This window comes from Megalopta genalis, chromosome 7, assembly GCF_051020955.1.
Source record: "Megalopta genalis isolate 19385.01 chromosome 7, iyMegGena1_principal, whole genome shotgun sequence".
Lineage (NCBI taxonomy): Eukaryota > Metazoa > Arthropoda > Insecta > Hymenoptera > Halictidae > Megalopta > Megalopta genalis.
Genome location: NC_135019.1, coordinates 14,290,288 through 15,241,346, shown reverse-complemented (window position 1 = coordinate 15,241,346; position 951,059 = coordinate 14,290,288). Strand labels below are relative to the sequence as shown.

The 951,059-nt window shown below is 41.8% G+C and overlaps 14 protein-coding genes and 2 long non-coding RNA genes across 29 annotated transcripts; 9 read left to right on the top strand and 7 right to left on the bottom strand.

The window, feature by feature from the left end:
* Positions 1 to 33,363: 33,363 nt before the first annotated feature.
* On the top strand, positions 33,364 to 37,313 carry Teh3 (tipE homolog 3 phospholipid transfer protein). Its single transcript, XM_033472754.2, has 2 exons — positions 33,364 to 35,517; positions 37,133 to 37,313. The coding sequence occupies exon 1, from the start codon at positions 34,167 to 34,169 to the stop codon at positions 35,505 to 35,507; it is 1,341 nt and encodes a 446-aa protein (XP_033328645.1). The 5' UTR covers positions 33,364 to 34,166; the 3' UTR covers positions 35,508 to 35,517; positions 37,133 to 37,313.
* Positions 37,314 to 37,464: 151 nt separating this feature from the next.
* Teh2 (tipE homolog 2 phospholipid transfer protein) lies at positions 37,465 to 46,907 on the top strand. Of its 4 annotated transcripts, none has more exons than XM_076523845.1 (4): positions 37,465 to 38,555; positions 38,794 to 39,052; positions 40,309 to 40,476; positions 40,859 to 46,907. In XM_076523845.1, the coding sequence occupies exons 1-4, from the start codon at positions 38,270 to 38,272 to the stop codon at positions 40,902 to 40,904; spliced, it is 759 nt and encodes a 252-aa protein (XP_076379960.1). In that variant the 5' UTR covers positions 37,465 to 38,269; the 3' UTR covers positions 40,905 to 46,907. The 4 variants fall into 4 exon arrangements, with proteins under 4 accessions (XP_076379960.1, XP_076379959.1, XP_076379961.1 ...); XM_076523844.1 differs by having other exon boundaries at positions 40,838 to 46,907; XM_076523846.1 differs by having other exon boundaries at positions 40,309 to 40,487.
* A 142-nt stretch (positions 46,908 to 47,049) lies between these two features.
* On the top strand, positions 47,050 to 81,834 carry Teh4 (tipE homolog 4 phospholipid transfer protein). The gene is made up of 6 exons (XM_033472848.2): positions 47,050 to 48,855; positions 54,523 to 54,864; positions 55,385 to 55,595; positions 63,378 to 63,832; positions 68,996 to 69,293; positions 73,864 to 81,834. The coding sequence occupies exons 2-6, from the start codon at positions 54,722 to 54,724 to the stop codon at positions 74,140 to 74,142; spliced, it is 1,386 nt and encodes a 461-aa protein (XP_033328739.1). The 5' UTR covers positions 47,050 to 48,855; positions 54,523 to 54,721; the 3' UTR covers positions 74,143 to 81,834.
* A 7,016-nt stretch (positions 81,835 to 88,850) lies between these two features.
* Positions 88,851 to 96,026, bottom strand: LOC117221742 (cilia- and flagella-associated protein 298). The gene is made up of 6 exons (XM_076523549.1): positions 95,448 to 96,026; positions 94,294 to 94,443; positions 92,027 to 92,176; positions 91,719 to 91,804; positions 91,457 to 91,627; positions 88,851 to 89,138 (listed from the first exon to the last, which is right to left on the bottom strand). The coding sequence occupies exons 2-6, from the start codon at positions 94,430 to 94,432 to the stop codon at positions 88,851 to 88,853; spliced, it is 834 nt and encodes a 277-aa protein (XP_076379664.1). The 5' UTR covers positions 94,433 to 94,443; positions 95,448 to 96,026.
* Positions 96,027 to 96,073: 47 nt separating this feature from the next.
* Positions 96,074 to 646,309, bottom strand: cv-c (RhoGTPase activating protein). 3 transcript variants are annotated; one of them, XM_033472618.2, is made up of 16 exons: positions 645,266 to 646,309; positions 600,399 to 600,638; positions 458,607 to 460,202; positions 457,371 to 457,545; positions 456,451 to 456,690; positions 455,387 to 455,626; positions 453,469 to 453,647; positions 438,184 to 438,226; positions 215,800 to 215,871; positions 146,659 to 146,819; positions 102,995 to 104,717; positions 100,937 to 101,274; positions 100,593 to 100,744; positions 99,715 to 99,996; positions 99,439 to 99,618; positions 96,074 to 98,394 (listed from the first exon to the last, which is right to left on the bottom strand). In XM_033472618.2, exons 2-16 carry the CDS (start codon positions 600,594 to 600,596, stop codon positions 98,280 to 98,282), a joined length of 5,694 nt encoding a protein of 1,897 aa, XP_033328509.2. In that variant the 5' UTR covers positions 600,597 to 600,638; positions 645,266 to 646,309; the 3' UTR covers positions 96,074 to 98,279. The 3 variants fall into 3 exon arrangements, with proteins under 3 accessions (XP_033328509.2, XP_076379566.1, XP_076379567.1); XM_076523451.1 differs by having other exon boundaries at positions 453,469 to 453,662; positions 645,266 to 646,307; XM_076523452.1 differs by lacking the exons at positions 600,399 to 600,638; positions 645,266 to 646,309 and adding an exon at positions 562,771 to 563,106 and having other exon boundaries at positions 453,469 to 453,662.
* On the top strand, positions 646,102 to 681,751 carry LOC143259832 (uncharacterized). Its single transcript, XM_076523548.1, has 2 exons — positions 646,102 to 647,480; positions 678,892 to 681,751. Exon 1 carries the CDS (start codon positions 646,102 to 646,104, stop codon positions 647,296 to 647,298), a length of 1,197 nt encoding a protein of 398 aa, XP_076379663.1. The 3' UTR covers positions 647,299 to 647,480; positions 678,892 to 681,751.
* An 84,199-nt stretch (positions 681,752 to 765,950) lies between these two features.
* On the bottom strand, positions 765,951 to 767,599 carry pasi1 (septate junction component pasiflora 1). The gene is made up of 5 exons (XM_033472706.2): positions 767,372 to 767,599; positions 767,182 to 767,281; positions 766,928 to 767,115; positions 766,804 to 766,854; positions 765,951 to 766,707 (listed from the first exon to the last, which is right to left on the bottom strand). The coding sequence occupies exons 1-5, from the start codon at positions 767,456 to 767,458 to the stop codon at positions 766,624 to 766,626; spliced, it is 510 nt and encodes a 169-aa protein (XP_033328597.1). The 5' UTR covers positions 767,459 to 767,599; the 3' UTR covers positions 765,951 to 766,623.
* Positions 767,600 to 771,396: 3,797 nt separating this feature from the next.
* LOC117221834 (rho guanine nucleotide exchange factor 17) lies at positions 771,397 to 839,931 on the top strand. Of its 3 annotated transcripts, none has more exons than XM_076523798.1 (25): positions 771,397 to 773,619; positions 784,947 to 785,127; positions 789,960 to 790,610; positions 791,633 to 791,869; positions 792,724 to 793,228; positions 800,454 to 800,873; positions 802,846 to 803,149; positions 804,195 to 804,495; positions 822,090 to 822,167; positions 825,447 to 825,524; positions 826,553 to 826,657; positions 827,027 to 827,143; positions 827,782 to 828,068; positions 828,887 to 829,024; positions 829,174 to 829,268; positions 829,355 to 829,577; positions 829,996 to 830,087; positions 830,155 to 830,422; positions 831,852 to 831,959; positions 832,535 to 832,771; positions 832,882 to 832,949; positions 833,133 to 833,459; positions 833,861 to 834,031; positions 834,562 to 834,845; positions 835,856 to 839,931. In XM_076523798.1, the coding sequence occupies exons 2-24, from the start codon at positions 784,966 to 784,968 to the stop codon at positions 834,822 to 834,824; spliced, it is 5,235 nt and encodes a 1,744-aa protein (XP_076379913.1). In that variant the 5' UTR covers positions 771,397 to 773,619; positions 784,947 to 784,965; the 3' UTR covers positions 834,825 to 834,845; positions 835,856 to 839,931. The 3 variants fall into 3 exon arrangements, with proteins under 3 accessions (XP_076379913.1, XP_076379914.1, XP_076379912.1); XM_076523797.1 differs by lacking the exon at positions 771,397 to 773,619 and adding an exon at positions 776,439 to 776,846; XM_076523799.1 differs by lacking the exons at positions 771,397 to 773,619; positions 831,852 to 831,959 and adding an exon at positions 776,438 to 776,846.
* A 1,751-nt stretch (positions 839,932 to 841,682) lies between these two features.
* LOC117221708 (prostaglandin E2 receptor EP3 subtype) lies at positions 841,683 to 864,519 on the bottom strand. 3 transcript variants are annotated; one of them, XM_033472878.2, is made up of 6 exons: positions 862,810 to 864,519; positions 861,771 to 862,010; positions 852,289 to 852,466; positions 850,075 to 850,313; positions 845,897 to 846,125; positions 841,683 to 843,820 (listed from the first exon to the last, which is right to left on the bottom strand). In XM_033472878.2, exons 1-6 carry the CDS (start codon positions 863,008 to 863,010, stop codon positions 843,672 to 843,674), a joined length of 1,236 nt encoding a protein of 411 aa, XP_033328769.1. In that variant the 5' UTR covers positions 863,011 to 864,519; the 3' UTR covers positions 841,683 to 843,671. The 3 variants fall into 3 exon arrangements, with proteins under 3 accessions (XP_033328769.1, XP_033328770.1, XP_033328771.1); XM_033472879.2 differs by having other exon boundaries at positions 852,289 to 852,463; positions 862,810 to 864,518; XM_033472880.2 differs by having other exon boundaries at positions 841,683 to 843,784; positions 862,810 to 864,516.
* Positions 864,520 to 867,804: 3,285 nt separating this feature from the next.
* Positions 867,805 to 869,806, top strand: LOC143259819 (uncharacterized). The gene is made up of 2 exons (XR_013033828.1): positions 867,805 to 867,941; positions 869,491 to 869,806. It is a non-coding gene; the product is annotated as an uncharacterized LOC143259819 (long non-coding RNA).
* Positions 869,807 to 871,808: 2,002 nt separating this feature from the next.
* On the bottom strand, positions 871,809 to 872,317 carry LOC117221664 (uncharacterized). Its single transcript, XR_004490547.2, has 2 exons — positions 872,089 to 872,317; positions 871,809 to 871,987 (listed from the first exon to the last, which is right to left on the bottom strand). It is a non-coding gene; the product is annotated as an uncharacterized LOC117221664 (long non-coding RNA).
* A 158-nt stretch (positions 872,318 to 872,475) lies between these two features.
* LOC117221663 (BRCA1-associated protein) lies at positions 872,476 to 876,236 on the top strand. Of its 2 annotated transcripts, XM_076523802.1 has the most exons (8): positions 872,476 to 872,595; positions 872,660 to 873,024; positions 873,200 to 873,301; positions 873,505 to 873,775; positions 873,844 to 874,033; positions 874,254 to 874,572; positions 874,649 to 875,073; positions 875,136 to 876,236. In XM_076523802.1, the coding sequence occupies exons 4-8, from the start codon at positions 873,522 to 873,524 to the stop codon at positions 875,514 to 875,516; spliced, it is 1,569 nt and encodes a 522-aa protein (XP_076379917.1). In that variant the 5' UTR covers positions 872,476 to 872,595; positions 872,660 to 873,024; positions 873,200 to 873,301; positions 873,505 to 873,521; the 3' UTR covers positions 875,517 to 876,236. The 2 variants fall into 2 exon arrangements, with proteins under 2 accessions (XP_076379917.1, XP_033328683.2); XM_033472792.2 differs by lacking the exon at positions 873,200 to 873,301.
* A 735-nt stretch (positions 876,237 to 876,971) lies between these two features.
* On the bottom strand, positions 876,972 to 884,104 carry LOC117221655 (uncharacterized). The gene is made up of 2 exons (XM_033472761.2): positions 880,885 to 884,104; positions 876,972 to 880,677 (listed from the first exon to the last, which is right to left on the bottom strand). The coding sequence occupies exons 1-2, from the start codon at positions 883,333 to 883,335 to the stop codon at positions 879,010 to 879,012; spliced, it is 4,119 nt and encodes a 1,372-aa protein (XP_033328652.1). The 5' UTR covers positions 883,336 to 884,104; the 3' UTR covers positions 876,972 to 879,009.
* A 746-nt stretch (positions 884,105 to 884,850) lies between these two features.
* Positions 884,851 to 888,287, top strand: lost (methenyltetrahydrofolate synthase domain-containing protein lost). 3 transcript variants are annotated; one of them, XM_033472625.2, is made up of 5 exons: positions 884,851 to 885,197; positions 885,478 to 885,863; positions 885,946 to 886,292; positions 886,360 to 886,555; positions 886,627 to 888,287. In XM_033472625.2, exons 1-5 carry the CDS (start codon positions 885,182 to 885,184, stop codon positions 886,999 to 887,001), a joined length of 1,320 nt encoding a protein of 439 aa, XP_033328516.2. In that variant the 5' UTR covers positions 884,851 to 885,181; the 3' UTR covers positions 887,002 to 888,287. The 3 variants fall into 3 exon arrangements, with proteins under 3 accessions (XP_033328516.2, XP_033328514.2, XP_076379918.1); XM_033472623.2 differs by having other exon boundaries at positions 884,855 to 885,197; positions 886,360 to 886,561; XM_076523803.1 differs by lacking the exon at positions 884,851 to 885,197 and adding an exon at positions 885,247 to 885,333 and having other exon boundaries at positions 886,360 to 886,561.
* A 4,097-nt stretch (positions 888,288 to 892,384) lies between these two features.
* On the bottom strand, positions 892,385 to 921,963 carry LOC117221626 (serine/threonine-protein kinase 32A). Its single transcript, XM_033472724.2, has 10 exons — positions 921,652 to 921,963; positions 911,774 to 912,906; positions 908,939 to 908,994; positions 907,057 to 907,225; positions 904,243 to 904,440; positions 897,068 to 897,157; positions 896,214 to 896,380; positions 895,804 to 896,084; positions 895,069 to 895,278; positions 892,385 to 893,796 (listed from the first exon to the last, which is right to left on the bottom strand). The coding sequence occupies exons 2-10, from the start codon at positions 911,820 to 911,822 to the stop codon at positions 893,631 to 893,633; spliced, it is 1,386 nt and encodes a 461-aa protein (XP_033328615.1). The 5' UTR covers positions 911,823 to 912,906; positions 921,652 to 921,963; the 3' UTR covers positions 892,385 to 893,630.
* LOC117221627 (protein Star) lies at positions 901,750 to 949,190 on the top strand. Of its 2 annotated transcripts, none has more exons than XM_033472728.2 (7): positions 901,750 to 902,374; positions 932,984 to 933,975; positions 941,730 to 941,921; positions 946,099 to 946,312; positions 946,505 to 946,669; positions 946,757 to 946,948; positions 947,019 to 949,190. In XM_033472728.2, exons 2-7 carry the CDS (start codon positions 933,902 to 933,904, stop codon positions 947,202 to 947,204), a joined length of 1,023 nt encoding a protein of 340 aa, XP_033328619.1. In that variant the 5' UTR covers positions 901,750 to 902,374; positions 932,984 to 933,901; the 3' UTR covers positions 947,205 to 949,190. The 2 variants fall into 2 exon arrangements, with proteins under 2 accessions (XP_033328619.1, XP_033328618.1); XM_033472727.2 differs by lacking the exon at positions 901,750 to 902,374 and adding an exon at positions 930,738 to 930,983.
* The last annotated feature ends 1,869 nt before the right edge of the window (positions 949,191 to 951,059 follow it).

The window sequence follows — 951,059 nt, the reverse complement described above, 5'->3', positions numbered from 1 at the left end:
AAGTATAAAAATGGGCCAAAAATGTTTTAATCGTAATGGTAGCTACTTAACATTGTGCGAGCTCAGTGCATCGACATCGTGAATTGTGACCGAAACTTCCAAGCAGCAAATGCATCCTCATCGAAACGGGTAAATTTACTATTAACGATATTCTTCGCAATTCTTAAATAAATATATCCCTCGTGTTCTTTGACGCGATTTATTGTAAAATTAGCATTGCGAATCGTCTGTTGAATTCTGTTTCGATACGAAATTATCGAAACAAAAATATCTTTTGCGCGAGTTTGCCGGGATATTTTTATTGTTAATCTTCACTGGAATCGGCTCGATTAATAATTAAATTAAATGAAAAATTAGTAAATATTCTTCGGACGTTCTAAAATAAAGTTGAACAGCGTTTTTCTGAAAAATATCACTACCAGCAACTCCGGCACATTTTTGGTGCAAAGCGCCTGAGATGAAGGAAGTTTTATTTTGAGCGGAAAAGATTACAGGTCCTCGTAAAAGCGTTTGATTTTATTCATTTTATGTTGCCAAGTATAAAAATGGGTAAAAAATGTTTTAATCGTAATGGTACACACGCTAAGCACGTTTTCACTACAAATAACAATTGCCAACGTCGACAAAAACATAGCATCTTCGGTGTAATCATGCTAAGAACTTTGGGCTCCGCAGCAGAGCCTTCGGATTTACGGAACAAATGACGGATGTCTCCACAGCGGAGCCAACGGAGCGCCAAGGGTTAACACGTTCCGTGCCGAGCTTTTTTTACTCGAATCTTCACACTTTGATATTTTACTAAAACTTGATGTATTACGTGCAATTATTAATTCTCGTACACATAACAACGTAACAAAAACTTATCAACGCCCATTCTTGCGGTGGAAATTGATTCTTCGGTTCTAAATTTCTTGTAAACAATTTGTTCAGTTCACTAAGTAAACATGCAAGCGTGTACCATCGATGGTACACGTGGCACGGAACGTGTTAAATTAAAAAAATTGTTCATAGTGTACTTATTGTGTGGGTCCCAAGTGTCAATTTCATATGCGTAAAATGCATTTTGTCATATAAAATAAAAATACTATAAGTTAGAAAATTGATTCTATATTGACAGTTAAGGTAGCTTCGAGTGCAAAGGGTTAACATTTAGAGGATGAACGTTGATCATTCTGCTCGAAGTTAACTGGCTTCTAGATTCTTTTTTCTTTCAGATCTGCACAGGTTGCACGTTTTCTTTTTTATTTACATCTTTTATTCGTAATGCCTGGGGGGAAATATGCTTAGCAATTTTGATCCTCGAAATGCTAACAGTTCGATCAACCCCCGCGGATGATCGTGGTCTGGGTATACGTTGTACGGCGAGGGTTAAGAAATCAACGTCCGCAGGGCTTAATGTTCACGCGATTGCGGAATCCTGGTACTGGAGGGGCACTCGCTACGGCCGACGTGATTTCCTCTTGACACGCACACTATTTGGGTAACCGTTAATGGGAGGACGTTGAAACCAGAAGACGAGTTTTCGCTTCTAACCTAGATATGGGCCACGGTACAGCTGGCCGCAATAATCCTGCGTTAGAGTTCGCAACGTCGATTTCAATTCTTGAAACAGTTATGGAGAACGTCCGCTTCGATTAATTTCCGACTAGTATCTGCTTCGGTTATGGTTCCTTCTATGCCGACTTCGTAACTGCTACCCTATTTTCATTTTTATTTCAGTTCCGATATTGTTCAAGAATCGATCCTTCTCGGCGGACGAAAACGGACGTAACAAGAGAATAAAATGTACACGAAAGACTCGAGTAGGCGAATTCGTATTTATTATCGAATGTTATTAATTGTCGATGTTTGAAATTGTTCGAAGCATAAAATATGGATCGTGCAAGAATTGTTTTATTGTGGTACTGTACAAATATCTCGCGACCATGGTCCTTCGACCGAAATCCAATCGAATGGAACGAATTCGATCGAAGAAAAAGAAAAGCTGCGGGTAACTCAAAAAATATGCTCGCAACGTGTTATACGGTAACAGGATTAAATTGGAAAATATTAATTCGAAGTTAACGATCGTTCTCTAGATTTTATTATATCTCTGCGATCCTATGGATGGCTGATAATTCATTGTCATCATGTGCGAGCTAGCGAAATAACATCGATTCACGATATTCTCTAGCAGAGACAATGACAGAGAACGAGTTTATTTTTAAATCACATTAACCCGATCGGTGTAAGCGGATTACAGTAATCCGTTTATTGATTTATTTGTGACACATGCTGCTGAAAATATTCCATCGATTGTTACACGCAGATTCTATTGAAAGGACATGCGCGCTTTTGCGAGAAATACAAATAAAATTTCATAATACGAGCATATCAACGGTGAACGAACGTATGGTGGAACAAAAAGTACTACAATAAAAAAAAAATAATAGTACGAATACGATCGCGGTGGATATGAACATTCTGATCACTAGATTGCGGATCTTCATGCGAAATAAACATTTTACAAAACGATTGTGTAAGAAACAGAAAATAAATAGAAGTGAACTGTTCGCTTTATTCATTTCAACACGTTGAATGCCACGCCGGTTTTACAGAAATTGTCCGTGGCGCCACGATGAATTTTCTTTTATGCGATACATATAATGTTGAAATATTATCTGCAATAGATAAGTTACAGTGTATAACCATGTTTGACATGTTAATTGCGACAGGGGCCACTGTTTGAATCGACGATGGTAATAATACAAAATATTAAATATTGACATTTGTTTTAAATTATATATATTTTTATCAATTTGGGCGCGCCGGTCACCGGTCGCCCCCATGGCGTCACCGCCAAGTTAAATGCCGGTCTCCGGTGACCCCCGTGGCATTCAACGTGTTAATAAGTTGAAAATAGTGTAACAATATCATTAAATTCATCTTACGTCTTCATAATATTATATTGCAGCTTCTCATTTTTTGTCATAAATGCATAAAATCCGCAGTCTACCGATCACAGTTAGCGGTTGTGAAATATTTTCAATGAATCGGTATTTTAGCGAAACGATTGCGAGCATAGTAATCGATATGACTGGTCAGGAGTTCGGGAATAGTGATCGACAAAGATCGATTAATTCGAAAGAAATGAAGAGCGACTTTTCGCTGGTCGTTGGCCACGAGGCGAAGAAGATCGAGTCGCGGACAAACCTTCGAACGCGAAGCTTCCGCACCTTTGTGTCCCCTTACTGGAATCTTTATTAAATACAAAGCTTGTTATTCGTTAATTGGTTCCCGTTACCCTGATACCTTTAGTCTGCTACGCAAGCGTCAAGAGTATCAGCGAAATAAAATTTCGCATGAATTTTCGCGGTACGCGAAGGTCGCAAAAATTGTCGGAAGTTTCCTGGAACCGATTGAAAAATGAACTTTTCGAGGATGATCGCGTCCTGAGAGCTAACCAAATGCTCGAGAACTTTGTTTTTACAGCAGGCCGAAAATAGTTGCCGAAACTCGTTTACGAAGTTCGCCGAATTTCGTGGAACTACGTCGAATGATTTAGTAGCAACTGTGACCCTAATCGCACGAATGATTCATCCTTCGATGTAGCAGTCTAGTTTCCTAACGAATTCTTGTTAGTCGTTCTCCAGGCGAAGATTCGGAAGGTCACGGTGTCATAGGTATGTATTACGATGTGACAGTACGGTCACTATTTATATTGAATATCATTCTATGCCGGGGAGGTTTACCACCCCGTGATTTGGATCCTGGCCAGAGGATTTTAATAGATCTGCGACATTTAAGGCCGAATTACAATGTATTTACACATGTCCGTGCGTTGAGCTCGCTTGGATTTATATGATATCGTTGCATGGAATTGATTGGTCGCGCGACAAAAAGGATTAACAATACATCCGTACGTTTCAATCTCGCAAGGAAAATCATTTACGAGCGCCAGAGAAACTAAGAACGTGACTTAATCGAAGCAAGAATTTTTATTAAACTCAACAACTAACGCATCTATCAGTAGGCTGAAACAATAAATTGAAAAATTTGACGAATAAAGATTGTAAATTATACCAAGCGTGCTAAGTTATTTTTTTGCCTGTTCGAGTATCAATACAGTGATCACTGGATTATGAATTCCGAAGTAAACAACAATTTTTTAAATCAATTGTTACAAAGTTAAATAATATATTGGGTCTGGGAATAAGTTCGTGGCGTTTTGTTAGTAAAATTCAACTGGATTTCTTATCTTGTGAAAATGAATTTATTTAAACCAAATATACTCCATTATTATCGACAATGTTTCGCCATTTTTCGGGTAGAATCATGATGCCATCGGTGAAGAACTTCTGCGGTTTCTCGTTAAAAAACTGAATCAAGTGGTTTTCACAGGCTTTTTTTGAAGCCAGTTTGATTCCATTGAGAGAGTTCTGCAGAGATCGGAACAAGTGATAGTCAGAGGGTGCTATATCCGGACTATGCGGTGGGTGCATCAAAATTTCCAAACCAAACTCTCGCAATTTTTTACGGGTCGTCAAAGAAATGTGTGGTCGGGCGTTGTCGCGATGGAAGACAACACTTTTCCTATTATGCAATTCGGGCCGTTTTTTTTTCAATTGCGTGGCGTAATCTCTCCAGTTGTTCACAGTAGAGTTGAGAATTAATCGTCTGACCAACTGGAAGTACCTCATGGTGGACGATTCCCTTCCAGTCCCACCATACACACAGCATCACCTTTTTTAGCGTCAATCCTAGCTTCGCGAACGCTTGTGACGGCTCACCATCTTTTGTCCACGATCTTTGGCGCTTCCGATTGTCGTACGTGATCCATTTTTCATCACCGGTTATGACACGTTTCAGAAATGGCTCGATTTCATTACGTTTCAGCAGAACATCACAGATGTTGATTCGATTCGTCGTGTTTTGCGCGTTCAACTCACGAGGAACCCAAACATCCAGCTTCTGTTTGTAAACATCCAGCTTTGTGTAAATGGTTCAAAACACTTTTGTGGTCAATGCCTAGTTCCATACCGATATCGACACTGCTAATATGCTTATCTTGCTGGACTTTTTCAACAAATTCAATAGCTTTTTTCAGTAACTGGACGACCAGAGCGTGACTCGTCTTTCACATCAAAATTACCAGAACGAAAGCGAGCGAACCATTTCCGCGCAGCTGATTTTGATAATGTACCTTCACCATACACAGCACAAATTTTTTCACAAGCCTGCGCAGCGTTCTTCCCTTCGTTGTAATAATATTGTAGAACATAGAAAAATTTCTCATTATTTCTCTCCATTTTCAAACGCCAACAACTTTCCAAGTATTGCACCACCACGATGTTTATACGCCCTAAATAACGTTCAATGTGTCACCTTTAAATGAAGCGATTAATGGTATCGTTGCAATAAGTTGTTCGTGAGTTATTAACAATTGACGACATCTATCGGGAAAACGCCACGAACTTGTTCCCAGACCCAATATTTGTTCTCCTAACAATTTGAATAAATTAAAAATAACGCAGCGGTGTACTTTCAAATTGTTCTAACGTCTTTACAGTTCGGCGGTTCGCCTAATCAACGTTGCCACGAATGCATAAAATCCGTAGCCCGGTGATTGCATCGCGTAGAACCGAATTAACTCTCGACGTCGGAGAGGTAAATGGAATAAAAGCGGCGGTTTGATTAAAAGCGAGACGCGCATGAAAAACTTAGGCAAGGAGAGCGGTCCTGCGGGACGTGTACGCGCCCTCCAGGGTCTCGCTAATGATCCAATGCTGATGCAGCCCGGTGCTCCGGGACAGAAACCAATAAGAACTGGTCTAGCCGGAGTTTGGAACAGTTGTAAGTCGTTGGAAGGAGGTTGGCCGGCACGGCGGTGTTCGCGACGAGCCTGAGAAATTAGGTGAATTCGTCTGGCATAGTTAATCGATTCTTCCGGAAGAACCATTTCTCTAATGGAACCCAGCTCTATAGAAGTTATCATATTAACTCGCAATCTATTGCGAGTACAATTATCGAGCAATTAGAAACGCGACTGGACCAAAGTTTGCGGCACTGTACCCCGCAAACTTTATTTGATCGGTCCGGATGCACTGTCCGACGAAATTTCATCGCGCGCCAGCAATCCTACGAATTCACAAAAGCGCGCATAAAACTGAAACTTCGGCATTAGCTCATCCGACAGGATAGCTTCAACCGTCTATGGCGGTAAAAATTTCCGTAGAACTCGGCTGTGTTCCGCAGGACTCCCTTTCCTTTTAGATTTTAGAGCCGATTCCTTCGGCGCAGCGGCTGCGCGGCCTGGTCGTTCGCTCGCAGCTGCAATTATTTTCGACGCAATGACAAACTTTCCCGCAAAAGTCCGCATAATTTGGTTCTTGGCGCCGTGAACGCGCACGGATCCGAACGTAATGCGACTTTCAGGGAATTACAGTTTTCCCAAGTTCCAGGCACGAAAATTATACCGCGTTCGAGCACGGCTAGCGTAGCGCAGCACGTGACACGCGATTGCACGTTGCCCATTTCCGACTGCCGATGCGCGCCGCGACGAGCCGGTTATTGCAGCCACGCTTCTTCCATCGTACGCCGGTCAGAATCGAGCAAACAGTGCAAATGTCATGCCGGAGTACTGGCATGGCCGTGATAACGTTTCTAACTCATCCGCGAAAACAGTTTTCTCGGCGCGGTTCATTTAGCGAACGATTGATTTCGTTCGAGCATAAACTGCGCCAAAGAACAACCGAGACGTTGATACTCCAACAATTCTTGTACAACAATTCTACTGGTACTACGATTCGCCTGTCTTTTAGCTGAATTGCAACTGCCAGTGGGAAGTAACGAGGCAACGGAATGCATCATTGCCTTGTCTTTAACAATGACAAATTTTCTAAGCATTCGGTTCAATAGTGGATATTTCTAGCCAATTTATTTTTATTCTGTTTAACCCGAGAAAGATAACCTACGTCGCAGAGGCGCCTGCGAAGACTGTTGATTTTTGTTAATTTTTCATAGAGGTCTAGTGATTTAAGTTTAAAATTACTTAAAATATAAAAAAATATAATATAAATGCATTTTATTTTTACAATAATGCCAAACCTTTAAAATGACTAGATTAACTTAAATAAATATCCATTGTTAGTATAAAATTGACGCCTTAGAAAAGCATGCGCCTCTGAAGCGTATGGTTATCTTTTACGTACGTTGTCATATGGTTATCTTTCTAGGGTTAACCCTTAGCGCTCCGAAGCGCTATATAACCTTGACATAATCTTGACATATCTTTGCTATTTAATACGTAATAATTCGCGAAACCATGCTAATATTATTCTCGTTTATTGTACTGTCCCATTAAGAAGTATCATTGTTTCTTTCAATATCGCCAATTTACCGAAGGGACAAAGTACGCTTTGCAGAAAATCGAACAAAATGGCATGTAAATACAGGATCAGGTTAATCCTTAGCGCTCCGAAGGATCCACTACGGAGACGTTTGTCATTTGTTCCGTAACTCCGAAGGCTCCGCTGCGGAGCCAAATGTTTTTAGCATACGTTATCGTCGGCGTTAGCAATTGTTATCTGTAGTTAAAACGTGCTGAGTCTGTACCATTACGATTAAACCATTTTTTGACCTTTTCTATGGTTAGCAACATGGAGAAAAATAAATATTACGATGAGAATTTAGAGCCGAGCGATACCGAAGACGTATTTGATTTTGAAGAGTTAAGAGACATTGTGGAAGACAATGTTGGTTATGATTCTGACACTTCGAGTAGTAGCAGCGAAATTATACTACCAAAGAGACGAAGAATGAGAATTATTGAAAGTGAAAGCGAAGATTCGTTGCAAGACTTGGATGAATGGCGCGATGTTACGGAAGAATTACATATTCCAGATAGAATACCTTTTAGTGTATTGCCACAGATCATTGGACCACAAGTTCCTACGAACATTGAACAGCCGATACAATATTTTAAATTATTTTTCACGGACGAATTGGTAAATGAAATTATGAAGGAAACCAACAATTACGCGGAAAATGTTCTAAACTTGAAAGAAATATCTGGTAACTCTATTTGGCAAAGTGAGTACTGCGACACTTGTCCAAGTAAACCCAGAATGCACATGAGAGATCGTTACCAAAGATATCACACCATGGTGAATTACAAAATTTAAGATTTCTCTTTTATTTACAATAGGAAAATGTATATTTATAAAATAAATAAAATCAAATGCATTCGCAAGGATGTGTAATCTTTTCCGCTCAGAATAAGACTTCCTTTATCTCAGGCGCTGCGCTACAAAAATGTGCCGAAGTTGCTGGTAGGCAGTACTCGAGAAACGCGCGGAGCACTAAGGGTTAAAGTGAAGTTTTCTCTCAGCTCCGTCGAACTTATTTTTCATCGACGCACCTGAAAACGGGAGAGGCAAACGGAAATTTCTTTTCTTAAGAATTTGAATGAGTTGTAGAAAATGTTAGCGAGTTTGTCTCATCGCTCTCGATCGTACCGGCTTAGTCTCGTATTTAGCTGGTAGGATCACGCTATGAAACATTTACTACATGTAGTCGGACACCGTGTGCGCCGGTATCGGCAATTATAATAAGTGCTCGTCGTTTGCGAACACTCGAGTATCAGGAGTCTATAGGTTTAGCCTTTAACGATATCCTCGGGAGAGATCGATCAAGACAAGCCTACAGGATGTTGCACTTCCAACAATACAGAAGCGAACCTCTCAACTCGATCGACTGCTTGCTATCGACGCGCGATGACATTTTAACTATCCAGCGAAACGTAATTCAATTGATGCCAGACGATGATAGATATCGAACACAATAATGTGTAATATCGACGGAGAATTTATATCGATCATACTTGTCCAACTCATAATTGGATAACTCCGTAGAAAAATATTGGCCTATCAATCGAAAATCATATTTCAGTTTCATCATTATTTGCCGAAACTACAATAACCGTCTTTTACGGTCCATTTTATTTCATATCGAAATCGAAGTTTCGTGTACCTTCGATTTGACAAGCTCTTCGTAAACATTTCGATTTTATAAATGGAATACTGTGCTGCTTTTTTTTGTACAAGCGAATCAAACAAATGGAGAAAAATAACTGTTCGATCACATTATAGCGTGAGGTCTTGTCGTGCTTCATCGCCACCTTTAATTTCCGTACTGTGTATAAGATCACGAAGGCAGCAATAAGCGGAATACGGCAATATTGATCAGACCCGTCGTTCCGTTATATAATGGTTCATTTACTTTTCTGTTCTAAATAGACCATTAATAATTCATACATTAATCTTATTAAACAGTTCAACTGTTACGAATATTACCACCACGGGATGGAATCCTTTTATCGATCCTATGAATGTCAAACGATCGTTGTTATTGACTGTACGACTTTATCGAAGCGTTTCTCCACATCTTTCTCTCGAACTGTACCAAATTTCAGTTATTTAAACTTTGGCTATTTAATTTATTGGTAAATTAAAGTATTACAATAGAGCCATCGCTTATCTTAAACGTTGCATTAATCAGAGTACTTGAAACATCGGAATAATAATCTTCATTCATTGCACGCAAGAAAAAAGTCAATACTCTGAATCGTCTATTTATAATGCTCAGGATAAAAATATTTATAGTATCAATCGTATATTGCATCATTTCCGGCATTAATACTCTTAGCTCAATTAACCCTTAGCGCTCCGTTGGCTCCGCTATGGAGACATCCGTCATTTGTTCCGTAAATCCGAAGGCTCTGCTGCGGAGCCCAATGTTCTTAGCATGGTTACACCGAAGATGCTATGTTTTTGTCGACATTGGCAATTGTTATTTGTAGTGAAAACGTGCTTAGCGTGTGTACCATTACGATTAAAACATTTTTTGCCCATTTTTATACTTGGCAACATAAAATGAATAAAATCAAACGCTTTTACGAGGACCTGTAATCTTTTCCGTTCAAAATAAAACTTCCTTCATCTCAGGAGCTTTGCACCAAAAATGTGCCGGAGTTGCTGGTAGTGATATTTTTCAGAAAAACGCTGTTCAACTTTATTTTAGAACGAAGAATATTTACTAATTTTTCATTTAATTTAATTATTAATCGAGCCGATTCCAGTGAAGATTAACAATAAAAATATTCCGGCAAACTCGCGCAAAAGATATTTTTGTTTCGATAATTTCGTATCGAAACAGAGTTCAACAGACGATTCGCAATGCTAATTTTTTCAACAAGTCGCGTCAAAGAACACGAGGGATATATTTATTTAAGAATTGCGAAGAATATCGTTAATAGTAAATTTACCCGTTTCGATGAGGATGCATTTGCTGCTTAGAAGTTTCGGTCACAATTCACGATGTCGATGCACTGACCTCGCACAATGTTAAGTAGCTACCATTACGATTAAAACATTTTTTGCCCATTTTTATACTTAGCAACATAAAATGAATAAAATCAAACGCTTTCACAAGGACCTGTAATCTTTTCCGCTCTTTTCCGCTTTGCTCCAAAAATGTGCCGGAGTTGCTGGTAGGTAGTACTCAAGAAACGCGCGGAGCGCTAAGGGCTGAACTTTGTTAATATAAAAATTATCTTAAAACGTGTTGTAACAAATTTTAGTGGTGCCTCAGAGCCACCACTCGAGTGCAAAAGGTTAAATCTCAACTCTGGTAATCGATCCACGGTGAAAATCATGAGCACGCAACAAGACACGCGTCGTCGACGACGACGACGACGACGGCGAGGACGGCCGCGTGGTGGTTCGTTCGATTGCACGATTCGTTCATTTATTGCACGCAAGAAAAGTCGATACTCTGAATCGTCTATTTATAACGTTCAAGATGAAAATATTTATAGTATCAATCGTATATTGCATCGCTTCCGGCATTAATATTCTCAGCTCAATTAAAACGGCAAGTAATTGCAAAAATGTGTAACACCGTTACGAAAATTGCGCATTCTGCGCCCATTCGGAAGACCATAATTCTTTTTGAGGAGCTGCAATTTCGTTTCGAGTTAAACAAAATCCAATAAACGCCGGAGATTTAACCGAAGAAGCATTTTGTACGTTTTATTCTAGCGCTAACACTGCGTGGTGGAAAGGAGCCAGTGTTGCGGAACATGTTTCATTAACCGCCCAGCGTGGCAAGAGAAACTAGAGAAAAAAAGGACCTCGGCGTTTCGGCTCCCTATTGAACCCGCGAAATGAGTGCTCCGGTGATGACAACGGTGTTAGATTCGCTCGGTATGCACGAGGAGGGCGTCTCGACGGGTCTCTATTAGCCTCGCCAGGAAAATTGGCCAGTATTCTCAGTGTCGCGTCGCGTCGTGAATCAAAGTTTTCCTTTCGTTCTATTTTTTATTCCGGCCCTGCCAAACAAAACGCCTCCCGCTGCTGTTGGCACGTAACGATCCGCCCCGCGGATCTATAAATCCTTAAGGGATCAATTTGTCAGGAACCGGTTTAAATTTGTCAAGAGCCAGCGCGACTGTGTCGCAAAACACGAATCAGTTCGAATTTGTCAAGATCAATTAACTCGGATCGAACTGTAGTCTACGGATAGAATAAATTACTCTGCCAGCGCGGAGATTGTTCTCTCGAGCACAGAAAATTCCGGACCAAAAACGTGTAACGAACGCAACTGCCGACACTGTCGCTGCCAATTCAGCTCGATGAATTTTATGAAATCAAAGTGAATTGGTTTAACACGTTCCGTGCCGAGCTTTTTTTACTCGAATCTTCACACTTTGATATTTTACTAAAACTTGATGTATTACGTGCAATTATTAATTCTCGTACACATAACAACGTAACAAAAACTTATCAACGCCCATTCTCGCGGTGAAAATTGATTCTTCGGTTCTAAATTTCTTGTAAACAATTTGTTCAGTTCACTAAGTAAACATGCAAGCGTGTACCATCGATGGTACACGTGGCACGGAACGTGTTAACGAAAGGAAAAAGGGAAGCTGAGAACTCCGAATAAATTGGAACAGCCTGGATAGATGTTCGCAAATAATGTTCGACCACGGCCTTGAAATATCAAGGTACAAAACCGAATATATAGCTGCTTAGGACGCATTAATATAATACTGACCGAAATTCCAGGCGCGGCTCGCGACGAATCACGTACGTGGAAGTCAACAAGGCTTGTAGGCAAGGATGTCAGGAATTTTGGTAATAATCCGCGATGAATTTCGAGTATTCGCCCGTCTCTGTTGTACCCAACCCTCTGGACCCGACGAATGAAACTGGCTATATATATTTCAATCAATGACCAATTATAAATCCTCATTGTTCGGTCACTCTAACAAAATCTTAAAATTACATATCATTAGAAATGATAAATTTTAAATTGTAAATTATAATATATGAATAATATATATTATTATATATTACATAATATATAAACTTAAATAATAAATTATATATTGCATAATATGTAAATTTAAATAATAAATTATATATTACATAATATGTAAATTTAAATAATAATTTATATATTACATAATATGTAAATTTAAATTATAAATCGTAGTTTCTACTTTTATCGATGTAATCCCAAGAGATTATCCTCGTCATAAAACATATTTCTTCACACTCGGTCAGAGTGGTTAAAACATTTTAATTAATGCATTATTTAACACCGACATCTGGATGACTACCTTCGAACATCAAGAAGTGTTCCCGGATTTTCGATTCGCCCGTCGGACCTTAATTTTGTTAACATTGAGTTAATTCGACGACGAAGACCGCGCGTTCTTCAATTTCCTAATTTGTTGGCGAATATTTCGCAGTCGCCGTAATTAGAGAAGAATGTAAACTCGATTTAAAAGGTAAAGGTACGAGCATAAAAAGGTGTTTCACTTTCCATTGTAGCCGACCGCTGCCGAGCGAAAACGAGTTGCGCGAAGATTCCGGGCCGCGGAATGAAAAGTTGCCGAAATAAGGAGACCTCGCTCGTGCCAGGAGCTGGGAAAAAAAAGATCGAACGGAGAAAAAGTACAATTAACGTGGAAAATCTACGGGAGTCATTTGCATCGGACATGCCGCGGGAATGGGTGGGAATTGGAATAGGAATTATCAGGGAGCCCGTGGCATAACGTGCGCGGATGCGAGCAAGACATTTGGCCCAGATTTCGGTTCATTGGCTGCCGGCCAATTTTTCCAGAGGAACTGTCGCGCGCTGAGAACAAGCCTGGAATGATGCCGGTTAGATTGCTAAGGTCAATCTTCCCCTGGCGGTCTAACTTCCGGAGACACCACCGACAAAGTACTAGCTCACAATGACGGCACGTCTTTGACGCCTTTCCCTTCCGAGCTTGCAAAGTCCAATGGCGGAGCTCTTGCTTCGGATTGTCTACTTTGAGTCTTAAATACCATGAGCACCCATCTTCGGCCCGATAGCTGCTTCGATAGAATTCAATCTGCAATTTTTCGTTTACTTGTTCCGACGGCATACAGTCGTGTTCCTTGGGTTACAGTGACTCGCATTAATATTCGGGCACGATATTGTTAGAGAAAGGAAGAGTCCGAGAGAGCGGGAGAGCGAGAGAGTGAGAGCGAGAGAGAGATTGAGGGAGTGAGAGAGAGGGTGAGAGAGCGAGAGAGCGAGAGAGAGAGAACGCGAGAGATCAAGAGAGCGGGAGAGCGAGAGTGTGAGAGCGAGAGAGAGAGCGTGAGCGAGAGAGAGAGAGAGAGACGGAGAGAGCGCGAGAGTGCGAGAGTGTGAGAGCGAGAGAGAGAGCGTGAGCGAGAGAGCGAGAGCGCGAGAGATCGAGAGAGCGGGAGAGCGAGAGAGAGCGGAAGAGCGAGAGAGAGATTGAGGGAGCGAGAGAGAGCGGAAGAGCGAGAGAGAGATTGAGGGAGCGAGAGAGAGAGAGAGAGAGAGAGAGAGAGAGAGAGATTGAGAGAGCGAGAGTGAGAGCGAGAGAGAGATAGAGAGATTGAGAGAGCGAGAGTGAGAGCGAGAGAGAGATAGAGAGATTGAGAGAGCGAGAGTGAGAGCGAGAGAGAGATAGAGGGAGAGCCAGAGAAATTGAGAGAGCGAGAGAGAGATAGGGAGAGATAGAAAAAGAGAACGAAAGATAGCGAGAAAGAGAGAGCGAGGGAGAGCGAACAAGAGAGACAGAGAACGAAACTTAGAGCAGTCGGCAGAAAAAGGCAGCAGCCGGCATTAACAAGCCATAATATGAATAGGATTAGAATAAAAACAATGTCTTACCTTTCTTATCTCCGATTTTTTGCCACGATTCGAAGGCAATTCGAAGGCTACGTGCCACAATTCGACGGTCACGTAGCTAGTACTTATCACGTACTTCATAGCTCCGCGGTTTTTCTTACCTCACTCACACCCAAACAAACCATTTTGTGTTGTTTTTCGGGAGTTCGTGCCGCGTGACGCATCAAACGCTTGACCGACTCCGTCGAACATTAGCATCGTCGTAGCAATAAATCACACAGGCTTAGAACTAGCGCAGGGAAATTCACAGCAACCCCCAAAATTTGGCATTCTACGTATGGATGGATAGAACAGCGGCGAACAATACGTGCCGCTGTGAAGTACACTTCCAGTGATGAATCGCATCGCTTAAGGAGTCAAGGGCTGTTTTAGCGCGAATCTTTCGAGCAATTGATCGTTTTCTTAGCGGTTTCTACAGAGCCATTGTTTAGGAAATATGCAGGGGTGTCTAAAAATATTTGTAAAAGATAATTGATTCTCTTTCGATCGCTGATTCGAACGAATATACAGTGACTCGCATTAATATTCGAACACGATATTGTTAGAAGAATTATTGCTCCTTTTTATTGTTTATGATAGTATTATTGAATCAATTGTTTTCTCATATAATAAAGCACTTCTTAAAGTAAGTATTTGAAATGTTTAATTCTGTATTTACTTTACGCCGTACCATTTTTTGACTGTCGGATCCGTAAAGATTAAATTTGCTTTCATCCGAAAATATTACATCATTCCACCACCAGTTGTCTTTGTAAAAATATTCTTTTGCAAATTTAAGACCGACAGTGAAACACGGTGATAGGAGTGTAATAGTGTGGGGTTGTATCTCGTCTGTAGGTGGAGGTGAACTAGTTTTTATCGATGATATTATGGACAAAATGAAGTATTTGCACATTTTTAGAAAAAAATTTAATTTCAAGTTCTATAAATATGGGTATACGTACAGTTTCAAGTTTTATCAGGACAATGATCCTAAACACGAGGCCAGAATTGTACAGGAATATTTATTATACAATTGTCCAAAAGTATTGCATCCTCTTCCTTGATCGCCTGATTTCGCCGCATTATTTAAATAAAATCATCTGTAACGTGCTCAAGCGATTACACGAAGTTATAAAACAAAAGGGTCAACCGACAAAATATTAATATTATGATAACATGATTGAAAAGATTTTCATTTTATATAAAATTAATGTAATTCATTTACTGTCCAAATATCTTTGCGACGTTAAATTTTGTCACAATCTTATTTATCGCTTATTATACAAAAGGGCATGGGCAATAAATAAACAAAATTTATGTTTCTACTTACTGTAAGAAGTGCTTTATTATATGAGAAAACAATTGATTCAATAATACTATCATAAACAATAAAAAGGATCAATAATTCTCCTAACAATATCGTGTCCGAATATTAATGCGAGTCACTGTAAATCAATTATAAGGAACAAATACACAAGATCTCATCGTATAACACGTCACATGGACAAATAAAGCGTTTCCGAATCTACATATGTTTCGGATTGTTGGGCACGTCTTCAGACGATAGCAGATTTAGTAGAATAAAGAAAGAGTTCATCTAAACGCATGCCTGATGTACGACCTCGTTTCCGAATTATGGCGTTTTTTGTATCGCATCGTGCCAGTTTGTGTCCCTTGTCTTCGTAGAAATTACTAAGAGTGATCAGCTTTGGCTCGGATACAAGCCTCTAAACGTTTTACCATTGACCTTCTGACCCGGTTGAAATTGTCAGGTGTTGGTCGAATTCGTTGGCAAGCTTCTGCGATACACCGCCGGATTATGTCGATATTATCCACTGATGTGGCATGAACCAAAGAGCACGGTTTGTCGAAAGAACTTATCGCAAGACAGCAAGAGCAGCTGTAATTCGGGAGGAAGGTCATACTAAACGGATGTTTATAGAAAATATTATCCCTGTTTCAGTACCCTGGATCCACCATCGTCACATATTTTGCAACAACGCGTGGTTATAGTACTCGTCGTTATTATAAATTCGCAGACTACCTTTTACTAAAGCTACGAGTAAAAAACGACTACAGTAATGTCTTCCTAATTGACGCTTAGATTGTGCATAAAAATGCACAATTTGGGAAGAGGAGATACGATTGTTGGAGTCTTGCGGCTCGTTCTTATAGTTGTTGACAATCGGTAACTATAAAAAGGAATTGTAATGCTCGAATAATGGGATCTCCTCTTCCCAAATTGTCCATTTTTGTGGACAATCTGAACGCCAGTTAGGGAGACGTTACTGCACTATCTACTGTCTTGCAAACATTAAAACATTGAATTAATTTAGATTTTACACAATTCGAATCACAATATGAGATCGAATAAAGAATATCAATCGACAGCTATGAAAACATCTTTAGCATTCCAATAACCGTAATATCGAACAATTGAAAACGATCTTTTGATCGGCAGCGATGGGTTTAACGTTCTAATGACTGCAATACGCTCCTGAGACCTATGTATCTATTTTTACGACACCGTGTACAGCAGTGTTGGCACAAGTTTCGTATATGTGCTGCTGGGGATCGCGACGCAAACATTATCCGGGAAGTAGATGTTCTTGGAACTGGAGTCGTTATCTCTTCTCAGTTCACCGGCTCCTCACCGAATGCCTCGAAGACAAGAGCGGAGAACATCGAGTAGGAATGAAATAGGGATTCGATGGAAGATGCATAATATCGTATTTTACAAGGGCGGACCAAGCGGTATCAGTATTCGTGAAAGATGCGCGAGTTTTATAGACGATTATTAAGAGACAGTATTAGTTGCTTCCTCATTTATTTTATAGACAATTATACATACAGATCCCTCCAAAAGTATTAGGTCACCTGTTGATTTAGTATAATTAATTTAGTGTAACTTCTCATTCGATTTAGCTAGCGTTTTATATTTGGTATTAAGTTTTATTAAGTACATATTAACCTTTTAGGCACGACGCGACACTATAGTGGCTTTCGCGGATGTCGTCTCTCTGGACGGCGCGACACTATAGTGGCTTGCTCTAGTAGCTCTCTCGCTCATCGTTTGAATCAAATAATCGTCTTCATATGCATTGTTTCACACTTCTTATGTCTTCACATCGATTTACAACAGTCTGCAGGGTGTCCGAAAAATGTCTCGCAATCCGGAAATGGCGGGTTCCTCGGATCATTTGAAGCAACTTCTTCCTTTACAAAAATGTTCTCCGAGGCACCGTTAACGAGTTATTAACGAAAAACGGTGACCAATAAGAATCGAGTACGGCTGATGCGAGGCGGTGCAGCCAACCAGCGCACGAAGCCCAGTTCCGCTCATTGGCTCGATGGCCTCGCGCCAGCTGAGCTCATTTTGATACGCGATTGCGTACGAGGCTCCGTAGTAAAAATTGTTAATGTATTATCAATTTTGACTACTTCTCATTGTAACAATTTGTAGATATCGCTGAAATAGTAACAAATATACAGGGTGTCCCAAAAATGTCTCGCAAACCGGAAATGAGAAGTTTCTGGGATCATTTGAAGTAACTTTTTTGTTTACGAATTATTCACGAAAAACACTGACCAATGGGAGGCGAGCTCGCCTAGCGCTAGGTGACCGAGCTAATCGGCGGAACTGGGATTCGACCGCTCGACCGCTGGCGCCGTTGGCTCGGCTGCCTCACGTCAGCTGAGCTGGGATTCGACCGCTCGACCGCTGGCGCCGTTGGCTCGGCTGCCTCACGTCAGCTGAGCTGGGATTCGACCGCTCGACCGCTGGCGCCGTTGGCTCACGCGAGCTTAGCTGGCGCGAGGCGACCGAGCCAACGAGCAGTCGAAACCCAGTTTCGTTCATTGGCTCGGCCACCTTGCGGCAGCATATCTCACCTCTCATTGGTCACTGTTTTTCGTTAATAACTCGTTAAAGGTGCCTCGGAGAAAATTTTTGTAAAGGAAAAAGTTGCTTCAAATGGCCTGAGTAACCCGCCACTTTCGGATTGCGAGACATTTTTGGGACACCCTGTATATACAGTATAGGACCCTGTACAGTACACATCAGACTCTGCCGTCCAGAGAAATAGCCTCGCGCAGAATTCAGCCGTACCTAAAAGGTTCAGTTTGAAGTGTTCGTCATTTATGCAATTAGTTTACACGAGTATTGCATTTTGTTCATTGAAAACATATATGCTGAGTGGAACATACTACACCATGCATGAAACCAAATGGGGTCGGAAATAATAAACAAACTGATAAAACGGATGCCGAAATTAGTCCAAGAAGTAATTGAAAAACACGGAGGATATATCGACGAAAAGAAAATTTAATTCTCTTCTATGAGATTTACTTTATTTTTTATCATAATGTAAAAGATACATGTGTGTGTATATATAAAATAAGTACTTGCTAATAAGTAGTTCAATACAATTAACTTCGAAATAAATTGAAGAGATCATAACAATTTTCAATCGGTTTTTCAAATTTATTCAATTTTCTGAGAGTAACATAATCTTTTCGAGGTATGTGTGTGTATGTGTGTGTGTACTCAAATTTTTCTCGCAAGAAAAATTTGATGTACATATATATGTATTGCTATATTGCTATATATACAGGGTGTTCCACAATTATTTTAATAGCCGAAAATTTCATATGTTGACTTTGACATAACCTTGATATGTCAAGGTCACATATGAAATTTTTAAGCAAGATGTACAGTGAGGTACGTGAATGATATTTTAATTTAAATAATTCCGTGTCCGAACACAGTTCAACGAATGATTCGCAAAGCTAATTTAATAAATAATAATCGTGTTAAAGGATGTAAGTGATATGTGTGTTAGAGAAATATGATGAATATTATCGTCACGGTTAAATTACTTACTATTTTGAGTCCGAAAAATTAGTAAATATTCTTCAGATGTTCTAAAGTAAAGGTGAACAGCGTTTTTCTTAAAAATATCACTGTTACGTAGTAAAAGAAATCCGGAAAGATCTCGCTTCGTGATTTGTTCAATATTTCGAACGCGGCTCGAGTCCGTCCCGACCATCTGTCAAAGCCTCCTGCTGCGGGCTCTCGAACTTCGCTCCGTCACCTCTCATTGGTCAGTGTTTTCCGTTAATAACTCGTAAACAAAGCCGCAGATTGCATTTTCGCAAAGGAAAAAGTTACTTCAAATGACCTCAGCTACCCCTCATTGTTGACTGTTAAAATAATTGTGGAACACCCTGTATATATTGATATTTCCAATATATATATATTTGATGCTAAATCGTGTATTTCGCTTGAATTTGATGCTAAATCGTGTGTTTTGCATGGATTTGATGCTAAATCTTGCATTTCGCATGGATTTGCCCAGAAATTGAAAGTCCAGTGCGGTCCTTATATATATCATAAAATTACCATAAGATTAGTAACTTTTTACTTCCTGAAGCGAGAAAAATTTGAATGATCCGGCGTTAACTTTAATCATTGTCAAGTAGGATTATCCCGACTTGCCAAAAAACAGAATTAATAACCTCGAATAGGCAAGGAAGTCATGAACCTCGTTATTCATACGTTTCTCCTTCCGAAATTCGTTTGCATTTTTTGCTTCGTTGCTGATCAATGTTTAGCAGACGCGAGCACCGCATGCGTACAGTGATACGTTCGGCAATATTGGAAACCAATGAATTCGGGTAAAAAACAACTTGCTTAATGAATATTTCGAGCGTCATCAATAACGAACGAGAACAACGTTTGGTTCTTTTGCAATCCGGTAAAAGCCATTCGGCTGCGACGACTGTCTTTTTTCTTTTTTAATAATGTTGTAAATTATCGTCGTGATTCACGTGTTTTATTAACCAGAAATTATCCTTGGAAGAACGATAGAGATTAATCCATATATCTAAATGTTTCATGTCGTGAGATCAGACGTTCTTCTACGTTTCAGAATCGGTGCGAAGAAACACCTTTAAAAATTGAGAAAAATTTGCGTATTCTTTGAAGAAACATTTAAGAGACAACGACGCACCACCATTGCTTTTGATTGCAATGGGACTATTGATCTTTAGAGTTTCGATACCTTCAAATGTCGGTGCTTGCAACTCCGAAACGAGGATGCACGTTGACGCTTGGCAAATCGTTGCGCGTGATAATCCAGAACGTTCGAGAAATCCGAACGGGACGACGGAAGCGTCTCGGCGAGTTCTTTTTTTCAAGCGTGAACCCGGAGTTACTGGAAATGCGGGAAGTTGGTGCAGAAGTCCGGGAGACAGGTGCTTGTTTTCGTACTGGCGCGCGCGCTCCACTTTGTTACGTTTTCGTAATGCTGAAAGTATTAGCGACGATATATCGGTTACCGTTCCAAGGCGAGTGTGCGAGCGAGCCTACACCGTAGTCCACGGAAATATCAATTCCCAGCCGGTTTCAGGACTGCACGCCAATTTCTTTGGCACGTAAGCCAACCACTCGTTCTAATTTACTCACTGCAGGAGCAACTCGCCTTGCCAGCCAGTTATTATTATTCGTCGTACAAAAACTGAAAGAAAAAAACCGAGAATGCGGAGGAATCCCTTGCAATCTATATTTCTCCACGTTGATTTCATCGGCCGAATTCCGTCCCCTCGTTCATTTCATTTTAATCGGATAACTGCCGGGAATAATTCACGAAAGACGTGCCGGCAGTTTTCAAAAATGCCAAACAGAATGAGGGACGGAGTGCGAGCGGTAAGAAAACAACGGATATACCCGTAGCAGATTGTAATTAATCTTAGAAGGGTATCATTATTCTACCGTTTTACAAATTCATCAGTGTTATGTCCCAAAATTATGGTATTTCCGGGAAATGAGGGTTTCCTGAGGTAATTCGAAGTAACTTTTTCATTTACAAAAATTTTCTTCAAGGCGTCGTTCGCGAGTTATTATTAAAAAACACCGACCAATGAGATGCGAGCTCGGCTGGCGCGAGGCGGCCGAGCCAATGAGCGTAACTGGACTTCGACCGCTGGCGCCGTTGGCTCGGCCACCTCGCGCCAATCGAGCTCGCCTCTCATTGGTCACTGTTTTTCGTTAATAACTCGCGAACGAAGCCTCGTAGAACATTTTCGCTAAGGAAAAAGTTGCTTCAAATGATCTCAGAAACTCCTTACTTCCCGGAAAGACCATAATTCTGCGACACCCTGTATATTATTTATTCCACGATATCGGGGACCAACGAATATCGAAAGCGTCATTAATAACGATCGAATTTGCAATTTTTCGAACTCGTTTTAAAAACTGAGCTCCGGTAGCAGTTGCATTTTCACGACAAAAGTTATCTCAGACGCGAACGAAAGTAAAATTGTATCATAATATAGATTATAAAAGGTTCTAAAAATAGCTGTGAACTTCATATTGTTTTCAACTTGAAAATTTACTTCTTTTCGTGTAGTAATCTAGTTGTTACAAATACCAAGCAAATTAGCAATACGATGGATTACTACTGCAAGCCTTCCGTCCAGCAGTGCAACGTATCTATTCTACTGATAGCGGCTGATTTATTACAAGCGTGCGAGTAGAATAGCTCGAATGCGCTGCCAGACCGAACACCACCGGTGTAGAATTCGTACTTTCTTCACCGTTCCACCAAATCGGAATTTCTGTACTCTTTGCATAAAAATGTCGAGCAACGAAGTAGTACTATTACCACTTTTCTTCGAGAGAACGTTCGAAAAATCTAACAATTTGTTCACTCACTTGTTGTTCAACCGCTTCTTCACTTTTGTTCACTTTTAAATAATTGACCTAAAAATGTGGGTATATTCCTCTTAAATTCCTCTGGAACGCCACATGAGAAAAAAAAAGTTCGACTACGATGCCACGGAAACTGGAGCGTTGCTGCACGTAGAAAATAAGAGCAACAACGGAGAGGTTGATTTTGCGTGCGGATGCAATCGCGATCCCCCTCTCCGGTATCACGAGGCGTTAACAATAACCGACTGTTTTGTAGATTCGCGCACAACAGAAAAGGCAAGAGACGACACGGCAGAGCCGGGTTGATTAATCGCCGGCTAGCCAGTTTCTCATCGGTTTTATTTGTCCGCGTTCCACGAGGGGCATCGTCGCAGGAAGAAAGGTAATCGCAATAAAGCTTCTCTTGCGCCTCCATTCATAACCGGTTAGTTCCCTTCCCAGCCGGAACTTAGCGGGCAAACAAATTTTCCGAAGTATTTTCCTTTCTGTTGTCCCGCTGAGTGAAACACCAGGATCGAGAAAGGTGTTCGTGATTCCAGCGGGAGTACAGGAATAACGCGGCATCCTCTCGCGAAAAAAGCTTTTGAAAACATTCCACGGTAAATGCGGTGAGCTGCTTCGATCATCGGGCATAAATCCTACTCGATAGTCGAAGATCGATAATACTGAATTGCATCGACCTAAATATTCCGCTGCATTTTCCATTCGCCTGGCGGTATTTTAAACATTTCCTCGATGGCGTTTGCTCGACAACGCAGGCGCTGGAAATTCACGTAAACGCGTATTATAGTGCAATCATAGCGTAGTCTTCTTTTTTTCCAAAAATATGTAACACCTCGCTGTCCGGATGATATCTGTGTTCATATATGTAAAGTAAAAAAAACAAGGAAATTCTTAATTGCCACGAGCTTCGCGCGTGAAACGAACCAGAACTAACGAGTAAAAGATAATTAGAGATGTGGCAGTACTTTGAAATTTAATTGTCGTTTGTGTTTCTGTTTGATCGTTTGCTGTTTTAAGGAAAGGGTGTAGTTCTCCTACACCTACAGACGAGATACAACCCCACACTATTACACTCCTATCACCGTGTTTCACTGTCGGTCTTAAATTTGCAAAAGAATATTTTTAAAAAGACAAATGGTGGTCGAATGATGTAATATTTTCGGATGAAAGCAAATTTAATCTTTACGGATCCGACAGTCAAAAAATGGTACGGCGTAAAGTAAATACAGAATTAAACATTTCAAATACTTACTTTAAGAAGTGCTTTATTATATGAGAAAACAATTGATTCAATAATACTATCATAAACAATAAATATTAATGCGAGCCACTGTATATTCGTTCGAATCAGCGATCGAAAGAGAATCAATTATCTTTTACAAATATTTTTGGACACCCCTGCATATTTCCTAAACAATGGCTCTGAAGAAACCGCTAAGAAAACGATCAATTGCTCGAAAGATTCGCGCTAAAACAGCCCTTGACTCCTTAAGCGATGCGATTCATCACTGGAAGTGTACTTCACAGCGGCACGTATTGTTCGCCGCTGTTCTATCCATCCATACGTAGAATGCCAAATTTCGGGGGTTGCTGTGAATTTCCCTGCGCTAGTTCTAAGCCTGTGTGATTTATTGCTACGACGATGCTAATGTTCGACGGAGTCGGTCAAACGTTTGATGCGTCACGCGGCACGAACTCCCGGAAAACAACACAAAATGGTTTGTTGGGTATGAGTCAAGTAAGAAAAACCGCGGAGCTATGAAGTACGTAATAAGTACTAGCTACGTGACCGTCGAATTGTGGCACGTAGCCTTCGAATTGCCTTCGAATCGTGGCAAAAAATCGGAGATAAGAAAGGTAAGACATTGTTTTTATTCTAATCCTATTCATATTATCGCTTGTTAATGCCGGCTGCTGCCTTTTTTTGCCGACTACCCTAAGTTTCGTTCTCTGTCTTTCTTGTTCACTCTCTCTCGCTCTCTCTTTCTCGCTACCTTTCGTTCCCTTTTTCTATCTCTCTCTATCTCTGGCTCTCTCTCTCAATTTCTCTCTGGCTCTCCCTCTATCTCTCTCTCGCACTTTCAATTTCTCTCGCTCTCTCGCTCTCACGCTCTCACTCTCGCTCTCTCAATCTCTCTCTCTTGCGCGCTCTCTCTCTCTCGCTCCCTCAATCTCTCTCCTGCTCTCTCACTCTCTCTCTCTCGCTCCCTCAATCTCTCTCACGCTCCCTCAATCTCCCTCTCGCTCTCTCGCTCTCTTGCGCTCTACCTCTCTGGCTCTCTTGCTCTCTCGTTCTCGCTCTCTCTCTCTCGCTCTCACACTCTCTCGCCCTTTCTCTCACTCCCACAGTCTCTCTCTCGCTCTCACTCTCTTGCTCTTTCGCTCTCTCGCTCTCACTCTCTCGTTCTCTCGCTCTCTCGCACTCTCGCTCTCTCTCGCACTCTCGCTCTCTCTCGCTCTCACTCTCTCGTTCTCTCGCTCTCTCGCACTCTCGCTCTCTCTCGCTCTCTCTCGCTCTCTCGTTCTCCCGCTCTTTCGCTATCTCGTGCTCTCTCTCGCTCTCTCTATCACTCCCTCAATCTCTCTCTCGCTCTCTCGCTCCCTCTCACTCTTGCTCTCTCGCTCTCACTCTCGCTCTCTCGCACTCTCTCCGTCTCTCTCTCCCTCGCTCTTGCTCTCTCTCGCCCTCTCTCTCTCTCTCCCTCTTTCACGAGGTGTCAGCAACTACAAAAACGAACCGCGAGACTCGCTAAATCGTGTTTGAATGCCCTCCGATTATCGTTTTCAATTCCAAGCTCCGAGCCTTCTAGGTAGAATATCCACCATACGATCCGACCATTTAAGTGGTTCGAGGAAAAACTGTCCCGATCGGTGCCCACGTATCTAATTAAACCGATCGGGTATCGGGCGCGGAGTTAATTAACTGAAAGAACCGGCACGTCGCGTCGTGTCGCGTCGCGGCGCGGCGCGGCGCGGCGTCCGTCCGGCAGCAAGTAATTTCTATGATTATTTCGAGGGCATGGTAATTGCCTTCGCCCACCGCTCTCTGTAACCCCGTACGAAGCGAAGAATGAAATTCGTTAACCGAGAGCGGCGGGGATCGATATCGCCGCACACCGGGGATTAACCAATAAAACTGCGGCGACAATAGAACGGAGGACGAACGGAGAGGCAGAAAGTTCTGGTATATGGCACGGTCGCGGAAAGTTTAATCAGGCCGATCCTCGGCGCGGCTGTTCGTCTGGCTCGAAATCAAACGGGCCGTTCCGACGTGGAACCGCGCGGGTTTCGATCGCGGGATCAATCGTTGTTCGATCGCGGTAACGAAAGAGCACCGGTACCGGCACCGGCGTTTCGCCGCGGGCTTCTTCGAGGTCGCGGCTATTGAAAAGCGAGCAAGAAACACCGGTAAACCGAGTCGACAATAGGAACACCGTAGCGGTCGTCGGGTTCCGTTAACGAGATCGGGGAAATCTGATTTTCCCGGATTCCCATTCAGCCGCCGGTTTTCCCGCGGACGGATCGTACAAAGCCGACTCGAAAAAGCTGAATTAAGACGAGCTGGATGAAACGGTCGAGAAGATTCCGAAAGCGACCGCGGGCGCCGGAGGGTAGGAGGGGGGCGGAAGGACGCGTGCCGGCGAGGTGCTATGTCACCTAATTCTAGTCCTCGTTCTTCCTGAACATATCCGTATCGCGGCAGTGGACGCGAGACCGCGTTTCGAGGAAACAGCCCCCGGTATTGGTGGCAACAGGAGTATTGATTTTCTGGTACGATACGGCAACGGCGAGGTGGAGCCATCGCAGCTCCATCGGTACCGCCGCCATATTTGTTTCCCCCAGGAAGACCAGGGAGAGACTGCGGAAAGTGGATTTTCCTGTGGCTTCTTCTAGTCGCCGGATTCATCGTTGATTAACGTAAGTAGGAACAGTTGACCGGCACGGAGCTTACCGAAGCTCAGCGTTGCTCCCCGGTGTGCCGCGCCGATTCGCTCGCGCCGATCCGCTCGCGGGTTCGCGGACGCGCGACATCGCTGCGGAGGATGTCGACGATCGCCGCGGGACTACCCTCGAAGGGGCTCCCCTCGTGTAAACAACGTGCCGCGACCGCTTGACAGGTGGTTGTGTCGAGTTAAGTGATACCCGTTTGAACCCCCCGTGTTCCCACCGTGCCGGAAATCGGCCGGAATCCGTGCGGAACGCGGCCGCGAAGATTAACAAGCGTTTTGTGACACCGACTCGCGCAACCTCCGCAGCCTGTGCCGCCGCCGAGATCTGTTTCCAGCACGTTCGCTCGCAACTTTCGGGTAAAATTCGGCTACGCGGCGCGATCGAGCGTGGATGCTGCTCCTTCGACGGGACGTCGTGCCGTGTTGCCAGTCGTAGAGATGGATCGCGTGCCGCGAATAGAGGGTAGCGTAGAATAGAATGATCGCTAGAGGATTGATCTGCCTGGCTATTATTAGACCTAGCACGTGGCGATAGAGTATCGCCAGGTACCCGTCTGCGGCGTTTAACTCTAGGTTCCCGATTAATGGTTTCGTGTCGGGAGAAACGCGGCCCGGCCGCCTCTGCAGTGACACGGTTGCTCCACTGGCCCATTGATTTCGTGAAAAACGCGGCCGGAATGATTTCATGGTGACGCTGCGTTTTTCGTATTATTCTCCGCGCGACCGATCGATCCCCGTTCGATATAGTATAACCTTGTTAGGCTATTAAAACTTGATTAGATCGAGCCACACGTGATGTCAATGGAAGTGGTACAAGTGCTTTTTTATGCTTGTTTACACCGGCGACGCGTGCCGCTGTGATTCGAATAGTTTCTTGAATTAAAGTCAAGCTGGTTTCATTGTTTCGTTCCGTCGTCGCGTCGTGCACGCAGATCTCTGTTCGAATGTTCCATCCCGACGAGCCCGTGGTTATTTTAAATGATCGGTATCGATGTTTCGTTTCATTCGTTTTCGGTCGCCTTTTTTCACGCGCGACCGGTTCGAGCAATTTTCAAAAACATCACGCGAACGGGAAAACAAATTCGGTGTTTTTCGTGTTTTTTCTTTTTTTTCTCGCGCAGTTGTGCATTCTTCTCGAGTCAGGAATTCTTTTCGTATTTTACTCGGCTACGGGAAATATCGTGGAAAGCTTTCTCGTGTATCCATTATGAAAAAAAATATTATAAATAATATACAAAATGTGCTTCGTCTCTCACCAACAATTTTAACATGCGCGCATTTCAGCTGCTCGTTGTGGTCGTAAACGACTGGATCGTATTTTCTGTGACGTTCTTTTGATAATCATTCCGCGATGTTTCTTTTTTAGGTGAATCGAATTATCGATGTCGCATTAATCGAGTGTCGATATAAAATGCGCAAAGCAATTTCTTTTACACGTTCGAGAGCAAGGAGTATAATTCTCGTGGAATTTCCGCTGTAAAAAGGTCAATTCTCGATGCGGATTGCGTTCGCATGCAACCTGTCATGTTATCTAATAAGAGCATCGAAAACCGAACATGGACTTTTACCATTTTTCCAGTCATCTTCCGATCGTATGCGCGCGCGAGATTCTACAGTAATCGAGCCATTTTCGCCAAATTATTAAAAAGCTAAATATAACGAACGCGACTTTCAACTTAGTCGACGCAGCGTGGTTTTTAAAACCCGAGCTTCGTTCACCGTTACAAAATCAGCCCACGAAATCGTTCAAAGGTATTCGGACAAATGCAAGTTTCTATATAAGTATCGACGAAACAAATATAATATATATTCCAAATTTATAATATGCAGGGTGTAACAAAATTATGGTATTTCCGGGAAACGGGAGGTTCCTGAGATCATTTGAAGCAACTTTTTCCTTAGCGAAAATGTTCTACGAGGCTTTGTTTACGAGTTATTAACGAAACACACTGACCAATCAAAAACGAGCTCGGTTGGCGCAAGGCAGCGAGTGAATCAGCGGATCTGGGCTTCGACCGCTCGTTGGCTCGACCGCCTCGCGCCAATCGAGCTCGCCTCTCATTGGTCACTGTTTTTCATTAATAACTCGTGAACGAAGCCTCGTAGAACATTTTCGCTAAGGAAAAAGTTGTTTCAAATGATCTCAGCAACCCTTTATTTCCCGAAAATACCATAATTTTGGGACCCTATATATATATATAGGGACATATATAAGGAATTTAACCCTATATATATTCCAATTATATTCCAAATATATAATATATATTCCAATTATATTCCAAATATATAATATATATTCCAATTATATTCCAAATATAATTTTGTTCACTTGTTCGTCGCATTGTTCCTCAGATATTTGTGTTCTTGATCAGATAAATCCATTCATCTGCGCAAAACTCTGAGTCTGTAAGAATTGGCTGTTTGAAATTGTGTTAAATAAAACTGTTACGATCGAACGTGGACACTGCAACGAACGATTACGCGAGTAATAAACCATTCGCCCGCGTTCGTTAAGTGTCCGGATAATTGTGAACGGTAGTGGTCTGCTGGTAAAGGTCGTCTCGAGTCCCGAAACGCTCTAAATACAGTACGCAATGTGCAAAGGACAAGGGGCAAGGGACAAGGGAGCTCGCGCCACCGAGGCGAACGTACTCGACAAAAACGACCGGACGCTTTTGTTTCGGTGCGCGCGCGCGCGTTGGTATTCGTTTACGAGCATAGTAAATCAGGGGAACACGAAATTGCCCCGAAATATTCGTAAGCGTGCTCGCGGAGGCTGGCAGGAGTGTCGTGCTCGTTTAACGAGCAGCGACGCAGCGACAAAGGGGAACGCGGAAAAACGAATGGCACGAACAAAAGGAAAAGCAGACAGAGGTACCGCGGCGCGGCGCTTGCTTAACTAGAGGCGCGTAAGACAAAGAATGCGACAAAGAAGGACGCGGGTGGCATCGAGCGAAATTAATCGCGGCCGGTTTCAGAGATCCTTTGAACCTCTGATGGCCATTCAATCCGCTCGCGAGCAAGCACTCGTTTCCACCGATTCAGTTATCGTATTGTTCCGAATCGCTTCGAGTGTCGCTGAATGTTATCGTCAGACAATGGAACCGTATTTCGGATGCTGGCGATCAGTCTCCACGTCGAAAAGTTTTTTTATGGAATAGACTAATCGTTTATTGGACAAGTTATTCAGTGACTCCACGGTAATGGTCAAATCAAACTCGTATTATAGATTCGCGTGTAACAAGTAAATAGTTATTAGTCGATGCCAAGATATGCATTAAAGACAAGAGATACGTCGAACAGCAGTGCAACATGTGTTAACACGAATTACGAATCTATATATTTATAATTGAAGCTCTTCGTGTCCCGCCGCATTTTGTCGCCTCTGTTTCAAATAATATATAATAATAATTATATCATATATTATATAATAATATATAATAATAATAATTATATATAATAATAATAATAATAATTATATATAATAATAATTAAAGTATAATTCTGCGATCTCTTGCGAGCATGGAAAACGAATTTCTATGACGTTTTGTGGATTTTCGGCGACCGTGGCACCGCAGGAATGCTTGACAACTGGAAGCAGAGGCTCGGTTTCGCTTCTGGCGATCTCGACAGAGCCGGGCCAGTGCCCCCCAGAGCAACGGTTGCCTGCGTCTCGAGCGCCCACTGCGTGCATGAATTTTCATACGCGATGCGGCTGAAAGTCTCGCAGTGGAATTGTAAGTGGCAGGCGAGACACGCATGACGGAGGAGGTCGGGACGAACGAAAGCAACCAACTCGGCGCGTCGAGTTGCGGCGTGGCGCGGCGCGGCGCGGCGCCACACCGTCTGCGGCTGACGCTCGATAAACTACATTACGTGCTAACGCGTCGAGCCTCCCGTTCCTTCTTCCCTTCCTCCCTCCCTCCCTCCCTCTCCCCCTGTTTCACTTCTTTTTTCCGTTGCTCGCCGTTCCTCCGATTCGTCCCTAACTGTGTCAACCCGTTCCGAATGTCCTACCGACGCCGACCGAAAAGTGTGTCGCAACCTCATGGCGGCACGGCGCGGCGCGGCGTCGAGCTCCCGCGAATTAAAAAAACTGGAGCGTACATGTTATGGAAAATGCTCGGTGATAATTAAGTGGTCCCGGGCCCGGGAAGGAACGTTATCGTGCGCGGCCCGTTTTAATTTCGCGATTAAAAATCCCGCGATCGCTGGGTAGCTCCCTCGCTCTCGTGCACGCACGCGCGAACCTCATTTGCATTGTACATACTTCCCGGACCACTTAAGACCTTCTTTTTTTTCTCCTCCACCCCTTCACCCCACTCTGTGTACTCACAGTGCTACGACCTCGCGAGAGATTCCGATTCGTGGACTCGCGATAAGTGGGAATTTTCTTCGTGCGTTTACCGGATCCAAGGAACGTGGACTGAATTCGGTTGATTCTGTTTCTCTAATCGCGTGCTTTGACCTCGGTTTCAGATTAGGATATAATATAACAAATAACCATTCTGTGAAACACTATGCACGAGTTATAACGGACAGTGGTCCGTAAATAATAGTTCATAAGATTTTCTCTTGGTCGGAGTCATTGACACTAGATTTACGGAACCCGTCAAAATGACTGGTCATTAATTTCTTAATTTACGATTATTCATATTGTAAAGATACATTTATAAGTTATTTATTTAATTTATAAGTTACTTGCGGCAAATATTGCAATGACATTCGTTCAAAATCAGAATAAATGTCTTATTGTTACTTTCATAAACTAATATAAAACATCCGTAAATCTAGTGTTAATATAATCGGAAATTTTGTTAAAAGAATCCCTGCCTAACCGAAAGAAACTTTCCCCTTAAAATTGCAATTTTGAAAATAGACGTTTTCAAAATTATTCTTTATGATAACAAAAATGTACAAAACAGTCGAACACCGAAGACTGTATTATACAGGATGTCCCAAAATTATGATTCCGGGAAATGAGAGGTTCCTGAGGTAATTCGAAGTAACTTTTTCCTTTACGAAAATTTTCTCCACGACATCGTTCACGAGTTATTATCAAAAAACACTGACCAATGAGAGGCGAGCATGGCTGGCGCGAGGCGGCCGAGCCAATGAGCGTAACTGGAGTTCGACCGCTGGCGCCGTTGGCTCGGTCACCTCGCGCCAGCCGAGCTCGCCTTTCATTGGTCACTGTTTTTCGTTAATAACTCGTAAACGAAGCCGCGGATTGCATTTTCGCTCAGGAAAAAGTTACTTCAAATGATCTCAGGAACCTCTCAATTCGCGAAAGCACCATAATCTTGGAACACCCTGTACATGTGAGACATAATTATTAGGCAATTGTTATGCGAGAAATTTAAATCGAAATTATGAAACCACAGGAACTTGTGGACCGACCTATTGTATCTATATTATATCTGAAATGATGTATTCTTTATAACAGATATACAAGTTCTCGCCGCGAACAGACGCCCAGATTATTCGGATAGCATAAAGCTGCAATTATAAAACGTCTATTGCATATCTCCTATATGTATAACCATCGCTCTATGCGGCAACGTAACAGTGCGATTAGAAGACCGATAGGCGTCTGAAATTCCTAGTAATACAACCATACACATAATTACGTTGAACGGCATACCGTGGCAAAGATTCTATTCCGATAGGAATAGCACACGCGCGTTACCTACATTTTCTAACGTTTTGACTGCCACGCCAACCACCTTGGAACATTTCATAAAATTCAACTGTTTCGTGTGATCCAATTAAAATTGCAAAATTCAGTTGCATGACACCGATTGCTTTCGCAGTGTTCATACGTGTTTCGGATCCTAATCGAATCAGGAAGATATAACAGATTGCCGAATAAATTGCCGAATGTCCATCCGAACAAATTGTATGGGATATTTCGACCCAGGGAACGACGTCTACGCAATTAATTACGCGTTACTGCTTCGAGCCCCGCGTTTTTTGTCTTCCGTATTATACTACTGTTGCTTTACTCTCGAAACTGTGTCACACGTACCGAGAGCCCTATGGTAGGGAAAACTGTGTCACAGTTACCCCAGCGGTTCGTGTCGGGCCGCTGATGGTCTCGTGGAAAAAAGCTAACGCAATCCATGCAAATATCGTAGAAGAAACGTACAACGGCGGAACGTGTTTTTGGCAACATTTTGCCTCCTCGTATCTTCCTATACGCACATCCTACGTTCCCGCGATATTTGTTCGCCGAGAACTCGAAATATCTAAAATGCAATGCATTTCCAATTTCACCTGTTACCCAAGGAAAGCTTCCGACCGGACACTCTTGTAGCGTGGGTGCCGATAAGTCCTCCTACTTTTATTTGTTCATCGAAGGATATTGTCGCGTTACGATTGACCGTAATACTTCTATCGAAATTTTGAACCAAAATCACAGCTCCTCGGATGAAAATTCGCGACGATCGTAGACAGAGTTCTGTGAAGTTTAAGAGACACGTCATTGCTGTAAACATATTCGTTTCTCGTTCGACTTTCGTTCTGTCGAATTTTTTCGTCGAAACGTAAAATGCGTTCGCTGTTTCGCTAATTTATAATTCACTGATTTATAATTTAATATTAATTTAAAGGAATGTTCCGCTTCGTTTGTGACGCAACAAATGAATATCTTCGTAAAGCGTTCTTCAAAAGCACGATAAACGTACATAAAAATGTCTACGAAATCTTGATCCCTGGAGTAACTGGAGAGTATCGTAGCTATAGCAACGGCATATAAAAACCTGATCCAACCTTGTTAGAATACCAGGCGTCGTATGCCGCGGTTAAACGCGACAGAACTTCAACCCACATCCTCCTACTATGTTCACAGAAACTGCATCATCGTGACTCGTTGTTACAGAGCAACGGGCTAATTACATGCTTTCGCTGCTAGTAAACGTTCCCTCCAAAAATATTGGTAAAACAACGCGACGAGTTCCTTACTCGAGTTCCCATTATTTGAACCCGATCTAAATCCAATTATCACGCGAGCCGGTAAAGCCTAAATCTATTCGACCGTTCACGCGTTCTCACGGTTCGTTCGAATAATCGAGATTCTACTTTATCGGACACAGAGTTTACATTAAAACCGGGCCCCGAAACGTCGAGAACGCCGAGGCAACGAAAACATTTGCCGAGCCTATCCGACGACGAGTAATCTATCCGTCGACAGATTCCTACTTTCTAGATGTGTGTATTCGTGTGGTCGCACCTCCGTCGAAACGCGATCGAACGCGATCCGTCGGGATGAATTTTCGGCGGATCCTGCGATGCCATCTCTGGACGATCGGGCCGCAACAGAGGGACACGCTCGCGTAGGGACGATGGGGCGGGTAGATGTGTGTATCGATGACGTCAAATGCGGCAGTTGCATGGCGCGTCGCGGCGCGGCTCGGCGTCGTTGCAGTCGGCCGGGGCGCATGCGCGGGTAAAAGTGATCGATGCGCGAGGCCGCGACGCGCGACGACGCCGGCCGAGGTTGCGAGGAGTTGCGACGCCGCGCCGCGCAGCCCGCACGAGGCGCAAAGCGACCGAAAGCGGGGCACGCGTGCGGCCAGCCAGCCAGCGAGCCAGCCAGCGAGCCAGCCAGCAGCCTCGTCCTGCCGTCGAAAAGAAACGCCGCGGCCGCGCCGTCCACCGTATTCGGATTGCTCGCGCGAGAATCCCGTGGAATCGTGGAATTCGCGGTGTCCGCGATGCGAATCCTCGCGTAGAATCGCCGCTCGGGATCGGCGTCGGGGGATCGTCGCGACGGGACCTGTGATCGACTCGAGCCCGACCTAGCCCAACGTTTCCATAGAGGACGCCAGTGGGAATGCCTCGAAGAACGGTGCGCTCCTCTGGGCGGCGATAGGTCGACACCGATCCACCGACAGCTGGGAGAGCACATCGTAGACCCGCGTCGCTTCGATGGAACGACACCGTCGTTGACCGTAACGTCCCCGCGTCGGCCGCGTCCGTCCACAACGTGTATCGCTGGCTGGCCTATAGCCTGCGGAATCCGTTCGCGCGGCCTATCGATAAAACGTCGATGTGCCGAGCCGCGAGGTCCATAGTTACAGGCCGACTATAGATACGAGCGATCAACCGTGGAATATAGGACAGAGTGTTTTGAATCGGCGCGGCGATGACGGCGACGATGTAGAGCCCAGCGAGCCGTCAACATGGGCAGACCGATCTAAGAGGATTGTTCGTCCGCGGAGCGAGGATCCCGGCGAGGACAGCGATCGGACCGAGTCGAGTGCCAGCCGAAGGGAACGATGCCGAAGCAAGTGCCAGTGGAGAATCTGGTGATCCCGCCGCAGGATGGCCGGATATGCGGGACGATCTGCATCTGCCAGATGACGGCGGTCCTATCCTCCGTCGCGCTGGTCTATCTGACGGTGGCGATCTACATGCCGAGCACCAGGGCGTTCAAGTCCGGCATCAGCGAGGTGCCGGTGATGTGCACGACGATACGCGCGGTGAACGCGGACAACTGCGACTGGGGCAGCTGCGGCGAGTGGTGCCTTTCGAAAACCTCCGGCCCCTGTGTTCAGATCCACGTTAATCTACGCAGGAACGGCTCCACGATCCTGCTGGCCAACTGCACGAACACTACCAATAAGACTTGTTACGGTATCGATCAGGAGAACGCGAAGAAATCGAAGTGCATCGCGGACGAGTGCCGGAACCTGACCGGCACGTTCAACTGCTCGAGCGGCGTGTGCATCAATATCACGGACGCGTTCGAGTGCATATTCCACGACACCGACACGCCGATGAAGTGTTCCGGTCGACGCGGCAAGATCAATTGCATAGACATAGACGGCCTGTTCAATTGCAATCGGGGCACCTGCGAGCGCATTCGAACGCCGTACAACTGCGACCGCAGGTGCGTCGACATACCGACCAGGAACAAGAACATGATACTCCTGAGCGGCGACAAGGTCTATCTGAGCCAGTGCGAGCGCGCCATAGACGTCGAGTCGAACCGCGAGATATGGCACGAGGACCGCGGCGACGTCATGATGGCGTCCTGCTACGGAATATTCAACTCGACCTTGGGCGTCGAGGCGGTCGACTGCATAAACGGCTCCGTCCTCGAGAAGGACCTTCTCACCGACCTGACCAACTTCACGTACCTGTCCTACCTGAATTTGTACGCCACCAAGCCCCTCGACGAGACCAGAATGGTCGCGCCGCCCGAGCAGGACCTGATCATCGCCAACGAGAGCCGGCTGCTCATCAATCTCGAAGGCTGCGTGAACACGCTCCGCGACGAGTGCCGGGACTTCCTTCACGAGTACGGCAAAGACGGCTCCGATCATAACGCCCGCGCCAGGTTCCCTTGTTACTACGGCGAGGGGAACACCGGGGTGGTCGTGTCCCGGTTCAATCTCGAGAACACCTACAAGGAGTTCCTGGTCGCGCTGATCCTGCCTAGCGTTCTCTTCGTAGTTAGTTGCTTGACGTTGATCTTTTGTCAAAGGAGCGTGGTGGTCGGCGACGACGCCAGGATGAGATTCAAGGGCACGGCCGCCGCGCTCGCGGCGAAAGAGAAGAGCGCTTCGGGTAACCTAGGGGATGCTGGCGGAGGAAACTCCGCTATGGCGCTCTGAGATCCGGCATGTAAGAATCGTCATGCGCCATAAGGACCTCTACGACTAACTTGCCCGTGGGAACGCCTTCCAGCGCGACTCTCATTGAACTTGCCCGATCGTCGGTCGGATTAGCTTTGCGGAACACGAGATACGGGAAAGCCCATTCGCGCGCCTCTACGATACGTTCGAACGACTTCAGCTTCTCTCGGATCTCGCGCAACGATCAGTTTGACAGCGGAACTCGATTCTCACAGCTTTCCTTAGCCGTGTTCGTTTGAAATCGTTTTCCAATGCGAGAACAACGATTGGAAGCTGAAGTCATCTGGTCTACGTTTGAAACGATTGTTTCATTTTAATTAGCAAAATTTTGTTGTCAAGGTTATTTTCGATTATGACTGGAACTTTGACGAAATATATATTGAATCTCTGTTTACGGTTATCATTTTCCATGCGAGAACAACGATTGGAAGCTGAAGTCATCTGGTCCACGTTTGGAACAATTGCTTCATTTTAATTAGTAAAATTTTGTTGTCTAGGCTATTTTAAATTATGACTTGAACTTTGACGAAATATATATTGAATCTCTGTTTACGGTTATCATTTTCCATGCGAGAACAACGATTGGAAGCTGAAGTCATCTGGCCCACGTCTGAAACGATTGTTTCATTTTAATTAGTAAAATTTTGTTGTCTAGGCTATTTTAAATTATGACTTGAACTTTGACGAAATATATATTGAATCTCTGTTTACGGTTATCATTTTCCATGCGAGAACAACGATTGGAAGCTGAAGTCATCTGGTCCACGTTTGAAACAATTGCTTCATTTTAATTAGCAAAATTTTGTTGTCAAGGTTATTTTCGATTATGACTGGAACTTTGACGAAATATATGTTGAATCTCTGTTTACGGTTATCATTTTCCATGCGAGAACAACGATTGGAAGCTGAAGTCATCTGGCCCACGTTTGAAACAATTGCTTCATTTTAATTAGCAAAATTTTGTTGTCAAGGTTATTTTCGATTATGACTGGAACTTTGACGAAATATACATTGAATCTCTGTTTACGGTTATCATTTTCCATGCGAGAACAACGATTGGAAGCTGAAGTCATCTGGCCCACGTTTGAAACAAGTGTTTCATTTTAATTGTCAAAATATTGTTGTCTAGGCTATTTTCAATGATGACTGGAACTTTGACGAAATGTACATTGAATCTCTGTTTACGGTTATCTACGGTACGATTAATGATCTATTATCATGTTCGGTAGTATTTCGATTGAAAGAAAATATGTATTTCTGAATATGTGATCGAAACTTCGTGTCCATGGAAAATTATATACAGTATAACTTAACTCCTTATAGAGAAACTATAGTTCGAACAGAGAGTAATGGCGACCAGTTTCAAAGGCACCAAAAATTCGTGCATTATCCGTTTAATATACTTGTTGAGCTTCGTTCGGCTAATGCAAGCTCATTTTGACTCGGATGCGCCCATTGTCAGCTAAAATTCCACGCGAATAGAAAATTCCGATCTACGACGAGTCAAAACAAGCACGTCAGCTTTATCTTTCTGCAAAGTTTCCTCGAGAACCGAGGCAAAACAAATTCGCGTACCTGACGAAACGTTTTCTTTCTGTTCGCAGGCATTCCCCTCCTGCAGGAGAGTCCGGCTCGTCAGTAGATATTCTCCCTGCGCGGGCATTGTCAAGGTGTGGGGAGGGGGGGAACGCGTGGTTAAAATTCTCATCTTGCAAAACCTTACAAAAAGCAAATAGAAATATTCCTGCAAAAGCATCGTGAAACTAAAGACAAAAAAAAAAGAAAGAGCAGACCGGAGAGCAAGCGGTCCGGAACGAAACGTACCAAGTCAAAGAATTTTTCCTACTTGCACCAGCTGCACAGACACTTTCGAGAGCGCACGTGCTTTTTTGTATAAAGTATAAAGCCCCGTGATTGCATCGGGGACGAAGGCAACCGCTTCGCGCGGACGTTCCAATTGCTCGCGCTGCTCTCGGCTGTTACTCTCCTGCTACCAGAGAGAAGGAGGAGGAGGAGGAGAAGGAGAAGGAAAAGGAGAAGGAGGAGATCCTGAATTTTGGCTCAAAGAAACTTTCGGATACGACGAACCTTCGAACGGAACAAAAGGAACAAGAGAATTCGGCGTTTTTTCTTATACACGTGATAATCGTCGGTAGCTTTTAAGTGTCCCCCTTCTGATTGATTCGCCGTGACCATAGATAAGATAACTTTCTTAACACGAGAGACATCTCTTCGTATCGACACTAAGCTGATATATTCTAACTACACCGTACACCAGGAAAACACACACACACACACACACACACACACATTCGGTATCAAAAGGACGTGCCTTGCTGGTATATGATCGATCACGATCTCCGCGCCGATAGCAGCCGAAACCCGTTGCCCGGGTCACTGACAGTCGCTTCGCTTCATTACTATTCTGAAAGTATAATTATAATATAAGCCGACTCTATCCGTTACTCCGTACGAGGACAGATATCCTTAACGAACGAACAAGCTCTCGCAGAAGAGGAGATCCCTTCGATTTGATTCACTGGGCCGATCGATCCACGCGGAAATAGCGTGTTGCATTTATAAAAGAAAGGCGAACGCGGTTGAGATCGAGCGAGGCCCAAGTGGAGGGTCAGGGTCAGGGTCAGGCGATTCCGCCGCAAGGAACAATTTCGAGCGAAGAAGAGGGTCCCAGCGACCCGGGAAACGAACCAATCATTGATTCCGACGAGTCGACGGTGATCATGGGTGCCCAGGAAGAGGATACCAAGTCGAGCACCATGGGTGGGGTGCTACCAGTGGTGGAGGTCGCATCGCTGGTAGAGAAGGCCAAGTTCTACACGTCCCTCTGCCTGGGCACCACGGCGATCCTCGCCGTCTTCGCGTTCCTATTTCTAATTCCTTTCGTGGTCGAGCCAGCGATCTCCACGATCCTGGCCGACTTCTCTCCTCACGCCGTAGCCTGTGTTGTCACCGATCACGTTTACGCTGAGGGACTCAAGAACTGCTCTTGGGCAAGCTGTAGAGAAGGTAACGCTATCCATCGACCGCTCCTAAAATCTCTCGATATTTTTCATACTGCCAATAGTCTCGTAACAGCCTTAACGAATTACATTCGCGATTTAAAAAAAAATACAATATTCGATGCGACCAATATTGCGACCATTTCTTTTGGAAGCGTTGCTAATGCGTTTCTCGAGTAGAAAAATTGATGCTCGAACGATCGGCGTTCACGTTGTGTTTCAAGTGTACGGAAATATTGTTGCAGGTTGTACCAGCGCTGCTCTACGTTGTCACCAAATAAGAGTGAACTACACGCGACTGTCGTTCGAGGAATACATGGCGAAACCGCTCGGTTCCATTCCCTGGGATGTGCCGGACACGAAATTCTTCGTGAACACGGAAGGCTGCGGCTACCCGCCTCGGGTCAATTGTTCCGACTTCGCGAGGAAATACGGATTCTCGAACATTGGGAAGATATTTCCCTGTTATTACAGCAGAACGTATCCCGAGACCGTCGTCGCGAGGTATAATTATACTTGTTCTGCGTATTTCCGACGAAACGACCAACCGGGGGCGACCGTGCAAAACGGGTCGTGCCGTGTCGCGTCGGGTCGTGTCGTGTTGTGTCGTGTCCGATGCGCATCGCGAATACCGCAAACTATCACGTGCCTTTAGAGATTTCGATCTCGGCTGGTTTCGATTTTTCTTTCGCGTTCCATCGGAAATTATACTTTAATAGGACGCTAGTTGTTTTCCCGTTTGTGGAACACCGGCTGCCAAAGGAAACGATGAATACGTAATTAACCTCATGCGACTGCCTATGGAAGGTCGTCGTATTCGTGTTCATTCGTTTCAGATCGTTGCTTTCCTTTTTTCTCCCGCAGTCACGAATCCTGTGTTATCGGTAGACTGCGGATTTTACGCGTTCGTCGCAAAAACGATTTTAACACGTTGGGCGCAGCGTCGGTCACACGAGCCGATAATTTTGAAAGTGGCCTAAGTCCATTTATACTTAAATCGAGATATTTAAGGGTTTGTGTTTCAATGCAATTAAAAATATACGTACAGGATACTAGTGAGGATACTAATACTATTAAAATAATGGCAATTATTAAGTGAATAATATGCGTTTTCTTACCAAGAATGGAGTTAGGCCACTTTGAAAGTTAACAACCAAATTCGTTATAAGATTTGAAGGAGTCCAAGTCCGTTCAACATAATTTAAGATGCTTCAAATTGAAAAAGCAATACTCAATTTCTTTTATATATCTTTACAACAGTTCAAAAACATAATTTATGCGATTCTAAAGATTTTTCAACTACATAAATTACAAAACAATTTACCGCTCATCTACATTTTGTGTGCGTGAAAGAGATTTGAAGAAATCATTGCATTGCGGTGGTATATATCGTGACACTAATTTTTTGCCAATTTTGAAAATACGTAATATATTCGAACAAACTGAATTTGTCTAGGATGTTTCGGATGCGAAAGAGTTCTAATGTCATCCGCCATGATCAATTTTAACTTTCTACTTTCGGTTTAATTAATTAAATTTCTTTTTACTTCGTGGGAATTTTAGAGCGGTCGATCGTCGGCGCTGAACGTGTTAATAATATCGTTCGACAATTTCCGGCTTAACAAAATCATCGAAGCGAACAATCCACGTTTATTCAACTTGTGTTATTTAACTTCTCTTACGATCGTTGAAAAATTTGTATTCGTCGGTGCGTTGCGAAATCCAACGACGTTCTCATACAGTGTTTTGCGTGCTCGTAGGTATTCCTGGGACGAGAACCTTAGGCATCTGGTGCTAGCATTAGTGGTGCCCATAGTTCTGTTCGTGGTGTCTGTCGCTGTATTGTGCTATTGGTACTGTCCGCCAATGGGCAAGTCTTGCGGCGGACCAGGTCGCAATCTCATTGAGAAGTACGCCAGGAAGGAAGAGTAAGTAACGTGTATGTATACAGTGCCCAGTGCGGCTAGAAGAACCTCTATACCGTTTTACAACACTAGAATTGCTTCGAGGAATCGATATCGGTCTTACACGCGCGGAAGCCAACTCGTAGACACCGTAAATAACGAATGTACTTCGCGCGCGTTTCAATCGACAATTTCGAACTACCTCTTTTCTCCTGAAAATTCTGTTCGACGTTCGACGATCTTCGCAAGCTACGCTTCTGTTTCGCCGTGAATAAATTTGCCACGGTGACTAGATCTGCGTCGAGGAAGATCAATAGAATTCCTCGAAGTAACGCTTAGCTACGTAGCGAGACGTGGACAACTATTCTGTCTCTCCTATCGAAAGTTTTCTGATGTGCTCGTACAGTATCCTGGGAGAGGACGAGTTCGAGGAGGACGAGGAAGAATACTGACTGCTACCAAGGGCTCACCCCCCAGCGCGGGAGTGACGCCGCAGAAACAACCGAAAGTCTCCAGCGTACTTTACGTTTTAACCTTTAAGCGTTCGTTCCGAAGCAATATAGCAGCATTAACAGAAATCTCGTCGACGAAGTGAAACACTTCGCTACACCGGAATTAATTTCGAATCGATCTATTCCCAACGATGACGTTCGAAATCGATGGAATTTATCGCGCGCGCTTGATCGGTTTATGCTTTCGCTAAAAAATCAAAAGACACCGGCTGAGCCGAGAATAGCATTATGATCCCGCGGATTTTGCGATCATTCACAAAAAAGAAAGGAAATTCAAATCGATTCATGGGGCGGTACTGTGTTGCCAATGACGATACCCACACCCGTTTGTTTTCTCCGAATCAGTTTCCAGCGAGACCTTACAAGCGTAAGCGATTAATTTCTCCCGATTAATCTAACCGCGATTAATCTGTCGTGATCACTCGAAACGCTTGGCGTTGCGTTGGCGCGAATCGCGAGACGACGCGCGCCGACACTGCAATCCGTAATTTCTCCGAGTAACTTGCTCGTACTAATTAATCAGATGTCTGCGATATTTTTACACCGCGCAACGTGGAACCAAGAAACAGATAATCTCGCCGTACAACGATCGCGATCGTTCTTTTTAAAAAGAAAAAGGAAGGGAAGGGAGGGAGAAGCACGTCGCCGCAAGATTTTTTATACGGATGCAATAAAACGAGCTAAAGGGGATAGTGAATTGAAACGAGGTGAACGCGGCTGGTTGCCAGCGGAGAACGACGATCATCTACCAGTATTTAAATGTGGTTCAGAAGTACGACGAAATAGGTGCGCCTTTCTAAAACGTGATAAACGTAACGCGTATGGAATCAATGTCCGTTAAGTGACACGTTTTAAACGCAGCATTTGTTTCTAATAGGATAAGCGGATCAGCTCGTGTACCCTAACTCGTAAGACCGTATGTCGTAAGTCGTAAGTCGTGCTTACTCGGACTCGGGTGAATTCGAACGACTAGTGGAGAAGCAATTGCAAACACAGGAAAAATCAATCGTAATACTTCTCACTCGAATTAAACGTTTATCGACATCTCGATGTGGCTTCAAGTTCTATTCGCCGAACATTCGGTATCGTTTCTTTCTTTCGGCGTTTCAACGCAACGCGCGCGTCCTCTTCTCATCCACCGATGAGAAATCAACGAAAATTTTAGGGACGTCGACGAAAGCTGGCTGAGCTTTCCAGAGAATTTCATAATACGTGGATCGATTTTGCATATTTCGCGAGCACGGAAGCTTATTTGGAAGATTGGCCTCCGATGGAGAAGTTTGTTTATCGGTGCTTTACGCGCGTACTTTCTTTTCTTTTGCAGCGTTTGTCAAGCTCTTAACGCGTTTTCCTTTTTCTTTCGCGATGTTAAACAATGGAACGTAATGTATTATACTTAGAAATTTAAGAATCTATGGGAAGATAGAGCTCGGTTAATTGACGAGTGACTGAGAGAAGATTTGGGAACTGATCGTGGGGAAGAAACAAGGCTGCGAAATGATTTTTGCTTCGCCGGAAGTTAGCAACGCGGACGATCCGCAAAAATGTTACACCTATTATGAAACTCTGCCTATATTAAAGAAGCAACAATCGATTTATCGAGCGTTTCGAAGAGGGATAATCAAATTCCTACGAAGGCTCGTGTCACGCGCATTCGGATAATTTCCTCGATGCTTTTTTTCGGAAGCTCGTTACCATACCGCGAGCGTATCGAAAGCAACAAAACGTTTTCAAAGACGATCGCAATGTTATATCAAAAATAGCCTAACAGTAGCCTTTCTTTTCCAATGGTTTCTCGAAGAGAACATTCATTTCTGAGTTGAACGTCCGTAATCAGCAATTATGTGATAACGTATCCATGATTTGTAATTCTGAGAATAGTGACGCGATCGCCTCCAGGATCTGTCTTCGCACCAAAAAACAAATAAGTAAACAAACAAATAAATAAATCAATAAATGAATAAATAAAACAATTCGTAGGTTAAGTCTAGGCTGTAAGTTAAGTCTGTGAATATTAACCGATTAATTAATCTACAGAGATTGATATAAAGGGTTAAATTTAACCAGTTTTTTACGCGGACGCAAATCGCGTCTTGGCCCTAGCTAAACGAGATATTCGCGTAATGCGCAAGTGCACAGATGCACGCGTCGTTGCGCACGTAGTTTACAGCTGTAGAGATCAGTATTTCAGTTTTGTTTTTTCGAAGGGATGAGCGATTTGTTCCCATAAGCTACGAAACAACGTGATCTAGCGACCATAGTTAGCCAACCGAAAGAAAGAATTCATTGCACTCTCGAATAGTAGAAATTTCTATATATACCATACGATATATATATATACATATACACCTATCTACGCAGTTATATATATACAAGTTTTCTGTTACACGGGCCGTTTCATAAAATAGAGTTATAGTTTGTTGGCGATATTACGTAAATGCAGAGAATCCTTATTTATTCGCGTAAAATGTACCGTAAGCTGGAACATAATTACCGTTTCAAAGCCGATGATTATCGATATCTTATACTTTTAAAGTCTAACTTGAACGCAGTAATATTAGAATTGCCGTTATTAAAGCAAGCAGTCTTTCAATTGAATTCTCTACTAAGCATGTCAAGAGTAACATATAGCTTAGATTCAGAAATTCGGTTCATTTAACACAGACTTACAGGTCTCTATTAATTTTACGATGATTCTCATGACACGCGACATGCAGTTTATATCTAAACTATTATAGTTGTTAGCGGATTAACCCCTTGGCGTACCATTTTCTGCGGTAACAGTGGTTAAAAACTTTATCGATTGTAATCATTTTTCTGGAGGACGGGGATATTGATATTTATCACGTGTTTCAAGTTACAGAATTTAATTCTGACTTGACTAAGAATCTTTCTTAAGACGCGATCGAACGAATTCCTTGATTATCATAATATATTATATATTAATATTAATGTATAATAATTAATATTATTGTATTATATTAATAATTATATTATATATTAATATTAATATTATATATAATAATATCATTATATTATATAATATTATTATTATTATTATTGTAATCATATTGTCATTATTACATTATATATTATCATAATAAGCTCGGTAGGCTCAACGATAAAAGAACGGTATAACATTCGCACCTGATCGAAAGTACGGCAAGGGGTTCATTGCGCGCCAACAAATGCTCTCTAATGAAACGTCCTGTAGAAATTCGGTTTGAAAAACAGTTCGAGGATATGTTACAAAAAAATGTTTGCTATTATCTAGACGAAGCATCGATTTGTTAGAGAGAGAGATTACTCATTTATCGTCCAGTTGAGTAGTTGTAATGCGTTATCGCGGATGGTTATATTATATTGAATCGTTGACCCTCGATAAATTGACCGTTCGGTGAATGTTACACTTGCGCCGAATCGGAACGGTTCGCCCGGTTGTTTCGAAGCGTACGGAAACTACGTCGCAACCCGGTACATCTAGAATGGTTGTGAATCCTTTACTCGGCCTTGCCGGAGGCGTCCGTCGAGTTGGACCGATACCTTTCCCCTCGCAGGAAAAGGGATTCTCCAACGGAGCCTGCGTGTCGGCACTCATTCCCCACTCGAAGCTTGCTAATCGATTTCCGTTAGCGTGCGCGTAATCGAACGATCGAGCGCAACTTTGTTCATCCAGCGAACTACGTATTTTTGCGCCTTCTGTCGCGTGGAAACACTTTGCTCAAGTCGCTCGACACATGGGACGATCAGCCGTGAAAACGGAGATTTGTACGCGATGCCGAACGAGCGCGCAACGAACGAACATTTAAGCTAATCGTTTACGCTTCGGCGTACATTTGAACGCGAGAGCAATCGAACGCGGGATAATCACCGATGTCGATCAACTTGTCGGAGCGTCGACGATCGCTGGTCGTTGTTAGGATAGGCTCACGTTATACGCTCGGCCGTCGTCGGTCCGATTCATCCGGCACCGGCGCGCGTCTTTCTCTCGACGCTTGAATCACCCCGAGCGCGATGCTGCCACGTTTTTCGAACAATATCTTCGGCGACGTCACCGAACGAAAAGTTTTTTTAACACGTCTAAAGTAAGAAATCATTTAATCGAGGAAACATCGCCGACGGTAAATCGATATTCACTGTTGACACGATTCTGCTCAACGATGTTGTTCAGCGTTTTATCGTTGCGCGCTTGTCGAAATAAAAACGTCCTCGCAAAAAAAAAAACGAATATGTATCACGATGTTAGGATGTATTTGGATAACACGAGGATACACTATCGACCAAAAGTATGACGCCAAGTCTCCGCGCCGGTAAAGAGAAGATCGTTGATCCGCGTTGCAAGTAAATGCCGGAATGAAACGCGTATGGTCGCTTGCCGAGCCCGTTATCATTCTCAAGTATTATTTCACACTGCCATCGACAGTTTCAGTATGCGACTGCAGAGAATCGCGAGAACGCCGAACGGAGCCGCAGCACATATCGAGTGTGTATAGTCACCAGCAACCGATCGCGTTACAAGTGGCCATTCAAATCGAAATTGGACATCGAGAAAGCTGTAAACGCTGTACGCGAGTGAAATAATTAGGTCGAATGGGGGGACGTTGGTCTCGTACCTTTGGCTATCAGTGTACACGGAACGCGGCCGAGCAAATATAGAAAGCGTGAAACGAAGGCATAACGTGAGCCGGTCATTCTAGGAACGCGCGATGCAGAGAGAGAGAGAAGAAAAAAGTGCGGCGGCGTTCGTAAAAGCTAAGCGTGATCGTTCCCAATTGGAAATGAGGAGAGTGTCGGCGTGCTTGACCTAATGCGTTCACCAGGAGGCGAACGATCGTCGCGTCACACGCGGACAATCCCGAGAAAAGCGATGGTGGCCTGGCCCGTCTGCACGCATTTCCATATCTCTCATATCAAATCGGTTTAGTGCCAATTCGTTAGCCGATTAGCGCCTGAAGAGCGATCATCGAGAGTCCAGCGCATGCGTATCGTATCGAATCGAATCGCGGACGAAGACGTCGATCGATGCAATTAGATAGACCCATTATGAAATTTTAGGAGGAACCGAGGATCCGTCGGACCTGGAATCGATTATTCGATTCGTGGGAACGCGAGCGCGGTGAAATACGCCAAAAGGCGATCGACTCGATCGCAATCGCGCCGCGCCGTAAACGCGACCCGAAGCCGAATAATTATGTTTAAGTACGGTTAGCGGATTCGTATGCGGCGATTAGTGTAAAGTCTATTTCTATCGGTACTTGTGTATAATAACGCTCTATCGCATGTTACTTGACTAATCTAACGGTACCTGCACTTACTAGGGTTAAGCTCCGCTACGTCGACTCCCCTTCTATCTCATTTTCATTTCCACCCTCTTTCTCTCTCTCTCTCCCTCTCTCTTTCACGCTCTTTCTCTCTCTCTTTCACGCTCTTTCTCTCTCTTTCACGCTCTTTCTCTCTCTCTTTCACGCTCTTTCTCTCTCTCACGCTCTTTCTCTCTCTCACGCTCTTTCTCTCTCTTTCTCTCTCTCTCTCTCTCTATCCATCTATCTATCTATTTATCTATTTCTGTCTCTGTTTCTCTTCGACCATTCATCGCAGAGAAGCTGTGCTAGGTGTTTCTAGCTCGACCACACCACCCTGCGCGTATTTTTCTCTGTCTTTGTCTCGCCTGTTTTCGTTTCCTAGATAGCCGAGAGTTCGAGGTAAACAGAAACCGTTCGAGAACGCTTCCCAGGAAAAAAACTCTTCGTTCAGGAATTTTAAACCTTGTCGGAGGAAACGTATGTCCGTTGCTTCGCGCGTATTTATTAAGTCTTGAATACTATACGTAAACGTATTATACATAGTAACGTAATCGTTCTACGATACTAACGGACTATTGTAAATAAAAAATAACATTGTACGGTTTCGTTTAAAATATATAGAAATATGTTTTCTGTTAAACGTGTTCGGACTTCGCACTTATTTGACAAACCCTTTGGGACAATTTCGATCGATTATCGAATCACTTTCGTAAATCGATGGGAGAGCAGAGCGTTGGCACGGTACAGTCTCTCTCTCTGTCTCTCTTTACAATAATAAATGTCCATGACCATGAAGAAAAGTGAATTACATGTTCGTTTTTTTCGAAATGTCTGTATTTTATACACCTTAATGCATTATGTGACAGAAAATTGTGGTAGACGTAGCACTGTATCAAATGTAACACTAGAAGTGTTATTATTATTATTATTATTATTATCATTGTAACCTATTCTATGCGTTGATTTTAACATTCCATGTTTCTTTGATGGTATTTTTCAGCAACAGGTGCCAGAAAATTGAATTCTTCGTTACGCTGTAAGACGAAAATAAAAGTAATAAATCAAAGAGTTTTTGCCGCGTTTGTTAATTACCTTCCCGGAACGAAGTACAAATGACTCATTTGAATAATTAGAAATCTGGAAATTCTTTTACTTTTGATTTTCGTCCCATACTTTCATGGAGGATCGCCTTCTAAATTTTCTGCTACCTGTTGCCGCAAGCTCTTCGTTACACGCAAACTCGCATCATGGCAAAACGATCTCTTTTCTTTCTTTTCTCAGGTACTTTCGTTCTCTTCCTATCGTTTTTCTCTCTCTACTATCTTTGCTCAACCGAATTCGTACTTTCGCAGAGACAGTACTGATTACCGCCCGCCAATAATAATTATCGCCACTTGTATCGTGCCCTAAACCACGATGCCACAGTCGTAGTTCTTAACGAATACCTACAACAAAAGCCGACTATATATCTATAGTCAGCGGGTTGATCGTCCACGCACAGCTCTAATGGAAAAATGGCCATCGCTAATCGATCGCAAAGGCATTTCCTCTTTCATCACGGTAATGCATACCGTGCACGGCAAAAACCACTTTAGAAAGTATCCAAAATTCTAAACATCCGACATCGTCGCCATTCCTCCGCAACCGTCGCAGAATCGTTAACCCAAATAATCTGAAAATCGCGACGATTGTCCGCAAGCGGTAGGAAAATGTTGCTCGAGAAATTGCAATGGAAACGGAGGTTTTTCGTTGACAGCTGAAGAGAAACGCGGGGTCGCCTATGCATTAACCCGATAATGGCAACCTTAGTCGTCGTTCGACGAAGTGTTTCGCGATTAATCAGCTTTCGAGCGCAGTCAGATTAGCCGACTATCGATGAAACGCAGGCGGCGATTCGCCACCGTCCGAGGCATTTCTGCGAGCTGGTTTCTACGATACGGAAAGGAACACCGAATACCGCTCGGTCGGCATCTGCCCATAAACGTCACGGTTGTCCAGAGCGCAAGCTCAGTATGGGGGTGCTTGCGACCATATACCCGACGACCATCCCTGTTTTCAAACAGTCGTCGGGTTTGCGTGGGTGCCTCGCGGCCGTTCGACGCCGTGGAAGTCGGGTAACGCTCCTCGATGTCAACGAACCACGAAAAGATAGTACACGGCGAAACATGGATGGAAATGAAACCGTGGATACAGTGAACTACTTCCGTTGAGCATTCGGGTTCGCCCCGGCGCATGGGAATCGCGCGAGAATATATTCCGATCCGTGCGCGACCGAGCATCGAATCGACAGTGATCCACGGTGAATTCCACGGCGAAATATACAATTCGATCCGTCATATTCAAATCAATTTCCACCGAATCGATTTAGCCCGAGACTCCGATATCGCTGTTTCCAGTGCTCCGTTCGAATGAATCGCGCTCGATGAACTATTCGTTCTCGCGTTTAGAAATTTCATTAGGAGTCTCGCGTTCGTCGGGGCTCGCGCGGTCGACCGAGTTCTCAGAATGAAAGAAAGTGGTGTTTAAGCAGCTGTCCTCGATCGAAGATACACGGGAGACATATAGCGGAACCCTTGATAGCGGCGAAGGTAAAAGTCGTCGATCGTATCGCGGACACGTTTCGCGTTGACTCCAAGTGCTTGCGGCCGCGTCTATGCGCACCGAACTTACGAAGATCCCCGATTGAAATTCGCGATCCGAACCGCGCGATCGCCATTCTATTCGCTTACTGCTTTCGCGATATTATATATTATTATATATATCATCGCGATATTACATCAATTGATCTACCGTGTCTTTGATACTCGTCGGAAAATATTAGAAACAAATTTCTTATACCGGTCTTGCTCGATCGACCAACTTACTTTCTTAAATACGTATGCGCGTCTTTGGAATTTATTTATAATAAACGAGCGTAATTTTCATTGCAAAAAGAACATGAAAATCAACGTTCAGTCTTCAGTTATATAAAACTCGTTTTATTCCTCTTTTTGTAGAGCTTTTAATACAACAAATTTAATACTTTTCCTTTATGTGGTAATTATTAAAGCAATCGCCTACATAATTATTAACCCTTTGCGCTCGAGTGGTGACTTCGAGGCACCACTAAAAAATGTTTCTATCAAAAAATGTTTATATCACAAAATTTAGATTTGAAAAATTGTTAAAAGTATAACTGTTGTATAAGCCACAGAACGTGCTATGTCATATAAAATAGAGACAGCGTGGAAAAATTATGTTAGATTTACAGTTAAAATGGCTTCGAGTGCAAAGGGTTAATGTCATCTTTAAAATTGGATACGTATTCAATTTCTATACAATGTAATTTTGTATTCTAACATCAATTTCGTGAGTCGTTCGAGGCACAATTTTTTTTAAGTGCAGCAAATTCTTCCTAATTGACGCTCAGATTGTACACAAAAATGGAAGATTTGAGAAGACAAGATGTGATTATTTGAGCATCGCATCTCGTTTCTACAGTTTTGACAATCGGCGACTATAAAAACGAGCCGCGAGGCTCGAATAATCGTGTCTGCTCTTCCCAAATTGTTCATTTCTGTTTACAAATTGTGGGACAATTGGAGAGAATTTACTGTAATGCACAGGTTATTAATTAATATAGCATTAAAAAATGAAGAATAGCATTAAAAAATGAAGTCGCGTTTGTACTTCAACGACTCGTTTCAAATTGGATTACACTCTTTCTCAAACTATTGCAGAAGAAATGTATAGAAAACAAAATTCAAGTTTGTAATAATACATAAAGATATGGCGCACAGGACGATTTCATTTATACTGTATAAGTTAAACAGGTAATATTAATCGATATTAATATGATGTAATTATATTTACATATTATGTAATGATTTACAGGACTAATGAAATATATAGCAGAACTAATGAAATATATTTTTAAACGCCGTCACGGGTATACTAATTGCTGAGTAGAAAGTTTTCAGTATAAAGTAGAAATATCTGTGATTCGAATGTTGCGAGTCTTCTGCATAATTTCTCGAACACTTTCGATAGAACCGTCAAACGCACCTGAAACACATATTGTTTTGCAGTGCGCTCGTAATAACGTTACCTGCCGTCTTCATCGGCCCATACAATGACATTAGATTGTTGACAAAACAGCAAATCAAACGGCGATGTATCGCGTCGTCGTCGTCATCGAACATTTTGCGCGCGCGAACGTTCAGGAAACATTGAAGAAAGCTCTTAGGCGGCCGTGCGTTTAGTGGAGCGCGAAAGTTTCCCCGAATCGATAGGTATTATTCTCGAATGGCCGTTAAGCGATCGTCCCTTACGGTGTAATGGGATTACAAGTATCTAATTGCACGTCATCCGGCGGAGTACGCCTGTTTACACTGGCACCGATGCCTAATGAAGTTAAAACACGTAATTGTCTTGAGTGCATTAAGGCTGACACGCGAATAACACGGCGAAAAAAGACGTGGCGACATGGGCAGAGGCAGTTGTCAGAAGACGAGCAAGGGGCTCGGACTGAGATCTGCCGTGAAAATCGAAGGATAAAGTGATCAAGAATTCTCGATCGTAAAGATCGCACGAGTTACTGTGAGATTGTTCAGTTTCTGTCGAGTTTTTTCGGATTATTTGCATCGGTGAATTTATGAAATATTTATGAATAAATGAATTGAATTTATGGAATACATTAGTCGATTTACAAGAATACATTAACCAATTTATAAGAATTAATTCGTCAATTGATAAGAATCAATTTTTTAACCGACAAATATTAGTAAAATTCTTTTTATACATTATTATTCCATACGTTATTATTTCTATTATTATTTTATACATATTATTATTTTATACATATTATTATTATTATTATTATTATTATTATTATTATTATTATTATTATTATTATTTTATACATTATTATTATTATTTTATACATTATTATGTACTATAATAATAAGAAACTGTAGATGACATAGGGAAACGTAATAATTACATACATTCGAGATGAATCAATATTGTACACTTCGCTTCCCATTAAATTCAGACAGAGAAATGAAAAATTTGACAAAGTAATCTGCCGAGGCTTATTTCGATTAAGAAAATAGACAACGCTTGATCTATGCAAATAAATAACGAAGCTTCCTTTTATTAATTTCCGCTCAAATCTTTCTAATTCTTCTGAACATTGTAAATCTTGCAACGCTTATACTACACTGATTGCATCGCGTTAAAGCAGGAAAACAATGGTATCGATCTCACAAAGCGTTGGATCTGGGATCGAACCCTGACCTTTTAGATTCTTGGAGCATTTTAACCCTTCGAGCTATCGATGAACTCTTCACACCCGCACTCAATATATGTGAAATGGAAGACGTCTGTATAAAAGATAAAATTATGTATCTATGCATACAGATTTTTGAAAAATCAATTAATATCTTCATAAATAGTTAATTTCTTCAAATATTGTAATTGTTACGCTACTAACAGTCGGCGTACAAAATATTTGGTAAATTAACGACATTATCTGCACTGCTGTTATTAGCTATATAATTCAAGACTATTTACGTATTCGATGTTTCAATGGATTTAGAAAAAAGATAAGTCGATACGAGATATGTCAGGGTTTCGAGGAAAACAACTTGTAGCTCTTTCTATATATCGTTCTATTGTAGTATATGTCATCAGATTTCGATCCAATTTTCCCGGTACTTGATCCCATTGCTAGTCTGCAAAACAACTTCATATTCCTGTTGACATTTAGCTGGTAAGGTAACGACATTTGACTATGCTTTTCCGCGGAACTGAATCAATAGTTTCTGAAATCTTCTATCGTTTCGCCGGCACGAAGTTAGCCGAAACGATCGGGCAGATATACATATCCTGAAAAGCCGAGGATGAGGATGATTCACTATGATTCACTAATTCACAGTACTCGCTGGTCGTTTATTTTGACACACGTCTGCCGGCTAGAAATATTCGAAATCCGACAATAATTTGCAATTACTACGTTTTCGATCTCTTTCCAGTAGGATGCCAAAGCAAAACTATGCTATGCAAGTGCAGGTAATTCGACCTCAGTCCAAGTACCTCGACTCAGGCCTGAAATGAAGAAAGCGACATTGTTCAGGGAAAAGATCAGTAGAAAAGACGCTAGTTTCCGAGACGGTCTTAAAATCGATGAAAAGTTTTCGACGATTCTTGGCGACGAGGCTTGGAACTTTCCCGGTTCTACGATCGATTCGTTGCAGAACGTTCGCAGGATCACGCTGTCAGTATCGGAGCAAGAAAACTCGCACGATCGATGCACCGACGCGGCGCGGCACGTGGATCACTCACCGGGTTTAGCATCGCGCGTGAGATCTCTGTTCTGCGTAACGAAAAAATCAATGCTGCATATCTGACCTTTTATAATTCAGCCGCTATCGGTTCGCCAAGGACGAAACTTCTTTACGGTCGGAATAGTGTCATGAACTTTGAAGACGAAATGCTCGTATTCATGAGCTACTATTAAGACCTCGGTATTCATGATGCAACGGAATTGCGTGGACGCCCACGCGATAGCATAGCTGCACTTTTCTTGGTAGGCGAATCGTTCGAGCCGACGAAGCGCGATGATTCGGTCCTGAAAGATACATTAGGTCTACCGGAAAGTTCTGTCCGATAGTGTCACTTCAAGTTTCAATCCATATGCACATGTTGATTTGAGACATATATGACTATCTCTCTTTATCGTTGCATTTACACGCATGTACTCTCCTAAATAAACTGAAACAAAGATGTCTCGTGTCATTATTAACACGTTCCGTGCCGAGCTTTTTTTACTCGAATCTTCACACTTTGATATTTTACTAAAACTTGATGTATTACGTGCAATTATTAATTCTCGTACACATAACAACGTAACAAAAACTTATCAACGCCCATTCTTGCGGTGGAAATTGATTCTTCGGTTCTAAATTTCTTGTAAACAATTTGTTCAGTTCACTAAGTAAACATGCAAGCGTGTACTATCGATGGTACACGTGGCACGGAACGTGTTAAGCGAGACGCGATCGTGAAAACATGGCTATCGATGATAATGCCAGACCACATGCTGCTTTGGCGACTCGTCAGAAAATCGCAGAGCTAGGCTGGGAAATTCTGTCGCATCCACCATACTACCCAGACCTAGCACCCTCCGATTATCACTTGTTTCTCTCTTTGCAAAACTTTTTACAGGAAAAAAATTCAAAACTGGAGCTGATGTCAACCAAGCACTAGTCGAGTTCCTCGCCTCTAAAAATAAATCATTTTTTAAAAATGGCATTTACAAGTTGCCATCACGCTGGCAAGAAGTCATAAGTAACGATGGAAAGTATATTCTACAATAAATATTATTAAATGTATGAAAATTCTGTTATATTTCAATTCAAAAACGGACAGAACTTTCCGGTAGACCTAATATTTCTGCCCGGTCGATTAGACACCGGGACACCTGTTGTAACGTCTGCACGAACTTGGCGAATCAGCCCCGATTCTTCGAACTTCCAGTTCTTCGAGTTCTCGCATTTTCTGGGTCACTTTTAAGGTTACTTCGAGCCCTTACTCCGGGGAACTTTTCCGGGAATTTTTCGTTAGATCCCTAGAAATGTCGCGAAATGTTTCCGATATTTATGGACAAATAAATATAAATACAGTAATGTTTTCCTAACTGACGCTTAGATTGTCCACAAAAATGGACAATTTGGGAAGAGGAGACACGATTGTTCGAGCCTTGCGCCTCGTTTTTATAATTGTTGAGAATCGGTAATTATAAAAACGAGACGCAAGACTCAAATTAATCGTACCTCCTCTTTCCAATTTGTCCATTTCTGTGGACAATCTGTGCGTCAATTAGAGAGACATTACTGTACTGGGGATATTTATGTATTATTCAGTCACATCCATTGATTCGTAAAATTAACGGATCACTAAATTATTAACAGTTAATCTTAACAATTTTAACGGTTTATTATTAAAATCGTACAACATTCTGTTTGTTCTCATTTTGAAGAATTAATTGAGGATGGCATCCGAGGTTGTCTTCTGTCTCTAAAAATTTTACTTCGAACAACTCCGTGGACCTTAACAAATGTTTTCAATTCGATCCGGTTCTCAATATAATTTTACAAGTAGCAATATGCAGAAGGGGATGGACGAGAATTTCGGATGAAATTGTTGCACGAGCTATTTCAATGAATTGTATACAGCATAATTTACTACTAATAAGATTCAAATGTTTTGCACAGAATCGACTTTGGATAAAACGGTACCGCCAGACGTCGCAAAGTTCGAAGAGGATACACAGGCAGAACGAGAATAAACTTCGATTAATCCAGTTGAGAAATTATCGGTGGAGCACGCGTTGCGACTCGCGACTCGCGGTCGACCGCCGCTTCGGGGGAAAATAAGGGAAACAGAAGCGATTTATTCGATTGGACGTTCGCGATGGGACGAAAGCACAAGCGTCGCCTGATACCGGAACAGGATCGCAGAATATGCGGCAGCATCTGCCTTTGTCAGTTCACCATTGTCATCAGCTGCGTCGCACTGGTTTATCTGAGTGTGGCAATCTACATGCCCTCCCACAGGTTAACAACAAGGCTATATCGATTCATTTCGCCGAGGCCGATTCTAATTAAGTTACGGCTCATCCGACCTTTATTTCCTCGGCCATTTAAAACTAGCCATTCCCCTATCCGCGTACCATCGAATTCAACTCGTTTTCCAACCTATCTTAATTATATGTGTTCAAATAAATATTATATCTCATTGTTTCGTATCGGAAAGCGAGATTATTGTAACTTGCAAAAACAATTGCAAACTGTCCCGATTTGAAATCGAAGTACTACTTTGGAATAAATATGAAATTACTTTGTTTATTTGATCGTACGTGGAAATAATTTAAAAATCATCATTAAGCAAGAAATAATTGAAAAAGCGAGCCGATTATTACATATTACAAGAAATTTTAATTACACATATCTTTCGGCCACGGTTAATATCAACGATTCGAGGAATGAATGCGCGGATTATCGTGTTCCCTCGTGGAAAATTCAAACGTCACTCGTTCGAGCGAGATATTAATGAAGCCGATGCAATTAATTCCAGAGCCTTTCACGCGGGAATCGAGCCGGATCCAGTCATGTGCCAAACCATTGATACCACCTTGGCTAATAATTGTGGCTGGGCGAGTTGCGGCGAGTGGTGCTTAACGAGAACCACCGGATTTTGCCCGCAGATTCACGCAACTGTAAGACGGAATGGTACAGACATCGTTTTCCAGAATTGCACGAAATTCCATAGCATATCGTGTCCACAGGTATGTATTGATTTTCGTTTCATTTCCATCGCTCATTCGTATACCGAGGTTATACTTTCGTTCCTGAGATCATTTCAAGTAACTTTTTCCTTTGCGAAAATGCAATCCGCGGCTTTGTTTGCGAGTTATTAACGAAGAACAGTGACCAAGGAGAGGCGAGATCAGCTGACGCGAGACGGCCGAGCCAATGGGCGGAACTAGGCTTCGTGCGCTCGTTGGCCGCCTCGCGGTAGCCGCGCTCGCCACTCATTGGTCACTGTTCTTTCGTTGATAACTCGTAAACGATGCCTCGGAGAAAATTTTTGCAAAGGAAAAAGTTACTTCGAATGGCCTCAGGAATCACCCCATTCCGGATCGCGAGACATTTATAGGACACCCTGTATATCGATCGTCAGCGTTCATCGATGTCTACGATGTTTGGCACAAAAATGCTACAAACGCATAAAAGTCCACAGCTTGTTTATTTGGCTGTCGATTTCTCTATCGAACGGCGCACAATATTTCTCTGAAATTCATACGGGAATATAATGGCTCGGATAGGCAAATGGGTTCGCGGCAGGTGATACGACGCGCACTTCCATCGGAAAAGCAGGAATAAATTGATTGAAATAACGTTGAAACTATACGTCCCTTAGGAGCGTGCGTGAAAATAAGTTTCGCGGATCTTCGGAGGAACTTGTTAAACGACGAACGTATCGGATTGCACCGTCGACAACAATTCTCCATTAGCCACGGCGGAGATTAATGTTTCTCGTTGATTCGTTTACCCGTTCGTTTCTCGAAACGACATTCGATACTGTCGGCGAAATAACGAAAGCGCGTTTCAACATCGGACACTTTCGTTGCGTAATTGCGAGTCACTTTAAATGCAATCCTTCCTCGGATATTTGATTTTGCCTCGCTGTTACGCCTTCGATCAGGAAATCGTAACGCACAGCTGCGACCTATCCGATGTTGCTCTCGGTTTGCTTCGTGGAATTCATCGGTGAGAACAATTCCCATTTCTTAGTCAATCTCAATCCCTATTTCTTAATCGATCTTAATCTTCGTTTCTTAATCGATCTCAACCTCCACTTATTCTCCTCTTTGCTAATTCAATTTTCTACATTCTGCAGAATACGGTAAATTTTTTCTAGAATGACAAATTTCGGGTTGCGGTCGAGCGTGTACTGCGGCACGTGACGCAGCTTCTTTGACTAGAATTCCCGGAAAACAATACGAAATTATCTGTTTGGATGTGAGTCAGATAAGAAAAACCGCGCGCGAAGCTATAAGATACAGTAATTTCATCCCAATTCGCGCTCAGATTGCACACAAAAATGGACAATTTGAGAAGAGGAGATACGATTATTCGAGCCTTGCGTCTCGTTTTTACAGTCATCGATTGTCAACAACTATAAAAACAAGACGCGAGACTCGAATAATCTCTTACTCTTCTCAAACTGTCCATTCTTGTGCGCAATTTGAGCGCGAATTAGGGAGAATTTACTGTATTCTGAATCGCCGTACTCTCAAGTCGACACGTAAATTTGATTCTGATACATGTTCGCAGTTCGCTCAACCCCTTCGCTGTTTAAATCGAATACTTTCAAAAATTATTTACTTTATCTTCTGCATTATTTCTAAATTATACTATTCGTTTGGCCCTTATTGCAGGTATCAACCTTCCCTCTCGTTGAATACGTTTCAATAGAGATTCTTGATTTCCGCGGAATGTCGGAACAGTGAAATCGTGGTTCGTACCGATTTTGTAGCGAGAAAGTTACATCATTCAAGTTCATCGACGAATGTTATCAATTATTAGCATAAGCGGAAGAATGCGCATGTAGCACGATGAGTTTGAAAGTCTTTTATTCCTACTTTCTCTGTTACTTGCCAGATAAGGAGACAAAGCAAACAGTACAGTTTTTAAATGATATGTTACTGGCGAAAATTAAAATCGGACAAATCAGAGTGCACGATGAATTTTGATAATTGAAAACATTGTTGTAGTAATCGATGTATACGATTGAAACTCCTTTCGGTATCCATAAATACGTTTGAATAGTTCAAATAGTAAACATAACAAAATAGCCCATAGACGCTTCAAATTGATGACAAAACTTTTAAAGACCATTGTTTAATTCATGAAATGCTTTGATCTGGTAACTATGTCACTTGGTGCATGATTCATTTGGTAATGATGCGTTTAAAAGTATGTCCCACGGCTAAGTCTTTACATCAACCACCTACAATTACGTCATTCGATTACACGGAGCTGCTCGAATGTTTCTATTTACAGTAAATTCTCTCGAATTTTCCCAAGGTTGTAAACAAACATGGACAATTTGGGAAGAAGAGATGCGACTATTCGAGTCTTGCGTCTCGTTTTTATAGTTGTTGACACTTTAGACCGATATATAAGTGAGAAGTTTTGAACTTGTATTTGTGAAAATCTTTTCACGCTTTCGATGAAGTTTTCAACATGTATATAACTCACCGAGATATATCTACGAAACACATTTTTGAAATTTTCGTTATTGACTCGGATAAAATGTTGAAAAATGAGAATTCTTTATTTTCTTTTGTCATTCTAAACAACAGCAAAATTTAAAAAAAAAAGTATTCTAGTTCTGGTCTAGTAGACTGGTCCTCCTATCATGTCAAAAAAATCGAAGTCTTTTAGTTCAGTTTTAAAAAAGTTGTTGCATTTTAAAAGATGTCCGAATATGTTTCTACTTAGGATCATTTACAACTTTAATTAGCAATTTTCTCCAACATATTCATCAAGGTACTCTCTTTATAGACACAATAGCCTACCTAAAACGTCAACGAAATAGGTGAAAATTTATAATGTTCAGAAACTAAACAGAAATAATGAACTTTTGATTGAAAAATACAGCCGACGAAACGACGATAAGTTTGAAAAATGCGAACGAACTAGATTGGCGAGATATATCAGGCAAGGCAGGCAGCAGCTGCACTCGACACGCGAATCGCTTTCGATCTGAGAATTTTTGTGCGGCCAGTGAACTCGATTTCCTGATGGCGACCCGGCCACTTCACCCTTATTGTCCGCCCGGTCAGGCATATCGCGGCTTCCGTGGAAAGTATTTGGTCGGGCTGCCGCAGGTTTGCCCGGGTTCCTGTCTTTCCAAGGTGGGAAAGGGTCGATCAACTGTCCCGCCGCGTCCGTTCGGCTCAAAGGCCGCGGCGCGGCGAGTTGCGTGTTCAATTGGCCTCCGCGCGAATCGCCCGGCGAACGTTGCCTCACGGTTGCACCGTGAACCGAGGGAAATCCATTTGCAGGGAAAGGGAAAGGGAAAGGGAGCCCAACAGGAAGAGGAAAAACTGATCGGCATTTTGTAGACCCTCCTCGGCTAATGTACCCGGCGGATGCAAAAGCGTCGATAAAAGTGTTACCGCGTGCGGTTCCGATGCCACTCGCGCTGAGTGCTTCCTGATACCATCCCCAGACGCGAGTAAGGCAGAAAAGAATGAATTGTTAGCACAAAAAATTTGATAGCGCTGCGAAAGATATTGGTTTGGCAAGAAAGTAATTTCGGTTTGCGAGGGCCGGGTTCGTTCCGTGTAATATTCTTCGAGAAATCGTTCCGTCCAATTAAACCCGCATAATCCGCGGGAAATTCGACCCCGCTGCGGCGCGAACTTGACTTATGCGTCTTAAATAGTTTTCCGAATGGAGAACGCGTGTATTGAGAGAATTCGTTTCTTCGACTTTTCGCGAGTATTGGACGATCTCTCGGAATATATAAGCTAAAGTAACGTTAATACAATATAATAGTCGAAAATCTTTTCTTCTGTGGCCATCCAAAAGCTGAAGAGAGCAATTATTTGGGTTGGCAAGAAAGTAATTTCGGTTTGGACCAATAGATAGCGTTATGTTTGTATTGTCATTCTTTTGTTAATGTTATAACTTTTTTGTCTTCAGCTTTGGTAGTTGACATGTTTAGGTTACTATAGAAACAAATTCCGTGTGGTTTTGTTTACAATTGATAATTTGCTGTCAATTTTAACATGGAGTGCAAGAATGAACATTTTCGACACATTTTACTTTTTTATTTTCGTAAAGGCAAGAAAGCGGCCGAGGCTTGCAAAGAGATATGTGAAGTTTATGGCGTCGATTGTTTAATAGAACGCGCGTGTCAGAATTGGTTCAAAAAATTTCGTTCTGAAGATTTTCACTTAAAGATGACCAACGTTCTTGTCGACCTTCGGAAGTTGACGATGACAAAATCAAAGCCATAATTGAATCGAATCGTCGTATAACTGTACGAGAGATTGCAAAAAGGTTAAACGCATCACACACAACAATTGAATATCACATAAGATGTCTTTGACTTGTTAAGAAGCTCGATGTTTGGATTCCGCATGAATTGAAAGAAATTCGCTTAACACAACGAATCAGTATTTGTGATACGCATTTTGAACGTAATGCAATCGACCATTTTTTGAAGCGAATTATCACTGGTGATGAAAAATGGATCGTTTGCAATAACATGAATCGAAAAAGGTGATGGTCCAAGCGTGATGAGCCAGCGCAAACCATATCGAAAGCTGAATTGCATCAGAAAAAGATCATGCTGTCAATTTGGTGGGATTAGAAAGGTGTTGTGCATTTTGAGCTGCTTCCAAGCAACTAAACGATCAACTCAGATGTTTACTGCCAGCAAGTTACGAAATCGGAGGAAGTAATCAAAGTGAAAAGACCAGAATTGGCAAATCGCAAAGGAATCGTGTTCCACCACGTCAATGCGAGGCTTCACACACCTTTAGCAACACATACAAAATTATTGGAGCTTGGTTGGAAAGTGATGTTGCATCCTCCATATAGCCCCGATCTTGCACCATCGGATTATCATTTATTTCGAAGTTCACAAAACTTTTTAAATGGTACAAATTTCAATAATAACAATAGCCTCGAATCGCACTTGATCGAGTTTTTTACTGATAAGGACTAGAAGTTTTATAAGCGCGGAATCATGAAATTACCAGAAAGATGGTAACAAAAGGTCATCGAACAGAATGGAAAATATTTGACTGATTAAAGTTCATTTCTTGTATAGAAATAATTGAGTTTTATTTCACATTGAAATACCGAAATTACTTTCCTGCCAATCCAATAGTTAAATCCATGGCTGAACGAATACAGTAAATTCTTCCTAATTGACGCTCAGATTGTACACAGAAAAGGATAATTTGGGAACAGGAAATACGATTATTTAAGCCTTGCACCTCGTTTTTATAATTGTTGACAATCGGCAACCATAAAAATGTGCTTCAAGACTCGTAAAGTCGTGTCTCCTCTTCCCAAATTGTTCATTTTTGTGCACAATCTGAGCGTCAATTAGGGAGAATTTACTGTAGCTGTTTCAGGTAAAAAAAAAACATACCGATAAGTCTCCTATAACTGCATTTTCTGAGATTCGGCATTTTTAATGTTTAAAGTGATCAGACATCGCTTGCGTTTTATCAATGGAACATTTTAACAATGTCGAATCACCTGTGCCTTGTCGATGGAAAATTTGCACAGCGTGCAATGATATTAATGATTTAGCGCGCTAAACTGGCCAAACTGTGCACACTCGAGATAATTCGAGCGGCGTTGTACTTTATGTTGCTATAATTTTTCACACTCGAATGCAATCGAGAATTGAAAATAACAACGTGAAAGCAAAAAAAAACAATCGTTTTATTGATATTAATCATTTACATGGGATTGTAAGCTATAACACTTACTTATTCAAGTATAAAATATATCCTTTTTCTACTTATCACTTACGGCTTATCTCTTCCTTGTGAGCCGCTTTCCGACAGCGTATTCATATTCAGATTCCGATTCGCTCATTTTTCAATATATACTTTACTAAAATATAATGTAAAATAAAATATAATAATAATAATAACAATAACAACAACAACAACAACAATAATAATAATAATAACAATAATAATAATAATAGTAATATTCTGAAAATTAGAAATCATAGCAATTGTATAAATATCCATTATTTTTGTATTTTTGTAATTTTCTTGCCAAGACAACGTTCTAAATTGTGTTTTTCTACATTTAAAAAAATTGATTTTTTTTGGCCGGCCTTTTTCAAAACAACTGTGCATTAAGGGTTTAATTGCGTGTACAATAATACTTTGTACAGTTGCACAAATAGATGGAACAAGGAATGTTCTTCGAAAGAACGCCGGAACCGGCTCACTAAAAGGTTAAGCACTCGGAGTTCTCGATTAGTTCTCCGAACGTGTCTTTCTCGCAGATGTTCGGCGAAAGTTTCGTCAAATAAAAGCAAGTTCTCGCGCACGTGGCGATCGCAAGCGATATTACGGAACTTTGCTAATGCGATGAGCATAGTCTGTCGTGTCGGTTACTTTGATGCGGTAACCTCGTTATCTGCTACGTAACGATGCCCGCCTAATTCGTCATTTTGAATTAGTTTCCAATGACTCGTATGCGCCACGCCTTTCATCGATCAAAATGGACGTCCTGATTTATGATCGCGCGACATATTTGAAGATGATAAGCACCGTGAGCATGCGTGAAGTATGTTTTCGGCAATCTTCATCGTCATTTCTGCCATTCGAAGTATCGAAAAATGTTGCGATGCTTTTTTATACGACCTGAACTTATTTTATAATCTTCGCTTCTATTTTCTATTGTTCTGCTGTTTTATTTCGAATCTTCTATTTCTTTTTCATGGTAAAGGATACGTAACATTTATTAATTTAGCAGTTTTTAAATATCGTTAACTCTTCCATAATATTTGTCTAACGCGTAGGCAACGCCATTTTCAGCTTTTAATAAACGAATTCAAATAATTCTTTCAACGTTGTATTTCCAATATCGCGATCAAATATTTTCTGATAAAGGTCGAGCATCGTTTTATTGAAAGGATCGGAATGCACTGTGAAAATATTACCATCGACGGAAGTAGCTTCCTCCGAAATGTAATATTTCTATATTTACTCGATTCACTCGCGAACGGTATTTCGTTTATTGGAGGGGCCCCTCTTCATGATTCGAACACGTCGGAAAGTAATGAAAGCGGTCTAAAAATAACCATCGATCATGCGGATTTTCTATCCTGAGGGAGAGAAAGAGTGTCCGACAGGAGTATACGGAATACTCTCCGGGGAGTGGCCGCGAAAATGAAAGCGGTGTGTCGCGTGACTTCTATAGGGTTGGAACTAATAACTCCGAGCCCTAAAATTTTTGGTAGGCAACGTAGAAGCGTAAACATCCGCCGTATACAATCTGTTAAAATTATTCTACCTTAATTATAATTATTTCATCGATCGGAATCGTTTCAATTCATTGGAATTTTTACAAATATTCTTACAAAAATTACAATTATAAAATCGTTGCGAAAATTACAAGAATCGGGAAATAAACAAAGATATATTTTCTTTCTTACTAGCTTTAGTAACTTTTATAGAGAATAAAAATTGTCTGCATCGATTGTACGCGACAAGAGTTAAGCGGAGAGCCTTCTAACAGCTTCAACAATTAAAAAATAGTGTAAAAGGACTCCGAAATCCTTGCGTCGTCTTCGCACTTTTGCATTTCTCTCGTCCAAGTTTAACACGAATCCATAAAATTCGCAATCTAATTACGAGAATATTCCACTGTCGTCGCAAATATGGGATGTTTTTAGCAAATTAGCCTGCGCGAAGAAAGTTTGGACCAAATCGTAACAATCCGCGATTCAGTGACACGGCGATGTCCCGTGCCTTACAAACTGCTCAGAGCCGTCTACCGTCTCCTTTCAGGTGAACATAGCTGATCTGAAGAAGTACAACTGCAACAACGGCAGCGAGTGCAGCGTGCTATCGGGGGTATTCGATTGCAGCCTCGGTCATTGTGCCAACTACAGCGAGCTGATGCTCTGTCATCACAAAGCCGACGGCATCGTGGTCGACAGCGAGAAGGACAACATGAAGCTGAACGGTTTCTTCAGCTGCCAGAGCTCCAGATGCACGAAGATCAAGCCTCCGTTCAAATGCGATCGATACTGCCCGAAGATCTCCACGTCCGAGGCGAACGTGTTCCTCATGCACGACGATAACGTCGTCACGGCAAGGTGCGAACGAGGATTGGCATTGAATATGGCCAACGGAAATTTGCCTGGAACTAGGCTGACCACGCCCGTCAACATTTGGAACAGTCGGAACACCAGCATCGTTGCCAGTTGCATGGCCGTTCACGCGGAGAGAGGGATCGTAAGGTAACATTAAGAATCGATTGTTATCTCCATTCGTGCGGTCGGTGCACGATAACTCCGCTTAACAGGGTTAACGCGATTTATACGCGTAAAATAATCATCTATGAACCGGTGCTAAATGCACGTCCGTCTCTTCCTTTAACCCTTAGCGCTCCACGCGTTTCTCGAGTACTACTTACCAGCAACTCCGGCATATTTTTGGAGCAAAGCGACTGAAATAAAGGAAGTCTTATTTTGAGCGGAAAAGATTACACGTCCTCGTGAAAGCGTTTGATTTTATTCATTTTACATTGCTAAGTATGAAAATGGGCAAAAAATGTTTTAATCGTAATGGCATCTACTTAACATTGTGCGAGGTCGGTGCATCGACATCGTGAATTGTGACCGAAATTTCCAAGCAGCAAATGCATCCTCATCGAAATGGGTAAATTTACTATTAATGATATTCTTCACAATTCTTTAATAAATATATCCCCCATGTTCTTTGACGCGATTTATTATAAAATTAGCATTGCGAATCGTCTGCTGAATTCTGTTTGGATACGGAATTATCGAAACAAAAATTTCTTTTGCGTGAGTTTGCCGGAATTTTTTTTATTGTTAATCTTCGCTGGAAACGGCTCGATCAATAATTAAATTAAATTAAAAATTAGTAAATATTCTTTAGACGTTCTAAAATAAAGTTGAACAGCGTTTTTCTGAAAAATATCACTACCAGCAACTCCGGCACATTTTTGGTGCAAAGCGCCTGAGATAAAGGAAGTCTTATTTTGTGCGGAAAAGATTACACGTCCTCGTGAAAGCGTTTGATTTTATTCATTTTACATTGCTAAGTATGAAAATGGGCAAAAAATGTTTTAATCGTAATGGCATCTACTTAACATTGTGCGAGGTCGGTGCATCGACATCGTGAATTGTGACCGAAATTTCCAAGCAGCAAATGCATCCTCATCGAAATGGGTAAATTTACTATTAATGATATTCTTCACAATTCTTTAATAAATATATCCCCCATGTTTTTTGACGCGATTTATTATAAAATTAGCATTGCGAATCGTCTGCTGAATTCTGTTTGGATACGGAATTATCGAAACAAAAATATCTTTTGCGCGAGTTTGTCAGAATTTTTTTTATTGTTAATCTTCGCTGGAAACGGCTCGATCAATAATTAAATTAAATTAAAAATTAGTAAATATTCTTTAGACGTTCTAAAATAAAGTTGAACAGCGTTTTTCTGAAAAATATCACTACCGGCAACTCCGGCATATTTTTGGAGCAAAGTGCCTGAGATAAAGGAAGTCTTATTTTGTGCGGGAAAGATTACACGTCCTCGTGAAAGCGTTTGATTTTATTCATTTTACATTGCTAAGTATAAAAATGGGCCAAAAATGTTTCAATCGTAATGGTACACACGCTAAGCACGTTTTCACTACAAATAACAATTGCCAACGTTGACAAAAACGTAGCATCTTCAGTGTAATCATGCTAAAAACATTGGGCTCCGCAGCAGAGCCTTCGGATTTACGGAACAAATGACGGATGTCTCCATAGCGAAGCCAACAGAGCGTTAAGGGTTAATTATTTTAACGCCAAACCTAAGTACAGTAATTTCTGTCTAATTTGCGCTGAGATTGCGCAAAAAAAATGGACAATTTGGGAAGAGAAGATTCGATTACTCGAGCCTTGCGTCTCGTTTTTATGGTTGTTGACGATCGGTAATTATAAAAATGAGCCGCGAGGCTCGAATGATCGCGTCTCTTCTTCCCAAATCGTCCACTTTTGTGCGCAATCTGAGCGCGAAATTACTGAACCGCGCGGGTCATTTCGACTGGTTTCGCATTACAACTTTTACGATCGTTGATATATTGGGTCGTTCGGAAAGTTGTTTCGTTTCTCAAAAAAAATTTCGTTTTGTAAGCTCGTTAAAGAAGCACGTGATTCAACAAACAACGGGGCTTCCACGAGAAGCGTGGTTGAAAACACCAAAAAAATATCGGAATGTTCTTTTTTATTTGAAACGTTAAAAAATTGTCTTTTATTTTCTCGTGAAAGAACGAAACAACTTTCCAAACGACCCAATAATAGAGACTCTTTTGCATCGTGTAATGATCGAACAGATTTATTCGTTCAGGCATACGTCGGAAGAAATACGGCGAAGAGTCTGAACAAACTCGAACATGACCAAATAAGAATTGCATGATTCATGATGACCGACGTCGACTGAAAATATAGATACCCTCGTTCCATTTTTCGGTTCGTCTTACGACGTTGTTTACCAAGAGACATGTATCATTGATCTGAAAGGAAGTAGACTGTAGAGGAAGTTGGTGCGATCAAGAGGATCGTGGGAGGACAAACGGACAGAGGTTGAACGCACTCGACTGTGCCGAGCAGCGTTCCGAGTCCCTAAAACTCGTTCATTTCACCGTGATAGTTTTCATGCTTTCGTTCGAAGCGATTCGTACGTTCGCCGCAAGCGACCCTCGAGATACGATGAGCGACCGCACACAATGGAACTTGCGAAAGAAACTGCTGCGAAACTCCGGATCGATCGCGCAATCCCTCGTAAAAGCACGCCATTCACCATTCCGCGTCGCTATCTTTGGCGTTAACGGGAAATCCTTTGGCTTTGGGGTCCTATGAGCCTGAAATACCGGCACGGGCCGAATTACGTCACAGTCATATTCGGCCGATTCTATTTGCCTGGAATCGCGTTGAATTTTACGCGCCAGTCGCCGTCAATAGGATTCACCGTCGGAAACGATTCCCGTGGATCGATAAACGCGAAATGTTCGAGGAAACAGCCGGGAATCCATCTTCCTGACGTAACATGCGTCTAGCCATGGAATTTGTTTTAGCTATGTAATAAATACGTTGACTCGATTTTATAGAATTTATATTGGGTCTGGGAAAAAGTTCGTGGCGTTTTGTTAGTAAAATTCAACTGGATTTCTTATATTGTGAAAATGAATTTATTTAAACCAAATATACTCCATTATTATCGACAATGTTTCGCCATTTTTCGGGTAGAATCATGATGCCATCGGTGAAGAACTTCTGCGGTTCCTGGTTAAAAAACTGAATCAAGTGGTTTTCACAGGCTTTTTTTGAAGCCAGTTTAATTCCATTGAGAGAGTTCTGCAGAGATCGGAACAAGTGATAGTCAGAGGGTGCTATGTCTGGACTCTAAGGTGGGTGCATCAAAATTTCCCAACCAAACTCTCGCAATTTTTTACGGGTCGTCAAAGAAATGTGTGGTCAGGTGTTGTCGCGATGGAAGACAAGAACTTTCCTATTATGCAATTCGGGCCGTTTTTTTTTCAATTGCGTGGCGTAATCTCTCCAGTTGTTCACAGTAGAGTTGAGAATTAATCGTCTGATCAACTGGAAGTACCTCATGGTGGACGATTCCCTTCCAGTCCCACCATACACACAGCATCACCTTTTTTAGCGTCAATCCTAGCTTCGCGAACGCTTGTGACGGCTCACCATCTTTTGTCCACGATCTTTGGCGCTTCCGATTGTCGTACGTGATCCATTTTTCATCACCGGTTATGACACATTTCAGAAATGGCTCGATTTCATTACATTTCAGCAGCGCATCGCAGATGTTGATCCGATTCATCGTGTTTTCCGCGCTCAACTCACGAGGAACCCAAACATCCAGCTTCTGTTTGTAAACATCCAGCTTTGTGTAAATGGTTAGAAACACTTTTGTGGTCAATGCCTAGTTCCATACCGATATCGACACTGCTAATATGCTTATCTTGCTGGACTTTTTCAACAATTTCATTAGTTTTTTCAGTAACTGGACGACCAGAGCATGACTCGTCTTCCACACCAAAATTACCAGAACGAAAGCGAGCGAACCATTTCCGCGCAGCTGGTTTTGATAATGTACCTTCACTATACACAGCACAAATTTCTTCACAAGCCTGCGCAGCGTTCTTCCCTTCGTTGTAATAATATTGTAAAACATAGAAAAATTTCTCATTATTTCTCTCCATTTTCAAATGCCAACAACTTTCCAAGTATTGCACCACCACGATGTTTATACGCCCAAAATAACGTTCAATGCGTCACCTTTAAATGAAGCGTTTAATGGTATTGTTGTAATAAGTTGTTCGTGAGTTATTAACACGTTCCCTGCCACGTGTACCATCGATGGTACACGCTTGCATGTTTACTTAGTGAACTGAACAAATTGTTTACAAGAAATTTAGAACCGAAGAATCAATTTCCACCGCAAGAATGGGCGTTGATAAGTTTTTGTTACGTTGTTATGTGTACGAGAATTAATAATTGCACGTAATACATCAAGTTTTAGTAAAATATCAAAGTGTGAAGATTCGAGTAAAAAAAGCTCGGCACGGAACGTGTTAACAATTGACGACATCCATCGGGGAAACGCCACGAACTTGTTCCCAGACCCAATATAATGGTCATAAAAATTCGAATTTTGATCCCTTGGAATCGGCGCAGATGTTTTGAATTTCGCAGAAAGATCCGCGGCCTATAAATCGCACAGTCGAAAAAATATCACGAAATTCCAGAAGACAAGCAGGGTTTCTTGTCTAATTCTTATCAGGGACACGTGACGTTTTCGCGTATTCCCTTTCTTAGGAGCCCAGAAGACACCGATAAGGGTATTTCCATGGCAACCATTGATCCTCCGGCGCTGCCCGATCCACCCGAACGCCACATTTTTCCGACTCGCGTGTTTCCTGCGCGTTTCTTTTATTTCGATGTCTCTCCGTGCGCTTTCTCCGTTCATTTTGACGGATGTTTCGCCTGGTAATGGATCGCGACCGCGCAACGGGGACGGTCGCGGCCAGAGTAACCAGGTGGAAAAGCGCATCCGTTAGGCGGTTCGATAGCGGTGAACGGTCAATGTAATATGTTCAATTTTTTACGATAAGAAACACTCAAAATTTGAAGGTGAAAATAAAATTCTCTGGAACGTAAGAAAAATTGATTTTCACGATGAAACTGTGCTCAAGAAGTAATTACTTGGACGGCAATGGAATTCAAATATGTTGAATTAATATATTTTTTTTTAGAATAGATCATTGCCGTACAAGTATTGTTCCAAGCTAATAAGATGACAGAATAGTGTCCGAGATATTTGCAGAGATCGTTTGATAAGGTCGATTTTGCTTTGCGCAGGGCAGAGGACTGCGTGAATGGCACTTTTTTGAAGGAAATTCCGGTTCCGCAACCGCACATCAACTTTACGAGCTTTCTGAGCATATACGAGAAGAGCTTGCAGTATCCCTTCGACACGACGAACGTCTATATGCCGGCGCAAGGGTCGCTCACGATCTACAATAGTTCGCGTCTCTTCATCAACCTCGAAGGCTGCGTAAACACGCTCAAGGGAGAATGTAAAGATTTTCTAGCCAGTCACGGCCGGGATGGCGACAATCAGACAGCGCAGAGTAGATACCCCTGTTACTATAATAAGGTACGTACATTTACCAAGAAAGAGCTCTTTCATCTTTTAACCCTGAAGCTTGCTTTCTGATCGTATACACCGCGCACTTAAGGGTCAATTTCTTGGTAGCTATACTCGCCGACATTGGCCGAGAATGGTATACAGGTCGCGTAAAGCGTTACAGATACTTTCCGAGGATATCGCGATTGTATCGCTTTTATATTTCTTTTTAATTAAATGCTGCAAAGAGTATCCTATCAGTATTTCAGTATTTATCATCAGTATTTATTTATTCATCATTCAGCATTTATTTATTTATTATCAGTATTTATTTATTATTGTCGGTATTTATCTTAGTATCAGTATTTCTGATAGTTCTCCCCAAACCGAGTAACATTTGCTCAACCATTCTGTGATTTTGCACAGCTTGTGCAATACGTCGACGAATTTTTCCTTGCAGCAGGCTCTTTATTATTTAATTGTGGATTTTTATGCAAATACGAGGTGTCCCATAATTATGTTAAGTCCTTGACATATCATTTTCTTCGCAGTTATTGCGATTAGATATTTTTCGATTTCAATAATTTCTTAGAAAGGAAAGAAAATTGATTATTGTGTGCCTAAATTTACTCGAACGCTTAAATATTGATGACAAGAGATTAGAATTTTATTCCAATTTGAAAGAACAGAATAATATCTACACTAATAAGTTGTTATTATTAGAAATTTTTATGATAAATCGGACTCGCCAAAGTACGACAAAGAGTCAACACCCGGAAAGGGGTGATTCCTGAGGTCATTCGAAGTAACTTTTTCCTTTACAAAAATTTTCTCCGAGGCATCGTTTACGAGTTATTAACGAGAAAACATTGACCAATGAGAGGCGAGATCAGCTGGCGGTAAGCGACCGAGTCAACGAGCGGTCGAAGCCCAGTTCCGCTTATTGGCACGGCCGCCGAGCGCCAGCCGAGCTCGCCGCTCATTGGCCAGTGTTTTTCGTTAATAACTCGTAAACGATGCCTCGGAGAAAATTTTTGTAAAGGAAAAAGTTACTTCAAACAACCTCAGGAATCACCCCCTTCCGGTTATTAACACAACTATGGCTCACCCTGTATACATATTTATAGTTAAAAATTGCTTTGTCCTGCTAAGAATTTTACGACATTCCAAATGAGATACAAAATTCGTTGCAGTTTTTGCAAAACTGTTCTAATATGTCGAGTTTCATGCGATCGAAAGTATTTTCACGAAATTATGCGAGATTGAGTTTTCCATAACCAGGCGCGCAAAAAGCGAATTTGAACAAAAAGTAATTTCACGCGAACACTCTCGGAATCAATTGCGAACGACGTGCCGCGTATCTAGATTGACTTCTGGATTAAAACTGTATAGCCCAATACCTGATGGCATGGCATGCCGGGAAAGCGTGTACGGGTGTACCTAACGACTAACGTTTTATGCATACACATTCTCAATTAAGTACAGGTCACTTCAGCGTCAAATTCATAACACACGAGCGTATTATTTCACGGCGCGTACGCGTTTGGTTTATAATTATCCACGAAGTAAGTGGATGCACACGCTACTTGAAATGCACTCATGACACGGTTGCACGTGAAACGCGAAATGCAATTTACCGTATATACACGCATACACCCCGTTGAACGATCTCATTTTACGACGCTTCATTTGCATTCCAGCATTTTTCCATTCAAACATACCGCGGCCACTGTCCGTGTAACTAGATTATTAACAAATTATTCAAATAGCACTTCCAAATGAAAGATACTTGTTAGATTTTGTTTTAAAAAATTACTCGTTTCTATGTAATAACGTTTAAAATTACTTAATCTATACTTGCGGTATACTCAATAAACAGTAATTTTCTTCCTCGCAGCAAAAACGTCGACAAACATTTTCATTCTTTTTTCTTGACGATTTCGCAGTTCTACGAAAAATCTGAGAATAATTGTACGCACTGCTTGTGACAGTACCTTATCAGGGAATTAATTTCAGAGTGGCTCAGTATTTTTGTTTTCGAGATATCTTCAATTTTCCGATCTTTTTTTGGTTTTCCATTTTTGATAATCACAGCTTGCAACCGAAAAATCTGAAAAAATTCTATAATATGCGGCTCGATGTCCAAAATAGGCCACATTTTTTTCAAAATTTTCAAAAGTCACCGAAGGGGGAAATGGGCGAAAAAGCGCCCAAATCTAATTTACCCTGTAACCACCCTCACGGACAAGTTACGGGGTTGAAATTTTGCACAGATGAGTTTTCCTTGGTATAATACTCGTAATAAGTATAATACTCGTTAAAAAATCTCTAAGGGCAATTTTGACCATTTTAATTGGCTAGGCCCTTTGATTCAAATAAAGTAATTTCTACCAACGTTATACAGTAATGTCTCCCTAACTGACGCTCAGATTGTGCAGAAAAATGGACAATTTGGGAAGAGGAGATACGATTATTCCAGCCTCGCGGCTCGTTTTTGTAATTGTTGACAATTCGTAACTATAAAAACGAACCGCAAGGCTAGAATTAATCGTATCTCCTCTTTCCAAATTGTCCATTTTTCTGCACAATCTGAGCGTCAATTAGAGAGACATTGCTGTATCATTTTACTCGAAACGTTACTTCCTACCGACAAATCAATACAAACAATATCTATCGAATAAATGCATCGAATCAAGTTTACATTCTAACAACTCTCGTCCAATTCAATCCCAGTCCAATTCAACGACGAAAATTTCATCGACGAAAATTTCGTCGACGAAGTACAATCTAAGCCGACTTCTCGCCCACCATGATCGGTTATCGTTCGCTGCTTATTCCCAGACGACCGTTCGATCCCATTTCCTGTTCTACTGTTTCCGAACCAGCATGTCTCGGCATCGAGTAACGGTAATCGGCGATCACGGACCGTCGCCGAGCTGTTTCACTGTCCGACACAATTTTTGATTTCCTATGTGAAATGACACTGTGAAATTCTTGTAGAGCTTCACTCCCCGACCAAGGATCGGAAAACCGAATTGCTCCATCACCCTCAGTTTTCGAAAAAAAACGTGCTTTTGTAAAAACCCAAAGTTTTCGACAAAAATGAGGTATTGCATGAAAAATAAAAACGTTAGAAAGTTCTAATCGGTCTCAAAAGATAGAGCATAGTTCCCCGAATATAGTGGCATGCAATTTATTAATTATTTTTGGTCCTAAATAGCAATAAATTGATGTCAAAGTTTAAAAAATTGTCGACGTGCGCAGTTTCTGCGCAATATTTTTGTACTTTTACGAAAAGTTGTTTGTCCTGCGCAAAAACTCTACCCAGGATCGGATTCTGTAAACATTTCCGTAGAAACAACGGCCTGGTAAAAGTGTCGGAACGATGTTCATTTCTAGTAGATCGAGAAAATGTTCGTCGGCAACATGTACACGACGTTTTGCCGCCATGTGCTTCGCTACTCGCTTCTCTCCGTCCGACAGGGCCGAAGCTATGCGTAATCAACACCGATGGAGGGATCCAATGGGGCACCCACTTTGCGTGGGGCGTGCCACTTTGAATTTTTTTTTAGTACTTCAATGTGCTGTTTCCTTTTACATACTTCTGCGGATAATAATCACCAAACTGTGAATCATAAATTAAAAAGTACGACAAACATGGTTTTAGGAATATAGAAGTACGATTCTTACTTCTATAAGATCGTTCTATCGGGCCGTTTCTTCTTCAGAAATGTCTACAGAATCCGATCCCGGGTAGAGTTTTCGTGCCGAACAAAGAACTTTTCGTAAAAATACAAAAACATTGCGCAGAAACTGCGCACGTCGATAATTTTGTAAACTTTGACATTAATTTATTGCTATTTAGGACCAAAAACAATTAATAAATTACATGCCACTATATTCGGGAAACTTCCCTGTTGAAATTTTAGCCTCGAACAAAAATTAATCTATAGTTTACTTAGTACTAAGATACTAAGATATCGGTTTACATTTTCGCCGGTTCCGTCAGCGGATAACGACGGTGATGTAAACTGTATATAGTAGATACCGCGATACATCATCACCGGTACCATTAGATATACATCGTACCCTGACTGTTTGGGGGTCCCAGCGTCACGTATACAATGTGAAACGCGACAAATAAAACGTCTCTGATTGGTGGATAAGACGAACCCAAAAAGGGTATAAAAGAAGCGTTTTTTCTTACCGGACTCTCAGTAGAGTTTGGTCGCTCGATCGTTTTCGCCCATATACCTTCTCTCAATAAAGGAATAAAATAAAGTCTTTTTAAGAAAAGAATTAGAATCATATTCATTTCCATTCCATAATCCCAACATTCCCTTTATCTTTCGAGACCGAGTAGAACTTTCTAACGTTTGTACTTTTCATGCAATACCTAATTTTTGTCGAAAATTTTGGGTTTTTACGAAAGCTCGTTTTTTTTCGAAAACTGAGGGTGATGGAGCAATTCGGTTTTCGGATCCTCGATCGGGAAGTGAAGCTCTACAAGAATTTCATAGCGGCTATAGGAAATCAGACAAAAAGTTCGATTTTGTCGCACAGTGTTTTCTGACCCGGCGATCGACCGGCATTGTTCCAGAACAACTCGTTCTTCGTGGTGGCACGGTTCGACCTGAACAAGACGCGCACGGAACTGCTGATCGCCGTGATCGTGCCGTCGGGGCTGTTCGTGATGAGCCTGACGACCCTGGTGATCATAACGCGATCGGTGCGGGTCGGCGACGACGCGAAGATGCGTTGCCGTTACTGCGTGGACAAGCAGCAGGTGGAGGGCGAGGACGAAGGGCTGGTCGAGGCGACCCCGTCCTCCTCCCAAGGTCACATGAACGAGAACGAGATCAAGAGCATGGAGCTTTAGCAGTCTAAGACGCCCGGGACGAGCAGCGTGCTCCGGTACGAGAGGGTGCCACTGATCGACACCGACGAAGCCGAGGACTCGTTTTAAGGCATCGGCCGTCGCCGCGACGCCTCGCGACCGAGCAATTCGAATTACAGCGGATCCGATCGATGCCTGCCGAACGAACGTTCGCGCGTACCTTCCACCGTGTTTTCGTCGCGACCACCGCGCTCCTCGGGGAATCGATCGACGGATGTCGAATGACAAGCGTGGCCGGCCAACGTCGTCGGCGAATTAATTGAACGTTGTTTCAGCGACGGTCAGCTTACGAGAACCGGGCACGTTCGCGTTCCATCGGCCTCGTGGACTCTGGGGTGCGGATCATGGGGAGCCATCGCTGTACGAGCGGTGCTCTGCTATGGGGACGATGACGCTACGCGAAGCTGTTTTGAAAATGTAGCTATCGGTAAGCCGACGCTTACGGTATTGGTAATTAAACGACACTAATGGTACTTTTTCGTTTAGCCCTTTGCCTTACGATTTAAGCTTCGAGAACGTGTGCCATAAACAATAACAAAATCGGGCGCGCAATCTTACACGGTTGCGCGAAACGTCGGAAGTTGTGCCAATCGCGAACTTCTTACGGAATGTAAATACAGCGATTCCCGTTAATATTCGGACACTTTTCAAAACGCAGTCACTTTTTTAGAAGTGGACTGAACGACTTGATTTTTTTTTTAGATCATAGAGCGGTCAGCTTACTAGAACATAACTAGAATGCTTTTTTTAAAGGTTGCTATTGCTTAGAATGACGAAAGAAAATAAAAGATTCTTGTTTTTTAACTTTTTTATCTGTGAGAATGCAACGAACATTTAAAAGATGTGTTTTGCAGATCTCGGTGAATTATATTTATCTCGGTGAATCATAAATTTCTCCGAAATCGATTGACTTTCATATGAGCAGTAAACAATTAAAAATCGTAAAAATCGCAGCACGTCTTTCAGACGTGATAATCATTTCTGGCCCGATCTTTTGACCACGTCTCTCAGACGTGATAATCATTTCTGGCCCGATCTTTTGACCACGTCTCTCAGGCGTGATAATCATTTCTAACCAGATTTTTTAACCACGTCTCTCAGACGTGATAATGATTTCTTGCCTAATTTTTTGACCATGTCTCTCAGGCGCGATAATCGTTTCTGGCCCGATTTTTTTACCACGTCTCTCAGACATGATTATCATTTCTCGTCCGATTTTTTGACCACGTCTCTCAAACGTGATAATAATTTTTGGCCCGATTTTTTGACCACGTCTCTCAGACGTGATAATAATTTTTGGCCCGATCTTTTTACCACGTCTCTCAGACGTGATAATCATTTCTATCTTGATTATCTGATCACGTCTCTCAGACGTGATAATCATTTCTATCTTGATTATCTGACCACGTCTCTCAGACGTGATAATAATTTTTGGCCCGATTTTTTTACCACGTCTCTCAGACGTGATAATCATTTTTGGCCCGATTATCTGACCACGTCTCTCAGACGTGATAATCATTTTTGGCCTGATTTGTTGACCACGTCTCTTAGACGTGATAATCATTTCTAGCCCGATTTTTTTACCACGTCTCCCAGACGTGATAATTATTTTTGACCCGATTCTTTGACTACGTCTCTCAGACGTGATAATCATTTCTAGCTCGATTATCCGACCACGTCTCTCAGACGTGGTTGTAGGGCAAAGGGTTAAGCGAGTCGATGGATACGATTCAATTACGCGGAGCCCGTAATAAGTGAAACAGGTTGCCATTTGCTAGGCTCGACGAGCGATGGTCGAATTTATCAGGTTGTCCAAGAAGTTTCTCGTCATTCTTTTCGGTACGACGATGGTACTACTGGGATAAATGCTACAGTGCATTTAAGGAAGATTTTTTCATCTGCCCAATATGTCCTAACATGTAACTGCGTCTTCGAAGGCCATGAACGTTGACCATAAACCTTGATGCAGCGGGCAAACCGAGTTAGTCGCAGAACAAATCGCGAAGCAGCATGTAAAGAAACGGTAGATCGCGGTTGCGAATGATTCGTAGCCATTTCGAAACAGTTTTCGGTGAATACGTGCCTTAGGAGACACAGACGAGTCGCACTGAAAGAGAAGTTAAAAGGAAGGAAGACTGATTTTTCGGTGGCCATAAGCGTCTCTAATCGTTGAAATTGAACGACCACTGGAACCCAGACGGCATACGGTGATCGAGTTCGTCGTCGTGCACCTTCTGTAAGAACGCACAACAATTGTGTTCGACCGTAATACATTAGCGATCCTAATCGTCGAAATCATTTCGCCCGATGATCGCGTCAAGCAGAAACATGGATTAGCTAGCGTAGAAATGCTTACAGCGTTCGGTAAGTGTTAAGGATAGAATGGAGATTTCGATATATCTCGGATGGTCTTCCGGAAGAAAGAAAATGGCCGCGTGAAAAGTCGAAACATTTCAAACGATTCCCGCCGATGGGGCCAATGTAACGATGTAGTTCAAGACACGCCCACGAATGGTCCGCTATTTTCTCCAACGCTAGGCTTACGGAACGCGTCAAAATGCGTTCAAAATTTTCTAATTTATCGTCGCAATTCGGAAATGGAAGGATTGCTGAGGTCATTTGAAGTAACTTTTTCCTTAGCGAAAATGCGATCCGCGGCTTCGTTTACGAGTTATTGACGAAAAACAGGGACCAATGAGAGGCGAGCTCGGCTGGCGCAAGGCGGCGGAGTCAACGAGCGCATGACGCACAGTTCCGCTGATTGGCTCGCCGCCACGCGCCAGCTGAGCTGGGATTCGACCGCCTCGACCGCTGGCGCCGTTGGCTCGCTGATCTCGCCTCTCATTGGTCACTGTTTTTCGCCAATAACTCGTAAACGAAGCCGCGGATCTCATTTTCGCTAAGGAAAAAGTTGCTTCAAATGACCTGATGAATCCTCCGGTTTCGGATTGCGAGACATTTTTTTATTTCGAGGACAAAATCGTCGCTATTGGCGCTCCGTGAACCTAACGTTGATAAAACTCCAACGCATGCCAGTGTAATATTAAACACAACATCGTGGCAACAAACATCGTTGGAACTCGAGTAGCGGACCGTTCGTCGGTGTAATATATAAATAAATATTTAGGTACGTATACATACATAGTTCGCGTAAATAATCACCGATGCCTTCAACTTATCTTACCACTGAAACCGATAGATAACTGACCAACGTTCGATCAGTGAAACAGAACCACCTTCGAGATCTCCTTTACCTTTCCCGCGAGAAGATCTTCGTACTGAGGACAACCGAAAAGACTTACTTCGAATAATCAGAACCGAGCGCAACACCGATAAACGGGATAAACGAGTTACAATTTTACACGACGTTTGCGTAGAACGTAGAATTTCTTACCACTGAGAGATCTATTCTACTAGTAACGAATATTTTTTACAGCGGAGTGAAAAGTAACGCCGATTCGAGCCGCATCAAAAGGTAATCTTACTCGTTGGTTGTAAAAATGTGCGTTGTTTCCACGTGTGCGCGACAGTTTGAAAGGACGAGGAGAGCGTTATCGCGATGCTTTCGATGTACAAAATAGATTAGCGATATCGTTATTAAGCATACAGCTACGGGGCTTAATGAAAACCGATCTCCCGTCGGATGATCTCAAGTTTCGACCGTCAACGAACCATACGTTTGTCGTTCTATACACGTTAACACTTTCACAACCGCATGTTATTAACCCTTTCGCTACGGCGGTTCAGTCCGCCGTAGCGCCCCTCCTGAACGGAACCACCCGCCGAAATTGTGCACATTGCGCGTGGATAGTGTATTTGGGAAGAAAAGGGATTTTTCTTGAAAACAATATAGTTATAATTTCTGCATAAGGTATAAAGTTATTTAATAGGTAAAAAAAGTTTCATTAACAATGGAAAAAGTGAAGAAATAATATATAATATACAGTAATAAAATAAAACATAATATTCATAATACAAAACATAATACATAATAATTAGTCCTAAAGTTAGTACTTTCGATTTTCTATCCCTTTATGACATGTAACACAATAATAATGGGAAATGCAGGTAGAACAAATATAACTTGAATGGTGTGTCGTTTATTTCGGACTGTCGTTTGTTTGTTTCGTCAAAAGATTCACGCAATACCAGCATGTCGGATATATCCGGCGTTCGTCCCCAGAGGGCGATTATGTGGATGTCGGATATATCCGGCTTTCGGCTCCGCGAGTGTTCATATGGATGACGGATATATCCGTCGTTCGGAGCGAAAGGGTTAAGAAAAGTTTTGCAAATGGCTTGCCACTGGTACCACGTGGGAGTCACCGGCAAATAGCGACTGGCCTATCAATGGTACCACGTGAGTGTCACCGGCAAATAACGACTGGTCTACCAATGACACCACATGAGTGTCACCGGCATACAACGACTGGCCTGCCCATGACACCACAGTGGTGTCAGCGGTTGTGAAAGTGTTAACGCGATCTTCGCTCGTCGCGAAGCACGGTGTCGAGCATAACAATTAGCGTAAGGGCTGCATGATGCGACGAGTGTAGCATTGTTTATAGCGTATTCGATCGAATGCTGCGACTGCCTACATACATGTATATGTTTGTTACAGGAAAAATGAGTAATCCTATGGATTCGATGTATATTTAGATGTAACAATGAAATTAATATATATTAGGTCTATTGGAAAGTTCTGTCCGTTTTTGAATTGAAATATAACAGAATTTTCATACATTTAATAATATTTATTGTAGAATATACTTTCCATCGTTACTTATGACTTCTTGCCAGCGTGATGGCAACCTGTAAATGCCATTTTAAAAAAATGATTTATTTTTAGAGGCGAAGAACTCGACTAGTGCTTGGTTGACATCAGCTTCAGTTTTGAATTTTTTTTCCTGTAAAAAGTTTTGCAAAGAGAGAAACAAGTGATAATCGGAGGGTGCTAGGTCTGGGGAGTATGGTGGATGCGACAGAATTTCTCAGCCTAGCTCTGCGATTTTCTGACGAGTCGCCAAAGCAACATGTTGTCTGGCATTATCATCGGTAGCCATGTTTTCACGATCGCGTCTCGCTTAATAATGACACGAGACATCTTTGTTTCAGTTTATTTAGGAGAGTACATGCGTGTAAATGCAACGATAAAGAGAGATAGTCATATATGTCTCAAATCAACATGCGCATATGGATTGAAACTTGAAGTGACACTATCGGACAGAACTTTCCGGTAGACCTAATATATTGAAGACGTTAGTATAATCGAACGAAGTATGATTTTCCTAGAGCCGAAGTATTATATGAATTTCTACCACGGTCCGATAACCAATTTGAACAGCATAGACATCATTGATTTAATTTATTATAATTGTTAATATAATTTTATATAATTATCATTAATATGATTTGTAATATAATTATCATTAATATGATTTGTAATATAATTATTACGTTAGAACCGAATGAAATAAATCACGTAAGAATAAAAACCTGTGTAGACTTTCAAAATATTGTTACGTTGAGCTTGTTAAAATGATTGAGAAAGAAGATCAATTTCCACCGAATATCAGTTTATTGCAATCGCGCGGTAGAAAGTTTGTATTTTGCACAAAAAAAGATCTCCAATTATAATCGTAAGTATTATCTGTACAACTGCTTGGCCGTTAGCGAAGTTGCATCGAAGCAAACTGAATGTAAATATGCAATGTTAATTAATTAAATTAAGAGATCAAAACCTTACCGCGAGCATGTGTGTGTACGCGTTATAATTACCACTGATCAAAAATGTATGCTTCAACCGATGTAACGACGATCAATACCGATAGACGTAGCAGTGTTCGGTGGTGCTCGTTTCGATGACGGAACATTCGTGTGCTAATTTTTAGAGTACACTGTAAATTCTCACGAGTCGTCTTTCGGCTTGTAAACAAAAATGGACAACTTGGAGAGCCTTGCGGCTCGTTTTTAAAATCGCCAATTGTCGACATCTACAAAAACGAGCCGCGAGATTCGAATAATCGCATCTACTCCTCCCAAATTGTTCGTGTTTGTTTACAAGCCGTGGGACAATTCGAGAGAATTTACTGTAAATAGAAACATTCGAGCAGCTCCTTGTAATCGAATGACGTAATTGTAGGCGGTTGATGTAAAGACTTAGCCGTGAGACATATTTTTAAACGCATCATCACCAAATGAATCGTGCACCAAGTGACATAGTTACCAGATCAAAGCATTTCATGAATTAAACAATGGTCTGTAAAAGTTTTGTCATCAATTTGAAGCGTCTATGGGCTATTTTGTTATGTTTACTATTTGAACTATTTAAACGTATTTATGGATACCGAAAGGAGTTTCAATCGTATACATCGATTACTACAACAATGTTTTCAATTATCAAAATTCATCGTGCACTCTGATTTGTCCGATTTTAATTTTCGCCAGTAACATATCATTTAAAAACTGTACTGTTTGCTTTGTCTCCTTATCTGGCAAGTAACAGAGAAAGTAGGAATAAAAGACTTTCAAACTCATCGTGCTACATGCGCATTCTTCCGCTTATGCTAATAATTGATAACATTCGTCGATGAACTTGAATGGTGTAACTCTCGCTACAAAATCGGTACGAACCACGATTTCACTGTTCCGACATTTCGCGGAAATCAAGAATCTCTATTGAAACGTATTCGACGAGAGGAAAGGTTGATACCTGCAATAAGGGCCAAACGAATAGTATAATTTAGAAATAATGCAGAAGATAAAGTAAATAATTTTTGAAAGTATTCGATTTAAACAGCGAACGGGTTGAGCGAACTGCGAACCTGTATCAGAATCAAATTTACGTGTCGACTTGAGAGTACGGCGATTCAGAATACAGTAAATTCTCCCTAATTCGCGCTCAAATTGCGCACAAGAATAGACAATTTGAGGAGAGGAAGAGATTATTCGAGTCTCGCGGCTCTCTCTCTCTCGTTTTTATAGTTGTTTACGATCGATGACTATAAAAACGAGTCGCAAGGCTTGAATAATCCTGTCTCCTCTTCCCAAAGAGCAAGACAATCTGAACGTCAATTAGCAAGAATTTACTGCAATCTGTAATTTATAACAACACCGGGAGAACCTACACAAATAATCCACAAAGTAATTGTACATTCGAAAATGACTCTGTATCCGTTAATCGATGGTACGCGTGTCCGTACACTGTCCATTTAAAAGTAGAATCCATCGAAGTATAATACGCTCTCGAGAAATTGTGCGATAATTGAGCCGTTTATTTTGAAAGTGGCATAAGAGTCACTTTTTCAAAAAAATCGAGTCAATGGTAACACTAAATTATAAATTATAAAAATTATAAATTATAAAAATTATAAATTATAAAATTTAAAAAAAGAAAAAGTGACTTATGCCACTTTCAAAATAAACGGCTCAATTATCCAAAGAACGATAGTTCATTATTATCAAGAATAATACCCTTGAATGGACTCGTTTCGTATAAAAATCGGTACTTATATATATATGCGAATGAATGTATATTTATGTTGTACTTTAATATAACTGTTCATGTTACCTGTCATCTGGATATGTGTTTGTAAGAATATCTGTGTGTACCAATTATATATAAAACACAACCTACATGTGACGTTTATAATAAAATCATTGTTTTAAAACCCAGCGTGCCACAACTTCGTTCACGTTTCTCTTACAATCTAAAGCATTTTCCAGACTTCGAATCTCTCTATCCAAAAATGTTCCGTTTCCCAGTTTCGTTTAACCCTAGAAAGATAACCATATGACAACGTACGTAAAAGATAACCATACGCTTCAGAGGCGCATGCTTTTCTAAGGCGTCAATTTTATACTAACAATGGATATTTATTTAAGTTAATCTAGTCATTTTAAAGGTTTGGCATTATCGTAAAAATAAAATGCATTTATATTATATTTTTTTATATTCTAAGTAATTTTAAACTTAAATCACTAGACCTCTATGAAAAATTAACAAAAATCAACAGTCTTCGCAGGCGCCTCTGCGACGTAGGTTATCTTTCTCGGGTTAAACAGAATCGCTTCGTATTTCTCATCGAGAATGCTACGTTTCGTGTGATCGCGCGTCGCGTTAACAGCTACGATTCATAGCACGTGTCTTTGTTCTTGAATATTTCAAAGCGTTCACATATTAATCACCCAAGCTTCCACGAATTCGATCGCATATATACATATATTATATTTATGGAATAGGGATGAGAAGCGGTTCGTGTTGAGTTTCATTTCACCGTTGATACCGTTGAACGTCTATAAATAAATATTCTCTCTCTCTCTCTCTCTCTCTCTCTCTCTCTCTCTCTCTCTCTCTCTCTCTCTCTCTCTCTCTGTTATACTAATGTGTCCGAGTCACGCATATTTTCGCAAGATTTCAGATCAAATATTTCACCCGTCCCGGTGGAATTATCATTAATGAGACGACGATCCTCGTCGTCGAATCGTGATCATCGCGAAACAATTTTCCATTAAAATGTTCGTCGATCGTAACAACTGGTAAATAAAGTAAAATAACGAGCATTGCGATTCATTCATCTAGATATTCGCCCAGAACGGAATACCGTAACCGTGCGAATCGTAGTAGTATCGTAGTAGAATAATAATGACAGGGGTTGCGTGTCTTACCGTAGTTTGTGTCGAGGACACGACTTAAAGAAGCTACGATACGCAAAATGGAGTAGGGCGATTGAAAGTTATGATATATCGTGAAATTGTGTATTCGGCTTTCCAAATGATTGCAAATATCGTCGCAAAAATCTTCGTAAGAAAAAAACACACACACACGCAGACACAGACTTTTATTTACTTGAGATCTAGGCGCGTATTTACGTCGCATTTCAATATTATTGTTATTGTTAACGGTGCCAATAGCACCTAAAAATCGTGACGGAACATTTTCTTCGTTGTATTAGCAATTTCTGCCTAATTCGCGTTCAAATTGCGCACAATAAATTAATAATTTGGGAAGAGGAAACACGATTATTCGAGCCTTGCGTCTCGTTTTTATAGTTGTTGATAATCGATAATTATAAAATCGAGTCATGATTTTTTGCAAAAATCGTCGTAAGAAAGAACGCAGAGACAGACTTTTATTCACTTGAAATCGAGGCGCGTATTTACGTCGCATTTCAATATTATCGTTATTGTTAACGGTGCCAATAGCACCTAAAAATCGTGACGAAACATTTTCTTCGTTGTATTAGTAATTTCTGCCTAATTCGCGTTCGAATTTCGCACAATAAATTAACAATTTGGGAAGAAGAGACGCGATTATTCGAGCCTTGCGTCTCGTTTTTATAGTTGTTGATAATCGATAATTATAAAATCGAGTCATGATTTTTTGCAAAAATCGTCGTAAGAAAGAACGCAGACACAGACTTTTATTTACTTGAAATCAAGGCGCGTATTTACGTCGCATTTCAATATTATTGCTATTGTTAACGGTGCTAATAGCACCTAAAAATCGTGACGAAACATTTTGTTCGTTGTATTAGCAATTTCTCCCTAATTCGCGTTCAAATTGCACACAATAAATTAACAATTTGGGAAGAGGAGACGCGATTATTCGAGCCTTGCGTCTCGTTTTTATAGTTGTTGACAATCGATAATTATAAAATCGAGCCACGAGGCTCGAATAACCGTGTCTCCTCTTCCCAAATTGTCCATTTAATTAGGAGAATTAGAAAGAAAAACACTAGAGAGAAATTACTGTACTTTTTAAAAAATTCCCCTGCTATTACAGGCGGTCACGTTGCGATCGAAAATATTGTTAATTAACCTCTCCGCCGTATCGACGAAGGTGATCAAAATCGGACTCGATTACTCGATAAACGTCATCGATCTTGAAAGTAGGTCGAGATCGAGTACGTTCGCATTCGCGAGTACGAATCGATATGTGTGCGTAGGACGGTTCTCGTGAATTTGTGCCCCGGTGACTCGATAATAGCGAACGTTTTCGCCTCTTTGTTATCCGTACGAGTACGAACAATGTACGAAGTTGACGACACGAGTTTCAACGATATTTCCGTAGGAGAGGAACGCTTGCACCAGACAAAGAGTACAAAGCTCTATTAACCTTACACGAAGGGTTGGAACCATCAGATCGATACACTAATGTAATCAAGACCTTGATACCATCCACACACATAGCTACGCCCAGGTGATCGTTTAAAAAAGAATTGCTCGTTTTCATGTCCGAAGCGGAGTTTGCAATAGAAAGATGTCGTTAACGCCGTTATAATTCACGCAATAATTACAGAGCGATGTAAACGTCTGATATTACACGTTGTCTAAATTGCGGCAACTGCGTATCGTGATTTTAAACATATTTTCCTGAATACAAAAATTACGTGCAATTCTTCAAATTCGAAATAAAATTATTGGAATATGAGATGTTTATACAGGGTATCGCAAAATTATGGTATATCCGAGAAATGAGGGATTCCTGAGGTGATTTGGAGCAACTTTTTCCTTTACAAAAATTTTCTCCGAGGCATCGTTAACGAATTATTCATAAAAAAGCACTGACCAATGAGGGACGAGTTCGCTCGGCGCTAGGCGACCGGGCCAATGAGCGGAACCGAGCTCCGCGCGCTCGTTGGCTCGGCCGCCGCACGCAAGCCAAGCTCGCCTCTCATTGGTCACTGTTTTTCGTTAATAACTCGTAAACGAAGCCGCGGATTGCAATTTCGCTAAGGAAAAAGTTGCTTCAAATGATCTCAGGGACCCCTCATTTCCCGAAAGTACGATAATTTTGGGATATCCTGTATATAATACATATATGTATACATATGAAACTTTAATTACCTGATTTTCTTGTTCATTTTGTAAAAAGTACTTCGAAGAGAATTCAGGAAACTGAGTTAGATGTACCATAATCAGCTTTGTATCCGTATAAATTCAGTGTAGCATAAGTTATGCTACCTGCTAAAGAACATTTCGTAAGAGATCATAATATATTTAACTCTGCGAGTAGAGTACTAATCCGTAAAATTTACTAGATTCTAATGTTACCAACTATGGTATCAAAGTATGTGTAACTTTTCGAATGAATTGCGGTGCACGCGGTTGTAAAAAAAGAACTCCTTTCAGTTACTCTAATTTAAGAGTAATTATGACATAATTTCCGCCGATTTAGCCTCCAGTGTCTTGTTTCTTCCACGATTCCTTTCGCCGCGGTAGCAAAGGCTCTTCCATTTTATCGGGATACAGAGAAAGTTTCCGAACCAATTCTTAATAACCGCCTTTCCACTATCTCGTATATTTCACGAGTTATCGCGCGAGTACGGCAACACGGATTCGTAACGATAAAACATTCTCTCTGCGAACGAAAATTGAACGAGTCCACCGTTTATGATATAACGATTCAAGGGAAGGTTGCGTAAGGTGAACATTTTTCAGCAGAATTGTTCGATAAGCATCATATTCGAAACATTGCAAATAAAAGGTAATCTAAGTATCTTATGAAATTGATGGAATCTTAACCCCTTGATGCACAGTTTTTTTTTTAAAAAGGCCGGCCAAAAAAAATCAATTTCTTTTTCATGTAAAAAAACACAATTTAGAACGTTGAAATTACAAAAATACAAAAATAATCAAAATTTTTATTGAAATTCTAATTTTCAGAATATTAATATTATTATTATTATTTTTATTATTATTATTGTTGTTGTTGTTATTGTTATTGTTATTGTTATTGTTATTGCTATTGCTATTGCTATTGCTATTGTTATTGTTATTGTTATTGTTATTGTTATTGTTATTGTTATTGTTGTTATTGTTACTGTTATTGTTATTGTTATTGTTGTTATTGTTATTATTATTGTTGTTGTTGTTATTATTATTGTTATTATTATTGTTGTTGTTGTTGTTGTTATTATTATTATTATATTTTATTTTACATTATATTTTAGTAAAATATATATTGAAAAATGAGCGAATCGGAATCTGAATATGAATACGCTGTCGGAAAGCGGCTCACAAGGAAGAGATAAGTCGTAAGTGATAAGTAGAAAAAGGATATATTTTATACTTGAATAAGTAAGTGTTATAGCTTACAGTCCCATGTAAATGATAAATATCAATAAAACGATTGTTTCTTTTTTGCTTTCACATTGTTATTTTCAATTCTCGATTGCGTTCGAGTGTGAAAAATTATAGCAACATAAAGTACAACGCCGCTCGAATTACCTCGAGTGTGCACAGTTTAGTCAGTTTAGCGCGCTCGAGTTAACTCGAGCGTGCACGTTAAGGGGTTAAGCGAGACGAAAATAATTTATTCATCTTTCGAACAACGTTTTTCAGAAAATAATTTGTGCGAATAAAATATGACTATAATGCAAAACATATAGTATGTATTATAAACGTAATTAAATGATACCAATTACACGAAAATCGAACAGACATTCTTGTCTGTTAAGTAAATTTGATACAATTGTTTGTTCGATTTCACTGTACGCGTACGCACGAGATACAGCGCGCTGCTTTTACGTTACGTAAAAAGCGGTTGTATAAATACATGGTAAATATCTGTGCAGGATAAACAAGCTCCATTCAATGGGCAAATATTACCATGCCAGTCGCATGTGTATCGTTGCAAGTCAAATAAAAGGATACAAATACGGAAAACGACTGATCGATCGAAGGCATATATTCAGATACCGCGAATTTGAATGGAACGGAATGCATGAGAACGAACGAGAGGAGAGGGAACCACGAGAGACAAATTGTATTATTGATAGACTGGGAACGGTTGAATGTACCCGGTAATATAAATGGAAATCACGCAATTACGGTTCTTTAAATCGATAACGGATGAATCGTTGCGACGAGTTCGTTGAACTGGCACGAACGAATATTACGTAAACAACATCGTTTAATTGCCAATTTAAGAGAGAGAGTAGGTATATATTTTTTATATTTTATACGTTTCAAATTTGGATTTATTTCGAAACCGTTTGAAAGCTATACGAAACTATTAATTAATGCTACTACGAGATTCGTCGATGCAAAAATTTTCTATACATCTGTACATTGTTTTATGTTTTTTAGAAATATAAATTAGCACAGATTTAGGGTTCGTAAAGACATTGCATGCAATGCTTTTTCATGCTGTAAAGCTTATGAAATTAACGTTGCAAATACCCATCTGCCAGAAAAAATGTATAATATTATTGGTGTATGTATACCATCACTAATTGTGTAATTAGTAGAAACAATTGCTCAACTGTCTATAAAAATAATTACATTTTATATAGTATCTTCTGTAGCACATGTTTCATAAATACTATTTCCATCACTTAAATGTTCGCGCCGTGTACACTTATAGTCTCTAAATGATACCAGCACTCGTAGGAAAAATGAAATATGCAGGATATACGCTTCTTGCTAACGTGCCTATATCTCGTGAACTATCGGTAATGCCGTTCGCGACACGAAATGGTAAGGAGGCTCTAGAGTCCTCTAGAGCTAAGACAGGAAAGCTCATGAGATGCAATATCTGTACAGATCCCAAGTCTGTGAATTTAGTAACTGATCGGTAACGTCGAGAGTGACGCGAAGATGATAACAGGGTTTTGCAATCTGTAAAGATCCTATGTTTGTGAATTTAGTAACTGATCGGTGACGTCGAGAGTGACGCGAAGATGATAACAGGGTTTTGCAATCTGTATAAATCCCAAGCTGTGAATTTAGTAACTGATCGGTAACGTCGAGAGTGACGCGAAAATGATAACAGGGTTTTGCAATCTGTACAGATCCTATGTCTGTGAATTTAATAACTGATCGGTAACGTCGAGAGTGACGCGAAGATGATAACAGGGTTTTGCAATCTGTATAAATCCCAAGCTGTGAATTTAGTAACTGATCGGTAACGTCGAGAGTGACACGAAAATGATAACAGGGTTTTGCAATCTGTACAAATCCCAAGCTGTGAATTTAGTAACTGATCGGTAACGTCGAGAGTGACGCGAAGATGATAACAGGGTTTTGAAATCTGTACAGATCCTATGTCTGTGAATTTAGTAACTGATCGGTAACGTCGAGAGTGACGCGAAGATGATAACAGGGTTTTGAAATCTGTACAGATCCTATGTCTGTGAATTTAGTAACTGATCGGTAACGTCGAGAGTGACGCGAAGATGATAACAGGGTTTTGAAATCTGTACAGATCCTATGTCTGTGAATTTAGTAACTGATCGGTAACGTCGAGAGTGACGCGAAGATGATAACAGGGTTTTGAAATCTGTACAGATCCTATGTCTGTGAATTTAGTAACTGATCGGTAACGTCGAGAGTGACGCGAAGATGATAACAGGGTTTTGCAATCTGTAAAGATCCTATGTTTGTGAATTTAGTAACTGATCGATAACGTCGAGAGTGACGCGAAAATGATAACAGGGTTTTGTAATCTGTACAAATCCCAAGCTGTGAATTTAGTAACTGATCGGTAACGTCGAGAGTGACGCGAAAATGATAACAGGGTTTTGCAACCTACACAAAACCCAAGTTTGTGGACTTAGAAGTTGATCGATAACGTTGGGCGTGATACAGGAATGATAACAGGGTTTGGCGACAAAATATATATTAGGTGATTGATCTGTTCCTGCACTTCGAGTGCGATTGTATAAACGCGATTTATTCGATAAATTTTAGTTTGTTACTCTGCATTCCGTTGTTAATAAAGAACACAACTTTACTGACAGAAGACAATTTCTACTTACCTTCAGCTGCTCCTGTCTTTTGTAGGCGTGGAGCATCAGATGTTTACGTTCGTCCTCCGACATCACCGGTTCACGCGCTGGTCTACCGCCCCCTCTTTTTTGTAATTTCACGATAATTCGTGTTTTCTCGTTCGCTCCCACGTAGTCTTTAATCTTCTTCCCTGGTAACATTTCTTTGCCCGAAAACCATAGTTGCGCCAATTGCACGTCCATTACCTGCAACCGTGAAGCGCACGTTTCAGAAGAAATCTCATGCGCAAATTTGTAAACAATCGATTCTCTTTTGTTTTAATCGATGCATTCGGCTGTTTTAATCGATCAGATTGCGCGCTTTCCCGTCCATTTCTCACCTTCGGTGGGTTTTTAAAATTTTGTAAAAAATGTGGCCTATTTTGGACATCGAGCCGCATATTATAGAATTTTTTCAGATTTTTCGGTTACAAGCTGTGGATATTAAAAATGGAAAACCAAAGAAAAAATCGAAAAATTGAAGATATCTCAAAAATGAAAATACCACGTCATTTTGATATTAATTCCTTGGTAAGATACTAACGCAAGCAGTGCGCTCAATTTTTCTCAGAACTGTGCAATTGTCAAAAAAAAAAAAAAAGAAATGAGAACCGAAGTTGTCGACGTTTTTGCCGCGAGGAAGAAAATTAGTACTTGTTGGGTTTACCGCAAGTATAGATTAAGTAATTTTAAACGTTATTACATTAAAACAAGCGATTGTTTACCTAGAAATTGTGACACTTCGGTGTTAGCCTCTCAGTAGAAATGAGAGGTTTGACGGCGCGAGGAGCGCCCCTATGCCGCCGGCAGATGGAAACTCTGTCGCGTACAGTCGCATAGTCGCGTAGGCCGTAGTTTGTACCGAAAAGATCATTTGCTTTGTAAACTCTGGTTAACTCGAGTGCGAGAGAGAAGCAAAGTTTAGAACACAAGCAGTCGCTGATAATAAGCGATAAGAAGCAAGTAATCGGTGAGTCCTAACAAATATTCTTCTTCGGACCTTCGGTGTCGCGGATAAGACCGTTATGGACGGATGTTGACTGCACGGCTCATGTACAGTAATGTCTCCCTTACTGATGCTCAGATTAATATAATATATATATATATATATATATATATATATATAATATAATATAATATAATATAATATAATATAATATAATATAATATAATATAATATTAATATAATATAATATAATATAATATAATATAATATAATATAATATAATATAATATAATATAATATAATATAATATAATATTAATATAATATAATATAATATAATATAATATAATATAATATAATATAATATAATATAATATAATATAATATAATATAATATAATATAATATTAATATAATATAATATAATATAATTGTCCACAATTATAAAAACGAACCGGAAGGCTCGAACAATCGTAACTCCTCTTCCCAAATTGTCCATTTTTGTGGTCAATCTGGGCGTCAATTAGAGAGACATTACTGTACCGCGTGTTCGTCAGAAAAAGACATAGCGTGTTTACATTCCCATTTCTGTCGCAGTTCGTTGTCATTCTTATGATCACAGGCAGTGATGAATGTGAACGGCGGGTCGCGTAGCGTTGATCTTCGTCACGGTCTTCGGCCAATATTCGATCGCATAGGAGGGACAGCGGACTGCGTCAGAATTGGGAATGTAAACACGCTCTGTGCCTTCTTCTGGCGGGCGCACAGTACCTTGGTCGTACTTCGTACTGCAGCGTAGTGGCTGTTCGAGTTAGCCATAGGCGTCTCGAGATGAAGAACGACACGGGGTTTCCCTATCCAAAGATCGCATCTACGAGCCTGGGAGCTATCCGCGACTGTCCGTTAAATCGTAAACCGTGCAGATCACCGTCACTGGAGATCGAAGTTTGTTAGTGCAATTAGTTGCCGTCTGGCTGCGAACGATCTCGACGCGAGGAGATTAAACAAAGATAGACGTGATCGACTATCCGTCGGTCGTTGACCGTCGGCCGTCGGCGAGCAAACGAATCCGCGTACCACGCGTACATATACAGGGTGTCCCAAAAATGTCTCGCAATCCGAAAGTGGCGGGTTCGTCGGGTCATTTGAAGCAACTTTTTCCTTTACAAAAATTTTCTCCGAGGCATCGTTAACGAGTTATTAACGAAAAACGCTGACCAATGAGAAGCGAGATCAGCTGGCGCTAGGCGGCCGAGCCAATGAGCGGCACTGGGCTTCGTGCGCTGGTTGGCTGGGCCGCCTCGCGTCAGCCGTACTCGATTCTTATTGGCCACTGTTTTTCGTTAATAACTCGTTAACGGTGCCTCGGAGAACATTTTTGTAAAGGAAGAAGTTGCTTCAAATGATCCGAGGAACCCGCCATTTCCGGATTGTGAGACGTTTTTGGGACATGTATGTATATGTATGTATATTTGCAAACCACGATTCTCGTTTGTCCACATTTTAGGCAGGTTTTATGTTAAAGTATGAAATCTTCCGAAGCGCGACTTAATCTGCACGCTACGCGATCATCGGGATCACCTCGAGGGAAGCCTGAGTGCCGCCAAGGTCCTCGGTGTTCTCGAATTCTTGGCGAATCACGTCATGAGGCGGAAGTCCCATGGGATAAACGATGGTCACGGCGCCCCTCAAAATGTCCAGAGCCTCTTGGACAATTTTCTGCGTGGCCAATTTATCTTGCTGGACCAACTTCTGCGTTCGAAGGAATGGTAATTTTAGAAAAGCAATGAACGCGCCATAGAGGCGAGGGAATTTATCACGAACGCGAGACATGAGAAATTACCTTCGAAACCATGGCTCGTGCTTCTTCGATCGTTTTGTTCAAGACCTCCCGCATCTTTGCATTAGGCTGTTTGCCGTTCCTGCGGCCTGAAACACGGAAACCCTCTGAGTCGAGCAATTAACGCGACGATTACAAGCCCATTCGAAGCAAGAAAAATCACGGTGAGCCAATTCCTCGACAGCATTGTACACTCCGTTCCCGATAAGTTGCATTTGCATCCGCGGCGTACGGGCCGGCGTAAAACACGCTGGCAACCTGTCTATGGCTCGTTCGAGACTAGGCACTCTCCTTAATATGGTTTCACGTACCGATAACGTCCTTGTTAAAAGTCCATCCGCCCATCGGTACACACTTCTCGCCCCACTCGTCCTTGAGCTTCAGCTCCTCTACCTGCTCGTCTGCGAGGCCCATCATGTTAGCAGGCAGCATAGTGCCATGCTTCGCTAGCTCCTCGATTTCTATTTTGTTGGGAACGCAAATGCATCGATTAACGCTAAAGCCCGATGACGGGGTGTCGTACAGGATGCGCCATAACGTGTGGGACGCGCTTCGGGAGTAGATGGGGTGCGCAAAAATAGCGAAACGAATTTATCCGATTCGTAGAAAATGCCTGCAATTTTTAAGTCGGGTCGAACGGATGATTTCCTAAAGCAACTTCCATATGCTATGGTACATTCTGTACACTTAACAATTACGTGGACATTCTTTTAATTGCAATTGACTAAAAATAGTTTAGAAATTATGAATAAATTTTGTGCCATAAATTCCTCATTGGAAAATCTGTTTTGACAATACTTAAATTAAATATCTCACCGACGATAATAATAATGAAAAATAGCTATTAACTTGATATTTATAATCGTAAAATATTATATACTTTATATATACTATATTAATATAGTATATTATATAATAATATATATAATATAATATAATAATATTATATTAATATAGTATAATAATATAGTATAATAATATAGTATAATATAGTATAATTAGTTAATAATTAAATTATATTATAATATATATATATTATAATTAGTTAATAATTTATAGTATAATATTATATTAATATAGTATATTAATATAGTATATAGACATTCTTTCAATTGCAATTAACTAAAAATAATTTCGAAATTGTGAATAAATTTTGTGCCATAAATTCCTCATTGTGTCGGAAAATCTATTATAGCAATACTTAAATTGAATATCTCACCGGCAATAATAATAATGAAAAGTAGCTAGATACTATTAACTTGATATTTATAATGGTAAAATATTATATTTTTCTACTCAGTCGGTATCGATACGATCATTAAATAACAATATAGCTCTGTACCATTTCTTTTCGACATGTCTCATTATTGTTGCGACACTTACGCGCATAAAATCACCGACATCAACGAATGTTTATTATCATTATTATCTTCTGTTAACGCGACATTATAGGTAGACGGAGTAGGTGTTAGGAACTTGCACCCCTAATTCTTCTCACACACGCGATTATTATTAGACACGGGCCAGTCGTCTTCGAGATAATCGTTAATGGACTTCTCTCGTAAATATTCGGTCTAGAAACCTTAGTCATCCCGGAACGTTAAGGGATTTATTGGAAACTGCGATATTTCTCGATGGGTCTTCGGACTGGTCACTTTGTCTGTAATTCATTGCCCGGCCGAGGGTTGTAATTGCCCTTTGGCAAGGACGCAACATTTTTCTTCCATTAGCAGCGATAATCTGTTATAAATTACTACTTTCCCTCCGAATAGATTCTTTCAACTGCTAAAACAATGATATACAATTTTTCTCTCATATTACGAGAAACATTTGTAAAAGTATGTACATTACATGTATTATCAATGTTCGGAGTTCACGCTTATAAATTTTGCAAGTATGAAAGAACGACATCTAATAAATTAGGTATATCGAAAAATTGCTAATTTGGAATATATTTTGTTCCGATTCATCGTATTCTCTGATTATTTTCAATTATCGCACGCTATCCACGCCACCCTTGATAATCTCGCAAAAAACGAACGAAGCGACAGGGCAAGAGACTGGAATATTTCCATCGACTTATAATTCAGCCTTGAGAAGGTCGAACAATAGCCCGAGACTGTATAGAAATTTCTCGGCCGGGGGAAAAACAAGCAGTCGACCGAAGTCGAGCAGAACGAAAAACGAAACGAAAAGAAAGAAAGAATGGGAGAACGTTCCCCCAAATTACTCGTGATCCGCGCGGCATTAAAAGCCGCGTCATTAGAGTAATAGTAGAATTCGAAAATAAACGAAAGGATACATAACTTGGTTATCGTCGATGAAATCATTGGCATTCGAAAAGCCTGCGGGTAATGCCTCGATAAAATCGTACAGGTTCGGCTCGCACGGCTCGGAACGGTAATAACGCGTTGTACGCCGTTACACCGAGACAACGCATGCCACTTAACTTACGTCCTCCTTGTAAATAAAGCGCAACTTTCCAGACAACCCGGCGTTTCTTTGCACGCTATTAGATGTCATCTTTCCGAAGCACTTTCTCAACCGGCCGAACCGCGCGGAGGGGTAGGATCATTACCATAACATATTCTGGAAATCTTCAGCCTGCCGTTGTAAATAATAGTAATGTCGTATATAACGTCCTCAACCAGGGCCTCCGCGCGTGTGTCGTATAGAAACTGGCTCTCCTCGCCTTTCTTCACGTGTAGCCGGACCATTTTCTTGGAAACTTGAAACAAAGCGACCCCGTAAAACCATCGAACCTTCATCGGACCGCGGCATCGCGGTTTTTGCGACTGCACGTGTCGATCAAATTTGTGACCGAAATCGTGGACGAAATTTATACGTATTTCCATTTCTCGAGTGAATTACGTGCCTACAATGACTTTACTATTTTTATCCGCTCGACGGTTTAACCCCTTAACGCACAGTTTTTTTTTTGAAAAATACCAGTAAAAAAATCAATTTTTTAAAATGTAAATTCGTTCCATGGGAGAAGGCTATATTTTATTCTTGAATAAATAAGTGTTATAATAATAAATATATATATATATATATATATATATATATATATATATATATATATATATATATATATATAATATAATATATGTATAATATGTTATATAATATATAATATATATTACATATACTATATTATATTTTATATATAAAATATAATATAATATAATATATATAATATAATATAATAAATAAGCTTACAATCCCATGTAAATGATAAATATCAATAAAACGATTTTTTTCCTTTGCTTTCACATTGTTACTTTCAATTCTCGATTATATTCGAGTGTGAAAAATTATAGCAGCATAAAATACAACGCCGCTCGAGTGTGCACAGTTTGGCCTGTTCAGCACGCTCGAATTAACTCGAGCGTACGAGTTAAGGGGTTAAAACACGATTTAACCGCGGTTTTGGGAAAATATCAACCTTAACGAATGTCAAACTTTAGTTTGCGAAGTACGTTGCGAAACAGAGATTTATGCGTTGCCTTGTTACAATTAAATATAAATAAATCTTTGAGAATTGTTACAATCTGTTATCATTCTCCAATAAGACTTTGCTGAAAATGTCGATTTTCTTGTTTCGTATCTCCTCTTAAATGTAACTTCCTTGACTACGTACACGCGTTAAAAGTTCAAACGTCGTTATGTACTTCGAATAATGCAACTTTGCGAAATGTTGTCAAATTGATAAATAAGAAAACAGGTTACCTCTTGTACGCGAGCGCAAACTTTACAATAATCCCAGTCGATCGAACGAACTATAAGCCGGTTCTCGATGATCCAACGCTGAGATAACCTAACGCCACTTATTATTTCCCTGTCACAAGATGTTTATTTATTTAACGATATAATCGAAATACCAGACACGTGGCAGACGCGAAACAAACTCGAACCTTCCGGGTTAACGACGCGGCAACGTACTTTCAACGATCCGGTCGCGGAATGACAAGTTCGCTGCAATGAAAACGGAAGTTGGACTCCGGCAACCAATTCCTGGTAACTGGAGGTATCGACTAAACAAATCGAAACGTGTTAAACCATTCCCAGGCGTATTACTCGTCCCGGTAATGAATATGGTAATAAATAGGCTGCGGATCTTTATAGGAAATCAAAATTCTCCAAGTTAATTGTACAGAAGCCCGATTGAAACGTCTTTTCTTTTTTTTAAATAATTTTTCATAAGAGATTTACGCAATATACAAATATTCCAAATTTTATTCTCTTCGATCAAGTCGGTTTTATCGTAAATGCGTGAGATCCGCAGTCTAGCGACAAAGCGTCGATGAAGGTGTAATTAAATGGTCCAAATGCAAGGTGTAGAAAATAAAACGATGTCGTTTAATGAGTATATAATTGTGTTTCATTATTGTATAATATACATATTTACATTCTATTGAAACACGGATTACAAGAATAAAGACGATCATATATCGTTACAAATAACGAAGAACATTCAAACTCTTTCATTCTTTCTCTCACTCTCTCTTTGTTTTTCCTCTTTTGCACACGCGCATTCATTCTCGTGTTCCTACTGGCGTTTTTTGGACACAAAAATATCATATATTTCTTCCATATAATTACTTTATGTCAATAATAATAATAATAATAATAGTAATAATAATAGTAATAATAATAGTAATAATAGTAATGATAATAATAATGGTAATAATAATAATAATAATAATTAAATATTCTTGACGTAACGTTCTGTAGAATAAAAATCTATACACTTATATCGTAATTCCATAATTTTTCTGCTAACTTTAAGTGACTAGTATTATGTTAAAATACATTCATAATTCGATTCGATGAGGTGTATTATTCTCCAGGTCGTTTCCTGTTTCCGGGGTCCGAACGTGAGTGGTCCCTATATGCGTGTAATCGCGTGTAACATGCGCGAACGTATCCCGAACAACGATATACCCAAGTACAATCGTTCTAAATGCTCGACTGGCCGAGAACGAGACTGCGACAATTAGAATAGAATGAAGGAACCACCGAGAAAGTCAAATCCTTCGGAAATCACCGGCTCGATCAACGTTCACAAATTCTTCTGTCAGGCAGACGATTAACAATAGACTCTCTATGACGGTATCAACGCTTTAACATCGTTACGAGTGACAATTACGGTTGCTTAATTAAAAGAGTCCCCGACCAGGCCACGCGGCGGCCGGGTTCCTCGTAGACTTAGACATTTACTCAAAATCCTTTCGCATTGCTCGATTAATCGGGTTAATTATAGGAGCGTGGTGGCGGTGGCGGCGGTGTTGGTGGTGTTGGTGTTGTTGTTGTTGGTGGTGGTGGTGGTGGTGGTGGTGGTAGAGGCAGGGGGTTTAACCGCGACGAGATGATCACGACCGAAACGCGACACGAGATCGCACGATCGACGTTGAACACCGTGCACGCGTTCCGATCGATCGTTAAAACGTCGCAACACTGTTTATAAATAGAATACACACGTGTACGTGCGGCACATATATATATGTACGTGTATATGTATACTACGCGATACATTACGCGACGCCGCTCGCCCTAAGTTTTGTGTTCACATTTACAAAATAAAATCACTTCTAAAATAACCATCCTCGACGACGATATGACGGCGCATATGATATGGTACGGGTACAATAGAAAAATTGGCATTTGGTCCGAAAGAAACATACAAAATGTCGAGCTCTTATATCCTAACCGGTGTGAATACACGTTTGCGCGCGCGCGCGACTCCTCCTTGCCTCCTGGTACACATACAGAATCCGTGACGCTATTTTGGTGAGATTGCAATGATCGCGCGCGCGACGGGGAACATACGCGGATTTCAGCGATCACGATCGAAAAAATATTCATATGTCTTCATTTCTCGCGCCTCCGCGCTTCTCACGATCATCGTGGCGACACCAAGCGTAGCCATTCTTATCAGCGAAACACCGGAATACATTTCCTGCGTGCTTCCTGTTTGGAATCTCGGAGTAACGACAACATCGGACTACTTGCAAAAATAAAGCGTTACTCTCTAGGTACACGGAAAACATATATATATATGTGTATATATATATTATTAGCTTTTCTTGCCTCTTCGTTTCTTCATTAACGCCGGTGTGTCCTGCCTTTTTCAACGCTCGCGATCACTGGACGGCAAGATCCTTGGACAATGAAGCTTCGCACAGAGAATCTCCTCGTTTATTATTACGCTCTAACGATTAATTGTTGCCCCCCTGGGTCAGGGTTTAGTCAGCGATTCGACAGCTACACGCTAAACATTTCAGGCTTCCGCGGGAATTTCTTTTGACATCGATTAAAGCTCAATAGTATATAGATCATTTCTCCTGTCGTTCACGAACACGCTCGTGACGAATCATCGACGGGGTTTATATATTCGATCGCGAGTTTATTGTGTATTCTCATTATCGTCTATTCCTCGTTTATGGTCGGCGCGGCCTGTCGCAGCTCGATCCTGCGGTCCTGGTGCAGATCCTGCGAATCCGGATCCTGCAGAGTCGTGTAAGGACCGTGCAACGGCGATCGTTGCACGGTAGCCTCCTCTCAGACTTTGCTCTCGGGACCATCCGTCGTGTGCTTGAAGGAGTTGCGAATTTTACTAAGGTGAAGGGCAGCGAGGTGGCCGTAGCTCTTGTTGTACCATTCCGGTGTGCGTCCTCTGCAACAGCGCGAACAACATTCGTTAAATAAACTATTAGAAATCTTTTAACTTCCTTTTCGTTTAATCTTTGAATTTCCTTAACGTCGGACCCTTTGCATTCGAAGCTATTTCAACTGCGAGACATTTCTTCGCGATATTTCCCTTTGGCACATTTTTGGAGCAAAGCGCCTGAGATAAAGGAAGTCTTATTTTGAGCGGAGAAGATTACACGTCCTCGTGAAAGCGTTTGATTTTATTCATTTTATGTTGCTAAGTATAAAAATGGGCAAAAAATGTTTTAATCGTAATGGCATCTACTTAACATTGTGCGAGGTCAGTGCATCGACATCGTGAATTGTGACCGAAATTTCCAAGCAGCAAATGCATCCTCATCGAAATGGGTAAATTTACTATTAACGATATTCTTCACAATTCTTAAATAAATATATCCCTCGTGTTCTTTGACGCGATTTATTATAAAATTAGCATCGCGAATCGTCTGTTGAATTCTGTTTGGATACGGAATTATCGAAACAAAAATATCTTTTGCGTGAGTTTGCCAGAATTTCTTTTATTGTTGATCTTCATTGGAAACGGCTCGATCAATAATTAAATTAAATTAAAAATTAGTAAATATTCTTTAGACGTTCTAAAATAAAGTTGAACAGCGTTTTTCTGAAAAATATCACTACCGGCAACTCCGGCACATTTTTGGAGCAAAGCGACTGAGATAAAGGAAGTCTTATTTTGAGCGGAAGAGATTGCACGTCCTTGTGAAAGCGTTTGATTTTATTCATTTTATGTTGCTAAGTATAAAAATGGGCAAAAAATGTTTTAATCGTAATGGTACACACGCTAAGCACGTTTTCACTACAAATAACAATTGTCAACGTCGACAAAAACATAGCATCTTCGGTGTAATCATGCTAAAAACATTGGACTCCGCAGCAGAGCCTTCGGATTTACGGAACAAACGACGGATGTCTCCATAGCGGAGCCAACGGAGCGCTAAGGGTTAATCATTTTTCATGTAGCGTACAAATATAAAGAAAAGATACTAACTTTGTGTCCACTCTGGAGAGATGCATGATCCGTGATTTACCGCTGCCGCAGGGCTCGATAAGATAACGCGAGGCCAAAACAATGCCACGTGTTCCGCCAAGCATGACAGGAGCGTCCGGATGTTCCACGGACGTTTCTACGATCACGCAGGCCCCCTTGGGAAGATCGTTTCGCCAGGATCTATGTAAAACGTAATTACACAGTTTACAGGCTTGATGCGATTTTTATTCCGATTAGTATCGCTAATTAGAGAACGTGTCTAGAACAACAAGCTACCTTAGTACGCAGTAATCCCTAGCAGGAAGAGGACTCATGTTCCCAGTAGCGTATTGAAAGACCTCCACGTTGCTGTCCAGTTTGACAACTAGTCTATATTTCAACAGCTGCGGGTCCCAGATGTGCCTTTCTCTTAGAACACGATGAAGAAGCTCGTTCGGTGGAGCCTCCACTTCCGTCGACACTCGCCATAACCGCAAAGGATGTCCATCTCCCACTTTCTTGTACGCCATTTCCACGGAGCTGTCGGCTGGGTTGTTCACGCTGACCCATCCTCGGCATCTAAACAATGTTCAAGCAACGAGTGTTTTTCAATTCTCTCCTCTAATGTCTTCATCGTTTGGTACTTCATCCGGTCGATTCGTACGCGGACGCATAAAATACGCAGTCTAGCGACGAACAAGAAGAAACTTTGTTCCTGATAAGATGGTGAATGGAAGACTAAGGATACAATTTAATCTCGTACGATTATTAAACGGCGAACCACCCGAGAATAGCCGCGGCGAATGATTACGATGGTAATCGTTCGAGAATAAGTGAAAACCTTGGTCGAAGCGACGACCTTAGAACGGTGTCAAGAATGCGGCGCCGCGAAATTCTTTGGAAAATGCGTTCCGCAAATTGGTCCCCCCATTACGTCCAAGCGCGTTCGCGGATGCTAGGGAGCCGCGTTGGAAAAGTGGTAGCGGGTTTTATGCTGGCAGTAGAAACGATTCTTTTTTTTCTCTCGGTGGCTAACTTATTTACTGACTGACCCTCGTATTTTAGTAAGGGAAAAGAGTTTTAGTGCGCCGTCTGGTTCTCTCTTTTACGCTAGAGCCGCGAGGAGCCTCGGCTAAATTGAAAGAGTCGAGAGAGGATGCTGTTATCGGACTCACTTTTCACGCGCCTCCTTCAATAAAGCTGTGGTGCAGGCATAAAGATATCCCCTCCAGTCCTGCTTCAGCTCGGATCCAAGCTCCTCCAAGGCGACCGGTACGCTTTCTTCCATGTAATTGAAATGACACTGCGTCAACATATCCGAGGAGACCTGATACAACCGAGCGAACAGAGAACGAATACGATTATTCGGTGTACGCCGAGACGAGAGCAGCCTCGGCTCTCTCGTGAGAACGTGTTCGGGTATATTGGATTCAAGCACGATCGCAATCGGGGGGTTTTAGAGACGACGGATGACGCTCCTCTCCCGAACGACCTGGACGTTCGGCATCGAGGCACTCACCATGAATAATTCACGATGCATCTTGACCAGATACAGAAGACAGTCGTGAGCGGCTTTGTTTTCCGACAGTTCCCTCTGATCGGGAATGCCCACGGTCTTTCTTCTACGTGGCGATACGCTGCTCGACCTGTTGGTCACGTTCGTGTTGCTGTGGTTGAAGTGGAACAGGCTCGGTGCCAGGCACACGGCCAGGTTCGAGGCTGTCATTTGGTTGTAGGGAGCGTTGCTCGCTACGTGGTTCAAGAAATCGAGCAGAGTTTCCAACGCCTCCCGATGCTCGTCCGGCAGAAGCAACAGAAGGCATTGCACTGCGTCTGGTCGCAGCTCAACAGGTACATCTGTAACGTTCCCGTGGATCCTCGCGGTTAACCAACCACTAATTATCACCTCTGTCAAACGAACTTTCTATCAACTCGACCGAAAACTCGACAATGTTCGTATTAACCCTTTCGCGCCGAGCGCCGCGTACAGGGTGTCCCAAAAATGTGTCGCAATCCGAGAATGGGAGGTTCCTGAGGTGATTTGAAGTAAGTTTGTCCTTGGCGAAAATGCAATCCACGGCTTTGTTTACGAGTTATTAACGAAAAAGGGTGACCAATGAGAGGTGAGATATACTGGCGCAAGGCGGCCGAGCCAATGAGCGGAACTGGGATTCGTGCGCTCGTTGGCTCGGCCGCCAAGCGCTAGGCGAGCTCGCCTCTCATTGGTCAGTATCTTTCGTTAATAATTCGTGAACAAAGCCACGGGTTGCATTTTCGCTAAGGAAAAAGTTACTTCAAATGATCCCAGGAACTTCTCATTTCAGGTTTGCGAGATATTACCCTGTATATGCGGCATCGAAATGAAGTGTATATAGAAGACGGGGATGTGTAATTTGTAGCAAAAATGATAAAAGAACGGATTCGCGGTACGAGTGCAAAGATTGCGATGTTGGTCTTTGTATAGATCCTTGCTTTCAAATATATCGCACAAAATTATATTATTAGTTTTTACATATTGTTATATATATATTTTAATCATTTTTGTCTCGTTATTAATTATATTAAATATTTAATCGTTGGGCTTTGGAATTATATAAATACCTATGTTACCTATAATTTTGTAAGTCTTTTTAAATGAAAAATGTAAATATACTTGTTACGTTAGAGCAATGATTGTTTTATTCAGCACAGTTATTATTAGGTTGGGGAATAAGTTCGTAGCGTTTTTATATTTTCTTTCATTTTACGATGATTTTTTGCTGTTTTACAAAGTGTATAATATTCATTCGATATAGCTCTTTCTGCTCTACAAAACTGTGCTAATCGTCTTTTTGAGTAATTTAATTTTTTATTACTTTTGAGGCTTAGAAATGGAATATCCAGGAAGTAAAGAGCAACATTTTCGACACCTTCTCTTCTTCGCTTTTCATCGAGACCAAAAAGCTGCCGAAGCAGCCCGGAACATTTGCAACGTATACGGAGAAGGTGTGATAGACGAGTCTACAGCGCGGAAATGGTTTGCGAAGTTCAAAAATGGCGATTTTGACGTCGACGACACGCCCCGCAGCGGAAGACCTTCTGAATTCGACGAAGAGCGTCTCAAAGTACTTTCGAAGGAGGACGGTCACCAAACAAGTCGTGAATTGGTCGAAAAAATGAACTGGATCATAAAACGATTCTCAATCATCTTCGTTCAATGGGATTTGCCGAAATATTGGGAGCCTGGGTGCCTCACGTGCTTAACGAAAACAACAAAGAAAATCGCCTTCAAATAAAAACGCTACGAACTTATTCCCCAACCCAATATTTAAGACTTAGAACAACATATATACATGAACCACGCGCACTGTGCATATTTCCGGAGCGAGTTTCCGTTCGGTGACGGTACTTCGGCGGATGGAGCTGCCGTTGCGAAAGGGTTAAGCGCACAGTTGAAACACTAAACCTAGACTGATGGAAACACGACCGGTCTCGTATGTTTCGTTTCAAAGAATACGTTGTAACAAAAATATCGAGACGTCTAAATAAATATAAACAAGCGGTATCGTATTAAAAAAACGAGCATGATTCTACTCACGTTGAAAGATAGCGATGAACGTCTCGGAGAGCTTGTTCGTCAGGAGAGCTTCCGGCAGCTCCCTGAAATACTGTTTCACGAGGTCAGCCACATCGAAAGCCTGCTGGCCGTCGAAGTTGATGTTGTCACCGAGGGTCTCCGTCAGCATCTTCAGCTTCTGTATCCTCGACCTGACCCCGCTCTTCCTGAAGATGCCGACCTGGTCGAGCGCGTTCGCTCTCAGCCATCTCAGAGCTATTTGTATACACTTTGGTAAGGCTTGCCCGGTCCGTTGCAGAGAGAGCAACAACGGGACCCCGAATACTGTCTTGTCCTTATAATCGGGCGACTTGATCTTCCTGATGAACTTGGGCAGCTCCCAGTTCCAGCCGGTGCGGTGCGTGGGACAGTATCGTTCCATGCAAGCGGTCAGCTTCAGCAGAGCCAGCTTCCTCAGAACAAGGAGCTGTCCGCAGGACATCGAGGCCATGGCTCTGGGGCAGAGCGGGTCCAACGGATCGGGATACAGAGATCCCCTTTGGAAACTGTGCCACCTGACGACGGTGCTCTTGTGCCTGGGCGACTCCTCTTCCTGATCGGAGTCGCGACTGGCCACCGTGGAACTGCTCTCCTGACTGCCGGCCAGCTCCGAATTCCTCGACCTTGACTTCTCCCTGTAGACGGCGACCTCCTTGGACAGAGGCTTGCTGCCGTCCCTAAACGAGTCGTCGCGATGCCTGAAACTCTTGTGCAGCTTGTCCTCGCGCTTCAGCGTGGCCACCTTGTCCTCCTTGTACCTGTCCTGGCTCTGCGTCAGCTTGTCCCGGTACCTCTGCGACTCCTTGCCCAGATTCAGGCTGCCGCCGCGGGTGCCGATCGGCGCGTTCTTGCTCGGCGAGTCCTTGGGGCTCTGAGGGTGGGCGTTCACGTACTCCAAGACCTTCGCGTGGTTGCTGTTCGCGTCTCGGAAGTACCTGTGACGCCAGCTGGTCGGCTGGCACTCCGAGTCGCTGAGCGCCCCTTGGTCCTCGCGACCGCGGTGCAGGAACCTCCGCGCCCTGTTCATCTTGGTGCGGGTCGGCGTGGGCGTCGGGCCGCCACCCTGGGAGCCGTCCGAGCAGTAGCTCGAGGAGTCGTCGCCGAACGGGCTGGGCGCGTTGGTCAGCGGCGAGGGCGGCAGGTGGTACGGAGATGCCGGCAGGGTGACCGGGGAGCCCGGCACGTGGACCGGCGACACCGACACCGAGACCGAGAGCTCGCTCAGCGAGACCGGCGCCGGCCCCGTCGGCGACACGTCCACGCAGTTCAGCTCCTTCATCTTCTGCTGCATCGACATCACGTCGAGGATCTGCGGGCCGCTGATCACGATCCCATCCCGGTTCTGATGTTTCCGTCGCCGGGACTTGAGCGACTCGACCCGCCGTAGGAAAGCCTTCGCGCCGTCTTTCAGCCTCTCGGAACCAGTTCGTCGAAATCGCGGGCTGATCTCGTCGGGAAGGGTTCCTGGTGGCAAACTGCTGTACCTGAGCGGGTCCAGCATCGTGTCCTCGGCCTCTTCGGCTTCCAGACGATCCTCCAGCGAGTCCTCCTCGGACTGCACGGTCTGCGCCGCGATCGCCTGCAGCCGCTCGACGTTCGCCTGCGTCACTTCGCACACGCGCGACCACCGTCTCGTTTTCTTCTCGAACGTCCAATTCTCGCTCAGGGCGCACTGGGTATCTTCGTCCGAATCATCGCCGCCACCCTGTAACGGTCAACAGAGATCGAGCGGTTAGCGAAACGCCGACCAATTTTGGCTTTTCGGCGCTGCCCTTAATTAAAAGGAAAGTCGCCGGTGGCCGACCTTAATCGTACGCCCCGTTTGCAGAGGAAACGCGCCGGCGGTCGCGAGCACCGATCGAGAACACAACCAATTTCGGATTCGGTTGTCGATAAGCCTTCGAACCCATGCGCATAGTTTCGTCGGGTTATGATCGAGAAAAACGGGGTCGTAAACCGTAATCGCAATCGGTTTGGGTTCTCGATCGTTTTGTTCTGTCACAGCGACGACGCCGGAAGTTGCAACGTATAATTTCATTCGTGGATTTCGGATTTCGCGGGAATATTTTCAGCCCCGGTTCGAATGCTCCGAATCTAAACGATCGCGACGAGCTAATGATTCAGGGGGTCCGACTCATGACACGCCGACGCCGCTCGCTCATGCCGCACGCTCCAGAGAAACGTTTTATGGAGATTAACGAGCAGTGGCGAACGTTTAGCGGTCCTCGGCGACACCGTTTGATAATCAATTTGCGTTTGATGTAGCGACAAATTAAAGACCACCGCGTCGCTCACGGTGCTAGCGTACCTTGTAATTAATTGTAGAAAGTGTTCCAGGCTAGCTACTTTTACCCAAGTACGCTGGCACGGCGGCCAGCAGCGGCGCGTACGCACGCTTCCGAGCAAGATATACAGTAATGTCTCTCTAATTGACGCTCAAATTGTCCACGAAAATGGACAATTTGGGAAGAGGAGATACGATTGTTCGAGCCTTGCGGTTTGTTTTCATAGTTACGAATTGTCAACAACTATATAAACGAGCTGCAAGGCTCGAATAACCGTATCTCCTCTTCACAAATTGTCCACCTTTGCGCACAATCTGAGCGTCAATTTTCTATTATTTATATATTTTCTTCCGGTGTTCGCGGCCCGTGGCCCAATGGCTGACGGGAAGCAGACGATTCGACGACCGGCTACATTTCTCGCGAATCTTTTATTCACCTACTTCGAAATAAGCGGCGCGTGCTTTCTAGTCGAACGTGTCGCGTGTTTCGGGGCTCTATGCGAGTGAATTATCAGTTAATTTTCGATGAATTTTCTGAAAGCATGTCCGACCGAGATGTCGGCCGCTACGAAACTTGATGCTTCCGCTGTTTCCACGCGGGGTACACCGTGGCTGCGAGCGAGTCAGGAGAGTATGTGACCTTACGTGATCCTCGGCACATGACAATGGACCGGGTTTCACCTCGCATTGCTTCGCACGGTTTCCATCGGTGGTACCAGCAGAACACTTCGCGCCTACCGTTCCGGAAGCGAGCATCACGACGTAACCATCTCGTCCCGCCATTTTTGCCAACCCGTTTCGTGGTAAAACATGAGGACATAATGAAAGCCTTGGCGCTGCGGCGCTTCGACCAATTCGAGAGTTCGCGTACGGTAGCGCTTGCACCGCTTTCCTATTCTAATTGCATTTTAATCGACGCTCCGTCGATTGATGGATCGCTTTTTTTCTCTGTAACACGTCACTCAATAAGTCTCCGGTCTGACACATATATGGCAACACTGTTGACAATCCTATATGATTTCTGGATAGTAGCATTCTTCAAACGATCCTTGCCAAAATTTCATGACATTTTGATGATCAGTTTACAGGTTACAGTGGTTTAGTGACCCCAGTTTTGTAATTTTCAAAACAATGGTTAGAAAAGAATTTCGTGTATCGATTAAACATTGTTTTTTGATGGGGAAAAATACTGTTGAAGCCAAACAGTGGCTTAATAAGCGTTACGAAGACTCTGCACCAGGGAAATCGACTATTATCGACTGGTATGCTAAAATTAAACGCGGTCGTACAAATACCGATGATGCTGAACGCTCTGGTCGCCCAAAATCGGCAGTTGTTCCGAAAAACATAAAAAAAGTCCACAAAATAGTTTTGAAAGGCCGTATAGTGAAATTGCGTGAGATAGCTGACCCCTTAAAGATATCAGAAGGTAGCATGTTTACAATTTTACACAACAATTTGAGCATGTGTAAATTGCTTTCGAAGTGGGTGCCGCGTTTGCTCACACCGGACCAAAAACAACAACGTGTCGACGATTCGGAGCGCGGTTAAGCGATGGTTAAATTGAACGAATTACGCTTCGAATTGCTTCCCCACCCACCGTAGTCTCCAGATTTAACCCTCAGCGACTACTGACTTTTTGCAGACATTAAAAAGATGCTCCAGGAAAAGAAATTTGGCTCAAATGCTGAAGCGATTGCCGAAACGGAGGCCTATTTTGAGAACAAAGACAAATCGTTCTACAAAAACGGCATCGAAAAGTTAGAGGAGCGTTGGAACGAATGTATCACTCTTGAAGAAGAGTATGTTGATGAATAAAGTCGAATTTCTAACAAAAAATTTGTTTTTCTTAGCTAGACCGGAGACTTATCGAGTGATGTGTTACATTGTATCTGTTTAACCGTACGGAATAATGTTACATCGAGCATGTGACTCTTTGGAATCATAGCTACGTATTTGACTAATTTACACAGAGTTAAATCGTGTCTAAAAGGTGCGTAAACGACGTCCCGCGGCTGTTTCATCTACATAACACGTGTACGTCATCTACGATACCGTAACAGCAACAACTGCACTCGCAGCTAATAAGAATGCAAATTGTTACTTTCACGCGACAAACGAGGAAAATGGCATAGCCGCGAGACAGAGATTCTCTGGAAAACGTATCCGCGATTTCAGCGATTGTTCGTAAGCATACAGAGGGTCGGAGAGCGTCGAGACCCGATGATTCCTGCTCCGGTTAATTGGCTAGCCGCGTTTACGTGTATATCTACGTCCTCGTTTAATAGCACGCCGCTGCATAATACATTTTTTTCCGGCGACGCGACGTTATCGCGGCGATAAAGTTTAATCGTAAACGGCGACGAACGTGGAAATCGTTAAACGAAGCCGTTCAAGAGAAAGGAACGTGCGAAATGACATGCAAAGTGGACTGTGGAGACCTTCGTAGGAAACGACCGGCTTTTTTCCCTCTTCTCTCTCTCTCTCTCTCTTTCTCTCTCTCTCTCTCTCTCTCTCTCTCTCTCTCTCTCTGTCTCTCTGCCAGTCTCTGCGTGGATGAACGTCAGAAGGTGGCGGGGCCATCCGATTATGCGAGGAAATAATCATCAGTCTCGAGATGTGGGCCACGGTTAAAAATACTCGGCATTGCAGAAATGGGATATCTGTCGAGAATAAACCGTGTCCCGACCAGAATAGACTTTTCAGATTTTTGATGCGTCGCGTCACGTACGCGACCAACCGTGGAATCGCGAACTATAGCTCGTCATTGGCGCGTCCAACGCTATCGAGATCGAGGATGAAATCAAGGGACATCGGCGAGCTTGACCGAGGTCGTTTGAAAATTGCATCGATCGTAACTTCGTGGAAGCTTAAGAAATTAATAAACGATCGATTTTGGCATTAGCTTAATCGGTAGTATCCGTTGAATCTTTGTACGAATCTTGTCAAGCTGACACTGTTTCGCTGTTCATTGCCAATTCATTCAATCGTAAATTCGGTCACTTCTCGTGCCAATTTCATACTCTTACCCCTCGTGACGCTTTCAGGCCCATTCATATACTCCGTGCTTCATTTCCTATGATATTGAGCTTGAAAAGTAAGCGGTAACCATTATTGTCTTTTCCGATGTACTAGATATCGTATATTTATTGTTCATGTTGGACGTACAGTAAATTCTCCCTAGAAGGCTCGGAGCTCGGAATTGAAAATCGGCGAACGGTCGGACACGATTCTTCGAGTCTCGCGGCTCGTTTTCATGGTTGTCGATATCTCGTGAGAGATAGAACGAAACTCGGGCAGTCGGCAAAAAAAGGCAGCGATCAACATGCCGGTGTGCATTAACGCTAGATTTGCGGAGCACAAAAAGCAGCTGTTTCATATAGATTTATGAAAGTTACAATAAGACATTTATTCTGATTTTTAACAAGTGTTATTGTAATATTTGCCGTGAATAATGTATAAATTGTATAAATAACTCATAAATGTATCTTTACGATATGAATAATCGTAAATTAAAAAATTAATAACGGGTTTTTGACGGGTTCCGTAAATCTAGTGTTAATACGCTAACATAGTAATGCTAGAATGAAAATGATGACTTAACTTTTTGATTTTTAATTTTTTGCCACGATTCGAAGGCAATTCGGAGGCCACGTGCCACGATTCGAAGACAATTCGGAGGCCACGTGCCACTATTCGAAGGTAATTCGGAGGCCATATGCCACTATTCGAAGACAATTCGATGGCCACGTGCCAGGATTCAAAGAAAATTCAGAGGACACGTACCTCTATTCGAAGACAATTCGGAGGTCACGTGCCACTATTCGAAGACAATTCGAAAGCAATTCGGAGCCACTATTCAAAGATAATTCGAAAGCAATTCGGAGGCCACGTGCCACTATTCAAAGATAATTCGAAGGCAATTCGGAGGCCACGTGCCACGATTCGAAGACAATTCAGAGGCCACGTGCCACTATTCGAAGGTAATTCGGAGGCCACGTGCCACTATTCGAAGGCAATTCAGAGGCCACGTGCCACTATTCGAAGACAATTCGGAGGCCACGTGCTACTATTCGAAGGTAATTCGGAGGCCATATGCCACTATTCGAAGACAATTCGAAGGCCACGTGCCAGGATTCAAAGAAAATTCAGAGGACACGTATCTCTATTCGAAGGCAATTCGGAGGTCACGTGCCACTATTCGAAGACAATTCGAAAGCAATTCGGAGCCACTATTCAAAGATAATTCGAAAGCAATTCGGAGGCCACGTGCCACTATTCAAAGATAATTCGAAGGCAATTCGGAGGCCACGTGCCACGATTCGAAGACAATTCAGAGGCCACGTGCCACTATTCGAAGGTAATTCGGAGGCCATGTGCCACTATTCGAAGGCAATTCAGAGGCCACGTGCCACTATTCGAAGGCAATTCGGAGGCCACATGCCACTATTCGAAGACAATTTGAAGGCCCCGTGCTTGGATTCGAAGGCAATTCGGAGACCACGTGCCACTATTCGAAGACAATTCGGAGGCCACGTGCCAAGATTCAAAGAAAATTCGGAGGCCACGTGCCATTATTCGAATACAAATCGGAGGCCACATGCCACGACTCGACGGTCACGTACCACGTAGCTCCGCGGTTTTTTTTTTACCTGACTCACACCCAAACAGACCATTTTGTGTTGTCTTCCAGGAATTCGAGTCCAAGGAGCTGCGTCGCGTGCCGCGTCACACGCTTGACCGACTCCGCCGACCCTTAGCATCGACGTAGCAATAAATCACATTGGCGTAGGAAAGTTCCCACAGTGAAATTCCCAGCAACCCGAAATTTGGCATTCTAGGGAGAATTGATCGTATAGCCATAAATTCTCTCGACAATAAGTAAAAATCGAAACTAATTGCCATATTTGGATGGACAACTACGCCTTTAGCGACAAAAAAGGCCAGATGGCGGTTTCATCGACTTTCCACCGGCGCGACGTCTAAAAATACTCGCGAATTCCCGGAACGTAATGATGGAAAAGCTCGTTGTCCAGGAGTAATTACTTATGTACCGGCGTGGAACGTGGCTGGAATACAGCTCGTTGTCTCCGCCGCGGAGGGCAGCTTGTCCTCAAGGACATCGGCGCGGCACGGCCGCGGCACGAAGCGGCGTCCGAGTGCGTTCGAGGCGTCGGACCGTAGGTTTCGTGTACGATTATCGGCGATCCGGGCACTTCTGCCTCCCCGGCGCATATCTGCATTTCCGTTCCGGCGCGTTACCACGGGACGTGACGATTCCCGTACGTGAGTTATTTCCGCGCGGCTCGCTCGCGGTTCTCCGTTCTCGGTTCTCGGTTCAACGAGCCGTGTCGCCCCACGTTGCCGCGACGTCACTTCCGTCTAGGCAGGTTGAACAAACCCCGATGTTTTATGCGTGACAATGGCTTAGAAATGGACTCGTAAAACGAATAGTGTGTTTCGTGCCAGTTTTATGAGCTCCCACTATTTATTCTGCGCGGTCTTAAACCATATGTTAGTTTATCCTTCTTTTTCCTCTTCTCTGTTTTTTATCGCTGGCTATGCGGGCCTAACAGTGCGGGCCCCTGGAAAACGAGGCTCGCACATTCGGCGATTCGGGCACGGTAAACACGATCGATCGGATTATGTATTTCGACCCAGGAACCAATACAATCTACAGGATCTGATTAAAATTTTCCTTTGCTTCGTATCTCGTTTATCCATTTTTTTCTGGTAAACGCATACGGTAGCTCACGAAAGTATTCGAGCATCTTTCATAAAGCAATAAATTCTTTGAAACTGAACTAAATGACTCAATTTTGTTTTTTAGATGATAGTGGGATTAATCCATGAGACAATAACTGAAATGCTTTTTTTCTTAATCTTGCTCTTGTTTGAAATGACAAAAGAAGTAAAAAAAGGTCTCGCTTTTTAACTTTTTTATCTGAGCCTGTAACAAACATTTTAAAAATGCCTATTTCGTGTGTCTCGGTAACTTATATGCGTGCTGAAGATTTTATCGAAATTGGTTAACGTTGCTGCGAGTTACAAATAATTAAAGATCGCTAAAATCACGATTTTGCCCCGATTTTTGACACTTTTGACCAAAAGCTAGCAGTTTTTGAAATCTTTCAACGCCTGTAGCTTGACTCTGGCTTAACCGATTACGATAAAATTTTCCGGATGCACACGAGTTACCGAGATCTTGGAAAGGCAGTTTCTAAATATTTGTTATAAGCTCAGATAAAAAAGTTGAAGAACGAGATTTTTTTACTTTTTCTGTCGTTCCAAGTGAGAGCAAAATTAAGAAAATGCATCTCAGTTATTGTCTCGCGGATTAGTCCCTCTATCATCTAAAAAAAAATTCAAGTCATTTAGTATAGTTTGAAAAGAGTTTTACCTTTTTTAACCTTTTAAAAGGTGTTCGAATATTTTTGTGAGCCACTGCATGAGAAACAGTAACCTACTATCCACCCTCCCCGCGCTTGCGCGGATTCTAACCGAAAAACCATTGAACGTATTAACGCAGAAACGAACATGTTTAAATGTGTCCAATCAAAGTGTCGAACGAAATCGATATTCAGTTTTACAAGCGAAAGCGACCTTTATTAGGTAGCCAGGAGTTTACGGAGTCAAACATCCGTTTACGACAGAAGACACTAGCGAGATCGAGTTACTGATTAGAAACGCCGTACGTTATCGCGCTCCTCTGCCCGGCCACCTTTCCAGAGCGCTTAACAGCCTTTGGAAATTAAGCGCGCGTACACCGGAACACACTGTACTGTACACCTTCCCTCATCTTCAGCTGAACAAGGTGTATCGGTGGAACGAGAATCCTAAAGCAATAACACTGAACTCGAAACTCTCGAGGTGCTGAAGTTTCTCGATAAACAGCGCTCGCGAGCTTTCACCTATCCGAAGAAGATCGAAAGACAAACGTACGCTGACGGTCGATCGACGTCTCGCCGATCGAAAGTTGTAACGAGAATCGTCGCTCGTAAAATGAATATGCATGGATTACGGGATCGGCTGATCTCCGCGTTTCGCCTCGCCTTGCCTCGTGGCGGAGCGCAGCGCCGCGCCTCATCTCTCCTCACCTCTCCTCACCTCACCTCGCCACGCCATGCAACGCAGCGCTGCGCCGCGTCACTCCTCTCCTCTCCGCGCCTCGCCAAGCCGCGCAGCGCAGTACCTCGCCTCTCCACGCCGCGCCTCGTCACTCCTCTCCTCTCCTCGCCTCGCAGCGCAACGCAACGCAACGCAGCGCCGCACCGCGCCTCGCTTCTTCTCTCCTCTCCTCTCCGCGCAGTACCGCGCAACGCAGCACCGCGCCTCGCTTCTCCTCGCCTCGCCTCGCCTCGTAGCGCAGCGCCGCACGGCGTCGCGTTCGTTCGTTCGTTGCACTCCGTATTTAGAGTGCGACGATGGTACGATGACCCAGATTGCCGGTTCGTTAAAAGAGACCGCGGTAAATTAGTCATACCGCTGCCCTCCCGCGTCAAGTTTCAATTAAACGCCGCCTCTCGCCGCCGTTTTCGATCCCATGGCTCCCTGTAATTGGGAGTAAGTCGGGGACCAACGGATCGCTGCCTTTGAGCCAGCGAATATATTTTTGGCCGACGAAAAACGTACAAGACCGTTCTTCTCCCGCGTTCGTGTCTCTTCTAGCACGTCCGCGTGTCAGTTCCAGTGTGTCCCCAGCCCCGTCCCCGTCCCCGTCCTCCCCGCCGCCGGTGAATACGGAGCGGAGAGAATCACTTTCAACCGCGAGAAGCGGTCGACCGCGCCGCGGATGCGCTCGGATTTCGAAGTTTATTCCATATCCGACGTTCTTCGAGATCTCCGACGGACGAGCAAAACAGTGTATTACATCATGCGCGTACGGGATGTATCATTCGATTACAACCGACTAGCCGCTTTTGCTGTTTATAGTAAAAGTAACGCGAACGTGTGAACATCGTTTAACCCTTAGCGCTCCGAAGGCTCCGCTACGGAGACATTTGTCATTTGTTCCGTAACTCCGAAGGCTCCGCTGCGGAGCTAAATGTTTTTAGCATACGTTATCGTCGGCGTTAGCAATTGTTATCTGTAGTTAAAACGTGCTAAGTCCGTACCATTACGATTAAACCATTTTTTGACCTTTTCTATGGTTAGCAACATGGAGAAAAATAAATATTACGATGAGAATTTAGAGCCGAGTGATACCGAAGACGTATTTGATTTTGAAGGGTTAAAAGACATCGTGGAAGACAATGTTGGTTATGATTCTGACACTTCGAGTAGTAGCAGCGAAATTATACTACCAAAGAGACGAAGAATGAGAATTATTGAAAGCGAAAGCGAAGATTCGTTGCAAGACTTGGATGAATGGCGTGATGTTACGGAAGAATTATATACTCCAGATAGAATACCTTTTAGTGTATTGCCATAGGTCATTGGACCACAAGTTCTTACAAATATTGGACAGCCGATACAATATTTTAAATTATTTTTCACGGACGAATTGGTAAATGAAATTATAAAGGAAACCAACGATTACGCAGAAAATGTTCTAAACTTGAAAGAAATATCTCGTAACTCTATTTGGCAAAGCGAATACTGTGTGACACTTGTCCAAGTAAACCCAAAATACACATGGGAGATTGTTACCAAAGATATCGCACCATGGTGAATTACAGAATTTAAAATTTATCTTTTATTTACAATAGGAAAATGTATATTTATAAAATAAATCAAATATCAAATGCATTCACAAGGACGTGTAATCTTATCCGCTCAAAATAAGACTTCTGAGTTGCTGGTAGGTAGCACTCGAGAAACGCGCGGAGCGCTAAGGGTTAAAGCTGATACAAAGCGTTTCACGCGATCGACGATGTCTGCCACGTGAACGAACTAGGTTTCGGGCTCAAAGTTTCCAGAGTTTTTTTTTCTCGAAACGGTGTAAAATAGCTTTCTGCTGCGAATAATAATCGCGACTACTTCGATGGTCTGCATGATCGGTCTTTGTAATCGCTTTTGAATAAAACATAGACGTTCGTGCAGCAGCGCTCGGCCAGAGATTCGGCAAAACATCGGGCAAATTTTCGCGAAATCGATGCGGCGGGTCCGAAAAAGCGTAACCGGAGTGGTCGGAAGGTACATATCGGAATTTAAAATCACGAATGATTCCGGCGGGACGAGGAGGCGGCCCAGCGAATTCGTGGCCCGTTGACGGATGGACACGGGGAAACAAGAGCGAGCCGAGCCGAACGAATTGTGAGAACAAAAACGACGTACGCTTCTCACGAGCCTCGTCGATTCTGCCGCTTGAAATTCCCGATTCGAAAGTATCGTTTGGTATCGAGAGATACCGCGAGCAGCCGGCCAAAGAACCGGCGGAGATCGACATTCCACGGATTTCCATCGTTGCGCTGCCGCGCCGCGTCGGCGTGTTCTCCGGTCGACGGACCGCGGGATTTCTTCATTGACAATCGTGATTCAGTAACGAGGCTCCGGGAATCGTGCGGTCGCGGTCGCAGTCGCAGCAATGCCAGCAGCTCTCTTTCCCTTTTTCCGTGCGCGAGTCCGATTCACCGGGACATCAGACCGATCATCGCGTCGCGTCGCGTCGCGTCGTGTTGCGCTGGTACTACTTCTGCTCCTGCAATTAACAACAAGCGCGACGAGATCTGGTTCCCCGGATTTCCAGACGCGGCTTCTTTTTACACGCGCCGCGTCGGGACTCGGGACTCATCGAGCTTTTCATTATTCCAAGCTGTCATCGAGGCTGCCGATTACCGTTTCCGTTCCATTTTGCTTGGAACCGTGACGACGGAGATTTTCATGGAGGTTTCGCCCTTCTTCCAGCGGAAATATTCCTTTCGGTTCGTCACGTTCCAAAGTTTCTTCTTCTAACCAGTTAGCTGCGGCGCCTCCTTTTCAGAACGCGCATTTAACTTGTACATGTCGCGAGAATCAAGCGGCGACGAGTATACTCGTCAAACACAGAGCAAGTGTCGCTGTCAAAATATTGGATGAAAAAGACGGTTTTATTTCGTAAAATTAACAATTTTATTGCTAATATTTACTTATACGCCTAACATTAACATATACCACGTACGTAGTAAACGAAAGACACAGGAAAAACCGAATACTTATAAGAGTGAAAAATTCAAATTGCTGCTGTAGAGTGATATTGGGCAAAGCAAGCAACGATACGTAATCGCATTTTGCACGTTGAACACCAATATCGTGATCCTTTTTCAATCTTATTTTTATAACAATGTAAACACCTTCGTGTAGGATCGGCATCGGAATATTCTAAACATCTTGAAATTTAAGAATATGTTTTTGTTTTCACTAAAATCACGATTTAAATAGTCAATGGTCGCTACTTTTTACGCGCGGCGAGTATACTCGTGACGACACAAAATACTACCACTTCTCCATGACGAGTATACTCGTCGAACACAGCTAACTGGTTAACCCATTGACTGCCACGCAAATTTAGCGCGTCTTGCCCTGGGCGCCACGGTTTTATTTGAAAGAAAACATGAAGTTTTACAAAATACAATAATATTAAGTTACTGATATAATATTGCAATGGCATTTACAGTATCTTTTTTATTGATAATCGATACGTTCTCTACACTATATACATTTTTCATTCATCTTTTCTAATAGTTCCTGACTCAAATAGCCATTCGTAGCCAAACTACACTTGCAGCACCCACTACGAGATATCTCGTAGCTGGCAGTCAATGGGTTAACACGTTCCGTGTCACGTGTACCATCGATGGTACATGCTTGCATGTTTACTTAGTGAACTGAACAAATTGTTTACAAGAAATTTAGAACCGAAGAATCAATTTCCACCGCAAGAATGGGCGTTGATAAGTTTTTGTTACGTTGTTATGTGTACGAGAATTAATAATTGCACGTAATACATCAAGTTTTAGTAAAATATCAAAGTGTGAAGATTCGAGTAAAAAAAGCTCGGCACGGAACGTGTTAAGGAGTCTAGTCCTGGCAAATGCGTCGTCTGTACATCGATTCAGGATCTCTCATTTAGCCACTTGATCCGTTCGCTCGATCGTGAAAGGAACCTCGCTCGTATCGAATAGAAAGCTTTAATACCTAAACCTATCGAGCACGAAAAGAGTGACACGTGTTTATAAGATCGACGAGATTGAATTTTCTTGGACTTTCCGCTATTTTGATCGCGACGTAGGAAATTGAAGCAGGGAATCGGTGCAATCGATTCAATTCTCATTACTGTAAGATGAAAGAAAGAAATTTTGCAAGAAGAAATTACGGTTGTAGAAGTCACCGATTGCGGATATCGCGGCTTCAGAAAATCCGCGATCGAACATCGTTAATTGCCGGCACGTTACGGCTGTCCTCGCCTACATAATATCGCACATCCGGTACCGTTCCCGCGCAACGAGAGCGGCTGTTGCGACAATCTAAGAATACTTTTACAAGACGCGAATATTCCAGCACGGCCGAAGGATATCGCGAAGGATTATTACACAAACAACGCGTCGCGTTGTTTCTACTCCCGGTCGATGAATCCGGCACGCTTCGCCCACGTTCGAAACGGGGGGAAAAATGCGGATGCAAATTGCGCCGCGCAAAGATCGAACGGATACGGGAATACTACTAATGTCGAAGAAAAATAATCGTAGAATTTCGTGGGATGCTTTCCGGGAGAGTTCGGTCGAACCTGTTTGAGAAAAAAAACACAAGAAAATAGGATTTATCATAACGGTCGCCGCCTATCGACACCATTCTACGTGTAACGAGAACTCGTCCCGTCGATCATGAAACTTTTATGAGAGATAAATCCCGCTGCTGAGAACCAGCCCTTGATTAGCCGATTAACGGCACTCAATCAGCCGGCTTTAGCGACGTTTAGCCAGTTACCCAAGTTGCTTTGATCGTGCGCTCGGCGAATAGAATATTCGAACGGCTCTCGATGCATTTCCATCGTAATTCCTGCGAAATGTTGATCGATAAATTACGATCGTACTTTTCATATTTAAATCGGAGTTCCTCGCCGTTGTTTTTCCAGAGCAAAACGCTCTCCCGCTTAAAGAGTTTCCACAGGAACGGTGGCATCGTTTCCCGGCATGTTTCATCGAAATTGCAACATTCAGTACAGCTAGTTTGTTCGAATAAATAATTCGTGAAATAATGCGCGAGTCACAAAGTGCAAAATTACTCCGGGGACGATCGTTTATTCGCGAACGATTTAACGAGCGTCTCTATCTTCGCCCCGGCAAGAAGTAAATTCTCATTTGCGAGATCTAGATCGCCAGGTTGATCGACGGTTCAGCTCGATCGTTACGGCTCCGCTTCGTACACGGCACGTAGAGCCCCTCTAACGATTTCCATCTGTCCCCCGGCGGCTCATTCGCTCCTCGTAAATACCAGACGCTTTTACGTTAATCGACCGCCGCGCCGTGCCGCGCCGCGCGACCATAAGCGATCATGCGAGCCTCTCTTCTGGAGCCGCGCGGAGCCGCGGCACGGGGACCCCGGTGTATCGACATGCAAATTTCCTGATATCGCCGAATGAGCTTGCTAATTTGGGCGGTTATCCGCTAATGCCGAGAGAGTCCCGTGCACTCCGGTTCTGGCCTGTTTTATTCGTCGAAAATAGAAACCGGGCTCGCGTATCTCCGGCACCGGCCGGCCGGCTCGTGTTAACTAACCGATACCTCGGCCAAGATTAGAGTCGGTTTTGTAGCTGGAACGTTTAAATTCGATTACGCTCGTTGCACGTGCGAATAAATTTCGTTACCTTTTTCCGTTCGACGATTTCGTCCGGCTCGATAAACGATAAACGAAGTCCGTACAATAATGGAATCTAGTTCCGCGTGCGCCCCGGCCAATAGAAATCAATTCGATATCGAGCATTTCGGTCGCCTGATCGGAAACGCTTGTTAAGCGAAAATTCTTCGATTAAATATAATGGAACGACTCGCAACACCGAGTTTCCCCGTAATTGGTGGAACAATTTATTCGACTCGATCGAAATAGCGGTGAAATGCGATCGAGCAAGACCGCGACAATTACGATCACGTTTTTTCGAGTAGCGAACGATACTCGAATATAAATCGTGCGCGCGTGATTTAATAAACGGCGATTTTGATATACATAGAAACGCATCGCACGGCCGCCGTTTATTCGCCGAAAACACGGAAGAAAATGTCTCGCGGAAAAACGAAATATCTTTTTCGGAAATCAACTTTTTGCTCATCATCGCGATTCCTGTTATATCGATATAAACGCTAACGGGAGGCGATCAAACGCTCCAGTAAAAATACAACGTTTTGAAAAAATTACTTTAGCTTGTTCAACGCTAGATTTACGGACAAAAAGCGGCACGAGAAACAGCTGTTTTATGTTAATTTATCAAAGTAACGATGAGACATTTTATCTGATTTTTAACCAGTGTTATCGTAACATTTGCCGTAAGTAACATTACGAACAAAAAAGCAGCACAAAAAAACAGCTGTTTTATATTAGTTAATAAAAGTAACAATAAGACACTTAATCTAATTTTTAACCAGTGTTATCGTAACATTTGCCGTAACATATACATTGAATAAATAACTTATAAATGTATCTTTACCGAATAATCGTAAATTAAAAAAATAGCGACCCGTCGTTTCGACGGGTTCCGTAAATCTAGCGTTAAAGACGCTTGAAAATCTGCTTCACAGAATTGTTTATAACAATTGCAAACGTTGCACTCGAACAGACGTCGCAATGCATGAAATAATCACCTTCAACGTAAATGAGTTAATAATTGATGAAAAAAAAGCAGTATAAATCGAAAAAAGATGTTTACCATTTGTCAGCGAGGATACGGAAGCTTTAGTGAATAAATTGAAAGCAAGCGGCCAGATATCGACGCGCTGATTAAAAACCTCGCCGATCGGACGAGTCTTTCCAGCCCGAGGTTTCAGGTTTGTGATCGCGGACGCGCGATGGCGACTCGAATCCCTGTTTCACGAGCACGGCAACGGCATGAGCTCGGGCTCGGGTTCGGGCTCGGCGCGCGTATATACAACACGCGAGACGCGAGCACTCCGCTCGGCTCGGCTCCGGTCGCCACGCTGTCTGGCAGCCACGTTTCTCGGCCCTCGAGAGCTCTCTCACGACTCACGACCGACTCACGACACGACTCTCTCACGGTGAAATCATTTCGCAGTGCTCGTCGTTCCGCCCGAGGCGGTGCGTGACACTTGTTTACCACGCATGAAGAGCCGGACAGCCAAAACGGAAGAGAGAAGGACGGAAAGAAAGAGAAAAAGAAACACACACACACAGAGAGAGAGAGAGAGAGAGAGCGAGAGAGAGCGAGAGAGAGAGAGAGAGAGAGAGAGGGAGAGACTCGTCCCGCCGCGGAATCCGCGCGAGGGAAAGCGGAATCGGACGCTCTTTTCCATAGATCTATCGATACGAGTTAACTCTTGTTCACTGAACACACAGAGTCATTCTCACTCGGCTGTCGCGCCTACCTATTTATCTTATTTTCTACACACACCATCGGAACTGCCCGATCGTTCGCTTCGACAGGTTTTAAAAAGTGTTTGAACACTACATTCCTGGTTTTTGGAAAATTCTCGGTGTTTGGACTGTCGTAATCCGGCGGGAAAGAAAAAGTGTCTTACGTTCTATTGAAGTTCCCACTTTCACAAATCTTAGTTCTTTTAACCCCTTGCAGACCGCCTGACTCGTCGCGGAGATTTCTAATAATATCCTGTTAACGCTAGATTTACGGAACATAAAAAACAGCTGTTTTATATTAGTTTATAAAAGTAACAATAAAACATTTATTCTGACTCTTAACAAGTGTTATTGTAATATTTGCCGTGAATAATGTATAAATTGTATAAATAACTCATAAATGTATCTTTACGATATGAATAATCGTAAATTAAAAAATTAATAACGTTTTTTTGACGGGTTCCGTAAATCTAGTGTTAATACGTTATAATAGTAATGCTAGAATGAAAATGATGACTTAACTTTTTGATTTTTAATTTTTTGCCACGATTCGAAGGCATTTCGGAGGCCACGTGCCACTATTCGAAGACAATTCGGAGGCCACGTGGCAAGATTCAAAGAAAATTCGGAGGCCACGTGCCACGATTCGAAGACAATTCGGAGACCACGTGCTACGATTCGAAGACAATTCAGAGGCCACGTGCCACTATTCGAAGGTAATTCGGAGGCCATGTGCCACTATTCGAAGACAATTGAAATCAACTGTTACTTATTGCCCTTAAGTAACATGTAAATTGAATAAATAACTTATAAATGCATCTTTACGATACGAATAATCTTACAATTATTCAAAAATTAGTGATCCGTCATTTTGACGGGTTCCATAAATCTAGTGTTAAGTACGAATGTTATTCCGTTATTTGATCACTTCGTATCGATATTTAAGCGTTCAAGTAAATTCAGAGAAACGATAAACATCAATTTTTAATGTCTTCCAAGACAGAAATCATTACAATCGAAAGAGTTCGCTTCCAGAATAGAAAAGAGTTAAACTAATATTTTTTACGATGAATTTGAACTTACTAGTTCCGGTTTCATTAACTGAAAAACTTCGATATTGTGAGCATTTTTAGATTGATATTCCGGCAATTAACGTAATCAAGATGAATCAAGAATCGCTTTATGCGCACACGACAGTCAGCGTGTCCGTGTTTCTTGCGTTTCAGTGTACGTTCAACCGATTACGTCAACCGAGAATCGCGGCGGAGCTAACTGGTGCATCGAAGACAATGCAGAAACGTTCGTAACGCATTCCGAAAGTGTCTTACTCATTGTCGGCTCAACTCTGTAGACTCGCGCGCGATTGCAGCAATAAACTCGCGACAACTCTACGTTCCACTTTCCATAAATTCATTTCAGTTTTCGCGAATATATTCCGCCGTGGCACGGTAATTGCTCAATTGGTGCGTCGCGTATACGAAACACTCGAAAATTCACCTGCAGATCCCGCCGAAGACGCGAAACGGTTCAGAAATGCTGCCGCGCAGTCTACGTCTACGATATTCGCGAGTTAAAACGCCCGGCGCGGCATGGAATTCCCTCTACCGCGTAGAGTTTAATTGAATTCTCGCATTCCTGCCTTTCGTATAATCGGCAGCCATCGCGGCGTAGAAACAATATACCACGTCGCTGCAAAAGCGTGAAAATTCCGCAGAGAATTCCTCGATCTTCTCTGTACATAATAATCTATTGAATTCTATGCGAGAGCGATCTCTCTTACAATTAGGCGTTCGAACAAGATAGCGGGGCGCGCGATAAAACAAGAGAGCATCGTGCGAATTCAGCGAGCGTGGTTTGCATGTTCCGGAGCGAGTCCGAGGCAGAAGGCAGTCAGGCAACCGCTAGGAAACAGGTAACCCCAATTAAACGAAAATCGTTGCGGAACGCGAGTTAAGTAATCGCGGTTGTAGCCTGTTCCGCGGCGCGTCGCGGCGCACAGTGCGGTACATTTGGCCTGAAAAGCTGGCCAAAAATCGGTTGGGAAAATCTTTTCGGAGATAACAAGTATTCTCTTGTGTTTAATAGTACGATATTCCAATGTACAGTAATGTCTCTTTAATTGACGCTCAGATTGTCCATAAAAATGGACAATTTACGAAGAGGAGATACGATTATTCGATTATTGTATCTCGTTTTTATGTATAATAAAAATATATAATTATGTATAATATATAGGGTGTCCCAAAAATGTCTCGCAATCCGAAAGTGGCGGGTTTCTCAGGTCATTTGAAGCAACTTTTTCCTTTACAACAATTTTCTCCGAGGCACCGTTAACGAGTTATTAACGAAAAACAGTGACCAATGAGAGGCGAGCTCAGCTGGCGCGAGGTGGCCGAGCCAACGGCGCCAGCGGTCGAGGCGGTCGAATCCCAGCTCAGCTGGCGCGAGGCGACCGAGCCAATGAGCGGAACTGGGCTTCGTGCGCTGGTTGGCTGGGCCGCCTTTAGCCAGCCGAGCTCGCCTCTCATTGGTCAGCGTTTTTCGTCAATAATTCATTAACGATGCCTCGGAGAAAATTTTTGTAAAGAAAAAAGTTACTCCGAATAACCTCAGGAATCTCTAATTTGCCGGAGATACCATAATTTTAAGACACCCTGTATAATATTTAAAAGCATCTATGAAATGTCTATTTTTTCCTGTTCATTTTCCGTGAAATCGTAGCAAACAATGGCATCGTTCCATTTCCAGGTATATACTTTCGTACCGAATAAAATAATTCTGACCAGCTATCCGGGTCAAACGCTCCGCTCTTTAACAGCCATGTTAAAAAAGCGATTTCTGTCGGATAAGGGCGTGAACTATGCGTAAATAACAAGACCACGCAATATTTAGATCGCCGAGTAATCGATCGAACACGGAAAAATGGCATAATCGTCGCGCCAAGAACCGATGAATTCGATAAAATCGTTTGTCTCGAACCGAACGACCGCTTGTAGGCAGTTGGCACGGACCGCGGTTATTGTAAGACAACACGGCTGGGATCGCGATAGCGCGAAAGATATGGGTAGATCCGAAGTAGCACCTGCGGGAAAGCAAGGCGGCCGAGGGCCGAGAGACCGATAAACGAGAGGTGAACCGTGAACCGTGGCGGCCGATAAAACGCCGATAGATTAGGTCCCGCGGGAACGTCAATATGTCGACAACTTTACCGGTCGCCGTTATCGGGAGCAACGCGAGTTCCGCGGTCGCGGCCGCGGCCGCGCTCATATTTAATCGGCTCTCGGTTCACGCCAGCAAGAACAGCCAGATAGAGAGAGAGAGAGAGAGAGAGAGAGAGAGAGAGCGAGAGAGAGCCCGGGAACTTCTGGAACGGTGGCCAGTAGGAGAGAAGTTGATAGACGAGCAAGAGAAGGAAGAGATGGTCGCGTCGCCTCGCGTCGCCTCGCGTCTTAGCTGCGCCGGTCCGCCGCGCCGGGAAAATACGCGCGTACATATACATATACATATACACATCGAGCCGTGCGTGTACGCGTCAAACGGTTGAGCGATATAACAGGTTTAACTTAATTTCGTTAAAATATCGCGGCGGCTTATCTGAGTATGCCAGCGGCATTCTTTAAGCCGGCAGGCTGCGCGCCGCGCCGATTGCACGGTATTAAAACGGTGGGCGAGCAAACGGTTCTCCGCGCGGTCGGGTTGATTTAAGTAAAACCACGTATCGCGGTCTTCATCTCGGTGTGACTTACGCTAATTGGCTTCTGAACGGGCCGATGGAAATTTATGGTAATACGCCGGCTCGCCCGCGAGCACACTAACGATACCACTTTTCTCTCTGCACGTTTCTCGCACGCCAAGCTTCGACGTCGCTTCGACTCGCTTCGCGCTTTGCTCTTGCCTACGTCCGCGACGTCGCTTCGCCGCTGCGCGACGATGCTTTTGCCCGACGAACGTGTCACGTCGCGACGGACGTTGCGTATCGTGCCTAGTCCCCCCGATAACAGAACCACGGCTGAAGAAAGCAAAACGAGACACGACGGCCCACTAATCAGCGGGCCCAAGAACCCGCTCGTCTCTCTGCTTTGGCGCCAAGGTGCTCGCGAGAATCCGCTACCGGTGCATTATTGGTCCCGATAGCATGACTGCACCCTCGACGCCACGAAATTCCTTCGATCTACGTAGCGAGTCTACCGAACTTTCCGAGATTCATTCGAGCCGAGCATGCATCGAACGGATGCGATTTGAGAAGCTGGTTCGTTGAAAAAGATCGTGCGAGCGCAAATTTTCCTCTTTCGAGACAGGCGACCGACGATCTACGATCACTGAAAACTTGAAATTGCCAGGCAAAGAAGTCGCGATAAATTTTGCTGCGCACGCTACTGTAACCGATTCGAGTGCTCTATTAAAGGTCTCGGCAAGCGGAGCAGCACAGCATGTATAAATCAAAGCATCGAAGCGAGCGGGCTTCTGGAGTCTGGAATTCGACCGAAGAAGAAGTTAATAAATTGAGGATCGTTAGAAGGAAGCTGGACAAGAACCGCGCGGTGGCCGATAAATCATGGCTGAATATGATCCTACAATTACCCTTCCGAATGAAACAAAATAACCTTTTCCTCTAATTATAGGATCGATTTCCCGACGCCGAGTATGCTTTAGCTTAGAAATGATAGGACTCGTAATAAACCATCGCGAAACGGATACACGATCGCAGCAGCCCAGTTCACAGAACTGCTCGACATTGAGACAACTGCCGGGCCGGGCCGGGCCGGCTTCCGGTTTCTCGCGTTAAGCGATGCCCGCTCGCAGCACCGTAATTACACTTTCCTCCCCTAATTATCGTGCCGGCGCGGCGCGCATTCTTCTGGTATTCGACTTTCCTCAGCCTCGGCCTTGGACCGAACGCGAATCGATTCGATCCGATCCGATCCGATCCGATCCGATCCGATCGATCCGGGCACGACGACGGTTTCGCAGACGAATTTTACACGGTTTTTAGGATCGTCGAAAGCGTGTGCCATTTTCGTTCGCGACATTCGTTTCTCCGTGGAAAGTGCGTTCGTTCCGAGTGCCGAGAGGCCGCGTGAGATTTTCGAGACCTCGCGATCCCGTGAGACGATTGTCGGGTCGCCGCGGCCTCGAAGTGACATACCGTTCAACGTGAAACGGTCATTAGCGCTGCACGAGTGTCCTCTGCTCGCGCGTTCCTATATACTACACGCATTTCTATGCCAGACCGTTATAACGATCCCGGCGACGCGCGACTCGCGACTCGCAGCGCGCGCGACTTGCGGCGCGAACGCAGAGGATAGCGATGGCACCCAGGGCATTTCGGGCCGGAGATCTGACGGTCGCGTCGCGTTGGCCTTTGCACCTTGTACCGAGGCGATTGAACGAGACGAATCTCGATCGGTTGAATTATTAGGGTGTCCCGTAAGTTCTTTCCTCTTTTCTCATGCGAAGTGATTACACGATATTTGTTGTTATTATTTCTATTTCTATGTTGCTATTACCTTCTTCCATCTTCCAGAAAGCCTTATTATGCCGTCTTTCCAAGATTGTCGAGGCTTATTTGCAAAATATTGTTCAAGGTGCGTTTTTATTTCGCTTACGAACTTAAACCGTTTTTCACGGAGAGAATTTTTTCACGAGAAGAACAAGTAATAATCGGATGGAGCAATGTCTGGGGAGTACGGAGGATGAGGTTGAACGTTCCAATCAAACTGCAATAATTTTTGCCTTACGACCAACGCAACACGCGGTTTTGCGTTGTCGCGATGGAAAACGACGCCGCGACGGTTCGCCAATTCTGGCCGTTTTTCTGCTATGGCGGCTTTCAATTCGTCGAGTTGATTACAATATTTAGCTGAATCGATCGTTTCACCTTGAGGAAGGAGCTCGTAGTAGACCACGCCTTTCCAGTTCCTCCAAATGCACGAAAGAACTTTCTTCGGATGAAGTCCTGGTTTCGCAACAATTGAGGGACTATTTCCTTTCGACCAAGTTCGTTTTCGATGCACATTTCGGTATAAAATCCAAGTCTCGTCTCCAGTGGCAAGCCTCTTTAGGAAATGATTTCTTCCATGTCGTTGGAGAAGCAAATCGCACGTAGAGACGTGGTTCACAAGGCTGGTGTCAACACCTATTGATGGTATGGAACTTCGAATCGATTCGCATATCTCGTCTTGATTAAATGCTTATGTACAGTTGTCCTGGGTATGTTAGTGGCATCCGCTATCTCGCACACACTATATCACGGATTTTCAGCGATCATATCATTGATGAGGTCCGCATCCGTCGTTGTTGGGACGTCCGCTGCGGTCTTCGTCTTTCAAATCAAAATTGCCAGCTCTAAATCTCTTAACCCTTTCGCTACGGGCGGATTTTCCGCCGCGGTACTTCTGCTGGACGGCGCGCTGCGACATCGCTGCACGCTACAAGACGCCGATCGTTGCGGGGGTACCGCAGCGGAGAACCCGCCCGTAGCAAAAGGCTTAATCCAAATGAAGTTAAGCAAAATTGAAAAAAATAAGGCATATCTATTTATCCGTTGTTGAGAGAAAAATAAGGTGAATTAGCTTTCTGCAGTAAGCACTGACTTTATTCGCTACAAACGATCGAACTTATGGAGGGCCACTATAGTGGCCCTTAGTACCTCGATGGCATCTTATGGAAAGCCACTATAGTGGCTCGTAGTACCTCGATGGCATCTTATGGAGGGCCACTATAGTGGCTCGTAGTATCGAAAGGGTTAAACCAACTGCGGACTGTCCTAATAGTCGTAGAACCGTCACTGTAAACGGTACAAATCTTGTTTGCAGTGTCCTTTGCCCTATCACTTTTTTAAAAGCAATAAAGCATAACATACCGCAAATGTGCTTCTTTTTGGCTATCCATATTGAACGCAGAAAAGATTTGATAAGGAACTTTGTCAGCAACGAAACATACTCGAGAAGAGCTCTGAGACGACTGAAACCGATACCCTAAACAGTCAAGATAAACAAATAATAACAAAAAAATAATAAATAAGATAAACAAATAATTCGTAGCGCGGCGCGGAAAGAACTTATGAGACACCCTAATATTACGACAAAGGGCACTTGGAAGATTCGAAGATTCGTGTGGCACTCGTGTGGGACACGTAATTATCCATCGTTGCCTGCGGATCGTCGCGTCGGAGCTAGTTTTGATAGTTGTTCGCACCTGACACTGGCAGTCACGTGATTTCACGGGTTCTGCGCGCGAACACTGCAGGAAATTTAAACGCGCCGCGGCGTTATCGTGTCCTGCATAATTTGATCGTTTACGGTTACTACGCCGGCTTTTCGCGAGATCCAGGCTCCTCCGTGTGCGGACAGTTTATCCCTACCCTAACGGATAGAAAGTTCGCCTACTTCCTTCGAAATTGCGTCCCGTCTGTTTTTATCCGCGTTCAGAGAATAATTAGGTTCGATTCGGTCCGCGATCTATGTACCTCCGTCGCCCGTAAAAATCGTCGGAACGTGGTTTCAATCAACTGGAGCGGTCAGTGCGGTTCACCGGCGCAAAAAACTGTAAGGGTTGCTTCGTTGCGCATGGTTGTCAGGTGTTTCGCATTCTCGCAGAAGCTTCGACGGTGTTGTCGCTGCGAGTGGGACCCCGTTCGTGCGTTATCCTTTGTCTTACTGGCGAAGAAAGTTGAAAGTTCGCGTTCAAGTTCCAAGTACAGCACAATGTCTCCCTAATTGACGCTCAGATTGTCCACAAAAATGGGCAACTTTGAAAGAGGTGATACGATCGTTCGAGCCTTGTGGCTCGTTTTTTATGGTTATCGATTGTCAACAACTATCTGAGAGAGGCATTACCGTAGTTTTTGGAGGATCTGCGTTTCCTAAATCGGCTAAATCGACGTTTAACGATTTGTTACGAAGAAAGCGCAGTGCTCCAGTGAAAGGTCTTCGAGAAAAAGGCTGTCAGGTGTTTCCGTTTTCATAGAATCACCTGAAATCTTCGGCGTACAATGAGAAATGCGAGGACAAGTTCCGATCCGGAATGCTAGAAGCGACTTCTACTTAGGAGCTGGTCGGAGCCGTAAACTGCATCGAATTGGCCGGTCTAACACGCCTCAGAGTGGATTCTGTTCTCGCGGAAAAGATCGATTTCACTTAGCGGGACGTCAGGGATTAATCCCGAGGGATCCGGCTGATCTATAATTCCGAGTCGGCCCGTAAAAGCGGCGCCGATTGTCGAGGACGAGGACGAGGCCGAGGGCGAGGAGGCGGTGAAACGAGGCGGCGGCTGCTCGGTCGGCTCGGCCGGCCGGCAGGTTGACAGCCGCAACGGCAGCCGACATTCCTTCGTCAATCGGATAAACTGGATGCCATAAATTTGCGCGAACGTACGCGACTGTCCCGTGGCCCGTTTTCAACGTTGTCCGCTGGCGATACCAGTATCCGCCTCGGCGGAGCACTTTTTCTCCTAGTACGGAGCGCCGCCTCGCGCCTCGCGCATTTCGCGGCGCGCCGCAGCATTAGCTCTCGGCTGATCGAGGAAGGACGCGCGATCGTCGAAATAAATCGTTTCTGCGCCGGCAAAAACCGCGTTCTTTTGCAACAAGTGCCCGCACAATAGCCGTCGCCGCGTCGCTCTCGTCGCCCGTTCGGCGACGCGCCGTATTTTCGACGGGCGTTTCGCGACGATGACTTCGCTGTGCTTTTTTCTCGAAAAGTAATGGCCCCCCTCCCCTCCCCCCTCCCGTTCGCACGCACGTGGCGAAACGATCGAGGAATATTGCGTCAGGTGGTCGGACGGATTTCTCTGTGAAATGCATCTCGTTTTTGAAATACTGCCTGCCATCCGGGGCCAGTTGTTTCCAGCCTCTATTTATTACGGGAGAACGGAAGTTCGATTTTCGGTTTTTACGTTCCGGAGGTTTACGGGTCTCCATTAATCCGTGTCGCGACGCGGCGATACTTAATCTCGCCTGTTGCCGGTATAGGCTCGAAACGATCGCGGACCGGACACGTTTTCCGGTTTCGGGCAATAAATATCCATCGATAATTTGTCATTACGAGGACCGAATGAGAGGGCTCGGTATCGTATATCGGGGGGAGCCGTGCCGATTTATTTGCGCCGTGGCTTCCCGCGAAATTATTTCCGTGCGAGTTAGCCGTGACAAACGCTAAATATAGAAGCTTTGATTAAAAGTTCGCCGCTGCCCCCTTTGTCCGCGGCTGGAACTTCGGCAAACTGATGCCGGGCTGCTAATAATTCACGTTATGCTGTACACGTGTACACGCGTCCCAGTTTTTCCGGACTAACAACAAGTTCTCTCGCGGCCGCCACTCTCGCGTCAAAGATTCACAGTCTCTTGGCGGTTTGTTGGCTTATTAGCCGACGATTTTTACAGCTGATTCGGACCAGTTTCATCGTGCAAAGAATTTCGCGGATAATTGGCTCGCTTTCGTCGGCGCTCCCGCAGCTTGCGTTAACCCTCAATGGGCCGAATTTTTTTCTTAGATATAAACAAATCTATGCAACGGAAGATCTATTGTTATAAACCTATGTGTGCTAATTAAAAAAAATATTTAACAGTTTAAACAACACTTTATTATAATTGATTCAATTTGTAACTTCGAAGTAACAACGGCTTACGATGTTTCCACTTCTGTGCATAAATGCTTAAGCGTGAGATTCCATAAAATAGTTTGAATTTGGCGTTAAACATAGATGCACGTTGCATTTGGAACATTTTATTTTTGGAACTCCTTTACATCCCGGCGTTTTGCAGCGCCCTCTGTTGTCCGAAAAAAATTGGCCAATGTGCTGCTTCGTCTTTTCGCACGTTTTGTACTGGAAGTATTGTATTCGGTTTCCTTTTCTTTTTTTCTTCTTCATCGGACTCAGAATCTAATAAAGAATCTTCGGCTCTATTACCGCTAATGCGTCCAATTCTAATTGCTCTTTTATTTTTATATGATTTTGTATCCATATTTTGGGGGTATTCGAGATCTATAAATTTGAAAATAGAAGAAAGCACAACTATTATCCTAAATACACTCGAATCTACCACGATATCCCAATGTAACCTGAAAGTTACAAAACTGTATCATGTACAAATAGTAACAAAATGATTATTGAAATGCGAATAAATAAATTGTTATTGATATACGAACCCAGAGCTATTATACACGCTTTTTTCATTTAGTAAACACCGACAAAAGCACAAATAATCTCAATTGCACATGATGGTCCCTTTGGTTTCTATCTGCAGACAACTTCCAAGGTATTTATTTTGACATTTCAGGTTGATGATGCTGCCAACCGTCATCAATATTGTTATCGGTTATTTCAGAGGCATTATATAATTAACACTAAACCTACCGCGGTCAAAGTGACCGTTTTTTTATTTTGCAATCCTGCAAAGTTTCGAGACTCTTTCGTGGAAAACGCTTGAATAAGTTACATTATTGGAGCAAGTTTTATAATGAAAACTTTACAAAATCTAAATAAATTCGGTCTTCTCGCTTTTGTGAAGCGGTACACGCCAGTTAGTATTACTACTTGGTAGGTTTAGCGTTAAGACGTATACATCATCTTGTGAAAAATGCTAAAACTATTTGGTAAAATGTGGCTATATTAGCTTGTGACTTGAAAGTTACACGAGCCCATAGAGGGTTAAAGATACTAGAAATACGCTTCGACAAATTCAACAAATCCGCGTTCCGAGTTGCAAACGTTTCATCCGGATTCCAATTTTCTTGTAAGCTATTAGCTATTCGTGTCGAGTCCAGGCAGAAGATCGACATTCGCCTCGAAGAAGCAGCTTCAAAAATATTGTCTAAAACATTGATTCTCTGTATCATTCATGGACACCGGTGTGACAGTGCGCGCGTCCTGTTAACATCATCCGCGACTAGGCGATGGAACGAGAACGATCGAACGTGACTTCGCAGTGAATTCTAATTAAATCGTACGCGTGAAACTCGAAACTCCGGACTGTCGATATAACAGCAATCGCCAGTGTTTCGTAGCATGTACGATCAAGGCTAATCGCGCGAGTATTAGGTCCGCGTTTTCTACGGTTTCGCTCGACCGGCACAGCGAACCAATCGGCATGCTGGTCTCGTTGCAACGTGCCGATGCTACCTGTATATGGCGCTCGAACAGGTGCACCGATGTAATGAAACACTTTACATTTCGCCTCCGTGGAATTGCCTGCGTTCGTTGGAACCCGTACTATCTTTCGGAGACATTCTCGCAGCAGGAATAAATTCGCGAACGAAATGTTCCCGAGAGCATGGCGCGCGACGAACGCGAACTCGCGCTTTCATCGTCGCCGGATCAAGGTTCGAACGCGAGGGCCGTCGCGCGTCGGTCGCGTTCCCGATTCCCGATCGCACTCTAGTATGCAGCAGGCGTGCATTTGCGCAATCGAATGCAGCTCGGCTCGCTTGGCTCGGCGCGGCGCGGCGCGGCGGCGAGTACAGGTGCAACTGGTAGCCGTGCCGCGCAGTCTGCCAGCAACGACTTTCAGCAGGAGCTCGGTGACTCGCGTGCACCGAACCAGTTTCCAGGTTTTACGCAGCCGGCGACGACAACGACAACGACTACGCTCGGCGTTCGTACCATCGACGGCGTTCAGCGAGTGCGAGTGCGAGTGCGAGTACGAGTACGCGGGTGCACGCGTGTAATTACGCCTCTTCGCAGCGGGGGGAGAGGCGCGGACGCGAGTCGAATGCAGAGAGAGAGAGAGAGAGAGAGAGAGAGAGAGAGAGAGAGAGAGAGAGAGAGAAAGACCGTCCGCTAAACCGGACGAAAGAGAAACGCACTCCTCGAACGAGAAAGACGCTCCTCACCTGGGATAGAACGCCTTTTATAACGAGCCACTCGGTTGCTGCTCGGTAATTAACCGTTCGCCAATTAATGACCGCTGCCCGTGAAATTCTTCACTCGGGCGTCCTCTATTTATCTGCCTTCTTCTTCTCTGCCCCCCGCTCTTTATCCCTCGCTCTCACTCTCCCACTCTCTCTCTCTCTCTCTCTCTCTCTCTCTCTCTCTCTCTCTCTCTCTCTCTCTCTCTTATCTATCTATCTATCTATCTATCTCTATCCATCTCTGTTGGTCTCTCTCAATCGCTGTAGCCTGCTCGAAATCGGTCGGGGGTACAGAGCCGGCGCGGCGAGTGTGACGCGCGCGGTGCGGCGCGGCGCGCGATAATACAAGCCTGTAGCCGTGGCGCGGTAAAAGCGGCGCAAACCTGGCTACCGCGGGCAAATAATTACTCGACCCGCTCGGTCGTTATGCCTTCCTTCTTCGCTCCGCTCCGCTCCTCTTTCGTCGGTGTGTGATACTTACGCGTCGAGTTTTCTCGTCCCCGGTGCACGTTCGCAGAAGAACGACGCGACTCGACGCGAATCTGGGTCCGATGATGCATGCCCCGACTCCGAATCGTGCGGTGCATCGAACGCGAGCTCCGGTCCGAAATGTTACATCGACCGATTGAAGAACCGTCTGTCGTTCGCCGAGTAATATTTCATTCTAGAGAGTCTAGAATTTGTCCGATGCGACGAGACTTATATTTTTCTAACGCGCTTTTGCACGACATTCGTTCAAGTACCTTCGTTCACCTGCGAATATTAATCCTTTGCACTCGAAGCCATTTTAACGGTAAATCTAAAATAATTTTTCTGACTTACAGTAATTCCATTTTATATGACAAGGTGCATTTTATGCATACGAAATTGAGTCTCCTGATTTATAGAAGAGTTATGCTTTTAATAATATTTATAATCTAAACTTCGATGAGAGAGATATAAAAGTGATATTAGAACGTGATACAATAATGTCGGTGGTGCCTCGGACTCACCACTCGAGTGCAAAGGGTTAACCCTTGGCGCTCCGTTGGCTCCGCTATGGAGACATCCGTCGTTTGTTCCGTAAATCCGAAGGCTCTGCAGCGGAGCCCAATGTTTTTAGCATGATTACACCGAAGATGCTACGTTTTTGTCGACGTTGGCAATTGTTATTTGTAGTGAAAACGTGCTTAGCGTGTGTACCATTACGATTAAAACATGTTGTGCCCATTTTTATACTTGGCCACATAAAATGAATAAAATCGAACGCTTTCACAAGGACGCGTAATCTTTTCCGCTCAAAATAAGACTTTCTTTATCTCACGCGCTTTGCTCCAAAAATGTGCCGGAGTTGCTGGTAGTGATATTTTTCAGAAAAACGCTGTTCAACTTTATTTTAGAACGTCCGAAGAATATTTACTAATTTTTAATTTAATTTAATTATTGATCGAGCCGTTTCCAGTGAAGATTAACGATAAAAGAATTTCGGCAAACTCGCGCAAAAGATATTTTTGTTCCGATAATTCCGTATCCAAACAGAATTCAACAGACGATTCGCGATGCTAATTTTATAATAAATCGCGTCAAAGAACACGAGGGATATATTTATTTAAGAATTGTGAAGAATATCGTTAATAGTAAATTTACCATTTCAATGAGGATGCATTTGCTGCTTGGAAATTTCGGTCACAATTCACGATATCGATGCACCGACCTCGCACAATGTTAAGTAGATACCATTACGATTGAAACATTTTTTGCCCATTTTTATACTTAGCAACGTAAAATGAATAAAATCAAACGCTTTCGCAAGGACGTGTAATCTTTTCCGCTCAAAATAAGACTTCCTTTATCTCTGGCGCTTTGCTCCAAAAATGTGCCGGAGTTGCTGGTAGGTAGTACTCGAGAAACGCGTGGTGCGCTAAGGGTTAATTGAAACAAGCTCACGTACATTATGTAGGTAGATTTCATTCATGAAATCGTAGAGTCGAATCGCGTCATTCCGAGATTTGCATAGCGCCGTGCAATATCGCTTCGTATTTGTGAAGAAGGATGCCACGTCGACGCTACTTCTGTAGACGAATTAATGCGTTTCCATTGATCCGAGCAGGCAGAAGCACGCGGAACAGGGCCAGAACAGAGCGCACCTGACACCGGATAAAAGGTTAACTACGCGGACGACGCTTACGCGGCGAGCGCTCGATGACCGGAGTCATTATGTGAATTCACCGAATTACGTCTAGCCGTGAAACGAGGCGAATGAAAGCGCGGGGTCGAAGGTGACGCGTTTACAGAAGTCAGACGGCGCATCAAAGTGCTTTTGGGAACGGGGCCGAAGTGGCACACCGAACGCGTTCGCTCGATAATGCGACCGTAAAATCGAACCCCGATTCTTTACCACCGTGCGATCTACGTTTATTTATTTCCTGTGAAAAGCGTTATGGTTTCAGAAAAGTGTACTTCTCACGCGGTCTCCATTTTTCGGAGAACGGTAAATTTGTTTTTCTAAATTCTTCTATATATATATATAGAAAAGAACGCCAGCTATAGTTCTCAAAAATCCCTCCAACGTGTCCTTTGCACTCGTAGCCAAATTAACGCAAAATTTTAAACAATTTTTCTAACATATATATATATATGTATGTATATATATGATATATTAAAAAATATATAATATATAAAATAATATAATAATATTAATATATAAAAATATATCATATATATGATATATTTTTTTAATAACGAGATATTTCTTGCTTAAAGAAGCACCGAAGATCTCAATCCGTTATACTTGTTTAATCGAATATCTCCAATTGAATCAGATGGATGCCCTCGTGCAAGATTATTAACCCTTTGCACTCGAGTGACGACTCCAAGGCGCCATTGAAAATTGTTATGACATGTTTCAAAATAATTTTATTAATCGAATTTGTTTATATTCTGAAGAGGGCTGTTAAAAGCGTAAACTGTTGCATGAGTCACAAAATTCAATTTCGTATGTATAAAATGCGCTAGATTATTTGAAATGGAAATACAGTGGGTTAGAAAAATTGTTTAAAATTTTGCGTTAATTTGGCTACGAGTGCAAAGGGTTGACACGTTGGAGGGATTCTTGAGAACTATAGCTGGCGTTCAGCCTAGAATTTCAATATAAAAACACTCTGACCGTCACTATGTTAAGACTTTTAATTACTAGTTCAAATTGGTAGCTATTTTTATCAGATCCAATAAATAGTTCAGAGTAAATAGCTAAACAAAAACATGAATTTCTAAGTACAGTGACTGAATTCTAAGGATAAAAGATCGTCAAGAATCGATAAAAATCCACCAGGATTTTTACAAAATCGCTCTCGAATCTGATCCTTTTGAACGGCAAATAAAAACTACACGTTATCCGATAATCAATGTTAAAAAATCAGGACTATCAGCAGAGAGAAATGCTGTTAAAGCGTCGGTTTAGGACACTCGTGAATCGGTTTCGATCGTTGAAGCTCGCGTAGGAATTATGCCCCATTGCTCGCGGGACAAAGCTTGTTCAGGGATGAAGGTCTCTTGCGAAAGAAGAAAGGTGTATACTTTCTGACAGCGAAAGTCTCGGTCTCGGTCTGGGTCCCGAGCGTCTTCTATCTACCTGCGCACGTGTGCCGCGCGCATTTAAACGCGATGTAAACGCGAGTGACCCAGACGAACGACTCGTGGAAAGTAGACGGCGATTGTCTGACAAAATATGAAAGGGAACGCTTTTTACGGCGTCGCGCGTCGAGGCGAAGCGAGGCGAGGAGGCGGCGAGGCCTGATTTATTCGCGTCCTCAGAATTCTAGCGGGGTCCGTTTCGGTTCTCGCGAAATCCGCTCTTTCTCGAGTCCGAGATTCGGGTAATTTTTACAGAGATACGAATCGTACGGCTTTCTCTCGATTTTGTCTAGTTGATTAGGAATTTTGGCCAGCGTTCGCGGTTACGCGGTCCTCGCACATTTGTATTCGAGCATCGAAAACGCGGACCTTGTGATTCGGTGATTTAATTTATGCTGCTTTCTAATCAAGATTCATTTTCCTAATGGGCTGCGGATTTTACGGATTTATGACACAAATGACTGGATGAAACAGCAAAGCGTGGACGAATTAGGAAAATTAGAGAACAATGGTATTTTCTCTTTATTTTATTTAATTCCATTTAATACGGAACGCCAAGAAATGGCAATTTCTTAAAAGACAGATTGCTACCGTTACACGAAGAATGCAAGTTTCAAAATTCTTTCCTTTCGCCTTTAGGGCTAACGCGACTCTCGGTCCTTAATTAAAATTCCTAGTCCCGTACACGTCAGAAATGTAATATATCCCCGAACTAATTACCAGCATGGTTTCGAAATTGTAAGAAATTCTTCACGAATGCTCATGACGCTTCGACGTCGACAAAATAAATAACCATTCCCCCTTTCTCTTTTTTCCCGCCGGTAAATCGTAAATGATCGAACCGATTCCCCGAAATGATCAATACGAAGCCCTGGACTGGTAACTTTCTCCGATAGGAAATCCGTACGAGTTGCGCCTATTAATAAGCAAAATATGTACAGCGCGATGAAGACGCCGCAAGAATTTCAGAACGTTGTTACATTATCTTCTCAATTTATTTCGAAATATACAGGGTGTCCCAGGTTTTAATGTTCAAACTGTGTCAGTATATTCTATGGCACGAAGTAAGACAAAAATGTTACGTGAACGTAGGTCATATAGAGCTTTATTAAGAAGTTATAACAAAAATTCAGAATAGGAATAGTAATCGACTAAACAAAAAAAAAATAAAAAATAAAAAAAATCTTCGATCGATGTCAATCATGTATTGTCAACAACGGTTATTAATACATTTCGAAATGTATTAATAAACACACGGCATGCGCTGATCTATTCAAGCCAATGCTCGCAGTAACAACAAGTTGATTACTATTCCTATACCAAACTTTTGTTATAACTTCTTAACCCGAGAAAGATAACCTACTTCGCAGAGGTGCCTGCGAAGACTGTGGATTTTTGTTAATTTTTCATAGAGGTCTAGTGATTTAAGTTTAAAATTACTTAAAATATAAAAAAATATAATATAAATGCATTTTATTTTTACAATAATGCCAAACCTTTAAAATGACTAGATTATCTTAAATAAATATCCATTGTTAGTATAAAATTGACGCCTTAGAAAAGCATGCGCCTCTGAAGCGTATGGTTATCTTTTACGTACGTTGTCATATGGTTATCTTTCTAGGGTTAATAAAGCTCTATATGACCTATGTTTACGTAACATTTTTTTCTTACTTCATACCATAGAATACACTAACAAAGTTCGAACATTAAAACCTGGGACACCCTGTATTTGTTGCAATTGATTCGAATATAATGAACGGAGGAGAATGTGACCTAACGTCGAAACGAGCGACGCCAATTCAAACGAAATTTTTAACCGGAAGATAGGAATTCGCTTGAACGGTGTTTTTAATTTAGGACCGGTGAAATTGTCGATTCGACGTTGAAAGTAACGAGGATTGAAATTGAAAAGGTCCGCGGTGACGGGTACGCGCGGCGATTGACATTTCAGCAGTCGTTTAGCGATATTTAAGTTAACCCCAGCCGAAAAGGTTGCACGCGATATATTTTGATAGATCACCGGGCCGATGGTCCGGAACGTTAGTCATCGTTATTGGCTGATAATCCAGCGGGCACGGGCGCGATTCATCGCGAAATTCGGCTTTCGCGCGGCCTTCGGCGTCACGTTTAATTAATGGCTCGCCCACGCTATTAATTCGAACGTGGCAAAATGCGCCGTGGGGAAATCCATTTTTATCGGATCTTTGTCCGCAGATATTTCGCGCGCTTCGCCGTTGGAAGTTTATTTTTCGACCGGAGTTATGGCTGACCGAATTCGCCGGGTAACGGCGGAAAGCAGGCCCGGTAGTGGTGTTACCGAGAGGCTCAGGGTCGCGGAAGAATCAATAGACCTCGTTCTAAAACCCGGTCAATGCGACAATAAAGAGAAAATAAAACACGCGTGCCGGTAATTGTAAGCGCTGCTAGTCAAATATTTTATGAAGCAATATTGACGGACACGCCGAGCCACAGACATTCGTTTCGGGCATCGTAGAAAACGAAATTCGCTGCCCGACCGAGTTACGAAGAACGTTACTTATTGTCGTCAGACTGCGATCTTTATGCATTCGCAGCACTTTTCAAAGCACACAAGAAAACGTTATTGTTGATTAATATTATCAATCTTTATGTATTTAACCCGAGAAAGATAACCTACGTCGCAGAGGCGCCTGCGAAGACTGTTGATTTTTGTTAATTTTTCATAGAGGTCTAGTGATTTAAGTTTGAAATTACTTAAAATATAAAAAAATATAATATAAATGCATTTTATTTTTACAATAATGCCAAACCTTTAAAATGACTAGATTAACTTAAATAAATATCCATTGTTAGTATAAAATTGACGCCTTAGAAAAGCATGCGCCTCTGAAGCGTTTAAATATTTACTATAAATTTTAATTTAAAATAAACGTTAGGATTATAATTTATTAGGTATTTTTAATACAACAATAATTAAATTACTATAAATTTTAATTTAAATGCAATATTTATATAATAAAATAATTTACTAGGATATAAATTTTTAATTTACTATAAATTTTAATTTAAAAAAAACGTTAGGATTATAATTTATTAGGTATTTTTAATACAACAATAATTAAATTACTATAAATTTTAATTTAAATGCAATATTTATATAATAAAATAATTTACTAGGATATAAATTTTTAATTTACTATAAATTTTAATTTAAATGCAATATTTATATAATAAAATAATTTACTAGGATATAAATTTTTAATTTACTATAAATTTTAATTTAAAATAAACGTTATCTTTTACGTACGTTGTCATATGGTTATCTTTCTAGGGTTAAAGTTCACGATTTATTTTCAATCTTTACCTACGAAATAATTAATTTTCCCATCAGAGCAATATTTAGAGAGAGATCTAAACAATCTGATCTGTATAAACGCGTGATCGAAATTATGATATAAAATTGATTAGCAACGCGACGCGATCGAAATTGACATTCGACCCAAATTAGCTTTGTAACTCGAGAGCTTCGTACTCGTAAAAGAGTAGTATCTCAAATCGCTCGTGAAGCCTTAGAATCTGTGGCATGAGTCATTAGAGGGGTAGATATGATACTTCCGGTGTTTTTCTTGTCAACGTGAAACTATGGTATACCGGGTGTTCAGCAGACTATGATCTTTTCAAACTACAAAAGAATCTTCCACCCGAAAAATGCAACGAACTTCGCGTTTCTCTCACTCTGTCGTAATTGCACAAATGAGCCGTTTATTTTGAAAGTGGCATAAGTCACTTTTTTTCTTTTTTTTTTTTAAATGAAAAGATACCGTTCAATTGTAATTAGTGTTACCATTGACTCTATTTTTTTGAAAAAGTGACTTATGCCACTTTCAAAATAAACGGCACAAATGTTAGCGTTTATAGTTGCTGGGATTCTAAAATTAGCTTGTTCCAAACCTCGGTCGATAAATACAATTCACAATAGTTTCCGTCATGTATCAGATATCGTGCAGTTTTCTTGGACACGCGAGATCTGGCGCGAGTCTTCGTCGAGGCGCGAGGCGCGCTCGATCTCGCAGGTCGTAGGGGACCGATAGATGATCGTGCGCGTCTCTGCGGGGGTATCAAGGACTTTCATGCCCATAAACGGAGCAGGAGCGCGGCTGTTTTGCCCCGTACTTGCATATTAGCGCGGGCCTCACACGTGCGTGGACACACGCGGTTGCAACAAGTCGCGTCGCGGCTCTCACCGGAAGCGGACGCGCTTTATGGTGTTCTGGTGTTTTTGCGCGGCCGTCTATTTAATAAATAGAAAATCTCGCGGGGTCGTGTAAAGCGTGCCAACGCCAACGGAGAGGAATAAAAAATCTCGCGGGCAGGAAGGATTTTTGGTTCGGCTGCGAGCGTGCACAGTGCGGCGCGTTCGCGCGCGCGCGCGCGTGCTCTGCCTCCCTAGATGGAGAGAAAGCACGTTCTCGCGTTTATGGTATTAACCGCGCCGGCATACCAAATCATTCGATATTGCGGACATTTTTTCCCACCGCGAATCGCGAGTCGCGCTCCGGTCCGAAATCACCCATAGCCCGTGACCCGTGACATCTGACCCCGCGCCGCTTCGGTGCACCGTGTGGCTTTGAAACCCGTTTACCGTTGCCAAAATTGAAATCCTCGATGACTTTCGAAATCCAAATACTAACCACTTTAGCTAATTATGTGTGCGAGGGCATCGCTCCGAAGGCCTTAATTCAGGAATTCAAGGTGAAACCAATTTATTCTAAGTCATCAGAGACCATAAATTAAGAGGTTCGAATTCATATTTTCTGTAAGTGTCCCAATACTTTTGCAGGAGAATGTACATGTATCAGTATGCGTGTTTTCGTTATTTCATTGGTTCCTAAGAATTTATTTAATTCATCTACAAATCATCACAGACAATAAACTAAGAAGTTCGAATTCATATTTTCTGTAAGTGTCCTAATACTTTTGTAGGGGAATGTACGTGTATCAATATGCGTGTTATCGTTATTTCAACGGTTCCTAAGAATTTATTTAATTCATACACATATCATCAGAGACAATAAACTAAGAAGTTCGAATTAATATTTCCTGTAAGTGTCCTAATACTTTTGCAGGGGAATGTACGTATGTCAATAGGCGTGTTTTCATTATTTCATTGGTTCCTAAGAATTTATTTAATTCATCTACAAATCATCAGAGACAATAAACTAAGAAGTTCGAATTAATATTTTCTGTAAGTGTCCTAATACTTTTGCAGGGGGATGTACGTATGTCAATAGGCGTGTTTTCATTATTTCATTGGTTCCTAAGAATTTATTTAATTCATCTACAAATCATCACAGACAATAAACTAAGAAGTTCGAATTAATATTTTCTGTAAGTGTCCTAATACTTTTGTAGGGGAATGTACGTGTATCAATATGCGTGTTATCGTTATTTCAACGATTCCTAAGAATTTATTTAATTCATCTACAAATCATCAGAGACAATAAACTAAGAAGTTCGAATTAATATTTTCTGTAAGTGTCCTAATACTTTTGCAGGGGAATGTACGTATGTCAATAGGCGTGTTTTCATTATTTCATTGGTTCCTAAGAATTTATTTAATTCATCTACAAATCATCAGAGACCATAAACTAAGAAGTTCGAATTCATATTTTCTGTAAGTGTCCTAATACTTTTGTAGGGGAATGTACGTGTATCAATATGCGTGTTATCGTTATTTCAACGGTTCCTAAGAATTTATTTAATTCATATACATATCATCAGAGACCATAAACTAAGAAATTCGAATTAATATTTTCTGTAAGTGTCCTAATACTTTTGCAGGGAAATGTACGTATATCAATAGGCGTATTTTCATTATTTTATTGATTCCTAAGAATTTACTTACGTCATCTACAAATGCCGCGATATTTCTAACAATCTAAACTTTGAACAAAACTTGAGCATTTTAAATAATTTATTTAAAGTCATACACGAAGAGCAGAACGCGTTTCCAACCAAAGTAAATCTTTTTAAGTAAATATTTTTCTAGAATTTAGAAAGTTTCAAAAAAAGTTTTCTTCTTTATTTCGCAACACTGCAGACGGTGTCGGAACGAATTCAACGCGATCTATTACGTATACCGTAATTTTAAATCTTCGCGCAGCGTTAAGATCACTTTGTCCAGAAGAAAAAAAAACAGGTCTCCACAGCCGAATCTGCGATCAGGAGACCCCACGATCGGGAATTAGCGGAATCCGGCGCCATGACTGTGCTCGCATGCGAACGGAATAATTGCAGAAACGTTATCGGTCGGCGTTTTCGCCTTTTTGCGCTGACCCAGTTCCAGTGCGCGGGAGAATGAGGATCCGGAGTGTAGTCTCCTAACGGAAAACTGCCAAATATAAAATTAATTAGCCCGTGACGCGGCAGCTTTCGTGTTAGCGGGTTCGGCCGCGATACACGGAGATGCGTTTTACGATTTCGACGGAAATAGAATATCGGACGGTCGGTGCACGGCACGCGCTCTCATAATCGGTCTAGTGAAATATGCACCTCCCCCCCCCCCTCCCACGAAAAAATCTGCGGTGCAGTCATATTTCCCTCGTTGCGTGTTCAAATTTTTCGCGGATATTTGAACGTATCGCGTAAAATACAAATGTTCTTCATTGAACCGTTGCATTCGTATTCTGACTCGTGAGAAAAGTTACTTACTAATTTTTCCTTTTTAAATTAGTCTAAGAACGCATAAAGCGTGACATTTTCGAGACCGCGCCGCAACGTGGAAAATGAATAATTTATTACTAACACACGAACGACAGCAAAAACGATCCTCAGTCGCTAAAAGCTGATAGTGAAACTATTTAGTGTGTCATAATAGCGGCGATAATAGAGGCGAGGAGATAATTGAACGCGCGCTATTCAATGATTATTAACAATCGCGCGGATGTTGTCAAAACGGTTCAGCTCGGGCAATTAACGATGAGTCTCGAATATGTCACGAGAGAACGGTCGACATAATTTATCGGTGATCGAACGGATCGATCTATTACTTTGCACCTCACCTCGTCTCGCCCTGCCTCGTCTCGCCCATGGCTTGAAAGGGAAGAAAAAGGAAAAAGAAAGAAAAAGAAACAGCAATCACGATCAATCGCGATGAATTGAATCGGGGCTCGACTCGCGTTTCACTCCTTTGTGCGATTGTTGCGAGAGGCGCGTGAATGGATCCGAGTAATTCCTTTCTCGAGATCGCACGAATTGATCCTCGTGATCTTAATCGACGGGCTCGATGGCCGGGAAGAACGTATAATTGATTTAAGCTCGAAAGAGGAACGCTTTTAACTCTGATTTGCGATCCGAACACGTCGCGAGGCTCATTGTGTAATTTCGGGTACGCTTCCTGCTCGGGCATGGCCAAATAATAAGCGGCCCGGGACAGTTGCTCGCAGATTGATCTTTACGAGTTCCGTGACACCGAAATCGCGCAGCGCTCGCTTTCGCATCGGAACGAATTTAACGAACCGTCGCGGACCACGCGCTTCTCTCCGTGAGAGGCTTGGTTTCATGAACCCTTAGCGCTCCGTTGGCTCCGCTATGGAGACATCCGTCGTTTGTTCCGTAAATCCGAAGGCTCTGCTGCGGAGCCCAATGTTTTTAGCATAATTACACCGAAGATGCTACGTTTTTGTCGACGTTGGCAATTGTTATTTGTAGTGAAAACGTGCTTAGCGTGTGTACCATTACGGTTAAAACATTTTTTGCCCATTTTCATACTTAGCAACGTAAAATGAATAAAATCAAACGCTTTCGCAAGGACGTGTGATCTTTTCCGCTCAAAATAAGACTTCCTTTATCTCAGTCGTTTAGCTCCAAAAATGTGCCGGAGTTGCTGGTAGCGATATTTTTCAGAAAAACGCTATACAACTTTATTTTAGAACGTCCGAAGAATATTTACTAATTTTTAATTTAATTTAATCATTAATCGAGCCGATTCCAGTGAAGATTAACGATAAAAAAATTCCGACAAACTCACGCAAAAGATATTTCTGTTTCGATAATTCCGTATCCAAACAGAATTCAGCGGACGATTCGCGATGCTAATTTTATAATAAATCGCGTCAAAGAACACGAGGGATATATTTATTTAAGAATTGTGAAGAATATCGTTAATAGTAAATTTACCCATTTCGATGAGGATGCATTTGCTGCTTGGAAATTTCGGTCACAATTCACGATGTCGATGCACCGACCTCGCACAATGTTAAGTAGATACCATTACGGTTAAAACATTTTTTGCCCATTTTCATACTTGGCAACATAAAATGAATAAAATCAAACGCTTTCGCAAGGACGTGTAATCTTTTCCGCTCAAAATAAGACTTCCTTTATCTCAGTCGTTTAGCTCCAAAAATGTGCCGGAGTTGCTGGTAGCGATATTTTTCAGAAAAACGCTGTACAACTTTATCTTAGAACGTCTGAAGAATATTTACTAATTTTTAATTTAACTTAATTATTGATCGAGCCGATTCCAGTGAAGATTAACAATAAAAAAATTCCGACAAACTCACGCAAAAGATATTTCTGTTTCGATAATTCCGTATCCAAACAGAATTCAGCGGACGATTCGCGATGCTAATTTTATAATAAATCGCGTCAAAGAACACGAGGGATATATTTATTTAAGAATTGTGAAGAATATCGTTAATAGTAAATTTACCCGTTTCGATGAGGATGCATTTGCTGCTTGGAAATTTCGGTCACAATTCACGATGTCGATGCACCGACCTCGCACAATGTTAAGTAGATACCATTACGATTAAAACATATTTTGTCCATTTTCATATTTGGCAACATAAAATGAATAAAACCAAACGCTTTCGCAAGGACGTGTAATCTTTTCCGCTCAAAATAAGACTTCCTTTATCTCAGGCGCTTTGCTCCAAAAATGTGCCCGAGTTGCTCAGAAACGTACTCGAGAAACGCGTGGAGCGCTAGGAGTTAAACAATGCCGCGAACGTCGTTGAACGTTTGAAAAATGACGGCGCGGCGCGTTCCATCATTCGATTTCCTCGTTATTCTTCGCGGCCGCAGTTCCACGGTGTAACGGCCGAGCGGTTTCATGAAAGTTTATGAACACGGTCAATTGAATACAATCGTGAAATTAAATGAAGCAATTTGATCGTGTTGTACGGGCCCCGTGACCGTCGCGTCCCCCCCCCCCCCACACGGATATAGAGAACACTCGGATGCAGTTTCGCTAATGCAGCTTGATGAATAGGCTTGCGAATCGTTGTGCGGCCACAGCGCCTCGAGTCCTCTGAACTCGAGTCACCCAAGTTGCTCAATTATGCGGGCTTCGTTAATTCGTACGTAGCTCCTGCACTTTCAGACATTCATTTCGCGAATCACATTCGTCGCGTCGAACTACATAATTGTTGCACGCGAAGAAGCAATCAAGGACTATTTTGCAATATGAATCGTTAGGATCCTGAAGTTTTTATATACGTATATTTTTGATTCTGCACACTCTCGAGACGATCGTTGATCCGCTTGGTCCCGATACGAATAGCAGACACGCGTATTAACTAAACAAAAAATTGGAGTTTCCAACAAGAAAAATATAAAAATGAACCGAAGTTCCACGTTGTCGGGCGAAGTCGCGCGCGTGCAACGCGAAGGTTCGACCGCGCCTAGCTGCACTTTCCACGATAATTAACTGCGGCGCTATCCCGGTCACGTGACACTCGTTAGTTGTTATTCCATTGGTTGATTCGTCCTCAGGCAAATCGTAAGAATAGCGCAAGAGGAGAGATGCCGGCGCATAACAATGACCATACGCGCTGGCAAACTGAAACGTGTCATAACTCGTTGAATTCCAACATCGAGAGCCTACAATTAGTCATTGTAGTGAGAGTCGAGAGGCAACGAACAGATAGCTTCGATATTTAGTAGAATATGGGGGATATATGTACGTGTATAGTGGCGAAACGTCGTTCGAGGCGAGCTGGAATTTTACTCCGCTGTTGGATAATGAACCAGGAATTGGTTGATATTAAGTGACAGGAAGAATTAGGGACGGGTTTGTAGCATGGTATGCAATCTTTATGTACTGGAAGCCGAATGAATAGAATTTTTAATCGCTGTGCTATACCGTAACAGAGAGAAATCTAGACAATGATTTTCTACATGGCGATCCCAAACGAAAGCATCAGATAATGCCGCACTAAATAATTGATTACGAAGCTTTTAACTGCAAATTGTAGACTTTCGAAGATTGCAAAATCATCGAAACCGAATCTTTTTTATTACTACGAGGTTCCTTAAACGACGAAAACCTTGCCAACGAATTTGTTCCGATTATTAAACTGCAGAATTGTATGCGAAATGAAAATGGCCTGCATTAATCGCAAACAGCAACAATCGAAATGTGTTTTATTCTTAGCATTAAAGATTCTTTTTAGCATAAATTCCGCAGTCTATCGATTACACAATATTTTGCAAATAATGGAGAATGTAAGAAACGCATAATTAATAGAGTACATAATTTTGGTCCGATAATGATTGCAACTGGTACACCAGTCTCTAGTTGGCCTCGCGAGGTGGTTTAAAATAGCCAGGGTATAATTCATAATTAAACACTATACGATCGTATCGAGCTGTTCCATAAATAACCGAATACACGGCGCGATGTGTATTCGCAACCATTCGATAACAGCTGCATAATTTGTTATCCCAAAGCAAGCCGCGACAAAGTGTTGCGAATTCCCCGGGGTTTTCAGCGAGGATTATTCGCGGTGATGTGCAAAGAGGCAGCCTGGCGAGGAATTCCTTCGGAAGCCGAGTGTCGATGGCGGTTTTGAGGATTTTAAGCAGCGGGTCGCGTTCAAACAGATAATCTTGACTTGACCAACCGCGGAAGTTGCCGTGGAACGTGATCGTTGAAAAGGCTGCACGAGAAAACCGTGGGATTCCGAGAAGTGTTTAGGTAAAGAACCTCTTGTCGCGACGAACACCCGTCCCGTTCCGTCCCGTTCCGACCCGACGCCGCGCCACGCCAGGCCACTCCACGTTCATTTCTGATCTAGACTGGTATTTCCTCCCGGAGATCTTCTTTTAGATCTCCGAGCGACGTCACGCTCTTCGTGCCGTTTGAAAAGGGTCTTGCTTGTAAACGAGGAATCGGTTAGTCCGTGGAAACACTCGCTCGTCAGTATCCACGGGCCGGATGCGAGAAATCTAACGCGTTTCCTCTTTTCACAACAAAATCTCTCGAGTTTAATATGCAAGCGAGGCGTCTGCATTCCCTATCATTCGCGAATACAACGATTCAATCGGTCATAGGCCGATAATAATTCGGCAGAGAATTTCGTCGTCCTCCGTACTTATCAGCGTTACAAGCCGTACATAATGAATGATCTACTCACGCTTTTACTGTGGCTGGTGCTGTGCGTGTGATGCGTGTCGATCTTCATGTTGGCGCATCGGTTCAAAGCATGCAGTCGTCGGAATAAACTTTGCAGAGAATCAGTCTCGAGGAAGGGGTGGTCCTTGGCCACGCCAGATACGTCTATCGGGAACTGATAATCTGTAACAAAAGAGAAATACACGCTCAACGATTGTTCGATACTATCAACGATCATTCGAGTCGATAATTGGCAGAATTAAGGGCAACAATTTCAAATTAACGTATCGAACCTTCCAAAAGTAGGATTCGTGAGTACCGAACATTCTGGATATTCTCGAAGTAAATATTATTTTGTCAGCTATTTTTCATAGATTCTTATGAAACACGAAAAGCATCGCTTGGCGAACGACTCGCTATAGATTGTAACACATCACTCAATAAACCTCCGGTCTAGCTAAGAGAAACAAATTTTTTTTTAGAAATTCGACTTTATCCGTCAACATACTCTTCTTCAAGAGCGATACATTCGTTCCAATGCTCCTTTAACTTTTCGACGCCTTTTTTGTAGAACGATTTGTCTTTGTTCTCAAAATAGGCCTCCGTTTCGGCAATCGCTTCGGCATTTGAGCCAAATTTCTTTCCCTGGAGCATCTTTTTAATGTCTGCAAAAAGCCAGTAGTCGCTGAGGGCTAGATCTGGAGAGTACTGTGGGTGGGGAAGCAATTCGAAGCGTAATTCGTTCAATTTAACCATCGCTTAACCGCGCTCCGAATCGTCGACACGTTGTTGTTTTTGATCCGGTGTGAGCAAACGTGGCACCTACTTCGAAAGCAATCTACACATGCTCAAATTGTTGTGTAAAATTGTAAACACGCTATCTTCTGATATCTTTAAGGGGTCAGCTATCTCACGCAATTTCACTATACGGTCTTTCAAAACTATCTTGTGGACTTTTTTTATGTTTTTCGGAACAACTGCCGATTTTGGGCAATCAGAGCGTTCAGCATCATCGGTATTTGTACATCCGGGTTTAATTTTAGCATACCAGTCAATAATAGTTGATTTCCCTGGTGCAGAGTCTTCGTAACGCTTATTAAGCCACTGTTTGGCTTCAACAGCATTTTTCCCCATCAAAAAACAATGTTTAATCTATACACGAAATTCTTTTCTAACCATTGTTTTGAAAATTACAAAACTGGGGTCACTAAACCACTGTAACCTGTAAACTAATCATCAAAATGTCATGAAATTTTGACATGTATCGTTTGAAGAATGCTACTATCCAGAAATCATATAGGTTTGTCAACAGTGTTGCCATGTATGTGTCAGACCGGAGACTCATTGAGTGACGTGTTATGTAGATGAAATGAACAAGAGCTCCTTATCATCGATTCGTTCGTACACTTGACAATCAAATATCGGTCGTGCCGAAAGGAAAGTACGCTGCGATCGAACGCGTTGATAAACTAAAAATGTCTTTTTAATTACGTAGAACACGTGTTTCGGTCGCAGCAAATTAACCGGTATAAAAAAGAGATCGCCTCGATCGTCAATTTCTGCTTAATTTATTTAATTAAACGTTTCAGCGCTCATTGTATCGCGTATCTCATAGAGTAGACAACTTGAATTTAATTGGCTTCCGAAGGTCACTTTCTCCACCGTGAATCACACTGGGACACGACTTCTAACTCGACACACCCTCTTTCCGATCCTTCTGCTGTAGAGGTAACGAAACAATAAGGGGAAAAGGTAATCCCTTGTGGCCTTCAGCAGCTAGTCGATCTTAATCCGTCGGTAGAATGACTCGACGATGTGGCTTATCCGACGAACCTCGCCGTCGCCGCAATTTAGGACTACAGGAACCTACGCAAAGTGGACTCCGACCGTACTGTTGTCACGTTAAGTGTTCATAATTGCTTGTAATCGTCACCTCTTAGCCGTGTTGTATAACACTGTCGAGGAAACGCAAAAAAAGCATAGAACAAACAAAAGCGACGAATACAAAGAAAATCCAAATTTTTCGTATTTACTTCAGTCTCGATTGCATCCGACGATACTTATCGAACTGTGTGTATCGCGTGCTGCTTTCATTATCACAGTTTTCTCATGCAATCGGTATCAATAATAAACGTCGATCGACACACAACGTGCCAGCAGGGAGAGAAAGAAATCAAGGGCGTACGTTCGTATGTGCACGATCGGTCAAGCTACTTCCTGCAGGTGCGCGTTTTAATATCACGCACTCGTTTCATTATAATAATTACTCCGACTGTCATTTGTATCAGCGAACAAGTTCGTTTACCAGAGTTCGCTTTAAACTATCCGTCAGTCATAACGATAATAAACAACTTTCGCAATGATATCTTGTTCGTTGCAAGATCGCCGAGTTACGGTTTCAAAGTAAAACTGAAGACAGACATTGGATTTGATGCATTTACTTTTCCCTTTCTTAACAGAATTCATCTACAGGATGTCCCAAAAATGTCTCGTAATCCGAAAGTGGCGAGTTCCTCGGGTCATTTGAAACAACTTCTTCCTTTACAAAAATTTTCTCCGAGGCACCGTTAACGAGTTATCAACGAAAAACAGTGACCAATGAGAGGCGAGATCAGCTGCCGCGAGGTGGCCGAGCCAACGGCGCCAGCGGTCGAGGCGGTCGAATCCCAGTTCAGCTGGCGCGAGGCGGCCGAGCCAACGGCGCCAGCGGTCGAGGCGGTCGAATCCCAGCTCAGCTGGCGCGAGGCGACCGAGCCAATGAGCGGAACTGGGCTTCGTGCGCTGGTTGGCTGCGCCGCCTCGCGTCAGCCGTACTCGATTCTTATTGGTCACTGTTTTTCGTTAATAACTCGTTAACGGTGCCTCGGAGAACATTTTTGTAAAGGAAGAAGCTGCTTCAAATGATCTGAGGAACCCGCCATTTCCGGATTGCGAGACATTTTTGGGACATCCTGTACATTAATATTGGCACTGCGTCTCTCTCTAAAAAAGTTAAAGACACGAAGATTCGAATCGAAACCTAGCTCTCGGCGACGGATGTATCTCAACCGGAAAGAAAAATATTAGCTCTTACTATTATTATTATTACTATTACTATTACTATTACTATTATTATTATTGCCATTATTATTATTATTATTATTATTATTGTCATTATTATTATTATTATTATTATTGTCATTATTATTATTATTATTGTTATTGCCGAAAGTGTGCACACGTTTAATACCGAGCCGCCGCGTTGATTCCGAGAATACCCGCGGCTCGCATAAGCTGTTACGGCAGCGTGTAAACGAGGCAATTGTGGAATCTGACGTAGGTAAGAATTCAAAGAAACGGAAGACGTATAGCCGCGCAAGGTAGAAGGATCGCCGCGAAGGATCCCAGGGCGAAAGGGACACAAAGGAAAGTCTTGTGCGTCCGTTTCCTCGAAGTCGGAGCGCGGCGGGCCCGACGATTTTCATATCTCCTCGCCTGTTATCAACTTTCACCCGAAACACAACGTGTTGCGGTTCGGCAACAGAAATGACATTACTCTCGACTCTTGGGTAGATCCACGGGTCAACCGATCCGTCTCTGTCCTCTTTCGTCCAATCCAGTGAATCGTGAACGTAAGCTTGCCGACCGGACGCGGACAACGGACGCTCCGTTCAAACTTCGGATGACCTCCATCAACGGCTTGCGCAACGCCGGCACAGATCTCCTGAACCAGATCTTGGATCTATGATCTCACAACTCACAACCCTGGATCGATCGGAGCTATGTTTCGCTCGGTCGAGTATTTCGACCGGTTGTTTCGGCCAAAACTATTTTGGCATGCGTGTTCCGAGGTTCAAGGTCGTGATGCGCGTAGCAGGTCGTTGGATGTTCTCATTGACAAAAGTCTTCGAGATTATCAGAAATGCTGGTTAATTGATCGTTACGGTTTACAAAACCCGTCAGAATGACGAGTCACTAATTTTTTAATTTACGATTATTCATATCGTAAAGATATATTCATGAGTTATTTATTCACTTACATTTATTCACTTGTTAAAAATCAGAATAAACGTCTTATTATTATTTGTAGAAACTAATATAAAACAGCTGCTTTTTTTGTGCTCCGTAAATCTAGCGTTAATCATTACGGTTTCAAGTATTTTATAAAATCGTATCATTTCGCAGTATTCGAAGATCGACGACTATTTGTTAAGATTAAGTTTATACAATTCGATAAAAGCATAATAATACATAGAAACCTACACGTGCATAGTTATACATTTCGATTTTGATAACAATGCAATCCATTGGACACAAGGTAGTCTCTCTTAGTTATAACGATGGGTTAAGACGTTTCTGATTTGTACAATGGCGTGGTTCATCCCGTTTCTAGCAATCGAGTGTCTACGGTGCAATAAATATTTGTAGAATTTCGTACAGCCATCGCCGAAAAGAGATGGCAGCCGATTGGTTAAAGGTGAGAAAGACGTCAGGATACAGTTAAGATCGGATGGTTACGAAACGATATCTCATCGAGATATCGAGATCGGGCCGCGGCCGAGAAGATGTACACCGTGTCTTCTAAGATCATCCGTCGATTGAAAAAAGAAAGAAAGAAAGAACGAAGATTTTGGATAAGCAAGATGCGTATGTAAATTCGACGTTCTAGCCGGATGAAAGCGTGTGAATCGGTTGAAAGAGTTCTCTCGGAGTACGCTTATTATGTTATCTCGTTGAATAATCTCCGGAAGCTTTTCGTACGTTTACCGCTTCTTTCTCTCTTTCCCTTTCACCCTCTTCCGCCCCGTTTCTCCACCTTTTGCTTTGATCCCGGCGTATATCCTTGGTGAATAATTTTGAGGTACTAGGTCACGAGGAGAAAGGCGATTATACTGATTTTGTTGGCTGCGGTCGGACCCGGCCTGGACGCAGCGGCTAATTGAACACGATTCTTTACTTTCTTAAACGCTGATTACACACGCTCGCCCGGTATAATCGGACGTCTACGGGGAATAAAAAAGCACAGCGGAAAGAATACCATGGGAGCCGCTTGAAAATTACATTATTACGTTAAGATCAACGACGTGCAAAGTAAAAGAAAGTTCCGGCTGGGATAGGCTGTTATTAAGCTACCGTCCGGCCAGCGCGATAATTAAGCTAGAGATGATAATCGGAATAATAAGATAATTATTCGAACGTTAACGAAGCCATGCTGCAGCATCACGTGCTGTCTTCGCGCCGCGTTTTGCTCGCTACACTTCACTAGGAATTATAACATTCGCCGAGGAACGTTAACCGTACTTTCTCTAGAAAACACCGAGAGGCTCGTTGAACGGTGACAGGCGATTCGGGTATCGTAATTTCTTTCGTAACAGGATCACGTTCCCACGATAATCAGAAAATGGTAAACATCACGAGCGATATGCGCTTTATTTGCGTTACGTCATGCCGGAGCGGTATCGGGAACGGCTTACTTTCGACGATCTCGTTAGTGACGAGACATTTTGTATTTCTTTTTCCTCCAAACACTTTTACGTCCATCGCTACCAAAAAACGTTAAATTTACTCTCACCAGAGAATAATACTTTTTGTCCCAGAATGAATTATTCTCGTAAATAAATTTTTCGGCGAATTTTAAACGTACAATTTTATTTTTCTTGCTAACAAATGGCTTTCTTCTTGGAACCCGTGCATGTAAACCATTATTTCTTAATAATCGGCGACACAATTCTGGATACACTTCTTTCTGGAACTGCGTAGCCACCATTGGTGCCAATTGCGATCCAGAAGTAAAAGGATCTTGTTCGATTTTTCGTACAATTGTCTTTTCTTCTCTTTCATTCAGCTTTTTTGGACGCCCACAACGGTGCATATTAGCAGCGTTACCTTGCGTATTAAATGTCTTCACGATATAATGAATAGTGGATTTGCTTCTGTTTACAAATCGTGCGATTTCGCTGTATGATTTGCCTTCTTTATACCGCTTCGCTATTAATTCTCTTACCGATTTGCATGTTTCGGATTTCTTGCGATTCATTTTGTTGTATTATTAATAATGAAAATTGCGACAGAAATTTTGAACACTGATTCCCTTGGATTAACTGCTAGTGAACTGAGCAATGTTTGTTTACATTCTGCGATCTTTTTTCGGGAATTCTTAATCGTCAGAGTTCGAATACTTTTGTGAGCCATTTCTGGTACGTGTTTACAATAAATGTACTGTAAAAACGCTATATATTGTTGAATTATTTTCTAATTTTGCTCACGCAGTTTCAAGACCCATTCCCTGTTATATTGAGTTGGCAACTAAGTAATTGCCGATTTCAGTTATAGATGTCGCTCACTCCCATTTTTATGATATCCGTAAATGTTATATTATAAAATTATTATTATTATTATGTTATTTTTTATTATCCGTGAATGTTAGCAACTGAACAAATTGAATGCAGCGGTCAAGGAAAAGCGACCAGAATTGGTCAATCGTAAAGGTGTCATTTTCCAGCAGGACAATGCTAGGCCGCACACGTCTTTGTCCACTCGGCAAAAATTGATGGATATTGGTTGGGAATTGATGTTACACCCACCATATAGCCCCGATCTCGCGCCATCGGATTACCACTTATTTCGATCCCTGAACAACTCCCTTCGTGGTAAAACTTTTAACGATGATGACGCTGTCAAATCTCACTTAACTCAGTTTTTGGCCGAAAAGGATCAGACTTTCTACGAGCGTGGAATTTTCAAGTTGTCAGAGAGATGGCAAAAGGTCATCGAACAAAATGGAAAATACATTACAGATTAAACTTCGTTCCAAGTAAAAAAAATTGTTTATCTCATTGAACAAATCGGCAATTACTTAGTTGTCAACCCAATATGTATTATATTATATCAAATGCTTCAGTTTAACACGTTCCGTGCCACGTGTACCATCGATGGTACACGCTTGCATGTTTACTTAGTGAACTGAACAAATTGTTTACAAGAAATTTAGAACCGAAGAATCAATTTCCACCGCAAGAATGGGCGTTGATAAGTTTTTGTTACGTTGTTATGTGTACGAGAATTAATAATTGCACGTAATACATCAAGTTTTAGTAAAATATCAAAGTGTGAAGATTCGAGTAAAAAAAGCTCGGCACGGAACGTGTTAACACATATATTTTATCAATTGTATGTTAGGAACGTAAGCGTTCGAATACTTTCGTGTATGAGTGTAGAATTTCGACATTCGCATATATTCGCCTCTTCGACGGTTCAAAGTGTCTAAATATTTTCCCACAATTTTAACCTGGAATTCAACACGTTATTTTTAATTATCGACGCATAATCCTTTCGTTTACAACTCAAAAGGAATCTGCTGGATTAGGAAACGATATTAGAGTCGATTTCAGAAACAGAACGCAAACCGATCGTGCCAAACAGAATGCCGTATTCAACCGCTTGACAGTCCCAGCGGGATTATCTGCGTTCATCGAGATACGCGTTCCAGCGATCAAATCGAGTGGAACTATATCGAATCACGAAGGAGATATACTAATTTCGTTAGGAAAACGGCCGACAATTTCGGTTTCATTAAAGCCTTTCGAATTTCACCGATACGGGTCTCGAAATGTTCCGGAGAGACGTTCGTCGGAACGTTCGCAGCGATTATCGGAAACTGCGAATTTCAATTATCTGCGTGCGTTCGGTTAATAATTATCGATCGTCGGTCGTATTTAAAAAAACACAGCGGCTCGGCTCGGCTCGGCGCGGCGCGGCGGCCGAGTGAAACTCGCTGGCTCGAATGCTAATTGATACGTCAGGTGAACGGTGCGCGGCCGCGGTACGAGCCACGTGGGTTTCCCCGCGGTACGTAAGTAATTAGTACATCCAGGAAGCGAATGTAATCGGCGATCGTTAACGTTAATCTATCGATCGCGGGGACTACGGAGTTATCGAGCGGGGATTTTGATATGATCGCTGGATGCGCCTCGTTCGTCCCGGTTTAATGGAAAGGTATCCGCGCGCGAGCACGGTCCCGCGTACACAAAAAACTGGATAAGCGAAACAGTGATAATGAGCCGACATGTTCATTGAACATAAAGCCGCGAACCGCACGCGAATCTGCCGGCTTTTTCTTTCTTTCTCCCCCGAGCACGCACGCTAACAGTAACTGCTTCGGAGATGTGTGTTTCTCTATCGTTGCTTTGTACCAATTGATTTGCTCGATTTAAAGCCGGCCACTGTCGTTTCACCGCGTCCCGGTGCAAACTGTAATTAAGCTGCTTCCATTCTGCCGTGTTTCTGGAATTTAACAGCTCTGACATCTAATTTAACGTAATTGGATGTTCGATTAAAACCTAAACGAAAAGATTGCTCGTCGATTAACGACATACATGTAGAACGCTGCGTGTTTTATGAATTTCGTGAGAGAACGTGGCGGACAATGTTTGATCAAAATATAAATTGAAGAAGCATCCGTACACCGGTTACAGTAATGTCTCTCTAATTGACGCTTAGATTGTCCACGAAAATGCACAATTTGTGGAGAGGAGATACGATTATTCGAGCCTTGAGGCTCGTTTTTATAGTCGTTGGCAATCTATAACTATAAAAACAAACCGCAAGACTCGAATAATCGCATCTCCTTTTCCCAAATTGTTCATTTTTGTGCACAACCTGAGCGTCAGTTAAGGAGACATTACTGTAACTCTGTCCCATTACAGTAATGTCTCCCTAACTGACGCTCAGATTGTAAAGAATTGTGCAAAAATGGACAATTTGGAAAGAGGAGATGCGATTATTCGAGCCCTGTAGCTCGTTTTTATAGTCGTTGGAAATCTATAACTATAAAAACGAACCGCAAGGCTCGAATAATCGCATCTCCTCTTCCCAAATTCTTCATTTTTGCGCACAATCTGTGCGTCAGTTAGGGAGAATTTACTGTATCTCTGTCCCATTACAGTAATGTCTCCCTAACTGACGCTCAGATTGTACAGAATTGTGCAAAAATGGACAATTTGGAAAGAGGAGATGCGATTATTCGAGCCCTGTAGCTCGTTTTTATAGTCGTTGGAAATCTATAACTATAAAAACGAACCACAAGACTCGAATAATCGCATCTCCTCTTCCCAAATTGTTCATTTTTGTGCACAACCTGAGCGTCAGTTAAGGAGACATTACTGTAACTCTGTCCCATTACAGTAATGTCTCCCTAACTGACGCTCAGATTGTACAGAATTGTGCAAAAATTTGTGCAAAAATGGACAATTTGGAAAGGGGAGATACGATTATTCGAGCCCAGTAGCTCGTTTTTATAGTTGTTGACAATTCCTAACTATAAAAACGTAACTCAAGGCTCGAACAATCGTATCTCCTCTTCCAAAATTGTCCATTTTTGTGGACCATCTGAGCGTCAATTAGAGAGACATGACTGTATTAGACACAATATCGCCGCCAGAAATCTACGATGTTACGAACCGAAATTATTTACCAAACAGCAAAAGAAAAATTAAAATGCAGCTAAAACGAATGAGACAGAAACGGTTCCACATTTGCTCCAGAACTGGATTTACGAGCAGAGTTGCCGAATTGGTCCAGATTCGTCGGAAACTGCTGACACACTTGTCTCCAGTAGAGTGTAAACGAGCATAATTGCTGGGTATTTCCGGTACCAATTAAAGGTGTCTGAAACATAATCGTCGATTTGCTAGTCGCGACAAACGTATCGAGTGTCCGGAAAGCCGATACCTAGAAAACACGCATCATCGCGATCTCTCTTTGGTCGACGTTTACGCAACCAAATATTTATCCCGCGATCATCCGAGCATCGATCGTTCGACGATCTTTTTTATTTGCCAAATAGTTCGGTACACGCGCGCGCGTATGTTAACGGAACGAACGCTTTCCGTACATGGCGTGAAAATCAATTTTTATCGTGAATTCGATTCACGCTCGTTAGCGGGAACCGAGGAAACGGATCGTCGGACGTGAATCTGACGTCAACGGGACGTTTCTCTGTTTGGGCAGATCGTGAATCACCGATCGGTCGCTAAATCGACGTTGCTCAAAGGTTGCGGCGATGGTAACTTAATTAACTGTCGATCCTCTTAGCGTACACGTGTGACCGGGAAAGTAGGCCATCGAGATTGCATCGCGGAGATGATCAATATAAATCTTCGGTAACTCGAGTTGGATTTATCACGAGAACTCCGCGCAGCTCCATACCGGTGCGGCACGGCGCGGCGCGGCGCGGCAGCCCGCGTGCGTCCCTCGATCTTTAGATCACTTGTCTCTGATCTCTTGATCCTTCTACCCGGCCATTTATCGGCTCGCAACAGACCAAATAATCCGTGGTACGATCCGTGCGAGCGCGAGCCTCGGCTTCTGGGAGAACCCGTTGTTTCTTCACGGAGACGGGATTCGTATTCAAGGATCCATCTGCGCTCGTATTTATTACGTTCCATTAACGTAAAATGCATCGCTCTTATCTCTCTGTTACGGTGTTCTTGTAGCGATGGGATTGTGTTTCGTAATTAGGTGCTGGTTTTGTACGTTGCCGTGTGTGTCAATTAAGGCGTCTTACGCAGCCTGCGAAAATTCTTCAAAAATTGTGAGCGCATTTTCACCGGGCAAATAATGATGATTTCATTTCGGAACTTCTCGATAGATCTGATTAAATTATATATTCATGCATTCGTGAGAAAAATAAATTAGCAGATCAAAGACGAAAGCGTGGAAACGTTTGAAGTATCGAGAGCAGAAATAAACGTCCATTAGAGAACTATTTCAGGGAACCGTGTATGTTATATTTTGTAATTAAGTTAATGTAATTTCCATTTCCATTTCCATTTCCATTTTCATTTTCATTTTCATTTTCATCGCTAGACGCCGTTAAAAATAGCAAACCCTCTATACGAATTATGACAACGTGCCACGAGAATAGAATACTAATGTTCGTGTAACATGAAAGCATGTGCGGATATGCTAAATGTGTTTGACGGCAGAGTACTTCAGCCGGCCGGCAGGCTAAAAAGTAGAATAGCTAAAGATAGAAATACGATCGATAAAAACCGTCTGTTACACACGCAATACTTGTCTTCCATTTCCGCGAGCCGCGGCCGGATTATTCATTCGATTATAGCACGCGAAGTTTCGAATTTAAAAATTAACTTAACTGTAACTACGTTAATGCTCTAACGCTTCGCAATCGTGATATCGGCGAAAATGTAAAACAATTTTTACGAATATCGATGTATCGGTTGCCAGGTGATTTAGGGACGTGTTCGAAGAATTATATGCGACGCGCGTTATATTTCGTCGATCCTTATAAATATTCCCTGCAGGTATTTTCCGTAATAAGTCAATGTTATGCACATTTTATTCGATGTTATCAATAAAAGTATGGTACGAATCACAATGGCTTCTTTTCGATTATGATTTTCACAGTTGCTGAAATTATAAAAATGTTTCTATGTTGAGAGTTCTTTATATACTATATATACCCCAAGATTATGGTATTTCCGGGAAATGAGGGGTTCCTAAGATCATTTGAAGCAACTTTTTCCTTAGCGAAAATATTCTACGAGGCTTCGTTCATCAGTTGTTAACGAAAACCAGTGACCAATGAGAGGCGAGATCAGCTGCCTCTGCCGCCAGCGGTCGAGCGATCGAATCCCAGCTCAGCTGGCGCGAGCCGGCCGAGCCAACGGCGCCAGCGGTCGAGCGGTCCAAGCTCAGATCCGCTGATTGGCTCAGTTGCCTTGCGCCAACCAAGCTCGTCTTTGATTGGTCAGTGTTTTTTGTTAATAACTCGTGAACGATGCCTCGTAGAACATTTTCGCTAAGGAAAAAGTTGCTACAAATGACCCCAGGAATCCCTCATTTCCCGGAAATACCATAATTTTAGGACACCCTGTATATGTATGTATATTATATTAGAAATCGTACGAAGCGAAAATAAATCCAATCTTTTCATTGTTATAAAATAATATATATGTATTATAATGTAATATAAAAATGTTTCTATGATGACTTCTTTATATACTCTCTCTATATATACTATATATAGATATATGTATATTATACTAGAAATCATACGAAGCGTAAATAAATCCAATCTTCTCATTATTATAAAATAATATATATGTATTATAATATCATATAAAAATGTTTCTATGTTGACTTCTTTATATATACTATACATATGTATGTATATTATACTAGAAATTGTACGAAGCGAAAATAAATCCAATCTTTTCATTGTTATAAATTAATATATATGTATTATAATGTAATATAAAAATGTTTCTATGTTGACTTCTTTATATATATATGTATATTATACTAGAAATCGTACGAAGCGAAAATAAAACCAATCTCCTCATTGTTATAAAATAATATATATATGTATTAGTCGCGTTTGGGGCTCGGTAGTTCAAGCGTCCATAAACGTTGATCTGTGGCGAGAGTAGAAGAAGAATTCGCGAAAACGCACACCCTCGCGAGGATCCGCAGTCCGGTCGTCACGAGGCAATGATTGACCTTCGCAGCGAGAGGTCAGTCTGGGAGCGAGTACTGGCGGCCCGAAAGGATTGGAATTAAGTTAATGCGGCAACCACGACCCGGTACGTCCGTCAAAGCCGTGTCTCGTGACTCGGTGCCATAAACGGGCCATCCTTCCGTGCAGGAAACGGAAAGCCGGCCGTGGCAACGTTGTTTCAGCATTCGCGAGCTATCTTAGCCGGCGCATATCGGCGGCCGTGTATTGGTATTGTATTTATATCGTAGCTTCTGCCGGCCGACACGGGGTTCAACTGGGTCAATTAGCTACTATTCATAGTGCTCTTCGATCGCGAGAGAACCCGACTGAGTTATGATCGCGGTCTAAGCGGTGCACATGTACAAAGCCGGAACGGCAGCCAATACAGGTAAATACGTGTATGCATATGCACAAGCCGCCAAGTTCGAAGCCGCGGTCCGCGCGGCCCGCGGCTCGGCCACGAAGAAGGAAGAACACGCGTGCGTCCCCGTGACCATACCCGTATACCCGGCAACGTTTGTTTTAACCGTGCAACGGAGAACCGGTGCAGCGAGCGTGCGGCCAGGTATACCTACGTCAGAGAGCGTGCAACGTGCACCGCGGCGCGCCGAGCCGAGCCGAGCCGAGCCGAGTAGAACCACGCTGAGCCGCGCCGCGCCGAGTCGGCGACGCGGACCGGCCGGATTTTCTCACGCGATCAGTTCTAACCGACGATCTTGGATCATCGATTGGTTTCGTCTGCTGAATCGGAGCCGCAGACTCGTTCCTAGAATTATCATGTTTCGAGCAGATCATCGCGTCGGGATGCCGGGATGCGGGAAGCGGGAAACGCGGCTTGAATTGCACCGAGCAAAACGGTCCACGGCCGTTTCGACGTCCCGGACCGATCGTCCGGCAGCGCTCGGTCGCTCAGTCGTTCACCTTGGAGTTCTGCACTGTTTCCACGGAACGCGGTTTCGACATATTTTTTTCTTTTTTTTTCTTTATTTTTTGTCCACGATCGAGCCGATTCCCCTCGTTTCGAATTCGTTCCGAAACACGCTCGTTTCTTCGACAGTCTCGAACGCTGCGCGAAAATCCTGCAACGTCGTACACAATCGTGCGCGAACCTTCGATGCGAAGATGATTTAATCACCGCGGTGCAAATGCGACGTGTTTCTTTTTTCCACGAGGCGAATTCGTACGCGAAACGACGGAAACGTTCGTGGAACTTCGGGATATTGTTCTCAGTTTATCAAAATTGTTTCGAGACGAGGTGGATCCTTTCACTCGTAGTGCCGTTTCTAATTGCCGCAGGTATGTACAGTAATGTCTCCCTAATTGACGCTCAGATCGTGCACAAAAATGAACAATTTGGGACGAGGAGATTTAGAGTTTAGATAGACAGAGTTTAGAGATAGAGAGTTTGTTCGAGCCTTGCGGCTCGTTTTTATAGTTGTTGACAATCGATAACCATAGAAAGCGAACCGCAAGGCTCGAATAATCGCATCTCCTCTTCCCAAATTGTTCATTTTTGCGCACAATCTGTGCGTCAGTTAGGGAGAATTTACTGTATCTCTGTCCCATTACAGTAATGTATCCCTAACTGACGCTCAGATTGTACAGAATTGTGCAAAAATGGACAATTTGGAAAGAGGAGATGCGATTATTCGAGCCCTGTAGCTTGTTTTTATAGTCGTTGGAAATCTATAACTATGAAAACAAACCGCAAGACTCGAATAATCGCATCTCCTCTTCCCAAATTGTTCATTTTTGTGCACAACCTGAGCATCAGTTAAGAAGACATTACTGTAACTCTGTCCCATTACAGTAATGTCTCCCTAACTGACGCTCAGATTGTACAGAATTGTGCAAAAATTTGTGCAAAAATGGATAATTTGGAAAGAGGAGATGCGATTATTCGAGCCCTGTAGCTTGTTTTTATAGTCGTTGGAAATCTATAACTATAAAAACAAACCGCAAGGCTCGAATAATCGCATCTCCTCTTCCCAAATTGTTCATTTTTGCGCACAATCTGTGCGTCAGTTAGGGAGAATTTACTGTATCTCTGTCCCATTACAGTAATGTCTCCCTAACTGACGCTCAGATTGTACAGAATTGTGCAAAAATGGACAATTTGGAAAGGGGAGATGCGATTATTCGAGCCCTGTAGCTCGTTTTTATAGTCGTTGGAAATCTATAACTATAAAAACAAACCGCAAGACTCGAATAGTCGCATCTCTTCTTCCCAAATTGTTCATTTTTGTGCACAACCTGAGCATCAGTTAAGAAGACATTACTGTAACTCTGTCCCATTACAGTAATGTCTCCCTAACTGACGCTCAGATTGTACAGAATTGTGTAAAAATTTGTGCGAAAGTGGACAATTTGGAAAGAGGAGATGCGATTATTCGAGCCCTGTAGCTCGTTTTTATAGTCGTTGGTAATCTATAACTATAAAAACAAACCGCAAGACTCGAATAATCGCATCTCCTCTTTCCAAATTGTTCATTTTTGTGCACAACCTGAGCGTCAGTTAAGGAGACATTACTGTATTAGACACAATATTACTAGCTAGCCCATTACAGTAATGTCTCCCTAACTGACGCTCAGATTGTACAGAATTGTGCAAAAATTTGTGCAAAAATGGGCAATTTGGAAAGAGGAGATACGATTATTCGAGCCCTGTAGCTCGTTTTTATAGTTGTTGACAATTCCTAACTATAAAAACGTACCGCAAGGCTCGAACAATCGTATCTCCTCTTCCAAAATTGTCCATATTTGTGGACAATCTGAGCGTCAATTAGAGAGGCATTACTGTATTCGGAATACCGTCGGACGCGCGCGTATACGCGAAATCGAAAGGTGATAGCCAGCGCTCGTTAAATATTCCGGCAATGAACATCTCAAGAGAGCCGTGATAAGGAAGCGTGATAAGCGATCGCGCGGGCAAGCCCGTTTCAGGAATCGCAATGTTCTTGAAACGCGCGGTGCTCGCGGCGCGTCGATCGTCTAAAAATAGTCCGCGAGTTTCGTAACTTTTTGCCAGGCTCTCCACAGAGGTGTGTAAAACATTCCTGCGGTTAAGGCAGACTCTTTTATTTAGAAACTTGCGCCATTCTTTCCTCTGCATTTGGCATCTGGGTTGTTGCAACACGTGCTGCACTGTGTCTTGTCCAGCTGCGCATGCATATCTCTCGGTAGTCGGTACCAACACCGGCCCGGCCCGGCCCGACCCGGCATTTATTTGCATATTGATTACCCTCGAAAGTGAAACGAGGCTATCTCCGAGCATCTAGGACAATGGAAACGAGTCGGCGAATTGTTTCGCGATCCGTGGTATTTCTTATTTAATTAGCATTTGTTATATTATTTTGTTAGTATTTATTATACAGGGTGTTCAAAAATTATGGTATTCCCGGGAAATGAGGGATTCCTGAGGTCATTTGATGCAACTTTTTCCTCAGCGAAATTGCAATCCGCGGCTTCGTTTACGAGTTATTAACGGAAAACGCTGACCAATGGGAGGCGAGCCCGATTGGCGCGAGGCGGCAGAGCCAACGAGCGGTCGAAGCCCAGTTCCGCCGATTGGCGCGGCCGCCTCTCGCCAATCGAGCTCGCCTCTCATTGGTCACTGTTTTTCGTGAATAACTCGTGAACGAAGCCTCGTAGAATATTTTCGCTAAGGAAAAAGTTGCTTCAAATGACCTCAGGAACCCCTCCGTTCCCGGAAGTACCATAATTTTTGGATACCCCGTACAATTGTTTTTTAACACATTCAGTTGTCTAGATATCCAAATTCAATGTTTATTGCAATATATTCGAACACGCCGAATGTCACCAGGACTTTCTCAATGCGAACAAATTAAACTGATAGTTACTACGGTATAACTTCCTAGTTTCGATTTCACTGATTCAATGAATTCGATTTGGTGGGAATTATTGATATTCGCGGCAGTTAACGTGTCGCGTAGGAAAATCGAATTGAGGAAGTCGCGGGCAGCGGCGCACGTTTTCAACGGTGGCAAATGGATAGACGGTCCCCGATCGAGTCCGGTCCGGTCCGATCGCGGAAGCGATTACACGCGGCTGGTCCGAAGTGCTATTTATAAATATTAATATCGGCGACTGCTCGTTCGAGAGGCATCGCGAGGGCGGGGGAAGGGCTGTGCCGCGCCGGTCTGCGGTTAGGGCAGAACCTGTTATTTAGTAACTCGCGCCATACCTTCTCCCGCGTTTGGCATCTGGGTCGCTGCAATGCACCGCGGTGTCGCCTGTCCAGCTGCATTGCACGGGACATGTTTATGGGTGCCCCGACCCGAGCAAACGGTCAGCTCCACTGACTCACCGTGCGAAACTAATGTCGCACAGGCGTTGTTTCTAACAACTCAAGTCCAACGACGTCCCCCGCGGACGCGTCCAGTAAAATCGGCCGGTTCGGTGCTTGCTTGCGTGTCGCGTCGCGACTCGCTCGCCGCTCGTTCGCCGCTCGCTCGCGACCGCGGCTGCAACGTGTCGCGGCGGCTGCCGCGTGCACCATCGCGTCGGGGCCATTTTTCCGCGGCTCGCCGTTTAACCTTGGAAGATTGCATCACGCCACGAGGACGTTTGTTACCTGCCGCGAGGAATGAATGGACGGACGAAGGTGCGCGCGTAATCGGCCGTGAGACTGGCCGGAAAATTCTGCGCGAGTGTCAGTGACCCTAATGGACCAAATAGGTGAAAAAGCCGCGCGACCGATGGCCTTCTCGGAGAACGGCTGGTCTTGGACGAAGGTTTAAAAAGGGTCGGTTTCAGGGTGCGACCGCGTCGACAGGTATTCGGTCGAAATATTTGTGTCGCGCTTCGAAATGTTTTCCTCAATGCGCTCGTACCGGATGACTCATATTTAGTCTTCGAGTTTTCTTGCCGGGATGACGCACCCGCGAGCCTTTCGACCCGTTGCACTCCGATGCAACCAATTAAGTGTGTTCGACGACTATATGGAGATGTGGCAGAATTTAGTGTCACGACGATTATATCCGTCATTCGTATAATTTTGTTACAATTAGACATTTAAATTGTAATTCCGGCGAGAACTAAATTATATTCGTATAATTTTAATATGTTTAAAATGTTTAGAGGTCAAGACGAAATGATACGAACAAATGAAAATTATAAACAATTTGAGCTGGATTCGTAACTTCCTGAGAGCTAACTCGTAAGCAGTGCAGTAAGACTGGATCTTTGATTATCCCGATTTTCATCTCGATACGAATATCCCATCGAGTCGCAAAAATTATCACGATCTCGCTCAATGACATCTAATGTTTCGCGCTTGATCGCGGAACATTTCCCGGATTATATACCAGACAGTTCAACGACAACAAAATCCTTCGCGCAGATGTGCTGTTTGTTATAAAAACAAAGATTAGAAAAGAATCGCGGTATTGGTGTCCGACGTGCAAAGTGCCACTACGCGTTGTTCCTTGTTTTCGTGAATATCACACGACGGCAACAGTTTAAATTTTTAATTTTTATAAATATTTGATTCTTTTTTTCGAAGTTTTCCGTTCATTATGTATAAATATATGTTCATGTTGAGCGACCGTGTAAATGTTACTAATAAAATTATTTATTTTCTAAAATAATAATTAAAATAAATAAATAATAATATAATAATATAATATAAACAAAATAAATAATATATAATATAATATATAAATGTAATATAAATAATATAATATAAACAAAATAAATAATATATAATATAATATATAAATATAATATAAATAATATAAATAATAATTAGTAATAATAAGTAAATGTTAGTAATAAAATTGTTAATTTTATCAAGTAAAACCGTCTTTTTGACCCAATATTTCAACAGCGTCACTTACTCTGTGTTTGATGATTATCGCGACACACACTTGGTGGGCGCTTTGCAAAGAGATCGCCACAGTTAACTGGTTAAAATCGCGTGGATAAAGCACGATGGTGTTCTCTTTGTCGAGAAATTACGTGTCTAGGATTTTTATGCGAACTAAACATTCTGTTGTATCTGTTATATATAATATCAAAAAGAAGAATACTCGTTGCTTTCGTCAATCGCCAGCCAAAGCCCGACGCCTCGCCTCAATCCATCGAACCCAGCGTCATAACAGAATTTGCCGAGATTCGTAGCGATCGTATGCAGCGCGTGACAAAGCGCCTGTATCGTTGTCAACCGCGAAGATCAAGCCTTGACTTTGGCGTCGCGCGATCCGTAAACCGACGAAGAGCGTGAACGAGCTCGCTCGCACGGCGATCGAACGTAAATAATAAATGATCCGGGAATATTATACGGTTGCGAAATCGATGATAAACACCCATTTAACGCGGAGTCGGCTCCGAGCGGTTCGGCGTTTCGAGGTAAACAATCGGTTGCAGTCGGGATTGCGCCAGAATGTGCTCGACACGCACGAAACGATTCCGAAATTCGTGTTACGCCGATTGCCCGCGCGGCACGCGAATTTCCGACCGATGATTCAGGAGTTGTAATTTCTGACCTTGTTCTACTCTGCCACAAATTCTTTCACAGTTCCAGCGATGCGTGCGGTTTGCATAATACGTATAGAAATGTCATAACACGTTGAATCAGTCCAGATATCGAAGACTATGTTGGGTATCCCTCGAATCGAATACGCGTTGATTTTCGTTAACGTTTCACAATCGTGCCATCGTTTTCGCGAAAGCAACAACGAAACAACGAGACGAACGCCCTTTCTTCAATCCTGGTCGCATATCGTGCCTCGAGTAAAGGAATCGATTCAATGAACGCGAGAGACCTGATCATAATGTTACGTCAACAATTCCGACGTACTATGGTTACGGTTTTCTCGTGCGTCGCACGTAAATACTCTTCCATACACTGTTATAGACCGTATACACAGAAGCGCACGGATTGTGACACGAATATACGCGTGTCCTAAAATTATTGTATTTCCGGGAACTGACGGGTTCATGAGGTCATTTGAAGCAACTTTTTCCTTAGCGAAAATGTGATCCGCGGCTTCGTTTGCGAGTTATTAACGAAAAACGCTGACCAATGAGAAGCGAGATCAGCTGGCGCCAGGCGGCCGAGCCAATGAACGGAACTGGACTTTGTGCGCTCGTTGGCTGCGGCGGCTCGCGCTAGCAGAGCTCGCTTCTCATTGGTTGGAGTTTTTCGTTAATAATTCGTTAACAATGCCTCGGAGAACATTTTTGCAAAGGAAAAAGTTACTTCAAACGATCTCAGGAATCCCCCATTTCCCATAAATACCATAATTTTGGGACATCCTGCATAAATATTCTAATATATACATATATAAAACACATTTTTATTTTGGAGTTTATTGTCTTTGATTATAAAGAAATTGCGAAAGCGTCGAAATAAAAATTTGTCCGCGCAAAACCGGCAACAATGGAAGATTGCCGCAACCTTTTTTACGAATAATTCGTTAACGACGCTTCGCAGAACATTTTTGTAAAGGAAAAAGTTACTTCAAACGATCTCAGGAATCCCACATTTCCCATAAATACCATAGTTTTGGGACATCCTGCATAAATATCCTAATATATATACATATATATAAAACACATTTTTATTTTGAAGTTTATTATCTTTGATCATAGAGAAATTGCGAAAGCGTCGAAATAAAAATTTGTCCGCGCAAAGCCGGCAACAATGGAAGATCGCCGCGATCTTTTTTACGAATAATTCGTTAACGACGCTTCGCAGAACATTTTTGTAAAGGAAAAAGTTACTTCGAATGACTTCAGTAATCTCCCGGAAGTACCATAATTTTGGACCAATCCAATTTATCCGATCTTCCCGGAAGTACCATAATTTCGGGACACCCTGTATATCTTAAATACGCGTGAAATGGGTATCTCGGAATGCGGTGCTACCGCCGATAACGAATTTCGGCCAGCCATATCGTCGGCTCGCAAACGACGCGCGCTCGCTCGAGTCTCCGCGCGGAGGCATTGAAATCACCGCGGCCCAAATATCCTCTAGGCTAGTTTGACGCGCATAGTCGGCTCGTAACTCTCTCGTGCTTGCCATTCATAGTGCTCGTAAATCGAAGGGACGCGCGGATGGCTTCCACTGGCACCGCGAAATCGTCGCGCGCGTCTTTTTCCCACGGCCTGGCCGCGGGCCGCGTATCGGCCGCGTGCAAGTGTAAAAGCGCGACTGGATTCGCTCGCGCGACTCCAACGTGAATTTCGATCCGGCGTTACGCAACGCGCAACACCGAGCGATCGAGAGGATCGTGAGCGCACACCTGTGCGTTTCGCTACACGGAAGGACAACATCTGTAGCGCGGCGCGTTTCGGCTCGGCTCGCCGCCTCGGCGTCGAGCCGCTCGCAGAAGCGCGCTTGGAAAATCGCAAGCAGGCCGGGCGTGCAGAAGGTCGCGCCTCGTTTTGTTTATTTTTAATCTTTCCGATCGCGCGGTCGCACCCACGCGTCGATCGGACACGCAGCGGGATCGCATCCTCCCGGGAGCAGTCTTTAATCGGCGATGATTTCATCCCGCGATCATTATGCGTTTACGACAATCTAATTACCCGTGACTTCTCGGCCGAGTGTCGCCGTCGCGCGTCGTTGCGACACATCGGCCGTAGAGTATTACGATCGAGAGAAAACGCCGTACGTACACCCACGCCCGCCTGCGTTTCGTCGGAGCTCGAAATGTTTCCGCGCGACACGCCGCGTCGGCCTCTTATCTGGCGAAAATCCCGATAACGTCGGATCGATAAGGCCCGCGTGACGCGCGCGGAACGTTGCTCGCACGTTCGTCGTTCATCGAGCCGAATATCGGCGTGTCGCGCTCATCTCCGCGCGATAAAAATGCGTTACGCGGTGTGCTATCGTAAATCGATTTGCATGCTGATCGACGCGTGTACGACAGGCCGCTCGGGTGTGAATTACAACGAGTACACGCCGCGCAGGCGATCGTGGGCCGCCAGTGTCACGGAAGAATCGGGGTCGGGAGAGTGTCTTTTTCGGCTGCGCAAACTTTATTGCTCTTATCGGGAGAGCTTGTCAAATAAAAATCCTCGGCCGTGTTTGCCGTGCTTTTTCGACGACGAGCCCGGGCTTTAGATTACCTCCTTTGGAGGATCGATAGTCCTTCGAATGAGAAGTCTACTTTTCTGTAGTTCGGACAATAATCTCGGACTATTTTATTCGTCCAGGTAAATAAGGACATTAGGATTTCACGCGTTCATGACAATATAGCGTTCATACAGCGGGACATCGTTTAGACAGCGAGTTCCGATGCGAGAGAAGAATTTGAAAAAAAATTCGATGTTCTTAAGGCAAGGCTCATATTGTATGGGTAAAAAGTTACAGAAGAAACAAACTTGTTATCAGTATAACAGTTTCAACCAAAAACATAAGCGTACGAAAGATATACTGTTTGCGGAATACACTGCTCGAGAGTGATTCTTGCCTGGATTGTTTCTGAACAATCGTATACGTTTTATCTTTAGAGTATGATAAACGAAGATCAGCGTAACCATGGCAAGTAAATACAAATCGACGTGTAAGACACTCATACCAGCAAAAAAAGATCCACATCATCGTGGGCCAGCTATTCAAGCGACAGACTCAGAAATCCGCGTTTTCGCGGGGCCGGCGCTCAAGCGACAGACTCAAAAGCCCGCGTTTTCGCGGGGCCGGCTGTCAATGTGTTAAAATTGCTTCTCTTTCTTTTTACCATAAACGCGCGAGGCGCACTGTCCACTAATATTACAATTTCTCGACGGAGATCGTGGAACGGACGATTATGTAAATAGATCTTCGCAATTTTAACCGATGCGATTTTAATTTTCCGCTAAATGCTTCGAATGAACGCGTTTGTTTGAACTTTCTCGCTAAGAGCCAATCGAACGATTCTCAAACTGATAGCCGTTCCGCAAGCTTTGACTCTTGAGACCTATAATTTTCCGCGTAAAATGACGAAACCCACCCAGCGCCGTCCACGTGATTACATGTCGGAACGAGGGAACTGCGAATTCATCGGACGAGTGGCAGAATAGAAAACCGATTGCTGTTGATAGCGTTTAAGTACAATTAGTTGAGAACATCGGCGCCGATACGAGGCTGCTTTCACGATTCAGCTGTTTGCGATGCAAATACAGGCTTCAATTACGAAAAAGCGGCCGAAGATAAGGCGACGGCACAGCAACCGCGCCGGCATCGGGAACGAACGCCTGCCAGTTTATCAGGCTTGCCAAACACCCCGGTTTCGAGCGAATATCGAGTCGTCACGGCGACGTTAATCACGGTTCGCTATACGCAGCGCGTCGAAAAACTCCCGGCACCCAATTTTTTCTAGGCGCACCAACGACGCGATCTTCGTTTTATCGTTTCGACTAGTTGTCGATTGGCTTTCATTGCATTTTATCAGCTTCTCATCGAGCTGAAACGTCTACGCTCGCCTTTTTTAGATGTGCTCATTTATTCGTAATCATCGCGATTCGGTGAAACGGTCGCGAAAATATTTTGTGTTCGTCGATCCGATGTCTAGTCGATCATAATTTGTTCGTTGAATATTAAAGTGAATGTTAATGCTATTTTTCTGCGACATTGATGCCTCTATTCTTGTACTTCCTAGCGACGACTTCGCTCTTTCTAATCGATCATAAACCCAATTTTTTCTAGGCGCACCAACGACGCGATCTTCGTTTTATCGTTTCGACTAGTTGTCGATTGGCTTTCATTGCATTTTATCAGCTTCTCATCGAGCTGAAACGTCTACGCTCGCCTTTTTTAGATGTGCTCATTTATTCGTAATCATCGCGATTCGGTGAAACTGACGCGAAAATATTTTGTGTCCGTCGATCCGATGTCTAGTCGATCATAATTTGTTCGTTGAATATTAAAGTGGATATTAATGCCTTTTTTCTGCGACATTAATGCCTCTATTCTTGTACTTCCTAGCAGCGACTTCGCTTTTTCGTTAGCTTTGTCGGGACTTTTAAACCGGAGCGGAACAGCGATTAACTTTCAAACGTGTCTAAAACTGTCAGCGAGATGCTTAGAATATTTGTGATCTCAGTTCAACGATCGATCACGATCTAACGCTCGCAGATTTCCACGAGGCGAATCACGCGATGCGGAATCGATGCGGAGCGACCGCGACAAAAATTCTGAACGCGATTCCGCGGGAAGACGAATGAGCCGCGATTTCATTGATCGCCGGTGTCGGGACATTTCGAATGCACCGCACTGCATCGGAACCGGCCGATCGAGAGATCACTTTCCGGAGAGCGCGGAGCGAGGACGCCGAACCAAATAAATCGGAGGGTCGAGAAGCAGCGGAGACGGGGAGCCGTACGGTTACGAAATCGGCCCATTTACCTTTTGCGTTTCCAGGCTGACAATGTCGGCACATGCGTGACAGCGGTCGTCCGTTACTGGTCCCAGAACCCCCGAAACGTGAAAAGTCCCGCACTACTCATGGCCACCGCCAGCTGCTCCGAGAGCGTGTGTGCTCGCCACCTTCGATTTTATCGACCGGTCAGCGAACCGCGGACACCGGACACGGGACACGGTTCGATCACATTTTGTCAAAACCGGAGTCGGTCGCACACGAGACACGCGGAAACATACTTCGCGAATCCAGCATCTGGACTAGATCGAACGGAGTGTTCTCACAATTAAGTGGCGGTGCTTCTATGGGAAACACGGAGGCAATATCAACGATGGAACATCCTCTTTTCACTGAAACCGAGACCTTTCGAGAACGTTCGAAACAAGTTCACGATCGTTGTGCACTACGTGCGACACAGACTGCACCGCGTATGCAATTACGAAGTTCAGCGAGGGCCACTTCGAACAACAACACTGGTATCGTTGATTTCTCGGCGGACGAACCGGCCGATTAAAAGTGCGATCGGAGCACACCGGGAATCGCTGTCGTAGAAACTAGCGTGCTAGCCGTGGTAATCGGCTGCTCTTCCGGTTGCTCCTCGGCCAGCGATCCTGTCCAGACAGGCGGATCGAAGCCGAGCTTATAATTCTGCTCTTAATCAACGAATGTTTCTAGCAGCGTGAACCGTTCCTGATCGATCACAAAATCATTCGCAAGCACTCGGTCACTGCCCCAAAAATTACACACGCGACGAGCGATCGCTGCGACGTATCCTCTCTACGATCTACGGGTCGGTTCGATGTCAACGACGTCGAAGTACGCGAGCGGCGCGCGTAAGACCGCCGGGCGAGATGGCACAGGTGTTCGTCGGGATCGATGGATCAAAAAGTAGGGAACACCGTGATCGCGGCGTGATCGAACGGCGCAGACTGTCGTGCGATCGTAGTCGGAAGTCCGTGGCCCGTGGATCGAGAGACTGCGGGAGCGGCGTGTCAGCGATCGATGCGAGCGCAACAACTCCACCGGTTGCCTGTCGACTAGCGGTCGTCGGCGCGTACCAGTGGTATAGAAGCTCGCACCACCGAGGAACTACAGCACGAAACGTAGCCCGACGCCGACGGTGGTGGGGAACCCGTACCCGTGGGGCAGCTGTCTCGGTCTCGGTCTCGGGCTCGAGCCCGAGTCGAGCCGAGTCGAGTCGAGTCGAGGCGAGTCGAGTCGAGGCGAGTCGAGTCGAGTCGCGTCGAGTCGAGCCCCGGAGTCTCGAAAGAGGGACGCGCGGAGAGGACGTGCCGGCCCTGCCGCACGTATAGAAATCTCTACGAATGTGTGTTTGTCGCGGCGCGTGGTGGGGCACCGTGTATCCTTATCCTTAGTTAGTGCGGAGGGCACACGGCACACGGAACGACTGTCACGCTGGTGGGGAGAGATGCAACCGATGCATTTCACGGGTGCATGCCCTGTGCTCGAATTCGCCACGGCCTCACGGAGTCCATCGCGGCCCGCTAAGCCGAGGGGAATAAGACGGATCGCGAGGAGCGGCCCGGTTCTTCGCGGACGGACGGTCCTCGTCTTCGTCCGCGGTGAAGATGGTACCCCTTTACCAGAGCGTGCATTATGGAAAACAAGGAAAATGAAAATGCTATTAGGCCTTGCTCATTTATGCGCGTGCCATAAGCGCAGAAATATCCGCAGTCCAATTACAAGACCGCACAGATTTGGACACGATGGCTGCTGCGACCTGTCGGTCCTCTTTGTTTCCAGTAACGCGACGGTTTTGGATCGACGCCTTTGTATTTCTGCTGAAAGATTTCGAATGTAGAAGCTGAATGCTTCTTTCCTTGGAAGATGTCGTGCATCGTGTTTGAAGCTCGAACATCTTCGGATTAAATCGATTACAATTTAACCCTTAACGCTCCGAAGGCTCCGCTACGGAGACATTTGTCATTTGTTCCGTAACTCCGAAGGCTCCGCTGCGGAGCTAAATGTTTTTAGCATACGTTATCGTCGGCGATAGCAATTGTTATCTGTAGTTAAAACGTGCTAAGTCTGTACCATTACGATTAAACCATTTTTGACCTTTCCTATGGTTAGCAACATGGAGAAAATTAAATATTACGATGAGAATTTAGAGCCGAATGATACCGAAGACGTATTTGATTTTGAAGGGTTAAAAGACATCGTGGAAGACAATGTTGGTTATGATTCTGACACTTCGAGTAGTAGCAGCGAAATTATACTACCAAAGAGACGAAGAATGAGAATTATTGAAAGTGAAAGCGAAGATTCGTTACAAGACTTGGATGAATGGCGTGATGTTACGGAAGAATTACATATTCCAGATAGAATACCTTTTAGTGTATAGCCGCAGGTCATTGGACCACAAGTTCCTACAAACATCGAACAGCCGATACGATATTTTAAATTATTTTTCACGGACGAATTGGTAAATGAAATTATAAAGGAAACCAACGATTACGCAGAAAATGTTCTAAACTTGAAAGAAATATCTGGTAACTCTATTTGGCAAAGTGAATACTGTGACACTTGTCCAAGTAAACCCAGAATGCACATGGGAGATTGTTACCAAAGATATCGCACCATGGTGAATTACAAAATTTAAAATTTATCTTTTATTTGCAATAGGAAGATGTATATTTATAAAATAAATCAAATCAAATGCATTCGCAAGGACGTGTAATCTTCTCCGCTCAAAGTAAGACTTCCTTTATCTCAGGCGCTCCGCTCGAAAAATGTGCCGGAGTTGCTGATGGGCAGTACTCGAGAAACGCGCGGTGCGCTAAGGGTTAATTCTGTTTATTCGCTAAGAGAGCGAAGTCTTTGGCATACCGAAGAGAAAATGTTGCAGAGATACGTCCGCAAACGCGTTTGTGACGAACGCTTCCGTCTTTCCGTGCCAATCGACTTAGAATTCGCTGTATATGGCCGTTACTTAAAACGGATTTCTTCATTAGAGTCACGTAAACGAAACTGCGGCCCGCTTGATTCTTCGCGGGCAACGTTAATCGCGGAATCGCGCCGGAAGCGCGAACTACGCGGCTGGAATTAATTGAACGGCAGGCTGCCGTTTCTGCACCTGCGGTCCCCAAAAATTCATCGGCATTCAGCCGAAGATGCGACGCGGCGAGGGATGTGTTTTCGGCTCGGGAGCTGATCCCGCGTCGACGAGAGCGTCCGTGTGCCCGCGGAGAGCCCGAAAGCCCGAGAGGCCGGGAGCCCGCGCGAGCCCGAGAGATCGAAATCTGCGGTCGAGCGGTCGATATGTATGCACCGGTATGCGTCGTTGGTCGCCGAGGATCCATTGGATCATCCAGCCGGAGATTCCGCGATAGCGGGATCCATTGTTAGTCCGCGAAACTGTTCCCGGTGATCGATAGCCCTTAAAGATGCACCTTGTGCATGTACCTCGGGATCGTTCCGAGACACGCGAGGTGTCGATTAAACGATTTACAGCAAACGCTCCGGGATTTCGTGGTAAATACACACGAGCAGTCCCTTCGTCGATCGATGCGATCGATAAGTGAACCGAGGCGGCTTTTGCGGGCTGCGATTCGAGCCTACGCTGACCGATGGATCCGACCGGAGCGATCGACAAGGAGGCTCTATTCCTCGCATCGCGCGCGAATATAGACTCGTCTTTCAGTCGATTTCGACTGCCGCAACTCGTGTAAGACTGATTTCACTAAAGTTTTACTCGCATTGGTATGATTAAACGAACTCCTGAAGTAATAAAAAAGCCAGAAGTAATGCGACATTGCGGTTACGTCCATCGTTGTACGTTTTTGTTGCATGCATCGTTTAACCCTTTCGCGCCGAGCGCCGCATATATGCGGCATCCACTCGACGACCTGCGGGTACGGACGCCGCATATATGCGGCATCGAAATGAAGTGTATACAGAAGATGTGTAATTTGTAGCAAAAATGATAAAAGAACGGATTCGCGGTACGAGTGCAAAGATTGCGATGTTGGCCTTTGTATAGATCCTTGTTTTCAAATACATCGCGTAGAATTATATTATTAGTTTTTACATATTATTATATTTTAATAATTTTCGTCTCGTTATTAATGATATTAAACGTTTAATCGTTAGGCTTTGTAATTATATAAACACCTATGTTACCTATAATTTTGTAAGTCTTTTTAAATGAAAAATGTAAATATACTTATTACATTAGAGCAATGATTGTTTTATTCAGCACAGTTATTATTTGGTTGGGGAATAAGTTCGTAGCGTTTTTATATTTTCTTTTATTTTACAACGATTTTTTGCTGTTTGACAAAGTGTATAATATTCATTCGATAGAGCTCTTTCTGCTCTACAAAACTGTGCTGATCGTCTTTTTGAGTAATTTAATTTTCTATTACTTTTGAGGCTTAGAAATGGAATATCCAGGAGGTAAAAAGCAACATTTTCGACACCTTCTCTTCTTCGCTTTTCATCGAGGCCAAAAAGCTGCCGAAGCAGCCCGGAACATTTGCAACGTATACGGAGAAGGTGTCATAGACGAGTTTACAGCGCGGAAATGGTTTGCGAAGTTCAAAAATGGCGATTTTGACGTCGACGACACGCCTCGCAGCGGAAGACCTTCTGAATTCGACGAAGAGCGTCTCAAAGCACTTTTGAAGGAGGACGGTCGCCAAACAAGTCGTGAATTGGCCGAAAAAATGAACTGGATCATAAAACGATTCTCAATCATCTTCGTTCAATGGGATTTGCCGAAAAATTGGGAGCCTGGGGTGCCTCACGCGCTTAACGAAAAGAACAAAGAAAATCGCCTTCAAATAAAAACGCTACGAACTTATTCCCCAACCCAATATTTAAGACTTAGAACAACATATATGCAGAAACCACGCGCACTATGCATATTTCCGGAGCGAGTTTCCGTTCAGTGACGGTACTTCGGCGGATGGAGCTGCCGTTGCGAAAGGGTTAAAATAACGGATCGTCCAAATAAAGTGGACCATCGCTTCCGACTCGGTCTATTGTGTCTTTCGGTTGCGCAACGCTGGCGAATCGTTTACAACGAGCACTGCGCACGATTTCCGCGAAAATTTTACTAGCGGACGGCTCGGCAACGCAATGTTCCGGAAAAAGCAGACTACAACGGAACACTTCGTCGTTTCTAATGATTCCGAAAACGTGGATCTTTCGGCGACTCGTTAGCCGAAAGAAATAGCCCGGTCGGCTTCCCCGAATTCGAGAGAGGCTGTTCGGACAGCGTCAATAAATCAACGGAAATAGCGGGTTTCCAGGTTCTCTGTTTTACTAGACAATGAGCGAAAAAAATGTTGCGAAAATTGCAGTTCGTTGAAACGACTGAAAAAGAATTACAAAAATGACGCAATCTCTCGATGATATTTTCCGAGCGCGTATAGCTTACCAGGATCTACGAATTTATTAAATACGTCTTACATATAAAACGTTAATTCGGATAAAACGTTAATTTTTTCTCATTCCAAGCAATTGCAAATTTTGCGAAAATTTCTTCGCTCATTCTCTGCTTAATCGGACCATTTAACGTTTAAAAATAAATTCAAGTCGTGCGGTTAAATTTGAAAGAAAATTTTTCGATTTTAAGGGACGCACTTTTTCGGTTCTTCAGAACTGTTTCGCAAGTTGATTCTTCGAATCAACTGTTTCCCCGGGCCCCATAGCGCGTCTATAGGAGAGCTACGGGGCGAAGACACGGCGAGGATCGACGCGGACGCGATTCGATATATCAGCTCTAATGATCGTCGCGATACCGACGTCGCACGGGAACGTCGCTCGGCGAATCGGAATCGGAATCAGAATCAGGACAGATCCGATCGACCTCCAAGAAGCGGTCGTCTCTTCGCCTCGAGAGACGCCTCGGCCTCGGCCTCAGCCGCACGGCCTCGGCTCGACAGCCGCTGAGCACGTCTGCGCGAATTTCTCGGTCCATCGACGCGGCCGTGCCGGGCGCGACCGCATACGAGCTCGCGAGCGCGAGGCGCGAGCAGTCAGCAGCGGCCGTCGCGCGACGCGACGCGGCGCGTCTGATATTCCGCGGCGGAAAGTGCGATGTCTATGCATCCGTTTCCATCTCTCGACGGGGATTCATCCGCGGCTGTTCGCGGCCCACCTACCACGATCCACGATCCACGATTCACGATCGCGAGGGGGCAACACGCTTTCGAGGAATCGAGCCTTTGGAACTGTGTCTCCCCTCTCATTAATTATGCGAGCCCTCCCGCCCGACTCCCCTCGCCGCTTAATACTCGGAAGCGTATTTTCGCGGCGCACGGTGTCACGGATCGCCGACCAAGCTGGACAAAATTCGGCTGCGGAAGTACAGTGGATTTATCGCAGTCGTATCTAATCTAATTCATCTGGGTTCCTTATCCATCATCTATTGGGTTGGCAACTAAGTTCCCGCCGTTTTTTTTTTTAAATGTTAACATTCCGCGTGACATTAAAAGTTTTTCGCATGATGTTTTAAATCATTGAGGATGTTTTGTTCTACCGGAATCTATGTTTTGTTTTTCCGTTCGAGTTAATTTTTGTTAATTTTCAGATCATTAGAATAGAATGTCGAATTGAGAAAAATGAGCATTTTTAACACCTTCTTTTTGCTTTTAATCAAGGTTCTAAGGCCGCAAAAACTGCTCGCGACATTTGTGCTGCGTATGGAGAAGGTGCCATAGCTAAAAGAGCTGCTCGTAATTGGTATGCCAAGTTCAAAAATGGAAATTTTGACCTGAAAGACGCGCCTCGTTCTGGCCGTCCAGTTGAGTTCGACGAAGAGCGATTAAACCAACTGTTGCACGAAAATTCGCGCCAAACGACCGGGCAACTGGCAGAGAAAATGAAATGCTCCCACACTGTTATAGACAAGCATCTTCACTCAATGGAAAAGGTTCAGAAGTGTGGAGCACGGGTTCCGCATGCTTTAAGTGACAACAACAAAAATCAACGAGCTTGGTTGGATGAATTTGTCGAGTCGAAACCGGCTGATTTCTACCAACGAGGTATTGAAAAATCTTGTTGAACGTTGGGAAGAAGTTGTAAACAACAAGGGAGAATACATTATTGATTAATTAGTTGTTAGTTCTTATTGAAAAATAAACTTTTAAAAAATTGATTAAAGCAAAATGTTCGATTAAAAGCAAAAAGAAGGAGGTAGCGAAAATGCTCATTTTTCTCAACTTGACATTCCATTCTAATGATCTAAAAATTAACATAAATTAACTCGAACAAAAGGACAAAACATAGATTCCGGTAGGACAAAACATCCTCTTTCGAATGATTTAAAACGTTATGCCAAGAACATTTAATGACACGCGGAATGTTAAAATTAAAAAAGAAATACGGGAACTTAGTTGCCAACCCAATATTATAGCAACAGATTCTTCTCGATTTTCATGATCAAGCTCTTACTCGGATCAATGCAACAGGTCTTGACGTTTCAATTTTCGTTTCGCTAAACAAATTACTCGAATCGCACAGAATCGTAAAGCTTGTTGCAGCAGTCGAGCGCGTTCTTCCTAATTTATTGACGACCAAAATCCGAGACGTCGACGATCGTTGAACGTAACTAAGACTTCATTCAATTGGACTTCGAGTTGTTTATTGTGTAACAACGGCGCTCATTTTTCAGTTCGTGAGGAATTCTCGGCGAGGCGCGGTAGAGGAACCTTGGAGCACTTCGGAGCGTGGGTCGGTGAACTCATAAAAAGTCGCTGTTAAACACCGAAGAAAAGGTCTATTTAGAAAAATAATCGTAAAATTTTTCCGGTCGTATTATACATAGAATTTCTAGCTGCGTAGTCTTATTTATAAAATATTAATCTTTTTTATAACACGTTGCTCCGGCTTCTGTCTCGAAATACGACGAACAATTTCGACCGTCAAAATCGCCGAGCCTGTTGCATCAACGTCTTCGATGTGCTTCGGCGCGCGTTACACACATGTACAGTAATGTCTATCTAATTGACGCTCAGATTGTCCACAAAAATAGACAATTTTATTTCCTTTTTTGGAAAAGCAGTTACGATTATTCGATCCTTGCGGTTCATTTTTATAATTACGAATTACGAAATACATTATAATTACGAAAAACAACTTTAAAAAAACAAGCTGCAAGCCTCGAATAATCGTATCTCCTATTCCCAAATTGTCCATTTTTGTGCATTTTGTGCATTTTGATTATCGGCCGCTTTCTTGCCTTTATGAAAATAAAAGAGTAAAATGTGTCGAAAATGTTCATTTTTGCACTCCATGTTAAAATTGACAGCAAACTATCAGTTGTAAACAAAACTACACGGAATTTGTTTCTATAGTAACTTAAACGTGTCACCTACCGAAGCTGAAGACAAGAAAATTGTAACCTTAACAAAAGAGTGACAATACAAGCATAACGCTATCTATTGGTCCAAACCGAAATTACTTTCTTGCCAAGCCAATACAGTATTGTCTCTCTAATTGACGCTCGGATTGTCCACAAAAATGGACAATTTTGGAAAAGGAGATACGATCATTCGAGCCGTGCGGCTCGTTTTTATAGATGATGATGATTCGTAACTATGGAAACGAATTGCAAGGCTCGAATAATCGTATCTATTCTTTCCAAATTGTCCATTTTTGTGCACAATCAAAGCATCAATTAGGGAGACTTTACCGTTAATAGTTTCTTGAGATAAAATCATTTTGTTGCATATTGGACTGAAAATGATTTCACTGCAATGTACAGTAAATTCTGCTCAATTGTTCCTCGGCTTCGAAACAAAAATAGACAATTTAGGAAGAGAAGATACGATTAGTCCCGCGGCTCGTTTTTATAGATGTTGACAATCGGCGGCCATAAAAACGAGTCGCCAGTCTCGAATAATCGTATCTCCTCTTCGCAAATTATCCATTTTTTTGTTCGCAAGCCGAGGGACAATCGGAGGGAATTGACTGTACATTGGAATATTGAAGTTCAATCGAACGTATGTGCGTCTCGTTTTTATAGTTGTTGACAATCGATAACCATAAAAAACGAGCCACAAGGCTCGAACAATCGTATCTCCTCTTTCAAAATTGTCCATTTTTGTGGACAATATGAGCGTCAATTAGGGAGACATTACTGTATCTCGAATAGAATTTCCATCGCGGTCGGTGCGATAATATCGTGGAAGACGAACGGCGTGTCCAGTTTTTCGAAGGCTCGAATATAGAAGTCCATTTTCCCGAGAAGTCGGACGATATTCCACGAATAGACGCGCTCGTAAATTTCTCTAACGATACACGCCGGAATTTTAATAATCCGGGAATTAATCAGCCCACCGTTTAATTTCGCCGATTCTGCCCGGAGCGGGAAACGCGGCGGGCACGGCGCTGCCTACGGGAATTAAGATAACAAATCTCGAACGACTGCCGATGATTTCCGCGTTTCTGGCAAACGTTCACCGGCGGGATTTATGTACGCTTCGGGGGCCATTGATTACACGGCATGACACGCGATTTTCATCACGAGGAAGATTCAAAGGAGACTATTCGGAGCCCGCCTCCTACCGGCCGAACGTATTTTCGTGGAAGTTCGTCTCCTCCGTCCAGCCGAGATTAAAGGGACTTAAGCGAGTCACCAATTATCCTGCCACGAGTTCTACAACTTTCTCCGAGGTCGTTTCTACTCTCCAATCGCAAACGTCGGCAAAAATTTCGGACAATTCGCCCGGAAGCAAATCGAACGGAATAAAAATCGAATAGAAACTTCGGATGTTCTCGGGATGGAAAGTTCGACGGAAGAAGTTACAAGTTCGAGAAAAATGTACAAAATTTACGATGTTCCGATGGGATCTGTCTTTACGTCGGATTCGAGCGAATGATGGAGATATGTTCTAGCCGGTTGCCTGTCCTCGTCTTTCAAACGTATGTATCGCGTTCGCGGATTTCATTGAAAGGCCAGTTTCCCAGACAATCGTAATAATAACACCTCTCTCTCTCTCTCTCTCTCTCTCTCTCTCTCTCTCTCGATAACAATCATTTCTGTCGTCACTTTCGCTAAACTTTCAACTCGGCCGGAGTATTATTCTTAAAACACTATGATCATAAAAGGTATAATAATGCATCGAAATTGGCCGTGGAAAAATATCCGGCTCGTTCGCGCGATTGTTTTCGGATCGACGAGGCTATCATTTTGCTGCGATTTCCTCGTCACGGCCATGTAAGGCTTTGGTAGCGTGCCAGGAGTTGGCGTGCTGCGGCTTCGACGCTGCGCTTCGTGGCTGCGGGGTGTGCTCACAGCGCGTAGGTCCCTGACGCTGCAGAAGGGTGCGCGCGTCTTTGTCAATGCGTCTTTGACGCATCTGTTGGGGGTGAGCCAAGTCCGAAAACGTGTCCAGTACCCCCACTGCACCTGGATAAACCGTACGGAACCAGCAACTGGCGACTGGTAACCGGCAGCAACTGGCAACCGTCCTCCGGTTCGCGGAGCTAGCACAAAGCGCGCGCGCATCAGCTCGTCAGCCAGCCTGGTAAATTACTGTTGCCTAAATGGAATCACCGAGTGCAGTCGGCAGTCAACGTTCCGTAATGCATTTCGATGGAAGATCCCGGATCTTCCAGGAATCAGCCTTTCTTGTATTCTTCATAGGTGGTCGACGATATTCTGAAAACGTTTCCCCAATGACGTACGCGGATTCTCAAGTTCGATGCTTCGGCTTTGTTCTAACATCGTTGAACCGCGTTTGCGAGCGCATCGATCAGTTTGCAGCGCGTCGATCGCATCGATGCACGCTGTCGAGAGAATCTGTACCGAGAATAAATTTAGTACTCGCTCCGAATTGTTGAAACAATTCTTTCGCGATAATAACGTACCGGTGGAATACGAAGCAACGAATACACGTGTAACTCTCATTTCTTGAAATAATAAGGAAAGTCCATCGTCTAAGTAGAATTGTGCAAACAAATGTTTCTGTCATGAATTCGTCAGAAAAATGCAGCTCGCTAGAAATGTCCGCGATCTGCAAATGAAATGCTGGCAAAACGCGATGCTATGGTATTATCGCCTCTATTCGATGATTTGAATAAGTGTCAAATTGCGATCTCCTCTTTCTCCATCGCTCTCTCCCTCTCGGGCAATTAATCTCACCGATCGATGCCTGTATACAGGGTGTCCCAAAAATGTCTCACAATCTAGAAATGGGAGGTTCCCGAGGTCATTTGACGTAACTTTTCCCTTAGCGAAAATGCAATGCGCGGCTTTGTTTACGAATTATTAACGAAAAACGGTGACCAATGAGAGTCGAGATCAGTTGCCGCTAGGCGGCCGAGCCAATGAGCGGAACTGAGCTTCGTGCGCTGGTTGGCTGCGCCGCCTCGCGGTAGCCGAGCTCGCTTCTCATTGGTCGGCGTTTTTCGTTAATAACTCGTTAACGATGCCTCGAAAACAATTTTTGCAAAGGGAAAAGCTACTTCAAATGAGCTCAGGAACCTCTTATTTCCGAATTGCGAGACATTCTTGGAACACCCTGTAGAGAGAACTCGCGGTATTAGGTTGGACTGAAAATTTCGTTCGTGACAGTCGTTCTGCGCGAAGGGAAAAGAGTCTGATTAGTATTGAAAATTTAATACCGCCGAACCGATTTAGATCCGATCTAAAACCGATTTACAAGCAATTTACAAACGATTTAGAAGATATAAACGGATAAATAGATGAATATACTATGTATACGTAGGTGGTTGGATAGCCGTAAGGCGTTCGACTGCTGGCGATCGGTCGCCGAGACAGCGGAGCGCAGTTACCGTTTACCTCCGTAGTACGAAAACATTGCAGGAAGTTATAAAAATATTCGTCCAATATTTTCGTAAGAGGAGACCACGTGTACCAGTGAACCGAACGGGTTTCTCGGTATAGCGGCGTCGAGGACCTTTTGGATTTTCGTATGCGAAACCGTGACGCGACCACTTTGGCACGGAGCCAAATCTGTAGAGGTGCTCGAACCTAGCGAATCCCAACGGTTCGTGATTCCGAAGGTGTGTCCGAAGGGAAACGTTTAATTCGGCTCCGGGAACCAGAAGTTCGCCGCGGGAACCTAAAAATGGAAACCCGAGCGAGACTTGTCGGCCGTCGTCGAGGTGGCCGTGAAAACAAACCCAAGTTTACCGAAACGGTTTCCATTTCGACAAATCAGTTCTAACGAAGTTGTCGCCATCGAGAATACCGTACGGCAAACGAGATAATCGTCTTAACGAGTTGATCGTCTTGACGAGTTTATCGTCTGATATTCATTCGATTTTTCATCATTTGCGACAAAGAGAGTTGATCGAAATGGAATCCGATGCGGCGACTTTTACTATGTTTCGAGCGATTGCATCGTTTTTTTCGCAGTCTTCGCATGCTTCTTCCTCTTCTACATATCTTCCATAATAAGATTTATGAAAAAAAAGTCTTTGCTCACTGCCTGAAGCCTGCCATGGTGTTGCCCTAACTCGAAGAAGCCGGACATTTTCCGAACACTCGATACCCCACGTGCGCACCATCCTTTGTGTAATTGATCCGTCACTGTGTCGCAATTCCCTTTTTTAACGCGAAACTTACCCTTTCCGATCTTGGCTGAAGCCTTTCTGTCGAAATTTCGTATTTCTTACGAAGTGGCGTTAAGTTCTCTGCGGACTGATTTCTAGTATGTTGCTCGCTGTTTCCAATTGTGTTTTTTTCTAATATACAGAGTGCCCTAAAATTATTGTATTTCCGGTAACTGAGGGTTTCATGAGGTCATTCGAAGTAACTTTTTCCTTAGCGAAAATGCCATCCGCGGCTTCGTTTGCGAGTTATCAACGAAAAACAGTGACCAATGAGAGGCGAGATCAGCTGGCGCGTGGCGGGCGAGTCAATGAACGGAACTGGGCTTCGTGCGCTCGTTGGCTCGGCCGCCTGGCGCTAGTCGAGCTCGCTTCTCATTGGTCAGTGTTTTTCGTTAATAATTCGTTAACGATGCCTCGGAGAACATTTTTGTAAAGGAAAAAGTTACTTCAAATGATCTCAAGAATCCCACATATCCCGGAAATACCATAATTTTGGGACATCCTGTATAAATATCCTAATATATACATATATAAAACACATTTTTATTTTGGAGTTTATTGTCTTTGCCCATAGAGAAACTGCAAAAGCGTCGAAATAAAAATCTGTCCGCACAAAGCCGGCAGCAATGGAAGATCGCCGCAATCTTTCGGTACTTACTTAAGGCGACTCGTTTGAAAAAATCTACTAGTCGGGTTTCTCATTGCGACGCAGCTCGTGTGCCGTAGAACCGTCCTCCCAGTTTTCGCCTTTTCATTTTTCGCACGAGCTCAATGTCATCGCCCGAAATAACGCCCTGCCGTTTCTACGGGAGGAGGACGTTGCGGCTCGCAGATATCCTCGCGTACGATAGCTGCCCTGGCAGTTAACTAATTAACATTCGCGAAATAGAATTCAGCAAAGCGAAATTGTAAATTCCTTAGATATTATGCTACGTACTGTATCACTTTAGAAAACAACGTCTGATTAAATTAATTTGTCTATCTTCATGTAAACTACGAGATTGTCGACGTCAAACATATCTGGTCACATAACTGGTCACGAACGTGTAAACTAAGTCGGCCACAGTGATTAAAAAACGATTTTACAGATCGAAATTTAGAGACCCGGGCACGTAACGTGCTAATTAGGTCGGTTCTATTGTAACCACTACAGTAATGTCTCCCTAATTAACGCTCAAATTGTGCACAAAAATAGACAATTTGGGGAGTGGAGATACGATTATTCGAGCTTTGCAGCTCGTTTTTATAGTTCTTAACAATTCGTAACTATTAAAACAAATTACAAGGCTCGAATAATCGTATCTCCTCTTTCCAAATTGTCCATTTTTGTGGACAATCTGAGCGTCAATTAGAGAGACATTACTGTACACGGTGTTGAAAAAAAAACATTCAATATTTATATGGTATATAGGATACATTGTACCGAGAAAAAAGCTTTAGTAATCATAGGTCGAAAGGTGAACCGTTTCTGAGATATAAACATTTTTGTTTGCTACTATCATGATTGACTTACTTACGGGAATATTTAAAAAGTCTACTGTATTTCTCGTCGATAAATGACTTAGAAGAGTTACGTAACCGAATCCACCGTGCTTGTGAAACGATTCAACAGAAATGTGGAATTTTCGAGAGAGAATAAAATAAAATATAAGAAAAATATTTAAAAAAATATCGAAAATTCAGTAGTAAATCGATCATGATACTAGCAAACAAAAATGTTTATATCTCAGAAACGGTTGATCTTTCGATCTATGTTTACCAAAGCTTTCTTACTCGGTACAATGTATTCTACATATCATATAAATATTGAATGGTATTTTTTCGAACAGCCTATTTTTTTGAATTTCTCCGAACACCTCCGACCCAAATAACGTCGGAAGCCGGCGCTTAGAAAAATAGCATGGTATCAGTGTGTCAGATAAGGATGCTACCCCGAGAGTCCGAGCACTCGAGGCCCGAAACACGTTACAGGCAGAATAGCCGGGTTCCCCCATGATGGCTCGTCCTCTCTTCTCTATCCCGATTACGCGTGACGTCAGACACCACCGAAAGCCAAACCCGAGGCCAAGTATTTCGGAGACTAGAGCGCCGCGTTTCCAAGTAGCTCTAAAGCCCGGCTACGTGCAGAGTGTCGCGTGAGCTTCGAGATTTTCAAGGGTGCGTAACTCAGGCGACTCGGACAACGTGTTCGGATTAGGGACGACGCGCGGGACCCCGAAAATATCGAGGGGAACCGGTTTTTATCGGATTCCCAACGTTTCGGAATTCTCGAGAAATAATCAGGAATCCTTGTCTTCATCCGACAAGGCAACATTTCGATCGGCTCACATTTATTAACCCTTTCGCTACGGCGGTTCAGTCCGCCGTAGCGCCACTCCTGAACGGAACCACCCGCCGAAATTGTGCACATTGCGCGTGGATAGTGTATTTGGGAAGAAAAGGGATTTTTCTTTAAAACAATATAGTTATAATTTCTGCATAAGGTATAAAGTTATTTAATAGGTAAAAAAAGTTTCATTAACAATGGAAAAAGTGAAGAAATAATATATAATATACAGTAATAAAATAAAACATAATATTCATAATACAAAACATAATACATAATAATTAGTCCTAAAGTTAGTACTTTCGATTTTCTATCCCATTATGACATGTAACACAATAATAATGGGAAATGCAGGTAGAACAAATATAACTTGAATGGTGTGTCGTTTATTTCGGACTGTCGTTTGTTTGTTTCGTCAAAAGATTCACGCAATAGTAACAAGAGGCGATTTTACCAGCATTTCGGATATATACGGCGTTCGTCCCCAGAGGGCGATCATGTGGATGTCGGATATATCCGGCGTTCGGCTCCGCGAGTGTTCATATGGATGACGGATATATCCGTCGTTCGGAGCGAAAGGGTTAATCTGACAATGGGGCGATCGTTGTGTAGCGAGGAGACAACGTTTGCCAGTTACGGTGGAGATCCCTTCGCCAGTTACGCGGGGAGAACAGCGCGTCGCGGAAACGCGAGCGCGGTGCGTGCAGGCGCGCGCCTTCGCCAAAGAGATCGGCCACATTAAGTGACCAGCAAAGTAAAAGTATCCGGCAGGCTGCGTATAAATTTCAGTCCTCGCCCACCGGGACGAATTTGCATTTTCGCCGCGCGGCGAATAATTTATCTCGGCGCGAGATTATTTTGTCGCGGCGTGGCGCGCGTGGGACCGAGCAGCTAACCGAGGATGGAAGAAGGGAAAAAACAATTCGCGAGCGATCGGACGCGTATCGGAGAATATCGTTTCTAACGAGAACCGCTCGATCGGCTGATGAACGGACCAGAAACGGCCGAGCATCTTCCAAGTTTCGACGCGTCGCGACCTTCGCGACGCGGCCTCTTTTTATCTGCTCCGAACAATTGCAGGGGAGAGCGCGCACGCCGGTGTGGGTTTACCGTTTTTATGCGGCCGCACGAGGCATGATCGTCGGCAGGCTGTGCGCGGTAAGGGATTGTTGCATCCTGCGGATGATAAGTTACTTTGTTGTATGGTAATGAGTGTGCCGGAGATTTAGGCGGGGTGGATGCTAATTATTGCGAATGAATGGTAATGACGGCCATGTCGATGGTAAATTATCAACGGTAATGCTATGCAACACGGTGATCCTCTGTTCGACACGAATAGATGCACGTTACATGCGATAAGAAAAGTCAAACTAATTAAGCAACTAAGTTGTACAACTGTGCGACTAACAATGGATATTATCTCTTTTAATGTATTCACGAGCTCCGTTCGAATTAAATTGCCAAATTAGATCGGTACGATGTTTAGCGACTTTATTAACATATAAGAAAAGTTCCAGAACAGTTCCAGAAAAGTTCAAGAAGTTCCAGAAAAGTTCCAGAAAAGTTTCAAAACAGTTTCAGAACAGTTTCAGAAAAGTTCCAAAAAAGTTCCAGGAAAGTTCCAGAACAGTTCCAGAAAAGTCCTAGAATAGTTCCAGAAAAGTTCCTAACAAATTAAAATTCATACCGACAAGTGAGGGACGAATTTTATAGGCGACATCCGAACAAACTAAAACCTGCAATTTCAGTAATATGCAAAATCGTAGATGTATTTCACCAAACTGTAACCAAGAAAGCGACTGAAACTAAGCCTGAGATCAACGATTTGGCTGGAGAAGATATCAGAATAATACGTCAATCGAGATGTAGGCAACCGACGCGATGCGGCTTGTAATACCGTCCGCCTCCCTCTGTTGCGAATTTAATTGCTTCTAATTTATGATTATCTGAAAGAAATAATACAACATTGTATTCGTATCGAAACCAGCTATCGTACTATGACTAAAAAAATGTATGGTCCTATTTAAAAAAATCAACTCGACCTTGAAATATCATTCACCATTATGTCGATAAAAAAAATTATTGATACCACCTAAATCATCTCTTTATACTGAACACTTTTTGTATAAACATTGTTTTCGTAGCTTCGATCTGTTTCGAGATATTTCACTGTTCTCAGTTAGGCGTAACGCCCTGTATGTATGGACTTTATTAGCTATATTCGTAATATTTTCGGAGAAATCATTGACACTTTCCCATCTCCAACCTACTTGTCAATAAGACCACGTGAATCAAGCCTCGGTTACATTCTGACAAGTAGGGAAAGCGTAGATCGCCTCTCTACCAGGCGTCATTGGATACTTTTATTTCATCCTGCACTACGCTATCTACTATCTAGTGTCATTCTATTACATTGACGTTCAAGATGTATATCTTCTTCGACGTAGCATTATCAAGACGTTCGAGCGAGTCTTGAAACGTTCGTACTTCTTCCGATTGGGTCCGATGCGAAAGATCCAGAGAAATCTATACCGAAGAAGCTGGCGGATCGGTTCCTCGGTGACGATGCCGAAGAAACGTGGAACAGATGTTCGCTCGCACCGAAATAGAAGCGGGCAACCCGCGAGATATACATACATATATCTCTGTTCGATTTTGCTCGGACGCGGCCGCGGCCGCGAGAAATCGCGTGAAAGACAGCCTAGATATGACAAATCGCGGCGGGCAGTGCTCTGTTTCACGATGGCCACGCTCGAAGCAAACCCCGAGATTCGTGGGATGAAATTGTAACTTCGCCGGGGAAAGTGGAACGTTTCGAGGAAACGTTCGCGCGAATCGGCCGCGGTCCTGTTTTTTCTCGAGCACCTCTCGCGCCGCTCCGCGCCGCTCTGCTCCGCTCTGCTCCGCTACGCGCCGGGAACTTCTCGCTCGCAGCTGCTCTTTTTCATTGGACACTTTGATCTTTGTTAATTTAGAGCGCTCGCGCGAACACCTTCTTTTTTTCTTGCGAAACAGTTTTCACGCTCGGCAAACAGCAAGATGAAAAGGGAAACGACGCTTCTTATCTTTCACTGTGCACCGTGATTTGTTGTCTTCCCCTTTGTGTTCCCGTTCGGCCGATTATCTTCTTTCGGCGAGCTTCTTTTTTTCCATCGCTTTCGATCGAAATTATGTTCGTCCGGGTTGCTGGAACTCCTCGATCGTAAATTGCCGCCGGGGCTGAGGCGGATATATTTGATCGCGGAGTTAAGGGATTGCTGGTCGGTATTGTGGCCGTAAATTGTCAACGTTCAGTTTGGCCGGCTTCTATTAACTATAGAACGGGTTATACGATCCCTCGAATTCACACGATTTTGTAGAAGAAACGACTGTAGAAGAATCTCGATGCGATCCTCGATAATAATAATCGGTTACCGAAGTTAAACAATTACTAAAAGTTCGACGATATATACTTTTAAACGAAGTATGTACTCGTCTACGGAAAATGTTTTCCAATCTTTCCGAAAAAATGTACCAAACGTAACGTTTCTCTCCGTTAACCAGACATGTTCCTTAATATATTATACAGGGGTCCCAAAATTATGGTACTTCCGGGAAATGAGAGATTACTGAGGCCATTCGAAGCAACTTTCTCCTTTACAAAAATTTTCTCCGAAGCATCGTTAACGAGTTATTAACGAAAAACGCTGACCAATGAGAGGCGAGCTCGGCTGACGCGAAGCGGCCCAGCGCACGCGAAGCCCAGTACCGCTCATTGGCTCGACCGCCCAGCGCCAGACGAGCTCGCCCCTCATTGGTCATTGTTTTCCGTCAATAACTCGTAAACGTCGCCTCGGACAAAATTTTTGAAAAGGAGAAAGTTACTTCTATTCATCTCAGGAACTCCCCATTTTCCGGGAATACCATAATTTTGGGACACCCGGTATGTCGAAAAGAATGCATCAAATTCTGCCTCGTAATGCACGAAACTAGCACAATGCATTTGCTGAAGTCCAAGCCAGAACCTCGCAGGAACTTCGGAGGCGTGGCAAAATAAAAGTGCGAGTATTCTTCGCGATACAGCCAGATGGTAGACACGGTGACGTAAGAAAAAGAATTCTATAGGATTTTCCTTGACAGCGACACGAACGTCCGGGGGACAGTGAAGAGAAAGAAACTTCAGGTGAACCTCGTGAACGTGAACTCACGTGACTGTTGCTATCGCTGCTCGGGACGAAGCCTGCGCGAGGCACGTTCTGTCCCGTGTAATCAGATAGATGTAACGACATCGTTTGTCATTACGAACCAGTTGTAACGGCTCGAAATTGATTGGTACATCATAGCCACGATGCCCGCGATGTATGCGGCCCGGTATCGCGGCTTTGTTAAACCTTTCCTGTACGGTTTGGGTGCGCACGACACCCTAATCAAATCTTCTTCTGTGAAACGAAGCACTTTTTGCGTTCTCTTTCTGCGTTCTTTTTACCGCCCGCCGGTTACAATCACATGGAAGAACGCTGCCGACGCTTATTTCAGAAAGTTGAAAGAATATTCGGCAATTCTTTGGCAGCCAAAATAATAAATAGTTTGAAGTTAGTGCGCATCGCACACACCATGTTTATTGTGTGAAATTTTGATGCGGTGCGTACAGCGGTTAACCGATGCAAACGGGATCGTCGATGACGAGGCGATCTTTCTATCGCGCGGCTTTTATCGCGTTAAGATCCTCAAATATTTATGTCTGAGAATCTTGTTGCAAAACGTATCGTTCTTTCTTCGAGTGCACGTACGCTTTCCTTCTCCCAAGAGAATCTTCAGCGAGCAGAATGATACGAAAACTTTTTCGTACATCTGACATGTATGAAACTGTCATGAATAAATTTATACAAATTTTCGTTTCTACAGGAAACTTAACCCTTCGCTTAAAGGAAAACTAGCCCTAGGAAACTAGGAAACTTACCCTTAGTTCCGTAAATGTTTAGCATGATTACACCGAAGATGCTATGTTTTTGTCGACGTTGGCAATTGTTATTTGTAGTGAAGACGTGCTTAGCGTGTATACCATTACGATTAAAACATTTTTTGCCCATTTTTATACTTGGCCACATAAAATGAATAAAATCGAACGCTTTCGCAAGGACGTGCAATCTTTTCCGCTCAAAATAAGACTTCCTTTATCTCAGGCGCTTTGCTCCAAAAATGTGCCGGAGTTGCCGGTAGTGATATTTTTCAGATAAACGCTGTTCAACTGTATTTTAGAACGTCCGAAGAATATTTACTAATTTTTAATTCAATTTAGTTACTAATCGAGCCGATTCCAGTGAAGATTAACAATAAAAAAATTCCGGCAAACTCACGCAAAAGATATTTTTGTTTCGATAATTCCGTATCCAAACAGAATTCAACAGACGATTCGCAATGCTAATTTTATAATAAATCGCGTCGAAGAACACGAGGGATATATTTATTTAAGAATTGCGAAGAATATCGTTAATAGTAAATTTACCCGTTTCGATGAGAGGATGCATTTGCTGCTTGGAACTTTCGGTCACAATTCACGATGTCGATGCACCGACCTCGCACAATGTTAAGTAGATACCATTACGATTGAAACATTTTTTGCCCATTTTTATACTTGGCCACATAAAATGAATAAAATCGAACGCTTTCGCAAGGACGCGTAATCTTTTCCGCTCAAAATAAGACTTCCTTTATCTCAGGCGCTTTGCTCCAAAAATGTTCCGGAGTTGCCGCTAGTGATATTTTTCAGAAAAACGCTGTTCAACTGTATTTTAGAACGTCCGAAGAATATTTACTAATTTTTAATTTAATTTAATTATTAATTGAGCCGATTCCAGTGAAGATTAACAATAAAAAATTCCGGCAAACTCGCGCAAAAGATATTTTTGTTTCAATAATTTCGTATCCAGACAGAATTCAACGGACGATTCGCAATGCTAATTTTATAATAAATCGCGTCAAAGAACACGAGGGATATATTTATTTAAGAATTGCGAAGAATATCGTTAATAGTAAATTTACCCGTTTCGATGAGAGGATTTGCTGCTTGGAATTTTCGGTCACAATTCACGATGTCGATGTACTGACCTCGCACAATGTTAACACATTGCGGACGGCTCACGAGATATCTCGTTTTTAGCAAATTGAACGTTGCGGACGGGTCACGAGATATCTCGTTTTCATGTTTTTTTTATTTAATCGGCAACAAGCAACCAGCCGCAAATATTTCTGTTACGTAACCATGGTAACGAAGCCTCCCGCATTCCTAAGTAATTTTAGCGAAACAAATGAATCATTCCAAGCATGTAGAAATGATCAGTCATTATAGCCACTCTAAATCAATATTCAAATTTGTATAATAAATAATAGTTAAAATGTAAAAAATCTTATATAATAAACAGATATATAAACTATGTATATTAACTATGTATTATTTAAGAATACTAAATGCAAATTAGAAATGTGCGTATCCGCTTCCTGTTACTTGCCAAGCATGTTTTTGGAGCGTTCGAAAATGTGCGGTCTTTGAGGGCGTGTTGAACGCGCAGAGCCCCGTCCGCAATGTGTTAAGTAGATGCCATTACGATTTAAAACATTTTTTGCCCATTTTTATACCTATCAACATAAAATGTCGGACGCTTTGCTCCAAAAATGTGCCGGAGTTGCTACTCGAGAAACGCGTGGAGCGCTAAGAGTTAAAAGAGGAAATTTAAAGGAACGAAATACGTAGGAAGCCAAATTAATCAAATAATATTTGTATTTTATTCAACGTTACTTTCTAACATTGTCGATTGCGTAAACATTGGCAGATTTTGTGCTGCGACTTTTTTTTACGATGCGTCGAGCAAAATCTATTTTACTCTATTTATCTTAAAATCATGTTAGTAAAAATAGAGATGAAAGGAAAACGATAATCGAAATAGATCGACCAACGGTATTACTCGACCGAACTCGAAACGCTTCTCTTTCACTCGAAATGAGTATTGAGAAACGCATCCGCATCCCGCCCTGTTATTTAATTAAAATCAATTCTATAAATGTCGTGAACGGAACGAGCCTCTAAATGACTAATTGCATACACAACGAACGTCGTACGTGCCATCAACGCTGGGCTAGGTCTGGTAACGAGACTATCTCTTATTATCATCGGTTCGACGTTAGAAGATTGACAAAAGGCCGGTGGCTCGAAGATAGCGTCACAAAGTCTCTTCGTCGAAGATCAGACGCGAAGAGATTACATACTCGTATTTTAGTCGGCCAGAGTCACGTAGGCACAATGTTTGAAACAATCGTCCACGGATACACGTAATTCTGACGTCCAGAACAAATTACTGATAAATTTCGGTGTAATAATAAGATTACACGAGCATGTCGTCTCTTCGTTTCACCAACGAAACGATATAATTCTTCGTTTGCATCGCTGCTCTTTTGTATTATTGGCTTGATCAATCTTTTATTCGCGATCAGTTTTAACCCTAGAAAGATAACCATATGACAACGTACGTAAAAGATAACCATACGCTTCAGAGGCGCATGCTTTTCTAAGGCGTCAATTTTATACTAACAATGGATATTTATTTAAGTTAATCTAGTCATTTTAAAGGTTTGGCATTATTGTAAAAATAAAATGCATTTATATTATATTTTTTTATATTTTAAGTAATTTTAAACTTAAATCACTAGACCTCTATGAAAACGGTGCAGTCAGTTGTTTATTTCGCAGGCGCCTCTGCGACGCTTTCTCGGGTTAAACTGCATAATTATTATTTCTAATAAATATGAGCACGTTAACGCTAGATTTATATACGGAACCCGTCAAAATGACGGATAAATTGTTTAATTTACGATTATTCGTGTCGTGAAGATACATTTATGAGTTATTTCTTATTAACGCTATTAGATATGATTCTTTTGTTTGACGCCGGCATAATAGCTTGGAAATTTTAGATTTAAAAAAAAATGTCGAAGATGGCGGTAATATAAATTCCTAAAATTAAGATATGTCATCGAAGAATTTTCGTACTTAATTCTTAGTTAAATAAGCACAATGCTATAGTTAGTTTGTCTGTCTTTTAACACCCAAGAAATATAGTTCAAATGTTATTTCAGTTTTTGAAAATGGCACCAAAGTGGTACCACCGGCGTACAACAGATAGTTTTTGCATTACACCAGCGTTGTGCCACCGGACGGCATAGTGTTAATAACACTCGTTAAAAGTCAGACTAAATGTCTTATTGTTACTTTAACCCTTTCGCTACGGCGGTTCAGTCCGCCGTAGCGCCCCTCCTGAACGGAACCACCCGCCGAAATTGTGCACATTGCGCGTGGATAGTGTATTTGGGAAGAAAAGGGATTTTTCTTTAAAACAATATAGTTATAATTTCTGCATAAGGTATAAAGTTATTTAATAGGTAAAAAAAGTTTCATTAACAATGGAAAAAGTGAAGAAATAATATATAATATACAGTAATAAAATAAAACATAATATTCATAATACAAAACATAATACATAATAATTAGTCCTAAAGTTAGTACTTTCGATTTTCTATCCCTTTATGACATGTAACACAATAATAATGGGAAATGCAGGTAGAACAAATATAACTTGAATGGTGTGTCGTTTGTTTCGGACTGTCGTTTGTTTGTTTCGTCAAAAGATTCACGCAATAGTAACAAGAGGCGATTTTACCAGCATGTCGGATATATACGGCGTTCGTCCCCAGAGGGCGATCATGTGGATGTCGGATATATCCGGCGTTCGGCTCCGCGAGTGTTCATATGGATGACGGATATATCCGTCGTTCGGAGCGAAAGGGTTAATAAACTGCTGTAGAACAGCTTTTTTTTCTGCTCCGTAAAAATCTAGCGTTAATCGTCATAGAAAAAGAATTTCTAACTAATACCCTAAAAATCTCAGGAACGCGGGAACGTTCAAAAGCAATCGAGTTTTACAGCGATAGCATCGATACGAGGTCGGACAAGGTTACCTCGGAGTTCCGTTCGAGTTTACAATCGGACCTTCAAAATCTAAATTTAATGGCATCCTCCTTAGAAGGTCGGCTATTTGTAAAACGGACGTAACGGAAGTTCCGATGGGAAGCCTCTATCGGGGAGCGCGATACAAGAAAAAAAGAAGCGAAAACAGCGAGCGAACAAGTTCGACGTCGTTTATCAGCGTCGATAGCGGTTACGTCTGCGGACGGATCGTCGGCTTTGACAACGGGAACCGTGCCGAAACGGCTGACGGGATCGTAAAAGAGCACCGGTTCGGTTCACATTATGGGTAGCCTTGGCAGACTTGACACCGCCACTGAAAATAGTGGCCCGTGAAAACGAATGGCTGTTTATCGATAAACGTCGATAGTGCCCGAAAGTGGGCCGAAGGTTGCTTAGATTACAATTCCACACCGTACGGACCGAAGGACACGAACTTTTGCCGGAAATAAATCAGAGGTAAATATACACACGTCCCTAGCTACAATAATAATCCCGCGTGCGCGTAGTCACGGGAAACACACATGAAAAGAAATCGACGCCCGCGTGAAGAAGTCGCCGATGAAGCCTTCACCCACTTTCCCTGTGTACGTTTTCACATGGAAAATCGCTGCTCGACTACGCGCCGCGTTTTCTGTGCGTTTGCATGGATTTTAATTAACGCGCCGACCTATAAGCTGATTGGTTATTCTCAATTTTTCTGTCGGAACGTGTTCGAAGGTTATAATGATTTCCGGCGAAGGTAATCTCCCTTACCGACGCTCAGATTGTTCACTAAAATGGACAGTTTGGGAAGAGGAGATACGATTATTCGAGCCTCGCGATTCATTTTTATAGTTATCGACAACTGTTAACTATAAAAACGAGCCGCAAGACTCTCGAATAATTGTACAGTAATGTCAACAGTAAAAGGGGATACGATTGTCCGAGCCTTGCGGTTTGTATTTTATTTTATAGTTATGAATTGTCAACGATTATAAATAATTGTTGAGAAGAATTGTATCTCCTCTTCCCAAATTGTCCCCATTTCTGTGAATACAGTAATGTCTCTCTTACTGACGCTCAGATTGTCCACTAAAATGGATAATTTGGGGAGAGGAGACACGATTATTCGAGCCTCGCGGCTCGTTTTTATAATCGTGGACAATTTATAACTATAAAAATAAACCGCAAGGCTCGAATAATCGTATCTCCTCTTCCCAAATTGTCGCAATTTGGGCGTCAATTAGAGAGACATTATTGTACAGTAATGTCTCCCTAACTGTCCACAAAAGTGGACAATTTAAGAAGAGGAGATACGATCATTCGAGTCTCTTTTGCTCATTTTTATAGCTGCCAATTGCCAAGAATTGTAAAAAAAAAGAGGGGCAAGCATCGAATAATCGTGCCTCCTCTTCCCGAATTGTCCAGTCTTGCTCACAATCTCAGCGTCGGTTAGGGAGACATTATTGTATCCCCATAATTTCGTTGATCGCAGAATAAAAACGGTCGTTGCTGTGTTAACACGAGTTGAAATTTGGATAAGGATAAGTGGATCAGGAGTTATCGTTGCTTTAATAATAGAAATAGATAGAGAGACATACATACTAAGATACATACATAGTTGTTTGCGACAGCACCTGTGAGAAATACGCTCGCACATTAAGAGACGAGTACGTCTGCTTTTATAATGCTGTTCCACGAGCATGCGTATGCATTCTACTTTTCGCTACGGCGAATCTTGTAAGTCATGACCGCATACGTTCCGTGAGGTCGCGGCGAACTAGGACGGCTCGTTCGGCGGGGTTACAACATCTAGTTAGTTTAAATAATCATTGCTGGCCCGAATTTTCCTTTCATCCGTTCCTCTTTCGCGGAACACGCGCCATTACTTATCGAGCAAGCGCAGCTTCGAAATAACGGTTTCGAAATTACAACTTTGCATCGCGATTTTCAGGCTGTTCTTCTCGTAAACATTCGATAGATCGTTATTTCTATTACGTTCTGCTATTTATTCGTCCCACAGCTATATTCTCGTTCTTTCGTCGTCTCTCTTACAAAGAGTATTTTTATTATAGTTCCACAAGATAGGAAAAGACGGGATACTTTTATGCGATAATATACAGTGACTCGCATTAATATTCGGTCACGATATTGTTAGAAGAATTCTTGCTTCTTTTTATTGTTTATGATAGTATTATTGAATCAATCGTTTTCTCATATAATAAAGCACTTCTTAAAGTAGGTAGAAACATAGATTTTGTTTATTTATTGCACATGTTCTTTTGTATAATAAGCGGTAAACAAGATGGTGACAAAATTTAACGTCGCAAAAATATTCGGACAGTGAATGAATTACATTAATTTTATATAAAATGAAAATCTTCTTAATCATGTTATCATAATATTAATATTTCGTCAGTTGACCCTTTTGTTTTATTACTTCGTGCAATCGCTTGGGCATGTTACAGATGATTTTATTTAAATAATCCGGTGAAATCCGTTTCCATTCGTCTAACAAACGTTGTTTTATCTCTGTTGTTGTCTTTGTAGGTGTTGTACGAATTTTGCGGTCCAATTGATCCCATAAATTTTCAATTGGATTTAAATCAGGCGATCGAGGAGGAGGTTGCAGTACTTTTGGGCAATTTTATAATAAATATTCCTGTAGAATTCTGGCCTTGCGTTTAGGATCATTGACCTGATAAAATTTAAAACTGTACCTATACCCATATTTATAGCACTTGAAATTAAATTTTTGTCTAAAAATGTCCAAATACTTCATTTTGTCCATAATACCATCGATAAAAACTAGTTCACCTACACCTACAGACGAGATACAACCCCTCACTATTACACTCCTATTACCGTATTTCACTGTCGGTCTTAAATTTGCAACAGAATATTTTTACAAAGATAACTGATGGTCGAATGATGTAATATTTTCGGATGAAAGCAAATTTAGTTTTTACAGATCCGACAGTCAAAAAATGCTGTGGCGTAAAGTAAATACAGAAACGCGTAGGAGGAAAGAATAAACGTTCGAATGCGAGATAACACGTGATTCGACAGAAATTATGTTCAGCGATTTCGATCGACTCTTCACACGACCTGTTGCACAGAAGCAGCCGAAGTATGAACGCATATACAAACGAATCGATCGCGCTATCATCGGCTGTTTAAGGGTTAATGATTCCATCTAGCACTCGCTGCGTACGTTCTCCGCTGAGCCCGGTGTTGTTTTTGGCCATGGATTCTCGAAAGCAGCTGGCGGTGCACCGATTTCCGCGGACGGAACTCGTTTAAATAGTTGGATGAACCGCGCGCCGTGCCGCGCCGCTCTCTCCCTCTCTCTCTCTCTCTCTCTCTCTCTCTCTCTCTCTCTCTCTCTCTCTCTCTCGGAAGCCGGTTCATTAGGTTTCTGGGGTATTTGCGCGACGAGAATATTTGGCGATGATTAAGAATAGGCTTGACGCTTATTATTCTGCGACGAGCAAGTTACGGAAGGCCTCGCGCAAAGACAAAACGAAACTACAAATTAGCGTGTGTCTGGATCGCTGTTCCCGAAACAGCTCGGATATCATTAACCGGGTCATTGGAACCGCTTTATTTCTTCGAGGCTCGTCAAACTGGAATATTTTAGACGAATTTGGATTCGCGCGCCGGAGATTATTCACCGGAGAATATTATGCTCGCGTTACGTTCTTATTGCAACCAGATGATTTCGTAGCAGAATGAAACATATTTAAGAAATTTGCTTTCTACCCATATTACTCATACAACGTTCTTATTGCAACCAGATAATTTCATAGCAGAATAAAACATATTTAAGAAATTTGCTTTGTACCCATATTACTCATACAACGTTATTATTGCAACCAGGTGATTTCATAGCAGAATAAAACATATTTAAGAAATTTGCTTTCAACACATATTATGCACAGACGCGTTCTAATAGATTAGTTTGCTGCATTTCGCTTAGGAGATCGACAAGACGGTCCTTTCGAGCTTCTTTCTTGCTTTCCTTCCTTTCAGATCCTTTTATTCTTATTATCAGAACATCGTTGTATCGTTCTGGACGTAAGATACAGTTGTTCAATAGGCTTCAAATTTGAAGGGGATCGTCGGTACGCTTCCGCGCACTGTCAAGAACAAGGGAAAAAAGTCTGAAAGACTTTTATTATTACCAGAATACCGTTGTATCGTTCTAGACTTAAGATACAGTTGTTCAATAGGCTTCAAATTTGACGAGGATCGCCGGTACGCTTCCGTGCACTGCCAAGAACAAGGGAAAAAAGTCTGGAAGACGTATCCTGGAAATGCGTTCTCGAAAAATTGTGCGACTTCGGACGAGAAACAAATCCAAATGACGTACATTTGACTTCGCAATATCCACTCTATCTCCTGTGTATATCTTCCACGATGCATTCGTTAAGTTAAAATTAGTGATTCAGAAGCAATCTTGGAGGCATAAAGGTGCGTGTGGACGCATACATATGAACTCTATTTATTGAAATAAGAGGAAGAGTCGCGTTCCTCGGTCGTTTTAGGGCCGCGAGTCCATTACTCCGTTAACTTTCAGAGTGCCTCAGAATTTGGTGGACCAGTGTATGTACGATGTCTGCGGCGATTCCGAGTGAGAGACGGACTGTCTGGCCGGCAAAAGCGGGACTCGATTATGCTGACGGGATGATCGCGAGCGTGCGAGCGAGCGAGCGAGCGACCGCCGGACAACGGGAAAAGCGTGAGCAAGAGGTGTAGGAACGGCAAACGGCGACGGCGACCAAAACGAAAACGCGAACGCGAACGCGAACGTGAACGCGAACGCAAACGAAAACGCAAACAGAAGAAAATAAAGGGCCTCGGAGCGATACTGGCGGCGTTCCAACCCGCTGAAAGAGCAGAAAGAGCAGAAAGAGCAGCACGTGCTTCCGACACCCTGGCATTTCGTGAATCGTGACTTCGGTCGCGAGGCGAGGCAGGGCGAGGCAGAGCGAGGCGGACACTCGACGCGCGCGTGTTAATTTTAGTCCGGTCGATTGAAATTATTTTGGCACACTCGCGGCTCGGCGCGGCGCGGCTCGACGCGGACCGCGTACGGCTCATAAATTCGCGTAGAAAACGAAACGACGACCACCTGACACCACCCCATTCTTCGGCTCGAAGATCTTCGGCAAACCAGGCAGCCGGTAACACGTGACGATCCGTCGACCCTCGATGGCGGACGACGGACGACGGACGCGGACACGGACGCGCTCCTCAAAAAATGGGGACATCGTTCTTCGGTTACAACTCCGACCACGCGCCAGCACGCCTAGACGTCGATAAACAAGTTTCCTCTTCTATAATGTTAAATTAATGAATTCGAGGTGATAGAGCGACTTCATTAGCGCCGGACACTTAACCCAGATACCGACGAGAGCCTGCTTTTTCTCGTATTGCATGTTTCCACGTCGTATCGCTTGTCCGATGAAATATCGATGGTAACGCGATCCAAAAGAAATTCTCGAGTTGTTCCTCTATTCGGGGACACTACGATCCATGGATTCGTTTCCGCCGTAACTGTAATCACGTTATTGCGTAAATATACGATCTTACATTCGTCGAGAGACACGCGCTTTTTATTCGTACAGCACGTAGAGTAGACGAGCTAGAAAGTGCGAGACGCTAAGTAGGCTCGTAAAACTGTGTCTCAAAATTCCGATCTATCGAAAGAAATTTCCTTCGTTTCGGTCGAAACGCAGAGCGGTTTTTTTAAGGCTGCGGATTTTATAAATGCAGTTATACGTGCGCGTATAACTGGCAATTAGAAACTCGTAGATAGAACAGGCCAAGATGAAACTTCGATCGAAACGAAATGTGTGCAGTTTTCGATACACGGGAGTCGCTTTATTGTTGAACCGGTTGGTTATATCACGGCCGATATTCGGTTTCATACACTTTTCCCCGCGAGACGTAAACACATATAGTTTTCCAGACTTTATCGTTCGCATTCCCTCAGCAGGCCGTTCAAATGTCTCAACAAATCCAGCAAGAAGAACCGTATTCTTGGAAGCGATCCTTATTTCCGAGAAACTACGCAAACGCGCGAAGGTGCGGAAAATCACGGTTCGCCTGATTTCGGTTTTCGGCGGCAACGTATCGTCGCGTGTTCGCGAGTCCCTCCAGACTCTAGATAACACATCGCTCAATAAGCCTCCGGTCTAGCTAAGAAAAGCAAATTTTTTTTTTAGAAATTCGACTTTATTCGTCAACATACTCTTCTTCAAGAGCGATACATTCGTTCCAACGCTCCTCTAACTTTTCGATGCCTTTTTTGTAGAACGATTTGTCTTTGTTCTCAAAATAGGCCTCCGTTTCGGCAATCGCTTCGGCATTTGAGCCAAATTTCTTTCCCCGGAGCATCTTTTTAATGTCTGCGAAAAGCTAGTAGTCGCTAGGGGCTAGATCTGGAGAGTACGGTGGATGGGAAAGCAGTTCGAAGCGTAATTCGTTCAATTTAACTATCGCTTAACCGCGCTCCGAATCGTCGACACGTTGTTGTTTTTGATCCAGTGTGAGCAAACGCGGCACCCACTTCGAAAGCAATTTACACACGCTCAAATTGTTGTGTAAAATTGTAAACACGCTACCTTCTGATATCTTTAAGGGGTCAGCTATCTCACGTAATTTCACTATACGATCTTTCAAAACTATTTTGTGGACTTTTTTTATGTTTTTCGGAACAACTGCCGATTTTGGGCAATCAGAGCGTTCAGCATCATCGGTGTTTGTACGACCGCGTTTAATTTTAGCATACCAGTCGATAATAGTTGGTTTCCCTGGTGCAGAGTCTTCGTAACGCTTATTAAGCCACTGTTTGGCTTCAACAGTATTTTTCCCCATCAAAAAACAATGTTTAATCGATACACGAAATTCTTTTCTAACCATTGTCTTGAAAATTACAGAACTGGGGTCACTAAAACCACTGTAACCTGTAAACTAATCATCAAAATGTCATGAAATTTTGACATGAAGAATGCTACTATCCAGAAATCATATAGGTTTGTCGACAGTGTTGCCATATATGTGTCAGACCGGAGACTTATTGAGTGACGTGTTATACGATTATTTAGTCGATTACGCGGTATCGATTCCGCTAAGTAGAATGGGGGTCGCGAGCCGAATAAACGAGTTCTCGTCGGTGGCGAGAACGATGCATCACTTTTATGTGTTACATCTGTTTAGCGGGAGCCGGGCAGCGTCGCAATATCTCACGATTTCCTGGCCCCGTCGTGTAGAGCCGCGCGTTTAGAGACGGTTTCTCAATTATGTTCGCATTTTGATTAATTGTAATCCCCCCGGGTTCAAGGAACAACGTTCTTCTACTTTTAGATTCGTAACAGTGACGTCCGCTGATAAAACTCATTTCAGAGTAAAATGACTCATTTGGGCCTGTGCCAATCGGGGCAGCATTATTGGGTTGCTCATTAATTCAGGTCAGATCGTTTCGTTTCAAACATCCAATCTATAATCTGAAACACTCTGCTTATGAGTATCGTCGTTCTCGCCTACTTACATCCGGAACCAACGTCGTAAAGCATGCATCGATACGGAAGCATGGTTGTCCTAAAAATGTTTTCTACGATGACTTTCGAAATTCGAGGATTGTTAATAAACTCCGGGTAATAGATTTTATATATATAGTCTAATCTATATGTCTAGTCTTAGATTTTATATATACATATAATTTATTATATTATATTATATATATTATATATATATTATAATTTATTAAAATAAATAAATAATCTAATATATTATAATATATTATATTATAATCTATTTCGAAATTCGAGGATTAATAATTAAGGAGTTTATTAATAATCCTCGAATTTCGAAAGTCATTGTAGAAAACATTTTTAGCACAAACATGATATATATATATATATATAGACACTTAGTCATTCAAGAATGACGAACATAAAATCATAATTTTCTCTAGAATTCCGGAAAGGTTTCCCACGGTATCGGATTTCTAGTAACAGGATCTATTCGCTCGTAAAAAGAAGAGGACGCCGATGCGTCACGGAAATGTGGAGGATGGAACCGTGCAATCAGTCAATTCGAGAAATAGAAACATAAAATCTCTGTTTCCTTTGAAATTCGAACGAGGTTACTCATGGCGTTGCATTCCTAGCCAGAGAATAATCGCCTATAAAAAGATGGGAAACAAGGAAATCTCTATAGGACGTAACCGGTCGATCGAAAAATTCGAACCACGAAAGTCACGGTTTTCGCCGAACTTCATGATTTCTTGTGAACAAGCTTTCTTCACGGTATACGCTTTCCGGGAAAAGGATCTACCAGCTCGTAGAGACAGGAGAAACAAGCGGGTCGCTCTCGGAAATTTAGTGTCTCGACCATAGAATGGGGCCAAGGGTAATTACCGATTCCTTTATTAGCCCAATTGTCCGAGGTTGAGAAATCGTCAGTCCTCGTTCACGTTCGCCGGGCCCGGCCCGTAACCGGCAGCGACGAATACGAAAAATCTAGGCGGTATCGGTAAAATTCTCCAGCCGGATTTCACGCGAGGACGGCTTAACGCGACGGTTTAACGCCGCGACGAAACACATCCGGCAAGTCCGCTCGCGTTTAGTCGGCGTTGTCGAACAACAAATCGGGCCGTCACTCCTTTTCCTCTACCTTCGGCTCGTTTGATTAATATAATGGAAACAGGAGAGGCGTGACTCGATACTTTCCGTAGTCTCGATTGCAGTTACACGCGATCCGCGGTTAATCCACGTGTGTACTAATTAGCGACGGATGGATACCGTCCGACAGACCGCTTTTCATCGCACGGCTGAACGCTCGGCTGCGCCCTGCGCCGACGCGACGCTTTTTCTGCATCCTGTGCTTTCATGAAAATTCTCTATCCACCTCCCCTTCGCCCCCTTCGGACCGAGAATAAGACAATTTAGTACCGGGTCATTTCAGAACGATCTCTTATCGAAATATCAAATTTCTATTTCTATCAAATCCACTGACTCTTCTCACAACTAAATGCTAATTATCAAAAATCATTCTATATAATATCTGCAATTTTGCAGTACACTTGTCTCTAGCTTTTCAACTCATTCTCTATCCCCCTCCCCCCGGCCTCCTCGGACCGAGAATAATACAATTTAGTATCGGGTCATTTCAGGATGATCTCTTATCGAAATATCAAATTTCTATTTTTATCAAATCGACTGACTTTTTTCACAACTAAATGCCAAATATAAAAAATGATCCTGCATAATATTCGCAATTTTTCAGTACACTTATCTCTAACTTTTCAGCTCATTCTCTATCCCCTTCCCTCCAGCCCCTTTGGATCGAGAATAATACAATTTAGTATCGGGTCATCTCAGAATAATCTCTCATCGAAATACCGAATTTTTATTTCTATCAAATCGACTGACTTTTCTCATAACTAAATGCCAAATATCAAAAATGATCTCGTACAATATTCGCAATTTTTCAGTGCACTTGTCTTTAGCTTTCCCTTCCCCCCAGCCTCTTCGGACCGAGAATAAGACAATTTAGTACCGGGTCATTTCAGAACGATCTCTTATCGAAATATCAAATTTCTATTTCTATCAAATCCACTGACTCTTCTCACAACTAAATGCTAATTATCAAAAATCATTCTATATAATATCCGCAAATTTTTAGAACACTTGTTTCTAGCTTTTCAGCTCATTCTCTATCCCCCTCCCCCCGGCCTCCTCGGACCGAGAATAATACAATTTAGTATCGGGTCATTTCAGAACGATCTCTTATCGAAATATCACATTTCTATTTTTATCAAATCGACTGACTTTTCTTACAACTAAATGCCAAATATCAAAAATGATCTCATATAATATCCGCAATTTTTCAGTACACTTGTCTCTAACTTTTCAGCTCATTCTCTATCCCCTTCCCTCCAGCCTCTTTGGATCGAGAATAATACAATTTAGTATCGGGTCATCTCAGAATAATCTCTCATCGAAATATCAAATTTCTATTTCTATCAAATCGACTGACTCTTCTCACAACTAAATGCTAACTATCAAAAATCATTCTATATAATATCCGCAATTTTTCAGTACACTTGTCTCTAGCTTTTCAGCTCATTCTCTATCCCCCTCCCCTTCAACCCTTCGGACCGAGAATAAGACAATTTAGTATCGGGTCATTTCAGAACGATCTCTTATCGAAATACCGAATTTTTATTTCTATCAAATCGACTGACTTTTCTCACAACTAAATTCCAAATATCAAAAATGATCTCGTATAATATCCGCAATTTTTCAGTACACTTGTTATACCGTCAGCTTTTCAACCGTTCATTCAAACGTTTCCTGCGACAGAGTCCTTGTAGACTCGACAACTTCGAAATAAGAAACATGAAACGTTAAGACAAGAACCAATTAATGCGATAACCTGTATCTTGATCTACGTTGATCGGTAAAACAAATGCCACGAGTTCGCGGCGGCGACTGCTGCAATTTCACGAATTTAGGAACGCATTATCGTCAATATTCTTCTATCTGAATTTAGAAACGTATTATCTTTCAATTCGAAGACGTCGTTTACGGAAACCTTCGGATTCTCTTTATTTGGCTTTGCGATAAGTAGAATGCTCCCGGGAACCGGTTCAGCGAGCGTTTACTGTTGACAAAGAGAGTGCGAACACTTCTTTAGAGACAAATATGTATCCGCGAATAACTGCACATCGGATAATGTGTTCCGCGAATTTGAACTAGAACGCATTAACAGCGTTTGCAGTAAAGTTCCTTTGAACGACGCGTTCACGGCTTCTCGAGCGACGTTGTAGCGTTTGTTACATTCGACGTACATATTTCATTGTTTCGATTAACCGTTCGAGTCTCCCAGAGGGTATTGAAAAATCACTGTCGAAGAATCCCAAACAGCGCAACCGCGCTTTCTCTAAATGAGTACGAAAAGACCCAAGCAGCGCGACAGCGCTTGTTTTATTTTATGTCGAGGATTGCCAAGCGGCGCAATAATAATGAATTAAAAATTTGTATTTTGTAACGTATTATTGCATTATTACAGTACTATTCTACCTATTGTAAAATGTACTATTTACATTAAAAGGAGCTGCGCGATGTACTTGCTTCGGTAAATCTGAGCGTGCTTCGACGATCGGTAAGGCATCGTCAGTTGTCCACAATGTTCGAAATGTGCTGGGTTTTCTCGACGTAAAATCTCAACAGCGCGATCGCGCTGCTTGGGACTCAAACGGTTAAAATCCCAATTGTCATTCGCCGCGATCGTTGGTCGTTGAAGCGCAGTGCACACACGATCGCTGCAACGCCAGAGAAAAACCTAAAATATTGCGGGGAACTGTAACAGCGTAAACACACGGTTTAATGAAACGCCTGTTTGCCGAGACGCGGTAGCTAGATCAAAGATAATCCTTTCGAAGTCGTGCAAGAAGATGATAAGATAGTTTTCGCAAAAGGCTCAGCCTCGCGCGCGTGTCCGCCCCGTAATAATAATGAAATTTGAGTATCCGTAGAAAGTGCTTTTCACTGTAATCTCATTATCCCCGGGCAATTCGCCTATCGGAGTATCGCAAGACTCGATACCTGCCGGCTACGAATAGAATAATTTGCTAACCGATTAACCGACATGCATCGGTGACGTCGAATCGAGATGTCGCAGCATCCGTTCAATTATTTAACACGTACGGTAATGTCTCTCTAATTGGCGCTCGGATTGTCCATGCGGTTCATTTTTATAGTCACGAATTGTCAACAACTACAGGGTGTCCCAAAAATGTCTCGCAATTTGAAAGTAGGTGATTCCTGAGGTCATTTGAAGCAACTTTTTCCTTTACAAGAATTTTCTCCGAGGCACCGTTAACGAGTTATTAACGAAAAACAGTGACCAATGAGAGGCGAGATCAGCTGCCGCGAGGTGGCCGAGTCAACGGCGCCAGCGGTCGAACGGTCGAATCCCAGCTCAGCTGGCGCAAGGCGACCGAGTCAATGAGCGAAACTGGGCTTCGTGCGCTGGTTGGCTGGGCCGCCTCGCGTCAGGCGTACTCGATTCTTATTGGTCACTGTTTTTCGTTAAATAACTCGTTAACGATGCCTCGGAGAAAATTTTTGTAAAGGAAGAAGTTGCTTCAAATGATCCGAGGAACCCGTCGTTTCCGGATTGCGAGACATTTTTGGGACACCCTGTATATAAACGAGCTGCAAGGCTCGAACAATTGTATCTCCTCTTCCCAAATTGCCCATTTTTGTGCGCAATCTGAGCGCCAGGGAGACATTACTGTATTATGCCATGACTCTGTGTTTATCATTCGAATTTCGAGGTTCCACGACCTCAGAATAGACGCGCGAAATATTTTTAGCACAGGGGAGACCGATACACGGTGAGTTATAGGTCTGCTAAAACCGATATAAAATATTTACTACAACCTTCTAGTATTTTCAAACAGTTTTCCGTGGAATTTTTCCCTCCCGTCCCTCTCCGGTGTCCCCGGGTCTATTATTCATGCGCGCATTTGTCACGCGGGAGAATTATACACGCTAAAACGGACGACTTCACGGAAGGAGCTTGAACCTCTGCCAGCTCGGCAAGTTCATCGATAAACATTGCTCATTTGCAAACGCGCGCCGCGCCGTGCCGCGCCGCTATTTCGAAGTTCGAGCAAATTATTATCGAACAAAGTTATGTATTGGCCGAGTCCGAGTCTATGCATATTTCATCGGGGGATTCGTCTGAACTTCCATCGTACCGCGTGCCGGCAAAAGGATCCAAATAAAACCGAATGAATTTATGAACATTCGGGACGCCCGGTTAATTCTAGCCACACAAATTGCAACTAAATAGCAGTTAGCTCGAACAGACATTGGCAACGGTTGCAAACGTTCTTTACGGCGGTATTTAAATCAACGTTATTGCGATCCGCAGTCCGAGCTGATTATTCGCTGTCTCCGTTTGGGTGCTTGCCCCCAAAAATCCGAAGCCGTCGACGGACCACAAGCTTCAGAAATTCATCGATTCTCGCACATTATTTGTTTATAGATTCTTCAGATTTTTCAACGGCGCGAAGTATTTGGTTTCTTCCTGGTTGCAAAATTGTGCTTGTTTAAAGTGTAGAATCTTTAATGGTCTTCTTATTATTATTAATTTTAATTGATATTATTATTATTAATCTCTATTCATTTACAGTGTTAGGCATCATTTTGTAAAGTAAAACTGTTCCAATATTTTTGGTACAATGGTCTTTGGCTTTAATGGTCTTCTTATTACTATTAATTTTAATTAATGTTATTATTATTAATTTATTATTATTATTAATCTTTATTCATTTACAGTGTTAGGCATCATTTCGTAAAGTAAAGCTGTTCTAATGTTTTTGGTAAAATTATTAACCCTTTGCACTTGACACCAAATTAGCGCAAAATTTAAAATAGTTTTTTCACCCACGGTATTCCCATTTTTCATAACGTAGTGCATTTTACAGACATAGAATTGAGTATTGTGATTCATGCAACAGTCACGCTTTCAACAATTCTTTAAATATAAACAGATTTGGTAATACAATTATTTTGAAACGTGACACAACAATTTTCAATGGTGCCTTGAAGTCATTAAATTGATCCAAATTAAATTAACCCATAGGGTTAATAATATACGCAATATAATGTAAATTACAAGTATCGTTTGCGTGTCGGCTCTTCGATGAACGAAGTAACGGTAGACGTTATTAAAAAATCGTTTATTTTGTCAAGGATCTATAATCGTTAATTTCGCATTATCATTCCGAAATGAACCGATTCGTTTGTTTCATCTCAGATTCCAGGGCAACGTCCTACTCGCCTAAGAGAGATGCAATTTCGTCGCGTCGACAATAAGCGACACCACAATTACGAGAACTAGGCCAGAGACCGGGCCGCTACAATTAATAACAGGATATTGAAAATCTTTTTCCACGATCGGCTGCGGATTTCGCGAACGAGACCGCGGTTCCGTTAATAAGCCTAAACCAGCAAGCCGAACGTTTGCGGGAGAGCCGCGAGCAGCCGGCCAGATATATCCAATCTTTCGAATCGATTGAAATTGATTTAAACAAACGCGGTAACGAGACAGCGGAAAATTTATGCCGACAGGCGGCGGCGTATAATTCGACGACTAAAATCCCGGATCCCGGGCTCGCTTCCGCATAAATCTCGCTCAACATTGTGTTATTTAGCCGGCAGCGGGTTACCGGAGTCTATCTCGGACGTAAATTGGCGGCGCTGGCGTTTCGCGGCCACGTGAAAAATCGGCGGCGTCATTAATCATCGCGGCCGCGACGTCCGGCTGATTATTATTCTCGCATTAGCTCTCGAAATTGAAGAAAGACCTGGAATTACTCGGCCGGTACCAAGGACGTTAATGACTCTGGAACACGAGTTATTAGTCCTTTCCCCCGGTTCTACACCTGGCTCAATGTTACCACGCGACACGCTCTCTTAGCAGGTTGGCGAGCAACTTCGTTTACCTCGAACATGATACCGTCTCCGGTATCCGTGATACGCATACGGAGGATATGAAAGTACTCCGTCAACGTGGGCGAATTTCTTCCCTGGTTAGCGCTACTTTATTTGTAACGTCATCGTGTCGCGTCGCGCCGCGCCGCGCCGCGTCGGTTGGGTCCGCTGGAGATCCGAGGCGGACAAGACTGGATCATAGATACACATAGATCGTACGTGCCGTTCGCAGACCAAATCGATTAAATCCACTTTTTGAAATGTTTTAAATTGAAGTGTCAAAACGCTTGGTTCAGTCTTTTAGTTTTTTTTTTGTTATTCGTAACAAATTTTCCAAATAATATAGATTTTAACCCTTTGCAGTCGACGCCATTTTAACTCGAAATCCAAAATAGTTCTGATCTATAGTGTTTCCGTGTTATGTAACCTGCATTTACATTTTATATTTATATTTATATTTATGAATTGAATTATTTGATTCGTGCAATAATTACACTTTTAACAGCCTTTTAAATATAAACAAATTTGGTAATGTTCAAATTATTTTGAAACGTGATGTAAAAATTTTATATTTATGAAATTGAATTATGTGATTCGTGCAATAATTATACTTTTAACAGCCTTTTAAATATAAACAAATTTGACAATGTTCAAATTATTTTGAAACGTGATGTAAAAATTTTATATTTATGAAATTGAATTATGTGATTCGTGCAATAATTACACTTTTAACAGCCTTTTAAATATAAACAAATTTGGTAATGTTCAAGTTATTTTGAAACGAGATGTAAAAATTTTATATTTATGAAATTGAATTATGTGATTCGTGCAATGATTACAATTTTAACAGCCTTTTAAGTATAAACAAATTTGATAATGTTCAAGTTATTTTGAAACGTGATGTAAAAATTTTATGTTTATGAAATTGAATTATGTGATTCGTGCAATAATTACAATTTTAACAGTCTTTTAAGTATAAACAAATTTGATAATGTTCAAGTTATTTTGAAACGTGATATAACAAATTTTTAATGGCGCCTTAGATTCGCCACTCGACTGCAAAGGGTTAATACAATTAAGCAACAAAACTTTTTTGATCGCCAAATAATAAGCGATTTATTTCAGCTAATAACAATTACGTTAAGGTTATTCTATCTCATTCATTCTACGTGTCTTTATATGAAAGCTAAATCTGTATTATTTCATTTATTTTAAAGGGTTGACAATTACGTCAAGGCTATTCTATCTTATTATTCATTCTACATGTTTTTATATGGAAGCTACGCCTGTATTATTTCATTTATTTTAAAGGGTTGACAATTACGTCAAGGCTATTCTATCTTATTATTCATTCTACATGTCTTTATATGAAAGCTACGCCTGTATTATTTCATTTATTTTAAAGGGTTGACAATTACGTCAAGGCTATTCTATCTTATTATTCATTCTACGTGTCTTTATATGAAGGCTACATCTGTATTGTCTCATTTATTTTAAATGGAATTTTGAAAAACAATGTATATTATATCATAACATTTCTCCACTGTTTTATGGAGTCGATCGATTTGGCAAGCGAGTGTACAAAATCAAATAAAATCCTACTTATTAAGTAATAACATATTTACCTTAACTAAGCGTATCTCGCTGTACGATTACAATCTTTCCACACCTTTTATCTCGACGATATTTTAAGAGAATATTCGGCGGGAACACGACTGAACGTAATCTAGAAACAAAAAAATACCTAGTCCCGGCTTTCGGCTGCACATATTTCAAAACCTTTCTTGAAATGATGTTGGATGCTGAGTTATCGCGAGTCGACGGAAGATAGAAAATTCGAACGAAAAATCGCGTGTGGTGAAAACACCCTCTAAGCAATCCGAGAAAGGTCACGGACAGGCTTCGTGTGGTGTAAGGGAAAAAAAAGGGCGGCCCGAGTGTAGGCTTACAATATGATTTTAGACGAGAAGAATCGTCGGTTGGGTCGAGGGTGGTCCGTGTGGACCACCAAAAGCGGACGAATGTGGATGTTTTCGACGGCTGTCCTGAGTACGTGAGATTTTTACTAATATGCCGGACCTCGGAAACAAAGGTCTCCCTGTTTCGGTCTCTTTCATTTTTCTTTTATCGCGTATACCTCCGTAATACCTTATTATAGTATAACTTCCAAGGCCTCGCCGTTCGATGGCTCTCCTCGAACCGTTCCGTTCGCGATTCGTCCATCGAGGACAGATAAAAACGCAATGACTCAGCGGTGCATCGATGTCATTTGGTATTGTAATTCCATAAATGAAAACCGTTCAAGTCGACGCATATCGTATGAAATAATTCATTTCCTCGGAGTTCAACTGCGTTTCGAAACTAAGCTATTCGAACGCATTTCAAATTGTTCGAACGTGAATCTCAAAATATGTAATTTGGCCCTGTTGCGTGTGCGTGCATAAATACCATAAAATATATACTAAACTTAGAATCTTTAAACCTTTGCACTCGGCTGGCGACTCTAAGGCGCCCTTAAAAATTTTTAATTTTAATTTTAATTTTTAATTTTAATACCATCAAATTTGATTATATTTAAAAAATTGTTAATAGTGTAACAGTTTCCTTTGTCGCATTATATAAAATGGAAATACTATATATACTATATACTATACTATACATAAAATATATATAAAAAATATATATAAATAAAATATATATAATAAATAATACCGAGAAATTATTTTGGATTTCGAGTTAAAATGGCTCCGACTGCAAAGGGTTAATATGTAAGAACTTTTACTATAATACAAGGTGTCCCAAAATTATGATACTTCCGGGAAATAAGGGGTTCCTGAGGTTATTTAAAGTAACTTTTTCGTTAGCGAAATTTCAATCCGAAGCTTCGTTTACGAGTTATCAACGAAAAACAGTGACCAATGAGAGGCGAGCTTGGCTGGCGCGCGGCGGCCGAGTCAACGAGCGCACGGAGCTCGGGTCGGCTCATTGGCCCGGTCGCCTAGCGCCGAGCGAACTCGTCCCTCATTGGTCAGTGTTTTTCATGAATAATTCGTTAACGATGCCTCGGGGACAATTTTTGCAAAGGAAAAAGTTGCTTCAAATCACCTCAGGAATCCCTCATTTCTCGGAAATAGCATAATTTTGGGACACCCTGTATATATAATACTAAATATATACAATAAATTAATATAACAGTAATTATAATATTAATATAATAATATACTAAATTAATATAATATATATAACAAACTAATACGGAAAAATTATTTTGGATTTCGCGTTAAAATGGCTCCGACTGCGAAGGGTTAATATGTAAGAACTTTTACTATAATTATAGTGAAACTGCATTGTCCGAGAACCAATGCGAGATTAAAAGGAGGAGAAGGAATTCTCGAGAGTCGAGGGAATAGTTTTCACGACGACGGCTGCGAATCGCGAAAATCGAACCACAATGAAAATACGGTAGCGGGCGGCGGTCGGCGAGCAAATAAACAGTGGAATGAAACAATGGCTCGCTAATGGCATCGGTAAGAATCGTAGGAACCGGCTACGGCTACCGCCGCTGCCGCTCGGTGCAAACACGAGGCTGCAAGAATGCAACGGCCGAGCGAGAGTGCAATAACGAACGCATTGTTGGCAGGCACCGCGACAAAGGGTCCATTATGATAAGTATTAACATGTCCGGACGCATCAAGCCGTTCTCTAATAAGTCACTCTGCCGCTGGCCAGCGCGGCGTTGCGATTCGATCCGCTCTGCCCACGTGTCACTCGCCAATGGCACTGGCTTTCGCGGGATTTTCAACTAGAATCGCCTTCCGGGCCGTGGCGCCATTACTCAACGTTCGGAAACAGGGAAAGTTTACCCCTTTTACGGTCTCACGTTACACGGCCGTGTCTCTCTCTCTCCCACTCTCTTGTGCCGGAACTTTCCATTTAACTGGAAAAATCGGGATCGCGATGACAACGTGTCGGAATATCCGAAATCAGACAACTCTCATCTGCAGCTTACGTCCACGATAGCCGTTCATTCTAATTGGCCATTTCAATTCGTTTTATCTTGCGCGTATTCCGCGTATTTCAATCCGCGCATTTTAATCGGAATAGCTTACGGCCCGAATGCTGGATGTTACGCAATGAATTCAGTTTGCTATCACTGGGGAAAGTTGGCAAATGGGTTACGCGTTATCTAAATCCCAGTGAACGAATTTGTTGTTATTTATTACGCTCCAGATCTGGGGGAAAAATGCGGTAGCTGCGGTCTGTTTTTAGAGAATAACCGTTTCTCAACGGCTATCGATTCTTTTTATGCTTTCTAAATTGAATTTCAGAGTTCAGGTACGGCTGATGTTATTTTCGTCAATTATACGGGCAATTTTATTTTATTAAAGTGGCTTAATTATTTTTTTCTCGTTTCTTGCACGGTATATTGATGGTTCGAGATTAAATCGAGCACTCTATCGATTCTGGTAAGCAGCGTAACCTTGACAGATAAACGTTTTTAGACAATTAATTTGCATTTAACATCGACTAAAAGGAACTTTATTCGTTTTATGTATTGTAAAATGTCTGCTGTTTTCGAAGCTTCTAAAAATGTATCAAGACTAATTGCACGGTACGAAGATACTACGAATTTTACGAATTCAAGGTCGTCGATAGTTTTCTAAGAATATATTTTCGCTATCGTAGAATTTTAACCGATACCGATGGAAATTTATTCGTGGAGAGTATTCTAATCTGTGGATGACCTGAAGCATTTGATGCCAGAGGTAAATCAAATTTGACGAGTCGTATGTCAGAATTAGATTAGTTCATCGGGTATTTGAATAAATAATATATTAATAAAAATAATATATATTAATTAATATTATTAATATTAATATTAATATTAATTAATATTAATTATATTATTATTATAATATTAATTAATAAATAATAATATATTTTTCTCACAGAAGAAAACGTGAACCGTTTTTTATTGTTCCTCAGAGCCAAATTATCATTCGGATAAGTTGAAAACGTCGTGACAACAATATAAAAAGAAGATTTTACAGAAAATATCTAAAATCATCTAAAAACACAGATTTTATGTAAATCTGTGCAATATAGAAATGTTGGCCTAAGTTGTGCGTAGACTACAGAAATATTCAATACGCTAATTCTCTAACAATAATTATTAACACTAGATTTTTACGAAGCACAAAGATACAGCTGTTTCATATTAATTTATAAAAGTAACGATAAAACATTTTGATTCCGATTTTACTTTTCATTTTTTATTTTTCTAGTTACTCATTTATTTTTGAAGTGTTATCGTAACATTTGCCGTAAGTAACATATTCATTGAAATAAATAACTCATAAGTGTATACGATGTGAATAATCGTAAATTAAAAAGTTATTTTTATTATCATTTTTACGGGTTCCGTAAGTCTAGCGTTAAACGTCTGAAAAATAGTTCGAGAATACAATACGATGCATTAAAATCGATACGAAGATTATTTTCAGTCCAGCTTTCTGGAAAGATTTACACCAGCGAAGCCGTAAAGAACGAAGAAACTCGAGCCGACAGCAAAGTTTCCGGTTAATTGCCGCGTTAACGATCGTGTTTGCTTGGAGCATCGACGGTTGACATCCTATCGTGTCGAGGCGTTCACCCATCTCCGAGCGGACAACGGCAGAGACTTTTCGCTATACGTGACCATTTGGAAGCGAGAAATGGTGGCCGCGCGATTGAAAAGAACCACATGGCTCCGTGCGCGGCGTGGCGTGGAACGAAGGAGAGGGGACCGACGCGACGCCGCGCTCGAATTTCCTAATAGTTCTTTCAGTCATAATCTCCTCCGATCTGGACGAGACGTCTGACATTTTCCCATGCGTCCAAACCGTTTAAGAATGTCCTCCCCTTTTTGGGTCATTTTTGACTATTTCTACCATTTTTTACAGTTTTTGGGTTATTTTTTACCACTTTCGGCGATTTTTGGGTCATTTTTGACTATTTCCACCATTTTTTACAGTTTTTGGGTTATTTCTTACCACTTTCGGCGATTTTTGGGTCATTTTTGACTATTTCTACCATTTTTTACAGTTTTTGGGTTATTTTTTACCACTTTCGGCGATTTTTGGGTCATTTTTGACTATTTCTACCATTTTTTACAGTTTTTGGGTTATTTTTTACCACTTTCGGCGGTTTTTGGGTCATTTTTTGGTCATTTCCGACCGTTTTAGGTCATTCCTGACCGAAGGAGAGGGGACCGACGCGACGCCGCGCTCGAATTTCCTAATAGTTCTTTCAGTCATAATCTCCTCCGATCTGGACGAGACGTCTGACAATTTCCCATGCGTCCAAACCGTTTAAGAATGTCCTCCAGAGGCGGAGAACCTTAAGCAGGATTTCACCGGGGATCAGGTTGATAATCGTCGACCAGATTGAAAATAAATTGGAACCGTTGAAAATAACGAGGGTTCACTCGCCCCCACGAAAATGGTCCCCTATTCTAATTAGCCGGCTCGTTTCAATTTATCGACGACATTTCCCGGGATAAATAGACTCGACAATGAGTTCAAGGGGGGGCTAACCGTTTAAAAGCTTTCTAAAAGAGCAGCTCCAGATCTTATATCGCGGGCACGATCGTTCTGTTCTTTAATATTTCTCTCTCTCTCTCTCTCTCTCTCTCTCTCTCTCTCGTGAATTATTCATACGTTCGTCTTGTTTACTCTTCCGCGCTTCGTTCATTTCTCCCGACGAAATTTGAATTTTTTGGAGCACATTTCTAAGCTCCCGGATGTTCTACGTTACTGTAGACAAACCACGTTTCATCGTCTCGTTCTACAAATACTCTTTGTTCAATTAGCTCCGACAATGGGCGTAACACTGTACAAACAACCGAAACTATAGCGTTACAAAGGAAACCGTCGGCGAACTCACCCTCATACATCTGCGCATATTGCGGAAAGCCAGCTGCCCTCAGCCATTTGCAAGCCTCTTGTGCTTCGATTTCTGAAAGCAGAGTGAAAAAAAACAGCGTTCATTATTATTGTAATTATGATTCCTGCCTTCGGTTCGATTTCATTTCGTAAGCCGCGCACGGTCGTGGACAACAATAAATTACTTGGAAAAATCGTGATATTCATATGAGACGCCCTGCGAAATCGCGCGTAATTACTGTTGGTCGGAAAACTATCGGCGAACGTGAATCGCGAGCGAACGAGCCTACATAAAAAAGAAAATAAGGGAAAGTGTCAGTTGTGAGTCAGAGTGCAATCTCCGGTGATTCACGAGGCCGGACGAACAGCGGAATCATTATCGACAACGATAGCCCAGCCGGCTGACTCTATGTGTCCGGTATTCGTCTCGCGTCGGCGATAAACTCGTTTCTAGGATGCCGTGGGAAAACCAAGGGATTCGCGTTTACGTGAACAAACGTCGTCCAGAAGTTCCAAATGACCCAGAAGTTCCAGAAAGTCTAAAAGTTTCAGAAAGTCCAGAAGTTCCAGAAAGTATAGAAGTTCCAGAAGTTCCAGAAAGTCCAATAGTTCCAAAAAGTCCGGAAGTTCCAGAAGCTCCAGAAGTTCCAGAAAGTCCAGAAGTTCCAGAAGTTCCAGAAGTTCCAGAAAGTCCAGAAATTCCAGAAAGCCCAGAAGTTCCAGAAGTTACAGAGGTTCCAGAAAGTCCAATAGTTCCAAAAAGTCCAGAAGTTCCAGAAGTTCCAGAAATTTCAGAAAGTTCAGAAGTTCTAGAAAGTCCAGAACTTCCTGAAAGTCCAGAAAGCCCAGAAGTTCCAGAAGTTACAGAAGTTACAGAGGTTCCAGAAAGTCGAATAGTTCCAAAAAGTCCAGAAGTTCCAGAAGTTCCAGAAGTTTCATAAAGTCCAGAAGTTCCAGAAATTTCATAAAGTCCAGAAGTTCCAGAAGTTCCAGAAAGTCCAGAACTTCCCGAAAGTCCAGAATTTCCAGAAGTTCTAGAAAGTCCAGAACTTCCTGAAAGTCCAGAAAGCCCAGAAGTTCCAGAAATTCCAGAAGTTACAGAGGTTCCAGAAAGTCGAATAGTTCCAAAAAGTCCAGAAGTTCCAGAAGTTCCAGAAAGTCCAGAAGTTTCAGAAAGTCCAGAAGTTCCAGAAATTTCATAAAGTATAGAAGTTCCAGAAGTTCCAGAAGGTCCAATAGTTCCAAAAAGTCCGGAAGTTCCAGAAGCTCCAGAAGTTCCAGAAAGTCCAGAAGTTTCAGAAAGTCCAGAAGAGTTCCAGAAATTTCATAAAGTGCAGAAGTTCCAGAAGTTCCAGAAAGTCCAGAACTTCCCGAAAGTCCAGAATTTCCAGAAGTTCTAGAAGTTCCAGAACTTCTAGAAAGACCAGAAGTTCCAGAAGTTCCAGTATACTGTCTATTTTCATGATAATATTGGTTAATACTTTCATTTTAAATAAATTCGTACTAGTAGAGTCGCCTTTAAGGTAATGTGTCAAGAAGTATTGGGTTGGCAACTAAGTAATTGCCGATTTCAGTTATAGATGTCTCTCACTCCCATTTTTATGATATCCGTAAATGTTGTATTATAAAATTATTATTATTATTATTATTATGTTATTTTGTATTATCCGTGAATGTTAGCAACTGGACAAATTGAGTGCAGCGGTCAAGGAAAAGCGAGCAGAATTGGTCAATCGTAAAGGTGTCATTTTCCAGCAGGACAATGCTAGGCCGCACACGTCTTTGTCCGCTCGGCAAAAATTGATGGATATTGGTTGGAATTGATGTTACACCCACCATATAGCCCTGATCTCGCGCCATCGGATTACCACTTATTTCGATCCCTGAACAACTCCCTTCGTGGTAAAACTTTTAACGATGATGACGCTGTAAAATCTCACTTAACTCAGTTTTTGGCCGAAAAAGATCAGACTTTCTACGAGCGTGGAATTTTCAAGTTGTCAGAGAGATGGCAAAAGGTCATCGAACAAAATGGAAAGTACATTACAGATTAAACTTCGTTCCAAGTAAAAAAAATTGTTTATTTCATTGAACAAATCGGCAATTACTTAGTTGCCAACCCAATAGAACTAATGTACCACTTCTCAAAGAAAGAATCAAGCTATTAGTTTCGAATAATAGAGCCGCAAGCCTTGCGGAAGTACCATAATTTTGGAACAGATTTCAAGATTGAAGCCTCCCCTTTATGATGACATCTTAAACTTTGATGTAAGATCTTTTTTTAATCACTCTAGCTTCGAACGGAACAATGTTCACGAGGTTCTCTACCGATTATTAGCCGAGAAACGAAAATTGCCCTCGCGCATTGCGGGCCAAACCCGTTGCTCGTTTTATGAACGAAGGCCTCGTCGGAAAAAGCGGCACAACCACGATGAAACGTCGCCCTTCGTTGCACAGACCGAGTGTACCTTGGACGACTGCGATGAACGAGAACGTGAAAAAGTTGCGAACGAACTATCGCGCCGTATATGAGGTATACGTTTGCTTGTGCGTTGCGAAGTGCGAGACACTGGTCGGTCTTCGCTGAAATATACAGTTAATCGCGAAATTGTGCGTTCACCTCTTAAAATGCAATAGCTTTTTTAAAACTGGACTAAGTGACTTGAATTTTTTTTTGGACGATGGAGGGACTAGTCTACTAGACGATGATTAAAATGCCTTTTTTTTTAAATTTTGCTATTATTTGGGATAATACAAAGAAATTTCAAAAAACTTTCATTTTTTAACTTTTTTATTGAGCCTATAAAAAATACAAAAATTTAAAAAAATGCCTCTCGTAGATTTCGATGACTTATATGTGTGCTAAAAATTTAAAAAGCTTGCAGATTTCTTCCAGTTTTAGGTCAAAATCGTGACAAAACTGCGATTTTTGCCATCTTTAATTTGTTGTAAATCGTAACAACGTCAACCGTTCTCGATAAAATTTTCAGCATTTTTGACATTTTCGTTATAAGCTCGGATAAAAAAGTTAAAAAAACGAGAGCTATTTATTTCCTTTTGTCAAGTAATAGCAAAATTGAAAAAAAGCATTTTGCTCCGGTAGACTAGTCCCGTTATCACCTAAAAAAATTCAAGTCACTCGGTCTAGTTTAAAAAAAAAAGTGATCGCGTTTTAGAAGGTGTACGCTCAATTTTGTGAGTAACTGTACCGACCAGTGCGCACAACAATTACGACATAAAGAAAGCGGAAATTACACCGAATTGTTTCTGCACGTATAAGAAGCAGCCAATACTCGATATTTGGTCATTCGAGAGACTCGTATCGAACGTTTGGTTCGAAACAGCAGTTTGATTGATTGAAAGAATCGAATTGTTTCAGTAGATATCGAGACAAATATGTCGTCATTATCTAGATCTAGAGTAAACGATAATGTGTGAATGAATATGACGGAATGGGACGTTCGTTTAAGAATAAGACGGGCCGAAGAATGAGCGTTCTTGTGATAACGAATAAGTGTCACTGATTCGTACTCATTCATAGCCTAGATTTGGCATCTTCGAGTTTTTACTGTGAAAGATTAGATACGTGGGCATCTCGATAATAATTTTGGCCGATACGGATAATAGGAGACTGCTCAGCTTTATCGACTTACACATTCTAGATCGTCGCGTGTGGAGGAATCTATTATTACAACACGAGACGTTACTGATAGGAAAGTCTCTGTTACACGCGATTACATTGACCTCGTACTGCAGAACGCACGATCTACATTTCTTCCTCGATTTTTCTTCGTTGGATTCGATAATGTCATTACTAGACTGCGGATCTTTGTGCATTTATATTGCAAAAATTGATAAGAAAAATACAGCATAATGAGAAGATAAAATATACATAACATAAATATTAGAAGAATTTTTAAGTGTATATTGTTGCATTATTTTCAATCGATTAGAACTATTAAACAAAGAAATACATTGTTATACAATTCTTTTTTCGAACAATTACTGAACGAAATTTTTATTTTGCGTAAAGGTCCGCAGTCCAGTCATTGCGAATTTATATTTACACACTGCGAAATACGTGTGGCTATTTTGAGCAAGGTAGATTTAACGTTAACATTATATTTTCGGAACCCGTCAAAATGGCGGGTCATTAAATTTTTAATTTACAGTTATACATATCGTAATGATGCATTTATGAGTTATTTGTTCAATTTATACGTTACTCACGGCAAATGTTACAGTATAACACTTGTCAAACCGCATAATTATTATTTAACACTAGATTTGCGGAACCCGTCAAAATGACGGGTAAATTTTTTAATTTTCGATCATTCATATCGTAAAGATGCATTTATGAGTTATTTATTCAATTTGTACGTTACTTACGGCAAATGTTACAGTATAACACTTGTCAAACCGCAAAATTATTATTTAACACTAGATTTACATAACCCGTCAAAATGACGGGTAAATTTTTTAATTTTCGATCATTCATATCGTAAAGATGCATTTATGAGTTATTTATTCAATTTGTACGTTACTTACGGCAAATGTTATAATAAAACTTGTCAAACCGCATAATTATTATTTAATACTAGATTTGCGGAACCCGTCAAAATGACGGGTAAATTTTTTAATTTTCGATCATTCATATCGTAAAGATGCATTTATGAGTTATTTATTCAATTTGTACGTTACTTACGGCAAATATTACAGTAACACTTGTCAAACCGTATAATTATTATTTAACACTAGATTTATAGGAACCCGTCAAAATGACGGCTCACTAATTGTTTAATTTACGGTTATTCATATCGTGAAGATACATTTATAAGTTATTTCTGATTAATAACACTTGTTAAAAACCAGACTAAATGTCTTATTGTTACTTTTACGAACTAATATAAAACAGCTGTTTCTTGTGCTCCGTAAATCTAATGTTACCTCGCAATAGTTGTTTGACTTAACCATTTTGTTAGCTCGATGCACGTACAGTAAATTCTCCCCAACAATCCCTCAGCTTGTAAACAGAAATGGACAATTTGGGAAAGAGGAGATACGTTTATTCGAGCCTCGCGACACGTTTTCACAGTTGTTGACAAACGGCGGCTACAAAAAACGAGGCGCGAACAATCGCATCCCCTCTTCCCAAATTATCCATTTCTATTTACAAGCCGTAGAACCATCTGGGAGAATTTACTGTGTATAGATCGGCAAATTGAGTTTGTACCATTTGAGACCGATTTTTTGACGTCAATTTACCACCGTACGTCCAAAATACATTTATAGCGAGGCTTGAACGAACAGTTGCCGAAAAGACGTGGTTCGTCGGCATGGAATTTCCATGGGAGCAAGGAAGAGGAAGTCGGCTGCGCAGTGTCCGCAGAAGTCTGCACAAAAGGCCACGGAACGGAGCGGCTCGGCGCGGTGCAACGCGACGGAACCGTGAAGAATTTCCACAAGGGGAGCGGGCACCGTCGATGGAGCGGCTTTCGAGGACTTCTTTCTACGGTTAATTGGTCGACGACGAGCGGCTCGCCAAATTCCCACGGGGGATTTCAGAGCCGGAAAAGAGAACAGGTCTCCGAGTCTCCGGGTAAGCGAAAACGCTGCCGGCAGGCGGAGCGAGAGAGCGAAAGGGAGAGAGAGATAAAGAGAGATAAAGAGAGAGAGAGAGAGAGAGAGAGAGGGAGAGAGAGAGAGGGAGAGAGAGGGAGCGAGAGAGAGAGAGAGGGAGCGAGAGAGAGAGAGGGAGAGAGAGAGAGGGAGCGAGAGAGAGAGAGAGGGGTCGCACCGCGCCACGCCGTGGAATACGAACGCGTTTTCTGCCTTTCAGGGGCCCGAGCAGCCCGGACCACCCGCCGCGACCAAAAAGAGAATTCATAGCGGCGATATCGATGCGATCGCGCATCGGCCGAACGATAAAACGTGCCTAGCTATCACTATCGATATCGGCGAGGTGAATTTATCGATTTCCCGAGCAGCGGGAAGCCACCAGGCTCGCAGGCTCGCAGGCTCGCGGGCTCGCACACGACCATCGGACCTCGGCAGATAGACTGCGACAGAGGTTAACGTCTTTATTTTCCGAACGTCGTCGAGCTTCTCGTCCCGTCCCGTCCCGTGGCGCGCGACACTCGACGGTAGTTGCATCGAGTTGCAACTCGCAACCGATGCAACCTCTCGGGCTTGGGGTCCGCGGGACTTGAATGGAGCTACCTAAAACTAGATTTGTACGCGCGACACGCTCACCAGCGATTCCGCGGTATCGCGGCGTGATTTCCGCGATGCAACCGCGCTACGTTTCCGCGGGCGAAAGTGTCTGCGAAATGAATACGGAAGTTCGTGGATAATTTTGCTACGACTTCACGGAGACGGTGGCACGTTTGAACTAACGCATAATTCGCAAGAAACGTGACAAAATATTCCTAGGGTCATCGAAAAGACTTTTGTGCAAACAGATCGGCCATTTTTTGATCATTTTTGACCATTTTTGGTTATTTTTGACCATTTTGGAACATTTTTGACCATTTTTGGTTATTTTTGACCATTTTGGAACATTTTTGACCATTTTGGGTCATCTTCAACTATTTCTGGTCATTTTTGACCATTTTGGGTCATTTTTAATTATCTCTGATCTCTTTTGACCATTTTTGGATTATTTTTAACTATTTCTGGATATTTTTGACCATTTCTGATTATTTTTAACTATTTCTGGTCATTTTTGACCATTTCTGGTCATTTTTTACCATTTTTTGGCCACTTTTGGCGGTTTTTGGGTCATTTTTGACCATTTTTTGGTCATTTCTGGCCATTTTTGGTCGATTTTACGAATTTCGTGATTTTCTAATGAAATTTCATTAAACATTTACTGTTTAAATATTTACACGTAATCGGAAGAGAGAACATCGACGGCGAAAATTCGCCTGTTTCGTAGATCGATATCCGACGAGATTATCGACCGATCGTTTGGTATCGCAATCGTGGCGTGCGTGATCGCGTCGCGCGTCGCCTTGTCGAAAGACGGATGGCACGGAAATCCGCGACGTCGAAATACATAATACGGCTTTGCGGTAGGTCGCCGCCCAAGACTTCCAGCTATGTTCCTGAATAAAGCAGCACGTAGGTGTGTCACTTCGTGCGGAATAAAAGGCTGCGGAGTACGGGCACCGTAACCGTGTACCGGCGTCGGGGGGCCCTTTCGTAAGGAGATTTGCTTTTACGCAATTGAGGCGACGCCGCGCCGCGCCGCGCCGGCCGCGGCCGGACGCACGACAATCCAGAAATCACGGCGAACGTGGCCGCGATTTTCGTGCGAGCTGTCGTCGCGACGGCGACAAGAACGCAGAATCCGGCGTTTACCGTGATCGGGAATCCGTTCGTGCTCGTCTCTGGAATAACTTCGTTACAGAACGAACGGCCGTCGGTTTTGATGGCTCTACGCCGGTGATCAACCTTGCCAAGAATGATGGAGTTGTTGGCTGCCATCCGCGGACATTATTGCCATTTACTGATAAGATTTATGACCCTCGGTCGAGTTCCACCGCATTTCTAGGCTCCAAGGCCTCCCGTACGATCGAAGAATTTAATGTACTGTTTATAGAGCGTTAGACAGCAGACTTTCTCAACCTGCAGTCGCCCGGCGACCAGATATTGGGGCCTAGGACGCGTCGTGTTTTTAATGGGACGCAAAACGATCGCTTCAATGTCGCTGTTTCGTTGAAATATGTTTGCGTATATCGGATGTATTTCATAAGGATTTCATAAGCGTGATTTAGAATACGTATGTACAGTAATGTCTCCCTAACTGACGCTCGGATTGTGCACAAAAATGGACAATTTGGGAAGAGGAGATACGATTATTCGAACGTTGCAGCTCGTTTTTATAGTTGTTGACAATTCGTGACTATAAATATGAACCGCAAGGATCGAATAATCGTATCTTCTCTCTCTAAATTGTCCATTTTTTTGGACAATCTGAGCGTCAATTGGAGAGACATTACTGTATCTACAGGGTGTCCCAAAAATGTCTCGCAATCCGAAAGTGGCGGGTTCCTCAGGTCATTTGAAGCAATTTTTTCCTTTACAAAAATTTTCTCCGAGGCACCATTAACGAGTTATTAACGAAAAACAGTGACCAATGAGAGGCGAGCTCAGCTGGCGCGAGACGGCTGAGTCAACGGCGCCAGCGGTCGAGGCGGTCGAATCCCAGCTCAGCTGGCGCGAGGCGACCGAGCCAATGAGCGGAACTGGGCTTCGTGCGCTGGTTGGCTGGGCAGGCTTGCGTCAGCCGTACTCGATTCTTATTGGTCATTGTTTTTCGATAATAACTCGTTAACGGTGCCTCGGAGAAAATTTTTGTAAAGGAAGAAGTTGCTTCAAATGATCCGAGGAACCCGCCATTTCCGGATTGCGAGGCATTTTTGAGACATCCTGTATATAACATGCACATTTCAAACTATTTTATTTGTTTCGTATAATCTCGAGAATCAGACTGTTTTATTTAGAATTAGTAATGTTATATATCATAAAAGATGTTACTTTTAGAAGTAACGCGGATACTTAAAAATTGCATATTATAAATTTCGCTACCGTTGAAAGGAATAGTATCAAGTCGTCCAACAAGAAGGTTGAGAAACGCTGCCACAGCAACAGCATACTGCTCGGTATACTGGATCGAGCTCGTTACTTATGAAATGAAAATCTCGCGGTGCAAAATTTTCGGTCAAAACGTGCCGAGATGAAAATGCTCGGTACGAAGTTTGTCATTCATTTATGTTTACACAGAGATTTAAAAAGAAAGATATCATTTTTCTTCCCAACTGGAAATTTGTGAATTCAATGAATAATTTATAAGCTCAGCAAGAAAAAAAAGATCGTTCTAAGCTTCTCAGTTTCCCGAGACGCAACGAAACGGTCCCGGGGGATGCGGTATCGTTTTCGTTTCAATCGAATTCCACTACTAGACGGAACATCTTGCTTCACGATGGAAAAAAACGTCGCTTTCCAGGAGAGTAATATCATCGCGAAAATACAGGAAAATAATTACATTTTACTTTCGCAGTGCAAGCAAAATATGGTGTTTCGAATGATGGTAATATTAATAATTAGACTATTGCGGATTTTATGCGCGATTTTATTTTTACTTTTTTCATTTTATTTTATTTTATTTTATTACGATGAAAATGGTAAGTAAAGTTAGGCGACAGTAAAGAGATAAACAAAATTGAAGAGTAGCGATGTATTCCGCTCATATTATATTATTGAAATCCTTAAAGAGGGGAAGCAAATTTTCTATTTCTATTTTCTATTTTCCATAAATTTCTATTTTGTTTTTTACAATTTAACCGACGTACATTCCGAGCAGCAGGGATTATTCCACGAAACGTGAAGCAAGCCGAATCGGGCTGAACCGTCGTCGTCGAACGAACGCAACAAAATGAAGAATGATGCGGGATCGAAAAGATATTTCGTCGAATCCGACCTAAATCCACAGAGCTGCGAACTATTGGAACGCGAAGACGAGAAAGCTTCTCGGCGCGGCCTTTCGGCTGCACCGATGCCGATGACGATCTGTCGCACAAAACGCGGGACGTTTCCGGCCGTGAGTCTTCCATCGAGCGAGCTGCAGCCGCAGCTTTTAATGCTCGACCTACTTCGATCCTGACGTTAGGAGACGCGCACAAACTCCTATTTAACCCTTGTTGCATAAAGCGCGAACACGGCCGTTCTAAATATTTTTCTTTCCATGCCGGAGACTATAAATTAATTCGTTGTTTTATGGCCACGCGTTTTTCAGGGGGCGGTGCAGCCCGCAGCATCGTTGGCAACCAGATCGATAAGGCGTCATTAAAATTCCAATGAAATCGTACCGCGCCGACCTGTCCTCTGGATGCTCCGAGCCCTTTACCATTTTACACGGATTCGCAACAAACTTTGCCCTTGCGGTCGGATATCCTTTCATCGATTGTTCAATGTATTTACTACATACATATAGAAATGAATCGATTTTAACACTTTGCCCTGCAATCACGTCTGAGAGACGTCAGATAATCGGGCCAGAAATGATTATCACGTCTGAGAGACGTGGGCAAAAAATCGGGGCAAAAATGATTATCACGTCTGAGAGACGTGGGCAAAAAATCGGGGCAAAAATGATTACCACGTCTGAGAGACGTGGTCAACAAATCGGGCCAAAAATGGTTATGACATCTAAAAGACGTGGTACGATAATCGGACTAGAAATGTTTATCACGTCTGAGAGACGTGGTCAAAAAATCGGGCCAGAAATTATTATCACGTCTGAGAGACATGGGCAAAAAATCAGGCCAAAAATGATTATCACGTCTGAGAAACGTGGTCAACAAATCGGGCCAAAAATGGTTATGACGTCTGAGAGACGTGGTAAATAATCGGACTAGAAATGATTATCACGTCTGAGAGACGTGGTTAAAAAATCAGGCCAAAAATGATTATCACGTCTGAGAGACGTGGTCAACAAATCGGGTCAAAAATGGTTATGACGTCTGAGAGACGTGGTAAATGATCGGACTAGAAATGATTATCACGTCTGAGAGATGTGGTTAAAAAATCATCACGTCTGTGAGACGTGGTACGATAATCGGACTAGAAATGATTATCACGTCTGAGAGACGTGGTAAATGATCGGACCAGAAATGATTATCACGTCTGAGAGACATTGTCAGATAATCGGGCCAGAAATGATTATCACGTCTAAGAGACGTGGTCAAAAAATTGGGCCAGAAATGATTATCACGTCTGTGAGACGTAGTAAAAAAAATTGGGTCAAAAGTAATTATCACGTCTGAGAGACGTGGTAAAAAGTCGGGCAAAAAATTTTTGCGATCATTAATTGTTTACTGTTCATACGAAAGTCAATCGATTCCGGTGAAATTTTTAACATGCCTATAATTTACCGAGACATACAGATCAAATTTTTAAATTTACGTTGCAGTCTCAGATAAAAAAGTTAAAAAATAAGAGTCTTATATTTTCTTTTGTCATTCTAAGCCATAGCAACCTATAAAAAAAGCATCCTAATTATGGTCTAGTAGACTGGTCGCTCTATTATCTAAAGAAAAATTCAAGTCGCTTAGTCCAGTTCCAAAAAAAGTTATCACGTTTTGAAAAGTGTCCGAATATTAACACACGCGCGTTCCGTGCCGAGCTTTTTTACTCGAATCTTCACACTTTGATATTTTACTAAAACTTGATGTATTACGTGCAATTATTAATTCTCGTACACATAACAACGTAACAAAAACTTATCAACGCCCATTCTTGCGGTGGAAATTGATTCTTCGGTTCTAAATTTCTTGTAAACAATTTGTTCAGTTCACTAAGTAAACATGCAAGCGTGTACCATCGATGGTACACGTGGCACGGAACGTGTTAACGGGAGCCGCTGTATTTACATTCCCTAAGAATTTCGCGATTGGTACAATTTCGGACGTTTCGTGCAACCGTGAAAAGGCTCGACACGTGATCGATCTTGTTATTGTTTATGGCACAGGTTCTTGAAACTTAAATCGTAGGACGAATGGTTAAAAAACATTTTTCAGTTGTAAAATTAGTCGATACGATACAATTAACGCGAAACAAAATAAAAAGTAAAACGTAGCTTTCCTTTCGGTTGCTCGGAGTGTACATACTAACGCATATCGCACAAGTTTGAAAATCTTCGAAAATCTCGAAATCGTTCGCGCCCTGTTTACGAACGAAAATACGCCTGTTGAAGATTCATCTGCTCCACTGTTCTTTATTGTCAGTCGAAAATATCCAGCGGTTCAAAGTTGCTGGCGAGAACCCTCCTGACAGGGAACCCCGAGTGCACGAGAGGGAAGTTGTATATACATACATCTTTCTTTATGTTTCTGCCGGGTATTTGAAGGCAATTGGAGAGCACTTAGAACAGAGACGCTTCATTTGCATCTCTATAAGTCGCAGACGTGCTACTCCATACGGGACAACAACGCGGGCTACGAACGCGTGTTTTTCTTGCGACTCTTCTTTTCGGATTCGCCGAGATGAATGACGAGGATACTTGTACGATCAACTGATCCCGTAACATTGCTCGGCCTTTAATAAAACCCGCCCCGCGATATTCAATTCATCAAGTGAATATACCAGACCTTTTCTCGATCCTTTCATGACGGATGCTTTTGAATTTCCTTTTGCAAAAAATACGTTTTGAAACGATCGCGTCAGCTATGGCTGCGCTAAAGATCCATGTGCAAAAATTTTCGACCGATTGGTGCCGTGATTTTCGAGCGGCAACAATTCTCTGAAACACGGTTTTGACTTAATACTGTTGCGAATTACTCCATTTCTCTCGCGTCGCGGCATTTTATATATATATTTACAATAAAGAATATTAACTATAACACAACTCTATATAATTATATCTTAGATCTTTCAATTTGAAATGTTGCTCGTTCGACGGTCCGATCTCGACTCTTCGATTGTCCGTTGGTAACACACTTCCGTGGCAACCCCTATCTTCTATTATTCTTTAACACGTTGACTGCCACGCGTATTTACAACAAAATCTCCTACAGGCCACCCGTGCCGCTATAGGAAGCGTGCGCTGTTAATTCATGTCTGTTTCTGTTCCTGCATGAACAGTTGGAATCTTTGCCGAGTACCGAATGGTATAACTTAAAATCTCTGCCCTTATTTTTGTTCAATAATGAAAAGAGATCGGATTGCCCGGAAGGAGAAGCATAAATAAAATTACATCGTCAGATTCTGATTTGGATACTGATAAATATAATCTTAGTGATAATGAATGTTATGAAGATACTATTGACGAGATTTTACGAGAATTGGTCATGGGAGAAGAAAGAAATGTTGATGATACTGAGGAAGCTACAGTTCAAATAAAAGATACGAAATGGACCGATCAGAGGCACGAGCACATCTGAAAAAACAAACAACTTTTTGTCCAAGCTGTCCTGATCAACCTCAACTTTGCAGAGAATGTTTTAATGTTATACACTGCGAATAATTTTTTTAATAAACCATTTTTATAAGAATTCGATAGTTTCATTACCTCCTGTAGAATATTTGTCGAAATATTTTCGGAAATCCTTTGTAAACAGTCAAATCAGCGTCACCCGAATTACGAGTGACGTGGCCTGATGAGAACTTTTGCTGTCACCCGAATACGGGTGACGCGGCAGTCAACGTGTTAAGGAGTTGTTCACAACAGGGCAGTTTCACATTACAGCGACTTGATTTAGACAAGTCGCCGTAACAGTACTATGCCGTCCGGTGGCACCACGCTGGTGCCATGCAAAAACTATCTCTTGTATGCCGGTGCTACCACTTTGGTGCCATTTTCAAAAACTGAAATAACATTTGAACTATATTTCTTTGGTGTTAACAGACAGCAAACTATCTATAGCATTGTGCTTATTTAGCTAAGAATTAAGTTCGAAAATTCTTGGATGACATATCTTCGAAATTTTTTTTAACACGTTCCGTGCCGAGCTTTTTTTACTCGAATCTTCACACTTTGATATTTTACTAAAACTTGATGTATTACGTGCAATTATTAATTCTCGTACACATAACAACGTAACAAAAACTTATCAACGCCCATTCTTGCGGTGGAAATTGATTCTTCGGTTCTAAATTTCTTGTAAACAATTTGTTCAGTTCACTAAGTAAACATGCAAGCGTGTACCATCGATGGTACACGTGGCACGAAACGTGTTAAAATCTAAAATTTCCAAGCTATTGTATTATGCCGGCGTCAAACAAAAGAATCATATCTAAGGTCTGCGGACGGCATAGTGTTAACATAAAGTTCTTCTTTTCGTAGACATTGTTGTACATTATTTCGCAGAACTTTTTCACTTCGCGATAAAATACCTTCCTGCGTTCCACCTGTAGAAGATGCAAGATCGACGAATCACTTTTTACAATATTCGGGCAATCGTTCCAAAAAAAATTGATTTTCGAGGCAAAGATGTTCATAGCTTTACGTAAAGAGAAATGAATCGCGATGAACGAGGTACGATATTTTCTCGAACGCGACTATAAAAATTCGAGATGTGCCCGGAAAAGATGGATTTTCGGAGCTCGCGTTCGGATACCAGTCTCGTCGAAACCGTCGCTTCGCGTCACGAAGTGGAGGACAAGGACATGGAAGCTGCAGCCCGCCCCAGCATCGTATGCAAATGGATAGCTAACGGAGACGGGTCGGCGATGTTCTTGTTTCAGCCGGTCAGCCATATCGTATGATTCCACGAACGCAAGGCTTTTCGCCGATTCTCCGGACAGACGTTAATTAAATGACCCGGGTCGATGGGACAACCCGATCGACAGCAGTCGCTCGTTATCGTACGTGCTACGCTGGCTTTTTGCATTCGGGGTGCTGGCTACGGCTACGGCTACGGCTACGGCTACGCATCCCGGCTGATTAATGCGGAAGTGTGAACGCGAAGACGCCGCGCCGCTGCTCGATTCTGAAGCTGAAGTACCAGCCTCTTCGTTCCGTTTCTATGTATGTATGTATGTATATGTAGAACGGCCGGAGCAGTCCCATCCTTGTACTTTGTTAGCTAGAGAGGAATTCGCGTGTCTCTTGCACGGACGACTCCAATTTATGCAGTCGATGCATCGTGCACCGGAGTTTTCTGATGGCCCATTTTTTAACCGATAAGCTCGATTAGTACGCAACATAGAATTTCTGATATTTAATTTTATAAGAGAGCTTGGAAATTAGTATGAATGTTCAGGGTGTTCATGGTGACATTATTTTTTAGATAATTTTATATATATATATATATATATATATATATATATATATATATCGATTCACGTATACAAACAAATACCTATACAAACACTGATTTACGTTCTAACGAATTTGGAAATTATTTAAAAAATAATGTCACCATGAACACCCTGAACATTCATACTAATTTCCAAGATATATATACAGGGTGTCCCAAAAATGTCTCGCAATCCGGAAGCGAGGAGTTTCTGAGGTCATATGAAGTATTTCATTTCCGTATTTTTACACACAGGCACAAACAGATGTATACGAAAGTAAAATTGTCGTAACATAAAATAGAGATTAAAAATACTGAACCATACAGCAATATACAGGATGTTCGAAAATTATGCTTTCGGGAAATTAGAGATTCCTGAGATTATTCGAAGTAATTTTTTCCTTTGCAAAAATGTTGTCATTGGCATCGTTAACGAATTATTAACGAAAAACACTGACCAATGAAAGGCGAGCTCCGCTGCCGCGAGGCAGCCCAGCCGACGAGCACGCGAAACCCGGTTCCGCTTATTGGCTCGGCCGTCTCGCGTCAGCTGATCTCGCCTCTCATTGGTCACGGTTTTTCGTTAATAACTCGTAAACAAAGCCGCGGATTGCATTCTCGCTAAGAAAAAAGTTACTTGAAATAACCTCAGGAATCTGGGGTGTTCCATATACAGGGTGTTCCAAAATTATGGTATTTCTGGGAAATAAGGGGTTCCTGAGGTAATTTGAAGTAACTTTTTCCTTAGCGAAAATGCGATCCGCGGCTTCGTTTACGAGTTATCGTCGAAAAACAGCGACCAATAAGACGCGAGCTCTCCTGGAGCGACGCGGCCGAGCCAATGAGCCAATCAGGGCTCCGACCGCTTGTTGGCTGGGCCGCGTCGCGCCGGCCGAGCTCCTCTCTCATTGGTTACTGTTGTTCATTAATAACTCGTAAACAAAGCGGCGGATTGCATTTTCGCTAAGGAAAAAGTTGTTTGAAATCATCTCAGCAACCCCTCATTTGCCGGAAATACCATAACTTTGGGACACCCTGTATATACATTCGTACTATGTATATGTAGCGTGTATTTATTCATAGCGATCTAGCAAATAAGATTCGATGGCTCTTAATTAATCGACGTACGCGAAGAATTTCTACGAGGAAGCGAAGCCGGGGCGCGAAAAAAAAGGAGCGTCGATCGCAGAAAAACGATTATCTTGACTTTGCTACGGACGGATACCGGGAGTAACGGAATCGCAGGATGCGTGGGTAAATTATAATAGGATTAAATATCCGTGTAAACTGTGTGTGTCGAGATATTTCTTTCTTGCCGCGGCGATTCTCTCGGTAATGCACCGAATCGATGCTCGACCGTGAAACAAAAAGATTACTTTCCGCAGAGGATGAGGAAAGAAAATTGTGCCGAAGTAATTTGGGTTCGCCTGCTATTTAGGCAGAGCCTACCTCTGCCCCCCACCTTGTAAGTGGTCGTTTCATTACAATTTCGTCGGTCCTTCATTTTTGCAAGCGAATTATTTATTTTTTTCGCTCCGGGAATATATTTCGGCTGTCCGAGAAGCGGTTCTCGTTCTTCGATCCGACAGACGTCCGTCGACGACGCGACGGAGAAAACTGCGGTTGGAAAGTTGCGGAATTATTCGGCCGATTTGTTCTTCTCATTGGTGTGTAATTCACGGGAAACAAAGGAGCGAATGTACGAGCCTGTCGGTGCTGATGTAACGTCTCGCCTGCCCGTCTCTAGCCTGGACCTTTAGTTATCATTTTATTGGTTTATCGCCGTGCCTAGAATGGAAGATTATCTGCACGCCCCTATTACCGAAAGTTCTTTTGCAATCCGACCCCGTTCCCCGACAAGTCCACCTTTGTTCCGTGGTATACGGCTACATTGTGCGCGATTTACGGCCTGCCGTTGCAGCGCAAATCTTACTCATCGGCGTTTCTTCGTTTCGTAAACCGTCGCAATATTTTCGGAAACTCGTGGCACGTTTCTTTTTTAACCAGTTAGTTGTGGCGCCCCCATTTCAGGGCGCGCACCTATATGTGTCGCGAGAATCAAGCGACGACGAGTATACTCGTCAAACACAATGTAAGTGTTCCTGTTAAAATATTGAATCAGAAAGACGGTTTTATTTGATAAAATTAACAATTCTATTGCTAATATTTACTTGTTCACTTGACGTTAACATATACCATGTACATAATAAACGAAAACCCCAGGGATAATCAAATACTTATAAAAGTTAAAAATTCAAATTGCTGCTGTAGAGAGAGTGGTATTTAGAAAAGCAAGGAACAATATACAGGGTGTCCCGAAAATGTCTCGTAATCCGGAAATAGGAGGTTCCTGAGGTCATTTGAAGCAACTTTTTCCTTTGCGGAAATTTTCTCCGAAGCTTCGTTTACGAGTTATTAACGAAAAACAGTGACCAATGAGAGGCGAGCACGGCTGGCGCGCGGCGGCCCGGCCAACGAGTGCACGGAGCCCAGTTCCGCTCATTGGCTCGGCCGTCTCGCGCCAAATGATCTCGCCTCTGATTGGTCACTGTTTTTCGTTAATAACTCGTAAACGAAGCCGCGGATTGCATTTTCGCTAAGGAAAAAGTTGCTTCAAATGATCTCACGAACCCTCCATTTTCCGGATTACGAGACATTTTCGGGACACCTTGTATAATGGCATTTTGCACGTCGAACACCAATACCGTGATTCTTTTCTGATTTTATTTTTATAACAGTGTAAACAACTTCGTGCAGGGTTGGCCTCAAAATATCCTGAACATCTTGAAATTTGAGAATATGTTTTTGTTCTCCTTAAAATTACAATTTAAATAGCCAATGGCCACTACTTCTTACGCACGACGAGTATACTCGTCGTGTCACAAAATATTACCATTTCTCCATGACGAGTATACTCGTCGATCACAGCTAACTGGTTAATCCGCGACCGCGATCGACGCCGGGGGAACTTTTCAAATACTTTTCCCAGCAGCGGTTTTTATATTAGCTGTGCACACTTTTGGAACATTTCCCGGATTCCGGCTGCGAAAGACGCGATCTCCGGCCGCAGCGGTCGGAGCAAATTTCTCAAGTAGCATTCAAATGTGACGCGAAACAATACTGTTTCTGGCGCAGTCCGGGTACTTAAATGGAACGGAAATTCATGGGCTGTCGGTGAACGTGCGTTTCCTCTTCGCTCGCGGTTGCCGTTGCCGCTGCCATTGCCACACCCTCTCGCGTGCGCCGAGGCTCGGAGAGTTCCGACGTGCCCTCGATCCCGCGGAACACGCTTTGGTTATTTCCAGCGAGGGAATATTATTCGAAAACAACGATTCTTTCTCCCTGCTCCGCCGCTCCAAATCTCTGGCTCGCGCCCCTTCTATTTTTCCAGCACAACTTCTCGCTCTACTTAATAGGCAATGAAAATATACAAGGAAACATCGCGGCCGGAAAGTTTACCGGCGAGAAACGGCACGGCACCGCGTAAACGGTATGCACAAAGTCTTTTGCACCATTACGGAAAGTTGCGTGGAGGTTGTCCCGCGATCCGCTCCGTCCATCGGCCTCGGCATCGTCCGCTTTGATCGTGAATCGTGAATCGGACGTCGAAACGTCCGACCGCGTCAATCCCGTCCCATACTAAATTTCAGATCGGCGAGGGAAAAACAACGAGCCCCGGGATTGTACAAAACATTCGAAAGCTCTCCTCTACCGGCGGAAAAAGAGAAGAAGGGCCCTTCGGCCCGTATGATACCGCACGGGAGCGTAGTTTGTGTTTTAAAAGAAGAACCGTATCGACAAAGCTGCGCTGGTCAGCGCGTATACACGGCCCGAGGGAGCCGGGGAGAGACCGCAATCTTCTTTTTCTTCCATCTTCCTGGTGAAAGATCGGTGGACGTACCAGGACAAAGGCGTGGCTCTTCTTTTTCTTCTCCTCGGCTACCCCCGCCGCCGCGGCTCAACCTTCTGCGTCCTGCACCGTCCTCCGGCCTCCCTCCGTCCTCGTCCGCCGGCCCGGACCGCTCCTCTGTTTATCCTTCTCCTGGGCTCATCCTTGCTGCCATCGGCCGGCACAGATTTATCTCCTCGGCTACACGGAATACGAATTCCGCTGGTATTTTACCGGGAGGCGAGCCGATCCTCGCCCCCGAGCATGCTAACCGACGATTCAAAACTGATCAGCGGGGCGCAATGGACATTATGCCGTTTCTCCGCTTGTTACTCGGACGCGACTCGAAGCGACTCGAAGCGACGGCCCGCGTTCGCATGCATCGATAATCGTCCTCGTCGACATGATAAATGTCTTTTTCCGAGCTAACCAGCTTCTTGCTCGCACCCTTCCCACAAAGTGGCCGCATAATTTCGGCCCCGTTCGGGGCCTTCCGATAAATCTGCCCCGGAACGGTGACGCAAGAAACGTTACGTGACGATTTTTCATTGTTGTTAGAGGAGGAATTGCAACACCGGAGAACGAAACAGCGCGATCGGTGGAACGATGTCGCGACATCGCTGAAATCGCGGCGCTTTTTTATCGGGATTCGCGTGTTCGTTGCGTCGCTGAAAGACCGATTCTCTATCTGTCGCGTAATTTCGCGTGGCATTCGACGCACGGTCGGTTTACCATTTTATTTAAGGGAATCCTAATTCGAGAGAGCGAGGGGGTAGCGTTTGAAAATTCGTATAATCCGAGGGTGTGCGAAAGATCACGCGCGGGCGTACGAATTTATCCCGCACGTGGCATGTATTATCGCACGCCGTGCCCCCTTTGCTAACGGATTTCGTCGGCTTCGAGCACATAATTTCGATTTTGCAAATGATAGCTCTCGCGTCAAGTAATTCGCGACGGGGTTAGAATTATGGTCGAGAACGTAATCATTCTATTAGCGAATCGAGCCCCGAACGCTGTTGGTTAACGCATCGAAATGCAACAGATTTCCGAGGCCTATAATCCTCCTGTTTCGTTCTTAGAAATCGACGGACAACGTTCAAATCTGTTAGAAATTACAAGTACGTTTTCCTCATCTTTGTAACCATATTTTAATGTTTTTAGAATTTTTTAAAATTAACTCGAAGAAAATTTATTTTATCATGAATATGATGCCAACGATCGAGAATTCGATGACAATTTAGTCTTATGCGATTTTTGGACATTTTTACGACATTGAGTGCCTTATCGACTGTAAATACATATTTCTGATCGTTTCAAAATTGCGACAAAATTAGATTTACGGTAACTACGGTGAAAAGAAAAGAATTATTATATAATATATATTATAATAATATAATAATAATAATATTATATGTAATATTATTAATATAATAATTATAATTATTATTATGATAATATTATATACATTATATAATAATATTATAATAATATTATAATTATTATTATGATAATATTATATACATTATATAATAATATTATAATAATATTATAATTATTATTATGATAATATTATATATATTATAATATATAATTGTAATATATATATAATATTATCATAATATAATAACCATATTATTATTATTAAATTAAATAATATTACTTTCAATGTTACTTTCGACTTTATTTAATTTTAATATGGGATAATATTATCCAACGTAATTAACCGTATCGCTTATCATTTACTCCGGATTCAGCGGCCGTACTTTTTTCTCTCCTGTACGCATTAAATTAGTTTCTTATGTTCTCCCAACCACGTAATAGTCTTACAAAAGTGCACAGGACTGCGTGTTCCCTTTCATTTTTCGCAACGGCGATCGGCGAGAACGCGAACTTTCGAATCATCCAATATTTATAAATCACGGGAACGCTGCCATGAAAAAGTTACCTCTTACAAGTTGAAAACACTTCTTGCTTACATTATTCGTACTAATAATTAATTGAAAAATCTGAAACGAGCACCGAGCTAATGGTTCGCTCTTAACCACTTTCACGCCATCTTGATTTCTTTGCAACACGTGGAATTCGTTTCGTATCGATGACACGCAATATTGTTTCTTTCTTCGATTCGATTTCTGCGATACCGTCGCACCAATTTTAAGAACCGGTCGTTCATTTAATAATTAGTTCCAGCGACGGTTGTATCGCATACTTAATTGTGTCCCCCAAATCCATCGGAGATTTCTCTTATATTACTTCTACACGCGGTGTTCTGTGCTGTTTCAAGTGGAATACAAATATAGAATATAAAATTTCGGGCGTTCCATTTTACATAAAATAATGTACAGCGAAGGCAGACGAATAAAAACAGAAGATTTTTGGTGAACTTCCGTTGCTTGCCTAACGCGATACATTCCAACGAATACACACAAGTCATATATTTTATCATTTAACACGTTGACTGCCGCGTCACCCGTATTCGGGTGACAGCAAAAGTTCTCATCAGGCCACGTCACCCGTAATTCGGGTGACGCTGATTTGACTGCTTACAAAGGATTTCCGAAAATATTTCGACAAATATTCTACAGGAGGTATCGAAACTATTGAATTCTTATAAAAATGGTTTATTAAAAAAATTATTCGCAGTGTATAACATTAAAACATTCTCTGCAAAGTTGAGGTTGATCAGGACAGCTTGGACAAAAAGTTGTTTGTTTTTTCAGATATGCTCGTGCCTCTGATCGGTCCATTTCGTATCTTTTATTTGAACTGTAGCTTCCTCGGTATCATCAACATTTCTTTCTTCTTCCATGACCAATTCTCGTAAAATCTCGTCAATAGTATCTTCATAACATTCATTATCACTAAGATTATATTTATCAGTATCCAAATCAGAATCTGACGATGTAATTTTATTTATGCTTCTCCTTCCGGGCAATCCGATCTCTTTTCATTATTGAAAACAAATAAGGGCAGAGATTTTAAGTTATACCATTCGGTACTCGGCAAAGATTCCAACTGTTCATGCAGGAACAGAAACAGATATGAATTAACAGCGCACGCTTCCTATAGCGGCACGGATGGCCTGTAGGAGATTTTGTTGTAAATACGCGTGGCAGTCAACGTGTTAATTAGTGCATAAGCCTAAAATTTTCGAGAACCGGCGGTCGCATTTTTCCTTGCAAGGACAGACATTTTGGTACACGTTCATGCCCTATTGCAGCGCGCGATATGCTGATTTCGGAATGAAGATCCGTCGAGCATTTCCGTCGCCAGCATTTAATTGAAAACGACGTCGGACGCGACCTGTTGTTTTCAGATTTCTCGGATAGTCAGTTTTCGAAAAGACGAGAACACACGAAGGTCGCCCAGTTTCTTTTCAATCCGCGATTCTCTCGGAAGATAACTACGCATTATGCTAGGCAAAAGGCGCCGACTGGCAGCTCGGGACGAGCGGCCGAGGGTTAAATATGCGGATCCGCAGGGTGTAAAAGACACTACCACTCGCTACGCTAGAATAACGCGACGCGAGGTGTGCCGTCACGGTGACAAGGATGAAAGAAAGAGGAACGGACAAAAAAAGGAAACACGGTCCTGCCCTATGGAGATTTGGAAGTTGGAACCCACGGAACCGGTTTGCTTCTTTGCATAGTTCACCGTGCCCTTTTTGACGCTTTGCACTGCATTTCTTCGCTGAACGCGTTCCAGGAAGATCAGCATATTTAATATTTCATTAGCGTAAACGCGCGGCACCTTTGAAATTAAAGGACTCACCCGGCCGTGACTGTGTTTCGACAAGAAAACAGATTCGTCGGAGATTGAAATGTCATTCAACGGTGATAAGTTAATCCTCCCGATCCGTTTACCCAGTCGCCTGCTTTTAATAAGAAAGCTTAAAACTGCGAATACGAGCGAACCTAAAAGCCCGCGATACAAAGAGCAATAATTTATAGGACACATGGTATATAACGAGGTATATTCAGACACAGGAATATTACACACGGTGCGAAGCTTAGCGAAACCAGCAGCAGCTGACTCCGCAGTCTATTCATTTCCATACAGGAGCCTTGTGCAAGCACCCGGAAGAGAGCTCTTTGAAAATAAAATTTCAAATATATGGAAAAATTGCTTTGAATGTACAAAAGTTACGTTAGAGCACAAAAGCGCTCCCTTTCGCAGTTAGAGAATATCGTCATTAATGGAACTACACGACCGTACAATGAGTTCGTCGATAATGGAGCGAACGAAATTGGACGACGATGTCGACGATAATTTTCTGAAAACGTATCTGTCACCTGATTTGATAGAAACGAGGAAAACGTGTTTACGTATCGCGCAAATATAAGACATTAGTGAATATATTTGCTACTGTACGGCGTACCAGAAGAATCGAGGAAGAGCTTGACTGTTCCAAAAGCTTCCGCGAAACGCGTCTTCGACGTAGCAGAAATAAATCTAGCAGAGGATGGATAGGAGCCGACTTTCGTTTCCCGTTGAAACATAAAGTTATGCGTTCAGAATGTTTTCTCGTTAGGTTCGCATTCCGAAGGGCGCGTGTCTACGTAACCGTCCCTGAAGCAAAGGCCGTTTCGTATTGGCAATTCGTATCGGGTGTACCAGCTAGCCTTCCTTTTCTTCCCGGTAACAATGAGACACAAAGGGGACGCGTGTGCGTATACGCACGGGACACGGGACACAGGAACCCGGAATGGCCTGCAAGTGTTCTCTTTTCACAACGGGTCTTCAGTCTTCAGTCTTCCCGGTCGCTATTCACAGTATTTCAGAGTTCTCTCTCGCGATCAGGGCCATTCGCGCTGCTACCATTTGCGGTCTCGAGTCGCGAGTAAAATTAGCACCCCCGTGGTCCCAAGGGGTTCCATACCCACTTAAGGGGTTATGCTGGCAACGTTAGGCTACACAGATATTCAGCAAACTTTGAAACTGTGCGCACGAACAAAGCGCGTCGTCTAGAATGCAATTTCCCCGGTTACAATGCAAACCCAATCAATACATATGATATCTGTACCTTGGCATAACTTTGACATATAATATATAATATATGTAATGTAATGTAATGAAAATGTAATGATAATATAATGTAATGCAATGCAAATGTAATGATAATATAATGTAATGCAATGCAAATGTAATGATAATATAATGTAATGCAATGCAAATGTAATGATAATATAATGTAATGCAATGCAAATGTAATGATAATATAATGTAATGCAATGCAAATGTAATGATAATATAATGTAATGCAATGCAAATGTAATGATAATATAATTTAATGCAATGCAAATGTAATGATAATATAATGTAATGCAATGCAAATGTAATGCAATCTAATGATAATATAATGTAATGCAATGCAAATGTAATGTAATGTAATGCAATGCAATGCAATGCAAATGTAATGTAATGTAATGTAATGCAAATGTAATGTAATGTAATGTAATGCAAATGTAATGTAATATAATGTAATGTAATATAATGTAATGCAAATGTAATGTAATGTAATGTAATGCAAATGTAATGCAATGCAAATGTAATGTAATGTAATGTAATGTAAATGTAATGTAATGTAATGTAATGTAATGTAATGTAATGTAATGCAAATGTAATGCAAATGTAATGTAATGTAATGTAATTCAAATGTAATGTAATGTAATGTAATGTAATGATTTACCGTGCTAACAGAATTCACTTTTAATGCGTGAGATCGCTGAAATAAAATTCCTTAATTATAAAACTGAAGTATTTTATTCAATCAATTAAAACCGAATAGAGAAGTATAGTGATGTAGTATGTCTCTTGTATAACAAAGATGCTTTCCAAATATTTAAACATCGAATCTCATTGACCTCTGGAACGAGCCTCTAAATCGCTATAAGTACAACCATAGGTACCGAGTGCCCGAAAGAAATAATTAATCAAGATCAATTAAAGGGTGCAACTTCGTCGCCTCGCCAATACATACATATATCTCAATACGAATTCCAATTAAAAGGTGACGGCAGATTCTGAATCCCGGACCTCGTCCATCCCGGCGTTTTCCACGTGAGCAATCGTCCTCCTCGGGCGAATTCTCTCTTTCCCTCTCTCACACCCGATCACAAATGCGTAGAAGGAACCAACGTGAAATGACACCTCCTCCCTTTTAAATCATAAACGAATCCTTTCACGCGAGCTTTCTCGGCCGTCATCGAGCCTCTCCTCGTCACCTCTTCAAAACCTCCGGACGATCAATTACCGATTCGCGAGGTCCGACAGCGACAGCTTGGCCAGAGTCAAAAATCCGATCGCCGAACTTTCGAAACTCTTTCGAACGTTTCGAACACTTTCTAGCTGGTTGGTCAATAATGCTGGCAACAATATTTCGCCGCGTCACGCGGTGTCGCGTATTAGTAGATTCGAATTCATCTTTTTACAATCGACGCGCGTTAGATTTTATTAAATTAGATTTTAGAATTAGATTTTATTTCCGCTCTAGAATTTATTCGGAGAGGAAAATGTGCGACCAAAATGTACACGCAGTAACTTCTCCCTAATTCGCGCTCAGATTGTGCACAAAAATGGACAATTATTCGAGCCCTGTTTATAGTCACCGATTATCAACAACTATCAAAACGAGCTGCAAGGCTCGAATAATCGTATCTCCTCCTCCCAAATTGTTCTCTTTTGTGCGCAATCTGAGCGCGAATTAGGGAAACATTACTGTCCTTCCTTCGAATTAGGCTTCTTTATTGCTGGAATTATTATCAATCGAATGTTTTAAGAAAGCGTGTATCTGGATCTGTTTGTTCCAGAAGATTTGAAAGCTGACTCGTCGGCGAACGGGGAATAATTCTCAAGCACAGGCTATTGGGATTCGAGGCCGTCGAAATTCGACGTGCACAGTCGGAAGAGTAAGGTCGGCCGCCAACAAGTATCTGGATGATACAGGAAGAAAGTTGCCCTCGACAGGGAATAAGGAAGTGGCGAAGCGAGGCGAGGCGAAGAGAAGAGAAGAGAACGTAGCGGGAGTCATTAACTGGTAATAGCTCGGGACACGTAGCCCGACCTAGCCTACCTATGGCTCAGGGAGGCTAGGCCTACCTGGAGAATGAACCGTAGGTGGTGAACATGCCCGCCGATATTATTTCGTTTTAACGAGGCAACGGCGCGAGGTGTATTTAAGCCAGCGATCTGTCATGCCCTCGTTCCCTTAGATTTGTTATCGCTATCACTCCCCTGCTAGCCCGCGTCCGCCGCGCCGAGCCGCGCTATGATTACACGATGTGTTCCTGTCACGAACCGGGACAGCCCCGGGCATCCTTGTCTCCCTGCTGATCGTGGATCGGTTATGCAACCAGGATTCAATCGGAACTAGCACTCGGGGAAACACTCGGGAAATTCTTGGCCAATTCGGTCGATCCGAAATCTGATCGATTCTGCAGTTACCTTTATTCGAGCCGTTTATTTTGAAAGCGGCATAAGTCACTTTACCGTAATGAAAAGTGGTGATTTTTTAACCCCTTAATGTACAATTTAAAAAAAAAAAACCGACCAAAAAAAATCAATTTTTTTTATCTAAGAAAATACATATTTGGACCTTAATTTCAATAAATATGTAAAAAAAATGCAAAAATTACTAAAAATTCAATAAAAATAGTGGATAAATAATTATAGTGAATATTGAATCGCATTGCAGATCGAATTTTGTACCCATCGTACTGTTTTTCAATTACCAGTTACTATTTTGAAGGGGAAGGAGGAGACGAAAAAAAACTGAAAAATATTTAATTTTACCTAAATTTGTAATAATATAATAATAATATTTATTAGCTGAAAAATATATAATAAACTAAAACTATTCAAAATTTTCTTTTGTATGGTAAATTTCAAAACAAGGTGCAGCACATAGCCCAACATTCCTTATTTCAACATTAGAAAACATACCTTTTATACACTAAAAATCCAATTTACTCTCTATAAAAATACACCATAAAACAAAAACGTTTTTATATGTTGACACTAATAATATTTGTAAAAAATAAAAAACAATTGTCTTTGAAGAAATTCACTTTGATAACGTCTACTTTACTTGCATCCTAAAAGTGCATATTTTATTCCTGAATAAGCAAAAAATAGAAAGAGATCGGAGATAACTGGAGAGTAATAAATAAATTAGTCATAACAAAACTCACAAAAGTGCCAACGCTAATTAGATACGCAATAATGGATATAGATAGATAGAAACAATTACCAGGTCAGAGATGCTTATAAGTGTCACCCTAAAAGGCCATATTTTATAATCCCAAATAAACAAACTTTACAGCTTACAATACAGAATTACACGATGAATATCAATAAATTGAATGTTTTCCTTGGTTTTTATTAAGTTATTTTTACTGCCCGGATATATTCGAATCTGAACATTTTAGCGACATAAGTTGCGACGCCGACCGTATATATACGGGTCTGCACATTTTGGCCGGTTTTGCACGCCCGTGTTAATACGTTTCTGCGCGTTAAGGGGTTAATGTCTATACGAAATTATTTATACTGAGAAAAATATCAGTATCCTGAGATAATAAATACAAGTAAATCTTCTCGAAAGTTAGCATCCATATTTTTAAACGGTATTACAACGCAAACCTTTAAATATATCGACTTAAAAACAAAGTGACTTATGCCACTTTCAAAATGAACGGCTCATTTATTGAAGCGTCTTCAACGCGGACGGGGTTCGATACCGTTGTATAGTCGATTATGCTGCAACACGGTTCCGACGTAACAGTGCAAAATTGTAACAGTACAGTAATGTCTCCCAAACTGACGCTCAGATTGCGCACAAAAATGGACGGTTTGGGAAGAGGAGATGCTTATTCGAGCCATGCGGTTCGTTTTTATAGTAACCGATTGTCAGTAACTATAAAAACGAGACACGAGGCTGGCATAATCGTTTCTCCTCTTCCCAAATTGTCCATTTTCGTGGACAATCCGAGCGTCAATTAGAGAGACATTACTGTATTCGTGCAACATGGGTTTCCAACTACAGTAAAGTTTCTGTAATTGACGCTCAGATTTTACACAAAAATGGACAATTTTGGAAGAGGAGATGGGATTATTCGAGCGTTGCGACTCGTTTTTATAGTAACCGATTGTCAGTAACTATAAAAACGAGACACGAGGCTGGCATAATCGTTTCTCTTCTTCCCAAATTGTCCATTTTTCTGGACAATCTGAGCGTCAATTAGAGAGACATTACTGTATTCGTGCAACATGGGTTTCCAAATACAGTAAAGTTTCTCTAATTGACGCTCAGATTTTACACAAAAATGGACAATTTTGGAAGAGGAGATGGGATTATTCGAGCGTTGCGACTCGTTTTTATAGTAATCGATTGTCAATAACTATAAAAACGAGACGCGAGGCTGGAATAATCGTTTCTCTTCTTCCCAAATTGTCCATTTTCGTGGACGATCCGAGCGTCAGTTAGGGAGACTTTACTGTATTCACAGAAATGGGGACAATTTGGGAAGAGGAGATACGATTATCCGAGCCTTGCGGTTTGTATTTTATTTTATAGTTATGAATTGTCAACGATTATAAAAACGAGCCGCAAGGCTCGAATAATTGTACCTCCTTTTCCTAAATTGTCCCCATTTCTGTGAATACAGTAATGTCTCCCTCACTGACGCTCAGATTGTCCACTAAAATGGATAATTTGGGGAGAGGAGACACGATTATTCGAGCCTTGCGGCTCGTTTTTATAATCGTGGACAATTTATAACTATAAAAACGAGACGCAAGGCTGGAATAATCGTTTCTCTTCTTCCCAAATTGTCCATTTTCGTGGACGATCCGAATATAATAATAATATAATAATCCGTGGTCAGTTAGGGAGACTTTACTGTAGCACGGTTTACTGACCTTGATGTAATAAGGAGCACGCGTAATTTGCATTAATTCTGCGTTTAGCACAGTTTCGATGCAACACCTGGATGCAAATTGTTTAAGAGCGCATATATCGGTAAATTGCGAATTTTCTGGGTTCTTTAAAAAATTGAAATTATCAGATATCGTTAGGTTACGTATCGCTGCAAGCATTTCCGAAAACGCGAGAAAAAGGTTTATTCAAGTTATCCAATATCGTATGCACTTTTAGACGAGGTACTCGATTAGTAAAAATGACGACTAATTTATTCAGAAGAAATTCTCCAAAGATCATGTTATTTTCAGGCGGTCGGCAAGGAGTAATCTCGCGAAGTCAACTCTGCGATTGTTTACCCAATGATATTTTGGACAAATTAATTTGCCGAAAAATCGACGGAATCGCCCACGGGCTAATTGGGATCAACTCGAAGCGAAAAAGAAACCGCTTCACGGGCCGGCACATTGTCTGAATTCGATTATAACTCCGTTATCCGTTAGCCGTTTGAAATTGGCGTCGTAGGTGGAGTAATCGGTCGTGTTTCGTTGCGTTGGAAAGCGCGCAGCGTGGCCTGTCGTCGGCAGACGTGTAATTTTCCGCTCTCGGAAAGCCGCCCAGGCCTTATCCTTATCCGGTCCGTATGAATGGCGAACGGGAAAAATTGACTAACACCTGCGATTACAAAACGATCGGCCGCTCGCGCCGCGCGCGTGCACCGGCGGTTATGCTCGTAGCAGGAGAACCCCGGCCGCTGATACAAGCCGATTTTCATGGAACTTTGCACAAGTCTTCGCTGGGCCTGCCTAACAATTTGGCCGTATTTCGTTCGTGCCCGTTACTTAACACGTTCCGTGCCACGTGTACCATCGATGGTACACGCTTGCATATTTACTTAGTGAACTGAACAAATTGTTTACAAGAAATTTAGAACCGAAGAATCAATTTCCACCGCAAGAATGGGCGTTGATAAGTTTTTGTTACGTTGTTATGTGTATGAGAATTAATAATTGCACGTAATACATCAAGTTTTAGTAAAATATCAAAGTGTGAAGATTCGAGTAAAAAAAGCTCGGCACGGAACGTGTTAATCTACGAAAACGATCAATCTTTTTAAGCAGTTTAATTTTATATTTAAATGGCATATATACCATTTAAACTATTTTTTTATAGCTTTTGTCGTTTGCTGTTTGCAAGCGTTCACGCAGAAGTATTTAAAGGATTTTATTTCACCAAATTAAAAATGAAAAGTCACGTTGCCTGATATCAGTTAACAGTTTCAATAATCTTGCGTTTTGCGAAGCCCAATAAAAGTAGAGAAAAGTCAAAAATTAGCGTGAAGATTAATTTTGAAACCTGAGCGAAATTTGTATGTATATATTTAAATTAATTAAAATTAATCTTCACGCTAATTTTTGACTTTTCTCTACTTTTATTGGGCTTCGCAAAACGCAAGATTATTGAAACTGTTAATTGATATCAGGCAACGTGACTTTTCATTTTTAATTTGGTGAAATAAAATCCTTTAAATGCTTCTGCGTGAACGCTTGCAAACAGCAAACGACAAAAGCTATAAAAAAATAGTTTAAATGGTATTTATGCCATTTAAATATAAAATTAAACTACTTAAAAAGATTGATCGCTTTCATAGATTAAGTAACGGGCAGGAACAAAATACGGCCAAATTGTTAGGCAATGTATATATATATATATATTATAATTTAATTAAATAAATAATATACATTGTCAGTCAAAGGCAGTCACAGTGTCGTAAAGCGAAAAGAAAGATTTGATCAAAATCGGCGTGTATCGATCGCCCGGTTCCTTTGTTAGCCGTGGACGAGCCTATATCGCGTAACGAAAAAAGGACGGACACGAAAACGAAAATTAAAGGATGCTTTCGAACATGAAATTCGGCACCTTGACATCGTTCGGGTCCGGCATTGTTTGCGCGAACGGCCACGGTAGCTCGGGCAGCGTATCATTTCTCGCTCAGCGTGGGGTAAAAGAACACCTTCGCTCTTGATCCTCCGTCTTTTTTTACCCAAGGTACCTGCGTAGGGCTCGCATTTGACCTTTAATTCGAGATATTGATTTTTCGCTCGTCCTATCCCACCGGTTTCTTTAACGCAGTATTAATAGGGCTAATATTAATAGCAGCGGCCTAACGGCTGTATGAATGGAACTGTTGTGACGAGGTGTTAAAATAGTAGTCCTGGAACAATAGTTACCGTTATCAGATTCGACGCAGTGGCTCGATTATCTCACGGTTAGATTACCAGTGCTGTGTTGCGAATTATTCGGTGTTCCTGCCAGTGACGGTAATTGTACATGTAATTAGTCATCCAATAACTAATTGATAGGTGGTACGATAATTTCTTTTAACGTTTAACTAGCGAGATATTATCTACGAGATTATTCCGTTGGCAAATTTTATGGAATCTTCTACTTATTATCGATTCCTATTAACCATTTGTCCTACGATTTTAGTTTCAAGAACGTGTGCAACGAACAACAACAAAATTGGTCACGCGTCGAGGACACATTTCAAAATGCAATAATTTTTTTAGAACTGGACTAAACGACTTGAATTTTTTTTTAGATGATGGCGCGACCCAGCCTACTAGAATGTTTTTTTTAAAGGTTGCTATTGCTTAGAATGATAAAAGAAAATAGAAAACTCTTGCTTTTTAACTTTCTTATCTGAGCCTGCAACGAAAATTTAAAAAATTTGCTTTGTAGATCTCGGTAAAGTTATATGCATGTTAAAAATTTCACTGAAATCGATTGACCTCCGTACGAGCTGTAAACAATTAAAGATCGCAAAAATCGCTGCACGCGTCAAGCTGGTTCCTGCGCCACCTCCTTTAGCTATTAATAAAACAATTAAATGACGAAAAACAAAAAGCTACAAAACACGTATCCCCTAGTTATGTTTATATTTAGCCCGACTGACGCATCGCGGCTCTCATTTCTGACCTGATTTTTTTACCACGTCTGAGAGACGTGATAATCATTTCTCGCCTGATTTTTTGATCACGTCTCTCAGACGTGATGATCATTTTTGACCACGTCTCTCAGACGTGATGATCATTTTTGACCACGTCTCTCAGACGTGATGATCATTTTTTACCACGTCTCTCAGACGTGATGATCATTTTTGACCACGTCTCTCAGACGTGATGATCATTTTTGACCACGTCTCTCAGACGTGATGATCATTTTTGACCACGTCTCTCAGACGTGATAATCATTTTTAGCCCGATTTGTTGACCACGTTTCTCAGACATGATAATAATTTTTGGCCCGATTATCTGACCACGTCTCTCAGACGTGATAACCATTTCTGGCCCGATTTTTTGACCACGTCTCTCAGACGTGATAATCATTTTTGGCCCGATCTGTTGACCACGTTTCTCAGACGTGATAACCATTTCTGGCCCGATTATCTGACCACGTCTCTCAGACGTGATGATCATTCTTGGTCCGATTATCTGACCACGTCTCTCAGACGTAGTAATCATTTATGGCCTGCTGTTTTTATCACGTCCCTCAGACGTGATAATTTCTGGCCCGATCTTTTGGCCACGTCTCTCAGACGTGGTTGTAAAGCAAAGGGTTAACTTGTTATCCTCAAATACCAAATGAAATAACCTGAAATTTTGTCGGAAGTTCGCCCCGTAGTTTCTGCTATCGAGTTCTCGCGCGTTTTAGCAGATGATATTAAGCGATTAAAGCGTCGCAGAATATTTCAGCGAACAGACAACGAAGTGCGAATCGTGGTAAGATGGTACGTGGATTAATGACAGCGGATTTGTTTAAATATTTCCGCAAGATCCGCCGTTTTCTCTGCTGATGCAAATAGAGGAGGGAAAGCTTCTCGGAAAGCTGGATACTAATTGCTCGTTTAAACCCTTCGAGTTTATTTCAAAGTGTTTGGCCGGGCTCCAAAAATCAAAATACTCGAACGCTCGTGTTGTACAAGTTTTACCACGCGGCCGACAATGACGGAACTGTACTCGTCAGTTAACACTTCTCGGAAAGATTAACAATGCGTAACACAAATTCCGCCAGTTTTCGCATCTATCTTGCCGTTCGACATTCTTCCGAGAAATTTTCATGCAAATTCTGTCCTGTACGGACAGAAAAGGCTTTTGGAACGGTAAGCTTCTGCTTCTCATCTGATTAACCGACTTTTATCTCCGAGCACCTTTCTAAAGGAAGATTGTTGAAACGAACCCCGTTAACAACGTGTTCGCGCGTGAAATTTATAGAACGAAATTTGCATACGAGGCACCTCGAATTTAATTGCACGGTTTCTAAAGTTTCTTTCTTTCTCAATTTTGCCCAGAATCATTTGTCGCGCGCGGCTAAAACTTTTATACAGAAATAATTAAAATAAAAATTAAATAATTATTATAAATAATAACATTAATAATAATAAATAATTATTATATATTTTTCGACGTTTCAATCTCTATCTCAATTTCAAGCTCTCTTCGCTTCGACTTAGATCAGGAAGCTTGTAATAAGTTAACGCAGTTATAAATACATTTCCTAGTAATATTGCAAGCGGTCGAATTTTTTACGTTATCGGAGATTACGAGGGAACACGTGATCCGCTGTGAAGAAGCAGATGGTAAGAGGTCTCGTTTTGCATCCGGAGGTCGATTCGCGCGATTATAGGCCCGGAATTAGCATACCCGGGTAACAACGAAGACTTGTTACGTGGTTTTAAGTTGTTTGATTAATTCGCGTATTAGGCGCGGCGGACTGCGACGTCGGGTCGCAAGGCGGAAGTGATTATTGCACACTCATGGAAATACGTTCGGCCGCTAATCAACCGAACGAATGGCGAACACGGGCAGCTACTTAACACGAGCAATTAGGATATATGTTTCTCGTAGGATCGCCGACGGTATTTCCAGCCGAGAGAATTTAATTAAACGGATATCTCGGGACCCCGACAAAATATTAATGGATTACATAACAATTATAACCGCCTTAACCGCCGCGGGCGACCGGCTCGCGACTAACTCGCGACGGCGTGAGACTGGACTAAAAACGGGGTGATTAATTATCACTGCCGATGGATCCGCAGTGTTACATCTATTAATTAAGTTCCGAGCGGGCTCGTTAATTACCGGGTACCGTTCGATCATTCTTCGTTCCGTGAAAAATACTTGATTTTCAATGGTATCGACCTAATCGATAGCAATTACGTCGCAATGGAGAAAACGTTGCTAATTAGCACGATCGAAAAGAAACAGCACGGTGATTGATATGCATAGAAAATGCGCAGTTCTCACGATCGTACTGTAAACAGAGTGCCTAACTAATAGTTGTGCCATTAAGCTGTAATTACTCCTGATAATCCGCAAAACGCATGACGATTGATCGCGCGATTTATCGACCGACAGGACCAAATGATACGGATAATTGATACGATAATTGGCACGGTCGTAGATACCTATGTACACACATATATATATAACACCGCGAATCATTTCACGGACCGATAATAGACTCCCGACATACGCATTATCTCGTCTGCTGTATTAATAATGTAATAATCGAGGGCTACGCGATACCTGTTTACCTCGATCGCGACCAGGAGACAACGCAATAATTGTGCATCTATCGAACCAATTCGTCGAATCGCCGACATAAAACTATTATTACATTGGTGCACCTTTTCATTACCGGGCAGTTCCTTTAATATACCTTCGCAGGAATTTCTTACAGCGGGGAATAAATTAAAAGATAATCGGTACCGCGAGTAATAAGCCGTTCCAGTCGTTAAATGACGTTCGAATCGATGTTTACGCGACCAACGGATAATGTAATTATTTTTCAAGAAGGAAATGATATACGATACACGCATAATTCCGTTTCGTACGGATACCGTCGTAGATCTTTAAAATAAACTTGTTAGGAAAGATAGAGGCGGTTGTATACCGTTCGAAGCGCCTTCTGAAACGCCTCGAAAGCTTGTCGAAATGATGTAAATAGCCACGAACGTGTTCGCGGGACACTTATTACACCTGAAAGTATGTTTGTTACTTTCCGAAATACGGGAGAAACCGTGTAGTTCCATGTCACACCTGCCATAAGTCCGCGCGCGAGCGCCTCGCTTTAGCGAAATCGTCGAGTGGATAGTCGCGATTGCGTGGGTGCCCCGGTATTTCCACGGTTGAGTTATCGGAATATCGTGTTCGATGAAACGTACAAGAATTTCGATCGCGCTGTTCCCGCTACACGCTCCTCCAGCCAGAAGTCGAACGGCTGATAAACGAGTGGCTTAAAGAGACCCGTTTCCGGACCATCGAACGGAACTTGCGTAACTCCCGCTGACGTACACAATTTTCCACGAAAAAAACCTATTGATCGCTCGGTGTTTGATCAGCCTCCTATCGTTACGATGCTCCGACGGTAGCTCGAATACGCTTGCCGGCATACCGATGCCGCGGTTTTCTATGCATTTTCGAACTGCAGTTCCGATCCAGCCTATTCGAAATTATTTCTAGTTTCTTCGCGCGTCTATGTGAATTTCTGTCCATTCCAGGAGATCATTTATTCGCGTATACAAGGTGTCCCGAAAATGTCTCGTAATCCGGAAATGGCGGGTTCCTCGGATCATTTGAAGCAACTTCTTCCTTTACAAAAATTTTCTCCGAGGCACCGTTAATGAGTTATTAATGAAAAACAGTGACCAATAGGAATCAAGTACTGGGCGCACGAAGCCCAGTTCCGCTCATTGGCTCGGCCGCCTCGCGCCAGCTGAGCTGGGATTCGACGGCCTCGACCACTGGCGCCGTTGGCTCGGCCACCTCGCGCCAGCTGATCTCGCCTCTCATTGGTCACTGTTTTTCGTTAATAATTCGTTAATGATGCCTCGAAGAAATTTTTTGCAAAGGAAAAAGTTGCTTCAAATAACCTGAGGAACCCGCCACTTATGGATTGCGAGATATTTTTGGGACACCCTGTACATAACGTTTTTATTAGCTATACGTAAACGCATTGCTTTTAGTATTTTGTTTATAGATATCCATATTTTTCGGTCAGAAAAGCTTTTGTCTCGGATAATCTAGAGAAGATAGTCGGTAACAAGTGAAAATATTTTGAAGTATATTTCTTCTAAATTTTGTGTACCATTTAACACCAGATTTACGGAGCAGAAAAAACAGCTGTTTTATATTAGTTTATCAAAGTAACGATAAGACGTTTATTCTGAGTTTTAACAAGTGTTATTGTAACATTTGTATCATAATTGTATTGTAACACAAATGTATTTTTACGATATGAATAATCGTAAATATTAAAAAATTAGTGACCCGTAAATCTATTGTTAACGTTAAACTCACCTTGCTCAAAATAGCCACATGTATTTCGCAGTATGTAAATATAAATTTGTAACGACTAGACTGCGGATCTTTATGCAAAATAAAAATTTCGTTCAGTAATTGTTCGAAAAAAGAATTGTATAACAATGTATTTCTTCGTTTGATAGTTCTAATCGATTGAAAATAATGTAACAATATACATTTAAAATTATGTATTTCTCTTATCAATTTTTGCAATAAATGCACGAAGATCCGCAGTTTACACCTAACAGTCTACTACTAACAGCTGTTTCATATTAGTTTATAAAAGTAACGATAAGACGTTTATTCTGAGTTGTAACAAATGTTATTGCAACATTTGTATCATAATTGTATTGTAACATAAATGTATCTTTACGATATGAATAATCGCAAATTGAAAAATTTACGATTCAAATGTAAATTAAAAAATTAGTGACCCGTCATTTTAACGGGTTCCGTAAACCTGGTGTTAATAACGTTGCCGAGGAAGAATAACAAATACGTTTGGAGCCGAGGCGACATTTTAAACACAGCGAAAAGGAGCGGAAATCTTTTGGTCCCGCTTTGAAAGCTGCTAAAGAGTGTTATCAACGCTAGAAGATTGTGCTCCTGAAGAACCGGGTCCGAGTTTGCAAAAACAGAGACGTTACAGCCCATTGAGTGAGAAGTGTCAGGAGCTGAAACGACAAGGAGTCGACGTTAAAAACTACTTTCGCGTGAAATACGCTAATTACTTCCAGGAAACATACCTATTGTCTATTTCTGGGTAGAGACGATTTACTACAAAACGTTTAGCTGTTGAAATGAAAAAATCTTCTTCGAAAAGATTCCTCTATCGTGAGAGTAGCAGAAACATCCGTCAGTGTAATTTACAGAGCACGTGGACGATATTGTACGTAAATTAACTATGCAAACTAATACGCGAAATATTTGAGGAACATTTGGACAGTCGAGGAATATTTCTGACGAACTGCAACCATTGATACTTCGATGTATGTATTCTAGATTGCGCATGAATGAATCGGCTTCGCTCGAAGCGAAGCCGAAGCATTAGCAAAGCAAAAGCCCTGATTATACTTTAAATTGAATCGGTATCCCGGCTGATTTCGATTTCACGGTTGATCGCAGCGTCGATTCATCGAGGGGGCCACGATTAATCTAATTTTTCGCGAGGGAACGGTCCGCAGGAAATTTTCCGGATGGATGCGCGGCGAGCGGCGAGCGGCGAGTGGCGAACAGCGAGCGGCGAGCGGCGTTTCTATGAACACAATAATTATCGCGAAAGCAACACAACGCGTTTCCTCATCGTCGTAGATCGGCCGGCGACAATATGTGGGTGTTTGTCACGGAGATATTGTGATTACAGGCAGCTGCCAGAGCTTTCTCCATTGTCCTGAATAATTATTCACGGTGACAGTCGCGCTACGTTCTGCTAACCGTATGCAGTCTCATTTACTTAAAGGCATCGACGGACTCGATACCGCCGCGGCGCCTACTTAAAAAGATCCATTTAAATGGAGACTCGCCAAGGAGACCGGAAAAATTCTATTCAACCTCCCAGCTGATGGATACCTCCATTCACAGTCGCGATCGACTCTGTCGCGTACGGCACACGGCACACGGCATTTGAAATCTGCGAATTCGCTCTGTAAGCACGATTTACACAATTTCGCATCGATTCGCACGTTTGCGATAGAACTGCGAGACCGAAAAATTATTGGCTGTCAATGATTGAATTGGCAACTAAGTTCCTGCCGTTTTTTAAAATATTAACGTTCCGCGTGTCGTTGAACGTTTTTGGCATGTTTTAAATCATTCGGAAGAGGATGTTTTGTTCCACCGGAATCTATGTTTTGTCTTTTTGTTCGAGTTAATTTATGTTAATTTTCAGATCATTAGAATGGAATGTCAAGTTGAGAAAAATTAGTATTTTCGACACTTTGTTTTTTCTATTAATCAATGTTTTTGCTTTAATCAATTGTGCTTCAAGGTTCCTCTACCGCGCCTCGCCGAGAATTCCTCACGAACTGAAAAATGAGCGCCGTTGTTACACAATAAACAACTCGAAGTCCAATTGAATGAAGTCTTAGTTACGTTCAACGATCGTCGACGTCTCGAATTTTGTTCGTCAATAAATTAGGAAGAACGCGCTCGACTGCTGCAACAAGCTTTACGATTCTGTGCGATTCGAGTAATTTGTTTAGCGAAACGAAAATTGAAACGTCGAGACCTGTTGCATTGATCCGAGTAAGAGCTTGATCATCAAAATCGAGAAGAATCTCTTGCTATAATATTGGGTTGGCAACTAAGTTCCCGCATTTTTTTTCTTAATTTTAACATTCCGCGTGTCATTAAATGTTCTTGGCATAATGTTTTAAATCATTCGGAAGAGGATGTTTTGTCCTACCGGAATCTATGTTTTGTCCTTTTGTTCGAGTTAATTTACGTTAATTTTTAGATCATTAGAATGGAATGTCAAGTTGAGAAAAATGAGCATTTTCGCTACCTCCTTCTTTTTGCTTTTAATCGAACATTTTGCTTTAATCAATTTTTTAAAAGTTTATTTTTCAATAAAAACTAACAACTAATTAATCAATAATGTATTCTCCCTTGTTGTTTACAACTTCTTCCCAACGTTCAACAAGATTTTTCAATACCTCGTTGGTAGAAATCAGCCGGTTTCGGCTCGACAAATTCATCCAACCAAGCTCGTTGATTTTTGTTGTTGTCACTTAAAGCATGCGGGACCCGTGCTCCACACTTCTGAATCTTTTCCATTGCGCGAAGATACTTGTCTATAACAGTGTGGGAGCATTTCATTTTCTCTGCCAGTTGCCCGGTCGTTTGGCGCGAATTTTCGTGCAAAAGTTGGTTTAATCGCTCTTCATCGAACTCAACTGGACGGCCAGAACGAGGCGCGTCTTTCAGGTCAAAATTTCCATTTTTGAACTTGGCATACCAATTACGAGCAGCTCTTTCAGCTATGGCACCCTCTCCATACGCAGCACAAATGTCGCGAGCAGTTTTTGCGGCCTTAGAACCTTGATTAAAAGCAAAAAGGTGTCGAAAATGCTCATTTTTCACAAGTTGACATTCCATTCTAATGATCTGAAAATTAACATAAATTAACTGGAACAGAAATATAAAACATCATGTCATAAACATTTAATGACACGCGGAATGTTAAAATTCCAAAAAACGGCGGTAACTTATAGTTGCCAACTAAGTATTTAAAACTTTATATTTTATCTTATTTTATTTTAATAAAATCCTATATACGAAAGAAAAATATTTATTCTATAGCAATCTCGATTTCGACGATTGCAAAGAACAACTGTCCCGAGTCTTGAAAAACGTCTTCTATTTCCACGAGCATAATGGCGACCTATCGTAGGTCCGTGTACGGCTCGAGCGTATACACGAGCTCGACGAAACGTTTACAAACCAGTGAACAGCGGTGGTATCATCGAAGACGACAAAGAATTCGCGGTACGACTTTCCGCATACCGGAATCCATAGAACTCATTCGCCACAGGGACGAAAGAAACGAGTGGCATTTCTCGTGCTCCAGTTCCACAGTTCCAGAAAGACTTTCTGGTGGCCGGTGTATAAGACGAAACGTCGTCGGATCTCTGGAACGACGAGCTCTGAATCGTAACTAACGATTCCGGGAATTACTTTCTCAGCGGCGTGCACCAACGGGCTTCACGTGCACTGAAAAACCGAGCCGTGGCAATTATTGAAAAGGTAACTCGCGAATTACTGGTTGCTTATTATCTTGGCACATCGATCAACAAGAAATGAAACGACGAAGAAGCGAGCCGCGTTTCGAGCCCTATTTTCTCGATTTATCGTACGATACGGAAAATCAGAATCTATTGTTCGGCAGCTTCAGCATTTTCGACGTTCTCTTTTGAAACTATACGTTGATATAACAGTGTAAACACTGTGGATATTCGAAGTTTGTCTATCTTTAGAATTGAATAAATTGCTCTGAGATAATAATGATAATAAAATAGTTAATTTTTTATTACATTAACACGCGTTCCGAGGCACGTGTATAACCGATGGTACATGCTCACATGTTTACTTAATGAGCTAAAGAAGTAATTTCCAAGAAATTTAGAACTGAAAAATTAATTTCCATCACAAGATAATAAGTAATAAGCTTGTTTCATTCTTACGTATGTGATATAATTAATAATTACATATAATATATCAGGGTTCAGTAAAATATCAATTGTAAAGAGTCAAGTAAGTGTTCGGTTAGCGTATAGAATATAATACTTGAAACTATATTAATATTCAATTACCGTTGCAACCATTCGAAGCAAAATTCTTCGGACCTCGAAGATCATTGAAATCATCGAACAGAATCCTAATCTCTGAAACTACCGCCGCTATCCTAATCGGATGTTCTTTCTTCCAGCCGACAGGACGAGTTCGAAAATCGTTTCCGAAACCTGTCCTGTTACCACCATAACCGCGTCAGGACACGGGACCTCCCTGAAATATTTGCCCGTTCAGGTCCTCCCGATACTTTCACGGATTATTTTGGATCGGCGCGGCGCGGCGACACGAAACTGGTCCACGAAGAAAAAGAAGGTTGAGAGCGAAGGGCCGCGGAACGAAACGGAGCAAAACGGCAAGCCTGGAGGAGCGACGAGCGCGAGAGCAAAAAGAGGAAAAGAGCACGCAACTTGCGAATTTCTTTGGAGGATCGCGAGGGCAAGAGCGAGCGGAGAAAGGGGGCATGAAGGAGTCCGCGCGATCAGCCGTTCTTCGTTATTATGTTTCTCTTCCCACGGCATTCATAAAACGGGGGTAAAGTAGACGCGTAGTCGTGGTCGTGACGCGACGTGACTCGTGACTGACCGTGACCGGTCGGTCGTGTGTAGCTCTGCACAATGTTGCGAATCGTCGATCTGGATGAAACTGATTTCGGCAACCACCGCGAAATCAAAATACACCTCGATAGTGGTCTCCCATTAAACGGGGCCCATTTTGAGCAGGGTCCGTTCGGACCCAGACTAGAAAAATTAATATCCGAACGTCAAGTATCCGATAACTAATTTCAATTTTCATATCTCGTCGAAGCCTGCAGGAAAGCTAATGTATCTAGAAAGAATAGCATAAGAAATATGTTGAAAAAAATTGATAAATAGCAAGATAAATGATCGTAAGTATGATCGTTATATTATATCGGAAAGGTCCACCGTTCGAGGGTTAATATTAGGTTGACGCGTATGAAAAGTCGGATTTTTAAGCGAATATATAAAACTGCATATCTCTTTTCAAAAGCTGTTTATTTGATCAATATATGCTCCATTCGCTTCGATACACTTTTCCCAACGAGATTTTAATGCATAGATGCCTGTCTTAAAGAAAAATTCTGATCTTTAGAATCAATGAATTCTGATATGGAATTTTTCAGACTGTCTTCAATTTCGTACTGTTTAGCCAGTAAAAACTGTTCTAAATGTTTAAAAAAAGTGGAAGTCGGTTGGCGAAAGATCCGGCGAATGAGCTGGGTGCTGCAAAATTTCTTATTTTAATTCATTTAATTTCGCAATTGTTTTGTACGACGTATGCGGCCGAGCGTTGTCGCGGAGAAGTATTGAGACATGCCGATTAACAAGCGATGGGCGTATAATTTTCAATTTTTCATACATTTCATCGATATACTGGCAGTACTTTTTGGCTGTAATTGTCTTCCCAGTTCGAAGGAATGAGCAGTGGATTACTCCTGTCACATCTGTTTCCACCAATGCTTTCAGAGCATCATTTTTCACAGACGTTTTGGGTCTTTCACGCGGTTCATTTTCTAGGGAAAAAACACCAGACTGAAAATTTTCAAACCAACGCTGCACTCTTCGATCCTTAACAGTATTCTCCCCGAACGCCTGGTTTACACTCATCTAACAAAATTATATACAAATATCGGTTGAATTCGTATCCTCACGAAATTCAAAACAAATAACAAAATGGAACACTTTTGGCAATGGACAGTAGAACTATAAATGAAATTATGTCAAAAAGAAAAGCATAAGGAAATCAGGGAGACAAACGTTCGCATGTAAAGAAAATCCGACATTTCGTATGCACCACCCTAATATTTGTACGATTTTCTTGGAAATCATAGCGACTGGAAGTTGTCGAAGGCCTCCGTTTTGGAGAACATAGAAGGGTTGCGAAATCATAGAAATGCCGAAATATTGAAATATCAAAAATATTGGACAAATTTCAGAACATTGCTATCTAGAACAAATAACAAAATGGAGCACTTTTGAGAAAATCTTCTTCTTTAAAACGCGACCCTGGCAATGGACAGTACGACCATAAACGAGGTTACGCCAAAAACAGAAGCACAACGAAAACAGAGAGACAAACGTTCGCATGCAAAGAAAATCCGACATTTCGTATACACCACCCTAATATTTGTACGATTTTCTTGGAAATCATAGCGACTGGAAGTTGTCGAAGGCCTCCGCTTTGGAGAACATAGAAGGGTTGAGAAATCTTAGAAATGCCGAGATGAAATATCAAAAATATTGGACAAATTTCAGAACATTGCTATCTAGAACAAATAACAAAATGGAGCACTTTTGAGAAAATCTTCTTCGTTAAAACGCGACCCTGGCAATGGACAGTACGACCATAAACGAGGTTACGCCAAAAACAGAAGCACAACGAAAACAGAGAGACAAACGTTCGCATGCAAAGAAAATCCGACATTTCGTATGCACCAACCAATAGATCTTACAGCGAAAATCAAGATTTGCCCGGGAGAAATTCGCTTGGCAGACCACGGTGCGCTGGCGCGCGGCACACGCTCCTCCAAGATTGACAATAAAGAACGATAATGCGGCCTCCGGTGAGCGTTTAGTCATTGCCTCGGCAGGCTCGATCCGACCTGGCCGATGAACTCCTCTCGCCGCTTACGTAATTTTTCACAGAGGATTCAATCCAGCAGGATAAACACATCTTGCCGGTATCGCTGCATCATTATTGTAGCACCAGGCCCGGAGAAACTCCATTATTCGCGGGAAGCCGAGGCGATTCGCCGCTGTAACACGGCTTGGCTAACGTAAGTGCTAGGAGGCCGCTGCGCCGAGCAACGCCTGGACGTTGTTGTTTCTGTTGTTTCCTACTGTGAACTGGAACCGACCGCTACGGCTCATTTCCCGGGAAGTTGCAGCTTTAGATAGGCCCGGGACCCGCTGATTGCACCGCTGCGCATGGGAGTTCTTCGATCGGCCGGCTATTTAACCATTGATCACGCTCGGAATTGTGCGAGCTCCACCGCCGGATATGGAAACGTAATCATAGATCGCCGGCGAAGCCTGTGATCGGGATAAACGTTTCTTTCGCGCTTTTTTTCCACGTTTCGGCTCTGAACGCGCGAGCTAGAGAAACGCCGAATCGGACCGCGCGCTAAGGCGACGCTCGCTAATTACAGTAAATACTCCCTAATTGACACTCGGATCGTGCATAAAACTTGACAATTTGTGAAAAGGAGCCTTACGGCTCATTTTTATAGCTGTTGACAATCGGTAATTATAAAAAACGAGCCGCAAGCCTTGAATAATCGTATCTCTTCTTCTCAAATTGTCAATTTTTGTGCAGAATCTGAGCGTCAATTAGAGAGAATTTATTGTAATACATAGCCGGTGGATCTTATATCGTACAAGAAACTTGGAAATTCGCCGCGTATTTTCCTAGCACGACAAATAACGAATAAAACAATAAATAACCTAAATAGCCCAAATAACCTAACTAATAAACCTAAAATAGCCTAGCCTAATAAAAATAACAAATAACCTAGCACAAGATTGTAACAATACCGTTTTCGCATTTATAAAGAATAGAATGATCGAAGAGCTTTCTTTAACCCTTTCGCAGCTCCATCCGCCGAAGTACCGTCATTGAACGGAAACTCGCTCCGGAAATATGCACAGTGCGCGTGGTTTCTGCATATTGTTCTATGTGTTATATTAATATGTGTTATATTATATTAACATATCTGTATGTTGTTCTAAGTCTTAAATAATAACTGTGCCGAATAAAACAATCGTTGCTCTAATGTAACAAGTATATTTACATTTTTCATTTAAAAAGACTTACAAAATTATAGGTAACATAGGTATTTATATAATTACAAAGCCTAACGATTAAATGTTTAATTATTAACACGTTCCGTGCCACGTGTACCATCGATGGTACACGCTTGCATGTTTACTTAGTGAACTGAACAAATTGTTTACAAGAAATTTAGAACCGAAGAATCAATTTCCACCGCAAGAATGGGCGTTGATAAGTTTTTGTTACGTTGTTATGTGTACGAGAATTAATAATTGCACGTAATACATCAAGTTTTAGTAAAATATCAAAGTGTGAAGATTCGAGTAAAAAAAGCTCGGCACGGAACGTGTTAATAATTTTTAATTATTGAAATAATATAATTCTGTGCGATATATTTGAAAGCAAGGATCTGTACAAAGGCCAACATCGCAATCTTTGCACTCGTGCCGCGAATCCGTTCTTTTATCATTTTTGCTACAAATTACACATCCCCGTCTTCTGTATACACTTCATTTCGATGCCGCATATATACGGCGCCCGTACCCATAGGTCGTCGAGTGGATGCCGCATACATGCGGCGCTCGTCGCGAAAGGGTTAAGAATTCGAGTTGAAGATGACAACGTTATCTTCTTATCTTCTTATCGATTCTTCTGATTCTTCTATCGTTCGTCACTGGAGTGCCCATCAACTCTTAGAAGCCGCTCGCTTCTTACAGGTAACAGCTAACTTTGATAGCGAACTTGCAAACTTCACCGATCGAAACGAGAAGAGCCAACACGTTTTGGGAAATTCCCTCTGTTGGAATTTCAACGATGACCCACCTAACAGTTTTATGGCCCCTTGCGAGGGTGAGCCGTTGCCTACAGAGGCCCAGGTGGGCCCAGACGACAGTTCAAGAGTAGACACCGAACCGTGAGGTTGCCACCTCGGGATTTTCACCAACACCAGATTTCTGTATCTCTGTAGTTTTGCAATATATCACCATCACTTATTTTACTGGATACGCGAATGTTCTGGAGTAGAATTTGTAACTCTAAATAAAGTGCTTTTGAGTATCCTTTCATTCTACAACACCCTCGTTGCGGCAACATGACAGTATCTGACCGTGTTACGCAAGATTTACAACTCCGTGGCTCGATTCGACAGTGTAAAGGCTGTTGAATCGTTCGGCAAACAGCGAGGAGTCATCGATACCCTTCGAACACACAGATATAATATCCGTCAATAAAGATCGAGGAGGCACGGATGGAACCACTTTCCGAAATTCCGTTCGGCATAAATCACGGGGACCCGGCTCGGGGCTCGGCCGTCGTTTGGCCGTCGCCATTTCGGCCAGAATGGAGTTCGCCGGCACGGCTCGGCGTGGCTCGGCGCGGCGCGGCGCGGCCTGCAGTTCGCAATTTAGTGCGTGCCAGCGTGATTTACGGCGGCGGGCAATGATATTTCGAATTGCGTTTCTTTCGTGCGAAGGCGCGTTTAGACGGCGTGATCTAATGAGCGAAGCGGGCTCTCTCGCGAGCCAGTCCGCTCCGTTCCGCGCCGGGCCGCGCCAAGCCGCGTCGCGTCGCGCCGGGCCAAGCCGAGCCGAGCCGCGAGCTCTTGCAGCCATCGACTTCGAACGAACGAAGATTTATGTCTTTTAATGCTGCCCGGTCGAAAGTCAAATGACCGGGAATGCACAGAGTTTAATTGAATGCGGACCGTCCGCGTCCACCGGCGTCGCGATAAATCAAGCCGCGGAAGTGAGCGCGGGAAATTTTCACCGGCCACGAGCGTTCAAAACAGTCGATTCTGAAATCGAGTTGGTTACTTACTTAATCCTCGCGGTGCCGCCCGCTGACGTTGCTTTATCGATTTTCGCCGATTGTAAATATCTCTTTACGCGTAACATGTGCGATAATAAATCCGAGGGCCGGGTTCGTTTCGTGTATTATTCTTCGAGAAATCGTTCCGTCCAATTAAACCCGCATAATCCGCGGGAAATTCGACCCCGCTGCGGCGCGAACTTGACTTATGCGTCTTAAATAGTTTTCCGAATGGAGAACGCGTGTATTGAGAGAATTCGTTTCTTCGACTTTTCGCGAGTATTGGACGATCTCTCGGAATATATAAGCTAAAAAGTGACGTTAGTACAATATAATAGTCGAAAATCTTTTCTTCTGTGGCCATCCAAAAGCTGAAGAGAGCAATTATTTTGGTTTGGCAAGAAAGTAATTTCGGTTTGGACCAATAGATAGCGTTATGTTTGTATTGTCATTCTTTGTTAATGTTATAACTTTTTTGCCTTCAGCTTTGGTAGTTGACATGATTAGGTTACTATAGAAATAAATGCCGTGTGGTTTTGTTTGCAATTGATAGTTTGCTGTCAATTTTAACATGGAGTGCAAAAATGAATATTTTCGACACATTTTACTTTTTTATTTTCATAAAGGCAAGAAAGCGGCCGAGGATCGCAAAGAGATACGTGAAGTTTATGGCGTCGATTGCTTAACAGAACGCGCGTGTCAGAATTGGTTCAAAAAATTTCGTTCTGAAGATTTTCACTTAAAGATGACCAACGTTCTTGTCGACCTTCGGAAGTTGACGATGACAAAATCAAAGCCATAATTGAATCGAATCATCGTATAACTGTACGAGAGATTGCAAAAAGGTTAAACGTATCACACACAACAATTGAATATCACATAAGATGTCTTTGACTTGTTAAGAAGCTCGATGTTTGGATTCCGCATGAATTGAAAGAAATTCGCTTAACACAACGAATCAGTATTTGCGATACGCATTTTAAACGTAATGCAGTCGACCCTTTTTTGAAGCGAATTATCACTGATAATGAAAAATGGATCGTTTGCAATAACATGAATCGAAAAAGGTGATGGTCCAAGCGTGATGAGCCAACACAAACCATATCGAAAGCTGAATTGCATCGGAAAAAGATCATGCTGTCAATTTGGTGGGACTAGAAAGGTGTTGTGTATTTTGAGCTGCTTCCAAGCAACCAAACGATCGACTCAGATGTTTACTGCCAACAACTTATAAAATTGGAGGAAGCAATCAAAGTGAAAAGGCCAGAATTGGCAAATCGCAAAGGAATCATGTTCCACCACGACAATGCGAGGCCTCATACATCTTTAGCAACATATACAAAATAATTGGAGCTTGGTTGAAAAGTAATGTCGCATCCTCCAAATAGCCCCGACCTTGCACCAAAAATTTCAACAATAACAATAGCCTCGAATCGCACTTGATTGAGTTTTTTACTGATAAGTATCAGAAGTTTTATGAGCGCGGAATCGTGAAGTTACCAGGAAGATGGTAACAAAAGGTCATCGAACAAAATGGAAAATATTTGTCTGATTAAAGTTCATTTCTTGTATAGACAAAATTAAGTTTAATTTAACATTGAAATACCGAAATTACTTTCCTGCCAATCTAATATTATAGTTTTTTCGACTTTTCGCGAGTATTGCACGATTCCCCGAAATATGTAAGCTAAAGAGACGTTAATATACAGGATGTCCCAAAATTATGGTATTTCCGGGAAATGGGGGGTTCCTGAGGTCATTTGAAGTAACTTTTTCCTCAGCGAAATTGCAATCCGCGGCTTTGTTTACGAGTTATTAACGAAAAACAGTGACCAATGAGAGACGAGATCAGCTGCCGCGAGGTGGCCGAGCCAACGGCGCCAGCGGTCGAGGCGGTCGAATCCCAGCTCAACTGGCGCGAGGCGGCTGAGTCAATGAGCGGAACTGGCCTGATTGGCTGGGCCGCCTCGCGTCAGCCGTACTTGATTCTTATTGGTCAGTGTTTTTTGTAAATAACTCGTGAACGATGCCTCGTAGAACATTTTTGTAAAGGAGAAAGTTGCTTCGAATGTCCTCAGGAATCCCTCATTTCCCGGAAGTACCATAATTGTGGGACACTCTGTATAGTCGAAAATCAGGCAAAAATCTTTTCTTTCGTGGCCATCAAAAAACTGAAGAGACCAGTTATTTGAAACATAGCTCTGCGAATAAATCGTTCCAAAATAAATCCAACATTGCGCGAACAGAATATTTCACATAGACTGACGTAACAAATTACAGGGATCTAAAATCTAATCGCCGATAAAAAGTGTTGAACCCACAAATATCCCATTGGTATGATCCCAACCGAGTCTCTCAAGAAGCAGTCGGCAGATACAAGAGTGCCTCGGACAAATGAAGAACCACCGAAACCCCCGTTACACGCTCGGGGAACAACCGGCGAGACAATGTCGGGTGGCTGGAACAATGGCGTGCGAAATAAAATTCGCAGGGCGTCGCGGCTCCGAGGGGGACAATGGGAGGAGCGCCGCCGCGCTGCGCCGGTAGGATCAATCCCCATGAAAACGCGGCGCTAATGAGTCATAGTTACGACTTGTAAAGAAATTTTCTACGGCAGTGGAACACGGGAACGGCGCTACGTTACGTGACAGCGCCCGGTCAGTTGATTTATGAGAAACTAGACCGATAATTAGAGGCTTAACGGTACTTGTCGCCGCGGATTTTTCCCGGGCCAGCAACGACCGGCAGCAACCGGCAAAGACCGGCAACCGGCGAGCCGGCCTGGCAAAGCTGCTGGCTCTGTCCTCTGTCCTCGCAGGACACCCGTGACACGGATTCGAGAGCGCGTCGATTTCACGATTGAAAGCCACTGTTCGCCGCGATTCGTAACGACGTAGCCGTTTCGTACTTCCGGCAAACGGTGCATGAAAGCTTGCCACGAATTTGTCCGGCGACCGGGTCGACGAACAATTCGACAAGTCGACGTCGCCACGCTGACAATGATTAATTCCCGGCAGATCTTGGCAGCCGATACACGATACAGACAGGGCAAAGAGCGAGAGAGCGAGAGAGAGAGAGAGAGAGAGAGAGAAGCAGAGCGCATGAGAGAGACGGGGATAAGGAATCGAGCAGGGAAAGACAAAGAGACCGCTACGCAAAGGAGGCATAAAAATCACCGCGGTTCCCGAACTCCTGTCAAAATTGTTCAATCCTAGTGAAGCATTTTACGCGCGGTCTGTCGGACAGAGAGAAAGTGCCGCGGAATTTCGACGATAACGCTTTCCGTGGCCGTGATAAACGACTCGTTTCGAAATCAGGAATTGGCGAGAGCCGGGCACCGAAAGTGTCGTAAGAAGTTTCTACGATCGTGCATTCGAGAGAGGAGAGATTCGTCGTAATTGTACTCTTCCAAATAACGTTTCGAGTTGCTTCGGAATTTTCGAAAAATTTTTGTCATTTATTATTTGGAGGTTGAAGCGCACTTGTCAAGCGTCGACAGTTGTCGCAGTTAGAAAGTCGCGTAAATCGAGAGCAGCTACTGTGGTGTGAATAATTATAGACTCGAAATAACTTATACACTTGCAACGATATTTAAACAAAATCTTAACGATACATCGTATTTGTATATTTCTATTTTCTATTATTTCTAATATAGAAATATATAAGTACAGTTTTTCTCTTGGTTTTTGTTTAAATGTCTATAAAAATGTAAACGTTACTTTGAATGAGTTTATAATTACTCTCAGCACTGTGGGTGGTCTTCTTTGGCCGAGCCAACCTGTACACAGGATGTCCCACAATTATGGTACATCCAGGAAATGAGAGATTCCTGAGGCCATTCGAAGCAACTTTCTCCTTTACAAAAATTTTCTCCGAGGCATCGTTCACGAGTTATTCACGAAAAACACTGACCAATGAGGGGCGAGCTCGGCTGGCGCGAGGCGGCCGAGCCAACGAACGGTCGAAGTTCCGCTCGTTGGCTCGGCCGTCTCGCGCCAGCTGATTGGTCACTGATTTTCGTTAATAACTCGTGAACAAAGCCGCGGATTGCAATTTCGCTGAGGAAAAAGTTACTTCAAATGACCTCAGGAAACCCTCATTTCCCGGAAATACCATAATTTTGGGACACCCTGTATATATAAAGAACGTGACAAAATATCATATTCGTATATTTCTATATTAGAAATAATAGAAAATAGAAATATAATTAATATTATTATTAGTATTATTGTAATTAATATTATATTATTATTATATAATATAATAATAAAAATATACAAATATAATATATATATTTGTATATTTCTATATTAGAAATAATAGAAAATACAAATATACAAATATAATATTTTGTTAAGTTTTCGTTTAAATGTCAGTAACAATGCGAAGGCTACTTTGAGTCTACAATTATGCACACCACTGTATTCGTACGATTTTCTTCGCGAACGTCTCCTGTGTTACGTGTCGTCCATCGGGTCAATTTCGACTTTATCTCCCAGCTTTCTCGCTGGAAGCGTACCGCGCCCAGGCCCTAAACCAAATGAAACGAGGGAGCGTTCAGATTGGAGGACAATCGGGAGAGTAATTTAGCACCGAGGGAGTTCTTGGGTCAAGGTCTCGAGTCGCCCAGATAGCCGATGAATGAGAAGCGACGGTAAAAGGCTGGTCTAGAGCCTAGACCAAGAGTAATCGAGTCGCTTCTCGTACGATCCCCTGTTTCGTCGAGCGATGCTACCAAAAGTCTCTCGCCGGAGAATCCACGACCCTTCGAGGCACCTAGTGTGTCTAATCCTCGAGCGAAGCGCTATCGCTAACAGGCCCTCTTTACGGGCCCAAGTCACACAACGGTTCTGTCCCCGTCCCCGGCTCCGGCCGCGGCCCCGGCCCCGACACCGTCGCCACTCTTTTATGGCTTTGGATGTTCGCGTGACTGGCCGCGGCCGCGGCTGGCTCGCAGCCTCGAAGAGGGCTCTTGTTTGCGAAAGAGACCTACTTGAACAGGCCTGATCTAGTCGCATGTCCCGATCGGAAAAATCGTGATCCTCGGCGTTCGGTCGGGGGTCCGGTACCTTGCGTGCTATTTTAAACGGTACGTTACGTGAGACACGCCGCGTATATACACATGCACGTGTATATCTCATTTGAATATGCGTACACGCAACACGGGGCCCGTCCGCGTCCTGGCCCCGGATATCGGCGCGGCGCGGCGCGGCGCTTCGCGACACACCGACTCCGTTTACTAATGAACTGTATTATTCGTAATATATACCAGGCCGGATTTGCATTAACACGGCTTTTATTGCATTTCATTAAATCGCATTTTAGGCGTGCCGTGCCACCGTCGGTCGCGGCGCGGCGCGGCGCGGAGTCCCGCCTGCGAGTTCCGTCGATCGTCGTCGGTCTTCCGACAGCTCGCCGCACGAGACTCCCTTTAATCCTGACTAATTACACCGCGCCGTGCCGGCTCGATGAATGAAGAATTCCCGAGCTGTTCCTGCGAACCGCGACGCGACGTCACGTTTGACGCATAGAACCGAACGAAGACGCGGTGTTGTTCATTCAATTGGAATGATTCCATTTACGCGTACTCGGGGATCTAAGCTCTTACGATTGCCACCTGTTTCGTTCAGTGAAACGTCGGCTTAGTTGACCCGCGGTTTAATTCATTGATCGACTAAACGCGCAACCTTAGCTTCCTCTACTATAAATCATTGCGTCTCGCGCACGAATCGTTCGTCCTTTATTAAATCAACAGCGAAGCTGCGGCGGTGCTCTCTTCGAAAACAAAATTACGTTCGATTCTGTGAAACGTGTAATTAACGTTTAAAGTCTGACTAACGAGACGGTTTAAAATGCTCGATAACGATCCGTATTATTTAAGGTAAGGTTATATCGTAGGTTGAAAAAGAGAAAAAGCGTACGAGAGAAAGTTTCGTTGCCATACTTCTGAATTATGGTGGTTATTATACAACTCAACGTTCTCGGCACACGAGAGCACCTTTAAACACATGTTAATGAGCACAAAAATATTAATGAAACTATGTGCTACGCGTTTCGGGAAATTGCGGTGATTCGATTCAATTAATTGGACTTCGATTCTTCGATAGAAATCGATGCTATATGCTCGGTTTTATTAAAATTTCTGAGAAGTGTAGCTGTCTGTTAAGGAAGATTATTGTAATTTTGTTGAGATATTGTGTCATCATCTTGCTGTGAACGTAGTACGCTGAAGTATTGCTGTTCGTGTTGCTATAAATGTATTTTCTGTTTAAATCGTTCTAACTTCGATGTTGCGCATGAACGAACCTCGATGCACACGCGCGCGTATTTTGTGAGAAAGCTGTGAGTTAATATTACCACGAAATATGTATCTAATTCTTAAATAGTTTATATATTCGTAAAATTATTTAACCTTCGAATATCGTATCACGTGGAAATAATATGCATAATGATAGCAGGTCTATTCAAATGTCGTCGTCGCACTTGATTTTACAGGAAACTCCATAAAAATTCATTATGATAACGATTGTTACATATTAGTAAAGGAACCTGGATTGTCGGTTATCATTTAAACAAAGTGACAATGCCGTATTATCTTTGCACCGAGCTTGCAGCAACTTGCAGTGCACTGCCATCAACTTGACTATAACGATGGACCAAATTATCATTTAGGTAACCATTGTTTAAGTGAGGATGTCAATTATTATATGATATAAGATTGTTCCTTATTGCCAAAATTACTTTAATCATCTTCTCTGCTCTTTTCCTAGGACAAACTCTGATTTCCTGCTAGCAATTTTGTTACCAAAATTGCTTTGAACTCGTACGTTACTTTTACACGATTTCGGCAGTCGTCGTATTCAACAGCACTTCTTTCGGACATTCTCGGTTGAATCGGCTCGCGGCACGACCGTAAAATAAAAGGGCATCCTTTTCAATCGTTCGTTAATACGTTATCGCGTTATCGTTTAACGCGACTCGTTCGGTACCTATTGACTCGTTCAGCCGTGTAGAAGCGAGCGGCCGATGCGAGGCAAGGCGAGGCGGGGCGAGGCGAGGCGAGGGTTCGTTGCGAACGTGCTACGCTCCGGCACCGTTTCGCGCTAGATTAATGGCACGGTTTCGATTTAAATAAATCAAGGGGGTTGCCTGTGCTATCGTGTTCTTCCCGCGTGAATATACGCGCCGTAAGGGCCTGCTATCCGGAGCGTTGGTCTACTCGCGAAGTGATCCGCACGCAACCATCGCGCGCTGCTTACGACCGTTTGCGAGCTGCGAGTGGTGCGAGAGTCCGCTGATCGCAGTCGCATTCTCGAAGCAGCAACAAAATTAGAGACAGTACTATTACGAGGCATAAATTAAGCTCGGCATTTTCGAGCCCTGAAACGAGAGGGAGAACGAGTTCCGAGAGCTACACCAACCACTGTTCTAGTATCGAAGTCGCGATCTGCTCACAGCCCTTTCCTAGCTCCAGTCACTTGATAACTAAACTTCCTTATCAACCCTCCTTCATAGTTGCGCTCGCGATAGTGTAAACGTAATAATTGCCGTTCGTAGACTAGCTTTGTATGATGTATTTCATTGCCAGAACAAGGAGATGGACAGTGATTACTCTATTAATAGTTTGAGTACATAGCAGCATTTCTCATGTACTTAAAAGGGCCCAGGTCGCCGCACACTCTATGACGACCCACACATAGAAGAAAACCATATACGTATATTAGTTTTAGAGGTTTACATCAACCAAAACTGACGCTTTAATATCGAAGCGTGCAGTTCACAGGTGGAAAATATAGATTCCAAAAAGACTAAACGACTGGGCTTCGGTTGTAGAAATATCCGTTTTGCAGTTATTGCGGAGATATTTGCAATATTCGGCCAGAGTGGTGTCAATGTCACGAGCAAGACGACACAATATGGCCGCCGCTATCAATTTTTCGTAAATATCGAGAGATATAGAGCTCGAATCGAAAATTCACAACCGAAGACCCCGAGATAAGGCATGTACAAAGGCAGTAGAGTGTATTTTCAGTTGATTACTTAGTTAATTAAGACACAGGATTAGTTGATCTGAATTGTATCGGAAACACCACCTCGAGCTTCCGACATTCTTCACTACTAGCGTCACAGTCCTCTTCCAACCAAAAAGATGCACCACAGCGAGCTTGCCGGTGACTATAGTTACTTACAGTCGATAATACAGATCGACAAATTACATAGTTTTATACTTCCATTCAAAATATTTTGAATCAAAAGACGACTAAACATGGTTGCCACATTTCATTCCTCGCCGCAACGTTGCCATGTCGTCAAAACCGAAAGTGACGAGCAATTTGTACACTTTACATAATTTTTTTCAACTTAAATAATTATTTAAATTTACTATCCAGATAACTGCAATTAAATACAGCCCCAAAAAATTACTTACTACCTAATCATTCTTTAAAAATTTGAAAATTCTTAAAATTAACTAATAACAGTAGTTTAACCGTTGATGCTGGCACTAAATTTGCCATTATTTAATTTAAATTTCTTATTCAAACTTTCATTTAATATTAAAAATTAATCTCTACTTTTCACTCGTATAAAAACTATTTAAATTTTTATATGAATTCATAAATTGTATGTATGAAAAAAATTTTATAGCTAATTTTTTATCCGTAATTAAAATAATATATATTCTCACTCCAACAAATTAAATTAATTCATAATTAACAGTTTAATATAAATTATATTATTATAATCATAGTACTAAAAAATTAACTATAACTCAATTATTTATTTCTAATAAAATTACCCCGTAACTTTATATTAGAAATCAAATTCAATTATTTAATTAGATAATTTCATATCGAACCGAAATCAAAATAAAAATTAAATTTTACTCTATTATAAATTAATCCCACATTATTAATCACCCTAAAATTCATCTTAAATAAGTCTAAACTCAAATATATAATTACAATCGCAGTAATAGCTAATTATTTATCCGTAATTAAAAGAAAACTAATATTCTTTAAATAATAAATACGTACAATAAATTTTGATTGAGCTTAGATTTGTGCTATATCATTACTGAACTCCAATGGCACCTTCCCCTGGTCTAGAAACCTAGCGCGCGGCAGAATATCTTCGTGACAACTGTTCGTATCAACCAAGATAGACGTGCCAATATTCAAGTGAGCAGTTCGAGAGTTGGATATTTCGATTCAGAAAAGTCTAAGCTGAAGGGCTTCGGTTGTAGAAATGACCATTTCTTTATTATTGTTGAGCTATTTATAATATTCGACGAGCGTTCTTGCTGCAACTGCCACGCCGCTCACGACTGTTCCGCACGCCAGCTTCCCCTGGTCCAGAAACCTAGCGCACGGCAGAACGGGCTCATGAAGCAGGAATCAGTTTCATGAAATTCAGTTTGTGAAACGGTTTTGATGACATGGCAACGTTGCGGCGAGGAATGAAATGTAGCAACCATGTTTAGTCGTCTTTTGATTCAAAATATTTTGAATGGAAGTATAAAACTATGTAATTTGTCGATCTGTATTATCGACTGTAAGTAACTATGGTCACCGGCAAGCTCGCTGTGGTGCATCTTTTTGGTTGGAAGAGGACTGTGACGCTAGTAGTGAAGAATGTCGGAAGCTCGAGGTGGTGTTTCCGATACAATTCAGATCAACTAATCCTGTGTCTTAATTAACTAAGTAATCAACTGAAAATACACTCCACTGCCTTTGTACATGCCTTATCTCGGGGTCTTCGGTTGTGAATTTTCGATTCGAGCTCTATATCTCTCGATATTTACGAAAAATTGATAGCGGCGGCCATCTTGTGTCGTCTTGCTCGTGACATTGACACCACTCTGGCCGAATATTGCAAATATCTCCGAAATAACTGCAAAACGGATATTTCTACAACCGAAGCCCAGTCGTTTAGTCTTTTTGGAATCTAAATTTTCCACTTGTGAACTGCACGCTTCGATATTAAAGCGTCAGTTTTGGTTGATGTAAACCTCTAAAACTAATATACGTATATGGTTTCCTTCTATGTGTGGGTCGTCATAGTGTGCGGCGACCCGGGCGTTTAATGAGTTAAAGACTATAATGATTGCGAAGCGTAGAAAACACCTAACAATGTGTGTTTAATTGACTTTGTAACTGTGGTGAATACTATCAACTTATTATTTATTTTAGCTTGCCTTTTAAAGGTGGAAATGCTTTTTCTCTTTCACATGGTATGTCAAAGTTATTTTCATGTCTTCGATCAGTTGAAGTCTATACTGTTTGCGATGCGAAGAAAACATCAAACAATGTGTATTTAATAAAACTTATAAATGTGGTGAATACTATCAGCTTATTATATATATATATATATATATATATATATATATATATATATATATATATATATATATATATATATATATTTTGGCTTGTCTTTTAAAGGTGGAAATGTTTCTTCTCTTTCACATGGTATGTCAAAATTATTTTCATGTCTTCGATCAGTTGAAGAATATACTGCTTGCGAAGCGAAGAGAACAAGAAACAATGCGTGTTTAATAAAACTTATAATTGTGGTGAATACTATCAGCTTATTATATTTATTTTAGCTTGCCTTTTAAAGGTGGAAATGCTTTTTCTCTTTCACATGGTATGTCACAGTTATTTTCATGCCTTCGATCAGTTGAAGTCTATGTGTATGTAAGTGTATGTAATAAAACTTATAATTGTGGTGAATACTATCAGCTTATTATTTATTTTAGCTTGTCTTTTAAAAGTGGAAATGTTTCTTCTCTTTCACATGGTATATACAAGTTATACTTATAATTGTGCTGTGTACTATCAGCTTATTATTTATTTTAGCTTGTCTTTTAAAGGTAGAATTGCTATTTCTCTTTAACTGTTCTTTTATGCCGTCTGGTGCATACGTGAGTATGCCACGAACATGTATCGTTGAATGAATTAAGGGAGAAAGTGTTTAGGCTAACACCTGGTCTGTCTTATGGCCCACATGAAACGCAATGGTTGGACGCGGAAGTCCATGACCCATCCGAGGACCAGATCGGTTTTAACTGAAACGACCTTGGCCCGTATTCGTGTTTACAGAGCATGTTGGTTTCGAGTTGTAAGCGAGAGAGAGAGAGAGAGAGAGAGAGAGAGAGAGAGAGAGAGAGAGATCGACGGCAACCAGTTGGTTTGCGTTACATTTAGAAATACAATAGCAAATGTCCATTTTGCACAGGAAGTGAAACTCGCGTCGTATCTTATTTTATTTACATCCGTCTCTCTAAATATAATTTTCTTGTTGATAGTAGATTAAATGATAGGTACGCGTGTACACTGTAAAATCCAGTTGGAATGTTTAACGTCAGATAAACCGAAGGGTAGATATCGATGTAGCAATATTGTAGAGTATCGTAATCTCGAGACGATAAAAACTGTATTTTTAATAAATAAACTTTGACCAACAGAATAAAACCACAGTAAAAACATAGTTGTCAAGTTTCCCTCGTAAGTTTCCGAGTAAAGAAATGCTACAAAATTCGATTCGAAGAAATCGCTAAACGATAGCTTTCACGCATTCGCTAGAAAAATCCGTCGAATTTCGAGCAGTAAAGACGTGAGAAAGATCTCAGTGTATTTATACGATTTTCACTAAAACGATCAAACGAAGGAACAAGCTTTCGTCGACTTTTCGAATCGCCTTCGTAAATTCAGTTCCGCATAAAGTTCCGCAGTTAATTACCGCAAATGCTGATTTACATTTCCGGTCCAACAATGCGAAACGAGATTCCGTATAACTCTGCAACGGTAAAATGTCACGGCGTCGAACGACCGATTCTTAATTACCGCAATACGAGATACATACACGCGGCAGGGCAGGACGGTAAAGCCGTGATTGCGAGCTCGCCGGAGCGTGTATCAAGCGGTATCATATCGAAGCCGGGCTGACTTTTCCAGTTTGCTCGTTGTCGTCGCGCGCGGGAACTCGGAACTCTCTCGACACGGGGCTCGGGGGCCTCGTGAAACGCAACGAAATCGGCCGGTTCGCTTGGTACCCTAATTGAAGATCAACGGTAAAATGCCACCATATTCGTCGGCCGGTAATTGCCGGCCAATAAAGTCAGCTTATCTGATTCCTCGCCGCGCTATGGTTTCTAATTCAACGGTATCGCTCGGCTAAGGCTCGCGCTCGTTAGCCGTGTCTCCGATAAAGAGGAGAAAGAACGGCCCTGGCAGCTGGGTGTTGATCGGCCGCCGGCAAATTAACTGCGACAAATGTTACGTTTCCGTGTACGGACACGATTGTGAGACACGGGGCTTAATTTAGATACAAGCCCGCTACTATGCGGGTACCGTGCCTGTGCCGTGCCACGACAGGGCCTCGTAACATCCTGGACACGTCTGTGTCGCTCGGGTCCAGGGCCCGGGGGACTCAAATTCACCGCCCGAATTTTCCTCGGTCGTTGCGCCACCGACCGAGATCGGCTAATTAAGCACGGCAGTGCCCGATCCCCCGAAATTAAATACACACGATGAAACGTTCTTTTTTTATCATTTCGGTCAAAACATCGTCGCAACTAGTTTATAATAATTGAGCATGAAATTTGAAGCACGGGGGAAAGGAGCCAGCAACTTTTACGACTCCTTTCGAATTTACGCTCTCTCGGCGCGCATTATTGTGTTGTAGACATTTAAAAAACGAGTTAAATTACAGGATAATTGACCAATTACACGCCGTGCCGCACGCAATCTCTAAACGAACCGAGACAAACCTGCTTTTTTCGAGCGGTTTCACCGATGCTCTCGTCGTTTCACCGATACACGGTTTTAACGATCGCCTATTTCAATACTCGGTCTCGACGAAAAACCAATAAATAATCGTCTTAAGAGCCGAAAGATGCGCCGTGTACTCGTGTGTTAGTACTTCGAAATACGCGGAGCCAAAGCCGCGCCGAGTGCGTACGTCTGTCGTGTCCATATATCTTTCTCGGGCCCGAAGCGAAGCGATAAATACGCTAAACAAGTTTGACAGTTTTCTCACCGTGAACCCGACACACGTACGCGGATTGGAACAATAATTTTTCAAGTTATTTTTCAGAGGATAACGCGCGGCAAGATGGTTTTTGTCGATGCAACGGGCGCACGATGTTACGCCGAGCCGCGACGGTTCGCGCCGCGCAGATGGGAAACCAGGCGCCTTTCCGTTTCGCCGGGGAGCGCACGCGATACTTTTTCTTTGTCCACCAGCACTGTGAAACGCAATAAAAAATATTTATGACAGTGTATTCGGAACAATTAGCATAACACGTATCGCCCGAGGGCGACTCCTGCAGATAGTCTCGAGGTCCGGGCGCATAACGCGGAGCCGAGCCGAGCCGGTAAAATTCGGACCACCCGAGAACGCTCGGATCTGCGAGCCCATAAAGACCGCGTTCGTGCACGTTACACAGTTTCGCAATACACATTAATTCTTCGAGGGCTTTTCTTTTTTTTTTTTTACTGCACGCGCGAGAAGCCGCACGGCAAAAACTACTTACTTACTTCGATATTCACAGATACGCCGCGATAACTTCAACAAGCAACATTTTACGACAGCCTATCGCAGCCATGAATATTCATGGTGCGCCGTGTGCGCACTTATTTCCAGCAAGGGTGGACTCCCCTATCGGAAAATCAACAAATTCATAACTCGACGAAATTCGTCGGAAATTCGTCGAGTATACGCAACGGGTTACGCAATTCTTTTTTGCCGCGCACGGTCGCTGCAAGTGTGCGAAACGAATCGTTCGTGACTTGGCTGTTCGAAGATTTCATTCCGCGGCTCGTAAACCGTGAGAGACGGCTGAGGTTTTTACGTTAGTAAATTCAGCACATTTCGAATAATTCGGTAGATTTTGATAGCGAAACGTGAAATTAGAAGTTTACACGATTAAAGTCTCGCCATTCTCGGTTTCGTTTGTTTTATCGCAATGATTACCGAGCATGTAATTTAATTGATGAAAATCGACGCTCGCAGCCATCGTCGCAATAATTGGAACATGAATTATGGAAAACGCGGGCGACGCTAATCCTTCGGACCGTGCGGCATGAAATAATGCGCTGTATTACGCGTCCCGTAATATTTTCAACAAAATAAAACTCCGCGGTCCAATTCATTTTGCGAAGCCATGTCGCAGCCCGGTCCGTAATGCAATCGCCGGCCTTGGAGTGAAATAAAAATAAAGAATGCGAGCGCGTTCTGCTGACAATATTTCTGGTTTCCCCGTTTTCATTCTTCTTATTGTGCTTTCTGCCCTAATAGAGACTCCGTCCTCCAAAGAATATTAAACTACCGGTCTCGCTCCCCGGCAACGGAAACGTCGCAAGTGTCAGAGTTCAAGGGTTGCCGGGGAAAAATATGTAGGGCACATTTTCTTTTTTTTTCGTCCGCGCGCGGTGCAGTTACTTTCGTTTCGACGTGTCGCGTGAAAATACGAGAACTACGCGTTCGTATACTACACGGACGCCCTTCCCGACGTTCCGACATTTTCAATTATTTGTTTACAACTCTGTAATTAGAACCTTGGTAACTTTTCTGCATTTAAATTTCTACCGGATGTTCACGGTGCGTCAGAAATTTCATGGACGAGAAAGAATTGTTGAATTCGAGTTCAACGAATTATCGGCTGACGGTCATTCGATGTTCGATGTTTTTAACACTAGATTTACTGAGCACAAAAAACAGCTGTTTTATATCAGCTTATAAGAGTGACAATAAGACATTTATTCTGATAAGAACAAATAGCATATGAATAAGTAGCATATGAATTGAATAAATAACTCGTATATGTATCTTTACGATACGAATAATCGTAAATTAAAAAATTTGTGCCGCGCCATTTTCTCGGGTTCCGTAAATCCAGCGTTAAACAACTCTGATTCACGGGTAAGTGTTTATCCGAGTGTTTTAAGCAACAGTAATTGGTGGGTGCAGGCCTTTGTGCAAAATAAAAATTGATCACGTCTAAATAAATAATAATAACTCTTTATAAAAGTGACAATAAGACATTTATTCTGATAAGAACAAATGACATATAAATAAGTAACATATAAGTTGAATAAATAACTCGTATATGTATCTTGACGATACGAATAATCGTAAATTAAAAAATTTGTGACGCGCCATTTTGTCGGGTTCCGTAAATCCAGCGTTAAACAACTCTGATTCACGGGTAAGTGTTTATCCGAGTGTTTTAAGCAACAGTAATCGGTGGGTGCAGGCCTTTGTGCAAAATAAAAATTGATCGCGTCTAAATAAATAATAATAACTCTTTATAAAAATGACAATAAGACATTTATTCTGATAAGAACAAATAGCATATAAATAAGTAACATATGAATTGAATAAATAACTTGTATATGTATCTTTACGATACGAATAATCGTAAATTAAAAAATTTGTGACGCGCCATTTTGTCGGGTTCCGTAAATCCAGCGTTAAACAACTCTGATTCACGGGTAAGTGTTTATCCGAGTGTTTTAAGCAACAGTAATCGGTGGGTGCAGGCCTTTGTGCAAAATAAAAATTGATCGCGTCTAAATAAATAATAATAACTCTTTATAAAAGTGACAATAAGACATTTATTCTGATAAGAACAAATAGCATATGAATAAGTAACATATAAGTTGAATAAATAACTCGTATATGTATCTTGACGATACGAATAATCGTAAATTAAAAAATTTGTGCCGCGCCATTTTGTCGGGTTCCGTAAATCCAGCGTTAAACAACTCTGATTCACGGGTAAGTGTTTATCCGAGTGTCTTAAGCAGCAAAATGCAAAATAAAAATTGATCGCGTCTGTTGCAAGAAACAAGAGTGATTTTTTCTCTTAACAATTCTAACAAAGCAACATATATATAACGCGATAGAAATGATATTCACCCGATGCTTCCACTGCTTTATGTTCCACTGCTAGCGACAAATTGACTTCGAAATCCTTGAAAACATTTCAAACACGAACACGAGTTATCACAATATCCCATTTCACGGAGAAGAGTCCAATATTCTAAAAGCTTCGTTCCGCCCAGATAATTTCATTTATCACACGAGTTTATTTTCAGCATCGTCTGATCGGAATCCCTCCTTGAAACGCAGCGTAGTTGCAGAAGTCGAAAACCTGCACTCTCAGATAATGCTGCACGACGTTGATTGAAGTACTTTCGAGTGGCCGGCAATGTTCCCGCGCTAAACGTTCGAGTACCGAAGTTGTTCAGGGCTCCGCAACGCCGATTCGACAGGCAATAAAGTCTTCCGAAGTACACTTTCACGGTTCCACGACACAGAAGAAGTTTTGCCCGATTATCACCGGCTTCGAAAATTACAGTCCCCGGAAACTCGAACAGTTTCGGGACTGAAACCACGGAATTCGGAACTATGACACGTGATTCTAGCTCGACAACTATGAAAAGTACATTTTTCATTTTTTATATTTTGAGTCGTTCATTCTTATTTATCAGATATAACAGCCATAATTAGAAATATTATCTTTTGCGAGAATATATTGTGTTTCATAGAAAACAACAGATATCACAATTATAATATATAGTATAATAAATATCATAATTACAATACGTACTATAGTATGTATTAAAATCATATAGTAATTATTAATATCATAATTATAATTATATGAACGCAAACATGTATAAAGAAATTTTTATATTTATTATTATAATTATAATATTTATTATTTATAATATATATTATATATAATAATATTATTACATTTATTATTATATATATTATATTTATTATTTACAATTATAATACATACTATAGTATGTATTAATGTCATATAGTAATTATTAATATCATAATTATAATTATATAAATACAAACATGTATAAAGAGATTTTTATATTTATAATAATACATACATATATTGTTGTATTATAATACAATTATAATATATATTATAATAAATATCATAATTATAATACATATTATAGTATGTATTAATATCATATAATAATTATTAATTTCATATAGTAATTATTAACATCATATAGCATATATTAATATCACAATTATAATTATATGAATACAAACATGTACAAAGAGGTTTTAATATTTTTTAGTATCCAATTCATATTTACTTCTAGTATTATATTTAACAATACTCTAACTATGAACTGATATGTTATATATTATATATAATAATATGTTATGATATATTATATTATATATTAACTGATCTGTTTTACATAACGACAAAGAAGAAAATATTGTACAATAGGGCCAAAAACATTTTGCTGATCTAGAATCGCGTTTCAGACAACGGTGGGCCCTTCCGCAGGTATTTCGGGTCGTGCGATTGCTTAGCTTAGGGATTAGGGTTGTTGCATAATCCCGGTTTCAATCTCCGTGGCATTTTCGCTCGGCGATTCCATGTGGCATTGCGGCATTGTTTCCGCGTGTAACCTCTCTCATCCCGCAGCCGACCACCCCGATGCCCGTTGCCCGGTGCCCGTGCTCTCTAATCCCGAAGACAATGCTCTCGTTTTCACTCGGCCCGCGGAAAGAAACATCCGAGTCGCGAAGTAGGACGACAGAGAACACACCGGTATATCGGCTTTCCCTAGAAATTCGTAGGTGGCGAATGACGGACGCGAGCCGAACACGGCCGATCGGGCATAAATTTCGAAGCGACGCGCCGGTGTCGATTTCCACGTGGGCATTCGTTCCGCGGACTGAAACCGACCCGAACGTGTCACGCGGCTTATTCGCCTCTTTTTTCCACTTTCGTCACCCTACACTGGGCGTGATCGCCGCGAATCACGCGACGCCAGGATGAACTCGGAAATGCACGGTGATTACGATAATGGGCGAGCGGATCTTTGCGTGAGATTGTGTACCAATTACGTCGGGCATGGTTTTTAACCCCTTAATGCACAATTTAAAAAAAAAAACCGACCAAAAAAAATCAATTTTTTTTATCTAAGAAAATACATATTTGGACCTTAATTTCAATAAATATGTAAAAAAAATGCAAAAATTACTAAAAATTCAATAAAAATAGTGGATAAATAATTATAGTGAATATTGAATCGCATTGCAGATCGAATTTTGTACCCATCGTACTGTTTTTCAATTACCAGTTACTATTTTGAAGGGGAAGGAGGAGACGAAAAAAAAAACTGAAAAATATTTAATTTTACCTAAATTTGTAATAATATAATAATAATATTTATTAGCTGAGAAATATATAATAAACTAAAACTATTCAAAATTTTCTTTTGTATGGTAAAGTTCAAAACAAGGTGCAGCACATAGCCCAACATTCCTTATTTCAACATTAGAAAACATACCTTTTATACACTAAAAATCCAATTTACTCTCTATAAAAATACACCATAAAACAAAAACGTTTTTATATGTTGACACTAATAATATTTGTAAAAAATAAAAAACAATTATCTTTGAAGAAATTCACTTTGATAACGTCTACTTTACTTCACGACTTGCTCACGAATAATACACTAAATGTTCATAAGTGCCATCCTAAAAGTGCATATTTTATTCCTGAATAAGCAAAAAATAGAAAGAGATCGGAGATAACTGGAGAGTAATAAATAAATTAGTCATAACAAAACTCACAAAAGTGCCAACGCTAATTAGATACGCAATAATGGATATAGATAGATAGAAACAATTACCAGGTCAGAGATGCTTATAAGTGTCACCCTAAAAGGCCATATTTTATAATCCCAAATAAACAAACTTTACAGCTTACAATACAGAATTACACGATGAATATCAATAAATTGAATGTTTTCCTTGGTTTTTATTAAGTTATTTTTACTGCCCGGATATATTCGAATCTGAACATTTTAGCGACATAAGTTGCGACGCCGACCGTATATATACGGGTCTGCACATTTTGGCCGGTTTTGCACGCCCGTGTTAATACGTTTCTGCGCGTTAAGGGGTTAAGCAAAAATATGTTTCTCCTGCTAACGGTTCTAACGAGTTGTAATACACCGGCGCTTATCATTTTTCGTATCCGTATCTACGTCGTATGCACGGCTATAGTTATTTTGTCTATAGTACTTACTCAAAACTGTGTGTTTGTGTGTATACCCATTAGAAGACGATATTTCCACATCGTACGAATTCACTCACCTGCAAACAACAATAAAATTAATCGTTAACAGAGTTGTTATTTCTAGATAAAATATCGGGTGTTTCGTAAACATTAATATTGATCGATTAACACTTTCACGATCGCGCCGGGAACCTTAAAAATTTCGTAAAATTAAAGTATTTCATTCGGTTAAATAAAAATTACGAAGCAAACTTATATGGCATCGATTACTTTTTCGACGTTCGTATCTCTAGCAAATCTTGATGAAATTAAGCAGTCATGTTTAATTAGACGTGGACGATTTCTCCAATTGGTCATTAATCGACTGAATTTAAAACGGGGAGATCTCCCCATTCGGTTGGCTAAGTGTTGATATTGTTCTACCGTAGGTTTTATGATGAAGATATAACATTAACACTAGATTTACGGAACCCGTCAAAATTACTAGATGGAACCGTAACACATTGAATATAGTAACATCCTTTATCTTTTAATAGAATCGGAGCCCGTCGACGGAAATAAGCCGAAAGCGATCTTTCCACCTAGGATAGAAATAATCCACGTTAAAGAAGCATTATAATAAGACAGGACGTTACGATAACAGTTCAACGTGTACCACGTACGTCCATAGTGTACTTATACTTAAGACACTCGTGTATTATTAATTTATTCATTCTTCGCAAGTCCAATCTAATTTCTACAGTTTCGAAGACGCGCGTGTTTAACACTAGATTTACGGAACCCGTCAAAATGGCGGGTCACTAATTTTTTAATTTACGATTATTCGTATCGTGAAGATACATGTACGAGTTATTTATTCAATTTATATGTTACTGCAAATGTTACAATAATAGTTGTTAAAAATCAGGATGTCTTATTGTTACTTTTATAAACTAATACAAAACAGCTGCTTTTGTGCTATGTAAATCTAGCGTTAAGTGTTTAGTTTCCGATTGTCAACGATTATGAAAACGAGGTGCTTGTTTACAAGCTGTAGGGAAATTAGGGAGAATTTATTGTACATAGAAGTATGTATGCACAAAAGTGAAAAATAAAAAGGAGTAAATGCCATAGTACCAAATTCACAATATAGTCCCCATCGAATGAGGCTAAATACAGTTCTCCCTAATTCGCGTTCAGATTGCACACAAAAATGGTCAATCTATAAAGAGGAAATACGATTACTCGAGCCTTGCTGCTCGTTTTTATAGTTACCAATCGTCAACAACAATAAAAACGAGACCCAAGGCTGGTATTCAAGGCTCCTCTTCCCAAATTGTCCATTTTTGTGCGTAATCTGAGCGCGAATTAGAGAGAAGTCACTGTATCTAGGAATACAGTTTAATCTGTACAAAAGATTGACTTGGAAGACCTGCACCACAGGTAAAAGAAAGCGAGTGAATGCCACGGGGGTCACCGGTGACTGGCACTTAACTTGGCGGTGACGCCATGGGGGCCACCGGTGACCGGCGCGCCCAAATTGCTAGAAATATATATAATTTAAAACAAATGTCAATATCTGAAATTTTGTATTATTACCATCGTCGATTCAAACAGTGACCCCTGTCGCAATTAACATGTCAAACATGGTTATACACAGTAACTTATCTATTGCAGATAATATTTCAACGTTATATGTACCGCATAAAAGAAAATTCATCGTGGCGCCGCGGACAATTTCTGTAAAACCGGCGTGGCATTCAACGTGTTAAGAAATCATTTACGGTGATTTTTCGCTATTTGAAACTATTGGATTATTTTCTCTCTTTTGAATACTCAGAAGTTTTTCCTTCTAGCATATAAGTTACAAAAACGAATCGACGCCGAGAGTCTCGCCAGAGTACCATTAGATAAACAATGATTTCATATGTATATAGAACAGAGTGCTCTTTGTCTTTAGGTGACGTTTTTGATTTCGTCTTTGTGAATAGTCTTCAGTCTCCTGGAGCAATCAGGAGAGTAAAGACGGTCCTTCCTCGTACATCAAATTAATAAACTAAAAGGGATAAGTTTAATTCACTGCGTTTTACTTTTATTTATCTACCCATTTCCAATAAAAACAATCGTTCGAAATCTTCGAAATGAAAATCTTCTGGCCGAAAGAACAATGGCAAACCTACACTCCACCACTGATATTCCATCGAACGGTATCGAAATAATGCTTAAAGAAGAAAATTTCTATTCGCAACCGCAACGAAGATCGTCGTTTTAGATACGCATTTCCTTGCAGCCGCGAATCCCGGAAAAAAATGAGCCGCTTCCGTGAAATTCTTAAGGCGCGTGCATGAGTCAGAGATGCCTGTTGCTCTGTGCTGGATCCAACCTAGAATCGCAGCATCCTGGTGGAGATGAATTAGAATCAAGTAATTGGAGGCAAGGCTGGGAGTGATGAGAAGACTCACGACTCGCAACTCACAACTCACGACTCACGACCGGAGCAACTCGGAAGGATTACTCTCGGCTTATTACCGTTCCAGCGGTTCATGTTGATAGACATACGAACAACGGGGTTTTCTTGTTTTCGCAGTTTCTCGTGAAAGGAACGCAGGCATCATTATCGCCACGTGTGGGCCGCACCCTTCGGGGTGGTGTGCCGCGGTGTGGTGCAACCCGCTGAAAGGTATTCCACGCTATCGCCTCTAATGGCTTTCAAAATGCACCGTTCACGGAAATCACGGTTTTCTACCTCCCTCGATTTCCATCCAGCTGAAACTTACGCAATCGTTGGATTGCGGACTTTGCGCGCTCGTTGGGCGCTCGATTTATCTGACCTGCCGAAGCCTGTAATGCGGCCGATTTCATTCTTAACACTAGATTTACGGAGCACAGAGAAACCAGCTGTTTTATATTAGTTTATAAAAGTAACGTAGTAACGAAGTTTTTCTTTATAAACTTCTATTTGTTAAGCTTCCACGAAAATTCCAATTAAATACAATGGTATTTGTATGCAGCTCTGCGACACTTAATTTCGCATACGACGATTAACCCTTTGCACTCGAAGTCAAATCAACGGAAAATTTAATGCAGTTTTACCGACCCACTGCATTTCCATTTTATATAACCTAAATGCATTTTATACGTATGAAATTGAATTTTGTGACAGATGCAACGGTTATCCTTTGAACAGTTCTTCCAAATATGAACAAATTTGTTTAATAAAATTATTCGGAAACGTGACGTAACAATTATTAATGGCGCCTTGGAGTCGCCATTCGAGTGGAAGGGTTAATAAAGTTGGTCTTTCTGGTAGGGACGAAGTGCGAATTAAAACAATTAATTTAAAAATGTCATTAATTTACTGCAATTTAGTAATACTTAAATACATAAACTAAATTTAGGCAGCACAAAAAAATAGCTGTTTAATATTAATTTATAAAAGTAACAATAAGACATTTATTCTGATTTTTAACAAGCGTTATTGTAACATTCGCCGTAAGTAATATATCAATTAAATAAATAACTCATAAATGTATCTTTACGACACGAATAATCGTAAATTAAAACATTAGTGACCCGCCATTTTCACGCGTTTCGTAAATCTAGTGTTAATACAGAAATACGAAGCTGATCGAGAGATCATGGATAACAAAACAATTATCGTCTCCGTCTCTCTCTCTCTCTCTCTCTCTCTCTCTCTCTCTCTCTCTCTCTATTTCTATTTAAAATAATTGTTTGAGATAACAGTGAAATTCATGTTGGAAATTATACGCGATCTTCTAATTACCAGCTCTAACAACTGATTTATAACAACATCCGCATTGGCATTTCTGCCAAATAGAATGACCGATCTGATCTGACATAAAATAAAATCTCATGAAAGAGTTTCGCTTGAAGCAAAACGATGTAACAGTTTCTTGAGATCAAATCATTTTGTTGCATATTGCATTGAAAATGATTTCACTGCAATGTACAGTAAATTCTGCTCAATTGTCCCTCAGCTTCGAAACAAAAATAGACAATTTAGGAAGAGAAGATACGATTAGCCTCGCGGCTCGTTTTCATAGATGTTGACAATCGGCGGCCATAAAAACGAGTCGCCAGTCTCGAATAATCGTATCTCCTCTTCGCAAATTATCCATTTTTTTGTTCGCAAGCCGAGGGACAATCGGAGGGAGTTGACTGTACATTGGAATATTGAAGTTCAATCGAACGAATGTGCACGGTGCATTGACGGAACTTCCGTTTGCACTTCGGGAATTCTGTAATTTCGCGGTGCATCTGCATGAAACGAATCCGCTGGCTGGCCGACACGTGGCGGATTTATACTTATACACCTTAACGCGGCGACGCGCGACGGTTCGCCGTTTAATTTCCAGCCGTACGATCGCTTGCCTTCGGATTCAATCATTCCTGATATTGCAGAGAGCCTCCCTCGATTTTCTGACACATGGGTTGAGGCGTGCGTTGCTTAAGACCGTTTATCTTGAGCCGGTAACGGCGCATTCATTCATGCAGGATATTGTACGCTGTTCACTCACCACCCACGTGTAGAACATTTCGCGCGATCGGCGTGGAGTAACAGCGAAGCCAATGTCATCCTCGGAGAAGTTCGCAATTTCCGCGGCAATCCGAGCCACCTTTCGCGTAAATCGCAGCGCCGCGGCCGTGCCGCGCCGAGCCGAGCCGAGCCGAGCCGCGCCGAGGGGAAATCGTAAATTCTCGCATATTGTGCTTTCAAAGGCTCTCCAACAATGTTAATCGGCGACAATGTGCCACGAAAAGGAATCGCTACAATCGCGAACCGACTGCTCCGATAATACAGTAAATTCTCTCTAATTAACGCGCAGATTGTACACAAAAATGGCAATTGTATACAAAAATTTGGGAAGAGTGGAGATACGATTATTCGAGCCTTCCAGATTGTTTTTATGATTCCAGATTGTCAACAACGATCAAAACGGGCCGCAAGACTCGAATAATCGTACAGTGGCCCAGAAAAGTGTTCGTATATTTTCTAAAACGTATATATATAATAACTTTTTTAAAACTCAACTAAACGACTTGAATTGTTTTTAGATGATAGAGGGACTAGTCTACTAGACGACGACTAAAATGTTTTCTTTTCAATTTTGCTATTACTTGGGATGGCAAAAAAAATAATAAGAAACTCCCGTTTTTTAACTTTTTTATCTGAGGCTGTAACAAAAATTTGAAAAATTTCTTTTATAGATCTCGATAACTTATATGCGTGCTAAATATTTGATCGAAATCAGTCAAGCTAGAGTCGAGCTACAGGCGTTGAAAGATTGAAAAAACTGCAGATATTTTTCCAGTTTTTGGTCAAAATCGTGGTGGAACTGTGATTTTTGTCATCTTTAATCTGTTATAACTCATAAAACAACGTCAACCGATTTCGATAAAAGTTTCAGCACGCATATAATTTACCGAGATCTACGAGAGACATTTTTCAAATTGTCATTAGAGGCTTGAGTAAAAATTTTAAAAAACAAGTCATTTATTTCCTTTTGTTATTCCAAGTGATAGCAAATGTTTAAAAATGCATTTTGGTCATCGTTTGGTAGACTCTATCATCTAAACAAAATTTAAGTCACTTGGTCCAGTCTCGAAAAAGTTATTGCGTTTTAAAAGGTGTACGAACACTTTTGTGGGTCACTGTACCTCCATTTCCCAAATTGCCCATTTTTGTGTACAATCTGAGAGTCAATTGGATCGAATTTACTGTACTTGCCGATTGAAAAAGCTTCTCTACACAATTATTCATTTTTATACCATAGCACGATCCCAATTAGAAATGTATATGAATGTAAATAATGAAAATAAAATGTTTATAATAACGACGACATATGCATATATTTCAGTAAGATATTTATATTCGATCAACAATCGCGCGCGATCTTCATTTCACGAACAGCGTTATTAAAAGGGGCCATTAATGATTAACCGATAATGTCGGTGAGTCGTTAATTAGATGAATACTTCGCTATTGTTCAGCGCGCGAGCGCCGCGTTTGAAGGTAATAAATCAGTAGAAGCAAATGAGAATGACACTGTGCAAAGGCAACGGGCGAGCAGAGGCGAGCAGAGGCGAGCAGAGCGAAAGAGGAAGTGGAAGTGGAAGAGGAAGAGGAGGAAGGAAAGGAAGGAAAGGGTGCAGGAGGTGGCGTCAACCGTGCCAATATTCTAATGTAATGGGCTGGGCGTTCGTTGAACCTCGTTGGATAGCACTGTTCCCGGCCGTGTATTTTCTTAATGAATGCTCGTACGCTGAAAATGCCAATGCCGGACACTGGCCAGCGATTGATGGAAACGGGAATGCGAGAAAGTTTCCCAAGCGAATGGAATTCGAGTTACATCCCTTTCCGGTGGCAGGATGCGTATAGCTTTCTTACGAACGCGGCTTCTTTTTCCATTGTATGCATAGCACATTTTCATCGTGGCGCAGCACTTTCTCCACTGTATGATATCGTTTGCTTTTTCTATCATATTTTCAGCGCATCTGCCGACAGTTATTCAACCTTCCTCTATTGTCAATTTAACCTAGAAGCGCCCAATTTTTCAACGCCTTTTTAACGTGGCACAGTCATTCGCGATTCTATTGACTGACTTTTGATGGTTAAATCGTTGATATCGTTAAAATCAATTTGCCACGTAAAAATTGCATATTTCAAAAATATTCCGATAATACAGTAATGTTTCTTTAATTGATGCCCAGATTTACCACAAAAGTGGACAATTTGAGAAGAGGAGATACGATTATTCGAGCCTCGCGGTTTATTTTTATAGTTATAATTACCTATTATTATTTTTATAGTTATTAATTAAATAATAGTTGTAATTTAACCTTGGCATAACCTTTCTAACGTGGCACAGTCATTCGCGATTCTACCGACTGACTTTTGATGGTTAAATCGTTGACATCGTTAAAATCATTTTGCCACGTAAAAATTGCATATTTCAAAAATATTCCGATAATATAATAATGTCTCTCTAATTGACGTCCAGATTAACCACAAAAATGGGAAATTTGGGAAGAGGAAATACGATAATTCGAGCCTCGCGGTTTATTTTTATAGTTATAATTACCTATTATTATTTTTATAGTTATTAATTAAATAATAGTTGTAATTTAACCTTGACATAACCTTTCTAACGTGGCACAGTCATTCGCGATTCTATCGACTGACGTTTGATGGTCAAATCGTTGACATCGTTAAAATCAATTTGCCACGTAAAAATTGCATATTTCAAAAATATTCCGATAATATAGTAATGTCTCTCTAATTGACGTTCAGATTGACCACAAAAATGGACAATTTGGGAAGAGGAGATACGATTATTCGAGCCTCGCGGTTTATTTTTATAGTTATAATTACCTATTATTATTTTTATAGTTATTAATTAAATAATAGTTGTAATTTAACTTTGTCATAACCTTTCTAACGTGGCACAGTCATTCGCGATTCTACCGACTGACTTTTGATGGTCAAATCGTTGACATCGTTAAAATCAATTTGCCACGTAAAAATTGCATATTTCAAAAATATTCCGATAGTATAGTAATGTCTCTCTAATTGACGTCCAGATTGACCACAAAAGTGGACAATTTGGGAAGAGGAAATACGATTATTCGAGCCGTGCGGTTTATTTTTATAGTTATAATTATATATTATTATTTATATAGTTATTAATTAAATAATAGTTGTAATTTAACCTTGACATAACCTTTCTAACGTGGCACAGTCATTCGCGATTCTACCGACTGACTTTTGATGGCTAAATCGTTGACATCGTTAAAATCAATTTGCCACGTAAAAATTGCATATTTCAAAAATATTCCGATAATATAGTAATGTCTCTCTAATTGACGTCCAGATTGACCACAAAAGTGGGCAATTTGGGAAGAGGAGATACGATTATTCGAGCCTCGCGGTTTATTTTTATAGTTATAATTACCTGTTATTATTTTTATAGTTATTAATTAAATAATAGTTGTAATTTAACTTTGTCATAACCTTTCTAACGTGGCACAATCATTCGCGATTCTACCGACTGACTTTTGATGGTCAAATCGTTGACATCGTTAAAATCAATTTGCCACGTAAAAATTGCATATTTCAAAAATATTCCGATAATATAGTAATGTCTCTCTAATTGACGTCCAGATTAACCACAAAAGTGGATAATTTGGGAAGAGGAGATACGATTATTCGAGCCTTGCGGTCTATTTTTATAGTTATAAATTGTCCACAATTATAAAAACGAGCCGCAAGGCTCGAATAATCGATTTAATCAAATTAATCGATTTAATCAAAATAATCAAATTGTCCATTTTAGTGGACAATCTGTGCGTCAGTAAGGGAGACATTACTGTGTTACGAAAAAAAAGGGAGTTGCTAATCTTTCTATTTCCGTATCGAAGTTCCGTTCCCATTCGATTCAGACCTGTCCGCAGACTTTCCGATGCGCCGTTTTACAGCGTCTTTCTCAACGTATCATCACTCTGTACATATATTGACAATTATTGACGCCAACTTATAAGTCAATACCCGTGCGCCGTTGAGTTATTGGGCACGTTACTCAAGGATTCTGATGAAGTCAATAATGCATCGGCGGCGTTCTCGGGTTGAACGTTTGTCATGATCACGATCCGACTGCCGCGCTTGCGGTATAGCACTGTCAGCGTGTTTGCTCGTCTCTATGCTAAGCCCAACCGAGAAGTGTCAAATCCCTGTGTGAGTTCATCGCAACAGTCAGCGGCCGCAACAAGCTTGCCGAGAAGCCTTGCCGCAGACCGCCGCGCCGCGCATCGGTGCATCACGAATGCAGTTCAACGAGTCCCGTTTAATTTCTTTAATTGCTGCGACAGCGATTACTACGAATGCCACGACCACAACTGCTGTCAGAATAATGTCTGATTTCCTAACGACATCGAAACTGTAGCTTCGAATCGAGAGAGAAACCGTTTCACCGACTTCGATCACTGTATAATTAGCGTTTTATTTATACAATTCGTTTACGTTCCTAGAAACTCCCGAGTAATTTGAAAGCCGATAATATTGTATTTCGCTCTGCGGAAGATTTTTGTAGCTTTAAATCGGACGGTGTTCATCGGTATATTTATACGCTACTTCACCGGCGCGGCGGCCGCATTGGTAAATCGCGCTTTTAACCGAGTTTTTTTCCCGTGATCGGTGGTACCGTTGGTTCGAGTAACGCTCTAAATCTAAATAAAGGGTGCGGATCGGACGCGAATTAAAATAGAACCTGCAGTACGAGAAGCGTATTTGTAAAGTCTGAAGGACCTATTCCCGACATGCACTTGGCACAAAGAGACTGAACGACGACGCCTGAATCATTGATCAACCGCTTGTTTATACGTTACTAACTATAGAAAAAGAACAGAAAGGGTTGTTTACCTTCCGACGCGTGGTTACGACGAATGTAACGCATTCCACGCTCCGTAAGCTATTGGTGCGATGCTGTTTTCGACAGATTGCGTTACAGATTTTCCAGCGATAAATGCGTTCATCACGCGCTGACATTTGCGCGTGATCGCGTGGAATCGTGTATTCGATCATTTCTGTATTTCCTGTCACGTTTTTCTGACTACGGTGAATTCTCCCCACTCAGCTTGTAAACAAAAGTGGACAACTTGGGAAGAGGGGATACGATTATTCGAGCCTTGAAGCTCATTTTTATAGTTGTTGACAATCGATAACCATAAGAAACGAGCCACGAGGCTCGAACAATTGTATCTCCTCTTCCAAAATTGTCCATTTTTGTGGACAATCTGAGCGTCAATTAGAGAGACATTACTGTACTTGCAACAGTATTGCAAGTATTGCACTTCATTTTAGGCATGCACGTGACATTCTACCATTCTATCACCATCTTTGAAACATAAATCATGGCCCTCGAGATCTCACGCACGAAAATTTCTTAATAACTATCGCCACATTGTTTTTTATTAAACGGCGAACCGTCGCGCGTCGCCGCGTTAAGGTGTATAAGTATAAATCCGCCACGCGTCGGCCAGCCAGCGGATTCGTTTCATGCAGATGCGCCGCGAAATAACAGAATTCCCGAAGTGCAAACGGAAGTTCCGTCAATGCACCGTGCACATTCGGTCGATTGAACTTCAATATTCCAATGTACAGTCAATCCCTCCGATTGTCCCTCGGCTTGCGAACAAAAATGGATAATTTGCGAAGAGGAGATACGATTATTCGAGACTGGCGACTCGTTTTTATGGCCGCCGATTGTCAACATCTATGAAAACGAGCCGCGAGACTAATCGTATCTTCTCTTCCTAAATCGTCTATTTTTGTTTCGAAGCCGAGGAACAATTGAGCAGAATTTACTGTACATTGCAGTGAAATCATTTTCAGTCCAATATGCAACAAAATGATTTTATCTCAAGACGGTATTAACGGTATTAACGGTAAAGTCTCCCTAATTGACGCTTTGATTGTGCACAAAAATGGACAATTTGGAAAGAATAGATACGATTATTCGAGCCTTGCAATTCGTTTCCATAGTTACGAATCATCATCATCTATAAAAACGAGCCGCACGGCTCGAATAATCGTATCTCCTATTCCCAAGTCGTCTACTTTTGTGCACAATTTGGGCGACAATTAGGGAAACATTACTGTACATCGTTTTGCTTTAACACGTTGACTGTCACGCGTATTTACAACAAAATCTCCTACAGGCCACCCGTGCCGCTATAGGAAGCGTGCGCTGTTAATTCATATCTGTTTCTGTTCCTGCATGAACAGTTGGAATCTTTGCCGAGTACCGAATGGTATAACTTAAAATCTCTGCCCTTATTTGTTTTCAATAATGAAAAGAGATCGGATTGCCCGGAAGGAGAAGCATAAATAAAATTACATCGTCAGATTCTGATTTGGATACTGATAAATATAATCTTAGTGATAATGAATGTTATGAAGATACTATTGACGAGATTTTACGAGAATTGGTCATGGAAGAAGAAAGAAATGTTGATGATACCGAGGAAGCTACAGTTCAAATAAAAGATACGAAATGGACCGATCAGAGGCACGAGCATATCTGAAAAAACAAACAACTTTTTGTCCAAGCTGTCCTGATCAACCTCAACTTTGCAGAGAATGTTTTAATGTTATACACTGCGAATAATTTTTTTAATAAACCTTTTTTATAAGAATTCAATAGTTTCATTACCTCCCGTAGAATATTTGTCGAAATATTTTCGGAAATCCTTTGTAAGTAGTCAAATCAGCGTCACCCGAATTACGGGTGACGTGGCCTGATGAGAACTTTTGCTGTCACCCGAATACGGGTGACGCGGCAGTCAACGTGTTAAGCGAAACTCTTCCGTGATAAGTTTTCCACTCAGCTTGTAAACAAAAGTGGACAACTTGGAAAGAGAGGGGATACGATTATTCGAGCCTAACCCTCGTTTTTATAAATGGTGACAATCGGCAACTGTAAAAACGAGCCCCCAGGCTCGAACAATCGTACCTCCTCTTCCTAAATCGCCCATTTTCGTTTACAAGCTGTAGAACAATCGAGGGAATCGACTGTACCGAAACGTTTCAGCTAATTACTATATGAAAACTTTTTCCACCTCACGGCGAACAGAGCCACGAAACACGCCGCTTTATTTACATTCCTCGTAAACGAATGGACCCAATAAATATTCGAACGATAACGCTTGTTTATGCTCCCCGTGGGATGGTTTAAAAAAATATCGTTTAAAAAATACAATACGCCGATGCGCGACCGTATACGCGTGCTCCGTCTTCAAATTCGAGTATTTTTTTTTACAGACGATTCCGCGTACAAACGTGATAAAAAAGGCCATGGAAACGCGTTTCTGCAAATATTTTCGTGCCTCGACTCGACTTTTACTGTCGCACATTTTTTTCCACGGGCCTTTCCGAAGCCGCGACGGTTTACACGTTCCCGGTAATAATATTTGCGCAACTCGAAAGAAGAAACGAAATCGGATGCTGCTGGTTTTTATACTCCCGCGTGAATAATGATCAATTACGATAATAACGAACGGGAGAAATGTAACAATTGGCAGATATTAAAGAGAGATTGAAATCTTCAAGCGAAATCCTGAAGTTTGCGTGGCGCAACGGAAGGAGAAAATGTTCTCATCGCGCAAAAAGAACCGCATAGCAGTCGCGTTTACGAAAATATTGAGACGGCGAATTTCGGTTGGCGACCGAATATACATATATTCTTCGCAGATTTTCTCCACTGGATATATCGTTAATTTCGTGTAGTCCCGCGCGCAGATTTCCTCTATTCCTCTTCACGTCGTAAAGCGTTGCTTCCACAAACAAGCGGTTCCCCGAAATCGTCGGCCGCGCTGAATCCTCAGGTGAATAAATTACTCCGGACGCGGTTATTCTCGTATCGAGTATCGCGATGCTCTTCCCGCGAGGAGGTCTGCCACCGAAAACAGTGACGGCTATTAAAACGTGCCGAGACCGCCGTAAAACGTGCTGATGGATTTTTCAGCCGCTAATTAAATGATCTGCACGGCGCGTCGAGCCGAGTCGAGTCGAGTCGAGTCGAGTCGAGTCGAGTCGAGACGAGTCGAGTCGCTTCGCCAGACGTCGCGCTTTGTTTCGCGAACAACAGTCTGCTTCACCTGCGAAAATCAAGGGGGAAAGAGATTGTCTGCTGGCTGAATAACTCAATCGATAAACAGATATTGTACTTTGAACTGAAACGCGAAAAGGTTAGAGATCAAACTTGTAATATAAGAAATGGAAAACAATGATTCAAAAGTCTACGTCGTTTACGCGAGTTTTGGAATGCGAAGACCGGAAACCGAGATTATTTTCCATATTGATCGAATTCTTTGTAAACTTCTATTTGTTAAGCTTCCACGAAAATCGCGATTAAATACAATGCTATTCGTATGCAGTTCTGCGACACTTAATTTCGCATACGACGATTAACCCTTTGCACTCGAAGTCAAATCAACGGAAAATTTAATGTAGTTTTACCGACCCACTGCATTTCCATTTGATAGAACCTAAATGCATTTCATACGTATGAAATTGAATTTTGTGACAGATGCAACGGTTATCCTTTGAACAGTTCTTTCAAATATGAACAAATTTGTTTAATAAAATTATTCTGAAACGTGACGTAACAATTATTACTGGCGCCTTGGAGTCGCCATTCGAGTAGAAAGAGTTAATTAAAGTTGGTCAGGTAGGACGAAATGCAGATTTTCTTTAGTTAAAACAACTAATTTAAAAATGTCATTAATTTACTGCAATTGAGTAATACTTAAATACATAAATTAAATTTAGGCAGCACAAAAAAATAGCTGTTTAATATTAATTTATGAAAGTAACAATAAGACATTTATTCTGATTTTTAACAAGCGCTATTGTAACATTCGCCGTAAGTAATATGTCAATTAAATAAATAACTCATAAATGTATCTTTACGACACGAATAATCGTAAATTAAAACATTAGTGACCCGCCATTTTCACGCGTTTCGTAAATCTAGTGTTAATACAGAAATACGAAGCTGATCGAGAGACCATGGATAACAAAACAATTATCGTTTCCGTCTCTCTCTCTCTCTCTCTCTCTCTCTCTCTCTCTCTCTCTCTCTCTATTTCTATTTAAAATAATTGTTTGAGATAACAGTGAAATTCATGTTGGAAATTGTACGCGATCTTCTAATTAACAGTTCTTTCAAATATGAACTAATTTGTTTAATAAAATTATTCGGAAACGTGACGTAACAATTATTACTGGCGCCTTGGAGTCGCCATTCGAGTAGAAAGAGTTAATAAAGTTGGTCAGGTAGGACGAAATGCAGATTTTCTTTAGTTAAAACAATTAATTTAAAAATGTCATTAATTTACTGCAATTGAGCAATACTTTAAAACTAAATTTATGCAGCACAAAAAACAGTTGTTTAATATTAGTTTATAAAAGTGTTATTGTAACATTTGCCGTATTTAACGTATAAATCGAATAAATAACTCGTAAATGTATCTTTACGATACGAATAATCGTAAATAAAAAAAAATTAGTGAACCGCCATTTTGACGGGTTCCGTAAATCTAGTGTTAAACACGCGCGTTTTCGAAACTGTAGAAATTAGATTGGACTTGCGAAGAATGAATAAATTAATAATACACGAGTGTCTGAAGTATAAGTACACTATGGACGTACGTGGTACACGTTGAACTGTTATCGTAACGTCCTGTCTTATTATAATGCTTCTTTAACGTGGATTATTTCTATCCTAGGTGGAAAGATCGCTTTCGACTTATTTCCGTCGACGGGCTCCGATTCTATTAAAAGATAAAGGATGTTACTATATTTAATGTGTTATGATTCCATCTAAAACCGTACAGAGGTTCGTTGTAGTACACAAACGCTGCCATCATTGTGGCGTACGATGACGCACGGTTACACAGTTCAATAGCGCACCTATAACGAGAGAACTTTCCCATTGAAGCTTGGCCCCACGTGTAACGCGTTTTGTTTGAACATTCGCGATTAGCGTGGCCCACTAATGACCACGACATTAACCGTAAATTGGGGCTTGTTGCCAGCGAACTCCGCGTGCACGTGTGCAATTTACATTTTTCGCTTCTACCCCCGACCGGCGCGACGCGCGTCACGGCGCTCGTTGGACGACACAACAGTGAATGAACAGTCGGGAAATTGCTGTGCGAAATTTCAAATATTCTGTGCGAACATGCTGGAGATTTTTGTTAGAACGAATAACAGTGATCCCTAAACAAAATGCAAGTATCGACGAAATTTTCGTTGCTTAGAATTTAATGAAAGACGGGATGATTTGCTCCGATTTGAAAATTAATTCTCATTCCAGTCTATTGTATCTTCTTAATTTCATTAGACTACGCAAAACGCAAGAATCAAAGCTTCAGTTGGCTTAAATCGAACAGTTTAATTTTATGAAGATTTTAAGGCTGCCGGCGTGGCGGTCGAAGCGTAAAAATACATTTAAATATGAAATCGTTCGCTTCGGAATGGTAACAAAAAGCCGCGGTAATAAACAAAACTCTAATAAACAGAAAATTAGTCCGACTCCGACAGATTATGCACGCTTCGGTTGGCCGTGATGCGCGCGAGCTGCACGCGCGTGCAAAAACAAGCGCATACGAGTGCATGCTACGTTCGCTCCGGTGATCCGAAACATTGTCGAAAAGTTTCCTGGGGGCAGGTTTAGGCATTCGGGTCAAGGTTCTTTGGCCACTGCGAGCAAAGCAATTTATGTGACTGGTCGAGTAAATCGATTAACCGATACGAATTGTATTGTCGAGCGAAACAAGGGACAAACGAGGTGTGAATCTCCTTTTCGCGACACATCGATGGTTCCGGTTTCGTTTGCACTAAGTTATACTAATTCTGCATGGACTTGGTTTTACGAATGAGAAACTGAATCTTTTGTTAGCGAACTAGAATCGCTTTGTGCGAGCAATCTATCTCAAATATCAAAATTTATGAAATTGAAAAATGTTCTGCCGCATTTAATATCGAAGGTGTACACCTATGAAATGAAAATCTGTGTTTTATACATAATTAGAAATTTTGAACATTCTCTTTACATTTCGTATGGCGAAACCGACGCAAGATCTTGATGATCCGACGTAGACATTTTTATTTCCCAACGGTAAAAACGGCTGTTTGATTTTCTTTTAAAGAGTTCCAAAATATTCGAAAGGTAACAGACTAAAGATTATGATTTTGCTGTAACCCCTTAACGCGCAGAAACGTATTAACACGGGCGTGCAAAACCGGCCAAAATGTGCAGACCCGTATATATACGGTCGGCGTCGCAACTTATGTCGCTAAAATGTTCAGATTCGAATATATCCGGGCAGTAAAAATAACTTAATAAAAACCAAGGAAAACATTCAATTTATTGATATTCATCGTGTAATTCTGTATTGTAAGCTGTAAAGTTTGTTTATTTGGGATTATAAAATATGGCCTTTTAGGGTGACACTTATAAGCATCTCTGACCTGGTAATTGTTTCTATCTATCTATATCCATTATTGCGTATCTAATTAGCGTTGGCACTTTTGTGAGTTTTGTTATGACTAATTTATTTATTACTCTCCAGTTATCTCCGATCTCTTTCTATTTTTTGCTTATTCAGGAATAAAATATGCACTTTTAGGATGGCACTTATGAACATTTAGTGTATTATTCGTGAGCAAGTCGTGAAGTAAAGTAGACGTTATCAAAGTGAATTTCTTCAAAGACAATTGTTTTTTATTTTTTACAAATATTATTAGTGTCAACATATAAAAACGTTTTTGTTTTATGGTGTATTTTTATAGAGAGTAAATTGGATTTTTAGTGTATAAAAGGTATGTTTTCTAATGTTGAAACAAGGAATGTTGGGCTATGTGCTGCACCTTGTTTTGAAATTTACCATACAAAAGAAAATTTTGAATAGTTTTAGTTTATTATATATTTCTCAGCTAATAAATATTATTATTATATTATTACAAATTTAGGTAAAATTAAATATTTTTCAGTTTTTTTTTCGTCTCCTCCTTCCCCTTCAAAATAGTAACTGGTAATTGAAAAACAGTACGATGGGTACAAAATTCGATCTGCAATGCGATTCAATATTCACTATAATTATTTATCCACTATTTTTATTGAATTTTTAGTAATTTTTGCATTTTTTTTACATATTTATTGAAATTAAGATCCAAATATGTATTTTCTTAGATAAAAAAAATTGATTTTTTTTGGTCGGTTTTTTTTTTTTAAATTGTGCATTAAGGGGTTAATATTCGATGATATTTATATTCGATCGAATCTGTTAGACACGAGGATGTTTTCTAAACGAACGAAGCCTGTTTTTGCTATTGTTGTTCGAACAAGGGAAAGGAGGTTCCATACGAATGTCTGTAGGCTACGTGTAAATCGATGAAACCCTTCCTGACGCCCTCGTATTCCCAAGGGTCCGCGCGATGTTTACAGTAGAGTGAAGTGCGACCATGCGTGTGACGATAGGAAAAGGCACCAGGAGGCTTTGTCGAAGGTCCGGGGCATTGATTTTCAATAGGTCAGTCATGAACCGGCCCACAGCCGCAGCGTCGAGCGCCCAGCGTTCCAGGATCGCGCACGATGGATCAGCCTCCATGGAGCTTTTGTCGGCGGATTTTGGTTCACCTCGACACTCGCCTCGATAATTCGAAGCAAACTCGTCGAGTAAACAGAATACGCGTGTGCACAGGAACTCGAGCAAAAGGTTACACGTGCCGTAAATTAAGACGCTCGTAAACGCACGGTTCTCGGCACTTCTTTGTCGTTCGAGCAGCACGCTCGATACGAAGATTAACACGAACAATCTATCGAGCGCTGAGCAAAGTTTTTCGAACACATAAACACGGGGTTTTGTTCTTCGCGGTGAACGTTACGGTTCATTCGAAGCGAAAGACTTCCGAATGTACCAAGGTCCTAAATAAATAGCACCTCGATGAATCCATTAATGGAAACTTCTTAGCGACCTTGTCGGTTCTTCGTTCCAGAAGAGTTGCTAATTATTTTTAATATCGTACGGAATGCCGCGTTCTGAAAAGGTCTTCCGAGACTCCATCGTGGAAGACGAACACGAGAAGAGCGATGGAAACTGTGGGAACAGGTATAGAAAATTTAGCTGTCGCAAATTACTAGACTGCTGATCTTTGTGCGAAATAAAAATTATCTATCTCAGTTGTAAGAGACGGAAATTTAGTAAAAATGTATTTCTTCTTTCACTAATCTTAAATCGAAAAGATAGCAATGTTCTGAAATTTGTCCAATGTTTTTCGTATTTTATCTCGGCATTTCTACGATTTCTCAACCCTTCTATGTTCTCCAAAGCGGAGGCCTTCGACAACTTCCAGTCGCTATGATTTCCAAGAAAATCGTACAAATATTAGGGTGGTGCATACAAAATGTCGGATTTTCTTTACATGCGAACGTTTGTCTCCCTGATTTCCTTATGCTTTTCTTTTTGACATAATTTCATTTATAGTTCTACTGTCCATTGCCAAAAGTGTTCCATTTTGTTATTTGTTTTGAATTTCGTGAGGATACGAATTCAACCGATATTCGTGTAATTTTGTTATACGAGTATAAACTTGGTAATAATGCTGCAAAAGCTGCACGCAATATAAACCAGGCGTTCGGGGAGAATACTGTTAACGATCGAAAAGTGCAGCGTTGGTTTGAAAATTTTCGGTCCGGTGATTTTTCCCTAGAAAATGAACCGCGTGGACGACCCAAAACGTCTGTGAAAAATGATGATCTGAAAGCATTGGTGGAAACGAATGTGACTGGAGTAATTCACTGTTCATTCCTTCGAACTGGGAAGACAATTACAGCCAAAAAGTACTGCCAGTAAATCGATGAAATGTATGAAAAATTGAAAATTATACGCCCATCGCTTGTTAATCGGCATGGCCCAATACTTCTCCGCGACAACGCTCGGTCGCATACGTCGTACAAAGCAATTGCGAAATTAAATGAATTAAAATAAGAAATTTTGCAGCACCCAGCTTATTCGCCGGATCTTTCGCCAACCGACTTTTATTTTTTTAAACATTTAGAACAGTTTTTACGGGCTAAACAGTACGAAATTGAAGACAGTCTGAAAAATTCCATGTCAGAGTTTATCGATTCTAAAGATCAGAATTTCTTTAAGACAGTCAGCTATGCATTAAAATCTCGTTGCGAAAAGTGTATCGAAGCAAATGGAGCATATTTTGATCAAATAAACAGCTTTTGAAAAAAGATATGCAGTTTCATATATTCGCTTAAAAATCCGACATTTCATACGCATCAAACTAATATGTAATTAAGAATGCCAATTCGCATATCAGAAGAAAAACATTCGATACCAAAGCCAGGCCTAATCTAAAAAAGCTCTAGGCGACGTTAGCTTAGCTTTTGGCTCTGCCGTGCCACGAAAATCAGTCACCTCGAGAGCCGCTGTGTTCAAACTGTGTCTGCCACTGCGACCAAAACGCGCCGTTTAACCAAAGACAATGGATACGCGCGCTTTCTTGTGTCGCCGGTGCTCGGCAGGCGGCTTCTGCCGAATCCGAATCCGAATCCGAATCCGAATCCGAATCCGGCTCAGACTCGGCAATCATATTTAAAAGTGGCGCGCCGACACGGGGGGTTAAGTGGCAAGAAATACGTGTCCGCGGAGAGCTCTAAACTCGCGGCTCGTTATAAACTGCGCCACCGGTTCTCTCAATTTGCCCGCGTTCTTCTTTATTTGATGTACTAACAACGCTCGGGAATATTCTCTACTGTACAGGCGGCGCTGCGGCGTTCCAATAATAGGCCGGAAACAAAGGGGTATCTCCGGTGGGTTGTTCGCTCGGGTGCCGTTGACCACCGTGCCGCGCCGCGCCACGCCATGCCGCGATCCTTCGTCGGCCGGCCCTGAGGATCGGCAATAAAATAATCAGGAGCTTAAGGGATGACGCCCTGCGAATGGACGAGCTACCTAAACAAACAGCGGTGCGTGCGCCAGTGACGTCACACCGCGTCTTTCAGGGTATATTTTCTCAACAATGCATCAAGAGAAGCATTTATAAACGGCGTTTGTTTCCGTTAAACGGTTCGGCTCCCAGCGGCTATTTCGGGATGCCGAAAGCTCTCCGACGTGCCGTAAATCAGTCTAGCCACGGAATGATTCGCTGCGCGCATCAGGAAGTACGAGGGAGCATCGCGGCGCCAGACCTTCGATCCGGGATTCGTGATCCGGGATCCGGGAACCAGGACGAGCGCGATCCGCTCACGTTTGGCCGACGAGCTTCGCGAACACGTGGATAACGTTTACGTTTACACTAAACGCTGCTGCCACCGTTCCAGGCTCGTTTCGTCCGACCACCACCCCTTATCTACGTCAATCGCTTTTATTTCCCGGCGAGAAGCCGCCGCGCCGCGCCGCGCCGCGCGAATGTGCGCACGGAAACACGGCTATTATTAATCATTTCGCGGCGAAGGGCGTCTGCCGGCGGTCCGCGCTCTCGCCGCGGCTGACCCTCTTATCGTAAACACCTCGTACAGGTGCGGGAAATGTCGCCGCGAAAGTAGTTGTCCAGACATTCCGCTGGATAATCAAGCAATGTACAGTAATGTCTCCCTAACTGACGCCCAGATTGTGCACAAAAATGGACAATTTCGGAATAGGAGATACGATTATTCGAGCCTTGCGGTTTATTTTTACAGTTATAATTACCTATTATTATTTTCATAGTTATTAATTAAATAATAGTTGTTATATAACCTTGACATAATCTTTTTAACATGGCACAGTCATTCGCGATTCTACCGACTGACTTTTGATGGCTAAATCGTTGACATCGTTAAAACCGATTTGCCGCGTAAAAATTGCACATTTCAAAAATATTCCGATAATACCAGATTGACCACAAAAGTGGACAATTTGGGAAGAGGAGATACGATTATTCGAGCCTTGCGGTTTATTTTTACAGTTATAATTACCTATTATTATTTTCATAGTTATTAATTAAATAATAGTTGTAATTTAACCTTGACATAACCTTTTTAACGTGGCACAGTCATTCGCGATTCTACCGACTGACTTTTGATGGCTAAATCGTTGACATCGTTAAAACCAAATTGTCGCGTAAAAATTGCACATTTCAAAAATATTCCGATGATACCAGATTGACCATAAAAATGGACAATTTCGGAATAGGAGATACGATTATTCGAGCCTTATAGCTTGTTTTATTTATAGTTGTTGACAATTTGTAACTATAAAAATGAACCGCAAGGATCGAATAATCGTATCTCCTCTTCCCAAATTGTCCATTTTTGTGGACAATCTGAGCGTCAATTAGAGAGACAATACTGTACTGGGTTGGCAAGAAAGTAATTTCGGTTCGCACTATTAGATAGCGTTATGTTTGCATTGTCATTCTCTTGTTAAGGTTACAATTTTGTTGTCTTCAGCTTTGGTAGTTGACACGCTTAGATTACTATACAGGGTGTCGGTGTTTAAAATTATTTCCATTGACTTCAAGACATTTATTAATTCGATTATGAAAACTCTGATAGAGCTCCATAGTCCATGCCAAAACATTATACCTAAAAGCGTGATGTCTACTGAAAGGAACATAACATATATATATATATATATATATATATATATATATATATATATATATATATAAACATGCTGGCATTTGGTATCAATAAACATATTGTCCATATCTAAAAATTTCTTTATTTTTCGTATCCAAGGTCGCATGAAGGTCATGGTATTATAGGTTATTAGATTCGTCTTGATCTTATCTATCACGATATAATGATAGAAATATGTAATCCCATTTGAAAAAATATCGATGACCTTGAAATCTCAAAAAATATGACCTTTACAAAAGAAGTGATTTCCACCACACATGTGTCTCTTCGAACCAAACAATTTGTTCCTCAAGCATTTCCGCGTATTATTAACGATAATGGAGATATCGTTTTGTATCAAAGTGGAACACCCTGTAGAAACAAATTCCGTATGGTTTTGTTTACAACAGATAGTTTGCTGTCAATTTTAACATGGAGTGCAAAAATGAACATTCTCGACACATTTTACTTTTTTATTTTCATGAAGGCAAGAAAGCGGCCGAGGCTCACAAAGAGATATGCAAAATTTATTGCGTCGATTGTTTAGCAGAACGCGCGTGTCAGAATTGGTTCAAAAAATTTCGTTCTGAAGATTTTTCACTTAAAGATGACCAACGTTCTTGTCGACCTTCTGAAGTTCACGATGACAAAATCAAAGCCATAATTGAATCGAATCGTCGTATAACTGTACGAGAGATTGCAAAAAGATTAAACGCATCACACACAATAATTGAATATCGCATAAGATGTCTTTGACTTGTTAGAAAGCTCGATGTTCGGATTCCGCGTGAATTGAAAGAAATTCGCTTAACACAACGAATCAGTATTTGCGACACGCATTTTAAACGTAATGCAATCGACCCTTTTTTGAAAAGAATTATCATTGGTGATGGAAAATGGATCGTTTGCAATAACATTAATCGAAAAAGGTCATGGTCCGAGCGTGATGAACCAGCACAAACCATATCGAAAGCTGAGTTGCATCAGAAACGTGGCAAAAGGTCATCGAACACAATGGGAAATATTTGACTGATTAAAGTTCATTTCTTGTATAGAAAAAATTGAGTTTGATTTCGCATTGAAATACTGAAATTGCTTTCCTGCTAACCCAATATTTTTCATGCTATTCCTCTAAATCGAAACGAATCCGATTTCTCCTGTTACCGAAGTCAAAGAACGTAAGTAAAAGAAGACACGCTCCTGAATAAAAAGGTAAATTGTTTATACTTTTGTAGACGGATAAATTGTTTCGTTCCATTATTAAACTCTTTGAGGACGAATGTCGTCATACTAACATCGTTTGAAACATCTTTTGGTCCAGCCATCCCCGCGCAAAAATAAATCGTGCACATATTCAGATCAGCCAGTACGCGAGCACGTTTCAAATCGTTCGTCTGGAATTGCTTATACTACAAAGTTGCAACATTTCTTCCACGGCCTTGTCCTCTTATTGCTTTACGTGTTCCCGTGGCTCTGGACATTAAACTCGAACCCGGCTCCGTAGAAACGGTTGAACTCCGCGAAATGGAAAATTCTGTAAAGGAAAGGAACAATGGTGCATCTTTTTTTATCGGCGAAAGAACGTTATGACAGGAGCAGCAACAATGTGTTTATTTTCTGCTAAACACGACGCTACCGAGAGCAGATACCCGACAGACAAGGAAGAGGACACGGTCCGAGGATGACGATTACGAGGATTTGCCAGCCGTGAAACAAGAGCCGGTATTTCGCGTCGCTGAACTTTGCTACGACCTTTCGCAATGCCCGCAAAGAATAGCCGGGGTAACCGACTACTGACACGCTTTCCTAATCCTCCGAGTTTTCTCGCAAACATTTATCAATTTCGAGCGAACGTCGGCGATAGCGATCTAACAAGAAGTAAACTCTGTGGAATACAGAATGGCGTTACTCAATGCCGTTACTTAAATTATATCCGAGCCTACGGTATTACTAACAATAGGCTCCAAGTATTTAGCCGGCGCTCTGGCCCGAATCGTGAGAGACTTTGTACATTGTTCGTCGAAAATAAGTATAGATTAAGATAATTATCGTTCCGCGAGCATAATATCGAAATTATCGAAATTCACGCTCGTATGAAATAACTTGCGCCAACGTTCGCTGTCTGATGTCACCGTATCGTGAACAATGACGCGTGTCGCGGACTCGAAGAATGAGGAGAACCGTGATCGACGATCTCTCGGGACGCTCGTCCTTGAATCCATCGAAATTTATTCGGAATGCGCGTCATGAAGTATATTTAAAACAACGATTGTACGAACGAAATTCCAAGGCCGCGTCGTCGTCGCGTAATTACCGCTTCCCACGTGAATGATTCGACTGAACAAATGTGGAAAGCGAGTTGCGTTCGAGCGAGGATTCGAACAGTTTTATATTTCCGTCTAAAGGCGCGATCTAAGGAGAAATCAGGCTCATTCGTGAGTAAAGTCTCCCAAACTGACGCTCGGATTGCGCACAAAAATGGACAATTCGGGAAGAGGAGATACGATTATTCGAGCCTTGTAACTTGCTTGACTTATCCGAGAATCGCGCGACTCGTTTCCTCCAGCTTCGTCGACGACTGTTCGATGACTCTAATCAGTAAAATATTTGCTACGAATTTCGTTCTATTAGGACAATTTTATGAACGAAGAAGCGGCAAACGACGCGGCCGTAACTGGTGCGCGCTAAAATAAATTGTGAGCACGAACCGTTTTATGAACAGGCAGAAGTGTTGCGCACGCGAATATAATAAGGAAATAGGAATGTTATTATTTTATTTACAGTTACAATAATGTTGGTCGTAATGACCGTTGCAAAAGTCGCAGAATCGTTATTTTATGTTCAATCGACGCTCGAGACACTAATTTCCAAGCGATCGTATTTAATCAGAGCTCCATGCGAAGATCTGCAAAACTTGCACCTGGTCGTCCTAATAATACGAAAACAGTAATGTCTCTCTAATTGACGCTCAGATTGTCCACAAGAATGGACAATTCGAGCCTTGCGACTCATTTTTATAATTGTTGACAATTCGTAACTATAAAAACGAACCGCAAGGCTCGAATAATCGAATCTTCTCTTCCCAAATTGTCCATTTTCGAGGACAATCTGAGAGTCAATTAGAGAGACATTACTGTATGCAGGGTGTCCCAAAATTATGGTATTTCTGGAAAATAGGGAGTTCCTGAGGTGACTTGAAGTAACTTTTTCCTTTACAAAAATTTTGTCCGAGGCATCGTTTACGAGTTATTGAGGAAAAACAGTGACCAATGAGGGGCGAGCTCGCCTGGCATTAGGCGGCCGAGCCAACGGCGCCAGCGGTCGAGCGGTCGAATCCCAGCTCAGCTGGCGCGAGCCGGCCGAGCCAACGGCGCCAGCGGTCGAGGCGGTCGAATCCCAGCTCAGCTGGCGCGAGGCGACCGAGCCAATGAGCGGAACTGGGCTTCGCGCGCTCGTTGGCTGGGCCGCTTCGCGCCAGCCGAGCTCGCCTATCATTGGACACTGTTTTTCGTTAATAACTCGTTAACGATGCCTCGGAGAAAATTTTTGTAAAGGAAAAAGTTGCCTCGAATGACCTCAGTAATCTCTTATTTCCCGGAAGCACCATAATTTTGGGACACCCTGTATAATTGACGCTCAGATTGTGCACAAAAATGGACAATTTGGAAAGAGGAGATACGATTATCCGAGCCTAGCGGCACATCTTTTTATATTTACCGATTGTCAACAACTATAAAAACGAGGCGCGAGGTTCGAATCACAGTGAACTGTGCTCGAGGCACAATCCGAGCGTTAATTAGGGAGAATTTACTGTAACTCGAACCCAGTTAATCCGCAGAACTAGTTTCCTAAAAGCTGCAATTTTTGCGAAATTTTCAAACAAAAAGATCTACGATGCAATATTGAAGTCGCCTTAACGAACGAATACGATCGAATCAACGTTATTCCAATTGCTATCGCATTGCGTGAACGTTATCAGAGACGCGCTAATAAACTGCACAGTTTAAGATCGAAAATGGAAGTTCGCAGGGCGAAGCATAGCGCGAGGCCAACTTTACAGGAACTTTCGACAAAGTCAGCGAAGTTTATCGGCAGAATATAGTCATCCAAGCGATCGCTAAACGCGTGTAAACGAGCAGTACCGTAAGAACAGAGATTTAAGTGAGAATTCACGAACGTAACGGTAAAACCGTATCTTCGTTCGCTGGTCGTGAAACTAGCCCCGCTTTCGGGATCATCGGCAATCGGTTCGGTTAGGGTTAAAACGGACCCAGTTTTCCTACACAATGAAAATCAACTTCCGTGTCCGTGGAAGTTGGCCGGTGACCAATGAAATCGCGTTTACGCGAATCTATGGTATCTCGAGTTTCCGACGTGAACGTTTTGAATAAAAATCGTAGCATCGTGTTCGTTCAAAATTGTAATTTTTTGCATCGTTCGCATAAAATTCTATTCATTCGTTATGTTCGGTCGTCAAGGATATTGCAATAATTAAACTCCACCTGCACTCGTCGAACCGTGCAAGCGAATATTCGGCGAATGACGCATGTTTGAAATGATTTCATAAATGTTCGTATCGAAATTCGTATTTTAATTTGAATAATAAATTTGTGCCTACGATAAGAGTTGCTCGTGGTTGATACGACATAACACAGAATTTTCTGTACGGGCTCGTGCGAAGAACAGATATTTCCCGGTGGAACGTGCCATTCGGCGTAAACGAAACAAGTGGCTGCCGTTTGTTTTTCTAGTTTGCGCGAGTGTCTGATTCTGATATGTATCGAGTAACTTGGAAAGGTTTCGCGTTGAATTTTCCAGTCGCTCGTTGTCAGCCTGCGGCCGTCAAAACGTATTTCGATAGCAGAGATTGTTATGGACAGAGATTGTTTGACACTTTTAGCGCGTCGAGCGATTCCGAGCAGCATTTACCGATCGTGCCCATTTTCAGAAAAACATCGGGACGAGTTTAGATCAAAAACATAGCGGACGTCTGGTTTAAATGTACGCAAAGAGTGTGTGATCCAAAGAGAATTTTTATACAGTGACTCGCATTAATATTCGGACACGATATTGTTAGAAGAATTATTGCTCCTTTTTATTGTTTATGATAGTATTATGCCGCGCTATTACTTATCGAGCAAGCGCAGCTTCGAAATAACGGTTTCGAAATTACAACTTTGCATCGCGATTTTCAGGCTGTTCTTCTCGTAAACATTCGATAGATCGTTATTCCTATTACGTTCTGCTATTTATTCGTCCCACAGCTATATTCTCGTTCTTTCGTCGTCTCTCTTACAAAGAGTATTTTTATTATAGTTCCACAAGATAGGAAAAGACGGGATACTTTTATGCGATAATATACAGTGACTCGCATTAATATTCGGTCACGATATTGTTAGAAGAATTATTGCTCCTTTTTATTGTTTATGATAGTATTATTGAATCAATCGTTTTCTCATATAATAAAGCACTTCTTAAAGTAAGTAGAAACATAAATTTTGTTTATTTATTGCACATGTTCTTTTGTATACTAAGCGATAAACAAGATCGTGACAAAATTTAACGTCGCAAAGATATTCGGACAGCGAATGAATCACATTAATTTTATATAAAATGAAAATCTTTTTAATCATGTTATCGTAATATTAATATTTTGTCGGTTGACCCTTTTGTTTTATTACTTCGTGTAATCGCTTGGGCATGTTACAGATGATTTTATTTAAATAATCCGGCGAAATCCGTTTCCATTCGTCTAACAAACGTTGTTTTATCTCTGTTGTTGTCTTTGTAGGTGTACGAATTTTGCGGTCCAATTGATCCCATAAATTTTCAATTGGATTCAAATCAGGCGATTTAGGAGGAGGATGCAGTACTTTTGGACAATTGTATAATAAATATTCCTGTACAGTTCTGGCATTGTGTTTAGGATCATTGTCCTGATAAAACTTAAAACTGTACGTATACCCATATTTATAGCACTTGTAATTAAATTAAAAAAAAATATATCCAAATACTTAATTTTATCCATAATACCATCGATAAAAACTAGTTCGCCTACACCTACAGACGATACCCCACTATAACTATAACCCGACACTATTACACTACTATCACCGTGTTTCACTGTCGGTCTTAAATTTGAAATGTTTAATTCTGTATTTACTTTACGCCACACCATTTTTTGACTGTCGGATTCGTAAAGATTAAATTTGCTTTCATCCGAAAATATTACATCATTCCACCACCAGTTGTCTTTGTAAAAATATTCTTTTGCAAATTTAAGACCGACAGTGAAACACGGCGGTGTTCAGCCACTGTATGGTTCGAATATCAAGTTCCTAACACGAGTAAGTTTTAATTTGTAATATGGACGAACCGTGATCAGCGAGGAGATAATATTCTATTTTTACTTGAGCGATACGAGAGATGCCAAAATCGTGTTCCGTTTCAAAAAAATAAAATGTTTAACTTTGATGTTTGACGGTGCGTTTGAAAATCGACTAACTTATAAAATACGCACACACACACATACACACGTGACTGTTATGCCAAGGTACGCGTGTGCGCACTTTACAAAGATAACCGAACAGCATTATGCAGCATGTTTCGTCGTGGCTTCTCGCTGGACCGGAGGAATTTCAGTACGCGTTTATGATGTGTCTGCCGAGAAAACAGACGTGAGATACATTGACAGTCGCAATAGCTGACTACCATTTCGAGCACCCAAATGTCATTGGTCCGGAGTGATTGCGATGGGGTGGACAGTTATTATGACCGACAGTTGTATGCGTGCGTGTGTCACGCATTTCACGATCATTTTCGACAAACTGGTTATAGTAATCAATACATTTTATGTAGTTGAATATTTAGTAATTCCATCTTTTTTCGAAGTGAGCTTTCTCCAATTAAATATACTATCCAAGTACATTCCAATGTATTTGACAGAGTTTGCCGTGGTTATTACTCCCGCTTTTAATGTTACAAGGGTACATAACACATACATACGACGCCGAAAGGTATAAGTTACATCGGCTCGAGTCAGCTTCAACTTTTCTTGTGTGTTCGTCATTTTTAAATATCGCTAAAACTCTTACGAATGATATTTTTGTGAAAATACAATGTACAGTAAATTCTCTCCGATTGTCCCTCGGCTTGTAAACAAAATTGTACAGTTTCGGAAGAAGAGTTACGTTCATTCGAGCCTCTCGGCTCGTTTTTATAGTTGCCGATTGTCGTCGACTGTAAAAACGCGGCGCGAGGCTCAATTTTTATTGCCCATTTCTGTTTACAAGCTGAAGGACGATTGAGAAGAATTTACTCTATTCCATATTCGATCATTTTCATTTTCTGTGCATTGCATTGACAATTTTCTTCTGCTCATCACTTCAAAGTGTCACACGCACACACACGCACACATACACACACAAATTTGCAAAAGAATATTTTTACAAAGACAACTTGTAGTCGAATGATGTAATATTTTCGGATGGAAGCAAATTTAATCTTTACGGATCCGACAGTCAAAAAATGGTGTGGCGTAAACTAAATACAGAATCAAACATTTCAAATTTAAGACCGACAGTGAAACACGGTGATAGGAGTGTGATAGTATCAGGTTATAGTATAGTGGGGTATCGTCTGTAGGTGTAGGTGAACTAGTTTTTGTCTATGGTATTTGGACATTTAAAAAAAGAAATTTAATTACAAGTGCTATAAATATGGGTACACGTGCAGTTTTAAGTTTCATCAGGGCAATGATCCTAAACACAATGCCAGAACTGTACAGGAATATTTATTATACAATTGTCCAAAAGTATTGCATCCTTCTCCTAAATCGCCTGATTTAAATCCAATTGAAAATTGATGGGATCGATTGGATCGCAAAATTCGTACAACACCTACAAAGACAACAACAGAGATAAAACAACGTTTGTTAGACGAATGGAAACGGATTTCGCCGGATTATTTAAATAAAATCATCTGTAACATGCCCAAGCGATTACACGAAGTAATAAAACAAAAGGGTCAACCGACAAAATATTAATATTACGATAACAGGATTAAAAAGATTTTCATTTTATATAAAATTAATGTGATTCATTCACTGTCCGAATATCTTTGCGACGTTAAATTTTGTCACGATCTTGTTTATCGCTTATTATACAAAAGAACATGTGTAATAAATAAACAAAATTTATGTTTCTACTTACTTTAAGAAGTGCTTTATTATATGAGAAAACAATCGATTCAATAATACTATCATAAACAATAAAAAGGAGCAATAATTCTTCTAACAATATCGTGTCCGAATATTAATGCGAGTCATTGTATATTAAAACGAAGACCTCGTCGCGAATATCAGAGAATGAAGAAGATATAAAGAGAAGGCAGTAGTTTATGAACGGTAGTGTGTAGGTTCTAATAAAATTCACCTTGACATTCATTATTCGCGGATGAGTTACGATAGCGTTGATATGGGTCATTGATCCATGTACGTATGTAGGACGTTGTTACAGCTTTAAGTTAAAGATGCAATATTCATGTACCGGCGATGTATTCGTTTGGCAACGACGTTATTTTTTTACCTGCCGAATAAAGTATTAGAATTTAGTTTAGTATGAATAAATAATGTGTAGAATTACGTTTAACAATCTCGAGGTGTAAATTAGATTTTGATCCGCGCTTTTCGAACGCGTCGAAATACTAAAAAAAGAACCCACAAATTTAATTAACAGAAAAAATATGACGGTAGACGATTATTCGATGGATATTCTAATGACGAGCAAATTCTGGCAAACGTCGCGATCGTTGAAGATAAGGTCGAGCAAAAAGAATGCGTGGTCGACGATCCGGAGGAGACGACACGCTGTCATGTAGCGGCCATACGTTTCGGCACGAGTCGAGTCGAGTCGAGTCGAGGACCAATTGCGTCACCAAATTATTATTGCTTCCACGAACGCTCTATATGTGTCTGTCATATAAAAAGGCGTCGTTGCTGGCGAAATGTTTCGCAGTACGGAATCGACTGGACCCATGAAACTTTTATTTCAGTTTTTAGTGCTTCCATCCGTTACAAACCACTCCGCACCGAACGCGCCGTCCTTAATCCTCTCGCGCGCCACGCTTTAAAAGTTCACTCAATTTCGATTTTATACGCAAAATCCTTGATAATAATGTTGCTTAAGAGATGCCCACCTCGAATTATCACGACCTAGATTCGCGGAGCTGTACACGGACTATGTATTTCACATGTGATTTCGTTACAAATGCCTACGAATGCTTCCTCGCGGTCGCGATAATCGTAAATTAACAAGTTCGGAACTCCTTAAAATAACGACAGCGGTTTTAATTTGAAAGTCAATCTCCCGGTCGACCTCCCGATCATCGACTAAAGAGGCGAAATCGTTGCGGAATCCCGATCGGCGAGTCTGCGGATTTAAACGCACTTAGAATCGAATTGAACGCGCTCGATTTAAAATCGCAAGGGGACCGAATGAAATCAAGTCGATTAAAATTAAGAGAAGAATAATAATATCCTTTTTGGTTTTCACGTGTCGCGACCGACGCGGACCATTTTAATTCAGCAGAAAGATCCGCCGCGAACCGATCAGCGGTCTGACGGTTTTCGTTTACGTTTCCCTCGTCCTCTGAAACTGGCTCGCCAGTCTAAACAACCTCCGGTCCACCTTCGGCCGGCTACTAAACCCGTTGGTGGACCTGGATTTTTCCTGTAATTCCGCTCCGGTGCCGCGGTCTCGGTTCTTCTTATTCTGGCCGCGTGTGGCACATGGATTCTTTTCGCGCCAAGAAGGGAAGAAGAGCGGGATTAAACGGCCGAGTCTACGCTAGGCGAGATTCCGGCGTGAGAGCGGCCGATTCGCGTGTAAGTGGCCGGGGATTATAGCCGGCTGTTGAAAATAACGTTGGATGCGCCTTCGGGTTCGTCGACCGAGGCTGAAGCATTGACGTCGCTCTGACGCAGGATGCGCACCAGCTTCGGCTCTGTTCTATCCGGTCGCGGACCGCCGCGCCGCGCCGCGCCGCACCGGCTTTCGCGAACCTCGATTGACGGACCTATTTCCGTGCTTTTTATGCAATACCTTGTGGGCTGCTGGCCCGATCCGTCCGACGTGCCAATGGTCGAAATCGACGGTCGACTTTGATCGACCGCTTCAATCGGCGATCGACACTCGAAGCACTTGTCGGAGCTTTCACAGTGTTTCACCGGCAGCTCTCGTTCGACGATCGGACAGCCGACCTTTTCCGGAACGATGTGATACAAGCATGCGTAGAATTGTTTATAACTCGATTTAGCAACATTTTCAGTGTAGTTTTTCTTTGGACATTGACGAAACTCGCAAGAGTTCGCTCGAATCGTCTGAAAATAGAAATTCGAGCAATCGTGCGAGCATAAGTGTTCGGATAATAGAACGGTTAGCTAGTTACGGTGTGAGCTTAAATCGTTATTTATTTGTACGATGAACAGCGTTGCGTACGAACGCCTCAAATTGAGTAATTTACGTGCGACACGTGCTTTCACGGTGGAGAATTTGGATATTGGAGGACATCTTTAAATTCAAATTCGCGTTCGACAATCGGACAGCCGACCTTTTCCGGAACGATGTGATACAAGCATGCTTGGAATCGTTTATAACTCGATTTAGCAAGTTTTTCAATGTACTTTTTCTTTGGGCATTGGCGAAACTCGCAAAAGTTCGCTCGAATCGTCTGAAAATAGAAATTCGATTAATCGAGCGAGCATAAGTGTTCGGATAACAGAACGGTTAGCTAGTTACGGTGTGAGCTTAAATCGTTATTTATTTGTACGATGAACAGCGTTGCGTACGAACGTCTCAAATTGAGTAATTTACGTGCGACACGTGCTTTGACGGTGGAGAATTTGGATATTGGAGGATATCTTTAAATTTAAATGTACGTTCAGATAAAAATATTGAAAAAGATGAGTTTCGTCGACCTAACAAATTGCAATTTCGTTAAAAGTCTGTTCAAAGTCTGTTTCAGTGTCCCCCGTTCGATGTTTGAAACGTTATTTATGCACGAATGAAAATGTTTGAAACACGATTTCGGCGAATGAAGCGATCGTAAAGCTGCTAAAAATCGTACGGCTTGACATCGATTGCGCTTAACTAGTCAAAGATATTTGATCGTTCACAAGATTGACTTTACCAGCCAAAAATATTTGATCGTTTTCTGTCCAGGATAAGCAAGCTTCGTGAAACGCATCCCAGTAACACAATCGCAGTCAGGTTTTTCAGCAAGTCGTTAAATCATCGTTGCTGCGCGAGCGACTGCAGTCGAGAGATATCGCGAATTACAGAGTGAAAGTTACACACGCGGTTCAAACGATTTGGTAAACTTGTTAATTACTGAAAGCTCGTCGTTCGCGTTGTCCACGTGGGCGTGGAATTACGAACAAAGCCGCAACTACCGTTCCGGCTGCATTTGCATGTGCCAGACCGATTTCGCTCGGCAAATACAATCATGGAAATACCCAGCAGATCTTTGCTTCGTTAACGACGTAACATCCCGTAAACATATTCTGCAATAATCCCCGTGCAAAAAGGTGTGCTATATTCATTTAATTTCATTCTGCGCGAAGCTTGCGCGAAAACGGACCGAACCCGGGTTTTTGATCTTTAGAAAATCACGAATATTGAAACGAGAGGTAAGTTATTTCACGATTCTCTCCTTTGAACACGGATTTGTTCTCTTTACAGGCGAAGCGGACGAAAATGAAGCAGCATTTTGCGATCAATTTATTCAGAGTTGTCGCGCAATGTCCTTTTAAGTAGCGATTATTTTGTTGGAAGCAACAAAAAGTCAATCGTTATGCATCTTAACCCTTTGCACTCGAGTGACGACTCTGAGGCGACGCTAAAATTGCTGCACCATTTTCAAAAGAATGTTCACACTATTAAATTTGCCTGTATTCGATAAATTGTCGGATAATGGAAGTCATCTATAAGCATACACGTTCAATTTCGTATGTACCAATTTAAAAAAATCATACCAAATGGAAATAGTGTAGGTCGAAATAAACGCATTCATTTTACAGTTAAAATAGTCTCGAGAGCAAAGGGTTAAATTATTTCGTTATGCCAGATATACATATATATTCCAGAGAGCCCGAAAAATTGATCAGTGCATAAAACGATGCACTGAAAGGGGATTCTTAAAATTATCAGTAAACAAGCTGGTAATTACTATCGATTATCAATTAAACGACACCGGCGTTAAGAGGTGTTCTAAAGACTTCGAAGCACGGTAATTTCTCCCGGAAATAACAAATTTCGGGTTGCTGTGAATTTCCCTGCGCTAGTCCTACGACTATGTAATTTATCGCTGCGTCGATGCTAAGGTTCGACGAAGCGTGTGATGCGGCATGCGACGCGAATTCCGGGAAAACAACACAAAATGGTTTGTTTGGGTGTGAGTCAGGTAAGAAAACCGCGGAGCTACGAAGTACGTGATAAGTACTAGCTACGTGACCGTCGAATCGTAGCACGAGGCCTCCGAATTGCCTTCGAATCGTGGCAAAAAATTAGAAATAAACAAGTTCAGTCACCGTTTTTATTCTAGCATTACTATGTAATCATATTAATGAGGCCGGTGCCTTATGTTGCCGACTGCTCGAGTGTCTATAAAAACAAGCAGCGAGGCCCGAGGAATCGCGATAATTCGCGCGGTTATTAACACTACATTTACGGAACCCATAAAAAATGACGGATCACTAAGATCTTAATTTACGATTGTTCATACCGTAAAGATACATTTATGAGTTGTTTATTCAATTTATATGTTACTTACGGCAAATGTTACAATAACAGTTGTTAAAAATCAGAATCAATGTCTTATTGTTACTTTTATAAATTAATATGAAACAGCTGCTTTTTGTGCTCCGGAAATCTAGTGTTAATAACATAATTAATATACAATATAATAATACTAATATAGATATAATATAATATAATATAATATAATATACTGTAATATAATATAATATAATATAATATAATATAATATAATATAATATAATATAATATAATATAATATAATATAATATAATATAATATAATATAATATAATATAATATAATATAATATAATATAATATAATATAATATAATATAATATAATATAATATAATATAATATAATATAATATAATATAATATAATATAATATAATATAATATAATATAATATAATATAATATAATATAATATATATAATATAATATAATAATATATAATAATTAATATATAATATATAACAATATTCTCAGATTTGCCGGTTTCAATTCCGATCTCCGAACATTTCTAGCAAAAATTACTGCATTACTATAGTCAACGTCGACATAACGATCATTCAAGCCAACGAAAAACTTGCACAGCTCGTAAACAGCACGACGCAAGCAGATCCAAAAAGCACCTAAAAATCAAAAGCAGTGAAGAACCGCGAATTATTCGAGAGCACATTTCAGCAGAATTGGCTAGAAACCAGAAAGAAAGTTTCTTATCGAAAATGCTCATCGTGATCGGGGATTCGTGTGTAGGTATCGGCCAGAAGAGACCAGACAACACGGTGATCGGTTCGAACTACGTATTATCCTATCGCGACCTTTCGGGACGGGAGGGGACGGGACGGACGAAGAAGATCCGCGAAGCGTGTGAACGATGAGAGCACGGCCCACGCGATCATCGAGGCCCGATGCCGGCCCCGGTGCCGATGACGACTGTTCTCTCTGCGTAGCCACGTCAAGCTGCATGGCATTTCGTTCTAATGCGAGAATGATTGGGCCAGTTACGAACTATCAATCCACCCAACCACCGAGCACGCATCCTGCCGGCACCGTACGAAGCACCGCGAAACTCTTTGGGACAGACGAGGGGATGAAAATATGGATACGAAGAGGATTCTCCCGAGTGAAAGTCTGATCCTAAGTGGATTTCCTTGGCCAATCACGGAAGATCAGTCGAATAGATAAAATTTCATCAATATCCTGCCGGAGCTGCGTGGGAGCTTCTGTCTCACAATCAGCGTCTCTCATTGCTGGCCTACACGCCACGATGCTATCGTAAAAATCTGGCAGACGTTGAAGGTTGCCCGAGGGACTGGCCAATGATCTTATTTGGCATGTAAAGGAGTTACACGTGAATGAATAGGCCCGATGAATGGCACGTTGATAATTAAATTCGCTACAAGTATAATGGATCGTTCATAGAGCGTAGGTATTTATTGATACTCGGTGTTTTCAGATCTTATCGCGTGATCTTTAATGGTGAAACAGGGATCTGTTTCTTTTGTTAAGAATTTTAATAACAGTGACATTAATGTGTCATCTTTAAATTCCTCCGATGTTTACGTTATCTTATGAATCTTTCATTCATTTTTGTTACAAACGCATGGCTGACCAACGCATGTGTAACTTGGTAGCACGAAGATTTCACATTTTTTAAGCGTTAAATTAAGCCAATATGTTACGACTATTCTACGAGTTATCTCAGCCTTCCTTGAAATTCCTATTCCTCTCTACAGTACGAACAATTGTAAGCTGAAACAGTTAATAAGCTGAAATTAATGCGTCATCTTTAAATTTCTCCGACGTTTACGTTATCTTGTGAATCTTCCATTCATTTTTGTTACAAACGCATAGGTGACCAACGCATGTGTAACTTGGTAGCACGAAGATTTCACCTTTTTTTAAACGTTGTTCAATAGCAGCACTTCACGTTACGTCAGACTAATTCAATTCGATAGAATCGAATAGACGGTCACGTCGACTCGGAGCGAAAGCGTGCCTTGAAGACGCGGCGCGGCTACAGCCGGTCCCAGGCTTTTTCTAATTCATTATTGCTAATTACACACGAGCGCGAAGAAAGTCCGCTCTTGCTGCGGACGAAAGGATGCTTAATAATCGCATTACTTAATTAAACGCGCGATGTTTCTGAAACGAGCGTATCCCGAGCAGAACTCGATCGATTATCTTCCACCGTATGGTTTTATTCTCAATGATACGGTGATACTTCGAGTAATAATATTTCTGCCGACTCACGGCTTCTAATTGCCTTTCTCTTTCCATCGAGTTGTTCCAGATATGCAAGAAATGTTTGTTCGTTGGTAAGTAACGGTTCGAATAATGATTGCTTAATGAAGCTGTTCTACCGATTGGATTACTTATCCTGCAATGATGTCGAATCGTTGTCTAACTGCGATCTTCGGAACAGTGAAAATTCTAAGAAATATCAAACATTAATATTGGGAATATTAATATAAAAAATCAGTTCGATTTCCCATGTAATTATTTCATAGATGACAATTTAATTGTCGGATATACTTTGCTCGGTGTGAAAATTTCGATCAGTGAGAATTTACTCGATTCGCGATGACTTTAAATGACTTCGGTTCGTTAAAAGAGACTGGAATCCTCTGGGATTACAATTCTGTACCTGAAATTTCATAATATGCAGTATTTTTATCCCTGCATAACGCTCTTAAACGAGATCAAGACGGAGGAAATGAAAAGGACCGTTTATTTACATTGAAAAATGTGGAAATTCCTGGTGGCATGAAAAGCCTCTTTTGTCCGGGTCTGTGATTTACACGCGGCTGCTCTTTTAAATCCACCTTTATTGCACCACTGGGATAGTATTGTCTGCGAGAAACTCCAGTTTACTCCGACGAATGAATGAACTTTAGCAGCAGAGCGTTAAATTAAGCCAAGATGTTACGACTATCCTACGAGTTATCTCAGCCTTCCTTGGAATTCCTATTTCTCTCTACAGAGTACGAACAATTGGAACAAAGCTTTGTGTCTTTCAACGCTCGATGCAAAATTCGATATCTACCGATCCGGAATATTCGCATAGTTTTGCAATTAGAATTCGTTTATCCAATCTGTCTGGAGGTGTCCGTTCTTTTTCGATGTACAATATATTGGGTTTGGGAAAAAGTTCGTTTTGTTAGTAAAATTCAACTGGAGTTCTTATACTGTGAAAATGAATTTATTTAAACCAAATATGCTCCATTATTATCGACAATGTTTCGCCATTTTTCGGGTAGAATCATGATGCCATCGGTGAAGAACTTCTGCGGTTTCTGGTTAAAAAACTGAATCAAGTGGTTTTCACAGGCTCCTTTTGAAGCCAGTTTAATTCCATTGAGAGAGTTCTGCAGAGATCGGAACAAGTGATAGTCAGAGGGTGCTATGTCTGGACTATACAGTGGGTGCATCAAAATTTCCAAACCAAACTCTCGCAATTTTTTACGGGACGCCAAAGAAATGTGTGGTCGGGCGTTGTCGTGATGGAAGACAACACTTTTCCTATTATACAATTCGGGCCGTTTTTTTTTCAATTGCGTGGCGTAATCTCTCCAGTTGTTCACAGTAGAGTTGAGAATTAATCGTCTGACCAACTGGAAGTACCTCATGGTGGACGATTCCCTTCCAGTCTCACCATACACACAGCATTACCTTTTATAGCGTCAATCCTAGTTTCGCGAACGCTTGTGACGGCTCACCATCTTCTGTCCACGATCTTTGGCGCTTCCGATTGTCATACGTGATCCATTTTTCATCACCGGTTATGACACATTTCAGAAATGGCTCGATTTCATTACGTTTCAGCAGCACATCGCAGATGTTGATTCGATTCATCGTGTTTTCCGCGCTCAACTCATGAGGAACCCAAACATCCAGCTTCTGTTTGTAAACATCCAGCTTTGTGTAAATGGTTCAAAACACTTTTGTGGTCAATGCCTAGTACCATACCAATATCGACGCTGCTGATATGCTTATCTTGCTAGACTTTTTCAACAATTTCATTAGCTTTTTCAGTAACTGGACGACCAGAGCGTGACTCGTCTTTCACATCAAAATTACCAGAACGAAAGCGAGCGAACCATTTCCGCGCAGCTGATTTTGATAATGCACCTTCACCATACACAGCACAAATTTTTTCACAAGCCTGCGCAGCGTTCTTCCCTTTGTCGTAATAATATTGTAAAACGTAGCAAAATTTCTCATTATTTCTCTCCATTTTCAAACGCCAACAACTTTCCAAGAACTGCACCACCACGATGTTTATACGCCCAAAATAACGTTCAATGTGTCGCTTTTAAATGAAGCGTTTAATGGTATCGTTGCAATAAATTGTTCGCGAGTTATTAACAATCGACGACATTTATCGGGGAAACGCCACGAACTTTTTCCCAGACCCAATACATATGTACTTTCAAAACAAACGTTTATTTAAAGGCCTTCCAGAAAAAATTCTTAAAAATCACACTCGCATTTGCATCGTTGACTAGGCACGGCTACTGAAATCGTCGTCCAACAGCATTTCGAAGGCAAGTGTCCTTTGCGTTGGGAATTTGCATTCGAACGATAGGATCTGTTTGAGTGAGTCTCCAGAAACAAATTAAGGCTTTTCTAGTCTGTAGACAGTGGTAAGCGGTGTTTAACATATTTAAATCAGTAGAAAGTAATCGTAAGGTATCGTTAAATTGAAGATGCGCGTTTCGATCGGCGAGCTCTCATCGAGAGTGCAGCGGTGACGATTTCGCATATCTTGCATGAATCGTCTTTAATGACCACCGGCGACCGGACTAATTATACGCTGAACTGTCTATAAATTCGTCTCGGGTTTCTATTTCCGACAAATTCGCTCTATTCACGATCAGCTGTGTTATAGTCATGCGATACTTTGGCGCATTGTTCACGGGTCTCGGATGATAAACGACGCGACGCGACGCGACGATCAGTGTTGCAAAATGATGTATCGCGTCACGAATGGAACGAACGAATAAAGTGCAGTAACGCGAGCCAAATTAGTTCAACGGCGACAAAGGGTATTCCATTACGCTTTATTACCTTTTAATATTGGCACACAATATCAATTTCTTTTGCTATTGTTTTATTCTTCGGGAAGACGTTCGACTGGATCCAAAGGAGTACACATTTCAATTCGTATGAGTCCGATATAGCTAGGAGCGAAAGCAACCTGCTGCATAAATAACAATTATGTTTCGAACTCGTCATCTTCAACGCACGATTTTAATTTATCGAGAAACTTCGCCGATATTAAAATAATTAGTTCGATGCAAAATTTCAAGGAATTATACAAGTAGTATAAGAAAATTTTAGGCTTCTGAGAATTTAGAAGCTAGTAGTTTAAATTTATATTATTTACGCTCGCAGTAAATATTGCGATTACTGTATTTGGAACGAACGGTGTAAATGGAATTTGGAATTGTACAATACAGTCGATTCGTCCAACGTCCGCCATTGTTTCGATCTACTGTTTGAAAATGCGCCTTTAGGCTTTATGGTCTTGAAACCCTTATCGAGTCCGTGCTAAAATACTCTTGAAAACTCGGATGTAACGCGATACTATTACACTTTACTGGGTCATAAATCAAAAACCTTGACGCCGGAATACTCTGGACCCCGTCACAATTAATTTACGTTACGTGCACGAAAATATGGTTGCCGCAGCATGTTCAAAATAAGCTTCATTCTACCGACAGCGATTCGTGTCCGACCGAGACATTCAACCTGAACAATTAATAGAATCCTAGAGAACAATGAAAGCACTCATCCGTATTATTTTCATGCGTACCTATATGTATTTATCGACGGCGGTGTTCGTACATTGTTCTGATAATTAAAATCTATTTTTCACATAAAACAAGAACTAAACATTTCTCCTCTCCGATATAAATGTTATTTCTTCATTTCGCGATATATTCCCAATCGAAACTTCGTGTTTATTTTCAATTTCTACCGTCGTTGAGAAACAACAATTGAGAAACTATAGGATAAAAAATGCTACCGTCGCAGGAACTTTCGTAGAGCCGAATTCGCCCGGGATTTCGAGGGATCGACGAACTCCATGCCTGGCGGATAGGAGCTCCCACGGCATGGAATTTAGACGGTCCTCGAACCGATGGTTATTCTACCTGCGTGCCGCGCAAGGTCGTTTCTCTGGGACGAATAAAAACTCGAGGATCCTAGGTCCACGGGCGGGCTGGAGTCAAAGGGCTGAACAAGGATTTCCATGAGGCGTGAGGCGACATCTCATTTGATAATCGACTCATGACCTAGCCCGGCTGGTTCCGTGGACGCGGATGCATCCTGATGCACCGGGCCACCGCCGAATGCACTCACGTTCACGTTCCTCTTTCGTCAACGGCTCGCGTGACTCGCTCTTCCTTTATTATTCGGAGACTCGACGGTTTTGTATTCTAACGCTGGCTCGCTGTTCTGATTTATTTGAATACTTGATTGCCGCCTCCTGTCGATGATAGCGCGTCCAGGGTCCGAAGGGTGGAGTCCCGATTCCTCGTCACGGACTTCGGAATTTTCTTCATTTGAATAATTCGGCATGTGGTTTCGGTGCTTGAATATAAATATAAAAAGCGATCAAAAGCAGGCGCCGTTGTCGTTATTAACCCGTAGCGCTCCGTTGCATAGCTCCGCTATGCGAGACATCAGTCATTTGTTCCGTAAATCCGAAGGCTTTGCTGCGGAGCCCAATGTTTCTTGCATGATTACGCTGAAGATGCTACGTTTTTGTCGACGTTGGCAATTGTTATTTGTAGTGAAAACGTGATTAGCGTATGTACCATTACGATTAAAACATGTTATGCCCATTTTTATACTCGGCAACGTAAAATGAATAAAATCAAACGCTTTCACAAGGACGCGTAATCTTTCCCGCTCAAAATAAGACTTTCTTTATCTCAGGCGCTTTGCTCCAAAAATGTGCCGGAGTTGCTGGTAGCGATATTTTTCAGAAAAACGCTATTCAACTTTATTTTAGAACGTCCGAAGAATATTTACTAATTTTTAATTTAATTTAACCCTTTGCACTCGAAGTTTTTTTTGAGTCATATTACCAGCAACTCGAAGCCATTTTAGTGAAAAGATCATATTCACATGTAAGTTCATGATATAAGCATTAAAAGAAAAGTCATCGTTTTATGTTATTATTTTTTTAATTGTTTATGGATACAAACGTCATTTGTCACCAACAGCGAAACATCCTATAACTAATTTTTACGATTTGTTTTTGTTCTTATGTTAAAAACTGAAAATTATTTGCATTGTCTCCGCAGCGGAGCCCTCGAGTTTGAAGACAAATTTTAAATGGCTCCGCTCCGGAGCCCTCGAGTGCAAAGGGTTAATTATTAATCGAGCCGATTCCAGTGAAGATTAACAATACAAAAATTCCGGAAAACCCACGCAAAAGATATTTTTGTTTCGATAATTCCGTATCCGAACAGAATTCGACAGACGATTCGCAATGCTAATTTTATAATAAATCGCGTCAAAGAACACGAGGGATATATTTATTTAAGAATTGCGAAGAATATCGTTAATAGTAAATTTACCCGTTTCGATGAGGATGCATTTGCTGCTTGGAAATTTCGGTCGCAATTCACGATGTCGATGCACCGACCTCGCACAATGTTAAGTAGATACCATTACGATTGAAACATTTTTTGCCCATTTTCATACTTAGCGATGTGAAATGAATAAAATCAAACGCTTTCACAAGGACGCGAAATCTTTTCCGCTCAAAATAAGACTTTCTTTATCTTAGGCGTTTTGCTCCAAAAATGTGCCGGAGTTGCTGGTAGCGATATTTTTCAGAAAAACGCTATTCAACTTTATTTTAGAACGTCCGAAGAATATTTACTAATTTTTAATTTAATTTAATTATTAATCGAGCCGATTCCAGTGAAGATTAACAATACAAAAATTCCGGAAAACCCACGCAAAAGATATTTTTGTTTCGATAATTCCGTATCCGAACAGAATTCGACAGACGATTTGCAATGCTAATTTTATAATAAATCGCGTCAAAGAACACGAGAGATATATTTATTTAAGAATTGCGAAGAATATCGTTAATAGTACATTTATCCGTTTCGATGAGGATGCATTTGCTGCTTGGAAATTTCGGTCGCAATTCACGATGTCGATGCACCGACCTCGCACAATGTTAAGTAGATACCATTACGATTGAAACATTTTTTGCCCATTTTCATACTTAGCAATGTGAAATGAATAAAATCAAACGCTTTCACAAGGACGCGTAATCTTTTCCGCTCAAAATAAGACTTCCTTTATCTCAGGCGCTTTGCTCCAAAAATGTGCCGGTAGGTAGTACTCGAGAAACGCGTGGAGCGGCAAGGGTTAAAAATATCGAAAGGGACGTTAACGGATGATAGATCGAGGTGGAAAGTGCGAGATCCCTAGGGTCGCGAAAATAGTGGCTCGACGGAGCGACAGAAACAGGAAACGGCGAGTGGATGGCGGGGATGGCGGAAAGGGGTGGGTGGCAGCGACAATAGTTAATGAAACGGCATTTGTCGAATGTGGGGCAGAAGGCGCGTGGTTCGCTGATGGATGTAACCTTAATCGATCGAAAGTCCGGAGTGTAAGCTGTCTGCTCGGTAAACTAATATCCGAATGATCCGGCGAGCGTCCCACGATACCTTCGGCTTTGTTACCAGTTACCGGGCGCGCGCGCCTCTATATGGGTCACGTTCTCGTCGCCGTATCTCATCGTTTCTATTCGCCGCGCCGCGTCGCGCCGCGCCGGGGCGAGAAGCGAGAATCTAGATTCAAACTCGTCCTGATATTCCCGGCGTAACGCGATCCCATCGGGGCGATTTCTAAATCGCACCTGGTTACAGTTTTCTCGGCGCGTCGGCTCGGCTCGGCTCGGCGCGGCGCAGCGCGGCGCGGGCCGACCTTTTTTTCCATCGCTCCGCTACGGAGGGAACGTTTCTCTTTTTCGCGCAACTGCGAACGCTATTATGTATGTCACCGGAGGACAACTAGGAAGGACATGGTTATACCGAATGCGTATTCGGATGACTGGCTTGATTAGGCCAGTGATGCGGTCGTGCGAAGTGGTTGGGAGGCTGCACGGTCTGACGAGCTGTTCGCGTCTCTGTCGACGCCAGCACGAAATCAACGCTGGTTGGTTGTTACTATTCTCTGTGGGTAATCCTCTGTGCAAGGTCTTACTAAGTAATGCAAAATAAAATATTTCTGTTAAATGAACGCGACAGACATTCGGCATGTTTTCGTACAGAAAGTAACAACGTAATCTTTAGATTCATTAATATTAACTGTTTACAGCTCGTGGCAGCGTTTACAGACGAGATTTCAAAAGTACTGTAAAGTCTCCCTAATTGACGCTCAGATTGTCCATAAATAGGAGGAGATACGACTATTCGAGCCTCGCGGTTCGTTTTTATAATCGTTGACAATTCGTAACTATAAAAACAAACCGCAAGGCTCGAATAATCGTATCTCCTCTTCCCAAATTGTCCATTTTTGTGGACAATCTGAGCGTCAATTAGAGAGACATTACTGTATAACGCTGTGCGGCAATGGGAGAGGGTATTTAATTTTCTGTAATTTTCTGCTTATCAAATAATGGACATTGCCAAAGTGCATGATCAACCAGTCTTTCGTGCCCAAATTGGCACTTAGAGTACAGCAAAGTCTCCCTAATTGACGCTCAGATTGTCCACAAAAATGAACAATTTGGGAAGAGGAGATACGATTATTCGAGCCTTGCGGCTCGTTTTTATAGTTACGAATTGTCAGCAGCTGTAAAAACGAGCTGCAAAGCTGGAATAACCGAATCTCCAAATTGTCCATTTTTCGGCACAATCTGAGCGTCGGTTAGGGAGACATTACTGTATTTAGATCGTATATATTTAACACGTTCCGTGCCACGTGTACCATCCATGGTACACGCTTGCATGTGTACTTAGTGAACTGAACAAATTGTTTACAAGAAATTTAGAACCGAAGAATCAATTTCCACCGCAAGAATGGGCGTTGATAAGTTTTTGTTACGTTGTTATGTGTACGAGAATTAATAATTGCACGTAATACATCAAGTTTTAGTAAAATATCAAAGTGTGAAGATTCGAGTAAAAAAAGCTCGGCACGGAACGTGTTAACAGGGAAATGAAATTTCTTCAAGCATCGTCCAGGTAGATTGTTAGCTTCTCGGGCTGCCTGAAGCAGTTTCATTCAATTTGAACAGTTCGGTTGCTTCGTCGGTCAATAATTACGTGATAGCGTAACGCATTCGGTTATAATCATATGGCAAAGTTTAGCGGATAAAGGAGCCGACCGCGGCTCGGCGAATCGTTTCCGAGAATCCCGATGATATTAATTTCCGACGACGAGCCGCGCCGCGCCGTCGCGTGTCGCTCGGAGTCGGAATTATTCACCGGTCGCATCCGACGCGACCCCAGTGAATAATGAGCCGTGTCCCGCTGTTCATCGTTTAATGTCCTATCATTCAGGGCGGTTTCCACGGCGCACCGATCACGCCACCGATATACACCGATTTTAGCCGTGGCTAAACTCGCATGAGTTCCGCGCGACCCCCGCCCCTATTCGCGCGCGCGCGGGCTTCTCGCGGTTTCGTCCGACTTTCGGCTCGCGACCACGAGCACACCAGCATATCCCTAAATAGATGCGACGTACTTACAGGGCGGGGGACGGGGAACGACGTTTCATTAAATACACCGTGATTAAGCGACGGCCGCGGGAATTTTCAAAGGAAATACACGTCGGACAGTAATCTTGCATTACTCTAAACGGTATAGTAAGTCGTAAAGTCGCGGAGTTCACCAGTTTCGGTGTAACCGGTCCACGGGTTCTCTCGTTCGAGCAATGTTAAACCTTCGAATTTGTAAGTTTTCTTTTGGATCCGAAATAGATTTTGAGGGAACAGAGGCGAGGGGGGAAGGTTTTTGTGGAAGACAAATAGGATGCTGTATTTACTGGGACATTATTGAGATAATTAATGGTGCTAACATTGCGAGGGTGCTTGGAATAAGATCTTGAAATTAGTACAAATATTGTTGCGCGATGTGTGTGTGCAGGTACGTAGCTGTATATTCGAAGACGTTATTGTTTGCGTTAATACTTGAACACCGCCCGGTGCTTGTAAAATAATTGTCCTATATTTAACGTAACGTAGTTATCGAACTTGTCGTTCTGAGAGAGACTAAAGCGCGTATTTATAGTACATTAATATATAAAATTGATTATTTTAACTTCTATTCTAATCTTAGACGCGGAAATTATTGCGTACGTAACAATAGAAGTTAAAGCAATGGATTTTCCACATTTCGGAACTAACACATCACTCAATAAGTCTCCGGTCTAGCTACGAAAAACAAATGTTTTTTTAGAAATTCGACTTTATTCGTCAACATACTCTTCTTCAAGAGTGATACGTTCATTCCAACGCTCCTCTAACTTTTCGATGCCTTTTTTGTAGAACGATTTGTCTCTGTTTTCAAAACAGACCTCCGTTTCGGCAATCACTCCTTCACTCCTTCATCTTTTTAATGTTTGCAAAAAGCCAGTAGTCGCTGGGGGCTAGGTCTGAAGAGTACGGTGGGTGGGAAAGCAGTTCGAAGCGTAATTCGTTCAATTTAACCATCGCTTAACCGCGCTCCGAATCGTCGACACGTTGTTGTTTTTGATCCGGTGTGAGCAAACGCGGCACCCACTTCGAAAGCAATTTACACATGCTCAAATTTTTGTGTAAAATTGTAAATACATTATCTTCTGCTATCTTTAACACGTTGACTGCCGCGTCACCCGTATTCGGGTGACAGCAAAAGTTCTCATCAGGCCACGTCACCCGTAATTCGGGTGACGCTGATTTGACTACTTACAAAGGATTTCCGAAAATATTTCGACAAATATTCTACAGGAGGTATCGAAACTATTGAATTCTTATAAAAATGGTTTATTAAAAAAATTATTCGCAGTGTATAACATTAAAACATTCTCTGCAAAGTTGAGGTTGATCAGGACAGCTTGGACAAAAAGTTGTTTGTTTTTTCAGATATGCTCGTGCCTCTGATCGGTCCATTTCGTATCTTTTATTTGAACTGTAGCTTCCTCGGTATCATCAACATTTCTTTCTTCTTCCATGACCAATTCTCGTAAAATCTCGTCAATAGTATCTTCATAACATTCATTATCACTAAGATTATATTTATCAGTATCCAAATCAGAATCTGACGATGTAATTTTATTTATGCTTCTCTTTCCGGGCAATCCGATCTCTTTTCATTATTGAACAAAAATAAGGGCAGAGATTTTAAGTTATACCATTCGGTACTCGGCAAAGATTCCAACTGTTCATGCAGGAACAGAAACAGATATGAATTAACAGCGCACGCTTCCTATAGCGGCACGGGTGGCCTGTAGGAGATTTTGTTGTAAATGCGCGTGACAGTCAACGTGTTAAGGGGTCGACTATCTCACGCAATTTCACTATACGGTCTTTCAAAACTATTTTGTGGACCTTTTTTATGTTTTTCGGAACAACTGCCGATTTTAGGTGACCAGAGCGTTCAGCATCATCGGTGTTTGTACGACCGCGTTTAATTTTAGCATACCAGTCGATAATAGTTGATTTCCCTGGTGCAGAGTCTTCGTAACGCTTATTAAGCCGCTGTTTGGCTTCAACAGTATTTTTCCCCATCAAAAAACATTGTTTAATCGATACACGAAATTCTTTCCTAGCCATTGTTTTGAAAATTACAAAACCGGGGTCACTAAAGCCACTGCAACCTGTAAACTAATCATCAAAATGTCACGAAATCTTGGCATGTATCGTTCGAAGGATGCTACTATCCAGAAATCATATAGGTTTGTCAACAGTGTTGCCATATATGTGTCAGACCGGAGACTTATTGAGTGAAGTGTTAGAACACGATGGATTTCACCGATCGGACAACAAATTCGACGATCGATCATTTCCTACATTTCACTCTGCAAGATAGACTTTTGAGAAAACGCGGTGAAAATGATGGGTTCGTTTCGCAACGCCCACGTACGGTGTTCGACGAGTGACATTTGTTTTGCTTGAAAAGAAGTCGCCGCGGTTAGAAATGGTTGTCCATTAAGGCGAACGTACCGCGGTGGAAATCTGTAAACACGGCGGATCCGCGAATATTTAATGCCTTCTGGAAGTGCACGGTTGTTACGCAGCCGCGGAATAAATGGCCGTTATCAGTTGATGGATTTTCAGCGGAAACTCAAGTAGTCGCGGCTGTTCGCTTTGGTCTGTTTTGCCGGGGTTACTTACGACCGGCAGCTCGTTACTCGCTATACTTGCACCTCGTGTAACGGTACTTCATGTACGTACAAATGTAAAGGAAGTACAGTTATCGCTTACATGAATATTTCAGAAAATCCCATAATATAGAAAGTTCATGGGACAGCGCCCGGAGGAGAGATTACGAGTGCCCGCGCCCAGAATCCTCATCTTATTGCCACGCGTCGCTTCCCCCGCAAACAGCGCGCAGCGGCTCAAACTGTATTAACCATAGCAAACGGGAACAAATGGGTCGCGTTGCTTCGTCCAGCAGTCGCAGAAAATATTCCCAAGGCTCGTAGCAGACGGACGTAAAAGAAAAAGCCCGCGACCCCGCGTTTTAATACATTTACAGTCGCGATCCGACGTGTTACAATACAATAAATGAAATTACACGTTGCACGCACTGCCGCTGCGTATCGAACGAAATTCGAAGAAATATCAACATTTGCTGCAGATATTCATTCGCTAAGCTCCTATTTCACAGAAATGGACGGAGAAGCGTGCCGTGAAATAATGAGAAGATCCTCGAAAAAATATTCGGAATTTCGAACGGCGGCCAACAGGTGAGAAGTCGAGGGAAAAACAAGGGAGACCGGTGGATGGGGGGTCAGTTTGCTCGCTTGTATTTCTTGCGAAAACCCGTGAAGAAACGGCGACAAGTGGACACGGTGGGATCCGTTAAGTCTCCTATATCTTCGGGCAAATATGTGCAAAGGGACGTAACGTATGCGCGACGGAAAAGACTACTCTCGCTGTAAGAAGCGTTTCTCGCATTTTCGTACTGCGAACTGCGAGCCGCGAGCCGCGATGCAACCGTGCAGGTAGCCGTCGATATTGTCTTTCATCGTGTATTTACGAGCTTTTGTTGAAGCCTGTATCTGGAATGGACCGATACAAGATCGCCTTGGAATTTCTTGCGGGATATCGATGATGCTTGAATATTTAAGAGTGTCGTTTATCGGTGCTCGGATCTCTTCTCGACAGTTTTCCAATATTCAGATGTTGTTTTATCTTTGGTACACGTATATGCGACGTAATACAATACACGCGACGCGACGCGTCGGGTAGATATTATCCCGGTATTATAAATATTTCGTTATTCTCTTCACTTTTACATGAATGATCTTGCTCGTTGTTTTATTTTATAATACTTTCTGTTCGCTGCAATTTATGCGGGAACACTGACATTTACAGATACAGTAACGACTCCCTAATCGACGCTCAGATTGTGCATAAAAATAGACAATTTGAGAAGCGGAGATACGATTATTCGAGTCTTGCAGCACGTTTTTATAGATGATGATAATTCAATTCGAAACTATGAAAACGAATTTCAAGGCTCGAATAATCGTATCTCCTCTTTCCAAATTGTCTATTTTTGTGGACAATCTGAGCGTCAATTAGAGCGACATTACTGTATTGCCAAATATGATTACGCGAATAATGTTCTTAGAATAGAAATCGATTGTTGTAATCATCGAAATGCCAACTGGAATCGTACACTTTGGAAAGATTGGAATGTTCCATTTGGCCCATCCGCGGATGAATTCTTTAAATTTCGTTTCGCAAGCTGCTCGATCATTTTCAACGGGAGCGTTTCCCATTTTCCTGATGGATTATTGGCAAAACTGTTCCACTTCGATAAGTTGGCCGACTATGAAAGGTTCCATGCATTTTAAATGGGTCATTCCACGCCAAATGGATCACTTGTTGCCGTCGATGTCGGTGATTTTGCTCGGAATAAAATTCGAATCGGCTTCGTTTCAGGAAGGTTCGATTCGGTTGAGTTGTACCTTACGCGAAACTCACCGAATTCGACTGAACAACTCAACACAATTCTACCGAAGACATTAACGAAAAACTGGAAAAGATTAATTCCAGTTTACTTTACTGTCTCGCAATTAGTTTTTTAAGCGTTTGAGTCCCAAGCAGCGCGATCGCGCTGTTCAGATCTGGTGTCGCGATCAAGCTTTAGTGACGCGCGTACATCGCACTGCCGCTTTTATTTTCTTTTTCTTCTTTTTGTTTCGTTTGTCAATCTTGACGAGCGCTATCGCGCCGCTTGGTTCCCTTCGCAAGCAATTAAGACAAGCGCTATTACGTTGTTCGGCACTTTTCGACCGTGTTTTCTGAATAACCCCTGGAACTCAAACGGTTAATATACCTGCTTTGTATCTACATAACGTTGGCAAACATTCGAAGCTCATGCATGCAATTGAAAGAAGATAAAGGCACGGAATCCGAAAGTCTAGAATTCATTTGAATACGGTAAAACCCTCGGCGTCTCTCCTACTTCGTGAGCGAGAAACAACTACGAGCCGATCAAAGCTGCGAAAACACGGTTCGCGCACAGCAAATATTGGTTCACAGAGGTTGTTGCATCCGCGCGCAATTACTTAGTGAAGATGTTTAAGACAGCCTTGGACGGAATACCGGCGGTGAAATTAAGGTTGTTCCTCCACCACGCGGGAGGCATTAGCATGATCGTATACAATTCGTAAAATCCCGACGTGCAATTTGCTTTTCAGCTGGCTCGCCGATAAAAACGCCGATAATTGACGCTTTCATGAGCAAACACGACGATTGCCGGTTTCGTGAGAGCTTCCAGAAAAACGTGTCCCGTCCCGTCCAGTCCCCGTCCCGATAGTTTACCGGTGAAACGGTTTCCTTGCGCGATCATAAAACCGAGCGAGCAGCCAGCCACTCGTTCGCCGAATAAGGTCCTCCTCGCCTCGCCTCGCCGCGACGGAATCAGCTCTGACTATTCATTTCTACGGACAACCGGGGAGTCAACAACACTTAACCCCGTGTTGGCTCTTCCGAGCCAAACGTTGCTAAACGACTGCGACAAGCACGACAATCATTTCGCAAACTAATACATCACGATTCCAATTATCGGCCGGCGCGGCCGTCAAAGTGGACGCGAATTAATCACAGAATTCCCGCGGATAATACGAGACCGCGAAAAGATACCTGGAAATCCATCAATCTGGAAATCAATTTGGACAACCGGGAAACGATCCGATCCGTTCGCGACTCTCCAAGATATATCGCTGTGAACGAGTCCGCCGCCGCGCCGCGCCGCGCCGCGTGTGGGTATTCGTGAATGAAATTATACACTCCTACAAGATCCACGTCGCAATTTGCGGTAATTGCAATTTACGAGGAAATCCAGAGTGAGCGGATTATGCGTCACGGTGAAATCTGGAACAGTGAACCCGAGGATGAAAAAGCGATACGTTCGATACTTTTGTTTGTTGTTCAACGCGGTTCCGTGAAAATTTTGCCCCGCTTATCGTTCCGAAGCTGCTTCTCGTTTTATCGAATCCAGTGTTTTGTTAATACGTTCGCTGCCAAATTTACTCAATAAAATCGGCTATGACGTTGAACAGATTGCTTTTACGGCCTACTAGAAATAGTATCGTTCGATTTTTTGGCACCCTGTGTAAAGTTGCCGCCAAGCTATACTCGAACGAAATGAACGTGTAATAGGATGAATATCAAATTGCTGTTCTAACAGAGCTGTCCGACTGCTATATTGAAAACATAAAATTCTTATCAATCATCATTTGGTACGCTCCGATTACATTTTTTTCTTGATTCACTTATCTATGGAAATGAAAATTTGCAAATACAGAAAAAATGCTCTCCTTAGTCGTACTGAATTTTGTACAGTCGAATAGAATTAGATATACGGTACTAATAAGACTAATAATATAGTATTAGTTTCTATAATACTACTATATTATTTACGCTATATTAATCTACTATAATAATATAGTATTATTATGATTCACTTATCTATGGAAATGAAAATTTGCAAACCCAGAAAAAATGCTCTCCTTAGTCGTACTGAATTTTGTACGATCGAATAGAATTAGTTATACGGTACTAATAAGACTAATAATATAGTATTAGTTTCTATAATACTACTATATTATTTACGCTATATTAATCTACTATAATAATATAGTATTATTATGATTCACTTATCGATGGAAATGAAAATTTGCGAACACAGAAAAAATGCTCTCCTTAGTCGTACTGAATTTTGTACAGTCGAATAGAATTAGTTATACGGTACTAATAAGACTAATAATATAGTATTAGTTTCTATAATACTACTATATTATCTGTACTATATTAATCTACTATAATAATATAGTATTATTATGATTCACTTATCCATGGAAATGAAAATTTGCAAACACAGAAAAAATGCTCTCCTTAGTCGTACTGAATTTTGTACAGTCGAATAGAATTAGTTATACGGTACTAATAAGACTAATAATATAGTATTAGTTTCTATAATACTACTATATTATCTACACTATATTGACCTACTATAATAATATAGTATTATTATGATTCACTTATCCATGGAAATGAAAATTTGCAAACACAGAAAAAATGCTCTCCTTAGTCGTACTGAATTTTGTACAGTCGAATAGAATTAGTTATACGGTACTAATAATACTAATAATATAGTATTAGTTTCTATAATACTACTATATTATCTACACTATATTGATTTACTATAATAACATAGTATTAGTATAGTTAATACTATATTTTCGACGCGATCGATAAAATATCCATATTAGTTAGCTGAATATTTTAGAACGCAGTCGCGACGAACTCGTCTTTCTCCGTGAATCACTATGCATATTTATGCGCCGAGAATTCAGCACAGGATCTTTGAAATTGAAATGCGCGTGGAACTACTTTTCTATCACTCGACACAAAATAGAGAGTGAACTGTACTTACATGACAGAGGCGTGATCCATTTCAAAGCTTTGAAACTCCATTTTAAATTGCAGGGTTGCTATGCACTTCCCGGTACAACGTGCCTATGCACGTGTTGCAGATGTGTCGGTGTGCCGGAAACTGAAATCTCGGTCAGTGAATTCGTCACTGGCCGACTTCAACCGCTGATGCAGCTCGAATGGCAATCGACAAATATTCCATATTTCGTCTCCGATACAATGTTTATTGGATCGCGAACGAACTTTATGCATAGAGTAGCGGAAAAGCTGGAAAGCTTTAAAAAAAAATCGATACGAGAGATGAACATTTTCTCGATGGAACGGTAACATCTGGTTGAGAACTCGGCGCAGGTGCATTCTCTATACGTGCAGGCGAAAACTTGCATCGCATTGTGAATAGGTTTCATTGTTCGAGTGCATAATCCGGGCAATTGACTGACAGCGACTAATCGGAGCAATAATTAGAGCACGAATTGCTCGCAAGGCAATTATATGCAACGCCAAATTTATCTTCGAACAATGTTTCGATGCGAATGGACCGTGGATGGTTCCGATCATTATACGTCAATTATCGCGTTGACGTGGTACAATAAAAATAAATACGATAAAAATAGGTACAACAAAAATTGTAACATCGAAATAGGACACGAAACCGCGGAAACTAGTCAGAGTATTAATTCAATCGCTGTGAAAGATTCTTCTACAAGAAAGTGTCACTCAAGAAACAACTAAAATGCTTTCGATATTAAAGCAGCTAAAACTTTCGTTTCACGGTGGTTCCAAAAGATTATTCTTCGAGCCTCGAAAGAAGATCGATATTAGAGCAACCATAATTCCGTAGAAAGGGAGCATACAACAATAAACCTAGGTTCATTCGAATCTTCGCTAAAAATGTGTTTAAAAACACATCGATTCGATGATCTACAATTTATTATTTTTGGACCGACCGAACGAATTTCATGGTAGCTCTGTGGCCTTTCTGTATTCTGTTGAACGGAATACGGAGAAACGTAACGCGAAACGCTGGTCGAAGCTGCGAGGACTGGATCCGGAAAAAACGTGGTCTCGCAGGCAGGGCGCGCGACGAGACGCGACGACGAGACGAGACGCGACGCGGTAAGCAGACGACGGGACGGAAACAATAGAATTACCAGTGACACGACCTCTGAATTAATGTCTCGTCGACGGAGACGCGGCTGCAGCACAGAAAGCTCCCCGGTCGGGCAGGTCCGGGATCAGAAATAGCGGAAATTCAATTAGCCGGTGTACCGTGTCCCGAGCATCGCGATCTCCTCTCCTCTCCTCTAACGACTATCACGCGGTGTTCCTGATTCTTCATTGATTACCTGGGCAAGTTCGTACGTGCGACGACACCGAGACAGGCCCACCAATACCGTCGCCACGAGCAACCTACCTGAGCCGGTTCAGGAGTCAGGAGCTCAACACGTGGCGAGTGGCGGGTACATGACGTTCCAATCATTCCTGCCGGTCTTTCATACGCTGCTACGGGGCTACACTGAAATCGCAGGCTTTGACTTTGGCTTTGGCTTTGACTTCGCCGGCTGTGCCAACGCGAGAACTTGCTGACACTGAATTTCCCCGATGTCGGAGAACCGGAGAACGGATCCTCGAATTTCCAAGTCAAGAAATCCCTTGTTCTCTCTCTCTCTCTCTCTCTCTCTCTCTCTCTCTCTCTTCAACTCCGAACACATTGTACATGTAATTTCCGCGTTCCTTTTTATGCAACACCCGCGATTCTTTGCATTCTATTATGGATGGACTCTTTAGGAGAATCAACGAGGAATGATAGAATAGGAATTGAAAAATTAATTAATTTTAGAGAAGAATACTGTTCTACTTTGAAACAGTAGGCTTTGACTTTGGCTTTGGCTTCGACTTCGCCGACCGAAATTTCTTGTTTTCTTCAACTCCGAACACATTGTACATAGGTCTGTACCTATGTTCCTCGGATCATTTGAAGCAACTTCTTCCTTTACAAAAATTTTCTCCGAGGCACCGTTAACCAGTTATTAACGAAAAACAGTTACCAATAAGAATCGAGTACGATGACCAGCGCAGGAAGCCCAGTTCCGCTCATTGGCTCGGTCGCTTCGCGCCAGCTGAGCTGGGATTCGACCGCTCGACCGCTGGCGCCGTTGGCTCGGCCACCTCGCGCCAGCTGAGCTCGCCTCTCATTGGTCACTGTTTTTCGTTAATAACTCGTTAACGGTGCCTCGGAGAAAATTTTTGTAAAGGAAGAAGTTGCTTCAAACGACCCGAGGGACCCGCCACTTTCGGATTGCGAGACATTTTTGGGACACCCTGTATAATTTCCGCGCTCCTTTTTATGCGACCCCAGCGATCGTTTACATTCTATTATGGAATGACTCTTTAGGAGAACCAACGAGGAACGATAGAATAGGAATTGAAAAATTAATTAATTTTAGAAGAGAATACTGTTCTACTTTGAACTCCCGATTCTCAAAGCCATGAAAATCTTTATGTTTCTATAAGCAATCGGCTGCAGGCTTGTTGTCGGTCGATTCGTAATTAAACATTAGGATTGGCATGCGCAGAGGATCGCCGTGCGCAAGAAAATTCGAAAAAATTACGCGTCAATCGCAGGCATCGGTGTTGGCCATGCTGATAATAAAAGGATCAGCGGAGCAGTTTCAGTTAGAGCGAAGCAACCGAATCCACTCCGCTGTGATAACGAATCCTAACGTATTCTGTTACAAAAGGTCCAGCGCGTGCATTAATGACACAGTGTTTCTTGCGAAGATCCATATAAATAAAATTAAATTTCTCGCAAAAACGTTTATTATCTTCTTTACAGGCTATAAAATATAGCAATGCTATATCCAGCTGCTTTCAGGACGAGTGTATAAAAGACGCGCAGCAATTTCGCAGTAATGACTCAAGCCTCGGAAGATCTACGATTAATCATGGGGAACATCGACAATAACTTTGAAAGTGTACAGTAGGGAGCATAATTGAACGAATAACAACACTTTTTGTACAAATTACTTTTCATTGCCGTATAAAATGGTTAATTATTGTCGCATTATTTATTTTATCACCGTACAAATGGACGATCGCGATAAAATAACGTAATTAACTTTTCGCACTATCGAGATACGACTCCAGTTTCATTCCACTTCACCCCCCACCCCCCTTTAACACGGCCGAGACGTTCGTTACGATATCTCGTACGAGAATTCAACCGTACAAGAATCGAATCAACTACGAACACAGAAATTCCGATTTCTTTCGCGCGCCCAATAACTTTCCAAACGACCCGTTGTCTACGAAACGGAATAAAATTTGGAAAAACGTTTCCATCCGCGCGGCAGCATCCGTCGGAAACGAGCCTAAGTTTCGACTGCAGGTGACAAGTTATCGTGTGAACGATAGTTCGTTGGAACGTTGGCAATATGTTGGTGCCTCGGTCTGGACCGGGTCCGGGTCCGGGTCCGGGCTCATTGGCGGCGACGTGTAGGTGATATTTATATGCACGAGGAGGTTACACACCACGTGCATCGCGGTGCATAGAATATTACTAGCTATTATAGTGGCCCGGCATCAGCCGCGGGGACGAAATGCCGTTAGGCGACATAGACACCAGTGACACAGATTTCCGTGCTCGTCCTGCAACCCGGATGGCTCATGCATAAGAAGGGGAGTACCGTGTGCCCGCATGATTCTCGATTCAATTCCCCACGGGCTTTTTTTCCTCGAGATCTACGGGGTTGATAAGAATCTCCAAGATGGTCTTGATAAACCTCCGACAATACTTTCGGCTATACTTCTGTAGGAATGAGATCCGCGATAGAGACAACAGAATGTTCTGCGATTTATTTGGAAGAAACGAATCGATCAGTCTGTTGCTGGCGTCGCGTTCGGAGTCGTTGCAAAATCATAAACAACGCTTTGTTTAAACGCGACAAAAATCGCAGAATTTAGCAACGCATCGAGTAACGGCACCGATACTGGCGAATTAAGGTTCATTGGATCAGCTTCGAAGTCTGTGTTTCTAAACTGAATAAGAATAAATTTAACCCCTTGACATACCATTTTCTTCGCAATTACTGCGATTAGAAATTTTTCGATTGCAATAATTTCTCAGAAGGGAGAGAAATTTGATGCTTATTGTGTGCCTAAATTGACTTCAATACTTAAATATTGATGACCAGAGATCCGAATCTATGAGATTCGGACATTTTTGACATTTTTTAAAGGACAGAATATATATATATATATATATATATATATATATATATATATATATATATATATATATATATAACATCTATGATCAATATAAGTTATTACCAGAAATTTTCATGACGAGTCGGACTCGTCAAAGTACGGCAAAGGGTTAAGAACGAACGTCGAACGAACGTCGAACGAAGTAGCCAAAAAACCGTGAACCGTTTCATTAACGTAATGAGATAAAAATTTGAACGAACACTATTCGAACGAAAGGACCAAACATTCCATCAGTAATAGTCGATACGGCACACAGTGGGCTGAATCGAGAAATTCAGTGACATTCTGTTATAACTTTTGAACCATCAAAGATATCGCAATGAAATTTTCACCAAAAATATTTAAAAAATAGTTATCTTCAACTATAGATAATTAAATTTTTTTTGCATTTGTTAAACAATAATTCTTAATCAATTTGCATTGACCTTTTTTGTGAAAACAAAATTGTTTAAGTATAATGTTGCAAATCTGTGTCCTCGTATCCAGTGTGTATACATTGTATGTAGCTGGTAATCTTAATTTAAGCTACCATTTCCTAACGAGAAATATTGCCTCCTAATGTTAAAAAAGAAAGCAAAGAAAAAAATTGATTAGGTTCGTCAGGACATTGCGTGGAAAAGAAGCATATTTTTTGGCGTCAAATGTAGTGTTCAAAGTGTTCAACTTTAAATTGTCGTATCTATTACAATTTATGATCATTTTTATTAATACTTCCACTTTCGAGGGTAATGGACATTTAACAAGCAATAAAAATTGACTGGACATCGATATGAGGAAATTAGGTTTTCGTCAAAAAGTCACTAAAATATTCGATCCGGCCCACTGTGCGGCAGTGTCGACGAGTGTCCGTATCAGATACCAATGAGTATCGCTGCGTTCGGAAAGCAAGCTGACAACTAAATTCGATCGAATGGTCGTTATCGACAGCGCAAGTTCTCTCGCGTTGATATCTCTGGCGCCGGGTTAAGAATGACCCGATGAAGATCCGGCGAGGGTTCGAACAGCAGGGGTGCTGCTGGAGAGAGAGATGCTAATTTTCCGCGTATTCAAGGAACTTTCCACGCGGCACGGTTATGTTAGCGATTTAAGAAGCGCCACGGTTTTCTACGCGGCGCAGGACGACTTTCGAACTGGTTCGCGTCTCGGCCGAATGATATACGATTTCCTTTGATTTATCGTTTCGAAAGGGTATATGTAGGTATATCGTACCCACGCACGTTCGTCGGACAATTTTATCCTTGAGATCTCTCCTTCTACCGTGAAGCGCCGAGCTACTCCAAGGACTCTCTCTCTGTCTTCGGCTTCAGCTTCGGCTTCGGAGCCTGGCCGAGCGCAATAAGTAGAAATCGAGTATCACTTAGCGTTCATAAGAAGCCGGTCGGCGCGGTGCGGCGCGGTGCGGCGCGGCGGAATTCGAGTTTGTACTCGAAACAGTATGACCATAATTACACGGTTAACCGACGAAAAACCGTGTAATTGAAATTCGTAAAAAGAAGCCTGACAGGCTTAATTGGCATGCGGACGGACCTACTCGCCGTGGAAATCTGTTTGCGTATTCCTAAACGGTCGTTGAAAAACGCGCAAATATTTTACCGTTTACGTTTTCCTATCGCAGACTCTGCGGATTCGTCGCCGATCCGGACGTTTTCTCTCTTTTCTTCGCCGATCGAAAAATCGATTGTTCGCGGAATCTGCTGGCTCGATTCTTCGAAAGCGCGTCTGCGAAATCTCGCGCCAGAATTCGGACCAATTTTGATGTTATCTTGAATTATAACTTCGAACTTCGTCGAAATGACGCGATTAGGAAGCACCGAGTCGCCGAATTGAAAATGTTACGCGAATGTTAAATTACGGAGAATCTGCTGGCTCGATTCTTCGAAAGCACGTTTGCAAAATCTCGCGCCAGAATTCGGACCAATTTTGATGTTATCTTGAATTATAACTTCGAACTTCGTCGAAATGACGCGATTAGGAAGCACCGAGTCGCCGAATTGAAAATGTTACGCGAATGTTAAATGGCGGAGAATCTGCTGGCTCGATTCATCGAAAGCGCGTCTGCGAAATCTCGCGCCAGAATTCGGACCAATTTTGATGTTATCTTGAATTATAACTTCGAACTTCGTCGAAATGACGCGATTAGGAAGCACCGAGTCGTCGAATTGAAAATGTTACGCGAATGTTAAATGGCGGAGTAAATATAGGAGAATGAATTTTGAAAGTCCGCCAAGCACAGGAACGACGAGCAGATCCCGAATATGGCAGAAGCTGCCTCCTATTTACGGTTCATCGGTTCGCATAGCGTATGATCTGGTTCCCGTCTATGTAGAATATTAATACAAGTAAGAATAACCATTAGCTAGTCGATTTAGCGCAGGTTAAATCAGGCCCGAGCGTATGTAATTGCAATGCAGTTCCAACATTGATTTATTCGTAAGCGAAAGAGTGATGCGGCTCCGATTAATTTCTGTATACGTATGTATGATAAGGCGCGTTCTTTTCTCTTTTCGGCTAGATCATCGATACATAATACATGGAATTCGTTGTATTATAAGCAACGATTGCGACTGTGTATCCTGTGATTTGAATAGGACGGCCGATGCAGCTGTGGGGTAGCTCGACAACGCGCGTTTGAAACATGACAGTAAAGGGGCGGATCCAACTATCATAGGGCAGTTCAATCAAGCCCACCTCACCTGTGTAATGATACGAACCTTGTGCAGTTGGACATTAATATAGGAATCGTGGGGTTCTGATTGCGCGCGTGTGAGATTGCAAACAACATTCGTGCAGCAGCAACTTGGTAATACATACGTGGATATCGAAGAGTTTTAGGCACGAATAAATTGAGAAATCCATAAGGATTGTGCTCGAAAGCATCTTTTTCTGCACGCCTAGACTTTAATTCTATAGACGCCTCATTTAAAAGTAGTCTTTTGGAGCATTAAGAGCAACTATTTTATGATTACTTTATGAAATTTTCGATAATATATTTATTCGGATTGCAAACAATATTCGTGCAGCAGCAACTTGGTAATACATTCGTGGAAATCAAAGAGTTTTAGGCACGAATAAATTGAGAAATCCATAAGGATTGTGCTCGAAAGCATCTTTTTCTGCACGCCTAGACTTTAATTCCATAGACGCCTCATTTAAAAGTAGTCTTTTGGAGCATTAAGAGCAACTATTTTATGATTACTTTATGAAATTTACGATAATATATTTATTCGGATTGCAAACAATATTCGTGCAGCAGCAACTTGGTAATATATACGTGGATATCGAAGAGTTTTAGGCACGAATAAATTGAGAAATCCATAAAGGATTGTGCTCGAAAGAATGTGCTCGAAAGCATCTTTCTCTGCACGCCTAGACTTTAATTCCATAGACGCCTCATTTAAAAGTAGTCTTTTGGAGCATTAAGAGCAACTATTTTATGATTACTTTATGAAATTTACGATAATATATTTATTCGAATTTTGAACGATTTTTAATGCAATGCTTGTTCAGTTCTCGAGTAATTGCGGTAACGACAGGCTCGAAACAGGTCACCCTGTATACTCTGTACACTCTGCTGAAATCAATAAAACCATTAATGCAGAGGTTACTTAAAAATACCCTGTGCAGTATTTATACGGAACACTCTCTCTCTCTCTCTCTCTCTCTCTCTCTCTCTCTCTCTCTCTCTCTCTCTCTCTCTCTCTCTCTCTTCAGTCAATTGACGTTCCCCTTCAGGAAAGCACCATTCAAATTCGACCCGCATTTCCCGTTCTAAAAATGTCCGAACGTGGAACATGCGATTTCCAAGGCTCTCGATTCCCCCGGGGGTCGTAAAGCGCGGTTCAAGTTTTTTTTTGCATGGCATGTTGCTCGTCGTTCCCTATAGATTCTTATCTGTATATCGAAATAATGCTAATCTACAAGAATATCGATCACGAGTAACATGTGCCACGTATCGTTTTAATCTTAAGCATTCATATTATTGTAGACGAATCCGTTCAATCTGAAGTGTTCCTTTCAATTTGTCGCAAATTCTCACAGTTTCTTGCATACCATTGGATAGAAATAGTAAAATAATAATAAAATAATAAAATATAGTATATATAAATAGCATATGTAAAATAATAACCGGATAAAAGCCGAAACGTCTCGAAAACTACGAACGCGACAGAAGAAACGTTTCATAAAAGTAACATGACGTTAACGGAGGCGTATCAGACTTTTTTATTCATTTGCCGTCGTAATGGCCTACGAGCATGCAATTCTCCATAATGACCTATAAAGGTTACAATGAAACATTTTTAATGGAAACCTGCACTTTTATTGCATATTTCTGTAACTACCGCGGGAGACATTTCTGACATACGCATTTATATTTTCTGCACAATATAATCTTCCATTTGACACGCCGCGGCTATTCACGTCGCGGATAGACAGCGAGCAATCAAGAAACTAGCGGTTATAAAAGCATAATTACTCGTTCGAATGCTTCATTCGTGTCGTAACAAACGGGCCGCGGATTTTTACAGAAAATGATAATTGTCTGCATCGATTGCAAGATACAGAAGAGATCCGTTTCTTTCAACGGAGAAGTTCGGGAGAGGAATTAAAACATCGAATTTCGTCGCGAATGCACAATATTTGCAGTCTGTCGGCGAATATCAGTTCGAACATAAGGGAAATATTAAATCACTCGTTAGAATGTCGAACGCGGCACGAACTTCTCGAAAACGGTTAAAGTGTGGGAAATAGGTGCAAAGTCGCGGATTTCGACATCGCGTAATTTTATTTGAACAATTTGCACGAGAGTCAATGGCACATGGTGCAGCAGCAGCAATAGGAATAGGAATAGGAATGCAGCCGTTGCTCGCCGCAGCGCCGATTGCAATATAATCCCGCGAGCCGTCTATCGGTCTACCCATCAAAGACACGTCTGTGTCTGTGCAACCGAGGCGAGGCGCGTGTGCATTTAAATGCAGCTGTAGTCGGCCCGGTGCAGCGACACGCCTAGCGCCTGTGTGCGTTCGCGTTCGCTTGTTGCACGCTGCACGCTGCGTGAACGCGCGCGCGCGCGCGCGGCACTTGCATCACTTCCTCTCGCACAGTCTTCACATTGTTGGTGCCAGTTATTGACAGACCGTAGGTTAGAAGCTAACACGGCACCCGAGGGCCCGGTTATTTGCACAGCAAACGGAGCCAGCCGGAGCGAGGTGCAAGAATTCGTATACGTAACGCGCGAAACGGCGGATGCACCGAGAAACGATTAGCGCACTCGCGATTTTCCATTCCGTACACGTCGCTTCCGTCACCGATTTTATGTTTGTTATTACGCGGGACTACCGATCGGCCAGCTTTAAGATACCCGCGATCGTTAGACGCAACGGAACACGCAACATTTGCATATGTATACGACTTCGCCCAACATCCGCACGGAATTACCCTCGCCGTACGAACGGCTTTAAACTTTCCATGTTAGTGGTTGCACGGGATTGACATCGATCCCACGCCATAACTTTTTAACTGAATTTTTCAGCCAGACGGGAAACTCGAATTTCAATTTCAAGCGTCCGCGAACTTTTCGCATTCGTTTATCCGATCGTCGCTGCGTTTAATCCCTCGCACGACGATTTCTTACACGGCAACGTCGATCAATGTTAATTCTTGCGTAATCAATTTCTTAATAGAGCGTGACAGTTTTCCTTTCTCGTATATCTTCATTCGCATTCATTTTTAGTCTGTCGCGACAGAAGAATCGAATTTCATTTTCGTTTCAGAAGAAACGAATAACATTCGTATCTCGTAAATTATAATGTATGCAATCTTCGTCGCGTGTTAAATGCGTTATTAGTGCGAAGTATAATAATTGAGGGAAAATAAGGAAGCAGCTCCACGTGGCTTGCATTGCATTCATTTCTAGAACTTCGGGACAGAAGAATCGAATTTCATTTTCATTTTAGAGGAAACGAATAACATTCGTATCTCGTAAATTATATGTATGCAATCTTCGTCGCGTGTTAAATGCGTTATTAGTGCGAATTTATAATAATTGAGGGAAAATAAGGAAGCAGCTCCACGTGGCTTGCATTGCATTCATTTTTAGAACTTCGGGACAGAAGAATCGAATTTCATTTTCGTTTTAGAAGAAACGAATAACATTCGTATCTTGTAAATTACAATGTTTGTAATCTTCGTCGCGTGCCAAACGCGTTATTCGTGCGAAGTATAATAGTTGAGGGAAAATAAGGAAGCTCCTTCTACGTGACTTGCATTGCATTCATTTTTAGGCTTTCGCGACAGAAGAATCGAATTTCATTTTCGTTTTAGAAGAAACGAATAACATTCGTATCTCGTAAATTATATGTATGCAATCTTCGTCGCGTGCCAAACGCGTTACCAGTGCGAAGTATAATAGTTGAGGGAAGATAAGGAAGCACAGCTTCCACGTGGCTCATCCTCAGGACAGTGTCTAAAAGATGGTGCCGTTCGACCGATAAAATGTCAACATCCGTTCAGTCTCCTAAGACATGGTTCTCTCGACCAGGACGTTCCCCGCGCGGCAATGCGATTTCATATATAGGTCGGTGGCCGATCTCTCTGCGGCTCATTTCTTAATCATCGAGCGGCGTGTCCGATAGGTGGGTCCGGTGCAGTCGCTACTCCCCGAGCAGCCGTTGGCACGGCCGCGAAATCTATAGCGATCTCGCCTTCTTTCCCGTTCCTCCTCGTCGCCCATAGTTCTTTCTCGTTAGGTTAGACACGGCAATTACCATAATCACGTGGATTATATATTTAAGCTAATTGCAGGTTGGTATACGACGTGAAACCGCGCCGCCCACGATCGGCCACGCTTCCCGCATTAATTCGATCGGTGCCGCGGCCTGAAAAAAGTCATTGACCGTCTGGAATGCCGGCGATACCTTCCGACGTGGTTAGTTCGCCAGGGAGGGGAGGGAGCCACGGTTTTATGGCATAATTAAATAAACCTTGGGACGGGCGGGCTCCCTCGAACCATCGATATCGAGAATCGGAGCGGTCGCTGCCGACTTATCCGAGAATCGCGCGGCTCGTTTCCTCCAACTTCGTCGGCGACTGTTCGATGTCTCTAATAAGGCAAATATTTGCTACAAATTTCGTTCTATTAGGACAATATTATGGACGAAGAAGCGGCAAACGACGCGGCCGTAACTGGTGCGCGCTAAAATAAATTGTGAGCACGAACCGTTTTATGAACAGGCAGAAGTGTTGCATACGCGAATATGATAAGGCAATAGGAATGTTATTATTTTATTTACAGTTACAATAATTTTAGTCGTAATGATCGTTGCAAAAGTCGCAGAATCGTTATTTTATGTCCAATCGACGCTCGAGACACTAATTTCCAAGCGATCGTATTTAATCAGAGCTCCATGCGAAGAGCTGCTGAACTTGCACCTGGTCGTCTTAATAATACGAAAACAGTAATGTCTCTCTAATTGACGCTCAGATTGTCCACAAGAATGGACAATTCGAGCCTTGCGACTCATTTTTATAATTGTTGACAATTCGTAGCTACAAAAACAAACCGCAAGGCTCGAATAATCGTATCTTTTCTTCCCAAATTGTTCATTTTTGGGGACAATCTGAGCGTCAATTAGAGAGCCATTACTGTATGAACAGGGTGTCCCAGAAATGGCAAATTCCTGAGGTTATTTGAGGTAACTTTTTCCTCAGCGAAAATGTTATCCGCGGCTTGGTTTACGAGTTATTAATGAAAAACGTTGTCCAATGGAAAGCGAGCTCGGCTGGCGTGAGGCGGCCGAGCCAATGGGCTTCGTGCGCTAGTTGATTGGGACGCCTCGCGCCGGCCGAGCTTGCCTCTCATTGGTTAGCGTTTTTCATTAATAACTCGTAAACGAAGCCGCGGATTGCATTTTCGCTAAGGAAAAAATTACTTCAAATGACCTCAGGAATCCCTCATTTCCGGATTGCGAGACATTTTTGAGACACCCTGTATATCCCAAATAAGCGCCAACGAATCGGAAAAATCTTGGAAGCTGAATAATGTCTCTCTAATTGACGCTCAGATTGTCCACAAAAATGGACAATTCGGGCCTTGCGACTCATTTTTATAATTGTTGACAATTCGTAGCTATAAAAACAAACCGCAAGGCTCGAATAATCGTATCGTTTCTTCCCAAATTGTCCACTTTTTGTGGGCAATCTGAGCGCCAATTAGAGAGGCATTACTGTACGTATCTCCCAAATAAGCGCCAACGAATCGGAAAAACCTTGGAAACTGAATTTTCGAAAACGCGATAACCCCCGGATCCCGGTGATATCTCGGTGGAATTAAAGTGCGCGACAGCGACAAGAAAGCAAGTTGACCCTCGCGGAGCCCGTGGAAGGGAGCGAGAAGGGTCCTTTCGCTACACGAGAGCAGCGAACCCCGAGCAGACGGGAACAAAAGGCGGATCTGCCTCTTTTCCATCAAAGTCCAATTACCATGATGGAACGGAGAGAAGAGCTCCGTTAAATCTCGTTGTTGAAGCGGCGCGGCGCGGCGCGCCCTTGCCTCTCCTCTCCCTCCGTAGCGTCGCGGAACGTAAGTCACCGGCTCGAATTGATCCGACGCGAGGCAAGGCGACGCGACGAGGAGATTCCCGGCGAACCCCCTTTCGGGAACCGCGGCCGGGACTCGGGACAAGTGGTCTGTCAGTCTGTCGGCGAGCGCAGCGTTCACCTCTCGGCGTGTCGACTCCTCGATTTTCCTGATATTCTATTAGCTCGCGAGAAAGGGAAACGATCGCGAGCAAGGTGAAACTTCTTCTGTAAGCGTCGATGACGGCTGGCATGCCGGGGAGGTGAACAGGTATCGGCCGATTGTTGCATTAAGTGGCTGTTTTTCGAACAACAAACGGAATTCGTTTCTTTTTTCATTCCGGCCGGCCGGGTGTTGTGCGAGACACGTTCCTCCTCGCTGGGAGATCGTGATCGTGACTCGGCGAGTTTATTCTTTCGCGATGCTCGATGAAGAATGCTCCATTTGGCGCCGATTTTGCATCCGATACGTGAGCCGCATTTTCGCCCGTCCCTCTATCCGATTGTCCAGAAATAAATTGCGGTTGCGTGTACCGGTAAACTGGTTAGTAATTTCAAAAGGTAACGTTCTTGTATCGATTTAACAATGAGACGCGCTGTCGCAAGCGTTTTTTCATTAAATGCGTATGAATAAATATGTTATTCTTCTACATTTACAGTAGACAATTGACGAGGAAACTTCTAAATATACATGAATTATTGCAGAGATATTGAAAATTATTTAATAAATTGACAACTATATTTTGTAGCTACGGTAATTTCTTCCAGAAATACCAAATTTCGGGGTGCTGTGAATTTCCCTGTGCTAGTTCTACGCCTATATAATTTATTGCTACGTCGATGCCAAGGGTCGACGGAGTCGGTCAAGCGTGTGATGCGGCACGCGACGCGAATTCCCGGAAGATAATACAAAATGGTCTATTTGGGTGTGAGTCAGGTAAGAAAAACCGCGGAGCTACGAGGTACGTGTAAGTAAATTCTCCCTAATTGACGCTCGTATTGTGCACAAAAATGAACAATTTGGGAAGAGGAGATACGATTGTTGGAGTCTTGCGGCTTGTTTTTATCGTTACCGATTGTCAACAACTATAAAAACGAGACGCTAAGCTCAAATAATCGCATCTCCTCTTTCTAAAATGTCCATTTTTGTGTACAATCTGAGCGTCAATTAGGGAGAATTTAGTGTACTAGGTACGTAGCCATCGAATCGTGGCATGGGGCCTCCGAATTGCTTACGAATAGTGGCATGTGGCCTGGGAATTGCCTTCGAATCGTGTCATGTGGTCTCCGAATTGCCTTTGAATCGTGTCATGTGGTCTCCGAATTGCCTTCGAATCGTGTCATGTGGTCTCCGAATTGCCTTCGAATCGTGTCATGTGGTCTCCGAATTGCCTTCGAATCGCGTCATGTGGCCTGCAAATTGCCTTCGAATCGTGTCATATGGCCTCCGAATTGCCTTTGAATCGTGTCATGTGGCCTGCAAATTGCCTTCGAATCGCGTCATGTGGCCTGTAAATTGCCTTTGAATCGCGCCATGTGGCCTCCGAATTGCCTTCGAATCATGTTATGTAGCTTGCAAATTGCCTTCGAATCGTAGCATGTGATCTCCGAATTGCCTTCGAATCGTGTCATGTGACCTCCGAATTTCCTACGAATCGTGGCAAAAAATTAAAAAAGATAAGTCGTCATTTTTATTGCAGCATTACTATGTCTTCGTATTAATGTGCACCAGCCTTGAAACGAATGGCCCTGCCCTTTTTCTATAAAAACGAGTCGCGGGGCTCGAAGAATCGCGACTTAGTATTCTCGGATCTGCCGGTTTCAGTTCCGACCTGTGAACATTTCTGGGAGAGATTACTATATCTCGTAACTCAGAGTGTAATGTAGAATTGTTGTTGATCAATTAGCAGCAGAGTTTCTTTGTTATTGTTCCGGGACGATGTAAACGACCCGCGGTTCTAGAACAGACGCGTTATCTAACTTCTGACGTTGAATTATTACATCGTTCGCGTTCCGTTCGAGTGACTCATTACAGCCCGCGGGTCTCGGGCTTCTTGTCAGCATTTTTGGCGACCACCAATCAAAACAAGAGCGTCTTATTTGCATCGCGCGACGGAATATTTGCTCGAACGATTCCGTTTTATTTATTTACAAAGGGGTTATCTACCCGCGCGCGTTGCCAGTTGCTACTCGAAATCAGACTTTGCCCATTAACGGGGGAACAATGACCGGCCGCGTCTCTTAACCTTTCCTTCGCAATTCGTTTCAATTACATCACGGCTTCACACCTACTGCGACACATTAATTAAGTATTTAATGAGCCGTCAAGTGCTCGCGCTATTTCGCTCTCGTTTCTCTTCACTTCGGACCGGCCGATAAACGCATAATTTGCCGAGTGACAGGTTAATAAGAATTTTCAGTTAACGAGCCGTAAATGTCAAACGAAATTATTTTCCGCGAGCCCTCTACTCGCTGATAAATGCCTCGGGCGTAGGTTTTTCAAAGCATTAATTATCCTAGGTGTCGTTCGGCATTACGCGAAATTTCAATCGCAGTTTTCCTAATAAATCTCCGAACATCGAGAAAATCATAGAATATTCATGGAAAATGTGCCGGCGATTATCTCTGCATAAGTTGTCAGAAATATAAACAAACAAATTGATTGATACACGTGCTTGTATACAGGCTGATCTACTATAATTAGACTGCGGAGCTGGAAATGATACGGTAACTTTCTTTCGCGATTCCATCAAGCTGGATCATTTATATTCCCAGAAACGCGCGGGGAGGCAAAGAAACATTTCTAATGAAATCACGAGGCATTGAGAAGACAGGTTTATTTATTGAAACACTCATTTAAACGAAGCCGTCCGCACTTCTCGAAATTGAATGAAGATCGACCTAGACAACGTTGCGATAGAAGTTACGTAATTCTACGAACCGTAACGTTAATAAACCTGGATTCTGTGCTATCGGAGTCTTGGAAGTGGATCAATAGCGTTTAGGGACGATTATTTCCGATGCCTCGTCGAATTTCGAACAGTTACGAAGTCTTGGAAAGCGTCGATGCCGACGCACGGTTTTCAGCCAGTACATGAAATCAGGTTTATGCACGAGAGCATTGCATAAATAACTCGCAGATGGTATCGGCCGGCTGTACGAAATTTCTACTGAAATCGCTCGGCGACGGGGCTATGAATGCGCTTTAACGAACCGCGAATATCGCGACTTTATTTTCCCCCGATCGTTTTACGTGCTCCATATAATCGATCTCTGACCGCGTTCGCAAACGATCATTTATAATTCACGATTTTTCGCCTGTTTACAGGCGTTTCGTACGAATCGTGCTCCGCCGGGACTCTATTATACGTTGTCGGAGCTCTCGCCGATCATAATGCATACTTACGGACGCACACTGTACCAGAATGAAACTGAAAAATCGGCGCGCGAACGTAACGATCGTGTGTGTGCCGCTTCGCCTGCCAGCGGTATTCTCTAAATCATTTTAATCACGTAACTCTGCTATTAAAATCACTTTTCTTGGATGGTCGTGGGAAATTCATTCGTGCGGCACTTTCTACGGGGCTCTGTTTATTTACTAACGCTGGTATTTATGCGGATTAATTTACCCGACGCATCTTCCGATGCTCCGCACGGTTTCTCGTGGTACAGGAAACTTTCGAACGTTTGAACGAATAATATATTATAAAATATTCGTGTTGTGCAACATCCTTCAAGCGTTATACAGGGTGGCCCACCTAAATAAGGCCATCTAAGTATCTCAATAATAATAATAATAATAATAATAATAATAATAATAATAATAATAATAATAATAATAATAATAATAATCTAATTGCGGGGTAAAAAAAAATCGTTTATGCTATTTCAGTGGCCATTTCGAAGGCCATTTCGAAGTCATATAATGTACATAACTAAACATATTGTTACATCAGTTACACGATGCAATAACAAAAATTATACAATTACACGCAAGAAAACATCGATAACCTCGGAAACTTCGAAAAAATTTACCTTAGAAAAAGAATTTTTGTTGTAACACGACGGTTTTTCCGAACCATTGAAACAGCATAAACAATCTTTTTGTACCCCGCAATTAGAGAAGATATTTAGGTGGCCTTATTTAGGTGTACCACCCTGTACATGCACGAGTGAAATAAGCAGTAAAAGCGTCTGACGACTCACCGGTATACCGCGGATTTTGTGGATTTATTGGGAACGCGAGGTTTAGACAAATGATCGCGCGCGATCAAACGCTATTGATCGATTCGCGGCGAAAGCCGTCAGAAGTTTAGCACAATAGATTTCCGGCTCGGGTCGAGCGCTCCGAGAACGGTAAGCCCCGATGCACGGAGAGCACGCGCTCGACCGATTCTCTCCTCGTTTCAAGGCTTTATCAGAATTAGAAGGTATTGAGTTTCATTTATCATAAGGCCGGTGGTTTTCAGAGGACGTCTGTGGAAGGACGGCCGGAGCCGAGACGAGACCCCGGCATGCAGCGCGCGGAATACCGGAGGGAGCGGTAAAAATCGGCATTCCGAATCGCGCCACCCTTTATCCGCCTTGCCTTCAATCCCCGAGAGTGGCAAAGAAGTCTCGGCTTCCCAGCTGAGCCCGGGGAACGCACAATGAACGCGTTGTTCTGTCTACACGCACTCGCGCGTTCGCGTTCGCTCGTACGTGCGAAGCAACATGAGAGCATCATGGCTGGAGTATTTGCACCACCGTCTCCCCGCGGCTTAGAGTTATGTAAGTGCGATGCACTTTCAGGGCTCGAAGCTTCGTTGCAGCATCCAGGATACTTTTCGCTCCGCGTTTTTACCCTTGCACTCTGCTGCCGACGAATCGCCAAAACTAATTGCGTTAGGACGTGATTTACATCTGCCGAGCCCCGAACGTCGACCAACGTCGACGAGAATAACGAGATTAGATCTGTTTAACCCTTAGCGCTCCACGCGTTTCTCGAGTACTGCCTACCAGCAACTCCGGCACATTTTTTGAGCGAAGCGCCTGAGATAAAGGAAGTCTTATTTTCAGCGGAAAAGATTACACGTCCTTGCGAAAGCGATTGATTTTATTCATTTTATGTTACTAAGTATAAAAATGGGCAGAAAATGTTTTAACCGTAATGGTATCTACTTAACATTGTGCGAGGTCGGTGCATCGACATCGTGAATTGTGACCGAAATTTCCAACCAGCAAATGCATCCTCATCGAAATGGGTAAATTTACTATTAACGATATCCTTCGCAATTCTTAAATAAATATATCCCTCGTGTTCTTTGACGCGATTTATTATAAAATTAGCATTGCGAATCGTCCGTTGAATTCTGTCTGGATACGGAATTATTGAAACAAAAATATCTTTGGCTTGAGTTTGCCGGAATTTTTTTATTGTTAATCTTCACCGGAATCGGCTCAATTAATAATTAAATTAAATTAAAAATTAGTAAATATTCTTCAGACGTTCTATTGGGTTGGCAACTAAGTAATTGCCGATTTCAGTTATAGATGTCTCTCACTCCAATTTTTATGATATCCCTAAATGTTATATTACAAAATTATTATTATTATTATTATTATTATGTTATTTTTTATTATCCGTGAATGTTAACAACTGGACAAATTGAATGCAGCGGTCAAGGAAAAGCGACCAGAATTGGTCAATCGAAAAGGTGCCATTTTCCATCAGGACAATGCTAGGCCGCACACATCTTTGTCCACTCGGCAAAAATTGATGGATATTGGTTGGGAATCGATGTTACACCCACCATATAGCCCTGATCTCGCGCCATCGGATTACCACTTATTTCGATCCCTGGACAACTCCCTTCGTGGCAAAACTTTTAACGATGATGACGCTGTAAAATCTCACTTAACTCGGTTTTTGGCCGAAAAGAATCAGACTTTCTACGAGCGTGGAATTTTCAAGTTGTCAGAGAGATGGCAAAAGGTCATCGAATAAAATGGAAGATACATTACAGATTAAACTTTATTCCAAGTAAAAACAAAATTTTTTATTTCATTGAACAAATCGGCAATTACTTAGTTGCCAACCCAATAAAATAAAGTTGAACAGCGTTTTTCTGAAAAATGTCCTTGTGAAAGCGTTTGATTTTATTCATTTTATGTTGCTAAGTATGAAAATGGGCAAAAAATGTTTGAATCGTAATGGTACACACGCTAAGCACGTTTTCACTACAAACAATAATTGCCAATGTCGACGAAAACATAGCATCTTCGGTGTAATCATGCTAACAACATTGGGCTCGATAAAATATTTGGGTCGATATCAAAAACAACCGCGGGTCAAATGACGGATGTCTCCATAACGGAGCGCTAAGGGTTAAACTTCGTACGATTTCTAGCAGAACGTAAACTTGCATAAAGAAGTTTATCTAAATATTTCTTATGCAAACATTTTTGTGATACCTGGAATCGTAAAAAAGAAAAGATCAGAAAGCAGTGAACGTTAACTGGTTTAGCAGTTCCAGCGTTAATTAAAAATGCCGAGTCTTTAAATCGGCTGTCGACATTTCGCAATATGTGAAAGAGCGGAGACGATGCGGTTTCTCTTAAAAAGTAGTTACACCTCGAATAAAGGGAGACCGAAGAAAGGAGAGCTATCCCGATCGAAAAAGGAGGAGGGACGAAGACGCTCGGCGTATTTCCGTGCTCGACTGTTTGTTCCCCGAGTCCACGGAAGATTGGATTCGATGATTAGAATCTCGAGATTGGACTGGCGTACGTGTGCCAGGGGTGATAACGAGAACAAATAGTTGCACCCCATCTTATTTGATACATGACCAAGGATTGGCCATCGTCGTTCTTATGGCTGAAATTATTTTTTGCGCTGTTTGCGTTCAACCTGGGAAATTCTGGTTTGTGTATTTTGTCGGAAAGACGCCGATGGTATGATTCCCGAAAAGTATGTAAGAGACAATGTGCTAAGGATAAAGTTACAACCATCTTTTAGTAGAGGAGCGTTAATTGCCAAGTTAACACGTTCCGTGCCGAGCTTTTTTTACTCGAATCTTCACACTTTGATATTTTACTAAAACCTGATGTATTACGTGCAATTATTAATTCTTGTACACATAACAACGTAACAAAAACTTATCAACGCCCATTCTTGCGGTGGAAATTGATTCTTCGGTTCTAAATTTCTTGTAAACAATTTGTTCAGTTCACTAAGTAAACATGCAAGCGTGTACCATCGATGGTACACGTGACACGGAACGTGTTAAATATCGCAACGCGCCTTCACATTTCCTCTTTTGAAGAATGTAACTTAGGTATAATACAATGACTAGACAGCGGATCTTTATGCGAAATTAAAATTGTTTGGCTCGATTGTATATCTCATTTTTTTTCTGATAACCTCGACGAGTTTAGAGCCGTACATCGATACTGTTTAATTATCTTAATTTATCCATTGTCCTAAATTGCTCCAATTCGTTTCTGTCATATATGTATAAAAACAATTTGAAATAATTTTCCAGTTTGCTTCGTTTTAGGAAACTAACAAAAATATATTTATGCAAATTTTTAGGGGTTTTTATCACAACGAATGCCGAAAGAAACAAATGTATTGTGTTAATATCTACTGTTAATATTAAATTGCTCCTATTCGTTTTTGTCATATATGCATAAAATCCCTTCGAAATAATGTTCCAGTTTGCTTTGTTTTAGAAAACTAACAAAAATATATTTATGCAGATTTTTAGAGGTTTTTATCAGAACGGATGCCCAAAGAAACAAATGTATTGTGTTAATACCTACTGTTAATACTAAATTGCTCCTATTCGTTTTTGTCATATATGCATAAAATCCCTTCGAAATAATGTTCCAGTTTGCTTCGTCTTAGGAAACTAACAAAAATATATTTATGCAGATTTTTAGAGGTTTTTATCAGAACCAATGCCCAAAGAAACAAATGTATTGTGTTAATACCTACTGTTAATATTAAATTGCTCCTATTCGTTTTTGTCATACATGCATAAAATCCCTTCGAAATAATGTTCCAGTTTGCTTCGTTTCAAGAAACTAACAAAAATATATTTATGCAGATTTTTAGAGGTTTTTATCAGAACGGATGCCCAAAGAAACAAATGTATTGTGTTAATACCTACTGTTAATATTAAATTGCTCCTATTCGTTTTTGTCATATATGCATAAAATCCCTTCGAAATAATGTTCCAGTTTGCTTTGTTTTAGAAAACTAACAAAAATATATTTATGCAAATTTTTAGGGGTTTTTATCAGAACCAATGCCCAAAGAAACAAATGTATTGTGTTAATACCTACTGTTAATACTAAATTGCTCCTATTCGTTTTTGTCATATATGCATAAAATCCCTTCGAAATAATGTTCCAGTTTGCTTCGTTTTAAGAAACTAACAAAAATATATTTATGCAAATTTTTCGTGGTTTTTATCAGAACCAATGCCCAAAGAAACAAATGTATTGTGTTAATACCTACTGTTAATACTAAATTGCTCCTATTCGTTTTTGTCATATATGCATAAAATCCCTTCAAAATAATGTTCCAGTTTGCTTCGTTTTAAGAAACTAACAAAAATATATTTATGCAAATTTTTAGGGGTTTTTATCAGAACCAATGCCCAAAGAAACAAATGTATTGTGTTAATACCTACTGTTAATACTAAATTGCTCCTATTCGTTTTTGTCATATATGCATAAAATCCCTTCGAAATAATGTTCCAGTTTGCTTCGTTTTAAGAAACTAACAAAAATATATTTATGCAGATTTTTAGAGGTTTTTATCAGAACGGATGCCCAAAGAAACAAATGTATTGTGTTAATTTCGAATAAATGTGTACGAACGATCTCGAAAATCGCAAATTAAAAAATTTCGAACCCGTCGTTTCGAGGAAACGTAGTGTCAAAGCAAGAAGAACTAATGAAAGGATCAAGAAAGTAGCCCCCATAATGGGGCTGTAAACGCGTCGGAACGCAAGAATGCGCCGTTGGGAGAAGGAACAGCATGGTTTCCCAGAGAACGGTTTCCCCAGCGATCCATAACGTGTCGTTGCTACAATAATCAGTTCCCCACACGCCTCGGCCGTCAAATTCGATTAAACCTGCGCCTGCGCGATCTCTTTACATGCAAGCACATGCGCAATCATGTATAAAATACACGGGAATTATTGGCGCATACGCTTGCCTCTAATTCACTAGCGAAATATTAACATACGGACCTATGAACGGCGCATACTGAGTGAATGCTATTCGCATAACGAATGCACGGGGCCAATCCGCGTGCACGCGTTTGCACAGGCGAAACACATCGTGGTTGAACATATGTGGTCGGACTCGGGTTGCAGCGAAACACCGACCAAAGTCGCGTTCCATGCGATGCGTTTTCGCATTTTCCAATCGCCTAATCGAAGCCGGAGTCATTCTTCGGGAAGAACGAACCATCGACGCGAAGTTTCAACGAGCTGAAAATATAATTGCAGCAGGCAATGCAGCGGATCTTTGTTGCGCCAGAAGCGCGTCGATAAATGTAACTAATTTGACCTATGACCTTAAATGCAGAATTAGTGGAAACGACAGTGCGAGAGCAATTTTCAGAAATCTCGGAAACGAAGCTTATGATTGAAAAGTCAATTTAACCGCGTGTTATGTCAGCACATAATTCTCTTAAATAGGATCTTACAGGACATAGGATATTGGATGTGTTCCGTTAATCGGCGTCCCAATAATCGAATTTTCCGTCAATCGATGCCCCGACAATCGATCGTGCCCCGTCGATCAGAGTTCGGATAATCGCGACTCCACTATGTAATCATGCTCCGGAGTGCGTGATCCGATTAGCTATCTTCGGAAGAACCGCGCGCGCAATAAAATCTCCCATCGCCGTAGCATAATATGTTGCGAACGATGATTGTGTCGGACTAAAACTGATTTACAGTCTAAAACAAAGTACGGACAGGACTCGTTTAATACCCTCGATCTCGGCCCATAAAAACCGACCGCGGTCTCGCGTAGTAACAGAACGTAAAATCACTTTTTAATACAGCCATTAAGATAATTCCGCGTCCTTATAGCAGAAATTATGGAGTGAACTAATGGCGCGCTGGATAGAACAAAATAGCAGCGCGTCCTGAGTCACGTGTTTCACACTAAAACCACGGTAACGGTCGAAATAACCGGTTTCACATTATTTTTTTTTAATAGACAATTATTGAAATTCTAAAGACTCTTCCATGCGAGAAGATCGAATACATTTCTTAGACCGCGCATAGGTCGTAGTAAAAATGTCGAGGAGTTTCAATGATTTCGGTTTTGTTGTTCTCACGATGCAACACGCGTCCTATCGCTTTATTGCTCGACACGATTACAACACGATTATGTCTCCCTAACTGACGCTCAGATTGTGCACAAAAATGGACAAATTGGGAAAAGGAGAGATACGATTATTCGAGCCTCGCAGCTCGTTTTTAGAATTGTTGACAATCGATAACCATAAAAAAACGAGCCACAAGGCACTAACAATCGTATTTCCTCTTCCAAAATTGTCCATTTTTGACAATCTGAGCGTCATTTAGAGAGACATTACTGTACTGCGCTAAATTTCCCCAGCTTGGAAAGAAAAATGGACAAATTGGGAAAAGGAGAGATACGATTATTCGAGCCTCGCAGCTCGTTTTTAGAATTGTTGATAATCGATAACCATAAGAAACGAGCCACAAGGAACTAACAATCGTATTTCCTCTTCCAAAATTGTCCAGTTTTGACAATCTGAGCGTCATTTAGGGAGACATTACTGTACTGCGCTAAATTCTCCCAGCTTGGAAACAAAAATGGACAAATTGGGAAAAGGAGAGATACGATTATTCGAGCCTCGCAGCTCGTTTTTAGAATTGTTGACAATCGATAACCATAAAAAACGAGCTACATGGCACGAATAATCGTATCTCCTCTTCCAAAATTGTCCATTTTTGACAATCTGAGCGTCATTTAGGGAGACATTACTGTACTGCGCTAAATTCTCCCAGCTTGGAAACAAAAATGGACAAATTGGGAAAAGGAGAGATACGATTATTCAGCTCGTTTTTATAATTGTTGACAATCGGTAACTATAAAAACGAGCTGTATTTAGGAAGAAGAGATACGATTGTCCGTGCCTTGCGGCTCGTTTTTATAGTTACCGATTGTCAAGAATTATCAAAATGAGCCGCAAGGCTCTAACAATCGTATCTGCTATTCCCAAATTGGCCATTTTTGTGCACAATCTGAGCGTCAATTAGGGAGACTTTACTGTACATGCTAGATATGTTATAAACTATGTTAGACTGTATGGTAAATATAGTAAATTCTCCCTAATTGGCGTTCAGCTTGTACACAAAAATGGACAATTTTGGGAGAGGAGATACGATTTATTCGAGCCTTGCAGCTCGTTTTTATAGTCGTTGACAATTCGTAACTATAAAAATGAACCGCAAGGATCGAATAATCGTTTCTCCTCTTCCTAAATTGTCCATTTTTGTGGACAATCTGAGCGTCAATTAGAGAGACGATATTGTAATCTTAACCTTTTGTGTCCGTTACGGTGCAAAATTTACGCAAAAGTGGCAGGCGACGCCCGTCGACGCTTCGAGTTCCAGCGGATCCGACGAACAACATCTCGCGGTACAATTAACCCCTTAACGTGCACGCTCGAGTTAACTCGAGTGCGCTAAACTGGTCAAACTGTGCACACTCGAGATAATTCGAGCGGCGTTGTACTTTATGTTGCTATAATTTTTCACACTCGAACGCAATCGAGAATTGAAAATAACAATGTGAAAGCAAAAAAAAGCAATCGTTTTATTGATATTTATCATTTACATGGGATTGTAAGCTATAACACTTACTTATTCAAGTATAAAATATATCCTTTTTCTACTTATCACTTACGACTTATCTCTTCCTTGTGAGCCGCTTTCTGACAGCGTATTCATATTCAGATTCTGATTCGCTCATTTTTCAATATATATTTTGCTAAAATATAATGTAAAATAAAATATAAATAATAATATATATAAATATAATAATAAATATTATAAATGCTAGTATTGTTATTATTTATGTTTTAAAAGTATAAATAAATATTTTTACTGATAATAATGTTTATTCTGAAATGGGAATTCGAAAAGAAAGATGAAAAAAGTCGACGTGCGTGTAATATTACAATATTCGACTATTTTCTGCAATGTTATCAAAATCCAAAATTGCAATAAAAATGTTGACTATTTTTGTATTTTTGTAATTATCTTGCCAAGACAACGTTCTAAATTGTGTTCTTTTACATTAAAAAAAATTGATTTTTTTTGGTCGGCCTTTTTAAAAAAAACTGTGCATTAAGGGGTTAATAAACGCGGCGGAATTATTCGCGGCGCGCCGCAGCCACAACGCGACGCGCGTCGTTCGTGCGCAAGAAAACAGGGGTTGGAGGAGGGGGAGAGGAATATAAGGGTTCCGTCCCGGCTCGCCTTGTAAATTATTACGGTTTAAATCGCCATTGAGCATAATCACCGTTCTACATATAGCTCGCATCGAGTATTAATTAATGAACGTGCACGTGATGCTAAACACCGGCGATGCTTTACGATTCATATCGTTTATGACTTTGTAGAATCGAGCCGCGCGATTCGCTGGAAACGGTACACAGCTGTTTCACGCTCGATTTCTTCGATTTATCGCAGTCGCGTTCCGTCGAGGCCTTTCGATCGGTTATAATTACGCTCGTACCGTATGCGGCTGCTTTACTGCCATGTAACACTGTCCGACAAAATCGAACCTTTTTTCTGGGTTCCTATAGCCACTATGAAATTCTGGTAGAGCTCCACTCCCTGAGCAAGGATTCGAAAACCGAATTGCTCCATCACCCTCAGCTTTTTAAATAAACGAACTTTTGTAAAAACCCAGAATTTTCGACAAAAATGAGGTATTGCATGAAAAGTACAAACGTTAGAAAGTTCTAATTGGTGTTAAAAGATAGAGGAGAGTTTCTCGAATATAGTGATTCGATTCCATCACTGAGGGTGATGGAGCAATTCGGTTTTCGGATTCTTGTTCAGGGAGTGAAGCTCTACAAGAATTTCGTAGTGGCTATAGGAACTCAAAAATCGTGTCGGACAGTGAAATTAGTGACGAGATAGAAGAATATTTGTCGAGCAAATTAGCCCTTTCACCAGCTCAAACAATTTTAGAAAAGTTATTCCGTTTTAAATGGTGTTCACATCCATCTATTTGTAAAACCACGATTGTAAATATTCCACATGTTTAGCTCGAATATTATGTTTTTAGCTCAGAAAGCTCGAAAAGGTCAGAAAGCTCGAAAGCTCAAGATCATAAGCTCAATGCTCAAAAGCTCGAAACTCAAAAAGCTCGAAAGCTCAAAGCTCAAGATTCATAAGCTCAATGTTCAAAAAGCTCGAAAGCTCAATGTTCAAAAAGCTCGAAAGCTCAAGATTCATAAGCTCAAGCTCGAAAGCTCAAGATTCATAAGCTCAATGTTCAAAAAGCTCGAAAGCTCGAGATTCATAAGCTCAAGCTCGAAAGCTCAAGATTCATAAGCTCAATGATCAAAAAGCTAGAAAGCTCAAGATTCATTAGCTCAATGTTCAAAAAGCTCGAAGCTCAAGCTCGAAAATTCAAGATTCATAAGCTCAATGTTCAAAAAGCTAGAAAGCTCAAGATTCATGAGCTCAATGTTCAAAAAGTTCGAAGCTCAATTTCAAAAAGTTCAATTCTCAAAAAGCTCGAAAGCTCAAAAGCTCAAGAGTCATAAGCTCAATGTTAAAAAATCTCGAAGTTCAAGCTCAAAAAGCTCGTAAGTTCCAGATTCATAAGCTCAAGCTCAAAAGCTCAATTCTCAAAAAGCTCGAAAGCTCAAAGCTCAGAAAATAACGCTGTAACAGCTGAATACGAAATAAGACGATCCTCGTTGAAAATTTTCATTTAACGGATTATAATCCGTACGACGCGTTACACGCCGCGATTTACCTGGTAATAGGATCGTTGGGACTAGCCCGCGTTCGCCGAGATCGTCTCGATCCCGATGCGTCGACGCGACGCAAATCACTGGCACGATCGTCGACCGGCATTCGTAAAAATACTTTTATTATCATTACAGCGGGGTAAACGCGCCGTTCGGGTAATATATTTGTAGTTGTAATACGGTCCGCCGCACCAGCCGGAACGAAGATACGGTCGGTGGAAAAAGTTGAACTTCTCGGAAGTTATAGAGTCGTAAAAGTCGAGGGCACGGTTGTAAAACGTGCAGTAGGCATTACTCAATCGTTACCGTCTGATATTGAAGATCCGCATCATGGACGGGTACAAGGGCGGAAAACGTTCGGGACCATCGTCGCCTCGCTCTGATTTACATCTTCGCGAGTCGACGGTGACCGAATCTGTTCACGCTTTCGCCCGAAACAGTCAATTTCCATTGCAATCTGCAACACGACACTGTCACCGAGTGCTTCTGATTTCGCGTGATTCGACGACGCGCGCCATGATTTCTGTGTCGATCGGCGCTTCTTCGTTCTTTGAAAGAACAAGACGATTTCTGTTACGTTCATCGCTTCGTTTACTTTCATTCCTAGACTGTGATAGCAGAAGAATCGAATTTTCATTCGATTTAGGAACGAATAATAACGTCAATACAGTAATTTCTTTCCAATTCGCGCCCAAATTGCGCACAAAAATGGACAATTTGGGGAGAGGAGATACGATTTTTCGAGCCTTGCGACACGTTTCTGTTGCAAGTTTCTTGTCGACAACTATACAAACGAGACACAGAGCACGAATAATCGTACCTCCTCTTCGCAAATTGTCCATTTTTGTTCCCTAGCTTAGAGTCAATTAGGGAGAATTGTATTTCTGTAAACTGTATTTCTTTCTAGAGCGGAACAATCTCTCTAAAAATAGTTGATAACTCGCTAGGGAACCTTTAAAAAATTCCACCTATCCTTGCGCATAATTAATTTCTTTCGTAACTCGCTCCTTTCTTCTACCAGCCGAGCGAAAAATTTACCATTTGTCCATTTTTGTGCGCAATCTAAGCACGAATTAGGGAGAAATTACTGTATTCGATAAATCGCGTATAAAACTGGTCGAAAGCGCTCACAAGCCCGACCAAGTGCAGTGGAAGGAATCGAACCAATACATGGTGTCCCAAAATTATGGTACTTCCGTAAAATGAGAGCTTCCTGAGGTTATTTGAAGTAACTTTCTCCTCAGCGAGAATGCAATCCGCGGCTTCGTTTACGAGTTATTAACGAAAAACAGTGACCAATGGGAGACGAGCTTGGCTGGCGCGCGGAGCTCGGTTCCGTTCATTGGCTCGGTGGCCAGCGCCGAGCGAACTCGCCCCTCATTGGTCAGTGTTTTTCATGAATAATTCGTTAACGATGCCTCGGAGAAAATTGTTGTAAAGGGAAAAGTTGCTTCAAATCACCTCAGGAATCCCTCGTTTCTCGGAAATACCATAATATTGGGACACCATGTATATCGAAGTGTACCGTGCTGGAACAATGGAATCCGTACGGTTACGCCGAATCCGGAAAACGAACGGATCGTTTTGAGATAGCGAGATCGGCGTTGGCCGGTGAAGTTATTGTCTTCGATAGGCGGGACCGTTCCTTGAAGAGAATCGAACGAACGGGTGAAGTGTAAAGCGCCTTCCCAGCCGGTCCGTTTGTTTGCATTCGGTAATATATGATCGTCCATTATCCGCGCAACCGTCAGCCGCATCCGGAGTTACCGTAATCCCATTTCACGCGGCCTTTGCCGATCTATACGGACCGCGGTAATCATGCCATTTAAACGGAGCCGTATGTCACGTTCCGACCTGTTATTTCGGCCTTATTCATCCCGCTCCTCTTCCCGGAACGTTTTAATCACGAAAATCGCCCGGGCCTAGATAACGCGCTTCCGGACCGACGTTTCCCCAGCAATTTACCGATACTTGGAATCAGCCTGTGGTTTGTCCTCCGATAAAGTCGGTGTCGCTGTTTTCCAGAACTTTGAACTCACAGACGTAGGATCGTCGTTTTCTTGAACGGTTCGTAACAATGGTGTTCCCACTGGCGAAACCAATCAATCTGTTTTCGGTTCTGTTCGTCGTGCATCGTCGGATGATTCTAGATCGTTGATCGTGAATTTTTGTTTCATCTGGAATGCGTTCGACGCACGGTGGTCGGTTTCCATACAAAAAGTGGAAGAAACGTATGACAACTAAAATGATATATTTAAGGCTTGCTTTTTTTCATTGTATGTTATCAGTACATATATTTAGGTTTTTGTTGGGATAGAATAATGGAAGCAAAATGCAATGTTTTAATTGTTTATCAATGGATTTTTCAAAACACAATTTTTGTTCTCAATTTAATTCAATTAAAATTAACATTCTCTTAATTTTTATGTTGCGAACGTTGTTCCGAAACCAATAGTTCGATCGTTCCTTTGAGAAATGGTTTCGATTTTTTGATCGTTCTTTTCCTCATACTCGACACGAATGTGAGCGAAAGTCTGTATATAATCCAAAAAGAATAATTTGTAATTATTCTCATTAGTTTCGACAGAGTGCGAACAGTTGAAATACTGATATTTTACTCGACCTTTTTGGCATTATTATTAGATGATTTCTCCACTAACAGCTGATAATAGCAGCCAATTTTCATTTTGTTATTAATGTAAGGCAACGCAAAGCGAACACTGAACTCCGCCGAACTCATGAATAAAAAATGAAATGAAAATTCAACATATTCAGTTGAACATAATTGAACAAAAATGTGAGAGATAAAAAAGCGTCCTGTGACATAATTTAAGTACACACTAAGCACATTAAATTCCGTTAAAATTATTTATTTTCAAAGAACAAGACAATTATAAACAATAATATAAGTTTAGGATGATTTGGAGGTGGGCTACTTTGAAGCCATGTAGCTGTTTCCGAAACGAACGAATGGTAAAAAAGATCATAGTAAATAATAAGCCATATGTTTAATTGACTACTAACGAATAAATTATGCATTATGGGGATATTTTTTAAAACTGACTTTTTCCGCTTTTTGTGCGGAAACCGATCACCGTGCGACGATTAGAGAAAATTAGTATTAGGTCTACCGGAAACTTCTGTGTGCGTGTGTGTGTCCGTTTTTATATATATATATATATATATATATATATAAATATTACTATATATATATATATATATATATATATATATATATATATATATATATATATACATATATATATATTACTATATATGTCCGTTTAAGAAATGAAAGGAAATAATAGATCTTTCATAAATTTAGTAATATTTATATATATGTCCGTTTAAGAAATGAAAGGAAATAATAGATCTTTCATAAATTTAGTAATATTATATATATATATATATATAATATTACTAATATATATGTATGTATATATATATATATATATATTGTACAATATAATTTCCGTCGTTACTTATGACCTCTTGCCAGCGTGATGGCAATTTGTGAGTAATATGTTTCAAAAATATATGTCTCAAATGAACATGTGCATACCTATCGAAATTTGCAATGACATTATCGGACAGAACTTTCCGGTAGACCTAATATTAATACGAATGTATGTATGTATGTATGTGTATATATGTTTATTATTATTACACTCTTTCTTTAGAGAGTAATCGCAAGTAAAACTCGAGAAAGAAAACAAACGAAAACTAATGTTTATACTTGTGAAGATACGGCTGCTCTTGAATCCGACTTCCGCACAAAAGCAATTCGCGCGTTACATACTCGCTCGTAAAAGCACGAGCGATATTAGAAACGATAGCATCTGCGTCCCAGATTTAAGATTGTTACTAATTGCGTCGTTATTATTATTAATGACAATAGGTGATTAATGATAATGGGTGATGCAAGGCAGAAAATAGAATTACCACTACACCATTACGTTTTATGTACACAGACCACTACGTTTTAAGTGTTATATCATCGGAAGGAGGTTACATTGACGTGCCATTAATGCTTCCTCGGGTTCATTAATAACACCAGTAACGATACAATCAATATTAGAGTGCAACAAATCTAACCGATGAGTAGTGCCTTTCTTCGGGCTGGAATCGCGATGGCCAACGGTTACAATAAATAACTGACCGTTATCCAAGGATATATTAAACGCTATAACATCGCATCGGCAACGGTCAATGATAGTAAAATTATGACGTTTCTCCCACATATTCTGCTCCGCTCGTAAAATTTTAGTCGCAGCAGCGTCTCGTTCGCATCGATTGAAAATTACAATTTAATTGGACATTAATCGATAATTTATACAAACGTGTACATACATAATTTATGGAGAAATACTGCGCGATGCAAACCGATTCAAAGTATATTGATATACATACGTACAATGCAGAATCAATCCGAACGTGGTGTCAGGTTTGAACGAAAATTTGCCGTTCTAAATGTCCAACGAATATCGAATGATTCATAGTTAATAATTACCTGCTCCAAGCGAGTTCTTCGAACTGTCTCTCAAATCGCGGTTGAACTTTGTAAGAAAACGTGGCGCAAGTGAATGAGTTACTCATTCATTACGAAAAAGTTGCAACGAACATCTGACACCATTACACGTTCCGATTGCTCAATCTTTAATTAGTGGGGAGGAGCTATGCGTATTTATAACTGCCTCAGCTGCTTGAAAATGTCCACCTGTCCAGGCACAATTTAAATTGCTGAGTCAACGTGGGCGCGTCGCTACAATTTCGTTTCTGAAATTGTTCTGCTTAATCGAGTCTTTGGTAATAATCGAGAACATTAAAGGCAAGATTCGACGGAAGAGAAGGAGAGGCTGAGACTGCGCCGATGTTGTCGTCACCGTGTTTATCGAGATTTCTTCGGACCAATTTCAAGATAAAGAGTGTCGAACTATTCGATTTAAACGCGCGTCGCAACTGTTATCGCACTTTTCTTATTGGGTTTGGGAAAAAGTTCGTGGCGTTTTCCCGACAGATGTCGACAATTGTTCATAACTAACGAACAACTTATTGCAACAATACCATTAAACGCTTCATTTAAAGGTGACGCATTGAACGTTATTTTGGGCGTATAAACATCGTGGTGGTGCAATACTTGGAAAGTTGTTGGCGTTTGAAAATGGAGAGAAATAATTAGAAATTTTGCTATGTTTTACAATATTATTACGACAAAGGGAAGAACGCTGCGCAGGCTTGTGAAAAAATTTGTGCTGTGTATGGTGAAGGTACATTATCAAAATCAGCTGCGCGGAAATGGTTCGCTCGCTTTCGTTCTGGTAATTTTGATGTGAAAGACGAGTCACGCTCTGGTCGTCCAGTTACTGAAAAAGCTAATGAAATTGTTGAAAAAGTCCAGCAAGATAAGCATATTAGCAGTGTCGATATTGGTATGGAACTAGGCATTGACCACAAAAGTGTTTTCAACCACTTACACAAAGCTGGATGTTTACAAACAGAAGCTGGATGTTTGGGTTCCTCATGAGTTGAGCGCGGAAAACACGATGAATCGAATCATCATCTGTGATGCGCTGCTGAAACGTAATGACATCGAGCCATTTCTGAAATGTGTCATAACCGGTGATGAAAAATGGATCACGTACGACAATCGGAAGCGCCAAAGATCGTGGACAAAAGATGGTGAGCCGTCACAAGCGTTCCGAAACTAGGATTGACGCTAAAAAAGGTGATGCTGCGTGTATGGTGGGATTGGAAGGGAATCGTTCACCATGAGAGGTACTTCCAGTTGGTCGAACGATTAATTCTCAATTCTACTGTGAACAACTGGAGAGATTACGCCACGTAATTGAAAAAAAACGGCCCGAATTGCATAATAGGAAAGGTGTTGTCTTCCATCGCGACAACGCCCGACCACACATTTCTTTGACGAACCGTAAAAAATTGCGAGGGTTTGTTTGGGAAATTTTGATGCGCCCACCGTATAGTCCAGACGTAGCACCCTCTGACTATCACTTGTTCCGATCTCTGCAGAACTCTCTCAATGGAATTAAACTGGCTTCAAAAGAAGCCTGTGAAAACCACTTGATTCAGTTTTTTAACCAGAAACCGCTGAAGTTCTTCACCGATGGCATCATGATTCTACCCGAAAAATGGCGAAACATTGTCGATAACAATCGAGCATATTTGATTTAAATAAATTCATTTTCACAATATAAAAAATCCAGTTGAATTTTACTAACAAAACGCCACGAACTTTTTCCCAGACCCAATATTTACGTTCAACGTTTCCCGTCATCTTCGCCGTTTCGTTTCGTAGGAGGAAACGAGGAGGCGGTGCCACATCATTTTGCGGACGCACGCGAATTATTTATTTAGTTTCGAAATTCTGCAGGTAGGCATTGCAAGCAAGATACCTCCGAAAAAAGTTGAAAGCCGATACGCGAGACTCGAAATAGAAATTGAACGTTAACGTCGGCTGTAAAACAGTCCCGGAAAACAGAAAAAATTGTCCGTTTATGTTCCTCGCGGACTAGACTTTCTACGTGCTTAACCGACGAAGGTGCGAAGTTTTCGCGTTTATGGTTACGTCAATGAAACTTTCAATTTTATGACTTTTACGCGTCGCCTACATCCTGAGTGGATTTTTATGTGCTAGATTGTTCGTAATATTGAATTATCGTGCGGAAATTCTGCAAATTACTCTCTACTTTCGACGTGTTAATTACGCTTGTAAAACCATTGATTACTGCTTGTACCATTCTCATTCTCTCATTCTCTCATTCTTGCTTTTCCTACGAGATAATTATATTCTATTTATATTTTCCATGCCGATGTTTAGAATATTAAATTGTGATGACGAAGTATTAAGTCTTATACAAAATGCTACAACGTTTAAAGCGTTAATTATCGAAATTCAAAATCGACCAGAAAAAACTAAAATATCAATATTTATTATAATAATTATTCTGTCGCATTTCCCTCATGCATCGGATTATACATATTAAATTCAATAGATTCGATCGATCAGTGCGGTCGTCACTTTTACAATTGAGGCAAATAATCGGCAGATACGCAATCGCTCAAAATTCAATTCGATTAAAATCTTATTTCTTCCGAAGAAAATTTGGAGATCGCTAAAATCTTTCACCTAATATATAAACACCTATATATTAAAAAAAAATAGACAGCTATAAAAATTTGTAATCGATAATTCTACGGAAATTGATTCTCAAGCATCTCCGCTTTAAAGTCGAATCATAGTACTTTCGACTCGATGCGAACGAAACGTTTCAATGCCACGTCTCGTTCTCATTGTCGGTCGAGCAAAAATCGCAGCCGTTCGAAATGATCGGCCAGCATCGACAGGCGTAATTAGTTCGAACTGTCGAGTAAATTTAATTGCCGCTGTAGAAAATTGTCCAGTCCCGTCATGAAAGAATGACATTTCCGGCGAGAAGTTACGCTCTCGAAACGTGCTCGCGCCGGCAATTTGCCACGCGGTGCGGCGCGGAGCCGCGAGAAATGGCGCCGATATGGCAAATCACACGCACGTACACGGTTCAGCATTTGCATAATATATTTCGCTCGTAAAACAGCTACGCTCGTCCTGTTTAAACGCGAGCAACACACACGGGGATCACTAACGAAGCTTGGAAATTATGGGCCCATAATAATCCCGTGGTAGCTGCAGGCAATCCAACGTGTGTCATTGTTGAACGCTTCCTCCGATTCGTCGTTTCCGGACCCCGGTTTCTCGATGCTGTCTCTTATCCACAATATTCGCCATCCGAATGAACTGTTCTTACGGTCTCGAACGACTTCATATACACTGTACAATTAGAGAGACAAAGCTCACAGATGAGTCTCGGAATTATGCTGCGATAATCAGTACCCAGTTTGGACGAGGATCAATCGCAAAATAGATCGTACCCGGATCAGAGATGTAACGCAAAGTAAACGAGAAACGTAGAAGCGGTGTAACCAAATAATATTGGGTCTCGGAAAAGGTTTGTGGCGTTTTGTTAGTAAAATTCAACTGGATTTCTTATATCGTGAAAATGAATTTATTTCAACCAAATATGCTCCATTATTATCGACAATGTTTCGCCATTTTTCGGGTAGAATCATGATGCCATCGGTGAAGAACATCAGCGGTTTTTGGTTAAAAAACTGAATCAAGTGGTTTTCACAGGCTTTTTTTGAAGCCAGTTTAATTCCATTGAGAGAGTTCTGCAGAGATTGGAACAAGTGATAGTCAGAAGGTGCTACGTCTGGACTATACGGTGGGCGCATCAAAATTTCCCAACCAAACCCTCGCAATTTTTTACGGGTCGTCAAAGAAATGTGTGGTCGGGCGTTGTCGCGATGGAAGACAACACTTTTCCTATTATGCAATTCGGGCCGTTTTTTTCTCAATTGCGTGGCGTAATCTCTCCAGTTGTTCACAGTAGAGTTGAGAATTAATCGTCTGACCAACTGGAAGTACCTCATGGTGGACGATTCCCTTCCAGTACCATCACACACACAGCATCACCTTTTTTAGCGTCAATCCTAGCTTCGCGAACGCTTGTGACGGCTCACCATCTTTTGTCCACGATCTTTGGCGCTTCCGATTGTCGTACGTGATCCATTTTTCATCACCGGTTATGACACATTTCAGAAATGGCTCGATTTCATTACGTTTCAGCAGCGCATCGCAGATGTTGATTCGATTCATCGTGTTTTCCGCACTCGACTCATGAGGAACCCAAACATCCAGCTTCTGTTTGTAAACATCCAGCTTTGTGTAAGTGGTTCAAAACACTTTTGTGATCAATGCCTAGTTTCATACCAATATCGACACTGCTAATATGCTTATCTTGTTGAACTTTTTCAACAAATTCATTAGCTTTTTCAGTAACTGGACGACCAGAGCGTGACTCGTCTTTCACATCAAAATTACTAGAACGAAAGCGAGCGAACCATTTCCGCGCAGCTGATTTTGATAATCTATCTTCATTATACACAGCATAAATTTTTTCACGAGCCTCCGCAGCGTTCTTTTTCTTGTCAAAATAATATTGTAAAATATAGCAAAATTTCTCATTATTTCTCTCCATTTTCAAAGGCCAACAACTTTCCAAGTACTGCACCACCACGATGTTTAATGGTATCGTTGCAATAAGTTGTTCGTGAGTTATTAACAATTGACGACATCTATCGGGAAAACATCACGAACTTTTTCCCAGAACCAATATTAACCCGAGAAAGATAACCTACGTCGCAGAGGCGCCTGCGAAATAAACAACTGACTGCACCGTTTTCATAGAGGTCTAGTGATTTAAGTTTAAAATTACTTAAAATATAAAAAAATATAATATAAATGCATTTTACTTTTACAATAATGCCAAACCTTTAAAATGACTAGATTAACTTAAATAAATATCCATTGTTAGTATAAAATTGACGCCTTAGAAAAGCATGCGCCTCTGAAGCGTATGGTTATCTTTTACGTACGTTGTCATATGGTTATCTTTCTAGGGTTAAGCATGGCAAAGCTACGAAGGACACCTTGTATATCTGACAGAGTCAGCACCTAGTAGAAACAATAAAAGAGCGAAGCGAGAAGACCGATCTTTACTAGAATGGCGTCGTTCAATGAAACCGTCGCTCGCAACCACCGAGTTTCTTATCACAGTGGTCACTGACTGTCCTAGCAACGAAAAAATCCGGTGCGTCGAAATGTTCGCTATCCGGGGACGTTAATACCGTAGACGACGCGAGTCGCGAGGCTTGTACATACGCATGACCGTGCATTAAGATCGCCATTATGGTGGCAATAAACCGTAAACGGACGATATTCGAGCGTCCGCGTCGGTCCACCTTTTAAGCAAGGACTCAACCTTCTGCTCCTCTCGGTCCCGAGCTTCTTTTCCGAGCAACGGATGACGAAATGAGTCGGCGGCGAACAACGACGAGGAACGGTCGCACGCGCGCGATGCGCTACGCGCGATCAGTTCTCCGCTCGTCTCGGTCTCGGTCTTGGGCTGCTTATGGCGCCATTAGCGGCCGTCTACGGGGTTTATAGGGTTGCCGGTGGCTCGCGTGTCCGTGTATGGGGGGTTCCAGGCGTGTAGAGCCCGCGAGCGCGAGCGCGAGCATAACGCTCGCCCCGAGTAATCTCGTTTATTACGGCCGAGGATGTACTCGCGGCTACAACGATCGCCTGTTATCCTTAATTTCTAATCATCCCGTGTATCTTCGTCGGCCTTTATCATTCCCGTCAGGAGTCAGGAGTCAGGACCCGAGCCACGAGATTGACGATCATCGCGGCAATGTTTATTCTGCCGGCTCGTTCTGCCGTTTCTCCTTTTTTCCCCGTGGCCACGGACGGACAAACGCTGGAACAAGAGAGGATAGTGCCCGAACCGAACGATTCACGATGAACGCACGAACACGAAGCTGTTCACTCGATAAACAGTGATTTTCAGTTTAATCGAAACTCGAGAAGTTCTGCCGCATAAGCGGGCTAAATCGATTCTCGTTCAGCTTTCCAACAATTGCTTTTCGTGTTCAGCATTCGGCCTCTTGAAATTGTAAACGGTGAACATATTTCGGTGTTCTTGCGGGTTTTGGAAATCCTTTTCCAGAAGGAACAAGGTACCATTACAGGACTCAGGGTCACCCGCGATTAAATTAACACGTTGACTGCCGCGTCACCCGTATTCTACAGGAGGTATCGAAACTATTGAATTCTTATAAAAATGGTTTATTAAAAAAATTAGTCGCAGTGTATAACATTAAAACATTCTCTGCAAAGTTGAGGTTAATCAGGACAGCTTGGACAAAAAGTTGTTTGTTTTTTCAGATATGCTCGTGCCTCTGATCGGTCCATTTCGTACCTTTTATTTGAACTGTAGCTTCCTCGGTATCATCAACATTTCTTTCTTCTTCCATGACCAATTCTCGTAAAATCTCGTCAATAGTATCTTCATAACATTCATTATCACTAAGATTATATTTATCAGTATCCAAATCAGAATCTGACGATGTAATTTTATTTATGTTTCTCCTTCCGGGCAATCCGATCTCTTTTCATTATTGAACAAAAATAAGGGCAGAGATTTTAAGTTATACCATTCGGTACTCGGCAAAGATTCCAACTGTTCATGCAGGAACCGAAACAGATATGAATTAACAGCGCACGCTTCCTATAGCGGCACGGGTGGCCTGTAGGAGATTTTGTTGTAAATACGCGTGGCAGTCAACGTGTTAATTGGCCGATGCGTGGATCTCGATTTCGTTCAACTCTTAATTCGCACCTGTTACGTCGATTAATATTGCGCACACGTCTATCGCGATTTCGTCGCTAAAAAGTAGCGCGAGCCACGATATCCTCGCGTCTCCGTATTTATTACAAATAAATAACGGAAAATATTGTTACGGCGACTTGTCCAAAGTACCTGCTCTGGTACGAACAACTCCTTAAAAAACAATGGAAGGTAGGGGTTGCCAACAGACAATCGAAGACCGTCGAACGATCAAGGTTTCAAATTCAAAGACTTGTAACATAATTGAATCGAGTTATATTATAATTTACATTCTTTATCGTAAATAAAATACCGCGGCGCGAGGGAAACGGAGCGATTCGCAACAATATAAAAAGAATGCGTCGCGAAAAAAGAGACGCGCCATCGGAAATCCCGGGATCCTCTGACTTCGCACCTCGTTCGGCGTCAGGTTCATTAACCCCTTAATGCACAATTTAAAAAAAAAAACCGACCAAAAAAAATCAATTTTTTTTATCTAAGAAAATATACATATTTGGACCTTAATTTCAATAAATATGTAAAAAAAATGCAAAAATTACTAAAAATTCAATAAAAATAGTGGATAAATAATTATAGTGAATATTGAATCGCATTGCAGATCGAATTTTGTACCCATCGTACTGTTTTTCAATTACCAGTTACTATTTTGAAGGGGAAGGAGGAGACGAAAAAAAAACTGAAAAATATTTAATTTTACCTAAATTTGTAATAATATAATAATAATATTTATTAGCTGAGAAATATATAATAAACTAAAACTATTCAAAATTTTCTTTTGTATGGTAAATTTCAAAACAAGGTGCAGCACATAGCCCAACATTCCTTATTTCAACATTAGAAAACATACCTTTTATACACTAAAAATCCAATTTACTCTCTATAAAAATACACCATAAAACAAAAACGTTTTTATATGTTGACACTAATAATATTTGTAAAAAATAAAAAACAATTGTCTTTGAAGAAATTCACTTTGATAACGTCTACTTTACTTCACGACTTGCTCACGAATAATACACTAAATGTTCATAAGTGCCATCCTAAAAGTGCATATTTTATTCCTGAATAAGCAAAAAATAGAAAGAGATCGGAGATAACTGGAGAGTAATAAATAAATTAGTCATAACAAAACTCACAAAAGTGCCAACGCTAATTAGATACGCAATAATGGATATAGATAGATAGAAACAATTACCAGGTCAGAGATGCTTATAAGTGTCACCCTAAAAGGCCATATTTTATAATCCCAAATAAACAAACTTTACAGCTTACAATACAGAATTACACGATGAATATCAATAAATTGAATGTTTTCCTTGGTTTTTATTAAGTTATTTTTACTGCCCGGATATATTCGAATCTGAACATTTTAGCGACATAAGTTGCGACGCCGACCGTATATATACGGGTCTGCACATTTTGGCCGGTTTTGCACGCCCGTGTTAATACGTTTCTGCGCGTTAAGGGGTTAAACGTCATGAAAACTCAACGAGGATTATCTCTTCCGGCCGCTTCCGGCTGGCGAGAAGTTTCTCGGGCGGCTGGTAATCTGCATCAATCTCGTACAATTTCGTCGGTAATATTCCATTATCGTGGCATCTCCTATCCATCGTTCTCGAGACGAAATGAAACGAAACGAAACGAAACGTAACGTAACGTAACGTAACCTTTCCCTAGCATTAATGTCGAAAGTAACTCCCTGATACGAATTCCATCGAGCATGCTCGAGGCACGCTCGCACTCCAGGCCAGGCAGGCGTCTTTCAATTTCCGAACACCTCTAATCGAGGCCGGAATGCAGCCGGAATTTTTCTGGTCGCCGCGTAGGTATCGAGAGTAACACGACCGATCCGGTAGACCGGCTCGCGCCAATTATCTCCGCCGGGCAAAACGAAGCCACGAGTCACTAATAACATCGCTAATTATGATTGCGCGCGGCGAAGAGGCTGTCGTGTCGCCGCGAGGGGGGGAGAAGGGGGGCCGGATGACGGGCGAAGCGAGAGCAACGAGAAACGAGGGATAGAAAAACCACCGATGAATAATAGTACGTACGCGGCCGTGATTATGGATAAAGATATCCGGCGACCCCTTGACTACATTCCAAGATGGCTGCTCGGGGATCGTCTCGCGAAAATTGATGCGCCGCAACGACAAGGTCCCGCGCTCTTTTCGAATCGAAGCGCGCGCGCGCGCGCGAGCAAGGGCAAACTGGCCGCGAGATCGCGGCCTATTTGTTTTTCTGTCTCCGAGTAAGTATCACCGAGAATGGTAGTTAGTGTCAATTGTTCGTTTCTTTTTTTTTTTTACGCAAGATCGCCTCGCGTAATGGCTGATAAGCGTCCTCCCGGGTGAATTATACCGGGAGACACGAGCGCCGAGCGCGTATGGAAAATAGCGCACGTAAGCGCCGAGATACCGTGGGTGAAGAAACTGCGGGTACAGCGAGCAGGTTCAGGCTAAACTTGAGTACAATTGAGGCTTGTTAACGCTGAACCTACCGTGCCGCTCAAAATCACCGGTCTCGCGTTTCTCGTTTCGTAATTGTTGGCATTATAGAGACCCTCTCGGAGGAAATAATTGAATAATTCGTACGGTACAATAAAAATGGCGAAAATTTCAGTAAATTCGATCGAGTGTCGTTCCTGTGGAGCAACACGGTCTCCTTTAACCAGTTACCTGTGTTTGACGAGTATACTCGTCATGGAGAAGTGGCAGTATTTTGTGTCGTGGCGAGTATACCCGTCGTGCGTAAAAAGTAGCGACCATCGGCTACGTAAATTGTAATTTTAATGAAAACAAAAATATGTTCTCAAATTTCAACATGTTTAGAATACTTTGAAGCCAATTATACATTTTTATAAAAATAAGATTAGGAGAGAAACGCGATGTTGATGTTCGACGTGCAAAGTGCTAATATACAGGGTGTTCCACAATTATTTTAACAGCCGCAGTAACTTTTTCCATTGCGAAAATGCAATCTGCGGTTTTGTTTACGAGTTATTAACGGAAAACAGTGACCAATGAGAAATGACGGCGCGAAGTTCGAGAGCCCGCAGCACGAGGCTTTGACAGATGGTCGGGACGGACTCGAGCCACGTACGAAGTATTGAACAAATCACGAAGCAAAACTTTCCGGATTTTTTTTACTACGTAACAGTGATACTTTTAAGAAAAACGCTATTCACTTTTACTTTAGAACGTCTGAAGAATATCTGCTAATTTTTCGGACCCGAAATAGTAAGTAATATAACCGTGACGACTGCACATCTTCCTCAAAAATTTCAGACGTTGACCTTGACATAACCTTGATATGTCCTTGACATAACCTTGACATAACCTTGACACAACCTTGATATGTCCTTGACATGACCTTGACATAACCTTGACACAACCTTGATATGTCCTTGACATAACCTTGACATATCAAGGTAGGTTGCGAAGGTCATGTCAAGGTCAACATATGAAATTTTTAAGCAAGGTGTATAGTGAAGATTAACAAAGTACGAAATGATATTTTAATTTAAATAATTCCGTGTCAGAACACAGTTCAATGAATGATTCGCACAAAGCTAATTTTATTAAATTTTATTAAATAATCGTGTTAAAGGACGTAAGGGATATGTTTGTTCGAGAAATATGAAGAATATTATCAATAACCTTGACATAACCCTGATATGTTGAGGTTATGTCAAGGTTATGTCAAGGTTATGTCAAGGTTATGTCAAGGACATATCAAGGTTTTGTCAAGGTCAACGTATGAAATTTTTGAACAATGTGTATAGTGAAGATTAACAAAGTACGTAAATGATTTTATTAAATAATCGTGTTAAAGGACGTAAGGGATATGTTTGTTAGAGAAATATGAAGAATATTATCAATAACCTTGACATAACCTTGACATATCAAGGTTATGTCAAGGTCATGTCAAGGACATATCAAGGTTATGTCAAGGTCAACGTATGAAATTTTTAAGCAAGGTGTGCAGTCGTCATGGTTAAATTACTTACTATTTCGGGTCCGAAAAATTAGTAAATATTCTTCAGACCTTCTAAAGTAAAGGTGAACAGCGTTTTTCTTCAAAAAAAATTCGGAACGCTGTCGCTTCGTGATTTGTTCAATACTTCGAACGCGGCTCGAGTCCATCCCGACCATCTGTCAAAGCCTCGTGCTGCGGGCTCTCGAACTTCGCGCCGTCACCTCTCATTGGCCAGTGTTTTCCGTTAATAACTCGTAAACAAAGCCGCAGATTGCATTTTCGCAAAGGAAAAAGTTACTTCAAATGACCTCAGCCTATTGCATCAAGTATAAAGAATAAGGTTCTTTAATCGATTCCAACGAATATTATTTTCATTGCTTAAAATTGTTTCAACTCTTTGCACTATAAGAACGAGTCAGATTCGCGATGAAGATTTTATACGCGATCTATTAAATGCAAACATTATTCGTCTCTTCTGAATGAAAATAAAATTTGATTGTTCTGTTATCAAAATCTACGATCCAAAATAAACGGAGACATACAAAAAGTACAAAAATTGTCTCGTTCTATTTGTCCTCTATCGAGGACAAAGAACAGCTGATCAATGTAACTGCAAAAGAAATCATAGTGCAAGTGGTTAACTTATATATTAATCTTTAATTAGGCAAGGGTGTACCCTTTTCCTACATGAATTTGGGCCTATCTGAAACAGGACAAGAACTACATATACCCACGCGTATGTATGTAATTAAAAGAGCGTAGAGTAAAACGACTGCAGTCTGTTTAATTTTGTCTTTAATGCGCGAGATCTTTAGCACAGATAATTAGAATCTACGACTTAACGTGGAGATAGAAATCGATGAATAAATGAAGATCTTTTTAATCGAAGGAACTCTTCGACTAAACGGCCAAACTGTAACTGGAACGCAGTGTTCCGCGGGAACATCGGAAGAGATAACGAAAGAATGCTCTTTTTATGGCAGCCTCGGTCTCTCTCGCTAAGAAAAGGTCGACGCGGCTGTAAACCGCGTATCTGCCGCAACCGTAACCTCCTCTGCAATGAAAAATATTAAAGAGTGTTTGCAATTCATGGTATCCGCGAACCATGTCGCAGATATGGAACCAGGATGGGCTAATTTTAGTCACAGAATCTATGGAATTTTCTTCTTATCAGCGCGCACGCTCGTTCAACCTCGCCGTCACTATACTTTCTCCGTTGAAATGACATCGTTTCATACAGATTTGAAATTATTTCACAATTCAATACTAGTCTCAATAATTTGTTTTTAGGACCATTAAATTACACATCTCGCACGCCGTTGTATAATTTACATTAGCAGTCGAGCGATAGCGAGTACAAGATTATAATAAAACCCGCTTGAATCAAGTGAAACGAATATATATATATATATATATATATATATATATATATACAGGGTGTCCCAGGTTTTAGTGTTCAAACTTTGTCAGTGTATTCTATGGCACGAAGTAAGAAAAAAATGTTACGTAAACATAGGTCATACAGAGCTTTATTAAGAAGTTATAACAAAAATTCAGAATAGGAATAGTAATCAACTTGCTGTTACTGCGAGCATTGGCTTGAATAGATCAGCACCGTGTGTTTATGTAAGCTGTGTTTATTAATACATTTCAAAATGTCTACCGTTGTTGACAAATACCTGGATTTATGACCGTGCGAATTTCGTCTCTATTCTCTTTCATTTCATTGAACGAATTTTTGTTATAACTTCTTAACACGTTCCGTGCCGAGCTTTTTTTACTCGAATCTTCACACTTTGATATTTTACTAAAACTTGATGTATTACGTGCAATTATTAATTCTCGTACACATAACAACGTAACAAAAACTTATCAACGCCCATTCTTGCGGTGGAAATTGATTCTTCGGTTCTAAATTTCTTGTAAACAATTTGTTCAGTTCACTAAGTAAACATGCAAGCGTGTACCATCGATGGTACACGTGGCACGGAACGTGTTAATAAAGCTCTATATGACCTATGTTTGCATAACATTTTTTGCTCACTTTGTGCCATAGAATATACTGACAAAGTTCGAACATTAAAACCTGGGACACCCTGTATATATATAATACATGCGAATGTTCCACTCTGATAATATTTTGCATAGACCTTCTAAATTGACTGTCCGTTCTCACGGCGAGCCAAACCGATTGCAAATAAACGCGAAACAAGAATGTAGAATTAATTTTAATTGTAGAAGGTTATTTCCCAACTCGTTTTATTTGATTTCATTGAAACTGTAGACGCATTAATTCGATCGCTTATTACTTTATGCGCGTCGAGCTAGAATCAAAAGCAGATGACGATTTATGGTGTCGTAAACGTCCAGAATATGTATATAGGCGGATATTACACCGGCGAAGCTGCACTCGAAACGTGCGGTAGATTACGGGCGTTTCGAAGGTGGACATTCTCGGAAGCCAGCGGAAGCCGGCGTGCAACATTAATCACGAAGGATTAAGTGAAATTATTAATTTGTTCCTTGTAACGGATGAGCGGCTCGCTCGGGAGTGATCGTTACATCGTAATCATCGCGTCTTGAAATTGACCAACTAATCCCATCATGACCGCGGGATCGCGTGTACGTGATCATCGAACGTGACGTAAAATGGTTCCCGCGACCGCCGATGCACGTGACCGCTTCGAAAAACTACGCTCGCAATTTTTCTGCTTTTCCGAAGCAATCGTTGTCCGACGATCTAGTTGCTTTTTTATCTTCGTATAATTCATCCGTGCACCGTTTACTATTTTTTCTTTCTTTCGAAATTAGAAACTTCGGCATTTAAAGGCAAAGTAATTCGATCTTATATAATTAGTTACTCTTTTAAAGGCGTTTAGCTCTCGTATACAAAATGTTCCTTCAAATAAATTTCTCGTTTCATTTATTATACATATTATTAAATTTAACACGTGCTGCACAGTTCTACAAAATTTTGAACGCAACGATCGTCGTCGGAAGAACAAACGAATTTAGTTCTTTTCGATTTTGTAAAGATGAAACTAACATCGAATTTGCGAAATGTTTCTGTAGCGGCCGTGCATAGAATAAGAGGCGAGCTGAATGAGACTGTTGTAATTTGCATGTCATCTGGGATCGTCGCACATTCATCGGTAATCCGACTTTCATCTTGAAACAAAGACGACGAAAACAGAAGCAGCATTTCGACGCTGCGCGGTGCAAACCGTGGCCTCCGCCATCCAGCATCCAGCACACGCGATAAAGCGCACCTGCGTGCATGGATTGCATTTTTCGTCACAAGGAGTCCAGGTCGAAATGCAGTCCACCTTGAAGGTGGATAACCACGCGTACGTAGGCCCATGAAAATGCAAATTGTATATCTACCTCCCTCCAGCTCGCGTCGCCCTTAAAGACATGCCCTTGGACACTATTTTATGGTGATTGGATAGGCTTTAAAACGTAGAACGTACTTACGCGAGGATTTAGTGTTTCACTTGCTACCATAGTACTAACATTGCTTGTAATCGGTGCTTACCTGAAACATAAAGAAACGGTCGAGTTTTAGCAGTGGTTAAGTGAAATCTACGCTGAAACGATTCCCGTCGAACTCGCGCAGAAATCGCGGCAATAATCGACGCGATTTTTTGTACGTCGGTACAAAAAAAATGTGAATCGGTTTCTAAAGAGATCGAGCATCTTATTATATAGTATTTTTTAATTTTTGTTACGTGGCGATCGTTTTTGGTTGCAACAGATTTTCCAGCAACGATCGATTAAGTTTCACTTTCTACGTGCAATGTAAATGCAATTGTGCACTTTCCGCAGCAGTGAAAAAGTTTCCATACAGTTTCACGGAGTTTTGTCGATGCCTAATCTGAGAAATATCTTGAAATTCGTAAAAGAGATTCGTGAGCCGGGAATTCGTTCGCATCTCTCCGAGCATCGCTCGCGAACTAATTAATCAGTCTCGAATTACGTATTACAATCGACTGGAGATTGTTAACGAATGAAAAGCCACGAACAATGAATCCACTTGAAATGGCAGCGTTTTATCGGTCACTTCCAATTGGAACGAAAATGTAACAGATTTTCCAGCAACGATCGATTAAGCTTCATTTTTTCACGTGCAATGTAAATGCAATTGCGCACTTTCCGCAGCAGTGGAAAAGTTTCCACACAGTTTCACGGAGTTTTATCGATGCCTAATCTGAGAAATATCTTGAAATTCGTAAAAGAGATTCGTGAGCCGCGAATTCGTTCGCATCTCTCCGTGCATCGCTCGAACTAATTAATCAGTCTCGAATTACGTATTACAATCGACTGGAGATTGTTAACGAATGAAAAGCCACGAACAATGAATCCACTTGAAATGACAACGTTTTATCGGTCACTTCCAATTGGAACGAAAATGCAACAGATTTTCCAGCAACGATCGATTAAGCTTCACTTTTCTACGTGCAATGTAAATGCAATTGTGCACTTTCCGCAGCAGTGAAAAAGTTTCCACACAGTTTTACGAAGTTTTGTCGATGCCCAATCTGAGAAATATCTTGAAATTCGTAAAAGAGATTCGTGAGCCGCGAATTCGTTCGCATCTCTCCGAGCATCGCTCTAACTGATTAATCAGTCTCGAATTACGTATTACAATCGACTGGAGATTGTTAACGAATGAAAAGCCACGAACAATGAATCCACTTGAAATGGCAGCGTTTTATCGGTCACTTCCAATTGGAACGAAAATGCAACAGATTTTCCAGCAACGATCGATTAAGCTTCACTTTTTCACGTGCAATGTAAATGCAATTGCATACTTTCCGCAGCAGTGGAAAAGTTTCCACACAGTTTCACGGAGTTTTGTCGATGCCCAATCTGAGAAATATCTTGAAATTCGTAAAAGAGATTCGTGAGCCGGGAATTCGTTCGCATCTCTCCGAGCATCGCTCGAACTAATTAATCAGTCTCGAATTACGTATTACAATCGACTGGAGATTGTTAACGAATGAAAAGCCACGAACAATGAATCCACTTGAAATGACAACGTTTTATCGGTCACTTCCAATTGGAATGAAAACGTTCTCGCGGCATATTAATTCACAAATTGAATACTTTAATGTTTCTTGTGTATAGAGAACCGAACGATATTATTCGATGACCCACATTAAGCGTCTGAAAAAAGGAATTATTCCTTCTTTCAAGGAATTAAATCGGCTGCAATTTCCCATCCATTTGTGTCCAAGTATCGGAGAATAAAGGAGGAAAGAATCGAGAAAGGAATTTTTTTGTTATTAAACGAACCCGCACAAAAGTGGCAATGAAGTGAATAGAATATTCCATCGGTGAAATCTGCTGAACGCTTGTTGCTCGATTGCGTGAAGACTCTCTTGCACGAACTCTTTTGTCGCGCAATTATTCCGCGCGGAGGGAGCCCCGCCGTTCATTCGATACGACGAACGAGGAATTTCAACTTTTCTCAATTTAGAATAGCCGCGGACCGTCGTCCGCGAGTTCGCGCGGTATCGCGCGAAAAAGAAGGAAATTCCTTGCGAAGTTTCAACTGAGAAAAGCGAAACGCGGAGGTTGAACGAGAGTCCGAAGCCGGAAGCGAGCGTGAAAGGAGACACCGAAATATCGCGAACCCTCGGCTTAATAAGGCGAAACGAAACGGCGCTTGCAATTAACGCTGCATCGCGTCGCGTCGCGTGCCAATAAAAGATGATGAACGCGCGTGCGGAGGGACAATGGTTTACGAGACAGCTAAAACGGTGGCTTTTTATGCGGCTCGTAAAACGCGCATCTGCGAGTCGCGTCGCGTCGCACGGCGCTCGTTCCACAGGACTAAAGTAAAAAGTTCCAAGTACAAGATCTAAAAAGCCTTGCGTCGCGAAATATTAATCGGGATATCTAGTTTTAGACGAAACTTTCGATTTAGCCAAAAGATTAAGAATATTTATGAAATTGTACGTTTTCGGTCATTAAATCGTAGATCTTCTTATCGCTCTTTAAAAAGAGCATTAGTAAGCTATTTAATTTCGTTCGAAAATTCTCTATCGAGCGAATCCCCGCTGCATCTGCATCTGCACCCCTCCGATTGGCGACTGTAGCGATCGCCGCGAAGCGAAGCTCTCGACGCGGTCGAACGCGGAAACGCGAGGAAACCAGTCCCGGGAAACGCGCGTTTCGATCGATCGCTTCCGCGAGCCGGTTATGAATGAAAGTACGTATCCCGGTGAAAAAGTTGCTTGTACGTACACGCTCGCGGTGTATATAATCGATTAGGGAAACGATTAGGAAGCTGGTTCGGTTTCAACGCGCGGCGAAGCAACGACGTCGGTGTCTCGTTGCGTTCTCCGTGCCGATCGAAAGTTCGTTGAATCGGCCACACCGTAAGAGGCTAATCTTTAATAACTGGCCAGCTGATTACGTGAGATCGGCCGTCATTTACTTTGCCATGAATGATACAATTTATGTATTACGGACGTCTGGCATTGTACGATTAACGTTCGGAGAACCATTAACGTGTTTCGGAATTGCGGGCCACCGGCTCATCAAAGCGTAACTATTTGCGTGCGTCGATAGGATTAAGTGCAGTTTACTTGAAAACGGGCATGCGATTCGCGGAAGCAGGCACAATGGCTCGAAATTCCGTGACGAAGAATCGTTTGCTCGCGAGTCGGCAACATTTCAGGCTGCTCGTGGCAGAAGGAAATTGCAGGGAGCGATCGCATCATCTTCGTACACTTATTTCTCGGTGTATTGAAATTTTAGATCGTCTTGGATCAACTTCGATCCGTACACGTTTGCTCAGAGTTATGGCATCCTTTAGAATTTCTCCAAAAGTTTACTTTGTTCGATCAGAACAAGCAGGAGTTACTTGTTTGGACGCGAATGCGATATTCAGTTTGCGGAACAATGTTTATTAACGTTATTTAAACATGAAGTAGAAACGTATTCCTCTTCGAGACACTTGTTATTTATATCCTTGTTATTTATGCACAAATAAATATGCCATAAATATGACGAAACGTTCGTTGAACGCTGATTGTTCTTGGCTTCTGTAAAAGATCTAAATTCTGTAATCAAGGAAACACCATAATTTTTCAGGATATCTTAATTCGTATACAGTTCGAATATAATTGTGGTTCTAAAGTCGGTCCACTAGGTGGCAATCTAATGCGGCGGTGCAAAGTGCATCGGTGAGTCTTCAGCCGCCTTTCAGCCGACTATACTAGACTGTAGGATGTGTTGCCGGCTGAAAGGGGCGAAGCCTCGCAATATATACATATCGTTCGCTTGCCATTTAGATTTCGAACCACTGTACTGGGCCAATGCAAACAATAAATTGAACAAATCAATCTTTTCTTTGTAGCTTATATTTTTCAAAAGCGATCGAAGTCGAGCAATTGAACTTATCAATTTTAATTGACTTAAATAAAATACTTTGAGATCGTAAAACTTTCGAGATCGTTGGCATGTGAAAATCGTTAAATTATTAACCCTTTCGCTACGACAGCTCCATCCGTCGAAATACCATCACTGAACGGAAACTGTATATATGTTGTTCTAAGTCTTAAATAATAACTGTGCTGAATAAAACAATCACTGCTCTAATGTAACAAGTATATTTACATTTTTAATTTAAAAAGACTTACAAAATTATAGGTGACATAGGTATTTATATAATTACAAAGCCTAACGATTAAATGTTTAATATAATTAATAACGAGACGAAAATTATTAAAATATAATAATATATAAAAACTAATAATACAATTCTGTGTGATACATTTGAAAGCAAGGATCTACACAAAGGCCAACATCGCAATCTTTGCACTCGTACCGCGAATCCGTTCTTTTATCATTTTTGCTACAAATTACACATCCTCGTCTTCTATATACACTTCATTTCGATGCCGCATATACAGGTTGTCCCAAAAATGTCTCGCAATCCGGAAATGGCGGGTTCCTCAGATCATTTGAAGCAACTTCTTCCTTTACAAAAATTTTCTCCGAGGCACCGTTAACGAGTTATTAACAAAAAACAGTGACCAATAAGAATCGAGTACGGCTCATTGGCTCGGTCGTCTCGCGCCAGCTGAGCTGGTATTCGACCGCTCGACCGCCTCGACCGCTGGCGCCGTTGGCTCGGCCACCTCGGGGCAGCTGATCTCGCTTCTCATTGGTCACTGTTTTTCGCTAATAACTCGTTAACGGTGCCTCGGAGAAAATTTTTGTAAACGAAGAAGTTGCTTCAAATGATCCGAGGATCCCGCCATTTGAGGAATTCCATTCGTCGAGTGGATGCCGCATAAATATATACGGCGCTTGGTGCGAAAGGGTTAAAACTGTAAGTAAAATGTGTTTTATGGTAAAAATCGTACGGTAGCTGAGTCAGATATTTCGAACCTGTCTGTTTCAGTAGATTGAAAATGTATAACGACGTTTGAGAATTCTTCCTACGTCTCGCGTTGTTCCCTGTTTTTCCTGTTCACTTTTGCCACGAACGTGTAAATCCATTGGCTCGCGGACTGAATCGTAGCGTGCGTTTACGGACGTGTTGATTCGCGACGGAATTTCTCATAAAGGTGAGCGAACTCGAGGAAGGAAAACGGTGGCGATCGGGAGAAGGTTTAGAGATCGGTATGGCGTAATCGTGGGATATTTGTTTCGTAAGGTTAACAAACCGATACGATGGACACATAATTTCTCCGGATCGCAGCGGGCCGGAGGCGGCCGTTCAGGATCAGGATCAGGATCTTTCGAGGACAACAATGGCGTGAAATTCAAGAGTCGAAGCGAAGGAGGCAGCCGGAGAAAGGGCAGGCGGAGACGGAAGAAGCGCAATCAACGGGGTGTATCCGTCCGCGAAATGCGAAGTCCTCTCATATGCATACCCGTCCCATGCTATAATAAATCCGACGATTTGCATGAGAGCCCGTATAATACGCCGCGCTGGCGTAGAAAGCGAACGTTACGATTTTCAGGCGAATTATAAATCCCACCTCGGGTTTCGTTCAATTACCAGGACCGCGATAAACATCTCGCGACGGAACGCGTCGCCTCGCGTCTCCGTCGCATCTCTGTATACGTACTGCTTCACGGCTTGTGTCAATCTTCGCGTTGGTAGATCGCGTTATCGATCGATTTTTATCGCTTTGATTATTCCATTCAGAATTCTCAAGCGACGGCGACGGAACGAAATGTTTCGTAATCACCCGTAAACCTGTTTATTTTACGTTTGTGTACGCACCTTAATGCGCGGAGGCAGCGATGGCTTTTTTTTAAAGGATCCTTTCATATCGTGCAAGTGGATTTTTGAACGTTTTATGTGAGCCACGATCGTACGGTTTTCAGACTTCAGGTTTAAAGATAATAAAAATAATACCGTGTCCGAAGGTGTTCGTTAATTACTAGTTTCTCGTATAATATTTTGTAATTTTCTTTTTTTTGGCGAACCTGATCATTGTTTCGGCGAAACCGATTAAACAAAATTACGCCTCTTGTACTGTACAAAAATAGGGAATAAACTAGCTTGGATCTTAAATAGCGCGCTACTTTTATTTGCTGATCACAATACATTAGTTTTCATACTGTCGATTTTTGCATATCCTTGTGAAATAGATAATGAAAGCCAATGTTACGAGTAGCCGTATCTGATAACAATGTGTAATCATCGTTTAGCATTTTTTTCGAAAGATAAGCAGAAATAGCTTAATTGTCGTGCATTGTATCGTTTCTTTTAGATATACATATAACCTTGACATTTTTCGCTGAAACCATCGAAATTCGTAGCGAATAACAAAATATGTTAAATTTATGTTTAATTTATTTATGTTATGCTATGTTTATTTATCTATTATATATATATATATATATATATATATATATATATATATATATATATAATAAAAATATATATATAATAATATTAATTATAATATATATATATATATATTATATATATAATATAATAATTATATATATATATAAATATATAATAAAGTTTTAACATAATCTGTGGAAATAAATAAATTAAACATATATATATATATATATATATATATAACATATATAACATAATACATATATAATATATAATAATATATATATATGTTTAATTTATTTATTTCCACAGATTATGTTAAAACTTTATTATATATTTATATATATATATAATTATTATAATAATATAATATAACATAATACATATATAATATATAATAATATATATATATATATAATAGATAAATAAACATAGCATAACATAAATAAATTAAACGTAAATTTAACATATTTTGTTATTCGCTACGAATTTCGATGGTTTCATATATATATATATATATATATATATATATATATATATGTTTAATTTATTTATTTCCACAGATTATGTTAAAACTTTATTAATCTTTGCAAGTAAAGTATTATTGTGAGTAAAATCTTGGAACTGAAATTTTCGTTAAGCCTTAAAACGTTAGAAATTTTTGTAGAACCATCAAACATTACTATGGTCTTTAGCCCATATTTCAAGGCCATCGCAAACGGCGAAGTGGATCCTAATCTACATAATTACAGCTCATTTCGATGAATTTCGAAGTGATTAGAAGTAACGGTCGAAGAATTTACACAGTCCACCCGCAATTTGTCATCCGCGCGACCGTTCGGACGGAGGAAGGAGCAGAGGAAGAAGAAGAACAAGAAGAAGACGACGAAGAAGAAGATGAGGAAGAAGAAGAAGAAGAAGAAGAAGAAACCCAACTGGAATCGCGAACCGGAGGTTAGAAGTTCGTAGTATTTCAGATTCCGTGGTCGAACCGCAAGGTTACGGTAATTTCCACGCGGATTTGCCCGGAGCCCTCGCCACCGTGCGCGCATTATGCCCGCGTTAATTTAATCCCGAGGCGGTGAAAAGCCGCGACTCCCTCGTTAATTTATTATCGGAGGCTGATTTTCCAGCGAGGCGGCTGCTCCGCGGAGCGGCCGTCCTTTTCGTCGCGGCGCGGCGCGACGCGACGCACAGCTGCATTCCCACGAGCACATGCACGAAATGCACCGCTCCACCACTGGTCCCGGCATTGTCCCGGCCTTCGTCGGAAGGCCAGAACATTCTCAGGTGCAAACGCAAACGCAAACGCGCCTCAATCGTCCGAGCTACGCAGTCGAATGTTGAACTTTCTAAACCGCAATTTGTCCAGGCGCGCGACGCGCGACGATCTCGTTTGCAGCGGGCCGCATGCCCTGCGAGTGTGTCATCGGCATCTGATCGATCCTTTTGCAAGCAACGAGAACTTCTGTCCGTCTTGAATCTGCCCGGAATTATCTTAACCCTTTGCGGACGAGAGGCGACTCTCGGTCGCCACGGCGTTTCACGCGGCAGGACGAATGGCGAGCGAGAGGCGACAGTCGGTGTTTATGTTAGATTTTATTATCTCTAACATTATTCAACGTACCGTTTTATGAGAAAGTCCCTGAAGTGGTGGCGCAAATTATTTTTTCGTGGACTGAAAATTTGTTTAATCGATTCGTACATTCTCTACAAACATGTGAAAAGGCAGAGAAACGAACAGCCAGTTACACATTTGAACTTTCGCAAAATTTTGATCGACAAATTGCGAGGAGATTTTCGTCAACCACGAGATAGATCTTCAAGTTCGACGGCCAGCTCTGACGAAATTCGTCTAAACGGAAAACTGCATGTAATTGTTACTGGCACAAAGAAAGATTGCAAGGTTTGTTCCAGTCGAAACAAACCAGAGGGAAGACATGAGACGACCTATTTCTATGATACATGTCCAGACAAACCAAGAATGCATCTTGGTCAATGTTTTATAAACTATCACACCGAACGAAACTACAAATCATAATTTTTGTAAAATTATATTCATAAAAGTGTGAATATAGATAAACTAACGAAATATAACGTTTTTGTAAGATAATTTATATGTAAGATCACTTTACTGTACCATATAAGACACTCGACATATTTGCAACAATCACCTCGTCCTGCTACCTGACTCTGCCGAAAAAGTCGTCGTCCGCTAAGGGTTAAATCCCGCGAAATCGTTTCCGAACAGCAATCCGGCCGAACGCTCTCGATCGTCGAGAATCTCGTGCTAGGGCGACCGTGTCATCAATGCCTAATTTATTCCTTCTTTTCTTTTTATTAACGATGACTTATTTGACTTAACAGTTGCCTCATTTTCTCACGAACCTCGCACAGTCGTTTCTGGAAGAGCGAAATCGTGTGCAGCAGGTTAAAAGAATGTTCGTTAATATTTTCCTCTGCAAGACCTGTGGAAATAAATATGCACAACGCAATCGTTCCTGCAGAGTTGTAAACTGGAGCCAGACGAAATGGTGAAAATAGAGGATCGGCGAAACATGCTGACGCCTACTACTTAATTACTTGTCACGTACCCCGAAGACATCTCCCCCCCCCCCCCCCCCAGAGATAATTAGTAGTGGCTCTGCCGGCTGAAGCTCGATGACACATGTTCGTGCAAACTTATTCCATTATCTCATTTCTTTGGAGCAACGTCAGCAAGTTTGCAGCGCCGATCTTCTTTTGGCTCGAAGAGACGTGCCGTAACTTTCCTCGGTTCTTACAGAAGAAGCCGGGCACAGTTTTTGCGAAGCTAAGTTCGCCCGATTCTATTCTACTTAACTTACGGAACTTCTTATTAGCTTATCGAGGAAACGTCTTTTATGTATCGTAATTATCGGGAATCATAACTTGTTTCGCAGTTTCAACTCTTTGGGACACGGTGCGATTAAAAATGTCCCATCTTTTCGATGCACGGTAATGCACGGTGCGACATTTTTATATAAATATTGCACTAATTGCATGCGCATTCACGAACCCATGTGGCACGGTGGGGCTACTTGAGTCCCATCCTATAACAATAAATTGAATTGAATCACTATTCTGTTTTTATGTTTTTATATTATGTGATTTTTGTATTAGTAAAAATATGCTAATTTTGTTTAATTTAAAACGCGATCAAATTTCTCTGCAACATGGGTTTATTTTACTTTCTGAAATCCTGTGCCCTAAAGAGTTATTCAACATTTTTTTCCAAATAAAATCGTACAGATAACTACCGTGTTCCATATACTATAGAGACTAATAATTGAATTATTATTTTTTTTTTATGTTTTTGTATTATGTGATTCCTTTGTCGATAAAACTATATCAATTTTGTTTAATTTAAAACGCGATGAAAATTCTGTGCAACACGGATCTATTTTACTTTCTGAAATTCTGTGCCCCAAGGAGTTATTAAACATTCTTTTCCAAATCAAATCGTACAGTGCTCCACATACTATAGAGATTAATAATTGAATTATTATTATTTTTTTATGTTTTTGTATTATGTGATTTCTTCGTCGATAAAAATATACTAATCCTTTTTAATTTAAACCGCAATAAAATTTCTGTGCAACATGGGTTTATTTTATTTTCTAAAATCCTGTGCCCTAAATAGTTACTAAACATTTTTTTCCAAATCAAACCGTACAGTTAATTACCGTGCTCCACATACTATAGAGACTAATAATAGAATTACTATTATTTTTTTATGTTTTTGTGTTATGTGATTCCTTTGTCGATAAAAATATACTAATCCTTTTTAATTTAAACCGCAATAAAATTTCTGTGCAACATGGGTTTAATTTATTTTCTAAAATCCTGTGCCCTAGATAGTTATTAAACATTTTTTTCCAAATCAAACCGTACAGTTAATTACCGTGCTCCACATACTATAGAGACTAATAATAGAATTACTATTATTTTTTTATGTTTTTGTGTTATGTGATTCCTTTGTCGATAAAAATATACTAATTCTTTTTAATTTAAACCGCAATAAAATTTCTGTGCAACATGGATTTATTCTATTTTCTAAAATCCTGTGCCCTAAATAGTTATTAAACATTTTTTTCCAAATCAAACCGTACAGTTAATTACCGTGCTCCACATACTATAGAGACTAATAATAGAATTACTATTATTTTTTTATGTTTTTGTATTATGTGATTCCTTTGTCGATAAAACTAGACCAATTTTGTTTAATTTAAAACACGATGAAATTTCCGTGCAACACGGGTCTATTTTATTTTCTGAAATCCCGTGCCCCGAACAGTTAACCACTGATTTTTTTATTAACCGAGAATCGGTGTTCAAATCCGGTTTTCAAGGAGCAGACTCTAGTATGCAGTTGGCAGATGCAGGACTGTTGCGAATAAACTTCGACCAAGTACGGACCACGTGCCTCGGAGCGAACGTTGGCTCACCCTCGCCGGGTCCAACACACGTCGAATATTAAGATCGTTCACTGTCGCTGTCCGGTTGACACTTTACGACCTTCGGGTTACGCCAAGCCGCAATTAATGCAGCCGCGGTCGCGCGACGGGTTGCGACGCGACACGGTTCGGGGCCGAAACGGGCGTCCCCATCTGTTCCTTGAATTATTGAACGGCGTGCACGCGTGGAAGGCGTATCGATTTTCCAGTAGAAAGTAAATCGGTTCTAATCGCTGCTCGTTTAATTCGACGGGGATCGATACCGGCAACGGTGCCGGCCCGGGCACCGGCACACGCTCTGCTGCGGCCGACAGGTGCAATTTCCGCGAGTAACTTGGCACCGTAACGTGCACCGACAACGCTCCCCTCGCGATGAGTCGTAATCGTATCGCTGACTCTGCCAAATGCTCGGCGAGCTTCTCGTCCGAGATGCACGCTCTACACACGCGTGGAGCAGAAACGCTGCTGGTTCGCCTACCGTTACGCGACTGCGAATCGATTCTTTGAAGAACTGCTGCGAACAGCGCCGGAATTTTCAGGGATTTCAAACGCTGTCCCGGTCATTTGTCCCTCCCCCCTCCGTCCACACCGTTGGTTCCCGGTTCGACGGGATTTTGTTGTAAATTAGTTATCGTATTAAACGTGGACATCGCGCGGACCAAACGGTGCCAATCCGCCTACGGTGAAATACGGGAGCGCGAACGTTCGCCACGACTTTTACTGCACCGCGTAAATCCTTGGACACCGACAAAATATTTGGTAAGAGAAGAATAATTGGACATTAACGTCCGGTCCCAACGAAGGCTCCATCGGGACATAAACGCTTGGCCTTAGGCCGAATGACGATTATCCAGCGGTTGTAGCAACCGCTGATGGAAATTACGTTCCGCTTCGCCGTGATTACAGCTACGCTCGTGAATAGCCTTCGGCACGCGCTGCTCTTGCCAACACTACTCCCCATTCCTCTCTTCCCTTTCCTTCCCTTCCCCGCCCTGTCCGGATCAACCAATTCTTTCTCCCCCGATTCGATGCGTCGTGATTAACCGTCGCGTCGTGTCGCGTCGGTTCCACGATTAATCACTTGCCACAATGATCTTATTGATTATGCAGATCGAGCACGGCCGGTTATCTAACCATTTCTATGATTACAGTCTCGATAGTCGATACTTCTGGTCCCATTCCTTGGACATTATTGCACGGAACTGCTTAGAGACTCCAAGTCCGATGCAGCTGCGCATACGAGAAATGTGCAGCTGGGATAGATTCGTGAAAATTTGATGTTCGCCGAGCCGATCGGTGTCGTAATTGACAATTGTGCCCATAATTATGAAAGTGGTCTAAGTCAAAATTTAAAAAGAAAAGAATTTATCACTTATTTCACACGACATGATTTTAAAATAATTTTTTTTTAATTTTGACTTAGACCACTTTCATAATTTAATTAATATATTATTATTAATATATATTAATATTATTATTTTTATTATATTAATATTATTAATTAATATTATTATTATTAATTAATATAATAATCAAATTTAGTTTAAGCTAAATTTATTCAATGTAATTTTCATTTAGTGTTAATTACGAAAATGGTCTAAGTCAACATTAGTATGAATTGATCGAAAATTGTAGCAAAAGAAATACATTTTCGATCAAACGAATGTCGCAGCCGGATTTTATTTCAACGAAATCACTTGAAAAATCAATAACAAGGAGAGTAAAAAATACCGCGGGCGAATCTGTCTCTTGGCTAAAAATTCAATGGATGAGATTCTTGAAAAATGAACCTTATTAAATGTTTTATGAGACTTCTTTAGATGATTCTGAATTCCAAGTTTTGGATCTTTCACCTAAAAGAGGAAGACCAAAAATATGCGAAAATATTAAATTACTTCTATTATGCAACACCACTAGACCAGTAATCCTAAAAACTCGAAATTATGATAAAAATGGACTACTTTTTAAAAATGATTAATAAATGTTTATGAATTATTTCGTTAAAGTTGTTGTTTCAAATGAACCGTTTATTTTGAAAGTGGTATAAGTTATTTTTTTTAAAGAAATTAAAAATGCCGAATCTGAGCTTGTATTGTCTAAATACCCCACGCAACGCCACTTACAATTTCTTTCGATGACATTCGACTTACTCCAGTTTCAAAATAAACGGCTCAAATAAAAATCACAATTTTTTATTACTTTAAGTCAATTATAGGACATTCAGTTAATTTTGAAAATGGTCTAAGTCAATTCAAGTTTTAAAAACAACATTTTCCTATGAAATTCACACAAAATTTCATATCTATAATAAATTTCCATTAATCGAGACTAATAAAATTATAAATTAAAATGTCGCATAATGTAAAAATATTTTTTAATTTATTCAAATGCGATTCATTAAATATCTCGAAACAAGAAATATATGACTTAGACCACTTTCATAATTATGGGCACAATTGGCAATAGCTCGTGAGAATTGATATTTCGTTGAGAAAACGCGTATAGTAAATTCTTCTTAATTGGCGCTCAGATTGTGCGTGACAGACAAAAGTGGACGATTTGGGAAGAAGAGGTACGATTGTTCGAGCCTTACGGCTCATTTTTATAGCTGTTGACAATCGGTAATTATAAAAAACGAGCCACGAGGCTCGAACAAATCGTATCTTCTCTTCCAAAATTGTCCATTTTTGACAATCTGAGCGTCACTTAGAGAGACATTACTGTACTGCGCTAAATTTCCCCAGTTTGGAAACAAAAATGGACAAATTGGGAAAAGGAGATACGATTATTCGAGCCTTGCAGCTCGTTTTTATAGCTGTTGACAATCGGTAATTATAAAAAACGAGCTACAAGGCATGAACAATCGTATCTTCTCTTTTCCAAAATTGTCCATTTTTGTCAATCTGAGCGTCACTTAGAGAGACATTACTGTACTGCGCTAAATTGCCCCAGCTTGGAAACAAAAATGGACAAATTGGGAAAAGGAGAGATACGATTATTCAGCTCGTTTATATAATTGTTTGACAATCGGTAACAATAAAAAACGAGCTGTATTTAGGAAGAAGAGATACGATTATTCGGTCCTTACAGCTCGTTTGTATAGTTACCGATTGTCAGCAATTATAAAAATGAACCACAAGGCTCGAATAATCGTTTCCCCTATTCCCAAATTGTCTCTTTTCGTGCACGATCCGAGCGTCAATTAGGGAGACTTTACTATATTAGTGAAGGAAAAACGCGAAAACACGCGTACCTCTTTGCGAATAACAACTAATTTCGCGATCAGTAAATCTCTTTCAACCGGGGATAATTAATTTGTTGGCGGCACACGTTGCTCTATCGATTACTTAATCCGTTCGCCGCGCCGCGAAATGTTCTCGCCCGTTCAGTTCTCTCGCATGGTAGACCCGTAGTCGCGTCACGATTTATTTGGCAATCTCCGGACACGCGGCAATAATTCCGAAGCCCGATAAATAATCGCAACAAGTACGAACCCCTTTTTTTCCCGGCAGTTCGTAAGAAATCGTCCGGACCGCGGGGGGAAAAAAGTGAAAAAGTAAAGACGGGAGGTTCCGTTACGGTAGATACTCCGCAGGATTAACGCGGCACTCTCGGCGACTGCGGCCGTAGCTCTACCTTCTGCAGGATTTCACGATATAATCTTTTGATCCTGCCGGAACCGCTACTCGGGACAACTTGAGCGCGAACGAATTCGTCGAAAGGCCATCTTAACGGCTAAAAGGATGTTTCCTCGGGGACTCGAAGGGGGACACGAATCCCACGTAAAACATTCACGGCTCGTCGAGGAAACTTCGCGGATGATAACACAGTTTTCGTGCACGCCTACGCCCGGCTCCGAGCGAATTTCGTTAGTCGAACGACGACACAATGGTCTTTGACGTCAGCCGAGTCCGTTGGCACAAACAATGACACTATCTTGTGAATAGAGTAGAAAATAAAGGAGCAAGAAACAGAAGTTAATTAAAAATGTGTTTCTCCTTTTTAACCCTTTGCACTCTCGAAGCTATTTTAACTGTAAATCTAAAATCATTTTTTTAACTTATAGTATCTTTATTTTATATGACAAAATGCATTTTACGCATACGAAATTGACTCTCGGGACTCGCACAACAGTTACACTCTTAATAATTTTTTTAAATCTAAACTTTGTTAATATCAAAATGATCCTAAAAGATGATATAACAAATTTTAGTGGTGCCTCAGAGTCGCCACTCGAGTGCAAAGGGTTGATGAAAGTCTTTGGTAAAATCTTAATGAAAACTATAATAATTCTAAAATTAGGTTTTATGTGATTTTATTAAAATTAAGACCACTGACAAAGGCATTGGCGTTATATAATACAACTTAACTTCGCAATTCTCATTTAACGGAATTAAAGCGTTGAACACGCGAACATTTCAATCAATTCTCAGAAACTAGATCGTTAATATTTACTGTTTTATATTTACTCAGAGTAAATATACTGCATATTTCTTAACAACTTTTTAAATTCAAACTTTGTTAATATCAAAATTATCTTAAAATGTGATGTAACAAATTTTAGTGGCGCCTCTGAGTCGCCGCTCGAGTGCAAAGGGTTGATAGATTTAATAAATTTTTGTGAATGCAAGGGCATGCTGCGATTATGCCAATGCATTCTTCGTTATTCCAACGATACGTATAAATTATTAGTAAATCACCGCCGATTTACATATATGAAAATCGACGTGCGATCATTATTATTATTATTCTCTCGATCCGAAGAAATTGTACGATTATTGTCTCGGCGAAATTCGATCGATGCCAGCAGCAGGATATTCGTCGAACTGGCTCAAGGAGAGAATAAAATTCCTGTTTCGCAACCCGTTCCGCTCGATACGTGCTAAACACTCGATTAATTACCCTGGCCGCGACATCGTTGCGAATAAAACGGCAAGGAAGAAAAAAGAAAGAAAAAAGCGGCGTTCTACCGTTATAACGACACCGGGCCCACTTGGAGAACGATAAAAGGCTATCGAAACTGATCAAAGTAATTGTGGTGCTTTGTCTATCATTAGAGACGCCATTATGGGCTAGGCCGCGCAGTCGGTTTCCATAAGGGGTAGCCACGGTAATTGCGTATCCTTAATTGTTCGCTTATGTTTATCGGGGGAGGAATCGATGCGTCGCGTCTGGTCGCGTCGCGACCGAACGGGTAATTCGTTGCTCGGCCGACCACGTATGCATGTTGTATACAACATTTCGCCGGCAGTGAAAGGCCGGCTTTTGCCGGGCCGCGGCGGCCAGCGCGATTATCAGCGTCGGCGTTCGCCCGAGATATGAAAATCCTGGATTTCGATCTGCCCAGAAAACTATACCGTGTGGCTCAAATAATTGCAGCCTGTCGCGATGAAAAGTATGCACACGCGCCGGAACAATGGAACCGTAAATGGACTTTCGTAATGTCGGAGCATTGCCAGCAGAACCGTGAAGGCCACCGCCCGGCACACCGATCCTCGTTCTGTGCCTGATATACTCGCGCAACCAATTGTCCTGCCCGAGCCCAGGCAATTTCGAAATACTCTAGGAGCCGGATTCGAGATTGTAGGAAATTTTACTCGCTATCGAAAATGCGGAATCAAATGTTTATTTACCGCTAAATATTAATCCTGTGCGCTCGAGGCGAATGAAAATTCGTTATGTCACGTCTCAAAATAATTTTATTAATCGGATTTGTTTATATTTGAAGAGCCGCTGAAAGCGTAACTGTTGCACGGGTCACAATATTCATATGCATAAAATGCACTAGGTCATATAAAATGGAAGAACCGTGGGTCGGAGAAACTATTTTCAATTTTGCGTTAATTCGGCTACGAAGGTAAAGGGTTAAAGATATTTAACACTACGGGAGAAGATGCTCAAGATGTGACAGAACTGATATTTCGAATTAAGTGATATTTTATGAAAAGAGGAATATTTTCACGAACTAATTGGAATCAATTCGACTAATCGCGTCGGTTTCGTCGATCCGGAAGAATCGATCGAGAAAACCAAGGGAAAGAAACTGATGTGTTTCGTCACTCGAGTGACACTCCGAGGCGACATTAAAATTCGTTATGTCACGTCTCAAAATAATTTTATTAATCGGATTTGTTTATATTTGAAGAGCCGCTGAAAGCGTAACTGTTGCACGGGTCACAATATTCATATGCATAAAATGCACTAGGTCATATAAAATGGAAGAACCGTGGGTCGGAGAAACTATTTTCAATTTTGCGTTAATTCGACTACGAAGGCAAAGGGTTAAAGATATTTGACACTACAGGAGAAGATGCTCAAGATGTGACAGACCTGATATTTCGAATTAAGTGATATCAGGTCTACCGGAAAGTTCTGTCTGATAATGTCATTGCAAATTTCAATATATAGGCACATATTCATTTGAGACATATTTTTGAAAAATGTTGCTCACAAATTGCCATCACGCTGGCAAGAGGTCGTAAGTAACGACGGAAATTATATTGTACAATAAATATTACTAAATTTATGAAAAATCTATTATTTCTCCTTCCATTTCTCAAACGGACAAAACTTTCCGGTAGACCTAATATTTTATGACAGGAGAAATGTTTTCACGAACTAATTGGTACCAATTCGACTAATCGTGTCGGTTTCGTCGATCCGCAAGAATCGATCGAGAAAACCAAGGGAAAGGAACTGAAGTGTTTAGTAATTCAGTTGCGAAGCAATTCGTCCTAGCTAGATATTTGTACGTATGTATGTATGTATGCAGGTTGTCTTGAATTCACGTTTCTTATCGGTTCTCTCACTTCGCTGATTTCCCCTGACTTTTCCCTGTCCTAGATATCAATTTTCTAGGAAAGCATTGTTTACTACACTTTCCTTTCCATACGAGTGTACTCTTGCTTAAGTACGTCGGTACTGTTCTATCGATGTCGGCAATGTTCGAGGCTATAAATAGATTGCCAGTGTTTCGTGTAAATTCGCAATTCTAGCACCGCGGTGTAAAAGAAAATTAGACGTTATATCCTAGCCGGCACTGTCCGTGCAGCTTCGCGATAATTACGAGCTAGGAGTTACTATAAATACTACTAGACCGTGGATATTAATGAATTTATGATAAATTTCTAAAATAGAGGACGTCGCGCATTATTTTATATTTATCGCAAGGAATTGTTCTGCAGCTGAATCAAACCTTTCATCGCGATTTTTATTTCCGTAAAATGAAGTACAAAGTAGTTGTGTTAAATTTCGCGTTTTTTGGTGTAAATTTCGACTGTAAAGTAAATAGTTGAATGGACTGACAATAATCGAACGAGATGTTCGTAAAATGAAAATTCCATTGGTTCTAAATATTTATATTAACCAACACGATATTCAATAATCCCTACTTAGAGAGTTTCGAATTCTCGATGAGTGACCTTCATTAAATCCTAAACGAGACGATTCCCGGTCGATTTTTATTTCCATAAAACAAAGTATAAAGTAGTTGCATTAAATTTCGCGTTTTTTGGTGTGAATTTCGACTGAAAAATAAATAGTTGAATGGACTGACAATAATCGAACGAGATGTTCGTAAAATGAAAATTCCATTGGTTCTAAATATTTATATTAACCAACACGATATTCAATAATCCCTACTTAGAGAGTTTCGAATTCTCGATGAGTGACCTTCATTAAATCCTAAACGAGACGATTCCCGGTCGATTTTTATTTCTGTAAAATGAAGTATAAAGTAGTTGCATTAAATTTCGCGTTTTTTGGTGTGAATTTCGACTGAAAAATAAATAGTTGAATGGACTGAAAATAATCGAACGAAATGTTCGTAAAATGAAAATTCCATTGGTTATAAATATTTATATTAACGAACACGGTATTCAATAATCCCTACTTAAAGAGTTTCGAATTCTCGATGAGGCGTCGGTGACTTTCATTAAATCCTAAACGAGACGATTCCCGGTCGATTTTTATTTCCATAAAACGAAGTATAAAGTAGTTGTGTTAAATTTCGCGTTTTTTGGTGTGAATTTCGACTGAAAAATAAATAGTTGAATAGACTGAAAATAATCGAACGACATGTTCATAAAATGAATATTCCATTGGTTATAAATATTTATATTAACGCGAACACGGTATTCAATAATCCCTACTTAAAGAGTTTCGAATTCTCGATGAGGCATCGGTGACTTTCATTAAATCCTAAACGAGACGATTCCCGGTCGATTTTTATTTCCATAAAACGAAGTATAAAGTAGTTGCATTAAATTTCGCGTTTTTTGGTGTGAATTTCGACTGTAAAGTAAATAGTTAAACAGACTGAAAATAACCGAACGACATGTTCGTGAAATGAAAATTCCATTGGTTATAAATATTTATATTAACGCGAACACGGTATTCAATAATCCCTACTTAAAGAGTTTCGAATTCTCGATGAGGCGTCGGTGACTTTCATTAAATCCTAAACGAGACGATTCCCGGTCGCGGAGTGACACGCGCGGCCGTGCTCGATACTTTCCAATTAAATGAGTCAGATAAAGCTTCCCGTTGAAGTGTGGCGACGCTCGAGCAGCCAGCGGAGCGTCGAATATTGTCAAACAATAATTAAATCGAGCGTTCCGCGAGACGAGCAACACCGTAGTCATGCCAAGACCGAGATACATGACCCATATGCACGTCGAACAGAACAACGAAAAAAAAAAAAAGAAAAATGCAATTATTAGTTTCTTTGTGCGACGTTTTAGGTCGAGGAAATTTCCACGGGCCCCGAGCGCCGTTCACGATTTCACGAATTCCGTTAGCCATCCATAATTCTCGTTGCAAATACAATCGATGCGCAAATGAAATATCCCGGATTACGGAATTCATTGGGAAACTTTTATGTTCTCGTGAAAGTCGACATTTCGCTTTTAAATGGCAATTGCACCTTTTATCAGTACCGTTTATTGCGAATCAACGATCGCGAATTATACTAATGTGTAACGGAAACATAACATTTCCGAGCAACTTCCATGTCGCATTAATCTCGATCCGGCGAAACGAAAGCTGCTTTTAGACATTAAAATATAGGGAAATGCTTTTCGATTAATCGAACATAATAATTTCGACATCGATGTTTTAAATATTGTTTCGCGATGTACGCACGAAATGCTTGTTGCCAGCGAATTCATTCACGAAGCGTTCGTTTATACGAAATCGTAATTATTTAATCGAACGATTACGTTTAATTCGATGCGGCTGTTTCGACGAATCCACGTTCATAGTCGGGATCATTCGATACGACTGCTATGCAATGCTGAATTTTTGCAATTTTATTCTACATACAAGTTTCAAGTAAGAACTTTATCCTCAACTAAATGGGTGAGTTTCTTATTGATAATATTTTTCATATTTCTCTAATAAACAAATCCTTTACGTCCCTTAACGCGATTATTTATCATTAAATCAGCTTTGCGAATCATTCGTTGAATTCTGTTCGGACACGGAATTATTTAAATTAAAATATCATTTACGAACTTTGTTAATCTTCGCTGTACACCTTGCATAAACATTTCTTATATGGTACACATGAGGTGTCATGCACACCAGAAAATTAAAACGGCTGTCACGGTTAAACTACTTATTATTTCGGGTCCGAAAAATTAGTAAATATTCTTCAGACGTTCTAAAGTAAAGTTGAACAGCGTTTTTCTCAAAACTATCACTTTTACGTAGTAAAAAAAATCCGGAAAGTTCACGCTTCGTGACTTGTTCATTACTTCGAACGCGGCTCGAGTCCGTCCCGACCTTCTGTCAAAGCCTCGTGCTGCGGGCTCTCGAACTTCGCGCCCTCACCTCTCATTGGTCAGTGTTTTTCGTTAATAACTCGTAAACAAAGCCGCAAATTGCATTTTCGCAAAGGAAAAAGTTACTTAGAATGACCTCAGCTACCCTACATTTCCGTATTGCCAGATATTTTTAGGACACCCTGTGCATTTCATATGTCATTTAATGTCTTCGTAACTGTGGATACGAATTTTTAATACGCTTCTACGCCGATCCTCGGGAACCATCCATTTCAATTCACCCTACTCTCGTTACCGCTTTCATTTCATCTTTCACTGTTGTACCGCATTTTCCCAGACGTTTCATCTTTTCGCAATTCCTTCGGAGCTGCCGAGACGCGTATAGCATTCCTCGCCGTTCGATTCCTCGAATCGGCAACTAGATCGTACACGAGTGCGAGCTGCGAGGTGCGGAGCAGCGCACAAAGGCCTCGCGACATTATGCGCTTCTAATAAACGGCACCTGGGCTACCAGCTGAAGAAATTCCAATGGAACACCCGCGCACGCCCTTTTACGGCTTCGCAAAACAACCGACGAACGCGAACAGGTCCTTGGCCGATAATATTGCATATACTCGACTTTTCCCGCGTGGCGAAATCCATTATGACTATTGCACGCCTCCATTTGGAGGACTATTATTGCTAAGGGAGGAGGACTATTATTGTCCTCCATTTGCTAAGTTTAACCGCGGTGTTTAGAAACTGTGTATGTGCCAAGAACTATGAGCACTGTTAATCAGCAATTTGAAGTAAATTTAAAAGTACAGTAATGCTTATGCGGAAACGTTTTGTCGCGGTGCACACGGGATCGACAATAATTCTTTATTTTTATCCGACTTCTGTTTACTGCAATCGCGGCAAACAATTTTTATTCCACATAAAAATGCGCTGTAATTATAGTAATCTTACGAACACGGTCGCACTATCGTATAGGATTTAATAACAAGTAGAAGTCTTCGCAAATTAAGTGTAACCCGCGTATAAGGGTATCCGAAAATTATGGTACTTTCGGAAAATTAGAGATTACTGAAGTCATCCGAAGCAACTCTTTCCTTTACAAAAATTTTCTCCGAGGCATCGTTAACGAGTTATTAACGAAAAACACTGACCAATGAGAGGCGAGCTCGGTTACCGCGGAGCGGCCCAGCCAACGAGCGCACGCGAAGCCCAGTTCCGCGCATTGGCTCGGCCGCCTAGCGCCAGGCGAGCTTGCCCCTCATTGGTCATTGTTTTTCCTCGATAACTCGTAAACGATGCCTCGGAAAAAATTGTTGTAAAGGAAGAAGTTTCTTCAAATCATCTTAGGAACTCCTCATTTCCCGGAAATACCATAATTTTGGGGCGCCCTGTATATGCTGATATAAATAGAATTTTAGTCGATTCAATAGTGGAATCATTTAAATATAATTTACTATGGTATTTTAACGCATAAATAGTCGGTCCACGCGCAATGCGAATTGCGCATACGTATGCAGAATCTTAATAGAGATTGGTAAATGTATCCGATCTGGCACGTGGGCGCCCGCAACGCCTGCACGCGTAACAAACGCATAATAGTATCGGCATAATAGAATTTTCTTCTTGTGTTCGCCGACATTTATTAACCTGCCACTGTGTAATCAGACTCTGATGACTGTAAAGACGTGTCGGCGCGGCGGCGTGCCGCGAATCAGTGTGACAGTGATTGCCGGTGTTCTGTGTCTCCTTAAATTTCTGATTACGACGTGCCAGCCTCGACGTAATAACAAGCTCTCGCGATCCTGTAAAACCACGGAAGCTGATCGTACTTCCACTTCACGGGATTCTGTGACCGCTTTTGCCGCCGCGCCGCGCCGCGTCGTTCCGATAAAGGTCCACTCTATATTGTAGTTACAGAATTTTACTTTCCTGCTCGAGCAATCTGTAACGTAAACTTGCCGGCGTGCCTGCGGTTGTTGTACACGTTATGAATTACTCGGAGCTGAACGCTAAACTGATTCTTTATAGTTCGACGAGGATGCACTAATCTCTGGTTGAACAACCGTTGTTGTTGACCGATCGATTAAAAAGTGAAAGGTGTACAGAACTGCAGCATACTCTGCGACAAACTGTGCTGAATATCAGAAACTCGTGGAGTTATACAAGATGTCCAAAAATTATGGTACTTCCGGGAAATTAGAGGTTCCCGAGGTTATTTGAAGTAACTTTTTCCTCGGCGAAAATGCGATCCGCGGCTTTGTTTACGAGTTATTAACGAAAAACAGTGACCAATGGGAGGCGAGCTTGGCTGGCGCTAGTAGGCGGCCGAGCCAATAGGCGGAACTGGACTTCGTGCGCCAGTTGGCCGGACCGCCTCGCGCCAATCGAGCTCGCCTCTCATTGGTCACTGTTTTTCGTTACTAACTCGTTAACGAAGCCTCGTAGAATATTTTCGCTAAGGAGAAAGTTGCTTCAAATGATCTCAGGAACCCCTCATTTCCCGGAAATATCATGATCTTGAATTTAATTTTTTTTTAAGAATATGTATAACCTTAATTTTGTGAGGATTAAAGGACGAAAAGAATAAAGCGCACCGTTAGTTTCCTGTGTGATAGCGTATCTCTTGAAATTTCTTTAGTACGTTTTTACGGATGCAGTAAAATTTAAAATAGAAATGTAATTTCGAAGAACACAATTTTTCTGAATAATCCAACCACCCGCTGTCGCACGAGCTTCCCCCCCGTCGGTTTTTCAACACCTACACAGATTGGTGGATGCGATTATATCGGTCACGCGAGCTTGACGATCGAGTAAGGTCATTTTCTTTTAGCACGCACGCATGAAGAAACTATTTCCATAGCACGATCTAATGGTGCAAGTCATTACCAAGTTCTGTACGAACAACGTATCCCAGTTATTCATAAAGTTCATTAATCTAATATAACGTTATGAATAAATCTCCTTGGTGAAATAATATTCCATCTGCAATTAGATCAATTATTAGAAAATAATGAAATGCAAAAAGCGATTATTCGCGTGTTTTTAATCGATGCTTACGCGACGATAGCTTCCCCCGAGAAATTATAGCGAGGCATGCTTTTCAAAGATTCCCGAATTTCGATAAAATTCGAAACAACCCCGCGTTATGTATGCTTCTTCGTGACTGCGATACGTACAATGTGTATAGTTCACGATAACACCGGCATCGACGTAATTGCTGTTATTCCGTCCCAACAATGGCGGAAGCTTACGAGATGGGATCTTATCGGTCATCGATGGCACAGAGTCTATCGACTTTATCCCGACACGATATAATCGCGCGATTGTATCACAGTCGGTCTATGATTCTGTCGTTCGAAGCTGCCGACTCCGAGGGATCATTCCTTTCGAGCTGCGCCGAGAATATAAGTCTGTGCAACGATGAATAGAGAAGAAAGTCTGCTATGTATGCTGTTTCCCATTTTGACGTTCTTTCAAAATGCATTCGTAAGCCGTAAATACGTTTCGCATTATTAGGGTCGATGCACAGCTACGTGCCAGGCTCGGGTCTTGCTAGCAGCGTGCTCGATTGAAAGTATTCATATTAGACGTGCGAGCATGGTGCCGGACAAATGAAGAATAGATAATAAGGCAATGTGTAACTTCTTTATTTTTCACTATTTTTTAATGGGACTTTTTCCAATGCAATCGTGAGCTTTTTCTGATTAAAATGATACCAAACACGATAAGATTATATTGATTTTGATTAAAAATATAAATATACTTTTCATATTGATGTTAACTTAAATATTTTAGGGAACCAGTCATCCTATCGAAATGATTGTCTGGTTTATAAATTTGCAACAAAATAACATGCGCCGTTTAATTATATAAAAATAAAAATGACCTTTTTTATATAAAAATATATACTTATTATACTCGTATAGCTGTATCAGGTACATCGCCTAATATGCTGTAAGGACGACAAGATACAGACAAAATTGAGTGGACACTCTTCAAAACGCAGTACATATCCGTTTTTAAAACTGACTAAAGGACTAGAACTTTTCTATATAACAGTGGGACTAGTCTACTAAACAATGACTATAACGCTTTCCTTAAATTTTGTTATTACTTGAAATGACAACAAAAAATAAAAAGCTCCTTCTTTTTAACTTTTTTATCTGAGCCTATAAACGCGTCTTGCAGATCTTATATCCGTACTGAAAATTTCATCGAAATCGGTTCACCTTGAAATAAGTTGTAAACAATTAAAGATCGATCAATTAAAAATCCACCATCATTTAGAAAGAAAAATTCTAATCGTTTAGTCCAAGTTTTAAAATGAGATACAGTAATGTCTCCCTAATTGACGCTCAGATTCTGCACAAAAATGGACAATTTGAGAAGAGGAGATACGATTAGTCGAACCTTGCAGCTCGTTTTTATAATTGTTGACAATCGATAAACATAACAAAAGAGCCACAAGGCTCGAACAATCGTATCTCCTCTTCCAAAATTGTCCACTTTTGTGGACAATCTGAGCGTCAATTGGAGAGATATTACTGTACTGCGTTTTGAAGAATGTCCACTCAATTTCCTGTGGTACTGCATGTGTCGATAGCCGATTTTCCATTTTAGCCTTTGCGTAAATTAATCTTACATTAACATTTATATTTCATTGCACAATTGAAAATGTATTTTTTAAATAAATATCTGAGTATACATCATATTCCGCCTTCAAAGCTGTAACGAATCAGGAAATTCCCTTTCGACCCCATCTGTTCGCCAAGCAATACTAATCCATCCGTAGTATGCAGTTACTCCAAAAAGCCGTTATTTTCTTCAGAATTTATCATTTTATTGAATTATGACCCACAGATGGTTACCAGAAGAAGCCACTATCTAGTCTTCATAGACTCCTTTTTTGCATACTTAGTCAAGACGAAATAATTTTCCGGGTTTATATATATATTTCCTGCAACGCTAGAACGAAAGATTACGCGCTCTGTTTACATCGCACCAGTTCCGCAGTTCCGTCTCGCTTTGTATTGATTAGCGAGTGAATTTAAGCCTGACCCGGGCCTGACTGCAAGTGTAAACACGTTTGGACGGTGCCGGACGGCCAAGCAAGACTGCGAGCACGGCACGCGTAGTAATGTCTCCCGAATCGACGCTCAGATTGTGCACAAAAATGGACAATTTTGGAAGAGGAGATACGATTATTCGAGCCCTTGCAGCTCGTTTCTATAGCTGTCGACAATACGTGACTATAACCGCAAGGATCGAGTAATCGTATCTCCTCTCCCTAAATTATTCATTTTTGTGGACAATCTGAGCGTCAATCAGAGAGACATTACTGTATGTATCTCGGGGAAAAATGTAGGCTCGGATTCTGAATTTGTCACGTGAAATCGACTCTATCCTGCGTCATTACAATTTCATTTCGAATCGGCCTGCTTTTCACTATTTGCAGGAAACGGATCCGAAACAACGGATAAACTAGATTTTCACGTTTATTATTTAAGTAATTAATTGTCTGGCGATAGCACGTCGACAGGTAGTAGATCTTGTGCATTTGATTTCCTTCTAGATCGTTCAATGTTTTCGGAATAAAGAAGTCTGCCCGCCTCGAGTTGCACAACCGTGCCGGTTCAAGCATTACAGTAATGTCTCCCTAATGTCTCCCTCAGATTGTGCACAAAAATGGACAATTTTGGAAGAGGAGACACGATTATTCGAGCCCTTGCAGCTCGTTTCAATAGTTGTTGACGATTCGTGACTATAAATATGAACCGCAAGGATCGAATAATCGTATCTCCTCTCCCTAAATTGTCCATTTTTTTGGACAATCTGAGCGTCAATCAGAGAGACATTACTGTAAATCAAATGTAAGAATGACTCGGCTTTGGAGCACGGCCCGAGCCCGGCACGTAGATGTGCATCGACTCTTATTCTCCGACGAGCTGTGCTATTTATATCGATCTGTTTGCGGTAACAGAGGGAAAGCCCGAGACCTAGAGCTAGAAAAATGGCTTGACTGCATTTTTCCTGCGGAAATTCGAATTCTGCAGCCTCAACGCGATGGTGTAAACATAATGATAAAGCAAAAATGATCTAAAGCGGTGTAAAATCTGACTGTGAAATGTTAGATTGTCATTGTTTGGTCGTCAAATATTTCTAAAACGAATATGGTCGGCGAAATAACACAAAAATGACGATATTCTCGCAGTGCGTAAAGATTCTGCGAAAAGAGAGGTTCCGATCGCGGTTTCAATTGCGAATTAACTTTGGTTCGTCGAAAGATTAACGATAAAGGAAAAATGATCTAAAACGGTGTAAAATTTGACTGTGAAAGGTTGGATTGTTATTGTTTGGTCGTCAAATATTTCTAAAGCGAATATGGTCGGCGAAATAACACAAAAATGACGATATTCTCGCGGTGCGTAAAGATTCTGCAAAAAGAAAGGTTCCGATCGCGGTTTTAATTGCGAATTAACTTTGGTTCGTCGAAAGATTAACGATAAAGGAAAAATGATCTAAAACGGTGTAAAATCTGACTGTGAAAGGTTAGATTGTTATTGTTTGGTCGTCAAATATTTCTAAAGGGAATATAATCGGTGAAATAACACAAAAATGGTGATAACCATGCCAAAATGGTATAAACATGACGATAAAGGAAAACATGATCTAAAACGGTGTAAAATCTGACTGTGGAAGGTTGGATTGTTATTGTTTGGTCGTCAAATATTTCTAAAGCGAATATAATCGGTAAAATAACACAAAAATGGTGATAACCATGCCAAAATGGTATAAACATGACGATAAAGGAAAACATGATCTAAAACGGTGTAAAATCTGACTGTGAAAGGTTAGATTGTTATTGTTTGGTCGTCAAATATTTCTAAAACGAATATAATCGGTGAAATAACACAAAAATGGCGATATTCTCGCGGTGCGTAAAGATTCTGCAAAAAGAAAGGTTCCGATCGCGGTTTTAATTGCGAATTAACTTTGGTTCGTCGAAAGATTAACGATAAAGGAAAAATGATCTAAAACGGTGTAAAATCTGACTGTGAAAGGTTGGATTGTTATTGTTTGGTCGTCAAATATTTCTAAAGCGAATATAATCGGTGAAATAACACAAAAATGGCGATGTTCTCGCGGTGCGTAAAGATTCTGCAAAAAGAAAGGTTCCGATCGCGGTTTTAATTGCGAATTAATTTTGGTTCGTCGAAAGATTTTAACGAAAAGGTTACCGGCGACTGTGGCAGCAAGTCCCCGAGCACTGCGAAAACTGAAATACCTGACCTATCGACTTAATTAACAGCCACCACACGCAGCGGAGACGTGGGCGTAAAGAGAGAAACAAAAAATACGCGATAAAATGTCCACAGGGATAACGTTATGCCGGTGATAAAAAGCTTTTCAATATTAATTCGCCTGTTACTGGGAAAATTCTCTGAATTCGAACAAAAACATCGCACTGTAACGAATGGCTTTGGCGATGGAATTACCGATGATGGAAATTGTCCAACCCGCCAAAGGCTGGCGCGCTTCGCGCGCGTTACCGTTTATATTAAAACCGGAATATTGATGGAACGAGATTGGACGATTTTCCAGGGACAATTCAATCGGAAAACTAGTTCTGCAGAATCTGCTGTTTAAAAGGCCAGAACGTTGCAGATACGTTTCGTATTAATTAAACGAGCGCGGTCAGGCTTTCTCTTATCGTCGCAAGGTATCGTCGAGAAAACGTTCGTGACCGTGCCGTGCAGTAATAACTGAATGAAACTTTAGGTGGGCAAGAAACGAAATGTTTTTAAGCACTCGTGTGCTTATCAAGGGCTGCTGCACTTACGGTAACTGGCTGCCTGCACGTTGCAGCGACGAAGGATGTCGCGTTCCTCGTCAACTGCATGCAGTTTCTTTTAAGACGAGGAATTTTTTGCAGCGATTACGCGACGCTCGAGGATTTTTATCGGTGGAAAAGTATTTCTCCGCGTTAACCGAAAAACAACTAGCTGCGATGAACGAGCAGCTTTGCTTCCGCGCCGAGCTTGCCTCGCGCACGAAACACGCTGCAGGCTTGTACTCGCGCTTGTACCCGTACAAAGCGGCTTGTCGTGTCGTTGCTCTCGATCGCGAATTCTCATTTACGCGACACGAAACGAAACGCGTTTCACCGAAACCGGTAACGGGTCGCCCGAAAAGATCAGACTCGGAACTGTACGCACGAGACCGTGAAAGCCGACTATTTTTGTGTATCATCATTCGCAAACAAACTGCTCTTTTCCTAACGCGCCACTTTTCAAGTTCAGCGGAGTCCGACGCGCGAAATCATCGATCGAATTACAAAACGGCAAACGGCAGAAATAGAACGCTGTCGCTAATTATTCCTCCAATGGCAATTAGTCGAGGTGTTAACGATCCCGGGAGCAAACGTCGATATAATCGGCTTCGGATCGGTTATCCTTAACGAGACCTATTTCATTTACGTTTTACGACGAACAAAAGTTTCCGGTTACTTCCCAAATCTAATTTCGCGCGATCGCGACTTTGAATAATTGGCGGAGCTAATTATCGCGCTCGACGATGCGTCGAGATATTTCGTGGATACCGCGTGTTCGCGTGAACGGCGATACAATGCAGTGACGTGAGCAGAGGGTGAAATGTCATGCACGCTGTCGAGGTTACACACCGTATCCTTTGCGTTAATGTCATTCATTTACCCTGCGCCACGGGAATTTGGCTCGTTTGCCAGCGACGCTTTCGCCGCTTCGCGGCTAGCAAGTACAATCGCATCGATGAATGGAAGATCGTTCTCTCGATACCGTTAAATAAAAACTGTTTAATTACAGTAATAACTAGAGATGTGTGTTATTGTTTCATTGCAAAAATAAAAATGCTCTGTGAATTGTATTAACCCTAGAAAGATAACCATATGACAACGTACGTAAAAGATAACCATACGCTTCAGAGGCGCATGCTTTTCTAAGGCGTCAATTTTATACTAACAATGGATATTTATTTAAGTTAATCTAGTCATTTTAAAGGTTTGGCATTATTGTAAAAATAAAATGCATTTATATTATATTTTTTTATATTTTAAGTAATTTTAAACTTAAATCACTAGACCTCTATGAAAAATTAACAAAAATCAACAGTCTTCGCAGGCGCCTCTGCGACGTAGGTTATCTTTCTCGGGTTAAGTTGGTGAAAATGAAATGTCGGATTCTCTTCAAATGCGAACGTTTGTCTCTCTGTTTTCGTTGTGCTTTTGTTTTCGGTGTAACCTCCTTTATAGTCGTACCGTCCATTGCCAGAGTCGCGTTTTAACGAAGAAGATTTTCTCAAAAGTGTTCCATTTTGTTATTTGTTCTAGATAGCAATGTTCTGAAATTTGTCTAATGTTTTTGATATTTTATCTCGGCATTTCTATGATTTCTCAACTCTTCTATGTTCTCCAAAACGGAGACCTTCGACAACTTCCAGCCGCTATGATTTCCAAGAAAATCGTACAAACATTAGGTTGGTGCATACGAAATGTCGGATTTTCTTTACATGGTTACATCATAACCTCGTTTATAGCCGTACTGTCCATTGCTAAAAGTGTTCCATTTTGTTATTTGTTTTGAATTTCGTGAGGATACGAATTCAACCGATATTCGTGTGATTTTGTTATACGAGTATAAACTTGGTAATAATGCTGCAAAAGCTGCACGCAATATAAACCAGGCGTTCGGAGAGAATACTGTTAACGATCGAAGAGTGCAGCGTTGGTTTGAAAATTTTCAGTCTGGTGATTTTTCCCTAGAAAATGAACCACGTGGACGACCCAAAACGTCTGTGAAAAATGATACTCTGAAAGCATTGGTGGAAACGAATGTGGCTGGAGTAATTCACTGCTCGTTTCTTCGAACTGCGGAGACAATTACAGCCGAAAAGTACTGCCAGTACATCGATGAAATGCATGAAAAATTGAAAATTATACGCCCATCGCTTGTTAATCGGCATGGCCCAATAACTTCTCCGCGACAACGTTCGGCCGCATACGTCGTAAAAAACGATTGCGAAATTAAATGAATTAAAATAAGAAATTTTGCAGCACCCAGTTTATTCGCCGGATCTGTCGCCAACCGACTTTCATTTTTTTTTAATATTTAAAACAGTTTTTACGGGCTAAACAGTATGAAATTGAAGACAGTCTGAAAAATTCCATATCAGAGTTTATCGATTCTAAAGATCAGAATTTCTTTAAAACAGGCATCTATGCATTAAAATCTCGTTGGGAAAAGTGTATCGATGCGAATGGAGCATATTTTGATCAAATAAACAGCTTTCGAAAAAAGATATGCAGTTTTATAAGTTCACTTAAAAATCCGACATTTCATACGCACCAACTTAACATTAAAGCCCAGTACAGTAATGTCTCCCTAATTGTCGCCCAAATTGTACACAAAAATAGACAATTTGAGAATAGGAGATACGATTATTCGAGCATTGCGGCTCGTTTATAAAATCGTTGACAATCGGTAACCATAAAATCCAACTGCAAGGCTCGAATAATCGTATCTCCTCTTCCCAAATTGTCCATTTTTGTGCACAATCTGAGCGTCAATTAGGGAGACTTTACTCTACAATTGAACATTCGAAGCCGTGATCGTTCTAAGAAAGCTTCGAAAACAGAGCAGAAACGTTCGGGCGAAAATCGGTCGGATCCTTGGATTAGATCGTCGGATCGATCTCGCCGCTTCGCGTTCCGGGCAGGGAGCGTGCAAGAGGGATTGCGGTCTGCAGCGGGACTAGAAACTCTCTCAAAAATCAATTGGCCGCGCCGCGCCGTTCTCCGACGACCGCAACGATTTGCTGCTATTTTTCCACCTATCGGGAACAATCGCGGCTCGGAGATTTGCTCCGCGGTTAAAATGAAAATGCGCTCGCGCCGTCTGCGGGCAAGCGAATCATGTTGCGGTGGAACGTACGGATTGGCGAACAGTGAACAGTGAACAGCATCGCGTTTCACTTCGGATCCCGGTGTACGCGCCACGGTAACCGGCTATGGGTGTGTTTACATTGTAAGTAGCTAGAGGAAACGGCCGCGCGGTAATTAGGTCGGCCCGCGAAAACAAGTGGCCCGGCCCACAATCGCCGATTTCGACTCGAACAGGACTTTTACTCCGGCGCGGAAGCGCGTATCGCGTCGATCGAGCGCAATTACTGATCCGATCCCGTATAAAACCAGCGCCGCGCCGTAAAGAAATCGATCGAACGTCTGCCGATTTATGAAATTCCCACGGAATTCTCTGCAAGAAAGTTCATTTAGAGACGCGGATTAAAACGGAGGCACAATAAATTCCGCGTAAATTCTTCCGTCTCAAGTTGAGATTGTTTGTCCCGCTAACGGATATTTTTAATCAGATCTTTGGTATATATATATATATATAGGAGAAAGTTTATTTGAAAATAAACTTAACTTAGTAAGAGCAACGCGCGAGAAATTCCGTGTTCATTCCCCTTTTTAATGTTATGTCAATTGCAAATGAACGATTCTTCGAATGCAGATTAAAGTAAGAAAGTATAATCGAAGAAGTACAGTAATGTCTCCCTAACTGACGCTCAGATCATGCACAAAAATGGACAATTTGGGAAGAGGAGACACGATTATCCGAGGCTTGCGCCTCGTTTTTATAGTTGTTGAGAATCGATAATTATATAAAAACGAGGCGCAATATTCGAATTAATCGTATCTCCTCTTTCCAAATTGTCCACTTTTGCGGACAATCTGATCGTCAATTATTGTTCGCATTATTTATGCGGCTTTTTGAGTCGTACTCCACGAATCTCTTCGAGATCACGCAACTCGTGCTTACAATACATTTCTATTACAAATTATACAACGTTCGCGATATATGAAATTTTTAAAACAAACATCCGAACAGCGAAAGATTGAAAGATCTTGTGACAAATATTTATTACGAAGATAAAAATAAAGTCCGGTGAAGTGACCACGGTGAAAACGTGGTTTAACAATTTTCTTTGCGGATACCGGAATAAACTGTAATTAGTTCGCCGGGCGACAAGTGAGGGATCGTTTTCTGCTCTCCGGATAACGAAGAAAGTCGCGTGCACGAGTAAAAAGAGTTGCAAAATATGACGGCGCTCGTTAAAGGTCCCTGTCGTTACGCAAGAGGGACGCGATACGGTGGACGTTACTGGAGAAAAACGAATCGCCTTCTCCCGTGTCAACCTAATGAAATTCATGGTGGCTCACCTGCGATCTTCCGTTCTCGCATGCGACGCCATAGAGCCTCCGCCTTTCGCATCGGCCAGTTTTCCACCTTCGCGCTGAAGCTGCGGAAGAACTTGTACTCCTTGAAGTGCGACATCCTCCTGCCAGTTCCGTGGCCGGATTCGTCGTTCGGGCCAGAACTCGCGGGGGTGGAGGGCCGAGCTTCCTCGGTCGACATTTTCCGGTAGATTTTGCTCAGCTTCTCCCTCGTCCCCTCCAGTTTGACCTGATTTTTGGCGCTTTCACCGGGCCGGAGGACGAAACGGTCGGGGGGAGGCCTCTTTCTTCTCAGTTTGCATGCATCTCCTCCGATCGGCCGGCAGATTCAAGGGGTTTGTAATTTCACGACCGAGCGATATTTCGATCACGTTACTCGGAGATCTTCATTCCTCGAACGCAGAATCGCGTACGAGGGAAATCTTCGAAGCTGTTGAACCCCAAAAACGAATTCCGAATCGGTCTGACTAGGACTAGGCGATCGATTCACGGAGAACTCTGTCGCGTGTTTCTTCCAATTTTCTCACCAGCCAGACGAATTTCTCTCTCAGACAGCTTTCCGCGTGTCTCTCGAAGAATTGACCACTTGTTGCAGCGCTATACGCCAGATTATCGTTTCCGCGTTTTCGTCTCGGGCGCATTTATCCGAGCGAAAATAGACGACGCGTGCCGATCCTAGCGGCCAAGCGTGTTCGTTAAACAATACTCGTCGAATAATTTTCCAAACAATAGAGTAGATCACTTTGTATTTGAATTTACAAGACTGCACACTTTCCAAACTTTCTTTCGGCCGAGTCTCTTTGTCAGCGATTTTGCTTCTGCAACTTCTACATCGAATGACTTTCACCTCTCTTGTAAATCATGCTAAAAATTATGATAAATCATTGATAATGTTAATTTCACCTTTGAGGCTCCTTTGGTTCCTTTTCAGCAAACTGCTCTAGAGTCGTTAATAAATCTACGCTCGGCGCGCGTGCAATTTACTCGGTGCACTTTTCATCCCGTCTCTGTTTCAAAAGCCGGCGATATTTTAATACGGTCGTTCGCGGTGCATCTGCAGTGCACTTTGAAGACATTTGCGAAGATGGACGAGTGCTGTCCTTTGGGATAAAGGTATGCTCGCAACAGGTGCGGAGAGACTCGAGATTCCTTGCATTATACCTTCCAAGTTTCGCGCGCGTGCAGATCACTCCGTTTCCGGTTCCAATGCTGGCCTTCTTACCGCTTCGTTATCTTTAATTTCTCGGCGTACAGAAACGCCGTATCCAATTAGTTCTAGTACACTTTCGGCTTCAACTGGAAAAATTCATTTGAACAACCTATGTAGACCGAAGCGCTTCGGAAAGTGTGTTACCAACACCGACAAAGTGTACGCAGCGAGTGCACCGAAAGTCCGATGCAACGTAGAGTTTATTTCGTTAACGATCAAAATTTTCTTTTCACCTTTGAATTTGCACTTTGTTAATTAAACGTTAAAATAAACTGTGAGCGTAACGCGATTTTATGCGTTTGAGACGAACTGCAGATTTGATGCATTTAAAACGAAAAATAATTAAATGCAGACATTGGACGAATTTAAGAATATTGATACGCTATCTTGGGCTTGTTGAAATAATCGAGGAGAAAGTACATCTTTATTTCTGACAATGTTTTCAATTGTATAATCCTGCGATGTTAAATAATGATAATGTCAATGTTCGAGGCAAGAATTTCATCTACTCTTCCATTTATTTGGTGCATGATCAAGATGATACTCTTCCCGGATAGTGAAAATCATTTCTTTCCGGAAGATATCTTAAATGCAGACATTGGACAAATTTAAGAATATTGTTACGCTATTTTAAACTTGTTGAAATAATCGAGGAGAAAGTATATCTTTATTTCTGATAATGTTTTCAATTGTATAATCCTGTGATGTTAAATAATGATAATGTCGAGCGAAGAAATTCATCTACTCTTCCATCTAAATTACTTATCATCATCTAATCATATCTTATCAACATCAATACTTATCAATCAATACTTATCAACATCTAATTACTTTATCGGCTTCGGCCAGTTCGACAATTATTTGGTGCATGATCAAGATGACACCAGGAAGATTCTATATTTCAACTTCCCGGATAGTGAAAATCATTTCTTTCCGGAAGATATCTTAAATGCAGACATTGGACAAATTTAAGAATATTGTTACGCTATTTTAGACTTGTTGAAATATTCGAGGGGAAAGTATATCTTTATTTCTGATAATGTTTTCAATTGTATAATCCTGTGATGCTAAATAATGATAATGTCGAGCGAAGAATTTCATCTACTCTTCCATCTAAATTACTTATCATCATCTAATCATATCTTATCAACATCAATACTTATCAATCAATACTTATCAACATCTAATTACTTTATCGGCTTCGGCCAGTTCGACAATTATTTGGTGCATGATCAAGATGACACCAGGAAGATTCTATATTTCAACTTCCCGGACAGTGAAAATCGTTTCTTTCCGGAGGATATCTTGAATGCAGACATTGGACAAATTTAAGAATATTGTTACGCTATTTTAGACTTGTTGAAATAATCGAGGAGAAAGTACATCTTTATTTCTGACAATGTTTTCAATTGTATAATCCTGCGACGTTAAATAATGATAATGTCGAGCGAAGAACTTCATCTACTCTTCCATCTAAATTACTTATCATCATCTAATCATATCTTATCAACATCAATACTTATCAATCAATACTTATCAACATCTAATTACTTTATCGGCTTCGGCCAGTTTGACATTTATTTGGTGCATGATCAAGATGACACCAGGAAGATTCTATATTTCAACTTCCCGGATAGTGAAAATCATTTCTTTCCGGAGGATATCGGTTATCCGTACGGTTTTACAGTTGAACGCTCATTTTTCTAACGCCGGACTGGTGTTTCTTTGGCCGGCCGAAAACGTTCGTCGTTTTATTTACCTGCCAATCGCTCAGCCTTTGACCAACGAGCAAATTTGTCCGGGGAAAAACACGCCGCATGGCTAGACGTCCGTTTGCCGACGAGAAAATATGATGTCGGCGAGCCGTGGAATATCGGAAAGCGAAACGCGCGGAATGCCGTTTCCACTGCTGCGGATTTACGCTACCGAAAAGGCGAATATGGCTCCGTATTACTTTCTGTCAAATATTGACCTCCTGTCGAGAGAGATCGTGAGAACTCGAGACATCCGTCTCTGGACGTTTCGCTGAGGAAACGTCGTGATAAATCGGGTAGCTCCGAAGACGGTGGATCGTACGAAATTATCCAATTGCGAGCCGCGAATTTTTATGCTTTCATATTTTATATGCAAATTTGTTATTCTTAACCTCTCGCTGTACCATTTTTTTCGCAGTTGCAACGATCAGATCTTTTCAGACCGTCATAAATAAATAATATCGACACTAAAAATTCCCACAATGTCAAAGCGAATTGATTAGCGCAACATTCGTATCCTTTTTTCTTCTGTTAAGAGTTCCGGCAATTTTAAAATCTAGTTAAAATTAGTGTTAATATTTCGTGTAATATCGACGTGTTAAATGCTAATGACAAGAGAACGGAATTTTATTATATTTGCTTTTGATACTGCCAAAGGGTCCTAGTTCCATAAAACGAATTCTTTTGTGCGTGAAAGAAATATTCAGAGGAAACTACAGCTCTGTTTTTGATTTGCACAAAAATGGACAATTTTGGAAGAGGGGGTACGATTATTCGAGCCTCGCAGCTTGTTTTTATAGTTGTTGACAAGTGACAGCTATAAAAGCAAGTCGCGAGTCTCGACTCAGCTTGTTTACAAGCTGAGGGACAATTCGGGAAAATTTAATGTATTGATTATTATGCATTTCTGGGAAGAATGGCTACGCAAATTACAGAGCAGTGATGACGTCAGAAAAATTTCACAGTATTGCGACATCATTTTCAATTTATTGAAACTATTAAAGGAAGGAATGCATTCATATTTGTCTTCTGGTTTTTGAATAACGATTTATTCAGGAAATGATGTGCGTAGACGTATATTTCTAATTTTGTTTTTCATCATAAATTCAAATAAATGGTAATTTCGGAACGATCGCAACAATTTGATAGAATCACGACAGTCGACGGGTGTTAAATAGCGTTTCTTGCACTTTAAATATTGAGACTTTTAACAAAAGTATAGTTTTAGTTTACAAGCCCATCGTTTTTTCTCTTAAACGATTGTTTCAACCAGTTAGCTGTGTTTGACGAGTATACTCGTCATGACAAGAGTATACTCGTCGTGCGTAAAAAATAGTGACCGTCGGATATTTAAATTATAATTTTAGCGAAAACAAAAACATATTCTCAAATTTCAAGATGCTTAGAATATTTTTAAGCCATGCCAGAATAAAACAAACAAATAACAAATATGAATAATTATATGAATAATTCACGATATTAGCGTTCGATGTATAAAGTGTCATAGTGTTCCTTGTTTTAACACTAGATTTACGGAATCCGTCAAAATGACGATTAATTTACGATTATTCATATCGTAAAGATACATTTATGACTTATTTATTCAATTTATATGTTACTTATGGCAAATGTTACAATAATGTTAAAAATCAGAATAAATGTCTTATTGTTACCTTTATAAACTAACATAAAACCGCTGTTTTTTGTGCACCGTAAATCTAGCGTTAATGAGTACCACTTTACAGCAGCAATTTGAATTTTCAACTTTTATAAGTATTGGATTTTTCCTGCGTTTCACGTTTATTATGTACGTAGTATATATTAATGTCAAGTAAATAAGTAAGTACTGGTAATAAAATTATTTATTTTATCAAATAAAACCGTCTTTTTGACCCAATATTTTAACAGTGACACTTACTCTGTGTTCGACGAGTATACTCGTCATCGCTCGATTCTCGCGACACACATAGGTGCGCGCTCTGAAAAGGAGACGCCACAGCAAACTGGTTAAAAGAATACGAATCAAAATATCCTGTAGTTTCGATTGTTCCGTACCAAGAGATTTATAAGATTAGCCCCGATTTTCGTCAAAAACCTTCTTGAATTCGGCCGCGCTGCGCCGATTGTCAACAACCATGAAAACGAGCCGCTGGGGCCGAATAATCGTATCCCCCCTCTTCCGAAATTGTGCATTTTTGTGCACAATCTCAGCGTCAATTAGGGAGACATTACCGTATTGGGCGACCATATTTGCGAAGATGTTGGCTAAGAAATGAGCCGTTTATTTTGAAAGTGGCACAAGTCACTTTACCGTAACGAAAAGTGGTGATTTTTTAATGTTTATACGAAATTATTTATACTGAGAAAAATATCAGTATCCTGAGATAACAAATACAAGTAAATCTTCTCGAAAGTTAGCATCCATATTTTTAAACGGTGTTAACCCTAGAAAGATAACCATATGACAACGTACGTAAAAGATAACCATACGCTTCAGAGGCGCATGCTTTTCTAAGGCGTCAATTTTATACTAACAATGGATATTTATTTAAGTTAATCTAGTCATTTTAAAGGTTTGGCATTATTGTAAAAATAAAATGCATTTATATTATATTTTTTTATATTTTAAGTAATTTTAAACTTAAATCACTAGACCTCTATGAAAAATTAACAAAAATCAACAGTCTTCGCAGGCGCCTCTGCGACGTAGATTATCTTTCTCGGGTTAAAACGCAAACCCTTAAATATATCGACTTAAAAACAAAGTGACTTATGCCACTTTCAAAATAAACGGCTGAAATATCAGACAATTTCCACTGATTTTTTTTTTACGAAAGTATCAAGTAAGTCACGCTCTGTCGATCCGTTTTACCGCTCTGCATTTCGCACGATAACAAACGGCGTGGACTATCGCTCGGTAATTTTATCCAGAAATCGTGGCGCAACGTTCTCCGACAGTTTTCATGCCGAGTTTTTCGGACGGTTTTTGTGTACAAGCTGAGAAACGATCGGAGAGAATTTCCTGTGTTTCGAAAAATTGCGGAACCGGGAACCAGTGGGAAGTTCGCAAGTTGGTATGGCAGGCGACGATTCCGCGGATAAAGTGAAAGCCCCGTTTTACAAATTGTCAAATAGACGACAGACGGTATTAACGTTCGTGTTGACGCATAAAAGCGCGCTGCTGTCCAAGTTTACTCGGCAGCTCTCGGCAAGGAACGCGGGAGAGATTTATTGCCGAAGGCGCGGTGTATATTGTCGAAGGAAAGCGATAATCACGGTGCCTAACGAGCGATTTGTAGCACTTCGATTGCCGGGCTCCGACTTCAACGACTCCCGCCGTGATATCTCTCGAGGACATTGTTTAACGCGATATCAAACTTTCGACTTCGCCGACGACCGGCCGCCTGCTGGACGTTTCCAAGTATGTAACTACCGGCGACAAATTAACACGTTTCAGTCGCGAGCTGTAAAATAACGCGATTTCTATATTATCGTTTGTGGAAATGCGCAAGGAACGAATTATCGAATCGATTAGGTCGGTTACTTCTGCGAAAGCAAATACAGAGCGTTGACAAATCCGCTTATTAGTCGAAACGTAGAAATGACAAAATAACACTATGCGTCGTCTAAAAGAAACGATAGAGAAGAAGAGCTGTCCGCAAACTAGGACGAAGTTGATCTATCATCTTTCTGACAATTTTGAAATACTCTTTCGTAAATTGGAACAGGAATAACAACAGACTTCCTTTTGATTGGAAACTAACGATTCTTTATTGATATTTCCACGTTTGTAAGTTGCCGGCAAAGAATAACTTCCCTTTGTTTATCCATGCAGATTTCTAGCTTGTTATTTTTTGTTGTTGAGAAATTGTCAACCATTATTTCTCTGTTCGGGAAGATTTTTATTTCGATCGACGAGGTACTCGAATCTCTCCTTCGAAGAAAGTGTTTGCCGGTGGTGCCAATTGAAAGGTTCGAAAACGAAACATCTAGAATCCTCTATTCTCGGTAATATAAGTAAAATGTCAGAGTTCACAATGAAACATCACGCGATATACAAGACGAAAAATCGATTTTGAAACTTTATATCTGAGAAAAAATAATGAAGAAATATTCGTGTTCGATCAGTTGTTAGACACGCTGCAAGATGTACAAAAAGTTACAACATACGACAAGAAAGTAATTATAAATGAATTGATTAATTTAATTTCATTAAATTAAATTCAATAACAATGTCAATCCAGATAGTTCAACCCGTTAACCTTTATTAACGGACTGAAATTAATTCAAGCAGCCTGTACACGTCGTCGCCACCGAGCTTTGGTTAATTATCAAAGATTGTCAAAGTAAATTGCGAGCAACATAAATCAGGCGAAACCGTTTCTCCTCTTTTCACAATTATATTATATATAATTATATAATTATATATTAATTAATTATAATTAATTATATATCTGGTAGCGATTGCAACGTTTAAAAATAATGCGATAACATGCTTCTAACGATTTGTCAGTTTTGTCGTTGACCTTCTCGGTTATATTATTGATAAACGCGTAAAAAACCGCGCGGCGTCCAGTTTTATATTTAAAAACAAAACACCGAGGAAACTCGGCTCCTCGTGGGCCGAGTGTAATTAGCGTAATCGGATCCGTATAAAAATATAGAGGATGACTGCGCGCCTTTCGCCTCACCTAATTTTCCGCTGCACTTTTAGTTGGCTGCCATAGCCAACCACCCACCCACCGATCCATCGCCGCTGCGGAAGTTAATGCAACATACTCTGCGGGTAACTAGTTCACGGGCTAACAAACTTCCAGCTTACTCCTTTCGTAATTTGGCTAACGTATTCGAGCCGAGACCCCGGCTTTAACGCGCGTCCACCGACTCTCACAATCGCTTTAAATCCGGGCAATTCGGTTAACAGTATTTAATTAGGTGGCAAATTCTTTGCCGCAAAATAACTCCATTACCGGGCCGTATGAAAGCAGCTTTTAACGTTGCTAAAGAAATTACGATGATGGAGATGCGCTAAGCGATTTTCCCCTATTTTTCCGGCGTGCAGCGTTGCTGCGCAAACGACGGCTTTTACATTTCTCTGTTCAAGCTTCCTTCGCCGTTCGGATGGCTAACAGTCGCTGCGAAAAGTCATAATTGTTGAAGCAGCGAAATAAATCCGAAGAGATTATTAAGAACTAGCCGGGGGAAGCCATCCGCAGACGAGAAACGTTTGCTACGCTTCCGTGGTTGGAATCAAGAACACGGAACCGATTAAGATAATTGTTGATCGTTATAAATCGGGTAGTTATAGAAATCTGCATAAAGCTGTCGAATTTATAAGCAGCCGCCGCGCGGCGGTTCTCCTTTCCCGATTCAATTTCCATTAATCAGACGTTAATAGGTACATAGTAGCCAGATGATCATAATTCATGCGGCGTTTTTCAGTCCTAACGGGAATATCCGCGGGATCAAAAATCGTGGACCGTGGTGCTACGAAATCTGTTCCCGGTCGAGTCGAGGCGAGTCGAGTCTCGTATTCAGCTTATCTGCTCGCGGGAAAATTCTCAATCCATTCGCAGAGATTAGCGATGTCGTTAATATCGTCATTAGCGACGCATTGAATAATTCATTTCGTGTTTGCAGCTCGGTACCGAAGCTCGCCAGAAGCCGAGCCGTTTACACGGCTATCCGCCGCCCCGTTCAATTTTCATCGCGGGCGACGGGCGACGTGCGACGGTGAAACGATCGGCCAACAAAATTAAAACGAGCCCGCGCAGTTTATGCAAATTACCGTCACTTTCTCGAGCACCGTTTGCCGAACAAGTCTTTGTCACATTGTCACCGGCGCGGCGCGGCTGCTCGGACAGACGCGGAGGAAGCTATTAGCTATTAGCCGGTTGTTCGGTGTGACCCGACACTTCCGGGGGATACTCTAATCCGGCGAAATTTTCGATCCCTTAATTGCTTACGCTTGTCGCACCGGTACTCGCTAATTGTCGCCTCTCGCCAGCGAATTAGGCTTCCGATCGCCGGAGACGATTCGAGACGATTCGCTACGCTCCAGGAGCGTGCAAAACACCCAGACGTTACCCACGTGCACTGTGATTGTCAACCTCTTTAATGTCGAAAATTGAAATTCCGTTAGGTGACAGCGATTTGTCGTCGTCCGGAATTATAAGGAATTATGAATCTTTGACCGTTTGGAGTCTGATTTATTTTTCGTTAATTTGCGTTATATCCGGAGTCAAGCTTCACGTACATGTAGATGCAGATAACGAGAAATGTTGATTTTATTAGTGTAGGTTATACTGTTTAGACGCTAAAGGCTGGGGCGTATGTGTTCCATTGGTTACATGTAAACAAATAAGTGCGTGGTATACATTCCGAACTGGTATATTCGTGTATCGTGGAAAAACGGGATTCATTTCTCCCAATAGGCGTACGAAATGCAGTAATGTCTCTCTAATTGACGCACAGATTGTCCACCAAAAATGGACAATTTTGGAGAAGGAGATACGATTATTCGAGCTTTGCGGTTCGTTTTCATAGTTGCCGATTGCCAACAACTATAAAAACGTGGTGCAAGGCTCGAATAATCGTATCTCCTCTTCCCAAATTGTCCATTTATGTGCAGAATCTGAGCGTCAGTTAGAGAAATATTACTGTAGAATAATGTGGACAATTTGGGAAGAAGAGATCCAATTGATCGAGTCTTGCGGTTCGTTTTTATAGTGGCAGATTATCAACAATTATAGAAACGAGATGCAAAACTCGAATAATCATAGCTTCTTTTCCCAAGTTGTCCATTTTTGTGCAGAATCTGAGCGTCAGTTAGAGAAATATTACTGTAGAATAATGTGGACAATTTGGGAAGAAGAGATCCAATTGATCGAGTCTTGCGGTTCGTTTTTATAGTGGCAGATTATCAACAATCATAGAAACGAGAAGCAAAACTCGAATAATCATACCTACTTTTCCCAAGTTGTCCATTTTTGTGCACAATTTGAGCGTCAGTTAGGGAGACATTACTGCACATAGGTGGGACACATACGTCCCGACAGACATATAACCAAAGGGTTAAGCAAAGTGCAAATTTTCTGAATTCAGCTATTGTTGTAACCAGTGTCATTTTCTTTCGTGGAATCGTGTAAGAATACACGAAAAATGTAGTCGCGCGGAAAGGAATTTTCCAATAAAACATGACTACGCCGAGCATGTAATCGAGTTTCGAGCTGTTTCGTTCGAATTCGAGACGCCGCGAAATGCGAACAAGTGTAAGCACAAGCGAAGAGGAAGTCCGCATTTCTCTGGATCGCGATTCGCGGCGGACTGCCGATCCTATTGTTCGATTTCGCGGAGCGTGTCCCATCCGGCACTCGGACACGGGAAAAATCGGTCGATCGATAAAGGACGATTACAACTCGCGGCGAGATTAGCTTATCGAGCGGTCGCGTGTGTTTCTTTATTCTACATGCTTGAGCGGAACCAGCGAGACGCGGTAACGTATAACACCTCGTGTTTCCCGATAACGGGTACCGGAAAGGGGAGAGAGAAAAAAAGTCGATCTGGATAGAATGTCTGCAGCCTTGAAAACCGATTGCGTAGAAACCGTTCCTCGAGGTTTTCCATTGATAATTGCAGCCGAATTTAAAATAGCGCCGGAGCCGGCCGTGGAACGGTCGTTAACGGCTAGAAATCCGTGGACGCTAATTTTCAGTGAAACTAATTGCAGGACGGTTTATTAATATTCATGGTGTCGTCGCCGCGGCGATGGTACCGAACGTGCCGTGCCAAATACTTTCTTTTCCTATTATTTATAACGGTCGGAGCAGGTGCCGGGAATGCTCGATTAAACGCTATCGTTCGTACGGATTGTTTATAAGCCGGTAAAACTGGTTGTCTAATCGGCCACGCTTGTGAAATCGTCAGCCGGCGCGGCGTTGAACGGACGCGCGTTTCTGGTCGGACAACCAGAACCTGATAATAAATTACGATCCAATTGTCGCTTTGTCACCCGGCTGATTCGTGTTTTCGAAAAACCATCTAACGGATTCACCGGAATCGATTTACATCGATCTGCCGCGTAACGGGAAACATAATGGCCCGATAATCTACAGGGTGTCCCAAAAATGTCTCGCAATCCGGAAATGGCGGGTTTCTCGGATCATTTGATGCAGCTTCTTCCTTTACAAAAATGTTCTCCGAGGCACCGTTAACGAGTTATTAGCGAAAAACAGTGACCAATAAGAATCGAGTACGGCTCAGCCAAACAGCGCACGAAGCCCAGTTCCGCTCATTGGCTCGGTCGCCTCGCGCCAGCTGAGCTGGGATTCGACCGCTCGACCGCTGGCGCCGTTGGCTCGGCCACCTCGCGGCAGCTGATCTCGCCTCTCATTGGTCACTGTTTTTCGTTAATAACTCGTTAACGGTGTCTCGGAGAAAATTTTTGTAAAGGAAAAAGTTGCTTCGAATGACCCGAGGAACCCGCCACTTTCGGATTGCGAGACATTTTTGGGACACCCTGTATAGATTTCAGTTTGAATTATTCTATGTTACAATTGAGATTTCGAGGGTTCGGTGTTTCGGTCGAATTCAAATTAAACGAGCCGATCTAATTTAGCCGAATCGTTGGATTCCACGAGCTTCGCCTACGTTTTCAGAGACACCGATGTAACGCGACACGTCACCGCGCGGAATAAAGTAAATCAGTCGAAGATTGACGGCCCTTCAAAACGCTAACGGGGTCGACATCAAGAACGCGGGAACACCAGGAATGAACTAAACCGGTGGGACGATCAAACGGATAAAAATAGCCGTCCATCGCGACGAAAATATAAATTTCTCGAAAGTGTAATCGTTTCGAAGGGACCGAGCCCCTTCGGTATAAAATTAGCGGATGCTGATTCCAGCGCTGATTCACTTCGGCATTCGGGGGAGCGTTTAGAACATTAACGAGACTGTTTCTAAATACGAGATCGCGTAAAATTTATTAATAAAACTTCCTCTAAACAGTCTTGAACTTTCGACGACAATAGCAAGCATTAGGCTCGCTAATTCGGGAAAAAAATCTGTTGCGTTTGTCGTGATCATATTTCACGCGTAGAATAAGAACTTTATTAACAAACGGGAACAAAAAACATATAATACGAAGCGTCAGCTTGTTCGAAATGTTTAAACATTTTGTTTAAACACTCGTTTAAACGAGTCTCCCTGTTTGTACGAGAAAAATAAATACGTGGGAATTTAAATCGTTAATCGTTCAAAGAAGAGCGGAGTTTCTGTTTGTTCTCTGTTCCTAGCAATTAATGCGAACAATTGTTGCATAAAGACCCGCAATTCAGTGAGAACTAAAATCATACGCTTTCTAGAATACATGAAAACGCGGGGATCTTTCAGTCCATTTCCTCGCTTCGATTCCCATAAAACTAGGCATGAAAACGATAATGTCCATAAAAATCCACGGTCCGGTAACGTGAAAGCTTCGGGCAAACACGAGTTTCACAGGATTAAATGATATCTTGAGGAACACGGTGGCATCGGCGAATGGCAGAAACAATTTCCCTTTTGTCTAATGGGAAGCCGTTCGCACATGGTAACCGGAAACGGCGGGAAACGGCCGCTTCCGGCTGCCAGTGAAACTGGAACACTAAACGACACGCGAGAATTTCCGAAACGGCGGAGCAAAAACGGCTGCTCTGAAAATTGGCGTGGTCGGCTCGCAGCGGCCCCATCGGATAACAACGGGATACGGTTCCCCTGACCTACTTTCAATTTGTCAAGGTGGAGTTAGAGGTTTCCCGGCTATTTTCCGGCTGCAGCTGACCAAAGTAGGCTCGCGGCCGAGACAATGCCGGGGAACAGCGAATCCGACGGGTTTTACTCGATCGACAGCGTCCCGTTCTGTGCTCGCGAACACGGCTAATGGCAACATTAAACGCTTCCCTGGTCGAACAACAATGCAGATATTCCGAGATATATCTAAGACGCTTCGACATGCGTTATAGATATTATCGAATTTAATCAGTTCTCTTTGTGGCGTTCGACGATGTCGATATTCTCGTTCAAGCTGCATGAAATCAGTTCTAGACCAAGAAACCCACGGGCGCGAATACGAAGAGAGCAAGTACGTATAATTTTGTTTAACCTGGGATGCGACAACGTGCATTTTATATAAATCGAATATTAAATTACATTTTCCATCGGGTGCACCTTCGTATCCAAGCTTTATCGAATCGTCGTCCTCCTCCTCTAGAATGTTATAGGCGATCGCCATTACCGTGCTTCATGCGAGGACCTTTGAACTTTGCCAAGATATTTGTTTGAAACATGCTCTTAGCGGAGAAGGCAGCCTCTGATCGAAATTCAATTTCCCACCTGCTACGTGGCATTTGGCTGCAACCGAATTCTAATGGATGTGACGTAGACGCGCGCGGTCAATTCGATTAATATGAAAAAAGACCTGCGTCATCCACGTGAACCCGTGCAATCTGATTTCTCCGAGAGGAAGTCAATTCAAAGAAGCGACATCGGATTGAATGTGCTTCTCTCTTTCAGCGATATCGAAGCGAGCGGACCGCGGATCTTTATGAATTTCTTTGAAGTTGGTATGATTTTTACTTTACGTCGACCTCTGGAAGAATCGTTCGGTGAATTAGAAGAAATGTTTCATCTATTCAGCTGTTTAAAAAACAGTCCACGAATGTAGAAATATAATCTTGTTTAACGTTAGATCGTCCGAACATTGGATTCGACTACATTGTCTTCTGAAAATGACTAAATCATGTTTATGGAAATATTGTACGATTCTGATCTGAAAGCGCGTCGAAGTATCTTATACGGATAATTCCAAATTAAAAAAATCGACGTTAAAATCCATCGTTAAAAATTCAGTCTATTAATACCGATTAGACGATACGAGTAAACCATCGCTATTAGACAGCGGATTCTCGTGGAAAATAAAAATTGCCAGCACTAATCTGATCGTTTTAATTCCATTGAAAATAACGAAACAGTATTTTGGAATTGCTCGAATGTCGTTGCGATTTTGTTGAATAATCGGTTACCAGAAAAAATGTTTTATCTATTCAGCTGTTTAAAAAACAATCCACGAATATAGAAATATAATCTTGTTTAACGTTAGATCGTCCGAACACTGGATTCGACTACATTGTCTTCTGAAAATAACTAAATCATGTTTATGGAAATATTGTACGATTCTGATCTGAAAGCGCGTCGAAGTATCTTATACGGATAATTACAAAATAAAAAAATCGACGTTAAAATTCATCGTTAAAAATTCAGTCTATTAATACCGATTAGACGATACGAGTAAACCATCGCTATTAGACAGCGGATTGTCGTGGAAAATAAAAATTGCCAGCACTAATCTGATCGTTTTAATTCCATTGAAAATAACGAAACAGTATTTTGGAATTGCTCGAATGTCGTTGCGATTTTGTCGAATAGTTACACTTCGAGACCCAGAACAACCGTGTTGCTTCAGATATTTCGGATTATTTTCGCGGCAGCAGACAGCATCCCCAGGAATACCGAACTTCCTAACCCGTTCCCTCTGAATCAAGGAACAAACGGTATTTCAAGGCACCGATTGACGGACTATCGCGCTATGACATTACGGAGGCCGTCAGCGTGACAGTCGAATTTCCACGTGGTATTTAGCCAGCGCGAAGCGAATCTGCGACGGCGATAGCGGATCGCTCGCGCACTCGAGAAAACTTAATAAACGTCGCGACCGCCTAACAGGAAGCGGACGAGATAGCCGATGAATAATTAGAACGAGACGCAAGTGGAGCGGGACGGGAATCACCGGCGGATGAATTTTGTAAAATTCACCGTTCCGTCTGTCAATAAAGTCTGCGACTGTTTGACTTCGTGTCCCGGCCGCGATTAATACTTTATCACCGCGAGAACGGCTCCGCGATGCTTCGGCTCGCTAATGTACTTTAACGTCCCAGTCGATCCGCTTTTAACGTTGGACTGGGCCAGCAAAAACGTGTATCGTGTATCGACGTTTTGTCTTCCGAGCAGATCGAAATAATCGAGCGGTCGAAATCCTGGCAGGTGTTCCGACGAACGCTCAACCATTTCCTTTCGATTAATTGACCGGCGAGACAATTGATTGGCTTCCTGCATCCGATATTGGCCGCGAGAAGTATCACGAAGACGATTTTACACTTTCAATGCTCGAACGAGGGGGATCCATTACGACTCTGAGTAAATATAAAACTGAGTAAATATTAACGATCTAGTTTCTGAGAATTAATTGAAATGTTCGCGTGTTCAACGCTTTAATTCCGTTAAATGAAAATTGCGAAGCTAAGTTGTATTATATAACGCCAATGCCTTTGTCAGTGGTCTTAATTTTAATAAAATCATACAAAATCTAATTTTAGAATTATTATAGTTTTCATTAAGATTTTACCAAAGACTTTCATCGATCCTTTGCACTCGAGTGGCGACTCTGAGGCAGCACTAAAATTTGTTATATCGTCTTTTAAGATCGTTTTGATATTAACAAAGTTTAGATTTAAAAAATTATTAAGAGTGTAACTGTTGTGCGAGTCCCAAGAGTCAATTTCATATGCATAAAATGCATTTTGTCATATAAGATAGAAATACTATAAGCTAGAAAAATGATTTTAGATTTACAGTTAAAATAGCTTCGAGTGCAAAGGGTTAATCATCAATTTTGTGATTGATGTGGGTGATCACGTTGTGGGTGACGCGGCAGTCGCGATAGAAAACGTGCAAGTGAAATCTGAAACGGCAGGACGATTAAAATAATTCAAGACTGTCAGTAATATTTAAGGAAGAGTGAAATTTCCATTTTTAATCATGATATATTCGAAGCGAAATTGCCCGGCGTACGCGCAGCTATTTCGAATCTTAGCTAATTACCAGGTTAATGGATTTTAAGTTTCAGTCGGATATCTGACAGACGTTGATCGATGATATTGATGATACAGGTATATATACGCGGGTTGCGTGATAACAAGTTCGGCGTTTCCGCGCTAATAATGTGTGAACAGTTTCGGAATGTCAACAGATGATGAACTTATAACGGCCCAATTTAGAACACATTAGTTGTTACGAATTTGCGATGCGAATCGAGGCGATGAGAAACGATGAAAGTTCGTATCGACAAATCGGTCGTTATAAAATATCGATAATTAAGCAAAGAACCGGAGAATATTGATAATCTCGATTAGAGTGATTGATGAGTTTTTCATAATTATGCTAGTAGGTAACACATCTCGATTGAGCAGTTGGAAATGATTAATGGCCGCGCCAATAAGAAATTCTACTCGAAGCGGTTACGAGATTCCACGGAGTCCGCGTAAACGCGCTGCTAGATCCACAAAATTGTTTCATAATGAATTAATCCATTGATTGACTAGGTACGCGATGAACCTATAAATATGTAGGTCGTCGAGTCATCGGTGAACGCATACAGGCTCCGCAGTTTTTTTTTCAATTATATCGCTCCGTCTGCTAATAGTATCGTATTATTATAAAACCGTAACTTTCAACGATAACCATAACGATTTTCCGATACGTGCCGAGTACACATTCATGGAACGGAAATAGAAAATATTTGTTCGATCGACGGTATTTCTTACGCGAAAGAGGATGTTTAAAACCACTCTGCGTTGCACATTTCGTGCACCTCGATTAAAATACGATCGAGTGAAATCCGATACAGGGCGACCGAACAAAGACACGATACGATCGAACAAAACGAGTAAAGAAATCGCTTTTTCATGGAAAGAATCTGTTCGCTGAAAACTGAACATTGTTTTAGGAGGTGTAGCTACTCGATTCGAAACTGAACAATTACGAAATAATCATGTCGCAAGCGTGAATGTCAGCTACAAGTAATTCAAGATAAGCTGACCAGAGAGTAAAAGGAAATCCAGCGAAGTTAAGCGTTCACGAAATCTACCACGGAAGTCCGATCTACGTGCAAGTATCCCGGAATACGTCGTTCCGAAGAAATTGGCGCGTAAAATCAAGCACAGAACCTTCACTCGCACTTCCATACTGTCACGATTGCCACACGAAGTCTGAAAACTCCATTTCCAACTAGCAGAAAAAGGGGCGCACGGTATCTTATTCAATAAATTATACTGAATTACGTGAATCACGAGCCCGAGCAGCCCCGGGACTATGTTACACGAGATAAAAGGAAACGTCTAGACCGCAGATTTCTATGTAAATTTATGCAAATTCGCATTCTGATAAAAGATAAATAAACTCCATCGATTACAAGGAAAATGTACCTGTACTCGAACCGAGCCAAAAATCATCCGATCTGCCTCGCACGCGGGACGAAGGCTGTACAAAATCACTGAAAGTAATGCAGTTTTCTAGTTCGCTCCGAAAACGTCGTTATCGATAGCCGTGTCGATCACTTACAACCACTGTCGCGAAACTCCAAACAAAACCGTATAATTTTTCTGGCGCGCGGCTGCATCCCTGCGCTAAATCCTTGCAAACTATTTGTCTCATAATCGCGTCGCGATTATCTATCGCACGTTCTCGATAATTTCCCTGACGCGCCGACAGAATTTTTCTTTCATCTTTTTACGTGGTGAAAAAACAATCAAATTTTATTTCGATTCGGACGACACGAGTAACGCTCACGTTTCGCCACGAGTTTCGTCAAATTCGTTGCAACGCGAGACGTTAACACGCATCGTATCAGCGGAAACGAACAAGGAAAGCATACTTTTGACATTAGACACGCGATTACCGTCTCGATTAGAAGAATTGCCGTGATCGAAAGTGTTTCGCGAACAGTGTAACCGCGATCGGCGACGCGACTCGTCCGACGAACGTGTGCGTCCGGCAAGAAAGCAGAGCTCGAAACAGTGATTGAATGCACTCGCTGCGTACCCTTTGTCGGTGAACTATCCTCGAGGAGGACGATCGGTTGGAACGACTGATACCTAACATGAACATCTCTGGATTAGGTTTACGGGTCCGTCGGAGGATCGCGCACAAGAGGAGCACGCGTACGAGACGGGTTCTCGGAGCTGAGTTCTCGGTGGTCGGCGAAGGGCGGCGCGATTCGAGGGTCCATCGGCGATCGGCGAGCAGGGTCGCATGATGCGACTAATAATACTTGTTCGCAGTTTTTTCTCGCAGCTCCTCGGGTTTCGCAGCGGTTCTCGGAGGAAAACGCGCGGCGCGTCGCGTCGCGAGTCGAGTCGCGAGTCGCGTGGACGCCGCTTGGTGAACTGCGGCCAGCGCCGCGGTGCCCGTGATAGCGACGACTGGCACCGTGTTCCATTGGCCGACGCGACGAGACGAAAGCCACCGTCGCCGCCGCCGTCACCGCCGCAGCGCAAGCGTCTCTCGGACTTTTTTCCCAACGGCGAACCGATCAAATCACCTGCTCGATACGCGCGGACGTTTACGCGCCAACGATCCACGATTTCGATCGAAGTGGAACGATCTCTCGCGCTGGCGCTCGCGATCGCGATCGCGCTCGCACGAGCGTGCCCCCACGGCCGCCGGTGCCGGATCGACGCTGTCATCGAACGATCTTCACCACCGAATCGAATTCTGTCAAATTCTAACACTGACTACTCTTCGAACTATTCGTATCTCTAGCGCTTTGCAGTCGAAGCTGTTTGAATTCGAAATACGAAACATGATTGCTGATCTACGGTATTTCTATTTTATACGATTTATTAGGATTTATGCGCATGAAATTTAGCCTACTGGCAATGTACAATGCAATTGTACTGCAACATTGACTACTCTTCGAACTATTCGTATTCCTTTGCAGTCGAAGCTGTTTGAATTCGAAATCCGAAACATGATTGCTGATCTACGGTATTTCTATTTTACACGATTTATTAGGATTTATGCGCACGAAATTGAGCCTACTGGCAATGTACAATGCAATTGTACTGCAACATTGACTCCTCTTCGAACTATTCGTATTCCTTTGCAGTCGAAGCTATTTCAATTCGAAATCCAAAACATGATTACTGATCTCCAATATTTCTATTTTATACGTTTTATTAGGATTTATGCGCATGAAATTTAGCCTACTGGCAATGTACAATGCAATTGTACTGCAACATTGACTCCTCTTCGAAGTATTCGTATTCCTAGCCCTTTGCAATCAAAGCTGTTTGAATTCGAAATCCAAAACATGATTACTGATCTCCAATATTTCTATTTTATACGTTTTATTAGGATTTATGCGCATGAAATTTAGCCTACTGGCAATGTACAATGCAATTGTACTGCAACATTGACTCCTCTTCGAAGTATTCGTATTCCTAGCCCTTTGCAATCAAAGCTGTTTGAATTCGAAATCCAAAACATGATTACTGATCTACAATATTTCTATTTTATACGTTTTATTAGGATTTATGCGCACGAAATTTAGCCTACTGGCAAGTACAATGCAGTTGTACTGCAACATTGACTACTCTTCGAACTATTCGTATTCCTAGCGCTTTGCAGTCGAAGCTATTTGAATTCGAAATCCGAAACATGATTACTGATCTACGATATTTCTATTTTATACGATTTATTACGATCTATGCGCATGAAATTTAGCCTACTGGCAATGTACAATGCAATTGTACTGCAACATTGACTCCTCTTCGAGGTATTCGTATTCCTAGCCCTTTGCAATCAAAGCTGTTTGAATTCGAAATCCAAAACGTGATTACTGATCTACAATATTTCTATTTTATACGATTTATTAGGATTTATGCGCACGAAATTTAGCCTACTGGCAAGTACAATGCAGTTGTACTGCAACATTGACTCCTCTTCGAACTATTCGTATTCCTTTGCAGTCAAAGCTATTTGAATCGAAATCCAAAACACGATTACTGATCTACAATATTTCTATTTTATACAATTGCAATTTTAACCATTTTTTTTTTAAATATAAACGAGTTTGATGCTCTTACAGTGATTTTGAAAAATAGTATACCATCTTTTAGTGGCGCCTCAGAGTCGTCACTCGGGTGCAAAGGGTTAGTTTTCTGTTTCTATGGAATGCGCGCGCGTTCGTCTCTCCGTTTCAAGTTCAGTTTGCCCTTTAGACTGTTCGAGCTGGTAGTAGGGAAAAAATATGACCTTCTTTGATCAGGAAAGTATACGTTATGTTGATAAAGAGTAGTATTACGACAAATAATAATAATAATAATATATTTGGTTCCGGTAGCTGTTGTCGGTAAAACGTACTCGGACAAGGCTCCGAGCACTAAATGGCTCGTTAACTTTTACGTTGTTTTTCCGAATTCGACCATGAAGCTTCGTAAAGAACAGAACCTTGAGATATCGTACTGCTCAATTGTGCAGTACCGTTTTCGATAACGGTTAAATAATAGTTCGAGCGATATGCATTGCGCAATAAGTGCGCGATTCCAATTTCTACGACAATGGCACATGCACTTAGAGAGAAACGAAGATAAGACTAGGTAATTATCACCGCATTCACATGTAATTAACATATTTAAATGATAAAAGTATTTTGAAGGTTAAGAACCGAAGATAATACACAAAATAAATGATAAAGAATAGAAATAGAACGTTTAAGGTAGTTTTCTAGCGTGAATTTCTTTAGAAAATCAATTATTTTGCATATTCTTAAAACAAGTAGTTTAAAAAATACATTTCTGGAACGTTACGTGCGAACTCCTGAAATTAACGAAGTTACGATTATTTGAAGGACGCGACGATTTTATGTCATTTAAATTCTCCCCAATTGTCCTTCAGCTTGTGAACAAAAATGGATAATTTTCATGAAGGGGAGATACGATTATATATTCGAGCCTCGCAGTTCGTTTTTATGGTTGTTGACAATCAGCGACTACAAAAACGAGCCACGGAGCTCGAATAATCGTATCTGTTCTTCCCAAATTGTCCATTTTTTTGTTTACAAGCTCGAGACAATTGGGGAGGATTTACTGTTTTAAACTTTAAATGCATTTTTCTCGAAACTATGTTTTTTTAGAACGGCACATTTAGTCCGTGCAAAATCAAAATCAAATGCAAAATCAAAAATTTGTATATTTTCTATTTTTTTTTAGACCTCCGCAGCTTAACAAAACATGCAAAAATCGATAATGAAATTTCGAAGCATCGCCACATTTTTGATTAATTTTTGTTCTACTACCTGCTATAGCCAAATTCACACTGATTAAGAAACTTTCACGGATTTTTCATTTCTATTAAGCAGAATGGCTGGAATCGTGGACACCGTGATACGATCTATTTTAAAAACGACTCTGTTAGAGAGTGTGCTACTAATTTTAACTTTTTTTCCCAAAAATTGTAAAATATCGTTGAAATGCGTACAGATAAACCATGTCAATTTGACTGCGAAAGGTATAACAGTGTCTTTGCAAAAAATTCCGAAACAGAGTTAAAACCACACGCACTTCACGCTACTAGAAGACCCCCTTAATGGAACGGTCGTCCAATTTAATGCTAAACTATAATCGCACAAAAGATGCCTTTGTATGTTTGATTCATTTTCATTTGACGCTTTAATCCTGTTCCGCTCACATTTGATCTCGCGTTTAAAACAGAAAATGAGTGAATTTTCAGATTCATACACGTTGTACTCGCGTTGCCCATTAAAATATTAAAAGTGTACAGGAAGTGCGCACATCGTTTCGATTTAGGTTGCGCGCGTGGCTGCGGATGTGGTTGCGATACGGGTATGGAAAATAAGCAAAAGTAACACGAACCGCCATTGGCCTTTTTTACTTAATTAGCTTCTCGGTTTCCGAAGTTTTCGGTATTCGTAATTCGTTGCGAATACACAAGCCGTAGTTAGAATATATTCGAACGCGAATGAAATATTGAAAGCAGTTTCATTTTCAAAGGATTTTTATTTTCCAGGATTCTTATTGCACTCGCAGTTTCCACATTTCGTCAGCATTTTCTGCCGAAGGTAAATCATGCCGAGCGTAAAACACGAACGAATATAAAAACATCTGTCGCGAACTTTCTCGGCAAGCTTTTTAAAATAAACAAATTACGAGAATGATTAATCTAGAACTTTCTGTGCCATAAAGTAACGTATTTTTCTACGTATGCGAGTTTTATTAAGGAATACGTGTGCATAAGGTAAATGTATAAATCACTCATTGATTAATAGTCTACGTATGCGGCAACTGAATTCATTAGCATGCGAATACACCTTGTACACGGTTTCGAGAGACCGCACCAACAGTGGTTCATCGAAGTAGACTTGACCCACTTTTCATTCGAATTTCTATATACAACAATCCTCGAGGTTTACAAACGTATTTCTTATTAATTTCGAACGACGAATCCCGAGGGCATCCTGCACGAAATAAACGTGCTGCAATTAGCGTAACCGTTCCCCCCTAACCCAATTTCCAACTAATTTCGATTAATTTCGAGGAGGTTTCATCGCGAAGAAACTTCCCTCTCTTTTGCAGGAAAATGAAATATGTTTCCGACGTCTTAGAACAAAGAAACGAAGACATGAAATATGGTGGACTTCCGAGGGGGAGGACTCGTGGCGTATTATGCGATATGGAAGATGACAAATGCACTATACCGATGTAATTTTCCAACGATAAATCTTCTTTCGTCCGAGGAAATGACTCCGCTGCATACAGACGTGATAAATATGCCAATGTTTTCTCGCAATTAGCAATAAGAAAAGGAAAAGAAGAATGGTAATTGTCAGCAATCCGCGACCGTATTGGCCGTAGAAATTTCTCTTCGTGCAGATTCGCACAACTAATTCAGCTAGCAAATGAAAATATGTAATCCCTTAACGTCTTACTTTACTTTACGCGTGGTAATTGATTTTCTGCTAATCGTCGATTATCTTTCCGTCAAATTCCTGCAACATCACTTAACAGATACAACGTTGAAATCGGATGACGATGTTAGACAATATCTCGAGAGATTTATTAATTTAACATCGTCGCGTTTGTCGTCGCAAGGCGTACGGAAGCTGCCACAAAGACAGCTTGGAGTCGTTAATAATAACGGTGAATATTCCAATGACGAAACTCTGGTAATTATTTTGTAATAAAATTGTGATTTTACTTGAAATTAACTGTGTCTGTGCGTTCGGTGTACAGCGAATATTCTTGAAATACTCGCTTGAAGAGCTTGATGAGAGATTGGTTTACGGAAATTACGAAATACTCGTTGACTCGGGGGCGCTCGAACTTCGTGCACTTCGAGCGTACTTCACGATATCGATTCTTAATTACTACCAACGAAAAGAGCTGGCAGAAACTTCGATAATTCTATTTTTATCGAGCAACCATCAATTTTACTATAAACTCCGTATTCCAAGAAATGGCAAAACGTAGGGACATTCTCCGATTCACGCTCCCAAATGATTCTTACGAATAATTCATCGGAACAATGTCAATTGTCATCTTTTCATTGTAAATATCAAATGGAAACTCCGTTTTCAATATTTCCAACTTGAAAACGTTCTGATTATAAATTCAAATTCTTCGTATTAGAAAGTATAATATACATACGACCGATAATAGAACTAAATAATAATACTAATTACTACCAATGAAAAGAGCTGGCAGAAACTTCGATCATTCTATTTTTATCGAGCAACCATCAATTTTACTATAAACTCCGTATTCCAAGAAATAGCAAAACGTAGGGACATTCTCCGATTCACGCTCCCAAATGATTCTTACGAATAATTCATCGGAACAATGTGTGTCAATTGTCATCTTTTCATTGTAAATATCAAATGGAAACTCCGTTTTCAACATTTCCAACTTGAAAACGTTCTGATTATAAATTCAAATTCTTCGTATTAGAAAGTATAATATACATACGACCGATAATAGAACTAAATAATAATATTAAATAATGCAAATAAAAAAGATTGAAAATGACTAATTTTGAGTGACATTAGTGTCGATTTTACTAACGTTGTAAATGTCCAATGAAACTTTCTACTCATCGACCACTTTAACGACAGCGTTCATGCACTTGGTTTTAGTATTAATCACCAGCCTCCGTGAGTTATGTGAAGTTATGAATTATGCGAAAACTTGCTTTTCTGCGTTAGATTGCAAATGTTGGTAAACGTTTGAAGTATGTGCGTTTCAGGTCGTATGGTCGTAGATCCTCTCAACGTACGAAGTACTAAAAATCTTATTTTCTCTAGAGTATCGCTTGCAAATTACACAAACTTTTCTATTCTTCAACGTTCACGCCATTTTTCTCATTCTATTTATCTTCTTCGTTCGTATTCTTAATTCTTAAATTACTTAATAAATTCTTTCACGCAAGCGCAAATTATAATACACCTTGTCGCTCTTACGGAACACATGTCGGTCACGTTTAACCCTTTGCACTCGAGTGATGACTCGGAGGCACCACTAAAATTTGTTTCATCACGTTTTAAGATAATTTTTATAACAACAAAGTTCAGATTCAAAAAATTGTTAAGAATGTGATCGTTGCGTGACTCCCAAGAGTCAATTTCATATGCACAAAATGCATTTCGCCATATGAAATAAGACCACTATAAGTTAGAAAAATAATTGTATATTTACAGTTAAAATAGCTTCGAGCGCGAAGGGTTAACGTTCTGCAGATTTACTATGAAACAGGATAAACGTTTTCAACGCGTTCTATTGCTGTCGCGAAACTTTTTTTTGGTCCACCCTCGAAAACTCTAAATATTGAACCGCGTGCACTTCTTATTCGAATAATCTCGCAGCCGTATCTCTTGCTAAACATTTCCCCAACGACACAACTACTTGACCACGGAGTTTCTCGATCGCTTCCTCTTCCTGACGTTTGACATTTATCTTCGATCGAGTGCAACAGACTGAAATCAAAGGCGAACCACTCAGGGATCGGAGATTAAAGCCAGGCGCAAAGAGAGATGGAGAAAGAGATCTACAGGTGGGACATTTCTATTCCTCCTAATTTCCAGCAGGACTCGTTTCGCCGGCCTGGCAAGGACAACACTTCCGTCAGCTTTCTATTCGGGTATGCGATCATCAAAGTAATCGCGCGGCAGTCCAAAAATACGTTGCGTGTTGCGAAGCGTGCGATCCTCGCGGGTCTACTATTCCTCTTCGAAGAGACCGGATCGCGGCGCAGCGCCGAGCCGGGTCGAAACACCGGTGGAATCGATCGCGAAAGTTTAATTAATTATCGACGCGTTCGCGAGCCGGTGCTAATTGCTTTCTCGAGGCGCGACTCCGAGCGTCGTCGTGATTAAAGCTTCCGGTACGAGGCGTGCTGACCCAGGGCTAATATTAAGAGTTAACCCACGCGAGTTTCGCGGATGCGCGAGGCTACTTTCATCCTCGCTGGGAGCGACAAATTGCCTCTTCTCCGATCCAATAAATCAGCCCGCGTGGAAAGAGAGGCCTCGCGGAAATAAAAATGGAGAGGCCGACGCGACAAGTCCCGCGCGTCACCGAACCGCCGGCGATATTTCAAAGAACTCTCTTCAGAAACTGCTTTTAACGGCGGATTTTGCTTGCTCTTTTATCAGCTTCTTCGGAATTTCGTTTTCTAGGAGCGTCGACAGAACGTCGACAGCTCGTGACTTCGATAGAAATAAAACGGTGGAAACGTTGTAGAACAGAACGACGTCGACGCATTAATTAGGTTTACTCTAAATATGAAAAGAAAAATCGCCTCTCATTTCCCTGCAATCCCGTCGCCGCGCAAAGAGAAAGAAATTAATTTCCCGTTAACATAATGCGAAAGAAAGAGTCTTGTTATTTAACTCTATTAGAAATGTCTCTGTAAAATCCCGAGTCAGAATTTATGGTCGTCGGATGCCGACGTGCATGTGCAGCTTGGAACTCTGAAGGCGATTTTCTCGATGCAATGTTTCCGCAGCTGATGGATTAAAAAGTAATTACTGGAATGATCAGCTTAGAAGTTTAACTGCGCCTTAAGGCGGCGTTCTATTATCGTTTGACCTACAATTAGAGCGGCGAATGGTATACATTTTTGTTTTAAATATTGAAAGTACACAATTAAAAAGAGAAAGACATAATTAGTATATTAATAACGCCATGCTGATGTTACGGAATGCAAATTCGATCGAGAAACATTTTGCTTCTGACAACACGGACGTGCGTGTAATATGCCACGTGTCGATATAGCAGGGACTTGATTGACAGTAACAACAACTTCCACAAATTTTTCGTTCAGCTGGGAAGCTTGAAAACGTTCGCGAACGAGAAAGTTCACCGAAGTCTTCGGCTCAGCTGAAGTCTTTGATTTCTGATTCCGAAACGATGGCGTAATATTAAGCGCAAGATTAGCATGATGCATTTAGACGCGCTTTGCATAAATGATTTAAGACGATCAGTTAACTATCTACCTTCTTACTATCCGAATAAGTAACGTTCGCCGCATAAAATTTGTTTCCGCTCTAAACGGCAGATAAATTCTCGGATATGCTTTATGATCGCAATAAAAGCGTCAACGTCTAATAAATTATACCGTTTTGAATGCGCATATTAACAGTTTCTGTAGAAAAATGTTCATACAAAAACAATAAAAGTAAAGGCGAGAAATTAAACCTCGTACTTTCAATGAATATCGAAAACCGTCTATTTCATCTCCAGCATTTAAATAAATTTCGCGTACGCGTGCACGCGGATTTCGTGGTACGTGGTTCTGCAACTGGAAAACAAGCGAAGAATCCAGCCATCTCGAACACCGATATCTTTCACTCGCAATCCGGTGTGAAAGATCACGAACAACGGGCAACGCAAGCGGTCACTAAGCGTTCTATCGTTCGGAAATAGTGCTGTTAGAACTTTACTACGAAGTTGAAAGCTCACCTGACAGTTGTCGTTCCGATTGCGAGCGTGGCTGCTGCAGACTCTGAAATCGAACAGAGGGATATCATTAATTTCCGTTCCGAACAGTGTAGACGTATTAATTACTTCATTGTCTTGCAAATACGGATACCCAGGCAGTCGTTACGTAACACATTACATCACTGAAGAATCATGATTTTGTCCTGTACTTTGCCATCGGTTCTATTTTTCTGATCCTTTTTTATAATCTCGCGTAGATAAATATTGAATAACTTAATTTAAAAAGCTGTCGATCGTCGTATAAAAAAATATAAGACGTTTATAAGTATAAGTTCTAACAGAATTGCATCCTGCGTGTATAGTCGAAAATTGTTGTGCTCACCTTACGAATGTGTTGCACCACAAATCTGGTATTATTTATAAATAAATTATCGCTAAATACATATGTCGTTTTCGTGACATTTTGTCCGGTTATTCCCGTCGCTTTTTCTCCTTCTCGTATCAACTGTAAATTCATCAAAGCGCACCATTATCCTGTCGCGTTATCATCGATTCAAACACGATAGTTCTGACGTGCGTTGTGGCACTGACGCTTTTATCTAACCATAAACTGCAACGGAAGATTTACGGATTCGTTCGCATTGCATGCCCGATGGCGTCACGAAGATTTCATCATTTCCTGCGAAAGATATACTATAACATAAATTATTACTTGCAAAAGAATATCGCGGAAAAATTCTCTGCCAAAAGCAACGAACTATTAACACATTTTGCGCTATTTTTATTTGGGTTGCACGTAAGGTGACACGAACTAAATTGACGTGCTGAATCGTAACAGCATAGATGAGAAAGAAAACAATACATTTTGCAAATTTTTGATAACTTTACGTTATGTATTATGTCATGTTATTCGTTCGAAAATGACTTGAAAAATCATCCAGTCCACACAAATCTTTAGCTTATTCTTTACGCGCGATAAATCGTCGAATCTTAACAAACAAAAACATTAAAAAAATGTCTTCCACGCATCATATTTAAACATTCCTTTTGCAACAGATATTAACGGCGCAAATTCGAACAAACACTCTGTTAAAATCCAAACATAACGCGAGCGTTCCTAATTAATTCATTTAATAAAAAAAAAACGCTTTGAAGAACCCTCACACTGGCGTCGACATTACGAACATTTAACATCTGTAATGAAATATTTTCCGTCGATCGTAGCGAAGTGGTTTTACCGCGGCAATGCACGCCGAAATCATTTACGGAAATGATGCTCGCTGAAAATGATAAATCCCATTAATCCGTGTTTGGGGGGATTAACGTGGTCGACAGGTTCCAGCAGAAGTTTCGGCCGCGATAAAACAGTGCCGGCCGGTGCACAGTTGTTAATTGAATTCGCCTGGGCGACCAATATCGAGCAGATTTCCAGTATAAAGTTACCGAAGGGGCTGATGAGTAACGGTCGCGAGCCTGAAATTACATTCCGAATCGTTTTGCCTCGTTAATTGACCGATGCGCGAGCGACCACGCGATTCGCCGCTACGCAACGCGCCGGCGACAGCGACGTCCAAATTGCCGTGGGCGGACATTATTATCATATTTAACGCGGCTATGTATTGGGTTAAAGCGGCGGGGTTTCGCAGAGGCGTGCTTTAGAAAAACCACGGGGTTATCCTTCGCCGATGGGAAACGCGTGGAACGGAGACTGGAGAGGGCGAACCATGACCCACATGCGATATCGAGCCAGGCCAGCGTCGAAACAAACGAACGACCGTGACCTTATCTCTACGCCATACTGCCACAAAACGCTCATCGATTAATGTTAGCACAAATAATTTTATAAAAAGAGCGCCGCGTGGGCTTCCTACGCTTTCCTGAAAGGTAAACAGGAAAATGGCCACGATTACTCCAACGCGTTCTTAACAGCGAACCTACCACGGTCAAAATCGCCAGCTTCTTATTTTACAATTCTGCAAGCCGTAGACGCACTTTCATGGCTAACGCTCGATTAAACTATATATATTGGGTCTGGGAAAAAGTTCGTGGCGTTTCCCGATGGACGTCGTCGATTGTTAATAACTCACGGACAACTTATTGCAACGATACCATTGAACATCGTGGTGGTGCAGTACTTGGAAAGTTGTTGGCCTTTGAAAATGAAGAGAAATAATGAGAAATTTTGCTATATTTTACAATATTATTTTGACAAAAAAAAAGAACGCTGCGGAGGCTCGTGAAAAAATTTATGCTGTGTACGGTGAAGGTACATTATCAAAATCAGCTGCGCGGAAATGGTTCGCTCGCTTTCGTTCTGGTAATTTTGATGTGAAAGACGAGTCACGCTCTGGTCGTCCAGTTACTGAAAAAGCTAATGAAATTGTTGAAAAAGTCCAGCAAGATAAGCATATTAGCAGTGTCGATATCGGTATGGAACTAGGCATTGACCACAAAAGTGTTTTCAACCATTTACACAAAGCTGGATGTTTACAAACAGAAGCTGGATGTTTGGGTTCCTCGTGAGTTGAGCGCGGAAAACACGATGAATCGAATCAACATCTGCGATGCGCTGCTGAAACGTAATGAAATCGAGCCATTTCTGAAATGTGTCATAACCGGTGATGAAAAATGGATCACGTACGACAATCGGAAGCGCCAAAGATCGTGAACAAAAGATGGTGAGCCGTCACAAGCGTTCGCGAAGCTAGGATTGACGCTAAAAAAGGTGATGCTGTGTGTGTGATGGGACTGGAAGGGAATCGTCCACCATAAGGTACTTCCAGTTGGTCAGATGATTAATTCTCAACTCTACTGTGAACAACTGGAGAGATTAAGCCACGCAATTGAAAAGAAACGGCCCGAATTGCATAATAGGAAAAGTGTTGTCTTCCATCACGACAACGCCCGACCACACATTTCTTTGACGACCCGTAAAAAATTGCGAGAGTTTGGTTGGGAAATTTTGATGCACCCACCTTAGAGTCCAGACATAGCACCCTCTGACTATCACTTGTCCCGATCTCTGCAGAACTCTCTCAATGGAATTAAACTGGCTTCAAAAGAAGCCTGTGAAAACTACTTGGTTCAGTTTTTTAACCAGTAACCACAAAAATTCTATACCTATGGCATCATGATTCTACCCGAAAAATGGCGAAGCATTGTCGATAATAATGGAGCATATTTGGTTTAAATAAATTCATTTTCACAATATAAGAAATCCAGTTGAATTTTACTAACAAAACGCCACGAACTTTTTCCCAGACCCAATATTATTCGAGCAACTTTTAGGACAAAAACTGTACAACGTACAAATGAATTCGATCTTCTCGCTTTGATGGGGCAACGCAGCTAGGTTATACATTTTGCAATTTCACTAATTGAAGATATCTGTAGCACGTGCTTGTGGAAGAGCGAATCGCCAACTCGATTAAAAAGTCGGTGAACGAATTATCTCGGAAACCGTGGATCCTTAGTCGAAGAATCTCGGCAAAGAATAAAGAATCAGACGAGCCAACGGCAGAAGAAAAAAGCTGACGGAATGAATTGTCCTTCGCGGTGAAATACGGAATGATAAAACGGACGGGTAATCGCCAGCAGGCAGTAAACGTCGGGCTGTTACCGTTCGAATTGGCAGCGTATTTACAAAAAAAAGAAAAATCGCACGTCGCATCGCGAATGTTTTCGCGAACAATGCCCGGCAGTCCCGGCCGCGTCTTTTACGAGGTGCACAACGTCGAAAGAATGCTCCGCCAAAAGTGACCGCGAAAAGAAATGTATTTGTTCTTAGAGGACGGTCCCGTTCACCTGCGGCTTTCCTCATACGAAACGCGTGCTACACGGGCCCCGATCGCAACGTATCCCTCCGCGACCACGTTGAAACCGTTGTTCCCGGATTTTACCGATCGTAAATCGTTCGTCGTTCATCGGTTTCCCTCGACAAATATTTTTCTTGTTCGATCCGGCAGCTGGCCGTTGGATCGTGCGAAAGCAAATTAAAACCGCAGAAAGAACGCATCCTTGGTCTAATTGCGTGCACTTGGGTGCGCGCAGAATGCAAACGCTTGCACGCATTTGGATGCACAAGGAATCGAACGGAGTCGCGGCAAGGCAGTCGGATGGATGATTTTCCGGAGAACTTGATCACCTGTTCTAATTAAAGAACAGATTAATCGTGATTCTGTGCTAATGGTTCGACCGTAATGTTGCGTTTACATAGGTTATTCCGGGCTTTTGAGGATTATTTTGTACGAAGTTTTATCGTAACTTTTCGTCGTCTCGATGAATTTACGATGTTATTCGCTGAATAAATTTAATAAATATCCAATTACGGTGCTTCGTCAAAGTCCTTCAATATTTCAATCATTATCGAAGGAAGTACGCGCACAGAATGCATTTCCGTAATTTTAATTGAACTGGGGATACTTAAATGTTAATTAACGTCCAATGTACCATTAACGTTAAATGCAATATTTGCTCGTATAATCGACATCGATAATATAAAAGTGCGAATACAGCAGTGACATTTAAAATAATCGTATTGCACAACTATGCGATCCTCGTAATCCGTATTGCGCAACGTTAACAGTTGTTTAAAAAACGCGTTCCTAATTTGGGCACTTCAATTTTAATAAAAGAAACAACCTTTTTTTACCTTTCACGTCAAAATACCTTTTTACGCAACTGTTAATACCCCGGCACAAAATATCGGGTATCCAATTAAAAGGACATAAAGCGGCCGTCGCATCTCGATAAAAAAAAAGGAGAACAATAAAAAGGATTTATTGCGTCACGCAGCGACCTTTACAGCACGCAACTCTTGTTTAAAATATTTTGCCACGCCAATAATTTCCACGTAATTTTAAGTTATCGCGCTAGAAGACCGCCGATATATTTTAAGATCATTAGAATCGCTGATGTGAACCGTTCCGTAAATAATTACCCAACAGATACTTCTTAATGGAAGAGGCGGCGCTTGAATTTCAAGTCGCTCGAAGATTCGAAGGCGAAGAAATTTTCCGTAGGCGCGGACTTATCGTTCGGTGTTCAATTAAAAGTGCAACTAACGTCGCACGACCGTTATATATTTCTGGGAAGAGTCTCGATGTTTAATAAAGAGGAGAAGAACCGTTCATTAGCGACGGAGACCGTAGTCACCGATGATTCTCGAAGGTAGATCGGGGTGCAATGATTTTTTCGCTCCTCGTCGGAAACTCTGTTCCACCTAAGGCCCTTTGGAGCCACACAACCCACACACGATGGCTATTAGAGGTATGAGGGATGCCAACCGATTAATACGCCGACATGGCTCGCTGCCCCATTAGCTTTGATCACTCCCAAACACCATCGCAACCTGCCGATCTCCTCTACATGTACGTGTGTATCGCGAAAACATATGTTCGCCGAAGCATCGATGCTCGCGAGTGCACGAGCTGCCATCTCGTGTGCCAACGTTTCATTGAGAACTCGTGCACACCGAATTTAAATTTATTCGAAACTATGAAACCACTTAAATATAACAGATATAACTAAAGAATAACATAATCGATCGCATAATCGCTAAAAACCCAGCAGTCGAAGCGACTTCAAATCAAATTTCTCTATCAATTCAAATGAATTTTCAGTAATTTGAAAACAATATTTTGAGTTTCACTAATTTTGTCGTAAACAAAAGATCACAAATGTATCAAATCCGCAACCTGGAAATGACTAAATTGATGATCATTATGCATTCATCACAGATATAACTAAGAATAACATAATCGATCGCAAAGTCGCTAAAAACCCAGCAGTCGAAGCGACTTCAAATCAAATTTCTCTATCAATTCAAATGAATTTTCAGTAATTTAAAAACAATATTTTCAGTTTCACTAATTTTGTCGTAAACAAAAGATCACAAATGTATCAAATCCGCAACCTGGAAATAACTAAATTGATGATCATTATGCATTCATCACAGATATAACTAAGAATAACATAATCGATCGCATAGTCGCTAAAAACCCAGCAGTCGAAGCGACTTCAAATCAAATTTCTGTATCAATTAAAATCAATTTTCAGTAACCTAAATACAATATTTTTCTATTAATTTAAGTTTCACTAATTTTGTCGTAAACAAAAGATCACAAATGTATCAAATCCGCAATCTGCAAATAACGAAATTGATGATCATTATGCATTCTCATGTTTTTGCAAAAATGCTAAATTTCATGTTCTTCGAATTTATTAAATAATTTTGGATTTTCTAGATTTTATTCAATGGTGTTTTCCGTGTGCACAAAGCTTTGTTTTAATACTGATTTGTCGAATAGAATGATAATTTGATGAAATACTGTTCGTTCGAGCACTGATTTAACTATTACTTATGTTATACGTTAGTAAATACGTTCGAAAAGAATCGTTTAAAACGAAGTTGTGCGTCGTTGCAAACCATGGACTGTATAATTAAATAATTTATTGACCTCGCGCAGTTGAACTTTACGTTTTAAAGGACGAAGCAGGCTCGTCGATACTGTGTTCTATATGAATCACGATGCACAATGTTTGCGTTCGTAATTCTTGGTTTGGAAAAGCCGTGCTGCAAAGTTGACCCATAAATATGGAAATAAGATAAGGTTCGATATAAAATTATTGTTGAAGTACACGGCGGAGCAATTAATAACACGTCTATACAACAACTATTCGAGGCACGCGTGATTTACGCACTCAGGGCTGTAACCAAGGAACGGGTGGATCGATAAATTTGTCGATCTTTTCGCACGCGTTCATAACACTGCCCGTATCGCAAACTTTATATACTATTCAACGCCTTGGGGTAAGAAAAATATTCGGAGGCAACGGAGTGCAACACCTGTAGATCCCGTTGTAATTTATATTCCTAGCTGCATAAAAATTCACCGCGCAGCGTGCGGGAACGCGAAGGGATTGCACAATGCAACGCGCGGCAAAAGTAAGGCGTTCCTGAAAAAAAAATTCGCAATTATGCGAACGGAAAATACGCGAGATATCCTGATGCTGAGAGAAATACGGAGATTAGATTTTTCGATGCTCGATACGTTATCGAGGATGATCTAATTACAATTTCAAGAAGGCGAACTCTGTTTTTCTGCTGCATTTTTTGCAGTAGACGCACACCGCCGCGGGCTAAAAACGCGAAAATATTTAGCGGCACGTCTGACGTAACGCCGGAGCTCATAGAAAATTGATTGTGGACGGAGAGCTAAAAGCTTCGCGTCTGTTTTTTCAAGTGCACCGGCGGAAATTAATTTTAGCCTCCACTGGAAATAATTATTCAGCGAACGCCGAATGCCCGTGAATATTTCACCGTATCGCAATTAAATATTCTCTTCTTCGGTTACATTTTTATATTCCATCCAGAAATTCCGTTTGCTATTCGGTCGAATAAATCCGTCTCGGCACACGAAACATTCCCCTTCATTGGCTGACATTGCTGAAATTAATATAGCGGCAGCATGATTTCAAACGCGCGAATTTTTACAAAAAGCAAAAAAACGAAACAGTTGAAAGAGAATTGCGCGTTTCGCAAATTTTAACGACGCGACTCCGAACGTTGCAATCTTGCGCATTTATAGTTCGCTTCTACCGATTAAACTAAATGGATGATTCGCAAATAAACGATTGCATTTTTATTTACCACACACTCTGTATTCTCGAAGGTCGCAAAATCGATGTTTTACATTCGCACAGATTAAACTCGCAGTATATCTGATGTTTACGGGTCATCAAGCTCGCTCTCGATAAAAATCCCCCCCCCCCTCCGCGAGAGCATTTTAAACGACCATTTATACTGTCACGATTCATTCTTTAAAAGGATCGATCAAATGTCAGAATTACTTGAACGGGAATGCGCTGTTGGGAGGTTCGAGTTTCGTGTTTCATCCTGATAGTTCAGCCAGTATTTTATTCAGTGCTCGGAGCAGCAAAAATTCTCGAGGTAAATAGAGTATTGGCTGTGTGGTTGTGCATCGACGCGAAGAGTCGTTTTTAGCATCAAAGCGTCCACGGTGGCCTTGAACAATTTACGTAGACCGGTTGTCCACCATGGTTTGTGCCGGGGTATGAGTTATAATATCTGGCCGGACTAAAATTCTCGCCGAAGTCGCATATACTGGTCGATCTATCGCATAGTCACGGGACTCGGGCTGTCTTTTATCATGGAACCACTCTTTCCATCATCCTGATTTCGCGCTGGAATATGAGTACCCTAACGCCGTACTTACTCGCTGGTAACTATAACAGTTCACCGAAGTGTATACAGGGTGTTCCACAATTATTTCAACAGCCGAAAATGAGGGGTAGCTGAGGTCATTCGAAGTAACTTTTTCTTTTGCGAAAATGCAATCTGCGGCTTTGTTTACGAATTATTAACGGTTGCTAACACTATGCCGTCCACAGATCTTAGACATGATTCTTTTGTTTGACGCCGGCATGATAGCTTGGAAATTTTAGATTTTAAAAAAAATTTCGGAGATGGCGGTAATATAAATCCCTAAAATTAAGATATGTCATCGAAGAATTTTCGTACTTAATTCTTAGTTAAATAACCACAATGCTATAGTTGCTTTGCTGCCTTTTAACCACCCAAGAAATATAGTTCAAATGTTATTTCAGTTTTTTAAAATGGCACCAAAGTGGTGCCACCGGACGGCACGGTGTTAATTGAACATTTCTGTCCACTCAATCCTCCGCGCTTTAATTACAAGACCAATTGTAATCGAAATATAATCGAGGTCATTGCAAGATTACCGCTTTAAACGAGATGCTGCGTGAAATAAAAGTTGTATAAAAGAAAAGAGAACCGTATCTATGGACATAGTGAATATCCAAGGAAATATATGCTACTCGATTCTTGCTGTTAACGACCTATCCCCAGGAAGATGTAGGTAAATTTGTACAAACAGTTCAAGTACAAGGATAAGCGAATACCGGTTTCTAGACGAAATTTATGCAGGACTACGCTTCGCTAGATCCCCGATATATTTCCCGGCTTTGTATCCGACTGATTACCTAACATACCGCTGAAATTGAAGTGGACAATAACGACGAAACAAGAACGGTGAAACCCGTCGAGTAAAATGGGCTCGGGAAAAACTGGTATCCGGCTATTAGCTGTGCAAATTGTTGATGAAAGGTTTAAAAATAGCGAGCGCACAGTTCGAGCGATTATCGAGTCCCCATTATACTATCGATTTTTCCAGCTTCCAAATAGGAAAAAGCTGCATTCATTAGTTACTACAACCAGTGGCAGTTCCATGATCGAATCGCCGCTATAAAATACTGTCGATCAACTTTTTATACGCGAAGCACAAAGTCGCGAACAGTATGAAACTGCAAAGTGTACACAATTTTTCGAATGATTGAATTTCAGACCGTAAAATCGTCGATTAATCAGCGACAAGAGCAATTCAGCTCGTTAAATCTATTTCGTATCGTTGTTCAATTACTTTCTAATCTGAACATGATTTCATCGTTTTGAGAAACTTTCGCGGTTTTGATTTCCTTAGATCATCCACATGAAATCGTATAAGCGTTGGATAATTACTCTTACAATTAGCTTGCTCTTAATTTAATAACTTTTTTTTAATAACTCTGCATTTTTAAATTAACACGATTATATTTATCTTGACATCGCATCCCTGCAATCTGAACTATTTCAAAGTAAAGAATCTGGAGTCTGTCGTCGTGACTGTCATTTAAGCCAAATGGAATTAGGCATAAACTTGTACTGTTACAGACTTCGCGAAACAAAAATTATTAACTTTCAACGCGCCATGATTATCGCTAGCCTTGTCCCCGAGCGGTGGAGGTCAAAGAATTAAATTGATTCATAGCACAATTCGATAATAAAATAAAACTACAGCGAACTTCGCTGTCACCGAGGTTGCGACGACGCACGGTAGGGCTGCATGAATCAAAATCTCGAAAAAGAAATATTCGAGCCGCGTCCGCGCTCGCGCGATATTATCTGCGCCGAAGCGATTCGCTCGAGAGATACATCGAAGATCTCAAGAGTAGGTGGAGATACCCGCCGTGAGGAGAATTAAGCTCATCAGGCTCACAAAATATCAATTGTACAATCATTGTCCGGCCGATACGTGTGCGTTCTATTAAAGAAAATCAGATCCGGTTAAGAGATATCGGGTACACGATGCCGCGAACCCCGTCGTGAGGGAGGGAATTTAAGATCTCCATCCTGCTAACAAAGTTTCAATTTTATGACGAGCATCGGTGGTATCATCGAGAAGTCGCTCTTCAATCAGAGTCCTAGGACTAGATTGATTTCAACGATAATACGATTGAAATCCCGGCGAAATTTTTATTCAATTAAATCTTCGCTCGCTGAACCACGACAGGAATAGCTTTTATTCAGATCTTTATTCAGCTTTTTTCAGATAATTTAATGAAAACATTTATCGAGATAATAAAAGACTTTGAACATTGTGTACAGCTAGCATATTGAAAGAACAGAATGATTTGTATACGTATATAAAACAATATTCTATTTACAGTAATGTCTCCTTAACTGACGCTCAGATTGTGCAGAAAAATGGACAATTTGGGAAGAGGAGATACCATTATTCGAGCCTTGCAGCTCGTTTTCATAGTTGTTGACAATTCGTGACTATAAAAATGAACCGCGAGGATCGAATAGTCGTCTCTCTTCTCCCTAAATTGTTCATTTTTGTGGGTAATCTATGCGTCAATTAGAGAGGCATTACTGTAATTCTTGTTCTTAATTAGAAGTATATTGCTAATTACTTTGTGTTACATGTTCCATTCGAACTCTATGAATATAAAATGATTTGCTTTTCATAGTCTTCTCTACAATTTCTATATTTTCTAGCTTAGATTCTCGTGTCAAATTTATAATTTTCTCTCTCCGCGAAACAGAGTATCGCAATTATTCACTGTACCTTGAAAAATATCGCGAATATCGCGACGACGTTCTTTTCAAAGCTCCAACAGAGAAAACCGAGGAATTAGCAGCTCGATCCTCGGTTCCAATCAGCCGGGGCTCGAAACATCGGCGTATTGATCACCGCTTGAAAACGTACCCCCGAAAAGGATATCTTTCGGCTCCAATTCACAGGTTTGGTACTTTTCAATTCGCAATCTCGCCGGCTGATATTACCGGGATTCCGCGGGAATCTGAATAGGCAGATACCATTGAACGCGTCGGAACGATCATGCCAACCAGCAATAAACGGCTTCGCACGCGACTGAAAAAAAAGGGAGCAACTCGGGAAACGATCCGACGAACAAAATACCTGCATATCTTTCGATCTGCATTCTTTCGCACTGTAATATCGTAATGTTTCTAAGCTTACACGAGAGAAAGCAAAAATATGTGGCAATAATTTTGCGCGGCCATCTTTTTCATGCAACGCTATTTCTCGTACAATGCGCGTTGCAATAAACTTAGAAAATGTAAAAATGAATAAAAATGACGGGTTAACCCCTTAACGCGCAGAAACGTATTAACACGGACGTGCAAAACCGGCCAAAATGTGCAGACCCGTATATATACGGTCGGCGTCGCAACTTATGTCGCTAAAATGTTCAGATTCGAATATATCCGGGCAGTAAAAATAACTTAATAAAAACCAAGGAAAACATTCAATTTATTGATATTCATCGTGTAATTCTGTATTGTAAGCTGTAAAGTTTGTTTATTTGGGATTATAAAATATGGCCTTTTAGGGTGACACTTATAAGCATCTCTGACCTGGTAATTGTTTCTATCTATCTATATCCATTATTGCGTATCTAATTAGCATTGGCACTTTTGTGAGTTTTGTTATGACTAATTTATTTATTACTCTCCAGTTATCTCCGATCTCTTTCTATTTTTTGCTTATTCAGGAATAAAATATGCACTTTTAGGATGCAAGTAAAGTAGACGTTATCAAAGTGAATTTCTTCAAAGACAATTGTTTTTTATTTTTTACAAATATTATTAGTGTCAACATATAAAAACGTTTTTGTTTTATGGTGTATTTTTATAGAGAGTAAATTGGATTTTTAGTGTATAAAAGGTATGTTTTCTAATGTTGAAATAAGGAATGTTGGGCTACGTGCTGCACCTTGTTTTGAAATTTACCATACAAAAGAAAATTTTGAATAGTTTTAGTTTATTATATATTTCTCAGCTAATAAATATTATTATTATATTAATACAAATTTAGGTAAAATTAAATATTTTTCAGTTTTTTTTTCGTCTCCTCCTTCCCCTTCAAAATAGTAACTGGTAATTGAAAAACAGTACGATGGGTACAAAATTCGATCTGCAATGCGATTCAATATTCACTATAATTATTTATCCACTATTTTTATTGAATTTTTAGTAATTTTTGCATTTTTTTTACATATTTATTGAAATTAAGGTCCAAATATGTATTTTCTTAGATAAAAAAAAATTGATTTTTTTTGGTCGGTTTTTTTTTTAAATTGTGCATTAAGGGGTTAATTAAACTAATTGTAACCACACAATTTGTTCGAATTTGTTGAATTAAAGTTCTTTCGTTGAATTTACATGGAGCAAACTGTTTCGTTTATACGCGATAGCAATATTATTTGCGTTGTAAGAGGAAACATTTGCAAATTTTCGTGCGACACGATTTCCTGTAATTCGTAAAATTCGTAGAAGGCATTAGTTTGACTAAATCGATCCACAAAATGCCTACCTGTATTTTTCATAAATTGGTAGGTTACGTTACTCTGATGTAAAAAAGGAAGTGATTCCAAGTGGTAAATAAGTATTTCTAGTTGTAACAAATGAAAAAATTCTCTTTCTCATATAATACTGAATGTGTCTAAAATTCAAAGCTCTCTTTTAGAGTTTCTCGCACGACGTTAGCTTCTGTACGCAGCGTCGAGCTCAGCTGTTCGAGCTCGAAGCCGGCCCAGGTGAGCGACCCCCAATATGTAAACAAAACGGCCGCCTTGATTATATCGTCGATGCATTTGTCGCGCCTGGACCGTCCTTTCAATAATCCCAATATCGAATCCCTTGCCTATTTTCCGTTGTTTCCATGCAGCGCTGTTCGTTAGGGCATTGCCCTCGTGCACTGTAACGAGCGTTCAGCGCTGCTTAGGCCTTCCAATATTCAAAAATACCACTCCTTTTCCTTTCCTACCCGATGGCTGACATAAATAAAGACCCTCGCATCGCGATCACGTTAATTAGCAGTTATCGTCAGTTATCAGCTATAGTTACGTTAATCTTGATACGCTTTTGTACGTATCACTGCGCTTGCAGCTTATTATTCGTTACGCTTGCAATCAAGTTTCGCTTAACTCTTTAGGGCACGGTGGGATTAAATTATATAATAATTTAATAAACATATTTTTTATGCACTTTAATGCATGGTGGGACTATTTGAGTGCCACCCTATAATAACAAATTGAATTGAATGATTATGATTTTTTATGTTTTTATATTATGTGATTCCTTTGTTAATAAAAACATACTAATTTTGTTGAATTTAAAACGCAATAAAATTTCGGTGCAACATGAGTCTATTTTATTTTCTGAAATCCTGTGGTCCAAAGAGTTAATCCATTATACTTGCAACTTTCGTCACAGCTTCGTAACCATGCTCGATCGCTTGATCGTATCACTCGTGAGCTTCACGACACATCACATTCTGTATCATTTCATCATTTTATTGTGCATTTCCTTCGTTTGTAACGATCTAATTTTTCGAATATATTTCGTTTGCTTAAATCAATGTCTTTTACCGTATAGTTCACCCTACAAATCGTTTATCCTTTCCATCCTAGAGTTCTCAACAACGTGAAAGGGACCACACAAATCCTCTTACCATACTACAAAATAAGCATGGTAAAAACTATATATAAGTATTTTTCGTTTATGAATTTTTTTTGATATTGTCGACGTGGCAGTGAAAGCGCAAACATATTGTTACTAGAAATCTATTTGCTGTTATAAATATACTAATTTTGTTTAGTTTAAAACGCAATAAAATTTCGGTGCAACATGGGTCTATTTTATTTTCTGAAATCCTGTGGTCCAAAGAGTTAATCCATTATACTTGCAACTTTCGTCACAGCTTCGTAACCATGCTCGATCGCTTGATCGTATCACTCGTGAGCTTCACGACACATCACATTCTGTATCATTTCATCATTTTATTGTGCATTTCCTTCGTTTGTAACGATCTAATTTTTCGAATACATTTCGTTTGCTTAAATCAATGTCTTTTACCGTATAGTTCACCCTCCAAATCGTTTATCCTTTCCATCCTAGAGTTCTCAACAACGTGAAAGGGACCCCACAAATCCCCCCCCCCCCATCTTACATTCTCTTCATACAAATTCTCTACATATAAATATTTTAAGTTTGTGAAATTTTCGAGACTGTTGGCGTGGCAGTGAAAGCGTGAACATATTATTACCAGAAATCTATTTATACTGTTGCGCATGCCACGCCGGTTGCCGAAACTAGCGGGGAGATTACAGGGATTATCGAGAACGGAATGCGATTACGGGTCACGTTTTTGATCGGCGACGCCGTTTCGCGAGACCGCGAGACGTTCGAGGCTGCGTAGCAGGTGGAGATACCTGTCACGAAAGGGAAATTAAGGTTGATCGTGGCAACAAAGTGTCAATCCAGCGATGGTCTCCGCGCGCCGCGCCGGCCCACACGGACTCGCCGCGCCGTGATACATCCGAGTAAAATACAAATACCGTGTTCGCGATGGTCAATGCCACGCAACGTACACGCTTCACGTGGGCAGAGACTAATGGTGGCCCATAAGCGCGGATCACCGAACGGAGCAACAGTCCCGTGGAACGTATCTGCGCTCGGTTATCTCGATGCCAAATGCCATACACGCTTTACTGCTACGTGATTAATGCACCCTATTGAAGCTAGGACGATACTCCACGGCTAAACCTCCGAACTTCGTGCTCTCCGTGGCCGTACGCGCAGGCTTGTTATCGATATTTAAAGAAACATCGCCGGGACACGCGGCTGCTTCGTAACCGGCTCGACAGTTGTCAGTCGATCCGGAACCGAGCGGTTATTTATCATGAGCGCGGACCGCTGCGGATTTTACGCGATTACAGTGTTCGCGGATTGTAAAGGCCGCGGTAATGGTTACGTAACGATAGAGATTGTCGCTCGATCGCTAGCTGGGCTCGCGGAATTATTCCCGCGAATCTGGTGATCCGATTTTCGCGGCAACAAGTCTCGCGCGCTGGTTGGTACAGCTGTACGACAGCGGAATAATACAACTACGGTTGAGAAATAGCGAATAAACTCACTGGCACCTTCCCGTTCGGCTTCTCCGGGCCGTTGTTCTCCAATAATGGCGCGCTGCTGCTCTTTCCGCCCATCTCCACGGCCAAGGGTTCCGGTTTCAGCTGAAGGCTGGCCGCGGAAGGTGAAGACGGTGCGCGCGGCAGCGTTTCCAACAATTCCCCGGAACTCAACGAACTGCTCGCTGTTGTGGACAGACCTACCCCCGCCAAAAAAAACAAACAGGGAAAATGGTACATTAGGTAGCGTAAAAGATTGTATATTACTGCATCCGAATTCTGAATTCGAAATGATTCGTTCTGAAATTTCCACGATAAATTCTCCCGAATTGGCGCTCAGGCTTGCACACGAAAATGGACAATTTGGGAAGAGGGGATACGATTGTTCGAGCCTCGCGGCTCGTTTTTATAGTTATCGATTGCCAACGACGACAAAAACGAGCCGCGAGACTGGAATAATCGTACCTTGTCTTCTCAAATTGTTCATTTTTGTTTTCAAAGCTTCGATTCAAAGCGTTAATTAGGGATTTGCTGTAGATTATTCTCACGGAATCAGAATAATATTTTCATCGCTAGCCCGATGATCGTCGAATGTATTATTATTTATACAGGGTAACCCAAAATTACGGTATTTGAGGTGATTATATATATATATTATACACATATATATTCTATACCTGAGGTGATTTGAAGCAACTTTTTCCTTTACAAAAATTTTCTCCGAGGCATCGTTAACGAATTATTCATTAAAAACACTGACCAATGAGGGACGAGTTTGCTCGGGCCAATGAACGGAACCGAGCTCCGTGCGCTCGTTGGCTCGGCCGCCACGCGCCAGCTGAGCTGGGATTCGACCGCTCGACCGCTGGCGCCGTTGGATCGACCGCCTCGCGCCAGCTGAGCTGGGATTCGACCGCTCAACCGCTGGCGCCGTTGGCTCGGCCACCTCGCGGCAGCTGATCTCGCCTCTCATTGGTCACTGTTTTTCGTTAATAATTCGTAAAGGAAGCCGCGGATTGCAATTTCGCTAAGGAAAAAGTTACTTCAAATGATCTCAGGAACCCCTCATTTCCCGGAAGTACCATAATTTTGGGACACCCTGTATATCATAATATATAAGGTAATATCATTTTTATTCGATTATACGAATGCCGTTAGCAAATATATAAATTCATAATCAGTAGACTACGGATTTTCAACATTTATGGTAAAAACGAGTAGAAAAAATACAGAATACAGTAAATTCTTTCCAATTGTCGCTCAGCTTCTGAACAAAAAATGGATGATGTAGAAATAAGAAATGCGATTATTCGAGTCTCACGCGGTTCGTTTTTATCGTTGTTGACAATCGCCAACTACAAAAATAATAGTAGTATCTCTTCTTCCCAAATTTTTGTTTACAAGCTAAGTGACAATTGGAGAGAATTTACTATAGCAGGAAGATGCAGTTTGTCGATTTTCCACTATATTAAGATTGTTAAAGGAAGAAGAAAAATTCTAACTGGCCGCTGCTTTTCGCGATCGGCGCGGAGAATTGTTGTCTCGAAATAGAGAGATCCGCATTCTATTAATTGCAGACCGAAAAGCGTTGCAGAACGGTTTGAAAAATGGCTATTAAGGGACGTCGCATAAATCCAGCGTCCGTTCGATTCCGGCACTCTCTCCCCGCGGAATTTTGAATATTTATACGGTTCATATCTGTTTCCGTGGATGGCCACGTTAATTACCAACGAAATTTTTCCGACGCCGGGGCCGGTTAAATTGCTTGGCAAACAGACGGGACAAAAGTGGTGTTTGAGTTTGGAAAATACTGTCGGCTGAAATGGCGAGGTTTCGTGCCGCGTAATTTGCATCGAGACGCGAGCAGCGTGTTTAGGGGCCCCATTAGCGGGCCGATAGATCGGCGGACGTTAATGAAACTCACACAGCGGCAGATTGGTCGGCCTCAGGGGCTTCATCCTCGGGAGGGTGTCGTCGAGGCCGCTGCTGCTGTCCACCGCGTCCTGGGAATATTGGTCGTCGGTTTCTTTCGTCTGCGTGTGCACGCTCTCCCGTTTGATCCACACGTCCTGCGGATGCTTGTCGTTCCGCGAATTTAATTTCGACGGCCGCCGCCGGATCCTCTCCCACGTCTCCTTGCGATGACACTTGTTGGACGACGGGGCTGCGAAAAATTAGATGGACCGTAAGGACTTTTCCAGCAACCACGGCTTTCGTCCTGTTTTCCGTTCAGTTCGCGCTAAACCTATCGAGTCCGCTAAAAATCGCTGACGTTCGTTACCTCGTAAAAATCACACAAGACTGAATTATAATATACCGAATTTATTACATACTGAATTTATTATATATTGAATTTATTATATACTGAATTTATTATATATTGATTTTATTATATATTGATTTTATTATATATTGAATTTTTTATATACTAAATTTATTATATACTGAATTTATTATATACTAAATTTATTATATACTGAATTTATTATATACTAAATTTATTATATACCGAATTTATTCTATACTGAATTTATTTGCACTTTTCGTCATTTCGATTAAAATGTAACTCTTGAATTCAGATCTATTATTTTCTATAAAAGAGTCTTTATAATTTCTACAATTTTTCGAATAAAAACTGTAAATAATTATTAGAATTAGGTGAAAAAAACGTATATGTCTGTATGTAATGTTTCGGTACACATAGATGTAGTACATAAAGTTCTATAAAATTTATATTAAAACGTTCCTTAAGCACTTCTGATAAATTACCAACGAAAAATATGCTACGATCCTTTAAATCAAATGTGACTAATGTTATATTTAGAATTAGATAACAGATTTCCTGCATTTATATCACGAATGAATAGATGCTGTACGAAACAACGAAACCATCGGAAAAATTTAAAAATCGTTTCCCCATAATTTCAGCTTACTAAAAGGATTAGCGGACGCGGCAAGTTCCATTACAAGAAAAGATTATCGACTCACATTTAACTATCCGTCGATCTGTACTCCTCGGTGGACTGGCAGTGCCAATGCCACTTTCAAGCGGAGACGCTCTGTCGGTCGTATCCGGCGACAGACTTCCGGAGGAAATCTCGTCCATGCTCTGAAGCAGATCCTGCGACGAGGACGAGGATCTATTGTCGTCGTCGACGGTGTCTTGCGGGGAAGCTGGATCCAATGTGCTTTCATCTTGTAACGACTGAGAATCCATTTGCGATTCCGCTGGGAACATCAATTTAAAGATAAGAATGAGACAATTTGTATACGTCGGGGTTAGGTCTCCTCCGCGCCTCGACTTCTGTAAGGTGACGATCCGAATCCGCGTCAGCTACCAGTCGGAATTCATCCGTGTGCAACAATCGCGGAGCAATAAACGCGATTCGAATATCGGTTTACTCGAAACAATTCAGTGGATGTTTTATAGTAGCTGCGAGGAATTCAATTTCTCATGAACAACCGTTGAACGTCGAAAACCAACGCTAGAAATTCCTAACGAAATCAAAGCAATTTAATCAATGAAACTGAAACTTTAAATATTTACAATGGTCAGTGTTATTTGAAATCTTTCACGTTCTAGGCATCCTAGAAAATTCGGTTTGTTCGAATATTTTACAATAATAATGAATTTTGAAGACTGGAGAAAGATTAGCGTCGCGATCGACTGCGTCTACAATAAAAAAGAAAAAGAACGAGTACAAAACTTGAGAAATCGAAGTTCCTAAATCGTTGTTAATAATTAGAAAAAAATCTCTTTAAAAACGGCATTCTTCGGAACCCTGGTTCGAATCGTATTAAATTCACCGTTCGCAGAGCTGCGGGACGAAATGAAACTTGGAATAATGATGGTCGAGGAAGAATGGCGGAAGTTATAAGGACACTCCGTGAACAGAGAGAAAACTTACCTCGAGGTGACTCGCAATCGCTGACCCACGTAAAGCTCGAACTTCTCGAAATAGCTGGCGAAGTTTGCGTGGCCATGTCGGAACAAGTGAGCGAATCCAGAGGTGGACTGTTCGTGCAACACGAGCCAGAGCCATTTCGAATCTTCGATAATAGAGACTGAAGAGAAATTGGTAGCTGAAAGTATATTGACTCATTACTCGGAGGAGAGATTCCACCTTCAGTATTCCGCCAATGGATTTCTACGGGTAAGTTACACAAAGACGCTTTTAACTACGCAGAGCTGGCTTTTTCATTCGTATCGCGTGCACGCGGGAAACTATGATGTTTAGTTTACGGTTGAATGTGCGAGTCGCGTTGGACGATGTTGTTCGAAACGAAAATATTTAATACGGAGAAAACCGACGAATGCTAATAAGTTGGCTGCGCAGAGTTTACGCGCTGATAGAAATGGATGAACATAAAATAATAAATTTGTTGTTCCACATAAAGATCCGCAGTCCGGTAATAAATTATCCGGTGCCAACTTTGTAGCTACAGTAATGTCTCTCTAATTGACGCTGCGATTGTCCACAGAAATAGACAATTTGCGAAGAGGAGATACGATTATTCGAGCCTTGCGGTTTGTTTTTATAGTTACGGATTGTCAACAATTATAAAAAGTCAGTAAGGGAGACATTACTGTACTTCTGCTCTTTAGACGCGAAAGCAAATACAGTAATGTCTCTCTAATCGACGCTCAGATTGTCCAGAAAAATGGACAATTTTGTAAAAGGAGATACGATTTTTCGAGCCTTGTTGCTCGTTTTTTGTGGTTATCGATTGTCAACAACTATAAAAATGAATCACAAGGTTCGAATAATCGTATCTCCTCTTCCCAAATTGTCCATTTCTGTACCTGAGCGTCAGTAAGGGAGACATTACTGTAATTATAGAAAAAAACACACATTTTTCTGTGTTCCCTATGCTGAGTTTCCTCTTGATTTTCCATAAAAATATTTCTCCTACACGATTTATAAAAAATCGTACGAATTGTATAAAATTGCGTACAATTTTCTACAGAGATTATAATTCTCCTACGCAAGATTCGCAAAATCGCGCAATTTAATAACTCTAGAAGAAAACGCAAGAGTAGAAACCGTCGAAGCGAAAAGTGACCGCGCCAACAAGAATTCCGCAAGCGATTGATCAAAGAGGCCCCGGAATCAGATAAAAAAAAATCTGGACTCACGACTTACCGAGCCGGATCTCGAATTCTGCTCGTCCATTATCTTCTTGTGCTCGGCGTTGGCCATGCGTTCGAACTTGGCGCTATCAGCGCTGTCAACCGACCCGACATTGTCATCTTCCGGGAGATCGCAGCTGACACCCACGTCGTTGCCCCTCGATCTCGAGAGCGAGAACTTCTTCAGATCGACCGGGCTGATTTGCCTGATATCCTTATCGGACTCGGACAGCCGTTTCGCCGATACATCGGAGCGCAAAGTCAGCGGCGAGACGGCCCTCTTCTTCGCGAGCCCGTCCCTGCCGGCCGTTTCGTTGGCCGGCTCGTTCTCGGACAGAAGAAAGTCCTGGTCCGGCAGCGACGAGACCCGGACGAGGACGACGTGCTCGCGGTTCTCGTGGAAGACGGGCGTGTGCTTCTTCCAGAAGAGCTTCGAGAACGGGGACTTCTTCTCCTCGGTCGGCGTGACCGGCGCCGACTTGGCGCCGTTGCTCTCGAAGGACCCGGCCCCGATCGGGATTTGATCGTGCTCGGAATCGTGGTCGTGGTCGTGGTCCGGATCCGCGTGATCCTCGCCGCGGCGTATCCTGGCCAGCCTCGGCGTCCTCCTTCGTTTCTGGATCATCAGATTCGACGGCAGACTGGTCTTCCTGTGGCCGTCCGGCCGCTGCCTCGGCGGCAATTTCGCGTTCGACTCGCCAACGACTGGCGGCCCTCCGGCGAGAGGCGCGTCGGCGACGCCGTCATTGCTCCTCGAACTTATCTCTACGAGTTTCTTTGGTTGGTGGTAGCTGTTCGCCAGGTAATTCGACGCCTCCCGCTCGTGTCCGCGGTCCAGCTGCGAGGGTAGGCTGGCGCTGTTCCGGTCGATTTGGTTCCCCATCAAGCTCATCGGGGAGAGATCGTTCGGCTCGTCGTAGTCCGAGTTCAGGGCGTCATCGTCCACGGACCCGTATCGGTCCCGCCTCGCGATCAGGCCCTGCAGGTTGCCCGGTAGACTGCCGCTCTTTCTACGGTCGGCCTCCGTCGACGTCGTCGTCGTCGGCGTCGGCGTCGGCGACGGCGCGACTCGATCCCGCGGCTCGTCGTAGTCCGAGTTCAACAGGAAGCGGTACTCCGTCTCGTCCGCGAACAACTTTCCATTTCGTCGATCACGGTTCTCCTTGTTTCGCCGGCCGGATGATCGATCGGTGCTCGTCTCGCACGAGCTTCCCGCGGAACTCTCGCTGTCCGATATGCCGAACTCGTTCAGCAGCTCCTTGTACTGCACGATCCTCGAGTCTTCCTTGTTTCGACGCCGGTCGGGCTCCTGTCGCGATTTCTCTTTGCTCAGCTCGTTGATTTCGTTCGCGATGATTGTGTTCAGCTCCGCCAGAATGTTCTTCGACCAATCGCCGATGTCGTCCGTGAACGTGCAGCATCTGCCTACGGAGTTCTGTCGCCGGAAAACGCCGCAGCCCGTCGACGGACGAGGCTTCGTCCCGTACAGGTCCTGCGCGAACCTTGCCGGCTGGACGCCGAGAACGGACGCTTGCGTGGGATACTTCGGCTCGTCCGCGATCGTCAACGGTGTGGTCGGCGCTGACTCGATGATCTCGCCGATTTCCTCCTGTCGACAGAGATAGACGAGGAACACGGTTAACAAAAGTTCATACATAACAAGTGGAACTATTGCGTTCGGATAGACTCGATCTTTTGAGTTTTGCACCGATTCACGTTACCGATCCGATTCTGCTTATTTCTTTTAGAATTACCGACATTATACAGAGCGTCCCAAAATTATTGCAGAAGCTGGAAATGAGGGGTTCCTGAGGTCATTTGAAGTAACTTTTTCCTTTGCGAAAATATGATCCGTGGCTCCGTTCACGAGTTATCGAAGAAAAACAGTGACCAATGAGAGGCGAGATCAGTTGGTGCAAAGCGGCCGAGCTAACGAGCCGTCGAAGTCCAGTTCCGCTGATTGGCTCGGCCGCCTCGCGCAAGCTAATCTCGCCTCTCATTGGTCAGCGTTTTTCGTTAATAACTCGTGAACGAAGCCGCGGATTGCATTTTCGCTAAGGAAAAAGTTGCTTCAAATGACCTCAGGAACCACTCATTTCTCGCTTGTACAATAATTTTGAGACACCATGTAGACATGTTTGTCAAACAATCTCCGACGAATCTCCTAATTCAAGCATGCGTGACAATAAATATCTTACGAAGTTTAGATAAATCCGATCTCGTAATAAAATAGTACACCTAATCCTTGTATCAGTGTCCACAACCTTTTTCAAAACGTGCAACAATTGCAAACATTATTGTTCCAGCGCATATTTCGATGCCTGGAAGGTTGGTACATCGATTCATGATTATCCAAGACACCATAAAACCGTAATTTCTTTAGCTTTTTGTTCACTCTGTAAAATCTTAAATGTGCACCGTAAGCGGGATGCTCCGCTAAATTGCTTCTAGAAAAGCCCTAGACCTTGTATGTTTATGGTACACGGTCCCGATAAAGGTATTTCTGTGATCTTGGATTCGGCAAAAACTCGTCGTGGAGGAAATAGGTCCCGCGAACGCTTCCCGCATTCGCGAACCGGCGCGGAGAAATGCCGGTTGCCATAAACTTCCGCGGTTTAACGATTGGTTGCGCAACGTTCCGAACAATTAAATCGGTCGGAGCCGAATCGCTGACCAGTTAACGCGTCCATCGGATTAGTGTAAACGTGCCGAGAAAACTCGAACAAGTGTCGTACGGGCCGAACAGGTTTCTGAACCGGCGATCGAGGTTAATTGATCGTTGCCCGGACCGCGATAACTCCATAAATTAGAAACATCACTTTCTAAGACCGGTGCCGGCGAAATAATTGGAAAAGAAAAGTGCTCGGGCCCGATTTTTCATTGGCCGGTGCTCCGGCAACGGGCAACGTTCGCGAACAGCGGGTTCGCGTCGGCGCTGCTGTCAGCATCATAACTGCTTCATTATGGGCCGCTTTATAAATACGCTCCACCGATTTAACCGCGCGTGCACATACCGCTCGGTTTCATTTCTCGCGCGATACTTCGGCCGACCATAACCGTCGTAGGGATCCCATTGCCCGTGAAGATGATAGCGTTCTCTTCTCAACGATGCATAATCGCTCGCGGAAACTACGGTACACCGCGCCGCGCGCCGTTCCTGTAGCGGCCGATTTACCGAAAAGCGTCGGCAACATATTCGTATCTTTATTACTTATTTATACAGATTTTTGTTGCCGCGCGTTTTATGCACTTTTAGCAAAAATCACCGGGCCGGATATAAAACGGTAAAGACAATTAGAAGGATTGGAGGATACGTTCATGTTATGTACAACTTATTAGCTTAGTTTATTTTTTACAATTCAGCGCTGTACAGTAATGTCTCTCTAATTGACGCTCAGATTGTCCACAAAAATGGACAATTTAGGAAGAGAAGATACGATTGTTCGATCGTCGCGGTTCATTTTTATAGTTACGAATTGTTAACAAGCATAAAAACGAGCCGCAAGGCTCGAATAATCGTAGCTCCTCTTCCAAAATTGTCCATTTTTTGTGCACAATCTGAGCGTCAGTTAGGGAGACATTACTGTACTGACTGACTCTAACGAATCTTTTAAATATTGTCTATTGTCTATTCAATATTCCTATGAATATTGAATAAGAGTTTATGTTATATTTTCGTTGAAATTCAGTTATCACTAGACTGCGATTTTTGTGCATTTGCGACGAAAATGAATAGGTCGAATGCAAAGTAGCAAAGATTTTGTATAATTTGCAGTAAATGCAAAATTGCAAAAGAATTATACAGTTTGAAAATATTGTTGTATTACTGTCAACTCGTTAGTATGATAGTTTCGACATCTTGTAATTAACGAAGACTATTTTTATTTTCCATAAAAATTCGCAGTCCAGTTATCACAAACACATAAATGAATTGTCAGAGTTTCTCGATCGGTAAAGTCTGACATTCATCTAATAACGTCGTCGAAGATTGCACGAGAAACAGTCTAAAACATATTTATAGCAACGTTCTGTTATTAGTTCTTTGAAGTGTGCACAATACAGGTCAATTTTAACACGTCAAATTTAACCTTGAAATTCAGTTATCATTAGATTTTATGCATTTACGACGAAAATGAATAGATCGAATGCAAAGTAGCAAAGATTTTGTGTAATTTGCAGTAAATGCAAAATTGCAAAAGAATTATACAGTTTGAAAATATTGTTGTATTACTGTCAACTCGTTGGAATGATACAAGACAAGAAATAAATGCCTACGTAATTGCGACATATTCTAATTAATTAAGGCTATTCTTAGTTTCCATAAAAATTCGCAGTCCAGTTATCACAAACACATAAATGAATTGTCAGAGTTTCTCGATCGGTGAAGTCTGACATTCATCTAATAACGTCGTCGAAGATTGCACGAGAAACAGTCTAAAACATATTTACAGCAACGTTCTGTGTTATTAGTTCTTTGACGTGTGCACAATGCACGCTATAACCTGCACTTGCTATTTCATTACGCAACGTTCGATCCCGATGGATCGCGGTGTTCTGTTATTAAGTCAAGATGCATCGCATCTCGGAAGACGTATTATTCATATTGCTCTGGGAGTTTCGCGGCACAATCAAAGGATAGAAAGAAGCTTTCCTCGGAGGAAATTGCAACGCCTCCGTCGACTCGATCCGTCTCTGCCCGTGGTATCGCAGTGCTCCAGACATTATTCAAATGACATTGTCTCCTCGTTCGACTCGCAATGAAAATGTACTTCCTCTTCGTCGTTGTATCGCTTGCAAAAATCATCGTATGCGAAATCATCTCACTGTGAAATATATTATTTAGAGGCTTAGAGTTTTTATATGCAAATATTTTGGAAATCTTTCTAACAGATTTCATCGAAACTGTTGCAGCACTTAGGTCACTCTATCGTGACAAATTCGAAGGAAATGAAGCCTCTTTTTCAACAATTGCAGTACGTTGAAAATAAAATAAAATAAAATAAAATAAAATCCTTAAATTTGTCGAATCTCGTTACAGTTTCGCATTCGACTTATTCATTCTTGCCATAAATGCATAGAATTCGTAATGGTCTAGTTATAAAACTACGAACGAAAATAATCAATTTCTATGAAACTTCAATTTCTGGCAAATTATATAATTCGTGGATAATTCTGACTTCGCGCGAGCTTCGCGATGGAACCGTTCCACGGTATCCAGAAAGAAATGGCTGCAGAATTTCTGATCTATCGTGAACAGACAAGGCTGCGTGTCGCCTTTATGCGTTCCTCGTTCCTTGTTGATCAGCCGTCCTCTCGAAGCCCGTCGAGTTTCTCTGAGTTCCGCAGTAACATTTTCATTTGCATCGAACGAACGTCTCGTCAATCCGCCTGGAAACCATGGGAACGATCTCTGTCGGTTCAATGGAGAATTTACATAAACCGAGGCCGGCTCGCTCGGCCGACTCGCGCGTTTCATAGTTGAGGGCGACGACTAAAAGATTGTCGTCACCTTCGACGCACGGACGATCTATCAAACCGCGACCGCGCTATACCCACCGGTAATGAAAAGGTTGATTAAACCTATTCCGGCTAGGTCGAATTGTGATTCCATCTAGCGAGATAGCACGGCGCCGATACCGCCGCGCCGGTCCTATCATTAATCAAACGGCGAGCATTATTCGTGCACAAGTTTCTTCGGTAGGGAAGCTTTTGCAGGCCAACAGGCAGCAATCAAACTTACTATGAAACTGAAAAATTGATCACGGTGAATTTCACAGATTTTTCCGCGGTGATAATGCGATGTTATCCATCGCGGACCCCTGTTCCCGTTGAGAGCCGCCTTTTATTCGCGTCGATCGCCGCCGAGAGACGACACGACGACGTTCTAATCGAACCCACGGGAGAATAATTCACGCAATTTAGGTCCGTTCCGCGCGCGGCACCATATGGTCCTACTGCTTCTTCAAAATTGCATTCCGAGTCGCCTCCGAGTAACTGCAAATTCAATTTGCGCGAGTTAACCTTAACGAACATTGATACAGTTTGCTCAAGACTCGCGCGATATCGATTGCAATTCCCGCTGCGAGGATTGATGGACGCCGCGCGCTGGGCTCTCGGACGATAGATATCTCGGGGGAAAATGTAGGCTCGGATTCTGAGTTTGTCACGTGAAATCGACTCTATCCTGCGTCATTACAATTTCATTTCGAATCGAGCCGCTTTTCACTGTTTTGTAGGAAACGGGCATCGATCCGAAACAACGGATAAACTAGATTTTTACGTTTATTATTTAACCCTGAGCGCTCCGAAGGCTCCGCTACGGAGACATTTGTCATTTCTTCTTCTCTTTCAAATATAAAATCATATGGATATTAAAAAATGCAGAAAATAATATATAGTTTTGGAACATTCGTCGATCTTGTTAAGGTTAAATTTTTGCATAACCAGAAGGAGTTCACCAACGAACACTTTTGTCGTCTCGTTATCTGTAATTAAAACGTGCTAGGTCTGTACCATTACGATTAAACCATTTTTTGACCTTTTCTATGGTTAGCAACATGGAGAGAAATAAATATTACGATGAGAATTTAGAGCCGAGTGATATCGAAGACGTATTTGATTTTGAAGAGTTAAAAGACATTGTGGAAGACAATGTTGGTTATGATTCTGACACTTCGAGTAGTAGTAGCGAAATTATACTACCAAAGAGACGAAGAATGAGAATTATTGAAAGTGAAAGCGAAGATTCGTTACAAGACTTAGACGAATGGCGCGATGTTATGGAAGAATTACATATTCCAGATAGAATACCTTTTAGCGTATTGCCACAGGTCATTGGACCACAAGTTCCTACAAACATTGAACAGCCGATACAATATTTTAAATTATTTTTCACGGACGAATTGGTAAATGAAATTATAAAGGAAACCAACGATTACGCAGAAAATGTTCTAAACTTGAAAGAAATATCTAGTAACTCTATTTGGCAAAGTGAATACTGTGACACTTGTCCAAGTAAACCCAGAATGCACATGGGAGATCGTTACCAAAGATATCGCACCATGGTGAATTACAGAATTTAAAATTTATCTTTTATTTACAATAGGAAAATGTATATTTATAAAATAAATAAATTTTCAAATGCATTCGCAAGGACGTGTAATCTTTTCCGCTCAAAATAAGACTTCCTTTATCTCAGGCGCTCCGCTCCAAAAATGTGCCAGAGTTACTGATAGGCAGTACTCGAAAAACGCGCGGAGCGCTAAGGATTAAGTAATTAATTGTCTAGCGACAGCACGTCGACAGGTGGTAGATCTTGTGCACTTAATTTCCTTCTAGATCGTTCAATGTTTTCGGAATAAAGACGTCTGTCCGCCACGAGTTGCACAACCGTGCCGGTTCAAGCATTATGCGTATGCAATTTCGAAAATTGCGTGGAATGCATCGATACAAAGATTTCGTTGATCTACCAAAAATTGTTGAAACCCGATCGAGACAATTAATCGTTCGAAATTAACAACTGACAGGATTGTTTAAGCAGTTGAAGGATAAATAGGTGGCAGTGCGGATTAGTCGCTGATAAGAATCTGATGGCCGGCTGTTAGAGAGTTAATATTCCCTTGTCTCGCGTAAGTTGGTTGCCCGCTTCGGGCAACGCAATACCGGTGTGGAAACTATGAGAAGCGAGCGATCGATGATTAATCGTCGAGATGGTTATTGCAATACTGGCTGACAACCGCGTAACTGCACTTTTATTTCGAAGCTTTTGAAATTTCAATGGCAAGAAGAAAAAGTTCGCAGAGGTGTTCCCTTTATCGTACCGACGAGTCTCTTTTGTCACGCGTATATTCATTAATTATTCAGAATAATTGAATACCAATGCGTTGATCGCGCTACAGCGTTAATTGCGTTAATTGTACTATACATAAATTAATATCAAATGCTGCATATCTGTGCGCAACTATAATCCTCCGGGGAACCTTGTCAGCAACATGTTATGTTAGTAAACCTAATTTAATCGGCTATCTTCGCTTGACAACGAGCTATAATACGCTGGATGTTATTGACATGCGGTAGCCGATAGATAATGGAACAATGATTGAACCTGGTTATATAACTTTCAAACAGGAAATACAATTTCGATACAATATAATATACGGTATTCCATTTAATTCGAGCATTCTAAGTGTTCCTGTCATCATTCTTGATACATAAGTCAAAATGAAGAAGAATTTGGATATTACATATAAATATTATCGAACTCGGAAGAAATTCTAATCGCATAACTAATTTCTATTGCATGCTGATTCCATACTGATTCTATTCGACACATTAATTTACCAACGTTTCGCAGATTAAATATAAATATCCTGGACAATTATAATGTCTATCGCTAAAAAAAAATGTTCTCGGGTATCGAATAGGAAACCGGTGTGTGTCGAGCTGACGCAAAAGTAATCGACACCTGCTCCGGACGTGTCAACTGCTTTCCTCGCAATCATTACACGCTGTCTATCAAGGATCACATCATTGTGTCCGCTTGAAAAGCCATTCTATTCAATCGGCACGGTGCTCGGCGCGGACCGTTCCCTCGACTGATTACAGTTATCATAACTAGTCGGCCCACGCGAGGAAATCCAGCGAATGGTGCTCCTCTAATCACTTTGTTACCGGAGCTATCTCGAGCAGGAAGAAAGCGGTTGCTAAAAGCACGCGGGCCAAGCTTTCACATAAATATCCGTTTGATAAATGTTCCGGGCGACGCGTTACGGATGGAGAATATTCGAATGGAACAGCGGCGGCCGATAGTAGGCGTGCATCTGGTGCGGAGATTAAATGCAATCCCAATCAAGACGATTCACAAGCACTTCCGTGTCGCTCGACAGAAACACTAAGCTCGATGCAACCGACCGAGCATCTTTTAATTGTTCCTTGCGATCTGCCAGGAATTCTCCTGCTGGGGAAGTTCGATGGAATTATATCGCCGATTACAACGGAATAATTTACATTCGGTTCGATCAGTTCCTGGAAACGTGATACCGGGGAAACAGAACATCTTCGGTCTTGGTTTCTTCGGTTCTGGTCGCACGACATAGTTTAGAAAATGATCTGATAATTACGGTCGAATATTTTCGCCGTTCGCAAACCATAGCGCGAACACGGAGGAGCCGCACACAAATCTTCCCAATATTATTAGGGTGATCCATAAGTTCTTTCCGCGCCGCGTAATGAATGACTCTAACTGGCTACGTTTATTTATCTCTTATCAGCAGGCTTATCTCTTGGCTGTTTAGGACATCGGTTTCAGTCGTTCGAGATCTCTTTTAAAGTTCATTTCGTTGGTGACAAAGTTCCTTATCAAATTTTTTCTCTATCAATATGGATAGCCAAAAGCATGCTTTGCGGCATGTTATGCTTAATTGCTTTAACAAAAAGGTGATAGGGCAAAGGACACTGCAAACGAGATTTGTACCATTTACGGTGATGGTTCTACGACTATTAAGACGGTCCGCAATTGGTTTAAGAGATTTAGAGCTGGCAATTTTGATTTGTAAGATGAAGACCGCATCGGCCGTCCAACAACGACGGATGCGAACTTTATCAATTATATGTGTTGCGTCCAGAGACAAGGGCCATAAAAAGGTCCCACCATTGGGGAAACCCTCTCAGGCCCCAACAAGGGTCAAGGCAGACACCCCCCTCCAAGGGGTGATTCGTGCCTTGACCAATAATAAACAATCTACCTCCATCCACGGGTGCTCTTCCACGACTTTCCAGCGTTGGAAGAGCATTCTTCCACCACGCTCGCAGAGAGTACAACACAAAAAATAAAGTTCTCTAAGACTACTAGAGACGCTTCCACGTCATTAATTTGCCGTAGGAAGCGCGAATCGAGCGTACAATAGTTCGGTCGCGCATGTACGTTAGGCGACTAACCGAACGTACGGACAAAACAATATGCTCGCTGAAAATTCGCGATATAGTATGTGCGAGATAGCGGATGCCACTGACATACCCAGGACAACGGTACATAAGCATTTAATCAAGACGAGATATGCGAATCGATTCGGAGTTCCACACCGTCGATAGGTGTTGACACCAGCCTTATGAACCGCGTCTCTACGTGCGATTTGCTTCTCCAACGACATGGAAGAAATCCTTTCCTAAAGAGGCTTGCCACTGGAGACGAGACTTGGATTTTATACCAAAATGTGCCTCGAAAACGAACTTGGTCAAAAGGAAATAGTCCCTCAATTGTTGCGAAGCCAGGACTTCATCCGAAGAAAGTTCTTTCGTGCATTCGGTAGGACTGGAAAGGTGTAGTCTACTACGAGCTCCTTCCTCAAGGTGAAACGATCGATTCAGCTAAATATTGTAATCAACTCGATGAATTGAAAGCCGCCATAACAGAAAAACGGCCAGAATTGGCGAACCGACGCGGCGTCGTTTTTCATCGCGACAACGCAAAACCGCGTGTTGCGTTGGTCGTAAGGCAAAAATTATTGCAGTTTGATTCTGACGTTCTACCTCATCCTCCGTACTCCCCAGACATTGCTCTATCCGATTATTACTTGTTCTTCTCGTGAAAAAATTCTCTCCGTGAAAAACGGTTCAAGTTCGTAAGCGAAATAAAAACGCACCTTGAACAATATTTTGCAAATAAGCCTCAACAATTCTGGAAAGACGCATAATGAGGCTTCTTGAAAGATGGAAGAAGGTAATGGAGCAGAATGGTTCATACACAACTCAATAAATCAACCTTAAACAACAAATATCGTGTAATCATTTCGCATAAAAAAAAAGGAATGAACTTATGGGACACCCTAATATTACGTAAAGATTTTCCAATTGGCTTCTCGCAGGGCGGAACAGTAAGTCGACGTTATGGCGAAATAATTTACAGAAAAGTGCTTGTCGCAGGAGGAACGGTGGCAAAGCCGCGTCCAGTTATTAAATCACGATTACACGTGATTCATAACGGTTCTTGTTGAAGAAACGATAAAATTTCAAATATACCATTGTTCCGACCGCTATTAGTAACCGCGGTCAGCTCGTTCATCGGCGTTCTATCGGCGTGCTCACGACTCTCGCTATTTTTCTTCCGAGTATATACATTTCCGCCTTTGCCCGGCCACAAATAGAGATATCCAGGCATGGTGCCATTATAGGAAACGCCTACAAAGTCGACGTTGTTACGAAACGGCAATATCTTAACCTCTCTCGAAGGATATTGGCTCACCTATGCCCATTAACATAAATGTTATTTAACGCGGCGAGCCGCGAACTCGCCGCGCCGCGCCACGCCACGCCGGCCAGTGTTCCAACTTATACGGGGCCGTAAATAATCTCGTGATTAAAAAATGCCGCGTTTACTTCGCTGTAGAACCGCTTTTAGAGGATTGTTTCTGAAATCCACGAACTCAACCCGATCGTTGAAATGGAGAACATTGTACCGGCACAATAAAATACGAAAAAACACCGAAGGTATCTGAAACTCGATCGATTCGAAACTCTGCGATAGTTTTTGCAATTTTCCCGTTTGAAAACAATCGATTAATTGTGCCTGATTTCAGGTGATTTTTGGATTGGCAATAAGGTTTCTCGATACCACTATTACAGTAATTTCTTCCTAATTCGCGCTCAGATTGCGCACAGAATTAGACAATTTGAGAAGAGTAGATAGGATTGTTCGAGCCTTCCGGCTCGTTTTTATAGTTACCGATTGTCAACAACTATAAAAATGAGCCGCAAGGTAATCGAGTAATCGTATCTCCTCTTCCCAAATTGTCCATTTTTGTGCGCAATCCGAGCGCGAATAATTAACCACGGTCTCGTTATTGATAGCGAAAATGGTTATCTCTTTCCTCCTTCGCGTCAACAAAGTCTGCACATTAAAGTGCCCTGCTACGAACAAATTCAATTAAACTGTACTTTGAAACTACATTCTAAAGTGTCTCTTATATGCCAATAAACGTTGGATTCCGAGTGCTCACGTTGGCTTGCCAAGATCTTAACGGTCGTGATTTACAGCAAATAAAATGGTTGGTTCCGAGAATGCATCAGAGAACGCTGAATTTTTAAAACCACCCACAACCATACTCTTAATTTTCGTTTTGTTGACGCAATGGTACTCGTTTCGCGACACCTTCGGCCAAGAGATAGGAACAAATTTTTGTAATTTAACCGTTGAACTTTAATGCGATCTAATACAATCACGAACCGTGACAAAGGCATACAACGCAGAAAAGAATCAGCGACACGGAATTCGACTTTTTCATCTCGAGCTGTATAATTTCTTCGAACCGACAAGCCGACAAGGCGAGCCTTCTCTTTTCGTCGACGCATCGGCATCGCATCGCTTCGCATCGCGCGGCATCTTCGCTCGCTGACCGACTGCGCCGTGTAATCATTAGCGAATCGCCGACAGACGTTGAATGTTTCGTTTGGCCATTCATTTGCTCGCTTCGCCACCGACCTACCCCCTTTTTTACTTTCACCGTCCGAACAGTCACGGCAAATGCTTTTCATCGACGTCGAATCGTTTTACCGAGAGGCACGGGTTTCACTTTACCGAATAATTCTCTCCCTAATTGATGTTTGATGTTTCTCCGTGTTCGTAAATAGGGTGCAGTGTCGGTAAAATGGTAAAATTTTATTGCATTCTTCTTCGATTTTTATTAGAAGAAATTCAAATAGATTCCTGTTCCAATACCTATTGCGCTGCAGTCAATGTAACACATCACTCGATAAGTCTCCGGTTTAGCTAAGAAAAACAAATTTTTTGTTAGAAATTCGACTTTATTCGTCAACATACTCTTCTTCAAGAGTGATACATTCGTTCCAACGTTTCTCTAACTTTTCGATGCCTTTTTTGTAGAACGATTTGTCTTTGTTCTCAAAATAGGCCTCCGTTTCGGCAATCGCTTCAGCATTTGAGCCAAATTTCTTTCCCCGGAGCATCTTTTTAATGTCTGCGAAAAGCTGGGGGCTAGATCTGGAGAGTACGGTGGGTGGGGAAGCAATTCGAAGCGTAATTCGTTCAATTTAACCATCGCTTAACCGCGCTCCGAATCGTCGACACGTTGTTGTTTTTGGTCCGGTGCGAGCAAACGCGGCACCCACTTCGAAAGCAATTTACACATGCTCAAATTTTTGTGTAGAATTGTAAACACACTATCTTCTGATATCTTTAAGGTGTCAGCTATCTCACGCAATTTCACTATACGGTCTTTCGAAACTATTTTGTGGACCTTTTTTATGTTTTTCGGAACAACTGCCGATTTTGGGCGACCAGAGCGTTCGGCATCATCGGTGTTTGTACGACCGCGTTTCATTTTAGCATACCAGTCGATAATAGTTGATTTCCCTGGTGCAGAGACTTCGTAACGCTTATTAACACGTTCCGTGCCGAGCTTTTTTTACTCGAATCTTCACACTTTGATATTTTACTAAAACTTGATGTATTACGTGCAATTATTAATTCTCGTACACATAACAACGTAACAAAAACTTATCAACGCCCATTCTTGCGGTGGAAATTGATTCTTCGGTTCTAAATTTCTTGTAAACAATTTGTTCAATTCACTAAGTAAACATGCAAGCGTGTACCATCGATGGTACACGTGGCACGGAACGTGTTAAGCCACTGTTTGGCTTCAACAGTATCTTCCCCCATCAAAAAACAATGTTTAATCGATACACGAAATTCTTTTCTAACCATTGTTTTGAAAATTACAAAACTGGGGTCACTAAAACCACTGTAACCTGTGAACTAATCATCAAAATGTCATGAAATTTTGACATGTATCGTTTGAAGAATACTACTATCCAAAAATCATATAGGTCTGTCAACAGTGTTGCCATATATGTGGCAGACCGGAATTCATTTTACTGCGGATTCCAGTAAAATCAGTTGAAAAATCGACATTTCTCTTAAGAAGATTTCTCAGCGTAAGCAACCGACATAAACCCGATATCGGTAAAAATCGCTCTCGAATAACAAGTTCTGAAATTCTCCGATTCCATATCGACCGAAAGAATTCTCCAAAAAAAGGCACCGAGGTTCGTTGAACCGTCGCGATTGTCGAAGATACACAGTTAATTCAGGATTCAGACACGGTAATCGAAGCGTCCGCAGCAGATAGAGAAGAGAGCGTCTCCGACGTCGAAGTGATTTCACCGGTCGTCGTGCCGAATCGTGCTGTTCCGGCGTTCTTGGGCGAAGAAAAATTAATAAAGAAATATCAGTGACGCTGTGTGTCGACGAAGGTGGAAAAGAAGACGAAGAAGAAGAAGAAGAAGAAGAAGAATCCGGTCGTGAAGCGGTTCGCGCACGAGAGCCGCATCAAAGTCACCAATATACAACGTCGACCGGTCCATTACCGTTTTTATTATCTAACGTAGCCGGTGGACGAAGAGCGTGGCCGCTAATGACACCGATCGTTCCCGCGTCATTAGTTTGCCATGCCGCGGGATTTTCCCAGGGGCCGTGTCATCGGCGACGAACCCCTTTGGACAAGAAAAAAATCAGAACGACCTCTCTGATTGGAGAAAATCGAATTTTTCCGGCGCGACACCTCCGGACGAGCGATTAGCACAATTTATTTACTTTCACGGTTAAATTTAGCGCCTTCGTTAGCGTGTTTATCAAAGACCGCGAGACGTTTATATTGTCGTTAACTCGACGATCGCTTGCGGTGCTTGACCGGACGCTGTCGCTGTCGCTGGGGCACCAGCCGACCGGTGCCATCCGCCGCGATTCCCGCGATCCATCCGAAGGAATCCTCGCATTACGTAGCATTTTTCTGGAATCGATCTAGCATGCCCGCGTAGTAAACATTTAGGATTGCTTGATTTATTTTTATAATGTCGCACTTTCTCTTCGCGCGTCGGCGACACCGACGCGGAAACTTCTTTCTCAGGATCGTTAACCCGGAAAACGTCTACGCGCCGAGGCGTCCTTATAGTCTGTAACCCCGGGGACCGAGGTCAGTATCGAACACGTAAAAGTGGCACGAAATCAGGCACTTTGTTGGAATTTTCTTCGTACGACAAGATGATAAAGTCGCAAATGTTCCACTGACATTAATCCATTGATTAATAGACTGGCCGAACATACGACTTTGCGAAATGAAGCTGCATAGTTGGCGGGACACGTGCAGAGATACTATATTACAATAGCAATATTTATGATACAATTGCAAGAGCATGACTTTTACTGGGATGGTATGACGGGAATGCAACTAATAAAGCGACACGACCCAAAGTAACATACACATACACGGAAGTATTCGAACGCTTACGTTTCTAACATTCAATTAATAAAATATACGTGTTAAACTGAAGCATTTGATATAATATGACACATATAACAAGGGATGGGTCTTATAAGACTGCGTAAGCAAAGTTAGAAAATAATTCAACAATATGTAGCGTTTTTATAGTACATTCATTGTAAACACGTACCAGAAATGGCTCACAAAAGTATTCGAACGAAACAATTAATAGTTATTTAAATTGAACGATTAAAGATTTTAATAGGAAGTTGATCCACCTTTTGCTTTTATAACAGCCCTAAGTCTGTTTTCCATTGAGTGGACCAACTTAAAAGTAACATTTGCATCTATTGATTGCCATATTTGAATAATATTTCGTTTTAACGCTTCTTTCGAAGTAATAACTGTATTTTTTAATCGTTTATCTACTTCATCCCATAAATGTTCAATGGGGTTTAAATCGGGACTTTGCGGTGGATGTGGCACCACGTGTGGAACATTATACAATACCCATTCTTTGACTATTTTAGCGGTATGCTTCGGATCATTGTCAGACTCAAATCAATAATCGCTAGGTACATTCAATTTTGATACACTGCTTTTTAAATTTTCCTGCAAAATTTTTAAGTATTTCGTTTTGTCCTTTATCCCATCGATGAACACAAGGTTTCCCACTCCACTAGATGTCATGCAGCCCCAAATTAATACATTTTACAAAATTATTACGTTTTATAGTCGATCGTAGATTTCGCGGTTCTAATTCTGTGTTCTTTTTCCTCCAAACACTTTTACGTCCATCGCTACCAAAAACGTTCAATTCACTCTCTCTCTCTCCCTCCCCCCCTCTCTCTCTATACATATATATATATACTTTGTCCCACAATGAATTATTCTCATAAATAAATTTTTCGGCGAATTTTAAACGTACAATTTTATTTTTCTTGTTAACAAATGGCTTTCTTCTTGGAACTCGTGCATGTAAACCATTATTTCTTAATAATCGGCGACACAATTCTGGATGCACTTCTTTCTGGAACTGCGTAGCCACCATTGATGCCAATTGCGATCCAGAAGTAAAAGGATCTTGTTCGATTTTTCGTATAATTGTCTTTTCTTCTCTTTCATTCAGCTTTTTTGGACGCCCACAACGGTGCTTATTAGCAGCGTTACCTTGCGTATTAAATTCCTTCACGATGCAATGACTAGTGGATTTGCTTCTGTTTACAAATCGTGCGATTTCGCTGTATGATTTGCCTTCTTTATACCGCTTCGCTATTAATTCTCTTACCGATTTGCATGTTCCGGATTTCTTGCGATTCATTTTGTTATATTATTAATAATGAAAATTGTGACAGAAATTTTGAACACTGATTCCCTTGGATTAACTGCTAGTGAACTGAGCAATGTTTAATTACATTCTGCGATCTTCGGGAATTCTTAATTGTCAGAGTCGAATACATTTGTGAGCCACTCCTGGTACGTGTTTACAATAAATATACAGTAAACACGCTATATATTGTTGTACTATTTTCTAATTTTCCTTACGCAGTCTGAAGACCCATCCCTTGTTATGTGTCATATTATATCAAATGCTTCACTTTACACATATATTTTATCAATTGAATGTTAGAAACGCGTAAGCGTTCGAATACTTTCGTGTATGTACTTATCGGGAAGAAATAGACAAACACCGAACTCTACTTGCGCAGATTTCATTCGAACATGCATAAAACTCTTCGCGACTGTTCAACTATTTTGAATAACCAATGAAATGTACAGTCATGCTCCGCGATTGATGTTAGCCAAAAATGAGTTGTGCGGATACAATATTAACTACTATAGATGATAATCGAGAATCGTATAGCCATTCCTAAAAAGACAAATTATTCGAGAAAGTGCTGCAAGCAAACGATCACCTTGCAAGAAAAAAAACACGACCGTGTATTAAACAGATATAGGGACCCGATAAAGCAACATGTCTTGCTAATATCGTCATTAAACGAATCGCTACTTAAATCTCCATTTACCAAACGACTCGGTTCCAGCACCCATCGAAGATTTATTACGAGCTCCAATGTTCTAATCAATCTCGAGATTCCGCGTCGGGGAGCGATACCTTCGCCCGTACTTTCTCCAAAACAGTGCAAACGATTGGCTCCCATCGATAATGGGCCATACGATTCAATTAAGAAATCGTTTTCCCATCGGGGCCGCAACGAATGACCGATCCGTGCATTCGTTTCTGGTAAATGGGACGTTATACGGTCTCTAGGGGCCGCGGCCTGCGACGATCATCGTCGAGGCTCGTTACGACTCGACCAACCAGCCCGTCATCTGCGATGCTTGCGCTTCTCCTTTTTCTTTCCTCGTCGCATCGACGAAAGCTGCTTCTTCGCGAACATTGCGCAGTCGCGCGGGCGTCTGTTCGCCGACTGAGATTTGATAATCGTTCAGATTTCGACGATCTGCCCCTATAAAAACGACTCGTATTCTTTGTTTCGAAGAAATAAAACGCCCGGGAAAATAACAATTGCTTTAGATCCTTGGCTCGTTCTCCGTACAACTCTCTAAATTTATTCCGCAACGTACGATCAACTAAGGCCGCTGGAGCAAGATAAACGAAGCAACGATGAAATAAAAAGTGAACAGTACGATCTCTCCCATGTAGCACGGTGCGGTTGGTAAGCAGAGCACAAACCCGTCTAAACCGTTGCAACACGTCAAACGCATTCCGCAGAGAAACACGCGTCAAAGGGTGGACGCTTATTCGTTCGCGTGGAAACATTAATCTTCCATGTTCGGCAAAGAATGCACGGACGACGGGAACAATCGGACGACTGGTCTTGTCCGGCCGCGGATCCGTGCCTCGAGGATTATATCATTAAATTGCAGGGCGCCGCGCAACCTGCAACGTGAAACGTGCAACAGCGACCGCGGCAGACGTTCGTTGTACTTGTTCTAAATCTCGGAACGATACTGGAACGCGATTTACTCCGGGGACACCGATCGCAGCTTCAGTCATTGTGCTTGCAGATCCGCGCGCGTTCCCGTTCCCGATGCTTGAAACACGTCTCCAGTCTCGGTCTCGGTCTCGATCTCAGTCTCGGCTCGACGAGAGAGCCAGTTTCTGCCAGTCTCTGGTCCGATGTCGTTTGCGCAATCGATCACGGCCGATTCAGGTGGTCTCCTTAACAATCAAGATTCGATCCTACGAACTGCCACAAATTTTTAGCTGTCATAAAAAACGATGCGGTCGGCGCTATTGTCAAATTTACAGCCGAACTTCTGGTTGAAGCTTTATTTTCAGCGTTCCACTAGATGCGATAATTGTTAACCCTTTCGCTACGGCAGCTCCATCCGCCGAAGTACCGTCATTGAACGGAAACTCGCTCCAGAAATATGCACAATGCGCGTGGTTTGTATATATATATATATATATATATATATATATATATATATATATATATATATATATATATGTTGTTCTAAGTCTTAAATAATAACTGTGCTGAAGTCTAACGATTAAATGTTTAATATAATTAATAACGAGCCGAAAATTATTAAAATGTAACAATATGTGAAAACTAATAATATAATTCTGTGTGATATATTTGAAAGCAAGGATCTACAGGGTGTTTCAAAAATGTCTCGCAATCCGAAAGTGGCGGGTTTCTCAGCTCATTTGGAGCAACTTTTTCCTTTACAACAATGTTCTCCGAGGCACCGTTAACGAGTTATTAACGAAAAACAGTGACCAATGAGAGGCGAGCTCAGCTGGCGCGAGGCGGCCGAGCCAACGACGCCAGCGGTCGAGGCGGTCGAATCCCAGCTCAGCTGGCGCGAGTCGACCAAGCCAATGAGCGGAACTGGGCTTCGCGCGCTGGTTGACCGGGCTGCCTCAGCCGTACTCGATTCTTATTGGTCACTGCTTTTCATTAATAACTCGTTAACGGTACCTCGGAGAAAATTTTTGTAAAGGAAGAAGTTGCTTTAAATGACATTTTTGGGATATCCTGTATACAAAGGTCAACATCGCAATCTTTGTACTCATACCGCGAGTCCGTTCTTTTATCATTTTTGCTACAAATTACATATCTGCGTCTTCTGTATACACTTCATTTCGATGCCGCATATATGCGGCGCTCGACGCGAAAGGGTTAAGAGCGCGTCTCGCAGAACAGAAAATCCGCCGCGATTGCACTAAACGCGGTGAAATCCGCGAAACTAAACTAAACTCGCGCGAACCATACGCGAATAAAATCTATCGGACTGTAGCGTGTGCCGTTCCATTAAATCGTTAACCAGCGAGCTGGACGAACATATCACGCGTTTACTCCGGCCACGAGCGATAATAAAAAAGGAAACGAGAACTGCGACGACGATAAACGAATTTCAAAGGCAGCCTGGATATGCGGCTCGCCTCTCTCTCGTTCCATCCCTTTTTTCATCGCGTCTCTCGCGCGAAATACAAACCCTTTATTCGCACTCGAGGAAAATTGAATGAACGCGGACGCAATCTGAATTCTGAATGGCACACGCTACACCCATTTCCTTGATGGGAATAAAAGAGGTGACTGAAAGGATGCAATGCTAGAACACGTAGTCGACGAAAATGTTTCCTAGCGTTGGAATTGTAAATACGGGCATCGTCACTTTTCGACACGTCGAAGATTTCATAAAACTTGATTAAAAGGGACGGCAAATGCGAGAGCAAATACGAGAAGCCGTTTCAACGTCTCGCTGCGTTTTGACGGGTCTGACTCGCGACGGAGATTTCTGGTATTAACCAAATGAAACAAATTCGATAATGTAACAATCTCTCCGATTGCTTGTTTGCAGAGTTTTCGAAAGATGAAATTACTTTCTTCGCTGTTGGGAGGAAGCATTCGAAAGCGATTTCTCGCGCAATCTCGCGAACGAAATCGCGATCATCCGATATGATACGTGAAGGATGCTCTTTTAAAAATATTTCTCGCCCCGAGAAATCCGGAGATCGAACTGCCACGCTGAAGATAGGAAAAAATCCTGCCAATAAATTTTCACCAGTTGTCATACCTCGATATTTTATTGCTATGTATTCCGACCATAAAGCGGCAGCGCGACGAGCGCGTGTATGCACGTGTGCGTGTGTGTGCCTATGTGTATGCGCGCGGCCGCATCAAACCGGAACTTCGATGAAAGTGCACTGGCAGATCTCGAGTTATGCTTCCACCGGTTCTGTCCCCAACACGAATTGCCGGGGGTGTGTTTCAATGCCGCGATTACATTTATAACTAAATTTCGGAAGCGCCGATAAACGGACGCCGCGCATTCAAACGAACCGACAAAATCGATATCTCTTTAGAACTTTGACGTAGTAGTCCGATGTTCGGCAAACTGCGCGCGCGGTTGTCACAAATGTCGGATCTCTTCGCAGTCGCGAATTCAACGTTTCCGTTAGTTCGATTTTTCAAAGTTTACGTTCGATTTGTTTGTCGGTGACGCGCTGGAAAAACTATGCACATGGTGCGTATTCGATCGATAAAATGTTTCTTGAATTCTAATAAACAATTTCGCGTTACAAATTTGTGATGCGCTGCCGAGCGTACAATGCACAGTTTAATTGATTGGTGACATGCTGAAAAAGTCGGTGAACGTAATTCCCTTTGAATTGCGATGCCAATAATAAAGTACTACTGTGATCAAAAAGTAAGGTGAAATTGTCATTTAAAACTCCCGGACATTAGGAAGGCAGGCAATTGTTTTTTTCCTAGGTTGGTAGGACTGTCTATAACAATTGCCAAGCGTCTGTTTGTTAAAAGGTTTAATTATCTCCGAGTTACACGTGTTTTAGTAAACGACCAAAAGTGAATTTTTCGATTTTTACAATGGGTGATTTTGTTGAGCAAAGAACTTGCATCAAATTTTGTTTGCGGAACGAATATTCTTGTGCGGACACGTTGAAAATGTTGCGGAAGGCCTTTGGTGATCAAACTATGGCACAAAAAAACGTTTATAAGTGGTACAACGAGTTCAAAGCGGGCCGAGAACGCGTTGAAGACGAACCGCGCTCTGGACGACCATCAACGTCTACCGACGAGGGCCACGTCCAAAAAAATCGAAGATTTGGTGCTTGAAAATCGTCGACTGACAATGAGAGACCTCGCTGATAGTGTTGGAATATCATTTGGCTCAGTCCAAACCATTTTGAAGGATGTTTTGTGTCTCAAACGCGTCAAGTCTCGATTGGTGCCATGTCATACTGCATTGGTTCTTCGCGACTTTTTTGCCAAAAACTCGACTCATATCGTTCCGCAACCACCGTATTCGCCTGATTTGGCTCCGTGCGACTTCTGGTTATTCAGCAAACTCAAAAAGCCAATGCGGGGACGCCGTTTTGACACGATTGAGGAGATAAAAACCGAATCGAAGAAGGTGTTGAAGGCTATACCGGAAAAAGACTATTCCGACTGTTTCGAGGACTGAAAAAAGCGTCGGAAACAGTGCGTTTTATCGGACGGGGATTACTTTGAAGGGGATGAAATTGATTTGGAAGAATAAATAAAGAATTTACATTTTATAAACAAATTCACCTTATTTTTTTATCACAGTAGTACGTTTAACGATGTAAACGTGCTAGTAAGACAACGGTAATTTCAATAGCAAATAACGTTTAAATTGTCGAAATAAAATGGTTTTCGAACGGTTCAAATGTTTGTCGTGTCTTTTCTTTTCGACACACATCCTCGCGAACGTTGGAAGAAAGAAACGAAGCCGTACAAAACTATCCGTAACTTTCTTTCCGAACCTGCAGCATTTCCACGCGTCCCGCGAATGCAATAAATTACCGAACGTAATAAAAGCCGACTGAAAGTTCGAAATTGTTCGGTAATGAACAAGTAATAATGCGCGCTAAAGCCGACGTAATTAAACTCTAACGATTTCTGTCACCGCGGCTGACTTTCAACAGGGTTTTACGATAATTCGATATTCGTGAAATTTATGCGCCGGCTCTCGCGCGGAATTTCCACGATGTTCGTGTTTAATTATATTGAATTAGTGGTTATTTATTATTACGTTAACCGTTATTTTGCGTAGCGCAAGAACGAGGGTTTTCCGTACATCACGGATCGGCACGGAACGGCCGAGCTACGTATTAGTTGTAAGCTACTACTTAAGGCTTTAAGAGACTCGTAAACCGTGTGCACGTGTAACTCGTAAAGCGAAACGCGAATGGCACACGCATCTTATTGTTGGCACAGTATGCAAATCGTGTTTTCATTTTAAAGCATTTTACGCCGTAGACAGTAACCCCATGAATTTTCAGACGCGAAATAAAATTAAACGAACAATAACGGAGCGCCGCGGCGCGGCCCGGTGCGCCGGTGCCGTCGACTAATTGCGCTAATCAGCCGCGGAAAAACCGGTCCCGGTCGAAACCGACTCCTCGAGTTGATCGCCGATTAATTCGTAGTTGTAAACTAGGAAACTATAAGGAGTAGTTGAAATTAAATAACGTTGGAAATCGTGTTTTTTTTTACAAAAGGAGATCCAAAGACTTAATAATACTCGGTGAAAGTATAACTCGCACTTGCGCGCATCAATTCGGTACAATGTTACAAATGTGCAAAGTGTGTACGATCGAATTTACCATCTATGCACCGTAATTTCATACAATTTTTACATTGCCGTTTGTGTTTCTTTTTTTAACGTGCTGCTAAAAATCCAAAGGTGACGCAAGTCACACAAGTCTATTCTACAGTAATGTCTCCCTAACTGACGCTTAGATTCTGCAGAAAAATGGACAATTTGGGAACAGGAGATACGATTATCTCGGCTTTGCACCATGTTGTTACCACAATCGGTAACTATAAAAACAAGTCGCAAGGCTCGTGGACATTCTGAGGACATTCTCCATTTTTGTGGACAATCTGAGCGTCAATTAGGGAGACATTACTGTACATGGAAAGAGGGAAGATAAATTGAAAATGGATAGAGATCTTGAAAATTGAAAGAAGTTTCTAGAGTTTCGCAGCTAAAACGACAACGAGTGCAAAGATTGCTTACTTTAAAATAACTCCGCGTCTTTAACAAATTTAATTCGTTCGGTCGAATCTTTGACAATTGTTTCTGTTCGAAAGATCGTCGGAACATTGAGTCACTGTAAGCTGGAATCAATAAGCAGCGAAAGATAATGACGACGACGACGACGGATATGGACCGATCACGCTGTCATTAGCGATTAGTCTGGGCTGCAATCAGCGTGCTAATTTGCAGTTCCCGATACGCGGTTATTCGTTCCCAGTGTGATTCGCGTTGCGGCCGGTCCCAACGAGAAAAAGAAACGGATCCGCCGATACTACGTACTGAAAAGCGGCTTTTCAATGGCCGAGCTGAAATCGCCGGCTTCGACACAGTCCGGGACGCGTCGCATCGATTTCCGAATGTGTTAGAAACTCGGCGATCGGCCGCGTTTCTTTGATTGCAGCGAGTTCGTTCTGGTGTCCTTCGAGCACCCGGTTGCGCGTAATAGTTTCCCGATGGGCAAAGCCAAGGCGTAATGCGATTATGCTCGGCCTGCCCGGTCGCACGGGAAGCATGCAAGCAACCTGTAATTTCCGTGGCCGGCCGATAGAAAGTTGAAAGAAATGCACCGATGACCCTACGCGCCGCGCCGGCCAGGTAACGACCACAAACAGACGCGCCGATCGATCATCCTTCTTGATCCTTGATGACGAGAAAGTGTTTGGGATGTTCCTGCACCGTTCCACGGCGACCACGGGCCCGGCCGAACACGTGTCTTTTCGTTACCGATGAAAAATGTGCGCCAGTTCTGTCACGATCGCCCGTTTTGTAATACTCCGTAATTTCGCCGGGGACGGAAAAGGAAATTTCTCGCGGCAATTATTCTTATTCTTGACGCGTAAACGCGTGATGCAAGAACTCCTCGGATTCTCCGAACCTGTTATTCTCGAAGAAAGTCGTGGACGTTTCTCAATTCTGATCGGTATTGTCCGACAGATTCTGTCGTTGGAGAACCTTTCATCGGGTACAATGAATTACATCCGATGTGCAGTTCATTGACTACACGTACTAATAATGTCATTAATTTGACTAAATACGCTAAGGCTTTTTTTCGCAAGAGTATCGACAATAGCCAATGGTAACTTTCGATCGAAGTGGATTTACGCATCGATCTAAATTTGCCGGGCGTCTGGCGGTGCGTTTGTGCATTCGCGGCCGCGCATGCAAGTTCGGATCGAACAGTGCCGAATCGAACCGAACCGAAACGATCCGCGCCGCGGTGCGGTGCGGTGCGGTGCGTATTAATGGGTCACACCACGTGTCCTCCGGTGCATATAGGAATACGAGGCGCGTCCGTACACGCGGTGCACACGTATGGTAAACGGTATCTTATCGTTTCAGAGCCGCGGGCGTCGCGTCGTTCCGTGGTGCATGCTCCGAGCGTTTTAGCTGCCGACGCGACGCCTCCGGTAGAACAATGTCCCTCGTTAAAAGACTTTCACACGGAACCTAGTGTCACGTATGGAACAAAGCCTGGACGCGAATAAATCATTGTTTTCCACGGTACGTTCCTGGAATATTATTTCAAAACGGTACCGATCGATTGTTTCGAAAACAGCCGCCGCTTCGGAACAAGAATCGTAAATTGGGTCCAACATCCCCCCGTATAAATATCGCGTTAAGACGAAAATGTTTCTACTCGTTTGAGATGTTCAGAGATTGCTGGTTTGTTACGTTTATAAAAATACACGGGACTTTCGTCCTTTCCAGTTTTGTGGATTTTAATTATCTACCAACGTTGAATGACGGTCGAAGTAACTTTCATCAGAATCGCACGAACTTGTATCGTTATTTAATTTTCCTTCCGATTGTTTCATTTGCTTCTTTTCCTAATGTTACTCCGTCTTGAAACACGTTGAATTAAGTTTCTTCGAAAAAGAAAGTTAAAGTTTCTCAGTTTCACGAACAACCTGTTACGTTGAAGCATTATCAATTAATTCGTTCGCTATTGATCTAATATTTTCCCCTCTTCGTCGATTCCCACGGGCAAATCTGCTTGTCTCGAATAAAAGCAACGCACGCTTGTACCTCGCGAAATTGGCCAAAGGTAAAACACGAAGGATTGTTTGCCAAGACGGAGTATCTCCGGCCGGTAGTCGGACCGAGTGACTTTTTACGGAGCGATCAAGGATCCCGGTCCATCCTCGTGTCTCTTAGGTTTGGCTATCAGTGAATCAAGACCGGCCGTTTCATCGGCGAGTTATAAAACCTCTTCAGGAATGCTGAGATGCTCTCGATGCCGAAGATAAAACCACCGATGCAGAGCAATAAGTGTTTGCCCCGTGACCGTAGCCGATCGAACAGCAACTCTACCCTTCGAACTGTAGGAAAAACTCGTTTGTCCACGTGCATCGAACGTTTCGCGGTATTTCAGCCGATTCATTAACATCGTAATGGCTAACTAGATTTAATTGAGTGTACGTGACAGTCGCATACTATCGTATCAGATTTATATAAACACATTTCTCGAAAATGACACGCAGAATGCGAAGAAAATTTGTTGTTCCTTCGTTTTGTTCAGCTTTCTACAAAAATTCCTGTGTTTTTATTCTTGTTTATTCGATAGAAGAGAAATTGCTTGCATTGAACGCAGAACGCACGAAGTTCGAGTTATGTTAGCAACTCGGTGATACGGGTGCACAATAAGATAAAGCGTTATTGTGCATATTAGCTCGGATGCGCGTCGGGTCCCTTTGAATCAGTTAATTTTGATTCATCGCGGTTCGCTTGAAAACTGTTGGAAGCTGACCGCCACTATTAAATATGTGACGTTAACGGGCAAGAATTTGGCCCTTTTAATTGCCTTAATGAGTCTCCTTGGCCATTGCCGGCCCTCGTCTCTGCTGCATTATTTCGAGCAATGAAAAGATTTCGTGTTGCGACTTCTCACACTATTTCTCCTTACATTACTTATACTTGTGTGTATAATACCTTTTTACTATTTCTAATTTCTCTTCTAATTTCGCTCCTGAATTCACACAACTGTGAGAATTATCATAGGTAACTGTTTTGTAAAAATTCAGAAGATATTTAAAATACTATGTGCCGTTGTTCAAGAACAAGTGCAACGTTTTGGCGTACTTTCCTTTCGCTTTTCGGCAGACAAAGCTTCCTTAAATGCCAAGATAGATGTTTGCCATGTGTTTTCTAGCGGGTTGACATTTCGAACTGCGTTCGCCAGGATCGCCTTGACATATCCTTGACATAATCGTTTTCAGTTTTCCACTTCTCGCAGATGCAACTCCGATCTTTTGGATCACCGTTCTCCCGAAGTACCCAATTATCGGCATGGTGACCGAATCACTTTCGAACAAACGTAAGAGGAAACCTTTAGCGTAGCCGTATCTGTTTCTTCGAACTTTACCATTCGTCATTTCGAAGTTATTCGACAGATAAAATTACTAGACGACACACAGTGCAGTCGTCACTGCTTCATATCCAATCAAATCTATGTTTATGATGTGTTAAAACGTTTAAATAATTATATTTAGCAATAGAATGTTCAAAAAATTAACAAATAACCTTGATATAACTTTGACATTTGGTTTTTCATGATCTATGAAACTTTTTTGGCAAAAAGTTGCGTTTTTCAGAGTCAGTGACTTTTATTACCTGAACTAACCATGGTCTACACTTTATATAAGGTTTTAAAAAAGACGGCTCAAAATATCCTGGGATTCATATTTCGGCGAATTCGTTAGATAATACATTTGAATACCATAAAAACTTGTTTTGCGAAAAGTTGTGGTCTTCAGAGTCATTTAACAAAATATGTAGTCATAGCCGGTCAATAGCTTTGTACGCGGACATTTTCTTATAGAAACATAAGATTTGGTTATTCAATAAAAAATAAACAAGAATATAATAAGAATAATAAGAATATAATATAATAATACTATAATATAATGATAAGAATATTACAATCTTGACATAATCTTGACATAACCTTGACATTTGGTTTTTCATGATCTATGAAACTTTTTTGGGCAAAAAGTTGCGTTTATCAGAGTTAATGACTTTTATTACCTGAACCAATCCTGACTTACACTTTATATAAGGTTTTCAAAAAGACGGCTCAAAATATCCTGGGATTCATATTTCGGCGTATTCGTTAGATAATACATTTGAATACCATAAAAACTTGTTTTGCGAAAAGTTGCGGTCCTCAGACCGCAAATATGTAGTCATAGCCGGTCAACAGCTTTGCACGCAGACATTTTCTTATAGAAACATAAGATTTGGTTATTCAATAAAAAATAAACAAGAATATAATAAGAATAATAAGAATATAATATATAATGATAAGAATATTATAATCTTGACATAATCTTGACATAATCTTGGTTTTTCATAATCTTGGTTTTTCATAATCTTGGTTTTTCATAATCTATGGGACAATTTTTGGGCAAAAAGTTGCGTTTTTCAGAATCAATGACTTTCATTACCTGAACTAACCCTGACCTACACTTTATATAAGGTTTAAAAAAATAATGCTCAAAATATCCTGGGATTCATATTTCGGCGAATTCGTTAGATAATACATTTGAATATCATAAAAACTTGTTTTGCGAAAAGTTGCAGTCTTCTGAGTCATTTAACAAAATATATAGTCGTAGCCGGTCAACAGCTTTGCACGCGGACATTTTCTTACAGAAACATAAAATTTGATTATTCAATCAAAAATAAACAAGAAATGTTTTATGAAATTGTACAATCTTTTATGCAGATCGATGCATCTTCCTATTTTTTTACAAACTACTAAGGCATTTTGGTCGAAAATCGATTAGCTTAGAGGGAATAATTTTTGTCCCGAATGCTCATATAAGCGCCACACTTTGTGGCAAAGCTAATAATACCTAATTGCATAGCTACGTTCACAGCGAATGAAATGATCCGGCTGACAAAGCCTGCGCTGCCGCGGTAATTCCAAATCAAAACGGTGTCATTGTCAACTCGGTTGCGAGTCCGCAGCAAAAACCTATGCGGAATCATAGCGATTTTTTACTTGAAGATTGACGACCGAGAACGGCGCAGCACTCTGTGCAACAAAAGCCGTCGTAATTCTTTCCCGGTAACGGCGAAACTTCGTCGAAGCATTTCACGCGGCTTTGCAACAACTTTAAAACCCATTTTCCACATTTTACGAGCCCTGTCGCAATTAAGTCGTAAAGCAACCTTAAAAGTAGCAACTAAAGCCGATGAACACGTTCGAATGTACATATTTTCACTCACCGTGACGCGGGATTCGTTGGCATTTGGTCGGCAGGGATACCGCTGTTTGCAATTGCATCGCTTCGTCGATAAACCTCGGTCCCGATTTTATGCGACCGGAAAAGATTCGATCGAAAACTTTATTCCGCTCGGATCACGCGGAAGCGAAAACGGAACGATCGAAGTTGCCGAAGAAGAGCATCGCGCGGTCGCGCTTCGTTGGCTCGATTCGATTAATCGAATTAATAGGACGTCGCGTCGTCGGTGCCGACGTGCACCTGGCGAGCTGCGCCAGAAAACTAAAGAATCGCCGCGGTGGGGACGACCTTCTCTCGGTAGCTCAAAACCGATTCTCCGCTCGTGAAAAAAAAACAAGTTTTACTGCTCCTTCGGGCGAGCCAGTAAACGTAAATAATGTATCACCTTTTTCTTTATTGCCTACTTTAATTACATCTTAATTTAGTGCTGGGCGATTATAGTACCTTGTGACATCTGTATTCGCATTCCTTCCACCACAAAGGAATTCGAGGAAATACTTTGACGAAAGATGTATTCCTTTTACTTCCTGAGATTAATAAACGTCTACGAGTTTCTTAATTGGACTCTGGTATGCAGTGTACGATCATTTGGCAATTAGCAGCGAGTTTCTTTAGAAAGTAATTGATTGCGGTAAGACAAGCGACACCGTAACGAAAATAATCGAGCAAGAGATAATTGAAGAATTAGATGGCGTTTCTTGGAAATGCCCTTTTTTGCTGCAGTTTTTAAATCTATAAGCATAACTGTACGTGTGTGCATATACAGGGTGTCTAAAAATGTCTCGTAATCCGGAAATGGAGGGTTCGTGAGATCATTTGAAGCAACTTTCTCCTTAGCGAAAATGCAAACCGCGGCTTCGTTTACGAGTTATCAACGAAAATCAGTGACCAATGAGAGGCGAGATCTGCTAGCGCGAAGCGGCCGAGCCAACAGCGCCAGCGGTCGAGCGGTCGAACGAGCGCGCGAAGCCCAGCTCCGCTCGTTGGTTCGGCCGCCTCGCGTCAGCAGAGCTCGCTTCTTATTGGTCAGTGTTTTTCGTTAATAACTCGTAAACGAAGCCTCGGATACAATTTTCGCAAAGGAAAAAGTTGCTTCGAATGACCTCAGGTACCTCCCATTTCCGGATTGTGAGACGTTTTCGGGACACACTGTATATATGAATGTACGAAAAATGAATAACACAAAGATCTGAGATCGAATATTACATCGAAACACAAAATCCAATATTACTATGTAACTGCGTTCGCTATTCGTGCGGAAAATCCACTGTCTACATACAGAAAAAGCAAAAAGCGGTCCATATTAAGCACCATAAAAGACAGACAGCAATGTTTCAAAGATGAAAAAAGAAATAATGCTGGAAGTGGAGCAGTTTTCTTACGCGGCCCGAGAAGAAAGTTGCCGGCTCTAAATTTCAACTGTTCGGGAAACGCGGCGGAAAACGATCGAATCATTGAATAGATAAATCGAACACGCCGTCGTGGACGCCGGCGAACGAAAGGAGAGGATCGGCGCGGCGCGGCGCGGTCACCTCTCACTCCTTTCGAGAAACTGGAACCACGAAGGACGAGATTTATGTCGCTCGCCTCCGCGACAACCGCGTCTGAACTGAACCGCGGTTAAACCGATGCTCACCTTTAATTGGCCGTGAAATCTTCCACGAGTGCGGTTCAGCACGATTAACGACGCATCCAGAACCGGACCGAAGGTGCTGTTCTTGAAGGATCGACGATCGCGTCTATGCAGGAGGACGGTAGACATTTTTGATGCATTCTAGTAGACGGCCGACATTAATCATCCGCGAAAGTGTCGCGCCGCGCCGCGCCGCGCCGAGCAGATCGTGCTCGATTCATCGAGGACTCGTTAAACGCTGGTTTGCTCATGAACGAGAGTAATCATCGGCATTAGAGTCTGCTACGTTTTCATTTTCAATGTTACAAATCAATCTTATCTCCTGCGTTTCATTTTTCCGACGACTTATCGATACGCGAAACTTCGCTCGGACTTGTTCGACATATTTTATCTCGTGATCGCTGCCGTATCAACGATTTGTTTAGCCTCCAAAATTCAGTCGAATTTCGTCGAATTTAATTTGAACTAAAAGCGGAGAGTTGCGCGATATCGCTTACACAGGAGGGCACGAGCAATGAAACGAATGTTCGGATCCGCGCAACTAATAACCATCGCTCGATTCGAAAGATGACGCGGAAGTCGATGCGTCGAGCAAGTAAATTGAACACCTAGTCCTAATAGCGAGCGATCTGTTCCAAAAGAAGCGGATCGTGATTTTTGCGGGTGTTTACAGTAGCCGCTATTGACAGGGCAGTGAGCGCCAGCACTGTTTTCATCGATGGCCAAGCACCCCGCGCGGCGGCCTTTCGTAATTGCCCATTTCTCTTGTCACTCTAATCATTACGGGGTCTCGTTATCACGCGCAGCATCTGCAACACCATTACGTCGCTCGTTCCCTCCAATGAATTATTCCCGCTCATTAAACCGGGGCGTAAGTGTTCAGGAGGCCTTTCCGTCGAACGATTTCTTCGCGAATCGCGCCGCGTCGCGCCGCGCCGCACCGTAGCCCGGGCTCCTATGGGAAACGGTGTCGAGCGGGTGTCGCGTGAACCGGCTGATTTCGTTGATTCATTCGCTGTCTAAATTATAGACTGGTGCGCGCTTGTTCCACGAGGTTTGTTCTCGTGTCACGCGGCGTTCATTAGATTCGCCTTAACGGAACCCACGTTCGAGAGTGGCCGCGGCTTCCACGCAGGCTCCGAATCGCCATGCCATGCCATGCCGCGCCGCGATGTATTTCGCCGGGGTTCAAAGGATCGAGCGAGAACTTTTCGAACCTACTTTTCAGTCAACAGGCGACAGGAATTTATTATTAATGAATCTATCGGCCGTTCGCCGATAATCGATTCCGCGGTTGCCGCGACGGCGCGGCGATCGACTGCCTGGGAAATGCTGGCTCCGGAGAAATCTATCACGGGAATCGACGACTCGACACTTGTCTTGTCTGTGATTCTCATTTTTCTTTCGATTTAAAGAGACACATCGTCTCGTGACACCGTGTTCGCCGTGATAAATCGAGAATGCTTTGTCGAATTTTCATTTTTCATTCGATTCGTTTGCATACGCAGTTTGCGGCGCCTTCTTTATCATTTCCGGAATTTCCGGAAAGAGAAGGATTCAAGGTTTCGAATAAACCGAAAATTGCAGTGTCAACGATAGAGAATTCGAAAGTCATGGTATATCTTTGTTTCGGAAAAGCCTGTTTTCCTTATTCGATTCTTGTAAAGTATGGAAAGATGTATGAAAAAATCTCGAATCATAACGACGATTCAATCCAAAATGAAGAGAACATTCGAGTGGCCTGTTTCGGTTGGGACACCCTGTATACTTATACAGGAGGTTCACGGAGTAAGACGATACGCGAGAAGCTTTATCCACGGCTACCACGGATATTTTCCACGTCATTGGAATTCTAGTAACGCGAACCATTTTAATCGTCGCTTTAATTAATTGCTCCGCAGATTTAATTGAGCGGGCTTCTTATTATCCACGAAAAATAACCCAGTATTAATAATTGGTACACGTGCATGGGACGAATGGAAAGGCTTAGCCAGACTGCAGTTTATTATCGATAATATCGTGAGTTTGTAAACTTCTATCGCGTGCAACATTTTTAAACGAAGATTTTCTTAAAATAATCCCTCGCAAGCAGACCATAATTTTTGTTCAAATTGTTCTTTTGGAAATTAGTCTATAAAAAGATTCGGAAATACAGCGAATTCATAAAAAATGAAGAAACTAAAAAAACTGATGGTAATAAAAAGTTAAAGTGAAGGAAGTTAAAGAATTTGATATATATTTTTATATATTTCTGATCATCCACGTTCCACGAGAAACTTTGCTCGAAGCAAACAAATTTAAAACGCATCGATCGTTTGCAAACTGCCACTGAACATTGCCGATCGATCAACCATCGATGTGTTAGATTTTCCCGGGAATACGACACAGAAAATCGATTATTATACCTTCTGTCTCGGTTCTACAGATATTACCGAGGCTTCGCAGATGCCACGAACGTAATGGTCGAACGCGTGGCGAAACACTATCTCATCACAGAAACAATGGATCCAATAAAGCCGTAACATCGAATTAAAGGGTCACTAAATCACGCGAGTCAGTTTTTCGCATCGGTTGAGTTACTCACCCAGACTATCCTACAATCTCGCGCTAGACAGTTCCCACATGGCGGTGCTCCCGGTTACCGGTCCCATTGTCTCTTGGACGATATTACAACTGAATCGTAAGATCGAACAACACACGTTATAGTCACCGATCGATAGCCGCGTTCGCGTGATAGGGCTACGGAGCAACCGAAGCCATACAGCAGCGTGATCTTCGGCGATCAAGACGCGAGTGCGTCGCGCGTCGTGCGTCGCGTCGTGCGTGCCACGATCGAGCGTGCACGCACGATCGCTGCTCAAGGATCACCCGGTGACACCGATTGGGCATCGATACGAGATTTCTGCTCGTGCTTTCCACTTGGAAAAATCCCGGCATTTGCTCCAGCTTCTGTTCGCTAACGCTTCTGTTCGACATCGACGTTCCGTCTTTTTGATACGACAGATCGGTTTCGATCGAAGACAAGCAACAGAAAAATCACTAGACTGCAAAATCACTAGAAATAAGAACAGTCCAAGTCGATTCTATGTAATATAAATTAACCGAAAATATCTTTCCCCTTTTAATGATCTTATGAAGTAAACAATAATGTAGCAATTAATTATTCAGTTAATCTTAGTGTTCTTAAACACTCTCTTGCGAAACAAAAATAATCCAAATCGATACTGTGTAATATAAATTAATCGAAAATGTGTTTCCTCTTTTAATGATCTTATGAAGTTAACAATAATGTAGCAATTAATTATTCAGTTAATCTTAGTGTTCTTAAACACTCTCTTACGAAACAAAAATAATCCAAATCGATACTGTGTAATATAAATTAACCGAAAATATCTTTCCCCTTTTAATGATCTTATGAAGTAAACAATAATGTAGCAATTAATTATTCAGTTAATCTTAGTGTTCTTAAACACTCTCTTGCGAAACAAAAATAATACAAATTGATACTGCGTAATATAAATTAATCGAAAATGTGTTTCCTCTTTTAATGATCGTACGAAGTTAACAATAATGTAGCAATTAATTATTAAGTTAATCTCAGTGTTCTTACAGCCTTGTATTTGAATAATTTTCATTTTTATCATAAGTGCACAAAATCCACAGTCTAGTTATCGCTTCCACGAACGATTATCTTCAACTGTCTTCATTATTTATTCATTAAATTGCATCAATATTATGTTCGTCGTGAAAGGAAGACAGGCATTTTCTTTCATTTCGGTCATTCATAATATGCGGTCTCTTGCGAAGAGGACCTGAGTCAGCAAATTAATTACATCGAATTTTATTCGACCACTTTGCTACAGGCCTATCATTAATGGATGTTCGAAACGAACAGCAAACAGTTGTTTATCAACCGAATTCCTGGCATACCGAAACGACCCATTTCTCATATCCCGCGACTTCGTTGGCCTGGTTTTACGCTGTTCAGCAATAAAACGAACGCGCTGATAAAAAAAAGTTTTTAATATTCCGTGAACATTTTAAAAGCTAGCGACACACGGGAATCTGCGGCGCGTCTCTTCGCGAACGTAATATTACGCCAGTTTCATGACGGCCCGAGTTAACAGGTGTACAATTATGCAAGGCTGTAGTACTCGTATTCGTGCGTGCGTTTCCCTCGCGGTGCGCATTCGCTGTAAAATTATGTTCGATCGTGATCGAGATCGCGAGATTACCGCGAGAAATGAATTTCTTCGTCCGTGGAAGAGGGGAAGCCTGAGAGATTCGGCCGCCGTTGCGAAGTTGGGCAGGCTATAGGTTCCGTCGGATAAAAATCGGTGTATAACTCTGTGACATCATTTCCGAGGACACAGACAACATCGAACACTTTCACCGGAGGAAATCACAATTTGGTCACGCGATACGATCACACCTACGTCGACGAAGTCGTCGCGTCCGATCTAGAGTGCTGTGCAAACTCGGCTAACACGTGGCTTTGTTCTAATCGACCAAATGGGATACTAATGAAGACAGATATCGATTAACGCTTTTGTAGAAACGGTGTCGACGAGGAAACGCCCCCGGAAGAATTTAATTCTTTCGAAAGAAACATTAACCCATTGCACTCGAGTGGTGACTCCAAGGCACCGCTAAAAAATGTTTGTCACATTCCAAAATAATTCTTACATCAACAAAATTTAGATTTGAGAAATTGTTAAAAGTATAACTGTTGTATAAGTCGCAAGACTTAATCTCACACGCGTAAAATGCGCTCTGTCATATGAAATAGAGACAACGTAGGTCAGAAAAATTATTTTAGATTTACAGTTAAAGTGGCTTCGAGTGCAAAGGGTTAATACAGTAATGTCTCTCTAATTGACGCCCAGATTGACCACAAAAATCGACAATTTGGGAAGAGGAGATACGATTATTCGAACCTTGCGGTTTATTTTTATAGTTATAAATCGTCCACAATTATAAAAACGAACCGCAAGGCTCGAATAATCGTGTCTCCTCTTCCAAAATTATCCATTTTAGTGGACAATCTAAGCGTCAGTAAGGGAGACATTACTGTAAACAAAAAAATGTCACTCGCTCGTCGATCTTTCGTTTCACAGTTCGGCAGCAAAAAATGAACACGGCCGATTCGAATTCGATCGAACTGTTTCAAACACGTTTCTTGGAATTATTCTCAAATGATGATACAGGAATATCAGATCTTCGGATACGACAATTTATCGTAGCCTTAACTCGCGCGGTTATTTTCCGTATTTGCACAAGGCGTTTCATAGAGAAGACAACGAATCCAGAAACACGCTTAAATTGAGATCACGTGTGCGCTCGGAGGATCGGCACGGCATCATCGCAACGATTACTGGAACACGCACAGTGCCGCACTGTCTGGTTTAGTCGGTAACCGATGGTCTGCCTGTGCCTTCTGATAGCCTTCCACCAGAAAAGAGTAAACCGTTCAACGTTCGCACAGACAACGAAGCGACATATCCGGCGGGCGTCAGATGTTTACATTTAAATCCCACCACAATTGGAAATTATCAACAACGATTAACGATAACGATAACATCTTAACTTGAAAATGTTTCAATTCGAAATCGCTTTATTTCGAAACTAAAATATCATCTTTGGAACAAGCAATGAATCCAAGAGTTCGTTCCAATCAAACATTTCGATGGAAATGAGTCAGGCATTTCAAAGTCTTCGAAGTCGTCGAAATCAGTGTTTCAGAAACAATTTAGTAAACAGGGAGTAGCTGGAATGTTCACATATCGAGGATACATTTAAAATTTCCAAAAATTCAGGTTTTCAGTATCGATTGAATCGGTATACAGTAATGTCTCTCTAATTGACGCTCAGATTGCCCACAAAAATGGACAATTTGGGAAGAGGAGATACGATTATTCGAGCCTTGCAGCTCGTTTTTATAGCTGTTGACAATCGATAATTATAAAAAACGAGCCACGAGGCTCGAACAAATCGTATCTCCTCTTTCAAAATTGTCCATTTTTGATCATCTGGGCGTCACTTAGAGAGACATTACTGTACTGCGCTAAATTCCCCCAGCTTGGAAACAAAAATGGACAAATTGGAAGAAGGAGATACGATTATTCGAGCCTTGCAGCTTGTTTTTATAGCTGTTGACAATCGATAATTATAAAAAACGAGCCACGAGGCTCGAACAAATCGTATCTCCTCTTTCAAAATTGTCCATTTTTGATCACCTAAGCGTCACTTAGAGAGACATTACTGTACTGCGCTAAATTCCCCTAGCTTGGAAAGAAAAATGGACAAATTGGGAAAAGGAGATACGATTATTCGAGCCTCGCAGCTCCTTTTTATAATTGTTGACAATCGATAACCATAAGAAACGAGCCACGAGGCTCGAACAATCGTATCTCCTTTTACAAAATTGTCAATTTTTGTGGACAATCTCAGTGTCAATTAGAGAGACATCACTGTAATTGTATAATTGAATAAGCACAAAGCGAATACGCTTATTGATCGAGCCGCAGCAACGTGAAAGGAACAAAGTTGTGAGATAATCGATTCAGTCGTTACTGATTCTAATTGACTCGCCATTTCGCAGAGGGTTCGCGTTTACAGGCCCGCAAATGATCCACCATGAACACATTTATGGGTGGCCGGGTTAACCTATCAATCCAGCCTTATCTTAACGCGGCTTGGTTAATCACTCGATGTGTTCGCGATGGAAGCCGAAGCCGAGTAGCAGAGATAGACGCCGTGCGTACAGATCGTTCCCAAACTGGAAACGGTAATCCGTGTACAAATTACCCGGCTCGCTTATCCGATCAGTCGATTCGGTAAATTCGAGAGCTACTTTAGCGCTCTACTTCGCGATCGCATCGATATTTATTATCCGTTATTCATTAATAATACATCGTCGATTGAAAACAGAGCAGCTTGAACTCTTCGAGAACGACGAATCTGATTTTCGTATCATTTGTTCGCCAGGATGAGAACTTTCATATTTCTTGGATAAATAAGCAATCGAAGGGCTAACGTTCACGGTGATTAAGAGTTCCGTTTGTCATAACGTACTACTGTGATCAAAAAGTAAGGTGAAATTGTCATTTAAAACTCCCAGACATTAGGAAGGCAGGCAATTGTTTTTTTCCTAGGTTGGTAGGACTGTCTATAACAATTGCCAAGCGTCTGTTTGTTAAAAGGTTTAATTATCTCCGAGTTACACGTGTTTTAGTAAACGACCAAAAGTGAATTTTTCGATTTTTACAATGGGTGATTTTGTTGAGCAAAGAACTTGCATCAAATTTTGTTTGCGGAACGAATATTCTTGTGCGGACACGTTGAAAATGTTACGGAAGGCCTTTGGTGATCAAACTATGGCACAAAAAAACGTTTGTAAGTGGTACAACGAGTTCAAAGCGGGCCGAGAACGCGTTGAAGACGAACCGCGCTCTGGACGACCATCAACGTCTACCGACGAGGGTCACGTCCAAAAAAATCGAAGATTTGGTGCTTGAAAATCGTCGATTGACAATAAGAGACCTCGCTGATAGTGTTGGAGTATCATTTGGCTCAGTCCAAACCATTTTGAAGGATGTTTTGTGTCTCAAACGCGTCAAGTCTCGATTGGTGCCATGTCATACTGCATTGGTTCTTCGCGACTTTTTTGCCAAAAACTCGACTCATATCGTTCCGCAACCACCGTATTCGCCTGATTTGGCTCCGTGCGACTTCTGGTTATTCAGCAAACTCAAAAAGCCAATGCGGGGACGCCGTTTTGACACGATTGAGGAGATAAAAACCGAATCGAAGAAGGTCTTGAAGGCTATACCGGAAAAAGACTATTCCGACTGTTTCGAGGACTGGAAAAAGCGTCGGAAACAGTGCGTTTTATCGGACGGGGATTACTTTGAAGGGGATGAAATTGATTTGGAAGAATAAATAAAGAATTTACATTTTATAAACAAATTCACCTTACTTTTTGATCACAGTAGTACTTTGGACTTTCGGGGACACGTAACTGTTTCGTAGAATTCGAAGGAGCCATTGGACCAAAGTCACTGTCTTCTTTCGAAATTAGTAATCTAAATTCGCTGAGATCGTCTCCCGAACTTCGCAGCACCGGTTCAGAAATAAAAAACCGCTTTCTATTCCGTTCACGGAGATAGAAAATCCTGCGATCTGCGATCCGCGAGCTGCGTTCCGCGATCATCGCCTCCGCGTGCATAAAATGACCGCGTGAACAGGGATGAGGAGCCAAGGGTGACAACACTCGGCACAGAATCAATTCCTGGACAGTCGAACTGTACGCGATTAGAACGTTCGTTTTCCGTGAAAACGATTGAAAGCGGTGACCCAGAAGCCGTGGAAATTGATTCGCAGAAGAACGCTCCGTAAAATCGGCCGATTAGCGGAGAACACCGTCACGAATCCAATTATATCAGCCGCTGAAAATTCCCTCGAACGGCAGTGAAAGTAACCATTCTCAGCGACGGGGACAGTGGGGGGATCGTTTCGGTGTCGCTTTCGGAAGTGCCGGCAAGTTCGAATCGGCCGGCAGCCGGTGATTAAACCTTTCGATTAATTCCCGAGCTGCCTTTGCTCTTCCTTCAACCGTTTATTAATTACCGGCCGATGGTTCATAATTTCAATCGGATTTAATAGAATTCCGGCTGTTCCTTTTTTTCTTACGTTCGCCGTCCTCGCGGCGCGTTCGCGCCGCGTGTTATCTCGCGGTGACTAATGCGCCAGTATTTTTATCCGTAGCTCGGAGGATAACAGTTTATTATACGCGGTAATGGATCCTGAATACGTTAGGCGCCGAGGAACGGATTCTTATGAACCAATTTGTAAAACCACGGGCTCGATAGAATTACTCTGTCGGCTTTTATTGAATTTTCATTATCAGCAGCGCGTGTTCGGCGAATCAATAATATCGTTGACTGTTCGTTGAATGGTCTTGTATTCGCGACGAAAAAGCGAATAGATCGAATATGAAAGACTATCAAAATTGAAAAGAATTCACGTGTCGTACGAATTCTTAGTGGCTTCTTAGAACCGAAAGATCTTCGTTTCCCAGAAAACGGTGCATTATAATATACCGGAATTCTAACCCTTTGCAGTCGGAGCTATTTCAATTCGAAATCCAAAAGATGTATTCTGATCTGCAGTAGTTTTATTTTACACGATTCAGTGCAGTTTATGCGTCCGAAATTGTGTCTGAAATTGGCAACTACAATAATTGCTATTTTAACAGTTCTTTAAATACAACAAATCCGATACTGTTACAATTATTCAATGAAAAATGCTACAAAAATTTTTAGCGGCGCCCCAGACTCGCCGCTCGAGTGTAGCAAAGGGTTAAAATGAAAGAAATGATTTTTAACTAATCTAAGCTGCTAATTCTTCAGATTTCGAGGCAGATCGTGGCAAGTCTTACCCGAGAACGCCGCGGAAGTTGAAATTCGCCTAATCTAACGATATACCCACGTATTCCGTAGAAACGGAAGCGAATCAGCAGCGAGCTGAAATTGCCTCCGGGCGCAACGAAATTAATTAAGCCCGAAACCAACGAAGTTATTCTATATATCCGTTGGAAACAATGCGTTCCGAGTTTCCACAATGGCTGCGTAGTTTGTCTTCGCCCCACCAATTACGCTGCTATTATTTAACTGACAAATAAAATTTCGGAGGAACCACCACCCACGTAGACCGTCCTCGGCGAGCCGCGGCGCCGTGCCGTGGAATTCTCACGCAGATCGATCTCAATAATTTCCTTTCGCAACGCGAAATGTCCCGTGTGGGCGCGGAAATATGGAACTGGTTCGCCCACCGCGTTTAAAAAAAACGGCGGAACAAAGAAACCAGCGGAATAAAGCACGTCACGGTTATTATACATTTATATCGGACATTATGCAGCAAAAATTCCGATCGTCCACTTTTACCGGTGTCACGTTGGTAAACCTTTTTCTTTGTAATCTATAATCTGCGATCGATCATTTTCTTTTTAAAAAGTGATTTTGTTACGTACTTTTCGCGAACGAATTTCTTCGCACCGGCGTTATATAAAATCATTCTCTTGCCTTGCGAAATTACGTAAATTATTTTTCCTCGTCCCGAGATTACAGAAATTATTGTTTTCGTTACGCGAGATCATATTACAATGTACACGATCGAGAAGAGCTTCGTATCGGTTCTTTCAAATTTTTAATAACATTCAATTACAATGTAATAGAAAATATAATGTGAAATCGATTAACCATAATATAAAATCTGGAAGGTAAACATCGAAGAGTATAATCAACGAGCAATTACGTTTCACAGACCGCCTCTGCGTTAAAAGAGAACGATAGAGAGGTTTATCTGAAGATAAATCGAGTAATATCGCAAAAAGGCGACGGTATGGAAGTAGCGGACCGGAGTAACAAAAAAGAAAAAAGAAAAAAAAACAAGAACTCGCAGGAAAATAGTTCTTGTTCCCCGATCGACCGTCTTCGACCGTTCATTACATTCTATTTTACAAGTATCTCGCCTGTTATCAGCCGATCAACCGATGAAACAAGGGTTTAAGCGGACGGGGAATAAATTCTCGAAGCGGCTGATAACGGGGATCGTTCGAGTTTATCTAGGCGTGAGGTTTCGCGCTTTATCTGCGCGTAAAATTCGAGATCGCGTTGATTCTATCTTCTCCCGCAGCTATTATTACACGCGACGAGTTAATTACAATGTTTAACCGGTACTTTCACCTCGCGCGGACCTCGGGACCGCACGTGCTTAGGCTTAGATCAATCGATCGGTCATCGATTACGCCTATTATTCTCGATCGCGACTCGGATTTGTCGCTTTCAATCGCGAACAATCGGCTACGACTGCGTTTCTCAAACTTCTGCTATTCAGAAATCCTGCAGTTTTAACAACAAACGTACAATCACCGGTTAAAGGCATAATTTTACACTGTTTATTTCATTGAAATCTCTTCGTTTCGCTTCGCGTTAAAATTGTGAAAGATTTAAGTAAAGATGGATGGCAAAGAGCGTGTCCTTTTGCTGCAATTCGTAAAGATGATTTTTATTCAGAATAATTCCGCGGTCTAATTATAAACCGTTTCAATGAAAATCAAATTCTAGGTCAACGAAATCATTTTTGTTGGACTGAGCAAAAAGCGCAGAAATGGCGGTTAGTCGGGCTAGCCTAATTCGTTTGGAGCGTCGAAAAAGTTCGCCGAGAATGATTTCGTTGAAACCTCTTCGTTTCACTTCGCGTTAAAATTGTGAAAGATTTAAGTAAATTCAATCGTAGTTCTTACGAGACAACGCTTCTCCGTTTGCTGCAATTCGTAAAGGCGATTTTTATTCAGAATAATGATCCGCGGTCTAATTAGAAACCGTTTCAATGAAAATCAAATTCTAGGCCAACGAAATCATTTTTGTTGGACTGAGCAAAAAGCGCAGAAATAGCGGTTAGTCGGGCAACCCGAATTCGTTTGGAACGCCAAAAAAGTCCGTCGAGGATAGATTGTGCAGCGGCGGATCGCGCGTTGACGCTTCATCAGCGTAAATCGATTATTTGATTTTTTTTCCGGGAACGACGCGCGACGCTCCGTCTCATTCGCTTCCATTAAACGTGACGAGTCGATGAAAATATAACCCGGTAATCGAGCGGACGGCGATCGGCACTGTCGGTGACTGGCGAATCCTGCGGATTTTTCTCACGTCCCGAACGCTATCGAACTGCCTTAGAGCACCGTTAGAACGATTAACGAACCACCGGCGCGGCGCGGCGTACTCTGCATCGCGCTCGCACAAAAGTATTAATCACACCGGCGATCGCTGACCGAGAATAATCGTGCCATTATTTACGATGAGCACGTTGGAACCAGTTTAACTTCACGGTTACGCGAATGATGGACGCGCTCCAGATCGCTCGGCCTTTTGGAATCCCACTTTCGTTTGCAGATGCCCGGTCGGCTCCTTTCTTCCCTCCTCTTTATTTTTCTTCCTCGCCGTCTTCGTCCTCTCTCTCTTGTTCCTTTTTCTTTTTTGCTTGTTTTACGTAATTCCTCGACCGCGTTCCAGTCTGATCTTTATCGCGGATTAATCGGAGCCTCTGATCGTTGCGTCACACGAGTGTCTTGGAAATCGATCGTCCATGTTTCGGATGATTCAAGAACGGACCCGTGTAACGACTCATAATTTCGACTCTCGTGTGCCCGACGTTGAGTCTGCTTCGACCCGGTGCACGCCCCTCTTTCGCTCGTTTCGCGCCATCATTTTTTATCACAATATGTTTTATAAGCTGAATGAGAAGTCATTAAACTGCGAACATTCGTTAGATCGAGCAAGGATCATGGTGAAATCGACTTCTGCTTATGTAACAATATTCTGAAATCTTTTTAGATATCTCGTTCTTTTATATTTTATCTAAGTATATAATATAGTATAGTATTATACAGGGTGTCCCAAAAATGTCTCGCATTCCGAAAGTAGCGGGTTCCTTAGGTGATTTGAAGCAACTTTTTCCTTTATAAAAATTTTCTCCGAGGCACCGTTATTGAGTTATTAACGAAAAACAGTGACCAATGAGAGGCGAGCTCAGCTAACGCGGGCCGGCCGAGTCAACGGCGCCAGCGGTCGAGCGGTCGAATCCTAGCTCAGCTGGCGCGAGGCGGCCGAGTCAACAGCGCCAGCGGCCAAGGCGGTCGAATCCCAGCTTAGCTGGTGCGAATCGGCCGAGCCAATGAGCGGAACTGGGCTTCGTGCGCTGGTTGGCTGGGCCGCCTCGCGTCAACCGTACTCGATTCTTACTGGTCACTGTTTTTCGTTAATAACTCGTTAACGGTGCCTCGGAGAAAATTTTTGTAAAGGAAGAAGTTGCTTCAAATAATCCGAGGAACCCGCCATTTCCGGATTGCGAGACATTTTTGGGACACCCTGCATAGTGTATAATATAGTCGCACGATTATCTGATCTGATAAAAATGGTTAATAAATTGAGCTGGCTACTAAAACATTTGAGTTTAAATGTAACATTAACATTTATATGCAAACTATATATAAAATCTTCCTTCGCGATTTTGTACGATTGTATTCTCGGTATTGTATTTTAAAGATTTCTCGTCGTTCTATTTTCTATAATTAATATATTCCGAAGTGCACATCAATTGCAGAATCAGTTTCGAAAGTAGGTTGCAGTATTTCCGTATTTGCATATTAAATCGTTCACTAAAATATGTATAGCCATTTGTAAATTGGGATCGGATGTTCGACGCGTATAAATATCGCGAGCGCCGTCGAAGCAACTTTACAGGATAATTTGGTCTTAAAGGTTTTAAGTGTGCTGTTCGTAGATCCGCAGTGACAGGAAGGATCTACGATCATTACCAAAGAAGGACAATAACGAGTAGCAGCAAAGGTTTCGATAGGCGAACTTCCTTATTTGGACGTTCCTTTAACTTAGTCCTCGGGTGCAGAGCGAGCCTCTAATTCAGTAGAAAGTAAATTTTCTTGTTTTGCGATTCTCGTGGACGCTATTCACGCGGTGTTCCATCCCGATTTCTACACATAAGGAAATAATGGCCTTCGAGGGGAACGATGGAAACAGTCGTTGAACCAGAGAGATCGAGCGAATCTCGCGAGCTAATTAAATGCAAATGGTGACAATGCACCGACCGACACTGCCTTTCATTTTCTAAAGTCGTGGAAACGGTTCAATGTTTAATGTTCATTTGGATAATATATTCGATCTCTTAATAGTACAACACCCTTATGTTTGTTTATCTTTTAGAAGAATGTCAGTTTGAAAAGTTGGAAACATTGTCCGCGTTTCCAATGTCTATTTTAACTGCATACAATTTCACTTCGAGTTGAATTTGATGGAAACTATAACCCTTTCACATGCTTTTAATTGAAGACTCAACAAGAATTTCTCGAGTGAACAGCTTGCAAAGTCCATACTCAAAACTTACACTCCGACGTGCTTCGACAATAATTTCGACTTAACAAAAAAAGTGAAGCATGCTTCCAAAACTCGGCGAATTTTCTATTGCTTGCAAAGCCAATTTGCGATTAGACTTCTCCAATAAATTTACACTTTCCGATGGAACTCCGTTCGTCGAACGCAAATGAAAACGTGTGTCGGTTTCTCTGAAACGAGCGGTGATTTTTCATTTATATTTTATATATATTTTATTTATTTTTATTTATTTTATATATTTTATTCCGTACGGTGCGTTCTTCCGGCGTTACGGGAATAGGGCCCGGAAACCGAGAAGTTAAGTTTGTTCCGTAAATCAGGCGGCTGGAACGGGACGGCGCAGCGGTTTTTAATACGATGGCGTGTAAAGCGGTACAGCGGCCCGTGCAATTAATTATGCTCACTTTGTTCGACGGAGAAGCCCCGAGCTCGTTCCTTATTCTTACGCGGGTAAAATTCCTACGCGCCGAGTTCTTTTCCGTCCTCCGGGTTAATTAGCAGCTAAATAACCCGGCTGAGGATACGGGAACAGGCTAAAAATGTGTAAACGGTGATGTGTAATCGCAACGTAGCTCAACAGCGATCCTGGCTGTTAAACTGCCTAAATCCTTGGCTTTCAACAGCAAAGTGTGTGACAATGTTTTTCAGAGATTGCTTGAAATGTCTGTTTCAATTACAAGTATACGTCATATGGATTTCATTCTCGCGTTTTTTTCTCCGTGGAGGATGCGATGCGCCCTGCGTTTCAATACTCTTTGATAAATGAAGTTATAAAAGAGGTTATAGATTAGGTTATGTTAGGTTATATCAAGGTTATAGGTTAAATTAGATTAGGTTAGGTTAAGTTAGGTTAGGTTAGGTTAGGTTACGTGACGGGCAAAATGCGATACGCCCTGTGTTTCAATACTTTTTGATAAAAATGCTTATAAAAGAGGTTATAGGTTAGGTTAGGTTAGGTTATATCAAGGTTATAGGTTAGGCTAGATTAGGCTAGATTAGGTTAGGTTATGTGTCGGACAAAATGCGATACGCCCTGTGTTTCAATAGTTTTTGATAAAAATGCTTATAAAAGAGGTTATAGGTAAGGTTAGGTTAGGTTATATCAAGGTTATAAGTTAGGCTAGATTAGGCTACATTAGGTTAGGTTATGTGACGGACAAAATGCGATACGCCCTGTGTTTCAATACTTTTTGATAAAAGTGCTTATACAAGAGGTTATAGGTTAGGTTAGGTTAGGTTATGTGACGGACAAAATGCGATACGCCCTGTGTTTCAATACTTTTTGATAAAAGAGCTTATAAAAGAGATTATAGATTAGGTTAGGTTAGATTAAGATTATAGGTTATGTTAGATTAGGTTAGATTAGGTTAGGTTATATGATGGGCAAAATGCGATACGCCCTGTGTTTCAATACTTTTTGATAAAAGTGCTTATAAAAGAGGTTATAAGTTATGTCAAGGTATTCTCTTCCCAAATTGTCCATTTTCGTGTGCAATTTCAGCGTCGATTAGGGAGAATCTCCTGTATATATTTTTAACTCGTATCATTCGGCTTTTATTGTTCGTGTCTATCGTTGACGCGGCATATTGCTTTCGGCCGTAATTTTCTCAGCGTGCATCGTTGCGCGCACCTGTTTCAGCGCAGTTAGTCCACGCACATATATAATGTATTAATCTTATCGTATATTATGTCCATAATTTCCTGCGTGTGGCTTCTGGAAAACAGCTTAGGAAGCGTGTTACTTATTCTTGGCTTGCTTCCATTCCACGGTGTTCGGTTAGCTTCTAATTTATGCTGTATTTCTTTTATTTCGTTATCCACGCTTTCGTTTTTGCGACGGCATGCGGCATCTGCCGCTGCATTCGCCACCAGAAGAATCCTGGGATAACACCTTTCCCGCAGCTATTTGATCCGACGTCAATTTTTAATGCGCACCGTCCTTAACCGTCCACTATTCTTGCGGCCGAGACAGGGTCTGCTTAACATTCCTGCGTACAGGTTTCGTTCACGCGACGAAGAAAGAGTATTTCCACGTCTAAATGCATTTTACTCGTTTACGAGGTATTTAATATCGCGCGAAACGTCTCGTACTATTTTGCGCATTCATTTTCCACCGGAGCGTATGTTTAGCCGTTTCGACGGGGAGTTTTACGGGAAACTAAAATTTCCATCATGAATTTGCGAAGCACCGGTAGCAAGGAAATGTTAACTTTCTTCTTCGGTAAGATCGATAAATTCGTGACAAATACTGCCGTGCTCTCGGCTCACTTACTTAAATTACTTACTTAAATTGCCGTACTCGAGAGCAGCTACTTCATGTTGCCTCATCAAAATAACAGACACACAATTTATTCGGATCCTCGGCGATCCGTATTGTAATATACACGTACATGAACGTGCAATGAAATAAATTTCCCGAAGAAATTCATAAATGTATCTTTGCAATTTCAAAGCCAGCGTTAAATACTTTTCCTCCGTGGCGTTGTAGTACCTCTTCCACCGATCTCAGTCGTAAACGCTTAAACGACGATCCAGCGTCGACGAGTAGATATTGTTAGGAAAATGAAGCGTCGATGAAATCGTGTCGATGAAACGATAGTCGTCGAGGCAAGAACGATCCTATCTCCTATCGACGCGGTAGCAAAAAGGAACGATTCCGTTCGAATAGAAGCATAGTGAAATTCGCCGTTCGCTCGACCGCGACCATGAATCCGCTATCGGCTCGTCTCTTTTCTTTGTCGAAGGCAGAGCTGCGCCGACAATAATCTCTGCCTTGGCGCACGCAACACGTCCGCAGGAATGCTCTCGGAGATCTTACCCCCGGGGTTACGAACATTAAAGCGGTGCAATAAGTTTCCGTTGGGCTGCGCGTCCCCTGCGCTCCGGCCGCCGCACAGCCGCGCGCATTCCGCGGATTCGAAACTGAGACGAAATCGCGACCGGGTTAGGTGTGCGTAAGTCGGCGGATATCCTTCTGCAACCGGATACCCTTCTTCTGGCTCTGTCGCGTGCACGCGAAACCGTCGCGGACGGTTCGCGGTGAAAATCCCGCGCGCGTTGTTGCCGTGATCGCTAGCGGCGTGGCGGCGGCCGTGAAACTCGGCGTCGCGTTGACCTGACAAATGTATCGCGCACTCGCGAAAACCGTGGGAAACCCGCGGATAGAAAGTTCGAACACGATTGCGAAACACCGGGGATTCCTTCACCCTCTGCTCCGTGTCCGCCGACCATTGTTAGACACAGGACGCCGCGCCGCGCCGTACCGCGCCGGTGTGCTTGTTGCGTCAATGCGTTTTGTCGACGCTGCTTGAATTTTCATGCACATTCTGCTCGCAGAGTAAATCGAGACTTCTCGCGAGATTGCGTTCCCCCGTATGCTACAACTAGACCGCTGATATTACACGTAACAATGAATTGCTGAAATAGATACGGATGGATTCTTTCCAATTCAACAGCTGATGGCCGATCAATAAAACCTGCCAACACGATTCGTTTCACAGCCGCATTTATCATCGCTTCTCTTTGCCATTAATAAATTTCCTGGATGAGAAGGGAAATGTACATTTTTGTCGTCGAACTACGTTAATTTACATTGCAAAGCATCAGCAACGGAAACATTAAATTGCATTTCCATTTATAAGAAATACTATAGCATCCATATTATGTTCGAAATCTTCGTCAGACTCATTAGTCTGACACGATACTATAGATTTAATAATGGCGTCAGATAATACGTTCAATTCATTAACCCTTAGTGCTCCGCGCGTTTTCTCGAGTACTGCCTACCCGCAACTCCGGCACATTTTTGGAGCGGAGCGCCAACTGCTTAAACAATCCTGTCAGTTGTTAATTTCGAACGATTGTCTCGATCGGGTTTCAACAATTTTTGGTAGATCAACGAAATCTTTGTATCGATGCATTCCACGCAATTTTCGAAATTGCATACGCATAATGCTTGAACCGGCACGGTTGTGCAACTCGTGGCGGACAGACTTCTTTATTCCGAAAACATTGAACGATCTAGAAGGAAATTAAATGCACAAGATCTACCACCTGTCGACGTGCTGTCGCTTGACAATTAATTACTTAATCCTTAGCGCTCCGCGCGTTTCTCGAGTACTGCCTATCAGTAACTCTGGCACATTTTTGGAGCGGAGCGCCAACTGCTTAAACAATCCTGTCAGTTGTTAATTTCGAACGATTGTCTCGATCGGATTTCAACAATTTTTGGTAGATCAACGAAATCTTTGTATCGATGCATTCCACGCAATTTTCGAAATTGCATACGCATAATGCTTGAACCGGCACGGTTGTGCAACTCGTGGCGGACAGACGTCTTTATTCCGAAAACATTGAACGATCTAGAAGGAAATTAAATGCACAAGATCTACCACCTGTCGACGTGCTGTCGCTTGACAATTAATTACTTAATCCTTAGCGCTCCGCGCGTTTCTCGAGTACTGCCTATCAGTAACTCCGGCACATTTTTGGAGCGGAGCGCCTGAGATAAAGGAAGTCTTATTTTCAGCGGAAAAGATTACACGTCCTTGCGAATGCATTTGATTTTATTTATTTTATAAATATACATTTTCCTATTTGTAAATAAAAGATAAATTTTAAATTTTGTAATTCACCATGGTGCGATATCTTTGGTAACAATCTACCATGTGCATTCTAGGTTTACTTGGACAAGTGTTACAATATTCACTTTGTCAAATAGAGTTACCAGATATTTCTTTCAAGTTTAGAACATTTTCTGCGTAATTGTTGGTTTCCTTTATAATTTCATTTACCAATTCGTCCGTGAAAAATAATTAAAAATATTGTATCGGCTGTTCAATGTTTGTAGGAGCTTGTGGTCCGACGACCTGTGGCAATACACTAAAAGGTATTCTATCTGGAATGTGTAATTCTTCCGTAACATCACGCCATTCGTCTAAGTCTTGTAACGAATCTTCGCTTTCACTTTCAATAATTCTTATTCTTCGTCTCTTTGGTAGTATAATTTTGCCGCTACTACTCGAAGTGTCAGAATCATAACCAACATCGTCTTCCACAATGTCTTTTAACTCTTCAAAATCAAATACGTCTTCGGTATCACTCGGCTCTAAATTCTCATCGTAATATTTATTTTTCTCCACGTTGCTAACCATAGAAAAGGTCAAAAAGTGGTTTAATCGTAATGGTACAGACTTAGCACGTTTTAACTACAGATAACAATTGCTAACGCCGACGATAACGTATGCAAAAAACATTTGGCTCCGCAGCGGAGTCTTCGGAGTTACGGAACAAATAACAAATGTCTCCGTAGCGGAGCCTTCGGAGCGCTAAGGGTTAATTGACATTACCAAACATCAGCAACGGAAACATTAAATTGTATTTTTTCATTTATAGGAAATACTATAACATCCACATTTAACACGTTCCGTGCCGAGCTTTTATTACTCGAATCTTCACACTTTGATATTTTACTAAAACTTGATGTATTACGTGCAATTATTAATTCTCGTACACATAGCAACGTAACAAAAACTTATCAACGCCCATTCTTGCGGTGGAAATTGATTCTTCGGTTCTAAATTTCTTGTAAACAATTTGTTCAGTTCACTAAGTAAACATGCAAGCGTGTACCATCGATGGTACACGTGGCACGGAACGTGTTAATCGATTATGTTCGAAATCTTCGTAATGAGTCTGACACGATACTATAAATTTAATAATGTCGTTAGGTAAAGTTCAATTCATTAAAAATGTTAAGCTGGATTCTTATCGGACTCTTGCTTGTTGCAATCGAGGTAGAGAGGTTTTATTTTGCGTAAGGTTTGTCCCAAGTTTCTATTGTCTTTCAAGTTGAATATATAAATAAATGAGGGATGCGATCTCTTTGAGCAAAGGTGCGTTTCTAATGAAGTAATATATTTCCGAGTGACCTGGTAGAATAGAGTATCGGCACGATCAGCCTGATCAGGACGTCGAGGTAGCCGAAGGGCCGAGACAATTACCGCGACCGCATCAACACGATTGGCCACTCGCAGCCTGAGAAACAGTTTCGACTAGGAGACGCGTACAAGGAGGATCGGGACAAACGTTGGAGTCCTCGGCGCGAGACAATGCGCCGAGGAGCGATAAATAATGCGAGCCAACAGCCAGAACAACCAGAGGAAAAGCGAATAATAGCGATATTCTACGGTCCCCGTGGTGCAACCTCTCCCTCTCTCGGCCCTCCTCTCCTCTCCTCTCCTCGCCACTCTGCTCCACTCGATTTTATGGTGTAACTCGCCGGTGGTAAATTTCGATGGTTCGCCGATCCGAACCGAACTCGCGATATTATCAGCGGCACGAGATGCCTACGAACGAGATACAGAATTTTATTGCCATTTTTATGCCTTCCATAGGATCGTAGGGACCGTGTTCCGGACCGATCGACCGAAAACAACAACGTCGTCTTTCATAGGATGACAGAGACTTTGGGGGTGTCCGGACCGGAGTTCAGCATCGAAACGGCGCGCGGCACAGCGATGCGATCTTATGGGCGTTCCGGACAATAATCATAACTTCTAAACTAACTAATTTTCGACCTAAGTACGTTAATAATCTTTTAACGGGAATGCAAAGATGAATCGATTTGTACATAAATAATATACATTTAAATACATTTGTTTATGTTAAAACAATTGCAACGATTTTGTTTTCTTGTTGAATAAAATATCTTTTATCGACAGATAGTATTGTAATATGTTAGAAACTGTGTACTAATTAATTTTCGTTCGAAATATTTTTTATTAAGAATTATTGCGTGTTGGGTTACACACATTTCAACGTAAGCAATATTTAAGCAACAAATATTTCAATGTAACAGGATAATAAGTAATAAAGAATTATAAAGTTAAGGTACATAAAAGTTTGTTATGTGATATAAATACGTTACATACAAATACGTCAAAGTTATGTCAAGGTTATGTCAAGATCAATGGTCAGTGGCCAGTAGTCAGTGCTCAACGGTCATTGGTCAGTGGTCAGTGGTCAGTGATCAGTAATCAATAATCAGTGATCAGTGATCAGTGATCAGTGAACAGTGGTCAGTGGTCAGTTTATGTGAATTTATTTATTTATTGAATTTATCGTTGCAACGGCGAAGATAAATTGATTATTGGTTTTCGTAATAAACTGTAAATAAAATAAGTTAGTCTGTGTCAAAGGGATACAAGAGTATTAACATTATTTTTCATGTATTCAATCGCCCGAATAATAAAAGATTAAGTTTATTAAACGTTTTAGGACATGTTCAGTACAATAGTGAGATATAATGAATAATATATAATATATAATGTAATATAACGTAACAATGTAATAATGTAATATAATGCAATAATGTAATAATGTAATAATGTAATATAATGTAATAATATATGTATAATATAATATAATAATATATAATATATAATATATAATAATAGTAGTGAGATATCGAACACTAAGTGATATGACACAGAATTTTCTTGGAATATTTGAAACTCAAACTCGATTTTGTCAATAACAAATTTCGCATTCTTTTTCATTCAGTTCGGAAACTGATTTTCAGCTCCGACCTGGCACCGTGGCGTCTTTCTAGACAAGCCACCGGAGCCTGGACTCAATTAGCCGAACTGTCAAATTATGTGTCAATTATGGTAATCGTCGCTCCACGACGGTAATGTTAGCAGTTCGTGACCATTCACGGAGCAGTGATATCATGCGGCAAAACGCGACGGCGATCGAAAAATCCTCGAAACGAGTCCGTGGATGTTTCGCGACCGAAACGGACCGCTTGAAAATGGCACTCGTTTAAACGATCTGACTCATCGACTTAATAAATACTGGAGTCGAGTTATCGCGCATTAAGCCGCGTCGCCGGCGGACTGAATCATCGAATAATCATCGGCAGGATTATGCAAGCGTGCCGGGAACACCGGTAATTATTTGGCGAAAAAAGGGACATCGGATATTCGCGTATTCGGGACAACGTGTGTCGCATTCTCTCCGAAAATGTCGCAACGATATGATCACGATTCCGGGCGACTCGGACGCCCCTGTAGACCGCCTCATAAATAAACATTACCGGCCGAGGCACCCGCTCGCCGCTGAAAACTGAATTTACGAGCCGGCGCGGCGCGACGCGTCGCGATTAACCACCGATATTTCGCGCGCGGCCGCTTATCGTTCCGCGCTTCTGCGATGTCGACAGGCAACCGCGATCCTGCCGTCAAGATCTCTCGAACTCGATGATGATTAGAGTCGACAAGTGCCCGCCAAACTTCCCGATAAAGCACGCTTATAAATTACTGCGAGTACCGTGCCTCGAGCCGCGAACGTTCCATAACGTTTCTCTCGCTTGACACGTCGACTCTCGAGCTTCGCGACGTCAACGAATTCGACGGTCGTCGTTTACGGCTCGTCTTATTTTTAGCAGGTTACATCCGCGTTGCCCTCTAATTACGTACAACCAAATAATAAATGGAATCGTAATCGCGGGCTCGGATGACCGATAAATCGTTAACACTATACCAACCGACCTGTAATGATGATGATTAGCGTGCGCATCGAGTCATAAGAGTAAAAAGATAGAATTCACTTGGATTTTGTGAAGTTTTAATTATGAGACTTGTTTCGATAATATAATTTATTCAGTCGTTTTCCACGAAGAAGTGTCCAAAGCTTGTAGTATCGTAAAATAAAAAATAAAAAATCGGTCATTTTGACTGTGGTAGGTTTAGTGTTAACCCTTAAATGCATGACTTTTTGTTTTGAATTTTAAAAAATCGTTTTTTATAGGAATGTAGTCATAGGTTACGTAAAAAATAAATAGAAAAGTTTAGGTAATAATATTGAGTATTTATTTTGAAAAAAAAGTTGTATGTAGACTTTCGGTAACAATATGCGTTTATTACGAAAATTATTGTAGACGTGAACAAATGGTCATGTATTTATATTATCTATTAGTATAGGAATTTTCGCATTATTTATAAATGAAATGCAGCAAAGCAATTGCGATTTATGTTGTGACACAAAGCAACGTTGCATTTGATGCAATCAATCCGTAAAACTCGAAAAAAGAAAATATCTCTTCAAGTAGCACGTTGAAGGTTATCACCCACCACATTCAAATGTCAAAAAACATACAACTTACTCGCCAAAAGTAATGTCAAGTCTTTTATTTCACACATGGTCTATTGTCTATTGTTATCAACGTGTGTTCGGAAACGCACATACTCAGGTTTTTGAACAAAATTAAGTGGAACTGGAATGTAGACAATTGGCAACAATATGCATTTAAGGGTTAAATGAACAGATGCAAATTCTGAGAAATTGGAAATTAACGGGATACGATTTTAAAGCGCGGCCAATGAATGCCTAATTGAGCTTCCTGTTTTTTCGCGTGTCAAGTATTCCGCATATATACAAATGTAATGTAATGTAATGTAATGTAATGTAATGTAATGTAATTGTAATGTAATGTAATGTAATGTAATGTAATGTAATGAAAATGTAATGTAATGTAATGTAATGAAAATGTAATGTAATGTAATGAAAATGTAATGTAATGTAATGAAAATGTAATGTAATGTAATGAAAATGTAATGTAATGTAATGAAAATGTAATGTAATGTAATGAAAATATAATGTAATGTAATGAAAATGTAATGTAATGTAATGAAAATGTAATGTAATGTAATGTAATGAAAATGTAATGTAATGAAAATGTAATGTAATGTAATGAAAATGTAATGTAATGTAATGTAATGAAAATGTAATGTAATGAAAATGTAATGTAATGTAATGAAAATGTAATGTAATGTAATGAAAATGTAATGTAATGTAATGAAAATGTAATGTAATGTAATGAAAATGTAATGTAATGTAATATAATGTAATGTAATGTAATGTATAATATAATATACAAATATAAAATACTTACATACAGTATAAACAAATGAACGGATAGAAGACAAAATTTGGATACCAAAGACGAAATTGAACCCGAGACAAAGTATTAAAAGCTTCCTCCATTATTTTCACTTCGGAGTGGCTTTTAAAGATTTGACCGAACTACGGAACGTCGCTTTTAATACCAAAGAAGGCAAACTTTGTAAAGTAGTCTGGAAAGTTCGCCGGGAACGAAAGTGTACCTATCGCGAAACAATTTAAATTCCCGGTCCATTTAAAGGGTCCGAAGAAATTTGGCCCCAGTCCATTTGCCCAGAAGTTGAGCCGAGAATATTAGAAGTCAGCCATGCCGTCGACGTTCGTCCTAGAAGAAAGGAGGAAAGGAACTCGCCGGTCACGTACATCCGCATACGTGATACAAGGGTTCGAAATTATAAAGATGACAGAGCTTCGGCGATGCAATCCACGTAATTCGACTGTATTTTTCTGCACCTGCTTCCGACGTCATCCTCTTCTTAGACGACGCCTTCGGCGAACTCGCGAATTTAGCTTCGGATTTCCCGTGAATCGAATTCGTAAAATCGAACGATTCCTCTACGAATGCGACAATTGCGACGCTTTAGCGATTGTACTGTTAATATCGACGCGAATGAAGACACGTGACTTTTTAAGGCACTTGTGCCGAACAATCCTAGCGTGCAGATACGAATCTCCAATAATTTATGCACATTTTCCTTTCTGCTTCTTTTTATGTGTTTTTTTTCCTTTACGTTGTTTAACGTACGTAATTTGTGGCGTTGTCGACGGGTTTTATTTTTACATATATAAATATTATATATATAATATAATATAATATAATATAATATAATATAATATAATATAATATAATATAATATAATATAATATAATATAATATAATATAATATAATATAATATAATATAATATAATATAATATAATATAATATAATATAATATAATATATATATAAATATAATATTATATATTATATTATGTAAGTATATGATTTAGTATAAAATGTATAATAAAATATTCGTTCATTTCCGTATAAAATAAATAACAATGATAATAATATATGAAATCCGTCGCAACCAAATGCTTCCAGTTGTTTCTCTGCGAAGCTCGTGGATGTTTCAATTTTCATTGAAAGTCGACCAATTTCTGTTTCGAATAACAAAATCGACCGTACAGGCTGCTAATTGCATCACAGACGGCATGATGTAACAAAATCATGTGAACGTCCATTTCCAACGTTTCCAATTACTCGCTGGATTTTCGTATCCCCGCGTTCGTCTCATTAAACGTCAGAGATGCCGCGAAACTTATCCTCCCGGTGTTTATTACATCCAACACGAACGCGCGCGCGAACACGATCGATAATATCACGTTCATCGTAGACGGAATCCGAACGTCGAATCGCCGCGCCGAAGCTTTCCAACAACAGATTTACACGTTTTGCTTCGGATGTTCAAAAGGCCCGGCTTAATTACCATTGACACTGGTTGCGAAGTTCATCGGCGCGGCAGACGAACGCTCTCTCTACCCTTTATTACTTTCTACGACAAACATGAAAGCTACCACGCAGGAAACGTCTGTCACCCGTCGCGGATAGAAATCCATCGAATCATCCGAGGATTTTCCCCGCTCGTTCCACGAGGAGGACGGTCCGCGGCCATTCATCGGGAGAAACCGGCATGGCCGTGCCGCGTCGGGCCGCATCGGGCCGCGTTTTTTCCGCGGCGCGCGTTGCGTTTTTTCCGCCGCGGAATCGGAATCGGAATCCATCGATCGTAGAGGCTCGCGAGAGGATCGCAGCCCGACGACAAACCCGACGCGACGGTTTCATAACCGGCCAATTGCGACGGGACTCTCAATGAGCTCATTGGGAATTCTATTGATGACGGTAGCGCCGCTGCCTGCCCTAATACGGCAACTTGTCGTTTCTTGACTCCCGGCAAGAACTCCCGCCTCGTACTCGTACCAGAGAAATCATACGGTCCTGTTCGCCAACGGAGAAGCTTGTCTTCGCGGGATGGCAAAAAGAATGTCGGCTACTGGCCTCGCGTGCCGATTTCAAAGGAATCCAACGACTTATTTAACTATTTCGATGCCCCCGTTTCCTCGCGACGTTTCCTGACGTTCCCGACGGTTCCCGACGGTTCCCGACGGTTCCTGACGGTTTCTGACGTTTGCTGACGTTTCCGACTGTTGCGACGGCAACACCGAAGGTCGAACGTCCCTGGCCATCCCTTGAGCAATTAACACGTTCCGTGCCACGTGTACCATCGATGGTACACGCTTGCATGTTTACTTAGTGAACTGAACAAATTGTTTACAAGAAATTTAGAACCGAAGAATCAATTTCCACCGCAAGAATGGGCGTTGATAAGTTTTTGTTACGTTGTTATGTGTACGAGAATTAATAATTGCACGTAATACATCAAGTTTTAGTAAAATATCAAAGTGTGAAGATTCGAGTAAAAAAAGCTCGGCACGGAACGTGTTAAGCGATACCTGCGACCATAAAAAATGCACCCGAACGAAAATACCCTTCGACCCGACGAACGGACAACACGACTCGTAAACTCCATATTTCCCAAAACGGAAAATTTACAACCCGAACTTTCGAACAGTTTCCCACTCCTCAAGTTCCTTCCGACACACCCATCTCCAATCAAAAACGCTTCATTTCCTCCACCAAAACCCACCATACACCAATCAACAGAACGGCTAGAACCACCAGAACGGTTAGAACCAACAGAACGGCTAGAACCACCAGAACTGTTAGAACGGTCAGAACTCGTAGAACTCTAAGAACGCAGATAACGCATCGCTAAGACCATAGCTGTACTATAATATTAAACTTAATTCCATTTGGAAACAACGCGCATATACACCGACGGTTCCTATGACCGTTTCGTTCGCCGAGGATGACTCGTGCTTGTCAAAAAGAATCTCCTCGGTGCATACGTGCAATGCGAACGAGTTTTACAAAATAGAGAATCGAACGAAGCCGAAAGATCTACGAAAGATCGCAGCTGCTGATTTCTAAAGTGTTCGGTAAGTTAACCCTTTCGCTACGATAGCTCCATCCGCCGAAGTACCGTCACCGAACGGAAACTCGCTCCGGAAATATGTACAGTGCGCGTGGTTTCTGTATATATGTTGTTCCAAGTCTTAAATAATAACTGTGCCGAATAAAACAATCATTGCTCTAATGTAACAAGTATATTTACATTTTTAATTTAAAAAGACTTACAAAATTATAGGTAACATAGGTATTTATATAATTACAAAGCCTAACGATTAAACGTTTGATATAATTAATAACGAGACGAAAATTATTAAAATATAACAATATGTAAAAACTAATAATATAATTCTGTGTGATATATTTGAAAGCAAGGATCTATACAAAGACCAACATCGCAATCTTTGCACTCGTGCCGCGAATCCGTTCTTTTATCATTTTTGCTACAAATTACACATCCCCGTCTTCTGTATACACTTCATTTCGATGCCGCATATATGCGGCGCCCGTAGCCACAGATCGTCGAGTGGATGCCGTATATATGCGGCGCTCGGCGCGGAAGGGTTAATCGAAGAAACAGAAAATAGAGCGCATGATTTGGAGTTTAGAGCGAGCGCATTCCGGATTTCAAGCACGTCCCTCGTGCTTCAGACTAATCACGTGATTACAGAAGAGGAAGAACAAGGTCCTACGATTGTTTTATTGGCTAGTGACACTCTTCTGGGTCATTACCGTTTACTCGTTTATCACTGTCCCTCTCCCTCACCTATCGGCCCGGCCCGCCCACTGTCAACCGACAGCTTCGCATGGCGGGGATGCCGATGCTTGTTAAGGCACTCGTGAGAAACGCAACAATGTAGAGATGCAATGTTGTGTAATAATGTAAAATGGCGGTGATTTAGCTGAATGTTATGCGGACAATTATAGTAGCAGTGTCTCTGAAAAGCACGTAATTAGTGCAATAAAGCTAAGCAATATTAACCCTTAGCGATCCGAAGGCTCCGCTGCGGAGCCAAATGTTTTTACCATACGTTATCGTCGGCGTTAGCAATTGTTATCTGTAGTTAAAACATGCTAAGTCTGTACCATTACGATTAAACCACTTTTTGACCTTTTCTATGGTTAGCAACATGGAGAAAAATAAATATTACGATGAGAATTTAGAGCCGAGTGATACCGAAGACTTATTTGATTTTGAAGAGTTAAAAGACATCGTGGAAGACAATGTTGGTTATGATTCTGACACTTCGAGTAGTAGTAGCGAAATTATACTACCAAAGAGACGAAGAATGAGAATTATTGAAAGTAAAAGCGAAGATTCGTTACAAGACTTGGATAAATGGCGTGATGTTACGGAAGAATTACATATTCCGGATAGAATACCTTTTAGTGTATAGCCACAGGTCATTGGACCACAAGTTCCTACAAACATTGAACAGCCGATACAATATTTTAAATTATTTTTCACGGACGAATTGGTAAATGAAATTATAAAGGAAACCAACGATTACGCAGAAAATGTTCTAAACTTGAAAGAAATATCTGGTAACTCTATTTGGCAAAGTGAATACTGTGACACTTGTCCAAGCAAACCCAGAATGCACATGGGAGATTGTTACCGAAGATATCGCACCATGGTGAATTACAGAATTTAAAATTGATCTTTTATTTACAATAGGAAAATGTATATTTATAAAATAAATCAAATCAAATGCATTCACAAGGACGTGTAATCTTTGCCACTCAAAATATGACTTCCTTTGTCTCAGGTGTTTTGCTCCAAAAATGTGCCGGAGTTGCTGGTAGTGATATTTTTCAGAAAAATGCTGTTCAACTTTATTTTAGAACGTCCGAAGAATATTTACTAATTTTTAATTTAATTTAGTTACTAATCGAGCCGATTCCAGTGAAGATTAACAATAAAAAAATTCCGGCAAACTCACACAAAAGATATTTTTGTTTCGATAATTCCGTATCCAAACGGAATTCAACAGACGATTCGCAATGCTAATTTTATAATAAATCGCGTCAAAGAACACGAGGGATATATTTATTTAAGAATTGTGAAGAATATCATTAATAGTAAATTTACCCATTTCGATGAGGATGCATTTGCTGCTTGGAAATTTCGGTCACAATTCACGTTGTCGATGCACCGACCTCGCACAATGTTAAGTAGATACCATTACGATTAAAACATTTTCTGCCCATTTTTATACTTAGTAACATAAAATGAATAAAATCAAACGCTTTCGCAAGGACGTGTAATCTTTTCCGCTGAAAATAAGACTTCCTTTATCTCAGGCGCTCCGCTCCAAAAATGTGCCGGAGTTGCTGGTAGGCAATACTCGAGAAACGCGCGGAGCGCTAAGGGTTAAAAAAGAGAATCTCACAGTATACCCTGAACACTGTAAATCGATCAACTTTTAAAAAAAAGTCTCGTTTGTTTTTTGTCAGACTGTAGAAGTGTCGGCCACAAACGCTGTAAACGATGAAATCTACGGATTCGATAAATCTCGTCGCAGCAGTAAAATAAAGCAGCATCTGACGCAAGAACGAGCAAGCGAAATTCAGAAGGTAAAGAGAGCAAGTTCAAAAATAGTCGACATTTTAGTCGTCCATTGACTCGCCGGGTTCGGAGAGTCCTGCGTCGCGGACCAACGCAACATGCTGGAATTACATCGCGTCGCGGCAGAATGGTCCATAACACTTTCTACAAAAGCTCGCTGAAACCGAACGAGTCGTAATACTTTCCGCGGACGACGGATCCGTGGATTTCGACCAATTTCGTGAAACCGTTTGTTAAAACGAAGGCGGTGAATCGTCCGCCGAAACGAGATGCAGATGCAGACGAATTTCACGGAGATAGCTTCGAAGAATAAGAGAAGTAGTCAGCGAATCGCGATAAATCGGGACTAATGAGGGTTGCACGGGGTCTTAACGATCTTCGGAACAAAAAGCGACGGTCGCGATGCAGTTCGGGATCATTACGCGTTCCACGTGCTCGGAAATATGATAAATGAGTCGAGAAGAATTTATCGAACGAACCGCGAACGCCGTCGCGACGCGACGCGACGCGCCGCTGTTCCGGCCCGATATTTATTTGCTCCTCGCGGATTCCGTCCGTTTGCATTATTGATCGCCGCGGAATTGTTTCTATTCTCAGTGCATCCCGCGTGAAAGTGAAATTTCTGACACTTCTTTTCGAACTGTCTGGAACGCTTTCGAATATTCAAAATTGTCTGCGATCGTAAGTTGAAGGTAAACGAAGCATTTAACCCTTTGCACTCGAGCGGCGAGTCTGAGGCGCCACTAAAAATTGTTACACCATTTTTCATTGAATAATTGTAACAGTGTCAGATTTGTTGTATTTATCGCAATTATTAATTAATCGCAATTATTGTACTTGCCATTAAGCATAATTTCAGTTGTATAAACTGCACTGAATCGTGTAAAATAAAAATACGGCAGATCAGAAAGCATCTTTTGGATTTCGAATTAAAATAGAGCTCCGACTGTAAAGGGTTAAAGCTCTCGTCGGTGCTAAAATATCCAAAGCCGCGATGAAAAATAAATCGGTGCGAACGTGATAAAAAGTAAATTGTTGTTTTTAATGGAATTTCTCGTGAAATCATTTCACTGACGGATATATTTTTCCTGCCTCCGTAATATTTTCAACGAAACTTCTACCTCTGAAATCAAATTATTTCAATCTGCAAATTAAATGTTACGGCACCCTTTGAAATTTGCTCGCACGGAACTCTAAACGGTGAATATTTCCTTTCATTTTGCAGACCCACGCCGAGGGTCGTGCAAATATGAAATCGCTACAATTATGTACTTCGTTTGTTCCACAGAATTGTTAGATCAAGAAAAAAAAAATAGCGTTATTAGTAAAATTGTATCGAATTCATCCGACGGTATCATATCAGTTTACGTGTAAATTTACGGTTGAAGTTTGTAATTAAAATCAATCGGTAGATTCCAGCTTGACCGACTGGTTTTCATGCCATCATGTTCATCCTGCCATCTACGAACGAAACCAGACACCTATTTCGCGTCGCTCTCTCGGCAAGAGAAATGTCTGTAGAAATGTAGATCAATAAATCACAGAGAAATCATTGTTTAAACAAATTTGTTATGAATCTCTACTGTGTTTTCTCGGAACACTAGCATTCGAAACACAAAACATAGTTGAACAATTACTGTCCAACATCTCTGTAAGACACAAAAATACGATAATTTGAATTTTATAATCGAATGTGATTAGCGAAATAATTATAAACGTTCGTGCAAAATCGAAGAAATCATTGAAAGACGATCTTGATGTAATAATACTAAGCTCAAAGTGTGCCATAGATTTTGGTAAATCATCAAAATAAAACGGTACGCGTATGTTACTATTAATCATCGCTGCAATAATTAATGTTCGAAAGATCAGGAACGATCACAAAATAATCCCGCAATCTCGGTAACCGAACCAAACGAGTTAAATCGATTTTACATGAAAATGTTAGCCCGAAACAGCCAGCGGTTCGGCAAATAATACAAGACCACAGTTGTTAAGCCTTTAGACAGCGATTCTCTAACTTGCTGGACTTGTCTTCTGACAACTTAATGCCAGCAGGCAAACGGCAGGCCCACGCGGCCCGTTGCATAAAAGTCAAGCGCCATTTCGATAATCTGAAAATTTACGAACTTGGATCTAATCCACGGAGCAGCGCCTCCGAGGCTTCTTCCGCCGAGCCAGCCGTCCGCGTTCCCACAGACGAAATCATCTGCCCCGAGAGCCGAGATAGAGGCTGCGCGGGTTGATCGAAATTCGATGGAACTGGCCGCGCCGGCGAAACTATCTTATCTGGGGTCACGGGTGCGCGTACACGTGCACCGATGAAAAGAGCCACTTACGGGCCTCCTTCCGACACGACGTATCGAACGTCCGACGTTTCTTTAATCGTCCTTTAACCGAGACACGGCTCGGCGCCGAAATTTCTTCGCGGAGTCATCGAAAAACGGAGACGGGCGGCGAGGGCGAGGGAGCAGCGATGGGAAAAAGGCGAAGAAAAAGAAAAGCCAAAACGAACGTGGGGAGGAAAGGAGATGGAGGAGGAGGAGGAGGAGGGAGATCGGCGATACATTACGGCGAAGGCGTCGCGAAGCAAAGTGGAAAGATGGCCAGGCAGCCGAAGGAGAAACGGACGGAGAAAAAGAAACCGAAGAAGGCAGTCTTAAGATCGCCGCACGAGGATCTTCCCACATAGGATCACGACAAGATTACATTGCAGGATCCTCTGCGAAAGGATCATATTGCCTTTGTGCGCAGCACCCGTGCCATTTGACCCTCCACGCGTTCTAAGTTTCCTTTTCTATAAAATTCGCCGGGCATAAAGTGGAGCGAGATCGCAGGTGGTCGTCACCGTCGCCGACGACGCTTTTAGCACAAGCCTCGTCGTCTATTTGTCCGATCGAAGGCGCTTGAACGAACTGATTCGGCGGACGTTGCGAGAGGAATTTGGAGCGGCTAGCTCGGTCAAGGCTCGGCGCGCCGCGGCGTTCATTGATTCTTGCCGATCGCGGACCAACGGCGAACGGTCCGGCGGCAGGAATCATTTGCGCAGCGTGCGCATGCATTCGAACAATAATGTAATCAACCTTGCGGCCGGACCTGCGGTCAAGTACAGGGCGATGTAACGCATAGAGAACAGAAATTCCATCCATCGTTCGAGACGCAGGATGGTCGTGTGATCGGACTTTACGATGCGTTGCGAGATAAAGATGCTGCTTCGCAGCTTAATTTCAATGTCCCGAATCGTTTCGTTCGAATCAAACTTGCGTTGCTTCGAAATCGATGTAAAAAGAGTTTAAAAGAGATACGTTAACCCCTTAATGCACAGTTTTTTTAAAAAAGGCCGGCCAAAAAAAATCATTTTTTTTTGTGTAAAAAAACACAATTTAGAACGTTGTCTTGGCAAGAAAATCACAAAAATACAAAAATAATCAAAATTTGTATTGCAATTCTAATTTTCAGAATATTACTATTATTATTGTTATTATTATTATTATTGTTATTATTATTATTGTTGTTATTATTATTGTTGTTGTTATTATTATTGTTGTTGTTATTATTATTGTTGTTGTTATTATTATTATTGTTGTTATTATTATTATTATTGTTATTATTATTATTATTATATTTTATTTTACATTATATTTTAGTAAAATATATATTGAAAAATGAGCGAATATGAATATGAATACGCTGTCGGAAAGCGGCTCACAAGGAAGAGATAAGTCGTAAGTGATAAGTAGAAAAAGGATATATTTTATACTTGAATATGTAAGTGTTATAGCTTACAATCCCATGTAAATGATAAATATCAATAAAACGATTGTTTCTTTTTTGCTTTCACGTTGTTATTTTCAATTCTCGATTGCATTCGAGTGTGAAAAATTATAGCAACATAAAGTACAACGCCGCTCGAATTATCTCGAGTGTGCAGTTTAACATATCCGGAACATACGAAGTCTCTGAAAAAACGAACGATTTTTCAGTTTGCCAACAGTCGATTCATAAGCAAGAACGTAAAATAGATGGCATCGTCCAGCGATGTTAACGACGTCTTTCTGCGAAACGAAAATTCATCGGCATTAATTAGAAACGTCGCCCATTCTCCGACACGACTCCGGCATATAAAATGCTTGAATTCCTGAAATCTGTCTCAAATTTCAAAAATAAACGGCGGACCCTGAAGCGCCGTCTTCCCTTTAAGGATCGTCGCACAAAAAGCGGACGACGGGTGAATTAATTTGTCCGATAAGGGGCCCGGTTAATGGGAAAATAATGAAAATTTGCGTATAAATGCGCGAACACACCCGTAAACTACTACTACTAACTGGCTGAAAGGAAGGCTCGGCGAAGACGAGAGTACGCGCTGCGGCATTGCATGGCGGCTCGAATAGCTACCGCTTCTGCACAGGCATTAACGTTGTTTACTCGGCGACCAGTATGGTTGTCTTATTAATTGCGACGAGCGACGGGCATCCATGGAAGCCTCCTCTCGGCGATTTGTCATAATTTATCGGCCGATTACGCGTCCGGTCGCGTCGCCGCTTTGAAATTCAAATTGTCCACCTTGCAGTTTTGCTGAATACGTAGCTCGTGTTGCCACTAGGTCGGCTAATGTCTCGATCTCGATCTCCATGGGATCGTCGGCTCTGTTGCATCTCGTTTGTCCCCGACGCGTTACGTATACAGTATACATACGTGGCTTCGCGCCGACAATTCCTCACAATCAGCTGGCAGGGTCATCGACCGACTTGACCGAGCGTGTCACGCGTATGAAGCGGTGTGCTTCGGCCACCGATTTCTTATTTAAATCATGGCCATGATCGCAAATCGTTCGTATCGCATGGCGCTCCATTAGACGATTCGATTTTAATGAAGCTACCAGCTTCCTCCACGCTCTCGCTATCCGTCTTTAGGCGGTGTCCATCTCGATTGGAGCGACTGCACTTTTACAATTTTATTGTCGATTCTATCCGATCTTTTCGATTCAAAATCTATTTTTCATCGATCGTCAGGCTTAGCATCGCGAAATAGAAGAATCTTCGCCGAATTTGTTCGCAGTCAAAACATCCGAAGAATTACATGTAATTATTTGACCGCGGATCTTTGTGGAAAATAATCATTTTCTACGTTTGTTCCAATCCGGGTCATTATTGTTTCAATGAACGTTTCAAAAATAAAGGACGTTCGCACGTTGGAAGCATTCATAAATGACGTTGTCCTTCGATACTCGTACAGATTTCATACTGATTGATTTCGCCTATTACCGTACCCGTTTTTTACTGCCTCCTTAACGATCACATTAATCAAGAACGTTCCCGATACGAAAAATAACGCGGAGCCAATAAAAATGATTCGCTTATCGACGCCTCAAAGTCACCAGAGATCGTTTTTCTTCGGCGCGCTGGTCTCCGCCGTGTGCACGAGAGACATATAATCAGTGGTTAATAAGCATCGCGTTTATAATAATTAGTCACGCTCTCGCGGCCTTACGAGGGTATTGGGCAACGGTGCGGTTAATCGCGGTAATTGAGGAAACGAGAGATCTCGAGTTACCGTGATCGGACGCTGCTCCATCAGAGATCGGCGAGCCTGGCCTGAAAACAAGGCACATTATGCTGTACCTCGTGGAGCATCTACAGTCTACACAGACCGGTGAACATAGCCATTAATGCCATTTTGTAGCGATAGTACGGATAACATGGAAAATTCAATTTCTTTGGGAAGAGGAGCCGAATATTAAATCAACAACAATTAGCGATCACCGATAAATTGATACTGTTACATTTCTTCATTAAAGCCTTGTTCTTCCTGAAAGGCTAAAAGACATAATTGCAAATATATTATTTGATCCTTCTACGTTGATCAATTACCTCGGTATAGCAGGTCATTTGGTAAATGATCGCTCGATGCTTTCTATTTGAATTCCTTATTATCAGTGATCCATCGGTCGAAAATAAATGTACGTACATTTATTATTATATTCTATCCGACGAATTTGCGTAATCGAAACCCGCGTCGGAAACAGGATATTTCAAATCAGCCGAAATATTTTCAGCTTTCACATTTTGGCAGTTTCTTCGTTGTTGCGCAAGAGTTTGAATAAGATCGGCCGTGTTTTTTAACGTTGCTATAAACTGTTCGGACCACTCGAATTTATATTTAACGAAAGTGAAATTGAAGAGGTCGGTTAGGCCGACTCGGGAGCCGGCGTTGCGGCTTTATTATCCTTTGTCATCCGAGTGTATTGTGGTCTGGACAGCCTCGAAACGAAGTGACAAGTGAACAAACAAAGTGGACCAGCTTCTCCTCAGTTTCTCCATTTAACACGTATTTTTCTTTCCTCGGCCGGGGCCGATCGTATTAACGCGTAACGAGGCAACCGTTCTCAATTTTCCTTCATCTCGGATTTACTTTGGCTAAGAGACCGTTGCATCATTTATTTCGAAGCATGCTGTTTGTCATAATTAGTCACGGCTTCGTAACTCGTGCGGCAACATTTGGCAAGCGGCTCAATTTTTGTGATCGAGGAAACGCGCCAACTTGCCAATATCGTGAATCTTGTACGCATCACCAACTCCTAGGAGACGTGTATATGTTGCGTTAGTTTATACGTGCGATAAATTTTCACCGTCGTATTACAACGTCGTCGACTGTTTTCATTGTTGCTCCATGAGACGTATCCGACATCGTTTATCCAATGGATCATGCGTCGAGAAGTTACGTCATATCCGTAAAAATCGGAACAGTCGACATTCGAAACTTTCCATCGCGCTTCCCCATGCCAAAGTATAGAATCAGGATCTCGGAAGGACAAATCAGGATATCTTTCACTGTTATGGAAGAACAATTATCCTAAATTTAACCCTTAGCGCTCCGCGCGTTTCTCGAGAACTGTCTACCAGCAACTCCGGCACATTTTTGGAGCGGAGCGCCTGAGATAAAGGAAGTCTTATTTTCAGAGGAAAAGATTACACGTCCTTGCGAAAGCGTTTGATTTGATTCATTTTATGTTACTAAGTATAAAAATGGGCAGAAAATGTTTTAATCGTAATGGTATCTACTTAACATTGTACGAGGTCGGTGCATCGACAACGTGAATTGTGACCGAAATTTCCAAGCAGCAAATGCATCCTCATCGAAATGGGTAAATTTACTATTAATGATATTCTTCACAATTCTTAAATCAATATATCCCTCATGTTCTTTGACGCGATTTATTATAAAATTAACATTGCGAATCGTCTGTTGAATTCCGTTTGGATACGGAATTATCGAAACAAAAATATCTTTTGCGTGAGTTTGTCGGAATTTTTTTATTGTTAATCTTCACTGGAATCGGCTCGATTAGTAACTAAATTAAATTAAAAATTAGTAAATATTCTTCAAACGTTCTAAAATAAAGTTGAACAGCGTTTTTCTGAAAAATATCGCTACCAGCAACTCCGGCACATTTTTGGAGCAAAACACCTGAGATAAAGGAAGTCATATTTTGAGTGGCAAAGATTACACGTCCTTGTGAATGCATTTGATTTGATTTATTTTATAAATATACATTTTCCTATTGTAAATAAAAGATCAATTTTAAATTCTGTAATTCACCATGGTGCGATATCTTCGGTAACAATCTCCCATGTGCATTCTGGGTTTGCTTGGACGAGTGTCACAGTATTCACTTTGCCAAATAGAGTTACCAGATATTTCTTTCAAGTTTAGAACATTTTCTGCGTAATTGTTGGTTTCCTTTATAATTTCATTTACCAATTCGTCCGTGAAAAATAATTTAAAATATTGTACGGCTGTTCAATGTTTATAGGAACTTGTGGTCCAATGACCTGTGACAATACACTAAAAGGTATTCTATCCGGAATATATGTAATTCTTCCGTAACATCAGGCCGTTCATCTAAGTCTTGTAACGAATCTTCGCTTTCGCTTTCAATAATTCTCATTCTTCGTCTCTTTGGTAGTATAATTTCGTTACTACTACTCGAAGTGTCAGAATCATAACCAACATTGTCTTCCACAATGTCTGTTAACTCTTCAAAATCAAATACGTCTTCGGTATCAATCGGCTCTAAATTCTCATCGTAATATTTATTTTTCTCCATGTTGCTAACCATAGAAAAGGTCAAAAAATGGTTTAATCGTAATGGTACAGACTTGGCACGTTTTAACTACAGATAACAATTGCTAACGCCTACGATAACGTATGGTAAAAACATTTGGCTCCGCAGCGGAGCCTTCGGAGTTACGGAACAAATGACAAATGTCTCCGTAGCGAAGCCTTGGGAGCGCTAAGGGTTAATACAAAAAATATTGTCAGGTTATTCTATCGAAGAAACAATTGTTTGTCCGCAAACTCATCGTAATAATGTGATTATCACAGTTTACTCGTGCACCATTTCTTATCAGAGGAATAGTAAACTGCCTAGATATGTTAAATATGTTACTAATGATGTCATTTCTTCATGCGATTTGAAAATTCATTCGCATTGCGATGAATTCAAATAAATCGATTTCTACTCGAACTTGGACAATTTCTTAGATTCGACGTTATGTAACAGTGCGTGGAATATTTCTTAGCGTTGGTGGAACAACAACTATAGAACTGGAAACAACAGTGAACTTTGAGTACCTTCAACTCGCAGTGCCCAGATTAATCTATTGTTCCTACTAGATTTTCGTTTCCTATTTCACTCGTTAAATGATCCTTTCTAATGAACCAATCAGGAATAGAGCCGAACCGAGAAACTTGTGCAATTCCACTCGCGGCTAACTAGCAATTCCTCTCTCGTTTCCTAACGAATTTTTCTTGGAACACAATGAGCATTTAACACGGAGAGGCATCGGTGTATAATAACAGAACGCGACGACTTGCGGGATCGTTGAGCAACGTTCGCTCGTATCGCGGAAGAAAACAAAGGACTCGCGATCGTACGCTCGACGGATTAACGAGCAACGCCTTCATAATGATAATTAGAGGGTCTCCCGCAATCGCCGCAAGTCGATTGGCCAATATCGCCGGTCTTTGACTGGATAATTAAGGAGCCGATGAATCCGTGATCGACAGGAAGCACTTCCATCTCCATCAAACGAGAACCTTGCACAAGTCTATGGTTTTTCTCTTCGTTTCGGTTCGAGCACCAACTATTTGATCAATTATACAATTCTGGATATTCACACGGTTTTCTACGATGCACACAAAAAATTAGAAATAATCCTTCAAATTTTCTGTCAAGAAGTTCATCGTTATTCGTGGCTAAACTTATATGTTTTCCAATTTCTGTTGCGACATAGTTCATAAAGTTGGTGCTAGTTATAATTGTAGATTGCTATAGAAGGCTAGAATAACATCTCGTCGGCGATGAAATGAAATAAATTTAATTTCTGGCACAGAGTCGAAATTTATTTGTTTACGAAATAAATGTGTTCGCTGCCCACATAAAAATGTTCCGAATGCGATCGGAATAACTCGAGAACGATCGCGCGGGCAGACGAGAACCTAAATATAGAAAATCGCGAGGATTTCTTCGAAATCGCGGCACTTCGTTCGGAACTCGAAGCGAAGATGAAAGCAAAAGAACATTTCGCGCAGCTTTCAGTTTCGACCCGCCGCGATATTAGACCCTGCGAAACGGTTTATAGAAATAACACGTCGCCCCTCAATCTCGAGTGGATGAAATGAAACCGTGAGAGGTGCGATCGCAGAACGATCACGGAGGCGTAAACGAACGTGATCGACGGTTCGCAAACAAAGGTAGTCGCGAAGCAGTTCGCAATCTCTAACGAGTTTATAAGCGCGAACGTCCCGCGAACGTCTTAAATCTCCAATCAGCAGACTTCGTCGAATCAATTGCGAACAGATTTATGGGAACTTATGCATATTTCCGTGGAGCATTATAATAAACACGTCTGAATCGCGACTGGCAATGCTTCGAATATTGGATCGCTATCTACCGATTGAAATTCTGCGACACTGTTAAACGGAGCTTGCGAGCTTGCTAATTTCAAGAAACTATAGCTTACGAAATGATACGTTCCGCGTTCGCGGCTATTATATTTAGCATACAATTCTATTGTCCGAGGAAAGCGTATTATAATATTCGATTACGGTGATAAACGATCAGCTTTCCACTTGACACTAGCCATTATCTGTCGAAACATACATGTATATTTTCCCATTTACTCTCTACGATGTATCTATTCAGCGGCTATCGCGGTTTCACTATTATTAAAACAACGAATAAATGTCGCAACATGTCGTCGGAAAATGCTTGACTCTGTTCTTCGACTTATTGAAAGGTCTGAAAGGAACAATTCATTTGTATTAGGGTGTCCCCTAAGTTCTTTCCTTTCTTCTGATGCGAGATGATTACACGATATTTGTTGTTTAAGGTGTTGTTTAAGGTTGTTAATGTTGTTTAAGGAGTTATATATGAACCGTTCTGCTCTATTACCTTCTTCCATCCTTCAGGAAGCCTCATTATGCCGTCTTTCCAAGATTGTTTAAGCTTATTTGCAAAGTATTGTTCAAGGTGCGCTTTTATTTCGCTTACGAACTTAAACCGTTTTTCTCGTAGAGGATTTTTTAACGAGAAGGACAAATAATAATCGGATGGAGCAATGTCTGGGGAGTGCGGAGGATGAGGTAGAACGTCCCAATCGAACTGCAATAATTTTTGTCCTACGACCAACGCAACATGCGGTTTTGCGTTGTCGCGATGAAAAACGACGCCGCGTCGGTTCGCCAATTCTGGCCGTTTTTCTGCTATGGCGGCTTTCAATTCGTCGAGTTGATTACAATATTTAGCCGAATCGATCGTTTCACCTTGAGGAAGGAGCTCGTAGTAGACTACACCTTTCCAGTCCTACCGAATGCACGAAAGAACTTTCTTCGGATGAAGTCCTGGCTTCGCAACAATTGAGGAACTATTTCCTTTTGACCAAGTTCGTTTTCGAGGCACATTTTGGTATAAAATCCAAGTCTCGTCTCCAGTGGCAAGCCTCTTTAGGAAAGGATTTCTTCCATGTCGTTGGAGAAGCAAATCGCACGTAGAGACGCGGTTCATAAGGCTGGTGTCAACACCTATCGACGGTGTGGAACTCCGAATCGATTCGCATATCTCGTCTTGATTAAATGCTTATGTACCGTTGTCCTGGGTATGTAAGTGGCATCCGCTATCTCGCACATACTATATCGCGAATTTTCAGCGAGCATATCTTTGATAAGGTCCGCATCCGTCGTTGTTGGACGGCCGCTGCGGTCTTCGTCTTTCAAATCAAAATTGCCAGCTCTAAATCTCTTAAACCAACTGCGGACTGTCCTAATAGTCGTAGAACCGTCACTGTAAACGGTACAAATCTCGTTTGCAGTGTCCTTTGCCCTATCACTTTTTTAAAAGCAATAAAGCATAACATGTCGCAAATATGTGCTTCTTTTGGCTATCCATATTGAACGCAGAAAAGATTTGATAAGGAACTTTGTCAGCAACGAAACATACTCTAAAAGAGATCTGGGACGACTGAAACCGATTCCCTAAATAGCCAAAAGATAAGCCTACGTGTTTATATAAACACAGCCAGTTAGAGTCATATATAGCGCGTCGCGGAAAGAACTTATGGGACACGGTGTTACATAATTTCTCCTTCTTAGGCGCCCTCCGAAATTCTCTTAAGCGATACGAATCGGAATAACCACCTTCGAATCGACTCTCTGTCAAATCGGAATACTTCGGATGCCTCGAGATAATTACGATCCTCGAACTTTCAGCGATACAACTTTGTTCAGCCAATTCTCTCGTTTTTCAGTCGGTTCATAGGGTCCATTTATCGGAGCCGAAAGTAATAAAAAACCGCCCGATGTTCCATCGAATTATCCGGTATCTAGCCGCGTTAACCAACGACCTCTCGGCTATCTGGAGCCCTCGGGCTGCGCCTTGTAGGTCTTACGGTTCGAAGCGAACTCGAAGCCCATTCGTTGTTCGCGCAGAGCAGAGTGTTGACCGTGGAGTGTAGAGAGGCATTTCCGACTCCGGAAAACGAAGCCAGTAGGCCTGGTTTACTCCAATTTAAGGTCGTCTCGGGTACGGGACGTCAGTGAACTCTGCCGTTCGAAGGCTGCCGGGCCGGGCCGGGCCGGGCCGGGCCTTGTAGACCGCATAAATCTCGGGGCTATCGTGGCGCGGCGCGGCGCGGCAGGCCGGACGGTCTCTCGTCGACACGAATCTCGGCTTCTTTTTCCACGATGTCCTTTCCTCGTCCGTGCGACAAGGCGCGACAAGCTGCTCTTATTTCACACCACGAACGACCCAATTTCATGTCGAATCAGTCGGTGGCACGCAAACACGTCGCCGAGTATATGTTAATCGTGCCGCGCCGCTGCAGGCCGGGTCGGACCGATGCGGGCCGGCTCGGGCCGGGTCGGACACCTACAGTAATGCAGAAACAGAGGCACGCTCCTTCCTCGCCCCTTCGATTTCATTTTATTTATCGCCGTATTGTCATTAGCGCCGGTTTCACGGACGCCGTTAAAAGAGTCCGTGAGTTCGTCTTTAGGCTGGTCGGCTGATTATCGGACGTTTTAATTAAGGGTGTCGTGCAGGAGCAGCCTGTTTAATGATTTCACTGCGACGTCGGATGCGACTGGTGACGGTATTCTTTCTCCGAAATGAAAATCTATTTTTCTTAGGGTTTAACGGAGAAATTGAACTTCGTCGGGCTGAAGTGACGATTGGGCGCATCGGCATCGCCAAGTTTAATTAAAGATTCTTCATAGCGAAATAAATGTAACATGGAGAATTTAATGGAACACGTTATCTCGTGAAAGTGAACAGACACGTCGGAGAAGCAACTCTTTCTATTTCAATTTGTGTTCAATTGTTTTGAAGTTTCTGAAGTTATTTGAAAATAGTTTATTCATTCTAGAGATATAATTTCAATTTCAATGCAAGTCTTATATTCCATTTCAATATGTAAGTCTTATATCATTTCATTAAATGATTACGCAACTACTACTATTATTATTTATCTGACGATTTCGTGTGTGATCTTAACTCTATTTAACTCTAAATTTAATCAAATAAATTGTGTTAATAAGAAAATTCATTACGCGAACAAAACGACAAATATTCGTTTGCAATGTGCTGTATAAAGAGGATTAAAAAATCGTCTGCGACAATTTTCTCGCAGGTGATATATTTACCTAACGGTAAAAAAAGAACATAAAATTTTAAACACTTAATTCGTACCCGACTTGGAGAATTGATTCCAGCGATACTCGCAAACCGTAGACAGAATTTTTCGGTCGCAATATAGTATTTGACAGCACGTTAGCGAACATCCTCGGAATGGAACGCGTTTCAGTTTGTCGGATACGCATAAACGAGGAACGCAGTCGGTGAAATTATGCTGATGTTTTTATGAGCGCGCGGCGGTTATGTTAAGTCCTTTCCTGGCTCGAAAAAGGAAGTGGAAACGCGGCGGTGGGAAGCGACGAGTCCTGAGATTTTTTACGGCTCCGTTTGGAACACCGGCGACCATTTGAATTTTAAATTGTCGGCGCGGAGCCTGCATTACAATGGCGCCTTTATATTGTCGCAACCAACGAAATTTATCAGGATTTAATTTAGATATTTCGTCCCCCTTCCGATCTCGATCCCGATCTGCTGCGAGGTCTCGGACGTTTACGTAGAATTTAAGGACGGTTTCGAAAAAAAAACTTGATTGGCGATTCCATACTTTCTCCGGCATTCTTCTGCTCGGCTAAAATATTGTAATGCTTTCTACACAATAATTTGCATACTCGCGTGTATCGTAAATATGGTAGATATTTAATTATTCGCCGACATAAACTTCGTCTATTAAAAAGAATTTACTTCTCCAATTTCTTTACGTAAAATTGCAAGGAGTTGGAATTTTTTTTCAGTATAATTTATAAAGATTTATTCTTGCACTTTCTAATTTTATTTAAAGCTCTCGATTAAACTTTCTGATAGCCGACAGTTTAGATGGAAAAAATATACAAAACGAGGAGACTCGGTAGCTAATAACTTCTACGTTTAAATCCGAAATGAAAAATTGGTGTTCCGATGCAACGAGCATTTCGGTAGAAATATAATATATTCGGTATAAATATATTAATAGATTTTTTGGAAAACAGTTTCGATTAATTCTCGCTTGGACCGCGCTCGTGTTGACATTCAATTTTTCCGGCGATTGATACGGCAACAGTGTCCCGCGAGGACAAGCGACAACAGCGTCGGTTCTCGGTTGTTCGCGGGATTCAGATTCAGGTTCGCGTGGCTGGATAATTACTATCTAATTGCGTGCATTACTGAATGCAACAACGGGTCGCAGCCGTTAAAGGAGGCCGCGACGACGCCCGGTATAAATGAGTCCTGACGGGATATAAATTCAGGGTTAAATACTGCATGCAAAACGCAGTAAAGCCCAGGTTTACGAGCATCCGACAAGATCTCGTCCGCGTGTGTGCGCTCGTACGTGCCGCACGTGCCTATCCGTGTGCTCGTTTGTGTGCGTTTACACGATTTTGTAAACGCGATGAAATATCTTTGCACTTGGCTATATTGGTGCACGCGGTATGCACGGACTCGGGGCAGAAACGACGACATACATACTGCGCCGGGATGCTACGCCGAGCTTATGTCATGCGGTTTCAGTGTTACGGTTGTATTACTAAATGTTTAGGAAGTTCATTGATGCTGCTCGTATTGAGACGTACGTTCGAGCTGTTAATTACAGTGACTCGCATTAATATTCGGACACGATATTGTTAGAAGAATTATTGCTCTTTTTTATTGTTTATGATGGTATTTTGTCGCAGGGGTTACTGCGACGGTTTATATAAAATAATCCGAGAGAGTTTTCTTGGTTTTTATATAACGAGAACTTTAATATAACTTGTAACAAAAGGCGATGAGGTACAGTGTGTAGAAGGTAAAGGTAAACGAGTGACGGATGAGACAGAAATATGAACACGTTGAGAGTCGGAGGAAAACTTGCTAACTGACATCTCCCGGTCGAGAGGTCCTCGTATTTATTGGGGAGAACGTATTGAAATTGGTGAGGGAAAGTCCTTGGGAAGGGCGAAGGCCTTTCCCGAAGATTTTCCGACCGGGGTGATCCGGGACCTATGGTCCGAAGCTGTGTCCCAACGTTTTTATTGTTTTATTGCGATGTGTACGCCTTGCGTCGGGAAAACCCGAAAAAGGCATATGCACACCCCGTTTTTGAAGGACGTGTCTTTTTATGTCTGGTCCGCCACAGTATTATTGAATCAATTGTTTTCTCATATAATAAAGCACTTCTTAAAGTAAGTGGAAACATAAATTTTGTTTATTTATTGCACATGTTCTTTTGTATACTAAGCGATAAACAAGATCGTGACAAAATTTAACGTCGCAAAAATATTCGGACAGCGAATGAATTACATTAATTTTATATAAAATGAAAATCTTTTTAATCATGTTATCATAATATTAATATTTCGTCGGTTGACCCTTTTGTTTTATTACTTCGTGTAATCGCTTGGGCATGTTACAGATGATTTTATATAATAATCCGGCGAAATCCGTTTCCATTCGTCTAACAAACGTTGTTTTATCTCTGTTGTTGTATTTGTAGGTGTTGTACGAATTTTGCGGTCCAATTGATCCCATAAATTTTCAATTGGATTTAAATCAGGCGATCGAGGAGGAGGATGCAGTACTTTTGGACAATTGTATAATAAATATTCCTGTACAATTCTGGCCTTGTGTTTAGGATCATTGTCCTGATAAAAGTTAAAACTGTACGTATACCCATATTTATAGCACTTGTAATTAAATTTCTTTTTTTTAAATGTCCAAATACTTCATTTTGTCCATAATACCAGCGATAAAAACTAGTTTACCTATACCTATATATATATATACGAACGAGATATAACCTCCACTATTATACTTCTACCACCGTGTTTCACTATCGGTCATAATATTATCTTATTAATATTATGATAACATGATTAAAAAGATTTTCATTTTATATAAAATTAATGTAATTCATTCACTGTGTCCGAATATTTTTGCAATTTATTATGCAATATATGAACAAAATTTGTTTCTACTTACACTTTAAGAAGTACTTTATTATATGAGAAAACGATTCAATAATACTATCATAAACAATAAAAAGGAGCAATAATTCTCGTAACAATATCGTGTCCGAATATTAATGCGAGTCACTGTACTTCTGCCAGATGCTGCAGCGATACCTCGATATCGTTAGAATTTTGTAAATTACAATTAATTATATGCACTTATTATCGTGTAATAGTCTGTGATCCAGTGTTAAGAACATTTTAAACAACTACAAAACGTTGCGAAAGAAAAATGCAATTAACTCTGAGATATTTGCTATGCGTTTTTTTTACCCTGCATTGACATGCGCGGACTACTGAAAATTATAATCATACGATGGTAATCATACGATTGTGTATTCCACAATAATTTCAATTACCATCTTGTTCTACTTTTTGGAAGTGGTGGAAGTGCGAACTAACAGTATTTCTTCTTATAAGTTTAAATGGAACTAAAAGTAGAACGAATTATATTTGGATCACTGCTCTTAGCGCAATTATTCCATCGAAAAAGTCTTCGGCATTTCCGGTCGAAAAATTCATAAGTTTCTTTCGAGATATACCGTAAATTTGCCAAGATCGGCAACGGTGAATTGTACAATATTAAACGGACGCTTACGAGTGAATTTATGAGAAATAAATTAATAAATAAGTCTCGCAAATGGTTAATAAGTTACTTTCCCTAAGCAACCGCATAACAAGTCATTAGGAGTAGGATAGTTTACGTGTCGCTTTTACATTAGTTAGCAAATTTATTGCCAGCGAGTCGTCGGAGGAAGCAAAACGTCGACTCTTATTACCACCGTATCGAGAATGTTGACCCATTTGCATATAAAAATCGAATTTTCTGTCGCGCGATTAACGCAAATCATTTGCCCGGCATAATCGTCCAATGTTCGCTGATTCACGTCGGCAAAAGTGAAATAATTAACACTTTTAATAACCGGGTCTCGAACTGGATTTGAATTCTAACGAAGCCGAGCGGATGAAATTCTGAACCGTCGAGATCATTCGAACTTCTTGAAATTATCGAAAATATAATCTAATTTATTTTAATTCGTCTCCTGTCTCTCGATGTACAAAATATTTGTCGTTGCAAGATACAGAAACTACGGGAAACATTTATTTCCGTTCCTCGATCATTTTAATGCGTCGACGACAATGCAATATCACATTCAAATTGATTGAATGTTTCTGCTGTTTTGTGTTCGATCCATTCGTTTTTCGTCATAATTACCTAAAAATCTGCAGTCTACCAATTCAATTCCCACACCAGCTCGTGGAGTACGCTGAACTCATCGAATTGATGATCGGAAAAGTAGGCTTGAAATGTTTTCAGAAGCTGATCGACCACTTCCCGTCCAAGTTACGTGAAAATTGTGCGACCCCGGCCCGTTCTCGCGCGGGATTTCCGCAACAATATTAATGAACGTCGTTATCGGAACGGATTCATAGAGAAGGCTGCAGAGCGTTCTATTTAAAGTGGCGCACGTCGGTCCCGATGCAAATGTATCGGCTCGCGGTGCGGCGACGACGGCGCGGCCGGTGCAGGCCCGGTAAAAATGCTGGCGTGCGAATTCGGGATCTCGGTTGTCGATCGGTCGTGGCTTACTCGCCGGAACGGCTTCGCAATATATCTGCCTCGTAAAACTCCGGCAAGGATTCCTTCGGCGATAAATGCGCGGTTTTCACCTCGGACAATGAATAAAACGAATTGATCCGGTGAATAAAGACCGGGCGTCGCGCGTCGATACAATAAAAAGAACAGATTTATACAGGCTATTTAACAATTTATCGGTATTCACCTGACGTCGGTAGTTGCGCGCGGCTGGAACGCGGCAGTGCTCGGCCGCCAACTACTTCGCAGCTTTATCCGCGAGCCGGCTGATAATATTGGGTCTGAGAAAAAGTTCGTGGCGTTTTGTTAGTAAAATTCAACTGGATTTCTTATATTGTGAAAATGAATTTATTTAAACCAAATATGCTCCATTATTATCGACAATGTTTCGCCATTTTTCGGGTAGAATCATGATGCCATCGGTGAAGAACTTCTGTAGTTCCTGGTTAAAAAACTGAATCAAGTGGTTTTCACAGGCTTCTTTTGAAGCCAGTTTAATTCCATTGAGAGAGTTCTGCAGAGATCGGAACAAGTGATAGTTAGAGGGTGCTATGTCTGGACTATACGGTGGATGCATCAAAATTTCCCAACCAAATTCTCGCAATTGTTTACGGATCGTCAAAGAAATGTGTGGGGTCGGGCGTTGTCGCGATGGAAGACAACACTTATCCTATTATGCAATTCGGGCCGTTTTTTTCAATTGCGTGGCGTAATCTCTCCAGTTGTTCACAGTAGAGTTGAAAATTAATCGTCCGACCAATTGGAAGTATCTCATGGTGGACGATTCCCTTCCAATCCCACCATACACACAGCATCACCTTTTTTAGCGCCAATCCTAGCTTCGCGAACGTTTGTGACGGCTCACCATCTTTTGTCCGCGATCTTTGGCGCTTCCGATTGTCGTACGTGATCCATTTTTCATCACCGGTTATGACACATTTCAGAAATGGCTCGATTTCATTACGTTTCAGCAGCGCATCGCAGATGTTGATTCGATTCATCGTGTTTTCCGCGCTCAACTCATAAGGAACCAAACATCCAGCTTCTGTTTGTAAACATCCAGCTTTGTGTAAATGGTTCAAAACACTTTTGTGGTCAATGCCTAGTTCCATACCAATATCGACACTGCTAATATGCTTATCTTGCTGGACTTTTTCAACAATTTCATTAGCTTTTTCAGTAACTGGACGACCAGAGCGTGACTCGTCTTTCACATCAAAATTACCAGAACGAAAGCGAGCGAACCATTTCCGCGCAGCTGATTTTGATAATGTACCTTCACTATACACAGCACAAATTTTTTCACAAGCCTGCGCAGCGTTCTTCCCTTCGTTGTAATAATATTGTAAAACATAGAAAAATTTCTCATTATTTCTCTCCATTTTCAAATGCCAACAACTTTCCAAGTACTGCACCACCACGATGTTTATACGCCCAAAATAACGTTCAAAATGTCACCTTTAAATGAAGCGTTTAATAGTATTGTTGCAATAAGTTGTTCGTGAGTTATTAACAATTGACGACATCTATCGGGAAAACGCCACGAACTTTTTCCCAGACCCAATATTTCTCGGTTCAATGTGTGATAACAATAGTTCGAATCGGAACAAGGACCCGCCAGCGAAAATTCGCTTCAATCGTCGAGAGACTCTTATTGTTTCAAATATTCTTCTCAACGTTCCCATTTCTTTCTCTCCGTTGCGCTGGAAAATGCGCTGCTACGCGCGCGCGCGCGCGCTCATGTGTGTGTGCATGAGGTGCAGTATTAAAACGATCGATACTACGTTACCGGCTACGTCCAGAGCATTATCGCGAACCTGTTTTCCGCGCAGCAAAAGCGATTCCTAACAAGGGGATAAGAAGATAATTGCATAATTGCCCGTAGGAAAACAAATAAGTTCCAGCGGACCTGCATAATGAGTTGCCGGCCATGAAAAGTAATTACACGTACTGATAATCGGTAGCGCACGACGAGGCTGAGGCCCAGACACGATGCACGTGTGCCGAGTTCACCGGCAGCCACTTTTCTTCCGAGTTCTAGCTCGAAATTATCCGTCGCAACAGATTCATTTTTACGGTCAGCGCTCGACAAGATTCTCTCGCTGATCGATTCGAGAAAGCGACAGGTTGTTTCTGTGCTTCGAGTGCCCTGTTTTATACGTGGAGCGGCACGGAATTCGGGGCAGTTGGACAATTTTCGGTAGCCATTGTTGCGATTCGTCTCGAACGAAATTCACAAAAGTCGCGTTTCTTTCGAGGATCTTCGCGAACGATTTATTCCGCCGCTTCGAAAATTGAAACTGAATCAGAACCTCCGCGGTTGAATAAAATACGGAAGCGTGTGTTCATGAAACAGGACTGCGAGCACGGATTCTATTAAACTCCTGATTGTTTAAAGAACTGCGGTGGCGCAAGGTGCAGCAGCTCGGACGCGGAACGAATTAATTTTCACAGCATAAATCGTGGTCGTTTAATATCTGTGTTAACAGTTGGCGACTCTTGTAGATCGCAGTTAAGTCCTACACAGCCGAACGATAAGAATCGCCGTAGCACTGGCCGCAATCATCGAATAAACTAGGTTTTATAGGTGTACATTGAATCCGATTATCGCGCATCGCCCGATCGATTCTTCATCGTTAAAGATACATACCTCGGTCGTTCGGCGATGGTCCCCGCTCCACAATACATAATTCCCGGGTCATTACCGCGCGCATTGTACATAAATCCTTCTCATTAGATGCCGAATCCGATATCGCGATCCTCGATCATTCCCCCTATCGGCTCGCATCCATCGGATCAGCGCCGGAAAAGAACCGGGAGACAGGCCGGCGTACGAGTAAATTTCCCTCTCATTAAAATCCTTTAATTGCTGGTCAAAGTGAGTACTAATCGGTTACTATCTTCCTACGAGCTGCCCTGAAGGGAACACCGCCTCGACTGGCTCTCTCTCTCTCTCTCTCTCTCTCTCTCTCTCTCTCTCTCTCTCTTTCTCTCTGCTACGCGCCGCGCCGCGCCGGTTGTTAGAGATACGACCAGCCGAGAGAGAGAGAGAGAGAGAGAGAGAGAGAGAGAGAGAGAGGGAGAGCGAACGGAAGGGAGCGGGACAGAGGAAAAAAGGCGAATACGAGCAAAACAATCGGCACGGCGCTAATAGGCGTAATTACTGGCTTTACAGATCGAGCCCGCCAATGACTATCCATCTATTCGTGGCTCGATTCGCACGAACGCAGAACACGCCTTTAAGGACCCTCCTCGATTGCGTCCAAGTCCAAATCAGATACCGTCGTGCTTCCTTGCGATCACCGACCTATTTTATTTACGAATATGTCGCGCGTCGAGACAAACGATCTTTGGTTCCTCGACGGTGATACTCAATTTTTTCCCCATTTACCGCCGTGAAAAAGAAGTCGTTTAACGCTAACCTTGCCAAGGTTTAAAAGCGACTGGTTGCGTGACCTTAGAAAAATTATAACATCGAAGCTACTAAAATTATTCCGAATTTGTGTCACAGTGCGCGTCGGGATACAGCATTCGATAATTGCCGACCGAAGTTTACAATCTACGATTTCAGTAATTGTAACACGAAACACATCTGCAAAGATCGAAAATGATTAAACCTTGATTTCCTCGTATTCCTTGAAAAGCGCAAGCCACGACCGCGCAACGATCTATTTACCAGGAAAGATGATTATATCACCGCGCTACAATTTCAATTAGAAAGTACGCGCGTCGCTATTGTGGCTAGTAACAATGTAAAATAAATTGGATCGTACACAATCGAGTTCTGCTGTACGCTCCGCATCTTCCAGCCCTTCTACATTGATCGATACACATTGAATGATCGTTCTCGCCGAGAACAACCAACTTAATTACCGATAGTGAAATGATTAATAACGAAAGTACAAGAGAGCATCCAGATTACATTCTGCAATAAGCAGAAGCCGTACGCATTGTACGCCGTTATCTTCGCAATTATCGGAATAAATGTGTCTTGGTTACTGATTGCAAAAAGGATTCCGTGCTATTCTCTCTTGCATGCAGGAAAAGAAGTCGCCGTGGAACATTATTTAATGGACTCTCTGGCTCTCGCAACAAGATCAACCGTATAAAAGATCGACTAAATATAAGATCCATCCGCCACAATAGTATCAGAATTTCAATTGTATCCGACAGGATTAATATCGTTTGCGCCGCAACTTCGCCATTGTAGCTTACGATCTAAACTTAGAAAGGATTTTCTAACGACCGGACGATCATCCAACGATCATGAAACTGCCCTGATTCACTGTCCTCGAAATAACACCGACACGACGCGACGCGACGCGGCCGGCGATTAAAGCAGCGGATCAAAAGATATTGCAGAGGCTTATAGAAAAATGTGATATCCGTGGGCGCAAGGACTTAAACGAACGGATTCGGTGATACCACGGTCGTGACCAATTATTTATAGCATAACGGTGCAGAGTTACCGTGCCAATCGAGATTGTCGATCGTCCTAGTTCGTCGCCAAGAGCAGCTAGCTCCGAATATCGGCATCATTTTCGAGACACAGCAGTTTTATTCCGACGAGACGTTCCAGTCGTTCGCGATCCACGAAGATGCTACACTCGCGGCTAGCTAGGCTGCCCCGATCGTTCTACGAGCATTCGATAAAATGGGAAAATTGCGTAATCGGGTCGTTGCAAATGCGGACGCGTTAACTACTCGCGCCTCTTTCCGGTTTCCCGTTCGTCGACTTTCATTCTCTGAAATTTTCACGTGCTCGAGGAACGAGCTTCGTAAACACGAGCAAGACAGAAACCAGACATATGTAGATCGCTCCTAATCCCCAAGCACGCGAGAGTCCCCGGCCTCGGCTTTACCGGCACCCTCCGGTTGATCCGATTACGGGAACCGCAGGGTTTTACCAAGTAATCGTCTTTTTCACGAAACTTTAAACTGACCGAAGCCTACTGCCGACTACCGGGCAGCCGGTGGCTGTTAACAGCCGCGAAGCATTCCGTAAATCTCGTTGGAATTGTGTTGCCGAGAATCCAGAGACTCTCGAGCGATGCCTCTTCTCGCGCTTCCATGCTTGCAACAGTTCGCAGTTTGTTGTCGCTGGAACAGTTTCTTCGTATTCATCCGCTGCGAATTATTTAGATTAGGGAGTTTGTCGTACTTCTGAGAACCTTTCTTGTTGCCAGATTTTTCTTCGCAAGCGTCGTCTCTTTACGACTGCACTCGGTTGTGTAATATTAACACTTAACGCTCCACGCGTTTCTCGAGTACGTGTTGTTCCAAATCGATACATCACTCGAATATTTCACATTTATATGCACTAGTCTTTTTTCCGAGTTGCGTGCAAAAAAGAAAACAATCGAATTAAGTGTACGATTAAATCCAATTAGATCATGATTTTGCGTATTGTATTACCATTATTTCCGCAAAACACGCGGTCAATAAGTAATGAAGCGAACGATTTCATAGATCTACCCGAACCGGTGACTTTGGCTATTTACCTATCGAAGAAAAAAGTATTTAACCCTTAGAGCGCTTCCGCGCGTTTCTCGAGTACTGCCTACCAGCAACTCCGGCATAGTTTTGGAGCGGAGCGCCTGAGATAAAGGAAGTCTTATTTTCAGCGGAAAAGATTACACGTCCTTGCGAAAGCGTTTGATTTTATTCATTTTATGTTACTAAGTATAAAAATGGGCAGAAAATGTTTTAACCGTAATCGTATCTACTTAACATTGTGCGAGGTCGGTGCATCGACAACGTGAATTGTGACCGAAATTTCCAAGTAGCAAATGCATCCTCATCGAAATGGGTAAATTTACTATTAACACGTTCCGTGCCGAGCTTTTTTTATTCGAATCTTCACACTTTGATATTTTACTAAAACTTGATGTATTACGTGCAATTATTAATTCTCGTACACATAACAACGTAACAAAAACTTATCAACGCCCATTCTTGCGGTGGAAATTGATTCTTCGGTTCTAAATTTCTTGTAAACAATTTGTTCAATTCACTAAGTAAACATGCAAGCGTGTACCATCGATGGTACACGTGGCACGGAACGTGTTAATGATATTCTTCACAATTCTTAAATAAATATATCCCTCGTGTTCTTTGACGCGATTTATTATAAAATTAGCATTGCGAATCGTCTGTTGAATTCCGTTTGGATACGGAATTATCGAAACAAAAATATCTTTTGTGTGAGTTTGTCGGAATTTTTTTATTGTTAATCTTCACTGGAATCGGCTCGATTAGTGACTAAATTAAATTAAAAATTAGTAAATATTCTTCAAACGTTCTAAAATAAAGTTGAACAGCGTTTTTCTGAAAAATATCACTACCAGCAACTCCGGCACATTTTTGGAGCAAAACACCTGAGATAAAGGAAGTCATATTTTGAGTGTAAAAGATTACAAGTCCTTGCAAATGCATTTGATATTTGATTTATTTTAGAAATATACATTTTCCTACTGTAAATAAAAGATAAATTTTAAATTTTATAATTCACCACGGTGTGATATCTTTGGTAACGGTCTCCCATGTGCATTCTGGGTTTACTTGGACAAGTGTCACAGAATTCGCTTTGTCAAATAGAGTTACCAGATATTTCTTTCAAGTTTAGAACATTTTCTGCGTAATTGTTGGTTTCCTTTATAATTTCATTTACCAATTCGTCCGTGAAAAATAATTTAAAATATTGTATCGGCTGTTCGATGTTTGTAGAAACTTGTGGTCCAATGACCTGTGGCAATACACTAAAAGGTATTCTATCCGGAATATGTAATTCTTCCGTAACATCACGCCGTTCATCCAAGTCTTGTAACGAATCTTCGCTTTTACTTTCAATAATTCTCATTCTTCGTCTCTTTGGTAGTATAATTTCGTTACTACTACTCGAAGTGTCAGAATCATAACCAACATCGTCTTCCACAATGTCTTTTAACTCTTCAAAATCAAATACGTCTTCGGTATCGCTCGGCTCTAAATTCTCATCGTAATATTTATTTTTCTCCATGTTGCTAATCATAGAAAAGATCAAAAAATGGTTTAATCGTAATGGTACAGACTTAGCACGTTTTAACTACAGATAACAATTACTAACGCCGACGATAACGTATGCTAAAAACATTTGGCTCCGCAGTGGAGCCTTCGGATTTGCGAAACAAATGACGGATGGCTCCGTAGCGGAGCCAACGGAGCGTTAAGGGTTAAATGATTACGTTGGTTCTTACAACAGCGTCGCATGTATCGGGTACCGGGAACGCATATCGCAGACGTCCGAGCACGTGCTCGGGCGATTTCTGGCTGGATCACACGGTCGCGCGATGGATCCACACGTAGACGAGATGCGGGAGCTCGCGCGCATCGATCGGCCGATCGATCGATCGGGATCGATCGGGACCGATCGACGCCGAGTAGCCGTTATACCTGCTAGCCGAGTTCCAATCGGTCAATTTGCGGCACGATTCGCGCGTTACCGTGTTACGAAACGAGTGGAAGCCGCGCCGCAAGAGATGCAGGGAACTCGGCTGTTCGCCCGCAGCCATAACTCATCCTCGACCCTGGTAATCACGGGGTGGCCGCGGCCATTAGAATTATCGATAAGTATCGACACTTCTCGCTGCGCAGTCTCGGTGCACGACTGCCCCTGGTTCCCAGTTCGATGGAAAAATTTCTTCCGAATAGAAAGCCGTTCGATCGGCGCGCGAAATTCTCCGCGGATTCGACTCTGCACGAGATTTACAACGGTTTCCCGTTTAGAGGATCCGTTGAAGTCATTGGAGTCGGAGGAAACCTATCGCCTAATTGCCATTTCGATGTCATTTTCTTTGCTATAATTAGAATTTTTACAATTGTAATAATGTCTTAGAAGAAAGAGAAAATTTATATTTATTTCATGCACACGTTTACTCGAATGCGTAAATATTGGCGATGGGGGGACAGAATATTGTTCAGACTTAAAACAAAGGAATAACAATCATACTTGGCAGGTTATTGCAATAAATCTGCATCGGGCTGGTCGAAGTGCGGCAAAAGATTAAATACGGTTCGCATTTGTTGTCACTATTTTATAGTTTGTAAATTGATCAACAAGATCATGTGATAATTTTAGAGAATTATTCGAAAGAAATTATGAATTTTTTATTCACGTTTTATGTAGCAACTGTATGATATATGTATTATTGAAACAAAAAAGCCTACATAGATTGAACATGCGATTAGGGAATACCTACACCGCACGGTAAATAATGTCGACAGAAATTATAGGCAGCTGAGGATTAATTAATGAGAAAGTTTTGTAATTAACCAGTGAAAATGTCAGACGTTAGAAGCCAAAGGTCAGGGGATACCTCAATAGGCTTTTACTTTCATCGCACGTATTTGTATTATCAATTTGCGCAGGCATTCTCGCTAATCTGCATACGCATTAATTCCATTGTACTAATTCCTGAAAAGTTTATTATTTATTTATCAAGCCGATACTCGACGTAATTGCTCGCACGGAAATGTTGCATGAAGATTCGCAGTTCGTTGATCACGCTGTCCGAATTCAATATTCCATCGAATCGTGAAAGAAACGGACGAAAACGGTGGGACAATTTTCGACGGCGTTTATCGTTATTGGCGGACCGAGGGGAGGGGGAGGTGGCGCTATGTTCCATTTCAGGCAGAAAATGTCGAATGAACGTCGATTCTCTTGACCGGGAGTCCGTCGTTCCCGGGAACGGGACCGGGACAGGTTTCAGAGGGAACAAAATATGATAGCTCTCTCGCACACGAGTCAAAGTGGATCCTAGAAAGCGGCTTAGGATGGCATTAAAACTGCCATCGACGTTAAATATTGGCGCAATTAAGAGAGCTCGTAAACAAGATAAGCGCGCGGCCGGGGTTGCATTATTTATAAATGCGCGCAGAATTTGTAACCGGCCAGTTTTTTTTCTCGGCAGCGGCGAGATAAATATGTCCATTAGAGAGGCCGATAAATATCGACACTCTTCGAGAGCGGCATCTCGCACACCTTGCTCCGAGACTCTCCGGACACCGTCTGCGTGGCCAGGTGAAAAATCTTTCAGCGCAGATGGAAAACGGCACACGGCCGGATCGAGTTCTAAGAAGCTGCGACGCGCGGCGACTCGACGCGACTCGGCTAGACGCGACGCGACGCAACCGAATGATTTATAGGCGAGATAGCGCGGAATCTGCTCGCATGTTCCGCCGATTTGACAAAAATCGAAGCTAGACCACAGAAACGATATAAATCAATCGGTGATATTATAATCAGGATTCCGTTTCCTCCTAGACGCGCCGTGTACGTTATTTGTCTCCGGCGGGGCCTGTCAGCCTTGATAATTGTTTCAGGATTATTACACGGGGCGGAGGATGTTTACAGAGCGCGGCGCGACTCGCTCTCCTACCTGCGCTGCGGCCACGGGTTCAGGTATTAGATTGCATCGGGTGAAATATCCGGTTTCTCCATTTAAAGGGAAACAGATTACGTCGAATACACGCGGCCTAATGATCTTTCCGAACGTCTTGTTCGATTCGCCGTGGATCCCTCGATCGTTCGCGTTCCATCGCATTAATAATCCAGTGCGTGTCGTGCGCATCGCATCGATGCTTTAATAATGCTACAAACAATGTATCCAGCTGCATAGGATATCCATCAGCGATTCCAACTGCGTCAACTGGTTGCTCAAGGTCGTACGACTCCGCTACTCGCGTTACAAACTGTCATCGCGCCACCAATCTATGTTTCACTAGGCGCACCGGCGCTGCAACGATTATTGTTCAACATTTAACGCTAGATTTACGCTAATTTTCTCATTTACGATTATTCATAAAGATGCATTTATGAGTTATTTATTCCATTTATATGTTGCTTACTATGGCAAATGTTACGATAATACTTGTTGAAGATCAGAATAAAAACGTCTTATCGTTACTTTTATAAACTAATATAAAACAGCCGTTTCTTGAGCTTCGTAAATCTAGTGTTAATGGCGAAAAAAGCTGTAATTACTTCAAAACTCGCTATTCGCGTTACAAACTGTCATCGCGCCATCAATCTACAGGGTGTCCCAAAAATGTCTCGCAATCCGAAAGTGGCGGGTTCCTCGGGTCGTTTGAAGCAACTTTTTCGTTTACAAAAATTTTCTCCGAGGCACCGTTAAGGAGTTATTAAAGAAAAACAGTGACCAATGAGAGGCGATATCAGCTGCCGCGAGCCGGCCGAGTCAACGGCGCCAGCGGTCGAGGCGGTCGGAGCGACCGAGCCAATGAGCGGAACTGGGCTTCGTGCGCTGGTTGGCTGGGCCTCCTCGCGTCAGCCGTACTCGATTCTTATTGGTCACTGTTTTTCGTCGATAACTCGTTAACGGTGCCTCGGAGAAAATTTTTGTAAGGGAAGAAGTTGCTTCAAATGATCTGAGGAACCCGCCATTTCCGGATTGCAAGACATTTTTGAGACACTCTGTATGTTTCACTAGGCACACCGGCGCTGTAACGAGTATTGTTCAACATTTAACGCTAGATTTACGCTAATTTTTTAATTTATGATTATTCATTGAAGATACATTTATGAGTTATTTATTCAATTTATATGTTACTTACAGCAAATGTTACAATAATACTTGTTAAAAATCAGAATAAACGTCTTACCGTTACTTTTATAAACTAATATAGAACAGCTGTTTTTTGTGCTCCGTAAATCTAGTGTTAATGACGAAAGGAGCTGTAATTACTTCAAAATTTATCGCACAGAAATAACCGAAACAATTGTCTCTTTCGAACGTTATCGATGCTTTCGTTTATCGATGACACTAGCTTCTTCTGAATAGTGTATATAAAACGATTGTATGTATTGGCATTCTGTGCGAATAAGTTCTGCAGAAACAACTCCTCGGTACCAACTTTCCACGACCGTATCGGGATAGATAGCACATTTTTTGGAAAAATCGGCAGAAGCTTGTTGACATAATTCTATCGACGGCGATAAACGTCGTATTCGTCGTAATTAACGATTACCGTTAACTGGGTATTCCGATAAAGAGGGAGGTGATCGAACCGAACATAGCAAGTCAGGAATTAACTACGTCGCGGATGATCGACGAGCAAACAGAACGTAACAAACTAGGGAGTCGACGAACAGGGACGCTCCTTGTGTCACCGAGAAACGATAATTATTTATAGTCGCGTTCTGACAAAGTCTATCTGCACGTCCGGGAACGCTTCTCGGTTAATTATTATCCAGATTGCCGATAATCGGGAATTCTACAGAACCAGAGATACATACTAACTTCTCCGGAGCAAACAAGATCTTCGAGAGAGAATATGCGAGTTTCGCATGTTATTCACGATGTGTGCGCAAATGAAACAAAATGATCAAAGTTGTTATGATGTTCGCGGTATGAACGCAATCGTAATGGCGAAATTATTCTAATAAAATTCCGGGGGATTAAAATTGTTCGGCTGATTTTGAAGCTAAGCCATGTGTTTCGGCTAAATTTGAAGTTAAATCGTATGTTTCCGACGAATTCGAATCTAAATGGAGTGATTCGGATGAATTTGAAGCTATATCATGTGTTTCGACTCTTCGATTTGAAACTAGCTCACGTATTTCGGCTGAATTTGAAACTAGATCATGTGTATCTGTTCAATATAAAGATATATCGTGTGTTTCTGCTGAATTCGAAGCTAAATTTGCCGGGGTCATTCTATCTCTTGGAGAGAGTGTAATTGGTGTAACCGTTAAAGGCGGTTCCAGGCATCGTGTATTTTACAGTATCTTTTCAATTTGATTCGTTCGACAGACGTTCGCATCGTCCATATACAGTGACTCGCATTAATATTCGGACACGATATTGTTAGAAGAATTATTGCTCCTTATTATTGTTTATGATAGTATTATTGAATCGATTGTTTTCTCATATAATAAAGCACTTCTCAAAGTAAGTGGAAACATAAATTTTGTTTATTTATTGCACATGTTCTTTTGTATACTAAGCGATAAACAAGATCGTGACAAAATTTAACGTCGCAAAGATATTCGGACAGCGAATGAATTACATTAATTTTATATAAAATGAAAATCTTTTTAATCATGTTATCGTAATATTGATATTTTGTCGGTTGACCCTTTTGTTTTATTACTTCGTGTAATCGCTTGGACATGTTACAGATGATTTTATTTAAATAATCCCGCGAAATCTGTTTCCATTCGTCTAACAAACGTTGTTTTATCTCTGTTGTTGTATTTGTAGGTGTTGTACGAATTTTGCGGTCCAATCGATCCCATAAATATTCAATTGGATTTAAATCAGGCGATCGAGGAGGAGGATGCAGTACTTTTGGACAATTGTATAATAAATATTCCTGTACAATTCTGGCCTTGTGTTTAGGATCATTGTCCTGATAAAACTTAAAACTGCACGTATACCCATATTTATAGGACTTGTAATTAAATTAAAAAAAAAAAATTTCCAAATACTTCATTTTGTCCATAATACCATCGATAAAAACTAATTCACCTATACCTACGGACGAGATATAATCTCATCAATAATATACTACTGTGATCAAAAAGTAAGGTGAAATTGTCATTTAAAACTCCCGGACATTAGGAAGGCAGGCAATTGTTTTTTTCCTAGGTTGGTAGGACTGTCTATAACAATTGCCAAGCGTCTGTTTGTTAAAAGGTTTAATTATCTCCGAGTTACACGTGTTTTAGTAAACGACCAAAAGTGAATTTTTCGATTTTTACAATGGGTGATTTCGTTGAGCAAAGAACTTGCATCAAATTTTGTTTGCGGAACGAATATTCTTGTGCGGACACGTTGAAAATGTTGCGGAAGGCCTTTGGTGATCAAACTATGGCACAAAAAAACGTTTATAAGTGGTACAACGAGTTCAAAGCGGGCCGAGAACGCGTTGAAGACGAACCGCGCTCTGGACGACCATCAACGTCTACCGACGAGGGCCACGTCCAAAAAATCGAAGATTTGGTGCTTGAAAATCGTCGATTGACAATAAGAGACCTCGCTGATAGTGTTGGAATATCATTTGGCTCAGTCCAAACCATTTTGAAGGATGTTTTGTGTCTCAAACGCGTCAAGTCTCGATTGGTGCCATGTCATACTGCATTGGTTCTTCGCGACTTTTTTGCCAAAAACTCGACTCATATCGTTCCGCAACCAGCGTATTCGCCTGATTTGGCTCCGTGCGACTTCTGGTTATTCAGTAAACTCAAAAAGCCAATGCGGGGACGCCGTTTTGACACGATTGAGGAGATAAAAACCGAATCGAAGAAGGTCTTGAAGGCTATACCGGAAAAAGACTATTCCGACTGTTTCGAGGACTGGAAAAAGCGTCGGAAACAGTGCGTTTTATCAGACGGGGATTACTTTGAAGGGGATGAAATTGATTTGGAAGAATAAATAAAGAATTTACATTTTATAAACAAATTCACCTTACTTTTTGATCACAGTAGTAGTTCTTCTAACAATATCGTGACCGAATATTAATGCGAGTCACTGTATTTCACGTGGCTCGCGGAAACTTCGTTGCGAGCGATTAGACAAGTTCGGCGATGACGGATCGGAACTAAAAGGACAAAAGCAGACGATTGTCTGTACCGTGGAAATCCCGGAGCACGCTCCGCGGCGGTATCGCGATTTCGCGATTAAACGAAAAGGGAAATAACGAAGCTTAGTATTTAATGGACTCCCAATTAGAAATCGGTCGCGTGTGTGTGTGTGTGTGGAACTAATTGCTAGCCTAGTAATAACGATGCCCGGCCCGGGAGTAATTATCGTCGGCAGAAATACTGCCTGTTCGGCGATAACTTGTTGCAGGTTGATGTATTGCGACACTTTATCGCCGCATAACGTACTAGTGACTCAACAAACGCTTGCTTCCAAACAAAACGAGCTGGACGAGAGAGGTCCGAGTCCCGGGCTTATTTTAAGATTTCTCCCGCGAAAGTGCCGACGATTTATAGGCGTATTCTTCAAACTATCCTTCTGACAAGCGAAGAATTTGTCCAAGGAAACGCCATGCCACGCCGCGCCGCGCGTCCGAACTCTCTCACTCTCGCTCTCCGCCCGAGAGCCACGAGGATTCGCACTAGTTCTCGGCCAGAAAACTTGTGCTTTCTAACCAGTCGATGAAATTTTAACGCGGCCGGCGTTGTCACCAATGTCATTCACAATTACGATCAGCGTAGAATAATGTTTGTATTTAACCCTTTGCTTCACTCGAGTGGCGACTCTGAGGCATCACCAAAATATGTTGTATCATCTTTTCAGATAATTTTGATATTAACAAAGTTTAGATTTAGAAAATTGTTAAGAGTGTAACTGCTGTGCGAGTCCCGAGAGTCAATTTCATATGCATAAAATGCATTTTGTCGTATAAAGTAGAAATACTATAAATAAGAAAAATGATTTTATATTTTCAATTAAAATATAGCTTCGAGTGCAAAGGGTTAATAAAAATCGTACCGATAACCAACATTGTCAAAACAATTTTTTAAGACGAGCAATGATTATTCGAAACGATTAAAATCTACAGTCATTTTGCTATTCCTGAACAAGAGTATTATAAATTTGTCCAAAATGCGTGCTTCGAAAATTGTAAAAAGAAAAAGTTGACGTGCGCGAAGCCACGCTTAAATATACAATCGACTTTTCAAGAATGTATCAACGTGAGTCGAGATTATGACGCTGTCGCAGACTAGATAATTCCTAATGCCAAAGGAATTCGAAAGGTATGTGGAACTTGTGCAAGTGATTTCGTTCACGAGCGTTTCAATTCTCTCGCGTCACGAAGATGGTATCTTTCCATCTAATGATACGTTCTCGCATCGATTCTGCAATCAATCTCGCATCTATCGACTTTTAATAACCTTTTCAGGGCTTTGCGAAGTTAAGAAACATTCCGAGCGACGCAATCATTTATTGTTAGACGTTCGAGCTTCGTGGAGGTATGAGACCGGCTGTCCGACACACGTGTGTGATCCGTGACAATACTGCGCAATACATTTTCCGTGCCTGTCGTCTTAGAATCGAACAGAAAGAGAAAAATTCTCCCTAATCGATCCTCAGCTTGGACACAAAAATGCACAATTTTTTTACGATTACCGATTGTCAATGTTACGTGTACAATTTCTGTGTACAAGCCGAGGGTCGATCAGGGAGAATTTATTCTAGATGTATCGAACGATCAGTTTAGAAATCTGAAAGTGACTCTCGCATCTCGCTAAAATGAGGACTGGCCCGAAAGAAATGGTTCCGTCATCCCTTCGATGTCTTGCAACTTTCGCTTGAAAACTTCTCAAGCCTTTCGCACTCTTAGAAATTTCCCGGACCATTTACGATAAAACTCGGGCATACTTGTTTGCGAGGCAGCGAGCAATGCTTCGAATGAAATATAAAATAATACGACGTTGGAAATAATTCCTAGCTCTTAGACACGACGCGCCACTACAGTGGCACACTCTAGTAGCTCACTCGCTCACCGTTTCAATTAAATAATCGTCTTCGTACGCATTGTTTCACACTTATTTGTCTTCGCATCGATTTACAACAGTGTTAACAATACACAGACGGTTATATTTACAGTATCAGACTCGGTACTACAGTACATATCAGACTCTGCCGTCCAGGCAAATAGCCCCGCGCAGAATTCAGCCGTACCTAAAAGGATAAACAGAATTTAGCGCGAGAGTGTGTTGGCACGGATTTTGTAAAAGTAAAATCTTGAGTCCCGAGAGTATCATAATTACCAGCGTTTCGAGAGAGGTGATATCCGAGTGCAAAGAGTTGAATCGTCAGTTGGGAACCGCGTCGGAAGCACGCGGAGGATATTGAAAATGGCAGGCAGCAAGCCGGGAAGAGAAAGAGAAAGAGGGAAAGAGTGTAGAGTGCACCGACAATGAGAAGCCGGCAAGAAAGTGGCTGGCCGGAGGCACAGGCACAAATCAGCCGAGCAGAAACTCCTACACGAAAAACCCACAAATAGAAGCAAGTAGCCCCCGTTCATTGATATCCCGTCGCTGAATCCACCGAGCGCGACCAGACGTGCCCCGCAACGAAGTGATAAACAATGCGATTAGAAAGATCGAGGAAGTGAGGTAGCCAAATGGAGGAAGAAACACGGCAGGAGGAGAGGAAAAGGAGGCAGCTGGCCTGCTGGGAGAAAGAGAGAGTCCCCGGCTGGCCAGAAAATGAGAGAACGCCTCGGACCCTTACATAATCCTCCGCGAGCTGACCCGCATAATTATACGCGAATGCCGAATGCAGAATGCCGAGTGCCGAATGCCGCGCGAGCCATGCCGACATAAATTTTCGTCGAGCATTAAGCGTGTCCGCGAGCCATAATCCGATCACGCAGCCTTGTCCCGGGCTCCGGAGCCGGGAACGCCGTTGATAGAGTGATACCACGATCTCCACCCTCGCGTTCGAGCCCCTGCTACACCCCCGCAGAAGCCTCTTCCGTCGGACAACGCGTTCCGTGGACCCGGACCCGGACCGCGAACGGCGGAGGCGCGATCAAAGCGAGCGGTTATTTATCGCGGAACAAGGAAGGAAAGTTACGGGCGAGGAGTTACGAGGATGCCCGGAGACATTCTTGCTCGAGCGCGGTCGCCTTTAATGAGAAATGCCAACGCGACCAGCCGCGGCCGCGGCCGCGACGCGACGAGACGCCGCGTGTAACCCTTCGGCATGGCCGAAGCTCGCATGGTCGCCACGCGACTTGCACAAGGCCCTGTCATGCCGGGACTCTCAGTCCGCTCGAAACTATTTCAGCGATCCACGATGCGCCAAAATCCGAAAGTTCTACGTAGCGTCGAAGACAGGGCGCTTTCGATACCGAGTTCACGGGACCCGTCAAAATGGGGCGCGCTCCAAATCTGGCAACCCTTCGCACTCGCAGCCATTTTAATTCCAAATCCGAAATTGTTTCTCGAACCTACGGCACGTAGATGCGAGAAGGATACGAATTCGCGCGTTTTAATGAAATTTATACAAATTACAAAACAGGAAGCAACACGTAAACACAGAAGCGTGTAGATGTCGTATTTTGTTCGAGCGACTCCGAGAAGCGAGATAATAAAATGAAAAGCGCTGGAACGTGGAATGGATGCGCCGTGATTAGTCCCGCGCGTTTGAATCCGACGATCGAGAACATTTGAGTTTCCTGTCAGCAATTCCCAGTGAAACTACCAGCTAGTTCAGCAACTTCGTTTTTTCCCTGTTGCCTAATTGATCGCGCGCGGGGTTATCTTCCGATCAAAAACTATTTCGTTGCGGATCGAAACACGCGGAGCCCGAAGTGTGATCGGTGAAACTCTTCCATTGGACAACACGCAATTATTTCAAGTCGCGGAGTAAGTAATTCTGCCATTTGCCGAACGAATCGATGGAACTTCGCTGGATAGGGTACGCTCCGATAAACCACTCCGCAGCTTTCTAATCCCGGAACAAATTTATAACCTATCGGGATCGAGGAAATTGTATTTGTAACGGGCGCAACTTAATCTAAATCGATAACCGTAAAAAAAAAAGAAGAGGTATGCGAAGGAATTCATCGCGCGACTGCAACAGTAACAATCGTGTGCGTATGCGGTGTACGCGGTGCGGTGCCCAGCACCGGCTGTTCTTCCGTATCTTCGATTCGAAAATAAAAGTGCATACGTATCGTTGGTGCATTAACACGCGCTTACCGACGAGACACATGTAATCCCCGAGTTAAAACCACCAACCACCATTCGTCGCGCGCAAATCGATGAGAGGCGACGCGACGCGACGCGTCGGTGAGTTTCTCTCGTTGGGGCATGTTCGCATTGCTGCTTATAACTTTCTAATCGTAAGCCTAATTTATAGCGTAATAGGGTAAAAACAGATATATCGTTGCTATGTCCGAACGTTCGCGCGCCTCGGCCGTCTCTAGGAAGTACGAAACGAGGATGCGCGGCGAAATAAGCGAGGGGCGACGTTTACAAATCTCGCTTATCCTCGGAAATACGGTAAATTCTCTCTAATTGACGTTCAGATTGTACATAAAAATTATACATATTAATCATTCGAGCCTTGCGGCTGGTTTTTATAATTGTCGACGATCGGCAACTATAAAAACGGGCCGCAAAGCTCCAACAATCGTGTCTTCTCTTCCCAAATATATTTTTGTGTACAATCCGAGAGTCAATTAGGGAGAATTTACCGTACATTGAACTAAAAATTTATACACATTTTGTACCAAATATCGACCCGAAAAATGCTCACAATATCAAAGTCCTTTAATTAATGAAACCGAAACTAAAGCGTTCAAAGTTGCCATGAAAAATATTAATTTAATATCAGTTTATTCGATCTATTAAAATACGAATGAATTCGGAAACCTAGTTTGAAAGTAGAGTCACCGACGTGGCACTCGAAGTATTAATCATACCATTAAAATGTCCCAAAAATGTCTCGCAATCCGAAAGTGGCGGGTTCCTCAGATCATTTGAAGCAACTTTTTCCTTTACAAAAATTTTCTCCGAGGCATCGTTAACGAGTTATTAACGAAAAACAGTGACCAATAAGAATCAAGTACGGCTGACGCGAGGCGGCCCGGCCAACCAGCGCGCGAAGCCCAGTTCCGCTCATTGGCTCGGCCGGCTCGCGCCAGCTGAGCTGCGATTCGACCGCTCGACCGCTGGCGCCGTTGGCTCGGCCGGCTCGCGCCAGTTGAGTTGAGATTCGACCGCTGGCGCCGTAGGCTTGGCCACCTCGCGGCAGCTGATCTCGCCTCTCATTGGTCACTGTTTTTCGTTAATAACTCGTTAACGGTGCCTCGGAGAAAATTTTTGTAAAGGAAGAAGTTGCTTCAAACGACCCGAGGAACCCGCCACTTTCGGATTGCGAGACATTTTTGGGACGCCCTGTATAACAAACTCCTACCACGACATAGAAAATTGTCTGCTGGGTTAAACCGTCAACAGCAATAAATGAATCATGTAACTGTTTCCCCCTAACCGCATCGGCCTGGATACCAGCTTACGTCAATTTAAGCGCATTAGTTAAATTAGCGATATCCATTGGGATAATCGAATGATGCCCGCATTCGTATCAACGATTAAACCAATAAATCTGGTTACGATTGAACGACGTTCAATATCGTATCGTCGAATACCAACGATCCGAGCGCTGGAAGTCTGTCCAATCGTGAGATTGTGTTCAAAGAACAGTTCGATTGGGTTCACGTTATTCGCTATCGGAGCACATACTTGTATGTATATTCGACGCAATAGTCACGCGAGTGCTGCGTTTTTATGCTTTAAAGGTTGCCCGATAATGCTTGAGAGTGTAATTTGTTTATAAAATATCGCCGCGAAGTGCGGCATTCGAATATTTCGATGTATCACGTTCATTTGCGGAAGCCAGTGCGTCATTTTCCGAGAAGCTGCGGAAGCTTTTATTAAAACTGTGCCGTTCGTTAACGGACGTCGTGTAAATGAAAATAAAAATATCTGTCGAGTAGAAGAAGGTTAATTCGAAGAATCGAACTAAACGATAGCACCGCGCGCTAATTTTTCACCGAACAGTTACGTTGAAATCGGCGCTGTCGAGCCGCCGATTCGTTTCCCTGCGGACGCGGACGATTACGCCAAGATATCCGTACTTATCGAAACGATTTCGCAAGACAATTGAAATTATATCGTTCCCTAAAATTTCGTGACCGCGGCTTGCGAAACCGGCGCGGGTCGGCGGGGGTCGGCGCGAGGAAGAGGTTGCATAAGCGCTGAAGATTCGAACGTCAGCCATTGATTTGCTCCGGCTTCAGGAACAATGAGAGGGACTTTCGTTCGCTGGGGAAAAAATGCCGCGCGCCGCGCCGCGCCGTTTGTCGCGTGCCTCGAATAATTTGTAGTTTCCAATCGTCGCTATCCGTGTGCCGATCGAAACATTAAAGTTTCGAGAAACTCGTCGCTCTCGACAAAGGCACACATTTTACACCGGCTCGATAAGACGACGTCTCGCGCTCATGTTCGACACGTTTCTCCTGGCGTCACGGTAGATAGAGCACACGAGTCGGCCCGTTCGCACGAAGTGGAAAATAATTAGATGCGAGCGTCGATAAACATTCGAAAGGTAGTGAATGCATCGAAAAATCGTCCACGCCGAGATATACTCGAATCGACGATCTACCGTGCCGCAGATAAAATAGAAGTGCATCCGCGAACGTGATTCGCGTCGACGAGCGAAAGCACCCCGAATTATCCAGTTCGCTCTGTTTTCTTTCACTTTAGAAACATAAGTAGAGACGTTGTCACAGAAGCTTCGTGAATAAAGCGAGCACGGAGGCGCGTCGGAGATCGGTAGATTGATTTCGATAGCGCGTGAACACTTTATATCGATTGCACTGATAATCCGGGAAGCGGCACGATTGGTTGAAACAACAATGAATTGGAGCAAACAAACTCGTTCTAGCATTGGATTTCCATTTTCAAAAATGAGATTCACGATACTCGAACGGCGAATTCCAATACTTTACGGTAGAACAATAAAATACTAAGAGCAACTAGTTGGTGTTATCATTTTTTTATTCAATTGCAAGATTGCGTCGATGAAGATACCGCCCGATATCTATTGCAAAATACGTCCGAACAAACAGCTGCAATCGTTAAGTACATATATTTCAATTATTCTACGATGAAATGTCTGGAATCCGTGATTGGGACGAGTTTCCCGAAGACACAAATTAAATGGGATGCCATCTCGATCGTTATGGGAGTCTTCGAATACCGAAGGTTTCCTACCTCAGTTTCTCGAATAGCCCAGTTCTCGGAAGGTTCGCGGAACTTTGTTGGTACGCTAAAGATGACAATGAAAGATTCGCGGCAACAGCGAGCCTCCTTATCGCGACCCTTATCGTTCGAAGCAAATTTCGCAGGACTATCTGTGACAAGTACAGGACGTTTCAGCCGTCAGGAATCCAAAGGAGATAAACCGTTGGTGCGTTTCAGCGTGGTATTATCGGTAGCCGAGCCCATGAATAGCGATATTAAAGCATGAATTGAAATCTGACATTTACTACGTCTCCATCGATGGAGCAGAAACCGCGTTCGCGAAAGGGGAAATAAAATCTGCTCAATCTGCTCGATCTGTCACGCTCTCGAGGTTCCTATTATTTCGCAACTAATCCAATTATCGTGAAAGCGAAACCGCCTTTTTCTCGATGCCAGCGACGGTTCTCTCTCTCTCTCCCTCTCTCTCTCTCTCTCTCTCTCTCTCTCTCTCTCTCTCGTCCTCTCTCCCTTCCTCTTCCTCTTTCTCTCCGCGCAGAAAAATCATAATGGTTCTAAAGATATATGAACGCGTGGCTTCGCGTTTTGAGACTGGTTTCTTCTGTCCGTTCTTCTCGAAACGTTCGAAAAATCGGCTCGAGGGATAATAAGGCCGGGAGATTGTCTAGCGAATTGGAAATTACGCAAACGTCATTACTCATCGGGAGAATAACCGATACAGCCTTGGCATTCGATATTACTCGCGGGTAATCATAATTTCACGGCGAGATTTTTACGCGGCCGTTGGTTTTCTAGTAAACAGGAATGCGTTAAATAACACGTGTAGTTACAATATCAGTTCTGCGAATTCAATTTTCAATGGCTCTGTCACGTAGCTCGGAAAAATGCGCGATGTCGCGGAGAATGATTTCTCGCGAACAACCGTGTTAAGAAGAATAAATGAAGAAGCACTCGGCGAAGTGGGTTTTCAATGAAAGCTTTCGTGACTTCAAATGTTTCGACGATATAAATATTAGGTTGAGGAATAAGTTCGTAGTATTTTTATACTTTCTTTTATTTTACGACGATCTTTTGCTGTTCGACAAAGTGTATAATATTCATTCGATAGAGCTCTTTCTGCTCTACAAAACTGTGCTCATCGTCTTTTTGAGTAATTTATTTTTTTATTACTTTTGAGGCTTAGGAATGGAATATCCAGGAGGTAAAAAGCAGCATTTTCGACACCTTCTCTTCTTCGCTTTTCATCGAGGCCAAAAAGCTGCCGAAGCAGCCCGGGACATTTGCAACGTATACGGAGAAGGTGTCATAGGCGAGTCTACAGCGTGGAAATGGTTTGCGAAGTTCAAAAATGGCGATTTTGACGTCGACGACACGCACCGCAGCGGAAGACCTTCTGAATTCGACGAAGAGCGTCTCAAAGCACTTTCGAAAGAGGACGGTCACCAAAGAAGTCGTGAATTGGCCGAAAAAATGAACTCAATTGAACTTCATTCAATGGGATTTGCCGAAAAATTGGGAGCCTGGGTGCCTCACGAGCTTAACGAAAACAACAAAGAAAATTGCCTCTAAATAAAAACGCTTACGAACTTATTCCCCAACCCAATAGTTATATATTAGTTATATACAAACAAGTTATATATAAATAATTAATAACAATAGTTATATATAAATAATTAATTCCATAATTTAAATTATACGTTAGCAGTCTAAACGTATAAAAGACGATGCTTCTATTACCAAAGAATATATTCTAATAATGTAACAATAAAATAATGTAACGAGAAAATAATATTGTTTTCTTTTGTAAATTATGGACTCGGGTCTCCAAGTTTCCACTAGCAATCGCGTTTATTGATGGCTGTTTCGGAGTTCTCTGGACTGTTGTGGCGTCGTTAGCTGTGTTCCCGGGGTAAAACTACGATCGTATTCTGCTACGTTAACCATATTACCGATTTTCGTTTTATAACCGTTTGACCCGGTTACGATTTTTCACTTTTGCACATCTACATTCAATGATAAACGTGTTATTTAGAGCAGCATTATCGCTGAATTTATTGCAGCATGGGATAGAAGAACGATCATAAAACAATAACGTTCGTACAAATATGCTCTTTACACAATGGTGAATGGGAGTGGTTCGATATAAACTTCCATCGTCAAGCCGCAGGTAATTTGCATAACTTTTCATAGGAATGATCTTGCTCTAGAAAGCCCTTGTAGCGAGCGTAATGATTTCTTAATTCGCAACATGGTAGACAAGTGGCTACCTGTTAACTCGCTGCGCAATTAAAGCAACAACATTTAAATTTGCCACGAAGTCTTTCCACGAACGAGCTCGACGACTATTGTGAAACGGTACGTCTTTTTATCTTTTCTTTCTCTATTTTCATTGTTGTCCTTCCAGGGGATTTTCATTGAATCGAACGTTACATAAACGCGCGCCGCGCGAACAGCATGTGTCATAAAAGCAAATAAAAAATCTGTTCGCAGTTCTGATAATATCTGAGCGCGGCTCTGTTATCAATTACCGCAGATGCGATCAAGTCTCGCTCTCTATCACAAATGTTCGACTGCGCGTGAAACTTGACTGCACTGTGCCCCGACCTTCGAGAACGGTAAAGTGTTTTCCAGTAAAAGTTTCTAAAGGTTCCACGGAGTGAGCTAGCGCAGTAATCTCGGCACTCGGCACGCCGCAATAGAATGTTCTCGCACGGTTGTCGCACTGTTTTTCCCTTTGCGTAAATAACTATTTTACGTATCTCCTATCTCATTTCCTTATCGCGCCTTTCGAAAAATCAACTTCCATCGATTTTCCACCGATCACTGCATATTACGCTATCTCCGACAAGGAATCAAACTCGCATCGCGCTTATCAAAGTGCTTGTCTATTGAGATACGAAGTTGTTATTGATATATATATATATATAACGAAATGAAAAATCGTTTCTCCTATCGTCAATAACAACTTCGTATCTCAATAGACAAGCACTTTGATAAGCGCGATGCGAGTTTGATATATAATCGTTATATAATCGTATATATGGTATAATAGCTTATATGCATATAGTTTTCAAGAAGAATTTGCTGCAAACTATTTGTTCGAAAACTGCCCAAGGCATATAATTAATACAATTTCCTGTTTTCGCGTTAACGCCTAACTGAATAATTATTAAAAATATATTCTGGGAAAGATTGTGTTTTAACTGTGTTGATCATATGAAGGGTGGGCCGGAATTCGTAGTACAACCGAGCAGAAGATTATTCTACGTGAAAAAATAAGAAACAAATTTGGTATAACATTTTCTTATTCGGGGCTCCGTTTTCGAGAAAATCGACTTTAAAGTTCATTTACCTACGTAAAGGATTTAAATGTCTACCGCAGTTGCCTCCGTCCGAGATAGTGTTTACAAACATTAATTGTTGCGAACTGTGCAGTGTCCAGTGCTCAGAAGAAGTCAGCCATTTCGCCAGAGGGATAAGGGGGAGGGGGTATTCCGCTCGGGCCGTCTGACCTGCACACCCGTAGGCCCCCCACTCTTCTAAGACTTCGCGAAACCCACTTCTATTGGTAAACGAGAAGACCCACAAGCTAATCGCCGCGAGCAGCAAGGGAAATCGGTCGCTCACTAATCACGTCTCTTGTTCAGCGAGTAACTTCGCCAATAATAAACAAAAGTTTTGGATAAAAAAAAATTTGGAAAAGGCTAGGAGGAGCCAGCGACCGATTCCCGCTGTTCCTTGTCCCTTGCGTCATTTAGTTTATGCGTTCATTTTCTCGTTTCTCGATATTACTTTCAGATTCTTAACGTTGTACGTTAACGTAGACGTAAGATATTCCTGAAATACCTATACTCGAATAATACATTGCAAGCCTCTGCGAACATGAGAGTAATACTTTACGAGCAAAACATGATTATTTTCACGTATAATTCATAAATATTGAACACATATTTAAGACATATATAGTTAAATCTATATATATATAGATTATATATAGAATATATATAATCCTATAAATATCTATATAAATAGATTATATATAGAATATATAGAATATATATAATAATTTACTATATATATATAGAATATAGTAAAATCATATAATACAACATAAATATAAAAACTATGTGTACGTTTGCTGCGCAATGTAATGAAAAGTTAATCATGATGCTAATTAGTAATTAATAATTACAAATAATCATGTGTTCATCGGAAAAATCTGAAGTGAACGCTTTTAGTGATAAGTCAACGCTCTTGCATCTTGTAATTGTTGCGTCTGTCTCACTTTGTTTCGATTGTTCTACGCCTCTTGACTCCAGTCGCGCGTCTCGCTCGTCCGTGGTCGCGTAAATAATACACACACACACACACACACACACACACACACACACACACACACACACACACACACACACACACACACACACACCTACAACCACGCAAAGCACAAGCAAACGCGCCTGATGTGCTCCTAGCCGAATATGGCGACCACGGGGAGCGAGACGTGACGGGAGTCAGGAGGCGTTGTTTGTTTTTAATCGACCGAACTCGAGTCCTTCGTTTCCTGGAAATTGAGTATGCGGCTAATTTGGGGCCGATAGGAAGGCATTATACAGGATGTCCCAAAGTTGTGGTATTTCCGAGAAAAATAGGGTTCCTGAGATCATTTGAAGTAACTTTCTTCTTTACAAAAATGTTCTCCGAGGCATCGTTAAGGAGTTATTAACGAAAAATACTGACCAATGAGAAGCGAGCTCGGCTACCGCGAGGCGGCCGAGCCAACGAGCACACGAAGCCGAGTTCCGTTCATTGGCTCGGCCGCCACGCGCCAGTTGATCTCGTTTCTCATTGGTCACTGTTTTTCGTTAATAACTCGTAAACGAAGCCGTGGATTGCATTTTCGCTAAGGAAAAAGTTACTTCAAATGATCTCATGAACCCCTCAGTTCTCGGAAATACAATAATTTTGGGACACCCTGTATACTGCTGTCAATAAGGGGAACGCGTTTACGTCACTTCTGCGAGGGTGTTAACGTGAGTAAGTAGGTGGTAATCGGTCCTATACTTTTTTCAGCTGACTTCTACCGAGCAACGAACAGTATTTAAGTAGTAAACGGAATGTTTCCATTATTGTCAATGTTTTGTAAACACAATATCTCGGACGGAGGCAACTGCGCTAGAGGAATAAACGACAACTAAATCCTTTACAAAGGCGAACAAACGTTAAAGTTGATTTTCTCAAGAATGGAGCCCCAAATAAAAGAAAGTTATACTAAATTTGTTTTTTATTTTTTCGCGTAGAATCAGCCTCCGCTCGAATTCCAGCCCACCCTGTATAACGTAAGTTATGCACCGTGAGCATCTCTCTTCAGCAATTGTTGAATAAAAATCCATACCTTCAGATTGGTTCCGCGAACAGCAACAGCAATTTTGCAGCAATTTATATTACGCTTCGCGTTCAATTGTGCGATAATTGCAACCTAGATATCCGTTGCACGAATCTCTTAAAATAACTCAGCAAGTGTCTTCATAGATGCTACATAGCTCAATCTCGCTAAATGTCAGCGTATTTCACTAGCAATGTTCTATTATCTCGGTTGTCCCCAATTTTCAACAGCGCTCGGTTTTATGGTATCGTAATAATGTCAACCTTGTTACGACGCCTCGTTACAATATAATCTAACAATCTTTAAAGACTAATGCATCAGCGAAATTGTATCAACGAATCCATCGATTGTTGTGAGACGAAACGATACGAATGTATTTCCACAAAATCGCTGTTTCATTATCTTTTTTAAAACGGTCCGATCGAACTGTTCGTAATAATTGACGTTCTCGATCAGCTTCGACTGTCATATCGATACCATTATTTTTATCGAATTTAATTCGGTATGTACTTACCGGTGTTCGCAGCATTTGGTAAAATAGAAGACGCAAGGAGAGATCTGAAATCGCGCTAATAGCCCGTACACGTAACTATGGTGCAACAACTATTAATTCTGCAGCTTTCTAGTTCACATTTCCGGCAACGCGATTTCGTCTCCGAGGTTCGCTAGATCGGCGCACTGTTACAAAGAACCGGAGGACCGATTCCAAGAACCGTTCCACTTTCATATCTACGGGAGAGGAGGGTTCGATGAACGATCGAGCCGAGCCGAAACCGAAATAATTTCGGAACCGCTTGCCAAACAGTTGCCAAGATGTGTAACACTAATAGGTGTCGGAAACTTGGCAAGTGATATCACTTAACGAACGCGCACGGTCAGGTGGGTCTTGTACGCGAGCCTCTCCCCATTATCATCCGGTTATTAGAGTCGCGAACTGACGTAAAATAGTGGAGACACGCTCGGATAATGTTTCTCCTCCGCTCGGGCTTTCCGCGAGTGTCGCGGCTCGGCCGGCGATAAGCGTAATCACTTTCATCATCTGACGCGCACTTGTAACTTTGAAGAATGCGAATGCTCGTAGTTTAGATAACGAAGATAGCATTATGCTCGGGAGAACTAAATTCTCGGTAATGCGTGTAGCTGTAACTCGTGCAGCTGCCTCGTATTTCCGTGTTAACACGCCAACAGTTGATTTTTTCATGAGATAGCAACATTCTTTTAAGATCCCCCGACCGCGAACCGGCGATACTGTTCTTTCGCCTAACGCATGAATAGAGTATACATACATGTATATGTAAAGTGTAGTGTCCTTGATCTCCTCAAGCGACACTTCAAGTTCGTCCACAGCGAAAATTCAAGTGGTTCCTCAAGTGATTACTCATTTGCTTTGGTAGTCGAGTGTTGACGGTGTATGATACGCGCGACTATTTAAACCATTAGCTCATCCCTCCGGATGATCTCACCTTTCGCATTAATTTTTAACATAGAAAACTTGTTTCGAACCACTGCTGCATCCTATCATTATTACCGTTTACCGATTTAATCGTACACTTTCGACAAAGATTGAATTTTTGCTCTCGCAGGATGGGACGATTAATTACGGGACTGTTTAATAATAATAAATTATTCAATAATTCGCTTTTTTTTTTAAATATCTGAACTTGATGAAAACTTGTCCTCGTTGTCTCTGCGCAAAGTATCTTCAGAAACGTCGCATTGCATTAAAGCATAAGTGTAGTATCTATGGTTCCTCGCACAGATCTTACATCCAAATTACCCCTCAACGGTCCAATGCCGCCATACACGCGGCAGAAATCAATGAAACCGTAAAATCTGGCAGGAAACACTGGCAGAATAGGCACGATTGTTTCGATGAAAATATATCAACGAAGTTTTATTTTAAAAAATGAATAATCTCTTCTCTACATTTGATACAGAAATTTTCAGTAAAAAATTTCTCTTCGTCTGAAAAACAGTCTGGACTTGGCGGTGTGTAAACTGGAAATAAATAGTTTTGGTCCCCCAAGGGTTAATGTATAGTCCAAAGAATGATTAACACGTTCCGTGCCGAGGTTTTTTTACTCGAATCTTCACACTTTGATATTTTACTAAAACTTGATGTATTACGTGCAATTATTAATTCTCGTACACATAACAACGTAACAAAAACTTATCAACGCCCATTCTTGCGGTGGAAATTGATTCTTCGGTTCTAAATTTCTTGTAAACAATTTGTTCAGTTCACTAAGTAAACATGCAAGCGTGTACCATCGATGGTACACGTGGCACGGAACGTGTTAATTGATAGGGTTCAAAGAACGACATTCTGTGCAGCAGAAAAATGACATTTTCAGAACAATACGAAAGATTGAAAGATTAAATCATTCCGAAGACGAGAATTAATTTTACGGTGAGCAGGGGAGCGGTTTTTTCATTTTGTAATAAAAAAAAATGTCGATCTCCCGGATCGTGGAACAGTGTTGTTCTACTCCAGTGTAAACGTACCCTAACATGAATTATCTGGATGCCGAGGAGACGTAACGTAACGGTATGAAACGAGAGGCTGGCATGCCTCTGGCGATGACATAACATCACCACTACTGTGCCGGCTCGTAATCGCCTACGTGTTTAAGCTACCTTCACATCGGGTCCGTTGCCACATCGTGGCCGTTGGGGATCGACCGCCACGAAACGGCTCGATAATTGCCGCAAAATTGCGACGATCTACCCGCGAACAGGTCGATCGTCTTCGAACTGCTCTCATCGCAGGATTTTAGCCTCGCGACGAACGTCGCCGTGCGACGCGCGTGTCGAGCAAGGCGTTGCCGTCAGACAACGAGAGTAACTCCATCGATCGTTGCAAAATTGAATTTTCATTGGATTACTGGAAAGCTTGGAACGATCGATGAGACATGTAGAAATAGCTCTACAGTAATGTCTCCCTAACTGACGCTCAGATTGTCCACGAAAATGGACAATTTTGGAAGACGAGATACGATTATTCGAGCCTTGCAGCTTGTTTTTATTTGAAAATCGGTAACTATAAAAACGAGTTGCAAGGATCGAATTCGCAAGGCTCCTCTTCCAAAAGTGTCCATTTTTGTGGACAATCTGAGCGTCAATTAGGGAGACATTACTGTAGTACGTGTCCAAAGTTAGCCATTTCGAGGATTTATTGTAGGAGGCAACGTTGCTCCGATTTTTGCATCGTGAAGATCCCCGTGTACCAAAATTGATCGACAATCTATATTTTTGTTTGCTGTTTATCCTCAAGAAATTTACTTCAGGATATAGCAAATAATATTTCGCTATTTTCTAATGTTAAATGCGATTCTATTCGCGCTTGATATATATCACGGAGTATATCAATTATCGCAGGCAATAGTATATCGACTATTTTTAATTTGATCGTAATTTGTGATTTCTCGCGATACACGGGTTATCCAGAGACCTTTTTCTCGAAGAAACACGCGACTACAAGACAAGGTGGCGCGGAATCCTGCTGCATGGATGTGCATATTTTTTCATTCAGCGTCGTCGCATGCCATTCGCCGAGGCAACGTTGCTCCGATTTTTGCATCGTGAAGATTCCCGTGTACCAAAATTGATCGACAATCTATATTTTTGTTTGCTGTTTATCCTCAAGAAATTTGCTTCAAGATATAGCAAATAATATTTCGCTATTTTCTAATGTTAAATGCGATTCTATTCGCGATTTGATATAACACGGAGTATATCAATTATCGCAAGCAATAGTATATCGACTATTTTTAATTTGATCGTAATTTGTGATTTCTCGCGATACACGGGATATCCAGAGACCTTTTTCTCGAAGAAACACGCGATTACAAGACAAGGTGGCGCGGAATCCTGCTGCCTGGATGTGCATATTTTTTCATTCAGCGTCGTCGCATGCCATTCGCCGAGGCAACGTTGCTCCGATTTCTGCATCGTGAAGATTCCCGTGTACCAAAATTGATCGACAATCTATATTTTTGTTTGCTGTTTATCCTCAAGAAATTTACTTCAGGATATAGCAAATAATATTTCGCTATTTTCTAATGTTAAATGCGATTCTATTCGCGCTTGATATATATCACGGAGTATATCAATTATCGCAGGCAATAGTATATCGACTATTTTTAATTTGATCGTAATTTGTGATTTCTCGCGATACACGGGATATCCAGAGACCTTTTTCTCGAAGAAACACGCGATTACAAGACAAGGTGGCGCGGAATCCTGCTGCATGGATGTGCATATTTTTTCATTCAGCGTCGTCGCATGCCATTCGCCGAGGCAACGTTGCTCCGATTTCTGCATCGTGAAGATTCCCGTGTACCAAAATTGATCGACAATCTATATTTTTGTTTGCTGTTCATCCTCAAGAAATTTACTTCAAGATATAGCAAATAATATTTCGCTATTTTCTAATGTTAAATGCGATTCTATTCGCGACTTGACATAACACGGAGTATATCAATTATCGCAAGCAATAGTATATCGACTATTTTTAATTTGATCGTAATTTGTGATTTCTCGCGATACACGGGATATCCAGAGACCTTTTTCTCGAAGAAACACGCGATTACAAGACAAGGTGGCGCGGAATCCTGCTGCCTGGATGTGCATATTTTTTCATTCAGCGTCGTCGCATGCCATTCGCTGAGGCAAAATGCTCCGATTTTTGCACCGTGAAGATTCCCGTGTACCAAAATTGATCGACAATCTATATTTTTGTTTGCTGTTTATCCTCAAGAAATTTACTTCAGGATATAGCAAATAATATTTCGCTATTTTCTAATGTTAAATGCGATTCTATTCGCGCTTGATATATATCACGGAGTATATCAATTATCGCAGGCAATAGTACATCGACTATTTTTAATTTGATCGTAATTTGTGATTTCTCGCGATACACGGGATATCCAGAGACCTTTTTCTCGAAGAAACACGCGATTACAAGACAAGGTGGCGCGGAATCCTGCTGCATGGATGTGCATATTTTTTCATTCAGCGTCGTCGCATGCCATTCGCCGAGGCAACGTTGCTCCGATTTTTGCATCGTGAAGATTCCCGTGTACCAAAATTGATCGACAATCTATATTTTCGTTTGCTGTTTATCCTCAGGAAATTTACTTCAAGATATAGCAAATAATATTTCGCTATTTTCTAATGTTAAATGCGATTCTATTCGCGACTTGATATAACACGGAGTATATCAATTATCGCAGGCAATAGTATATCGACTATTTTTAATTTGATCGTAATTTGTGATTTCTCGCGATACACGGGTTATCCAGAGACCTTTTTCTCGAAGAAACACGCGATTACAAGACAAGGTGGCGCGGAATCCTGCTGCATGGATGTGCATATTTTTTCATTCAGCGTCGTCGCATACCATTCGCCGTCGCGACCATCGCGACCATTGCGAAAAAGAAGGGAAACGGCGATGCAATTTATCGAGCCACCGGCTATTGACGTAACTCTTATCCTCCGACCAAAACGATCCGTGCAACGTGTTTCGCGTTTGCGTGTTTATTCGAGATCGTTATGCATCTGTTACGCGTTAAACGTTTTCGCGACGTCCGGGCGTATTTCACGTGTTCGAATTTTATCTGTTGACCAATCGAGTCGCGCTGACGTTGACGAAGGATTAATTTGCGGAACTATCATTTCCTCGTACGAGGAAATGCTTCGGTCGGTGACTATTACGAATATTATAACCAGTTAGCTGTGGCGCTTTTTTTCTCAATGCACGCACACCTAATATTGGCTCAAAAAGACGGTTTTATTTTATAAAATTAACCATTTTATTACTAATGTTTACTTATTCGCTTAACATTAACATATATCACGTACATAATAAACGAAAAACACAGAAAAAAATCAAATACTTATAAAAGTTAAAAATTCAAAGTTGTAAAGTGGTATTCAGCAAAGCAAGGTACAACACGCAATGGCACTTTGCACATCGAACACCAATATCGTGAATTATTCACATAATTATTCATACTTTTTATTTGTTTGTTTTATCCCGGCCTGGCCTCAAAGTATTCTAAACATCTTGAAATTAGAAAATATGTTTTTGTTTTCACCAAAATTACAATTTAAATAGCCAAAATGGTAGCTAATTTTTACGCACGACGAATATACTCGTCGAGACGCAAAATAATGCCACTTCTCCATGACGAGTAAACTCGTCAAACACAGCTGACTGGTTAATATCTACGATAAATAGCGACTTTCAACGATTACAAATGTTACGCGATGTTCGCAAATTCACATAGTTATGCTATTATCACGCTATTGTAATAGATGATTTAGAAATGCTGGATTATTCAGAGGAAATGAAAAATTGTCGTTTTAATTCAAGCAAATATGCATAATTTACCGACGTATTTCAAAGTCAAAGCATTAATCTTTCCAAAGAGATCATTTGATCAGTCAATTTGCGACTGATAAAAAAGCCACGACAAGAAAGCTGTGTAAAAATAAAAATATGACGAAGAAAATGGATAATACTGTTTAAAAAACGCATAATGCTGTTTAAGCATACAACGAAGAAGAAACATAATGCAGTTTAAAAATATGACGCGAAAAATACATAATGCTGTTTAAAAATATGACAAAGAAGAATCATAATGCTGTTTAAAAATACAACAAGGGAATAAATAATTTTGCTTGAAAATCTACTGTCGAAAAAACTGAAATGGAGAATTAAAAAATCCGGTAGCGTGGACATCTGCCCGAAGCATAGTAAATCCATCAGAAACAGACATTGCAACATTAGAAACTCTTCATTATATGATTTAGAAATGCTGGATTATTCAGAGAAAATGAAAAATTAGCGCTTTAATTCAAGCAAATACGCATAATTTACCGACGTATTTCAAAGTCAAAGCATTAATCTTTCGAAAGAGATCATTTGATCAGTCAATTTGCGACTGATAAAAAAGCCACGACGAGAAAGCTGTGTAAAAATATGACGAATAAAATAGATAATACTGTTTAAAGAACGCATAATGCTGCTTAAGCATACGACGAAGAAGAAACATAATGCAGTTTAAGAATATGACGCGAAAAATACATAATGCTGTTTAAAAATATGACAAAGAAGAATCATAATGCTGTTTAAAAATACAACAAGGGAATAAATAATTTTGCTTGAAAATCTACTGTCGAAAAAACTAAAATGGAGAATAGTGTAGTAGCGTGGACATCTGCTCGAAGCACGGCAAATCCATCAGAAACAGACATTGCAACATTAGAAACTCTTCATCATATGCGTGATTTAACATCGGTTCGCGTTCGTGACGATTGCGAAAAATCGGAAAGCGCGTCGAACTTTTTCAAGTAAACGTCAGCCTTCGCTTTTTTCCCAGTGTGAACGACCTCGCGAACGAGCCGTGTCGAAATTGATTCGCGTGGCCAGCCCGCACCAGTTTTCTCTTTTTCTAGCCAGCTGCAACGCGGATGTAAGCTCGCGAAGCATGCGAGGCCGGAGCGGCAGATGTGCCGGCCCGGCCCGGCCCGACCGGCCGGCCGGCTGATCCGGCGTCTGGTTAACTTGGAATTACATCTATTTAGCGGCATCCCCGCGTTTCGCGTTTCGAGTTTCGAGGCGGCTTTGTGCCGGCAATTTGTTCCCAACGAACACGCGGCACCCGGCACGCCGCACTAATTCCGACGTTAATTCGTGTGCGACCGGTGTACGTCTTCCCCCTCCCCCGTCCTCCAGAGCATACTGACGCTGAAACGAGGTCTCCGCGGTCGTGGGTCGTGGGTGGTAACTGATAACCCTTATTACGCGCGCGGCCCTCTACAGCTGTCATTTGTGCTCGAGAGCGCGCGCGTACACGCGTCGAACCGATCGGCTCCGCTTTCGCTTTTCGCCTGTTTTTCCTTTTCTTTCGAACGCTCGCCGTGGAACACGTGTCGCCATTTTTTACGACGCGGCACGGCGCGCCGCGGCGAACAAAATCCGCGACAACGGTAGTAATTGGTAGAGAGCGCCGAGGAATTCGATTGGCATTTTTGATTGTTGAAAGCTGGATTCCACGGAGCGAACACATTTACGCGGTGTCTACTTTTTCGCGAATTATTTCTGGGAATGATTCGCTGTAAATATTTCTTCTATTTAACACGGCTGGAATTGTGATGTTGTTTTTCTTAACCAGTTAGCTGTGTTTGACGATTATACTCGTCACGGAGAAGTGGCAGTATTTCGTGTCGTGACGAGTATACTCGTCGCGCGTAAAAAGTAGTGACCATTGGCTGTTTAAATTGTAATGTTAGCGATAACAGAAACACATTTTTAAATTTCAAGATGTTAAAAATATTTTTAGGCCATCTTCTACAAGAAGATGATTACATTATTATGAAAATAAGATAAGATATTAGTGTTCGACGCGTAAAGTGACATTATGCGTCGTTCCTTGCTTTGCCGAATACCACTCTACAGCAGCAATTTGAATTCTTAACTTTTATAATTATTTGATTTTTCCCGCGTTTTTCGTTTATTGTGTATGTAGCAAATGCCAATGTTAAACGAATAAGTAAATATTAGTAATGAAATTGTTGATTTTATTTTAAAAAATCGCATTTTTGATCCGATATTTTAACAGCGACACTTACTCTGTGTTCGACGAGTATACTCGTCATCGCTCGATTCTCGCGACACATATAGGTGCTCGTTCTGAAAAGGAGGCGCCACAGCTAATTGGTTAATATACAGCTTTCCTGGTTTATTATTCTCATAGATGCGTAGAGATCTGCAGTCCAGTGATTACTAGATTTCTCTGCACTTGTTACTTAAATTATAAGTTTTTATAAGTTTTTCTTACGCGATTTATTATAGTAATAATATCATTGGTGGATTAAAAATAGATAAATTATATCTATTTTTAATCCACCAATGATATTATTGCTATAATAAATCGCGTAAGAAAAAATAAATTATATATAGATAATATAACATAATTATATATATAGATAAATTATATCTATTTTTAATCCACCAATGATATTATTGCTATAATAAATCGCGTAAGAAAAAATAAATTATATATAGATAATATAATATAATTATATATATAGATAAATTATATCTATTTTTAATCCACCAATGATATTATTGCTATAATAAATCGCGTAAGAAAAAATAAATTATATATAGATAATATAATATAATTATATATATAGATAAATTATATCTATTTTTAATCCACCAATGATATTATTGCTATAATAAATCGCGTAAGAAAAAATAAATTATATATAGATAATATAACATAATTATATATATAGATAAATTATATCTATTTTTAATCCACCAATGATATTATTGCTATAATAAATCGCGTAAGAAAAAATAAATTATATATAGATAATATAATATAATTATATATATAGATAAATTATATCTATTTTTAATCCACCAATGATATTATTGCTATAATAAATCGCGTAAGAAAAAATAAATTATATATAGATAATATAACATAATTATATATATAGATAAATTATATCTATTTTTAATCCACCAATGATATTATTGCTATAATAAATCGCGTAAGAAAAAATAAATTATATATAGATAATATAACATAATTATATATATAGATAAATTATATCTATTTTTAATCCACCAATGATATTATTGCTATAATAAATCGCGTAAGAAAAAATAAATTATATATAGATAATATAATATAATTATATATATAGATAAATTATATCTATTTTTAATCCACCAATGATATTATTGCTATAATAAATCGCGTAAGAAAAAATAAATTATATATAGATAATATAATATAATTATATATATAGATAAATTATATCTATTTTTAATCCACCAATGATATTATTGCTATAATAAATCGCGTAAGAAAAACTTTTGGAAACGCTTGTGAGAAAAATGAGTGAATGAAGTATATAAGCGTCGATTTAATAAAATAGTCGAGGTAAATTGTTTAACAAGGCAAAGAATAAAAAGTTAAATGAACTTTGAAATTTCAAGAAATGATTCAGTCATCCAAATGTGTAAGATACGACAGTAAAGGTATTAAACAAGCGATCCAGTTTCTATCTGGTCGATGAGATCAAGATCGATGCAGAAAATTCGCATTTTGCATTTTTAAAAAAAGAACTACGTACTGATTATAAAATTGAAGGACCAGTTGAAGTTATCAGCGCGTGGCCGGCGAAGCGCCGAAATTTCCGTTCACGCACTTCCATCGGGTCCCCCTTTTCTTTAATAATGCGCTGCCTCGGAACAAGTTCCCATAAAGGAACAATGGCCGATTATAAAAAGTCAAGCCACGAAACAATGCCCGCCCGGTGTATTAATCCGGACCGGACGCGCGGAGTTCACGGGGCCGAATAAATGTATTTTTTCACCGGTCGTTCTTTTTTTTTGTCCGAGTGGTGACCGAGCCGAGCCGGGTGGTTGGCTCTCGAAGCCCGCGTATTTTTTTAATTTGCAATGCTGATAAGATGGAGATGCCCCGGCGGATTTGTAAGTCGAGCACCGCGAGCGTAATCGGGCTCGTCTCGCGCGGCGAGCGATGAAAGCGGCCCCGCGTGGACGGTCCCACGTTGACGGTCCCCCCGCTGACGGCCGTGTAATTTTTCGCGTTTTTGTTTGCCGTTTCCTTTCCTGCGGATTTTTTTGCGAGCACCCTGAAGTACGTGGCCGTGGCAGGGAGCCGAAACAGGACCGAAACAGGACCGAAACAGGGCCCCGAACGGGTGACGCGAGCCACGGCCTCGATTGTTCCGACGCCGAACCGTGCAATTAGCCCCCTAGCCACGGAGAAAATGATGTCGTGCTGAGACAAGTGGCCAATGTTATGCAGATTTTATGGGCTAACCGCTGGGATTTTTCGGATTTTTATTACGTCCGGTAAGTAGCGATCCGGGAACGTTTAATAACATTAGGTGCGTTCGATTGCTACCACGTATTTTGTGCCTCTTATTTCGTTTCGGCCGTGACGTGTTTATTATAACGTTAATTTGAAACGCGACGCGACTATTTCTCCCAATAATCGCGATACTCTATTTTCTCCGTGAAACGACGCCTGGAAAAAGTAGGATACGATACCGATGATTTAGAGCCATAACGCCTAGCGCGGCTAGTCGCAAGATCGGCGTCAATTTATACTAACAACGGCTGCTGTAAAAATGAATAAATATACGCGATAAGAAGCAGTGATCGAACGATCAAGGTGAAAACAGTGTAAAAGAGTACAAATAGTTTCTCTTCGATATTACGGGCGAGTTCGATAAATGAGCAACGGTTGCCAAGGCGAGGCGTTGCGTGATCCTCTTTCACACCTCCGCAGTAATGTTTTCGACCGGACGTGTTCGGCCGCGTTCCGGGAAACGATGCACTTCGAGTCAGGGGTTCACTGACGCATCAGATTCTTCATTCATAAGGCCGGGACGCGCACGCGGTCTATCGTAATGCTAACATTACGACGCCGAGGAAACGTTGTGAGTTTGCACTTGAATTAAATTAGGTCGAGTGCTGCCCGTTCATCAATGAACCGCAGCGGCAAAACGATTTCCGAGCATGATTTCTCGGCCTTCGTTTCGATGAATCAGCGTCAATTGATGTTTTAGTTAAAAGCGCGACTATTCGGCGCGACGTCGCGACACATTCTCGTACAGAGTTTCGCGTCGAGACGGCGCAATTCGTTTGCGTAAAAATACCTACCGTTCATTCTTCTAGCTAAAAATCATTCTTCTACGCCTCTTGACTCCAGTCGCGCGTCTCGCTCGTCCGTGGTCGCGTAAATAATACACACACACACACCTACAACCACGCAAAGCACAAGCACACGCGTCTGATGTGCTCCTAGCCGAATATGGCGACCACGGGGAGCGAGACGTGACGGGAGTCAGGAGGTGTTGTTTGTTTTTAATCGGCCGAACTCGAGTCCTTCGTTTCCTGGAAATTGAGTATGCGGCTAATTTGGGGCCGATATGAAGGCATTACACAGGATGTCCCAAAGTTATGGTATTTCCGAGAAAAATAGGGTTCCTGAGATCATTTGAAGTAACTTTCTCCTTTACAAAAATGTTCTCCGAGGCATCGTTAACGAGTTATTAACGAAAAACACTGACCAATGAGAAGCGAGCTCGGCTAGCGCGAGGCGGCCGAGCCAACGAGCGCACGAAGCCGCGTTCCGTTCATTGGCTCGGCCGCCACGCGCCAGCTGATCTCGCCTCTCATTGGTCACTGTTTTTCGTTAATAACTCGTAAACGAAGCCGTGGATTGCATTTTCGCTAAGGAAAAGTTACTTCAAATGACCTCATGAATCCCTCAGTCTATTCTCGTAGAGAGTTTGCGTCGAGACGGCGCAATTCGTTTGCGTAAAAATACGCATCGTTCATTCTTCTAACTAAAAATCATTCCAAACTATGCTCGGTACATAATTCTGCAGCTTAGATAATTCGTTTCATTTTTTTCTAAACCTCCGAGTTAACCAGCGAAAGAAGAATCGAATGATTTTACGTTCGCTAAAACGATGCAATACAATTCTTCCATGTGGCAAACGTAAAACGGCCGACGCCGGATAAATAATTTACGGGAACGTTCTATGTATTTTATGATATTACATTGATATTGTCGATATCTTCCGAGGCGATTTAAACATCCGAGTGCTAAGTGATTTTCCGGCACTATAATCTGTCGCATTTAAATCAAGATTAGCCCGACACCGCGGGTCGGGCCTCTTGTATTCGAATCAAGATATTACGGCAAGATCGTGAAACTGTCGGAATTATCGGGGGCCGTAAATCTCGCGTATATCTCGCGAGACATAATGAATAGATAATAAACAGTTTTATACCCGTAGAATGCTCGAGTTTATTAAGTAATTGCGCACTGTTGCGGACATTCTTTTGCGAGCCACTGTTCGGTCACGGCGATCAAGCATAACGGTACTTTCGTTTCCATCTGTGCGTATGGTAACGACCGGCGATCTTATAAGTAAAATTAATATTTCTCCGAATCCGAGAAAAACGGGACGCGAGTTATATCGATATGCATACCATTAACCACGTCGCGCCATTATAAATCGCATTCGCGCGATCTTTACGATCGCCTTCCCATTCCTCTTACATTCCTCCGCGGCAACTTCATCCGTAAGAAATGCAATCGACGTCGTGTAACAATATCGGACACCCGGTAGACCACGTCGGCTTTCAGAAATTTCCTGGATCCTCGCGATCTTTACGACTTCCGTCTCCAATACCGTTCACGACAGGATTGCAATCTAATCAAATTATTGCGCGCAGACATTCGCTTATTCGATACACGCGAGAATATTTTTAATAGGCGAAGGATACCATTCGACCAATTGTATATTTTGATTTCTTTACAACATAATCTACTGCAACTACGATTGCGAATAGATTGCGACTACACTGCTCGTTCCGTTCGGGTTTCGACTTTTTTTCTTCTGCCAGTATTAAAGTGTTCTCTAACTCGCTACAGTAATGTCTCCCTAACTGACGCTTAGATCGCGCACAAAAATGCACAATTTGGGAAGAAGAGACACGATTATGCGAGCCTTGCAACTCATTTTAACAGTTGTTGACAATTCGTAACTATAAAAACGAACCGCAAGACTCGAATAATAGTATCTCTTCTTCCCAAATTGTAGATTTTTATGGATAATCTGAGCGTCAATCAGGGAGACATTACTTTATTTTGTTTCACTTTTTTTATCTTCAATCACAATGATGATACACGTACATTGAAACTGTTAGTCAATCTTTGATTCGAAGATTATTACCGGTAAATACATTCCTTTATTTACAAAATGATCCTCCATTGATTGCAATTATTTAACGTACTATCGCGTTGAAATAAATCTATAATAAGTAATTAACCAGTTAGCTGTGGCGCCTCCTTTTTAGAACGCGTACCTATATGTGTCGCGAGAACTAAGCAATGACGAGTATACTCGTCAAACACGGAATAAGTGTCGCTGTTAAAATATTGGATCAAAAACACGGTTTTATTTTATAAAATTGACAATTTTATTATTAATATTTACTCATTCACTTAACATTAACATATACTACATACATAATAAACGAAAAACCCAGAAAAAATCAAATACTTATAAAAGTTAAAGAAAAGCAAGCAAGGAAGCAAGGAACGATATATATATTAGCACTTTGCACGTCGAACACCAATATCGCGATTCTTTTCTAATCTTATTTTTATAACGATGTAAACACCTTCGTGCAGGATTCGCCTGAAAATATTCTAAACGTCTTGAAATTTGAGAATATGTTTTCGTTTTCACTAAAATTACAATTTAAATAGCCACTGGTCACTACTTTTTACGCATGACGAGTATACTCGTCATGACACAGAATACTGTCACTTCTCCGTGACGAGTATACTCGTCGAACACAGCTAACTGGTTAAAAGCTCGACAAACGTGCTAGTAAATGTCATCCGACATTTCACTGTTAACACGTTCCGTGCCGAGCTTTTTTTACTCGAATCTTCACACTTTGATATTTTACTAAAACTTGATGTATTACGTGCAATTATTAATTCTCGTACACATAACAACGTAACAAAAACTTATCAACGCCCATTCTTGCGGTGGAAATTGATTCTTCGGTTCTAAATTTCTTGTAAACAATTTGTTCAGTTCACTAAGTAAACATGCAAGCGTGTACCATCGATGGTACACGTGGCACGGAACGTGTTAATAAAAGGAAAAGACAATCGGGGTCGCTCGAAAGCGCGGTCACATTGTTGTCGAAGGAGAGATCGGTGCACTGACCGATCGCGCCGCGCCGGCTCGAGGCCGAAAATGATCAGCGAGTAGAAGCTAAGCACCGAACGCATCCGACACACCCAACCGGATGTGCGGCAGTCCCACAGTTGCCACCCACACAGGCGAATACTTGGTCCGATGTGTAGACGAGGAGCAAACGCACGCGGGAGGGAGCGTGCACGCAGCTGCGAGCATACGCGATCCGCAAGTCCGCAAGTCCGCAGCCCGCAAGTCCGCAATCCACGGGGAGCGACGAGAAGCGACTCGACGCGACGGGGACGACAGTACCTGGTTGGTCGGCCGGCCGGCTGGGAGATGAAGAGTGAAAGTACCCGAGGTTGGCACAAAGAAGTCATTGAGGAATTCGAGGGAACGACAGCACGGTCATTGGCCGGGGAAGGATTCTGCATTTCTGGCAAGGTTGCAGACAGCTGCACCGCCGCTTTGAAGTGCAAGGTTAATTGCTGCTCCCGCGTTAATCAGACCTATCGAACGCAAGGTTGACTGCGCCCGTCCCGCGCCACGCTCTCGTAGTTTCGATATTGTTGAATATTAATCTTCTACCTGCTAGCCACGCTGCACCGACATCTGTTGTCCAGTTATTAATCGATCGATCCACGATAGTGTCCTGTTGGCCGAACGCTTTAGTCGAACAATTTCAAGAATTTTTACCGAATTTTACATTCGGTAATTAGATGCAGATTGAGCTGACTCCGTAAAGTCGAAAGAATCCGGAATTGGATTTATGGCAGATATTCGCAGCGGAATGTTCAACGAAGCGTGCGCGATGAGAAAAATAATGATCGAAACTAATCCATTAAGATTTTAAATTGTTTTTCATGAAATCTCTTTATTTCTTTGAATATCTTTTATCGGATTCAACTTTTAATGGAACAATCTGATTGCAGGAAATATTGAAAACACATAAGGCCTATACTATAAAACTGCCATGGTCTCGATGGCAGTATTTTATGTTCCCTACCGAAGATGAAAGCTGAAACGCCATCAATAAAATCTGTCATTATGCGCAGGTGTTCCGACATTTTTTCGTAACGAGCAATAAAAGTGAAAACCGCTGGACAAGTTAGCAATCGTGCACCGAAATCAGGCACGTTTCCGATCGCCTACCAACAGTCGATTCTTGGCCATGGGTCCGACAAGTCTACGAATCCCCTAGCCATTCGTTATCCTAATTGGAAGATTCTTTGCCGATAAAGCGAGCCTTTTCTATATTCCCCGTCGATTCAACTCCTCCGCTGCGACCATCATGCCGCGTATTAATGCGTTTTCTCCTATCGAACGACAACCATCGCCGAATTAAGGATCTTCGAGGAACGCTCGCGTGTATCGACAGGAAACGAGAGAATCGTCTGACCGTTTCGATTTTCGCTTTAAATTTAGGACTTTCCTTATTTCGGTTCGCTTATCTTTTCATAGTATTCTTAGCGCTCCGAAGGCTCCGCTACGGACCCAAATGTTTTTAGCATACGTTATCGTCGGCGTTAGCAATTGTTATCTGTAGTTAAAACGTGCTAAGTCTGTACCATTACGATTAAACCATTTTTTTACCTTTTCTATGGTTAGCAACATGGAGGAAAATAAATATTACGATGAGAATTTAGAGCCGAGCGATACCGAAGACGTATTTGATTTTGAAGAGTTAAAAGACATTGTGGAAGACAATGTTGGTTATGATTCTGACACTTCGAGTAGTAGTAGCGAAACTATACTACCAAAGAGACGAAGAATGAGAATTATTGAAAGTGAAAGCGAAGATTCGTTATAAGACTTGGATGAATGGCGCGATGTCACGGAAGAATTACATATTCCAGATAGAATACCTTTTAGTGTATTGCTACAGGTCATTGGACCACAAGTTCCTACAAACATTGAACAGCCGATACAATATTTTAAATGATTTTTCACGGACGATTCGGTAAATGAAATTATAAAGGAAACCAACAATAACGCAGAAAATGTTCTAAACTTGAAAGAAATATCTAGTAACTCTATTTGGCAAAGTGAATACTGTGACACTTGTCCAAGCAAACCCAGAATGCACATGGGAGATTGTTATTATCTTTTATTTACAATAGGAAAATGTATATTTATAAAATAAATAAGATCAAATGCATTCACAAGGACGTGTAATCTTTTCCACTCAAAATATGACTTCCTTTATCTCAGGTGTTTTGCTCCAAAAATGTGCCGGAGTTGCTGGTAGTGATATTTTTCAGAAAAACGCTGTTCAACATTATTTTAGAACGTCTGAAGAATATTTACTAATTTTTAATTTAATTTAGTTACTAATCGAGCCGATTCCAGTGAAGATTAACAATAAAAAAATTCCGGCAAACTCACGCAAAAGATATTTTTGTTTCGATAATTCCGTATCCAAACAGAATTCAACAGACGATTCGCGATGCTAATTTTATAATAAATCGCGTCAAAGAACACGAGGGATATATTTATTTAAGAATTGTGAAGAATATCATTAATAGTAAATTTACTCATTTCGACGAGGATGCATTTGCTGCTTGGAAATTTCGGTCACAATTCACGTTGTCGATGCACTGACCTCGCACAGTGTTAAGTAGATACCATTACGGTTAAAACATTTTCTGCCCATTTTTATACTTAGTAACATAAAATGAATCAAATCAAACGCTTTCGCAAGGACGTGTAATCTTTTCCGCTGAAAATAAGACTTCCTTTATCTCAGGCGCTCCGCTCCAAAAATATGCCGGAGTTGCTGGTAGGCAGTACTCGAGAAACGCGCGGAAGCGCTCTAAGGGTTAAATACTTTTTTCTTCGATAGGTAAATATCCAAAGTCACCGGTTCGGGTAGATCTATGAAATCGTTCGCTTCATTACTTATTGACCGCGTGTTTTGCGGAAATAATGGTAATACAATACGCAAAATCATGATCTAATTGGATTTAATCGTACACTTAATTCGATCGTTTCCTTTTTTGCACGCAACTCGGATAAAAGACTAGTGCATATAAATGTGAAATATTCGAGTGATGTATCGATTTGGAACAACGCGGTTTAGACGGTTGCAGGCAGCGGAGGAGGGTAACAACAAAACCAGACCACGAAGAACCTGACCGCAAGAACCGCCGCTCCATCCGCTGGCACACCGCGGCCCTGAATTCACTTTGAGGATCGTCTCGTACATTTTCCCTGCACCGTTCCGGGTCGCTCTATTTACCCATATACCGTGTTATTCGCGCGTCACAATTTTATTTACGTTCCGGCTTGGAGCGTGCGCGAACCTCCTGCCGTTTCGTTCAGATTTGCATGCGAACTTGAACGTTACGTAGGAATTCCAAGGCCGTACGTCCTTTCCCTCGATGCCCGCGAACGCGAACGCGAACTCGAACGCGATTCCAGTGCTCCCCTCGACTTCCCAGAGAGAGGTTAAACAAAGCCGGATCACCGGCCCCCTCTCTCTCTTTCTCTCTCTCTCTCTCTCTCTCTCTCTCTCTTCCACTCTCGTAATCGCACCGAATACACGCGAAACAGGAAGCAACGAGAACAACAAAGCCTAGGAAAAATCAAATCGGTCCGACAAACGTGAAATCTGTTGGAACAGTTCAGCGATTCCGACATCGACGAGTCAAATTCAAGTTGAGTGTATATAATTAGAATTCGATCAACTATATCCAATATTTTACTACGTTTATTATCTTTATGATGCTTTCGGTATTATTGATTGTACAAGTTAATAAAGATTGCAGCTACCGCTTTAGGCAAATTACCGATCTATTGGAAGAACCACTGCACCTCAAAATATTCGAGCAAACTACAGTAATGTTTCTCTAATTGACGCCCAGATTGCGCACAAAAATGGACAGTTTGGGAAGAGAGGAGAGCCTTGCGGTTTACTTTTATAGTTATAAATTGTCCACAATTCTAAAAACGAGCCGCAAGGCTCGAATAATCGTATCTCCTCTTCCCAAATTTAGTGGACAATCTGAGCGTCAGTAAGGGAGACATTACCGTAGTTTAACTTTTCATTGTACACCAGGTATCTTGATTCATTGTGAAAGCACGGGATTGGTTCTTTCCCTCGTTTAAAACGTTATTCGTTGATTTTCAATACGCGATACACAGATTAATTAGACTATGGATCTTTCTACAAAATATAAAAATGTTTCGCATCAACTGCAAGATACCGAAACCAAAGTAGCATTTGTTTCTCTTTTAGTAAAAATCTTTCTACTGTTTTTTCACACTTCTCGCGCTCGCTTCTGCCGTAATCGTGAAAATGCGACGATCGAAGGACCGAATCGTAAAGATTCGTGGAGCAGGAATCGGGATGAAAATGAAAGCGAGTCCACGAATGCTTGGACATTGGATAAAACGCAGGAAAACGGACCGAATGGGCGCGATGTAACCGGATTATATCTCGTCGGTTTATCAAGTTCCCATTCGGCCGAAAAAAAAGTCCGAAGTCTGGAGTGGTGCGAGGGCAAGTGACTCATGCCGTGATCCCGAATGACTGAGCCCCGTGATCGAGCAATTACTTACGACCGCAAAAATTCTGAGCGGTGTTACATATGCCACGCGTTCTCCTGATAACGTTTAAGCTGATTTGAACTATTGAATGCAGGCTGGTCCCGTAGGTATCGGGGTCTCCTTTGTTAACCTTTCATTATTATGCATGGAAAATCGACGGTTCGACGGTGGGGGAGAACATACGACTTCCAGGAGCATATTAATTGTTCCGCGGGGACACTACTTATCTGCGAGAAATTAACGAGAACTGCCAGCCGGGAGATTTGCGGTCACGGCTGCGACCGAGTCAATTAGACACGTTTCAAAAGTCGCTTTCGATTGCGCAGAATATCGACGGCTATTTTCCCGGGATTTTTGCCGGCTCGCTAAATTCGCTGTTACCGGCAACCCAATTAGCTATCTCGAACGGCGTACCGGATCGAAGCAATTCTTCAAGAAAAAAGAAAAATTAACAGTTTGTTAAATCAGCGATCGAATAATTCGCGCCGGCTTTGAGAATGCCGTTTCCAACCGAATATTCTGAAGCAAATCGGAGAGCCTTCGATCTCGCAAGATCAGCATCAACGTCGATAGAAGATTATCTATTTTACTCTCGCTGTGGAGAGTGTCCTGCGTAGGCGTGGTTTTGTTGCTCTCACTTTCAATGGAGATAGGCAGTGCCACATATGCTCACCTTTGATCTATTCGACACTGGTAAGAGTACCTTCTTTTTTTTTGTCTTCAAATACTCGGCGCACACAATTTCTCTTTTCTATGAAACGCCATTATAAGAAGTGAAAGAAACGATTTTATCATTGTTATCGGTATGTTGCAGTTGATAATTCCTAATCTCAATAATCGTAATCTCAATAATCTCAATACAGTAATGTCTCTCTAATTGACGCTCAGATTGTCAAAAAAAAATGGACAATTTTGGAAGAGGAGATACCATTGGGTTGGCAACTAAGCAATTGCCGATTTCAGTTATAGATGTCTCTCACTCCCGTTTTTATGATATCCGTAAATGTTATATTATAAAATTATTATTATTATTATTATTATTATTATTATTATTATTATTATTATCATTATGTTATTTTTTATTATCCGTGAATGTTAGCAACTGGACAAATTGAATGCAGCGGTCAAGGAAAAGCGACCAGAATTGGTCAATCGTAAAGGTGTCATTTTCCACCAGGACAATGCTAGGCCGCACACGTTTTTGTCCACTCGGCAAAAATTGATGGATATTGGTTGGGAATTGATGTTACACCCACCATATAGCCCTGATCTCGCGCTCATCGGATTACCACTTATTTCGATCCCTGGACAACTTCCTTCGTGGTAAAACTTTTAACGATGATGACGCTGTAAAATCTCACTTAACTCAGTTTTTGACCGCAAAGAATCAGACTTTCTACGAGCGTGGAATTTTCAAGTTGTCAGAAAGATGGCAGAAGGTCATCGAACAAAATGGAAAATACATTTCAGATTAAACTTCATTCCAAGTAAAAAAAAATTTTTTTATTTCATTGAACAAATCGGCGATTACTTAGTTGCCAGTTCAAGTCTTGCGGCCCGTTTTTATAATTGTTGACAATTCGTAACTATGAAATTGAACCGCAAGGATCGAATAATCGTATCTCCTCTTCCCAAATTGTCCATTTTTGTGGATAATCTGGGCGTCAGTTAGGGAAACATGACCGTAATCTCAAACCATAATAAATCGTAATCTCAGAAAACCCGAAACACGTCGTAAGGCCGGCGTTTTGCACGAATCCCCAGAGAACGTGTTCAATATCGCGCCTCGACAAGGCGCGATTTGACTCTAATAGCGTATCTGGTCCACCACGAAGATTGAATTCGAATAGCATGACTTCACTGTTCTGCAATATTTACGCTAACCAGACCCGCCGCGGCTGCTGCTGCTCGTAACATCCCGCGCATGTACATATCTCTTCGAGGTTACCTCTTCTGCATACGGACAACGTAGCTGTTATTGCGTTCAATACCGCAATTTCATAAAGAACGAATCCGTTAGTGTACACGGCAATCAAGCAGCCGCGTGCGAGATCGTACCGCCGTGCCATGACCGCGCGATGTAAAAACCGGCGGGGCTCCCTGCGGTATACGTTGTAATTGGCCCGTATGAAACATTGTTGTTTCTTTATCGTAATTTTACGCGTGCAATTAGCAGCAAATCGACGCGCTCGAATTGCGCGTGGATTATTTAGTGGTAAAAACGATACTGGTTCATTTATGTAGCCGTAATTTCGAGTGGCCTAATGAATGCGTGACTCAGCGCCGCGACTGGCCGCCTCGTGTAAATTACATCTGAACGTTAGATCGTGTTTAAGTAGCGCTGTAAATGATACCGACCGGTCGCGGAACGCGAGTCGCGATGCAACTTTGTACAAACTGTTCTTTTATTGCTTCTCTTAGACTGCTGCTGCTGCTGCTGCCGCTGTTCCGCTGCATCGCGGTTTGTTATAGTAATGCACACTGCCGCCCATAAATTCCGAATGAACTACCAGCTGAATAGAAACGATCTTTGTGTACTCACTCCGTAATTATGGTCTACCGATTTCGTGGCGCAGTCGTTTCGTACTGCTGTACACGAAACTATTAACTTAACAGTACATACTCTGTTTTAATCGAATATTTATACCGGATCGCGTTTTAAGCAATTTTCTGATTTTGACACCGGACTTGTGATTACTCTTGCAGATTTCTCGGATGTCTTATTTGCACTGTTGTGAATTCTTCGTTATAAAAATGACTGTAGTTTGTCATGTAGATCTTTGTGCAAAAAAAATTATATACATCAATTACTTTAATTGCATCAATTGCAAATGAATTGAATACTTTCTTCTATTTTCAATCGTTTACACAAGTAATAATAACAATAATGATTCTTTTACTCTTCGAACCTACTGCAAATAACGAGATACAGATAATCCTGACTGCTGTTACCTAAACAAAGGTGAACGATAGAAAAAGAAGGTTCGCTAAACCAGCTGCCCGTAAAAACTGCACCTACAAAAAAATGGTGTTCTGCGTAGGATGCGCGAACCTAGCCATATTTTAGCATAAAATATGACACGGTTTGATAGCGTATTGTGACCTAAAATCTCTTGGGAAGGGCAGCTGTCAGTGAAAAGGCACAGATAATTTACATTAATCCTCCATAAGCCGAGTCGTAAACAGAAGTTCGAAGAAAACAGGACATCCCGGGAATCGGTAAACCAGCATTTTCGTCGAAGATTGATGACGGAGGAGACGTGTCTACCGGATTTTCGGAGAACCATCGATCGTTAAAAACCGATGACCACGAGGCTCGCGTAGAACCGTACGAAGGCTTCCAGAGATGTTATTCGCATTATACATATTTTCATCGTTCTTCGACTACCATATGAATAACACATCACGTGTTTTCCTGTGAAGATGTATGTTCAAAACTTACATATTCGCATAAAATTATAATTCGCCGATTCACGCTTGTCTGAAAACACCCGCGTGGAAGAAAACACGCGGTGGAAAAAAACGCGCGGCTTTTCCAAAATGTTTCGCAAGGATTTTCACTGATTTTCATTTACAAATTATGTATTGTCCATTGCCAATAGTACAAGCAAAATTTACACAAATCGTTGTTGTATCTGGCTTCCGTGAAAATTAATAAACTATGGCAATACATTGAATTTTCCAGACGGAAACAATGGAACGGAATTAGGACGTTCAGTGTGCAAAGTAATATTTTAATTCGCGGTCGAAGTGGAAACATTATTCGCTAATTTGTTTTTTACGGTCGGGAATAACATAACTACACGTAACACATAAATATAATGTGCACTGTTAGGTTCAATACTTCGTCGGGTCTTTTCATATTTTCCTTGAGAAATGATATTTCCGACGCTACTGACGTTTTCGAATTTGACCGGAAGGAGAAATGATAAACGCGCAACTTGGAATAGAAATCGTGACACACCGATGAGAACGGTTCCACTGTTACTTCCAAGAAATCTAAGTTACATCAACGCCAGCATACTTTCGAATTCTGTACGTAATCGTTGCAGGATTTGATACTGGCTTAACAATATCAAATGTCACACGGTTACGTTACTTTTCAAAAGCGCGAATCAAGCATAAGCGCATAAACCAACTGCGAAAACGACGACGGTCTTGTGATACTTTTTCTTAGAACGACGTCTACGAGTACGCGTGTACGAAAGTACAGCGAATTCTCCCCAATTGTCCATCAACTTGTAAATAAAAATTAACAATTCGGGAAGAGGAGATACGATTATTCGAGTCTCGCGCCTCGTTTTTATAGTTGTTGACAATCGGCAACAACTACAGTAATGTCTCCCTAATTGACGCTCAGATTGTCTACAAAAATGGACAATTTAGGTAGAGAAGATACGATTATTCGAGCATTTTGGCTCGTTTTTATATTTATTGGCAATTAATATAACTATAAAAACTATAATATATAATAACAATATATATATATAATAATAATAATTATATTATATATATAATATATAATAACTATAATATATAATAATAAAACTATAATATATAATAACTATAAAAACGAGCTGCAAGGCTCGAACAATGGTATCGCCTCTTCCCAAACTGTCCATTTTTGTGGACAATCTGAGCGTCAGTAAGGGAGACATTACTGTATACGGCTTACAAGCTGATGGACAATTGGGGAGAATTTACTGTATATGTGTTAGAAGAGAGATTTTGCGGGGAATCGATTTGAAAACAGAATATGGAAACAAGCGAGGTATGCTACTGGCTCCACCTAGGCTCACCTGTTGCATTTAGGGCCATGAGGATGTGTGGCTAGTTTGTTGCGACTTCTCACAGGTAGCGTGTGAATGCGTTTCAAAAATTCAATGACATTCTTGAATTATTAAATGCGGAGGAATTTCATTAAAATCAGTTTATTATCAGGAAATAGGAAGCATCGTTGACTGTCCATGTACTTACATGTACAAAGCTCGTAGAAAACAATTGTACCTGGGTGATTAGTACGAAGAGGCGAAAATTAAAGTAAAATATAATTTCGAACGATAATGGCAAAATTCAATAACGAATTGAAAACAACGTAAAATAATTGGCAGAAATACTGTGAATACTAGAAACTTCTACAGAAATCAAAAATGGAATATCTGCACTAAAATCTGTCCATCAGAGGACAAATGAACTAACGTTTTGTAAGATCATTTGAATAAAAATCACTAATTTCGCACAGTACAATTGTACACATTTCTAAAACTGTTGAGAGAGAGAGAGAGAGAGAGAGAGAGAGAGAGAGAGAGAGAGCAACGTCTGTCTTTACGCTGATGCGACAACAGGAAAACCTAAATATTAATGATTACGTCAATTTCGTCATTCCATTTGAAAATATGAAATGACGAACTTACGGCTAATTGCTCGTTGAAACGAAAAGGAAGAAATGAAATTGTTTCTATAGTCTTTCTATAGCGAAAGATTTTATTTCGACAATGTATAATCGATTCTAATGAAACGATAGGCGGCCGATTTGACACCGGTGGGTACCGATTGAACTCGATCGTATCAACCAGAGGGACGCATCGCCGCATAAATCGCTTTTTGGAGTGACGGCCGGCGCCGTTAGATAAAATCTTTTCGGATGCAAAATGAGCAAACGAAGAGTTAGAATGCGGCGCCTGAGCGCGACACAACAGTAGGGGAGGAGGGCGGAATGTTGGAATACGGAATGACATCCGGCTGGATGACTCGAGACTCGAGGGGGTTCCTGGTATCTTGAAACTCTTTAGAATTCTCTTCGGTGGCCCGAGCCGAGCGAGCTCGGCTCCGAACAGAGATTCTTTCCGTGTACGTGATCTATGCCATTTTATCGAGCCGCGGATGTCGATGCTCCGCGCCGCGCGGCCTGCTCAACCTAAACTCGTAGAATTTTCTAGCCGGATCTCTCGTCAATTCTCGCGAATTCTGCGCGACGAACAACCATTTTTATATCCGTCGATCGAAAAACTCTACGTCGTTAAAATCGATTCGACTCGTCTTGCGACTTCGATTTCTCTTGGCTCCTATTTAAGCCGTCATTCAAAATTGTCGCATCAAGTACCGATTATTATTGCTTGGTAAAAATAGATTGATCTCTGCGAATTGAAACGTAGAAGGGTGCAGCTGCCGCGACACTACAAATGCCATCTGGAAGTTAACGATACACCTACACGTTGGAAACCTCGGTTAATCCGGTCTGGTTTTAATCGGCGCAATTAATAAACTGTTACGCTCCTCGAACTGCGCCGGGATAATTACATTCAATGAATACGTACTTCAACTTCGAATTCCCTGTAATACCATTTAGTATCGTGTCTCGTCATCCAATCGGTTCGTTTCGAATCGAATTAAATATACAGGGTGTCTCAAAAATGTCTCGTAATCCGGAAATGGAGGGTTCCTGAGATCATTTGAAGCAACTTTCTCCTTAGCGAAGATGCAAACCGCGGCTTCGTTTACGAGTTATCAACGAAAATCGGTGACCAATGAGAGGCGAGATCAGCTGCCGCGAGGTGGCCGAGCCAACGACGCCAGCGGTCTTGGCGCTGGTTGGCTGGGCCGCCTCGCGTCAGCAGAGCACGCTTCTTATTGGTTGGCGTTTTTCATGAATAACTCGTAAACGAAACCGCGGTTTACATTTTCGCTAAGGAAAAAATTACTTCAAATAACGTAAGGAATCCACCATTTCCGGATTACGAGACATTTTTGGGACACCCTGTAGAAACGTTACAAGCGTTTCTCTTGTATTCCTCGCAGAAGAGACCTTCTCATAAGAGAAGAAAGTTGCTTCTGGTTCTAAATTTAATAAAGTGCACTGCTAGAATTTGCATACAGGCTCGTAATCGATTTGCAACGTTCGAATGCCGTTTCGTGGAAATTCTGTGGTTCGAAATTCCGCGGCTCGACATTCTGTGTGCTCGAAATTCAGGAAGAACGGATATCAAAGCTGCGCCTAATTACGCGATAATATCCCAATATGATACGGGCGACGCAGCAATCGCAATAAAGTTGGCTGTCCACAGTCCAGCTGAACGGAACTGCCGCGGCACGGCCATAGTTAATTGCATTGAAGCGCTGCGGTCATAATATAACATAACAGCAGCGGCCGCAACGAGTTCGCGTCGATCCGATGGCGGCCACGTTCTCGCAATCGGTTCCCATAATCCGGCCTCGTTCGACGGCTTAAAATTTCAATCAGCCGTCGAGACGTCGGCCTACGAATTTATTCCGTGCTCGAATCCGTCCGCGTGCACGCCGTACGCGTACGCGTACGGGTACGCGTTCCCGAGATCGGAAGATAGCTATGCAGATAGAGGGTTCCCGCGCGAGAACTGCAGTCAGCATTTGCGTTTACGTTTACGTTTACGCTTCAGGTCGCCGCGTTCCGTTCTGATTATTATCCGCAACCTCGAGAGCGGACCATCGTGCTCGGAACGGCGCGTTCGGTGTCGCGGGTGTCGGCTGTATTTACGTTAAAACGGAATCGTAAATAACCGCGCGCGTTTCGACCGAAAACGTTCCGCTCGAACTCGTCACGGACATCCGATTTTTGACAATTTGCTTCGACGTCCGAGCTCGGAACGGCTGGCACGTCGGGGACCGTTGCAACAGGGAAATTGGACTGCGGATTTTTACGCGTTTATGGAGCGCGTGATTTCCTGAAATGCGGCAGAACGTGTCAACACATTTTCTCGTTAAATTAAGTAACAAACTATATTATCTTTGATTCTTTACGAAATAAATGGAAAATCTGCGTTATAATCTGTCTGTCAGAGGACGAATTTACTGGCGTTTCATAAAATCATTTGAATACAAATATTTCACACGGTACAATTGTATACATTTTTTTAATTACTGAGAGAGAACAACGTCTGTTTTTACGCTGATGTGGCAACAGGTAAACCTAAATATTAATGGTTACTTCGATTTCGTGATTCCATTTGAAAATGTGCGATAACGTATCGAACTTGAGGCCTAATTGCTCGATAAATTGAAAAGGAAGAAATGAAATTGATTCTATAACAGTGTTCACCGGTGATCGAGCGTAGAATAAATTAAGTAACAAACTATATTATCTTTGATTCTTTACGAAATAAATGGAAAATCTGCTTCATAATCTGTCTGTCAGAGGACGAATTTACTGACGTTTCATAAAATCGTTTGAATAAAAAAATTTCACACGGTACAATTGTGTACATTTCTAAAATTATTGAGAGAGCACAACGTCTGTTTTTACGCTGATGTGGCAACAGGTAAACCTAAATATTAATGGTTACTTCGATTTCGTGATTCCATTTGAAAATGTGCGATAACGTATCAAACTTGAGGCCTAATTGCTCGATAAATTGAAAAGGAAGAAATGAAATTGATTCTATAACGGTGTCCACCGGTGATCGAGCGCAGAATAATCTGGATCAACTGTTCGATACAATTGCCAAGAAACTATAATATTGTCGTTCGAAATTCAGTACAATCCTTGCAGAAATGAAACAATTCCGTGAAGCAAATTTTCGTCCCCATATCCGAACAGTTTTATAACATTAAGGAAACCTTTCTTCGGATCGGCCACGAAAGGTGGACACTTTGTGGTGCATAGAATGCAAATGTGCGGCCACGCGAGTCGCCATGATAATAAAAGAATCGTGCATGGATAAATTTTCGAACAGGTTGCAGTTTGCATCGGTAACGTTCGCAGTTTGCATCGAATATCGAGACTCGGGCACAGTTCAGAGGCGTACGATAAATTTCTAATAAATGGATTAGTATGCGTCGTTGTAAAAACAAGAGCCGATTCGAGAGCGTTGGCATTGCTGAATTCAGTCTTCGATCTGTAACACGAACACCGGAAATTCACTTGGATTGCTTCGATTTCCACATATTTAGCAGTCTTGTTCGGATTGCGCTCAGTTATCGTGGAAATTCTGATTTGCTGGAGATATTTGAGTGCGTCAATTAAATTCACGTAGTCAATGTAAATAATTATTGAATACAATGAAGAACTTTATTACTGATTAACTAAATTTTTTCTTATACTTTAAGTAGCCGTTATTTTACCTTTACAAAATGGATCGATATTGTGCTGTGGATCGAATTAGAGGCTGTGGATTTTATACATCTGTGAAAATAATCGTATAGCAGCGATGTAATCGAGAGTATTTAAGAATATTGAACAAGGAAGTACGTTCAAAAACTCTTTTTCATTTAACTATTGTTTTATAGAATCGATGCAGGCAACTTTGATTTTGTACAAAGGTCCAGTGTTCATCGTTGCCATAAAAATACAACAATATCTTACGTTAACAATCAAAAATTCTGAAGACGCGGAATTAATCGTATTTTCTACAATACCGGTTAAAAAATATTGCCAATCATGCAGTATTTTCTCGGAAACGTTTCCCCGCGCCGTCAGTATCAAATTATGAAGTTAAGTGTCCCCGTTATGAAGACGTTCGTTACAGGAAGCAACGAAGAGCTGAAAAAGACATCATTTGGTAATGTAGTCGCCGGGGGTCAAACGATTTACAGCAACATTCTCGAAGGAACGCGTGTACCAAGCGGAGAGATGTACTATTCATGTATAACTAAATTATGCGGCGGTTACCGTGGCCTATGTAACCACCTCTCGTTTCGACTATTGCCAATCGATTTACACATTTCATGGAAAGCATTGGTTCGTCGACGTTTGTACACGACATCGCATAACCGATGGATCATCGTAAATCGGCTGGACAAGTGACAAACGGAATGTCACAGCTGTGGGAAATAAGTAAAAGTAGTACGTTGTATTTCTAGCTATACCTATTAAGCATGGTTATCCTTTTTTATATGCGTGGCGACCTAATTCCCAAAACTATTGTATTTAACATTGTAAACTTTGTGTTGTGAATATATTCACCTATCGAATCTCTCGAAGCACTACAAGAACGAGAGAGACTCGTGACGAGGATTTCGTGTACTGGTTTATTAAACATGAATGTTATTAATTTCTCCTTGAAAAATTGATCTTCACGAAAATTGACTCTTCTATTGTCAAAATTCTAGGAATCAAAGAAAATGAAGAAGGGGTCAAGAATTAAAAAGTGCAATGCGAAGTCCTATGAGAAAATTGTTATAGTCCTTACGCGACGAGAAGACGCTTTTGTGTTTACATCCCCACTCCCCATTTACTAACTATCCCCACTCGCTAGTGACCACCGCCGAACTTCGTTATCGTATTCGGCAGTGGGACAACTAGTAAACGTAAGAATGTAAACACAGAGACGCCTTTTGTGAGAACTATAGCTACTTGCAATTGGCTAAATAGGAAGATCAACCTTGCCATCGAAGAAACAGCTTGAAAAACATCCAAGACTGGGCCCATGTTTGAAACATCCATTCAAACTCTAAGTTTTTAGCACTGTGTGTAAATTGTTATAGTCCTTACGCGACGAGAAGACGCTTTTGTGTTTACATCCCCCCTCCCCACTTACTAGTCGCTACTGACCACCGCCGAACTTCGTTATCGTATTCGGCAGTGGGCAGCTAGTAAACGCAAGAATGTAAACACAAAGACGCCTTGTGTGAGAACTATAGCTACTTGCAATTAGCTGAATAGGAAGATCAACCTTGCCACCGAAGAAACAGCTTCGGAAACATATAAAAATATAACTGACACCTACTAGGGATTTGACCGACGATGGTAAGCAAAGAACGAAGAGTAGAATTTTGCTTCCATGAAGAAATTCGAGCGCGTTACGAGCTTTGTACCTGTTACATTCGAGACTTGCTATCGTGCCAGACACCTCGGACAATAAACTATGCATTTATACATAGCCTGAATATTTCGCGCGATACGAGGGCCATTTGCATGCCGCAGAACATCGAAAGAAAATTCCATCGAGGAGACAGCGCATAGGGCAGTAAAAAGTGAGATCACTTTCGGCGACCGACTGACTCACCTGGCACAGGTGAACGTCACGGAAGCCGGAGCGGAGCGGCGCGGCGCGGCTCGGCTCGGCTCGCAACGAGCTGTCGCTGTCGATCGTCAACCACAGGCATTTCCCCGCGACATACGATCATTAAGCAATAATCCCGAGCCAGTGATCGGGGTTCCGAGCAATCTGTTACACAGTTTCTCCCTCCCACGTGGTTTCCAGCCGGCGGGTAGTTCAGTTGCATTTATGGAGGCGTGAATTGCGTAGGAATAATAGAAGCCGATCGCGATCGCGCCGTAACACACCGCGCCGGCATTCCTCCGCTGGACAATCTTTGAGCCAACGTTGACATTGTTTGGCCAACGATTGCGCCAGTCACCGCTTAATTAATTTGCCGGAGACAACATTTCAAGCCGCAATGCCGGATTCTTGACACTTGCCGCGTGCGCTCGCTCGACGCGTTGCCGATCGATTATTCTCGACGCTGTTCTGCTTCTGGTTTACTCTGTCGACGAATGCTGCTACTCCGATCGTTTCGAATGTTTAAATCTCATTTGTAATTCTGCAATGGATACTGATTTCGAGAATCTGCTGTTATCGCGCGACGCAGTTGAATAGCTCACGAAATGATCCTGTCGAATTTAGTCTATTGTTATCTCGGCGATAAAAGTAATACGATGCAGATAGACACAGAGATTATTAATTGAATGTTGTATTTTCACAAGAAATTAGTCATTCATTAGAATGCACGCTGTTTCAAAAACGTTAGATTTATGAAGTATTTCTATGAATCGCGTTGTGATGTACAGGGTGTCCCAAAAATGTCTCGCAATCCGAAAGTAGGAGATTCCTGAGGTCATTTGAAGCAACTTGTTCCTTAGCGAAAATGCAATCCGCGGCTTCGTTTACGAGTTATTAACGAAAAACAGTGACCAATCAGAGGCGAGATCATTTGGCGCTAGACGGCTAAGCCAATGAGCGGAACTGCGCTCCGTGCACTCGTTGGCTCGGCCGCCGCGCGCCAGCCGAGCTCGCCTCTTATTGGTCAGTGTTTTTCGTTAATAACTCGTTAACGATGCCTCGGAGAACATTTTGGTAAAGGAGAAAGTTACTTCAAATGATCTCAGGAACCCTACTTTTCTCAGAAATACCATAATTTTCGGACATCCTACATAATGCCTTAATGCTGGGATTCGACCGCTCGACTGCTGGCGCCGTTGGCTCGGCCACCTCGCAGCAGCTGATCTCGCCTCTCATTGGTCACTGTTTTTCGTTAATAACTCGTTAATGGTGCCTCGGAGAAAATTTTTGTAAAGAAGAAAGTTGCTTCAAATGACCTCAGGAATCTCTCATTTCCGGATTGCGAGACATTTTCGGGACACCCTGTATATCCTACTAAACCTTGAAAAAAATTACCTGAACCTGAAAAAAAATTAATGAACCTTAGAAATAAGGAAGGTTACCAACTCCTAGTTAATGTATTTAAAATTAACAAAATTAGCAAAATCGAAGACGAACCGTGGCACGTGCGAGGACGACCTCGACGAGACAGCTACCGATACCGAAATGTTCTTTGAAGAAGAAAGCAAAGCGACACTCGCGGCCGGATCGATGGGAACGTTTAATCGGCAATCGCAACAGGAACCCTCGACTGGAAGGACGTCTGGCAAATGGTTAATGTCGTCGAACAGTTTCGCCAAGGCAGCTCGATTATTCGTTGTAAAATTAGCTTCGCCGTGGCCCGAAAATATTTATAACGGTGATAGCATCGACAAGTGGATCGATCCAGTTCTGGAGAGCTCTATCGTGGAACGACCCTACCGTCGAAAATACCGCGTCTTCCGAGAGATTTGGTCAAGGCTACACCGAGTCAAGTAGTTCCCGTATAGAGATCGGCGTTGAAACGCGTCGTATCGCGTTTTTCGACGGACGGAGACGATCGAACGCGGTTCTTGGTCCCGGCAGGACCGTTCTCGAGGCTCCGAGCGCTCTCTCGGTTGTTCCGGGGTAAGGGGGGTCAGCAGGGAGGAAGGGTGAAAGGCCAGAAACGGTCGCGAATAAAAATGACTCGTGTGGTCCGTGGTCCCTCGCCAGTGGCCCTCGAGAGCCGGGAGTCGGGAGTGGAGTGTTTCTCGTTGCTCGGCGAGGCAACGATCCTCCGGTTCGCACGATCGCCGGAAAGAGCAAAAAGTCCGTGTGTCACTGCGCACAAAAAAAGTTATGGCCCGAGGACAGAAACGTGTCATCTGCTTCTCAGCTTGCCGTTGATCGCGCGGACATTGTTCACTTTTTTTCCCCCGGAGTGACGCAAAACGCGCGTGTTTTTCTAGCCGCGGTATGGCCGAGGCTCTGCGAGCGCAGCATGTGCTGCGCGTCTTTTCCGGCTAACCGACCCGGCTGAATTAATTGCTTCGCGGGTAATTCGTTAAACGGTTACGCTGAACAGACGGAATTAAGAAGTTAGCTGGTAAACGTTAGCTGGTAAATACGTCTTAAGGAAATAGCCGTTCGCTTCAGACCGCGGGAAACGCGGTATTTTATTTGATTCTATTTGTTCTATGCGATAAAAAGACATTAAATGATATTTATTTTATACCTATTTTTATCTTTCGCGGGCTATGAAGCTGGAACAGAAATTATCTTGATTTATCCTGTTTTTTTAACCTTAACCCCTTCACGACTAAGGGATTGTCGTATTTAATTATTGGTTATTTTTGCCGGCACACAACATGCAAAACGCGGAAGAAATAAAAAGATCTTTGCTTCGCAATCAAATGAAATTGCTTCGCAGAATATCATAATTATCACATCATTTTGTATAGTAATATAGTAATATAGTAATAATTTAAGTAATATAGTTTGTATTATTTTAGTTAACATTTTGTTATATAATAAACCAATAAATAAAAGACATCGCATGATAAGCCTAACCATAATTTGTGTTACCTTTAATAGTCCATTGGGAAAAGTATTTTCCATAAAATTCCAAGAAAACTACGCATTGTTATGTAGTTTTTTTATGATGTTTATTTATTTTACGGCTAAAAACAAACTAAATTAAACAATTACATACTAATATTTACTCTTAGCAACTTTATGGTCCAAACCACGCGTTGTCATAATCTCGTCAATTTAAAAAATTTTAAACATTTGCAAAATCGAATGTTCAATCTCTGAACGAAATTACCCCCTCCAAAAGGAATCTCTTTATACAAACTCGGAATTTCGTGAAGCAATTTTGAAAAAACAGATGTTAACTGGAAGCGAATTTCTTCTTCCAACAATGCTAATAAATGAACAATAAAATAACGATATCCTTAGACTCTTCTGCAATATTTTATGCTCGATGTACAGTAATGTATCTCCAATTGACGCTCAGATTGTCCACAAAAATGGACAATTTTGGAAGACGAGATACGATTTGTTCGAGCCTTGCGGCTCGTTTTTTGTGGTTATCGATTTGTCAACAACTATAAAAACGAACTGCAAGGTTCGAATAATCGTGTCTCCTCTTCTCAAATTGTCCATTTTTCTGCACAATCTGAGCGTCAATTAGGGAGACATTACCGTATTTTGCGTTCTATTCGAAGAATCTATCTTGAACGATTTAAAAAGACGGTTGTTCCTAAGAGAGTATCGGGCACCGTAATTTTATAATGGTTCCCACAGCCAGTTAACACGTTCCGTGCCACGTGTACCATCGATGGTACACGCTTGCATGTTTACTTAGTGAACTGAACAAATTGTTTACAAGAAATTTAGAACCGAAGAATCAATTTCCACCGCAAGAATGGGCGTTGATAAGTTTTTGTTACGTTGTTATGTGTACGAGAATTAATAATTGCACGTAATACATCAAGTTTTAGTAAAATATCAAAGTGTGAAGATTCGAGTAAAAAAAGCTCGGCACGGAACGTGTTAACTAACAATATGGGCCGAGCCCGCGTCAAACAGAAGAAATATTGACTTCAATGGGAATTATCAGCTCCTATTATACAGTGCAGGATTGCGCAACAGTAAGCGGATCCCGCAATGAGGTAATACCGCGGCGACCGGCGAAGTGGGAGACACACAGTCGAAAACAAAGTAACGTGTTTTCGCACGCAGCGAGTTGTGTTGTCCCTTAATTAATTGCCCCGCCAAAGCGACCAGTTAACGAACTAATTAAAATGATTAATGGCCGTGCGAGTGCCGAAGCTTGCGCGACTCGAACGCTTCTGAATGATACGAGCTTCGCCCGAAGCTGGCAGACAATTAATTAATGAAAGTAATTCGCCGGGCAGAATTAATCGGTCGAATGAATTGGCCGGCGACCGTTGGCCGTTCTTGGAGCGTTGCTTCGGGCCTGACAACAAGGTCGGCCACCAAGGCCGAGCTCTGAAAACTTCCAAAGCGTAAACGTAAGCGCGAGCGTAAACAGGATATTCGTCGCGACTCGCGAGGAGGATCGATCGCGGCGTATCCACTTCGACGAAAACCCATCGGCGTCTATCTGCACAGAATCCAAAGTTCGGTTCGATCGAGAAAACTCGTTCCACGTGTGCCGAATATAGAGTCAATCTCTCCTTGTTTATTTGCGTTTCGAAGACATCCGGTTTTCAGTGTATTTCGACTATTTCCAGACCGCTCGGACAGCGGATTTTCGAGGAGCGCGCTCTGATCGGGCGATAAACGGAAATCGGGCCAGCCAAAACACGTTTGTTGTTTCAATTAGCCGACGACGCACGTTGTCCGAAATTTTATGATACACGTATACAATTGAATTAGATTTTAACTTAAGCAAAGATTTGCTTGTTATTCCGGCATCGATTAATTTCATGAATTCGCTTTTGCAGTAGAAAAATGCTACCGCTATTGCATCGTACAATATATAAATAAAAACACATTTACAATATAAATAAGAAACTGTGTAAAGTCCAATACGCGAGCTAAAATCTTCGATCGAAGGAAATCTTTATTTATTTTCTGTATCTTAGAATTAATGGAGAAAACTGTTGCTCGAAGATCGCAGTCAAAGCGTCGAACGAGAAACCCGCCGCTTAGCTCTTGCTAGCCGAATGAAGAAAGCGACAACGATTAGCGTAGACTATGCGGAACGTATTAAGTAACCGTACGGCAACGCGTAGGTATCGCGAAACGAGCAAAACGAGCCCGCGATCATTGTTGCGATCGGCGCGGCGGCCGCTCTGAACGTGAATGGGTTCCGGACGCTTTGCCGAACGTTCTAACGAGGCCGTGCAACGGAACAAAAGAAACAACGAATCCGGACCATATGGAAAATTCTGAGTCACGTAACACCGTTGGAAGTGGTGGGAGGATGACAGACTGTTTCCGCGTCGCGTCGACACGTTTTTAGAACCGCGATTCCGGCCGCGCGCCGGCACCGACGCCGACGCCGACACGTTCGGCCTGTTCGCGGATCGGAATCCTCTGTTTGCGCGGCGCAAATATCGGGCCGATGCTCGCGCTGCACCGACATGCACCAGTGCATCGCATCGCATCGGCGATGCGGTCGGTATATACGCCGCTTAGACGGGAACATCGACGCACCGACACGCTCCGCAAGAAATAATTGCGCCGGGAATCCTGTGTACGCGGCTACGTACAAGCTTTTGACTAGCGAATCAGAACCGGTCGCGTTCCCATTCTTTTTGTCCATTCTGCCGCGCACGAACCACCAGAACCATTTAATTCCACGGTCCACGAAACTGGAACAGGTGCACTAATTTAGGCACCGGCTGCAGCCACCGCGAGGAGCGGCCGCTTCGGTGACCGACAGGTTCCGCTTCGATAACGCGTCGATCCGAAAAAAGTTCCTAACTAGACTGGAGACCGTTAAAAAATTCCTTAGACGGGCCAAACGCTTAACGATACCTTCTAGAAATGCGCTGTGTTAAGACTGAATTTTAAATTGCGTAATTTCTACCGTAGTGAAAGTCCTCGGATTCTGTCGCGAAGAAAAGTTTCAGAAAATCATTCGATATTTCCATCGGAACGTCTATCAAACGTAGGTACATCACTGGTTCTGCATTCCAAATTAATCCTGCAATCCGACATCGTATTTACGTTTCTGCAAATCGAATTAACACGTCGAATGCCACGGGGGCCACCGGTGACCGGCGCGCCCAAATCGATAGAAATATATATAATTTCAAACAAATGTCAATATCTAAAATTTGGTATTATTACCATCGTCGATTCAAACAGTGACCCCTGTCGCAATTAACATGTCAAACATGGTTATACACAGTAACTTATCTATTGCAGATAATATTTCAACGTTATATGTATCACATAAAAGAAAATTCATCGTGGCGCCACGGACAATTTCTGTAAAACCGGCGTGGCATTCAACGTGTTAAATTTAATACAAGTTCGTGAAAAGAATACAAATTTTATTAGAAACAGTTGATTTTCATTGATCTTCGATATTTACTTATAATATTTTATAGAATATATATAGAATTCTATATATATTTTATAGAATATATAGAATTTATATATATATATATATATATATATATATATATATATTATTATTATATTATATTATATATTATATTATAATTATTATATTATATTATAATTATTATATTATATTATATATTATATTATTATTATTATATTATATTATATATTATATTATTATTATTATATATTATTATATACTATATAAATATTATTATATAAATATATATAGAGAATTTTATTACAAGCAGTTACCAATAAATGAAGCAGCCCCGCAAAAGGATTAATTAAGATCTACGAAAGGCTGAATTTCGAGTGCAAAGCCTGCAGTTAGGTGCAGAGATTTTTCTACAGAACGAAAGAATTCATTTGGTAAACATTCAAAATGTCGGACTCCAAGATTCTCTTGCCCTCCCTTCGAAATTGCCGGTACCTTAATGAACGAAGAATTACGTTTCGAATTAACGAGTTCCGAGAAAAAAGCAGGTAACAAATTCGACCGGGGTGTGGTGTCGAAAGCCGAAAGGGGAAAGTGAAATCTGGCCAACGTAACGAACTCGGGTGTCACTCGTGCCGGGACTTAGTGCTCAGTCCCGTAGTCGGGGTCTCTAACAGATGGATCGCGCGCGCGCGCGCACGCGGTAGGCAAAGACAGAATTTCAAAGAAGAAAAGACGCGGAGAGATGAAGAAGGCGAAGACGAAGGCGAAGGCGAAGGCAACGCACGAAAGGTGGACCAGGCGGTCACGGGCCACGGATGAAACGTGTTTTGGAATCTTGCGCAGCGATCGTAGCGTCATGTTCAATTTGTTGTGCGTGCGCTCGGCCCGCTTGGATCGCGCCAACTGTTCCCGACCGAAGGATCGATCGCGTTCACGATCGATCAAACAATGCAAAGTACTGCACTGTTCGAAAAAAATTGTGTGTCGCACGAATCGCCTTAATGTGCGCCAACGTATCCAAAACTAGGCACTGACGTAACAACGCGATAATGTTTTCGGTCACTTTTGACTCGTTCTCGAATCGAATTTTGACTAATTAACACGTCCCGTGCCACGTGTACCATCGATGGTACACGCTTGCATGTTTACTTAGTGAACTGAACAAATTGTTTACAAGAAATTTAGAACCGAAGAATCAATTTCCACCGCAAGAATGGGCGTTGATAAGTTTTTGTTACGTTGTTATGTGTACGAGAATTAATAATTGCACGTAATACATCAAGTTTTAGTAAAATATCAAAGTGTGAAGATTCGAGTAAAAAAAGCTCGGCACGGAACGTGTTAATCGTCGGCAATTGTGTTCACAATCAGCGTACGCTGGGAAGAAGAATTTTTCGATCGAGACGAAACGTAATACGAGATGAATAATCGAGCACTTACGTTGACTTTGGCGAGGTACAGCTCCAGCTCCTTGTAAGGATCCATCTCCGGTTTACTCTCACTCAAAACTTTGCCACTCTCATCATCACTTTCCACTATTTTCAACTGATTCACTGTTTTCGAGGCGGCGATGCTCGGCACGACACTTCCTTTCGAGGCATCGACCTGCAGCCCACCGGTGTCTCGCATGGTCTCCATGCTCTGCCGTCACCTTGACCTTACGCGCATTTTCTTGTGCACCTGTAACAGAAGTAACGCACTACGTTCAGTGTGAGTCAGCAACCGGCGGCGATCAAACTAATGAAATAAGTATTCGAGAGGCGCCGACAACGACTCGCTAATTCCTTGACCCGTGACATCGCATTCTTTATCGACGTTGCATCAGTTTAACAGCAGAGTTTCAGCCGATTTTGCTTGGGTCGTGTCGCTGTTACTTCCATCCACAGTAATGTCTCCTTAACTGACGCTCGGATTGTGCATAAAAATGGACAATTTGGGAAGAGGAGATACGATTGTTCGATCCTTGATATAACCTTGACAATTCGTAACTATAAAAACGAACCGCAGCGATCGAATAATCGTATCTCCGCTTTCTAAATTCTCCATTTTTGTGGACATTTGTGTACTTTGTTTTATATATTTTTCGTGTATTTCCGTTCCGCGAGCGGCTAGACGAAACAATTTCGATCGTGATTCAACTTCCCGACAAAATTACAACGAAATTATTACCATATCTATCGACACAAAAACGTTTCTATGGACTTCTGCAGTTTTTTTTTTGTAAAATGGACAACATGAAATCAAATATTAATATTGTGGAAGGCTAAATAATTTCCTAAATTGCTTGTTCGGAAATGAGGATAAGCACAGTATTTGAACTGTGCCTGGAATCGTTCGTTTCTGCGTGAATGCGTTGCAATTTGATGTAATTGTTAAAAATGTGGGACAATGTGTAGTCAACTTAAAATATGAAGCACATGAACGAGTGGAAATAGTTATTAAATAGTTATTAAATAGTTATTAAATAGTTATAAATAGTTATTAAATAGTTATTAAATAGTTATTAAGAATTATTAAATAGTTATAAATAGTTATTAAATAGTTATTAAGAATTATTAAATAGTTATAAATAGTTATTAAATAGTTATTAAGAATTATTAAATAGTTATTAAATAGTTATTAAGAATTATTAAATAGTTATAAATAGTTATTAAATAGTTATTAAGAATTATGAAATAGTTATAAATAGTTATTAAATAGTTATTAAGAATTATTAAATAGTTATAAATAGTTATTAAATAGTTATTAAGAATTATTAAATAGTTATAAATAGTTATTAAATAGTTATTAAGAATTATTAAATAGTTATAAATAGTTATTAAATAGTTATTAAGAATTATTAAATAGTTATAAATAGTTATTAAATACTTATTAAGAATTATGAAATAGTTATAAATAGTTATTAAATAGTTATTAAGAATTATTAAATAGTTATAAATAGTTATTAAATAGTTATAAATAGGAATTTGCGTGCAATTATTTTTTCGGAAGCGTACGAGGTAAATTGACATAGAGAACAGGCACGTGAATTGGCGGGGACAGTGTGAAATTGACGCGATGGGCGGATCCGATCGAATTCATTTCAAACAAATTAGTAGTTCCAGTCGTACCAAATTAGTCGTTATCGTGCCCGAGAGATCGAAGCCACGAAGATTCTTAATCAACGCATGATTTATGTGTTTAGCAGATCGTAAAAGGCTGTCCCTCCTCGGCCGGTATTTGTTCTTGAAAAAGGGCCGTAATTAATACTATTATCGCGAGGATACAAATTAGCGTTTCGGACGACGAAGGAGGAGAACAAAAGGAAAGCCGCGGGGATACCTACGGGCAAAGGGATTATAATTAGCCCTAGTGTGACTCACTATCCACATCTACATCCACGTCGCTGTGCCGCGCGTATAATCCCGGCTTGTCAAACACTTGAAAAGGGTAAAATGGCCACCTGCGCTGTTATGATTGCATTTCGCTAAATTTAGCAGAAACATTCGGCGTTAGTCACTGCGGCTAATTATATTTCGCAGATTAGTTCTCCCAGCGAACTGCGAGACCCGCGTCGCGCCGGTACTTCGGACCCATTTTCCCATCCTGATCGTTGCTTGACCACGCCTGGTCGCGTGTGATCGCATGTGATCAAGCTTGATTAGGTTCAACCAAGCTTGAACCCGTTGAAACCGAATGTTATCGAATCGAAGTCGATTTTGTACGAATCGCGATTTCTTTCGTTCCTTTCAGAACGAGTCTAATCGAAAGCGATAGCGACGCACAGAGCAATTTCAGAAGTAAAATTCCAGAAGTAAAAGGATCGTGTTTGAATTTTCGTATAATCGTCTTTTCAACTCTTTCATTCAGCTTTTTTGGACGCCCACAACGGTGCTTATTAGCAGCGTTACCTTGCGTATTAAATTTCTTCGCGATATAATGAATAGTGGATCTGCTTCTGTTTACAAATTGTGCGATTTCGCTGTATGATTTGCCTTCTTTATACCACTTCACTATTAATTCTCTTATCGATTTGCACGTTTCGGATTTCTTGCGATTCATTTTGTTGTATTATTAATAATGAAAATTGCGACAGAAATTTTGAACACTGATTCCCTTGGACTAACTGCTAGTGAACTGAGCAATGTTTGTTTACATTCTGCGATCTTTTCGGAAATTCTTAATTGTCAGAGTCGAATACTTTTGTGAGCCATTTCTAGTACGTGTATACAATAAATGTACTGTAAAAACGCTACATATTGTTGAATTATTTTCTAATTTTGCTCACGCAGTTTCAAGACCCATTCCCTGTTATATTGAGTTGGCAACTAAGTAATTGCCGATTTCAGTTATAGATGTCTCTCACTCCCATTTTTATGATATCCGTAAATGTTATATTATAAAATTATTATTATTATTATGTTATTTTTTATTATCCGTGAATGTTAGCAACTGGACAAATTGAATGCAGCGGTCAAGGAAAAGCGACCAGAATTGGTCAATCGTAAAGGTGTCATTTTCCATCAGGACAATGCTAGGCCGCACACGTCTTTGTCCACTCGGCAAAAATTGATGGATATTGGTTGGGAATCGATGTTACACCCACCATATAGTCCTGATCTCGCGCCATCGGATTACCACTTATTTCGATCCCTGAACAACTCCCTTCGTGGTAAAACTTTTAACGATGATGACGCTGTAAAATCTCACTTAACTCAGTTTTTGGCCGAAAAGGATCAGACTTTCTACGAGCGTGGAATTTTCGAGTTGTCAGAGAGATGGCAAAAGGTCATCGAACAAAATGGAAAATACATTACAGATTAAACTTCGTTCCAAGTAAAAAAAATTGTTTATTTCATTGAACAAATCGGCAATGATTTAGTTGCCAACCCAATATGTGTCATATTATATCAAATGCTCGAGTTTAACACATATATTTTATTAATTGAATGTTAGAAACGTGAGCGTTCGAACACTTTCGTGTATGAGTGTATGTTGTAAATAATCAATGTAAACTAAACAGTGATATGAAGGTAGAAAGTTCGAGGACCTCGATGTCAGTCGTGAGCGAGCGAAATATTTCTAGAACGAGCGGCGACCGTTGAAAATAAAGTTTCGTAACCGCGTTAAATTGACCCGTGCAGTGCACAAGGGTTAACCCGAGCGGCATTGTCCCCCCGTGAAATGTCTTTCTTCGTGGTTTATCGGTTTCTTCGTGGTAGCGCTCGCATGAGAACGCTCCTCCGTGAATGGGACAACGTTTTCTCAAGTTCTGCGACTATTTCAAAGTTCAGCGGGCCAACAGGTTTCTATCATAGTAGCTGGATCACGATCTGGGCGATCTACCGCGAGATCGTGTATCGATTGTGCCGAGTCAAGTGGGATACTTATAGGACATGATACGATTGCCGTTTCATTCAGCGGGCTCGCCAACAATAAAGTCATGCATGAGAACACGAGCTGGTCTCGCGAGGCGCAGACATAATATTAGAAAATCGCCGGATGTCTGATCGCGGTAACCTGTTGCCGTTGAATGAGTCAGGTGATTTCACAGGTGAACGATGATGCTCGATAGAACGGCGATTTTCAGGCGGTTTTGCCAGCAGCCGGCCAACCAAGCGGTTCGAACGATTCGAATGATTCGCGTCGTTCGTAATCGTGGAAAACGCTCGACGGAATGTTTATTCGGCGTCCGCGAAAATTAACACTATGCCGTCCGGTGGCACCACGCTGGTGCCATTCTCAAAAACTGAAATAACATTTGAACTATATTTCTTGGGTGTTAGAAGGCGGCAAACTAACTATAGCACTGTGCTTATTTAACTAAGAATTAAGTACGAAAATTCTTGGATGACATATCTTTATTTTAGGAATTTATATTATCGCCATCTTCGAAATTTCTTTTTTAACCCTTTGCACTCGAATGGCGACTCTGAGGCGCCACTAGAAATTGGTATACTATTTTTCAAAATCATTCTGAGAGCATCAGACTCGTTTATATATTTAAAAAACTATTAAAATTGCATTGCACTTGCTGCAATAGGCTCAATTTCATATGCATAAATCGCAATAAATTATATAAAATAGAAATACTGTAGATCAGAAATCATGTTTTGGATTTCGAATTCAAACAGCTTCGACTGCAAAGGGTTAAATCTAACATTTCGAAGTTATTTTGCCGGCGTCGAATAAAAGAATCATATCTCAGATCTGCGGACGGCATAGTGTTAACGATTAGGCTTCGAATCATTGTGCAAGACGAAAATGTTGCTCATCGCCCGCCAAGATGCGGTAGCTGCATACAATTTTCGTTCTTTCGTTCATCGTTCGAATAATTCGAAAGAAAACCGTATCGATATTTGTTGAATTCATTTGATCTTCGCACTGATTGAAATTGAACATGTTCAATTTTGTCGGAATTGCATGAACGGCTGTATTTTTCGCATCGTGTTACACGTCGCGTTACACGTATTTATAAAATTGCGGGTAGAGTTAATAAAGATACAACGAGTCGACGAAGTTGTTCCTGCTGGCCGCGTGGTTCTTAAAGGTGAACGTAGGAAGTAAATGAAACTGTAAAGTTATTCGTATCGGACATTTCCACCGACTTGATAAATGTATCGCTGTACTTCGCCGCCGTACCGTGAAATTAATTGATCGACTTTTTAAATCGGATCTCGCCGGTCCGAACGGTGATAATAATGATAAAAATAATAATAATAATAATAATGATAATAATAACACGGTTAGAAAGTAGTAATCCGTAAAGACAAAATGTCGGCCGACGCAGCGCGGACGATGAAGCCCGATAGTGTCTTGACAATTGAGACATTGAAAAACGGAAAATCCGCAGAGTTAATTACAAAGCTGCGCGAGCACGTGGAAACGGTGCTGGCTGTTGCTGCAGCTCGGCGTTCGAATCAATTTCGCAAATCCTGCGATTAGCCACGCGTCCGCGGTGTATATCTGTCAGTCGGCCCGCGACGGCGACGCTTGCTTGTTAGCTATCTCTGACGGCGGTATACGAGATCGGTATTTAATTAATTTTTACGCAATAGTCAAAACACACGTCCGACCGCCGCTGCTCGCTGGTCTTATAGACCAGTTTCCCGATCGACGTTGATTTATTAGCGGGAATACGATTAGCGTGTCACTCTTAAATCCATGCAAGCTTATGGGTCGCTCCTAAACTTTGTGATCAAACGTTATCGATGTATTTTATTGCTCGTGCTTCGGAGTGCCTGTTACGTAACCGTTGCGCCGAGTAACAAAGAACGGTCGTGAGCTCGTTTCGCGTAGAAAAGTTCTGCAAAATATCGCTGAAATTAATTGATGCATTTAATAGCAGGCTACATTCGAGGAGGATTTTCGCGTGTTCGCGATGCACAAGAATGATCGAAACGAATATAAAATCGTCGTGGATAGTACAATTTGACTTCGATGGTTTCGAAGAATAATTTCAATCGCAGTGGCGCCTCGAATACAAGTAAAATATACAGACAAGCAAGTTCTAAATAGTTTAGCTTCGTAAGAATATTTTTCTCTTCTAGTGAAAGTCTGGAAATTATTCAGAAACAACAAGAAAGAAAAGTGTTCGAGCTTGATCTTCGATTTTCAATTGTTCCTCGATAGCAAAATTCTTGGTCCAACGAGAAAATGCGTGTTTCCTCCGAGGCGAGAATGATAAACAGGTAGAAGAAACGTGTCAAATATTTTTCAAAAAGCTATGTCGCATGTAAATTTCCTGGAAACCAGCCTGTCACACTTGAGCGATATCCTTGCCCGTAGACCTAATACACTTCGCCGGTTAACGATTCAATCAAACTTTTCACTAAGTTGTAAGGCCGCTAAGCAAAATTGATTTTCACTTACCCGTTTGGTAAGACTCGGCATTAATTGAATTATCTAATTGAATATAAAATGGAAAGTCCACTCGATCCTGCACCTACCGGAATCCTATTAACCCTTTCGCTACGGCGGTTCAGTCCGCCGTAGCGCCCCTCCTGAACGGAACCACCCGCCGAAATTGTGCACATTGCGCGTGGATAGTGTATTTGGGAAGAAAAGGGATTTTTCTTTAAAACAATATAGTTATAATTTCTGCATAAGATATAAAGTTATTTAATAGGTAAAAAAAGTTTCATTAACAATGGAAAAAGTGAAGAAATAATATATAATATACAGTAATAAAATAAAACATAATATTCATAATACAAAACATAATACATAATAATTAGTCCTAAAGTAAGTACTTTCGATTTTCTATCCCTTTATGACATGTAACACAATAATAATGGGAAATGCAGGTAGAACAAATATAACTTGAATGGTGTGTCGTTTATTTCGGACTGTCGTTTGTTTGTTTCGTCAAAAGATTCACGCAATAGTAACAAGAGGCGGTGCAGTCCAAAAATTAGGTCGCAATTTTACCAGCATGTCGGATATATCCGGCGTTCGTCCCCAGAGGGCGATCATGTGGATGTCGGATATATCCGGCGTTCGGCTCCGCGAGTGTTCATATGGATGACGGATATATCCGTCGTTCGGAGCGAAAGGGTTAATATGCCTCCGAACTCTGAACGACCGTGTTGCATCTGGCAGAAACGTAAAAATCAGTTTGAAAATGTATCACGTCGCGAATTGGTGCGCACAGGGATGCCGCGGTAAACAAACCGACGCGAACTAATTAGAAATCAAGTATGTACCGTTCGAAACGCGCAATAAATTCGTGGCCAATTAACATTCGTGTTATCAAACTTTTACAGGGTTTATGAAACCAATATGTTCCTTAATGCCTTAATGAATTCCATTTAAATATGGAAGTTGCCTAGAGCTGGCGCAATATCCATTAAACGGATTTAAAAAGAGGGTATAATTTATTATAGTCATTACTATAATGGATACTGTATTCAAAAGTATTCGAATAATATAATGAAATATAGGTTTATAGACCTGCCTCTTTACTACACCAAACATACTAAACACGCAATGCTATCTATTGCGAAACGACCGTATTTACTGCTCTCGGAGCTAGCTCCGACTCATGCGAGCCAATGGATCGCATTCTTTCGTGAAATAGGATAAAGAACAAAAGCTTCGGAAAAAAAGCGGGAGTGCCTCTTTACTGCTGGAATCCATTTAATTGCTACCGCCATTTCAAAATGCAAGTACATGATACTCCGATCTTCGCTTCCCGCATTATCCGATCCTATCTTAAACTTAATTTCAACCAATTCGTTTGCAATACTTATTTAATTGGCTCTGTATCCAGGGGTTCTACCGTGTCAAAGATATCATAAAAAAAAATCATCGAATACTCGAAACTCTCGATCGTGCAACTGATAGAAAAGCAAGGAAAAGAACGAATAAGAAGGGGTCAATCGAAACTCATGCAGGAAGCAACTCTGTCGCGACGCGCCATGGCGTCGGTGCATAGCCGAACAAATCCGCAATTAACCGGCGATTCGCGGAACGGCGGTGCCATGCCGGTGGGAAGTTCGGCTCGCAGAAGGCAGAAACCGATGGGGAGTAAATTACCGGCAAGAATTTCCGAGCGATAACAGCGACACACGTCCCGAGGCCGACGGTTTTTAATTCCGGCGCGACGCGGCGAGCCGACTGCCAACTGGCCGAGTGTCCGCCGCGTTCGGGACGTCGCGGCGTCGCATCGGGAGCGGCACTTGATCGGGGTGAGGTATCGATACCGCGAGGCACATCGGTATCGAAGCTATTTACGAGGCATTCTGGACGCCCCGCGCCTCTCTATCGCGATCCACAAATTCCCACGTCCCACGCCGGCGCGGCGCGGCGCGCCGCGTCCGCGGCCGCACGGCCGCGTGGCTAGTGTGGCGAGCGTGGTGACAGGCAGTTGTCGGCTGGAATTTCACCGACTGACTGCCGTTTTCTCGTGAAACGAGGAGCCGATTCGAACAAGAGATTGGATAGCGGTTTTCGGCAATTAACGACGACGAACGAAACGCCGCACCGCGCCGCGCCGCGCCGCTCAGCGTCAGCCAAATTACCTTCTCCGCTCTCGTCCCGGCACCCCCTCTGATCAAGAGATTTCACGCGTTCTACAACTTCATATGCCGCGCGCCGCTGGGAATTCCACGGCGGAACGTTCGGCCGCCCGTTTCGGGCATAGTGGGTTAACTAATGACCCACTTATTTCGATGGCTTGCGTGCGTGACAGGTCGATCGGTAACCCGCGTTTTCAGATCCCTCGACGATCAACGCGCGTCGATTTATGCCTTAATTCGCGAAGGGGATGGCGACTTTCTACCGGCGCGGCGCGGCGCGGTGGCCGGTGCGTCGGCAGATTATTACGTGCCGAGTGCCGACTTTAATCGTACCGCACTTAAAATGCCGCGCGAAAAATCGGCCCGGTACGCACACGCTTTCGTTGCGAATTGCGGCGTGCTGTTCAAGTGATATTAAGCGAATTGTTCGACGTGTGCCTATTACTCGTGCCGTATCCGTCAGCGCCGTGTATCGCATCGAACGGGGAGCCGCGAGACGCGGCTGCTAAAAATGTGGGACACGAAATATTGCGGCAAGATGGAGCCCGAGCCGCGATACCTCTATCGAGGCTATTTAAATAGGTGGCACGGCGTTCATTGCTGACCTATCGACAGCCACAAATTCCCACGTCCTACGCCGACATTGTCAAGCGGACCCGACAGTAATTTCGCTCGCAATTCATGGGAGCGTACGGCGAGCGAACACCGAGCCCCCCATAAAAACACCACCGACGAACGGTCTTGGCTCGACATAACCTCGACGCAGACCGTTCGTTAGCGAACCTTCCGTTAGCGACCGTTCGTTCGACCGCCGAAAAAAGCCCGGCTTTTTTAGAAATTTGTTAACACGCGATCGTAGCCTCGCTGTAACTCGGTGTTCTTGCTCGACGAAAATTTAGCGCGCACCGGAAGCCTCGCAGAATCTAGAAAATTGCAAATTGACAGGCGCGACTATTTCGTTCGAAAGTGAAATTCGAAAATCTGCTGATCCCGCGGTAGTGTCATCGGCGCGGCCGTTTAAATCAGGAATCCTGAGGTCATTTGAAGTAACTTTCTCCTGAGCGAAAATGCAGCCCGCGGCTTTGTTTACGAGTTATTAACGAAAAACTCTGGCCAATAAGAGGCGAGCTTGGCCGGCGCGAGGCGGTCCAGCCAACGAGCGCACCAAGCCCAGTTTCGCTGATTGGCTCGGTCGTCTCGCACCAGCTGATCCCGTCTCTCATTGGTCACTGTTTTTCGTTAATAACTCGTGAACGAAGCCGCGGATCGCATTTTCGCTGAGGAAAAATTTACTCCAAATGACTTCAGGCTACCGCTATTTCCGTATTGCGAGACATTTTTGGGACACCCTGTATAGCGCGTGGCCGCGCAGAAATAACGCGACGACCCGAGCAGATTCTCCAGCCCTCGGTCTGCCTGGCAATTATGCTCGGAGCTTGTATTATTTACGGATGTACGACGACCGCCTCGGCGGCGTGCATTAATTTCATTAAAATACACCGCGACATCCCCGGCCGATACCTTTATCTGTAAATCAATAATATTGAGGCCAGGTATTTATAGCGGACGCGGAACACGATAATCGTATGGAAACGATCGGTCGACTTGTAATGGCTCGGTTCCGCATAGAAAATCAATTGCACGCGGCAACGACAACGACGGTGACGGCGACCAGGACGAAGACGAAGACGAAGACGAAGATGACGCGCTCCGTTATTCCTTTCGGTCCGTTCGCGTCGCCCTATCGGCGCGTTTACGATACATTGAAGTATGTTAATCACACGGCGTAAAACCGATCGTCGAATTTTAAGGGGCGCCATAAACTCGGCCGACGGCCGAACCCCTTTTCCACGGTCCGCGTCCGCGTTCAGAAAGTCGCGTGCGCGCGCGCGACAAGGCGGCAGCCTCGCAATGCCCGACAAATGTCCATTAATGCCGAGGGTGTTTTCTGTCACGGATTCGGTAATAATATCCGTGGCCGAACGGGCACGTGGGTAACGCGCGCTTTATTATTAGCGACGCGGTACTGCGAATTATCATCGGCCTTTCGCATGGCCCGCACCGAGATAACAGATCCGGAGAACTGTTTCTTGCTTTGCTCGGACGTCTCGTGCCGGCGCGCCGCTGTAACGATGCTTTTAGCACGTTCGTTAATTACCGCGGACGCGGTTCGACACCGATCGAGGTGTCCCGTTTGGGTTCACGCAAACGATCGCACCGTTCGCGAGCAAGTTTTCGAGTGTCTTCCATTGCTGGGGACCGTCGAACGTTTTTAGAGCAACATTCGACGATTAAAAATATACGGTAACGTTTTTGTGTGCGACGCGATGAAACTTCGTTGTCTATGGTAATCGAATTTGAGTTACGGCGGATCGAAAACAGAAGAAAAGACTGTTACCGAGATCGCATACGATGCCGGGCATAGGACGAAGGGATGCTGTGAAACCTAACTCTAAATGGCTATCGTTTCGTTCCATTAGTGAACGTCTCCGTGCTATCCGTAAAAACTTGTTATAGTATTTGAACAACATCGTTTTCGTTCAGACGAAAACGATTTTCTTGTATCACTGGCCGGCTGCTCGGGTCTGCAATAAATAGTCTTGTCACTTATGGTAGTTTTATGCATCGGTGCTGCGATCTTTTTAAGGAAACGAAAGAGCTGCGTATTCATCGATAAAGACAGTTACCATTACACGATAACAAATCTTCGACCATCCTTTTTTTGCACGAAGAAACGTTTTAACCCCTTCGCGTACCATGTTCTTCGCAGTTACTGCGATTAGAAATTTTTCGACTGCAATAATTTCTTTGAAGGGAGAAGAAATTGTGTGCTCATTGTATGCCTTTTGCTTGAATGCTTAAATATTGATGATAAGAGACTCGAATTTTGTTCCAATTTTCTTTTTATATCTGTACTCAATAAGTTATTGCCATAAATTTTCATAGCGAATCAGACTCGTCAAAGTACGGCAAGGAGTTATAGTTGCGCCACGAAATCTCGCAATGCATAATCGCACGATTCAAGACTGGTAATGTAATTACAGAGAGATGGTTACGATTTCCCCGATTGTTTCATTAGTCGGCGGCTCATTAATATGCAATCTATTATCAGCAAGCATCGTGATATAGTAGGAATGAAGATGCGATCGTAAGGAGTTTGAAAAGGTGCGGTAATAGGGAGGGAATAGAGTATTTTTTGCAGGTGTTATTATATTCTCATCGTAGCAATTAGCGAGATTTTGATGTGCGCGTACGAGCGGAAGATTGATTGCACGGGGCAAGCGAAGAATGCGATGAAGAACGTAATACACTAAATAATGTATGACGTGATAAACGACACTGCAGCCTGTTTTTCGAACGAGGAGACCTGCCGTGCATCATTGATCGTAAGAGCTATTCATCCACTACACCGTGATCGTTCTGGACTGATGATACTTGTACTCTCGAATTAGGATGGAATTGGAATGAACAGATAATTGCCGTTTCTACGATATCTTCTTCCAAACGATACGAGAGAACTGCCAAGCAAAACGAACGACCTTTCCGAGAGCGCGTTATGTATTCTTAGTTACTCGAGATTAGGCTAGCGTTGCAAGTAGATCGCGAATTTTGCTACGAAACAAAAATGTTCGAAGCCAACCGTATAGATCGGAACCCAATGGTGACGATGGATTTTTTCTTTTAATCATTCTAATAAACGTCTTCGCAATCTTCTATTTCCAATTAATTTCTAAATAATTTACATATTTAGAACGGGCGAAGCTTCTTTCTGCGAAGCCCGGTTTACAGCGAAATTCTAAAATTTAATACAAATGCCGGAGATGTTTACGCGAGTTCCAACCGAAAACAGCATTATTTTCGAAGTCTAGAGACGAATTGCGCGGATGCCCGCGACGGTTGGCTTGGGCCCAAGGAACGACGAAGCTAGTTCGCAAGACTCGACGAGTTCGTGCTCTTGTTCGAACAGTTCAACACTTTATGGGTTCTAGCAACTGATTCCGATCGAAAAGTCGCTGTCGATAAACAAATCCGAGATAAGGGAAGGTGCTATCGAAAGAGTCCTCCGGTGACAATTAGAGGAATCGCCTTAAACCGGCAAGCCTGCGGTCGTAAATCACCGAATACCGCAAGATCGGTAAAACGTTAGGCTAACGGAGGGGCGAGGACTAGAGGAGGACTTCGGAGTTGTCACGCGAGCCAAGGCGAGGCGAGGCAAGACGTTGCGTAAAATATCGGTGTTCTTGGTTCGCAAGGTCCCATGATAACGACCGGCATTGATGCACGCACGGCAGACACGCATCTCGCAGGTTGCTCGCGGCCGTAGATGAGGCCGAGCCTCGGCAACCACAATTAACCTTACGTAACTTCTTCGGTGTTTCTTGGTGGCCCGATCGGCCGGTTCGCCGCAAAGATAAACTGCACACAATGCGTCGCACGGAAGGCAAGACCGGGCTCCGAGGACCCCGGCTTCGAAACCGGCCTGAACCGAGACGAACGGTGCGCGGCGCGTCTTCCCCGCCGACCCCGCTCCGCCGAACAGCCCGCGCCGGCGAATATATTGGCGATAATTGTTTTTAGTGCCTCCACGCCACCAGGAAGGCGGACACGCCGACTACGTGCTAATCGAAATCGTAAATCCGGCTGATAAGAACCGCCGCAGTTCCACGTACAACCGGCGACGCGTCCGCCTCGCGGAATGAAGCTCCGAGCCTTCGGGGACCTTTCTATCCTGCATTATGATCCGGTTTCAGCCCGGTGGGCCGGCCTTTTTACGCCGTTGTCATTAACGTTGCACGGGTTTCGCCGATAAACCAACCGCCGAACGTTCCTATCTATCGCTGCCTACAAAAATACCCGGAACGAGCGAAATCCTGCGTCTCTGGGAACGTCGGCTCCGGAATCTGCCGTGGATACTCTCCGATGATCGATCCCTCTCTTTAGGCTTGCTTCGCTGCGATTAATACGAGCAACGATGCGATAATGATCCTGTTATCGGTTAGCCTCGATCGACGGATTCATTTCGGAAGCCACGCTTTCGCTTACTTCTGGGTTACGGGGCACAGGATATTCAAGAGATATTTCTTTCATAATTACGTTGATCGGCACTTCTTTGTCCCTAATCGATTGCTGGACGAGATTTTTATCCTTCTTGTTCTAGTGGATTACGTTTGAAATTTTCGAAACGAGTCTGACGCGACATTATACGGCAAATCCTAAATTACTTCGTCCTCCACGCATTTTCATGGCTGTATATTCATGGTTGTGCCGATCAACCATACATAACACGTCTCTCAATAAGTCTCCGGTCTGACACATATATGGCAACACTGTTGACAAACCTATATGATTTCTGGATAGCAGCATCCTTCAAACGATACATGCCAAAATTTCATGACATTTTGATGATTAGTTTACAGGTTACAGTGGTTTTAGTGATCCCAGTTTTGTAATTTTCAAAACAATGGTTGGAAAAGAATATCGTGTATTGATTAACACTTTATCGACCGCTAGCCTATTTATCGGCTTTTCGATTTCCAATGTTTATCGATTGCTAGCCTATTAATCGGCTTTTCGATTGCCAATGCTTATCGACCGATAGCCTATTAATCGACTTTTAGCTATCGACGGTTTTCGCTTCTTTACTGTTTTGTTAGTAGCTGACCTCCTGTATGCTGACCTCCCCATATCCTTATGAATTATAATTATAATAATTATTATTATTTATTATTATTTTTAAAGGAATAAGCACAACACAATGAATAGCGAAAATTTAGCCGGTACTGGGAGCAAATGCGCGCGCGACTAAGCCAGTCCTTACTGAGTGGCAGCCTCAACCACGACCGGACGATAAAGTGTTAAACATTGTTTTTTGATGGGGGAAAATACTGTTGAAGCCAAACAGTGACTTAACAAGCGTTACGAAGACTCTGCACCAGGGAAATCGACTATTATCGACTGGTATGCTAAAATTAAACGCGGTCGTACAAACATCGATGATGCCGAACGCTCTGGTCGCTCAAAATCGGCAGTTGTTCCGAAAAACATAAAAAAAGTCCACAAAATAGTTTTGTGAAAGACCGTATAGTGAAATTGCGTGAGATAGCTGACACCTTAACCCGAGAAAGATAACCTACGTCGCAGGGGCGCCTGCGAAGACTATTGATTTTTGTTAATTTTTCATAGAGGTCTAGTGATTTAAGTTTAAAATTACTTAAAATATAAAAAAATATAATATAAATGCATTTTATTTTTACAATAATGCTAAACCTTTAAAATGACTAGATTAACTTAAATAAATATCCATTGTTAGTATAAAATTGACGCCTTAGAAAAGCATGCGCCTCTGAAGCGTATGGTTATCTTTTACGTACGTTATCATATGGTTATCTTTCTAGGGTTAAAGATATCAGAAGGTAGCGTGTTTACAATTTTACACAACAATTTGAGTATATGTAAATTGCTTCCGAAGTGGGTGCCGCGTTTGCTCACGCCGGACCAAAAACAACAACGTGTCGACGATTCGGAGCGCGGTTAAGCGATGGTTAAATTGAACGAATTACGCTTCGAACTGCTTTCCCACCCACCGTACTCTCCAGATCTAGTCCCCAGCGACTACTGGCTTTTTGCAGACATTAAAAAGAGGCGCCGGGGAAAGAAATTTGGCTCAAATGCTGAAGCGATTGCCGAAACGGAGGCCTATTTTGAGAACAAAGACAAATCGCGTTCTACAAAAAAGGCATCGAAAAGTTATAGGAGCGTTGGAACGAATGTATCACTCTTGAAGAAGAGTATGTTGAAGAATAAAGTCGAATTTCTATAAAAAAAAAATTGGTTTTCTTAGCTAGACGGGAGACTTATCGAGTGATGTGTTACATAGGCAGAACGACGTCGAGAAAATTTTGGAAATTGCCCGCCTTCTACGAAGAGCATCGACGTTCAGCAGTCGCCCGTACAATAGTCGAGGACGCATGATCAGAGCCTGATCGCATCGAGGACTGAGAACAGAAGCGGTCCGTGAGCGGACGTAGGGATCGCAGAATGATGTCGACACCTGTTCACGATCACGCGAACAGACCCGAACGCGGTGGCTGTAGGAGCGGATTTCTGTATTCGTAGTTGGGTTAGGTATCCCACGAGTATCTACGCGGGTGTCCGAGCAATAAGTCATCGGAGTGCGGTCAAAGCACCGTGCGGAGATTCATCGGCAGGGCTAGCAGCGTGCAGGGTCGTCGATCAATCACCCACGCGAAAAACGAAAAACACGGATCCAACCGTATCTGCGGTGGGGATACCATCCCGTCGTCCTTCCATCCGAGAGGACAAGTCGAGTTGCAACCAATTCGACAGGTTGGTACACATAAGGCGTGCACGCGAAGGAGAACAAGAGAAAACGGAAGTGGAAGAGAGCGAGAGGATCGGCGCGGCTCCGCTCTTCTCGGCGCGGCTCCTCCACTCGGCTCGGCTCGGCTCGCCAGGACGGAGAAGAAAACGGAGACGGAGACGGGACGAGAATCCGCATGACAAGCTTCATCGACCAGTCATGCTTATCGCACACCTTAAGGCTCGTTTGCAAAACAAATTATTAGAAGGAGAGTCTGGCGAGCCAGGCGGACGTACAAAACGTCCTTTCCATATTTATACGGGCGAGCGATACAATCGAGCGGACGCACTGTCTACCACGGCACGGCGAAAATATAACGATAGACAATTAGACGGATCCGGCTGGCGCCGCGCCGCGCCGCGAGATTAAATTACGCGCGCATTGTTTGGTTTTCAAGCTCGTTTATTTACTTTCGGCGAATATGTAACGGGACTCGGCCGGCCAGTCGATGCTGATGCTATCGAAATCGAGAACTGATTACGTCGGGAAACTGTTCGCCCTTGTCTTCTATCACGGAGACTTCATCGCTAGAACTTCGTTATATTTTTTAAGACGCCCGATCGCTTTTGTAGATTTTCTTCATTACACTTTTTAAACCCTCTGCACGAAAGTCTTTTCATACATCTGTCGGTTCCAGAAATATAAATCGATCTGTACAAATGGTTTCATTTGGTTATCGAAAGAAAATTGTTTTTATTCGATTTCCTCTTGGTAGAGGCACCTCTGCGTGCATAGGAAGCGAAACACGATTTCGAATTTAATCGAGTTTAACAAAGAATCATTTTAAACCGTATAAACTTATGATGTCGATCATGTTGAAATAAAAGTAATCGCAAAGTCGTCCTTTTTTAAATCGTACAATTTGAATACTGTACGTTACGTTTGAACTGCGAAATCAAAATTTTCTGCATCGATCGCATGAACGGGGCGATTCGATTCTTAATATTTTCAGTCAAATTCAACATATTAATTTCATCATTGATGCGAAATACTCACAAAGTATGTCAAATACAGTTCACGCTGCGTCCCCTTTCCCCACAGTGAATATTTCATTATAAACAGGTTTAACTCTGAAAGTGTCCAATTTTCACAGATGCTGTCCCTTCAAGTTCTCGAGATTCGATTCAGAGATTGTTTCTATAGGAACTAATGGCCTTCGTGCGATGATGTAAAAAATAAATTCAATTGATTTCTCTTTCGCCCCAAACTCTCTCCGCGGAGAGGAATATAGTCACCATTTACACGGTAGTACTATCAATCCACTTTATCGAAAGTCCAGTCGTTCTTCCTGGATGTGGGTCTCGAATGAATTCCCAGATTATACCACTGATATTTCATGCAACAGTCAATTCGACCATTAAGGCACTTTGTGGACATAACTTGCCGCGCGAGCATTTTGTATTCGATAAATTAAACATGCCGCAATGTAAAACACGTTTTCTAAAATCTTCAAAAGCAAATTGAGCTATATCGTTCTATTCTTATTGCGGCAATAGCGCGTACTAACGATCGTTTGGATCGTGTACATACCGCGTAACAGGCAAACAAGCGACGCTGAAAAGCGGATTAAAAGCATCGGAACATTAAAAGGCACTAACCGCCGATCCTCCAAAATCCAACAATGGACACGTTCGATTTGTTTGCTGTGTACAAAGTGGTGGCCAAACAGGCCCGAAAGGTAGCAGAATAGATAAAACGACACTCAAACGGTCGCTAATTTCTTTGCCAAACAGACAATTCTTTTCTCGAATGAAAGGAAACCGTTCGCGTATCTAGCTCGATGCGTGCTATGTAGCCCCACTCTGAGAAACTAACGGAATATCTCGTCACGAAGAAGTGGAGGCGTCGTACTCATAGTGTCAGCAACACCTTTATGGGTTTAACACTCGTTAAACGTTTGTGTACATTCGGTTGAGTAATGAAAGCCACGGCGTGGCAGGTACATTGGCTTCTGCCTTGGGCATACCTCACCGAAACGAGTCTCGGCCACCTAAAAACTCGTGTGCTCCTGAACTTTGTTAGTTTCCTTCATTTTAGACAGATTGACATTATAAAATTCTTATAAAACAAGATACGGTGATTCTGATGCTAAATGCACTCCGACAGTAAGAAACAATCCTACGACAATACCGCTGCGTTTAGGCAAAACATCTACTATATATATTTTATATATATTTTATATATTTATTTCTTATTTTATTATTATTTTATATATAGTATACATATAAAATATATATTAAAAAAATGAAAGATAAGCGCATTATATATAATAATAATAATAATAATAATAATAATAATAATAATAATATATAATAATAAATATATATAATATATATATAATAATAAAATATATATATATATATATAATCCGCTTATCTTCCATTTTTATGCTTTAAGTTTTACGGTGGTAAATCGCATCGATATTGTAGATAACAGTGATTACTTAACACAATTGATATGATTTTATCGGGAGGAACTAATATTAAATATTTTTCTCTAAAAAAAATTAAATCTCAAAAACTAAAAACTTGAACTTAATCTCAAAACTAATTTATGACGATGCACCGAGTGTTATTATTGAGGACCCAGAGTTCCTCCCGATAAAATCATATCAATTGTGTTAAATAATCACTGTTATCTACAATATCGACGCGATTTACCAGCGTAAAACTTAAAGCACAAAAATGAAAGATAAGCGGATTTTAAACTGAGATTACCCAGACCTTCGACGATCCCTCTGCCAGTTCTAATCAGTAACGAATAGACTGCTGAATCGGAAAAGTGAAAGGACCGAGCAATAAACTGCTGCCTCGTTGTCAGCCGAGTCTAAACAATTCGGAATAGCAACAATCCTGCAGCAGACGGTGGAAAGAAGGAAAGATCCGGAGACGATCGAGCCTGGATCGAGCAAGAAAAGAGCGGAATGCGCCACGTGGCTAGCAGATCGTGGGGTTTCGGAGGCAAGAGAGTTGATCGTACGAGGAATTCTTTCCCTGGGTCCTAGGCGGAACGTCGAAGCGCGCCGCTACTCCTATCGTTATCTCCGCCATAAATTATTCAAATTACGAAACGGCCGATAACCGCGACAGTGGTGGAAAAGATAGGTGGCGCGGCGCGGCGCGGCCCGATGAGAAAAGAAGCACCGCGAGGAGTAATCGGTGCGCGGTTCCACGGTATCTCTCGCGTGCGAAGGATATCTCCTAGAGAGAATAAGAGGCAATAGTTCCTTTCGAATGGATCCTCGCCGGTCTCGAAACTGGTTTCGGTCCGCGGCGACTAATTGGAATTAAATGCGCCGCTCCTCCCCACCCGGGCCCGTTACAAACGCTCCAATGATAAATACCGTGATAGCGACAATAATTAGAGATACACGGTATATCCATTGCTACGTGACGCCGCGCCGCGCCGCGCCGCTCCCCTCGCGGGACACCTCGCTGTCACAATCGTCTTCCCCGGCTAATTAATCACCTGAACTACAATTCCGGCTCTCAACGGCTGCGACCGCGACCGCGAGCCGAGATAAACTTCGTTATTATGTGGCGCTTAGGCTTTCGTCGCGTCTCGGCGCGTCTCGCGGCACGAGCAGGAAGCGAGCGAGCCATTATGGCTCGCCGGAGTCCTCTCGCTGCCGGAACATCGATGATCCCGCGATACACGGTATCCTTAATTGCGGGAACATCGATCTAGCCCGAGAACATGAAATACGATCCGATACTTCGGACGTTCCGATGCTTTTTCTGCAATTAAGTCGACGACGAAGACTCTATCCGGAGGAGGATCGGATTCTTTTCATGGGAGAGCGCGCAGCGAGTGTCACTGTTACAGTCTCATAAGTTCAATGCTTAAAAAGCTCGAAAGCTCAATGCTAAAAAAGCTCGGAAGCTCAAGTCCCATAAGCTCGATGCTAAAAAGCTCGAAGCTCAATGTTCAAATAGCTCGAAAGCTCAAATCTCACAATTGCAATGCTCAAAAGCTCAGGTCTGACACTATCAATGTTCAAAAGCTCGAAAGCTCAAGTCTCATAAGTTCAATGCTCAAAAGCTCGAGCTCAATGCTAAAAAGCTCGAAAGCTCAAGTCTCATAAGCTCAAGTCTCATAAGCTCAAGTCTCATAAGCTCAAGTCTCACAAAATCAATGCTCGAAAGCTCAAGTCTCATAAGCTCAATGCTCAAAAAGCTCGAGCTTAATGTCCAAAAAGCACGAAAGCTCAATGTTCAACGCTCAAAAGCTCAGGTCTCATAAACTCAGGTATCGCAAGATCACGCTCAAATGCTCAAGTCTCAAAAAGCTCGAAAGCTCAAGTCTCATAAGCTCAAAAAGCTCGAAAGCTCTAGTCTCATAAGCTCAATGCTCAGTGAGCTCACCTTGATGACTGCCATTAGCAACGAAGACCGTTCCCTCTAACAGTAATCATTGCTGAGATTCCATTCGAATTCTAGACTCAACGCCACTAAATCTATTCGAAGGAACAAGATCGTTTAAACCTTCGATTGACCTGATTATTATTTAATTTAAACCTGATTATTTAAACGTTTCACTGTTTTTATTATAACGTGCGGTTGGATTAAAAGAAAATCGAAACATTTTCTATGAAAGTGTCTTTAGAATTTCAACGACTTTGAAACGAAAAATACGAAACCGAATGCACTAAAATGCATAATTTGGGAAAAGAAGATACGATTATTCGAGCCTCGTTTTCATAATTGTAGACAATTTATAACTATAAAAATAAACCGCAGAGCTCGAATGATCGTATCTCCTCTTCCAAATTGTCCATTTGTGTGGACGATCTGGGCGTCAATTAGAGAGACATTACTGCATTCCGACGAGATCGGCATGCGTGCTAATTACTGAACTAGGTCAGAGTATGAAAAATATTATCGACTGTCAATTAACTGGAACCATCCGCGATGTAAAGCGCAGAAGCATGGTACGTCTGGTTGACGTTGAACCGATCGTGAAAACGAGAATTAGCTGTTAGAAAGCGGGGAACAAACGCGGAACCGCGTCTATTAGCTTCAATGTTGACGGCCGAGACGTCGGGCGAGTCATGTCCGAGACAAAAAGCTTGCAACTTGATTACCGCGTAAAATTCAATCTTCGCCGCGATAACTTGGTGCAGGCGAGGCCGTCAGTTGTTTAATTGGTGCGCCACATGCTTGCTCGGGCTCGGGGATGTTCGGTAGCGGCCGCGCAGCGGCGTCGGGGCCGCGCATCCAAGATTTACTTTCGTCAGCGCCCCGCAATCATCGCGTCAACTCAACTAGAGTAGCGTGATTACAATGACGGCCTGTAATTACAAAGGATTACGATCGCCACGCAGCCGTTCGTTCGGTCTTCGTTGCGCGAAACAACCACCCTTTACATTGCGAAACTCTCAGGTCCCGCGGTGACACGTCGCGTCGGCCTTTCTCAGATCCGGCCTCGGTTTTCGGGTAATTGCTTGCTGAAACCCGCGGCGCAACATCGAACACCGTTCACGATTTTTATTCGGACACCTGCTCGAATTTAATTAGCCAGTGTTCTTCAGATTTTGTCGCATATCTCTAATGGACAAAATGGTTTAATTTCGTGATCAATAGACGCAGCGATTCGATGACGGTACAGTTTAGTCGAACGATATCGAAACCACAAGTTGCATCCGCAAGAAATCCCAAGCTCGAATGGAAAGGTCTACCTCCCTCCCTTTTTGTTTGCTGCATCGGTTGTAGCTAACGGCGATCAGCAATCATGTTTCTTCTCCGGGCTATCTTTACTAACGATTACTACCAGTTTCACATTCCAGCAGTCAAATTGAGCACACGGACTCTCGTAGTTCTTGCTCGACGCAAATTCAAAGGCAAAGATACTATGCATTTTAGTGTGCGCAAGTGTTCCACGTCGACCTATAATTCGAACGAGAAGTCGATTCGGTTCCTTGTACGCCGTCGCTGTTCGCGAGTAATTGGAAAGGTTCTGTCAACCTTTATGTCTTTTCTCTTTTAGCCCAAGTTTATCGTGTAGCGCAACGAAGTTGCCACGGAGCCGTTCCTCCCAGAAATCAATCGTAGCGCTTCGTTGACGCGAAAGTCGCGCGGAAACGCCGAACCGTGGACGAAACGGTCTCCCGGTACAGTTGAACGCGTGTAACGTTTGCGCTCGTAGGGGTCAAAGGCGAAGAGGTTCGACCGATCGCGAGCTTAGGCTGCCCGTAGGCATCGGCGTCGTGAGTCGTGACTCGATGTCGATCGGCCGACAAATTTTTGCCGAATCGCCGCGCCGCGCCGCGTCGAGATCGTCGGCCGAACGCCGAACGCCGTCGGCCGAGGATGCCGCAAAAACCGGGAACGCAGCATCGTGCTACCTTTTTGCCGCGCATTCAACGGAATCTCTAATAAACTCTGAGTCACGTCTACCGGCTACCGCCGACAAGAACCTGGCGAAACACAAAGAGACCACACACTCCCGGACGGAACATCTGATCGATCGGTAAACCGTGACGAGGAATGCCTGAAGGAAAGGATTGTTAATGATCTTGACTTCTCCGGCTTACCTAGTCCGGTACTGAATGGCGAGGAACGCTCTCGGTCTGGTTTCGCCTCCGCGCCTCCTCGCGGATGCAACTATGCGCGTGTACGCGTATGCAGTCGGTGAAAACGGAAATTCGGAACGACTTGCTGGCTCGTAAACGCGTCTCTAGACGAGAGTCACGGGCCGACGGTGTCGATGATGCCTCGAATTTTCGTCGGAATCGGAACCGCGTACCGTCGCGGGCTGTTACGTTACGGGATTAGCATAATCCGCGGAGACTGGGCCGAGGCGAGGTAAAAAGATTCACTGTGTCGACGGGCCAGAGAAAGAAAAAGAGAAAGAGAGAGAGAGAAAGAGGATGAGACACCTAGGAACTACTGATCATTCCATGAGAGCTGTTTAGAGGCATTTAACAGCTGCTAAATACCGCGAGCGTCCAGCTTAGCGTAGCGTCCTGGGTAGTCGAGTTCCTTCCAGTTCTCGTATCCTTCCATTGAATGCCTTGTAGCGGGTTCCTCGCTGGGAGAGAGAGGTTGCGAGGAGGCCTTGCAAGGTTACCTATCTGTTAGCGAGGTCTACGAACCTCCATCGAGTGCGTATTACCGATCCGACCCCTCGCCGTGTAGTTTTTAACCCGTTGCCGTTCCATTTTCTTCGCAGTCGCGATCGTTACAACTTTCTCGATTGTAATCATTTTTCGCCGGAACAACATTTACATTTGTTCTGTTAAATTTACATCCGTGACAAGAGAACCGACTTTTATTTCGACTGCCGCGTCTCCCGTATAATAGGCGACACGATTATCTGCACAGATCTCGAAATGAATTGTTACGCTAATTTATTACATCGCCTTAATTTTGTTACCATTTACAGGAATATTTGCAACCGAATCGCGACAACAGAAATCTGATCAATGCCGAATAAGCGGTAAAATAATCTGGTTTCTAAATATTAGGTCTACCGGAAAGTTCTGTCCGATAGTGTCACTTCAAGTTTCAATTCATATGCAGATGTTGATTTGAGACATATATGACTATCTCTCTTTATCGTTGCATTTACACGCATGTACTCTCCGAAATAAACTGAAACAAAGATGTCTCGTGTCATTATTAAGTGAGACGCGATCGTGAAAACATGGCTACCGATGATAATGCCAGACCACATGCTGCTTTGGCGACTCGTCAGAAAATCGCAGAGCTAGGCTGGGAAATTTTGTCACATCCACCATACTCCCCGGACCTAGCACCCTCCGATTATCACTTGTTTCTCTGTTTGCAAAACTTTTTACAGGAAAAGAAATTGAAAACTGAAGCTGATGTCAACCAAGCACTAGTCGAGTTCTTCGCCTCTAAAAATAAATCATTTTTTAAAAATGGCACTTACAAGTTGCCATCACGCTGGCAAGAAGTCATAAGTAACGATGGAAAGTATATTCTACAATAAATATTATTAAATGTATGAAAATCGTGTTATATTTCAATTCAAAAACGGACAGAACTTTCCGGTAGACCTAATATTACGAATAATAACGGAAAGAGTGGAACACACAAATATTTGACGTGAGAGTGTAGCGCGAATGTTAGTATCGTACAAGGCTTCGGGCAAAATCGTAGGTCATTCAAGTTCATTTCCTTGCCGTGGAAATTGTCGGAGTTAAGAGACGCGTCGAATACGCCGTCCTTGAATGTCCATTTTCTTTCGGCAGCAGCGGACACACCAACATATTTCAATGTCGATGTTACAACTCATTTGCGAGGCCTAATAGCTCACACCTCTAAATGTCAAGTTACTCTTGCTTGAAGCGACCAGTTTCACCTTCGATACCGTAATTATGCGAAGCATAAGCGATAAAATCGAATTCCTTACTTCGACTTACACGGTTGATTAAGATTACACAATCTCTGAAGAACTTCACTCGAGTGCTCGTGGAAGTGAATCGCGAGTTCTGCGTTCTGCAAGCGAACTAGTATACGTAACACGCGAATGTTGCTTAATTACTGCGATATTTAAGAAGCATTTCGCGAACCTGGTGATACGATTATCGTTAGCGATCCTTCATCTCCGCGATAATTACTGAATTACTGAATTATCGCGGAGATAAAGAAACGATAATCGCAGTGTCGACTTCGTGAAATTTGATCGTCGCTAAAAATCTTTTGCAATGTTTCGAAATGCAATGGTACAGGGAGCCGACTACATCGCGTTACTAAAATTCTTGTTATTGTGACTTATTAAAAAGAAAGCCTCAGTCAGTGGACATTTAGAGCGAGCAGACTCCAAACCGTAAGTCATGCTTCAAGAATAACCCTCGTCATCTAATCGTCTCTATCGCTTCACGTTTGAAGTATACCATTAATTCCGCAGAGCGCGCGACAGGATAATTACACATTAGGCAGCGCAACAATATTCAATTAACGTTAAAGCCGTAATGAGTAACGCAACCCGTCAACATCGTAACGCAACGAATCACTTAATAACGTCCTAAACGATGTTGAAACGCGTCTTCTATTACGAGAATTGGAGTATCATTACCCTAGAATTGCGCCGGGCGCACTGATGAAATTTCAGTTGCATACTTCGATTTCCGATCTACTTGCCGATGAATATTCAAGATCGAATGCATCGTCCAACAATGAATGTGCGATACTAGGCATAAATATGGGATTTCGCGTGGCTTCAAAAATTGATCTTAGAACAATCTTCGAAGCTTCGCAGTCAGCTATGATATCTGGAACGAAAGTATGAAATACTTTTAACGTAGAACGAAAGTTATCTGTGCACGAATTGCGAGAAACAAAAACCGCAATAGAACGTTCTTCCTTTGTGTAATAATTTGATAGATTCAAAATGATATGTTTACATTTTGAAATTCTTGCGACACGAACACGCGAATATTTCGTGAACATTAATTATATCTATGACATAACATAATATAATGCAAACTTTCACAGCATTGTAACGAGGATGAATAAACTTAATTAACGATGGAACATCGGCCAGCAAAGGGTAGGAAAGCTCGTGGCAGGTTGTATCATGAACCGTCAAACGACTGTCCGCCGAGCACGCACGGCACAACATTAAAATGTTTTCACCGTATCGCGAACATTGCGGCAATTTAAATAAACGGCACGTCGGCCCTGTCGCAGGAGAATAAGGAAACGGTACGGTAGCGTGTCTCGTCTCGAATCGGATCGGATCGGACACGATGTTTGTTTAAGCGGCGCCAAGAAATAAGGGAGGAGCCGATTCATGGGGCCACGTCCCTTCGAGCACGCTTTAATTACCGGCCATTGTGCAACATTACGATTGCTAAGACAGTGCTCTTTGTGCTTTGACGTTCCCGTGACGTCAGCTGACAGCAGAACGCTTTTATAATTGCGTGTTCCCGTCGTGTACGCGAAATCGGTTCAATGTTGTTTCGTTCTACCGAAAACAGTACCGAGTGTATACAATAGTTCCAACAACATCTCTGCTCCATTTTTTAAAAATTCCATCGATTCTAATTCGCGTCTTTGACAAAAATCTAGCAAATTCCAAACGCCCGTTCTAAATCACAAAATACAGTCGAACAAAGCGTTTATAAAACACAGAATCGTTCATGAAATACAGAATGAATCGTAAAATACGGTGAAATATCTGCGACTCGCAGAACCTTGTAGCATATCTAGCATAATGTTTCGAAATTGTTTCACCAGCACCGTTACCGTCGCGTACTGTCGTCTCTCAGAGTCGTCGACGACGCGCTTGCGGACCGCGCCGGTTATCCTTTCGCCTCGGAAGTCGTGTCGCGAGTCCCCCGTTCCGTAATGAAAATTTCACGGAAAAATAACGCCAGCCGTAAAATAAGGTGGCGGACGCGTTGTCGAGTTAGAGCCGGGTTGGCGTCGGGTCCGAGTCCCTATGTAAAACAGAGAGTGTCATGCGAGGAAACGCTTGGCAGCCGCAAGGCGACGAGCCATCGTTGCAGAAAAAGCGTAGAAGTGGCTTAGGGAACGATCGCGACTCGTCGCGACACACGATACACGGCTGAACGAGAGATACACCCTGAATGGATCACACAATCCAACGAGCAGAAGAGCTCTCTCCCCGAAGGCCGTTGGATCGGCGGATCGGTGGAAGGGAGACACGAAAAATACAATTAAGCGTGATCAGTGTGAACCATTTTGCTTAGCAGGCCGCGTGTAGCCAGCATAAGGTGCTCTATCCTCTCGCGAGTCTCGAGTCGCAAAACTGGTTTTACACGCGGTCGATTCCGATATATAAGGACGCGAGATGCAGGGACAGACGGGTTTAGCCTGCCACCGAGTGAGCTAGCACGAGGATTCTTTAAGGACTGCACTTTCATTAACCGAATCTAAGGTCGGCGCGGGGCGCCGATTAAAAAGCAATCGGTGAACCGAATTCCGATGCGCGCCTGCAGTTAGGCGGCAGGCATGTCGTTTGAAATTAGTCGGTTTCGCCGATTATGGAGCGACAGAACGAGAAGAAACCTCGAGAGTCGAGTTGTTCTCTAAGTCTTTAAATACCTAATTTCGAAATCCCCGGTAATTAATGTAGTTATTTAAAAGTTCGCGCAATCATCGATTAACTCGTCGAGTCTGCCATGTTTCGATGTAAATCGACCCGCGCTTACTGATTCAGAAATATGCGATAATTAGTGGAACAATAACTGGCAGCAATCGATAGTCCGGTTAAGGGTTAAATGGAAGCCAACGATAGCTAAGATAACGCGATTGAAAGTTAACGCTGCGCTTGGCAGATAATAGATACTTATTCCATTGGAGCAATCAAAGGAACAGCTGGAAACCAGCGGTGATACATTTTACTTCAGTATTCGTTGCCACGAATGATGCAACGTAGACCTTTCTCCCATAAGTTTCAAACACCTACGATGCTTTCGGCTGTCGACGGAATACATTGCAAATCGCGCACACACTGGAACAACTTACGGATAAACTGAGCCGTTTGTTTTGAAAGTGGCATAAGTCACTTTACTGTAATGAAAAGTGGTGATTTTTTAATGTTTATACGAAATTATTTATACTGAGAAAAATATCAGTATCGACTTAAAAACAAAGCGACTTATGCCACTTTCGAAATAAACGGCTCAACTATTACGGACGACAATTTTCCAAGTGCTGAGAATATTTTCTCCAGAGAATTGGATTACGTATAAAGTACACGAATAATGAAACAAACGAATATGTAGTTACGTAAACGATCGAATACTATGCCAAGCGGCTTCTCGAATAAGATGCACAGTTCCGATATCGTTGATACGTCGACGTTCGTAGAATTAATTTTCAACGAAAACGCTGACAAAACGTTTCCATTCAGGAAACGTTTCCAATCTTAGGAAAACCAAAACAAGGACAAATTTTATGATAGATCAAGGACTTCTTGTGGCAGGCATTGCTCATTCTCATTCATGTATAGGCTCCGCATGCGCCACGAGTGCGTAAAGATCGACTCGTAAATAACTGTTCGTAGAGGAACCTCGATAATGATTCCGTTCAATTATTTCAAGACTGGGAATGATAGACCGGGAATCAGGCTTTTAATAGTCATTTAATTCGCGAGGGATAATACAGAAACGTCGATAATAACCTCGATTCTGCGAACACGCGATCGCGTCTATTCGGTTGCATCGCGGCGTGCCGGCCAACCCCGAGTGAGAATTTCATTTTCTTAGTACCCCGCAGTCAATAACGCGTGGTAATGACCGACACTTAGGCTGTCATTCGGTCGTATTTCTCGACGAATCGCGTCCATGCTGAACACACTCGCGAGATCAAACGCGGTACGACTATCCCGTGTGTCCGGCGCGGACTGTTTACGGTTTTCCGCGGATGTAATTAATATGATTTCCTTCGCGCGCGGAATGCGATTCGGTGAAATTGGATCATTGAAAGTAATCTTAATTACAGTTGGTGTACACGGATCACGGGAGCTGACTTTCTCGTGATCGTAATCGCGTGCCTGCGTAACAATTGAAGCTTGCGCTACTTCCAAATGTAATTCTGAGGATATTAATGTTAGATGATTGTCGATAATATTATAGTACATCCTGCCCCCCGTCAGATTTCTATCAAACGCGATTTCGATTCGCTCTTTAGATATCATCGTTCATCAATCGATAACTAATCGAGTATCTGAAGTGTCGGTGAATTAAAACCAAGTGCTTTACTGGAATCGGTAATCGCAACAGAAAATATGGTACACAGAAACAATAGTAACAATCGATCGTGAAACTTTCTTCTAAATAAATTGCTTTCCTTCTTTAACGAGTTTAACCGTTTGAGTCCCAGGAGTTATTCAGAAAACACGGTCGGAAAGTGCCGAACAGCGTGATAGCGCTTGTCTTAATTGATTGCGAAGAGAACCAAGCGAAAAGAAAAAAAAAAGAAAAAAAACAGCTATGCGATGTACGCGCGTCACTAAAGTTTGATGCGACACAAAATCTGAACAGCGCGATCGCGCTGCTTGCGACTCAAACGGTTAATAAGTTAAGCATAAGTCAAGTATAAATACATAAAAATCGTATCAGAAGTGACCCACATAGACTTCCCACTTTAGGACAAAGGCCTAGAATCTCGATGAGAAACACGCACTGTCATCTGCTCTATCAAAGGAAGCTTGCCCACACTTCCCAGCATGGTCGCTGGGACTTCCGGTGACGGTGACGCGACAGCGGCAGATGCGTATGCATGCCTATTTCTTCGTAGGAAACATTTCCTTCTACTCCTTTTGTCTAACTTCATCCACGATAGCGGTAAAAAGCAATCGACGAGGATCAATAGCAACGAATCCTTTACGCCACAATACTAAAACCTCGATCATCCGAAACGGTCATTGAAACGAAAGAAAATTCGATATTAAACAAGCTCGTAAAAGTAACAAACTGAACAAATTTAACCGTTTTAGTTTTGTCACTTGCATTTACAGACTATTACGACGGTCCCTTCCTTCTTCGAATCGGAAATAATTGTTGGCCAATTTAGCAGTCGGCCGAACCGCGAGTGTTTAATTTTCTCACATGCGCGGCGAAAGTAAGAGTTCGTTGGGAATCGTAACCGTGCCCTAAAGGGAGCGACATTTACGTGTCCCGCGAATCGTTCGTTGTTTCGATTTTGCAAGAGCCACGCGAGCCGTACACAAGCTCGTCGAACGGAACGCGTTCGGCTATGTAATTCCACGTGAAAGTAGTAGACACGTCAGGCATAATTTTAAACCGCGTGTTACCGCGTGTTTCGCGAACGATGATGAAGTGTCTTTTCCGCGTACCGAAGCCGAACGTTCCGCGATGTCGAAATTATCTGGCGAAAAATGTTGATCAGGCACCGCATGTCTCCGAAGCCACGTCGATCTTCTAGAATCAAGAATCAAGAATTTAGAATCTAGAATCTAGAATTTAGAATCTAGAATCTAGAATCTAGAATTTAGAATCTAGAATTTAGAATTTAGAATTTAGAATTTAGAATTTAGAATTTAGAATCTAGAATCTAGAATTTAGAATTTAGAATCTAGAATTTAGAATTTAGAATTTAGAATTTAAAATTTAGAATCTAGAATTTAGAATTTAGAATCTAGAATCTAGAATCTAGAATCTAGAATCTAGAATCTAGAATCTAGAATCTAGAATTTAGAATCTAGAATCTAGAATCTGGAATTTAGAATTTAGAATTTAGAATCTAGAATCTAGAATTTAGAATTTAGAATTTAGAATTTAGAATTTAGAATTTAGAATTTAGAATTAAAAATTTAGAATTTAGAATCTAGAATTTAGAATCTAGAATTTAGAATTTAGAATTTAGAATTTAGAATTTAGAATTTAGAATTTAGAATTTAGAATTTAGAATTTAGAATTTAGAATTTAGAATTTAGAATCTAGAATTTAGAATTTAGAATCTAGAATCTAGAATCTAGAATCTAGAATCTAGAATCTAGAATCTAGAATCCGGACATAAAATTCATTCATAAAATCGTTAGGTACGGCAATATTACCGCAGTTCTGTAATTTCCTGGTATCATATTTTCGAGTTCGATCACCGGCTGAAAAATTCTAAGCGGATAGAATATGCTTATTCCGTATGATAGCAGAAGCAACGTATCGTTGTTTCGTATTCGCAGACAGAAGTACCATAGGTAAGCGCGCGACTATTAGTATCCTTCAGTTCGCTAAAAAATCGCGACAACAACAAGTCGGTGCCAAACTCTTGTTGCTCGAGCAGGCTCGTTAATTTTCCATCGTTTTAGTCATTGTTTCTTGTTCGGTCGTGAGCTGTGTGCCTCGTAGCTTCCTACCTAGCACCGGGCTTTATTAACAACGAATACTTTTCAAATAATAAATTACTCGGTCGAACTGACGTGTACGTACATTCAGATGCGCCGCACGTCTTCTTCTTAGCCGATAAACCTATCAGTTGCGCCCAGAATTTACAACATATTTAAACCCCGTCCCGTGTGCCGCTTGTTGCTTGTTACTTGTTACCAACTCGAGAACAATCGGAAGAAAGGGATGTGTAATCAAAGGGGCGGCGAGTTAACGCGCGCATCGGAACACTAGAATCTGGGAACGAAAAAAACTGTTGCTTTCCCGCAGCGAAAGCGTTCGCTTCTTCCTTCGATCTCGGTAGGTGAGGATGAAACAATATCGTTCTTGAATTCGCGTGCGTAAGCATACGTATACTGTGCTAAAAGGATAATCATATTTTCGAACACGCGGCAAGAATAACCTGAACTTGGCTTCCACTTTTCGAGATCGGAAGCAATCCGACGAGACGTTCGATTTCTTTTCTGAAATCCTCTGAATGCAGATGCATTGTTCGACGTCCGTACGAAGCACCGATCTGATAATGTAGACGCATCGCTACTAATGCATTTCGAAAGGGGGAAGCGCATTGATGTCAAGCGAATAAAGGCCGGGTTGCACATAAATATTTCATACATCGTACTGCTAGATATACAGATGTCTGCGACCGTACGATAAACCATTGAAAGATAGACGGAGGGGAATGCGCTTAACCGTTCTCCGCGTCAGTCATCGTCAATGCTGGTTCCATAAAAATTAACAGACGTCTCCATTTTTGCAAGTTGTGCGCGGTGCTCGTGCTCGTACTCGAGGAACGTGGCCGGCGTCGTTGCGTATGAAATGTCAATTCGTCGGTTCCATACCGGAATAAACAGCGATGGAGAGTTAGATATCGAGATCTCGAGACCGACGAGATATTGGTATGCAGGTTAAACAAACCGTCGAATTCTTCGGATAGATTTTTAATCAACGCTTCCACGGATTCTCGTTCCTTTTAATTAAAAGAATCCGACTCCTTTCGTTTCACATCGTTCTCAGAATCTGCAGGCGTTGCGTCGATCTCAGGTCATTGCGTAAGAGAACGTTTACGTATGTAACATCGCGTTTAATAATTGATTCTTCTCGCGTAATCGATGCATTACAAAATGATGCACGCAGTGCTCTGCAAAATTTCCGAACTCTTCGCATATAATAAAATTCCCCTACCATTTCTATTTCATTTAACGAAACTGCATCTTACAGAAGCGAGCAAGTAAACGCATTATATTTTTACGCAGAATAAAGTATCGCGCCAGACAATACGCGATTCGCACGAAGAGAGCGTTCATGTGAGAGAACGTTCCGCGTAAAGAAGGCTCCCTCTTTATTTCGCCAAAAATCGTCGTCTTTGTGCAATCGATTCAGGGATCGGAGCCGCTTCGAGCCGAACTTCCGTGTCGCGGAAGAACTCCGTGAGTGTACACGGAGCCGACGACAGGGTCGTTCTCGAAAGAATGTGTTCGAATCGATGCAAGAAGGTTCGCATCGTCTGCAAAATATTTCATATATCATGTTACGAGATGCGCGAGCCGTTCGAGGGCGTGCGCAGGACGAAGTCAGATGCCGGAAAGAGCGAAGAAGGCGACGGAAAGAGAAGGCGTTTTAACCGCTCCCGGCTCTATGTCCGCCGGCTGGCGAAAACTTCTGCACGATTTTACGTTGCGTCATAAATGTGGGATGTAAATCATAGCCGGAGATGCGGCCGATTCTGTAGAGGCGCGTAAAGGTTCGCAGAAATAACAGAGAAAGGAAGGAAAGGGAGAACGGGGGAGAGAGAGAACGGGAAGACGCGAGGGAAGCGAACCCGTCTTAGTTTTAACGCCGAGGACAAGCGTCGCCGACCAGAAACGTAATAGACTTTGAAAGGCTCCCTCTGAACGCGATCGGTGCTTCCGTTCGAGTCGCGGCGGTTCCCGCGTTCCTCGCCATTCGAAATCAATCGGCACCGAGCGATCTCCCTTTCAACCAATCTACGGTAATGTCTCATTGACGCTCGGGTGGACAATTTGGGAAGAGGAGATACGATTATTCGAACCTTGCGACTCGTTTTTATAGTTGTTGACAATCGATAACCATAGAAAACGAGCGACAAGGCTCGAACCATCGTATCTTCTCTACCAAAATTGTCCATTTTTGTGGACAACCTGAGCGTCGGTAAGGGAGACATTACTGTATAATGAAAGCTGCTACGAAGAAATCGTACGCAGCTCGACTGAATAGGATCCGGCAGTTCCAGAGCCAACACCCTTAATCGAACGGAAACGAATGAAACGTCAGAAACGAAAGAAACAGCTCTAAAAATGTGATTTGTAATTTGTAGCTTGTCGAAACACGTTTTCGAAACGCTATTGTAGAGATCGATAAGGATTTAATCTAATCGCATATGTAAGCGGACCTGCCCTTGCTAATTATTTGAAACAGTATAGATACTATCTAGATCCAGCTCGGATCGCGACGATCAAAGTTTCATTTCGCGGCGATTATGAACGCGCAATGGGCATGTCGCAACGAGAAAACAGATAGTAATCCATCAAACAAAAGACATTCTTCGCTGTAACAACGATTCGCAATGGTTCCACTTCCGTTATCCAACCGCGGCCATGCCGATTCGTTTCAAGGAACGTTCGTGCTTCGTTAAAACGGCCGATGAATAATGAACAATTCGCAAACAATGCAGACAATTATAATTCCTCCGTGGCAAAGGCTGCGCCGTCGTCGTCGCACAGAAGTCGGCTATGCGAAACAGCGCTCGTTGCGTACGGCATTTGCATTATCAATCCGCGCCATACATTACTTCCGTCGAGGAATAAATACTCGATTGTCATCGGCACGCCGTTCGCGCGTAATTGCCTCGGTTCGGCGGGAATTCAAAGTTACGGCCGGTAATAGCCGGCGACTAATGTTGTCACCGTTCGTAATCGAAGAAAATGCCAGCCGTAAGTCAGAGAAATGAGCGAACGCGATCAGTGGACGCGAACACCTATGGCGCGCTGGTTTATGGCTGCTGGGAATAAAACGAGCGTAAAAAGACCGGCTAATCGTATCGAACGCGAGGCCATACCAGTCTCCGGCCCGAAACAAATCGTCGATCGGCCTAGGCCTAAGCAGAAGCCAGCGCGAGATTCTCTGTGATCGTTCTCGACCGACATCCCCCTTCGATTGTGGCGCGTATCGGACGCTCGTCGACAGCACGCACCATGAGTCACGGCGGTATTTTTCGCGAACACGGAGACGGGGACCGCTCGCCACGCATGCCGGCCACGTATTTCCACAGAAGCGCGGCAAAAAGGAATTTCATCGCTAAGCGCCATCTCCGATCGCGCATGCCGGCACAATGCGAGACTATAAACTACACCGGACGGTTTCCACGGTGGCCGGCCGGTTTTTGTATCGCGTGGACTCATTTCGACGACGCGATCGCGGATTTTTATGTAGGCTAAAAGCGCTTGCCGCGTGGAAACCGCGGAACAGGGAACAGGTTGCGTCGCGACGAGCAATGAACTTTACCGATAGTTCTGCAAAACATTTGCAGAGTCGTTTCTTCTATTCGACTCGAGATCTGTTAGAAGATAGTTCAATTTCGTAGACTATATTACCGCGGAAGGGTTTATCGATTGTTCAAAATTATCACACCGTTTTTGAATGTTTCTTGGCGTAATTACTGTCTTTCCATAATACATATACAGGGTGTCCCAAAAATGTCTCGCAATCCGAAAGTGGCGGGTTCCTCGGGTCGTTTGAAGTAACTTCTTCCTTTACAAAAATTTTCTCCGAGGCACCGTTAACGAGTTATTAACGAAAAACAGTGACCAATGAGAGGCGAGATCAGCTGCCGCGAGGTGGCCGAGTCAACGACGTCAGCAGTAGAGCGGTCGAATCCCAGCTCAGCTGGCGCGAGTCGGCCGAGCCAGCGGTCGAGGCGGTCGAATCCCAGCTCAACTGGCACGAGGCGGTCGAATCCCAGCTCAGCTAGTGCGAGGCGGCCGAGCCAATGAGCGGAACTGGGCTTCGTGCGCTGGTTAGCTGGACCGCCTCGCGTCAGCCGTACTCGATTCTTATTGGTCACTGTTTTTCGTTAATAACACGTTAACGGTGCCTCGGAGAAAATTTTTGTAAAGGAAGAAGTTGTTTCAAATGATCTGAGGAATCCGCCATTTCCAGATTCTGAGACATTTTTGGGACACCCTGTATATTATATTGTTACCTAATATAATAATCACCTAATTTACTACTGTGCATTATGCACGCGGTAGCTGTCACATTCAGTATTTATGTTACCGATTATAGTCTACAAGATGATCTTCGCTTTAGGATTAACTTCAATGTGGTTCCCAAATCGATCTACTAAAAAATCATGTAGCAGCTTGAATAATGATTGCGAGTGTTCCTCTGAGGGAGCATTCTTTTTCTTAAATATTTTATATATATTTATATATATTTTACATATGTATATTTGAAAGCAGTATTTCATTTCAGAAAGAGCGATAAATTACTCGTTTGTACGGCTACTTTTATCAATACCTTATTTTCCCTCTTACTGGAACATATTTTCACGTTCGTACAAGATACGGAAAGGTTGCTGCGCGCTGTTTACGAGGTTACACGATAACTTCTGTCGAATTAATTGTACGGTTTCATTGTGAAACGAACTGGGTCACGGATCGCGCGATACGCGCGGGAGAAACGGGGAAGGCAAACAGATGAAGCGCTCGCGGTGACGAGTTAAGTACATATCCGCGGTAATGCAAATAGAAACAGAAGCTGGACAATGATGGTACGGTTGTGGAAACATTGTTGGCGATATAACGTTATTCAACACGGCGATCGACGCCGTTTGTGCACACAATACTGTTGCCAGTCCTCTGTAATCGCGGAGACAGTCATTGGTGCTCTTTAGGGTACAGTAATTTCTCCCAGAATTGTTCGGAGGTCGGAATTGAAACCGGCTGATCTGAGAATGCTAAGTCGCGATTCTTCGAGTTTCGCGGCTCGTTTTTATAGAAACTCGGAACAGTGAGCAAAGGAAAAAGGCAGCGGCCAGCATGCTGGTATACATTAATATGAATACATAGTAATGCTAGAATAAAAACGATGATTCTTTCTACTTTTTGCCACGATTCGAAGGCAATTCGGAGGCTACATGACTCGATTCGGAGGCAATTCGGAGGCCACATGACTCGATTCGATGGCCACATAACACGATCCGAAAACTACATGACACGATTCGAAGGCAATTCGGAGGCATTTTCGGGAGAAATTACTATACTTGCACCGCGTGCTTTTGGTAAACGAGTAGGTCCGTTTGGTTTTCGCGTTTCATTTTGTACGCGGCGCTTAGAAGTCGTGGAAGCTATACGAGCATGTTGTAAATGCGATAATTTATGTATCACGATGCATAACCGAGTGCAGAAATTCGATTTACGGGATCCTACATGCGATATAAATCGAGCGAAATCGAAGAATGAGAAACGCGTGTTCCACAGCGTCGGAAAATAAACTCTCGCACCTCCTGTAGTCGATAATCGAACAATCCTAGCGATAACATGTAACAGTCCTGTAAATATGTGAAGTGTTGAAAAGTTCGGCTCGAACCTCGAAACGATTCTGTAAACAGGATCGTTTTGCTTCCGCTGTGGAATACTGCAGCGCGGAGCACAACGTCGGTGCGGTGTAAACTGTTTCGAAGGTTTAGCTGCACGTGTCGACCACGTGGTCGTTCGAGCGCGCAGGAAAACGATACATATATTGCCCCTTAAAACTGATTTCACAGCGGCCGCTTACAAATGGTTCGACCGAGTGACGAGAAAATGTTTCATTGCTTCAATATCCTTCGTCTACCAATCTGTACGGTTATATTTAACCCTTTGCACTCGAGTGGTGACTCAGAGGCACCGCTAAAATTTGTTATATCTCGTTTCTAAGATAATTTTTATATTAACAAAGTTCGAATTTAAGAAATTGTTTAAGAAATTAAGAGTGTGACGGTTGTGCGAGTCCCAAAAGTCGATTTCATATGCATCAAATGCATTTTGTCGTATAAAATAGAAATACTATGAGTTAGAAAAATGATTTTATATTTACAATTAAGATAGCTTCGAGTGCAAAGGGTTAGCTGCTCGAATCTCGCATGGCGGACCTTAGAGACTGAACGCTGGGTTCGTTCGGACCCAAGCTTAATCGTTTCGCGCTAAATTCTTTATTTGCTCGATACAGATTATAATTCGACAAATTATTTGCACGTTTTATTGACAATTTGTAGGCGATTCAGTTGTAATAATATTGCGACTCGTTTGCACGAGCGATGACGTCGAACTTAAAATAATATTCTGGATAACAAGAGCAATTTTACGATTGATATTCTTGTTGAAAACAGCGGCCCAAATTCCTGCGGCGAACTTCCTACAGATATTTCGTGTGAAACGAGCCAAGAAGAGTGTGATCCTTCGACGAAAGAAACACGTGGTGTTGTCGTAGAGCATAATTTCCCCGTCCCGATCGAATTCTTATGGGGAACACGTGCGAGTTACAGCGGATGGGATCACGAAATCATTTCTTCGACCGTAAATCGCGCTTACGTGATGTTTCCGGCGTTGCGCGGCTGCCTGATCGTCGGCCCACCGACTTGTGAATGACGGTCGAACGTTTATCACCGCCGAATAAACATAATGTGCGTGTGTCATCAAACCATCGAGTCACATTGATACTCGTGTTTGCAGTGGAGGAGACTTTTCTTTGTGGTAGGCTATCGACCGTGATAAGACTGCGACTCCGATTTCCTCCCCTTCGGTTCTGCTTCTGCGGCTTGATTGGCACGAACGTGTCCGTGAACAAACATTTCTAGTGTCTTAGGTCAAGCAAAGAAGTCTTCGAGTCTGTTCTGTCTTGCTATCATTCGTGGTGGACGCTAATTAACGTCACGAGAACGTCTCGAACTGTACGCTCGTCAACGATAATACAAATTTTGTGCGGCAACGCAGCATTCGATTTGATAGAGGCACCGAAGCGAGCGACCCTCCTCTAATTGCGAGACGCAATGCCCTCGACCGCGTAAGATATTCGCAAGCGACCGGCTCGAATCTGTTTCAAAATAATCCTCGCGTGACGGCGCGACGGTGTGCCAACGAACAATAGATTCTGGAGCGAGTTTTGTGACGAAACATCAGGCGCGGTCTATCGTTGATTAAAGGCGAAGCACGTTCGCAGAAATTGCTCATCAGCATCGCGTGGGATTCGACTCACAGAAATAACCCGATCCCCTGGCTCGAGCAAAGGACTCGCGCGGGCTACGACGTTGTTGTCGCACCACCGGACTTTTCCGTTTTGCAATCATTCCCAGTTCAATGTAGCAATATACTCTCTATTGGAGAGACTCTATTCTCTCTCTCTCTCTCTCTCTCTCTCTCTCTCTCTTCCACTCTCGTAATCGCACCGAATACACGCGAAACAGGAAGCAACGAGAACAACAAAGCCTAGGAAAAATCAAATCGGTCCGACAAACGTGAAATCTGTTGGAACAGTTCAGTGATTCCGACATCGACGAGTCAAATTCAAGTTGAGTGTATATAATTAGAATTCGATCAACGATATCTAATATTTTACTACGTTTATTATCTTTATGATGCTTTCGGTATTATTGATTGTACAAGTCAATAAAGATTGCAGCTACCGCTTCAGGCAAATTACCGATCTATTGTAAGAACCACTGCATCTCAAAATATTCGAGCAAACTACAGTAATGTTTCTCTAATTGACGCCCAGATTGCGCACAAAAATGGACAGTTTGGGAAGAGAGGAGAGCCTTGCGGTTTATTTTTATAGTTATAAATTGTCCACAATTCTAAAAACGAGCCGCAAGGCTCGAATAATCGTATCTCCTCTTCCCAAATTTAGTGGACAATCTGAGCATCAGTAAGGGAGACATTACTGTAGTTTAACTTTTCATTGTACACCAGGTATCTTGATTCATTGTGAAAGCACGGGATTGGTTCTTTCCCTCGTTTAAAACGTTATTCGTTGATTTTCAATAGACAGACGTTGCTCTCTCTCTCTCTCTCTCTCTCTCTCTCTCTCTCTCTCTTCCTCTCTATGTCGCTGAACATAGGAATCAGGAACGGCTGTGTGTCACAATGACATCGAAACCCTTGTTGATAGAATACATTTTCAGCACTGTGACCGACTTGTTTGAAGCGAATTTTATGCGCTTACGATGCAAACAAGTAGGAGACAAAACAATAAAAATATTGCAAGAATTACAAAAGACTGCTGTACTGTTTGCAATTCATTAAAGCAACAGAGAGAATAAATTTTAAGTTTTACTCCAATTTGCTGCAACCGAGACATTAGTTCAACGATTAAACTATGCACTTCGAACATATTTACACACCGCGACAAAACTATAAGACGATCGTGATGATTGATTAATTAGAAATTGTAAGTTACATGTAATTTTATGTTATTAGGCGTGCAGTATTTAACACGATGACTGCCACGCGTATTTACAACAAAATCTCCTACAGGCCACCCGTGCCGCTATAGGAAGCGTGCGCTGTTAATTCATATCTGTTTCTGTTCCTGCATGAACAGTTGGAATCTTTGCCGAGTACCGAATGGTATAACTTAAAATTTCTGCCCTTATTTTTGTTCAATAATGAAAAGAGATCGGGATTGCCCGGAAGGAGAAGCATAAATAAAATTACATCGTCAGATTCTGATTCGGATACTGATAAATATAATCTTAGTGATAATGAATGTTATGAAGATACTATTGACGAGATTTTACGAGAATTGGTCATGGAAGAAGAAAGAAATGTTGATGATACCGAGGAAGCTACAGTTCAAATAAAAGATACGAAATGGACCGATCAGAGGCACGAGCATATCTGAAAAAACAAACAACTTATTGTCCAAGCTGTCCTGATCAACCTCAACTTTGCAGAGAATGTTTTAACGTTATACACTGCGAATAATTTTTTTAATAAACCATTTTTATAAGAATTCAATAGTTTCATTACCTCCTGTAGAATATTTGTCGAAATATTTTCGGAAATCCTTTGTAAGTAGTCGAATCAGCGTCACCCGAATTACGGGTGACGTGGCCTGATGAGAACTTTTGCTGTCACCCGAATACGGGTGACGCGGCAGTCAACGTGTTAAAGCAATCTTGTGTGCGCAAATGAAATGCAACGGCAACGAACATCGACATAATTAACAACTTAAAGAAGGAAAACAATTGTATCAGTTTCATAAAGGATGATATACAGTTTTGTTTAAAGTCGTAAGTCAACGATGCGAGAACTAAAAATCCGGTGTTCCGTGCTCTTTGGTTGAAAATATGGATAAAAGTACATGGAAATAACAATATGCATACTATGGCAGCATGCCACGGGTCTAAACGAACAATGCTCCGATATTTTTAGTTAAGTATATAGCGATAGCGAATAAAAGACTGGGTGACACATGCCAACCGTTCTAACGCAGGCCTAAGGTTTACGTTTGCACGGATAATATCTTCTCCGACGTTTGCGTTGTTGACTCCCGCTGAACGGATGTCAGACCATTTTGACTCGCCTCCTGGTACGCTCACCTGAGCGGAACAGATCTTTTCCTTATCGTTCTAATATAAACAGCGACGCGTCGGGTCAGCCCGAGCGAGGATAGTGCACGTTTCCGAAGAGTACGTGCAACTGTATCTACTACTACGATGAAGTATTTCTATTCTCGAACTCCCAAACACTTCGAATCTTCCATGTCTTTTCGGAATTTCAGCTATTTTTGTTGTACAGTAATGTCTCTCTAATTGACGCTCAGATTGTCCACAAAAATGGACAATTTGGGAAGAGGAGATACGATTATTTCGGTTACGAGCCTTTCGGTTTGTTTTTATAGTTATAAATTGTCAACAATTATAAAAACGAGCCGCAAGGCTCGGATAATCGTATCTCCTCTTCCCAAATTGTCCATTTTTGTGGACAATCTGAACGTCGGTAAGGGAGACATTACTGTATAACGATCGTATACCTTCATTTTAATACTACTGCAGAACTTTGTGCACACTATCGTACACTTTCGTGACCCTTCGCACGAAGAACAAATAACTTGTATTTTGTCTACAAGGTAAACATAAAAATAAAATATGAATTATTTCTAGTATATTAAAAATTTGACATGAAGAAATTAAAAATCATATCTAATAAAAAGACTGCGTTCATCTCTACAGGTTTAAACCCGTGAAACATCGATGCTAGCAATCCGGTTGCAAAATACTACTAACAAAATAACTATTTAACTGCTTCGAACAAAAGGACAGCGTATACAAATAATTAACAAACTTAACTCAGGATTATTGAAATTGTGAAGATACATTTATGCGGAATTTGTTGAATAAAATTTCGTTTATGATAAAAATCGCGAAAATTTAAAATCGAAAAAATTATTCAGCGACATAAACATAGCTGCATTTAGCGTTCCGTTAAGCTAGGTGTTAAGGGACAGATTCCAGTGTGAATCCCATGATATAAGATACTGTTACTGGCATTAAACAAAGAGGCTCGAAAAGAATCCGAGAAATAAGTACCGAAGGCGAAGCGAATAATCCGCCGGATTGTGACGAGCGAAACCAGGATCTGAATTTCAATATGAAATTAACCGAAACGCGCGCGTCGATATAATCCGGCGGAGAGCATCGAAAGCGTGAATGCCAATTTTTTTCGGCACACGAGAAACTACCATCGCCGAGAGAAATGGCTACGCAAAAGATCGGCAGTTATCGCGTGCAGATTTAATCGGCAGGGAATTCCACGAGGATGATGATCCTCGATGATGTCACCGCGACATTGATTGTGAGCAGAATCGTAATCAGGATTTCGCCTTCGAGAATCGTGCATACTTGCGGAACGGGTCTTCGGCAGATAGCAATCGGCCGTTCGATAAATCGATCGATTACGGACCACTACTACCGCTTGTAGTTAGTGCCCGCCGTGTACCGACCGACACCTTTTTCGATTCTGCGTGCTTCCTCAAAGAATACCGCGAACAACGCGGTTTCGTCCACTTTGTTAGCACGAATGTCTGTTTCCGTTTTTTTTTTTTTTTTTTTTTTTTATAGACATTTCAGCGAGATCTAGAATCGAAACAACATTAGTAAAAAGGTTTCAGTTGCCACAGCATTCGAATCTAACTTTTTCTGTAATTTTGCAGAACGTATGCATAAATATAATCTGGAATGTTGTAAAAAAAATGTATCAAGTGACTCCAGATTATAAGGTATTTCTGTTAATCGGTAATCCTTTAATTTACCGAAAGTAAAAATTCAAGTAAAGCTACTAAAAATTGTGTCGTATTTCATTTACTCGATTCATCCAATTCGAGTAAATGTCAAAAGAAATCTAACAGCTGTCCACGGTGTACGTGCACTCCGCCGTCGGCAAATCGAGAAACGAAATCGTCTACACTCGTAACATTGATTATATCGTAATAGTATGTATGTATTCGGGTAATCGTGAGTATCGGATGGCGGTGAAACCATCGATAAGGGTAACGCAGAGATCGGTATCGGAGACAACGATCTGCATACGCGTTAACCCATTGACTGCCGCGCAAATTTAGCGCGTCTTGCCCTGGGTGCCACGGTTTTATTTGAAAGAAAACATGAAGTTTTACAAAATATAATAATATTAAGAGTTACTGATATAATATTGCAATGGTATTTACAGTATATAATATAATATTAATATATATAATAATATTAAGTTACTGATATAATATTGCAATGGCATTTACAGTATATAATATAATATTATTAATATATATAATAATATTAAGTTACTGATATAATATTGCAATGGCATTTACAGTATATAATATAATATTATTAATATATAATAATAATATTAAGTTACTGATATAATATTGCAATGGCATTTACAGTATATAATATAATATTATTAATATATATAATAATATGAAGTTACTGATATAATATTGCAATGGCATTTACAGTATATAATATAATATTATTAATATATATAATAATATTAGGTTACTGATATAATATATTGCAATGTCATTTACAGTATATAATATAATATTAATATATATAATAATATTAAGTTACTGATATAATATTGCAATGGCATTTACAGTATATAATATAATATTATTAATATATAATAATAATATTAAGTCACTGATATAATATCGCAATGGCATTTACAGTATTTTTTTATTGATAACCAATGTGTTCTCCACACTATATACATTTTTCATTCATCCTTTCTAATAGTTCCTAACTCAAATAGCCATCTGTAGCCAACCTAAACTTGCAGCACCCACTACGAGATATCTCGTAGCTGGCAGTTTTGGTACAGACGCTTACTACGAGATATCTCGCAGTTGGCGGTCAATGGGTTAAAGAGTGCAGTGCCTAACGGCGATCAAAAAGAAATTGTAAACAACGACGATCGATTGTTAATTTCGAGTTAAACACTCGTGTAAACTGCTCGGCGATCTGGGTTACGTCAACAAGGTAATCGATGTCGCTTTCGACACTTGACGAAATCACCATTGACAGCTCGATACGTAAGACCCTCGAGAAGATCGATAACAGTGTTTCGCGGCGAATATTAAATACTTTCTAATGTGTCCAAACGTTGTACAAATGGACAACTTTCATCGGGCATTTCACTTTTTGATAATTGTCAACCAATTTATGTAAAACTGTTGCATCCTTACCTGCGAAATTGCCGATCGTGGACGTTGTAAAAGTATTTTTATGCAATGTAATAATCCTGCAATGTAACGTCAATAGACGAGTCGTATACATAAGTCGGTAAACGCGATCATCATACGAATTCGTTTCTTTGTAGTTAATTTCTTGCTAACGAGAGTGATTTGTTGCTAATTTCAATCGCGTTTAGCGTTCAATTGGCATCGTTTTGAACAGAAAAATTATTTGCGAAATGACACGAAAATGCTCTTTCAGCAGTCTTCGGAAAAAGGGTCATTGGCGGACATAAACCTACTTTATCTCTCGCATAATTCTATCGTACTATGCCGGCGCCCTCATAACGTGCATTCATCGTACGCGAACTGCATAACAAGAAACGCCTCGATTCCAACGTGTTTCGCACACTTTTCGCGAAACTCGATAGCCATTATTACATTTCCAAAGAATCAATCGCTCCACGATACCGCGAACATTATTCGTCATTTCACGTTGCACTACAAATAGCAATAGATGTCCCACCGGTGCCGCTAGTTCGAACATCTGCCGCGATACCAGAAGAGGAACATACTTAACCTCTTAACACATCGTTTTTTTTTTTTTAAACCGGCCAAAAAAGATGAACTTTCTTTAATGTAAAAAAACACAATTTAGAACATTGTCTTGCCAAAAAAACGAAAAAAATACAAAAATAATCAAAATTTTAATTTTAATTTTGGATCTTGATCCACATTGCAGAAAAGAGCCGAATATTGCGATGTTACACGTACATCGACTCTTTTTTCCATGGAAAAAGGCTATATTTTAGTCTTGAATAAATAAGTGTTACAGCTTACAATCCCATGTAAATGACAAATATTGATAAATATTGAATTATTATTAATATATAAATATAATAATAATAATAATAATAAATATTAAATAATTAATAATATATAAATATTATTAAATATTGACAAATATTGAAATGATAAATATCAATAAAACGATTTTTTTTCTTTGCTTTCACATTGTTATTTTCAATTCTCGATTATATTCGAGTGTGAAGAATTATAGCAGCATAAAATACAACGCTGCTATAATACAACGAGCGTACAAGTTAAGAGGTTAAACCATGCGGTGGTCATCAAGATCAAAAGTGGTTCCGTTCTCGCGAACACTTCCCGAACAAGCTCCGCGCCGCCAAAGAGCCGGCGAGCAAGGTTGTCAAACCAGCAGCGGTACCAAAAATAATTAGACCGAACGAACGGGCCCGGTGTCCGTCGGTGAAAATACGACGGGCATCGTGTTCGCGATGTCTAGCATGCAACGGCAGTGTCTGGCTGCCAACGAAAACGCGGTGTTTACCTAGAATTTTCGTGCAGACACGTCCGCCGGTCAGGAGCACGCCGTCGTCGACAGGACTGCATGCATCCACGTGTTCGGTCGCAAGGTTAAATCCACTTGTAGAAACGCCGCGCGAGACGCGGCTACGATGTGCCACCCGCCGTGTGTTCCACGGCCACGAGAGAAACAGAGTAACGGTGGAGCGGAGGAGCGGAGGCACGGAATACCTAACCTGAGGAAACGAGAAAACAGACTCGCGGAAGAACGCGAAAGAGAGACGCGGGACGAGCGGGAGACAGAGAGAAAGCGAGAGCGAGAGGGAGAGAGAGAGAGATAGAGGAGCCGGCAGCAACACCACGTTTCTCACACTTCTTTTCAGTTCGAATTCACTGGGAAGCCCGCACTCGCCAACGAACTCGACGACGCGACGACGCGACGACCATTACGCACTGCGCACTACGGGCTGCGTGGTCGCGCGAAATTCGAAATCGAGCACGCGGATGGCGCCGGTGTCGCACGTGGTCTGGACGTCACACTTTCGATTCTCGCAGCATCGCCGCCGGTGCGGTATCGACTGATCGATGTTCCCGCCAAACGTTCGCGATCGAAGCACAGTCTCCGGGAACAACAGTGTCAGTTGTCAAAGAGCACCGAAAAGCGCGCGGAGTCCTTGGTTGGGGATAGCTTGGACGGATAGGAGGAAGACGAAGAAGAAGAAGAAGAGGGGGCAGAAAGGACTGCTGCGGAGGGATCGCACGAGTTGTCAACCGAATCCGACGATCGGTAACCTCCGGCAGGATCACGGTCCGTCGGCGGATGCGTGTCTAATCCAAGTGACACGTTCCACAAAACGGCACATGGCGGCAGAAACGGAATCGCGGGTAGACGGGGACGGGTGTCACGAGCACCGCGAAAAACTACTGTCAGAACCGTCTGGCACGACCGCCGCGGCGACACTGAGAAACGACGCGACGACGACGTTCAGCACAGCTTGGTTGCTGCTTGCCGCTTGCTGCCCGCTCGAGTCTCGGCACGCTACTACTACGCGCAGGCGGCAGGCGGCAAACCGACCGTACGAGACGAGCGCGAGCGACGAGCGTCGAGCGCTCTACCCTTCTTTCGGTCTCTGTCCCGCCAAGCCTCCAGCCCGGTGCCGCGGCGATCGCGTTCCTTCTCCAGCCGTTTTCTCCGTCCCTTTCTTCCTACCGTTTCGCTTCTCCTTTCCTCCTCGCCGCCCGCGTTTACTCTTTCCGTCCGTTCCTCTTTTTCCCCGATACTTTTCTCGGCCCCCCTCGGAACCCGCGTTCCCGACTTTCCTTCGTTTTTACCGTTCCATTCTTTTTCTAATCTCTTTGCAGCAACGGTTCACGGTTGTTCCCTTCCGCCGATTTTCCTGCTCTCGCGCGCTCGTGTTTTCCATCCGTCTCGCTCCTTCCCGAGGCTTCCATCCTCGTACAGCGCTCGCTGGCACGCTGCTCCTTCGCTCTCCTCTCCGTGTCTCTCCGCGGTCTCTCGCGGTTCCTCCGCGTCTCCCTCTCCCGTCCATTTTTTCCTTTTCCTACGGCATTTTTTCTCTCGCTCCCGCGCGCCGCCTATCTCTCTCCCACGCTCCCTTATCTCCGTCCTTATCCGGTCGTGTCCGTATCTCGCTTTATCTTCGCCGGCGTGACTCTCGCTCGCTCGCACGCTCCGCGCGCACCACACTCGCACGCTACCTGGCCGAGGGCAGAGACGAGGAGCTGCCAAAGCAACGACCAACCGCCGACTCTCGGGCGGGAACTCGTCAATGCGATACGTGTGTGGTGTGCGCCGTGTGCCCGGAGTCCTCGCGGCTCGCGGCACTCTGCCCCCATGCATATGCACAATGCGCGAGAGTGCATCCGACGCGACCGGCGCGGCGTGGCGTGTTGGTGCAGCCAAGCGCAACCCAGGCGTGGGTGTTCCTTCCACCGAGGTGGCTGAAGGTGGAGGCGCCGACGCAACGTTTTCACGAAACTACCGCTCCCCGGTCTACGCTAGGCGAAGCGGCTCCGTTTGTTGCCACTACAGCCTGAACTAGCTACTTACCCTCTCGAGTATTTAGTAGTCGAACGCTGGAATGCCTGGAGGTTGACGAACCTATGATTGTTAGGCGATGCACAGGCCTTCGCAGAGGAGTTTCCCTCTTCCGTCTTACAGCCTGCCGCGCGCCGTCTTGCCGCTTCTTGCCACCGGAGAGGGAGTGTTCCAGTTCGATGTGAGTGAGTTTTACTCTATTATTCCACGAGCTCCTATTGCCTCGCGAACGCTCGGCCCGTGGATGTTGTTACGTCCGATCCCGTGAAAATGTTACCGGTTGCTAAAATAAATCTCGCGACGCGCGGACTCGGTTACATACCGCGATAACTTGTTTTCATTCTTTCGCGGGCTGTCCTAATCTCTTTTCTTTGATTCCCCTCGGCGCAGATCATTGTTGTTCTTAATTCTTCGGTGTTTCTTAACACGTCGAATGCCAGGCCGGTTTTACAGAAATTGTCCGTGGCGTCACGATGAATTTCCTTTTATGTTATAATATTGTTTAATGTTGAAATATTATCTGCAATAGATACGTTACAGTGTATAACCATGTTTGACATGTTAATTGCGACAGGGGTCACTGTTTGAATCGACGATGGTGATAATACAAAATTTTAGATATTGACATTTGTTTTAACCCCTTGACGTGCACGCTCGAGTCAACTCGAGCGCGCTAAACTGGCCGAACTGTGCACGCTCGAGATCATTCGAGCGGCGTTGTACTTTATGTTGCTATAATTTTTCACACTCGAATGCAATCGAGAATTGAAAATAACAATGTGAAAGCAAAAAAAACAATCGTTTTATTGATATTTATTATTTACATGGGATTGTAAGCTATAACACTTACTTATTCAAGTATAAAATATATCCTTCTTTTTTCTACTTATCACTTACGACTTATCTCTTCCTTGGGAGCCGCTTTCCGACAGCGTATTCATATTCAGATTCTGATTCGCTCATTTTTCAATATATATTTTACTAAAATGTAATGTAAAATAAAATATAATAGTAATAATAATAATAATAGTAATATTCTGAAAATTAGAAATCATACTAATTGTATAAATATTTAATATTTTTGTATTTTTGTAATTTTCTTGCCAAGACAACGTTCTAAATTGTGTTTTTTTACATGAAAAAAAATTGACTTTTTTTGGCCGGCCTTTTTCAAAAAAACTGTGCATTAAGGAGTTAAATTATATATATTTCTATCGATTTGGGTGCGCCGGTCACCGGTAGCCCCCATGGCGTCATCGCCAAGTTAACACTTAGCCAACCGAACGGGGAGATCTACCCGTTTTAAATTCAGTCGGTTGACGATCGAATGGATGATTGATCAAAAATTAAAAATGATTGCCTAATTTTATTTAGATTTGCAAGAGGTACGAATGCCGAAGAAGTAATCGATGCCATATAAGTTTGCTTCATAATTTTTGTTTAATCGAATGAAATATTTTAATTTTATGAAAATTTTTTAGCTTTCTAGCGCGGTCGTGGAAGTGTTAAGCGCCGGTCACCGGTGACCCCCGTGGCATTCAACGTGTTAATCTGCTGCTGTTTTTGACTACCGATGATAACTCTTTCACTACGGAATGCTCTAATCTAAGTAGAACCATCGCCGAGGGCACTGGCGTCACTGTGGCGTCACTTAATTGTTTGCCTACACCAAATCGCGGAAGCAAACATTTTTCACGTCGGATGTACATGTAAGAAGTTATGGTTAACGCTTCGATTACCAGGGCGGTCGCACACGGCGGATAATATTTTTAACCCCTCGCACTCGAGTGGTGACTCCGAGGCACCACTAAAAACTTTTTGTATCACGTTCTAAGATAATGTTTATATTATCAAAGTTTAGATTTGAAAAATTACTGAAAGTGTAATAAGTTGCATGAATCACGAGGCTCAATCTCGTACGCGTAAAATGCGCTTTGTCTTGTAAAATGAAAGTACTATAAGTCGGAAAAATGATTTTAGATTTACAGTTAGAATGGCCTCGAGTGCACAGGGTTAACCCTTAGGGGGCCAAAACTATGTATTTCCAGTTTACACACTGCCAAGTTTAGACTGTTTTTCAGACGAAGAGAAATTTTTTTACTGAAAATTTTCGCATCAAATATAGAGAAGAGATATTCATTTTTTAAAATAAAACTTCGTTGATATATTCTCATCGAAACAATCGTGCCTATTCTTCCAATGTTTCCTGCCAGATTTTACGGTTTTATTGATTTTTATTGTTAAGGGTTAATATAATTTTTCATATAACTACGATCGGTTTACAAATTCCGAACTTGCGAATGTCTTAGAAATCCGGTGCGTCACGGAAATGTAAATTTCCAACGAGGACGACGGACGCGTGTATCGGTTCGACGCATGATATCGCTGTTTAATTTTCCGTGAGATCTATTCGAGCGTAGTTTATTTATGGGAGCGTAGCGTCTCCCACGAATCCAGCGGTGTACGCGACTCGCATTCCTGGAAATATTTGAACAATGCAGAACGGAGTGGCCGGTAGATCGGCGACTCGCGGGTGAAATTGTGTACCACGCATTTCCGAGATAAAGCGGAATTCCTTAAAAGCGAACAGTATTTCCCAACATCGGGCAAACGCGGAGTCTTGGAAAATTTATCGTATCGCGGCTGATCGGCGGTATGCAAGGATGTTGGTGGCACCATTGCGATAGAATGTTTCGTCCTCCAATCCTACAAGCCTCTGTCCTTGGGACCGGGAATCCTGGGGCATTAATTTCGTCGTGGATGTATCATACGGTGGAACACTCGTCTTCTCGACTCTCAGCTGTTTTCTACGGACGCGTAGAACGTTAGCAAGCACATACATACACGTTTCCCTATCTTGTTGGCGAAAGACCGGGTCTTCGAGCTCGGCTAACTTTGGTTCAACGTGTGTCGGCGTTAATAATCCGTGCTTGGATTCCCTCGAATAATTTGAATTCCTTTCGACAATGCCTCGCGGACAGAAATATCGCGGATTGTGCCGAAAGTTTTTAAATTCTCGTTGATCTTTTTATTAATTCCATCGATCGCGTTCAACTCCTGTATTTGCTTGCTTCGAAAGCTGTTTCGAATTCATATTTAATATGAATTAATTTAATTAATCGTCGGAATTTTAATAGTCGAATGAAGATTTTGATGCTCTTTAAAGGTTGAAAATCGTCAGATTTCTACTCGAATGGCGTAAAGCCGCTTGCAGCATGATGGCAAACATTCGCTGCGTTCGATGAAATCTATTTCTATTAAATAAATTCAGTTTAAAAAAGAAATGATTAATCTGACAGTTTTCTGTTTAATTGAATTATGAATATTGGTCGCGGGTTCGAGATATATTCAGCAACTTTATGGATCGCAAGTGAAAGTGAATTTATGGGTTATTTTAATATCCTTCGAGCATGTGAAACGTTCAATGGGATCGAGTATCAAGGATGACGTTAATACCAAGAAATAGTCATCGTCGGATTTTATTTTTAGGATTAATGGCACACGGTATTCGCGGGTAGTCCTAGCGCCACTTGACAGTTATGAAAACCACGTGAGATTTCGGACCATTTCAAGGACCCTCGAGGCGCCGCGGCGGGCGTGTTCAGGGGCGTGTTAAAGCTCGCCCGAGCCTCCCTTTCTCTTCAATTTATTAGCTTGGTGTTCGTGGTTTTATACACGTTTTATTCAAAACCGTTGAAAAACGTAATCCTGCAATAAATTTTATCGTTTATGTTTGTATCGCGACGTGCGATAAATGGAAAATTCGACTTTTTAAGCTATGTCCTCCCACAACGAGCTTTATTTACCGTAAACTAATTTTGATTGATATTCCACGCGACGAAATAACACGAATTGCGTTCGATCAGTAAACGAAGCATCGCATTATCACGTAAATAATATACGATCGCAGACTTTTTATCTGTTTACAATGAAAATTCGTAGCTGAGGTATAATATAATATAATATAATATAATATAATATAATATAATATAATATAATATAATATAATATAATATAATATAATATAATATAATATAATATAATATAATATAATATAATATAATATAATATAATATAATATAATATAATATAATATAATATAATATAATATAATATAATATAATATAATATAATATAATATAATATAATATAATATAATATAATATAATATAATATAATATAATATAATATAATATAATATAATATAATAAACGTCGGAATAAATCTACGAAGGTAAAAATTAATTTTTACGCAACATCGCTTCGGTGCAATCGATGTAAAAAATTTTGTATTTTCAGTTAGCTGCACGGCCTGCTAATGGCCGCCACCGTTAATTCGTGCTCGCATAAATTCTTGCATGTCATAGACAAAAGGAATACGCGGACCCGTCGCGAGATCGCGTCACGCGAAAGTAGTTCATTGACACAATTCTGAACTAGATGAAGTAACAACAAGATAATTCAGTTGATACGCGACGAACGCGTTGCGCAGTTCGCGTCTGGTTTTCGCGAAAAAATATTCGCGCGGACATGCCCCGTGTTTTCCATATTAATAGAGCCGACCGTGTGTGAATCTTTTCCGTTACGTGCGACGCGAAATTGCGAAACGTACGGCAAAACAATGAGACTTTATGACAATGTTTTATAGCGTCTCCGTTTCTCGTGGGCTACGGATCGCGTGACGACAGGCTCAAAGTAAACGAGCGCGGCGGTTTCTTTGCGGTCCACTCGTACAGTTTAATTTTAATCCGCCGAGGGTGATATCATGTGCGCCCGCATGCCTTTCCATTAATCTCAATTACCGGGCAATTAAAAGCAGTTAACAAAAGTGGGGTCATGAACCGTTCTGCGCTCACCTTTGGTAGCCGGCTTTCTTTTCGTCTCGCGATCAGCCTCTTCGATAATTCGCATCGGCTGTATTCTGCTCGGTCTGTAATCTGTTGCTCGGAAGCTTCCAGAAGTAGTCGATCGAACCATAGTTCATTCGTTTAATGGTCAACATTTTATTTACATATCTCCGAAGCGCTCTCAATTCTTTAGGAACCGCGAAATTTACGCTTCCAGAAGTAGTCGATCGAACCATAGTTCATTCGTTTAATGGTCAACATTTTATTTACATATCTCCGAAGCGCTCTCAATTGTTTAGGAACCGCAAAATTTACGCTTGCAGAAATTAGAGAATTAAATATAAGCTTATAATGCAGCATTTTGGACTGAAATCGAAAGGCTTCTAAGAATCGATTACAGCAATTAAATATTATTGTTTCGTCGTCGAACAAAGGAGGAGAGCGCGCATGGATGCATCGCATCCGTTGATTATTGAAAAACGCGTTCGTTATTCGCCCGGTGATAAATGTTATATGGAAGCGATAAAATCCATCGTTTCCGAGAGCTGATAAATAACACGACATTTCCAGGCGAAACAACAATAACCGCATCTGGCGGTTAATAATGACAAATATCAGAAACGCTGCAGAAACATCGGCTGTTTCGCGATTATGGGAAGTGTTGGATGGAAATGCGGGCGTTAAATCAAGGACTGACACGAGCTTAACTCATTCCTCCCTATCGCGTTGGCACTCGTTGCGCGGAGCCGAGATTCAGCAAACAATAGAAAACGCGTCCAGGGTAGCCGAGTGTGAAGATAATAGAGGGAACGAAGTTGCATGTGTCAGCTGCTCGGAGACTGCAAAGTTTAATGTCAATTCTCCCTCGATGGATGCGATTAATCATCGCTTATCGTTGCATTTACTGTCTCGCTGTCTACGAAGATCGTTCCACGTGAACAACGCATTCCTGATTATAATTCGTGGAAACGTGGAGCGTCGACCAACTAGAACAGTGATCTTTCTGCCGTGGGTGGCTATGTACGTGTTCGGCGATTTACGAGTGCGTCAAACTTGACGAAACAATTATGTCGATCTTCATATAAATTCTCGTTTCCACTTCTAAGTCGACTTTGCTGGATCAGTGTTCTTTTTATTATATTATATTATTATTATTATATATATATATATATATATATATTATATTATATTATATTATTAATTATTATAATATATATTATATATATATATATATATATATATATATATATATATTATATTATTAATTATTTTATTATTATATTATTGTATATTTTTTATTATTTCTTTTTATTATACAGGGTGTCCCAAAAATGTCTCGCAATACGGAAATGTGGGATAGCTGAGGTCATTCTAAGTAACTTTTTCCTTTGCGAAAATGCAATCTGCGGCTTTGTTTACAAGTTATTAACGAAAAACACTGGCCAATGAGAGGTGAGGGCGCGAAGTTCGAGAGCCCGCAGCACGAGGCTTTGACAGAAGGTCGAGACGGACTCGAGCCGCGTTCGAAGTATTGAACAAGTCACGAAACGTGAACTTTCTGGATTTCTTTTTACTACGTAAAAGTGATATTTTTGAGAAAAACGCTGTTCAACTTTACTTTAGAACGTCTGAAGAATATTTACTAATTTTTCGGACCTGAAATAATATGTAGTTCAACCGTGACAGCCGTTTTAATTTTCTGGTGTGCATGACACTACATGTGTACTATATGAAATTTTTATGCAAAGTGTACAGTGAAGATTAACAAAGTTCGTAAATGATATTTTAATTTGAATAATTCCATGTCCGAATAGAATTCAACGAATGATTCGCAAAGCTGATTTAATAATAAATAATCGCGTTAAGGAACGTAAAGGATTTGTTTATTAGAGAAATATGAAAAATATTATCAGTAAGAAATTCACCCATTTAGTTGAGGATGCATTTGCTGACTCGTACGCGCTATATTTATGCACAGACATATACTTTTATTTACTTGGGTATTAAAATTGCAATCGGGGAAATAACACGTTAATTTTTATATATATTTCTTCATCCCTGTACAATTATTCTCATAAGTATTTGGAAGTAGGACAATGCATTATGTTTGCATATTAACTAACAACGAAAAATTTGCAAGGATTCTGTTTTCTAACGAAGCGTAACTTAGAGTTTTTTATCCAATACTTCTGTAGATATCTCTGTGTAGACTAGAAGTAGCAAATTCACACCACTAGTCATCTAAACAAGCTTGATTTCCAAAAGTTAACGTGCGTCACAGTCGCGACATATTTGTTTAAGTTGAAATTCATGACGACTCGTAGAATTTCAAAGGGTTAAACAAACTACCGTTAAAAGGAACTACCACAGCACAGGTGCGAGAACCTCCAGAAAATCTGCTTATGTTTATAGTTACCGCAGATTTTGGAGCAGCGCTAGGTGAAAGAATACCGCGAATTACCTAGCCCATCGTGGATCATGTAAAAACGGTTTTAGCTTATCGGTTCATCTAGATCCCTATCATTCGGCGAAGTAGATTCTAATAGGACAGGAGGAAGAGTGGTTTCATGGGCGAGCGGGGATCATTTGTTGGGTTTCCGACGCTAAGCCAAACCGAACAAGCCCCGCAAAAGGACACCTTAAAAGGGTCCATAGATTCAAAGTCACTCCGGGGGGTTCTTTCTCCTTTTACCGGAAGATCGTATCTCCGTAGCTCCTTCTGCCTCCTATCTGGTTTGCACCATCGGCTACGACCACGAAAACGAATCATTGCCGAACGGCTGTACAACCTGACACGTAGCCATGCTTTTGTGAATCAGTGCCCATTAAATTTCCACGTTCGCAGGATCTCGGTGTGGTTCGTACAAAATAGAAGGTCAGCGTGCTAGTCCCTTTAAATCTATTCACAAACGAAACCGACTATTCCCGCCGGTCACCGGTTTCCTCTTATTCGCGACCCCTTCGCATTAATTCATTGCTGGCTGATGTCTCAATTTCAGGGGACATCTTCATGCTATCGTCATATTTTTCTGCACGCATAACTGATCTTTAGGCAAATGGCTCTTCCTTTATTGTCTTTGATCTTTATAGTCTTTGTAATCTTTAATCCTCGTGTGCTGCTCAAAATTCATCCAATTTCTCTTTCTAAATATTAGGTCTACCGGAAAGTTCTGTCCGATAGTGTCACTTCAAGTTTCAATCCATATGCACATGTTGATTTGAGACATATATGACTAACTCTCTTTATCGTTGCATTTACACGCATGTACTCTCCGAAATAAACTGAAACAAAGATGTCTCGTGTCATTATTAAGTGAGACGCGATCGTGAAAACATGGCTACCGACGATAATGCCAGACCACATGCTGCTTTGGCGACTCGTTAGAAAATCGCAGAGCTAGGCTGGGAAATTCTGTCGCATCCGCCATACTCCCCAGACCTAGCACCCTCCGATTATCACTTGTTTCTCTCTTTGCAAAACTTTTTACAGGAAAAAAATTCAAAACTGAAGCTGATGTCAAGCAAGCTCTAGTCGAGTTCTTCGCCTCTAAAAATAAATCATTTTTAAAAAATGGCATTTACAAGTTGCCATCACGCTGGCAAGAAGTCATAAGTAACGATGGAAAGTATATTCTACAATAAATATTATTAAATGTATGAAAATCGTGTTATATTTCAATTCAAAAACGCGGACAGAACTTTCCGGTAGACCTAATACTATAGAATTTGTTGTTTCCCTATGATTTTAGCACAATGTTGACGTATTTTGTTTAAAGTATTAGTTTATAAAATGAAAAGAATGACAATTATTTCTAAGCAACCCACGATGGTTAACAATGTTTACAGAAAATTAATTTCATCGGATCAATTCGACCGTGGATTGGCGCTTTATCTTCGCGTTTCTATTTCTGGTAACTGATAATCGTTAGCGTAATGCGCGTAACTGTGTTTGTCGAAATAAGCTGAATAGTTCCCGATTCGCGGCACACTTTCTTGGATCCTGTTATCGAGAGTTTTGATTGATCTATCCCATTTCCAATGAACGGATTCCGATAAGTTCGGAACATCTGCGATTCGCGTGATTCTTTCTTTCCTTGTTGAACGCGTATCACGCGTTTTGCGTCGAATGATCGATACCGCGCGTTTCGAAGGCTCATCGTTGCAGCGATTTGGTAGCACGGTAAATCACGAAATCGTGTTTATTTAAAGAGAGCCGGAGAGAAATTGATCATTGGCGCGGTGGCAGTAGTCGTTGGCTTTCTCGATTGTAGGCGACCTCGTAAGCCACGGCATTCTGGTACGTGGCCCGATAAAGATCGAATTGTTATTCACACGAAATCAATGAACCGAAGCTGGACGAGGCGTGATCCTTTTTTCTGGTGCTTTCAAAACGTTTCCGCGCTGTGTCACAGGATATCCATGTCCGCGATCGCGACGATCGACGGGGTTTTTGCAATCGGACGTCACGTTGCGAGTCAAATCTAAATATCGCGCTGCTTTATTTACATTCAGCGGCACACAATATTGGAGTAGTTCACCGTAGTCTTTCAGATTCGAAGCGCATAGAGTGTCGCAAGAATTCGGAGCAGAGTACTAGACCAGTGCAGAAGTTTCGAATGCTTTGATGCTCTCTTTTCTCATATCCGTGAATTGAATTTTTATTTGGATATAATTCATAGAAATTTTTATTCGATATAATTTATAGAATTTTTTTATTTGAATATCATTCATAGAATTTTTTATTTGGATATAATTTCTGGAATTTTTTTATTTGGATATCATTCATAGAATTTTTATTTGGATATAATTTATAGAACTTTTTTATTTGGATATCGTTCATAGAATTTTTATTTGGATATAATTCATAGAATTTTTTATTTGGATATAATTTCTGGAATTTTTATATTTGGATATCATTCACAGAATTTTTATTTAGAGATAATTTATAGAACTTTTTATTTGGATATCGTTCATAGAATTTTTATTTGGATATAATTTATAGAATTTTTTTAATTGGATATAATTTCTGGAATTTTTATATTTGGACATCATTCACAGAATTTTTATTTAGATATAATTTATAGAATTTTTTATTTGGATATCGTTCATAGAATTTTTATTTGGATATAATTTATAGAATTTTTTTATTTGGATATAATTCATAGAATTTTTATTTGGACATAATTCATCGAATTTTTATTTCGATAAAATCATAGTTTGAACAGCTTCTTCGCGTTCAATCGAAACAAACATAAGCGAACACAAATGTTGACGAAATATCCGACGTGTACGTCTAAGATAACACAATTTTAATGTTTGAAGAAATTCGTGAACTGTCGTAAATCATACTTGAAATACAAGACAAGAAATTCTAAGATCGGGGAAACATTTGATCTCGTATAGGTTCGGGTTACAGTCCCATTGGAACCAAAGGGCTGCCGCTCCACATGCTTGAACCATTTCTCCGTTCTTTCAGAATGTACAATTCATCTCCGCAGGCTGACGCATCGAGTTTCTACAATGTTAGATGTTCAATAGTGGTATGTGCTCGAGCAAAAGTGCCTTATTCATCGTTCGATAGGTTGGATACTCCCTTTCGTCTTCTAGTTTAAGGCCAAGAGGATCCGGCTTCGGCCGATCCTGCGGTAAAACGATTCCTTTCGCGTTTATTCCTCCCATTGACACTTGACACTACTATCGGTGCACAATAAAGCTGGTTAAGACTGATTAGCAAATGAAAGGTGCAGGAAGTGTTATACACACATTCGGGTCGCAAGCATTCGTCGACGTAAGTTCGATAGCGCGATATCGAATATCGGTGGGCAGTTGTTTAGAATCAACGACGAGCACGTAGATAACAATAAAAACACATTAGAGTGTAAATCATGTTTTCTATACGCGCCTATTTAACGTAATACTGTGTTGTTATTCGGTTCTATAACGATGTGCGGCGCATCAGGGGTGATTATGCAGACTGCAAACACCGCAACACATTACGCTTATCGCCGACACTTTATCAGCATAAACAAAAGATGTATGCATTACAATACCACTGTATTGCAGTTGAGCTTATCTTGAGACGATAATTGATAATACGAGGGCTGACGTCGACGGCGAAACAGTCGACGACCGGTTAAGCCGCGATACGAAAATCGGCAGAGTTATGTAATTGATCGAAAAACATTTCTTACACAAGCAAGCTCGTTTCATCGTTACGCGAGGATCAGGAAATTTGTACTTGACATACGGCTTCGGCCGGCTGTTGCAGACAATTGTTTTCATCCGATCACCTTGGGAATATATGTATAGGCTGGAAGGACGCGCACCGCGAAAAAGATCAGGAACATGTGTACCTATTTCCTCTTAAAATAGAGTATCACGGACCGTAAGCGCGCCTCCGCGAACACAATAACTAAATCATTCGAGCCATTCTTACGCAAGATGCGATCACGGCTAACCGTTGGGTGGCTTACGTAATTTACACGAATCCGTTTGCATTGCAAATTTTTCTGTGTCAGTCGCGAAAAGTCTATTCCGACGTTTCGATTTATTTCGATCGACGATAAAATTCGACTCTGCGGAGACGTCCACCTACAAATCCGTTGCATTCAGCTCATCCAATTCCCAGTACAATAGTACGATCTTGTTTCTGAATCGTAGCAAGATCAAACTCAAGGATACCAATCTCCCACTAAAAAGGACACTCGCGATAGCATCGAATGGCTCCGAGTCCTCCTGCTGATCTCCGGCTCCTTGAAACGCATCTCCAAAAGCAACCCGAGCCAGAAACGTTTCCCGTTAACATGGGAATCGATGACTATCCCAGCCGATGTCGAAAAAGCGTTCGGAGGCCGCTTCGACAGGTCCCTGCACCTGATCGCAATCGGTCTCGCGTGTCGAAACTCGGGTTGCCGCGGGACTGGAAACAAGGTTACATCAACAGGGGCCTGGCCAGCGTATCGCGGCGGTGACTATGCAAATCGATGACACACGTCGGTGGTTCTCTGCGAAATAAAAGTGCGAAGGTACTCGGCACCGCTCGGCTCGGCTCCGCTCCGCTCCGGTCCGCTCCGCTTCGGTCCGCGCGGAGAACGCTTCTCGCGTCGTTGGCATGCAGATGCCCGGATAGAATTCGCTGGCAGAAAACAGAGACCCTCAAGGCTACCTAGTTTTGCTAGCGTGCTGGTCGACCGGTCACTTCTCTAAATGTCCGCGCGCGCGACACGAGCGAAACGGACGGGACAGGACGAGACGTCGAGCGTGCAGCGCGCATAAATGTTGCACAGGTATGCGGACGTGTGCATAAGCAAAAGAGGCTGGCTATGAAGGGAAGACGTTAACTACCGCATGGAAAACATCGTTAAACCGGTTCGATGCCATCGAGGGAACATTTTCTCGGATGGAAATCACCGATCGTTCCGCTGCCCGCGCGCGTTATGAGGAAAACGACTACAAGCCACTGCGAAAGAAACGCGGCTCTAGGAAGAACGTAAACAGTGCGGCATGTCCGTGGCAGCGCGGAGACTGAAGAGACGGAAGAGAACGGACCATGCCAGAAGACAAGACGTTTGACGGGGCCCCGAGACCCACGGCCAACGGACCCCCGTCCCGGGCTACAATGCATGTTCTCTGGCAACGGGAGTAATTTGGACGGAACACGTCTTGTCTGAATGCGAATGCACGCGAGCGAAGATCCACCTAAGCTGAGCTACGCTGGGCTTAGGCTGTGTCAAGTTTCTGCCTTCTACTCAGCGTTCTCTAAAAATTCAGTGATAAGCCTTGGAATCGGCGATTGTATTGAGACTTTGTACACTTATAGATACTAATTGCGAATGTTGTTCACGGCTTTCAAATCGAAATACAGTTCTACTTCTCTATTACGGACACTTAAACTTTTGCAACAAAATAAATATAAATTATTTATCATTTTGATTAGCCGCTGTTGGTACAGATTTATTTGAACAAATTCTTGTATTTGGAACGGATTTAATTTGCTGATGCGCGGAATTAGTATACAGGGTGTCCCAGAAATGTCTCGCAATCCGAAAGTGGCGGGTTCCTCGGATCATTTGAGGCAACTTTTTCCTTTACAAAAATTTTCTTCGAGGCACCGTTAACGAGTTATTAACGAAAAACAGTGACCAATGAGAGGCGAGATGGGCTGCGACGAGCAATGAACTTTACCGATAATTCTACAAAACATTTGCAGAGTCGTTTCTTCTATTCGACTCGAGATCTGTTAGAAGATAGTTCAATTTCGTAGAATATATTACTGCGGAAGGGTTTATCGATTGTTCAAAATTATTACACCGTTTTTGAATGTTTCTCGTAATTACTGTCTTTCCATAATACAAATACAGGGTGTCCCAGAAATGTCTCGCAATCCGAAAGTGGCGGGTTCCTCGGGTCATTTGAAGCAACTTCTTCCTTTACAAACATTTTCTCCGAGGTACCGTTAACGAGTTATTAACGAAAAACAGTGACCAATGAGAGGCGAGATCATCTGCCGCGAGGTGGCCGAGCCAACGGCGCTAGCGGTCGAGCGGTCGAATCTCAACTCAGCTGGCGCGGGTCGGCCGAGCCAACGGCGCCAGCGGTCGAGCGGTCGAATCCCAGCTCAGCTGGCGCGAGGCGACCGAGCCAATGAGCGGAACTGGGCTTCGTGTGCTGGTTGGCTCGGCCGCCTCGCGTCAGCCGTACTCGATTCTTATTGGTCACTGTTTTTCGTTAATAACTCGTTAACGGTGCCTCGGAGAAAATGTTTGTAAAGGAAGAAGTTGCTTCATATGATCCGAGGAACCCGCCATTTCCGGATTGCGAGACATTTTTGGGACACCCTGTATAAAGGCAGTAGATGTTGTGTGAGAATTTATTTATATGAGCGATGTAATATACATAGTAATTAGAAGTTTGAACGACGAATTTGCCTCGTCACTCATAAAATAAGTTTAAAAAGTGCATGGCGAGTCTCAGTCGTCGAATGTAGTCAAGGGGTTAAGCGACTATGAATGCAATGGAACCAAGCAAATTGGTAGCAGGCATAATTCTCCAACACAAGAAGATGACGGTTCTGATCCTATTAATAATCTTCGCCGCCGATAAATGACTTTGTTAAATATTTATCATCGTTCGATGAATCGTTAGCCCGAGAACCGTGACGGAGAGTGTTTCGCTCTCGAGATTCCGACTTGACCCCGGTCTCTCCTTTCGGAAAGATTTAGAGAACATCCAGAAATAGAAATACGGAGCGCGATATGCAGCGAAAGGGATGCAGGGAACCTGGAATACATTTTCTGTCGTCGGGCTGCTAACCCTAGTAAGGAGTTCCACGAAACGAGGCGATAAAGCATTTACGGCGTTCCCCCGATCGTCGTCCAGACTTTTCTCCAGCCATTTTGAAATGGGTTAATGAGCTGGCTGCGTTGCCCTCGAAAGAATGCGCGACGCGATGGTTCGTTGGGTTTCGAAGAACTCCAATTTTGTGAGGGGGAAAAAAGCTGCAAAAGTCGCGGCACTTTTCTGTACGTTTCGCCGTCGGAAAAGATTTTTATGTAGGGGATGCGACACCGGCGAGAGCGTCATTTTTTTTAGGAAGATACAGCCGATGTTTTTATTGGGATCTGTTCTCTTCGTTGCGCGCATATGTATCGGACGATGCAAGATACTATCTCCGCTGTTCTCCTAGAGTCTATAGGGTGTTTTCTTTTATCTTGTTCGCCTTAACGTCTTCGTTCCTTTTGCTGATGCAAATATGTGCTACGGTGAAGGTCTTTTTATTCGAAACGATGGATGTCGAGATCCATGGGTTGTTCGCTTCAAGCTTGTTGTTTTCGATTTTTCAAAGCTGTCGAGAGATTTTTTTTTTTAGTAGCGACAGTATGTTCACATTATGCTATCGTAAGTCAGCTAAAAAGTTGAACTATCTATTCTCTGTTATCTACGACAAGATCGTAGCGAGACGAAACGGAAAGGAAGAGTTAAAAGAAATAAGTTATAAATGACAATATTCGTCTCTCTGAACCTAACGTCCTCTTCCTGGTGTGTTCGTGACGTTCGTAACAATAAACAATAAAAATGTACGAAATATTGAGCCGAATCGATGCGCCGATTTCCGAGTAGTTTCAACGTTACGGATGACTAACGTGATAAGAGTTTTCGAGAGAACGCGCGGACGACTTGGAAAAATGGTTTTTGGAAGTGGCCGACCATTACGGTAGTCTGTTAAAAAGGCTCCCTTTTATGGGAGGACTCGATATATATTTCGGTGATGGGACAAACGCCAGATAAAAACGCACACGACGAAATCGCGTATCTTTTCTCCGGTCTCGGCAGGATACTGTTTACGATGCATCTTTATTCCTCTTTCGCGGCGCGTTTTCTCACAGAGCGGCGCGGCGTCATGCATCGCGAACAGGCTGCGGCTCGAAAAGAAACGCTTATGAAACTAGGCACGTCATTAAAGAGACAAGAGAAATACGACGTATTTAATCCGCACGATTAGTTTTCGGGAGATCCTGAGACTCGAGACTCCCACTGTTATCTCTGTATTTGCCTCGAGATAACGCGCAATGATTTATACATTCGAGTGCCGCTGAATCGCTGAATATCCGAATCAAATAATATAGCGTGCAAAGAATGATTTGTGGATACCGGTAATTCGACTTGTCATTTTTCTCATCGATACGGCTACGGTAGATTTATCTACGGTTCGTTTCTACGGTTAGTTTAATCCACGTGCGACTGCAGCGACGCATTTCGATTTTTCGAGTATTCGATACTTCTCCGAAATCTTCAAAAATCGATTTAGATCAGAATAATTGTGTACAAATATTGCGTCGTTTCTGGTCAATCAGATACACGTCTTAACATGTATATGTATATCCCTCCCGGTGTTGCTAATTTAATTGCTTCTAATTTATGATTATTTGAAAGAAATGATACAACATCGTATTCGCATTGAAACCAGATATTGTAATATGACTAAAAGAATGAATGGTCCTATTTTAAAAAATCAACTTGTTCTTGAAATATTATTCACCATTATGTCAATAAAAAAATTATTGATACTACCTAAAATATCTCTTTATACTGAACACTTTTTGTATAAACATTGTTTTCGTAGCTTCGATCTATCTCGAGATATTTCACTGTTCTCAGTTAGACGTAACACCCTGTATGTCTTAACATAGAAATCATACCGTGTTTCATAAGATAGTAGTTGACACTTGGACGAATCTACCAATATGATATAATATTTACTAAAATACTTTAAATGTACGGATCAGGAACTTAACAAAATTCTGTCATTTTGGAGACGTTATAAAATTTTCCAGAAAAGTTCCAGAAGTTCCAGAAAAGTTCCAGAAAAAGTTCCAGAGGTTCCAGAAAAGTTCCAGAAGTTCCAGAAAAGTTCCAGAAAAAGTTCCAGAGGTTCCAGAAAAGTTCCAGAAGTTCCAGAAAAGTTCCAGAAGATTCAAAAGTTCCAGAAGTTCCAGAAGTTCCAGAGAAGTTCCAGAAAAGTTTCAGAAAGGTTCCAGAAGTTCCAGAAGTTCCAGAAAAGATCCAGAAAGTTTCCTGAAGTTACAGAAAAATTGCAGAAGTTCCAAGAGATCCAGCAGATCCAGATTTTCTACATTTCGAACTAAATCGAGTATTTCGCATGGATTTGAATCTAAATCTTGCATTTTCAATGGATTTGTCCAGAAGTTACAGAAAGGTTTCTGAAAAGTTCCAAGAAACTTCCAGAAAAGTTTCACTATGGTTCCAGGAAAGTTCCAGAATATATATATATATTAGTTAGTTTACTATTAATCATAGTTCCTTACATTTTTAGGTTCCCTTCAGACTCCGTATTTAATTGAAGTTTCTAATATTATGAAGAGTTTCGATGAAATTATTGTAGAATATTTACAGAATTATAGTAAAAATAGTCGAGAGAGGAAGAATTGATTCGATTGAAATTTTTGGATATACTGTTTAATCGTACCGTTCCGTTCCGATCTCAGAAAATGAAGTCATTTCCAAAGAATTGCCTCTTTAGATGAAATATCGTGCTACGGCAAGAATTTCTTAAGAGAGATCCAACAGATTTTATAGCGAAAGGAGTGAGAGAAACTGTAGGGGGTTGAACGTTAAATGTATAGGGTAATTTCTGCCGTTCGAAAACGCAACTGCCGAAGATCCCACCAACAGTATTATCATGTATGGTATAGATTTATGCGGATTATAAAATAGATACAAGGGCTTTTCGCAATATGTACAAAGCCATTGTACGGTATAAATCGCTTGGCTGCCACCCACATGTGACTCTACTTGTGTCGACGCATAGAAGACGCCCATTTCGTTCTCCTCGCAAGACGAGGGATACTCGCCTTTATGTTTTTTCTCTTTTCTTTATCTTCCGGGCTGTGTTTAAAGGTGCGCCAGCGTCTGGCCGGTGCGTGTCACACGGTTTTTCGTCCCGGCGACTTCAATCTGCCTGCAGGGCTGTCTTCGGCTCCGAAAAGATACCAATCGCTTCAAGAATCTTCTCTCTTCCTGCAGCCAAAAATGGCGGGGCAGATAACCAAAACACCGGCCAACCAAGGCTATTCAACAATTTTAATCGATTTTTACCGTGATCTCGATGATAGAGAAGTTTACTAATAATTAACTAAGAGTGTGGATTTTCTGCTTTTATGAGAAAAATGGCGCGAAATATGTTATCGCATCTGAAGTATTTCCAAAGAAATACTGCATCAAACGAGAATCTACCCTGCCCGGGTCGGTGTTCGAAATGTTCTTCTCCGGTTGTTTTGCTTTTCCCGGAACAATTTTCTCGAGGGACAAAGCAACCCTCCGGAGGATTCCTCCACCTTTCTAGGATCGGTTCCCAGGAACGTGAATGAAGGAAAGCACGACGAAAGGGCACGTCCCTGGGTAGGAGAGAGGCATCGGCGTGCATTTTAATATGGTTTTGTTGTCGGGTCGCCGGGTGTCGGACGTCGTTCGTCGTTCGTCGGGTGTCGTGACAGTGCGTCACACGGAGTCACACCACACCCCGGCGCAGCGAGCGCTAAGACGCGCGCGACCGTCCCGGCTACGAATTATTTATTGACGGGCCGGCCGATAAATTATTTCCGGCACGACGCGCATAGAGAAACAGCGGCGGGCATGCCTCTTCTAAACGGCGCCATCGTGTTCCCGCAGATAATTTCTGCGTGACAAAGTGTCCTGGCTGCCACATTCTCCTCGTCGACGACCCTAGTCCCCGTGGTATTGTTCACCTCTGCTCTCCTGTCGCCGTGGCCGGCTGATTTCGTTCTATTGTTTTCCGCGCCGGAATTAATAAACCCCGCTGAAAAATAGACTCCCCGGCGCGATAAATTGATCGGAGCGGTTCGGCGCGTTTCGCCTCGTGAAACCGCGTTTGAGACTTCTCGTCAAACGGTGACTCACCTATCAAAAACGGCTGTAACCTACGATGGACCACCGATCGCGGTGAACGACAATGTTACCGGTAAACGTTCTCGCCAACAGTGGCTCCACAAAGTGACCGTGAACGAAATTCCGCATTTTCGACGAATTGTTCGACGCTCGAACAACGGACCTTTGTGACAAAAGTATGCTTGGGATCATTTATAATTTTATTTGACGATTTTCTGGGACATATTTTTTGTAGATACTCCATTTAGACACGCTAATTCGTCCACAGAGCTTCATCGGGCACGTGAACATTTTAATTAATTGTCAGAAACTAGAAAATGAAATAATACATACCCGAGTGTTAAACCGTTGTAATTTCGTAAGAGACGATGAACCTCGATTGATTTTAACGCTCGAAGCTTCTACTTTCGCCATGCGTCGTTCATTTTCCTGCAACGTGTCCCTAAAGAAGATAACAGCTAGGAAACCGGAGACATGCTCTTTTTTTGATAATGCCACGGGTTGAAACGTCGGTAAATACGTCGGAAAATATTTTTCCTGTCTGATCCTAATATGTATGTGAAGGTTTATTGGACAGCCTGCCCTCTCGATAACGTATCCATTAAGGACATTTTAGATGGTTTCACCACCGCGGCTATCTAGGCACCCTGCCAAACAGCTGGTACAATATTTAAGAAAACCTACGTCATAGAGCACAGGGGAAACTGCAGGGATCGCGTTTCAAGAATATACAGGGTATTTGATTAGGAGCAACGCAAATTTTGCGTTGAAAATCTGTTAAAATAAAAGAAAAATTGATAGTAACGATATTGTGGATTTGGCTTTGTTTGATTAACGATTTAATATTTACCTGAAGCATCATCAGTACTAACGTGAGTCCGATCCGGCAAACAATTATGTAAGTGTACAGTTTCATAGCTACTTAGCGTAACAAAAATTCAGAAACGATCCTAACTAATTATAAACATTTAAAGCACGGTATTAACCTTTAGCGCTCCACGCGTTTCTCGAGTACTACCTACCAGCAACTCCGACACATTTTTGGAGCAAAGCGTCTGGGATAAAGGAAGTCTTATTTTGAGCGGAAAAGATTACACGTCCTTGCGAAAGCGTTTGATTTTATTCATTTTATGTTACTAAGTATAAAAATGGGCAAAAAATGTTTTAATCGTAATGGTATCTACTTAACATTGTGCGAGGTCGGTGCATCGACATCGTGAATTGTGACCGAAATTTCCAAGCAGCAAATGCATCCTCATCGAAACGGGTAAATTTACTATTAATGATATTCTTCACAATTCTTAAATAAATATATCCCTCATGTTCTTTGACGCTATTTATTATAAAATTAGCATTGCGAATCGTCTGTTGAATTCTGTTTGGATACGGAATTATCGAAACAAAAATATCTTTTGCGTGAGATTGCCGGAATTTTTTTATTGTTAATCTTCACTGGAATCGGCTCAATTGATAATTAAATTAAATTAAAAATTAGTAAATATTCTTCGAACGTTCTAAAATAAAGTTGAACAGCGTTTTTCTGAAAAATATCATTACCAGCAACTCCGACACATTTTTGGAGCAAAGCGCCTGAAATAAAGGAAGTCTTATTTTGAGCGGAAAAGATTACACGTCCTTGCGAAAGCGTTTGATTTTATTCATTTTATGTTGCTAAGTATAAAAATGGGCAAAAAATGTTTTAATCGTAATGGTATCTACTCAACATTGTGCGAGGTCGGTGCATCGACATCGTGAATTGTGACCGAAATTTCCAAGCAGCAAATGCATCCTCATCGAAATGGGTAAATTTACTATTAATGATATTCTTCACAATTCTTAAATAAATATATCCCTCATGTTCTTTGACGCGATTTATTATAAAATTAGCATTGCGAATCGTCTGTTGAATTCTGTTTGGATACGGAATTATCGAAACAAAAATATCTTTTGCGTGAGATTGCCGGAATTATTTTATTGTTAATCTTCACTGGAATCGGCTCGATTAGTAACTAAATTAAATTAAAAATTAGTAAATATTCTTTGGACGTTCTAAAATAAAGTTGAACAGCGTTTTTCTGAAAAATATCATTCCCAGCAACTCCGGCACATTTTTGGAGCAAAGCGCCTGAAATAAAAGAAGTCTTATTTTGAGCGGAAAAGATTACACGTCCTTGCGAAAGCGTTTGATTTTATTCATTTTATGTTGCTAAGTATAAAAATGGGCAAAAAATGTTTTGATCGTAATGGTATCTACTTAACATTGTTCGAGATCGGTGCATCGACATCGTGAATTGTGACCGAAATTTCCAAGCAGCAAATGCATCCTCATCGAAATGGGTAAATTTACTATTAATGATATTCTTCACAATTCTTAAATAAATATATCCCTCATATCGTGTTTGACGCGATTTATTATAAAATTAGCATTCCGAATCGTCTGTTGAATTCTGTTTGGATACGGAATTATCGAAACAAAAATATCTTTTGCGTGAGATTGCCGGAATTTTTTTTATTGTTAATCTTCACTGGAATCGGCTCAATTGATAATTAATTGGAGCAAAGCGCCTGTGATAAAGGAAGTCTTATTTTGAGCGGGAAAGATTACACGTCCTTGCGAAAGCGTTTGATTTTGTTCATTTTATGTTGCTAAGTATAAAAATGGGCAAAAAATGTTTTAATCGTGATGGTACACACGCTAAGCACGTTTTCACTACAAATAACAATTGCCAACGTCGACAAAAACATAGCATCCTCAGTGTAATCATGCTAAAAACATTAGGATCCGCAGCAGAGCCTTCGGATTTACGGAACAAATGACGGATGTCTCCATAGCGGAGCCAACGGAGCGCTAAGGGTTAAACAATGCAATTCCAATGATCGGTTAATAATGCTCATAAGGGAATTGCTGTACCAACAGTTCTCTGCGCGAATGAGATTTCTATTAAGAAGAAATCTCGACCCTCGATCACGAGGGACGTTTGTTTCGAAAAGTTGACAGCTGCGTTGTGTGGTCCTCGAGTCCTCGAGCCAGGAAGTCATGGCTGTTTTACAAAGACCTCGTTGTGACGTGTGCACGTGGGGTTGATCGGAAAGGTCACTTTTCAAGGGTTGCTTCTCGAAGTCTAAACTGAAGGGAACGAACCGGAAAGCTGATCGGCACGACGCGACGGGTAGGATCATTATAACATGGGGGGACGCACGTCTTGCGTATTACCCGCTCGTAAGCACAATACCGCAAAAGCTGTAAAACGTCCGTCGTACTAAATATATAGGATCCTTTGGCTAGCACGAGCAACTCGAGCCGCGTGCTTTATATTGTACGCCGTTGAGTGCATAAAACGCCATTTGTCCTGGGAGTGATATCGGCCGTCGTCTGAAAATTGTCGTTTTTCTAAGCAACAGGCAGCACGAAAGGCCCTTTGCTTCTCTTCTTATTTACGAGTGCGGTGCTTGCGGTGTTAAACAAAAAGAGAAGGTTGTTGTTGTTGGTGTTATTAGTTCGCGGAATGTATCGTGTACGAAGTTACTCGCGTCTTTTACTGAATGAAAATGGTAACATTTAAATAATGGACACATCATATTAAGACGTTGGTGACGTTAAAATTATTTTGTAAATTATTCGATGATACACTTTTCTGTGCGAATTGAATATTTAGAGTTGCTGCATTTTGGAGCTATGTTTTCTATAAATGAACATGGTCGTCAATGTTTAATAGATGCGTTTCAGCGAGGTTCTAAACTTCTAAACGGTGAACGCGAGATGGGACGGGATAAACACTGATCTATTAATAATTCAGGTAAATCTAGATCTGGATCCATCTGTTCCTACCGACGCTGTTGTACCCTGGTCTATTTAAAATCTGAAATGTTTGTACTATTTAAATCCTGTTTCAGACAGAAATGATTTTCTCTCACATTCGATATATTTGAAAATTCATTTTACCGAATTAAGTGGTCGTTTTATTGGTAAAATGCTGTCTATATTTAAATGCTGCAAAGGTCACGAATTAATAATTAAACAGTCCGTCTATAACGTTATGAAACAGCAATATTTCCAATGAGGAAACTACCGGTTGGAATATTTTACGCACGAAAAATGTGAAACCGAAATAGTCTATTAATTCGGAGAAACTTTATAGCACCTGCTTCGTGGAAGCCGTGTTTCGGCGATCCTCCGGCCCGTAGCATTCTCGAATTTAAATGGAATGTGCCAGTCGCAAGGTCGCTGAGATTGAAAAAGGTAAGGCGAAAGAAAACAACTGTCTTCTATTCCCCAGCCGTGGCCAACAATACCGACGGAGTTTCGACGATTCTTCAAAGGAGATCGAAGAATAAAGGAACGGTGGTCGGGGGGCTAGACCTCATAATTCAGCCTGCGAAGAAGCTCGCACTCACACCTCTTGTCCATCGGAAATTTATGGCCGAGCGAGTCGGAAATTCAGACATGGAATCGCTAGAAAATACAAGAAGCCGCGATGCGTCGCGATTCTTCAAGCTTTGAAACAAATGTAAACGGAGGAAGCCTGGAAAGAGATGATAAACCAAAGTAAGAAAAATATAGGAGAGAATCGAGCAAGAATGCCGAGACACTTCTGGCAACGATCGACTGGGAAGAGGGTGAGTTTCGTCTTTCCTCGCGTACGTTCCCTCAAGTACAGTAAAACCATGCGGTGGTCTGTTTTATACAACGAGGGACTAAGTTGTTGAAATGGCACTTTCGACGCTGGGTACTTCAACTTTGACACACTCGAACCTGTACTTCTGGCAACGGCGATACAAATACACTAAGGAATTCGACAAGACGACCATTGACAAAAAATGCCGTAAGCTGCGGCTGTTTTATTGGGAATTTTCTGGATATCTGAAATTGATTCTTGCATTTTATGACAACAAGAAATTTCGAGATGTATCTATTGCTAACAAATATTTGAAAATAATAATAATAATGATTACTTGCTATCGATTAATTTTTACGTACTATAGACAAATCTAGAACTGCTTTCTTCGCTAAAAATTAATTTTTGGAGTTTTATCTGTAAAAATTTTATAAATACCGTTTGCAGAATTTAATTCTTTAGATTCTCCTAAATGCAATAACGTATATATTTGCATAACATTATAGATATTGTGATGGTGAAAAGATTAAATATTCTTTAGTTATAGGATCATTATTTAAAAGTTTCTAATATTACAGTATGTTTGTAATATTTACCGTGTCACCGTACAGTAAATTTTCTTCAACTGGCCATCAACTTGTAAACAATTTGGGAAAAGGAGATACAGTTATTCGAGTCGCGCGACTCGTTTTTGTAATTGCCTAATGTCAACAACTATAAAAACAAATCGCGAGGCTCGAATAATCGTGTCCCTCCTCTTTCCAAATTGTCCATTTCTGTTTACAAGTTGAGAGACAACTGAAGATAATTTACCATATTTAGAATTATTTTCTGTAACGATATTTATATAATATCTCGTTTTCATATTTATTTTGCACGTGGAGCAGAAAATTTCTATATTAACAAAAAAAAAACTAGTTTACCTACACCTACAGACGAGATACAACCCCACACTATTACACTCCTACCACCGTGTTTCACTGTCGGTCTTAAATTTGAAATGTTTAATTGTGTATTTACTTTACACCACACCATTTTTCGACTGTCGGATCCGTAAAGATTAAATTTGCTTTCATCCGAAAATATTACACCATTCCACCACCAGTTGCCTTTGTAAAAATATTCTTTTGCAAATTGACAGTGTAACACGGTGGTAGGAGTGTAATAGTGTGGGATTGTATCTCGTCTGTAGGTGTAGGTAAACTAGTTTTTATCGATGGTATTATGGACAAAATGAAGTATTTGGACATCTTTTTTTTAAATTTAATTACAAGTGCTACAAATATGGGTGTACATACAGTTCTAAGTTTTATCAGGACAATGATCCTAAACACAAGGCCAGAATTGTACAGGAATATTTATTATACAATTGTCCAAAAGTACTGCATCCTACTCCTCGATCGCCCGATTTAAATCCAATTGAAAATTTATGGGATCAATTGGACCGCAAAATACGTACAACACCTACAAAGACAACAACAGAGATAAAACAACGTTTGTTAGACGAATGGAAACGGATTTCGCCGGATTATTTAAATAAAATCATCTGCAACATGCCCAAGCGATTACACGAAGTAATAAAACAAAAGGGTCAACCGACAAAATATTAATATTATGATAACATGATTAAAAAGATTTTCATTTTATATAAAATTAATGTAATTCATTCGCTGTCCGAATATTTTTGCGACGTTAAATTTTGTCACGATCTTGTTTATCGCTTATTATACAAAAGAACATGTGCAATAAATAAACAAAATTTATGTTTCTACTTACCTTAAGAAGTGCTTTATTATATGAGAAAACAATTGATTCAATAATACTATCATAAACAATAAAAAGAAGCAATAATTAACAATATCGTGTCCGAATATTAATGCGGAGTCACTATTATATACCATGGTGTATACAAATGTATACCATAATATGTCAATATTGAATTGACAATGCTGCAAGATTTACTGAAATTTTTCAATATCGCAGCTTTCACTTCTACAAAGGATACGCTTCTCGTTCTTATAAATCACGAAAGAATTATTACGGGATATCGTTGAGCAACTCGCAGATTAATAACTGGCCAGTTGAAATGCAATGTCTGTGTGACACCTCTAAAGCACTTTGTAATCAGACTCCTTTACGATTTATCTTTGGGAACTTTAAATCGAAGACGTTAAAAGACACCGTGGACAGGATTAACAGCAACGCGATAAATTACTATAGCTGCACTTGACAATGCTACGACCACTGCGTGATTCATTGCCGGTTCGTGACAATGGCGGATACTTTAACGATGCAACAAATTCTCGGAGCACAATTAATGCCTTCCTCTTGTTCTTTTACCTTCCTGTTCCTTCCGCGGCTTATTCTATCACGATTCGTTCGTATCTTGAGTTTCACCGGCGCAAATTCTGCTATCGCTGTCGGTGTTTCCCATGGTAACACCGAAGTCTAACTTACTGTGATCTAGAACACTTTGACGATACCACGCTAATAGAAAACACACCATCCGGTTTCGCAAAGTATTTTTCCCGTCCAAGGCTACGCAGAAGTCTGCGGTTTAGTTTACGTAGAACATTTTATACACTATGCAAATTGCATTCTCTTCGCAACTCCATTGACCTGGAATCTTAAGTTTAATCGACAACATCGCTTTATACATTTGTCTGTAGCTTTTTCACGTTCGCTGGTATCTCGGGACAATAATGAAGAATATTCTTAAATGTAATGTTAAATGTTTTTACTTATTTTTTTTTCTTTTTTAATGAAATCAAAGATTCAAATGTGTTCTAAGAAATAGGATGCATGATTAAGTACATCATGGTGCTCGATAGATTCAACAAACAATTGTTAAATATAATTAAAAGATTACAGGGAATATAAAAAGGTAATTCACAGTGCAAAAAGTTGGTAAAAACGCGATAGTATTTTACTTCGCTAGCCAGATATTTTTATACGTCCTCGTACACGCATTGTAAAAGTAACGAGCGATTTTTCGATCATAGTATTACACGTATTTTTCATTTATACCCTGGCACAAAGCAACGCTTCTACATTTTATTAACAAAAGCATGTCGGACGCTTGCTACGGCACTAAAATGGAACACAACAAGTTGATTTATCGTATAAAATCAAGTTCCTGTTCCAAATATAACCAATCCATACTGCACTGTAATAAATTATCGAACGGTAAAAACTGGCGAGGAAATTATGATAAATGCGGGTCACATAAAAATGGGTTACCATGGACAAACAGCACAGCAACATAGTGCTCTTTGTCGTCTTGTTAAGTTGTCGTCAGCGAGGATGGAAGGCGATTATTCGGCGCCCCAAGATCTCGAGTGCGTGTCGAATCGATTGGCACGCTCTACCCGTGATCCAGGTACCTCGTTAGCCATGAACACCTATCGATATATTATCATGCGACATCTCCGGTCCCATTACGTTCTCGTCGAGCATTTTTTTCCCATGGATTTCACTGAACTTTCGGGGATAAGTACTTGGCCTTTTCTATTGCATCATTACACTGATAATTGTAAGTTATACGAAAACGTGACACGTTTACGCTTTAAATTGGTATATTGGATAACAAACGTAAATGAAAGATGTCCGATAGAAAAACTCCGTCATCTGCAACTCTAAACTCCTAAATGAATTATAGGAAACTTGGACGATTCTCTTTAGGACATTGAGTATTACTTTTTACAATAATTCCATATTCATGATCGAATCTCAATAACTTTTCAGTTAAGAAACGCATAACATTAAATATATCCTCCAAAGTCACAGAAAGAAATAATTAATTTTTCCTATGAATAATGGTACTTTTGTACTTCTAATCGTAGTTTTTAATCAACTTCTTTAACTCGATCGTGTCCAGAAACGACGAACATTTCGAGAGCAACATAAATCGGACAATCATCGATACGAGGAATGAATTTTAGCAAATGAACAATTCCACGATCGAGACCACTCCGCGACACCCCGTAACGTCCGAGCCGTCCGAAACGATAAAACGCCGCCGGACCGTGCTTCCAGCCATTCATTCGTTGCCGCGGGCATAATTAATATCATTATTGTGATGTCAACGGGAGGAAAGAGTACGAGCACGTCGAGCGTGCGTTACACGAGTAGTATATATACCGACTAGACAGGCTACCGCGCTGGATATGCTAAATACGATCAAACAATGTTGTTTTATGCTAAGTGACCCCTGTCACGCCGAGAAAGACAATGCCGCTTGTCTGTTCTCCGCGAAATGCATCAGGATGTCTGCTCGGCCAGCCAGAAGAAACCTTCCGCCGCGGTATCATTATCTCTGCTCCCTTCTCGATCGGAGGTGTATCGCCTCGTTCTTGCGTCGATCAACATTTTCGAAACTATTAAAGACACGATCCGAAACCCATGCTAAAGCTGTATAATAAAAATTGTTCCCACTTTTTAATCGTTCAATTAACATCTTTTTATACCTGAAATATTTTTACTGTTCTACGTTCGATTCTTCCATTTTTCTCGCCAGCCTATAAAATCTGCCGCCGATTTACAAATACGGTGGAACCACGTAACATAAAATACTACTACGGTGTAACATTTGAATTAATTTATTTTTTTTTAATTTACTATTAACCCTTAGCGCTCCGAAGGCTCCGCTACGGAAACATTTGTCATTTGTTCAGTAACTCCGAAGGCTCCGCTGCGGAGCCAAATGTTTTTAGCATACGTTATCGTCGGCGTTAGCAATTCTTATCTGTAGTTAAAACGTGCTAAGTCTGTACCATTACGATTAAACCATTTTTTGACCTTTTCTATGATTAGCAACATGGAGAAAAATAAATATTACGATGAGAATTTAGAGCCGAGTGATACCGAAGACGTATTTGATTTTGAACAGTTAAAAGACATTGCGGAAGACAATGCTGGTTATGATTCTGACACTTCGAGTAGTAGTAGCGAAATTATACTACCAAAGAGGCGAAGAATGAGAATTATTGAAAGTGAAAGCGAAGATTCGTTGCAAGACTTCGATGAATGGCGCGATGTTACGGAAGAATTACATATTCCAGATAGAATACCTTTTAGTGTATTGCCACAGGTCATTGGACCACAAGTTCCTACAAACATTGAACAGCCGATACAATATTTTAAATTATTTTTCACGGACGAATTGGTAAATGAAATTATAAAGGAAACCAACAATTACGCAGAAAATGTTCTAAACTTGAAAGAAATATCTGGTAACTCTATTTGGCAAAGTGAATACTGCGACACTTGTCCAAGTAAACCCAGAATGCACATGGGAGATTGTTACCAAAGATATCGCACCATGGTGAATTACAAAATTTAAAATTGATCTTCTATTTACAATAGGAAAATGTATATTTCTAAAATAAATAAAATCAAATGCGTTCGCAAGGACGTGTAATCTTTTTCGCTCAAAATAAGACTTCCTTTATCTCAGGCGCTCCGCTCTAAAAATGTGCCGGAGTTGCTGGTAGGCAGTATTCGAGAATCGCGCGAAGCAATAAGGATTAACATTTTAATTAAATGTTACGTTAAAAGCCATTACGATTTCTATGTATTTTAAACGCGCGTAAGTCGCGAGAATGTAGAACATTTTGACGACATGTAAAATTGCTGAACGTACTCCGACGAACGGATGCAAGAATCTAGAAGGGTGGAAGTTTTTTTGCAATATTCAGCGCCTAATGATAGCATTGATAACGTGAACGAAATTATTAATGCTCGGGCATTCATTGACGTATAATCTTTTCGGCTGAAAATAAGACGTCTTTTTTCTCAGGCGCTCCGCTCCAAAAATGTGCCGGAGTTGCTGGTAGGCAGTACTCGAGAAACGTGCGAAGCAATAAAGGTTTAACATTTAAATTATAAATGTTACGTTAAAAGCCATTACGACTTCTATGTATTTTAAACGCGCGTAAGTCGCGAGAATGTAGAACATTTTGACGACATGTAAAATTGCTGAACGTACTCCGACGAACGGATGCAAGAATCTAGAAGGATGGAAGTTTTTTCGAAATATCCAGCGCCTAATGATAGCATTGATAACGTGTACGAAATTATTAATGCTCGGGCATTGAGGTACTGCTTAAAAACGCTGGCCACCTTTCAAAGAAGTCAGCTTACGACTGTAATTCAATCGGGATGAATAGTTACAATCTGTATTCGAGTGTAATCTTTCCATTATGGCATACCTCGCGCGGTGTATTACCGGTACAATGTTCGTTAAAATCGCTGGGAAGCCGAGGCCGGCCGCGGCAGCGGTCGCGGACGCGGCCGCGGCCGAGAGGATGCCGTCTGCCGTGCCGTGGCAGGCGCAACGAGTCCGTCATTCTTTGTGCGTGGGATTAGCGATGCAAATTTGCACTACCGCGGAACATAATTGGCCGACATTGTGCGTTCGTTAGCCGAGTATTCTGCCACTTATCGGTGCCGCCGCGAAAGGGACAAACGTTGAATAGCAGCCTCCTAATTGAAGGTACGCCGCGTCGCGTCGTGTCGCGTCGCGTCGCGCCGTTTCCCGCCGCATCGCGGTTTTCACGCCGCCGAGAAAGAATGGAGGGACACCGAACTGTCGGGAACGAGCCAGCTTCTTTTCCCCTACGAGCCCGCGTACCTGACAGCGAGAACGGCACAGAAGAGTCGCTAATTATGGAAAACGATTCTGGAAACGGACTGGGCGCGTACGAACCACGAACTGGAACCACCGATATGGTAAAGCTTGAATATGGTTGTTCATCGAATAAAAGGATGCTGGCGATTCGCAGGCTGGCATTTTGAATTTAGCACGTTTGTGTCGTTAGCGGTGTACTATAAATATGCGCATAATTGATGTGGACTGAAACGACTTGAACGAGAAAAGATCGGGAAGGTCGTTTGTTTGTCAGATGTGGAAAGAAAACGAATAATTTATAGGTATGATAATCGCCATTAAAATGCAAAGCAGTTTTATATATCGGCCACTTCAAATAGCGCTATGCAAGACAATTTAGGATAAGGACGTTATCTTTTATTCCGTTTTGCACGTCTTGCAATCAACATTTTTGTAGTACGTTCTGTTCGTAACGATCAAGTTTTCTGCTTCGTTCGGGACCCCGATACAATCACGGTAGTTTGATCTATAATTATTCTGAATCAATGGATATTGTAATATTAATATTTCTGTAAATAAAGAACGCTTGAATTGAGAACAGTTCTATAAAATCGTACGTAGCGTGCGATCTTTCGTCGTACACACGCGCTCCATTGGCAAATATAACGGATGACGCTGCAACGAATCTTTCCTTGATTTTTTGTTGGAAACGAAGCGAGGACAGCGTCGTGAATAGGATCAGCTGTTCCCAAGATCCCGAGATCCACGTGTCACACACTCACACGTGATGTCCTCAACCGCATTACAAGGACCTGCGCGTGCTGTGCACCTCTCCGTTAACATGCTCGCGTGCATGAACACGACATCCGATATGCCTCGCTTAATTCCGTTGAAGATCCGCCGCATAATCGTGTTATCGTGGTGTTACGCGCGAGGGTACGCCGACTAGAAAAATCCGCAACTTGTCGGCTGATAATTAGTGCCTGGAGGTGTCGCCAGAAGAGCGTGTATAACTATCAATAGACTGATGCATAATATAACGAGCTGCAACAGCCGATCGGTCGCGTCGACCGATGTTTCCTTCGCAGGAGATAAACGATTCTTTATCGAATCGTTTTAAGCGTAACTCGAACTACCCCAGGACACTTTTTTTTTAAATATACAAATAACACTTGAAGTTGATCGATTCGCTGCCTCCTTTTTAACACGTTGAACGCCACGGGGGTCACCGGTGACCGGCACGCCCAAATTGATAGAAATATATATATAATAATAATAATATAATAATATAATATAATATAATATGATATAATATAATATAATATAATATAATATAATATAATATAATATGATATAATATAATATAATATAATATAATATAATATAATATAATATAATATAATATAATATAATATAATATAATATAATATAATATAATATAATATAATATAATATAATATAATATAATATAATATAATATAATATAATATAATATAATATAATATAATATAATATAATATAATATAATATAATATAATATAATATAATATAATAATAATATATACTATATAAAATATATATATAATTTAATACAAATGTCAATATCTAAAATTTTGTATTATTACCATCGTTAATTCAAACAGTGGCCCCTGTCGCAATTAACATGTCAAACATGGTTATACACAGTAACTTATCTATTGCAGATAGTATTTCAACATTATATGTATCACATAAAAGAAAATTCATCGTGGCGCCACGGGCAATTTCTGTAAAACCGGCGTGGCATTCGACGTGTTAATTGCGTTGGCCGCGAGAACGTTGCCTTCGAGGAAAGATCCAGTTTTCCATCAAAGTTTCGTGATCTCCGATAATCGATAGCTTCGAAAATATTATGAAATCTCAATTGTATTTTTCTTTTTTTACAGAAACGTTCATACAGAGTTAAATTCGTTCGTTAAATCCGACGAATTTCTCGGTGTGCAAATTCATTAATTTCCTTCTATTAGATATTGAAAAACGTTCGAGACTTCCTTCTATCTATATTTCGACAATGCGATATCATAAATGGCGCGTGATTTATCGATTGAAATTATTTCAGGAACTAACGTGCAAGTATGTCCGAGGAACGTGCCAAGACTTTGATGTGCTTGACAGCCCGGCGCATACGTTCGTCTGATACATTATCCGGCCGCGTCGAAAATGTTAACCCGATCCGTCAACCGATTCAGAAATGAACGTGCAACCTTTCACGTTTATCGTTAATAAGGATAAGCATAACGTATAATTAGGAACCGTCGCCTTGCGATCTGTCACTTTACCTCGGCCGGCTACGACGATATCTACGCGGGCGGCGCGGCGCCAGGCAACACGGCCAATAAGAAACAGATTTTTCCCTACAGCAAATGCAACAAATTATTGTAAAGAGTCCGGACACCCATGACTCTTGCATAGCTAATTAACGAAAAAAAGTGACACGTGTAAACACGTGTCAGGTATCGCGGCGAGAATTATGAAGGCACGCGAAACATGGTGTAGAAGCAGTTTAACTAGACTCTATCATTCAGGATCGGCTAATGTCCAACGTTTCATGGAACGAGAAAGAAGTACAGATTAGAGGCATTCGCATAAATTATTCGCGGCCACGGCGTCGCTTAATCGGTTTCAAGCACACAAACGAATGTAATAAATCGTTTCGTCAAGTCGACGGGAGAAACGCGAACGTTTCCATGTACGGACCGTACGATGTAGAATGTAGAATGTAGAATGTAGAATGTAGAGAGCATCGCGGCGCGGACTGTACACATTGATATCCCATTGATAACAGGGTTTACCCAGATGTGGCGGAGCACAGTGTCGCGAGCAGCGTTTCTATGCTTCGAGCAGGCAGGGGGCTCGGGGCTCGGCGGATGTGTTGCAGCGGGCAGCACCTGCAAAAATAAGTATCGCCTTGATAAATGGATTATCAGACGACGACTTCCTGCCTGCGCGGGCGAAATTTGTCGTCGGTGAAAGTGCGATGACAGCGGCCAATGGAAAAGTGCTTTTATCTGGCTGGAAATGGCGCCTTGCATAGGAAGCTAGATAACGCTGCCGTAAAAATAGAAGACTCTGCGCTTTTCTTCCCTTTTCCCGATTAATCGAGAGAGCGATTGATATTACGTGTAACGTCGATGTTATTGCTAATTGATTGAAAAGAAGAAACCGTGCAGAAACTCGACGGACCAGCAAGATTGCGCTAATGGATGGAAATTGTCTCATTATCTGTCACGCTAATCATTTCACTGGACGGTCGGGTATACGTTTCGCAGTTTTACAGTACTTTTTAAGAGTTGCGTGAACTACGAATTGTTGTACGAACTATTTCATCGCGATACACTTATTGCGCACGAGCAGGAATCGGTCGTTCCAAAAATAGATGACAGATCGTCGTAACACAGTACATAGTTGTAGTCTACAACGATGGACCTTTAATTTCGAAATGAATCCTGTGCAAGAATATGCTGAAAACCGCAAGAAAAGTACACTAATTACGTTAAACACATGCTAGAAATATGATAGATATAGCAAGAAATCTGCAGCATGCGCAAAATACGTGGAGAATATGCATGAATTTCGAACAATGCAAAATGAAGGCTGCATCTGTCAGATCTTCCTTCGATCAGGAAATATACTTCTATCGAAATTCCTTTAATTTCGCAAAATTATGTGCTCGCAGAGCCGGCAACTTCCGCGAAGCCGGAAGTTATTCGAACAGGACGATTTCTACCGCGTCGCATGGTTTACAACGATCATCTGGAAAATCGATTGTGCCTCTCGATTTCAGCAACGCGCTGTTCGAATCGCGCCGAGGAATCTGTAAATTCTAATGAAGGAGGAAGCGATAAAAGTAAATGGGCCCGGTAACGATTGCATTACAGGCTACAGTTCAAACGGCGTGCAACGGGTCCGAACAGTGCAGTCGCCGCGACGACGCGGGAATGACGCAAAGAGCCGGATAATATTGTATGAAATGCATAAAACGCTCGAACCGTCGTAAATAACACGCCGCGTAAACATTCTAGCACGCGATCCTCTCGGCGCTCGCTTCCGGTAATTTACGAGGAAATCAATGATGTCGCGCCGATGACTTTGCGCGCCGCGCCTTTAGAAATAACAACGCGGCTGGGAAATCGGCTACAGGCATGCCCGCCGCGGACTAAATAATTGCCGAATAAAATAATTCCCGGGCTAAGGAGGAAGCAATAAACGTAACCGATCCTAACGACCGTTTCGATACGAATACGTATGCGAATGCATCGGTGCCACGGCGGAACGCGACGCGGCGCGACACGTTGCCGTGTTCGATTGAAGTATACCACGCACGATAAATTATCCATCGACTTGCCCGAGCTTGCGAGCCGTTAATGCGCGCATCCACTTACGCCATTTCCTGATCTTACTACTTACTACTTACTAGTCGCAACGCAAACGGTCTCTCTCTCTCTCTCTTTCTTTCGTCGTTGTTGCTCTTTCCGCGACGAATCGTCATGCAATGGGTCCTCGGGTTTCCTGCTGCACCTTTTTATTAGCCCTTAAACTGGCGCGATTCTTCCTTCTTCTTCAACCATTTGAAGCTTAAACTGCGGGTTTACCGTTAGGTACTTGCATACTTGCCAGCCACTTTCAACTCCTCTTGAACTGCTCGAAAAAACATACGGCGTTTGGTCCAGTTTGAGAAGCTAGCCGAGTTACGATCTTCGAAGGACGTACAGAAATACGGTTGCTATCTACGTAGAAATATTTCATATCTCAAATAAACATTATTCCTTATAAGATTAACCCTTAGCGTTCCGTTGGTTCCCCTACGGAGACATTTGTCATTTGTTCAGTAACTCCGAAGGCTCCGCTGCGGAGCGAAATGTTTTTAGCATACGTTATCGTCGGCGTTAGCAATTGTTATCCGTAGTTAAAACGTGCTGAGTCTGTACCATTACGACTAAACCATTTTTTGACGTTTTCAATGGTTAGCAACATGGAGAAAAATAAATATTACGATGAGAATTTAGAGCCGAGTGATACCGAAGACGTATTTGATTTTGAACAGTTAAAAGACAATGCTGGTTATGATTCTGACACTTCGAGTAGTAGTAGCGAAATTATACTACCAAAGAGACGAAGTATGAGAATTATTGAAAGTAAAAGCGAAGATTCGTTACAAGACTTGGATGAACGGCGCGATGTTATGGAAGAATTACATATTCCGGGTAGAATACCTTTTTAGTGTATTGCCACAGGTCATTGGACCACAAGTTCCTACAAACATTGAACAGCCGATACAATATTTTAAATTATTTTTCACGGACGAATTGGTAAATGAAATTATAAAAGAAACCAACGATTACGCAGAAAAAGTTCTAAACTTGAAAGAAATATCTAGTAACTCTATTTGGCAAAGTGAATACTGTGACACTCGTCCAAGTAAACACAGAATGCACATGGGAGATGTTACCGAAGATATCGCACCATGGTGAATTACAAAATTTAAAATTGATCTTCTATTTACAATAGGAAAATGTATATTTCTAAAATAAATAAAATCAAATGCGTTCGCAAGGACGTGTAATCTTTTCCGCTCAAAATATGACTTCCTTTATCTCAGGCGCTCCGCTCCAAAAATGTGCCGGAGTTGCTGGTAGGCAGTACTCGAGAAACGCGCGAAGCAATAATGATTAACATTTTAATTAAATGTTACGTTAAAAGCCATTACTATTTATATGTATTTTAAAGGCGCGCAAGTCGCGAGAATGTAGAAGATTTTGACGACATGGAAAATTGCTGAACGTACTCCGACGAACGGATGCAAGAATCTAGAAGGCTGGAAGTTTTTTTGAAATATTCAGCGCCTAATGATAGCATTGATAACGTGAATGAAATTATTAATGCTCGGGCATTCATTGACGTGTAATCTTTTCGGCTGAAAATAAGACGTCTTTTTTCTCAGGCGCTCCGCTCCAAAAATGTGCCGGAGTTGCTGGTAGGCAGTACTCGAGAAACGCGCGAAGCAATAATGATTAACATTTTAATTAAATGTTACGTTAAAAGCCATTACGATTTATATGTATTTTAAAGGCGCGCAAGTCGCGAGAATGTAGAAGATTTTGACGACATGGAAAATTGCTGAACGTACTCCGACGAACGGATGCAAAAATCTAGAAGGGTGGAAGTTTTTTTGAAATATTCAGCGCTTAATGATAGCATTGATAACGTGTACGAAATTATTAATGCTCGGTCATTCATTAACGTGTAATCTTTTCCGCTGAAAATAAGACTTCCTTTATCTCAGGCGCTCCGCTCCAAAAATGTGCCGGAGTTGCTGGTAGGCAGTACTCGAGAATTGCGCGGAGCGCTAAGGGTTAAAGACTTGGTCTCTCGTCGATGCATTTCGATATCCAGAAATTCCAGATTTTCTCTTTCACCGATCGATGCGGCCAAAACGTCTTACACGCGACCACGATAATAGAAACTGACCATAAGATTTTGCAAATAGTTTCGATTCGACGGATCACGGAGATATTAGACCGCAATAATTTCAGCCAGACTTTTCGTCGTCACAACTTCATTTCACGTATCGTTTGTTTAATTACGGTATCTGCGCGCATTATCGCTATCGAAACGTTAACAGTCCCGTTTCAATAACCGTTTATTAGTACACAAGATAATCGCTGATTCATTGAGTACCAAGGGAGGATACTGGCAATGAATCTCGCCGTATCTTAACTGCGTTCGGTTGTAGGATGGTTTCGATCGAAATCTGATATGCCGATACGCGAAATCCGTCGGGCAAAAAGCGGAATCGTTTCAAGATCATCTCGAAATCTTTCCTCGGCGATGCTTTACGACCGATCCAGCATTACCTAGCGTTTATTACATCTGGCCCTCTACGGTACAGCGCGGCCGATGGCACTGCAATTACGCGAGATAGTCGATGCGCTAATTAATTAGGATATAAAATAGTCTTTAACGGAGCGAGGAAGCAGTAAAGATAACCGTCTCCGACGATAAATATCGTGTCGATACCTCGGATACAAACTAACGAGATGAGGTTGCATCAACTGCACCGTGGTACCGTTCACCGTAACAGGAGAGCCGGCCCGGCCCGGCCCGATCGGCAGAAACGTCACCGAGACTCCGGATGTTCCGCATTTCATTCGATCGAATGGCCAACTATACAGATCATCATTCCTGACGGACTTCTGATTTAACCAGAACTCAACGGTTTACGTTCACTACCGTAGCTCCAAGATATGCGGACACATTTCTAATAGCATTCACCTAATAATGCTCACAAAATCATTCACGAGTATTACTAAATTTTCTATTTTATACTTCGACTCCGTTAGTAAGATCACTTTATCAATATTTTAACAAATAAGTATCTACACGCCACAGAAGATTACAGAATGCAGGCAATTTTAACTTTTTATTGTTTTATGCATTTAATGCATTGAAATAATGAAATTGTTCGATTTATTGCTGTCGGTGGATATACTCTTAAAAGAATTTACAATGTTATCATCTTCGCCAGGTATTAGAGCTGTCGACATATCTTTTAGCAATATTGTGCGTGCAGGAATATTGTTTTCGTCTTGATCGTTCTTCCTGATCATATTAATATTCTTCGGCTCCGTTCTTCTTTTAGAAATTTAACGATTATATTTACCACGAGGAGCCGAAATGTTGAACAAATGCACGATTCACCGTGCACTGAATGTTCAGCGTGGCCTCGTGGCTTTATTCCCCGCTGTGTCCAATGATCCAGCACCAATCGAGACATAATCACTATCATTACACCACCTTGTTGCAATTGAATCAGTGATGTTCGGCCTGCTACTAAGAAAGTCATGAAGCAATTCTAATTAAAGTAGCCAGTACTTACCGCGTCTCCTCGTTTTATTATACTTCGGCATAATTTTATTCGTTAATTAATTAAGGCATGCTCGAGCAGGCGCTGCTGTGGCAATGCGGAAAATCGCGGGGACACTGCCACAGGCCTTAATATCAAGCTCCAATTGATTGCCTGACAAGGCAGCAATGAAACGAGTTCGTAAAGAACCAATGAAACGACGCGTACGGAAGCGTTTAATGCACTGCATACTGAAGATGTATAAAGTTGCACTGCCACGATAGAAAACGGTGCATTAGATCGAAAATGACTGGACGTATTAACTCCATATCCTCAAGAAAATGAATATATCATCTTCCCACAGAAACATCTCCTGTAATTAAGTTTTTCTCGATTTGCTCGTCGCGAATCGATAAATTCGTAACTGTACAAAATCTTCCGATTAAAATTGACCACCATAAATCCTGTTTCCTCCTTTCTACGTTTATTTTGTTCCAAATTCACTCTTTGTCAAACTAAAATACTTACAATATACTGTAGCATAACTGTATTTATAAATTTAGAAGTAAGTAAATGTGCCCATAATTATGAAAGTGGTCTAAGTCAAAATTTAAAAAAGAATGAATTTATCACTTATTTCACACGACATGATTTTCAACTAAATTTATTCAATGTAATTTTTACGATATCGTCAAAAATGAACCTTTAGATAGTAGTTGTAATTACAACGTTATACGGAATTCATTTAGTGTTAATTATGAAAGTGGTCTAAGTCAACATTACTATGAATTGATCGAAAATTGTAGAACAAGAAATACATTTTCGATCAAACGAATGTCGCAGCCGGATTTTATTTCAACGAAATCACTTGAAAAATCAATAACAAGGAGAGTAAAAAATACCGCGAGCGAATCTGTCTCTTGGCTAAAAATTCAATGGATGAGATTCTTGAAAAATGAACCTTATAAAATGTTTTATAAGACTTCTTTAGATGATTCTGAATTCCAAGTTTTGGATCTTTCACCTAAAAGAGGAAGACCAAAAATATACGAAAATATTCAATTACTTCCATTATACAACACCACTAGACCAGTAACGGAAGAAAAATATAAAGATCTTATGTGTTTAATACCATACATCCCTCCAGTTTTCCAGGAACATTTTAAAAATCTTAAAAACTCGAAATTATGATAAAAATGGATTACTTTTTAAAAATGATTAATAAATGTTTATGAATTATTTCGTGAAAGTTGTTGTTTCAAATGGACCGTTTATTTTGAAAGTGGTATAAGTTCTTTTTTTTAAAGAAATTCAAAATGCCGAATCTGAGCTTGTATTGTCTAAATACCCCACGCAACGCTACTTACAATTTCTTTCGATGACATTGGACTTACACCACTTTCAAAATAAACGGCTCAAATAAAAATCACAATTTTTGATTACTTTAAGTCAATTATAGGACATTCAGTTAATTTTGAAAATGGTCTAAGTCAATTCAAGCTTTAAAAACAATATTTTCCTATGAAATTCACACAAAATTTCATATCTATAATAAATCTCCATTAATCAAGACTAATAAAATTATAAATTAAAATGTCGCATAATGTAAAAATATTTTTTAATTTATTCAAATGCGATTCATTAAATATCTCGAAACAAGAAATATATGACTTAGACCACTTTCATAATTATGGGCACAAATTTCATACATTATATTAACTATAATTTATACCAATAACGAATTTACACTTGACGCGTGCATTCGACATGTATTTAACTAAATCCATAACATCTACGAAACAATAATGATATCGCATGCACAAACAAAACAAAACAAAAAATGCTTCGAATAACAGTACCGGTGTAAAATGATTTTCAAATATACCTAACCATTAAATCACTGCAACTTCGATGTATACCTACTTACGCGAGATGCCGTAAACGTCGACGACTCGTCTATTTCGTCGCCGGATTAAGGGATGGTCGTAATGCATTTATGCGAACGCAGCCGGCACTCTAATCCGCAAATAGTCCTCCGTAGAAATTCAGCAGTGGCATTATGTCACTGGAATGCCAGAACGAGTTGTGATTACGGTCATCGTGGCGTCGCTCGAACATTCCCAGAAGCGCCATTGGCCAATCGGCCGGGCAATGAAACCGAACCCTTTGACCTGTTTCTAGCCTCAATTCGCATTCCGGAATCGTAGAGAATAAGCGGCACAGACAGTCTCATTAAACGCTTCTTGACGCGGCTGAACCTTCGAACGGCGCGGTCGCGGACGCGGACGGTGAAAGTGCGTGCATGTAGCGCGGTTCTTTCCACGTCCGAGACGAAAACGCGATCGAACCCGCTCGACATTAATTACAATGCAGCACATACGTGAAATTCGCCGGGAATGCCGACACCCACGCGTGGAAATAATAGCTGCGGGCTTTGTGAAATGGGGCGCTATCAAAAGTCGGCAATGCCTTCGTGTAAAATAATCCCCGTTTCATAATACGGGAAAGAAGGTGCAGTAAAGAATTATGACGAAAGAGTTTTACTCCCACGACAATAATTACCATACGCTGCAGATTTTATGCAATCGTACGAAACAGTAAAATCAATTGTTTTCGATTTACGAAAATTTTTTTTAAGAATCGATACAATTTTTATTTGTCTCGTGTCTCTTACAGTTGATGCAGAACATTATTATTCTCTGTACAGATCCCTTTGTCTTCGTATATTTTCACGCTAACATGCCTTCAGAAGGTCGCATCGATATAGCGCAATGTGTATAAACCGCAATCTAATACATGAAATCATTACTCTCTTGCATTATGCTTCTGTTTGCCATAAATTATTATAAATTATATACATATTATATTATATAAATTATATATATTTATTATATTATATTAATTATATAATATATATAATATTATAATAATAATATATTTATTATTATAAATAATTGTAATATATATTATATTATAATATTATATATTATATATATTATATATATGATATAAATTATTATAATTATAAAAAGCTAAATAAAAATAAGCAAAAAATAATAAATAAATAAAAAGGCAATGAATAAATAAATGAAATAATAATTGTAATAATTATAATGTTTCGAATAAGGTCGAAGTAATTCCGAAGGTATGCTCGGCAAATCCTTTCTTGGCCGCGATCGAAAATAGGGCACATCTATCTATCTATCTGGTGTCATAACTTGTTGCCACCAGTTTGTTCGCATTCCGGTCGAATTTCATCGGACGCGCGAAAGAATTGCGGCGTTGTCGTACGATTTCAATGAGCTCCAATAGTCCGGCCTTTCATCTGCACTCGGTTACGTGATTCTGCGCTAATAATTCACTGTCACCGATAGTTATCATGGTTTGCCGTGCGAGCGCGTCGCGCAGATTCGTGCTAATATTTCTAGATTTACAACGGTTAACGCGCGACGAACGATGCCGAACGGAACAAAATGACCACATTTTAGTCGACTCTGTCCTGCATTCTTTGATAGTAAACATACGGAAATGAATATTCGTTTCTAATTTCTAGTTTCTTAACCAGTTAGCTGTGGCGCCTCCTTTTCAAAGCGCGCACCATTCTACACCTTGCATAAAAATTTCATATGGTACACACGAGGTGTCATGCGCATCAGAAAGTTAAAACGGCTGTCACGGTTAAACTACATATTATTTTGGATCCGAAAAATTAGTAAATATTCTTCAGACGTTCTAAAGTAAAGGTGAACAGCGTTTTTTTGAAAAATATCACTTTTACGTAGTAAAAAAAAATCCGGAAAGTTCACGCTTCGTGACTTGTTCGATACTTCGAACGCGGCACGAGTCCGTCCCGACCTTCTGTCAAAGCCTCGTGCTGCGGGTTCTCGAACTTCGCGCCCACACCTCTCATTGGTCAGTGTTTTTCGTTAATAACGCGTAAACAAAGCCGCAGATCGCATTTTCGCAAAGGAAAAAGTTACTTGGAATGATCTCAGCTACCCCACATTTCCGTATCGCGAGACGTTTTTGGGACACCCTGTATGTGTCGCGAGAATCAAGCGATGACGAGTATACTCGTCAAATACAGAGTAAGTGACGCTGTTGAAATATTGCATCGAAAATACGGTTTTATTTGATAAAATTAACAATTTTATTACTAATATTTACTTACTCACTTAACACTAACATATACTGCATACATAATAAACGAAAAACGCAAGAAAAATCAAATACTTACGAAAGTTAAAAATTCAAATCGCTGCTGTAGAATGATATTCAGCAAAGCAAGGAACGATACATAATGGTACATTGCATGTCGAACACCAATATCGCGAATTATTCATGCAATCATTCATATGTTTTATTTGTTTGTTTTATTCTGGTCTGGCCTCAAAATATTCTAAACATCTTGAAATTTCAGAATACGTTTTTGTTTTCACAAAAATTACAATTTAAACAGCCAATGGTCACTACTTCTTACGCACGACGAGTATACTCGTCATAACACAAAATACTGCCACTTCTTCATGACGGGTATACTCGTTAAACACAGTTAACTGGTTAAATTGAAGTTAATTTCTATTTAGCGACCAAACAATTTACATTCGTTCCTAATCCAACCTTTGTCCCTGTTTCAACCTTTTGCACTCGAGTGGTGACTCCGAGGCATCATTGAAATTGTTACATCACGTTCCAAGATAATTTTTATACTACCAAAGCTTAGATATAAAAAGTCGTTAAAAGACTAACTGCTGTATAAGAGTCACAAGACTCAATTTCATACGCATGAAATGCACTTTGTCGCATAAAATGGAAATACTATAAGACAGAAAAGTTAAGTTAAATTTAAAATTCAAATCGTTTCGAGTGCAAAGAGTTAAACTACTTAACATTAAAAATCATAGAATTGAGCGACCAAATATCGAAGATAAGCGTTCATGCCAGATGTTATACAGGGTGTTCCACAATTATTTTAACAGCCCAAGATATTATCTAAATTATTTCATACGTTGACCTTGACATGACCTTGACATGACCTTGACATGACCTTGACATAACCTTCACATGACCTTGATATGACCTTGACATGACCTTGATATGACCTTGAAATAACCTTGATATGTCAAGGTCATGTCAAGGTTATGTCAAGGTCATGTCAAGGACAACGTATGAAATAATTTAGATAATATGTATAATATTATCTAAATTATTATTATTGTTAATTAAAAAATAAATTATTATATATATATATATATATATATATATATATATATAATATATATATTATTATATAATACCTTCACATGACCTTGACATGACCTTGACATAACCTTGATATGACCTTGAAATAACCTTGATATGTCAAGGTCATGTCAAGGTTAGGTCAAGGTCATGTCAAGATCAACGTATGAAATAATTTAGATAATATCTTGGGCTGTTAAAATAATTGTGGAACACCCTGTATAACATCTGGCATGGACTCTCATCTTCGATATTTGGTCGCTCAATTCTATGATTTTTAATGTTAAGTGACATGACCTTGACATGACCTTGATATGACCTTGACATGACCTTGACCTAACCTTGACATATCAAGGTTATTTCAAGGTCATATAGAGGTTATTTCAAGGTCATATCAAGGTTATGTCAAGGTCATGTCAAGGTCATGTGAAGGTTATGTCAAGGTCAACGTATGAAATTTTTAAGCAAGGTGTACAGTCGTCACGGTTAAGTTACTTATTATTTCGGGTCCGAAAAATTAGTAAATATTCTTCAGACGTTCTAAAGTAAAGGTGAACAGCGTTTTTCTGAAAAATATCACTGTTAGGTGGTAAAAAAAATCCGAAAAGTTCTCTCTTCGTGATTTGTTCAATACTTCGAACACGGCTCGAATCCGTCCCGACCATCTGTCAAAGCCTCGTGCTGCGGGCTCTCGAACTTCGCGCCCTCGCCTCTCATTGGTCAGTGTTTTCCGTTAATAACGCGTAAACAAAGCCGCAGATCGCATTTTCGCAAAGGAAAATGTTACTTCAAATGACCTCAGCTACCCCTGATATTCGGCTGTTAAAATAATTGTGGAACACCCTGTATTACAACGCGAGGTCTGTGACCATTTCATCCCACGAAGTGATTACACGATATTGATACGAATTGATATGAGAAATAAATATATTGCAATTATTCTTTCAACTTTTAATGCCAAGGAAATTTATGTTCTTTCAGAACGCGATCATCCATGTTCGATCAATTCCCAACGCAAACAAATTTCATTTCTAAAATCGCGCGATTAAAACGCTGCGAACAGTAACACTCCCTGAGATTTAACGAGCGTAGACAACACGTCGGTCCCAACAGCAGCAGCAGCAGCAGCAGCAGCAGACATTCTACTATTTGCGAAATGCAGTCTGGACACTCGGATAGAACTGAATCGCTGAGTCGGTTATTAACACCTTGCCAGATTTTATTGCCTCAAAGTATTCTTGGCAATTATGTCGTTACACGTTTTCTGATAGCGATCGGACAATCGATCTTGCAACCGAGATTGCAACAGGAACGACGTTGTCCGTGATTTCCATTATTTCAATCGAACCGCGAGTTCCGTTAACTGCTTGGCCAACGCGTGATTTCGCGTGAGCTTGTCTTTCCGTCCGTTTATGGTTCTTTCACTGTCAAATTCTCCGGCCGCGATCCTATCTTGCGGTCGAACAAATCGTTTGATTATCAGGTCGCCAGCCAGCTGTACAATCGTTTCAAGAAATGGAAAACGCTTGTGTTTTCAGCTCGCTGGATGTGCCCAGGCCGGTGGAAAGACATCGGAGTAATTAACTGACGTGAAAACGGCTCGAACTGGAAAAGACTGACTTTTCATGAAATACGAAATAAATTTCGATTGCTAAAAAACAATGTTGCGATAGTTACCAAGAAATTTTCGTGCGTGAGATCTCGAGGGCCATAATTTACGTTTCAAAGATGGCGATATAATGGCAGAATATCACGTGCATACCTAAAATGAAGTGCAATGCTTGCAATACTATTGCAAGTATAGTAATTTTTTTCTAATTCACGCTCAGATTGCGCGCAGAAATGGACAATTTTGGAGAAGGAGATACGATTATTCGAGCCTTGGGAATCGTTTCTACAGTAACCGATTGTCAACAACTATAAAAACGGCTCGGATAATCGTATCTCCTCTCCCCAAATTGTCCGTTTTTGTGCGCAATCTGAGCGCGAATTGGGGAGACATTACTATATTATAAGGCCATAATTTGTTTCAAAGATGGCGATATAATGATAGAATGTCACGTGCATGCCTAAAATGAAGTGCAATGCTTGCAATACTACTGCAAGTATAGTAATTTGTCTCTAATTCACGCTCAGATTGCGCGCAGAAATGGACAATTTTGGAGAAGGTGATACGATTATCCGAGCCTTGGGAATCGTTTTTACAGTAACCGATTGTCAACAACTATAAAAACGGGACGCAAGGCTCAAATAATCGTATCTGTTCACAAATTGTCCATTTTTGTGCGCAATCTGAGCGCGAATTGGGGAGACGTTACTGTATCGTAAATTACGAATTTCATGAATCGCGTACAATTCATTTTTAATGATTTATTTCACGTCGAATGAAAGGCGAACACGGCCGAATGGTCATTCGGAAGGAACAGTATCACGGTACATGCGCAGATAAGAAACGGAGCGCTCGATAAATGTGCAGGCAACGAAATCGATCGGATAACGAAATAGCCGATCCGGCGAGTTTATTAAATTTACGCATCGGCCAGTTTAATAACGGCGTGCGCCACCTAATTTCTCGAGCTTCTGCCTAACGAGTCTCCGATAATTACGTTGTAATAATGATTAACGACTGGCATTCGGTCCCCGTGTACCTCATTAATTCTTGATCACCTACGGAAGTTCGGAGCTCACTAGTTATTACTAGTAGACACAGTAGTGGACGCTGGTAACGCGGATTCCGTCGAAGTGATTAATGTGCACCGCTATGAGCCAGATATATTTTTGCCCGATATCCTGATTAACTTTAAACGGAATCTCGTTTGCTCGTAAAACTTCGAGACGAACACGGAAAACGATCCTCCTCTTTTTCTTCAATTATATTCGCAACCCCTTTGATATAATCATTACCGGCCGCCACTCTTTTTGCTCGCGAATACATTGTCATTAATCTTGCGCGATAATTACTCGACGTTATAGAAACGGAGTTAATGAGAATTTGATCAGAGTCGGAACGACGCGACTCGGACTTAATATTATTGATCGAGATGCGGCCCGATAATGTTTTATTGAGTGCAACAGTATCATTTCGATTACAGGGGCATAGTTAAACACACTTTATTCTCTAATTCTATGATATTCATTTTTAAGGAGTTCTTTATAGTTCGCGTTTCGACGAAACTTATGGATCATAATATTTATTAGTAGCTGCTAACCCCTTCGGCATTAAAATCTCCGGTCAATGCTGAATGGAAATTGTGACTAACGTGCTGTCAATAGGGAAGAAATTACACTTAATGTAGGACGAGTCGCGCATGCATCACCGCGTGCATGGTTTATGGTTATATCATCAATTCACAATCAGCTACCGAAGTCCTTGGGGAATACAGCCTTCCAACCTAACGCTTCGAAATAATTGCTGTCTAGCAAATTGGCTGGTGGATCTATTAATTCGTCAGCCGCGCGAATATAATTACTGTGATCTACGTGGATAACATATGAGTTCCAAGATTCGTATTGTCTTCAATTTCACCGCGGACCGTTGTGCTTCATTCATCGATAAATCTCGCGGTGACTTTAATCGAGGGAATTCCTAAAATTGTGAGTAACAACAATTTGCCGGTTTTCAGGCGCGAGGAAATAGATGCGGGTAACCAATGATGATGACACGCGAATGAATCACGATGGTCGGCTAAAATCACAGGAAAAAACCGTTCCAGTCGGCGTTTCTCAACTGTTTTATCTGCAATGGTACCGCAACCTACACGTTCACGCATATAAAATTTTACAACGATCCTATTCGGGGATACACCTAAAATCGTTTCGCCGGTTCTTCTTTGGCGCGATATAAAAATTGCTGCGCCCACTTGTACCGAATCTGACTCTACGAAACGAAAGTTAAGCGAAGTGATAAAACGATATACGTCGTTTGTGAAAATTCTCTTTAAAATATAAAATCAAATGGATATTATAATAATAATATATAGTTTTGGAACATTCGTCGATATTGTTAAGGTTAAATTTTTGCATAACCAGAAGGAGTTCACCAACGAACACTTTCGTCGTCTCGTTAAGCCTAATATTAAGGAAATTTATTTTAACCCTTAGCGCACCGAAGGCTCCGCTACGGAGACATTTGTCATTTGTTCAGTAACTCCGAAGGCTCCGCTGCGGAGCCAAATGTTTTTAGCATACGTTATCGTCGGCGTTAGCAATTGTTATCTGTAGTTAAAACGTGCTAGGTCTGTACCATTACGATTAAACCATTTTTTGACCTTTTCTATGGTTAGCAAAATGGAGAAAAATAAATATTACGATGAGAATTTAGAGCCGAGCGATACCGAAGACGTATTTGATTTTGAAGAGTTAAAAGACATCGTGGAAGACAATGTTGGTTATGATTCTGACACTTCGAGTAGTAGTAGCGAAATTATACTACCAAAGAGACGAAGAATGAGAATTATTGAAAGTGAAAGCGAAGAATCGTTACAAGACTTAGATGAATGGCGCGATGTTACGGAAGAATTACATATTCCAGATAGAATACCTTTTAGTGTATTGCCACAGGTCATTGGACCACAAGTTCCTACGAACATTGAACAGCCGATACAATATTTTAAATTATTTTTCACGGACGAATTGGTAAATGAAATTATAGTGGAAACCAACAATTACGCAGAAAATGTTCTAAACTTGAAAGAAATATCTGGTAACTCTATTTGGCAAAGTGAATACTGTGACACTTGTCCAAGTAAACCCAGAATGCACATGGGAGATTGTTACCAAAGATATCACACCATGGTAAATTACAAAATTTAAAATTTATCTTTTATTTACAATAGGAAAATGTATATTTCTAAAATAAATAAAATCAAATGCATTCGCAAGGACGTGTAATCTTTTCCGCTCAAAATATGACTTCCTTTATCTCAGGTGTTTTGCTTCAAAAATGTGTCGGAGTTGCTGGTAGGCAGTACTCGAGAAACGCGCGGAGCGCTAAGGGTTAAGTATGAACAGTCAGCGGTTAACCAAATTTCATGGAACAAAAGCAATTTTTGTTTGACGATAAAATCGAAAGTAGTTTTAAATAACCAATTTAGCCTGGAAAGAGCTCGGTTGTCACTTCACGATTAATTAATTAGTAGCGTAGCGGCTAAGGGTTAAGTATGAACAGTCAACGGTTAACCAAATTTCATAGAACAAAAGCAATTTTTGTTTGACGATAAAATCGAAAGTAGTTTTAAATAACCAATTTAGCCTGGAAAGAGCTCGGTTGTCACTTCACGATTAATTAATTAGTAGCGTAGCGGCTAAGGGTTAAGTATGAACAGTCAACGGTTAACCAAATTTCATAGAACAAAAGCAATTTTTGTTTGACGACAAAATCGAAAGTAGTTTTAAATAACCAATTTAGCCTGGAAAGAGCTCGGTTGTCACTTCACGATTAATTAATTAGTAGCGTAGCGGCTAAGGGTTAAGTATGAACAGTCAACGGTTAACCAAATTTCATGGAACAAAAGCAATTTTTGTTTGACGATAAAATCGAAAGTAGTTTTAAATAACCAATTTAGCCTGGAAAGAGCTCGGTTGTCACTTCACGATTAATTAATTAGTAGCGTAGCGGCTAAGGGTTAAGTATGAACAGTCAACGGTTAACCAAATTTCATGGAACAAAAGCAATTTTTGTTTGATGATAAAATCGAAAGTAGTTTTAAATAACCAATTTAGCCTGGAAAGAGCTCGGTTGTCACTTCACTATTAATTAATTAGTAGCGTAGCGGCTAAGGGTTAAGTATGAACAGTCAACGGTTAACCAAATTTCATGGAACAAAAGCAATTTTTGTTTGACGATAAAATCGAAAGTAGTTCTAAATAACCAATTTAGCCTGGAAAGAGCTCGGTTGTCACTTCACTATTAATTAATTAGTAGCGTAGCGGCTAAGGGTTAAGTATGAACAGTCAACGGTTAACCAAATTTCATGGAACAAAAGCAATTTTTGTTTGACGATAAAATCGAAAGTAGTTCTAAATAACCAATTTAGCCTGGAAAGAGCTCGGTTGTCACTTCACGATTAATTAATTAGTAGCGTAGCGGCCCATTAACGTGACCACAGGTTGAGGGACGCTGCCTTAAATTACTGTACTTCCAGGTAAACTCCGTCCCGAGTTCGCTCGGAAAGCGAACCACCTCATTAGTTCGCGCAAGGAAGTGTCGGGAAGGAAGGTTCTCCGTTCGTAGAAACCGGTGACGCGATCGATTAACCGTGCATCTCCCTAATCGAAGTCAATTCTGGCGGGATTCTGGCATCGATGCGCGGCCGATACCGCTGAAAAGTCGATTCCAGGTCCGGACGCAAATGAGATCGGTAACAAACGGCGGCCCCTTATTTATTCGAGGAAACCTTCGTAAATCGCGACGGAACGATTCGCAACGCGCGATCGTCGCCGACGCGACGTTCACCCGCACGACCAAATGATTTCGCGTTCGGCTTAACCGGCTCTCGCTCTCGCGCTCGCTCTCGCTCTCGCCCATTAATCTAATCGATAAAATCACTGGTAATCGATAGCCGGCCGTGACGTGCGCGGTCACGCTGCAATCGTGAGCTCCCACATGTGCATACGTTTGTTAAACTGGCGCGGAACTGTATCATACGAGTGCGCGATGCAGGCTCCGCGTTTCGGAACCTTTGGGTATCCATCGATCCTCGCGGTCTCCAGCGTAGATTCAGCCATCACGATTCCGAGGAATCGTGGAACCTTTTCGATCGTGCTGCGGTTTACTTGAACTTGGCTCACGCTTGGTTTTGCGAAACTTCTGACTGCTTTATTCGTAAAACACAGATTTGTCCGAGGCAATCTACATCAATTTTGCGAAACCAAGTAGAAAGTTTCGCCTTTCTTTTAACGCTGGATCTATGGAGTAATAAAAATGATCGTTTTGTGCATTGTTTCATGAGAACAACCAGAATCTTGTTATACAGATTTATAGCGGTTTTGATCGTGATATGCGTTCAAAGACATTTCGTTGCATAATTCCAAATATCACGCTTTAAATTGGACGCATTCGCGTCTGTCACAAATGCATAAAACGGGGCCCAACGGCGATGAGAAAAATTGTCTCGGATGGATCTAACGAGATTCTTCTAGAAAACCGAGCATAATTATAGAGACTTTGATTTTCACGTCTTTGCTATGTATCCAGGTTAGATCGAACAGTCGCGAAGAAGGTAAATGTCGTCGTGCTTACAGATATTCTGCGAACAATGGAGAATCTTATTAGTACACTGCTATTGTAATAATTTTGAACGCCATAATTTATTGATATCGTCGCAGTGACAGACTTCACGGGCAACGGAAGTGAAGCGAAATATTCGTGGCCTGGATAGAGGGGCCTCTAGCGAACATGCATCGGCGTGCTCCGGCAGAACGAAACGACTAAATTAGCCGACTACTGTTTCGAGATTTCCTCAATCATTTCATCAACCATCATTATCAGCCTCTAGAGTTAACGGTTCGTGGGCCAGTTCAATCCCACGCGATCCCATCGACCGGTCGCGGCTACGGTCGCAGAGCCGCGGCCGCGGCCGGTCAGGAACGAAGGGGGCAAAATTACCTTGATGTGACGTAATTCTCGATATGACTCGCCCACTTGCAGATTTCAACGCCTCTTGAACGTTTTGTTATTGCATCGATGAAAATGATTTATGTTTTTTTTTTAGTACCGACCAGATTAGAGCCGCGATAGCCGTGTACCGTGATGAAAGATCGCCTTTGTTGGATTCTTATGAGCGCCTGCACATTGTTTTCGGTTTCACATGTTTTCCGATTACGTTTGTTTCTTATTAATCCGAGAAATTAATTATTATGTAACACGTCACTCAACAAGTCTCCGTTTTGACACATATATGGCAACACTGTTGACAAACCTATATGATTTCTGGATAGCAGCATCCTTCAAACGATACATGTCAAAATTTCATGACATTTTGATGATTAGTTTACAGGTTACAGTGGCTTTAGTGACCCCAGTTTTGTAATTTTCAAAACAATGGTTAGAAAAGAATTTCGTGTATCGATTAACCCCTTAACGTGCACGCTCGAGTTAACTCGAGCGCGCTAAACTGGCCAAACTGTGCACACTCGAGATAATTCGAGCGGCGTTGTACTTTATGTTGCTATAATTTTTCACACTCGAATGCAATCGAGAATTGAAAGTAACAATGTGAAAGCAAAAAAGAAACAATCGTTTTATTGATATTTATCATTTACATGGGATTGTATAAGCTATAACACTTACTTATTCAAGTATAAAATATATCCTTTTTCCTAGATTTCCTTTTTCCTTGTGAGCCGCTTTCCGACAGCGTATTCATATTCAGATTCTGATTCGCTCATTTTTCAATATATATTTTACTAAAATATAATGTAAAATAAAATATTATAATAATAACAACAACAATAATAATAATAACACTAATAATAATAACAATAATAATAATAACAATAATAATAATAACAATAATAATAATAATAACAATAATAATAATAATAATAATTTATCAAAATCCAAAATTGCAATAAAAATTTTAATTATTTTTGTATTTTTGTAATTTTCTTGCCAAGACAACGTTCTAAATTGTGTTTTTTTACATTAAAAAAAATTGATCTTTTTGGCCGGCCTTTTTCAAAAAAACTGTGCATCAAGGGGTTAAACATTGTTTTTTGATGGGGAAAAATACTGTTGAAGCCAAACAGTGGCTTAATAAGCGTTACGGAGACTCTGCACCAGGGAGGAAATCAACTATTATCGACTGGTATGCTAAAATTAAACGCGGTCGTACAAACACCGATGATGCCGAACGCTCTGGTCGCCCAAAATCGGCAGTTGTTCCGAAAAACATAAAAAAAGTCCACAAAATAGTTTTGAAAGGCCGTATAGTGAAATTGCGTGAGATAGCTGACCCCTTAAAGATATCAGAAGGTAGTGTGTTTACAATTTTACACAACAATTTGAGCATGTGTAAATTGCTTTCGAAGTGGGTGCCGCGTTTGCTCACGCCGGACCAAAAACAACAACGTGTCGACGATTCGGAGCGCGGTTAAGCGATGGTTAAATTGAACGAATTACGCTTCGAACTGCTTTCCCACCCACCGTACTCTCCAGATCTAGTCCCCAGCGACTACTGGCTTTTTGCAGACATTAAAAAGAGGCGCCGGGGAAAGAAATTTGGCTCAAATGCTGAAGCGATTGTCGAAACGGAGGCCTATTTTGAGAACAAAGACGAATCGTTCTACAAAAAAGGCATCGAAAAGTTAGAGAAAAGTTGGTATGAATGTATCACTCTTGAAGAAGAGTATGTTGACGAATAAAGTTGAATTTCTAAAAAAAATTTGTTTTTCTTAGCTAGACCAGAGACTTATTGAGTGATGTGTTATTTAATGCATGTTCAAATACATGGAATGTATTCAGATTTTATAGTAAGATTTAAAGCCGAAGAAATGATTACATTATTTTCAAAAGGTTGCGACTATACATGCGAATCTCTTTGCAGACTCTGCTCCAAATATCCCAATGAAATTTCGAAGAAAAATCGCACTAGCTTCGACGTATGCTCTACCAGAAACTTCGAACTGGACGTTAATTTCTTGGACACGCACTCCGAGGCTATTGGTTTACCTTGAAACCAAGCTTACGCTGATTCCGATAATATTTTATGTTGTTCTTCGGTATGCAGAGTGAGCATCGCAACACGACGACTTCGAATAACCGGCAACTTGGTCGATGCGCAAAAAGATTGTAGTCCTAGCATCGCGTTTCGCGCGAACAAATGTTCTACGTCAAAGTACGTCTGCCTGGGAACTGTGTAACTTCTGTTTCAAACATGTTCTCGTACAGAAAATAATTTACGAGTTATTCGTAGTCGGCATGTTACGGCAACTATTAATGTTCCCCGGTCTAACACGCTTGCACAAGAATTGTTTTAGCATTTTCTACAAACGAGTCCGTTAAGCCTCGCGCTTCGTTTCTGCATCGTGATCCAGCGTGAAGCCTAGAATTATCATCGAGGAAAAGTGCACGCAACGGACGTTAAAACTGATAATACAGCGCGAATGAGAGATACAGGCGGCGCAAACTAAACGTCTCAATTTCTGTGAAATATTTCTCGAGGCGGGTAATATTTCCTCCCAATTCGCTACCACGAAATGCATTTAGCATAAGTATCCGTTATTGAATCCCTATTGAATCGCTATTCTGACAGAATAGCGTAGAAACTAACAGTACCATCGACTTAATAGATCGAAAACTCGGACAGCGATAATGACAAGCGATTCGACAAGATTTGAGCGACTATAAAAATGGTTAAACGCGAGAAGATAGGATGAGGAGCCGCGAGTTGCATGACTTAGTCAGTACAAACGAAGGTCTGTAGTCGAAAGTGATTCAGTATTTGCATAGAAACTTTGCAATCGCTTACTTAAACATTATGATTTCATTTCCTCGAATAAACTACATATTTGTACTATTCGTGTTCCAAGTATGTATTTATGGCAGGCGTCATATTGAGTCATAATTTCCTTTTGAGTCATAGTTCCCATGTTTCTCGAGCTCGGTGACAGCAGGCCGCGTCGAGGATACAAATACAACGCAGTGTCTCGGTGCCAGCTGCAAGATTATGCGATTAAGAACGCAGATTTCCACTTAAACGCTTCACAGCGATCTGTACGGGAGGACTCGAGCTCTTAGCGCGAGATTTCCTACATAGGATATCCCCAAATTCGCGATACTTTCACGTCTACGTTTTGCTAACACGGTGACAAAGATCACAGAGTTTCAATTTTGTTAGTTTATTCGTCCGATTTGTCGAGATTGCAGAAAATCATAATTTTTCCGACCGCGTCGAGCAGCGTAATGAATTCGAGGGCCTTGACAAGGTTGAGAGCAGACTATTGAGAGCTCCGCCACTCAAAGAAATCAATGAATGCAACAGGTTTAATGTACCGATCGGCCGGGAGATTCAGCATTCAGCCGCGCGTCCGACATGAGAGAACGATCGAATCAAGTTCAAGGTAACTCTGGTAATGGAAATACAAGTCGTATTCCATTCGGAGATGCTTGAAATGCCACGGGCGAGCCCAAGCTTCCCTAGAAGGTCGCCGATCCTTCTGCGGAAAATGACGGTACTGTTCGTCAGATTAGTCGTCGGAAAGATCAATTTAACGGAGATCCGTACGCCCCCGCGCGCCGTGGTTCGTTGTCTCGTACTTGGATATCATTAAAACGTTCTGGCCCCTTCGTTTCTCGGCCATGTTCCTCTATTGTCTAGAACTTCGTTGTTAAGCTATCGGAACAGGAAACTTCCATTTCCATCGCGAAAGATGGAGGCACTAAAGATTTAGAAGATTGTTCACAAGATACCGTTCGTAGACCAGTTCTATTTTGAAGGAAATATAATATATATTATAATATAATATAATATAATATAATATAATATAATATAATATAATATAATATAATATAATATAATATAATATAATATAATATAATATAATATAATATAATATAATATAATATAATATAATATAATATAATATAATATAATATAATATAATATAATATAATATAATATAATATAATATAAAATAAATATAATATAATATAGTATAAAATAAATATAATATAATATATCCGAATTCGCGTTACCTGAATTCATCAAACAATTCAATCTAAAGTGATTCATACACGACACGAATCGATAGAAATGAACACTAAATGCTTGTTTTATTATTCAATCGGGATGTTAAAAAAAGACTAATTTTTTCATGAGAAATGATATCGAAACCGTTACGACGAAAGTATTAAATATTAAATTAAAAATAAAATGTTTACAATGTAAAATTAGAATTTGCGATTATAACAAATCGACTTTTAAAATGATGTCATTCATGATGTATTCTCTTGTGGACTACAAATTCAGCAAATTAGAGAAATCGTTGAAATATCTTTTCTGGGCGATTTCACCGAGTGAAAGATAATGCAGCAACAGTTTTAGATTCTCCAAATGGTTCCACCGTTTTGCATTCGATCTGCAGAGTACAGAGGCTTTCAAAATCAACGATAAGAAGAACTCGATCGGGCCGAGGTTCGAACGATGCGCTGCATGCTTCGACGAAACTCCGTAAAACAGTATCGAACTACCTGTTCGATCCGTCCCAGGCCCTCAAACGAGATTCTACATCGCGTAGATCTCGCGTTGGTCGCCGACGTTGGTACACTTTGCGCGAGACCGAGCACCTCTGCAGTCTCGTATTTCTCCCGGTGCATACTATCGATACGCGCCTCCTTCGATATCTCGTTCCCGATAGTCGCAATGTAATACCGGAAGCTGCGCCTCGATCACGTCGGCCCTGTCGATCGTCAATAGCTTCCTCGTTGCGCCGTGCCGTGCTCGCTGCCGCTGTTGGTTTTACCGATATGATCGTCGAGACCGCGGCCAGCGAGCAGCAAATTTCTTTATCGTGCGCCACCTACGCGAGATTATACTCGATTGGAAAGTACGTGACTGTCAACTGGCTCGAACCGATCCGAAGACAAAAAGAACTGGGGTAGGAATTCGTGCCTCGCGATGACAAACTGTTTTCTGGATGCCGCGGCTGCCATTCATGCGAATATCAATGCGAAACAGGTCTTTATTGAATAACCGAGAGACCCGGTGTACAAACACTCTAGCAGCAACATATACGAAAGGTACCTTTTCATTTTCAAAACTGGATTCTGCAGATCTAAGAATGGTTAGCCAGGCTCTCAAGCTCGCATTAGAACGATCGTGATCTTCTAAAAGAGTATCCCGAAGCTCGGAGATCGCCTTACTGATTTACCTGTACATTTTTAAAACTGGATTCTGCAGATCTAAGAATGGTTAGCCAGGCTCTCAAGCTCGCATTAGAACGATCGTGATCTTCCAAAAGAGTATCCCGAAGCTCGGAGATCGCCTTACTGATTTACCTGTACATTTTTAAAACTGGATTCTGCAGATCTAAGAATGGTTAGCCAGGCTCTCAAGCTCGCATTAGAACGATCGTGATCTTCCAAAAGAGTATCCCGAAGCTCGGAGATCGCCTTACTGATTTACCTGTACATTTTTAAAACTGGATTCTGCAGATCTAAGAATGGTTAGCCAGGCTCTCAAGCTCGCATTAGAACGATCGTGATCTTCCAAAAGAGTATCCCGAAGCTCGGAGATCGCCTTACTGATTTACCTGTTCATTTCCAAAACTGGATTCTGCAGATCTAAAAATGATTAGCTAGGCTCTCAAGCTCGCATTAGAACGATCGTGATCTTCCAAAAGAGTATCCCGAAGCTCGGAGATCGCCTTACTGATTTACCTGTACATTTTCAAAACTGGATTCTGCAGATCTAAGAATGGTTAGCCAGGCTCTCAAGCTCGCATTAGAACGATCGTGATCTTCTAAAAGAGTATCCCGAAGCTCGGAGATCGCCTTACTGATTTACCTGTTCATTTCCAAAACTGGATTCTGCAGATATAAAAATGATTAGCTAGGCTCTCAAGCTCGCATTAGAACGATCGTGATCTTCCAAAATAGTATCCCGAAACTCGGAGATTGCCTTACTGATTTATCTGTACGTTTTCGCGCGTATTGCTCAAGTTTATGCTGTTAAAGTAAATATTTCTGCTGGCGGGGGAGAAGTGTGTAAATTAGAATTACTTCTCGTGTAGAACGACGTGAGTAAAATACAGCGTAAACTAGTAAACTGAGATGTCATAGATTTTTGACACGACAATTGATAACACATATTTTCTCTTATTAGACTTAGTCTCTCTAATTGACGCTCAGATTGTCCACAGAAATGGACAATTTAGGGAGAGGAGATACGATTATTCGATCCTTGCGGTTCATTATTTATAGTCACGAATTGTCAACAACTATAAAAACGAGCTGCAAGGCTCGAATAATCGTGTCTCCTCTTCCAAAATTGTCCATTTTTGTGCGCAATCTGAGCGCCAGTTAGGGAGACATGACTATACTCCTCTTTTTTGAAAACAATAGGGACAGCCATTGTATTATACAGGCTTAAAATGGAACGTGCATAATCTACGGCATTAGGTCACTAAACTAGAACTCAACACGGGTACAAAAAAATGAAATAAAGCTACCGACAGAAGAGAACGCACGATTGAAAACGCTTGGAACGCCAAAGTTCCAAGGCTTTTGTCTAGAAAGAAGCGTCCGCGAAGTGACTCCTCGCTCAATCTTATTACGCTCTGACCACCGAAGGAGCAGCAGCTTTTCAGCATGATTTCGCTTCTTATCTAGCCTAGAAAAAAACACAGCGACACGCTATTTACCACGGCAAGTTATGTACGGCGCGGCGCAGGGACAGGATGCGTCCCGCGTTCGCCTCCGTTAAAGGATCACCCATGCGAGTGCAAGATCCTCGTGTACCTTCCATAGGCGCGTATCGCAATTTGATTCGAGAATTCGCGAAACGCGACGCGTGGGTGCGTCGGCGTGTTCGCGTGTCCCACGTGCGTGTGCCCACATAGCGAAAGGACTTAATGGACTTCTGATAGGCTGGCTGAACAGGGTACCTGGTACCTACGGCCGGTGCCCACGTGAATCTTTCTTCAGTTTTCTGCGCGTCCTACGGAGAACAGTCGAGATTCGAGCGGTTGAAAATTGATCGTCGCGCGACGCGATTAGACGCGACGGCGACAGAAGAGGGTAAACTCGCGGTCGCGTTTATTCTCCCCTCGTTTTTCCGACGACGAGCGATCACGAGCCGATGACGACGACCACGCGACGACGCGACGATTCGACAAAGCTGTCCCGACGCGGCGCGACACGGCGCGCAGCGTCGTGGTTCGAGGAACACTTTGCACTCGTTATGCTTCGGCCAATCCGGCAAAAACTTGCCGGGAGTTCTTCAACTTCCGTCGCCAGGGACGTCGAGTCCCGCATAAAACTAACTCCGTTCCCCTTGTTCGCCTTCGTTACATTCATCGTCGCACGCTGGAATCTGATATACAGCGTATACTGTATAAAACCACTGTATAAAATATCGGAATTATGCGGCGACGTGCTGCGTGCCCGAGAGGTGGTCGTTAGTCTTTCCACGGATAGATGCGAGCTCGTATTATTCCCCCGGGATGCCCGAGGAATATCGAAAAACATACAGAAGCACCGCCTAGCCTTCCTCCGACGGTTTCTGTATCGAACGTGAAAAGTTGTGCCGAATGCTTGCTCCGGCTTTAGAAAATCTGACCGAGGGAACCGATGATATTTTTATGCTTTCTGAAAATTCATCGAAAGATACACCGACTGCTGTGCCATGCTTCAGGATGCTTACTCTGCAATTTATCTATTAACCCTTAGCGCTCCACGCGTTTCTCGAGTATTATCTCCGGCACCACTCCGGCACATTTTTGGAGCAAAGCGCCTGAGCGAAAAAGATTACACGTCCTTGCGAAAGCGTTTGATTTTATTCATTTTATGTTGCTAAGTATAAAAATGGGCAAAAAATGTTTTGATCGTAATGGTATCTACTTAACATTGTGCGAGGTCGGTGCATCGACAACGTGAATTGTGACCGAAATTTCCAAGCAGCAAATGCATCCTCATCGAAATGGGTAAATTTACTATTAATGATATTTTTTCTTCACAATTCTTAAATAAATATATCCCTCATATTGAGTTTGACGCGATTTATTATAAAATTAGCATTGCGAATCGTCTGTTGAATTCTGTTTGGATACGGAATTATCGAAACAAAAATATCTTTTGCGTGAGATTGCCGGAATTTTTTTATTGTTAATCTTCACTGGAATCGGCTCAATTGATGATTAAATTAAATTAAAAATTAGTAAATATTCTTCGGACGTTTTAAAATAAAGTTGATCAGCGTTTTTCTGAAAAATATCACTACCAGCAACTCCGGCACATTTTTGGAGCAAAGCGCCTGAGATAAAGGAAGTCTTATTTTGAGCGGAAAAGATTGCACGTCCTTGCGAAAGCGTTTGATTTTATTCATTTTATGTTGCTAAGTATAAAAATGGGCAAAATATGTTTTAATCGTAGTGATATCTACTTAACATTGTGCGAGGTCGGTGCATCGACATCGTGAATTGTGACCGAAATTTCCAAGCAGCAAATGCATCCTCATCGAAACGGGTAAATTTACTATTAATGATATTCTTCACAATTCTTAAATAAATATATCCCTCATGTTCTTTGACGCGATTTATTATAAAATAAGCATTGCGAATCGTCTGTTGAATTCTGTTCGGATACGGAATTATCGAAACAAAAATATCTTTGGCTTGAGTTTGCCGGAATTTTTTTATTGTTAATCTTCACCGGAATCGGCTCAATTAATGATTAAATTAAATTAAAAATTAGTAAATATTCTTCGGACGTTCTAAAATAAAGTTGAACAGCGTTTTTCTGAAAAATATCACTACCAGCAACTCCGGCACATTTTTGGAGCAAAGCGCCTGAGATAAAGGAAGTCTTATTTTGAGCGGAAAAGATTACGCGTCCTTGCGAAAGCGTTTGATTTTATTCATTTTATGTTGCCAAGTATAAAAATGGGCAAAAAATGTTTTAATCGTAATGGTACACACGCTAAGCACGTTTTCACTACAAATAACAATTGCCAACGTCGACAAAAACATAGCATCTTCGGTGTAATCGTGCTAAGAATTTACGGAAGAATTCGGATTTACGAAACAAATGACGGATGTCTCCATAGCGGAGCCAACGGAGCGCTAAGGGTTAAATTGTACAGCGTCAATCTGGTTCCGCAATTTCTACACCTCGGGCTAGTTTTTCATTTCACCTAATGAAACGAACCTTAAATACAGCGTTGGCTAAGATTTCTGTTGAAATTGGTTTCATCGGCAGTTGTCATATCGAAAATGTCAGCGAATGGTCAAGTGGTGAAGCAAATAGAGAGAGAGAGAGACCACCTTTCACTTTAGGTACCCTCGAAGGCCTTCACACTTCGCGCATTTCGGATGCGCAGAGTTCACGATAACCGTTTCTGAATTATACCGTTCTTTATGAAAGAGCAGATTTTCGGGATCCGTCGAACGATGTCCGTTCTTCTATGCGGGTTCTCTGAAATTCTCCTAAACTCGATGAAATCGGAAGAATAACGTTATCAGAGATATTGGAAAGCACGCGTGCTCGTCAAGGAATAAGTCCAAAAGGCGAGTAACTGAGAAACTGGTTCGAATTTATTCCTTTTACCTTGATCCCTTTTTTATTCAATCGATCCAGTTAATCCACTATCGCGGCACATCTACGTACATAAGAACACATTTTTTTCCTCGCACATAATCGCCCATCTGATAATACGAATCGTTTTTTCCCGGGCGAACCGATTCATTTATCGCGCCGGTAAAAATATTAAAAGGATCAGCGATTTCTTATCGTCGCTTTAACGTTTATGCACTTGCTCCTTATTTACTTCGTATAATTAATAAAGTAATCGCCGCGTGGAAAGTTAAATAAATGCCGGCGATCGCCGAGCAACTGGTAATACAAATCTTGGAAGAGCCTAACACGTTAATCCGATAATTCTCTCCTTGAAATAATAATTTCAGAACAATTAATTACATCACACCGTCGTCGCAACTGAATAAATCCTTATAAAATTCTCAACGGTCGATTTTCAATCTCAGAAGAATTATCCAAAAATTTCTGGTGCCCAAAGTCACGATGCTCAAACGATGGGAAACATTCCTTCAAATTATAGTTTGAAATCACTTTCGTGCAGATCTGGATCGAGTATTTTCGCAAGCCGTCGCGGGCTCGCAGAAAAGAAAAAACAGTACATTTAGCGCGGCCGTAGCCTATATCCCCGCGCTATCCTCATCAACCCTAATCAGTGGCCTGTTCGGATCGGACGCTGCCGAAGCGCGTCGTCCCGCGGACCCCGGACCTCGGGCCGGCACGCCAGCTCGTCAGGCCTCGACGTCGGAAACACCTCCAAGAAATCGGACTGGTTTGATTTTGTCCTCTTATCTCGATCCTTGACCGGCCTCCCCGTGAGCCGATGCTGCGCGCCGTAGCGGGACGGGTTCCGTACAAGTCGTAAAGAGTTCGCTGGCCCCTCGGCTCGAGTGTCGTCCGGGCGGTGCATCAGGATGAATCACCTGGGCGAAGGCTGTTTTATTATGCAAATACGCAGCGGTTTCGCGCGCGCCGTGCCGCGCCGCGGATACGCTAAATACAGCGAACGCGATAGTCGCGAATGGTCGCGTCGCGGATCCCGCGTTCGTCGGCTGCGGGCCTGTTTACTATCACCTGATAGGAACGGGGATTCTAGCTAGACGCCTAACCCTAATGCAAACCCAGTTAACCCTCTATGGGCCCGTGTAACTTTCAAGTCACAAACTAATATATCCACATTTTACCAAATAGTTTTAGCTTTTTTCACAAGATGATGTATACGTCTTAATTATATAATGCCTCTGAAATGGCCAATAATGTTAACAGGACGCGCGTCCATAAAAGATACAGAAAATCAATGTTTTCGACAATATTTTTGAAGCTGCTTCTTCGAAGCGAATGTCGATCTTCTTCCTGGACTCGATACGAATAGGTAATAGCTTATAAGAAAATTGGAATCCAGATGAAACGTTTGCAATTCGGAATGTGGATTTGTTGAATTTGTCGAAGCATATTTCTAGTATCTTTAACCTTCTATGGGCTCATGTAATTTTCAAGTCACAAGCTAAAACAGGGTGTCCCAAAAATGTCTCGCAATCCGGAAATTGCGGGTTCCTCGGATCATTTGAAGCAACTTCTTCCTTTACAAAAATTTTCTCCGAGGCACCGTTAACGAGTTATTAACAAAAAACAGTGATCAATAAGAATCGAGTACGGCTGACGCGAGGCGGCCCAGCCAACCAGCGTACGAAGCCCAGTTCCGCTTATTGGCTCGGTCGCCTCGCGCCAGCTGAGCTGGGGATTCGACCGCTCGACCGCTGGCGCCGTTGGCTCGGCCGACTTGCGCCAGCTGAGCGGGGATTCGACCGCTCGACCGCTGGCGCCGTTGGCTCGGCCGGCTTGCGCCAGCTGAGCTTGGGATTCGACCGCCTTGACCGCTGGCGCCGTTGGCTCGGTCGCCTCGCGCCAGCTGAGCTCGCCTCTCATTGGTCACAGTTTTTCGTTAATAACTCGTTAATGGTGCCTCGGAGAAAATTTTTGTAAAGGAAAAAGTTGCTTCAAATGACCCGAGGAACCCACCACTTTCGGATTGCGAGACATTTTTGGGACACCCTGTATATTCACATTTTACCAAATAGTTTTTGCTTTTTTCACAAGATGACGTATACGTCTTAATTGTATAATGCCTCTGAAATAACCAATAAGAATATTGATGACGGTTGGCAGCACCTTCAACCTGAAATATCAAAATAAATACCTTGCAAGTTGTCTGCAGATAGAAACCAAAGGGACCATCTTGTGCAATTGAGATTATTTGTGCTTTTGTCGGTGTTTACTAAATAAAAAAAAGCGTAAATAATAGCTCTGGGTTCGTATATCAATAACAATTTATTTATTTGCATTTCAATAATCATTTTGTTATTATTTGTATATGATACAATTTTGTAACTTTCAGGTTACATTGTGATATTGTGGTAGATTCGAGTGTATTTAGGATAATAGTTGTGCTTTCTTCTATTTTCAAATTTGTATATCGAATACCCCCCCAAAATATGGATACAAAATCATATAAAAATAAAAGAGGAATTAGAATTAGACGTATTAGCGGTAATAGATCCGAAGATTCTTTATTAGACTCTGAGTCCGCCGAAGAAGAAAACAAGAAAAGGAAAACGAATACAATACTTCCAGTACAAAACGTGCGAAAAAATGAAGTAGCACATTGGCCAATTTTTTCGGACAACAGAGAGCGCTGCAAAACGCCGGTAAAGGAGTTCCAAAAATAAAATGTTGCAAATGCAACGTGCATCTATATTTAACGCCAAATTCAAACGGTTTTATGGAATTTCACGCTTAAGCATTTACGCACAGAAATGGAAACATTGCAAGCCGTCGTTACTTCAAAGCCACAAATTGAATTAATTATAACAAAGTTGCTTAAACTGTTAAATATTTTTTTAATCAGCATATATAGGTTCATAATAATAGATTTTCCGTTGTATAAATTTTTTTATATTTAAGAAAAAAATTCGGCCCATAGAGGGTCCAACGCGTCAAGTACCGGAAATCAACCCTAAAATCGAAGTCATTGTGTTATGTTAACTGTTTCGCATTCTGAACGTCCTAACGACGCGCCTCCAAAGTGCAAAGTTTAAAGTCGCCTTAATCCTACCTTTTCGGTCAAGAATGACCCGTGTCACAATTTTCATTTGAACACCGTTGAGATTGTAACGGCTCTTTTATAGAAAAAGGTTTCGAGCCTAAGTAAATTCAGTCTTACGGTTCGTCTACAACAACCCGCATCAGTCACTTAGTGCTCGATAAGTTTAGTGATAAGTCCTAGAAAGGTCGGGTTAACCTGCGGGTTATCGAAACTACGTGAGTTATACAGCACCTAATTTGATGGAGGTCACGTTTTCAATCCCTGCCTGTTATCCCCTGGATAACGCGGATCGGACATCCGACTATGGCCATTCGTATGTCACCAGCCTGTTTGCTGGTGCTCGTCGCCTCGCCTCGCCTCGGCTGGACCTCGCGGACGATCGAAATCCGGCTTTGGTGGTTTACGACCGCGCCAGGCTGCGCGCGGATCGTACTAAACGCCGAGCCGCTTCAGGAACGTTTAACGCTCGCGATTAAAGCGATTTCGTCGAGAATCTGGTGACGATCGGCCGTCGTAAACCGACCGGGACGCCTTCAAGCCGCGGACCAACCCTCCGCGGAGCGGATCCGACGTCGCTTCGCTGACATTTTTAAGCCGGCCCCTGTCGGGGCTTATCGCTTCGTCCCTCTCGATGAAAATGACGCCGGTTCGGGCTTTGGCTGGTTCGTCGCCGATGCGAGTTTGCTGAAATTGTTTTTTCGATGGATCGTCGCAGTTGCTCGTTGACTGGTACGTCGCTTCTATTTAGACGACGCGGCCATTTCATCCTGTAACAGTGCTACAGTAAATTCTCTACAATTGTCGCTCAACGTGTAAACAGAAACGGACAATTTGAAAACAGGAAACGCGATTATTCGAACCTCGCGGCTACTTTTTGTAGTTGTTGACGATCGGCGATTATATAAACACGAGTCGTGAGGCTCGATTTACCATGTTTCCTCTTTCCAAACTCCTCTTTCCATTTCTGTTTACACGTTGAGCGACAAGTGGAGAGAATTTCATTGCGTAGGTCAAACTTCTTCAAACACATGATCAAGACGTTTACAGAAACTCTTTCCTTTTCCATTAACCCCTTAACGTGCACGCTCGAGATAATTCGAGCGGCGTTGTACTTTATGTTGCTATAATTTTTCACACTCGAACGCAATCGAGAATTGAAAATAACAATGTGAAAGCAAAGAAAAAGCAATCGTTTTATTGATATTTATCATTTACATGGGATTGTAAGCTATAACACTTACTAATTCAAGTATAAAATATATCCTTTTTCTACTTATCACTTACGACTTATCTCTTTCTTGGGAGCCGCTTTCCGACAGCGTATTCATATTCAGATTCTGATTCGCTCATTTTTCAATATATATTTTACTAAGATATAATGTGAAACAAAATATAATAATAATAATAACAATAATAATAATAATAGTAATATTCTGAAAATTAGAAATCATACCAATTGTATAAATATCCATTATTTTTGTATTTTTGTAATTTTCTTGCCAAGACAACGTTCTAAATTGTGTTTTTTTACATTAAAAAAAATTGACTCTTTTTGGCCGGCCTATTTCAAAAAAACTGTGCATTAAGGGGTTAATACCAACGTACATCAATCGAGCGAAATGCAAGCATTCTTTGCATTCAAGCATGTCGTATATGCAGAGTGTCCCATAATCATGTTAACGTCCAGAAAGGGGTGATTCCTAGGGTTATTCTGGCTTATTTCTGGCTTCGTCCGCTCGTTGTCTCTTATTGGTTACTGGTTAACAGGAAGAAGTTGTTACGAAATATGCGAATGCCAGAAAATCGATTGAACAGTTAAAAAATTAACGAAATTGTTAAACAGTCAGAGTTCGACAGTGGACACGTTCAAAGATAAACAGATATTTTGAATAGCGTGGAACGCTGCCACGGAGCAACCAAAGTTCGCAATTCGCGAACTTCGTTTCCCATTGTCTAATGTTTCACTCTCGTTTCTCAGACGTAGACGTTATCGAAAAGTCGACGAAATAGATTTATGAATTCATGATAGGGTAATTTCGTATTATTATGCTACCGTTAGCTGACAGTGCGCAACTTAATGAAACAACAAAGAAGATAGAATGAATACGTGAAACGAGTTTGATGATAAATATGTGATGATAAATGCGAGGGATTTACCGTAATTGAAATATGAAAGTTATATAGTGTCGAGAGGTCTTTAACATTTTCAATGATAGGCATGATCATATGTTGCTGGTCTTCCTCGACGATAAAAGATAATTGAACACTTTCACCAAACAATATTTAACTTTCTTATTCTTCAGTTCGAAATGTAGCAAAGTTAGTCGTCGTTCTATTACTATCTCACGCTCGGACACGTCTATTTGTTCTCTTTCTGATTACTTGTTGGCAAAAACGCTTTTTACTTTCGATAAATCTCGCAGATCCAACGTGCGCGACGATATTACGTATGTTTACGGTCTGGCGTGCGGAGTACGAATGCAACATACGAGCATAATGATCGCAAGTGAACAAGGATAATTAGGAAAAGCGAAATGTTGAAAGTTCGACGTGAGATTTCTCCATCAAGATTCTCACGGGCTCCGGCCAAGATTTATGAATGAATTTTACTAACTAATTGTAAGCGGAATGTTTCACTCGGCCGTGTATCCATAAACGCGCGCGGCATGATTTAGGTGCACTCGGCATCGTGAATTTCAATTATTTTCAGTTTTTTCTCCCAACATTCCTCTAATCAAATATGTACGATATAATCTGTTTTACGATCTTAACTACATGTAACATTTTGTTGGCATTTGAAGAGACAAGCAGTTAAACGATTGGTCAGTGGTTTCCATGTTCCTTTTTCTTCGGTCTAATTTAATAAACGTTGCAGACACGCCGACTACATTCTTACACGTTGCCTGTAATTTATTGTTATTATGCATTGAATTATGCAACGACGAATAGAAATTGTATATTTCTACGATTACATACAATGCAGCTCGGATCGGCTGACAGTAAAATACGATTTAGAACGTTAAAGGTATGACCCTGACGCGACCACCGACTTTAGAACCGACCACCGAAATTAGGGAGAAATATTAACCCTTAGCGCTCCGAAGGCTCCGCTACGGAGACATTTGTCATTTGTTCCGTAACTCCGAAGGCTCCGCTGCGAAGACAAACGTTTTTAGCATACGTTATCGTCGGCGTTAGCAATTGTTATCTGTAGTTAAAACGTGCTAGGTCTGTACCATTACGATTAAACCATTTTTTGACCTATTCTATGGTTAGCAACATGGAGAAAAATAAATATTACGATGAGAATTTAGAGTCGAATGATACCGAAGACGTATTTGATTTTGAAGAGTTAAAAGACATTGTGGAAGACAATGTTGGTTATGATTCTGACACTTCGAGTAGTAGTAACGAAATTATACTACCAAAGAGACGAAGAATGAGAATTATTGAAAGTGAAAGCGAAGATTCGTTACAAGACTTAGACGAATGGCGTGATGTTATGGAAGAATTACATATTCCAGATAGAATACCTTTTAGTGTATTGCCACAGGTCATTGGACCACAAGTTCCTACAAACATTGAACAGCCGATACAATATTTTAAATTATTTTTCACGGACGAATTGGTAAATGAAATTATAAAGGAAACCAACGATTACGCAGAAAATGTTCTAAACTTGAAAGAAATATCTGGTAACTCTATTTGGCAAAGTGAATACTGTGACACTTGTCCAAGTAAACCCAGAATGCACGTGGGAGATTGTTACCAAAGATATCGCACCATGGTGAATTACAAAATCTAAAATTTATCTTTTATTTACAATAGGAAAATGTATATTTATAAAATAAATAAAATCAAATGCGTTCACAAGGACGTGTAATCTTTTCCGCTCAAAATATGACTTATCTCAGGCGTTTTGCTCCAAAAATGTGCCGGAGTTGCTGGTAGTGATATTTTTCAGAAAAACGCTGATCAACTTTATTTTAAAACGTCCGAAGAATATTTACTAATTTTTAATTTAATTTACTTATTAATCGAGCCGATTCCAGTGAAGATTAACAATAAAAAAATTCCGGCAAACTCACGCAAAAGATATTTTTGTTTCAATAATTCCGTATCCGAACAGAATTCAACAGACGATTCGCAATGCTAATTTTATAACAAATCGCGTCAAAGAACATGAGGGATATATTTATTTAAGAATTGTGAAGAATATCATTAATAGTAAATTTACTACAGAATGCACATGGGAGATTGTTACCAAAGATATCACACCATGGTGAATTACAAAATTTAAAATTTATCTTTTATTTACAATAGGAAAATGTATATTTATAAAATAAATAAAATCAAATGCATTCACAAGGACGTGTAATGTTTTCCGCTCAAAATAAGACTTCCTTTATCTCAGGCGCTTTGCTCCAAAAATGTGCCAGAGTTGTTGGTAGGCAGTACTCGAGAAACGCGCGGAGCACTAAGGGTTAAAATACCTTCTTACCAATTACCTACCCTTCTTACCTGAACCAGTTACTTAGAAAATCTTTTCTTAAACATCGCAAGTGAGGCAGATATTTAGACGACTATATCTCTTGAAATCTGTCAACGGATAATTCGAGTAGTGATTCAACTTTGAATGAAACGGCGAAAAGACTCCGGTAAATAGTCCAGAATAATAACTCAAGGTCCTGTAATTTATATTCGTGCACAAGTGCACCAAAGTAGACTTTACAGAGCGCAGGTAAATCAGAGACTATTGTAAAATTTATCGGACCTTCGCTTGTCCAGTTTGAATGATTTTGCAACGCGCCACCCACGGGGATCTCCATCTACATTCTACGTTGATTGCAGCTCTACCGAATCATCGATGTGTGCCGGTAGTTTCCGCGTATCGAGATACTCTCTTGGTATCGAGCAAAATCGGCTAGTCTGTAACCGAGTATTGACACATCCTCGATGAGCAGCGCAGCTCCATCGAAAGCCAGTTTCCGCGGTATACGAGTCATCATCGGGCCCCTATATGACAATGGGCCGTGTAGGCGTCAACGACGAAGCCGTTGTTCACCGAAGGTGTTTAGAAATCGAAGGGAGGCGAGCACCAGACGTTCCATTGTCTCAATGGTAACTCCTGACGAGATATCGTCAATCTCATCCGACCTGGTTGCACAATGGTCGAAAGTCAAAAAATCGTTTCTCCCTCTAATGAACGTCCCGACATGCGCTGCTCATTATCATCGGCTTCTAACCGATTTCACGTAATTATAAAACCGCATCGGTCATCATAAATTCATTCACGTTTATGGCATAAAAGCATGCGCTGAAACCTGAAACTATATTACTGTAGTACAATCTCATTGAACGTCGTACCGAGCATTCACGCAAGATTAATGTGTATCGTTCGTTCGTACGTTTCATACTTATTTTAGTCGGTCAAACGTATATTGGAATAATAATAATAAATAAATTTCGCGTATATATATATATATATATATATATATATATATATTTGAGAAATGAATGCCGTGTTGTAGTATTTTTATTAAGTAGTTCGATGGAAACAAAAGGATAAATATGTATTCATACCAGTGTTACAGAACCAAAATGGCACACTTTCGCGACATAGATTTGTCCGAAAAATAATAAGCTACATAAATATATGAATATCGCGTCACTATTTCAAACTACAAAGCGTGCACTTGCGTTCCCGTTTCGGAGAAACATTGGCATGCTTTCTTATCGAGCCCATTGGTACGCTGAAAAATGCGGAGGAACGTTTCGAATGATCCGTAGTAACCGGCTGTTTATTACCTGTTAACGGGTGGCACTTCTTCATTCTTTCGATCATTCACGAGCCCATTCAGCAATGGCATTGTCGAGGCTGCTATGCCATTCAGCTCTCGTTTCACCAGGTTTTCCTTCGTGGGCTCAAGAACACCGACTGGTTTTTGTCACGCGCGGATCTCGTTAAATTCCATCGTCAGTCGGTTTTATCGATCGTTCGAACGAGATCCGCGCGTTTCGATCTTGCTTTACGCGTGTATTATATAATCCGCCTCTGGCTTTCCGTTCCGTTCTGCACGCTGAAAGCAATGTCTATCATATTTCACTTCGTTGACAGTATTCCCCGATGAATACCTTCCGCGGCTAGACACCAGGAAAAACACAACTTAAAGTGGTTAATTAAAGTTTACAAATACGGAGGTAGATTTATACGGATCTATTTTTGCCGGGTTACAATTTCGCCGTGTTTGCGCCGCGATTACGTGGTTACGAAACGCCGCGCCACTGCGTTCTATGAAAAACGTACATCGCAAGGACACGTTGAACTTTTCGAACTACAGTAGTGTCTCTCTAATTGACGCTCAGATTGCCCACAGAAAGAGACAATTTGGGAAGAGAAGACACCATTATTCGAGCCTCGCGGTTCGTTTTCATAGTTACGAATTGTTAACAACTATAAAAAAACGAGCCGCGAGACTTGAATAATCGTATCTCCTCTTCCCAAATTGTCCATTTTTGTGAACAATCCGAGCATCAGTTAGGGAGACATTACTGTAGTTAGCTTAACCCCTTAATGCATAGTTTTTTTTAAATAGGCCGGCCAAAAAAAATCAATTTTTTTAAATGTAAAAAATCATAATTTAGAACGTTGTCTTGGCAAGAAAATTACAACAATACAAAAATAATCAAAATTTTTATTGCAATTTTGGATTTCGATAACATTGCAGAAAATAGTCGAATATTGTAATATTACACGCACATCGACTTTTTTTATCTTTCTTTTCGAATTCCCATTTCAGAATAAACATTATTATCAGTAAAAATATTTATTTATACTTTCAAAACATAAATAATAACAATAATAGTATTCACAAAATTAATCAAACTTTTCTTTTGTGTGATATATTTCGAAACAAGGTGCAGCACAGAGCCCAACATTGCAACTATTACACATGTAACGACACTCTTTTCTTTTCCTTTTTCCTTTGCTATCTCTTTTAGCACAACACACAGCGCAATATCTTGTGGGCGATTCTTTTTTTGGTGTTGGTGGAACAAAACTGTACAACGCCGCTCGAATTATCTCGAGCGTGCACGTTGAGGGGTTAAACTCGAGCGCGATATTTCTATGCGCGCGCAAGAAACGGGCAAGAAAACGTTTCATCGAGAACGCCAAAAAATTCGGATCGCTAAAAATGAACCATTCGTAAATAATATCGCGAGGAGTGTCGCGGAATACGCGGGACGAATTTTTGAAGTTTCCCAGACGCTCGACACACCGCGTAATTTAATCGCATTCGAAATTACAGCGATCAACGTCAACTTAACGTCACGATTCGCCTCGGGGCTGACGAAAAATCTCTGTAAAAGCTTAAAATCGTCCGCCGTTTAATGTCAATCATCGCCCGGAGGGGACTGAATATTAATGAGAGGAGCATCGAAGCTCGTTCATACGTACACGCATTTAAAGTTTCAACTTCCCTCGGATACGACGCGCCGGGGCACCCGAAGAAGCGTCACGAAGATGGCCGGCAAATATTTTCTTGCTGCGTCCGATCGTTTCCAGCAATTTTATCGCAACAGATGTATCGTTTCCATCGCGTCGCAGGTGTGGCTCGCGACAGGATGTGTCAACGCTTGTGGAAGCCGGTCACGTAGGTGCGTGCATCTCGTGATTGTGGACGGTGCGTTCACCCCGCGAAGATATAATGAACGAGCCAGCTTGTCGACACCTTTCCCGTTCCTCAAAACGTTGCAACAAGGCTTTCGTCGCAACCTGGCCTTCGAGGATTCCGAAACGTGCGAGGAACAGAAAGAATGCTCTATGCTCTATGCCGGAACTTACTGATCGCGTAGTTTTGAAGTCTCGAGGTGGAAACGTTAACGCTTGCACTACCAAACAAGCCTAAACGGTTTCCTGATTTTCTGATTTTTCTTTTCAGAGATATTGAAAATTTAAAAATATTTTTGTGGAATTAGAATGGATGGAATAGTAATAGTAATAGTAATAGTAATAGTAATAGTAATAGTAATAGTAATAGTAATAGTAATAGTAATAGTAATAGTAATAGTAATAGTAATAGTAATAGTAATAGTAATAGTAATAGTAATAGTAATAGTAGTTGTAGTAATAGTAATAGTAATAGTAATAGTAATAGTAGTTGTAGTAATAGTAATAGTAATAGTAATAGTAATAGTAATAGTAATAGTAGTTGTAGTAATAGTAATAGTAATAGTAATAGTAATAGTAATAGTAGTTGTAGTAATAGTAATAGTAATAGTAATAGTAATAGTAATAGTAATAGTAGTTGTAGTAATAGTAATAGTAATAGTAATAGTAATAGTAATAGTAATAGTAGTTGTAGTAATAGTAATAGTAATTGTAATAGAAGTTGCGCGAAGTTTGAATAAAACGAATCTGAATGAACCTGAAAAGATTAACTGCAGCAGCAGCGCCCGGCTTGGATTTCATCTGCCAAGTTTGACAATTCCCGAGAGCGTGCGTTGCCTGGATTCGATGTAATCCCGCGAGTTATATGTAGATTTACGAGCATTAGGCTGTTTCTTTAACGGCCCGCTATACGACCAATGTATCCCCTAACAGAGGGATCGAAGTTTCTATTCATTTCTCGCCGCATCCATAAACCTTGAAGAATTTAATGAGCAGCTCGACTGCGATTTACGAAGACCAGCTGTCGAATTATGTTTTTTAACATGATTCACCTTGATCCGCACACCCACAGACACGATCGTGAATTTATGAATAAGCTTCGAACATCTATGCACAACCACGTGTTAAAGTTCTTACACCGTCGAAGATTATTCCTTCGAAAATTATAGCTATTCTCAACGACGGATATAAATAGATTCAAAACGGTTGGACGGAGTACCTTCGATGATCGAAGATCGAACTTCGTTTTTCAGTTCAGAAATTATTCATCGATTTTTCGTTCGTTTATTTGCAAATTTGTGAGTCACGTGCTGCAACAATGTTTAATACATTTACCTGACGGAATCATGCTTAAAACAAATAATCCGTCGAAGCTCGTCGCTCATAATTTTCTAATCCGATTTGTAGCACGAATTATGAACCACCCTGTATGCGACAGTAAATTCCCGATCGATTATGAAATTCGAAAAGCGAGCAAATTGAATACACCGACTGACAGAATTTTCAGTGAAAGCGTAATGACGGAGCCGAAAGGAATCAGTGAAAGCAGCTTATGAAATAATACGTGCGGCGAACGCTTTAATACCTTCAGCCCTGAAAAAAAGAAAAGGAAGAAATGATTCAGTCAATCCATTGTGGAAATAAGTACCTCCATTTTCGCTTAACAGGATAATTTATAACGTCGGGCGACGATACGTTCGGGCCGAGCATTCATCTACATAAAACGTTCTGGCCACGTTTGGTGGCGGAAAGTCGGCAGCCATGTAAGGCACTGAGAAACCAGTTAACGTTTCAATTGTGATTTATGCCGGCTCGAAAGCTGCGTTTTCTCCCCTTTGTCTGTAATTCACACGCGACCTCTACCAGCACGGTAACAGACGAGAAGACAGAAAAACTGGGTGCAGATTAATAGCGTGTGATAAAGCCACGAACCACTGCCCATTTGCCGAGAATCGAGGCTACCGTTCAACTTTTTAATCCCCGGGATATTTTCGTACCGTTTACCACCCACGATGTTACCTCAATTTGGTAGTTATTTCTTTTCATGCAGACCACGATATAGAACAATCGTCGAACGACGTACAGTAAATTCTTCCAGATCGAAGCTAAAGTCGTGCATAAAAGTGGACAATTTGGGAAGATGAGATACGACGATTGTTCGAGGCTCGTTGCGGCTCGTTTTTATAATTGTTGACAATCGGTAATTATAAAAACGAGACGCAAGGCTCAAATAATCGTATCTCCTCTTCCCAAATTGTCCATTTTTGTGCACAATCTGAGCGTAAATTAGGGAGAAATTACTGTAATCATTTCGATAAAAAGTAAATGTTGACTCGACAAACTGCTTTACTATGGCAAAAAGGCTCTTAGCTTTCGAGAATACTATTTTTCGAATAAATAACAAAATGACATTGAATCGTCGGCTTTGTACAATAGCGGGATTTTCAAAAAATAATTGAAATAATCAACTTTTACTTTATTTCGCGTTTATCGTAATTACGAGTGCATAAAATGTACTGAATTGCAAGACAGCGAGTACAGTGAACGAAGATAATAGAACATAGAAAGTTTCTTCAAATTAATAATTTTAAAAATTCAAGACAATGATGTTCGAAAAGATTACTGTCAGAAGTGTCCAAAATTCGCAGTCTAATTACGAGGGAGAAGGAAGAGCCAATTTTATAGTTACCGATTGTCAACGTCTTAAAAGACGAGACGCAAGACTCGAATAATCTTATCTCCTCTTCCCAAATTGTCCATTTTTGTGCACAATCTGAGCGTAAATTAGGGAGAAATTACTGTAACCATTTCGATAAGAAGTAAATTTTGACTGGACAAACTGCTTTACTATGGCAAAAACGCTCTTAGCTTTCGAGAATACTATTTTTCGAATAAATAACAAAATGACATTGAATCGTCGGCTTTGTACAATAGCGGGATTTCCAAAAAATAATTGAAATAATCAACTTTTACTTTATTTCGCGTTTATCGTAATTACGAGTGCATAAAATCTGCTGAATTGCAAGGCAGTGTGTACAGTGAACGAAGATAATAGAACATAGAAAGTTTCTTCAAATTAATAATTTAAAAAAATTCAAGACAATGATGATCGAAAAGATTACTGTCAGAAGTGCACAAAATTCGCAGTCTAATTACGAGGGAGAAGGAAGAGCCAATTTTATAGTTACCGATCGTCAACGTCTTAAAAGACGAGACGTAAGGCTCGAATAATCGTATCTCCTCTTCCCAAATTGTCCATTTTTGTGTACAATCTGAGCGTAAATTAGGGAGAAATTACCGTACTCTGTATACTATTAAAGCCGTGTTGTTGAGTCGTCTTTTACGGTCTTAAGGAAAATCGTGACGAATGCGTTTTACATTACCCGAATGATCTTGTAACGAGAATGAACCTGACGATTCAACCGTTAATAACGGCATCCCTCGAATCTCCGCGGCTCCCAATTTCGATCATTTGCAAACCGGAATGACAATGAACGAGCGCATACGATTTCGATTCGAACGAAACAGTTTCGAAATGTGTGTCGCACAGATTCGTGTTTGAAGTCTCGGTTGCAGCGTCCTGTTCTTCGCGCCCGCGCCGCCATAAATATTAGGTATGCGCAGGCTACGCGGCAATAAAACGTCTTGGTTTTCTAGACAGACGTCGGCTCATAATATTTTGCGTCGCCGGGACGGTCGGACAAATGTGTGTACACCATGCGCAAAAATAGAAGCAAAATAAGGTCGAGGGACATATGTGGATGATGGGGGCCGGAGAAACGCGGAGGAAACAAATAGTAAGAAGAACGAGAAGGAACAGTGCCAAGGGGTCGACTACTACATAAAAGTAGTATACATATAAAAGAGGGGCAGCGGAAGAGACGAGAGAGCCGCACGGTGCTAGCCCTGAAACCAATTTCACCGCGAACACTTTGTGCGATTCGACACGGCGCTATGACGACGAAACGTTAGCCTTCCCACGACTGGCGACCGAGGTTTCCGTAATGGTTACCCTTTCCAGGAAGCAGCTCTAATTCGGTCCTCGGCTATTATAATAGCGCGCACGAATTTTCACGGTCATGCGCGAACGGTGTTCCCGCCTAAGTCGTTCCGACGCGTATTTCAATAAGTAACCGGAACGAAATCCTTAATCGAGTGTTAAGTGTATAGCATGAATCGGCGGGTCAATGAGAAGTCCGCCATTTCGTGACGCTGCCGTTGGCGAGATGGCCATCGATGTCTCGCGAATTGTGCGAGCGCCGTTCTATTCTCGACGAATAACGTGATAAATGAGCCGTTTATTTTGAAAGTGGCGTAAGTCACTTTGTTTTTAAGCCGATATATTTAAGGGCCCGGGTCGCCGCACACTATGACGACCCACACATAGAAGAAAACCATATACGTATATTAGTTTTAGAGGTTTCTATCAACCAAAACTGACGCTTTAATATCGAAGTATGCAGTTCACAAGTGGAAAATTTAGATTCCGAAAAGACTAAACGACTGGACTTCGGTTGTAGAAATATCCGTTTTGCAGTTATTGCGGAGATATTTGCAATATTCGGCCAGAGTGGTGTCAATCTCACGAGCATGACGTCACAAGATGGCCGCCGCTAACAGTTTTTCGTAAATATCGAGAGATATAGAGCTCGAATCGAAAATTCACAACCGAAGTCCAGTAGATAAGGCACGTGCAAAGGCAATGGAGTGTATTTTCAGTTGATTTCTTAGTTAATTAAGACACAGGAGTAGTTGATAGACCGAAACACCAACTCGAGCTTCCGACATTTTTCACTACTAGCGTCACAGTTCTCTTCCAACCAACAAGCTACACCACAGCGAGCTCAACCGTCAGGTATATAACATGACCTTGACATAATCTTGACATAACCGTCTTTGTACGTGTCTTATCTACTGGGCTTCGGTTGTGAATTTTCGATTCGAGCTATATATCTCTCTCGATATTTACGAAAAACTGTTAGCGGCGGCCATCTTGTGACGTCATGCTCGTGAGATTGACACCACTCTGGCCGAATATTGCAAATATCTCCGCAATAACTGCAAAACGGATATTTCTACAACCGAAGCCCAGTCGTTTAGTCTCCGGAATCTAAATTTTCCACTTGTGAACTGCATACTTCGATATTAAAGCGTCAGTTTTGGTCGATAGAAACCTCTAAAACTAATATACGTATATGGTTTTCTTCTATGTGTGGGTCGTCATAGTGTGCGGCGACCCGGGCCCTTAGGGGTTTGCGTTTTAACACGTTTAAATATATGGATGCCAACTTTCGAGAAGATTTACTTGTATTTGTTATCTCAGGATACTGATATTTTTCTCAGTATAAATAATTTCGTATAAACATACAAAAAATCACCACTTTTCATTACGGTAAAGCGACTTGTGCCACTATCAAAAGAAACGGCTCGAATATCGAGACGTTAGAGAGACGCGCGAAGGAAAAATATTCGTACACGTTATACGCTCTGTAAAAAGTATCTCCCAATGTACAGATTTACTATTTCCGAGCACTGCGCTAAACGTGACCAGGTTTCCGTTGCATAAGTGAATGCTGATCACTGCAAAAGCAACAGAAAGCCGTGCATCGGCTGCCGGACCAGAAATCTAAGAACAGTTCCGTTCAAGGAGGTAGTTAATCTTAATAAGTGGCTCTCTGAAAGTAGAGACCATAAATTTTCGGGAAAAGATAGATGAGTATCTCGGAAACTCGTAGGCGGCCTTATCGCGGCTGCTTCATGAAGATGCAATGATGCATTAATGCAACGACACGCTTTGCATCAGCGATCATTTCCCCGCAATTCTACCGAACGAGGCGTTGGGCGTTCCCGATCACGGTGGCTGTCGGAGACGGAGACGGACCAACAACGCTTCCACCTTGAAGTGGCCAACGTTGCTCGTCCAAACGGGAAACCCGGCCAACAATTATTTAATGTCCTATCCTCGCAGCGCCGCCGTGAACTTCGGAACGCTCGTAGCCAAGCGTCGTATTGTATGCTCAAAGAACGATCCCCCGATTAGCATAACTCGACTTCAACCTGAAAATTAGGCTATCCTTAAAGCCGACAATTTCATATTTATGCCGGTTAATTTATTTATGTATTCGGCCGCGTTCGCCGCGATCAGCCATTTAATAAGGTTTTGCGTTACGCGATGACACCGCGGCGCTCGGACGAGATGCTCCACGAACTGTGAAATACTTACTGCAGGCATTAACTTAATATTCAATCGTTCGTTTTACAGCGTTCGCACCTAATCATCGTTCGATTCGTTCGGAGCGTAATTAAAATAGGATACACAGTTCGAAGCGCGTCTTGGAAAGCTGAAGCGACGAAGATTTCATTCGTAATCTGCTAGACACGGGCGGTAGTCGTTTCTTCAAAAGCGAAAGAAAAATTTGATTTTCCTGTTGTCATAATCTCCGAACGGAAGTAAACGATGACGTACAGGGAACAAAAATATTGACTCGCTCTATCGGAAAAATTATTAACGAGAAAAGGAAACTCTCCGTGGAACTCGCGACAGTTTGGACACAGTGCAGGATAATTGTGGGAAAAGCAACGCGCGGCGACGTGAAAGTCGAGTTTCCACCCTGCGAGATAAGCCCAGAAGGATCGCCGTCCGACTTTCTTCGAGCAAGTTGCAACAGGTTTAGTACGAACAATGTTTCGCAGAAAAGTTCGTGATCCTTTGCTTTCGCGATCGTCAACGGTTTAATCGGACACGACCGTAATTTTTCTTTTCCGGCCGGTGGAAAGCAGCATGAACTTTCTGCAACATCTTAGAAAGTCAAATCAGTTCCACGGCACGGCTCGCCGGGTTTGCCGAACAATCAATAAACATCAATTTTTCCCATTACCGTGTCCCGATGGAAATTAATTGAAATTTAGTGGCCATTGTTTTACAAGCTCCTTATATAACCGGAAAGCTCGCCGATTGCGCGGGACGGACTAATAAGAGAAGAGTCTGTCTGGCAAAGCGCGATAAACCCGTCGTAAATAGCGGTAGGAAAAGGATAATCGTGTTTTGACTGCACGAGGATCTTCCGTGAAATCGTAAAATACCGGAGGAACGTCTGATTTCATAACGTCGAACGAGACCGCGCGATCGTGGAGCAGCCCGTAACCGGCGCGGGGGACGCTTTTGTGGCCTGTTCGACTCGTGTACCAACGAGTCACAGCGAGACCACCTAGGTCACCAGCCTAGACTTTAACACGGACGTATGTATGTTGCGCCGAAGGGACCCTAAAGATCGTGATTTCACTGTTTCGTGTATGAAACGTTAAACTTACCGTCGCGCGCCGCACGCCGCACACCGGTGAGCTGTCTTTCGTTGGCAACGCTACAGTTTCGCGGTCTGCCGCGACGCGACACGGTGGTCCAACGGTACAGCGCTTTGACCTATGAACTCTCGTGTAAGACATTGTTGTTAGAAGCTACAGGAACCACACTGCCTTCCGAGTGTCACTCGACGAACCGTTCGCTCGTCCAGTCATAATTGACGGAATCCACTCGAGAGTCGACAGATTCATTATTTTTTACTGTTCAGTGTAAATAAAGCTCTAGCATAAGACACCGGATAAATAATGGACGATGTTATCAATTTCCCAAGTGATACACTTTTTAACCAGTTAGCTGTGTTTGACGAGTATACTCGTCACGGAGAAGTGGCAATATTTTGTGTCGCGACGAGTATACTCGTCGTGCGTAAAAAGTAGTAACCATTGGCTGTCTAAATTATAATTTTAGTGAAAACAAAACATATTCTCAAATTTCAAGATTTTTAGAATATTTCGAGACCAATGCTACGCGAAGGTGTTTACATTGTTAAATAAAATAAGATTAGAAAAGAATCACGGTATTGGTGTTCGACGTGCAAACTGCCATTATACAGGATGTCCCAAAATTATGGTACTTCCGGGAAATGGTGGGTTCCTGAGGTCATTTGAAGTAACTTCTTCCTCGGCGCAAATGCAATCCGCCGTTTTGTTTACGAGTTATTAACGAAAAACAGTGACCAATGAGAGGCGAGCGATCAGTTGGCGCGAGACGGCTGAGCCAATAAACGAGACTGGGCTTCGTCCGCTCCTTGGCTTGGTCACCTTACTTCAGTCGAGCTGGCCTCACATTGGTCAGTGTTTTTCATTATTAACTCGTAAACAAAGCCGCGGATTGCATTTTCGCTAAGGAAAAAGATACTTCAAATAACCTCAGGAACCCCTCATTCCCCGGAAGTACCATAATTTTGGGACATCCTATAACCGTTTCTTGCTTTACTGAATATTACTCTACAGCAGCAATTTAAATTTTTAACATTTATAAATATTTGATTTTTCCTACGTTTTTCGTCTATTATGTATATAGTATGTGTTAATGCTAAGTGAATAAGTAAAACATTAGTAATCAAATTGTTATTTTTATAAAATAAAACCGTCTTTTTGATCCAATATTTTAATAGCAACACTTATTCTGTGTTTGACAATTATACTCGTTATCGCTTGATTCTCGCGACACATACAGGGTGTCCCAAAAATGTCTCGCAATCCGGAAATGACGGGTTCCTCGGATCATTTGAAGCAACTTTTTCCTTTTCAAAAATTTTCTCCGGGGCACCGTTAACGAGTTATTAACGAAAAACAGTGACCAATAAGAATCGAGTACGGCTGACGCGAGGCGGCCCAGCCAACCAGCGCACGAAGCCCAGTTCCGCTCATTGGCTCGGTCGCCTCGCGCCAGCTGAGCTGCGATTCGACCGCCTCGACCGCTGGCGCCGTTGGCTCGGCCGGCTTGCGCCAGCTGAGCTGGGGATTCGACCGCCTTGACCGCTGGCGCCGTTGGCTCGGTCGCCTCGCGCCAGCTGAGCTCGCCTCTCATTGGTCACAGTTTTTCGTTAACAACTCGTTAATAGTGCCTCGGAGAAAATTTTTGTAAAGGAAAAAGTTGCTTCAAACGACCTAAGGAACCCGCCACTTTCGGATTGTGAGACATTTTTGGGACACTCTGTATAGGTGCGCGCCTTTAAAAGGAGGCGCCACAGCTAACTGGTTAAGAACGATAAGAACAGAGGATAAATTTAGGAACATTTTTTATTATTAATTAATCGTGTACTCGGTTGCTGTCGATCTTTCGTTTTCACAACGAAGTCGGGAAGGTAAGCGTCCAGAAACTTCTGCACCCCACTGTATATCCTGACTTACGCCCACTTCGGGTAATCTGGTTGATGATCATGTTCTTATTCGAATGAATACGTGAGTCATCCTATGTCCTTCATCCAAGAATTCAAACATACTGCTCCTCGTACTCTGTTTATCATAATTTTATACCGGCATAAACGTAAAACGAGCATAAGCTGATGTACGAGCTTGAACGTTGTTATTAATCCAATCCGATTCTCATTCGAAATATTTGCAATAACTGGCAGCTGTCTGGTAATGTTATGGCATAGTTTTACATAGTTTTTTTTTATTGAAAAAGTAGCTACTTCATAATTCGTATTTTTGACTTATTCGCGTATAATTGCTGAATTTAGCAGGAGAATAGTTAACTTTCCTGCTAATTTGTTGATACATCTGCACAGAGGTATTCACGTCCCCACAAGAAATCTTTAGAAAATCCGAGGATATTTGCATAAACAGTTCGATCTATCGATTACAGAAATGCGAATCTACGTTTTTATAAAGTATTAAAGAGAAAATTAAACCTAATTGGTATTCGAAGTGCTGAGACGCGAATCTTTGAACCAAGAAGATACGATTATTCGAGCCTTGTGACTCGCTTTTACAGTCACCGATTGTCAACAACTATAAAAACAGGGCACGCAATGCTCGAGTAATCGTATCTCTTCTTCCCAAACTGTCCATTTTTGTGTACAATCTGAACGTCAATTAAGGAGAATTCACTGCATTTCAAAACCTGAACCTTCCAAGCGCGGCTCAACAATTCGCTTTCCTCGCGCAACCGAATTTAAAAAAAATGCAGAGCTGCCGCCAGAAGATCAAGAAGGCTCTCCCAAAGAATTAGTTCACATGCGAGACCACCGAAGTTAAACCGCCGCGTACCGAGTGCATAACGTAAAGCTTGAAACCGCAGTAACTCAAAATGCAACGTAAACGACGGCGGCACGTTAAGCCGTGCCGCCGCAAGTATAACTTACAAGACCGTAGAAGGTGGACACGGTTGCGAGTAATAGCAACCCATTCATAAATCTCGGCCGAAAAAGTGGTGGGTATCGGGTGCAGGGTTACCTGCGGGTGCAGTGGGGTGGAGGGTGGGTAACTCGCGGTGAAAAATCGCACGAGACCGTGCCGCGGTCGCGTCATCGTTGAATAAAGGGAGGACGGGCAGGAAGCGTGGTGCCACGAGGGGGAGGACGAAGAAAAAGTGCGGTTGCGTTACAAACAAAGGCGCTGCCGGTTTGTTTGTTTGTTTGTTTGCGCATGCACGGCCGAGAGAGGACTGACGGTCGCCGACGGACGCGAACGGGAACAGGTCGTGGAAGCGAAACGTCGTGTCGGCGGAAGAAGGACGAGGAGGAGCGAACAAACGGAAGCAACGAACAACGGGTGGCCGGTTTTAACGAGACCGAGGGAAACTTTTCTGGATTTCTTGCGGGCCGCAACTGCAGCTGCCCCGCGATCGCGATCGTTGGAATTCACTCGGGAAGGTGCGTGAACGTGTCACGCCGCGCCGGACAGGATAATAAGTATTTTGTTGGAATTTATGATGCAGTGTGCGCTCGACGAGCTTTGAGCTGCCGGGAGAGAGAGGCCCGCATTGTGTCGCCGCTCGTACATTGTAAGTTTTTAAGAGCTGCATAATTACCGTCGAATATAGTGATTATCGAAAATATTCGGGCCTTGTCGTGTTACGACAGCAGATGGCCCGAACGAACTTTTGCACCTGCTCTAATCGATTCGCGGGATTATTTAGGTGCCCGTACAATCCTCGTGGAAAAGATCAACCTGTTACTAGCCTCCTCTTAAGCATTCCTGTCGGTCAATTCGAAGTAATTAACTCCTTGCGAGACACGATATCGTGTCAGGCTCGTTGCGAACATTTGGAACGTGATCTTTATTGTCTAATCCGACAATTAGTACAGATGTTGCTCGGGTCTCTTGAATCGAATTAAAATTCTACTCTTCTGTTATTCGATATTTCAACATTAAAGTAAAGTGTTGGCGTTCGATGAATATAAATGGGACGATCTGTCTCGTCTAGGAATTTATCGGCGGCGAACAAGTGCTAATCAACGTAGCGTTGATCAACGTGCGAAAGAAATCGTAGCGGTTAAGCAGCGGTGCAATTGTTTCTCATGAAATTCCATTTAAACGACCCAAACGTCTCGTCGTTCGAATAATTGCAAACGCTGTCGTATATTTATAAAAATTCGGCCTACCGACTCGGCCGATAGAGCGTGCTTTATGAAAACAGCTTCGAGCCTCCGAACAGAAGCGATTACAAATACCACGAAGTTCATAAAAAAGGTTAATGGTTTCAATTGAAATTGCATGTTGAAACAATGCTGTGCGCCTCGTGGGAACGAGTAAATTGCTTCTTAAATTCAGATGAGAAAAGCGGCATGAAGCGCGGCGTGCACGATCCGATTTCCGTGGGAAAGCCGGCCTTTGTTTGCTCATCCATTTTCTGAAAATGGAAGAACATTAACATGCGGGCGGATCTAAAGCGTGATATACGCGAAGGATTCGTGGGAAGAAATTTCGTTTGACGTGTCCAGTTATATTTCTTTTCCCATGTTTCGCCTTTCGCCGATCCTTTTAACTTGAACGTGCCTGGCCTTCTCGCTTCTCCGCATTGTTTCGTTTCCTGGGTTCATCAAAACTGCATTGTGCGAGGCCGCAGTCTGCGACATGTTTGCGGACGAGCTGTCGCCTCGATTGCTCGAGACGGGAGTAATAATAGAAGTGATATCAGTGGTTCAGATCAGCTGTTGCACGCTGAAGAGATCACATTATATGGAGTTAGGAACGAATATAGCAAATTACGGGAACATTCCCAAGCTCGCGAGAATATTTTTTACATAGAATACAGTGACGATTGTTCTTTCAAAAGTGGCGTGAAACCAGCTGTAGGATATAGTTTACACTTTGAAAATAGTCAGACAAAAAAATGTGCATCCAAGAATTATTTGTCTATTAAATGTAAACAAATATTATATTTAACTATATAACTATATAACTATATAACTATATAACTATATAACTATATAACTATATAACTATATAACTATATAACTATATAACTATATAACTATATAACTATATAACTATATAACTATATAACTATATAACTATATAACTATATAACTATATAACTATATAACTATATAACTATATAACTATATAACTATATAACTATATAACTATATAACTATATAACTATATAACTATATAACTATATATCTATATAACTATATAACTATATAACTATATAACTATATAAATTTAACTATATAACTACATAAATTTAGCTATATATCTATATAAATTTAACTATACAACAGTATAAATTTAATTAATTCCATATAAAGACTACCATCATCGCGTGTCTTTGTTAAACTACAACAATACATAAAATTATTCTAAACAGATAAACATTTTTTTAATATCATACTATAAGTTCTGACGTCAGTTTCGTTCTTGATGTCTCATCATTTACTCGCGTTCACATTTGTTAAAAGAAGATTGCGGTGTAATAAGATTGAATGATCGTTCTCACATTTTCTGCGTTCAGCGGGACAAAAGGATTTTCGAAAAGAATTCGTGCCGCTCGTTTCGTATTAAAAGGACTGATGCCCGCTGAAAGATAATAAGACAGGTGACTCGTATGCTATACTTTGTATAATATAACAGATTGAACAAAAAGATGTCGACGCTCCCTCGGAAGAGAGCGGCGTACACACATCGTCTAGGTATGTATAGGGAGTACTTAATCTTCTTGTGGTACGCAATTATTCTAATGAAGGGACCAGACGCGACTGACATACGAAGAAGAATCTTTGGTCATAGGGAAGCCAGGGGTGGCTACAGACCCCCGTTGTTTTTCAATGCGGCGTTCTCCGCTTGTTACGGACTATCCCGTGGATGATTTGTAACAGAACTGATCTACATATAATTTTGCCCCGTAGGATTCAACCGTTTCATTGGAAAATTGGATTCATGAAATATTCGAACTAAAACGACCGACACTGCGGCTTGAATAATCGTCGCGTCAAATAAATAGATGCGATCTAGACGATAGATTAATTTTACTGCGACAAAGTCGCTACCTTCGTTCAGCGGAGCCACAAGCAACTTCGACTTCTCCGCTATCAAATTATTCTCGGCAAGAAGAACAACAACAATTCACTTTCGTGTTCATTAATTGGTAACCCGTTGCGTTACGGTGCTTTATCAAATTGTTATTCAATGAAATTAGTGTTCGATACGAAATTCGGTACACACCTATAGCGTATCGATTTCTCAGGGATGTATAATACAACCACGCTGAAGCTAAGTTCGAGTAGCATCGTCGGATAAAAAGCTCATCGAACGTTTGAAAGTTGATCATAGAAGGCTGGATTACACATCGCTCGGAAGAAAAACACTCGGAACGATGAACAGAGACTTTTAAAGCGAATATAATGTTACTTCATCATCGGCTGAGATCGGTCAAAGGACTACGTCAGATTTCGCTCCAGAACCATGTGTGGCTACTTCATCTCCATCTCTTTTTAGGCTTAGGCATCTTCTTTTGCATTACGCAACACGCTTGTGCCAAGAAACATGGAGACTCGCTCTCTTTCGAGATCATTTCGTACATCAAGAATGATTTTATCGATGTTCCTCGACGACCATAACTTTCGACACATTCTAAAAAGATAACTACAGTAATGTCTCTCTAATTGACGCTCAGATCGTCCACAAAATTGGACAATTTTGGAAAAGGAGGTACGATTGTTCGAGCCTTGTGGCTCGTTTTTTATGGTTATCGATTGTCAACAACTATAAAAACCAGTTGCAAGGCTCGAATAATCGTATCTCCACTTCCAAATTGTCCATTTTTGTGCACAATCTGAGCGTCAGTAAGGGAGACATTACTGTATATCGAAATCACCGTACTAAAACGCACAATTCACAAACACCCTAAGTTTCGTCGAACGTATCAACGTCTTCATTCCGTCCGCAAACGTGCGCATTTTTAAGCTACGATATTAACACTATTCCATCCGGTGGCACCATGCTGGTGCCATGCAAAAACTATCTGTTGTATGCCGGTGGTACCACTTTGGTGCTATTTAAAAAAAACTGAAATAACATTTGAACTATATTTCTTGGGTGTTAAAAAGGCAGCAAACTAACTATAGCATTGTGCTTATTTAACTAAGAATTAAGTACGAAAATTCTTCGATGACATATCTTAACCCTTTGCACTCGAATGGCGACTCTGAGGCGCCACTAAAAATTGGTGTACTATTTTTCAAAATTATTCTAAGAGCATCGGACTTGTTTCTACTTGAAAAGAAACTATTAAAATTGCATTGTACTTGTCAACAGGATCAATTTCATGTGCATAAGTCACAATAAATTATATAAAATAGAACTATACAGTAGATCAGAAATCATGTTTTGGATTTCGAATTCGAATAGCTTCGACCGCAAAGGGTTAATTTTAGGAATTCGAATTTTTTTTTTAAATCTAAAATTTCCAAGCTATTATGCCGGCGTCAAACAAAAGAATCATATCTAAGATCTGCGGACGGCGCAGTGTTAAAATACTGTTCAACGAGCACAGGTTCTACGAGCGAAGTAATTATGTTGTGCAATTGATTTGCATAGAAGAACGAGATTGCAATAGCAATCTTCTTGAAGCGCAGGCCACTTCGTGGCCTAATTTCCATAAAACAGGCGCACGCGTGTGTTTTCAACGGGCGGCATCGTTTCCGTTTCGATTAGTTTACACGGCCCGAGTCGCATTGTTTCTCAGCGTCGTTTCGTTTCCGCGATAATTGCAGCAACAAGGCTCTACTTAGCTCGGGCCATCGGACCCTTTAAGCTAACCCTGCTCCGCTGCCCGTGCTTCTCCGTGTCAGTGATCTCTCTTTGTCCTTGGCGCACCGAGTGTGGGAATTTTACGGATGATTCAGAACCATGAACGATATCAAAAGCGACCAAGTGCAAGTGCGTCGCAGAAGCTGACTGCTGTTTCCATACAATTTAATATGACGCGGACCGACGGACGTGCTACACATGGCAATTCTATTCCAGAGCGACACATTTCCATTCGGTCGAGTGCGTTTTTCGGAACGTTTCGAAGCATTTCTAAATCAATATTTCTACTGGGAACGCTACTTCATCCCTGCGATCAAGGATAATTCCGATTTTCGATTTAATACCGAGTTTTCTTTTCTGTAAAATAATCGACGAAGATCAGATTTAAAGTGCAACTCCGCGAATTCCTTGGTTAGCGACGATGATGAAAACAGTCTCAGAGAAAGTATTATTCTAGAATTAGTAGTATTATCAGTAGAAAGCATTCTTACTTTCATCATGATAGGAGCATGCATACGTATGCATCTTTTATAATGCATACGAATGCATATATTATAATTTGTACAGCTTTATCTGACAGAGAGTTATCCCGATTAAATAAACAAACAAGTATCCTGTGATTCGTGTTATTGCCATCGAGGAGGACGCGAATCGGTTGCAACCGAACGATATAAAAGAACTTAACGTCGAACATAGTTGCGTCCAATGAATTTGAACCGAGGAAGCGGGGCGGAGGGGGACGCTGGAGGAATCCACGTCGCGAAGAGAGGCGTTCGCTTTTGAAATGATGTGTTTGATCCGTCGCTCGAAGCCCGTCTACCGAATCAACAGAGCGTATTGTCGGGCAGTTCGTTTAATCCCGGCCGTCACAAGAAATAGCCCATAATTAACTTAGTCGCAACGAGGTGTGAGTCAGAAGTGACGGCGGGAGAATCAGTCGGACGCGTTCCACAAGTTTATGTAACCCGCGCGCCTTTATGTAGCAGACAAGCCTTTCAGGCAGCGTTTAAACGAGCCAACCGTGAAACCTTTTTACCGTGGCTCGCCCATGAGAGACGGTATCGCCGAAAAAAGGTCCGCAACATGTTCGCGCGGAGAAAACCACTGACACTCGTCCGCCGATTTCATACCGAGTAGCACTTAATTACACGCCGCGCCACGATCCCGGATTTCAGCATGGGATACACGGACCACGCTAATGATAAGATATGTACAAATGTTGCGGTTGCTTCGACGCGGCCGGCCATACTTGTTACTTGCTTCACGGTGACATTCGGCTCGCTTCGTTTTCTTTTCGCATTACGACGCGCCGAGCCTACTGTGGCCCGACCAATCGCTATGACTTTCCTTTGTTTCGGGGCATAATTAACTTTGCATTCATCGAATCAGACATATTTTACCCTTAGCGCTCCACGCGTTTTTCGAATACTACCTCCCAGCAACTCCGGCACATTTTTGGAGCAAAGCGCCTGAGATAAAGGAAGTCTTATTTTCAGCGGAAAAGATTACACGTTCTTTTGTGAATGCATTTGATTTTATTTATTTTATGTTGCTAAGTATAAAAATGGGTAGAAAATGTTTTAATCGTAATGGTATCTACTCAACATTGTGCGAGGTCTGTGCATCGACATCGTGAATTGTGACCGAAATTTCCAAGCAGCAAATGCATCCTCATCGAAATGGGTAAATTTACTATTAATGATATTCTTCACAATTCTTAAATAAATATATCCCTCATGTTCTTTGACGCGATTTGTTATAAAATTAGCATTGCGAATCGTCTGTTGAATTCTGTTCAGATACGGAATTATTGAAACAAAAATATCTTTTGCGTGAGTTTGCCGGAATTTTTTTATTGTTAATCTTCACTGGAATCGGCTCGATTAATAAGTAAATTAAATTACAAATTAGTAAATATTCTTCAGACGTTTTAAAATAAAGTTGATCAGCGTTTTTCTGAAAAATATCACTACCAGCAACTCCGGCACATTTTTGGAGCAAAACGCCTGAGATAAGTCATATTTTGAGCGCAAAAGATTACACGTCCTTGTGAATGCATTTGATTTGATTTATTTTAGAAATATACATTTTCCTATTGTAAATAGAAGATCAATTTTAAATTTTGTAATTCACCATGGTGTGATATCTTTGGTAACAATCTCCCATGCGCATTCTGGGTTTACTTGGACAAGTGTCGCAGTACTCACTTTGCCAAATAGAGTTACCAGATATTTCTTTCAAGTTTAGAACATTTTCTGCGTAATTGTTGGTTTCCATTATAATTTCATTTACCAATTCGTCCGTGAAAAATAATTTAAAATATTGTATCGGCTGTCCAATGTTTGTAGGAACTTTTGGTCCAATGACCTGTGGCAATACGCTAAAAGGTATTCTATCCGGAATATGTAATTCTTCCGTAACATCACGCCATTCATCCAAGTCTTGTAACGAATCTTCGCTTTCACTTTCAATAATTCTCATTCTTCGTCTCTTTGGTAGTATAATTTCGCTACTACTACTCGAAGTGTCAGAATCATAACCAACATTGTCTTCCACGATGTCTTTTAACTCTTCAAGATCAAATACGTCTTCGGTATCGCTCGGCTCTAAACTCTCATCGTAATATTTATTTTTCTCCATTTTGCTAACCATAGAAAAGGTCAAAAAATGGTTCAATCGTAATGGTACAGACTTAGCACGTTTTAACTACAGATAACAATTGCTAACGCCGACGATAACGTATGCTATAAACATTTGGCTTCGCAGCGGAGCCTTCTGATTTACGGAACAAATGACGGATGTCTCCATAGCGAAGCCAACGGAGCGCTAAGGGTTAAGTGTTGAAAAATGAAAGGATGCAAAAATGCGACGTGCCCTATTCGATAAATATAAAGTTAATGATGCCGAATATCATCAGATTTCGAAAGTTTCCAAATGTCATCCCAGATTTCGAAAGTTTCCGAAAGTCATTCAAGATTTTCTAGCATGTTCCAATAATTGACGGTATTTCATCGCCTGACGCCGTCATGCTGATGCCACACGACATGACACGGAGGTTTGGATCGCGCGATGCCTCTCAACGCCGAAGGTTACAGCGAGCCTTCAGAACGCAGCTACAAAGAAGAATTTTCGTAGTACTATTCCCTTCGTTAAGTCGCGCGTGTTAATCGTTGATTAGCTCGCCCGTTTGCTCCGAATCGATTGCATCATTTGAACGCTATTCAAGCTCATAGTATCTTCTATTATAATGGATGAGTACCGTCTGTGCGCCTAAAATGTACTCTGCAGCCTTGACCGCGCGACTGATATAGCAGGCTTCGTGAAACAAATTGAAATGTATAAAACTCGATATCCTTGATTACCCTTCTCCTTCGAGATAGGGTCGATTCCGACCACCCACGTGCACCTTTCTTTATGTCCCGATTAATTTACGGCTTTAGATATCCTCCTCAGCCGCTATACGATTCTCAGAATTTCACTGTGTCACGTCAACTTGGCTCCGCTCTGACAATTTCTATGAATCTGGAGATTATTCATTTCGTTTCGATAGTTGCACTCTATACTACACAAATGTGCTATCAAATTGTGGGAAATTATTGGAAAAATACGATAACTATTTAGTACATGAACGGCGGACGCTTTTGACAATTGTACGTTTGGTGATGTTGCATTGGCAAGTATTTCTACAAATGTATCTTCGAAAGTGTTTAATGTAAACACTGTATTAGTTTATTGCTTCTAATGCAAAAGTTTCTGGAATGCATTAGCAGGAACTGTAGTAGTTGAATGACAATTTTGATACCCCGAATCGAAATACAGTAAATTCTCCTCAGAATTCCAAATTTCGGGTTGCTGTGAATTTCCCTATGCTAGTTTTGCGCCTTTGTGATTTATTGCTACGTCGACGTTAAGGTTAGGCGCAGTCAAGGCAACACAACATTTTTTTCTTTCGGCGTGAGTCAGATAAGTAAATCCGCGGAGACTGTTGATGGTCAAGTTCTCCGTCAAATCGAGGCATATGGCCTCCGAATTGCCTTCGAATCGTGACATATCGCCTCCGAATTTCCGTCGAGCATAGGCCCGAATAGCATAACTCCACTGATATTTTCTTTCGAACGACATACATACCTTCATTAACGTTGCGTTTAATATTTTTCTAATGCTCTTTTTGTTATAATTACAATTTTTCTAATGAAATCAAACAAGCTACCTGCTACGTATAATGAATAAATATGGTCTAAAGCATGTCGTGTTTGGTCTCATTTTAATTGGCAGAATCTGACGGATCTATTAAACAAAAATTTCATTTATAAAAGATTAGAAATAAAAAAGATAAGGCATCGTTTTTGTTCTAGCATTACTTTGTATTCATATTAATGTACACCGATATGCTTTCTCTCACGAAGTGTCGACATCTATAAAAAAAAGTCGCGAGGCTCGAAGAATCGTGTCCGAGTGCCCGCCGATTGCCGTTTTCAATTCCGAGCTCCGGGCCTTCTAGGGAGAATTTACTGTAGTCCTAGAAACTGGATTGATGGTATGCACGAGGTAACCTGCAACTTGTAGCAATATTAACACGTTCCGTGCCGAGCTTTTTTCACTCGAATCTTCACACTTTGATATTTTACTAAAACTTGATGTATTACGTGCAATTATTAATTCTCGTACACATAACAACGTAACAAAAACTTATCAACGCCCATTCTTGCGGTGGAAATTGATTCTTCGGTTCTAAATTTCTTGTAAACAATTTGTTCAGTTCACTAAGTAAACATGCAAGCGTGTACCATCGATGGTACACGTGGCACGGAACGTGTTAAAAAGCTTCAATTTACGACTCTGTACGGTAGTAACAAGACATTTGTGTACAAGAGACCGAAACGTTATAATTTTTGCACGATTTCATCGCGTGCTCGCGTCGGATATTTACTTTACCGAAATGTCCCAGTGCGCGCAGAATAATATGTTGCGAAGCGAAGTGGCGAGAGGAAGACCGAGCCGAGCGATTCCTCGAACGGCACGGCGGTGGAACGCGTTCAGCAATTAGTCTAACAGCGGGCAGAACGAGACAGCGATTTCGATCCGAGAGCGACAAAACTCGTTTCCCTTCGGAGGCTCCGGCAGCTTATCAGTTTTCCGTAGGCAGTGCGGCACGTCCGCCTGTCGCTTTGTGTGGCTCTTTACGCCGCAGAGAGACCACAAACGCGCGGTGTCAGTGTCCCATTGCGTGAGATAATGCATTGGGTTGCCAGCGTATGTCTACGCACAATGGCCTCGACAGCTTTTGTGACTTTGTACGGTCCCACCATTTGGCCTCCTTCGACCGATACAAACGCTGCATAATAATATCATACAGCCACGACCGGCCGGTGAATCACGGTGGTTCAACGGTGACAAACGGAAACCGAATGTATTCGGATATTGAGTCATTAGCTGCTTGATCGATGAATACTCGCCCTTCGATCCGCGACAATGCCGTGTCGTCAAATGGACGGCACACGCGTTCTTTTGTTTTACAGTTTCGTCCCGTTTTTTAAAGCGCGAGCAACTCTCGAATAGCATTGTATACTTCGGTCGTGCTATTTTGGAAACCTTCTTTTTGGCAATTTGAAGATGTTACGTCATTAACCCGAGAAAGATAACCTACGTCGCAGAGGCGCCTGCGAAGACTGTTGATTTTTGTTAATTCTTCATAGAGGTCTAGTGATTTAAGTTTAAAATTACTTAAAATATAAAAAAATATAATATAAATGCATTTTATTTTTACAATAATGCCAAACCTTTAAAATGACTAGTTTAACTTAAATAAATATCCATTGTTAGTATAAAATTGACGCCTTAGAAAAGCATGCGCCTCTGAAGCGTATGGTTATCTTTTACGTACGTTGTCATATGGTTATCTTTCTAGGGTTAAAATGTTTAGGGTTAAATGAGTAAAATAGGAATGTCATGCTAACGATTGTTCGGATTTCATTGCTAACCTTGATCGAATCGAACGAAGAAACTGCCTTGAGATCGGCACGTAAACACGGTGACAAAAATGAGGTGACACATCGTTAAAAGGATCGACGGACAATGATCTAGAAATTCGAAGAAAAATCGTGGCAAGCAATTTTTCTCTTTCACGAAGCTCCGCAGTCTATCGATTATGTACTTCCATTATGATTACGCGCGGATGTTATCTCGGGCAGCTGCAAGCCGACAAGCAATTATCGATTTCACGAGGGAAAAATTTGCATGCGGGACCTTTAATTATAACGCTTGTAAATATCATCGCGCTTCACAGCTCGGTTCTCGGCGAACTGCGTTCCTGGAATACCGGCACCGATCGTCGTCAGATCGTCTGACGCTGCCGGATTATAAATCACTCGGCCGTTTCGAGGGCCGAATTAAACACGCTGGAATGCTATAATTCGATTCTATGGATTTAAGGAGGGGCCCCCGGCTGACCAAGCTCCTCTCAAAACACCGTGTCCGTATCCATATTAATCCCGTGAAGTATCCCGGCCGCTGCCCGACCGTCGCACTAATTAACATAAGCTTTTATTCATTGACAAATTCGAGAAGGCGCGGTGAACTCTTCCGTGGATAATCCGCGTGTATTATACCGCGACGGGCGCAGACACGCTCGAAGTGTTAATAATTACGGCGAACACTGTGTTTTTTTGATAGCGTCGAAGAATTTCTCAGAAACTAGTTCTGCTGTCGCGAACAAATTAGTGGGATCAAAGCCGCTTTGTGTTAACCGACCATTTAAAAACCTTCCGAATCAAAGCGTAGAGTGCGGAGCGTCTTGTTTCTTTTTTTCTTACAGCGCTTTTATTATTTCGCCGACAGCCGAGACAGCAAGCCGATCGAAATCTGTGTTGCTCTCGCATCGTTGAACAACGATTGAGCGATTATTGTTCGTTTCATTAAAAGAATGTCTGCGAGGTTGGAAGAAACGCGGATTTAACGGAAACGTTTTTTTTTTACGATAGGATGGATTGGATCGCGATCTCCTCCCCCCTCCCTCCCCGCTTCGGATGAAGTACACGTTAATTAGAACCTATTAATATTTCGCGGTAATATTTAGTTAACCGTTTGAGTCCCAGCGATTATTCGGAAAACACTGTCTAAAAATGCCGAACAGCGTGATAGCGCTTGTCTTAATTGATTGCGAAGAGAACCAAGCGGCACGATAGCGCTCGTCGTGATTGACAAACAAAACAAAAAGCAAAAAGAAAAGAAAAAAGCAGCTATGGGATGTACGTGCGTCACTTAAAGTTTGATCACGACACAAGATCTAAACAGCGCGATCACGCTGCTTGGGACTCAAACGGTTAAATAATATCCAGTTGAAAGATTTTCAACACAATGCACTAGTCTAAAAATGCCGAACAGCGTGATAGCGCTTGTCTTAATTGATTGCGAAGAGAACCAAGCGGCACGATAGCGCTCGTCGTGATTGACAAACAAAACAAAAAGCAAAAAAAAAGAAAAAAAGCAGCTATGAGATGTACGTGCGTCACTTAAAGTTTGATCGCGACACAAGATTTAAACAGCGCGATCACGCTGCTTGGGACTCAAACGGTTAAATAATATCCAGTTGAAAGATGTTCAACACAATGCACTAGTCTTTTCTCATTTCGTTGAAAGCCTCGACTCTCGGCATCAAGTAATTGTTACGACGTCTTCAGCAGCGAAATTATGGAGGCCACCGAAATGGCTCCTGGTCATCAGTCCGACGATCCGGTAGCGGTTTGGGTCGTTATCCGCAAGACAATGATAACATCGTCACCGGCATCGAGGAAGAAAACTGCAGACATCGAACTCATTAACCGGCATCCGACTTTCATTTATTCGGCTCGTTGACAATCCGGTTGGTGTATTATGCCGCTGTTTTCGAAAGTGGATCCCGTGAGCGCAGGTGGTACCGGAGCCTCTCTACCTGTCGTACGTGCGCATCCCGAAAGCAATTACGGCCGAATGAGTAAATTTCGAGTGCGATCGTATCTCACTCGCCGCTTAGCGTCCACCGGTGTCTCCTTCTTCTTTTTTCTCCCTCGCGGGTGCGCCTCCGCCGTTGCGTTGCGTTCCGCGTCCGTTTCACCTCCGCCGCGTCCTGTTGTCTTGCGATTCCTTCAACATCTCTCTTTCTCTCCCTCTCTCTCTCTCTCTCTCTCTCTCTCTCGCCGATTTGCTCTGCTCTCTCTCTCTCTTTCTCGCTCTTTTGCTCTTTCGCTCTTGCTTCGTTTGCTCCTTCTCGAGGGAATTCAGGTTTGGGCGGTCGTAGGAAGTATTGCGACTGGGTGGTCCTTCCAGTGGCTGCATTGAGACGTCAGCACCGAAGTAGCCTGGCCGAAACCCTTCATCCTGGTGTGCGTGATCCCCGAATCCACGCCGACCTGGTATCCCGCTCAAAGAAGCACCGGCCATTTTACGTATAAACGCCGAAGATCCTGTTCATGGAAGAACATTATTTCCACTGGTTCGTGAGCCGCTTCGGGGTTGCCGGCTGTGCTGCTCTTGTTCACTCCCTTGCGTAATTGCTCTGCCGCGATCACCGCGCGAAACAGCCCCTCCGAATTATCCTTCTGCCTCGTTCTCGGACTATAGCATTCTTCTTGGGAACTGCGACCGGATTCGCGGAGGCTCGCGATCCTTCGCGCTCGTTCATCCCTCATTTTCCCAGATTCGTTTGTCCGTCGGCAATCGACGACGTACCTTCGGCAAGCAGAAGAACAAAATTCGATTTGCGAACGCTGACATTGCAAAGTGACGAGCAGCGCACGATTTGTCAAATTCGAAATGCGCGAGACGTGCCGCGCGATGCGGCGATGAATGCGAAAAAGTAAAGCGCGAGGAAGAATAGAAATTAGAATCACGTCGGTTATAAGGAAATGCGACGGAGAAAGTAGCCTTTCTGCGTGAATTTCAAGCCCATAGTCGAGCACAGGAGTGTGATATTATCGGCGAGCACGAATCAAATCGATGGCCTCCGCGCGGAGAACATTGAGTAACGTAGCCTCGAATTGCGTGTCCGATCAATGTAGAACATTTCCTATTCCCACGACGAGTTGTTCGAATCAGAAAAAGTGGAACTTCGGTGTTTCGCTTGTGCCGGCGAAGGAAACGGCAAGAAGTAATAGGCGGCGCAAATGACAGGAAATTCTCGTCATTCTTTACCTACGACCTGAATTCCACGACTCGCAAGCAATTTCTTTGTTTTATCACTCTTCGAAGGTTGCAGAGAAATGACATACAAACAATCACGACGTTCCAATTATCAATCTATCGATAAAGAACTGGTAGTACGAGACATTTAAGCATTTGACGGCCGGAAAGCCAATATAATGGCTCGAGTCATGGCAGTATGTTTCTGAAAGAAATATACCTCGCATATGTACAATAGTTTCCCTCGGAAATGCCAAATCTTTGGTTGCTGTGAATTTCTCTGTGCTAGTCCTACGCCAATGTAATTTATTGCTACGTCGATGCTCTAAGATCAAGCGTGTGATGCGGCACGCGACGCGAATTCCCGGAAGACAACGCAAAAAGGTCTGTTTTGGGTGTGAGTTAAGTAAGAAAATCAGCGAAGCTACAAGGTGCGTGGCAAATCTATGATCTATTTATTGTACTAGGCACGTAGCCGTCGAATCGTGGCATGTGGTCTCGGAATTGCTGACGAATAGTGGCATGTGGCCTGCGAATTGCCTTCGAATCGTGTCATATGGCCTCCGAATTGTCTTCGAATCGTGTCATATGGCCTCCGAATTGCCTTCGAATAGCGGCATGTGGCCTCCGAATTGTCTTCGAATCGTGGCATATAGCTTCCAAATTGCCTTCGAATAACGGCATGTGGTCTCCGAATTGTCTTCGAATAGCGGCATGTGGCCTCTGAATTGTCTTGGAATCGTGGCAAAAAATTCGAAATAAAAAAGTTCAATCATCGTTTTTATTCTAGCATTACTGTGTATTCATATCAATGTCGACTGCCCTGAGTTTCTATAAAAACAAGCTGCATGTCTCTAAGAATCGTGTCCGAGTGTCTGGCGATTACTATTTTCAATTCCGAACTCCGGGCCTTCTAGAGAGAATTTACTCTCAACTTTCAGAATAAAAATACCGTATACACAATGAATGCCAGCCCTCTACAGCTTAAAATCCTTTAACGTCAGCATGGTTAGAAAACACAGCTGGGAGATACATCGACGACAACATCAGTCGTCAACGAATGTATCAGATTCGCAGACGTCGAAGCAGCTTGTTAACGAATCTAAAAGTCGTCGAATCTGAAATTCTTACTGGAAGCGTCAACGCCCCGTAGATCGATAAGTGCCGAATAAGATCGAATATGTTAACTAGAACCGATCTACATGTATGCTAAGCGAAATGTATAAGGCTCGAGCGATTGCCAGGGATCTCGATCTTGATCGGCTCCGACAGTTCGAACGGCCCGGTCGCGCCGTACAGTCTCGACGCGACGGAACACGGCCCGAATCCGTCGACATCTTTCTCTTTGCTTAGCGGCGTGATGCTCAGGTGTGGTAAACTCCCGTGAATCTATTTGCAAGTGAGAACGAACAACGTGTCCGTGTGAACAAAGAACCGTCGCCATTCTGCTCGCGATACCTCTTTGAACATTCTTCTCGACGAGTCGGACATGCGACGAGGATTGCAAATGAAATCGAGAGTGACTCTTGCATTACGCATCGACCGCCGCGTAAAAAGAATTTCATATTTTCAGCACACGCGTCTGTTTCGTAGAGTTTCGTTCAACGGAATGTTAGGAACCGGCAGACATTTTTGTACGAATTAATCGAGGAAGCAACGGAAACAGTAATTGTATCGTACAAAATCCGCGCGTATTGCTATGACTTTGGGCTAACGTTACTACATTATAAATGCTGAAATATTCGCGATTTCTTAGTCAAGAATACATTGTGTTACGAAGTACTAAAAAATCTTAAAAGATAATTTAATTAATCCGTGAAAATATATATGAAATATTGGTATATTAGTGGGAGAATTTCGAAATATTATAAATTAATTATAATATAATTATAATTAATTAATTACACCTTCGCCATAATATAATTATAATATAATTACGCCATAATGTAATTATAATATAATTAATTACACCTTCTGAAACGCAATAACTATTTGAAAACTGAACCGAATGACCTGAATTTTTTTTTAGATGATAGATGAACTAGTCTACTAGACGATGACAGAAATGCTTTTCTTAATTTCGCTATTACTTGAAATGACAGAAAAGTGAAAAAAACTCTCGATTTTTTAACTTTTTCATCAGAGCCTATAACGAAAATTTAAAAAATGCCTTTCGTAGATCTTGGTATCTTGTATGCATGTTGAAAATTTTATCGAAGTCGTTTCACGTTGTTATGGCGTAGAACAAATTAAAGATCGGAAAAATCGCAGATTTATCACGATTTTAACCAAAAACCGTAATAAAATCTGCAGTTTTTAAAATCCTGCAGCTCGACTCTGGGTTAACCGATGTCGATCAAATTTTCAGCACGCATATAAGTTACCGAGATCAACAAAAGGCATTCTTTAAATTTTCGTTATAAGTTCAGATGAAAAAGTTAAAAAACGAGTAACAGAAAAATTAAAAGGAAAAGCTTTTTAGCCATCGTCTAGTGGACTAATTCCTTTATCATCTACAAAAAAATGCAAGTCATTTAGTTCAGTTTTGGAAAAGTTATTGAGCTTTAAAAGAACACTTTTGTGGATCACTTGAAATAAAACTGATATTTCACATCGACATGGATCGAGTAGATGAAGAAGAAGGCAGGGAAAGAAAAGGACGAAGGAAAAGTACGGGTCAGCGAGCACCTAAATTGCTTTATTTCGCACATAAACATCAGCACTAGCGCGGAGAACCGGTCTAATGAACGCCACCGTACGATTCCGCGTAACGGGCAGAGATATCCGATTGTTATTCCCGGTGAAAGACAAAACAGGGACGAGAGGTAACGCGAGTATCACGCGGCAACATACTCGTTGCTTCTGCTGCTCCTGCTTGCGAACCGCCTCGGGGCATTTTCGACGTCGTAACACACGAACGAAGCAACGCGGCCGACTCGTGGGAAGATAGAATTAGGTTAATCTTACGGACGGCTGTGTTTCGGCGGATAAGGGAACTGTCGCGATCAGGCTACCCTCTGCATTTGTCAAAGTCTACCGGATACCGAGCGAGCCGGACCGCTTGAAAAATGAGCGAACGCGTTTGGAGGAAGACGCATGAAACGCGACCCCGTAACCAATGCTAAATACTTCGCCGACACTGAATTATGCAAACGATTCGCGAGCAACGCGATGCGATGCCGGCGTGACGCCGAGCCGTGCCGCGCCATTGCATGCGGGAATTGCTACTGGAAACTTGGAAATTGGGTTATCTACAAATGCGTTGAGAAGGGCCAAAGCCGACAGAGTCACAAATGTGACAAATGTGCAAAATTAATCTGTTAACGAACATTCTTAATAACGATGGCTTATAATTTCTCCCTAATTCGCGCTCAGATTCCGCACAAATATGGACAATTTTGGAAGAGGAGAGACGATTATTCGAGCCTCGCAGCTCGTTTTTATAGTTGTTGACAATCGGTAATTATAAAAACGAGGCGCAAGGCTCGAATAATCGTCATCTCCATCCCAAATTGTTCATTTTTGTCCGCAATCTCAGCGTAAATTAGGGAGAAATTACTCTAATCGTTTCGATAAGAAGTAAGTTTTAACTGGACAAACTGCTTTACTATGGCAAAAAAACTCTTAGCTTTCGAGAATACTATTTTTCGAATAAATAACAAAATGATATTGAATCGTCGGCTTTGTACAATAGCGGGATTTTCATAAAATAATTGAAATAATTAACTATTACTTTATTTCACGTTTATCGTAATTACGAGTGCATAAAATGTGCTGAATTGCAAGGCAGCGAGTACAGTGAAGGAAGGATAATAGAACATAGAAAGTTTCTTCAAATTAATAATTTTAAAAAATTCGTGATAATGATGTTTGAAAAGATTATTGTCAGAAGTGCACAAAATTCGCAGTCTAATTACGAGGGAGAAGGAAGAGCCAATTTTATAGTTACCGATTGTCAACGTCTTGAAAGACGAGACGCAAGGCTCGAATAATCGTATCTCCTCTTCCCAAATTGTCCATTTTTGTGCGCAATCTGAGCGTAAATTAGGGAGAAATTGCTGTAATCATTTCGATGAGAAGCAAATTTTGACTGGACAAACTACTTTACTATGGCAAAAGAAACTCTTAGCTTTCGAGGATAAAATCTTTCGCATAAATAACAAAATGATATTGAATCGTCGGCTTTGTACAATAGCGGGATTTTCAAAAAATAATTGAAATAATCAACTTTTACTTTATTTCGCGTTTATCGTAATTACGAGTGCATAAAATGTGCTGAATTGCAAGGCAGCGAGTACAGTGAACGAAGACAATAGAACATATAAAGTTTCTTCAAATTAATAATTTTAAAAAATTCGTGATAATGATGTTTGAAAAGATTATTGTCAGAAGTGCACAAAATTCGCAGTCTAATTGCGAGAGAGAAGGAAGAGCCAACGGCGCAGATCGAAAAGGAACGATCGGGATTGCGAGCGAGGCAAGGTTCACGGTGTGGCATCCACATTTCGTTTACCTGAACGTGCACAGGGTATACGTGTGCCTGCAGCGGTGCATGCATCGATTCCGCAATGTATAGATCAGCCTATTATACCGTGCCGTTACAGTCGCCTTTAACGTGCAAACACGAGACGAGGAGCTCGTGACATTGCACTGTCTATGATAATACGACACGTGAACTCTATAATCTGGTTTACCAATGGCGGTATCGTGTTTGCATGCGTGCAATACGGCTCCCCCGATGGATCTAACCGTGTCAGGGATCTAGAATTTTTATGGGAATGCATGCGATTCGGTTCCAGCACCCAGACGCCCCAATTGAATTGCTAATCAATTAGAATCACTTTTTTCCCAGTTTATTCGCTCGTGCGACAGGAATGTTCGGAATAATTCGACGCGGCATCGCGGAATGCGATTATGAAATTGTCGGAACCATAAGTATCTAACATGCCTCGTATCTCGCCTTCTAGTACGCGACATGCTTTTATTAATACATTCTCATGTTTTAGGACTCTTTAACTGAGCTAATGATCACAATTTTCGGCCATAAGGCGGTGACTATTCTAATTGGAGAACGCGTGTCACCCGTGCGTCTAACCACGGTAGTAAAATTAGCGCGTCTAGCACACAGGGTTAAATTAGAATTTGAAAGATGTTTTGTATTTCACCGCGTAATTTTCCTGTAATAATAATCTAGACGCGGATGCGAGCAGCGGCTTGTCCACGAATAACCGTTCAACTATATTCCGATGACTGTTCAAACATTCGCCATTTATCTGGAAGCAGCGAAATTGATAAACAAACTTGCAATTAATGCGGACAATTTTCATTTTACAGAAGAACCCGCAGTCTATACATAATGAAATCAACGTGTTAAACAACGCCAACGAGAAATACGAATTTTTAAGAAATACGTGTTCTTCCCGATCGCGTATCCTAAAACCTTCGTGATACCGCGGACCACACACGCACAGCGCAACAATTTTCAACGCACGCGCACCCCCCAGTATAATGACACACCATCCGCAAACATAGTAGCCCTAACGCGGCGTGACAACCTCTGACATGCTATGATTTTAATAATAATAGGCATTTTAGGGATACGGTGATTAATATAGCGAACGCCGATTCCTCCATTCGTTCGCGTTCTTTATCTTCAGCATCCGGAATGTTGTGGGAACATCTCTGCACCTTTCAATTTCTCAGTCCATTTCGAATTTCATTTTCGATTGAGATTCAATTTCATAGTCGAATGAATAAACGAAGCTCCACGAAACTGTTAATTTATCGAAACGATTCGAGGTAGAAATTCATTTTTATACTTTCCTGTGACAGTTGACTCGAAAAATGTCTGTCTCTCGCATAATGATCCACGCGGCGTAATACGAGTGTAAACAAGTTTTTCGTACGTTCGATAGACTTATCCCTTAGCGCTCTGGTGTCCAAAGCCAAATGTTTTTAGCATACGTTATCGTCGACGTTAGCAATTGTTATCTGTAGTTAAAACGTGCCAAGTCTGTACCATTACGATTAAACCATTTTTTTGACCTTTTCTATGGTTAGCAACATGGAGAAAAATAAATATTACGATGAGAATTTAGAGCCGAGTGATACCGAAGATGTATTTGATTTTGAAGAGTTAAAAGACATTGTGGAAGACAATGTTGGGTATGATTCTGACACTTCGAGTAGTAGTAGCGAAATTATACTACCAAAGAGACGAAGAATGAGAATTATTGAAAGCGAAAGCGAAGATTCGTTACAAGACTTAGACGAATGGCGTGATGTTACGGAAGAATTACATATTCCGGATAGATTACCTTTTAGTGTATTGTCACAGGTCATTGGACCACAAGTTCCTACGAACATTGAACAGCCGTACAATATTTTAAATTATTTTTCGCGGACGAATTGGTAAATGAAATTATAAAGGAAACCAACGATTACGCAGAAAATGTTCTAAACTTGAAAGAAATATCTAGTAACTCCATTTCGCAAAGTGAATACTGTGACACTTGTCCAAACAAACCCAGAATGCACATGGGAGATTGTTATCAAAGATGTCACACCATGGTGAATTGCAAAATTTAAAATGTATCTTTTATTTACAATAGGAAAAAGTATATTTATAAAATAAATAAAATCAAATGCATTCACAAGGACGTGTAATCTTTTCCGCTCAAAATATGACTTATCTCAGGCGTTTTGCTCCAAAAATGTGCCGGAGTTGCTGGTAGTGATATTTTTCAGAAAAACGCTGATCAACTTTATTTTAAAACGTCCGAAGAATATTTACTAATTTTTAATTTAATTTAATTATTAATCGAGCCGATTCCAGTGAAGATTAACAATAAAAAAATTCCGGCAAACTCACGCAAAAGATATTTTTGTTTCAATAATTCCGTATCCGAACAGAATTCAACAGACGATTCGCAATGCTAATTTTATAACAAATCGCGTCAAAGAACATGAGGGATATATTTATTTAAGAATTGTGAAGAATATCATTAATAGTAAATTTACCCATTTCGATGAGGATGCATTTGCTGCTTGGAAATTTCGGTCACAATTCACGATGTCGATGCACTGACCTCGCACAATGTTGAGTAGATACCATTACGATTAAAACATATTCTGCCCATTTTTATACTTAGCAACGTAAAATGAATAAAATCAAACGCTTTCACAAGGACGTGTAATCTTTGCGCTCAAAATATGACTTCATTTATCTCAGGCGCTTTGCTCCAAAAATGTGTCGGAGTTGCTGATAGGTAGTACTCGAGAAACGCGTGGAGCACTAAGGGTTATAAATTCTCAGAAATCGTGCGTGAATATTATGTCAACATAAGCCACAAATTGTTCGGAGGTGGAGCAGGTGAATCGATGAAATTTGTAATCGGACGTGCGTCGTGCGTCAAACTTTCGTACGACGGTACCCAATCGTCGACACACCTTGAAATGAATTTCTACGGAGACGAGGCGATATACTACGCCGAGAAACAGGATCGTTTCCCGACGCTGGACCGAGCCGGGAATTAATTGGACGTGGTTTTAACTTTACTACTGTCGCTATTATACGCCCTTACGTCGACTGAAAGAGCCGTGAACCGAGCTGCTCGTACAAGATAGTTAACGATTAATACGATCGCTCGTATTTACCGGCGCGGCGCGGCGCGTGTTTCACACGCCGACTGGCTAGACGACGCTAATTACGCTATCAAGTAACGCGAGGGAGTCGCGCACCGGTCGCAATAATTGCGTCTAACCAGCCGCCACAATTGCTCCGAATTCGCCCATTTTCCGTCGCTTTCTTTCACAGCTGCGCGCGCGCGCCTTTTTTTGTTCGCTCGTCTGCGTCAACTTTTGCGGCGGTCATAAACGTTAACGCGGTATCCTCCGCACTTGTTGGCTCCATTGAATGATCAAAAAAGTTGTTACGTTTATTGCTGCGTGCCGGTATACGACACAATAAGACGCTCGATGGCCATTTGCCGCAATACGTGCGACGGGGTTGTTGAAGGTTTCCGAAAGAAGAATATAGCAGGGGATGCGAATTTTATATGCCATTGTTTCTTGCACTTGAACACAATGGAGGAGTAAAACCTAAGATCAGATCTAATAATAGTCTTGCAATGCAACCTCATATTTTACATAGTGTTTTCTTTCGACCTTGTTGTATAAATGCACGTGTGCCGAGGGACCTCGTACTTTGACAGTCATATCTTGCCAGCAATTTTCTCTACTAATTACTATATATTCAAGACGACTCGTGCGGTACACTCGAATTCTAATTACGCTTAAATTTTGTATGCGCGAGGATCGTTGTTTAATTGGCTTAAGGGATCGAGCGAGAAAATTAATATCAATTAATATCTATTTTACGTAATGTTTCGATTAAACCGGCGATAACGGATGACCTAACTAATGGACGACCTTCTCTAATTTCGTGTTTGGTAAATCCAATTTCCCGTTGACAATTAAACATGAAGTGCAGTCTGCTCTTCCTGGCATGTATCATTTTTCAAGGATGACGAACAATTGTTTTCAAAGCCGAGTTACATAAAGAGCGCTAAACTCATTGTCGGTCTACCTTGTTACGTAAATAGCAGAATTAAAACTAATCGTCGATGTGCATCGTGGATGTTGACGCAATAACGTTAAAACAAAGGATATTATGTTTCTCAATTAACTGGGAAAAAAAATTTGGTTAATCACTCCTCGGTCCGTTTGAATCATAGGTAGTCGTTGGTTCAAACGGTTCCTCCCTCTCTCAGAAGCTGTCTAAGATGAGTCACCCAGTATATACAGCGAACATTACGATGAATAGGTCGATATAATAATATAATATTACAGAAATGTTCCAATTAATGAACAGACACGGATGCGGCATGTCGACTAATATGGAGCCGGACTGCAGGCGGCGGTTGCAGTTTGCGCAATACAGGATGCACTAATATGGTTCCAGGGGCTCCGATAGAAAGCGAGATACATACGTTATGAGCCCGTCTCGGCCTCTTTGCATACGCGCCTCGTGTGCGGCTCCGGCAAAAATCACCGTTGATTCCTCGAGAAACCTCTTTCCGTGTTTCGTCGATCCGCCTCCGTTGTCTCGGTCCCCATTTCTTACTCCCATTTCAGCTATTTTACCGTAATTTTCCCGCAAATCATACGGTGATCGAAATCATGCATCTTCGATGCATCTCTGGTTCGATTTCATGCCGCATCTCCATGCTTTTCAAATTTCAATTTCAAATTTCCCTTCATTTCACGAACGTAACATATATATATTTTTTAATACGAATGTCAAAAATATTATTCGACAGACTTTTTGAACAATTTGAATTATACGTCTTTGAAAGCTTCTTTTAATGATTTTAGGTTTATTTTCAGATGAGAATAAATAAATAAAAGAGAGATGTTTCTTATATTTATCGTTCTATTTGTACATCTACAATTGTAAAGTTTAGTTGTTTTGGTGAGATTTTTTCTTTATATTGAACAAGTTAGCGTTGTTTAATAAGTAAAAGAATATAATGTGTTAAATATTAAATTTTCAGATCAGAGCAAATAAATAAAAGAGAGATGCTTCTTAGATTTATCGTTCTATTTGTACATCTACAATTGTAAAGTTTAGTTGTTTGGTCAGACTTTTCTTTTATATTGAACAAGTAGCGTTGTTTAATAAGTAAAAGAATATAATGTGTTAAATATTAAATTTTCAGATTAGAACAAATAAATAAAAGAGAGATGCTTCTTATATTTATTGTTCTATTTGTACATCTACAATTGTAAAGTTTAGTTGTTTAGGTCAGCCTTTTTTTATATTGAACAAGTAGCGTTGTTTAATGAGTAAAAGAATATAATGTGTTAAATATTAAATTTTCAGACATTTCTATCAAGTGGATAGAACGTTCACTGATCAAAAGTATCAAAAGTGCCATCTCTGACTCTCGACAGCTAACATCGTTGTTGTACGCGATATACATCTTCATCGTACCGAATCGTAGACGAACGTGTCAAAAAACACTTCCCTTTGAAAAATGTTTCTTTAACGTTATGCCTTCGAGCGGCCATTCTCAACATTCCCGACGAACGACAAAAAAAAATGTATGCACAGCGGATTATTGCTGAAGTGTTTTCTTAAAAAAGTTGCCTGACCTTTTCCCGAAGCTATAGGCGTTCGGAAGATGAAATCGGTCCGACATTTCGTGAAGTGTTATTTTTTTCCAAAGGCGATCGAACGATAAATACTGAACTTCGAGCGGTATTGCTTTCAACCGGCGAGTCACGATTTAAAATTCAATCTACAAAAAATATCGGGGAACGAGCAATCACGGTGGTCATTTTAGGATCGGGTAATCTGTACTACAGCCGGGCACCGTGTTATTGTTCTCTTGCATCTCGAGATTAGATCGGAATATTGAAACACGTCGTTAGAAGGATATTCCCCTTTCGAAATCTCCCTTCGAACGCGTGCTTTTAACATTTGTTTTAATAAATTAAATTACGCGTACATCCTCAGAAATTTTCGACTTTTCTGCACGTTTGCGTACACGAACTTTTGCAAGTTATAATTAATTCATCGAGAAAGTCGATCGCCAATCAATTGATTTCTGTGTCTCATAAACGAAATCGATGGCACTTTTTCTAAGAACTGTGATTTTCATTGTTCTCGTTTGACGCGACAGTTGCATTCGTATCGACTGAGTACAGTGATGTCTCCTTAATCGACACACAGATTCTGCAGAAAAATGGACAATTTGGGAAGAAGAGATACGATTATTCGAGCCTTGCAGCTCGTTTTTATAATTGTTGACAATTGGTAACTGTAAAAACGAGTTGCAAGGCTCGAATAATGGTATCTTCTCTTCCGAAATTGTCCATTTTTGCGGACAATCTGAGCGTCAGTTAGAGAGACATTACTGCACTGCGCTAAAATCCCCCAGCTTGGAAACAGAAATGGACAATTTGGGGAGAGGAGATACGATTATTCGAGCCTCGCGGCTCATTATTATAATTGTGGACAATTTATAACTATAAAAATAAATCGCAAGGCTCGAATAATCGTCTCTCCTCTTCCCAAATTGTCCATTTTTGCGGACAATCTGAGCGTCAGTTAGAGAGACATTACTGCACTGCGCTAAAATCCCCCAGCTTGGAAACAGAAATGGACAATTTGGGGAGAGGAAATACGATTATTCGAGTCTCGCGACACATTATTATAATTGTGGACAATTTATAACTATAAAAATAAATCGCAAGGCTCGAATAATCGTCTCTCCTCTTCCCAAATTGTCCATTTTTGCGGACAATCTGGGCGTCAGTTAGAGAGACATTACTGCACTGCGCTAAAATCCCCCAGCTTGGAAACAGAAATGGACAATTTGGGGAGAGGAAATACGATTATTCGAGTCTCGCGACACATTATTATAATTGTGGACAATTTATAACTATAAAAATAAATCGCAAGGCTCGAATAATCGTCTCTCCTCTTCCCAAATTGTCCATTTTTGCGGACAATCTGGGCGTCAGTTAGAGAGACATTACTGCACTGCGCTAAAATCCCCCAGCTTGGAAACAGAAATGGACAATTTGGGGAGAGGAGATACGATTATTCGAGCCTCGCGGCTCATTATTATAATTGTGGACAATTTATAACTATAAAAATAAATCGCAAGACTCGAATAATCGTCTCTCCTCTTCCCAAATTGTCCATTTTTGCGGACAATCTGAGCGTCAGTTAGAGGGACATTACTGCACTGCGCTAAAATCCCCCAGCTTGGAAACAGAAATGGACAATTTGGGGAGAGGAGATACGATTATTCGAGCCTCGCGGCTCATTATTATAATTATGGACAATTTATAACTATAAAAATAAATCGCAAGGCTCGAATAATCGTATCTCCTCTTCCCAAATTGTCCATTTTTGTCCACAATACGAGCGTCAGTTAGGGAGACATTAACTGTATCATCTTCGATTACTCCAGGAGGAATTTCTCGGTGCACGAAGTCTTCCTAAAACATACGAAATTCCTACTGTGTATTAAAATCGGCAAGCCTTCATCGTTTCACATACCTAACTGCTACATAACTTCCGATCAAGGATTCGTGTTCGGTTCGGAACGATTTCCATGGCTTGTCAAACGCATCGGAAAACTGGCACAAGTCAGACATCGCCCAAAGTGCTTATATGACCCGGTTACGCTTATCTGCCGACAAAAGCGTTTGCCACAAAGTGGCCGTCCATTTAATAGGCCGCGTATTTGTTAACACAGGCGACGACGCATTTACCGCGGCTTTTCTTCATCGTCTCGGAGACGTTCGCCTGTTCGCATCTTCAAAGCCTTGGCGCCTTGGTAACCAACAGAAATATCATAGTCCTCGACAAAGCGGTGTCCCTGGAGGAAATAAGCGGCTCGCCCAGCAACATTACGCGTCGAAAACCAAATTTAACCCTCCCGGTGGACGGATGACGAGCTTCAAAGTGGAAAATCCGGCTCGGACCGTGAAAAGATCGTCCCCAAAAATAGGAGTTCCCACTCGTAAATCTGCGTATGGAGCGGCCCGATTGCTCTACCCTCCCTCCCTCGCGGCGCTGGCAAAACTGGAAGACAAAAGGAGGCTGACAATATGTGAGCCGGGGCTCCGGCGACGGCGGCGGCGGCGGCGGCAGCGGCGGCAACGACGACGACGGCGACAGAACTGTCGTGCGACGAAGTGAATCGAGTCAACGGCCCGAAACAGCGGAAAGGGGCGGAAACGGCGGGCCGCGCATAAATAAGCGCTCGGAAACCACAATGCATTTGCGGAGAGACGTTGCGTGTGGGCAGAGCTCGTGCTACGGTACGAGTCTCTCGACCTCAAAATCAATGTGAAACAATTTGACTGACGACCTCTCCTGTGACACGTCGTAAATCATAGCTGCATCGAAGCAGACGCTCGCCTCGCGTATTCCTCTATGTCCTCTGTCGCGCTAGAAAGTAGGGAATAACGCGAACCCCGCGTTCCCTCCTCTCGGATGGAGACCTTTTGTTGGTTTTCCGTCGCGAGTGTTGACAGATTGGACAGTCGTCGGCGACGTGACATATGGAAATGGCGAAATTCTTACAATTAGACGGAGAAGAAATGTTAAATCGACGGGGAATGCGCAAGATTCGATGTTCGGATGTTCGCCGGTAACGAAGTACGGTGAATACTCCCTAATCGACCCTCAGCTTGGAAACGGAAATGGACAATTTGGGGAGAAGAGGTGCGATTATTCGAGCCTCGCGGCTCGTTTTTATAGTTGTTGACAATCGGTAATTATAAAAACGAGGCGCAAGGCTCGAATAATCGTATCATCTCCATCCCAAATTGTCCATTTTTGTGCGCAATCTGAGCGTAAATTAGGGAGAAATTACTGTAACCATTTCGATAAGAAGTAAATTTTGACAGGACAAACTGCTTTACTATGGCAAAGAAGCTCTTAGCTTTCGAGAATACTATTTTTCGAATAAATAACAAAATGATATTGAATCGTCGGCTTTGTACAATAGCGGGATTTTCATAAAATAATTGAAATAATCAACTTTTACTTTATTTCGCGTTTATCGTAATTACGAGTGCATAAAATGTGCTGAATTGCAAGGCAGCGAGTACAGTGAAGGAAGGATAATAGAACATAGAAAGTTTCTTCGAATTAATAATTTTAAAAAATTCGTGATAATGATGTTTGAAAAGATTATTGTCAGAAGTGCACAAAATTCGCAGTCTAATTACGAGGGAGAAGGAAGAGCCAATTTTATAGTTACCGATCGTCAACGTCTTAAAAGACGAGACGCAAGGCTCGAGTAATCGTTTCACCTCTTCCCAAATCGTCCATTTTTGTGCGCAATCTGAGCGTAAATTAGGGAGAAATTACTGTAATCATTTCGATAAGAAGTAAATTTTGATTGGACAAACTGCTTTACTATGGCAAAAAAAACTCTTAGCTTTCGAGGATAAAATCTTTCGCATAAATAACAAAATGATATCGAATCGTCGACTTTGTACAAATCCGACACAACGTCGGATTTTCATAAAATAATTGAAATAGTTAACTTTAACTTTATTTCACATTCATCATAAGTGTAAAAAATATGCATACAAGTGCATAAAATGTGCTAAATTGCAAGGTAGTGAGTATACAGTGAACGAAGGATAATAGAACATAGAAAGTTTCTACGAATTAATAATTTTTGAAAATTCAAGATAACGATGTTTGAAAAGATTGCTGTCAAAAGTTACCGATTGTCAATAAACTATAAAAACGAGCCGCCGTCCCCTTCCCAAATTCTCCATTTTTGTGCCCAAGCTGAGGATCAATTAGGGAGCATTTACTCTGCATCTCTTTCTTCTTGTAAGATTTTATTGCGCTAAGCAGACATAATTGGTAGAAAACGCGAGGAAAGATCCGAGATATTATTTCCAGAATCGCGATACCGACTTATGCGTCCCACGTTCTAGAATGTATCTTACATAAGATTCTTATGAAACCTGTTTCTTTATATTTCTCATCATGAATGAAAGTGCTTTCGCACACAAGAAGGAACGAACCGTCAGCGGGTCCAGAAGTCTGTTTACAGTAAGCCTTTTTTTAACGTCTTTTTAATCTCTTGCGATGAACGACACGATCGACTAGCATAAGTGCGGCACTGTCCACACACGGTTCACCATCTCGCTGCACCGTCGGCATCGACGAGGTGACCGCGCTCATGTCGCAATTGCAATAAAGGAAGAACACTCGCGTCGAGGTCATTTTCCCAGGGGTAAAAAAAAGAACGTGTGCGCGTCTGCTAGCATTTAACGCGTGACTGTATCGATGTCGTCGTGGATTTACGGAGTCGAAAGAGGCAGAACGCAATCGGGGTGCGAAGAGGTGCTTCTATCTCGTTGCGTTGGTGGTCAAGAGAGTGTTTATTTGCGGAACACTGTAGATTCCTCCGGGCGACGACAATGGCACTAGATTCTACATCGTGGGAGTTTGTGGCAACGGCGAACGCGGCAGATGCTCTCCTGCAGAATGTTGAAGAACGTCGGCGAGTGTACGAACACAGCGTGGGACTTTAACGCGGTTGCCAGCCGTTTGTTCTGTTCGGTATACAAAATAACAGATGGCCAACGTCAGAGAATACTGGCAAGTGCGGATAGCACTCGCGCACACTCCGCGGTCCTGGCGAGTGCATGTAGCAGTGGTGCACGTAACGGGATTTCAGTGAATGTAATTGACAGTCGTTTACGTTGCAAGACGCGATCGTGTACAGGTAGCAGACGTCTAGTCGGCGGACGTTGATAGTTGCAAGTAGCACTAGTCAACAGTGGAAGCAATCGTCACTGTCAAGAGAAGGCAGCGGCGCGGCGCGGGTCACAGTGTGCAGGCGAACAGGTAGCCAACTCGTTGTCAACGAATGAATTCTATGCAGTAGCGATGAGCGATCAGCGAGATGTAGGGTACAGAGATCGAATCAAATAATTTTTATCGAATCAAAACAACGCATCGCGCAATAAGTCTCCGGTCTAGCTAAGAAAAACAAATTTTTTTTTAGAAATTCGACTTTATTCCTCAACATGCTCTTCTTCAAGAGTGATACATTCATTCCATGTAACGTTTCGATGCCTTTTTTGTAGAACGATTTGTCTTTGTTCTCAAAATAGGCCTCCGTTTCGGCAATCGCTTCAGCATTTGAGCCAAATTTCTTTCCCCGGAGCATCTTTTTAATGTCTGCAAAAAGCCAGTAGTCGCTGGGGGACAGATCTGGAGAGTACAGTGGGGAAGCAATTCGAAGCGTAATTCGTTCAATTTAACCATCGCTTAACCGCGCTCCGAATCGTCGACACGTTGTTGTTTTTGTTCCGGTGCGAGCAAACGCGGCACCCACTTCGAAAGCAATTTACACATGCTCAAATTGTTGTGTAAAATTGTAAACACACTACCTTCTGATATCTTTAACACGTTCCGTGCCACGTGTACCATCGATGGTACACGCTTGCATGTTTACTTAGTGAACTGAACAAATTGTTTACAAGAAATTTAGAACCGAAGAATCAATTTCCACCGCAAGAATGGGCGTTGATAAGTTTTTGTTACGTTGTTATGTGTACGAGAATTAATAATTGCACGTAATACATCAAGTTTTAGTAAAATATCAAAGTGTGAAGATTCGAGTAAAAAAAGCTCGGCACGGAACGTGTTAAGGGGTCAGCTATCTCACGCAATTTCACTATACGGCCTTTCAAAACTATTTTGTGGACTTTTTTATGTTTTTCGGTACAACTGCCGATTTTGGGCGACCAGAGCGTTCAGCATCATCGGTGTTTGTACGACCGCGTTTAATTTTAGCATACCAGTCGATAATAGTTGATTTCCCTGGTGCAGAGTCTTCGTAACGCTTATTAAGCCATTGTTTGGCTTTAACAGCATTTTTCCCCATCAAAAAGCAATGTTTAATCAACACGAAATTCTTTTCGAACCATTGTTTTGAAAATTACAAAACTAGGGTCACTAAAACCACTGTAACCTGTAAACTAATCATCAAAATGTCACGAAATTTTGACGTGTATCGTTTGAAGAATGCTACTATCCAGAAAACATATAGGTTTGTCAACAGTGTTGCCATATATGTGTCAGACCGGGGTCTTATTGAGCGACGTGTTATTGTCCTATCTTCGGAAAGATCGGCAGCAACTTTGTAACCGATAAATGTTTTTAGATGAAAGCGCCATAAGATGCTGTCCAAAGCGAGCTACATTGTATAAAAAAAGAAATATTTCCTGGAGAAAGTTTTACAGTTTCCGTGGGAAAAAAATTCTCATAGGTCACGTTTTCGCTGTTCATAGTAGCAAGCGCTCGGACACTTTCATAAATCGTTTCAGAAACGTGATTCAACAGAATTGAGTAGTGCAAAAGATTAGCATCACAATATTATCGCGCTGTCCCGTTTCCAAACGATTCGAATGCTAATACCCGACAATTTCACAATATCACCGTAAATACCTTTGTCAGATAAAAAGGGAAAAAGAACGATAAACTGGAACGACAGCGGAATCGTCGAGATCAGCATTGAATACGCGTTGAGAGAAGGGCTTTCACGGTTGTTCGTCGCGCAGGTAGCGCTTCTTCGGGCCTCGGTCCTCGGTGGTTTCTTTCCCGATAGCTCTACATACGCATACAGCCGCATTAAATTGTAGGCGGCACGGAAGTGCTGATAAGACTGATATCGCGCATGAGGCGTCCATAAATGGCGTGTAAAAGTATGAATGGAACATTCTTCTTCCACCGATAAAACAACGAGAAAATGTTCCGTGCTCCTTTATGGTCTCGTTTCGAGTCGCGTAACCACGATTTCGAAGGCGTTACGAGCCGAGATTCGATTCCGATTAAACTCGCCAAGAAGTCAGTTTTGCCAGCGAAATTACATTTCAATGAGTGCCCATTACGAGCTACTTTCCTCGTATAATGTCCGATTCTATCGGATTTACAGTTCGCCGGTGGTTACCGATCGATATTAACTCCTTTTCATTTTGCAATCGGTGCTCGCGATCGCGATTTAGAAATCGAATATTTTTCCTGCTTTGGGGAATTGTTTTCTGCACAGATAACAATCTCCGAATGTAGTCACAGAATGTTCATCTGTGTTGTTTAGTACTTTTTCTACGCGAAGTGACCGTTCATTGTAAAAAATATAGTACATTTTGTGCGACGAAGATCTTCTTGATAAAATTCTAGAATTGAAGAGACTACAAGGGTGTCCCAAAAATGTCTCGCAATCCGGAAATGAGGAATTCCTGAAGTCATATGAAGTAACTTTTTCCTTAGCGAAAATGCAATCCGTGGCTTTGTTTACGAGTTATTAAGGAAAAAAAGTGACCAATGAGAGGCGAGCTCAGCTGCCGCGAGCCGGCCGAGCCAACGGCGCCAGCGGTCGAGCGGTCGAATCCCAGCTCAGCTGGCGCGAGGCGACCGAGCCAATGAGCGGAACTGGGCTTCGTGCGCTCGTAGATTGGGCCGCCAAGCGTCAGCCGTGCTCGCCTCTTATTGGTCACTGTTTTCCGTTAATAACTCGTAAACAAAGCCGCGGATTGCATTTTCATTAAGGAAAAAGTTACTTTAAATCACCTCAGGAACCCTCCATTTCCGGGTTACGAGACATTTTTGAGACACCTTGCAGTATAAGGGATGGAGTTGATTTCAAATCAATATCTTCTGTATGAAAATATTGTTTCCAATAAACAGGAGCCATGATTGAACGTTGAACAGGAACCAGGAAAAACATGTACAGTAATGTCTCCCTAGTTGACGCTCAGATCGTACACAAAAGTGGACAATTTGGGAAGAGGAGATACGATTATTCGAGCCTTGCAGCTCGTTTTTATAACTGTCGACAATTGGTAACTGTAAAAACGAGTTGCAAGGCACGAATAATGGTATTTTCTCTTCCGAAATTGTCCATTTTTCTGTACAATCTGAGCGTCAATTAGAGAGACATTACTCTACAATGTGCGAAACCCGTTAACCCATTGACTGCCATGCAAATTTAGCCTGGGTGCCACGGTTTTATTTGAAAGAAAAAAAAAACATGAAGTTTTACAAAATATAATAATATTAAGTTACTGATATAATATTGCAATGGCATTTACAGTATCTTTTTTATTGATATAATCAATATGTTCTCTACACTATATACATTTTTCTTTCATCCTTTCTAATAGTTCCTAACTCAAATAGTCATTTGTAGCCAATCTAAACTTGCAGCACCCACTAAGAGATATCTCGCAGCTGACAGTATTGGTACAGACGCTTATTACGAGATATCTCGTAGCTGGCAGTTTTGGTACAGACGCTTATTACGAGATATCTCGTAGTTGGCAGTCAATGGATTAAACGCGTAAATTATGAACCGCGACATATTAACGAATATGCTCATTTTTGCCGGCGTCAAAGTTCCCCGGCGAATGAAGCAGAAATTCAAAAAAAAAGGTGATCCATACGCGTAGATCACGTTCAGCCGCTTCAATTTCGAGTAAGTGTGGTCGAAGCGATGCTTCCAGATAGATCGTTTAATTAGCGAGGCAAGAGATGTAACGCGCGCGTTAAGCAGCAGTAGAAGTCCGCTGGTGTCGTTGAGACGGGATCGATATGAAATAAAGAAGCAGCGGCAACGGGTACTCGTATCGTTGTAAAAGTCGTTATATAAGATCGTTCGAGCATGAAACTTTGAACCAGTCTAGAGGCGCGCGCGCGCGCGAAGGAAACGCCGCGCCGCGGATTCTAACGATGACACTCGCTCGTTTCGTAACTCCGCTGTCCGCAGATCCGAGGTGTCAGATAAGCTTTCAAGACTGAAACTTTCGCTGTCCACTGGTCACGGCACGCGTAACGAGACGCGACAGAGTTAATTATTGTTTCAGTTATTGCTGGAACGGCGGACGCGCTCGGACTTGTCCCGGCGTGTTCTAAAACTGCGGAACGCGCGTACGATAAATCACTTAATGCGTCTACATTCGCGCGAAAACAAGAATGAAATCGCTGCAGGAAGCCGGCGGGCAGGCCGGCCGGCCGGCCGCGTCGCAAGATAAACCGTTTTTACGGTGCATTTGTTAATAACCGGGATATTTTAGTTGCGCGGAACGGACGACGGAATTTTTCCCCGACAGGGTTGAGCCGGCGCGAGGCCGAGGCCGAGGCAGAGGCAGAGGCATGTAGCTAGTTAACGCAACGCTGATTGCGATACGCGGCGCGCACGCAACGACGCGTTTCTCGCTTTACGTGCGCGCGACATAAACTCAATCTGACTCGGCTTCTTCCATCTGCGCGCGACTCGCTCGTGATCTTTTATGAAAGCATAATGCAGCGGATCCACCTCGGGATACTTCACAGTCATTACGAGCGATTCCGTTCCTTTTACCTGGGCTCTGTGTCCCGACGTCCCGCCACCGTGGGCCTTTCCCTCTCCGTCCTTTTCCCTTGATTATTCGCGGTTCGCACGGCGGAATCGTAAATCGCGAAACCGGCTTAACGAGCGGTGGACAACGAGTCGTGAAACGGCCAAGGCGAACCTCGAAGGCACGGGCAAACGCGCGCGCCGCGTTCGATCATCGATCGGTCGTACCGATTATAATTGCGCGAGACAAGGGCGAGATCCTTCGGGCACCTATTCACTTGCACTCGCCTACATTTCGGAGATCCTTTCCGACGAACGCCACAGAGTCCTTTCACTTTTCGATCGTCGTGGATAGCCGATCGACAGACATCGATCCTAACCGCCGATCAAATTTAGGCCGATTAACCAGTTAGCTGTGTTTGACGAGTATACTCGTCATGGAGAAGTGACAGTATTCTGTGTCATGACGAGTATACTCGTTAAACCAGCTAACTGGTGAATGGTCACTAGAAAGTAGTGACCAGTGGCTATTTAAATTGTAATTTTAGTGACAACTAAAACATATTCTCAAATTTCAAGACGTTTAGAATGTTTTCAGGCGAATCCTGTACGCAGATGTTTACATTGTTATAAAAATAAGATTAGAAAAGAATCACGATATTGGTGTTCGACGTGCAGAGTGCTAATATACATACAGGGTGTCCTGAAAATGTCTCGCAATCAGGAAATGGGAGGTTCCCGAGGTCATATGAAGCAACTTTTTCCTTTGCGAAAATTTTCTCCAAGGCTTCGTTTACGAGTTATTAACAAAAAACACTGACCAAATAAGAGGCGAACTCGGCTGGCGCGCGGCGGCCCAGCCAACGAGCGCACGGAGCCCAGTTCCGCTTATTGGCTCGGCCGCCTCGCGCCAGCTGAGCTGGGATTCGACCGCCTCGACCGCTGGCGCCGTTGGCTCGGCCGCCTCGCCCCAGCTGAGCTCGCCTCTCATTAGTTACTGTTTTTCGTTAATAACTCGTTAACGAAGCCGCAAATTGCATTTTCGCTAAGGAAAAAGTTGCTTCAGATGACCTCAGGAATCCCCTACTTTCGGATTGCGAGACATTTTTGGGACACCCTGTATATCGTTCCTTGGTTCCTTGCTTGCTTTTCTTTAACTTTTATAAGTATTTGATTTTTTCTGCGTTTTTCGTTTATTATGTATGTAGTATATGTTAATGTTAAGTGAATGAGTAAGTATTAATAATAAAATTGTTAATTTTATAAAATAAAACCGTCTTTTTGATCCAATATTTTAACAGCGACACTTGCTCTGTGTTCGACGAGTATACTCGTCATCGCTTAGTTCTCGCGACACATGAGCCGTTTATTTTGAAAGTGGCATAAGTCCCTTTTTTTTTAATGAAAAGATACCGTTCAATTGTAATTAGTGTTACCATTAACTCGATTCTTTTGAAAAAGTGACTTATGCCACTTTCAAAATAAACGGCTCACATATAGGAGCGCGTTCTGAAAAGAAGACACCACAGCTAACTGGTTGAATCTCCACGTTAACACTAAACTTACCAAGCAGTAATACTAACTGGCATGTACTGCTTCACAAAAGTGAGAAGGCCGAATTTATTTAGAATTTGTGAAGTTTTTATTATAAAACTTGCTCCAATAATATAACTTATTCAAGCGTTTTCCACGAAAGAGTCTCGGAACTTTTCAGAATTGCGAAATAAGAAAGCGGTCACTTTGACCGCGGTAGGTTTAGTGTTAAATTGTCTTTTTTCCACAGGTCAGATGTAACCGAAGTAACTCAGTTTCGATGAGAATTTCTGCATCGAGGCAAATATAAAAAAGATGTGAAAGCGGCAGCATGTTACAATCTTTAATAAACTGGACAACTGGACCGTTATAAATTCGAATCGATATTGTACAAATGTTTATAGACGCTTATACGATCATCGGGGATCGATTGGTCGGGGTGTGGTCGTTCGGGAAGTGAAAGTATCGTCGTGACAATAAAGACTGCACGTTATTATGCCTACCATCTTTTACGAAACCATTGTCGACAGAGGAAAGTCGCGTTGAAAAAATTCCCGTGGTCGTAAATTTCGTTTTTACCATATTTTGTTGGTGTTCGCCATTTTGATCTCGAACGGCAATAATGGAAACTTTCTTTATACTTCGATTGCATACAATTCGATCGCTGCACGCGTGATTTACGACTCATAGTTAATTAACGCTGCGAACATTTCTATTCTCTAAGGTACAAAGCTAAATCTTACCTAAAATCATGGACAGTTAATATTATTGAAAATATTAAAAAAAAATGTTTCTTCGGCGTGGTTGATCAATTTAAACAAATAATAGTCCAAATCCAAATTGGACTATGTGATAATGCATTTTAATAATATATTTTATGTTATATAATAAAAAAAAATGTATAAAAGAACATTGTTAAAACAGAGATACATATTTAAAATTCTGTGAACATTTCTTGACCTTCCCATAAGCATGCCAGGGTTGAACTGGTAGTACGGACTTGTTAAAGTGCTATTCGAATGAAAGCAATTCACGAATAATGATCACTGTTTGTAGCCATTTAGACGATCTAATTTCATTATGAACCGATAACAATAAATAAAACTTTCTCGAAAGGCTTTGCGTTATCGTTCGCGATTGCGATCTTCACTTTTATGTGCGGGAGCATCGCTTCGTGAAAATTTGTCAAGCGCACGCACTCTCTCCCGCGGACAGCTGGAGTCGCTAATTACATGCAAGATACGAAACATTTCACTGGTACCGGTCCATTAATATTGACTTCGACAGACACGAACACGGTGGTCCACGAGGGAGGATTTCTCGAGCCGTCATTAATCTCCGTATCAGGAACAGTACAACTTAAGAGACTTAGAAAGTAACCAAGTTTCTTCTACCAACACCGCACCTACGATCGCGAATTCTGATTAAAAAAAAATTTTGTTCTTGACCTTATCGTTGGATAACATGCAGTCGAAACTATAAATCATTTCAACTGCGTTAATTGAATTATTATTCGTATTTTATACGCTTGGAACGTAAGCACGCTGCGTTCAATACACTTTTCGCTCACTAAAATTACATTGTGAGACATGTCTCTGAATTTATAGTTAGAAATGAAAATATTAATTACTTTTATTTTTCACAGCTTAAAACATTTTAAAATTTATAACGAATGCTAATAAATTGTTGGTTTGTTTTTCTTGCAATTAGTGTTGGGTACTGTGCTAGTACTGTAACACTTGAATGAACGTTTTACAACCAGAATTGCACTTTTTAAAGTGTAGAGCCGGATTTATTGAAATCTTTTTGTAATTATTCTTTCAGGATGTTATAAAATTAAATACTATGAGAGATACTTGTAAGTGCATGTTCGCGCCATCTATGGTGGCCCGTGCCAAGTTATAATACAAAATCTGAAGATATCAACGCAGTTGAGACAAAAATAGCAACGACGTGGTATAGGAGTAGACTTTATACACAATGCATCAGCACGAACAAGGTATACCTCGTGAGAATCGAGTATTACGTATACCTAATTTGTATTACGGCACGTTTTATAATTGGAAGCTACAGATTCATACGGCGCGTTCAAAAGACTCTTCTAAAACAGACGAGAGATCATTAACAGAAGAAGTTGTTTTAACAATCCATCGATCGATTTATGGAATTAAAATTCTTTCGTTATTGCGAGAACTAGATAGCTTTCTTGCAAAATAAATGGTTATAAACATTAAATAATTAAAAACAATAAAAATTATCGATCTTCATCCAACACGACGATCACGGAGATCATCGTTCATCGAAGTCAGTAGGGGAGGTAACCGACGCTCTCGGCTACCTGAAGGATTACTGAATTCTCAGTTGTGTTGATTAAATTTATTTGGTAATTTATTCGTTCTCATTTAGAAAAATAATATCAAGTTATTTTTCGTCACACGACGTACAGCGAATAATCACATTCGGGTTTCGGATATTTGTGCGAAATACAGCTAGATTTGTCGAGCTCTTAAGTATAAATTATACTAACATTTGTTACTTGTCTCTATCGCAGATTTTCTAGGCATACTAGAGTACTGGAATATTTATGTTTCATATGAAAATGTATTACATATGCATGCACTATTGGTTGTGTAAAGCAACCAGCTACAAAAATTCTCTATTATATAAATTTATCAACAGAAGTATAAAGATCTTCAAAATTTGGACGGATGTTTTCTTAGACCAATATCAGTCTTCCGTTATGAAACGAAAATCCTAGATCTTCAGGATCTAGGACCAATTGTACATTAATGACACTTAAGTATGGTACTTATGTGTTAATATCAATAGTATTATATGTATTGAAATAAATAATAATAAGCAAGTTAGCATGGCAGATAATCGTGGTTATACTACTGTAAATAATGGTGTCGGTTTGGCTAACCTTTATAAAAATATATAAAATAAAATCTGATAAACTCATCTCTAACAACATTGTATCTTACTTTGGTGCCAATCAATGTACTTTATGTCTCGAAAGTACTTACACAAGTACTTAAGGCCATAGCAGCTCTATATTCGGAGACTGCAGCTTCTCGAATATTTTGTACATAGACAAAACAACCAACCAACAATATACCTACAAATAATATTGAAAGAAAATGAAAATATACTACTATAGGTGTGGTCTCAGCTTTTAGCGGATGTTACAGGTATTAATCTTAATTATACTTACATTATACGACATCCAAAGCCATAGACACATTGCTGCAAATGTTGCTTCGAGCTGGAAAAAATAAATACCAGCACATTAATTTACAAAATCCAGAAGTCCACTTCTAATGTATCTAAAAACTTACATAGATGTAGTATCCTCCCACGAGCCAAAGCCCAAAAACTAGTTGGAAGGTACACGCGATAAACCATAATATAAGCCAAGGCAACAACCAGCCTCGTATTCTCTCTCTTACTCCATGTACCATTAATATTGACGATATGATGAGAAGAACGAAATAAGCGATGAAGAAGCCTCCAACAACTTGCATAGCTAAAAGAATATACATAAAACACATATTATTATTATAGACATTTTTATATATGCATCGTAACTTACATCCTCTGACATCAGCCTCGAATAAAGGATTATATAGTTGTGACGAATCTCCTCCTTGTAACTGATAAGAGACTAATGTAATAAGGATTATACAGATTGCCTGAAAATGAAAAATTTATTGCACATCATTAAAACGTTGTAAATAAAAGATTGCAGCTGTAGAAAATTAATTTAACAATGAAGTACATACAATTGTGTAAAATGCAATTGCTTTGCATCCTGTCTTAACACTATTAGTCCAAACAAATGGTGACCAACAAGATTCCAAAACTGCCATTTTTAGTCTACTCAAAAACTGTCATATATTCTTTAGTCACTACAAAATACGAATTACCAAACTAATATTCAACACCCACTTGTTGTTAGTGTATTAAATGCTTGGGCGTCGACGCGTCGACGCGCAGCAGGTCTGCCAACTCTGAGGACGGCGAACTATAGTACTAACTGCTAACGGTTAAAATAAAACCGAGATCCGAAAGTTTGTGCGCGATTAACTTAATTTAAATTAAGTGTGACGTGTAAATTATAAATTAATTTACATTTAAATATATACACTGAGTGTTATTCGTGTTTCCACGCTATCATTTCTTCAATATTCAACGTGTCACAATGGATTAAGACGCAAACTACAATAAAAGAAGAAACTTGTCCAGAAATTGACTAACCAGAAAGGAGTAGAAGGCAAGTATGAAGCTGTACATATATACAATGATTAACAACAAACTAAATACAAAATAGATCAATAGCGAGTTGAATTTTGTATTACGTCCGTTCCTAACTTGAATCATTGAATATTCGCAATATTTTCGAAAAAATTACTGTTCTCAAGCTATAAAAATTATTACATACGCTTTTTATTTTATACATTTTGCACACTACTGTTAACCATGAATCTTTCGTTAAAATTATGATTTTACTTGGAATTATTTGGAAATTGAATAAGGAGAAGATAATTAAAGAAATAGGAATTATTTGAATATAAAAATGTATACGTTCCTGCACATTGTTCTTGCAAATTAATTGAACAAGTTCAGCAAGAGTTTCAAGTTTATGATTAGACGGCGATTATTTTCGCATAAAATAAATAACTCTTGCATCAATGGCAAGACCAAACAGTAACGTCTTTATTTAATCGTTTGAACAAAATTGAAGGTAATACTGAAAACGTTTAAATTTTCTAATAAATGCGCAAAGTTCTACTTACATAATGTTTAAATGTTGCCAGAAGGATTTCTAGAGAATATTACATACATTCCGTATTACGCAATGATGTTGATGTTAATAATGGATGACTAAAGATCGCTGTAATTTAATAAAACGCGCCGTGACAACGCATGGCTAAAAATATTGCAGTTAACATACGCGTATTAGCAGGAGGCAAGCATTGTCGGTGATTAACCCGTAGAAAATGTAGTCCAATGGTTTCGAATTACCTGGTTGCGGTTTCCGCGGCGAGCAGCCATTTTGGTGCCGCAAAAGAAAATAAACCGCCTGAAACCAGATAAGATCTGCGACTGATAATGCAGTCATAAAGAAAAACGAGCCCTGTTGAATCCATTGAATGTTCGGTCACTTAAAATTACTTGTACTGCGCTAGGATACGGATCTCCGATCTAATTGCACCTACGCCGGTACTTATGGCTCCGGAACTTGGGAAACAATGAAGTTATAAGCGTGATAACTAAGTCCATGGAAGAATCCGTTAGCTTTCTAAACCCACACAGAGGCTCGCCGTAATCTCGAGCGGAGGAACGAAGAGAAAAAAAAGATACCTCTCCGTGCGATCTAATTGGAAGCAACGCATTTGTTCTAAACTAAACGATGGACGCTCGGCGAATCTCCCGATAGAAACTAGCTGTTGGAATGCCAGGATTCTGTACTATACAATTCAGTGGAACCCGGTGTAATCCATTCGATGGTTTTAAATTCCCATAGTCATCGAACACAATAGCGCACTTCGTAATGGATGGACCATTCTCCGGGACAATAAAATTGTAGGGTATCAACATAATATGCTCACCGTTTTCGTCGTGGGAATGTTTGGACTACGTATCACGGGCACGGTAGAATCCATTTGTGCAGTAATTCACTGAAGGAAACAGCTTGGAGCGAGATCTAATCGATGTACAATGAATTTATTTTATTGTTTTTAAAACAATAGTTATGGTAAATAATCCTAGACGAAGGAATAGTTCTAGCTTGCAGTTTCGTTTATACTTTCATCCCATTTAAATAACTTAAGCAATGATTGCGAGAACGAACGATAAAGTTTAAGCTTTTCAACCCTATAGTGCACTTAATTAAAGGGGTAGAGATCTGCACACGATAGAGCACTAAAAAGTATGCACACTCGCGTTAATATGCCACCGTTGTACGGGAAGTTATAACGAATAAATTAGGTTTACAAATACTTTTCACTGGAGCCGCTGTTACTCCCTCTAAAGTAGAAAAATGTTAGTCTACCGCGTGGAATACAATAAGAAAGCAGGAATAGCCACCGTAGTTAAGGCGCCAATCTTAGAGCAGCAGATGCGTTTCGTAGTCCCAACCCGGCTAGTCCAAAAGCTATAAATATGTGAGTATGAATGCGTGGAACTCCTCTCAATACCTCGGACCATCAAATCGTCTGTCCCGCTTCGTTACACTGTCCCCCATCCTCTTCTAAGATAGTCTGCCACCATGTTGACAGTTTTAGAGAACGATCGTAAAGTAAGGTTCACACTTGGACACTCCGAGCCTAAATTGAACGATATATGATTTTAAACGTATCGTATGGAATTTATGACGTATACTTCTTTACGCGAAGCTAAAGCATGATTACGACTCCCGTTGAAACGAGCAACGGATGAAAAGTATATTGCCGATTCTAATTATTGCCGGTGAATACCTTGTGAACTGTGAGACGAAGATATGTGAACCGCGTCGAGGTATTTTGAGATTCGAAACTGTGATTTCACGTCGGCGAAGCGTAAGAAAAGTATTGACATCGGAGAGGCATCGCTGCGAACATTTCACGAGCCGAAACTGTGAATTAGCCTTAAACTGGATCTCGATTTAGGTCTCGCTCGAAAGCATCGGTTTTCATTCTTGAAATTATGTCTCTGGCTTGTGAATGGTCAGTCTCGTAGCATCCTCGTTACGTAGATAAATAGTAACAGCAAGATCGATAGGTTTTCAATGAACAGGCGACACCTGTCTAAATCTATGACTGTCCGGAATAGAAAATTGTTAACTAGCTTGTCATAATCGATGCGAGTCTGAAAAGTTTCGAAAATTGTAACTCGTATAATTGGCCGTTCTTTCGTACGTCGGGAACACGATTCAATTGTTAATCATTTGTACGAAAGAAAAATGGACTTGGAGCAAGTCAGGATTTAAACTTGTCAAAAGCAGAGGACAGCCGAACGTTGTTAAAATGACGTCATTACGTCTGGCAAATATGAGTAGAAGACCGTATTCCTATAAACTATTTAAAATTAACGGAAAAATAGTAATTGACACAAAAAGAAATCACACAAAAATCCACAGTCCACAGCAGCACGCAAACCCACAGCATTAAAAAATGATTTGCTTGTTTCTCTGGCTGTACTCGTGCGCCAAGCTATCACAGTTATCGGAAACACGATATAGCGGAGACGTCTTTTGTGCCGACGACTCGAAAACCATCCACTTTCATTGCCTCCAATTCTGAACACGATGCAAACTCGTTCGAACACAATTAATCCGTGGAAGGAAACCAAGCTCGAATAAAGCCTAGAAATTATCCGATACATCCACAGAACGGAGCAGAGCACGAACAACGTTCAAATCGCAGTTGCTTCCCGCCGGAACGGAATCATTAAGTGATAATTTCAACGAACGAAACAACCACGGACAAATATTACGATTTAGCAGATTAAAACCGCAGCTCTTTCATCTTCCTCGATATCCGTACAACTCCGTGTTACCGAACGAACGACTACGCCGCAAGGTTCGTGTGCTGGCTGGACCTAATCATCGGGTAAGTCCCAATAAGTTGCAGAAAGCGTCTCGCGTCGGTCAGGAAAAATGTTCGAAACGCTTCTCGCGAGGAATTCTCGGTCGCTCGACGCACGCAGGCCGAGGGGCCCGGAGTTAAGAGAAAGGCGCTATAGGGGTCCCCTCTAGTGAGATTGGGGCCCGTTCGGGTCTCTCTTGCACACTCTCTCGCGACGTCGAAGGTTCCCTTCGCACCGGTTCGTGCCGTCGGGTCCGGCTCGGCTCGTGCACATACGCCATGGTCTCTCGTGTCGAATCGGGCCAGCTTCGTGGTGCCCAGCTGGATCCGGACGCCCATTTGTCGGTCTCGAGCAGCTCGTCGTCGGACCCAACCGGACCCAACCGGACCGAACAGCAGATATATCCGTTCTCGATCGGTGTGTCATCTCACCGTGGAAACCAGCAGCAGCGTGTCTCGGTGATCTGATGTAACCCCCTTCTCTCTCCCTCTCTCTCTCCCTCTCTCTCTCTCTCTCTCTTTCTCTATCTCTTTCTCCCTGTCTCCCTCTGTCTTCCTCTGTCCCTGTTCCTCTGTCGTGAAACCGCATCGGCCGTGTGGATCGCCTCGATTAGACCAGAACGGTTGAGCGTCGCCGAGCGGTCCCAACGTCTGGATCCGTAGAGCGCACTTGTTGGTCGCCGATGCAGCCTGCATTTCGTCGCGCGCGCGTGGCCACGATTCATCCGGCGATCCCGCGCTGCTGATTCAACCTGCTGCTCCTGTTAGACCCGGTGCTGGACCTGGTGTGGACCTGGTATCGGACCGACGAGCAACGATCGTCCGGTCGTGGTCTGACCGACGACTTCCATCGAGGGCCCGAACCCGTGGACGCGCCGCTGGAAATACGCGGGCCCCGCGGATGATTTACCGAGAACGGGATTTACGAGCGTGGATCGTACGCAGCGAGTTTCGCCGGGGTTTCGCGGTGTACCGACACGTACCTTGGAGCTCCCGTGACTCAGTGCTCGGTCAACCTTGTGCTAATTTTCGTGCGTACCGTCCGGGCCGTCTGTCAAAAAGTTCGTTTGTCAACGGAGGGACAGGATCGGAGAGGTTACGGGAGGACCGAGGACCGACCGCCGATGGACACCGCGGCACGAGTGCGTCGAGGAGCAGGGAATCTCTCCGGTCGAGGAGAAAGCCGTGATTTCGCGGTGCTGCGCGATTAATCAATTAATCGTTCCGGGGAACGAGCGATTTTCTCGGACTGGTTCGAGTCATCCTCGATGCGCTACCGTCGCCGAACACAATTCCGCGTATAACCGCGCGGAGATTAATTGTCCCCGTTGCAGCCGGGGCCCGGGCACGCCGAGCAAATCAAAACGTTCACGGTGTCGTTTCTCGTGAACTGATAAAGCGATACGTGCACTCTCGCGGCCGATTAAGATAAAAAAAACCACGGGCCTCTCGGAAAGAAAAATATTTATACTCCACGGCGGAACGTCGTTGTAGCGGCCGCCGCTGGTCGCTCGCCAGCTATCGACACTCCGAAACGATTCTCCCGGTCAATTAACGATCGCGAATCGATCGTGCCGCGGGAAAAGTTTTCCAGTGAAAGTGCTTTCGTTTCGTCGCCGGTGCCGTCGCCGTCGCCGCCGCCGTTGTTGTTGCTGCAGCCGTTAAACGTTGCCGTTGCTGCTCCTAATGCGATTCCATTTCGAATGCGAATTCGTGATTAATTAAGATCGGAGAGAAATGCATGCGGCCTGGCACCGAAGAACGATCCTGAGGAGCAGCTCGGCCGATACGTGACTCCCGATGCAGAAACGGATCCGTTATTTACCAATCTAGTCACATTGACTTTCGATCGGTCCAACGCTGGGACAGGTTCTCCGATTGTAATCGGCGAGCGCGGAGCCGTGAGAAATATAATATTACGATAATATTATCTCTCGCTGTCTGATAAGGCTGACGGTAAGCGAATTCTCTAATCTTGGCAAGCAAGGATTTTCGATAAATCTTTCGCCGCTGTCGAGGCGGATCGCGGAGTAGTTGTGTTTGCGCCTTCGGACGAATTCCGAGGTGGTTTCGAGGAGGATCGGCCTCGCGATCGGAAGGGAGTAAGCAAGAGGAGCATCTATAGATTTGAGGAACGTTCATTATCGTTAAAGCGTTCAGCCTCGTTGTCGAGTAATGTACGCGATTGAACGACGCCGAGTCAACGATCGTTTCGGAACGACACGCGACGCGACCAGCTCGGCATTCAGACAGATCTCTGTTTCGAAGTGCAACGTGTCGGCGCTGTGCCCCGTGTGGATCGTGTTTCCCCGAGGTGTCGGTGATTATTCTCTGTGAACGAAGCGTCATTTATTCAACAAAGTTCTGGTTATGGATATCCGCGCGTCTGCAAAACGGGAATATCTTCTTGTCTGGGATTATGCGGACGGCATCAATGGAAGCATTTTCAAACCCTCGCAGGAGTAAGTACTTTATCGTTTGCGTAACTTGTGCTCGTGCCGAACGCGAGCCTGTCGATTACTATTAGTTCTGCGTCTACTAACGATTCGCGCTGATTTTCGAATTTTCTTATTTAAAAGCTTCTTTTTTTGGAAATATTTTGTAGATATCTTTGCCGCAATAAGAGCATCGTAATTCTTGTATGAGAACGTTTAACTGAACTGCAGATTTTTGCGAAAAAAGGAACATTTGTTTGCGTCGATTTGTTAGAAACAGTTGGTTTGTCGCAAGCAACTCTAAAATTAGTGTTGTGTAGTACCACACTGGGGTTCGGCAATCTTATTGTCCGCTATAGTAATCGTGAGAATCGTAGCCGCTGTATTCCTAGACAGTTCAATAAAAATTGAAAGTAGAAGACCATTTCTTCCGCCTGCGAAAAAGATTTCTTGACGAAATGCTGAAACAATGATACCGTTCCTTTGTACGAATATCTAAAGACACGATGCAATCTAGTAATTGCAAGACAAACTTCGTTTGAAACGGACGGACACAAGCCTAAACAACCAGTGAACAGAATAATCGGCTAAACGTCAGGATCGGGGACTGTATCTTTTTTCTCTAGAGAGGTACAGTAATGTCTCTCTAATTGACGCACAGATTGTCCATAAAAATGAACAATTTTTGTAAGAGGAGATACGATTATTCGAGCCTTGCGGTTCGTTTTTACATTTACGAATTGTCAAGATTATGTCAAGGTTATGCAAGGCTCGAATAATCGTATCTCCTGTTCCCAAATCGTCCATTTGTGTGCACAATCTGAGCGTCAGTTAGGGAGACATTACTGTAGCTCGAGATTGTGTTCATTCCAGACGGTTCGCTATCACCGAGAATATTCTCCGGAACGAAAAAAAAGAAGGAAAGGAAAACGTAGTGCACCTGCTAAGATGTGTAGGGTAAAGTGTACCATAATCACGATCCGTATCCATCTGGTGCAGCTTCGATAACCGTATGAGAAAGTACAATGGAGCATGTTGGTACGCTATTTATGAATATAATGTTCGATCGTCCTATGTAGCTCGGGGCCGTTGTTTGAACGGAAAAGATGCTGATTTTTTCTTGATCGGTGAAAGTCGAAGTTCGCCGGTAATCTCGGCAATGCCGGAAGCCCAGCTGCTCCTCGCCGGTCGTCGTCGTCGACGGCACCGTCGGCTCCGCAGCGAGCCGGGGAGCAAAGAAATCGGCATTGTGCTAAGAATCCGCGCGCACTCGCGCGAGATCGCGGCCCATTACGGCTACGCCGCATCGAAACGACGAACCGTAACGGGTGCCGATGCTTTTTTGATTCCCGTTTCGTAGAACCTCTCCACCAGGGGGGATATAAATCGCGCGAAAATCGAGGACGAATCTTGATCCCCGCGATGATAAAAGAACGCGTGGAACGGGGGACGAGAAAGTGGCTGGCGCGCGGATCCGATCCGTCCGCGAATTTTTGCCGGCTGGGCGTTCGCGAATTCGTATTTTTTTTTCTTTTCGATCCGAATGGACATCCTATGCGTTTCTCTCTTTACGCAACATTGTTCCATTCCACGCTTTAACCGACGATTCGTGCGCCCATATTTTTTGGTACACGATTGTGTTACGACGCCATTAGCCGAGGAATTCCGCGCTGCCGGTGTAATAGTCGGTTTTGGCAGCTGTATTAAGACAAGTGTGGAACTATTCAAATAAATACATATTCAATTCCCGATATCGGTGTCGTTCAACGGAATCTGATTATTAGCCTGAAGATTTCTCATTCCGATACTGATTACAAATCGGTGAAACAAATCCTTCGTATTTATGGATACGGGGGAAACCTTTTCACAGTAATGGAAACCGTAATATAAATCTGTTGGCGCGGTGAATTATTCGGCGGTAATCATCGTAGAGGTATGTACGCTGTTTAGTCGTGCGTGAAGAATCAATTTATCGAAGACCCGTGTCACTGACTTTATCACATCTTTTCAGACGTAATCCCCGATGATCTAGGAATCCCGCGTACGCCGATCGCCTCGCGGAAATATAGTTATTTATTCGACGACAATTCTAATTTTCTTCCTGTAGCTGGAATATCTCCGCGGCTGTTTTCACGGATGAATAAGAACCTGGCAATATAGTACCTTCGGCAATAGCCGAAGGTTTTATAGAGCTCGATTTAATAGCTGCCGTGCCCCGATCTTTGCGTTATCGACCGTTTACTCGTTCCACTTTAGATTTGTTGCTCGCGCGGTTAATAAACAGAAATTATAATCGAGCGTCGCGATACTTTTCCGCTTAATTTGCTGAAACTGTTTACATTTATGCGATCGTGTCGCGGAATCGAGCGAGTTTCCCATGCGACAGCTCGAAGAAATCGATTCGCTTTAGCACAAATCGGACTATCGCAAAAATGATAGAACGATCCGAATGCGAGCAGACTTGTTTCATGAAAGGTCTCGGCAGAATTCCCGAGTTCTCCGCGGCATCCCGATTGGAATCGGCGCGCCGCGCCGCGCCACGCCGCGCGCCGGGACCAATTCCCGAGACAGTAAACAGTAAAGAAGGTATCCGGCCCCTTCCCCTAGGCCGCGGAGAGGGATGTTCCTGATCTCGGCATCCACTGGCTTTCCAAAAGACACGGCGTATAAATACCACCTCGTTTCGGGTCCTCTCTCCCCCCGCGGTGTCCCGTCCTCCCTCTCCCGCGGCTCTCGGCCCTCTGCTCTCGCATCTCGGCTCTCTCCGCTCTCCTCTCTGCTCTCTGCTCTCTGGTAGCACAGAGTCTATTTAGATAATCTTCCGCTTAGCGGGAGCGGCACTCGGCGCGGCAAGGGAGCCTCTTCTTCGCGAAGGCTTTCACCAAGGTGGCATCATATTCCTGATCGGCGAACCGACGACCGCGTTTCCTCGGTCGACGGCTGGGTGCCCGGTGCCCGGTGCCCGGTGCCAGTGCACGATCGAATTTTTTGGCGAACGCCACGCCCGTGGCCGGCCGAATCTCGGCTTTCGCGGCTCGTAACTCGCCCGACCGCGTGACCTTGAGCCGGAGACCTCTCGAGGACATCGCCGGTATCGGTGCTCGTGCGACATCAAGATCTACGATGGACGCCGCCGAGCAGGAACCAGCCTGCTTCCTCTGCGAACCGTCGTTCGCGTGAACCGCCGCGTCCTCGTCGTCGCAGCCACCGTCGCCGTCGCCGTCGCCACGACATGCGGCCCTCTTGATTCACCGGTAAGCCGAACTGTACTCGACCATGTATCGGGACCGGGCCCCGCGATTTAACCGACGCGACGGTGTTACCGCGGCCGTCGATGGGTCTTCTGCGATCGAAGAGTCCTGACGCATCGCCTTGTGGGAGACGTCGGGTTTAGCGGAATTCTTGATGCAATGACACGGTCGCGTTAAATATAGAGACACATGATGAAAGAGCAACATAGGCTGCGCGTGTCCGCCTTTTGGCAAATGAAATTGAAACTTCGTAGCGTTTGTTGTTGCTTCTGCGTGTACTGTTTAGATATCTCGTCGGCCCGAGGCAACGTGTTTGGGCTCTGTTAGTTTACTTCGCTCATATTGCTTTTTAAGCTCATTCAGCGCGTTCCCGTGCATTCGAGGATCGAACGTCTTGGCTGTTCGGATTCAGCCTGGGCGAAGCATTGTCGATTCGTTCTTGCGTTATTTAAGAATATTAACCCTTTGCACCCGACTGGTGACTTCGACTCGCCGCTTAAACTTGTTGCGTAACGTTTCAAAATAATGTCAACATTAGCAAAATTGTTTATATTTTGAAAACTGTTAAAGTGTAATTCTTGTCACAAAATTAAATTTCATGTACATGTGTTTAAAATGTACTTAAGTCGTGCAAGATGCAAATACCGTAAGTCAGAAAAACTATTTTGAAGTCAGAGTTAAAATGGCTTCGAGCGCGAAGGGTTGATGCCTGTAATTTGATGCTTATATTATTGCTCGATTCGGCATAATTCTCGCGGTTCTGTGTTACCATATCGATCGGTCCGATTTTAGAAAACTCTGCGATGTTCTAACGCGAGAATCTTTCTGTAGCTGGAAAGGTGGAACGGTGTTGGTACCGCGGATATTTTCAATATTGCCTAACAAGCGTTCAGCATTTACATTGAATGCACGTTAGATTTACAGTATCAACACGGAACGGATTCTTCAAAGAGCAACGATAACGATCGACGGATAAAGTCGAGGCACGCGAGCCTTTTATCTCGGTTGTGTTCATTGTTTATCATTGACTGCAATTGCCTGGCTACGTGTGTAGCCGCGAGATCGGGCAGATGTTCGGGACAATTAAAAGTGATTGACGCGAATCTGCCCGATTCTCGAATCATCGCGACAAATTAGGGCCGTATAGAGCGAGCGGAGGGCGAACGACAACCATGCTGGTGTTAAAAGGTTACAGCGTGCCCTCTATCTTTAGAAACGTTTCCCCGAAAAGAAACTCCCGAGAGTGCAAAAGTGTTCGCATTTTTAAACGGCAGAGTGCAGAGGTCGCATTGCGTGAGCGGCTTCGTTGCAAGTCCGATGCCTTGAGAGGTAACTATTAGTTTGTCGTGCACACAAAATGGCGGACTGCTCGCTGGAACTTCGATGTACGAAATTAGATAAAGTTAAAGGAACGTTAATATAGGACGAACAAAAGTCTCCGTCGTGTGCAAATGAACTTTCTAACCGTGGAACATTCCGAAAAGATAATGTTGATCGTACAAATGTTTTTCTAACGCGAACCACTGCGATTTTATTATTTAATTATTCGGACTATTTGGATTTTTTTAACGAATGATTCCTCTGAACATTTCCTAATTATTTCTTTGATACGAATATTGGTTGATTAACGCTTCCTATTTTTTAATTAAAGAGACTGAAACGAGAGAAAACCGGAAAGTGACACAATGTAAGATGCACACAAATAACATCGAAGTAGTTTTCTTAGAGGAATATTCAGCGGTTGATTATATTTTAGCAAAGTACTTTCTATTGTTTAACCGAATACATAATGTTGTTTGAAACATTTAGCAAAAGGTGCTGACACGGACTGCGAGAGAACAATTTTTGCGTTATTTATCGTTCAAATGCGCTCGAAGGAGAAACTCTCTTGAAGTCATTCTTGACCGAAAAAAAAAGAATTTGGTAAAAGAGCCTCGTGGACGCTTCTGAGCGTGTCGCGGCAGCTTATCGTTTCGCAAATAAACCCAACGACGCCTTCTGCCAGATTGCGATGACAAAGCAACGCGCATGTTTATCGGTTGTTTGCACCGAGACGCGTTGCGTCTCTCGTGCAAATAACGTCGCCCAAACGGAATGCGGTTGCCTCTTGTTCTTCGACGCTTTCCTTATTCGCATCCTGTCCTAATTTGCCAACAAAGGCGATCCTCCAAATAACGAGCACCGAAAATAAATCTCGCGGAACTCTTTCTATTTGCTGCGATAATTACGTACAGTGGAACCTATTTTATTCGAACCGATAAGGAGGAACAAACAGAACCATTGCTAAGTTTCTAATTGCTAATGATAATTGCTAATTCGGATCGCTAATACCGTATAGACAACATTTCAGAAACTTTCCTAACAGACAAACTTATGCCTAAATGTCTTGACAATAAGATCAAGCATTATTAATAATAAAAATCGAAGTTCTCTCATAAACGTGTGCTCGCTAAACGAAATGCTCGCATAAACGTGTATATTTTAACAGAGTGCCATCCACTTTGTATAACCCTGGAGCATCCATAAAAATTTTTATTCTGGGATGCTTACAAAATACCTATAAAACTATTAAAGCCACAGTGAACTCGAATTGGCTCGATGACATTGCCGACATTCTTGTTGCCATATCGACGGTATCCTTTTTGTTTCCGTGTGACTTTCGCGCATCTTTTAGCAGAATCCTTTAAATCGTCCCGGAACAAAATATTAGTCCGCTTTCCTCGGTATTTATGTTACACGCGTTGTCCCTCAAATTCTTCGTATATATCCCGCGTGCCAAACCGCTTTAGCGTATCTGGAACCTCTTTTCGATCGTTGAATCATCCAAATCCGGCGTTGCAGTTCCAAACGAAAATCATGGCAGGCAGAGTGCCAATAAGTGATTCCGACTGCGTGCCATTTGCATATAAGACGTTCTTAGTCATTTCGTTCACAGATTTTTTATTGCGAACTTGAACAGCCTTATAAGATCTATTCGAGGAAACGCTCGCCCGTATCTACTGCGAGGGGTTCTTTGCTAAAACGAAGGTGGCTCGTTTAAGTCAATTATTGATTCATTCTGTTGTTTATATTTTGATTTTATAGAGTGAAAATTGCAAGAACCAATTGCATTTGTACTGTAAATATATCAACGAAGAAGTTAATAAATACGAGAAGCTTAACGAAGCCTGCTGGACATTATTTATTTCGAATTTATTCTACATAGTTGTACAAAAGATCCGCCAATTTTGTTCATAGTCTCTTTCGTTTCGAGCAAATACGTGGAACACAAGGAATACAAAGGATTCTATAAATAAAAACGTAAGGTATATAAAAGATCTCGCAAAGAATATACTTCTGATTGAATACGTAAAAAAGAAAAACGGCGATTAAACAGCTGAAATTTCTCCGAACTCCGGTTTCTAATTCTCGCGTATGAATCTCGGCTCGAAAAAGATCGCCTTGCAAATCTACCGAATTTCTATTCACGCTCCGCCTAAGAAAATGAGCGCAACATTTCTGTTCCGTCGCCTTTCTTTTTTTATATCCACTGTAAAACTTTATTGATCGTGTTTCCGTAACGTTCGTTCGACGCGCGTGGGAGGAACGGGTTTTCGTTGCGAAAGAGGTGGAAAGTCACCCCCAGCTGTGTACAAGATGTTCGAAATTCCGCGCCGCGGCGTCGCGTTCTGAATTTAATTAATTTAGCTGTCGCGCGATTCCGATGGCACGTGCCGACATAAACCAAGATGAAAATCCAGAATCCGGGCGTGTGCGCGCGTGCGTGATCGCGATCCACGATCCACGCGCGAACGCCGCGCCGCCGGAATTCGAGAATATCGCGGGTGTCGGTTCGCGGAACGAAAAGAAAGCGAAAGAAAAACACCCTCGGAGTATCCTGCCTCGTTTTCTTCGTCTCCGTCTTCCTCCTCGTCTTCTTCGTCTTCTGCCTCTTCTTTTTATTCGCATCGCGACCCTGGCACAAGTTCAATTCGTTTCGGCCAATTGGACTCGGCACTCTGAAAAAGACACCGTTTCCCGCGCGCCGCGCCGCGCCACGCCACGCCGATCGACCGTTTTCTCGAATGGAATGTATCGGTCCGCGCGAATTTATACAGAATTTCCTGCAGGATGAACTCCGATAGATTCGCGGCCTAAATTGGTTCCACTTTCCAGTAATTCATCTTGCTCAATTATTTTACCCCCATCCGACCCTCATTTTTCCCGCTTAACACGTTTCTCGCGTGTCGAACTGACGCTATCGTCGGAAATCGATACAGTAAGAGGCAAACAATCGCTTCGACTAAATATTTTATCGCGTGTAAAGAAGAACATATTTACGCAGTGTCCTCTTCGCACTTTTCGCGTAGAATAAAACGATCTGTAAATACGCCTGTGGCGGACCAGACACAAAAAGACACGTCCTTCAAAAACGGGGTGTACACATGCCTTTTTCGGGTTTTCCCGACGCAAGGCGTACACCCCGCAATAAAACAATAAAAACGTTGGGACACAGCTTCGGACCATAGGTCCCGGACCACTCCGGTCGGATTTTCTTCGGGAAAGGCCTTCGCCCTTCCCGAGGACTTTCCCTTACCAATTTCAAGGACTTTCCCTACCAATAAATACGAGGACCTCTCGACCGAGAGAAGTCAGTTAGCAAGTTTTCCTCCGACTCTCAACGTGTCCATATTTCTGTATCATCCGTCACTCGTTTACCTTTACCTTCTACACACTGTATCTCATCGCCTTTGTTACAAGTTATATTAAAGTTCTCGTTATTTAAAAACCAAAAAAACTCTCGGATTATTTTATACAAACCGTCGCAGTAACCCCTGCGACAAACGCCGTTTCCCCATCGTTTTTATTGGGTTGGCAACTAAGTAATTGTCGATTTGTTCAATGAAATAAACAATTTTTTTTACTTGGAACGAAGTTTAATCTGTAATGTATCTTCCATTTTGTTCGATGACCTTTTGCCATCTCTCTGACAACTTGAAAATTCCACGCTCGCAGAAAGTCTGATCCTTTTCGGCCAAAAACTGAGTTAAATGAGATTTTACAGCGTCATCGTCATTAAAAGTTTTACCACGAAGGGAGTTGTCCAGGGATCGAAATAAGTGATAATCCAATGGCGCGAGATCAGGGCTATATGGTGGGTGTAACATCAATTCCCAATCAATATCCATCAATTTTTGCCGAGTGGACAAAGACGTGTGCAGCCTAGCATTGTCCTGCTGGAAAATGACACTTTTACGATTGACCAATTCTGGTCGCTTTTCCTTGACCGCTGCATTCAATTTGTCCAGTTGCTAACATTCACGGATAATAAAAAATAACATAATAATAATAATAATAATTTTATAATATATTATAATAATATGTTATAACATTTACGGATATCATAAAAATGGAAGTGAGAGACATCTATAACTGAAATCGACAATTACTTAGTTGCCAACCCAATAGCTACCTCAAATTTCACCTGCTATCCCTACGGCTGTGTGTTTACGAGTTTCACTATAATTTCAAATTAAGTTCACTGTTCGACCGCACATTATTGTAAAAACAGTCCGTTTCGAAGTTTGGGTTTCAGTCGAGGTTTCAGCTTAAATCGTGGATTTTCAGTTGTCAGACATATTCCCATGATCTTCTACATATTTTTCGATAGCGTGGAAGACAGTGATCTACATTTCAAGTGAAATATTGTTCCGTTAGCTTTTACGGCCAAGCTGATTGTTTATTGACGGAAGGTTCGCAATCTTTATTGCCATGTATTCCAAAATTTACGATAAGCTGTTCGCGATAATGCCCCATCGCTGCGAAGACGCGCGAGAACTACTTCAACTTCCGATATAGTTAACCTTCGGTACTTAGAAATAGAAAAGACATACAGCGATATTTATATCCTCTCAATATTTGCATCTATAAAGCCGCTATCCCGATGATATTTCGATGGATGGTAGATTTTTGGTTTTCGCAGGTTTCCACGAAGTTATGATATACCAGGCATTTCTATTATGCCGCATTGATTCCGAACCGACTACCAAATGCGAAACGATTTTTCATCCGTTTGCACAGTAAAATAATTAAAAATATTTCACGACGATAAAATCGATCGCGGACGCGAATATTTGCAGGAAACATAAATTATTTGAACACACACACACACACACACACACACACACACACACACACACACACACACACACACACACACGTAGAAAGTATTATTTATAATATTGATTTCTTTTGGAACCAGTTTATACGGGCACCGTTTATTTCTCTAATCCATATTTAATGTGTTTTCTCGTTCCTTTCACGAAACGAAGTAAATTGCATTGCAACGTGCTCGCTTCCTCCTTGTTTTATTTAATGTTAAGTGCCTTCCTTTCTTGTTCGCATTCAGTCAGTGACACCTGAGTCGGATGTAACGGTTTGATGACGTCGATTTCCGATTAACTTGTAACATATATGTACCTACGAAGGCCGATCTACATACCTAAACTTCATAATCATTCTCTGCTCGAAGAACAGTTATCGTTCGAATTCAAAAATCATTTAAATCGCATCATTTTCATTTCAATTATACGATCATATAATTTTCAAATATTAATTTTCAAGCATCCGGCGAGTCGAAGATACATACATCGCAGATAATACTAATGCGATAATACCGTTAAAGAGTTTCTCGTTAAATTTTTGCATATTCGCTTTTACTCGTAGAATATAAATATTTTTCCAGAATTCTTTGTCCGCGACCGAACAGCGAAATCGCGAAAATAAAATAATATGAACAAATCCAATCGTGCCGACTCGATATGCGAAGTCGCACGCACTTACGCACGCATAACGATTGCTCAATTCCCCCGGTTACCTGCAAACGTTTGCGCATTCTCTGATAACTGTTGAGAACGATTTTATTTATTTTTACGGTGCGCCGACGCCACTGAATGAAATTCCCGGGAATTTCTGAGCGAGTTCCATTAAAGTTCATCGGAAACTTATTGCGGATATACGTCGCGCCGTTACTGAATGCTTTACCGCCATTTTATGGACCGACGCAGTCCATAAGCAGCGAGGCAATTGTGATAGTTGATTTGTGACCGAAGTGAATCTTAAGTTGTAACGGAATCTGAATTCAGTTGTTGAAGTTTCTCGATTCTCTTAATAATTTACAGCGATAGAAACGGTCGCCGTGCAGTGCGTCAAAAATATTTGCAATTGCATTTCATTCGGTTCCGTTAATTTCTATTATTCTGTACATCACGAGTCGAAAGTGTAAGAAACTTAAGCAGCGGTTTGTCACTGAACATTTCTAAATAATTCAAGCCGCTTCGTATCCTAATTATTCCGAACAAATGAATGCAAGTGCCATCTAATTATGAAATATGTATTTCGATTGGTCGGAAAACAATGGTTCCCGTGGGATGTATAATTTCAAGAATCTGTCAGATTCGAACAACTTAAACGAACGTTAGTGTTGCGAAAGCGTTGAATTGAAATCTGAAAGTTACACCGGGACAACGTGAACGTGGCACAGCAGGTGAGCTAACGAATCCAAAGAGACGCGGGGTCTCGTGGTACATACGTCGAAGTTGCGTTAACGAGCGAGAGAACAGGACACTAACAAATCACCCTTCGCGTTCTTTATATCAACGGATGACAACAACAAAAAAATATATCCATCGGTTATTTATACTTAAACGTTCCGGCGTAATTTATATTTGTCTCTGCTAACAAATCGAGCCCGTTTGCCTCGACCGCGTATTTACTCTAAATACAATTTCGATTTATCTTGCGCCGTGAGGCTCGTCGTAATTCTATAAAACGCAGACGGAAAAGCACCGTAATATGATATACTGTAGCGAAATTATTGCGGAAAGCAATTTCCTATTAAAGGAAAGACGCCCACCGTTTCTCAGCGGTGGAACACTTGAATTTTATTAGCCTCTTTGGACGGCACGGTACATCCTTTCGCAGAGACTATTCGAGAAGACAATTTTTTTTATTCCGCAGTCTAACGGGAACGATTGTTTTTGCGTGAATGATCGTCGCCGCGGATTTATGGTACTGTTTGACGGTGTATTTTGCAATTAATCGGCTGATGGTGTTTGTGCGCAGGGTGAAGGGAGGATGAAGAATGCCCCGCGTCGGTGGAGACGGGGGTGGCGGGTCGGAGAAGGCAGGGGGGAGCGGATTCGGAGGATGGCTCGGGGGTGCAGCGAGAGCCATGACTGGGGCTACTGTTGGTGGCGGATACGTCGTTTTGGGGGGCACCAGATACGGTCTCCGACTTTCTCAGGTAAGAACTTTATCTCTCTCCTGTAATTTAGTACCAAAATCTGGCTGTTTACGAGCTCGTATATACTACTGTCCACAAGTGTTCAGGCAGTTTCATCTCCCTCGAGAAATTAGGGACGCAGAGTGTGTAGTCGGAAATTTATTAACCCTTACAGTGGACAATGGTATCAGCGTACTCCGTCTTTCTGTAATTCAGGAATTACTGATCTTTAGCTTCCATTAAATGGGCAAGTGGAATGCAGAACAGTGTGTCGGAAGAATGCAATAATCGCGTTACGCTATTTTCAATTTATCGAGACTATTCAAGAAAGAAGTACATTTTTATTTAACTTGCTCGTCCCTTGTTTGGTACGATCGACGCTGACAATTTTTATTTTGCACAAAAATCCGCAGTTTAGTGACGAATGAATTTCCTTCGAGAGTTAGGCAAGCTTGACGCAAATAAAGAAAATGATAAGCACTGATATAACCTGAACCATCCAGTGCTTTATTATAAACAGTCTGCTGGCTGTTGTTATATGGACTAGATTCGCGCGAGTATAAAAACGCATCGCACAGAAATCGAAGTTGAGAGAATTGCGTTCTAGGCGAACAGACGTGTAACTCGAACGCAAGTAAAATCTGACCATATTGAAAAGCCGACGTCCACTCGGCTAAGAAACCGAAGTCCTGTTGGCTGTCGTGACGACCTTCGACGGATCCGCGACAGCGAAGTTTTGTATGAGCAAAATGAAGACGTCGGGAAGCCTAAATATAGAGCCGATCGCGCAAATAGAATACCACCAGTCAGTGACTCGGTCCGATTTTGAGCCATCTCCCGTTTTCCTTCTTTCTTCCTCTTCCTATTTTTCTGGCTGGCCGTCCTCGCCCAACCGGAATAATATCCACGTTGACATCATACGCACACGTAGCGGGCACCCGAGCCTCTCGCTCCACACACGGGCGAACCCGTGAACCTCTGCCAAGTCTTTCGATCGCGACAAATCACCGCGAATACGCCGGTTGATCGGGTGCCGATCAAGTCCGGCGATCGCGAGCCGATTATAGCCACTCCTGGAATGCCTTTCAATTTCAACCCTTTGCATTCCTTCGCCGTTTCACATTATACATATTCCAGGGTGTCCCCTGGGTGTCGGGTTACTTTGACTTTTCGGGAAACGATGCTATCGGCCGTTTTCATGGCAGCCGTGGGTTAGGTCCGTTCGAATCCTCGAGCATCGTCTATTTTTTACAGATTTCGAAATCCACTTCTTCGAGATATGGATCCGACTTATTGGACTTGGTAGAAATAGCTCGCGATTCGAGCTGGATAGTGGAAAATTAAATTTTCGATCGATTGTCTGTATTTCTGGGTCTACATAGACACCGCCGTCACCCGAAGATTAAAGAGTAAAAGCAAAACGCGGGTGAAATTTGTGAATAATAACTTGAGAAATGTTATTCAATCAACCGAAATATCCGGATGCATACGAAACAGTAACTATCCTCGATGTACCTGAGAGAAGAGATTCGATCATGAGACAAGAAAATATAATCGAAGCATTTCTAAAAATGATAAAAATGTATATGATTATTTTTTAGTCGAAGTTTAAGGGCCGCGAAACAGCAAGCTGCTAAGGAAACATCGATTGCGCGGAATTTTATAAATAAATGATAACGAATTAATCGAGGGGGCACGATTTAGGTGACCGGTACGCATTTGGAAGGTTTCCTCTATATTCTAAATATAATATCTGTGTGTGTGTGTGTGCTACAGTCGTACCAGTTTTATTCGGATCCTCCTGCCTTCGGTGCATTCCGTACAAGCACACTTGTTACCTTGAATTCTAATAGAAGTGCATAAATATTGCGCTAGAGCAAGACCGCGCGTCGAAAAATATTAAAGAGCCGCGCGATTCGTATGCAGATTATCGTTTAAACGCAGTGCGTTATCGGTGACCTCAGCGGCGTTAAGTAGTCAATCCTTTAAGTTCCTCGGGCAACGTAAATATAGATTTCCCGCGAAAATATTGCGATACGGGGCACCGGCATTTTGTTATCTTCCTATTTTATGCATTTCTGCGTAGTATCGTGTTCCTCGGCCGCGGAACGTAAAATGCGGTGTCAGAACGAAGATCGAAACAAACATTTCAGGAGGTATCTCGTTATCTCCCGGGGGATTTCGAGAAAGGAGATTAGATGGTTCTACTTTCCAGCATATCCTCCGTACACCGTGTTGCATACATAAGAGTCGGAGATCTATTTCAGAGGAGTTTATCTTCAGCTCGTTCGTGGGAAGAAACAGCGTCACCTTACCTCAACGCCATTGTCTCCTCTCGGATCCTCTTTACCACAATCGTTCCACTACACACGACGGCTTTAGTCGTTCGTACGAACTTGAACAATGATTTACGCGAACGTTTCTGACATCTCCCGGCAGATTTCAAACGGACCATATCGCGGATCCTTTTCAGGAAAAGTCACCGTCGAAAAATATCCATGTGATACAGACTTTCGGATGTTTCATCTAAATCGCATGAAATCCAAAGTTACCTGAAATTCGTTCGAAAAACTGGTGCAATCGATGCCGAAGTTCGGTAACGAGCCGAATTGGGAAGTTTCTTTCGATACGAAACGGGGGCAAGGTGAAATTACGCTCGTAGAAGCGAGTTCTACTTCCTACGTTTCGTTTTATGCGCTGCCGCAAAAAGCAGTCTTCGATTCTCTTTCTACGCGAAGCCAGTTCATAGGCTTTACGGTCTCGTTTGTTCCGCTTCTTTCGTGGGGTATCGAACGAGGAAGTAAAAGTTTAAACTGATCTGCACATATAAATTGTCCTCGTTTACCTCGCTGTAACCCGTAAATTAGGGGTAAAGTACTTTGTATGATCGAACGGGGGCATCATCGCTGGACAAGTAGATCTTTCTTGCTCGTCTTACTAAAACTCCCTTAGAGAAACTGTGCACGTTCGCTCTGTCTCTTTACGGAATACAGTAATGTCTCTCTAATTGACGCTCAGATTGTCCACAAAAATGGACAATTTGGGAAGAGGAGATACCATTATTCGAGCCTTGCAACTTGTTTTTATAGTTACCGATTGTCAACAATTATAAAACGAGCCGCAAGACTCGAATTAATCGTATCTCTTCTTCCCAAATCGTCCATTTTTGTGGACAATCTCAGCTCAATTAGGGAGACATTACTGTACTTCGAAGCTCTTAGTTAGCTTGCTTCGCGAGTTGTATGTCCCCGTTGACGCGATTATTCGAGCCTTGGGGTTCGTTTTCGTAATTACGAATTGTCAAGAAATATAAAAACGAGCTGTAAGACTCGAATTAATCGTATCTCTTCTTCCCAAATCGTCCATTTTTGTAGACAATCTCAGCTCAATTAGGGAGATATTACTGTACTTCGAAGCTCTTAGTTAGCTTGCTTCGCGAGTTGTATGTCCCCGTTGACGCGATGATTCGAGCCTTGGGGTTCGTTTTCGTAGTTACGAATTGTCAAGAAATATAAAAACGAGCTGTAAGACTCGAATTAATCGTATCTCCTCTTCCCAAATCGTCCATTTTTGTGGACAATCTGAGCTCAATTAGGGAGACATTACTGTACTTCGAAGCTCTTAGTTAGCTTGCTTCGCGAGTTGTATGTCCCCGTTGACGCGATGATTCGAGCCTTGGGGTTCGTTTTCGTAGTTACGAATCGTCAAGAAATATAAAAACGACCTGCAAGACTCAAATTAATCGTATCTCCTCTTCCATTTTTGTGGACAATCTGAGCGTCAATTAGAGAGACATTACTGTACACGGGATTCGATCGAGACATATCAATGGAACAATTTCAAGAATTTTAACAATTCTTCGAATAGAAACGAGTAACGTAACACGATGCTGCATTCTTCCACGAAATTCCAATACCATGTATACACTTGTCCAGCTAATTTCTTGCTGATCAGAGAAATCGCAATTTGACAATTTCAAGATTCAGCAGTTATTGGGAGTCCGTTTTCGAGTTCTCGTATGTTAACAGCAGATTCATTCTATAAATCGTAATCGGAAAGCAGAGAATCGACAGAGCAACGTCTTACTCCACATGCAGGTATTAATTGATTACATATTATATAATTCGTCTAATTTCTGCAGCTTTGAACTTTCCGATCGAACTTTTCTAGCGTGACGTAGAATTCTAAGTAGACGCTACCAGGAAGTTTCACGAAACGAGCTAGAAGAATATTAATCATAATACGCGTACCACTGTACCTATACGCTTATTCGCAATGAGAGGACGCAACTAATAATAAGACGTATTCGTAGGATACAGAACAGTGGAAAATGAATTAGCTCTAGAGCGACAGAAGATAAATGAATGAGTCCTCCATAATTGTTCGGGGAGCGTCTTCTCGACTTGTTCGCAATGCTACTTCGGATATTGCGTTTCTCGAGTTGTGTAACTTAAATCCCAAGGGTGCGGTGTGCAACGACGAAAGCACGAATTAGCGAAGCTGGTTGAACAAACGAAATTCACCGATGAACTTTCTTAAACGAACCAGGAGAACGTTGCTTAAAATACACGTTCCTATAGGTTCGTGTATCATCAAGGATATGTGTCGGAGGATAATTAATAAATAAGACGGGTTCGCAGGAAATACGGAACACGGTAAAATGAATTCGATAGAGCAACGTAGATAGAAATAGTGCCACCTCGGAAATAGCTTTTTGCGAGTCGCGCAGCTTTGGTCTGCAAGATGCAAGGTGCAAATTGGGGTAGCTTAACTAGGCCCGGGAGAGCAGCGAGAGGATCCGTATATCGGAACGGATTGTTTGCACGTGGAACCGACAGACTGTTTGGTTGCAGGAAAGCCTGCCGCCATCAAGCTCGAGGGAGGAGTCTCAGGAGAGGCGACAGAAGCGGAACTCGCGGGAGAACGACTTGCGGGAGCGTTTGACGGAGAAGTCGCTGGAGAATCCGGTGGTGGACCTGAGCTCGAGCATCGCCGACTGCTGCTGCATCGGGCCGCGCTCCCGTCTGCCGTTGCCGAGGATCCCGACGTCAACGTCGACGTCGACACCGCCGACGACGGCGTCGTCGTACTCGTCGTCGACGTGTGGTGCCGTCGGAGGAGGAAGTGTAGGTGTAGGTGGAGCTGGAGGTGGCGGTGGAGGAGTAAGTGGTGGACAGACTCCGTTTCCTGGGCCTCCCACGTCTTCGAGCAGCCGTGCTGCCGGCATGGAACAGCCGGCGACGCTGACGACGCCAACGATGTCGGCGCAACCGTTGGTGAACTCTAATAATAACCAAGGGATGCTGCAAACGTCGGTGGGGAACAGCACTGGCCAGCACCATCCACCACAATCGTCCGCAACTGTAACGGCAGCGGTACCGTCGTCCTCGTCGTCATCCTCCTCGACGTCGTTCAGCGCGTCGACCGCCGTCCCGACGCTGCAGTCCGTCTCGGTGCCAAGGCAGCTCGCGCAGTGGACCAAGCATCAGACCCTGAAGCTCCAGGTATACCCACGAGAACCTCCACGAGCCCTCGTCGCCGGTTATCCAGGTGTCCGATCGGTTCCAGTTCCACTTCCGATCCGACCTCTCTGACCTCTTTCCTCGTTACGATCGTCGTCGATCCTCGAATTCGGCCGGGAGTTCTGCGATCGGCCTCGCGGACGACCGCGCGATCGTGTTCATTCTCGATGGAGGATATTTTTGGTGAGCCGACGATGGAGGAACCGCTCGCGGAGCCCGTGGAAAAACTGTTGTGATTTCGTAAGAGTGAGTCGGATGGTAGGAATTTGGGACGGTGTGTCTTCGACCTGGGACGCTTTGTGTCAAAACTTGAGAGGTGGGTTACACCGTGCTGGTGTGGACGTTGTAGCGCTTTTAATGGCTGCGGGCACGGGCTCGGTTAAGACACGTTCCGAGAACATTCGGTGAGAGGGCCGGACGCTTCTTCCCGTCGATACCTCACGGCGCGTATCAATTTCTTGAATGCTCGTTTATTCTCCGGTACGCGTCGTGCCAGATTTTCAGACGACGAGAACGCAGTGTCCCGACACGCTCCGAGGCATAAATCTCGTCTTCGTAACTCACCGTGGTGTCTTTACGAATATGATTTACGTTATTATAAAGTCGCTAGAACCGTTGAATTTAGTGGCCCGCGTATTTGTGTCCGAGGAATTTCGGCGGCCGGGAGAAAAAGCTTGATCGTGAAAAAGTGGACTAGAGAATCGGAAACTCGCGTACGTACGATACGTAGGTGTCTAGTCGAAGAGCGATATTCTATTTCGGTCGTCATCTGTCTTTTCCCTTGCGGCAGGCACGAGGCAGCGCACGTTGCGCGCCGCAGTCGATTCAAAAATCGGTCTGGCTACGACGAGTACACGATCTTAAAATCTGCCCGGGGTTCGCCGAAATTCTGGAAATCGGTGGATTTAATTCGTCGCGATCGAACTGTAATCGGGGTCCCTGTAAAACCACGCGCAGTTTTCTGGTGGAGGGTCAATCAAAGAGATCGAATCGTTTTTCTTTAGGAACCAGCAGTGATAGCGGTGGACCGATTGCACAGGTTCCGATGGAGCGGGGGCGGAGGAGGAAGCGGCAAGAAGTCCTCTTCCGCCCCCCGGAGCGACAAGGCCGAACGCCTTCGAGAGCTCACCGAAAAACTGAAGGGCCCAGCACCGGTGCCACCGCCGAGACGACCTTCGAGGGTACAGGCGTCCTCTCCACCACCCACTGGTTATTTGCCAACCCCGCAAAATTATCCGCAAGTAAGAACTATACACCCTAATTCAGAGTCGATCTATCCTTAATTGCTCTGCCATATTCGATATGGAAGCCTGGAAACTTTCGTGTCTATATTTTAGAACAATGCTACCAAAACTAAGTTTAACAATTCATCGTAATAAACTTGTATGATCTGTTTCTCTAGAAACAAATGCAAATTTGCTATCCATTTAACGTGTCTCCTTGAGTCTAACATGCGTATATTTAAAATAGGGTGATGATTTACACCTTGTATCAAAAGAGCGCAGTATCTATGCATGTAGTACAAAGATTGATAAAATCCATGGCCTCTTTACGAGCCACTTTATCGGACGTCTTGACACCTACTTAAAAATATGTGTAATACGTGTACATGAATATACTGTTCGCTGAATTAATTGCAAATCTTGTAACGAAATTCGAATAACCACGATAAAATAACGTGATTAACACATCAACTGTATCACGATCCACAAAATTCCACGGCTCACGGTAATCCAACAAATCAATCCAGAGCACGAAACTCAAGTTAAATTCATTAGTTTTTGTTTTACCCTGTGGTATGCTATAAATCTTAGTAAAATTGATTTACCACGATGAAAAGTGACTTTCTAAACTCCATCACCATTATTATATCAAAGGGATATTTGATTCTTATACCGTAAGAAAACCTTACAAAAAGGTAGTCAATTATATTTACACCTAATTAGTTTAGGTGCACCTAAAGTATCTATTCGATTCGGATATCTAATGCCTATTGAATTTAGGTAGCTTGTGCCCAACGATTAATTCCAGCTTGTACATCGAAGCACTGAACAATCTCTGGCAAATGTGTACGAGAAATGAAATTGTTGCGCAGGCAATCAGTCAAGGATGTGGTCGGTGCGATGGCCGCCTATCTTGTCGAAGCTACACGTACAGCGAGGGAAGCGGCCACGGGTCGAACAACCAGCATTCACAGCAACATCACCTGAAGACGATCGGCCGAAGTGACAGTGTCGGTGACGAGTGTTTGAGTGAGTCGGGTAGGGATACGTGCAGGAAGACCTGCCCGGATTCGAGGAGATCCTTGCGATCGGGCAGGCAACACGACAGGAGCAGTGGTGATGTAAGTGACATAAAAAACGAGCTGAACGCCAGTGCGAACGCGGCGAAACATTTGAGACAGTACAGTGATTCGGTGGTGGACAGTGCTACGTGTGTGGACGATTTGTGCGACAACCTGAACGCTGCCTCGGCCGTTAACGAAGGCGAGGCCAGGGACGCCGTCACCAGGCTAGAACCGAGAGGACCTCTTCTCACCTTCCACAGAGCTGGCGCACCCTTTAGAAGCGCCTCCTTTGGGCAGGTAGACTTCAATCAAGGTAACTGAATCTTCTAATTCACTGCACAATCGATTAGGTCGACGCAGAAATAATTCTGGCGTCGAATCGCCGAGTTTCAAGCTACAGAATCTTACACTGTGCTCTATTCGATTGCTTGGCTAATCAGAGCCTCGTTGTCGTTCATAATTTCATAGAAAACATATAAAATTCATACCTATCGTATTATTTTCACCGATACCGGATAAAAAGATAAATAAGAATATTATGTGCAATTCATTTGAGACTTCCGGGAAATATTTTTCACGCGGTATACTTATTACCGAAGAAAATCTGCGACAAAATGGCGGACCAAGCACAGCTCCTTAAAGATCAAGGAGGCAGAAATCGAAAAGGGTATTTGCTTATCTTGCGTCCAATTTATTTAATAGACCGAAACTGATTTGTGACATTTACCTAACCGTTCTAAAGTTAGCGTTAGGTATTTAATGTTGGATGAGATCTTTCGCGCATCGGTATTTTCCGCAATCGATGTATCAAAATCAGCGAGGAATAGGTCTTCTAAATGCTATACGAGATCTTCAACACGTTCGCGACTCGGGTTCTCTTAGTTAAGGTTACCGGTTGCTGTATCGTTGTATCTTCGGAGCTTCGATGCAGCCAACTGAAATGCTGGCAAAGCAACTGTATGCCATTTTTCACGGGTACACTACCCGCAGCCGGAAGCCGGGGCAATTTTCAATGTTCTGTCGCATTATTAACACCCTTTCTATTTATCGAAACTATCCGAACGACGTGCACGAGAAGCACGTTGTGGTTCCTATAATCGAATTTAATCGTACGTAGAAGAGGCTTTTACGACGTTTCTCGGTAGTTCATTAAGGATTATCAAATTTCACGTTCGAACGATCAGAAATAAAACGCCGGGAGTTATTTAAATGGATGGGGACGGTGGGAGCTGAAGCGATCCTAAGAACAGTTACTCCGAAGCATTCATTGTGCTTTGTTTCCGTGTTTATCTTTTCGGGTCTTCACCTGCTTGGAACTGGTTCTGCTAGTCGCTGTCCGTAGAAGGTTCTGCTTTACTTCCTCGGAAAATGTTATTATTATCGAAGATTCCAAGAAGCTTTAACCCCGTCTGCGTACGTTCGTCCGAAAAATCTTGGAACCGATCGACGCGAAAAAAATTAACACCGTCGATGCTGCTAACGACCGTAAAGTCAAATCTTTTTAGAGACGGCGTCTCCGATACTTTATGCTCATCATGCTCTTACAACCATTCGTTGCAAGTACATCGTAGCATTAAAATTTCTACATGAAAAATAATGTTCAGTCAAAATTATAATAATTACAAAATTGGTTATCTTGCGAAGTCTTCCAGTCCTCATTAAATTGTTTTCTAAATAACAATGTTCCGGCCAAATTGTAATAAATCGAAATGACTGTAACGCTTGTAACGAACTGTTGAACTGCTATCCTACAAGGGTTTCCACATAGATTACGAGAGTTCGGAGGCTCTTCCCCCTTTCCAGGGTGGAAAAAGAGACAAAATGGGAGTTTTAGTCTCTAAAGCCCTTCAGGCAACCTACCTGGGGTTCCCACTGGTGGGCTTCTGAAAGTATTGCGATTGCAACACCGAACCCTCTCCAGATATCAAATATACATAGACCACGAACGGAACGGACGGGAGAGAGAAGTTGACCCTACCTGCTACCTGTTCGACCAAACTATAGGGCGAATCGTATGTTAACCCTTTGCACTCGAAGTCATTTCAACTCGGAAACCCCGAATTTCCACTGACCCAGAATATTTTGCGAACAAAGAGCGAAACCATGGTTAAATTTTATATTAAGCAGTCCATCGCGTTCGAAAAAATGTAGTAATATGTACATTTTGATATGATCATTTTTAACGGTGTCTCGGAATATTCGTTCGAGTGAAATGGCTTGAAAAAATATTCTAAAGTAAATTACATATGAGTAAATGAGTAGATTGATTATTCTCTCCTCATTTACAGGTTCGAGTGTAGCTTCGTTGTACTTACGAATTGCGCACATAATTCGCCATGATACATCTAACACGTGTTCTGCGTTGAGCAAAGGTATAAAATTGCGAAGTCTCGTGGAAATTACGTTGCTCCGTCGAATCAGCAATTACAAATGCATTTGTATCACTGCGAAAAAGACAAAAATTGTACAGTTTAATAGGATAAAAATGGAAGAACTGTTAATCAACTTTAGATAATCGTAGCTTCGGAAATGCCTGGTTCGAGCGTTCGAGACGCGATAAATAATCCGTGTGTGCCGCGAAACGCGGAAATTTGGAAGAGAAAACATTGTCAATTAATTATACGAGTTGTATACAGCAGCTTGTAAATATTGGCCACCGTCGGGCACCCGCGAGAATGCAGACTTCGGCGGTATGGCGTATCGCCAAATAAACACTACCCATTATGTCTATTATTACATTCATGTAGGTGTCGGTTCGTATAACTAAGATAGGGACAAATCTAAATCGGTGGAAGCGGAGTCTGTTCGCGAAGTTCTTGTTGTACGGAATTTTTCTGCTGGTTCGGTTCTTCGGTGGTTCGCGCGAGCCTGGTTTTCGCGTTTCTCGCTCGTTCAAAGAGACGTCCGCGTCCTAAATTCGTCGACGCGACCGGGGCATATTTTATCCGTGAATTCCAGTTCAATAATTTCGGAGGGCACCGAACACCGCGGTCTCCCGAAAGCGAAACTTCCCGTCGATCAACGGTAAGCCCGTTGTCGCACTTAATCTTCGGCCGCGGAGACACCACGAATTCTCGGCAGCGCTAAAGTCCCCGATACAATTATACGCGGTGCCGTTTCGGAGCCGTTTCGGAACCGTTTCGGAACCGTTTCGGTGCCGTTTCGCGACCGTTTTATCGCATCGGTAAAAAAGTTGCCTCGAGAGTTTACTCGGGGCCGAAAATAACGTTTTCGTCCCTGAGGACGCGGTCGTTCCGCGTTTTCGGCAACGTAACATTGACTTTCGTCTAGCCGGATAGCTCTAACCCTGAACTACATACTGACTCAGGCAGATTCGGTTTCATAGCAAAGAACTTGAAGTACCGGAGACACTAGAGACCGTTGTCTGCGGCGTTTAACGGAATGCATTCGCGTCCCTGACCTGAATCAACCCGTTCCGCGCTTAGGTAATTATTAAGTAAATACCGCATCGTAATCGGTTTGCCCGGGCATGCCCCGGCTAATAGAGACGCGGCGTTCAAGCATTTGTTGCGTCGTTTCGGAATTTTGTGGAGACGAGGAAAATCGAGGAGGCTTGTCGAATGGCTTAATTGCCGGTAGAGCTTGGCAATAATGTCCGTTTTTGTTTAAACGATTAACGATTGGTAATTACTATCGTTTCTAAGCATTGCTTCGATTCGTTCGTTTTCGTTTTCTTCGCGGTTGCAGTGATTAGAATTTATTCGACCTCGATAATTCCATAGTACGAGGAGGATGTACATATTTTTATCATCTTGCATCTTGTAATATGCGTTGTACGACTGGCAATTTATTGTCTTTTTTTTAACATTCTTTAAGAACCCATGAAAATTTTTTCAAATTCAGAGAAATCGTATCTTCGAGAGATTTCGCATTTGCTAAATCGTGCGAAAATCTCTCAAACAAAAGTGTATTGATCTATAGAGGTAAAAAGTAGAGACCTAAAGCTTTAAAATTAGTCCAGGTTTATCGTTGTACGACACCTTTCCACGAAATTATAACTGCTTAAATACCGACAATTTCTCGAGTCCGATTAACTTCTTTGAAACCATATTCTGTATAAATGATCAAAGTTATTGCTGTTGGACTCGCCGATTGGAGCATTGGAGAAGGGTTACCCGATTACTATCACATTTCGGATGTGGCGGACAAACTAAGGCGAAAATCCTTCTTCGAAGGCTCTGCTTCTCGCGGAAAGTGAGAATCGAAACTCGAGAGAAGAGAAAAAGTCAGCGGGGAGAGGGAAAAAGAAGAGAGTTGGTTGATTTATCAATGTGTAACAAGGCCGAAGGCGTGAAACGCGTCGAATCGCGTGCGCGGCGCAAGCCGGAAACGCTTCGCGCTAACGCGCCAACAAATCTCTCGCGGGACACCTTTTATGCTCGGAAGACGGTTTACGAGGACGGGTAACTAGGTATCTTCTGAAATACGGCCGCTACGATCTTCGACTATTAACCGCGGTAGAACGCAGCGTGATCAGGGAAAAAAGAGACCGAGAGAAAGCAGAGGAGATAATAGATTTCCTTTATCCGAGCATGCTGGAAATAAATGTTCGCGATGACGGTGATCAGTTCTGTAGAAACGAACCATGCAAAATTCGTTGTGCTCGCAACGAGCAAACACGAAAGAATGAGTCGACTTTACTGGCTAATGCCTCCATTGTTAGAACGATTCATTTTCGTGCACTTGTTGTGCCAGGATTCGCCCATTTTAGCTGTTGTGATATTAATTGTTTCTCCTGTGGTTGAACTGCAATTCGATGCTTGCGTTTAAAGTACGAGATTAGGAGGAAAATGCAATTTTTCTGGATATTTCGTGCTACAGTTTTTTTGGGGGGATAGGTCAATTTTTCTATTCGTTGGGAAAATTTAATTTGTTCTTGGTTATATTCTATTTTGAGCTGAATCATATTTTTCTTCGTGCTTCTCATACAGATGCTCTGTTATTTCCACTAAATTTGTTACACAGCGATATTAATTTAACCTTTATTGTGGAATCCATCGATACCGCGAATCGCATCGCAGCTAAAAAATATTGTGCGTATTTCACAGTTTTCGGAATTGTATCGAGGTTATATCTACGTATGTTCGTACTTGATTTATCGCTTCGAAGTGTAAACAAGGAATTATGTCGGTGCGATTTATACTTGTCGATATTGCGCGAAATATGAAAATGCGATCATTAAAATGTTTAATGATCCGAGAGAGGTATCTAGCGACGGAAGGATCTTGGAAAATGTAGCGAAAGTTTTCCGATAAAGAAGCATTAATATGATGCACGAAATTTAATACTGTCAGAAGCAATTCGCAATGATCCCAATGATCAAATTATGAAAAATCATTGCACATGATTCGGTTATCGCGAACGCGTGCACATTGTAAATGTATTTCCTGGAACGAGGGTCCTTTTAAATAGATATTCTGCGCAGATCGCCAAACGATTTTGCAACGATGCAACGATATACGAGTGAAAGACGAACACGACATGTTTACCGCAAAACTAGGATAAAATTTCGAAAATTGCGTTGAATCGAAACTGCGAATGTGTTTCGAAACGCAATGGATTGTATAAATACAAGAAAAGCTCCGATGGTTATAGCACGAATATTTTTGAATAACGATTCGGAAAAGTTGAAACCTCGATGGACCGGTTTAACTGCGATTCGTCGTACAATTGCACAGCCATGAATCATCGGGAGCGAAAACATGGCAGGGTTAACGGACTCGCGAAGAAAAAAATGGCAATAGTTGCTGCCCTCGAATTTCAGCTCACGTTCGACCGACGAATGGATACAATATCGATGAAGGATCGGGGCAAGCTTCGAGAATAGTAAAGTCCGCGTGTTGATCGGGCGCTATCTTTGCCGGAATTCGGCCAAGAAGACGTGCTGTCGATTTGGAGCGTCACCGAGATTTTCGTTCCCGTTCCCACTCTCACACTCCGCTTGTTATTATTGGAATGGTCCACCTCCTCGTGTTGAGAGGGCTGCCAAACTTACCTAACACTCGACGAGGTAATTAGAACTTCCTCTCTCTTTCTCGCGTGGTCCCGCTTCCGATGGCCTTGCGGCAGCCGGCACAAAAACAGCCGAGAATACTGTTAAAAATACGACGAACACAGGATCCGACGGTGTGTATTTTCTTTTTCTGTGTTCACGGTAACATGTCGATTAAAAAAAAAAGTTCGATTAAAAAATTGGTGATTCACCGATGGTAAAAGGTGTCGGGAACAAATAGATTCCATCGAAGTTTATTTTATATCTCTCGTTCGTCTGCTCTTTCTCCCCTTGTTTTACGCTGAGACAAGCGAGACTTCTCCAACCCGCTGCGAAATGGTTAATTACTTGATTGCAGAAATCTCACGGAGGATTCGTTGCTCGTGCGATGGTAAACGAATTTATTTAATACCGTTGTTCCTTAGTTTTCGATTGTTTCGTGAAAAACGCAGGTGCGGCAGAAAGTTCACGGATTCGATAGTTCGAATCGCCGTGTTTTACGACTGTTCTCTCGCCATTGCTTGCGAACACTGTAGAAAATACTTAGCATTTAATGTTACGTACAGAGGAAGCCACGCTTTCTTTATTGCCTGTAAATATCTTTTAATGAAAGCGAGACTTTTCGTTTCCTTGAAACTCGAATTAACACGCGTTGGCGTGACAAGCCGTCGTACGTCTGTGTTTCATTAGTTCCGAGAAAGATGAACATAAATCCTAGGCGTTTCTAGTGTTTATTTTTTAAATCCAAGACTTTCTTTATGTGTTCTCGTAGGAGATAACCGTGACCGTCCATAGGCAACAAGCAATTAGCATCATTTTGCATAGCAATGAAACAAAGGATCTGTACGCAAAGTATTTCTTCAGCAATCATACTCATTACTTTCATCGAATATATTCCGTCAAGAGTAGTCTTCATCCTTTAATGATATCCTCGAGTCTTTTATGAGCCCACGATAATAATAATAAATAAGAGATGCTTGAACCTTTTACGATACATATACACCTTATAATCTTGGATAATATATCCGACAATAATTATAACTGCAAATAACTTGTAACGTCCAATTATACAGGGTGTTCCATAATTATGTTAACACCCGGAAGGGGGTGATTCCTGAAGCCATTTGAAGTAATCTTTTCCTTAGCGAAAATGCAATCCGCAGCTTCGTTTACGAGTTATCAACGAAAAACAGTGACCAATGAGAGGCGAGATATTCTGGCGCGAGGCGGCTGAGCCAATAGGCTTGTCCGCTAGTTGACTCGGCCGCTTTGCGTCAGCATATCTCGCCTCTCATTGGTCAGTGTTTTTCGTTAATAACTCGTAAACAAAGCCGCGGATTGCATTTTCGCTAAGGAAAAAGTTACTTCAAATCACCTCAGGTATCACCCTTTTCCAAGTGTTAACATAACCTTGACATAACCCTGTATATTTGACAGGAATTTGGTAAATTTTTATCAAAGTCCGAGTAAGTTTAACTTGTAGCCCGAATTAAAGAAAAAAATGAGTGGTCATTGAATTTTCCAGTGAACCGAACGAAGGCTCAGCCGATAGCCACATCGAACCGCACCGAAAACAAGGACGTCCGTGCGAGCACGCTGCCACGGCGCCGAGGGGATGTCAGTCCAGTCGTCTCGACGCCGCAGAACAGCCCGAACCGTCAAAGTCCACGAACATCGACGCCCAGCGTCGACAGCGCCGTCGGTTCCGCGGAAGGCTTGGGTGTACCGCAGACCGGAAATCACGAAGAGATCCGACCGAGGAGCGATGGCTCCGACAGTCTGGCGACCTCCAGTGCCCTCACCAGCCCGGAACCACCGGTGCCCGAAATCCACGAGCCCAGAGTCGACCTGGTGCAACCGGACGGTCTTCCGATCGAGATCGTCACGTCCGAGCCCGTCTTCCCGCTCGTCGAGAACTCGGCGATCGAAGAAACCGTGCAAAAAGGTGAGCCTCGCCAATCTTCGATTCACCTCGTCATTCTCGAACAATCTTATCAGTCTTTTCTATCGATCAGCGCAACATTTTTACATTCGCAGAAACGAAAACAGCATAATTCGACGGATATCATCTCGTCGAAGTATCTTCGATTTAAAACTTCATACGCGTTTTAACTCCATAAAACAGCAGAAAAATCTTGCATCGCTTATTAAACATCTTCAAGGAAGAATGTTATACGAATATTATACGAATATGAGATTACAACAATTTAGTATAATTTTGCTCGGTGATCGAGATCTTTGACAAGGAAATAATCTCTCGCCTGTAGAACCGTGATTAGTGGGTTTCTGGTAGGCATCCCCGGTTTTAAATACTCAAAGTGTCTGCTCCTCGTGTCACTTGCCAGTCCGAGACGCCTAGATCCGATCGTTGAGGATTAAGAAGGATTACTCGAAATCTCTTTCTTAATCGTTGACATTCAACACTCGGAAGCTCCACCGTGTGAATCGCGAGAGCCCCGATAAAGCCACCAGATTATACTGTCAAGAAAGCAATTAATGCAAAATAGCGTTAACTTTTCTCAGCAGTATTTCTCTTGCAGACACTTGTGGGAACGAGATTTCATGACTTACACTGTTCCTTTATTTGTAAATGTCATTTCGTGACTCGTGAGATGCGAAATGTATTACAATGTACAGGCGTTGATGCAACGAGACGACTTTCAACACTTGGTATACGGCTGAACTTGTAAATTGCTTTCGGTGTAACCTGACAGCTTATTATTATTCGACCGATTTCGTCGGTAGAAATTGGCAACATAGTATTATTAATTTTGACATCCTCGGGGCTTGTAATGTTAATTTAATGACGTTATTCGTGCCAGATTCGCACCTTGTTCCGTGTGTTTTCGCTCATTTTGATACTCTTGACGTTCTATCCCTTGAACCACATTCGACCGCAACATTACAATTTAAATTATAAATTGCACGCTTTCGTTCGCAAGTTTCCAAGGCGAATACGCCGGCGAATCACCGATATCGAGGATCAGATGTCACCGATCGATCATATACTCTCGAAATGATGTGTCACTGTAAAATCGGATGTGCAGCCAAATGTTGCTGCTTGTCCACCATGACGAACGAAGTATTATTTTTGGTAGTTCGACAGAAATACGATTAGAAAGGTGCAACCGGGGTTCCATTTTATTTCGCGCGGCTCTATTTTCAGAACGATGGCTACCAGCAAACGAAATAGAAATTTCGGACTATAGCCATCCTCATTGATGACTTCACGCCCGTTTACTCGTGGCCGAAGTTCGCTAATCACAATAAATTCCCTTGCTCTCGAGGATCTGTTTAACTATGACGAATACTGCTCGTCGGCGTGCTTGTTCCTATAGCCGAACATTCATACTCTGTTAATTAGTTAATTAATAAACCGAGTTTCTACCGTATTACGCTATTTCGCCCGTCGCTGGTCTAAATGTCCCCGAGTATCGCTAATTACAGTAATGTCTCTCTAATCGACGCTCAGATTGTCTACAGAAATGGACAATTTAGGTAGAGAAGATACGATTATTCGAGCCTTGCGGTTCGTTTTTATATTTACTGACAATTGGTAGCTATAAAAACGAGCTGCAAGGCTCGAACAATCGTATCGTCTCTTCCCAAATTGTCCTTTTTTGTGGACAATCTGAGCATCAGTAAGGGAGACATTACTGTAAATACTAGACAGCGGATCTTCACGCAAGGAAAAAATTGTTCTCCGTCAATTGCAAGACATGGGAGTCAAACACCAGATTTCTTCTTTCTATAACGATTTCAAGAAGTTCACAGTTTTTAGTCTCTTTGAACCCATTCACTGTTTTAATCGATATCTAGTTATTTCTGTCGCAATGCATAAAATCCGCAATCTACTAATTCGAAAGCGGCGAGAACCGTTGATTATCCGAGGGTTAAATCGATGTGGCTTCTCCCAGAAAATAGGATAGAGCCGCACGAAGTGATAATAACGCCGCCGCCGGAGGAGCCTAGGCTGAGCCAAGCGAGCGAGGGTAGCGAGGCGGCCAGCGAGGCACCCTCGGAGACGTCCTCGCCGTCGGGTAAAACGAGAAGGTACCGGGGGGACACCAGCAAAAGGAGAAAGGGCGTGTACATAACCCAATGGCCGGAGCCCTTGGACACCGACAGGAACAAGCTGTCAGCTCAGAGCAGCGAAGAACGAGACGAGCCACCTGCGACGCCCAGTGACCTCTCCGACTGCGAGGGCCACACGCCTAGAAGGTAACACGAGAACCACCGCTAATATATCGGAATAGAATGCAAATGGACCCGAAGTGTCTGCCTACGGATACGATTTAAGAGGAGAGCAACGCGGCAGAAGCGGCCGGCTGTTTGCCTAGCATTGCCTTTTTCGTCTCCTTCCCCTTCTCGAGCTGCCATTTCCATCGCGTCTATTCGAATACCGGGGAATCAAATGCCACGCAGACGTCCCGGGATCGGTATTTCATTCGTTTCAACCCCTTTCGCGTTGACGCCGTTTGCCCAGCGTTCGGCGCAACCTACTCGAGTCGGTGCATTAGTATCGAGTCTATTGAGTTGGTCCGTAAGCCCCTGCGAATTTATAAGACGATTCTTGGAGATCGTTAGGAGCTCCTGCCGTCGCTTATCGGGATCAGATTGAAGAAAAAGTTCCTTTCTGGAAACGAGAAAACGATTGTAACGTTTCGTACGTCATCGATCGCCTCGCTTCATTTATTCCAGCGTACTTCGTCATCGTGTAGAAAGCGGAATGTGTAGTGTACTGTTTTCAAAGTTGCAATAATTGTGTGCAGCTGAAATGTAGGCGTTCGTACGAGCACTTTATAAATGTCAAAATAAAATGGCGCGCGGAAAGACGGATGAAACGGAAATTTGATATTTGCCAGAAAATTTAATTTTGCAACGTTTAGACTGCTTACTTGTCAGATTCGTCGAATTGATGTTTACTGTTCGGTTATTTAACACAAAATACCTTCGCTGCGCCGTTGCAGCGTTAATCCTTTCCAGACGACGATTTTTTAAAGTGCTAATAATAGTTTCCTCGGGCATCTAGACTATGTATTAAAAAACTAAGATAATTAGAAAAATGAATAATGTAACTTGATCCTTTCTTATCTGCATCATCGAATTACAACTTCTGCAATAAGACGTATAGTTCGTAGAGTGGTCGGCATGTCGACATTCGTCCTCGAAGGGTTAATAAAGTAGGAATTTCGGTAAAATTAGCATAAAATGGAAGCGGATGGAACGGTGCAAGTAAGCCACGGCATTATGCTTGTTTATTCAGGTATAGTAAGAGGCCTCTGCGGGGTCCCTACGGGCAAATGCTCGAGGCCGAAATGGCGAAGCCACGAGCCACCGACATCGCCCTCGAGGAAGGTCTTCGTCCACGTAGGAAAGTTTCCGCGAATCTTTCGTACAACACCAGCTCGAATAACAGCGGCTCCGAGCCGCCAACACCTTGCCATCACAGGACGACCTCCAGCCCGAGCAAACTCGAAGGACTTCCGGGACCAAGTCCCGAACTATTGGCGGAACTACTTCGAGGTTCTTCGGAGAGGGTGGCCCGAGCGCCGGCGCATCGAAACGTGAGTACCATTAAGCTGAATATTACATTAGTTCGATACAGAAACGTCGAGATCGAAAGGAAGGAACGTCGAGCAGAGAGACTCGGTGGACGAAATAAGATGGCGTAGGACTTGGAGAATTTATTTAATTAAAGGTCCACGCAACGTGACCATCTCGATCGTCCTCGTTATTATTAACCGATCGATCGACATTCTTCTTATCACGCGTGATACAATTTTGGAGGACATTTATGATGATAACATTTTACTTTATTCCATGTCTTTTCAAAGAATCGTGATCAAGGCGATCTTCGAAGCATTGAATAGACATATAGAAAAAATGAAATGTCATTACAGTAATGTCTCTCTAATTGACGCTCGGATTCTCCACAAAAATGGACAATTTGGGAAGAGGAGATACGATTAATTTGGGTCTTGTGGCTCTGATTTTTTATGGTTACCGACTGTCAACAATTATAAAAACGAGCCCCGAGACTCTTCTCTTCCCAAATTGTCGATTTTTCTGCACAATCCGAGCGTCAATTAGAGAGACATTACTGTACCTCGAACGTTCTTCGAGATCATCTGCATCAACACATTTCGATGATCCCGCGAATAAAAATAGTGTAAATGAACAATTCTTTCGATTCTTTTCAATCGATGCATTTCGTCTTGCATAAAGATCGGCCGTTTTCTAATTATTTTACGAATCTTTTAGCATCTAAATTGACGCGCTATATTTTCCTGCTGTAGAACTTTTGCTGCGATTCAAAAATCTATCCTCGGATAGTGACTAATGACCAATGGCAAATAAATCACAGAGCCTGAAATGATCGTCCATCAATGTTCAAGATCGCGAGCACAAGTACAATTTGAATTCATAAATCTCTTTTCGTTTCAATTAATTGTGCGGGATTTTTAAGCGTTTCACTCGCTGTTGAATCATAATCACGCATTCACGGGACGCGATGCAACGAGGAGGAGCTAGTCAGTGGATCGATTAACGAACCGGGAGCAGCAAAAACAAAAGGGAGGAAGCCAATGATCTCGAGTCGAGTCAAGAGCACCGCGATTGATCTTATCGTGCCGTCGTATCTCTCTGGCGGTCTCTTCGGCGATTTCCTCCTCTTGTAGCATCTGGCGTCGAATTTAAAGCAACGGATTAATAGATTGTGTTGTTTAGCAAGCAAAGAGAACCAATGGAGCGGCCTCCATTCAATTTGCGAATGGTGTCACGGTCTCTGAAACTAGCGAAATTGCGAATCGTCGTCATTGTAATGCTATAAAGTTGGCTCTTTTAGAAATTCTTTATCAAAAAAATTATAGTACACCAGTACACGCTTCGCTGTGGTTTAACCATAATCGTGGTCATGTAAGACAGTTATTGTGGTACCAGTTAATAATTATGAAACCAATAAGGAATGGTAATTTTTATTGGTCCGTTTTATAGCGTAGTCGACGTAATCTGCATATGCACGTTGTTTCGTATCTCTTGTTATTTGCTTCTTTCTATTGTATCTTCAGCAATATTATTTGTTGATAAAGCTGTAAAGCCAATAAAAATAGCCAGGTCAAAGCATAAAGATTATTAATTGTTTTTCTTTCCGGTTATTGTATCACAAACGAAATGGTTTAACGAATGATGCAATTGTCTGTACAGATTTAAAATTTCATTCTTGCGCTAATCAGCGCGCCTTTGGCTTTACGCCGACAGCGGTCAAGTAAATATTTACAAAGGAATTTTTTTTTATACGTGACCTTGAATGATTTTGCACCATAGGTCATCGTATTTTTCCCCAAAGTCGCTAATAAGCTACTATTATAAAAATACATCGTTCTCTTTAAAAAGAAAAAAAAAACAAAGATGACCTTCAATTTCCGAGACGATTCCTCTTGTAAAAAAAATAGCTACCACTACACCATGATCACCCTTTTTTTTCCACGCAAGCCTTACACGACAAATTTTTCTGGAACTTTTCTAGTTGCGAATATATTCAAGGTGGTCATTTTTTATTGGTTCGCAAACAGGGGCTCGGACCGATCCAGAAATAACTGTCAGCAACTGTTAAGTAGAAGCGTTCAATGAACAGTCGCTACAAGTCCTTACGATTACAGTAATGTCTCCCTAACTGACGCTCAGATTGCGCACGAAAATGGACAATTTGGGAAGAGGAGCTACGATTATTCGAGCCTTCCAGCTCGTTTTTATATTTCTTGACAATTCGTAACTATGAGAACGAACCTCATAGCTCGAATAATCGCATCTCGTCTTCCAAAATTCACCATTTTTGTGGACAATCTGAGCGTCAATTAGAGAAACATCACTGTATCTCGAAACAATAGCTAAATCTTCAACGAGCTAAAACACATTTTCTCTTTCAATAATTTCGAACCGCTGAAGATCCTTCGCGTAGACGTCCACCTCGAATGAACCGCACTCTGTACGCAACGCTGTGCTTTCTTTTCGACGCATAAACAATTCTCCGCGCGATCATAGTCACCGCTTTATTTTGCTCGCTTTCTTTATCTCTCCGAACACGGTTTACATAAGCGCGAATTCGCAAAATATTGGTAGCCTAGTTACGACACTGTGCGCGTATGCAAAGTGGTTCGCTAGCTCGTTCCCCATCAGCCTAATGTTCCCATCCAACTCGGACAGGGAATTTCAGAAACGAAGGAACAAACTATTCGAACAGTCGTCATTTGTAATACAAGACTCCAGACTGGCGAGGAAAATGTAATCTAATAATAATGTTCGGCCATATTTCTGGGATGAGTTGGTGGTTTGGCCAGTGCACTCGAGATTAGCATAGTGTCCCCTTGATTCTGGCACAGCGGGGGCGGCTACGAGGATATTCCTGGCCTTAGGTGTACCCGGGGAATGATCGGTCTCTACCGATGCGCACGGAATCTGCCGACTGACATTTTTATGCAATCCGACCTTGCTCGATACATACATCGCATCGCGGCGATCCCTCCGTGTCGCATGCTATCGCGGAACCATAAGTCGGATCTGGTTTTCGTGCACCGTCGAATTTAGGATCCCAAGGGAACCAGTAACGGCCGGAGCTTTTTCGTTAATCGAACTCCTACGTGTCTATGAATCTAGTCGTCCGACGAGCTCCGAGTCTGAGGGAAATACTGCTCCGAGATGTGTCTATAACGTAGCGTGAGATCCGATCGTAACTTCAGGAATGATAGCAGCAGCATGGGGATTTGCTTTCGAGTTATGGTTGCTCCCGGAATTGATTCATCGGATGCTTGTCGCAAAGAGAAGCGATACGTAACGTCGATTGGCTGCGAGTCTTTTGCAATTAAATTCATCGATGGTAATAGTGTAACAGACTCCGAATGAAGTATAACTCTTTCCAGATTCTAGTTTTCATCGTTTAAGTCATTCCTTTAACCAGTTAGCTGTGGCGCCTCCTTTTCAGAACGAGCACCTATATGTGACGCGAGAATCGAGCGATGACGAGTATACTCGTCGAACACAGAGTAAGTGACGCTGTTAAAATAACGGATCAAAAATACGGTTTTATTTGATAAAATTAACAATTTTATTACTAATATTTACTTATTCGTTTAACATTGGCATATGCTATATAAGTAATAAACGAAAAACGCGGGAGAAATCAAATAATTATAAAAGTTGAACATTCAAATTGCTGCTGTAGAGTGGTATTCGGCAAAGCAAGGAACGATGCATAATGGCACTTTACGCGTCGAACACTAATATTTAATCTTATTTTTATAATCTTCGTGTAGAATTGGCCTAAAAATATTTTAAACATCTTGAAATTTGAGAATGTGTTTCTGTTATCGCTAACATTACAATTTAAATAGCCAATGTGGTCGCTACTTTTTACGCGCGACGAGTATACTCGTTACGACACAAAATACCGTCACATCTCCGTGACTAGTATAATCGTCAAACACAGCTAACTGGTTAAGTCGACGCAAAATTGTGTCCTTCCACTGACATAGTATTTGAACAGCGAACAATATCGTGTTCACGATATCGTGCAAAATATCGTACGGCAAGGAATCATTTCGCAAAGGTTCCCGCGTTTTGAAAAAGTAGGCCGAGTGCAACTCGACTTGCGAAACCTCCGCGCGGAAGCCCGAGCAGACAAAATAAAAATAGTTGTTCAATTTGATCGATGACACACGAAATGGTTACAACGAAGTGAGCCCGAAATATGAAAGCAGTTTTGTTTCACTTAGAAAACAGCATCAGGCGTATTTGTCGTGATTATAGTGTTTACGGTGGGAACTGCGTGCGCGCGCGAACAGGATATTAGTCATACAAGCGGAAAATGGATTTCCCCTGATTGAGAGAAAGCAGAATCGTTTGTAATACCGAGCACGGAACGTTGGTGATCATCTCACGGAATCGTGTGAAAAGGATCTGTTTTCTTGTTGAAACATTATCGAGGAACGTTTTTTCGTTCTCAGAAAAATTACGCTTGCGAAAATGAAATCGAACGAATGAAAGTTGTTCGGCGGCGTCGACGGCGTCGATTCGTGTCGAACAGGAAAATCTCTCGAACGGGAAAAGAGGGAAAAAAAAGATCGACACTTCGCCGCAGAAGTGCCGTTCAGCAGTTTATGAAATACAATCGACTATAATAACGAGCAGACGCATAGAATTTCTAAAGCATATAAACTAACGCGAGCGAAAATAACGGACCCCACTATTCGGATAAACAAAGATATTTTCAGTTGAGCTCTTTATCTATCTTCTGATGTCATCGGTTCGCAAGATATCGCGTAGATTTCGAGATCTTCATGAATGGATCGCGATGCCGGCGATTTACGACATTCGGGCGCGGTGACGTCGACGGCAAACGTGACGTTCGATCGTACGTACGTTGCCCGCCGGTAAGTTATAGCAACCCTCCCGCCCACTTCATCATTTTGATAAACGCCGCGTTCCGCCTGAATTTCTCTTCGTTTTTTTTGTCGCAAATGTTACAGCGAGTTCGTACCAGTTAACCGGAAAAATAAAGGGCGGTTCCGCTGAATAATCTCTTTGACCGTTTAATAATGCACAACTCTGCATTGCATCGGAATAATGTAGAAATAATGAGGGGTTTCGAAAGAATGTCATGTATTTTATTGGCTGGCTAAAATTATTTGAAATTCGAGTATTTACGAGAACCGCCAACGCGTAACTGAATTATTCAGGAAATCATTTAGAATTAAATGTTATAGTCGCATTCGATCAAATAAGAATTAAGTGTGTCAAATTTAATATAGAGAGAGAGGGAGCAGCTTGTGTTTATAAACTATTTGAAACATGGCTATTCAAAATGCTTTACCGACATGCATTCTCCGCGCGAATGGACGTTCGTGAAAGATGGTCTGCTTTGAAGATGTTCGATAAATAAGTAGAAAGATACTTGAACATTGCGGAATCGGACGTCGCTGCAGCGACACAGACTAAACAATCGTCGCATGGAGACGTTAAAAAAAAGATATAAAATAATTCTTGAACACGCGCAATAAACGTGCATCCCCACTTTTTTGTCTCGCAGAGATGGCCATCGATTTTTGTGTACCTTGTTCGTGCCGGTGAAACAGATTTGTTCCTCCCCCACACGCAAACGATGCGAACAGTCTAACTCCAATTGGATTGAAATTTTGTGCAGAATTTAAAAATCACCAAATTCGACTCTTTAAGAACTAACGTTCCTACTTTGATTATATACACAGTCGTTCTATTCAGCTGCATCGATTAGCTCTTCTTGGTCCTTAGTAATTTCTCCCATAGAACGAGGCAATTTTTGTTTCTCGCGCGTCTATACTTGCTTCAATTCCCAGATTTCGGAAGAAACGAATAACATCTGTATTTGATCTGTATTCAATTAGATCACGCAAAAATCGCGCATACTGCTCGCAATATGCCACTTCGCTTCAGCAACGTAATAATATCCCAAAATCGGAATCGTTGCATAATTATCAATCTCCAGCCGACGGATGTAAAACGTCGAAGCAGCTTATGCTAGCAGTTTCAATTTAAACGTTTTATCATGAATTCGATATTGCGTCCTTGCAAGCCGCACCAGGTGTGAAAGCCGCCCGAGATCCGCAGCCCGCTTATACCCGATTTCCCTATCAATCTCGCAAAGTACTTGAGCAGATGGAACACGACTTCGCCCCGGCAGCATTGAAAAAGGCTCAGCGAGCGGAACGCGAAGGAGGCTCGCGGAAAAAGAATCGGCCGACACACGGGCGCAGGAGTTTTCGCGAAGCTTTCGCGCGGTAACAAAAAGCTCGGCAGCCGTCGATAGGAGCGGCGCGTTCGAGAGGAGCGATTGTCGATCGGGGTGTTCTTTTGGTGGTAAAGGTACAAGGTCGGCGAGGCTCCCTGGGACAAGGTCGTGGCGGGAAAGCTCCTCGGGCAGGATGGACAAGCGGAGGCAGAGGCGGAGGCAGAAGCGGAGGCAGAAGCGGAGGCAGAGACAGAGGCAAAGGCACAGAGGTAGAAGTAGATGGCAGAGGCAGAGGCAGAGGTAGAAGCATGAGTAGAAGCAGAGGAAGCATGAGCGGAGGCAGAAGCAGCGAGCCAGGCCAGGATACGCTGTGGCGCGCGTGTAATCCACGTGAGAGCGCGCGCCGGCGTTCTGGAACCGAAACATCTGCCTCTCTTCCTCCTTAGCGGCCGCTATTCTCTTGGGCATCGATCAGACTAGCCGTGGTTGTGCGACGGGTCGCCAGTTTCAGGCGTAGCGCCGTGTCTCGCTGTCGCTCCGCAAAAGCTCCAGCCGATCGCGATCCCGCGAATCTCGCGATCGCCCGCGACCGCGACCGCGACCGCGAACGCGACCGCGACCGCGACACGTGTGAACCTCGACGCGAATCGGTAGTATGCTCGCGTGGCGAACACCTTGACTCGCGTGCTCTCGAGGCCGCGTAGCTCCGAGCCGAAGGGACACAGACACCCTTGCTCGCTCGCTCGCTTGCTTGCGATCGTTTCCGAGGTCTCTCTATTCCCCCCCTCGAGGCCCCGCAGCTCTCGGTACACCCGTCACGTGTGAGTCCTTTGAAAAACGTATCCCGAGAATGGTAACGGTAATCGACGAGAGCATTGTACGCTTTGTAGACTAGTTTCCGTTGATTTCGGTGCGCTGGTCCGATCGGCCGCGATCGGCGACGATGTGATAGTTCCGCGCTCGGCACGCGGTAGAGTGGGGCATATCGGTGACCGGTGACCGTGATCCAAGGGAATTACGAGATTAGGCGAGAGTGCCGACGCTACCCCCGGCTGCAACGGTGCTCGTTAAGATCATTGAAATATCCCGCACGCCGCCGAAGAAAACGAGTATCGGCTGTAAAGTTGTTTGGAAGATTCCAAAGACTTCCCGTGGTACTGTTAGCCGCGGCTAGAACTAATATTACCCGACTAGAGTAACGGCATATTTGCTAGTGCATCACGTAAGCTCGGCCACCTTCTATTTATTCTCGATTCTATTCGGATCAACGTGTACCACTTGCTGCTCATAATCTAAGAAATCGTGGAAATAATCGCGGCTGCAACAAGTAGCACGGCGGCCGGTTGCTATAAATGCGAATCCGTAAGACCTTCTGCTCTCGGAAGTCGAGTAGCGCTGCTCGACGTAATTATTTCACACGCTCGCGCCACGAACCGCACTCCACTGAAATCTTTTTGATAACCGACGATCCGCCGTGCGCCACTCGAGAGACACCGGTGCCCACGGAATCACCGATTCCGAATTTCGAGCAACTGGATTATTTTCGAAATTATTCCCTCGGTCGATTTCTTTCGTCGACTCGATCGCATTTTCGTCGTTTAAGATACCGACACGGTGTCCATTCGAGGCGATCTTCACGGACGGCAGAATCTCTGAACTCGTGGCTGGCCAAACGTGTGTTTCACGTGTACATTGGTCAACATATGCGACACCGTTTATCGCGAAATTCTGGGAGAATTTAATCTAGCGCAGCGCCCGAATAAATAACACGTTCTCTGCGTGGTTCGGTAGAACCACGTGAACCATCTCGTTTCAAACTTACCTCGTCTCGTCTCCGAAACATCGTTCCCGAGGAAGGAATTTAACCATTACGTTACTTTCACATCGAGGAACAAATTAAGTAAAATTCGTCGCAGTCCCGTTAGATGGAGGTTCATTATTCGATTAGAAGTTTGTGTTTTACTATGGCTGGTTATCGTAACGAAGCGTCCACTTTAATGCAGAGTGCAGGCAGTTAAAGTATCGTACGATATTCGATTCGGGGCCCATAACGATCGCGCCGCGTCATCCCCCCCCCCTCCCCCGCCCCGTTCGGTAATTAACATTTTCGTGGGTAATTGTGAGAAAACAGTCGATTATAATTTTTACTACTTTATGGAAACGCGATAACTGCGCTCGCGGAGCGCTTCCGCGTTCCGCGGACCGTTCGCATTCATTCTGTTATTGTGCAATGAATATGGAAAATGATCACGGGAATCGCGCAGCATGCTGCGGGAATATCGAGGGAACCTTTGTTTGATCCACCTAATTGGAGGATAACAGAAATAACATAAGTACTGGACGAGCAATACCGATATACACTTGGCAAAAGTCAAAGGTTAACCTTCAGTTTCGCCGCTAGTTAGGCAGGATTACGCGCGCAGCTCCTTTGAATCGTTAAAACTCGCTGCGTATAGTTTCGTAGCGGGATCCTTTGAGTCCTGCGAATTAGCTGTACGCTACGTTGTCCCAAAGTTGCGCCGATCGGTAACTAATTTCCGCGCGGTGCTACTTAACACTCGATGATGATCATGCGCGGCTTCGCAACGCCGAAATTACAGTTCGCGTCTCTTTCCTCGCTCGTTCAGCAACGAAAGCGAGTTCACTCGTCCCGCGTATACGACTTCGTAACCACGTTATTTTACATGTTACGACGTGTTATGTTTGCCCGTTCAATTATACCGTAATCCGTGCATTACTCGAAATCGCATTGAACTCGTGCGTTATCGCATGGCATCGAACGGGCTTCGTTTATCTTCTCTTGTATCGTTATGCCATCGCGTGTCGTCGCCGATGAAAAACAAGAGACATAAACGTAATGGATCTTGTATTTATTGCTCGCGTTCATCTATGATTGGACACAACTGCTTTTTCATCTGTCCATCTATAAGACCTTAACCGGACTGCCAATTACTGCCAGTTATTGTTTCAGCAAAAAAATGACATGTTTCCAAATTAGTAAGTGCAAGTAAATTTACGTTGAAACGTTGCAAACTCGCTGAACTAATAGAGGATTGCATACATCTTTGAACAATTACATTAACGTATATTAATGACGACTTGTTTAAAGTTGCGTGGGACCGTCGCGGCAACCATAATCCGGTTGGGGGTTAAGTGCATACATTCTGCTGTATGATAATTAATACGTATTGCTGTATAATATTTATTGTATATTACGCTCCTGGAATATCTTCTTTTTTTTAATTTCAACGACTGTACATCCGTGTGATAAACTAATGTATTAATTATTCAGTTATTCGTTGGTGAATTATCTCGTTACTAATTAACTATTTGGTCCGGGAAAAGTACTTTGTTCGATAACATAAGATAAAACGGTACTTCGTAAATTACTCCTTTCATATGCTTCTTTAAGAATTAAATAAATAAAACACGTATAGAAATAGAATTACGGATTCTATGCAATTCGCAATGTATTCGATCAAAACAATTTGTACGTACACCGTGTATAACACCGAGCGGTTATCGATCAATTATTTGTCATCCGCCCAATAATATGGATTGCTGATAATAGGTTTACGTTGCACGATTATGTTTCCATTTTAACACGGAAGGTTGTCGATAATAGTTACGAGTAAAGTCGATCGTCATGTACCTTCTGCGCTGCAATAATAAAAAGGTCAAAGAGTACGCTCTCCGCTTGCCTGCCTCTTAGAAAAGCTCCTTAGTTCTCAGATCTTTTCCCGTTGAGCTGTCGTTGTTTAATGCCACATAGGGGCACGCAGATCCACACAATAAATAAAAACGATCTGTCCAATAGAAAACATTATCGCGGAAACCGTGACAGATCCGTGGAAAACATTTCCTCCTGTACAGTTTCCCAACGTCGTCTTAGTTCGTCGTTCTAAATTGTTGCATTATTTTCCGCACATAAATAAATATCGCTCAATACATAAAAATGATAATTTATTATTAAAGCGTTCGATTATGTTTCAAAATACTATTGTAGTTGTCAGAATCTGCAGATTCGCTCTACGCAAGAATCGTTCACAGTAAGAATCACAGTTAGCTCTGAAAATATTCTGAAATTTGATAACGTTACTTCAAAAATTGAATTTCTGAAAAGCCGAGAGAATGACGCGAAAACAATCTGTTACGTAAAAATCTACAAGAATTGTCCACCGGTTATCAAAACGCAGTCTCGGTGTCGATCGATGTTGCACCGATTCGGAAACACCGTGGTCGAAACGTGCTCCACTCGGGCGACGAGCCGCGGCGCCCGGTTCTCAAAAACCTGGGAATTGCATAAACATCCGCGGTCTAATCAGTTCGGTAATCGGATGGAATAGCGAGCCTTCTCGATGGAGGAAGGAAAGCCTCGCGAGCGAAAAAGACAGAAAAGGGAGCTTGTAAGCTCGCGAGGGGGCCCTGAGTCAGCTCGCTAAATATAACACACCGTGGAACGGCACACGTACGACGTGTTCGACGTATGATCATCCAACTCGAAGTGTGAAAGCTCCGCGTGGAAACGCCAAAACTTGCCGGACGAGTCCGGAGTGGACCGAGCTTTTAAAGTGACGCTGCTGAATCACTCCGAGGCGAGAGGCGAGAGGCTCCAGCAGACACGAGACAGCTTTTGTCCGTGGTTCCGCGATCAGAATTTCTGCGATCGACGGTCCGCTCGCTGACGATCATTAAATCAATACACGCGAGCCGTCGCCCATCGGGTTTTCCCCACGAACCTTCAATGTTTTTAACTTCTACAGACCGCCCCATAATCGGCGATCTACACGCCCGCTAAAAAACAATCGATCATGCCGATCAACCGTATATCGCTGTACAATGGCTCCAGATTGAAACTATTGCAATTCAATTTGTAATACTGAAAACAGCATGAGTCGTAATTGATAATCGGCCATTTTTATTCTTATTTTAATGTCGTCCAGTCAACCGCGCTCGTCCAAATGCGGTACCGTTTTTCGTTTCTAACAAATGCTCGCAGAATTTCAACGATCTTATTTACAATCTTGATCGAACATTTTCTGCCAAGGTTAATGCCGATCAGCTTGCTTTATCACAATCTATTTTCTATTTTAATTGATCTTAGTCATGGCCAACGGCTGTAGCTCGGCTGTTACGCGTTCAATTAAGTTGGCGCATAAATAAAACCTCGCATAAAAACAATTTATTCTACACAATCCGCTCGCTTTTACGCATCGAATCGTCTTCTGTGTCGTCTTCTCAACTCTTTTCTATTATTTCGACCGTTTCTATTATCTCCGACTGTCGTCTGTAATCATTGTTTTACTATAATCGTCTTGAAATCGGGGCTTCGATTGTTTCCTCGTGGAAGGAAAGTCGGAAGAAATAGAAAATTCTTGTTACTCGACCAGCAATGAAACTTACCCTCGAATTAAATTCTCAATATCTCTATGGAGTATCGATTCGATTGATCATTTCTTTCGTCGCGAAAAGTAGGCCTGTTCGCCTAGTGGAATTCGCTAGGAGCAACGCGACTCTCCTGTAATTATCTTTCTTTGTTATTAATAATCCTTTTGCCACGGTGTCAAGGAAATGTTACCAATAAAGTAGCGGTGTAAAATTAATGACCCTTGTAGTTGATAAGGGGAACCTTGATCGAAGGAAACCTCCTTTCCTCACATCGTTAGCTTTTCCGATATTATAAATCTCTCGCTTCTGTAAACGAGTACAACTTTTACACAATTCAGGATATTTTTACTGGAACAGGCGATGCTAGTGAACGTGTTCCGAGAATGATCCCGCGTTCATATCAACAAACAAAAGTGAAATTTAATGCGGGGGCAATTACACGCTCGCGCTGATATATCGCTATTTCACTGTATGTCTAATAGATAGAAGAAATTACATCGAGCTGTCTGATAAATTTGCGGAAACCAAACAGAAAATATCTGCTTCAAACACGTAACGTTCGTGCCGGTCCCCGATCTTCTTCTAATCGGAACTCACGTTTTACGGGGTATTTTGTAGCATTTTTTTTTTCTCGATTCCATTTTACTCCTTTAATCCGACAAAAATAAACGTAAGCATGATTAAACTGACGCGGAGTATCGACGCGGTCTATTTTAAAATGGGACCATGAAAGTTGAATACAAGGTGTGTGTGTGTGTGTGTGTGTGTGTGTGTGTGTGTGTGTGTGTGTGTGTGTGTGTGTGTTCCGTAGTACAGTAATGTCTCCCTAACTGACGCTCAAATCCTGCACAAAAATGGACAATTTGGGAAAAGTAGATTCGAGCTCGTTTTTATAGTTGTTGACAATTCGTAACTATAAAAATGAACCACAAGGATCGAATAATCGTATCTTCTCTTCCTAAATTGTCCATTTTTGTGGACAATCTGAGCGTCACAATTACAGAGACATTACTGTATTTCTTTAAAAATAAAATGCGAATGTTGTCTGAACGCGAGTTCATCAACGATTTATTGCAAACTCACGGTTGAATGAATAATACTAATATGAATAATAATACTAATAATACTCTCTAATACTCAATAATATGAATAATAATACTAATATGAATAATAATAATACACCGTGTACAAGGTGATCGATTTTAATCTACGGTGCCGATTATTTCCTCGCGACGTATGCTATTTTCTCACGGACAGTCGCACTTGCAGAGAAAGATAGGTCAGCTTCGTACACGACAGAAGAATCGACAAATAGCGAAAGGTTAATGAAGTTGCTAAATATTCGCCCTCTGTGCCCTCTGTAGAAATTACACGAGAAACAAGTAGAGCACAAGGGACTTTGTCATAAACGTATGTTGCGATCAGCTAGAACGTAAATACATGAATGACTGCGCTGCATCGAAAAGCCTGTCGATATATGTATAACTTCGCCGATCTTCTCGAAATTTCTTACACACTATTGATTTTCCCTCGTCCACACACGCGTGCAGAGCACGCGAGTAACGTTTTAAAAACGTTATTAACATCTCGATTTTTCCATTACGCGCATACTACGTACACGCATGATAAAATACAAGTAGAAGGAGATATTACAGTTCCCCTCGTACTATCAATGACCTATATTTTGAAAACATTATTGTTTCATTGTTAATCATGGATCCTTACTTCAATCATTTTTCTATATAGATTTACGAGGCACTTCACATTTCGCAATCGATTAATATTTATAATTATATTTACGCGATATATAATCATATAATTATATTTATCGCTACAGTCGCTTCCAAAAGTTACTATCCACAAATAAAAGTATTAAATACACAAACGAGCAAGCCGCTATTTATCCACAATTAATACATGGTTAGGCTGCCAAGCATGGTTTCTGCCTCACTGAAATGAATCTGCGCGAATGATACAGGTATATGACGCGTACTTATTGTCGTGCTATCTATTGTAACAGTTTCCTACGCCAGAGCTGATATTATAGATGGAAGATATGCCCGTTTCACCTTTATAGTGACGGAAAGATCTATTTCTTATGAAAGCACTCGAACCGATTTCTTAAGGAAAAAGTGATTTCAAAAGGTGCAGGTAACCCATATAAGTTACCACGAATGAAATGTCAAGAGATGTCGCACGAAATGATCCAAAAATCTGCAAAAGCAGCGAGAGAAATGTCATCACGCCGGAAGCAAACCCCGCACAGAATGTTTCATTATTCTTTGTCGAATTTTTAACAGCAATCTTTTGCCATCTCTATACCATTTTTAGTGACGTACTTGTAATTATCATGTACTAAGAACTCGCAATTCCGTTCTAACTAAGCCACCTAATTATTTCCTTTAGCTGCGACAATGCGAGGAATGTTTCTTGCGTGATTTAAGTGATTTAGTGGCAGAAAAAAATTCGTTTATGCACATTACATTTCAACGTTTCCTTCCAACCTACATTTACAATTTATTTACCAGTTAGTATTACAGTAATGTCTCTCCAATTGACGCCCAGATAGACCACAAAAATGGACAATTTGGGAGGAGGAGATACGATTATTCGAGCCTTGCGGTTTATTCTTATAGTTATAAATTGTCCACAATTATAAAAACGAGCCGCAAGGCTCGAATAATCGTATCTCCTCTTCCCAAATTATCCATTTTAGTGGACAATCTGAGCGTCAGTAAGGGAGACATTACCGTATTACTTATCGCTAGAGTCAATATCGAATAATGTTCATTCGAGACGTGCAACACAGAAAATCTATTGTAATAAGAAATTAGAAAAGTGACTGCAAACAATAACTAAAAATAGAGAAAGTGAATATTTAATTGAGCAAATCGATGGCGAGAAATCATTCTATCGTTCTTAATCCGCAAAGGAACGAATCGCGCGTCTCGTCGGTTCTAACCAAGCACCAACAATCGCGTAAAAGTGAGAAAGGCGGATTCGTTCGGTCGGCAGGGATTGATCAGTTGTCGATTTTTTGGTGCAGCATCGGTTGGATACGCGGAACGATCCGGATAGGAGTCGGCGCGATTGATATGCGAGTGAAAAGTTCACGTTATTGCGAAGGATTAGCAAAGGTGGTCGAAGAGGATGACGATGAACGCTGGTCGGAAACTCATCAGCCAGACGTCGGTGGACAGCGAAAGTAACGAGCGTGTCAGCACAGACCGCGTGGGTAGTTTTCCTTTTCATGCTTACACGAATCCGAACCGTCTGAACGTGCACCGTGTGCACAGTGTTTGTTGTTACACTGCCGCCACAGTTTTTCCCTCCTCGCACGTACCCCGTTTTATTAGTTATTCCACGCGAATGCAGAATACGCTGGCTGGCCCGAGCATTCTACGCTTTCCGAACCGAGGCCTCCCACCCAGACCACTGACTAGTTAATATACGACTCGAAATCTATGTTTGCGCTTCCACCCACCACACTTTCTACATCCGCGAAATTTCGTTTTATCAGTTGTTTCCCGGAAAATATACGGGGGATTTAGTCGAAAGGTGAAGGTTGTTGCCAAACGATTTGCACCGCTGCATTGCAATGGATTGCGCTGGATCGGGCTCGGTCTTTCTGGTAGAACGGGTTGGACCGTAAAATCAATCACGGTTTGTCGTTTCTTTTTTTTCTTGTTTTTTTTTCTTTTTTTTAACTATCGAACAGCAATCGGTACGGTTGCGCACGTGTCGAACGATCCGGCGATTTTTAGCTGTAACGAAATTTCTTTTATGCATGCGGCGGAACGAAACTCTGCACAAAAGCTTTCGCGAGCTCTTAACCCTGGAGCGGTTCTGTTCGACCCCGTTTGCTATTTTCCACGTTTACTGGTTTACAAGATTGTTACGGTTGAGCGGCGAAACGTTTGTGTCACTCTCTATTAGAAGTGTCGCAATCGACCAGAATGTAGAATCCTTTCGTGCGGTTTCTTTACCTCCGACATTCTCTCCACGTAAATGTCGTTTTTCCTGATAAAATAGACAAATCGTGACAACGTGAGATAGCAAGCGACGTTGGTAACAGCTCTGGAATACTTCTCATGCTTAAAATTGAAACGACGATGACCTCAGAATTAGTTGTGTCGCAATAAACTCGAGAGTTCTCAACTAGATCGATAAACATTTGACGACTGTTCCAGGGTTCGCATCAGATCAAAATTTATTGTCATTAATACGTTCAGTTGTATTCGACCGATCATTTGTATTTGACTTTACCTTTCAATAGCGATTCATATTTCTCGGTACAGTAATGTCTCTCTAATTGACGCTCAGGTTGTCCGCATAAAATGGACAATTTTGGAAGAGGAGATGCGATTATTCGAGCCTTGCGGTTCGTTTTCGTAATTACGAATTATCAACAACTATAAAAACGAGCTGCAAGGCTCGAATAATCGTGTCTCCTGTTTCAAAATTGTCCATTTTTGTGCACAATCTTAGCGTCAATTAGGGAGACATTACTGTACATGTTCACTCGATACAGTATATTCTACAAAATTGTCCCTCAGCTTGTACATAAAAATAGATAATTCAAGAAGGCTTCGAGCCTTGTGTTGACAATCCTCTTCTATTCTATCTATTCTTCTATCTTCCTCTATTTCCTCTTCCCAAATTGGCTATCTTCATTTGAGCCGTTTATTTTGAAAGTGGCATAAGTCACTTTTTCAAAAAAATCGAGTTAATGGTAACACTAATTACAATTGAACGGTATCTTTTCACTTAAAAAAAAAGAAGTGACTTATGCCACTTTCAACATAAACGGCTCATTTGTAAGTTGAGGGATAATTGAAGAGAATTTACTGTAATTCCTACATTCAATGTACCATACTGTTTCATCCAATGCGAACTGCACATTACATCCATGCTTGTTTCAGCAGAGACTCCCTCGGGTCAATTTCGTTTGCCTTTAACTGTGCTCTTATAAATGTTCGTAACGACAAACCTAATCTGTTAACAAGACACCACATTTTTCCAGGAAATTGTACGAATTGATTTCACGATTAGCGCTGTTGACCTTTGAGATCGTAAGCAATGCACTTTTATTGAAAATGTATTCGGAATAAAACACGCTGGTACGTTATTAGCAGTTTACAGCGCGTTGCAATAATTCTACTAAGAGGTTCAAGGCTTTTATAATACATATAAGCATCAAATTGCTGATTCTAATTATATTAGATTCGAAATTAAATTATGGAGACCCTCTGGATATTTTGACTTGCTTCGACTGTGTCTATCAAAATGAACTTACGAATAATTCGAACTTAATAAGTTTATTCCATGAATGATTTGCCACCGGAAACAAGTGAAGTAATTTACACAGGCTCTTTCGACTAATACACCGCCGCGTGCATTCATCGACCGATTGATTGCAAAAATATATGCGTATGCACGGGGATGCAGCAACGATTATGTCATAATCCCCGATTACAATGATGCAGTCGGGTATCAGGACGTAAGATTATCCGTCGTGTCTTACACGTTGCGTAATAGAAACAGTTTTTCTCGACTGCATAATACCACGCATAACACTACGCTAGTTAGCGTTATGACAATGACACGTGACCGAGTACACGTGTTCACGCGATACGCGGTCACATGTGATCTTTATCATGAGCCAACTCGATCAGCATGTAACGAGCTCATCGTTCCTAGAACCACTCTCGGAACACAGAGATTTAGCTACTGAAAATTAGTGTGTCGTTGACCGTCTCTACGCATGTTTACACAGATCGGTATTTCTTGGAAGCCAAGCTGCAGGCACGGTAATGAAATAGAATTTAATTAGTATAGACAAAGAACTTCTACCCGTAGGAAACGAAAACAGAATCTTGTGTTTATGTAATTGCTCGTTATTTCTTTTAACACCTGCCGACACTTTCATTCGAGCTTTTATTATTGCGATAGAGAGACAGAAAGAAAACGCATAAATGTTTGTAACGCGGATGTATTGCATTTATGTTTCAGGATACCAGAACTCACGTAGTCGTGGAACTTTATGATACCGAACGATCGTACGTGGAGGCGCTACAAATACTAGTCAATGTAAGTACATTTTAATGAACTTTAAAAGTGAATTTCACCGCGCAAAATTATCAAATACTTTCACTTTTTACCAACGTAAAAAAGACCAAGGGAATATCAGATATCGAAAATTGAGATTGGAACTTCACCAATTTCTATGCAACGTTGATACGTTTTAAACAATTTCCTTGACGGAAAGCAGTCTCTAACGAACAATATTACATTTAGCTTTCCATCGCATAGCGCGAAAAGCGTGGGACTTATTTACAAATTCTGTAGCTAAAAATAGTTGGCCATTGTGCGGCATACAACAGTAAATAAAATAGTTGAGAGCAGACTGGTGGAAACTTTTACTGAAAAAGTTGCAGCAACAGTTATCGTTCATACTTGTTTTCATCCTCGACAATTGGACAGAAATTGGAAAAAGTTGCTCCAAGGCTTACATCGATGTTACATGTACACAAAACGTTGTGGAAATCGTTCTCTAGTACCACAATGTGTTTCCAATAATCAGAAAGCGATTCGATTCTGGTAGAAATCAAGCGAATTACGTAGAATAAAATTTTGTGCAAATTCGTATTTTCAACAATTATTTTGTAAAATGTAGAATATGGTTTAGTTGACTAGAAATGTTCTCGTGGTGAATGTAAAACGGAGAAATAATTAATATTTACAAACGAGTAGATCAGATTGCTCGTGTAGATTCAGCCCTTTTCGAATTGCACCACCGTAGCGGAATCACCCTGTATGTAAAATTCGAAGATTTCTCTGATCAGAATTGTCGAAACAGGAGCGATTGCCGTGCTACCTTTTCACTTATTTTCCCTTCCAGCAGAGTATCGACTGAAACGTGTTTCACGAAAGTTCCTAGAACATTGAAGCCCCGACCTTGTTCCTCGTAAACAAGCCCGTTGCCCGTTTATTTACTTCGAACAAGGATTCCACTTCAATGATCTACTTGTCGGGCAATTTCTAGCTAAGTTATGCAGCCTCGTATCTCTCCCGGTTGTTGTTTTCATTAAATATGCCGCGCGGATTACGAGCGCGGTGTGGTAAATTCTCGAAACTCTTCCGGCAATAGGTTCGACCAATCATAATAAGATAATATTACTTCACGTTACAAAATTAGCTCATTCCCTTCCGATGCTTCCCATTCTATCGAAACTGCTCTTCGGTCAATTTAATGTAACCCTTTGTGTAGCAAATTCTCCCAAAAATTGTTCACCAGCTTGTAAACAAAAATGGTTAATTTGGGAAGAGAAGATACTATTATTCAAACTTCGCGGCTCGATTTTATAGTCGCCGATTTTTAACAACTACAGAAACGAGGCGCAAGACTCGAACAATCGTATCTCATCTTCTCAAATTTTACATTTTCGTTTACAAGCTGAGGGACAATTGAAGAGAATTTACTGTAATTCCTGCACACTACATCCATGATTGTTTTAGCAGAGTCTCCCTCGGGTCAATTTCGTTTGCCTTTAACTGTGCTCTTATAAATGTTTTTTAACGACAAATCTAATCTGCTAACAAGCTACTACATTTTTCCAGGAAATTGTACGAATTGATGTCACGATTAGCGCCGTTGAATTTGAGATTGTAAGCAGTGTACTTTTAGAAAAGACAATTTGGAAAGAGAATATATTATTATTCAAACTTCGCGGCTCGTTTTTATAGTCGTTGATTTGTTAACAATTATAAAAACGAGGCGCAAGACTCGAATAATCGTATCTCATCTTCCCAAATTCTCCATTTTCGTTGACAAATTGTAGAACAATTAGGGAGAATTTACCGTACTTGTTTATGCCTCTCAGAGAGCATAATGCTACCCCCGATACTACCGATAATTATGACACTAAAATCTGTATCAATGCGGTAAATGCCAAATCCTACGCAAATGGAGTATACCGCAGCCGACTCTCTTACAACGCAGCAACTCAAAATCATGGTTTGACACGACACGGTGTAAAAAATACGGTCATCTTCTTGTAATGTTACATTCTAGCGGCGTTAATCGATCTTAATAGTTTCCAAATAACAAAACTTATCAATCTTGAATTATAACAAGGAACAGTTTGCATTATTTCTGCATTTAACACGATTTCTATACAATACGTAACAAATCAGACGTGTTACAGGATGATCCGCTGTATTCGAATAACATTTCTATCATTTGACAAGTCGCCGGTAGAAGATGCGAGAAAATGCTAGCGTGCGAAGAGTGAAAAAAAAATCGACGCCGGATAGGTAACTCATTGGAAATAGTTACAAGCAATTACATTGGCCTCGCGATTACCGGGCGAGAAATGTAAAAGCATTATGCGCAACATGATAGCAACAAAACCCTCCTGCCGAAGGAGAAAACACTTTTCCTCGCCGTTTGACATTTCAAGAAGCTGATCTCGAACGCGTCTCCGCTTTCAACGCGCTCTGCTTGTGTCAAGAGAGACGGCTAGCATCCCCCAAACCCCCTCGCGTCCGATCGATAAATAATGCCTGCAATTAGTTCTTCGTAATTACCGTGCCGCCTCTGCGATTCGATATGATCGAGGAAGGACGATTCTTCATAAACACCGTTGGAAATCGACGCGGTAAATAGGTCGCAACCTTCGCGCGCGGCGCGTGTTCTGAATTTAATGGCTGCGTCCCGCGACGGCTATCGATATATCGGTCGCGGCTCTCGTAAACGATTTTGCGAACGCGTGTCTGCGTTTTCAATGGGGTTGATTGGAATCCTTTAACCGATTTGCTTGGCTTTTATGAAACCCTGCCTCGAAGAATAATTGGAGGAGATTGGAGTTTAGAGCAGCGGGTGGCGAATGTAGCGTTGCCGATAACGGCGTCCGACAGCCAAGCGGGATTTGTAATTTTTGGTGAACCGGCAGTTCTTATAGATCCTCATGGGAATCTAAATCTGTTATTTCGTAGAATCTGTTGTCTTCTTCGGATTCGGATTCTTTAAAATTCTCACGTACACTTCTCCGATGAATCGATTTTGTAAGGAAGACACAGAATTTCAATTTTGAAGATGCCTTGGACTTTCGACGGTCGTGGTGAAACAGTTGCAACTTGCGTGATAGTATTCTGCGAACTCTTCTGAATATGCCGAAATGATGGTTTAAATGACAGACACCTAGAAATGTGTCTATTTTAAAATACACGGATAACGTAATGAGAATTAATTTTGTCTATAAAACGATATGAAAATGATATTAGCCAATCGTCGTAAGAAATTATTTTTCAGACTATAACATGTAAAATCCCATTTCGAGGGAGGATAAAAAATATATGGCATTTCAGAAATACCTGCAACCACTGAAGAGTTCCGAAAATGCCGGTTTGGTGGATGCAGCGACAGTGGACGAAATCTTTTACCAGGTGAGTCGATTTCTTATTAATTTACCACATAAAATCTATTTATGACATGCACGGTATAATTGCACAGTTTCATTTTGCATCATTTTGCCGAAACAAACAATTTACAGCTGTTTTCAGAGATCTATTGATTATTGTGAAAATTAATAAAAACTTAAAATAGTTTCAATTTTGTTTCTTATACCGAGATCACATTTATTGGTACAAAAGGGGAGCTTAAATGATTCGCTAACATTTTGATGAACGTGAACGGAGCTTGGAAATGTTTAATAACAAAACGCGAGCTGCGGGTAAAACTGTTTTATTTTTGCGAAGATTACCGTGCGCCATATTCTAAGGGCTGACCATGGTCGGATTTCTCTACTTGCCTGAAATTCCATTCGTGCAGTGTGCTGGAATTTTCGCGTCCACAGATTGAAAGCAGTATGAAAGCCCAATCTCAGATGATAGATTCCTCGAGCTGAATTTACTACATTCATATTAATTTCTGACGAGTGCTTCCTCAATTCGATGTTGAAGCTGCAATTACAATATGAAGATAAAAGCAATTTGAATATAATAATATAATATAAATTATAATTATAATAATATAATATAAAAATTATTAAATCTTATTAAATATCTTCAATTATATTTTTGTGCGTACAAAATACTATTTTACAACGCGAATGATAATACACTGAAAATTCGTTGAAACGGTTTTAACATTATTTCGATAAAAATAGCACGGGATATCGTAAGGATAAAACAAATATTATAGAGGAAACATGTCTTTTTTCTATTTATTTAGGGAAAAATTGTTGCATTCCATTTTTTAAAAAAACGGAGAATTATTCGTTTCAGGATGAGATATTTGTTAGGAAACTAGTATTTTGCAAGTCATTTCGTGGAAATTAAACTGGAATATCAAGAAGAAAGCACCGACTCGTTTAGCACGAAACGTTGTTTATCCGGTCTATTATTTTATGCACAATAGTTCCTTATCAAAGGGAGCTATAGCACTGTTAAATGATCGTATTCACGAGTTTTAGGTTCCCTCTATCCTCAATCATCACGAAGTATTTCTGGAGGAACTGCGCAAAAGGCTCGATACTTGGGAACTTAAACAGACAATTGGCGATGTCTTTCTCGATGCGGTATGTTTTTTCGTATCTGTACACAGTCGACGACAGTCGATCATTATCGAATGTAATCCGATAAAGAGAATTCAGCGTTTGCATGTGCCAACTTTTTTTACGAAATTCGAATTTCTTAAATGTCCTCGCAAGATTAAAAATAACGTAAACGCAGCGTTAAATATCGAGAACATTTGCTGCATTTAACGCACGTTATTCAGATATATTAGAAGCGCATCACGCCAACAATTTAATAATTAATTAATTTGCATTTGAACAACATAATTGAATACTATTTTCGAAATTGTATTTTTTCGAATTAGTTGGTATAGTTGTAGTTGTATGCGGGTACGTTGACAGACGTAATAGATCGTGACATTTTCTTTACAGTTCACGAAGCCAGTCGTCCTGGACACGTACACCCTTTTCCTTGATAATTGGAAGTCCGCGAGGAAGGCGATAAAGACGGCTTGTCAGGCGAAACCGGCTTTCGCACGATTCCTCGAGGTACGCAGAGGATCTATTCCCTTTCATTTTCAATATTTCAATTAGCAGTTTTGTTTCTCTGTACTCCGGTGCCAATTCGATCGCGAATTTCTCTAGCATATTCAGCGAAAACAAGAAATCACATTCACGTTTTTCTCAGTTCTCTAGTTTCTATAAAAAAAAAAATCCAGCAGGCTGAAAAAGAATTGGGTTACACATTGCACGTACATACGTACATGCATATGTGTGTATGTACGTGTATGTATGTATGTGTGTGTGTGTGGAACGTTCTCGTGTTTGCGCACCATAACGGCATAGCAAATCAATAGATTCCGAGAGTATATATATAATTAATAAAAGTAAGAGGAACGTTCTATAAATAAATAAAAATAATAAACTCTTGCTCAGACGCATTCATACGACGGCGTGCCAATTTGTTACAAACACGTTGATGTTCGTCAAGTCGTATTTAAAAATACAAAGGAAAGTCAAGGCAAACAATTTTGTTATTCTCAGGGCTCGCGATGGGCCAGAATATACGATGCGTAAAGTTTTGTTCGGGGTGCATATTCGTACGATTTCTGCCAGCTTAGTGAAACGATGGGAGGACTCGTCAAATTAAGCCTAGAAAGTTGATATTCTCGATTGTTGCATCGTAGACAATGGAACGAGAGCACAAGGGAAAACTCGGACTAGATCAGTTGCTGATCATGCCGGTGCAGAAGATACCCCGTTACGAGCTACTCATCCAAAGATTGTTGAAGCACACCGATGCGTCGCATCCCGATTTCGAATTACTGCAAGCCGCTCAAAAGGAGGTGCACGAGTTAGTCGTGAAGATCAATTGCACGGAAAGACAGTCCCTCGAGTGGCAGCAACAGCAAACTACTTTGCGGGAAGTTCAAGCCCTCGTCGAAGGTCTCGTCGGCATCGTTACTAACGACAGGTAAACTTCTTCGAGTTATTACGCGTTTACGTAATATACGGGGTGGTCGAATATACGTCAGGCCGAAGAATTGAGTCGACAATATAGGATCGAATTTTGCAGTTCAACATTTTATTTTTCAGAAAATGACAAATAAAATTGCACGGTGACGTTAAATAACGACCGCTGGATTTCTAATGAAAAATCTCACAAACTTTTATTATTACCGTAACAGAGATATTTTTATAAATTTTGCCATCATATTTTTTTCATGAAACTGTAGATTTTTTTAAATAAACTTAAAACTTATAACTTTTTAAAATATAAAGTAAATCTTTATTTATCCTTTTTATTTATTTTTTAAAACTATTTATTTGTTTTCTGATTTATGAAATATTGTCGTTCGCAAATTGTTTAAGCATTGTTTAAGACAGCTATTGTCATTATCCGACCGAACGAAAATAAATTTGAACGTGTCGGAATATTGCTGTAAGACGAAACAAAAGATAAACGAAACAAAGCCGATTGAACATATTTATTTGAACATGGAAGTTCAGCCTTTGTCCTCGTGTCTGGTGCCTATGGTTTCTACCTTTTGAAATTGAACGCGACTGGTTTCCCACTTCGAACGGAAACGAATGTACAATGACTCCTTCAAATACATATGTCCCCGTCGTATCCATGCGAAACCGTTGTACCCGGTTTTTCATTTCGCGAGCTATTCAATCTTTAAGTATGCATATCGTATTGATTCCCAATACAGGTGCGTGTCGCGGTTAAAACTGCCCTGAAAGCAAAATAAAGATCCGTTTGCATTGACATATCTATTTTTACCGCAGAGCTTTCGTCCGGCACGATCTGGTCACCATTGCCTCGAACCAGGGAACGAGAAAAGAACGCGCGTTGTTCTTGTTCTCCGATCTACTCGTCATCACCAGCATCAAAAGGAGAAGCGGAACCATCAAGAAACCGTCGACGTGAGTTCCAATAAGCTCTTCTCGAAGCTGCGCAGAAATTCTACAGTAGAGTTTACGCATATTTTAGCGTTTCTTTATATTTTATTACAATTTTCATCGAAAATCGCAAACACAATCTTTCTCTGTACTCGACAATCCCGAATTCGTAGGAGTTCCTGTCCGAACAGTTTGGTCGGCCTACTGGAAGCAAACAAGTACAAAATGTTAATGAGAATACCGCTGGACGACCTAGAAGTTATGAAAGGTATTTCTTGAAACTCGTTTAATATTCTCTTTGGCCCACGTTTTACTCTGTCATCGAAATTCTAATAAATTGCTTTCATTCGACAGCCAAAGATGAAAATTTGAGGCGAATGGCAAGGGAGGTGGACTACCTTCGAGAAGACTGCACCACGTTGGTACAGCTTCAGGAACTCGCGTCAACGTTGCACGGTGCAAAGCAACAACTCGAGGATCTTATCAAGGACATGCTTGTGCAAGCGCAACGTCAATTAGCCGAGAGGAATGCGGCGCATTCGCAATTGGCCTGTTTAGAATTAACGCTTAATACTCAGTGAGTAATCATTTATTGTCGCATACTGATTACAGAATTTTCTCGAATTGCGTTTCGTAATTTGCAATATATGTTAACTCCATTCAATTTTCTCCTTGTCTCAAAGTCGTGCAATTAACACTTCCACGACCGCGCTAGAGACCTCGAAAATTGTCATAAAATTAAAATATTTCATTCTATTGAACGAAAATTACTAAGCAAACTTATACGGCATCAATTACTTCTTCAGCATTCGTACCTCATGCAAATCTGAATAAAATTAAGCAATCAATTTTAATTTTTCATTGATCATCCATTCGGTCGTCAATCGACTGAATTTAAAACGGGGAGATCTCCCCATTCGGTTAGCTAAGTGTTAATACCTCAAGTATTTACGAAAATCATTCAAACTCATCGTTCCCGGCATCGTTAATTTCAGGGCCGGGATCGAGAATATCTCCGTCATGTTCACGAAACCGGACAAGAGGGCCAGTTGGGAGGAGAGCTTCAACGAGGCCAAGCAAAAGTTAGGTGAGTAATGTCAACATTCCCAGCGGATGATCAACAGTCTGACCTCTTTCGATGCCTTCATTTGCAGCGTTGTCCGCCGATAGGAGGCCCTGCCCCGAGTTTGTGGGTCCTCTGCCAATTAGGAAGACTAGGGCCGGCTTGCAGTTCACTTGTGCTGCGCCCACCTTGACCAACGGTCAGGTTTCCCGGGATGTCTGGGTGTGCAACAGCGACGGCTTCGTCGGCCAGGTGTGCGTGTTGAGCTTGATGCCGGAACCGCCGCATGTCACCTCTTGCAACGGTGTTTGCAACTCTAGGATCCTGTGCGTAGCGGGAATCCCGGCGTGTACACAAAGGTACCTTATCCCCTTTTTAATGAAGTATTTACAGTGGATCGAGGTTCTCGTGGCCTGCATACTCACCGTTAGCGATTGAGTACACCCGCTGTCAGGGGAAATATCTTCAATGACCACGATCTTAAGCACCGACCTTCGCAGCGTTAACAACCTCTGCTGTGCCGTTTAGGCTGGTCCGCATTTGTTCGATCATTTTCGGACAGCGTCGCGATACCGTCGTTTCATTGTATTTGAATAATTCTAGGTCTAACAAGAAAATGTTTGTACTCGTATACTTATATTAACCTTTTAGGTACGGCTGAATTCGGCGCGAGGCTATTTCTCTGGACGGCAGAGTCTGATATGTACTGTACAGGGTCTGATACTGTATATTCTGTCTGTATATACAGGATGTCCCAAAAATGTCTCGCAATCCGAAAGTGGCGGGTTCCTCAGGTCATTTGAAGCAACTTTTTCCTTTACAAAAATTTTCTCCGAGGCACCGTTAATGAGTTATTAAAGAAAAACGGTGACCAATGAGAGGCGAGCTCAGCTGGCGCGAGGCGATCGAGCCAATGAGCGGAACTGGGCTTCGTGCGCTGGTTGGCTGGGCCGCCTCGCGTCAGCCGTACTCGATTTTTATTGGTCACTGTTTTTCGTTAATAACTCGTTAACGGCGCCTCGGAGAAAATTTTTGTAAATGAAGAAGTTGCTTCAAATGATCCGAGAAACCCGCCATTTCCGGATGGCGAGATATTTTTGGGACACCCTGTAGACTGTTGTAAATCGATGTGAAGACAAAAAAAGTGTGAAACAATGCATATGAAGACGATTATTTGGTTCAAACGATGAGCGAGTGAGCTACTAGAACAAGCCACTATAGTGGCGCGTCGTCCAGAGAGATGACATCCGCGAAAGCCACTATAGTGGCGTGTCGTTCTGAAAGATGACATCCGCGAAAGTCACTATAGTGGCGCGTCGTGCCTAAAAGGTTAATTGTGCTAAATGTACTGTATTCATATAACTGTATTGACATTGCGATTTATAACTGATCATGTTTCATCGTAGGATATCGTTTAAATGCATTTTCTGGCATGCGTCGCTGCAAATTTTCTTTTACATTGGTCGCATATGAAACGCATCTCTTTTCATTTTTCATCTAACACTTTCGCAATTATTTCAATAAGCTGGCATTTGCGATAAAATCGTGTAGGTGCAATTCAGAACAGTGTCAGTTCTCGAACTTGTGCAATGTGCTGAAATCTAAAAAAAGGTTATTTAGGAGGGTGACCGTGACAACGTATGTAAAGATCGGGGTCACTGAAGATGGGTCTCCTAAGCAGCATTTTTGAACTAGTCCGCTTTTAGAAGTCATCGAAATGTAACGCTTTGCTCGTATGCCGTATAGGCGGGTAGAAAGAATCTCTACTTTACTTGTATTGTATTTTAGATCGAATTCATGCGTGACTAACAACTCTTCGTACGCGAACAGTAAGAGCAGCATAAGCATATCGGTCCAGGATGTCGATGCCAGTGGCGGGAACATACACTTAGATAGGTAATATTTTTGACATTAAATCGAATTCCGTGATTCAGTGGACAATATCGTGCAACGAAAACGCGATCTGTCGAGAAACAGTAGCAGTCGAATGAAAATTATTCCAAACTTTCGAACGATAATAGTTACTCATCGATTCCTTGTTTCGTAGGGTGACTCGCCTAACCTAGCACCCTTGTGTTGCTGGGACAGAAAAACAACAACAGTGTGTAATCGATGAAAACTGTGAAATCATTGCACCTTTCGTTCTGTCAATTAAATATCGTACAATGTTGAACAGAGAATCGTTGGACTGTAAGAAATATAAAAGAATAATCCGCGATGTTATAGTGAAAAGAGATCTTTTTACTCGTTACGGTATAGATAGTTCCAAACTCCATGAATGTGATGTTGATCCACACATTTATCGCCAGTTTCCAAACGTAGACACTGTCGATTTTGAAAGTATAAGTTAACGATTATTTGATGTAGAACAAATTGAGTTAGGTGAATCACCCTGTACAATATTGTAGTTTTATTTGCATCTAGAATTTATTATCATCGATTGATAATCTAATAAAATCGTTTTACAACAGCTCGAGCTCCGAGGACTCAGACTCGGACGACATTCCATGTGCAGATACGGGTAGCCTGACCTTGGGTGGCGATGTTCCAAGTATTGATAGTTCGACAACGGAAGAGGAGACCAATCAACCTACGATGTGGCTGGGAATGGAAGACGGATGCATACACGTTTACAATTGCAACGACAACATCAGAATCAAGAAGAACAAAGTGAAGCTCCAGCACAATAGCAGCGTGCATAGCATCATGTAAGATCCTTTATCAATCGTCTGTTCGATTATTATTGGCCACATATTTCTGACAATTGTCAGCAACTTGTTTTCAATAGCAACACTTATTTTGTTAAATCTACTCCTAGATACTTGGACAATAAAGTGTTCGTGTCGCTGGCTAATGGAGACATCACCGTCTACATTCGAGATCATTGTAAGTGCTCAATAATTTTCAATAATTTATAGAGTTTTGTTTTACTGGCTGATAAACATGCTGTTTAAAGGAACTACTTTCAATGCAGGTGGTGCATTATTTACATAAATATTATTTTATCCGAATTATTTGATTAAATGTTATTCAGCAAAAGATCCAATTAACAAGATTGTAAATTTCTAGTGGGTGGTTGGAACACACCAGTCCCAACAACCATAATGGTAGGAACGGCAGCGACTCCCATCACAAGAATGCTTTCGGTGTCTGGAAAACTTTGGTGCGGCTGTCGCAACACTGTGAAAATCCTGAACACCCAGACGTACGACGTCGAACACAGTTTCGCCGTCAGCAATGACTCGTCCACGTCGGTTTCCTGCATGGCGAGTTCCGGTGGTCTTGGAGTTTGGATTTCTTTGCACAACAGCGCCGTTTTGCGACTGTTCCATTCTACCAGCTATGAATGCTTGACGGACATCAACATAGCTCCGGCTGTTACCAAAATGCTTACCAGTAAGTCTTTACCTGGATACGGAAGCTTTTAAAAAATAATTTTGAAAGAGACGTGCTACAGAGGCGACTCATTGATTTACAATTGAAATTGTTAGATTTATTCATGAGTCCTTAGCTATGAATACTTTTAAAAACTGTGGACCAGATGATGCGTGTCTCGAATATTTATTCTACGCGTTCCAAATTATGCGAATTCAAAGACGAACTTCTTGATACAAACGTCCATTTAAACATTCGTTTACTAACTAATGTAAGGAATAATAGTGCACACATTCCTGTACAAAGAGGGCTTTGTAATTGCTTCATAGACGTTACCAGTGTCTTTTCACACACGAACTGAGACGAATCTTCATGTGCTGTCTATGGTATTTATTTTAACGGAAGCTTTAAACTTGCTGCAGGTTGCGATGACATAATACGACAGCACAAGGCTGCCTGTCTTCGAGTTACCGCACTTTTGGCTTGCAACGAGTTGCTTTGGATCGGTACAAGCGCCGGTGTTCTCCTAACTGTGCCAATTCCCCATATAAAGCCATCCACTCAGAGGATGTCACAGCCGCCAATTGTAACCGGTGAGTATTGACGTCAGATTTAATCGTCTATAAACAAGCATCGTTATTGCTTTCGTTATAATTAGAAGCTGGCTAGACTCGACCGATTTTCGCGAAGTGTCAGTTCCGACACCACAAAGCTACAGGTACGATCAATCATTCGTGAAATTTTTGGATCCGTCCGCGTATTTCTGTTGCGATAACGCGTATTTATAAAATCCTCTCTAGCAGAAATCATATAAATCATTGGAGACAGTATTACTCTTGACATCGGAGCTCGTATCCATTTATATTGGATGCGAACAGATCTATGTTCCTGAGAAAATTGATCTTCTTCGAAGTTTCAATTTGAACAACTACTATTGAGTATAAAAATATACTGAAAAGAAACCTGGATACAAAGTCAATGTTTGTATGTAGATCCTGCCTTTAAAAATAATCGCTATCAAGGATCACTGATTAATTCATTGTTCTTTACGAACTTAGCGGGCTAGAAAATTTCAAGAATTATTCTATCGATGCACACATCAATAGAGTACTTTCTTTCTCAGGCATTCCCCATGGGCACACCGGGCACGTGCGTTTCCTCACGTGCGTGGAAACATTGACACCATCGAAACCGGATCCACGTCCGAAAGTGAACAGATACTCCCTAAAATCCAATAAGAATCAACAAAACAACATCAATCGCGGGAAACTCCTGGTGATATCAGGCGGCGATGGCTACGAGGATTTCAGAGGACCTCAAGCTTCCGCTGAGCCGCAGGCTGGTCGTGAAGACTCGACCAATCATCTGCTGCTTTGGAAAGTGTGATGTGATCTAGAACGACCCTCGGTAATTGAAAATAATTCTACTGTTATTCGAACACGTATAGATATTTAAAATCCCTTACTAAATTGAGCGTACACATGCTACTCAAAATTGTATTGTTTAATTGTTGACAAGAGACAAAGAGTTTCTTGACAAGCGAATTTTTCTGTACGCTACACACAGTTTTAACAAACAATTAAGTATTTTAAAAAACAAAAGATGTAGTAGATTTCAGAATCACAAAACATTTCAAATGCTTTCATCTGTGTATATATAAAAAATGATATGAAATATGTAAATTACGGAATCGAAAAAGTATTTTGATGGTACAGGAATATTCAGAAGACTCTCCTGAATCTATGTCATGTAACAAAAGTTTATTTATTATTGCGAATATCGAGGCCAGATGATTCTTTCTCCATAAGAAACCGTGTTAAAAACGAAACGAATCGTCTGCTTCTGAAAATGTTGAAATAGCGCCATTAATCGTAGTGGCAAAACGCTTAAACCGTTAGCCAAATTACCGACGCAATGTTTCCACGTTGATGATAGATGGCGCCACCTAACTTTCTTTCCCGAAAAGAACCGATCGTCGGTACATTGTTTACAAGTTTTAACGTTTTGCCGCTACATCCAGTGGCGCTGTTTCGAGCAGATGATTCGTGCCGTTTTTAACACATTCTCTTGTGGAAAAAGCAGCATGAATCATCCATCCTCAATATTTACGAATGTAAATAAAACTTTTGTTGGACACGATATAGATGCAGGATAGTCTCCTGAATATTTCTATACTGTCAAAATTCTACATACTTGCAGCAATAAATAGACTTTCATGCTACAATATAAATGGAGAAAATTCCCCTGAACACATTTCATTAATCTTAAAACATTCTCTTAACTCTGGACGTACTTTACAATTACAATTAAGTGATAGAATACAATCAAACGAGACCTTTCAACTTAAACAATAGTTCTTCCGTTCTCGTTACGAAAATTCTCGGGATTAATAATCGCGAAATTTTTGGATTCCGCAGGCAAGGGTCGCAGTTCACGCACGTCGGCATGACACGCCGTGGGAATCGTTGTCACGTGTGCACTCGACACGTGGTCGGGTCCGAGATCGTCCGATCGTGGCTGTTCAGGACGTATTCGCTCGACGGTTTTTCAGGGAACGCGGGAAGGTTCTCTGGCTCGTTTTGGCCGAGTCGATCAAGAGCAGAATGTGGGAGGTTCGTTGTTTGCAAGGTGCCAAGAGGAACGGGTTCCGCAGCGTGACGGGACCCGAGTAGGCGATTTTTCACCAGTTACCTTCGACGCTGACGTAATTCACGATCAGACTTCGAGACCGGGTGATCTGTTTGACAGTTGTTGAAACGTTTTAGACAGAGACGCGGACAGTACTGTGTAAACGATTTGCTGAAATCAGCGGAGAGACTCTGAAATTGACTACGTAGATCGCTCAGCACAATCATTTGACTAACGCGGGGCTTCAGGAAATCGTTTAGCAGAAGATTTGTATTTTTGCACCGGATCCAGAAATAATTTTTGCGAATTTGTCACGCGATCGTGTTTACTATCGATGTATTTTACTGTTCGTTAAAGAGGAATGCGAGATAGATAGGACTACGCGTGTACCCGTTCGGAGAACAGTAATTGGGATAGATGGCGTAATGAGGTACGGTACCTGGGAGAGCGTTGAATCGAGCTTATTATACAACCGACACAGGCCTAACCTAGACACTAAAAAAGAGACTAATCCAATGAATTGTGCCAAAACGAATTTATCATTGTCCATCGATCGACGCTAAGCAAGAACTGACGTACTTCATTATTCGTTTTCTTAACCGACATCAAACTGAATGTGTTCGTGTTGAACGTGATGGAACTGGTCCAGACTTCGGACATCGGGTGCGAGTAATCTTTTGAAATTCAAATATCTCTAGATACAACTGTTACCTTGTTGTTGGTCGGGAGTTTAAATTAATCTGTTCCCCCGCGTGTGAACACGAGAGGGAAATAACAGGGAAATAACATTCGTCGAACGGAAATAACAGTGATTACGTATTTAGCGAAATTTTTGTCCGCCTTACGCAAAAAAAAGAAAAATAAATGAACAAATGTTGTCGCAAGTGAAAAAGAAACGCAGATCTAATGGAAAAGTAATTTCAGAGTCGTGAGATATTTTTATTCGGACGAAGAATATTCCTTGAAGCTTCGCTGCGATAATTACTTCGGAGAAATCAGGCCGAATTGATTGTGGGCTGCATCGAGGGCTGCGAAATTCGCGAGGCCACTTTGTATAGTTTCCCCTGGTCAAAGTGTACTTTTCGTTAAGTCTTTAAGCTCTTTACACCTTCCGCGCGGTTTATTCGCTTAAACGTATAGGCGACTCGTATACTTTTCTACAAAGTTCCAACGATCCACGGAAATATCAACTATGTTATTAACATACAGCGTATTTGACAATAATTAATTGATATCGATTGTTCGAGTGATCCTACGCGAGACAAATGTATCGGTGACGTCAACCAAAGCCGACGAATTTTGGTTTTCGCGTATCGTCACGCTAAAGATCGTCGTTTAGAGTCGCGGAATACGGGCGTTCTTCAGCTTGGAACACTTCGTCCTAAAGATTGTTGTTGCAAAGATTTAATTGTCCTCCTTTTCAAGATACCACCTTTCGCCGAAGAAAGGTCTCAACTTCGTTGCTGTTGTAATATTGGGATCACTGATTCGAACACCGCAAGGTTAAACAAATTCCGATTTTAAACTGGCTGTGCATTCTTTCCAACTTGTGCAACTTGTCAAAAAAAAAACAAATACAGTTGTATTTAACTTTAGTTTTTGCATGTTACACAGACAATGTGATTCTGAAAAACGTTTAATTTCAGTTGTAGCAATTGCGATCCCTGGATTTTGTGCAATACATGTATTTGTAATTGGATCATAAATGGGAAAAAAATGAGACAATTGAAAATGCGAGAAAAATTGGTTAAAATAAAATTCTTTGTCGTGTATGCAAGAATAGGTAAATTACATCTGCAAGGTAAAGAGAGCAAATGACAGATAATATGCTGAGAGCATATAATATACCGAATGGGAACAAGTGCTTGTTAGTGATCTTCGAATTGAGCTTCATATCGAGCTTGCTGTGGCTACAAGTGAAAAATGACTTAATGTATCATATGTATATTTGTAATTATGAGAAACATCATTTTGAATGTAATTCCTTTCAAAATCAATATCAGCTGTCAATAGTCTTAAATGTTACTTAAACGTTGACAAATTCTAGACAGCGTGATTGTCTGCTTCTAGAAGATATCACTTTCGTTAGGAACACATAGTATGTTCTATCTATGAAATATTTTATGTGATAAATTTAAGTCTTCGACGCATTGGTAACGGAAGATACCAACCTTAAAGAACCAGAATTTAAAAAAAAATGTCAAATCTTTTCTCGAGTCTTCCTTGTTTCGTTACGTACACTTCAACGATGGCGAATTAGGAAGAATTATTTCTATCGATTAGCTTCGCCTGTCATTATACCTCTCTACCGTTCGCTAATATGGAGCCACATCTTTTTCGTCTCGCAAACAAACCAAAAGTTCCCGCAACACGAAAATTAACAGTCGGATCGCATGATTTGCAGCGGAACGACTGTCCTCTCTCTAAAAAAAAAAGAAAGAAGTGATTACAATTATTGACCCCAATATTATAACTTCTCACCAAGTAGAATACAGCGTACCTTGTCACTTCACAACTCTCGTATGTTAATCAGCGCTTCTTATTTCAGAAAACGGAGAACATTGATATTCATCGCGAAGTTTTTTGAAACATTGTACAAACCCGTTACCTAATTATAAACACATACACGGAAACAGTGATAAAAAGGCAGTCCAAATACACTAAACTAAGGGTCGCATCGTTTTACTGATAGAGCCGGTGTCGCTTCGTTTACGCACGTTTCAAGACTGAAAACGGGATCTCGGAAAACGACACGGAAAACAATGTCGTACGCGTGGAACGTCGTACGACCACAATAAACTCGATAGCTTTTGGTACACGATATTCTGATTCTAGATAGAAATTACAATTCCCATTATCGACTGGCTCAAACTGAAAAACGATCGCCGCTTAAATCGCTCCTCAAAAATAGTTTAAGACCTTTTCGATGTATTTTTCCTTGCACCTGTACGTGTGATGATCGCTTTCCACGAGCCTGCTGCACGAGTCGGTCGCGTAGCTCTCCGATTATTATCATTGCAATTCGCACCACTTGGGACTGCGATCGAACTGGTAACAAGTCGTACGAATCGTTCGAACAGAGCGTACAATATCGCAGGAAAATTTACCAGCCGTGTACAGGTTTCGTATAGAGTATATTTATCGGTGTAATTCCCATTATCTTGCAAGATGTTATGCGATTCGTGGAGAGAAGCCAAGAACCATTGAGAATGAAGATCCAATGACGAACTCTGCCTTCGATGCTTGTCTTTCAAACGAATGTTAGATTTGCTCTACCGGCACGTGTAATTGCGTTTTGTTGATGCATGGCTCTGTGTGTGCGCGCGATGTGTACAACTAAAAGAGAATCGAAGCGCGAGGATACACGATCGACAATGGTCAGAAGCAGAGCTTGCGTGTGAATCTTGCGTGTGGATTTCCCTTCGGTTGTCTCTGTTCGTCCAGGAATTGGTCGAAACACTTGTTTAGGGAAACGTTGCTTCGCCGACGAACGTGGCCAGGTGTGGAAAGCAGATAAACAAGAAATAATATTATTTATTATAGCAACGTAAGGTATGCGGAAGTACACACGCCAGCTGTATCGCGATTGATACTGTATGAATGCATCTGTGGTATTTCTAGTGTGCAATAAGAACGGTGTCATGTGTACAGCAACGATCGCGCTCGTAAGTTATTGTTAATGTTATTAATGATAACTAGAGGGCGAAACACGCAACTGCGGAGAAATATATTTGTATTATATGTATTCGTTCCTTCCTATTGGTGTCGTTATTTCATTATCCTGGTCATTTGCGCGACGAGTCAATTATCGTACGACAGTTCTTATCTCATCAAGTATTGGTCGAATAAAAATCAATCCTACATACGCACCAAGCATTTTTGTCGTCTGTTCAACACCCTAGGGATTAAGCTGTCCCAATTATTTGCTAACGATTGCATAGCCCGTCGTATTTATTTTGTGTACACGATGCAGTCACTGGAAACCAATGTAATTCTATCATGTCGTAAAGATGCAAGGGAATGTCGAAAGAAAAGAATATTTGCTTCGGAAAGGCAATTATTGAGCCTGAGAAGGAATATTACTGCAGGATATTGGATTATCAAATCCACGGTATTTAATTTTTATTTTAGAAGCAAATTGAAAAATATTTGCTTCGAAGTGGCAATTATTGAGACTGAAAAGGAATATTACTGCAGGACATAGGACTACTAAATCTACGGTATTCAATTTTTATTTGGAAAGCAAATTGAAGTATATTTGCTTCGAAGTGGCAATTATTGAGACTGAGAAGGAATATTACTGCAGGATATTGGATTAGCAAATCCACGGTATTAAATTTTTGTTTTAAAAGCAAACTAGAATATATTTGCTTCGAAGTGGAAATTACTGAGACTGAAAAGGAATATTACTGCAGGACATAGGACTACCAAATCCACGGTATTCAATTTTTATTTCAAAAGCAAACTGAAGTATATTTGCTTCGAAGTGGCAATTATTGAGACTGAGAAAGAATATTACTGCAGGATTTAGGATTATCAAATCCACGGTATTCAATTTTTATTTTAGAAGCAAATTGAAAAATATTTGCTTCGAAGTGGCAATTATTGAGACTGAAAAGGAATATTATTGCAGGACATAGGACTACCAAATCCACGGTATTCAATTTTTATTTTAAAAGCAAACTGAAGAATATTTGCTTCGAAGTGGCAATTATTGAGACTGAGAAGGAATATTACTGCAGGATATTGGATTAGCAAATCCACGGTATTAAATTTTTGTTTTAAAAGCAAACTAGAATATATTTGCTTCGAAGTGGAAATTACTGAGACTGAAAAGGAATGTTACTGCAGGACATAGGACTACCAAATCCACGGTATTCAATTTTTATTTCAAAAGCAAACTGAAGTATATTTGCTTCGAAGTGGCAATTATTGAGACTGAGAAAGAATATTACTGCAGGATTTACGATTATCAAATCCACGGTATTCAATTTTTATTTTAGAAGCAAATTGAAAAATATTTGCTTCGAAGGGGCAATTATTGAGACTGAGAAGGAATATTACTGCAGGATATAGGATTATCAAATCCACGGTATTCAATTTTTATTTTAAAAGCAAATTGAAAAATAATTGCTTCGAAGTGGCAATTATTGAGACTTAAAAGGAATATTATTGCAGGATATAGGACTACCAAATCCACGGTATTCAATTTTTATTTTAAAAGCAAACTGAAGAATATTTGCTTCGAAGTGGCAATTACTGAGACTGGTAAGGAATATTATTGCAAGATATAGGACTATCAAATCCACGGTATTCAATTTTTATTTTAAAAGCAAATTGAAAAATATTTGCTTCGAAGTGGAAATTATTGAGACTTAGAAGGAATATTACAGCAGGATATAGGACTATCGAATCCACAGTATTCAATTTTTATTTTAAAAGCAGATTGAAAAATATTTGCTTCGAAGTGGAAATTATTGAGTCTGAGAAGGAATATTACAGCAGGATATAGGACTATCGAACCACGGTATTAAATTTTTAATTGAAAAGCAAACTGACTGTTAGAATCAATTACGAGTATATTTTGCAGAGAAAATTAATACAGTTGAAACAAAATGAACGTATTTCCGTTTTATTGGTATTTTCTTACAAACACAGTAGAAGATCGTAAAATATACATGACTATGAATTTCACCGGCAGATATATGTGTATAATACACGCATAAGTAAATTCTGACGCGAGAAATTGTGTACGTGCTTCCCCCTTAAAATCTACACGAGAAAGTACATTGTACGATTAAATACGCTTCAACATTCAATACTTTGGTAAATATCCGCTTTGTGCTCACGTTTCTGTTCGTTTGCTCGCTTGCATTATTTTATTGACTAGACATACATTTATACTTAGACGAATGTTACAGAAGTACAATGTATCGAATCTTGTAAAGCGGTGCTTTCACTTCGATTTGTTTCCGATTGAAATATAATAATTTGGTGCGTCGATTTTATACATCCTTAAATTAATTTTGATAATTAAGAACTGCGGATTCTAGGTGTGTGTGCGTTTACAATAGATACAGCCGAATGGAAACAATAAATTAGTAGCTTCGATCGCGTTCAACGTGTTACCAACACACGCAACGCAAATGTTCTTTACCCGACAAGATTATTAAAACGTATTAACTGGTTATGGCATTACATGAATCTGTAGAAGTATCAATTTCCATAAACATCCGCAGTCTACCGTTAACGCTCGTATAATTTCACCGAAATAAACGACACTCGTCCTCACTTGCAAATCGCAAACGAGTAGAGTCTTCCTCATTCTCCAATTAACAAGCAATGCATGTCCGTTAAAATGGAACTCGCAAGATGTGTACGTGTTAACAATTTTCTGGAATAACATCGACCGCTGGAATAATCATAAACTGTATGGAATCCTAATTTGTCAAATATTTTCAGTTGTTCCGATCGAAGTTACAATGGAAAGAAACTGACAATGATGTGAACATTATCGTGTTGCCAACCGAACAAGCGAATATATAGCATTATGCCAAACGGCGATGGTATAAAATAAACTAAAAAAAATCGAACATTAAAAAATATACAATAAGCAATTGTTAAGTAACAATAACAATAGAGATATTCGAATCGAATAACAATTACTCGAATTAACACGTTGAATGCCACGCCGGTTTTACAGAAATTGTCCGTGGCGCCACGATGAATTTTCTTTTATGCGATACATATAATGTTGAAATATTATCTGCAATAGATAAGTTACAGTGTATAACCATGTTTGACATATTAATTGCGACAGGGGTCACTGTTTGAGTTGACGATGGTAATAAAACAAAATTTTAGATATTGACATTTGTTTTAAATTATATATATATCTATCAATTTGGGCGCGCCGGTCACCGGTGGCCCCCATGGCGTCACCGCCAAGTTAAGTGCCGGTCACCGGTGACCCCCGTGGCATTCAACGTGTTAATAATAGCCGTCGAATCTATGCAATAGGTTAATCTTAACGCTAAGATATCCGAGGTCCAAAATCATAACTCTCGAAAAAAATGGCGTGGGATAATCCTCGCTGTTAAATCCCTTTGAGTCATTTATGTTCCCATTGATCGTCACTCGCACGGTTGGCAAAGGATCGCTATCATCCACGACACATAGAAAACATGACAACGCAGAAATTCTAAGCAGTATGAAAACAAAACCCGATGTAAATTGTACACAAAATATCAGCGAGGTATCGTTCTCCGACATACACATTTGTTCTTCGGCGACTCAACGTGGGATCTCAAAGTTCCGCCAAAGAAAAAGAGAGATTCCAGAGCTGATCGCGAACACCTTTGTCTACACAGTCTCCAAATTCGAAACCGTGAAGTGCTCGTCGTCGCGTTCGAGTGCGATCATCGAGTTCTCGAACGCTTTTAATTAATCTTGACAATCGTACGAATCGAGTCAATGTTTCATTGCGTGATCCATCGGTTTATGCGAAGATCCTCCGAAGATCCAAAGTCTTCGAGGAGTGGCTCAAACGTTGGTAACGTTGTCACTCTCGACTCGTTTCCGGAAGATCGTTCGCAGAAACCTGCCTCAAACGGACACCGCCACTAAGGGTGGATCGTGCATTTCGCTGACAGGCGTGGAAGGCGCCTCGGTGATCGGTGTCGATACATCACCGCTGCTCCCGTGATGATCTGTAGTTCCTGTCGAGCCAACAGATTCGATTAAGGTGGGATCTCCTTTAACAAACCAATAATTATCTTCAAAATCGAACGTACAATCCTGTCATACTTAAGAGAAGCAACCCGAAGCGACCGGTTATTTATCGAACAATGATCCGGAACGTGTCGAGAACGATCTGACCAGAAATTCTTCGTCTCGCGGTTGGCATCGACGAGACAAATTAACCAGTTAGCCGTGTTTGACGAGTATACTCGTCATGGAGAAGTGACAGTATTTTGTGTCATGATGAGTGTACAGTGACCATTGGCTATTTAAATTGTAATTTTAGTGAAAACAAAAACATATTCTCCAATTTCAAGACTTAGAAAAAATATTTAGAATATTTTCTTTATTACTTTAGAATATATTTTCAGGCGAATCCCGCACGAAGGTGTTTACATTGTTATGAAAATAAGATTAGGAAAGAATCACGATATTGGTGTTCGACGTGCAAAGTGCTAATATACAGGATGTTCCAAAAATGTCTCGCAATCCGAAAGTGGCGGGTTTCTCAGCTCGTTTGAAGCAACTTCTTCCTTTACAACAATGTTCTCCGAGGCACCGTTAACGAGTTATTAACGAAAAACAGATAATATGATTAATAACGAGCCGAAAATTATTAAAATATAACAATATGTAGAAACCAATAATATAATTCTGTGTGATATATTTGAAAGCAACGATCTACAGGATGTCCCAAAAGTGTCTCGCAATCCGAAAGTGGCGGGTTTCTCAGCTCGTTTGAAGCAACTTCTTCCTTTACAATAATGTTCTCCGAGGCACCGTTAACGAGTTATTAACGAAAAACAGATAATATGATTAATAACGAGCCGAAAATTATTAAAATATAACAATATGTAGAAACTAATAATATAATTCTGTGTGATATATTTGAAAGCAAGGATCTACAGGATGTCCCAAAAGTGTCTCGCAATCCGAAAGTGGCGGGTTTCTCAGGTCATTTGAAGCAACTTCTTCCTTTACAACAGTTCTCTCCGAGGCACCGTTAACGAGTTATTAACGAAAAACAGATAATATGATTAATAACGAGCCGAAAATTATTAAAATATAACAATATGTAGAAACTAATAATATAATTCTGTGTGATATATTTAAAAGCAAGGATCTACAGGATGTCCCAAAAGTGTCTCGTAATCCGGAAATGGCGGGTTTCTCAGGTCATTTGAAGCAACTTCTTCCTTTACAAAAATGTTCTCCGAGGCACCGTTAACGAGTTATTAACGAAAAACAGATAATATGATTAATAACGAGCCGAAAATGATTAAAATATAACAATATGTAGAAACTAATAATATAATCCTGTGTGATATATTTGAAAGCAACGATCTACAGGATGTCCCAAAAGTGTCTCGCAATCCGAAAGTGGCGGGTTTCTCAGGTCATTTGAAGCAACTTCTTCCTTTACAACAATTCTCTCCGAGGCACCGTTAACGAGTTATTAACGAAAAACAGATAATATGATTAATAACGAGCCGAAAATTATTAAAATATAACAATATGTAGAAACTAATAATATAATTCTGTGTGATATATTTGAAAGCAAGGATCTACAGGATGTCCCAAAAGTGTCTCGTAATCCGGAAATGGCGGGTTTCTCAGGTCATTTGAAGCAACTTCTTCCTTTACAAAAATGTTCTCCGAGGCACCGTTAACGAGTTATTAACGAAAAACAGTGACCAATGAGAGGCGAGCTCAGCTGGCGCGAGACGGCCGAGTCAACGGCGCCAGCGGTCGAGGCGGTCGAATCCCAGCTCAACTGGCGCGAGGCGGCCGAGCCAATGAGCGGAACTGGGCTTCGTGCGCTGGTTGACTGGGCCGCCTCGCGTCAGCCGTACTCGATTCTTATTGGTCACAGTTCTTCTACAAAGGAGGCGCCACAGCTAACTGGTTAACATTCACATAAAATACTCGTAAATTCTAATGTCTCTTGCTCGCAAAGACAAAACGTATTTTTCACGCTGGAACGCAAGTATCGCCTTGAAGCTGACACTCGAAATTGCCCGTCTTCGAATAACTCGCACGTCGTTGTTTCGCACAATTAGCGGATTGCAGCTCGATACGAAAGCATTCACCTGTGAACGAACTCGATCGGCTTCTATCTGGCCAACAGATCTTGCAAAGCGGTTTCAGGAGACGGAATCTTGGCCTCGGCATCCTCAGCAGCACGTAGATGTATGGATCCAGGGTGAAGTGAATACAAAGGAGCACGTCTGCGGCCACGTGGAACATGTGAATTGCTTTCCGCGCTAATATCGCCTTCTGGGGCAGCTGGAGCGCCAACTGTGCCAATGGTATGGAGATCTGCCGACAAAAGAGCGCGAACAATGCAAAACGGACATCGCAATGTGGAGAATCATTTATTGCTAGCCACGGTGTTTTGTTTGTATTTTACGGCAAGGTTTGTATTTTACTTCCATGGGGGCCTGCGCGGAGACGGAACACTTTTCAATCTCGAAAGCGCTCAACATCCGACACCGTTCGCGCTCGAAGCGAACGATTTAACCAGCATCGATAGTTGTGCGGATGTTGCGATCGATCGTACGTGAAGACATTCTAAACTAAATCGATGTTTCCAAGGTTCGCGTTGGCTGGCCGGAAGCACGTCGGATTTTGCATCTTTACACGACCGAATCATTACATTAATTCTGCGGTACACGCGCCTACGCGAGTCCGACGAAAGGGTTCCGTGTTTCTGTTCACGGGACGGCAGGAGGTGTTCTTTGTTTAATTTCGCGAACGCGTCGTTCGGTTGTACGTTTCGTGGTTTAATTTCGATTCGAGAGAAAACTTCCGGCGTGCACGCGGAGAAAACGATCGAATAAGAAGATGGCAGCGCAGGAAGTTGTGTGCGATTGAGGCAGCCGCGGGTGCATTGTTCGATGCGATTGTATTCCTCGGGGGCAGAATGAATAGCGATTATGTTGTGCTGGGAATTCGAAGAATGCGGCTGTGAGAATGACGAACATTCCTCCAACTACGACCAATTGACATAATTTCTCTTCCTTGATGAGATCACGCTTTGCTAATCAGATGTGTCGCGAATTTAACAGTCCTTTGCGGGCTGTTAATATAATCGGCTGATTCTACATCGGAAACAATGTTCTTTTTTCTTGAGATAATCGACGCTCGACACTTTCTCGGAACGTCTGTTGTTAAATAGAAATCGACTGTATGCTCGTAATTTTTCATTTTGTCAGAATAATATTTGTGCAACCTTGATTGGCTGAGAACGACGCAAGAATTTTCGAATTGTTTAAATGTTTTTAACGCTAGATTTACGGAGCACAAAAAACAGCTGTTTTACATTAGTTTATACAAGTAACGATAAGACATTTATTCTGATTATTAACAAGTGTTATGCGTAATTATTATTGTAACATTTGCCATAAGTAACATATAAATTGAATAGATAACTTATAAATGTATCTTTACGATATGAATAATCGTAAATTAAACGATTATTTTTTACCTGTCGCTTTAACGGATTCCGTAAATCTAGTGTTAATATCTTGCACTCGATCTATTTACTTTTGTCTTAAATACATAAAATTTGCAGTATTGATTACAGTACTCTAATTCTTCTTTTCTATAACAAATGCGTGATAACTGTGATTCAATATTAACTGTGATTTAATATTAAACAAACTTTTTATTAAATATAACAGAGAGACAAGTTCGTCCGTAATCTTTGTTTCAATTGTGTCTAACTGAGGGTTAAATAGCAAAATATTAAATAAACTTAATATTAAATAAACTGATTCCTGTGTATCATAAAGATGTCACAGAATATTGAAGAATGTAATAGAAAGTTTCCTTCGCGATGGTTAAATTCATCGTTCGTTATATAAAATTCATCACCGGCTTCTGTTGATTTTCATTTCAGAAATAGTAAGTTGCCCATTACTGCTCCGACACGTACTTAATCATAATTTAAGGACACGATATGGCGAGGAATCGTAAAGTGTCAATCGACGTTTAAAGTCTCGTCACGATCAACGCGATCGCGAATTTTATCGACGTTTCGACCGCGAGGGTAAATATTCTCGTGCGATAGTTCGCAATCAGTCCACGTAATCGTCATTCCTTCCCATAAATGAGTCTAGAGTCTACAGTCTAGCCGGAAGTTTCTTTTTCTTCTAGACAGCTTACGGTTCATTGTCGAAATGTATCGTTTGTGATAACGATCGAGACCGTACACCCGAGATAATATCGAACGAGAAAGCATCGCGTGAGAATAAAACATCGATAAACCGTCAGAACAATTCCCAACAGTTTTATACGCTCGTAAAACTTCGGAGCACACAATTCATTTTTTAAATCATGAGCGAGGCTTCGATGGAAAATGAATGTCTCCGCGACAGTAGCCGGAAGCAATCGGAGTAAGTGGTTCCGCGAAGAGAAAGCCGATCAAACGGGGGTTAATATTTTCAGGATTATGCTCCCAGAGATGGTACATATTTAGCACAGCATAATTTAGTTTTGCGACAATTGGAAATGTTAGATGCTTTAACCCCAATCAATTTTTTTTAATGTAAAAAAACACAATTTAGAACGTGGTCTTGGCAAGAAAATTACAAAAATACAAAAATAATCAAAATTTTTATTGCAATTCTAATTATCAGAATATTACTATTATTATTATTGTTATTATTATTATTATTATTATTATATTTTATTTTACATTATATTTTAGTAAAATATATATTGAAAAATGAGCGAATCAAAATCTGAATATGAATACGCTGTCGGAAAGCGAAAGAGATAAGTCGTAAGTGATAAGTAGAAAAAGGATATATTTTATACTTGAATAAGTAAGTGTTATAGCTTACAATCCCATGTAAATGATAAATATCAATAAAACGATTGTTTTTTTTTTTGCTTTCACATTGTTATTTTCAATTCTCGATTGCATTCGAGTGTGAAAAATTATAGCAAAATTAATATATATTTTTAATATATATATATATATATATATAATATATTTTTATATATTTTTAATATATATATTAAAGTACAACGCCGCTCGAATTATCTCGAGTGTGCACAGTTTGGCCAGTTTAGCGCGCTCGAGTTAACTCGAGCGTGCACGTTAAGGGGTTAATCTGTTAAACGCGTGGAACAAAATGTGAAAAATGTGTCATCAGAACGATCTACGAGCAGTCAGAATTTGTATAAGACGAAGAATTGTAACAATTTGTAAGAGTTTGTAACTGTAAATGTCTGGCATTTTCGATGCTATTGAAAATGGGTACTTTGTATGTTTTACGGGCTTGTCCGTTTTTCAGGTAAGACGGCTCTTGCGGCCCATCTGCGGGGCACGTGAGCGCTAAACGCGCGTCGACTCGAGTCGAGCAAATTTTGACTCGAAAGTCCGTTACACGCGGTGCGAGAGCGGATTGGTTATTTACGACCACTAAGGATTTTCCGACCCACAGTTTGCGTGTCTTCCGCGTTTTTTAGTTGGTCGTCTGCGAGCAGCTTACGAGTACACTCGTTGTCTCTAAGCTCTTAAGAGCAAGCCTGTATATTAGATCTTGTGTTTCCGTGTGTTCAATAAATATACTTTTACCTAAAACTCTGCCTTTAATTATTTGCAAGCAAATAATCAACAGTAACAGTTAAAACATAATCATTAAAATTAATTTAGCTTTCGATTGGGCACGATTATTCTGCTGCATGGCATTTTTAAAATAACGCTGCTTTAAATTGATTGTCTTTTCATTCAAATTAAAGAATATTATTGAATTATATTTAGTCTCATGGGAATAACTTTAATACTCTTCACTATTTGAACTTTCAATTAGAACTTTTATTTAATTAAAGAAGGTATAAAATACGTTCTCTCTTTAAGAGATGTCTGCGTTAACTGATACGATTCAACTCGGTAAAAACAATAACGATTAGAAAAGATAAAATAATGCATTATCACATTCACGATTAAATCGTATCAGGTGGTAAATAAGAAACTATTAGCTAGATCGATTTTTGCGTTCAATGTATATGTTGAAATTCAACATGTATTACAGGGTAATTAAAAGTTATTAAAATTAAAGGTTATTAAGTAAATAATTAAGATCATTTCATATCAAACTAAAGGGTTTTCGTTTTTCAATATAACAGAGAGACAAGTTCGTCCGTAATCTTTGTTTCAATTGTGTCTATATATATATATAACCGAGGGTTATAAATAGCAAAATTAATCAACCGAGAGCGATGCAATAAAATATCGAATGGATCATTATTTACATACCATTTGCGGCATCCAACAAATAACGAACGAAATCGACAGCACCGCCATCAGTCTCGCAAACGCTCTTTCCTCGGCAGTCGCCACGACTTCCGAAGGCGGACCCGCTATCGTCAATAAAGGTTTCGCTCTTGAAGAGGATCTTGTTACGCGTCGTAAAGCACCGGCCTTCCGACTCAACCTGCTAAGTGCTCTGGAAACGGCCAAATTACACCAGACTATGGACAAACAGAGACCCGTACCTGCAATTGAAAGCCGATGTTCAGCGTTCGTCTAGTTATTTTTTACGAGCATCTAGGGAGAAATAAATTTTAGGAGAAATATAATAGTGGCGGAAAAGAATATTTCAACTCCCTAGACGCGCCGAGAACGCTAGAAAATATTGGTCAGAAGGTGTTATCCCATGAAAAATAATATTGACCGTCGAGAAAGGGTATCTACGATCACTTTGATTTAGGAAAGTGGAATTATAAAAATACCGCGATCTAATCTTTATCGTCACTTTTTTCTCCTTATAATGATCATCGCAAATAATTTTGACCAAGGTTCAATATTATTATCTTCTTAAAGATTATCTATTTTATTATATTTTTATTATATTTTCAAGATCATCTATTAACCCTTAACGCTCTCCGTTGGCTCCGCTATGGAGACATCCGTCATTTGTTTCGTAAATCCGAAGGCTCTGCTGCGGAGCCCAACGTTTTTAGCATGATTACACTGAAGATGCTATGTTTTCGTCGACGTTGGCAATTATTATTTGTAGTAAAAACGTGCTTAGCGTGTGTACTATTATGATTAAAACATTTTTTGCCCATTTTTATACTTAGCAACATAAAATGAATAAAATCGAACGCTTTCACAAGGACGCGTAATCTTTTCCGCTCCAAATAAGACTTCCTTTATCTCAGGCGCTTTGCTCCAAAAATGTGCCGGAATTGCTGGTAGCGATATTTTTCAAAAAAACGCTGTTCAACTTTATTTTAGAACGTCCGAAGAATATTTACTAATTTTTAATTTAATTTAATTATTAATTGTGCCGATTCCAGTGAAGATTAACAATACAAAAATTCCGGCAAATACACGCAAAAGATATGTTTGTTTCAATAATTCCGTATCCAAACAGAATTCAACAGACGATTTGCAATGCTAATTTTATAATAAATCGCGTCAAAGAACATGAGGGATATATTTATTTAAGAATTGTGAAGAATATCATTAATAGTAAATTTACCCATTTCGATGAGGATGCATTTGCTGCTTGGAAATTTCGGTCACAATTCACGATGTCGATGCACTGACCTCGCACAATGTTAAGTAGATGCCATTACGATTAAAATATTATTTTCCCATTTTTATACTTGGCAACATAAAATAAATAAAATCAAATGCATTCACAAGGACGTGTAATCTTTTCCGCTCAAAATATGACTTATCTCAGGCGTTTTGCTCCAAAAATGTGCCGGAGTTGCTGGTAATGATATTTTTCAGAAAAACGCTGTTCAACTTTATTTTAGAACGTCCGAAGAATATTTACTAATTTTTAATTTAATTTAATTATCAATTGAGCCGATTCCAGTGAAGATTAACAATAAAAAAATTCTGGCAAACTCACGCAAAAGATATTTTTGTTTCAATAATTCCATATCCGAACAGAATTCAACAGACGATTCGCAATGCTAATTTTATAACAAATCGCGTCAAAGAACATGAGGGATATATTTATTTAAGAATTGTGAAGAATATCATTAATAGTAAATTTACCCATTTCGATGAGGATGCATTTACTGCTTGGAAATTTCGGTCACAATTCACGATGTCGATGCGCCGACCTCGCATAATGTTAAGTAGATGCCATTACGATTAAAATATTTTTTTCCCATTTTTATACTTAGCAACATAAAATGAATAAAATCGAACGCTTTCACAAGGACGTGTAGTCTTTTCCGCTCAAAATAAGACTTCCTTTATTTCAGGCGCTTTGCTCCGTAAATGTGCCGGAGTTGCTGTTAGGTAGTACTCGAGAAACGCGTGGAGCGCTAAGGGTTAAATGTTGAAACGTACTGTTGACATGGCTCGTTCGAAAAAGTTCGGTGTACTCTTCCGCAAATGCCGCGTTAATACTATTGTCACGATAGGAACACCTGTCGCGTCAGAGACGTCGGAGCAAAAGTACGTCAATGAACTTATCGAACACAATGGTATCGGTATACTCACCGAAAACGAACCAAACGTAAGCGTACGCAACATCCGACGGTTCGGTGGCTTCTCTGTATCGGACGCATCGCTCGCCCTTATAGTACAAGCCGAAACCCAAAACCGGCATGCTAGTCAAGGCCAGGGCGATCAACCAAAGTGCCAGCATACAACGTACGATCATTGGATACGTCACCTGCTGGAAAATATGTATAGGTGTCACGGATTAGGCTGCAACAGTTTTCGCAGCTATTCACTTTTTGATCGATAGCGCCGTCTTACGCCGATTCTGCATTCGAGAACCAATAGATCGATTTAATAAAATCAATTTGAACGCTACGCAAATCGTTCGCACAGCTTTTACGATTAGATGAGACATAATTCTTGGAGTTAAACATTTCGGTCTTTTCCTCAAATGAAATTAATCGATCGAACATTGCGAGTGACTCTTTCGGAATCGTCTACTGCTTCTCGAAACGCAGAAAAATACGGAGAAAAACCAATGAAACGGAGGGTAGGTAGAAGCAGAACCGGAAGTGTTGATTAATTGAATTTCTGAACGTGGAATCGAAGCCGGCTCTTTTATTTGCCAGACTGCTTTACTCGATCTCGGTGATTTCGGACCGTCGGCAATGCCTTCGATAAACCTCATTAGCAACAACTACAAGCAAATGATAATCGCTAAAAGCGACGTTTTATCTTTCATCACCGAACAATTCGACAACAATTTCGATGAATAAGTTTTATTCGAAGCCATCACGTTTTTACGATCTATTTTTACCCAGTCACATTTCCAGTTGTTTCTTTACGATAATTATTCCATTAAATAAATGATACATCCATTTATCAAATGATAAATGATAAACTTGATACGCGTCCAAGCAGCGAATGTAACAATTAAGTGTGCATAATTTATTCGGAGACCATACTAGGCCTTATTAATTAAACGTAATTGAACAGGATCGATGGATGCCCTTCCTAAAGATCCATTAGAGAAATCCATGAATTTTAATTATATTCCGTTAGGTCAGTTTTATGTATTCTCTGGGGAGGAACAGTTTTCAAACTAGAACCATCGAGTTCGCGATTAGTATCATGTGATTGCTACGTCTCGGGAGCCCCGACGCTATAATGGGTGAGTTTATTGCCAGGGCTAGGTAGGATCACCTCTAGGGTCATTGAACTTGATGATGTCGACCCTATCGTCGACCTTGTGTCTTGTTTTAGATATCTCAAGAATAAAAGGAACCACGTGATAGGGAAACCATGACGTCAGTTCAACAGTGTCTGTTGACGGTGTTTCGTCACTAGATAGATAGAGAATTTTCATTCGATTGCAACATCCCTGCGAGCATCGATTCACTCGATATTGATAGATATACTATCACGAAAATTCAGAGCAATTTAAGCTACTTTTCATTGATCTTATTAATATTCTCTGATCGTATAAAATAATATCGTATAAAATAATTTCGTATAAAATAATTTCGTATAATATGCTTGACATTGAAATCTGCAAGCAACGAATCGTTCTCGTAAAATTCGAAGAATGGCAATAAACGTGATTCTTCATGCGTTCACGATATATATATCACGAAGGATATATAACCATGTTTGATATCTTGAAATCGCGTCTCTTTGCAAACGGAAAATATGTACAGCGAAATCATACTGTCAGCCCCGAGGGGATACACGCGCAAGCTTCGAGAATAGAAAATGGAAGATTATTCCGCGGGGAGCAGATAAAACATGGAAGCGAAACGGAAATTGCAGGAAACAACAACGCTGATACGAATAATGCGTGCTTTTTGATCTCCGAATTCTGTCACTCCTGAAGCAAAACCGGGAACTGTCAAGTCCGACAAATCTGTTTCCAAACCGTCACTGCGAATTTAAAAAACATTAAAATAAACCGAATGATCCTGAATGTACGAAATAGTTGACAGAAATCAATCTTTACATTGAATTTTGAAATAATTGTAAATAGAAAAAATTAACACTAGATTGCCGGAACGAGTCAATTTGACTCATTTACGATTTTATTGCTTAATTAAGCAATACATATATATTATATTAATAATATATTATAATATTATAATTAATTATAATATATATTATTATAATTATTATAATATATTATATTATAATTAATTATAATATATATTATTATAATTATTAAAATATAATATATAATAATATATATATATATACTTATTCAAGTTTTTCTATATATATATATATAATTTTTTTCAATATAATTTTTATTGATTTTTTAATAGAATTACAAGATGTATACAAATACTAATTCCTTCCCCTCTCCACCCCTTAGTTCCAAAAATCCATATGCGCTATGTCCATTTCGACGGATGCGAGTCAAATTGACGTATTAAATATTTTTAAAGTTAGCAAAAGAAGAGTACGATATATCCCGGATTTCGAAACCGAAAATTAATTAGACGCTGCAGATAGATCTGATAACGAAGAAATTTCAACGCAAAAAGCTGTTGATAGGACATTATGGGGAATGTTAAAAAATGGTATAAATACTGGTAGATTTCTCGAAAATACCAAATTCAAAGACGTCTCAGGGTCAATTTCCTGTGCCAAAAGAAATAGAAGGGCGTCTGTGCTAAATGTAATAAAAAGAACTGCGAAGAATGTATTTTCAAACCAGAATGTATATGTCAAAATTGTTCCGAATGAAGTTCCTTTAAAATGAAATTTGATTTTCTTTCGAAACCTTCAACTGTGACATTTGAGTCAAATTTACTCATTCCAGGCAAAATAAGCATATACCATCTAGTGTTAGTATGTGATTTCCGAGCTTCCAATATTCTTTAACAGGTTTTTATAGTTAAAATGTTCTCACATCCTTCCGCTTTTTATCCGACATCAGATAAATTAAGGATCGTCGCAGCCCTCCGAGAATTCTGTTCGGAAAAAAACAGGCATTTTAGCCGAAGCTTTATCGTGCCTCTTTCTAATGAGTCAGCGAGCTCGTATTAGTGACACTAGAGAAACGGCTCAAGCTACGCATCAAAAACATCTCGAATTCATCTACGTTGTGAATTTACGATGGCACGCCGCGCTTCGTTTTGGACAGAACGCCGTTGAATGCTACGGTGAACGATGGTTACGTTATGGTGCTTCTGCTGAAGTCCTATCAAAGAGAGCATTGTTTTCGACGAAACGAATCCATATTGCACGGATTTGAATAGAGCAATATTTGAAACAGATGGGCCGGTCAGATAACACTTTCCGCACTAGGCTGAAAGATTAAAAGGAAAACCATCGGAACAACATCGATTGCACGTAGCTGATAGCATAGCATGATTCATGCAATCATATTTTTGAACTTCGCTACTTGAGACGGTGGTTAACACGCGTTGACTCGAGTGAAAATTCCAAGATCTATAATCAGAAATGGCTTCGGGAGATGAGGAGTATGTATCTGGTTCATAAACAAAGTTGTATTAGGTTCGGATTTACGAGGAAACCTGTCGAGATACATACACACACCGAATCATCGTTTTCATAGACCGCGTTATTGATAAAAAAAAGATTGTACAGAGAAAAATATCTCATTTATTTCTATGATGCAGATTTATTTTTATTATGCGACCTTTTTTGATCGAAAATTTCGTGACACATCTATGATTACGGTCACGTGTTAACGTCGGCTGAATTCAAATTGTTGAAGCAACGAAAGGTTTGAATAACTAGATTAGGAACGTCGATAAGATCAACACGAGACGAGATATGAATTTTCGTTACTCACGAATCTGCGCGTTTTCACCTCATGAATCGCTCGTCGCTAATTTGAATACACTCTTTCACGCTTTCGTTGCGACCACGCCAGAAATCTCTCAGTATTTCCATTGCTGCGAGGAGGATACATGCCGGCGATGATGCCACATACGGATTTTACACGCGCGTATGTGCCCGCGTCGACCAACGACGCTATCAAATATGCGTTTCACCGCATACCCCAACAATTGCATCCAGTGCCATGCAAATAATATTGACCGTCGAGAAAGGGTATCTACGATCACTTTGATTTAGGAAAGTAGAATTATAAAAATACCGCGATCTAATCTTTATTGTCATTTTTGTTCTCCTTATAATGACCATCGTAAATAATTTTTGCTATTAATATTCGTTTCACCGCATACTCCAACAATTGCATGCAGTGCCATGCAAATAATATTGACCGCCGAGAAAGGGTATCTACGATCACTTTGATTTAGGAAAGTGGAATTATAAAAATACTGTGATCTAATCTTTATTGTCATTTTTGTTCTCCTTATAATGACCATCGCAAATAATTTTTGCTATTAATATTCGTTTCACTGCATATCCCAACAATTGCATCCAGTGCCATGCAAATAATATTGACCGTCGAGAAAGGGTATCTACGATCACTTTGATTTAGGAAAGTGGAATTATAAAAATGTTGCGATCTAATCTTTATTGTCATTTTTGTTCTTATTATAATAATCATCGCAAATAATTTTTGCTATTAATATTCGTTTCACCGCATACCCCAACAATTGCATCCAGTGCCATGCAAATCATAGGATTACCATGATCTGTTTTTCATTTAAATAAATCTATGAATATGATGCGCGAATGTAAATCTCGCACGTTGCCAAGTCGATGGGCTGGTTTACTTTGATCACGTGCTCCTGTTTTCAATAACCAACGAGATTGAAATTCTCCGCTGCCTCTAGTTAGTTCAACTCTTGAATCATGCGCGCTGCGTTCAAAGTAAATTGCATCGTGTTACAAATTTATGGTGTCCGCGACAATCTGAGGCTTCCCTCGGGTAATATCGCCGGCAACCTCGAATTTTCATGTATCTTTCGCTTTCTAGTTTGGTACGAATCAGTGACCCATTTTCAAAGATACTCCGCCGCGGCGGAAACACGATATACGTAAAACATAAAACACATTTTTCTGTGCAACAGAAATTCTTCCTGTCACGGAAGATACTGTGTCGTGATGCCGATCGAATTTTGGTACGAAAGCATTCTTCAAGCAACATGTTTTTACGAAAAGAAAGTATGGTATTTTGATGAACCTAGATATTCGTAACGATTTATAGAGATCAGAGTCGTAAAGATTATTTAATCGCTCTATTCAGAATTCTATTGGGTTGGCAACTAAGTAATTGCCAATTTCAGTTATAGATGTCTCTCACTCCCATTTTTATGATATCCGTAAATGTTATATTATAAAATTATTATTATTATTATTATTATTATTATTATGTTATTTTTTATTATCCGTGAATGTTAGCAACTGGACAAATTGTATGCAGCGGTCAAAAAAAAGCGACCAGAATTGGTCAATCGTAAAGGTGTCATTTTCCAGCAGGACAATGCTAGGCCGCACACGTCTTTGTCCACTCGGCAAAAATTGATGGATATTGCTTGGGAATTGATGTTACACCCACCATATAGCCCTGATCTCGCGCCATTGGATTACCACTTATTTCGATCCCTGGACAACTCCCTTCGTGGTAAAACTTTTAACGATGATGACGCTGTAAAATCTCACTTAACTCGGTTTTTGGCCGAAAAAGATCAGACTTTCTACGAGCGTGGAATTTTCGAGTTGTCAGAGAGGTGGCAAAAGGTCATCGAACAAAATGGAAAATACATTACAGATTAAACTTCGTTCCAAGTAAAAAAATTTTTTATTTCATTGAGCAAATCGGCAATTACTTAGTTGCCAACCCAATACATATATTAATTATATCATTGAACGTTTCATTCTAACGAAATAAACGAAGGTACTGTAGTATCGTGGTGGCTACTTTAGCTGCTGTAATTATACGACAATACGTTCGCGTGCTAACGAGATGTAATTTACTCTATTTAGTTCTATTCACAACGTGAGATTTTATGGGGCAGATAATAATCGACTGAAACGATAAGCTAACGGAGAGTGTGTTATTGTGTCGAATGCCATAACGATGCGACCCGCGGGTATAACAAAACGCATGTACGTGCGAGGATACACGTACCGTAAGAAAAAGTAAAATCCTCCATGGCTTCGCTCTGTTCTCGCATCCGTTCAGCAAGGTTTACCATTAATTTCACCGACCTTGGCCAGATGTCTGTCAAAAGTCGAGATTCGGAAACACCAACAGTTTAGTTTGTTGTACGAGAGAATATACAATTGCGCTAAGAATTCTATCGTGTCTACGATATCTATCCTTATTTTTTTTTTAATGTTAGATTTAGATTGCAATATCTAAAGAGATAAAAATAGATAAAAGTAAATAGATAAAAATATATAAAAATAAATAGATAAAAATATGTATATATATTTTTATCTATTTTCATCTCTTTAGATATTTCAATCTAACATTTTCGTTCCTCTTTTTTTGAATTCAGATATTTTTTTATGCAACAACTAAATATAATATTTAAAAAAAACGAAGATAGTTATATATATAGATCTATATATATACTTTATATATATAACTATTAAAAAAATATATATATAACTTAAATAACTATAACTATAATTTTAAAAAAACGAGGATAGTTATATATATATAGATCTATATATATAACTATAAAAAATATATGTAACTTAAATAACTATAATAACTATAACTATAACTTTTAAAAAACGAGGATACTTATATATATATATAGATCTATATATATACTTAAATATTATATTTAGTTGTTGCATAAGAAAATATCTGAATTCAAAGAGGAACGAAAATGTTAGATTGAAAAATCTAAAGAGATAAAAATAGATGAAAATAGATCAAAATAGATCGAAATATGTAAATTCAACGAGGAAGAAAATATCGAACCACTTTCATTGCCATTGAGAACCAAAAGAAACGCCGTCGGCAGACATCGAGCAGAGCGTAGGTGTAAGTCCCTGCCATATTTGGGTCACGGTATGGGCAAGAAGTTCTTCCCTCCGACACGACAAGTTTCGGTATAACCAGTATCGGTGTTAGTCGTAATCGTACACCGCGTCCTTGAATCGAACAAAAACTAATAAGAGCCGCGAGGGAGCCGTGTGTTTCGCTTAATCGCATTCCAGTAGCCGAAATATCGTAATTAGGCGCGATGTTCGCGATCACGTAGCTTCCCGCTCGTTCTCGGAAAAAGTTAAAGCCGGTTATCATTATCGCGAGAATGACGAGGAGGTACACGCGCGCGTTTCGGTGACCCATGACCCTCCCTAATCGTTGCACCCTCCCGAATCAGTTAATAAAGCGAGTGTGCCCGTTCCACAAGATCTATACAAACAACGTAACGATTCCGAACGATCTAACGATGTCACTGCGTACACGCGGACAGAGTGCACAAATGAAAATGTTGATCGACAATTAGGAAATGTATCGCATAATCCTCGGCATATTGTGCTCCTCGTCTACTAATTCCGTAAGTACCGTAACAAGGTAGAAGACGGGCCGGAAGTGAACAGTTTCGGCAGTCAAATTCTATCGTAGCGCGCGCCGCCTCGGAGTCGGTTTAAATAATTGTTTCCGCCGCGTCTTAAAAGGACGCAAATTGATACAAACGCATTACCGGTCGCGGACACGGGGTTTAATATTCCCGCGCTGTCCGTCCGATACTGTAGGTATATGTAGGTATAACACCTGCGGAATCCGGAGAATGACAATGCAAAGACTCCCGCATCACAGATTCCGCCGGCGAAACGGCGGGTAGCGTAAACGATCGGCGCGTACGCAGCGCAAGCTAATGATGCCATTAACCTTGAGTGGATTGATACCATTGAACCGTTCTCGAAACTGTTTAATTAGGTAAGAAAGAGTCGATTTACTTAATGAAAGAGCTGGCGGGACGTCTCTCGCGCCGCCGATGCTTACCGCAACTGTGTCTTAGCGATTGCGTCTTCTGTTGCATATAATCGATTACGTAAACGAAATAAAACGGTTGCATTCAGTGAAAGAATTATAAATGAACCGTCTAATTAACCCCTTAATGCACAGTTTTTTTTAAAAAGGCCGGCCAAAAAAATCAATTTTTTTTAATGTAAAAAAACAATTTAGAACGTTGTCTTGGCAAGAAAATTACAAAAATACAAAAATAATCAAAATTTTTATTGCAATTCTAATTTTCAGAATATTACTATTATTATTATTGTTATTATTATTATTATTATTATTATATTTTATTTTACATTATATTTTAGTAAAATATATATTGAAAAATGAGCGAATCAGAATCTGAATATGAATACGCTGTCGGAAAGCGGCTCCCAAGGTAGAGATAAGTCGTAAGTGATAAGTAGAAAAAGGATATATTTTATACTTGAATAAGTAAGTGTTATAGCTTACAATCCCATGTAAATGATAAATATCAATAAAACGATTGTTTTTGTTTTGCTTTCACATTGTTGTTTTCAATTCTCGATTGCATTCGAGTGTGAAAAATTATAGCAACATAAAGTACAACGCCGCTCGAATTATCCCGAGTGTGCACAGTTTGGCCAGTTTAGCGCGCTCGAGTTAACTCGAGCGTGCACGTAAGGGGTTAAGCCAAGAAGAGGATGCCACCTAAGGAGATCTAAGAGGAGAACTCATATCTTACAGATGCCAATTAAAATTTTATCAAGGTTCTGACAGAATGTTCGATCATTTTTTTAATTTGGTCAGTGAGACATCGGATAAAAAGAACTTCGTTAATGCTTGCAACATGAAAGACGGTTGAATCTCGTCTAATCTTATATTAGACACGGCCAACCGAGCGAGTTAACCAAGGAAGCGTACCAACGTCTAGAAGACGTTAAGTGGTGCTGTCATTGTCACTGGTGTTCAGATCGATCGAAGTCGCTCGAATCGGTTGAAAAATGGGTCGGGTTCGTACGTAAAATACAGCAAACGTAATACGAGCGTTATCGCGTGGAGATAAAACCTACGAAGATTGTTGGACCGAGAAACTCGCTCGTCTTGCTCTCTCGTTTATATCTGGAGGAGCTTAGTTTCACCAAAAACGCACGTAACAAATCTTCTGGTCTCTACGATCGTTCATAAAATTGATAATTTGTCAAGCAACTGACGTCGTTTGAACGCGATAATAAGAGGAGACATTTTTTTGAAGATCACCGACGACACTTCGAGAATACCGTTTACTTTCAGTGACACGAACGAGCGGCTGAAATGTTTCTACAGTAAAATGATTACGAAGATTTATGATCATTCGTGTATCATTCATTGCTTAGCTTCTGTTCTTGCAATCGATGCAGAACATTCTTGTTTCGCATCAAGATTTGTTACAGGACAAAAAATAAAAAGCAGACTGAGAATCAATCCGCACAAATTTTGAGAAATGTATTTATAGCATTGTATGTATATATGAAATTGTTTCGCTGATTCGGGTTAGCCATTTTATAGATCGTCTAAAAATAGCTGGTGAAAGTGGCCGCCGATAAAATTTCTCGCAGGTATAAGAAATCTCACCCTACGTACCCTCCGAACGAAGTTATCGAGAATCTTGACTTACCTTTTGATAGACGAAGGGCCTCGTCAAGGCCAGCCACCTTTCCGCCGCCATCACGATCGCTACGCAACCGCTGAATAAACCGAATAGCCTCCATACAACACGAAGGGAGCAAAACCCTCTGGTGGATATCACGCTGCCAACGTATATTGTGATGTACATCTGCACTAGCATCCCCAACAGAGCAACCAGATCGTTCGTTGCCAGACAGCGCAGCATCAACAGGTGCTTCGGGTTTCTCCTCTGCAAAATGTAATACGTTTCTCTTATGCTTGTACAGATCTTAGTCATTTTCTCTTGGTGTTTGAATATTTCGGGGCTAACATTCTATTCTCTTCGTCTCATTTTCTTACTGTATAAATGTAATATTTTACGAACGAATGCACGATAAATTTAACGATCGAAAGTTCCCCCGCGCAACGAACCCCTAAAACTTAAGGCACACCTCGTTTTGCTGTTCCACGGAGTAAAAGAGACGAACATGCCGAATCTCGTAAATTTTGTATGATGTGCCGTATATTTAGATTGCGGACCTGCATACATTCGTACAGAATTTTCCCTCGTTTTACTTTTTGTAACATTCAGCATGGAAATGGAAATTTACATGGCGATCCGCAATTTACTCATACAATTGTAAAATTTGCGGTGTATCTTTCATTCGTGGCTCGATAAAAGGCCAGGAAGCCTTTTTTGTCAATCTTTAATGGACAAAAATGGTTGTAAAGGGGAAAATTCCATCCTCAAATCTGCTATTATAGATGCAATAGTGACAAAAATTGTCTACCGTCTTTCGAAACTTCGCAATTTGCAATAAATACAATAGAAATATGTATAAACATAGAAATACGTTTGCGCAAATATTTGCAGTTCGCAACCGCATAATATTATTATTTTCTGATTGCTACGAGTGCCATACTATAAATATCGAAGATCGAATCATACCGCACCCTTTCCCAGAAAATGGTAAATACGTTCGAAATAGCCGGAAAAGAAAACGATTAATTAAACCGGTAACAATTAGCCAGCCGATCGACGCAATTACCTTATCACGATGGAAAAGAATGATGAGGGCCGACACGTTGCCGATCACTCCGGTTATGTACACAAGGGTGAGCACAACTTGAGCGACGACAGTCACGTGCCGTTTTGGCGGGTTCAAGATGATGTTCGGCACCGTCGTGGTCGAGTACAATCCCAACATCGACAAGGTCTCGTTCCACTCCTCCGTCGAGGTGAGCGACATTTTTTTACGAGCCTCGCAATAACCAACAGATCGATGATAATCGATCGATACTATAGATCCCCGGATAACGTCAGATAACGCGCTCAGATTATCGTCGATCGCCGATACAGTGATTCAGAGATCTCAATATTTATAAAAATCGATCACCGTCGCAGTGATGCAGAAATCTCAACATTTACAAAGATCGATCACCGTTGCTCCGCCACCGTGGCTCGTAATCGTTTGTAAATTTGTCTCCGACAGCGTTTTGTCTCTCCTACGTGAAAACCGGCGAGCAGATCTGACCACCGATTTTCCGATTAGAGGGCATAGTTATCGTTCCAAAGTCAAACCGATTGCCGTAGTGACACTCGACGGCTCCCAGTTATCAATGTACCTTTGGTACTTTATTATCGCATCTCCCTTTCTCTCTCTCCCTCTCTCACTCTTTTCCTCGCGCGCTGTTGCTCTCCACAGACTTGACTGCGCAGTGTCGACTTTCCCAGGAAACTTGACAACGTTGGGCCTGGACCCTTCTCTGAGGCTACCTGCAGTCCCGGGGCCCTTTTCAATTTCCAAGCTCGCTGACACAAGCAGCAGGTCACAGCCGGGGAAACCGATCCAGTTGCTCCTCCAGCGATCCGAGTGAAAAACCCAACTAAAAAACCAGTCTTCTTCTTGGAGACTTTTTCCAGTTACAAACGCGGTTGCATCTTTCTCTAACCGATCGTGATACTTGAACAGCACTTTGGAGATCGCCCAGCACTTCCTCCGTTTAGAGATTTTTCGTTTGATTTTCGTTTTGGTGCGTGATAGTTTTAATCCTTCTTTCGCGGACTCGAAGTGCGCGCGGACAGGATGGATCGACTGTCGATGGAATTTTAATCCGAAATTCTTCTAGGACCTCGATCACTGTCCCCCGATCGGAATCGCCGTTCCTGTCGATAGCTCGACAGCAGTTCTTCTCGTCGCAGGGTGATCGATTGCCGGAGAATTAACGATGCGAACCTGCGATACGTCCGATCGAGCTCGATGATGGGAGGAAGAATAGGGGGGGAAAATAGTTTCACTGACTCCTACGACTGTGAGAGTCGTCGGCTCACTGATCCGAACCACGCGGTCGCCTCCGGTTTTGTTTACAATCCGACGCTCCCCCATACGCGCGCCTGCGCCCGATTTTGAAGGCGACGCCGCGCCGCTTTGGCGCCACATTTCCGTAACACCCTCCACGGAATTTTTCTTCCGTTATTTAATATGTGTTATCACATTAACACTGTGCCGTCCCGACAGATTCACGAGTTTCCTTCAGTTAAAGTAATTCGTTTAACAAAATAAGAATTCAAATGTTGAGATGCTCGACATTAAATCGACATCTTTCGACTTTGCAGATGCTAACATCAGAATATTAGTCGATTCGTTCGCGAAAAAGATATTCCTACGTTTTAGACGACGCTTTAATTTCTATTATTTTCGAGTAATATGTTCATTATAACTATAGTTACAATTAATAAAATGATGTAACAGATAATAGTACCTGTATGCAATAAATTGACATGGAATAGTGTGAATAATAATAAATATAGTGAATATTATATATTATTATTATATTATTATTAATATTATATTATATATATATATATAATATTATATTATTATTAGTTTATATTATATAATAGTGAATAATAATAAATAGCAAATAATAGTATAATAATAAATCTAATTCGTGTCGTATATAATATATATTTGTAGATGCAAATGTACAGAATTGTTATGTGATTAACGTACGTTACAGAGTTTTCGAATAAGGGTGGCACATAAAAAATAATTGGCGACTGCGTGATCGCAAGCCTAACGTTAAACGCAACAGCATTTCGTCGGTATGCAGATAGTGATAAATAATGCATCGTACATATACTTTTTTCGTATACAACGCGGCACATTCGCCATTCACATTGATAAATAATTTCACGCACGGTGCGATAAAGGCTCGTTGTTTGTACTCGGTAAACACTATCCTCCTCAAGGATGCAGGACACACGAAAGAAGGGATTCCGCTTACGAATGGCGGCGATCTTTGTAGAGATTAGTCAAGATTTGGAATCGTTCCAGAGAAAGCAGTGTCGAGATTACCAATCATATCATTGGTTTTATTTTTGGTTGTTTATGTTGTACGTCCCTTATATATTTTTCTCTTCTATATTATCATCTTTACATTTAACAGAAAAGAAGTTTCACTCACATTATCGTTAAAGAAAACGATATCTTCACTGTCTAAATCACTCTAGGCTATATAATTAAAAAATTATATAAAAAATACAGGCTATTACAATCAATTATAATAATTACAATTAAATAAAATAATTATAGTTAATATAATTATTATATAGTGATTACCATGTAATTTAATATCATTCAGAAAATTAAACAAATCGAGTTTATTATACTAATTTCCACTAGTGCTGTCACTAAACGTAGAAAAATGCTAATCGCGAGAAAATATTTCGGACGAAAGCGGGTTATATGCAATTTGTGCCGCCGGATAGAGGTCACCACGTGTTCATTGAATTGTCTCGGGTTGAATGAACTTTTATGTGCCTGCGAGACGACCGATAATTGATGTCTTTTTTATCCAATTTATTACGGGTACCACAGGCTATACTTAAACTAAGATATATATTACCATCCACACAACCCGTACCAAATATTAGTTCCCCGTCGTACCGCGTATTATTTAAAATTTAAAGCAAGACAAACATACACGCACTTGTCAAAATCGTCAGAAATTTTGTTGCTTACACTTATTCAAAATTTATTACTTGCGCTGATCGAACATTTGTTGATCGCATGATTAAAACAACGAATATTTTTATTCATTGCCACGAAAAGGGTTTCGCAGATTTCAAACGTTGATCCCGGATGCCCTGGCTTGCCGCTATCAGGACAGCGTTAATGAAACGATGAACAGAGGCGGTAGTGTTATAATCGTTAACGAGGTGTTTCTTTCTCACTGTATCAGCGAAGACTGAGACCGCCGACAGTCGAGAATTGCAATCGCGGCTCCTTAGAAACTAGCTCGAGTGTTATGCAAAGCAATTACGGCTATTAAATGGAGCACGTTAACTCGTTAAAGGGGCGAGCTGTTCGAAGTTGACTTCAATTCTGACTGAAATCTTATTAATATTATACATAATACTACAATTCTACTCGATAAACAATTGAACATAAATTGAACGTGAAATCATTTCTTGAATTAATACATTATAGTCTTATTACATATGTATATTAGCCTGATAAGTGAACAGTGAAAAATGTTAAAAAGTTCATCGTTCGAGCTTGCGTCTAAAGCGATTCTTCTTTTAAAAAATATAACGAAATTGAAGTGATGTTTTTATTAAGATTATTTTTCAGTATGAAAATATCGTTTCTATAGAATATATTATTTGATTCTACTAAAAATTCCTTTTAGATATCGTCAGAATACTTGTATCAAAATGTTTTTCCAGTAAATATATTGTCATGGGTATGGTCTTGTAGTATATCTACATACGAATATTGCACACCCCGATTAAAAATGTACATTTATTTATGAACTCAAAAACTGGAAGCATAAAATATTTTTGTGCACGCGAATACATATAGTTTATTTACTTCCACAGAAAATCCATAACCGATGTATATTTGCTTTTACATTTTCAAAATCAGAGTTCGTAGTTAACACGTTCCGTGCCAACCCATTTTTGCCTAACTTGTCGTTCAGGCCATTTGATGTTTTGACTAAAGATTGATACATTATCACATAATATTTCATTATATCATCAGTAGATAAGTAGTGATTGCCCGAATCAACCGTTTTTATGCAGCTCTTGCTTTAAAAAAGTCAAACATTGTAATTAATAGTTATTGTGTATATAACGATTAAACAAATTTATGTGCTTTGTTCTATACAGCATTTCTTACAATGCCTCTCATCCTTTTGGTGGAAATATATTTTATACAATCAAATTTGTCACAAAATGTATGTCTTCAGCGCTTTAAATAAATATGTCCGCGTGTACCATTTATGGTACACGTGGCCTGATGGTAAAGTTTAACGTGTACCATTTATGGTACACGTGGCACGGAACGTGTTAATGCACGCGTTATTTATACAATCGATATTATGGACTGGTTTCCAAAATTACTACGAGCGACATGCAGTTTCATTTGTCTCGAGGACATAACTCGGCGTCTGCCAATACAAATACCAAACGCTTCGAAAAACCACATGTGCGTAGAAAATAAAATGTGTCTCGGTATGAAATTCCTACGTTTCGAATCAAACTCGAGCAAATTAAATATTATTACCTCGTTGATGCGGCGAAACGAATATCATAAAAAAAAGAGAACAAGAAATAATTTGAGCGACAATTGTAATTTAACTAATTTCAGCTTGATGCGCATCGATACTTTTTTTTTTTAGTGGTTCACCGGATCTCGTCAAACCAATTGACAAAATAATTGCGGTTGTGGGAACCCCGCTGCGTCACAATGAGAATTTCCCGTAATTTGGTTTATTGTATCGGCGAGGGTATTGATGAAAATATCCTAAATTGCATCCTCCAAACCATTATGTGCTATTTTCGAAATGCATCGATCACCAATGATGATCTCTGCGAATGCAAAATGCACGTTAGCTGCATGCATGCGATAGACAAATACAGTGCTTACAATGACGGCTTGTCTATAAACGGCAATCCATAAGCATACAATGGGTAATACGGAAACTAATGTGGAAATTCATTTAAATAAAGCGAACTTGATGGCCGCCATTTTCGCGCAACGTGATTATAGTATCTGTGTGGACGTGCGAAGAATTTCATATTTCAGTGTCTGAATCTTACATTAGATATTTAAAAATAAACCTACAGTTCAATTTATTAATCACGATCGAAATATTGTCCAAGTAACTAAATGTAAGTACTTTTATTATTGCTGTTATATGATCATAATTAAGTTCTTCGAAAGAAAGAAATATATTCGTTAAGTAATTTTTTATTTACAGTTTTATTATATTAGCAATAGATTAACATAATTGAAAATACATTAATGAGAAAAATAATTAACTATTACGCAAAATTAATTAATATAGGGTTTGAGACAGCAGCTTTCAATGCCACTAAACTAATTCAATGTCCCTAAAACTGCTTACCATTTACATATGATATTTAATAATAATTTTTAACAAATAAAGTGCTACAGGTTCATATTGTAATAAATTTTTATTAAAACTCCACCATAGCGACCTCTGGACTCATAAGTGAGAATAAATAACACAAGCTTAAATATATCTAATACGTCGATAACGACGACTGCTGCACAGGTATGATTATGGATGGGACTCTGTGATAACACATTATGAGAGGAAGATAAAGCAAGAGAACACAGTTACCGACAAAATGAGACTAAAACATGGGTTTATGGAAACTTTTCTCTTTCAAATGATAGCAATACATAACGAAAAAGATGCTAATATAAGATAGTTAACACTTTACCGACCGGCAATCGATTAATCGACTTTTTGTTCCCAGCGCTTACCAACCGGTAGCCGATTAATCGACTTTTATTCCACAGAGCTTACCGACCGGTAGCCGATTAATCGACTTTTTTATTTTCCGTTAGACTCGATTAGGTTAGACTGGCAAGTAACAAGCAGCGAGCATTTCTTATTTTGTATTCTGATACTCGTTACTTTGCTCTGAAAGCACCCATATTTTTATACAGTTTATAAAAATTTAGCCTTCACGATGAATGAAAAGGATAGTGTTGGTGAGTTTTATCTCGATGATCTGTCAGATTGTCTTCACTGCTCTTCAGCAAGTGGTACTGATGACGAAAGTGATAGCAGTAATGTAATGATTCGAAAGCGACGTTCTGTATTACCACTAATATGCAGTGATTCAGAAGACGATGATATAAATAATAACGTTGAAGACAGCGGCTAGAATATGCGGCTGAGTGGCCGGTGAGAAGGGCATAGTATTCTCGAACCGCTACCGGTCGGTAAAGTGCTAAGTGCCAGTTCGTAAAAGTAAGGATCGATTCACATCAACGTGCCAGGCTCAGACCGTGCACCAACGCCGACCAAGACCGATTTATTCTTACATTTGATTTACACTGGAGTGTTCACACTACGTGAACACTACGTTCACACTACATATGAGCCGTTTATTTTGAAAGTGGCATAGGTCACTTAGTTTTTAAGTCGATATATTTAAGGGTTTGCGTTTTAACACGTTTAAAAATATGGATGCTAACTTTCGAGAAGATTTACTTGTATTTGTTATCTCAGGATACTGATATTTTTCTTAGTATAAATAATTTCGTATAAACATTAAAAAATCACCACTTTTCGTTACGGTAAAGTGACTTATGCCACTTTCAAAATAAACGGCTCATATGTACATGCCGTGCTCGCAGCATGCCAGACCGCCCGGCACCGTCGAAACGTGTTTACACTTACAGGCAGACCCGGACCAGACTTGCTTCACCCGTAATCGGAACAAAGCGAGACGGAACTACGGAATTGGTACGATGTGGCCAGAGTGTGCACTCTTCCGTTCTAACGTTTCAAGTAATAAACCCGGGAGAGGATTTCGACTTGACAAAGCATGCAAAATAAAGAATCTATGAAGGCTAGATGATGGGTCGACTTCTGGTGATTATTTGTGCGGCATAATTCAATAAAATGTTAAATTCTGAAGAAAGTATATAGAAAGTACAGAAGAAAGTAAATATATTTATATTTTTCATAAAAATCAATATAACCTTACAAAAAATATATTGTGTTTGGTCTTATTTTAATCAGAAAAAGCTCACGAATGCATTGGGAAAAGTTCCATTACGAAATAGTAAAAAATAAAAAAGTTATACATTGTGTTATCTCTATGGGAGCAAGTGGAAGGCAGATACTGGAAGGTGATGGGAGGCGGTGGGAGGGAGTGGGTGGGAGTGGGAGGGAGAGAGAGGGAGTAGGAGGGAATGGGAGGAAGTGGATGGAACTGGTAGGGAGTGGGAGAAAATAGGGGGATAATGAGGGTGTGAGAGTGAGTAAGAGAAAGTGGGTGAAAGTGGGGGAAGTGGGAGTAGGAGGGTGTAGGAGGAGTGGGTGAGAAAGGGAAGGAGTTGGAGGGAGTAGGAGAGTGTAGGAGGGCGTGGGAGTGAATGGGAAGGATAGGGTGGTAATGGATGGTTGTGGATGCCTGGGGGTGGTGGTGGGTAGTAAGTTAGCATAACCCTGATTAACTTTAGCATAATTTTGGCATAACTCTGGCATAACTTTGGCATAACTCTGGCATAACTTTGGAATAACTTTGACATAACCTTTTTCCTATGTGAAGGATACCTCTCCAATAGGTCAGTAGGTCACTAGGTCACTAGGTCAGCAGTACCCTAACGGGCAAGTTACAGGGTTGAAATTTTACACACATGGGTTTTTCTTGGTCAGGTATTGAACGGTATAAGGCTCATTAAAAAACCTCTAAGAGCAATTTTGACCATCTTAATCGACTAGGCCCTTTATAAATCAGACAATCATTTCGATACGGAAGGTATATAAACTACAAAAATAAAAATTTCGACTAGCTAGCTAGCTAGCACACACACACTCACACGCACAAAAAGTGGATCAAAGACAAAGTCTCCAAACCACGAGGACCAAAATGAAACAGAGCAGAAGGCATTGACTCGGGGGTGACGAGACACGTCAATGCTTACACAAGTCTAGAGCCACGCAGCTCTCAATGTTCGGCGCTTCCACATGAGGAATGATGATCCAAAGTTACACCCTCCAACACTCGCTGATCGCTGATCGCTGATCGCTGGAATCGGAACAGGCACAGGAATAGGGACATCCGCAGGAATAGAGACACCCACAGGAATTGGGACATGGGAAGGAATAGGGACATGCGCAGGAATGGGGACACCCACAGAGATAAGGACAGGCAAAGAAATAGAGCAAAAAGACGATAAAGCAGTATACAATAATTCCCGTAATCGCACGTCGAAATCGTAAACCGTGTTCGTAAACTGTATTCGTTATATTATAATTCTGCATCGTTATCCATATCGTAAACTGTAATCGTGATCGTGTTCGTAAATCGTAATCGTAAACGTATTTGTGGGCGTGATCGAAAATTGCGTGTCAACGTTCGTCGCGTTCTGCCGCTTGCCTTACGAAGGCAGCGCCTCGAACAACACCTAACATCCGCCAATCGTCCTAGCAGCGTCGCAATGTTTACATCGCGACACTCACGTACGCGCACGCACACGTACATCGTGTAAGGTTAACGCCCGAGTGTCTGCGAGCACCGATCGGCTGTTGTGATTTCGGAGATCGTTCAGAAATCGTTAACCTTCGGCTCCTACAATAATTATAAAAGTTCCTTTTCCTAATGAAACCTTCTAGTACTCTCTTTTGTCTGTTTTACTATCTAATAGTTAAACAAAATTAACTAACACAACTCGAGATGAAGAAAAACTTTCGAAGCATAAATATTAGATTTCATGCGGATGTTAGTCATTTACCAAGTACATATGTGTAAACGTCCGCGAAAATCATGTTTTTCCATACTTTAATAAAATTTCGACAAGTAAATCAAAAATTGTTTTCAAGATTTATTATCCGATCCGAAATTATCGCAGCGAGATTGACACATACAGTGTAATGTAATTGTTTCAATGTTGCTAGTAATTGAAATTGATTTTTGTCTCTTAGTTAGTCTTATATCGATTGAGCGAGGCAGACGAGCAATTTTGTTGAGTTTCACATGTAACAATGTAAATATACTGAAAATGCATTTATTAATTGTTAATAAATTAAATTTACATAACAGTAGAACAGTAGGATTTTTGTACAATCCCTACATAAATTTCTTGTTGGCCGCTGCAATGTATTTATGTGAATGTTTATACGTTTCTATAAATGTTAGAAAAACGGCATTGTATTCCTCATTTCGCACCGCTGAAAAAATGTTTATTATTACAATGCAAAAAATATTTAATTATCTAAAGTTAGGAATGATTATTTTTTAAATATTTTCAGTGAAAATTTCATTGCAATACCTTCAATGGTTCAAAAGTTATGAGAAAATGTCACTGCATTTCTCGATCCGGAAAATACATTTCTATTTGAATTGAGTTTCTTTTTAATCTCCAGTAGAAAACGCCGGTAACTCCATCTCGTATTTATCAAGCAGCTATACATCTCTAGATAATACCATTTATATAACGAAATCTGTACAGCAAATACCGACCTGCTGAATCCGTAAAATCACGTGACTACCTTAGGCCTTTAAACAGTATTTTTTTAAATAATCTGAAGTAAGCATATAAATGCATATATGTGTGTACCTACACATTTATTGAATGATAAAAAAATGTACATCGAAATAATCAAAATTTTTATAGTAAACTCAACCAGAATTCTTGAATGTCATATTTTGTTTGTGTTGAATATTAGATATATATATAGATGACTGCAGTATGACTTCGTTCTTTTATGCGCCATTTATTTAAAGAAGATCAAGATTGGTTCTAATTGTATGAACGCATCAAAATTGACAGATACAGGTAGAGAGGGTAAATTATGTATGTGTTAGATCATTGACATATTGACATTGACATATGTTCATAGGCATATTCGAATAAATGGAGTTCTACTGTGTGTAGTCATAATAATTAAAGTGATCCATACCACGAAACATTCATACACAAGCTGACTTGCACATCTAATCTAACTAACAGAGAAGAAAAAAGTAACAGGCTTTTTAAGAAGGTAGTTGGTTAGCTCTACCTTAAATGTTGATTGAAGCGCCATCGATCTACGAATCGACTTCTATAGAATCCGATAAGTGCCTGAACGGAATTAAACAAATTAAACCACGACAGTTTGTAATAATGCGCAAAAAGTATTATTACATGGAATGAGTTCTCCTATTTCGGTATCTCTCTGCGTTATTCGCGTCGAGATAGTTGACGAAGATTCCGAAGAAACGAATGGTAAACATTTTTGTAATCTGTGTCTTGAAATAACAGATTTTACTTTTCTTTTTAGAAATCCATTGCTTTTGTACAAGATTATACCAATAAGTTTGTTTGTTTACAATCTTCTTTGAGGTTATGTACCTTGTCATAACAGTATTATTATTTTTTCATACCTGGTTTTCTTTGTTAGAACATGGATAAAATATGGTCTATAAGAAATTCGACCATAAAATTTCATCTTGTAAACATGTGTCGACCGATAAATGTTAAACATACATAAGATTGTTTATAGGTATATTTATGATTATATTATAATTTATATTGCCAATGTATTGTTAGCATAAACAATAATATTGTTAATAATATAGCTTATAGTATTGAGCTATATCATTTTTTGATACTCTATTATAATCAGCATTAGTGCAAAAATTATTATCAAATTAATTATAAATAACACCTGGTATGAATTTATTTATTATGGATTTTATTATCTAGGAGCTAGAGCTGCCAAGATGAGAGGTCGTAGAGAACCAACAAGAATAAATATGGAGAATTGCACAAATCTTACGGACAAACCAGACTTATCGCTCCCTTCTCAAGGAACTAGCACATCTGGTTCTACTTCTAGAGCTAATTCTGAGGAAACTACTTATGATAATTCAGATATGGCATGCGCAAGTGCCTGTGCTTACGATCAAATCAATTTTATTTCTGGAAATCCATTTGTTGAAGTGACTAAAGGCATTATACACTTGTATAAGGAGAAGTCTGTATAACTTATTCTTACTTTATTATGATTGATTACAGAAACTAACTGTGATTATCATTTTATAGTAAATTAACAGACATACGTCAAGCAGCAGAACGCACTCAGACTATCTGTATTCTAGCAGTCCCAGCCACAATGACCTGCCATGATCTTTTAAGATTTACAGCACCTTGTCATCAAGATATACGACATTTTAGGATACTTAGAGATGGTAGTCCTAATCAGTATATGGCTTTAATTACCTTCAAAACAGCAGTAATTATAATTACTATGTTTTCTTTAAAATTCTGTCATACTAGAGATCATGCAGGTATATATTCAAAACAAAGGGGATATCATCTCAAGTTTATGCACAGCTTATACATCATGCATATGCAAATAAGAGTGCATTTAATATGGATATATTTTCATCTGCATTTTTTAGTATGATATTTATTTATTGTACCATGATATCAATGTTTAAATAACATTTCAGAATGCTGCAACAGAATTTTATGGGTCATTTAATGGTACTCCATATAATTCCTTCGAACCAGATGTTATCTGCCACATGGTGTTTGTGTATAGCGTAGAAGTAACATATAATGCAATGCCCTTGTCCGGACACACAGAACTACCACTTTGTCCAGTGTGTTTGGAAAGAATGGATGAAAGTGTAGACGGCATCTTAACCATACTATGTAATCACACATTTCATGCAAGTTGTTTAGCTAAATGGGGAGATACTACTTGTCCAGTTTGTAGATATGCTCAAACCCCTGAGTCACTTGCAGACAGCTACTGCATGGAATGTAGTATGTAAAATATACTTTTTCTTTGGCTAATGGAAGGGAAAGTAAAGATAGTAAAAGCAATAAATAAATTTTTCAGATAGCAGTGAAAGTAACGATGCTTTGTGGATCTGCCTAATATGCGGACACATTGGTTGCTCACGATATCATCAGGGACACGCGTTCCAACATTATTGTGAAACACAGCATTGCTATGCTATGCAATTGGGGAATAACAGAGTTTGGGATTATGTGGGAGATAATTTTGTTCATCGATTGTTACAAAACAAAGACGGAAAGATGGTCGAAGGCGGCCCAACGGCAACTAAAGCTGAAGGTGCTGCAATGGAGGAAAAAGTAGATTCTGTACAGTTGGAATTTACTTACCTTTTGACTTCGCAATTAGAAACTCAGAGACAATACTTCGAAGATAGACTTTCCCGATTAGAGCAACATTCTCTTGTACAAACTACAGAACTTCGAGAAAAATTAAGTCAAGTAACAGAAGAGAGCGCAAAAGTGAAGGTAATTTTTATTTTAGAAAAACAATAAACCAGACATTTATATCCTTTTAATATTTATTTTAGGAGGAGTTGGCAATACTCAATCGTGAGAAACAAAATGTAGAGAAGCGGTTGCAACAAGTTAGTAATAAGTTAGGACAAGTACAATTGGAATTAACTGAGGAAAAAGAGCTAAGAAAAGCATTAGAGTTGAATCAGGTGTCGTGGAAAGATAAATATCAAACATTGCAAAATGAAATGACTGAATATAAGAACAGTAAAACAGGAGAGGTCACAGATCTAAAAGAACAAGTCCAGGACTTAATGTTCTACATCGACGCTCAAAGGAAAGTGGAAAATTCGGAATTAAGGGAAGAAATAGCAACAGGTCGCATAATGATTCCAGAAACATCTGGTACCGTTAAAAAGAATACTCGGTCTTCTAAGTCTCGCAAAAAACGCTGATGTTATTATTTGGGAATTATATATAGCAATTAAAATTTAAGTCGCGCATAGGAGTCATCGATTTTTTATGATTTTAATTGTATTATAATTAAAATATATGCGGCGCAAAACTTAAAATTTAATTTATTAATTTTAATAAATAATGATATAGAAAAGAAACAAAACTAGTAAAATAAGACCAAAATTTATAACGTAACTTTTCGAAGTGAATAATCTAACGTGTCTGTTTATTTCATGAAAGTATTGCGACGACAATTCTTTAAGATTCAATGTTTTGAAAATAAGGAAGATATACGAAATGATACATATTTTATATATAAATCAATGTCTAGTGTATAGGTATAGCTATGTGGAAAATTAATTTTTTAATTATTTCCTTTCTTTTCTGTCTACAAAAATAAATGAATTGAACATATTATTGTATTTATTATATTCCGTAAAACTGATATTTCAGGAAAGAAAATATACGTTTTAGGTCCTCTAACTAGGCATATGAAAATTAACTTAATTAGATACTTGGTCTCTTCTCCTACTTTTTGCATAAAAGTTTTATGAACTGTAACAGGCGAGAAACTTTGATACGAAAACTGTTAAATGTCGTATTTAATAGTTTTTTAGGTTTCGTTCAATATATTCATTAATTATTTCAACGAAAGCAATGTAAAAAATATCGAGCATGAGGGACGTTGTGTACTCTAATAAAAGTTAACTTAAAAAGTTTCAGAATCTTTCGTGCTTTGTCCATCAACACTATTTCATAAGAATCCTATACATCTGTTTGTATATTCTAGATTCTAGAAGATTTATTTATTATTAACTTAATAAGTAGACTTTGTGAAACAGAAAGAGTCAAATTGTATATGTGCACGCTGTCCAATCAATGTTTATGGACGGGGCGTAGCACACTCACACGCCGAACTGACAGTGTGAGCTGGTTATAGGTAAAAAGATTAACACTCTTTTCAAGTGGACTGTATTTAATATAAAACTGACACGATAACGAGTGAAAGTATAAATTGCCACTAGAGAGAGGGAGAGAGAAAGATAGAGAGAGAGAGAGAAAGAGAGAGTATATAAATGTGTACTTGAACTTGAATAAATTTCTTTTACTTATAAAGAAAAACATATTTTTACCTATCTACTTTGTATAATGCAAGACAGATTGTTTAGTCATATTTGAAATTAGCAGCACGTTTACCTTATAAATACATATATTGAAATTCTTTAAAGACTTCATTATGAATGCGACTCCTTTCATATCGGAGCAACTCGGAATGCACTTCAAAACTTCGTAGAAACTTTAGCTCATTTGTACATACATACTTTCATGCCCCTCTCACTAACGTTATCATTTGCATTGCATGCCAAGTATTTCGTCGCATTTTAAACTCGGAAACAACAAAGGGTTAAAACAACGGTAACAGTGTACTAACAAATAAAAATGCAAAGAAGAACTTATTTAAAAAAGTACCTCAATACATAATTTTTATTAAGGTATACACATGTTGCTGATTTATAGTTTCTTTTTATGGTAATAATTATCCTATTTTATCCTCATAATAGTACGAGTTGTTTTTTAGACAATTATTAATTGCCAACAAGAATTCGCTGGCTCTGTTATAAAATAAAATGATATACATATTTACATTATCTACATTCGCATTCAGTAGGGAATGCATATTTTTTTTTATTTTTTAACTAAACGATTGCACATTTGGACGTCGATGTTGGTCATATGTGTAAATAAGCTACGCTCAACATCCGAGAGTATCGAAAATTGTTATATTTAACTAGGACAAAACGCACGGCTTACTTCTGCATCAGAAGAAATAAAAACGTGTGGTTGTACATTAAGAATCTTAGAAAATCATTTATGTAATAACCATCAACAAATAAAAACTCAATGCATCGGATATAAATAGAATGATTGGCAAATGATCTATGCCAAATTTCGTTCGGATTCGTAACGATTTCCACAATAAAAACATCGTTTTCATAACAACAACGCGTATTAAACACAGTTCAACAAAATTTCAATACGTGATAATAATCCCAGCGCTTCTTTTCATTCATATTGCTCTCTTGAAATTCTGTGACAACGAACAGTCACAAACACTTCACATAATATAAGAGTCAAACGTTAAGATACTTGACATAGTATACTTGATTATTTTGGTTAAACACGAATTTATTTTCGTGAAAATTTTCGCGTACACGATCCCACTTAAGGTTACTAAAATCTTCTTACAAGCATACACGTCGCTATATACTACGTTTATCTGGGAGAGCAATATGAGGAACCAACATCGATCAGTCTTGGAATTACAATTAGCAATAAAAATCATTACATTTTGCAAAATATATAAATATAGAAGAATAATAACTAAGATCCGTAACTACCTTTGTAATAATTAATGACGCTAATTATCATATAGGGCCTTGCGCGTTGTAGAAATCAACGCAAATAAATACGGGCCTCTCTGTCTCTCGCCACTACCTCGTGTTCTCGCATTTAATGCCAATGCATTAAACCACAATATGCATGCCGTGTGTAAAATAGTTATCGTAAAAAAATCTTATTTTTTTTTGTTTCGTATAACGATCAACACATAAAAAGTGCTTAATGACTCCATTACATCGATCAGTTAGTTCGTTATTATCTAATAGTTAATTAGTGTAAGTTGGCAAAAGCATCTCATCGTATAGGCTTCCTTTTACAGAAGTTGCTCAGATCTCCAGACAATATGTATCAGTTAATATTACAAATTTTCTTATTATCTTAAGTAGTTACAGTCTCGAGTCATTGTATTTTAGCAGACTATACGACAAAAATTTCATGAATTAGAACGTATCGTGTACCACGCAAGGTACGTAACGCAAAACCGTCTTCTTCATTATGAAGATAAATTAAACTTTTTGTTATACGATTGTTGATACGGCTAGCATGACACAAGTTATGCTTAAACTCAAGTTTAAAGTGTCTATATTAAAATACTTAATACATAAGAGAAAAACGAACGAGACCTTTAAAAACAAAAACAAAAACAATCTATAGAGCATTCCTACATTATAGAATAAAATTTTTTCCATTTCATAATTCTGGCTTTTGTGCTAAATTAGTATTCCATTAACAGAAAAAAGTGAGGAAAGATAATGAGATGAGAAAAAAAAGAACTGAAGAATAATAGAATTAGGCAAAATATCGTAACGCAATACAGTAAATTCTCCCCAACTGTCGTTCAGCTTGTACACAAAAATAAATAATTTAGGAAGAGGAGATACGATTATTCGAGCCTTGCGCCTCGTTTTTAAAGTTGTTGGCAATCGGAAACTGTAAAAATGAGCCACGAAGCTTCAAAAATCGTATCTCTGCTTTGTCCATTTCCAAATTGTCCATTTCTGTTTACAAACTGTGGGACAACTGGAGAGAATTTACTGTACTTTTAAAAACATTGATATTGACTAAATGAATAAAAACTCTCGTTCGTTTCGTTTAGTTTTCGGTATTTACAGGTTCTCGCGCATGATGAATCCTAACGTGCTTGTTGTGGTTCGACTTCGTACCGCTCGATTTCCCGCAAATATGACATGTATATGGTCTGGCGCCCGAGTGTACTCGCAAGTGCTCCTTCAGATAGTACGATCTATGAAATGTTTTGTTGCAAACATCGCACGTGTATGCTTTATTCTCTTCGTGCTCTTTGACATGCCTTAGACAATTATACTTTCGTATAAACTGCGCTCCGCAATAGTTGCAGGTATAAGGACGCACGTTCCTATGTGAATTCATGTGAGCGGTATAATCGCTGTGCCGGTAAAATGCGGCACTACACTGATTACACTTGAAAGGTTTGGTGCTACGGGCAGCGTGTGTCCATTTGTGCAATTGTAAGTTCCACTTAGTACTAAACGCCTTGGAGCAAACTTGACATTCATATGGTCTCTCCCCGTTATGTACTCGCATATGTACTGCTAAGGAAGATCGCAAATAAATACACTTACATATAGGACATTCAACGTTTTCGCTCTCCCTTTGAGCATCCGGAACGAATCTTCTGTTGTGAGCACGACGCATGTGTCTGGTCAGGCTAGCCATATGAATAAATCTTTCATTGCAATACGTACACGCTTTGGGCTTGTCGTCGTGTGTCTCCTTATGCCAAGCCAATTTTTTCTTCGTATGAAATACCTCGCCACAGTGACATATATAATCCTTCAATTTCCTTTTTATGTTTAAATGATGTCTATTTTTGTGTTGAGTCAAATTTGAATATCTACGAAATGTTTCATTGCAAAGATTACATTTAACGGGTGCATTTCCAGTATGTCCGTTGGTATGCTCATCCAATTTCTGTTTCGTTAAAAATGCTTTGTCACAAACAGTGCATGGGAACGGTTTTATCCCTAAATGTCGTTTCATGTGTAACTTGAAGTTCTGTTTCCTATAAAAATACTTCCCGCATTGACCACACTCTAATGGATGTATTTTAAGATGTGCATTGAACAACAAAACTGAGGGAAACTCTTCTTGGCATATCTGGCACTTGGTACTATCACGAACTCGTTTTGACGTTTCTGTGAGATGTACTCTTTTATGATGTAGCTGTAACGATTTTTCACTACTAAATCGTTGATTGCACAGGGTACAAACTACCTCAATGTTTGACGGTAACACTAAAGAAGTTTCAATCTTTTGATCAGGTTCTACTTTTGCAGTTACATCCAAAGATTGCGGTGGTTGCAGTTGATGTAATAGTGGCTGTTGATGATAAACTTGTTGAACATGTAAACCTGGTACAAAAATCTCCTCAAATGCGTTCATGCGGCCATCCAGCAATTTGATATCTTTCACCTCAGGTTGATCTGTAGAATCTCTGCTACCACTAGGTCCAGCTTCTTTGTGCGTAGTAGTACTATGTACTCTGCGTTCTTTTGGACAATCAAAAACCTCGGGACAATGGTAACACTTGAATGTTCGTTTTGTTGGAGTTTTTCTGTCTCGATCTAGGAACAGACTTGATGTGAAATGTGTAGCTAATGATCTACTGTCTAATAACGGTCCACTAATTTCATTGTCTGATCCTTCAGATTCTTCCCAACTCTCACGGGCCATTAAGTCATAAGAAGTAGACATACGTGATGACTCCTGACCAGCATACAGCTATGTACACAATAAAAAGAATCTTTCAATATATATATAACTAAAGTAATTAAAAAGATATTACAATTGTTTAAAAATATAGCAATTACACTTAAAAATACAAAAGATTCAATAATAAACGATGCCCTATAATAACTTGTGTGATTAATACAAATAGACTTACTTCTTAAAATTATTTGTTAAATAAAAAATAGATTATATACACACCTGCCAAGCAGAAGGTTCGGTGCATCCATTGCTTTCCTGTTCTGATAATTCACCTCTAGGTGGCATAGTTTCATCAGCTCTCATATTAACACTCTTTACTTCTTCATCTATACCTATTCCACCTTCACTGCTTGCCATAGATTGCTGACTCGTTGCACTAACAGCTTTTTGAGAAGAATCACTTATAAATGTACTAGGAACTAAGATGTGAAGCCCATCAAATTCAAAAACATTCATTGGACCTGCATGGGCATCTTCATTTAAACTAAGTAGTTCCATTGATGGTTTTTGTATAATTGATTTAGAAGAATGGAAACTCTTTGAATCAGAACTACTTGCAACAGCTATAGATTCTGACAGATTTACAAGATTACTTTTATTTGGTGTACTAGAATATTGTTCATGCGATGATGATGTTGATTGTTGTGAAATTGTGGGAAATGAGCTCACATGTTCAGTTATTACAGATTGATATGCTGAATTTCCTTCCATTTTCTTCTCAACAGTTTCATTCAAAAAGATTTCTGATTGATCTGCTTTTACATCTTGCTCCATAGAAGAACAATCAATAGGATCTTTCTCTGGTGTTGCATCCATTGCTATATTACTTTCTTCATCATGGCTTATACCATTATCTATATGACAAAATGAATGCACTGAAGCCGGTGAACATGGTTTACTGAGATCCTTTCTCACCCTTAATACAGAAATACCACTGCTCACAGATAATGGGGTATGTGATCTAACATTATCTGAATTTTCTCCATATTTAATGAAAGGTGTATGAGGACTTTGAATTTCTTCTATTTCCATATCTGCTTCATCAAAGTTGTCTTGTGTTTCATTTTTCTCATCTTCATTTTCTTCGTCTTGCAATGTATTTGCATCGAAACCAACTGGGTAAGAATTAAGGTTCTCATGTGAACCAAATACTGAACGTACAGAGTAGGTTGAACGACGACTGTCTGTTGGCATAGGTGATACAGGTGCAGACAAGCTGTTCTTATAACGATATGAAAGACACAAATTTTTATCTTCTTTACTATCTACATCAATTTCTGAACTTTCACTAATTTTTAGTTCTATACTGGATTTACAATTGTTTTCAAATTCACTGGAACTGTTAACTGCTGTTTCATGAATCACACTTTCTGCCCTTTCTGGGGGAGAAGAGGGTGGATCTTCTTTTGGATCGTCCTCTTTCTTCTTGTCATCTGTATTAGCAGATTTTTTATGTGACTCAGTATCAAATTCATTTTCCATAATAGTGATTAAAAGACGTTCTAACTGTTCTACTTCAGGTTGAGCTGGATCTTTAGTTACACCTTCTGTGGGTATTTCAGACGAAGTACCTTCAGTTTCATTTACTTCTGTGCAAGGAACTTTTTCTGTAGTTGTCTCTTCAAATTCCTTCGCTGATGTCACTAATGGTACTTCAGGCATATTATCTTTATTATTATCTTCCTCATCTTTATATATGTGCACATATTCTTCTTGTACACTCGAGGATTCGTATTGCATAGGTTTACATTGAACATCTACAGTAACAACACATGAAGTTTCGCCCTCATCGATATCAGGCAACACACTTTCAACTTTATCATCCTCAACATTACAAGTGATTGCCAATGTTCTTGGAATGTTATCATATTCATTTTGAATAATGTGTCGATTTTCACTATCCGATGTAGTGGACTCCTGTTCTTCAGTTTCTATTTGAATTGTAGTGGTCTCACTTTCATTTTGATGAATAGAATTTTCTTCGATTAACGATGGAGGTGAAACTGGAAGATTAATATCTGGTAACACTTGTTCAGATTCCTGTTCTGATTCGGGCAAAATCTCAGGTAAGATTTGTTTTGGCTCGGAATTATTTACAGGTATAGCAATGGCAGTCCTACCACTTGTTTCGCCTGCCATAGTTACTATTGACCTGCCTCTAGTTGTATTAGGTATAGTTGTAACTGGTGAGATCATCTGAACAGTTGGTATTTGTTGTTGCTGATACATACCATAAGGATTATACAGCATCTGCATCATTTGATTAGCTTGAGGAGCCATTGCATATTGCGGTATCATCATAGTGCCATTGTTCACGAACTGTTGATAACTGAACGAAGCAAATTGAGGTGGCATCACAGTACCGATCGGTGGACATTCAAAGATTGGTCCTATAGGATATGGTGATTGAGTTGACAGATGAGTATTCTGTGAAACTGGTGGTGTACTCTGCGGTGATTGTACAGATGGAGAAGTTGGAGGCGCAGACGGTGATAGCTGACTTTGTGGTGATTGCGAGGAATTAGAACTGGCTTTGATAAGAGCTTCGATGACTTGTTCCTTTGGATGTGTGTCCAAATGTCTTTGCAAACTGATACCCTCGCGTAAATAGAGGGTACAAACAGGACAAGCCACTGCACCCCCCGATGTTCCATTGTTGGTAAGATCCATTCTGTCTCAGATATTTTCTTTACACATGCAATTTCCGAACAACTACATTGAACACTGCAAACGTGTTAAAATACTATGTAAAATGTTGACGGTGTAGCGGTAGTATCACTAACTTTTTTTTCTAATTGACACGTCTTCGCCGTCACTGCCGTCCTCGGCGTTTTCGTCGTCACCGTCAGTACACTTGTCGTGAGGGTCGTCGTCGTTCTCGACGCCGTCCTCGTCGTTATCGTTACCGTTTTCGTAGTCGTAGTCGGCGTCGTTGTCGCCGCCGTCGTGGCTATCGTTACCGTGGTGGTCGCCGTTGTGATGAATGTTATAATCGTACTGGTCGTACTCGTCGGAATTTGCCCCGTATCGTTAATGCATATCGCCAATGGCTATTTGCATTTCGGGCCCTATCAGGCTTGCAAGCACGCTTGAGCACGGCATATGCACAGCCGACACGTTGCACCAGCCAGTGCCCCAAAAATATCGACGTTCATGGCTACCTGGTTTGTGTGTGCGATGGAGCCAGCAAGGCAGTCGCGGACAAATCAATATCTTATTAAATCGCCAGCCTCCCCTGCTCTTATTAAATTACACATGCACCATTCACACACACCCGTAACGGAGCACCTTTCCCAACCTTCTGTACGATAACTTGCCCGAAAAGTCTTTTGTTTCTCATTCGATTATCGAAACGGCATGTTTTTCGCCCGATTCCAGCCTAAAAACACAACAGAAAACAGTGACGACTGGTATTCCACCTTAGAATGAGAACAACAAGAGGTCTCACTACAAATGTGGCGCCCCCTTGCACGATGCCCTATTAGCAACCTCCCCCCAGATTCAGTCGATTGTGACACAATCATTCCCTTTTCTACCGACTATTCAATGTCGCCATAGACCAACTCCGCAAATAGATCGAATGCTTTGTAGATATCCATGCCACAAGTTAACTGTTTTATCAATCTAGAAATCCTAAACAGATTACAGCCTATCTTTAATATAGATTTGAAATAAGAATTAGTGTTAATAAGTTAAATGCTAATACTTTTTGAAAGTGAAAGCATTTGCATTGTTGCGTTTTATCTTTACATTGAGATTCTGAGAATGTAGATGTACGAAAATATTTTGGATAAAAGCGCCATTGAATGTAGTAGCAAAACACTGAAACTAGTAAACAATCTATCGACTGTAGATATCTTCTTAAGGAAAAATACCATTCGTCGGTAATTCGGCTAGCAGTTTCATCATTTTATTACTATGTCTAATGTCGCTATTCTTATATTTTCAGAAACAGATGATTCGTCTTACGAATAAAGCAGCAAAAGAATCATTCATACTAGATATTTGCAATAACAAATAACATTGAACATTGTACAGTTGTGTACGTTCTAAATATTTTTTCCAAAGTAACATCTAAAATACAAACATTTCAATTCTATTAAAGATGTTTAAATAAGTTTGCTTTTCAAATATTTCCCGCGCTCGTGTCTACACGTACATCAGCTGTGTTTTAATCTCGTGCTGGACAGCTGTGAAATGATTTAATCTATACTTTAAATAAAGACAGAGGATTTAAAAGGTTGCGTGGTAACTATATGTCTGGGTTATGATACTTTTTTAAACAGTTAATTACTCGTGATTAGTGTGTAAACGTTGAAAATTCTAGTGGATTTCATTATGTCATGTTTACTGGCGTGGTTTCGCATAGAAATAGAAACAAGCGTAAAAGCGAGTAGAGATAAATCATATAATCTATTTTTGTAAAATAGGGTTGTCATAAACAACCCTTCTCAAGTTAATTATAAATTGTGACCGACATACTCCTGCCGAAGTTACTTTGTCTGCATAATTAAAAATGACAGAAGAATTACGTGAGTAATATTTTGACTTTGACATACCATAAACATTTGTGTATTGCATGTTCATTTCTGATAAAAGATATTAATGTGTCTAAATGATCGATCGTGATTTATATTTCCTAAAACTTTCGTTATTTGTTTCAAGTATGTAAGTATAAATTGCTATATTGTCGGTAGCAAAAAGTCTCCATTAATGTACACTGTGAGAGGTATCTGATTAATAAATTATAAGAACCTCTTTGTCAGCCTTTGAATAAATAATTAAGTAAGGTTATGTATATCTGTTTAACAGCACCAGAGGTGACCAAACACAGTTTTCGCCTGAAAATATGGGATTATCTGATGAAAAATGAGCTAGTCCATTTTCCTTTAAGCGTATACGACCGTATACCAAACTTCAAAGGTGCGGCTGAAGCAGCTTCACGGTTAGCAGAGCTAGAGGAGTTCAAGAAGGCACATATTATAAAAATAAATCCGGACAAGCCACAGGAACCTGTGAGGTTTTTGGCATTGGAAGCCAATAAAGAAATACTGGTTCCAATTCCAAGATTGAGATCTGGTCTGTTTTTTCACGTTACACCGGTAGCTGGCATCACTAAGAATGAGCTGAGAACTCTGTCTAAAATTCATGGTCTAAACGAAGCTGGTAAATCACTTGGAATAGACTCCAAGATAAAGGTACATGTTTATTATAATAATTGAAATATTTCATTTGTACTTTATCTCTATTACTTCTCATATCCTTCATGTTACCTTTCAGATAGACCTTGTGATATTGGGATCAGTATGTGTGAGTCGCGACGGGTACAGATTAGGTAAAGGCAAAGGATTTGCAGATCTAGAGTTTGCTTTGATGGTGAGAATGGGTGCAGTTACACAGGACACTACAGTCATCACAACAGTGCATGATTGCCAGGTGGTTGATAGCTTGCCACCAGCACTGTTCAAAGAGCACGACGTACCTGTGGATATAATTGTTACACCAACCGAAACAATAATAGTCAACCCAAGATTAAAAAAACCAACTAGTATAATATGGAACATGCTGAGCGAAAAGAGACTGGAGGCCATGCCGGTATTGCAACAGCTGAAAGAGATGGACGAGAAGTATGCACAGATTTGTACTAATTGCGTTAATTTGTACCAACAAATATAGCGAATTATTATTTTCCAGAGACGGCATAGTAGTGATCCTGGGTCAGAACGAACCCGATTATGTGCGAAACAAGAGACCTCCTCGAACAAGGAGAGTTGTTCTCGCAGACGGTTGTGGAGGAGAACGAGAAAAGCCAACGAAAACGGGTTTCCCAAGAGGATCTTCATTTCGCAAAGCCAAGGCCGATGGCGATACTAATGTAGCCTCTAGCGAGGTGCAGGTTGGTTATATTAACTTCATCCTCTATGTCCGACTGCACAACAATCATATCAAATCTAATTTCAGGAGAAGCTTCCGAATGGGGTCAAGCAGCGTTCCAAGAAGCCAAGATCGAAATCTAGATTACAGATCGACTTCTCTTTAAAGCTGTCGAACATCTCTTCCTACGCAAGAATTCGCGACCTGAAGAACGAACTATCAGTGCGTGGAGTCAAACCGAATAAGATCATATGGCAGGGCTGTCGCGGGGTCTGTTATCTGCACTTTAATAAGCTCAAGAAGAAAACCGATTTGCCGGAACAGCCTATACAGGTCGACTCGATAATGGCGAACCTGCGGGATCTGCGAATCGGTGAGTCTTCCAACGAGACCGATTTTATAATAGTGGAACCTACGAAACCAATCTCGAGAATCGAGGTCACCGATGTGACAGCTGTTTAAGTAGGTCGTGGTACTTCCTCGATGAGCAACTATCTCTAACGATGTACAGGGTGTATGAAAATATAATAGCAAAGACACTCTGCGCATCATTTAGATAATTGCAGAAATTAAGTATTTTTTACAGTGCTTGCGATCGGGACGAATTTTCACGAATCAGTAGTCGTTTATAACTTTTTTAAATGTACAAAGCTTTACAGGTGAAACGCCAGATGTATATAGATACGAAGCGCAAAGTAATCGTCTCTGACTTGTACATAATTAATTTGTTAAGGCATTTAATTTGTAATAGATCGATAGTCAATCCGGGAAAGACTACCAAGCTTTACGTTTCGATACAAACTTTAAATCGCTAAGTTATTTAATCGAAATCGTGTCTTTTCTTTCTATTTATGGTTGGTTAACAAGTCCATGACAATATTATAGTTTTTGGATAGCTTCGATAACAACTACTGTGATTACGTAAAAAATATTTAACTGTAAGTGATAGTGGATTTGAATGATTTTTCGCGTGACCGGTTGCCAGAAGCCAAATGACCGGGATGCATATCTGTGTGGCATTCGATAACGCTTATCTGACCCTACAGACTGATGATGATAGTTTAATTAATCGTTAAAGAAAACTACCTCCCGAGAAAAGTATACAGCGAAACAAAAAAAATAGAAATTATTGTGAGAAATGCATCAGATCGTTCCACAGGAAATCCTTCTTCTTTAACTTTGAATAATCAAGCACTAATCGTTGAGGGTAGCTATAGTGTGATATGATTTTTGTTCACTTACAATGTTAATTTCGTCGATCCGTGGAACGATTTGACATTTGACATATAACCTTGACATAATTTTCATCCCAGTTAATTCCATTTATCGAGTACTTTTCGCAGGGGGTAATATTCGGGGCATATAATAAACGAACATCGAGTACGTTATTTTTCTGAAAGAATATTTTTGCAGATGGTAAAATAGGAATATAAAATTCATTCTATTTTCATGCTGATATAGCGTAACCTATGACGGCATTGTGATGGAGCACTTATACGTAATTGTAATCTGTGTGCTAGTATAAGAAGCAATATTTTTGTGATATATTAACAGACACAATCTATCGTTCATTGAGATCGTAGATAATTATTATGTTGTTGGTTTTTGTTATCACCGCAGTTACTATTGATATTAAGCAGAAATTATATCCTGTATCTGCTGGTCGAATCTTTGATACAGTAAATCCGTATATTTTGTCGATTTATTTTCAAGCTAAGAATAAATGGATATTTTCAAGGCTGAGAGAATGGTGTACTTTTTCCACGAAACAAAGACCTCTGGACGCTTCCTTCCTCGTCCTTCGTGATCTAATTCCTCGCGTTGTTAGAGGAGTAATTACTCACCTCGGCGAATCGATCGATGTTTCTTCCATTCCTAAGAAAAACCTTGGAACCTATCTTTCCAGACTAGCAGCCCCTCGATTAGCTCTGTTCCATTATCTCTTCCCATTTCTATTTCATTCACAAATTAACAAAGTGCACTCTTAGTACATTCTATGCGCCGCCTCCTCGACGACTTTCGCCCCTTCTTCATCCAGGCTATAACTCATTTTCGCGATTAAACGTTTCTTTTCATTCGAGTATTCGCAAATGTTGGATAACCTTTGCAATCGGAGCGGTAACGAGTTTACCCTCGGACCAAGAACTTTCAATGTTTTGCATAATCGATCGCAAGGAACGATTCCCGCCGCTTCTGAACGGCAAATTGCATTAATCTTGATCGAATCTCACGGACGCGGATCTCTGGGAAGCAGGAAGGAAATGAAAATTCCTTTTCCAATAGAAATAGCCTCGCGGGACCCTCGAGTACATTGAGTTAGCGTTCTCGAAAGTAGGCATGCTCTCGACTCACGAAATTAAATGAAACGAACGTACTTCTCGTTCTCGTTATTACCGAGTTTGCTTGATTCGTAGACGCGGCCCGGTAAATAATACAAAAGAGGAAGAAAAATCGTTCGCGGATCGACAAAGTTTCTATTATTCACGAAGCCTACGTTCGACTCGGCTCGCCGGTCCGTTTCAATTGCTTTTACGCTTTCTATCGAGTGTGTCGCACAACGACGTATCGATTCCCCACACTTCTTCGTTTTTCTCTCCTTTCCATGCTTATTCCACCCTTCGTCAATATTTCATCGCGGAGTTATTCCGCTGCGCGGAATTAAGATTAATCTGCAGTAGTTCGAGCAAACGTCGAAGAAGAATGTTTCATCGATTTTTCTAACGCGCTATCTACCACTTACAAACTCACAATTATATATCTACTTTTATTCGCGAGTACAGTAATGTCTCTCTAATTGACGCCCAGATTGACCACAAAAATGGATAATTATTGGATAATTTACTATCATGGATAATTTATTTTTATAGTTATAAATTGTCCACAATTATAAAAACGAGCCGCGAGGCTCGAATAATCGTATCTCCTCTTCCCAAATTATCCAATTTAGTGGATAATCTGAGCGTCAGTAAGGGGGACATTACGGGAGACATTAAGAAATGTTTGTCGCCGATTCGAGCAGCGGCTTGCGATTTTGAACGAAACGCTTCGAAACGATCTCCAAGTGCTCGGCCAGGATGAACGGGATCGTAAATGTTTTTTGCACGCGTGAGCACACAATCCGCAAGCCTTGCTATTGCTAGTCGGATTCTCAGTTTCCTTTTTGCGAAATGGCGCCGGTGGTATCGATTACCCGCCGCTTCGCCGTCAAGTGCGCGGCTTTATGTCCAATACTCGTTAACGAACTCGCTGGATACCGTAAATATCAATTACATGCGGAGAGCCCGCGACACAGGCGTATCCTCCATCGGCGTGTTCCGCAAACTGAATGCCCTTTGATCTCGCCGATTTCCAGCTATCAGATTCGCTTATCTGTTTGCGCTGGTCGCGATTTCTAAATCCATTTCGGAGAGTGTGGGCGCGGACGCGGCCTGGACTGGCTGGTTCCGTTCACTAGAATGATTGCACGCGACATTTTATCATTTCCCGGTCTTTGTTTAACCCCTTAACGTGCACGCTCGAGTTAACTCGAGCGCGCTAAACTGGCCAAACTGTGCACACTCGAGATAATTCGAGCGGCGTTGTACTTTATGTTGCTATAATTTTTCACACTCGAATGCAATCGAGAATTGGAAATAACAATGTGAAAGCAAAAAAAAAACAATCGTTTTATTGATATTTATCATTTACATGGGATTGTAAGCTATAACACTTACATATTCAAGTATAAAATATATCCTTTTTCTACTTATCACTTACGACTTATCTCTTCCTTGTGAGCCGCTTTACGACAGCGTATTCATATTCGGATTCTGATTCGCTCATTTTTCAATATATATTTTACTAAAATATAATGTAAAATAAAATAAAATAAAATAAAATATAATAATAATAATAATAATAATAATAATAATAATAATAATAATAATAATAATAATAATAATAATAATAATAATAATAATAATAATAATAATAATAATAATAATAATAATAATAATAATAATAATAATAATAATAATAATAATAATAATAATAATAATAATAATAATAATAATAATAATAATAATAATAATAATAATAATAATAATAATAATAATAATAATAATAATAATAATAATAATAATAATAATAATAATAATAATAATAATAATAATAATAATAATAATAATAATAATAATAATAATAATAATAATAATAATAATAATAATAATAATAATAATAATAATAATAAATAATAATAATAGTAATATTCTGAAAATTAGAAATCATACCAATTGTATAAATATAAATTGATTATTTTTGTATTTTTGTAATTTTCTTGCCAAGACAACGTCCTAAATTGTGTTTGTTTACATTAAAAAAAATTGATTTTTTTTGGCCGGCCTTTTTCAAAAGAACTGTGCATTAAGGGGTTAATAATGATCGGGGATCTTTTACCACCGAGGTGAAATTTGAAATTTCAGGTTCACGTCAGCCGACGACAGTGGCGCGAATTATTGAATTTCGAAATTAGCGCTACGTTCAACGAAGAGGTCAAAAGACACCTCGTTAAATTTTCGTTCAGAATTGTTCTCCAAGTTTAATATGCGATTAACAATGGGAAGTGTATAATTCAAGAATTTATAGTCCCAAGCCATTCGCATGATTAGCGTACGCCTACGCTTCGTTTTACTGGATTGTTTGTCGGAATGGAAACGAAGAGAAACAATTTAACGGCGCGATAGCTGCCAAGTAGTTTCGCGCACACTTCAAGTAATGTGCTGTAATCGATGATAAGACAGTTTCATTGTTCCTTGTGAAGATCGAAGCTCGATATTTTTCATGTTTCTCTAATAAACAATTCCTTCACGTCCCTTAACGCGATTATTTATTATTAAATCAGCTTTGCGAATCATTCGTTGAATTCTCTGTTCGGACACGGAATTATTTAAATTAAAATATCATTTACGAACTTTGTTAATCATTACTGTACACCTTGCATAAAAATTTCATATGGTACACATGAGGTGTCATGCACACCAGAAAATTAAAACGGCTGTCACGGTTAAACTACATGTATTATACATATATTTACTAATTATAAATTAGTAAATATTCTTCAGACGTTCTAAAGCAAAGGTGAACAGCGTTTTTCTTAAAAATATCACTGTTACGCAGTAAAAAAAATCCGGAATGTTCGTGACTTGTTCAATACTTCGAACGCGGCACGAGTCCGTCCCGACCTTCTGTCAAAGCCTCGTGCTGCGGGCTCTCGAACTTCACGCTCTCACCTCTCATTGGTCAGTGTTTTTCGTTAATAACTCGTAAACAAAGCCGCAGATTGCATTTTCGCAAAAGGAAAAGTTACTTAGAATGATCTCAGCTACCCCACATTTCCGTATTGCGAAACATTTTTGGGGACACCCTGTATAGTACTGGCACGCTCGTGTAAAGATGCGTAGCCCAGTTATGGCTTCTCTAATGGTGAAGAATCGAGTGTTCCATCAGCGGTATCGGTTCCGATAATGGAAATCCTGCCGCAGATGTGGGCCAAGGTTGCTCCAGTGGTCGAAAACCAACGACAAATGCGACAGCGGGATTGAACAGTCTGGCTCACCGAGAATATCATCGTAGAATCGATCGTAACTATGCTTCGGATGCGAGATGCTAATGTCACCGCGTCCCTTAGCATCACGAGAATCCGTTTCTGCTGCAGTTTCGAAAACAACTCGTCCCGAGGACCAGCCAGCCGGTCGTTTCGTCGAGCCACGAGTAGACTGCGGATGTCCGCGCGAGCATAGATTTTTCGGGCAGCAATTCCCGGGAAGTGGAGCGAGAGTAAACAGGAAGAAACGTAAAAATCTCGTCGAACTTTATTAAACATTTTATTGTACCGAATTCGAGATAACGGGGGGTGTGTTACAATTGCGTAAATATTCGTAACTCCGCTGGTCGCTGAACTTCTCGACGATTTCTCATTCGAGTTATATTCGTAACGGTTTCTGGGCGCTGTTCTATCTCGAATTCTTCTATTACGCAGATTTGCATTTCTAGATCAGCGACGAGCAAGCAGCGCGGAAAGTTCAGAGCTTCCCCTTTGAATCACGCAAATTTCCCCCGTATCTTCTCCGAAACGGGAAGATACGAAGGGAAATCGCGCGGATTCGAGCCTGCCTTCTTCCGGCTGCTTTCGCATCCGTTTAAGTGCTCTCTAGAAAGGGCTCTCTATATTTGGTCGGGTTTGAGTTTTCCATTCCATATATAAAAATAAACAATAGACTTTTCCTTGAGATGTACACGTACACAAGGTAGGAGGTAAAATAGAGATATAGCTTGTCGTTTATCTAGTAGAAGGTGTTAGGTCTGACGGGAACTCGGCTATAAAATCGTGAGAAACGGAAAGAACAGTTTTCGTCCTTGCACCTTAACTTAACCTTAGTAAAATGCAACAACCGTGTTTCATATAGTTTTATCACGTTATCTGTGCGCCGGGGCGGATTCGCGCGAACAGGCCGCAAACTCTCGATCGTGTTCGACCGAACCGAACGTTCGCGGATGCCTGCTCGGGGAACCCTTCCTCGTTCTTTTCGTTGTAACTGTATCAATTAACGTCATTTTCATCGGGGTAACAAGAGTTGTCAAGAGTTTCGAAGTATCTACCGGGTGGCATTTCTAGATTACACGATACATGTGGATACAAAATGAAGATATCGGAGACAGCCGTTCGCCGACGAAACGGAAACGTATCGTAACAGGAAACAAATGATTCCTCTACTACTCTATTCTACTCCTAGTGAAAGCACAAGTATCACATTGGTCCGTAGCAGTCACGGAACCGAAGATATCGTCGATTGTTGTACGGTAGACAGGTCCAAGCACCCGGTTAGCTAAGGTTCGTGCCGTAACTTCGTTTCCGGACAATTCTTGGTTCTGGAATCGTCGAAATTGACTTGGACAAGTCGGGTTCCCGGCTAGAAGCCCGTTCACATGGTTCTTCGCATCGGAACGAGCTGAACGGATCCAGATTCCGAGGACAATGCGGCCCCAGCGTGCTTTAGGAGCATTCTCATCGAAGAAAAGCGTGCCTTTCCACGTTCGGATTATTTTCCTAGGATTTAGGATGTCGAGGGCTCTGGACTAGCGTCGATGTAGTCGATGTCCGAGGACGTCGCGGTGCTTGCGCGTCTTCCCTGCCGAGGGGACGAGCTTATCCGCGTTTTGACGTTCGCTGTCGAGACGGATAGTCGGTTTCCAGTCCTCTGCGCCGGCTGTTGTTTCGTCCTGGAACGAAATCACGAGTAATCGTCGAGTTTAACCCTTTCGCGCCGAGCGCCGCATATATGCGGCATCCATTCGACGACCTGTGGGTATGGGCGCCGCATATAGGGTGTCCCGAAAATGTCTCGCAATACGAAAGTGACGGATTCCTCAGGTCATTTGAAGCAACTTTTTCTTTTACAAAAATTTTCTCCGAGGCACCGTTAACGAGTTATTAACGAAAAACAGTGACCAATGAGAGGCGAGCTCAGCTGGCTCGAGGTGGCTGAGTCAACGGCGCCAGCGGTCGAGTGGTCGAATCTCAGTTCAGCTGGCGCGAGCCGGCCGAGCCAACGGCGCCAGCGGTCGAGCGGCCGAATCCTAGCTCAGCTAGCGCAAATCGACCGAGCCGATGAACGGAACTGGGCTTCATGCGCTGGTTGGCTGGGCCGCCTCGCGTCAGACGTACTCGATTCTTACTGGTCACAGATTTTCGTTAATAACTCATTAACGGTGCCTCGGAGAAAATTTTTGTAAAGGAAGAAGTTGCTTCAAATGATCTGAGGAACCCGCAATTTCCGGATTGCGAGACATTTTTGGGACACCCTGTATATGAGGCATCCACTCGACCATCTGTGGGTACGGGCGCCGCATATATGCGGTATCGAAATGAGGTGTATACAAAAGACCCAGATGTGTAATTTGTAGCAAAAATAATAAAAGGACGGATTCGCGGTATGAGTGCAAAGATTGCGATGTTGGTCATTGTATAGATCCTTGCTTTCAACTGTATCACACAGAATTATATTATTAGTTTTTACATATTATTATCTTTTAATCATCTTCGTCTCGTTATTAATTATATTAAACATTTAATCGTTAGGCTTTGTGATTATATAAATACTTATGTTACCTATAATTTTGTAAGTCTTTTTAAATTAAAAATGTAAATATACTTGTAACATTAGAGCAATGATTGTTTTATTCGACACAGTTATTATTTAAGACTTGGAACAACATATATTCAGAAACCACGCGCACTGTGCATATTTCTGGAGCTAGTTTCCGTTCAGTGACGGTACTTCGGCGGATGGAGCTGCCGTAGCGAAAGGGTTAAAGGAGTAAGGATTGGTCTGGACGAAGCAACGGTCGAGGCGGTCCGAGTAGACGAAACAGAATTCTTGGGGGATTCGAGGCTTTAATCGAGGCTCTATCCGAGCCAAGATCGTCGGAAAAACAGGATCTAGACAGACATAGACCCGCTGTCCCGGGAATGTTTGCAACATTTCGACTGACCTGAGTCTCTCCTCCGCACCCAGCATGGCAGTGTTCAACTCTTCCTCCCACTGTTTCTCCTTCCTCTCCCTCTCCTGCCTCTCCATCTCGCGTTCTCTATTGTACGCGCGATACTCCGGGATGAATGCTAATCTCCTCAGATCCACGCTCGGTCCGGCGCCCTCCGCTAACGCGAGGGAGTCCTCCGGGGGATGCTCGACTTTCAGAGATCTGGGTAAACAACAGAAAATAGCGGTATCTCCGTCCCCTTGAATTGGAAACACGAACACACGGAGATAACGAGGAACCAGCCCCTCTTGTACTACATCTTACGATCCTCTCTTCATTAAAACCCCCATCCCGACGGCTTTCTGCACCCTTGCGCTTCTCCTAAGAAAATATATCGTGGGATATCGCGGAAGCCTCTGGTTGCGCGACCCTCTGGCTTCGCGATAAAGAGAGGATTTTGGCGCAGTTCAGCGAGCAAACAGTTTCGGTAAATTTATAATCGTGGAAGGGTTGCTGTTTAGTTCCGACTCGGAAATTAAGTAGGCCAGTAGGAAGCTATTCGAGTTTCGGAACTCTCCCCCTATCTCGCGACGGTCTTTCAGTTTCGAAGGAGGGATTAGCAAATTGAACCATTTCGCGCCGTCTACTGGGTTGATTTTTCGCTGTTGCGTGAATTAGCGCGGAAGCAAATTAAGTCGGGAAAGCGGGGGAAGACCTCTAATGAACGGAGTCGGGCTCCGCTGTCACCTCTGCTTCGCCAGGCGTTTTTTCTTCTTGTGCAACGGCTTCGTCTCGATGATCATCTCCTCGAGCTCGAACGTCGGGTCGCAATTAAGATGATCCTTCGGCGGCGTGAACGTCGGCTTGATTTGCTTGTTCAACACCTTCTCGAAGTCCAGGTCTCTCATTACGCTCACTTGCTTCAGCTCCTTCAGCGTCGACACTCGCGCGCCCGGCGCCACCGTTAGCAACCGGTCAAGAAGATCGCGTATCGAGGAACTCCAAGCTGTAGGCGTCGGCCTTTCCTCCTGCGAAATCATTCCTTCGAACCTTAGAGTACTACGCTTCCGATAACGTCGATTAGCCTGAGTCGCTTTGTCTGAGCAAAGGCCGATCGAAGAGCTGCCTATAGTTTTCGATCCGCCGTTAGATCTTACCTGCAAGATTCGCAAAGCTTCTCTATGCGACGTGGTGGAGTGCAGAGGATAAGGACGTTCCCCACTGAGCGTCTCCCAGGCTAGAATCCCCAAGCTCCACCAGTCCACTGCGAAACCATAGCCGAGGACACCAAACTCCTCGCAAGAACACATGTAAATTTCTGGAGCTGCGGGTCAGACGGACGTTAAAAGGAACCGCCGACGTTAGAGCTCTGTTCGGCTGCTCCGTCTCTATCCATGGTGATGCGGTTACGCAGATCCATTGCACAGCATTTACTTTCGTTTATCGAAAGAATAAGGTGGTCGTTGGGACCGCCGGAGGTCGACGGGCGAAACGGTACCGGAAAAGGGTCAAGGGGGGCTGCTCGAGTGCCAAAGGATTATTAAAAGGATCAAGGGGATTTGGAGATCAAAGGGAGGATCTAGGAGGTTCAGAGGTCAAAGGATGCTTTAAAGGATCAGGGAGAAGGGCTATCGTCGAGCAAGGAATAACGGAGCAGCAGGAAATCAAAATCCCGTGTAAAAGTCTAAGAAAACATCCGGCGAGTTCGAAGATTTTAGAGAAAATACGTTTTTCCCGGTGTAAAAAAGAAGAAAGTGAACGAACATCGTAACTGGCTCCCAGAAGATAATTCCCGTAAATTCGGATGATCGTACGAGCTTGGCAAATTATAGCACACATTTGCTACAACAAGATAGGAACACCTCCTGATCCGCTCCGACATTCACGGAATGCAATAATCGACTTAGCACCAGGATGGATAGAGACGCATTACGACAATCAGATTTTACGGTCGAGAAGCCGTTAATGCCTTGACGCGACGGGGACGCGCGGCATCTAATTAGTTCATTACCTATGTATGGTTTTGTTCCTGACATCGAAGTCGCCAACTCGCCGTACTCCAGCACCGTCGCAATATTAAAGTCAGTCACGTGCGCGTGTCCTGCACAGAACATAATATCCGCGTGTTACACAAATCGAGCGCCTTCTTGCTAGAACGATGAGCAGGACGCTCGTTCTACGTCCACGAGTTTTCTCGTCGAACGACGAGAAATCGATCAATTGTCAGCTGGCTGTCGTCGCCGGTCGCAACATCTGTCAAATGACGTTAACGGGCACCGTCAAGATGTCATCTGCGAAGCTACGATCAGCCGCGAGGATATCGGATATCCCATTATCCTTCGCAGCCCCCGACCACCGAACAGAATTTTAATACGACACTGGTGTTCTGTTTCCAGTGTGCAACGGTATAACGTTGCAGCCAGTAGGAGCAGGGGTTGGTTCTCTGAATACACCAGCAATTGCTGGTAATTCCTGGTAAAGATTCCGTCCTGGGAACCTATGATCTACGATGTCTCCTCTAACGAGACAGTAGCCGGCGGCATCGTTTTGATATCATTCGCTCGAAACGAAGGAACTGTCCGCTTTCTCGGAAGGAAACTTTATTTCTTCTCGAGTCGAAAGGGTGAAACCCTCATTAACCCTTAGTGCTCCGCGCGTTTCTCGAGTACTACCTACCAGCAACTCTCGCACATTTTTGGAGCGGAGCGCCTGAGATAAAGGAAGTCTTATTTTGAGCGGAAAAGATCGTCCTTGTGAATGCATTTGATTTTATTTATTTTGTAAATATACATTTTCCTATTGTAAATAAAAGATAAATTTTAAATTTTGTAATTCACCATGGTGTGATATCTTTGGTAACAATCTCCCATGTGCATTCTGGGTTTGCTTGGACAAGCGTCACAGTATTCACTTTGCCAAATAGAGTTACCAGATATTTCTTTCAAGTTTAGAACATTTTCTGCGTAATCGTTGGTTTCCTTTATAATTTCATTTTCCAATTCGTCCGTGAAAAATAATTAAAAATATTGTATTGGCTGTTCAATGTTTGTAGGAACTTGTGGTCCAATGACCTGTGGCAATACACTAAAAGGTATTCTATCTGGAATATGAAATTCTTCCGCAACATCGCGCTGTTCATCTAAGTCTTGTAACGAATCTTCGCTTTCACTTTCAATAATTCTCATTCTTCGTCTCTTCGGTAGTATAATTTCGCTACTACTACTCGAAGTGTCAGAATCATAACCAACATTGTCTTCCACGATGTCTTTTAACTCTTCAAAATCAAATACGTCTTCGGTATCACTCGGCTCTAAATTCTCATCATAATATTTATTTTTCTCCGTGTTGCTAACCATAGAAAAGGTCAAAAACTGGTTTAATCGTAATGGTGCAGACTTAGCATGTTTTAACTACAGATAACAATTGCTAACGCCGACGATAACGTATGCTAAAAGCATTTGGCTCTGTAGCGGAGCCTTCGGAGCGCTAAGGGTTAAGAAATCATGCATCAGAGACTCCTCGCTGCAAATTCTGCAGTAGATGTACGCCGTCATTAGTACTTTCCGATATCGGGAAAGGATAATAAGAACGAGGCGAGCCTTTCCGTCGCTATTAATACGGGAGTTACACTGTACTTTCCATGAAACATCTAACAAGCTGGATCACGCGCTGAAAGGATTGTGAAGCGGAGGTATCCGCGGATCGCGATGGGGAATTCTTGAGCTAGAACGTGCACGCCGACACCGGCCCCGTAATTTTAAATGATGCAGAAGCAATCTCGCGGCTTAAACAACTGTCGGTTAAGCACGCCGGGAAATTAGGGTTGCTCGGTCCTCGAGGGTCCTCCGCGCCGTGCTCTGAACCCCTTTCGTTTTCTCGCTCCGCGTCGATTCCATGCGACGAGACGCGACGCGATGTTTGCCCTGGAATTTTGCACGAACGTTCGCATCGATCGCGATATCGATAATCAAGCGAGTCAAACAAAAGGTTGTTCCATCGCCTTAGCCGGCAGTCGATTACCAATTCATCGAACGTTCCCTGAGATCTTGAGATCGGGTAAATTCTCCATAATTGCCCCTCGCCTTGTAAACAAGAATCGACAATTTTGAAAGAGGGGATACGATTATTCGAGCCCTGCGGCTCGTTTTTATAGTCACCGATTGTCAATAACTACAAAAACAAGCCGCAAGGCTCGAATGATCGCACCTTCTCTTCCCAAGTTGTCCATTTTTGTGCACAATTTGAGCGTCAGTTAGGGAGAATTTACCGTAAGGATTTCTAAAACATCGCGGTACCGAGAATAGCTGTGCGAAAGATTACGCGACAAATAACGTGAATGCTGAAAGGGAGTTCGCGAGTCGAGACTCAAAGGGAAACATCGCTAAACTTTTCATGCGGAAGATTTCTTTTGCCGCTTCAAAAATGAATCTTGCCGACACGACGCGACGCGACGACTCGCTCAAAGGTTTCGGTGGGGCTTTTCAAGAAGCTCCTCAACGAATCAATTTTTCAGAAATACAGAGGAAAGGGGAGCTTGCACAGTTTCTGTTCGCGCAGAACTCGATCGAATCGCGGAGTCGCTTTATGAGCGCCTGTGTCCCACCGGAGCTGAAGAAAATAGCGCGCGCGTCGCGGCCTTTGAAACCGGGGATCGTACATATTCCCAGGGACCCTTGAGCTCTGAGAAGCTCGCGGGAAAACGGGCCGAGAGAAATTCCGTATGACTCGAGGCAAGACCCCGGATCCAGGCTGTGTTCAGCGTCGGAAGTGCGAGGCAGGGTTCGAAACGCGGACTGAAAACCGTCGAATTATTTATAGGCTGAGTCAGTGGTCTGGCGTAGTCACCGCATGAAAAGAGAGAGGAAAATGACCGGATCTGCGGCCTGCTACGTCACCGGAATATAATGCGGCCCTCCATTGTAGCCGTTCTTCGACCTTTGAAGAACCCACGAAAGCGGTTCTCCGTCCATGATACGTCCACTCGACGAATCCTTCCTCGCCGTGCCGGCACCGGCACCGAACAGAGCCGGTAAAATTTAATTAACACCGGCGCTGCTAATAGTGGATGCAATTTTCCGAATGCCTACGCTATCGCGCTAATAGGATTAGCTTTGATAAGAGCAACCCTGCAGAATCTCGCTTATTACATTGCCCCGTTTATCGCGCAACCTGCAACGCGTGCCGGTGTAATTGTAAACCATATTTGCGTTTACACCCGCCGGTAATAATTGCCTCGCGGATTTTGACGTTAAACAGAAATCGTCCGTATAGATTGCGAGAAACAGGGAGAGAGTGAAATTAACGCAACTCCGGTAAAACTTCATTTATGCGAACCTGTCGGGAAACAAACAGTTTATATGACTAGGTAGTTCGTGTTAGTAGTTGTCGTTCAACTGTCCTCACCGCTCGCAACTTTGCAATCAAATAATTGAAGATTCAATCGCATGTCTTGCCGGTTAGTCCTCGGATTCCAACAGTAGCTGTAATATAATTGGCTTTGCTGTAATTGGAGGAACGTCCGGCGCCAGTTCAGATAATCGAAGCTCAGCTAGGACTTACAGAACCCGGGTATCGAGGAAAATTTCGTTCGCATAAATGGAGTTCTACCGCGATATGAATTCAGGGAAAAGTTACGAGCGCGAATGAGGGGAAGATAAACAGCGAATAACAAGCAATCACTGCTTAAACATCGTTTGCGGTAGCAAACGAAATGTTTCCCTTTCTCGCGGGACCCGTGTAAAATACCATTAACATGTTCAAAGTGCTGCAATTTCTGCGGCCGTTTGCGTGCATTAATCCTAATCGGCCGCGCGTAATTCCCGCCGATGAAGCACGGAGTGAGAACGAGAAACGGGAATTTATTCGAACGGCAAGCAACCTTTCGCAAAGCAAACAAACAAATTAATTAACCGGCAGGATAGGAATCGGAGAAGTTCATTCGACCGCGCGATTCCAAAAACCAAGCCGGCGGTCTTGGTAATTGAATCCCGCAAAAATTCCAGCCGTGAGATTGGAAATTTGTGCAAATATCCGCGAAGAATTCGTATTCGAATAATTTTAATTGCTTCCGGAACTCCGCGGCGGAGACGAGCAACGACGCGACGGCGACGCGACGCGACGCGGCGGAGGAGCGTTAATCGAATACAATTTTAAGCCGACAATCTCGAACTCTTATTGCTATCCCTGTCAAGAACACCGGTCCCGTTTCCGAATAATGGCGCCGTTGAGATTTTCGAGGTTTTATGAGGATTGTACCGTGCCTTGTCGAGCCACTCGCAGATTCCAATTTTCGTGCTCCGTCCATCTCATTAAACTGTCTTCCTCTCCCCCTATCTTTCCTGCCGCGCTTCCTCGGCTCGAGTCGAAGCGGGGGTGTTTGCGTTTCATCCCCGAACAACGAAGCATTATGAAAGTTTCAAGGGGCCCGCGTCGACAACGACAGAATGAAAGGCGAGAGAAAGGGTGGAGAGTGTCAAGACGTCAACACACACCGGGACTGAAAGTTAGTAGCGTGTGCTCGCCGTCGGAACCTTTCACAACAGTGTATCGCCGGAATTTCAGACTGACGCGTGAAAGAACCCTGTTCTCAACTCCCTTCGTGCTCGGACGAGGCAAGCAACCTATTGTCAGAAATCAGCTAGTTTCCTAACATTCTTTCGAAACGTGGGAGCTCCTGTCGCGAAGAAGCAACAATATTTTTCCTCAATAAATATTCGCGAGTTCTCCAAAATATTTCTGCGTTGATATATTTGATATTTCTGATGTAGTTGATGTTTCTGCGATACTCGTGTCGCGAAGGAAAACGATCGATGCCGATTCCGATCGTTTCTTTTTTCTTTTTTTACGAAATGATTCAGTTTGATCGCGCTCGTCGACCGTAAACTCGTGCCCGCGCCTTCGGCGCTGCGGTGTAAACGGCACGCGTTCGCTCTCATTTTATTGCGATCCAGAAAAGCTCATTTGATCCCGCCATTTCGTTTCTGCGAAACAATCGGCGCCGCGACCGGGGAGCGCTCCAACTGCTTCTCATCTCCGGCGTTGAATTTTACTGTCGCTCATCGCAACCCCATAAAAATGCTATTCTTATTCGAGTCGGCAAACCACACACGCTTTTATTAACATTTCACTTAATTCGTGGGAAGATCGCCGGCTATAAATTTCCCCGGGACAACCTTTACGCGCCGACGATTCGGAACATTAATCTGTTTTCTCCAGGATCGCGAACGGTCGTTCGTTGAATTATACAAAGAGGAGACGGCGAGCAATAAAGTAGTTCAACCGGGTCGAAGTGCGGATATTACTCCGGTCTGTGCTACAGGTAAATATTATTGATTTCCGGACATCAGAGACGATGGCATTCCAGCGAACGTCGTCGCGAGCGGAATCCGTAGTGCCTCGTCGTTTTATTTTCTCAACGTGGTTTTACATTATCCGCGCAAACACCGGATCAAACTCAATATATATCTTTCCAGTAAATTTGGACACACTTTTTCTTCTAATAAATGATTACAATCGGAAACATTCGAATCGTTGCAGCTGCGAAGACAATGGGCACGGCAAGGGATTAACTAAAAACGAAGGTGTCCGAAAATCGTGGTAGTTCAGGGCGTCGCTGGAAGGGTGCTGGAATTTGTTCACGGAATTCGGATCGATTCTTTTTATTTTCGCGATTACTCCGCGTTTAATGGCGTGCGGCAGCCCGGAAATTGCCCGGAAGGATTATCCGACGATTTCCATGTTGAAACCGAGATTTTACGAGCGACGTAACGTATTCGCGCGACCCAAAATTGCTGCGGTAATTGCGTAATTCACAGAATGTACCCTTAATTCGGCTGCCTTTGTGATCGTGTTTCGGCAATACATCGGGGAACATCGGCCCGGAGTATCCCGATAGTTACGGTATCTCGCAAAATTTCCAACGATTCCGGCCAATAATTATTGGTCAGACAGGAGCCCGACGCGCGTTCGTCGACCGTTCCGAGCTCGTTAAACTGTTAACGACCGTCAAATTTCGAGGTGTCCCGTTCATTGTCGTTCATCGATGTTCAATCCCGTCTATCTTCATACTGCGATCGGCGGTCGTTACGTTCCGCACGGACGAACCGATCCCCGAAAACGAGATTCGAAAAACTGGAACGTTGTTCTGCCCACGTCGTTTCGCGGTGCAACGACAAACGTGCTATCGTTCTACCGTACTTTCTCCGTCGACCGCACACATTCCACGAGAGAAATTATCATTATTGGTAAATTTGAAACATATTCAATATAATTAGCGAAAGTGATAATATTTTCCTCCAGTTCCAGTTTCTTGCTATCGAGGTAGAGAAATTTCAGTCGTTTGAAGACCTTGTCGTATATTTTTTAAACTCTCTCGAAACACGAAAATTTCAATATTTATTTAAATGAACCAAATAGCATATTCAGAGGGTTCATTTTGGAGTCTCCTAGGATCCGAATTTATCGGCGAAGTTCGTGGAAAAGGAAGGATTCTTGAAGCGAGCGTGATGCATGCCGTCGACGGAATTGTCTTCGAACGACTCACGAACCCGTGATTCATCGGCCAGCCTTCCGACCGAAGGATTCACGGGAACGAATGGCGCGATTACGCGGTCCGGTGACTGGAAGTTACGTCGATTCGAATCTCCGAAATTTTCCTCGGGAAGGACAACAATGGTTCTCAATGATCCATTATATCTCCGCGATCGGATAAATCAATCGTTTCGGACCGGATGAGCGAATCTCACGCGAATTTTCCGCAAATTTTCCTGGCGTTTCCGGGAAGCACGATCGGCTTACGATTACCAGACAGAAAAAGAGTACAAGTTTTTCCTTGTAGCTTTTCGAGCGGATATTGCGGTGCTCGTAAATTCATTAGACTGTCGATTTTTGAATCTCGTCCTATCGTCGTGTCCCAGGTGGTTAGAGAAATCATATTTACGGAGGGTGGACAGAAATTTAAAAGTTGTAACGAATGAAGTGGCTCGGACTGCGGATCTTTATGCAAAATAAACATTGTCTGCGCCAATTGCAAAACGTGGGAGCCAAGTGCAATCTCATTTGTCTTTTAAATAATTTTAATAAGTTATAATTAACATATTAATATTTTTGGTTCCTTTCAATTTGTTCACTATTTTAGTGAAATGCATAAAATGCATAAAATCCGCAGTCTAGAAATTGTTAACTCACCTTCCTCGTCCAGAAGGATATTGTCGGGCTTGATGTCGCGGTGTACGATTTTGTGGGCCTGCAGGTAGTCGAGGGCCAACGCGATTTCCGCCACGTACAACACCACGCTTTCCTCCGTGAAAACCACTTCCTGCTGGATGTGGTAGCGCAGGTCGCCGCCCAGCAGCAGGTCCGACACCATGAACAAGTCCTCCTCGTCTAGAACAATCCAAACATCAACAACAACTTCCGCGCATACTGCGCAGATAAATTATTCCTCCGGACACTGTTGCGGCGTCGCTAGAGAGAATCCTTTCAAACGTCTTCTACGCAATCGTTATCTGGAGAATGACAGAATGTATTAGGTGTACAAATAAGTTTTAACCTTCTACCTTTAACCCTTTGACTGCAAGCTGTTCTAAGTTGAAGCGATTCACGCGAGCGGCATGCGGCCCGCGCATGCGATCACTAGGGACCTAACATGCTGTAATAAGTACACAATACAATTACTATTACTTTGTCTAGTCCAAAACGAATCCAAACACTTTTTATTTTCAGTATGTACTGTTTATCAACTGTTCATCAATTTTAAGTTTTAAAACGACATAGTTTGATCATTATAATGTATTTGGATATTCAAATTTGACAAATTAAACAAATCATAGAAATGATTATGTAAATACTACCTACGTTTAACAATCGTAACGTAGATACTTTGTATATACAGGGTGTCCCAAAATTATGGCACTTCCGGGAAATGAGAGGTTCCTGAAGTTATTTGAAGTAACTTTTTCTTCAGCGAGAATGCAATCCGCGGCTTTGTTTACGAGTTATTAACGTAAAACAGTGACCAATAGGAGGCGAGCTTGGCTGGCGCGCGACGGCCGAGCCAACGAGCGCACGGAGCACGATTCCGCTCATTGGCTTGCTTAGCGCCAGCCGAGCTCGCCTTTCATTGGTCACTGTTTGTCGTTAATAACTCGTTAATGGTGCCTCGGAGAAAATTTTTGTAAAGGAAACAGTTGCTTCAAATCACCTCAGGAATCCCTCATTTCTCGGAAATACCATAATTTTAGGACACCCTATATATATATAAAAACTATTAGATTTCATATATTTTCGTATATTTTGTACAGTTTCGTGTATTTCGTATATTTTAAGAAAGAAAAACAATAAGAAAATTAATAGTTCACTTGAGTATGGTAAATCTCAAGAAAAGTATCGTACATAATCCGATGTCGCATTTTTTACACTCGTATGGTGTATCCTTCCTTTTTTGTGTTCCCTGCAGACAACACCTTTTCTTCTTGTCAATTAAACAAAAAAGAAACAAAAGTAAACAAAAAACAAGATTTTATTTTTTCTCGTTGCTAAGCAAAGAGATACATGATTTCTGCGAGTGTAGGACCTAAGTGGAGCATAAATGCGTCCATAACAGTCGAAGGGTTAATCTATCATAAATCTTATTTTCACTAGGAATATCGACCGTATTGCAGTTGGATTGCGTCGTCCTTTAGCTTTCCGAGACGCAACGCAAGTGCCTCGCTTCGTGCGTGTCATCCTCGATAATCATCCAATGCTTAAAGCCATTCGTACATTTCCAGAAATAGAAGTTATATTTTAGAACAGAAGTACTAGAACCGATTTGTACATCCAACAGATTAAGAGCTCCATAGCCAAGAAAATAGGGGCAGTCGATCAGAGCGTGCGAGGGCAATTAATGTTCCCATCGATAATTAATTTTCACAGTGTAATCTCGTGTGGTTAATATGCCGGATGAAGCAGCGCGCTGTGAAATGAATCGCGAAGCGATGAAAAGGGCGATTAAAGAGGAAAGGGGATGAGGTAAACGTGTGTTCGCGATCGCGCAAATTTTCGCTCGATCGTTACTCAAGCGTCGCGATTCGCGGGCTCGATCTCCGTACGCTTTTTGCCAGTCGGGAGCCGAGAAGGGAAGGCTGCCGGGCATCAATTTTCGCGCGTCTTCGGAAAGCGAAGAAACAGCGGGCAGACTTTCGCCGAGAAACCGCGAGCCTCGTTAGAAGGTGAACGTTTAAATATTCGCAGTTGAATGGAAACCGTGCTTTTAATGGAGAGAGATTTCGCGGTTAATCGAGCCGGCGAAACGGGCCGAAAATCAGCGCGCCGCGAGCATCTGATGTTCTCGTCGAGGAGGGAGTTCGATAATGCTGCCACTAATTTCATCCTTCTTAAGAAGAGTCGGCGAGGATCCTTCTTCGACCGAACAGCGACGGAAAGCTCGTCCAATTAACAGCCATTTTTCCGTAATCTCCGCAAAGTGCCCTATTCCGCGAGCCGGCACCCTGGGTGTCGTCTAAAAATTCTACGAACACTTCCTGAAACACTGATCGTGTCTACTCCGAAGCTGCAAAGCGAAATTTTCGCGACGGAGGTTCAAACGATTCGGTATTCGCAATTGTTCCGCTGTAATCGCAGAAATTACTGCGAGCCGGAATTCTTCGACTCGCCGGAATTCCCAGCTGACATCGGGGATGAAAACCGTGGGGAAATATGCTACGAAATAGTTCTCGTTTATTGAACGGCGGCAAATCGAGTAGACCGCGATATCATGCATATTAGATCCAAATCCGCAGAATTAATTCAGCCGCGGCTGTTTCAGCAATCGGGCGAACTCGTTAACATTCGCTTAATCTTTCCAGCGCTGTTACATTTCGATCGACGTTACAGGGTGGAGAACGTCGAGGACTTCTACAAATTCCTCTGCAAACAATCGCGCGTTTATCGAGACGGATGCCGGCTCCGCTCGAATTCCATAACAAGTCGAACGAAAAATCCGCGGGATCCGAAGCTCACCTTGGAAGCTGAACCACAGGTTAACGAGACAGGGGTGTTCGAGCTGCGAAAGGATCTCGACTTCCCTAGCGACGTTCTTCAGGGCGCCCCTCTCCGCGCACTCGCCCTTGTGGACGTACTTCATCGCGTACATGTTCCCGGCGCGATCCCGCTTCTGCACTATGCACACCTATTAAGAAATAATGAATTGCTCGTTAGCCGGCGAACGGGAGATGAATGATGAGTGGCCTGCCGCGGAGCACCGGGAGTAATTAGCCGTTGTTCGGTTCGGAAACGAAGTTGCGCGCGAATGTTGCAAGATGCGAGTCCCGGGACGGTCGAATTCCGGCCGGTAACGAACACCTCACCGCGCCTCGCCGCTGAATTATGAATGGGACCGCGGTTCGATGCAACTGGGGTGCATTTTTTTACCCAGCATTCGGATCATTAACGATCGGGGGTGAGTTATGGCAAAGCCGGGAGGACTCGGGTATATTTCGAACGTCAAATTCCGCGGCCCGCGGGCTGAAATACGGCGCGAGTCGGAAATAAGGGCTGCGAATTTTCAGATCCGTATTTGGGACGCGGACAGGCGGGGGGCTAAATTATGTGACAAGTGGCAGACGGAAATGTAGTTGGCTGTTTCCCGCGAAACTCGGCACGCCGTTGAAAACGGCGGAATGAAAGGTAGAATTTTTTCTGATTTCTATTCTCCGCGTCTGAGCAGGGAAATAGAGATTCCGAGAGTCAAATTGGCCATCCCTCAACAGTCGGACATGTTTGCATGGTTTAAGAGTAGACCGTGGCGCAACTTGAAAACAAAAGCCGGAGATTTTCTGACTCGCGTGTGGGACGTTAATGGGTGGAGGGTGAATAATGGGGAAGGCTGCGGGCAAGTGGGTGGCAGACTATTTTTCAGCAGCGAGATATACTTTCCGCGCACGCTTGAAAAGAACGCGGTGTAACTTGGGGATAATGAAAGATAGGACTTTTTAGGTGCACACTCAGTTAATGGCCGTGGAACAGAGTTATGGCAGAAAGTTCGCCCGAAGGGTTGCTATCCAAGGTAGAAAGCAGCCTACTGTCCGTGGATCGAAGATGAACAGTACGCGTTTCGTAGGCAACGGGAACTCCTGAACTCGGTTCGTATTCCGACGAATTTATTTATATCCGACGCGGACTAACCGATGAACGAGCAGTCGATCACATTTCGCAGTGACGCGCGAAACAGGTTCGAAATTTTTGGCGCAGTCGATCGCGGGTTAATTACGAAATTGTTCCATGAGAGTAATTAGCTTTCTCGTGGCGGGAAGGGACGGGCGGTGCTCCTGGATTTAATTAAACTTTGTAAATAACGGTAATTAAACGTCGTAAAACTGAAATAATACTGATATACTGAATAACTGAATAATTTGGAAAAATTTGAATGTCGACAATATGCATGTTCAAATAGGGATACGGGGCGTCGTTATGAATATGAAATTAATTACGTGAGATTTCGTAGGCACAGCTGGACGTTCGTGCGTTTAATAAATGCGACTGTATGGTAATCAACTTTCCTGATAGCGCTATGGCTGTACCGCCGACGGTCGCCGGCGACCAACGTGTTACCAATTAATTAAATTAATGCTATTACTTAACGCAATGTCGAGAACGGTTTCCCGGGTCATTATTCACACGACGTGCTCGGCATTGCGCTCCGAGTAACCTAATTTCGGGACGATCTTCAAAGTAAACAATCTCTCATTTACAGATTTTAAGGACAGATCGCTTCCATTAACGTCGGATGCGTATATCGGAGGCTGGTAATTAAACCGTGCGCGGTTACAATAATTATTACAGCCTCGAAAGAATGCGGTGCGCTTGATTAAAGGGAGAATAATTAACAGTTTATCTCTCGTACCTTGCCGAAGCTTCCCTTCCCGATGGCACGCAGGATTTGAAAGTGATCGAAGTTCACTGAAACACAAAAGATCGTCGTTACACCTGTTACATTTGTTTACGTTTACCAACGAGAGCAGCAACCGGCAATCTGGGTCTTTAACCTTCGAGCGATGACCAAATTTTGTGTAGCTTGTTTTGCAGACCGATAAGACGTCAAATTGACTTGCGTCACCATTTGAAAGTTTAATACTTTGCACTCCGCTGTCCCCTCTCGTGGGACATCGTAATTCTAGCATATCACTCGGATGTCCCCTCTCGTGGGACATTAAATTTTATTAGTGATTACGGGGAATTGAGTTATTTCAGCGCAACTTTTTGAGACATGCATGTTTCCCTGAAGTTTGCCCTTGAAATGGTACAAGAAATCAAATAAAAATATAGTAAAATTACAGATATATACTTTGAAGTCCGAGCACTTCAAAGACGCCACTTGAAAAGAGCGATAAGACAAGTTTGTAGAAGAAAGATCGGTATGCGAACATAGCACGCACTGTATAGTGAGATTTATAATCATAAAATCTGGAGGAAAAGATTTTCAAAGCTGAACTCAGTCTGTTTTTTTTGGTAAATATCATCTTGTGAGTTAGTAATAACAATTAGAAATTTTCAACCTATGTAATTATTCATATTTTTTATTAGAACAATGGCAAAACGTTCAAAAACGAATCAGTCTCATGACACAAGTAGTAGTGAAGATGAGCTCCAGATAGACGTTTATACAGATATATTAGAAATGTTACACAGAAATGTTACTACAGATACGTAGAAGGTTTTCTTCTACAGTTAGTCTATCGTTTTGACAGCAGTGATAGTGATATCGTCCAAGCAACAAGGCGACGAGAGAAAGAGTTCGCATAGATAGCGATTACAACAACAAAACAAAATTATAAAACAAACAATAACAAAATTATAAAACATAAAATATTGATTTTTTTGCACATTTCTCGGTTTCAGCAAAATTCATATAAGTCCAATATCATTATAATATGTTAGTTCCAAAACTATACTAAATAATACGAGGGTCTGTAAATTCCCGTTTCTGCCGAAAAGTGGCGCCGAGTAGCTGCTAGCCAACGTTCAGAATGGTGCGGAGTGCTAAGGGTTAAGTATCCGAGCGAAGTACCTGGACTACCTGCACCCCTCCCCCTACAGGAACTTATTCATCAATTGTATCGAGTTGACAAGAAAGTATTTTTGTTTGACACGCGTAGAAAGCGTTGTTAATTGTCGTTTCAAAACCGAAATTACTTTCTTGCCAACCCGATGCATTCAAGTAGAAGTTTCAACAAGTACAGTAATGTCTCCTCAATTGACGCTCAGATTATTGCCAAAAATGGACAATTTGCAGCTCGTTTTTATAGTTGTTGACAATCGATAACCATAAAAAACGAGCTACAAGGCACGAACAATCGTATCTCCTCTTCCAAAATTGTCCATTTTCGTGCACAATCTGAGCGTCAATTAGAGAGATATTACTGCATTCCAGAATTTCGTCAAATTTTTTGGGAGCTTAGAGCAACGCAGAAATGAAGTCCGGGCTTAAAAGGCACAGGTTGCCGGTCGCGTTATTAAGAAAATATCTTGCCAGCGGAGGGTTAATTCGCGCTTCGAACGAACGAGAGATTCCGAAACTCGGGCGGGCACTAGCGTAAAATATTCATGCGAAATTAATAACTAGCGAGCTTCGATGGAATCACAATTAAACGATCGACCAGACAGTATTCAATTTCTCGCGGTAGAAACAATGGAATGATTTGAAAGGGGATGACGGATGGCGCGCGGCCTCTCGATTGTCTCTCACAAAGGATCAATTAACAGGAAGCTGGCAGGTGAAACGCGGGACCGGAGCGCGCGTTTACGCGAGCTCCCGTAAACTCGTCGGATCGGTAAACTCGTGACGGTACCAGGACCGCGGAAGTTTATCGCCGTCGAAGTCGGGTCGACGCGAATGCGACATGCCTGTCTGCCGCGTAAAATCGGTTCCACGCTATTCTGTCAACCGATATTCAAAGACTAATCCCCGGCCGACGCCGGCGAGATGCGCGCCGCGAAATTCGAGCATTACCGGGCACCGGGGGCACGCGTTCAAGAAAAATCTCTCGTGCCGATCGCGCAAACATTTGACGCCTAGTAGACCTAATTAGCGCAGTTTCCGCGACTGTAACAACGTCTACGAGGCACAAAAGCTTCCTCGAACATTTCCCGAAATTCGATATCGAGCACGTACGTTGCTCCAACGCGATCGTTCGAGCCACGAAACCACGTCTAATCGAACTACTTCGCACAGAGGGGACGACGTTCGGTCTTCTTGTCTCTGCGGTCTTGATTCGTTGGATACTGATTAGGTCCTTCTCGTCACAGGCTAGAATTCCATTGTTCGAAATAGATGAAAGGAATAAAGAGCTACTATGGTCTTTGGGTGCTGATCCTTCGGGGAAACAGAAATTAGGCTATGCTCTTGCAGCGTGAAAGTCGGGAGCAAAGACGCGTCCGAGGAGTCTGTGAAAAGATCGCAACACTCTCAAGGGACACAGAGCCTCCAGGATTCAACTTTTAGGGGATCCAGCGCATAGTCCGAACAAACCTGTAAGTCGCGATTATCAATTTAGATTAGATTGTCTAGCTAGTCTACGATGCAATTAGCTGCTAAAACGTCCCGGAACGAACGTAGCTCCGCGACCGCTGACCTCCAAAGGTTAGGGGGTGTCTCGTTTCAAGGAGATCCGCGGAGATCGAGAGCAACACCATTCACCTAGAATTATTCGTCGACGTTGGCAAAAACGAAGCTACTCACCTTCTTCGCCGGGGGTAGGCATGTTCCGAGTCGACTGGATGGCACCCATTTTCGCCACTCAATTGATCCGGATACGTGACGAGAGAGCCGGTGGTGGCCGATGTAACGCGCAGCCGAGTAGTACTTTTGTCGAGCCGGGGATAGACAGCCACTCGGAAATCTCATGCTTCCACCTCCTCGCGGCGCGGGTACTCATCGAAGAGAGCGTGAGCGAGAGCCCCTCTCATTCGAGCGAGGCTTCGAGGCTTGCCCTTGTTTGTACCGTTCCGTGTCCCGGCTACTTAATCTTTTTTCTATCTGGCCATGTTCTTCCCGCCTGTGCCGCCGCCACCGTTAAGACGTCTCTATCCCAAGGCTACCGGATTTTTCCTCACGAGGAATTCTTCTCCCCCTCGGCCCTTCCGGCTGTTTATCTTCCCTTTTGTCCCTGGATCGATCACCCCGCTCCCCGAGCCAAACCCTTCGCTTCCGTGTTAGGCCGACTTCCCTCGCGGGAAACTCTCGGACACCTCGCGAGATCTCGCCACAGGGCCTAGCAACCCCTCGACTTTTCCCATCCGCCGCTGGACTTCTGCTCCCGTTGATATTTCACCTGTCGGCGAACATCCTCACGCCGTTTTTTCTTCGACGCGGTCTGCGCTGACGTTTCCGACCAAGTTTCTCATACTACGGATAGTCCTACCTACGGGAACCCTTATAGATGGGTGTTTTCACCCTTCTTCAGCAAGTTCGGCGATCCGTTTTCACCTGGCCCTCATCACCGATGTTTTCGACGGCTGAGTAATGGCCGAGAAACGGCATTGATTCGGTCCCCGATCGATCCCGGCCGGTTCCAGCTGTCGCGTTAATTATCGCCACGCCGATTCTCGAATTAATTAATCCCGGCGCGCGGCGCTAATTCGCGGGATAACGGCAAACCGAGCCGCCCGGTCGTTTCTCGTTCACGTCGTAAGTGTCGAGTAACGCTATCGCCGTTCGTTCTGTTCACCGGCCTGGCGGCCGAGCAGAAACCTCGCTGTCGCGCGGATCGTCTGCTGTTAATTAATCGGCTGATCGGGCACATTCAAACGGGCGGTCCAACCAATTGAAATTGTTCGACGCGATGTTCTCCGGCGGAGACAGGCGGCTGCGATCTGAAAACAGACGTTAGTTGCGAATCATTCGTCTCGCTGGGTTTCGGGATTGACGATATTATTATTCGCCGATAGACGATTTTTGTGGTTTCATCGCAATCTTTTTCCTCGACACCACGAATTTCATGGGAAACACGAACCGAATAGAAAAATCGCGAAAACTTTCACTGGCCTAACCGTGGAGGCTACGTAAACTCTTCCTCCGCAAACACAATATCCTGTTACAACGTTATACACACGTGAACGTGTCCAAACAACGTTCTAGCGTGATACCAGTTACCGCGCCGCTTCGCCTGGACACTTCAATTTATTGTGCAAAACACGGGCTGAAAGCAAAATTTAGCTACGCGCCGGTAAGAACCTTGCACGGCAAGGTTTCTATACTGATGGCTTGTTTCACAGGCTCGGGATTTCTCAACTACCGAAACAAACGTTCGGATAACCGACGTTCTACCGTAAATGGAGCTTCTGTTTTTTGCTCGTCCGGCCGTAGACAACTAGGTGTCCCTGTAAAACCGCGCCGGCGGACAGGGTGCATTTGCATCGCGAGAAACGCGCTCGCTGGAAACTTTTGTATCCGCTTGAAAGACTGCTTCCGCGGTCTGCGCTCGCCTCGGATAACCGGCTTTTCTGGCGAAGCCGAGGGTGCAACGCTGAAAAAGGCGCTGTAAAGGGCTTCTTTTTCGTGCCTCGTGCACAAGATCCACCGCGAATACGCCTTGAATCCACCTCGAATCCACCTTGGATCCTCCTCGAATCCAGCACGGTCTGCGAGCAGCAAACTTTTTCCCTCCTCGTTAACTTCGGCGGGGAGCCGTAAAGCCGTCGGATTCATAAATCTTCCGGCTAATCGCTGGTCCGCTCGCGTGATTCCCTCCTAGTACCTTGTCTCAATTCTTTTCCTCCCCTTTCCACTACTTCCTCAACGCCTCCGGCACTCCAGGTAATTGGAACCGAGCCCCAGATCATTCGGAAAATTAAAGAACGCCTCGGCCGTTTCAGTTTTCCCGTGCAGGTGCTTCCCTCATTCGCTTCACGGTATCGCGATCGCGATTGGCCCGAAACAGTCGCACAGCGTAAACACAAAAGAACTTTGACGATGTTGAATCTCGTTATCACCGACTGCGAGAATTTCACCTGAACAGGTTGGGTTCAGGATCTGAACAGGTAAATTCTCCCTAATTGACCCTCAGATTGTACGCAAAAATGGACGATTTAGGAAGAGAAGATACGATTATTCGGTTTTACTCGGTTTTATAGTTGTTGACAATCGGTGACTATAAAAACGAGCCGCAAGGCTCAAATAATCGTAGAGAAAAAGAACAAAATCAGCTCGGAAAGTAGAAGACAAAGTACAGTAAATTCTCCTTAATTGACCCTCAGATTGTACGCAAAAATGGACAATTTGGGAAGAAGAATTATTCGAGTCTTGCGACTCGGTAAAATCGAATAATCGTACCTCCGCTTCCAAAATAGTCCATTTTTGTGTATAAGCTGAGTCAATTAGGGAGAATTTACTATACCTTGTCTTCTGCTTCGATTTTGTTCTTTTTCTCTGTTCAACATTAATCCGTTTCAATAATAAATTTTTCCGCGCAGTAACTTTTCAGCTATTTCCACAAATAACTGCGGATAACGAGAAGAAACTGTCGTACTTTTCTATTTATGTATTTTGGATTTTATGTCTAGCATTTACTAATAACTCCCATATCATTTCAACACTTTGACGGTCGCGTCGCCTATATTTGGGTAACCTTACAATTTTAATCTGATTCGACCTATTTCATACTTTAAATTCGTGAAATTTTCCAGACTGTCGTGGCCAGTCAAATTGTCGAACATCCTTGTCACTAGTAATTTTCCCAGCGGAATAATACAATTTCGAATCTATTTCAATTTAAAAGAGATGAATAACATTCGTATTTAGCGGACGATGTAGGAAATCATCGACACGGATCCGACTCGTTATTATAGGCGATGTGGAAACGCGAAACAAGTAACTTACAATCAGAATTAATTAACGCGTGGTTCGCTGAACAGAACTTTTCTCGTCGAAACAAAATCGATGGTCGCCGTTGAAAACTTTGATCGCCGACATGACCGATGGTTTCCAGAGCGGTGGCCCATTTCTCTAATCCCGAGAGAAAACAGACAGAAATAAAAGCAGTAATCGCGTTTCTCGGATATCGTGCCAGGCGACAAGACAGGACGCCTCCCGACAGGGGGATTCCCGAGAAGAAATCATAATCCGTCAGGTCTCGTTGCCTGTCCCATCTGTCATGACCGGGCGAAACAGTGGCTCGTTGCAGCCCGAAACAACATTTCGTCTCCGGGGGAAAAACAAAAGTGCCGGGCGCAATGGAGGTGACCAAGGGTAGTCGTGATACATGCCAGTCGATAAATTCTTTTTTATCGGTACAATGAACGCGGACGTGCGAGACACGCGGGCAGTTCGATTGAATATCAACGCGTGGGCGGTGGAACGAAAGAAACTGCGTCGGGGACGTTATTCGGGAATGTTATGACAGCGGAATTGCGATTGCAGCTGACGGGACAAGTGCGGGGCGCTGCTTCCGGGACGGAGAGGGCGCTCCACTAGATTCCCAGCGGCCTTTGATCGAGATGCTTCGATACATGCACGTAGATGGTTCAATAAAAACTACCGTCGAACTTCGGTTATCGCGTCGATTCTACCACAAAATTGTTTCCACTCTTCTATTCTGGGGCGCCTCGCCCTTCGGGAAACGACGTGACCGGGTCGCCGGCGACCGATTCGACATCTCTAAATCATCGGAATAGTCGCGCTCTAGTATCGTTTGTACTTACGAATGTTAGACTTCAAAAATTGACCACTGTAACTGTAACTGCTATCACGTCTCATTTCTTTTCTTTTTGCTTTCTTTCTCTTCTTTTCTTTTCTCCTGTGTATCTTATTTATAAGTTATTAGCAATTTACATTGCTAATAACAGCCCCGTCAGGGTTTCAGTAGCGTCATAATAATAAAGAAAGAACAAACAAAAATAGCCAACTAGTCAAGCAACTGTTTAAAGTAATTAAGGGTAGTTGAAGGACAATAAGCCTCCGAAGGAGGGTGAACGGGGCACCTTTAAAACTAAGACAACACTCGGTGGAAGACAAAGCTCTAACGAAAACAGAGTCAAGTGGCACCGCAAGTTGTTGCATCGCGAGTCGGTGCTCGGTGCACGCCGCAGCGCGCACTTCCGGTTTTCTTGGAATCGATATTCGCTCGCGGGAGCTCATTGTCGTTTCTCGACACCGTTCTTTCCTCTACGCCGTGTCGGCCGCGGTGCAGAATTAGTATTCGTTGTTAGCGTCGTAACAAACCGGCGTAATAATCATTCGTCGCTGTTACGCTTCCGGCTTCGATCCGACCGCATTGTTGCGTTCTGGCGAATCATTGTTTTTCCGCATTAATATTTATCGTTATTACGAGCCTGCCTTCGTTCCGCGCCCGTTATTAATTGCGACCATTATTCTTCGGCTACCCCGTGGTCATCGCTGTCGTCCGGCGTCGGCGGTGTTTTTCGACGCTGCATGCGCTCTTATTGTCGGTCAATATCATTATAAATTTCCTCACCGGGACCGCCGGCAAATTCATGGTCCATTAATTCCTAATTAAACATTTAATCACAGCGATATTAATTCGCCCACCCGCGAGCGATAAAGTTCAATTTCCAGTGGTTTGTGCCAGTTTAAAGGGACCCGGCCGTTTATCACTCTATGTATGTAGAACGTGTTACTCGAAATCAATTTTTGTAATTCCCTTTTTTTGCTAGTCGCCCCGGGTTTCGAATATGCCACGCCGTTTTCGAAGCGACGAACGAAATTTGTATTTCACGAACGATAATAAATTTCGGCTCGCAACCGGATTTTTTGGGGAAACGCGTTGAACGCGCGCGTTAACGTTGAAACGTACCGCGATTACGATCATCGTTGCAACCTTGTTACCTTCATTGCTGGGAATCCAATATTCTAAATTCGTTTTTGGATATTCTGCATCTGTGATGAAATACGCTAGGTAAAAAAACATAATATGTACTTTAACCAGTCAGCTGTTTTCGACGAGTCTACACGTCATAAAGAAATGACAATATTTTGTGTTACGACGAGAATTCTCGTCGATGCGTAACAAGTATTTACACTTTGCTGTCGAGATTACAATTTTAGTGTAAACCGACGCGTATTCGTAAATTTGAAGAGTTTTTGAATATTCGGACGCCAAGACGAGATAAAACGAACGAATAAAAATATATAAACAATTATTATGAAAAAGTCGTTTGCAGTATGAGAGCAAATAGTTGTTCTTCCCTTCGGGACACGTTTGAAGTGCACATTTTTCAAAGAGCTCGCAACAGCTGACCGATTGAAACGGGTTTATATTAAAACCGTAAAAATTTTCGTTTTTCATTCCCGCGAGACCGTGGACGCCGAACGAGATTTTAAACAACGCTACGTTCCCGTTTTATTTAACGGCAATAATAGATCACTTTGTTATCGGGAACCAGTCTATATACCTGGGAATATCGAAATCCTCGCGAATAAAATACAAATTCACCGACTGGATGCAAGCAATATTACATCTACACGCGGCGGTTCGCGCTCGATGTATCGGCGATCGATAGAGACCGCGGGCAGGATTCTCCATCAAGATTCGATTCGTTTCCGCTTTTCCTTCGTTTCATCGCGTCTTTCATCGTGGTCGGGGCAGTTTGTACCTCCTTTCTCCGACGAAAAGCAAACATCGAACAGTGCTCTGCTGCTGGGAACAGAAGCCTCGGATCGCTATAAACAAGCTCCTTGGTTACAAAGGAATGCCAGTAACAAGCCACTGGTTTACGTCGACCTTCACTTCATGTTCTTCGCCAGTGGCCTCTTAACATCAAACCTATCGGTACAGGTCAAGAAGACCGATCAACCATTTTATATTTTCGAATCGTTGAAATTATGAAATCTCTTTTCTGTGAAACGATTGAATAAATCTCTTTGTTCGAAAGGAAATCCTGAAATGGCTAAATAAATTCACTTTCGTCATTCTAATGAAGCAATCAACGTTAATTACTTTTCAAGCTCGGTTGGTTTAAGCCGTGACTGCACAGCCGTTTTTATGGTTTTGCCATCTTTTGTACGCCGTGTACAAAACGCTCGGCAAATTGCGCTCGTTTGCAGGCGTACTATACACAGCGTTTTGTACACCGCGTTGTGTCGATTGTATCACGGATTGAAACGTTCCACGAGCGTTTTGAACACGCTGCGTTCAGGAAGCATTGGTTCAGTATAAAAATGGACCCCTCTACCGACAGGCCGTGTATTGCTGCTGCATGTGTGTTGTTAAGGAAAAGAACTCGGAATCGTCGTTGGTGGTTACGTCGACTTAATAGCGTAAAGCTCCGAACAAGAGAGCACGAAACGGCCGCGTAGCCGCGGGCTTTTAGTGTTTATGCTTCTAGCAGAAGCTCGATGATTTTCTCAGGATAATCTTAGAAGTTAGAAAATTTCTTCGGCTGGTAGCACGGCGGTAAAGCCGGTATTTACAGGGGCTTTACACCCGTGGTTCTCCCGAGACGTAACGCGACGGCTCTTCGACGCCAATAAATGCATAACGCGACCCATTCGTGGCGGAAATCCCATTTCGGTCTATATTTTTGCGCGGGAGAGCGCAAGAGTGATGTTATAAGAGTAATACGGTGTGCAATATCTTTGCATCGCGGTGCATTACAGCCGCGGCCGTAAAATGCCGAACAGTATTTAACGACGAAGTCGAGACGGAGAGGAGGGTGACAGGCCGGCGGGACAAAGAGGGACAGATAAGGAAGATCCGACGCTACGGGCGGATTCGAATACGTATAGACATTTTTCTTCGGATCGACAGCGCGTTCCGCGGGCGGAAGGAAAAAGAAAGTAGGGAAAATCGATGGTACACACTGTCGCGGTCCGACTAGCTTGACGCGAAATGAACCATGAACCGTGCGACGAACACACACCGTCAGCAAACTGGCGCGACTGCTGCGGTGTGCTCGCCCGAGCCCGCCAGAACCTGACGCGACGGAATAAAATATATTGTTAGCTCTGCGGGCGACAAATGTTCGGCCATTACTTGTTCCGTAAATTTTATTCACCGCGTCGTGTACCGCAATATTAAGCCGAGCCATAAATTAGTCCGTTACTTCCATATTAATTTTTAAAGCGGCCGAAGCTGCTCGATTTATCTTCGCGATACATCATTCGTTAGCCATCTCGCTATTCGACTCGCAAAACTTTTACAGAATATGGCGGATTACTCGTGTAATCTGGCGGATTACGACGATAAAAAGTTTTGTTTTCCTTTCTTTGTTATTACTATTATTTTCACGTAGTACCAAATGTAGTCCGACGAATCGGAGGAGCGTAAAAAACATTAACGATCGCAGAACTTCGGAAGACGCGATCAGCTGATTAATGATCTTATAGCATAAACAAGAGGTCTGCTGTTGAGAGAGTCTGCTTCGTGTGTTTTCCCTCGCTATCTTTGTACCATTTTATTTGTACCTCCGTTAAGACCAGTGGATTTCATCCGTCGTATGTAATAAGTAATAATAACGGAAAGATCGAGAAATGTTGTTACGTATATCATGACTGTAGTCGCTGCAGGAATTCTTCGAGTGCTTTCTGTAAACTCGGGCAGGTGGAAATAGCCGGGCGTGTTCCAACAAGGTTCCCCCTTTGTTTGCAGTATGGAACTGTTAAATTAAAAGAGGCGAGAGAGAGAGAGAGCTGTTCCGAATTTAAACGACTCGACAGTTTGATTAAATACCAAAGAATTCATCTTACGAGAACAGAGTTGGACAATCAAATATTTCAAAGTTTCTGCGGGATAAGAAAGGAGCGCGATACGTCGAGCCGAAGGAACTAAACGCTTTACCATTTATTTAACGTTGTGGTTTATGATTTCCGATTCGTGTCGTTTGTTCCTCGGATTACGCACAGTAATCATATTCTGGAATAAATCGGAGCTATACCCTTTGAATAACATCGGTTTGCGGAAGCGCGAGAAATTGCTTGTTGTTTCTGGTTTCCACCACGTTATTTGTCGAGTCGAGGAACAAGAGTACCTAAATAATCTCGAGTTGATAGAAGAAGCGGTACGATCGCGAAATGTCTGGCGATAGAGAATTTTCGCAGACCGGCACGGAAATAGACGTCCATTGTGCAACGAAGGCATTTCGAAAGAGAGTTTACATCGATCAAGAAACGAACTACGCGCGAATTGCGCGCACAGTGCGAATCGAGTTATGCTCAAAGCCCAGCGACGGGCTTTACAGCGTTACACATAATTTCCAACTCGTAACTCGGTTATCGAGCCGGAAGTTTTATTATTTGGCGATGTTGATTGAATTTATAGAACGCAAAGCGGACCACTTTAACTTCGATTTGCATCGTCTAGTGTTCGCATGACCTCCATACTCTCTTCAGGATTTCTAATCCAACGATTTACAAAAAATCGATTGCTACCTGACTGTTTGAACGAATTATGGTTCATTTAAAATCGATAAGAAAATCGAAAACCATGTTTCAAGCACGTGAATCTTCAACGGTTCTAGACGCCGAATATTCTCTTTCCGCAAGTAACAACTTTCAGATCGAAAAGTTCACTCGAAGTCAACGTTATAGTCGGTGTGGGCGATATATGTAGCTCGCTCCCGAGAACTTACAGAGCAAAGTTTGAAATTAGCGATAGAGTAATCGACGCTGACATCAAAATCGAAGTTCTTTTCACAGAGTACGTCATCGGGCAAACATTGGAATAGTTTTTTCTGGATCGACGGCGATTCCAATAAACCCACGAGTTCGTTGACACTGCGACTCTATTCTCAATTAACGCCAAGAGACCATTGGTTGTTCTTGTTCTTGGCAATTTAGATCAAGCAATCGCAAAAAACACCGGTATCCACTGAAACGTCCACGCTGACGCGTCCCGGCACACGTAATCGCAATTGCCGGACTTCTGTAATTTCGTTCGTAGCAGAGTTAAAATGCTGCAAATGCGAGTTCTTCCACTGGAAGTGCATTTGATGAATTTATACAGAATCTTTCATGAATCCTAGATGTGCGAAAAGAGTACGCGCGATTATGATTGTTGCTAGTATTAAGACTGTAACTGCCGGGGGCTGGAACTGACCCGTTTCAGGCTCGCGATTTCGCAACCCATGAAGCCATAAAAGCCCGCGAGAATACGTTTGGTAAACTGATATCGCAACGGGAGTTAATTGTAGTTTCAACGTACGCATTTGATTCCATATTTCAATCCATTGAATCGTTTGGCACTTGCAACATAGATTTAACCCGTTGCCATATTTCGACGAGTCTGACTCGCGATGAAGATTTTTCGTGATAATCTGTTAGGTACGAATGTTATTCCATTTTTTCAAGTCGGAATACAATTCTGTTCTTTTGACGTCGATATTTAAGTACTCAAACTAATGTAGGCACACGATAAATGCATATTTCTTTTTCTTCGGAAAAATGATCAGAATCGAATAGCTTTTGCTCGCTTTAATTATGAAGAAAATGGTACGGCAATGGATTAATGCTGCCAAGGACCGTGCATCGAGGAAACTCTCGCGAAGCCAATTTCCTACCTCACCGTACATCTACTTTTTGCTAATCGAATTTCTGCAACTTCGCCGAGCCTGTTACGCTGTTTCGATGACCGATCGTGGTCGATAAATGTTACACGATGCACCTACCATGAGTCCACTTTCACCGGTCGATCGTTCTCCAAGAAAAGGGACGAGATCGACGGGACGGCGGCGCAATGGTCAGGATCTGCTCGATCCATTCAACGTTTCGTTGGATCGCTCGTGGCCCCGTGGATCCTGGCGCGATCGAGCATGACACGAGCCGGCGTGGCGTGGCGTGGCGTGGCGTGGCGCGGCGCGACGCGGGCGGATGACAGCGGATGTTCGCTGGATGTTGCGATCGCGCACGGATGTTCGCGTGTTGCAGCGGTCGCGGACGCCGCACGAGTGTCGGCGTCGTTCTCGTTCCTCGGTTCAACGGAACGACAACGCTCGTGCTCTCGAGTATGCGATATTCCGCTCGGCGTCTGCGCCTCGCCGCGCCGCGCCGCGACGCCGGGACGTCGGCGTCGGTGTTCAGTGCTCGCTTTCGACGCGTGCCGCTTCTGTCTGGATCCTCGTGTCCTCTGGATCGCGAACGCGCCTGATCGCGATCGCCGATTCCAAACATAGTTCTATCATAACACGGTCGTTGTTACTCGATCAGAATTCCTCCTGGTCGAGGACGACGCTTTCAGAAAACTTTTCGAAGATTCGATTAGCTATCGAATGACGTACGAGGCATAACCGTCAGGCAATTATTACGAGGAAATCGAAATTGAAACCGCACGAACTTATCGACTGACCCAATACGTACTCTGTGATACAGACTGAAAGAACTCGAAAAGGCGTAGGTGCCTTTGGTCTTCGTCCGCGCGTTTGTAATTCTTCTCGAATAGCATCGTGATTGCGGTTTGAATATTGGGTTACCACCTAAGTTCGTTAGTTCGATGCAGTCAGTTTGCGTGGGTGGTAACATCGTGCTTCGTCAGAATGTACATATAGAAGTACATATGGAAGCACCGATGAAATTACATTGAATACACTTCATTCTCAAACACATTCGTAGTCTATTGTACACTTACCGAGGACAGACGACTCGCGAAGCAAGCTAACTAAGAGCTTCGAAGTACAGTAATGTCTCCCTAATTGACGCTCAGATTGTCCACAAAAATGGACAATTTGGGAAGAGGAGATACGATTCATTCGAGTCTTAACTATAAAAACGAGTTGCAAGGCTCGAATAACGGTATCTCTTCTTCACAAATTGTCCATTTTCGTGGACGATCTGAGCGTCAATTAAGGAGACATTACTGTATAAACGCCGTTCGAGTTCGCGTAATCGGTACTCGGACCATCGACATGCCACCGTGAACCTATTGCTCGGCTTCTGCGAACGAAACTTTTCTCATTTTCGGTTTAGGGAGCTGGGGGTTTCCTCCCTAGATTGTGAGAAGATACGGTTTGCTAGGACAACGCCTCCGCGTGGAGAAGATTATACGGGGTTTTGTAGGGCGATCGTCCGCGACCTTTTCCTTTATCCGTATTTTAAATCGCTTGATAGGTTTTTTCCCTTGGCGGACATGACAAATGGGTGGCCCGAGGGCCTAAAGAGGGGCGCAAGGTCGTCGGTGGATATTGACAGAAAAGGTTATTCCGTACTTGATAATTTGATCGTCCTCCCTTCGCCTGGTTCGCGGCGGCGAACTGTTAATACAAGACGGTCATGTTTATTCAAATCGGATGTATATGTATGCAGGGGTGTTGAAATCAGTGCGCGAAGTACTCCGGGGGGAATCTAATCGAAGGACGTACCATCGATTAAGCCCGATTGAATGGTCGTTCCGGAAAATCAGCATACGATTCAGATCTGCCGGCGCTATAAAAATAAATTGAAACGTTCTCCGATTTTTGGTCTAACGAACGCCGCAGCTCGAGAGTCCTCGGCGATGGAAGCGCTCGGAGGCTGAAACATTTACTTCGAAATTCTTGGACTAGACTCTCGATTGACTTCTGTGCTAAAGAGCTTTAAAGGAGACTTTCTCTCTTCTTTCCTGGCACGTTTCGAATCCGATTGTGAGATCGAATGGAAGGTAATCGAGTCGCGATCGACAATCGAATTCATTTTGAGCACCAACGCTGTCGGGTTCCTGGATCCGCAGGGGACACCTGCTTTTCTTCCGTATTTCATTTGAACCACGCCGCAGGGGTGTAAATAATTAACCGGTGCACTTTCCTCGACGTTGTGAACGCCTCGAATTAATGTCCTGCTGTATCTCGCTCGTGATGAAACGCCTCCATACTTCTCAACGGAGTGTCGGGTTCAGGGTTCCCCGGGGGAAAAAAACGAACGAACTAAGAAAATTTATGCTCGGTCCGAAATCCTCGGTTCGAAGATTATCGATTCACCGCGGTCTTCTCTACGCAGTCTAGACAGCTCGAACAAAGACGCACGCGAGGTTCACTGTCCTGCGAACGGTCGTCCGACGACAGGTGACACGATCGATTCGCGGTATCTACCACCTGCTTTCCAAGAACCCATGGTCTTCCCCGCGAAGAACCGGAGTCCTCTCATCGATCATCGTTCGCTGGTTTCCACCTATTTTCCCTAGCCCATGACCCAACCAGCACACACCTTCTCCGATAGTTAAGCTCGAACATGCATCAATCTTCCGTGCGCTCAATTATCGCCTTTCCGCAAGCCGAATTTACATCGTTTCACTTCGGATGATTACCATGGCCGTTCCATCTTTTCCAAGATGAAACATCGAAGGCAGTAATTTCCACGAAAACTGAAAATATTAGTTCCGTTCCATTGAATCTTTAACCCTTAGCCGCTCCGTTGGCTCCGCTATGGAGACATCCGTCATTTGTTCCGTAAATCCGAAGGCTCTGCTGCGGAGTCCAATGTGTTTAGCATAATTACACCGAAAATGCTATGTTTTTGTCAACGTTGGCAATTGTTATTTGTAGCGAAAACGTGCTTAGCGTGTGTACCATTACGATTAAAACATTTTCTGCCCATTTTTATACTTAGCAACATAAAATGAATAAAATCGAACGCTTTCACAAGGATGCGTAATCTTTTCCGCTCAAAATAAGACTTCCTTCATCTCAGGCACTTTGCTCCAAAAATGTGCCGGAGTCGCTGGTAGTGATATTTTTCAGAAAAACGCTGTTCAACTTTATTTTAGAACGTCTGAAGAATATTTACCAATTTTTAATTTAATTTAATTATTAATTGAGCCGATTCCAGTGAAGATTAACAATAAAATAAATTCCGGCAAACTCACGCAAAAGATATTTTTGTTTCAATAATTCCATATCCAAACAGAATTCAACAGACGGTTTGTAATGCTAATTTTATAATAAATCGCGTCAAAGAACATGGGGGATATATTTATTTAAGAATTGTGAAGAATATCGTTAATAGTAAATTTACCCATTTCGATGAGGATGCATTTGCTGCTTGGAAATTTCGGTCACAATTCACGTTGTCGATGCACTGACCTCGCACAATGTTAAGTAGATACCATTACGATTAAAATATTTTTTCCCCATTTTTATACTTAGCTACATAAAATGAATAAAATCAAACGCTTTCACAAGGACGTGTAATCTTTCCCGCTCAAGATAAGACTTCCTTTATCTCAGGCGCTTTGCTCCAAAAAGTGTGCCGGAGTTGCTGGTAGGTAGTACTCGAGAAACGCGTGGAGCGCTAAGGGTTAACCATCGACATACTTCTTCCATCCCTATTACACCAGTCTTGGTTATGGTCGACGAAATGCTCCAGGAACCTCGAATATTTTTGAACCGCGGTTCATCGTGCTCTATACGATGCGTACATTCTTCGACGTCTGGAAAAAATCTGACACTTTCGTAGGTACAGTAATTGGATCGTGGATCTTTACGTAGAAGTCATCCGAGGCATTCTTGGCTTCTTCTAGCGACGTCCTTTCCTCAGTCCGGCTACTATGCCGATCGTCGCTCCATCCTAAAGAAGGAGTACGGGAGCTAATGGAGACAAAGTGGCGGGAGGTCTCGGATCTCCGGAGGCCACGTAGTGCACCCTATGCTGCGAGTGGAACAGTCACGAGGCTGAAACAATTAGACCCGTCGCGTCGCAGCCGCGGACGGTGTTCTCGAATAACCTAATTCCATGGAGAATTCGCAGGCGTATTTTCCTGTTCACTCGCCAATAAGAACGCCATTCGAAACACGACCTTTTTCCGTAGAAAGCAATCGGACTCCGCGGTCCTTCGAAATTATTGCCAATGCTCGAATTAGCCGAGGATTTCCTGGTCTCGAAGGGACGCGATCGCGAGTCGGGTTGCACGGGCCAACGAAGCCCGTGGACAAAAAATGGCTGCCGCGATTGCAGATCGCCGAAACAACTTCGCAGCTTTCATTAAGCGAAGTTACGACGGACGCGATAAACAAACAAAGCTGCCGTTCGACAAAGTTCCCTTTTGTTTGGCAGCCCCAGCTGCCGCTGTTCCGCTCCCTTTCGCGCGCGCGAGCGAGCGGTTTCGTACACGAACAACGGTCCAATCGCTGTTTTTTCATCCGCCCACGCTCGCCTACACCTCTATCCTGTCCCGGCTTTCAGCCGGGATCCGGCGTTGTTTTCCCATCGCGACTTCTCCTCTCCGACGTTGACGGCATCCGCTGACCGAGCCTGAACCCCGGGTCACGCCTCGTCGAGCCCGATCAGCACGCTTCGGCTGCGACGCCTCTTCCCTCTTTCCTCTTCCCTCTACCCTTTTCCCTCCGGGACCGAATTATCGCTGCTAATTGACTTTGCTTTTACCAGCGTTGCACAGAGAAACGTGGCGCGGCGGTTCGACCACCCCTGACGAGATCAGATACCTCTCGTTGCTCCCTTTTACAGAGCCTCGAACCTCCCAGGATCCGCCGCGATATCGGGTCATTCTTTTGTTGTGTAGCTGCGGCCGGTTTGCTTAGTTCTCTCGTGGAACTTGCCGGTTCGATATATGTACGTAATAGGTCGGCCCATAGTCGACCAAAGCTATCGAACAGCGGTACGAGACGCATGTAACTGTTGGGCAATTATTGTGTGAGTAATTGAAATCTAAATTAAAACTGCATTAACTTATGGACCGACCCAATATTTACAGTGGCACTAGAAAATCTCGGTGCACTAAATTTCCGATTATCTGTGTCGATACAATATGCAATAATTACGTTACTGACATTTATGTATACATGTTTTGGTTCTCGCATTTCAAGGTGTACGCAGGTTAGGCTGGTGATCGAACGCCAGAAGGGAGCTGGCGCATCGTTTTATCAAGAATTTTAATTGACCGTCTAAAGACCGTCCCCGCCTTCGGCAAACTCGGTTACGTTGGCACCATATATTAATAAAATTTACATCGGTTAAGCAGCGAAAATAAACTCTCCCTCGGGACACTGTTGTTACGGCGTTAGTCTGAATAATACCTTAATTGACTTAGTGCTATTAATTTAGGAACCTCGAGAACGCGTACAGCGACTTAAGCGAGAGTAGTTTAATCCTCGGTGGCTTTGCGAAATGGGTTTGGCAAAAATTAATTTATTCTCGCGTATACTTTCAATCGGGAGAACACAATTTGTACGAGCGTATGAGCAAATTGTTTAATTTTTCAATTAAACGCCGTCGCTTGTTGATATACGGATACGACGAATTTGTCGTACCAATGGCGCGCGACTGTTATTAGCATTAAATATGAATTTCGTTTGTCTGGCATTTATTGGGCGAATAGAACACTGAATAATGTATGCTTGATTTATCGCGTTTTTTTTTCAGCGCGAACCGGATTGTATCGCCGTGCCCACACCGTCGCTGTTTGCAAGGATCCCACGGAGGATTCTATTTTAAAGAAGTCCGCCAGCGAGAAATTATTTACGGCGCGTCCCATTTATTTTTGCAGTTTCGCGTCGAGTGGATCATCGGCGGTGTTCCCGCTGATCCGGTCGGTCAATTTAGCACCGTCGGCCTTGTGAAAAATGGATTTCATCGAAATACCACGAGACGAACGATCGTTAACGTATTCCGTGGCACGGCCGTCCACGTTGCGGCACGTCTCCGGCTTTTCGCCAGCCTTTTATGGCCGAGGAGTAGCTGTTTTCCGAGGAAGCGTTTGGATACGTTTCCTCAACTTTCCATTTCCCAGGAGTTGTTCTGCTCTATGAAATAATGCATTCGCATTACCAACAGCTTGCCCATTTCGATGATCTTCCACTTGCTCAAATCTCTAACAATTTTTACGAACATTATCAGGCCGAGATCTTGCCTTCATCTAGCCGAAAGCAGAACTAACGATGACTAGCAGAATCCTATCGACTGCATGATATCGCAGCACTATCACTGATAATGTATTATGTATAAACAAAAACATGCCCGTTAATAAATAAATAATAATAATAATAATTCCAACCCAATCTACGATCGACAGCTGAAACATTTCCACAATAAAATCACGCTCTCGGAAAACGTGCGATCGCGCCGGAAGAAGAATTGTGTTACTTTGCTAACAAGTCGAACATCAGCTTTGAAGTTCGACAGGTTTTATTCGTATCTCACCGAAGCTTTTAAAAGTTCAGTGTTTAAATGCTTGTCAAAACTTTCATCCTGTTGATTTTTGTATTCCGCTGCAGCGGATGCAGCGAATCCACTTATAAAACGCGAATACAGCGAGATTCCGCGAACTCCTGTAAAAATGCAACTCGCTATTGGCACCGTGCAACTACCACCGGCCCTGAAACTTCCAAGCGGGAACAGTGGAAAGAGTGTTACACAAGTTCGTCTAATTCTCCTCCTAAAGGACAAGGCGCGCTCCTCGTTGGCGGACTCGCTCTCCGAGCTTCAATTTCGGTGAAGAATGTTCTTTTGAGCATATAAAGAGCTCACCCTACGATACATTCTCGCTCGTTCGCCTCCTTTCACGACCTAATCTAGTCGACGCGAACATGTAGCTAAGTGCGACGACGCGCTGAAACGAAATTCATCTTTCCGCCTCGCGCGGCAAGCGTTCTAAAAGAGACGATGCTCCGCATTTTCCCAGGAAAAAGCAAATTTCGTTCCGAGAAGTTGCCTCGCAACTCGGGGGACCTTGCTGCCCCGGCCAGGCTTTGACTCGTAATTAACACTCTCCGATTACGACATGAAAATATTTGCTTCCCTCTGGCGAGCGCGCTGCTCGCTCTCGCCTCGCCGAACCGGGCACCTTTTTACTCTTCCGTGCTGCTGAAGACTCGCGATTTTACGTACCAAAACGAATGTTCCTCGTTCCGCCCTTCAAAGGGCCACTTCGCACGATGTCTGCCCCGATTTCAATACTTTGTCGATCGAACGTATTAAAGCTTTTCACGGCTAATGTGACATGATTTTTTCATTCGCTTGTAAACCGAAATGGATATTCGCGATTCCAACTGGAACTCTGAGGCTTCTCGGGGCTCGAAAGTATGCCATTTTGTTGGCCCTTCCGTTGCGACATAAAACTCTTATATTATAACATTGCATGCTGATCCGAGTGTGCCTTACCAATACAATAATGTTTCTCTAATTAACGCTCAGATTGTCCATAAAAATGGACAATTCGGGAAGAGTAATAAAATAAACTTGACATGATTTTTTCATTCGCTTCGCTGTAAACCAAAATGGATATTCGCGATTCCAACTGGAACTCTGAGGCTTCTCGGGGCTCGAAAGTATGCCATTTTGTTGACCCTTCCGTTGCGACATAAAACTCTTATATCATAATATTGCATGTTGATCCGAGTGTGCTTTACCAATACAGTGATGTCTCTCTAATTGACGCTCAGATTGTCCACAAAAATGGATAATTCGGAAAGAGAAGATACAATTATTCGAGCCTTTTGGCTCGTTTTTATAGTTATTGGCAATCGGTAACTATTAGGTCTGCCGGAAAGTTCTGTCCATTTAAGAAATGAAAGGAAATAATAGATTTTTCATAAATTTAGTAATATTTATTGCACAATATAATTTCCATCGTTACTTATGACCTCTTGCCAGCGTGATGGCAATGTGTGTGCAACATTCTTCAAAAATATACGTCTGAAATAAACATGTGCATACCTATCGAAATTTGCAATGACATTATCAGACAGAACTTTCCGGTAGACCTAATATAAAAACGAGTCAAAAGGCTTGAACAATCGCATCTTCTCTTCCCAAATCGTCCATTTTTGTGGACAATCTGAGCGTCAGTTAGGGAGACATTACTGTAATTAGCCGTTTTTAGGAGGACGATTTCCGAGGCACTGTTCGACCGTGCTCTCCAAAGTATTAAATACGGAATCATTTTGCTTACACTATAATATTGCATCTCGGCCCGAGTAACTAGTAACTAACACTTTGAAGAGGAGAAGTTCTGAGGGAGTGTTCGACTACGTTCGAAAGGACTAAAATCACGTTGAACTGTCTCGAGAGAGGCAGCACGATATTTACAAATTAGAATTACCATCCACACCCAGGAGCATAAAGCAGCGCGGATGATTTTCGCGATGGACGAAAAGGGAATTTCGGAGGAACGGGATCAGGGGTGGCAGGGCGCGACAGGAGCTGATCTACCGGGTGCCCCCGATTCGAAGATCGCGAGGGTATTTACTCGGCGACTCGACTCGGCTCGGCTCGGCTCGGCGATGGTCCGATCAATCAAGAAAAGCGAACGGCGGTCGTGTTCCCGGTTGTAAACGTGAAACACAAAGGCGGCCACGAGTCGCAGGATCGATAACGCCTTCGCCACGCTACCGGACGTGTATCACGGTATAGGAGCGTGTGCTGGCTCGATGACCAAAGAGCGTGTCCCTCGGCGGGAAACGTTGCTGTAGTAGGAAGGGAGCCTGAAAGAAAGAGAGAGAGAGAGAGAAAGGGTGAGAGGAGCGCGAGAGGCGAGGGAGCAAACGAGAGAGAAAGAGAGAGAGAGAGAGAGAGAGAGAGAGCGACGATCCAGGTGAGAAAGAGAGGGTCATCGCGGCGCACACCTGGCCGGTTGAGAACCGCTGTCCTCTACCTGGCTGTTTAATAGGAGAGCGGAGAGCGTGGAATGTCCTCGTAAAAGCGAGAGCGAGAGGGACGGCTAGATTGAAGGGGATAGAGCAGGAGCACGCTGATGGAGGCCGGTGTTTAAAGAAGGACACTCGATACAGGAGGCATTGTACCCGGTTCTACCGTGTGCCGTTCCAGGTGCTGGAGGGCAGTCGGCTCTCGCCTCGGGACGAGCATATACTGGCTGCATTTCCTTCTCCGCAAACTCGGCGGCTTTACGTTCGCGTGAACGCCGATATACGCACGGCCGCCAAATGTCTCCGGTGCCGCGATCCGAGTCCTCCCGCTGGACATCCGAATCTCGACACCTGCTGTAATCCACGCACGGAGTCCTTCCTCGGGGAACGGCCATCGAGCAGCTCTAAACGATCGTGAACTCGCCAACTTCTTGGTAATCCTCCGACACGCTAGACACGGCTATAGCGTTCTTGTTTCACCGATGAACTTTGCCAACTTCGGTATCAGTCCCCACGCTGGCCTGTAGACTTAGCAAGTTCTCGTTAGTCCTTTAACGCTGTAGACACGGGCATGGAATTCTTCTTTGACCAAAGGCTCCTTTGGAGACGAGTACTTTGTGATAGTTTTTCGAAATCCGTAGGCTTCGTTGAAAATACCCAGGGCAATTGTTCCTGATTATCCTCTAACGTCTTAGCGTTAGAGGATCAGCCTAGCCGATGCAATGCTTCTTTGTAGTACGTAAATTAGGATAAATTGTTTCTTCGGATTTGTACGAGAAATGTAGGTATTAGAACGATGAATCGACTCTGATCGTTCTTGGGTTCTTCTTACTTCGATGAAAGGGACATTTATTAGTGCCTCCGGCGTATTCGATCTCGGAAAACACCTGCGTTTTTTGGAGTTTGCAGATAGCTTAGGAACGATTGATTGTCCCTAGACTCTCCTTCTTTGTCCAATGTCCTCCACTTGCTTCGCCAATGTTCCGTCTCGCTTTTGTGAACAACGACGAACGTTTCCCCGAAGTCCTTGATCCCCGTTTCGGCAGGCTCCTCTTCCCTCTTTTTACACCAATGTTAAGTTATACTTGATGAACACGAACGGAGAGTTTGCGGGGATCTTCGGGCCGATGTAAAGTTCTTTCGAACTTGCGAGCGTCGACAGTTTCTAGAGTTCTTGAATAGTTTAGAAGCAACCGGATGTCTCCGTTTCCTCAAGGAGTCTCGGCTCCCTCGAACTTTCGAGTCTCCGCGGACACTTTCTTCAGTCTTCGGTCGTATTCAGTCGGTAGCAAGTCATTCCGAGGAAGAATCGATTCTAGGGTCTGTAGCACGTTGCACCACGGTGTTTCGACGAACATTTGCGTCGGTACAGTCCCGCCGAGATAATCCTGTTTTCGATGAACGAAGTAATTCTTGGCCAGCGAATAAGAGCCACCGAGCCTTTTCGGTACTCGTTGAATACCGGGAGCGGTTGAATTCGCTGTTCTTCGGCATTTGGACGCGGTGGTGAGACATCTGCGCCGGGACAGCCGGCCCGCTCGACGAGATAGGCTCGTGTATGGGAGGTATAGTTGGCGGCCAACGCGACGTTCGGTCGAACGGTTGAACATCGGCGGCGCCTTCTGGCATTTCTAGCCCGATCGTTGGCCGTCGTGTCGTGGTGGACGTCTGCATCGAGACAGCCGGCGGTACGCGGCCAAGTGGGAGAGAGCTGATTCGCGCGAGAAAGAACGAGACGAGAGAGAGAGAGAGAGAGAGAGAGAAAGAGAGCAAAGGAGTGACGGGAAGGGAGAGAAAGAGAGAAAGAGAGAGTATGTGTGTGTACGTGTGTGTATGTGTGTTTGACCGTGCGAGAGAAAGCGAGAAGAAGCGACACAGGGAAGCAGACCGGGTGTGTATATCGTCGTGGTGTCGGTCTGCAGTGCGACATTCGACGACAACACACGCTCGCACGACTTCCTCCCGTCCCTATCCGACGTGCACTGCTAATAAACTTTCGTACGGTCTCTCCTCTGCTCCGACCACGACCACGTCCACGATCACGACCACGACAACGACGGCGGCGACGACGGTACACGCGGTCGGACGTCGCGACGCGGCGCTCTCTTTGTTCCCTCGATTCCTTCGACCTCGGCCGAGTCGCAAACAGAGAACCGCTCTCGCCTCGCCAGTCGATCGGCGAGAACGCTCGTCGATCGTTTCACGCGAGCGAGCTGCCGCCGTACACGCTTGTCGCGCGTCGTTTGTCCGTCGCGACGCAGGATAGGGATATAAGGGGGATCGCATACGAGTTCACGTGCGCGACAGTGTTCTGTTGTCCCAGCTGCGGATGATTGCCGCGGAACCACCCACGAACCGCTTGGAAACTGATCTCGTCGGTGGTCGCAAATCCTTGGACAGCTTTGTCTTGACAAAGTGTTTTCTATTCCACCAGGGAACAGGAGATTGGAAGAAGCGACTCCGCCAGGATCGACGAGAGGTTCACCGACAAATAGGAGGATACGGTTGTGCCTTGGCCGTGGTCTGTCTTTCTTCTGACAGAAGAGTCTGGGAGCTACAAGAATCCTTGAACGTTCGGAGCAAAAGCGTTCCATCAGGAGCGACGAGAATCCTTGTTCGACCGCGAAGAAAGTTTTTGTCTTGACAGTGATTTCCCTCCCGCCAGAAGAGTTTGCGAGGACTTAGTTACTGGGAGAAGGAACAAGAAATCGAGAGAATCCTTCGGCTCCGATACTGTCCTGACAGTGGCTACGAACCGCGTGGGTGAAAGAAGCCTAGAGATACCTATAAGGAATAGCGAATTAGTAGATGTCCTTGAGCCGTGGATACGGAGTGAATCATCCCCCGATTCGAGCAGGTTTATCGATAGATCGGCGAACGGAGGAACAGTTCTGCGGCGATTCCATCGGTGAAAGGTTCGAGGTTCTCTTTTCATCGGGGAGAAACAAAAGAGTCCCCCGAGGATCGGTGATTGGCGTGCCGGGTTCTCGTTGGTCGGTGAATAGGTGGAGAAGGGTACGCATCCCTGGCGAGGTGTAGCGTGCCCCAGCGTGCCGGTGATAAAGTGGTTCTCTAGGATCGGTTCGCGCGGGAAGACCTCGTCTGTTCCCTCGGCCGGATTACAAGTCGGAGAAGACCCGAGGCTCTCTCTTGTCTCTCGGCCGAGCCGAGAATTAACCGGGTCGACGTCTGCGTCTGCGGAAGGAATAAAGTAAAGCTAAAGTGCAGTGGCCGCTGTGCCGCGCCGGGTCGGCGAGATAGAGGATGTGTCTGGCCTGGTGAAGGCGGCCCTGGCCGATGTCTTCCGGGTGACGGTGTTCGTTACGACCGGCTGCGAAACGGAGCCACGTGAATGCCGCACTCAACGGAACCCACCTTCCCACCGGGCGAATTGTTCTGGACCGGAATGGAGCCCGTCAAAGCCAAGTACGTACCTTCTCGTTCGATCATCTTTGCCCTCTTCGAACAGCCAAACTCCTGTCTATCCCTGGTTCTCATTTCCCTAAGTCTTCCCACTCGACGATCAAAACACTTCTTTCATTTCCCTCGCTGACTCGAGCTGACGACTTCTCGGAAGTCTGTCGCCGGTAGCCGATATTCCTTTCTTCTTTGTTATCGTTACCAGACTGTGGATTTTTCTGCATTCGCGTTTTCTAGAACGATTCTGCCAAATAGGATTTAACATTAAACCTACCGAGTTCTAAAAAGATATGACATGTATTGCTTTGTAACGACGAAAAGACTGTATTCGTTTAGACCTTTCACGGTCAATTAAAAAATTAAATCATTTTCTTTGAAAGAATCTTCATGGTTTCAGCTTTAACAATTTTAACCCTTTGCACTCTCGTAGCCAAATTAACGTAAAATTGAAAATAGTTCTTCTGACCCACGGTATTTCCATTTTATACATATAATATAGTGCATTTTGAACAGATGAAATTGAATTTCGTGACTCGTGCAACAGTTGCGCTTTCAACATTTCTTCAAATAAAAACAAATTTGATTAATAACATTATTTCGAATCGTGACATAACAATTTTTAATGGCGCCTCGGAGTCGCCACTCGAGTTAACAGCAAAGGGTTAACGCAAAAAAATGCAAAGTCGATTATTTCGAACGGCTGGGCAGATTTAGTGTCAAATAGGAATACGTTTCTTTTTATAATAAAATTTAAATTATGCTGATTATTTTTCACGGTTCTGCATTATTTATTCGCACATTTTTGCCACTATTTTTACAACTGTGTAAAATCCACGGTCTAATTTTTACATACGATGTGTCACTGGCCTTTTCACCTGGACATTACACACCAGGTGTGTCATTAGCCTCGAATGAGCTAAGCGAACTTCGAAACGTCCAGATCAACTTCGATCCTTTTATATTCGAGCTGCGCCTTTAACGCAGGACCTTGATCGTTTGCACACTGCCCGAAAGTATTTCGTGACGGTCGTACGTTCGAAGGCTAGCAGAAAACGAATTTGTGTCGCCTTTGTTCGGGTCTAGCTGTACGAGCTTTTCTCATGACCCGTGTGTTTTCTCGCGTTTCGACCTGCACGGCTCCCGAAGTGACTTTGTCAACGGACGTAGGAAATGTTTCGCGGAAATTTGTTCGAGGGAAATTCGTTTGTCGTAGACCTACATAGTTCCGCGTGTTCCGAATGTTACGTTTGAAACGCGACAGCGATCGAAGAAGTTCCTCGAAAACACACGATTAAAAGAACGCAACTCGCCGGCTTACCTGTCCTTCGAGGAACGCTATTTCGAGAAAAAAAAACGGACAGCAGCTTCGCGGTCGCGAGTGTCTCCGTGAATTTTATATGTAATTCTCCACCTTCCGCGACTTTTCGTTCCTCCCCTTCAATTACTTTGTTTTTTCTCCCGTCGATTCAACGAAGTTCCCGGGTTAAAAAAGCCTAGCGATTTTTCACATTTTTTCCGACCGATTCGACCGGTTCTGCGGCGCCATAACTCATCGCTAATTATTCGAGAGAACGCCCATTTTGGCGACTCCTTGCCGTCATTGAAACGAAAACCCGTGATTTATATCTCGGCCGAAGGTTTTTCCCTTGATCGTGCCCGGCTCCGAGAAAGAAGTCAGCGATTCTCGGAGCAGTTTTTACCGACAACGAGATACCTAAACGATGTTACCGTTCCGTGGCCGCGGGACCGTGAAACGCGATGAATGGAGCCCGGTTTACCAATAGTTTCGGCGGAACGGCAACAATTCGGCAAGAAGTGCCGTCGTCGCCTTTACGGTCGCGTTCGGCATACCAGGATTCGTAAACATTTCCACAGAGAATGCGCACGCCTATCGCAGCGGTATACGTTTGCCGTGCCGATTGATCCCTAAAAATTCCACCGATGCCGGGAACTCGCTCGGAAAATGGTATTCGCTCGGTTATGTCGCGCGTATGACGAACTCAATTGGAAGCCGACTGGCGAAATCGGCCGGAGAAAAAGGAATTCCTGACATTTTTCATTTTACTTGTGATGAAATCCGTCACTCGAAACGGGACCTGTTTCCCTCGTCGAAAGTTCTTTTCAATGTGGTTCCCCTAAACGACGTAAGAATCTCGAAAATCGAAGAAACTACGATTATATCCTCTCGCGCGAATGAGAAGACAATAAAAGTGTCGATTATCTTGCCGATGGTAGAGCTACTTTTTTAGTTGCTTCGAAACGCGATTTTGTGGATGCAGGATAGGAAAGGCTCGAAAAGTGGTATTCGCTCGGTTATGTCGTGCGTGTGACGAACTCAATTGGAAGCCGACTGGCGAAATCGGCCGGAGAAAAAGGAATTCCTGACATTTTTCATTTTACTTGTGATGAAATCCGTCACTCGAAACGGGACCTGTTTCCCTCGTCGAAAGTTCTTTTCAATATGGTTTCCCTAAACGACGTAAGAATCGCGAAAATCGAAGAAACTACGATTATATCCTCTCGCGCGAATGAGAAGACAATAAAAGTGTCGATTATCTTGCCGATGGTAGAGATACTTTTTTAGTTGTTTCGAAACGCGATTTTGTGGATGCAGGATAGGAAAGGTTCGAAAAGTGGTATTCGCTCGGTTATGTCGTGCGTGTGACGAACTCAATTGGAAGCCGACTGGCGAAATCGGCCGGAGAAAAAGGAATTCCTGACATTTTTCATTTTACTTGTGATGAAATCCGTCACTCGAAACGGAACCTGTTTCCCTCGTCGAAAGTTCTTTTCAATATGGTTCCCCTAAACAACGTAAGAATCGCGAAAATCGAAGAAACTACGATTAAATCCTCTCGCGCGAATGAGAAGACAATAAAAGTGTCGATAATCTTGCCGATAGTGGAGACGCTTTTTCAGTTGCTTCGAAACGCGATTTTGTGGATGCAGGATAGGAAAGGTTCGGCGGGTTCGCGCCGAAAGGGTTTCTTTATTATGTATTCCGCAACACAGCGGGGCATGCTCACGGGTGCGTTCCTCGTTCCCATTGTCTCGCTCCTCTCCCGGAAACAATTGCCTCTTGCTCTGGCAGAAAACAGCCCGTTTGTTCGCCTCGCAGCTTACGATTCGCTTTGGACGAGGACGCGGAAATCCAAGCGGGCAGCATCGGTGGCACGATTCCGCCTTCTCGTTTCTCGCTGTGTGGGCGCGATCGAAAAAACCGCTTAGAAAGTGCGCGCCACGCCGCGCCGGCTCGCGTGCACACCTTTCTGCTTTACGGTCATACAGAACGCACGGCCGTTTCGCCGATGATCGAAGAAAGCAACGTTCCTTCGTCATTTTCATTTTATTTATCTAGAAGCGGGAAAAACTCATTAGAGTACATAATAGAGGTGTTTGTGCGGCGATTACAACAGATTTCTCATTCGATTTGCACATTTAGTCTCTTCGCACTCGAGACTATTTTAACTCCAAATTGAAGACATTTGTTTCAACGTATAATATTTACACTTGTTATGATTGTTTTTATTTGATACATGTGAAATTGAACGCGTACGATTATAGAACACTTCTATTTTATCTTCTCTTATCTTCTCTTTTATCAATTTATCGAATAATTTAATGATAAAATAAATTCAATGTGAAGATTCTTTTGAAAACAGTGTAGCACTTTTCAGCATCGCCTCAGAGTCGCCATTCGAGTGCAAAGGCTTAACAATAGAGACACCGAAAAGATCAGTAACGGTGCAGTAGTTGTTCGCCAGGGTAGGAATTTTTGTTACAGAATCTGAATAAACGAAATTTGACTTATATTAGGTCGTCTCATAAGTTCGTGCCGTTTGTCGTTCCCATTTTTTTTTTTTAATATCTGTGGGCAGTTAATTCTTCAAGACAACAATTTCTTTTATGAAATGAATTAAACGTATCAAAAAGTATAAACATATTCGCGGCACGAACTTATGAAACGACCTAATATTTTAAAGGCTGAAACGTGCGAATAAATCTTAGCGCTGTTGAAGTTGATGGAAGAGAGAGGTTGAGGACGACTTACTAGGTCATTCAAGATTTGAAAAAGAAAAGCAATACCAGCAACAATTCTGTTAGATTCAAGGAACTCGACGCACATCACGGACGAATAGTTATAGCCTATGCTAGGTTTTGTCTTCGAACATCTCGACAACGAAATGTTTCAAAGGACCCCGGATCTCTGGAGCATGTTTGCTCAGAAATTGCAGCACGCATGCCATCGTAATCGCGTTCATGGAATTTTTTCGACTTTTCTCACATGTACTCGCGGAGTCTGTTGGAACAATTTGCCCCGAGAATCTGCGCGATTTCCATAACGTCGGAACAAGGAGCCGTGAACGTTGAAAAATCCAAACGAAACGAGTTCAATTATGTTTCACGTCCCGCGCACTGTAGTCGTCTTCTCGTTAACGTCACCCTCGGTCTCCGCTTCTCCGTTCCCCGTCTAATTGCTCGTGGCTGCAAGAAACCGGCGCGTCCTCTTTCCCTGCTTGAAAATATTTTCGCGAAAAGTTCGAGGAAAAAGCGGTCGCGGAAAGGTATCGGAAACATGCGGTTCGCGCTTACAGACGTCGTTCTCGTTGTTCCGATTTTCCGTTGTTGCCACAGTCGATGGCTTTTCGCGGGCCGCCGGCGCCCGGAAAACTCTGTTTACCATTTCTCCCCGCATTTAGCCGCGGCGGAGTAATAAACGTCGTTACCGAGCAATATTGCGCGAGTCGATCGCGAACGAGAGGGCCGCGCTGCAACCGGAATCTCGCAGTAGCTGCACCAGTAGCAGCAGCAGTAGCAGCAGCAGTAGCATCGGAATGTTTCGGATGCCATTACGTTGCAGCATCGCGCGAAAGTTAAGTCGTCCGACAGCTCTCTGTCGCTCCCTGCAAATATTCGGCTTCGGATTCCGGCTTGCCCTTGGTTAAATAAACCGCCTCGCGGAGCCGGGAGGTATCTCTGTCATCCGAGCGCAAACAACCGTCGCACAGGGTGTCCAAATACCCCGAAAAGTGAAAACGGCCCCGCACTGTCCCTTCCGGAATCGTTTGCTATACACGGTTGAATCCTTCTCTCTATTTGTTTCGATATTCCAGCCACGGAAGTACATTTTAGCCTTGAAATCTCGCGAAGAAGCGGGCCTCGGGAAAAAATAGCTCTCGCACCATCGTCGCAACTTCATCTCGGGAAGTTGTACGACCGTAAACAACGGCGATATTTTCACTTTTCGTCGCAGGAAAACTCGCGGCAGGCGGCCGATGAGAAAAGTGAAAACATTTCTCGGTTGTTTATAGCCGCGCGGAAAAGCTTTTCAGGGACAAAGTTGCACCGTTGTGGAGGAGGCTCGTGTTTCAGTGGAGGCAATTTCCTGCCGGGGCCATTTTTTCAGGAGATTTATAGCGGAAAAAAAGTGCTTGTCAGCCTATGTATAATCGTGGGGCGAGTGTGGTCGGCTGGTAAATTCGCTGATCCCGGCCCGAAGATAGTCTATTAACGTGGACTCGCTTGTCGTAACTTTATTCGCCGCTTAATTTATCGGAAAATGATGTAACGACACCGTCCAAGCCGCTGAAGGAAGAAAAGTGGAAGGAAATTCGCTCTACAAGTTGCCTGATCGCGGAGTGTACATGTTTTATTTTATTATATTTTATTCGTGAATAGTACAATAAGCCGTTCGACAAAAACGTGGACACATAAGAGATACAAAGAAACAGAATACAGTAATGTTTCTCTAATTGACGCTCAGATTGTCCACAAAAATGGACAATTTGGGAAGAGGAGATGCGATTATTTGAGCCTTGCACCTCGTTTTTATAATTGTTGACAATCGGTAACTATACAGGGTGTTACAAAAATGTCTCGCAATCCGAAAGTGGCGGAAGGTTATTTGAAGCAACTTCTTTCTTTACAAAAATTTTCTCCGAGGCACCGTTAACGAGTTATTAACGAAAAACAGTGACCAATGAGAGGCGAGTTCAGCTGACGCGAAGTGGTCGAGCCAACGGTGCCAGCGGTCGAGCGGTCGAATCCCAGCTTAGCTGACGCGAGCCGGCCGAGCCAACGGCGCCAGCGGTCGAGCGGTCGAATCACAGCTCAGCTGGCGCAAGGAACTGGGCTTCGTGCGCTGTTCGGCGGGGCCACCTCGCGTCAGCCGTACTCTATTCTTATTGGTCACTGTTTTTTGTTAATAACTCGTTAACGGTGCCTCGGAGAAAATTTTTGTAAAGGAAGAAGTTGCTTCAAATGATCCGAGGAACCCGCCATTTCCGGATTGCGAGACATTTTTGGGACACCCTGTATAAATGTGCCTCAAGTCCCGAAAAATCGTGTCTCCTCATCCCAAATTGTCAATTTTTGTGCACAATCTGAGCGTCAATTAGGGAGACATTACTGTATTGTGATTAACGGCATATTAACCGTGGCTCTCGAACAAGTTGAATTTTCCTTCATCTTATCCGACGATCGAGCGGAATTCCCTTTCGAATCATGAGAGGTCTCGTGTTATTCCGTCGTCGTATGCGCCGATGCAATATGCATCTAGGCTCGAGAGCTCGACCCGCTGAATTTAAACGCGGCATTAACTCTGGAATCGCCTCGAAGGACCTGCACACGCGACGATCGTATCGTGCAGGCCAAGACGAAATTGCCCCGCGATAATCAACCTCTGAACGAGAGCGACCGGGAGCGAGAGCTTTTTTTAGCCAGAGGAAGGTTAAAGAGTGGTAAAGAGTATCGCGCGGACCAAGTCCGTTCGAGCTTTATTGTTCCATTTAGACTGCTTATCGTCCCTCACGGTTTTAATATGTTAAGTGCCTCTTCAGCGCGTACGGGCGCCACCACTTTGCGTCCGACATTAAACCTGCATTAAAGGCATTGGATCCCGTTGGACTTTCCGGCTTCTTTCTGCTCGCCTTCATTTTGTTTACTATCCACTGTAAGAGTTCCCCCCGTTGGAAATCGTTCCACTCTTCGGGGAGGCTGGCTCGAAATTTCGCCGCTTACGTTGCGCGAACGCTGTTGCACAAAGCCCCGTACAGCGGCTTTGTTACGCAAAATCGCGAATATGGAAATTGTAGAAACCATTACAGCGACTCTTGCCAGCAGTCTCCTGGCTCGTGCTGGAATATTCATTCGACAAAGTTGCATAATATCCGCGGAAATGGGAGTGCTTCGCGAGGTAGCGCGTTCATCGCACAAAATCGCGACCGTGTTGATTGAAGAAATAATTGCAGAATAATCTGGTGGACGGTGTGTCGAGAGAATACTCGCGTTATAAAGTTGCACGGCACCTGTTCATTTTTAACAAAGGGTGTCGCGTGGCTCCGGGAGCCGTGGAATCGGGAGCCGCGAGCCGAAGCTCTCGAGACGGCAAATACTGTTTAAGGTAGCTTTCAGTGTAGAATCCACGAGTTTGCAGAGCAATGGAGTTGCGAAGGTTGGGTCAGCATCCCACACGACCTGCCCGTGCCTCCTCCGTCTCCGACACCATTATTTTTCCTACTTTGCTGCCATAAACCGTGTGCGAGCGCGACACACACACACACACATACACAGACACACGCAGACGGTCGCGTGGAACGGCCGGAATAAAACGATCCGAGGGGTTCAGCCGAACCATTCTCTCTCGTAACGGTCTGTTTTCTTTGTTTTCCTCTCGACTTTCCCCTTGTCGCGTCGCCACGCTATCTTTTTATCAGGTCTAAGCACGTTTCTACAGCGAGAGCCGTTTTTCCATTTTACAGGATGGCGCCCGCAGGGATGCCGCCGGTCACCGGTGTCCTGCAGCCACCGGCGGGCTCCACGCTGGCCGGATCCACCATGTCCAGCCATAAGAAAAGCTGGTGGAGGAAAGTAGCACCTTGCTTGGCGTTCCTTGCCGCTTTTTCCACCGCCATGGCCTTGCTGCTCGTCTGGAGCGAGGCAGCGGCTTTGAGGTGAGTTACTCCATTTTCCCTCCATTAACCCCGGCACCGGCGAACTTCTTTTCTTTTGTCGCGACAGCCGTGTTTGCAATGACTATGCGACCAACGGAGCACGGTTGTCGGCTCATTTCGACTCGGTATATTTCGATCTAATTGCTCAATTGTCGGCAATTAAGTGACACGAATCGCCGTCGACAGGAAGCGTGTTTTCAAAAATGTGTTTCGAAAAATTGTTCGATGGAACCGAGAATAGTCGTAAAGAATTTTACAGTTGCGGAAATGATCCGTCGACCGGGTCTCTCGACAATTTTTCGAAATTGTCGATATTTCGATCGGTCGAAGATACCGTGTAAATCGACGACAATCGAGCGCATTGTAACACATCACTGTAACGAAGCAGCTGTTCTACTATACAAACGTTCGCATCTAAATTCCAACGTAACTGTTCAAACCCTGAAAGTTTTAATCGTATTACTATCATAATCTGCGTGCACGCTGCGAGGATTACGGCGAAAACAATCGACTTTTTCACGTCGGTAAACCGGCTTACTGGAAAAAGAAAAAGGTTTATTAGCGACGGCAAATTAAAGCGGAGCCCGCACGAAGTCGACGTTAATCTGCTCGGTCGAAGCTCGTTCATCAGCGCGTTTTCGCGAGACCAATCGACGAGGGGGGGAAAGAAACCTGGGGGAACGACGGGGACGTTAATTGAGCGGCAGACTTAATTCGGTGCGTTTTCGCTTGTTCGATGGAGAACAGGCTGGTAGCAGCGAGAAAGAGAGTGCAATAATATCGGTGCACTCGGGAAGTCCAGTTTACGGGGCTACAAAAATCTTTACGTTCTCTGGTGCGTTAAGAAATTACGAAACCGTGGGATTCCCCGACAGAACGGGTACCCGTAAAACTCGGTGAGGAGCCTTTCTTTCAGAGAGGGAGACGAAGAGAGAGAAAGAGAGAGAGAGAGAAGGAGAGAAAAGGAAAAAAGGCTCGAGAAGGTTTGAGCCGTCGTAAACCTTAATCGCCGGAATAATGGAACCGTGGGACAGTTACTTTGCTCGAGATTCATGTAATCCCGGAGAACTTCTCGAGATTGAGTTATATTAGAATCTGATTAGAGTGGAACCGACGGGTCGGTCCATCGGATTTTAAATAACCCGGGCTTCATCTCACGATTAGGATAACTCGCGGAGAATAAATGGTATTCGCAGCATCTTCCTTATTGTTCTCGGTGTTCGCTGGCAAAATAGACTCGAATGATAAATAACAGCGGCAGCAGTTTAAACACCGCGGGAAGTTCGTCCTGCGATTATCGCCGGATCTAACGACATTTTGTGTATACTTGTTTCTACCGAAACCGGCCAGACCGGTCCGCTTTTTAAACAAACGTTATATTCTTTACCAGTCGATTAGGAGTAATAGACAATTTAGCACCGGCAATAAAACACAAATTAACTTTTACCTAATATGCAATTGTAAAACTTCTGTTTTCGCGGTCTAGCGAGCAAGGGAGATGGTATAACTTTAGATAATGGAAACACGAGATTCCAAAGTTATTTCGCAACGGAGTGTTGACAAACGCAATCTAGCATAATCCAGGCATCTCGTGTGCTCGATAGAGTACGCAGTGTTAGCTAATTGGCGAGAATGCCGAGCAGAGCGTGGATTGTTTCTATTGGTTCATGTCTCTTTTATCTTCATGCTCATTTTCTCTTTCGTTTTCTTAGCGGATTATAGAATTAACTATCGTTAAGGATTTCCCGCGTTTCCGGCTGAAAGTGGAATGTGATCCAATTAAGGCATTACAATGAGAACAATTTTCATTCGTTCCTCTCTCACGGTATTAATCAGAGAAATCTCAATCCCCTCATACTTCTGTATTTCATTATGCATATGTATTTTGGTGTCGTTGTGAAACGAAACTTCGCTCGAAGCTGTTTGTTCTGTGCACGAGTGGCCGCACGGTTTTCCACACGCTCGCAAATAAGTCGAAGATGAATCGGGTCGAATTTTTAATTGACTTCGACCGACGGACAATAGAAGACCGCGGATCGATCGGTGGACGACGTATCTCTCTGCATCTGATCAAAAAGATGCAAAGTCGCGTTATTCGTTGTCACCCGACGAAGTTCCGGTCCATGAATAAAACATTTCCGTGTGGACCGGCAATTTTATGCATTTTCACTGTATAGGAATCTGTCCGATCCGACAGTGTCAAAAATGAAATTCCACGAACTTTTGTCCGCGTCACGATTCCGCGAAATAAATAGAGGACAGAATAGGAATCGTCAAGATTCAACGTTGTACATCATTCTCGTCTAGGAAAATCGAGCAGAGATTAACAACACCGGTCGCCGGGCAATTTATAATCTCAGTCAATTTACCGGAACAAATTGCCGTCCGCAAAATCGCGTTTGCCAAGTAAGAAGCGGTGCCATTGTCTTTTTCCCCTCGAGAGATCGACGCCGTTCCGCGGAGACGTTAGCCGGGAGAACGCGATTGTTAGACGGAGCTAATTACTAGGTCACTCGATGATTATCATCCTTTCCCTTCGCCGCGGTTGCGCCGAAGACTATTAACGTCGCTCGACAATGCGCTTACGAGAAAAACTCCGTTCAACGATGCTTGTTAGCGTCTAAGACGATTACTGTTAACGCCGTGCTTGCAACATTATGGAACCAACCACACTGCTGTTTAAAGTATTAATCTCCTTGAAACGGAATGTCTATCATTTTCAGTCTCGGCTTGCCGAAGCAACGCTTCTTCGGAAAAGAACGTTTAACGATTTCGTATCTCGCAATCACCGATATTATAATTGATCTTCATTGTTCAAATATTTTATTCACTCCTCGTTTCTGGTAACAACCTGTTAAGTATGAATTTAATTCCGTTCCTCGAAGTCGGAATAAGATCCTAAGAAATCTAAACATAGGCACGCAATAGATATAAAATATTTATATTTTATCTCTTCTTCCAAGAAACGAGTCAAAAGATGTCTAATCGTTGCAACTGCGAAAAAAGTGGTACATCATGGGGTTAAACGCAACATACCTGCTCGAGGAATCATTGAAACGATGAAACGGGGAAATTTGCACGAATATTATCAAATTTACCATCTTTATATTAACTGCAAGATCACGGCGCACGCTACGATGCGCTCTTCATTGTTCAAATATTTTATTCACTCCTCATTTCTGGTAACAATCTGTTAAGTATGAATTTAATTCCGTTCCTCGAAGTCGGAATAAGATCCTAAGAAATGTAAACGTAGGCACGCAATAGATATAAAATATTTATATTTTATCTCTTCTTCCAAGAATTGAGTAAAAAGATGTCTCATCATTGCAACTGTGAAAAAAGTGGTACATCATGGGGTTAAACGCATCGTACCTTTTCGATGAATCATTGAAACAATGAAACGGGAAAATTTGTACGAATATTATAAAACTTACCATTTTTATATTAACTGCAAGATCACGACGCGCGTGACGATGCGATCTTCATTGTTCAAATATTTTATTCACTCCTCATTTCTAGTAACAATCTGTTAAATATGAATTTAATTCCGTTCCTTAAAGTCGGAATAAGATTCTAATAAATGTAAACGTAAGCACGCAATAGATATAAAATATTTATATTTTATCTCTTCTTCCAAGAAACGAGTCAAAAGATGTCTAATCGTTGCAACTGTGAAAAAAGTGGTACATCATGGGGTTAAACGCATCGTACCTTTTCGATGAATCATTGAAACAATGAAACGGGAAAATTTGCACGAATATTATCAAATTTACCATCTTTATATTAACTGTGCAAGATCACGACGCGCGCGAACGATGCTATCGAACGTGTTAAATAACGCCTGCAAGACTATGGTCTGTCTTGACCCGATTAATCCGCAGGTTTTCGGAAAACCGTTTCGCATTGTTCTGGATGAAACGGGTGGAAAAGTGTGGGCGGTTATCCGAGCAGACGTTGGCGGTATTCGGTGCGCCGCACGGTTCCGAATGCATCGCGAAATTCAGTGGCCGACTCGGAACGAACAGCTTATCGGCATATGCGTTACGTGATTACGCGTCCTGCTTAATGAGGGTGCGGATTTGCATGTGCGCGCCCTTGCGCGTTTGCGTGTGCGTGTGCGTGTGCGTGTGCCGCCTGGATCGCGTGTGCATTGAAGCCGACATGCCGGTTGCAGGAGGCAGGCGTTCGACGCGAACATGACCAGGGACTACGTGTTGAACAGCGTCTCGATGGACAATCCGGAGCTGGTGGCGTACATCAGGGAGGTTCAATTGAAGCCGACCACCCAACAGGACCCTCTGAACGCCACGCAGACCACGGAGGAGAAGTATGTGTCGGGCTTAACCGAGGGAAAACGCGAGGGCGTCTACGTCGAGTACATTAGCAGGGTGAGCGGCGACCTTTTAATCCGTCTAATTGCTAGAAAATTAACCGAGACCTCCGACTGATTCTCTCCAACACCGCAATATTCTCCTCGGGAGATTGCTTCCCGCCCCTCCTAGGAAATAGCCTTCCTTCGCGGAATTTCTCGGCCATTTAGGCGGCGTTCATTTTCTTATTAGGATTCTCGCGTTCCGCAGATAGGAGCTGTCTCGGGGACGGGCTGGCTCGAGAGGAACCTCAGCTGGAGGGGTGTCCTCGTGCTCACCGATCCCAGAAGTTTCTTCGAGGCCCACAGGAGCACCAGGAACCCCAAGACCAGGGTCCTGCACGCTTGTCTCAGCACCGACAAGGATACCAAAGAGGCAAGAGTCCCGCGAACCATCAAGATCAAATCCTTCGAACTTCTAACGACGTTTTATTCGGGCATAACAGTTGCGCTTGGATTGCAGATTACTTATCACCAGGAGTCTGAGGTGCAAGTTACCAAACTGGGGGAGGGTCCGAACAGTCTGGTGTCCTCGGACGAAGGCCTGCCGACGACGAGGTTGAAGTGCTTTCCTCTGTACAGCGTTCTGTTGGCGTACAGCGCGACTACCTTGGACTACCTGAGCCTAGACAGCCCCGACGCGCAGGACGGCCAGGTGATTGTCTAAAATCTCTGCCATACGGCTACCAAACAATGTACGATCTACCCCTATTGTTTCTGCGCAGGTGCTCGACACGATCCCCTGGGAGACGACGAGGATATCGGTCCTCTCGATCCGATGGAGCTCGCAGCACAGCGAGATGGAGACAAAGACTCTGATCGACAAGATGACTAGCCGGAGGTACAAGCTGATGTACACAACCGACAATGGGAAGCTGATCTTCATGTACAACGCGTTGCTTAAGATTTGAACATTGACGACTCTGGCTAGGCCGCTTCTGCGTTTCCCGCGATCGAGAGAACGTTTCTACCGGGTGATCGAAGATCGTCCGACCGTCCGAACTTCTCCAACGATCAAACGCGATCCCGTCGATCTCGTTCTGACCGCTGGAACGTTTACCTGGAACGGATCTTCCATTTTTCCCGGCGTAAAAACGTGCTGTTTCCTTCGCGGATCGTAGAACCGGTCGATTCCTTCGTAGATCGGGCGAGGTTATGACAAGAACCGAGATCTCGAATTCCTTTGCTCCTCGAACGCGTGTGTACGATGCCTTACACCAAATCACGAGAAAGAGAGAGAGGCGTTTTCGTGCTCGTATTTTAGCGTAGGTTCGTTTTTAATCTGATGTTCAACCAGTCTAGACACCGGAACATTTTTACGGACTTAGATTTTTATTCCAAACGTTGCGTCGGCGACAGCCCGAACAGCACCCACCAAGAAGACATTCTAGCGAACGGGCTGTCGCAGTGATAACCGATTACTCTGATTACCTACACCACGGGCCTTACTAGCACGTAAGTCGATACTTAGCTAAGCTAGTTGTGTAGAACGCTGTGAACCGTCCGGATCTTTCCAGGTTCAGGTGGCTTCACCGCATCCTTTCCCCCCACTCCGATCCGAAGGAAATGATAAATTGGATCAGTTCTAGTTGAAGCTGCCGTACCTGAGAGAGTCGAGTCGCGTCCTCGCTTAGGCAACCTAAAGAACAGATTCAGAACTTCCAAGAGACACGTTCCGGGAGTTGTTCAAGTGGGAACGCGGCTTAACAGGGGGTTACTTTGCCCCATCGAGTTCGTGGCGCGGCCGCACCTTGCTTTTACGACGATGATCGAGTATTGCGTCGTGTTTCTGCTCCTTTTATTTATTTTAGTCGATCTTACAAATGACGATAATCCTGCTGATTTCATGCTGGAACGCTGCAATCCTGTTTGGTTCAGATCCCGATCCCAAGATCATCGAGTCGTTTTACGTTCAGTTATCCATGTCGAAGCAATCGTTAATTTATCTCGTTTTACTATTTTTCATCACATGACAATCCTCTTGTTGATTTCCTCACGATTCTTCGTTCAGTGTAGCCACACTGAACTCGTTCTGTTCAGTTCAAAGATCATCGATGCATTTCATTCGGTTGCCAAAGTCGACACATTCCCTAATCTACGTTATGACAAATGACTCAACTTATTCTGTCGTGTTCATTCGCTCGAGGAGGACCTCGTTTCCCTGCCACGATCCCAAAACGTCTCGATGTGGATCGAGGATGGTTTGCACTGGCAAAGTAACCCCCTACTCGGTTCACGGAACACGTTCCAGCGCGATACTTAATGATCAGACCGCGGATCTCGTTCGTCCACGATGGAAATGAAGTAGAACGCCGTTCTATTAGTTTCGATTTATGCGAATTACTGGGAGATCAGGATTCCCGGAAACGACGGGGAACATTTTTATTTTGCTCGAGAAGATCCGCGGTCTATTAATGATGCTCTCCCGGGGATGAAGTTCGCAGAGTTTATTAGCGGCCTTTATTATTTCGCCGGTCGGACTTGATAATTCGTCCGCACGAAGGGATAAAACGTTCGATTCTATTCCGATAGAGCTCTATCGCGCACGGGAGTCGGATAGATAAACGGCCGTCGAACATGATTTATAATACTCCCGATGACATGATTCGCTAACTTCTAGGACACGAGTCACGAAACTAATTCACAGTCTTGAAGCATAATTTATATAGACAGATGGCATATTTTTGTTCCACGAGCAAACTGTGGGATTTTCATTTGTCTCGTGACTTGTGTCATTCTCCTTCAGGGCCGCTGACATAACGGAGGATCGTTGTACATCCTCTACGATTGCGCGTGATGTTTTCCATTTTCGTTCGCCTTGTGACGTTTGTACGATTCATTCCGAGAGAACTGATTCTTTTGGAGAATAATAAAAGGTAGATATTTTCGAAGACTTACACCTCGCTGTCGGATTCAACGTCTTTCCATCGACACCCTGTTCCTGTCACAATGTGAAGATAACCTGGATTATTAAACATTACTCGAAGGTACGTATCTCTACAATTTTATTATTCCAATATGCATGGTATATTAGGGAAAATACCGAAGAAGATAGCACGGCTAAAGGCAGGAGTGCTTCCATTATCCTTTAATTAAAGGAAACTTTAATTTCTTTAAACCAATTGCCCTTTTTAATTGAAGTTCATGGAGGCCGAAAGTCTGGTCGGTTGATTGGCTTCTCGTATAATTGACTTTCATAATACAGAGCTAGACGAGGTAATTCTCTTGGAGAACAATAAGATATTAAAGTCTTCTTAAAGGAAGTCTTCCGCAGCGTCTTTCTTGTAATTGATCGTTCGAATTCTTCCTAAAAATCACGCTGATTCTCCTCTCTTAACAGAAATCGTTGCAAGTGCGTTAAGACAAACAATAAAGAAAGAAACTTCGAAAGATATTCTGTGCTACGTCTCACTTAGAGCCCTCCATCGTTTTCTTTCCGTTGCCTGTCCGCCATACCGGTGTTTCCACTTTTTCACGGTGTTCCTCTCGCTTATCTTTTCTCAAGAACGCCGTCTCAACTTACCCGCGAGCCCTTACATCTTTCTCTTTGTTTCGTCCTTCAATCTTCTTCACCTTCCTTCTCTCTTGGCGTCTCTGTCAGCCTCTGATGCATCGAGCCTCCCGTGCCGGGACTCGATTCGGACTTAAATTAAAACGACACCATAAATCATCGATAAAATATGTTAGCCCTTTCCCGGAATCTCGGAGTTGCACATTTTTCCAGCGGACGAAGAATTATTAGCGTATCACCCGAACCTGCACTTTCGAAACAGACTTTCACGCTCGGATGTTGCGCACTTTTACGAGCTGGAATTTTTCATTTTTGCGAGCGGAATTGCCGGCGAAAAAATCCTAGAAACCGGAGCAAAAAAGATAAAGGCGAGAGAGGCAGAGGAGAACGTTCGCCGATAACAGTTTTTCACTGTCCGTAGCACTTTTTTTTTGTAGAAATCGCGATTCGACGCGCCGGAGAAAAAGCCACGGCAGAAAAAATATTATGATCAGAAGCGTTCCGACATTCGAAGGTCGCGTTCGCCAGAATTCCGATTTCCCTAATGAAATGTTGCGGGGATCGTTGTCGGCGAGACACGCGCCATTTTCATCCACGGTTTCACCCTCGCGATCCGCAGGAACATGCGAACACGGAACAAAACCGCCGCACCTCTGCGACATTTTCAGAAAGCACGACATTCCAGCGACTGGAAAACCGCTACAGAAACAACTTTTTTTCCTTACTAAATGTGCGCTCGTCGATATCGCGAGGAGAGTGCGTTCCGGTTGAATAAAAGTCTGAAACTGACAAACAATGAACCCAAAGTTATATCGGTAGGTATTATGAAACAAACCGTACAAAAGCATTGTGATAAAACCACTCGACGAGGAAATGGTAAAAACATTCGTTGAAACTTCTCCTCGAATAATTTCATTTTCAATTTCGTCGAATTTTTATCCGCGCATTAAACGTATACTTGACGCTAACGAACGCAGGTGATAGATAATTCGATACACCCAAATTAACACTCAAAGCTTTCCCGAGTTTTCGCATGTAAATGCGAAATAAGCAGCTTCAAATTAATTCAGAAACCGGGTTTATATTTTCTCGCGACGCGATTAATACGGGATCAAACCTCGACGCTTTTTACGGGGATGGAGAACGAAATGTTCGCTCTGAGAGACAAAGCGTTTAATTAGTTTATTCGATTCGGATTTCGCAACGGTGTGGTTTTCAAAGAGAAGGATGCTTCACGGTAATTCTAGTGAGGAGA

Excerpts from the sequence above, each read along its gene's own strand:
- pasi1 (XM_033472706.2), bottom strand. The coding sequence starts at position 767,458 with ATGGCAGTTTTGGAATCTTGTTGGTCACCATTTGTTTGGACTAATAGT. Across the intron at positions 767,116-767,181 it reads CGAGGCTGATGTCAGAGGAT|CTATGCAAGTTGTTGGAGGC; the intron begins GTAAGTTACGAT and ends ATATTCTTTTAG. Across the intron at positions 766,855-766,927 it reads TGGGAGGATACTACATCTAT|CTCGAAGCAACATTTGCAGC; the intron begins GTAAGTTTTTAG and ends TATTTTTTCCAG.
- LOC117221663 (XM_033472792.2), top strand. The coding sequence starts at position 872,949 with ATGAGTTCTCCTATTTCGGTATCTCTCTGCGTTATTCGCGTCGAGATA. Across the intron at positions 873,025-873,504 it reads AGATTCCGAAGAAACGAATG|GAGCTAGAGCTGCCAAGATG; the intron begins GTAAACATTTTT and ends TTTATTATCTAG. Across the intron at positions 873,776-873,843 it reads ATACACTTGTATAAGGAGAA|TAAATTAACAGACATACGTC; the intron begins GTCTGTATAACT and ends ATCATTTTATAG.
- Teh3 (XM_033472754.2), top strand. The coding sequence starts at position 34,167 with ATGCCGAAGCAAGTGCCAGTGGAGAATCTGGTGATCCCGCCGCAGGAT.
- LOC117221655 (XM_033472761.2), bottom strand. The coding sequence starts at position 883,335 with ATGGATCTTACCAACAATGGAACATCGGGGGGTGCAGTGGCTTGTCCT. Across the intron at positions 880,678-880,884 it reads CCGAACCTTCTGCTTGGCAG|CTGTATGCTGGTCAGGAGTC; the intron begins GTGTGTATATAA and ends TTGTGTACATAG.
- LOC143259832 (XM_076523548.1), top strand. The coding sequence starts at position 646,102 with ATGGCGGCAGAAACGGAATCGCGGGTAGACGGGGACGGGTGTCACGAG.
- LOC117221742 (XM_076523549.1), bottom strand. The coding sequence starts at position 94,432 with ATGGTCCGGCTACACGTGAAGAAAGGCGAGGAGAGCCAGTTTCTATAC. Across the intron at positions 91,628-91,718 it reads CACGAGCCATGGTTTCGAAG|AAGTTGGTCCAGCAAGATAA; the intron begins GTAATTTCTCAT and ends CTTCGAACGCAG. Across the intron at positions 89,139-91,456 it reads GCACTCAGGCTTCCCTCGAG|GTAATGGACGTGCAATTGGC; the intron begins GTGATCCCGATG and ends TCACGGTTGCAG.
- lost (XM_033472623.2), top strand. Across the intron at positions 885,864-885,945 it reads GAATAGACTCCAAGATAAAG|ATAGACCTTGTGATATTGGG; the intron begins GTACATGTTTAT and ends GTTACCTTTCAG. Across the intron at positions 886,562-886,626 it reads TAGCCTCTAGCGAGGTGCAG|GAGAAGCTTCCGAATGGGGT; the intron begins GTTGGTTATATT and ends ATCTAATTTCAG.
- LOC117221626 (XM_033472724.2), bottom strand. The coding sequence starts at position 911,822 with ATGGGTGCCATCCAGTCGACTCGGAACATGCCTACCCCCGGCGAAGAA. Across the intron at positions 895,279-895,803 it reads AAACGCCTGGCGAAGCAGAG|ATCTCTGAAAGTCGAGCATC; the intron begins GTGACAGCGGAG and ends TTGTTTACCCAG. Across the intron at positions 893,797-895,068 it reads GGTGCGGAGGAGAGACTCAG|GACGAAACAACAGCCGGCGC; the intron begins GTCAGTCGAAAT and ends ATTTCGTTCCAG.
- cv-c (XM_076523451.1), bottom strand. The coding sequence starts at position 600,596 with ATGGAGACCATGCGAGACACCGGTGGGCTGCAGGTCGATGCCTCGAAA. Across the intron at positions 101,275-102,994 it reads GTTCATCGCTATCTTTCAAC|ATGTACCTGTTGAGCTGCGA; the intron begins GTGAGTAGAATC and ends GGAACGTTACAG. Across the intron at positions 99,619-99,714 it reads AGGGATTACTGCGTACTAAG|ATCCTGGCGAAACGATCTTC; the intron begins GTAGCTTGTTGT and ends CGTTTTACATAG.
- Teh4 (XM_033472848.2), top strand. The coding sequence starts at position 54,722 with ATGGGACGAAAGCACAAGCGTCGCCTGATACCGGAACAGGATCGCAGA. Across the intron at positions 54,865-55,384 it reads ATCTACATGCCCTCCCACAG|AGCCTTTCACGCGGGAATCG; the intron begins GTTAACAACAAG and ends AATTAATTCCAG. Across the intron at positions 69,294-73,863 it reads ACCCCTGTTACTATAATAAG|AACAACTCGTTCTTCGTGGT; the intron begins GTACGTACATTT and ends GCATTGTTCCAG.
- Teh2 (XM_076523844.1), top strand. The coding sequence starts at position 38,270 with ATGGGTGCCCAGGAAGAGGATACCAAGTCGAGCACCATGGGTGGGGTG. Across the intron at positions 38,556-38,793 it reads TTGGGCAAGCTGTAGAGAAG|GTTGTACCAGCGCTGCTCTA; the intron begins GTAACGCTATCC and ends ATATTGTTGCAG. Across the intron at positions 39,053-40,308 it reads CCCGAGACCGTCGTCGCGAG|GTATTCCTGGGACGAGAACC; the intron begins GTATAATTATAC and ends GCGTGCTCGTAG.
- LOC117221708 (XM_033472878.2), bottom strand. The coding sequence starts at position 863,010 with ATGTCGCTCACCTCGACGGAGGAGTGGAACGAGACCTTGTCGATGTTG. Across the intron at positions 852,467-861,770 it reads GGCCCTTCGTCTATCAAAAG|CAGGTGACGTATCCAATGAT; the intron begins GTAAGTCAAGAT and ends CATATTTTCCAG. Across the intron at positions 846,126-850,074 it reads TTTGTTGGATGCCGCAAATG|ATCTCCATACCATTGGCACA; the intron begins GTATGTAAATAA and ends TTTTGTCGGCAG.
- LOC117221834 (XM_076523798.1), top strand. The coding sequence starts at position 784,966 with ATGCCCCGCGTCGGTGGAGACGGGGGTGGCGGGTCGGAGAAGGCAGGG. Across the intron at positions 830,088-830,154 it reads CGAGGCCAAGCAAAAGTTAG|CGTTGTCCGCCGATAGGAGG; the intron begins GTGAGTAATGTC and ends CTTCATTTGCAG. Across the intron at positions 832,950-833,132 it reads CGTCTACATTCGAGATCATT|TGGGTGGTTGGAACACACCA; the intron begins GTAAGTGCTCAA and ends GTAAATTTCTAG.
- LOC117221627 (XM_033472728.2), top strand. The coding sequence starts at position 933,902 with ATGCCGCACTCAACGGAACCCACCTTCCCACCGGGCGAATTGTTCTGG. Across the intron at positions 941,922-946,098 it reads AGCGAGGCAGCGGCTTTGAG|GAGGCAGGCGTTCGACGCGA; the intron begins GTGAGTTACTCC and ends TGCCGGTTGCAG. Across the intron at positions 946,313-946,504 it reads ACGTCGAGTACATTAGCAGG|ATAGGAGCTGTCTCGGGGAC; the intron begins GTGAGCGGCGAC and ends CGCGTTCCGCAG.